The 1,153,433-nt window shown below is 34.3% G+C and overlaps 1 long non-coding RNA gene and 2 pseudogenes across 1 annotated transcript; 1 reads left to right on the top strand and 2 right to left on the bottom strand.

Moving 5' to 3' along the window:
- Nucleotides 1-375,421: 375,421 nt before the first annotated feature.
- LOC131507163 (uncharacterized) lies at nucleotides 375,422-380,915 on the bottom strand. Its single transcript, XR_009259377.1, has 5 exons — nucleotides 380,829-380,915; nucleotides 378,918-378,982; nucleotides 378,754-378,815; nucleotides 376,115-376,345; nucleotides 375,422-375,643 (listed from the first exon to the last, which is right to left on the bottom strand). It is a non-coding gene; the product is annotated as an uncharacterized LOC131507163 (long non-coding RNA).
- A 356,806-nt stretch (nucleotides 380,916-737,721) lies between these two features.
- On the top strand, nucleotides 737,722-738,675 carry LOC131508032 (protein MEMO1-like; annotated as a pseudogene).
- A 157,173-nt stretch (nucleotides 738,676-895,848) lies between these two features.
- LOC131506148 (NADH dehydrogenase [ubiquinone] 1 alpha subcomplex subunit 5-like) lies at nucleotides 895,849-896,189 on the bottom strand (annotated as a pseudogene).
- Nucleotides 896,190-1,153,433: the final 257,244 nt, after the last annotated feature.

Below are 1,153,433 nucleotides of genomic sequence, written 5' to 3'. Positions count from 1 at the left end.
ATACATATTTTGATAGATATATTTAGAAGGAATTTTTGGTGTATTTTTATTGGTGTTGATTTTTTAATTTCAAATTTCAGTTATTCAATGTCATGTAGTAATACAATTGACTTTTGTATAGTGGCCATATATCCTGTGATCGTAACTATATTCATTTTTTTTCACCCATTTCCCCACCCCCTCCCTTCACCTTTGACAAGCAGAATATCTTCTATGTATCTGTTTTTTTGGTTGTTGTTTTTGTGGGGTTTTTTTGTTTTTGTTTTTAGATTCCACATATAAGTGAGACCATACATTATTTTTGTCTTTCTCTTATTTCCCTCCCTCCACCCCTGCCTCTCTTTCTTTTCCTTCCTTCCTCCCTCCTTCCCTTCTTTGTTTCCTCCTTTCATTCTTTTAACCCTCCTTCCTTCCTTCCTTGCTTCCTCTTATCTTGGACTAGCTAGCACATCCAGCAATCCAGTACAGTGTTAATAGGAATAGATATCCTTGCCTTGCCTTGTTTCTGATCTTAGAATAAAAGAATCTTCTGTTTCACCTATATAGTAATGATGATATCAGCTGTAGGCTTTTTGTAAACATTATTTATCAGTTCAGGAAGTTTTCCATGTTCATAATTTTCTGAGTGTGTATGTCATAAATGAGGGTTGGATTATGTTTTATTAATTAATATGATCTTATGATTTTGCTTTTTTAGCCTGTTAATATTTTAGATTACATTGATTACCCAGCCTTGCATACCTGGAATATATTCTGTTTGATCCTGGTGTATAATTGTATATACCATTGATGGAATCAGTGGAACCAACCAATGTTTTTTGAGGATCTTTGCATCTATGCTCATGACATAATTCCATGTCACTTTTATTTCATGTAATACCATATTCTTGTTTTGGTATCAGGGCATTATGGACTATATAGAATAAGTTAGGCAGTGTTTTCTCAGCTTCAGGAGATTGTAGAGATTTGGTATTATTTATTCTTTAAATGTTTAGAAAATTTTACCAGCAAAATCATCTGTACCTGGTGCTTTCTTTTTAAAGGAGGTTTTTAATTACTGCTTCAATATCTTTAGTGGGTATAGGCCTATTAAATTTTTTTTTTGAGTTTGACAGTTTGTGTCTTTCAAGGAAATTTTCATCTAATCTAAGGTCTCAAGCTATAGGTATTGCATTGTTCGTAGTATCCTCTTGTAATCTTTTTAGTGGGCCTAAGATCAGTACTAATAACTCCCCTTTTTTCTTATTTTTTAAGACTTTATTTTTTAGAGCAGTTTTAGGTTTACACTAAAATTGAGAGGAAAGTACAGAGATTTTCCATGTACTTCAGTATATCTACACCCACAGCCTCCCCCATTATTAACATCACTTACCAGGAGGATGCATTTTTATTCTAGATGAATCTACTTGGACACATCATAATCCCAACCTCCATAATTTACATTAGGGTTCACTCTTGTTGTACAATCTATGGGTTTTGACAAATGCATAATGACATATATCTATCATTATAATATACCAAGTATTAGTTGACCCTTGAACAACTCAAGTTTGAATTATGAGTGTCCATATAAGTGGACAAATATAAATATAGTACAGTACGGTACATGTATTTTCTTTTCCTTATAATTTTCTTAATATTTCCTTTTCTCTAGCTTACTGTGTTACAAAAATACAGTATAAAATACATATAACATACACAATATGTGTTAGTTAACTGTTTATGTTATCCATAAAGTTTCTGGTCAACTTTTAAGTTGACTTTAATAGTTAACTTTTTAAGGAGTCAAAAGTTATTTGTAGATTTTCAACTGCTATGGAGTTAGAACCCCCAATTCCTGCATTATGCAAAGATCATTTGTATTTTACTGCCCTAAATCCTCTGTGCTCTGCCTATATTTATCTCCTCCTCCCTCCCTGTACACCACTGATCTTTGTATTGTCTCTATAGTGTTATCTTTTCCAGAATGTCATATAGTTGGAATCATATAGTATGTAGCTTTTCAAATTTTCTTTGTTCACTTAGTAACATGCATTCAGGGTTCCTCAAGTGTCTTTTCATGATAGCTCATTTATTTTTAGCACTAATATACCATTGTCTAAATGTATCATAGTTTATTTTGCTTCCAAGTTTTGGCAATTATGAATGAAACTTCTATAAATATCCATTTACAGGTATTTGTGTAGACCTACATTTTCAACCCCTTTGGGTAAATATCAGGGAGCATAATTACTGGATCATATGTTAAGAGTTGTTTAGTTTTGTAAGAAACTGCCGAATTGTTTTCCATAGTGGTCTTACCATTTTATATTCCCACTAGCAGTTAATGAGATTTCCTGTTGCTCCTATACTTGCCAGCATTTGGTATGTCAGTGTCCTAGGTCTTTCCTTTATAATATTAGTTATTGGTGTCTTCTCTCTTTTTACTTGGTTAGCCTGGCTAGAGGTTCATCAATTTTATTAAGCTTTTCAGGAGTCCAAACTTTGGTTTTGTTGATTTTTATCTATTTTTTCCTGTTTTAACTTTCTTTGATTTCTGCTTTTTTTTTTTTTTAATTGTTTTACTTCTCCTGGTTTTAAAGCTTAATTTGTTCTTGTTTCTCCAGTTTTCTAAGGTGGATGCTTAGTTATATTAATTTTAGATCTTTATTATTTTCTAACAAGTATTCAAAGTATTCATGCTATACTTCTCCCCCAAACACTGCTTTTGCTGCACAAAATTATGAGTAAAATTTTGATAAGTTGTAATTTTATATTCATTTAGTTTAAGATTTTATTTTTTTAATTTCTACTGAGGCATTTTAAAAACATCTATTGGTTATTAGAAGGGTGGTGTTTAATGTCAAAGCATTTTTTAGTTATATTTTTGCTGTGGATTTCTATTTTAATTATGTTATCGAGTATATTTGTATATATGTTTTTAATTTGCTAAATTATGTTTTATGGCCTGGAATGTGTCCTGTCTTGGTGAACGTTTTATATGAGTTGGAAAATAACATTTATTCAGTTGTTGTTAAAGTTTTCTGTAAGTGTCAATTAAATCAAGTTAATTTATTGTGTTGTTCAGGTCATCTATATTCTTACTGATTTTCTGTTTGCTTGATTAATGAATTATCAACAGAGAGTATTTTTAGTCTACAACACTGATCGTGGATTTGTCTATTTCTCCTTGGGGTTTTTACCTCATGTGTTCTGATACTTTATAAGTACATACACATTTGGGATTGCTAACATGTTCTTGGGGAATTGCCCCTTCTATTATTTTGTAATGCCCACTTTATTGCTCATAAATTTCTTGTTCTGAAGTTTATTTTGTCTGAAATTAATATAGCTATTTCAGCCCTTCTTATATCTTTCTCTATCACATCACTTGTAACCTATGCAGGTCTTTATTTAAAGTTGATTCCTTGCAGTCAACATATATTAAGGTAAAAAAAAAAATTAACCCACTCTGGCAGTCTCTGTCTCTTAATTGGTGTATTTATTCATTAAATTTAAAGTGATGATTGATGTAGTTGTATTAATATGTAACATATATATAACTCATCTATTTATTACATTTGGCCCTTGCTTCGTTCCCTCGCCATTTTCTGCCTTTTTCTAATTGAGCATTTATCTTATTCCATTCTATCTTTTAGCATACAAATTATGCTTTAAAAAAGGTTTTGGTTATACAGCATAGGGAATATAGCCAATGGGATTGTAATAGCTTTTTATGGTGACAGATTATAGCTACACTTATAGTGAATATAGTATATAGTATATAGTCAAATCACTATTCTGTACACCTGAAACTAATGTAACATTGTGTATATCAACTTTATTTCAATTAAAAATACTATTTTAGAGTTTACAATATGCATTTGTAACTAGTCTAAATCCACCATCAAATAGCATTATACCACTTCATGTGTGGCATTGGCACCTTATAATGGGGTACGCTTAATTCCCCTCTCCTGTTGGCTTGTGATAGTGCTATAACTATTACACTTACCTGTATGCCATAATTACCCAATACATTTTTCTTTTATTACTTTAAGCAAAGAGTTATATTTTAGATCAATTAAGAATAAGAAATAGAAAAATATTTTACCTTAATTTATTCCTATTCTGACCTTCTTTTTATTTAGATATGAATTCTGACATATATAAAATTTCTTCCTACATGAAGAACTTTTTAAACATCTGTTTCAGGGAAGTTAAGCTAGTGATAAATTCCTTCAGTTTTTGTTTGCCTAGGAATATCTTCTTTTTTTTCTTTAATAATGAGGGATAATTTCACTGGATATAAAAATCTATGTTTGTGGTTTTATTCTTTTACCACATTAAATATCACTCCACTCTCTTCTAGAATGTATGGTTTTAGACAGTAAATCTGTAGTTCCTATCTTGTTCTTCTATAAGTAAACTGTTGTCCACCTCTCTGGATTGCTTCTTTAATATTTTCTCTTTTTCTCTCTGCAGTTGAATTTGATATGCTAAGTGTGATTTTGCTTACCCTTTCTTTCCTCCTCCTCCTCCTCCTCTTCCTCCTTCTTCTTCTTCTTCTTCTTCTTCCCTCTTCTTCTTCTTCTTCTTCCCTCTTCTTTTTCTTCCTCTTTTAAATCTTGCTTGGTACTCACTGAGATTCTTGAATGTATAATTTGATATATACTATTTTTGGAAATTTCTTGGCCATTGTTACTTCAAATATTTTTTTTTCTGTATTCTTCCCTTTTCTTCTGGTATTTGGATTACACATATTTTGTAGCTTTTCATGTTGTCCCATATAATAGGATATTCATTTTTTTCCCCATTCTTTTTTCCTTTGAATTTTAGTGTACAAAATTTCTATTGACATATAATCAAATTCACTAAATACCCTGTCAGATAATTATAGCACCTGTGCAAGATATGAATTTTATTGTAATTGCTTTATCACTTCAAATAATATAATTAATTTTGCATTTTGGTATGCCTTGTATTTGTTGTTGTTGTTAAATGTCAGACATTTTGTATTGGATAATAGGGAATAAATTAACTAGACTTTACAGTACAGATCTGTTATTTTGAATAGTAGTTGGGTTTTTAGTATTTGTTAAGCTAGGTAACAGAAGGTGCAAATTCCTTTTGTGTCTTTGTTTTTGTCTCCCTTTTTCTTTTAAGCTTCCTTGAAGACCCTTCCTTAGAGATAGTTTGTGTCTTGAAGCTCTTTCATTTGTAATCCACTTTTATTATATTGGAATGTAGTAAATATGATGATAAGATGTGGGGTACAGATAGTATTCTATAATCCTTTAAATCTTTTAGGTGGTTTGTGTCTCAAGGCTGTGCACTTATTAGCATTTTTTCAGTAGTACAGCGTTTTTCTCTTCCCTGGCTGTAGTGTTCCCAATCTGTGTGTTGTTGTTTTTGTTGTTTGTTTGTTTGACGCCTTGACCCCTGTTAACTGTGTTTTAGCATTTTCCCCTTAGGTGAGACAGGGAAGCTGGAGGGTACTGGAGAACAAATTCCCTTCCCCCACCTGCAGTAAGCTTTTAGAATTATACTCTCGCAAAGTTACTTTCCTTTAAGAGTAGGCCTTTATTACCCGAGAAGGCTTTGATATATATTAGAGTCGTCACTCCCAAAGCCAAGAGGGAATCTTTGAGAGATCTTCACCATGGAAACCAGGGACTGGAGTGGACAGAAGGCTGTGGCAAATTTCTGCAGGGAAAGCCTATGAAAATGTGGTGGCTTCCAGGAGCTTATTGCTCTCATCCAACTCCACATTCAGTCTCCACCAATTCATTCAAATAACCATGTAAATGTTCTTAAAGTTTATCACTGCAGCCACTTTTGCTCTAGAAAAGCAGATCTCAGTTGCTATATCTCTCTGACTGTGTCTGTTTTTGTAGATATTCAGGTGGTAGCTTGCTCTGATGGATCCAAGGAAGGTCACTGATTTAAATATGTCCATCTTTTTGTTGTTGTAAGAAGGGTGATGACTTCCCAGTTCTTTATGTATTGGAGTTGAAACTAGAAGTTCTGCTCACTCACCTTTAAAGATAAATTTACTATAGTTTGATTAATTACAAAATAAAATAAAATGGGTATTGAAGTGCTATTGAAGACTTTGTAAATATCTCCATGCAAAAGTCTGAATATTTTATAATATTTAGTTATAATTTAGTTAAGGTATGTGATAATCAACCAAATAGAGTTATCTACAAAAGATAATAAACATTTTTTAGCACAAATATTTATGGAATAATTGAAGAAAATTAGCTTGCTTGAAAGGATCAGATAAGAGTAGATGCACAAAAATACCAGAATTTTAAATAAAGGATTTGAGGAATGATAGAAGCATAAGAACTCTGAAACTTAGAACCAGAATGAATGGTAAGGTGTTGGTGCCAGTATCCTTTTTTAAAATTGTACATTTGTTTTATTGGAAAACAGCGAAAATTTATATATTTTCAGGAATGAGATTTGGATGTGAAAACTGTACTTTGAATTGTTATTTTTGCAGTTATTATTAAATAATGCCTTAACATACATTTGCATGACCTTTAAAAAGGAGTAGCAGGATTGGTAACAATACATAAATTTCTCAAATAAATGGCGTAAACAATAGTTCATGATAAACTTTTGTTTTTTAAGAGATATCCAGACTCATAAAGTTTGGCATATTTAATTGGATATTGATTAAATCACAAGACTTTCAGGGCTCTATTAAAAATTATGTGTAGCTGTAATTCTTTCCAATATAAACAAGTAGAATCACACAAGGTGTATTTCAGCCATACATTAAATATAAATGATCAAGTGAAAGAAAAATAAAATTTTCATAACCATATTTTCCAACTGGATTTTCATATTAGTTTAATTAACAACAAACATAATTTCAACTAAATTAACAAAGCAGAAAAAATAGTAAGTGAAGAAATGTAATGTTGTCTTTTGGAGGGTAAACATTTTTATCAAAAAATTCTAGCTAAAATACTTACAGTTATGTCTTCTTTTGTTATGATGATAATTTGATTTAGTCTATAAATTGCCAAATTTCAATTCAAACAGGTATTTATGCAGAAACATCAAGCCTCCTTTAATTAAACATGGAAGTATATCTGTGCTTAAAATAAGTGTTTTTGAATTTTAACATGTTTGAAAGACATTGATTATGTTACAGAAATACATTTATCTCATAGATTTAAGTATTTAAAATTATGAGATATCTGAATCAAGATTATAAAGAAACATGAAACAATGAAAATACTAGTGTTTTGAGTGAAATATCATAGGTGAGTATGTCTGTCCATGTCCTTTGATACATATATTAAATTTTTATTGGGTATATATCTAAAAGGAATATTTACTGTTTCCTAGTATGTGACATAAAATACAAGGAATTCCTCAAATTGATTTTACAACATTACTCTTCTCTTGCTTAATGTTCTTGTTAACAATTGGTGTTAGAACTTTTTTTTTTTTTAATTTGAGAAATTTTGCTGGTGGGTAGCAATATCTTATTGTGGCTTTAATTTGAACTTCTCTGATAATGAATGGTTTTGAACATCTGAGTGTTTATCATCTATTAATATATCTATTTTGTGATGTGTCCGTTCATCTTGTTTGTCTTTTTTTCCTGTTATGTTGATAATTTTTTTTAGTTAAGATTACATGTGCCACATTTAAAATATTAAGCCAAACTAATAGTGGATAAAAAGATAAATTTTGGGGGGAGAAGCTAAGATGGCAGAGTAATAAAGGATTCTAGGCTTGCCTCATCCTCCAAACACAACTAGATAAGTATTACATCATTCTGAATACCCAGGATATGGATCTGGATAACTGCACAACTAGAGAGAAAAAAGAGACCACATTGTGGAAAGTAGGAGATACAGAGTTGGTTTTGGGAGAAATGGATCTCGTGTACTGTGCAGGAGAGAGAACCCTGTTCACAGAGGGAAGAGAGAGGGAGAGAGAGAGGAGCACACAGGAGATCACACAAAGAAAAAACTTCCCCAAAGTCATTGACTAGGAAAATGAGAAGGGCTGATTTTTGTAAGTTTTTGCAACCAGTGGGGCTCAATGACTGGACTTTTAGAAAAGGCCCATGGCATGACTGGTGTAGAGCCCTGAGGGTGCTACAGTGCTTCTGTGGAGAAGGAGGACAGATAGCCCTAGGAGAGACAGTATAATCTGAGGGATCCCCTCAGATGTACTTGGAGAGACTGTTCCCCCTTCTTGGAGGGCATCTGAGAGAAGTGGCTTTGCCTCTCCCAGGACAAAAGAGCCAGTGGGTACCATTTCCTTGTTCCTTCCCTCAGCATAGGCTCAGAGACACCTTCTGAGGATGGTTAACCTGGACACTGGCTCTGTGTACTTTGCACCAAACTCAACACAACTGCACTTTGGTGTATCTGCCCTTCTGAGACAAACATGCATCAGTTCCAGCGTGGCAAGACCCTACCCCAGAGGACCATCATGGGTCCCACCATCCCAAAAGTTTGGCATTTTAAAACTCAACTAGCCTGTCGGGGATGGGCCCTAAAGGTACACTGCACTGCCAGGTAGGCAGATGACCCAGACACAGGTGAAGGCAACAAGCTGAGGGATGCCTGGTACACATGAGGAGAGATTGTTCACTCTTCTGGGAAGGCTTCCTGGATAGTGGCTTGGTGCATACTCCCTTCCCTGGGGACTAGGGAGCGGGTTGTATCCATTTTCCTCCCCTGCCCCTTGAGATAATCTAAGTTTGGTAAGCAAGACAACACCAACAGTGGCAGCCCAAAGTGCTTACATCAAGCCCCACTTTCCTGCACTCTGACCGTGCTGCTTTTTTCAGTTAAGTGTGCCTGAGAACCAGAACAGCTGGCCCTTCCCACAGAGGAACACAACCCCTCTCCCCCAATTCCACACATACCATATCTGCTGACCATAGAGTTCTGCAAAGCTTCAGTTCTAGTGGAAATATAATTAGGTCTTTTTAAACAAGAAGACCAAAGCACACCTAGTTAAAACTCACTACATTGTGGCTGAGGTCCAAACATTCCCCACTGCAGGCAAGGAGAAACTGCTGCAGAGGAATTACCTGAGGGAAGGAGCAACAAAAACATAGCAACAGAAGGCTCATAGCATACACCAGAGATAACTTCCTGAAGCACCCAGCCCTGGACAGTATATGACCGCTTAATAAAACCATTAGTTAGTCTCAGGAGCAGGAAGCATAACAGGCTTTCCTAACACAGAGAAGAGACCTAGACAAAATGCCAAAATGAGGATTTCATCCCAAAAGAAAGAGCAAGAAGAATTCATGGCCAGGGATGTAATCAAAAGAGATAGAAATAATATGCCTGATCTAGAAGTTAAAAGCAACAATCATAAGAATGCTGCTGGGCTTGAGTAAAGCATAGAAAACACCAGGGAGTCCCTTACCACAGAGATAAAAGATCTAAAAACTAGTCAGGCTGAAATGAAAAATACAATAACTGAGATTCAAAGCTGACTAGATATAATGACTACAAGGATGGAAGAAGCAGAGGAATGAGTAAGTGATATAGAAAAGATTATGGAAAATAATGAAGCTGAAAAGAAGAGGGAAAGAAAAATATTGGATCATGAATATAGACTTAGAGAACTCAGTGATTCTATAAGGCATAGTAACATTCATATTATAGAAGTCCCAGAGGAAGAAGAGAGGGGAAGGGGGGCAAAAGGTTTATTTGAGCAAATTATAGCTGAAAACTTCCCTAATCTGGAGAATGAAACAAACGTCCATGTCCAGGAGGCACAGAGAAACCCCATCAAAATCAACAAAAGCAGACCAATGCCAAGACATATTTTGTTAAATTTGCAAAGTATAGAGATAAATAAAAAATCTTAACAGTAACAAAAGAAGCCCTCAACTTAAAAGGGAAGACAAATAAGGTTAGCAGCAGTCCTGTCTACAGAAACTTGGCAGGCCATAAGGGAGTGGTATGATATTTTGAATGTACTGAATGGGAAAAATATGCAGCCAAGAATACTGTATCCTGCTGTAATTCAGAATAGAATAAGGCTGTTAAGGCTGTTATTCTGAATAGAGGGAGAGTAAAGAGTTTCCCAGACAAACAAAAACTAAAGGAGTTAGTAACCACTAAGCCACAGTACAAGAAATATTAAAGGGGAATCTTTAATTGGGAAAGAAAGACCAAAAGTAACAAAGACTAGAAAGGAAGAGAAAAAGTTTCCACTGCATATGGGACATTCTTTAAGATAGATCATATACTCGGTCAAAAATCAGGCTTCAACAAGTACAAAAAGACTGAGATCATGCCATGAATATTTTCGGACCACAAAGCTGAAACTTGTGGTCAACCACAAGGAAAAATTTGTAGAGGCTACAAATACATGGAGGGTAAAGACCATCTTAAAGAATGGATAGGTCAACTAGGAAATTAAATAAGAAATGAAGAAAATACATGGGAAAAAAATGAAAATTAAAACACAATGGTCCAAAACCTTTGGGATGCAGCAAAAGCAGTCATAAGAGGGAAGTATATAGTATTACAGGCTTACATGAAGAAGCAAGAAAAATCTCAAATGCACAACCTACCTTACACCTAAAGGTGCTAGATAAAAAACAACAAATAATAAATAAAAATAATAAAGACCTGAGCAGAAATAAATTATATAGAAACAAACAAACATTAGAACAAGTCAGTGAAACAAGGAGCTGGTTCTCTGAAAATGTTAATAAGGTTGATAAAACCCTAGCCAGATTTATTAAAAAGAAAAGAGAAAGGACCCAGATAAATTAAATCACTAATGAGAGAGGAGAGATCACAATTAACACCACAGAAATGCAACAATTATAAGAGAATATAATAAAAAATATATATGCCAACAAATTGGGCAATCTCATAGAAATGGATAAATTCCTAGAAGTATATAGACTACCAAAATGAAATAGGAAAATTGAACACTTGAACAGACTGATAACCAGCAAAGAAATTGAATCAGTTATCAAAAAATATCTCCCAACAAACAAAAGACCAAGGCCAAATGGCTTCCTAGGGGAATTCTACCAAACATTTAAAGACAAGTAATACCTATTCTTCTCAAACTATTCAAAAAAAAAAAAAGAAGAAGATATGGAAAATTTTCAAAATTTTCTCTATCTTGTCATGTTGAAACTAGATACCCTGATAATTATTACTTTGTGTAGTTTTGTAACTAATCTTTTAAAATAAACTCATAAGACAATTAGTTTATAGAATTTTTCACTTCTATTAGGTTTTCCTGGACATGCCTATTTATATACTGAAAAAAATCGAGTTTTTGTTAAACAAGACCCTGTGATTTTCTATAAAATTCTTATTATTAGTAATAGTCATTCACACACATGTCTAATTACTTTTAGTAACAAGTAAGAAAGATTCTTTTTTTTATTCCATTACTCACTATGCATATAATATGTTCATGTAGAACAAAAATTCCATTAGAACTCCATCATGGTGGCTTGCCAGTTGATAGGGAAGTATAATATGGATAAATTTTTAGTTACTAATTGAGTTATATTTATTCAGTGTGCTTTATTCTCAGCAGATCTATTTCATAACTATAAATTGCTTCAACAAATTCACTTATTTTTTTTGTTTTTTTTTTCAGGTTTATTGAAGTGTAATTGGCAGATAAAATTGTAAGCTATTTAGGGTATACAACATGATAATGAGATATCTGTATAAATTATGAAAATAGTGTTCGCATCAAGTTAATTAACACAAATATCACCTCACGTGTTTACCTCTTCCCTTTTTTTTAGTGGTAACATTTAAGTCTTATTTTCCTGGTGATTTCAATTATACAATACAGTATTGACTATAATTATTGTATAATCTAGATTCTCAGACCTTATTCATCTTATAACTGAAAGTTTGTACCCTTTTAACCAAACTCTGTTTGCTCCATTTCTGTGTTTAACTTTTTTTTAAATAAGGGATACTATGCAATATTTGTTTATTTCTTTCTGACTATGGAGCAAAATGGAGAGTTCAGAAAGAAACCCATGCATATCTGGTCAATTACTTTCAACAAAAGAACCAAATATATATAATGGGGAAGGGAAAGAATGTTCTCTTCAATAAATGGTGTTGAGAAAACTGTATTGCTTCCTACAAGAGAATAAAACTAGACCCCTATCTTATTAAGACACAAAATTAGCTTTATTAAAATAGACTAAAGACTTGAACATAAGACCTGAAATCATAAAACTCCTAGAAGAAAACATAGGGGTAAGTTCCTTGAAATTAGGATTTGACACCAAAAGCAAAGTCAACAAAAGCAAAAAAAAAAAAAAAAAAAAACAAGTGGGACTATATCAAACTAAAAGCTTCTGCTTAGCAAGGGAAACCATCAACAAAATGAAAAAGCAATGGACAGAATGAGAGAAAATGTTTGCAAACCACATGTTGAATAAGGGATTAATATCCAAAATATACAAGGAACTCATACGACTTAGCAAAAAAACAAAAATGACACTTAAGTAAAACACATAACGTCATTGCAAATAGTGCTAAGTACTATGTAAACAAAGGTAAAATAAGAAATAAGATAATAGGAAAGAAAATATTTGAGGATGGAGAGGGGAAACTGTTTAGGTTAGGAAAGTCTCTGTGATGACAAAAAAGCCAGTTGTGCTAAGATTATTGAAAACCAATTACCTTCTGATACACTTTTTGCCTGGCATAAGTGATAAAAATACCATGTTGCCGTTTCAAAAATTATGTTACAGATATACATCATGTTTGTCAGATAAATTGAACTTATCTGAGAAACTGTTCAGTCAAAAGTTCAAGTAGAAAAGGCTGATGTTTCTATCCTGGTGCTTTTATTTCAAAATCATTTGTCAACATTAAAAACAAAATATGGGGGTGCCTGGGTGGCTCAGTTGGTTAAGCGTCTGACTGCATCTCAGGTTGAAGTCTCGCGACCTGCGAGTTCGAGCCCCACGTCAGGCTCCATGCCCGTTGGTCGGGGCCTGTTTCGGATTCCGTGTCTGACTCTCTCCCATCCATTGCCTGTGCAAAGAAAGTAAATAAAGGTTAAAAAAAAAACTTTAAAAAAAAAAACAACAAAATATGAACTATGTTGGGAATTTTGGAATACCACAGATTGTACATAAGATATAGTTGAACAAAATTTTGAAATAAAATTGCAAAGCAATTCACTAAGTGAACCAATGCTGCTAAAATCTTAAGTTTGTGTCATTTTAAGATTGTGTTATAATTGCCATTAATCGTTAGTTGTATGAAATGAATAATTTTCATTTTATCCATAAACATAAACATATTTATGTTATGTGATTCTTTCATAATGACTTGTTGTGTTCTCCCAAATTCATATGTTGAAGTCCTAATCCCAGTACCTCAGAATGTGACCTGATTTGGAAATAGGGTTTTTGGTGATGTAATTAGTTAAAATGAGGTTATACCTCAGTAAAATGAACCCCACTCCATTAGAACTAGTGTCTTTCTAAGAAGGAAAAATTCAGATAAAGACTTTTTATTTATTTATTTATGTATTTATGTATTTATTTAATTTTTTAATATGAAATTTATTATCAAATTGGTTTCCATACAACACCCAGTGCTCCTCCCAACAGGTGCCCTCCTCAATGCCCATCACCCACCCTCCCCTCGCTCCCATTCCTCATAAACCCTCAGTTTATTCTCAGTTTTTAGGAGTTTCTTATGGTTTGGCTCTCTCCCTCTTTAACTTTTTTTTTTCCCCCCTCAGGGAAATGCAAATCAAAACCACACTGAGATACCACCTCATGCCAGTCAGAGTGGCTAAAATGAACAAATCAAGAAACTATAGATGCTGGAGACGATGTGGAGAAACGGGAACCCTCTTGCACTGTTGGTGGGAATGCAAACTGGTGCAGCCACTCTGGAAAACAGTGTGGAGGTTCCTCAAAAAATTAAAAATAGATCTACCCTATGACCCAGATTCTTCTTTCTCTCTCTTTTTTTAAAAAATTTATTTTCAAGTTAGCTACCTTACAGTGTAGTCTTGGCTTCAGGAGTAGATTTCTGTGATTCAGCACTAATATATAACACCCAGTGCTCATCCCAACAAGTGCCCTGGTCAATTACTATCACCTATTTTTCCCACCCCCCATCCCCTACCACCATGAACCCTCATTTTGTTCTCTGTATTTGAGTCTCTTATGGTTTACCTCCCTCTCTGTTTTTATCTTATTTTTCTTTCCCTTTCCCTATGGTCATCTGTTAAGTTTCTCAAATTCCACATGAGTGAAATCATATATCTGTCTTTCTCTGACTGACTTATTTTGCTTAGCATAATACCCTCCAGTTCCATCCACATTGTTGCAAATGGCAAGATTTCATTCTTTATGCATTCATCAGTTGATGGATTTGGGCTCTTTACAACAATTTGGCTGTTGTTGATAACACTGCTATAAAAATTGGGATGCATGTGCCCCTTTGAATCAGCACTCCTGAATCCTTTGGATAAATTCCTAGTAGTGCAAGTGCTGGGTCATAGGGTAGTTCTATTTTTAATTTTTGGGGGAACCTTCATACTGTTTTCCAGAGTTGTTGTACCAGTTTGCATTCCCACCAACAGTGCAAAAGTGTTCCCCTTTCTCCACATCCTCACCAACATCTGTTGTTTCCTGAGTTGTTCATTTTAGCCAATCTGACCTGTGTGAGGTGGTATCTCATTGTGGTTTTGATTTGTGTTTCCCTGATGATGGGTGATGTTGAGTATCTTTTCATGCGTTTGTTAGCCAACTGTATGTCTTCTTTAGAAAAGTGCCTATTCATGTCATCTGCCCATTTCTTAACTGGGTTATTTGGTTTTCGAGTGTTGGTTTGGTAAGTTCTTTATAGATTTTTGATACTAACCCTTTATCCGATATGTCATTTGCAAATATCTTCCCCCATTCTGTTGGTTGCCTTTCAGATTTTCTGATTGTTTCCTTTGCTGTGCAGAAGCTTTTTATCGTGATGACGTCCCAATAGTTCATTTTTGCTTTTATTTCCCTTGCTTTTGGAGACATGTCAAGTAAGAAGTTTTTGTGGCCATCAAAGAGGTTGCTGACTATTTTCTCCTGTAGGATTTTAATGGTTTCCTGTTTCGCATTTAGGTCTTTCATCTGTTTTGAATTTATTTTTGTGTATGGTGTAACAAAGTGGACCAGTTTCATTCTTCTGCATGTTGCTGTCCAGTTCTCCCAGCACCTTTTACTAAGGAGAATTTTTTCCATTGGATACTCTTTCCTGCTTTGTAGAAGATTAATTGTCCATATGTTTGTGGGTCCATTTCTGGGTTCCCCATTGTATTCCAGAGAACTATGTGTCTGTTTTTGTGCCAATACCATACTGTTTTGATGAGTGCAGGTTTGTAATACAAGCTAAAGTCCGGGATTGTGATGCCTCCAGCTTTGGTTTTCTTTTTCAACATTACTTTGTCTATTCAGGGTCTTTTATGTTTCCATATGAATTTTAGGATTTGTTTGTTCTGGCTCTGTGAAGAATGCTGGTGCCAATTTGATTGGGCTTGCATTGAATGTGTAGGTTGCTTTTAACAATATTTCTCCTTCCAATCCATGATCATGGAATGTTTTTTTTTTTCATTTCTTTCTGTCTTCTTCAGTCTATTTCATAAGCTTTCTATAGTTTTCTGCATAAAGATCTTTCATGTCTTTGGTTAGGTTTATTCCTAGGTATTTTATAGTTTTTGATGCAATTTTAAATAGGATCAGTTCCTTGATATCTCTTTCAGTTACTTCATTATTGGTGAGTAGAAATGCAACTCATTTCTGTGCATTGATTTTATATCCTGCGACTTTGCTGAATTCACATATCAGTTCTGGCATTCTTTTGGTGGAGTCTTTCATGTTTTCCATGCAGAGTATCATGTCATCTACGAAGAGTGAAAGTTTTACTTCTTTGCAAGTTTTGATTCCTTTTATTTTGTTTTGTTGTTTGATTGCTGAGGCTAGGATTTCTAACACTACGTTAAATGACAGTGGTGAGAGCAGACATCCCTGTCGTGTTCCTGATCTGAGGGTGAAAGCTCTCAGTTTTTCCCATTGAGGATGATATTAGCTGTGGTCCTTTCATAGGCTTTTATGATGTTATGGTATGTTCTTCTTATCCTGACTTTCTTGAGGTTTTTTATTAATAAAATATGCTGTATTTTTTCAAAGTCTTTTTTGCATCTGTTGACAAGATCACATGGTTCTTATCTTTCTTCTATTAATGTGATATATCATGTTGATTGATTACTGTTGAATTCTGTTTGCTCATATCATGTTCAGAATTTTTGCATCCATATTCATTAGGGATATTGGCCTGTAATTCTTCTTTTTAGTGGGGCCTTTGGTTTGGAAATTAAGGTAATTCTGGCTTCATTGAAATGATTCTGGAAGCTTTCCTTCTGTTTCTATTTTTCATAACAGTTGAGAAGAATAGGTATTAACTCTGCTTTGAATGCCTGGTAGAATTCCCCTGGGAAGCCATCTTGCCCAAGACTGTTATTTGTTGAGAGATTTTTGATAACTATTAAATTTTTTTGCTGGCTGTGTGTCTATTCAAATTTTCTATTTCTTACGTTTTTAGTTTTTGTAGTATGTGTGTGTCTAGGAATTTGTCCATTGTTGGCATATAATTTTTCATAGTATTCTGCAATAACTGTTTGTATTTCTGTGGTAGTAGTTATGATCTCTCTTCTTTTATTTGGGATTTTATCTATTTGAGTCCTCCCTCTAGGGGTGTATCATTTTTTTATTCTTAAAAAAAACAGCTCTTAGATTCATTGATCTGTTCTACTGGTTTTTTGGATTCTATATTTATTTCTGCTCTAATCTTTATTATTGCTTTTCTTCTGCTGGCTTTGGGCTTTCTTTGCTGCTGCCTTTCTGGCTCCTTTAGGTGTAAGGTTAGGTTGTGTATTTGGGACCTTTCTTGCTTCTTGAGATAGGTCTGAATTGCAATGTATTTTCCTCTTAGGACTGCCTTTGCTACATCCAAAGGGTTTGGGCTGTCGTGTTTTCATATTCACTTGCTTCCATATATTTTCCAATTTCTTCTTTAATTTACTGGTTGACCCATTCATTCTTTAGTAGGATGTTCTTTAACCTCCATGTATTTTGGACTTTCCAAATTTTTTCTTGTGGTTGATTTCAAGTTTCATAGCATTGTGATCTGAAAATATGCATGGTATGATCTCAATCCTTTTATACTTGTTGAGGGCTGTTTTATGACCCAGTATGTGATCTGTTTTGGAGAATGCTCCATGTGCACTCAAGAAGAGTGTGTATATGCTGCTTTTGGATTAAAAGTTCTGAATATATCTGTTAAGGCCATCTGGTCCAATGTGCCATTCAGGCCATTGTTTCCTTATTGATTTTCTATCTAAATGATCTGTCCATTGTTGTAAGTGGAGTATTAAAGTCCCCTACAATCATGGTATAAGTGTCTATACATTTATTTATGTTTGTGATTAATTGATTGATATATTTTGGTTCTTCAGGTTGGGGGCATAAACCTTTAAATTGTTAGATTGTTTTGCTGGATAGATCCCCTAATTATGATATATTGTTCTTCATCTATTATTATGGTTTTTGTTTTAAAACATAGTTTGTCTGATATAAGTATGGCTACTTTGGCATTCTTTTGGCATCCATTAGTAAGACAGATGGTTTCTTATCCCTTCACTTTCAATCTGGAGGTGTCTTTAGGTCTAAAATGAGTCTCTTGTAGGCAGCATATAGCTGGATCGTGTTTTTTTTCTATCCATTCTGACACCATGTCTTTTGATTGGAGCTTTTAGTCAGTTTACATTCAGAGTGATTATTGAATGATATAGATTTAGTGTCATTGTGTTATCTGTAGGTTTCTTGTTAGTGATGATGTCTCTCATCCTTTGTAGTCTTTGCTGCTTTCCAATCAGAGTCTCCCTTAGGCTCTCTTGCATGGCTGGTTAGTAGTCATGAACTCTTTTATTTTTTTGTTTACCTGGGAAAACTTTTCTCTCTCCTTCTGTCCTGAATGACGGCCTTGCTGGATGGATAAATGATTCTTGGCTGCATATGTTTCCTATTCAGCACATTGAATATTTCCTGCCCCTCCCTTCTGGCCTGCCAAGTTTCAGTGGATAGGTCTGCTACTACCCTTATGTGTCTTCTCTTGTAAGTTAAGGCCTGTTTGTCCCTAGCTGCTTTCAGAATTCTCTCTTTATCTTTGTATTTTGCCAGTTTCACTGTGATATTTCATGGTGTTGACCTGTTCTTGTTGATTTTGGAGGGAGTTCTTGGTGCCTTTTGGACTTGGATGCCTGTTTCCTTCCCTAGATTTGGGAGGTTCTAAGGTATAATTGTTCAAATAAACCTGCCTCTCTCTGTCTCTCTTCTTCTTCTGGAACTTCGGTGATATGGATATTATTTCATGGGATCAGTGAGGTTTCTAATTCTGCCCTCATGGTCTAGTAATTTCCTCTCCCTCTTTTTTTTTCAGTTTCATCATTTTCCATAACTTTATCTTCTATTTCACCTATTCTCTCCTTCTTCCATCCTTACTGTCACTGTAAGTAGTTTATTTTGCAGCTCATTTATAGCATTTATTGATTCATCATGACTATTTCTTAGGTCTTTGATCTCTGCAGCAATATATTTTCTGCTGTCTTCTATGTTTTTTTCAAGCCCAGTTATTAGTTTTATGACTGTTAGCCTAAATTCTTTTTCAGATACATTGTTTATATCTATTTTAAGCACTCCTATGGCTATCATATTTTCCTGGGTTTTTTTTGTTTGTTTGTTTGTTTGTTTTTGAGAATTCTCCCATATTGTTATTTTGGCTAAGTTTCTGTCTTTTATGTGTTTTAATAGCTTATGTGTCCTCTACCTGTGAGTACTACTATATTAAAAAGGGGTCATACACTTGGACTTGGCATGTCAGGAAGGATTTTTGGAGTGTATTGTGTGCACTCTATTGTTGTGTATTTGGCTGCTCTATCCCATTCGTAGTATTCTGCAAAGCTCCTCCTTGCTCATAGTGGTGGATTGTTTGGACTTTCCACCAAGTGTGCTTTGATTTCTTCATTGAAGTAAACCTGGAAAAAAGGAAAGGGGGGGACCTGATCCCATACAAAGAGACAAATGAAAGGGCCAAAAAAAAGACCAAGTGGAAAATCAAAACAAAGTATAATGCTTAATCCAAACAGAGAGAAAGGAAAATAAAGGAGACACAGAAAATGTGCAAAAAGAATAGAGTGAAAATGCCTGATTAAACAAACAAGCGAAACAGAGAAATAAAATATGAATTGACCAAAAAGCAAATCAGAAACTATGAGCCTGACTCCAAAGGAAAAAAAAGAAGAGGGTAGGAAGAAAAGGAAGAGAAAAGAGAAGAGGGAGAAAAAGACAAAACTAATATGCAAACCACAGGACAGTTTTTTGTTGGTGCCTGGGACTGGTGGCTGTTCTGGTCTGGAGGAGAGGCAGTCTGGTTGGTTCAGTGACAGTCTTCTTCCCATAGATAAGCAGTGGCCAGGCACAGAGAGGTGGAGTTTGTTGTAAACAGGTCCTGCCTTCACTGGGGGCTGCTGTTCTGTTTCCTGATTTTTCTGTTCCTGAAGCCCCTCCATGTTGGTGTTGGGGAGAAAAATGGCAACACCCCAACAATCTCTCCTCCCCAGACTGGGTGTCTCCAACCATGCTGTTCAGGCAGCCCTCACAGAGTGCAGGGGTGGTCAGCTTGCACTGTTGCACAGTCTCCCACACCTTCTAGACGTGGGATTCAAAACCCCATGTGTTATGGGGCTCTGCACTGCACAGATTCTGTTCTGATGTAGCACCACTAAGCCCTGCCGATTAAGATTCAAGGAATTTGGCTGGTGCTTGCAGGGTGTTTTTTCCTTGGGGAGGCAATAAACCCTCTTCACACAGTACCAGAGGAAGGGGACTGCTCTCTTCCCGTACATCCCTGAGATCACTACCATGCCTAGGGGCTGGCTTCCTCCACACATACCACCTACCCGCAGGCCCCGCCCTCTGGCCAGCACCAAGGCATGAGAATAAAGCCTGGCTCTAGTCTGGAGAAAATTGTGCACTTTTGAAACTCCAATCTTCAGCTCCTGAAGCTATTTGCAAAATAGAAACTGGCACTCTCCATATTTCTCATTCTCCCATCTGTGGTCTGGAGATGCTTTTCTCTTTTACTAGCACAATACTGCAATTCCACAGCTTCTCTGTCCTTCTCTCCATATTATCTCTCCACAGAAGGGGTTCCCTCCTCTCTATGCCTATGCTGTTTTATCTCCCCGAATTCACATACCTGCACCTCTGTCTGGCCAAGCTGTCTTCTCCACCTGTGGAGATATTTCTGTCACTCCACACATTGATTTCCTGGGTGTTCTAAGTGATCTGACCTCAGTATAGCGGTGTTTGAGGGACAAGGAAAATCCCAGTCACCCTACTTCTCCACCATCTTAACTCTGTCCTTTTCCCTTCTTCCTCTTTTTATCTCCCAATCTCTGTCTGTTTTCTTATGTTGAAGAAATGCCTTGAGAGTTTAACCAGCATGTTACGTGCAGTAATTCTTCACAGTTTCAGAGATGATTTCCTATTATATAAACATTTTCTATTAAGCCAAGTAACATGAGTTAATCATAGAGAAAGAAATAATTATTGTATGTCACTAAGCTCATTATCTCAAATTTCAAGATCAGGTGTGGTGTATTTTCTTACACATTTTCAACCAACTGCAGTGTTTTAACTTACATTACTTTAAAATTTTCACTTTCTTGTACATATTTTCCCAAACCCCTTTTTCACCAGAATTTCCTATGATTTTCCACTATTTTGATATTTAAAAATCTGTATATTTAATAAATTGACATCTTTGTTAAATAAAACAAATAATTCTCTACTATATTGATTTCCTTTTAAATGGGTTATATGGATCTGGGCTACTGGGCTTTATTTCCAATAATTATTAGTCTATTTAGCTCTTTTGGTTTTTGTTTTCAGTCTTTTGCAGAGTTTGAGAAATGTGTCAGGGCCCTTGTATGTTGTCAGTTTATGTTATTTTTATAGCAGTTGATGGGACATAGAATTTTAGGTGAAAAAATTTTTTTCTGAGAACTTTGCAGGCATTGCTGTTTCTAAAATTACTAATAAAAAGCCTGATAAAATCTGTAGGCTTTTTTTTTTTTTTCTTAGTTTGTGTTTCCTCAGAGAAGTCTTAGGCAAGGATTTGATTTCAATAGTTGATTTTGGAGGTGAACCTAAAAAATACTTGACAGTTAGGGAGTTATGGGCACAGAGAAGAGAAGGCAGCCAATTGAGACCTCATTATCAAGTAAACTATCACTTTGGGTTTTGAATCCTAATACTCTAGAAGTCAGTGTAGATGTGCCTGAAAGTATTCCATATGAGGAGTGAAGGACAAGGGGGTTGTGTATCCCAGTTTTTGCCAGCATTGGGTGTGGAATTGACATCCAATGTAAAATTGAATTCCCTGGAATGGGAGCCAATGAGCTGAGAAAGTTCTAAAGTTCTAAGAAAGTTCAAATGCCAAGTGCTGGCATTTGGAAGTTGGGATTGGGACAATGTAGGGCAGCAGTAAGGGTGAGAACAGAGCATGTGGTCTCCCAACTGTGTATGCTACAGTGTATATTTGTTCATATACTTTTAGCTTATATCATTTAAATTTTCCCACTCTTGAAAATTTCATGATTTTATCTTTATCTGAATCCCAGAATTTCAGGAGACTGTATCTATAGATATGGGTGTCATTAATTCTAACATTTCACAGGCCTTTTAAATAAAGTCAAAGCCTTTAACTCAGTGAAAATGTATTCTTAGTTTTGATTATTTCCTTCATTCCACTATCATTCTTTTCTTTTTCAGAAAATTCTGTTAGAGAGATGTTGGTAGATTTTCTAAGCTTTATTTTCTCATACACATATTGATTTTTTTCCCTAGACAATTGTACTTTTATTTTCCATGACCTCCTTCTCGCTTGCTACTTCTTTTTCATAGCAAGCTATTAGGTTTTATAGGTTCATTTTATTCTTTTATAGAAGAAATATATTCTGAGGACATTTAAGAACACTTTCTGATTTCCTTGCTCCCATCTTTACCCTCCTTCTCAAATTAGTCAAAGTATCATTGAATAGACTTTTTATTATTGTGACACCTACTTCCACAGAATTCTTTTTCTTACTCAAGATCTAGAGAGTGGTTTTCCATCACACAGCAACCACTCTCTTTTTAAAGATGGATTTCAAGTACTTGTCAGTTATGCTTTATTGCATAGACCTTACCATTGTAGGTTTTTCTTTGATGTTAAATATTTGTCCTATCTTTTGCATTATTTCAACATTGTAGTCAATTTCTAAGGAAGCAAATGGAATCATTCACAAATTTTAGCCCACATTAACTCACTATAAAGTTGATCCACATAAAAATATAAACTTAAAAATAGACAAATTTTTTGTTAGTAGATTTCCAACATATCCATTTTTTAGCAGTTATTAAAATTTGTACTTGTTTCAAAAATATGGTTTTTGTAACTATAAATGCTATATGTTCATCTTAGAAATATCTCAAAATACATGGGGCGCCTGGGTGGCGCAGTCGGTTAAGCGTCCGACTTCAGCCAGGTCACGATCTCGCGGTCCGTGAGTTCGAGCCCCGCGTCAGGCTCTGGGCTGATGGCTCAGAGCCTGGAGCCTGTTTCCACTTCTGTGTCTCCCTCTGTCTCTGCCCCTCCCCCGTTCATGCTCTGTCTCTCTCTGTCCCAAAAAAAAAAAAAATAAATTAAAAAATAAAAAAATAAAAAAAATAAAAAAAAAAACGTTGAAAAGAAAAGAAATATCTCAAAATACAGAGGCTCCTGGGTGGTTCAGCCATTTAAGCATCCTTCTTGATTTTGGCTCAGATCATGATCTCAGAGTTCATGAGATCAAGCTCTGCATCTAGCTTTGTGCTGACAGCATGGATCCTCTTTCTGTCCCTACGCTGCTTGTGTGCTCTCTCTCTCAAAATAAATAAATAAACTTAAAAAAAAGAAATATTTTAAAATGCAGAAATCTATAAAGAAGAATGCAAAAATATAAATTCTAATACTTTAAACATAAAAGTTGTTATAATGTTGTGTATTTTATATATATATATATATATATATATATATATATATATATAATGTAATTAATTACATTAGGTTTGTCAAAAATTTTAAATGCAAAAACTATAAATTTATCTACATACTGTTATGGTAATTGTGTTTTGTAGCAATGGCTTCAGATTGCCATATACCAGAAATGAGAAACCCATCCCGAAGTCCATCATTTTCAAATGAATAGAATGAATGAACTCAGGATATAAGATTTTTTTTCTGAGTAATGTTTTTCAAAGCATGGACCAAACTTCTATATAGCTACTTATCTGAATGGAAATGGAAATTAAAGGAAGAAAAGCATAACCTCATTCCATATATACACATACCATATGTGTAAAATACAAATAGTATATATTATATTTACTCTTATAAGTATACTTACACACTACACAAGCAACTATATGTGCATTTAATATAAAGGAAAACAAAAATGCAATTTTAGAAGGAATTCAGTGTTAAGAGTAGACGAATAGAAGGAAATTCTGAAAAAAGGCAATATTAGAAGTAATTTGTCTAGATTTACATCCTAATAATAAGACTGAGGCTAATTATTCTACTCATTGGAACTGAACGAGGAAAGGTCATTACTCTTTTTTCACTCTTGGCACCTTAAAATGTTACCACTCACACACACACACACACACACACACACACACACACACAAAGCTGGAGTTCTTTGGTTCTAAAAGCTGTTTGGATGTTTATTATCATTTTCTTCATCTGGTTTCTTCCAAAAGTGCTGAAACTCATAGCTTGGAAAATTACGAGTTAAGTAAGAATGGTTCTTTCTCTGTGCCTCTCTTTTCAATTAAAATTGAAAATCGCAATATTAATCCCTTTTTTCTCTGATTCTTAAAGGTAATAACTGCTGGTCATTAATGTCAGTTTCACATGGAACCAAATTTGTTCAAAAATACAGTACATTCAAAAATGAGTGTCTTCTTTGTTCTTTCCCACAACCTGAACAATGTTAGAATCAGAGGCATTTTGTTGTTCCTTTTAATAATATTATACTAGTTTTCTTATATGTGTCTTAGAAAAAGCCTGTATTCAGTCTAAAATTCTCTTTAAAACGTGTATTTTTCTTCCTACTGTTCTTTTAATTTTGCACATTATAAGCCTAATTCTCGAATCCACAGGTACACACAGGGGGTGGAGAAAATTGCAATTCTCACCCCTGTAGGAGTATTACCTTTCTCTGCAAGCTTATTCTACCCCAAAACCGCAGGGGGTGTTGAGGAAGTGATGTGTGTCCACTGACAAAGATATCAACTTCAAGTCTGTGCTATATCATATCTTAGTGTGTCCAGATATAGATTGTATGCATGTGCGCACGTGCGTGCATGCGCGCATTATGTTTTGATGTTGTGCCAGAAGACAATGGCTCATAACTGACACCTCAAGGCAGGTGGAATTTATGGCTTGTATCAAGGAACTAGAAATGGTTTTTATGTGGAAATAGGGTTTGTCACTCCCTGCAGTTATGATAGCACCACATGGGAATGGCAGGGGAAATAGGACAGTAAATGGAGTATGAGCTTTTTTGTGTGTGTTTGTATTATGTTGCATGGTCTTCCAAAGAAGTCAGTGCAACATCAGAAAAAAAAATAACTTAAGCATCGTATTATATTGAAATATTACTAAAAACAGGGCTTAGAGTGTGAATGAGCAGTGAAACCAAGTGCCTTCAAATATGTGTAGAGTGAGAACATACCTATGAAGTGTCTATACCATATCTATAACACATTTTAGTATACAATGTCTGCAGTGAAGTCTTTTCCTAAAATTAATTCTAACAAAGCGTTAGACATACCACATGAGAAAATGTGGTAATAGTTAATGTAGAAAATCATGTATCAGAACCTAAAGATTTTGAGAGAGACAAAATATAGATGCTTCAATGATTAATAAAAATAGAAGAAATAAAGGGAAAACAGAGATACAAAGTTACTACCAACTTTCTGTATATTCTTGCAACAAGTAATGGAGACATACAAAATTAGATATACGTTTTTCCTGAAACATTGTTAATTCTTAATCTTTCAAATTAGTTTAAGCCTCCAAAAAATGGGGAGGGAAATGATTAGCTTCACTAGTAAGAAATATAAACAATTAGTGGGTTTTTAAATTATTTTCCAACAAATTGTACTCATTTGTGTTAATGAGGTTGACACACTTGTGATGTGTACAAACATCTGTGAAGTGGTTTAATTGTTTTCAGTAATAGAGTCTTCAGCGCTTACATCTGGTGCCCTGTAATCTGGAATATTTTATGCTTCTATCTGGATAAAGAACTCATATTCTAGTCCCACAGACCTTTCTCCCCCTCTCCCTGTCAGACTGAATTTTTTTGTCAGATTGGGTAGATTTTCCTTCTCTAAATTCCTTCAACTTTCTATTTCCAGGATCTTTGGTGGCCACTGATCTTAATTTTTATTTATACAATTCATAGGCAAAAAATGGTTTCAAATCATAGACTTCCTGTGATAAATTGATATTGAGCACTTATGAAAATTAGGATACCATGTTCAGGCAGGGTGGGTCATATCTGTGGATGTTTAATATTGGAGAAGCAATGGGAGGCTTAGGGACAAACTAGGTAAAAACTTCAAATTGCTGATCTAAGCATTTTTCAAAACTATTCTCATTTGCACTCTTGTTGAAAGCACATAGGGCTAGAGATTGGAAGCACTTGATTTGGAATGCTTACCCATTTTATTAAATGTGGTTTTGATTCAGTTATTTAACTTCCTTGAACCTAATTTTCTTTGTAATGGGATTATTTTTTTGTGACTGTAAATACTGTGCCAATGTTAAATGTTCAGTAAGTGTAAGTCCTTGTCATTCCCTTCACCTCTTTTCTTTCCCAGTTCCTGATATAAGTACCAAAATATGAAAACAAAAATTAATATTATTTGTATAATTTTGATATCAATATATTAAAGATAACATTTTGTAATATGATTCCATTGGCAAGAATATATTGATACCTACTGAAGAGAAAAAGTGTTACTTAGTTTTTAACTTAGTTATTAATATCTAATATATAAGACATTTACAAAGAGATGGGAAACGGATCATTGTATTTCCTTATGGCATTGCACACTTATTCACCTTAGGGAAAATATTTACATTTCTAGCATTTTATATGTCATTGCAAAACATTTTAATCATTGTAATTGTCACTATTCATATTTGTTAAAGGTAAAATAGCATTAGGAAGTCACTTTAAGCTCTTTTGAAAATTTTTTGATAGAAACAACCTATAATAATTATTAGAATTATGTCAATTTGCAGACATTAAAATTCTAAAGAATTAGTAATTATTAAAGTTTACTTCTCTACTGCAATTTACTTCTCTAAATTTAGAGAAATTTACTTCTCTACTGCAATTCTACTACATATTTTTACTCTTTCTTGACCATGATATAGTTTTTTAGGTAGAGAGGCAAAATGTTTATTGTATTGAGAGCAGTGTGGCTTCATCATAACTGGTTTGAGAAAAAACCGTAATTTAGCCAATCTAAATTTTTTTTTTATTCTGGTCAATTCAGTTTTAGTTTCAATTCATTTCTGTTCTGTGCTGCATTTCTTGATTAACTCCTTGTAGGACTTAGGAGTATTTAAAATTCAAGATGGGGTTTCCTAGGTTTACATTTTGACATTACAAACTCCACTTTTATCAATGATATATATTAGAAATGCTCATTAGAAGAAGCTTTCTGTAGATTTTAGAAAACTGTTCTTGTGGACATTACTTAAATTTTGTTCAGGGGCACCTGAGTGGCTCAGTCAGCTAAGGTTCTGACTCTTGATTTTGGCTGAGGTCATAATTTCATGGTTCTTGACATCGACCCTGCATTGGGCTCTGCGTTGATAGGGCGGAGACTGCTTAGGATTCTCTCTCTCTCTCTCTCTCTCTCTCGCTCTCTCTCTCTCAAAAATAAATAAACTTTAAAAATAAGTAAATATATATATTGTTCCATATCAGTATATAGAGTGCCACAACATAAATCACTCTTAGTGTTTGGTGTTTAACGTTTTATTTCTCCTCTTAAAAAATGAATTTGTACTTCTTAGACTATTAAAGCCAATTATTCACTGTATCTACACTTTGAATTTGTTGACCCAAAGTAAAAAACTAGAATTTTATTAAAATTCAGTAGTTACATCTAGCCTAATTTTTCAGCACAAGTAAGCTCTCATTCACTCCCATTCATTACTTGTGTCTTTATTTGTTATCAGAGTTCCACTGTGTGTGTGTGTGTGTATGTGTGTGTGTGTGTGTTATAAGTCATTAAAATATATATTGAAGTATTCAAATTATAGATTAAAAATAAAGCAAATGTATATTTGTAAACAGGACTCAGTTAACAGTATATATCTTCCTTTCTGAATGACGAAAGGAAGCTTACTTAGTGCAAGAATAGCTTCTAATTCTTGTATCAATGATTAAAGTGAAACACGGGCAAAAATGTGGAGCTTTTGAGACTTCACAACAGATTACTGAGGAGAGTTGGGAAATCTTCTTAGAGATTGTAGATGAAGTAGCAACATGGAAAGCCCTGCCTATTCACTGTGATGGTTTTGGAAAATGTGGTTTAATAATGACACACTTTGGACATTCTCTTGCTGAGAATCAAATGAACACTGCCTTTCAAAGCAATATGACCATTGTAGTACTGCTAAAGCTTTCCAAGTGTGACCATCTGTGCTTGTAGACTTATGCTAAAATGTAAACAGCCTCTCTGAAAACCTCTAATCTTTGTTTTCTTTATGATTGTCTCCACTATGAATAAGGACTTTCATCCTTAGCTGATAGTGTTTGAAAGAATACACCTGAAACATTCATGATCTAAACCAGGAGTTTTGCAGAAGTAGTTTCTAGAAAATTTAAGGAATAGGACAAAACTGTTACTGTAACTTTATATACAAAGAAATAACTGTGAAAACATTGTTCAATACTGTGCAAATGCATTATACTTCTAATCAAGAAATAAAATAAGGCCTTTTATTTTAAAATTAACAGGAAACACTTTTTTTAACAACTTCGTTTGTGTGAGTAAAGTTTAACATTGTATTTGTTATCTTCCTTCAGGTAACATTGAATTTCATATCTTCCTACAAAGATGCATTTTAGTGTGCCTTTTACTAAAGCAATTACTGCAGAAGCCACACATTTCTCAGAAAGTTCTCATAAAATTACTGTTCTATTCTTTCATTGTTTCATTTAGGCATTGGAATTAGATTGGTCTTTTATAAATACTCATTAGTGGGTCTGATTCTTTCTCTAGTAGTAGCCTTCACTGGAAGAGATAGAACTGGCATAGCACACATTCACATTCTAAAAGGAATTGTTCATATTCTTTTGAGAGAACAAAAAATCATCTCCTCTTCTTTGTTAGTTTTAACTCATTTTCTCTTTTGGTTCACAAAGGGGGCACAATTAGGTGAGGTGTCATGAAGGAGAGGCCAAGGAGACAAAGAGGAAGACAGTCTCATTAATTGAAATTGTATTTCCTGCTTGTTAATTATCTGGATGCTGTGCCACCTGATTTGAGAAACGTAACTTCTAAAAATGTTGGAATTTCTTTGTAACAGATTATTAACATAAAGTTTAAATTTTAATTGGATTTTTGGTAAATGACCTTTATCACTCCTGGCAGGGACACGACATACAATAACTAAAAAACCCCACTGGAGTCAAAGAGATTCCAGATGTCAAGATGGCAATGATAGTGGTACAAACCATGCTGCTAATTTTTAGAATCAAAATAGCCAAACAAACCAGGCACAGTAAACTCAGTGAAACAATTACAATGAGTCACCTCCCCTCCAACCCGCCACACATGCATATTTGAAAAAGAATTATAAGAATAACATTTTGAGCCTCTTTTGCTAAACTGCAGTAAGATAGTGAAGAATCATGGAACCTACTGCTCTGCCTTTGAATTCAACTCTGATTAGATGTTTTTGGGATGAGGAAATTATTCAATCAAATATAGATTATATATATTAAAAAAGCATGTCCCAGTTGTGCATGGAAACCTAAATTAGTTGTAATCCCTAACATGGGAACCTACTGGGAAAAAACATATTGCTATTGAAACTCCCCCAACCTTGCAATGAGTAGGTACTGAGTAAGAGTGTGAAATCACTCAGAAAGCAATATTTTGTACATTTTGAGTAGGACTATGACAGGATGAATACACTTTGGGGATTTTAATTTAATATTCTTTTCCTAAAAATATCAGTTTCTTTTATTTAAAGAAGTCAGCTGTCTCTATTTTTAATTTCCTGAGGATAGGTGTAAGGCTGGTCAAAAAGTAAAAGAAGCAAGTATTTCTAGTTTTTTTGTTTTTCCAAATGTTTAAGCTCTTAGGAGGACTTAATAAGTTTGAAAAAGAAGAAAAATAAAGAACATGTATGCAGGGATCAAAATAGTTTCCAACCTTGCCTTTGATTAAGATCTTGTTCTTGATTTAAACGAAATGCAAAACAAAATGGAAACAACGACAGCTCGGATTGAAGAGGCAGAGGAGAGAATAGGTGAACTAGAAGATAAAGTTATGGAAAAAGAGGAAGCTGAGAGAAAGAGAGATAAAAAAATCCAGGAGTATGAGGGGAAAATTAGAGAACTAAGTGATACACTAAAAAGAAATAATATACGCATAATTGGTATCCCAGTGGAGGAAGAGAGAGGGAAAGGTGCTGAAGGGGTACTTGAAGAAATTATAGCTGAGAACTTCCCTGAACTGAGGAAGGAAAAAGGCATTGAAATCCAAGAGGCACAGAGAACTCCCTTCAGAAGTAACTTGAATCGATCTTCTGCACGACGTATCATAGTGAAACTGGCAAAATACAAGGATAAAGAGAAAATTCTGAAAGCAGCAAGGGATAAACGTGCCCTCACATATAAAGGGAGACCTATAAGACTCGTGACTGATCTCTCTTTTGAAACTTGGCAGGCCAGAAAGGATTGGCACGATATCTTCAGTGTGCTAAACAGAAAAAATATGCAGCCGAGAATCCTTTATCCAGCAAGTCTGTCATTTAGAATAGAAGGAGAGATAAAGGTCTTCCCAAACAAACAAAAACTGAAGGAATTTGTCACCACGAAACCAGCCAGCCCTACAAGAGATCCTAAGGGGGATCCTGTGAGACAAAGTACCAGAGACATTGCTACGAGCATGAAACATACAGACATCACAATGACTCTAAACCCGTATCTTTCTATAATAACACTGAATGTAAATGGATTAAATGCGCCAACCAAAAGACATAGGGTATCAGAATGGATAAAAAAACAAGACCCATCTATTTGCTGTCTACAAGAGACTCATTTTAGACCTGAGGACACCTTTAGATCGAGAGTGAGGGGATGGAGAACTATTTATCATGCTACTGGAAGCCAAAAGGAAGTTGGAGTAGCCATACTTATATCAGACAAACTAGACTTTAAATTAAAGGCTGTAACGAGATGAAGAAGGGCATTATATAATAATCACAGGGTCTATCCATCAGGAAGAGCTAACAATTATAAATGTCTATGCGCCGAATACCGGAGCCCCCAGATATATAAAACAATTACTCATAAACATAAGCAACCTTATTGATAAGAATGTGGTCATTGCAGGGGACCTTAACACTCCACTTACAGAAATGGATAGATCATCTAGACACACAGTCAATAAAGAAACAAGGGCCCTGAATAATACATTGGATCAGATGGACTTGACAGATCTATTTAGAACTCTGCATCCCAAAACAACAGAATATACTTTCTTCTCGAGTGCACATGGAACATTCTCCAAGATAGATCATATACTGGGTCACAAAACAGCCCTTCATAAGTTTACAAGAATTGAAATTATACCATGCATACTTTCAGACCACAATGCTATGAAGCTTGAAATCAACCACAGGAAAAAGTCTGGAAAACCTCCAAAAGCATGGAGGTTAAAGAACACCCTACTAAAGAATGGGTGGGTCAACCAGGCAATTAGAGAAGAAATTAAAAAATATATGGAAACAAACGAAAATGAAAATACAACAATCCAAACGCTTTGGGACGCAGCGAAGGCAGTCCTGAGAGGAAAATACATTGCAATCCAGACCTATCTCAAGAAACAAGAAAAATCCCAAATACAAAATCTAACAGCACACCTAAAGGAAATAGAAGCAGAACAGCAAAGGCAGCCTAAACCCAGCAGAAGAAGAGAAATCATAAAGATCAGAGCAGAAATAAACAATATAGAATCTAAAAAAACTGTAGAGCAGATCAACGAAACCAAGAGTTGGTTTTTTGAAAAAATAAACAAAATTGACAAACCTCTAGCCAGGCTTCTCAAAAAGAAAAGGGAGATGACCCAAATAGATAAAATCATGAATGAAAATGGAATGATTACAACCAATCCCTCAGAGATACAAACAATTATCAGGGAATACTATGAAAAATTATATGCCAACAAATTGGACAACTTGGAAGAAATGGACAAATTCCTAAACACCCACACTCTTCCAAAACTCAATCAGGAGGAAATAGAAAGCTTGAACAGACCCATAACCAGCGAAGAAATTGAGTCGGTTATCAAAAATCTCCCAACAAATAAGAGTCCAGGACCAGATGGCTTCCCAGGGGAGTTCTACCAGACGTTTAAAGCAGAGATAATACCTATCCTTCTCAAGCTATTCCAAGAAATAGAAAGGGAGGAAAACTTCCAGACTCATTCTATGAAGCCAGTATTACTTTGATTCCTAAACCAGACAGAGACCCAGTAAAAAAAGAGAACTACAGGCCAATATCTCTGATGAATATGGATGCAAAAATTCTCAATAAGATACTAGCAAATCGAATTCAACGACATATAAAAAGAATTATTCACCATGATCAAGTGGGATTCATTCCTGGGATGCAGGGCTGGTTCAACATTCGCAAATCGATCAACGTGATACATCACATTAACAAAAAAAAAGAGAAGAACCATATGATCCTGTCAATCGATGCAGAAAAGGCCTTTGACAAAATCCAGCACACTTTCTTAATAAAAACCCTTGAGAAAGTCGGGATACAAGGAACATACTTAAAGATCATAAAAGCCATTTATGAAAAGCCCACAGCTGACATCATCCTCAACGGGGAAAAACTGAGATTTTTTTTCCCTGAGATCAGGAACACGACAGGGATGCCCACTCTCACCGCTACTGTTTAACATAGTGCTGGAAGTTCTAGCATCAGCAATCAGACAACAAAAGGAAATCAAAGGCATCCAAATTGGCAAAGATGAAGTCAAGCTTTTGCCTTTTGCAGATGACATGATATTATACATGGAAAATCCGATAGACTCCACCAAAAGTCTGCTAGAACTGATACATGAATTCAGCGAAGTTGCAGGATACAAAATCAATGTACAGAAATCAGTTGCATTCTTATACACTAACAATGAAGCAACAGAAAGACAAATCAAGAAACTGATCCCATTCACAATTGCACCAAGAAGCATAAAATACCTAGGAATAAATCTAACCAAAGATGTAAAAGATCTGTATGCTGAAAACTATAGAAAGCTTATGCAGGTAATTGAAGAAGATATAAAGAAATGGAAAGACATTCCCTGCTCATGGATTGGAAGAATAAATATTGTCAAAATGTCAATACTACCCAAAGCTATCTACACATTCAATGCAATCCCAATCAAAATTGCACCAGCATTCTTCTCGAAACTAGAACAAGCAATCCTAAAATTCATATGGAACCACAAAAGGCCCCGAATAGCCAAAGTAATTTTGAAGAAGAAGACCAAAGCAGGAGGCATCACAATCCCAGACTTTAGCCTCTACTACAAAGCTCTAATCATCAAGACAGCATGGTATAGGCACAAAAACAGACACATAGACCAATGGAATAGAATAGAAACCCCAGAACTAGACCCACAAACGTATGCCCAACTCATCTTTGGCAAGCAGGAAAGAACATCCAATGGAAAAAAGACAGTCTCTTTAACAAATGGTGCTGGGAGAACTGGACGGCAACGTGCAGAAGGTTGAAACTAGACCACTTTCTCACACCATTCACAAAAATAAACTCAAAATGGATAAAGGACCTGAATGTGAGACAGGAAAGCATCAAAACCCTAGAGGAGAAAGCAGGAAAAGACCTCCCTGACCTCAGCCGTAGCAATCTCTTACTCGACACATCCCCAAAGGCAAGGGAATTAAAAGTAAAAATGAATTACTGGACCTTATGAAGATAAAAAGCTTCTGCACAGCAAAGGAAACAACCAACAAAACTAAAAGGCAACCAACGGAATGGGAAAAGATATTCACAAATGACATATTGGACAAAGGGCTGGTATCCAAAATCTATAAAGAGCTCACCAAACTCCACACACAAAAATCAACCCAGTGAAGAAATGGGCAGAAAACATGAATAGACACTTCTCTAAAGAAGACATCCGGATGGCCAACAGGCACATGAAAAGATGTTCAACGTCGCTCCTTATCAGGGAAATACAAATCAAAACCACACTCAGATATCACCTCACGCCAGTCAGAGTGGCCAAAATGAACAAATCAGGAGACTATAGATGCTGGAGAGGATGTGGAGAAACAGGAACCCTCTTGCACTGTTGGTGGGAATGCAAATTGGTGCAGCCGCTCTGGAAAGCAGTGTGGAGGTTCCTCAGAAAATTAAAAATAGACCTACCCTATGACCCAGCAGTAGCCTGCTAGGAATTTACCCAAGGGATACAGGAGTACTGATGCATAGGGGCACTTGTACCCCAATGTTTATAGCAGCACTCTCAACAATAGCCAAATTATGGAAAGAGCCTAAATGTCCATCAACTGATGAATGGATAAGGAAATTGTGGTTTATATACACAATGGAATACTACGTGGCAATGAGAAAGAATGAAATATGGCCTTTTGTAGCATCGTGGATGGAACTGGAGAGTGTGATGCTAAGTGAAATAAGCCATACAGAGAAAGACAGATACCATATGGTTTCACTCTTATATGAATCCTGAGAAATGTAACAGAAACCCATGGGGGAGGGGAAGGAAAAAAAAAAAAGAGGTTAGAGTGGGAGAGAGCCAAAGCATAAGAGACTGTTAAAAACTGAGAAGAAACTGAGGGTTGATGTGGGGTGGGAGGGAGGGGAGGGTGGGTGATGGGTATTGAGGAGGGCACCTTTTGGGATGAGCACTGGGTGTTGTATGGAAACCAATTTGACAATAAATATCATATATTTGGAAAAAAATTTTAAAAAAATAATAAAAAATAATAAGATCTTGTTCTTGATCAAAGAGATAAGCCTGGAAGGAAGACAGATTGTTCCCAATACCATTGCCACTGGTGTAAAGACCCACATCAGGGCAGAGTATTCAACCTTATTATTTGACCTGAGGATTAAAAACTCTGTCTAGTAATATGTTTAGCACATACTTTGACAAGAATGTTATAGATCAATAAGATAAGTCCAGCTTTTTGTTGATAAATATACTCACTATAGTCTTCCATTTTATTAGAGTAAATTCTTCCCCAGAGGGTTCCTGGCTCTGAAGACTTTCTCTGACTAAAGTTATGTGATCCATTGGTTTCTTTCTTTTACAATTAGAAGCCCAACTCTGCATGCCATAAAGTATTTCCCACTGCAGTGATCCCATTCTAGTAAATTATAACTATTACTTTAGCTTGCGACCACCACCCTGAATACAAAGTTCCTCCATCAAAACATTTACTTGCTTCAGTTTCCTCAAATCAGAGCTACTATTGGATTATATATTAATATAGTATGTGAATTATATGTATTGGACTATGCATAAATCTGTATCCAGAGTCTAATCTATCTATCTAAACATAATTCACATGTATGCATTAAGTATGATTGGGTAACGAGCCACTAGTTTTTAAAAATGCATTCTGCTTCCATTTTGAAATGGGAGACACCAATTTTGTTGATTACTGACTCATATTTGAGGGACATTACTTCTAACATGGAGTTATCAAAGTTTCACTAGGCATTTATAAATTGCAAAAAGAATAAGCAGTATCTTATTGTCAATTAATTTCCTTTTTCATTTTGTAACATACACATACAAAGGGTACTGTCTTTGTTAAAATGCCTAAATCATACACAGTTTGCTCATGTTTCTTTGTATAAACTGTGCCTAGTTAGATACCATGCTTTTGATTATTTTAATTTTCTTCATACTTTTCTCTTTCTTACTCTTAATTCAGAAGTCACTTGTGAATCTTCTATTGATCTTACTTTCTCTTGCATTTTGCTATGCTGTACGTCAATACCTCTGACTCCACCAATTGTCTTGACAATATCTGTTTCTGTAAGTCATAAAACATATGATTAACTCTACATAATCTAATCACAAAAATAAATAAAAAATACATACCAGATGAAAATATCATAATTGCAAGACATAGTAGGTATTTAGCATATATATCAATAGTTAAAGGCATGGGTATTTGATGAGTCAAAGTGAAGATATGCACTCTACATATTGTTTTAGATTACAAATTAAACCATGGAACATACCCTGAAAAGGATTTTTATTACCTATTTTTTAAAACAACTAGTATTCCATTAAATCAATATTTAAATTATTTTTTATAAAATTTGAATTCCTAGATTTGCTGAGAATTGAGAATATTGCACTTGTTCTAGTTGTTAGTATGTCTTAGTGACAAAGCTTGTGATTCATGTGATGGAAGTAAATATGGGAAGTAAAGCTAGTCCAAAGAGCCATAAAGTGAATTATAATTGGCCAGAAAATTCAAGGGTTCAGAGCCTATCAAAAATAATTTCAAAGATCCAGAAATGTGGAAATTCAGTGAGACAAAGAGATAAACTTAGGCTTAAGTGAGCAGTGGCTATATAAGATATATTAGGGTAAGTAAGGCCAGAGGCAGTTTCTTGAAGCAGGTAGTGATAGTCTTCTTAAAAAAAGAAAAACAAAAGCCATGTATTTGTTGATTATCATGTTTTGTATGTGTTTTCAGTTGATAGAAACAAAGTTTGGGCAGAAATATATAAGGTAGCTCAATAATATTCAGATCCTATTCATCTTAAAGTCAGTGTTTCCACAATATACTTTCATTTTCCTTCAACTAAGTTTTAAGCATTTAAAAATATTTTGAGCAGTTGTTGTCAAGTATGTGGAGAAAAATGTACCCTTGTGCCCTGTTGGTGAGAATGTAAATTGGCACAGCTACTGTGAAAAACAGTATGGAGGTTTCTCAAAAAATTAAAAAGATTTGTAGCATATGCCTACCACAAAATGTGTGTATACTTAGAAAAAAACACAACTTTGCTTTGCCCAAAGTTATTAAAATACAAATATCTATGTGTGTATGTATGCATGTGTATACATATGCACAAGCTTGGTATAATATTTACATAGAGATTCAAGGGCCACAAATAACGAGGCATTCTTGAAGTAAAGGTGCAAAGTAATAGTGGTTTTCCTTGTTTCATTTCCAATCCTAGAAGGAAGGTTTAAAGACTTCACTATTAACTATGCTGTTTTCAATTTTGTAGAAATCCTTTTTTTTTTTGTAGGTATCCTTTATCAGATTGAACACCTTACAAGACATCAGTTAAGATATTATTACAAATTATAATAATAGCATAATATTGGAAGAATACACGAATGGATTTAATGCATGTATACAAAATTTATAATACAGGTGTCAATACAGACTAGTGGGGAAAATATGGTCTTTTCAATAAATAGTTGTAAACCAATTGAATTGTCAAATGAAGATCGCTTCTCAGCCTTTTGGCTAAGATCAAGTGAATTGTCAAATGAAGAAATAAATAAATCTTAAACTAATACTTCATTCTATACAAAAATATTAATTAGGTGGATTGTAGATTTAAATGTGAAATGTAAAACAGAGCTTCAAGAAGTTAGCACAAGAGAATGTCCTCTTGGTCACTATTTAAGCAAGGATTTAAAAGGCCTAAGAATAATGAAAATATTTATAAATTCAATAACTTAAAAATTACAAAATTTTGTTAATCAAAAGACACCAATTAGAAAGTAAAAAAGCAAACATCAAGGGGGAGAATTTATTTCAATGTTTATAAATGTTTGTCTTCAAAATATTTCAAGAATTCGTATTATTAAGTAAAAAATAGAAAACGCAGTAGAAAAAAGAGCAAGGCATGTGAGAAACACATTACAAAGGAATATACCCAACGATCATTAACTATTTTAAAAGTTGCTAATCTTTGTTAGTAATCAGGGACAGGCCTATTAAAACCACAGAGAGATTCTAATATGAACTTCTAAGAATGGCAAGGGAAAAACAAAATAACAAAAAAGCATCTTACACTATCAAGTGTTGCCTAAAATGTGGCAGTACTGTCTTACACAGATAAAATAAATAATATGTGATTTATTCAGCCATTTTTGAAAACTTTTTGACCTTATTTTTTTAAGTTTAATTTTTTATTTGAGAGAGACAGACAGCATGAGCAGGGAAAGGGCAGAAACAGCAGGAGAGAAAATCCCAAGAGAGCAGGAGAGAGAATCCCAAGCAGGCTCCATGCTGCCAGCACAGAGCCCAACATGGGGTCGAACTCACAAAACCATGAGATTGTGACCTGAGCCAAAACCAAGTCAGACAGTTAACCAACTGAGCCACCCAGATGCCCTGAAAGTTTCTGATCTTTTAACTTAGTATTTCTTCCCCTAAGTAGAATAACACACAAGTGCATATAGTCACCTAGGGACAGCTGCAAGAATAACGCATAGCAGCATTATAAGGAAACCAATAAGGAAATATCAATAAAAATCTAATTATCTACCATCTGAAAGTGAATAAATAAAATTTGATAAGTTAAATCAATGTGATATTAAAACATAGTTAAATTTTTAAAAATACTTAAAAGGCATCCAAATCAGCCAGGAGGAGGACAAACTTTCACTCTTTGCAGATGATGTGATACTCTACATGGAAAGCCCAAAAGATTCCACCACAAAACTGCTAGAACTGATTCATGAATTTAGCAAAAGTTGCAGGATATAAAATCAATGCACAGAAATTGGTTGCATTCCTATACACCAACAATGAAGCAACAGAAAGAGAAATCAAGGAATTGATCCCATTTACAATAGCTCCAAAAACCATAAAATACCTAGAAATAAATCTAACCAAAGAGGTGAAAAATCTAAACACTGAAAACTATAGAAAACTTATGAAAAAATGAAGAAGGCACAAAAAAATGGAAAAATATTCCATGCTCCTGGATAGGAAGAACAAATATTGTTAAAATGTCAATACTACCCAAAGCAGTCTACATATTCAATGAAATCCCTATCAAAGTAACACCAGCATTCTTCACAGAGCTAGAACAAATAATCCGAAAATTTGTATGGAACCAGAAAAGACCATGAATAACCAAAGCAATCTTGAAAAAGAAAACCAAAGCAGGAGGCATCACAATCCTGGACTTCAAGCTGTATTACAAAGCTGTAATCATCAAGACAGTATGGTACTGGCACAAGAACAGACACTCAGATCAATGGAACAGAATAGAGAACCCAGAAATGGACCCACAAACATATGGCCACCTAATCGTTGACAAAGCAGGAAAGAATATCCAATGGAATAAAGACAGTCTCTTCAGCAAGTGGTGCTCGGAAATCTAGACAGCAACAGGCAGAAGAATGAACCTGGGCCACTTTCTTGCACCATACACAAAAATAAACTCAAAATGGATGAAAGACCTCAATGTAAGACAGGAGGCCATCAAAATCCTTGAGGAGAAAACAGGCAAAAACCTCTTTAATCTTGGCCGCAGCAACTTCCTGTGCAACATGTCTCTGGAGGCAAGGGAAACAAAAGCAGAAATGAACTATTGGGACCTCATCAAAATAAAAAGCTTCTGCACAGCAAAGGATATAACCAGCAAAACTAAAAGGCCACCGACACAATGGGAGAAGATATTTGCAAATGACATATCAGATAAAGGGTTAGTATCCAAACTCTATAAAGAACTTATCAAACTGAATACCCAAAAAAACAAATAATCCAGTGAAGAAATAGGCAAAAGACATGAATAGACACTTGTCCAAAGAAGACATCCAGATGGCCAACTGACATATGAAAAAATGCTCCACATCACTCATCATCAGGGAAATACAAATCAACACCACAATGAGATACCATCTCACGTCTATCAGAATGGCTAACATTAACAACTCAGGCAACAACAGATGTTGGTGAGGGTGCAGAGAAAGAGTATCTCTTTTGCATTGCTGGTGGGAATGCAAACTGGTTTAGCCAGTCTGGAAAACAGTATGGAGGGTTCTCAAAAAATTAACAATAGAACCACCCTACAACCCAGCAATTGCACTGCCAGGGGATACAGGTATGCTGTTTCGAAGGGGCACATGCACCCCAGTGTTTATAGCAGCACCATCAACAATAGCCAAAGTATGGAAAGAGCCCAAATGTCCATCGATGGATAAAGAAGATGTGGTATATATGTACAATGGAGTATTACTCAGCAATCAAAAATAATGAAATCTTGCCATTTGCAACTACATGGATGGAACAGAGGGTTTTAATGCTAAGCGAAAGTAGCCAGTCAGAGAAGGACAAATATCATATGCCTTCATTCATATGAGGACTTGAAGATACAAAACAGAGGAACATAAGGGAAGGGAAGCAAAAATAATATAAAAACAGGGAGGGGGACAAAGCATAAGAGACTTTTAAATATGGAGAACAAACAGAGGGTTACTGGAGGGGTTGTGGGAGGGGGGATGGGCTAAATGGGTAAGGGACATTAAGGAATCTACTCCTGAAATCATTGTTGCACTATATGCTAACTAATTTGGATGTAAATTTAAAAAAAAGAAAAGAAAAAATAATTGTACAATAAATGTTCTTGTGATGTTTGAAAAAAAAAAAATTAAAAATACCTCAACATGTAACAACATTGGGCCACCTGAGTGTCTCAGTCAGTTAAGTGTCTGACTCTTGATTTCATCCCAGGTCTTGATCTCGGTTGTGAGTTGAAGCCCGCCTTGGGCTCCATGCAGGGTGTGAAGCCTACTTGAAAACAAAAGCAAAAACACAACACCATATATGAATTTCAAAAACATTGAGTGAGGGTAAGATATTATGTATTTCTGTATCTGTACACATTTTTGTATATTCTTTACTTTGTGTGTACTTTACATAAATGTACTAAGCTAGATGTATGTATATGTATGTGTGTATATATACACTACGTGTATTATATATACTCTGTATATAATATGTAAATATACATGTATATTATGTGTAAATTAATGTTAAAATCAAGATAATTACCTTTGGGAGAAGGAAAAGGATATTAATTGGTGATTGGGAAGGGTAAGATGGGAACTTTTCTAGGTTTCCATCTAGCTTGCTTCTATAACTGAGTGGTGTTCAATGTGTGATAATTTATTGTGTGGTACATTTATATCTTGTATCTTTTTTACCTCAAGTGAGACATCTGAAGTGAGACACACACACACACAAAAACAAAGAGAAAATTAAATTCATGTAAATAAGGCCTTGGTAAGAATTTGGGATTAAGATAGGGGGATGGGAGAGGAATTGGCAAAAGACCCCAACAAAATGACAGGAGACTGACAAACATGGTGGAAGGAATTATCAGCAAGGGCAAAACACCTTTACCCTTAGGTTAGCATAAACAATTCAAAGTATCCTGATTCCTCTCTGAAGGAAGAAGACTAGGTCACTAGTTCAATCTGCAAGTGCTCTTCCTTAACTTAATTAAAAGAAACAAAAACAAACACTAGAATTGCATCAGAAAACTTGTTTTCAAGGGGCCTTCAGTCTTACAGGAGAAAGAGAAGTGAAGCAGATTATTTTTAGCTAGATCCTCAGTGTTCTGTAGTCCTGGAAGTGGCTGGAAGTGCAGAAAGACAGCCTTTCTTTGCCACTTAAATTACTGCGGTATGCGAGTGACTTCACACCTGAATGACATTTCAGAACTACCTATGTAACAATCATAGTAGATTCAATAGTATTTATAAATTTGACATATAAATAATTATTATGACCATAAAAAGTAATTATTGACTATAAGTAATTGTTATGGATAAAAAATTTAAATGATTGTGATTTAAAATATAATTTGGAATCAACTGCTACCACTACCACTATTATTACTTCAAATAAAACTATAAATATAACTAGCCTATATTTACTGAGAATTCATTCTTTCCCCCCTGGATCATACTGTAAATAACAAGCTTTTATTGAGCACTTACTGATTCCTTGGACTCTTAAGTGCTTTATGTATATAAACTTAAATGTTTAAAACATTAATTTTAAATTTTATATTAATATTTTAATAACCACAAGATATTAATGGGGCATCTATATTTAGATTTCTATTTTGGAGATATGAGAGCTAAAGAACATAGAAATACATTAAACTAATATATTCCACAAATATAAATAATTTGCATTCACAGTGGATTTTTTTAGGTTGCTATTTGGAGCTTAGAATATTAACAAGCCATTTGAATAAAAAATTCAACTCTTGATATGTACCTGCTGTGTAAGAATTCACACCTTCTAATACATGGTATAAACCTCAAAAGAAAAATAAACTCTTAAGGTATTGAATTTCCTAATGGTGTTTAGGACTCTAGAATTATGCTACCAGAAGGAACCAATTAGGAACATAGTAATGTTCCTTATTTGAATATGATATGAATATTCCTTTGAATATGTTTTCTAACTATTTTAGGTCATTGATAATGTTATGACTATACACTAATTTCCTATTTAAAAAATTAATGTTTATTTATTTTTGAGAGAGAGAGACAGACAGAGTGAACAGGGAAGGGGTAGAGAGAGGGAGACCAGAATCTGAAGCAGGCTCCAGACTCTGAGCTGTCAGCACAGATCCCAATGTGGGGCTCGAACCCATGAACTTGAGGTCATGGCCTGAACCAAAGTCAGACACATAACCCACTGAGCCACCCAGGTGCCCCTAATTTTTTATTTTAAATGTGTAACTATTGGCAGGAAAGCATCTGTATTGAAAAAGCATCTTCTATAAGATAGTAGTCTGCCTCCAATGACTTTTATCTTCTAGAACTAGTCCATTTTCTGTTCTTCTCTTTGTCATTTTAATTGTAAAAATGATTTAACATTTTTGGAAGAAACCTATTGTGTTTGTCACTAAAATGTTTGGAAGAAAAGCTGCAACCATCACATCATATTTCACTGCACAGTTCTAGAAGACAGAAACCATTATTGTGTTATCAACATGCCTTCCATATCATGGTTCCTAAACGATTCATCTTTATGAAACTATATTTTTCAAGACCGGTAAGAAAATATAAAAGGAAACAAACATGCCCACATCTTACCTTAAACCTAAAAGCCAATACAGAGCATGGAAGTGTTCTTAAATAATGCTATTTTATTCTAGAGTTGAATAGCATAGGGAAGATTATAGTACCTAGTAATGAAAGCCAAAAGGCATAAGGTTAAAGCTCATTACTCACTAAATAGTGCAAGATATAAATGTGAGGATCAAGAATATTCCAAATGAAAATGCCATTCAAAGCTAAACATGAACATTTTTCTGTCAAACATGAACATTTTCATAGAATCTAATAAACAAACACAAATACTGAAGGAAAACATCTATGATCTCTTGAAGTTTGTGATATTTGGATCTAAATTAAGTCATTCCATTTAACTATACAGACAAGGGTATTCTGCAATTCTCCTACAAGATAAATGGAAACTTGTAAGAAAACCATCACATGTAACCTGCAGCCAGAGTATAGGCATATTAAGCCTATTTTGAACACTGGTGCAGATCTTGACTTGGGAATATTTTTCATTATCTAGGCAGATGACATTGCAACAAGTCACTTTAACGTGGGCCATGAAAAATCTCACTACTTGACCACACTGTGATAAAAATAAGTTCAAAGTTGACATTGTCTTGAAAAGAGAAGCTGCTATCATACAGTGATTTGTATCCTGTGTTTAAATACTGTCTACCTCCTTCACTTTAACTTTTGTGCTTTCTAAACAGCAAGAAGCCAGATAACTAATATTAAAAAAAATAACATATAAAAGAACTCTTTGTGTATTTACTAACACAAATACATGAAAGAGAGACTTGTCTAACTGTGTGGTTATTTATGAATGTTTAATATAAATTTAATATTTATTTTAATTTTTATCCCAAGGAGATGAAACATTCAAAACTTGCCTGTTTTAGTTATTATGAATAGCTCTGGCAATATGAAGAAATCTCTGGTCATCCAACTACTATATAACTTGTTTATTTAAAAGGTTTTCAGGGTCTCCCCTAGCCACTGTGTTCAAGTGATCTCAAAAGTGTGAAGTTTTCATATTTCACTTTTATCTGTCAACATAAATTTTTATTTACCAAAATAGAAATTTAGACAGCAGTAAAACAAAATTAAGGATTATGGTCAAAGTTTACAATAATAAAATAAATATTTTTAGACATATTATACATATGCATTATAATTACCTTAAACCTTTTAATAACACTTTAAGTATTGGAAAGTAATTTTATTTCCACTATCAATTACATTATTTATTTTTCAGAACAATTCTCTGACATAAATAGCATTGAGATTTTAAGGCTTGTGATAATTGAGTAACTAGTGTTCACTGAAAGAAAAAAGTGATTTGCCCGCTATTGGAAATCCGTTCTCCATGGATCACTTGCATTTCTGTACGTCTTCCAAACAAGGCATTGGCAGATTTTGATATAGACTCTTCAAGGACGTTTGTATTAGTAAGCAGCCTGGAAAAGATTCCACTATATTCCTGCTAGGATAGATAAAATTGAAAACACTGAGAGTACCAAGTTTTGGATAAGGTATGGAACAACCGGAACCTGTTTTAGCATTGAACAGTTACTGAAGGTGGGCATTTAGTCTGTTTTGTGGTTGTATAATTCTTAAAATCACAACTGATTTTTAGCATAATCTACACTTAACTGCAGATGATGTGGGTCTCTGTAAATGTTGCCATGAAGGTTTTCTGGCATCTATGGTATGCTTTGAATTAATAATCGGTTGACCTGGTCTTACACTTCTTATTTTGCCAAGCCTTCTAGGAGAGTAAACAAAATGTAGGCAACTTCAAAATCTGTATAAATACCTCTGCTCCATTAAATTTCAAGTGCTACAACTACTACTATGAGTAATAAACTCTCCGTTGTCTCTGATCAAACATTTTTGTATTTTTTGTCAGTGTTCTGAAACTGTGGCAAGGTAACATTTTAGCTAGCAAGTGAGGTAAATGTCAGACCATTCCAAATTCTTAACAGTTTAGGTGATCAAGATAAGGTGGTGAAAGATAAATGGCTTTCTCAAACAGAAACAATAAAGGTGATATGAGAAAACTTCCTGGGATATGGTAGTGAATGTTCTTGCCCAAGTTGTCAACAGGAAGGATTGTTAATAGGAACTCTTCAGTGCCCTGCCTGCTAGTGAGTATTTTAAAAAGGGGTGCATTGGGTATTAACACTCTCCTCCTGGAGATTGTCAAGGAGTCCCCAAAGGTGAAATAAATTCCATCAGCAGTGAGGATTTAGAGCTTTATGTGGACCAAAACCAGGAGTATATTTAGCTAAATCCAGGAACACACTATGCCACTAGAAACAGAAAGTAAATGTAGAATCTTGCTTGCTGGAACAAGGCAATTCCCTCCTTCTACACACTCTAATATCATTCTTTCCTTCCCAGCATCAGCTACTTTAAGATAAATGTGGGGCCAAGGACTCTCTGTGTCCAAGTGGTAGTGAATGGTACATATGTCTGTATGTAGGACTACACAGGGGGAATAGGCATAAATTTGTATGACTTTGCCAAATATAAGTAACCAATTGTTCATCTATTGGTTGGCAAGCTAGAAGCCTCAGTTTCAGTGTTCTGATTGTGGTGAATTACAGCTTTTACAAGGGATACCTAAATAATCCTGAAAAACTTCAGGAAACTGATGGCCAAGTATTTTCTTAGGAATATGTGGGTTGATTCACAAACCTCTACCCTCTGGCAGTGGCACAAGTATTGCTGTCTCTTCAGCTCCAACAACCAAAAAGGAAACCCAGCACCATGTTATACTTCTTAAATACTGATGTCAGTACAAATCTGTGTGATGATTTTGCCAGCCAAAGCCTCTATCAGAAGTATCCTCCCCTACTCAGGGGATCTAAGATTGGATCAATTTACTGATTGATGTCTCTAATGTCTTTTACTGTGTGCTAGACTTGTGACTTTTACTAAAAGTTGACCTCTTGGTCTCCAGTGTCAGGTGTAGGGTGAGGAAGGACATTGCATGGGCGTTGCCCACTTCCCCTCCTGGTAGATTGACCAGTTGGACATTGGACCACCTCTGGGGTAATTAGTGGTGCAGTAACACTGTTGACTCTTTTTCAAATTACTGAACAACTAACCAAAGTTATATCACTGTGACCCTTGAATCTGTGTTTGACTTCCTAGACCACTTAAAATTTGACAACTCTGGTTCTTTTTTTCCAAAAGCAACCAAACAAAGATCTGATAGTTTGACTCTACCGCCCATATCTTCTCCTAGTCCACACAGGTCTTAGCAAGGTGCTTAGTCAGTGAATATGCCTTTCCCCAAAACAGCATCCCTTTGGCTGCTTCCTGAAGTATTATCATGACAAAAGCATGAGGGACTATAGGTGACTCTGTATCTATTTTGAAAATTCAGGATACTTTCTGACCATTTCTGAGTGTAATGTCTTTCCTTACACTATGAGCAAACTCAGTCTACCACGTTGGCACATGTCCCATTTGACAGTCTCATGAAAGGAGACTGAATTCTGGTTATGTTTTTTGTTTGTTTTTGTTTTGCAAGTGGAAGAGGGGAGGAGGAGAGGGAGGGAGAGAATCTTAAGCAGGCTTCATGCTCAGTGCCAAACCTAATACTGGGCTTCACAACCATGAGATCATGACCTGAGACAAAATCAAGAGATGGACGCTTAACCAACTGAGCCACCCAGGCACCTCTGGTTACGTTTTATAAAAGTATCTGTGTCCTTCTTGAAGATGACCCTTCAGGACAAAAGATCTGGGTTCAAGTAAAGAATAATTAGAAAAACTATGAATTTATAGCCGCTAAAATGGGACACCAGATTTTTGTGGAGGTGATGGTAGAGCAAGAGCCCTAAATCTGCCAAGGGAACATTTTGGACCTTGGGAAATAAGATGAGGGGAGACTATTAGTGTTATTTTGTCTTTAGTAACCAACTGTGGGGATGATTATCAATGTTTGTTACAAGTGCAGCATTTAGTAGCTCTGAGTTCCCACGTTTATAGACAGTCATTTCTATGTATGGCCATGTGGATCTAGTGATAGCTAAGCAGTCAGTAAGCCTGTTTGTACCCAAGGCTTGTGCAAGGGCTTTATAGCTCTTGGACTTTATCAGAATAGTAATGAAATCTGTGATGAAAGGGTCTTCTGAACAGATCGTTGCTTATCCCCAATGGGCCTTGTCATCTTGTTCACTACTCAATGGGGTTACAGAGTCTGGGACCAGGTACTGGACTCTGGAGGATTCAAACACCACCATCTACTACTTTGTGGTTGGATGTACGCCTAGAACCTCCCCTTGCTGGTCTAGTTTTGCTGTATGGGAAACATTCCTATTTTTACTGCCTTGAGAACTGTTGTGGCACTTTACTAATAAATTATGTGGATGGAAAAAAAATCTGTGGATGGTGCAGCTTTATCAAACTGGTACAAATGCCTTAAATTAAATTGACTGCTAAGTCTTCCATCCTGCCAAACAATTTTTACTATACTTTGATTGCTATTACCCTTGGTCTTAGAAGAAAAGACAATTAGAAATGGCAAGGATGGACCCAGCTCAAAATGCTTATGGTGATCTTCTCCCACCTATTAGCCTATTTCCCCAGCCTACTAGCCAGCTGGATAACCACATGGGAGTTATCCCACATGGGATAACCACACTCTTAACCCTTTGCAAGTCCTACTTGGAGAACCCAATAAGTGTGAACACACTTTCATTCAGGGGTATTCTCTGCCTCCTTGGAACTCTACTTTCTATATTAAAATCAGACATTAACTTGCCTCTATTCTGAGAACACAGTGGCTTACATCTTAGGTGGGTCATAAGAGATCTTCAAGTGTTTAAGGAAATAACACATCATACTTGGAAGGCATTCCAGCCAGTCTCAACTAACTGGCCAAAGTTGTGATGGATGACAGAAGTACACTAGACTTCCTTCTGATAGGTCAAGGCGGAATTTGTACAATCCTGTTGTATCTGGATTAATGCCTCAGGACAAGTGAAAATGTCAATATAGTAATGTGGCTTTATATGGTAGGTATTCAGGGTTTCACAAATTTGCTTAGCCAGAACCCTGGAGGGCATGGCTGAAGTCAGTATTGCAGATTGACCTTACCTTTCTGCTTAGAGTCCTGTTGATTGCATTGCTATTTGGAGAAAATTGATAAGATTTGGTTTCTGGTCCTGTTGGACAGATGAATCTAAGTAGCTGAGAGAGTGGTATGCCCATGGCAAAATTTACCTGGAGAAAAGATAGTGTAGAAACATGGGTGGGTAATGTTGGAAGATAATTCTTTGTGAATCGCTAATGTAATGGAGCACCAATACCTCCTGGAAGGGAGCTTTTACATACATCTGGTGCCCCAGTTATTGCAGCTGCTCTCTAGGTAACATCTTTTGACTGCCTGGCTCTGAAGGCTAAGGGTGCTTATGCTCCTGGTCCCATGGGATTGCAATATCAGTGTCACCCAAAAAGGAGCTCATACCCATGTCTAGTGCCTCAATTTCTAAGCAAAGTCCTTTCTTTCTTTCTTTCTTTCTTTCTTTCTTTCTTTCTTTCTTTCTTTCTTTCTTTCTTTCTTTCTTTCTTTCTTTCTTTTTCTGGACTACCTTTTCAAGGATATCTGTATAGCAGTCATTTTAGTAAGTTAGTAAACAGTGTTTCCTCTGCTCAAAGGGTAAATTAATTTCCTGACTAAACAAAAAAGATAATGTCTCGACATCTCTTGAACATAGATTGGCAAGTTTGCTAGCAGCCCATTTATATATGACTGGGAGGGTTACTTAGTTCCTTAACTCAGGGTAACTCGGCTGTGATATAAACTCACTGTGTGTACAGCATCAACCTAGTCCACTCCCTATGACCCCCATGGGGCTTGGGGATTAGGGCAATGAATATAAATATGAAACTTATACTACCTGGTATTCTGAGTAAAAAGCCTGTTAGGCAAAGACATTTTATATTTCCTGCCAATGTCTATGAGACTGGGTGGCTACACTGTAGCTTGCAAGTGGGCAAACCTCATACCCTTAACAGGTTTTGATATTCACATTTACTCCTCTGTCATCCAGAAGAAATAGGCCAAAACCCTCATCTCCTATTTCCCAAAGGAGACTGATTTCTTGGTCTCATTTACATACAACCATGGTATTTGTTATTACCTAAAGTGCCTAATGGGAATTTACATTCTAAGTGTATTTTTTTGACAGAATAACAAGTATTTCATGTATCCTCATTTCTAATGTCTACTTATGAGTTTTTTTTTTATTTTCAATGAAGAGCAACATCTGGAATTTCCTGAAATTATGATTTTTAATAAGAAGAGTTCACCACACTAGTGTTGATTTTAAACTTGGCAAGCCTATTCTTCTATTTCAAATTTAAACTGAGAGAGTAATCAGCAACAACTGGGCTGTGGGGGAAAATAGCATGCTGAAGTAAAAGTACATTTGGTTCTTTGAATTATAGGGATTTACTTTGTTACAAGATTTATGTACAACCTAAAGCAATGCACATTAAAAAAAAAAACAAAAAACAAACTTCCCAAGTGATTAATCTGTGTTCTTTGAAAAGAGCAATGCAAACTTGAAAGTTTTTGATAAGAACTGAAACATTGTATTTAGGAGTTGTTTGTTAGGATTCCAAAATAATTCAAGGTATATAATATTCATAAAAGCTGAAACAGAAATGTCAATTCTTATAATTTGCAATGCCATATATGTATATATATATAAATTAAGTGTATTGATTTTATGGCATAATATTGTGGCATTATTACATATTAATAATCATGCAAACAAAATGCCTTCAAAGACTATTCTTGGAGTATATTTATCAAAATTCATGTGTGAACTTTTTTTCTGTAAAATGTATAAGTTCTGAGGAAAATTAACTGAGGATGACTTTAATACAACAAACCTAACTAAAATACATATACATTTTATTTATTTTAGTTTTAGTGAAAAGACAGTCTAAATCAGCTAAGTCTAAATTATAACTGAGCTACAAAAGAATGTGTGTGTGTGTGTGTGTGTGTATCCCAATAAAAAATTAATTTAGCAAAGTATTGCTTTGAAGAGGACTTTAAATACCTGATGTTAATTTGAACATAAAAAAAATTGGTTAAGGATGTTATATAGAAGTTCTGATTCAAGATGATGATATAGGAAAATCCTGAATTCATGTCCTCCCAGGGACACCTTGAGTTTACAGGTACGAACAAAACAATTTCCTCTTATAAAAACCTAAAGCCTGGCTGAGTGACAACTATACATCAAGCAAACAAGAATAAAGCCACATCAAAGTGGGTAGGAGAACCTGGGGCACTCAAAATAATCTCAAAATAAACCCACCCCCAGTGCAGCATCCCGTAACCAGGAGGGTCCTCCACACCTAGAGCTTCTCCCTGAAGAGAAAAGTATTCAAATCCACATTGGGCTTGGCAGCTTTGGGCTTGGCAACTTCTAGTGATCTGAAAAACACCACTTACAGGGTGTGTGCGCTGTCACTCGCTCATCCAAGTCCCTGATCAGAGGCAGCTGATTATGACCTCACTTAAAGGAGGCTTACTGCTTATATGAAAAACACTATCCAAGGATGGAGCCTGGTAGGCACCATCTTGGTATTCTCCCTTTGCCTTTTTCTAGAGCACCAATACCTCCTGGAAGGGAGCTTTTACATACATCTAGTGCCCCAGTTATTGCAGCTGCTCTCTAGGTAACATCTTTTGTTTTTTTTTTTTTAATTTTCTTTTTCAACGTTTTTTATTTATTTTTGGGACAGAGAGAGACATAGCATGAACGGGGGAGGGGCAGAGAGAGAGGGAGACACAGAATCGGAAACAGGCTCCAGGCTCCGAGCCATCAGCCCAGAGCCTGACGCGGGGCTCGAACTCACGGACCGCGAGATCGTGACCTGGCTGAAGTCGGACGCTCAACCGACTGCGCCACCCAGGCGCCCCTCTAGGTAACATCTTTTGATTGCCTGGCTCTGAAGGCTAAGGGTGCTTATGCTCCTGGTCCCATGGGATTGCAATATCAGTGTCACACAAAAAGGAGCTCATACCCATGTCTAGTGCCTCAATTTTTGTGACTGCTGCCAGGTGATATCTCCACATTGCCTGTCTCGGTGGCCAGTGGGGTTTACACTCATGGGTCCCCTAAGAGAGTAATAAACAGAGTTCTTAAACATCTGTCATCCCCAAGGCACATCAGGATGAAACAGGAGTTCTGCTTTTCTATAAAAGAGACTTACTAGCTAATGATCATAACTATGGCCTGAGGGTCAACTTTATAATTAAACATGCATCTTGGGGCCTTATTGTAATTCTTTACAGAGACCTCAGAAAGCAGATGTTATTTTCATGCTCATCCACTGCTATATCCCAGAGCACCAGTGTCTCCTGGAGATGAGCATTATCCCATGTCTGGTGCCTTGTTTTCTGTGGTTGCCACTCAAGGAACACTACTTGATCACCAGGCTCTCGTGGATGGGGGAAAGGGGACTTGTATTTCTGGGTTCCACAGAATCATGTAAATAGGAGAGATGGTTCTTGCCAGGCCACCACTCTCAGGGCACAAACAGTGAACTGAGGCATACTTAACAGTCTTTCTGTGAAGAAAGCCACTTGTCCTGGAGCTTCAACTTGAGGAGAAGGCTTAGGTTTGGCACACATGTAGTGGTCTGCAGAGCTGCTCTCAAGGAGCATAGGCTGTGGATGCCATCTTGACAATTTGTCCTCTGCCTTCTTCCAGATATCATACAATATCTCCCAGAAAAGAGCATATAGACTCATCTGGATCCTCAGTCTCTATGACTGCCACCCAAGGGACACCACCAAATCCCTGTGGAGATTAAGTAGCATGCTACTTAAGAATCAATGGATCAAAGAATAAATCAAAAGAGGAAAAAAAAAAACCTTGAGGAAAATGAAAATGGAAATGCAGCTTGCCAAAATTTATGATATGCAACAAACCACTTCAAAGAAGGAAATTTATAGCAATAAATGTCTACCTCAAGAAACAAAAAAAGTCTCAAAATATTTAACTATATACTTCAAGAAGCTGGAAAAAAGGAAGCTCAAAGTTAGTCTAAGAATAAAATAGCAAAGGTTAGAGCATAAATAAAATAGAGACTAAATTAACAATAGAAAAGATAAATTAAACTAAGAGCTGATTCTTTGAAGATAAAATTGACAAACTTTTAGCTTTAGCTCACTAAAAAAAGGACTTAAATAAATTAAATATGAAACGAAAGAGAAGACGTTACAACTGATACCACATAAATACAAAGGATTATAAGAGACTGGTCTGAATAATTATACACCATCAAATCAGCATTCTGGAAGCAATAGATAAGTTCCTAGAAATTTATAACCTACCATGCCTGAATCATGATGAAATAGAAGATCTGAACAGACTAATTACTAGTAAGGAAGTTGAATCAGTAATCAAACATCTTTCAACAAACCAAAATCCAGGACTAGAAAGCTTCTCTGGTGAATTCTATAAAACATTTAAAGAAGAATTAATACCAATTCTTTTCAAACTCTTCCAAAAAATAGAAGAGGAGGAAATTCTTCCAAACTCATTTTACAAGAGCATCATTATCAGAACCAGACAAGGATACCAAAAGAGAAAAAAAAAATTATAAAGCAATATCCCTGAAGAACAAAGATGTGAAAATCCTCAACAATATATTAGCCAACCAAATTCAACAATACATTAAAGGCTCGTACACTGTATCAAGTGGAATTTATTCCAGGGAATCAAGGATGGCCCAGCATCCACAGATCAAAGTGATAACACTACATTAACAAAGTGAAGGATAAAAATCATATGAAATCTCAAAAGATGTAGAAGAAAACATTTGACAAAGTTTAACATCAAACAAAGCATTAAAGTGGGTATACAGGTAAAGTACTTCAACGCAATAAAGGCCATATATGACATGCCCACAGCTAACATCATATTCAGTAATGAAAAGCTGAAAGCTTTCCCTCTAAGATCAGGAGCAAAATAACGATACCAACTCTCACCCCTCTTATTCAACATTGTATTGGAAGTTGTAAACAAAGCAATTAGGGAAGAGAAGGAAATAAAAGACATCCAAACGGGAAAGAAAGAATTAAACTTGTTATAAATTGCAAATGTCACTTTATTATATATATAAAAAATTCTAAAGATTCCATCAGAAAATTATTAGAACTAATTCAGTAAAGTTACAGGATATAAAATCAATACGGAAAAATCTATTGTGTTTCTATACACTAATAATAAACTATCAGAAAGAGAAATTAAGAAAGTAATCCCATTTACAACTGCCTCAAAAAAGAAATAAAATACGTAGGAATAAATTTAACCAGGGAAGTGAAATACCGTATATTAGAAAAGTACCAGATATTAATACAGAAATTGAAGAAGACACAAATAAATGAAAAGATATTACATGCTCATGGATTAGAAGAATTAATGAGAAGGTCCATTTTACCCAGAACAATCTACAGATTCAATGCAATCACTGTCAAAATTTCAACGGCATTTTTCTAAAAGAGTACTAAAATTTGTATGAAACCATAAAAGACCTTGAATAGCCAAAAAAATATTGAGGATAAAAGAGTCTTTATGCATTGTTAGTGGGAAAGTAAATTGGTGCAGCCAATATGAAAAACAGTATGGAGTTTCTTCAGAAAAGTAAAAATAGAACTACCATATGATCCAACAATTCCAATTGTGGATATTTATCCAAAGAAGACAAAACACTAATTTGAAAAGATATATGTAGCCCCATGTTCACCGTAGCATTATATATATTAGCCAAGCTATGGAAACAACCCAAGTGTCCATCAAAGGATGATTGTGGTACACACTCACACACACACTGGAATGTTATTGAGCTATAAAAATGAAGGAAATCTTGCCATTTGCAACAACATTAATTGATCTCAAGGGCATTATACTAAGTGAAATAAGACAAAGAAAGACAAATACTGTATGATCTCTCTTATATGTAGAATCAAATAATAATCTCATAGATGTAGAGAACATATTGCTGGTTATCACAGGCAGAGCATAAGGGTGCAAGAAATGGATTGGTTGTTCTTTGTATTTAATTTAAGGAAATTGAATCATGTAAAAAGAATATTATATTGTATTGAGATTTAACAGTTTCTGAATTAGTGCAGCCCTTTATATGGAAAAGATATGCATTTAATTTATTTCTTTTTTTCCCCATAAATTCGAAACTTTATTTAATGGTAAACATTTAACTACTCATACGTAAAAGAGTAAAAAGAATAAATCATAGTAGAAAGTTTATTTTATTTTTAATATTTGTTGTCAAGTTGGCTAACATACAGTGTATACAGTATGCTCTTGCTTTTGGGGGTAGATTTCCATGATTCATCGCTTACATACAATACCCAGTGCTCATCCCAACAAGTGCCCTTCTCAATGCCTATTACCCCTTTTCCCTTCTCTGCTGATCCCTTCCCATGCCCCCCCCCTGCCCCCGTCAACCCTCAGTTTGTTCTCTGTATTTAAGAGTCTCTTATGGTTTGCCTCCCTCCCTCTCCACTGTTTGTAACTATTTTTTCCCCTTTCCTTCCCCCATGGTCTTCTGTTAAGTTTCTCAAGTTCCACATATGACTGAACGCATATGGTATCTGTCTTTCTCTGACTGACTACATTTACCATAATATCATCCAGTTCCATCCACATTGCTGTAAATGGCAGGATTTCATTCTTTCTCATTGCTAAGTAGTATTCCATTATATATATATATATATATATATATATAGGCTCTGTCCATAATTTGGCTATTGTTGAAGGCATTGCTATAAACATTGGGGTACATGTGTACTAGGATAAGTTCCTAGTAGTGATATTGCTGGGTCATGTGGTAGTTATGTTTTTAATTTTTTGAGGAACCTCCACACTGTTTTCCAGAGTGGTTGCACCAGTTTGCATTCCCACCAACAGTGCAAGAGGGTTCCCATTTCTCCATATCCTCACCAGCATCTGTTGTTTCCTGAGTTGTTCATTTTAGCCACTCTGACTGGTGTGAGGTGGTATCTCAATGTGGTTTTGATTTGTATTTCTCTGGTGATGAGTGATTTTGAGCATCTTTTCATGTGTTTGTTGGCCATCTAGATGTCTTCTTTGGAAAAGTGTCCATTCATATCTTTTGTCCATTTCTCCACTGGATTATTCATTTTTTGGGTGTTGAGTTTGATTAAGTGCTTTATAAATTTTGGATTCTAACCCTTTATCTGATATGTCATTTGCAAATATCTTCTCCCATTCCATTGGTTGCAATTTAGTTTTGTTGATTGTTTCCTTTGTATTGCAGAAGCTTTTTGTCTTGATGAGATCCCAATAGTTCATTTTTGCTTTCAATTCCCTTGCCTTTGGAGATGTGTTGAGCAAGAAATTATGTGGCTGAGGTCATCAAAGTTCATCAAAGGTCAACAGGCAAAAAGGTTGTTTCCTGTTGTCTCCTCTAGGGTTTTGATGGTTTCCTGTTTCACATTTTGGTCTTTCATCCATTTTGAAGTTTATTTTTTCTGTATGGTGTAAGAAAATGGTCTAGTTTCATTCTTCTGCATGTTGCTGTCCAGTTCTCCCAGTACCATTTGCTAAAGAGACTGTTTTTTTTATTAGATATTCTTTCCTGCTTTGTCAAAGATTAGTTGGCCACACATTTGTGGGTCCAATTCTGGGTTCTCTATTCTGTTCCTTTGGCCTGTGTGTCTAATTTATTTCTTTTTAACACTTATCTTTGTTGAGATACTATATACTTTTAAAACATGAAGACTCTTCAATATAATACATTTTATTTTTTTGTTTTGTTTTGCACTAATTATCTTTCTGAATGTTTTCTTAGCAAGTAAGTTTGTGACATTTTGTCATTTGTTGTAATTCCTTTTATCCTACTTTTTAAAATTCTTTGTATCACTTTGAATAATACCTATTATTGTGAGTTAAATTGTTTCCCCAAGAGATACATTGAGATATTTATCCCCAAAACTTCTAGATGTAAACTTATTTTAAAATAGGGTCTTTGCAGATGTAAATAGTTAAGGGAGCATATTGGGTTAGGGTGAGCTCTTATCTTAATCCAGTATCAGTAATGTCCTCATAAGTGATACACACACACACACACACACACAAATACACACAGAAATGCATCCAGGCACATAGGAGGAAAGGTGAGGTGAAGATGGTAGCAAAGGTCAGACTGATGTATCTGCAATCCAAGGAACCCCAAGGATTGCTAGAAACCCACAGAAGCAAAAAGTTGCAAGGAAATATTCTTCCCCCTCCAGCCGTTAGAGAGAGTGTCTTTGCCAAAAGCTTAATTTTGAACTTCTCTGTACAACTATGAGAGAATAAATTTCTGTTTTTTTAGGTGTCCCAGTTTGTGGTAATTTATTACATCAGCCCTGGGAAATGAATATACCTATGTACTAATGGTATTCTACATTCAATCAACACTATTGCAGGGTGGTATTTAGATACCAATTACTGTGCTATTTAAAAGTACTAATACTTGAATACACTTTAAATTCTACACAGCTTGGGATAATATTAACGTGTTTAAATTAGATGGGTTTAAAATACTTAATTTAGTCAATTTTCTATATATGTCACTGAATCAGGGACTTGTCCTTTAATAGTTAGATGCTTATGACTTACTTCCATCAAACTTTAATAAAAAATACATTGAAACTGACTAAAATCTGTAGTTGAAAGTAAAAGTGTATATTTCCTTACATTTAAGAAAAGTAAAATAATCTGGGGTTCCTGGGTGGCTCAGTTGGTTAAGCATCCAACTCGATTTTGGCCCAGGTAATGATCTCACAGTTTGTGAGTTTGAGCTCTGCATTGGGCTCTGTGCTGACAATGCAGAGCCTGCTTGGGATTCACTCTCTCTCCTTCTCTCTCTGCCCCTCCCCTGCACACACACTCTCTCTCTCTCTCTCTCTCTGTCTCTGTAAATAAATCAATTTTATAAAAATTAGAAATAAAAATGTAAAAGGAAAAGGAAATTTTAAAACAGATTTTTGCACAGTTGTAATTTTTTCTTGAACTTTTTACCTATGTATTTTATTCAGAACTTGATTTATCTTTAATGCTCTAGTCCGTAAAAGGTTGGTCCCTAATATTATGGTTAATTAAAATGTGTTAACTTATATTAAAATTTATTTGTATTTGGGGAGAATGATGTTTGAAACCTTCATTTTTATGGCATCATTTCAGTTGTTGATTCTGGAAAGTATTTAAAGGGAAAATGAACTAAATCCTTAGTTCACTTACCAAAAGAATTAGCATAATTTGTTGGAAGCTTGTAAGAAATTCAGTCTTGGGATTGATTGCAGACTTTCTGAACGAGAATGTACATTTTAACAAGATCCTCCCCAGATTGGTTTTGAGAAAGATGGCATTAGAAGGTCCCAAATATATTCTTACCCTTTCCCCTTAAAAAAAATTTGTGGAAATTTGGAATGAAATGTTGCTGAAATGTCAAGTAAATCCACAGAGTTAGAGGATCCTCAAGTTCTCTTTAATCACCATTCCCATAATAGAATATTAATGTGCTTGATGAGGGCAGAAGCTGGGGCAAACCCCACTGTCATCACAGAGATTGTGACAAAAAAACTTATCATGCTTGTAGAATGCATAGGGTTTCCAAAAGTATTATAATACTTAAATTACTCTTCTAATTTACAATTTGGGGAATTTGTAGTATAAATAGTTTCAAACCTAATTTGAGGTGAAGGGGATTTGGGTTTCCATAACTGCCTTGAGACTCTAGAACGTAAAAGAAAATGTCCACAAAATATTTTTCTTTTCTTTTTTAAACTAATATAATGAATAATTTCAAATGTAGTCAGAACAGCAATAAAATTGAAATTAATCTCCACATGTTACATCACTCACATTTAACAGCTATCACATTTTATTTTAAATGTTACAAATATCTGTTGTAGTGGATGTATTTTAAAACACAGCCTAAGCCTTACTTATTTCATTTTACTCAACACCCTAGGACTTACTTTTACATAACCACAGTGACTTTTTAATACATGAAAAAATTTTAAAAATAACTATTTGGCATCACCTAATGTCAGAAGAATGAAATATAGGTTCACAGAACACAAAGGCAATAATAAATTTAAAAATTCAAACTTTTTAGCATCTATTAGGAAATTATGATATATATGATGAAACCAATTATTTTGTACTGTTACACCTTTATTTGTCCTAATAATGTCTGTCTGCCTCTTTCATGGTAAATTTCCATATCTAAATTTATACTGTAATTTTATATTATGCCAAAGTAATATTTACTCATTATTTTATGCAAATATCTATTGAAAATGTCTAAAACTTAAGTCAAAATTAATTTCTATATTACTTATATGATGATTTTTAGATATCATTAGTAAATTTTCTCTCACTGTTTTAGGTGATATAGTCTTTTGTTTTATACATTCACTAGTTTCCCACATTAAAAATAAAAGGAAAATAGGAAAACATAAAATGTATTTCTTATACGTTTTTCTTTGACTCATTGCCTAGTATTTATTAATGTTGAACTAATTGCTTTTTTGTCCTTGACTATGTTAATGATTGTTACTTAAATAGTTTTATCATGGTTTTACTAACCATTTGAATGTAAATCACTTCTAAAAATTAAGATTCATTTTGAAATGTCATATTATTCAAATCAATTATATATCAAGAGTTGGTTGAGTGTAGGAAGAAATGTCAAGGTTAGAAGCAAAGGACAAAAAATAAAATACTTAAAAAAATCTTATTTTCTAAACACACACCGTTTTGCACACCTGACAGTCAAGGTCGTTTGTCAACTAATATGCAAACATGTTTAGGACATTGCTAATTCTCTTGTGATTATCACTGATGAAACTACACTCTTGTTTAATGCATGCATATTTTGAGTTTTGACTCCCAAGTGACAGAGTTAGTTCAGAACCCTACTGCATCTACAGAAAGAGTAAGAGCCTTGAGGCTGCCTCTACTTTATCCCTCAGTCTGAATCTGCAAAATTGTTCTTTAAAGGTCCAGGTAGTAAATAATATAAGCTTTGCAGCCATACAGTCTGTATGTATACAGTATAACCACTGTTATATTACAGAAGCAGCCATAGACAAAGCCACACACAAGCCATACATAACACATGAACAAATGAGTGGGACTGTGTTCCAGTAAAATCTTACTTACAAAACAAGTGAGTGTCTCAATTTGGCTTTCCAGTTGTAGTTTGCCATCCTGTCACTATCTCCTTCTCTATATTTCACCCTCCCATTAAGTTACGAAGAAAGAAGTCTTCCCAGACATCACACTGGGCAGAGAGACTGATGCGTTCCTGATAACAGGTACTAAGATTAACCTCCTTTCCAGAGAGTCAAGAGGAGAATAACTTTCTACTGACTAATCTACACTAAGGAAAACAGATAAAATAGTATTTTTTTTATCCACATTCTTATTTTTAAAATTTCAAGCCTTGTAATAACCAATGCTATAATATTTTCTTTACTTTTATATTATTTGAAATATCAAATTACCAAAAATCAATTTATCATTATTTCATAAGCAATATCACTTTATCAAAAAATGATTTTGTTTCAAAATTGTAGCAATTCTTTCATAAAGCTGAAGTGTGCATTAACTTTATTCCTTCCAAAATGTATCTCTATATTCTCTTCTCTAAAACACTACTAATTAGCAGGAATATTCCAAATTCTTCAGACATGTAAAATAGACTTGCCAAAAATGGCATATGTTTTATAGCTCTCTAATGCTTTATCATGTAGAAAACACCAAGGCATTATGAACAATGATATAAAAGATATGTTCTATTACAACCTTCATTCTCCTGGAGAGGACGCAGGGTACTTAGGGTGTTGACATGGTCTCTCTGACACTAGTGATGATATATGTCTATTATTCAAGCATGGCTTTCTGTTTTCAGAATCAATGTTATGTACAGATATAAAAATTTAATAAACATTTATTATTTATATCAGGGTCTGCATAGGATTTTAGGAAGTGTAAGAGTAAGAGAATGATATACTGGAAGAGATACATGAGTTGGAATTCATTCTGTTGTTCTTTGTTAATTTGGCAAGTTAACATTTTTTTTTCTCTCTGGTGATAAGGATTGTCTATATGTTACTTGAAGAGGGGTGACTCTCTCATCCCATATGATTTCTGACACCCCATATTAGGTTACTCTTCAGGTGAGCACATGTTTCTTAACTTCTCTATGTACCAAGCTGAAGCTTTCGCCATCGTTTTACACCAAATCAAGCTTTAAAGAATGCCATCTGATCATTTTATTCTCCAGCTGAAAATATTTCAATCATTTAACATTCCTTGAAAAAAATAAACAGCAAAATATGACTTGGAAAATATCTTGATCAAGCTCTACTTATTTTTTCTCATCTTTTATCACTTTCTCATGCTCATAGACACCTGTATGTTTCACATGCTTTCACTCCAAACTGTAGAGCGGAGCTAATTCCTATTTACTCACTTTGGATGTCCTATCTTGTGAAGCTTTCATTTATCAAACAATTTCGTAAGGTATTCTTTTGATATAATTTCATGGAATGCTGTAATTATTTTTATCATACCATAGAGTATATTTCACTTTTGTTCTCTGCATAGATTATGAGCTCCTCAGGCTGCTACATAGTAGGTACTCCAAAAATTGATACTTGAAAAAAATGTAACTGGCGAAGAATCGTAGGTAATAATTCTTACTAGATCAATTCAGCTAATACAGTAACTGATTTGTGCAAATGTATTGAAATATTAACTAAGAGTGGAAGAACTCTGTCTCCATATCAATATAGGTTTACTTTATGATCTTATATTTCTTAGTAGTCATTGATAAGGCTGGTATTTGATTTTTCTTTTGTAATTGTATGTTTATATTTCTCCATTCACACCATCGTACCTGATCACATTTTGCCAGGTGAATGCCTAGCACCTGGGCAGTGTTTCTTACCAAAATAAGAGAGAACTAATTAATTGACCCATTTTTCTTAACAAGTAATGTTTGTGTCTTCATTACATACAATTCAGGAATTGAACAAATTCTTGACAGATATTTCTCTAAAATTACAAAGAAAAATACTATCCTTAAAAAATGCTTCAGTGGTCATAAGAAAAAGCTTAAAATTAAGGAATTTCCTTAGTTCTTATATTTCCCTTAGCAAGGGGATCATTATAGGAACGTTTTACATAATCAGTGTAAAATATCAGTAGGCTAGTGAGCTAGCAAATTATTCTTGCTGAATGCTTTCCAGAGCTTGACAAGTTAGAGTCCTGTAATACAAAATTTCCAAATCCCAAAATTTATTGAGAAATTTTACATTTCAAATACTTTTTTTTTGTACAAAAATAGCATCAAATATATAATTCTCAGGGGAGGACTTCAAAGATAGTATGTGATTACAGTGACATTAGTGGCCAGTAAATGAAAATTTAATATAAGGTGAACAACAGGAAGGTGTCCACCTTCCTGTTGTATAAGGTAAACAACAAAAAAATGTGGTGAATTGTAAAAAATATTTGTCATAGAGTTACCATGTTTTATTTCAAACATGGTAATTAAAACGATACAAACATTGAGTTAATGTACCTGGCTCTTTGTGCTAAATAGGTGTCCTATTAAGGGATTGTTACCTTCATTCAGCTTTAAGCAAGGGATACCTGTCTGCATATACCCTCCCTTCCAGATGCTTCTCTTCTTTCCTAGTAGTGGTTCAGCTTCATCTACTGATTCATGTCAGTTATGTGTGACAGAGACTAAAAATGTTGGCACAGATGAGTTTAACACAGGACCACAGTTTGACATTTTAAGAGTATGGCTTCTAGAATTAGTTCTGATGGTAAGCCTTGCTTCTTATTGTGGGTCCTTTGGAAGTTATTTAACCTGTGTAAATATGAGCTTCTTCAACTGTAAAATAAAAGTAAAATTATACATACCTTATTGGGTTACTGTAAGGTTAATAAGCTGATGAATTGCAAAACTGAGAAAACATTTAGCAATGACTACGTTTGGTCACAACCTCTGCCTGTCGCCACGTATCAGGAGAATGGTATTGCTTATCTACTTTTCAACTCTTCATAAGCAACCCTACCTCCAAATTTCAAATATAGATGTCATGTTTTTTTTCTTAAGGGCCTCATTATGTAGATCATAGCCATTAGTGAGAGGGGCTCTGGATCAGCTGAGAGACTGGAGGGATTGCATTGTAAACTGTAAAGGAAGGGGAAGACTTTGGTAGAAAGTCAAGAGGGAAATGCAGGAATTGGGAAGATTAGTTGAAATTTTGAATAACAAATAAACAAAATTTTTTGGAAATAGCCACTTTGTGTGTGAGTTATTACCAGAATAAGAGAGGTGAGGAAAAGGGAATAATTTAATAGTTTTTTTCTGAGTTGTGGAAAAGTCTTCCTATTAGGTATTTCTTTTTAATTTCAAAAAATGTTGTTTTCTTTTTTTTTTTTTAATGTTTATTTATTTTGTCAGAGAGAGCACAAGCAGGGAAGCGGCATCCCAATCCGGCTCCACACTGTCAGTACAAAGTCCCACACTGGCTCAATCTCATGAACCATGAGATAGTGACCGGAGCTGAAATAAAGAGTCAATGCTCAACCAACTGAACCGGCCAGGCTCCCCTTTTCTTCTGTTTTTAAAAATTATCTTATTTTTATTGATCACACATTCTTTGAATAAAACACCCAAAGTATGAAGAAGGTATTCCAAGTTTACATATATACATGTGTAAGACATACATCAGTATTTCTGCCTAGGGAATTTCTTAACTCAAAGGTAAGCTACAGAAAAGTCTTAATTGCAAATGCATGGCTATACTTCAAGCAACCACATTTCTTCATTTGCTTCTCTAAATCTTACCAATGCTGGAACACTGAGAAACTCCTTCCTTTCTGTAATTACCTGATAAAACCATACTGTTTTGCTTTTTTTCTGCATTTTGATGACTGAATTCCTTCACCTGTCATGGTTGCATGTTATCCAGAATTCCATCTTCAACAGTGAAAACAATACAAGCTTCAATAAGAAATGTTTCGAGATATTCCAGTTGCTATTCCAAAATAGAACAATTAAAGAAATACATTGCTTAAGGAAAGCAAATTTCTTGATTTTATTCTTAATATACAGTATCAAAAGGTATCAGTCTTTAGGGAGTGTATGCACTATGAAACAAAGGGAACAAATGACATTTTGAAATTTGTAGAATTCATAATTTGGGCCATTAGAAGCATGCTGGTATTTCACATATATTTTCACTGTGTTTTTGAATGTAAGTATAAACAATGTAAATCAACAGAATTCCATCATTAAAAAGTCAGATTATTAAGTTTAAGGGCATTTGTTTTCTTTCCTAGAGATTTAAGGATAGAAATGTAGACAATAAATGATTATTATTTTCAAAAATAATAGTTATTTCATGTAAATCAAGTAACAGGTTTGAAAACAGAGTTATAGAACTATACCAGAATTTTTAGCACATTTTTACACTACATGCTAATAAATCATTATGCTTTATTATTGGTGATGGTATAGTGTTTTATTTGTATGAGAGTCTCTGCAAGTCTGAATGCTAATGCTACCAGTGGCTTAGCATAGAAAACACTAGTAACAGGTGATGGAAACCTGTGCACAATTCTCTAAGTAGTTATAATACTGAGGTCTGTGATCTATCTACTTTAAATGCACACACACACGCACACACACACACACAGTGTTTAATTTGTGGTTTCTATTATGTTCTATTACTGGCATGATGGTCCATAGCACTTAAATTAAGTACAGACATTTTATCATTGCAACTGAAGAGCAAGAAAATGGAAGCAATAACAGTGAAATGTAGTTCAATTATAAAAATTCAATAGATTCTAAAATATATGTGGCCAAAAAAATCACTGAGAATAATTTAAAAATTATGGTTGGATGTTATACACATAATTTGGCATAGTGCAATAAATATTACAATTATATAAATTTTCATATTAGCAAGAAATTATCCAAACACTTCATTACATATTATACATCATATATTACTTTAATATTATATTTATCTTTAAATGATTTTAGAAACTGAATTATTAAAAATATTTCTTTGAATAAATAGAGCCAGAGAAATCTTAAAGAACACACATCTGAGCTTTTCTAGACAAGTTGAGATTGTAAATTTATTTGGCATTGTTCATCATGTTAAAAAAAAAAAAAAGGGAAAGCAAATCGTATTTGTGGTAGATTCCAAATATGGCCACATTTTTTTCCTCCTTGTAATCTCCTTGCCTTGTGAACTGCCCTGACACTCTGGCCTTGTGACTTGTTTGGTACAATACTATGTTAGCAAATGTGTTGGAAGCAGAGGCTAGAAAAGCACTTGCACAGAGGTCTAAATCCTCTCTTTCAGCTCCTGGGTCTCCTGCTACCATGAAAATAAGCACAGTTAGTCTACCAGATGATGAGAGGCACATGGCCTGGTAACTCCCTCAGCCTGGCTGACAATCTGCAAACCATTCACATTAGATCAGGCTGGAAAACCAGACAATCTACCTTATGCCAACAGATAAAAGAGAGAGCTCAGCAGAGATGAACTGAGCTAGCCCAGTTTATAATCATTGCTCAGATAACCCACAAAATCATGATCTAAATAAAAGTTGCAGTTTTAAGCCACCTTGTTTTGGAATGGTTTGTTACACAAGAAAAGCTACATGCATGAAAAAGTACAAATTAGAGATGTTAGGGATGTAAACTGTATTATGCAACATGCTTAAAATGGAAGGTCATATAGCAACTTTAACACTTGTAGAGGTAGGTCTGTATTTAGGATGGCCTGTATTTATTATCGTTTTATAATAATAAAATTTACAAACTATTGTTTTCCATTTATAGTGTATTTAATGATGTTTTGGTTACTTAATCCATAATAGCACATTATCATCCTGTGTCAACCAGATAGAACAGTGCTATATTTATCCCTCTCATTTTTTTATGGGAAGAAACAGAGGACAGATCAGTAAATAAGACAGATCATTAATTTGAACTGAGGCAGACTGGTCCCAGAAACTATACTCTCAACCATTTTATTGCTTCTCATGACAGATATTCACAATACATTGTAGGGTGAATAAAACAGGGAACAGAATATTCTGAAAATTCAACCCAAATTTTTGTTTAAAAAGATCAGTAGTTTGTACAGAGTAGACAAAAATAAGTAAATGACATGAGCATTAGTATACTATTGCTATGGTTACAATTACTGTAAATACGATACTTAAAACAGATTTATTATCTTATAGTTCTGTAGGTCAGGAGTTCAGTACTGATCTCACCAGACTAAAATCAAAGTATTGGTAGGTTGTGTGACTTTGTGGAGAATGTAGGGGAGAACATGGTTCCTACCAATCCAAGTTGGATTAGATGGACAGAATTTAATTCATTGAGGTTTGAATTGATGTTCTTTTTTTTTTTTTTTTTTTGCTGGCTATAAACTGTGGGTGATTCCCAGCTTCTAGAAGAACACAACTGTGTTCTTTGTCTCCTATCCTCTATCCATCATTTTCAAAGCCAGGTATGATGGGTTGAATCCTCATGTGGCATCTCTCTGACACTGTCTTCTACTATTTTCTACCTTTATGGATCCATGTGATTAGATTGAGCCACCTAGATAATCTAGGTTAATCTCTTTATATCAGGGTATTTAACCATAATCACATCTGTAGAACCCGTTCTAACGGATCAGATGTGATCAGGACATGGACATCTTTGGGGGCACTATTATTCTGCCAAACACAATTTATATATGTCCCAAAGTTGGCAGTTGTTGTTTCTGAATGATTTCAGTTTATTAGTGAATTTTGTTTACTATTTTTTTATTTAACTGAATTCTCTGATATTTCCATAGTATATTGTATATCTGATACAAAAATATTTATATTCACAGTACTTTTCTGAAAAAGAGATAGGGTATGTTTTTCAAATACCCAAATTTCTGTATTCTTTAAATATAAATAGTATTACTTAATTAACATTGTTTGTATCTCAGGCTTAATTATTATCTTATTGCTATAGTCAAAATCCTTTTGTCTTATACCATAAAATTGGATTTTCAAATCTATGTATTTAGAGGTGATGATATTCTTCTAGAAGTCATATCAAGAATCATTATGTGTTGGGCGCCTGGGTGGTTCAGTTGGTTAAGCATCTGACTCTTGATCTCAGCTCAGGTCTTGATGTCAGAGTTGTGAGTGCTGGGGGTGAAGCGTACTTCAAAATAAAATAAAATCATTAGGTGTTAAAATTAGAAATTGAAGTTATTCCGACTTTCTTTAATAACATAGCATTGTCAGTCATAAATTTCTCATGAATAAAGTTAATAATCCTCTTGAACATCTTACCTCCTTCCACAAATCTTGAGTTCAGTTAGTTAATTACTCACTCAGAATTATTATAGAAATTCCTCAGAAAACAAGCACTTTCAAAAATACTATAAAAGTTTGGTGTCCATTTATTAAAGTACAGTTGTGACATTGTTGACTTTTTAAGGTCTTATTAACTCATTCACTCTTTCTCTCATTCTATTTCTTCTCTCCCTCTCTGTCCCCTTCTTTCTGCCCCCCCAACCTTGAAATGTTATTTCTTTTCTTAATACCTTAGCTATTTTGGATTCATATTTCTTTGTTTTAACTAAAATCCAAGTTAGTTAACATATGGTGGAATAATGATTTCAGGAATAGAATTTAGTGAATTTACATATAATACCCAGCGCTCATCCAACAAGTGCCCTACTTTATGTCCTTGCCCATTTAGCCCATCCCCCCACCTAACATCCCTCTAGCAATCCTCAGTTTGTTTTCTAAACTTAAGAGTCTCTTATGATTTGTCTCCCTCTGTTTTTATATTTTTTTGCTTCTCTTCCCTTATGTTCATCTGTTTTGTATCTTAAATTCCACACTATGAGTTAAATCATATAATATGTGTCTTTCTCTAACTAATTTATTTTGCTTGGCATAATACACTCTAGTTTCATCCATGTTGTTGCAAATGGCAAGATTTCATTCTTTTTGATCATTGAGTAATATTCCATTGTATATTTATGCCACATCTTCTTTATTCATTCATTTGTCAATAGACATTTGGGCTCTTTCCCTACTTTGGCTATTGTTGATTGCGCTGCTGTCAACATTGGGATACATGTGCCCTTCAAAACACCACTCCTGTATCCCTTGGATAAATACGTAATAGTGCAATTTCTGGGTAATAGAATAGTTCTATTTTTAATTTTTTGAGGAACTTCCACACTGTTTTCCAGAGTTGCTTCACCAGTTTGCATTCCCACCAGCAGTGCAAAAGAATACCTCTTTCTCCACATCCTCACCAACATCTGTTGTTGCCTGGGTTGTTAATTTTAGCCACACTGACTGGTCTGAGGTGGTATCAGAGTGTGGTTTTGATTTGTATTTCCCTGATGATGAGTGATGCTGAACATCTTTTCATGTGTCTGTTAGCCATCTGATTGTCTTGTTTGGAAAGGTGTCTGTCTATTCATGCCTTTTGCCCATTTCTTCACTGGATTATTTTTTTTTTAATTTTTTTTTTAACATTTATTTATTTTTGAGACAGAGAGAGACAGAGCATGAATGGGGGAGGGTCAGAGAGAGGGAGATACAGAATCTGAAGCAGGCTCCAGGCTCTGAGCTGTCAGCACAGAGCCCGACACAGGGCTCGAACTCATGGACCATGAGATCGTGACCTGAGCCGAAGTCGGACACTTAACTGACCGAGCCACCCAGGTGCCCCGGATTATTTGTTTTTTGAGTGTTGAGTTTGATAAATTCTTTATAGATTTTGGATAATAACCCTTTATCTGATATGTCATTTGCAGATTTCTTCTCCCATTCCACTGGTTGTGATTTAGTTTTGCTGATTGTTTCCTTCCTTGTGCAGAAGCATTTTATCTTGATGAGATCGCAATAGTTCATTTTTGCTTTTGTTTCCATTGCTTTCCGGAGACATGTCAAGTAAGATGTTGCTGCAGCTGAGGTCAAAGAGGTTATTGCCTGTTTTCTCCTCTAGGATTTTGATGGATACCTGTCCTATGTTTAGGTCTTTCATCCATTTTGAGTTTATTTTTGTGTATCTTGTAAGAAAATGGTTCAGTTTCATTCTTCTGCATGTTGCTGTCCAGTTTTCCCAACACCATTTTCTGAAGAGACTGTCTTTTTCCCATTGGATATTCTTTCCTGCTTTGTCAAAGATTAGTTAGCCATACATTTGGGGGTCTCGATTCTGTTCCATTGATCTATGTGCAGTAGAAAGAGAAATCAAGGATTAGATCTCATTTACAATCGCACCAAAAACTGTAAAATACCTAGCAGTAAACCTAACCAAAGAAATAAAAGATCTGTACACTGCTCTTCAAAGAAATTGAAGAAAATGCAAAAAAAATTAAAGGGTTGCCTGGGTGGCTCAGTCGCTTGGGTGTCTGACTTCAGCTCAGGTCATGATATCGCAGTTCATGAGTTCGAGCCCTATGTCAGGCTCTGTGCTGACAGCTTTGTGTCTCCCCTTCTCTCTTACCCTCCCCTGCTCATTCCCTCTCTCTCTCTCTCTCTCTCTCTCTCTCTCTCTCTCTGTCTCCTGAGAAATAAATAAATGTTTAATTTTTTTTTTTAAAAAGGAAAAAACATTCCATGCTCATGGATTAGAAAAACAAATATTGTTAAAATGTCGATACTACCCAAAGCAATTTACATCTTCAATGCAGTCCCTATCATAATAACACCAGCATTCTTCACAGAGCTAGAACAATTCTAAAATTTGTATGAAAACAGAAAAGACCCTGAATAGCCAAAGCAATTCTGAAAAAGAAAACCAAACCCAGAGGCATAATAATTCTGGACTTGAAGCTATATTACAAAGCTGTAAATATCAAGACAGTATGGTACTGGCACAAAAACAGACACATGGAATCATATTTCTAATTCTAGTTGTGCTTTTGATTTTTTGAAGCCTTACATAACATATTGGGTGTCTTGTTGAACTCCCACAGCATTGGCATTCTGTACACAGGGGACATGAAAAAAGCTATATGTAATGGGATAGCAAAACATATTGGATATGCATATTGCATATATTTCCTCTGCTCACATGCATACTTCATTGTTCTAGCAGACTTCAATTACAAAACCTAAGTTAGATAAAATTACCAAGAATTTCAAAATAGCAACAGCAGTGCACCAAATTATGTGTGGCTCCCTTTTTATCATAGGCTCTGAGTGGCTACACAGCTTGTACACCCATAAAGCCATCCCTGTTTACTTCCTTCTATATCACTTTCCCCATTTTCTTACTTGTGTTTTCCGAGATTACCTCCTGGGTAAGTGACTTGTATCCCCAACTAATACTTATCATTTTATTTTAAGGAAATGTATACGAAAATGGCAATAGTAGTGGTCATCACAATGAAATACTGGAACTAGTCAGAAGACACTAAGTACCCCATTGCTGGCAACAAGTGGCTTCAAATCATCAAACTGATAATGTTTTCTGATAATGTATACTTATAGTCTCATTGTGGAGAATGAAATGATATACATGTAGAAAGGAAAACCATGATTATGTAATAGCTCAACCACTTGCAACAATTGGAGAAGTAGTGATTATAAAGATATTAGAGTTAAGTAGGTTTTTTTACTGACCTAGAAGCTGTGAGGAAAGAGAATGACAGGTTCAGGCCAGTTGACTATCAATTCAAGGTACACTGTGCAAACCAGAAACTCTTCATGGAAAATTTAGAGAGATTGATATCTTTAGTAGCCAGAAGCCAGACCCATGTTTTGATTTTAAGAGCTGCAGAGCCACCAGAAGGTCTATTCATTGTAAAACATAAGCCCTTGATAGAGAAGGACTGGGACCCCCAAAACAGGGAAAGGACATTGAATAGATTAAGTTGATAATTTTGAACTCCAGATTCTTCTGAGCCTTCTGAACTGAGGAAATCGTGCACTATCTCATGCTAAAGGAGAGAAAAATTACATATTCTGAAGCTCAAAGATGGCTTGACTTAAGATAGATAGTACATTAAAGATATTTTTCCTCATGATCTTTTGCCTGCTGCCTTCATTGCCTCTAAATCAATAACTAAGCTGAAGTCTTAGCATGTATTAAGTGGGAAGTATGGGCTATATTATGTGAACAAAAGGATCATTCACTTAAGAACTGCAGAAACCTGCCAACATGTAACAGCAGAAGAATAAATTCTAAGAATCTGACATATAGCACAGTGACTAGTTAATAGTACAGTATTATATACTTGAAAGTGGCTGAAAGTAGATATTAAGCATTCTCACCACAAAAAAGTGTTAACTGTATGATGGATATTAAGCATTCTCACCACAAAAAAGTGTTAACTGTATGATGGATATGTTAATTATCTTGATCTTGGTAATCATTTGACAATGTATATGTATATCAAATCATCACATTGTACTCTTTAAATATATATAATTACATTTGTCAATTCTTCAATAACATTGGGGGAAAAAAGAGCAGAAACCTGGATAACACCTGCAGAAGTGGACTTTGAGTACACTGCACAGAAGAGAAGGCAGAAAATAGGCTGGTTAGCAAGAGAGTTTATTGATATGAGAGTGATATCTGGTGAATCAGTATGAAAATACTGGCAGATTTGATGAAAATCCTGGATCCAGTCCTAATACACTACTTAAGTAGTTCTATGTCAGTTTTCCTTTGTCATAATAATGGTGTGTAACAGGGGCGCCTGGGAGGCTTAGTCAGTTGGGTGTCTGACTTCGACTCAGGTCGTGATCTCACAGTTCATGGGTTCAAGCTCCTGTGTCAGGCTCTGTACAGCTCTGAACCTGGAGCCTGCTTCAGCTTCTGTGTCCCCCAATCTCTCTGCCCCTCCCTGCTCGCATTCTGTGTCTCTCTCTTTCACGAATAAACATTAAGAAAATTAAAAAATAATGCTGTATAACAACCACACAACCCAGTAGCTTAAAAGAGTAACTATTTATAAGCCAGTGGTTTGGCTGGATGTGTTGTTGTTGTTGTTGTTGTAGATCTGGTGCAGTTGTGTCAAAGGGATTATCTCTAGCACATGCTATTAACAGACAGATGGTCTGAATGTAGTTTATCTGTCTAGGATCACCTTAGCTGATTCATGTAGTCTGGCAACCTCTAGGAGGGAGGGTTTTTTTTTTTATGTTTATTTATTTATTTATTTATTTATTTATTTTTCAACGTTTTTTATTTATTTTTGGGACAGAGAGAGACAGAGCATGAACGGGGGAGGGGCAGAGAGAGAGGGAGACACAGAATCGGAAACAGGCTCCAGGCTCCGAGCCATCAGCCCCAGAGCCTGACGCGGGGCTCGAACTCACGGACCGCGAGATCGTGACCTGGCTGAAGTCGGACGCTTAACCGACTGCGCCACCCAGGCGCCCCTTATGTTTATTTATTTTTAAGAGAGAGAGAGAGAGAGAGAGAGAGAGAGAGGGAGAGAATGGGGAGGGGGAGAGAGATGGAGACAGAATCTGAAGCAGGCTCTAGGCTCTGAGCTGTCAGCACAGAGCCCAATGTGGGGCTCAAACTCACCAACCATGAGATAATGACCTGAGCCGAAGTCAGGTGCTTAACTGAATGGGCCACCCAGGTGCCCCAAGAAGGTTAGCTTATATTCACCTGAATGGTGAACAGATTCAGTGGAAAGAATCAAAGTGTGTAAGGCTCTAGGTTAGACTCAGTAACAGTGATCCTTCTGCTTCATTCTATTTCTCAATGCAAGTCAAAGACCCAGCTGAGATTCAGATAGTAAAGAAATAGGTTCTGCCTCTTGATCTGCAAAATCATATTACAAAGAAATTTATACCAGAAGAAGTAGATAATGAGTCATTTTTCAAATATTCACTCTCCCTTGAATCCTATAAATATATGTAATCATCACTTCCTTGACAGAAAATTTTAAAAAGGAGTCAGAAGACTCAGAGAGATGGGCATATTAGGATGAATTTATTATGTGAAAGTGAGGAGCCTATCTGTTAATAATTCCCTCGTATGGTGTAAGTAACATTCCTTTCTTTAAAGCTATAAGGAATGCACCAGTGGAGAGGGTGCGGTGGACAGCATCCTTGAGAAACTCTTTGTTGTAAGTAGGAAAGATTGCCAAAAACTGGCCTTCAAAGTGACAGGCCTCTTCAGCATGACAGAGGACAGTGGCATTTAACTCTTGGGGACAAAATGGATATGATTACCAAAATGGGCAGCAAGACAATAAGAGTAATTAGGGAGAGTTGAACTGCAGGAATTTCTGGTAATGGTAGTATGTTTTTTGGGTAAGAGAGTTGGCATCCAAGAGTAGTATAATTTGACTTACTCTAAAAACATCAAAACAGGGTGAGGAAAAGCTAATGCCTGACACTACATTAGAAAATAATTATTTCTTGTTGAGTTTCTGTATTTGACCCATTTTTCATACTCAGAGCTCGTCATCAATTGGAGTCTTAGTCTGAGTAAGGATTCTGCAGACGCCATGAGTCAACAAAATGAATATTCTCCCAGTCTTTTTTGAAAGAGTCCTAAGTAAATTTAGCAAAGTAATTATATAGTAGGTAAATAAAATTCCAGAACTTTAAACAAATTTGAATAAGTGTCTGAGCTGTATACAGTAATGATCCCTTGTTGGAAAAAATGAACATTAAACCCAGGAGATAAATATAGCCCTGGTATAAGTCTGTTTCATAATCAGTCCAGTAGATTGGCAGATCAACCTCATTGTCGTTTCCGTAGCTCCTTGAAAATATAAAATATACAGATATACTTGGCACTTTGCTGAAGTCTTTCCTTGGCTCCCTGACCTGGGACTAAGAGAATTTATCATAGAGATTATATAAATCCCAAAACACTTCAGGAATACAAGAGTAGTAGTTTCCATTATATCTCTCTTCGATTTTCTTGTATAATCTCAGAAAAAAAAAAAAGGAATCATGATGAAAAATGGGGGGCTATCTAAATGTAATCAAGTAAAAAGCCCAACTGCAGCTATTGTGCCAGATATGATATCTTTTTTTTATTTAAAAAATTTTTTAGCATTTTATTTATTTTTGAGACAGAGAGAGGGAGACACAGAATCTGAAACAGGCTCCAGGCTCTGAGCTGTCAGCACAGAGCCGGATGCGGGGCTCAAACTCAGACCACGAGATCATGACCTGAGCCGAAGTCAGCCGCTTAACCGACTGAGCCACCCAGGCGCCCCAGATATGATATCTTTAGTAGAATAAATCCACACAGCCTCTAGCATTTGATGTGTACATATTGATCTGGCAAGTGTGTTTTTTCTATTTCCTAACAGAAAGACTTCTTGAATGTTCCACTCTTGTTCTGAGACCCATTCAAATATGGGAGGGAGGGATCAAAGGGCTACCTGTTTCGAGTGGAGACCAGAACAAGAGATGAATCTGCATCAGGTTTAAGTATCCCTATAAGGAATGTAGGCCAACTTCAAAAGGTGGGTTGCAATTTAGGCCACTAGGGTACTCAAACAAGGTCATACCTTTTGAAGTAGAAAATTATTAATAAATAGTGACTAGTAATTCCTATTGATCTTTGAAAGTAGCCTTTATCTTTACACTAGACCCTAGAAAAGACTTAGTACCGGAACGTACTGCATCAAGAGACTATGAAATTGGTTCTGTCCTTCCTAAACTGGGTTATCAGATACACCACTTAATAAGTTTAGATGGATACAGTAGCAATTCATTGCATAATGAAAATTACTCAATTATGTTTGAGTCAGAGTCACTGAGTATATCTAGCGGGTCCAAATAAGTTATATGAACAGAACTCAACATCAACTACAATTGTTACAACAATGTCTGTCACTCAGCTATGACTAGTTTCATACAATCAGTTGATGGAAGAAGAGAATTTTTAGGACTAGTTCAAGAATGAGTCACTGAAATATATGTGTGAGTTGAAAATGGACTGCTATCACATAGGGGGTAGTATTAAAGGAGGATGTTGAAAGGAAGTATCCTAGTGGGCAGAATTTCACGCAGTATATGTGATCATCAATTTTGCACAGCGGAAGAACAAGTCTAAGATAAAGATATACATTAACTTTTTGTGAGTGGAAAATACATTGACTTCTTGGACAATAACCTAGATGGAGCCAGATTGAAATACTGGGGACAAACAGGTGTGGGGAAGAGGCTTGTGAATGGATCTATGGGAATGGGCAGAGAATGTTCAGATTTGGTACAAACACCATTAACAGAGAGGTTTCAAACATGCTGATGTATCAGCATGGCATTCATAATATCACCTTCTATCAAAATAGTTATTTTAAAGTAAAGGAAGTTTGACACTGTATAGATTACCATGGGATCCTCTGGTTATATTACATACTATGTCACCTAGAAGCTTCCAGCCTGATAAAACACTGAAATTTCCCCTAAAGTTTTGCTACAGAATCCAGCTTTGGGATACATTGTGAAGTTGGGAGTAGTCTTTCAGAATGTCGTATGTATGTTTATCCAAGTGCCATGATGTGTCATTGTTTCTAATTACTAAAATATATAGTATCAGAAAAGAAAATGTGAAATTAGACTGAGTCCCTTTGGCAGTGATCTACTTGAGGAATAATTTGTGATTTTTATCTCTGAAACTAAGTTCCCAGAGATTTAAGACCTGTTTCCTGGATTGAATGCAGGGTATGTCAGGGTAGTCACTTATACCAGAGACACAGGGTTCTTTTGAACCTAGTTACAATGACCACTTTGTCGTTTTGATTCCTCATACCAATAGACTCGTAAATGAGTAAAACTAGTAAACCAAGTGTGGGACACCTCTTGGTCATTAATACATCATTACTATTGTAAGTGGCTAATATATCAAACACTGTCGAGGAAAAGAAAGCTAACCAGGTGCTTAGATCACTCAGAATTAAAGGCCGTGTAACCTCACTGGACAAATAACCTAGACTAAGATTAATGCAAATCTCAAATAGGTGGTAGAGGAAGAAGAAGCTGAAAACCAATTTTGTCCTCAGGTGCACAGCTGTGCAGATGTTTTTATTAACCCTTATATTTTTAAGGCTTTTTTTAAAATTGTGGCTGTGAAAGTTCTGGGTTCTGCCCTGTTGGCAAACCAACAAATGAGACTGCCAGTTTTACAAATACTGAAAAGAGATATAAGACCCTTTCTGGGGCACCTGGGTTGCTCAGTTGGTTGAGCGTCCGACTTCGGCTCAGGTCATGATCTCATAGTCTGTGGGTTCGAGCCCCGTGTTGGGCTCTGTGCTGACAGCTCAGAGCCTGGAGCCTGCTTCTGATCCTGTGTCTCCCTCTCTCTCTGCCCCTCCCCAACTCTCACTTTGTCTCGCGCTGTCTCTCAAAAATAAATAAATGTAACAAAAATTTTTTTAAAAAAAGACCGTTTCTGTGTTAGAGACAAAGGGCATTATTACTGACAGCAAGCATCATAAACTTGAACAAAAATCTTTTCCTGTTGGCTTATAAACATTTTTTGCATAGTTTAGGTATCATTTTCTTGCCTCTTTTGGGCATTACAAATGTATTTTTCTAATATGTCATCTATTAGCTTCTTCAGTGATGTCCTTCATTGTAATGAATCCTAATTTTGATGTAATTTTATTCGTAATTTATTCATTTAGAAATTTTTAAAACCATGGTTGAGCAATCCTTCTTTGTTTATTTTTCTAGTTAGCAGTTCAGCTCATGTATTCATGCATCTGTGTCCCTCTGTATAAATTTTGTAGTAAATGTATCAAACTTCTTAAAAAATGACCACTGAAATTTTGGTAGGGTTTATATTGATATTTAAGTTATTTGTGAATATGTTTCATCTAAGCACATGGGACGTATGTACAATTATTCAGATCACCTTCATATTTTTAATGACCATTTTATATTCTGAGAAGAATATTTTTGTTTTTATGCTTAAAAATATTACTCCATTGTACTGCTCTTACTTTAAATTCATTAATAAATTTAAAAATATATAATGTAATTTTATATTTTATATAAGACTTGTATATGAATATGCACATTTGTGTTTTATATAAAATTGCATATTAAAATAAAACTTTTTTAAATAGTAAAAACATATTATTTAAATATGATATTTTTCCTTTAAATATGTTTTGCCATCCAGCATTGTTTTCTAAATGTCTTATATGCATCTAATAAGAGTGACATTTTTTAAAGATAATTTTTTCTTTCTTTTCAAAAGTTTTTAGAATTTTTTTATGCTCCATGTATCTAGATACAACTGTAGTGTGTCTACATGTGGAATTTTATTAATCTCTCCTACTTGTTATTCTATGAATCCTTTCAATTTGTGCATTTTCATCTTTCTCTAGATCTGAGAAATTTATTCTTATTATTTCTTCAACACATTCATCTCTTCATTTATATTCCTTTCAGGTGGGACTCCCAAATCCTGGTGCTGCCACCTTTGTATCTGCCTTTGTGTGTTTAGAGAGGGAAGCAGTGAAGAACACTTTGGTCTCACTCTTCAGCATTTCCCTTTAGAGTCTTTTGTAGAAAGTGGTAAAAGTTGATGAATGTCCTTAGGTTGAAATGCACCAGCTTCAGGGGTTCAGATAGCGAAGGAAGTAGGAAGGTAAAAAGAACCAGATGTCTGTGTTGAAGACTCCATCAGGACCTACAGGCTGTGATTTTGCCTCAACTATTGGCTAGGGACAGTCAAAATTTACAAAGATAATGTGAATAAAAGTCAAGGGCAGACATTTAAATATTTCCTTCAGCCTACGCTTTCAGTGCTGCATCTATCTGCCCCTGACTTCAAGTTGCAGCTGCTACCCAACATATATTCCAGTTCAAGTCAATGTTCAGTTTCTCCAAAAATGTTTTACAATATCTTTGTTAGTTCTTGTTATTCATATTCCCTGTTCCATTATTATTATTATTATTATTATTATTATTATTATTTCATTATTATTATTCTGGATCTGGGAACCAGCAGACTTCTAGTTTACTATCCTGACAGGAATTAAGAAACACCCTTGGTAGTCTTTGCCTAGTAAGGTTCTTTCTTTCCATATCGAGCCTCTCTATAATTTTGCTTTAAGATCTAAAGCAATCTTTATACAGATGCATACATTGATCCAGTATCATTCTTGTTCTTTACATACAACGTTTTCTTAAACTTGTCTTCTCTTCCTTCTCTTTCATATACCCACAACACCTCTTCTCAAAGTCACATATCCTTTTTCATTCACACATGGCATTCTATATTATTTTACTTCAGGATATTTAGCTTTCCTCTCTAATATCTTTTATACAGATATTAATTGCTTTCCTTATTTTCTCTTCACGTTCTATCCACATTGTCCTAAAATATGATATAAAAATTCATTTATTTGAATTCTATGATACTATAGTTTTATCCCAATCAAGATACATATGGTAAAAGTATAGGATTGCTACAAACATTTAACATTTTCTTCAGTAAAATTACACAGAGAAAATAAATTCCTAGTAGAAGCTAAGAGGTTTTTTGGGGATTAGCTATTAAAGATTGTATTGATTCATTTATAATACTTTCAAATTCTTTAGAGATATATTTCTTTATCAGTGCAATTTTAGTCTAATAACAAAATCAATAGCATTTTTCACTCGTTTTGAAAAATATCCATAAATGTAGACTGTAATGTTCCTATATACTGAGTTAAACCAAATATTTAAAAACCTAAAAAGGAAAAGAAAGTAATTTTAATTTGCATATAAACATTGGATGCATTGTAAGTTTATAGGGAAAAAAAGGTTTTATATGTTTTATTTTTTATGATTTTCCCTTTTTAAGGTTTACGTAATACAAAGGAGGCTAAAAAAAAGAGCAACTACTATTATCTCACATGCATAATTATTATTTGTACTTTGGTATATATCCATCCATATATTTTTCTCAGTATACATATACATTATCAGCATACTCAGTATCAGCATACATTAATACAAACATATATTGGTATAACGTACCATATATAGTTTTTCACTGTATTATCACCTGTTTCTCTAAGGCTTGATTTTAATTTTTTTAAATGTTTAATTATTTTTGAGATACAGAGATAGAGTGTGAGCGAGGGAGGGGCAGAGAGAGAGGGAGACATAGAATCCGAAGAACAGAGCCAGATACGGGGCTCGAACCCACAAGCCATGAGATCATGACCTGACAGAAGTTGGATGCTCAACCGACTGAGCCACTCAGGCACCCCAAGGCAATGACTTTAATTAGATTTTAATTATCCCATTTTGATAATACCAATTTTTGGACGATAACAATTATTTTATCAATCAGTGTGTTCTAAGTTTTCTTCAATAAAGCAGCTGCAAATTTTTTATGGTTCATAATAGTAAAAATTTACTGCTCACTTCTATGGCATGTCCAGCAAAAGGTCACCAAGGCTAGTGATCCACATCATCCAGAATCTTGCATTCAGGTTGATGGAGGAGGTGATATCTTTCTAATTCTGCATGTGACAGTGCTAGAGGGAAGGAGAGCATAACAAACCACTTACTATCTCCTAAAATTTTCACTGGAAGTGACACACATATTTTATTCCCATTTAATTGGCCAACCATATGGAATTTCCCAATTACATTTGTCCGAGACTAACTGTATTTGGACACTTTCAACTAAAAGACAGAATTATAAAACTAACTTGTTTCTGTAAGAAGCCAACAAGTGAAATATTCATGAACAACACTGAAAACTATCAACAGACCCCCAGTCCTCAAATATTCAGTTTACTCTCCCTCACCCTAGAACATGGAATCACTTCCTTGTCCTGAAGGAAGACAGTTCAAAAATCCTATTCAGTCACAGCATGGAGCTCAAAGTACAAAATTTGTACTTCATGTACAAATGATGCACAATGATATCTTCACTTGGTGGTGTCATTAAGTCCTCACTTTAAAAATATATTTGCTTCAAAGCACCCACTAAGAAAGTAATTAACTGTATATGTATATGTGTGTGTGTGTGTGTGTGTGTGTGTGTGTGTGTGTGTAGAGAGAGAGAGAGAGAAAATTTTAATTTGCTTAAATACACAAAGACTATTTTGAAATAAGGTAATATTCTAAGATACTGGAGGATTAAGACTTAAATGTATCTGTTTTATGTGGGTTTGAGCTCAACCTTCATGTGGGTTAAACTCAGAGCCTGGAGCCTACCTTGGAATCTGTATGTTCCTTCTCTGCCCCTCCCCTTCTCACACTCTGTCTTTCTCTCTCAAAACTAAATAAACATTAAAAAATGTAAAAAAAAAATCTTTTATTTAATCTATAATACCCATGATATATTCAGTAAATAAAAATAAAAAAATTTTGAGCTTCCCTAACAGTTGTCACATTTTCAACTTTTAAGTATTTCCATAATTATTCTCCAAATACCTATCTCTATAAACTATTGTGCTTTATTTTTATTTATTTTATTTTTATTTTTTTAATGTTTATTTTTGAAAGAGCGAGAGAGAGAGCATGTGAGCGAGTGAGCAGGGGAGGGGAAGAGAGAAAGGGAGACACAGAATCTGAAGCAGGCTGTCAGCACAGAGCCCAACTCGGGGCTTGAACTCACTCGCAAACCTTGAGATCATGACTTGAGCTAAGGTAAGATGGTTAACCGACTGTGCCACCCAGGTGCCCCTATTGTGCTATATTTTTAATAAGAATTACTTAAAGTAGATTTACTTTGTCAAATACTCTGACAATTTTTATGGCTTTTGTTAAATCAAATAAGATTTAATCAAACTGTTGTCTCAACAGCAATTTTTACAAAAATTGATTTAATGTTTATCCTTATTCAATAGTCACATTATAATATTTTAGCATCTTAATAGATATAATTAGTCAAAATGGTTCTATCATCCCCAAATGTGCAACAGGTATTGTTTTCTATTAAATTCAGCATAAGCATAAACTAGAAAGCATTTGATTGAGTCAGTAGCAGATAAGAGGTTAACACAGATTTCCTAGCAGCATTGCAGGATTTCATATTCTCTTTTGCACTGGTTGTAAATATTAACTATCAAAAGAAAACTCATTGATATTGGTACAAACTATCTTATCTAGGGAACCAAATGTTGATTTCCCCTAGGTAACGTCTAGCAAATTTTACCATACATTTGACAGTTAGATTCTCTTTATTCTTCAAGTTCCTGATGCACTAGTTTTACTGCCTTGTGGCTAGTCGATAATGTTAATTTCTATTTCAGCAGCAATTGTACTTTCCCCTCCTTATTCCTTTTTGCCGGCTTCATTGATTCTCTTCTATGCTGATTGAAGGTCATATTTATTCCCTTTGCTATTTTATAAGGTTTGATTACAACAGAAGACAATTTCATAGACTACTCTTCCCCAAACTTTCCATTCTCCTTATTGTGAATTGTGTTGAGACCACAGCAATTTTTAGTTGGTGTAAGTGTCCTGCACAAATTTTTATATTTTGTATTTTTACTTATCTTACTTGGGAGTACAACAGAACCAGAAAAAAAACAAAACAAAAGAAAGCAAAAAACTCAGTTGTTGCTCAATTACCTGATAGATTTGGTAGTTTTTAATTATTTAAGTAGTTTTTATTGTATCAGAGATATTCACTTATTTTTTAGTTGTTGTGAAAATATGTACAAATTCAGAAACTCTCAGAAGTGATATAAAGAGTTATATTTCTTTGGGCATTCTCCATAAACATTAGCAATGGCATTTTTAGTGTTATGTGCCTGGGCAAAGGTAATTTTGCCTACTTAAGGTGGTGTATCACTTTGTCAATTGCTTCTATAAGTGAAGGGTTGCTTGTTTTAGCCCTGGATATAACTTGGATAACTGCCCTGCATTACATATGGTGTTGAATCTCCTCCTTCCAGCAGAGTCCTCACTCTTCTGCCTTTAATGATCTTTCTGGGATCATCATTCAAACTCTCTTTATCCTAAACTCATTGGAAATACTTCTGTATCTTAAGGAACCCTGAGATCACATAGTTTTAATATAAAATCAGGGAATCTATTAACACTAGAGGAGGTAACTGTGAAATATCAGAAAAATGACAGTATAAAGCTTTGTTGCTACCTATGCTTCCCAACTCCATGCCAACTAGTAATGCCTCTGCAATCAAATAGCTCTTTGAGGCTGAGAGTTAGGACAAAAGGTATAGTCCAGTCTAAAGAAAATAGTTACGTTTGTTCCCTTAGATCAGATGATAACTGAGAACACAGGTTGAATATCTGAGGGCATACATTCATGAACAGAAATTCTGGAGAATCTCTGTCTTGAGCAGGTCTATGAAGTGTGGAGAGGAAAGGTGGCATTCCCTTTGATTCCTAAGAGGTTGAAAATTAGTAAATCAGAGAAACTGAAGCCTATAACCTAACAGCTAGGAAAGCTGTAAAACTGTAGTCAACTCCAGGAGGAGAAAAGCTTTCTCTTGGTTCCTGAACAAAGGATCTGACAACTTCTGAGCTGGTATAGCTCTAGCCCACAGAGAGGAAGATCTTATTCCCATCCCTCTTGGGACCCACTTAAGTCAGTACCTGAAGCCAAGCCCCAAGGAATAGTTAAAAACTCTGTCAATGTTCTTAATGTGTTCTACCAGCCAGAGAGAAAAGAAAAACAAACTGAACACATCAAACAGAGAATTCATAGTAATGTGAAATTATTGAAATAAAGAAGTGGAAATTTGAACAATGAGAAGAAAAGAGATACAGAGAGAAAGAAAGATTGATTTTAGGTTGTAAAGTAAAAATCAATGCCAAACTTAGTTAAGGAGAGACTTATTTGAAGGGATACTGCAAAAAAACAAAAGGGGTGGGGGAGATGCTTTTACAACAGGGGAAGGGCACTGTTGTGATAAGGAGAACACTATGATCATAAATCTGCAAGTGTCCCAAGAGTTAAGCAAAAATGATTTTTCTTTCATAGAAGTAAACAAGGTTGGAAACAACTAGATGTAAGCAAGTGAGATGAATGGAGATGGCGTGATTGGACAGTAGATCAGAGAGCATTTTACCTGAATGCCAGGTTCTTCTCAGTTTGGTTAATAAGTATTTTGTTCCAGTTAATCGGCCAATCATTTATGAGACGAAGAATGGAAATCTGAAAAACCTTATGTCTGGTCCTGTTATAAGTATTATACATTGGTATCCATGAGTTTTCTCTAAGTCATATGGAGATGGGTCTTTCTTTGCAGTAAGTCTTTCCTAGAACGCAAAGGATGGAAAATTTCTTCACTTTCACTGTTTTCCAAGATTAGGGCTCAAGTAAGTTTCAATATTGTTAGATGTTTTTATAGCACAAACCAGTTCGTGGAACTTTTTTTCCCCTGTGAAAATCCAAGCAATCAGGAGATAAATTGAAGGAATTTTTACTATTGGATAGATAAATTTTTAGCTGGAAGATTAATGAAAGAAATACTACAAAACTTAGAGCAAAATTCAAGAAAAGCAAAAATAATAGAGACAAAATAATTAGAGTATAGATAATGACTAGTAATGTGGAAAAACTTTAACAATAGTTATGAAGGATCTTTTAAAAGGATCATATTAAGGAGAGACAAACATCTAAAAAAATTATACATTTTAAAAACCTCTTGTTTGAAATTCTGCAGTTTTAAGTTTTTTTCCAAGTTCAAAGCAAGACCAAACACACACACATACACATACCTGTAAGCATATATTAATAATTTTTTTATAATTCCATGGATAAACAGAAAAACTTAGAACTTTCAATTAGAGAAAATAAATTATTTGTAAAAGTAGAAATAAGAGACTGATACTAGGTTTCTTATCTGCAAAACTGTAAGCTGGAAGACTGTGAATAGAATCTATGTAATGAAAAAAAAAAAAGCCTGAAACTCAATGTCCTTTTATGTGCCTAAGAAATATATCATTCATCAATCAGAGTGATAGAGAGATATTTGCAAAACTCAAGGATCCAGAAATTACATCACTTATGTCTTATATCTGTAGGAAATATTTGGGAGAAAGAGATAAAACAAAACAATACATTAACTGAAACTAGAATTGGAGGCAGGGAAAGATGAAAAAGGATTGTGGTAAATTATCAACCTTCTTGTTTGCTCACTCATTCTCTATCTTGCTCTCTTCCTCCCCTCTCCTTTTGTGTCCCATTCTCCCTCTCTCTTATCTATCTTTGTGTGTATGTTTAAGTCTAAAAGAGTATTCATGGGGTGTCTTACCTGGTAATATGCAGAAGATTTTACAAATGTAACAGATATATTACAAAGAATAATAGAATCATAGACTCTTGGCCAGACATCAGAGCCAGATGGAAGGAAAGTGAGCATCTTCTAAAGATCACTGCAGGGGGGCGCCTGAGTGGCTCAGTCTTTTAAGCATCCGGACTTCGGCTCAGGTCTTGATCTCATGGCTTGTGAGTTTGACCCCCGTGTCCGGCTCTGTGCTGACACATAGAACCTGGAGCCTCTTCAGATTTTGTGTGTCTCTCTCTGCCCCTCCCCCGCTTACACTCTGTCTCTGTCTCTCAAAAAAAAATAAACATTAAAAAAAATTATAAAGATCACTGCAGGGCAGGTGGAAATTTAGAAGTCACATTAGTGTAATGCTTTCTTCTAATCTGGGGAGGAGCATAGCAGTGGAAGAATAGATTTGTACAGTAGAACCACTGGATTAACTAGCAGGAAGAGGAAAATTAGCAGTAATATACATCAAACTAGCCAGAATAAAGAATGGGAGAAAACTTTCATGAAATAAGAGAATTAAAGAATGATCAAGAAATAAATCTAGACAGCTGGGTGACTCAGTTGGTTAATTCTTTTTTTTTTTTTAATTTTTTTTTTTTTAACGTTTTATTTTTTATTTTTGAGACAGAGAGAGACACAGCATGAATGGGGGAGGGGCAGAGAGAGAGGGAGACACAGAATCGGAAACAGGCTCCAGGCTCCGAGCCATCAGCCCAGAGCCTGACGCGGGGCTCGAACTCACGGACCGCGAGATCGTGACCTGGCTGAAGTCGGACGCTTAACCGACTGCGCCACCCAGGCGCCCCTCAGTTGGTTAATTCTTGATTTTGGGTCTGATCTTGTGGTTCATAAGTTCCAGCCCCGCTGGTTTCCATGCTGTCAGTGCTGTTTCCCTCTCTCTCATGGAGTTGTCATCACTTGGGATTCCCTCTCTCCCTCTGTGGGCCCTTCCCCTGCTCATGCTCTTTCTCTCTCAAAATAAATAAATCAACTTAAAAAAGGAAAGAAATCTAGTGTGTACATATATATACATACATGTATATATATGTAAAACTTTGAGTAAATGTATATAAGAGAAATATATATTTACAAATATAAAAACATACAATATATATGTAGTTACATTAAAGGTAAGTGTGTTATTAAATATCAGAGATTATCCTACTAGATTAGAGAAGATAAATAGCTATGCACTGCTTAAAATGACTTTTAAAGCAAGTACAAAATGCAAGTTAAAGAAATTTGCAAATATACAAAAGATAACCACATAAAAATAAATATTAAGTGGCCCTATTAACATCAGGTAAGTGTGAGTTAATAATAAGATTATTAAATAGGTTAAAAATGGGCACCATGTGTTGTTTAAAAGCTCAATTTATGAATCATATATGGCATTTATAAATTCACATATACCCCCAAATATCACCTAAATGTATAAAATCAATAGCATTAAAAATTATATGTAAAAAGGGAAATAAACTTTGGAAAGGGAAATATTAGTACACATTGTTTTAATAATAGATAGCTCTAATAGCCCAAAGTTACTAATTATATTTTTAAAATACAGTCAATTTATTAATTTCATTACTATATACCAATTTTTGGATTTAATTTTTGAAATGAAAAAATATAAAGGGTATCTGTTTTTGTATGTCCATGGAACATTTTCACACATGTTCATTACAAACAACTAGCAAATTCTGTGATCATTGTGCCCCAAAATACATATTGAATATGTAACAGATATGTTATTATTTTCAATTTAAGACTTTGAATTTACCCTAGATAGAAGAGATCAGCCCTTAAGTTCTGTCTGCCTAAAAAATAATGGAACAGAGAGTATATTTTGCACTAGAATTTAAGTCTAATTTTGAGGAACACTGTCATTATTGTAAACTTAATGAGGTAGTGATTCCAATTTTAGCTGAACTAACAAAATCCCTGAAACTTGGTACAGAAGTATTGAATTGGCAAAGGCATTTGTTTCCCTTTCTGTTAGTAAAGATGGTTACAGAGTGAAAAGTGAGAGGAATGAAGAGTGACATTGTACTGTCTCCCAGCAGCTATGTTTTCTCATGGCTCCACTACTTGCCTGACTGGTCCACCAAGATTCCAGTTTCCTTCTTTGCATTAGTTTGGTCTGGCTGCCATAAAAACAAACAAACAAACCAAACAAACAAACAAACAAACAAACACAGATGTTTGTTGGCTTAACAGAAATGTATTTTCTCACAGACCAACACAAAGTGTTGGCAGGTTTGGCTTCTCCTGAGACTTCTCTCCTTGGCTTACAGATGGCCAGTTTTTGCAGTGCCCTCATGTGATCTTTCCTCTATATGTATCTCTAGTGTCTCTTTGTGTGAGCAAAGTTTCTTTTCTTATAAGGATGCCAATCAGATTGAATTACACCTTAATGGCATCACTTATGGAGCATAAGCAGGGGAAGGGCAGAGCAAGAGAGAGACACAGAATCTGAAGCAGGCTCCAGGCTCGCTCTGAGCTGTCAGCACTGAGCCCAACGAGGGGCTCGAACCCACGAACCGTGAGATCACAACCTGAGCCAAAGCCAGATGCCCACAGGACTGAGCCGCCCAAGTGCCCCTAACGTAATCACCTTTTAAAGTCCCCATCTCCTAAACAGTCCAGTCCTGAGATACTGGAGGTTAGAGCTTCAACATACAAATTTGAGGGGAACTCAATTGAGCCCACAACATTCTTTCTTCTATTTGATTTTTAGCTTAGTAGTGGTAGTAGTATCTGCTTGCAGTTAATCACTCATCATCCTGTTAGCGTTTGTGCTTTTTGATCACCTTTGGTTTTTATTTTTAGAAACATCGTAGAATCACACTTCACTTCATTATCAACTTTGATATTTTAGGAATAAAGTAACCTACACAGCACCTCATCTCTTTTCTTGTACAACTCATAAATCTGTTGGCCACAAACATGCTTTTATTACCACTATCATAACCAAGCCCTCCGACTAGATATATGTGTTTGTAGATGCCTCAAATGTATGGATTTGTTTTTTACTGTTTGAAAAATCAAATAGTAGCATATCACTGTTTTCTATGACAAAACAGCATGCCCTCCTAGAAATTAGAGTTAGACTAGTTTTGAGAATCAGCCCCTCAGTGTCATTCTCAGCATAATGACATTTATGAAAATTTCATAGTGATTTAATGACTATGGATCAAAAACTGTTAAGATGTCTCAACATGACAAAATACAGCACCGACACCGCAGGGCTCTAGTCAAAATTTAGTGGACTACATTTTAGTTGTTTATAGGTCCTCTAATTTATGTGTCTTCTCTTAAACTCTACAAGTGACTTCTATATTTTCACTGTTCATTGAGAAAATAAGGACATACAAATAATCTAGATTTTGTAATAATAATGTTGTGCATCAAACAACTATAAAGCTCATTAGCTTAAAACAATAATCATAACTTTCCTGTGTCTGTTTTTTTGCTGAAGGATGTCTGATCTAGGCTGGGCTTGGCTCCAAGTGCCATAGTGGTCTCAGGTCTGCTTCTTGTCTCTCTCTCTCTCTCTCTTTTTTTTTTTTTTTCTTTTCCTTGCTTTTCTTTTTCTTTCTTTTTTTTTTTTTTTGTTTTTAATCATTGGTCAGTAAGGTGTTTGTTCTTATTATAGAATGGAAGAAGAGAAAGAAATAAGCTCAATAACACTTCAAGCCTCTGCCTGCATGATAGCTGATAATGTCCTATTAGCCAAAGTGTGCCTTATGATGAGCCCAAACTCTAGAGGCAAGGAGGTACCCTCTCCATTTGGTACACTCTCCAGTTGGTACACTACAAATCACAATGTAAAAGTAGTAAACAGAGTGAGGGGGGAATATTTGGGAATAATGGATGTTTTGCAGTTGTGACTAAAATATTAATTGGTTCTTAGAGTTTACAGAAAATTTCAGTGTTTCATTCAGCCCTCAACATAATTCTGAGAAAATTGCAATTAACTTCATTAACAATATGATAACCAAAGTTCAGGGATCTATTAAAATATTTTTACTACATGGTTCTTGTATGTGCACATTGTCAATATTGTTGTTTAACCCTTAACAGAAGCCTGTCCCTGTCCTTTCTGTCTTTCATACCTCTGCCTGTCAATGACATGTTAAAATGGAATGAGATGTCTGATCAGACACTTCTTACTGATTATAAAATAAAGGCTGTTGTGGAGGATGAACTCCAGCACGATAGCTAATAAATTAATCTATGGTGTCAGAAAGGAGTTTTTCTTTCATACAAAACAAATCTGAGGACATAAATCTTTATTGTTTCAAAAGCTTGCTTCTTTGCAATCAAGTCTTAAATGGTTTTTCAAAAATATTTATGAGAGGAAAAACGAGTGGTTGGTAATTGGAAATAATCCTATGTTTTGCAGATTACTTCTGAGCAGAAAACTCAGACTATATAAGCTTTTAATATTTTGTTCTTGAAGAGGGGATATATTTACGTACTCTGTGAAGCTAGATTAATTGGATTATACTAGGATTTTTTTTTAAGTTTAATTTTACTTTCATAGCACTAAGTGAAAGATGTGGAGATGGAAAAAAAAGTTCTGTCTGTTAGGGAATAACAAAACACCTAGTGATAGCTTTGAAACAGAAGAAATAGTTATGAGTTTTATTTTACAGCTAACATTTCTAAGATCTAGAATGTTGATTATGTAAAATATTGTTTAAATTATGGTAAATTTATTATACTCCAATGTAACATTCATTGTCAAGTAAAACTTTTATACATAGTTACATGTATATTACAAGTAAATCTTTATTCAGTTCATAATGAGCAACAAGCCATGCTGAAGTATTATTATTTTGTTGTTGTTATTGTTTGGTGGGGGAGGGGGTACTTTGTTTTGTTTTTTGCAAAATTTGCCTTTGAGTGCACATCACCCAAAATGGTGCCACAATATATTTGTTAAGTAAATGCATTTATGGACAGAGGCAAAGAAGGAGAAAAAATTCAAACTTTAAATACCCACTTTTGCCATATGTCCATTTTCTTCAACAACTATCATTTGTTTATTTATTTTTTCCTACTGAGTCTTTTTTCTGTCATCATTATGGAGCAAAGTTTCCTGACTCCTCCCAGTCTGTAAATTTATATCATCTTTGAGATAATTCTCTTTTTTCCTTTCACTTTGTGGATGGATAAACTCTCATTAAACATACTTACACCCTTGATCCCTTACTTGGGTGTGGAGATCAGAATCAGCTTTCTTTGACTTTATTTCCATTACAAAGAAATTACTATCTACTGGTTGCTCACCACTCTTGAGTAAGTCATCAGTTTATTTTAAATTCTCTGTCACATTTCCCATGGTTGTTTTCCTCCTAGGTATGTCCATGCTACTAAAGTTTCCAAAAGTCACTACTGCTCAGCAGAATACCTTGTATTATATATGACAGATGGTAAAGACCATCCAATGAAACTTCCTTTCTCTCCTTCTGAAAAATGTTTTTCTTTTTTCAAGTAATCACAAAGGAAAACAGTGTTCATTCTTGCCAAGGGTATTATCTCACCCTATCATCCTGACTCTGTCTTCTTTGAGCACCTTATCTAGCTTATCCTCTAATACTTATTCCCCTCTTTTCTGCTGGTACTGTGACTTGTGTTTACATGCATTTTCAAGGAGTCCTAAAAAGGAAACTTGTCCTTGATCTTGCTAGAACCTCAAAATACTATTTATATCTTAAACTTTGCAACAGAATTCTCAGTCCGGTAATATGTATTTTTGTGGAAAGCAAGTAGGAGTACTGATCTGTAGCAAACCTGAGGTTTGCAGACCTCAGAATTATGAAGCTCAGCTAAAGTCTTTTTTTCTTTCACAATCTGTCATTCCTTGTGTTTTTATCTAGAACATACTAAGGATTTAGAGTACTTAAATACATTGGGGTTTAGTCAATAGAAGGCCTAATGGCAGTTTCATTTGCTATGGATATTACCAACAGGAATAAAGATTCTTCATTTTCATGCAAGATAGCTGTGGTTTGGATGAAAAACTAGGCTTGCTTAATCTTAGCATGTCAAAAAGGATTTAAATATACAGCATGCCTTACACAAAACAAGCTACTGTGGCCCATTATCAAAATTTCCTTAATTTGTAACACTCTACTGTTGCAAATGAATACATGATTTTCATGATGATTCAGTGAGTCAGTTAGGTGGGCCTCTCCCTTGTTGGCCAGCCAGACTGAGATGTAGTCAGGGAGGAGATTAGGACAACATTTGTGAACTAAATACAGAGTAACTATTTCTACCACAATACCAATATATCTTACTAGTTTTTTGAATTATTTAATGTCACAGAGGTCTGTGATGTGCATAAGCATGAGGATAAAATGGAGTCTTTCTTAAAGAAAAAAACACAACAAACTGAGCATTACTCGTAATATGCCAGGTGAAATATAATCCTTATTCATAACATGTTTCCAAAAAGGAATGCTAAATCGTATACAAATGAGGATTGCTTTATATAGTGTGTAATTATTTTATGGGTCACATTATCACAAGATGTTAGATTGAGTATGTAAATAGATTCCAAAAAAGGTTTTACAGAATTTATTAATGACAAAACACAGGCATGTGAAAGCTGAAATGTCAAGTCAAAGTCAGCAAGCAAGGCTCTGGATTAGGATTTCTCCACTGTGGCACTGTTGATATTTTGGATGGGATAACTCTTTGTTATGGAGTCTGCTGTGTACACTGTAGGATGTTTAATAGTATGTCTCTGTCCACAGGGCCACTTCATGCCAGTACCAATCCTCTACCCCAATTATGACAATCAAAAATATCTCCAGACATACCAGAATGTTCCATGGAGCCTGTAATTATTCCCAGTTGAGAACCACTGCTTTAAGTTTAACACTAATCTTAGAGGCTGATAACTGCCCTGGTGCTTACTGGAAATTGTGTATTAACAATAGTAAGCTGAACAACATTTTTAAAAATTTTATGTCCTTTCTTGTTATTTCCTGGAGATTCTTTTGAGGGGAATTCTTCCGTTTCGTCATTTTGGATAGCCCCTGGAGTGGTGCGGGACTCCAGGGCACTTCCCCTGTGCTGTCTTGAATAACTTGCATTGGTGGGTGGGGCCGCAGTCAGACCTGCTGTCTGCCTCCAGGCCACCGCTGGGGCCACAGTCAGACTGGTGTGTACATTCTCTTCCCCTTTCCTAGGGGCGGGATTCACTGTGGGGTGGCGTGGCCCTACTGAGCTACTTGCACACTGCCAGGCTTGTGGTGCTGGGGATCTGGCATATTAGCTGGGGTAGGCAAGGTGGGTAGGCAAGATGCACAGGGGCAGGAGGGGCAGGCTTAGCTTGCTTCTCCTTCGGTGATCCACTTCAGGAGGGGCCCTGTGGCAGCAGGAGGGAGTCAGACCCGCTGCCATAGGGGTGGCTCCGCAGAAGCACAGCGTGGATATTTGCGCAGAGCAAGCAAGTTCCATAGCAGGAATAGGTTCCCTTTGGGATTTTGGCTGGGGGATGGGCGAGGGAGATGGCGCTGGTGAGCGCCTTTGTTCCCTGCCAAGCTGAGCTCTGTCATCCGGGGCTCAACAACTCTCCCTCCTGTTGTCCATTGTCCTCCAGCCCTCCCGCTCTCCGAGCAGAGCTGTTAACTTATAACCTTCCAGATGTTAAGTCCCGCTTGCTGTCAGAACACACTCCTCCCGGCCCCTCCGCTTTTGCAAACCAGACTCAGGGGCTCTGCTTTGCTAGTGGGCTGCCCCTCCGCCCCGCTCCCTACCGCCCTACGGCCAGTGCGTGTAGCGCGCACCGCCTCTCCTCCCTTCCTACCCTCTTCCGTGGGCCTCTCTCTACGCTTGGCTCGGGAGAATCCATTCTGCTAGTCTTCTGGTGGTTTTCTCTTATGTCCTTTCTCTAGGAAACTGTTAAATAAAAAAGAAGTGATAGGAAAATATTCGTTTATACATATACACCTTCCTTGCTTTTGCATAGAGGCACAAACATACACACATACATGCAAAACTCTACCAACTAGCCTAACAGTATAGTGCTTAAAATTGTATTTTTATCCTTTTTACTTTGTTCATTGCAACTTATGTGTTATGGTAAGCCTCTTAATTTAAATTGGCTATGATGAATTATCAAAGGGCAAATTCAGTAAATCTTAAATTTTATTGCTCTGGTCACTCTCTATACCTATTGCCTAAGAAAGAATCTTCTCCGCAAGGCAAAATCCTACCCTAACAAATAGTCATTTTTAACTTTATTTTGTCATTAGATCAGGTTATTGTTTTTCTTATGGCTGTTTCACCCTTAGTATCTGTTCTCTCCTCCCAGTTTTTATTTGTTAGTGGATGGCAATTTTAGGAATGACAGAGGTCCTGAGAAATCATAGGCTCTGCTAAAGACAAAACCTATAAAAATAACACTATCTTTGAATTTTAATATTTTAATATTCAGATCTATAATGTAAAAAAGACTAAAATATATAAATGGAATATAGAAGCAAAATGTGGATTTGCTCTTGAGCGTGCCAAGCAATTATTCTGGTATTTGAAACTCTCTTTTACTCTCTTACAAATCATTTCTTCAGTGGCTTACTACATGTGGTGTGTGGTATAACATGCTATGGAATACATAAACATGGCAAAGACAGATTCTTACCTTTGAGGAACTTGTGAGCCTGGCATGATTTAAAGCAGAATGAAAAACTCTTAGTGAAAATAGTAATATACAATTTAAATATAGGAGCTTTTATGTTTGGTTGAGGGGAATTACAAACGAAAATTATTAAGAAGAAAAACCTTGAAGCAATTTAAGTATGATATCAGTGATTGCTTTATGAAATGTTTAAACATATTGGAATCATACTAAAATTAGTCCTGCTTTTAACATTTCTCCATTCTTTTCATTTTAGACATTTCAGTCAGTTCATTCTTTCTAATTCCTATCTTTGAATGCCTTTGCCTTCAAATTCTTAAAATATTCTTACTACATCAGAACAAAGAATTCACAAGTCTTTATTTGGCTCTCTGTAATCCCTTCCTATTTTTATTTCCAACTTAATATTATTAGATTCCATAACTAAGACAGTTTTCATTTTTAAGAAAGACAACAAAACCTATACATTCTAGACAGTTCAGTATTATTAAGGGTTTGATAAAATACATAGTATTTGGTCTTGAGAGTATCTTCTTAAATTTGCATAACCCACTAAGTCTTTATACCTGGTTCTTTTGAATATTTAATTTGCTTATAAAGATTTATGTCTTGTATGACTCGAATGAATTTTTAGTTTTAATGGCAATGCTTAGTTACAAACATTAACAATGCATTTAGGTTCCATGAACTATTGACAAGAAAAGCTGGTAAAAACAGTATAAAAGAGACCAGCCAGATGCCCGAGGCTGGATACTCCCCTTGCATGCTTTTGGCTTCTATAATCTTGTTTGCCTCCTGTGTCCACCAACTGCCAGGAGCACCACTGATAAGGGCCCCTCCCCCTTTTTCTTTTGTCTCTCAACCCTCTAATATCCCAGCCATAAAAGGAGGCCAATACCAGATATCAAGGTTCAGGGCTCAGCCTTTGGAGGTGACTCTGCTGGGGCAGCACTAGTGCGCAATAAACAGTCTTTCCTGATTCCCCGAGTACGTGTGGCTGGTCTCTTCCTGGGCACCTTGTATTTGTTGTAACACTGTGACATTTTCGGTATAATTTCTTTAAAGGCAAAATTGCCATCCTATCAAAGAAGTGTCTCACAATGCTGAATTTTGTTTTAAAACAAACTACATAAGAAGTTGTACACTGAATTTAGCATTGTAATAGTCATCTTTTAATTGCTACATGGACACAGAATTACAGATTTGGTCATGTAAAAAACCTGTATAATAGATTCTTATGGTTCTTCACCAGCATTAATTTTATGGAGAAAATTTCAGTGGAAATACTACAAAAGTAAATACTATCTTAGTATTAGAAACAGTAATAGTACTACATAGGTAAAGTATATTAGTTTGCTAGAGCTGCTGTAACCAAATACCACAAACTTAAGCAGTACAAATTTATTGCCTTATAGATTGTGGAGTCTAAAAGTCAGAAATCAAAGTGTCAGGCAGATGGGTTCTTTCTGAAGGCTGTGAGGGAAGAATCTGAGGATCTGTTTCAGGCCTCTCTCCTTAGTTTGTAGATGGCTTCTCTCTATGTCTCCTCATGTTGTCTTCCTTCTCTGAATGCCTGTCTCTGTGTACTAATTTCCCTTTTTTAATAGGACATCAGTCATGTGGTTTTAGATGCTATCCTAATGACTTCATTTTAACTTCATTATCTCTAAAAGGACCTAACTCCAAAAAGTCACATTTGGAGGTTCTGGGGATTAGGACTTCAACATATTTTATTTTGGCAGCACATGATCCAACCAACTGGTAATATAAAAGTATCTCAACTGTTAAAAAAAAATGAACTGTTATTTTTATAGATGCATTTAAAAATAGTTTTCAAGAACTCAGGTTTTAGAATTTAAAAACAAATATGGACTAAATGAAAAATTTTTTAAATATTTAAAAACTAAGATGTAAAAATAGTTACAAGGTTTTTTTTTTCTTTTTTCTCTTCTGTATTTTATTGACTAACTGAAGTTTAACACCTCTAAGGCAGTTCAAAAAGAAAAAAAAAAATTATGCCTTATGCCTTCTCCTACAGTTACACTTGAAATACGATCTAATTAATTTTACCACTTACAAGATGTATGGAAAATTCTTACAACACTTTGAAGAAAAATAGTGTCGTTCAAAAAATTTATTTTAGATGGGCAACTTTCTCATCTTCCATTCAGTTCTCTAGCTTCTTTTTTCAGAGTTGTAAGAATGTTTATCTAACTATATGTACTGATGGTAATGTTTCAATTGACTTGTTCCAGCAGGATCAAACATGATTTCTTCCATATGCTGAGGAAAAGGACACTTTTGGTGAAAGCTGAATCCTAATGTAATGAAGAGATAGAATTAAAGAATTTTTAGCATACATTTCCAAACTATCTTGACCATGGAACATGTCACTCTTGAATAGTGGAATATCTTTAATGTGGTCACCAGATAGGTGGAACTACATGGAATTCACAATGTTTGACAGTTTTTAGAAGTGGCAATTTCATATAATTTAATCTACCAAGGATGAAAAACAGAGAGGGTGGTGGTTCACAATTCTCCCCTTCCTAAGACTAGTACAAAGGGAAGAATGGGCCTGGGTGAATAATCATACTGATCAAGGATGCTCCTTACCCATTGTCACTCTAACTTAACTTAAAAAAAAAAAAAAAGAGAGAGAGAGATTGAGAAAACAAAACAAAGAAGTCACTAAAAGAGCTTGGAAAGACCATAAGAAGGTGGACCATAAGGCATCACCTTGTTGTGAAGAATTAACTTTACTCCCAGCTCTTTGGAGGTTACCTCTAACTCTTTGGAATTTCTCAAATGATTGGAGTCTTTGTTACCTAGGGTGAGTCCCTCAGACCACATTTGATATGACAATGAGGTGATTCAAGGTGGGCCATTGGTAGTTGTAGCTAACACAATGACTAAGGGTGGAGACTGGCCTTGTCTAAAAGACCAACCCTGTAATCTGAAGTTTTGGAGTTTTGAGCTTGTGTATCAGTTCAACATCTAAGGTAGAAGTATGCTGGAGATTGAATTCAACCACATGGGCATGATTCAATCAATCATACCAAGGTAAAAGGTGAGGTGTTTTGGTTGGAAACACTCTTTGAGAATTGTCATGCTTGGATGCCGGAAGGGTGACATATTCCCCAAGATGATAAGAGTTTCATGTTTGAAACTCTCCCATTCTTTACCCTATGTTTCTCTTTCTTGGACTGATAGTGATTTTTATTATTTTGCTATAATAAAACCGTAATTATAAATATAGTGCTTTTCTGAGTTCAGTGAGCCATTCTAGGGGATTACCAAAACTGAGAGTCTGCAGAGACCCCTGAATTTGTAGGTAGCTGATCCAAAGTAAGGGTGACTCTGGGAACCCTTAAACTTGTAACTGATATCAGAAGTCCTGAACAGACTTGGCAGTCTGAAAGATAGTGTCTTTAAACTGTATTTGGGCATAACTCTACAAAATCATAAATAGGTCGACCTCAGGACATTTTAGGAATAGAAGTATAATGCCAGATGATGATTGGAAAAATAGGGAAACTGAGAAGTTAGAGTAAGAAAATATTTTAACCAGTAGACAGAGAATATGTTTATACATGATTTTTTAAGGGATTTTACTTTCATTTATTTAAAAAATCTGGCTCCCTTTAAAGGAGTTGGAATGAGTTGGATTTCATTTAAAACTCCAAGTCTTCCTGTAACTTTACATTATTCAGTCTTAGCTGGACCATAAGGAACAAATACCTCCGATATATCCTTTAAATGGGAAATGTTTCCTTATATTGATTATTCTAAGCTATCTTTCTAATGGAACCTCATCATTTCATTGTACTAAGTAAAATAAAATCTAGTCTATTTTCTGAGATGTACTCAAATTCTCTGTCTTCAGTTGTTGGGGAAATCTTCACATCAAACAATTGGCATTTATTGTACAGAAGAATCATTAAAACTGAGTGATAGATCATGGAAGGCCATCAGATCATTCATTTATCCAGTACACTGACATTATACTCTCAGAAATTTTAAGTGATTTGGCCCATTATATATTTTTTTAATGTTTTTATTTATTTTTGAGAGAAAGCAAGACAGAGTGTGAGCAGGGGAGGGACGGAGAGAGAGGGAGACACAGAATCTGAAGCAGGCCCCAGTCTGTCAGCACAGAGCCCAACATGGGGCTCGAACTCACAAACCATTAGATCATGACCTGAGCTGAAGTCGAAGTTATACTCTTAACCTACTAAGCCACCTGGGTGCCCCTAATAATTTGACCCTTTAAAAGAGCTTTACAAAAGGAAGCAAAAAGGAAAATGTCTACCATCTGGAGACTGAGTATCTGTACTAATTTGGTTTGTTAACACATCAAAATGTGTTTCTTTTAGAAAAGAAAATGAATATGGAGCCTGCTGGGGTTCCCTCTCTCCCTCTCTCTCTCTGCCCTCCCCCCACCCCCTTGTGTGTGCATGTTCTCTCTCTCTAATAAATAAACTTTAAAAAAAAATAAAAAGGAAAATGTGTTTCCTTTGAAAAGCACCTCTAAAGACTTGAGAACTGCCTTGTGATCAATAGGGATGTAGGACCTGTGACACTGACTGACTGACTGTAGGATAAGAGACTTGGGGACACTCAGGTAGGGGAGAGGAAAGTGTATCTGCAAACTTTACAATTAAAAAAAAAGAATTTGTTTTTAAATAGGTGCTTAAAATAATGATGTGCTTGGAAAGGGTCATAGTGTTTCACTTGTAAAATATTTATTCATTTATAAGTGATTGCACACTGTTTGGGGAAGTAAAGCATGCTGGAGTTTTTTTCAACAAACATATTGCAGGACATTTTGTTTCTTGGTAAACATTTGACAGGACAGTTTTCGAGATACTGACATGTAGGATTGTCTTATTATTGCAGAGCTCATTTTGTCATTAGTGATTACCATGTGCCAGAAATATTTCAAGAACATCTGTTGTTGATACTTCTCATTATGGTTTCCACTTTCAATACCAATGCTGTTCATATGGAAATGGATAGCTTTGTCTCCTTGTTGGAATGCTTGTCCCATTCTTTTAATTTATCTGGTTCAAATTAATAACAAACAATATTCAGCAAATTAATCCATAAAATATATTAAAAATGATATATAAAAAAGTGGACAGAGATAGAATTAAAGTAATCTAAATTTATATATCTCTCTATCTATCTATCTATCTGTCTATCTTTGGTACAAATAATATAGTCTGAAAAACTCCCAGTTAGTTTTCATTCAAAATGTATGAAAAAAGTTAATGAAAAGTCAGTGATGTTTATTTGTTTTCACTCTTCCATCCAATATTTTCCTCCTGTACGCATCCCATTGTTGAAAGTCTTTGAAATTGTCATTCAATGAGGATTAGAAAAATGACCTCCGCTTATGTTGCCAAGAACATTTCTATTATTATGTTTTTTTGCATAATGATGCCCTGGAGAAAAATACAGTCTCATAAGTTTTTTTTTTTTTTTTTTTTTTGTTTTTTTTTTTTTTTTTTTGCTCTTGCTTCAGTTTTGTTTGGCCCTTGTAAACAATGAATACCCAATGGGAAAGAATTCTAGTTAGTAGTCATGCTTTTTATGCATAATATTGCTAGTTTAAAAAAAATTTACCTATATTGTTATTTATTTAGAAATGTTACCAAATGTATGAATACCATTATTTGTAAGAGGTAACAAGGTTGAAAAGAAGGTTATAGTTTCTTTTTTTGATTCACTATAATTTGAACCTTCATTTTGTCTTTAGATGTTAAAAAACCCATCTTTTTAATATCATGCCTTTCCTTTTTACATTTTATCTAATGTACTAGTTAAAACATAATCCTAACAGACATCTTAAGATAATTTTCTATAACATCAGTATAAAACATACATACAAAAACATGTTTTCAGAACATGAGAGTACCAAATTCTTTTTTAGTGTTGTTATGTTTACTACAGATTTAAGTAATAAAGAAAATAAAGAAAAGGGGCCTTATATTTCATCATTGCATTGTATTTAATGGCATTGTATTCAATGGCATTTTCTTTTATAAATATATTTTTTAATGTTTATTTATTGTTGAAAGAAGAGACAGAGGGCCCAAAGCAGGATCCACACTGACAGCAGAGGGCTCGATGTGAGGCTCAAACTCACGAACCATGAGATCTTGACCAGAGCCAAAGTTGGACACTTGACCACTGAACTACTCAGGCGCTCAATATGGCATTTTCTGTAGTGTCAAAATAAAGATGGAAAAAAGGTGTATTTTCCTAGAGACAGATTTTTATTTCTCTTCCCTTCCCTCTCGAAGATGAATCCTTTAGAACACTTTGTCTCCTATTCCCTTGTTCTCCTCCCTATCCTCAACTCCTGTGTTTGCTGAGATAATTTAAACTATGTATATATATATGTGTATATATGTGTGTATATATATGTGTGTATATATACATATATATATATATATATATATGTAGCTGAGATAATTTAAACTACATATATAAATATTTAAATATACATGAAATAATTAAAATATTTAATATTTAAAATATTTAAATATTTTAAGTATATATGTTGAAACATATAAAATCCTATAGTATGTCTGTTAGAACATTTTTCTTTTCTTTTCTTTTTTTCCATGGATTTTTTGCATTCCTGAGTAGTCTGGGCCTTCCAGGCAAAGGGAAAGTTTGAACAGCAAACATATCTTGAAGCCAGACATACTATCTCCTAAAAGGTAGAGACTCCAGAGACATTCCAAAATAATGAAGTCCTATTCCTCTCCCTCAAAGATATTTGCGTACCTTTGATGGTATTAAAGAGAGACACCTTGGGAGTTTGGGGAGGATGAGTGAAATAGGTGAAGGGGACTAAGAAATACAAATGTCCAGTTATAAAATAAATAAGTCACAGGGATGAAAAGTACAACATAGGGAATATAGTCAATAATGTAATAATGTATGGTGAAAATAATGTGGTGAGTGCTGTGTAAAATATGGAATTCACAAATCACTATGTTGAACAGCTGAAACTAGTATATTTTATGTTCACTATACTTCAATAATATGTATAATATATTTTAATATAAAATAAGGGAGACAGCTTCTCTACTGTTCCCCAAAGATTTTCTTGTCTCTTTCCAAAGGCAAGGGTGAACAGATAGGTTAGCTATCCCATTAAAGTTCCGAGTATCACAATTTTGCTGTTTCTTTCCTGTGGGACAGCCTACTGCATGCACAGATATGTCTGGCTCTCATTTCATGTCACTTTGTGAGAATTGGGGCATGAAGAACTGATACCATGTATTGCTCTGGCTGCTATTTTGTGTCTGTGTATCTGACCCAGAGTTTTGTGTTCTGTCCAAACATATATAAATTATGGGAAGCATCTTGCACATGTCAATTTATAATCAGACACTTCACAGTTTCTTACTTAACAATACCTCTTTTCTTTTGTATGAATCCCCAGAAACATTATAATGATTCATTTAGGTTTAACTATCTAAATATCAAGATTCATCTGTCCTGCTATAAATTGTACTGTGTCGTGATATCTTTTCTAGTTCAATAGTTGTGTCAGAATAGTTCATCAGACATTGACGTCAGACAGTACAGAAGAGGCATACCAACTAAACCCTTACACTTAGAAAATCTTATTCTATGTTCTTTGATAGGTGGAGGTCATTGTGGCCATAAAGGGTCCTTTGATTATAGTTATTTTTTTACTTCTCCCCACTACATATCTATCACTCAGGATTTTGCTATATTCCAGTGTCAATTATGATAAGTCTAATGATAACCTTATCATCTTTCACTTAATGTATGTTTGATATTTTTGATAAAAAAGACAGACATTTGTTAAAGAAAAATAATGGAGGCATTTGTTGGTTACAGTAAGGCTTTTGGTTTGGACTTCCACTTTGAAAAAGAGTTTGGAATACTTACTTCGAGTGCCATTTGGGCAAAAAGTTTATGGTATCATCAGCATCCCTGCTCCATTTCCTGGCAGTAAACTCAATCTGTGTGCTTCAACTATGAGTCATCTTTATCTGTGAGGGCAGATCTTACCTCATTTAGAGAAATATAGAATGTCTATACTATATCTCCTATGGTTGAGCAAAATCACATTGTTTTAATACTAAGCCTTCAGAACTTCTTGTTTCTTTGACTCAAAATGTTTTCAGTGCCCAACCCTAGAACAATCACTGTGAGTAGGATGATGATATGCTCTATTAGGGACATTGAGTCCTTCTGGAACATACAGTGTGGTAAAATTTCTCCAACAGAGTGACAGCTACAACACAACAGGGAGGGAAGAAGGGTATTTTTGTTGGAGGAAGGGAGGAAATAAATGATAAAGAGAAATCTCTTAATGTCCACTATAGTAGGCAGATGAATGGAGTAATATATTTGTATATATGTTTCTTCTGCCTGAAAGCTTTTTAAAATAAATGGTTTACTCTTGGATATTGTTGATTATGTTTTATCCTTGAAATATTACAATTCCATGTGGGTCTGTCTGTGTGTCTTTAAAAAAATAAATAATGAGAGTGATTTAAAGTAAGTAATTATAACTTTGTCTCATGTTTTGAAGTATTTGAGAAAACATTTTAAATCACAGGAGAAAGCTAAATGGTGTAAAAAACAGGAGCACTCCTTTTTCACAATCTCATTTGTCTACCTATGTGTCTGCCAAAAAGAAAAAAAAGGAATAAAATGTACTAAATGTACTAAAACCCTATGTGGCATAATTAATAAGTTCTGTTAAATTAATAATTACTACTATAATAATGATTAAAAATACATTGTAGAAGTTATATTAGTTCATCCTAGTACTTGCATTGGGAGGTAAGTAAAATGCGAAAACCCTGAAAAGAAAAAAAAATTATGTATTAGAGAATCATGAAAAGAATATATTAGGAAGAAAGGATGGTATTAGAAAACCAGTACAGAAACAGAAATTTGTATTTCATATCTTCAAATGATGTATTGATTAAATAGAAGGATAATAATATCAAGAATTATTTAACGTACAGACAGTATTTTTCTAAAATAAATATGCATCTGCTGAGGACATATTTCTAAAATATTTAATGGCATCTTAGCACAGTTGATTTCCACATCTGAGCAGAAAAACAAATGGTTTATTGATTTATAATAAAATAAATATATCAATTCAGAAATAGCATATGATATAAATATTAAAATACCTGTTGAATTAATAGGGTCTTTTTGTTCTTTTCAATTCTTAATATTTATGGTAATGTGACTACCATTTATTATTTTATCATTATTTCAGATTGTTTATGTTTGGTAACAACTTTAAGTTGGAAAAAAAGTAAGATGCTAGGTAAGATCTATGACTTTATCAAGATTTTTAATATGCAGTTTTGGTTGGTTTAAATGTTTTGAGGAAGTAAATCAATAGAAAAAAAGAACAGAGGCAAATGTACAGTTAAAAACAAACAAACAAACAAACAAAAAAACACAAAACCCAAAAAAGAATAACTTAACACCTCAGCCTTATATTTTCTAATTCAAATTGTACTACAAACAACATAAATCGAGGCCTTTCTTTCATGACATTTTTATCTAAAACAAATATAAAATTGTATAATCTGTGTGAAATTAATTTCAAAATAATACAATTATCACAGATTGTAAAGCATATACAACAGCAAAATCATCTCTATCATACCTCCAAATGCTTTGCTTAATCATTAAAGATTCTTGGGAAGTAGGCTTACATCACACAGATAGCAAATTAATCACATTCATCACCAATTATTTTTAAAAATTTTTTTAATGTTTATTTTTGAGAGAGAATGAGAGAGGCAGAGTGCAAGCGGGGGAGAGGCAGAGAGGGAGACACAGAATATGAAGCAGGCTCCAGGCTCAAGCACAGACTCTGACGTGGGGCTTGAACTCACGAACCGTTAGATCGTGACCTGAGCTGAAGTCAGACACTTAACCAACTGAGCCACCTAGGCCCCCCCATTCATCACCAGTTTTTAAAAAGCATCATATTTTGGCAGCTGTCAAACATTTTAGCTCATACATATGCATACTATTTTTTACATAATTAAGTTTATTATTATAACATCAAAAATTCCAGTATTATATTCAATACAAATAGATTTTACCTTACCTAGATTATTAAAATTGCCTTACTCTCAAAACTTCTTAGATGATTCTCATCTTTTACTAGAATTATTTTTCAGCGTTAACAAGTCGTAGATGTAATGTTTAATCCAGAAGTATGGGGAAACAGATAAACTTTTCAGTATCATTTTGTTTTCCTGTGGCAGTGTTGTTACAGTCTGTCCTCAGAGAAATCTTGTGCTCCTCAGAGAATCAAGTTTTTATTGGATGAATAGTTGGGACATTTCAGTTGGAGTATTTTTCCTTGAAATAATATAACAAACAAATTCCAAAATTTGAGTATTACATGAACATTGCTTTTAATAGGACACAGAAATCTTGTCTTTGGTATATTTTCTTATGTAGTGTACTGAAGAGGTTTCTGGTTTATATGAAGATCTGCTTACCAAAACTGAAAAATGTGACAAAAATAATGAAACATGATTATTTCCCTTTAGAATGATTTTATTATTAAAGAACATGGTAAAACTATTTAAAATGAAGGAATATGAAGTATTATCACTGATTATTATGTTAATAATATAGTGTTGTAGAATACAAACATTATAAACTTTAAAAAGATAGTTGTATATAGCAAGGGCTAGAACCCAGGCATCCTGAAGAGTGTCTTGCACTCAAAAACTACTATTATGTTTTACTAATTAATCTGATGAGTTTAATTAATACAAATATTTTATCTTTTATTTTGCAACTCATTTGAACCTATATACTTTAAAATAGTTTAACATGAATAGACACTTCTCTAAAGAAGACATCCGGATGGCCAACAGGCACATGAAAAGATGCTCAACGTCGCTCCTCATCAGGGAAATACAAATCAAAACCATACTCAGATATCACCTCACGCCAGTCAGAGTGGCCAAAATGAAGAAATCAGGAGACTATAGATGCTGGAGAGGATGTGGAGAAACGGGAACCTCTTGCACTGTTGGTGGGAATGCAAACTGGTGCAGCCGCTCTGGAAAACAGTGTGGAGTTTCCTCAAAAAATTAAAAATAGACCTACCCTATGACCCAGCAGTAGCACTGCTAGGAATTTACCCAAGGGATACAGGAGTACTGATGCATAGGGGCACTTGTACCCCAATGTTTATAGCAGCACTCTCAACAATAGCCAAATTATGGAAAGAGCCTAAATGTCCATCAACTGATGAATGGATAAAGAAGATGTGGTTTATATACACAATGGAGTACTATGTGGCAATGAGAAAGAATGAAATATGGCCTTTTGTAGCAACATGGATGGAACTGGAGAGTGTTATGCTAAGTGAAATAAGCCATACAGAGAAAGACAGGTACCATATGTTTTCACTCTTATGTGGATCCTGAGAAACTTAACAGAAACCCATGGGGGAGGGGAAGAAAAAAAAAAAAAAGAGGTTAGAGTGGGAGAGAGCCAAAGCATTAGAGACTCTTAAAAACTGAGAACAAGCTGAGGGTTGATGAGGGGAGGGTGGGTGATGGGTATTGAGGAGGGCACCTTTTGGGATGAGCACTGGGTGTTGTATGGAAACCAATTTGACAATAAACTCATATACTGAAAAAAAAATAAAAAAATAGTTTAAATAACGACCATATGATTTTACATTTTGGGTTTTTTTTATTATTTTAAGTATATAATTAATGAATAATTTTCGATATGTTTACATTAGGCTTCAACTCAAGGAAATATCACTGTGTTGTCTTACTACTCATATTTAAAATAATATATAATTATTATATAGTGGCTTTGTATGGAAGAAAGCGAATATTGGATTAAGAAGTTAAACAATAGAGGGGCGCCTGGGTGGCGCAGTCGGTTAAGCGTCCGACTTCAGCCAGGTCACGATCTCGCGGTCCGTGAGTTCGAGCCCCGTGTCAGGCTCTGGGCTGATGGCTCAGAGCCTGGAGCCTGTTTCCGATTCTGTGTCTCCCTCTCTCTCTGCCCCTCCCCGTTCATGCTATGTCTCTCTCTGTCCCAAAAATAAATAAAAAACGTTGAAAAAAAAATTAAAAAAAAAAAAAAGTTAAACAATAGATCGTTAATAAATAGACAAGTGTTTTATTCGATGATGTACATCTCAAAAACTTACTGACTCTCTGAAAATGTTTTCCTTTTAACAAAAGAGTATGGCATGTCACTCAAACATTTGTAAAGTTGAAGATACTATCAATCGTATAATAAATACTTTTTATAAGCCAAGTCCTTTCAATTTATTCCATCCTGCTTAGATAAAAGAAATAATTGGTACAGAATTATTGCCAAAATTATTTATTCTGCATTTTAAATCATGTTTCAAATTATTTGAGGATTATTAGTTAGACAAAAGATATGTTGTTGAACTTTAGAGGACTATGAAAGTTACACATTTGAATATGATTTAAAGTATTGTTATATTAATTGTCACATACTCCAGGATACAGTTTTTCATATCATAAGTGAAAAAGTAAGGCAAAGTAATTACATAATTTGATTAGAATGAGATAGGTGTAAATAGACTGCTTGTGTTTATAGCAAAGGAGTAAGGATTATACAGCAGCATAATTTTAGATATATGTTTAATGGAAAATTCATTAGGAGAAGAAAGATAATCAAACCATGCTATCAGGAAGACACTTCAAGCAATCAATATTTGACATTTATGAGAAACAGGAACATATGAGTCAATAAGATTATAAAATTTGCATTATTTTGTATGCATTTCAGTTTGTATTTCTTCAAAGAAGACGATGTAGTGATAAGTTTCCTTGTTGAATACAAAATCATATACTAGGTAACATTTTTTTCATATAAACACAATTTAGAAGTTTCATACATTATCCATGAATGTCATTAATTTAAATATTGCATTAACTCAGAAAACTGGCACTAGCTCTTCCAAACCTGTTATAGCTCATTGAGTGGTAAATGAGGCATGGGTAGCTCTTAATTAAATTCATATGTGGTGACTCTTTGCTAAATTAGCAACAAATGAGGAGACTCAAGATTTTCCTCTGCATTTCTTAAAAAAATTAACAATTTTCTCTAAGTATTGTTTCTGTCATGGAAGTAATGATAATAATTAAATTCTGTATTATAGAGCACATTTGATGATGAAATCTTCACAAAGATACCTGCTATGGAAAAAAAAAAAAGAGTACAAATTCCACATAGTACTTATACATTAAAAGATTTGTTATGTGAGCACATCCCCAATCTTTTTTGCTTTATGGCAATAATTACAAGGTATCTTGCCTATATAGATTTATATTGAAATAGATAAGAAAACAGTCAAGTTTTAAAACTATTGAAATATAATGTCTTTTAATTCACTTTATTTTACAGAAAAGCACTACCTTTTAATATTTTATACAATTAGTGGACTGTAAAATAAAGTAGTAAAATATCTTGAGACATGAAAGGTGAACTGTTCATTTTATTTAGAAGGTGAATATGTCTCTCTGGTTTTCTGAGTATATTTAAATTACTATCAGATCAACTACTCTGTGTTCAACTCTGTTTTCAATTCAGCCACATATGGCAATAATTTATAGCAATTTAATATTCTTTTATAATATGTATTTATGTTAATTGTTCTCTTTTTTCTTCAGAAATGATCAAAATATAAACTTCGTAATGGGAGATACAGTGTTTTATTCTTTTCTTTACACCCAGAGCTTAGAATGAAGCCTCACATCTAATTAGTATTTAATAAGAGTTTTCTGAATGAAAACACAAGGGCTACTGGCATTCATTTATTTCTCCTTACTGGCAAGTGCTTTTCTAGAGCTTGGGATAGAGCAGTTAAAGAAAAGATGTGGAATTTCCTGTGAAGGAGTTTATATCTTTAAGAGATAGACAACAAAGCAAATTTCATACAGACTCTCTCATATATCACTGGAGATTAACACTATACTGTAAATTGAATCAGTGTAAAGGACAGTCAGTGAGAAGAGATAAATTTCCTTAATATATAAAGTAATTTTTCATGAATTATTTTAATTATACTGCAGATCTCAAAGAGAAAAATATATAATAATGTAGCATTTTATCATGAATGTTTTGTATCTTCTCCTTGGAAGAACTTTTGTAACTGCTCTGTCACAGAACACACATTAGATATGTCATCAAAGTCATCCTTATACATTATACTCTGTGAGAGAAAACATCTATTTCTTATAAACTGTCACAGTAAATTAGTGCTGAAATATTATTAAACTGACTGATTAAAAAATGATTGATTAAAAAGTTTGTCCATTAATTAAAGGCTCTACAAACATATAGTTTATCAGACACTTTACTAAATACTAGGGATGCAAAATTAAATAGCATGTACTCTCTTTCCTAAAAGGTTTATTGCTTTTACTAATATTCTTCTTGAATACTTAAAGCTCTTTAACATTTTCCTAGAACTGAAAAATCAGTATATTGAAGTCAGTATGATTGAGAAAGAATGTAAAATCTCCATACGGTCAAAACAAAACAAAAGCTTCCATTTGTACTGAGTTCCTATAGCACTGATTGCTCTGTAGAACACAGCTCTAAAATCTAGATATATAAGGAATTCCTTAATAATCTGGAGGAACTAGAAAGTGAAACAGAGCAGGCAAAAGGAGGCAAATTCTTGTTGAGCACATATACTTGGAAGAACTGAGTTGTATGCAATGAATGTGTTCTTGTTTTCACATTTAGCTTGTTGCCAGCCACATTCTGTGTGGCACCTGGGATGTTGATATTGGTGGAAAATATTCAGTCATTCTTGCTGAGAAACCAGAAATCTAGATCTAGGGGAACTGCCAGATAAGTAGATGGGCAATCTCAGGTAGAAAATAACTATATGAAAGATCTCTAAATTCTGTATATCCACATGTTTGGCCAGTATGAATGAAGCCTTTGCCAAATAGAGTCAAAGCAGCTCAATTCAAAATATCTGAAATCAGACTGCAATATTTGGCCAAGAAAAAGACCTTGAGGGAGTGAAATCAGAAAGATGGGATAATAGGAATTCCTATCTCTCATTCCTCCACAAAAACAATGATATTATTGGTACCAAAATACCTTGAAGGGAAATTCAGTGTACAGCTAAGAAGTAGAAACGCTCTGAACAAGCATAAACTGAAAACAGCCACATTTAAATGGATGAGAAAAGCAATTCCATGTTACCCTAAACAATCCCATCTTCAAACTCGCTCTACTCCAAATGAGAAGAGTGCCTGTGATTTCTCCTATGATGGGGGACAGTGAGATTTTGGAGTGTGCTCCTTGCCTATCAGGGCATTCTCCATGAGGCAAGTTTCTATTTTGCCTTAAGCTGAGTGCTGAGTGATCTGCAGAACCTGCTACCCTGGGGCAGAGGTAGGAAGAAGGCAAAGGGAGGAATTTCCTCACAACCAGCACTGCCCTGTGAGATTGGGAATAGGCACACAACAGAGCTTTGTTGCTTTGCTTTGTTTGTTTTGTTTTCCTCTTTTGGGGAGCAAAGGGAGTAAAGGGGCATTATCCCAAGCATTTTAGGGTACCCTCTGAGAAGCCAGTTTCTCTATGACCTCATTCCACTGAACAACCGATAGAACCCAGTCCCCTGGAATAGTTAGCAGTAAAGAAAAGGGGCAGGCATCCTCTTACATCCCACACTCCTGTGTGTGGTTGGGGAAAAATACAATACTGAGATTTTTCCCCCAAAAATGAAATTAAATAATGTCCTGAGATGAATGAAAATAGAAACACAACATATCAAAACATTTGGGATGCAATAAAAGCAGTTCTGAGAGGGAGGTTTATAGTTTACAGAAATGCCTACCTCCAGAAGAAAGAAAAATCTCAAAAAAGAAACCCAACTTTATACATGAAGAAACTAGATAAAGAAGAACAAACTAAGTCCAATGTTAGCAAAAGGAAGGATATAATAAATATTAAAGCAGAAATAGAGATTAAAAAAGACACTAGAAATGATCAGTGAAACTAATAACTGGTATTTTGAAAAGATAAACAAAATTGACGAATCTGCCACCAGTCTATAGGAGGAAAGAAGAAGACACAAATAAATAAAATCAGAATTGGAAGAGGAGATATTACAGCTGATACCACAGAAAATACAGAGGATTGTGAGAAATTACTATGAACTGATTGGATAACCTAGAAGAAATGGGCAAATTCTTAGAAACATACAACCTATCCAGACTGAATCATGATGAAATAGAAAATTTGAACAGACCAGTAATGGTTAAGAATATAGAATCAGTAATCAAAAACCTTCCAGAAAATAAAAGTCAAGACCAGAGATCTTCACTGGTAATGTTACCAAACATTTAAGGAAGAATTGTCACCAATCCTTCTCAGACTCTTAAAAAAAAAAACAAAAAAAAAAAAACCACACAAAACAAAACAAAAAAAAGGAAAAGGATGGAATACATCTAAACTCACTTAAATGACCAGCATTACCTTGAAACCAAAGCCAAATAAAGACACTATAAGAAAATACAATTATATGGGGTGCCTGGGTGGCTCAATCATTTAAGCATCCGACTTCAACTCAGGTCATGATCTTGCCTTTGTGAGTTCAGGCCCCACATTGGGCTCTATGCTGACAGCTCAGAGCCTGGAGGCTTCAGATTCTGTCTCTCCCTCTGTCTGCCCTTCCCCTACTCACACTCTGTCTCTCTCTGTCTCTCAAAAATGAATAAACATTAAAAAAAATTTTAGAGAAAAAATTATAAGCCAATATCCCTAATAAACACAGTTGCAACACTCTTCTACAAAATTCTAGTAGAGCTAATTCAACAGCACATTAAAATGATCATACACCATAATCAAGTGGGATTTACTCCTAGAATTCACAAATGGTTCCACATACTCAAATTAATAAATGTGATACACCTCATTAACATAATGAAGAATGAAAAACATATGTTCATCTGAATAGATGCAGAAAAAGCACTTGACAAAATACAACATCTATCCTGAATGATAGATTCTCAACAAATCACATACAGAAGGAATGTATCTCAACATAATAAAAGCAAAATATGACCAGCCCACTGTATTCAACAGTAAAAAACTGAAACTCATTCCTCTAAGATCAGGAACAAGGCCGGGATACCTATTCTCACCACTTTTTTTTCAGCATAGTACTGGAAGTCCTAGCCAGAGCAGTGAGGCATGGCAAGGAAATAAAAGGCATCAAATTCAGAAAACAAGAGGTAAAATTTTCTCTGTTTGCTGGTGACATAATCTTACATATAGAAAACCTAAAGTCTGCACACACACACACACACACACACACACAACCTGTTAAAACTAATAAATTCAGTAAAGTTACAGGATACAAAATCAATATACAAAAATCAATTGTGTTCCTATACACTAACAATGAACTATCTGAAAAAGAAATTAATATAAGCAATATTATTTACATTAGCATCAAAAATAAGAAAATACTTAGAAATAAATTTAACCAATGAGGCAAAAGATCTATACACTGAGAACTATAAGACACTTGTGGAAGAAATTAAAGAAGACACAAACAAATGAAAAGATATCCTGTGTTTGTAGACTGGGAAAATTAATGTTTTTAAATGTTCATATTACCCAAAGTTATCTATACATTCAGGGTCATCCCTATCAAAATAACAATGAGAGGGGTGCCTGGCTCTCTCAGTCAGTTGAGCATCTAACTCTTGCTTTTGGCTCAGGTCATGATCCCAGGGTCGTGGGATCCAACCCCATGTTGGGCTCCACACTGAGCATGGAACCTGCTTAAGTCTCTCTCTCTCTCTCTCTCTCTCTCTCCCACACACACACCCCACCTCTATTTCTCCCTCTGCCCCTGCCCCCTGCTCTCGCTCTCTCTCTCAAATATAAATTAATTAATTAATGTTCCAATGACATTTTCCCCCCACAGAAATAGCAAAAACAATCTTCAGATTCATATAGAATGACAAAATACCCAAAATATTCTATCAGTCTTGAGCAAGAACAAGTGTGGAAGCATCATACTTTCTGATTCCAGAATACACTAAAAAGGCATCATCGTCAAAACAGTATGGTAGTGACATAAAAACAGATGTATAGATCATTGGAACAGAGTAGAGAGCCCTGAAAAAAATCCCACATATTTATGGTCTTTTGATTCATGAAAGTTCCGAGAACACACAACCAGGAAAGAATTGTGTCTAATGATTTTTTTTTTGAAAACTGGATATTATGTACAGAAGAATAAAATGAACCCTCATCTCATACCATATGCAAAGTTAACTCATAATAGATTTAGTTAAATGTAAGACTTGTAACTATAAAACTGAGAGAAAATGTGTACAAAAAATGTTCTTAACGTTGGTCTTAGCAATGATTATTTTGGTCATGTCACCAAAAACATAGATGACAAAAGCAAAAATAGGCAAATGGAGAGCATCCAAAATATATGGAACTGAACTCAATAGTAGGAAAAACATAACCCAATTTAAAAAACAGACAATGAGTATGAATAGACATTGCTCAAAAGCAGAAATATAAATGACAAACAGGTTTATGAAAGTGTACTTAACATCACTGTTCATCAGAGAAGTACAATTTAAGACTGTAATGTGATATCTCCTCACATCTCTAGGGATGGCTATTATCAGAAAGACAAAATGTACCAACTATTGATGAGGAAGAAAAGAGAACATTGTAGATTGCAGGCTGGGGTGTAAATTGGTGCAGCTGTTATGGAAAACAATGAGATTTTCTCAAAAAATTAAATATATGATTCCTCAACCTACTTCTGAGTATATAGCTAAAGGAAATAAACTTGGTATTTCAAAGAGATATTTGCACTTTCATGTTCATTGCAACACCATGTGCATTAATTAAGATATTGAGACAACCGGAGCATTTGTTGACATATGAATGATTAAAGAAATTGTGGTATATAAACAATGAATTACTTATTCAGCTTTAAAAAGAAGGAAATCCTGTCATTGGCAACACATAAATGAACCTGCAGGACTTTATACTAAATGAAATAAGCCACACATAGAAAGACAAGTACTGCATAATCTTACGTTGATGTGGAAATCTAAAATACTGAAACCCTTAGAAGCAGAGACTAGAATGGTAGTTACCAGGAGCTAGGAGGTGGGGTGGGAGGAGGATAGGGAGATGTTGGCCAAAAGTTATACAGTCAGTTATATGAGATGAGTACGTTTGGGAGATCTAATGTACAGCACGACAACTATAGTTACTAATACTGTATTGTACACTAGAAATTTGCTAAGAATGTATATCTTAATTGTTCTCACATACACATGTGAAAGATAACTATGTGAAGTATTAGATATGTTTACTAGCTTGATTGTGGTACACTATGGTAATTATTACACAATGTGTGTGTGTACACATCACTTTGTATACCTTAAATATATATAATTTTTATTTGTCAGTTTTACCTCAATAAAGCTGGGGGGAACAAAAGGAAACAGAGTTTGCAATCTAGTCCAACCAAGATAATTACCTGCTAAACCAAAAGAAACAGCACTTACTATAGAAAAAGAACAGATTCTAGATTTACAAGAAACTCATCACTTACAATCCAGTACAACTTCAAATTAACTGATATATGATAATAAAAAAAAATAGAGTTCATTCTCAAGAAAAAAAGAGTAACCAGATTCCAATCCTGAAATGACCCAGCAGTTAGAATTTGAAATGACAATATTAAAGTTGTTCCTTTAAAATAATTTTAACGACATAAAACAAAATACGCTTTCAACAAATAAAAAAGATAATGAATCTTAGAGAAATTGAATGAGGAAAAAGAAGTGGCAATTTTGGAACTCAAAAGTGTATTATTTTATATAAGCAAATCAATGAACAGTCTCACCAGCCAAATGGAGATAACGGAGGGTAAAGTGAAGTTGAAGATGAATAAATATATCAATGAATTAGAATCCAAGTGTGAAAGGAGATAAAAAATGTGGCCACAAAATATTTGAAGAAATAATAATTGAAAATTTCTAAAATTGATGGAAGGCATACATTTAGATATTCAAGATGCAAATTAAAACCAAAGTGAGATTTTACTACAATCTCACTATAATGTTGAAAGTAAAAAGACCAAGAATATGGAGTGTGGGCAAAAATATGGACCAAATGGAACTCATACACAGCTGGTGGAATGTGAAATGACACAGTCCTTTGGGAAAACAGTATGGCAGTGTTTTATAAGATTAAATGTGCACTTATAATATGACCCAACAGTCTCATTCTTTAGAATTTACCCAAGTGAAATAAAAACCTATATTCAAAGAATGGTTTGTAAATAAGAAAAATTTTATTGCAGTCTTGTTTTTAATAATTAGAATTTAATAGAACTGAAATGTCCATTGACTGGTGTGTTAAAAATAGCGTTATATCCATACTATGCTATCATACTTAGCAATTTAAGAGTACCATCTTAATGAACACAGCATGGATAATACAAAAAAATTATGTTAAACATAAATATATGGTATGATTTGATGTATATGAATTCCAGGAAAGGAGAATTCATGATAGACAACAGATTGATGGTTGCCAGTGTGGGAAACTGGGAGCAGAGCTCAACTCAAAAAGCACATACGGGTATTTTTTAAGTTTATGGAAATGTTATATATTTTGATTGTAATGGTGGTTACATTACTATACAAGTTCCAAAATTAATCAAACCATATATTTAAAATAGGTGATATTTATTTTATGCAAATTGTACATCAATAAAGCTGAGGAGAATACAGCTAGCTGCTTCAACAGAATGTAAGTACAAAGTAGGCATATATATATATATATATATATATATATATATATATATACACATATATGTGCATATATATATATATATGTATATATATTACAATTTAAATACAATTTGTACAATTTAAATACAAATACCCCAGGGTACCTGACACACAAAAGAGAATCAGTAATTGGTAGCTGAATAATTAAAAATGTCATGAGTTGCATTATTGCCTATATGTATAAAACGCTTATACTTAATTTACAATCTGTGGATATACTTTTGTGAACTTTTAAATTCCAAATATATTTGAGATCAAATAAGCTTTTATTTCCCACAGAGAAAATATGTGAAATCTATTATGTAATCTGATAATAGCTTCTTGTAGTTTGTCATTTGACTGTTTGCTTTGTGATTATTCTAAGATCCATGGTTTACTGATTTGTAAATGAAAGAGTGAAAAACATTGTGGTAGAAACAGAACAATAACAATCAAAAACATTTTGTTTTTTTCTGCTTATTTCTACCCCCTCCCCTTGCTTTTTTAAGACCTATTCTATTCCCACCCATAGTAAATTAAAAACAGTGATTCAAAGAAAACACGTATCTCAGTGAAGGAGAAATTCTGACTTGTAGAAACAGCATTTCACATTTAAGTGCAAGAGGAAAAAGGGAAGCAACATACTTGGATATATTGGTAGAAGAGAAATAGTCGCTGTAAGGGAAAAGGCCACTACAGAGGGCCTTGGAGCTAGGGAGAAACGACTAAGGAATGCGAGGATAAACTATCATTTGGCATGCTTATCCAACTTGCTTTTACCTATGGGCTACCTGGCCTATAACAGCACAAGACACTCATATGTATACTTCCTCCCCTGTCCAAAAGCAATAGAAAACAGGAGCTTTGCACACCCTGTGTAAGGTAGAAGCCTAAAAGGGAAACCTTATCCAATGAACATGGAGGAAATCACCAGAACCAGAGGAGGAATTTCTCATGAACATGGGCACTGCATGCCCTTTGTAACTGTAATTCTTCTTAGAGGAAGGGAGAAGAGCCTCTCCATTCTAATCAGATCCACTTAATGTAGTTTCCCAGAAAGAATGAGAATCATGCCTGAAGAGGCAAGATGAAATAGTTGATTTGACATCCAGATGCCTCATTACAATGAATCAACACTACTCATCTTGTGACTTTATCAGGAGAAAAAAAATCTCTTCCCTATTATATCCATATGCTACTCAGAAATTTCTTTGCTGTCTAAAATTATTTTTGAACATTTCAGTTTCTCCAGCAGTAATTTGGCAGGGTTAGCAACCTCTACTAACTAAGTCATTGCTGAAAAAGAGCAATTCATCTTTGCTGGGTTGTGCATCATTTTGGTTTGTTTGCCACTGTTGTTTCTCTGTTTTCCACATCTATGCCTTGGTGAATTCAGCTGTGTGTTGGTGCATCCTGATAGTATTTCTTTTGCCTTCATTTAAAATGAAAAACACCAGCTGTTCAGATGCTGTGCTTTACATCTGTCTCCTCATCCTGCTCTGCTTTCTAAATTCACAGTTCTATCAAGATCATTACTATTCTTTCCAATTACTCTGGGACACAATTTTAGCATTACTTTGACTCCTATCACTGCTTCATCTCCATTAATATGATTTATCACTTTTTCTGTGTTAATGACCTCCAGATTCATCTCTTCTATTTGGTGTGTCATAAGACTCTCCAGTCTCTTTATTTTGAACTTAACAGACAGATAACTTCTATGTTGTTTCCAGATTAATATTCCTCAAAGATTGCTTTCAGCACTTATTCCCTCAGTCAAAACCTTTTGCTAGTTCTGAATTAACTATCCGATCCAATCCAAATGTCTCAATTTGGCACTTAAGGCTTTCCATAAACTGAACTTCTCTCACTGTTCCTCTTCTCCAGCTTTCACTTCTCATACATGCTCATATATTTAAATCTATAGTCCTTTCTTGACTGTGAAGCCGTATTTAAGAGAGATGTGTCTTCTCACTATATTTAAGCCACACCTTTTTGTTTTCACAGTGATATACAGTCAGTTCTCCTGATTTGCAGGAGTTGTGTTCTATAAAGTTGTTCTGAACACTGAATTACCAAATATTGAACCATTATTCCTAGGAGAAATTATACATCCATCTAAATGTATATCTATATCTAGGGGTGCCTCGGTGACTCAGTCAGTAAAGCATCCAATTCTTGATCTCAGCCCAGGTCTTAATCTCAGGGTCATGAGTTCAAGCTCCATTTTGGGCTCCATGCTGGGTGTAAAGCATAAAAATAACTAAATAAGTAAATATGTACATCTATATCTATGCACACATATATCACATATATTATAATTCTAAGTCTTAAAAATAAATCCTCCTGGCCGATTCCATTTATTTTACAAAAGAGAAAAATGAGATTTAGATATGTTCAGCAACTTGCCTGAGGCCACCTCATAAACGAGTGCCAGTGCTGGAATTACAAATCCCATCCAAATGGCTGCAGAGAAGAGAGCTTCTTGCACTACACTGCACTACCCCCTACCATTTCCACTTTCTGGTAATTTTTGTTAGAGAACTGAAACAAGAAAGCAGAAAGCATTACCTGGTTTGACCTCAGCTGGGAACTTGAGATTAAGGTGATTTTGTGTCACCTGCTCTGTGCCCATTTGCAAATGTCTGTGATAACACCATGAGTATTAATTTTGGTATTATAGCTAAGTTGTATCTGGTAGGAATCCACTAATAATGAGGATTGACTGTATATAACTTTCCTGCATGCTAACTTAATATCTGCAGCAGTAGAAAAAGATATGCATTTTCTCTAATTTTGTTGTGTCTTTATTTCATTGTATAATATGGCGATTAATTTAAGATTAAGAACCATGTGAGTGTGTGTGAGTATGTGTGTGTGGGCTTATGTATGTGTGTTTCATAAAGCTCTAGCACAGTGATGAACACACCAATAGACATATTTTCCCATATTTATTAAACAGTTACTATATAGCCACTTGTAGATTGCTGTTATAAGCTTTTTAAAATTTAATATGTAGGATGGTTCTATAAATGTTTTCATTTAAAACCTTGCACAACACCTCTATCATATTTGTGCTGGTAACAAGAATGACTTCTAATATTTATTGAATACTTGCTATATGGTAAGCATTATCCTCAGTTCTTCATATACATTAGCTATTTTAATATTCACATCTTCTACATGTCAGACAACTTAGAAATGCTGGAGCAGGCTTTAATAAGCAGGTTTTTCTAATTGTAGAAAACGTTCTGAACTCATGTCTTTCGTAATGGGTAGCTCCACATCCTTAACCTATAATCTATATAAGACTTAAGAATGTCTTCTTAATAAATGTTGTCTTTTAACATGAAGAAATTATTCTGGGTACTTCTAAAATTATTTTTTAATATACTGATTGGACAAAAAATAACCAAAGGTCTCAGAAGGGATATACAGTTTTAGCTTGCAGGCAAAGAGTGCTCAAAAGTGTGTTATTCCACACAATAAGCAGAAAGATGTAAAAACTTTCTCTGAAGTTATTAGACAAAAACTAATTCTGGAGGGATGCATGCTCTTTTGGGGAGAAAAAGGACCTGAGAATTTGCCTACATAGGACAGATTCTTTTTTTTTTTAATTTTATTTTTTATTTTTTTTAATTTATGTCCAAATTAGTATATACTGAAACAATGATTTCAGGAGTAGATTCCTTAGTGCCCCTTATCCATTTAGCCCATCCCCTGCTCCCACAACCCTTCCAGCAACCCTCTGTTTGTTCTCCATAATTATGAGTCTCTTCTGTTTTGTTCCCCTCCCTGTTTTTATATTATTTTTGTTTCCCTTCCCTTATGTTTATCTGTTTTGTCTCTTAAAGTCCTCATATGAGTGAAGTAATACATTTTTGTCTTTCTCTGACATAGGACAGATTCTACTGGATGTTATAAGGAACACTTAGCTAGATTTTTTTCTTTTTAATCACCAAAGACTGAGTATGAGCTAGGTGAGTATATGAAGCTCCTGGGAGTCATAGAAATAGGAAACTTCACATCATCTTGAAAGCTTCTCTTTAAGAACCTTAAAAAACAGACAGAAAACATGGGTGAGAATTCTAAAAAAGTTTACGCTGTGGTGCTGGGGAGGAAAATAACAGACACTGCCAAAGTAAGCCTAGATCCATCTTCCTTCTCATTCATATGGAACAGTACCCCTTGTTTATAGGAAGAAATCTAAGGGAAAAAAATACCTGGGGTGGGGCACTAATGGATACCCACTGGAGTTGGGGATCAGAGCAACAACCACCACTGAAATGCTTATCTATCTCTCCTATCTCCTCTGTGGAACAAAAGCCTTACATTGAAGGGAGAATGGCAACAAAAGTGTAAGTTGTAGTTATTGGGATAATGGTGGAAGACCACTGTATCTGGAGGGAGGGGATTAGCAAACAAATGTAAGAAAAAGCGAGAAAGGAAAAAAAATCAAGAAAAGAAGTTAGAATAAAAGGAAGGCAGGAAAGAAGGAAGAAAGGAAAGAAACCATTACACCTGGAAAAGGGTCAGATATAACTTCTAGGCCTAAGATTACTTCTGGAACACTTGTGGGAGGAACACTTGTGAAGGCCAAACTCTAAGACCAAGATTCACAGTGCCTATTTAGGACCAAGACCTAATCTGAATAGCAGAGAATGACCTCCTTACCTCATACCTGCCATCATCCTAACAAGTATCAAATAAAAATAAAATAAGAATACTTTTGGGAAAGTTCCAAGTGATGGCATTTCTCTGGTAAGAACCACAAAGGGAAAACCTAGAGTTAAATGTAAAAATCTAAAGCCAATCGGAAAGCAACATCCAAACCCATCTCAATGTCTGACTACATAAACACTAAAACCTACACTAAAAGCTAACCAGAAAAAATTACATACTCATCTCTATGCATAAAAGTATTTATCTCAGTTTCTATCTATCCTATACAATATTATTTAGTTTTTACCAAGACTTACAAGTCATATAAAAGGAAGAAAATCAGTCAGAAAAAAAAAAAAAAAGGAATAATCAGACCCAGACTTAGATATGATGCAAATATTAGAACTATTAGACAGGGAATTTAAATAAGTAGAATAAATATGTAAAGGCTGTATACACAAGGAAGACAAGACACAGTATCACACAGGTAATTTCAGCAAAAAATGGAAACTATTAGAAATCAAAGACACAAAAACAGGTTAAAAGTACCTGTGATAACCTAATCAGTAGATTCAAGACACCCAAGGGAAGAATTAGTAAGCTTGAAATAGTTTACTTAAAATTACTCAAACTGAAATACAAAGAGGGAAAAAGATATAGAGCATCAGCAACTATATGACCATAGCAAGTCTAATATAATTGAAATCTCAAAAAGAGAAAAGGAAAAAAAAATGGCAGAATATATTTCAAGAAATAATGGCTGACAGTTTTTTAGTGACAGACATCAATTTATGGAACCAAGAAGTTCAGAGAACATCAAACCGTATAAATACAAAAACAAAACAACTAAACCAATGTGTACCATTCCAACTGATAAAAATGCAAGACAAAGAAAATCTTGAAGGTAGACAGAGAAAAATACATATTACTTAAAAAGGAATAAGGTAACTGACATAGTAAACTTCTTATCAGAAACCATGTAAACAAGAAGACAGGAGTGAAACCTTTAAAACACTGAAAAAGAAAGAAAAGAAGACCATCAACTAAGAATTATATACCCGATAGAAATATTTCTAAAAATATAGGGCTTTTTAAAACCTGTTCTACATGACAATGTGAAAAGCATAGAATACAAGACAGTCAGAAAGATAGGTCTACAGAAAGAAATGAGGAGGGGCGCCTGGGTGGCTCAGTCGGTTAAGTGTCTGACTTTGGCTCAGGTCACGATCTCACGGTCCGTGAGTTCGAGCCCTGCGTCGGGCTCTGGGCTGTTGGCTCAGAGCCTGGAGCCTGCTTCCAATTCTGTGTCTCCCTGTCTCTCTGCCCCTCCCCCGTTCATGCTCTGTCTCTCTCTGTCTCAAAAATAAATAAACGTTAAAAAGAAAAATGAGGAGTATCCAATATGGAATAAAGTAAGGTTAAGCGTCTCCCCCTTTTATTACTCTAAAGAGTAACTATTTAAAGCAATATGAGGAACAATGTAGGGTGTTTTTATGACATATATAAAAGTAAGGTATATGAATACAATGGCACAAGAGATGGACAGTAGAAATTGAAAATATAGTTATAAAGTTTTTATACTACACAGGAAGTATTGTAATATTATTTGATAGAATACTCATATTATTATATATATACATATATGTTATTTATATTATATGTTAAATAAACTGTGGGGAAACCATGAAAAATTAAGAGATACACATAGTAAATCAATAAGTGAGATAAACAGAATCATAAAAATGCTCAAATTGACAGAAAACTGAAAAAGAGTGAGAACAAAAGAAACAGAAAAAAGATGGTTCAAGTGGAAAACATCTAGCCAAGTAGTAGATTTTGTTCAGCCACAATGGTGATTTAAATTTAATGGTTTGAACATGCCGGTGTCATATTGGATAAGTAAGCAAGAACCAACTGTGTTTTTATAAGAAACCGTCTTTAAATAGAAGAACACATAGGCAAAAATTAAAAGGTTTAGAAAGATAATTCATAAAAACATTTAAGCAAAAGAAATACAATATGTGTGTGTATCTTTTCTAATAACCATAGCTAAATTCATTAATTCTCCAAATCTGTCACAGTTCAAGACTTCATTGAAAGCTTTTAGTACACAAGTGTTCTAACATTCAGGTATTTAGAAGTAGTGGGTAGAGTTTTTTATTTTAAGGCCCAGAAATCAAGGTAGAATTACCATGTTCCTTTTCATAAAATAGCAGAAATGTAGTTATATAGCAAGAATAATTAAAATGTAGTAAAAAAATAGAAATACTTTTGGTGAGTCTTACATAGTTTTGATGTTTTAAAATTTTTTTCACATAACATTTTTTGATGTTAACATACCTAGTCAACATTCACATTGTAATTTTAATATTGGGATAGTTTTTGAAATCAGTCAAATGTTTTAATTATGACTAAAATCTGAGCCCTGAGAAATAATAATCACTTGGTTAATTTTCTAAGTAAACATTTTTTTTTCTTTTTCCTCTTTTTGCCTCTTTTTTTAATAGTGTCTCCCTTAGAGAGAATATTAATGATTCAGATCACAAATTGCTTCAGTCAGACAGATTACTTTAGTTCCAAATTCTGTCATGTACAGAATGCAGTTGTATCATTTACAGGAACATGGATATGGTTCTCAGCATCTTTTGATCATTTATTTTCATTTATAAATAGAGATGATGATGATGATGATGATGATGATGATATCTATTCCATAGAGTTGGAATATTGGATGATAATACTTGTAAATCTCTTAGAAGAAGGTGTGGAATAAGGGTTATTTGGCATTATTAAGTAATATTTGTAAATGCTATGAACTGAATTGTGTTTCCCTAAAATCCATATGTCAAAGTCCTAATTCCCGTTATAACTGTATTTGGAAATGGGACCCAAAAAGAGATGATTAACATTAAGTGAGATCATTAGAATAGGGCTTTGATCTGATAGGATTAGTGTCCTTCTAAGAAGAAATTCAAGAATGTATGCTGTCCCTATATCCACTCACCAAGGAAAAATCATGAGAGGACATAGTGAAGTGATTGCATGCCAGGAATAGAGGCCTCACCAGGAACCAAACCCTGCTGAAACCTTGATCTTGATCTTGAACTTTCCAGTCTCTGGTACTGTGAAAACATTAATTTCTGTTGTTTAAGCCACATCGTGTGTGTGTGTGTGTGTGTGTGTGTGTGTGTGTGTGTGTGTGTGTGTTTAAATGACCTTCCACACAGACTAATACACTAAAGATAGTAATAAGTTTCTAAAGTCTGTTTTTAGACATTCCCATACTATTTAGGTTATATCTTTGATTTGATCCCATACTTTATGATGAGTGTATCATTAGAAAAAGTCTGATGTCTAAGTGCACTCATGGACACCTCCTAATCCTACATTATCAATAAACACAAACAAACCATGTGGGTCTTCTATAGGCTACCTATTATAATCACATTATATTCCACCATTTTTTCAGTGATCATAATTTTTTATATATCCTTACATGTGTTCATGAAGAAAAAATTCAATCACATGCAATAATTTATATTCTCAATTTCTAAGGATATATTGTTACTTCAGTAAGATTTTCAAATTAATATAGTATTTTTGTTTTGAATTCAGATTATTTTTGGCATTTAAAAATTTCTTAATTGAGTTTTATGAAAGCTTCATAGGATAAAATTATTCAGTGATATCCAAATTCAGAATCCAAAGCAGGCTCCAGGCTCTGAGCTGTCAGCACAGAGCCTGACATGGGGCTTGAACTGACGAACTGCAAGATCATGACCTGAGCCAAAGTCGGACACTTAACTGACTGATCCACCCAGGCACCCCAAAGATTTTATTTTTAAGGAATCTCTACACCCATCATCGGGCCCACACTCACTACCCTAAGATCAAGAGTTGCGCGCTCAACTGAGTCAGCCAGGCACCCTGGAATATTTGGTGGTTTGGGCGTAGCCTACTCCTCAGGTTATGAATGTGGGTATTGGAAACACTGAAGACAAATGAGCATTATATATCCAAAGATTATCTGTATTCTACATACCTAAATATCTGGTCATTTTTCCTCTGTAATTCTTCAAGAGAAAGTAATGAAGTAGTAGTATATTAACAGGCACAATATCAAACCTAACTCTTATTTTATTTTGTTGGCAAGGTGTACCTAAAATGAATGTATTGTCCTACAGATAACTACTTTGTTGTGTTTTTTTTAAAATAATGTCAGAATTTTGGGCCTGAAATCTTACCTGTGTTGTTCTCAAAGAATGTCTGCTATTACCCATATAATTGTAAACCAAACTTAATTTGTTGGACATTTTGGTAAATTGAGTCCCTCTAGGATTTGCATTATTCAGGCAATACCAATGAAACAAAGATTAGAAAAGACATATCCATTTGTTCATTTTACCAACAAGTCTTTTGAGCACTATATATGCAATTTTCTGTTCTTGGTGATAGGGACACAGCAGTAAACAAAGCAAAGTTCTATCCTAATGAACAATACCTGTGGTGATTAAATGTTGACAAGTGTACAGGGCTTGCTAAGGTTTTTCTGTATGATATGGAGGCATAATACATTTATAAAGAGGATCATAGAATTTAATTTTTGGTTCCTTGACTAAAGGTAACATGATAATAAAGTTTAAAAACAAACTAAGAGAAAATCCTAAGCATCTATATGGAATCAAATCTATATGTAGCTCATGGTATACCTTCTGTTTTTGTCTCACTGCAACCAACTCACTAGAATCCTAGCAAAAAATTTAGGGGAAAATTAAACAGTAGTATTTAACATGCTTATTTGTAACATTCAATAGAGGCCAATTAAGGATCTGTTTTTCTTATCTTTTTCGCCATTAATATCATCATTTTGGATCATTACTATTTTCATTGCCATTATCATCATCATCATATTCAACAGTATTCTTATTGTTTTCATTAAATGTTTATTGAGTGCTTACTGTGTTGTTAAGGTATTAGGTGTTATATGTGCAGTAGGGAAACTCCCACTTCAAATTCACTTCAATTATATAAATAGCTTTATAATTCATCCTGCAGATCAAAGTAGTTTCGGTATATTTTATTTTCCTTATTGCTATCATGCCTTGCATCAAACCTGTTAGCTAAAGTTAAAGCTCAAGTGCCCATCGTCTCTTACCTGAACTACTAAAATACCTACCCAGTTGACTTCTCTGCTTCTACTCTTGCTCCCTACACATGATTCTCCATACAGAAGCCAAATGCCTTTCTTAAAGTGTTAATCAGTTGAGGTGATCCTCTTCTCTGGACTCACCAAAGTCATCTTTATCATATTGTACTAGTTTTCTGTTGGTGCTACAACAAATTACCGCAAATTTAGTACCTTGAAATAGCACACATTTATTGTTAAGTTTTAAAATTTCATATCTGAAATGGGTTTCACTGTGGTAAAATCAAGGTATCAGCAGAACTGTACTCCCCATGGAGGCTCTAGGGGAGAATTTGTTTCTTTGACTTTCGCAGTTTTTAAAGTCTGTTCATATATCTTGGCTAGTGGCCTCCTTCCATCTCCAAAACCGGCAATGGCCAGTGAATTACATTATATTGGGCCCACTGAGAAAATCCAAGATAATACTATTTTAAAGGCATCTGATTAGCAAACTTAATCCCACTTAAAATATTAATTCCCCCATACCATGTAACATAAAATATTTACAGGTTCTGGCGATTAGGATGTGGACAGCTTTGGGGATCATTCTGCCTACCACACATTTTTATTATAATTTTATATAATTTACACTTGGCAATATTTTCACTTTCATTTCCTACCATTCTGTGCCTCTCTAAATGCATCTAAGCCATGATGAACCCTTTGTTGTCTCTTTAAAACATGGATTTCATTCAGATGGCAGGGCCATTATGCCATCTTTTCCTTCCTTCTTGAACAGGAAGAAGATACACATTTAAAATTCACCTTTGCATCATTTTAACTACTCAAATGTCCTGTTTTCAAAAAATCCTTCACTACACAACCTATTGATTATAATATATTCATTATTATTTCCTTGCCCTGCCTTCTTCAAAAAAGAAAAAAAATATGTGTGTTTTATTATTGTCTAAGTCCCTCATGAGAAGTTAAGCACTATTATGGCAGAGATGTAATATGTTTTGATTCATTCAGTGTATCTAACATCTGAAAAAGTGACTGTTAAGAGAACAAGAACTCGAATATTTGCTATATAAGTGGATGGCCGTACAAATGCATGCTTTTCATGGTTAGATCTATGGTAGGTGTTCTACATTTGAGATCTCATATAATCCTCACAACTTTCAAATGAAGTTATCACATTTTTATAGTCAAGATAATCCTGGTTCATGGAAATTACTTTATTTGAGACCACAATAGCAAAACTGGGATACGTATTCATACACATTGGACTCTGTATTCCATATTGTTCCACAGAAAAGTCTATTTCACTATACTATATGTTTTACAGAGGTGAAATGCTGGTCCATGCCTTCAGCATGATTATGATCTTTAATTTTTTTTTTTTTTTTTTTAATTTTTGGGACAGAGAGAGACAGAGCATGAACGGGGGAGGGGCAGAGAGAGAGGGAGACACAGAATCGGAAGCAGGCTCCAGGCTCCGAGCCGTCAGCCCAGAGCCTGACGCGGGGCTCGAACTCACGGACCGTGAGATCGTGACCTGGCTGAAGTCGGACGCTTAACCGACTGCGCCACCCAGGCGCCCCCAGCATGATTATGATCTTATTGGAGATGTTAAATATTTAATTGAAAGAACAGACATCAAGGTATAACAAATTAGAGTATGCAAGAAAAAATAGAGTATTTAGTACCTAGTATGTTTCCATTAAAATTTATTGAATACTTGTTGGAAAAAATTAGTTATTTAAAAATTCAAAGAAGTTAAAAAGGCACCAAAAGTTGGAATCTTCTGCAACATCTTCAGAAAGGAAGTGGATTTTAATAGCACAAGAATGAAAAGTTCATAAATTTTACCCCACCACTGTCATATTAGGGTTCTCTGATGATCTAACAGGCAGGTCAATTTGCCTATGTCAAGTATCCTGAGATAGAACAGAAAATTTGGTTATTACACATTTAGAATATTTTATAGTATAGTGGTTCTCCATGCTGACTGCACATTATAATCACCTGGAAAGCTTTACAAATACTTCCCCAAGTGTAAGTTCTCCAAAAATAGAGATTTTAATTGACACCAAAATCTTTAAAAGTTCTTCAAGTGGTTCTAATGTTTAGTAAAGGTTGAGGATTGAGAACAACTGCCATAGTATATGTGTAGGTGAGAATACTTAATGAATGTTAGGGTTTGCATCCAGGCAAAGAAGTGCTTAGACCTAACAAATTTATGGTTGTTTTAAACTGCTTTGTTGAAGAAAGAATATTTAATAAGTTGCACTTATTAAATAAGTACAATAATGTTTTTAGAAAACATTGAACTTCCTTCAATCTAATTTCTGGATGTAATAAACATAAATAATTTATTTCTTTAAATACACAATAATTGAGTCACGAAAAACTATATATATATATATATATATATATATATATATATATATATATATATTTTATCATTACTAGAGAATATAAATTAATGGGTTTATGTTATTAAAATGACATTTTCATGCCCTCAAAATAAGGTATGATTAACTTACTGTCTATCAGCATAACATTGTCTGAAGCAATAGTCCCTTTTGTTTTCTCTGGGTGGAGGCTTTTCCATATGCTTCTTGTAGAAGTAGTAATTTCATTTAAAATCACAGATGGGTTATTGGTGTAGAAATTTGAACAACTGAGAACAGATATCACGTAAAACTTCTTGGGTCATTTTGCTTGTGTCACATATTTTATCTCAGACAGAATGCTTCCTCTAAAATCCCTGTAAGTGAAGTATGGTGAATGACCTTCTATTCCTTTTTAAAAATAATATTCATTCCCTTGTAAAGCCAGATACACTGAGTGACAGAATGCAACCTAAATTTATTTTAAAATATTATATTGATTATAAATACTAATGTAATTATTCTCTCCCCAGCCTATCAATGAACATAACAAGCTTGGGGAAGGGGGAGACTTTTATCAAATAGAGTAGACTGAAGCCTATATAATAAAAGTAATCATAAACTCCTGATGTAATATCATTGAGTATCTGAATATGATCAGCATTTGTATTTCTACCACTAAAATAGCAAATAGGTCTCAAGTAGAAATTTCTGTTTCTAGTCTTGGGTGAAAATTAAGAGTAAAGCATTACTTAAACTTTTGATTTTCTTAAGAAATATTTTTGTTCTTTTTGATTTTTATATATTTGATTTTACTGTTATATTGAGAATCCTTATTAATCTGTGTGTTCTTTCTATATTCCTCAGATGAGTGATACTTAAAGTCAATGAATGGATCTCTGTTGAAGTGGAATTACAATTTAACATATAATCAAAAACCATACAGAAAAATTTAATTCAAAACAAAGACCAAAGCAAGGCAGGCCAACAGCATGAAAATTTCAGAGCTTTTAAAAGCATAAGTTCTCTGTGAACTTTGCAATGTAATTTTCCATAAATGACTTACTTTAAACAGCAGACTTTTACACATAACATCCATACTGAAAAAGCAGAAATGAAAATATGCTTGAAATTACCAGCTAAAAGGTGAAATCAAATGGCAATAGCCATGAATGAAAAGTGAGGAACAGTGAGGGGGGGAAAAAGGTAGAACTGTGGATTTGGGTGTATGAGTAACCAGTGATCAAGATAGTAGAATACTTTGTTGCTATAGCAAAGTGGAAGCAAAATGGACATTTTAAGATTAACTCAGCAGGTTCAGAATCCAGTCAATACCTTTGAGCACCTGCTCTGTACATGTTATTGGGAATTGATGTGCACTTCACAAATATACCATAGAGAGGAATCCAGCCAAATGAATGAATATTCAGTCTCTTATTCAGTTGTTTCCTTTCTCCCACTGCTTCTTTAAGTAATAAGCAAACTACTTGCAGCAGCATTTCAGACTGTCTGGCTCATTGTTTCATCCTGTATAACTCAACTGTGCCCTCACCAGGTGCTTGACTTACTTAAGAATAATAGTGGCTGTGGTATTATTCTGAAATGAAAAAAAGATATTCTGACATTGTAATTCTTGTTCGGATTTCATTTTCCAGCAAGGATAGTTGAATTTGCTCATTACCATGTTCAATTAATCTTGAGGATAACATAAAAACAATAAAATAATTTAATAGATTAATGAGAACTGAAATGGAGGCAAAATTAATGTTTTACTTAAAACTCCAGTTTTTCCCTTTCTTTCTCTCTTCTTCCTTTTACTGTATCACTATTCTCTCATCACTCATTTCTTGCTCTCCCAAACATCACAAATCCTCTGTTTTCTCAGTGGTGAGCATGAGTGTGGTCATAGAGAGCAGGACTGACACTAGGCTGTGAGCCAGGGGATGGGCAGGGAAATGAGACAGTCAGCGATAAGGTTGCCTATGCCTTCCTTGTGCTTTTTCCTCACAACTGGAAGCATTATACATGCTGAAAGTGCTGTTTGAATATTCTCATATTTTAAAAAGAGTGTTTAGTGTTTACATGAGAAAGTTCTAATAAAATTAAAAATGATAGAAATCACATAAAGGCCTTATGATAATGAAAGCTTTCATTAATAAAATAAGTTTTATAAAAAGTCTAATACAACTAAGTTAGCTTACCTGTGCCGAATACAAGCAATGTAATTATGTTTCTTTGGTCCAGCTTACCAATCTTAGATTTGAAACATAAAATATGAAAATAAATACCATTATAGTAATTTAAATAATTATACTAGATTTTAGACAAAAATACACTCTTTTCACATCATTTCCTTGGCAACAACATTAAACTCAAATATGAAAAGCTAAATTTAACATTTCCTTGTAAGGAGCATAAATGCAATTATTTTTCTAAAATTACTATTGATTACATAAAATCATTTTATAAAAGGTTATTTCACATTGGTCTTGCTCATTATTCAAGGACCTATTATTCTGATTTGAACTGAAATGAACATTTTTCATTTTGGCATATATAGAATGATACCTTATTATTAAAATCTCAATTTTTGCATTCAAGAAATATGTAAAACTATGAATAACTTTGAAAATAATTTTTCAAATATATTAATGAATTGAAATCTTACTTCCCAAAGTTTTCAAGTAGTTTTTATCTGTGGGCATTTGACACTTTTTTTTAATGTGGGAAATGTGGCAGAGATTGCTAATTATCTATTGAAAATCCATTCTCTCCTTTTGCTTTAGCAATAAAAAGAATATATTGATAGAGACAGGAATATGTTCAGCTGTATAAAGAACCCTTCTTGTCTTGGCTTTCCTTTGCAAAATCAAGTAGTCAAAACATATATTAAAAAATCATCAGGTAGGGGGCGCCTGGGTGGCGCAGTCGGTTGAGCGTCCGACTTCAGCCAGGTCACGATCTCGCGGTCCGTGAGTTCGAGCCCCGCGTCAGGCTCTGGGCTGATGGCTCGGAGCCTGGAGCCTGTTTCCGATTCTGTGTCTCCCTCTCTCTCTGCCCCTCCCCCGTTCATGCTCTGTCTCTCTCTGTCCCAAAAATAAATAAAAAACGTTGAAAAAAAAAAATTAAAAAAAAAAAAAAAAAAAAAAAGGTCATCAGGTAGGTCTTTGAGGAAGAGCTGGAAGATTCCTTTCCTTTTCCCTTATTTTGTTCTTCCTGAGTATGACTAGGAATTACTGGTTGGTGCTCTAGTGTTGATCTTGTTGACAGATTACTTGAAGTACTAAAGATGGGAACTGACATATGGAAGGATTTTGGCACCTCTTAGTGACATCATTGAGATGTTATGGAAACCCAAGTTTGTCTATTTGCCATTCTAAAGCTAATACTCAAGAGTCAAGTGGTGTTGGAAAGGAAAGTTTGCTTTATTCAAGAGGCTGGCAACCTGAGGAGACAGTGGACTAATGTCCAATGACCATCTCCCAGATTCCAGATTAAGGAGTAGGGTTTTCAGAGGGGAACTACAGGGTAGGAGATTACATACATATTGGTGAAAAGAGTGAGAAAACCTATGACTATATATGAAAAAAGATGGTGCATTGCATTGAGCAAACATAATATAACCTACACCCCATGTGCACTTTGGAGGAGAGATCATAACAAGGCAAAATTGAGCCCCTAACCTCAGGAGATTATCTTAGGACAAGAACAAGTGGCTATGGACATTCTTCAAGAGCTGGTGTAAAATGGATGGTGCTTTGGGCTCATTGTGACCTGTAAGGAATACAGGGCTTTCCTTGTTTATATGTTGGAACCATATGATTTGACCTAGAGTCTAGACTTCTGCAGAGACAGATTGGATTTGTTAGTGGGGCTGAAAAGACACAATAGTTGATTAGAGGAAACAATTCTCTGAAAAACAAACTTCCTGCCATTTTCAACCTTATTAACCCTGTGGGACACAGTTAGAAGACACACACACGAGCAGCCCCGGACTACCTGCATAGAACTTAAGCTGTATTTTAGGGCGTTTTTATTTTGAGACCATTGCCATAAGGCAACAACATTCGTCACTGATACATTGCAGACATTACAATTCCAACTAAGGTTCTGGGTGTGTATTTTCCCACTTGTGTTCCAAGGGAGAGAAGTTCAGTAAACTTCACTGTTTATGAAGTGCTGATGACTCTCTGCTACTCCTGGTCTTAGTGAATAGGTCTTACCAGAGTTCCATGCAGGAAGCATAGGTAACAGGTTGTGAAAATTTCAGTGATGAAGAAGGGAGGCTCTGGGAGTTACGAGAGTTTTGTATTTATTGATTTGAATTTGATATTAAAATATGTACTAATGACTAAAAAGTTTAACATTCCGACAAATAATCACACTGAGGCTAACTCAGTTTTATAAAGGTTAAAGGATTATTTCTCTGGGTATGTTATTTATTTATTTATTTTCATGAACATTTTATATTATTTTTTTAGTGTTTTTAATGTTTATTTTTTGAGAGAGAGAGTGCGCGTGTGAGTGGGGGAGGGGCAGAGAGAGAGGGAGACACAGAATCCCAACCAGGCTCCAGGCTCTGAGCTGTTAGCACAGAGCCAGACGCAGGGTTTGAACTCATTAACCATGAGATCATGACCTGAGCTGAAGTCGGATGCTTAACCGAGTGAGCCACTCAGGCACCCCTTTCATGAACATTTTAGTATTATTCATTGTCTACCATTAGTTTTTTCTTCAAAACTATGTTTTTCTCTATCATGTTATTTTTTAAGGAAAAAATATTTACATTTTAACATTTCTTTTAGGTTTGAGGGAGCATATTTAGGGGACAAACCTTGGCATTTATATGCTGTACACATAGAAAAAAAGATAAGAAATCAGAATGAGATGAGAAATCAGCATATATTTGAGAACAGATTATTATTCCAGAGATATCTTTCTGTTAAAATTCCTATTTTTGTTTGTCTTTGAGATTATCTTAACTTAAAGCTTAGAAAATAAGTTAAATGTTTTCTGTTTTTAATTTACATTACAGGTTTCTCGCATTAAAACAAATATGCATCAAAACGTTCAGTTCAAATATAATACTCAAATGTATCTGTGTTGGATGGTATGACTTTCTACTTTAACCCATGCTTATTCGTTAATCCCCTGGAACATTTTTTTAAAATGTTTTTTTAACAGTTATTCAATTTTGAGAGAGAAAGAGAGCGTGAGCAAGGAAGGAGCAGAGAGAGAGAGGGAGACACAGAATCAAAGCAGGCTCCAGGCTCTGGGCTGTTGGCACAGAGTCTGATGCAGGGCTCGAACCCACGAACCATGAGATCATGACCTGAGCGACTGAGGCTAAGACACTTAACCGACTGAGCCACCCAAGCACCCCTCCCCTGGGACATTTTAAACTTTCCAATCTTTATATACATTCAAAATTGAGGAATTCACTAACTCTATATCAGACATTCAAAACTAATGAAAGTTCCATCTTATACACACAGGATTATCTGCTTATATGCTGCAACCACTGGTCCTGGTCCTTCTGTCTGGAGAATATAAAAATACATACTTCTCCATCCAACTGCATATCATCCAATATTGAAGATACTTAACATTTAAACCCTAAATCTTTTCTATATTTAAATCACCATAAAACATATTTCCAAGCATCATTATCATCTATTACTATTATTTTGGTAATTTATAGTAATAAAAATGTTGATTGCAAGGTAATGAGCAGCTTCTATAGAAGAGAATACAGAGGTGTATGGGAATGAAATTCCAGCACATAAGGGATGCTCGCTTTCAGATTAGTTACATACTTGTAGTGAATAAACAAATATGATAAAATTTTAATAAAAGTTTAATCTAGATTACAGCCATGTGGGATTTTGTCGAACTGTTTTATTTTTTAACATATTAGAAAAATAATTTCCAAATACTAAAAACCTAGGCTTCAGTGGAAAGAATAATAGATTCTAAGTATTGGTAGATCATTAGAGACATTTTCTTAAACAAATAAATACCAGCCAAACAACTATATTTTTGATACTCTTAAATTTTAACATCTTTTTTACTATAAGGTTTAGAGAATTCTATGCAACATCAGAGGTATGGCCTGACATGATTCAATTAGCAACTTCTTCTCTGTACCATATTCCTGTTAAGAGTTGAAACTTGGGGCACCTGGGTGGCTTACTTAGTTGATTTCTGCTCAGGTCATGATCTCACAGTTCATGATATTGAGCCTCATGTGGGGCTCTGAGCAGACAGTGTGGAGCCTTTTTGGGATTCTCCCTCTCCCTATCTCTGTCTCTGCTTCTCCAATTGCACATGCACTCTCTCTCTCTTAAAATAAATAAATAAACATAAAAAAAAGTATATGAAAAAAGTCAAAACCTATCCCAGAAATTTTTAACACATCTCTCATGCAAGTACCTCATTATATGCTTTAATCAATTATTTTCTGTAAGAAATAAAGATAGATACATAGATGGATGGATGAATAGAGGTTTTTTTGCTGCTAAACATTTTTTATTTCCATTTACACAGGGGATATTTAGCCTGTTAGCCTATTCTAACCTGTCTGGGTCATTTTTTATTCTAATGATTTCATCAAAATAATTTACTGTTATTCCTAGCTTCTTCAGATCTGAAAATCTGACATACGTAACTTGTATGATTTTATCTAAATTTTGTATATAAAAGTATGCCAAGTTCCATTTAAATTTAATACATTAGACAACCTACTGAATTAGAGAAGATATTTGCAAATGACATATTTGATGAAGGATCATTATTCAAAATATATAAATAAAAACTAAATGAGATATCATCTCACACCTTCAAAATGACTAAAATCAAAAGTGCAAGAAACAACAAGTATTGGCGAGGATGTAGAGAAAAAGAAACCCTTTTGGACTCTTGGTGGGCATGCAAACTGGTACAACTGCAGAAAACTGTATGGAGAGTCCTCAAAAAATAAAAAATGAACTACCTCTATGAACCAGTGATCGTGCTACTGGGTATTTAACCACAAATACAAAAACACTAATTTAAAGTGGTATGAACACCCTTATGTTTATTGCAGCAGCATTTGTAATAGCCATATCATGGAAGCAACTCCAGTGTCCATCAACAGATCAATGAATAAAGACGATGTGGTATGTATATATATAAGATAGTATTATTTATATCCTGGAATACTATTTAGCCATAAAAAGAATGAAATGTTGTCATTTGCAACAACATAGATGGATCTAGAGAGTATTATGCTAAGTGAAATAAGTCAGTGAGAGAAAGACAAATACTACATGATCTCACTCATAAGTGCAATTTAAGAAACAAAACAAACAAGCAAAGGAAAAAAAAGGGAGACAGACACACACACACACACACACACACGCCAAAAAACAGACTCTTAATTATAGAGAACAAACTGATGGTTATCTGAGAGAATGTGAAATAAGTGATGGAGATTAAAGAGTACACTTACGATGATTACTCAGTCATATATAGAATTTTTGAGTCACTATATTGTACACCTAAAACTAATATCAGGCTGTATGTTAACTATACTGGAATTGAAATAAATAAATAAATTTAATACATTAGTATTACCAATAGGCACAATTATTAAAAAACATAAAAATACAGAGTTCACGGGAGAACAAAGGCCTTGCCAAAAAAACTAAATTGGCAGCAATAACTTATTAAGCAATATTTTTATGAAATATTTCACAAATAAATAGGTATAAATAATGACATATAAAACACCAAAGCACTTAACGTGCATGTTATATAATACACTGTTACCAATATATTGGAAGTTTCTGCTCAACACCTTTGTTTGTGTTTTCCACTCTCTCCACCACACTTAGTTTATATAACTTCCATGAATTTCATTGTTGTTTTACTACACATTTGTGTATCCCTAACCTAACTAACTATATATATACATATATATACATACCATGTATATATATAACTATGTATATACACATATACACATGCATACTTGTATGCATATACATACACACATATAATTACTTTCCATGTTTTAATATTCATATATGTAATTATAGTCTGTATGTTCTCCTAAAGCTCACTTATTAAGAATTTTCTATTAAAGTATTATCTACATATATAGCCATGTATAGCAGCAATGATATTTTCTCATCAAAGCTCATCAACTAATATTTACACTGAACATATGGTTCTACCAGTAACAAAGGCCAATGCCATGATCCTTTAAGGAGACCAACCAATGTCTTGGTGGCAAGTTGATAACATTGTATCCCTTCCACTCCAGAAATAACATTTCATCCTAATTGTGTTTAGCATGTATTCAAGTTATAAGTTAGCCCCTTTGCCCATGCGCTTCACCAAGCATCACTATCAGAGGTTCACAAAAGTGTGATCCTGCACAACGTGTCTCAGATTTAGAAATCTACTTGATGGAAAATGTGATGTGGGTACATTACCCTGAATTACTGGTCCTAGCTGATGGGTATATCATCCAGAAGTTTCCATCCTGAAAGAACATTGGAGTGGCCTCTTGAAAGTGTAGCAGAAGCACCAGCTTGGTGATTATACATACCCTTTGAAGGGGGCACATTATCCTTCCTGATGTAGAACAGTCCTTAAATCAATGGATATTGTATGCTTCTTTAATTTTAACAGATAGAATAAATGGGCTTGGAGGTAAAGCAATGAAGTAGGAGTGGCCCAGCTGTCAGAAAGTGATTTACTTGGGAAATTAAAGTTTCCACAATCTTAGTCACTGTGAATGTAAAAGTCCTGCTTCCTAGAGAATGAGTATTAAAGTTTTTTAATGCTTATTTATTTTTGAGAGAGAGACACACAGAGCATGAGCAGAGGAAGGGCAGAGAGAGAGGGAGACAGAATCCGAAGCAGGCTCCAGGCTCCGAACTGTCAGCACAGAGCCCTACACAGGGCTCGAACTCACGAACCATGAGATCATGATCTGAGCTAAAGTCAGACGCTTAACTGACTGAGCCACCCAGAAGCCCCAAGAATGAATATTATAAAAGGGACTTGAATGAAGACCAGGAAGAAGAGTCATATTATGGACAGTGAGAATAGCAAGTACAATGTCCTGATGTGCCTCCAGCAGTGGGAGTGAGATGGAGTAACAGTGATTCATATCATTCTTCTCACAGATTCATATCCACAATGAAAAATACAAAATCTTGATGTTCTTCCTAGTTGCTATATAATTAATCTCTTTTTGCTTCACTTCTTTCTAAGCAGTTACCCTGTGATTATGTTTTCCGAATCAATGTTTTATTTTTACGTTTTATACCACCGTTAGTGTTTCTAAGAGTGCCTGTATTTAGATTCTTTTCAATAAATTCATTGGCCACATGTTACATCTAAATTCTAATCCTTAAATTATGCAGAATTATATACTGTTAAGTATCCACTCATTTAAATTAGTTTTTAACTTCTATGATAAGATTGCTCATTCTCCTGTTGCACAATAAAATGAGCAACATGGTTAGGAGGGAAAGTAAACCTGGGCAGATTCATCACTCCACAATTTTCTAACCTCACTAGTATGAGTTCTACTTCTATCTCTGCCAGGGAAATTGACCCTAACAGAATGGTTTACCTTACACAGAAGCTAGTCAAAATATACACATTCTTCTGATTAATATGATCTTAAACTTTCTTATCAAAAGTAACTCTTTGCCCACTAAACCATTTCTCTTCTTGGAATTGATTTTAAATATTTGTTGAATGAATACATGATTATAATCTTCAGTATTCTGTTTTATTTCAGCCTGGAATCTGTTGACATATAACATTTATAAATCATTTCTCTCTTCCTATTGTTCTCCTATATACACAATTTTACCCTAGTACTTAATTTACTAAATCTCATAATCTCTCCTAACTTTCATAATCTAGTACAATATGATTTTGCTATAATTAGGCAATGATATTTCCCAGTATTTCTCAGACATCTAAAGCAAGATTTAGTTAGATATATTTTCACCAGTGGAATTCCCAGGATTTTATTTATTCTATTCAAAGTCTTTGTTTTTAATTGACTACTATCTTCCTTTTCCACAGAACCTTTTACAGTTAAGGCCACACATTTTCCCTTTCTGAGGTATGTAGCATTTTTTTAAGCCATAATTTAATTACTTCAATTACCTCATATGCCTTATTTTTTTCTTACTAATTTTAAGTCAATATTCATACATATTTTGTGTGTATGTATACGTGCACATATTTTCTTCTCTTGTATCTCTTACAAATCTGAGAAATGCTGAGTGCAAAACAGATACATAGACAAAGTGAGTATTACTAATTTGTTACTTAATTCATCACTCTGGACTTCATTTCCTTATTTGAAAATCAGAGACATAAATATTTGATTTTATTTCTTTATTTTACAAGCACATAGTAAAAGAAAAGTGTGGTCAGAATGTATGTAATAGTTGTCACATAATATAGAATCAGATAGCCTAATTTGGAATTCTTATTTTGTGGCTATTAACTGTATAACCCTAAGCAACTCACCCTGTTTGTTTCACCATTACTTCATCCTTGATACAACTTATAGACGAGTAGTGGGGTACAATCATCATCATCATCATCATCATCATCATCATCACCCTCATCAATACAAAGGAAAAAATAATTACTTTTATTGGCTACTGTGTGCCAGAAACTATCCTAAGAACCCTCTAGGATATGGGACATATAAATGAATTTCAATATAATAGCCAGTGGAAGTCTTAAATATGGAATGATTTTTTAAGAAAATTATGAGGCTACTCTTTTAGCTCACAATTGGTATCCTATCAGAATACTTAGAAAATCAGTAGATAAAAAAGATCTATAATATTCAGAATCTATTCTTTGTCAAGAATCAGAGCAGTGGATCAGAATTAAGGTACCAGTTAGTAAAACTGTGTACTCTTGTTATGAGTCCAACAGTCTAGTATAGTCTGTTGTAGAATGAGGAAATTCCATAGTCTTTGAATAGACCCACTATTTAGAAGGGAATAAGAAAATAACTACCTTCTCACTTTGGCCAAACCCCTTTTTTATATTAAGTATAATTTGGTGAATATATTTGTGCTATAGTTACTAGTTAGAAACCTCGATAGAGAATAATTTCTGTAAGTATTTCTAGGCTTAAAAAAATTCTGAAACTGTACAAATTTACTTGAGAATTTACTGCTTACAAAAAGTTGATTATAGGAGTTCAATAACAAGATAAGAAGAGAGCATAAAACAGGGTGTTCACAATTGTTAAACACATAGCATGCAACAGCAATTCACTTTGGATGATGGAATGCTGAGTGTCTTACTGAACTTGATATGGCTTTGGTACCCCATTTAGAGTACATTTTTTACATCACGTTCCATCTCCCACACAACTTTTGTCAGGCAAGATGGGACATGAGGAAAAGAAAAACGCAAAAATTTCCATAGACACCTAAAGGTTTTTGATGGAAAAAAATTAGGAAATAATTTTAAATTAAATAAGTAATGCAAAAATCAGTAGCTGTGTTTTTCTTCTTAAATAGAGTGGCCATAAGTTGGTACAGTGACATAGGCAAGTTTAAAATATTATAAATATCTAGAAGCTCCAGAACATCTAGGAAGAGTTTATTGGCTGTCAGAAAGATATCACAAGAGATTTATACATAGAAAAACAACAACAACAACAACAACAACAACAACAACAACAACAAACAGTCATCAGCAGCAGCAGCAGCAGCATTCTAGCCCTGGCTTAGCAATTAAAATGGAGAAAAATGTCTTAAGCAAAATTTTAAAAAATAACAAAAACATCAGAAAGCTTTTGATGAAGACATGCTAAATAGGATGTCAAAATGAAATTAAAAATACTGGTAGAAAAATTATGATAAAATTTAATAAATGTCAGAATAGCTTGCAGACTTCAGTATAACAAAAATCAATTAAAAAAAAAAAAGACAGATACCCAGATTGGAGAGAAGAATCTCTATTCACACATGAAATGATCTTGTATGTAGAGTATCCTACGGAATCCACTGCAAAACTATTATAGCCAATAACTTAATTTAGCAAGGTTGCAAGATATAAGATTAACACAAAATCCATTGTATTTCTACATACTGGAAATGAACAATTTGAAAATAAAATTAAGAAAACAATTATATTCACAAGCGCATCAAAAATAATAGAATTCTTAGAAATAGGTTTAATAAAATAGATGTAAAACTTATACTCTGAAAACTACAAAAGATGATTGAAGTAAATTAAAGAGATCTAAATAACTGAAAACATCCTGCTTTCATAGATTGAAAGACTTAGCATTGTTAAAACGTCAGTATCCCCAAACTGATCTGCAGATTCAACATAATCCCTAACATAAGTCGATAAGCTTGTTCTAAAATTCATATAGAAAGCACAAAAAAACAGTCCTGAAAAAAGAACAAAGTAGAAGTCACATTGCCAGATTTCAAGTTTTTCTACAAAGCAAGCAAGAGTAATCAAAAGGATAAACAGATACATCAATGGAATAGGATTGAGAGTCCAGAAATGAACCCATATATATTTGATAAATTGATTTTCAACAGAGGTTTTAAGACCATTCTATAAGGAGAGAATAACCTCTCAATAAATAGTGTTGAGACAATGAATAGTCACATTCCAAAGAAGGAAGTCAGACCTTACCTCACCTTGTACAAAAAATGAACTCAAAATCATCAAAGATCCAAATATAATAACTAAAATTATAGAATTCTTATAAGGAAACATAGAAGGAGATCTTATTTTGAGCTGAGCAAAGAAGTTATTATACTGAAAGGATAAAAGCATCTGTATCATTAAAACAACTCTTTGAGACTGACTTATAACTAATTCTATTGGATATTATATTAGATTATCTAACTTACATTATTTAATGCACTTTTAGTTTGCATATAGCAATGTATAGAAAGTGTCTATGACTATTTAAACCCCCATGTTAAATGGAGAACAGGACAATATTGTAATATATTATTTATGAAGCAGATTCTTAAAAACAAATCTTTTTGGAAAAGAAGATAGGAGAATATCTTTCAGGTCAAGATATGATAATGTAGTATCTAAACATATGCTTTGATTTTAGACAATTCTGTTTATAAATGCTTTGTCTTTGCCTTACTAACTTAATGACCTTAAGTCACATACACCCTCCATGGCTTAGACTTTTTATCTGTCAAATGGGAATAAAACATTTCTAAATCATATAACAGTTGTTCAGGTTAGCATCAATTAGATGCCTTATATAAAACTCATAACATGTCTCTGCACCCGGGAAATATTTAACGGTAAATAGAAGTTTTATTAGCATTATTGGCATTTCTTTTGGGTTAAATTAAAAACAAAACAAAAATACAGTAAATGAACATCCAATCAGCAAACCCAGGAATCTACCACCAAAAATAAGCATTTCAAATTTACCATAAAGGCAAAAAAAAATTTGCTCTGAAATGAAGTTTGTCTTTTCTTTTTAGCTTTGTTGTGGTGTAATTAAAAAATAAAATTGTGCATATTTAAGCCCATCTTCAACTATCTTTATTAAAATTGTGGTATAGGCATGACAGGTTTAAAATGACAGCTCTTAAGGCAGAATCCTCAAAAGTTTCATTTTATAGTGTAGAGTGGTGTTAAAGGATTAGAGAAAGGTTTGGTTAATAGGATTTTTATTGGAAATTCTAAGGGATATGCAAAAAAAGTGTGGGGCATACATGAAAGTATATTATAAACATTTGTATGTACACATATGAAAATTTCCATAATTAATAGCAAGAAACATGGCAGAATAATGTGACTGTTTCAAGAAGCTTTCAAAAGCCAATTTGAACCAGGAATATTTATTGAGATGAGTCTCTATACCTCTTGAGATTAACCTAACACTAATTCAAGTCCTATTGTCTTACTGGTAAAAATAAATAGACTATAACTTGATTTATAAGTGATGTAATAATCAACTATGAACTTTGGTTTTCTATGCTATGCTAATAAAGGTGTGTTGAATTTAGAATCTTCTAGAACAGAGAGAAAGGTTGATAAGGTGATAATATGCTATGGTTATAAATCATGTTCTTGCTATAGAAATAGTTCTTCGTTTCTTTCCAGTGATAGTATATTTGTCTCCTGTCTCTTCTCTATTTTTATTATTAAGATATGTTTTTATGGAGACAAAATGAACAATTGTGTCTTTTGAGACTGACAGCCTAGAAGATTAGATTTTTTTTTGTTTCAACTACTTCAGTAGGCCTTTGTTTTGCAAATATATGTTTTGTAAATAGTGTACATTTGTTCTTTCCATTTTATAGAGTAATATGATTTTACATGCAAATGGAATAGTTTTATGTCTCCCTACAACCTATTTACCTAATGTATTAGAGTATCTTAGCGTTTCCGTGTTCCAAGTTTTGATGTCTATGTTCCAAAGATAAATGTGCTATATATTCATAGCCCCACACATCAGTTAAATATGTATATACTTATATATATACATGTATTTATATATGTATATATGTATTATATATGTATATAGTGTATTATTATATATAATATATATGTAGTATTATATACATAATTATATATATAATTCAGTAAAAATATTACTTATCTTGTATACAGAACTCCTTATTAAATATGGCTTGCTAAATTTTCTTTCTCTGCCTGAATTAACATAGTTTTTGATTTCATAAGCATTGTCATTGCTTAAATTTTATTTCTTCCATATATTTTTCTGTTTGTCTATTTTATAGAGAGGTGAGTGCTCAGGCATAAATCTTTTCAAGACTTCTTTGTAGAGGTATGTTAAAATACTTATATATTTATATTTGTGGCAATTGGGGGAATAAGTTAAAAAATCAATGTAGTTTTCTGTACTGAGAAGCCAATCAAATAATGTTTACTTGTATGATCTCTAATCAAGAAGTTTTATTATTTGGGAATTTAAGATTAAAGCATCTTCGAGAATAACTTTTTTTTTAACTTTTTTTTTTAATGTTTATTTATTTTTGAGACAGAGAGAGACAGAGCATGAATGGGGGAGGGGCAGAGAGAGAGGGAGACACAGAATCGGAAGCAGGCTCCAGGCTCTGAGCCATCAGCCCAGAGCCTGACGCAGGGCTTGAACTCACGAACCGTGAGATCCTGACCTGAGCTGAAGTCGGACGCTCAACCGTCTGAGCCACCCAGGCGCCCCATTAACTTTCAGAGGGGAACACTTCTATTTGAAATATGATTGACACCTAATATTTATTGAATGCTTACAAGGTCCTGAGAATTGTCTAAGCACTTTAAGTGTGTGTATTATTCAAGTTCCACTGTAACCCTTTCAAAAATTAAGCTTAAGAAATGAGAGAGAGAGAGAGAGAGAGACCAAGAGAGGAAAGTGAGAGAGGTGTCAAGAGAATTTAAGTTCTCCAAGATCACACAGCTACTAAGTGACAAAACAAGAATTCAAACTCACATATTCTGACACTAGAACTTGAGCACCTGATCACAGACCTTAACTACCTCCCAAGAGAAAAACAGTGAAAAGGAATGATAAATTACTGATAATATTGATGGAGCTTGGAAATTATTTTCCCTTAATGTGACTTTGGGTATGTCTTTAAAGTGATAAAACTAACTGGTATGGCTGAAGTTTCATAACAGAAAATTAAATTGCATGATATTAAAAATACTTCATTGATAAGACATGATACTTTCCTTAGGTATTTGGACTACCATTTGACTATTTGTAAGTTATTATAATTATTATTATTATTATTATTATTACTAGTAGTAGTAGTAGTAGTATTAAATGTTTATTTTTGAGAGAGAAAGAGTGAGCATGTGCAGATGAGCAGGGGAGGGGCAGAGAGATTGGGAGACAGAGGATCCAAAGCAGGCTCTGTGCTGACACCAGAAAGCCTGATATAGGACTCAAACCCACCAGCCATGAGAACATGACATCAGCCAAAGTTGGATGCTTAAAGGACTGAGCCACCCAGGTGCCCCTAAAAGTAATTATTATTAAAGAGATCAGAAATATATATAAAGTTTTAAGAACGAGCATATACACTGTTAGACTTCTGCAGTGCCATAACTGAAGTAAAAAATAGACTATTTCTTTCAGCATTAAGCAGAATCTTAAAAGGTATATATTACTTTTATAATTTTAATAAACATTTGCATTGCTATTTTCCCACACTTAGGCATCCAAATATAGAGAAATCTTAGGAATTTATTAATAAAGATAATCTGAACTTGAGTCTTTTGGTGCCACCTTCTGGCATGTATAATTGTATAAAATATTCCAAATTCTAACAAAGTTTCTAATGACTAAATAAGTTAAATTAGCTGGTTTTATGTTTGTTCAGTATATACATTTCTACTTTCAGTTTGTTTTTGCTGACGTCAATATGGAGAAGGTCTTGAATTATACAAAGGCAGTATTCAAATTCCATAGTAATATTTAGTATGTAATAACGGTACATAGAAAAAACTGATAGGAAAAGTAGTGGCGTTAAAAAATTAGGATTATTTTCATTTTATTAAGTAAACTTTGCCAATAAGTTTTAAAATGTTATTTTATTCTCAGAAACTAAATATAGTACTCAGTACCTTTAATTGTTCTTTGAATTAATTGTGTTTGATCCGATACTATAATGTTTACAAATTACTTCATGACAGTCTACTCAGGTTATTTCTGTTTCATTAATATGTCATTTATTGCACAAGGATTAATGTTAGCTGTCTATATTTGCCACAGCTTCCTCTGATAAAAGTAGAAAAAATAATTTCTGGAGGAAAAGGTAAGAAAGTTTTATCTAATGATGGTGACCTATTTTTCCTGGAAACCATTAGCATCTAGTGCTATTACAGGTGGAATTTAAAAACAAAATTAGAGGACCACAAAAAATGCATCCTTAGATAATGCTGATCTTATCATTATGCAAATTTTGCAATAAATGTAACCATTTGTTAGAAAATCAAAGTGGAAAATTTGAGAACAAGCAATTTTTTAGCTTATTATTGACTCTTGTCATTATTGTTATTAGCAATAGTAGTATTAGTACACCCTTTCAAATACTCCATTCAGTTCTATAAATTTAAAAAGGAAGACTTTTAGTTATCCCTTTACAAATTTGGAATACCACATATTCCCAAGTCCTTACATATGGCTGTAAAAAAAAAAAAAAAACAAAAAACAAAAAACAAAAAACTTCTGCCAGTTATATTTCCCAATTAGAGTTCATTTATTTTCTTCATATTTAGTTTTGTTAAGAAATTACAGAGTATCATTAGACTGCACTTACTGTAAGATTCTGAGAGGATACTGCAGACAATATAAAATTACCAAATTACCAAATATATGCATTTAACATGGGAAATAATGGCAGGAAGAGGCTCAGTTTTCTGTAAGAACATTTATAGAAGGGAAATACTGAATTTTGAATAGTATGTGAGGTTTACCAAAAAATGTATTTTTTTTTGTTATTTAAATTTTAGTTAACATACAGTGCAATACTGGTTTCAGGTTTTAGTCTTCCTCTGATTGACTTATTTGGCTTAGCATAATCCATTCTAGCTCCATCCATATCATGGCAAATGGTAACATTTCATTATTTTTGAAGGCTGAGTAATATTCCATTGTGTGTGTGTGCGTGTGTGTGTGTGTGTACCACATCTTCTTTATCCATTCATCAGTCAATGAACATTTGGGCTCCCTCCATAGTTTGACATAGTTTAGCAGTTTGGCTAATACTGCTATAAACATTGAGGTGCATGTGCCCCTTAGAATCAGTATTTTTGTATTCTTTGAGTGAATACCTAGGAATGCAATTGCTGGACCAAAGGGTAATTCTATTTTTAGTTTCTTGACGAACTTCCATACTGTTATTTAGAGTGGCTGCACCAGTTTTCATTCCCACGGACAGTGTAAGAGGGTTCCCCTTTCTCCACATTCTTGCCAACACCTGTTCTTCCTTGTGTTGTTAAACTTAGCCATTCTGGTAGGTGTGAAGTGGTATCTCATTATGGTTTTGATTTGTATTTCCTTTGTGATGAGTGATGTTGAGCATCTTTTCATGTGTCTGTTAGCCATCTGGATGTCTTTTTGGAAAAGTGTCCATTCATGTCTTCTGCCAGCTTCTTCACTGGGTTATTGTTTTCTGGGTATTGAGTTTGATAAGGTCTTTATAGATTTTGGATACTAACCTTTTATCTGATATGTCATTTGCAGATTTCTTTTCCCATACCATAGGCTGCCTTTTAGTTTTGTTAATTGTTTCCTTTGCCATGAAAAAGCTTTTTATCTTGATGAAGTCCCAATAGCTCCTGTTTACTTTTGTTTCCCTTGCCTTCAGTGACTTGTCTAGTAAGAAGTTGCTCCAGCCAAGGTCAAAGAGATTGCTACCTATTTTCTCCTCTAGGATTTTCATGATTTCCTGTCTCACAATTAGGTCTTTCATCCATTTTGAATTTATTTTTGCATATGGTGTAACAAAGTGGTCCAATTTCCTTCTGCATGTCACCATCCAGTTTCCCCAACACTGGGAATAGACGGTCTGTTTTCCATTGAATATTCTTTTCTGCTTTCTCAAAGATGAGTTCCCCATATAGTTGTAGGTTCATCTCTGGATTTTCTATTCTGTTCCATTGATCTATGTGTCTGTTTTTGTGCCAGTAGCATACTGTCTGGATGATTACAGCTTTGCAATGTAGCTTGAAATCCAGAATCAGGAGGCCTCCAGTTTTGTTTTTCTTTTTCAGGATGGCTTTGACTATTCAGGGTCTTTTGTGGTTCCATACAAATTTTAGGATTGTTTGTTCTAGCTCTGTGAAAAATTCTGATAGTATTTTGATAGTATTGCATTAAATGTGTAGATTGCTTTGGGTAGTATAGACATTTTAACAATGTTATTATTATTATTATTATTATTATTATTATTACTATTATTATTATTTATTCGTGTCCTCTTAAATTTCTTTCACACGTGTTCTATAGTTTAATAGTATAGATCTTTTACCTCTTTAGTTAGGATTATTGCTAGGTATTTTATTATTTTGGGGGCAATCGCAAATGGGATTGATTCCTTGATTTCTTTTTCTGTTGCTTTGTTACTGGTGTATAGAAATGCAACAGATTTCTGCACCCTGATTTTATGTCCTACAACTTTGCTGAATTCATGCAGTTCTAGCAATTTTTTGGTGGTATCTTTTTGAGTTTTATACATGGAATATCATGCCATCTGCAAATAGTGAAAGGTTAACTCTATCTGGGCCAATATGGATTCTTTTTTAAATTTTTGTTGTTGCTGTTGTCTGATTGCTGAGGCTAAGACTTCTAGTACCATGTTAAATAGTAATGGTGATGGACCTCCTGATCTTGTTCTTGAATGTAGGGGAAAGGCTCTCAGGTTTTCCCCAGAATGATATTGGCTGTGGGTCTTTTGTAAATGGCCTTTTGATGTTGTGGTATGTTCCATCTATCCCTACTTTGTTGCAGGTTTTTGTCCAGAATGGAGCTGTATTTTGTCAAATGATTTTTCTGCATCTATTGAAAGAATCATATAGTTATTATCCTTTCTTTTATTAAGGTGGTATATCACATTGATTGATTTGCAAATACTGAACCACTCCTGAAGACCAGTAGTAAATCCCACTTGAATAATTCTTTTAAAGTATGTTGAATTAAATTTCCTAATATCTTGTTGAGAATTTTTGTATCCATGTTCATTGGGGATATTGGCCTGTAATTCTCCTTTTTAGTGGGATCTTTGTCTGGTTTTGGAAGCAAGATAATGTTGGTTTCATAGAATGAGTTTGGAAGATTTCCTTCTATTTCTATTTTTTGGAAAAGTTGAGAATAATAGTTATGAACTCTTCTTTAACTTGTAGAATTCCCCTGGGAAGCCATCTGGCCCAGGACCCTTTTTGGGGGATTTTTGAGTACTGATTCAATTTCTTTGCTGATTATGGGTCTGTTCAAATTTTCTATTTCTTCCTGTTGCAGTTTTCGTAGTTTGTGAGTTTCTAGGAATTTGTCTATTTCTTCCAGATTGCCCTGTTTGTTGCTTTATAATTTTTCATAGTATTGTCTTATAATTCTTTGTATTTTTTCATGTTGGTTGTGACCTCTCCTCTTTCATTTGTGATTTTGATAATTTTTATAAGTTTGGCTAGGGGTTTATCAATTTTGTTTATTATTTCAAAGAACCAACTCTTAGTCTTCATCTCTTCTATTGGTTGTTGTTGTTGTTGTTTCTATATCAATTATTTCTGCTCTAATCTTTATTATTACCCTTCTTCTGCTGGCTTTATGCTTTATTTGCTATCCCTTCTCTAGCTCCATTAGGTTAGGTTGTGAATTTGGGAACTTTCTTGCTTCTCGAGATAAGCCTGAATTGCAGAATACTTCCCTCTTAGAACTGCCTTTGCTGCATCCCAAAGGTTTTGTACCATTGTGTTTTCATTTTCATTTGCTTTCATGTATATAGTTTTTAATTTCTTCTTTAATTTCCTGGTTAACCCATTCATTCATTAAGATTTTTAATGTTTATTTACTTTTGAGAGAGAAAGAAACAGAGTGCAAGCAGGGATGAGGAGAGGGAGACACAGAATCCAAAGCAGGCTCCAGGCTCTAAGCTGTCAGCACAGAGCCTAACATAGAGCTTGAACTCATGAACTGCAAGATTGTGAACTGAGGTAGAGTCACAGGCTAACTGAGCCACACAGATGCCCCACAAGCCATTCATTCTTTAGTAGGATCTTCTTTAACCTCCATATATTTGGGGGCTTTCCAACATTTTTCTTGTAGGTGACTTCATAGCATAGTGATCTGAAAATATGCATGGTATGATCTTGATTTTTGGTACTTGTTGAAGGTTGATTTGTGACCCAGTATGTGATCTTTTCTGGAGAATGTTCCATGCGCACTTGAAAAGAATGTGTTTTCTGCTGCTTTTGGGTAACTTGTTCTGAATATATCTGTTAAGTCCATCCAGGTCAGTGTGTCATTCAAAGCCATTATTTCCTTGTTGAGTTAGATGATCTGTCCATTGCTGTAGGTGGGCTGTTAAAGTCCCCTACTATTATTGTATTGTATTATTATCAATGAGTTTCTTTATGTTTGTTATTAATTGATTTAAATATTTGGTTTCTCTCAAGTTGGGAGCATAAATATTTACAATTGTTAAATCTTATTGATAGACCTCTTAATTATGATATAATGACCTTCATCTTTTGTCACAGTCTTTGTTTTACAAAGACTGATATAAGTATGGCTACTCTAGCTTTCTCTTTTATGTTCGTTAGCATGACAGATGTTTCTCCATCCCCTCACTTTCAATTTGCAGGTGTCTAAAATGGGCCTTTTGTAGGCAGTATATAGATGAATCTTTTTTTTTCTTTTAATCCATTCTGATACCCTGCATCTTTGTTAGGAGAATTTAGTCCATTTACATTAAGAGTGATTATTGAGAGATATGAATGTAGGGGCTCCCGGATGGCTCAGTCGGTTAAGCATCCGACTTCAGTTCAGGTCATGATCTCACGGTCTGTGAGTTCGAGCCCCGCGTCGGGTTCTGTGTTGACAGCTCAGAGCCTGGAGCCTGCTTCAGATTCTGTGTCTCCCTCTCTCTCTGCCCCTCCCCTACTCATGCTCTGTCTCAAAAATAAATAAAAATATTAAAAAAGATATGAAATATATGAATTTAGCACAGTTGTTTTACTGGTAGATGATGCTCTCTGGCCCTTTCTAGTCATTGTTGCTTTTGGTATTTTTTTTTCTTTTCCTCCTCTACTTAAAGAGTTCCCCTTAAAATTTCTTATGGGGGTGGGTTTAGTGGTCACAAACTCCTTTAGTTTTTGTTTTTCTGAGAAACTATCTCTCCTATTTTGAAAGACAGCCTCGCTGGATAGAGTATTCTCGGCTGCATATTTTTCTGATTCAGCACATTGCCTCTCCTTCTGGCCTGCCAAGTTTTATGGAAAAATCTGCTTCAAACCTGATTTGTCTTCCCTTGCAGGTTAAGGACTTTTTTCCCTTGCTGCTTTCAGGATTCTGTGTATTTTGTGAATTTGACTATGGTATGTCTTGGCAATGGCTGAATTTTGTTGAATTTAATAGGAGTTCTCTGTGTTTCTTGGATTTTGATGTCTGGGTTCCTCCCCTGATTATGGAAGTTTTCAGCTATCAGCTATAATCTGTTCACATAAACCTTCTGCCCCCTTTTCTCTCTCTTCATCTTCAGAGACTCCTATGATACCTTCAGGTATTCCCCTGATACGAATGTTATTACATTTTTAACAAACCTCTGAGTTCTCTAAGTCTACTTTCACTATCCCTGTCTTTTGTTTCCGTCTTCTTTTCAACTTCATTATTTTCCATAATGTTATCTTCTATATTGTTAAGTCATTCCTCTGCCTCATCCATCCTCATTTTTATGGTCTGTATTTGGGTTTGCATCTTGGTTATAGCATTTTTAATTTCAGCCTGACTAGATTTTAGTTCTTTTATCTCTGCAAAAAGGGATTCTCTGGTGTCTTCTATGCTTCTTTTTTTCTCCCAAAACCAGCTAGTATCCTTATAATTGTTTTAAATTCTAGCTTAGACATCTTACCTATATCTGCATTGGTTAACTCCCTGGCTATTATTTCTTCCTGTTCTTTCTTTTCAGGTGAATTCCTCTGTCTTGTGATTTTGGAGGAAGAAAATAATAATAATAACAACAATAATAATAAAATTAAATAATGTTTTAAATCAAATAAAGGAAACTAGATCCTAGGTGTGTTTTGATCTGCTTGTTAAGAGAAGCCTGATAGAAAAAAAAGGAGGGGGTTAAAAGAGAGAAATTTTTAAAATGCTCTTTCTGTTCCCAAGAAACAAAAGAAAATAAAACAACAATAACAAACATGGAAGCAACAATAGCAACAAACAAACAAACAAAACCAAATAAAGCTAGATCCAGTTTCCCCTAGAGCTTTAACTTTACAGTAGTCTGCAGTCAGTAGACTAAGCAGGTAGAAGGGATTTGTGCTGGTCTTCCTGTGAAGGGGCCTGCTGCTCTGATTCTCAGGTGGACTTGCCCTATGGAGATGTACCTGGAGGGCACAGGAAGGCAGGGCTTGGTGTAATGGCTCTGTTCTCAGCTTGATGGCACTGTTTAGCTCACTGGGGTCCATCAGTGTTGGTGGGCTAATGGTGAAAATGGCTTCACCTCACTCTCAAGTCTCCAGAGAAGGAAGTTCATGCCCTCAAAGATGTGATCAGTCTTCCTGTGTCCCCTGCTTCTGTCAGCTCCCTGCCTTCCCCCTGTCTGTGTACAGGCTGTCCACCTACCAGGAGGCATCTCTCTCCAGAGTTTTATCTCAGGCATGGCTGTGTTTAAAACCCCACACTTCATGGGGTGTCTGGGTGGCTCAGTTGGTTGACCATCCGACTTTGGCCCAGGTCATGATCTGGTGCTTCACAAGTTTGAGCCTCACATTGGGTTCTGTGCTGACAGCTCAGAGTCTGGAGCCTGCTTCAGATTCTGTGTCTCCCTCTGCCTTTGCCCCTCCCTAGCTCGTGCTCTGTTGCAAACAAACACACGAACAAACAAACAAAACACATTTTAAAAAATTAAAAAAAGAAAAACACACACACACATTTCAGTGACTCCTGCAGTTCAAACCCAAGTTGATCTTCTGGGGGAGGGTATGGCCACACTGTGGCCAGGGCCAGCTTGTCCCAGGGAATGGTCATACCACCTCACAGCAGCAGCAGCTCAAAGTTTATAGTAAATCACAATACATAGTCAGCACCAGGGTTTGCTGCCCTCAGCTGGTGTCTTTGTTTCTATATGGTTCATGGGGAAGCTTGATGGCGCCTGCCAGGTCTTTTGCCCATGGAAAAGCAGTATCATGTCTATGAAATGCACTCCAAACAGGAGAACTGCTTCTCCCTTGCAACCCAGGGCATCCTCAGACTGTGCTGCCCACTCCCAGGACTCCGCCCTGCTTCCTCACCTAGGCACCACCAGGTGTTAATCTCTGAAATTTAAGATTCTGCTATGCTGTTTATAAAAAACTGGTGGTATCCTCTTTCCCCTATCAGTGGTTCTGGGAAGCAGTTTTCTTGTGCAGTCTCCTGCATGTGTTTTTACTCTTTTCTCTCTAGCTGCTTTAAGGGGGAATGCTTTCTTGGGCAGACCCCATGCACTGCTCTCTCTCACCCTCTGTCCTTCTCCTCTCTGTGAAAATGACTCCCTCCCCTCTGGGGCTCCATGGCTCTTCTCTCCCCCAATTCACCTCTCTGCACCAGGAACCTGCTGTGTTCTCTCCCTCAAATTTCTCAGATTTTTCTGTCAATCCTCAGATTCTCTAGGAGTGCAAAATGGTTTGATGTTGATCTAGCTGTGTTCGAGGGAAAAGTTCAAGATCTCTTTACTACTCAGCCATCTTACCTCTTCCCTCAAAATATTTATTAACCTATAACTTATTAATCTAATTCCTCTCAGGTGATATTTCAGAATTGTTAACAATTTTTTTCTTCCTTCCTTCCTTCCTCTCTCTCTCTTTCTTTTTCTCTTTCACTTTTTCTCTCATTGTGGTTTAAGGTTTTGACTTCTTTATATATACATAATTTCCTTTCATTTCCTTAGGAAACATCATCCAGGAGATTTAGTCCAAGGTAGAACTCACCTATCTGTGAATCTATATACATCTATCTATGTATCTATCATCTATATGCTCTTGATTTATGTTATTTCCAAATTGATAAAATAATTTCAGCACATTGTTTTCTAGTCAATATTTTCTCAATAATTTGTTATTAAGATTTATGTAATCAGATATGAGGAGAAATAAATGTTTATATTTATTTTATGAACATGTAGTATTGCACATTAGTTAAAGTGTGGGCTTTGGAGTCAAACAATCAAGATTTTAATCACTGTACAATATTTCTACTGATTCTTATTTTTATGAAAATTGCCAAGTTGTTTAGCCATTTAAATCAGTTTCTTCATCTGTGCATTTGGAAAGGAAATGTAACTAATCATAGTACCCCAAGAGATAGTTCATCTAAAATTCTTAATCCAATGCTTAGCTCATAGTACATAATAAGTTAATTAATATTATTATTAATACTTCATGTGTGCAGGAAAATTTGGACATTTCTACATATATTAGATAAGTTTTATAATTAATCTGAAATACTGTTTTTATCACCTTCAGATTTAATGTCTAAATGGATCTTAATCTCATTTAAACTATATTTTGTATTGCCATATTATGTAGTCATCATTTTTTCTTTCTTTTTTTCATTTAGTTTAGGTGTGTTGTTGAGTCTTAGCCAATATTAAAAAAAGCCTTTTAACTCAAAACTCTGAAATGTAAAAGCTACACATCACAATATTTTTTTTTTAATGAAAAAAACAAAAAAAAAGCTTTTGAGTACTAAGGTCAAAAAAAGGAAATCTTTAATAGCAAATTAAATATTTAACTGCATGTAATCAAGTGTCAAATTCCTTTTCAAGATACTGACAAATATCTCTAGATAAAACATCCTATCCAAGCATTTTCAATTGATAATTCCATACGAACTCCCCACAAAATTATTATGTTTTCTCTTTAGCATTGGTTCCCTTATATTGCACTCAGTGTTTTTCATCTTTCCTAAAAATGACAACCACATGTTGTTAAAGCCTAAAACGTGACCATGTGATAACCAACTTGGTTTCACAGTGTTGCCAGGTGTGATTTGAATGTTACTGAAATGTCAATGCCATTGCTGCAGATTGAGCAGCAGTGAAATGTGGACTTTGTTCTACTCCACTTTATCTATCTATCTATCCATCCATCCATCCATCTATCTATCTATCATCTATTTTAAATTAAACCCCTGATGCAAGAGTGGCCCTCCTCTATCAGGGAAGGTCAGCCTCTTCGAGCACACAGCTTTGAGAAGCACACACATGGAGTGGTGAAGGAGGACAGGGACTCCTGCCTAGCCAGCCAGATCAGCTGCATCAACCCTGGAGATCAATAGGGTGACAGGTGTTGCAGCCAGATTGCCCTCACTTCCTGTTTTACTCCACTTTAAAACTAGTAAAACAAATGAACAAACAAAGTAAGAGCTAATCCAAACTTCTGTAAATTACTTTGGAATTTATCTTTTCATAAATACAATAAGGCTTAAAAATGAATTTTGACCTGCCACACACAGCATAGTTTGTTGTTGTTGTTGTTGTTGTTGTTGTTGTTGTTGTTGTTGTTTTTCCCAGTAACAAGCCATTTAAATACAAATACTCTTTTTCATATTTTTAAGACTTCCTTCTGGTCTGACTTCTGATAAGTTAATTATTTAATCATATACTGGCAAGTTGTTTTGAATAAATTATTTAACAATATGCTGTACACGTAAATGAATGAATTAATACAAGAAAGGCATTTCATTGAGAGAAAGTTTCTGGAACTAACTTCTTATGTGATCTTGAGAAGTTTTTAAACTTTTCCAAGGCTTTGTTTCTTCATGTGTGAAATAAGGGGTTTGGAGTCAATAACCCTTTCAATCTTATCAGCTCTGAAATTCTCTGAGCATATGCTTCTGCCAGCCAGAGGAATATGAATGTAATGGGACACTTTATTGTATTAATTTGTTTTGTTCTTGCAGCTGGAGGAGAATCTTAGGATAAATAAATAACTAGAATGGACAGATCTTTGTGTATTGTATGATCCTCATTTGTCTCAAGGTTATACTAATGGATATTATGTTTCAGTCTCAAAGAGAAGTTAATGACACCCTGGAGATTATCCTTATACAAGCCTTTATGTGGGAGTCCTGACCCATTCATAGGAATTCATCAGGGATATAGAAGAGAAGGGATACATGTTGATAGATTTTGTTTAATGAAGGTATCCCCAAGATAATGACATCTGACATTTGGGCTAGGTTCCATGATTGGCAGGAACCTCTTAAATTGCAGGACCTGTGGCACGTTAATGGAGTGTGTGTGTGTGTGTGTGTGTGTGTGTGTGTGTGTGTATGTGTGTGTTTGAGAGACAGAGACAGGGTAGGAGAGAGTTGATGTGTTCACTAATGAGAATTCAGGGGAAAAAAAAATTTCCCTGCCCAATTATGGTATAGAGGAGTAGAGCTACTTAAATGCTCACATAGATCATGGACAGCCAGAGTAACAGCAGCTGCAACCAAAATAATTTGCTATAGAATAAGTGAGAGCCCATTTCTTAAGTCATATATAGAAGGTAAGACCTCTAGTATTATTATACTCCAACACAAAGGAGAAATAATTTTTGTAGGGATTGCTGTGGTCTGAATTATACCCCCCCTCATAAAGAAGTTATATTTTGAAGCGTTATTCCCCAAAGTAAATGAATTTAGATATAGGGTTTTTAAGCAGGTCATTAAAGTTAAATGAGATTTAACTTTAATAAGGGTGGGGACCCTAATCCCATTAGATCAGTGTCCTTGTAAGAAAAGGAAGAGACACCAGAGACGGATGTCTTTCAGTCTATACCTATGTCTATATTTATATCTACATAGATACCTTTACATAATACATAATATTATACTCTTTTTTCTGTTCTAAAAATATACATGAAATGGTGAGGGGCTTGGTTTTAGATTCTCTATCTTATGACCAATATCATACTCTCTCATTTACTGTAGTTTTATGATTACACTAGATATATGATAGTTTGAAACCTATAAATTCATTTTTTGCTTCAATTTTTCTTGAATATTCTTGGCCCCTTGCTTTTCCATATGAGTGATTAACTTAATTTGCCAAAAATGTGCTGGGATTAACTTTGAGGTTAAGTTCAATCAATAAAGTGGTTTGGAGGTAGTTTATATCTTTTTAATATTGACCTTTTATCAATAAAAATGGCATATGTTACATTTGTATAGATTTTCTTTAATAGTTATTTATTGTTTCCTATGTAAAGAATTTGAGCATATTATGTTTTGTGACCATTTCATATAGTATCACATATAAAGCAGATTTTTGTGTTTTCTGTTTATTCAGCAGAGTTTCTAATAGTACTTAATAAATTTCACTTAAAACCCTGAGTTAAGGAGTGCCTAGATGGCTCAATCAGTTAAGTGTCCAACTCTTGATTTTGGTTCAGGTCATGATCTCACAGTTTGTGGGAGTAAGCCCTGTGTTGAATTCTGCACTGACAGTGTGGAGCCTGCTTAGGATTCTCTCTCTCTTCCTCTCTTTCCCTGCCCCTCCTCAACTTGCTCTCTCTCACTCTCTCAAAATAAATAAATAAACATTTAAAAAAAAACTCCTAAATTAAATTTTAAACTCATACTTTGCAACTCATATAAAAATGTAATAACATACATGACCTCTTTTCCTAAAATGCCTGACTCTAAAAGAAGTCAGTATTTCAGTTAATACTAGTATTTTAAAATGTTTCATCATGGACCGATGTGGATTATGTTTTTGTGTAAAGCACGTTATTGTAAAACGCCTGCTCCCACCCCACATTCTTGTTCAGTGATACACCAAATATTTTTTACTGATGATAATGACAATTCTTAAATAAATTGTACCTCTTTTGTTGAGTTAGGAAATGGCAAAGAATACCAAGGTACATTTAAATTTATATTGTGTTCTTCAACTAGGGAAATTATGTTTGAAAATTTCAATTTACTTTGCTTTCTACCTAATATTCATCATTCTTGGTATGTTTGCTGAAATATTATACTGAGAGAAAGAGAGAGAGAGATTAATTTTTTTTAATGTTTATTTATTTTTGAGACAGAGAGAGACAAAGTGTGAGTGAGGCGGGGGAAGGTGGTTTGCAGAGAGAGAGGGAGGCACAGAATCTGAAACAGGCTCCAGGCTCTGAGTTGTCAGCACAGAGCCCAATGAGGGTCTCGAACCCACTAACCGTGAGATCATGACCTGAGCTGAAGTCAGATGCTCAATCAACTGACCCACCCGTGCGCCCCTAGAGGGATTATATGAGAAAGATAATCCATCCTTTATATTTTACAATTTCTTTATTTAATATAACTTTAATAGTTTTGTCAACGTTATGTTTCTTGTGAAACAGAAGATTGTATTTTCAAGATCTTTTTGATTGCACGTGAAGTTGAATGTGTCAATTTAGTGAGGTAAACAAAACTGAACTGAATGCAATATACTGTGCTTTATTGGACTGTTAAAGTTTCTGGAATATAAGTATATGAGTTTCTTCAGAATATTGGTGGTGACTCCCTAGTGAATTTATTGTGTTCTTATTTCCAAGTATACACTGAAAACACAATGATGTGGACAATGCCATAAGAAAAACTCAAAAATCCTTGGTAACTCTGTAAGATTAATTAACTAACATATATTGGGAAGCAAAAATTAGTGAAATGGAAATAAAATAACCAGGTAAATAATATGTAATTCTTAAGAAATAGGAAAAAATTGAATATAAAATGTTCCATAGCAATTTTATTATATAATAAATTTAGATTATATTAGGTTGCATGATTTACTAGTGACTTCTAATTTCCTATTCTACACTTACCCCTTACTCCTTAGTAAGAACATATCCTCTCCCCTATGGGAGGGCAGAAGTAATTGCCCTACATATAAGAAGTAGTCTTGAAGGGAGGGGTTAACTTGTTTTTCATTCTGCCTATTATCGCTGGCCACAATGAGTATGTGAGATCTGGAGCTCTCTCAAACTTTTCAGGTCATTAGATTAGATGCTGAAGAGGGAGGACAGTAATACAGAAGTACCTTGAGTCCCTTACAACTTTGTGAAGTTGCTCTACAGGTTCTGAATTGCCCACATCTATTTTTGTTTTATATGGGCCAGAAATAGATATTTATCATGCGAAATAACTGTTATTTAGTTACTTCCAAGCAATCTAATGCTAAAAGATCATCATGAGTAAATTTAAATTTTAGAAGTGAGAAAAAATGTGATCAAGGCAAATGTAAAGCAACTATCATTCTTCATCAAAACTTTCGTATAGATCTTACATATATTTCTTATCTTTGCAGTTATCTGGGGTGTTTTTTTTTTCATTTCATTGATATAACTTACTTTATTGATAAAGTTGAACTTTTTTTCTTTATACACACACAATGATTTGTGAATGACGTTTTGCAAAATAGAGGCCATGATAGTAATATGGTATCATATGTCATATTATTAAAAGGGTTTCCTAAATAAGTTTTAAAAAACCATAGTTTTGAGGATACTCAGAACCAGTTTTCGTTAAAAAGAAATGTTAAATATTTGATTTAATTTCTGGCATTTAGATGCAGAGTAATATTTCACTTTCTCTGAATTTTGATTACTTGAGAATTTTTTTAAAAAATGCTTTGCTCAAGAAGCTAGATTGTTTTTTTAAAAGGTTTCACTACATTTATAGTAAAAGAAAACAAGTGACACAGAGAGAAAGCTTTGCAAATAAGATGACTTAAAAAAATACTTTGCTAATCTCATTCAGTCAATGGTCATCATTTACCTTACACCTTACCTTACACCTACGTGAAAGAAAGTTGAGGAAAAAAGATCAAGCACAATTCTTGGTCAGTGATTTAATGCCAAACCACAGGACCTGAGTACATATGTGAACAAAGTATGAAAGAATATAAGAATTGCATAGGTCCTCAAAGGCTATAGGTTCACTGCTTCCACAAATTTCTATATTGTAACACTGTTGCCTTGAAATAAGAGAAAAAGAGAAATTGTTTCAAATACATTTGGAAAATATTTTGTATTACATTTTCTACCTCACTTATATGCTCTTTTAAGGCTCCAAATTGTCTCACACTAATTTGATTTCAATCACGCATTACCAATGAGAGTGATATCACCCCAAAGGGATGAATATTGGTCTTGGGTTCAAAGACCCATAGGTTCACTGCTTCCACAAATTTCTATATTGTAACACTGTTGCCTTGAAATAAGAGAAAAAGAGAAATTGTTTCAAATACATTTGGAAAATATTTTGTATTACATTTTCTACCTCACTTATATGCTCTTTTAAGGCTCCAAATTGTCTCACACTAATTTGATTTCAATCACGCATTACCAATGAGAGTGATATCACCCCAAAGGGATGAATATTGGTCTTGGGTTCAAAGACCCATAGGTTCACTGCTTCCACAAATTTCTATATTGTAACACTGTTGCCTTGAAATAAGAGAAAAAGAGAAATTGTTTCAAATACATTTGGAAAATATTTTGTATTACATTTTCTACCTCACTTATATGCTCTTTTAAGGCTCCAAATTGTCTCACACTAATTTGATTTCAATCACGCATTACCAATGAGAGTGATATCACCCCAAAGGGATGAATATTGGTCTTGGGGCTGCAAAATTCCTAGATATTATAATAGTTTCTATCAGTATTAGTAGTACGTATTAAAATAATTTGGTCCTCCCAAGCTCAACTCTACTGGACAACAGAAACATGAGTGGGGATGGAAATTAGAAAAAAAGTATATATATCTAAAAGTCTCTTTAGTTGGTAATAAAGAAAAATAGATTATAAAACACTATTTCAAAGCATTTTTCTAAACTTTTAATGTATGGCACTTCTATAAAAATGGATGACCTAAAAATTGTATATATATTCTTACCTTAGTATATCTACTAAGGAAAATATCACAAAGCAGTATTATTATTTAGATATCCATTAGAAATTTAGGTAATCTTGGGGAAAAAATGAAGTTGTGTACTCAGCTTACATCATAGGTCATGAAACTCCAGAGGGGGTAAATGAGTAAATACGTAGACATTAGTGCAATTACTTTTCAAGCAAGCAAGTAGAGAACTGACAACAGACAAAACCAAGATATTTGTTCTCACTTCTAAACCTATTCTGGCATACTGAGTTTTCTCCAAGAATTCTCCAAGATTCTGCTTTTTTTAAAAAAGAAAAGAATTGATATGTCATTTGCAAATATCTTTTCCCATTCCATTGGTTGCCTTTTAGTTTTGTTGGTTTCTTCCTTTGCTGTGCAGAAGCTTTTTATCTTGTTGATGTCCCAATAGTTCATTTTTGCTTTTAATTCCCTTGCCTTTGGGGATGTGTCAAGTAAGAAATTGCTGCGGCTGAGGTCAGAGAGGTCTTTTCCTGAATAGACACTTCTCTAAAGAAGACATCCAGATGGCCAACAGGCACATGAAAAGATGCTCAACATCACTCATCATCAGGGAAATACAAATCAAAACCACACTCAGATATTGCCTCATGCCAGTCAGAGTGGCCAAAATGAACAAATCAGGAGACTATAGATGCTGGAGAGGATGTGGAGAAATGGGAACCTTTTGCACTGTTGGTGGGAATGCAAACTGGTACAGCCACTCTGGAAAACAGTATGGAGGTTCCTCAAAAAATTAAAAATAGACCTACCCTATGACCCAGCAGTAGCACTGCTAGGAATTTACCCAAGGGATACAGGAGTACTGATGCATAGGGGCACTTGTACCCCAATGTTTATAGCAGCACTCTCAACAATAGCCAAATTATGGAAAGAGCCTAAATGTCCATCAAATGATGAATGGATAAAAAAATTGTGGGGGTGCCTGGGTGGCTCGGTCGGTTAAGCGTCCGACTTCGGCTCAGGTCATGATCTCACAGTCCATGAGTTCGAGCCCCGTGTCGGGCTCTGTGCTGACAGCTCAGAGCCTGGAGCCTGTTTCAGATTCTGTGTCTCCCTCTCTCTCTGCCCCTCCCCTGTTCATGCTCTGCCTCTCTCTGTCTCAAAAATAAATAAACGTTAAAAAAAAATAAAAAAAAATAAATTGTGGTTTATATACACAATGGAGTACTACAGGGCAATGAGAAAGAATGAAATATGGCCCTTTGTAGCAACGTGGATGGAACTGGAGAGTGTGATGCTAAGTGAAATAAGCCATACAGAGAAAGACAGATACCATATGTTTTCACTATTATGTGGATCCTGAGAAACTTAACAGAAACCCATGGGGGAGGGGAAGGGAAAAAAAAAAAAAAGAGGTTAGAGTGGGAGAGAGCCAAAGCATAAGAGACTCTTAAAAACTGAGAATAAACTGAGGGTTGATGGGGGGTGGGAGGGAGGGGAGGGTAGGTGATGGGCATTGAAGAGGGCATCTTTTGGGATGAGCACTGGGTGTTGTATGGAAACCAATTTGACAATAAATTTCATATATTAAAAAAATAATAAATAAAAAATTATTGAGGACCACAAAAAAAAAAGAATTGAATATTTTTCCCTCAAGTAAAATATTGGGCCTTCTGTACAGAAAACAAAACAAAACAAAACAAAACAAAAACAACAAAAACACCCCCACACATTTACTATCTCCCTTTTTAGCCTCCTTTTTCCTCCTGCAGTCTTAACTTGCTCTTTGAAGATAACAAGGCCTGTGGGTTCTATGGGGGCAGACAGGACCCTATACCTGTCCAGGCTGCAATTCTCTCCCTTGGTTTTCTGCTATTCATTTTCACCCTTTTTATATGCTGCCCTTTGTAATGTATTGGATTATGTTTCTTGAAGAACATACTCTTCTTCAACTTATTATACTTATTTTTTAAACTGCTATTCTAACTTTGCTAGTATTTCAAATGAGAATACACAAATTGTTATTAATGCCCTTCATCTGAAACTTCTCATGAGCTGTTGTCAAAAAGACAAAAATTTGTATTCCATTCAAGCAGTCTGTATCTCCACCAATAATTGCCCTATCAAAACAAGCCCTAACTCCCCTGTAGAAGAGGGATTTCACTGCTGACACCCATGAATGAGGAGGGTATGAGGGAGAAGTGGTGTACTTGCACTGTTGCTTTGTTTTGAGGCCCCAGTTTCCTCAAAACTTAGTCCTATATTGTGCTTATTTTTTTGTAATTTTATATGGCTTTACTAAGTCAGGAATACATGATAATTTATAAAATATATGTGCCTCTAAAGCAGTGACTCAAGATTTTTTCATATTTCAAGAAATTTATCTAGGGGCACCTGGCTGGCTCAGTCAGTGGTGCATGTGACTCTTGATCTCAGGGTCATGACCTCAAGTCTCACGTAGAGCACAGAGATTACTTAATTATTTTTTTTAATTCAACTAAAAACTAATACATTCATGTAGAAAAATGCTATCCTTACATAGAATTCATAATAAGTATCAAATTCCAAAAAATAGATTGGAACAAATTGGAAAATTTTTATATAAAAATATGTACAAATTCTACTAAAACATTTTCAATTTTGTTGAGGTAGACATTAACCTATATATATATAGTATACAATTGAATGTAAATATATATCATATGTTTGTACTTTATTTTTTGTAGTTTACATATTATCTAGTATGAGGTGTTTAATCTTGCAGATACTAACAAGAATGCCTCATATAAACAAAAGCTATGGATGTGAAGTATGGCACTTTTAACATTTAATACTATGAAATCAATTTCAATATAAGAGAAAATTATGCAATAAAGAGATTTTTCCTTTAAAGCAAACCCTTTGAAAATGTGTTGTATACTCTGTGATCACTTTAGAATAAATTACAAGTGTTTTGAAATACCGTTTATGTTATTTAAAATAATAAAGAAAAACAGTGTTCTCAATACCTCATTTGCATCAATGTCTCTTCTATGACTTCATTAAAAATGTGTCAGTGGAATAAAATAAAATGTATATTCATTGGAAATTCTGACTCTGTTCTAGTGTATATGGATCACACTACTTATATTTGAATTTAAACAAACAAGTAAAACATATCTGCTTAAATGTGCTGCAGGGAACTAGCTAACCTTTATCAGGATGCCTCTGTGAAAGCATGGGGTACTACAGTTTTAGCAAAGGTAATTAATTTTTAATTTTTATTAATTTCCTAGAAAGGTATGCATTTTCAGTGGCACTCAAATATAGAAAATAATAATTTATTATTAGCCTTTATGTAGCAGCAAATAGAACATTATAACGACCCTAACACCAAAAAAAATCATAATACTGTAATATTTCATTTATAGCTGAGAAGTATTAGACTCCATCTAAGAAGATACATTAAAAAGACCCTGTAGAACTACTTGTTCATAGGCCAGTTTTACTTATGAAGAAATCATGTAACATTCAACATATGGCAGTGTTTTAACAGATTAATAGAAATTATTTTTTATTGAGGAATAAAATATGGTGGAGAAATGTCCTTTCATCTCTTACAATAGTGAAATTTTGTGGACTTTTTTTCTATATAAATTCTCTTAAAGTAATTTCAGATGAAAATACTGTTTGTCATATAGAAAAGTCTGCTTCTATAAACAAAGCATCTCTTTGGACTAATGCTGTCCTCTACACACATTCCCTTCACAAGAGTTTTTCATGAGACTTCAAAGAACAGTCCAAATTTACAACTCCAAAATATTTTTCTTCAGCCTAGACCTTCCCCATGAACTTCGAACTATAAATCTGATTCTATATTTAACACTTCCATCTGGGTGCCCAATAAGCAATTCAGGCTTTAAATGTTTAAAACTGAACTCCAAATATGTTTTCTTTAAACTTGTTCCATCAAGAGCTTTTCTCATCTCAGTTATTGCCAACCTCTCCCATTTGGTTGCTCAAGTAAAAAATAGTGGAGCCATTCTTGACTTTTTTTTTTTTATACCATTAAATCCATCAGGAAATCCTTTTGCTTCTGCAACTTGCCACCATCTCTCCATGCTCTGTCAGTAGTCCAGACTACTGTTATCTCTAGACTTTATTATTATATGTCTGTTTCTACTCTTTTCCCTTATAGTTTATTGAATACAGCTAAGTAGAGCTCTTCCGTGATGCTATAAATCATGTCCTGTCATCCTTTGCTCAAAACCACTCAAATTGCAAACTGCATCAAATCAATTGCATCAGTATCAAATAGCTGACCTTTCTGACCTCATTTCCTTCTACTTTTCTCCTTTATTATGTTGCTTCAGTTACCTGTGTCCTTTCCTCATCCATATCAAAATGTCTCCATCTTAGGACTTTTGCATTTGTTTTTATCTTCTCATATCTCCAAATGTCTAGTTGCCTGCATTCTATCCAGTTTTTCCCCCTGAAATGCCATCTTTTTCTTTAAGTTTTCATTTACCATCTAAATGAACTTGCAGATCACCACTCTTCTCCCTGAATTCTATAACCCCTCTTCTGCTTTGTTTATCATCTGTTTCACCTTGTTGAATTGTGAGGTTCATGAGAACACATATTCTCCTATCTCTAATACATCAAAGAAAGTTTGATATATAGAAGGTGCTAAATATTTAATATACCATAAAATGAATAAATGAATGAATAATATTTTAATGACATTTAAGGCAGTTTAATAAAAATCTATAATTGGAACATTAAAAGAGACCACTATAGTATTAAAATGACTACAGTAATGAGAAATAAAAGTCTTTACTCAAAAAGCAAATGCTTTGGCTGTATGTTGTTTTGAGACCATGTGGAAGAAAATATTAGAGCGAAATTATTTGAAATGTCAATTTAGCTAATGATGGGTCATCTTGATGACATAACCTTAAAATGTATATAAATTTAGTATGTTTTTTTAGATTACTCTGGAGGATTCTTGGATCTTAAGGTTGATAATTTTAGTTGGTTAAAATTTTTCTGACTATATATTGTAACCAAAAGTTGACTCAAGTCAAAGAAATATCCCCACTAGGCATGGAACAATCTGATTCACTTCCCCTCCTAATTGAATCTAAATATAAAATAGTTTGGATAATTCTTGGTTGTTTAAGTGAGACTAAACTTAAAATATCATCCAGACTAAACTGACTACTTAACTGAAAGAAATAGTTCTACATATCTGCAGGTGGTAACCATACATTGTTCCCTCCTGAAGTTAGAAGCTATGATTAATATGTGACACTATGTCAATCTTAGTTACTCAGAGAAAGAAAGAAGCATAAGGACTCAAGCTTTTCCTACTGTTGCAAAGAGGAAAGGAGTCTTAAAAATCACTTTATTTCCAGTGTGAAGGATTAATTGTTAAAGATTTCCCCAGGGGTCATTGACCTTGTTAGAAGCGGTCAAAAGTGATAGCATTTTAACAGTAAGCTCAGTCTTTTTTCAGTATGGATCAAGAGTTAACTTATGATCTAGGTCTAAAGTCTATGCTTTATTTGAGCCTTGAATCTCCTTCTTTACGGATAAAGAGGAAGCCTGTCATAGACTCTGGGTATAAAGTTCTCTCTTGTCTAGCAAGAGAGGAGGACACAGGATGAAAACGAGAGATGGCTAATGTCTGGGAAAAAAATGAGAGTCCCGAATAAGGGTCCTTGTCCCATGTTTATTAAGATCAGAAGGCTTACAAACGTTATAGGTGTGCACAAAGAGACAGAGAAACTGGAAACATTAACTTGGGGACGTGAGGGGAAAAGGGAGTCTTGAAAATATATGGTGTTTGGGGTTTGGGTCAATATAAAACAAAATCCTGGCACCGGGCAGATGGGCAGATGGGCAGATGGTTGTTAATGGCAGACAGGAGGCGCTATGTCTGTTTATCTTAGCTACCCTAGGGGATAAGGCAGATAGGGGGAATAACCTCAGGGTTCACAAGGCACTTTTTTTTTTTTTTTTGATAACCATTTCCATTTTGGGCAGCACAGTGATCTATAGCTCAATTTATGTGTTTACCTAACTTGGTCCTTTCCTCCTGTGATAGCACCTTTTTGCTATAGTATTAAATTGGGGAGTGCTTCTTCCCTGAACGCCTAATCTTGCTTACCTCATATATCTTTGGATTGAGTGCCTTTGTGTCCCTCTCTATTTGGGGGCCTTTGCCCCCCCTCTCTATTCTGGAGGCTTTGTACCCCCTCTCTGTTCTGGGATACCTTTGCAGCTCCCTATTCTTGGGGTGCCAATATTGTTTACCCAAACTCGAGTGTGAGCATCTTATGACTTTGTACTTCTTTATGCCTTGTTAACCCATTGGTGTAAGCCTGGAGGATTCCTAAGCTTATTCTCCACAGAAGCCTAGCCCTTAGTGTAACAAGTAGATTCCCAGAAGTCAGGACCCACCTAAAATTTCCAATTAGGGCCAGAAATCAGGCGGTAGACTCACTTCTTCATTAACATGTATCAGGGTAGGGGTGTCTGGGTAGCTCAGCCAGTTAAGCATTGAACATCTTGATTTCAGCTCAGGTCATAATCTCATGGTTCTGAGATAGAGCCCCAAGTTGGACTCTGCATTGACAGCAAGGAGCCTACTTGGGATTCTCTCTCTCCTTCTCTCTCTATCCTCCCCCCGTAACAGTAAAAATAAAAAATAAAATATAGAAATAAATAAACATAAAAAAACAACATATATCAGTATAAAATCACACCCTAAGTCTAAGACATACTTCCTCTAGGCTTTATTATTACCATCAGATGCCAGAGGAGTTCTCACTGTGGAATTAAATCACAATTTTCCCAAACTCCTTGGCTCCCAAACACCTCAGCTTTTTTACCCACTATATTATCTTGAATCTACTATAACTGCATTTATTCTACCTTTTCTGTATTTTCATTATTCACCATGAGAAAGTCCCAAACTCCCAGGTATTTTTTTTTACTATTATATCCTAAACTCCAGAGAGCTGTGTGCAGCCACTAAATAATAGTACTTTTTCAATTCTACTATTGATGGATATTGGGCTATTTCTAGGTTTTAATTATTATTATTACTAATAATGCTAGAAACATTCCTGTACATGTCTCCTTGTGTGCATGTGCATGCATTTCTGTGGAGTATATACAGGGTTCTCAGATAAGATACAGGTACATCTAGTTAAATCTGTATTTTATTTAAGCAACAAATAATATTTCATTATAAATGTGTCCAAATGTCTTCCCGACTCTTAGTCTACTCTCTTGAATTTAGAGTCCATCATGAGCAAAGTCATTTATATCATCAACCTCTTCTCTGAATTGTCCCTTCACATTCTCATTCTAACAGAAAATTGTAGCTCATCTGAAGACACTGCATCACCAGCAGCCCTTTCAAGTAGCGACTACTTTTTTTTTTCTCTCTCCTTGAGCCCTCAAACCCCTGGGGCTGGAGATTGATAGGCATTTTCCTTGTTCCTCACTATTAATTTCAAACCATTTTCCCTCCTTCCTCCTTTAAGCCCCTCAATTTTGTTTGTTTGTTTTTTTGTTTGCTTTAAGTTTATTTATTTATTTTGAGGGAGGCAGAAAGGGGCAATGAGAAGGGGAGAGAGAATCGTGAGCAGGCTCTGTGCTGTCAGCAGAGATCATGACCTGAGCTGAAATCAAGAGCCAGACACTTAACTGACTGAGCCACCCAGGTGCCCCTCAGGTACCTTTTTAAAGTGCACCAGTTATGCTTAATAATTATTTGTTGAATGAGTTGATTTTATCAAAAGATCAATGGCTTATTTATAAACACTACTTTATTTTCTGACATGTAAGCAGTTATTCTTGTTGATGACTATTACAAAGCAAACTCAGAAATGTTGATTATGAAGAATAGTACCACATACTCTTTAATTATTTAAATAAGAATTTGACAAGAACTGCAATATGTATATATATATATATATATATATATATATATATATATATATATATTTGTATAAGCATTAAACATTATATTTTTTAAATGTACAATGAATGGCACACTCCAACTTGTTAAATATTGATTTAACCTAATATGAATATTGAAACTGTCTATTCCAGTTTCAGTTCAATATCAATGATGAACTCTATCAATGGAAGTCACGTAGTTCAGAATTTACTTCAATCATATTTATTCATTTCATTTAAAAAATGTTTTATCTTACATTATTATTTATTCTGATACCATTATAACGTTCATAATTTTTGATGAATGGTATATTTTAGTAGAAATTATATATTATTAACTCATAATACTGTCATTCAAAACAGGTTGTTTTCTTAGATTATACATGAAAAAAATGTTCCCCAGGGGTCCCCAAAGTATATGCATCATGATCTCTAAAAAAAAAAAAAAAAAAAAAAAACAAACAAAAAGAATTAGACTTTATGAATTAGTTTAGCTTCTGGATAAGCATTACAATACATGGTCTTACTACCTTAAGAAAGAATGAAAATATACATCAAAACCATACTATTACTGCAGCTAATATATTCAGTCATCAGCTATAGAGTATGGCACTTCTCTCTATAGGAATACTTATTTTTATCAATCAAGAATACTAAACAGGAATGACTTTTCATCAATCTCACCAAGAGCAGTCACGCCTTTCTAGTTTGAAACCAGCTATAAAATATGTCTTTAGCTATCAAATCTCTGCACTAAGCAGAGCTGAAACTGCTAGCTCAAATCATTTTGTGAGAGGGCAGATAGCTCTGTTTAGGTCTTGACTGAGGTTTAAAAGATTTACTTAGGTTAGAAAATTGGGTAAAAGCTTACTGTGTCTGAATTCCACACTTAATAATCTTAACATGTATGGTGAAAAATAACACATTCGATTCATACCATCCAAAGCTTTTTCACAGGTGGATATCAAATGAGAATTTATAAATATTAGTTATAGAATAAATATTATTCCAGAATAAATACAATTAAAAGATAAATTCAAAAAATTAAACCTAAAAATATATTATCCCTGAAGAGTAAAAAAAATCTAAAATTTAATAAAATATTTTTATTTTCATGGAATATTATATTAATGAAGTTCTACATTTTTTCTTATATAATTATAAGATATATAATATTTAGCACATTTATTTCACTTTCTATAAAAAGTGTAGCAAACATAAAACATCAGGTGAGGAATAATACATTTGTTATCTTTACTAAGGAAAAAATACCTTTTGACATTGGAAAATACTGTTAGAAAATTTCATTTATGGGTGGCCTATGTGCATTGACCAAGGGATATGTATACGATAGATACAAAAATAGAAAATAAAATGCCTGTCATTCAGAATTCTGACTTGCTTAAAATATACCAACTTCACATATGAATTACAGTTTTCATAAATTTACTTTACTCTTGATTTTTAAGCTGCTATATTAATTTACATTGTGAAAAAAGTACAATTTTTATAAATCCATTTTTGATCTAAGTCTTCAAAAAGGAATGAGAAATTTTAACAGACTTAAAATGTACACATATAAAAAAGAAATGGTCTACTGAAATATTATTAAGGTTTAGAGACTGTTTCTTGGATACACAGGAAAATGTTATACAATGATTTTGCTTATTCACATATTCATAGAAAGTCCTAAGTAAATGATGTGGTCCCATTCCTGAACAGAAGACTAGTATAAGTCCTAGAGAAGTTGAATGATTGGACTTAGGTAGATAGCAGAAAAAATGGACCAGGGGCAAAATTGCCTAACATCCAATATTTTGCATGTACAACTTAATTTTAATTTCACATCATATATATAATAAATACTAATTACAAAGAATAAAGATTATTAAAACACTATGAGGCACTCTTCCCATAATTCACTTAGCCATTACTGGTTTCCTTGGTATTCCTCAAACACTCTAAGACCGCTTACTGGCCTTGGCTGTAGTTCTTGATATCCCTTATACTTGAGATGTATCCATTACACTTTAAGAGAGTTACATGATTCATTCTCACACTTTAAACCAGTCTGGCTCAATTTCTCTTTAACACATAGTTCTTTCCTAACTACTTGATATTAAGATGGAAACTCTCTTATGCTCCCATCACTTTATCTATATACTATGCTTTCTTGATTTTTCTATTGCTTATCACTTGATATATTGCATGTTTATTTACTGTGTGTAAATAAAGAAGCCCACCTGGACCTAAAACTCCCAGAACAGTAAGATCCACTAAGTTTATGTCACTGTGTTACAGGAGTAATAGAAAACTAATACATCTATTAATTACAGCCCTGACTAGAAACAACTCTAATTTTCATCTAAAGTAGAATGAATATAAACATTGTGGCACAGTCGATGCAATAAAATACAGTAATGAGAACTAAATGCTACTTTATACAAAATAAATCTCACAAAGTATCAAATAAAATAAGCTAAAGATAAAGAGTACATCCTATATGATATTACTCAAGTGCTAGATGTCAGGATATTGTGAACTTTGGGCAGGAATCCTGTCTGGAAGCATGCATATGAGAACTAAGGATTGGTACTCTTGTTCCTCTGACTTATTGCTGGTTGCTAGTTTGTGCTCACTTGGAGACAGTTTATCAAGCTGCATACTAATAATTTTTCTTACAAAACTTTGGGTGAATGAACAGTAACAAATATCAAGAATTCTTATACATCTAAAACAAAGCAAAGTGATTGAATACTGATTCAATAACAAACATAAGCAGACAAATTAATAGCAGAAATTCCAGAAACATGTTAATACAGATATGACCATGTGAATTATGGCTAACAGGACTCTGTCTTAAAGTGATGAAATGATGATGTTTTCAATAAATGGTGCTGGTTCAGTTGGACATCTGTATTGAAAAAACTGAATTTTGAGCCTCATCTCACATTCTACACAAAAATTAATCCCAAATAGGTTATAGATCTAAAAAGGAAATAAGAAACAATGAAGACTTTAGATGAAAACCTATTTGAGCAGGCACATAACAGGACATAAAAGCACTCACCATGAAAGAAAAAAAGTTGCACTACATTAAACTTAGGAATTTATGGTAATCAGAAAAATATCTTACAAGAATGAAAATAAAATGTTCATATTGGCAAAAAAAATATTTGCAATAGATATTAGAGAAAAATTCCATATCTATATCTATCTGTCATCTATCTATCTATCTATCTATCTATCTATCATCTATCTATCATGTTTACTCCTGAAAAATAAGTAAGAATAAACCAGGACACCCAATTAAAGAAAAAATAAGGGAAATGGAGAGTTGCCATTGACTAAAGTTTTAGTTATGCAAGATGAATACATTCTAGGGGTCTGCTATAAAGAATGGTGTCTATGGTTAACAGTACTGTGCTACATATTTTAAAATGTGAGAAGGTAGCTATCATGTTAAATTGTTCTTAGATAATTAAAAAAAGAAAAAATGTGCAAAATACAGAACAGAAACAATACATTCAAATGACCAAATGAAAAATGTTGCTCAATTTCATTACATTCCAGGGCAATACAACTTAAAATTCACTGTGTTCCACCTTTATACATTAATGGAGTTGCTAAACTAATAAATAAATAAATAAATAAATAAATAAATAAATAAATAAAAATAAAAATAAAAATAAAAATAAAAATAAAAATTGGAGCTACTGGGTGGCTCAGTTGGTTAAGCAACCAACTCTAGATTTCTGCTCAGGTCATGATCTCACAGTTTGTGAGTTTGAGCCCTGCATCAAAGCTTGGGATTCTCTCTCTCTCTCTCTCTATGTCCCTCACCTGCTCATGCTCTCTCTCTCTCTCAACATAAATAAACAACTAAAAAAAGTAAAAAAACAAAAAAGCAAATCATACAAGTGTTATTGAGGCTGTGAAACTATTTGAACTCATATATACTGTTGGTGGGAGTTTAAATGAAAAAGTATTTTGGAAAACTATATGACTATATATAGCACAGAAGATCATACATACATAACATGTAATCCAGTATTTCCACCTTTTTTATATTTAAATTAATTTTCCCTTTCCTTGAAGTTGTATCATTTTGTCAGCCTTTCTGTATTGAATTCTGTTCATTCATATGAAGTTTTCTTATTTAATAATAATGCAGACATGATTATAAACTTGCCTAAAACATAAATTTGACTGTATTTTAAATTATCTACTGATCACTGTTGAATTTAATTTGTCAAAAACTGACAACGTAGTAAGCCTTCCTAACATTTGTCGTTCCTTAATTTTTTTGCATATATTTCTATCAATTTCCTTTACAGCATTTAATTACCTTCATGTTGAATGCATGATTTAGACTGTTTTGTATTAACTTGAGAGAATAGATTTTCAAATTGTCCGTGTTGATGTTTATATCTATAATTTCCTTAAAAATACCTTCATATCAATGTTTCATCACTTATTTTCTTATAGTTTATAATTACAAAATACATATTTTGCCAGGCTCTTTGTTATTATACTTTTAATCTCCTTTCATTTTATTTCAGGAATGATTGTTTTTACATTAGAATAATAACAGTTCCAGGTAAGTGAATACCACCAGGAAACAACAATTTTAGTATCTTGTTTTTTAGAGTAATAAGACTACCATTCTAAAAGACTAGCCAATTTATTGTGATTTATTGCAAAAGCTGAAAAACAATTTTTAAGGTAATGATAATTGCATATCTAAGTAGCACCAATGCTTCAAATAACTTTTGAAATAATTTTTAACATCCTTAATATGCCTTGCATTATCATTGATCTCAGCTTTAAAGAATATACTTTTTTTTAGTATCTATTTCACAAAACCAAAATATTCTCCAGCTGGAGTAAATAGATCATCTCCTGTCATGATACCAGTATATTTCATTTCTAAATAATTGTTTTTATGTGGTTAATGTGGTTCTCTTATCAATTTTAAATGAATAATGAACTAATTTTATAGTATAAGATAATGATATTAAAATATGTATGTTTACTTATTTCTGATTTGAGTGATTTATCTTTTCATCATTGACAGAATGAGAACATTCATTTCTGCACTTTTTACATGTTATATTTATTATTTTACTTCGCTACAACATATATTTTATATTTTCCCTATGGTTTTGAATTTTCCTTTATATTATAATGATGCTATAGTGGAGAAGAAACCATAGAAATCATATAGGCCACTCTCTTCATATTGTTGAATATCAGAAAAGTCTGTTATTATTCATCACAAAAGCCAAACTTTTCTGTTTCCAACTACATTTTTTTTCCTTAAGGATGCCTTGAGAAAAGTTTAATGTGAAACAGCTTCACATTTTGAGGGTCTTCTCAGGAAGATGATTAAAAAATGCTACCAAATTGTTTTATTTTGCATTTATGTTATTACTGATGAGAATAAAAATATTTTGGCCTTTATCGACCATTCACATTTCTACTTCTGTCCTTGATTTTTATATACACTGCAAAAATCTGTATTGAATTACTTGGCTTTTTCCTATAAATTTCTTGGAGTTCTTATTGTGTGTAAATTTGGTTATGATATTTTTACTCTTCAGAAGTATTTAATTTAGCAGTGTAAATTACATACACATTTGTCTTTGTACTTTTGATGTCCATGCTTTCCATGCCTTATTTAAAAATTTTACTTAAAATCATATACATATTATGTTACATTTTATAGTAATATTCTAGATAATTTTAATAGTACTTATTTTTATGAATGTTCTAAGGTATCTAATTTTCCAAAAATTGTCTCAGCATTGTTGTTGGTATTATGTCTTCATTCTTCACTTATCTGAAAACCAATCATCACCATTTTATAAAATCCTTACATATCTGAAAAAATTCCTAGATTAACTGTTTGATACAATCGACATATTTATCTAGCTCTGTTATATCCTAATGGCTTTCTTTGAATCTGACTCTTCCCAAATAGACTTGCTTTATTTTGTACATTAATTTTTTAAATATTCATTTTAAAAAATTTTAATGTTTACTAATTTTTGAGAGAGAGAGAGAGAACACGAGCAGGAGAGGGGCAGAGAGAGAGGGAGACACAGAATCTGAAGCAGGTTCTGAAGCAGATCTGAATGCTGAGCTGTCAGCACAGAGCGTGATGCAGGGCTTGAACCCATAGACTGTGAGATCATGACCTGAGCCGAAGTCAGATGCTTAACCGACTAAGCCACCCAGGTACCCCTGAGTATTCATTTTAGAATCTGCTTTCCAAATTTCTTGAGTAATACTGTTGAAGTTGTGATAGGAATTTTGTTTTTGAATAAGTACATTAATGAAAGAAGAATTGTTGTGATTATTGACCTTCTCTAGCCTTGAACAAGATTTTCTTCATTCTTAGGTCTTTTACAAATTTTGTGGCATTCTACACAAACATATTAAGTATCCTTCTGCAGCAATTGATTATTTACTTTGCTTTTGTAAGGTAGTTTCATTCCATTACATTTTAGTATTGTTATTGCTCATGAAGAATGCATCATTAATTATTTTAAATTGAGATTATATCAAGTTTAGGTTTACTATAACCATAATAATATGCATAATGAACAACCACAAAGTACCAGCAGAATAAACTGATAGACATTTATTTAGATTATGAGTCTACAGTTTGACTAAAAATCAGCTGACCTAGATTGGGTTCAGCTGGGTGTATCTGCTGGTCTTATCCAGCCTCACTCCTATAACTGGCTGGTTGGGGGTCAGCTCATCTCAAATTTGCTTGGCTAGGGATGCCTCATCTCCAGGTTTCTGTCATTCTCTGCTTGCCACAAACAAGCTAGAACTGACATGTTTCTTCTTCGGGATATGGCAGAAATGGGTGCAGGAAAACAAACTCAATATTACAAGTGCTTTTCAAGCCCTTGCTTGAGTCAATTCAGGTAACATTCTACTGACCACGGAAAGTCACACTGTTAAAACCAAAGTTAAAGATGGAATAAAATACTACATCTCTCCAGTTACAAGAACTGCATAACTACATGGAAAAAAGTGTGGGTATTGGGATGATAAAGTTTTGAGGCTATTAATGTAAATGTATAACACATCTACATTTTTTACCTCATTCCTTATTTCAAATAATGTTTTAGTTTGTGGTTTTTTATTTTTCAGTAGATAAAAAATCTGTACATAATGAACTCAAAATCAGTGTTCCTGATATTTTTACCTCATTTTAATTGACAAAAAATTTAGTTGCTAGGACTCTTGATACAATGTTGAATAATAGCATATCTCCTTTGTTCTGATTTCTGATTTTTATTAAGTTGCTTTCAAACAGTCACCATTCATTCATTGATTCGACACATTTATTGAGTACCTATTACATGTGGATACATATTCTATATGCTGAAGATACATCAATGATCAAAACACATAAAGTGCTTACTTTTGAAGAACTTATATTCTGATAAAAGTATCATTATTATAGACAAATAATATATTGTAAATGGTGACAACTACTATCAAGTAAAATAAATCAAGATAATGGAGGTGGGGAATCATGGCGCTGAGGTAGCAGGAACTGCTGTTTTATACAGGGAAATAAGGAAAGGCCTCTATAATGTGACATCTGAGTTTTAAGAGAGATATGAACCTAATATAGGAGTGAGTCAGTGAGGAAATATGGAAGAGTATCCTAAGCAGTGTCAAAAGAAAATATCATGAGATCTTTTTTGAGAAACAATAAGAAGGCCAGTGAGGCAGATATGAATGAGTTAGTGGTATATAGGGTCAGGGAAGGAAATGGAAGCCAGACAAAAAACTGTCTTTCTGTGGCCTGGGAGGCACTTTGGCATTTATTCTTGCTGATATATGATGCCACTGGTAGATTTGGAGCAAAGGATGATGGTCTATATTATTATAGAAAAATCATATTACCTGCTGTATGCATAATTAAACCTATGTGAATAAAGATGGAGGTGGAATAATTTATACCAGGATGGTAGTGATATTGTTGACAAGAAGTGCTCATATTTGAGATAAATTTTGAAGTTAAGGCTGGTGTAACATGTTGATACAGTCTATGATACAGGAAAGAAATAGAGGAACCCAAATATTTAGACTGAGAAAGTGAAAGATGATTTGCTATTTATTGAGATAGAAAAGAACGTGGGAAGAACAACCTTGCAGAGTAAGAGCGGAAAACCAGTCTGGGACATGTCATGTTTGAAAAAACGATTGGACACTCAAGTAGAGATGTTGAAAAAACAGTTCAATATAGAAAGAAGTTTGGAATTTAAGGAAAAAGTCAGGGTTGGAGATAGAAATTTGGAAACTGTCTTTCTACCATTGATATCTAAAAAATTAGCCATGCAATTTTTAAAAATGTGTCTATGGAGAAGAAAGATGCACACAGATATTAGGCAGAAGAGGGGTTGAATTCTATTTCATCTTATTTCTTTTCTGGCCATTTTATATTCCCACTTACTTAATTTTTCCTGGGAAACTGTTCCACCTGATCCTGAACTGAGTGGAGGCTGGCTGTCTTAATGTTTATAACTATAATTTCTTTTAAAAAATCTTAGTATTATTGTTGTGTCACTTATTTTCTTATGGTTTATATTTGTCAAATAGTTTAGCAATATTTTTAATATCAGTCTTTTCATGTTGTTTTGCATTTCAACTCAGGAAAAACAACTTCAGTTTTTAAAAAACATGGTTGAGTGAGTGTCTTGTCCTCTGATGAATCAGATAAGCAACTCTTTTATTGGGGAAATGGTGAGAAGAAATGGTTAGAGAATTTGAAACTTTCTCCAAAATCCTCTCATGTGGGGAGGATAGCTGGAACTTTCCATGCACCTATAGGTGCATAACCACCTCATCACAGGAACTGGACAAGATCACCTTTTATCCCCAAGTATTTTGTTCTGTTTTCTGTTTGTGTGTTTTCATTTTGTTTTGTTTTTTGTTTTGTTTTGTTTTGTTTTTCATGGAGTTTAATAATCAGGGTGAGGCTGCTCTCTGGAAGAAAATAGTAGCATATCGATTAAGTCCCATTCTCCATTATTTTTGCTTAATACCAGCCTCTGCTACTATCCTTGCATTCTGTGATCTTGCTACTCAAAGGGTAGCCACTACTACTAACATTGGCATCACATGGCAATTTATTAAAAATTCAGAAAGTCAGACCCCATTCAGATGTGCTGAATCTAAGTCTGCATTAAAAAAAGCCACAGATTATTAGTAAACTTTGAGGGGGTAGTATTCTACGAGATTCAGAGATGAATAATTCAAGTATTGATCATAGAAACCTTCAAAATGGATGAAATCAAGACATAAGTTAATTACAAAGCTGTAATGTGTTCTTTGAGGACACATGTAATTTTTTTTTCTATTTTCCACCTCAGATTATGCCTTTGTGGCCCGTATAGCTCACCAGGAAATGTTACATAATAATCTCATTTAATTCAATAAAATATTTTTCTAGGTTGATCTCATTATTACATGAAATAGTTAGAGTACCAGATGAATAATGTATTACCTCTTATTAATTAAAGCTGAAGGAAAATTAAACTGCAAAATTCTTCCCTTTCCAATGTACTATTTTATTATGACTTAGCTAGGGGAGTGTTCAAATGAGTGGCTTTATATGTTCACACAATAGCGGTTTCTGAAGCCTAAGATTAATTCAGATGGGAGTATCTCCTTTATTACTTCCATTGAAATGATCCTCCTGCCTATTCCAAAATTTTATACATATATGAATGGCTCCCAGGGAGAACCAAAGATGATATCCATCAAAAGCATTTCTTGAATGGAAAAGTGAAGCCTTCACATCAATTTGGAAAGTTGGGACTTAGCCAACAATTTGTTATTTAGGAATGGAGAATAGAGAGGAAAAGCATGAGAAAAAGAGAAAACTTGGATTTTTGCTTCACCAGGATGTCAGCTAGTCTGACCAAGTTCTATGGATGCTTGATTTTGCTTTTGGTCTGACACCAGGTAAATAGTACACCTACTATTATTTATAATTTTAAATTGCAGAAAGCAGCTTAATTATTCCTGGCATGTGTGTGTATATTTATATAACATACACATACAGACATACATGTATATATAATGCATATTTATACACAACATGTAATATATATATACACATGCATATTTATACACAACATATATATATATATATATATATATATATATATATATATATACACACACACACACACACACACACACCTAGATGCACATTACATGTAGGTATAAAGTGTCTATTATATACATGTGACTATATATATATACATACATATGTATGTAAACATGAGATTTGGGGATTTAAAATCAATGCTGAGAATCATGAAATTTATAAGATTTGCTGTTTGCTGTGTTAAACCCTACTCCTCTTTTTTTATCTTAGCTTTAAGGAGAAAATCATGGAAGGATTAAACTTGTGAATTAATGTGGTCAAGGGGCACGTGGGTGGCTCAGTCAGTTAAATGTCTGACTTCAGCTCAGGTCATGATCTCACAGTTTATGAGTCCGAGCCCTGTGGTTGGTTCTGTGCTGACAGTTCAGAGCCTGGAGCCTACTTCTGATTCTGGGTCTCCCTTTCTCTCTCCCCCTTCCCTGCTCATGCTCTGTCTGTCTCTCTCTCAAAAAGAAATAAACATTAAAAAAAATAATGTGATCAAACTACATGTTCTTGGATTATTCCCTTCATCTATTACCTACTTACTTCTACTCAGGCTCTCAAATTGAATATGAATTCTTAATAATATATACTTTGATTATGATGTTATATTTTAGGATTAAGATAGCAAATTGATTCCCAGAATGGAGATAAATTTTATAAACAAACACATAAAGGACTGTAGAGACTTTTGTATACATATCATATGTCACATTAATTATAAGAAGAGATAAAAACAAAACAAAAAGGATGTAGTGTGATTACTGAAAGCCCAAATGCAAGGAAGACCATTATAAAGGTTGGTACCTTGAAACTGTCTCAAAGCAGCAGATTTGAATGGAGACTTTGGTTGGCATCTCAGAAAAAGTTCTCAAAAGCCATGTAAAATAAATGTTGTTAGAAATTGAAAGAGTAAGAAACATGCACACACATACACACAGAGAAAACATTGGAAGAAAGAAAAGACACTTCTTTAGGAAAGGTGTTAAAAACTTAGTAGCTAGATACACAAAAAAGTTAAAAGAATGTACAAATATACCTAGGTGTTGCTAAAGATGGAGCTAGGAAACAATGAGCGAAGCAGTTATTACTAGGTCAAAGAGGCAAGTGGGATCCAATATTGTTTAACAAAGTCAGGATCTTAGTGATCAGACTGTAATTACCCAGAGGAAAGCTGGATTGTGAAAAAAAAAATAATGAAGAAATGTGCTCTTAAACTGGTAGAAAGTTAACTATCAGAGAAATTGAGGAAACTTTCTTATATCACTTGGTCAGCTGTAGTTACGTGATTATACGTTTTTGAAACAATTTGATGGAAAAGTTCTTCAAGTTCAGAAGAGTGACAGAGTTACATACTTAGGAGAAAGTATGTATGGTCAGGGAGGGTTCAAAATTATAGCATTTGAGTTAGGTGTGTGTGTGGTGTCAGAGTGGGGGGAGGTAGGAAGGAAGTGTTAGTTTTGTAAAGGAAAGAGCTACTTGATGCAACCACAGATATTCCTACCAGACCTTGATTACATGTTAGTAAGATACCTACTGGTTGGATAACCATAAATAAGAAAGTAAGAGCCAGCAGGATTTGTTTAAACAATGAATGTATTGATAGGCTCAGAACTATTGGCTTTTTATATCTTACAGTAAGAGGGGAATTTGCAAGAAGAAATACAATGGAGTTCAGGGATAAAAAAAAAAAAATAAAGGTCTTGCCTCAGGAAAGAGAAGCTTTGAGGAATAATGGCACTTAGATACAGAAAACATATAGGTCCTCTCTGTTGGAAAAGATACCAAATCAATTTAAGAAACTGAATAGAACTTTAACATTTTAGCTGGGTTTGCTTTAAAGGAATAGAAAAGAATAGAAATGGAACATTTAGAAGCAAACTTAAAAGTTAGTTCAGACCAGGAAAATTCAAATGTTGAATTTTAGAAGAAGAAATAGAGAACAGACCATAGCTGAGGGTCCACACATCTCCAGTGGCAATCTGGGCGCAGGGCTTGGAAATATCTACAACAGCAGTTTAATAACTGCTAAAGTTGATTCTTTCTTGGTAACTGTAGGGAAGCACTCCTAGAAAGTAGGATTTGTAAATAGCTGAAGCATCCATTATGACACTGGTACAAAGAAGTCTTAGAATCCTGAAAGAGTTAAGAAAATATGTAAGGGATATCAATAATTGTATTTTGAGGAGAACACAAATCATCCCAGATTTGAATGAAGAGTGTTGATAGGAACAGAGATGCTCAGGAGAGAAAGGAGACTAACAGAATACAAAGAAACTAATAATCACTAAAACAAAACATACATTTAATTTAAAGTAATTTTATTTAAACTTTCAAAACTTTTGCAAGAAGTTAGGTTTGCCTCAAATATTACTTAGAGAGGAGGTAGGATGCATAAGGATCCCTTAAGGAGCAAAATATCTCAGTAGACTATAATGATAGGTTTCTACAAGTGAGATAGTCTATAGATTGTTGATCTCAGCTGACAGTGATGAATTTATATTCTGGACAACTGAACTCCAAGACATGTTCATTTCTCTCAGATTTCACTGTTTGTTCACTTTCTTCCAGAACATCAAATTACTGTCATAGTCCAAGGCCACTAAGTGTACAACTTTGGAATCTCATTCACACAGACTATGGTATGAATGACCCTTTACCCGCAGAGCTGTGCAAATAGCATCCCTGCTATAGCTCCTAACTGTCAATGGCTATAAGCAGGCATCATGCTTTGGAGATACAATTCTAACATATTTAGGCTTTGCTGCATAATAAACTAACCTGAAACTGAGCATTTTCGGGTGTCTAGATTAGATAAGGTGGCTCTACTTCAAAGTGCAGACAGTGGTTTTCATAATGGAGTTCAGACGTGTCAGAGAGACAAAGATATACCTGGGATTGTCAGTCTGTCACTTTTGTTTACAGTCCATTGGCCAAAGAGGTCACATAACCAAACTCAACATCAATGCACTAGGAAAATGTACTTCCTCCATGTAGTAGGAGAAGGGAGTGAATGTTTGGATTCATTCATTCAGTAGGAGAAGGGAGTGAATTCTGGATTGTGCAGTAGGCAAAGTAGTGCCCTCTCAATGATATTACACCTGTGGATATGTTGTCTTTCAGGGCAAAGAGAAATGAAGGTTAGAGGTGTTACTAAATTTTTTAATCTACTAATCTTAAATCAGGATGATTAATTTAGACTACTTGTGTGGGTCCAGTGCAATTAAAGAGTCCTTTTAAAAGTGAAAGGGTCAGAACCAGGAGCGATTTGGTCTATTCAGGCTACTATAACAAAATAGCACAAACTGGGTAGCTTATAAACAACAGAAACTTATTTCTCGTAGTTCTAGAGGTGGGAAGTCTGAATTTGGGCTGCCATCATGAGTGAATGAAGGTGCCCTTCTGGGTTGTATACTTACGGTATTCATGGTATTATCATGTAGTGGAAGGGAAGAGGAAGCTCATTTGGATCTTTTTTTATAAGGACACTAATTTCATTCATGAGAGCCCCTCATTCTCTTGAGCTAACCACTTCACAAAAGCCCCATTTCCTAAACTATCACATTGGGCATTAGGATTTCAACATATGGATTTGATGGGACACAAACATTCAGACCATAGCAGAGAATCAGAAGGAGATGCAATATTTCTGGCTCTGAATAAAGTGGAAAATTCTAAGATCCAAGACCTGAGGGTAGCCTTTAGAGGATGGAAAACAAAGGATATATAGCCTCATGTAGCCCTACAGCCACCTTGATTGTAGTCCAGTGAGACCCATGTCAGACTTCTGACATGTAGGAAGTAAGACAATAAAATTGTGTTGTTATAAGGCACTAAGTTTGTGGCAAGATAAGATAAATGTAGCATAGAAAACCATCTTGTGATGCCACTCTTACCACCACAGAAATTCAGACCAAATCTATCTTGAATTAATCCCCTCTGGTTGAAATGGTGGTGAACGAGATATTGAATAGAGTGATTTTGACTTTTTTCCCTTAGATTTAATTTACAGTGAAACAATCGATATTGTTGTGACTTTTATCTAAGGTATTGTAATAATGTGATAGTATTCACATTTTTATAATTAGGTTTATTATGTACCCTTTTTCTGAGCATTTTAGACAATATATAGATAGATACAATTTAAGATAGTAAAGAAAGGGAGTGTGTAAGTTTGGCTTAAGGGTGAGGTGTATCTAGCCCTATAGTTACTCACATCACAGAATTCCTTCTATATGCAGCAAATGAATTGGCCATTTAAGAAAAGTACATAACAAGTGATTATAGATGCTAACATGGAACCTATAGGAGAAATGGAAATATAAATTCTTTAAAAATATATGTGTGTAATTTACTTTTAAAAGCTCAAATAAAAATTTGACAGACTGTTATATTTTACCGCTGAATTAAAAATATAACTGAAAATGATGATTTTTCTAGGGAAAACATAACTAACCAAATTAAAAGCAAAAGACAACAGAAACTGAAAGAATAGTATATTATCTTTGCCTAAAAACAAAACAAACAAAAAAAACCACAAAATGCAAAATATTTTAGACTCATGTTTTGCCAAATCTTTCTAAAAAAGATAATCACTACATTAATTGGAGTACTACCACCTACCAGGTAAGGCCATTCCAATTATACATTCATGGACTGGGGAGAAGAACAGTACATGGATCTTGATTCTGATGGGCTCACTGAGAGCTGAACTTAAAAACAGAAATCCATTTTATACCTGGCCTGCAAATGCTCTAGGTGTAGTCATGATAATATGTCATGTATTTGAAAATTAATGTCATCATTGAACTTGAATCAATTGGGAATTTCCTTTTCCAAATATGTTACATAAGTAAAAGTCATAATTCTTATTGAGGGAAGGGTAGGTTAATCCTTATCATATGTTCTTGTTTCCTGAGACCTAACCTCTCTTTCAGGCAGTGCAACCTGTGAAGTCCATGTGTTCTATGTTTAAATACTGGCTTAGATCTGGCAACTGGATAAGAATCATGAGATTTTATTGGGGTGGCCATCTCAGGCTTCTGATTAAACATCTTCAATTACTTTTGGTTGTATACATTTACCTTTATTGGATATACTCATCTATCTTGTCCCCAGTAGCCCCATATTCTGTTATTATTGCCATAGCTACTGGGTTCAGTACTCCTGGCCACTGTTCTGACATTTCTGTTCATTACAGTAGCTTTGCCCAATGGGTTTCTGACAGTTAAGCATCAACAACTGATTTTGATTAAGGGTCATTTAGGTGGATTATTCTCAGGGTGGCAAATTTTATAATCATATCTTCCTACTGACATATCTTCCTACTTGGCCTGAAGACAACAGCCATCAAGGAGTCTCTCAAAGAAGATGGTACTCCTTTTACCGACACATTACTTTTTGCTTTGCTAAATGGGATGTTTGCTAGACCCTGTAGTGTTGCACAATCCTTGGTGGGATTTCCAGCCATAGTTTATATATGCTAGTATGCCAACCGTCTGAGACTTTTGTTCTCTTCCTTCACAATGTGATCATGCTACTTTAATTAGTATGAACTTACACTTTACTCAGAGCCTCTAAGAGCCAGCCTAGGAGTATGTTAGCAGTTGTCAAGGTGTTAAATCCTATGCAACAGGGAAACATTCCCATATCAATAAACTCTTTTTTATTTCTATAATTTAATCTTCTTGAATCTAATTTCACATAGTCTTCCAGCTCCTGTTGGTAGGTTCTGTAGGTCCTTGAGGTTTAGGAGCAGACTCTGATTTCCCTATTGCAGTTATTTGATGCTTTAATCCTATTTATTGGTTTATAAACAGGAAGGGAACTGGGGACAGGTCCTGGGGTGGGAGGGATATATGTTGCCTTGCAAAGTGCAGGTCTCTGCATCAACATGAGTGATCAAAAAGGTGAGAAACACTACTCTTTAACGATGTGAAGGTGCTATTTTTGCAGGGGAATCTGGATTGACTCAAAGCAGATGTCATCATCACACATTTCAGTGTTCCCTTACCCTGGCATCGTGGACCTGCTATAGCTGAAATTTCAAACTTCTCTAAAGTTCTCCTTCTATAATATAACTAAGTCCTAAGCATGACATTTGTTTCTCTGTCCTCAGCTTATTCTACAAAACGTGAGAATCTCTTTATATGTTGTCACAGAGGTTCTCTGGCTTTCATTCACAGATTTCACTTGGTGACTATACTCAGACTTTCTTCCTATGTCTCCAATAATATCAGCTGCCCCCAGCAGCAGCCATCTGATATTATTGTCATTAGAATTACTATTTTCCCATATTTCTCAAATTCCTGATACATTGTATTCCCTTTTAGAATTATCTCATCCCATGTCATCAGTAATTAAGTTTAATGAGTGCATTACTATTACATGCTAAGATCTTTCTGAGCTCAGTTTAGCCACCAATGATGGGATTCTACATGACTAGTGGCTGAAAAAACTGCACAATCCAATTTTAAAATCTGTTCTTTTTCAGACCACTTTATGGCAACTATCACAGGTCAGATATACAGAAAACATATTGTGTGCAAGAGGCTTATTATGGTATGCCTTTGGCTTCAATACCTATAAATGAAGAAGACAGTATTAGTAGATGGGGAAGTTTGTTTGCAATGCATTACAATGGAAGATTCAGATGATCCTAGGGGATCGCGAGAGTTTGAATGACTCTGAAGAGTTGTCCCAAATTGGGATAATGGGACTAAGCTCCTTATACCAGTGTTGACTGGTAATATAATGTACACTACTCTGGAAAGAAGGCATACTTTGAGAGATCATCTCTGACCAAGGGCAGTCTCAGAAGGGTAGTTCAGCTGCAAGCTTTCAGTCACCAACACTCTCAATAGCTGGAGGAAGGAGTGCTTTATTCTTCTTATATATAATTTAACTATTTATTTCATGCTTTTGTCATATATGCCTTAAATATTGTTTATTTTCACATATTTTCCATTCTTATGGTTTATACTCCTAAGACAATTGTTTTCCTTAAATAACATACATAAGTGATAAGCTAAATTTATATACTTTTAATATCTTATAATGTGATACAAGTTTTTCTTTATTTTTTAAATTCTAAATCTATGGAGTTAATAAATGTATAGGTGGATAGCTATTTTACTAGTCATTACATCATCCTTATTCATTTTCTCATCATAGTCCTGTACTGATTAAAATCGTTTTAAAGCATTTGTATTCACTGACTTTTAAAAATATCTTCTTGTATCTCCCATTAGATAAGAGCAGTAGATAACAAGGTTGACGTTCACCATTTTATTTCCAAAATGCCCTAAGTGCTCTCTGTAGAATGCTTTAAATAATGTATCTTATTATATAAAATATTCATATCCTCTTTTGAAAAATATTTTGTTTTATCTTTTTCCCTCCAGATGATTAGTTTTGTGTCAGACAGTTTTAAATACTAAACAAACTGAGAAAGAATTCAATTAAGTCCACTGTTGGCATTCTGGTTTAGATGTACTAGATAGGACCTCTTCATCAATTTAAGTAAAACAGGGTAAAATTTTAAACACTAATCAAATAATTTTCTGATCTTACTAGGATTTTTAAAAAGAGGCGCTTACCATTTTATTCAATGATATTAGAGAAGTCAGTACATATAATAGAAACTTATTTTACTTATTTTTATTTATTTTTTATTTGAGTATAGTGGACACACAATGCTACATTAGTTTCAGATGTAAACAGTGATTCAAGAGCTCTATACCTTATGCCATGCTCCCCACAAGTGTAGCTACCATCTGTCACCATCCAATGCTATTAAAATACCACTGACTATATCCCCTGTCCTGTAGCTTTTATTCTTATGACTTATTCATTCCATAACAGCTGTATCTCTCACTCCCTTTCACCTAAAGAGAAGCTTATTTTAAGTTTATAAATTTAATCATTCTAATGTGGCAGTAGTATAACATTAGTTCTTTGAGTAAATAAAAGAATGATCTCTTCCAACCACCTAATCCTTAGGTTTCGTGTACCAGTTGATTACTATACTGAAATCATGGAGGGCTTTAGTCCCTGACTGCCTTATTTTATCATTATTACAGATACTGCCATAACTCTATGAGATTTCAGTAGACTTGACTAAACAATTAAAAATTCTGATATACTCTGAATTATATTCAGTTCATGACTTCTTAATCTCCAATGAATTTTTCTTCCTATCTTGCTAAAATATTCATTTATGTGGTCATACACTGTAAATAGGATCAGCAGAAAATTTCTCAAGTGTCAAAGCACTAACACAAGAATCACATCCTTAACCAAACACTCCTTTTCATACAGTAAAATTTCTAACTTCATTACAACTTTCAATCCACTGATGTTGATAATCTCTCATGCTATTTAATTTCTTTACTTTTCCTCATCCAACATTATTTTTATCTTTTTGTATGTGTCATAAATTCACCTGCATGCTTTCTTCTCTTTCTTTTCTTGCCCCACAAGCCTGGCAAGATCTCATTCTTCACTGTAAATGTATACAATTATATACCTACGTATAATATTCCAATGCCAACACTATTAGTATAAGTGTAATTGGAGAAAGTCAAGTATTCAAGCTGACTGAGGTAATTATATCTTAAAGATCACAAAACTCATCTCCCCCCAGCACACATCATGGATCTTCATATTGATGGTTTGTTTCATAATTAAATCTCTATTCTCAAACTTCTCACTTCTCCATATGTCCAAGTCTCTATTCCAGAGTTATTGACTAGCTAATCTGTTTTATTTTTAAAAAAATAGAAAATAGATTCTAGCCTTCTTTTTCTTTTCAATGAATGTACAGACATGTAGACCTGTGCAACTGTTTTCTCTGCTCTTTGTAACAATAAAGAATCCTCCCTATCAAAACCCAGATTCTCCTCAGTAGTCCATCATATGATATCTTATTTCTATTTTATTATTTAATCTCTCCCCATCAACTCAATTAGTCACTTATTCCTTTAGTCATACAAATATGGTTTAGGTGCTCCCATTAAAACACACAAGCACAAATACAATACACAAACATACACACAAGCAAACAAATGAACTATGCCACTTGGCCCTACTACTCCTTAAAACTACTGGTCTCTGCTCACCTTCACTTCAAGGAATGATGCAAATATTATGGCTTGATTTTTTATCTCCCATAAATTCTTAAATGTACTGCAATGTGCTCTCCTTTTCTACCAAACTACTAAAATTGCATCATAAATTCACTAGTTGATATACATTCCAAAATACAGTCTTTACCCTATAATATCTTTCATCAGCAATTAACTTACTTGATAATTGCTTTCTCTTATGCAGATTCACTCACATTCTATGGCAAGACAACCTCTATTTTTTTCTCTTACTTTTCTACCTACTGTTTATCAGATTCTTTCACAGGCTTGTTCTTTTTCACCATACATTATATATTGAAGAGATTCATGTTTCAGTCCAAAGTAAAACAAAATTTAAAACAATAGTAAAACAAAACGTAATAATTTAACACTTTTTAAATTATTTGACAAAAATAAAAGAAAACAATAAAGTAATAACAATAAGACATGCTTATCAAGCACTTATTTTGATCAAGGTAGCTTGCTAAATTACTTTATGTGGATTATTTTATTTGAACTTCACCACAACTCTATTATGTTGATACTTTCATCATCTAAACTTGGAAATGATGAAACTTAGAACAGAGTGTGATTGGGCTAACACCAGACAGCTCCTCTTTCTCTTCTTATTCAGAGTTCTTTCCCTGTGATTTCTAGCACTCCTTTAGCTTTAAACGGCATCTTCATATCATGACTACTAAAATTTATGTCTCTTGCTTAGACTTCTCTATTAAATTCAACACATGCATTTAGGTACCTCTTTTATAGATACACTCAGATTCCTCCTAGGGAACTCTTAATGAACATTTTCAAATCTAAACTCTTATTTACTCCCATGTCCCACCCCCTTTCTCAACAGCATATATTTAGAGCATCTAAGTAGATTTAGATGCTCTCAATTGATAATGGATCTACTCAAGCCTAAAAGACTGAGGGTTATTCAGAGACAGGTTTAGGGATGCACACCTGACCTCCTTGCATCATCGACTCAGCAAAGAGGTCGTTGCAGTTTTGGAAGGAAGCTACAGACTGCCTAGTCAGAGAATTTTGGGATCAAGTTCCCAGAGCATGCACAGCTCTGGGACACAGGCACATCTTTCTCCTGGAGATTCCTTACTACCATTTACAATAATTACACTAAGAATTGGGAAACTTGACTGTACCAGGTCTATGTTAAAGTTCCTGAGAGGAATGAATGCAATTACATGACTTTACCATTTCAGGATCCCAGGCTAAGCCTGAGCTGGTTTGCGACCTTATTGAATTCCTCTCAGACCAGGAGTACTTCATTTGGTGCTGGGTATCACCCATAGAATGTATGTGGGGAGGTGCTCTCTTAGTGATCTATTCTAATTCCTTGCTTCATGTATGAGGAAAGCGGGGCCAGAAAATTAAGGGATTTCCTTTCCAGGACAAATTCTCCCTAGATCTATAAACATGATCATCTATGCGCTAGATTTAGCTTTCACAATGTTAAGGGTCTTGCAGGATTTCTTTATTTTTTATAGGAGAAACAGTCATAAGTAATTGGGCTTATTTTTAATTTCAAAAAGAATGAAGTAACCAGTTAATAATTATACTGTGTACAATTTTTATTAAAATATTTCCTTGTACAAAATAAAATAAAATAAATATTTCCTTATTATAGTACAAATTAAACAAATTTTGTTGTTTTATTTTTTAAAAATAATTTTCCAGAAAAAATCCTATTACTAAAAGAATAACATTAAATATGAGAAATATAGATGAATAGAGATATAAATAAATATGCTTATGTCATGATATTAGCAATAGGGGCAAAGTATTAAGCAGTTTCATTACTATGAAAGCATTTCTTTCTTTTTTTTTAATTTGGCACTTTGTCAGTGTTACTCAAAATTTTAATATGAAAAGAAAGTGATAAATTGCCACTCTATTATTATCCTTCTAAATAATAATCTCTAAAACTAATCCTCTGATTTGTTTAAATTTAAAAAAACAGCATCAGTTAAAATTTCCATTTTTTGAAACACTTATGTCATATGGTCTACTACTGCCATTCTTTGATGTCTTAAAGTACTCAGACCTAATTCCTTACATATTTAAGTTTTTAAATGGTCCATTTCTAAATTTTGATACAAATGTTCCACAATGATGATTCCAAAACAAATCCTGGCCAAAAGTAATGCTACAGTTATACATTTTTAACAGGTATGCTTATTCACATCTGCCATTAATCATAGTGCTTTATAACTAGATTCTTTCATTTAGAAAAATTTCACTAAAATGTGACTTTAACCATAAGCTGAACATGGTTTTGGAACGCATTTTATATTTTATAGGCTTACTTTTGGCTACCTTTGTTGTGAACTTTCAAATCTCAGAATGCATGAGTCAGAGAGCTGGGAAATCAATGAATCTCTTTTAGTGTTTAATATAAACATATTACAGCCTTAGCAAGAAAGGGTCTTCCTCTGATTGAAAGAGATGAAACCCAAAATTCCCAGAACCGTGTTTCAGTTTTGGATCTGGTTTTATAATAAAATAAATGAGCTATGTTTATTTCATGAAAAATAACTTCCTTTTCCTATTTATGTTGTAAGAAGGAAAAGCTGCTTAAATCCTAATCAGTGCTGTAACATATCTTGTCCAAACTTGGTTTTCAAATACTTGGGAACTCACATAGTAGTCACAGTATCCTATTGGGCAAAAAAAAAAAAAAAAAAAAAAAAAAAAAATAACTGAAGTGTATAGGTAAAATTGTAGATGATGACTTGATTTAATAGTATCTGTTCAAACACCTGTTTGGCTTTGTAATTTTTGTCTCTAAAGTATAAAAACACAAAAGGCTTGTGTTTGTTTGTTTGTTTTTTTTTTAAAGTTTGATATAAATAAAATCTTTCTGTGATAGTAAACCACATTATTATTGCTTTAGGGTCTAATGAAATATTTAAACTTTTCAAAGTGTTTTTTTGGAGAATAAAAGGTAATAACATTTAATAATACCTTATTGGGTTAACTTGGGGGAAAAAAAAAACAGCAGAGCAAGAAAAACACCAGCAAAATAAGAGTTAAGTCTACTTTTTCACTGAAGGTATTACTATCTAGAATACAGAGATAAACTGGCATAAGGTTAAATAAAAGAAGAAAAATGAAAGAATAAAGGAAATGGATTGCTCCCTATTGTCCTATTTTAAAGGTTATTTTCGTTTTGACATAATCACTTCTTTTATGTCAAATTGATTCAATTGACTTTATGCAATCCAAATATCATTTGAGACTCTCCTTTTTCCTCAAAAATTTGCAGAGCAGTGTTTTGAAATTAAATGAGTAATCACCATTTGCCTGACATCAGTTATAAGTCAATCCGTAATTTCTATTAAAAATAATTATCTCTTTAGCAATTATAATTTAAAATTTCTTGACCAGTAATTGGAAAACATGTAGCTAGTTTAAACAGATTATTAACTGTATTCTGTGAGGAGCTCTTACAGTTCCTCTAAAAAGGAAATCTTAATCATATGGAAGCTCTGTCAGAAAACTGACATATAGTCCCAGCTAAAATACATACGTGTAGAAATTTGTCAGAGACCAAATCCTGTGGTTATTGAGAAAATCTAGCACAATCAACAATAGTCATATATTTAATATGGAATTCTTACTTCTTATCATAATTATAAGAATTTAAAATAAATGTTATGTGCTGTCATTCATGCATTTTGAGAAGTTATGTTTTACATGCATATAGAGAGAATAAAAATAAGAATACGAGGTGAGTTTGGCAGGAAGTCATGATATCTGCATTTAGTCCTAAAACAGCCCTCTTTGAACAGCCTTCTTAATCTTTTGGGCCACATTTTACTAATCACTACAATGTGTGTGTGTTTTTTCCTTAATCTTTAAGGTTCTCTAAACTCTAAAGTTTTACGTAAGCCTGATATATGACAATTAATAAAAGATAAAAATAAAAAACAAAGATATTCATCAAATAATAAATATATTATTATTTGTATTTTTAAATTTTTTGAAGACCAAATGTGTTTAAACTAATTCATTAAAGACTTATCTTCTATGGGGAAAACTTTGTCCTGCTTTGATATCAAAATCATCGACTCTAATGCATGACATCCCAAGGACTTCCAGCATGCTTGCTCAGTACACTTTTTTTTTTAATTATAATAACCATTAACTTCACTTTTGTAAAAACCTTTCCACTAGACATTTGTTTAAATAAATATTTATTTTTTCACCAAGAATTTTATTTTTCATGCTATTTATATACTTTTATTTTTTTTAATTTGTGTCTTTATTTAATGGCCACTTTTTAATTTTAATCATTTTTATGCCATTCATGTTTAAATATTTCTTTAATCATTACTAGTATCAAACAAAACTTGGGGTTTGTTTCTTGTCCTGTAGCTAGATTTTTTTTAATGTCTCCTTTCTTTAAAATAAAACTTAGATTCATGACTATTATGTTTGGTTTTGTCCTTTCTTAATGATATTTTCTTTTGGTTCTTTTTTATTTTTGTATTCTATTATTTTGCTGAACTGTATAAACTGTTGAGGCACCCATTATCTTTACAATGATATTCTTAGATCATATCTTTCTTTAAATTAGGTAATAAGTAGGGGCGCCTGGGTGGCGCAGTCGGTTAAGCGTCCGACTTCAGCCAGGTCACGATCTCGCGGTCCGTGAGTTCGAGCCCCGCGTCAGGCTCTGGGCTGATGGCTCGGAGCCTGGAGCCTGTTTCCGATTCTGTGTCTCCCTCTCTCTCTGCCCCTCCCCCGTTCATGCTCTGTCTCTGTCTGTCCCAAAAATAAAAAAAAAAATAAAATAAAAAAACGTTGAAAAAAAAAAGAAATATTAAATTAGGTAATAACTTACCTTCATATTTTGAGGTATGCAGTGCAGTTACCAAAGACATTCTTAAAGACCTATTTGACCTAGAATTTAAGTCTCTACTAGATATATCTTCCCAATTCATCTAATTTTGCAAATCTCTCCATTAAAAAATTCTGATTTCTCTTATAAATAAACAATTATGCCAACCAAAAATGTGCCCAGAGTGGCGTATTCCTATAGTCTACAGGTGACACCAAAATGTTAGCCATGGATAGGTCAAGTTTTGATGGCTTCGTTAGCCAGTACATCTCCTCAAAGGACACACTTAATGTTAAATATCTCACCAAAAATTGCAGCTATAAAAATAAACCAAACAAATAAAACTAGTATGAACTTTTCATTCTTCATTTATTTTAGAACCAGTCTATTGTTTTAATTTGCTTTACTACTATTGTTAGAATATATGTGCCTTATCTTGACAAAATTGTCCAGTGAATCTTATTTTCACATCTTTAAATTCAGTTTGAAAATAAATAATAGAGGTTTTACTTCCCCAAATTAGCTAATAAAGTTATAATACATAAAAACAGTGTTTGAATAAAAATTAAAATTATTGTAAATGCTAAATTTATAAATGTTAAAAGTTTATAAATGCTTGCATATTTTCAGATTTTTATATAATTTTAGGTTACAGTTGACAAACTAATCTTAAAATATCAAGTGTTACAATGGGGCCTACTGCATACAATAAATACCCAGCTGGTTTGACCTTCAATTCATGGCATAAGTTTGTAGAACTCTAATGGATATATAATATTTTCAGAGATGGAGCCATTGTTAATGTGCTAGCTAGCTTTTAGCAGCCACATCAAAATTCTATAAGATATTCTAATCTTTTTTTCTCAGTTTCTGAATTAAATCTAGTCCTGGACTGGTAACTGGTAGTTTGGCAATCAGCACTGAGGTACAAGCTGCACTTTTAGTAGCAATGCTTTAGTCATCGCCTAGGTATCTCAAAAACATAGCCCTCAACCAGGGAATTTAATATAAACACCCAAAAGTGAGGCCATGGGAAAAGACAAGAATTCATTTGTCTTAATGTACTCTATCACCCAGGAGCAACTGAGTTGGTAAAATTTTTAAATGGCTTATTGCAGAATTAAATATGATGTCAAGTAGACAAAAAGAATTCCCTACAAGTATAGGGAGCTGCTCTGTAACATGCATTATGTGCCTTTAATAACATGATCATATAACTTACTGTGTAAACTGAGACATTTTTCAGAAGGAAAGGAGAACTACACAATATGATAAGACAAAAGTTCTGAACTGGCACTGCCTGGGCTAAACTAGGAAATATAGTCACTCTGGCTTTAAATCCATGACTCAATATTCAGTTTGATCTACTCCACAGAAAGAAAGCAAAGTCCTGGGATTTATGGTTGGGAGTGACCAAGAATCACTACCCCCCTCTCCCCCCCACTTACTACTCTGGTAGCACACTTAAAAAGTTTTTTGCATTCTATTTCTGTGATCTTGGGATAATTATGTTTAGGTCTTCTAATACCCTAGAAGGAATGCTTTCACTAGGAAATATAGTTATGTATCTTTTAAATTGAAAATTAAGAATGTCCACTTCTTATTTAATGTTTCTGCTATTAAACTAACAGAAAGGGGTTAACGTGCTGGCCAAGGTGATTTGATACTGATTACTAAAGGAAAATTAAGTTGCTTCTCCCCGGTAGTGTCAAGAACAACCATATCACTATGTTATAAAGTAAGTTCCTATTAAGTTCCTTCCATTTCCCCTGTGCTCAATAATAGTGGTCAACCTGGTAAGGACAGGAGCACATAGAAGTTGTGTCCCATGGGATGAAGATTTGTGTCAAGTTAACCCTCTACATAAAAAGTTCCCAACCAGTGTATAGGACTATAGAGGGTAGGGGTAACATGGAATAAACGGTATAGGAATAATGATTAGCTACATAAAAACAACCATTTTTTATTTGCTCTCATCATTTCCTTTGCTCTGCTAATTTATCTGAGTCTTACATCCAGACAAAGCATCTGAGTTGATGTTAATGGGAAAAAGAGGTAGATTGTACAAATTATTCTCCATTTATGCCTCCAGGTCCATTCTTCCACGTACTCTGTCCTGCTACAAACATTGACCAACTGGCTAGCAACTGACAAAGCCTCTTAATCTTCATCATCTGGGAGAATTGCCCAATGGGCAGCCCTAGAAGGGTTCAAGGACAATTGGAGAAAGGTCAGGGTATTTATTATCCTGGCTCACTTTAATTTCTCTTTGGCTGCACTTTGGCAGTGATTGCTCACCACTGTTGTTCTCTTTTGTCTTGTCTTGTTTTGTTTTGTTTTTTAACAGCTGTAGCAATCAGATGTGATAACCACTAACTCCATATTCCCTACCAGCATAAGGGTATGAATGGCTGACTGCTAATGCTAGCCCTGTACCTATTCACTATCACTTGTTAAGTTTTCCTTAACCTTGTCTTCACCTCTGTAGATAGTGTTCCATTAAACTCTCTTTCATTTATACCATTTGAGATCACCATCTGTTTCATGTGGGCATTCTGACTAGTACTATAATGGACATCTTATACTGTTAGGATTGCTAGAGATTGTTTAAAAATATTTATCTACATTGATTATAATTTCTGCTATATATAACTGCTCCTTATAAAGATAAAAGGAGAGATTTTTTAAGATATAAAAAAGACAAATGCTTTGATATAAAAGAAATTAAAAATGATTGTCTACTTTATACTTGCATCTGGATTTAAGTTGTAAACATATACATGCATATATATGCATATATATATATATATATATATATATATATATATATATACACACACACACACACACCTAGGGCTTTTTTTTAATTCATGAAAATGAATATAAGCTGCCTGGGAATAAAGACCTGAAGATGCAGTTTAGCAAAGGGTGAGAGGGGATAAAAGGACAAAGATAAATTTCTCTATACATGAACAATTTTTTTGGAGTAGGAATACACGGAGAATAGAGAATGACGCAAACCAAAAGGTGACTGAGACTAGGCAAGCTAGAAATTATGAAATTTCTTTGAGAGAGGTTCTCAACTAACTTTTCATTAATATTAGAAATATGTTATATTTATCCTAGGTAGTTTTTCTATTGCATAATAAAACTGATCAATTGCCTTAAATATTCAGTTAAATCTGGTATACCTAGGAGAGCCTTGAATGATGATACTGGGAGCAAAAATAGTGCAAAGCTGTGACCAACCAGTATTCAATCTTCTGCTTAAGTTATAGTGGTGAAGCCAGCACTAGGAAGGGTGATCATTTCTGATCTTTCCAACCATGATAAGCAGTAGCCTGAATGCAGTAGTGATAAGTAAGGCACAAAAAAAGCAGTTACATCCTGGAACTACCCTAGGAAATTATTAATTCTACTTTTTCCCAAATACTCTAGAGAAAAGAGGAGACTGATACCCAGGTAATTTTAATTTTTTTAATTAAAGTCTATAATATAAATTTGTATTAATCAGGAAACGTGTGTTTATGAGTAGAAGCAAATAGTATCATGCACTATATATTTTTGAAGTGTTTTGAAAAAAATAGACTCAATAAGGGTCCATGAAATATTACAGTATTTATATATTTGTATATATAAAGTATTTAAATATATTTAAAGTATTTTAAATAAATTAGGCTCCATAATATAAGGTAAGCATTTTCATTTCATCAGTTTTCCTTTTAATAGCTCCCTTTGGATAAAACCCCATAAACTTGTGGTTGTTCTCTCACTTTTTGCTGTACATCTTTCCTTCTTCTTATTTGCTGTTTTATCCCCTTCAGCATGATCAGGGCTGTTATGGGAGGACAATGAAGACATGGGGAAAGATTTCATATGACTGGGAATTATACATGTGATTAGAAAATGTAGCAATTAGTATATTATAGGTTAAAAATTTCTGGCTGTTTCCCCTAGATGATACTTATGTGAGTTCTTGAAGAGAATTCCATTGCCGGGCATCTCTCACTATTTCACTTTATCAAGTGGGTAATGTCTTCTCTGGGCATTGTTTATACAGCCTGGATGTTTATACTGCTATCTGTGTTTCCTAGCCCCTTCGGTATATATATTAGAGATGGCCCTGTCTGACTCCTTATGCAGGGTTCACAAGAGAATTACAGGCATCCTTACCCAGTGTGTTTCTGGGAATGCCAGCTTTCCATGCTCTGCTGCTAAATAGTAGCAACTCTAGTACCCATTGCTCAGCTTAGAGTTGACCAATGGAGTCAGATGTCCCTTGGACTTCAGGGGACTCATGGCAAGATCTCCCAATGATTATTTTGAAGCCTTTCAATTGGCTGGATGTGGACAGAAGCATTTCCCCTCATACTCTGGAGTTTGGTTCAAGAAGAGAGAGAATATACAAAGCACACTTACAGCTCTCTTTACAATTAAAACCTTCCTTGGCTATACAAAGAGTTCATATATATCTTTATCTATATCTCTACATATGAACATATATATACACATATATGTATATATATGTATAAGAATAGGTATACATGTATATATATATGAGACTATATATAGTATATATATATATGTGTGTGTGTATATATATATACTTATATGTATATATATTTATATATATTTACAGTCTTGTTTAATTGCTTCAGGCATAGCTTTACTTTTCTTATAAAGCATGGAGGTGGTGATACACTATTTCTGAGAGTACCTTTCAATATCCATTTAGCTTATTCTGTAGACATGATTCTTTCCCTGGCTTCAGGTTGCAGAACTACTTGACACCATTTTTTTTTCAGCTTAAGGATCCACATCCAAAATCAAGAAAACCAGAATCCCCTTTATATATTATATGTTCTGTATATATTGAAAATATTATAAACTGAAAACACTATTGAAAGTTTTACAAAATGAAGGGCACCTGAGTGGCTCAATCGGTTAAGTGTCCAACTCTTGATTTTGACTCAGGCCATTATTTCACGGTTTGTGGGTTGAAGTCCTACATGGAGTTCTGTGTTGATGGTGTGAAGCCTGCTTGGGATTCTCTCTCTCCTCTCTCTCTGATCCTACCCTGCTCATGCTCTCTCTCTCTCTCAAAATAAATAAAAACATTTTAACAAAAAGAGAAAGTTTTACAAATTGAGCCTTATTCTGCATCGCAAACATGTTTTTAATTTTTTCATTGATAGTAACTTACACTCTTTTTTCTTTTTTTTTCTTTTCATTTTACTTTCCATACCTTTCTCCCCAATTCTCATTCAGGCACTTATGACTTTTGGTGCTCATTTTCCCAGGGGAGGAATGTGACCAAAAACAATTTTAAAATAACATTTTTTAAAATGTTTTGGTTTCAAAGAACTCAAGCAATTTTGAAAGACTGTATTCATAGGCAGAATATTTGATAGATTTTCAGAAATTATAATAAGGGATCTGTAAGTATGTAGACTTCCTTTGAAGGCTACAAAATATTCTCCTGAGTAAAGGCAAAAGAAGGGGCAACTAATAGATCAGTCGGTTCTAAAGAAAGGCCTATATCCTATGATTTGAAGAAAAGACAAAGCTCTGTGCCCATCTTTCTATAAGCATTCAGCAAGACTTAAAAAAGAAAAATGGCGATCATGAACCTAGTCAATTTAAGCTGTAAAGGGCTTCTAACATTTTCTTATATCAGTGAGATGTAAAAGTAGCAAACTGTCTCTTAACTAGAACATGAAATAAGCAGAGAGCTGCTGGACCCAAGCGCCTTTATAGGAAATACTAAAGAATATGGTCACAACACTGACAAATTAGAGACAAATAGATGAATGATGCATCTCAATGAATTGGTTGATATGTATATTGTTATATAGATATGAGGACTGTATATGCTTCCTACTATTTGGTAGTATGATGTCCTCCCAGAATTTTCACTCGCCCCTGGAAAAAGGAGATAAGTAGCAGATTAACTAAAATTAACTTTCTTCTACGTTGATAGGTAATTCAAAATAAAAATTAACCTGAGTTACAGAAAAGTAAAGATCAACATATCAAAGTAAAGACTGAAAATTGGAGTGTGCATGTGTGTAAGAGAATGTGTGTGAGAATTAAATAAATGCATCTGTTTGGGAAATAATATTTATATATCACAAAAGTTATTTAGTTATATAATCAGGATTAGTGGTACATAAATTGAAAGTTCACATGGAATAATGAGGTGGTAAAGCTAGCATTTCATAAATAATTTAAATCTAATTTATAATACACAAGCCATCTATCTGTGTTCCTTCATAGCACAGAGTACTTTTCTAAAACCTTCAGAGGATAGGGTGATGCTTTCCATTATCACTCTGAGTTAAAGTTCACCACATGCAATGCCTTAGGTGTTATAAATTACTCAACTCTGCAAACATTATTTATGTCACCAGATGCTTTATTTTCATAAAAATCAATTTTCCATAATTTCTAGAATGATTAAATCATAAGTACAATATTGTGAAAACACATACAAAAAATAGCTAAGCTCAGAAATATCTATGTCTAATTATTTTCAACTCTGTCCCTTATGGGAGAGATGAAATGAATGACAGAGAAGTTAAATGATAGAATGCTAAAGAATTCTTTTTAAAACACTCTGATTAATTTGCCTTTGCATGTAATTTGTACACTGTGCATATCTCTTCCTAAGACCAACAGATCAACCCCCAGTCCTCTCTAATTGCGAAACTGTCAGGCTCCTTACCTTGGCAAGCAATGCCCTGTTATGATGGCTGTTCAAAAAATCAGTGCTGATGAGAAGACTCGTGCCAGAAACTGTAAGCAATTAATTTCTACATTGATCTCTGGAATTCATCCAAACTTTTCAAAACTGAAAAGAGACTTGCCATACTGTCACTCAGTGAATATATTTCCAGCTAGGCTGTCTAATAACTTCACTGTGGACAGGCGGGATTAACTAAATCTAATATTAAGTTATTTGGCTCCTATTTTTAATGTATAATGTGTAATGCAAATTACCATTAGTGAAAGATATTTATTAAAAGCAAACAAATGAACAAGGCTACTATTTGTTAAAACACATTTTAGACTAGAAAAATAATCTTACTTTCAACATGGAATCAGAATGAAACATGGCCATGAGCAAAACCATTGTATTATCCTTTCCTTGAGGCCTTAATATATATCACATCCCACATCCACTTTATTGAGGAATCCTAATGGCTCTAATTTCTCTCTCTCTCTCTCTCTCTCTCTCTCTCTCTCTATATATATATATATATATATATATAGAGAGAGAGAGAGAGAGAGAGAGAGAGAGAATCTAAATACCTCTCACCATTTTCTGCTACCTCTGTAGCCCATGTTGCCAATAACTCACTCTGGTACTACGTCTGGACCTACATTGCTAGTATATGTTTTCCACATATTAACCAGAGTCATTGTATTAGTTCGCTAGGGCTTCCATAACAAAATACCATACGCTAGGTGGCTTACACAAGAGACATCTGTTATCTCAGAAATCTCACAGTTCTGGAAGCTAGAGGCCCCAGGTCAAGGTGTTAGCAGCACTGATTTCACTTGAGACTTCTCTCCTTTGTTATTCTCCTTGAGAAGATGGCTACCTTCTCACTCTCTCCTCACACAGTTTTTTCTGTGTGTGCATGCATCCTAGGTGTGTCTCAGTATGTCCAAATTTCCTCTTCTTATAAGGACACCAGTTATGTTGTACTAAGGGCCATCCGTATGACCTAATTTTACCTTAATTATTTCTTTAAAGGCTCTTTTAATACAGTCACATTCTGAGGTACTAGGCTTCAAGACGTCAACATATGACTTGGGGGAACCCAATTACAGTCTATAGCAGTCATCCCTTTTAAGCAAAAGTAAATTTCTGTCACACCTCTGCTCAAAGCCTACTCTAACTGTGATGGCTTCCCAAGACACCTAAAAAGAAAACTGCACCAGGCCCTCTATCTTTATTACAACTTTCTCCCCCGCTTCTTTTATCTCAAATTGGCTTCTTTCTTTTCCATACTATACAAAGGAAGCTAGTACCCTATGGATATTCCACTGGTTATCTTTGACTTTGGAATAGTCTTATACCAGATATCACTAAGATTTCCTCTCTTCTGTGTTCAATCTTTACTTCAAGTATGATACTCATAGAGGCCTCTCTTACCACCTGTCTAAAATACCACTTTTCTACACTTTCATATGATTTCCTCTTGTCATTTTTATTAATTGCCCAATAAATATTTATTTAAATACTCATCAAATATCTGTCCATCTGTTGCCGGCACCAAGATATAAGCTCTGTGAGGCCAAGAGCAACCTACTTCCTAAAATAGTACTAGATATATAGAATAAAGTTATTCTAAGGATGTAATGTGGATATCTTTTAGGGGTCCATTTTTCCAATACTGTGGAAATAACAGAAGGGATTTTCCAGAGTGACAAAGGAAATGTAAAACTTCCTAACTGAATGCTTCTGTTCAGTGCTGATCAAGATGAACGAATGAAAAACTTCATTTTATACAGACTGTGCAATACAACTTACAGTTGTAGGACTGAGATTCCTGGATTCTTCCTAGCAAGTGGCTGGAGGTTATTCTTATTTACTAGAGACATTTTTCAGCTCAGAGAGGCCACCCACAGTTTCTGGCCATGCTCACTTCAACAAGCCAGCAAAAGTGAGTCCTAAAAAGACTCTACAAGCAAGATGGACTTATGTAGTGAAACACAATCATGGGAAGACATCTCATAAACTTTGCTATGTTCTACTAGTTTGATGCAAGTCACAGGTTTTGCCTACACACAAGGAGAGGGAATTGACATCAGGAATCAGGCATTATGAAGAGCCATCCTAGAATTTATCTGCCACATTGTGTCTCTGCAATGAATCATATTTACATAATTAAAAATATATACGTTTTTAAATTTTTATTTTATTTATTTTTTAAGAGAGAGAGTATATGCATGCATGAGCAGGGGGAGGAGCATAGAGAGAGGAAGAGAGAATCCCAAGCAGGTTCTGTTCTGTCTGTGTGGAGCCCCAGGCAAAGCTCAATCCCACAAACTGTGAGATCATGACTGAGCCCAAATCAAAAGTTGGATGCTTAACTGACTGAGCCACCCAGGTGCCCCTAAAAATATATACATGTTTTTAATGGATTTCAACTTATCCAATCAACCTATACCTGAAGTGAAGAATGGAACACAATTAAGAGTAACAAAAGAGAGGCATAATAGCCACAACTTTAGCAGTATAAAAGACAGCTTACAAAAATAACCCTAGAATTATGTGAGAATTTATGCTATATTTGTGTCATTCCTGAATCTTTTTGTCTTTGTTGCTGCCAGCGTGTGATGACAAATTATCAGCACCTTTGGATAGTGTAAAAATCAATAGCAAAATCTCACAAATGAAAAATGAACTGTCTTGTCAAATTAAAAATGACCATTGAAGAGATCAGTAAGATCCTACTCACTACATAGAGTCCTCAGCCACAGCAATCAAATGCAGGATTATGGAAAAATACAACAAACGGAATCCCATATTCACTAAAGTCCAATAACCTATGGATAAACAAAATCAAGACACTGTAAGAAAAAATGTTCAGCTTCTCCTCTATCCCCAATGCCTCTAGTAACCAAGCTAAAGGATTATCTTTATAGATAATAGAATAACAACCACCACAACAATGACAGATAATGAAATTTAAACTTATAAATGTTAACAGTAGAGGGAAGGAACATAGAGACGGAGAGATGTCTTTGTGGTGATGAATGATTAAATGAGCTAAATCCATATCTATCAGAGTGAGAATTCTAATGTGGATAAATAAAAATATATATATTATTTTATTTTATGAATTTATACCCAAATGAATTTAAAAAATATTAGTAAAATGATATGATCCTGGGAAACCTGATCATACACAAGGAGCAGTGCAGTAAAAGCAACTGCTTTCATTAAAATAATTTCCTCGGGGCACCTGGGTGGCTGAGTTGGTTAAACATCAGACTTCAGCTCAGGTCATGATCTCAAGGTTCATGAGTTCGAGCCCCACATAGGGCTCTGTTCTCAAAGCTCAGAGCCTGGAGCCTGCTTCGGATTCTGTGTCTCCCTCTCTCTGCCCCTTCTCAGCTCTCACAATGTCTCTCTGTCTCTCAAAAATAAATAAACATTAAAAAAAATTCATTTCCTCATGACTCAGATTTGTAACCATCATTATATATATAATTTAAAAATTAAAATCACAAATAGCAATATATTGCTAAATTATAACAATATTGGAAAACTAAAACTTCAAAGAACGTATTGCCAAAAATGGAATAAATATCCTCTAATTCTTAAGTAAGCAGGAGGATTGAAAAGAATAGTCATGAGCTAACCGTTCTTTACTTCCAGGAAACTCCTTAAAAGAAAATCACATATTTTTAAAAGATATTATTTTTCAGTCTAGGCTAAACATCATGATTAATATATGTGTGGGGCTTATATATGTGTGTATACATGTGTATGTATTTGCATAGATAATGTATTAATAATGTTTAATTTTACATATATTTCAATTTATAGATATGTAAATTCATACACATAAACAAGTATTTATTGAACTTTTTAAATTATGTTAGTCCAATTATCTACTTAATTTCTTGAGGACAAGTCAAATATGTAGCCTACTAAAATTGTGTTTACCCTTTCTCATAGTTCTAATGGATTTTGTTTTATAGAATTTATTCCATGCTCTTTACTTTGTAATTAAGAATTATCCCAGGCTTGAAAATGAGGTAAAGTGGGGGAGCATATTCATTACAGGTCAAACCCAGATATTATTTAACAGATGTATGAAGGACTATTTAAATTTTTATTGGAATATAACTATTAAACAAAATGAAACAAAACAAGCTCATAGTCACAGAGAACAGCTTCGTGGTTGCCAAAGGCTACGGGTGGGGGTAAAGGGAGTGGCAAAATGGGTGAAAGGATCCAAAGGTACAAACTTTCAGTTATAAAATAAATGTCATGGTCATGTAAAGTACAGCATGGCAACTGTAGTTAATAACACTATATTGCATATTTGAAAATTGCCGAAAGAATTGATCATAAGTGTTCTCATCACAAGAAAAAAGTTCTCTGTGTGTTGACAGATGCTAACTAGACTTATGTGGTGATCATTTCACAGTATATACAAATATCAAGTCATTATGTTTTACACCTGAAACTAATATAATATTGGATATCAATTATGCCTCAGAAAAACCCACAAAACTATTTTTAACTTTACTCTTTCTATTACATTGGGCATAAGGCATGAGAAATGCTGGTTAATTTATAGGTTGTAAGGAAATATAAAACAAAAAAAAACAATATATATAAAATATATACATTTATTGTTTTATATATACATATATATAACAACATATATAACAATATATATAAAATTTGAATTATTCTTATTTTGGTATTTCATCATCCCATTGATGATATTCTCTGGTGTATTCCCTAACCTTTGTGATATTGTGATTTATAATAGGAAATATATATATATATATATATATATATTCTCATGTTAATGACGTGACCCTTAGCACTTAAGGATAGAGGCTGTTGCCAGGAGAATCAACCTTGGTTTAAGGGTTTGAATTTTCCATCTTATCCCTTGACCTCTGGAAGGAAGAGGGACTGGAGGTCGAATCAGTTGCCAATTGCCAATGATTTAATCAAGCATGCCTATGTAATAAAACTTCTTAACAACCCAAAGGGATTGGGTTTGAAGAGTTTATGGATGGATGAACATGTGGAGGTGCTGGTACAATGGGGCATCCAAAGAGAACATGGAAGCTCTATGCCCTTTCACCTTAGCTTACCCTGTGACTGTTTTCCATCTGGCTGTTCCCGAGTTACATCCTTTTATATAAACTAGCGATCCAATAAGTAACATCTTTCTCTGAGTTCTGAGAGCTGCTCTAGAAATTAACTAAACTCAAGGAGGGGGCCATGAGAAGCTCTAATTTATAGCTAGTGGGTCAGAAGTACAGGTAACAACCTGGGCTTGTTACTGGCCTCTGAAGTTGTGGGGGTAGGGGAGGCAGTTTTGTAGGACTGAGCCCTTACCTGTGGGATCTGACACTGTCTCTGGATAGATAGTATCAGAATTTAGTTGAAATCTTAGGTATTCTGCTGGTGTCAATGAGTTGCTTTTTGCTGGTAAGGAAAATCTTTCTCCTCGACAAACTGGAACTGGGATCTGGACAAATTTACCTTGCAATATCAAATCCCTGCCTAAAGCCCGCCCTTAACAATAATTTATTATTTAAACTTAGAATAATTACCATTAACTTTACACTACTCTGAATATATTCTCAGTACATAAGACATTAAAGCTTACAATGTAAGCAAGGTGATGTATAATAGATGAATCCTTTTTAAAAAAGAAAAAAATAGAAACTCATTGAAATCAAGTCAAATGGTAGAGGATAGAAAGTAAAGGTAGAGAAAAGAGAAACTTAGAGGATAGAGTTCCTTGGGATAAATTAACAGGTATTCATTATACTTTCTGCACAATGAATTTTTATCAGAGATAGCTTTATTCTGGTAAATAAAGAGAATTTACACATACCCTCTTTTTCAGCGTCTTGCTATGTACATTCGTTGGAGTCTAGAGGATAATTATTTTTTTTTATCCTTGTGGTATAACTCTTTTCAGAGCTATATTTCAGATTACTGAGCATAGTGGCTAGGGAAGACTACTAGCTAATATTTCACAATTGTGTCCTGAATCTCCAAGTGTCTTGAATCTGACAGTTGCACCTGAGCTTGTTGAGCTCTATAACGATCACCGAGTTCACACAACCAGATCACCCAGATGTGATCTGAACGTTCTCTGAAACTCAAAAGTAACTCTACATCTACTTCTAAAGTACATGAAGCTAGGGATAGGGTAAATAAATTTTTGTTTGTTTGTTTGTTTGAGTGAGTTTTTAAAATCTCAAAGTGCCTCCAAGAGAATTTCCTCAAGAACTGGTATTTCTCAAATATTGGCATCCATGACAATTGGTAGCAACATGATACATTTTCCTTATTGATCGTTCCCAGAGTGATCAGCAACATACTTAACATACTTAATAACAGGGACCCAGCTATACTGTAGCTATTACAAGGGAAAGGTAGCATTCATTCTAATATATTGCCTCATTATTTTAAATAAATAATGATTTGAGATTTAATATCTATTCGAGAAAATTTCATTTATGCTGAAGGAGATAGAAATGAGTTTGTAGCTAACTGGCTCTTTTTAGCTGTATGTGATTGGACATATAACTTAACATTTCTGAGTTTTCGTTATTTTTTTCTTAATACATAAAATGGGAAGCAAAGATGTATGTTTCATACATTTATTATTTTTAATGATAAATATAAGAAATATAATGCATGTTAAGTGCCTGGTGTATAGAAATGGGAGATACTATAAATAAAAGTTTTATTGGGGCGCCTGGGTGGCGCAGTCGGTTAAGCATCCGACTTCAGCCAGGTCACGATCTCGCGGTCCGTGAGTTCGAGCCCCGCGTCAGGCTCTGGGCTGATGGCTCAGAGCCTGGAGCCTGTTTCCGATTCTGTGTCTCCCTCTCTCTCTGCCCCTCCCCCGTTCATGCTATGTCTCTCTCTGTCCCAAAAATAAATAAAAAACGTTGAAAAAAAAATTAAAAAAAAAAAATAAAATAAAATAAAAGTTTTATTCTTCCATTTGTGGTATGCCCATTCCAGTGAATAAAATAATAATGACAAGTTTTTAGAAAAGAGCTGTTAGATTGTATAGCAGAATAAAGTTTACGTAGGAATGTTATGCCCGTTTTAAATTGAATGTTAATTAACAGAAGCTTTGTTAAATATTTTTGAAAATTGTTTTTGTGTGTGTTTTACAGAGAAAAATGCAAAGTTTAAAAAGTTAATGACTTATCTAACTCATAATGAATAAATAGTAAAATTAAGATTTAGTGTAGGCATTTCTTATTCCTGGTTCAGTGCTCTTTTGCTATTAGACTAAGTTATTTCATTCTATGTATTACTTAGAATTTGCAAAACATGCAGAACAATTTGCAGAACAATTGCAAAACATGTTTTACTAAATAACTGCAAGCACATAATTTAATTTATATATTTGGGTTGTTTTATTTTACTTTATTTTATTTTTTAAATGTTTATTTATTTTTGAGAGAGAGGAAGAGCGCACGTGAGCATGAGCAGGGAAGAGCAGAGAGAGAGAGAGAGAGAGAGAGAGAGAGAGAGAGAGAGAGCGCCAGAGGATCCAAAGCAGGCTCTGCACTGACAGTGCAGAGCACAACACAGGGCTTGAACCTAAAAACCATGAGGTAATGACCTGAGCTGAAGTCACTCAATGAACTGAACCATCTAGCTGCCACTTTATTTTCTTTAAAATCATATAATTCATATAAATCATATATGATTTGAAATACCATGCAATAGGTATCTCATTTCCATATTTCTGTCCATTTAAATTCAATTATACTTCCTCTTCCCATGCTACCCTACAGAGATTTTTCCATATGAAATATTGAACAGTTTGACAATAATTTCTTTGTTAACTTGCTCTACCACAGAGAATTTAAGAACAACTTTTTATTTTTATTTTTTTTAAAAATGTTTTAAATGTTTTTATTTATTTTTGAGACAGAGAGAGACCGAGCATGAGCGGGGAAGGGGCAGAGAGAGAGGGAGACACAGAATCTGAAGCAGCCTCCAGGCTCTGAGCTGTCAGCACAGAGCCTGACGCGGGGCTCAAACTCACAGACTGTGAGATCATGACCTGAGCTGAAGTCGGATGCTTAACCAACTGAGCCACCCAGGCGCCCCAAGAACAACTTTTTAATATTAGTATCATTCACTTGTGTCTCACATGTACTACCTGAACAAAAATATACATTGCTTTATATATTCCATTTCTGTAAAATGCTGTTCTTGAATTAAATTGAATATAAGGTATGCAATTTACACAGGATTTTCTTAATTATTATGTGTCACACAAGGATGTATCTGAATATTTGTGTCTGTGAATAAGACAGACACAATCAAGGCAGGTGCTGACAATCTCAGCCAACTCTTCAAAGGGCTGGACTCAGCTATTTAGAATCATAGCATCATCTTAATATTCCCAGATACTTTAATGAGTTTCCCCTTTAATTAAATGTGCAACTTGCAGGGATCATTGAGTGCCAGATTGCCTTGACTGCCAACAAGCTTTCTTTGTTTTAAGTCAGATTTTACATCACCCAAACACATCCATTTTTAGTAGTTTCATTATAAATGAAGTCGGGTTTTATTTCAATTAAATAGCTTACAAACTGTGGGGGAAAAAACCCTAAGTATGCTATTAAAATCTTCCAGAAAGCAAATGTAAACAAAACAGAAGAAATAAACTATATCAACCAACCAGGAAAACAGATGGAAGAAATGAAGAGTCATCAAAGTTCAGTGTTAAAATTTCATGCTGGAATGTCAGAATACTTATGAGAGTAACACCAAGGTGTTGCTGCATATTACTTCCATCTCTTGATGGTGATTCATTAACAACAAATATATATTTTTCTGTTATTTTAACAGAGTTAAATGATGCACTTTGCATTGTATAGTAACTTAGAAGTCACTTTCAAAGCATCTTTTTTTTAAACCAGTAAGAAAAATCATACATTTTAAACCATAAAACACCTAAAATATATTCTTTAATTTTTAAATTTTAAGTTATTCTCTACACTGTATCCATTTTTTTTTTTTAATTTTTTTTTTTTCAACGTTTTTTATTTATTTTTGGGACAGAGAGAGACAGAGCATGAACGGGGGAGGGGCAGAGAGAGAGAGGGAGACACAGAATCGGAAACAAGCTCCAGGCTCCGAGCCGTCAGCCCAGAGCCTGACGCGGGGCTCGAACTCACGGACCGCGAGATCGTGACCTGGCTGAAGTCGGACGCTTAACCGACTGCGCCACCCAGGCGCCCTACACTGTATCCATTTTAAATTGCTCTGGGCTTGACTGTATTAAAATAATCTGTCACTTGTGTTTTATGTATTAATATTTTGTTAAAGATAACTTAGTAGAACACATTCATCACAGGGAATCTAAGGAGGCACTTTGAAGTACCATGCAATAGGTATCCTGTTTCCATATTTCTGCCCAAATGCCAAGTACATTAAACCAACAACAATACAGAGAAAAAGAATATAGGTCATGAAGGCACAGTATTTAGGTAAGAAAACAGAGCTGTTAAGCAATCTGTAAAGAGAGCCATTCCCTGGTTATAATGCAATGGGTTGTAGGGCTTTTGCAGAATGTATAAAAACAAAATGTTTTAAGAAGGCAGTTGAAAAAGGCTACATTTAAAATGATTTTTTATCTACCTAGTAACAGAAGAGAACATTTTTTACAAATAGAAATAAGAACTCCAATTTAAGAATAGCACATCCAAGTACCAGGGTTAAAAAGTCAGTCAGTAATATTCAGATGAATATCAGCAAGAGGCAATCCAGATTGAAAAAAATTGAGCAGATCTTTAGAGAATGAAAATTGATAATTAAGAGACCCATTATAGGGGTACCTGGCTGGCTCAGTGGGTAGAATGTGCAACTGTTGATCTCAGGGTTGTGAGTTCAAGCCCCACATTGTGTGTTGAAATACTTTTTAAAAATCTTAAAAACAAAGAGACCCATTATAGTTTTCATACATAATTATATTTAAGTTAACTGTATAATACTATTTATTAATTTTCATGTAATAGTAAAAACAGATTCTCTAAAGTGATCATTTCTATGATATTTGTAAGATTTTTTTATTTCTATTAATTAGTGTGATTCAATGATAATCTCTGTCCATGGTGTTGATTTTCATCTAACCCTGTTTTGGTAGGGTTTTTCAACATAATACTTGACTACTTGAAATAATACTTGGATAATACTTGAAAGGTACATATGAACAAAATAATTTTGGATTTGTCTTACAGAAGATACAGGCTAAAGACAGGAGATGACACAGCTGATTTATATGGAGGAATGCCATAATATCATCTTTTGGAAAAAGGGAAAGAGTGGTCTTTTGGAATCTGACCACAGAAGGTAAGAAGATGGGGATTTGATGGTAGATTGAACAAAAAGGTGGGAGGAAAGAGGGGTTAATGAAAGAAGGAAAAAATCAGGGGAGAAGGAACTTTCATCTACTCATTCATGGCTAAATCTTTCATTCTGAACATATTGAACATTGTTATTCAGAGACTTTATGTTCTTTCTGATGATGTGTTCTTTGCTCATGTTTTGGGTAAAGTTCTAGCTAATAATGCCAGGAAGTACTATACTTTAAAGAATTCATATTACAAACTAGTGCTTCTCATTTTCCACCTTCTCTTTCTCAGAATATTCAATCAGATAATCAGAATATGTGAAAGAATATCTTTGCATTCAGATTTAATTCTCAGTGAATGTATTTAACTGAGAAGATTTTAAACTCTGACATTAAAAACGCTGCCCTTTATTCAGCATCTACTAAGTTTCAAACATTGTTTTGAGTGCTTTATGTTTGTTTTGTTTATATTTAGTTATTAAAACTTCCTTGGAAGCATGTAATACTTTGTTAATTGTATTAAATAGGAAAACTACTCAAAGTTATCCAAGTTCACACAGCTGGAATGCAAGTTGAATTAAGGTTTCTCTAAGTGCAGAGCTCTTTTTGTTTTAACCGTGTGCACACGTGCATGTCTGTACACACATGCACAGCAAATCAGATTTGAGTATTGCCTTTGCCTTACTGTATCTTACAGATTATTATTATTATTATTATTATAATTATTATTATTATTATTTTGACAGAGAGAGAACAGTGGAGGAGGGGAAGAGGGAGAGGGATAGAATCTTAGGCAGGGTCCATGCCCACCATGGAGCCCGACGTGGGGCTCAATCTCACCACTGTGAAATCATGACCTGAGCCAAAAAAAAGAGATGGACACTTAACCAATTGAGCCACTCAGGCAGCCCTTAGAGATTGTTTTTAAGACCCAGTATACATATTCCTTAAGTAGCATACATTGTAGAATATTATGTTGAATTGTGTGATACAAACCAAAAGAAAATTCAGCCAGTGCTGAATTCCTAAATTTTATCTATATTAGCAAACAGAAAGGCAATTTTGTTTTGTTTTTGTCCTGATATTAAATTATTAAATAGGGGCACCTGGGTAGTTCAGTTGGTTAAGCGTCTGACTTCAATTCAGGTCATGATCTCAAGGTTCATGAGTTCAAGCCCAGAGTCAGGCTTTGTGCTGACAGCTCAGAGCCTGGAGCTTGCTTTGGATTGTGTCTCCTCCTCTCTCTGACCCCCCTCTCAAAACTAAATAAAGAAAATTATTAAATAACTATTATAAAACTTAGGATAAGTTTTCTTGAATTTCTCCCTTCTTGACTTACTTTTCCCTCAGCTCTTGGGACACTACTGTCTTCTAGATTTTCTCCTACTTTCTAGGACCACTATTTTATTTAGTTTTTTTGCTACTGAACTTTATGATTTTATTCTTAAGCTCTATCTTTGATCTGATACCTCTTTCACCAGATAACCAATCCCTGGTCAACCACATCTATTTTCCTGGCTTTGTCTAAGGATTCTGATGTCTTTAACAAGCTATAACCCATTTCTATTTAATACTCATTCAAAATTATTTCATTCAACACTCATTCATATAATAAATTGTTTGAAGCTACTATTGTGTGGTAGGCATCATTACTGGCTCTGGAAACAAAGAGCCAAGAGTATGTTTTCAAGTAGTTGGATGTTCCATCAATATCTCAAATTCATTATGTCCCTAATTAGATTCTGACACTTCCTCAGAAAATATTTTTCTCCAATATTCTGTATCTCAATCAATGACTAACTTGCCATTCATTCATTTTCTTCAGTTAGAATCTTGGAGTCATCATATTCCTTAATTTACACATTCTATCACATCAGTAAATGCTGCAGGTTCTATCACTTGTTATCTCAAGAATCTGTTTTCTGCCTTCCCTCTCCCACAGCTATAATTTAGACTCTTAACCACTTCTCGTGTATTTATCAGTAAAAGCATCATAACTATTTTTCCTACCTCTCATATGACTCCTGGGTGGTGTATTTTCCATACTAATTCTAGAATGACCTTTCTAAAATAAAAAAAAAAAAAAACCTAATTTGTTCAGGACACTTCCCTGCTCAAAGCCTTCAGTGCCTTCCCAAAGCTTTCAGTGTAAAGTTCAAACAGCTTTAGTGTGCAAAGCTTTGTCTCATTTTCTCTTTAGATTAATTTTCTACTTATATACAACTGCATATACAATCTTTAATGCTACATGCAAATTATATAGTGCAGTTTCTCACTTCTGTGTTTTATTCATTTTGTTTTTCGAGTCAAACATAGTTTTACTTTAGAAAGCTTTCTCTGAGCCTTTCTTGATGAATTAGAGAAATCTCTGACATGATTCCTTTTGCATTCTGTGTGTGTATAAAATCACTTTTGCACTGCACCTTGATTAATATCTTTGATTATTTTATAGTCTGAATCATGAATATTTTGAATACATTGGAACTTTAGGAACTTGAGCTTTATTTATATTTTTAAGTCTTATCACACTTTCTGGACCACGGAAGATATTTAATAGGGTCATTTAAAGAATAACTACATTCCTGACTGTGGCTTGGAATTAGAGTTTTCATGTAAGAGTGGAATAAACTTGAGATTAAGTACATATACTGTTTGTGTTGATATTGAAGAGAGAAGCTTTTGATTAAAGGAACGTCATATAAAAAGGAACACACACAAGTAAAAAGTAAAAGACACTAACCCTTTGAGAGATGGTGGCAGTAGCTATATACCTGAAATGTGCACTGGGATTGACAGATGAGATCTAATGTAATGAATATCTTCCTGTCTTCCCTTCTTTCTGTTTTTCTTTTCTTTCTCTTTTTTTCATTTTTATTTTTCTTTACTTTAGTTCTTTCTATTAATTCTTATTTCCTTCTTTCTTCCTTTTATTTTTCTTTCTTTCTTTTCTTTTCTTTTTTTTAAAAGACATACATAAAAGAAAACCCTTAAAGGAATATCCATTCCTTGATTTCAAAGATTTTAAGTGCTTCTGGAGTCTTTTTTCCAGTGCCATGTTTTCTTTCCATTAGAACATTTATTATTTCTTTCCATTAGAACATTTATTTACTCCCTCAACTGATTCAAACAACTGAAAATCTTAACAGAAAGACAAAAGTGTAAAGCATTTTGTTTATTCTGCCTGGTCCTGCCCTACTGTTAACATATTATTATTATTATTTTTGTTACATATTATTAATCAAATTTTGAATTTAGAGGCTGTGGACTTTTAGTTTCCCCTTGACTGTTATGTGGATTATAACTTCAACTTGCTTTTCAGAGATTCTTAGTTTATGTGTTTTAATGTCTGTGCTTGAGGCTGTTTGTCTATGTGTACCAGATCTCCTCGTCAAGAATGTTTCCTTCTTCTTCTCAGTGGCACTGACAGAACATAAAGTCAGTGTAGCATGAGGCCTAAGGGTGCAATCTATGGAACAAGACTATCTTGGTTGGAATATGGTTGTGCACCTCACATACTGTGTTAAACTGTGCAAAGTACTTAACATTTCTGTGTCTCAATAATAAAATAGATCCGCATAGGGGAGTCATGAGATTTAAAATATTTAATATGTATAAGGCACCTCACATACTGGTTGTGTTGTGCACCTCACATACTGTGTTAAACTGTGCAAAGTACTTAACATTTCTGTGTCTCAATAATAAAATATGATCCTCATAGGGGAGTCATGAGATTTAAAATATTTAATATGTATAAGGCACTATGCTTATACATATACATGTATATTATATGCTTATATATATATATATATAATACATATATATTATATGCTTATACATATACATAGTCTAATTAGGACTATTAGAATAACCTTAGGACTATAGTAACAACCAATAAAATCTATATTATATTATTCCTCCAGATTATTACCTCCTACCAGTGACAAAGACAAGACAATATACACTTTTGATGTGAGGCTTATTTAAATACTTGGAATTTTGTACATGGCTTAGTGGTTTTCTCTATGTTTGTCTTGTATTTACATAAGCTGTAAATATTTCGTTTTTTTTCTTAAATGGGCTTTAATGCTCATTAGTTGATTGCCAATGAAATTGCATTTTTTCTCCATCTTCATGAGTGACAGGATGTCAAGTGGAGGCATTTTAATACTAATGAAAATGGTCAATTATGTATCTTGATGGCTAATGAATCTCTAATCAATGGTACTAGAAGGTTTATGTGCATTCTGTTGGCATTCATTGCCACTGTCTGACATCTAGATATGATTAAGCGTATATTTATATTATACATTTTTTATAGCTATGTATATTTTATATACATATTTAAGGCTTTATAACTTGAGAATTATTGACAGGGAATAAAAATTCTCATCAACTTGAATTATATTTCTTGAAGAGTAAGTTTCATTTTACTTGTTCTTAAATATCTACTTTTAGGTTTTACGCAAGAGCTTAGTAATATTTTACTGTCATCTATTTTTTTAAAATGTTTTTGAAATTTATTGTCAAATTGCTTTCTATACAACACCCAGTACTCATCCCAAAAGGTGCCCTCCTCAATACCCATCACCCACCTTCCCCTCCCTCCCACCCCCCATCAACCCTCAGTTTGTTCTCAGTTTTTAAGAGTCTCTTATGCTTTGGCTCTCTCCCACTCTAACCTCTTTTTTTTTCCTTCCACTCCCCCATGGGTTTCTGTTAAGTTTCTCAGGATCCACATAAGAGTGAAAACATATGGTATCTGTCTTTCTCTGTATAGCTTATTTCACTTAGCATCACACTCTCCAGTTCCATCCACATTGCTACAAAGGGCCATATTTCATTCTTTCTCATTGCCATGTAGTACTCCATTGTGTATGTAAAACACAATTTCTTATTCCATTCATCACTTGATGGACATTTAGGCTCTTTCCATAATTTGGCTATTGTTGAGAGTGCTGCTATAAATTTGGGGTACAAGTACCACCACGCATTAGTACTCCTGTATCCCTTGGGTAAATTCCTAGTAGTGCTGCTTCTAGGTCATAGGGTAGGTCTATTTTTAATTTTCTGAGGAACCTCCACACTGTTTTCCAGAGTGGCTGCACCAATTTGCATTCCCACCAACAATGCAAAAGGGTTCCCATTTCTCCACATCCTCTCCAGCATCTATACTCTCCTGATTTGTTCATTTTGGCCACTCTGACTGGTGTGAGGTGATATCAGAGTGTGGTTTTGATTTGTATTTCCCTGATGAGGAGCGACATTGAACATCTTTTCATGTGCCTGTTGGCCATCCAGATGTCTTCTTTAGAGAAATGTCTATTCATGTTTTCTGCCCATTTCTTTACTGGGTTATTTGTTTTTCGGGTGTGGAGTTTGGTGAGCTCTTTATAGATTTTGGATATTAGCCCTTTGTCCGATGTGTCATTTGCAAATATCTTTTCCCATTCCGTTGGTTGCCTTTTAGTTTTGTTGGTTGTTTCCTTTGCTGTGCAGAAGCTTTTTATCTTCATGAGGTCCCAGTAATTCATTTTTGCTTTTCATTCCCTTGCCTTTGGGGATGTGTCAAGTAAGAGATTGCTACGACTGAGATCAGAGAGGTCTTTTCCTGCTTTCTCCTCTAGGGTTTTGATGGTTTCCTGTCTCACATTCATGTCCTTTATCCATTTTGAGTTTATTTTTGTGAATGGTGTGAGAAAGTGGTCTAGTTTCAACCTTCTGCATGTTGCTGTTCAGTTCTCCCAGCACCATTTGTTAAAGAGACTGTCTTTTTTCCATTGGATGTTCTTTCCTGCTTTGTCAAAGATTAGTTGGCGATACGTTTGTGGGTCTAGGGTTTCTATTCTATTCCATTGGTCTATGTGTCTGTTTTTGTGCCAATACCATGCTGTCTTGATGATTACAGATTTGTAGTAGAGGCTAAAACCTGGGATTGTGATGCCTCCTGCTTTGGTCTTCTTCTTCAAAATTACTTTGGCTATTCGGGGCCTTATGTGGTTCCATATGAATTTTAGGATTGCTTGTTCTAGCTTCGAGAAGAATGCTGGTGCAATTTTCATTGGGATTGAATTGAATGTGTAGATAGCTTTGGGTAATATTGACATTTTGACAATATTTAGTCTTCCAACCCACGAGCATGGAATGTTTTTCCATTTCTTTATATCTTCTTCAGTTTCCTTCATAAGCTTTCTATAGTTTTCAACATACAGATCTTTTACATCTTTGATTAGATATATCCCTAGGTATTTTATGCTTCTTGGTGCAATTGTGAATGGGATCAGTTTCTTGATTTGTCTTTCTGTTGCTTCATTATTAGTGTATAAGAATGCAACTGATTGCTGTACATAGATTTTGTATCCTGCAACTTTGCTGAATTCATGTATCAGTTCTAGCAGACTATTGGTAGAGTCTATCGGATTTTCCATGTATAATATCATGTCATCTTCAAAAACTGAAAGCTTAACCTCATCTTTGCCAATTTTGATGCCTTTGATTTCCTTTTGTTGTCTGATTGCTGATGCCAGAAATTCCAACACTGTGTTAAACAACAGCGGTGAGAGTGGACATCCCTGTTGTGTTCCTGATCTCAGGGAAAAAGCTCTCAGTTTTTCCCATTGAAGATGATAATTGCTGTGGGCTGTTCATAAATGCCTTTTATGATGTTTAAATATGTTCCTTCTATCCCGACTTTCTCAAGCGTTTTTATTAAGAAAGGGTGCTGAATTTTTTCAAAGGCCTTTTCTGCATCGATTGACAGGATCATATGGTTCTTATCTTTTCTTTTATTAATGTGATGTATCACGTTGATTGATTTGTGAATTTTGAACCAGCCCTGCATCCCCGGAATGAATCCCACTTGATCATGGTGAATAATTCTTTTTATATGCTGTTGAATTAAACTTGCTGGTACCTTATTGAGAATTTTTGCATCCATACTCATCAGGGATATTGGCCTGTAGTTCTCTTTTTTTGCTGGGTCTCTGTCTGGTTTAGGAATCAAAGTAATACTGGCTTCATAGAATGAGTCTGGAAGTTTTCCTTCCCTTTCTATTTTTTGGAATAACTTGAGGACAGGCATTATCTCTGCTTTAAACATCTGGTAGAACTGCCCTGGGAAGCCATCTGGTCCTGGACTCTTATTTGTTGGGAGATTTTTGATAACTGATTCAATTTCTTCACTGGTTATGGGTCTCTTCAAGCTTTCTATTTCCTCCAGTTTGAGTTTTGGAAGTGTGTGGGTGTTTAGGAATTTGTCCATTTCTTCCAGGTTGTCCAGCTTGTTGGCATATGATTTTTCATAGTATTCCCTGATAATTGCTTGTATCTCTGAGGGATTGGTTGTCATAATTCCATTTTTATTCATGATTTTATCTATTTGGGTTATCTCCCTTTTCTTTTTGAGAAGCCTGGCTAGAGGTTTTTCGATTTTGTTTATTTTTCAAAAAAACCAACTCTTGGTTTCATTGATCTTCTCTACAGTTTTTTTAGATTCTATATTGTTTATTTCTGCTCTGATCTTTATTATTTCTCTCCTTCTGCTGGGTTTAGGCTGTCTTTGCTGTTCTGCTTCTATTTCCTTTAGGTGTGCTGTTATTTTGTATTTGGGATTTTTCTTGCTTCTGGAGATAGGCCTGGATTGCAATGTATTTTCCTCTCAGGACTGCCTTCGCTGCATCCCAACGCGTTTGGATTGTTGTATTTTCATTTTTGTTTGTTTCCATATATATTTTTTAATTTCTTCTCTAATTGCCTGGTTGACCCATTCATTCTTTAGTAGGGTGTTCTTTCACCTCCATGCTTTTGGAGGTTTTCCAGACTTTTTCCTGTGGTTGATTTCAAGCTTCATAGCATTGTGGTCTGAAAGTATGCATGGTATAATTTCAATTCTTGTATACTTATGAAGGGCTGTTTTGTGACCCAGTATATGATCTATCTTGGAGAATGTTCCATGTGCACTCGAGAAGAAAGTATATTCTGTTGCTTTGGGATGCAGAGTTCTAAATATATCTGTCAAGTCCATCTGATCCAATGTATCATTCCGGGCCCTTGTTTCTTTATTGACCGTGTTTCTAGATGATCTATCCATTTCTGTAAGTGGAGTGTTAAAGTCCCCTGCAATTACCACATTCTTATCAGTAAGGTTGCTTATGTTTATGAGTAATTGTTTTATATATCTGGGGGCTCCGGTATTCGGCGCATAGACATTTATAATTGTTAGCTCTTCCTGATGGATAGACCCTGTAATTATTATATAATGCCCTTCTTCATCTCTTGTTACAGCCTTTAATTTAAAGTCTAGTTTGTCTGATATAAGTATGGCTACTCCAGCTTTCTTTTGGCTTCCAGTAGCATGATAAATAGTTCTCCATCCCCTCACTCTCAATCTAAAGGTGTCCTCAGATCTCAAATGAGTCTCTTGTAGACAGCAAATAGATGGGTCTTGTTTTTTTATCCATTCTGATACCCTATGTCTTTTGGTTGGCGCATTTAATCCATTTACATTCAGTGTTATTATAGAAAGATACGGGTTTAGAGTCATTGTGATGTCTGTATGTTTCATGCTTGTAGCAATGTCTCTGGTACTTTGTCTCACAGGATCCCCCTTAGGATCTCTTGTAGGGCTGGTTTAGTGAAATTCCTTCAGTTTTTGTTTGTTTGGGAAGACCTTTATCTCTCCTTCTATTCTAAATGACAGACTTGCTGGATAAAGGATTCTCGGCTGCATATTTTTTCTGTTCAACACATTGAAGATCTCCTGCCAATCCTTTGTGAGCTGCCAAGTTTCATAAGAGAAATCAGTCACGAGTCTTACAGGTCTCCCTTTATATGTTAGGGCACGTTTATCCCTTGCTGCTTTCAGAATTTTCTCTTTATCCTTGTATTTTGCCAGTTTCACTATGATATGTCGTGCAGAAGATCGATTCAAGTTACGTCTGAAGGGAGTTCTCTGTGCCTCTTGGATTTCAATGCCTTTTTCCTTCCCCAGTTCAGGGAAGTTCTCAGCTATTATTTCTTCAAGTATACCTTCAGCACCTTTCCCTCTCTCTTCCTCCTCTGGGATACCAATTATGCGTAGATTATTTCTTTTTAGTGCATCACTTAGTTCTCTAATTTTCCCCTCATACTCCTGGATTTTTTTTATCTCTCTTTTCTCAGCTTCCTCGTTTTCCATAATTTTATCTTCTAGTTCACCTATTCTCTCCTCTGCCTCTTCAATCCGATACGTGGTTGTTTCCATTTTATTTTGCATCTCGTTTAAAGCGTTTTTCAGCTCCTCATGACTGTTCCTTAGTCCCTTGATCTCTGTGGCAATATTTTCTCTGCTGTCCTGTATACTGTTTTCAAGCCCAGCGATTAATTTTATGACTATTATTCTAAATTCACTTTCTGTTATATTATTTAAATCCTTTTTGATCAGTTCATTAGCTGTTGTTATTTCCTGGAGATTCTTTTGAGGGGAATTCTTCCGTTTGGTCATTTTGGATAGTCCCTGGAGTGGTGAGGACCTGCAGGGCACTTCCCCTGTGCTGTGGTGTATAACTGGATTTGGTTGGCGGGGCCGCAGTCCGACCTGATGTCTGCCCCCAGCCCACCGCTGGGGCCACAGTCAGACTGGTGTGTGCCTTCTCTTCCCCTCTCCTAGGGGCGGGATTCACTGTGGGGTGGCGTGGCCCGTCTGGGCTACTTGCACACTGCCAGGCTTGTGGTGCTGGGGATCTGGGTATTAGCTGGGGTGGGTAGGCAAGGTGCACGGGGGCAGGAGGGGCAGGCTTATTAGCTCGCTTCTCCTTAGGTGATCCACTTCAGGAGGGGCCCTGTGGCAGCAGGGAGGAGTCTGACCCATTGCTGGAGGGGTGGCTCTGCAGAAGCACAGCATTGGGTGTTTGCGCGGAGCAAGCAAGTTCCCAGGCAGGAACCGGTTCCCTTTGGGATTTTGGCTGGGGGATGGGTGAGGGAGATGGCGCTGGCGAGCGCCTTTGTTCCCCGCCAAACTGAGCTCTGTCGTCCCGGGGCTCAGCAATCTCCCTCCCTTTGTCGTCCAGCCTTCCCGCTTTCTGAGCAGAGCTGTTAACTTATGACCTCCCAGATGCTAAGTCATGCTTGCTGTTGGAACACACTCCGTCTGGCCCATCTGCGTTTGCAAGCCAGACTCGGGGCTCTGCTTGGCCCGCGGGCCGCCCCTCCACCCCGGCTCCCTCCTGCCAGTCTGTGGATCACACACCGCCTTGTCCCCCTTCCTACCCTCTTCCGTGGGCCTCTCGTCTGCACTAGGCTTGGGAGACTCTGTTCTGCTAGTCTTCTGGTGGTTTTCTGGGTTATTTAGGCAGGTGTAGGTGGAATCTAAGTGATCAGCAGGGCGCGCGGTGAGCCCAGCGTCCTCCTAAGCCGCCATCTTCTGCCAGTCTTGAAATATGTTATTTTAAATGACATACCTGTGGGGCACCTGGGTAGCTCAGCCGATTGAGCGTCTGACTTCAGCTCAGCCATGACCTAACAGTCTGTGAGTTCAAGCCCCACTTCAGGTTCTGTGCGGACAGCTCAGAGCCTGGAACCCACTTTGGATTTTGTGTCTCTCTCTCCCCCTCCGCCCCTCATCCTCTGCCTGTCTCTCCTTCAAAAATAAATAAGCATTAAAAAAGTTTGTTAATTAAACTAAATAAAAGACACACCTGAAAATTGAGAATGCCAAAAAAAAAAAAGTTAATAAGTTAGAACATATGAGATTGTGTTATTTGTGACAGCATGGGCGAACCTAGAGTGTATTATGCTCAGTGAAATAAGTCAGACTGAGAAAGACAAATACCATATGATTTCATTCATGTTTGTAATCTAAAAAAACAAATGAATAAACAAAGGAACAAAAAACAGAATCAAATATATAAATACGGAGAATAATCTGTGGTTGCCAGAGGGGAAGGTATGGGCTTAGGGGCAAAATGGGTGAAGGAGAGAGGGAGATACAGACTTCCAGTTATGGAATCAATAAGTCTTGGGAATAAAAGGCACAGCATAGGTAATATAGTCAATGACACTGTAGTACAGCTGTATAGTGACACTTGTAGCTGTATAGCTACATTTATGGTGAGAATAGCATAACATACAGAGAAGTTGAATCACTGTGTTGTACTCCTGCACCTTTGTAATATTGTATGTCAAACTATACTCAAATTAAAAAAAAATTAAAAGAAAGGTTAGAACAAATATTCAAGGAGAATAATAATTAAAAACGAACTTGCATAGATGCAATTTTGGTAGAATTGCTTAAATTATTTTGGACTTTTAGTTTTTAAAATTTGATTTGGGATTATTTTTAAATATAAATTATTGAGCCTTTTAAAATTTGATTTAGTAAAGTTATCATCCTTAATAGATTGTTATTGAATTTATATTATGGACATAAGTTTATATTTTTCAGGTAGTCTAATGTATCAAAATGTATTTGTCTTTGCCTTTCAGACACTTTAGGATCTTTCCTCCCTTTTTTTTTTAAAGTGTATTTATTTATTTTGAGAGAGACAGAGACAGTGAGAGCAGGGGAGTGGCAGAGAGAGAGAGGGAGACCGAGAATCCAAAGAAGGCTTAGCACCAGCAACTCAGACCCCAGTGTGGGGCTTGAACTCAACGAACAGTGAGATCATGACCTAAGCCATAATCAGTAGTTGGCTGCTTAACTGACTGAGCCATCCAGGTGCCTCAGGATCTTCCCCCTTTGATATTATGTAAAAATTTACCTTTTTAGTTTTAGTGCTTTCTTGATTATATGGCTTATACTTTATGATCAAACTGTATTGATTTTTTTTGTTTATGATATAGCTTAATTTTAATTATAGTTTAAATTTAATTAAAATCAATAAAATTAATTTTCTTCTTTTCCACAACTTGTATTATAGTCATGTATAGTTTATTGAAAATCTACTTAGTGACTTATATGTGTGTGCATATAATATGTATTATAAAAATCATAGAATTATTATATACTGAATACACATCAGTATTATTGACATTGCATACCACTATCCATTTCTCTAAATATCTACATCTATTCTTTCTTTCCATCTAGTCACTTCAACACCAATATCACATTTCTGAATTTTTTACAGCTTCATTGAGGTTAATTGACATGCCAAAAATTGCACATATTTAATGCATACAAATTGATGAGTTTTTACATATACATCCAGTCGTGATACTATCACCAAAGTCATGACAATATGAACATATTTATCACCTCTCAAAGTTTCATTTGTCCCTTTGGGGTTTTTTGTTTGTTTTTGTTCTAAAACACTTAAACTGAAAGCTACCACTGTAACAATTAAGTACACAATACTGTATTGCTAACTATAGGCACTATATTATACAGCAGATGTATAGAACTTATTCATTTTGTTTAACTATAACTTTATACCCATTGAAAAAAACTTCCCCTTTCTCCCTCCATTCATCTCCTGGAACCCACCATTCTATTTCATGTTTCTAGACGTTTGACTATCACCTCATACCTGTTAGAATAGTGATAATCAAAAAGACAAAAGATAAGTGTTGGCAAGGATATAGAGAAATTGTAAATCTTGTATCCATTGGAAATAATGTAATGGTATAATCACTGTGGAAAACCATACAAGGTCCCTCCAACAATTAAAATTAAACTATCATGGGGCACCTGGGTGGCTCAGTCGGTTAAGTGTGTGACTCAATTTTGGCTCAGGTCATGATCTCATTGTTCCTAAGATCAAGCCCTATGTTGATCTATGGGATTCTCTCTCTCCTTCTCTCTCTCTGCCCCTCCCCTGTTCATTCTCTCTAAATAAATAAATAAATAAATAAATAAATAAATAAACTTAAAAAAAAAAAAACTTCTCACAAAAATGGAATTATCATATAATCCTGCAATCCCACTCCTGGGTATATATTCAAAAGAATCGGGATCTCAATGATATACCTGTGTTGCCAAGTCCATCATAATATTATTCACAATAATTGAGATATGGAAATAATCCAAATGCCCATCAACAGACAAATGGATAGAGGAAACAAGTATTTATAGATCTCTGTCTTTCGTCTCTAGAGCTCTAGATCTCTAATCTATATCCCGTGGAATATTATTCAGCCTTTAAAAAAAAAGAAAAGAAAAAAGAAAACCCACCATTAGCAATAACATGGATGGGACTGGAAGTTATGCAAAGTGAAATAAATCAGTTACAGAATAACAAATACAGCATGGTTTCACATTTCTGTGATTTTTATAGCACATATAAAGGTGATGCTCTATTTCAAATCACATATCAATCATTTGTTTTCTTTGAATTACTTCACAGTGTGTTTTTTTGCCAAAATTACTTCACATCTTTTTAAATTATTTTTATTTTGTTTTACTTTTGCTTTGCATATCTTTGAGTATGGATTTATTTAGTTTTTAAAATATTTTGGCAAATTTTATTTTCCCAAGATGACCACAATATCATCTCTTACCTAAATGCCTCTCTAGAATCTTGTCACTTACCATCACAAAGTATTGTATAATTTTCCTTCCCTTAAATCTGAATGGGTTTTTAAATCACTTGTAATTGTCAGAACGTGTCAGAAATTATGCTTTATAATTTCCAGACATAAGTCATGAAAGACAGTGCAACTTCTGCCTTTTTATATGGAATATTGAGATACTTATGTCTTAAGCCATCACGTGTCAGAGTAAATATTCCAATTTCTATGACATCATCATGCTGTTAAGAAGACCAACCTAGCCTTTCATGGAGAGAGAGAGAGAGAGAGAGAGAGAGAGAGAGAGAGAGAGAGAGAGACTAACCACCGGCTCATCCAGCACACAGATGCCACCAATATTCCACCCTCAGCCACTGTTTGACTAACATATAAACACTCCAAGACAAAATGTCTAAAGTGAACATTTCCTAAATCCATGATGCACAAAAATCTTGGAAGATAATAAAATAATTATTTTTTAAGTCACTAAATTTTGAGGTGATTTGTTATGTATCAGTGGCTAATTGGAACAGAAACATGACACCTGGAAGTAGGAATCTGACATAATAGAAATAAAAATTATGTGCCACTGGCTTTGAAATTGGGTGGTGGATGAACATTAGAAAAAGACTGGAGGAGGCTGGTGGTAAAGACTTGGAGGTCAGAGATGAAAATGTATGGAACACTGGATAAAATGAAATTTCAAAACCACTTACAGCTTTCCCTTAAATTATCAATTATTAGAGTAAGAAGTTGATGTCCTATCTCCAGTTGTAAGCAATGGATGGCCCTCTACCTATAGCTTGAGTAATTTTATTTTTAAGCAACTTTATTGTGCTATAATTCACATACTGCACAGTTCAATAGTTTTAGTGTATTTAAAGAGTTATGCTAACATCACCATAGTCTAATTTTAGTACATTTTCAAATGAAACCCTATTCCTGTTAGAAGTCACTCCCCATCCCCCTCACCACAAATCTAATTTTATATCTACAGATTTGACTACACTGAACATGTCATATGAACAGAATGATAGAATGTGTATGTAGCATTTTGCACCTGGTTTCTTTAATTATGAAACTTAATGTTCATCCGTGCTGTAATATGTATCAGTACCTCTTTCCTTTTTAATGACAAAAAAAAGTATGGCACGGATATCCCACATCTTTTTTATTCACTCTTCAGTTGAAAGTCATTTTTGCTGTTTCCACTTTTAGGCTATTATAAATAAAGCTTCATTTGTGTGTAAGTTTTGGGCAGAACAGATGTTTATTTCACATAGGTATATGGCTAGAAGTAGAATTGCTGGGCTATATGGTAACATTACGTTTATCATTTTGTGGAACTGCCAAACCCTTTTCCTGAGTAGCTGCTCCATTTTACAATCCCAGCAGTAATGTGTCAGGGTTCCAATTTCTCCATATCCTTGCCAAATCAAGAAGTGTGAGCCCTTCAACTTGTTTTTTTCAAGGTTGTTTTGAATAATCTGTATCTACTCTGTTTCAAAATAAAGGGTAAGCTTGTTGGCATCTACAATAAACAAACAAACAAATAAAATAGGAAAGAAGGAAGAGAAGGAGGGAAGAAGGAAGGGAGAGTGATGATTTTATAAAGATCAAATTTGTAGATTAATTTGGATAATAGATTTTAGCAATAAGTCCTCCAATCCATGAATATGGAGTGCTTCCCAATCCTATGAAACAGGATGAAATAATAGGAAGATGGAAGTTGCAGCTTCCCACTTTAATGACACATTCTTTCTAAAAAATATATTTATGTATTTATTTTGAGAGAAAGAGAAAGAGCAGAGAGCAGGGGAGGGGCAGAGGGAGAGGGAGAGAGAGAGAATCCTAAGCAGGCTCCATGCTTTCAGCACACAGTCTGATGCAGGGCTTGAACTCACGAACTGAGATCATGACCTGAGCAAAAATCAAGAGTTAGACACTTAACAAACTGAGCCACCCAGGTGCCCCATAAGGATATACTGTGAGAGTTACATTCTTCTTCTAAGTTACCCATATTGTTCAGAGCTTGGCTACATGACCTTATTTACTGCAAGGGAGATTGGGAAATGGAGTCTTGTGCCTGGTCAGCATTACTGACATTTTATTCAGCTAAAAACAGATTGTGTGACTAAAGTAAAATAATATATATTCATACTGTACCATAGGGGTCTCTACCTCCTTCTGTGTAATACTGTCTCAAGGAATTAGGCAGGGAGATTAGAATCCTCTTCTTTCAGATTTTTTGAGAAAAGACATGAGTGGGATATTCCTCAGGTGTGGTTGGAAGGAATAAATGTTGTAAGCCAATATTAAACTATTTTTTCTTGTCTTTTATTACATTTCATAAGTATTTCCTTTAGCATACGTTAAAGGATGATTTGCTTGTTATTTGGAAATATTTAATAGAAATATTTAATATTTATGTTATGCTTTTCTAGCAAAATAACCCATTTCAATAATTTTTATGAGATATTAATATCAAGCTTTAGTTACCTATTTCACTTGATATTAAAATAGTTGTGATTTTGTTTGCAAATACATAGGTGAAGAAAAATTTATCAGAATTATTTCATAATTATACAACAAGCTATTCATTAAAGAATTGTAGTTTGTATGTAATATATATGAAAATGAATATGAATATATATGAAAAAGTTTCTATGTGTATTGGGAAGGAACATGAAGATACCAGATTTATTTTTGGTTATGCTGAGTTGAGGTGCTGAAAATACATTTGTTTGGAAATGTCCTATAGACTAGAACAAATATTTGAAATAGAAAATTGAGGCTCAAAATAAATGAGATTTTTGGAAAGTAGATAGCTGCTCTAAATGATTCTAAATCTCTTGATCTCTGTGAATTATGCCTTAGGATACTACAAGTACTTGAAGTTGAGTCTGATAACCTTTTGAGAGATAGGAAAGTAGTTACTAAACTGGAAGTACAAGTTAGTATGAAGTAAATGAAGGTCTGACTCTACAAAGGTGAAAAATATAGTTTACAAAACAGTCTATCCCAAGAAAGATTATCAAGTACATTGCTAAAAGGATAAGTTTTTCATCTTAAAAGTGTAATTAGAATTTTGAATCTTAAAAAAAATATAAGTGATTATCAAAAGGAAATAATAGTCATAGGAATGACATTATTTTTTGATAGAATCACAAAAGAACTGAAACACTAGCATGACTTGAATTGAGGCTATCTGATAAAGCACCCTGCCTTTCTGACACAAATATTGGGCAAATAGCAGGTAACTGAACTGCCTTGGAAAAAAATGTTTCATACTATTCATTAAACAAGGGTGGGCTAAATGGAAATCAGGCCTTTGTATGTTTGTACATGTTGTTTCTTGTGTAATAATTCCCAGTTTTCACTCAGCAAATTCCAAATGTATCAGGACAAAACGAAACATAAATAATTCAAATCCATATACACATGTACACAAAACACCAAGAGCACGAAAACTGAATAGGAAATATATTCTTTAATAGCAGTGCTTATTAAAAATGTAGAAGATATTTAAGTGATTTTAATCTCACTCTAGTCCAACTGTGTGAAGTAGATATTGCAATACTATCAGTGTTTTAAAAGCATGTCCATAATAATTGTGTCTAATTCATTAAAATATTATACTTTTGTCATTTACATCTGATTTGTTAACATTTTATTTGATTTTTTGGATTGGTATTATATGTGTTTAGTGTAAGCATCATAAAGTATAAGGATGTCAACAGTGAAAAGATTTCCTGAATCACAGTTCCTCATCTCCTCTGTTTCCAAACTCTTCCTTGAGTTTCCCTATGGCTATACAAGAAAATATTATTATAGATTATCAACTCCTCCCTTTTGTTTACACAAGAGTATGTATATAAACAACATTTATATCATGCTGTGTGGATAGCAAGATATAAATGCTGTGGGATCGAGCCCATGTCAGACTTGAGCGCCGTGTCAGGCTCATCCCTGCTTGGGATTCCCTCTTTCCTTCTCTAACCCCTCCTTTCTCTCAAAATAAACAAAAATAAACTTTAAAAGCAGTTGCCCTCTTAGTATCTCATACTTTATATTTTTGATGCAATAAACATATTTTTGTGTATTTTTCTATGAGGTTATTGGTCTTTTCTAAATCTCTAGAAGCTTCTAGCATGTTAGAGAGAGGAATCTGTGTGTGTGTGTGTGTGTGTGTGTGTGTGTGTGTGTGTGTGTTATAAGTTGCCCAAATTTTTGTCTATTGCTATTTGTCCTTTTTGGTGGGATAAATGTATGTTGACTAGTCCAAATTTTTCAATTAATTTTCAGTTGATATGGTCTGTTTTTTCAGACTTTTTATTTTGGCTTCTAGGTTGTATCATATTTTTAATACAAACCGTTCTTTAATTAAAAAAATAATCTTCTGGGGATACCTGGGTGGCTCAGTCAGTTAAGCTTCCAACTCTTGATTTCAACTCTGGTCATGATCTCACCATGTGTGGGCTAGAGCTCTGCACTGGGCTCTGTGCTGACAGCACAGAGCCTGCCTGGAATTCTCTTTCTCCCCCTCTCTGCTCCCCTCTAGCTCATGCACATTTGTGCATTCTCTCTCCCCGCCCCCTCTCAAAATAAATAAATAAACTTAAAAAAAAATCTGCATTTCCCTCTAGCATTTTTTCATTGCTTGTTTAGATTTGTATCCAGATTTTATCCCCCCTAATTACTACCTATTTTCTCAGTAGTATTTTGCCAGTTGTCCCTCCATTCAAGATAGTTCACATGGTTTCTTATGTATTCCTGTGTGCTCTTCTATTTGGCCAGGGCTATTTTTGTTTTTGTGTCTGAAGAAAAATAAGCAGTTTTGAGTAAGAGGTAGTTGAAAGCTGGTGTACTTCACCTATCCCTCCCTTTTCCTTTCATGTTAACTAAATGTGCCCCATGTTCTGGGGTCAGTTCTGAGGTGGTAGACATCTGAGTAAGCATGCATAGCAGAGTCTCAGCAATCCATGTCTATGGAATGGAAGCAAGATCTAAACCACTGATGTCTGGAGATTATTAACAGCAAAATAGCCTCTCCTAGCTGGAGCACTAAGCCCTGTTTATCATATACTAAAATCCCGTAGATATTTAAACCTGTTTCTGGGTATTTATTACTTTCTTTTAGTCTGTGAGGAAAGATTCACTAAAATAACTCTGAAGGCCCCTTTCCTCCTCCTTTTTTTAAATATCTGAACAGAAAAATATTGGGCACATGAGCTCAAAGTAAGAATATGCTAATACCACTGAGTTCTAGAGTCTCCTCGTTTCTACAAAGCCTACTTTTTTAATCAGGGAGCTAGATTTTGGAAATTTTTAAATGTTTACCAGTTTCCTTTTGCACACCAAGAGGTTTTTGAAAAATTTTAAAAATTTTGTGAAATTGATCATATTTGTGACTGAAAGACTGTGAAAGCATATTCTTTATTATGAAAATGCTACATTTGAAGTTTAAGACTTTCAATACCCGTATTTCTCTTGAGTAATGGTTAACATTGAGATTGTAATTTTGCATGTGGTGATGAGCAAGTTGATTTAACCAGTGCTGGGCCATTTTTGCATTCAAGCCAAAAATAGCATGCTTTGAGTCATGCCAGAGGGTTTTAAAAAACATTAATCTGACATTAACCTATGGAGTACTAATTATATTCTTTAAATCTTCAATTATAGTAGTTGCTTTTACTTGTTTTATGTTGTAGAAACCATTGAGAATTGAATGATACGTCAGTCTCTGAAGAAAAGAAACAAAACCTCAAAAAATACTGTACAGTGTTTCAGAGTTTACAGATCCTATTATTATTTTTTAAAGTTCATTTATTATTTTGAGAGAGAGAGAGAGAGAGAGAGAACGAGAACTCCTGAGCAGTGGAAGGGCAGAGAGAGGGAGACAGAAAATCCCAAGCAGGCTCTGTGCTGTCAGTGTGGAACCCGATACAGAGCTCGATCTCACGAACAATTAAATCTTGACCTGAGCCACTTAACCAACTGAGGCACCCAGGCGCCCCACAAATGCTATTAAATCTATAAAAGGCCCTCTCTTTTTCTACCTGTAAAGTGGAGATAGCCATAGATAACCCTTGTAAACGTCTGAGAAGTCCATGTCTCAATAAAGTTTGAAAAATGTAAATATAGCTATCTCAAGAGCTAGGATGAAATCAAAAATAAACCTAAATCTTTTCACAGAATCTCTGGGCATAAATGCCAGTGATGATTATTACTATAGTTAACATTTAACAAATTTGGTAAACAAGGTGTATGAACTTAAGTACCTTTTTAGGAAAAGCACCAACTTAGCATGGTAACTTTAAAGTTATTTTTCAGTTTTTACATATAATAAGTGTCCATGTTTTAAAAAATTCGGAAATTTTGAAAAGTGTAAAACTATCAAATCCCTTTTTGTTAGTCCGAGATATGGTTGTGTTCTATGGAGGTTAAAGGATAAAATATCAAGAACTTAGCATGTAGAATATAAATTCACTTCATGCGTTGCCAGGATTGCTGTTTTTCTTCACCTTCACTACTATTGTCTGTTAACATTCATTCCATCCAAACCCAAGAGACTGGGCATCTTTCTAAACTCTCTAGCATTGATTGACCTTTGTATTGGGAAGAATAGGAGAACTGATAATAGAGTAATCAAACTGCAGTTTTTAGGAAGGTTAGACAGTGATTTGGAGGTGGTAATAAACATTGCATTACTTGTTCAGAGGTTGGTAATTACTGGTAAAAAATTAATGGCAAAAACTGAACATACATTGTTTTGTGTTTGTTTTTCAATTATATTAAGTGTACATCTTTTTAATTGATCAGTATTTTTCCAAAACTGATTTATAATGATGGTTAATATTAATAAGAGGAAAATAAATCATGTTCCACCTTGTTGATGTCATTATTTTTGTCTTCTTTATCTGGCTACTGCTGTTCATTCCAAAATTTGTCCCTTGCCAGTAATTTTAAACTGATTTGATTTACAGCATCTTCTGCAGTTATATAATAGCTGTATTCTTGCCAGTCATTATAAGAGTCATCTTGTGCCTGTCCTCTTAATGTGTTCTGAAAATTAGCTGGCATGAGTTTCTATTCTCTGCTTTTATTTGATAATTTTCCAGATTCATAACTTTTGCCAGCATTTTACTAATATAAATCCACTACATTTTTTGCTTTTGATTTTCATGAATTTTATGGCTTTTCTGTAAAATGTTCTACATCTAACTATACTTCATTATCTGGAAGAAAATCTAGAGTATGAAAGACTAATTCATGAATTTAAATGTTGATTTCTTTGAAATGTTATAAATGATTAGATTTAATAATCTTGATTTCATAGGTGTTTTTGCTTAAAATACTTCATGTGTGTGTGTATATATATGTATATATGTATACATATATACACATGTATTGTTTACTTAATATAAATTCATTGTATTATTTATGCATTGTATATAATATGTATTGATTAGCCCTACTTCATGATCACCTATCTATCAATTTCTTCTTAAACACTAATTTTAATATAATTCTTATGCTTCCCATTTCAGATTTTTTTCCAGAGCGTAACTGTAAATCATTAATACACTAAACTGTGTCTTCTCCAATTTATATGTAATATTTGTGAGTTATTTATAAACTCACCTTAACAGTATACTGATCACTCATATTGATTTTCTTCACAACCAGTAGAATGCCATATATATTCTCACTGTATGAACACACAGACATTTTTATACTAAATTGATGTATAAATATTATTATACACTCTTCTATGCTGTTTTTCTCATTTACCAATAACTGAAGGAAATCTTTTCATATCAACAAATTTTGCTATATATTCTTGTTTTGAAATTGACCCCAAGAGAGTCACTGACTAGTGTACAATGAAAATATAATGTCAGGGAACTATTTTTTTTTTAATGCAGCTGTGGAAGAAGACAAATCATAATCAGAATTTAATTTATTAATTCCTTGTAAGAAATCATTTTAAAATGAAACAAAGCAAAATTTTATATGACTGAATTTTTCCTCATGTGTCAGATCTATTTAAAATGATCAGGCAGTAGATTGCAGAAATAAAAGCTATATAATCGGAACGCCTTTGTTTCAATTAATTAAAAAGGCTTAATCTTGGCTCCACCATTCTTTAGCAAGGCAGTCACTCTTTGTCATAATTTTTCCATCAGCAAAAAAAAAGGAACAGTAATAGAATTTCATCAGATTACTGTGAGAACAAAATGAGCTAAGACATGTAAAGTGTTGATTTTGGTACCTGGTACGTAGTTAGTATTCAGAGAATCATACTATGCCTATAAATTGCTACTAAAAGAATTGCTGCTATTCCTTGGATGATGTCAGAATAAGAGAGATGACAAGATCCAAATATTAAATATCCACAAAGTCTGATAGATGGTTAACCACACACTAGAAACATTTGTATTACTGAGGGAACTTCTGGTTTCATGCTACATAAAGTTATTTCTTCTCTAGAGATGATCCATAAATATTTAAGTTCCGTAATTTTCAATTGCCCTGTGTCTCTTTGATACTGCACAGATGAACACTGCCCATGATTCTTTGTCTCCTGTTTACAATTCTTGGATCCTGCCATTTTCAAACTTCATCATACATTTATTTTTTGGATGTATAAATTTACTCATTCATATTCTAGTCAAACTTTGCTTGCTTCAGAACCGTTCCTTCTCTTTTGACTTATATCTGATCAGATATTTTATTTCAAGTTGATTTTACACTTTAAAATTTAGAGGAAATCTTACGCTTCTACCAAGTTTCTGGAGCACTACCACTAAAAGGTTAAGGGACCACATTTAGGCACTACCTACCTGGTCAGCCCATCTATCTCCTCAGTACAGTATGTAGAGCTGGAAACCCAAACCTGGTGACACAAAATACATTCTTCCTGGGCATAACTACTAATAAACAATTGACAACACTTTGTATAAAATAGTTTGCCAATTACTAGTAATACTTATTTTAGTTAAACCAATCCAAGCTGATTTTCTTCTGTTGCAGTTGTCATTAAGCAATTTGGTTTTCTTTCTTAGTTGCTTGTTTTCCCTTCTACTTAAGTACATGTTGATGTGCCTTCCTGAAACATGCATTTTATATCCATTTTCCTGTGAATGGTTTTTCTATCCTCCAATGTGTTGTAGTAGAATTGGTAATTCTATTTTATTTTCCAACTTCCTGGTATACATTGTTAATGAAATGCTGTCTTAGTTATGAAGCTTTTTTGTCCCTGTACCTTCAGTACCTCTTTAGAGATATAACAGAAAGTATGACAATTGAAACTTTTTATCAAATGTGTCCTTCGTATATCCATTTGTGAGTAACTAGTAAGAGTCTAAGTGCCCCTTAAAGGAGCTGATGTGTAGTTCTGAACAGGCAGACTTCCTGATATTGTAGACATCTACAGCCTTCCATCTAGTTTGAGGAACAGGAGAGAATTTGTCCATAGGTCACTTTTTCACAAAACAATAATTCAAGAAATTTAGAGTAGTTTACCTTTATTGGCTCCAAGATAGGTATAAATCCAGAACAAGTTCACTAGGAACCAGATTAATTTATCAGACTATAAAGGCATAAAAGGTAAAATGACTTCAGCAATCATGGCTTTCCCAAACAGAAGGGATCTAAACTCATTACTCTTATGTCTTTCGATCACATCCTGCTGGGATTTGAAATAATAGGTCGTGCTTCAAAATGCAGTCTCTAATACATGGTCATATTCTTCTCTCCAAGGAGATTTTACAGATCATAATCTTTGAAAAAATTCCTATAAAATATGCATCAATAAATAGATGATTTCCAAAATCAATGATTTAGAAATTAAGAATTTCTAAACATTAAAACCAACACCCAGATTTCTTCTTTGATCAATTTTAGCCATTGCCTTTTAACAGAAAACCATCAATATCCTTTAATATTGCATTTGATTTGCCCTACAATTGAATTTTAGGTTTTTAAACAAAATCATAATTTATTCTTTCTATATCCATGGTTATATCTCTTCATTATTCCTAAATTTACCTAATTTCATTAACTTCTCCTTCCATCTTTACTTTCTGCACTCTATTTTCATTTTTTGTTTTACTTAAACTGTTACAAGTTTATCTCTATTTTTGTATATTTAAAAACAACACAATGTTTAAAAAATTTTTCTCATTTCTAACTTTTTGTTTTTAATTTTTTAACATTTCATTATTTTCAGCTTTTAGATTTAGTAATTTACATTTCGAAAAATCTTTAAGTATAACATGTTATTTTGCTACTATTTTTGTTTATTTTTTATTTTTTTAAATGTTTATTTTGAGAGAGAAAGAGGGATATATATGTATATATATAGAGAGAGTGCACATGCAAGCTGGTGAGCGGCAGAATAGAGAAATAGAATCCTAAGCAGGCTCTGAGCAGTCAGAACAGAGCCCAACATGGGGCTTGGTCTCAGAGCCAGGAAATCATGACCTGAACTGAAACCAAGAGTTGGACACTTAACCAGCTGAACCACCCAGGTGCCCCTTCCTAATATTTTAAAGATTAGTACTAAGTTCGTTTGCTTTTTTTTCTTAAATAATAAGATCATTAAATACTAATTTTTTTCTCTGAACATATTTATTTTCACAGCCATTCAATGAAGTCTTCCTCTTTTCATTGTGTGGGAGATTATAACTTTGAGTTTCTTATTTGCCAAACATTATCTAAAAGCATTTCTTAATTTCTAAGTATTTATAATTTATAATCATTTTTATTGTTTATTACTAATTTTATTAATTAATAGAATGTAGATTTTTAAATGTCTAACTTTAAATATTTTAAAGGTTTTCTTTGTAAAGACTATTAATTTTTTTCTGAAAATATCTCTAAGAAACACCAACTATATGTTTGATTTTATGTCTAAATTTAAGAGCAGTATTGCTCTTTTACTTTGCTGTTCCTATTATCTTTTGGATTGCCCTTTTATTTTTAACCTCTCTAACATAATAAGTGTGTATACCTCAGCACCAAAGTTTTGCTGAAATTATTGAAATACTTGCATTTCTAAAGTAATGAGTTGTTTTCTATTTCAAGAATCCTTAATAACCATTTATAACCAATTATCATACAATTTCTCAATCATTTCAAATGTATATAATTACTTAGGGTGCCTGGGTGGCTAGGTTGATTGAGTGTCAGTCCAACCGGCTCAGGTCATAATCTCATGGTTAATGAGTTAAAGCCCCACATAGAGCTCACAGCTGTCAGCGCAGTGCCTGCTTCTGACCCTCTGTCCCCCTCCTTTTCTGCCCCTCCCCCACGCATCCTCTCTCTCTCTCTCTTTCAAATAAAATAAACAGTAAATTTTTAAAAATGTATGTAATCACTTAGATAAAAAGTCTTTTCATTACAAGTCTTTTTTATTATTTAAAACTATTTGGGGCGCCTGGGTGGCTCAGTCGGTTAAGCGGCCGACTTCGGCTCAGGTCATGATCTCGCGGTCCGTGAGTTCCAGCCCCGCGTCGGGCTCTGTGCTGACAGCTCAGAGCCTGGAGCCTGTTTTAGATTCTGTGTCTCCCTCTCTCTCTGACCCTCCCCCATTCATGCTCTGTCTCTCTCTGTCTCAAAAATAAATAAACGTTAAAAAAAAATTAAAAAAAATTAAAACTACTTTATTTGATTTTACCATGCTATCCCTTCTTTTCTTGATGGCTTATTTCTGAATAGTTCCATATTTTCCTCATATTTATATGCAGATGACATGGTCTTTGAATTCTTGTATACTCATAGGTATATTTATTTCACCATGTGAAATGTTTTTCTTATATATTTTTCCTATATAAACTATTACACACTTATTTAGTTTTTGGTTTATAAGCAGTTTTAAATTTGTGTTATAATAATAATTTATAATTATAAAAACACTGTGAAATTGACCTTTTTAATATTGTGAAATGTACTTTTATCCCTAATAATACCTATTACCTCTAAGTATTAATATAGCTACTATAGTTTTATTTTATTTGCTTTTTATCTTTCCTTTTTGTTTCCACTGTTGCTTCACTTTTCAGTCTCCATTCACGCTGTCATCTTTGGGTCTCAAAATCCTGCAGTCTGATTTACTTTAGTAAAGTTCTTCTTTTTTTTTTTTTTTTTTTTAAATCTTACTGGGTATGATCTATATAGCAAGTATTTAAGATTTACCACATTTTTTAACCATGGATTTGTTCATTTAACCAATGTTTATGGAGGTTCTGATGTCAAGATTTGAGTGAAGTAGTGGAAGCAATTATTTGGGAAGTAGAAATCTTTGCAAAACACAGAAGTCATCCAAAGCTTCTTGTTCTCATTTGAGATCAAAGTACTCATCACTAAGCAGCACGGTAAGGTAGATGAAAATTATAGTGCATAACAAGATAACTCTAACTCTTTAATTATGTCATTCTAAGTAAGAAGATTCCTTTCTTGTTTTATAGGAGTTCCATGTATCAGGATGTGCTTTCCTTTAAATATTTCTTTTTATTACTATTACATTTTGTATTATCAAAATTGTAACAATATTTTGAAACTTGACTATTTTATAATGAAGTTGTATATAGTTATATCTCATATATATCATATATATATATATATATACATATATATATATATATATAATCGTATGTAGTTATATAAAAGTCACAATTAGTTTGATTGGATCTAACTTAAATTAAATTTAAAGTTGTTGCTGAAATGCATGGAAAAGTTTCCTAAAGGGGATCATGAAATCAGCCTTACTTAAAACATTTATAATCCTTATTTTTACCCATCTGTCTGAGATAGCTAGAAGCTAAATTAGAGATTAGAGGTCATGAAACCCTGTCTTTATGTCTATTTCTATAAGGATGAAAATTATAAATATATTTTTGGGTGTAAATAAAATATTTAATGCTTCATCGAATTATTTTGGCTTTATATCAGCCTCATGTCACAGAAAACTAGAAAAACAAGGATAGGAAAAATGCTAAGTTTGTGCATTTTTGGGTGTAAATAAAATATTTAATGCTTCATCGAATTATTTTGGCTTTATATCAGCCTCATGTCACAGAAAACTAGAAAAACAAGGATAGGAAAAATGCTAAGTTTGTGCTGCAATATGAATTCATAACAGGTATCCTAAAGTTCACACAATTTTAAGCATAAATCAGAATCAAGCATACATTACATTGCCAAATATACAAAACAGACTGACCTTTGCAAATTTAACAGCAGAAGCAATTCTTTTTTGTTATCCTGCAATCGATTATCACATTGACCATCTGCCATTTATTGAGGGCCTCTTTTTTTGGTAACAGCTTTATTAAAATATAATTAACTTACCATAGAATTCACCCATTCAAAGTTTACAATTAAGTGGATTTTAATGTATTTACATAATTGTGCAACCATCACTGAAGTCAATTTTTAGCATATTTTCATGATCCCAAAAACAAAACCTGTACTATTTTGCTATCACCACAAAATTACCCTATACCCCAAAGCTGTAAGCTACTACTAATCTCTTTTCTGTCTCTATAGATGGGCCTGTTCTAGACATTTAACATAAATTGTATCACACAAAATGTGCTTAGTGACTTCTCAAGAGTTGTATAAAGTTTTCAAGATTCCACCATGTTGAAGTGTGTATCAGAACTTCATTCTTTTTTATGGTTGAATAATATTCCTTTATATACATAGATGACATTTTATTTATGCATTCATCAGTTGATACACATTTGGGTTGTTTCCATCTTTTAGCTATTAAATAAAATTATTCTATAAATGCTTTTGTACAGTTTTTATGTGGACATATATTTTTACTTCTCTTGGATATATACCTAGGAGTAGAATAGTTGGGTCAAATAGTAACTCTGTGCCTAACTTTTGGATGAACTTTTGGAACTGTTTTCCAGAGTGTCTGCTTAATTTTATATTTCCACAAAGAGTTTATAAGGTTTCTAATTCTTCACATTTGGTTTGCCAACATTTGGTTTTATCTGATTTTTTTTCTTATAGGCATCCTAGGGTATAACCTGTTATCTCATTGTGGTTTTGATTTGAATTTCTCTGATGGCTAATATGTTGAGCATATTTTTGTATGTTTATTGATCATTTGCGTATCTTCTTTGGAGAAATGTTTACTGAGACTCTTTGCTCATTTTTTAGATGATTTGAAGACATTTAATAATATTTATTAGTTGGTATTTTAGGCAAAACTGCAATCCACCAATAAAAATCCTTCACATTTATACTTCTAGCCTGTCCAAAATGGGTGAAAGGGTTGAATCTTTACACTATTTAATTAATTTAAGATGAACAAAGGTCTATGGGGTGCCTGGGTGGCTCAGTCAGTTAAGCATCTCACTCTTGATTTCACCTGAGGTCATGATCTCACAGTTTGTGGGTTTGAGCCCTGAGTTGGTCTCCATGCTGACAGTGCAGAGCCTGCTTGGAATTCTCTCTCTCCCTGGTTCTCTGCCCCTCTCCCTCTCTCTCTCTGTCTCTCTCTCTGTCTCTCTCTCTCTCTCTCAAATAAATAAATAAATAAATAAACAAACATTAAAAAACAAAAAGATGAACAAGGGTCTGTTTTACTGAAGAAAGCAGAATATGAACCTTTAAATTCAATGATCCCTATTTAGAAGTAAACCCACTTGATTGTTTTTTGTTTTATTGAGAGGAAATGTATATAACATAAAATTAGCCATTATAAACTACACTATTCAGCTGTTACAAACTAGTACCTTCATAATGTTGTGCAACCACCACTCACAAGTTCTAAAATATTTTCATTGACTCAAAAGAAACCTCTGCTCATTGTATTGTCACTCCCCATCCCTTCCTTTCTAGCCTCTAACAACCACCAATCTGGTTTTTGTCAGTCTGTGGATTCATCTCTTCTGAATATTTCATGTTAGTGGAATGATACATTATGTGACATTTGTGTATAGATACTTTGATTTAGCTTGATTTTTTTCAATTTTTCTCACAACTGCAATATGTATCAGTACTTTATTCTTATTGTTGAATCATATTCAATTGTATGTATATTTATTTTGTTGATCCATTTATCCATATACATTAATGGACATTTGGGTTATTTTTTACTTTCTGTCCATTGTAAACAGTGTTGCTATGCACATTTGTGGCTGGTTTTGGTATCTGAGTAATATTAAAAAATGTTTCTTTCTCTGCTTTTTTTGGCGCAGATATGAATATACTGTATGTAGGTTTTAATGATAACTTCCATCACTATACTTTTTATAGATGTAAATTTATTTTTTGAGTCTGTTTTGTTTTTGTAATTTGTGATTTTCTAGGAATTTATCTTTTTCTTTTTTTTTTTTTAACGTTTATTTATTTTTGAGATAGGGAGAGACAGAGCATGAACAGGGGAGGGGCAGAGAGAGGGAGACACAGAATACGAAGCAGGCTCCAGGCTCTGAGCTGTCAGCACAGAGCCCGACGCGGGTCTAGAACTCACGGACCGCAAGATCATGACCTGAGCCGAAGTTGGCCACCCAACCGACTGAGCCACCCAGGCGCCCCAGAATTTATCTTTTTCATGTTAAGCAATTCACCTATTATTTCATTAAAATCGGTAGTAATGTCTACTTTTCATTTCTGAATCTAGCAATTTGATTTTTATCTTTTATTTTTTCCAGTTTTTATCCATTTTGTTGATTATTTTAAGTGTATTGTAAACTTTATTTAAGTTTATTTATTTTCAGAGAGAGAGAGAGAGAGAGAGAGAGCAATCAGGGGAAGGGCAGAGAGAAAGAGTGAGAGAGAGACAGAATCCCAAGCAGGCTCCAAGCTGTTAGCGCAGAGCATGATGCGGAGCTCCAACTCACAGACTGGGAGATCATGTCCTGAGTCAAAATCAAGAGTGAGACTCTTAACTGACTGAGCCACCTAGATGCCCCATTTTATTGATCTTTTAAAATAATCAGCTTTTGAGTTAAAAAAAAAAATGTGTTCTTGTTTTTCTATTCTGTATATCATATTTTTCTCTTCTTTCATTCCGCATGTTTTAGGATTAGTTTCCTCTTCTTTTTCTACTGTTGTAAGGTAGAAAGTTAAGCTATTGTTTTGACATCATTCTTTGTTTTTAAAAACAAAATAGAGGTGTATTCTATAAATTTCTCTCTAAGCAGTACTTCCACTGGATTCCAGGTTTTCTATATTATGTCCTCATTTTGTATTAGTCTCAAAGTAATTTCTGATTTCGTGTGTGGTTTCTTCTTTGACCCATTGGCTATTTATGTGTGTTGTTTAATTTCCTCACATTTCTGGTTTCCAAAGGTATTTCTGTTACTGATTTCTAATTTCATTCCATGTGGTCAGAGAACCTACTTTGTATTATTTCAAACTTTTAAATTTTTGAGGTCAATTTATAGTCTAGCTATATTAACCAGGCCTGCTGTGTTGTTGTGGTTGTTTTTGTTTATTTGTTTGTTTTATTCTGTCTTCTGATGCTTTGACAATTTAGGAACTTGCCAAATGCCCCCAAAGCTGCTAAGATTACTTCAACTACTCAACTCTAAGCCTATTTCCCTTGCCTCATGTATTCTTTCCCACATAAACCACAATAAAGGCTTTGCCAACTGTTCTCATCTCTCTGCTGTTTTCTCCTGTAGCCCCCTGTAGTGTGGTATGTCCCCAACGCTCGAGAACTGTGGGTAATAAACTCTCTTTTCAATGGCAATGTTGGCCTCATATTGTCTCAAATTTTCTTTTAATGTACTATATTTTAAGTCACTAGCATATGCTATACTCTGGAGAATGGTTCATGTCGCTTGAGAGGAATACATGTTATTTTGTTGTTGAATGGTGTGCTCTATTGCTGTTTGTTAGATCTAATCAGTTTACAAAATTTTTCAAGTCTTCTATTTCATGTTGATCATCTGCATAGTTCTTATCTACATTAACGAAAATGGGAGTATTGATGTTTCTATCTATTATTGTTGAAATGTCTATGTGTACCTTCAGTTTTATCACTTTTCCTCCATGTCTTTGGGGGCACTATGTTTAGGTGTGAATATTTTTGTAACTGTTATAGTTTCATAATGTTTTAATCCTTTAATATTATATAATGTACCCCTATATCTCTAGAAACATTTTGAATCAATTGTGTCTGATATTCATGTACTACAGCTTTCTTTTGGTTGCTGTTTGCATGATATATCTTTTTTTTCTATTTTTTTACTTTCCATCTATTTGTATCTTTGGATCTAAAGTGTGTGGAACATAGTATATACAGATAGTATCTTTTATTTTTAATCTTTTAAATCCCTTCCTTCAGATAGGATTCTTTAAACAATTTACATTTAAGTTATTGTTGATATGATTTAGTCCATCATTTTACTTTTTGTTTTCTGTATGTGTCATGTCTTTCATGTTTCTGTGTTTTCTCTCGTTTACTGCATTATTTGCAATAAGAAAATATTATCTAATGTAACACTTCAATTTCTTCTGTCATTTTTCATTATTTAGTTTTCCATTATTAATGATTTATCGGGGCTGCCACACAAATCTTATCTGAATCTGTTTCAGATTTATTTCAGTGAGATATCAAATCATGATTCCCATTTAGTTTTATTTCCTTTTCCTTTTTTGTGGGGTTAATATTATATGTATTTCATAAACACATGTTACTTACTCAACAATTTTAATTATTATTTTTATAACTACATCTTTTAAAGAAGATAATAGTGGAGTGCAAGTATGTATTTATAGCTTTTGAAATATTAGCCATCTATTTGCTGTGTCTGTTTCCCTTCACTTTTTTTCCTGTGGGTTTCAGTTACAATCTGGAGTTATTTACCTAGCCCTTTGCTGCCTTGCTTTCACCTGTCTTCTTTGTGCTAGTACTGAAAAATATGTTATATTTTTATATGGTATGAGTTCAGTAATATAATTATAAACATGTTGTGTAATATAATTGGTTTTTAAATCACCTAAAAGAAGAAAAAAGATGAGATATGCATTTGTACTATCTTTTATAATTGCATAGTTGTCCTTTCCAGTGCTTTTTGCTTTTTCAGCTGGACTTGTATTACTGTCTGGAATCCCTTTCAGTAAGCCTGAAGAACTTCCTTTCATATATCTTGTAAAGTGGGTCTGCTACCTACAAATTCTTATAGTGTCCTTTTTGTTTGTTTGTTTATAATGTTTATTTCTGAGAGAGAGAGAGAGACAGAGTGTGAATAGGAGAGGGACAGAGAAAGAGGGAGACACAATCCAAAGCAGGCTCTGAGCTCAGGAACCTCAAGATCATGACCTGAGCCAAAGTTGGATGCTTAACCAACTGAGCCACCCAAGCACCCCCTGTTTGTTTTGTTTGTAATGTCTTCATCTCACCTTTATTATTTTTTTTAATGTTTATTTATTTTTGAGAGAGAGAGAGAGACAGGAGGCAGGGACAGAGCTGGAGTTGGGGAGGAGGAGCGAGGGAGGGGATACAGAATCTGAAGTAAGCTCAGGGCTTTGAGCTGTCAGCACAGAACCCAAGGCAGGGCTTGAACTCACAAACCATAAGATTATAACCTGAGCCGAAGTTGGACTGAGCCATCTAGGTGCCCCTCACCTTTAGTTTTTAAGGGAGCTTTGCCAGATACAGAGTTCTTGGTTAACATTTGTTTCCCCTTTATAAACATTTTGAATATATTATCCTACTGCCTTCTGCCCTTGATTGTGTCTGATGAGAAATAAGTTGCTATTCTTATTGGAGTCCCATTAAATAGTCATTTTTTTCTCTTGCTGCTTTCCACATTTCTCTGCCTTTAGCTTTCAGCATTTTTACTATGACAAGTCTGTTTGTAGATCATCTTGTGTTTATCCTACTTAGATTTTGGTGAGTTTCTTAAATGTGTAGATTAATTCTCATCGAATTTTGGAAGTTTCCAGACACCACTTCTTTAAATATTTTTCTCTGCTTTCCTTGTGGCGCTCCCATTATGTGTACATTGTTGTCCTCAATGGTACCCAGCATTCCCCTCCAACCCCCCGCCCCCACATGCCACACACTAATCAGCCTCAGTCACTCAGAGCTTAACTGCTGGGGAAATGATGGAAAATGTGGACATTCTGCCCCACGGGGAAAATGCTATAACCCTTTTTATTTTATTTTATAACCATTGCCTCAGCTACAATAATCGAGTGGATTTTTTACACTACCAGCCATACATAGACATTCAGACTGCATATTCAGCCAGCCACCTGAGTGAACTCAGGATGCTAAATTACACATATTTACTGAAGACTTAGGGTGGGAATAGGCATTTTTGATCTACCTCAAGAAAGAGTGGTTGAGTAAACATGGGGCCTGTTGAGGGAGCACAGAAAAACCAACCAAAAAAAGCATCAAAGTTGAAGTCAAGAGAACTAGATTCTTGTCTCAAGCATGTAATTAACTTTCAAAGTTAATTTGGCTTAATCACTTAACAGCCTTTGGCTCAAGTTTTCTAATATTTAAATTGTATGGTTGAGCTAGTTATTTTTTAAGGTGATTTTCTTCATTAAATTGTAGATGACTTCTGCTATAATTGTCATGGGTACTTTTTCTATCTGATCACTTTCTGGTTAAGTTCACATATTCATGAGTCACTTCCCCTTACCCTTAAAGCCAAGAAATTATTCTAACTTCTGCTACTCAAAGAAAGCAAACTAGCCCATTTAGACTGATTTTAAATACTCTTAAATTTAACTTTCAGAGTTGTCTGTGTTTCAATCGCTGATGATCACACAGAAACAGAAGAAATGATGGAAGAATTATATTTACACAAGAACAAATCCCATTCCATATTTAAGTATCATTTCAGACACAAGTTAGAATGTATTGCTAATCTTTTTTCTTACTTCTGAGTATATGTTCCTATAAAGTATGGACAGTATCATTTTTAACCCACATATCTAGAATATTAAATGTAAAGCACAGTGTTTAGGGATATGATGAAAGTTATCAGGCAGAAATATCATTGTTAATTAGCTTAAAAGATAAAATCTAAATAGAATATAATATATAAGTAATCGCTAGGTTTAAGGAATATTAATTAAGTGGACAAATAAATATGTTTGAATAATTGGAAATTATTATTTTTTAAATATTTATTTTTGAGAGAGAGACAGACAGAGTGAGAGTGGGGCAGAGGCAGAGAGAGAGACACAGAATCTGAAACAGGCTTCAGGCTCTGAGCTGTCAGCACAGAGCCTGATGCAGGGCTTGAACTCGGGAATGGCGAGATCATGACCGAGGCCAAAGTCTAAACTTAACCAACTGAGCCACTAGGCGCCCCGGAAATTATTTTTCATAAGACATGTTTAGAAATTCCTTTTATATGATATTTGATTGATACACAAAGATTTGTACTGCATTTCATCTATGCATATGAATATAAGAAATTCTATATACATAACATAATGTATATTAGCATTTCTACTATGCATTAGTAACATATAAATGTGCAATATGGACAGAATACAGTAATGTGACTACTAATCTTTCACACTTTACATTTACACTTTGATAATCAATTTACTCTGATTTCTTGTGAAGCCTTCAGGGTAAAGTTATATTAGTGCATAACTCAGTGCTTTTCGAATTTTAAAGTGTCTTGGACTTCCCTGCAGCATATGACACTCTATACAAAATCATTCTCAGAAAAATCGGTTTAGTAGGTCTGTGGAGAGGAACAGAAATTACAGATTTCACTTTCTTCGTGTCATCTTTTAAATTGAAGTATTATTGTATGCCAGTTATACTTCAATTAAAAAAAATAGGGGTGCCCAGTGGCTCAGTCAGTTGAGCATCCAATTTCAGCTTAGGTCATGATCTCATGGTTCCTGAGTTTAATCCCCATGTCAGGCTCTGTGCTGACAACTCAGATCCTGGAGCCTGCTTCTGATTCTGTCTGTGTCTCCCTCTCCCTCTGCCCTCCCTCAGATCACACTCTGTCTCTCTCTCTCAAAACTAAATTTAAAAAAACATTAAAAAATATTTTTAAAAAATAGACACTGGTGTGCCTGGGTAGCTCAGTTGTTTAAGCATCCAGCTCTTGATTTCATCTCTGGATGATCTCACAGTTTGTGAGTTCAAGCCTCATATTGGGCTCGTACTGATAGTGCAGAGCCTGCTTGAGTTTCTCTCTCTTTCCCTACCCCTCCTGTGCTCTCTCTCTCCTTCTCTCTCTCTCTCTCTCTCTCTCTCTCTCTCTCTCTCAAAAATAAATAAATAAATAACTTAAAAAATAAATTTAAAAAATAGACACCAAGGGAAAAAAAATTCTGCAATTTTAATAAGGAACTTTTGAGAAATGCTAACCTAGTTTTTCAGTTCCTTCAATTGCAAATGAGCTTGGATAGAAGGAAACAATAGAAACTCAATCTTCCCTGACTTGAACTGAAGCAACAAATCAAACCTATTATTTTTTGAGAATAGAAGAAAACAACAATAAGTAATTTCCTTATTCTATACCTACAGAACAATACCATTATACATTATCTCTATGTTTATTTTTGCTGTGAGTTTTTTGGGAGTGGCAGTGTATCCACTTTTAAACTCAGTTACTGTGCTTTCCTAGGTGATAATGAAACAAGATTTCTGATGAAGGGAATAGAGATTAAAGTTCATTTATTTAATTTCACACTCAAAGTAGAATTTTACTTATTTTATTTTCCAGTGGTTTTTTTTTCAGTCTTAGATGTTTCAAAACATATTACTACTTTTTTCTTTTCCGTATTGTTTTGGTTATTTTTAGAAGTTCTCTGTTAAGGCTTAAAAAATGACTTGGCAATTTCTCTTGATATTTGCCATTCTCTTAATTCTATCCCATTACTCCCATTTATGCCTTTTTGTATCATGGTAAAGTATCCCCCTTCTGCCTCTAATGTTTACATATGTCAAATGCTGATGTGTTGTTCTAAATAGAAATGGTTACTGTGGCAGCTGTAAGCAGGAGAGTGGTGTAACAGTGTAATAAATAGTCCCTAACTAAGCATGTATAAGGATTTACACACTGCAGCAGCAAAAATTAAGTAACTCAGATAAGAATGTTAGAAAGTCTTTCCTTGACCTTTACTTAATGGGTGCTCATATTTCTACACAAACACATTACTGCAGTAGTGAGTATATAGCAATCATTATTATTTATGTGCCATGCTGTTGTAAATACAATCATAGTTATTAGCATTAATTCATTTTTACAAAATGCTTCTAACAACATACTGTATTACAAATAAGAGAAAAATTTTCATCCCTTTCTGCATAACTTCTACCCTAGCCTGTCTTTTTTTTTTTTTTTTTTTTTTTTCAACGTTTTTTATTTATTTTTGGGACAGAGAGAGACAGAGCATGAACGGGGGAGGGGCAGAGAGAGAGGGAGACACAGAATCGGAAACAGGCTCCAGGCTCCGAGCCATCAGCCCAGAGCCTGACGCGGGGCTCGAACTCACGGACCGCGAGATCGTGACCTGGCTGAAGTCGGACGCTCAACCGACTGCGCCACCCAGGCGCCCCTACCCTAGCCTGTCTTAATTTGTGTTTATAGATAAGCTTATGTAACTGGAAAACTCTTTCACACCCATTTGGATTATTTTTTTTCCACTATAAACGTTTCAAAATGTGTAACTTGAGCCTGATGCAGGAATACATATAACTTTTTAAGTTTACACCATCTATATTTGCTCAGAATATCAGATAATCTTATGTACATTTACTTTCCCATTCAAATATATGATGAAGTAGAGATAGCATGATAAATATGCTTGGTTAAAATCAAACATTTCAAGTAATGTCAGAATTGCTTAGACCTTTTGGTCTAATTGGAAACTCATTTTACTTCCAGTCCCAGAATTCTCTATCTCTTTTAGAAAAAAACTTAAAGTTTAGTTTCCTATTAATTAAAAACAGACTGCTGGTAATATTTTGCAGAGATGCAATATTGCCTTTTCTGTATCCATGTTTATCCATGTTTTGTCCTCCTATAATAAGAGAATTCCAATTATATCAATGTATTAAGTATATCAACATATCAATTATGCCAATTATATATATAAATTATATCAATGTATCAATGTATTGGTTATATCAATATAAAATATATCACTGTAGCAAAATCAAGCTACAGTAATTTTCTAATCTTTCCTTGCAATTAAGTCTGAGCAAAGAACAGTAGTGGCGGAAATTCTAGAAAGGCTCCTTAAAAAGAGGGCAGAAATTTAAGAATAAAACCCTCAGAAACATTTGCTTATTGTCCCCTTCTTTTATTACCAGTTTTCAATTAATAACCTCTAGCCATGGCTCTGTCTTTTCATTCTGCCTGTTCTTCATCTAGTCTATGCTGTCATCACTGTTCATCTCAATGGTAGCCATCTCACCGTTTTTCATTTTCAGTTTCTTATTTTCTTATGTTTTCAACAATCCTGAACTTTACTGTCAAATTAATGTGCTTTCATCATTTCATTGTTCTGTTAAAAATATTTAATTTGCTCTGCATTATCATATACACCTTTAGTATTTAGGACTCTCCTCAATTTGGCTGCATCATAACTTTCTATTTCTTTCCCTCCAGTTTCCAATATAAATAAATTGTTCCTGTGAGAATAATCTATTCAAGATTATCTGTTTTCCATGTCTTTGCACATAGACGTATACTATATCTCACTTTGTACTCAGATCCAAATATTGCCCATTAATTGTTTCCCTGCTCAAAGCCTTTGTCTTCCATGGAGCTGAGCACCCTAGTGTACTATGAATTTTCTTCCTCTAAATGTTTGTATATATAATATAATATAATATAATATAATATAATATAATATAACATAACATAACATAACATAATATAATATAATATAATATAATATAATATAACATAATATAATATAACATAATATAATATACCTGTTGGTGGTAATGTTCATTTTAAATCAGTCAGATACAACTTTACATTGCTAGAGAATTTAACATGTCCCTTATCTTTCCAAATACTGCAAAGACAGGAAATACCTCTTATAATATCTTGCATACTTCATAGCCTATATTCACAACATCTAACATATTTGTCTTGGTCTAAGCACTAAGAATGTTCTTCTCATATATCTAAATATCTTTCACCACAGTTTTCATATTTAATACAGTTAAGCTGATATTTACGTAGTAACTAACAACTTTTCTCTCCATCCTAATAGTTTGCCTTTAGTTCTTTTCACAGAATATTCCAATTAATCTTCTAGTGCTCCATGACTTTTGTGAACCTAAGCTGTTATCCTCAAACATTCTAGATTTCCATGATAACTGGGAGATACACACACACACACACACACACACACACACCCCAGATTGCTTAAGTAACATAAAAAGTGTGGTTTACCCATGAAAAGCATGTTTCATTATTTTCTCTTAAATTTATCTCACTGAGTCAGTAAAATTCTAGTATTTCAATATTTTACATCAAGCTACTATTTCCAAAATGACATGAGTATCTGTTTTCATTTCTATCTCTTTTATTTCTATTTTCTGTAAGTTGTTTCTACAAAAGCTTTTAAAAAAGGAAAAATGGCTACCAGCACCTGTCTCGTTGTGAGAGGCAAGATCTTATCACTGACAGCTAATCAATAAAAACAAATGAAAAGTAATAACATCAGACTTGAGAAGTAAGATTTTTATTCTTAGCCTGAAGCGAAGGTTCACCAATATGCTAAAATCAATCTTTCCCTCAGACCAAACCTAAATCCTAATCGTTAAATCTTTAAAAGTACCATATGCAGAGCGCCCTGCTGCCTTGCACTCACAGTACAAAATAGAAGACTGTCACTGCCGTTCTCCCCCTCAGGCCCTCATAACCAAGACAGATCACCATGCAGGAGAACACCTGACCCTGAGAGTAGAGAGAGCAAGGCATCTGCAAGACTTTTCTCGCTAAGCAGATTATAAGCAACCTCCTTGTACCCACTGTGATGAAAGTCATTCTGGGCTTTCTCAGAAGCAGGCAGTAAACTGACCAAATGCAAAGCAGGATGGTGATCAAGTACACTGCAAATAATGGCCAAAGGGCTAGAAGGGAGCTTGCATATGCATCATAATCTATCACTAGTAAGACAGAAAGAAGAATGTATGCCTTGCCTGGAAATTATTTGCTTCATCAGAAGAGAGAAAGTAAAACCCATAAAAGCTTCAAAGTAATGTTTGGAAGTTTTCTTGTATATGCAACTTGTACACATTTGATTATTTAAAAACAAATGTTAAGAAACCATTATTCCCTGCATGTGCCTTCATTCTGCTGAATCGTGAGTCTTCAGTGAACCCTGTCTGTTAGCAGAGTCTCACAGAGTGGTCCTAATCATCCAACACAGTTAATTAGAGTATCAGTGCACTTGAAAGAAGTCAGAGTGTTCAGTATAAGATATTTGGCAAAAATAATAAAACATATTCTCACAAGAGCTCCATAATAATCTTACTCATTGTATTCACTAATTTTTTCCTAGATATAATGATAGAATAAATGCTTACTCATGTTGGCATGATCAGATTTCTATAACCAAAGTATAAAGATCATGTTATCTTAAATAATTTCTCATAGGAAAAGTGAAATAAATCATTTGTCAAATAGCAAAATCATTTAGCAAACCATTGACAGTTGTGGCAAAAATTCTTTCTCTACAGAATCTGTAAAAAATAATTTAGTTTTCTAAAGTTCTAGCCATTTTATTCTAGTATGTTAATGGGTTAAATTACTTGACTTCCATTTTATCTTCTTCTGGTATTTGTTTTTCTCCAAATTGCTAAAACTGCGATTTCCATTTTGGAGAGAAAGGGAGAGAGAGAGGGAAAGGGAGGGAGACACACACACAAACATAGATAGATAGATAGATGATAGAAAGAAAGAAAGAAAGAAAGAAAGAAAGAAAGAAAGAAAGAAAGAAAGAAAACAACCTTATTTCAGAGCAAAGTAATTGCACCTGCAGTAGTGACCCTGATAACAGCATGAAAAGCCTGTAAGGAGAGAGTTGGGGCCTAACTTTATCTCCTTACCAAGGCTTCTGCATTATCAACATTACTTCTACATCCCCAGGCTACAAATCATTTTCCTGAATTTAGAGGTCTTAATTATATGATGTCCTTCCAGGTTTAGTCATAGGAGGGGTTCAGAGAATCAATTGAATGTCGGTAGCCCTAGAAATACCATCTGATAGTATGCCTTCATTATGCTACTGACAGACTTTAAGCTTAGAAAGGGCAAGAGCCTTGGGCAGAGTCACAGAATTTGTTTTTAATAGTGACCTGCAATCTAACAGACCTAAGTTAATCATCCAGATGCTATTAGCTCAATTTGTCTTCTATATTTCTTCCTTTCTCTGTTTATTTGTCTCTCTACCTACCTACCTATGTACCCAACCTTCCACATATACATAGTCTGGATGTAATGACCAAGTGCTCACATTTACCCATTAACTCACCCATTGATTTAACTTGATTCAACTTGACTCAACTTTAGTCAGGCTTTTCTCCTCCTTTATAGGCTCTTGAACGTTAGTTCACTCTTTAGCTTAGGCAAACACTAACAAGCATAACCTCGTCCATTAAAGGCTCTTCCTAAGAATGGACTAACCACAGGGCAGAAAAATTCCTATTCATCCTTCCCCAGTCATGCCATCAGCTCACCTGTCTCTGCTTACCCTTCTCCATCACAAAGTTCTTTCTAGCCCTGCTTATGCTTCCCTATAAAAGAAAGATCTTTTTCTGTTTAATTTTGATAACTTTCTGGAATGTTCCAACTATTCTCCCTATTTCAGTAGTCTTTTTGGATAAAATCTCTCTTAAGTCCAGATTTGTTACTTGTTCGACCGTAATAAATGTCTTAAATTGTATTCTCAATGGGGCGCCTGGGTGGCTCAGTCAGCTCAGTCGGCTGAGCGGCCGACTTCGGCTCAGGTCATGATCTCACAGTCCGTGAGTTCGAGCCCCACGTCGGGCTCTGTGCTGACAGTTTGGAGCCTGGAGCCTGTTTCAGATTCTGTGCCTCCTTCTCTCTCTGACCCTCCCCTGTTCTGTCTCTGTCTCAAAAATAAATAAACATTAAAAAAAAATTTTTTTTAATTGTATTTTCAAAAAGACAAACGTTTTAAAAAAGGTATTTTCTACCCAACAGTTATCAATTTCTAACTCAATCCCTTTTCATATTCCTGTAGTATGAGTTCCCCACTTTTAGTTTACTAAAACTGCTATCTTTTAAGCTCACAAGTCTGTTCCAACAACTTATTCTCAATCCTCAACCTGCTTGTATTCTTACCATGAATTTATGCTTTAGCCAACCCTTTTGTCTAATATATATCTTGACTTTCATGAGAAGTGCTTCTCTTTTACCTTTGTGCTATATCTAAAATGCACTATACTGAAAACTTCAGTCTTCATTCATTTCCCCATCTCTTTTATTGAGGCTTTCCTATTTGGTCTCAATTGATCAAAGGTTCTTTGATTTTCTCTTTTTATTCTTGGACAAATCATAGTTCTTTTTCTTCCAGTTTCATTTCTAGAAGTTTCCTTCTAGAGGATTTGTTTTTCATGATCTTATAGGATATACAAACAATAACTTTCCATCTTTATAGGTAAACATATAATCCATATACTGACCCTCATTCCAGAATTTTGACCACTTAAGTCAAGATGGTATTTCCACAGAGATAAATTGATATATACAAACTGGTAAAAATGGGTTAAAGTAATGTATGGAAAGAGAAAATTCAAATAGGTTCTGAAAGCTTTCATAATTTTCTGCAAGGTATGTTATTATGCCTCACAAAATTTTCTGTATTGAACTATATATTTTATAATTTCTTTGTCATTCTTAAGTAATACTGGCTCTGTGTCAATTTCACCAATTTGGATATGGATTGTTTGCAATGTGGCTTATAAATGATATCCTCATTGTAGCTGCCCCACCAGATGAAAATAAATATGTTAAATAATATATTATTTACTTCAGTTACCTTGTGGATTTTAAAATTGAAATGTCAGCAGGTTGCGATTCACTTCCAAACCAAAACACATATTAGCACAACAGCTTGGTTTCTTATATCTGCAGGGCTGCTTCTTAAATATGGGGTTCACTGACCACTTGCATCAGACTCATGCAAGTATGTGTGTGTGTGTGTTGTACATGTATTTTAAATACAAATCCTTGGCATCTAAGCAAAACAGCTGAATTATAATTTCCTGGAGTGGTGCTTGAATTTTTTTTAAATAGGCTATCCTTGTGATTCCTCTTATATACTTTTGAGTATGGGTATCACTGATACTGAGAAGTGAACTACTTTACTCCTATCTGCCACTATCTAGAAGGTGTTTAGAGAGAACACAATCAGGGAGAGCATACTCCGCTCTCCATCTGGCCTGATAAGGCACATCAGATCTGTGTCTTGCAAGCTTTAAAATCCTCTGCGTCATGGGTCTCAAATCTGCAGCACCATGTAATGGTGAGTCCCTACAAGATGACTTCATCATTGCCCCTACTGTGTGGGGTTGCAGAGATAGCAGCAGTTGGCTGTAAGAACAGTTTGGCCCTCAGGGCACCGCTCTGGGATTGGGGAGTGCCAGGCAGGTTCTGTCCTTTCAGCCAAAGCAAGGGTTTTCCTCCCCCACAGCTGTTTCACTAACACCACTTAAAGTCCCAGCCAGGCTTCCCCGGGGCTTCCACGTGTCCTGAGAAAAACCATAATCCTAACATTTATTTTAAAAATAAAATAGAAAGTATCCTCTTTTTTAAAAGATATAAAATTGGGGCACCTGGGTGGCTCAGTCAGTTAGGCATCCGACTTCAGCTCAGGTCATGATCTCGTGGTTCATGAGTTCCAGCCCTGCTGACAGCTTGGAGCCTAGAGCCTGCTTCGGAATCTGTGACTCCCTCTCTCTCTCTGTCCCCTCCCCAGCTCATGCTCTGTCTCTGTCTCTCAAAAAATAAATAAACGTTAAAAAAATTAAAAGAAAAAGATACAAAATTTTGCATGTGGCATCAGTAGATCTGCTAAGTAAGCTTTAGTGCTCTCTATATTCTTTGAATTTTTTGTACAATATTGTGAGTTCCCTTGCATTCACATCTGATATACTATTTTGAGCCTTGAAGAGTTCAGATTTTTACCTCACTCAACTAATTTCTTAACTTGGACCAGTCATTTCATATGTCTTAGCCTAAGTTTCTTTATTTGAAAATTATCTTTGGCTAACTTTCAAGCTTCAAAATTTATTAATTCAATTCATTGTTGTACCCCAACTCCCAACATATAGTAATGTGGTATACACATAACCTTTGAACAACGCATGTTTACACTGCACAGGTCCACTTACATGTGGATTTTTTTCGAAAAATGTGGTACAATACTATAAATGTATTTTCGCTTAAGATTTTCTTAATTATATTTTCCTATCTCTAGCTTATGTTATTGTAAGAATACAATGTATAATACATATAACATACAAAATATGTATTAATTAACTATTATGTTGTCAGTAAGGCTTCAGGTCAACAGCAAGCTACTAGTAGTTAAGATTTGGGAGAGCTAAAGTTGTACCTGAATTTTCTACTGCACAAAGTCGGCGCCTCTAACCCTTGTATTGTACACAGGTCAACTGTTTTAATATCGCTTAATTTATGTTGGATTGTCCAAATAGAAGACTAAGTACATGCTCTAGGCAGCAGCAGAACAGAGACTCCAAAATTATTTTGGAATTAATTTAATTACCAATTTTTTTTAAGAGAAGCCACTATAGGAAATAAACTTTTTCCTGGACATTTATTATTCTTACATAAACGTTCATTTTTTTAGTTATTGAATCATAAATGGCTTCAAGAATCTCCACATTATGTTTATACTTAGGGCATATACATGCTTAGTCATGCACATGCTAATTACTTATGAGTAGAATCTTATTTAGTCATCTATTTTTTTATTACATCAGTAGTAACTGATGTAGTAACTACTACATCAGTAGTAGTAGTATACTGATTACATAAGTATAACAATTAATATTGGCATGTAGTTTACAGTGGTGCTCTAACTATTTTGGCCTAAGTTAGTATACTGGGATTATTGCCATTCCATATAGAAAACATCCTTATGTAATTGTTTTTCATCATTTAACAGAACTTCTATTGTATTTGTGAATATATGATCATTACCACATAATATTGCATCTGTATATGGCTGACCAAATGTGATCAGCTAGAATCATATAGCCTCTCCAATTATAAACCGGGCATAACTGAGTGCTAAAATTTTACAAATATTTATAAAAATACTACATAACAATTATAGGGGTTAAATTTAGATAATTATTGATAATTAAATCATGATTTAAGATCAAGTAAAAAGATAACTTTGAGATAATTCTATTTTTTTAATCATATGGGATAGTAGATAAACCCTTATGGTATGCTAAGATTGAAAAAAGCAAAATATTGAAGCCAGGTGGAATATATGAAATATGGAAAAACATATTATTGAAAGTACTGTTCTGTAAGCAAATATAAATAATTTCAACACAATATTTTAAGACAGAGATGAAGTGTAACTTCCAAGTTTACATCAACTGGAGTTTAGTTAATAGCATAATAAAAGAAGAATATCATAGAACGATACTATTTTCACAGTATAAAGTAGATTTTTGTTTTGAGTTTTATTGACTTAATATTCCAATTTTTTTTGATGTTTTAATTGAAGTACTGTAAGTTATATATTTCCTATTCTATCTGCAAGACATCCAAAATGAGATATTACATTGTTCTACTCCTTCTAAAGTAACAAAATAAGATGATTCATATATGAAGAATGTTACTGATTAGACTTCAATGTATATTTTTCTGTTAAGTTTATTATTTTTGCAAGAAAGTGATGAACTTTTTATAAATTATATGTACATACCTCATATTTTCCTTGTAGTAATCAACAATATAAATTTGTGAAAGGGATTATCATAATTGTGTAATCTACAATAATAATATCCTTTTGTACACAGTTAATGGAAACCCATATGGAGTGCTTTTTCCAAATGAGTTTTGTTAGCATCCAATAAAGTGAGAAAGGCAATTTTAGCTAAGTCATCTCATGAACTTAACTGTGAGGAGTGAATGATGGCTACAATGCAGATACCTAAAGCAGACATGACATTTAACATGTGTATACAAGGTGCTAATGAAATGAGGCAATAACAAAAAAGAAAGAGAATATGGGAGTTTAATGCTACTATCTACTATCTACTATAGTATATAATCTTAGTAACCATTTTCAAATGATAAAAAGAGGGTCATTTTATTTTGGGAAGTGGCAAAAAATAAAGATATTTTGTTTACAAATCTGTGCACCGTGATCCATAGCATTAAAGTGAGAAAATTAAAATGAGTCATTGCCAAATTAGGTGAGTTATCAACAAAATAGATGTATTTTCATATGAAAATGAACTATATGGAACATCTGTGGCATAAAGTATAAAATTTGTAAAATCAATGTAAGTTCAGTTTATACCCTCTTCTCTTAACTGTATATTTCTACTTTCACTTATCCTACATCCTTTCTCATCACACATCTTGAAAATCAGTTTATATTTAAGATCTTCACTTTATTCTTTCCTATTCAATTATCAGCTACTGAAAAATGTTTCATGGCCCTCTCCTCTTACTTTTTATATTCTTTATTCATGATTCCACATCTATACTTTTCAACATTGATGCTTCCAAATCTACAGCTTTAGCCCAGACCTCACTACTGAGTGTCTGACCTACATTTTCAGTTGACAGTACTATGAATACAAAAAATTTAACCTAATCCAAATATAACTGAACAATCTAACCACCATTTTCCTTACATCTATATTTTATAGATTACCATTTCTCAAGTCATTATTAAGGGTCATAAGACTATTTTCTCTCTTACTCTTTCCACATTCCACTAGTCATGAGGTCTGACTTCCCCTTTTAAATACTTATGGTTTCTATTCTTTCATTCATTCCATTAATTTTGTTTTAAATCATGACTTCTGTAGGATTTTCTCTCTATGGACTTCACAAAAATTTAATCTCTGCTATTAGGTTGATGTTTCTCAAAGGCATAGTGACCGTGTCATAATTTCTTGCTTAACAATTTTCATCTGTGTACATTGTCATCAAGAGCTTTGAAGGTAAGATTAATTTTAGTCCCTATAACTTTGCACAGTGTGTAAACTGTAACAGTTGCTTGATAATTCTTTTTTCCCAGCATTATTATACCTCCATTGGTACTCACAGTTCAGTGAAATCTGGAGAAAATTAGAACCCATATACAAAGACTCAGGTTGTAATAAGACAGACATTGTCAGTAATGGTAAGAATTTTGCAATGGCAGTAATGTCAGTCTGTGGCTACTTTATTGCAAAAAGGCTAAAAGAGGGAAAAATATTGGAACATTTATGCTCTGCCAAATGTGGGAAAGTCAATATAAATTAGGATGGAACAAATGGTAATCTATCCTGTTAACCTGGATAGTAATATGGGTAATCACTTAGTTCTTAGACCCTCACCTTTCTATCACCATCAATTCACTTTTTCATTCATTCAATAATTGCTTAGACATTTCTATCATTTTTCAGGTACTGTACTAAGCATGGGAATCCATGAGGGAGACATTTGAGTAAAGAGCAGAGGACTTAATGAAGTGGAATCAAAGAGATATGGGGGTAGGATAAGATGGAGAAGATCATTCTAGCTAAAGGGAGTAGAAAAACCTTTGAGTAGCAGAGTCCCTGATATGTGCCATGAGCAGAGAGTGCAGTGTAGCTGGAGTTAACAGGGAAGTCAAAATAATTTGCTTAGTTTTTGATTTATTGAATTAAAACCTCAGAAGACTGAGACTAAAGTTGAGTGATCCAGAAATTTGCAGAGTTAGATGCTCCTTCTTTCAAACCCTATGTCCTTTCAAACCCTATGTTCCTGAGTTCGAGCCCTGTATCAGGCTCTGCACTGTTAGTGTGGGGCCTGATTGGGATTCTCTTTCTCTCCATCTATCTGACCCTCCCCAGATTACCTTAGATTATGGGTAAGTAGTTCTGTGAGAATTCTGCAGGTGAGAAAACACTGCTAATAAATTTTAGCTTGATAAATGAGCGATGTCTTGCAATATGAGTAGTATGTGATGCTGAACAACACATGATCACAACGGGAGCCAATGGTTCTTGAAATTTGCTTTGATATACAAGTGCTTTGGATTACAAGCATGTTTCCGGAATGAATTATGCTTCCAAAGGAAGGTTTTACTCTAATGGGAAATAACCTAAATAATCACCATTATGATTTTAAAAGAAGAGTGACAAAAGGACCCATAAAAACAGCCATGGATGTGAGGATTATAATGGAGGAATTTATCTCGGTGAGCAGGATGATTTTGTTGTTTGAACACTCTGGTGTATACATCTTCCAAATCTGTATCTATCGGATCATTTATTTTTTTTTCTATTGGATCATTTATAATTTAGTCCTTTTATTGCTTCCCAGAACTGCTTTTCTTCATTCTTCATCTTTGAGATTTATACCAGTAACACATGGTAGGATATTTTTAGTCATATTTTACTCCTCTTGTGTAACACTGTTAAAATATCATATCTTACTGATTTCAAAGGTAACATACTCAGTCTAATATATGCATTCTAAATATAATTCTTAATTTTAGGAACAGGTAAGGGTGCCTATAATTAAGCTTCATGATCACATATAAAATAATAATTTTGGTAACCAAAATATAAATAACACATGAGTCAGTATTTTCTAAATTGCATTTCCTGCTCTGTACATAAACTAATATTCTAAGGCACTTCAACATACATGTCTATGTCTTGCAAAGGTTGGCCTTTTGTATAATTGTAATGGATTTCCATGATATGCTGTGCAAGCCCTTAATACTCAAAATACATTATGCACTGCCTCTCCTAAGCATCTGAAATTCTACCATAAAAATGTGGCCTGAGGTGTTTATGTGAACAGATGTCAATATATATTGACTTATCAAGTTTTTCCCCTGATATTAGCATTGAGCATGGGATGGGCATTTTTATAAAAGGGGTGGGCAGATAATTGTATTTCAAGAGCACTGCCTTAGGAGGGTAGACTTCAGAGAGTAGCTGAGTTACACATTAGGCAGCCAGTGTATTAGAGGCAAACTGAGGACCTTGGAGGCCTAAGTGTCAGGAGAGGGCAGATAGGATATAAGTAAATTTTACTTAAAATTATTCTTATTTTGAGGGGCGCCTTTGTGGCTCAGTCAATTAAGCACTGGCCTCTAGATTTTGGTTCAGGTCATGATCTCATGGTTCCTGAGTTCGAGCACTGTATCAGTGCACCTATGCACTGTCAGTGTGGGGCCAGCTTGGGATTCTCTCTCTCCATCTTTCTGCCCCTCCCCAGCTTGCTCTCTCTCTCTTTCAAAGTAGAAAGAAAGAAAGAGAGAAAGAGAAAGAAAATCTTATTTTTTCAGAATATGCATCAGAGCAACTGTTTCTTGAATAAGTTTTTCTTATTATTAAAGTGAGTTGTATCAGTAAGATAATGTGGCTTTAAATAGTAAGATAATTTTGGGGCACCTGGGTGGTTCAGTCAGTTAAGTGTCTGACTTCGGCTCAGGTCATGATCTCAAGGTCCGTGAGTTCGAGCCCCTCATCGGGCTCTGTGCTCACAGCTCAGAGCCTGGAGCCTGCTTCAGATTCTATGTCTCCCTCTCTCTCTGCCACTCCCCCACTCATGCTCTGTCTCTGTCTCAAAAATAAACATTAAAAATTTTTTTAAAAAAAGTAAGGTAATTTTACACGGAGGTTTTAAGAGAAGAATGTTGATTTGGAGTGGCATGAAGAGATAACTGGCTTATCAAGTCTGTCATCATATATTACCGAGGTGGCTCTGGAGATGAGGACACAAGTGATAGATATAAGGAAATTCAGTAGAACTCTCTGAAGACAAGGATTAACCTCTACCTCCAGTGAAGCAGAGAAGGGAATGCTGAAGAGACAGGTTTTTATATGAATATTTTAGCATGTCACATAAAAGTGATATTGTAGAGAGTGTCCCTATAATTTGTCTTTCTTTGCCTCTTTTACTATGAGCTTTGTGACCTGCACTTTAAAATATTTGCCCTCTTTGAAGATTTATGCTTAAAATAAAATTTTGCTTAGTTCTCTAGTATGACAATGATTTAAAAATCTTTGTATTTCAAACCTTTTCCTTTGAGCACTTCCTGTTACAGTGTATTTGAAAAATGACTATGCTAGTAGCTCCGCATAGTATTGTTTTCGTTATTACATGGTTTTTATACACGATTGCAAATTAAAGTCATTTAAAAAATTCATTCTAGTTCCCCATGACAGCTCATGCAGTTAAAAAATAAACATGCAGTTAAAAAAATAAAAAAGAAACATCCTATATATAAAAGCACAGCACTGACACTGTAAAATGTTGTATTAGGTGTCAGGTCCTATTTATTAATACCTGTTTTTCATTTAACATCCAGCTGTGACAACATCTTCAAAACCAATGCCAACAACATATAATTGTGTATTGCTTTGTGGACATTGCCACGCATGTGTGTATGTATGTGTGGACGTGTACATATACATGAACATAAATGTATATATGTATATGTATGGCTTTTGACTACACATATTTGTGGAGGTCATTTTGTACAAATTTTCTTTGGGAACATTCTATCTCAGTATGAGTAGGCAATTTCAAATTTCTACGCTTCATAAATCATTCATACACACACATCTTGTCCATTTCTGTTTTGTTTATTTAGCACTCTGATGTGGTGATGAGCATTATTGAAAGGACAGAGGTTCTTTGTCACAGGGAGACAAATTCTGGAATAAAAGGTTGTAATCATAACTTTGGAGTTTCTTCAAAAGTAGAAATGAATCTAAATAACTTCATTGTCAAGAAAGGTATTATATTGAGCATAAAGTTCCATTTGTGATTGAAGTTAACATTATAAAAATTTTACGATCACGTTGGCGTGTTTTTTTAATTTTTATTACTAAGTGATCTTCTATTGGTAGTCTTTTGTATTAATTATAATCAAATTAAGCTGTAGTAAAGAAAAACTATTAAATTACACACCCTAGTTGTTTAACACTAAATATGTTGATCTCCTTTTAAAAGACATTATTATATTTTTCAGATGCACAATAACCTCTAGAATGTTGGACAGTGCCTCAGTGAATGACTATGATTTAGAGTAAGACCAAAGTAATTATGTATGTGTAGCAATAAAGCATCATCAAAAATCATTTTAAAATGTGCTAAGAAACATAATTACCATTAGAAGGAGAAATAAACCTATTTTCTGTAAAGAACATAGATGAAACTGGGTTCTACATCACAGAGAAGAATGTATTAGATACAAGTGATACATTATGCCTCTGTCTATACTATGTACTATAGTTCATATATTGAGTACTTTATTTTTTGTGGGATCCTATTGAAAGAATGGTAATAATTTAGAATGGCTCAATTATAATGACTCGATGCGGGTAATAACTTACAATAACTTTCTTTTTTTTCTCTCTTACTTGAATCTTGATGACAACGGAGCTAAATTTTACGCAAAAAAATACATTGTGTTACCTGTTCCCTATGCACTTATTCTTCTGAAGGAAATTTTAAATATGACAATACAGACTAGATTTCAAAATATACCAAGTTACAAGGTAAATGCTGACATAACTTTTACTCAAATTACATATTGTTTATTTTTACAAGAAGCATAATGTTATTGTTAATTAAAAAAAATCACAGGAAAAGAAAACATTTAATTCCAGAACTTTTCCTATTGGAATTATCTTAGACAATAATAAAAGGTACATTATTATATCTAAAATTACATACATATTAAAACATACATTCTTTTACACCTTAATCTATGATAGTTTACAAGAACTTCATTTGGTTTTTCCCTTATTTTTTTAAATCACTGGTATTGATATACCAAAACTTTAAGTGAGGATAATTCCAAATAAAATTCTCATATAACATTAACATTAGGATTTGATTTATGTATTTTAAAATTATTCACATTAATTTTAAAGATGATAGTTCTGGCAACAATGTAGAGGTGTTCTAGTTTCCTCTAAGAAGGAAAGTCCCCTAATACTTGACAATACTATTTATCAGGACCTGCTAGATGGTAAGAGTTAAGCTAAGTAGGGAGCAAAAGAGGCATGGCTTCTGCCCTACACAGTGATCCAACTCTACAAGGAAACACACATTTATAAATAATAGCAATAAAATATGAAGGTGGTCCTGGTTTTTAAGAATCTGTAACAAGCATCCTAACCCAGCCCAGGGTCTCTTTACTTACTAAGGACTTAGGGTCTCTTTACTTACTAAGTTACTTTTCAGCTGAGTCTTGAAAGATGAGAGCATAGATGCAGGTGCAGGATAAGAACATTCTCCTGAAAATAATAATTTCATAATGTAGTTGTTTTAAAATTTGAGAAGGAATAGGATGTTCAAGTTTAGTATTGACTGATTTAAAAAAAAAAAGTTTAGTATTGACTGATTTTATAATGTGGGAACACAGATGTGATGATCGAGGCTGGCTTATAGGTTACAGGCAACATTAAGAAAATTTGAGATTTGTTCTGTGTGCAATGAGAAGCCAGCAAATATTTAAGCAGGGTGATGGCAGAATCAGATTGGTATGTTTGGAAGATCCATCTGGCTATATTATTTGAGGTTGATGGAAGAGAAATATTGACAGAAGTTTTATAAATAGTTGAGACAAAACAAAAACAAAACCAAGAGACCTTGATCTGTGAAGGAAGGGAAAAGATAGGCATTAAAAATAAGAGTCAGGATGTGGAGACTGTATTAGATTCCTAGGGTTGCCATAATAAAGTAGCACACAGTGGGTGGATTAAAGCAAAAGAATTGTTAACTGTAGTTCTGGAGGCTAGAAATCCAAAGTCAAGGGGAAAACATGGCTATAGTCTCTGAAGCATCTAGGCAGGAATCATTTCCATGTCTTTCTTTAAGCTTCTGGGGGCTGCTAGCAATCCTTAGCTTCCCGTTGCTTGCAACTGCATAACTCCAATCTTTGCCTCCTTCTTTAATGGAATGGCATGTTTTCTCTCTGTGTCTCTGTCTCTCCTTCTCTTCTAAAACTACATATTGGATTTAAAGCCCATCCTACTCTAGGATGACCTCATTTTAAATAACGATATTTGGAAACCATCCTATTTCCAAATATTACATTCTCAGGAACAGAGCATTAAGACTTCAACATATTATTGAGGTTATGCATTTCAACCCATAACTGTGACCAGTGTGCTAGTAAGAATGAAGGAAACTTGGAAATTGAGAATAATCCTGGGGTTTATACCTTGGAAGATTAGGTTGATTGTATTCTTTAGCACAGATGAGGAATACCAGTGAAGGCACGTGGAAAAAACAAATAATATGTAACTAATTGAATATATTGAATTTGAGAGCTCTATAAGACACAGGCTAAATATGTCTATTAGACAGAAATGTCTTAAATGAGGAAAAATGTGATAATTTGTAAAAACTGAAAACTTTTAAGAAGCAACTGTTCAGGAAGAATTAGAGAAGAGAGATGAGATGCAATAATCAGAACTCAGAGAAAGTCAGGAAAGGATTGTAACCTGGTAGACACTGTCCTAGAGAAAGACTCTTAAGGCGTAGGGGTTAGAAAATATTGTCCAATGATACTGAGATGTCCAAGGTAAGGGCAAACCTACCTTTGGCTAGGAAAATCCACCATTGCTTGCTAATTGTACTTAATTTATTTTTCATTGGTTAAAGAAGATAGAAGATAGAAAGGCATAATAATTTAGAGCAAATCCTGGAGCCTGACTAGCATTCTTACCAGGGCTAAGTGACCTTGAGAAAGTTACTTAATCTTTGTGTACCTCAGTTTCTTTATCTATAAAAGTGGGATAATAATATCACCTTATCACTTACGAGATTTAAATATAAGTGACTGCTCTATGAGTAAAATTTAAGGAAATGGGGAAGTCTGGTATAACATGTTTTCAGGGTGTATGTTACTGATAGCTATCCATGATTCACTCTCCCTTACAAGTTGAAATATTCATGGAACATAGATACAAAGTAGAGGATTACTGAATCAATGAATATTGATTAATAACCCTCCAGAAGGTTATCCACTGAGAGGTATATATGGGTAGGACCCTGAGTCAAAAAAGTGAAATCAAGAAGTAAGTCTGTAGATTTCTATCCATCCTCTCAGTATATGTACACTTTAACCTGAGATTCTGGGTGGTTCCTTACTAAAAGAAGGAAAATACCAGTCCACAGTGTAGGTGTAGTTCTTAAATTGACCAGGGCATTTCATACACTGTATCTCATCAATACATTTCTTTATACGTCTCCTCAGGAGCTAAAATCATCAATGATGTTTAGCTTTATACTCATATTCTTTTTGTTGTTCCTCACCTTATTTTCACAGAACTTTAGGACACAAGGTAAATGTAAGCACTATCAACTTAAGTATTTATACATTTTTATACCCTGAAAGGTCAAGACAAGTGAAAAGGAAGAATAGTGTAATAAAGCCTAATAACATATGCAGTTATTAAATTGGTCTTTGATTGCAAAGAACCCAGTGTGAGCAGTGATGTAACACATGATTTAGCTTATACACTTCCCACCACCATAGCGCTGTCACTAGTCGCAAACTGGATTCAGTCATTTTTTTTCAATAATTGTCATGTTCTGTTAAAAAGTAAGGTGGTTTTATATTATTAGAAATTGAAGGGAACTGCATGATATGAACATTTGTGTTCCCCCAGAACTCATGTGTTGAAATCCTAATGCCCAATATGATAGTACTAGGAAAAGGGACCTTTGAGAGGTGTTTGGGCCATGAGGATAGATCCCTCATGAATGGGACCTCAGACAGATCCCTAGTCCCTTCTGCCATGTTAGGGTACAAAGTCTACTACCCAGAAGAGAGCCCTCACCTGACCATGCTGGCACCCTGATCTTGGACTTCCATTCTCTAGAACTGTGAAAAATAAATTTTTTTTTCTTTATAAGGAGCCCAGTTTATTGTATTTTGTTAGAGCAGTCTAAATGGACTAAGACAGAAATGGTGTTTCTTTTTCCTATTACATCTCTAACAGTTTATATAGTACAACAAAATAAACTCTTCAACAGAATCCTACTGCCAGTAGAAAGTTAGCAGGCAGTATGGAAGCAGACATATGACCAGTGATTTTCCCATCCTATTTCTTTTGAGGCCCTCTGATAAGAAAGTCTTTGTAATAGTATCAGTTGAGGAGAATATAGTGATTTTCTGATAGGAAAATGAGAATAATTCTAGTCCAGGGTTCTTAACTATAATAGATCCAGTTACTCTTTTTGATCAAATAATTTTTAATATGACTCTCACTATTTTAACATTAAAATTCATTGCTAATGAAAATTTTCTATACACTTTATTTAAAAAATAAAAAAAGTTTCTGTCACGGTGTAAGGGAGAGATAAAAGAAAAACAGTTTATACCATAACCATGTGTAAATTCCCAGATATGACCATACTGATATACATAATAGTCATCTACTAGGAAATACATCAATTTGTAAGTGAAATTGTTTGAGTTAAGAAGTCATTTTGTACAAGGACCATAAGACAGTTTAAAAGCAGATGTAGGAGTGGACATTAGAGTAGAAATAGCTCCTTGGGAAAATAAATAAAACTTTTATTAATAAGAGTAATAAAAAGTAATAAAAATGTATTTGAATGTAAGAAAAAGAAGAGTAAGTTTGCTTAATACATGGTAAACAAAATACCTGAGAAGTCAAGCTGGAAAAGGAAAATGAAGTATGCGATTCTTACAGATGACTTGTACCTTATTTATAAGTGCAGTGACAAAATAATTCTCCACAGTGTGTTGAACGATGGTAAAAATGAGGAATTAACTCAGATAACCTATCTTCTGTTTTGAAGTCCCCAATATATTGAGATACATATTTCAACCTCTGGTAGTTTAAAAACACCTTGAAGACCACATTGTTTGATACGTGGTAAGGAATAGAAGATTAACTAGGAAAAGAAGCAGTGGAATGAAAGGTTATAGATCATTTGTATGGAAAACTGAGGAGAGTATCAGAATACAATTAGGAAAAAATAAGCAATGGAAAAATATATAAAAAAGTTAATATGCAATTTTCACATTAACATTTATTAATTGTGCTGCAAATAATTTTTGAATATGCAAGGGTAAGAAAAATGGGAATATTGTGAAAATTACCTTTTAGTAAGATTGAATAATAATGTTTTATTGCATATGTCTTTGCAAATTTAATATATTTCTTTAAAGTCTGTTCAGAGGATTCTTGGATATTTTCTTAGTCTTAATCTGAGTATAAAATCTTTTGCAGTTAGAGTAAATAATTTGATTTTACATCAAGGTCACTTTTTATTCCAATTCCTTTTATAAAGAGTGCCAAAACATTCTATACTATGACTTTTTATAAGAAAGTTGTAAAAACTTAAAATCAACAAAGCATAATTTTAATAGATCCAATAGGAATAATTTGGCTATAAATCAGTATATGTAATATATGTGTTATAGAAAAAGCACTAGATCTAGCAACAGAAAATTTCTTAAAGATTAATATTGTTTTTAAGTAACATGCCTTTCAAAACAACGGTAATTCCCTTCAATTTAATATAAATAATCCTTCATTTTCCTTGAAGCTTCAGAAGAACCTGATTAAACTTTTCACATATGTTACATATTTTACATATATGTTACATTATTTTTAATATTTCAATTAAATTACATTTATATATTTAATTATTATTGATTGAATAAAATTGTTATAATAACATTTAATAATAAAAATTCTTTAAAAATGTAGTTGAGACTTTTTTCTGTGTAGAAAAACCTATTAAAAGTATTCTGCACTGATTATAAAATTATCAATCATTCAAAGGATTGCTCTTAATGTTATTAATAACATGGATAATATTTTTTGATTTATGAAGTCTTTCACTAAATTCTTGGCTATTAAGTGTCATATGTGGATAGATCAATGGAATGATAAAACAGTGGATGCTTTTAATGTTTGTTAATACCTGTGTTTCTGATCAAATCAATAATGGTGGGTCTCTGCACAAAAATGTAATTGTAAATTTGTTTACCTATTTCTGAAATATATTTTAGTGTTTTAGATATTGAAAATAATGTTACTTCTTACACCTTTTACTTCCTTATGGACATTATAAATTCTGGCAGTAAAATTTCATTTTTCAAGCAGGATGCTTTCATCTACCAGTAATGAAAATCGGCTTGACTATAGCTTATTATACAATTGACACGTATCTGACACAGAGTTGGCATGGCTGACACTATTTGACACTCATTTGAGATCTTTCACTCTCTTATACATTTCTTCGCTAAATACTGTCATTGCTTAATGAGATAAAATTAATTATTTCATTAGATTTTCATCCAAAAATATCCTTGTGCAGTTGGGAAAAGAATTTTTCACATATTGTGGGATTGCCAACTTTTATTTTTCAAATTTTTTACTATTGTGAAGGAAACTTTTTATTCTTCAGATCTGAGAAGTATTTTATGCCTTTTCCAACTTTTTAAGTATATTTCTTTGTAACATTTAATCTTGATTCACACCCCCCACAATCAGAAAAAATAAATAAGTGAAGGCATGTTGGTTACTGCATTTGTTAGTAAAATTATAAAACCTACTTGGAACTATCAGTTGAAATATTGTCTGTGCTTTTATTTCTAGTTGGCTTTTTAAAATGAAGATGAAATGAGTGCTTTTTTTTCCTGTGTATACGTTCGAATTCCATGAATGTTGCAACCACAAAGAGACTGATAAGTGTTTTATACTGGCAAAATAATAATAAATAGTAGTAATGATAATACATAGGAACCTCTGCCATTGGAGATGTGATTTTCTCTACTAATGAGCAAATCCTGGTAAATAACATAATTACAGTCGTCCTTGATTTATATGATCATTCCTTTTCTAAAAAACATTGTTTATTAAAATTCTGCAAAATATTACTGTGTTTATATTAAGAGAGAATTTGTCTAGATAGATGTATATATAAAGAGTATTTTTTCTAGGTTACTGTGTGGTCGTATATTAAAAAGTTGTTTAGGTAATGGAAACGTATTTTGTTGTAGTTGCTTTTCAGAAGTAAAGAATTTCAGGGAGTTTTGATTCTGGTCAATATAGAATAGCAAGGGCAAGACTTACTTTCTGAAGCAACTAGAAAAATGGTCTTATATCTTAAATGGTATCCTGCTATTGCATATTAGGTAGTCCAGTACTCTGATTCCTGGGAGAAAGGAAACGGATGAGGCAAACCCTGTAAAAACCCCACCTTAATGCTAAGGGAAAGTTTTGAAACGCTAGGGAACCAGAGTACATACAGTGGTCTCCTTGAGTTGAAGAGATCGTTATGAGTCTGAGGAGGACAATAATTTTAGAACATGCAAATCAGAGTACTGGAAAGCAGAGAGATAGAGAGAGAGAAAGAGAGAGACATAATGTACTGGGGAGATCTGCAGAGTGTCCCTGGAGGATTTGGCCAACTAAGGATCACTGTGTGCATGTGACAAAACTGAGACTGGGAATGAACAACATGGAATAAGAGAGGGAATAATTCCTACAGCTGACACAATGCTAAGAGTAGTTTCTATTTAACCAGCCAAACTTAAAAAAATCTTGTAATTCAAGAGTATTCACGATGTTTTTTTCCTAATTAGTGGGGGCAAAAATAGCCCTACACTTACAGATGCTTTGGTCTCACCTAACAAAACTTAAAAGCAACTTTAAATCACTTAAATTTTGTCCCAGAACAAAGGTGAAATTCACAATATCTGGAATGCAATAAAAAGTTATTGTATGTGCCAAGAAGCAGGAAAATATGAAATAATAATTAAGAAAACATCAATCAATAGAAACAAACAGAAATGATTAGGATGGTAGACGATAAAGGTATTTTTTAAAAGTTATTAAATATGTTTTATATGTTCAAGATGGTACAGGAAGGATTGAGCATGTTAGCTAGCTGGACACATGGAAAATACATATAATAAGACCCAAGTCAAGCTTCTATAAATAAGAAATACGGTGTCTGAGATAAAAGCTCTGTTGATGGATTAATAGCATATTAGAAACTGCAGAAGAAAAATATAGTAACTTTAAGATATAACAATAGACATTTTCTAAAATCAAAGACAGATAAAACATAGTGAAATGAAAATAGCTGTGCACGGTGGGACAATTTTAAGCAGCTCGATATATGGATAATGAAGTCCAAGAAAAGTGTGGGGAAAGGAAAACATTTGAAGAAATAACAGTCATATATTTCCTGATACTGACAAAAAGTATAAACTCATAGATCCAAGATACTCAGCCATTACCAAACATTAGAAACATGAATAAAATTGCAAATTTTAATCAAGTTTCTTAAAATCACAATAAAAATTTGTAAAGCAACAAAAGGAAATAAACACATTTCATGTAGACGAATGGAAATAAGAATGGCAACATACTTTATGTTATAAATAATGCAGACCAGAATAGAGTGGAGCATTTTTTAAATTAATTAAAACCAGATTAGCTGTTGACCTAGAATTACATTAAAGAAATATCTTTCAAAAACAAAAGTGAAATAAATATGATAGACATAAAAAAGCTGAAAGAATTCATGACCTGCAAATTTGTATTACTATACATGTTAAAGGAAATCCTTCATGCAAAAGGAGAACGATACCAGGTATGAGTTCGTGGTTTTTGAAAATGATTTAGAGCCCTGGAAATGGTAAAAATATGAGTAAATTCAACTTTTCTTATCTTTTAAAGTCTTTAAAAATAATTAACTATTTTGGAATGCCTGGATGGCTCAGTCAGTTGAGTGTCAGACTTTGACTTTGGCTTAGGTCATGATCTCATGATTCTTGAGTTGATCCCTTCATTGGGCTTGCTGCTGTCAGGGCAGAGCCCACTTGGGATCCCTGCCCTTCTCTCTTTCTGTCCCTCCCCAGCTCATGCTCTCTCCATTTAAAAAATAATGAACTAGTTAAAGCAAAAACAATAATAGTGAATTATGGAGTTCCTGTGTAAAAGTAAAATGTATGACAATAATATACAGACCAGGAGAGGTATAATAGAAATATGATATCGTAAAATGCTTAAAAGATAAATGAAATGTGAAATATATCTTGAAGGTAGATTGTGAAAGTTAAAAATATGTGCTGTTAACTCTAAAGTAACAACAGAAATACAAAATAAAGAGTTACAGTTAATATGCTAATATACAACACACACATGCAAAGTGTTCAATACTGAAAATGGCAGAAGAGGAATTGAAGGGAACAAAGACAACATGCAGTAAACAAGTATTGGGCACCTGGGTGTCTTAGTAGGTTAAGTGGCTGACTTCAGCTCCAGTCATGATCTCATGGTTTGTGACTTCAAGCCCCACACCAGGCTCTGTGCTGACAGCTCAGAAACTGGAGCCTGCTTCAGATTCTGTGTCTCCCTCTCTGTCTGAACCTCCCCTGCTCACATTCTCTCTCTCTCTCTCTCTCTCTCTCAGAAAGAAATAAACATTAAAAAAATTTTTTAAGAAAAAGTTTTCTAAGAAAATAAAATAATAAAATAAAATAAATATCACAATGGTAGATTTAATGCCAGATACTAAAAAAAAAAAACAAAAACCCACATTAAATGAAAATGTTCTAAACAACTGAATTAAGAGGCAAATGTTTTAATTGCTTTACAAAATGAAACTATGATGCCTGAAAGAAACTAATTTTAAAATGTAAAGAAATAAGTATATTAAAATAAAAAGATGGAAAAAGATTTCAATAATAATATTAAAAGGAAGAAAACTTGAAAGTCTATATTAACATTTAAGTAGATGGCTACAGCAACAGATATTACCTATGATAAGTTTATTTCATAGTGATAGGAATCAATTCATCAAGAGACTAAAAAAAATCCTAAATATTTATGTGTAAGAAGAATGTTTCCAAATACATGAAGAAAACACTGACAGAATTGGAAGGAGAAATAGAAAAATTTTAAATTATAGTTGAAGATTAAATTTCCCTCTCCTAAAAACTTATAGAACTAAAGTTCTAAGGGTATAGACAGTCTCAGGGTATAGACAACATTGAATCAACCAACATTACACAAATGACATTTTTGAGGCACTCAACCAGCAGAAGACACATCTTTTAATGTCCATACAGACTATGTAAAATATTATGTTTTTGACATATTGATTATGATCTGGGCCGTGAAAAAAAAAAAAAAAACAAAACACCTCACTTAAATAAAAGGAACTCCTTTAAATTGTAACAATAAACAGTCGACTTGAAAGTATTTCAAGAGACTAATATATTTGGAGACTAAGTAATGCATTTCAAAATAACAATTGGCCAAAATATCAAGAGAATATTTAAAAGTATTTTGAATTGGATAAAGATGAAAACACAGCATATCAAAATTTATGTGTGCAAATGTTACAGTGCTTAGGGGAAATTTTATAATATTAAACTTCAATATTAGAAAAGAAGAAAGGTCTCTAAAAATTACCTCAGCTTTCCCTTTAAGAAAATAGAAAAAAGAGAGCAAAATAAAGTAAGTGTAATAAAAGGAATAAAAAATATCAGAGAAAAAAATCAATAAAATATAAAAGAGAAAAATAGAGAACAATGAACTAAAACCTGATTCCCTGAGAAGATTACAAAAAAAATGTTATATATTTAGCCAAACTGAGCAGGAAAAAAAAAGGAAGAGATAAAGTTACTAATGCTAGGTATGATAGATGTGGTTTTTCTGTATTCTCTCTATATTATAAAAGTGTAGTAAGGAAATATTATGAATAAACAAACTTATGACAGTAAATTCAACAGCTTAGGTAAAATGGATAAATTCTGTGAAGGATACATATCCAGGATGAGATGGCTTTACTGGAGAATTATATCAATATTTAAATGAAAAATAATTACAATTTTAAACTTTCCTAAAAAATTGAAGAAAAAGGAATATTTCACAACTCCATCTAGAGGTCAACATTACCCTCATTTCATTACTAAATGAAGATAAATTAAACTTGGGACCAAAATCACTCATGAAGTTCAAAAAGTTCTTACAAAATTGTAGCAAATCATTGTGTGTGTGTGTGTGTGTGTGTGTGTGTGTGTGTGTGTGTGTGTGAGAGAGAGATGCATAAGTGAGGTTCATCCAAGGAATATGTTTGGTTTAAGATTTTAAAATTAAACAATGCAATTCACCATAGTAGGAAAATATGCATGAAGTAGAAAAATATATAAGCATGGCAATAAATACTAAAAAGCTTTTGGTAAAAGCCAATAACTGTTCCTCATAAAATTATTATCAAACTAGAAATAGGAAGTGACTTTCTCAACCTGGTAAAGTACATCTACAAAGCACCTACAGCTATTATACTTCTCAAAAAACTGAATGCTTTTCCTCCAAGATGAAGATATCAGTTGTTTCCACTTATATTTAACATTTTTTAAAACTTTTCTTTTCTTTTCATTTTTTAAAATTTATTTTGAGAGAGAGACAGAGTGAGTGGGAGAGGGGCAGAGAGAGAGAGAGGGAGACACAGAATCTGAAGCAGGCTCCAGGCTCTCAGCTGTCAGCATAGAGCCTGATATGGGGCTTAAACTCACCAACCATGAGATCATGACCTGAGCTGAAGTCAGATGCTCAACTGACTGAGCCACCCAGGTGCCCCCACTTACATTTAATATTGTAATTGAGGTTTATTCCAATGCAGTAAGTCAAGAAACTGAAATAAATGTCATCTAGATTGGAAATGAACATATAAAACTCTCATTAATACATGAATGATCATCTATATATAAGGGGAAAAACTACCAGAACACTAAATGTGTTTAGCAAAATTGAAAAGTATAAAATCAATATAAAAAAATCAAATGCTTTGTCCCCCTCCATGTTTTTATACTATTTTTGTTTCCCTTCCCTTGTGTTCATCTGTTTTGTCTCTTAAGTCCTCATATGAGTGAAGCCATATGATTTTTGTCTTTCTCTGACTAATTTCACTTAGCTTAATACCCTCCAGTTCCATTCACGTAGTTGCAAATGTCAAGATATCATTCTTTTTGATTGCCGAGTAATACTCCATTGTGTGTGTGTGTGTGTGTGTGTGTGTGTGTGTATATATATATATATATATATATATATATATATATACCACTTCTTCTTTATCCATTCACCTACCAATGGACATTTGGGCCCTTTCCATACTTTGACTATTGTTGATAGTGCTGCTATAATCATGGGGGCACATGTGTCCCTTCAAAACGGCACACCTGTATCCCTTGGATAAATGCCTAGTAGTGTAGTTGCTGGATCATAGGGCAGTTCTATTTTTAGTTTTTTGAGGAACCTCCATACTGTTTCCCAGAGTGGCTGCACCAGCTTGCATTCCCACCAACAATGCAAAAGAGATCCTCTTTCTCTGCATCCTCGCCAACATCTGTTGTTGCCTGAGTTGTTAATGTTAGCCATTCTGAGAGGTATAAGGCCGTATCTCATTGTGGTTTTGATTTGTATTTCCCTGATTATGAGTGATGTGGAGCATTTTTTCATGTGTCAGTTGGTCATTTGGATGTCTTCTTTGGAGAAGTGTCTACTCATCTCTTTTGCCCATTTCTTCACTGGATTATTTGTTTTTTGGGTGTTGAGTTTGATAAGTTCTTTATAGATTTTGGATACTAACCCTTTGTCTGATATGTCATTTGCAAATATCTTCTCCCATTGTGTCAGTTGCCTTTTAGTTTTGTTGATTGTTTCCTTCTCTGTGCAGAAGCTTTTTATTTTGATGAGGTCCCAATAGTTGATTTTTGCTTTTGTCTCTCTTGCCTCTGGAGACGTGTTGAGTAAGAAGTTGCTGGGGCCAAGATCAAAGAGGTTTTTGCCTGCTTTCTCTTCATAAATATGGAGAACAAACTGAGAGTTACTGGAGGGGTTGTGGGAGGAGGTATGGGCTAAATGGGTAAGGAGCACTAAGGAATCTACTCCTGGAAATCATTGTTGCACTATATGCTAACTAATTTGGATGTAAATTTTAAAATGTAAAAAAAAGACTCAAAACAACAACAGTGGATCAGTAAGTTGTGACAGAAAACAGGTCAGTGGCAGGGGAAGGGAGTGAGCAGTTAGGCATGGGGAGAGAATTGCCAAGGGACAAAAGGAAACTTTGGGATAATGCTTATATTCATTATCTTCAGGTTGTGGTGGTTTCACAGGTGTAACATTTGTTAGTTAATAGCACATTTTATAATTTGAATATGTGCATTTCACTGTATGTCAGTTATACCACAATAAAGCTATTTTTTGAAAAAATAAAATTAAAAAATAAAAAAAATACAATGCATTTCTATATTCTAGTATACTAAACTAGAATCAATAAAAAGGAGAAAAATATCTTTCAAAGTAGCCTTATATTATGAAATACTGATGGATAAAAATTTTCATTTTCATCCAAAATAAAAGACTTATTTCCAATATTTGGGAACTATTATGATGAAATGATGAAGATAGAGAAATGCAAAATGGCCTCAAATCAACAGCCCTCAGTTCTCTTCCCACCCTGGTTTCATCCTTTAGCAGAAGGTCTTATACACATATATATGACAACTCAATACACACATCCAAGCTCTGAACCCATCTTATGCAAACATCCAATCCTCAGTCAGGCCTGGACCTAAGGACATGCATATGTGCAGCACAGTCTGCCCTTATGAACACCAATAGAAAATAACCAAGCAAAGGTCATGCAACTGGACTCTGGGTATTTGGACAGGGAATTCCAGAGTCTTGAGTATGCAGACTGTGATCTATCAGGAGGCCAGAGATAGCTGGGGGGCATATTTTCTTGGACCATTGGATTAGCACAGCTGGAATGTTTTAGAGAGGTTCCCACTGATGGTGCAATGGGCTTAGGACAGGGGCCATGACTGCCTGAGATTCACAAGTGCTCCATCTCAATTCTTCAAAGTAGGAGTGTTTAGGGTCTAAAGCCCTAGTCAGAAATAGAATATAACCTTCTGGAAGACTCTGTGTATAGGATGTAATGTTCAAAAGAGCCACAGTGGGAAGAAAATACTGTGTGACAGAAGCATTACTTTATTTTCAGGATATGTCACTTATGCTACATTATAAATACTATTATAGGAGCACCTGGGTGGCTCAGTTGGTTAAGCGTCTGACTCTTCATTTTGGCTCAGGTCATGATCTCATGTCATGAGATAGAGCCTCACGCCATCCACTCACTGACAATGTAGAGCCTGCTCGGGATTCTCTCTCTCTCTCTCTCTCTCTCTCTCTGTCTCTCCCTGCTTCTGTGCTCTCTCTCACTCTCACTTTCTCTCTCAAAATAAATAAATGAAAGAAAGAAAGAAAGAAAGAAAGAAAGAAAGAAAGAAAGAAAGGAAGAAAGGAAGAAAGAAAGAGAAAGAAAGAAGGAAAGAAAGAAAAGAAAGAAAGAAAGAAAGAAAGAAAGAAAGAAAGAAAGAAAGAAAGAAAGAAAGAAAGAAAGAAAGAAAGAAAGGGACTGTTCTGTCTCATTTATTTGAGTAAATTTAGTCTTAACTCTATAAGCTCCTTCAGCATGAGGACCATGACTTACATCAGTTTTGTATTTCACTTCACGCTTTATAATCTTTAAGCATCCCTGAGTGATATGTAGCACAGTAGTGCATAAGCTATATTATATGCATAATTTATGTACACGTTATAGATTCAGTTGTATCGCCTCCAAAATTCATATGTTGAACTTATTACCCCAGTATCTCAAAATGTATTTGTATATGGGGTCTTTACAGAGATATGCTACTTAAAATGAGGTCAGTTAGGGTGGGTCCTAATCTATTATGTCTGGTATCCTTATAAATAGAGGACATTTGGACATGGAGAGATGTACACAGGAAGAAAGCCATATGAACATGAAGATGGATATGTACAAGCCAGAGAGAGAAGCCTGGAACAAATTGTTCCCTCAAAACCCTCAGAAGGAACCAGGAACTTGAACTTGGGCTGCCAACCCCATAATCATGTGGGCTATTGCTTAGTGTCAGTTTATGTTATTTAAGCCACCTGGTTTATAATACTTTGTTATGGCATTCCTAGACAACTAATACAACTTGCATGATCTAATAATGGTGATAATAAACTATCTTTCTTATTGGAATTTCATTTTTAATTTGTATAAATTATTCACTTGTAGTTCAGACATGTGATCAGCCCAATTTCTTTTTTTTTATAATTATTTACTTTTGAGAGAGCAAGAGCCAGTGTGAGTTGGGGAGGGACAGAGAGAAAGGGAGACACAGAATCTGAAGTAGGCTGCAGGCTCTGAGCTGTCAGCACAGAGCCCAACGCGGGTCTTGAACTTACCAATCATGAGATCATGACCTGAGCCGAAATTGGATGTTCAATTGACCGAGCCACCCAGGCACCCCTGATCAGCCCAATTTCGAAGAAAATTTAAAAGCAAAAGGAAGCAAATATTACCTGAAATTAAAAAGTTAAAGATATGTCAACTATAATGTGATACATACAAAGTGATTTAATTTATTATACAAGGGAATTTTGGTAGAAAAGAGAAATAAACCCTATAGATAATCATTTCAGTGGTGATTACCACAGCACAGTGGGCCAAGCTGGCATCCAGACTGGGGACTCTTGTCTCAAGCAGTTGACTAGAACATGGAATTTAGACAGATAGTGTTGTTCTTGACAGTAAAAAAGATCAGTTGGAAAATGTTAAAAAGACAATATGACTGCATCTTTTGATACCATATTTTGTGAGACAAGAGCTAAGAAGCAACCACCCAGAGCACTCTTCATGGGCCTGGAACCAGTGGTTACAGATGGTATTCCTACAGAGAAGTATCATTCACTCTTCCACCCGCAGAAGTCCCCTAGCAAAAAGGAAGATTCTGCAAACAGCTACACTTGAGGTCACTGTTCAGTGGGGTCAGAGATCATTGATTTTGTGCGAGAGAGATTCCAAAGGCTGGCAATTGCTCTCTTCTACTTAATCAGGACCATACCTAAGTACCTGGAATTTTGCAGGACACCTCCCAAGCATCACCATCATTGTCTACAATCAACGTCTTTGCGATCTAAGAGTCTCACCTTGGAGCCTCTTAAAGATGCCCAGAATTGGGAAGTGTCCTGATATCGGCTTTGACTATAAAAGAAGAGTAAAATAAGCCTTTACATACCCTGTATTGCCCCCATCTGCTCTATTTTTTAGATCTATGAGGAAATGTTTTATTTTTTCCAGATTTATTGAGATATTATTAACATATAACATTGTATAAATTTAAGATGTGCAACATGATTATTTGATATACATATATATTGTGAAATAATTTCTGCAATAATAGTGTTAACATATCCATCACCTCACTTAATTACCTTTCTATGTGTATGCATGGTAAGAACACTAAAGATTTACTCTCAGGAACTTTCAAGTATACAATACAGTATTGCTAATTATACTCACCATACTGTACATTAGAGCCTTCAAGCTTGATTCATCTTCTAATTGAAAATTTTAAAAAATGTATGATATCAATGACTTTTTTCTAAATTCTGCCAAGGATGATACATAGCTAGTATTGTTCTAGATGTCTAAATGTCTAGGAGATAAGTTAACTAACTGAATTTAATGTGTACCTTTGGGTTTTAAGGGCTTAAATTTCTCACAGAACCCCATTGTGAAGGGCTGACTTAATCTGTGCTATATCCTTTGAAGTTTGGTGATTTATATTATGGATAATTGACTTAAATACTATTCTTTTAGATGTTTTATGGAATTTATAAAAGAGTTACCTGTACTCCTAGTCTATTACTTCTTTTCTTTTTTTTTTAAATGCTTATTTATCTTTGAGAGAGAGAGAGAGAGAGTATGAGGAGGGGAAGGACAGAGACTGGGAGACACAGAATCTGAAGCAGGCTCCAGGCTCGGAGCTGTCAGCACAGAGCCCAAAGTAGGGCTCAACTTACGGACCGCGAGATCATGACCTGAGCTGGAGTTCAACGCTTAACCGACTGAGCCACCCAGGCTCCACTGAATTATTTTCTATTATAATTATGAAACTAGTAATAGTTTATTTATTTAATTCAATATCAAATTCACGTATTTTCTAGCAAAAAGATAAAAGGTCTAACAATTCAAACTACCTCTTTATTTACAGGGCCCATGCCTTCATATTTGCACTATGTTAAGAATATGTATTTGGCCTCTCTGTATACATTATATGAATTGATGAATTGAATTTATTCCTAATCCTGGCCTAAGGAAATAACCTTGCTTAATAAGCAAAGAATATATCAAGGAAAAAAAATAGTAAATGGAAAAAATTGTAATTTTTGCACTATTATGCTTTTACCCTGGGTTGAAATAGTTGATTATGGTCTCTCCTTATGTCCCCATTAGAATATATTTGACATGCAGTAAAGAACAAAAAAAAATTAAACCTTAGTCACCTTGCTAATACTCTGGAAATGTTTGAGCACTTTATTTCTTTTTCTTTTTTTAAATAAGGAACGTGCAGTAAGCTTTCCTGCAATGGCAATATCCTTTGCATCTTTTTTTTAATCTTATTCACACACTCAAGGTTATGGCCTATTGTACAAGGAAATAATGATGGATGAGGAGAAATTTATTCTGGCATTCTGAATAATGCTATTAAAAGCCACCTCTCAGAGCTGTTTATATGAGAGTGAATATATGTATATGTGAGTTATGTCTATCAAAATTGCCAATATGTTTTCACTAATCCTCCCTGTCTCATTAAAAGCAAGTTATTTATTCATAGGGATGTAAATAATATTCCAATGTAGTTTTCTAATACTTCTGTAATTTATTTGAGCATAAGAGAATAAACAGAATTTTGCATAGAATAACACTGCTGGATTGATATATTCAGTAAATTTGAATTCTAACACTGGCTTTACTGTGATTTGGGGATGTCCTTGATCGTCTCCAAGTCATAAGCACTCTCCTGGTTCTGATACTAAAACAGTTAGTCCTGGAATCACACTCTACACTTTGCTACAACTGTGGGGATTACCTAGCAAGCTCTCCAAGGGCTTGGCATGGTCTCTGCCTAAGCAAAGTAAGGATTATATCACTGCATTCTCAAAATAGATGCTTCTGAAATCCAAATCCTTTCTTATCTACATTCAGTACTTGTCCCAGTGGGTAAAACAACTTAAAATGATTTTCTCAACAAAGACATGTACATGGAAAGTTTATCTCACTGTCAATTTGGAGTGTTCTTGTATTGATCCTTCAGTTAAAAAGAAACAACAATGTGAGAGCCTGAGTGGCTCAGTCAGTTAAGTGTCCAACTCTAGATTATGGCTCAGGTCATGATCTCATGATTCATGAGTTTGAGCCCTGCATTCGGCTCCATGCTGACAGTGTGGAGCCTGCTTGGGATTCTCTCTCTTTCTCTGTCTCTCCTGAGCTCATTCTCAATCTCTCTTTCTCTCTTTCTCTGTCAAAGTAAATAAATAAACTTAAAAAAAAAGAAGCAAAAATGCTATAATTGGTGTAGTGATGAATAAAAATCTGATAGAAGAAGCAGGAAAAATTAATAATTTCTGTTTATGCCCATGAATTAAGTTTTTGGGGACCCATTTTTTTTGTCAAAGAAGTTATCTGCACAAGATAGAATTATTTGTAACATATAGAAGTGTCTCTTTGCTTTTTCGTTTTCCTTCTCAGTGTCTTCTGCTCAATAGACGTTTTAATTTTCACAAAGCCAAGTTTGTGGGGTTTTTTTTCCTTTGTGGTTAGTGCTTTTTAGTGTCTCCCCTAAGAAATCTTTACCTCCGCCCAGATTTTCTTCTATGTTTTCTTCTAGAAGCTTTATAATTTCAGTTTTCTGTATGAGTTTATAATTCAATATTGGAGTAGTTTTTGTTCATGTTGTGACATGGAATATTAAAGACCATTTTCCCTGTAAGTTATTATCCAGATGCTGGAGCACCATTATTTGTTAAAAGGCTTTTATTTCCTCATATATTTGCCTTTTCCATTCTGTCAGAAATCAATTGCCAACATATGTGTGGGTCTAGTTCTGAATTCTCTCTTCTGTTGGGAAAAGTGATTTGTATGATATTTTATTCATAATAGCAAGAAACTGAAAATAAGCCAAATGTTCATTAACAAGAAAAGGGATAATCAGTTGCTGTATGTTGATACAATGGAATACTACTCAGCTAAAATGAAGAAATGGACTATTGATAGACACACAACATGATTGCATCTCAAAAGTACTGTGTTGACAAAATAATCTAAATACTGAATAATGCATAAAGGATGATCCCATTAATATAAAAATTAAGAAGAGGTTACAAAGTGTATAGTTTTGAATAAAACAGTTGTCTACAAGGGTTGAGGATTGACTGATGGGGATAATCTCTCTATCTTGATTGGGGTGTTGGTTACACAGGTGTATATGTTTTTCAAAAATCACCAAATTTTATACTGAGAATCCATGCTTTTTTTTGTATGTTAATTTTATCTTAATTTCAAACAAAAAAACAAACAAACATCTTTATTGACCAGACAGGGAGTAGAAAACCACAGTGGTGAATACATGTTAAGATTGTAAATTACTAAGGTACAAGTGATTACCTGAGGAACAAGCAGTGGAGGACTCTGCTTGTGAAGAGGGATCCTATTCCTCATTCCTAGCAGCATATCAAAGCCTATCTCCCTTCATGAATTAGAGATTTTGTTTTAATTGACACTTAGGAAATATTTTTTTATTGTGTTTGTATTTTCTGTAAAGAAGTATGACATTAAGTATGGTATAAGGATTATATTTTAGACAAACATATTATTATGGGAGGGTATTCCATACACCTATTTTTAATGAATGTTATACATAGAGATATAAAATAGGGTCAGAGAACCTGTTCTGTAAAGTGTTGGGAAACAAATAGTTTAGGCTATGCTGACCATATGGTTTCTATCACAACTACTCACCTCTGTCACTTAGCAAGAAAACAACCACAGATAAACAATATGTAAATGAGCGAATGTGGTTGTATTACAATAAAGCTTTATTATAGGCAAATGGATCAGAATTTCATATAATTTTCATGTAACAAAAAAAATTACTATTTTATTTTTTCAACCATTTAAACTGTAAACAAAACAAAAAAAAGACAAAGAAAACTATAACTGTGGGCAATACATAAACGGGTAGAGAGCCAGATTTGGCCTGAGGATCATATTTGCCTAGTCCTGAAATATATTATAAAATATATGTTACTATTGTTTCCATAGCTTCTCCTCAATAAAACAGGGATATTTAATTTAAACAATTAACAATTTTAAATGTCTATATTTCTTTTCTATATATGCCAGTGCACAAAATTTCGTGAACACTATGTCTTCATTGCAATTTGTTTGATTTTAAAAATAAAATAACGACTTATTTATTCTTTAAAACTTTCTAAAGTTCTGTTATGTCTGGTGTTAATATCAAATGTTTACTTTTTACCTTGCCTGAATTATTTCTAATTTAAAAAAAATTTGTAAACCTTCTGTTTTGCCTGATTTTTCTAATTGAAAAAAAATTATAAACCTTCTGTTTTGTATTCCTTCTTGCATACTTTGTAAATTACGTAGGGTCAGATGATGCTTTTTTTGTATAAAGTGTGAATTGTTTTCTTTGGATGATAATCAAAATATAATTGTGAAAATGATTATATCTCTTTTTACTTCTCTCATACTTTATGCTTTGTTTCTGTCATTCTTCTCTATTAATTATTTTGCTTCCTTTATATTCATATATGATTTATATAAGTCCATTGTGTGTGTGCGTGTGTGTGTGTGTGTGTGTGCATGTGTGTGTGTGTGTGTGTGTGTACACATGCTCACATTCAGGTTTAAACATGTAATTTAGATCTACTATTCACTCTTTTAAAGTTACAAATTTCAAAACTGCTAAAATACTGCTTAATTGTATGAAATTTTGCTACCCATTTCTGATCTACCTCTCAGTTTGTAAATGTGATTTGAGGTTTCAGAAACGGATAATTTTTTTTATTTTCTTTATAAAGATTGATTTTGGCATTACTTTATGTTTTGCATCAAGTATTAGTACAAGTTATTTATGACAATGGTTTTGATTTAGTTCGCTTTTTTAAAATATATTCATTGTCAGTGGTAGTTCTTGTCATGGCTTTTTTTTTACCAGAATATTTTCTTCAATTTTATTTGTGTGTGTACTTATCTATATTTCTTTTTTTAAGCTTTTGTTTAAATTCAAGTCAGTTAACTTACAGTGTGGTATTACTTTCAGGTGTACAACAGTGTGATTCAACAATTCTATACATTACCCAGTGCTCACCACAATAAATGAGGTGTTGTTACCATCTGCCACCTTAAAAATTAGCTTCTTAATTTTGTTTTATTTTGAATTCTCTCTCATTTACAATAAATAGCTGTAAGTATTGCCTTTCATCTTATTCTATACTCATATTAATTGAGCTCTCACCTTACCGTTCCTTTGACAATTCTCTTATCAACATAATCAATGATCTCTGTATTCATAAATCTGGATTTTTTTTAATGTATCATTTTTACATAATTATTCTTGTGGAACCACTCCTCAAAGATAGAGGCTCCTTTGTTACTGAATAGAGTCAAATTCATTCTTTGAAGGAACAAAATATACAATATGAAATAGTAAATTTATAATTCTTCCTAATGATGGTCATAATTTAGAAGAATAAGAGATTGGCATTTTTAAAAAGAATATTTGCACTTTTTATTCCTTTCCAATGTAACGTGCAGAAAAAACTGAAGAACTAAGTTAAGGTTGCATTATCTGTAATGAGCCTAGATGCCAATTTAGTTCAATTTTGCATGCTTCAGTATTTACAGAATCACATGATGATGTGAATAAAGAGATAGAACTACTTTTTTGTAAAGATGAGTAATTTTAAGGGGAGATTATTTTTATTTCTTACCTATATCAAGATTATTAAATTGCACTATCATTGATATATTTCTCTTACACACTCTAATACTCCAAAGCATCTTATTTATTGATTTCTTAGGGACAAATTGGCTAAAACTGAATTTCAAACAACTTCACTAGTAAGTATCACCATAAAACACACTATATCTCACAATAGGTTAATCTTTTAATAAGAATGCTGACAGTATACAAAGAATCACATTTTTATGCTTTCAAGAGATTACTTTGCAAAGTATGTATCTTACACTACCTTAATAAAAGATATGTCTTATACAATTATAATATCTTAATTGGGTAAATGTAAAGCATAAACCCTGTGTTCAAATAATTCTTCATACACCAATTTGACAATAAGTTACATAAAAAAATATTCTTCATACATTCCCAAAATCACATTTAGTCTTTTAAATTTTTGAATACATTTCTTTATCAGTAAAGCACTTGGGTACCCAGGACAAAAACCTAACATTTAACTAATTAAAAAAATAATCTGAATGAGATGAAAAAATGCATCATGAGAACACAAAATGTTCAAGTATATATCATGAATAGTTCCAATTTCCTCTCTAAATGTCAAGTACGAACTGTATATTTTACATGTAACAAACACTGGAGGGTGCTTGCTAATATACTTCTGAAATGACATTTTCTTAGTATGACCTTTCTTTCTAACAATAAGTTACATTTTAATTAAATAGGACCATTTTCATTACATGCCAAATATCTCAGTGCCATATATTATAATCCTCCTTTGTCAGAACTGATAGTTAAAGGTCATGGACTTAAATAATTATTGAGATTAACAGAATCAGTAATTTATGAGAAAATGGCACATACATGGTGGTTTTTATTTCAGGAAAATGAGACTTTCTAATGTTTTAATAGATTTGAAAGAGAAGAATGTAAGAATAAGATGATTCGTTTGGTCATATAAAAATCACAAAAGTTGAGAGTTTGTCTCTATGGACTTCTGAATTTTATGTTATTGCTCTATATTTTCAGCTTTATGTCTCAGTTTTTATTTAAAAAGTTTGTAAAAATATGAAGAACTGAATTAACTCATAAAGAATCTTATTCTATTAAGAAAGGTCATAAAGAGTGAAATGAAAAACATGTTTAATGATTATTTTCACCATACGATAATTCATAATTATGAAATCAGAACAAAGTTGAGTTAAAAAATTAACAGAAGCCTCTGTTACCCCAATTTTTTTGTTGTTTCTGTTTCAGATAAATTTCCTTTCCCTTTATAGCTATTTATATAAAGTCTCATGTGCTATAATAACAAATGGTGAAGCTTCTTAAAAGATGAAGCTATTTTTCCAGTATTTTTTCCTGGCATTCAAACAGAAATAACTAAACAAAGTAATCTCAGAATGTCAAAGTGTACAAAATTAAGATCAATCTGTACCATTGTTAACTCTGAATAATTTTTATAAATGTATTTATTCTTACATATTTAACACCTTCAGCTTTAAAAAATTAAAAGTATTAGCAAATTGTAGTAAATCATCCTACTATTTCTTCCCTCCCTCCTTTATCTAATACCCTCTTCCTGTATAATATCAGCTATTACTGCTCATATATATACTCTCAAAAGTTTATTTGAAACACATAAAAATATTTTTAAAAATGAAATGATGGTGTACAATGCAGTGTGTTCTGCACTTTGCTTTTTTAACATGTTGGAATGTATTTTAGAAGAAAGTGTAAAAGGCTTGCTCATAGATTAACTACTTCCTGCTTTTAGATGTACAGAAAAATTCACTATAACATATTTATTTAGTCTCCTATAAATAATAATTTTGGTGTTTAAGAAATATAGATACAAGTAATGCCAGACTGACTCATCTTATAGGTAGGCTTTTTCTGTTTCTTTGTTGGTTTGTTTGTTTTTACTACCAGAGAAGATCAGTTAAATCCATAAGAAAGATCAAATAATACAAATAAATAAATATTGGATATCAACAAATAGTTAAAAGAAAATATAAATGGCTATGAAACATGAAAGATGCTCAAAATCAGTCATAATAAGAGAAATGTGAATCAAAACCAGAGTAAAATATTGTTTTCCTGTTAGACTGGTGAAAAATAACAAGTTAGACAGTAAATATGGAAGGGAAAGACTTAAGAAAACAAGACGGGAAAATAATTGCTTCCATATGTTAATGGTAGTGGGTTACAGTGAAACAACACTGTAAAGAACAGTATTATTATGTCAAAATATTTATTATATATATAATCATTGTATTCAATTGAACAAATTCACAAAAGCATTTACCTTTGGATCTAGCGTCTCACTTTTGGAGATCTTTCACATTGGTATAAGTGCGGATAAACTTATTAGCCTTAACTCTAACAACATGCATTTGTTTTAACAAAAGATTTGGAAGAACCTAAATGGTCATCATATGAGGGATTTGTAAAATTGTAGTATTGCTTATTTAATGTAATGTTATCCAGCTATATAGTAGAATGGGGAAACTTGAAGTAAGATTATATGAAATATCTAATATATATTATTAAGTGAAATGATCAAGGTATTGTAATTTTATATATAATGTCACATTTTATGGAAAAATGGGAACAATCAGTACAGATATTTATACTTGCTTAAATTCTGTAATGATTTTTGTAAATGTCCTCAAATTTTTCAACAATCATTTCATCAAAAGATGACATACATGTGATCTACCTTTGAAACTTGGTAAGTTTGTGACTCACTTGTAAACAACAGAATGTGTCAGAGGTGGTGCTATGTAATTAAGAGTCAGTTTTGTGGACATGCAACCTGTAGATCACATAGAACTCCACATTCATAGGAATCTCATACTTAGTTTAATGCTGTAATCATCAATGTCTTAAAATTCTTAATAATTATTGAAAAAGTGGCTGGGAATCTTCCCTTTGTATTATACTCTGTGTGTAACTGTGGAGGCTGGGCCAATACAAGCAATGCTGCTTTTACTTTGTTCAGTGGAACATTTGTGTTGGAACCAGCCCTGAGATGCTCTCTCAAAACTTCAATAACCCTGAATATACTATGAAATTCAAGCTACACAGAGGGGCCATGTTTAAGGGCTCTTATTGACCTTTCAGTCATTTTAGCTTATGGATAAACTTTGTGAGTGAATGAGTCTTCAGTGATTCCAGAAGCCAGCTTTGGAATTACCCCGGCCTTGGAGCTGTCCTGGTGGAAGCCACAGATATCATGGAGCATGGACAGACCATCCCTGCTCTGCCTTGCTGGAAATGAATTACAACCACTATGAGACTTAAAAAAATAAATGACTGTTTCAAGCCACATAGTTGGGGTAATTTTTTATATAGAGGCAGTAATAAGAACATTCCATTTGAGAAATTCTGGAATGAAACATAAGAAATGAAACAAGTATTTATTTGTGGAGTATTGAGGTGGAATCTAAGAAAGGAGGAACAAAGCAAGGATCTTTTTACTGTGTAGCTTTTTGTATGTTTGAATATCTGAACCCCTTGAGTGTATTTTTCTTCAAAAATGAATAGAAATATGGAAAAAACCTGAAGCTATTATTTTAGGATGTGTGGGTTGAAGGAAAAATATTTTTGTATTCCTGCAGAGGTGGCATTCTCTGAATATATTTTGCTGCATACTTGGGATCCTTGGCTGAGAGCAAGCCTTGGAGGAGTTAATTTATAACTGGATTGTGAGAGAACTTCAGAGAAATTTGTCTAACTCCGGAAGCATGTTTTTTACATTTTAGCAGAAAGTGATGATTGTACTTGGGAGACATCTTTAGTTTGTAAAAGCTAGTGATACCAAGGCTTATCACCCTTGAAGAGGTGTATTTGGTTTCAAAAGGCCACAGTGAGAACCTAGAAACCTTTCTGTGCCTTCTTCAAGAAGCAAAGATTTTTCTCCCTCCTTTTTCTCCTGTGTACATAACAGAGATTATCTTTTTTTTTCCCCACACCTCACTTATGGATTTTCATTTCATATTTTCTACGTCTGGCTTTCATCTTATTGTTCCAGTGGTAAGGACTTGGTCACAGAGGGATCTATCAGTCCTTGTTTACTATAAGATAATAAGATGTCTCTGATCCTGAAACCCCATGTGCACTTTGAGGATAAAGTTAATAAAAATGAATATTAAAACTCAATAATATATATATATATACACACAAACACACACACATATATATATACATTTGATAAAACTATATAAAAAGTTCACATTGAAAAACAAATTTTAGAGTAAAAGTTGATCCAAGGAGAGAAGGTAATTTGATATAAAATGGGAGCACAGAAAGACATGCAGTGCTATTAGCACAAATTTGTTCTTGAGCGTTCAGAAGAGGTGTGTTTCTTTTCATTGTTTTGTTTCACAATTTACATGTGTGTTCCATGTTGTTTATGAACAAAAGAGTACTCACTAGGTTAAAGTACATAGTGAGAGACAAGAATATGATGTGGGAGGCTAGTTAGGAGGTAATTGTATTTCTCCTGGAAAGAAAAAAAATGTTGATTTGGACTAGGGACATAAAGAAAGATAGAAATGGTGAGAGATGTGTTTAGTTTGGAGATATATTCTGAAGATAGAGATGACAGTATTTAAACAGGGATGGGGAGAGGAGTGTGAGAGAAAGTGAAGCTTTAAGAAAGATTCCAACTATTGCTGAGCAGCTCAGTGGACAGATTTCTAATACATAGAGATATTGGTGTAATACTACACTGTCTAAAAAAAATTCCAGTTATTGTATATCTAATTTTATTAGTTACAAGATAATAACGCTGTGCTATGATATTAACATTTTTAAACTCTCAGGTGAATATAAAGTTTTCAGTTCATATTCCTGAACCCTTTTTTTCTTTGAAAAAGAGAGGGTGATTAAAAAATATAAATTGTATGAGTCACCTGGGTGGCTCAGTCGGTTGAGTGTCCGACTTCGGCTCAGGTCATGATCTCACAGCTCGTGAGTTCGAGCCCGGCGTCAGGCTCTGTGCTGACAGCTCAGAGCCTGGAACCTGCTTCGGATTCTGTGTCTCCCTCTCTCTCTGCCCCTCCCCCACTCGCATTCTGTCTCTGTCTCTCTCAAAAATAAATAAGCATTAAAATTTTTTTTTAAATATATAAATTTTAAGGGTGAAATCAACAGCCATTTTTGTAAACCTATATTTCAGCTAAATATGATATAATTATTTATTGCATAAATTTCCAAATTCTTTTTAAAAACAATGCTAAATATGATAGATTCCTTTAGCTAAAATGCAGCTGCAAATACATGAATAAATTGTTCAAGTTATGGAAATTATTATGGTCTGTTCCAACAAGGTTTGCTTGGATAGCAAAATACAGACTTAATGTGTATTTACTATTACTTTGCTCCATTTCTTTCTAACCCAATGGAACTTACTTTTTTTTTCCCCTTCTTGCTCTTCTACCCATTTTCCTCACATTGTTTCAATGATTTTTTTCCTCACAGTATAAGGGCAATAAGCAATTAAATATCACCTTCTACCCTGAGACAATACTAACCTATCATAGGGTAATGTAAAAACAATGTAATTAAAACCCTGATAGAAGACAAATGATTCATCAAATGATAGAGCTGCAGCTAATTAAAACTATCTAGATTTCTTAATTTTGCACCCACGTATATTAAAAATATATTTTCTTAATTCAGTTAGGCCCCAGATATTACAAAGTAAATAACAATCGAAGCAATACTTATTCACACCTATGTCTATTTGCATAAATACACATAAACACACATATTAATAAAGCATGCCTGTTTTTCTTTTGGTTTTTTTTGTATCGTACACTTAAAATGATATATAATATATTACCTGGGTTTATATGTGTCATAAAATAATGAGAATAATATGCTGACACATTAAACTCAATCCCATGCAAAAAGTCAAGGTTTGTATATTTTTTATTATTAGCAAACAAAGATTAGCATTCTATATCAGTCATTGTTTTTAGTAGAAACTGAAAATAGCTCTAAAAATTAGGCAGAAATGTGATTTATAAAAGAATACCTAAAATTTGACAGAATTAACACCTGCCTTGCTGAGTGGCTTTTAGGAATCAAAATAATCCATTTTAAGTGGCTGATTGATATAAGATAGCTAATAGTATTTATTAGTTGAACTAGAACATTATAGAAATAAATTATGACTTACAAATGAATTTCATAGAATAGTTCTAAAATACAGCATCTGAAAATAATGTCAAAAATGTTTGTTTACCAAGTGCAATCCTCCCAGTTACATGGTATATAGTCCAGTCAATCTATAATGTCTTTATTCTTGCCTTCTGGAAAATTGGCATTTTCTATAATTATTACAAAGAAGCCATAGCATCTCTATGTCGTGAGTAGCTCAAGTATAGAAAAATTAAACATAAACTCTAAAAAAAATCACTGATGTGTACATGTACTAATACGTGTGTAATATTCATAAATCTTCTATAATAAAAATATATCAAGAAACACAGTAACTTGATAACAAGTAACATGTCATTTATACATATTTAAGAAAGATAGAATGTGGGTGAGTACTGTAATAATTCAGAGTTGAATATCCTTTTGAGAATTGAATCCAATTTTGTTTTCTTGGGGTTTATATTTATTACCTTATTAGGAATGCCCTGAGTGATAGCTACAAAAGGTAAAATTGAATAGACAAATTCAACCTTGAAGCAAGGGAAACTAAATGAAGATTACTAACTCTAGCATACTAGATTCCAGAGATTATAGGGAACAAGGAGAATAAACTCCAAGTAACACACATCTCTAAACTGTTAGATTCTGAAATTTACAACTAAGTGATTTGGCAGGGTAATTCTTAAAAAGGATTACTACAACAAACATACTGTAATACTCTAAAGTGAGGATTATAGAAATCTGTATTGTGACAGATTATGACTACAGACACACTGAAAGCAGATTAAAATCCTTTCATAAATATTTTAGCCTTGATACTGAAAAAGCCATCAAGATTTTGATTGAGTTAGAAATGTCTGAAATGCTGTTAACAAAGGAGTAATAGCTTACATTACTATCTTATGGACATCTGTGCCCTAGAACTAATACACTATTGATCTGGAGAAGTCATAATACAGTCAAGTCAAGTGATCTTTTAAGAAGGTGTTTTCTTTCTTCTGGAAGTTCCACAGTTATTATTAAATGCAAATGCTACAGAATTGGGATACTTATATTCAAATTTCTATGGAGGTACTCTATTCCTAGTACAGCTTATATAAATTTGCCTCAATTCCCATTTCAGGTTCTGTGGACTCCTTAAAAACTACCTAACCTACTTCAGTGCCCTTCTTCTTAGCATTTCTGAAGCACTTACTCTCTGTATGTTATAGATTATCTCATATGCATAACTATATTTTTTTCAATTATATATAACACTCTTTAGACAAGTTATTTCATTTTCTTCTTTAGTGACCTTTCTAACTCCTGGTATATTGTGAGCTCTTAAAAGATAAGATAGTGGGTGGACTACATCTATGTATTTGTGGTATTTGTACACACTATATATATTTATATCTGTAATGTTATATATTCAACTCATTATCTATGGTTATTTATTTACTTATTTGCTTTTTTAAAAGTTTAATTATTTATTTTGAGAGTGTGGAGAGTGAGAGAGAGAGAGAGAGATAAGTGCATGTGAGCACAAGCAGGGAAGGAGCCAAGAAAGAGAGGGAGAGAGAGAGAATTCCAAGCAGGCTCTGCACTGCAGCATAGAGCCTGATGTGGAGCTTAAACCCATGAACGATGAGGTGATTATTTATTAACTTTTACTTGCATATTCCAAATAATCATATCTCTATACAAGTGAAGAAAATACTGTAAAAACTCTATGGAGTCACTGTGAGTTGGTGTGTGCCATTTACTGCTCTGTATACAGTATCAGTTTACATTTTCTGTTTCTTCATTTCTTCAGTTGTAAGACAGGCATGAATATAGATATATGAATTATAGATAGATTTATATCTGTCTATATAGATTTATATATTTAGGGTAGTAGATTTATTTAATTGTGTTAGAAAAATAAAGTGATGCATATAAGGCACTTAACAGACTTATTCACAGTAAATTTTAAAACATGTTGCTATCATTAATAAGGAAAAAGATAGTTTTCTTATAGGACCATATTAACTTTTTTTAAAATTCAGAAGTTAAAGTACTTTAACTTATTGAGGTTTTAATGCAATATCAAACTGTCAGATCATAATACACATGGATACTACTAATACTGACAATAATTTGTGTTATTGTCTTCATATGGTAACATTCTTCTCTAGAAAAAATTGGTTTTAAAAAATTTGTTTTGTGTTTATACATTGCTTATTTAACAAAATTAGAGAAAATTGTAATCTCCACTCTTACTATTTATTTTACTATAGTAACATCGGAAATAATTATTCAAATTAGAACTCTTCATATATATTTGAAAGTATGAATCAACCTAGATATTATATATTGTAAAATCACTAAAAATAAAGGCCCCCAGGAATGCATATCTTTCCATTTGTTAAATGATACTAAAATATTATTGTTTTAAAAGATTATTGGATCTTTGCATTAGATGCATGTATATGTTTGCTTTGCATTTTTGTAAGTATTTTATAGAATAAGAAAACAATTGTTCCTTGATTCTGTATGTAAATTATTTAGAAACATTACCAAGGACAAAGGATTTTAAGTAATTTTGAGAATTTATGTTGCCCTGAATAAAAAAAAAAAAAAGCCGCACAAAATATACTTAAGGTCAAGTTATATAATAAATAGAACAAATGGGCTTTAGTCTATACAGTCCTTTCATTCTTCTTTCAGATATAAAGACAACATACAACAAATAATGTTGTACTTCAAAATACCAATAGGAATTCATTTAAAAGAAATTTTAGTATCAGGGTGCCTGGGTGGCTCTATCAGTTAAGTGGCCAACTTCAGGTCAGGTCATGATTTTGCAATTTGAATTTGAGCCCTGCATTGGGCTCTGTACTGACAACTGGAAGTCTGGAGCCTGCTTTGGATTCTGTGGCTCCCTCTCTCTCTGCCCCTCCTCTGCTTGTGCACTCTCTCTCTCTCTCTCTCTCGCTCTCTCTCTCGCTCTCTCTCTCTCTCACCTCCCCCTCTCTCAAAAATAAGTAAACATTTAAAAAATTTTAAAAAGGAAATCTTAGTATGAATGCCCAGTAAGAACTGGTGTGATCAAAAACATGAATACACAGTCATAATTATAAATATGTATTTGGACCCCTTAAAATATATTAGGATATATCAAAGAAAATAGATACCATTTTTCATGAGACACATAAAGATAACAGTGTTCCTCCCTAAGGGAAGGAATATTTATTACTCCTTTTTAATAATGTTTATCTAGTATTAAATATGAATATTTAATAATCCAAAATCATTGTCTCTTTTCATAGTTAGCAAGTGAATTTCTCAAGTGTTGGTCCACATGACACTGTATCATTCTTTCATTTTCTGTGATATGGATTAAGGTTTCTAATAAAATCCTTTATTTGAGAAAAAAGAGGAAATGTGCTGATTTTTCTCCACCTGCTCGGCCACCTTCTGGAGCCAGATCCATTTTTTGTGTTTCACTTCTCAGGTTGTGTCCAGGGGCCTAAATTCTAATGACTAAATCATAGATATTTTCCTCTTAGGGAAGGTGGGTCTAGCTAGTGGCCATCGAGAGTTCAGAATGAAGAGAGGTTGGGGATACTTCTTGTGCCCACTGGGCAGCCCCATCTCTCCATTCAGGTTCCCCCTTTCTCTCTCCTTTGTGAATTACTCCCATCCGCATATAAGCATACTCTTTTTCTCCCATACAACTAAAATATAAATCTCTTAATTTCACTTACTATGCTGGCTACTAATATAGATCTTTAACACTTTTGTCAAGAAACTTCTTTAAAGAAGTTGTCTAATTTGCCCTCTATTGTTCCTGTTCATTCATTCTTTCTTAACTTACACAGACTTTGATGTCCCTGTTCCTGAATCTAGTGACCAATCCTCAGGTCTTTTCTTCCTTGATTTGTCAGCAGCAGTTGATACAACTGATCACCACCCTCCTTCTACATTTTCTTCACGTGGCTTCCATAGCACAACTATTTCCTTAGTGGGTTCTTTTATGACTCTTAGTTGTTGGTTATTTTTTTCTCAGACCTCTTAATGTTGCAGGGTCCCAAGATACCAGCTTTGGGCTTTTGTCTGTTTTCTCTACTTTTGCCATTCTCTTGATTTCATCCAGTGTCATGATTTTATAATCTTTATATTTATCAATGACTCTCAAATTTGTATATGTAGTCCAGTCATGTGTCCCAAAGTTTATACTCCTAAATGCAACTTACCATTTGATATTTATCCTCAGATGTCAAAATTGAACTCCCAATCTTCTCCCAGAAATCTGATACAAAATACATTCATAATTTTATGAATAGTAGCTGCTTCAGCTCCACTTTTTCTTTTTCTCACCTTTCTTTCATACTCCACTGAATCCATCAGAAATCCTTTGATTTTTATCTTCAAAATATATTAGAAATAAAGCAGACATCATCTTTATGTCTTAACGGTTTTTTCCCCTTTTTCTCTTGTGTCTCTGTATTTTATTCTCAACACAGTAGTGAGAGCTACTATGGGGATTTATCAAATGATACACTTAGGGTTTCACACTTTTATTGTATGTAGTTAGGGGACTATCCTTGTAAAATAAAACAAAGTCCTTATTAGGTGCTGGTTAATGATATTTCAGGCAAAGGCAATAACACATTTGTAAAACTGAATATTTTAATAACATTTCAGGCCTAGAAACCCTAATGCTCCAAATCCATGCCCAGAATGATCTTGAGGTATTTGGTTCCACTTTGTGCACATAACAGGAATTGTTTTTAAATTAACCATGAGAGACACTTGCCCAGTTGCTGGTAGAACATATAAAGGAATAGGGAAAAAAGGATGCTTAATTTATTTCCTTTTTGTATAATACTGATTCATCTACTCATTTTATCAATTAATTTAGTAAATACTTTTTGAAGCAATACTATCATGTTTACACACATTGTATAATTCTACAAAATATACAAGTATGAATAGTAATTAGTAGCTTAGGTTAATAATTTTTTATTTCCATTTTAATGTTATATTTTCAAGTTTTCTTAAATTTTAATTGAATTACTAAAAAAGTGTTCAATTATTCCATTTTCATACCTTTTGTTGAACTTATGTGGCATGTCTTAGCACTTAGGGAATGTCACTTTAATTACACACAGAAATAAGTGTGCAAGACTTTACTTGAGACAAAACAAATAAAATTGGGAATCCTGCAACTCCGTTCCTAATCTTCAGTTTGAACCTAATTCACTTCAGGAACAACTTTTAGACAGTTTTGCACATGTTGATGATGCAGCTGTTTATACTTAAACAGATTTTTTTTTAAACTAAAAACAGTCAAGAGTGAAAGTTAAATGCTTCATTTTATTGTATACTATGTGTAAATGCTTTATTTCCAAGTTTAGCACTCACAGTTTTTATGGCAAGAGAATGACCTTGCTTTTCCTACATTTTTTTTTCCTAAGGAAAACTCACTAAGCCTTTCACTACAGTTCATTACATTGACATTGCCAGGACAGTCAAGTCTCCCTAAGAGCCAGAGTGGATGAAAACTTCAAAGTTTTATATTTATATCTTGATTCACTCTGCTTAGATTTATCACGTTGTGACAAATTTATTACCAGAGCTTTGCCCACTCTGAAGATTCTGATAGTGTTTCATTATGAAATATAAAATATGTCTACAGGATCATACAAACACCCTATGATTGAGTGTGGTCTTTGCTAGATATCAAAAAGGCTACATTGTATCACATTGTTGGTAGAGTTCCTATTTTATATCCTTGATTTTATTTTTATGTGGTTTTTGACCTATTCTCTGATAGCTTTTTAAGAGGAAGTCCGATCTGTGCTCTTTCCTCATATTTTCATAATGTGTCTCTGAATAAATTTTGACATGGCTGTTAGATTGTCTATTTATGGTAGTCATGTGGTGGTTGGTAAGAATGGAATCACTTCTTTGCTTTGTGTTTTCTCTAGAAATTAAAATTAGTTGAACTTTTTTGCTCTATCTCGATGTTGTGGTTGATATATAAATTGTATTTCATTTAATTAAATTGAAGAATGCCACATACTATATCTTTTCATCTAGAAAGTACTGTGCTCATTGCAAAGAAAAATGTGTCACTGAGCAGTACCAAAGGTAGTTTACATTAGGGAAAAATAAAACTTAAGGAAAATAGAGTTAATGACAAGAACAGCAAGTTATATTTATAAATTTAGAGAAAAACTACCTAGAATAATTTTAACTTGACCTTAATCATCTAATAGGGAGATAAAAATCCCTTTTGTATGTTCCCTTGATTGCTATTATCCACCCCTCCAAAATAATTTTAAAAGGCTTATTAAACACATTTTAGGAGAAGAAAAAATCTGACCTCTAGGAGTACAAATTGTATAGAATGCTCAACTTTAACAAAAAGTAAATACTGTTGATTAGAATTTCTAGTTTGCTATTTGTATAGAATCTTTTGTGATACTTAATAGATATTCTGTCATGATGTATTTGAAATATTTAGGGAGGTTCAGCTGAAATGATCCAACTAGCAAACTCGTTGGCTGAGAACTGCAGCCATCTAAATACAATGTTTTGAAGAACTATACTTCTCTTTGCCATGCTTCTTTGACCCAGCCTTAAATTTCAGATAGTGTATACATAGACTGGTAAAGGAAGAAATATAATTTGATAGTCAATAAGATCAGTAGAATTAGCCATTTAATCAGTGAAGTGTCAGGAAGCTGAATAAATCATACATTATTGTTATTTCTAAAACATATCAATTATATTTTAATTATTGAAATTATGAAAGGAATTTCACAAATTTTATGAATTTAATGAAAGGTTAAATTATAAAAGGAAATATTTTAATAGGATTGGGAATTTTTTTGGTTATGGATTTTGATTCATTTCACAACTTTTAAACTATTATAGATGTTGCACATTATGTTTTTGCTTGATATGTAATTGTATTTAGTCGCAAACTATACACTGCATGCCTTTTAATTTTTTTTGTTGCTTTAACTCAAATCGCATACTTATAAATTTTTTTCAAGTAACTTAAGAAAATATTATTCATTGTTTTTTTAGGTGTGTTTCAAATCAAATGATTGGCACTTACCACATGGGTATCTGTAGGACGCTACTGAATCTTTCTATGTCCATTTGTCTTATAGTCAAATGCCTAAACGATTGTTATGAGATTTGAATGAGCTAACATTTATAAAGAGCCTAGAACACTGTCTGGTAAATGTTATATGGAATATAATCATAATGCAAATAATTTTCATCTATCATTATTTGCATGTTTATGACAATAATATTTTCTTTATCAAATGGAACTTTTATATCTTTTTGTTTTCTATTTTGATTTTATTCCATATAACTTAAATTTCTATTCAAATCTCTTTATCTCTTAGAAAAATTTTTTTCAATTCCTCCCATTTTGTTAAAGTTAAATTTATTGGGGCGCCTGGGTGGCGCAGTCGGTTAAGCGTCCGACTTCAGCCAGGTCACGATCTCGCGGTCCGTGAGTTCGAGCCCCGCGTCAGGCTCTGGGCTGATGGCTCGGAGCCTGGAGCCTGTTTCCGATTCTGTGTCTCCCTCTCTCTCTGACCCTCCCCCGTTCATGCTATGTCTCTCTCTGTCCCAAAAATAAATTAAAAAAAAAAAAAGTTGAAAAAATAAAGTTAAATTTATTTTGGATTTATCTTGGATTATCTTAACCAAACTTTTTCCCCTAGCTTTTATCTTAACCTAACTGTTGTATCCACATACTCTCCCTGGAAGATGTCATGCAATGCTCTAACCATAAAATAAAAAAAAAAAAAAAAGCCAACTATATAGTACTAACTTAAAATTTAAGTTCTAACTCCCACTTCTCTCTTGAACCACAGAACCACACATAAAACTACCTGTCACATTTCCATTTGTTTGTCCAGTTGGCATCTTGAACTTACCATGCCCAAATGGACTTCTTGTATGGCCTCAATCTCCATGAGCTATTCCTGCACGTTCATCTTTCCCAAATGTTTGCAAATAGCAACTAAACTGCTCTCCACTTAGTTGCTCATTCTGAAAACGTAGGAGTCATTTTGATTCCACTCATTCCTTCCCACTTCACAGTTAATCCTTCAAAGAGCTCTTATTTTTTTTATTTTTAAAATTTTATGTATTTATTTATGTATGTATTTATTTATTTATTTATTTATTTCAAGAGATAGAGAGAGAGAGCAGGGGAGGGACAGAGAGAGAGAGAGAGAGAGAGAGAGAGAGAGAGAGAGAGACTCTCCAGCAGGCTCTGCGCTGTCAGCACAGAGCCTGATGCGGGGCTTCAACTTAGGAACTATAAGATCATGACCTGAGCCAAAAACAAAAATTGGACACCCAACTGACTGAGCCACCCAGGTGCCCCATCCTTCAAAGGGCTTTTAGACTTTACTTCAAAATAAATGTCCAATGTGTTCATTTTTTTCCATCTTCACTATTGTCACTCTTGTGTAAGATTTTTTTTTTTTGTGTGTGTGTAAGATTTTTATTTTTCATTTTGATTTTTATGGTATACTAACTCAGTTCTCTATTTACCTCTGTCCTCTTTATGATGTGTTTCTTACAAAACCTAAATGTGTTTGATAATTTCCTTCATGTGTTGGAACTCTCCATGTTTGGCTTTATGTTTTTTCTACATTTAGAAGACTATTTTAAAGTCTAAACCTACATGATCTGCCACCTTTATTTCAGATTGTATCTCTGTGATTTATTGTGACTTATAATAAGAAAAATATATTTAGTCTTTATCCCAGTTTCTGGCAGAACCCCTAAAACCCTGGGAATTTCCTAAGTGCTGAGGGCAGCAAAGGTGTCTTTCGTTATGTTAAGGTGGCTTTTGGACTGCATTTAAGGATAGGGCTGTTTGCCATGGGACCTAGAATGAAGTGTTGGAACTTTTCATGGACTTTGAATCAATCATCAATGAACAATGATGCAATTAATCACACCTATACGATAAAGCCCCATAAAACCCAAAAAGAGCAGGGTTCAGAGAGCTTGCAGGTTGGTGGGAAGAGTTCCATGTGCCACAGGCTAGGTCTCAGACTGCACCAGGAGGAAAGAAGTTCTAAATTAATCCCGCATTGTCACTGGTTTACATTAATACAATAAATTAATTTGGATGTAGATAATACTCTATTTGTAGATTAAATTATAAGCACTTAACAAGAAAGACTTTATAATTTTTACTGAATGCATATGGTAAGTCAAATACACCCCTTAAGCTCTTTAACATATATTAATCAATACATATTAACATATATTAACTGTCTTAGTCCCTTCAGGCTGCTATCACAAAATGCCATAGACTGGGTGGCTTATAAACATCATAAATTTATTTCTCACAATTCTGGAGGCTGGGAAATCCAAGATAAAGGCACTTGCAGGTTCTGTGTCTGGTGAGTCCATTATTCACAGATGGCTCCATCAAGCTATAACTTCATATACCACAAGGTACAAATGAGCTCTTTGGGGTCTTTTTTATTATTAAGGGCACTAATCCTATCCATGAGAGTTCTGTCTTCACAACCTAATCATCTACTAAAGGACCTAACATCTTACTACCATCACAACATGAATTTGGACACATACTAACTAATATTCACACCTATGAGTTTACATATTTAAACTCATATTCACAAGAAATCTATGATTAGAGTTACTCATATTAATCTCTATCTTACAGATAATGGAACTGCAGCAATGAAGGGTTAGAGAATTATATCACAATTATAAAACCAGTCAAAAGGAAAAATTAGTATCAAATGCTTAATAAGAGTTCATGGTTATTCTAAAACAAGGGCTCATGGTCTTTAAGCTATCAGATCCATAAAGATAGAATTTGTTTTGTGCTTTCTTGTTTGTGATGCTTAGCTTTTATCCTACCATGTTACCAAGATATATATATATAGTAATTTTGAATATATATATATATATATATATATATATATATAGTAATTGGCAATTATTTAATCACATTTCCCCTTTTCCATTGTCTACTACTCAGAATTCCTACTATAACCCAAGGACTATTACTGATGCAAGAGAGATTCCTAAATAAACTAAATTTGAAATACAAAAATATTACAAATGTTTTCTCAGCTGTATATTTGACAAAGTCTAAGAAAATGAGAATGTGATAATACATTTTGAAAGCAATTCCCAATGACCAACATATTTGCCAAATTGAAAATTTATTAAATATAAACTAAAAACCTAGGTAAAAGTGACCTGTTCCCCTCAATGTGATTTTGGGCATTCCACATTCCTGACAGTGAATTTCAGCAGCACAATCCTACCTTGGTGTATTTTGAGTTTTGGTATTTACAAAAATTATATTAGGAAGTAGAAAAGTTGTCAGGAAAAATCCATCAGAGATATCAGGAAAAGCAACTTTAGTATTTAAAATAATTATATTTAGGTACTGAGGTTATGAGCCTCAAGGAAAATTTTGGCATACATTTTTCCCTGTTTATAATTTATTTAATGTGATTTATCTTTTTCCATTTAGAGAATTCCTGCTGCTTGCTTTATAGTAGTATTTTGCATAGATTTTGCTATAGGTGACATTCATTGTTGTTACATATTTTATTCATGATTAATATGCAAATATTTTCCAAAGAAAATAACTATATATATTTGATAAAATGCAACATATATTATTTTTAAAAATTAAAATAAGATACATATTTAAAAGAAACACATTCCTGTCTTCAGAGACTGCTTTAAGACCTATCCCTGTTTAATATATTTGTTGATTTCTTCATTCATTGAACTACACAGGCTGTAACACCCTGGTATCCTTCTAGTCTGAGTACAGCATGCAGCAAATGATTTCAAATTGTGAACAGTAGGTAGCCCAGCTTTGTGAACAGACCTGGAAATCACAGTAGATGCTTTTCTGTTCTTGGTTAAAATTGGACACCCTCTCCAATTCACATTGTCCAGATTGTACTATACATATTATTGTTGATTGTAATGGCTAAAAAAGATGACCAAATTAATGGTAATGTAAGGGTCTGGATATTATAACAAGTTGAATTTGGTAAGCTTTTTAAAAAAATTGTATAATGTTCCTTTCCTGCTTTCAATCTGTTACAATTATGATACACCTTAATCTCAAATTCTCCCCACTGTGATAAATATACTTGGCTCCCAGCAAAGACTATATTCTAAGGCTAATATGATATTGAATGTTTTTTGTATCCTTTTATATTTTAACATTGTCTCTAATATAACATTGGTAAGTATCTTATCTCTTATTGACTAGTTTATTACAGTAGAGGGTAAATTATTTCTATTTTACACCAGCATTAGGAATATTTTCATTGCAAATAAATTCAGTTTTCTTTCTTAACTTTCTAATGAGCATCAATACACTATTTAGTTCTTTGATGATATATTTTTATCAGAATCTTCAAATATAAAATTTTAAAACAGACACTTTGTTGCAAATTTTGAGACTAGTTTTCTGACATACTATATTAATTTCTTATCACATTTGTTAATGTAACTAGTTTTACTACAAAATACATACATATTTTCTTTCTATTTGAGGCTATGATTCAAGCTCAATGAAAAATTAAAATAATATGAATATCTTTCCAACTTTTCCTTACAAAAGTGGAGAAGCTTGTATCCAGTAAGGCCAAAGACAGATGAGTTCTAGGATGAAACAACTCTGTTTCCTTCAGAATATACAATGCACAAGCTAAATTTCAATAGGTCCTGAAAACCTTTTAATCCATCTTTCCCCAAACCTCTTTAATTATGTTGCGTCTCTATTGCCTTCTCTCTTCTTTTCCTGAATTGTTTCCTCTTCTCTTCTCAACAATTTAAAGCCGATAAGCTGAGCACACATAGTTCACTCCATAGGTAACATGAACTTTACAGTTAGACCTATTGAGGTAAAATCTCCACTCACCATTACAGCATTGTTGGCTCTATATGTTAGTTTTTCTCTCTGAACTTCAGTTTCCCTATTTGCACATGTATAATTAAATATTTATTCTCTTTTCCATCTCTTCTTTTATGTCTTGAAAGTAGCATGAATGCTTTCAAATTTGCTAAAATGACATGTCACCATCTTAGTATATTATAATATTTATTTTTGTGAACCTGGTTCCTGGACTCAATCACTTACTTTATATCCACTATGTGTCTAATAGGCTACGGTGTTTTAACAACTAAATAGGAGAGCATGTGACTAAACACAAAAATATCTGTTAGTAGAAAAGAGCTCAAAGTTGACCAGTGTAGATTTAACAAAGAAGGTGACTGTTGATTTGTGACTTAAAGCAAAGGTTTGTGTTTTTTTGTAAGCTTGGGTAGTAGAAAAAAAAATAGTATAGATTTATCATTCTGGGGTCATTCATGATATAGAAAGTATATAGTGGATTAGACAGAAAGAAATTATTGGTAAAAATCATTAAACTATGATAGAAGAGTGGCCATAAGGTATAATGAAAGCCTTTATGGTACCCTATGGCTGAGGGAAAGTACTCAAAGGAGAACAAACTTGAAGGGGTTTCCTCCCAAGGCTGGGGTTCAGACCTCAATGAAAAAAGCATAGTTCAATCTACTGGATAGTGGCAAAATTTACTGATTTGTCCAAGTAAGAGCTGGTCCACAGTAAGTGAATAAGCAAGAAGCAACCCCTCCATGTGCAGTCAGGAAGCAAGCAGGAACTCTTGACTTGTCCTGTGCAAGATGTTGCGTGCAGGAAGTTGAAGAGGCAGTTGGCTACGTAACAACCTATGGGGAACAGGCAGAACACAGCTGGGCTTGCAGAGGTAGTAAGTGTGGTTCAATATGGGGCTCTCCTGGCTACGCATATGTTTACAGAAGGGAATCAGGAAGGCTATGAGGTCAGGAAGATTATGAGGCACTGATTTTTGTGTTGAGAGAGTCACAGAGAAATTTGTCACCAAGCCAAGGTTGCAAGGTCATCCAGGGATCATGTTTTGCACACATAACTGGGCCAGGCATGATGGTCTGTTCTCACATTCAGATAGCTCACAGCACCAAGAAACTGCATGAAAACCCCTTCTTCCTGCAATGTCTCTACAACATTGAGAAGCTTAGCACAGTGCTTATTTTAATGGAGAAATGCTTAAAAGAAATCTGTTATCAAAGCATACACTGTAGAGTAAATCTGGAGGTGAGATAATAAATTAGTAATTGACACAGAAGTAGAGATTGCTGAGATATACTCCCTGATATTACATACTTCCTTTGTGTCTTTAAACTTTTTTTTCTACCTCGTAAACATGCATAGACATGAATTTTTATAGATTGTCTTTCAATGATGTATTGCATTCAAAACGATTTCAAGAATATTTTAGTAGCTTTTATATGCTTTGAAAATATCCACTACCGAGTAAAAAATAGAGAGGAAAGGGCAAGAGAAATGTTTTTGATGACAAACCTGTAAGCAGTTTTGCATTCATTTTATTTAGTTTCTGAAATAGAACACTGAAATTAGTGTTCAAATTGTTACTAACAATTATAATGCCCATTGTATAATAAGGAAGGGGACTAGAATTAGTTGCTAAGGTTTTCCTTAGCCTACTGTATAATGCCTACTGTATACCACAGTCCTTTATGATATACCAAGATAAAATTAACATGTGATACTCAATATATTCATTTTCAATTATCTTTGATTTCAGAAAAGACTGAAAAGAACATGCCTGTACCTATTTTCCAAGATTTCTTTTGTCCTACAGTTCACTGGCTCCAAGGTAATTGATTAGTAGAAAGAAAAATGGCATTTGTGAAATTTTTCTGTCAGAACAAACATATTATAGGATACATATGCATTCTAAACATGTGAGGTGACTTACTTACATTATAATCAGCCATTCTTTTTTTCCTTAACAAGGTGAATTGACATTGCCATGTATTGATGCCATCATTAAAATGCCAGTGAAGTTGTGTTCTTTAATGCTAATTAGGAAGTCTTTTAATAAAACTGAAGTCCATTGCCACTAATTACTATCCTAATAGAATATGTCTATATACATACTGATTGCTTGAAATACACCTTGCTTTTAGTGAGATGAGAAATGGCCCTTACAGGGATGTGGCATTGGCTCATTATTTTTTTCTTCGAACAGCAAGGAAGAAGAGCATGAAACAGAAGGAGAAGGGAAGGAAGAAAGGAAAGAAAGAGAGATAGTGGTGGTGCTCAATATGGTAAATCCCTTAGAACAACAGAATAATTGACTTTGAGCTGTGGTAAATATAAAATGTAAATTTCCATTAAGTCATCTTGCAAACCTAGGAGGGCATGCATTTGGTAGTATGCATGTTTGTATTTTGTATGTTCCTGAAGTAATATGCATCTTTTTGACTGTGTATATTTTGGCTAACATAAATCTTTCCTTTACCACATAAGGAAAGAATGAAAATAAACCAAGAAAATAAAAAGAAACAAAGGGAGGTAATCGGATAAAAGGGTAGAAGAACATTGACTGAATATGTATGCTTTGCTCGATTCTAGTCCCAAGCCCATCAACAGCTTTCACATTATTTATATCATTACACTCTCTCTGTGCTACAGTTCCAACAATAGGAAGTGAAATATGAAATACTTGGTGATTTCTAGTTGTAAAATTATTTTCTTTGGCAGTCATTTGTGATGACTTCATTTTGAAAGCTCAGTTTAATGTATCACCAAAGAGTGGTGAAAAATTATGTGCTAGTCATCTTACGTGGCCATCGCAGTTACTTTTATTATTAACCCTATTAAATGTATGACAGTTCCAATTTTATTGATTAGAAAACAATGTTTGAGAAAAGCTAAATATGTTTTTCTTGGCAGTTGGCTCAAAGATAAGGGAAATGCACTGCTCTTTGAGAAGTCCCAGTAATTTGTACATTTCCCTAAGACATTAAAGAAAAATTCATATTATAGAAAGCAAAAAGTAGTCTACTAAAGATAAAATTTAGTAATAGGCAGATTTTGTCTACCAGGGTTTTCAGCCCTTCATTTGGCTTACAAGTTCAGAATTTTCCAAGATGCATACAAGATGATATTCTTACCATGAGTCCATTTTGGGATTTGAGTCTAGGTCTTACTCTAAATATCATGCTCGTTCTATGATAAGAACTGTTTTTGGGGCGACTGAGTGTCTCAGTCCGTTGAGCATCCAACTTTGCTCAGGTCATGATCTCTCAGTTCATGGGTTCACGCCCTGTGTTGGGCTCTGTGCTGACAGCTCAGAGCCTGGAGCCTGATTCAGATTCTGTGTTTCCCTCTCTCTCTGCCCCTCCCCTGCTCCAGCTCTGTCTCTGTCTCTAATCCCTAAAAAAAAGTTAAAAACATTAAAAAAGATATTTATAAGAACTGTTTTCAATCTATGTCAAACATTCCACTAATAACTGATTCTATTCCATTTTTAATAGATAGTTTAACCATTTGTATAACTGAAATAAATACATAACACTGGCTTATCAAATGTTAACACCAGCAATGAGTCAAATTATTTTTGTGGCAAACTTAGTATAAATTTTCCTGCCATCTTGGTATACACACACACACACACACACACACACAGCTTTAGATGCTAAGTCCAAAGAGCTCCTGTGGGAATGAAAAGTATTCTGAGAAGGAAGAAGGCAATTATTATAAAAGTATTCCTCCATGCTAAGGTTTTATTCAGCAGTGATTTAGGGGTCATTTATAATACTAAAACTATTATATAATGAAATCAGAAAAATGGAGATTAAAATAGTTATGGGAAGTCATGTGGCTATTAGTGGAAACACCAAAGTAATGAGCAAAACTTTGGGTATTAAAATTAAACCTGAAAGAAATATTTGTATATCTCACAGATAATACCCAGGCAATCCTTATAAAATGTAGAATCACTTCCAACATCAATTAAAAGATGTTATCTTTTTATTTTCCCTAACTTTATGTTTATTCATCAAATAAGTAGTTATAGTTGTATTTGTAAAATCTAAATGTGTTACCTATTATGAGTCAGACCCCATCCAGGGTTTTAGGATTAAAACTGTAAAAAATATAAAAAATAATGTGTATTCTAGTTTCATAGAACATACCTTCTAGTGAAAAGGACAAAGGCAATTAATTATGATAGACTAAATTCTGTAATTGTTTTAAAAGAGTGGTATGATTTACTAAATTATAACAGGAAACCAGTTGGCCGTAGTGATCCATGTAAAGAAAATTGCAAGTATAGTCCAGGAAGTGGAAAGGGAATGACAATGGAGCTTTTCAAAGATGAGATCATATGAAGTGGGAGAGAAAATAACAGATAAGGGTCAATGGTAGCCAGAGTGCTGGGCATGTGGGACATTTACACTACAATAAGGCTTTGGATATGATCGTAAATATGTCAAGAAGGCTCATGTTGAGTCATGGCAAAAACATACTTTCTTAGAAGTCTTTATTTTTTAGGATGAAGAGTGGTTCAGAGAATTGAATTTTAATCACGTAGCCTCGGAATTAATAATGAGATTTCAGAATTTCTAAGATATTTTCTCCATATCCTGTTTTTCTTATTGTGGTTTTAATTTATTTATTTATGTTGGAATCAGACCCAATTCTCACTGGTCCTTCACTTTAAATATTTTACATTATAATTGGGATATTATCTCATATTTACTAATTTATTCCTGAAATTGAAAGGAAGGTATGGGGTTCTCTAAATAGATGTCTATTCTTTAGAGAGAGCAAATTCATACTATTCAGCAATTAAACCATCGTTTTTTTTAACCAGCGTTCTAAGTTTATTAAAATCTATGTCAGGGGCACCTGGGTGGCTCAGTAGGTTGAGCGTCCCACTTCGCTCAGGACATGATCTCGCGGTTTGTGGGTTTGAGCCCCGCTCGGGGCTCTGTGCTGACAGCTCAGAGCCTGCAGCCTGCTTCAGATTCTGTGTCTCCCTCTCTCTCTGCCCCTCCCCCACTCATGCGCGCGCGCGCGCGCGCGCGCGCGCTCTCTCTCTGTCAAAAATAAATAAACATTAAAAAATTAAAATATAATTCAGATCAATGTTTTCTTTATTCTAGTTTACTTGACCTACAATTTTAAAAACAGCTAGCAACATTTTATCTCTATGTCAGTAATGAAAGATGATGCCAACAAAATTTTATCCTTTGTTGTCCTTTTTCTTCTCTCAAGGTGAAAAACAGCCTGCAATGGTAAGAATGGTGTGTGTGTGTGTGTGTGTGTGTGTGTGTACGTATGTGTGAATGCAGAAATATATCATAGAAGGATAAGAACTGAAATCAACTATTGTAAATCAACTGAATCTATATATACTGAGCATAAATCCTGTATAATTTCCAGACCAGTTAGTATAGGCCATACAAAGATCTCCATCTGTTTAAAATGGGGTTGTGAATAGGAGGGATAAACAATACAATTTACTTAACAATCACATGCTAAATCATGGTTAAAATGAATTGTTTAGTAATGCAAACTGTAATTGATCTTTTTTATTTCAATTCTAGGATTTAAATAGTTTTATGCCTCTAGAAATGTTATGTAAATTTTAGTAATCATTTTTGTACTAATTTACCCTTTAAGTAATGTGCTTATTCCTTTACATTTTTTCCCCTTTCAGTCTTATTTCTTATGCCTTTCCATTTAACTTTTATCTTCTTTGCATTTTAAGATTCGTATCTTTTTTTGGAATATATTTGTTTATATAAACACACCTTCAGACTTTATTGATAGAAATCAATTCAGTTATCACATGAGTTAATTACAAGACTGGCATAGTTTAATTGTGTTTCATTGATAAATATAATTACAAATTATAAAATTTTGTCAATCTCTGGAGGCAAATAAATTGCGATTATAATTTACACAGTATGAAACCAGCGTATCGGGCATTAAATACATCCAGTGCCTTATGGCTATCAGCACTAATTCTGTCCCTTGAGAAACTATGTCATTGGCCAGAATTCCCACTCACCATTAGTAAGGATATAGTTTTCTAGAGGCTAATTCACAATGGAATTGTTTTTCACATGGAATTGTAATTTACATGGAATTGTTTTTCACTATAATTAATTCAGCTACATTACAATTGCATAAAACAGGCACCTGGGTGGCTCAGTGGTTAAGCAGTCGACTCCTGATTTTGGCTCAGGTCATGATCTTACCATTGTGGGATCAAGCCCCGCATCTATCTCTCTGCGCTGACAATGTGGAGTCTGCTTGGGATTCTCTCTCTCCCTCTCTCTCTGCCCCTATCCAGCTTGTGCTCGTGCATGCCCTCTCTTTCTCTCTCAAAATAAATAAATAAAAATTAACAAAAAAATACATAAAACATGGAAAAGAGCAGGACAGGTTGAAGCACATTTCTAATCCACATGTTGTAAGACTCATATTAAGATAGAATAAGCATAGTAAGCAATATTAGTTTTTATATAAAATAGTACTTATATTTGCATTAGAATTAATGATTAATGTTACAAATAAAATCTGGTATTTATGTTTATATGTCATAGAAATTATTTTTGTTTGTAATTTTATGTTAAATGATAAAATCATTTTTATTATTCATACTGTGCCTTGTCCTAAAATAATTCTGTTATCCTAAGAACTTGCATCAGGATTTAGAACTAGACACTTGGGAGTCAAATTTATTTGCAAGACTGAGAGTGATGAAATAGAGAATATAAAGGCATGAAAGTCAGACGTTCCCAGGAGGGAAGTTTATTTACAGATCTCAACATAGGGATCACAATGACTTCAGAGGCCTGCAGGTAATATAAATGTGTGAAGTATCTGGGTATGAGAAATAAATAGCTGTTGTTCCAATGAACTAGAGAGCACATCAATTCTATAAAGTTATTCATCTTATTAAAAAGAATAAAAACCAAATCAAAAAACCCTGTTGGCCAAGTAAAATAAGTCAGCTGGTCAGATTCAGATCAGGATGCACCAATTTATAACAAAATCATATCAGTCCTCTATTTGTTTCTGTTTATGGACATTTGCACATAAATTATTAATAATTTATTAAAATAATATATAAATACTTGTCTTAGAGAGTTTTTTATTTATTGAATGGATAACTTGATACTAGTCTATAGGCAAATTGACACTGTTGAAATGCTTATGAATATGGTCTTTTATGTAAATTCAATATTTTCCTGTGTTTATTTGCATGTATATATATATATATATTTTTTTTCATTTTGGTCAAAACTTGTCATTTTCTGTCTTTTAATTTTTTTATTTTTTATTATTATTTTTTTAATATGAAATTTATTGTCAAATTGGTTTCCATACAATACCCAGTGCTCATCCCAACAGGTGCCCTCCTCAATGCCCATCACCCCCTTTCCCCTCCCTCCCACCCCCCATCAACCCTCAGTTTATTCTCAGTTTTTAAGAGTCTCTTATGGTTTGGCTCCCTCCTCTCTAACTTTATTTTCCTTTCTCTCCCCATTGTACCCCAATGTTTATAGCAGCACTTTCAACAATAGCCAAATTATGGAAAGAGCCTAAATGTCCATCAACGGATGAATGGATCAAGAAATTGTGGTTTATATACACAATGGAATACTATGTGGCAATGAGAAAGAATGAAATATGGCCTTTTGTACCAATGTGGATGGAACTAGAGAGTGTTATGCTAAGTGAAATAAGTCATATAGAGAAAGACAGATACCATATGTTTTCACTCTTATGTGGATCCTGAGAAACTTAGCTCAATATATTTGTTAAGCACATCCATACTTTGATTCTGGTTCCAGTTGTTAATGTATTAAATTTAACTAAACACAGATATTATTAGAAAGTAGTTATAATTACATAGAGAATAAGGAGATTGAAAAAAATCAAAACTATAATTTGCATTCTCAAAGAGACGAGTAAAAATTATATTTATCAAAAATTATTCTGAAGCTATGTAAGAAACACTTTAAGCAAGTAAGCAACAAACATATACATTAAAAAACAAATAGAGGGTTGGAAACCAAAACTCAGCAGCAGATATGGAATTATCCCAGAATGAAGCAGACAGTGAATTCCTCCCAGAGTAACTTCACCATAAATAAAAAGTAATATTGCTAGATTTTCTGGGGGTTTTCATTGTACTGGGAAGACACTGTTATTGATGACAAAGAGCTTAAACTTGGATTAATATTTAGTACATGGGAAAGTAAACAAATGAAAAATGAAAACAGTGCAAAACCATGATATATCAGAACTATGTAAATATCTATGAAAGAAGTGAGAAAAGTACCTATACCATAGTAATATAAGCAATATGCAGTATGCTAACCAAATGCGAAAACTAAACTGTGAAAATAGAGGGAAATGAAAAGTCTCTGGTAGGAAGAGGAATGAAAAGGACATAAGAAAGCTGAATCCTAAATTTCTATAACAGTTGATATACTTAATAAAGAACTTTTTGAATAAAGCCAGTTATATATAAAAAAGAGGTAAATATAAGGAAAAAAAACCTCCTGAAGTAGTTGAAATGTGTTGTTTCTGGGGAATAGGAATCAGAGTTGGAGAATAAAAAAAAAATCTATGTTTTTTTATGATAAACTTTCAGATTAAGTTGCCTTTGTCACTTTATACATGTATGTGTACATACATTTGATTAAATAAAATATATATTAAAAATGGAAACTTCTGTTTTCAATCTAATATGCAAAGAACTTGTAAGTCACCACCACCATCCTCACAACAAGGAAAACTGTGGAACAAATGGAAATTCAAAGATTCTTAGATAGTCAAAGACTTGATGTCACAGGATAAACTGCCCAGAGTGACAGGTTTTCCCTAACAATAGCTTTCCCAAGGACACTGTTTTATCAGAGCCTAAACAACTGTAGTTTTATCAGAGCCCAATGGACTTGGAAGAAGAGAAGTACCCAGTTCCAGGCTCCTCTAGACTTCTTTTCTTACCTAAATGGGAGAGCTGGGAAGCCCATGGGGAAGTCAAAGCCCTGGGTCACAAGCTTACTAAAAGTTGGAGACCTAATGGTGGGAGCATAGGTTTTCTCCTGTTGCCACACATAACAACACATTCATAGGTCTTCAGTATAATCACATGAGAGTACAGCTGAAGGAACTGCAAGGCACAGACCTTATTTAAGAAAAAATATCTTTGGGGAAACCAAAAGACAACAGAAGAGGCAAAGACAAAGAGACTGGAGGAAATTTCAGGCTTTGACACCACAACTATAATAAACAGAAGACACACCTATATACTCCTAGCCAGATAAACATAAAGTTTTACAAGAAAGCTCTTTATCTCAGTTTCTTTAACCCAGTGTATCATGTCCAACTTTAAACAAAAATTATAAGGTATGCTAAAAGGCAAACACAGTCTGAAGACACAAATCATCAGAACCAGACCCTCATATGGCAGAGATTCTGGAATAATAAGAGTGAGAACTGAAACCAACTATGATTAATATTCTAAGGAATCTAATGGGAAAAATGGCCAATATGCAGGAGCAAATGTATAATATGAGCAGAGTGATCTAAATTCTAAAGAAGAATCAAAAAGAAATGCTAGAAATAAAACAGTAAACACTGTAAAAGATATGAAGAATGCCTTTGATGGCATCATCAGTTGACTGAACATAGCTGAGCTGAGTCAATGAGCTTAAACATACGTCAATAGAAATTCTCAAATTAAAAATTAAAGAAGAATAAAACAGACTAGAATATACAAAACTCATGGAACAGTTATAAAAGATACAATTTATGTGTAATGGGAGCAGCAGAAGGAAAATAATTAACAACAAAAAAAAATAATTGAAATAATAATGGCTGAGAATTTTCTAAAATTAATGAAAGATACCAATGACAGATCCAGGAAGCTCAGAAAACACCAAACATAATAAATAGTGAAAACATCTATACTTAACATATATTGTATTCAAACTGAAGAGATTCAAAGACAGAAAATCTTGAAAGAATCTATAAAGAAACTTGGACACAAATATTTATAGCAGCTTAATTCATAATTGCCAAAACTTGGAAGTAACCAAGATGGCCTTCAATCGGTGAATGCGTAAACAAACTGATACAGTCATATAATAGATATTATTTAGCTATAAAAACAAATGAACTATCAAGCTACAAAAAGACATAGAAAACGCTTAAATGCATATTTCTAAAAAGAAGCAGTCTGGAAAGTCTACATACTGTTTGATGTCAATTACATGATGTGCTAGAAAAGGTAAAACTATAGACATGGTAAAATGACTAGTGGTTGCCTGAGGGTGGGGGATTAATAGGTTGGGAGCATATTTAGGGCAATGAATCTTTTCTGTCTGATAGTGTGATGGTGGAGATATGCTACTACATTTATCAGAACAGATAGAACTGTACAACCTAAAAAGTGAAGTCGCATGTAAACTATGGACATTAGATAATAATAATATATCAGTATTAGTCCATCAGTTATAGTACATATACCATACTAATGCAAAGTGTTAATAGGGGAAATACTGTATATGAGTTGGTTGGGGGAAGAGGGCATATGGGAAATTTCTGCTTTCTGCTCAATGTTTCTGTAAACCTAAAACTTTTCCAAAATAGTTTACTAACTTGAAATTTTCAGGGGCGCCTGGGTAGCTCAGTAGGTTAAGCGGCCGACTTCAGCCCAGGTCATGATCTCACAGTTTGTGAGTTTTAGCCCCGCGTCAGGCTCTGTGTTGACAGCTCAGAGCCTCGAGCTTGCTTCAGGTTCTGTGTCTCCTTCTCTTTGTGTCCCTCCCCTGCTCACACTCTTTCTCTCAAAAATAAACATTAAAAATTTTAAACTTTTTTTCCATATACTCATGCCAGTTGATAATCAACTCTGTAGTGATAATCTAAAGTAATTATTATTAATGTTACCTAATTAATGATCTAGGCTACCAGGAAAGAAAATTTTTCAAAGGGCTCTTCAAATCAGAGTACTGAGACTTAGAATAGGTAAGATTATGTTTAATATATTGTTTAGTGTTTAAGGTTTCATCTAAGCATTTAGTGACATGGAAGAGCGGAGAATTACAGTAAAGAGGTATGATAGAAAGGTTAGAAATAGAAAGAGTATCTAGATTTAAGTTCGAATATTCTAAAAGTGAGCTAAGAGAGTCAAAATTAGACTTGTTGGAATGGGCAAGGAAAAAAATTACGAATCCATGTAATCTGTCGTTACATTATATTATTTACCTTAAAATTTATCTTGGGGCTCTTGGGTGGCACATTCAGTTAAGCATTTGACTTCAGCTCAGGTCATGATCTCAGGGTTTCTGAGTTTGAGTTCCTCATTGGGCTCTGTGCTGACAGCTCAGAGCCTGGAGCCTGCTTTGGATTCTGTGTCTCCCTCTCTCTCTGCCCCTCCCCCACTCATGCTCTGTCACTCTCTGGCTCTCAAAAATAAATAAAAAACATTGAATATTTTTTAAATTTATCTTAAATATAATTTACTTTATACCAGGGACTTAATACATATAGAAGACTCTAAAGGAGCAATTTCTTTGAATTTTATCTGGTTGATCAAATGCATGATTTAGTGAAGGAATTACTGGTTTGAGTAGAACTAGTTTTGTTTTACAATGAGTCGACTTACACATTTATCTGAAATCCTAGTTTAAAATCCAAGTAGAAATAAGCTATGTAGGAAGATATTTTTGTGATCATTTTTTGGGGAAAAAGTGATGACAGAACCCTAAAAATGATTATCTTAGAGGTTATATGAAGAACTACAAGAACTACTCTGGAAAGAGAATTTAAAAAGAATTGTGAACTAAGGTCTGGGACTTTTGGAATACCTATTGATGGGACTTAAAAAAAGAACTGATGAAAAAAGAAAGACACATTAGGCGAGATACAAGGTGGAGGTCAAGGCAGTATACTACATTTTTACAGTGAAGGCAGAGAATAGTATTAGCCTAAGGGAGATGTCTAAAATAGGTAAAATTATTCTCTGCTCCCATCTTCTTCACACTCTCCCCCTTTTATTAATCTCTGTTTTCTCTCAATGTGCTTAATCATGTAAAGGGGTATTTCTTGGAAACACGCATTCTGCATTTTTAATAAAGTCTCAGATAATGCTGATGCTGATGGTTTTGACAACACTTTGAGTAGCAAGATCTTAAAAGGTCAGATGTCATCACTTTAAATCTCTGCTCATGATTTCCACATTCTAAAATTATTCTTACTCTTTCCGTCTCTTTATACATATTTTTGATTTCCTTAAGCTGAAGGAAAAAAAATATATATATGATAGTATTGCCTCACAATCCTGAGACTTGGAGTTTATTCTGAAACATGTAAGAAAAAGAATCATTTTTTTCTCCAATTATTATAGGAATGCTATTTCACTGTGCATCCCAGATGCTATTAGGCAAAGCAGAGTGGAGTCCCATATATAATATTTTGATTTCAAAAAATGTAAGCATGCATGAATGGCTTTGTGCTTCGAGATAATCCAAATGCCAGATCCAGGGACTCACAGGGATTCCATTTTTTTCTGCAGATGAATTCTCTGTAACTGTTTTAGGTAATAATAAGAAAGCATCACCTGTCACCTTTGGTTCCTAATGAGTTCTTGAAAACTATCTGGGGGCAGCTGTATTTTTCACCCTGAAGAATCAAATAGCTGTCATACTGCACTAAATTACTTCCTACATTCCAGAACCTTGTAAGCCAAAATAACTCCCTATCCTTGCCTATTCATTTTTTTCATATTTATTGCATAATATTTTTCTGTTATTAAATAATTAAATATTGAATAGAAGAATTCAGGCTTACCAGATATTCCTCATCTCTAATAAGGATAATTTATTTGTGCCATTATAATGATTATAACTCCCTGAGATTATATACCAGAAACAGTTGTGGTATTAAGAGAACTAGAAGTTGCCAGATAGATTCCTGTTTATGTTAAAGTTGGTTGAGTTGTAACATCAAATCTTCTCAGATATAATTGGCATATTTCTCAGAAAACCAGATGAAATATATTTTGGGAACAAAGATAATTAGTATTGAATAAAAACTCTTACGCAGTTTTCTTTCTTAATGGGCAGAAGGATAGAGGAAGAGAGAAATGGAAGCCATTTCTCTAGAGCAGGAAACTGCTCTGAGATCAGTTCCATGAATATGTGATTGGTATTCAGGAAGTAGCTTAAAGGTCACCACCATAAGAGAGCTCTCTGTTCACAAGTCCATGCGTTCCATTCTTGAGACATACAGCAGACCAATCACTATCGTCCATGGACCAATTTAGATTAACATGGACAACCTTTTCACCTAAAATCTAACAAAGACACAAAAGCCTGGCTTCAAACCCCAAATGGAAATTGATGTAAAATAAAAAAATTAAAGGATGAATTCTTCTAGTTTCATTCACTGGGGAAAGGAAAATTTTTGATAAGTTTTCCTTCCATGGCCACACTCCTTTCCAAATAACAACAGCACAAAACTTTGTTTTTAGAAAAGTACATATTAATTTCAGTCATTTACAATACATTTTTTATCAATTGTTCCTAATTACTCCTCAACCATTAGGAGTCACACATATCAATAACAATCAGACTAACTAGGTTGTGAATTTTATTTGGTGTTAATTCTGGAATTTGTCTAAGGATGCTCAGGCTCTAAATGTATTGCTCATGCCCCATGCTAGTCCATTTATAGTGTAAATAATTGCTTAAGCTTTATAGATATGTAGAATATTAAATGCATAAGTTAATGATATGTTTTGGTAGAAGTGACCTTGTGGCTAATTTGTAACCACATAGAAGCAAAGGAAATTAGGTGAGAAAAGACTGCACATATGGGAGAAATTTGCAATTTCAGTGAGATACTAGCAGAAAACTAGGATCTAAAACGAGAATCAGCTTTTTCTCACTACCTAATAGTTTTCAAAAGATATGCTGGCAGTAAGAATTAACCTTTTTTTCCCCTTATACTGAAGAAATCCTTGAATAGTTGAACCAGTCATTCTGGAAGATAACACTTAAGTCATAATTGCAAGAATAAATTAATTGATAGCAATCAAATACTGCTGCACTTGCAGGCAGTTCAACATGTCAGTTTGTGAAAAAAGGAACTTTTGCTTAGATCAATAGTCACTGATATATTTTGTAATTGTTATACAGAAACTCAAAGCAGTATTAAAGGAACATTAGGTTTTGGAATAATCTCTGTATATTTTACATTGCCGAGCACATAGCTGTGGTTTAAAGGATGCATTTATCCTGCTATCCACAATACAAAAAGGCAGCCCTTTTGTGGTAATCTTGAGGAGGGAAAAACTACCTAGCACTGGTATGCCGTGAAAGGAATTCACAGTATATGCAAAGGATTTGCATTTATTTCTCTTGCTGTATTTTAACAGAATTTTGCATGCATTTTTTTGGCATATGCTCCTGTACAGAGAGGAATTTTTTTTTTCTTCAGCTGACAGATACTGAATGGATAGTGAAGCCAATCAGTACATGTTAACTCTGACTCTAGTAAACTCTGCAATGATTTCTCATGGGGTATGCTAAGATAATGTTAAAATAGGTTATTATAAGTCAAAATGTCTTTGGGCAAAAATAAATTGCTTCCAGATCCATTAGGGCTGCTGAGTAAGGTTTTTAGCTTCTTAACTATGATTCCTTATTTTATACAGGTTTTATTAATTCCTCCCAAAAATTGTAACTTCCATTTTTATTCATTCACAGTTATTTAGATCTTATGTTTTTGACATATTAAAGTTGTATTGCTTTCCATTGATTTTAAAAAGAAGGAATTTGTGAGGTGAGTGTAAAGCATTCTCTGCGACCAGACATAAACAATGAATTTGAAATAAACACAAGGCAACGAACTGGACTAGAGAGCGTTAACTGGAGAAACAGTCAAAGTAATTTCTGTACTTGCTTGAATTCCTAGTATCTGCCAGTAATTGGATATACTCCATCTGTAATGTTCATAAATGTGCAATGTGTATACAGTTCTTCAGCACTATATTTGTAGTATTAGCCACCATTTGATATTTGTACCATTTTGACAATTTGTCAAAGCCATACAGTTGCTAGGATTTGTGCTACCACCTAAAAGAACATATCCTTTTTAATAAGTAAGGTTGCTTCTCTGATTCAGAACCAGTAACTTGGATGAAGAAGAGGCAAGAATCAGCAGCACTCTGGGCTGGACTTCAGTGAGCCATAAATATGATGTGTCACGAGAGGTCATCTGGCAGACAGGAAAGCAGCCAGCAGTCAGAGCCCCATTTAGATTTAGAGGAAGGAATATCAATCATACCAAGGTGTTTGGGAGTGTTCAAATAATTTATCACTTTTGTTATTTTATTTAACTAATTCATTTAACAAATTAGAATTCACACATTTGCCAAGTGCCCTCTTGGCCACTTGGAGTACCAACATAACCATTTGGAAATACTTACACAATATATGGTCTCATTCAGATTGTAGTCTACAAACAATGACCAAGCATTAACTCCACCTTAGGTAATGATGAAAACCCTTTCAGTCTCTCCTGGAGATTTAGTAATAAGAAATAAAGATGTACATGCAAATAGATACAGAGCAAAGTAGATTTTGTAATTAGTAATCAAATAAGTAAATGCTGATAATGACATGAAGATAAGAGAAAGGAAATATCATTCGCTTTAAGATGAAAGGACTGGGTTTAGATTAGGATAATTTCTGAAATGAGGCATTTGTGTTAGAATTAGCTAAAAATGGTAAGTGCAAAAGTTGGTATAACAACATAGTCTCATAATAGATTTATGAAATAGTAAGTTTAGAAATGCTAACAATATTTATCTTCTATGTGACATATGGTTTACACTCACCCATTTGTTTATACACTGATCATTTGTTTATCAGTTCAAAACATTTCCAAGGTTCTCTAATGTGCTATTTTGTTAGGAACAATGAATATAATGATGGATTTAGAAAGTATGGTATTAAACTTTAAGAAGTCTTGTGGGGTAAATAAATATCATAAACCCTATTGTAGAGTATGTGTGAATGCAAAAGTGGAAGTACAATGTGCTGAGACAACATATATTAAGGTATTTGACCTTGACTAGAAGTTAGAGAAAGCGTCTCTATAAAAATAGCATCTAACAGAGAAAGAGGAACACTTTTCCACTGCTGGTGGGTATGCAAACTGGTACAGCCACTCTGGAAAACAGTATGGAGTTTCCCCCCAAAAATTAAAAACAGAACTACCCTATGACCTTGGAATTACACTACTAGGTGTTTATCTAGAGGATACAGGAGTGCTGATTTGAAGGGGCACATGCACCCCAATGTTTATAGCAGCACTATTGACAATAGCCAAGGTATGCAAAGAGCCCAAATGTCCATCAACTGATGAATGGATAAATAAGATTTGGTGTGTGTGTGTGTGTGTGTGTGTGTGTGTGTGTATATATATATATATATATATATATATATATATATATATATACAGGTGTATATATATGTATATGTGTGTGTATGTATATATATATACATACATATATATGATGGAGTATTACTCGTCAATCAAAAAGAATGAAATCTTGCCATTTGCAGCAACGTGGATGGGACTAGAGTGCATTATGTTAAGTGAAATAAGTCAGAGGAAGACAAATATCATATATTTCACTCATATGTGGAATTTAAGAAACAGATGAACATAAGGGAAGAGAAGCAAAAATAATATAAAAACAGAGAGGGAGGGAAACCGTAAGAAACTCTTAAATACAGAGAACAAACTGACAGTTGGTGGAGGGGTGCTGGGTGGAGGGGGGAAGAGCTAAAGGGGTGAAGGGCATTAGGAGCACACTTGTTGGGATGATCACTTTAAGTGATGAATCACTAAGTTCTATTCCTGAAATCATTATTACACTATATTTTAATCAACTTGAATTTAAATTTAAAAATAAATAAATAGATAAAAATCGCATCTGAGAAGAACTGCAAAACATGAAGAGATGATCATGGGTTAGAACTGTGAGGAGTTTTCCAGGTAGAGGAGAGAGTGAATCTGTAGCATTAGGTCTAAAGAGAAACTTAATCCTCAAGAATTCAAAAGTCCACATCTATTGAATGTGCAACAAAACAAAGAAACAAAACCAAGAGCAGAGGGTGAAGATACACTCAGGGAATAGATCCTGAAAGTACATTCAAGCCATTGTGCCCGTTCTCAATTTTAATTTTTTTCCAAGGAAACAGTTAGTTTAAAAGTATTTAAATGTCAAAAAGACAATCATGTTTGCATTAAAAATTCAATTATCTTCTTCTGAAGAATAAATTGGGTTATGCCTATATGAACTTAAGTGATATGGGTATTCTAATTGTTGAATGAATGTAGGATTGTGTGTGTGTGTGCGCGCGTGCACACAGTTATATATACTGTATATACATCCATTAGATTAAATATGTTAATTTTGCTTTTTAAATCTTCTAAGTCCTCGCTATTATTTTAACTTCTTTATTAATTTTACATGCTAGTGGTGAATTCCTCTTATCTTTATGTAATGACCTTCTTTGGATCTTCTGGAGTGTTTTGCCTTAAAGAGTGAGTTGTCTAAGTTAATATAGCTAGCCCAGCTCTTTTAGTGAGCAATCGCCTATTGTAGCACACTCACCATGCACTCTTCTCAAATGTTCTCATGAAAACAAAGTGCTGTAAAAATATTTGATGTTTGTATCTTTTGCAGCTATATCAAGTTATTTTTTATTTTTCCTATTTTATGTGGGTATTGTCCCTCTTTTCCTGCCTTTGTTGGGTGAGCAAGTTTTATGATTCCATTTTATCTCTACTATTGGTTTATTAGTACTTCTTTTTCTATAAAATTCAGTTGTTAACTTAGGATTTATTAGACGCATCTTTTATGTTTCACAGTCTACTTTCAACTACTAAATGCTACCTCCCTTTGGGGATGTAGATAGGCGTTCTTCACAAGTTACCAAGGAACACTGCACTACTGTCTTGAGGGATACACATTTTTTTTTCTTTTTACAGACTATATTTCTGTGGTCTTGTCACCAAAAGCAGGATGTCCCTTTTTATTGAGTACTAATAATGATTGACCAAGTCTCTTTCTTCTTCAGGATCAAGTTGGCACACAGAAATTGTATAGCATACATCGTGTCGTACAATATGTGCCAAACGTTGGGGCCTGTGTCTCCTCCATTCATCCAATACCTGTGGACCCTCCAAACAGTATCCTCTATTTAGAATTCACAAGGTGGTGGGGCGCCTGGATGGCTCAGTCTGTTAAGCGCCTGACTTAGGCTCAGGTCATGATCTTGCCGTTTGTGAGTTTGAGCCCTGTGTCAGGCTCTGTGCTGACAGCTCAGAACCTGGACCCCGCTTTGGATTCTGTGTCTCCCCCTCTCTCTGCCCCTCCCCTGCTCACAATCTCTCTCTCTGTCTCTCTGTCTGTCTCTCTCTGTTTCTCTGTCTGTCTCTCTGTCTCTCTGTCTCTCTCTCTCTCTCTCATAAACATTAAAAATTAAAAAAAAAAAGAGTTCACAAGGCGGAAGCCAGACAACAAAATTCCATGTTATTATATGTCCCAAACTTTAGTATATACAAGTCTAGTTTTAAGAGTGTGTGTGAATTTTCAACTCCTTTTGGACTATAGTGTTGGATGGACCTAGGAATTCCTGCCACTTGGCAGGTATAAGGGGAATGACAAGAGAGTCTCCCCTTCTTGCAGACCCAATCTTTATCATTAGGTTTCTTGAATTATCCTCTCTTGCTTAGCTGCCTCATTATTCTACTAGATTATTTCATCATTCTTTGAATTTCTAGTGTCTTGATATATACTCTAGCTGTGGATAAGGAAGTGATGTAACAGTGCTAGTTTACACATTCTTTATTAAGTCCTGCAGCTTAAGCTGAACAGCTTCTCTTCAGAATTTGTGGGGCACTTACCACTTCTTGTTGTCAGTTACAGAACTTGAAAATCCAATACAAGAAACATTGTAGTTTATTCACCTTTGCATATTATTTCCCAAAATAGTCTCTGACATCTTAAATTAATCATGTGTTTTCATGTATAATCAGCTTTAAGTTTCTGTTATCCCCCCCTTGTGTCTCTAGAATGTGGCTATTTTTCAAAGACAATTTTGTAATTGTAAACAGCTCTATTACTTTTATGCTATTCTCATTTTCTTTATGACTTTAAACCTATTATTTCTTAATTGTTATTTGTGTTTATGCTTTTTATCTTTTTCTATATCCTTGGGTTTCATTCTAAGCATGAACATCTTTTACTCTTCATTTTAGCAAGGATAACATTGCCTAGCACATAGTATTTGCTCAATAAACCTTTGATAATGAATGAGTAAATTACAAACATTAAAAATTCTGAATTTATCTCTAGTACTGATCTACCTGTGCCCCACATTTTAGTAAATTTAATGATATTATTGTTAATCTATTGTCAGTATTTTGTAATTACATAGCTCCTTTAATCCCTGGATCATCTAAGTTTTTTCCTTAAGGTTTTAAGTTTAAGTGTGTGTGTGTTGTTTTCAGTTGAGTAATCATGCAAGCATGGATTTTGAAGTCATATTGCTGCACCATAAATAAACTTAAATTTCTGTATGTTTCAATATACTCATCTGAGGAAGGAAGGAAAATGAGACAGTTTGGGCCCAAGCTCTCTGCATTATCTGATCTAATCTGTTTTAAAAAATTTTTTTTTATTATTTAAAATTTTTTTTAAGTTTATGTATTTGAGAGAGAGAGAGAGAGAGAGAGAGAGAGAGAGCACGCATGAGCAGGAGAGGGGCAGAGAGAGGGAGGGAGAGAATCCCAGGCAGGCTCCACACTTTCAGCATGGAGCCCAATGCAGGGCTCTAACTCACAAACTGGGAGATGATGATCTGAACCAAAAACAAGAGTTGGACACTTAAATGACTGAGCCATCCAGGCACTCATTATTTCTTACAAATGAAATCAATTATAAATTTCATTAAAAATCCTAATTTTCTAACTGTATCATCAGTTCATTTCAAAAATTGGAGGACCAAGGCAAGGAAAGTATTGACAATTAGATAAATTTACAAAATCAGTTATGTTTATTTTAGGAATGCAGTACCATATGGAATTCTGTTCTACATCACAATAATATGTTTTTACATATTTATATCCATAATTTACTCACTACGCAGGCAATAAATTCAAGTTGGACATTTTCCTTGGGGTGGGGGGAGGGTTAATCAACAATTTTAACTCACTGTGAACAAAACATGTGCTCCTTGGTTTCATTCTTTTCATTTCATATTTTAATATGAGCTTTCAAAATCTAGTGGTGTCCCTCATTCTCTATGGCCTCTTCAAATATCTACTGCATGATTTGTTTCTCTGTTCTCTGAATGTTTTTGAAATTTATAACCAATTATATTCTATATTCTGTATTGTCTTCAGACAGATCAGAACATCACTGATGGTAGGAGTAAGTCTTGTTTTTTTCTATTCTACATAAATTGAATGCTTTGTGTTGAGTATCCTAGATGCTCGAAAATTACCTGTGCATTGATCGTTCCTAGAATTATTTGCACTGACGAATACAAGTAAAATCAAGAGTAAAGCTATGCATATCCACTGAAACATGATACAGTTAAGTAGTATTTAAGAAAATTATATGCATTATTTGTAACATCAAAAATATAATGGACTTTTTTAAATTTTTGTATTTGACTATAGTTAACACACAGTGTTACATTAGTTTCAGGTATATAATATAGTGATTCCATTTCTCTATACATTATGTTATGCTCACTATAAGTGTGGCTACCATTTGTCACCATACAACTCCATTACAATATCATTGACTGTATGCTGTGCTTTTATTCTTGTGACTTATTTATTCCATAATTGGAAGTTTGTATGTCCCACTCCCCTTTACCCATTTTTCCCATCCCTAAACCCCTTTCCCTCTGGCAACTATCATCTTGTTCTATTTATAGATCTGATTTTGCTTTTTCTTCACTTGATTATTCATTTATTTTTTTTAATTCCACATATGAGTGAAATCATATGGTATTTGTCTTTCTCATTCTGACTTATTTCACCTAGCATAATAGTCTCTAGGTATGATCCAGTAATTCTAGTAATGTGTATTTACCCAAAGAAAACAAAAACACTAATTTGAAAGATACATGAATCCCTATATTTATTGAAGCATTATTTCAATAGCCAAGATCTAGAAGCAACCTAAGTGTCTATCGATAGATAACTGGATAAGGAAGTTTTGGAATATACATACTATGGAATATTATGTAGCTATGAAAAAGATATGAGTTCTTTCCATTTGATAGAAGCTTTAAATCCATCATTAAAATGAAAAAGAAAATGCAGACTGCATTTTAAACAATAGTATTTAATATATATTATTAGTAAATTTTAGAGTGAATTAATTTGCAATAGTTAGAATGTCATCACACTTTATCTTAAATAGATATCACAGTAACGTGATTGTATTTCCTGAATTCCTGTGTTTTCCTTTCTTAGAATGTGAGGTCACTTGCAGAAGAATATTTAGCTATAAGTGTAGTTTCCAAATGACTGTTCTCAAAATTAAAATAAACTTCAGATTAAAAGTATTCCATGCCAATGAAAGCTATTACTTAGACAAAATAATACACGTTAGAACATGGAAAGAAAGAATACAAGATGTTCCCAAGAGATAGAAAAATTATTTAAAAACCAGTAAGAAATGGAACACAGACTATGAAACAAAACATTAAGCAAAGTGAAGATTAGCTGGTGGTGAGCTGTATCTCAAGTGCTTACAGCTCTGAATGAAATGTGCTGATATCAAAATAAATAGGAAGACAAAACTTTTCTGCAGATAACTATTCTAAATCATCAAATAAATGCAAACTATGAAATTGTCAAATTGAATTAACCAAATGTATTGCAATGTAATGAAAGATAAGTAAACATGTGGCTTGAGAAATATTAGATGAAAGCAAATCTAAAATGCTTAATATATAAATTAGTAAAATAGCAGTACTCAGCCATTTTATAAGAACCAAAACATTTCATAAATATTATTAATAATTATACTGTATTTAATTTTATAATTTATGATATAAATATACATTATTAGGTAATGAATATGTTAATTAATAATTGATGGAAGCTTATTAAAGTCTAATGGAACATTTAAAATAATAGGAAAAATAAGTTTCATGCCTCATCATCCACTTACAAATTCTCTTATTTTTAAGCACTCATTATGAGTGCTTATAGGAAATGAGTTTTGATGATTTATAGTCTACCAACCCTGAAAACTCATGGATGTTTTCTGTGATGCATTTTTTCCTGATCTTTTTTTCTTATCTCTTCTAGTTTAATTATTATTGATCATTCTTTTCTCTCTTCATATTTATTTTCTCCCATTCATTAAATATTTCTTGGGCACTTAGGACGAGTTATGCTCTCTTTTAAATATTTGGGACATATCATTGAACAAGCAAACCAAAATTCTGATTCCATTGTCCTTTTATTCCAGTAGAAATAGAGAGTAAAAATACATGGTGAATAAATAAAATATGTAATAAATTTGAAGAAGACAATCGCTAGTGACAAAATAAAAGACGATGAAGGATAAGGAATGTGGGAGATGAACGAAATTTTAAAGGGTAGGGTAATCAGGTCACATTCAAACCAAAATATTCTGCGTATTATGAAATATCCTTGAATTTACACTTCAAATTGATTGCATTTCTATGGAGTCCTGATTATTTTTAGTTAATTAACCCTTGATATACTTAAAACCCTACTGAATTTTATTTTTCTCGTATTTTTAAAAATTTTAAGCATGCTTTTACATATCTCTTTTTTGCAAACTTTTCAACTTTTTGTTAACTAATGATTTCTCTGTTTCATAAAAGCAATATTTCCTCTCACATTTGGAGAAAATCTACATATGTTGAAAACTGTTATTTCTTACAGAAATAATTTTCACCTATATCTTATAATTACTTAGTTATAAAGGAATCTTTCCCTTTCATTATGATATTTTATTTGTAAAGTTTTTATCATTGTAATGGTCTTCTCTTGCTGTGAAACAAATGACCACGTAATACCTTAAAGCAACACATATTTATTATCCCAGTTTTTATAGGTCGGAGTTCTCAACACACAGCTTAGCTAGGTTCTCTGCTTCAGTGTCTCGCAAGGCTGCAATCAAGGTGTTGGTCAGGGCTGTCATCACATCAGAAATTTGTTTGGGTAAACGTCTGCTTCCAAGCTTCCTCAGGATGTTGGCAGAATTTATCTCCATTATTTGGTGGAATGAGCTCCCATTTTTTTTCCTGGCTATTGGCAAGGGGCTACTCACCTCCTAGAGGCTTTCCACATTTCCTTGCAACATGTCCCTCTTCATTGGCCCACTCACAACATGGCAGCTCATTTTTCAAAGCCAGCAAAACATTCTTCTCATCCATACTAATGTGATAGAGTGTATAAATAGGATAACATAAACATGAGAATTACATAACATCAACATTGCCATATTTAAGGCACAGAACTTTTCCACACTGAAGAGGGGAAGGCAGTAATATAGGGCATGAACATGGGACCAACCTGGAATCTGCCCACCACATTTTGTGCACATTTTTGTTCAGGCCTGGTGATTTTCAACAAGCGGTCTTCATGGGACGTTCTTGGCTCTCTCTACTTTTAACTTACATGTTTTGAGCATTGATCTCTCAAATATAATCCTCAGTTCTATTTGCCATAACTACTAGGCATCTATCTATATAATGGTGTGGAATTGCCGTTTGGTCCTGTAACAAGACTAGAGAATAGATACAGCTTAATAAACTTTCTCTTCCTAATATAACAATTTAAAAATCACCTGTTGTTTTCATCTTTGCCTTTTCATGCAATTATTTTCCTTTATAATAGTGTGCTAGGATACAACAATAGTATAAAATTCCCACTTTTTATTTTATTGTAAACATAAATGCCTCTAAATGGTTGCTAAATTAAAAGAACTAATCCTGATAATGTAGAGCTGAACCCATAAATTAGGAGTTGAGATTTGTTTCTAGCTGGTTTGCAAGATAGCTCCAACATACATAGATATGATTTCTTTATATTCTAGTTGTTATATCCCTTACAAACTCCTATTGGTAAGAAACAACCTGGAATGAATGAAAGTCCATCTTTACCTACACTGGAGTCTCTTGCTTAACTATAAATGGGAGTGTGGATCTTGTAGTTGAATTCCAATTACTGATGTGGTTAGTAGAAGTTTTCCTCAGGTATTTTCACTTTATCTTCACTTGAATTTATTTGGATTTTCCTTTATTATGTGTCATCATGGTTAATATAAATGCAAACTAATAATGGATACATTATGTACCTTATTAAACTGGATTTTTTCCATGTATTGTTTTACCCTAATTTAGTAATGTAAACTGCTCATGAAGATTTTAAATTTAATCACTATTTTCAAATTTCCTATTTAACCATTCTCTATTAGTGTAAGCTTTAAAAGCTCTATTATTTGTTATATCCATTTTCTCATATATTTTCATTTATATATCAAATGATAACCAAATTACTTTTATTATTATTGTTAATTATTATATTGCCCTAAGTATATTTCAAATCACACAAGATTTGTGTGATTATTTTTATAATTGAAAAGGCCCCAAAAAAGCTTACATTTATTTAAAAATCAACATTACAGATAAATTAATTAGGATTACATTTTCTGAAATTTCCTACTAGGCACAAACAAGAACAATTTCGATCAACAGTGGTAAAGAACTGTCTCATTCACTTCTCTTCAATATTTATATTAATAAACTCAATCATTAATTTGGGATTGACTATTAATGTACATTTTCAGCATTTTAGAGTTTGATGATTTTAAATGCTTTAAACTAGACTTTTAATGTTTAAGTTAAATGAATTTTATATATATTTTACCAATATATTGTTGAATTTTACAATATATTGATGTTACCAATGGGATGAGATGATCATGCTATTATTCCTCTGAAACGTGATTAAAATTATGCACCATTAGAGTGATCTTCTTTCCTTTATAATAGGTGTTGGAACAGGAAACTATGATGTTGAAGGTAAGAATATGTATATTCCAAGAACTTAAATTATACCTTTGTGAAAAATGTAATTTTTTTATTTACAAAACTAAAGGTATTATATAGTTTCATGGGCATGTGAGGAATATAATTCATATGAGGTAGAATGTTTAGTGGCTCTATTAAAAGATCTGTGGATTTATTTTAAGAACTATGGATTTCTTAAGATAAAAAGCAGTGTTGCAATGCACAGTTCTTTATTTTTTCAATGTCACTTTTATTTAGAAATTTAAAATATACATTTTTTCCTCTAAATTTCTCACTTATTACTACTTTACTAGCCTGGAACATATTGTGATCATGTACTGTTCTTACCTTGAGTCTACCATGATATTTTTACCCAACAGATATAGTATTTAAACAGTTGTTGGCAGCTTTAACAGGAAAGCACAGCTAAGAAAAGGAAATAGATATAATTATGTCATTCATTACTCTGATTATTTTTTGATAAAGAAGTATTTTTTTAGTCACCAAATGATATTTGCTGTAAATAGTATTGGATTAATCATTATTCAGATCTGGTTTCTTAAAAAAAAACTTTAATATGTATCACTAAATCTAATAACCTTTGGGACTGAAAAAAATTAACTCTATGTAATTGTCTTTTAGGGCATGTTTTCAGTTATAAGAGAACCAGAAAACCACTAAGGTATTTCTCTACTTTCACTTTCACTGGTGTTATCTCTATTTCTATTTGTCTTAACCTTAGCTTGGAGAGTTATTAGTTAGTCGTCCTGAATTCCTCATAATTCCTTTTAAAGAAAGTTGACCATATTTTAAACTCTATACTTTCTGGAAATTAAATGCCAAGTTATATTTCCATACAGTTCACGTAGAATCTGGAGAACTATAATAAATTAAGGGTGAGTGGAAATGTGAATTCATGCCACATTCATATATTCACATTCTGTTGAGAAAACAGTAACCTTAAAAAAGGTCATAAATTTCTACCAAAAGGGAAATACTTTTTGCTGGAATGACAGGAAAACAGAGAGAAGACATAACACATGCAAGAAGTGTGGGTGGACGAATTACTACTACAGAGGCGGTAGCGATGACAGAGATAATAAGAGAATATTATCAATGACAGCATGCTAGCCATTTCTAAGCCTAAATTTAAATGAAACGATGCTTAGAAAAAATGTCAACAAAACTTAGTCAAACGATATGAAAAGCTTGAACAGTCTTATAAGCATGTAATAAATGTAAGCAGTGGCTAAGTAACTGCGCATAAAGAAAATACCAGGCTCAGATAATTTTAAGTGAGAAATTCACCTCACTTCCAGAATTCCTTATCTGATTTTATATTTTCTCTTTGAAAAGACTAAAGGACTCCTCACGACTCAGTCAATTAGATTAACTTTATGTAATATCAGAACTATGCAAATTATCACAGGCAATTTCCCTCAAGTGTCAAGTTGCAAAATTTATAAAAGACAAAAAGAAGATAAATTCAACAGTGATTCTAAAGATAATACATAATCACCAAATACATTTAATCCCATTTTGCAAAAATGGCATTTTATTTCAAATATCCATGAATGTCATTTGCCACATTAATACATCAGAAAAACCTATCCTAAACAGGAAAAAAATTTGAAATGTTTCCTTTAAAATCATGAATGCTAAAAAGATGCTTACTAATATCACTTCTATTTCACAAGGTAGTAGAGGACTTAGTCAATGCAATGAAACAAGAAAACGTAATTAAAGTATAGGTTTGGAAAAAAGGAAATACAACTCTTATTACTTCCAGATATTATATTTATTTGTGAACCCACAAAATACACAGACACTTTAAAAATAATGGGAGGGGTGCCTGGGTGGTTCAGTAGGTTAAGAATCTGACTGTTGATTTCAGCTCAGGTCACGATCTCATGGAGATCGAGCCCTGTGTTGGGCTCTGTGCTGACACGACAGGGGCCAATTTGGGATTCTCTCTCCCTCTCTCTGCCCCTCTCCCATTCTCAAAATAAGTAAATAAATATTTAAAAAGAAATAATGGGAGAGTTTAATCACTCACTTGGATATACAAATATAATGTTAGTTGTATTTTGTTTACATTTTTAGCTAACAAATAATTTACTTATATAGACTGCATACTATGTAAGGTAGTACTTAAGTATATCAATTTCCTTGGAAATAATCTAACAAAAATGTGAACACCCCTTCTAGGAAAAATTATCAAAGATTTTTGAGATTTTTTGAAAGCTTAAGTATGATTATATATAAGCATAATATAATGACATTTTATTATACTAACATATTCTGTTTTATTACTGTGTATTAATGTATTAATATTATACCATTGTATAAGAGCTTATGTAATTTTTACAGGTTGGAAAGCAATAACACAAATGTCAATTCTTTCCAAATCAAGTTTTAGATCCAATATTACAGTAAAATTTTCAGTAAGGTTTTTATGGAGTTACATGATAGAGTCAAGAGCCAAAGAATAGATAAGTACCTTAAGAAGGTGATCCGAAAGGGATAACTTGTCCTAATAGAATATATGCTCTTTTAAAATATGTATTAGTAGCTAAGATTCTGTGTAATAGGTATATCAGTATCAAATCAGACAGTAAAATAAGCCAGAGATCTAAGGAACATATCTACACATCTATGAAACTTTTGTGTATGAAAGACATTGCATTTCAGGCTATTTCCTATATTGCATAAGGGAAAAAGAGGTGCTTATTAGTAGAGCTGATAAGTGGGTTATCAGTATGAAATAAGATGAAATTGGATTTGTAAATAACATTATATAATCTACCCAAGATGGATTAACATTACTAATATCAGAAACATTATTTCAGCACTCCTACTAAAAATATATAAATCTTTAAATAGGACTGTATTCTTTAATTGTTTTTTTAATAATGTTTATTTATTTTGAGAGAGAGACAGTGAGCACAAGCAGGGTCGGGGAGAAGAGAGAGGGAGAGAGAGAATCCCAAACAAGTTCTGCGCTGCCATCACAGAGCCTGGCATGGGCCTTGAACTCATGACCCATGAGATGTCCTGAGCCCAGATCAAGAGTCCGACGCTTAATCATCCAAGAGCCCCATGACTGTATTTCTTAATTAAAATTCTTTAAAAGTCATTAAAAAACTCAAATTTTAAAACGTCTGATAAAACTCCATCAGATTCATAACACTTGCACTGGATTCACAGGGTGTCATCTATATGTATGTATATGGACACACACATACACATACACACAAACACATATATGGAAGGAAATTTGGTTGCATAAAGGAGCATAGACACATATCAATAGCAACTTGCAATAAAAGCATGATGTACTTTTATCATAAAACAGAAGCAAAAGCAGAGATATTGAAGAGTTAAATACAATCCTTTGATCTCCCATTATATCTCACAGTCATGCTCAGTCTGGCAAGGTTAAATGCAGCAGGGAAAGTTTTCCCAAAAAGAGAATTGACCACATGACATTTTGAGTCTTTAGGGGGAAGTTTTAATTAGGTCAGGAAATAACTAGTAAATTAGTTACCCAGATTCCTCTTTGAGAAAATGGCTTTGTTGGAAAGAGTATGACTCTGAACCTCAGGCTTCGGTATTATCAGAAGTTTCTGTATTCCTTAGGCTAATCTAGACCTATTGAGGTGGAATATTTCTAAGCTACCGATAGGAAGTAAGAAATAAACCTCTGACTTTGTTTCTCTCACCACAGGGGATTTGGAGACAGTTAAGTATAAAGAAGTATAAAGGATTAGGGATGTTGTCTTTAAAAATGAACCAAAAGCATAGGGCGGTAGTTGGTGTAGAAAGTGTCGCCAAAATAATGTATTATTTTTTTTTAATATGAGTAATAACACAAAATTTGTTAAGTGAATGGGAATCATTCAGTACAAAGCAAATAACTGATAATACGGGAGTGACTAGAGAATTCTAAATCACAATTCTGAACAAAAAAATAGTGGGGTTTATTTCAGAAACTGAAAGAATAGTTTTAAGGATAAGTCTTAGGATACCTAGTGTGTAACAGGCAGTAAGGCAAAATAGTTGGGGAAGTCCTGAGTTTATTAGTAAACTCAAAATATGATAGAGATTACTCTAGGCATTCTCATAGAAAACATGATGTGAGGATATGAGGATGAGGAAAAGTCTTTGGGGCTTAAGGAGGAAGGAGAAGATGTGGAGTAGTGGTCTTGTAGAGTGGAAGAACATGTGGAGTAGGGATATAAATAATATTTTCTGCTATCATTAAAATAATAGCTGATATCCAGACCATGAGTTAGGGATGTAGTCTTGTAGCTTCCTCTAGGAATATTAATCCATATAGCTCCAAGCACATATCAGAGAAAGAGCAGAACTTAACTAGGGGCATCTGGGTGGCTCAATCAGCTGAGAATCCAACTTCAGCTCAGGTCATGATCTCATAGTTTATGAATTAGAGTCCCATGTTAGGCTCTGTGTTGACAGCTCAGATCCTGTAGTCTGCTTTGGATTCTGCGTTTCACTGCCCCTCCCATCTCATGCTCTCTCTCTCTCTCTCTCTCTCTCTCTCTCAAAAATAAATAAACATTATTAAAAAAATGAACTTAGTCATCATTACATAATGATATGAACTCTACATTAATTAAAATATTCTGAATGCCATCCATTTAGTGCCATTCTCTCACTTCTGTAAGCTTACCACCCATCATTATCAGTCACACCTCTTTACTACACTTTATCTGCTGAAGTTCACCATCTCTAAATATCCCTGCTTCTGAAATTCCAAATTCTACACAAGCTCTACAGCTTGCTTCATTCAGACACATTTTGTTCTGCAAATGCAGCTCTCCATTTATTAGAATCCATAAATCCAGTTTTTTTGAGTAATGTCCTCTTCCTTCAACAGGGCAAGGAAGTGGAGAGTATGTACAAAAGAATGACTATAATGATTTATCATTAAGTTCGAATTGAGCAGAGTGGGGTGAGAGGATTCAAGGAAGGGGGGCACAGTGCTAAGAGGGTAAGAGAACAATTATTGGAGTCAGAATTCAAAAAAAAAGCAAGTTGAAAATATAGTGGTTTCCAGGTTGGCGTCCATGAATTTATGATTATAGCAAGTTTTCAATTGTATGCGCTCTGGGAGTGAAAAGCTGAGGTAAGGAAGAGGAACAGATCATAGACTGAGCCAAGAACTAAACACATTTAAAAAAGGAGATAACCTGTTGGTTAGTACATCAAAACAACAATAATAGGTTTCATATATAATATAATCTGACAACATAAGATTAAAAACTAAGAACTCCTACCTGACCACTGAGGATTAGGAGAAAGATTACTTGGAAAATGACCACTAGAAGCAAGGGAAACCTCTTATCTACATCCAAGTTCAATGGCGTAAAAATTAAGGGGGAAAATAAGGAAACATTTTTGGAGAGCTTTATGAGAAGTGTTTTCAAGAAAGAAATAGATTTCCAGAGCAGGAACTTGAGGGAAATATTCAGAGAAGAGGTGGAAAATACTATAAATCTTCTAGTAATGGGTTGTGAGAGGTTCAAGAGTTGGGAAATGTCAGAAGGATGGGGAAAGCATAGAGTATGTATGAAGAATTACAGGGCTAAAACATAGGACATGAGGGTTGAGTGGGTAGTCTGGGACTTCTTTTTTATTTTTTTATTTTTTTATTTTTTTATTTTTTATTTTTTAATATATGAAATTTACTGTCAAATTGGTTTCCATACAACACCCAGTGCTCATCCCAAAAGGTGCCCTCCTCAATACCCATCACCCACCCTGCCCTCCCTCCCACCCCCCATCAACCCTCAGTTTGTTCTCAGTTTTTAACAGTCTCTTATGCTTTGGCTCTCTCCCACTCTAACCTCTTTTTTTTTTTTTTTCCCTTCCCCTCCCCCATGGGTTTCTGTTACGTTTCTCAGGATCCACATAAGAGTGAAACCATATGGTATCTGTCTTTCTCTGTATGGCTTATTTCACTTAGCATCACACTCTCCAGTTCCATCCATGCTGCTACAAAACGCCATATTTCATTTTTTCTCATTGCCACGTAGTATTCCATTGTGTATATAAACCACAATTTCTTTATCCATTCATCAGTTGATGGACATTTAGGCTCTTTCCATAATTTGGCTATTGTTGAGAGTGCTGCTATAAACATTGGGGTACAAGTGCCCCTATGCATCAGTACTCCTGTATCCCTTGGATAAATTCCTAGCAGTGCTATTGCTGGGTCATAGGGTATGTCTATTTTTAATTTTCTGAGGAACCTCCACACTGCTTTCCAGAGCGGCTGCACCAATTTGCATTCCCACCAACAGTGCAAGAGGGTTCCCGTCTCTCCACATCCTCTCCAGCATCTATAGTCTCCTGATTTCTTCATTTTGGGACTTCTGATAGCTGAAAGAAGCAAGTATAAAAGATACAATGAGGGGCGCCTGGGTGGCTCAGTCGGTTAAGCATCCGACTTCAGCTCAGGTCACGATCTCGCGGTCTGCGAGTTCGAGCCCCGCGTCGGGCTCTGGGCTGATGGCTCAGAGCCTGGAGCCTGCTTCCGATTCTGTGTCTCCCTCTCCCTCTGCCCCTCCCCTGTTCATGCTGTGTCTCTCTCTCTGTCTCAAAAATAGATAAACGTTAAAAAAAAATTAAAAAAAAAAAAAAAGATACAATGAAACTAGTCTTGGTAAATTGCAGTAATTGCTGTGCACTCTAGGGAAGAGAGAGAGAGGAGAGAGAAGTATGTCTGGGACTTCCCCTTCATCACTATAATGTGAGTACAAAGCCTTAGTTTTTGTTCAAGTGCTAGATTCATTCTTGCCTTCTCTGGAGGGAATTTACTTTCAGTATTTTTCTTAATTCTGCTGATGGAATTGAGTCTTCAGGAAATGGTATGTTACCTTGAACAACAAGATTCCAAGTGTACCTCCTTCTATCTTTCCTAAAAGTCTTCATTGTGGTCTCTATAGTAAGTGAATAATATTTAAAAATTGCAATATGAAATACTCTAATCTTAGGAATTGACATTGCAAGAGTCTTTTAGATAATCATTCATAAAGATAAATAAATTTGGGGTCTTATTCTTTAAAGAATTTCATATGTTTTTATTTTATTTTGTGTATCTAATAGTCTATCTGTTGAATGAGATAGACATCAATATAAAAATTTACACTCGGGATGCCTGAGTGGCTCAGTCGGATAGGCATCCAACTCTTGATTTTAGCTCAGGTCATGATCTCACAGTTTGTGAATTTGAGCTCCATGTGGGCTCTCTCTCTCCTTCTCTCTCTGCCCCTCCCCTGCTTGTGCTCACTCTCTCTCTCTCTCTCTCAAAATAAATAAATAAAATTTTTTACAGATTAAAAAAAAAGAAATTTACACTCATTTTCTCTCTCATATATATATACAGAAATTACTCTTAAAGTGTATAGTCAATGTATTAAGAGAGTATTGAATTTTGTGTACCATCTTATGTCTTAGCAATATGAACATATCTTATTCTATATAGTTCTCTGTTAATTTTATTGAGATTGCCAATGAATAGTTATTGTATTTAACAAAATAATGCTGCTTAACAATTTTGATATCTTTTTTTTATTTATTTATTTATTTTTTTTTAATTTTTTTTTTCAACATTTTTTATTTATTTTTGGGACAGAGAGAGACAGAGCATGAACGGGGGAGGGGCAGAGAGAGAGGGAGACACAGAATGGGAAACAGGCTCCAGGCTCCGAGCCATCAGCCCAGAGCCTGACGCGGGGCTCGAACTCACGGACCGCGAGATCGTGACCTGGCTGAAGTCGGACGCTTAACCGACTGCGCCACCCAGGCGCCCCAACAATTTTGATATCTTATCAGAGGAGAGAAAAAGATGCACCTGATCAATCAGAGGTCAAGATCTCAATTGATTTCCTCCACGAAGGAGCCCACATCTAGTGCAGCAGATACAGTTGGATTTAGTACATAAAATAGTTTATCATCCATGTCATTCTTCAAAACTTGTTTTTGTCCTTACTAAGTTTAAGAATTGAAGACACCAGGACACCTGGATGGCTTAGTAGGTTAAGCACCTGACTCTTGATTTCAGCTCAGATCATGATTTCATAGTTCGTGGGATCGAGCCCCATATTGGGCTCATGCTGAACAGTGTAGAGCCTGCTTGGGATTCTCTCCCTCTGTTTCTGCCCCTCCCCTGCTTGTGCATGCTCTCTCTCTCTCTCTCTCTCTCTCTCTCTCTCTCCCTTTCTCTCTCAAAATAAATAAATGAAAAAAAAGAACTGAAGAGACCTCTGATTCAAATTGAAACCTCTGTGTCTGTAATGGTTTTCTGGTGGAATAATTTTTGCAACTTCCTTGAAATGCTGTATTGGTATTAGGATTGGCCACTTTTGTTGGGTATGGTAGCACTAATATCTTCCACTGCACATTATTACCATAATAGCCTTTCCTTTGTGAGACAGAAACCTACTGTGAGGATTTTTTGCCAGTTGCTGAGTGATCATTTCTTATTAAACTTGAAGGAAATGGAACAGCAGTAGCGTGTATTTGCAAACTTGTCCCCCAACCTTGGGGACACTGTAAAATGAAATTTGGCCAAGACACTCTTCCCCCCACCCCACCTCCCTCTCTTTCTGTGTCTCTTTGGAGGCAAAATCCGCAGTTCTATATAACATCAGTCTTCTAAATTCAGGGTTTTTTTTCTCCTGTAGAATCCCACTAAAGATACAAGTGCTCTCTGGCCCTTCCTGGGTTACTCTATTGGGATAGGGACTCAGAGGAGAGATTCAGAAGAAATACAAGATCTTGCTCTGCTTCCCTCCCACCCAGGTCTCCCCTAATGAATAATAAACAGTTTTTATCTCTTAATAAAAAGTGTTGTGTTTCCTGTGAGTCCAGGTATAGTTTTTAAGTGTACAGTTTTTCTGTATCTTTTGTCGGTTATACCTGGACAAAGGCTTATATGCTACAATTTGAAACTATTTTCAATGCCGTTTTTTTCAATTTTTGTTTATCTTTAATATTGATAAATACAACCGATTTTTGTATTTTAACCTCATATTCTACAATCTGGCTAACCTCTATTCTATCAGCTTTTTAGTAGATTTTTCCAGATGTTCTATGTAGACAAATATGTCATTAATAAGTCAAGAGGACTTTACTTCTTTCTTTGCAGACGGGTTGCTGGTTAATTTTTCTTGCTTATTGCACTGATTGGAATCTCCATTAAAATGTTTAGAAGTGGTGAAAATAAACATCCTTGCTATGTTTCTGAACTCAGGGGAGAAGTTTTCCATCTTTACCATTAACTATGTAAAGATGGTTGGCTATATTTGTTTTTCATAATGTCCTATTTTTATGTGTATTTCCATAAATTCCTAACTTTCTAAAACTTCTAAGGAATAGATAGATGTTGGATTTTGTCAAATATTTTTCTGTGTCTATGGATGTTATCATACCATTTTTACTTCTAAATTTCATATTTACTTCTAAATATGGTGAATTTTATTGATTGAGCTTCAAATATTAAACCAATTTTGTTTTCTCTAGATAAATCCCAGTTGCTTATAATGTATTACGATTTTAATATATTGCTCGCTATGATTTACTAAACTTTCCTTTAGAATTTTCACCTCCAAGTTCATGGAGAAATTTTGTCTATAGTTTTATTTTTATCAGAATAATGCAGGACTAGTGAAATGAGTTTGGAGATATTCCTTGTTTAATATTCTGCAAGAGTTTGTGTACAATTGGAATTACTTATCCCACAAATATTTGGTAGAATTTACTATCATGACTATCCGGGCTTTTCAGGAAAAGATTTTCAATGAATATTAATGCCAGAACAGATACAAAGACATTCAGTTTATCTGTTTTTTCTAGAATGAGTTTTTGTAATTTATGTTTTTTCATAAATGTATCATTTCACCTAAATTAGCACAAAATACCCACAAATTGGCCTAATATACTTTTCCTATCCTTTTAATACCTCCACAATCTGAAATGACATCATTTTTCTCATTCCTGATATTTATGATATGTATCTTATGTCTTTTCCTGATCTGTCTGGCTAAAGGTTTATCATTTGTATTTTTTTATTTAATTAATTTTCTATATTGATCTTTTACTTATTTCCATTTTACTGATTGTCATCTGTTTGTTATTAATTCCTTCTTTCTGTTTACTTTGGATTTCATTAGTTCTTTCTATTTTAATTTTTTAATGTTTGTTTATTTATTTATTTATTTATTTATTTAGAGAGAGAGAGAGAGAGAGAAAGAGAGTGAGCACGTGTGAACCTGGAAGGGACAGAAAGAAGGGAGGAAGAAGAGAGAATCCCAAACAGGCTCTGCGCACATGGGACTCAATCTCATGAGCTGTAAGGTCATGACCTGAGCCAAAATCAAGAGTTGGACCTTAACCAACTGAGCTACCCAGGCACTCCTTCCTTTATTTTACTTTTTTCAAGGTGGAATATGAGATAATGGTTTTGAGACCTTCTTTTACAATATGGGCACTTTCATTATGTTCAAAATGCTTTATAATTTCCATTTTTATTTCTTCTTTTACCCGTGGATTATTTTGAAGCCTATTATTTAGTTTTCAGTATTTGCATATTGTGATTGTTAATTTTACATATCAATTTGCCTGGGCTACCAGGTACCTAGATATTTGCTTAAACATTATTTTTGAGAGTTTGTGAGGATATTTACGGATGAGATTAGATTTGGTTTAGTAGACTGAGTAAATGAGATTGAGGACCTGGACAGAGCAAATAGGTGGAAGAAGAGAGAATTAATTTTCTCTTTCTGACTGTTGAGCTGGAACATGGGCCTTCTCCTGCTCTCAGATGAATTACACCCTTGGCTTTCCTGGTTCACAGCATTTCTCATTCCAGCTGGAACAATGTCATGGGCTCACCTGGGTCTCAACTTCCTGATGACAGATTGTTGGGACTTACAATCATGTGAGCCCATTTGTTATAATAAATCTTATAATAAACCTTATGATAATTAATCTGTCTCTATCTCTTTCTTCTTCTCTCAGTCCTATTGGTTCTGCTTCTCTGATGAGCTTGAATACAATGATTTTTCCAGAGATTTCTGGAACTTAATTCCATGGTGTTTGACAAGCATACTTTTTATGACTTGGATCTGTTTCATCTTACTGAAATTTATTTTATGTTTCAGAATATGGTATATCTTTTTTTTCTCCATTTTTTTAATGAAATTTATTGTCATATTGGTTTCCATACAACACCCAGTGCTCATCCCAAAAGATGCCCTCTTCAATGCCCATCACCTACCCTCTCCTCCCTCCTACACCCCATCAACCCTCAGTTTGTTCTCAGTTTTTAAGAGTCTCTTATGCTTTGGTTCTCTCCCACTCTAATTTTTTTTTCCTTCCCCTCCCCCATGGGTTTCTGTTAAGTTTGATAAAAGTTTGATGTTCATTTGAAAAATGTGTATTTTGCAATTATTGGGTAACGTTTTCTATAAATGATACTTAATGTCAAGTTGGTTGGTAGTGTTGTTGGTAGTGTTGTTCTTCTATATCTAATTGTTTACTTTGCCTCTCAATTATTGAGAGTTATTGAAATTATTGGTCACAATTAGTGGATTTTTTATTGCTCCTTGAAATTTCTTGATATTTTGCTTGTATTATTTAATTCTGTTATTAGATCCATAAACATTTGGTACTGTTATGTTTTCCTGATAAATCATTCCTTATCCCTGGTATATTATTTGTTCTGATACCTAATTATTTCAATATTGAGAGAGCCAAGCCAGCTTTATCTTGAGTAGTGTTACCATCATATAATTTTTATTTTTTTTTTTTAATTTTTTTTTTAATGTTTATTTATTTTTGAGACAGAGAGAGACAGAGCATGAACGGGGGAGGGTCAGAGAGAGGGAGACACAGAATCTGAAACAGGCTCCAGGCTCTGAGCTGTCAGCACAGAGCCTGACGTGGGGCTCGAACTCACAGACCGCGAGATCATGACCTGAGCCGAAGTCGGCCGCTTAACCGACTGAGCCACCCAGGCACCCCCATCATATAATTTTTATATACCAACAATTAGTTGGGTCTTTTTTAATCCAATCTATTTCCTCTAGTGCTTTCAGGTGGTTCTTTCCCCAGCCATAGTTACTTTCCTCACAGGCATGAAGGCTCTGTTATGAATGGTCTAGCCACCTGGTCTTCCTAGATTTTCATCTCCATTCTCTCTATCCAGAGAATCACTGGGCCAAGTCTAGATTCCCACTTACTGCACCACAACCTGGAAATTCTTTCATGGCAGTAAGATGGGACAGTCATTGGGTTTACTTTATTTGTTTCCTGTCTTTCAGAGATGGCTGTTCTTTTTTTCTTGATGTCCGGTGTCTTGAAAACTTGTGTTTCATATAATTTTTCTGTGTTTTAAGTTGTTTCAGGTGAGGAAGTAAACCCAGTCCATATTAATCCATCTGAGTTAGAAGAAGATGCATTGTCTTTTGTCCCTCTGTTCTTTTCTCTTTTCCTGTCTTCTTTGGATTTAAAGTGAGTACAGTTAGTATGGCATTTTAATTATTCTATTAGAGTTGTACTATTTTTGCAGTATATCTTGTAGTAGTTTTAAGAAAAACAAATGCACTTTATCAAGTTCAATTTAGAATAAATATTTTCAACTTCACTGTAAATATGAAAAGTCTGATTCAGTACAGTTCTGTTAGACCCATGAATTGTTCTGTAGCTTTCATGAGTCATATATCTACCTACTTTATAAATTCCTCAACACAGGATAGTATTATTTCATTTAAAGGATAATATATATTTTAAATAATTAGGAGAATTTTATAGCCTTTTATGTGTTATTCTCATGTATCATTCTTTGTATTCATTATTTCCTATAAAAGGAAGTGTCCATCCTTTGTATTTTAATTCATCCTGGAGGCTTTTCTGTCAAATTTCTTGTAGCTCTGTTTTGATAATGATTAATTCTTTGATAGACATTAAAAAATTTTTATTATTTTGATTCTCTTTTGACAGTTTTTAAAATGGAAATGTAATTGTATATTTACATATTTTTCCTTAAGAATTTTAATGATCCCATTCCATTGTCTTCTGTATTCAATTTTTTTTTAATGTTTATTTTTGAGAAAAGGAGAGTGTGCATGTGGGCACGTGCACACACGCACATGAGTGGGAGAGAGGCAGAGAGAGAAGGAGACAGAGAAGGCCAACCAGGCTCTGTGCTGACAGCAGAAAGCCCAACGTGGGACTCGAACTCACGAAATATGAGGTCATGATCTGTGGGATCATGACCAGAGTCAAAGTTGGATGCTTAACCAACTGCACCACCCAGGCATCCCATGTCTTCAAATTGTTTTTATATATGAAAGTGAGTAACCTTTTGTATCATTGTTCCTTCATATATACTGTTATGTTTTTGTCTGTTTTCAAAATGTTCTCTTTTTTACCAGTTTGATATGTTGCACCAATTTATCTTGCTATTTCTTTATTTGTATTTATCTTGCTTTGGGTTTCCTGGCTTTCTTATGTGTGAAAGTTTATGTTTATCACAAAATTTGGGAAGTTTCCAACCTTTATTTTTTTTAAATATATATTGTTTTATTCCCCATTGTTCTGTAACTTTAATGACACATATGTTAGATGTTTGATATTACACATCTTAGTGATGATCTGTTATTTTTTAATCTTTTCAAAAATCTGTCCTTTACATTGGAAATCAATGAGTCATCACCAGTTTCAAATATTGCTTGAAATTCCATCCATTGAATTTTTCTTTTCAGGTACCTTACGATTTTGTTCTACAATTTACATTTGATTGTTTTTTTTTTATAGTTTTCATTTCCCTACTGCACTTACCAACCTGTAAATTCATTGTAATCGTATTTAACTTTAATTTCTAAACTGCTAATTCTAATCCATTCCCCAAATCAGGGTCAGTTTTTATTGGCTGCTTTTTATCTTAACTATAGCTTAATATTTCTTCCATTGCTTAGTATATTTGCTTGTTTTCTCATTGCAGACTGTGCATTGTGATGTCTAATTTTTAGAAACTTTTGATTGCTACTTTCAAATGTATATTGATTAATATTCTCTCCACGTGATATTTACCTTGGCTAGACTCAAATTCCAAACATTGTCTTTCCTGTTGTAGGCAACTGCTGAAATCTTTGCTTAGTCTTCCACCTTTTCCCTTTAGAATCTTGATATCTCTCCCATTTATGTGGGACTTTTCCCTTTTATGATTCTTCTCACTAGAATCTCTCCCCTCATTGCACAACAGCTCTGGAAGCTCTTCAGTTTGTTTCAACCAGCTTTCAGTTTGAACCAGCAACACTATAGCTTTGTGCAGGATTGCTCTTTGCCCTATAGTGTGCAACTAGGCTATGCCTTCATGTGGAAAGTCATATCAATGCAAATATTCCATTGTTCAGTTTCCCTTTCAGCACCTATTCATTTCTAGTTTATTTTTTTTTCCTTTTGGTTGTTCTCCAGTGCCTTTGGATATTTGTTTGTTTTTTCTTTATGTACTTTGTTCACATATAATTGTTATCTGGGTATCTGGAAGCAGAACCCAAAGTCATCCTTTTTTATTTTGGAAAATAAATCCTTATGGTGCTTTTGTCTCTTCTCAGATCTTAGAAAAGAAATCCTCAATGATTTCAGGCTAAATTGTGTTATGTAAACAAACATAATTAGAATATCACTAAACTAATGTGATTATAATTAATATAGCACACCTGCAAACTGATCACTTGAACAGTTTAAATTAAATGTCTTAGATACTTACATTTAACATTAACATAATATCAAAACTTAATGAAGTAATACATTATATTTTATTTTGTTTGCAAGTAAAGAATGACTCATTTTAATTTGAAAGTCCCAAAATAGTTATCATTGTTGTGAAAAACATTGGCAGTACCTCTAAATGTGTAATAAGTGTTATTTTATTTCACATATAATTTGAAATACTCATAGGATATTAAGAAAAATTGTTAACATTTATGGAAGCAAGAGAAATGACTTACTTTATGTTTAACATCTCCCCAGAAGGGTAAAAAAGGGTTGATGAATGATAGAAAAAAATAGTAATGCTCACAGAGTTTGGGCTGTCTCAGGGCAATGCACAGCATATCCATGATTTATGTCTATTATTATCTTCAAATAATACTTTCTGATATAAAAAACAAGAAAATCCCTCACTTAATGGTGACCTATTTTTACCACTCCTTCCATTCCTCTGTTACTAAGCAACCAAAAGACCTTAAGAAAAAAGACTTGTAACACTTTCACATATATCATGCACAGTAATATACCCCAAATGTGTTCTATATATTGAATAAAAATAATGTTCTTGTGTTTGTGTTTTCTATGATTTACAGGATTGCCACAACACCGTATACCAAAGTTTTCTATCACAATATATTTTATAGACAGTTTTACTTGAGGAGGAATTTATTCATGTAGCAGCCAGAGATTCAATTTCTATTTTTTTTTAAATGAAACTTGTACTGTGACAATTTAAATTGCCTTTGTCTCCTCCCTGACATCAAGTAGTAAGAACACCCATGCTCCAAAACCCTTCTGCAGTCTTCCTGAATATCTCCCAACTTTAGCCTTTCTTTGCATTATAACATCCTACTCATCTCCTCTAATACATCTTATCAGTATTGCCTTCTTGTATTTAAAGAAAAACAAAAACAAAAAACTACAACCATTCCAGCAATCACAGTCTTAGTACCTAGTAGAAATCAGATCCTATCTGCATTTAGTATAAGTTCAGATAGGACCTTGTTACTCAATAATAGACTCTTTAAGCATGTCCTATGTAACATTATGATCATTTGTCATTGCTTCTATATGTGTTATTTTTTCTTGATCAGGATTAAAGCATAATTTTACATTATGTGAGCATACAAAGAAAAATGGCTATCGTTGAAATTATGAAGTCAACTAACAGTAGAGTATGATTCTCAGTTTTATTTTTCATTTTTTTTTTAACATTTAACATTTAGAAGGGCATGGAAGAATTAGCTTTTCTTGGTTAGTGTCAATATAATCTTCAGCTCAAAATTTTCTATTGAGTTTCTTAACACTCAGAACACTTTAACTAACATGTTTGGCAGTAGCATACTTTTTTTCTATATTTTATTATTTATTTATTTATTTATTTATTTAATATATCAAATTTACTGTCAAATTGGTTTCCATACAACACCCAGTGCTCATCCCAAAAGGTGCCCTCCTCAATACCCATCACCCACCCTGCCCTCCCTCCCACCCCCCATCAACCCTCAGTTTGTTCTCAGTTTTTAACAGTCTCTTATGTTTTGGCTCTCTCCCACTCTAACCTCTTTTTTTTTTTTTTCCCTTCCCCTCCCCCATGGGTTTCTGTAAAGTTTCTCAGGATCCACATAAGAGTGAAACCATATGGTATCTGTCTTTCTCTGTATGGCTTATTTCACTTAGCATCACACTCTCCAGCTCCATCCACGTTGCTACAAAAGGCCATATTTCATTCTTTCTCATTGCCACGTAGTATTCCATTGTGTATATAAACCACAATTTCTTTATCCATTCATCAGTTGATGGACATTTAGGCTCTTTTCATAATTTGGCTATTGTTGAGAGTGCTGCTATAAACATTGGGGTACAAGTGCCCCTATGCATCAGTACTCCTGTATCCCTTGGATAAATTCCTAGCAGTACTATTGCTGGGTCATAGGGTAGGTCTATTTTTAATTTTCTGAGGAACCTCCACACTGCTTTCCAGAGCGGCTGCACCAATTTGCATTCCCACCAACAGTGCAAGAGGGTTCCTGTTTCTCCACATCCTCTCCAGCATCTATAGTCTCCTGATTTGTTCATTTTGGCCACTCTGACTGGCATGAGGTGATATCTGAGTGTGGTTTTGATTTGTATTTCCCTGATGAGGAGCGACGTTGAACATCTTTTCATGTGCCTGTTGGCCATCCGGATGTCTTCTTTAGAGAAGTGTCTATTCATGTTTTCTGCCCATTTCTTCACTGGGTTATTTGTTTTTCGGGTGTGGAGTTTGATGAGCTCTTTATAGATTTTGGATACTAGCCCTTTGTCCGATGTGTCATTTGCAAATATCTTTTCCCAGTCCGTTGGTTGCCTTTTAGTTTTGTTGGTTGTTTCCTTTGCTGTGCAGAAGCTTTTTATCTTCATAAGGTCCCAGTAATTCACTTTTGCTTTTAATTCCCTTGCCTTTGGGGATGTGTCGAGTCAGAGATTGCTACGGCTGAGGTCAGAGAGGTCTTTTCCTGCTTTCTCCTCTAAGGTTTTGATGGTTTCCTGTCTCACATTCAGGTCCTTTATCCATTTTGAGTTTATTTTTGTGAATGGTGAGAAAGTGGTCTAGTTTCAACCTTCTGCATGTTGCTGTCCAGTTCTCCCAGCACCATTTGTTAAAGAGACTGTCTTTTTTTCCATTGGATGTTCTTTCCTGCTTTGTCAAAGATGAGTTGGCCATACGTTTGTGGGTCTAGTTCTGGGGTTTCTATTCTATTCCATTGGTCTATGTGTCTGTTTTTGTGCCAATACCATGCTGTCTTGATGATGACAGCTTTGTAGTAGAGGCTAAAGTCTGGGATTGTGATGCTTCCTGCTTTGGTCTTCTTCTTCAAAATTACTTTGGCTATTCGGGGCCTTTTGTGGTTCCATATGAATTTTAGGATTGCTTGTTCTAGTTTCGAGAAGAATGCTGGTGCAATTTTGATTGGGATTGCATTGAATGTGTAGATAGCTTTGGGTAGTATTGACATTTGGACAATATTTATTCTTCCAATCCATGAGCACGGAATGTCTTTCCATTTCTTTATATCTTCTTCAATTACCTGCATAAGCTTTCTATAGTTTTCAGCATTCAGATCTTTTACATCTTTGGTTAGATTTATTCCTAGGTATTTTATGCTTCTTGGTGCAATTGTGAATGGGATCAGTTTCTTTATTTGTCTTTCTGTTGCTTCATTGTTAGTGTATAAGAATGCAACTGATTTCTGTACATTGATTTTGTATCCTGTAACTTTGCTGAATTCATGTATCAGTTCTAGCAGACTTTTGGTGGAGTCTATCGGATTTTCCATGTATAATATCATGTCATCTGCAAAAAGCAAAAGCTTGACTTCATCTTTGCCAACTTTGATGCCTTTGATTTCCTTTTGTTGTCGGATTAGAACTTCCAGCACTATGTCAAACAGCAGCGGTGAGAGTGGGCATCCCTGTCGTGTTCCTGATCTCAGGGAAAAAGATCTCAGTTTTTCCCCATTGAGGATGATGTTAGCTGTGGGCTTTTCATAAATGGCTTTTATGATCTTTAAGTATGTTCCTTCTATCCTGACTTTCTCAAGGTTTTTATTAAGAAACGGTGCTGGAGGCAGACGAGAGGCCCACGGAAGAGGGTAGAAGGGCGGCGAGGCGGTGCGCGCTCCACGGACTGGCGGGAGGGAGCCGGGGCGGAGGGGCGGCTCGCCGGCCAAGCAGAGCCCCCGAGTCTGGCTGGCAAAAGCGGAGGGGCCGGATGGACTGTGTTCCGACAGCAAGCGCGACTTATCGTCTGGGAGGTCATAAGTTAACAGCTCTGCTCGGAAAGCGGGAAGGCTGGAGGACAAAGGGAGGGAGAGCTGCTGAGCCCCCTGACGGCAGAGCTCAGTTTGGCGGCGAACAAAGGCGCTCTCCAGCGCCATCTCCCCCGCCCATCCCCCAGCCAAAATCCCAAAGAGAACCAGTTCCTGCCAGGGAACTTGCTCGCTCTGCGCAAACACCCAACTCTGTGCTTCTGCGGAACCAAACCTCCGCGGCAGCGGATCTGACTCCCTCCCACTGCCACAGGGCCCCTCCTGAAGTGGATCACCTAAGGAGAAGCGAGCTAAGCCTGCCCCTCCCGCCCCCGTGCACCTTGCCTACCCACCCCAGCTAATACACCAGATCCCCAGCACCACGAGCCTGGCAGTGTGCAAGTAGCCCAGACGGGCCACGCCACCCCACAGTGAATCCCGCCCCTAGGAGAGGGGAAGAGAAGGCACACACCACTCTGACTGTGGCCCCAGCGGTGGGCTGGGGGCAGACATCAGGTCGGACTGCGGCCCCGCCCACCAACTCCAGTTATACACCACAGCACAGGGGAAGTGCCCTGCGGGTCCTCACCACTCCAGGGACTATCCAAAATGACCAAACGGAAGAATTCCCCTCAGAAGAATCTCCAGGAAATAACAACAGCTAATGAACTGATCAAAAAGGATTTAAATAATATAACAGAAAGTGAATTTAGAATAATAGTCATAAAATTAATTGCTGGGCTTGAAAACAGTATACAGGACAGCAGAGAATCTCTTGCCACAGAGATCAAGGGACTAAGGAACAGTCACGAGGAGCTGAAAAGCGCTTTAAATGAAATGCAAAACAAAATGGAAACCACGACGCCTCGGCTTGAAGAGGCAGAGGAGAGAATAGGTGAACTAGAAGATAAAGTTATGGAGAAAGAGGAAGCTGAGAGAAAGAGAGATAAAAAAATCCAGGAGTATGAGGGAAAAATTAGAGAACTAAGTGATACACTAAATAGAAATAATATACGCATAATTGGTATCCCAGAGGAGGAAGAGAGAGGGAAAGGTGCTGAAGGGGTACTTGAAGAAATTATAGCTGAGAACTTCCCTGAACTGGGGAAGGAAAAAGGCATTGAAATCCAAGAGGCACAGAGAACTCCCTTCAGACGTAACTTGAATCGATCTTCTGCACGACATATCATAGTGAAACTGGCAAAATACAAGGATAAAGAGAAAATTCTGAAAGCAGCAAGGGATAAACGTGCCCTCACAGATAAAGGGAGACCTATAAGACTCGTGACTGATCTCTCCTTTGAAACTTGGCAGGCCAGAAAGGATTGGCACGATATCTTCAGTGTGCTAAACGGAAAAAATATGCAGCCGAGAATCCTTTATCCAGCAAGTCTGTCATTTAGAATAGATGGAGAGATAAAGGTCTTCCCAAACAAACAAAAACTGAAGGAATTTGTCACCACGAAACCAGCCCTACAAGAGATCCTAAGGGGGATCCTGTGAGACAAAGTACCAGAGTCATCACTACAAGCATAAAACATACAGACATCACAATGACTCTAAACCTGTATCTTTCTATAATAACACTGAATGTAAATGGATTAAATGCGCCAACCAAAAGACATAGGGTATCAGAGTGGATAAAAAAACAAGACCCATCTATTTGCTGTCTACAAGAGACTCATTTTAGATCTGAGGATACCTTTAGATTGAGAGTGAGGGGATGGAGAACTATTTATCATGCTACTGGAAGCCAAAAGAAAGCTGGAGTAGCCATACTTATATCAGACAAACTAGACTTTAAATTAAAGGCTGTAACAAGAGATGAAGAAGGGCATTATATAATAATTACAGGGTCTATCCATCAGGAAGAGCTAACAATTATAAATGTCTATGCGCCAAATACTGGAGGCCCAGATATATAAAACAATTACTCATAAACATAAGCAACCTTATTGATAAGAATGTGGTCATTGCAGGGGACTTTAACACCCCACTTACAGAAATGGATAGATCATCTAGACACACAGTCAATAAAGAAACAAGGGCCCGGAATGATACATTGGATCAGATGGACTTGACAGATACATTTAGAACTCTGCATCCCAAAGCAACAGAATATACTTTCTTCTCGAGTGCACATGGAACATTCTTCAAGATAGATCATATACTGGGTCACAAAACAGCCCTTCCTAAGTTTACAAGAATTGAAATTATACCATGCATAGTTTCAGACCACAATGCTATGAAGCTTGAAATCAACCACAGGAAAAAGTCTGGAAAACCTCCAAAAGCATGGAGGTTAAAGAACACCCTACTAACGAGTGAGTGGGTCAACCAGGCAATTAGAGAAGAAATTAAAAAATATATGGAAACAAACGAAAATGAAAATACAACAATCCAAACACTTTGGGACGCAGCGAAGGCAGTCCTGAGAGGAAAATACATTGCAATCCAGGCCTATCTCAAGAAACAAGAAAAATCCCAAATACAAAATCTAACAGCACACCTAAAGGAAATAGAAGCAGAACAGCAAAGGCAGCCTAAACCCAGCAGAAGAAGAGAAATCATAAAGATCAGAGCAGAAATAAACAATATAGAATCTAAAAAAACTGTAGAGCAGATCAATGAAAACAAGAGTTGGTTTTTTGATAAAATAAACAAAATTGACAAACCTCTAGCCAGGCTTCTCAAAAAGAAAAGGGAGATGACCCAAATAGATAAAATCATGAATGAAAATGGAATTATTACAACCAATCCCTCAGAGATACAAACAATTATCAGGGAATACTATGAAAAATTATATGCCAACAAATTGGACAACCTGGAAGAAATGGACAAATTCCTAAACACCCACACTCTTCCAAAACTCAATCAGGAGGAAATAGAAAGCTTGAACAGACCCATAACCAGCGAAGAAATTGAATCGGTTATCAAAAATCTCCCAACAAATAAGAGTCCAGGACCAGATGGCTTCCCAGGGGAGTTCTACCAGACATTTAAAGCAGAGATAATACCTATCCTTCTCAAGCTATTCCAAGAAATAGAAAGGGAAGGAAAACTTCCAGACTCATTCTATGAAGCCAGTATTACTTTGATTCCTAAACCAGACAGAGACCCAGTAAAAAAAGAGAACTACAGGCCAATATCTCTGATGAATATGGATGCAAAAATTCTCAATAAGATACTAGCAAATCAAATTCAACAGCATATAAAAAGAATTATTCACAATGATCAAGTGGGATTCATTCCTGGGATGCAGGGCTGGTTCAACATTCGCAAATTGATCAACGTGATACATCACATTAACAAAAAAAAAGAGAAGAACCATATGATCCTGTCAATCGATGCAGAAAAGGCCTTTGACAAAATCCAGCACCCTTTCTTAATAAAAACCCTCGAGAAAGTCGGGATAGAAGGAACATACTTAAAGATCATAAAAGCCATTTATGAAAAGCCCACAGCTAACATCATCCTCAACGGGGAAAAACTGAGAGCTTTTTCCCTGAGATCAGGAACACGACAGGGATGCCCACTCTCACCGCTGTTGTTTAATATAGTGCTGGAAGTTCTAGCATCAGCAATCAGACAACAAAAGGAAATCAAAGGCATCCAGATTGGCAAAGATGAAGTCAAGCTTTCGCTTTTTGCAGATGACATGATATTATACATGGAAAATCCGACAGACTCCACCAAAAGTCTGCTAGAACTGATACATGAATTCAGCAAAGTTACAGGATACAAAATCAATGTACAGAAATCAGTTGCATTCTTATACACTAACAATGAAGCAACAGAAAGACAAATAAAGAAACTGATCCCATTCACAATTGCACCAAGAAGCATAAAATACCTAGGAATAAATGTAACCAAAGATGTAAAAGATCTGAATGCTGAAAACTATAGAAAGCTTATGCAGGTAATTGAAGAAGATATAAAGAGATGGAAAAACATTCCGTGCTCATGGATTGGAAGAATAAATATTGTCCAAATGTCAATACTACCCAAAGCTATCTACACATTCAATGCAATCCCAATCAAAATTGCACCAGCATTCTTCTCGAAACTAGAACAAGCAATCCTAAAATTCATATGGAACCACAAAAGGCCCTGAATACCCAAAGTAATTTTGAAGAAGACCAAAGCAGGAGGCATCACAATCCCAGACTTTAGCCTCTACTACAAAGCTGTCATCATCAAGACAGCATGGTATTGGCATAAACACAGACACATAGACCAATGGAATAGAATAGAAACCCCAGAACTAGACCCACAAACGTATGGCCAACTCATCTTTGACAAAGCAGGAAAGAACATCCAATGGAAAAAAAGACAGTCTCTTTAACAAATGGTGCTGGGAGAACTGGACAGCAACATGCAGAAGGTTGAAACTAGACCACTTTCTCACCATTCACAAAAATAAACTCAAAATGGATAAAGGACCTGAATGTGAGACAGGAAACCATCAAAACCTTAGAGGAGAAAGCAGGAAAAGACCTCTCTGACCTCAGCCGTAGCAATCTCTGACTCGACACATCCCCAAAGGCAAGGGAATTAAAAGCAAAAGTGAATTACTGGGACCTTATGAAGATAAAAAGCTTCTGCACAGCAAAGGAAACAACCAACAAAACTAAAAGGCAACCAACGGAATGGGAAAAGATATTTGCAAATGACACATGGGACAAAGGGCTAGTATCCAAAATCTATAAAGAGCTCATCAAACTCCACACCCAAAAAACAAATAACCCAGTGAAGAAATGGGCAGAAAACATGAATAGACACTTCTCTAAAGAAGACATCCGGATGGCCAACAGGCACATGAAAAGATGTTCAACGTCGCTCCTCATCAGGGAAATACAAATCAAAACCACACTCAGATACCACCTCACGCCAGTCAGAGTGGCCAAAATGAACAAATCAGGAGACTATAGATGCTGGAGAGGATGTGGAGAAACAGGAACCCTCTTGCACTGTTGGTGGGAATGCAAATTGGTGCATCCGCTCTGGAAAGCAGTGTGGAGGTTCCTCAGAAAATTAAAAATAGACCTACCCTATGACCCAGCAATAGCACTGCTAGGAATTTATCCAAGGGATACAGGAGTGCTGATGCATAGGGGCACTTGTACCCCAATGTTTATAGCAGCACTCTCAACAATAGCCAAATTATGGAAAGAGCCTAAATGTCCATCAACTGATGAATGGATAAAGAAATTGTGGTTTATATACACAATGGAATACTACGTGGCAATGAGAAAGAATGAAATATGGCCTTTTGTAGCAACGTGGATGGAGCTGGAGAGTGTGATGCTAAGTGAAATAAGCCATACAGAGAAAGAAAGATACCATATGGTTTCACTCTTATGTGGATCCTGAGAAACGTAACAGAAACCCATGGGGGAGGGGAAGGAAAAAAAAAAAAAAAAGAGGTTAGAGTGGGAGAGAGCCAAAGCATAAGAGACTGTTAAAAACTGAGAACAAACTGAGGGTTGATGGGGGTGGGAGGGAGGGCAGGGTGGGTGATGGGTATTGAGGAGGGCACCTTTTGGGATGAGCACTGGGTGTTGTATGGAAACCAATTTGACAGTAAATTTCATATATTAAAAAATAAAAAATAAAAAAAATAAAAATTAAAAAATAAAAATAAAAAAAAAGAAACGGTGCTGGATTTTGTCAAAGGCCTTTTCAGCATCGATTGACAGGATCATATGGTTCTTCTCTTTTTTTTTGTTAATGTGATGTATCACGTTGATCGATTTGCGAATGTTGAACCAGCCCTGCATCCCAGGAATGAATCCCACTTGATCATGGTGAATAATTCTTTTTATATGTCGTTGAATTCGATTTGCTAGTATCTTATTGAGAATTTTTGCATCCATATTCATCAGGGATATTGGCCTGTAGTTCTCTTTTTTTACTGGGTCTCTGTCTGGTTTAGGAATCAAAGTAATACTGGCTTCATAGAATGAGTCTGGAAGTTTTCCTTCCCTTTCTATTTCTTGGAATAGCTTGAGAAGGATAGGTATTATCTCTGCTTTAAACGTCTGGTAGAACTCCCCTGGGAAGCCATCTGGTCCTGGACTCTTATTTGTTGGGAGATTTTTGATAACCGATTCAATTTCTTCGCTGGTTATGGGTCTGTTCAAGCTTTCTATTTCCTCCTGATTGAGTTTTGGAAGAGTGTGGGTGTTTAGGAATTTGTCCATTTCTTCCAGGTTGTCCAATTTGTTGGCATATAATTTTTCATAGTATTCCCTGATAATTTTTGTATCTCTGAGGGATTGGTTGTAATAATTCCATTTTCATTCATGATTTTATCTATTTGGGTCATCTCCCTTTTCTTTTTGAGAAGCCTGGCTAGAGGTTTGTCAATTTTGTTTATTTTATCAAAAAACCAACTCTTGTTTTCATTGATCTGCTCTACAGTTTTTTAGATTCTATGTTGTTTATTTCTGCTCTCATCTTTATGATTTCTCTTCTTCTGCTGGGTTTAGGCTGCCTTTGCTGTTCTGCTTCTATTTCCTTTAGGTGTGCTGTTAGATTTTGTATTTGGGATTTTTCTTGTTTCTTGAGATAGGCCTGGATTGCAATGTATTTTCCTCTCAGGACTGCCTTCGCTGCGTCCCAAAGTGTTTGGATTGTTGTATTTTCATTTTCGTTTGTTTCCATATATTTTTTAATTTCTTCTCTAATTGCCTGGTTGACCCACTCACTCGTTAGTAGGGTGTTCTTTAACCTCCATGCTTTTGGAGGTTTTCCAGACTTTTTCCTGTGGTTGATTTCAAGCTTCATAGCATTGTGGTCTGAAACTATGCATGGTATAATTTCAATTCTTGTAAACTTAGGAAGGGCTGTTTTGTGACCCAGTATATGATCTATCTTGAAGAATGTTCCATGTGCACTCGAGAAGAAAGTATATTCTGTTGCTTTGGGATGCAGAGTTCTAAATGTATCTGTCAAGTCCATCTGATCCAATGTATCATTCCGGGCCCTTGTTTCTTTATTGACTGTGTGTCTAGATGATCTATCCATTTCTGTAAGTGGGGTGTTAAAGTCCCCTGCAATGACCACATTCTTATCAATAAGGTTGCTTATGTTTATGAGTAATTGTTTTATATATCTGGGCCTCCAGTATTTGGCGCATAGACATTTATAATTGTTAGCTCTTCCTGATGGATAGACCCTGTAATTATTATATAATGCCCTTCTTCATCTCTTGTTACAGCCTTTAATTTAAAGTCTAGTTTGTCTGATATAAGTATGGCTACTCCAGCTTTCTTTTGGCTTCCAGTAGCATGATAAATAGTTCTCCATCCCCTCACTCTCAATCTAAAGGTGTCCTCAGATCTAAAATGAGTCTCTTGTAGACAGCAAATAGATGGGTCTTGTTTTTTTTATCCATTCTGATACCCTATGCCTTTGGTTGGTGCATTTAATCCATTTACATTCAGTGTTATTATAGAAAGATACTGGTTTAGAGTCATTGTGATGTCTGTATGCTTTATGCTTGTGGTGATGTCTCTGGTACTTTGTCTCACAGGATCCCCCTTAGGATCTCTTGTAGAGCTAGTTTAGTGGTGATGAATTCCTTCAGTTTTTGTTTGTTTGGGAAGACCTTTATCTCTCCTTCTATTTTGAATGACACTCTTGCTGGATAAAGGATTCTCGGCTGCATATTTTTTCTGTTTAGCACACTGAAGATATCGTGCCAATCCTTTCTGGCCTGCCAAGTTTCAAAAGAGAGGTCAGTCACGAGTCTTATAGGTCTCCCTTTATATGTGAGGGCACGTTTATCCCTTGCTGCTTTCAGAATTTTCTCTTTATCCTTGTATTTTGCCAGTTTCACTATGATATGTCGTGCAGAAGATCGATTCAAGTTACGTCTGAAGGGAGTTCTCTGTGCCTCTTGGATTTCAATGCCTTTTTCCTTCCCCAGTTCAGGGAAGTTCTCAGCTATAATTTCTTCAAGTACCCCTTCAGCACCTTTCCCTCTCTCTTCCTCCTCTGGGATACCAATTATGCGTATATTATTTCTTTTTAGTGTATCACTTAGTTCTCTAATTTTTCCTTCATACTCCTGGATTTTTTTATCTCTCTTTCTCTCAGCTTCCTCTTTTTCCATAACTTTATCTTCTAGTTCACCTATTCTCTCCTCTGCCTCTTCAATCCGAGCCATCGTCGTTTCCATTTTGTTTTGCATTTCATTTAAAGCGCTTTTCATCTCCTCGTGACTGTTCCTTAGTCCCTTGATCTCTGTGGCAAGAGATTCTCTGCTGTCCTGTATACTGTTTTCAAGCCCAGCGATTAATTTTATGACTATTATTCTAAATTCACTTTCTGTTATATTATTTAAATCCTTTTTGATCAGTTCATTAGCTGTTGTTATTTCCTGGAGATTCTTCTGAGGGGAATTCTTCCGTTTGGTCATTTTGGATAGTCCCTGGAGTGGTGAGGACCCGCAGGGCACTTCCCCTGTGCTGTGGTGTATAACTGGAGTTGGTGGGCGGGGCCGCAGTCCGACCTGATGTCTGCCCCCAGCCCACCGCTGGGGCCACAGTCAGACTGGTGTGTGCCTTCTCTTCCCCTCTCCTAGGGGCGGGATTCACTGTGGGGTGGCGTGGCCCATCTGGGCTACTTGCACACTGCCAGGCTCGTGGTGCTGGGGATCTGGCGTATTAGCTGGGGTGGGTAGGCAAGGTGCACGGGGGCAGGAGGGGCAGGCTTATTAGCTTGCTTCTCCTTAGGTGATCCACTTCAGGAGGGGCCCTGTGGCAGCGGAAGGGAGTCAGATCTGCTGCCGGAGGTTTGGCTCCACAGAAGCACAGAGTTGGGTGTTTGAGCGGAGCGAGCAAGTTCCCTGGCAGGAACTGGTTCCCTTTGGGATTTTGGCTGGGGGATGGGCGGGGGAGATGGCGCTGGCGAGCGCCTTTGTTCCCCACCAAGCTGAGCTCTGCGGTCCGGGAGCTCAGCAGCTCTCCCTCCCATTGTCCTCCAGCCTTCCCGCTTTCCAAGCAGAGCTGTTAACTTATGACCTCCCAGACGATAAGTCGCGCTTGCTGTCGGAACACAGTCTGTCCGGCCCCTCCGCTTTTGCCAGCCAGACTAGGGGGCTCTGCTTGGCCGGCGAGCCGCCCCTCCGCCCCGGCTCCCTCCCGCCAGTCCGTGGAGCGTGCACCGCCTTGCCGCCCTTCCTACCCTCTTCCGTGGGCCTCCTGTCTGCGCTTGGCTCTGGAGACTCCGTTCTGCTAGTCTTCTGGTGGTTTTCTGGGTTATTTAGGCAGGTGTAGGTGGAATCTAAGTGATCAGCAGGACGCGCGGTGAGCCCAGCGTCCTCCTACGCCGCCATCTTCCCTCCGACCTTTTTCTATGTTTTAAAAATCGAGGTGAGACTGATATATATGTAGGATTGAAATGGGGGTGTCAGAAAACTAACCATCTTAATTTCAAACGGAATTTTAGCAATAATTTAAGAGATGTTTAAAAATTTATATTCATGGTTTTACCAAATAACCGGCACTGCATCGCTCACTTTCACTTCACTCCTGCATTTCACTCAGTTGCTAAACCTAACCCAGTCTCTGTTTCTCATCCAGCTTTACCCCATTTATGAAGTAGGGAGTTAAAAGATAGCATGCCGTTTTCTTGCAAGACATATTTATTACCAGGGGACTCTCATTCTTTGTATCTAGGCATTATCCAACATCAACCTCAGATTTCATAGTGTTTTCATGTCTTAAGTTTTTCAAAGATTTCTGCAAATTCCCTGAATCTTGAATTTTATATTTCTTCAACTCTGACTTCTGCAATTTCAAATGTTGTATTTATACCACCATGCAGTAGTTAGAGAAAGAGCTAAGCTACTCTAACAAAGATGGACACAAGTTCATTGATTATTGAAGAATAACTTTTGATTGTTAGGTAGCTGATTTGATGTGAATGCTCCAGGTCTGTCTACATCTCTATTTTGTGCAAACTCTCAAGGGCCCACATTTCTTCTATTGCATGGCTCCACCACTCTCTAGGGCATTATTATGGTCAGGCTGGTCAAAAGATGACATCATCCTATGTAGATTCCTGCTGTTTGGATGGAGAAACAGAAGAAAGTAAATCACTGACTTAAGATTCTGAGGTATCACTAGTACATTTACATTACTTATTGTTGCATTCCACTGTCCTAACAACAAAGGAGAATGAGTAGTAAGCTTTGTACCCTAACAACTGTTCCTGGAAAGCTTTGTACCCTAACAACTAAAATTCAAAAGAGGAACAGGAAAACAAATTGTGTGTGTGTGTGGATTGATAATGATCTCACCATAGTTTTCCCCTCTGGCTACCCCTTTTCCCATGTTAGAGTACATTTACTCCCTCGTGAAATGAGAACAACAAAATCCCATATGGTTGCTCTATCCACTTAAAACTCCAATTATCTGATGATGTGCAGACCTGTCTATTAGTTTATATATGGCTTCTCATGATCCCCAAATTTAATACACTTTTAATATGTAGTAGCCTAAAACTGGTTATTCTTCCCAATATATAATGTGCTGATAACTTTAACAAGCAGCTAACTAAAAGTGAAAAGACTGGGGGAGACATCTGGGTGGCTCAGTCAGTTAAGCGTCCGACTCTTGATTTCAGCCCAAGTCATGATCTCACATGTCATGAGATTGATCCCCCACATTGGGCTCTGCACTGATAGGACAGTCTTTTTGGGATTCTCTCTCTTCCTTTCTCTCTGCCCCTCTTGTGCCTGCTCTTTCTCTCTCTCAAAATAAATAAATAAGCTTTAAAAAATGGGAACACTGAAAATCATTAATTTATAGTAATTAGAAAACTCACCTGGGCAGGAATTATGAAACTTCCTACCAAAGCAGTGAAATAAATTCATTTCTTTTTTTATTTTTCTATTATTAATTTTTTAACATTTATTCATTTTTGAGAGATTAGACAGAGCATGAGTGGGGAAGGGGCAGAGAGAGAGGGAGACACAGAATCTGAAGCAGGCTCCAGGCTCAGAGCTGTCAGCACAGACCCTGACGCGGGGCTTGAACTCATGAACTGTGAGATCATGACCTGAACCTAAGTCCAATGCTCAACTGACTGAGCCACAGGCCCCCCGAAATAAATTCATTTCTTAGTCCATCTAGGCACCCCTCTTTCTGCTATCTGGCATAATTTCATTCTTCCTCACCATAGTATATTAGGATTTCTACTTTTAAAAAGTACCATGGAATAGTGGCTTAAATAGTGCACATTTATTTCTCACAGATCTGGAGGCTGGGAAGTTTTTGAGGGCCCACTTCTGGTTCATTGATGGTCATCTTTTCTGTGTCCTCATATGGTGGAAAGGATCAGAGACCTCTCTGGGATCTCTTTTAAAGGGCAATTATCCCATTCATGAGGGATTCACCTTCATGACTTAATCCCAATGGCCCCACCTCATAGTACCATCACATTGGGGGTTAGGATTCCAACACATGAATTTTAGAGGTACACAACATCTTTTATATTTTGAGAACTGTGCTTTTGTCTTTTGTGAGAGTAATATATAATCATCTTTGTCTACTCTTCTCTATGACCTCTTTTGAAGTAGGTGTTGGAAAAATTCCTTGCTTTATGACCTTTGGGGTGGGCTATGTAGGCCAAGCTTATTATTTCTTTTGCATACAGTTTGCAAAATTCAGCAGACTTCTGCTCTCTTTAAGTCAGCACTCTGTGCAGTAGTGGATATGACATTTAGGCTTACTTTTTTGTTGTTGTTCTACTCTGTACCTTGTTTTTCTCTCTCATTCCAACGGAAGGTATCTTATGCCATCCAAAACACTAGACTGAATGTGGGAAGGCACCTCTGTAATTTAACATTTGCCACAGGGGTTCCTCCCTTTCTTTTTAGTCTTAATAGGCACTTGAGAAAGTATCTTGAGAATAGGAATGTTTGGTTTTCTGAAACTCTGGGCCACGGCTCTCTAAATTCTGTTTCCTTCTATTGCTGTTTATTGACTGGCAACTTTTTGCCTGAGCTCATTTCTTTATTTTGTTACTTTGTTAAAATAGCAAGGAGCAAACAATTACTGCTAACATTCTAATTCTTTCTGTATGCTTTCCCTGTAGCTACATGCTCAGTTAGCCCACGGTACCCACTGATTCATAACCAGGAAGATATGTTTGCCATGGCATAAGAAGTCTAATCAAGTCTATAAGTCTAATTCTAGTTTGCAGTATGTTTTGCCTTACTATCAACAACTTCTCAGCCAATTTCAAATATTTATTTTTGTCACATCACCTGACTTCTAGGTTGAATTTCTCTGTTAAAGTGAAGGAATAACTTCTAAAATAAAGAGCTCTGCACATTAGTATTTGAATGAATAAAAGTTTTATTTCTCTGTCATCTCACAGTCCTAGTTTCAGGGAACCATACTTCTTTCATCTGAGGTTGCCAGCACTGTTAAGGTCAGGGACCCCCTACATGTGGTCCATAGAACCCAGGGGGTTTCTGTGACATTTTAAGGAGAAATTAAGATCAAAACGAGTTCATAATAGTATTAAGACATTATTTGTAGGGCACCTGGGTGGCTCAGTCGGTTAAGTGTCTGACTTCGGCTGAGGTCATGATATCAACGTTCATGAGTTCAAACCCGGCAAAGGGCTCTGTGCTGGCAGCTCAAAGCCTGAAGCCTGCTTTGGATTCTGTGTCTCCCTCTCTCTCAGCCGCTCCCCTGCTGGTGCTCTCTCTCTCTCTCTCAAAAGTAAGTAAATAAACATTACGTTTTTTAAAGACTTTATTCGATTTTTTTTCCTGTGTAGATATTTGCATGTAGGGATTAAGTATTCTTCACTGCCATGCAATTAAATAAAAAAGTTTTAAATGCCTCGTGATACTTAATAATGTCTTGATGAAGCAATACAAGTGTTCATTATTTAAATATAATTGAGTATATATACCTTTTTAATATTGTGTGTCACAAATGATTAAAAATATAAAAAATTCTGCTAAGTATTGAAATATGATGTTTGACTCTAGTTAGAGCACCTGTGTGATTGTGTGTATGTATCTGTATGTGCTTTACATAGAACACCATTTTTACTTGAAAAAAACAATTGACAGACTTAATTATAGCCTGGGTATTTGATATGTAGCTTTTGAAATTAACATTTTATAAGGAAAAATGACATTGTTTGTTGCTAATAATAAAATTAGAGCTTTAAAGCAAAAACAAAAACAAACAAACAAAAAACACCTCGAGTTTTGGAAAACTCATATATGCCTCTGTGAGCCTGCCAACTTTCTGACATTTAAATACCTTTCTGATGAGACTAGTAGAGATATTAACAAATATGAATAGTTTGTATCGCATAAGGATGTGGGTCAATGTTAGATCTTCATAAACCACTAAGCCAAAATTTCAAAAAGAACAATGGATATTGTTCATAGATATTTGAAGCATAATGCAATAACGTGGGAGGAGTCCTTTGATGTGGTTTCTAATTCCACATCACGAATATTTTTTATGAAACTAGCACTTATCAAGTGTTAATAAATTATCAAAAATAATCACAACTATCTGAAAAGGCTATTAAAATATTCATCTTTTTCCAACTGCATATCTGTGCAAAACCAAATTTCTTCAAATTGATCAAAACAATAAATGTGATAACAAGTTGAATAAAGAATTAGAAATGAGAATTCAATGGTCTCCTATTAATGGCATTAACGAGATTTGAAAAATGGAAAAGTGCTATTCTTTTTACTATATTTTTGTTTGAGAATATAATTGTTCTTCATAAAAATGTGCTATTTACTTTAACATGTAATGGATTCATTGTTATTTCAAATGAATGAATATATCCATAATTTAAAAGTTTCTCAGTTTTGATTTCTAAAAATACAAAAGTTGGTATATATGACCCACATAAATACAAGCTCTTAATGCCCTCACTGATTTTTTTAAATTTTTTTTTTAACGTTTTATTTATTTTTGAGACAGAGAGAGACAGAGCATGAACGGGGGAGGGGCAGAGAGAGAGGGAGACACAGAATTGGAAGCAGGCTCCAGGCTCTGAGCCGTCAGCCCAGAGCCTGATGCGGGGCTCGAACTCACGGACCGCGAGATCGTGACCTGAGCCAAAGTCGGCCGCTCAACCGACTGAGCCACCCAGGCGCCCCAATGCCCTCACTGATTTTTAAGCGTGAATGAAACCAAAAAGTTTGAAGGCATTGGTGTCATTTGTGTGGTTGAACCTGACTCACATGCACCAGATTACTATTATGAAGGAGAAAGCACAAAGTAAAATACATCTTCTCTCTCTTTTTTTTAAGTTTGTTTATTTATTTTGAGATAGAGAGAGCACCAGCAAGTAGGGGAGGGGTAGAGAAAGAGGGAATCCAAGGCAGGCTCTGTGCTGTCAGTGCAAAGCCCAACATGGGGCTTGATCTCATGACTGTGAGATTATGACCTGAACCAAAATCAAGAGTCAGATGCTTAACCAACTGAACCACACAGGCACCTACACGCATTCTCTTAAAGCTGGTAGTTGCAACTGGTTTACATACTGTGGTAAGTACCTAAGTACCTAAATGCATGGCCACATCTATCAGTGAGAATCTAGGATATATATTCTAGATGGGCAGCCAACTCCAGCTACAACTTATTACCATGGAGAATTTTAGTGGACACCTGTAGCATCACACATTTCACCATGACTGACATAATAGTGCTCCCTGATTGGATTCTTCACCATTCACTCAAATACATGAGTGAATAAAGTGACTAATTCTCATGATTACATTGAAGAAGTAGAGGAAGGTATTCAGGAAAATCCTTAAAAACCAAAAGACTTAGATTAGATATATGTCTAATCTCTCTAAAACTCTTTGTGGGCTGCCTAGCCAATAGGCTGTATCATTCTCTAACCCCTTATCTTTCAGTGCTTGGACTCACTGACTGTTAGCTCTCCATCAGCATAATGGTTAATTTTATGTGCAATTTTGCTAGGCCATGGTCCCCAGATAGTCGGTCAAACACTATTCTGGATACTTCTGTGAAAAAATTTTTGGTGTGAAATTCACATTTAAATCTGTAGACTTTGAGTAAAGCATGTTTCCCTCCATAATATGGCTGGCCCTCATCCAAACAGTTGAGAGCCTTAACAGAAGAAAGACTGACTTCCCTGGAGAAAAAAAGGAATTCTGCAAGCAGATTGCCCTTGGATTTAAGCTTCAACTCTTACTTGAGTCTCCAGTCTACTGAACCCCCCATCAGATTGTGCACAGTGATCACTAAGCCTCCACAGTCATGTGAATCAGTATCTTAAAATCTGTCTTTCATATCTATATCTATATCTATATCTATATCTATCTATCTATATATATATATATAATAAAACCTGTTAAATTGGGACCAAAAATAATAGTGTTACAAATATATATATATATACACACACACACATATTTATATGTATGTATATAAACACATTTGTGTGTATATGAGTGTATTCATAAGTTTTGACCCTCATACCCCAGCTTCTTGTTCCTATCTCACTATTATATAGAAAAAATTGATTACCTTTGACTCCTACTTGCAAATTGTGTACCCAAACCCCTCAATATGTTTGATAAACCTTGGCTTACCATTAACATGGTCTACTCAGAGAACAATCTGAGTTAGGAGAAATAGTGTTGGGAATTGTTTCTGCAAGCTTTTCTTGGAGATAAAAAGTTGCTGAAGTTTAATGAATTTTGGGAAAGGGTATAATTTCAAAGCAGTTGTGATTAACGTACAGCTTTAAAGTGATATGTTGCCTGAGGAAAGTTTAGGCATTTTATTTTAAAATGGCTAAAAATGTAGAAGTGTTAAGGTGTTGAATGAACTTTAAAAATCACATAAAACGGGTATTAACTTTTGGCCATCACTCTCATTTACTTAACCATAAACATGTTGGAAATTGTTAATTTATACTACACGTACAGTCATGATGAACGTATTATGCAAAATATGTGCAGGACAATAAATTGTCCTACAGTTCAGTGCTTTGGAACTCTCATTATAGTCTGTTTATTTTATATTGATGCATATTTTTTTGATTCTCTTTGAATCTGTTCATCTCTCTCTTCTTGCTCTCCCCAGACCCCCTTTATTTAAAAAGTGAATAAAATAAGCTTATTTTAATATTTACTAAAAGTATTAAACATCTGCATTTAACTTACCTAAAAATTACATATATACAAAAAAACAAAAGTGAAAGAAAATATTTATTCTTATAGAACTGTATTTTTTCAGTATACGTTCTCTTTTCCCTCCCACTTACTATGCACAATTTGTTCATGTGGGTACGTGCACATATGCATGTATTTTTACAATGAAGTAATGTATATTATATTACATTACAATTATTTTTCTAATTGATATATCTAGTAAAAGACTAATGCAATCTATTCTGTTAAAAATATATTCAAATGGAAATTTTACTATGTTTATGAAGGTCCTTTACTAATACACTCATTAATATATTCGACATCTGTTTAGCATACTTGCAATGCAAATATGCTTTGGGTTGGTAGTTAGTGTTTCTGATTCCAGAAATAAAAGTATCTACTCCCCAGATCTATCTAATATAATAAAATCTACTTTTCCCCTGAATTGTCATTTTACTTTGTTTAATTTGAATACAATAAAATCTTTAATATACAGAATATCACCTTAAACTCAATGAAAATATCTTCTAAGATGGCATATGAAAATTTCATATAAAAATAGAAATATGTTTACTGATCAGTAGCTCTATAGAATTTAAGCACAATCTTTTCATTAATTAATGAATTAATAAGTCAAATTATGGGGTGCCTGGGTGGCTCAGTCAGTTAAGTGTCCCACTTCAGCTCAGGTCATGATCTCTCAGTCCGTGAGTTCAAGCCCGGCGTCGGACTCTGTGCTGAGTCTCAGAGACTGGAGCTTGTTTCAGATTCTGTGTCTCCCTCTCTCTCTGACCCTACCCCACTCATGCTCTGTCTCTCTCTGTCTCAAAAATAAATAAACGTTAAAAAAAAATAAGTCAAATTGCATATTGATATAAATATACTTCAAGCAAAGAAGTATATCTGTCACTATTCTTGTTGTCATTTCTTAGTTTTTACCAAAATTATGCTACATATTCACATATTAGGCTTTGAGAAGCATTTGGTATTTTTTTTTAATTTTTAATGTTTATTTATCTTTGATGGAGACACAGAGTGTGAGCAGGGGGAGAGGGGGAGTCCAGGGAGAGACACACACACAGAATCTAAACAGGCTCCAGGATCTGACTTGTCAGCGCAGAGCCTCATGCGGGGCTGGAACTCAAGAACCATGAGATCATGACCTGAGCTAAAATCGGATGTCAACTAACTGAGCCACCCAGGTGCCCCCTGGGATTTTTATTCAGTAAGACATTTATTTTATTTTACTTTTAATATTCACTTACTTATTTTTGAGAGAGAGAGATCGTGAGCGGGGAAAGGACGGAGATAAGAAGGAGACAGAGAATCCCAAGCAGGCTCTGCACTGACAGTGCACCTGACTCAAACCCATGAACCTCAAGATCATGACCCAAGCTGAAATCAGGAGTTGGGAGCTTAACCGACTGAGCCACCCAGGCGCCCCTCAGTATGACATTTCAAAGGTATCCATCTTTTGTCTGGTTCATAGTTGGCAGATAGGACAACTAGCTCTTGCTAGTAAAGTTTTCTTTGAAGTATTTCATTTTGCTGATATTTTCATTTTACTTGGCATACTAAATGATATATCTATGATTTTATCTCAACTAGATTTCCATTTTTGTGTGATTGTCTGATTACCTTTATCCCTCATATCCAATATGCCACATTCTGATATGCTTTCTTTTCTTGACTTACAATTTCTATCAGAAAATTTTTAATTGTTCTTAGTTCTATAGTATTATTACTTCATATACTTCTGATACAGGTTTTTGGTTTATTTTGAATTTTTTCACAGGGTATATAATAATCTGCACATTTCTCACATTCTCCTACTTACATTTAAGAACTTTGTTCCCTATAGACTTGTTACGCATATGGCTAACTCCAGGATTTAATTTTTATAATTTTACTTTTTTAACATCTCTCCTTCCTACCTCCTTTTCTTTCTTGCTCAATTCCTGAAGTAATCAACATCAATTAATTTGAATCATGAGATTTCTTAAATTTACCCTTTTTTCATGTCAATTTAACAAAGCTCTGTGTCTCTCTCACACCTCACTTAAGCTGAGCTAATCTGCAGTCTACTGTGGTATAAAATTTGGATTTCTGATTTAGTAACAATATTATTTTTGGCCCAATTTTAATAGTTTTTATTTTTTTGGCAAAACCCATCAAAGATAATCCCATTTGGCTGCTGGTTATTTGACATTGATTAGCTTATTTTGTAGCTTGGCAGAACAAATTGAATCTACTATGGAAAAATGGATTAACATGATATCATGAACAGATTGGTAATATAATAGTATCCACTATACAGTATCTGGTTTAAAATCCAAAGGTATTTTTCTGGATTCCTTTCTTTGAGTTGGAAGATAGATTATTTTGGTCACAGTTTGAAAATATCATGGCTATATCTAAATAACATATGTAGAACCCAACTAATGACACCATTTTATTATTTGTCACCTTTAAAATACTGTAGTATGTTCTATGTAAATTTTTTATCAAAATAAAAATACAGAAACCATAAACATACAGCTGGATGAATTTTCACAAACTGAACACAAGTCATGAACACCCAGATTGACAAGTCAACCTCACCAGAATTTCAGAAACCACCTTGTACCTTTTATAGTTACTGTGTCCCCCAGGATAACCACTATCCTAATTTAGCATCATAGATTAGTGTTATATTTTAGGACTTTGGTTGAGTGATTTTTGAATTTTTGAGTGATATGCTTTTCATCTTGTTTCTTTTGTTCAACATTTTATTTGTAGGTAATATCCGTATCACAGTATGGAATTATTATAGTTGGTTCATTCTCATTGCTTTTGTCAATTTTGAATATTCCTGCTATGAAAATTCTAACACTTGATTTTAGTGAATATCTGTGCATTTCTGCTGAATATATAACTAGGGATAGAAATGCTGGATCATAGTGTATTAGGTAATGATTTCCCCTCAGAGACTTGAAATTGTTGCACGTTCTCAGTAACACTTGGTATTATTATTAGCCATTGTGACAAGTGTGTACTTCTATATTCTTGTGGCCTTAATTTGTATCTCTCTAATGACTAATGAAATGAAATATCTTTTTATGTATCGGTTAGCTATTTAAGTAAACTCTCTAATGTGAAGCACCTGGTTTTTCAGCCTTTTTTGCTACTGAATAGGGTAGGTTTATCTTATTAATGTTCCAGCATTCTTTGTATATTATAGAAATAAGTCCTTTGTCGTATACCTGCATTCTCTCTCTGTGAGTTGTTGTTTTTTGTTTGTTTTTGTTTTTTCATCTGTGGAACATTTGATGACCAGAAGATCTAATCACAAATATAGTCAATGTTATAATTTTTCCTTTTATGGTCAGTGTTTTTGTGCTATTTTTGAGAAATCTTTGCTTACCATTTGGCATAAAGATATTATTGTATGTTTGCTTCTGAAAGTTTATTGCTTTATCTATTATATTTGTATTCACAATCCAACTAAAATTGATATTTATGAATGTTGTGATTTAGGAATCCAATATCCCCTCCAAAGGATCCAATTGATTTGACACTAATTATTGAGATTATCATTTTAGAACTATACAGCCTTATTCTTCATAACATAAGTAACTTAATGTTACTTTTAATACTTAACATTGCAGATGTCTCTACTTGATACATCCTCAAAAAACATTTGAGATGGCTGTTTGGTTTGGAGAAGAAGCAAGGATTTATCAATTAAGCCAAGAGGGGCTTAACCCATTACAATCTAGGTAATGAAAATTAATAGTCATTTCTTTATTTTGATTAGTTAGGCAATCTAGATGTTATGTACAAATGAAAGATAATAAGTAGATAAATAACATGCACATAATTAGCTTAACCAGAAAAATCCATAATGTCTTTTTTGAAAGTCTGAATACATATATACTAATTACCAACAGAAACATTTCAGAGCACTTTTTATTAAACTATTTTGAAAGCAGTGAGAGGAAAGCATGTAAGGTTAAAAACAAAAGCATTTCAACAGCTCTCAGCTAGGAGGTAAGTTGATGTGTTTGAAGAACAGAGATGGCAGAGCCTGAAGGATGGAGAAGAACAGAGGAGTTTGGTACAAAATTACATTAGAGATGTAATGTCGTGAATGGAACTGGAGAGTGTGATGCTAAGTGAAATAAGCCATACAGAGAAAGGCAGATACCATATGGTTTCACTCTTATGTGGATCCTGAGAAACTTAACAGAAGACCATGGGGGAGGGGAAGAAAAAAAAAAAAGATTAGAGAGGGAGGGAGGCAAACCATAAGAGACTCTTAAAAACTGAGAACAAACTGAGGGTTGATGGGGGTGGGAGGGAGAGGAGGGTGGGTGATGGGTATTGAGAAGGGTATCTTTTGGGATGAGCACTGGGTGTTGTATGAAAACCAATTTGACAATAAATTTCATATATTAAAAAAAAAAGAAAAAAAATAGAGATGTAATGTCCATGAGTGCATGATCTTGCATGTCATATTAATAAACTTTAAATATAACCTAAAAAGGTGAAAAGTCATTAAACATTTAAGATTGAGGTCGTAAAATCCTATTTTTTATGTTAAAAAGATAAATTTGGCTTTATCTTTGGAAAGGATGAAAAAGTAACAAAAAAGAACACCAGCGACCAGTTAAAATAAGACAATCCAGTCATGAGAAGATATCTTTAATTTGATAATTTTGACTATATTCATAACAGTGGAAATTCCTGGAAGTTACTAAATTAGGAATATATTTAGTGGAAAAACGTGTGAGAATATGTGAACCGGACATTGGGATGGTACAAGCAAGAAATAACAAGAATTATTTCCAATTTTTTGATATTAACGACTGGATGGAAGTGGTATGATGGAGGAATGAGTATCTTCTTAAAAATTGGGGAGGCACAAGTCTCCTTTAAGAATCAGATTAAACTTTTCACAGATATCTCAACATATTTTCAAGAAGAATCAAGTGTACAGAGAATATTTATGTCCTTGAAAATTTTCCATAGAACCAGAGTTCAATGAAAACAATTATGGCACGTAGCTATTAATAATAATGCTCCTTTTCACTGTGTTTGGCTGTGTAAATGGTTGTTCAGTCATTGAATGTATTTCTTTGCTACTCCAATGGGTAGGGGCAACTGTGCCAGAAGTATGATCAATTGTGTTTGAGTGAAAATGATGTGTGCACCTACTGATTAAAAAAATATACAAATTTTTGTATAATATCTTGTATGATTTCTTGTGCCCCATGTTTTCTCCCACTCCCACTCTTTTTTTCTCCCATCCCTATGACTTACTTATTTTTAACTGAAAGTTTTTGTATATCTTAATCCTCTTTACTTAATTCACCCATGTCTACCCATCGTCCACCCTGGTAACCACCAGTTTGTTCTCTGTATTTATAAATCTGTTTCTGTTACTTTTTTTGTTAATATGTTTTGTTTTTTAGATTCCACATATAAGTGAAATAATTTGCCTTTTTCCAAAGTCTGACTTATTTCACTTAGCCTAATACTCTCTAGGGTTCTCAAAAAATTAAAAATAAATATACTATATGATCCAGTAATTCCACTACTAGGTTTTTATTCAAAGAAATGAAAGTGCCAATTTGAAAAGATACATGCACCCCTACGTTTATCGCATAATTATTTACAATAGCCGAGATATGGAAGCAGCCTAAGTGTCCACTGAAAGATGAATGGATAAAGAAGATATGAGGTATATATACACAATGGAATAGTACTCAGCCATAAAAAAGAATGAAATCTTCTCCCTCTTCTTTGTATTTGAAATGCAAACATTGTGGTGATTGTGTTTAGACCATATGCAACAACAGCCTAGGTTATAGTAATGAACCAGAGGATGGAATCTCAAGCACATTCCATACTCTTCTTCAACTAGACTACTGTGTGGGAGGCAAATAAACTTCTACCTTATTTGGGCCTTTTTTTGGCACTTAAAAAGTGCTTATTATCTTAACTAATACTTGTTAAATTATAAGAAACATACTGAGTTTACCTGGACTTTTTGAGAAGAGAGTTTATAACTTCAATCAGATTTTTAAAGATCCCAGTATGATTAGTTATTGTTGCTAAAAACACTTTGAAAATTATGTTGGGAGATGGAAATCCTCTCACATATCGATCATTTAAACCTACGGAGGTCTCTATAGACCATGGAAAAACAAAAGTAACATGACAACAATAATAAAACACGATCAACTAAAGCTGCTTTAAATGGTAATCTTTTCTTTTATAATTTACTGTAGCAATGTGTAAATTAGCTTTGGTTTTCATGTTAGCAAATACAAAATCAACAGACCTTCTTCTTCTGAACACAGATGCCTGCTTAATGAATTTGGAACTGGCATTGCCACAGGTGCACAGTCTAAGAATGTTTAATTGCTTGTTCTTGCAAAACCCTGGTGCACGAAAGACAATATGTTTTGCCTTCATATGTCACTTGGAGAACCTTGCTTTTTCACGCAAGGTCCATATCTCTTCCACCTGTGCGTGTCAACATGTTGTGACAATAAGGTTGTTCTGAGTATGGAAAGCAGTGAAAAGCTTGTCAGTTATTATAAGAAAGTAAAAGACCAAAGTACAATATTGACTGGCTAATTCCAGGGGCTCAGTTTTTTATTGCTTATGCTGTTTCTTGTGTCACTAAAATTTCATATCCAAGATGTATATAAGAAGCATTGTTAAATTTAATTCTATAATATCATTCTTGATCAGTGAGGACTAATAATAACTTGTGTTATTTTTGAGTCGATATTCCAGATCATTCTTCATATTCCATAAATAGTCTATTTTGGTAGGGTAACGAAAATCATGATTTATAAACTTAAATAAGCATCAGAAAAGCTTAACATCTACTATTTCCATATTTTCAAATGAAGCAAACATAATCCACTAAATCTTTACCCTACCCTTAGTAATTGGGTAGTTTGAAAGTGAAATTGAAAAATAAATACAAGAAAATGGCATGGTTTCTTCTCAAAGGAAGTTTTGCTGTTTACCAATCTATGATGATTTTCACAAAAGAATGATACCATTGACAATTCTATGATCTATAGATACATTTTGACAAACAATATCCATTAAGTAAAGTATATATTCAATAACACCTATAACTAATCTGTGTAAATTTTTTTTTAAATATGAAATTTATCCTCAAATTGGTTTCCATACAACACCCAGTGCTCATCCCAAAAGGTGCCCTCCCCAATACCCATCACCCACCCTGCCCTCCCTCCCACCCCCCATCAACCCTCAGTTTGTTCTCAGTTTTTAAGAGTCTCTTATGCTTTGGCTCTCTCCCACTCTAACCTCTTTTTTTTTTCCTTCGCCTCCCCCATGGACTTCTGTTAAGTGAAATAAGTCATACAGAGAAAGACAGATACCATATGTTTTCACTCTTATGTGGATCCAGAGAATCTGTGTAAATTTCTTAACCTTACTAATAAACCTTGGATATTCTTCAAGAAGGAGATTATATAACCTTTTACCTACATTTTTCTATCTGCTCCTTAATATTGCTTTTTAAAACATGGAATAATTATAGTACTCTATATTTAGCAGTATACATTTCTAAGTTATGTTGAAATAATGATCTGTTTTGGGTTGCTTTTGCTCAACTACCATTTTATTTTTTTCATATGAAATTTATTGTCCAATTGGTTTCCATACAACACCCAGTACTCATCCCAACAGGTGCCCTCCTCAATGCCCATCACCCACTTTCCTCTCCCTCCCACCCCCCACCAACCCTCAGTTTATTCTCAGCTTTTAAGAGTCTCTTATGGTTTGCCTCCCTCCCTAACTTTCAACTACCATTTTAAAATCAAACGCTAACACTGAAATAGATCTTTGTAAGTCAGATTGAAGAAGGATTCTAAGTTTAAACAACCTGAATCTGGTATATTCAGAAAGAAATATCTCCATTTTTTTCTTCTCATACAAAATTGATTATATTATAAGTTTAATGAGAATTTATTGAGATAATTTTATCAAAAACCAATTAACAAAAGTTTAATATATTTTAGTACTAAATAAAAATGTTTTCCCATGTATTTTCGTATTGGGAAAGTACAGTAATAAAATTTCAACTAGAGGTCTCCAAAGAGTATTATGGGACTCAAATCAATTTCATTTGTGACAGGTGCATTTTGAGGAAACACCGGCCCTGCAACATGTGGGTTGCTATTGATGCGTCCCCATTTAGGCAGTTAAAGTAATGAGGAGGAGGATAATCATACAGCACGATAAAATCTATGCAGTGAAAAATGAGAATAAAATCTTTGAGAAACAAGTTGAGAGTAAGAAACAAATTCATCCCTTTCAAACAGTGTGTTAAGAAATGACAGTGGTATGGGGCGCCTGGGTGGCGCAGTCGGTTAAGCATCCGACTTCAGCCAGGTCACGATCTTGCGGTCTGTGAGTTCGAGCCCCGCGTCGGGCTCTGGGCTGATGGCTCGGAGCCTGGAGCCTGTTTCCGATTCTGTGTCTCCCTCTCTCTCTGCCCCTCCCCCGTTCATGCTCTGTCTCTCTCTGTCCCAAAAATAAATAAAAAACGTTGAAAAAAAAAATTTAAAAAAAAAATAAATAAATAAAAAAAAAAGAAATGACAGTGGTCAAAGGCAAATTAGAATGATTGAGAGAACAGAAGATCTAAACATGTTAAATAATTCTGGAACAATGAATTTAAAAAATAGATACTAGGAGAATTAATAAAAACAAAGGAAAATATTCATATTAGTTTCTTTTTTGCTCTTATTTAACATGAAGATTGAGGCAAAACAAAATAAATAAATCTGTATTTCTCATTTACAGCAGGGAGGAAAACATCGATGCCAGCACTAGGTAAGATTTTGTAGGGGTCCACTTTACAAACACTGAGAGCTTTTGTCCAAAAAGAGATCCTTAGATAATTTACAATAGGAATGACTGCAGGATACTGTGACTTAAATCATGGTTAAAAGAACATCAGAATAAAGTGAAGGTTATTTGAGGACATTTTTCAAAAATTGAATTTAAATGGTGAGACTGAAAGATATTTCTTTTTCTTTGCTCACGTGAAGAAAAAATAATTTGCCAGGTATTATCTGGCTGAAAGGCCCTTAAAACAGCTCAAGAAGAGTATCAGATGAGTTTGGTGTAAAAATTGAATGTTACTGCCAAATGGAATTTGGTTATGAAGGAGTAAGATAATTCCCCACTGAAGAACTTTCATTCATGACAGAGAAAAGTGTTAGTGGATAAACAGTGGATTCTCAGATAAGCCACAGAGACAACATAATTAAAAGTACTGCCAGACAAGTGTTTTAGTTTTGAAGCTTAAGGACATACTTGTGTTTCTTCCAAAATAGAAAAAGAGCTTTATGTTTTAAGAAATGATGGGTAAGAGGAGACAGCAGAGTAAGAGATACTTGTTCAGGCAGTATAGAAACCATAAAATTACCTAAAAAATGAGGGTGAATAGAATGGAGAGATCACATCAAAAAAATTTTTTTAAATTGTTCCTAGCACTCCTAGGCATTTCTTTATTCTAGAGAAATGGAGATGTAGGTTTGCACAAAATCTGCACGTAAATGTTTATAGAGCTTCTATACACAGTTTTTTCATTTGCTTGGGAAATGACTTTTCATTTGTTTTGGTAATAGCCAAAAGCTGAAAACAACCCAAATGTTTCTCTGTCAGTGAGTGGTTAAATATCCCTACCATGGAATACTACTCAGAAATGAAGGAGAATGACATACTGATATACAAAATAATTCAGATGAATTTCCAGAGAATCATGCCAAGTGAATAAAAAGGCAACTCTGTATGATTTCATTTAAAAAACATTCCTGAAATGAAAAATTTACAGCAATGAAGATTAGATTGATGGTTGTTAGAGATTAAAAAGAGGGTGTAGGTGGAAAGTGGGTATGACCATAAAAGGGTCCTAGGAGGGATCCTTGTGTAATGGAAATTTCTACATCTCAGTTGCGTCAATGTCAATATTCTAGATGTGATACTGTACTGCGGTTTTGCAAGACATTACCATTGGGGAAAACTGGGTAAAGGGTATGGTATTCCTTAGAACCATATGCAAATCTATAATCATCATAAAATACAAGATTTAATTTAAAAATGACCCAGACTTTTCAAGAATGTGTCAATATTTGGCAAATTTTTTGGTCATATGCAAATATTCACAATGGAAAGGACAAAAGGAACACAAGATTGGGGGATTTTTTTTTTTTTTGAATTCAGAATAGTGCCTATAAGGGAAGAAGAAGAGGGAGAAAGTTTGGGAAGGAATTGTGATATCTGTAAGAAACCACCATGCAATTAAAGAGAGGTTCCCAAGCAAAGCATAAAGCCAAAATGAAACGTAGTTTGGAATTTTTATGTATTTATTTTAGTAAATAAAAAAGTAAAGGATTGACCTAAACAAACACTTGGGCTTAATATTGTCTAACTTTTTAAAATCATTTTTTTGTTTTAGAGAGAGAGAGAGAGAGAGAGAGAGAGCATGAGCAGGGGAGAGGAGTAGAAGGAGAGAGACTGAGAATCTTAAGCCACTCTAAGCTCAACATCAAGCCAATGCAGGGCTTGATCACGCAACCCTACAATCATGACCAGAGCCACAATCAAGAGTCAGATGCTCAACCTGCTGAGCCACCCATGTGCCCCTAACATTTTTTTAAAATGTTTTATTTTTACTAATAGTATCAATCCTTTTTTTTTTTTTTTTTTTTTAAGTAGTCTCCACGCCCAGGGAAAGCTCAATGTAGATCTTCAACTCACCACCCTGAAATCAAGATCTGACCTGAGATCAAGAGTCAGCCACTTAATTGACCGAGCACCCAGGGGTCCCATAGTCCCAATCCTTAATCACCACCAGCACCCTATCTTTTATTTTTGATGTATTTTCTTTGAATACACTATTGTTTTGGTTCTTTAGCTCTGCTCATGTGCAAATGTACCTATACACTCCCACTCAGCTAATACGTACACACATACACATGTACATATATATTCACAAAAAATTGACCTGTGTACTTAAAATTTTTATAAGTAATACTTGGATACAAATTATTTTACTGTTTACTTTTATCCAGAATTTTATTTTTAATATCTGCTTTTATTTTTATATGAACATTCCTTCCTTCTGACTACTAGATAATATCCTGTCAAAAGCATAGATATAAATTACCTCACCATTATCTGCAACAAGCAGTAGGTTAACCTCAACTTTTTGCTAATACATATGATATGACAATAAATATTCTAATGCATGTCTTTTTATTCCCCTTTGAAAGATTTCTCTGTAAGTGGTTATATATTTCCATATTTTAAAAAATGTACTTTCATATACAAAGCTAAAGAATTACTGAAAGATGTGAAATTTAAAAAAGGTAATATAGCATGAAAGCAAAGTGAATAAGAAAAGTGTTAGTGTAACTAAAGACAGAGTGATGAGAAAATATAAGATAATGAAACAGACTAGTGTTTTATCTATAGACATTTTTTAAAAAGGTAATAGAAATAAATGAAAGGTAATAACTTTCAGATAAAATCATACAGGTAAAGCAAAGTATGGGGGGAAGAAATGTTTAAGGATATGTGTTTCGTATATAAATATGAAATAGACATTAGAGAGTATGATGAGTATGTGAGGTAAAAACAATTAAAATTGCATTAGAAAGTTTAAAAGCATTGAAAAACTAGGTCAAATACATTTATAAAAATAAATTATTATTAAAACAAAAACTTCTTATGTTAAATCTAATTCAAAAGAATGACTTCTTTAGAGCATTCTGGGAGGAAATAAATAATAAGACATTTTTGAATTAGCAATTTTGGAAGATTGTATTTCTATTTGGATACAAGTATGATGTTTTAAAAGTTAGGAAGATAGTTTGGACTACTTAGCTTAAAGACTGGGATATTTTTAAAAATCAAAAATTAGGAATGAACTCTGAAAATATGAAAAACATGTTAAAATAAACACTAGCTTAAGAAAAATCTGACTATATTAAAATAAAAAAATTAAAAACAATAAATTTTTTTGAAAAACAATACAATATTTTTAAATAATATGCATTCTGACAAAATGATTATGGATTTCATGGGAATTCAATTATCATTAAAACAATTATCATTAAAATACATCATTATATATTTATTTTATAATAGTCTGTGAAGATAACACATAATTGTCAAATAATAATTAAATATAAAAGAATTACAATTATAAGTTTGAGATACATATACTTATATATGAATATTTTCCAAATATTAAAAATGAAAGTGTTTCATAGCTAAGCAATCGTTTTTCATGATAATCACTACATACTATCATTCCGTGGACAAAAAGGAAAACAATAAAATGGTTTAAAAGAAAATGACAGGTAAATTGGATAGAGAGGAATAATAAATGCAATAAATATGTGTTTTGTGCAATCTATAAATATTTCTATTTAAAATAGTTATGTGACCACATGAATTAAAAATAAAGTGCTATTAAACCATATATGTATACAATTTAAGACAATATTTTATTGAAAAATTCTTACATACAAATGTATTAAAATCAATTGAACAACCTTTATTTTTATACTCACTTGACTTTTGTTTCACTTTTAAGTTAAATGTGATTATGATGCTGGAATCTACTGATTTTAGTTCAAACAAAAAAGGGTAGCGTAGACCTATCATTTGATTTTTCTGTTTTCTCTTTTCATAGAAAATCATCAATTTAAATTTGTACATTTGTTAGCTATGTGTCACTAGTTATTTAGCTTTTCCACCATATTTTCTATCACTCAATAACATTACTTAAACTAGCCTTAAATTTGATCTGTGCTGAGTCATGAAAAGCAAAGCAAACCTTGGGGAACTACTATTAGTGATGGTTATGGGTTAAGTGAGATGGGTAGAACTTTTCCCTGCCAAGTCTAAATTTGACATCACTTTTCTAAATGACACGATAGGAAATGGTCAAAATTTTATTGATCTCTTTTAAAAATGTTCTGGGATCATAAATGATTTCATCCTAAAAGTTGTAGGCATTAATGATTTTGTTACTTCTTTATTTTATTAAAAATATCAGAATTTTTATGTTAGGTAAATTTATCAGAATTTTACTGTTGCAGATATCAAAATGTTTAACAGGATGATATTTTAATTATATTGTCTAATCTTGAAAATAGAACTGTCATTATATCAGAGAATTATAAATCTTAGTGTAAGGAATTATTTTTTAAGAAAACAAAGCATCAAAAATATTTTGCTAGCTAATTATAACATTTATAAATGCTAAATCGCAAATGTGACAACTCTTTCCTTTATCCCAATGTCTGTGTTTCAGCCCTCTTTGAAATTCTGGGCATGTTTTACTCATATAAGTAGATATTTTCTTCTATCCCAAAATTGATCCTGAAAAGATACCCACTTTTGTTAAACACAGCATTGCACAGAAGAGGTGTGAAGTTTTAAGGTGGTCCTCAGTGCTTCCTCATGACACCATTTATACCTCCTTCCCAGGTTGGCTTGGAGCCAATGATGTTTCACATGGGAATTCATTTCTGAATAATTTTGAAGGGTCATTTCACTTCCGGAGCCTCTCAGTATAGCGGATGAGACCTTCATTGGGATTGCATTTTCTCTTTCTGCCTAATGCTGATTTTTTTTTTTTTTAAATATAATTTCCAAGGTGTTGATACCAAGAGAAAGATGGAGATGAGGCTCAGGACTGAATGGTAACAAGTTTAAAAAAGGTAAACTCCCAATGAAAATAGCCTGATCTATCAAGGTCAGAGTTCCGATTAGTAAAGAATAAGACACCAGATGATAACAACTGGATTGATATGCCTGGATATCTTGAATCTCCAGATTCTCTTGGACATCATGAACCTGAACAAGTGACTCCTGCACTTTTTTGTCACGAGTGCTTTTTGATGGCTAGTGCTTTTGCTTTATTTGAAAATTTCCCCCGCAAGGCAACATGCACCCGCAGGAACATTATGTATTCTCTGATTATTGGTAAAATTCAATAGATTTATTTGAGCAAGCCAGAAAATTATATTATTCTAACATGCTATATACCTAAATATTTTTCTACTGCAAGGTAACCTTTTAAATTTTATTTTATTCCACTATAATGCATTTGTCATTACTTACCTTTAAATTTACATATTTTAATACTATGCATTTTGATGTATGAGCATGTATCTTTACAAGTAATTCTTGTTAAATTGTACATTTTATCATTATGAAATATTGCCATTGATGTTATTGTAAGATCTTTAATTGTTTTCTCTGATATTAATATCAATTCACTTGTTTTCTTGATAATCACATTTGCTTGATGTATCATTTTCCATTCATTAATTTTTAACTCTTCTTGTTCTTTTAGATATCTCCTAAACTAACACAAAGTATTTTTTCATCTAACTCAATTTCTTCTGCTTTTTAATGAAGGATTTAAACAATTTCTGCATTATATACTTATATATTATTTATGACAGCCCTATTTTTTTGTTTTATTTTTGGAATGATCCACAAACTTCTTTCCAGTACCCATCACATCATCTAACATTCTAGAATTTGTGCATGTTAACACTACATTCCACTGATTTAACAAACTCAGAAAGATTTATTACACAGAAATACATATATTTGCATCTGACTTTTACAAGCAGTATATCACATTTTTCTTCCTCTATTCCCTGAACTTCCTACTTTGGGATTATCTGGATGTTTATTCCATATCTTTGTTCATTTTATAAATTTGTACAAAAATACTTACATCCATTTACACTTTAGAAGCTTCTTTTAGGGGTGCCTGGGTGGCTCAGTCGGTTAAGCGCCGACTTCAGCTCAGGTCATGATCTCGCTGTTCACGAGTTCCAGCCCTGCATCAGGCTCTGTGCTGACAGCTTGGAGCCTGGAGCCTGCTTCGGATTCTGTGTCTCCCTCTCTCTCTGCCCATCCCCTGTTCAGGCTCTGTCTCTGTCTCTCAAATATGAATAAAAATTTTTAAAAAATTAAGGAAAAGAAGTTTCTTTCATAACCACTTATTATGAATTGAATTATGTCCACCAAAAAATTTTTTTTTGAAAAGATATATTAAAGTCCTAAGCCTCAACACCTCAGAATGAAAACTCATTTGAAAATAGGTCATTGAATATATAATTAATTAATTTGAGATCATGCTGAAGCAGGTTGGGTCTATAATCCAATCTGACTTGTGTCTTTATCAAAGGGGAAGATTTTGGACAGCAGGAAGAACACTGTGTGAAAAGAAAGGCAGAAATCAAGGTGATACTTTTACAAGCCAACCAACATAAAAAAAAATTTCTAGCAAACCACCAGAAGCTAGGAGAGAGGCATGGAACAGATTCTTCCAAACAATCCTTAGGAGGAACCAGCCTTCCTGATACCTTGATCTGACATTTCTAGCTTCTGTAATTCTGAGGACAATAAATTTCTGTTGTTTAAGCTACCAATTTATGGTATTTCGTTATGGAAACCCTAGGAAATTAATATACTACAATTTTTAAAGTATTGTTATCTTTTCCTCTCTGCTTCCCTTTAGCCCATGTAATTTTTAAGAAAGAGCTTATACTGCCAAAGGTTTATCTTATTGTTATCATATCATTTTTGTATTCATTGTCTATTTAAAGTTGTGACAGTAAATCAGGCGTGTTTAGTTCATTGAAAAAGTAATATTCAAGAACAATTTTAATGCTATTTAATTCGTGCTGTTCATAAAACAAAGTCAATCATATTGAGTAGCTTACCTGTCTTGTATTTTACTTTTACACTGATTTTTTACATTAGGGTTAAGTTGCTAAAGATATAAAAAGGGGAAACAAAAAAAATTCCAGTACTTCTCCTTAATATAAAACTCTATTTTAGATATTGGAATGTAAATTAACTCTTTTATAATAATTGTTACTCAAATCTTAAAATATTACTTGAAAGAAAAAATTTACTAAATTAGACATGTCACCTATAATTTTAATATAAGGTTACATTTTTTTATGCTGTTATATTTTAAACACAGTTTTAGCAATTGATGGTATTCCTAATTGCATAAAATACATATTCCAGTATATATCCCTTTAGGGGGATTTTGTTAGCCAAAGAAAATTGATGAGAGACATGATGATGTAGATACATTGGTAATGACAGATACATTTTTTTAGAATTTAAGTGTAAAAAGAGACCTAAAATAAGACTCTGGGGAGTGGTGAGCATTGTGCATAAGTCATCTTTTGTAGTTTTTTTCTATGTAAGTTTTATGGAGCTAAGTAATATCTTTTAAATATACCAGCCTATGACTGAGTTGTAGCTTAAAGAAAACATCCAAACCTCCATCAGAACTACAGTGTTACCAATAGTTTTAATCAGCGGGAAGCTATTGTGTAGATTTTCATCTATGTTTATTTTCTGTCAGATCTTCTAAAAAATAAAAGATTCTCTATCCTTTTTGTTTCTTTTGAATAAATTGGCCTAGCCCTTTTTGTGTATGTTTTGTGGATGTGCATGTTTATGTGAATAAATGCTAACAGTATAACTGAAGAGAACTTACAAAATTCATGTCATATTTTTCATATTATAGCAAACTGTACACTCTTGAATTGAAAAATGTCTTTCCGTTTATTAGCAAATGGCTAATTGAAATTTATATGTAATACATTTTTTACATAGTCAGCATGTAATGAGTTAAATATGCAATAAATCAGAGGTAATGTTTTACTCTTCACTGAGACTTGGCCATATCAATAATTCAATAACAAGAATTAGCTTTGTCTAAGTAGAATATCAGTTGGGCCAATCTTCATTAAGCTCAAATCTCTCCTGAATTTATGTAAAATATGTTCCTACTTTAAATACAGGTTTTACAGAGAATTGCTGGGGGTTTCTCTATTGGGTGTATATTCCTTTTGGAATGACAGTACTTACTAACATTCTAAACCCTCCCTATAGCTGTGGTAGTTGGCTGCTGTGATTGGCAAGTCTTTCCAAGTTCAGTGATGCACTGAGACTAACTCTTCCCCTTGACTTTAGGATAAAAGAAGATTTAGTAACAACTCATTGCAACAAAGTGTAGTCAAGATTTTACAATCACTTTTACCCTCAAGAAGCATGTCTCCTATGTGGAAACAAGCTGCCCTGGGACCATGTTGGGAAAACAGAAGGGTCAGGTGGTAGTAATAAGTACTGATCTCTTCTGTCTATGAACTTATCTATTTTTTTCCTGATGTACTTGATTCTAAAGGCTGCATTTATATATACCATGACCCGGAAAATACAATTTTCCAACATGTTCAGACAGACCTGTGTATAAAACTTTGTATACTACCTAGAACAGCAACAAGTACATAGTAGTCTTGTAAGTCATGTTGAGTGACTTAATTGCAGAAGCTAACTCAAGAGAGATTTTCAATACCTTTTCTTTTTCCACAAAGTTCTGCGATTTCACCTAATATGGAAATAATCTCTAAATTTCTCCTGAATCTCAGACAAACCAGATGTCAGTGACAGAGAGTGTTTAAAAGTTGGCACTTGCAATTTGGCTAGAAAAGGAGAGTGAGAAGAGGAAAAAGTGGTGAACATACCCAAGTTAGTTGTATGAGTTGTATTAAGGTATTGTTGAAGTCAAAGAGTAGTTGTTTTGCTAGTGGGTAAGAAACTTAAAAAGATAAAACATTGAGAGTGAAGGTACCAAGTTCAAAAGTGGGTATCCAAATTCATACCTAACAAGGGAGTTTGTAGGGAGCTCTGCTGGAGAAGGTTCTTGGCATTCAGCAATACAAAAAATTAAGTGGCTTTGATGTTGGATAGATTGTCTATGCTGTTATTTAAGTTATTTGAAATGACAGTAGGCCATAAGATTGGAGAGAAAGATTAGGTAAAGTTCCAAACATTTCACTGAAGGCAGCTAATAGTAAGGAAACCTAGTGATGCAAACAAAATTGCATCTCTCTTAAGCAAGTAGTGTTTATTTCAAGAAGGCAGAGTAATAGTGATCTGTTATTTTCAGTGAGGAGAAAGAGGAAACCATCTCCTGACCCTGATGTATGTGAAATACTGGGAACTAACCCTCCTCATCTTGAGAATGTTGCAGTGGATAGAAAGTACAAGTACAGTGTGTACTTGAAAAGAACAGAAAGGAATTGACAGTAAAGAAGAGTTTTACAACTATGTGGCATAAAGTCAAAAGAGGGAAGTCCATGATTTGGGAAGAATGTTAGGTAAAAGAAGCACAAAGCATAATGAGAATAAAATACCAAAAATGATGGTGGAGGAGTGGTAAGTAATAGATTAAAACAGGAAATTGAAGCATGGTGGGCTTAGAGTTATTTATTTATTTATTTATTTATTTATTTTTATTTTATTTATTTTTTTTTAGTCACCTTTTCTTTTAGACTTGTGGGTATTTACTTTTTATAACATTTAAATAAGGCCTGTAAGGGCAATCTTGTAATGTGTGTTAGGTGATTAGGTGAATCCTTGTGATTAGGTCTTTCTTTCTACTCTCTCTACTGTGGTAGGCACTTATGATGACAGGCAGATGCAAGAGATTGGCACTAAGATCTCTGAGATTTTAACACAAAACTTCAGGTTTGGAGAGCAATCAAGTAGGAACAGTGGTGTCTGAAACATGAATGAATAGCAGAATGGGGTACCTTTTGAGAAGAGTAGTCCATCATAGAGTCTAATTGTTTAATGATTTAATATTTAATGGTTTAATATAAAAGTGAATTTGGTTTTACAGCAAGACTCAACACAGATGTTCTATATAAATGCCTACTAATTTGAATTTGCATACAAATGGTCTTAAACCTTATTTAATGATTCTCATTCAGTAAATCATGGGTTTGACTCATGATACTGAAGTTCCAAGTTTCTAAGTGATGCCAGTGCTTCTTAGTCCCTCGACTACACTTTGAGTAACAAAAGTCTGTATGCTTGTGAAGAACAGGTGTGATTTCTAAAGAACACAGTCAGAGATAACAAAATTTGAGAATATTTCCATTAATTGGGGGAGTCTTGCTATTATATTACCACAGGGAGTTAAGTAGAAAAGGAGGAAATCCGTGCCACCATGTGGAAGTCGAGGGAATTACACTGCTGAACACAATCCATTAAACAGTTCATGGAGAAGGGATAGGCTTGGCTAGAAGATAAGGGTATTTTAAGTGGAGCTTTAGATTTATAGGTAGGTCAAGAGCCTTAAAAGAGTTGTCGGAAGTACTGAGTGTAATTTTCCTCATCATTATCAACTAGATTTGCAATATAACTTATAAATACCATACAGGTTTTGTTTTTGGTTTTGTTTTTTCATTCTTTCTGTCTTCCATTAAATTGAAATAATGGAAAATAACTCTTCCATTGGTATTGAACTGCTGTGGATTTCAAACGTGTTCATTTCATACTCATTAGGGAAAAATTTTCTTCTTGTTATAACCTACATTTTAATTAAAGTGTGTCAAATTTGTTACCTTCCTTTAGTATTGTTGTTCTTTCCTAAGTTTTATACCAAATTTGAATTATTCTCATTTACTTTTCTTAACATTCATATGTTTGTATTTAATGTGCATTCTATGTCTTTCAAACTAGCTTATACTTTTTTTATATATAGGAGTACTTGTCAACTCCGACCTCATGTAGGAATTATTTGTGGAGACATGAAAATAAATAAAGACTGATGCCCTGCTCCCATCCCAGACAGTATTTTAATTGATAGGCTCAGTGCTGGGATGCATTAAAATCTGCTTCACTGGTTTTGCAACATGAAGTTACAGGTGAGTACCATGCAAATGCACTATCTTATGAAGGTTTACTGTGTACTTCCTCCTCCTTTATACATTAAATATGAACTACAGATTCGTTTCTACAGTACTTTAGTAAAGAAATGGCTGCACGTAGCACAGCACGTAGGAAGGCTTCTCATGAATGAAAAACTCCGTACAAAAGGCAATCAGCAACAGCATTGAGAGCTTTAGGTGGTCGATAACTTTCTCAAAATCCTTTTTCAAGAAGTACATAATAGCTTAGTCGCTTGGTCCAAATAACTTGAATGCTAAATCACAGACAGCTGCGTCCATATCTTCCCCATTGTTTCATTCATGAATAAATACACACAGTAATAAACTACTGTAAATAAAATTAATCACATATGCTTATGCACATAATAGGAGCTTGCTGAATGTCAGGCTGTTTTGAATCTATGGATGTGTTGATAGAGTTTTTGTGTGTAAACATTCACAGATGGGCACATTTTCTCTATTAAAAACACCTGCAAAAGGTTTCTGGAAAAGTTTCAGAAAAACCTTGAATCATTTCAAAATTTATTTTACACCACCTGGCGATCGAGGCTTTTATAGAATTTTTCCTTAGGAAACCATGCGTTAGAACATTATGACTAGTTTACTAGTGCCAGCAGAGGAACCAGATAAGGTGAATATTGCTGTTTTGGTCGTTCTTTCATTCCCTTATGTATTCATTTCATCCTTTCTTCACTTTGCCATTCATTACTCAGTACATACAAGAAAGAACTCTGCAAAAAAAAAGTGAACAAGGTAGAAATGATTCTCCCCAAATTATAATTTCATCTATATTGTCCATCCTGATGAACAGAGTTAAGTGATACAGAAACTTGAACAATTATTTTTACCATCTCAATTTATTGATCACTTCAAACTCAATCTTTTCTTTCTCTAGACTCAGCATCATTCCTACTTAGATTTTCAGATATTTTCATTCCTTAATTAAAAGAAGAAGAAGAAGAAGAAGAAGAAGAAGAAGAAGAAGAAGAAGAAGAAGGAGAGAAGAAGAAGGAGGAGGAGGAGGAGGAGGAGGAGGAGGAGGAAGAGGAGGAAAGGGAGCTTCTTCACACTTCCATTTGATATTTCTTCACTTTACCTATAATTAATCCCTCATTGCAAGTGCTGTTCTACTCTGGCCCTGTCATATATCATTAAATTTACTCTTGACTCATGTACAGATTTTGAAGACAGATTATATTTACCTCTGTACAGAAAGGAAGCACCAGGAAGTTCTGAACTTCTAAAGTTGCTATGGCAATTGCCAACAGCAAAAATAAAACAGGCCTGGAAGCACATTAATGACATAATAAACCCTCTTGTCAAGTGCATTTTAAAATCATTTTGTAGGTAAAGTTATACTTGGCGCTGTGCTGGAACAAAGCCGTATTTGTTTAGTAGACGTGTTTTCGTTAGTCTTCCCTCTTTCTCTTTCTCTGAAATTGGCAAAACAAAGACGGAACAAAATATGGATGCACTATCTATACTTTATTGAATCTATTTGGTGTCTTAATATCCTAATAGACACCTTGGACATATGTCAACTTAAGAAAATATGGCACATACCTAAATCTCTGGAGTCTGTATTATTGAGGGGAGAGTGGAATACATGAATAAATATTATTGAAAGGTAAGGTGTTGAATTTCATTCTTATTTGATGGATACAAACTGTAGTTTGTTCTCCAGCAGGGGAAATATAAAGGACAGATGAAAGTTTTTATTTATTATATGCTTAGCGTAAAGCTTTGAGCTATTAAATATCAGTTACATCCCCACTTTTATGTTGACAAAGCTCATTGTGATCCTAGAAATAAACAATAAAATAAGCTATTAATTATTATAGCTATAATCATAGTATAAAGAGTCATCATGAAATATATGTTTAAAAGCTATGCTAAGATTAGCATTAACTACCAGAATAACCTTCTCTTGGTTAGGAAATAGCATAATAATTCTCAAAAATAGGTATCTAAGCTATTGTTATTTAAATAAAAATATTTTTCCAAATGGTAACTATCTTGTAAGATTTTTTCTCAAATGTCTTTATTAATCTCATCAATTCAGGATCCTATGAATTGTTAAGGTACTCAGTGTTAGTTTTACATTTCTTTTATTTATACACATGGGCCAAGTATCATTGAAATACATTAAACTAAATAGGATAAGCTCAGTCAAAATTTAACTCAATTGCTTCTTTGACAATACACAGTGACAAGCTAAATGAATATCAACCACAGGGACCAAGGTCTTCTAAAACATACTTTCTGAAGATAGAGAAGAAAAAAGCATGAAAATTTACTCTGACATAGAAGCAATAATATTAATAACTATGGCATTATTCCAAGTGCTTTATATAATTTAATCCTAAGCAACAACTTTATGGAGTTAGTATGCTGTACAATTTTCATTTTTATGATGAGGATACTGAGCCACAGAGATATTAATTCTTTTGCCCTAAATTGTACAGCTGCAAGCTGCCAGAGCAGGGCTCAGTTCCTGGCAGTCTGGTGCTGGATCCAATGCATTTTTCAGGAGGATAGAGATACCTCAATATAAAGCAATGAGTCATTTGTGATGCAACCCATTTGGGAATTATAATTTTATTGCTGAGGAAATTAGAGTATTCCAGAAGTCTTCATAATGAGACCGAGATGTTTTACAGGTAAGTAACTAAAGTGAAAATATAGAATTTAATTGGTAGACTCCAGTGAATATGAATTCAGAGTCATTTGGAGTCAAACTCAATTTATATGTATGTATAAATATATATATACACACATATATACTTTGATAAAGATAATGACTTTTTGAACCCTGAATTTCCTCACATATAATATTAAAATATTAATAGTACTCATGTTTTATAATACATAGTATATATAGTGTAGTGTAATACATGTATGCATATATAATATATATGCACACATATGTGTATATATGTGATATATGTATTTCATATGTATATATGTATGTATATTCTTTGTGTTTATGTGTGTATGTGTATATATATGTATATATATAGTCTTATGTACATACAGTCTATATATCTATACACACTATATATATATATATATGTATACACTTATATGCATACAGGCTATATATCTATATATACATAGATATATACATACCTATACAGTCTGTATATATATATGTGTGTGTGTGTGTATATATATATATATATATATACTTACATGAATACAGTCCATATATATATATACACACTTACATGCATACAGTCTATATATATACTTATATACATACAATCTATATATCCATATATAGATATTTATATACATACAGTCTGTATATATACTTATATGCATACAATCTATATATAGAGAGATAGATATATACTTATATATGCAGATATATATCACATATTATAGCTAGTGGGAGGAAACCAGAATCTACTGAGCTAGTTTCCCCCCACTACTGAGTTAACATTTTTTAAAGTTTATTTATTTATTTATTTTTGAGAGAGAGAGAGAGCAGAGGAGGGGCAGAAAGAGGAGACAGAATCCCAAGTAGGCTCCACACTGTCAGCGCAGAGTCCCATGTGGGGCTTGAACCCAGAAACAAGGAGATCATGACCTGTGATGAAACCAAGAGTCAGATGTTTAACAGACTGAGCCACACAGGTGACCCACTACTGAATTAACTTTAACTTTTAACTAATAATTCTAGCACTTTACAAAAAGCATTTAAAATCAGATTAATGCCTACATAGTCATAGTGTTTAGTCAGAGCAAGATTTATATGGATACAAACAAAATATACAGCCACTGGGAACATTTTAATGGAACATCGTCAATTAGACCTTATGAAAGTTAGGTCTCTTACTATTCTGTGGAAATGTTGTCATTCTTTCTGTCTGTCCCCAAACCCCATCCATGAGAGTCCTCCTGTTGGATAAAGAAACCCAAGTGAGAAAATTACCTTGAAAATGTTCTTGTTAAAATATTAACTTAATGAAGAAGAGATACCCAGTATTCTGCAACTCTTACCTCATCACACATCTGAATTAGCTTCTCTGATTTTAGAATCCAAGATGTGGACCAAGAAACCTTCACTGAGAAAAGGGAAATTAAAGTTCATAATACTGTGCCCATGATATGGTTATATAACAAAAAGTTCTGCTATGAAATTTGAGTAAATGTTTCCTTTGAGTTTCAACTACATATTTGCCACTGGATGTGAGGCTTGGTATAAAACACTGAATCCTTCTTTATTTTATTTTCATTTGCTGCAAAACACAGGTCATAATGTTTTGCAAATAAAATTTTTAGAAGTTTGAAGTACAGGAACATCATTACAAGCACAGTCCTCAGATTACAATGTAATACCGAGTATCTTCATTTTGGGTTGTAAAGAATCCCAACTTGGTAGTTACTACTGATGATAAGTTTCTTTAAAAAAAATTAACATTTATCTATTACTGAGAGACAGAGAGACAGAGCATGAGCATGGGAGGGACAGCGAGGGGGAGACACAGAATCCGAAGCAGGCTCCAGGCTCCGAGCTATCAGCATAGAGCCTGATGTGGGGCTCAAACCCTCAAACTGCAAGATCATGACCTGAGCTGAAGTCAGACGCCCAGGTGCCCCTGATGATAAGTTTTAAATTGAAGTGTGTTGATCTTATTTGTGAACTGTTCATCTTCTAGTACAAATATATATATATATATATATATATATATACCAAGAGATTAAATATAAGGAAAATATCAAAATTAACATTTCATAGTGACATTTAAAATAAATACTTAAATATGTGAGCATAACAGACTAAATTATTTTAAATACCAAGTACATTTTTCCTCTCAAAAAAGATGAGTTTATATTTAGAATTGTAGAATTTCCTGTTATACACATGCAAAACCATGCTGAAGAAGTTAAGCAAACCAATGAAAGATTTACTTTGTTTATAGACTTTTATTTTTTGAAGCCAATATCACAGAAGTAAAAAGCAAAATTGACAATGTACACTAATAATATGTTTGGTGCCAATTGAAATTCTATCAACTCTTTTTCAATTTAGAAAATTTTCCCATCATATCAATACCTTAAAAATAAACTTAGGGTGCCTGGGTGGCTCAGTCAGTTAAGTGTCTGATTTCAGCTCAGATCATGATCTCATGGTTTAGGAGTTTGAGCCCCACATCAGGCCCTGTGTTAACGACTGGGAGCCTGGAGCCTGCTTCAGATTTTGTGCCTCCCTCTCTCTCTGCCCCTCCCCTGCGTGTGCTCTGTCTCTCTCTCTTTCTACAAAATAAATACACATTAAAAAAACTTTTTTAAACAAACAACTCATTTAAAGAGACTGGAATTTTAGTTTTCATGTAATTTTGATAAAAATGATGTATGTTGAGTAGAGCTTAGCTATATTGTCTCAACACTTGAAATGTTTTTCTAACATACGTTCTTTTCATTGTCTTTCCACCATTTGGTTACTGTCAATAAGAAATTCGTGTGTGAGTTTGTAGATAAACCATAATCTTTTTTGAGATTTCTTTGAAAATAGGAAAACAGAAAAAATTTTCCTTGGTCTAGTTTGTATTCTCTGTTTTTTTTTCCTGCAACATAGATAAGCATTAAATAGTAATTGTATACATGTATAATATGTTAAATTTACAAATAAACAAATCTTATAAAAAATTTAATTTTCTTAGTTAGCCTATTAATTCCTTGGAGGCTAGTATTTCATATTTCAAAAGGAGCAAATCAAATACTAAATATCATCCTAGATCTTATCTGCTAAATTTAATTTATTTAATAGGAGTTTTAGAGAGGTTACAGTTAATTGGTGATAGCATTTATTTACAACTGTGGGGTTTTTTTGTTTGTTTTTTTGTTTTTGTTTTTGTTTTTGTTTTTGTTTTTTTTTTTTTTTTGCTTATAAACACATTTATTTCTCACAGTTCTGGAGTCTGGGAAGTCCAAGATCAGAGCACTGACAGATTTTCTGTCTGGTGAGGGCTGGCTTCCTAGTTCACAGTTGGCTATCTTCTCCCCATGTCCTCATAAGGCAGAAGGGGGTGAACGTGCTTTCTGGCATCTCTTTTATGACGACATTAATCCCATTCATGAGGGCTCCACCTTCATGACCTATTTGCCTCCCCAAATCTCCGCCTTCAAATACTATTATATTGGGGATTGGGCTTCAACATAAGAAGCTGGGGAGGGGGACACAAATAATCATTCTATCACACCTGGGAAATATGGTTGTAACAGGTGCTTCCAAAGTTGCTCATGGCATCACCATTGCCAGCCAGCAGAGAGTGTGTTCAAACCCAGGTGAAGCATCTGGAAGGAGATGACAAGTTGCACCCATCATTTCTACTCACACCCCATTAACCTAAACTTAGTCACATGGCCACATGCAAGGGAGGCCAGGAGATGGAGTGAAGCTGGAAGACCAAGCATGAGAACAAAGAAAGAATGGATCATGATAGTCTATTTGGCGGTTTCTCTCGCACAAAGGTTTCTCTGGGTTCTGCATGGGATCTTTCCACCTGGAGACAGTTTATTTACTAAACAAAGTTCTATTTAATGCCTAAGACCAACAGTCACCCCTCGTAACATTTCTGAGTTTGGTTACTTGCCATTCTTCCACTATAGGAAAAACAAATATTAGTGGTAAAAACGGTATTAGAGGGGTCATTATGAATAGAAAAATTTCCAAAGGTGCTTTTTAAAAAAAATTATGAGCAACAACCTATGAATACTCAAAGAATAGTTTGCATGATCTTGGCCTTCTAAAACAATTTGTATAGCTGTGTGTGATTGCATGCATATGTGTGTAGTTTTAAACTCAAAAACCTCAGGTTGTACATTTGGTACATAAAATCAAAAGGAAAACAACAGGCATTTCTTTGGAAGTGAGTAGTAAATTTTCTTATTAAAGCCCATGTGTACTTTGATTCAGGTGGCTGCCTCAGGTGGCTGCTTGCTTTTTCATGTAGAAAACTATTCTTTGAGTATTCATAAGATATTGTCCTAAGCTTTTATATTTACCCTTTTATCTATTATTTTTTAATATAATTTATTGTCAAGATAGGTGACATGCAGTGTATACAGTGTGCTCTTGGTTTCAGTGTAGATTCCCGTGGGTCATCGCTTACATACAACACCCAGTACTCATCCTGACAAGGGCCCTCCTCAATTCCCATCACCCATTTCACCACCACCCCCACCTCATCAACTCTCAATTTGTTCTCTGTATTTAAGAGTCTCTTATGGTTTGCTTCCCTCTCAGTTTGAAACTATTTTTTCCCCTTCTCTTCCCCCATGGTCTTCTGTTAAGTTTCTTAAATTCCACATATGAGTGAAAACATATGATATCTTTCTCTGATTGACTTATTTCACTTAGTGTAATACCCTCCAGTTCCATCCACTTTGTTGCAAATGGCAGAATTTCATTCTTTTTCATTGCCAAGTAGTATTGCATTGTATATATAAACCACATCTTCTCTATCCATTCGTCAATTGACGGACATTTGGCTATGGTTGAAAGCACTGCTATAAGCATTGGGATACAAGTGCCTCTATGGATCAGCATTCCTGTATCCTTTGGATAAATTCTTTGTAGTGCTATTGCTGGGTCATAGGATAGTTTTATTTTTAATGTTTTGAAGAACCTCCACACTATTTTCCAGAGTGGCTGCAGTAGTTTGCATTCCCACCAACAGTGCAAGAGGGTTCCTGTTTCTCCACATCCTCGCCAATATCTGTTGTTTCCTGAGTTGTTAATTTTAGTCACTCTGACCAGTGTGGGGTAGTATCTCAATGTGGTTTTGATTTGTATTTCCTTAATGATGAGTGGTGATGAGCATCTTTTCATATGTCTGTTGGCCATCTGGATGTCTTCCTTGGAAAATTGTCTATTCGTGTCTTCTGCCCATTTCTTCACTGGACTATTTGTTTTTTGGGTATTGAGTTTGGTAAGTTCTTTATAGATTTTGGATACTAACCCTCTATCAAATATGTCATTTGCAAATATCTTCTCCCATTACATTGGTTGCCTTTTAGTTTTGTTGATTGTTTCCTTCATTGTGCAGAAGCTTTTTATCTTGATGAGGTCCCAATAGTTCATTTTTGCTTTTATTTCCCTTGCCTTTGGAGACTTGTCGAGCAAGAAATTGCTGCGGCTGAGGTCAAAGAAATTGTTGCCTGTTTTCTCCTCTAGGTTTTGATGGCTTTCTGTCCTACATTTAGGTCTTTCATCCATTTTGAGTTTATTTTTTGTGTATGGTATAAGAAAGTGATTCAGTTTCATTCTGCATGTTGCTGTCCAGCACCATTTGCTAAAGAGACTTTTTTCCATTGGATACTTTTTCCTGCTTTTCAAAGATTAGTTGGCCATACATTTGTGGGTCCGATTCTGGGTTCTCTATTCTATACCATTGGTCTATGTGTCTGCTTTTGTGCCAATACCATACTGTCTTGATGATTACAGCTTTGTAGTAAAGACTAAAGTCTGGGATTGGGATGCCTCCCACTTTGGTCTTCTTTTCAACATTACTTTGGCTATACGGGGGTCATTGTCGTTGCATACAAATTATAGGATTGTTTGTTCTAACTTTGAGGAGAATGTGGTTGCAATTTTGATTGGGATTGCATTGAATGTGTATATTGCTTGGGTAGTATTGACATTTTAACAATATTTGTTCTTCCAATCCACGAGCATGGAGTGTTTTTTCCATTTCTTTGTGTCTTTTTCAATTTCTTTCATAAGTTTTCTATTGTTTTCAGCATCGGATCTTCTACATCTTTGGTTAGGTTTATGCCTAGGTATTTATGGTTCTTGGTGCAATTGTAAATGGGGTCGATCTCTTGATTTCTCTTTCTGTTGCTTCATTATTGGTGTATGGGAATGCAAACAATTTCTCTACATTGATTTCGTATTCTGCAACTTTGCTGAATTCATGTATCACTTCTAGCAGCTTTCTGGCGGAATCTTTTGGGTTTCCATGTAGACTTTCATGTCATCTGCGAAAAGTGAAAGTTTGACTTCTTCTTTGCCAACTTGGATGCCTTTTATTTCATTCTGTTGTCTGATTGCTGATGCTAGGACTTCCAACCCTATGTTAAACAACAGTGGCGACAGTGGACATCCCTGTTGTATTCCTGTTCTCAGGGGTAAAGCTCTTAGTTTTCCCCCATTGAGTATGATATTAGCTGTGGGCTTTTCATATATAGCTTTTATGATACTAAGATATGTTCCTTCTATCCCGACTTTCTTGAGGGTTTTTATTAAGAAACAATATTGTATCTTGTCAAATGCTTTTTCTGCATCTATTGACAGGATTATATGGTTCTTATCCTTTCTTCTATTAATATGATGTATCACATTGATTGATATGTGAATATTGAACCAGCCCTGGAGCCCAGGAATGAATCCCACTTGATCACGGTAAATAATTCTTTTAATATATTGTTGAATTTGACTTGCTAGTATCTTATTGAGAATTTTTGCATCCATGTTCATCAGGGATATTGTCTTGTAATTCTCCATTCTAGTGGGGTCTCAGTCTGGGTTGGGAATCAAGAGAATGCTGATTCATAGAATCAGCAGAGAATGAGTCCAGAAGCTTTCCTTCGGTTTCTATTTTTCAAACAGCTTGAGAAGGATAGGTATTAACTCTTCTTTAAATGTCTAGTAGAATTCCCCTGGGAAGCCTTCTGTCCCTGGACTCTTATTTGTTGGGAGATTTTTGATAACTGATTCAATTTCTCTGCTGGTTATGGGTCTGTTCAACTTTTCTATTTCTTCCCATTTGAGTTTTGTTAGTGTGTGGGTGTCTAGGAATTTGTCCGTTTCTTCCAGGTTATCCAGTATGTTGGCATATAATTTTTCATAGTATTCTCTGATAATTGTTTGCATTTCTGTGGTGTTGGTTGTGATCTCTCCTTTTTCATTTGTGATTTTATCTATTTGGTTTCTCTCTCTTTTCTTTTTGAGAAGTCTGGCTACGGGGTTATCAATTTTGTTTATTTTTTCAAAAAACCAGCTCTGAGATTCATTGATCTATTCTACTACTTTTTTGGGGGGAGATTCTTTCTACATTGTTTATTTAAAAAAAAAATTTTTTATTCATTTTTGAGAAAGACAGAGACAGTGCAAGTGAGGGAAAGGCAGAGAGAGGGAGAGAGAGAAGCCCAAGCAGCTCCACACTGCCAACATAGATCCCGACACAGGGCTCGAACTCACAAAGCCATGAGATCATGACCTGAGCCGAAACCAAGATTTGGACACTTAACTGACTGAGCCACTCAGGCACCCCTATATTGTTTATTTCTGCTCTAATCTTTATTATTTCTCTTCTTCTACTGGCTTTGGCGTTTCTTTGCTGCTCTGTCTCTAGTTTCTTTAGGTGTGAGGTTAGGTTTTGTGTTTGGAATTTTTCTTGTTTCTTGACATAGGCCTGGATTACAATGTATTTTCCTCTTAGGACTGCATCCCAATATATATATATATATATATATATATATATATATATATACACACACACACACACATATGTGTATATATATATATATTTTTTTAATTTCTTCTTTAATTGCCTGGTTGACCCATTCATTCTTTAGTAGAATGTTCTTTAACCTCCATGCACTTGGAGGCTTTCCAAATTTTTTCTTGTGGTTGATTTCAAGTTTCATAGCATTGTGATCTGAAAATATGCATGGTATGATCTCAATTCTTTTATATTTATTGAGGGATATTTTGTAACTCAGTATGTGAGCTATCTTGGAGAACGTTCCATGTGCACTTGAGAAAAATGTATTCTGCAGCTTTGGATGAAAAGTTCTGAATATATCTGTCAAGTCCATCTGGTCCAGTGTTTCATTCAAGGCCATTGTTTCTTTATTGATTTCCTGTCTAGATGATCTGTCCATTGTTGTAAGTGGAGTATTAAAGTCACCTACAATTACAGTATTATTATCAATAAAATTGCTTATGTTTGTGATTAATTGATTTATATATTTGGGTTCTTTCAAGTTGGAGACAAAAACACTTACAATTGTCAGCCCTTCTTGATGGATAGACCCTGTAATTATGATATAATGCCCTTCTTCATCTCTTGTTACAGCCTTTAGTTTAAAATCCTCTTTGTCTGATGTAAGTATGGCTGCTCCAGCTTTCTTTTGACTTCCAGTAGCATGATAGATGGTTCTCCACCCCCTCACTTTCAATCTGAAGGTGTCCTCAGGTCTAAAATGAGTCTCATATACAGTATATAGATGGATGTTGTATTTTATCCATTCTGATACCCTCTGTTGTTTGATGGGAGCATTTAGTCCATTTACATTCAGAGTTATTGAAAGATATGGATTTAGTGTCATTGTGTTATCTGTGGGTTTCATGCTTGCTTATTTTTTCAGCATTACAATAAAAAATAATACTAAACTTTCTTCATTAAGAAAGTGACTCTTTGTTATTGCAATAGTTCATAAGCAGTTTTATACCATACAATCATAATAACATGTTGCCTTCTAAAGCCTGTTTGAAATCTTGAATTTAGTAAAGCTTTGAAATAGGCAATGAAATTGTAATGCATATTAATAGAGCATTGATTCCATGTGTATTGCTTTTAAATTTGGTTAAACTTGTGTAGTCCTTCCTCTTCCCTTATATTTCCGTATTTTATTACATATTTCTTCAAGATTTTGGTGATTATTTGGAAAAATAAATAGATCTCACTTGTCTGTTTTAGACTTCAAAAACTTACCATTCATTAAGACAAGTTGGGCTAAAATCACCATTCTTGTTCTAACTTGTAGCTGTAAAGTTTCTGATGATATTAACTTCAAGATGCATCCTGACTGTTGAAAAATTAAAATATCTGAATTTAACAAAGACAAAGGGATGCACTTTAAAGTCAGAATGTAGTGCTTACATTGTTTTGACAACTTGATCAGTGCAGAGGCAAGAATTACATAACTCCTTGTGTGGTGTCATGCCTTCCCAACATAGAATTCAGGCAATTAGAATATGTTTTGTTATATTCAAATCATGAAGCTGAAGGAATATCAGAAACAAGTTGAGTTATGGAGATACAAACAAAACTACTTGTGTAATTACATTTATTTTTATGTAAATTAATACTTATTACCATAAAATGCAATCTTAACACTCTTTAGTTAAAGGATATGGTTTATCCTATTACAATCATGAAGAACAAATATTTACATCATGTTTTTCCAATAAGAACTATAAACCTGGAGATTGTAACTGTTTTATTACCAAGAATTTCACCCCTAAAGTCTGAAATGACTAAGTTGTATGTAAATGCTAATATCAATAATACCTTTAAATGGAAGAGTATATAATATGACATATATATATATATAATATATATAATATAACTTGTACTAACTAAATATGGCAACAATGCTTTTTAAATAATTTATTCACTTAATGTTTTTTAAACATTTCTGAATATGTATACTTTCTTCTCAAGGTTTTTCTAGAATACAAACTTTAGAAATAAATTTTATATTCAAAATGATATATTTAAAACTCATTCCCCAAATCACATATTTGGATAGCAGCATCTTTTTTTTTTTCCAGTTGTGAAACCCATTGATTTGGAATCCAACCACCTGCTACAGCAGACAAGTACCTCTTTCTCTTTGAAAGGAGAATGCCTCAATCTGTGCTTTGGATCTCTTTTCGGCTATCTTCTCTCCTATTGCTTATTATCTATTCTTTCTCTTCAATATGCAATCAGATTCTCAAATTTGGATTCTTCTTTCTCATTTTTATAAACCTGTTCTCAAATTTCGTCATCCAGAAATCAATAGCAACAACAGCAGCAACAGCAATGACAACAAAACTTTCTGAATCCCACTCCCTCCTGTTACCAGTCTAAGTAAGTCTTCCTTTGGAACAAACGTTTTCAAAACATTTGCCTGTTTTCACTGTTTTTATTCTGTCATATACATACCTTGCAATTGAATACAAGTGGTTTCCATTTCAATGACTAAAACAGTCCTCACTATGAAACTAAAATAGTAAATTGAAATATAGCTTAAAGTCCAGAATTGTGATGCCTCCAGCTTTGGTTTATTTATTTGTTTGCCTTTTTGTTTGTTTTCCATTACTTTGGCTATCTAGGGTCTTTTCTGGTTCCATACAAATGTTAGAATTGTTTGTTCTAGCTCTGTGAAAGATGTTGGTGTCATTTTGATAGGGATTGCATTGAATATGTAGATTGCTTTGGGTACTATAGACATATTAACAATACTTATTCTTCCAATCCATGAGCATGGCATGTTTTTCCATTTCTTTGTCTTCTTCAATTTCTTTCATAAGTTTTGTATAGTTTTCAGTGTATTACCTCTTTGGTTAAGTTTATTCCTAGGTATTTTATGGGTTTTGGTGCAATTGTAAATAGGATCAGTCCCTTGATTTCTCTTTCTGCTGCTTCATTATTGGTGTATAGAAATGCCACAGATTTCTGTACATTGATTTTATATCTTGAGGCTTTGCTGAATTCATGTATCACTTCTAGCAGGGTTTTTTTTGGTGGAGTGTTTTGGGTTTTCCTTGTAGAGTATCATGTCATCTGCAAAGAGTGAAAGGTTTACTTCTTCCTTGCCAATTTGAATGTCTTTTGTTTCTTTTTGTTTTCTGATTGCTGAGGCAAGGACTTCCAACACTATGTTGAACAACAGTAGTGAGAATGGACATCCCTGTTGTGTTCCTGACATTAGGGGGAAAACTCTCAGTTTTTCCCCATTGAGGATGATACTAGCTATGGGTCTTTATTTTACTTTTCTCATTTTTCCTTTTTTTTTTCTTTTTTGTTGGTAGAGGGTAGCAATCCACTGTTTGTATCCCCTTTTTCTTATCCCAAATGTTTGATGTTTGACAAAATTCTCCATTCTTCATTTTAACATCTATTTTATTCATAATTCATTATTATTTTTTAAATTTCTTTATTAAAAGCTAGATGCTTTGCATGGAAAGTTGTAGAGATAATTTAAGGTCTTTCCAATGTTACCTTCCTCCAAAGATTTAATTTTGCTCTCCAGCATGACATTAAAGTGTACATGCATATCAATTTATGAATCTGGGTCTACTTTGAAGCTGGATTTCAGTCTTTGTGAAGATTGGATTATAGCTTGTTCCACTTTAAAAGGAAGTCTGGGATGTGGTGTTTACCAATATTTCTATTACCTGGCAAACCTTGAACTCTAATTATTGACTCCTCTTAGCTAGCCTTTTCTGCTAAGTTTTTAGTCCCTTGGCCCTGTTTATTAAACACTGATGCAGACCACTGGGTTCACCTCTGTGTTCTTTTCTTATTGCCAAAACTCAAATCCTAGCTGCTTTAATAATTCCGAACTCCAAGTTTTATGCCCACAATTATGTCATGTAGCCTCCCCACCCCCAAATTCCACTCAGGTTCCCAGCCTGCTAGCTTCAGATTTCTATTTCCCTTTTTATCCTTTTGGATCTGGAATGGTTAAGAATTAACAAATATTTCAATGGATAGAATCCAAAACTGGCAATGTTCATGTCAGTGCATCTCCCTTTTCACCAGAATCTTGGCCTCGTGTGTTCTGGTTGCCTTGTGTTTCTCAAACGCCTTGAAATAGATTGTGTGTGTGTGTGTGTGTGTGTGTGTGTGTGTAAGTGCGTGTGCATGTGCGTGCATACAAGTGCTAGCACATGAGTGTGAGTGTGCATTTTGTCCAGCTTTTCTACCTGTTTTCCACAGGGGGTATTCTGAATTAAGCTGAACTGTTTGTTTTAGTCAGGATTCTCTAGAGAAACAAAACTAGAAGGAGATATATATAGAGACAGATATATGAGATTTATCATCAAAATTGGGTTATAGGATTATGGAGAACCAGAAGTCCCATGATCTACCCATTGTAGAGAATCAGGGAAGCCAGTGGTGTTTTTCAATCTGAGTCCAAAGGCCTGAGAATTGAAGGCCTATGGTATAAGTCCCAGTTCATCTCCAAAATCAGGAGAACCAGGAGCCCCACTGTCCAAAAGCAAATGATGGCTATCTTTGCTCAAGCAGAGGGAGTGAATTCACCCTTCTTCAATGTTTTTGTTGTATTCAGGACTTCAGCTGGATTAGATGATGTCCACTTGCATTGGGAGGGTGATCTAAGCTTAGTTTACTAATTGAAATGCTAATCTATATTGGGGACACTATCACAGACCCACCCAGAAACAATAATTTACCAGCTTTCTGTTCATTCCTTAGCCTAGTTAAATTGACACATAAAATTAACAATTGCACAGGCTTTTCCAAAAGATTGATATGCAGTTTTTGGTTATTCATAAAAGATAACCTTTCTTTCACCATATGACTGTTACATAAACTGTTCTCTTTACATGAAATGTTCTCTTCCCGTTTTAGTTCACCTACCAACTCATCTAGTGAATTACTTCCTTTATTTTTTATACTTCTCATTCAATTAATTCCCTGTACTACTCTAAAAATGTGTATGCTATATGTCTGATATTCTAATGGTATATAATTAAAAATAACATTTTGCCAGTAGAAGTGTTATCAATATTCTTACACTGTGCTAAATAATGCAAAGTCTGTAGATGTTTTAAACCTGATCACCTGCCACTCAAAATTATTTCTGTCTAATTTTTAAATTTGATTTTTAAACCAACATATTATTATTATTAATTATTTAAATAGCCAATGTGTGTCTGGTTTTAACCTTCTTATCAAATTTATTACATTTCATCACTCATCTGAAATATTTTTCTCTTTATTAAAGTATATTATTGATAAATGATCTCATATTTTGTTAAACAGAAAATATATTAATTTTGCCCTTGGTCTTTAAAAACTCACTTCTTTGGGGGTGCCTGGGTGGCTCGGTTAAGCGTCCAACTTTGACTCAGGGCATGATCTCGCAGTTAGTGAGTGTGAGCCCCCGTAGGGCTCTATGCTGACAGCTCAGAGCCTGCAGCCTGCTTCAGATTTTGTGTCTCCCTCTCTCTGTCCCTCCCGCACTCACACTCTGCCTCTTTCTCTCTCTCTCTCTCTCTCTCTCTCTCAAAAATAAACAAACATTTAAAAAAATTTTAAATTCACTTCCTTGGATCTAGACTTTTAAACTGGCAGTATTTCCTCTCAGGTGTGTGTGTGTGTGTGTGTGTGTGTGTGTGTGTGTTTCATGATTCCTATGAATGTTATTGAAAAGATCACTTTGGGGGTGAGCCACTGGGTGGTTCAGTCGGTTAAGCATCTGACTCTTGGTTTTGGCTCAAGTCATGACCTTACGGTTAGTGAGTTCGAGCTTCATGTCAGGCTCTGTGCTGTCTTCCTCTCTGTCTCTGCCCCTCCCTCTCTCTCAAAATAAATAAATAAACTTAAAAATAAAACGAAATAAAAGATCTCTTTTAATTTGATTTTTAACTTTCAGGTGATCATTTTTTTCTGGCTGCTGTTTTATCCTCTATTTTGGTGTTTTTTAAGTTTTTAAGTTTCAGTATAAGTTTTGTATTTTATGCTGTACATTTCTTGGCAATTGTAAAAAAGCTTAATATCTTTTTGAAAATAATGTTTCTGCATTATTTCTCTTATCTCTTACTGGAACAATGTTATTCTGTATATGAGCCTTTTCTCATTGTCTTCCTTGTACCTGAATAATATCATGATTTTCTATTCCGTTTCTAGAATGTATTTCTTTATGTCTTTGTTATCTTTTTTCAAGTTTATAGTTTTTCTTCAGGTTTATCTTCTGTACCTTTAAAGAGTCTATTATGCTTTATAGCTTGTATTATGTTTTTTATTTCTAGAATTATTTATTTTTAAAATACTCTTGGCCTTTTTTTGTGATGCTTGTTTTCAGTCTATCTCAAAATCTTTTAATTTTGATATAAATTATCTAAATTTCACCTCTTTTGTATTTGTTGTAAAATTTCCAAAAGCAAACAATTTTTGTGTTGTTTGTTTTCCTGTTGTCCTTTACTCATCTTTTTTAATGCATAATATATGCATTTTTAATGCATAATATATTTTAACATTTATTTATTTTTGAGAGACAGAGAGAGACAGTGTATGAGCAGGGGAGGGGCAGGGAGAGAGGGAGACACAGAATCCGAAGCAGGCTCCAGGCTCTGAGTCGTCACCACAGAGCCCGACGTGGGGCTTGAACTCACAAACTATGACATCATGACCTGAGCCAAAGTCGAACGTTCAACTGACTGAGCCATTCAGGCGTCCTGCATAATATATATTTTTGACATAAACTCAAATGCTCGGTAAATTAATCTATATACATTAAGTTCTGGTTTGAATAGAGAGAATTTGAAAATGCTTCTTCCAGTTGGCTAAGTGTACTGGCAAATCAGAAAACTTTAAATAAAAACGTCCCCAGGAATTTTATTTTTAAATAGCTAATAAAAGACAAGTTAGTTTGAGCCATAATATTTTATGAGTTGGCTTGTCCACAGATCAAATACCGTTTGTTTATCCTTCTACTTTATACAAAAGTCAGGGCAGGAAAGATCTTTTTTAAGACATCTTTTTTACAGTGAATTTATTTTTTCTTCAATTTTACAATGAAGATGTTTCTTTTTGTGACCCTATCTTTTTACAGACCTATTAGATTCCCTAACACAGGCAGGTATTATCATCTGTCCAGCCCAGAGGGCTTTCTGATATGGAGATTCCAACCTCATGTGTATGAAAGTCATGACAAAAGTTTGTTTAATATTTTGAGTGATGCCAAATAATGTCAGTTATGATAGCAGAATTAAAATATAGTTCAGTAAATATCTATTTGTCACACCTATGTTCAAGGCAGTGTGCAGACGCTGAAGGAGGATAATATACTAAATGGGAAGACCTAGTCTCAGACCTCAGTTTAACTAGAGAAGCCAAAATGAATGCACCATAACTCTTATCCAAAGCAGAGCATATAGGTATTCTGGAGTCATATAAAATAGGAGTCCATAACACTACTCATCTTATTTGGATACTTGTGTGAGTAGAAGGTGATATTATTGATGACTACACTGGTACAGCAGGCACAATTTGGGACTTACCTAGGCAAACTGGCAACTCTGTATTGATTTATGACATCAGCATAGAGTAATATAAGAGTGAAAGGAGCTTCCTCCTGGTAATACAAAAAAGGGGAGCATTTTTGTTTATTGCTGTCATTTGATTTGTAAAAATGGGTACAAGTACTACAGGTAAAAGTTATTATGGGAACACAAACTAGTACAAGAAAAGATATTTTAGCCACAAAAATGTAGATTTCTACAAGCAATGAAAAGGTTTATTTAATATATATTTAATACATAAAGATGGATGTTCTTACAAGGCTCCCGATTCTAATAGAGACCAGTATTATCCTTATTTTAAGTTTGACAAAATAGCCTTGAGAAAATGAATCTCATGCGCAACTGTACACATATATTAAATTACAACACAGAATTCCAGTCCCGGTTAAAATACAGTTGGCAAAAAGTAGGCCGTATGAGGAGACAGTACAGGTTGTGATGAATTTGAATGCTAACCTAGTGAAAGAATATATCATTTTATAGGCAGTATTAATTCATTTAAAATACAATTAAGGAAATGGTATGTTTTTTCAATAACAAGATATTTATAACATACTGTGGGGAACTGCAATTATTTTTTTTAATTTTTTTTAACATTTATTTATTTTTGAGACAGAGAGAGAGCATGAACAGGGGAGGGTCAGAGAAAGAGGGAGACACAGAATCTGAAACAGGCTCCAGGCTCTGAGCTGTCAGCACAGAGCCCCACGCGGGGCTCGAACCCACGGACCGTGAGATCATGACCTGAGCCAAAGTCGGACGCTTAACCGACTGAGCCACCCAGGCGCCCCAGGAACTGCAATTATATAGGATATTTGGGGGTTGTATGGAAGCCAATTTGTCAATAAATTATATTTAAAAATTATATAAGATATTTGTATTGGAAGTAATTTTTTTTAATGTTTATTTATTTTGAGAGAGAAAGAGAGAGAGCAGACAAAGGAAGGGCAGTGAGAGAGGGAGAGAATTCCAAGCAGGCTCTACACTGTCAGCCCAGAGCCTCACACAGGGCTTGAACTCATGAACTCTGAGATCACGTCCTAAGCCAAAATCAAGACTCTGGACCCTTAACTGACTGAGCAACCCAGGCACCCCTGGAGGTAAATCTTAATGCAAGAATAGTGATATTCTCATTAGACATTGCTGATCTTGTGGGATTTGTTGTTTCACTTCTCTTTGGAAAAAAAATATGTTCAATCAGTGCATGGTGCAGATGTTAGTGTTGACAAGGAACAATTATGGATAAGTCAGAGTAAGGAACTCTCCTCTGTTTACAGCATGCCATATGCCTCATATAACACTATATGAACTAGATGAAATTTAGGACAAAGTAATTTCTCAAAATGACTAAGACAGTTTGGTTAATGTCTTTGATGTCAGTAATAGAATAACAAACTTACATGAAAAGTGCATTAAGTAATGACAATTAGATAATTGATCTTGAAATGATGCATGAATTGTCCTAAAATATCAACTTTTGTTCAAAGTCTTGATAATCATTATATTTTCATGTATTCCTTAAAGCTGTTCCCTGATTGTTTGGTATAAACTATTTAATTTGATCTATATAAAAGTAAAAAATGGTCTCTAAGCTACTAAGAACTTTTTCTTTTAAAAAATCAGATTATATTAAAAATGTGCAATATACCACTGTGAAAGGGTAAATATTCTCAAGTTCAATTTCTCTAATTACCTAAACCTTTTGTCCTCAACTTCATTAGCACTGTGCTGAAGAAACTTTTTGAAAGGAAACTTGAGTTATCATAATCCGCATTTGTTTTCTTCCCATTGTTGTGCTCCCACATTTGTTTGCTACACTAAAAAATCATAAGAACTTTCTCTGACCCAGTGGGAAATGTTTAAATATGGGATACCATGTTGACTGTATCTGGAATGTGGTCATTTATTGTCTGCTTAGATGAGATGCTTTGACTCTATTCTCTTATAAACACTTATTAAAATCTCCTGATTTTTTAAACTTTTATAACTTAAAATTACCGAATAAAATTACCTAATAATGTAGCAGCACTATTATTTTCAGATTCTCATATGTCTGGCTACCTAGACTTTTAAATACTTACATAAATATAAAATGTTCTTTGTTTCCCTATTTTTATATTTCCTGTTCCTCTTTGTCCAATGTTTCTCCTAGATGTTCTTTTGCTGTTCTGTTTCATAAATGTAATCTTAACTGTTATCTCTGGAATGTTTTGTACACATTTTTCTAAATATTTTCTCTACTGCAGTCAGCCCCCCAGTGTATTCTTGTTCATTAAATATTTTATTTTCATTTCTGGTGTACCTTGTCAATATGCATATAATATGTACCAATTCAAAGGTCTAAGCTGTGTGTAACTGGCATCTCAAAAGGATATGTTGAAGAGAATGAGACATAAACCATATGTGAAGAGTTAATGAAAGGGAATGTTCCAAAAATGATGAATATCATGCCCAACAAATTCAAGAATCTTAGTAAATATCAAATAAGATAAACAGACAGGAAATCACATCTAGTCACATCACAGTAAGAATACTGAAAATCAAATGCACTAAGAAATCCTTAAAAGCAGCTAGAGTTAAAAGACACAGTAACTTTCAAGTGGCAATAGAAATATTGATGGCTTTTCTTTACAGAAAATTTGAGGGCAGTAGAGACTGGAAGGATGTATGTAAAATACAAAAAATGACAATAACAACAGCAGCATCAACAACACATGCACATTACCAACCTAGAATTCGGTACCTAGCAAAATAGCTCTCAAAAGTAAATGAAGATATTAATAAACAAAAATAAAAATCTGTTTTGTTTTTGTTTTTTTTGGCAATAGGTCTACATTACAAGAGAGAGTATAGGAACTTCTTCAGGATAAATTCAGTAATTCCAGATGGAAGCAGAAAATTGCACAAAAGAATGAAATGTGCCAGAATAGGCAAACATACAATTAAATATAATTATATATTTACAAATATTTAATTAACATATAATTATATTTATAAATGTATATTATATAGTTATAATATATAATTGTAAATAGAATCACACATTTAATGTATATAAACATGTAATTAAAAGTACAGTAGTGTGTAGCAGCAATCAGAACATCTGGTAGGAATTTTTAAATATATAGAAGTAAAGTTCATGACAAAATAATGAAAAAAGATGTTATGGGAAAGTGTAGTTAACCTATGTTTAAGTTGTACTATAATGGGGCATCTGCCTGGTTCATTTGGTAGACCATCTGACTCTTGATGCATGAGGTCATGATTTCAAACCCTATGTTGGGCATAATTAAAAAAAATCCTAATTAAAACAAAGTTGTATTATAATAAGTGAAGTCCCCAGAAGAACGAATAAAATATTTATATAAGGTATATGCCTTAAAAATTAAAGTAAAACAATATATACCATGTTAACAAACTTAAGAAATGAGGACTGTAGAAGCAAAGTACATGCAGGACAAAAAAGAAGGAAAAATAGCAAATGATAGATTTAACCCAAGTATTTTAGCAATTTACAGTCATTATAAATGCATTTAATTCTTTAATTAAAAGCTAAAGTTTGCCGTACTAGATATAAACAAATTCTGTTTATAGAATACGTGTGTTAAAAATAAGAACACAACTAGTTATAAAGTAAAAAGCTGAAAATCCTAACTAGAAGAAAATTTAAATATCTTTACTAATATCACAAAAGTAGATTTAAATGCCAGAAGTATTAAAGATACAAAAGGACACTTCACATGAAAAAGTCAATCAGCAGAAACTATACTAATAATATGAATTCAAAAACATACTTTTTAAGAAAGGGAACATGAGAGAAAGGGAAATAGATAAGTTAACAACAGATATTTTAACACAGATAATTAGGTATTTTAAGACATTTCTTCTTTTAGATAGTAGTAGAACAAAATCAAAGATCAGTAAGGACATGACAAGTGGAGTTTATTTCTAGAATGCAAATATCTTTTATCATTTGTTGAAATCACACTAAAGTGATACAATTCAACACACATAATGATAAAATATCCAGTAATTTAGGATTAGAAGAATTAGAAATTTTCCAAATGTATGAAGACTACCTGTACATAACCTATTGGTATATTATAATTAATAGTTAATTATCCAACACATTCTCCTCAAAACAGATAAAAGACAAATATGTATTTTTATTCATTCTTTGGTCACCATTAAGAGGAAATTCAAACTAGTGTAATAAACAAAATAAAGATTTTTTTTAAATGTATGTTTGTTTATTTATTTTCAGAGAGAAAGAGAGCACAAGCAGGGTAGGGGCAGAGAGGGAGGAAGGGAATCCAAAGAGGCTCTGTGTTATCAGCTTAGAGACCAATGTGGGACTCCATCCCATGAACCATGAGATCAGGACCTCAGCTGAAAACAAGAGTGGACTGAGCTACCCAGGTGCCCTTCAAAATGTTACTTATAAACACAGAATGATGAAAATAGAACTATTTATTTATGTAATATCTTGCTGGAGGAGGTCATCATGAGGACATAACCTCTAGTTGACTCATGAGCTGGTCTTGTACAATCAAAGGCTCCTTACTCTTCTCCCATCTCCTAGGAAAATTCAATCCACCCTTCATTCCATAAGGGAGCAATTTTCATTCCATAAGGATGCAGCTTTGAGAGAGCAATGTGTAATTGAGACCACCTGGGCAGGATACGTGGCTGAACCTTATTAAGGTCTCTATATAAAGACCAAAGATTCTGCCATACAGGTGTGGAGATCTAGTTGCCTTGAGACCACAGAAAACACACCTCATAAGTAAGTTTCCTTACTTATTAAAACTAGCAACCCGTAATTGGGAGTGGCCTCTTCCCTCAGTCTCTTCCTGCCCTCAATATAAAGGGGCTGGTTTTGAATTTCTCCCAAAGTCCTGAGGTTGTGGATCAACAAATCTGTTCTCTCCAAAAATCAAAATAGTTTTTGAAATGTTTCTGTTTTTAGCTTTTTTTTTTTTTTTTTTAACGTTTATTTATTTTTGAAAGAGAGAGAGACAGGTTGAGCAGGGGAGGGGCAGAGAGGGAGAGAGACACAGAATCCCTAGCAGGCTTCAGGCTCTGAGCTGTCAGCAAAGAGCCCAGCTCCGGGCTCAAACTCACAAACTGTGAGACCATGACCTGAGCTGATGTCAGATGCTTGACGGACTAAACCACCCAGGAGCCCCTGTTCTTAGCTTGTTTTTAAAAGGAGTTATGAGTTTTCTGAAATACATATTTGTAAAATGCAACTTATTCCACATACTTATAATTAGAAAATATATTTACTTCACTTTGATGTTTCAAATAATTTTTTCTAATTAGGAATTTGCAAGAATTAAATTATATGTTGAATTTTACTTTAACAATTCTTAATATATTGGGTAAAATGTGTTGGGGGAAAAAGAGCGATTACCTTAAATAATCATTTAAATCACAACATATCAAATAGATAACTTTATATATTATTGATAATGGAGCTATAATAGTGTCCTGGATTTTCATATCTAATTCAAATGTTTACATATTTTCTAAATTATTTCAATAGCTCAATTTGCTGATGGCCTGCTATAATGTGGAGGAGTATTTTTTGAGATCTTCTTTTTTAATATATGCACTTACAGCTACAATTTTTTTTTTCTGTAAGCACTGATTTAGTTGCATCCCACAAATTTTGGTATCATCTCAAAGTATATTCTAATTTTTGTTTTGATTTGTCAACCATTGGTTATTTACAAATGTGTTTTGTAATTACCACATAGTTTTAAATTTTAATTTTTTTGGTATGCATTTCTAATTCTATCCTGTTGTGGTGTAAGAATATAAACTGTATTCTTAAGGTGCCTTTAAATTACTTGAGACTTGTTTTATGGCCTAGGATTTGGTCTATTCTGTATTGTGTTCCAAGTATACTTGAGACCAACCTCTGTTCTGTTTTGGTGTAGAAAGTTTTATTGATGTCTATTCTAGTTTACAGTTTATAGTTAGTTTAAAGTGTTGTTATGTCTTCTATTTCTTTGTTGATCTTCTGCCTAGTTATCCAATTAACTATTTAAAGTGGAATATGAAGTCAACTATTATTGGGTTGTCTGTCTCCCTCAATTCTTCCGTGTATTTTATGTTTATTCATATTTTTAAGGACTTCATTCCTATATTTAGGGGCTTTGGTTTTATGTGCATATATTTTTGTAATTGTTAATCTTCCTGATGGATTGTCTCTTATCATTTTTAATGATCTTCTTTATTTTTAATACCTTTTTTTGCTTTAATTTTTAATAGTTCCGTATAATCTTTTATTTTTTAATTTTTTTAATATGAAATTTATTGTCAAATTGGTTTCCATACAATACCCAGTGCTCCTCCCAACAGGTGCCCACCTCAATGCCCATCACCCATTTTCCCCTCCCTCCCACTCCCCGTCAACCCTCAGTTTATTCTCAGTTTTTAACTGCTAGGAATTTACCCAAGGGATACGAGAGTGCTGATGCATAGGGCACTTGTACCCCAATGTTTATAGCAGCACTTTCAACAATAGCCAAATTATGGAAAGAGCCTAAATGTCCATCAACTGATGAATGGATAAAGAAATTATGGTTTATATACACAATGGAATACTACTTGGCAATGAGAAAGAATGAAATATGGCCTTTTGTAGCAACTTTTTTGTTTTAAATCTACTTTGATAGCATTATAGTCATTCAGCTTTCTTAAGGTTACTGTTTGAATCTATTTTTTTAACCTTTTATTTCCACCCTATTGATATATTGAATCTAAAGTGTGTCTCCTCTAGACTTGCATTTGTAGCATCTTGGTTTATTATGGAAGCTGATGACCTCTGCCTTTTAATTAGAGTAGTCACTTCACATTTAAGGATATTGTTTACATAGTCGGATTTGTATCTTCCATTTAACTTTTTGTCTCTATATGGCTCATATCTTTTTTTCTTTTAACTTTGATTGCTTTCTGTTTCTTTTCGTATACCATTTTAATTACTCTAAAGAATTTTAAATATATTAAGCTTTGTTGTTTTCCTAATGGTTGTTTTGGGGCTTACCATATACATTATAACTTATCAGAATATGCCTCAGATTTAAAACAGTTCAATTCCAGGGAACATAAAAATATTTCTTCTTTAGGGCTTTATTATCCCTGCCACCTTTTGTGCTATTATTGATATACATAATACATCTATATATGCTATAAACCAAAAATATTTTGTTGGGAATATAACCTTATGTAATTGTATGTCTTTGAGAGATGAGAAAAGAAAGAAGAACAAGTATATATAGTCACAGTTTGTTATATTAACCTTCTTATTTACAATTTCTGGATTCTCTTCATTTGTTCTGTGGATCTGAGTTATTGCCATCTTTTATTTCCTTACTCCAGTGCAACTTTGTCCCCACTCATGGCCTTCTGCTATTGTTAATTTTTTTTTCTGTATGTTATAGGCCCTACAATTAAATTATATACTTATTTTAAAAATTTAATCCCTTGATAAGTCACTTAAGAGAATAAAGGAGAACGTATACTGTCTTTTATATATACATGATTATATTTAAGGGACCTCTGTGTGTGTGTGTGTGTGTGTGTGTGTATTCAAATTATTTGCTTTCAACCTGAAGAACATCCTTTAGTATTTCCTGTAAGGCCTTGTGCAAGCAATGAATTCTCTCAGTATTAGTGTATTTGAGAATGTCTTTTCTTTGCCTTCATTTTTGGAAGATAATTTTGCTAGATATCATACTCTGGACCAATAGTTTTCCTTCTTTGAGCACTCTGAATGTCACTCTACAACCTTTGGCCTCTGACTTCTAATGATAAATCAGCTGTTACTTTCATCAAGGTTTTCTTATATGTAGTGAAGGTATTTCTCTTGCTGCTTTTAAATTTTCTTCTGTCTTTGTCTTTTAATATTAAAAAAAATGTTATTTAGAACCCAGGAGTGCTCTTATTAGTTGTCTCTTTTCCTGGTTCTCTTCCAGATTGACACTCCAGCTTGACAAGTAGAGAATTGTGCTGGGACACTAGTGTCTGGTTTTCTTGGGTAGTGTTTCCCACATAGAACCTGTTCCTTATTAATAGCCTGGAGCAAGGGCACCTAAAGATAAACTACTCTCTGCATAAGGCAGAACGTCTGCCTTATGATCAGGTGCTCTGTGGAAGACGCAAACTTTCAGCTACCCTTGCATGGATTAGAGTTTTTGAAACATGAAGCTGATCTGCAGGAGAAATGCTGGTGGCCTGCCCCTGCAGAGACACAGTGGCTTTCAGCCAGGAGCTGGGTGGATTGAAAGCCCATCTTCTTGGTCACTCTCAGCTCCTCCCTTGGTCCTCAAAGCCAGCAACAGGGGATCAAATCCTTTTTACGCCCCCTCACTCTGATCTTGCTTCCATCATCACACCCCTTTCTCTGATCCTGACTTTTCTGCTTCCTTTCTGAACTTTGAGGGCACTTGTAATTACAGTCAGGCTACGTGGGCCATCCTCATTTCCCTATTTTAAAGTCAGCTGATGAGCAAACTTAATTACATCTACAACCTTAATTCTCCTTTCCCCTATACTTTTACATATTTGTAGGTTCTTAGGATTAGGATGTGGACTTTGGGGGCCATTATTCTGCCTACCATAGTTGCACATCTCAAACTGTTTAACCAGTCCTCATAATCTTTCATATAATAAACACAGCCAAACTACTACTAACTTAAAGTACCTATATCATCACCCACGTGAAGTTTATGTTCTTTATTTACATCTCACACAAATATCTAAATTAAGCTAATATCTATCATCCAAGTGATCATGTGATATTGTCTCAATGGCCTTTCTCCATTTTTCTCTACCACCTCTAAGTTTCACCTCTTTGTGAACAGATCTTGAGACTTTCTTGGCAGTTACTCATATTCTAAAAGCTTCACCTCTAATTCCACCTCAACATGGTTGTTGGTTTGTTTAATGGACCAGTGTATGGTCTATATTTGTGAATGTTGCAAGTATACTTAAAAGGAAAATGTATTCTGCTGTCATTGGCTTTAGCTTTCTGCAAATGTCATTACATAAAATTGGTCAATAGCTTTCTGCAGAGTTTCTTTATCCTTACCGATGGTCTGCCTAGTCATTCCATCAATTGCAGAGATATAAGTTGAAATCTTCAACTATAAGTTTGGGTTTATCTATATTGTGACTTAATCATTTCTATTTTTGCTCCATTACTTTGAGGCTATTTTACTAAATGCATAAATATTCAGCTTTATTGTGTGTTTTTGGTGAAACAATCACGTTATTGTTGTGAATTGTTTCTTTTTTATTGACATATAGTTGACACACAATATTATGTTAATTTCAGTTGTACACCATATTGATTCAACAAGTCTATATACTATGCTCTGCTCACCCACTAGTGTAACTGTCAGTGACCATGCAAAGCTATTTCAATACCATTGACTATATTTCCTATGCTGTACCTTTTATCCCTATAACGTATTCATTCCATAATGTAATGACTCTTTTATCTCTGATAATAATTCCTTATATTGTCTGTTATTACTCATACTAATATAACTACTCATGTTTTCTTCTAAAATAGTTTTTGAAGTTTTTGAAAAATATACCTTTTTAATTTTCTTAAATTTTATGTATCAGTGTATTTAAGCTGTGTTTCTATTAGATCGCATTTAATTGAGTCTCTAATCATTTAATTGGCATGTTTAGATCATTTACATGACATGTAATTACTCATGATTATAGTAAATATAACATTTTCTTGGAAGTTAATATGCTGTTGGTCCTTTCTTCCCTTTCAGTTTTCCATCTATGTTTTGATTCATTGGCAATTTTTTATTCAATATATAATATTGGTTTATTTTTCAATTTATATTTTTAATTAATTATAGTCTGCTTTTAAGTAATATTATACCATGTAATGTGAAATGTAAGAAACTGACAACAGTATAATCTCCTCCTCCCATGACTTGTGATACTACCCTCCCACATAACTGACAGGACAGATATGTATACCCTAAGAACAAAAACTGTCTAAATAACTTAAATTACTTTACAAACTAGTAAATTAAATATATTAAAATAATTGTTAAATTTATTCAATTCTGTTGTAATTTTTGCCTCAAATCAGAATTAATATCCTCTTTTTCTTAACATGAGAAATAATTTATATAAGAAATGTTCTCTGAAACCTATGTGAAACATCGTGATTAAGAATATTGGAGGATAATGCCATTTAAATAAAGGAGGAGTTGTGTGTTTCTAAGTGGTTTAAATGTATTGGAGATGAAAATTTAAGATTATAATATGGCTACCAATTGTCAGAAATTTGGGATTGGAGCGTAGGTCCTAAAGGGTCCATTCTTCCAGGAACTATTGCACTTGAGCGCCAGATGGACTTAACTTGATGCTTTCTACAGTTATAAAATTAGCTTCAAAATGTCAACATTTTTCTTTCTTTTCTCCAAATAACTACATTTGATTTTGCCTAAGAATGTTCTCGGTTTTTTTTTTAATTGACAGTGCTTTTATTTTTAATTATTTGATAACATGTTAAAATTATATTTTATTTTTTGCCTGAAATATAGATTAAAACATTATTAAATATAATTTATTGTCAAATTGGCTAACACACAGTGTGTAAAATGTGCTCTTGGTTTTTAGGGTAGATTCCTGCGGTTCATCACTTATATACAACACCCAGTGCTCATGCCAACAAGTGCCCTCCTCAATGCCCATCACCCATTTTCCCCTCTTCCCCCACCCTCTATCCACCCTCAGTTTGTTCTCTTATGGTTTGCCTCCCTCCCTCTCTATTTGTACTTACTTTTTTCTCCTTCCCTTCCCCCCATGGTGTTCAGTTAAGTTACTCAAGATCCACATATGAGTGAAAACATATGATATCTGTCCTTCTCTGACTTATTTCACTCAGCATAATACCTTCCAGTTCCATCCACATTGCTGCAAATGGCATGATTTCATTCTTTCTCATTGCCAAGTAGCATTCCATTGTATATATAAACCACATCTTCTTTATCCATTCATCAATTGATGGACATTTAGAATTTTTATTTCGTTTTTATAATTGTTTTTATTTAATCATCTGTAGATCTATAGTCAAAGTAATACCAAACCAGTAGAGCCTTTGGCAAACTTTTCTGATTTTTTTCTTCACAACAATAGTCTAATCGCTCTGAAGACACCCATTAATTAGTCTTAACTAGAGAAAGAATATTATGTTGTAGATAAAATAAGATAAAATATTCAAAACAAAATTAATGTAGAAATAACAAAGAGATCTTTGCACTCATGACCACTGTTTTCACTCATGACCATTTATTGTTTACATGAGTTAACTCTAGAAATATTGCATTTATCTGGATAGATCATACAAGTGGGCTCAATATGGTTTTGGCATTGCCATTAATGCTCAGTTTATTAATCAGGCTTACTTTTTAATTGATGTTTTTTTATTTGTAATCATAACTTACCTAATTATTTAACATGTGTGTTAAATATTTAATAAATTTTTATTTTAAAATCGTGGATTATGATTCCTCTGTCCAAAAATCTTGTCAAAATATTTAATGTGTGGTCACATAATTAGAAATTTTGACATTATAAGTTTTAAAATGCAAAAGAGGGCTAAAATGTTTTTAAAATATCTATAAATTATTTTAATCCAGTTGTGATATTATTTTCCAGTGGTTGTAATCGGGAGTGTAGAAAAAAACTTGTAAAGATTTTATAAATTCTAACTCCATTGACTAGAAAGGAAAAGTAACACTGTGTGGTAAGGTGGTTTTTCAAGCATTTGCAAAATAAAATCAAGGAAAAATAAATCTTCCATGCAGGCAATAGGCCTTCCATGAAGGCAATGGGAGTTGAATTGAAATGAACATTGAACCATTTGCAAATGCACATTAATGAGTTTATAGAAAATTGTCCCTAACAAAGAAAGACTATCTTCGTCAAATACTGTGAAGCAAGAGAATGGGACACATTATGTTAATATGAACATATTCTATTATGCAAGGGAAATTGGAATCATGTCAGTCAAAGCTGGAGCATTTCTTTTGGTCTTTAGAAAATTATAAATGTTCAGAGGTGCTCAGAGAATAGAGATATGAGAGTTGATACCAACATTCCGTTTGTAGTATTCTTCAGCATATAAATTTTTGCATGTTTACACTAGCATGTGAAGGTCTATGTGTGCATGTATGTGTTTCCATGGTCCATAATGTATATTTGATAATTATCGATGTTAGTTGACTGTCTAGTTTTGCTAAATACTACACAGACCTATAAATCTCTGTTAATTTAAATGTTTGAAGTTTTGTTTCAAGTTATTTTGATAAAACTATTCTTTTTAATACAACTGCATGATATTTTATAAGTGTAGTTTCATAAGTTTACAAATTTGACTTCTTGGATTATGAATGTATTTCAATAGCAGCATAGCAGTGTAGACCCAAATAATTGAACTAAATTTTATATCTGAAAAACCAGGGCCAATTACTTGCATAGGATATTCTTCTATGTTTGGGGGCAGGCTCACACAATAGGCACAACTGTAGCTCAGTAGTAAGCCTCTGACCAGAAAACCAGATCGAGGGAACTACAGTGTTTTAATGAATATTTCTCTTTCCTGATGAATTACTCCTCTTTATTCTGGAAGTTTATTTCAGTCTAAGTAACTGAGATTGATGATGATCCTCCATCAGCCATCTGTTCTCACTTGCCATGACCACAGCATCCTAAATTACTTTCAACAGTTTTCAAAACATTTTACAATGTTCATGTTTTAGCTTATATTCCAGGCTACATACTATCTAAAATCAGGAGGAGTGCAATGAAACGTCACAAAAAAATTAGTAACAATCCCCATATTTATTCTGCAAATATTAATCCTCAAATTTTTGGAAAACATTAAAATCGATTCTGTAATCAGCCATGAATTCTTTACTCAAAAGGTTGAGACAAATTAGGGGCACTATGACATGCTCTTTGAGTAAGTAAAACACAATATACATAAAAATATGGATAAGTTAAATATATAAATATTTATATATGCATATATGTGTACGCAGGCACACATGTAGCAAATTACCACAAATTGGAGGCCATTTTCAGCTTGTAGAGGCAGCTGCACCCCTTGACTTTCTATTTTTCTTATATCTTCAAAATCAGCAATGTCAGGTGGAGTCTTTCTCATGCTATTGTCTCTCTGGTTCTCTGTAAATAGAAAAGAGTATTTGCTTTTTAAAGACTTGTGATAAACTAGGCTCATATGGAATATCCATTGTAATATCCCATCTTTAGGTATTTACACTTAATTCTAAATGCAAAGTCCCTTTTGCCATGTAAGCTAACATATGCAATTCTGAGGATTATAATGTGAATATCTTTTGAAGTCACTACTTTGAATAAATTGCCCATGGAACATGAAATCCATCTAAAAATATCAAAAGCCATTTGATTCAAAATTTGAAAAATTACACATGTTTTTATTTAGGGTTAAGGTAAGCCATGTAATTAATATTTTTAAATTACTATTGAGTAAGCATATATGTTTTTGGCAATGTATAAAAAGGACTATGAAAGAAAACATTTATAAATTTTCTCTCACTAATATTAAAATTTTCAATGTTTATTCATTGTTGAGAGACAGACACAGCATGAGTGGGGGAGGGGCAGAGAGAGAGAGAGAGAGGGAGACACAGAATCTGAAGCAGGCTCCCCGCCATGCCGGGATCAAACAACAACTGTGAGATCATGACCTGAGCGGAAGTCGAACGCTTAACTGACTGAGCCACACAGGTGCCCCTCTCATTAATAGTAAGAATTTTGGTCACTGAAAACTGTTATGTGACTGGAAGGCAAGCTAAAGCTCATATCTAGATTATATAAGTTATGTCTACAAATCAATTATAAGTGGTCCGAGAACTCAATTGAAAAAAAAAAAAAAAAGGTAAAATACTTCAATGCTCACTTCACAAAGAATAAATACAAAAATCTGTAAACATCTGTAATGGTTCTCAATGTTATTAGTCAGAGGGAAATGCAAATCAAAATCTCAATACTATACAGCTACAAGATTTAATTTCAATTTTAAAAAATGGAGCCCCTAGGTGCCTCAGTCAGTTGAGCATCTGACTTCAGCTCAGGTTGTGATCTCTCAGTTTGAGTTCCAGCCCCACATCAGGCTCACTGCTGTCAGCCTATCAGAATGCAACCCACTTCGGACCCTCCCTCCCCCTCTCTCTGCCCCTCCCCCACTTGTACTTTCTCAAAAATAAATATTTTTAAAAAGTTTTAATACTGACTTTAATAAAAATTTGGAATGACTGGTCTTGGATAATCAGTACAGCAACTTTGAAAAACTATACAGCAGTTTATACTAATGCTAAATATACACCTTTCTTATGACCCTAGATATATATGTATTAAAAACAAGAATCTATATCCACAAAAGACATGAAGAAGAAAGTTTGCAATTTATTTTTATTTAATATTTATTTATTTTTATTTATTTTAATTTTTTTTTCAACGTTTTTTATTTATTTTTGGGACAGAGAGAGACAGAGCATGAACGGGGGAGGGGCAGAGAGAGAAGGAGACACAGAATCGGAAACAGGCTCCAGGCTCCGAGCCATCAGCCCAGAGCCTGACGCGGGGCTCGAACTCACGGACCGCGAAATCGTGACCTGGCTGAAGTCGGACGCTTAACCGACTGCGCCACCCAGGCGCCCCATAATATTTATTTATTTTTAAGTAAGCTCCAGGCCCAACATGGGGCTTAAACTCACAACCCCCAAGATCAAGAGTCCCATGGCCAACCACTAAGCCAGCTAGGAGCCCTTGCAGTTTATTTTTAATACTTATTTACAATAGTTTCAAACGTGAAACAACCAAATCTCCAACAACACTAAGTTAAATAAACTGTGATATATTTATACAATGGAACATTAAACTCAATAAAAAAAATTACTACTACATACAACATGTGTTGATCCACCTAAAAATAGAAGAAAAAGGGCCTACAGAAAACAGTATATAGTATAGGATTGTACATACCTATGTGAAATTAAAAACAAGTGTAAGGAGCACCTGGATGGCTAAGTCAGTTAAACATCTGACTTTCAGCTCAGGTCATGATCTCTTGGTTCTTTGGATCAATCCCCACATCAGGTTCTGTGCTGACAACATACAACCAACTTAGGATTCTCTCTGTCTCTCCCTCTCTCTTTCTCTCTCTGTCTCTTTCTCTCCACCCCCTCCCCCACCCTGTTTGTGCTCTCTCTCCATGACAATAAACAAGTAAACATTAAAAAAAAAAAAACTAAGTCTCTGGTGATAGAATTCTGAACAGCAATTCTGCAGGTGGTTTAGAGACAGAAATGTGACATGAGAGAAGCTTTTCTGGAATTGAAAATGTCCTATATCTTGATATGGGTAGTGGTCACATAAGGATATTTATGTGTAAAATATTATCAAACTATACAACATATGTAACATCAGTGCATTTTACTCAATGTGTGTATCTCAATTAAAAATATAAAGAAACCCCTGGAGTGATGTTTGTGTGTTTAGTGCCAAGGTATGGGGTCATTTTCCAGAAAGTCTGATTTAATTAGGTAAGTATGGATACAAAGTCAGAGTTTTTTGAAAGGTCTCCAGGTGATTCTAAAGTTTAGTGTGGTTAGAGAACTGCTTTTATAAAGACTATTATAGGACTGAAAGAGACTGCTTGAGGACTAGATAAGCAGCAATTTGGTCAGGAGAGCAAAAGTGATACAGACTACAAAGGTAAGCCAAGGGGGCAAGGCACTTTGAAATGCATCAACAATACTGTATACAAACGAATCATGACCAGTTGACACCATCCTAAAACACTGCAGAAGTTTCTAAAGGCCCAGGCTCTCTGAGGTGGCTACTAGGCTACATATTCTCCAGGTACCATTGGACTAGACTAGACTGCCAGTTTCAGGAGATGGAAGATCACAGGTGGGCACATTTAGTCTCCCAGCTGCTGCTTTCTATTTGTATTCTTGGTGTTTCATCCTAGCAATGTGCAATTGGGAGAACACACATCCTGATGGAAGGGGCATGTAGCAGGAAGGTCCTGCATACCTGCAGTTTTCTCTCCTCTCTTTTACTAGTCTTCTTTACAGCCTAGAGTTCCAGCCTCTGCCACCCCAGCCATGAGAGCCTTCTATAGTCCTCAAACTACTGCTTTCTATTCAGTCTCTATTTCCCTGGATGAAGATTGGCAAATTCTTTGAAGGAAGAAGTGTATTCCTCTTAGTTTTGAAGTTGTATACTACTTAACTCCTTGACTCTAATAAATTAAAACAAGACCAAAACATTGTCATCGCTTTATGTATTATCTTCAGCTTTACAGTAGTGGAAGAGAGTCTGTTTTAAACTATGGTGACCTGGAGAAAAAGTGTATAAGATTGTATTCTTGATGTAAGAAAATATAATGTTACTGGCATCTTTATACCCTTCCCAGGTAATGAAAGGATACTGGGACAGTGTAATTTTTTCTTCCTATTAATATGATAAAATAATCGTTTATATAGAGAACATAAGACATTATTGCTGTCTATGTAGTCATGATCATATATATTTACTAATATATTTTCTTTGTTTTTTAAACGTTTATTTATTTATTTTGAGAGAGAGAGAGAAAGAGAGAGTGAGTGAGCACTGGGGAGGAGCACTGGGGAGGAGCAGAGAGTGAGTGAGCACTGGGGAGGAGCAGGAGAGAAAGAATCCCAAGCAGGCCCCATGCTGTCAGTGCAGAGCCCGATGCAGGGCCTGAGTCAAGACAAGAGTTGGACACCTAACCAACTGAGCCACCCAGGTGCCCCTTAACTAATGCATTTTCTATTATAAGTGATTCCCTTTTCATTTCAAGTTTCTCATAACCATGTGGGATAATTTTCTCTCTGCCTTTTATATTTCTGTAAGTACAGATGTACTATTCATGAATTATTTCTGTACATTTGTCTGAAAAGCTTCCTTTTATTCTGTTTGAAAAATATTTTCTTTAGTAGGGAATCTAGGCTAGCAAGTATTTTCTTTACTAAGAAAAATAAAATTATATTGACCCTGGCTTTCATTGTACCTAAGAAATCCGATTTCAATGCAAGTGTTATTTATTTGAAATCAAACTACCCTGTACTAATTTTTAAATTTCCACATTGTCTCCATTTTTATCAGTTTTTCCTAACAAATGAGTATTTGCTGCTTAGTGTTTTAGGGCTTTTTGAATCTGTAACTGTGCATTTTATATGCTTTTATATTTCTATAACTTAAGCTAGGTTTTATTTATTTTTCAGATATATCTTCAAGTTAATTATTTCCTTGGTTCTATCTTTTCCCCCACTTATTTTTGCATATTTTCTTTAATTGAAGTATAATAAGAAATTAAATAAATTTAAATATTTAGAGCATGACACATTTGTACATATGTAAGCATCTGTATAGTCATCACCTAATAAAGGCATTTAACATGTATAACACTCCACTAAGTTCCTTTATGCATCGTCCTAGTCGATATCATACCAAAGATAACAATTTTTATGTTAGTAATCATTAACAACTTTTGCTCTTTCTTGACCTCATATGAACTCCCACTCTGACAGGGGGAGATAAGACTCTCATCTACCACCCATTCACTTAATTGTTAAATTGGTTTTTTCTTATTGCGCATTCCATCCTGTAATTTCCTGGCCTACAAAATGATTTCGTTTAATTCACATACATTAACGGTCACTTGGTGTGAGGTAACGTTCTATGGTGACACATACACTTATACATGACATACATGTCACATATGCTTAGTATCCATAATTATAGTATCATACTAAATAGTTTCAACTACCCTAAAAATACCTGGTACTTTATCTACTCAACACTCCCTTCCTCTTCCCACCCAATTGATGGCAACCACCCATCTTTTTTCTGTTTCTATAGGTTGGCCTTTTCTAGAATATCCTATAAATGCGATCATGTAGTAAATAGTCTTTTTAGGATTGGTTTGTGTAACTTAATAATCTGCATTAAAGATTCACCCATGTTTTTGTAGAATTTGATAGCTCCTTTTTTATTTTATTTTATTTTATTTTATTTTTTTTTTTTTAATTTTTTTTAACGTTTTTTTATTTATTTTTGAGACAGAGAGAGACAGAGCATGAATGGGAGAGGGTCAGAGAGAGAGGGAGACACAGAATCTGAAACAGGCTCCAGGCTCTGAGCTGTCAGCACAGAGCCCGACGCGGGGCTCGAACTCACGGACAGTGAGATCGTGACCTGAGCTAAAGTCGGACGCTTAACCAACTGAGCCACCCAGGCGCCCCGATAGCTCCTTTTTTAAACCACTGAATAGAATCCCAGTGTATGGATGTACCAGTTTTTGTTTTTATGTATTCACTTTTTCAAGGATAATCTTGGCTTCTTCCAGTTTTGGGTGATTATAAATAAAGCTAATTTAAATATCTATGTGCAAATATTTTTGTGTTGAAGTAAGTTTTCAATTTGGTTATGTAATACCTAGAGGTACAATTAGTGGATTGCATGGTGGGATTAAGTTTAGCTTTGTAAGAAACTACCCAATTGTTTTCCAAAGTGGTTGTACCACTTTTCATTGCCCTGACAGTGAATGAGAGCTCCTGTTGCTCCATATCCTTGCTAGCCATTGGTAGAGCCATTTTTTGGGGTTTGTTTGTCTAGCTATTTTGTTGTTGTTGTTGTTTAGCCATTTTAATAGGTGTGAGGGGTATCTTGTTGTTTTAATCTTAACCTCCTAAGACAAATTATGTTGAACAAGTTTTCATATGCTTATGTACCATTTCTATATCTTCTTTTGGAAGAGTCTGCTCAGATTTTTTGCCCACTTTTGATTGAATTATTTGTCTTCTTATTACTAAGTTTTAAGTGTTGTTTATATATTTCAGATACAAGTCTGTTAAAATGTATGTGTTCAGCAAATATTTTCTCAAAGTCTGTGGTTAACTTTTGGATTTTTTCTTTGAACATAATTTTAATACTCTATTATTCTCTGTCTTTCAAAACTCTGCATTAATGTACTTTGTGCAGAATATTTCATATTTCTTTTGTTAAGTGTTCTTTAGATTCTGAAAACTGAATTTTGTCAGTTATGGAAACTTCACGTATATTCCCTTTTTTTTGAAATTTTATTTTTTTGCCCTTGCTCTTTATAATTATTTCCTCATTTCTGTTTTACCTGCTTTAGTTTCTGGAATAATGGAATTTCTATTAGTCTATTACTGTAACTTCTAGAATTATCTTCTAAGTGTACAATATTCACTCTTTTTATTTTATTTGGTTAAATATGTGTTTAATCTATCTCTCAAAACATCTATTTTTCCAGCATTTATTGTCTTTGTATACATCATCTTCTTTGTGTGAATGCAGTATGTTTTATTCTGAAGATATTGAGTGTCATGTTTTATTCTTCTCCATATATCATCTTTATTTCTGCCTACTTGCTTTCAAGTATATATAACCATTTCATATTTGATTGATATTTAGTTCAAATAAACAATTGTCTTAATTATTTTTGAAATTATTTGAAATGTTTATTTGAAATGCTGTATGTTGCCTGGGTTTCAAAAAGAAACTGTTGACAACTTTAATGAAAAAGCCACAAAAACTGTCCAAATTTTTATAGCCTATATCTTGGTGATGGTTGAAACTTCTGATTCTATCTACTAGATATCACTGGAATTTTTTTAAATGTCTTCTTTGATTAGCTTTTATTTTTTTCATTTATGTTCCTGGTCAATATACCATCTTTATTCACCTACCCTTGTTATGTGATTCATGCAAAACATTTAGCTTGCTTTTAATGTACTAAGAGAACTTCCTGTCAACAAGGTAGCTAATCACCTTTTAAAAAATGTACATGTTTCTATTTTTTTTTTAATTTTTTTTTAACGTTTATTTATTTTTGAGACAGAGAGAGACAGAGCATGAACGGGGGAGGGTCAGAGAGAGGGAGACACAGAATCTGAAACAGGCTCCAGGCTCTGAGCTGTCAGCACAGAGCCCGACGTGGGGCTCGAACTCACGGACCACGAGATCATGACCTGAGCCGAAGTCGGCCGCTTAACCGACTGAGCCACCCAGGCGCCCCTGTACATGTTTCTATTAAGGAGATGAAAAATAAAAAGAATAAGGAGGAAAGAAGGAGAAAGAAAATAAATAGAAGGAAAAGATAAGAAGAAGAATGAAAAGAATAAGGAAGAGAAGGAACAAGGGAAGGAAAAGAAGATACACAGAAGGAGTAAAAGGATGAAAACTTGGGATTAGAGAAAAGTTTCATATGGGATTTAGTCAGTTTTTGTTTATTTTATTTATATATTTTGAGAGAGGTAAGGAGGAGGCACCGAGAGAAAGAGAGGGAGAGAGAGAATGCCAAGCAGGATTTGCACTGCCAGCTCAGAGCCTGACGCAGGGCTCAAACCCAAGAACCATGAGGTCATAACCTGAGCCAAAGTCAAGAGTCGGAAGCTTAACCAACCAAGCCACTCAGGTGCCCCTAGTCAGTTCTTAATGCGGACAATCATTATGATTAAAATGTATTTATCCCACAATATACTCAATATTGTGAACACTTAACTAAGAAATAACCAGCTCAGTTTCTACTTGATAAATACAATGCTTTTACAAAAATAGTGAAAAAGATTTATAATTAAATTTTAAATAATTTATCAGTGGGATGTTTTATTAACACATTCTAAATTTTTCATGTTTTTAGAGATGAACATTTTTTATTAGTTAAATATATTTATTTCATAATTTTTTTGTGGGTGGAATTATTGAAACATTGCCAAGTCAGCACTATTTTAAAATGTGAGATAGCTGGACACTTTGGAACTTTATAGAAACAATTTTGTTTCATAAGTAGTCCAACTTGCAAACTATAAATTTTGCTGATAGAAATCAAAATTAAGTTTTTTATAGAATATTGTAAAGACACATCCACAACAATATATTTCTTTCATTTCATTTTAATTTCCTATGTTGGTGCTGTTATAACCTAACAGAATCCTAAAAGGAAGCCTTTTGTAGCGACACCAATCTTACCTATGTATATTAATTGGGTTAATCAACCATTTTATGTAAACTCTTCAAGAAATATGCTGATAATATTATTAAAACATATTTAAGAAATTAATATATTAAATATATGTAAGTTTTTAAATATATTAAAATCTACTACTTAGAATACATTAACATAATTTTAAAACTATTTAATAATGTTAAGTAAATAATTTGGTGATACTTAGCTTTAAAAATTGTATTAGAAAAGTATTTTGAGGAGCGCCTGTGTGGCTCAGTTGGCTGAGCAAACCAGTTCTTGATTTCAGTTCAGGTCATGATCCCAACCCGTGTTAGGCTCTGCGTGGAGCGTGAATCCTGCTTGAGATTCTTTCTCTCTTCTCTATCGCCTCCCCTGCTAGTGTTCTCTCTTCTAAAAATTTAAAAAAAAAAGTATTTTGAGTAAAATTCTCAAATTTCATATAAAATACAAGCTTGCTAAGCTAATTCAACCAAAAATACTAGTCTATTATAAGAAGTTATTTCATGTATTGTTAATTTAAAAATCAACTCTTTCACACTCCAATATGGTTTTGTTAATATTAAAATGATATGCATATTGGGGCGATTCTATTAATAATCAAATCTGGAAATGCCTTATTAGAATTCTGCCCCCTCACACCAACATACCCAAAGAAAGATGCTATGAGATGCCTGGTAGCATGGAGCCAAAATTGGCAAGGGGAAGTAGGTAAGATAATAAATCAATTCATGATACTCAAAGTTGGGTAAGATTATAAGAAATCTGCCCCCATCTTTTCCATTCTTTAATAGTCACTTCAGCCACCTTGAAAGCTATTTATAGTTTGCTACAATCAGTTATTTACCTTCCCTGAATAGTCATTTCTTTTAAAAACGGTAATAAAAATATTACTTAGCATGGGTTATTCCGAAATAATATTTTAGGCTTTTTATTATATTTACTAGAGTGTTATTTCCTCCAAAGGAACTCTTACCCATTTTTAAGACATAGGAAAATATTATAGAGTTTTTTCTCTAATAATGGCATATCATTTGCATGTTCTTTACAAATATATTACATAATGAACAGGGTGATATGTTATTATTATATCTTTTAAAATATATAAAATGAAAAATGCTCTGTAATTTATTACTCTTGTGGTCTAGTTAATTTTTTTTTAATCTTTGACCAGGAATTTGGAGTAACAAACAATAAAATGCAGAGATTAGTATGAGAAACCTGCATTAATACGAAGAGCCTATTCAGATTGGAGGAGGCTATAGTCACCATAATAATTCAGATATATCCAAAGTGGTCTGTCCTTCAGATATCCTTCAGAAATCTACATTTTGGGAGAATTACCAACAACGATAGCAGAAGCAAGAGAAAGCATTAAAATTCTTGGAATTAAGCCATGTGAACATCAGTTCATTTGTTTTACAGAATCATAAACTGAAACAAGTACATCATTTTTAAAGTGAAGAGTTTTGGCCCCCAAAAAAACTGTTTTTGAATTAATCCAGAATTGAGAAAAACACCTAAATACAGAAAACATAAACAGATCCAACTCCAAAAAGCAAAATAAATTAAAAACAAATAAGTACATACATAGAAATTTGTAAAACAATTTTAGAGTATGATTTAGGGTCCTTAGGTTTAAATATTACTTTTTTAAAGTTACCATAAACAACTAGGCAATATTCAGTAGTTCTTTTTAAGCGAGGGGGTTGTTCTAAAAATTCAATTTTTAAATGATCATATTACCATGCTAATGGAAACATGATCATTTCAAATAATTCTTGTAGAAATAGTAGTAAGATAGTAAATTCAGAGATCGGAGCAATAATATATGAGGATCTTATTTTTCACAGCACTATACTGCCAAATTAAATCTTGGATAGAAATTGAAGTTCCATTTGACTCTATAATTATTGACTTGGCCATGGACTTGCTACTCACTGAAGATAGTTATGAATGATTGCCCAGCTGTTGCTGGCAGGTAGAGAGGCTGAACATTAAGCAGTAGTTTCAGCTGCCTATCGAAGATTCTCTAAGTGAATGAGGCATAATTGGTAGTTGTTGGCCATTTTGAGACTTTCTTATAATAACTATACAGATTTCGCTATGTAAATGCAATTGTTTATGTGTTTGTGGTTGAACACCACTAACTGAAAGTTACACATTGAGCATGCTATTTCAAAATTGAAGTTATCAGGTAGTCTTATATTTTTCTTGCTTATCATTAAAAAAATCTGTATTTTAATTGGTGGAAAATTCTTAAAAATGAATGACCTCTTTCCCCCAGGAACTAGTTAAAAGCAAAATAAAACATGGTTTTATTAGCATAAACTAAGAATTACATTAATACTATCTGTTTTTACAAAACATGTGAATGCAACCTAGTATTTACTGTAGGAATACGCTGGTCTTTTTTGTAACACGGGGTGGAAATTAAACCTTGCTAGAGAAGCGATTAAATTCGGAAATGTCAGTATACCCAATGTATATTTAACAGTATCGGGTGTAGACTGGCTTAATTAGTTAAAACACATTTAAAATTATATCATGACTTTAAGTCTGGAAATTAATTTTGCATAAGTTTGTATATTTATATCCTAGTATTGGTAACGATTTTGCTGTAGCTGAAAAAAATAAAATGTATTTCTGCCTCTAGTACTGAAACAAATGTATTTTTATATACAAAATTTAGGTATTATCTACAAGAAGCATATGAGTTACAATGTGAAAGAGTCTAAGGTAAAATAGGAAATAAACAATCTATTTATGCTATTATTTTGTAATAGCAGAGCAATCAACATTACTTTCTCTCGAAGTTTAGTGAGCTCAGAAGAATATGCCTCACTTATAAGTGGTTTTAGGTCTTAAAATATTTTGGATTAGAGATTGTGATGTTCTTTTCATATTATGTTAGGACTACATGGAGTTGATTTGTGGTCAACTGGTTGTTTTCTAATAAGTCTTATCATTAAATCCTTGCATTTTCAGTAAGTCTTCTACTTAACTTTCACTGTCCCTACAAGCCAGCTTCTAATTCTTGACAGAAGGCTCTGAAGACAGAAGCAACTTACACTTCTATCTGTTTATGATACTCATTTGAATGATGTATTCATGAGTTGGCAGAGGTGCAGCCATACAGCCTGGCATAACTGATTATCATGTCTTAGGAAATGAAGAGAGCCCTAGGGCATTAAGAACTCTCAACTATTAATATTGGTTTTGCCACAAGGCAGTTAAATAACCTGACAGTTTGGCAGAGGCATGACTCCTTGCATACTCATATACTGATTACCTCTGAAATATCATTAATATTTCTAAGTTTTCAGTTACTTACAGTGCAATTTAAAAAGTCAGCCTTACTTTATGGAAACAAAAAGTATGAGCAGATTATCTTGATACTAATAGGATGTCTAGTACACTTCAATTTATTAGGTTGAACACTTTAAGCAAAAATAATGAAAATATACTAAAATGTGTATGTTTTTTCCCTGAAAATAACTGACCCCAAATGACCATAGTATTTCCTGTGAAAATGGCCTATAGTTACAATAAATCTATAATTAATAATTACGTGGATTATGTTTTTAAATATTAGATTTTAGAATCGTATAAAGTATTTCACAAAAAGAATTTGAACTTAGAGATCATTAAGATTTTTAATTGATGTAAATCTTGTTCAAACATTAAAGTATGTTTCATAAAAGATGCTTTAAAACCAAAGGGCATTGTATTTTGTAACAATATATATTAATGTTATAATTGTTGCATTAAGGATATTTTTATATATAATGTTAGTATTCTAATAATATTTAATACTGCTTAAATGTTGGTGAGAAAGTAAAACTGAGGAATTTACCTTAGTATTCAAAAGTGATCATTTAAGTGCCAAAATGATTTATAATTTACAATAATTAGTTACATGGTTTACCACAATTGTCAAAAAGATCAAGGACTATATTGGGATAAATAATTTGGGACCAATCTATATTTTTACCTACATTTTATCTTAGACACATATTCATATTTTACAGGGAAAGTTGTTTTTTTTCCCCATAGCTTCTTATTTGTAGGTCAGAACTTTGTCTTTACTAAATTGAGAAATCAGATTTCTTAAAAAGTTAAGTGGTAGTCACTCATTCAACAACCTGGTTGCAACATGTATCTGCCTACATATTTAAATTCTAAATCCTTGAAATAATTTTAGTTGGATAATTATACCTATATTCTATGTACCTTTTGTTGCTGTTACATTCTCCATGCCTAAAATTGAACAAAATCAAGTGGATGTAAAAGAGACTCTTAATAGTACTGATCATTCTTACTTTAACTTTTTATTTTTTTAAATGTTTTTATTTATTTTTGAGAGAGAGAGAAAGTGTAAGTTGGTGAGGGGCAGAGAGACGGAGGGAGACATAGAATCTGAAGCAGGCTCCAGGCTCCCAGCTATCGGCACAGAGCCCAACACGCGGCTTCAACTCTTGAACCCTGAGATCAGGACCTGAGCGGAAGTCGGACACTTAACAGACTGAGCCACCCAGGCACTCCCTGATTATTCTTACTTTAAATAAATGACCACAAATCTTGCAAAAATCCTTTGCAATACACTGCAATACTTTTACATATTTCTGATCAACTATCTGTTTTAAAAACTCTGGGAATTATATTTTTTATCTTTTTTCCCCCTGAAACTCTAGTATTACATTTGACTCATGACTTTTCTTTGTATTTCTTTGAGCAAATATAAGCCAACCAGAGACTTACAAGACATCCTCAGTGGCAGGTCCTCCAATGCATCTGAAAACTGTGCATGCAGACTCTATCTGCCCTCTTGTTATAATTGCTCACATCTCCCTGATTCGCAGTGGATCCCATCTTACTCTTGATTTGAACAACACCGCTCTCATAATGGTGTTTGCATTCTTCTACTTTGTTATATTTGCCTTTTCTCTGCCAAATGCCTGTATTCTTACAGTCTAGTAATTTCCATACCATATAAATAAATCTCCCTGGAATTAGACTTCCACCTTCAGGTGCCTCCTCATCGGTCTATTTGTAACAAAACTCCTCCAAAGAATTGTACATTGTAACATTTCTCATTATTTACCTTTGTTTTTCTTCATTAATCCAGGATTTTTTTTAACCGTTATTCCACTGAAGCCCATGTATCAAGTTTACCGACAACCTCCATAGAAAGTCCATTGGCCAATAGAAAGTCCGCTACTTTTGCGTCAAATTAATTAATCTCCCAGAACCATCCCTGTCTCTTTTCTGAAATAGTTTGTGTGGCTTCCTGGCCACCATAATATCTTTGTACCCTTTGTTGGCTTATTTGTTCAGTTTTATTTTGTTTCATTCATTCAGAAGTATTTTCTCATATTCCTTGTAATTTTTTGACCTACTGATCATTTAAGAGTGTGGTCTTTCCAGTCTTTTTTAGTTTATTCCATTGTGGTTAGAGAACATCATTTGCATGGTTTCAAGCCTTTTAAATTTATTGAGACCTACACCTTAGAATATGATCTTAGAACATATTTCCTGTACACTTGAAAGAATTTGTTTTCTGTTGTTGTTGGTTAGAAAAGTCTCTATATATATGTCTGTTAGGTATGGTTGGTTTATAATGTTTTTCAAGCCTTCTATTTCCTTGTTGACCTTCTGCTTAGTTCTATTTAGAACATAAGCTATTAACGTCCCTAACTAATACTGTTAATCCATAAAAATAATCTATTACAAGTCTGCAATCATAGTCAATAATTGTCTATTTCTCCCTTCAACTCTGTCAGTTTTTACGTTGTGTATTTGGAGTTCTCTTATATAAATACATTTATAATTTTTGTATTTTCTGATGGATTGAATCTTTTATCTTTATAAAATATAATTTTTGTCTTTAATAACAACATCATCCTTGTTTCCCCAGAAGTATTTATTCTGATGTTGTTCTAGCTACTTAAGCATATATTAACTGAGCGCATGCCAAATCTCTTTTCATCTTTTATTTTCAACTAATTTATAATTTTGATCTAAAATGTCTCTTGAAGACAGCATATAGTTGTATCTTTTTCATTTCAACCATTCTGCAAATTTCCAGCTTTTGAGTATATTAATTTATTTAACCTTTTAATGTATTTAATGATAAGATAGGATTTATTACTTCTCTTACTATTTGTTTTCTATATGACTTATGTCTATTCCTATATTACTGACTTCTTTTTGTGTTAAAGATATTATCTATTTTACCATTTTATTTTTTACTGATCCTTTAACTCTATTCTTGGGCTTATATTCTTAGTGGGTGAACTTCATTGGTATTAAAGGTAACATTTTAGCTTTAAAAGTATTAAATCAGATTAATACTTGCTAATTTCAATAGTTACTAAAATTTTGCCCCATATAGACTCATTACTCTCCCCTTCATTGTGCTTTTTGTCATAAAAACCGTATCTTTATGCAATATAGTCCTCTCCATACAATTTATAATTATTGCTTTATGCAATGTTTTTTATTCAAGTAAGACAAGAAGAGAGTTACAGACAAAAATATATTTATACTTTTTGGGCGCCTGGGTGACTCAGTTGGTTAAGCAACTGACTCTTGATTTTGGCTCAGGTCATGATCCCACAGTTCGTGAGATCAAGCCCTGCATTGAGCTCTGTGCTGACAGTATAGAACCTGTTTGGGATTCTCACTCTCTGCTCCTCCCTCTCTCATGCTCACTTGTGCACTTGCTCTCTCTCTCTCTCTCTCCTTAAAAATAAATAAATAAGCTTTTAGAAACATTAAAAAATAGGGGAACCTTTGTGCCTCAGCCAGTTAAGCTTCCAGTGTTGGCTCAGGTCTAGATCTCACGGTTTGTGAGGTTGAGCCCCCATATTGGGCTTACTGCTGTCAGCTCAAAGCCCACTTTGGGTCCTCTGTTCTGCTATCTCTCTGCCCCGCCCTTGCTCATGCTCTTTCTCTCAAAAATGTATATTATGTATATACACACATATAATATTTATTTATTTATATTTATCTATACTGTTGTTAAATTATAGTGTTCTGTATTTCTTCAATGTGGATTTGAGTTACTCTCTGGAATCCTTTTACTTTAGCCTGCAAAGCTCTTTAGTATTACATATAAATAGATCTGCTTATTTTCTCAACTTTTGTTTATCTGAGAATGTCATAACTTTCCTATATTCTTAAAGGTAATTTTGTAGAATATGGAGTGAAAAGGTGGGCAGACGTGCTAAGTGAAAAAGTACTAATTTAAAGGGGAAAAAAGTACATTGGCCAAGGTTCTGATAAGGAGTTTTTTTTTTTTTGCGGGTTTTTTTGTTTGTTTTTTGTTTTGTTTTTGTTTTTGTTTGCAGAAGCACCTGGGAAGTGCTCTAGGGAAGGTAAGGAGGCCTCTGAGTGGATGTGAATGCGCTAAGAATGCGGATATACAAATGAGCATGGCCGGCCCAGTTAGAAGAGAGGGAACCAGAGTCCTCTCCTGAAAATCCCTCCAGAAAAGTGCAGAGTACTATCCACACACCAAGCTTGTTGAGGGGAAGACAGCCACCAGTGAAGCCTGGCAGACAAAGCTTGGTAACTGCCTATGGTCAGGACTGAAAGATCACAAACAATTTTCACCTGAAGCCAGACTCTTCGGCCTGCTAACTGATCTTGCTTACACCTTTGACTCCTATAATTCATTTTCCCAAAAGCAACCAGGGAGATTTGTTAAACATAATTATATTATAATCCAAACTCCTTATTATAACATACAGGTTCTATATGCTCCTTGCTTTGCTCTCTGACTTCATCACCCCACTCAAGCCACAGGGGCCTGCAGTCTGTTCCACAGACACACAAAACTCACATACATCTAAATATCTTTATACCCTCTGCTCAGAACATTTTTTTCCCACCTCTTTACATAGTTTTCTTCCTTACTTCATTCATCTCTTTGCTGAATTACCATCCTGTCAAAGCAGTCTTCTATGACTACATGAAAGAGCTTGGCAGTTCCTAACACTGTCTGTCTTTTATTGCTTTATTTTCTTCATTAAATATATAACCCGGTATAATATTATGTATTTATTTGCTAACATTGTATTGTCTGTTTCATGAGAATATTGACTTCAGAAGACTGAAAATTTACATAACTTCTTACTGAATCCTCATCGCCTGAAACAGAACCTCACATATGGTATATGGTTAATAAATGTTAGATGAATAAATGAATAAAATGAGAAATACAGGTTCATTTCTATTATTCTAGTTCTCCGAGTCAGGAAATTAATGCATGATAATTTTCGGTCTCAAAACTTCCCATAAGCACAAAAGAACAACTGGAAGGGAACATAGTGAAAGAATATGATAAAATGGAAAACACAGAGTGTTTTCAGACAGATCTCTTCGCTGTTTGTTTACTGGGCTCATGCCATCAACATACCATACTGTACAAATAAGAGTTTTCAGCAAGAAGACTCACCACTATCCTAGGGCAATTATATTAATCTTGACACCTTTAGTACCACCACTTCCCTAGGCTTAGGTAGAGTGTGCAATCTCAGGAATAAACTTCCCTCTTATTCTTTCAAATGTATTTGCAGGCCCTGCAGTCATCATTACATTAGGTGGCATGGCAAGAGTAGACCCAGGTACGTACAACATTCACTGGATAGTTCAACCATCAGGCGGAACAGGGACGGCAGCTGAGGAAGAAAATCACCTCATGGCGACCACACACCCTATTTAAAGGTATTGTTAACTCAAAACTGCTTTATCAGTAAAAATCCCCTCAAATTTAACTCCTTAGTTTATTGATCTTCAGAGTTTTGCCAACTTTTCTATAAAGGGCCATATAGGAACTACTTTCGACGTTATAGGCCATACAGTATATGTCGTAACTATTCAACTCTACTACTCTAGTGGGAAAGGAAAGCAGCCATAGATAACTTGTAAATGAATGAACATCCCCGTCCCCCAGTAAAACCATATTTATAAAAACGTACCAGGCTGCACTTGTCCTGAGGGTTGTAGTTTGCCAACCTCTGCTCTACTTCATCATCAATTTCACAATAAGTACTGACTTGCGTCTGATTCGATCTGTCACTTCTTTCTTACCTCTCAAATCTTTCCATTTTCTCCTCCTGGTAAATTACCAGAAAACTATCCTAAATTCTTAAACTCTGCTTTGCAGTACCTAAAACCTGGCTCTTCCAAAGGGCACCCTTCTTAGCATCCCTTTTAAATGAAGGTGCTGTGTTATCCCATATGACCTTCACTTTTGAAACGAGATTGGTTTATTTTATACCTTACTTCACTCTGCTGCTTCCAAAACTTTAGTTTTCCCCGTTAAAATTTAGTTGATTAATATAAACAAATACCGTGGAAAGGAGATGCTATCATCCAACTATTTACTCTTCTTTGTCTTTGTTATCCAGACCATTTACTTTTTTCATATAAGATTTAAGCAATTTGTCCACTGTTGTCTTTAATCCAATACCATGTGATTTTACCATGTAAAGTAAAAAATCACTCACCGCCCTGAGGTCTCTATAACCTGACTGTCACATCTTCAGTGTTTCCCCCATCCTCTTTAGCCATCAACTCTCAGAAACACATGGAAGCTTGTCATCATCAAAAAGTGTCCTAATCTCAAAATCACTTGATCACTTACCCAAAGCTTATTACTTCTTAAAAACAACTTTCTGTCTTTCTGGTTTTCTTCTCCAATAATTTCAAATGCTTTTATAATTTATAAAATCTAGACTCCAATTCACTGAATTAGGACTATCTAACAAGTAGCCATAATATTTTGCTCACTTGCCTGCTTATCCACCTTATATTCTTAACTAGAATTGCCATCTCCCACTCATGTATTAACTAAGCTATCTCCTCCCGCTGTCTTCTGTTGCATATATGTGCAAACCTTTACACTTCAGAAGAGTCTCTTTGTTTTCCTCTACTTGCACTTTGAATAGTAGCATTCTCTTTGAAAAAATTATGCAATATACAAGAGGAAAACAATTCTAAAATAATAATTGTGTCTTAACTGAAACTCCAACAGCTTCTGGGAAACATATTATTTTATTATCTGTGTGCAATTAACTCAATTACAATCTTCAAATATGCAAAGTATTTATCACATTCTATAAACCACAAAGCCATCACCCTCACTGTTGTCTCTACCTCCACTTAGGAGAAGGTTTAACCTACTTCCAAACCCCTGTTCACAAATGTGCAAAATTACTTTTACTAGATTTACTCTATTTCTTCTTTCCCTCTCTTGCAATAAATGATAGGTCTCTCATCCAAAAGCCAGTCCTTACATCAATCTTTGGATGCCAATTCTTCCAGTTAGATCGTACTTATTGAAGAATTCAACATTTAAAAAGTGTATATCCATTTGCTTTGAATCTCAACATTGATTCATCTCTTCCCTTCTCATTACATCCAAAAGTACAGAAAGAGTTGTTTGTGTAACTGTAGTGGCATTTTAATTTGCCTGACTGATATTCATTTCCCCTACTGTTGCTAACACTGGATTATTCCTTGGGGAATCATCATTCCTCTACCCTAATTAATGTGGTTCACATGGAGTAGATTTTTGTGGCTTCAGAACTGAAAGTATGAACATGGCCTGACTAGTCGAAGCATTACACACTCTTCACAGTATTTGATTAAAGATGGCTTCCTAGAACACCTGGGTGGCTCAGTCGGTTGAGCGTCTGACTTTGGCTCAGGTTATGATCTCACAGCTCATGAGTTTGAGCCTGGCATTGGGCTCTGCTGACAGCTCAGAGCCTGGAGCCTGCTTTGGATTATGTGTCTCCCTCTCTCTCTGCCCCACCCCTGCTTGTGCTCTGTCTCTCTCTGTCTCCCAAAAATGAATAAATGTAAAAAAATGGCTTCCTATCTCCAACAGAGACAATCAAAACTAACAATGGTCATTTGCTGGGGTTAAAGGAGAAGCACTTTCTGTTTTCTTGCCAGACCTTAAACTTCAGAGAATGTAAGCCTAGAACCACTGGTTCTGACTATATAGAAATCAAGTCATAATAGAAAAGAGTAGAGCCAAATGTAGAGAAATAAAGGCATCTGATCTCATAATTTGAAGACCTGAATTATACTTTGCCAGAATATTTGTCACCAAACTTTTAGTGATGTTAGTTAATAGATAATGCCTTTAAAACCAGTTTGAATTTGGGGCACCTAGGTGGCTCAGTCAGGTAAGCATCCGACTTTGGCTCAGGTCATGATCTCATGGTTGGTGAGGGAGTTCGAGCTCCATGTCAGGTTCTGTGCTGACAGTTCAGAGCCTGGAGCCTGCTTTAGATTCTGTGTGTTCCTCTTTCTCTCTGCCCCTCCCCATTCTCTTTCTCTCTCAAAAATAAATAATACATTTTTTAAAATTAAAAAAATAGTTTGAATTATGTGCTACTTACATCAGATATCCCTAAATATATTTGTGATTATTTTGTTATTTATTCATTTCCTTCATACTTCAGTGCAGTACTCACTTCTCATTATTGCAATGAAACAAGTCATGCAGTGCTCACCAAACATGACAAATCCAAGTAGACCTAGTAAGTCTTTGTTTCACTTTACCTCTCAGGATCACGTGAAAGTGCTTAACGCTCCCTCTTGTTGATGCAACATTAAAAAATTATGGAAAACCAGACTATAGAGGTCTCTGGTAATTATGGAATCTCCTGACTTTTAAGACTTTGTGGAAAAAGTCTAACAGGGATCTCAGGGATGTTGACTCTGATTCAATAACAACGACAAAACTTTCCCAAGGTGCCAGCTGTCTGTCAGTATTCAGACATGAATTGACTTAGTGATATGAATAATATGTACATTTTTATCTACTATATTAAATTTATAATTTAATTTTGATTACTGTGTATCTTGTTATTTTTTATATGAGGGTTATTAAAATGACAAGAAATCAGTACGCATATTTCCATAGATCTTTTGAACAATTTTGATGTGTCTGACTTTAGTGAGTAGATAGTTTGAACCTAGAGATGACTTTTGGTTTTGCAAATGTAGGTTATGTGATGTCTTGCTAAATAATTATAGTAAGGTCTTTAATCTGGTCATCATGTCCGTGTGTGTGTATGTGTGTGTATTCTTTGAGAGTGACAGAAGGATGCCCTAAAAATATATGATAAATGGTAAGATTTGGTAAAAAATATTGATAGAAAAATGTTCAATCCCTGTAAATACATTATATCCAGTGGAAAAATTTAAATATCCCTATAGTCAATGTTTATGATTGTAAATAATCAAAGGGTAAAAATAAATTTGTTAAAAATTCTGTTGGGAGTCACACTGGGAAAATGGTGGAAGAGGGGGGTCCCAGTCCTCATCTCAAACCAAAACACCAATTTAACAATCATCTATGCATTGGTAGACCTTTATTGGTAGAACTTTATGATAGTTCCAGAATCCAGATGAGAGATTACAGCACCTCAGCTGAGCATAGAAAGGAAACTAGATGCGTTGAAGTGTAAGAAAAACAATATTACTTTACCTTAGTCACCTCTCCCCCAAGCATCACAATGGAGTGGAGGAAAGAGAGCAACTTGAGCATCTGATCTCCCCAGCATTTCAGAGATCTACCCAAGAAGTCTGTGTCTAATGCACCTCACCCCATAAATGGAGGGAATCAGCAGCACTAAACTGCCTTAAGAGTAACTAAAAACAGAGGCAGGGGCTCTTAACAACCAGAACATAAATCTCAACAGCCAGCCTGCACCCCCAGCTTCTATAACCCGATAGCTAAAACACAGATAACCCAATTAAAAACTGGGCAAAGTAACTGAAAAGATATTTTTTCCAAAGAAGATATAAATATCCAAAAGGTATATGAAGAGGAGTTCAACATCACTAATCATCAAAGAAATGCAAATGAAAACCGCAATGAAATATCACCTCATACTTGTTAGGATGGTTATTACAAAAAACAAACAAAAAACAAAGATAATCTTGATGAGGATGTGGAGAAAAGGAACCTTTGTAGATTGTTGGTGAGAATATAAATTGATGTAGCCACAATGGAAAACTGTATGGAGGATCCTCAAACCATTAAAAATATAACTACCATATGATCCTGCAATCCCACTTTTGGGAATATATCTGAAGGAAATTAAATCAGTATCTCAAAGAAATATTTGCACTCCTATGTTCATTGCAACACTAGTCTCTATAGCTAAGATATGGAATCAACCTAAATATCCATTGATGAATGGGTGAGTAAAGAAAATGTGGTATATACATACAATGTAATATTATTCATCCTTATAAAAAGGAAATCTTCATTTGTGATAACACGGGTTGACTTGAAGAATATTATGGTAAGTGAAATAAGCCAGACACAGAAGCATAAATACTACACAATTGTATATATATGAGGAATCTATAAAATAGTCAAACTCAAAAGCACAAAATTGAATAATGGTTGCCAGGATAGAGAGGAAGGAGAAAATGTGAAGACATTGGTCAAAGGGTACAAAGTTTAAGTTATGCAAAATGAAAACCTTTTAGGGATTGTATAACATAGTGACTGTAGTTAATAATACTGTATCCCGTACTTTGAAATTTGCTAAGGGGCATCTGGATGGCTTAGTCAGTTAAGCCTTGCTTCAGGCCCTGTACTGACAGTGTGGAAGCCTACTTGGGATTCTCTCTCTCCATCCCTCTGGCACGTTCTCTCTCTCTCTCTCTCCCTCTCTCTCTCTCTCTCTCAAAATAAATAAATGAACTTAAAACTTTTAAATAAAATAAAATAAAATTTGCTAAGAAAGTAGACCTTATGTTGTGTTCTTATTACACACACACACACACACACACACACACACACACTACATACACACAAATAACAATGAAAGAGGATGGAAGAAAACGTTTAGAGTTAATGGATTTATGTCATTGATTGTGGCGATGGTTTCATGGGTGTGCACTTATATCCAAATTCATCAAGTTGTGTACATTAAATATATACAGCTTTTTGTATATCAAGTATATTTCAATAAAGGGGTTAAAAACCTATTGATGCTGGCAATGTCAGTGAATCTTACATAGTTACAAAATATTTAGATGCAAAATATGAATATAAATATTTTAAAGTGATCTATAAAATAATAATGTGAATAACGATTACCAGCTATTGGGCTTTCCATAAATTTTAGTAAAAAATACATGTTCTGAAGTAAGACTGAATAGTTTAATACTGTAAGGAATATGGTATTCTGCCAAAAATGCACACTAGAATTTATGGTGGAACAGATTTTGTGAAATCATTAAATGCTATTCATTCTGTGCGATAATGTTGTTGTATTGGATTTATTGTGTGTAAAATGATTCTGTATGCTAATTTAAATGGGTGAAGGTTCTGTCATGGCGTCTTCATGCATATGTGCATGAATATTTCCTTATGTTATGCTTGGGTGTACTCCAATCTCATCCAAGAGTGAAAAATGAACTTTGGATGAAATTAGAATTGCTACCAAAACACTGATTTCATCAGATATGAAAATTTTTACATATGCCTTGAATAAAGTGAAGGAACAATTTGTAGACTTGAAAAATTAGGCTCATTCACAAAAACAAAGTAGCACACATTGAGTGCTTGGCATTATGCTTATAATATTTTATGGGAGGAAACAACCATATGTTGGCATTTGAATGTTAATGTTTATAAATTTTTCAACAGCTTTGTAGTCTGAGCATACATAGTTTGATGTAACACTAAATTACAAGATGTAAGGAATATGTTATAGCTATACGATAAACAAAAAGGAGGAAAAATTGGACTGTTGAAATTATGAACAACACTTTATGAAGCTCTTGTATGAGAGTAACGCTAGTAGGTTCTCAGTGATATAAAGCTTAAATTAAAAATGTAAAACATAAATTACTACTAGACCATCATGTTGTTTTAGCATTTCATCTTGTTTAGCATTCATATCAGATTTTTTGGTATTAAACAATGTGTTATCATTGCTTTATACTTGTCAAAAATATATTTAAGAATATTCTCCATTTATAATAATTTAGTCTGAGCTTACCAAGTACTTTATTATGTACTGTAATAGTGTTTTCATGCAGAAAAATATTATGGTTCAAAGAGTAGATCCAATTGAAGATGTCAATAATTTGATACATTCTATCCAAAAAAATAACTTTAAAATATTAGGTATTTCATTAAAGAATAAAAATATAATCTTTTTAGACAAATATTTTCTAGAGAAAAATAGTATTATTATGTTTTTCAAAAACTATATTGTAAAATTTATTGTTTTAATTTTTCTGCCCATGATATACTTTAGGGTTTACCTAACAAATATAAATGTTATTTATAAAAAATGTCTTTAATATTAAAATGTATATTGCTTTTATTTCTTAGAATGCATTTTAATGTTAAAATCATTTTAATTCACCAATATAGTAAAGCAAATGTGCTAGTCATCAAGTAAATATTTTAAAACTTTATTCAATGCAATTATATTTGTAATGGTTTCACCATTGCAATGTCTCAGTTTTGGCATTATGTGATTACTTATTCCATAGTTTTTTTTGTCCCTAAAAATAACTTATGTATTTAATGAAGACTGAACATGTAATTGTAAATTCCTATGCCAAATCTTTGAAATGACATGAATTTTAAAATAGAAATTCAGGAAATTATAATGGCATAAAATAACTAGATATCGTATTTTTCTGAAAATTATAAGAAATATCTAAATGACAGAAAAAAAATAGGCTTGGTTTCAAGCATGATATCACACACCAGTATGTTTGCAGACGTATTCTAGAAATCATACTTTGATCTATTTCCAAAGGAGGTGGTTATCAATTTGAGGAACAGTCACAAAGAGGTGTGGTAGTGAGTACTCAGGACTGACACTCTAATGCTTAATGGCTTGGCAAGTCTTCAGAAAGTTAAACAGATCTATTATTTGACCTTTCAATTGTTTTACTAGGTAGTTGCCCAAGAAGAAAGAAAAAATATCTGCATACATGCTTGGACACAAATGTTTATAGTCATTTTATTAGTTATAGTTCAAACCTGAAAACTAGCTAAATGTCTAGATAAGCAAATTGTGTTGTATCTATATCCTGAATATGACTCCATCATAAAAAGGAAAAATACTGTTGTGCCCAACATGAAAGAGACTCGCGTACATTATTCTGAGAGAAAGAAACGATGTACAAAAGAAGATATACTATGTGATTCTGTTTATGCAAAACTCTTGTAATGAAAATATATAGACAGAAAAAAGGATGTAGAGAAATTAAGTAGTACAACAGAAATTTTTAAGTTGATGGAAATGTTCTATATCTTGTTTGTGTTCCAGTTAGATAGGAATATATCTTTGTCAAAATTCATTAAATTATAGGAGCACCTGGGTGGCTCAATTGGTTAAGTGTCTGACTCTTGATTACAGCTCAGGTCATGATCTCACAGTTCATGAATTTGAGCCCTGTGTCAGGCTCTACACTGACAGTGTGGATCCTGCTTGGAATCCTCTCTCTCTCCTTCTCTCTGCTTTTCCCCTGCTTGCTTCTGTACTCTCTCTCTCAAAATAAATAAAATAAACATGAATTTTTTTAATTCATTAAATTGTATTATTAAAATAAAATAATTATATGAGCTACATAACAAAATAGACAAAGTCTAGGAATAATCTTGAGACTGGAATAGAACAACTAAAAAACCAGGTCACAGAACCTGGTATCACTTATATCACTTATATCACAATGAGATGATATAAGATATATTGTAGAAAAATTAAAAAATCTGTTGCAAATAGATTATGAATTACAACAGATAACTAAGAGGGCTTTTTAAGAGAAACAATAGAGTGAAGAAAGAGAGATATTTAAGTTACATATTCTTTTCCTGTTAATTAACTAACCAATAAATTATAGCATGTGTGTTTGATCTATTAATATTTAAATCAAATTTATATATACATTTTTACTGATTTCTAATACAGGGAACTGAAAATCTTAAATCCATTTACTTACAATTTTTTTATTTATTTGATTGTATATATATTTTGAAATCAACAAGACATTATTATTGGCTAGAGTACCTATAAATTTGTAATTACATCTTTGCTCTTTTTACTCATTTTTACTCTTTCTGACATTACTCTGATTCCATTTAGATCATTTTCTCCCTATCTAAAGAACTACTGGTGACAAATTCTATTAAATTTTTTTTTATATTTATTGGTGGTCCTCATATAGTTAACAAAAGTGCTGCCACCCACCAGCCTTATTTTCTTGAGAGAAGCAAAACAAAGTTCATAATGTTCAAATCAGTAAACATTATTCAGTTATGCTTACTCATAAGAGAAAGTAAGTACTTCACTTAAAGGGGCACCTGGGTGACTCAGTCAGTTGAGCGTCCAACTCGATTTTGGCTCAGGTCATGATCTCAGGTCTTGGGATTGAACCCCAAATCGGGATCTTCACTGGGCATGAAGCCTACTTAAAAAAAAAAAAAAAGTTCAGGCAAGACAGCCTCTTCTCAAATTTGGGAAGCTCATGCAAGGTAGTCATTGGTCCCCAGTGCTATTTTTCTTTGTGAAAATTGGAGCAGTTACTCTCCTGAGTTTACTCTTTGCCTTAAATAAATTGACTGAAGCCCACTTGCAGAATAAGGGGAAGGTTGGAAGACGTCCACAGCATAACTTGGATGGAATGTCCAAAAGCCTACCTATTGTTCTTGAGACAATAGGTACTGACTTTGCCTTTTATATCATATTCTTATTTTGTCAGTGCCTACCCCAAATCTCGCTACCAGTTTCATAGGTAGTTTGAACTTTCTCCAGTACAATTTGTTCCCAAATGTGGATGCAAACTCTTAGTAAAGAATTAACCTTCCCCAAAGAGAGATCTCTGTCCCTTGCCCTCCATTACTGGAAATTGATCTCTATGCTCTTAAAATGCCATACATGGTAAGGAGTGCCTTTGTTTGTGTGGTGGCTTTGACCACAAGACAGTCTAATAAAATGACTGGTGATTGGGGTTTGGGGCTATTCAGTATCAGTTCTGCCTTGGAAGGGTCTGGTAGGGCTGAAGACAAAAAGGTCAGCCACATTGGCAGTATGGGATCAATTCTCATTCAAAATTCTAGATACCAAAGCTGGGGTGAACATCCTTGATTGGCAATACCCCCATGCATATTGTCACATTGTTTCCAAGAGGAGTTAACACGTCCATAGCTCCCTGGAGAGAAGACATCTGAACTCTCCCTTTTTGGACCTCTCCTGGACTCTGACCTGACCATCTTTTCCCTCAACTGATTTTTAACTGTATCCTTTCTCAGTAATAAACTGCAGCTATAATTATAACAGCTTCCAATGAGTTCTGTGAGTACTTCTAGCAAAATATCAAGCATATGAATGATTTGCAATTGGTGTCAGAAGTGAGGAAAATCTTGACTGAACTATGTTCCTTCAAATTTCACAGTTGACCAGCTGAGCCCAATATATTTTATTCATCTAAAAACTGACATTATTTTGCTAATAGATTTTACTGAGGTTTGGAGGATGGTGAAGGAGAATTACTGTTCAGAAAAGAATAATTACAGGGATTTCCTTTCTTGATTACCATCTCTGACTTTAATCCCAAAATCTCCAGCCATGTTGCTGGGTCTGATCATCCAGGCCAGGCTCAAAGCTTTTGTATAAACAGAAGCACAATAAGATGTCTTAACATATAAAATAACAGCTATCTTTCCAGAAGTAGTATTCAGATCTCTTAAAGAAACAGAGCTAAATGCTAGAAGTCTTTAAAATAAAGAAAGAGGGGCACTTGGGTGGCTCAGTTGGTTAAGTGTCCAACTTCAGCTCAGGTCATGATCTCGCAGTTCTTGGAGTCGAGCCCCCATCAGGCTCTCTGTTGTCAGTGCAGAGCCCACTTCAGATCTTCTCTCTTCCCCTCTTTTGTTTGAACTCTCTTTCTCTCTCTCAAAAAGGAATAAACAGAGAGAGAGAGAGAAAGAAGAGGAGAAGAGGTTGGGGAAAAATAAGAAAGAAGCTGATTTTACTCTCTTCCAGTTAGGTTTCACCAAAATAGACTATCAGTTCCTGGATGGACAGTTCTCCTAATCCTTATAATGAGAGTTGCCTCAAAATAGATGAACAAGTAATAAAATAGGTAAAAATATTGAAAAGAATATCCAAGAATCCCTACCAGTACAAGTAGATTTAGCAAATAAGTAAGAAGAGGAGTGCAGATTTCAATATAGTAAGTGTTGAATGAATAAGGGAATTAAAAAATCACCATTAAAATACAACTGATGGATTATAAAAGGAGGGAGATACTTTTTAAGTGGAAACAGAAAACTTGTATAATCTAAAATAATTTCTTCAAACTATCCACTAATTTCTGTGGTGGTTTTAACATATGTTCTCAAATTCTCTAATTCTTGTTTCAAATGGTGGAGTGTAATTCTCCTGAGTGTGAGTTGAACCTAATGACTCATTTCTAATGAACAGAGCATAACATGGGAAATTACTTTGGAGAATGCTGAAAGACACTACCTTACCCAATGGTCAAGGTGACCATCACCAATGATCTGTCATATTGATATTAATACCTCTTGATGTGATATGACAAGAAAGTCACATCACTTCTGTAATATTCTGCCCCCAAATCCATAGCCCTAGACTAATCATGAAATAACATCAACCATAAGGGAGATTTACAAGATACCTGGCTAGTACTCTTCAGAAATATCAAGGTTATTAATATTAAGAACAGACCCATCAGCTGTAACAAAGTGAGGAGGGATGACGATGAGGGGTGCCTGGATGGCTCAGTTGTTTAAGCGGCTGACTTCAGCTCAGGTCATGATCTCACATTTCATGAGTTGGAGCCCCACATCAGACTCCTTGCTGTCAGTGCAGAACCTGCTTTGGATCCTCGAGCTCCCTCTTTTTTGGCTCCTTCTGTCTCTTGTTCTCTCTCTCTCTCTCAAAAATAAATAAACATTAAAAAAAAAGAGGGATCGGGGCGCCTGGGTGGCGCAGTCGGTTAAGCGTCCGACTTCAGCCAGGTCACGATCTCGCGGTCCGTGAGTTCGAGCCCCGCGTCAGGCTCTGGGCTGATGGCTCGGAGCCTGGAGCCTGTTTCCGATTCTGTGTCTCCCTCTCTCTCTGCCCCTCCCCCGTTCATGCTCTGTCTCTCTCTGTCCCAAAAATAAATAAAAAACGTTGAAAAAAAAAAATTAAAAAAAAATAAATAAATAAATAAAAAAAAAGAGGGATGACATTTCTGGTATCCTGGATTAGACCCAGGATCAGAAAAAGGATATTAGTAGAAAAACTGGTAAACTATGAATAAAGTTTAAGCTTTGTTTAATATTATTATGTCAGTGTTAATTTCATAGAGTTTATAATCACCATGGTTATGTAAATGTTAGCCTTACAGAAAAGTGACTGAAGGGCATAAGGGTACTCTCTGCACTATCTTTTCAGTGGTTTTTGTAAACATAGAATTATTTCAAAATAAAAGTTTAGAACAATCATCAACGATTAACCTTCGTAACAGAATAATTTGCAACCCCATTCTTCACAAACACTATTTTGCTATTCTGCTTTATTTTTTTCTGTGTGTAGAAATATCATCTTGACAACATGCCATCTTGATTTTCTTAGTGTATTGTCAGTGGGTCTTGCCTTCTCTAAAAATAAGCTCCATGACTGTAGGAATTTTGTCAGTTTACTTCACTAAAACATCCACTCTACCTAGAATTTAGTAAATGTTTGTTGAGTTATATTATTCAAATTAAGCATTCTTTACTTTAAAAATACTTTTTCGATAGGGGTGCCAGGGTGGCTCAGTCAGTTGGGCATCCGACTTAGGCTCAGGTCATATTCTTGCCGTTCATGAGTTTGAGCCCCAGGTCAGGCTCTGTGCTGACAGCTCAGAGCCTGGAGCCTGCTTCCTATACCGTGTCGCCTTCTCTCTCTTTTCCCCTCCCCTGCTCATGCTCTGTCTGTCTCTCTCTCAGAAATAAATAAACATTTAAAAAATACATTTTGGATAGAATATTTCGATCATATTATTTTGAGGTGAAAAAAAATGTTGCAAAGTCCTAGTCAGGTTTGTACAATACAGTTCCCCATGCACAGTATTTAGTCTCAAATTTTTAGGCATAATAAATAAATTTTCTATTTTTTGCTGTTTTTCATATTGAGCATTAGCCATTTCTGGCCACATAATAGATTATCATTAATCATGGTTTACATTATGGGCACTTTTTGCTTATTTCAAAGAGGTAGTTAACTATGTTACTATTGGTTTAAATTATTAATTTATCATTAGATATAAGATGTCACATCATATTGAGTCATAGAAGAGTGGATAGGTCTAGACCATATATTGTTTAGAGTAAAATTAGCCTCATTATTATAAAAATGTAATTACTTTAAATTTATAGTTTAAATGTTATATAAATTATGTTTTCTGCTAAAACTTTAACATATTTTATAATCTTCATATGACAGTAAAATATATGTTTTTTGAGAGAGCTTATGACATTTTGTTGTCTATACAAATCTTTGACTTTTCACCCATACTTCCTTAAAATTAATTATGTTTGTTCTTGTTTTAGAGCATTTGATACATTATGCAGATATGATTTGTGTATTAGCTACCGAATGTTAAAGTTTATAAAACTGTCTCATCTGTTATTTCAGTGGTAAATCAAATTAAAGAATTACAGAAATGAGATGAGAAATAAAACTGCAACATAAAATAAGAATTACTTATATTCAATGTAGTGCTGGAAAATTTTACTGAATTTTCTCAACAATTATCTTACATCCTAGTAACAAGGAATCTACTTAATGCCATAATGATAATTAATAAATTGGGAATGTTGTTTTAAAATGTTTGCATATAATGGAGTGCCTGGGTGGCTCAGTTGGTTAAGTCTCCCACTCTTGATTTCATCTCAGATCATGATCTTGCAGCTCACAGAATCCAGCCCCATGTTGGGCTCTGTGCTGTCAGTGCAGAGCCTGCTTGAAATTTTTTCTCTTTCTCTCTCTGCCTCTTCCCCACTCTCTCTCACAGGAGCTTATGCATATGTGCTCTTTCTCTCAAAATAAATAAACTTTAAAAAATAAAATAATTACATATACTGTTTATAAATATGCTATTTTGAAATAATTGTAGGCTTTGCAGAGACAGTATAAAAGAGTAGAAGGAAGTTTTCATTTAAACCTCAACCAGTGTCTCTAATGTTAATATCTTATACAACAACAGAACAATTATAAAAACTAAAAACTGAGAGATTAACTCCAGTCGAATACTTTTATCTAAACTGGAGATGTTGTTAGGATTTCACCAATTTCTTCACTAACGTTATCTTTCTGACGTTGGATTGCAAGATCTAGACTGCAAGATCCAATCCAGTATTCCACTTTGTTTTCAGTTGTCCTATCTCTTTAATACCCTCCAATCTATAATAGTTCCTCAGACATTTTTTTTTTGGCTTTTATGACATTGGCACTTTTCAAAAGTACTTGTCAAGTATTTTGTACTGACATTGTCCCTTAATATATGATGTTTTCTCATGATTAAATTGAAGTTATATATTTTCAGAAATATCAGAGATGATATGTACTTTTTATATATCATTTCTTAACACCAACTGACATAAACCTAGGTCACTTAGTTAATTAAGGTGATGTCTGCTATTTTTCTCCACTTAAAAATTTTTTTCTTTTTGTAATTAATGAATATTTTGGGGAGACATCTTAAGACCTGTAAGAAACAATCTTTCCAGAACATGATGTTTGTGTGCAGTTCTTTGGGTCTTTAACCATACATTCTGTACTGAAGTTATTCAGGTCAACTCTTTTCTTCTCTACCTCCTCAAGTGCTAGTATACAATCCTTTTGTAACACAAGTAAATTCCCTGATCAGTCTGTGTTCCATCTTGAATACCCTGCACACCCTGATTAAACTTTTCAAATACAATTCACTCTGTGTGTTGTGATACTGTATAGGTTTTGACAACTGTATATAGTCATTTTTCTACCACTGCAATAACAACAGAATAGTTTTGTAGACCCCCACATTCCCTCAATCTGTCTCTTTTAACCAGTTCTATCTCCACTTCCAACCTCCGGCAAACTTGATTTCTTTTACATTTCTGTATTTTTGCCCTTTTCAGAATATCATATAAATGTAATCATCCAATAAATTTTCTTATGCATTTAGCCCCTTTCTTTTAGTAAGTACCTCTTAATGTAAGATTTGATGATTTTACTCATTCTATTGAATGCACAGTGACACCTCATTATGGTTGTAATTTGTATTTCTCTGATGCTTAAAAGTATTTAGCACCATTTTATATGCTTATTTGCCATTAATATATTTTCATCATTAATTTGCTCAGATCTGCTGCATGTTTTTAATTTGCTTGCTTTTTTATTAGTTTGTTTTAATTGCTTCTCTGTCTAGTATAGATATTAGTTCTTTATCAGGTGCTTTGGAAATATTTACTCCTAATCTGTGCCCTATTTTTTTTAGCATTTTTCTAACAATGTCTTTCACGCAGTAAAGTTTTTAACTTTAATGAAGTTAAATTGTCATATATATATATATATATATATATATATATTTTTTTTTTTTAAGTATCATGCATTTGATGTCACAAACTCTTTGCCAAATTCAAGGTCACTCAGCTTTTCACCTAACTTTTTTTCTAGAAGTTGTATAGTTTAAAATTTGCTATTTATATCTAGGCAATGATTTATTTAAAGACAAATTTATATAAGACATGAAGTATATGTGAAAATTTCCTTTATTTTGTCTATATTAAAGTCCAAATGTTCCAGGGAAATTGTCTTGAAAATACTATCCTTTGTTGAAATGCATTTTCATCTTTGTCCAAATCTCTTCAATATATTTGTGTGAGACTATCTATGAAGTCTCTATTGTGTTCCATTGATCTCTGTGTCTAACATTTCAACAATACCATATTCTCTTGAATATCATAGTTTTATTTATTAATTATAATAAAGTTAGGATAAGTCCTACACATTTGTACCTTTTTTTTTTTTTTTCAAAATTGTTACAGATACATCGAATCTTCTAGTCCACAAGCATGATATGTCTTTTTATTTGTTTGGGTGTTTTCTGGTTTCTTTCATCAGTGTTTTGAGGATTCATCATACATATCTTGCAGATATTTTTGTTGGAATTGTATCTATCTAAGTATTTTACTTTTTTATGCTAATATGTTATTTTTATTTTAAATTTCAGTTTTTATTGCTGTGAATTCCATGGACATGGAATTAATTATTGTATATTGACATTTTATTCTGCAACTATTCTAAATTTTTTTAATGTTTATTTATTTTGAGAGACAGAATGAGCGGCAGAGGGGCAGAGAGAGAGAGAGAGGGAAACATAGAACATGAAGCAGACTCCAGGCTCTGAGCTGTCAGCACAGAGCCCGATGCCGGGCTCAAACTCACAAGCCGAGAGATCATGACCTGAGCGGAAGTCAGATGCTCAACCGACTGAACCACCCAGGCGCCCCTGCAATTATTCAAAAATCACATTGATTTTGTTGTGAGTCTTGTTTTCTTTCTTCTGCTAGTTTTGGGCTTAATTTGATCTTCTTTTCTAGAATCTTAAGGTAAAAGCTTATATTATTGATTTGAGACCTTCCTTTTTTTTTTTTCTTAAGTATTTTGTGCTTACATTTTTTTAAATCACAGATTTGCTTTATCCCATAAATTTCAATATGATATATTTTAATTTTTATTTAGTTGAAATAATAATAACTATTATTATTATTATTTTAGAGAGAGAGAGCGTGAGCAGGGAGAGGGGCAGGGAGAGAGAATCTTAAGCAGGCTCCATACACAGCATGGAGGCCTACACGGAGCTCAATCCCATGACCCTGGGGTCATGACCTGAGCTAAATTCAAGATTCAGATGCTTAACCGACTTAGCCACCCAGGCACCCCATTTTTGTTTTTCTGCTGTTGTTTGGTTGTTTTTTTTAGTTGAAATAATTTTTTAAGTTTCTGTTATACTTTCTTTATGATCCATAAATTAATTAGAAGTGAATTGTTTTATTTCTAAATGTTTAGAAATTGTATGTACGTAGCATTCTATTGATTCATAGTTTAAATTATTTGTAGTTGAGTTTTGTGTAATTTCTTTTAAATGTGCTAATGTTTGTTTTAGGATGCAGGATATGATCACTGTTAGTGAATGGTGTATGTGCACTTGGGATAAATGTATATTTTGTTGTTGATCCATTGTGTGTCAATTAGGCAAAGTTGGTTGATAGTATTGTTCAGGGATTATACATCCATAGTGGTTGTCTGCCTATATATTCCATCCATTACCAACAGAAGAGTTTTAAAGTCTGGGATGATTCTGGGTTTGTTTCCTTTTCTTTAAATTATGTCAGTTTTTGCACCATGCATATTGAAACACTGTTGTTAAGTACATACATATAGTTCTCTAGCTTTATTTTGTTTAATATTTGAATGGTATAATTTCCCCTATCTTTTTACTTTATAGCTGTCTGTTTCTTTATATTTAAGTAGGTTTCCAGTAGGCAGCATATAGTTCGATTTTTGTCTAATCCAATCTGACAATATTTTAATTGGTTTGCTTGCATAAGTCAAATTTAATGGGATAATTGATATGAATAATTTGCTATGTAGTTCCACTTTTTCTGACTTCTCTTAGCTTAACTGAGTATATTTTTATGATTCTATTTCATCTCCTCTATTAAATATTTTACGTCATTAATTTCTTAGCTTATCTTTATTATCTCATTCCTTCTTATTTCTTTCATTATTTTGCTGTTCTTTATTATTTATATGATGCATACCTTATTCATTTTCAACTTTCCTTCTTGTAACATATGCCTTTACATCTATAATTTCTCTCAAAAGACACTGAACTACATCATCAAGATGTTATATATTATATATTTGTTATTGTTAAGTTCAAAATCCTTTCTAATTTCAAACCTTATTCCTTCCTAATGTGTTATTTAAAAATGTACTGCATACTTCCAAACAGATAGAGATTTTTCTACTTATATTTTCTTGTTACTGTTTTCTAGTTCTTGTTAGAGGGATCATAAGCTGTTCTGCATAATTAACTTTTTTGAAATATATTGAATTTATTTTTACATCTTAGCATATATCACTATTCCTATCTCTTTCGTGTATACAGGTAAAGAATGCATATTGTGTCATTGATGTGTGTGGTATTTATTATGTTTTAATGTTCTTTTAAGTTAACATATATTTTTTGAGAGAGAGGGTGTGAGTAGAAGAGGGTCAGAGAGAGAGGGAGAGATAGAGAATACCAAGCAGGCTCCACACCGCTAGCACAGAGCCAAAACAGGGCTCGAACTCATGAACCACAGGATCATGACCTGAGCCAAACCGAGAGTCAGACACTTAACCAACTGACCTATCTAGGCCCCCGTACTATTTTATTTTTTATTCAGTTACTTAAGATAATGGAATGTTATTTAAGGAAACAATCAACTTGCTATATTAGATTGAGAGAGTGGAAGATTAAATTTGTAAGACCTAATGCTACTCTCAGTTATCGGTTATCAGTATAGTTATTGCTAATTTGTGAACACCCAACTGAGTAATGATTTTCCTAAAGGAATTATCTACCTTTGTACACCAATATCTTGTATAAAGTCTAGCACATGGTACAAACTTGACTAATGACTGTTAAATTGAATTGAAATAACCATCTTTTGAAACTGTCTTTTTCACCAGTGAATTTTTTTAAAAAAGAGTATATTTTTTTATTTTGAGAGAGAGGGGCAGGGGAGAGGGGCAAAGAGAGAAGGAGAGAATTACAAGCAGGCTCTACACTCAGCACAGAGCCCTAGGCAGGACTTGATCTCACAACTGTGAGCTCAAATCAAGAGTTGGATGCTTAACTGACCAAGACACCCAGGCACCCCTACCAATGAAATTCTGAGCACTGACTTCGTGTCAGGCACTCTTGTAGATGTGTGGGCTACAAAGATGAAAAATATAGTCTTATCCTCAGAAGTTCTCAATCTACCACAGGAAAAAGACAAATGTGTAGTAATGCTTGGATTTGACTGATTGCTAGAGCAGAATGCTCAGCGTTGACTTCACATTAGAATCGTCAGAAGAGTTAAAAAAGAAATCTCATATCCAAGATGTGCCCCAAACCCTTTGAATAATAATATTTGCGAGTGGTTTCAGGTCATCAGTACTTTAAAATGGCCTACCAAGTAATCTTAATGTGCAAAAGGTTCAGAGATAACTGTGCTTGAGGCAGGCAAGTTGATAAGGAAGATGTTGATAATAAAGCCTAATAGTTATACTAATTAAATTAGTTTTGTTATTTGTATTGTTCAGATATTTATACATTTAATTAATTTATGTTTTGCTGTTCTAGTCTAAGATTTGTCTCTCTATTTAGTAAAAGCAATTTTCTTATTCTATTTGTATAGATTTAGGCTCATTTTACATATATATATATATATATATATATATATATATATATATATATATTTTATTTTTGGTCAAATTAAACACTTCACCAATATGACTAATAGTCACTAGAATGCTCTTGCTTTAAAGTCTACTATGGATGCATTAATACAATTATACCAGTATGAAATTTTTTAGTTCTTGCAGTGAGACACCATTTTCTTTTTTAAACTGTCACTTTTCTATTATTTGGCCCTCCAGGTTACTAATTTGGTCTTATATGTTCAATGTGCTATACCCATACATTAAGTTCTTTATTTTAGACATAGCTTTGTTCCAGGATGTCCATTTGATTATTTTTGTAGTATTCAAAGATTGGTTGAAATTTTCCATTTTTTTTCATGTATTTTCATTATTTTCTATTTTTTGTAGATCCAACCTTTCTCAATATATTAAAACTTACTGAATATATATATGAGTTTTTTAACTCTCTATTATTAGATAACTCTAATATCTGAATATCTCATGTTCTTGTTTTTTTGTTGTTTTTGTTTTAATTTGCGTTTTAGTTAGATTGTCTTTGTATCTCTTGTGATTGGTTGAGTAGCAGACAGCAAAAAGAAAAAGTATAGAGGAACTTTGTATATCCTCTGAATGGATACTTTATTCTTACAGTGAATTCTTTCTACTCCTTCTGGCCAGACATTAGGGTTGACACAGGCCATCCAGATTGCACAAGTAGGGAGTGAGATCATTTTAATCTAGTCTGTAATTTTGTGAAGATTGGGTTTATTTCTGGTTCACTCTCATGCTTTGGATCCAACTTAAAATCTGGGCGTTTGGTAGGGCTCACTTAAATCTCAGTTGCTAATATTTTGGCTCCAAGAGCCTGTTGACTACCCTCAAGTTCTTAGTATTATAGCCACAACTTTAAAGAAAGTGCTTTAAGAATTAATGTGGGTCTGTGTCAATAAGCTTGTCACTGTTACTCCCTTTCTCCGATTGTTTGGTCCTACAAAACCTAGTGATTCCATGACCCCAGATAATCTAGTCTGCTGTTACTGGAAGAAGAAATCCCTCTTGTACTTTGAATATTGTCAATATTTAGAAAATTGTATTCTTATAAATGTTATCATTTTTTCTGTTTCTAAAAATGAAAAAAAATATATGAATATTTACAATATAAATATTACATTATATATGTGTGCATCTATAGTAATATAGTTTGTAGAGTTGAGAATTCTACCTTACATCACTAAGCTGATGCCTCTCTAAGTACATATACTTTAAAAACAAGCTTTATAATTTCACATCTTAAAGGGATTTAGTCTTTCAATTATACCCTTAACTAATAATATTCATTTCTGTATGTATATATATGTATTTTTGTGCCAGTGTCTTTACTTTTCTATGAGGGAAGAATTCGGCATGAAAAATAGTTTACAAATTGAAAAAAAATGTTGTTTTTGGGGTGTCTGGGTGACTCAGTCAGTTGAGCATCCAACTCTTGATTTCAGCTCAGGTCATATCTCACAGTTTGTGAGTTTAAGCCCCCTGTTGGGCTCTGTGCTGATGGTGCAGAGCCTGTTTGGGATTCTATCTCTCCCTCTCTCTGCCCCTTTCCCATTGGTATGCACATGCGCACGCTCTCTCTCTCTCTCTCTCACTCTCTCTCTCTTAAAATGAATAAACATTTTTAACAAGTTTGTTGTTTTCAGTTCTACATTTTTACTCTATCTCTTCTTATCCTCATTTCCTCTTTGCCATTTTCCCTTCATTTTAATCTACCTCTTTCTCTTTGGCCTTTTTAAAAAAAAATTTTTTTATTGTAAGTGTTAATGATAATGAATAAGGGGAAAATGTTTTTGACACTGCAAAGTGAAATCTAAGCAACATCTAAATATACCTTGGATTTTCTTAGATGACTGTATACTACAGTTAAACAAACATCATTATTTCTGAATTCATTTGCAATCATCACCAGCTCCTCTATTTTGAATTCATATATGATGTCAAATATTCCTTCAAGAGAATATAATATTTTTATACTATTTTTCTTTTATTCATAAAAGCAGTCTAAAACTTAACTTCTTTGAGCCTCAGTTATCTAAAACTTAAAATGAGGGGTTTTATTAAAAAATCCTTAACTCTCCTTTAAATTCTTTAGTTAGAGTTGTCATTCAAATCAAATATGTATAGAATTCTTAAAAAATATTTACAATACACTTGCTATTGTTTTATCTATATGCTGTAACCAAGATGTTCATGGTGGTTTGCACTTTTCTATAGCAAAAAAAAAAAAAAAAAGCCAAAGTAATTGCAAAATTGGTTAGATATGTACATGTCACTGTGTATGTAGCAACTAAAAACAGCCCATCTATTAAACAGAATATAGAACAAAAATAGTAAAGCCAATGATTTGTTTATCTTAATATTCTCCTTTATTATGCTGCAATGTTTCAGGAATAAACATTTACTTAGAATTTGTAATCATATACAACTCTGAGCACATTCATGCTTGGGACACTTCCATAGCTAAAACTGAAACAAAGGGAGGCAGGTAACATGATTGAGTTTCAAAAGCCTAGGCATTAATTTATGTCTTTCTGAAATAAGATCAATTCTATTAATTATATTCCAAATATAGGAAAATAGAAATGCCTGAACTGTTAGGATATAAAAAAGCAGGGATATTGTGCATAGTAAAGTAGGTTAGTGTGGGAGAATCAATGTGTCTTTCCAATAATATCTACCACAAATATCACTCAAAGGCAGTTTCAATTGGTATATAAGGGTTACTTCTGAAGTATTGTATTTTCCACTGAGATTTCTCTTTGAGATATTACCTAACTTGATCTATATATTAGGTACTGAATTTAACTTCTAAATGACTATTGATCTTTTCCAAAATACACAGTAAATAAAATACAGCCTTCTAAATTTATTTAAACAATGTATTAAACTCTGAAAGCAATTTCTGTATCAGGGGCCAAATAATCCAGAGAAGTCTCACAATAAGTCTTACTGATTGGAACTGATTTCATGGAATAATATCCATGAAGTGGTTTGATGAAAATATTCACTTAGATCCATGAGTTTTAAGATATTAAACATTAATGGGGTACCTGGGTGGCTCAGTCAGTTGAACATCTTACTTCAGCTCAGGTCATGATCTCACTGTTCCTGAGTTTGAGCACCGCTTCAGGCTGTGTGCTGACAGCTCAGGGCCTGAAGCCTGCTTTGGATTCTGTGTCTCCCTCTCTCTCTGCTCCTCCCCTGCTCACATTCTGTCTCTCTCTCAAAAATAAATAAAGATTAAAAAAACTTAAAAAAAGATATTAAACATTAATGTGTTTCTTAAATAACACATCTAATTGTTGGAGATTCCTTGAATATAGTCACACTGGTTTTAATTGCACATAGCTTCAGTAAAGGAAAAGACAATAACTCTATAAAGAAAAAAATCTAAATTTGAAACATAAATATTTTCTCCCATTGAATTCCAACTTCGCCAAATTTGCATATTTGTGCAGAAAAGCCATCATGCCAATCTTTCTGTGTTCCTACTGTCAGCATTTTGTAGAAAAAAAAATCAGAAGTGTAATGAGCAATCTTATATTTTAGTTAAATCACCCAGATGTTCTCTCTTATTATAATTTTTCCCTGGGTAATAGGAAGAACAGGTGGTTGGTTGTATGCTGGCAAAAAGAAAAAGGAAAGGGTGATTTTTTAAAATTTCTGTAAATTGTCCCAAGTCAGTTATTCCAAAAGTCACAACTCTTCCAACAGGAATATGTTTCTTTCTAAGCTGCTTAATTCTGCCAAATTCTATTTCAGCCTATTTCATATCTGGGTCTTTGCCACAAACACAAACTGTTCTGTGGTCAGTGTGTTAAAACAATGATCCAGAAACAGTCTGTTTGCATCAGTTTTAACCCAAAATATATTCTGTATTTCTTGCCAAACTGCCAACACTGTGGTTTAAATTCACTGCTCAAAACTTGAAAATTCAGGTCCTTTCTATAATATAAATGTATTTTTTATTTCCACTATTCTTTTGGGTTCTCTTTGCATCATAAAGAATCTGTTCAGTACCAAAAAGAAAAAAATTATCCTCCCCCGAAGAGAAAAAATTATCCTCCCCCCAAAATAGAATAAAATCTCACTTCTAAATATAGCAAACATCTCCAAAAATTTCTAGACTGTTCTAGCTAAATATGCTAAAAATACTGTGTTTAAGGTACATGAGCAAGTGCATTTATCACAAATACACCATTTTGTTTATTGAGAATATTATTTTTAAGAAATGAAAAATATTTGCTATTTAGCAATTACAAATTTAACATTAAGTACTGAGATTTGAATATGCATTAAGATCTATTTCAGTTTGGATTTCTAATACCCTTATATCTAGACTCTGTAAAGAGGTTATCTTTCTCTGGCAGAGTGATATAAGTGAGACAAGTAGCATAGTAGAGCGTGAAGTTTTTCTCTAAACAAAAACAAGAAAAGAGGAAAGTAAGGAAAGAAGAGAGTGAGATAAAAGGAAGGAAGGAGGGAGGGAGGGAAGGAAGGAAGAATAATGTAAGCTGGAGGTAGCAAACTTTTCCCTTAAAGGGCCAAATAGTAAGTATTTTAGTCTCTGTGAGCTATAAGGTAACAGCTCTTCATCTCTGTGTTTGTAGAAAACTTATAAACAAATTAGTGTGGCTGTGTTCCAATACAGCTTTATCTATAAAAGCAGATTGTGGGCTGGATTTAATCCACAGACCATTGTCAGTCTCAGATGTAAGAGAATGTGATAGAGATTTGCATATGCTTGATTCTGAATGTATTTTTTGAATGAATGATATTGGTTAACAGTATATCTCTTTTTGCATTATATAGTATTTATCTGAAACATAATCTACTAATCTTATCATTATTTATATTTCCTTTAATTTTTCTCATGGAAAAATTATTATAAAGATATTTGCAGTTTAAAAGTAATTCACAGAGAAAACATATTAAATGTTCAAATGTAAGTGACGAGGGAAAATAGAAAAATTTCTGTATTAAAACAAATTTTTCACAAATAAAAGTGTGTGAATAATTCAGGTCAACTCTGTGTTATAAGACCTGTTTATTGCCTTTTCATTTAAAGATACTGATTTTGACATAATGATAGCTTAGTACCTATTGTATCTATGAACTTAACTTAAAATACTTTCCACTAGAAAAAATGTCAGATGCAGTTTTATTGTCATCATAAACTCAATTTTTTTTCTATATTTTACGCCTTATGTGTTTAATTTTCTGTGAAAAGTGTGTTTCACATTTGATCCACATTTAGTTTCCCACCTTGGAAAATTATTCAACAGAGAACATTAACAGGCATTATATACATAAATGTAAGAGAAAGAGAAATAGAAAAGGTAAACCTATTAAAACTATACTTACTGTTGATTCTCTACAAAAGATAATTCCACATTTTTTATTTTCTTTGTTCTTAATTTAAAATGAAGTTCTTAGGTTAACAGTAAGTAATTAATATAAGTTATTGGATATGAAGATTTTAATAGGAAGATGAGTTATTTATTAAATATGTTTTCATAATTGTATTGATGTTGTAACTTATCTTGATGAATAACATGTTTTGTGTTTGTGTATGTTGTGTCATGGCTTAATGCTTTATCAGATGAAAATAGAAAAAATAATTTTGATATTTCTGCATTGTTTTAAAGAATGCGCATGTTATCTGATATGAAAATTCTTTATACTCCTATCACAAATGTCCATGTATTTTTTATTTAGGTGCATACTGGTTCCCATCTGAATTTAAAACAAAACACCTAGAAGTCATAAAGGAATTTCTTATAGATAAATTGAGCTCTGATTATTCTAAGTTGTTAGGTATGACATTTTAGAAAATTACATGTTGAAAAGTTAGAAACCTAGTTTAACAGTGTTCAAAACATAAAGCCAGTGAGTCCATATTTGTATATGAGAGTAGGTCAGGATTCATGTGCATTTTTTCTATATAGCAAATTATTTTTTAATGTTACCTTAAATAATTCACTCTTTTCCTATTGATTGGTAATGCTACTTTATCAAATATAGACAAGTCTGGTTCTGAGTTTATATTCTGCTTTATTATTCTATTTATTCCTCACATGAAAACTTCATTGGTTCAATTATTATGGCTTTGGGTTATGTTTCTATGCCTTTATAAACTCTCTGTGTGTGTATGTGTACGTAGCTGTATATACAGCCATGTGTATATGTGACTGTAAGATAAATATTACCCTTAATTCTTCTTTTTAAAACATCAACAGTTACTTATGGAATTAAGTTGTTTATATTTATATATTAGAATAATTTTATGAAATTTATAAATAAATATCGTGGAATGTTTCCTAATATATTCAGTTACTTTCCCATATACATTTTTAAATTATAAAGGTTATACTATAGAATTATTTTACATTATTGCCTAAGAGAATTTGGGAAACCAATCTTTATTGCATATTATTTTTTCCTAAATTTTCTAATTTTATTACATGAAAAGAAAATTTCTATTAACTTTGAAGGTTGAGCTTCTATCCAGTATATGTGCCATACTTTGTAAATAATTTGTTCATTCATCCCATTCTCTAAGTAATTGTGTCATCTATAAATAATCATAATATTTTCTGCTTTTTTTTCTTTCTGACACTAATTTATTCTTGCCCTGCATCACTATCTATAGACTGTATCATTGACCAGGATCAATAATTATCTCTGTCCATTATTCTTATGGCGTATAATGATTTGTTCTCATCCTATTTGAATACCATATCAAGAACTATCTTCAGTCTTCTCAGTCTGTATAGCAGATAATATTTTATCATGCTTCATAGTGAAGATGGATGTAACAGTCTAGGTTCAATTGTTTCAAACAACAGGCAGCAGAGTACTGTGATTCCATGCAAAATAGGAAACAAACAAGGTGCCCAGATGATCCACACTACTGTCTACCTGGAAGCACAGGTGGACGCCAGCAAGGTCAGAGAAAACCAAGCAGAGCACTGAGTTGTGGAGGCAATTTGAATATTAGAAAGGCTGAAGCAACTGGAATTTATAGGGCCAAATAATAGAAGAGTGCATAACAAAGATAGAGCTTCACAAATCTGCATATGTAATCCCTTGCCTCTGCAGCAACTGACCATTAAATTGAAACTCCTTGAGACCAGCAAGGATACACAGAAAAGCTGTAAGCTAAACAATTCTAAAAGGTCACATAACTTTCAGAGATATTCAAGTGTCAATGTGCAAGAATAAACTTCTTAGCATTCAGGAAAGACCTCCAGAAGGATCAGCTTAGTAGTAGAGGCGTTGAACTGGTCCTGGCATAAAGATGAAAACCCATCTGCTTCCCAAAATTTAAAACTATGCCATAACTGTATCAAGCTAATCTTCAAATAGCTTAATTGTCTGCCTAAATATACTCCAGAACTCCTGAAAGTAAGACAACATAACCGAAAAATTTGCAATATCTGTCATCCAATAAGATTATTAGATACATACCAAATCAGAATAATGTAACTCTAAGGGAAATATTGATCAATAGAAACACATTTTGAAAAGATGGTCATCTTCAAATCAACAATCCATGATTTTTAAAAGGCTATCGTAAATATGTTCAAATACTTAAAGAAAAAATACATGAAAAATTAGGATAGTACTATAAGATTTTTTTAAAGGATCAAATGGAACTTTTAGAGATGGAAAACACAATAAATTATATTTTAAAAATTACTAATGGGCTAAAGAGCATATTGGACACTGGGAAATAAAAGAAAATATGAAGACACTGCTTTATAAAGCATCCTAACATGAGCTTTCCAATGTGATAGAGTCAGTGGCAGCAAGAAGCATTCAACTATTCAATAGTCACACATGGTTTTGAGATACTGCTTTGGATACCGCATATTACAAAACACTATCATTGCAGAGAGTCCTATTGGAAAATGCTGATCTGAAATAAAACATAGAAAGAATATGTCCAAATTAAATTAACGCAAAAATAAAACCAGAGTCTCAATGTCCCAAAGGACAGGGGCACCTGAGGGACGCTCAGTCGGTTGAGCATCCGACTTGGGCTCAGGTCATGATCCTGCGGTCTGCGAGTTCGAGTCCCGCGTTGGGCTCTGTGCTGACAGCTCAGAGCCTGGAGCCTGTTTCAGATTCTGTGTCTCCCTCTCTCTCTGCCCTCCCCTGCTCATGCTCTTTCTCTCTCTCTCTCTGTCAAAAATAAATAAACATTAAAAAAAAATTAAAAAAGGGGCTCCTGGGTGGCTCAGTTGGTTAGGCATCCGACTTTGACTTAGGTCATGATCTCACGGTTAGTGGGTTCAAGCCCCGGGACGGGCTCTGTGCTGACAGCTCAGAGCCTGGAGCCTGTTTCAGATTCTGTGTCTCCCTCTCTCTCTGCCCCTCCCCTGTTCACGCTCTGTCTCTGTCTCAAGAATAAATAAACATCAAAAAAAATTTTTTTAAATGTCCCAAAGGACAATATCGAGCAGTGTAGACACATATAATAAATTTCCCCAAAGATGGTCATGACTAGGAAAATATTTAAGATAGAATAGCTTGAAATATTTTGAATGAGATGAATACTATGATCCACAGGTCTGAAATAGCAGCAAAACCCAAACAGGATAATTAGATAGAAATCTACAGCAAGGGACAATATAGCCTAAATCAGTGAAAATCAATGAGAAGGAGAAAATTGTAAAAGTATTCAAACTAAAAAAAAAAATATATCACAATCTTCTCATCCAAAACTGTGAAAGCCACAACACAATGGAGTAACATATTTAACTTTTTTTTATAGATAAAAAAGAACCTCAACTACAAGTTGAGTCTATCCCTGGAGAAAGAACCCTGCTGAATTAGAATTCCATTCCCAGCAAAAAAATTCTTGCAATAATAAGGCAAAAACAAAATGAGACAAACACCAGCAGACAAATACAATGCATTTTTTCACCCCAGATAAATACAATATTTAAAACAATTAAAATAATTTCTTCAGGCAAAAGTAAAATGACAATATATGAAACAAAAGCAATGTGGATCAGCATAAATGGTAAGCATGTGGGTATATTTTCCCATTATACAATTACTTTATGAAATAATGATATTAAATAGCTTACCATCATCTTAGTTCTCTTTCTGGCTAACAAATTATGTAACAAAGGTAACATGACCTTATTTTATCTTTTGTGAACCTAGGTTTAATAAAAGTTGCATGTCTGTATTACATTTAATATCAATATCTCTAAAGATATGTCTGTTTTAATTAAACCAATAAACATAAACTAGTTTTTATTTCTGAAGATTATCCTAGATCACATGAACTTGAAAAAATTTGAATCATTTTCTATATTTATGAGAGTAGGCTTGATTTATATAATGCTTGTCTTTTTTTTTTAATATGAAATTTATTGTCACATTGGTTTCCATACAACACCCAGTGCTCATCCCAACAGGTGCCCTTCCTTCTCAATGCCCATCACCCACTTTCCCCTGCCTCCCACCCCCCATCAAGCCTCAGTTTATTCTCAGTTTTTAAGACTATCTTATGGTTATCTTTAAGCCAATTATTTTTTTTTAATTTTTTTTAATGTTTATTTATTTTTGAGACAGAGAGAGACAGAGCATGAATGGGGGAGGGGCAGAGAGAGAGGGAGACACAGAATCGGAAGCAGGCTCCAGGCTCTGAGCCATCAGCCCAGAGCCGACGCGGGGCTCGAACTTATGGACTGCGAGATCGTGACCTGAGCTGAAGTCGATCGCTCAACCGACTGAGCCACCCAGGCGCCCCATCTTTAAGCCAATTAAATAGAACTCTCTACAAAATAATTTCAACAATACCATCTGGAGGTAGAAAAATATTACACCTCTATAACAAACACATAGACATACATCAGCCTACAGCCTACTCAATAGACATGGAGTTCTTATAGCTCTCATTTTAAATTTTAGTCATGAGATAGGTGTGAAAATACAAAACTTGCTAGTTTATTAAAGAACAATTGAATCCAAATTGTGGTTATTGCAGTTGGAATAAGTTAAGGTTACCTGCTCAGATGTCTAAAGCTAAATATTTGGGGGAAAAACTTTTAAGATTTTTCATGAACCTCAGTTTTCAAAATAACCTTCCCTTTTTCCATTTTCTAATTAGAGTACCTTGATTCCTAGAGAAGATCAGATAGAATGCTTATATTTCAAAAGGCACAGAAAGAAAAAAAAAATGCAAGTTCTGCCAAGAAGGCCTTTTTTTCCCCTAAGTCTGACTCTTACAGTATCTGCAAGCCTTTTGAGATTAATAGGGGAAGTTTGGGGATTGGTAAAAAGGATAGATGAGTTTTGGATTATTTCTAGTGTCAGTCGCATGCATTTCTGTTCTTGTAAAGACTTGATTTGTAAGACAAGTATAGTGGTTTTAAATTCCTCAAAGAATTGAGTTCAACCTGAATGATGTCAAGAGGATTACACACCCATCCAAGCACACAGTATTTAGTTTGCTTCTTTATATCAGGGCAAAGATCCTCAACTAGATGGAATTCAAATAATTCCTGTATTCTAGATTTCAAGCTGTTTACTTTTGGAATGTTAGTAAATCTTCTACAAAGTTTTCAGAATGTTTTTCTTTTCCTCTGGGTATACAGTTTCATTTTAGCTTCTAGAGAAAGACTGAAAAAAAGTTCTTATCAGGCTCTGAATGTCAGGCTTCACACTGGACCCAGTCCAGCTCTAGGTAAGACCCAGTTCGCCTCCAGCCCATTTCCAGACTAGATCCTGTTTCTAAGTTGGACACAGTATGACCCTGGACTCAGTTCAGTTCTTAAGTCAGACCCAGTGTGACTCTGCCCAATTTCTGGACCCAGTGCAGAAAAATGAATGTTCAAATAAAGTCTGAAAGTTTATAGTGCAAAAAAGTGCAGATCCAGAATCTGAGAGGAAATTAACTACCACCTCTGGAGGCAGTGAGAGAGCAGTGAACATACAGGGCTCACCCAGGTATCTTTATCTGATTGTTGCTTCTGGGGGCCATGAGAGTCTCCTTTGATTCCCACTTCTAATACTAGAACTCTTAAAAGATTAACTGAGGCAGGAGTGCCTGGGTGGCTCAGCTGGTTAAGCATCTGACTTCACCTCAGGTCATGATCTCATAGTTGGCAGATTCGAGCCCTGTGCTGACAGCTCAGAGCCTGGAGACTGTTTTGGATTCTGTGCCTCTCTCTCTCTGCTCCTTCCCCATTCATGCTCTCTCTCTCTCTCTGTCTCAAAAATAAATAAACATTAAAGATATTTTTTTAAAAAAGATTAACTAATATTATCTTTAATATCAGATAACTGATATTTAAAATTTTAAGAGTTTATCTGAGCAAAAATCAATTTGAATCAGGCAACATCCCATCTAGCAGGTAAAAAGGAATTCAGAGGAGCTGTATAAAATGAAAGACTTTTATAGCCAGAAGGGAGTGAGAAAAGGAAGTTATACTAGGCAAAAAAGTGGATTGATTATTGCAAGGTTACTTTTCTTTGGGAATGGCAGGTGTCTACCAGGCAGACTGCCTCACTAGAGCTGATCAGGAGATTCCTGGTTGACTGGTTTAAGATTTTATTCCCGAGAGAACCAAAACTGTAATTAAATCTTGGTTTGGTGGTATGGGCTTACCATAAGTGACTCCATTTTGACTATTTGTCTTGTTTTTTTTTAACACTATTAGCATTAATAAATAATTATAAGTTCAGATAAAATGCTAATTGCAATTTTTAGATTATTCAAATAACCATAAGGACTTTGGAAAGTATGTTAATGACATTTCATTTTCATCTCCATAAATGTCATCCTATTTTTAAAAGCCTGCAGTTCTAAAATGGATATAAGGATATACAATTGTGATAGTCTAAATGTAAAATATAATTTGAATATGTATGATTGTGATTATACTAAGTAATTATTTTAAGTATTTTAGAAAGACATATTCTCATTTTTCCCTCATCAAGGGCAGAAAAATGAAATAACAGTATCCCTTGCTTCATGCCATAGTATCATCAACATACCATTTGCAACCTTAAATACACACACACACACACACACACACACACACACACATATCCTTAATACTATTTCCTGCCTGCCCTACCATGCTATGCAGCCATTCTAATATGTTTAATAGCTGTATTTCTGAATTTATGTGTTTTGTACAGCATGTATTATTATTGTCTCTATATATCATTATATAAACGGAATCATGAAATGACTTCATTTTTTAAAGTGTGTGTGTATGTGCGTGTGTGTGTGCGCATGCACGCGTTTTCCCACTCAGCTCTGTTTTAAAGTCCATGTAGGTAGTTTTATGTCTATTTTCAAGTCTATTTTTTCAAGATTCCAGTTAGTATTTCACAGCATTGTTAAAGAAAAAACATTTAGGATATTTGTTAAAGATGGTAAGGAAAATTTTATTCAAGGGGAACTATTATAACAGCTTATAGGGAGCACTGTAATGGGATCTTGAAGTGTGGAAGAGAAATTGGGCTCAACCTCAAACACAAGGAAAATGAGAACTTGTAGCCAAGATGCAGAGTGGTGATCAGTGGATATAAACTTACCAAGAAAAAGCATCATGAATAAGGGATATTCTAGTTAAGCCTGCCTATGAGGTTTCCTATTGAAGGCAGGCTACAGTGATCAGATATCACCTTGAGAATTGTGGAAAGTAAGGAACCCAGTAAGATATTGAAGGTGAGTAGATATGGAGGATGGGAGATTCTGACTAAACTGACTTATCATGATTCTTGCTAAAATTAGACCATGCAGACAAATTCAGAAGTCTAAAAGTTGAGGCCGAATTGAAAAAGAACTCAGAATAGCCTGAGTAGAGTCTGGTCAGGGAGGAAATCTGTCACCTTCATAAATTCCCTGGATGTGGACACCTAGATAACCTCCAACTTAATTTTAACACAATCAACACTACAATGAAAATTCATTGTTATATTTTTAATCTGTATTGATGAATATTATTTTGAATGCATACCTAGTATTAAACGAGAGTAAACTCTTATTATTTACTTATGACACACAATAAGCATTGGGCTTCCTGGCACCCCAGTTCTTACCCATGGGACAATGCAATGAAATCTAGATTTCACTCTATACATAGGATCATATTTTTAGCAAGGAATCCACAAACATCCATTTTCTTTGCTTAATGGCGGGGAAAGGCAGCTGTCAATGTTTCCCTTCTGAAGTGTTCTCTTTGGGAAAGTAATGGAAAGTAATATCCTGGGTTCTTCCCTTGTGCTTTGGTATGTAAATAAATTTCTAATGGAAAAGATAAGATTACTTTTCCAGAAGTCCATCCCTTTTGAAATATAAATACCTATTAAGATAACCTGGGGGCTCCTGGGTGGCTCAGTGGGTTGACACTTCTGCTCAGGTCATGATGTTATGGTTCAAAAGTTCAAGTCCCACCTCAGGCTCTGTGCTGACAGTTCAGAGCCTGGAGCCTGCTTCAGATTCTGTGTCTCCCTTTCTCTCTGCCCCTTCCCTGTTCTTGCTCTCTCTCTCTCTCAAAAATAAATAAACATTAAAAAAAAAAAAAAAAAAAGATAACCTTCTGAATCTCTCCAGTTCTCCTTGTTATTCATTCACTCTTTACTAACCTGGGTCTATAGTAACTGAAATGTTTTACTCCAGAAGAGATAAAAGATAGATATGATCTTTTGGATGGGAACAATTATTTATACTAAAAGGGAGAACAATGGTTACAGATCAACTTCTGTTTTTATGTGAAATGCAAAATTTTCCTGGGGAAGTAAAAGCAAACTTTCTTTATTTTCTTAGCATATCAATTTCTGTGGCTTAGGAGGCTGAGACTTTAGAGGAACACTGGGTAATCCAGGAAAGGTTTATTTTCCACATTCATATATATAAATTCTCACTGATCTTCAGATAATTTCTCTGGCTATATATTCAAGAACTGTATGTATGGATTATAGGTTTGCTTTGTAAAATTGCAGCATCCAATCTACTGTTTTCCTGCCTACTAAAATCCATGGAAATTTTTGGCATTAACCAGCTTTATAATGTGTTCAATTTTAATTGTGTAGTCTTTAATATTTTAATTTTCATATCATGTATAATGAGTTTCAGCATTTCTTTGAATGCTTGTTAGCCTTCGATATTTCTTGTTAAATCTTTCCTATCTCTCTGTCAGATCTTTTATCATTGTTTCTCTGCTAACTTTGTCTGTAGTGTCCTTCAATTAATGAAAGGAAGTCTTTATCTTCTTTTTTATATGCTTATGTTTTTGAGTTTTTGTCGAAGACATTGTTATTCACAAAAAGTAGGCCATTATGACATTCTCATATCTTATATTCAGTTAACCTTATAGTTTTTCCTGTTCATATTTTTACTTAACTCATCTCTGGTATATGGGGTAATTTAAGATTGTTTTATTTTTCTTTATGTATAAGCTCGTATTTTCAAATTTTCCTGCTCAAAAATATGTCAACTTCCCAATGTTATTATATATTGTTATTATATATTAAATTATCTGGTCTTCTGCCATTTCATTTTAAATAGCAACACTCAACTGTCATAATTTACACCAATGTCACTGATTAGATATATGTGTATATGACAATATATTTTTATATGTAATTACATATATGAGTTTGTTTTGTGGTGTGGAAGAAAAATTGGCTCAACCCCAAGCACAAGGAAAGGTGGGGACTTGTAGCCAAGATGCAGAGTGGGGTCAGTGGATATGAACATGTATATATTTATGTGTATAAATACATATGTGTGTATATGTATATATGTATATACACACACACACAATTGTGCATATATCAATATACATATATATGTATATGTATGATATACATATATAACATATATATGTGTCATTGCAACCACTTGTAGGAAGATTATATTAATATTTGTATTTTCACTTCATTTATTTTAGCTTTTTAGTAATTCTTAGTATATTTGTAATATATTTTCTGATAATAAAATCTGCCCAGATAAAAAATATGCATGTTGTTAGTCAATAGATTTTGAGGCATGTCTGTAGTGTATGTATATATATTTTGCCCAGTTAAATTACATATTTTTTTAATGTTTATTTTTGAAGGAGAGAGAGAGAGACAGACAGACAGACAGAGCCTGAGCGGGGGAGGGGCAGTGAGAGAGGGAGACACCAGACTGGAAGTGGGCTCCAGGCTTCTGGCTGCCAGCACAGAGCCCGACGCGGGCTGGAGCTCATGAGGCATGAGATCATGACCTGAACTGGAGTCAGATACTCAACCGACTGAGCGACCCAGGTGCCCCTAAATTATATTTGAAATCTAGATTTTTTGTGCTACAGAAAAGTAACATAGGGATGTCTATCTTTTTTACTAAAAACTATCTCTACCAATAAAAGTGAAAAATGTAAAAGTAATTATAAATTTATGCTAGTTTAAGACTCTTTTGCCTTTCCATAACTCTGAAAATGTCCATTAATAACTATTACTTCTGGATTAACCTCATGGAAACACATGCACATTTCTTGTGATCCTTTACTGAATGAGATTAACTGTAATGTTTCAAAATGCATACGTGGAAAAAAAAGTAATGATTTCAAGGTATATTTTGTACAATATCAAATAATGTTAGAAAAATATATTTGAAATCATGTGGCCACCTAATATTTTAAGTTTTATGCTTATGCATTCAATGTTTTTGTTCACATAAAACATACTCAAAATTAATACATCCTAGGCATTGTTCCATACAATGTTGGACCCAAATAGATATCATACTTGTTTTCATAATAAGTATAAGTTATAAGGAAATAAACATTAAGCTAATCTTGCATTGATGGCTGTTGTGATAAAGTCTATGAAGGAAACCTAACAGATGCACCCAAAATTCAATTTAGAGGAACTCTGCCCAATCTAGTAGATTTCTGAGACCTCCCAAATCCTTCACTATTCCATCTCTGACACCTTTTCTAGATTCTGTTTCTCTTCCCAATTATTGAGGCTAGAAAACATTTGTACAGAAATTTCCAACCCCTTCTGGTTTTAATCTTTCCTCACACTTGAGTTAATATTATACCACCTTATGATTTTAAGTCATACACACATGTTGATAAAAGTCTGCATTTATATTTTTACTCATGTGGCTCAGCCACTGTATTCTACTCTCTACTTGGAAGTCTTAATCCCATATTTAATATATCCAAACAGAAATATGTAACCACATTCCTAAATCCAATATCAGTAATAAGCATCTTCATTCATGTTGATGTGGAAGCAGAAATTCCTAAAAATTTTCCTTGATTTCTAATTTTCCCTTATACTCAATATTTAATCCATACACACATAGCTATTAAAAATTATTTCCATCACCTCCACCTCTATTAAGCTAGCTCAAGCCACCATCATCCTGCCATTTATGCACCTACAATAGCCTCACAATTGGTTTCACTGTTTTTACACTTGACTCTAAACTATATTCTTCACTCAGCAGTCAGCTTGTGTAAATAAATCATCCTAAATAGGATCCAAAGAAAAGGCTTTAGTGGGGCCTACCAATAAGAATATAAAATATACTGGTTTTTTTGGCTAATTCTTCAACTTTTTTTTTAATCACTGTTCTCCTAATGTACTTTGCCTTACTGGATATTTTTTTATCCATCAAACTTTTCCACATACTTCCCCCTCAGGGACTCAGTGTTTGCTGTTACTTCAGCCTGATAATCTCCTAGTATTTGTCTGATATATTTGTCTGTATATTCTGTCATGTGCCCTAAGTCACCTCCTTTCAAGAAGTCTTTGCTAGCTTTCCTGTCTAAAATGATGGGGGGAGGGAGGGAGGGGCGGGTGGGTGATGGGTATTGAGGAGGGTACCTGTTGGGATGAGCACTGGGTGTTGTATGGAAACCAATTTGACAATAAATTTCATATAAAAAAACACAATTCATAAAAATAAATTATTTCAACCTGCAAAAATAAAATAAAATAAAATGCACTATTCTACAATTTTGATTACCTTATCTTGCCTCATTATACTCCTAGAACACCTGAATACATGATATTAAATTTATGTTTATTAGCTTATTTAGATTCTCTCTTTCTCTACTCTCATAACTTAAGCTTCATGAGGGTGGAGATTTTATTTTGTTCTCCACTACATCTCTTGGCATATAGTAGAAACTCAGGATGTTTTAAATGAATAAATTAATAAATTTTCAGCTGACAGAAAAATATAATTGTAAAGATTTGATCATAAAACTATCATGAAGTAAATTAAATGAATACCAATCTACATTTTGAATTCAAAGTTAGAAGAGAAAACAGTGAAGTATACAATGATAATTAGAATCCTAACATTTAGAGAGTGGTTTGCTTTCAATACTATTACTACTCTTCAAAAACAAAAGATATACTCAGAAGGGAAATAAAAAAGAGTAGGAAAATATATAAAAATATTAAGATTTGAAGACAGAAACAATATCCAGTATATTAAATGATTTAAAGAATTTGAAATATTTTGAGAAAATACTAATACTTCTGAAGACCATTATTAGAGGTATATGCTTTTGAATAATATAGGTAATATTTGGATATTTTATCCTACTTGATGATGGTTTAACTATACAAAGTTAAATTTACATTTTTTTCAATGCCATTGTTGAGAATGGCAAAATTGTATTCATTTCTAAGAAGACATCATAAACCATTATTTATTTTGTAGTTTATTCAAATAGTCCTAATAAGTACTAAGCATCTCAAACCTACTTGAATCAATCAATTGCATAGAAATACTTTATTTTTGAATCACATTTTAAAAGATAATATGTAAATAATAATTTCACCTATACATATAATTCCTTAAAAAATAAAACCTGGTAAGAATTTTCCATCAAAATTTAACACAAAACATTCAGCAAAAAATAAAATAAGAAAAGTAGAAATATTAAAGCAAGTATTATTTGCAAGAACATTCTCTGAATATCAACAAATTCATTCTTGTCTTTAACTGTGATATAATGCAATATCCTTTGTTTTTTTTTTTTCCATTAGCTTGAGGTTTCATATTTGGAGAAGATTATGGATCATCTTTATTTTTTATCATGTCATGTGGCTATAAATTTTGAAAAACAGTGCTAGTCCAAAAGGATTTTCAAAAACTGATTGGAAGATTGTACTACAAATCATGATTATGGACTGAAGTTTTCTCATGATCTTCTCTTTCTGAAACAAAAAAAAAACAAACAAAAAAGAAAAAGTGTACCTGCTTGCAAAAATCATAAAACCTTGTTTATATGTCTTACACACTCAGTGTTTGTTTTAGAGTAGAATGAAATTTAGAGATCATTTAGTCCTCCCATTTGTCCTCTTTAGTGGTGAAGAAAGATATTTATTTGGAATTTCTTCCCAATTCATAAGGTATGTTCTCACATTAACCACAGCTACCTCTCAGTTTGTTTAAACTTAGCATCCCTTAAAAAAGAAAGTCTCAATTTTGTACTAAAAATACTCCAACAATTTGCCCCTTTTACTTAGAGATATTTTTAAAGACAAAATTGTTTTATTCATCTTTAGAAATCACTGTTAGTAAAACCATATTATATTCCAGGAAACAGAAATGAGTTAATAACAATTCCAGCAGAAGATATTAGAGCTGTGTGGAGTTATCAAATTGAGTCAGAATCCCAACAGTGGTTACACATCATTGTGTTTATTTTAATTACTGATAGGTCCTTTTGAGATTAACACAGAAATAAGAAATGTTTCCTTCTGTTGAACACTGGGACAACTCATAAATAATACATACATATTTGCCAGTTAGTACCTGCATTTTAATCAGTCATCTTCTGTCATGTAGTAATGCATTTATACATCTGTTATGTAATTTAATTATCAGAAACACACCAATGAGTAATAAGCATATAAAACTTCAATATCTGCAATGCAAAAATTGCAAGTTTAAAGGAAGTTTTTTCCTTTGTAGATATCTGCCATATCACTTTTAAAATCTTGAGTTTAAATACAAGGATTAAGTACTTTCTTTACCTCTTTCATCTGTCTTGGTGTGGAGAACCCACCAAGCCAGCAATGACAACAGAAACAGACAAAAGGCCTTACCAAAAACATAGTTTACCCAATCAAAAGACAGGAAGTTTAGAAAACTAGCAAGACAGAAAACTGAGAAAGTAAATGGAACACACACACACACACACACACACACAAATTCTGATCCCATACTCATCCATCCATGCCAGCAAAGACCAACTGAGAAAACCCAGATCTTCACCCTCACCTGACTGTAATTAAGTATGCTACATCTCCTAGGGGCTATCAAAGCAAGTTAAGGAGGGAGCCAGGGAGTTGAGACTTTCATTCCCACCAGGCAGTGACATAGTGAGGATAAGATGGTTTTCTTAATATGTGAATTTAGGTCAAATGGTTATCCATAAGGAAAGGAATGAACCTTGACCCCTCCACAGACACAACGTCAATTCTAAATGTGTCATAGACCTAAATGTGAAGGTAAAACAATAAAGTATTGAGAAATAATTATAGGTCAATACCTTTATTAACTTTGAGCAGTAAACAGTAACATTAACTATATTGGTCTTAAAGTTTTGATAAGTTGAGCTACATTAAAATCAAGAACTCAGGACTTCTGGGTGGCTCAGTCAGTTGAACGTCTGACTCTGGCTCAGGTCATGATCTCATGATCGGAGAATTGCATATGCGAATAGGAAATATCATTCGGGTTTAATGTGGAGAGGGGTGTTTAAGGGGTTGGCAGGGATGTAATTGTCTGGGTCTCCTAACAGGTCTGGTGAGAACAAAACGAGTAGCATGAGTACTAGGATTAGTTCTAGGAGGCCCAGGATGTCTTTGATTGTATAGAAGGGATGGAATGGAATTTTGTCTGAGTCAGATGTTACTCCTGAGGGGTTATTAGATCCTGTTTCATGGAGGAATAGGAGGTGTACTGCTGCTAGGGCTGAGATGATGAATGGAAGGATAAAGTGGAAGGTGAAGAATCGTGTTAGGGTAGCTTTGTCTACTGAGAAGCCCCCTCAGATTCATTCTACTAGGTTGGTTCCAATATATGGAATTGCTGATAAGAGGTTGGTAATTACGGTAGCTCCTCAGAAGGATATTTGACCTCATGGTAGGACATATCCTATGAAGGCTGTAGCCGTGACTGTAAATAGTAGCACAATTCCAATGTTTCATGTTTCTGAGAAAGTGTAGGAACCATAATATATTCCTCGGCCTACGTGCATATATAGACAGATAAAGAATATGGAGGCCCCGTTAGCATGTATATATCAGATAATTCAGCCGTAGTTAACATCACGGCAAATGTGGGTAACTGATGAGAAGGCGGTTATTGTGTCTGATGTGTAATGTATGGCTAGGAAAAGACCGGTAAGAATTTGTAGGATTAGGCAGACTCCTAGTAGGGAGCCGAAGTTTCATCATGCTGAGATATTAGATGGGGCGGGCAGATCGATGAATGAATGGTTAATAATTTTGATAAGGGGGTGTGATTTTCAAATGTTGGTCATTAAGTTCTTGTAGTTGAAATACAACGATGGTTTTTCATATCATTAGTCATGGTTAAATTCCATGTGAGAATGATGATAACATACATAGTATTTATTTTAAGTACAATTTTTGTGGTGAGCTTTGTAAGTTTTTCTTCAAAGCCTTCTCCTATTTATGGTGGGTTTGGTTTAATTGTGGCTGGTGGTATTGGTTGTGGTATTGTGTTAAATTTTGGGGCATCATTTTTAGGTTTAATGGTTTTGTGAGTTTGAGCCCCATATCACGCTCTTTTGTCAACACAGAGCTCTCGTCAGTTCCTCTGTCCCTCTCTCTTTCTCTGCCCTTCCCCAGTTGGTGCTCTTTCTCAAAAATAAATAAACGTTAAAAAATAATTAAAATCAGGAATTTATGTCATTAAAAATTGCCATTAAGAGAGTGATTTGGCATGCCACAGAGTAGAAGAAAGTGTATTATATATATCCAATAACATATTCTATGCAGAATATATAAAGAACTAAAATAAATCAATAAAAGAGCAACAACACAGTAGAAAAGAAGGCAAAATAGCCCATATAAGGATAAATAATCAAGATTGGTGCTGTAAGCAACAGGGGCTCAGTTATTTGGGACCTCTAAAAATTTCATCAGTTTTCCAGAATTTTTTTCTGACAGATGGGAAGTTGGATCATGTATTCTCCATTTCATTTTCCATTTTTGAAAATTACAGTAGGGGAGATGGGGTTAACTATCCCACACTTTTGGGCTGCACTTGTACCCAGGGAGAAATAGCTCTCTTGAGGACAGAATGTTTTGGGGAAAATGTGGAAAGATGCATGGCAATACCTGGGACATTGTCAGTCAGAGAAGAATTGGACCTGTCCATCACAGCTGCAGCTCAAATCAAAGATTGCAGGACATGATGCTGGGCATTGAAGGAATCTGCTACTACATGAATTTAGATGCAATGCTAAAAAAAAAAAAATGTCCTAATAAATGGAGGAGGAAATAATTTAAAAGATTATCCTGGACTCTTCTGTGAAAGTGGGCAATTCTTATATTTTCCCCTCCTTTGAACTAATATAGCCATCATTTAACTATCCATGCAATGAAGTATGATGCCTATATGAAATAACTGATTCCATTTTATATGAATTTTTATTATGTATTATTAAGTATTATCACAGCCACATAAAAATTTCAAAGTAAAATTTGGACCTTAAATGAAAAAGGATAAATGATTTTGAATAATAATATATACTGACATTTAATATTTGCCTAATTAAAGATAGATTCAAGACATACAGACTTTTGTGAACGTTTCCTGTTAAGACTATGAAAAAATTTAATATACAAATAAAAATGTGGAAAAAGGACCAAAGTTTAGTGTTTGCATTTGTTTCTACCATAATTTTAACAATATACCATGTATATTATGGTACATGAAACAGAATTATGGAAAAATGTTTTCTAAATACAGTATATTTGAGACATTTTTGGTAAAATTCAATTTGTTTCTTATATGGACATTTTCCTCATATTTTATTCTTCACAACATATTGCTTAATTTTATTTTTTCAGAATCATAATATATTTTTCATAATAATATTTATAGCACAGGATAGTTGCCATAAAATTTTATTAATAGTTAATGTTTGAATTCATATATTTTATAGGAATGACCCAATGAATTTTATAGAAATTAAACTCATTTCTACAATACTTGCATGTAAACAAATAGTTGTGACACATTAGTGATCTAAAAACTAATACAGGGGCGCCTGGGTGGCTCAGTCGGTTAAGCGTCCGACTTCGGCTCAGGTCATGATCTCACGGTTCGTGTGTTCGAGCCCCGCGTCGGGCTCTGTGCTGACAGCTCAGAGCCTGGAGCCTGTTTCAGATTCTGTGTCTCCTTCTCCCTGTGACCCTCCCCCGTTCATGCTCTGTCTCTCTCTGTCTCAAAAATAAATAAACATTAAAAAAAAATTAAAATAAATAAATAAATAAATAAATAAAAATAAAAACTAATACAATCTTCAAGAAATAATTTACTAAAGGATTATATTCAGTATTAGAAAAACTAAAAATAATTAATGGTAGAAAAAGATGTAATGCTAAAATGGTAAGTCCAATCTAATATATATATATGTATATATATATGATAAAAATCCAATCTAATACATATATATATACATATATACATATATATATGATAAAAATACTTAAGTTGATAATTTATCTTATGCATGAGCTATGGATTATCTGGATAAGATCTTTTCCCCAAAGATGATGTGATATTACAGCTGAATGTATCTTTCAGCTTTGTTCCAGAGCCTTTATCCTCTAAAAATGATCACCAGAAAAGTCACTAGATTAGCATAAGCTCCATTCTTTAACCACTTTTATGAAAATAGAAACAATCCCAGTGAGTCTAAAATCTACTTCAAAAATGTTAAGTATTTTTATAAATTCTTATATTTTAGAAATGTAGTTTTCAGAGTAATTAGCTCTGCTACTACACGCAGATATATGTTGTGGAGTCTGTACAAACACTTTCCAATACACTACACATGTCTTCCTGATAAGGTTAAAATTATTCAAGCAGGACATTTATTTTACACATCACACTATTAAAAAATTATATCTTAATATTGATTACACATAATGAGAGCTAATTAGAATATACGTCATATATTGGCTATTTAACAATCACGGTTTGAATTTGCTTTAGTGATTCTTTAATGTTACTAAATTCAAAGCAGAAAACAAAGATGGTGAAAATAATATACCAAATGTGACATATGGATCGAAGTTCTTAATTCTAAAACTTAGTAGACAAAGCAATTTTGACTGCAACAATAGTCTGAGAAGACTAAATCATTTTGAAACTTTATCAAAGTCTCAAGTATAAATGAAAAATTTTTCAGTGATGAAAAGTCCTCAATAACATTGATTGATCCACATTTTTAAGGGCAAAAACAGCCATATTTCATCAGGGAGTTTAGACATTGATAAATTTATCACACAAAAACCTTTCTGGTATTCAGCCCATACAACAGTGAAATGTTGCCTATTGTGAGAATTTACAACCATAATATGAGATTCATAGCTCATCCTTTTATTTATTATAGAAGTCTTCTGAATACTAGCAAAGTTATAAATGGTGAATTAAATCATAAAAATGTAGTTGCAATTCAAACTAAGGTCTTTCTTGGGGCGCCTGGGTGGCGCAGTCGGTTAAGCGTCCGACTTCAGCCAGGTCACGATCTCGCGGTCCGTGAGTTCGAGCCCCGCGTCAGGCTCTGGGCTGATGGCTCAGAGCCTGGAGCCTGTTTCCGATTCTGTGTCTCCCTCTCTCTCTGCCCCTCCCCCGTTCATGCTATGTCTCTCTCTGTCCCAAAAATAAATAAAAAACGTTGAAAAAAAAAAAAAAAATTTTTCAAACTAAGGTCTTTCTTAAAGTAAAAAATAAAAAAAATTGGAAAATGATTATCAGTAACATAATTTGGGTTTATAGCTTAATTAATTTTATAAAAATGAAATACATAAGGTTAAGTTACTTAATTAGCTAAATTAGGAACCATGGGAAAAAATTCTTGAGAAACTCAGGGTATGTATTTGAGGTGAGAAATCTACATGATGGTTCTTAGTGTGTAGAACTAAGTAGAGCTTTACAAATTTATTTTTGCTTTAGTTATAATGTAAATTAATATGGAAATAGGTGTTAAAATAAAGTCTTAGGGAGAATAGATTTGCCTATTAAATTTTGATAATCTGATATTGGAAAGTTCACCTTTCCTTGGCAGATTAATCTGTGTCTGAACAAGAATAACAATATGGAATTCATACTTCTTTTCCCAAACTATTTTTATTTTATTTTTTTTTTAAATTTTTTTTTCAACGTTTTTTATTTATTTTTGGGACAGAGAGAGACAGAGCATGAACGGGGGAGGGGCAGAGAGAGAGGGAGACACAGAATCGGAAACAGGCTCCAGGCTCCGAGCCATCAGCCCAGAGCCTGACGTGGGGCTCGAACTCACGGACCGCGAGATCGTGACCTGGCTGAAGTCGGACGCTTAACCGACTGCGCCACCCAGGCGCCCCCCAAACTATTTTTAAACCTCAAAAAAAATGTATAAAATAACAACTTTGATGCTATTAACTAAAAATTATATATAACTAAATTATTTAGCAATAGTAAGATCTACACCAAGAAAAACGCTAAAAATAAGGTTTCAGTAAAAATAAAATTCAACAGAAATAGAAATAATTTCTAACATAAGTTTCAAAATATTAATTCTAATTTAGCTACACTAAGACAGTATTCTTTATGTTACAAATATATAAAAAACATACAATGCTACCTAGAATGGAGAAATGAAGTCTCTATAATTAAAATGAGAAAATAACTGTAATTACGTCACAACTTCTTAAATATTTTAGGTATTTCATATGTTTTTTCAAATTTCTGTAATTTATGAATTAATAGTAAAACCCATATTGTAAAAGTTTAAATGGCACAATAAAATTGATAAAGTGAAATGAATTCTTAGCCACCATATCCCCCAGGCACCAAATTCTCTTCCCTAAATTTATTGTCATGAAATCAAAATCAAAGTATCCAGAATTCAGAATAATTTACAAAATAAATACAAAATATGTAACTTATACTTTATCAAATATACAAATATACAAATATATAGAAGTATAAAACTTGGAAAAGAGGGGAATTATTATATTTCAGAGTAAGATAGAGGCATTAATCCGTTTGGGAAGTTAATAAAAAACAATAAACATAAGTGTGGATCTTAAAAAGTTGTAGAAGAACAAGAAGAAGATAATAATATATATAAGAAGAAAATGATAATATATAAGAAAAATATATAGAAAGAAGAAGAAAATAATATATATAATATATACATATATAATATATATATTATATATATAATTACATTATATATAATATATATTATAATTATATATATAATATATATACATATATATAATATATATGTATAATAAAATTTAGATACTTAAAAGAAAATTTAGTCTATCAAATGAAAGATAGGAAATGAGGAACCAAGGAAGAAATAGAAAACATGATGGTTGATGTAGTCCTAAATTGATTTTAATTATAAGATTTATGGGATAAAACTATTTATTTAAAAATATTTAATGTTTATTTATTTTTGAAAAAAAAGAGACAGAGTGCAAGTGGGGGAGGGACACAAAGAGAGGGAGACAGAATCCAAAGCAGTTTCCAGACTCCAAGCTGTCAGCACAGACCCAATGCAGGGCTTGAACTCATGGACCATGAGATCATGACCTCAGTTGAAGTTGGATGCTTAACCCACTGAGCCACCCAGGTACCCCTAAAACTCACTATTTAAAGAAAGGGATCTCAGACAGATAGTATAAGAATTTATTGCAGCAATAATCAGACCTAAAGGATATGGACCATTCAACTATAAAGGAATGGACAAGATATAACAGGAACACATGACCTAAAAGAAAGGTAAGTTATCAATTTTAAGATCAGAAGTAAAAATGAAATGGTAGGAAAAAAATCTCAGTGCGAATGGTGGTAAGGGGCACATTTTCTGTTATAAAATAATAGCTCACACAATATTGTAATAAAGAACAAATATAAACATGGCAAAATAGTCTCAAAATACTTAAGGAAACAATTTTATAACAGAAAAAAAGAACAACAGTTACAGGTGAAGAATTCAGTTCTATCTCTTAAATGAATAGCAGGATCTCCATGTTCATATTCAATTCCACCTCTTATTAACAAATCAAATCATCATAACAGCATAACAGCAATTGTTCTCTCTGTTTTAACCAACATCAGTTTGTTTTTTTTAGTCTGGTAGAGCATCCCACTCAACATAAAAGTAGATTTTTTTCTCATAATCTCAAAATGTTTTAAGTGCTGTTTCCTCATTAGAGACAACTCTATTTCCTTGGTCCTATTTGGGAGAAAACTCTTTAAATTTTATCATTATATCATTATATCTGTTTGTCTCTAATTCCTTGTCACCTACTTTCCCTGAAGTCCATTCTAATCAGGCTTTCAGGTAATCAATAGAAATACAAGTTAAGGTAACAATTGGTTTCTGTGTTGCCAAATCTAGTGCCAAAATTCAATCCTGATGTACTTCTGAAATTAACAAGGCAATTCACTCCCTTTTATATAATAGAGTTCTATCTTTGCTTGTAAAATACCACAATTTTCTTATTCTCTTCGTACTTCAGGCTGTAATCCTTTATTCTTGCTGGTTTCTCCTCTTTTCAAGATAATGATTAAATCTTTGCTGCTATTTTCTATATACATTTATACTCTTGGTAAAGTTATTTAGTCTCATGGCTTCAAATACTATTTTTATGCTAATAACACTGTAATTATTCCAAACTTAAACTTTTCCTTTTGAGTGTTCTTGAGTTTTGATTCTCTCATCTGGGTGTCTAGTAGATTACTGAGAAAAAAATGTCCAAAAAACTCTGATTATCAGCCTCCTAACAACAACAACAAAACCATTTAATTTTCTCATTCTCTTACACCCCCTATTGAATTTTGTAACAAATCCTGTTGACCTTACTTTCATAATGTAATTAGAATCACACCGATCAAACACCCACTCCTGAAAACTACAATGTCAAAGATGAAAAATATACTGATTAGAATTAACAGTAAATTAGATATTTTAGAAGAAAAGATGATTGAAATTGAAGACATAGTATAAACTATCCAGAATCAAACACACAGTAAAAACATAAATATACAAAAAAAAAAAAAAACTAAAAGTATGATTAATGAGTTTTTGTGGAAATTCCAAACACCTAATATGCATGTACTTGTAGTCTGTGAAGGAGAGGAGAGAGAGACATGAAGCAATGTGGTGGTTAATTTTGTGCCAACTTTAAGATATTTTTGAAATAGAATAACAAATCACTGGCTAGACATAAGCAGGTAGCCTTCTATAATACGGTGGCCTTCATCCAATCAGTTAAAGGCCTGAATAGAATGAAAAGCAACAAGATCTTCCTCCCTCAACCAGAGGGAATTCTTCAGCAGACTGACTCTGGACTTTGTACCATCAGCTCTCTTGAGTCTCTGCCTGGCAGGCATAAATATACACTACTGCACCCCTGACTTTCTTGAGTCCCTAACGAGTCTAGTAAAGACCACTAGAAGCAGTTGCTTTCATCTGGCAAGGTCAACAATATACATTCACTGTCCTATCTTAAGTATATCACCTTTCCAGTCCTATATCATAATTTAATTTGCAGGGATCTTGATTACTTTTCCTTCCATACAATATCACACTGGTCCATTACACTTATGACATACAGATTGTACTTACTGAGCTAGAAATATCAACTACTCTAGACTTATTAAGACAAATAAGTGGGAAACAAATCTGACAAAAATTCAGAAGCATTTTACCTCACTGTAATATCTAGATGTCTGAGTCGTGTGGGGTATGTCAAGACATCTCCTCTAAGATGAAGCATAAATAGTTATATTTGGCCTTCTTACAACCAAAAAAGAGGTACAACACCTTTAGGAGGCCTCTTTGGGTTTCAGAGGCAACATATTCTTCATTTGGGAGTGTTATTGGCTTATCTACTGAGTGATGTGAAAGCTTCTAGTTTTGAGTGGAATGCAGGACATGAGAAGGCTCTGCAAAATGTCCAGGTTGCCTCATAAATTTCTTTGTCATGTGGATTATATGATATAGAGGATTCAATTATGCTTAAAGTGGCAGTGACAGATAGGGATTCCCTTTGAAGTTTGGCAGGCTCCTATAAGTGAATCAGAGTTCAAGCCCTTAGGATTTTGGAGAAAATCTGTGCCATCAACTATTCTTCCTTTTCGAAACAGCAGAGGGCACAGGGTGGATCAGTCATTTAAGTATCTGACTATTGATCTTCCCTCAGGTCTTGATCTCAAGGTTATGAGTTCAAGCCCTGCGTTGGGCCCCATGCTGATATGGAGCTTACTTAAAAGAAAAGAAAAGAAAAGAAAAGAAAAGAAAAGAAAAGAAAAGAAAAGAAAAGAGAAAAGAAAAGAAAAAAGAAGGAGAAGAAAAGAAGAGAAGGAGAAGAAGAAGAAGAAAAAGAAACACTCTTGGCCTGCTACCAGGCCTCAGCAGAGACTGAGTGCTTAACCATGGGCCACAAAGTTACATGTGACCTGAGCTGCTCATCACATATTAGGTGTTACCAGACTCACTAAACCATAGAGTTGGCCAAACATGGCAGCACTCCAATGCAAGTAATATATATAGGATTTGGCCCTATATGCCAGGTCCTATACGCACAAGTAACTTCTATGGAAAAGTGGCTCAAATACCCATGGTCTCTATTCTTGACATAGTATCTTCTCTATCCCGGTTTCTTACTCAACTCAGATATTGTAACAAATTATTATAGACTGGGTGATTTAAACTACAAACATAGTTTTCACAGTTCTGGAAACTGGGATGTCCAAAATCAAGGTGTAGGCAGATCTGGTTCTGGTGAGAGCCTGCTTCAGGGTTTGCAGATAGATATCTGCCTACTTATCCTCGTAAGGCAGAGAATGAAAGGCAAAATCAAGCTGTCCTGTCTCTTCTTACATGTGAACTAATCCTATTCATGAAGGCTTCTCTCTCAAGATCAGATTACCTCCCAAAGGGCCCACCTATAACACCACAATGGGGTTAAGGATTTTAATTTATGCATTTTATTGTGACACGAACATTCCGTTCATAGCACTCAGTCTGCATCCATGGCCTCATGAGGAATTCTTTCCATCAGTTGACAGGGAAAAGAAACTTGGGCTTGGTTTAAAGATGGTTCTGGGGTGCCTGTGTGGCTCAGTCGGTTAAGCCTCCAACTTCAGCTCAGGTCATGATCTCATGGTTCATGGATTGGAGCCCCACATTGGGCTCTGTGCTGACAGCTTAGAGCCTGGAGCCTGCTTCGAATTCTGTATCTCCCTCTGTCTCTACCCCTCCCCGGCTAATGCTCTGACTCTCTCTGTCTCTCAAAACTAAATAAATGTTAAAAAAATTAAAAAAAAAAAAGATGGTTCTGCATGATGTGTAGACATGACCAAAAGGTTAATAGCCTCAGCACTATAACCACTTTCTCTAATATCCCTGAACAACAGTGGTGAAGGAGCATTCTGCAAGTGGACAGAGCTTCAAGCAGTTCACTTTGAAAGGAGAATGGTCAGATGTGTGATTCTTTACCATGTCATGAGCTGTGGCCAATGTTTCGTCTGGATGGACAGGGACTTGAAAGGAACATGATTGGAGAATTGGTGACAAGGAAATCTGGGGAAGAAGTGTGTGGATAGACTTTTCTATTTAAATAGCAAAAAACAATATATGAAGACATTTGTATCTCATGTCATTGTCCACCAGATGGTGACCTCATCAGAGGAAGATTTTAATAATAACATAGCAGATATTCCAATGGGCTATGGGTGTCAGGAATGGACATTATGCATGGGCTCAGCAACATAGACTTCCATGCACCTGGCTACCATCACTGCCAAGTGCCCAATTTGCCAACAGCAGAGACCAAAAATGAATCTTCAATATGGCACCATTCCCCTGGGTGATCAGCCAACTACCTGGTGGCGGGTTGATTACATTGGGCCACTTCTGCCATGGAAGAGGCAGTCTTTTGTTCTTAATGGGATAGATATTTACTCTGGATATAGATTTGGCTTCCCTACATACAATACTTCTGTAAAAACTGCTATTTGTGAACTCACACAATGTCCTATCCATTGTCATGTTATTCTATACAGCATTTCTTCTGAACAAGGAACTCATTTCACAGCAAATGAAGAGTGGCAAATGGACCCATGCTCATGGAATTCACTGGATTGATCTCATTATCCATCATCCTGAAGTGACTGGCTTAATAGAACTGTGGAATGGCTTTGTGAAGATCAGTCACAGTGCTAGCTAGGGGAAAATGCCTTGCAAGGCTGGGACAAGGTTGTCCAGGAGGCTCTATAGGCTCTGAATCAGTATCCAATATATGGTAGTTTCTCTCATAGCCGGGATCTACAGGTCCAGGAATGAAGGTCTGGAGATAAGAGTGACACCAATCACTATTACCCCTAATGACTCATTAGTAAAACTTTTGCTTCCTGTCACAGTGGCCTTATGTTCTGCTAGCACAGAAGTCTTAGTTACAAAGAGGAATATCTCTACCAGGAGACAGAGCAATGATTCCATTAAAGTGAAAGTTGAGACTAGCACCAGGCTATTTTGGACTCCTAATGCTTCTGAATCACTAGGCAAGGGAAGGAGTTACTGTATAGGCTGGGGTAATTCACTTCCAAAGGTGCAATTGGGCTGCTATTCAAAAATGGACATAAAGGAGAGTATGTCTGGTATACATGAAATCTTCTAAGGTGTCTCTTAGGGTTATCACACCTTGTGATTAAGTCAATGAATATATAACTACAACTCCATTCTAACAGGACCACTATTAGCCTAGACCCTCAAGAATGAAAAAAATAATCTTCAGTTTGCTAAAGAAGGCTTAATGTTATTTTAATTTTAATGAGGTACAACTATCAGTTTTTTTCTTTCGTGGATGGTATTTTGGATATTGTGCAAAAACTGCAATTAATCTAATGTCCTGAAGCTTTTCTCCAATGTTTCTGTCTGTCCAGACATGTTATGGTTTTACATTTTACATTTAGGACTATAATACATTTTGAGTTAATTTTGATTTAAGGTGAGAGGTCTGTATCTAGGTTCAGTTTTTACAGATAGGCATCCAGTTGTTCCAGACCCATTTGTTGAAAACTCTCTTGTCTCCATTGAATTGCCTTCATCCTTTTGTCAAAAATCTGTTGACTATTTTTATATGGGCTTACATTCAGGCTCTGTATCATGTTCTATTCACTATTTGTTTATTCTTTCACTAATGTCTTGTGCTTTTGACTACTATATCTGTATAGTTTTAAGATTGGGAAGAGTAAATTACCCAATTTTGTTCTTCTTTTATTGATTGTATTAGCTATACTGTCTCCTTTGTCTCTCCATACACACTTTAGAATAAGTTTGTGGATATTTACAAAATAGTTTTCTGGGATTTTTATTGAGAGTGTGTTGAATTTATAGATAAATTTGGGAATAATTGACATCTTAAACATATCAAGTTTTCTAATCCTTGCTTCCAATCTATGCTCTGATCTATGCAAAATATACCTCCGTTTACATAGATCTTTTAAAAACTTTTCTTTCTTCGGTGATTTGTCATTTTCTACTGAAGATCCTATGCATACTTTTTACATTTAATGAATGTTATCATTTTTTTTAATTTCAAATTTATTTATTACTAAGGTATAGGAAAGCAATGTACTTTTACATATTAACCTTGTATTCTGCAACCTTGCCATACAATGTTTTGGAGTATTTAGAGAGGTATTTTGTTGCTGTTTGTGTTTAGTTGTTTGTGTTTTGTATATTCTGTGGTGTTTTCTACACTGAAAAGTGTTTCATGTGCAAATAAATACTGTGTTATTCTTTCTTTCCTATCTATATTCCCTCCCCTCTCCCAGCTTATTTCACCAGTTAGGTCTTGTAGTATAATGCTGAATTGGAATAGAGAAGGAAGTCATCCTCACCTAGTTCCCAGTTGGAAGGAAAAGGGGTAGTTTCTCACCATTAAGTATGAGATTTCCATAGGATTTTGTGTATAAACTGTTTTTTATGGTAAAGAAGCTTCATTCTATTCATCTAGTATTTGGAACTTTTAATCACAAATAGTGTTGCATTCAGTTGAATGCTTTCTGTACATCTTATGATTTTTCCTATAAAATCTGTTAACATCAAGAATTACATGTATGTATGTATGTATGTATGTTGATCCAGCATCTCATTTTTGTTTTATTTAAAAACATTTTTTTAATGTTTATTTATTACTGAAAGTCAGAGACAGAGCCTGAGCAGGGGAGGGACAGAGTGAGAAGGAGACACAGAATCTGAAGCAGGCTCCAGGCTCTCAGCTGTCAGCACAGAGCCTGACGTGGGGCTTGAACTCACAAATTGCAAGATCATGACCTGAACCGAAGTCGGACACTTAACCTACTGAGCCACCCAGGTGCTCCAAGCCTCTCATTTTTGAAATAAACCACAAGTGGTCATTATGTCTTATCCTTTTGTGTATTGCTCTATTTGATTTGATATTTTGTTAAGGATCTTTGCATTTATGTTCATCTATAATGACATTTGACAGTTTCCTTCTAGTTAGAAGAATATTGATAACTAAAATATGAAAGAGATGGTTTGGAATAAATTCAAGTACTAAATAACAATATCACCATGCAAAAATATGGTATTCTGAATCAATTAGTGTTCACAAAAATTGGGTAGTACATTATGTATGTATGTACTAAATTCAAAAAATATTTTTAATATGTGTCTTATTTAAGAACGCTATTTTATGTGGTATGTAAGTGTGTGGATTGTATGTGTGATGTAAAATAAAATGCTAAGCTAGAGTGACATAGTTTAGGGAATAAAAATCACTGTCTCTGAAGTCAAAACATTAAAAAAAATAATGTTTATTTATTTTTGAGAGAGAGAGAGAGAGAGAGAGACAGAGCAATAACAGGGTAAAGGCAGAGAGATGGAGACACAGAACTGGAAGCAGGCTCCAGGCTCTGAACTGTCAGCACAGAGCCTGACACGGGGCTCGAACCCACCAACTGTGAGATCATGACCTAAGCCGAAGTTGGAAGCTTAACAGACTGAGCCATCCAGGTGCCCCTGGAATCAGAATATTTAAAAAACATTTAAACCGTTAAACATTTGCATCCTGGCTTTAACACTGTATGAACCTTAGAAAATTCTTTGCTATCTCATCTGGTTCAATAGAACAAGTAATCCTATTTCACTCATGGGATTGTTGAGATTATATGACATAATGTATTTGAAACACGTAACATGCTTCTGACACATAATAAATGTATAGTCATTTACTCAGCTACCATTTATTGAATGTCTGTTTTTCAACTATAGTTAATAGGCATAAATTTAAGGGGCACTTGGGTGACCCAGTCAGTTAAGCATCCGGCTCTTGATTTTGGCTCAGGTCATGATCTCAGTTTGTAAGATTTAGCCCCATTTTGGGGTCTGTGCTGATGACGTGGAGACTGCTTGGGATTCTCTCTCTCCCTCTCTCTGTCCCTCCCCTGCTCGTGTGCCCTCTTTCTCTCTCTCAAAATAAATAATAAAAATAAACATTAAAAAAGATAGGCATAAATTGAAAACAAAGATGTCATTATCCTAGGTCTAAAGATGATGTGTTTTTTTTAATGTTTATTTATTTTTGAGAATGAGAGAGACAGAGCAAGAGTGGGGGAGGGGGAGAAAGAGAAGGAGACACAGAATATAGAATCCAAAGCAGGTTCCAGGCTCTGAGATCTCAGCACAGAGCCCAACGTGGGGCTCAAACCCACATACTGTGAGATCATGACCGGAACCGAAGTCAGCCACTTAACAGACTGAGCCACCCAGGTGCCCTATGAGGATGATGTGTAGCAATTACAAAAAGGGTAATTTGATGAATAAAAAAGTTTGTAGCAATTTATCGGAGGCTTTGTGATTAAAATGAAAACATGCCAGTCAGAAACTCAGAAGATACAGCCTCTTCCCAAAGTTGCAGCAATTCACTGAGTGACCACAAACTAACGACCTACATTTTCTTTTTTTTTTTTTTTTTTTACTTTTTTTTAATTTATTTTTGAGACAGAGAGAGAGCGAGCATGAACGGGGGAGGGTCAGAGAGAGAGGGAGACACAGAATCCGAAACAGGCTCCAGGCTCTGAGCGGTCAGCACAGAGCCTGACGCGGGGCTCGAACTCACGGACCGCGAGATCATGACCTGAGCCAAAGTCCGCCGCTTAACCGACTGAGCCACCCAGGCGCCCCACGACCTACATTTTCAATATTAGCTCTGAGAGATGTGAAAGTGTGTGATTGGAAAGTTGTTACTTAGTGACACAAATCGTCTTTCTCCTAATCTGCATAAGAAATATGTTTAAAGAAATGAACTCTAAGGTTCTTTTAGTTTTGATGCAGTATCGTCACAGTTGCCAAATAAGTAATTGACACTTACCAAGTGCTAAATGTAAGCACTTATAAATGACAAGTTTAAGTTGTCTGAATTTCAAACAAATATATTGAACTAAATATATGTTTTTGAGAGCCCAATAGATCAAGGAAACTTGAAAAGAAAACTAGATACATGAGCATTTAGTACACTTGAAGGGTTAATTAAGCTACTGTCCAAGGGAACTGATTTAATAATTCTGTTGCTGTATATATGTTTGAAAGTCCTTTATTCTGTAAAATTTGAATTTTTGACAAGGATTTTTACCTAGTCTTGAATCTTTGACTTTTAAAATTACAATATTACATACGCTAGTAGATATCTTTTTATAGGAATGGACACCTAAAATGTAAGGGGACCTAGTAGGAAATAGATTAAGAAACTGATATTGCAAAATATTAAGTGACTTAACCAAGATCACAAAGGAATGTACACTAAATCCTCCCCATGCTTTTTGCTAAAAATTTCAGGCGAACTTCTATCTATAGATTTTCATGTGAACCACTGTTTTTATATGTACCTAAGTAGCAGGAATAAATGGAGACATTGTTGTTATCAGTGTATTGATCTCCAATGGGTGGCCGCACACAGGCAGTAATGCATTAGACAAGAAACAGGTTGTTTTTCTGCATTAGCCATGAGGTGTCAGGACAAGTAAAACAATGACAGCAATATTAATATATCACCTCTGGGTGACAGTAGAAATAAGAAAGCTATTGATTTTATAACATCTTTAAAATCAGGAATAAATCATCGTCTCATGAAGAGAGAGACATATTTATTTATTTAAAACGTGGCATTTTACCTGATTTATATGTCATTTATATGAATGCGTTCTACTTTCCACATTTGAGATTTAAGGGTACAAGTAGAGGCTTCCATTTCAAGACGATAATGCAAGCAGATGAATTGTGTCACCCATACTTTTCTAAAGGTTTGAAGGAAAGAACAAAGGAACATAATAGCAAAGAAAAATAATAGTAATAAATATGTATTATATCTTGAAATTAGGGAAGAATGCTGCCCACAGAACTGCCACTTCTAATTATTTCTGTAAGCTATTAGAATTGGATGTGGTGAGGGTCTATTTGACTAAAAACAAAACAAAACACAAAAGACAGGGCATTAAGTTGAAGGACTATCAGCAAATTCATGACATCCAATATAATTCAAATAGAAACTCAAAACAGAGAGAGAGGAACACTTGAGATCCATTTACATAAAAATATAGACAAATAGTGCGCTTTGGTGAGAACTCACAAGTAAAGATAAAAATTTCTGTGGCAAGTGTAAAATTATTACAAAGTGATAATACTTAAGAGGCGTTTTGGGTTTCTCTACCAAAATACATGAATGAATGAACACGGAGCAAATTCTAAGAGTATAAGGGGAAATATTACAACTGAAGTTTTATCTAAATGGTCAGATTTTGAGTATGATAACACACAGAGATGGAAAACGGACAAAAACTCCAGCTGAGGAAAAATATAAAAGCAAAGCTGAAAGATCTGTTGTTTTCCATTCTCTTGTTCAGATGTCATTAACAAAGGACACTCCAGACTGATCTAGTGTTTTCCTAGGCTAAGAGAATAGAAACAGATATTTTGGCCATCACCCTTTTGCTAGCAACCTCATGTCCCTCATCATATTTGCAGAACATGGACCCATTTGCTCACTGGCTTTACTCTAACTTTGTCACCTGAAGCCTGTTTTAAAAACGGTTTTCATAGTGATGCAGAGGTGAATATAAAAATAATGGGAACTTATATAAAGTTAATTGATCTAATCATTAATTTTGGGAAATATTTCCATATAAATGTGACTTGGAGTAAACCTAGACATTAATTAGATCATGAGTACAAGCAAAGTATTTAATGGAATGGGAACAGCCTGGGCAAAAGCTCTCTGCCAGGTGGACTTCCTTAAACAGAAAGGAGATTACGGTACAAAATTATTACATATCATAGAACAGAAATTTTCAGAGCTAGAAAAACCTTGGGAGAATTTACTCGAATATCCTAATTTTCCTACCTGGAAAATTGACAAGAATTTTGCTTTAGACCACGTAAACAAAACAGGAAAACAATAACTACATTCAGGTTTCTTGATTCCGAGTCTAATATTTTCACCAAGGTAAAGATTAGCAGGTGACCTGTGTTTTGCACAACTGTGTACAGATGACTTCTTAAGTGATTTTCCCTTTAGAGATTCTAAGATGAAAGCCTTTTGATGAAATACGATCTTATACTATTTTGTTAAAAGGGAAATATTAATTAAAGGTAGTTTTTAGAAATGCATATTTTTCAGTAAATATCAATAACTAGATGAAAATGAACACCTCTTCTTCCATCTCCTGAACCATAAGGTTTGCTAACTCTACACAGCTGTAGAAATTTAAATAACTGGCATGTGGGGACAGGGTGAAATTTAGCCTTTTCAAGCAGATTTTTTTTTTTTTTAGCAATGACATATTGTCTCATCAACACATCTAGGAGCTTCTATTTTTGAAATGCTTCACTTATCACTTGTGGAGTGTTGAAATGGAACCTATTTTTTTCCCCAAAGAGAACACTGCTTGCAAAGACAGATTGTCTCATCTGCATTAAGAAACTGTCCCTCATGAACACTCTGTCTATTGAGACGAGCACATGCTTTCTCTCTGCAAAAGTTGAAAATTTGAAAGTGAGAACTTTTGTTTTATTCTTGAATGATAATTTTTGTTAGAGGCTAATGATTTAATTGTTTTGGTTTATATTCCATCTGAAATCCAATTGTCCTTAAAAAAGAGAAGGGCATACTTCTCTAAAAAGATAATTTAAAATGGGCAACATAGAAACAGACTGACTACTGAGATGGCAAGTGAAACTTTCCTTGGGGAGTTAGTGTCCTCTTCCCCTTAGACAAAAAAAAAATGCATTCAGGATCTAGTGATAAATGAAAGAATTATGTTAAGTTGAAGCACATACAAATGAGGAGAAGCTGAGGGACTTTGGAACATTCTGGTCAGTGAAGTTGCCCCTTGTTGGCATAGGAATGGCCTGAAAGACAACACAATAGGAGCAAGCTTGGGCTCTAGTGGTAGGAAATATAGGTTCACTTCGGATGAGCGATTCTTTCACTCGTGACATTGGGCAAGTCGCTCTACCACTGTAACTCTCAGTGTGTGTGCATGCATGTGTGTGTTTGTGCGCATGCACATTCCCCCATACACAGAATTTTTGTTCGAATGTGCTTCAGCATTCAATGTGCTTAACATACACTTCTTGGAAAAAAGTAAAATCTACATATGGCTTTTTAACAGGAAGTTTTTTTATTGAAATACGATATTTATTCTGAAAATACTGAAGCTCAGTATATTTTGACCAAACCCCCATGTAATCAGCTATGTAACCAAATTCAAATAAAAATCACAAACAGACCCAGTACTCTCATGGAGTGTTGAAATGGAGCTAATTTTTTCCCAAAGCCTTTCTCACCACCTCTTGGAGTCACTACTGCAACCTAAACCAGTATCCTGACATCAAACTATTGATGTCTTTAGCCTGTGCTTGATTTTGCATAGATGGACTCTTTTTACAATATGAACACTTTTTCATGGGCTTTTTTTCACCCAGTATTTTCTGACTTGTACTATCAAGGCATCTAGGAGGGAGAAAGGAGCTAAGAAATAAATAAATCTTCCTGTTTCTCCATCAATCATGGAGGAAGTCAAATGGATACTTTTTTCTTTACAACACTATTCAAGTGTAGGTGAAAACAAAGCAATATTTAGCAAAATTCATAAAAATTAAATACACAACTTTATTCCATGTGACACTCGCTTTAAAGTATAAATAGAGCGAGTATTCTCAGGGATGTAAGAACTCAGGGAACATAGCACCTAAAATTATTTCTAAAATGAAACAATTACTGAATGATGAAATCTAACCATCTGAGAGAATGAATACACAACTTTAGTAAAATATCAAGTCTCATGTATCAAAATTATGCCTAAACAATTGTCTAAAAACATAAAAGTCACTATGCTCAAGTATAAAATTAGCAATTTGAGAATTAACGCTTGGAAGTTAGAGGAGATAAGGAATGTCAGTGGAATAATCTCATTTTTTAAATTTAGAAATTAATACAAATGTGTATTTGTTAAAGTAAATAAAAGATATTTAACTTTATCATATAAACTTAAAATAATTAACTAGATGACTTAAAATATATAAATATTAAAAATTAAGAATTAGGTAGAGAAGGGACTTACTTTTACCAACTTATTTATATTTTCTGGTTAAAACCACTTAAATATTTTAAAAATATATATATTTTTTCTCCCACCTTGATTTCTATTGGAATGGAAGTTTTTGATGATTTCATTAATTCCTTTACTGCATTGGAATCATTGGTTATATTTCTATTTTATTGATTATCCTTAAATTTTAAAACAAATATTTTAACTCTAAATATCTAACAATTTCATAGTTTCTTTTATAATTAATTAATATTAAAAAACAGATCAGTTTTAACAATTTGTGGGTGCCCTATTGCTTGCTGCTAGTATCTCAGGTGTCTTCTCAATATTTATGTTTCCTTTTCACTAAAAGATACAGTTAATATTTTATTTTGAGGGTTTTAAAATGAACAACATTAGATGTGACAGTCATACTTAAAACACATGTCTACACTAAGACTGGATTGATCATTTAGTAGCCCTAAGACCAGAGTCAAAGTGTTTAAAGTCTCTTTGTACTTTGTTCATCTTCTTTTCATTTTCAAAAGACAAGTAATTAGAACAACTTAAGCTGTCTTCCATGTTTCTAATGGACTCGATGTCTATATGTCCTTTGAAATGTATAATCTCTAAATTTGTGTTTGTGTCTAAGTTGTGTGTGCATATTTTTTAATTTGCAAAAGATATAGATAAGATAGAAACATAAGTATAATTATCAACAAGTACATAAACATGTATAAATATATAATTATATCTTCTAAAGTTTCCAATGAGTTATTTTTCATAGATAACTGTTCTTACTTTTACTTGTTTTTACTTCATGAAGGCTTTTTCATTATTTCTTATTTTTTGGTCACCTTAAAGGAATTTCTTTTAAAATCATTGTTACATGCAATTAATTAATCTGTAATTAATTAATCTAGGTTGAACTCATGTAGTGATTATTTAGTTGCATCACTGGCTTTCTTAATATCAGATTATTTTTTCTGGGCACTTAATTTATAAGTTTCTGTTTAATGAGAGAAGGTCTCTCTGAAAGGTGTTAGGTAGTTACTTCCTCTCAATCACCAATTAAAAACTAGATGTTATAATACCAGTTGATGTTCCTGTACTTTTATATTAGGGTATTATACAACCTGTTGCTGAGCTGCTACTAAATTTTTGTTGTAGTTTGATTCACTTTTTTATTTATTTCCTCTTTTCCTTCCCTTTCTTGCTCCTCACCTGCACCAGGGGTCAAATCATTTTTTCAATATGAGGGCTCTTATAGGCTCCTCTAATTCTCTTCCCTCCATCTTTTTCTTGTTAGCATTTTCCCCAGTAAATCTCTTATTCTTCTAATATCATCTTGGTATCTACTTCACAGAGGATCAGGACTAATGCATGGGATGTTCTTATGGGACAAGTTACTGTACCTTACATCTTTTACCTCTAAGAATGAACAATGATTGGCAGGTCTCTTTGGCTTACGGACGCGCTGGTATATTGCACTTGAGACTACTATCCTAGTGTACTTAACAGATTGAGTAAAAGAATGCCATTTTGAGTAGGTATGAGAGGAATAGATGGATCTATAGCAGGTCCTGGCTATGCTATAAGCAGTCCTAGTCTACGTCAATATGACTTGATATGATTTTATGTTACTGGAGAACTCGGTGGTAGGTAAAGTTATCTTTCCACCAATTTATACCTATGATTTCATGGAGAATAAAAATGACCAGCTGTTAGAGAAGAAAGATAAACCAAGTCTGATTCATGTGTAGATCAGTTCCATGTTTGTACAAGTTGACAGTCAACTTCTTTTGTGCTACGGCCTGGCACACTGGTGGCTCTAAAAGAATGTGATCTGGGTAAATTCTTTCAGTGTGCAGCAATGGTAATCCACTGCATGTGGGGGAAGAATTACTTGAGTTTAGGTTACATATGGACTCCTATACTGTGATGAATGGTGTGACTCTTTGGTTAGGGCTTGAAAAAAAAAAGATTGATAGATTTTGATGAGGATGTATGGAGGACATGGAGAAGAGGTATGAAAATGAACATTAGGAGCGGTCATAAAGTGTTATATTTGAATCATTGTGCATGTCTCATTAATGACCATTAGAAAACATCCCTGCAGGGGCACCTGGGTGGCTCAGTCAGTTAAGCCTTGAAAATCAGCTCAGGTCATTATCTCGGGGTTTGTGGGTTTAAGCTCTGTGTGGGGCTCTTTGCTGACAACTCGGAGCCTGGAGCCTGCTTCGGATTCTGTGTCTCCCTCTCTCTTTGCACCTCCCCTGCTTGCACTCCGTCTCTCTCTATCTCTCAAACATAAATAAAAATATTTGTTAAAAAAAGGAAAAGAAAAGAAAACATCCCCTGCAGAAAACATCAACCAGAGGAAGAAATTGGTCCAGTAGATGTTCAGCAGCCTCTGTATTAAACCACTCTAGTTTTTGCACAATGAGTTAACATATTTCCTTGCATAGTAGTGGATCTCCTTGCATGGCAGTAGATCTTCATAGTCATGGTCGTAGAGATAACCGTGCATGTGTGCAACACCATAAGCTTCCTCTCAACAAGGGCTATTTAATTACTGCTGTGGAGTATTTATATATCAGTAGCAGAGATCAGTGTTGAACCAGAGTATAATTCCATCTCTCAAGGAGATCAGCTAGAACATTGGTGGCAAACTGATTACATCAAATCCCATACAACGGAAAAATTTTCAATTAGTGTTTACTTAGACTGGAAAATATTCCCAATATAGTTTGCTTTTCTGGTATCATAAAAAATTGCTATTGGTACCACAATAAGAGATGGTTAGTGAAATATAGGAAATTGTTTGTTTTGGAGAAAAATGGTAGGTGATATGTTTGAAGAGGTCATGTGACCACAGAGATGGTTTCTAAAGTATTGGTAATATAGTGGATACAGGTCCATTAATTTTACTATTATTTTACATGGAATATATGTTTTTACTTTTGTACAAATGGCATATAAAATGTTAATTTTATAAATTAATTGAAGATGCACACATACTATAAATATATATGTATTGTATTATGAATATGTGTATTGCTGTATACTGCTGTCCAGATTCCCTCCTTTAGGACTGAGGTACTCTTTTCATGAGCTGCACTAGCAGAGTAAGTGTGTGACTGATGGCTCTTAGTTGGGTGGCTCTCTGTATAGCTACTCCACACAAGGACATGTCTTTTTTACTCAAAGGGAATTCATATTCACTGACTGGTCAATGAAGAAGAAAGGGAAATTGTATAAGGATCTGGCCCTTTGCTTTTTTAAAAAATTTTATTAATTTTTTTAATGTTTTATTTATTTTTGAGAGAGAGAGAGAGAGAGAGAGCAAGAGCAGGGGAGGGGCAGGGAGAGAGGAAAACACAGAATCCCAAGCAGGCTCCAGGCTCTGAGCTGCCAGCCCAGAGCACAATGCAAGACTTGAACCCATGAACATCAAGATCATGACCTGAGCTGAAGTCAGATGCTTAACTGACTGAGCCACCCAGGTGCCCTTGACCCCTTTGCTGAAAGTCATTATAGTTCCAGAGTTCCTTCTCTTCCCTCGGGAGTTAATCCATAGGGCACTCTCCAATAAATCTCCTGCATGCAAGTTTCTACTTCAGTGTCAATTTTCCAGAATATCACAGGAGAAAAAGAGAGTGATGGCTAATGCTTATACTATCTGTTAATAAAAACTTAATTGTTAGATGAAACTTTGTATAACAAATTGGAAATGTTTAATGAGGAATTATTGATAAGTGCAGTTTTAAATATGCCATGATTTTTTGTTTTTATAACAATGCAAGAACATTGTTTAATTTTTTAAGTACTTTCCTATTTAAGATTTTGTTTGCAGAACCAAGAAAAATCTAAAATGTTTCAATCAACTGTATAAATTATAGGTATCATAGATAAATTATTAATTCCCAAAGAGTGTTAAAATGCAAGACAGTTTGGAGGGGAGAAAGGGTGCTAAATAAATCAATGGTGATTTTAATAAACTAGAAGCTTTTAGGTACTAAATCTGTCTGCATCTGATCTGAATTGCAATTACCTGTCAAAAATTCATCCATCATCACAGGCTCCAAACAAACTTTCTTGGCAGCAGATGTTTGAGGAAAGATATTTCGTATGGCAAATTTTTCTTCTGGTTTACAACACCCTCAAGAATGACAGAAATTTCAAGGAACATTTCAGTACAACTCAGCAGTAACCTGTTAGGTGGAGAAAATCATGGTTTACATAGTTTATATAATTTATGAATACATGGTTTATGTATAAACCATGTATTCATAAATGAGTGGTTTAATTTCCATTGTTTATGATATTCATAATCTTTTATTTGAATTTTTTAATATTTTCTAGGAATATGTGAAAATATCTATTTTAACAATGGATTTGAATAAAACATTTTCATTTCATAGTATTTTTCAGGTTAAAACTATGTTTCATGTTAAGTTATATTTGGATAAAATTAATTCATTTTATCAGTACTTTGCAGTCTTCATTAATAACTTAGTAACATTTGAGGGATATCATCTTCAATAACTTTGATCAAACCAAAATCTAGAGACATTAGCCGTTCAATAGCAAATGATATTTTTTAAAGTAGAACAGGTTGTTTTTTAAGTTTATTTATTTATTTATTTTGAGAGAGAAATTGTGCATGGCAGTGGCAAAAGAGAGAGAGAGAGAGAGAGAGAGAGAGAGAGAGAGACAGAGAGAGAGAGAGAGAAAGACTCCCAAGCAGGCTCTGCACTGTGTGGAGACAGATGTAGGGCTCCAACCCATGAACCATGAGATCATGACTTGAGCCAAAATCGTGAGTTGGAAGCTTAACTGACTGAGCTACCCAGGCACCCAAAAAACTACTGTTTTTACCCTTAGCTCTTTCATAGTTATCCTTTTTTTTTCTTTTTTAAGGAATAGGCCCATGGTCTTCCTAGGTGGCTTAGTTGGTTGAGCCTCCGACTTGGGCTCGGTCATGATCTCATGTTCATGAGTTTGAACACTGCATTGGGCTCTCTGCTGTTACTGCAGAGCCAGCTTTGGATCCTCTGTCTCCCTCTCTCCTGTCCCTCCCCTCTCTCAAAAACAAATACACATTTAAAAGAAAACGAATGTTGCCATTTTTAAAATTTTGCTGCCAGAAAGTGCATTTCTAATTCAATTTTTATCTAAAAAGGTTTTTTTAAAAAAATTTTAATGTTTATTTATTTTTGAGAGAGAGAGTAGAGGACAAGAGGGAGAGGGCAGAGAGAGAGGAAGACACAGAATCAGAAGGAGGCTCCAGCCTCTGAGCTGTCTACACAGAGCCTAATGCGGGGCTCAGACCCAGAAACCATGAGATCATGACCTGAGCCGAAATTGGATGCTTAACTTACTGAGCCACTCAGGTGCCCCTAATTTTTTTTTTTAATAACTAAACATACTGCCTGCTACATAGTAGATTTTAATAATTATATGTTATTTGGTATATCCATATTTGAATGTAAGGAAGCTTCTTATTTATTTATGTTTTTCTGCCCACTTCATTACTTGTGATCATATATTCCTGAAATATTTGTTTTGTGAGCAATGTGTATAAATTTATAAAAAATATAAATTAGACTTTATAATTAAAAAAACTTCTGTTTATCAAAATATACCAGCAAGAAAGCAAATAAGCATGCCATAAGTTGGGAGTAAATGTTCACAAACATAAAAAAAGCTCGTATGGATAAAAATTAAAGAGTAACAAAAATTTCTAATAAAACACATGGGAAACAATTTTAAATAACATCCATAAGGATTTTACTAATATCCAATAAACATGAAAAAGCACTTAAACTTCTTAGTTTTATAACATTATAAATTGAAACCACAATTAAATGTTACCACAGCCACCATAATGGTTCAAATTTAAAATACTAAAATGATAAACAGATAAAACGCTGGTAAATGTAGGAAGTAACTGAGGTACTTCGTATTTGTTGTTGAGGATATGAGATGTTGTAGTCACTTTGGAAAAAGTTCTGGCAATTTTTTTAATATATGTAAAACTGAATATACAACAACACCATAAGCCAGCAATTTTACTCCTAGACTTCCATAAAGATAAATAAAAATATGCATACAAAAATCAGAAACAAAAATAATGACCAAAACACCAGCATAACTCATAAAATCCCAAACTAGAGATTGGCTAATTGTCCATCCATAAATGGATAAATTAAACCTGTGGTGTGCTATATTTTTACAATAAAATAAAAATAGAAAGGAATAAACTATATATTAATTTTTTCTTGGTTCTGCAAACAAAATCTTTAATAGGGAAGCATTGGTTTGAAATCAAGCAAAAGTCATCTATGGCAGAAACAATCAAAATAATGATTGTTTCAAGGGGACTGAGTATGGTAATTCAGTGGAAAGAGACATTAAGGAGCTTTCTTAGGTGATATATTAGTTTTTTAAATATGAAATTTATTGTCAAATTGGTTTCCATACAACACCCAGTGCTCATCCCAACACGTGCCCTCCTCAATGTCCATCACCCACTTTCCCCTCCCTCCCACCCCCCATCAACCCTCAGTTTATTCTCAGTTTTTAAGGGTCTCTTTTGGTTTGCTTCCTTCCCTCTCTGCAACTTTTTTTTTCCCCTTCCCCTCCCCCATGGTCTTTTGTTAAGTTTCTCAGGATCCACATAAAGGTGAAAACATATGTATCTGTCTTTCTCTGTATGACTTATTTCACTTAGCATAACACTCTCCAGGTGATATATTATTTTATTGTGTCAGGGATTTAAGTTATAAAGGCATATGCAACTGTGAAGATGTATCCTTAAGATTTGTGCATGACATTATATATAAATTTCACTTAAAATTCTATGGAATAATATTGAATTGTATTTAATACTGTGCATGCTAAAAATTTAATGACTCTCTGAAAATTATTAGAAAAATACCAGAATAGGAAGATGAAGTGGCAAATGAATAGCAAGATGATCAATAAAAATGTGATAAAACAAATATAGTAAAGATTAGTAAAAAGTGATTGGATGTTCATTCTAAATTCTTTTATCTTTGCTTTTTGTTTGACAATTTTCATAATAGAACATTAGAGTAAATGTGGAAATATAAAGAAGTTAGGGGACTGTGGCTTCACTACATGAAGTAGCCCCATTGCTTCCAGATCCTCCCTCTTATAACCAAAAATGCAACAAGTATAGAAAGACTCTGAAAGTTGGAGAGAGGAAGGTAGACAGCCTAGGGACCTCAGGACTTGAAGAAAGACATGGCAAAGGGTTCCCAGGTTTCCTTAATGTCTTTCATATACTGCAGACAAGCTCTGTAGTCACCTTCATCCCTGAAATAAAAAAGCCAAAAAGAGAAAAACATCTTTGTAATAGCATCTGTGCTCTATCGAAGTTACTAAAAAAAAAAAAAAAAAAGTAGCCTAATAACAGAAAACCAGTTTGACAATAAGTATCCCACTCCAGAAAAATGGCACCAACTATTCTCATGGTTTCAGCCACACCAACTGAGTAAATAATAAGTAATAATTAGCATAATAATGAAGATTGAGCAGAAATAGATAATAGACAAGTGGTAAAGAAAATTAACAAAGACATAAGGTGGTTCCTTGAAAAGATCAACGAAAATGATAAACTGCCAACAGTTCTGAGAAGAAGAGAAAGAGAGGAATAAATGGACCACTTTGTGACCAACACATTTCATAACTTAGTGAATATGAATTTAAGATAAAACAGAAAATTTAAAAACCCTACATTTGCCAAAGAAAACTTAATTCATTATCAAAAACATTCCTACAAAAATCTATAGGCGTGATGAATAGTTTGCCTGATAAATTACTAAAATAAATAATATGGAAAATGTCCCAAGAAAGGAGGGAACACATACACACTACATTCATGAGGTCTGCATTAACTTTGTACAAACAATGGATAAAAGCAGTATACACTATTTATAATCAATTACCTTCACAAATACAAGCGTAAATTCTTAACAAATTATAGACAAATCAAATTAAGCAATAATTAAACAGGATAATACGTCATAGCTAAATGCTCTTTTCCCTAGGAACATAAATTTGGCTTAACACTAAACAAATGCTTAATGTATTTTGCCATATGAATAAAAAAATTTAAATAGCATGGTTATCTCAATAGGAGAAGATGAATTTGATAAAACTTACCACCTATTCATGATAAAAAAAAATTCTAAGCAAATTAGAAAGAAAATGAACTTCTTCAATCCAATAAAATGCATCTATTAAAAACCTGCATACAGCTGGGGCACCTGGGCAGCTCAACTGGTAGAGCAACCAACTCTTGGTTTCAGCTCGGGTCATGATCCCAGGGTCGTGGGATCAAGTCTTATGTTGGTCTCCAAGCTGAGGTGGAGCCTGCTTGAGCTTCTGTCTGTCTCTCTCAAAGCAAAACAAAACAAATAAAAAACCCCAAAACAAAACAAAACAGAAGCACCTACAGTTATAATTTTGCATGGTGAAATGTTAAATGTTTCCCCTAATAAAGTCATCAAATCGATCATGTCAGTTCATTTCTTTTCAACATCGTACTGGAGCAATTATTCATGGCATAAAAGCAAGGAAAATAAATGAAAGATATATACATGCATGTGGACAAAGTAAAACTCTCTTTTCAAAAATGAAATGATTGCTCACATAGAAATACCCAAAGACTTTCAAGAAAACTAATTAGTGATTTAGAAATGTTCCAGGTAAAAGGTCAACTTATACAAACATGTATTTTATTTATATATACTAGCTTTAAACAATTTAAAATCAAAAACATTTTCTAAATCTCTTGAAAATAGTATCAGAAAGCATAGGATATTAAAAAAAAAAACATATCTTACAAAATATTTTCAAGATTACCAAGACTACAAAGCCTTGCTGAGAGAAATTAATGAAGACATAAATAAATGGGAAATTATACCATGTCCATGGATCAGACATTTAATATATTTAAGAAATCCATTCTCCCCTGAATGATCAGTGTTTTTGATTACTGAATTTGTCTTTCTTATGGAAATAAATAATTTTCTTACATTTATATTAAAATTATAAGTCCTAGAATTTCTAAAAGTAGCTTCTAAAATACACATGAAGTATAAAGTTGGAGGACTTATACTACTGCATGTCAAAACTTTCTACCAAACTGACATGCTACATTTTTATGACAGTGAAAAATTGCTAATGTGAAAGAATAGTTTAGAAATCATGAGATCAAGACCTGAGCTGAAGTCAGATTCAACCAACCGAGCCACCCAGTCACCCCTAGAAGCTGCATAATTTTAAACTCTTAATTTAGGTTTATGTATTTGCTCAAATTAATATTTGTGTGTGGTATAAGAAAAGGATAATTTCCGTGAGTTCAAGCCCCATGTCAAGCTCTGTGCTGACAGCTCAGAGCCTGAAGCCCACTTCAGATTCTGTGTTTCCCTTTCTCTCTGCCTCTCTCCTGTTTGCACTGTGTGTGTGTCTCTCTCTCAAAAATAAAGAAACATTTAAAAAAAATTATGCAGCTTCTATAAGAAAGTAGAGATTCTTTTTTAAGCCTCTGATTAGACACAGTTTTTTTTTTTTTCAACGTTTTTTTTTTTTTTTTTTTTAATTTATTTTTGGGACAGAGAGAGACAGAGCATGAACGGGGGAGGGGCAGAGAGAGAGGGAGACACAGAATCGGAAACAGGCTCCAGGCTCCGAGCCATCAGCCCAGAGCCTGACGCGGGGCTCGAACTCACGGACCGCGAGATCGTGACCTGGCTGAAGTCGGACGCTTAACCGACTGCGCCATCCAGGCGCCCCTGATTAGACACAGTTTTGAAACTGAACCCAGAAAGCAGCAATATTAAAAATTACAAAACTAAACATACACTTACAATCCAGCAATTGGACCCCAAATGATTTGAAATCTTCCACACAAAAGATTTGTTTTGTTTTCCACACAAAAACCTGAGCATAAATGTTTATTGCAGGTTTATTTGTAATTATCAAAAGTTAGAAGTAAACAAGATGTCTTTCAATAGGTGAGTAAAAAAATAAACTGGGGTACATTCAGACAGTGGAATATTATTCCGCACCAAGAAGAAATGAGCTATCAAACCAGGAAAAGTCATGGAGGAATGTGAAACACATATTGCTAAGTGAAAGAAATGAATTTGAAAAGGGTATATTCTGTACAATTTTAACTATATGACATTCTGTAAAAGCAAAACTGTGGACACTATTCCTGTGTTTGCCAGGAATTTAACGGGGAGAGGAAGGAATGGACAGGCAGATCACAGAGGATTTTTAGGGCAGTGAAACTATTTTGCATGATACTACAATGGTGAATTGAAGTCATTATACACTTTTCCAAACCTATAAAATGTATATAGCACAAAGAGTGAATCCTAATGTAAATTATGGATTTGGGTTGATAATGAGGTGTCCGTGTTAGTGCAGGAATATGATAAATGTCCCACACTGATGGAAGATGTCGGTGGTGAGAGGCTTTGTGTGAGGTGTAGGGAGAGGTGTTGGGGGACGACTTTCTACTCAATTTGTCTTTGAATCTAAAACTGCTTTTAAAATATGAAAGTATATTAATTAAAAAAATAAACTTCTGCTAATCAAAGACACTACCAAATGCATGCATAAGGTAGGAAAAAAACAAATGCTGAATATTTGTGAAACACACGACGGACACATTCAGAATTCATAAAGAACTCCACCAACACAGAACTGGAAAACAAAAGTTCAAGGCGCACCTGCAGCATCCTTTTGCTCTAGAAAGCAGTGAAATGCTCAAAAGTCAAAAGCACAAAGAAACCATCTTGAACAGACTTCCTCTGACCTAATCTGAGGCAATTTGAATATCAAAATATATAATGACAGAATGAGACTGCAATCCACTGAGCCAAAAGAAAAGCCCTTTTTATTTTTATAAATATGTCAGTGATAAATACTTTCAGCGATAAATGCCAGTGAAAAAAATCTTTTAAGGTAGAATGCTAACTATATAATCAAAAAAAAAAAAAATCTAAAACCAGTGGGTGAAAGATTGATGAGAAACAGTATATTTCCATAGTTTCAAAGTGAATTCCCCAATCGTAGTTATTAACTACAAAGAGCTTAATAATTTCATGACAGTGGAAAAACCCTGAGAATAATACCTTAATCAAAAAGCTAAATTAAACATCACCAATAATGGGATAAACCAAATATCATTCTTCCTTATATGATGAACCAAGAAAGACAATCTCATTTTTGTAAAATGTGTATAAATAAACTGAATTAAGCATAAAGGTACATTTTCTAAAATTATTGCCAAGATCAGAAAAAGTGAAAGCCGAGGAAGTGTTTTAGGTCAAAGGAGATTACAAGTACATAGCAACTACACACAATTCATGAGCTAAGAATGGATCTTTGAGGAAAAAAATTAAAAAGTTCTATATTTTACTTGAGACAGTTACAATTAAAATGTGGTATAGATTCGATCATATCATTGTCAAACTTTCTGATTTTTATAACTGTGCTGTGATAAGTGCATTGCCTATTTGGACCAATGTTCTTGCTTTTGAGGGAAAAAAAAAAGAGGCCACACACGCAAAGTATTTAGGGGTAAATGGCATGTTTCCAACCTATTCTTATGTCATTTTTCCCTTTGCTGAGTCGTGCTGGTTTATAAAGATGATTCTGTAAACTGAAAGCATGCAAAGCAACCTTAACAATCAACAAGAAAAGTTACTAATGTTCTGTGGCCATTAAACATTTTTGTCAAGACATTAAAAATCATTTTATTCTCAATGTAAGAAAATAAAAATTAGTAAAACTAGTATTAATTTCAGGTACTGCAATTTAAACTATTAGAAATATTTACAATTACATCATTTTATTTATTTGTTTAAAACTTATCAAGAGATGAAAGGTACAGCATAGGGAATACAGTCAATGATACTGTAATAGCATGTATGGTGACAGATGGTAGTTACCTTTGTGGTGAGCACGACATAGTATAGAGCTGTGGAATCACTATGTTGTACATCTGAAGCTAGTGTAACATTGTGTGTCAACTCCTACTTCAATAAAAAATAAATAAATAAAAATAGAGGCAGGCAATTAAAAATAAGAGAGATTTGAATGGTGCTTGCCTTTTTCTCATCACGTGATTTACAATACATGCGAGCACCTTTATATGCCTTTACAAATTGTTATTCTACTTCCTAAGTTAGGACTAGATTCTAATTTTTTTTATCCTTTGCCCTTTCGATATTGTGAAATAATCTGAGAGTTCCTTTAATGTGACTTTTTTTTTTTTTTAACCAGCATCCCTTCTGGAATATCATCATCCTTTTTCTCACAACCATTTGTCTCCTTTATGTCTGTAAGTTTGCCTTCACTGACCTCCTATGGTCGCATATCTAGACTGTCAATTGTTGGTTGAGTCAACATCCCATGGTCAGCTACTTTCTCTATAAATCCATTCATGTTCAATTTGAACTTCACTCTAGCATTATCATGTTTCATTTATTTGTTGCACTTTCAACTTTCAATTCCCTCTTTTGAAAATCCATGTTTATAAAATGTCACATGGATTTGTCCTTGGGAGATAAGAAAGTGAAACAATTTCCCATTTTTCTTTTTGTGAATCAACTGCACAACAGATACACAGCCACAAATACTGACAGACTTGGAAGAAATGACTTGATTGGTCACTTATGATGATGTGCATGTGTCATTTACCTAGTGTGGACTGGAGAGCTCGCAGCAAAGTTTATATTTTGTGTAATTACAGAAAGTTGATATCTCACCATCACCCTTGCTCTGATCTGCTTTGTTCAGGAACTGGTAATATTTAATTAAAACATGGTAACTGAAATTTATTCTCATGAACACTATAAAGCAAGAGCCTTCTCGGTGTGTGTGTTGGTGTGAGCATGCACACATTTGTGTGAACAAATGTGTATTAGGAGAGGGGAGAGAAGCAAAAGGTAAACAATTGTTAATCTGTATTAATGTGTTTATGGAATTTGTGCTTAAGACTTTCCTTTAATTTCAAATTATATGATGATAGAAAGTTATAATAAAGAAATAAACAAAGGAAATGAAAACCATGTTCCTCTTTAAGAACTTTACTAATGTAAGGGTGCCTGGGTGGCTCAGTCAGTTGAGCATCCGACTTTGGCTCAGGTCATGATCTTGCGGTTTGTGAGTTTAAGCCCCACATTGGGCTCTGTGCTGACAGCTCAGAGCCTGGAGCCTGCTTCAGATTCTGTGTCCCCCTCTCTCTGCCCTACTCCTGCTTGTGCTCTGTCTCTCAACAATGAATAAACATAAAAAAATAAATAAAAAAAAGAACTTTACTATTGGGATATTTCTCATGTTACAATTAAAATAGTTTTGATATTCATCAATTGTATCACAAATTGGTTTTCACCTCATTATAAAGCTATTGTACCTATTCCAAAGTAATTATGTAGATGGATCTTCTTGAAAATGGCACTTTTGCCCCAGAAGCACCATAATAAATGTGAAATAAAGATTGGGAATTCAGGTGTCATCTGTGTATTATATTATAATACCATTATAGCATTTTAGTGACATCTCTCTTGTCACTTGATTTGGTAGCATTCTTGTGTAGGAAATATACCTTTGAGACCCACACAACTTGAAACAAAGAGACTTTTACAATGATTCAACAAGATATGCCCCATATTTGCTGTGAAAGCCAAATATTCTGTTGTTCAGCGATAGATGCCCGATTTATTGATCTTGTTCTAGTTTCTCAGGACTGAACTCACAAATTGATTTGGTTCAATTAGTGATAATTCAAATCATTGATATATGTTAATTCTACCTTACCAGGTGGCTGGGTTTATCTTCATTGTATATTGTTTTATACTGACATATAGATGTAATATATGCTGAAGTTATTGTGCGAGAAAGCAATCCTTCATTAAAATATTGAAACTAAAAATTCCAGGAAGAGGTGGAAAGCATCGGAAGTTAAAGTTTATTAGAGATCCTGAATGCAATTAGAGATGTCATTAGTAAAATGCTAAAATAATAAATTGTTCAAAATATAATATTGTCAGTTAATGCTATCTCTGTACTTAGCAAAATAGATTACATATGTAAGAAGTGTTCCATTTTTCTAATATTTTCTAGGAAAGAGTTGCTTCTCAACTTGATCACATTTTCTATTTTTATTTTATTTTTTTTAATCCAAGTAACCAGCACTACAATCTGAGACATCTATCAGAATCATCTTTTTATGGATAGAATCTGTCAATAAGCTTCATATAAATATTTGTTCATAATGGTATTAGTTTTAGCTAATAGTTTTTATTTCATCTTGTTTTATATTATTTATGATTGAAAGCTGTAAGCATTTTTGTATATATATATGTATATATACATATGTATATATATGTATATGTAGGTATATAATTGGGATTAACTTGAACTTAATAAACATTATAAACATCTCATTTTATATTTAAATTGTCCAGTTGCTCATCTAAATATGTTTTCCTTTTCTATTATGTTTAGAAAATTGTTTTGTAATAAAAACAAAACCAAAAGGAACATGTGTGTATAAAAGGAATGTATATTCTTGCAGCAACTTAGGAAGTGAGATGTATGCCATGGACACTGGCTCCCTAACCAGATCTCCAGCTGTGGGAATGGCTGCACAGCTTGTAGCTAAATTCCTTTACAGGATTCAAATGAAGGGACCTGTCTTGTCAATATTTTGGTCTTTTGGGAGGAGAACTGGCATTCAATAGCTGATTGGAGTAGGAGAGTATTGAAAGGACTGAGCCTCTTGCTTCTAATTAATACACCTCTGAAAGGATCATCTCATCTCCAGGGCTTTGCTGGGATTGTCTTTGAGCACAGCTGTGACTACTCTGTTGGATTTCTTGTCACCCAATCCTACTTCCCCCAGGTGTTGTTCCTCAGGCCATGTCATAATTAAACCACCTACACACAACTCTCATTCTCATAATCTGTTTTTGAGTGACCCAACCCAAGATGGAAAAGGGTTGGATCCCTCACAGACAATTTTACTAGTATAACTGTGTTCTGGCATTCCTTAAAACTCCTTGATATTTGGGGCACCTGGGTGGCTCAGTCAGTTGGGCGTCTGACTTCAGCTCAGGTCATGATCTCACAGTCTATGAGTTCGAGCCCCGCGTTAGGCTCTGTGCTCAGAGCCTGGAGCCTGCTTCAGATTCTGTGTCTCCCTCTCTCTCTGCCCCTCCCCTGCTCATGCTCTGTCTCAAAAATGAAAACATTAAAAAAAAATCCTCCTTGATGTTTAAGGCTGATGTCCAACTTTCTATGCAATAAATATTGTGACTATAAGATAAATCAGAGTGACGTATCATAAAGATGGGAGAAGCTATGATGAAGCAGTGATCCATAAAAACGTTTTTCATAAAAATCACCTGTAGAACTTGATAAAGCTGTTTGTGGGGCTTCATGTCCCGAATTTCAGATTCAAATGGTCTGTGGAGCCAAAATTCTGCATTTCTAACAGGTTCTCAGGTAATCCTGATTCCACCATTTTGGGGACCATACACCTTTAGAAAGACAACCATTAGTGGTTTATTAAGAGGAAAGAGGAATGACAGATTTGATATTTGCATGACAAATATTTACTTGACAAATCTAAATACACTGGATGTGATCATGAGAGAGTCCTATCTGATTATAAACACAGCATCATATTTAAGGAACTGATGTGTCATATTGGGATAGTAAATTCTAAACACAGATAAGGAAATGCAGTGAAAGAAATGTGTCATAACGATAGTGTAGATATTGAATTCCATTAAATTGGAATATTATGACACAGAATTAGGAAGAGTCCATTAAGAGTACAAAGTCAAACAAATATTTAAGTATAAAGGACTCAATAAATATATAGATACTGGGTGATTAAAATATACATGAGACAAAGACACTACCCTTCTTCAAATAAAATAATACCTCAAAATTTTTCATTATGATATCTCGGCAATACCAACTAGGTACCTAAAAACTGGGATAAACTTAACATAAACTTTATACATCTTAATTTGGCAAAATACCCTTGCCCCATTCAAGTTACATACTGACATCATACACTATTACAAAACCTGGAACACATTTAGTGGTAAAGCAATAAAAAATCAGCCAATGCATGGAAGTAGCAAAGTATTTACCAGCCCTTATAGAATATATATTTAAAAAAGAAGAATGCTGACGGTACTTGATAAAATTTATCTGTCTGTCTACCTACCTACCTATCTATCTAAATTCAAATGATCAATGTTCAACAACCATGCGGTGATAATAAAATGTGTGGGCAGAACAAAATATCCCACAATATACAAATCTACAGGATAAAATTCAAATTTTGTGAGGACTTTATTAATGGAAAATTTGACATAATTTATGTTTCTTTTAGTTTCCAAAGGCAAGGACATGGAAGATGAAAACCATAATGATGATGCTGAAATTGAAGATCCAATACAAAGGTAAAGAAGGAAGAAATATAACATACAGCACTGTTTATTCTACACTGTAGCTACATAGACATGCTTATAGATGTCTATGCACCTATAGTATAGAATGCAGTTATTTCTAGTAGTTTTATATCTGTCTACATTTATGTGTTTGCCTTCAACTTACCACCATATCAAACGTAGAATAAAGGCTTCACACACATTTGATTGAAAGCATCTTATGTAGCCGAACTGAAGCATTTGGAAATACATCCACTATATATGCACTTTTTTTTATCATATGAAGTTATTACAAATACCATCTTTTTTTTTTTTAACGTTTATTTATTTTTGAGACAGAGAGAGACAGAGCATGAACGGGGGAGGGTCAGAGAGAGGGAGACACAGAATCTGAAACAGGCTCCAGGCTCTGAGCTGTCAGCACAGAGCCCGACGCGGGGCTTGAACTCACGGACCGCGAGATCATGACCTGAGCCTAAGTTGGACGCTTAACCGACTGAGCCATCCAGGCGCCCCACAAATACCATCTTTAATGACATGCTAGCAAAGTGTTAATATTCTGCAATCCAGATTATATACATATGTATGTGTATCTATATTATATATTTACATTTACAGATAAATTTCTACTACACTTAATTTCACCAAAACCATTGTAAGAAGTTACTCCTGGAAGTTTTCATAGAATCAAGTCACAGAGGAACTTTCTATGAAATTGCAAAATTCTCTTAAAGCCACCTTTTTATCCAAGGTTGTTGGGGGTGGGGGGGAGGAACAGGACAAAGAAACATTACTGAAATATGTTTTCAGAAGAATCCCTCTATAAAGGCTTAAAATTTCTAACAGCAAATTAAAAAAAGAAAACAAAGTTAGTGTGCTGTCAGGATGTTTGACCATAATTATCACGTGGAGATAGGGTTGCTGCTGCATAATAGAGGCAGATTTGGTTTACCAATGAGTGTTGTGTTCATATTTTCCTCATGTAGATTCATTTATTTTGGGGCACCTGTGGTGGCTCAATCGGTTAAGCGTCTGACTCTTGGTTTCAGCTCAGGTCATGATCTCATGGTCTGTGAGCCTGAGCCCTGTCAGGTTCTAACCTAACAGCCTGCTTGGGATTCCCTGTCTCTCTCTCTCTCCCTGCCCCTCCCCTTCTTGCTCTCTAGCTCTTTCTCAAAATAAATAAATAAACTTAAAAAAAAAAGATAAATGGTTCTTTTTTAAAGTTTATTTATTTATTTTGAGAAAGAAAGAGTGCAAGCAGGGGAGGGGCAGGGAGAGAGGGAGACAGAGAATCCCAAGCAGGTTCCACACTGTCAACACAGAGCCCAGTTCAGGGCTCCATTTCATGGTTTGAAAGATAATGACCTGAGCTGAAATCAAGAGTCATATGCTTCAACAAAGGAACTACCTAGGTGCTCCTAGAACCATTTAAGAGTTGGTGCCCAACAAAACAGCCATATTAAAATAAGAAACTGGATTAAATGCTTCAACTACATTGGGAGGCCTGGGTGGCTCAGTCAGTTAAGTCCTACTTCGGCTCTGGTTATGATCTCGCAGTTTGTCAGTTTGAGCCCCATGTGGGGCTCTGCTGACAGCTCAGAGCCTGGATCCTGCTTTGGATTCTGTGTCTCCCTCTCTCTCTCTGTCCCTCCCCCGAACACACTCCGTCTCTCTCTCAGAAATAAACATTAAAAAATTTTTAAAAATGCTTCAACTACATCAAAGAACACCATTTGTGAGAAACTGGCTAAGACTAATACCACCAATAAATTTTACCCCACAAAACATTACATTGATTCTTCTGAAATAAAACGTTCAAGGTAGAAAATATGGCAAACCATTCTATGAAAAACCACAGAAAATTGTGTATCTTTGAAATAGGATAAAAGATTAAAAAGATAAGCTTGGTTGCACCAAAATGTATGGGGAGATGCCAAGAATAGGTTTTGAAACATGATTAATGGGTTCATGTGTTATGTGAAATGGTTTGTAAAACCATAGTCATTAGTCATTCAAATAAAACAGATAAGCACATTATCTTCCCAGAGCTTGCATTCTGGCGAGATAAAACAACAATTGGACACACAAGCAGACATATACAAACTCATACATATCATTAATATTTGTAATTATTTTGAAGAAGAAATTAATATAAGCCAAGAGCCACAATCTCATTTAAGAAATTAAATCATGGGGTACCTAGGTGGCTCAGTCGTTTAAGCGTCCGGCCTCGGCTCAGGTCATGATCTCACAATCCATGGCTTTGAGCTCTGCACCGGGCTCTGTGATGACAGCTCGGAGCCTGGAGCCTGGTTGGGATTCTGTGTGTGTGTGTGTCTCTCTCTCTGCCCCTCCCTTGCTCATGCTAGGTCTCTCTCTGTCTCAAAAATAAATAAACATTAAAATATTTTAATTAAATCAAAAGGAAAAGCTATCTGGCAGTATGGGAATATAAGCTTAAAATAACCAATGTGATGTGGTTTATATTTAAAACACTGAGTGCACGACAACATCAAACACACAAACGGAAAAATAAGAAGACATACAAAATATTTAAAAAATAATATCAAAAGAAACTTTAAGGAGAACAAATAACACCTATCAGTCTGAGAGGACTCATGATATTGGAAGAAATAGTTACATAGCAAAGCAGTGATGATATATGTAATATATTATAATAAAATGGTAAGATATTTTTTTTGTTTTATTGGTTTTCTTAACTATAGAAACAAAGGAAGTGCAGATTCCCAAAGACAAACAATGAAGGAGCCATTAAAAAAAATCCCATACATCCTCATATAAATTTTTATAAGCAATTTAACATTTTTACTATAGGTATGGATTTTCAAAAAGTGTTACCAGGAATTTATATTGGAAAAATAAATTTTTAAAAAGGAAATAAAATCATAGTATTTTAGTAAAACTATCTGAAACAGTAAAAATATGAAAGTCTGCTAGTAAATATATATCCCATTAGGACAGGAGAAACGACTAAAAATATGATAAAAAATCAAAGAAAGATTGAAAAAGAAACTTCTAAAACTATGACAATTGTTTTGCCTACCCAGAATGCCTTTAAATAGAGTGTATAGATTACTTTTAAAAGTTATAGTTTTTGAGATGGTTGAGAATAGGTTTCACGGAATGAGACGAAGCTTAATTGGGACTTCTTAATATTTTGTTGTATTAAAGTGAAAGTATAAATTTAATTAATTACCTATTTAGTTTATTTTTCTCTACTAATAGAGATTGCAGTTAACAATATATGACAATTAAATTGTAAATAAATACCTTTATGTAAGGAGAAATTTAAAATAGTATTAATTACATTATTTAAAAATTATGTTCAAGCTTGTGCAAATGAATATGAATATATGTTGCATATATTTGAACTCAGCCACACAAATGTCTGGTTGATATTGATTTAAATTATTCTTTCCTGGGGTGCCTGGGTGGCTCAGTTAGTCAAGTGTCCGACTTCTGCCCAGGTCATGATGTCTGGATTCATGAGTTCCATCCCCACATAGGGCTCTCTGCTGACAGCTCAGAGTCTGGAACTAAGAGTCTGCTTCGGATTCTGTGTCTGTCCTTCTCTCTGCCCCTTCCTGGCTCACTCTCTCTCTCCCCTTCTCTCAAAAATAAATAAACATTAAAAATAAATAAATTATTCTTTCTTTAATAAGGCATTTTATAATGAATATTCTATACTCAAGTTTCAAATTAAAGTTCCCTCTATTGTTTGCTTTTATAATGTTAGAAACATTTTCAAATCATTTTGATATTTCTGTGAAGTCAGGATCTGGAATATTCACAAAACAATGTGTTTCTATACTAAGTCATGGTTATGTTATCTTGATGACTTTCTTTAGGGAATTTGTATATTTTACCATGTTTCTACCAGTTGAAATTTAGTAATGAGTTATTTACTTCAATAGGGAAGATTAAAATCTAAAACATGTTGTTAGTGACATTTTGTCTCTGTAATTAAAATTCTAGGAATCATTTTTATATTGACAAATTTAGTATGAAATTTCAAGCATTTTTTTTTTCTCCTTGTGTAAGGATAAAACAGAATTTTCCTTTGAACGATGTTTATTTCTTACATAGTACAGTTTGAACTAGCTGTCCTTTGTGGTGGTGGAGTTAGGGGTAGATAAATAGAAGTTACATTTACATGTAGAAAAAAGAGATGTTGAACAAGATCTATCCAATACAGCAAGTATTCTATGTCTGTGCCTTAACAATCAAACTGTAACTGTTTAAAAACATGTTGATGTAAATATTTTATATATGTTTTCTGGATCCATTGTTCTTATGTATCATTAAAGTTTATGTCAAGCATCATAGGTGTCAATGTTTCTTTCAAACACGGTTGTTTCTTGTTTATTCTTACTGATATGTAAAGGCTTAGACCTTTATTCACCTATAAAGTTAATTTTGCCTCTGCAAATGAATTCGATTAGTTTAGAAACCTCATGGATATACCAATACTAGCTTTATTGATTGTGATTTTTAAAAATAAAAAAAAGATGGAACTCTAACAGTTTCTTACTAACACAACTGACTGATCATCTTGACAATGTGAAAAAAGGATCTGTATTTACTGATTCACTTTATACTTCTCCAAATTAAACAAATTAGAAACTATGTTGTGTATATTTTAAAATTACTACTGCCCAAATATTAACTTCAAAATTCATAGAAAAATCATGGCTTTATATAACATTTCATTTTGTTAAAATAAATTGGCTCTGTCATTTGTATGTATTGTATTTATTATCAAAGCAAGTATTTTAATTTTATTTATTTATTGACTTGCCTACTTATATTACGTTTTATTATGGTATACCATTGGATGGTCTTTTGTCATACCATAATGAATAAGAATTTAGTTAGTTACTCTTAAATTTTTACCTACTTAACAATATGGCAATAATTTTGGGGTGCCTGGGTGGCTCATTCGGTTAAGCATCTGACTTTGGCTCAGAGGCATCTCACGGTTCGTGAGTCTGGGCCCCATGTCAGGCTCTGTGCTGACAGCTCGGAGCCTAGACCCTACTTTGGATTCTGTGTCTCCCTCTGTCTCTGTCCCTCCCCTGCTTGCTCTCTGTCTCTCTCTCTCTCTCTCAAAAATAAATAAACATTAAAAAAAATTTTTTTTAAAGTTCTCCTCACAAGAAAAAATAATGTAACTATGTTGGTGATGGATGTTAACTTGACTTACTGTGTGAGCAGTTTGCAATATATACATATACCAAACCATTATGTTGTACATCTAAAACTATCATGTTTTATGCAAATTATATCTCAATAAAAATAAATACAAAATAAATATAGTACACATGTACACATGAACTGATGACAATTTAGCATTTGCTTTTATGTGAAACAACTTTGTCAAGTATAGTAAACTGCTCCTGTACAGTTCCTTTTGTGAGTTTTCCATTCTTCACTTGTTTCCAAAATATTTAAGTTGGTAAATTTTCTCCTACCTTCCTCAATGAGATCATTTCACACATTCCTAATATGGTTAGATTCTTTTTTCACATTGTGTATTCCATCATGAGATGCCCCAACCTCCTAATTTTTTTTTTTTTTTTTTTTATGTATTATAGGTTCACTCTTTGTGCTGGAAGTTTTAATGGGTTTCATTAAACATATAGTGTCATATAACTACTGTTAGAGTATCACACAGAATAATTTCACCTCCTGAAATCGGCTCTCTGATAGACTTACTTAAATTTACCATAATCCCCAAACCATTGATCTATTTATCATCTAAGCTTGCCTTTGCTATAGTATCATGTAAATGATAGCAAACAGACGATAGCATTTTGGAGTAGCTTTTTTCACTTAGCAATATGGATTTAAATTTCATCAATGTTTTTGCATTGCTTGATAGCTCATTATTGTATGAGTGAATAGTGTTCCAGTGTATGGCTATACCAGACTTTGTTTATCCATTCACCTTTGGAAGGTCATTTTTGTTGCTTGCAATTTTTGGAGATTATGAACGAAGATGCTATAAATACTCACATGGAGATTTTTGGATGGACCTAGTCTTTCAATTCATTTGATAAATGTCTAGAAGAGTGACTGCTGAATCAAAATGTACAACTATATATAGTTTTGTAAGAAAGTACCAAATTCCAAATTTATATACCATTTTCATGTTCCCATACACAATGAATGAGAATTTCTGTTGCTCCACATACTCTCAAATGTTTGGTGTCATCAGGTTTTGGATTTCAGCCAGGTTAGTAGTTGTGTACTGGTTCTTTCTTTCTTTCTTTCTTTCTTTCTTTCTTTCTTTCTTTCTTTCTTTCTTTCTTTCTTTCTTTCTTTCTTTCTTTCTTCTCCTAGTACATTTTAATTACTTCATTATGACCTTTATAAAATAACTGATGATTGGGGGTACATTGGTGGCTCAATTGGGTGAGTGTCTGACTCTTGATTTCAGCTGGGGTCATGATCTCATGGTTTGTGAGTTTGAGGCTTGCCTGCTCAAGTGCCTGCTTGGGATTCTCTCTCTTCCTCTCTCTCTGCCCCTCCCCCACTTGAGTATGATCTCTCTCTCTTTCTGTTTCAAAATAAATAAAGTTAAAAAAATAATGTCTTTAAAAAAACACATTTAATTTTAGTCAAGTTCAACTTATTAATTGTTTTCATGAATCATGCTTTGGGTGTGGTATCTAAAACCTCATCATGTATCCCCAAATCATATAGATTGTTTTCTTTCCTATCTTGTCTTTTAGAAAGTCTATAGTTTTGCATTTTATATTAAGGTTTATGATCCATTTCAGTCCATTTTGTGTAAGGTCTTTGAATACTTTTGCTGTTGTTGTTGTTGCATATGGACATACCTCTTCTTTCTCTACTTAATTGACTTTAGCCCTTTGTCAAATATCAAATATATTTGTGTGAGTCTATCTCTAGGCTCTCTGTTCTATTCCACTGACCCATCTGTTTATTCTTTCACTGCCCCTGGGCTTTATGAAAGGAAGTTTGTTTTGTTAATGTTTTAATTCCACAATCACAACACTGTTTTTGAGACCTCATAATTTGACACCTTATAACTTAAGTTGGAAAGGATTCTTTCTTTTGTTATTTCCAGTATGGTTTTGTGTATCTTTGGAAATGTTTTATTCCTTAGAAGTGTGATTCAGCTTATGAAATCATCTTGGCCTAGTGTTTTTACAAGAAAATTAATTAAGGATTATTGTTTTTTTTTACTTACCAGAGACTATTACCAAATTTATATTGTTCCTTGAATTTGAGTTTGAAATTATAGAGTTTTAGAACTCAGTCCTTATATTAAGGGGCCTCTGTAGCAAAATCCCATAAGATGAGTATTAATAGAAATTTACTGTCTTATAGTTTTGGAGGTGAGAAGTCTAAGATCAGGGTGGCAGACGTGTTGTTTACTTCTGAGGGCTGCACAAAAAAAATATACTACATGGCTCTCACAGCTCCTGGTAGCTTTCTGGCAATCTGGAATCTTGGCTTGTAGATATATCACCTTAATCTCTGCTTTTATTTTCTGTGTTTGTCTCTAAATTTCCTCTTTCTGTAAGAACATTAGTCATATTAGATTGGGGCCCACCCTACTCCAGTATGAACTTGTCTTAATTAATTACATCTGAGTTGAACTTATTTCCGGACAAGATCACATTCTAAGATACTGGGAGAAGGACTTAATAAGCATATAATTTCTGGGGGAACACAATTCAAACCTTAACATTCCTTCATACATTTCCATTTTTTAGGTATAAGTGGTTGATATTTTTCTTTTCTCTTTCTTTTTTAAATTGAGGTGTAACTGACATATAACATTATATTCATTTCAGGTGTAGAGTGTAATGATTTGATATGTGTATATATTGTGAAATGATCATCACCGTATGAAAAGTTAATATCCCCACCATTTATTTTATTAGTTTTTAAACCACTGTTTGACTCACACAAAAAGCTGATGATATATTGTGTGACCTGGAGTTTTGGTGTGTTTTTCAATTCCAGGCACACATTATACCTCAATTTTTGAACATCTGAAAGAAAATCCACCATCTTTTAAATTGAATACCTTTTATTTATGTTTGTTGTAATTATTGACATGTTTTATTTAACTACCTTTCACTTACTTTCTATTCATCTATGATTTAACTGTAGGGTTTTTTTGTTTTTTGTTTTTGTTTTGTTTTGTTTTGTTTTTGTGGGGGGTGGTTCTTTATTTATATATGTTATTGTTGCAAGGTTGTCTTTCATTTTTCTCCCAATCTTTGCTGCACTAGTTTGAGAACTATATTCAATTCTTTATTATTTTATGGATATGCTTCATCTTTTAACATGCATAAATAATATAAGAAGTCTAAAGTGTTATCTTAACCCAGTCTCACAAAAATATAATCTAAATATTTTAATCATTTATTATAAAATTACTTTGTTGTCTATTATTTTATTTTGCTTATTATTAATTTCACCAAATAAACACTAATGTGATCATTATTTTAAACAAATTGTTTGTTTTTGTTTTTTTTTTCCCCTCAAATTTTATTTGGTTCGAACACTTTCTTCAATGTTCTTTATTTCAAAGATCTTTGTTATTGGATTATTTCTTTCTTCTTGAAATAGTTACCTTATTAATTCATGGAATGCATGTTGTTGGTAATATTTTTCATTTTTTATTTAAAAATGATAAATTGTCACTCTTCCTGAAAGATAATAGGCACAGTAATGCCCTCCAAAGCTATCTACGTCCTATTCCCTGAAAACTATGACTAGTTTAGTTTATAGGGAAAAGGCAATTAAGCTTGCAGGTGAAATCAATTTTGCCAACCAGCTGACCATAAACTAGGGACAGCAACCTGGATTTTCCAGGCAGGCCCAATGTAATCACTAGGGTCTTTCTAAGAGAAGGAGGGAGAACAAGAGGAGAGTCAGAGAAAGAGTTGTATAGATGGAAGCAGAGTTAGATGTTCTGTTACTGGCTTTAAAGATGAAGGCAAATGAAGCATGAGCCAAAGAACACAAGAAGCTTCTAGAAGTAGGAAAAAGCAATGTAACAGATCCTCTTCTTGAGTCTACAGAACATTGAGTCTTCTTGAGTCCATGACATTTGGATTTCAGTTCCATGAAGCCTGTGTTACACTTCTGAACTACAGAACTGTAAGATGATTAATTTGTGCTACTTAAGCTACTGCATTTGTGGTAACTTGTCACAGCAGCAATAGAAAACCAATAGAAATATTTCGGCTTGGTATAAACCCTTAACTTGACAAATACTTTCTCTCTGTTCTCTGAATATAGGTTTCTCTTTAAATATAAATAGTAGCCTACTGACTGTTCAGGACAAAAGTGTTTTTGCTCTGCCTGATTTTAAGATCTTCACTTTGATTTATGTTCTGCTTTTTTTTTTGGAGGGGGGCTACAATTCCCTCCCCGACTTATTTTTTCTAGTGTGCTTTCTATTTCTCTGGTTCATTTGTTTTTATTAGTTTTAAAAAACACTCAGCCACTGACTCTCAAATAATTCCTTTACCCTATTTTCTGTATATGTTTTTCCAGGACCACACTTAGGCATTTATTAGAACTCATTCTGTTCTCCACATCGCTTTACATGTCCCTATTTTCACATTTTTATTTCTATATAGAATTCTGCTTCATTATTTTAGGCTCAAATATAAGTTTACTAATTCTCTTTAAAGCTTTTATTTCATAGATATAATGCATAGAAAACTTGGGGTGGAGTAGTTTAATCTTTTTTTCAGAAATGTATTTGCATCTGCTACCTCGCTGGAGCCTAGTAGTGATAACAACCTGATAGGTCTTCAAGTGCTTTTAATTTTCCCTGGCTTAATTGGGGCAAATGTGATGCAGTTTCCTCACCAAGTCTGGCAATGTGTGCTTTGTGTTTTTTTTGTTCTATTTGTCTATGTTCTTATTTCTTTTGCTCCTTTTGGCATAGGTTGTGGTGGGGGGGGGTGTGTGTGTGTCAAATTCCATTTGTTTCGTACTCAGAGTTCACCCTGTTTTATATAATAAATATTAAAATATTTAAATAAAGAGTATTTACATTCAGAAAGTGCTTACATTTTAGTAGAAGGTTAGCTGTGAATAAATTTGACAGACAAAAACAAAATACTTAAAAAGATGTAACTTATTTTTAAGAAAACTTTCATTCTTACTGAATTTTATAGATCTCAGATTTTCTTTCCATTTTTATTCTAGGCTCAATGAGTAATTGAAACATAAATCGAACCACACCCTGCCCTCAAAGATCTTCCAAAGCATGTAAGTGAGACTTACGTTATAAACTTGTGTTTTAAGCAAATGTGATGTTACATCAGAGGCAATAATTCAGTGTTGTGAACATGGTAGAAAAGCATTCCTGAGTTTTAAAAATTCTAAATGTCCTTCCTGTATTGTGAACATTTCCTTATTTAAGCAATTTCATGACTATTTTAGAATGATATACAATCTTATTTATCTTATATTAAGAAAGAAAAGCAAAATGGGAAAATATATAATACCAAAGGGACCTAATCGTTATTATAAAAGATTGTATCTCCTCTGTTTGGCATAAAATTAGCAGTGCATAATACATGTGTAGCAAAATATGAATGTTCCTGTCATTTTAAATATGGTAAGTGTGGAAACAATTTTATTTGCTTATGTTTGATTTGGGGGGATGGGATAAGAGTAGGCTTGGTCTTTCATCTTGCTTGTTGGAATATTGGATTTTGAGACTTTCGGCCCTTAAAAAACACATTAAAAATATTTTGACTCTGGGTATATTATGAAATAAAAACAGCATTTCATTGTCTTTGGTGAAAAGGTAAAGAAGGTGTTGGAAGAAAAATAGTGGGAGTTATTAGTTAGGGCCAAAGCCTGAGAGCTGATTCTTGAGAAATGAGTGGATAAAAGAGTGTGTATTGGAAAATGACCAGAGAGCATGGATGAGTTGAATCCTCTTTTGCAGATTATTAAGACTACATTTACATGAGAGAACCCCATTTCCCTCCATTGGCATAAGAAAGGCTTGAGGGCTCTCTGCATCAGCATATGTTATTCCATAGTCACCCACCAGGTCATGGGATTTACTGTGTTTTCCATTTGCAGAATTAGAATTCTGATTAGAGGTGGAATTTTCTGAGAAAATAGAAGTATCTTAAAATTGCCAGTTTAGTAATATTTGTTTTATGCTACTTATGTGGAAAATTGAATAATGGGATTGGACAAGAGAATTGATAAGAATTGTTTAAATACCAGTATGTGTTATTTTTCTATATTGATGAGTATGGTATTTATACCATATGTTAACTAATTTCATATATTAATAATTCCAATGTTAATAATTTCACAATAATTATATATAATTATGTTAATTATTTCATATGTTAATTTTTCCCATATGTTAAGACATGTATTGTGTGTGTTGGTTTAATGATTCAGTGAATCAATGCATATAAATGATACCCTGCATATAGTAATTGCTCAGTAAATTTTGGTGTTGTTTTATTAGTAGACTCCCACCCATGTCAAATGGTTTCAGGTTTTAGCCTGCACACTTTTTCAGGAATAAATATAAATCTTGTAAAGCCCTGTCAAAAAAAAATAGAACAGGATAGAGTTAAACAGGCAAGGAATACTTGCCTTTAAAGTAGGGGAGAAAGATTGGGCTTTGATGAAACAAAGCATTTAAAGCTGTGGTGGCTTAAGTGACAAGCACTGGAACTTGTTACTGGGAAGGTTGGTCCATATCATTAGGCCATTTGTGTTTGCTACTTGTCACTTTTTGCTGTTAGGCTCCAGGGAAATCAGGAGATAAGGGCACAATCTCCTTTGATTATTACATTTCAAAGGGATGGCTCCCAGATCCTTAAGAAAGACATTCCCTAGGTTTTAAAAACTGACAAAGTCTGGGAGATTTACATCTCAAAGGAGCACTGAAAGAATTTACAGTTAAAAGTTTTCTAAAGTACTTGCTTTGAGAAAAGGGAGGTCAGGGGCCTATAGTCAGAAGTCTGGCTAAAAGTTTACTGTAGCAGAGAGGAACAGCTTGGGCAGCCCAATGTCATGGGCAGGGCGGGGCGGGGGTGGGGGGGGGAGATGAGACAGTGGGTGCATGGGTGTATGCTGAGGAGGGTAGCTGTTTCTTCTGAACTAGACGTAAAAAAAATTTCTTTATGCTAATTGGGATTGAAATAGATTGACATTTAGAATAACCTGAGAACATAATTGAATAATTTTAGAAGTGGCAAAGTATTTAGTTAGAAAACAAAGTAATATGAAAAATGTTTGCCAAATGAAAAGTTCTGAGAACTTAAACACTGTTTATCTGTGTTTATTTTAAAAGTACTTAAAAGTTAAGAGCATGATTCTTTTGTATTCTCTTCTATTTATTATTAAGAAATGTCAATGGTGAGAGAGAAATGGTGTAGGAGACAGTGCAAAGTAAACAGAGCAAATATCAAAGTTATAGCAAGGATTTTTATGAACTCTGGTGAGCAGATAAATGATCTCTTTGAAGCATATTCTATATTCATCTAATGGGCAAAGCTTAATGTAATGGTTGCTTAATGTTTATCTAGAGCAATGTGAAGATATTGCAGTAATGAGCTATCTTAGAGTATTTTAATGACAATCTAAGGAACTATGCTGATATCTTTAATAGATTTGAAGTGATTAAATGCAGGATAACATCACATTTAAATTGATCTGGAAATCCATGAGGCATGTCCTCAGTAAAACAATCATCAAGCCAGATTTCTTCAATTGCAGACGACTGAATGTCAAAATGAAAGGTCAAACTATACTAGATTTTAACTTTAAAAATACAGCTTTCACTGTAAAACATATATATTGAAGTCAGGAAGTTAAAAATAATTCTAAATTCAGTCAGGGAAAGATAAACAGGGCCATTCAAGTCTTCAAATGAGTTATTTAGCATAGGGATCATTGTCTTCAGATCATAATGATTTAAAATATGATAAATGTTATGTATTTGTGCTTTTTTAAGATGAATAAGATTAGGCAAAAATAAAAACATTAAAAAGTGAGAATATAGCAACATCAAATATTTCCACGTTTAATCTTTTGTACTTGTTACTATATTAAATGGAAATTTGAGTAAACTTACATTTTCATTGTGTAATATTTCCACTAAAAATAGTATAAAGTATTGTCTATAATCAGGAACAAATGTCAAATAATAGTAAACTGAAGCTTATGTCATGTCTGGGTTGGAATAGAGTCTATGTACTATTTATTTTGGGAGTCTATTTCATTTTGGGAGTCATAACACACTTAATGTGGCCCCATGCAATATTCCACAAATCTTACTTGGTAATCTGTGCTATTAAAGAGGGAACTATATATAAATTTTCCAGCAGGAACAAAAGTATCACAGGTACTTATCCGTGCAACTGATTATAACCACGTTTGTTCAAAACAAAACAAAATTTTCTAAAACTTAAAAAATTTTGTTTTAATGTTTATTTATTTTTGAGAGGGAGATAGAGTGTGAGTGGGGTAGGGGTGGAGGGAGACACAGAATCCGAAGCAGGCTGCAGGGCTCTGAGCTGTCAGCACAGAGCCTGAGCGGGACTTGAAATCATGAACCAGGAGATCATGACCTGAGCTGAAGTCGGATGCTTAACAGACTGAGCCACCCAAGTGCCCCTAAAACTTTTTAAAGTAACTGGACAATGGAAAATTAAAAACAAGGTTTCCATGGCTGGATTCTTGTGTGGAATATTATTTATATGGAATATAGGACCAGGAAAGAGATAGTGTAAATTAAAGCTCATCTCCCTTTTGTACCCAAGAATATATTTTTTAAAGGAAGAATCAAACACCCTATATTTAGGATAAGTATAATCTTGACTATCACTGTACAAATGATGTTTAAAAGAGACAATTATTCTATCCTGATCTATTTCAAAAATACCACTTTGAGGGCTGAAAGGATTACATTTGAATATTCTTTTTTATCCTACTCCTATTCTTCCTTCATGAGCACACATACCACTTAAGATATTCATTGCCATGCATGTATTTCATATGCAAAATAATATAACCTCAAGCAGTTAATTTTTGACTTGGCTATTGTGCTCTACACTTGAAGAAAATAAATGGGAGGTTGAAAAATCTACCCAGTTAATGTTATCTCCAAAAGTAACTATCCTGAGTGATTATGACTTTTCAAAGATGTTAATAGTGAAATGTACAATTCAAAACAAAAACAGTTCATACCCTCACTGCCAGGAAGGAGTAATTTTCATAGTGAGTTATAGGACAATTCCAAACACTATCTTACTATTAAATCAGTTTCTTTCACAAAATATTTTTCATTATAGAACAAATTTACATTAGGCTATCTATATTTCTAAAGAATCCTCAGTTTATCTTCTGGGTAATGGAGTTATTAAAATATTAATGTAAAATACTGTTATGGAAATATTAACCAGCACAATAATCTCATCTATTTGTACAATGTTTTAATTAAAGTGATTTTACAGGTTATCTCAGTTTAATTTCAAAATAACTGCTGGGATGTTAGGTATACAAATATTCACACGTATAACTTCATGTTGTACATACTGCTTGGTTTTTGTTTTTTGCAAGTGTAGAGTCTTTCTCCTATTCTTCAGCTAATTCCCCTTACTCTCATCCGCAGTCAATCTTTTTTAATTACTTTATTTTTGATATATAATTGGCATATAACTTTGTAAGTGTATAGTATATTGATACATCTATATGAGGCCATTGTAGCATTAGCTACACCTCTATTGTGTCACACAATTATCATTTTTTCTAGTGATGGAAACAATGAAGATCTAGTCTCCTAGCAAGTTTAATGTTTCTAATACAGTTTTGTTGTCTCTACTCACTGTACTTTGTATTATATCTGCAGAACTTATTTATCTCCTGGATCCAGTATGTGACCTTAAACATCTCTCTGATTTCCCTACCACCCAGCTCCTGGTAACCACCCTTCCACTAAATTTTGTCAGGTTTAGGTTTTTTAGATTCTATATGTGAGAGAGATCATACAGTATTTGTCTTTCTCTGACATATGTCACTTAGGATAATGTCCTCAAGGTCCATCCATGTCACAAATGGCAGAATAGTATTTCTCATGGCTGAATAGTATTCCACTCATCATTCATCTTCCTTATCCATTGGTGGACATAGGTTGTTAGCATATTGTAGTTACTGAAAATAATTTTGCAATAAACATGGGAGTCGATATATTTCTTCAATAGCCTTTGAGTATATATGTAGAAGGGGATTGCTGATCATATGGTAGTTCTATTTAAATCTTTTGAAGAACCTCCAAATTGTTTTCCATTGTGGCTGAACCAGTTTACAATCCCACAAACAGTGCAAAAGGGTTCCCTTTTTTCATATCTTTGCTAACACTTATCTCTCATATTCTTCATGATAGCCATTCTTACAGATATGAAGTGATATTCATTGTAGTTTTTATTTGTATTTGCATTTCCCTGATAATTTGTGGAGTTGGGCATCTTTTTATGTACCTGTGTTCATCTGTATGTCTTTGGGGGGAAAAAGTTTAGTGCCTCTGCTCATCTTTTAAAATTGGGTTGTTCTTATTGAGTTGTAGGAGTTCTTTATAAATTTTAGATATTAACGCTTTGTCTAATGCATAGCATGCAAATATCTTCTGTTCCGTACATTGCCTTTTCAACCTTTTTGTTTGTTTGTTTGTTTTGTTTTTGAGAGAGAGCATGAGCAGGGGATGGGCAGAGGTAGAGAGAGAGAGAGAGAGAGAGAGAGAGAGAGAGAGAGAGAGAGAGAGAGAATCTTAAACAGGCTCCACACCCAGCACAGAGCCCGATCTCATGACCATCAGATCATGACCCGAACCCAAATCAAGAGTTAGGTGCTTAAAGTAACTAAGCCACCCAGGTGCCCCACCTTTTCATCTTCTTAATTATTTCTTTTGCAGTGCAGAGGTTTTTAAGTTTGATGTAGTTCCACTTTTGTTGTTGTTTGTGCTTTTGGTGTCATATCAAAAAAATCATTGTTAAGAGCTATGTTGAGGAGCTTCTTTCCTATATTTTCTTATAGAGTTTCATGGTATCAGGTCTTAGTTTAATTTTTTGATCCATTTCAAGTTAATATTTGTGAGGGGTATAAGATGGGGGTCCAGTGTCATTCTTCTGCATGTAGTTTTCTCAACATCAGTTCTCAACATCATTTGTGGAAAATATCCTTTCCCTGGTGAAGGTTCGTGGCTCTTTTATCAAATATTGTATGACAGCATATGTGGGATTTTATTCTGGGATCTATATTTTATTGCTTTATGTGTCTTTTTCTTATACCAGTATAAAATAGTATACTTTTATTATTATAGCTTTCTGGTATAGTTTGAAATCAGGAAGTATGATGCTTCTGTTTTTGTTCTTTCTTATGATTGTGTTAGCTATTTAGAGTCTTTTGTGGTTCCCTACAAATTTTAGAATTGTTTTTCTATTTCTATTAGAAATGCCATTGGAATTTTGGTAAGAATTGTGTTGAATCTGAGGATGGTTTTGAGTAGTATGGACATTAAAAAAATATTAACTGTCAATCCATGAACACAGGATGTCCCTCCATTTGTGCATGTCTTCAATTTCTTTCAGTTTTGTAGTTTTCATTGTACAGATTCTTTGCTTAGTTAAATTTATTCACAGACACCTTTTGTTTTTGCTACTATTGGGAACAGCATAGTTTTTTTTCCACATATTTTATTGCTAGTAGATAGAAATGCAACTGAATTCAGTGTTTTGACTTTATATCCTGCAACTTTACTGACTTCATTGATTGTATTCAACAGTTTTTTAGTTTCTTTGGAATGGTCATTATACAAGATCATATCATCTGAAAATAATGACCATTTTACCTTCTAATTTGGATATCTTTTATTTCTTTGTAATGCTTTATTTCTATGGCTAGGACCTCAGTACTATGTTAAATAAAAGTGGTGAGAGTATGTATCTCTGTCTTATTCCTGATCTTATATGAAAAGCTTTCAATTTTTCTCTCTGAGTATATAATGCTGGCTGTCAGTTTGTCATATGTATGACCTTTATTATGTTGACATACATTCCCTCTATGTCCAGTCTGTTGTGTTTTTATCATGAAAATTATGTTGAATTTTGTCATATGCAGAAAAATAATCTATTGAAATGCTCATATAATTCTTAAACTTCATTTTGTTAACATGGCATATTGTGTTGATTTTTGTGTAAACATATGCGTGTGCATGTTCAACAATTTTTTGCATCTCAGATAAATCCCACTTGATCATGTTGTATGATACTTTTAATGAGTTCTTGAATTTAGATTTGCTAATATTTTGTTAAGAATATTTGCATCTATGTTCATCAAGGATGAACTGTAATTTTTCTGATAGTGTCCTTGTTTATTTTAGTATCAGTATAATGCTAGCCTTTTAAACTGAATTTGAAAGAGTTCCCTCCTCTTCAATTGTTTTGGAAGAGTTTACGAAGGATTGGTATTCTTTGAATTTTTGGTAGAATTCGCCAGTGATCTGGTCCTGGACTTTTGTCGAGGAGGTTTTTATGACTGATTCAAGTCCTTACTAGTAATTGGTCTGTTAGAGTTCATATTTGTTCCTGGCTCAGTCTTATTAGGTTGTATGATTCCAAGAAATTATCTATTTCTTCTAGGTGATAGAATTTGTTTTTGTTTTTCAGTAGGGTCAGTTGTAATTTCTTTCATTTCTGATTTGAATCTATTTGAGTGTCACTAGCATTTTCAATTTGTTTTTTCTTTTTGAAAAACCAGTTGTTAGTTTTGTTGATCTTTTCTATTACTTTTCTGATGTTGATTTCACTTATTTTCACCCTGATCTTGATTTCTTTATATACACTAACTTTGGGCTTAATTTGTTTTTGGTTTTGTTTTTGTTTTTATTTTTGTTTTTTCCTAGTTTCTTGAGATTTAAAGTTGGGTTCTTTGAGATTTTTTAATATAATATGTGCCTTGATTGCTATAAATTTCCCTCTGAAACCTGTTTTTGCAGCATCCTATAAGTTTTAGTATGTTGTGATTCCATTTTCATTGATTTCAAGATAATCTTTGATTCCATTTTGATTTCTTTCTTGATCTACTGGTTGCTCAGGAGTATGTTGTTTAGTTTCTACATATCTGTAGATATTCCAATTTTCCTCATGAAGTTGATTTCTAGTTTGATACCAGTATGGTCACAAAAGATATTTGATGCAATTTTAATCTCCTTAAATTTGCTAAGATTGTTTGGTGCCCTATAATTTGATCTATATTTTAGAATGTTCCATATGCTCTAGAGAAGAATGTTAAGTCCCTTTAGTCTAATGTGTGGTTCAAGTCCATTTCTTGTTTTTATTTAGATTAATCCTTTGATGGAAGTGGGGTATTAAAGTCCTCTACTATTACTGTATTATTGTCTATTTCTCCCTTCACATCTGTTAGTATTTGCCTAATATATTTAGGTGCTGTGATATTGGGTGCATGTGTATTTATGATATATCTTCTTGCTGGATTGATTCCGTTATCATTATGTAAGACCTAATCATCTCTTGTTACTGTTTTTAGCTTAAAGTTAGTATATTTTTACATTTGTCATGATCTCAGTCCTTATATACATCATGATTAAGTTATGCCCCATTGATCAGATATGATTTATACTATGAAAGACTGAGAGAACACTCATTGCCTGTGTTTTTGAACTTGACATCTTCCACTCTGAGGTGAATTTCTATTTGATAATGGAGCAGTGGTTCTGTTTATCAAAGTGGGAGAGTTTCTGTAATTTACTTTAAGTATCCTTTTTTCTTTTTTTAAAGATTCTTGTTTTATCTCTTTAAAAAAATTCAGGAATCCCTTCTCATTTAATTTATAATCCAATTAGAGGTTATTACTCATTTTAAGTTTTTAACAGATCAGCAGTGCTAATTTTAGAGGGTGGGTTAAATATGACACTGTGTATACGCCTACCAGAATTACATATGCATGGGTGTGTATATACTTATTTATATCAGAATTATACACATATAATTATGTGCATTTGTATATCAGAATTATACACATATATGTCTGTATAAAGAATATACATTTCAAAATTTTGTTTAATTTTCATTAGGACTGTTTTTTTTTAAATACAAATTACTGCATACTAAAATATGTCATACACACACACACACACACACACACAGATCAATTTGAATGCCATTTCCAATAATTCTACATAAAGTCAGAAAACCTTTTCTTAAACTAGATTACTTATTCACTTAAGATTTACAGTTAGTCAGTTCAGAAAGCACCCTCTACTTCTTTTTTCCTGTGGACTGAATGATCATATATATTTGGTTATTATTCTAGAACAGCTGCTATTGTAAACCTATTATATGCAATACTTATTATAATTCCTTTTCATTTAAACATTCGCATGCTTGAATCATAATGGATATGGTCCCCAACCTCTGAGAGCATCTGATGTCTTGGGTAAATGTAGCACCACAGATTCAGGAGTAGACACCTAGTCTCTTTGTTAACTCCTCACTATGCATCATCTCCTTCTAGCCCTGACTTTATTCACTGAGATTTTCTGTGGTCCCATTATTTTCTCTAATGGTCTAGGTTGACCAAATTACTCTCTTCTAGACATGGGGGCAATCATGGATCTGCTGTGTTTTTCAAACAGCTTTGTTTCTTCTCTGGCCTGTCTGAAAATTTGGATCATTCCTGTAACTTTGACAGTGTAGGAAAATTGGTGTAAAGGCTGGTTCTATGTGACTCATTCTACCTAAAATCATAAGCCACTGTCTGAGTTCTACTGACTCAATCTCATTATGATTAGGTGCAGGGGAATGCCTTACCTTCAAGATCTCACCTTGAAGGTGAGTTCATTTGTTCTCAGTGTTGGAATTACCAGCCTTGCCTGAGAACTGCATCTTGTATCCATGCAGGTCTAGGCCTACAAGTAGGGTTAGGTGCAGTCATTACCACTAAATCAAAACCTCTCATATTCTTTCCAACTATTTTCTTTAGTTTGGAAAATGACCTACAGGATATTTTAGAGAAGCACAATGTGCATGGGGATAAAAAGTGCGGAAAGTATTCTATTTTCTTTATCAAAATAACTTAATGTGAAATTGCTAAAACTCAAGAATATTTTTTTTTTTAAATATTCTGGTCCTAATGTTAGTCCTTCCACTTTAACAAAAAAGCAGCCTCATATAAAAAATTCTGGCATAAGAGTAAGGTATTCTAAATAAAAACCTAAAATAGAAAAAAAAATTGGTACCATCATCAAAGATTCTTTTGGAAGTTTGCACATTCCAAAGTCTTATACAACCCTTAACCTTGGAAAGCCAGATCTTTGGGTAATTTATATGGGGTTCATTTCCAAAACTTTTGATGAATTTTTAGTAGAAGAACAAGAAGCAACAAAACTAAGAATAGTTTATTCCCATGAAATAATAATGCAAAAATTTTGTAGTTCTTATACAGTCATTTATTCAGGTCATTTAAATATATGAACTTATTTAATCTCAAGAACCATATATAAGAAGAATACTCTTTTGATGTCCATCTTAGATAAGGGGAATGGAACACAGCTAATTTAAGCAACATAGTCACACAGCTAGTTGCTGGTAAAAATCAATGCTAGCATGAAGTAAGAAAGCCAAAGTATAAATTGTTGTCAGTCTTTACATAGTGCACAATATACTAATATAAATTATGAGAAAATAATGGATTCCTACCACTCAGTGTTCCAAATGAGAGAAAGGAGATGCATTTGGCTATCTTCACAGTCAGTCATCATAGGTATAAAAAACTGAAGCCAGTCACTTATAAGGTACAGAAACAGTGGTGAGGTTTTGTATATATGTTTAAAATCTCTTTGACAAAAAGAACCTTTAGCTTTTCATACTGTTGCAAAAGGTTACTCCTACCTGAAGCCTGAGAAAAAGAAAATGGGCTGTTTCTGATTACAATTTATGTCATGTGGGAAATGAACAAACTCTGTTGAAAGGACCTTATAACTAATATTTGTCTTTTGCTTATTTGTACTTTCAACTTTTAAACTTTGCAAAAGATTATCCTTTTCAGAACCAAATTAAATCAATACAGTGAGGCTCCTCTGATCACTGTAGTTACGTCCTTTGGGTGTTGCTGATGATTTTTGTTTTCTTTTTAATATTTTAACATTATTATGTTTTTGCTCATTAGATAAGAGAGCACATAATGTGCCAATATTTAAAGAAAATACCACTTTTCCTCTCCTAACATGCCCCTGCACAGATCCATTGACCTAAAAATTGATTGAATTTTGTCCATGCCTCCAATTCCAGAGCTGAGATTTAAAAAAAAAAAAAAATCATACATCAAATGATGTAATTTGTGCATCATGTACTTTGTGTGTGGCTTCATGGGTAACTTAGTCGAGAATTCAGAGAGGGGACCCATTTGGTACAGTCATGTAGTTGCCATTTTAAACCTGATGATAGTAATTTTGAGTATAATTACATAGAGCAGAATAAAAGCAGGAAACAACCATTGAAATAATGAGAACTGTGTAGTTCTTAAAAAGTAAGCCATATATTTTGGACCTTGAAATACCAAAGTCATGAAGGCTCAGCTATCTTATTCGATAACCAAGGGCAAATTCATTTAAAGTTCAAAGCTTGCATTTTATCCAGGCACTTTCTTAAATACTGAGGTGAAGCATCAAAATCACCTGACCTCGAAGTGAGATTCACAGGGGATATAGAGGTAATTAAATCTGAAAGTTAAAATGATAATCTTCAAAATTAGCTACAGGTATTCTTAAATAATATAGATTAAATATTTTTAAAGATTTTAAAGATTACAAATATTATATATTTTAAAGTAATATATTAAAAGCATATATGTAATTTTGCTGACAATTAGTAAAATATTTACCAACTATCTGAAGATATAAAATTATATAAAACCACTTAAAATGTATTTGGGGATATAGTACAGACCATTACACATAATATATCAACATATAATTAAGGCTAAATTTTTAAAACTCCACAGCATTACTAGATTCAACTCTGATTCCTTATGTGCTAAAACATTATTGACAAACCATTAAAACAAATCATGGTCTCAACCAATTAAAAATACGAACTCACATCATATACTAGTACAAAAATGTACACCATATAGTAAGTCATATTTTCAGGTCAATTTTTTTAGGAATTTTTTGGCAACCAACTATCTGTGACATAAATTTATAAACAAAATTGTTTAATTGTTAAATTCACAAAATATAAAATTCACTATTTTAAAGTATATGCTTATTTACAGTTAGTACATTCAAGATATTTAGTTTCAAAACATTTTAATCGCCCCAGAAGAAAATCCAGTAGCTATTACACAATCAGTCCCATTCTCTTATCCCCATAGTCCATACCAACCACCATTTTGTTTTCTGCTTCTATGGATTTAATTATCCTAGATATTTCCTATAAATGGCATCATAAATAAGTGGCCTTTGTCTGGAGTTTTTCACTTGGCATGTTTTTAAGTTTGTCTTCTTTGTACTATGTGTCACTACCTCATTTCTTCTTTATCTAAATAGTATTCCATTCTGCATATATATCATATTTTCTTTATCCAATTTGTTAATGGACATTTGGATTGCTTTTACTTTTTGGATATTGTGAACAGTGCTATTGCACATACATGTATACGTTTGAATACTTGTATTCAGTTATTTTGGGTTTATACCAAGAAGTGAAATTGTTGAGTCACATGATAATCTTGTATTTAACTTTTTGAGAAGCTACCAAATTTCCATGGCATCTACACCATTTCATGTTCCAACCAGCAATACACAAAGAGTTTCAACTTGTCTATACCTTCTCCAACTTCTTTTATTTTCCTTTCTTAAAAATTGTAGCCATACTAGCAGATAGTGTCTCAGATAGTGTCTAACTGTGGATTTGATTCACAGTTCCCTAATGACTAATAATGTGAAACATTCCTTTATGAACTTTAAGATTTGTGTCAACTTTTCTTATTATGACATTGCTAGCATGGTAACTATGTATGTTCCAGAAATTTCCAGAATCCCTACCAATTTTGTAATGTAAAATTTTACATGAATTTTAATATTCATGTAAAAATGAATATTAAAATCACTTTAAATAAGACAATGGCAATAACCTAAGCCTATTAGTGAAAAATATTTCAGAAATTTTGAGAATCCCTCATTCCTGGGCTTCAAGGCTGGTTCAACATTTGCAAATCAATCAATGTGATACATCACATTAATAAAAAAAAAAAAAAGATAACCATATGATCCTGTCAATCGACGCAGAAAAGGCCTTTGACAAAATTCAGCATCATTTCTTAATAAAAACCCTCGAGAAAGTCGGGATAGAAGGAACATACTTAAAGATCATAAAAGCCATTTATGAAAAGCCCACAGCTAACATCATCCTCAATGGGGAAAAACCGAGAGCTTTTTCCCTGAGATCAGGAACACAACAGGGATGTCCACTCTCACCGCTGTTGTTTAACATAGTGTTGGAAGTTCTAGCATCAGCACTCAGACAACAAAAGGAAATCAAAGGCATCAAAATTGGCAAAGATGAAGTCAAGCTTTCGCTTTTTGCAGATGACATGCTACTATACATGGAAAATCCAATAGACTCCACCAAAAGTCTGCTAGAACTGATTCATGAATTCAGCAAAGTCACAGGATACAAAATCAATGTACAGAAATCAGTTGCATTCTTATACACTAACAATGAAGCAACAGAAAGACAAATAAAGAAACTGATCCCATTCACAATTGCACCAAGAAGCATAAAATACCTAGGAATAAACCTAACCAAAGATGTAAAAGATCTGTATGCTGAAAACTATAGAAAGCTAATGAAGGAAATTGAAGAAGATATAAAGAAATGGAAAGACATTCCCTGCTCATGGATTGGAAGAATAAATATTGTTAAAATGTCAATACTACCCAAAGCTATCCACACATTCAATGCAATCCCAATCAAAATTGCACCAGCATTCTTCTCGAAGCTAGAACAAGTAATCCTAAAATTTGTATGGAACCACAAAAGACCCCGAATAGCCAAAGTAATTTTGAAGAAGAAAACCAAAGCAGGAGGCATCACAATCCCAGGCTTTAGTCTCTACTACAAAGCTGTCATCATCAAGACAGCATGGTATTGGCCCAAAAACAGACACATAGACCAATGGAATAGAATAGAAACCCCAGAACTAGACCCACAAACGTATGGCCAACTAATCTTTGACAAAGCAGGAAAGAATATCCAATGGAAAAAAGACAGTCTGTTTAACAAATAGTGTTGGGAGAACTGGACAGCAACATGCAGAAGGATGAAACTAGACCACTTTCTCACACCATTCACAAAAACAAACTCAAAATGGATAAAGGACCTGAATGTGAGACAGGAAATCATGTCTCCTGTCTTTGATGTGACAGTCTTTGATGTCAGACATCAAAATCCTTGAGGAGAAAGCAGGAAAAAAATCCTCTCTGACCTCAGCCGCAGCAATTTCTTACTTGACACATCCCCAAAGGCAAAGGAATTAAAAGCAAAAAATGGACTATTGGGACCTCATGAAGATAAAAATCTTCTGCACAGCAAAGGAAACAATCAACAAGACTAAAAGGCAACCAACGGAATGGGAAAAGATATTTGCAAATGACATATCAGACAAAGGGCTAGTATCCAAAATCTATAAAGAGCTCACAAAACTCCACACCCGAAAAACAAATAATCCAGTGAAGAAATGGGCAGAAAACATGAATAGACACTTCTCTAAAGAAGACATCCGGATGGCCAACAGACACATGAAGAGATGCTCAATGTCGGTCCTCATCAGGGAAATACAAATCAAAACCACACTCAGATATCACCTCACGCCTGTCAGAGTGGCTAAAATGAACAAGTCAGGAGACTATAGATGCTGGAGAGGATGTGGAGAAACGGGAACCCTCTTGCACTGTTGGTGGGAATGCAAACTGGTGCAGCTGCTCTGGAAAACAGTGTGGAGGTTCCTCAAAAAATTAAAAATAGACCTACCCTATGACCCAGCAGTAGCACTGCTAGGAATTTACCCAAGGGATACAGGAGTACTGATGCATAGGGGCACTTGTACCCAAATGTTGATAGCAGCACTCTCAACAATAGCCAAATTATGGAAAGAGCCTAAATGTCCATCAACTGATGAATGGATAAAGAAACTGTGGTTTATATATACAATAGAATACTACTTGGCAATGAGAAAGAATGAAGTATGGCCTTTTGTAGCAACGTGGATGGAACTGGAGAGTGGTATGCTAAGTGAAATAAGTCATACAGAGAAAGACAGATATCATATGTTGTCATTCTTATGTGGATTCTGAGAAACTTAACAGAAGACCATGGGGGAGGGGAAGAAAAAAAATGGTTAGAGAGGGAGGGAGCCAAAGCATAAGAGACTGTTAAAAACCAAGAGCAAACTGAAGGTTGATGGGGGGTCGGGGGGAGGGGAGGGTGGGGGGAAGGGGAGGGTGGGTGATGGGTATTGAGGAGGGCACCTGTTGGGATGAGCACCGGGTATTGTATGGAAACCAGTTTGACAACAAATTTCATATTAAAAAAAAAAAAATTTCCAGAATCCCTACCAAAAATTATAGATATAAAAATGAATATTAAAATTGCATTAAATAAGATTTAATGACAATAACCTTAAGCCTATTAGTAAAAAATATTTTTTATATAAAACTTGATATTTCAATTGATAGGCAAGTTTTAAAAGTGCAGATCATAAACAGAAAAGATAGACTATCTGAATATTTTCTTTGGAAAAATGTCTATTTAGATTCTTGATCCTTTTTAATAGGATTATTTTGTGTATGTGTTTTTTGTTTTGCTATTGAGTTGTATGAATTTTTTATGTATTTTAGATATTAACCTTTTATCAGATATGGGCGTTGCAAATATTTTCTCCCATTTTATAGGTTGTCTTTTTATTTTGATGATATTTCTTTCTCCAAATGTTTTAGATCAATGTCATTTCATTTGTGTATTTGTTTTTGCTTTTGTTGTTTGTGCTTTTGGTGCCATATTGAAAGAAAGAAAGAAAGAAAGAAAGAAAGGAAAGAAAGGAAAGAAAGGAAAGAAATGCTGCCAAGAACAATGTTGAGGAGCTTTTCCCTATTTCGGGTCTTCTATTTAATTATAATGTGTCTTGGTGTAGTCCTTTTTAGGTTCAAGCTATTTGGCTTCTTTTTGTCCTCATGAATCTGGATGCTTATTTCTCAGCCCAAGATTAGGAAATTTTCAACTATTATTGCTTTAATAAAACTTTCCCTTTTTCTTTATTGGATTCTCATGTGTATATCATTTCCCATAAGTCTCATGAGCTTTCCTCCCTCCCCCCCAGCCCCCTCCCCCGTTCTTTTTCATTCTTGTTCCTGTGACTGGGTAATTTCAAATGACCTATCCTCTAGTTCATTGATTTTTCTTCTGTTGGATTAGAATTGTTGTTGAATCTGAATCTCTGAATATGTTGATTCTTTGGTTTAGTCATATTCTTCAGCTCCAGGATTTATTTTGATTTCTATTTGTTTTTTGAACTCGTTTTCCAATGTATTGTTTTACTAATTTTTAGTCATCTGTTCCTTATATTTCATTGAAATTCTTTAAGAAGATTATTCTGAATTCTTTGTCTGGTAGTTGATAGATTTCCACGTCTGCAGGGTTACTGGAACTTTATTAGTTTCTTTCGGTAATGTTATATTTACTTGATTCTTTGTGAACCTTGATTCCTTACGTTGATTTTGAACACATGGAAAAGTGGTCTCTTCCTGCAGACTTTACAGGTTCACCTGGGCAGGGAAGACCCTCACAAGTCAACTCATTTGAAGGGTAATAGATGGGTTAGTTGATAGATTCCATGAGCAGGTAGAGCCTGCTATTGGGATTCCTAGTTGAGCAAAGCCACTGCCCATGCTGTCAGATCATGAGGGTGCCATTGGCTTGGAAGAATGTTCAAGTAGAATCACTAGATGAACTCCCTGGCCAAATATGGCTGCTGGCTATGGCTGACAGTCAGGTGGAGACATTGGCTGTACTCTGCAATCATTTCTGGTCAGGTAATTTTGCAAACTGTGTTCCAGAGTAGAGAGGTGACACTGATTTGAATCTATGATTTGGTAGGGTCACAGGCTGGGGTCTGCAATCATTCCTTGTTAAGTAGAATTCATGCTTTGCTCCCTTACCAGATGGTGCCACTGGCTGGACTTTGTATGTTCAGGGAGGGCCATAGGTGAACTCTTCAGGTCAAGGTGAAGGAAGTACTCTGAAGGCCAAAGGATGGGCCTCACAATCAGTCATTTTGCTGTCTGTGTTCCACTGTTAGGAAGGTTACTGGTTGGACTCTCTGGTTGGAAGGGACCTCTACATTTATCCCACAATTGTGTGGGGCTAGATACTGTTCTCCATTGTCAAATGGGGTTACTCTCTGGGTCCCCTGCCTGGGCAAGGCCACAGGCTATGTTCAGCATTTGGGGCAGGGCTATAGGCTGGGATCCAGTGTGTATTAACTTGGGACTGCACAGGTTGGCAGATATTATCCAAAACAGGTCATCCCTGGATTATTCACATGGTGGTAGAAGGGTGTAGAATAGGAAAAAAGAGCAAGCCCCAGAATGTAAGCACTTGTCACATATCTGCTAGCTTCATAATTGCTAAGGACTGTTAGACAAAACAAGTCACACTGGCAAGACCAAATTCAAGAGGTGGAAAAAATTTCATCTTTTCATGAGATAAACTGCAAAATATTATATTCAATTTGCCAGAGGATTTTTTTTCCCAACTTACTCACTAAAAAACAAGCTTAAGTTGGTTAGACATGTCATTATATTTATCTGTGTATCTGAATTTTTAAGGGTAAATGGTGACAAAATGAATGTAGCTTATTCTGTGATTTTGAATGAAAAGCATGCTTTTATCAAGGGAATTTCTGGGTATATATGATGAACATTCATATTTCTTTTAAAGAATGATCACTGTGCCTATTGACCCAGTGTCCCTGTCTCCAAAAAGAAATATTTTCCTAATGAAATTTATAGTAAATCTGCAAACGTTTCTTTTTTTCCTGTTTTAATATGATAGACTTTGAAGATGATAGATAAAAGTCTGAATTACCAAATAAAATTTACTGTGAATGATTTTCCACTTTCTCAATTTCAGAATCAGTAGACTGATATATAGGCATGTGTAGGATTATTTCAAACTCTTATCATGTCATCTAAGGGTCCTACATTAACTTTTCTTGCACTGAACATGGTCAGAGTGTTGTGGAACTTCAAGTGGTAGTCATAACCAGAGGAGAGAGTGCATTGTGGACTACTCTGACAAAGTGTAAATAGAATATCTACACCATGGCCTAGATTTTAGATCTCATCTATGACACTGCATTTAGAGCATTAATAAAGCTTGTAGTCAAAAATATTGGAGCAGATTAAATAAATCAATGTATTTGAATAGCTATATGAATCCTTTAAACTGGATGCATATAGAAATTGTCAAACAACAAAAAAATCTAGCTGTAACAACCAGTGGATGGTAGAAATCTTTTAACAAAGAAATATTAGTAAAATCATTTAAATCATTTTCTGTTCTAAAGTTGAAATTCTGAAATTGAATATTTAAAATTTATGACACCTGCAGATTTGGAATAATAACTATTTGCAGATTTTTGGAGATATATTTGGTAACATACCAAAAATACAGATCACATTGTCTGAATCATAATGCAAGTTTTATAAGCAGTGCTTTATAGTCTATTATGGAGAACAATATACAATTTATTTTAATAACTAGAAAAAATACGGTGACCAAAGAGCCTCAGACATAGTGTTAAAATCCAGAAATTTAGAATAAAATAGTAGTGACATGAAGTTGAGATCAATGAAACAGTATTCATGAAGGGACCTAATAAATACTATATTGGTTTGTCAACTTTTTCAGGGGAACAAGTTCAAGCATCAGTGAGCACGGAGTATTTTATGTGATGAGATATATCCATTTTCATGAATGCAGACATTTGGATCTAAAAGACTTTCTAGTCTAGTTATCAAAATAACAGAAATTGGTAGTTGGAAATGTTAAATTGCCTTACCAAAGTAATTTAGCCATTTAGACACAGTTGAAATCATAATTCACATTTTACTCTTATTGATGATATTTTTGTTTCGTTATTTAAACATTCTAGATTGAATTTTTACACTCAAACCAAAGCAGATATTGAACTGATCACATGGAAAATCAATTACGTATGCTAATACAAGTGATCAAGTAAAAATATTTATCTTTAGATGAAATTTTTCCCAGTGGATAACATCCATGAAGAACTCCATTTCTACATGAGTTTATAATGGTAGAATTGGCAGTTAGACCTGATACACTTCATTTCCATATCCCAAGTTTCAAATAAATTTGTTTTGTATAATTTCAATATTCTCAAATCTAATTGATAACAAGAAAAAAATAACTCACAGATTGTTTAAAATCAGCAACAAATGACAATTGCATGATCAAATATAATTACCCTGCCTTTTATTTTCTGTCAATCTTCCCTGAGCTTAAAGGGCATTATAGCAACAAAACTTTATCCAAAAAAGCCATTTTGAATGTGGTAAAGTCAACTTTAAAATCAGGGTTTACTATTGAACAACTGATTTATCATGTTTGGTTTCTCTCATATATAGAATGTGAAGGTCTAAATTTGGTTGGGGTGGGGGAAATCCTGATGAACAACAATTTCTGACATACCCTAAAGTCAAAATGGCCACAGCATAAAAGCTTTATAGTCCTGACAGCTAATGAAAATGTTCCCATTGTGGCAGTATCTTTTAGAAAATGTATAAATCAAATGATTACAAAAACTTTTTAATAAATTTATCTATGAGTTAGCTTTAACCTGAAAAATGCATCGTGATCAATATGATAAAGACTCCATAAACCTGATTTCAAAAAGGGATGGAATAGTACATTCGTATAGAAAGGTCATTTTGCCAGCTAAGTTATTCTCTGCTAATATTGAACATTCATTTTCCTTTGGTTTTTAACATATTTCTCTATCCTGGAAATGCAAACATTGTATTTGTTTTTGATATTGAGATTAAGTCATGGGGATGAGAATACATTTCTATAGGCAGTTATTGTACATATATTTATCCATTCTGTATGTTTGCAGGGGAAATATATTAGGTATTAAATATTATAAATTAACATGAGCTTAATAGTCTAGCCTGGAAAAGTGAAAAAAAAACCTTTAAATTTGCATTATTATATAGTACTCTTAACGAATGTAGGCATGCTGTAATCTGTATTTTGTGCTCTATGCCTAGTAGAAGATCCACTTGTCTCTCATAAATGACCATTGATACTGATGCTTCAGATAAAAATTAAAAGGCAATCCACTATATTCTAAACAGGTATTTATATAAATTGTACAAGAAAGTTTCCTAATTTGTTATCTTTAAATTTTTATTATAATTTTTTTTTAAAACCTTCATCATCAAGATACCAAAGCTATACCTCCAAATTACATTCTCTCACGCACTGCATAGAAGGATGAGAAGGTATAGAAGAACCTTAAAAAACAATCCTGAGATTCATGATACAGGGATATATACCATTTGTGTTGAAGTTCTCTATAAAGAATCCACCTGAATACTACCAATGATAAAAACTTGAAAGTTGACATAACCTCACTTAGTCTGGGATGTATCTAATAACTTCAGAGCATTGTTTTCTTATATTATTGAGGTAAAATATATGGTGGAAGGTATACGGGTAGTATTGTCAACCCAACTGAGTTTAGTTCAAGTTCTTCTATTGCCTAGCTTGTGACCTTGGGAGATTTTATTAACCTCTTTAATTTATTGTTTCATTTGTATCATATCTAAAAAGGCTATTGAGAATTACAGCTATTGCTTGTAAATCCCTTGCAATGTCCTGAGTGTTCATTAAATTATAGATAATTAAATTATAGTGTATATGATAATATGAAACCTATTAATGTTAAACTCCTATCTTTTGGTCTGAATTCTTCTGTTTTTAGGGGACCAGTGAGTGCTTGAAGAAGAAAAGAACTTAGAATATCAGAATGAAAACATGAATAAATTCCTCCTGTTCTCAGGCCCTTTCTAGCAAAAAAAAAAAAAAAAAAAAAAAAAAAAGTAAATAAATGAAAAAATAAACAAAACACCAAACACCAAAGACAAACTTTAAACATATTCTGTCAATAAAACTTTATGAATATTTTGGTCAAGGAGATATCAAGATAGTATTTGAGTATAAATTTAGTCTATCTAGGGATACTGGATTAGGCTACTCTGAGAAAATGACAATTCAGTTGAGATATAAATAAATGAGTTATAATTAGGTGAGGAAGGTAAAATGTGTGGGGGTGGGGAAGAAACAACAATGTTACTTAAAGTTGTAATTTTCAACCTTGGATGAATATTAGAATTACTTGGGAGAGTTTTGAAAACTCTACTGTCCAGATAGCAACTAAGATCAATTAAATCTGAATCTCTTTTTAGAGATTAGGCATGAATAACTTTTTAATTGTCCCTCAAATGATCCCAATGTGCAATGTAAAGCTAATTTTTATAACTACTCAGCTAACAGAATTTTTTTTTAAGTGAAAATTAAAAAAAAAGAACTAGTAAACTATTTGAGTTGCACTAAAATATAGAATGGAAGAAGTGTCAGACAAGTGGGCACAATGTCAAATGTGATCTTTATTCATGAGTGTTTCAGTTATTCAAAAATGAATAAAATGTGGTATTAGGCTCTCTTTTGTCACATTTATAACTCTTTGTACCTTCATATATTTTACATTATTATAGAATTTCATGTCTTTTCAATTTTCCATTTGCTTTTTTCTGGATACATTTATTTAAGGGTGTTCTTTTGGTGAGTTAATCAGAATATATCACAGTGCCCCAAGTTGGGTAAGAACAGCAGGGAAGAGTGATGTATATTCACTCCACTTGCCCCAAGCTGACAAATGTGTTTGATACTCAACAAAGAATGTTATAAATGCTTGCAATAAGCTTCAATCAACAGGATAGTGTAGAAAGAATGGTAGACTTGAAGACCAGAAACCATGTGTTTGAAATACTAACACCTCACAAAGTGACTTTGGAAATTTGGACCCATTTGCCACTTTATGTGAGAGAAAGAAGAGCGGTGCTATGAATGCCTGTTCGGGGTGGCCAAATTATGGCTTCTGGGATTTTTTTTTTTTCTCTATAGTTCTCTTTCTGTAACATGAGGCACTTTTCCTAAGCTACTCTGCAATATTACAAGTTTACGTACAATTTATGCAGTGTTAGCCCTGACTGGGATTAGAGTGAAGAGAAACTATAATAGAAACATGTTTTCTTAGATCAGTTCATCTCAAACTTTATCCTGAAAAATATATTTTTTGACCTTGTGAAAGATAAGTGCTCTTGTTAGGTCTTTAACTTCGACTCTACAAGGCAATTGGCTATTAACAGTGCTGTAGAAGTTGTGAGATTGTTATGGAAATACATTGGATTATGCTTTTACAATGCTTTGAAACACACTTCAAAGAAATGTTAGAAAATAGTACACACTATTAAGTACATTTCCTTTTGTGACGTACAGGGTCATTATTCATGTTTAATTTTTATTTGAAAATATTTTTTAAACATTTATATCCTGTGGATTCTTCTAAGGTTTTTCATTTGTTCTCTTAGGTTTTTCATTAAAATTCTATAAAACAGACACTATTAGCAGCAGCACTTTACAGATAAGGAAATTCATACAAGGAAAGAACTATATGCTGTCCACTAACACACAGGAAGCAGTACTTATTGAAATGTAAGCACCAGAGTCTATGAGGATCATTTCTATTTTAAGTTTACATTCTGCTTGAGTATTTTAATCATTGGCTTCAAGAAGAGTCTGTTGGAATTATTGATAAGGAAAGATTGACCTGCTGTGTTCAAACAAGGTGCTAGTCGTTAGAGTATAGTGATGAATATGATAAAATATGGCTACCTCACTCGTGGAGCCTGCATTCTGATGGGGCATCAGACAAAACCAAGCAAAAAGTTTACATAGGTAGTACTAAGGAAGTTTATTGTAAGTCAGGATATATAACATTTTAGGTGGGGTTTATTTGACATAGTGTGATTAAGGAGATGCAAGACGTGTCTCTAAGCAGAACTGTTTAAAATGAAATTTTAAGGACAAAAGTAAGAAATGGCTATGAGAATAGGAAAAGGCATTTCATTCAGAAATAACCTATCTAAAAAGGCTTTGTGACTGGTGTGGCTATAGCAAGGTCATTGGGGAAGGCATGACATGGGATACAGTTGAACCATGCATGGCCTTAAAAGAGCCTTATAAAATATTTGACTTTTATTTTCATTCCAACTGGAAACCATTGAAAGTTTTTTTGTTGTTTGTCTTATTGTTGTTTTCAAATAAATCATCTTTTTCCTGTATTTTATAAATTTTCTTCAGTGATAATTTTATAATCAGGAAAATATTGCAGGGCTTCTGATTGTAATTTAGACATATAAACAACTTGGGAATCGTTAGAATAGAAAAGGATGAACAAATCGAAAATTAATAACTAGGACTCCATAGAAAAGTAAACATAGAGCAAACTACCACTCTAAAATCTGGAGAGAATTGCACATCCAGAGAGACAAAGACCTGCTTACCTGGAACAGAAGTTGCAACAAACCACAAAATGGAACACTTAAATTGACAAATTTCTGGAGGCTCATTACAGTTCAACAGGAGATGGAGATATCCCTGGAGCCACAGCCTGAAAGGAGCCACAAACTTTTACGGACTTTACCTCCAAGAACTCTACCAAGCTCCTCACAGTGAGCATCTGAGAAAGGGTCCTTCAGGGCTCTGGCAAGGAGAATGAAGAGAGACCGCTGTGAAGCATCTTGGTTTTTCTTGTTTTTGTTTGTTTGTTTTGTTTTGTTTTGTTTTGTTTTGTTTTGTTTTCTCCACAATTCCAAGGGAAGGACTTTGTGCTTAGAAAGTGGAATCCTTCACACATTATCCCTATAGCCTCCATGTCTCACTTAGAGTGGAAAAGCACCTAATCAACAAGGAATGGCTTCAAGGAAATAGACTGGAAATGCTACAGCAAGGGAAATAAAAGGGGGCAGGAGACAAAAAAACAAAAACAACAGAAAACAACAAAACAAACAGACAAAAACCATACTGTATCACTGGGGAAGGGACAGAAGTGCTAGGGAAGGCTCTGAGTAAGGTGGCCTTAAATCCCCCTCAACCTGGTTGAATTACAACCATGCTCCTTCCTGACTCTAGGACTCCTTCTTGTTTCTTACAGCATTTATTTTATAAAACTTATAATTATACATTTTTTCTCTATCCTTTTGAAATGTAAATCTTAAAAAAAAAAAGTAACAAATCTTTTTAAAAGCCTCTTGCCAGGATTTTCTAGCCGCCACTTTGAAATGTAATCATTATTAAACTCCAGAGAGATTATTTAATTTCTCCAAGGCTCAGTGTCCTCACAAAAGTAATAAGAGATCAAATTCAGTGTTATGAATATTAATATTATTTACACAGTCAACAATAAGAGCCCAGTAAACAGTGGACAGTATTATTAGCAAATATTTTAGAGAAGAAAATCAACCTTTCATGTATTTGGAAAGAGAAACCAAATTCAATTTCATATTTGGAAAAATAAATATATAATATATAAAATCTATATTATATAGTATAGACTTATTTTTTTAAGTTTATTTTGAGAGAGACTGTGCATGTGCATGAGTGGGTGAGGTACAGGGAGAGGGTGGGAGGGAGAGAGGAGAGAGACAGAGAGAAAGAGAATCCCAAGCAGCCTCCATGATGTCAGCACAGAGCCCAATGAGGCGGCTCAAACCATGAGATCATGACCTGAGCCAAAAGCAAGAGTCAGATGCCTAACTGACTAGGCTACCCAGGTGCCCCATCTAAAATACAGATTTAATACATAAAGACAGCTAGGAGTTTCAGAAACAAAGGGGAATAGAAAGGCAAATATTTTAGAAAGAAAAGACCTGTAGAGAGTTGAAATATCTTCTAAAGTTGCTTTTCCTGAAGGAGGTCCTGGGATAAACCAAACAGCCTCTGTAAAAAAAAAAGAGTTTTAGTAGTTTTGTTTTGTTGATTCAAGTAGATCGAAGATTTGCAAACTGAGGGGTGATGTGCAAGAAAAATATATGTGGAAAAGAGTCAAAATTTTTTCAGGGCTTACACTTAGAAGTAAAAATGAAATATAGACTCTACCCTGATAAAGCTGTTCTGAATCCCATCCATCTCTGATAGGATTAAGTTAAACACACCCAGTATTTCTGCCAGTGTTACTCCTTTTTAAAGATCATTATCTAGATCCTTAACACTTTGTATGTATGACTTCCATTACTCAAGCTGTTCAATCAAAACTCACTAGCTATGCCAAAGACAGGATTATGCGATTCCAAGTGAAAACCTATTTTTTAATTTTTTTATTAAAAAAAATTAATGTTTATTCAGTTTTGAGACAGAGAGAGACAGAGTGCTAGCAGAGGAGGGGAAGAGAGAGGGAGACAGAATCCAAAGCAAGCTGCAGGCCCTGATCTGTCAGCACAGAGACTGACGCAGGGCTTGAACTCGTGAACTGAGAGATCATGACCTGAGCCGAAGTCAGACGCTTAACCAACTGAGCCACCCAGGTAGGTGTCCCTCAAGTAAAAACTTATAATAGAAGTAGACCTAGAGGTGATGTAGACATTTGCATAAGCAGATAAAAACTTTATATAACTTTGATGAACACTTTCAGGATAATATAGGAAAATTTGTAGAAAATAGGCAAAAGGATAATTTTACCAGAGAATTGGATTCTAGAAATAATAATGGAAATAAAAATCTTTAAAACTGAAAAATAACTGCAGTTGAATAACTCAATAAAGGGGTTAGGAATACCAGAGTCTCAGGATAGCAAACTAGAATTTAGGTTGCTAGAAATGTCTAAACGGAAAGAAAAAAACCAGAAAATAGAGAATATATTTAACAGTTCTAACATAGTAGAATCAGAATTAGGCACAGACTGGAAAGGGAAAGAATAATTAGAAGGCTTATTGGAAGAAATTATTTTCCAGGCTGAAATAAAAATAAAAAATAGCCCATGCTTGAGCACTACTTAATGAAATTGCTTAGACCAATTTGATCAAATAGAGAAAAATTCTAAAACAGCAGGAGAAACAATGCATAATATGTTCTGAAAGGTGACAGTAAGACTGATATCTAAACAAGAAAGGTATTAATATGAATAAATAGCATGACCTTTTTATAGTCCTCAAAATATCTTTTAAAATCCCTTTCAAAATGGAAGATGAAATAATTTCATGTAAACAAACTTTGAAATAATCTGTAACAAGCAGACCAACAGAACACTAAACATATACATTATACTAAAAAGAAATGTACAGGAAGAGATAAAATGATAGAAGGATTGAGGGAGAGACAAAGAATGAAGAACAAAGAAAAGGTAATTATGTGAGATAAAAATGACTGTATACATAAATAAACATATTATCTCACACCTGTGATATATATAAGTGCTGGTTTAAAATATATGTAGAAATACATACATATATGGAAACAATAACATAAACTGGAAGAGAAAGGCAATTGGATTTTTGTTTTCATGGTTTTAATAGTATTAGAGAAGTCATAAAAGTAAATGTTTTTGTTATACTGTATAGGTCAAAAATTTATGTTGTAAGTCCAAGGTCACCATTGAAAAAACAATAAAATACTCTAATAAGTTAGTGGAGAAAAATCATAACATATATTCTCAAGTCAAAAGAAGGCAATGAAGGAGCAAAAAACAAAAATTACTGAAAAATTAAAATAAAAATTGATGTAATAGGATATAAAAACAGACTTGTCAGTAAATGAATTATAAAAATAATGGGATTAAACATACCACTTAAAAGTCTGGATTGTTATAAGGGATATTTAAAAACATGTTTATTAAATATTTAAATATGTAAAAATATTTTACTTTATTAAGTTTATTTTGAGAGGAAGAGAGAGAATCGCAAGCAGGCTCCATGCTGTCAGTGCACAGCCCAAAGCTGTGCTCTATCTCACTAACTGTGAGATCATGACCTGAGCCAAAATCCAGGGTCAGATGCTTAACTGACTGAGCCACCCAGGCACCCCCTGAATAGCGGTTTCAAATAATAAAACTTAGAGAGTTAATAAAATAAATGGACAAATCCACAATCATAATAGGAAACTAATATACTGAATAAGTTAAATATGTAATAAAAATTCAATAATAGTTTAACAGAACTGTACAACAAATTCACTATCACAAAATGTTGAGCAAAGAAGCCGGACATGTAATATGATTCCATTTAAATTTGAAAACCAGAGAAAACTTACCCATGGTTTATCAAGGGAAGTGTTAACCCTGAGTGGAAGAATTCTTTATTGAACCCCTCCATAACCCATTACAATTATAGAGGCCACAAGGAGAACCCTTGAGGTTTGGGGAATTTTCTGTCACTAAATGGTGCTGGTGATATGGATGTATTGACTTTAACAAAGTTTAAGTTGTACAATCGATTATGCACATTATATGTTGTATTTGTATAGAATATTTTCTTTAAAAATGCCCACAAATAACCACACATGAACATATACAAAAATGATTACGTGGTTAAAGAATAAAACAACAGCTTGCTTTTGAGATGAAAAGGAGCAAAAGTATCTCCAGCATTCTGAGAATTTTGGAGAGATTTCAGAATACTACATCAGAATTTGTTTTAAAAGCTTTTCTTTATATCACTTATATCAATATCCCATTGAACCATTAAATAATTTTAAGGATATAATATGATTCTCTTTCCCACCCTTAGGTGTCATATTAAAACTGCTTAGAAGATCTTTTTTACCAGAGGAAAAACAGTCAATTGATGTTGTAAAAATATGACAAACTCTGTTGGTCAAAAAAATGATGGCCATTACACTTGAGCTCTCTCTCTCTCCAGTGTCATACCCACCCATTTTCTGTTTAAACATCATGTTTGATTCTTCTATCCAACAAATGTAATTATATCACATAAACCAAAATCACATTTAATTGTTTCTCAAAAGAGAGAAGAGACAAAGTTAATAAACTGCTGGTGGTTGAAACTCCAAGATCTCTAAACAATGTTCATTTCTTCTTATTTTGAGTTGCTATGAATTAGTTTTGTACATGCCTAATTTGAGATTAGAATTGGGATTACAAATTTAGGAATTACCAGAATATGCAAGAATAATTAATCAAAGTAGATAATGTCACTTAGGTCGAAGTATAGACAGATGTTTAAGGACTTATTCTAGGAACACACCAAATTTCAGCGGCCTAGGGGGAGACAAAGAGAATTTCCAATAGGGTAGTAGAAAATCAAGAAACTGTAGTATCAGGAAAAATAAGTAAATATGTTTCAAGGTTGCAGTGATCAACAATTATAAATACTACTGAAAAGTGACCATTCCTTTTAGCAACTTAGAGTCCATTATTGATCTTGACAGGTACATTCAGTAAAATACTTGGTTAAAAAGTCAGTGTGTGAGGGGCACCTGTGTGGCTCAGTTGGTTGGACGTCCAGTATCGGCTCAGGTCATTATCTCATGACTGGTGAGTTAGAGCACCGTGTCCGGCTCTGTGCTGACAGCTCAGAGCCTAGAGTCTGCTTCAGATTCTGTGTCTCCATCTCTGCCCCTCCACTGCTAGTGCTCTGTCTCTCTCAAAAATAAATAAACATTAAAAATTAAAAAAAAAAGTGTGTGAGATAGAGAGGATGGAATGTGGTCAAGTGAGACTGAGCATTTACAATTCAAGTAAAGATAACAGTAAGAGATAATATCTGAATAAAAATGAGATGAAAGTAAACACTTGAACACATTAAAATAACCCTCCCTTATCCTCCATTGTTTATATATGTTATGTATCAGCCAAGTTGGAGAGCAGTGAAATGTGATAATTTGCACCACTGGTATCTTTGCAGAATTACTGGTTCCATCACATTGATTTGCCTTTTTGGTAGTAATGGAGAACTGGGAGTTTCCACTTAGTGATTCCTACTTTAAAATCTTAGCATCATTAGGTACAAAGGTAACCATTGTAGGGATTTTGCTACTTCCTAAATCTGTCTACTCTGACTACGCACATTGCAGAGGAGGTGTATCCTGTGACTGGCTTCTACAGACTACCAAGCCTACTATGAGATGGACTTGGGTCAAAACTCTAACACTTTTAGAAAGTTACTTCTATCTAGTAAATCACAGAGGAATTTCAAGTATCCAGAAACTAACATTGATTTAAGAGTATTTTTTCATAATCTCTGAAAAATTAGGGTGTTTCCTTAATGTTAAAACATAAACACCTAGCTAAATAGCCTCAGGATATTTGGCTGAAGCTTTGCAGTGACATACAGCATATTGTTTTTACATTACTATTATAGGGCCCTTCCTCAAGTGTTTCAGCTTTACCTGGGCTCTCTCTGGGACTGAGGATTAACTCAGTAAATAATTCAAATGGTGGGACAGGATTATCTACTGTATTGGCTCAGGTCAAACCTGTGTTTACATTATCTTGAGTGGTTTATGGTTGTTAATTTTGTTGTTTGTTGTTCACAAATTGGCTTCCATCTATTTTTGCCCTGTAGTATCAGTAGGTTGAATCACTCTGATAGTACTAAAGAGCTGTCTGTTATGGTAATTTTACCTTTTCTCTAATGGCATTGTTTCTATCTGACATTTGCCACTCTGAACTCAGCTATCTTCACGGAAAAGGGCTCATTTCAACTGGCTATCCCATACCAGCCTCACAGCCACAAAGTGCTATTCAGAGATGATGAAGCTATCTCATGGTATGATTTTCAATGTTCTCTAGATTTTTAAAAATTAATTTATTAATTATTTATTGAATGCTAGTATATGCCAGGCTCTATTCTAGACACATTCAATAGTGAACAAAATAGACAAAAAGCCTGTTCTCATAGAGTTCACGTTCCTTTTGAAGAACTCAAAAAAAGAGTAAAATCCAGAGCATATCAGAAAGTTACTATATATGCTTTGAAAATAAAACAAACAAAAAACAAACCCAAAGAAGGTGGTGAGAAATATAGGGAGCGTGTGGTGTAATTTTAAATAAGATGTACAGGGAAGATCTCACTGAAAATTTGGCATTTAAAGCAAGACTTGAAGAGGTGAGAAAGAAAGCCATGTGGGAAATGAGACTGTGCGTGTAGGGGAGGGGTGAGAAATAAAATGACAAATGCCAACACCCTGAACTAAGACTTTAGTGGCGTGTTTGAGAAACAGTGAAGAGTCAGGTGTAGTTGGAATTGAGGAACAAAGGAGAGGTTAAATAAGTAAGGAGTAGACGTAGACCATATTCAATTGGTCTTCACCTTGTTTCCATTACCACTCCCCAGCTATCTTGGGAAGGTTTAGAAATTTTGTTATGACTTCTTCCACATGGACATCAGGACTAAGGAGAGGACAGTTTGGCATTCCAAAGCCTTTATGAATGTCTCTTTGATTTGTCTCCAGAAGCAACATATGGAGCCTTTTGGATTTGACTTTTTCCTATTCAAGTTGTTTTGTGTATCACCACTGAGTAGTATTCCATGAGTAGATATACCACAGTTTAACTAGCCACCCAGAGAAGCATATCTGGCTGTTGCCAGCCTGGGGTTACTATGAAGAAAGCTGCTATAAACACTCAAGTAGAGGACTTTGTGTGACTGACTTTGTTTCTCTAGAATGAATGTCTAAGAGCTCAATAACTGAGATGCATGGTATTTGCAAGTTTAATTTTTTAAAAGAAACTCCAAACTGTTTTTCAGGAAAGCTCTACCATTTTACATTCCCGAGAGCAATGTATGAGGGATCCATTTTGTCAACAAACTTGCCGGCATTTGATGTTGTTCCTATTTACTTTAGCCATTCTGATGGGTGTGTAGTGACAACTCATGTTTTTAAAAACATTAATATACTTTATGGTTTCTGAATGTTTTTAAGTTTACAGAAAAATTGAAACATTTTCATATACCCCCTGCAGATCTTTATATACAGATAACAGTAGAGGGTACTGTAGCAATTTTAAAATGATACATTTACTGTAACAGCCTAACCTCCCTGAGGCATTAACATCCTTCCTTCACAAATTTCTAAGGAATTTCTGTTAACTTTATGTACAGGGGCAGTCATGATCCCACATTTACAGAACTAATCCAGCAAATACGAAATCCTTGCCTTCCTTACAATACCAGCATATTAAATTCCAATTTTCAGAAAAGTAAACTCATACTGATACATATAACAGATAAAAGTATTTTCCTCCTAAGTTCTCAGTCTCAGAATCAATATGTAGTTGTGTTGCCCACATTTTTCCTCTTTATTAAGTGTTTTCATTTAAAAAAAAAATTTTTTTAATGTTTATTTATTTTTGAGACAGAGAGAGACAGAGCATGAGTGGGGGAGGGTCAGAGAGAGAGGGAGACACAGAATCTGAAACAGGCTCCAGGCTCTGAGCTGTTAACACAGAGCCCAATGTGGGGCTCAAACCCACGAACTATGAGATCATGACCTGAGCCGAAGTCGGACGCTTAACCAACTGAGCCACCCGGGAGCCCCAAAATGTTTTCATTTTTTGGTAAATTTTTTTCCTTTATTAAATTTTAACTTGTAATTTACACACTGATCTATGCTGATATCAAAGTTTAGTTACAGATCTGTATACATGAGAAGTAGTGGAGGTGAACTTAACTTTTTGCAACCCAACACACTCAATAGACAATTAGGCAGAATGATTACTGAGGCTAAGGCACCATCATTATGCAGTAGGGAAAAAAAAAAAAAAACTGGTAAGAAAATCTCCTTAATCATGTATGTCTTTGGTTTTTGAATACCCTCATGTATTTCCATCTCAATTTATGGAGTTCTGGTGTTTCTAAATCACTGGCTTATTCTTTATTTCCTAAAGTTTTAAATGATGTGAATTCATCTGATGCTAAATTCTGTCTCAGTATTCCAGGTGTGAGGAGAAGAATTTATTTTGATGTTCTTTTAAACACTAGTGCCTGAGGCAAACATTTAGACACCTGAGTTTGTCATTCTCTTTAACTCAAAAGCACTTTTATAAATATTCTTTTCCTGCAACAGTCTTCTAACTCTTCATGGCCTTGATAGTAATCTGTGGTAGTGGTCACTTGGTTCCCAAAGTGCCTATAATAGGCATTTCATAAATAGTGGTCACTGATGACATTATAGTTAACTGTTTAGCTACTTGATGACATTTACTGAAAAAAATCCTCCCCACCCCCCACACAATTAGACATATAATATCGTGGCATTTGAGCCAAACCAAACTGCTTGATCACCAATTCCCTCTTCTTGAATTCTCTCTGGTTCTAGTTCCTGACACTTGTCTGTACTAATTTTTATATCAAGCCTTTTATAGGTAAACAACTGAAACCAATGCTACCTGACTTCTGGGAAGGAATATTGTATTAGAATTCTTGAGGGAAATAGCACCAATAGAATAGAACATAGGAGAAGGGAAGGAAAAATAAAAACACAGAGGGAGGCAAGCCATGAGACTCTTAAATACAGAGAACAAGCTGATGGTTGCTGGAGGGGAGGTGGGTAGGGGGATAGGTTAAATGGGTGATGCGCGTTAAGGAGGGCACTTTTTGGGGTAAGCACTGGGGAACATATGCAAGAGATGAATCACTACGTTCTATTCCTGAAACTGAGACTGCACTCTGTGTTAACTAATGCGAATTTAAATAAAACAAATTTTAAAAAGTATGCAGAAAAACAAAAACATAGAATTCTCCAGGCAAACAAAATGTAAAGCGTATCTATGCACACACACACTCTCTCTCTTATTTGTGAGTGCTGCCTGGCTACTCTGAAATCTGTAGGGGAAACAAGCTGACTGGATATACAGGTAGGGGTGCTGCTGATGTAGCTCTAGTCTGAAGGCAAAATTCCTTCTTCCTCAAGAAGCCTCGGGCTTTGCTCTTAAGGCCTTCAATTGATTGGGTGAGACCCATCCACATTTGGAGGATAAGCTGCTTGACTCAGTGTACTGATTTAAACATTCACCACATCTAAAAAGAATACCTTCTCAGCAACATCTAGATTGGCATTTGACCAAAAACTAAGGGTCATGGCCTAGACAAGCTGACAAGACAAATGGACTATCACAATTATATTAGAATATACACGTAGCTTAAAATTGTAGGGAGATTTAAAATCCAGGTGCAGGAATAGAAACCAGGTTGCATACCAGAGACCGCAGCTTGTCCACCTAGGTTTGCTTCCACAAGGACTCAGGCTATTCACAATTACCCAATGGATTATGGACTGTCACTGCTCTGGTGAAAACTACATCTTCTTTTAACTACCACAGCCACCACTCCTGCTACTCCGCTTAACCTACAGGCACATTAACACTGAGAAGAATCTTTGTGTTCTTAGCTTTCATTCTTAATCCCAGTCATTACTTCATTTGTTTAATATAAGTGTATCAACAAATTACTATATTACAGAATGTTTTTGAATATTAGGAATATGACCGATCAAAACAACGACCTCTGATCTTCTGGAACTTGCATTCTAAAAGGGAGAAATAGACCATAAGCAAACTTAGGTACATAGATAACTGCCATACAGGTAAATAAATCCAGGAGTGTGACTGTTAGGCTGCTGCAGCGAAAACTTTAGTCTTCCTGTGAGATGATATTGGATAAAATTTTCATGAGAAAATAAAGGAGAAATGAAGTTACCCATGTAGAGAGTCTAGACTGCTTGAGGAATTGTAGGCCATGTTAAAGATTTGGCTCTTTCCTTGAAAGAGCTAGGACAGTATTTGAGGGTTTTAATCAGAGGAGTGAAAAGACGTGTGTTTAGCACAATCCCTCTGGCTGCCAAATAAAGAATACTGAGAGGAAACAAGAGTGAAAGTGGTGAAGTGGCCATTCCAGTACAATAGAGGGAGAGAAGTATTCAGGTCAAAAATATATTTTGAAGGTAGAATTGTCAGCATTTGCTGCTGAATGAGGTGTAATATCTGTATTGAAGAGTCAGATGATTCTGAAGCATGTGTACTGAGGAACTGGAAAGATGCAGTTGCTCTAAATTATGAAGAGTGATTTTAAGAGGTTCAATCTTGGGCTCGTTAAATGTGTGATGCCTATTTGATGTACAAGTAGAGAGATTTAATAAGAGTGTGTGTACCCATTTCTGTCACAAAGGGTGGATGGAGATCCAGGCTTGGGAAAGAACAGCATATAGGTAGATGTAAAAGCCAAGGAACTAAATGAAGTAACCAAGTAAGAAAATGTAGCTAGAGATGAGATCCAAAGGCCTTGAACAAGAATGGTTTCAGTGGAGTGGCATGAGAAAAAAATCCTGATTGAAACCGAGTCAAGAGAAATTGGAGAGAATTTATAGTCCTTGTGTTCAAGCAAATTAATCAATGACTTCGTAGTCGAGAATCAAGACTGAAGCTTGAAAAGGTGATACGTAATTAAATAAGGCTCTCATTTCATGTAATAATGATCCAATTAGGAGACAAAAATTGGTGATACAGGGGATCTGTGTTAGCATTGCTGGAGCAGTATTCTTGTGTTAGCAACTATGTGTGTGACCTGGTGTAAAAATAGAAGGTGAGAACTTGGTTAGAGCCAACAGTTCATGTATAGAGACAGGGAAGAAAAAAATAGCAGAATTTATGCGCAAAGATGCAGGTAGGTTGAACATTAATCTCAAATCTGTCATGAGTGTGTGTGATTGGAAGAGTCCAGGTCAACAAATCTTTACTAGACCTGCAAGCTATACTGAGAACCCAATTATTTTGCATTTCCAGCTTCCAGGATAGGAAGTGGTATTTGATCTTCCACAGTCATCCTTGGAGATTTCCCCAATATATAAGAATGTAGCTCAGATTCTGAAAGACAAAAATGAGAGCTATCTTTTATGGTTACTGTCCTATGTGGAGGAGCACCTGATTTCCCAGTAGCAGTTCTTGGTCTCTTCCCGATTGGATGAAAGTTAGTTCTTGTCACCCTTCCAGAGCTCCTCTGCCTACATTCAGAACCAGACACCAGCCCCCACAGCCCATGGTTTTACTTCCCTAAACTATTTTTATTGGATTTCCTTTTATAAAACTTACTTGTTTTTAACCCAAGTAACTCCTTTTAATATTTAAAATTTGTTTATAATTATTGCTTGCTTTTCAATTTATGTTCTTTACATTTTTGAGCCAAGTCATCACTTTATACTATTGAAATATTATCTGTAATTATTCTATATTTGAGACACATAGAATGATTTAAAGGTTATCTCGTGACTAGAAAATTTGGTGATTAAAATTTTTTTTTTAAGTTTTTTGTTTTTATCTTTGAGGGAAAGACAGAAAGTGAGTGAGGGAGGGGCAGAGAGAGAGAGAGACCGAGAGAGAGAGAGAGAGAGAGAGAGATGGAGACAGAGAGTCCCAAGCGGGCTCTGCCCTGTGAGCACGGAGCCTGATGTAGGGCTCGAACTCACAAACCATGAGATCATGACCTAAGCTCAAACCAACAGTTGGAACTTAACCAACTGAGCCACCCAGGTACCCCCATGTGATTTTTTTTTTTTAAATGCTAGATGTTCCCTAGTGAAAACACTTTCACTAATACTAGCAAACTTTTTTACTGAAGGTCACCAGACAGAGTTTCAAGGTTTCATTTACTGGCCTGTGAATTTCATTAGCATAGGGTGGCATGAATTTATCTTATGTACAGTGCAGATGTTCCCTTGTTTTATATGCCTAATAGATCTTGGCTTGAAGCCTTGTTCAAAATATCATGTCTTTGGTCATTATGGAACAAAATAAACATCCACAGCTCTCCCTAATCTCTATTTAAAACCATTCTTACCTGGTAGGGGTGGTGGTGGTGTGCATGGGGCGGAGGAAGGATATTAAGATGTTCTGTTTGAGATTTTGTAATTACATTTTCTTACATTGGCTTTTGGCTTTTCCCTCGTTTGCTGTGAATCACTAACCATGGAACCTTTCACTTTCTCCCTTTTTTAACTGCTCTGTATATTGCAAATATTTCTGTGATTATTTGGAAGGTATATTTCTCCATTACCTGGTTTGAGCATTAATAGATTTTTTCCCTTATATTTTTCTTCTTTTGTATATCCTTTCTCTTTTCAATAAGAATTCCCCAAACAGCATTACTGATATCACAGAGCAGTGTTATTGAGAATTTATGGAATGCATTAATGATAAAAATTGCAGCAGGTAAGAGCCAAGTATTTTTTACTTAGAATTCATTAGGTTTTATTTATAGTAAAACATTTCATATTTTGGTGAAATTGAAAAAAATTTAGTGTTTATTCATTTTTGAGAGACAGAAAGAGAACACAAATGGGGGTGGGGCAGAGAGAGAGGAAGGTACAGAATCCGAAGCAGGCTCCAGGCTCTGAGCTGCCAGCACAGAGCCCCAGTGAGGGGCTCCAACTTATGAACCATGAGACCTTGACCTGGGCTGAAGTCAGACCTTATCTGACTGAGCCACCCACGCACCCCTATTTTAATGAAATTTTTAAGGTTTTCAACTTTGATGCCAAAAAATCCTTTTTATAACTATTTACTTTTATAATCAATATATTTTTATAGAAATGTATGCAAAATGTAGAAATTGGAGATATTTAGAAAATTAAGTTATTCAAATATAAAGATATTTAGTATAAAATCAATATTTTGTTGTTATTTTGATGTACATTAAAAAAAAAAAAAAGCATTGTAGAGGTGCCTGGGTGGATAATTGGTTAAGCATCTGACTTCAGCTCAGGTCATGATGTCACGGTTCTTGAGTTCAAGCCCCATGTTGGGCTTTCTGCTGTCAGCACAGAGCCCACTTCAGATCCTTTGTCTCCCTCTCTCTGGTCCTCCCCAGCTCCTGCTCTGCCTTTCTCAAAAATAAACAAGCATTAAAAAGAAAAAAATAGCCCTGTAGCATTTAAACTTCATTTTGGCCATCATAAAGTTGTTTTAAAGATGTCCATGCAATCTTTTACATATGCCTCACATGCAGGGAGATTTAATGATGTTATTAAATATACATTTGTATATAATTTATAATTTATATAATAGATAATATATATTATATTTATATTAACTGTATATAGTCATACACACACATATCTTAAGTTGCAATTTTAGAAAATAAAATTTTAGGGGTGCCTGTGTGGCTCAGTTGATTAAACATCCAACTTCAGCTCAGGTCATAATCTCACAGTTCGTGGGTTTGAACGCCGCGTCGGGCTCTGTGCTGACAGTGTGGAGCCTGGAGCCTGCTTCAGATTCTATGTCTTCCTCTCTCCCTGCCCCTTCCCTGCTCGCTTACTCTCTCTCTCTCTCTCTCTCGCTCGCTCAAAAACAAATAAACATTAAAAAAAATTTAAGAAAATAAAATTTGAGACAAGTTATCCAGTTTTTAAATCTACATTAAAAGTTTCAATTTTCAGAATATGTATTTTATTTTCAATACAAATTCATAAAGCTATTTTCTATTTTTCAATTTGATTGAGCAGTGTACTCATCATGATTATTTTTCTCATCATAAGTTTGTAGTCACTGATCTCTGAAGTTTATAACTATATTTTAAGTAGTAAAAAGGCCAGTGAAAGATAAATTACAGGCATATTTTAAATGGTATGGTTAATATTAAGTTTAAGTTAATTAAGGTTAATACAATAAGAATGAAATATATATTTATTGGAAAGGATAGAACCTTTGGAATGTATAGCTCCTGCTACTGTATATAATCATTGGTGTCCATGTTATAGCAAATACATTGATTATTAAAGACATAATTCAGCAAAACTGCAACTATTATAGATAATCCATAATACCTAAACCTTTTACAATCATTTTATTATGTATTTGTATTAACCAGGTATATTTTTTAAATAAGTATTCATTGCCAATTAATTTTACTTCTGCTATATTTCCTCATTATTATTCTTTCATGATGCAAAAACTTTCTCTTCTGCAAAATTTCATTACATTTCAAGTTATATAATTTATTTAGGCTAAATTATGCAACATTTATACTACATTTAAAGCACTGCTAAATGTCCTTACATATTCATAAGGTACACTCAACATGGAAGAATGGGTTTTATCTTATATTCTGGTGTGAAATGTGAGGTATTAAAAATTTAAATATGTTTGAGAATGAAATAAAATATGTTCCATATTATGGATGGGTTTATTCAAGAAATACTTTTTGTCTTAAAACATTATATATAAAAATAAATCCGTTTACTTGTTTAATTTTCTAGCTCTTTTCTGTTAAGAAATTCGGTGCTATTTGATCTTTAAATGTGAGTGAATTTGTGGAATTAATTAACTGAAATCATTATTGCACTCAAACATTATAGAGCACTTTCCCATATAATTATCTCATTGACCTTATTTGATATGATATAGTAATCTAGCTCTTGTAACCTTCATGGGAGAATTTTGAATTTTTTTTTTTTTACTATTTTACCATAAATGATGAGGATAGAAAGAAGTTTGAGGAAACAAAACAACAACAACAAAAAACAGTCATTTTGTTCTGATCTGGAATTATTAAACAGAGTATATGTTAGCATTAATAAATTTTGTCTCACTAAGCAAATAGTGTGTGGGACATGTTGTTTCTGCACTGCGAATGTCCTGTCAGCATTTCACTTTTTTGTCCCTTTCAGACTGACTTAAAACTACCCCCTTTCAGTGCCTCTTTCCCTGAGGGTGTTCTCTGCCTCTGCAATCTGGTATGCCCATGTCACATGGAAGTGCCAATGAATTATAATGCCCCTGGTAGCAGCTCTCAATCAGTGACTAATAGGAATTGACAGCATATATCACAGGCCCCTTGCATGACTTAACTCATCTGTGTGCTCTAAACAGAGTACCTTAGTTTCAAAGCAGGATTTGTGAACAAAGCGTTTGTTCACATTAGTAACTTGCTTAATAAGGCACCCTGTATTGGCTTCTATTCCTTCATTTCTCCTGTTTCCTCCTAATATTTCCTGGGAACACCTTATAAATAAACCAATTTTATGAAAATCCTCATATCACAGTCTTCTCCTGGGGAAACCCCAAATAATTCAAATCAGTTAAACCAATAAAAAACTATGGGGCACCTGGGTGGCTCAGTTGGTTAAGCATCCAACTTGGGCTCAGGTCATGATCTCACAGCTTGTGAGTTCGAGCCCCGCGTCAGGCTCTGTGCTGACAGCTTGGAGCCTGGAGCCTGCTTCAATTCTCTGTCTCCCTCTCTCTCTGCCCCTACCCTGCTTGTGCTCTCTGTCTCTCATAAATGAATAAATGTTAAAAAAAAATTTAAAAAAAAACAATAAAAAAATACATCCAAATTTCTGTCAAATAGACCTTAATAATAAATAAACCATTGAGAAATAGGATTGCTTCTTATTTAAGAATACTGGAAGACTTAGATCAGCAAAACATGCCCAACTTCTACTATCTGCAGAGAAAGCACTGAAAGAATCCTGGTCAGAGGAGGAGATGGTCTCATGAGTCTATTGATTTGCTGGAAGCTAAGAATTTATTCCACTCATCACTTTTCCCCTTTTGAAGAAGTGACTAAAGATAAAAGCTAGCCATAAGCAGTTAATACAATCTGCTATAATTTTTACTCTAGGAAATGAAATATTAAGAAATGATCATCCCCTGAAAAAATCCCGTTCTTATCTTGATTCAGTAGATTAGTTTAAAGTGGCTGGGTGGAATTATTATTTTTTTTAATTAAAAAAATATATTTATGTATTTATGTATTTATTGGGAGAGAGGGAGAGAGAGAGAGAATGAGCAGGGGAGGGGCAGAGAGAGAGGGAGACACAGGATCCAAAGCAAGCTCCAGGCTCTGAGATGTCAGCAGAGATCCTGACATGGGGCTTAAACTCACGAACCGCAAGATCTGCCCTGAGCCGAAGTTGAACACTTAAAATGTCTGAGCCACCCAGGCACCCCTAAATGTTTATATTTAATTTTTGAGAGAGAACACAAGCAGGGGAAGGGCAGAGAGAGGGGGCAGAGATTCTAAGTGGGCTCTGCACTGACAGCAGTGAGCTCATTGTGGGGTTCCAACTCAGGAACCAAGAGATCATGACCTGAGCCAAAGTCAGATGCTCAACCAAATGAGTCGCCCAAGTGCCCCTAGGTGGAATTCTTAATTTTCAGTTTAATGCAAACAATGTTTTGTCTTGAAGTAGAAATTTTTCTTCCTCAGTAAAAAGGACCTCTAACCCAACAAAGCCCTAAGTTTTTAGGAGTAAAATGAAAAAGAGAGAATTTTGGGTACTAGGGAAAAGAAGCCATGTCTTCTTCCAAGCCTTTGGCTCCCAGACCTGTGTTCGGGCTTTTATGGGACAAATAGTACCATATATTGGTTGCTAGTTCAGGGCTTTTATAGTACCCAGGATGTGCTTTGGTAAAATGTCATTCAACTAATTCTGTTTCTGAATCTGTAGTAGCTAATTGCATAATTTTAGCTGCCATTTTTTAAAAAGGTGACGGACCATTGGTGCGTATGAGCCTCTTTCTTTGGCTATACTCTTTAGAAGCAGTATCACAGAGAAGCATGATGACAAATAATGGATGGACTCAGTAATTGCAGGAATAGTGCTGGGAGAAGAATTGTAAGCAGTGCATAACAAAAGTTTATTTCAGTGAGAAGATGTTCTCTATCTATCGAAACTATCTCCAAGCAGCTGGGAGATTGTAGATTTTCTTGCCACATCTCTAGAGACTCTATCAATAAACAATCTGAGTCTAGATAGATTTAGACAGTTTATTACTCTTAGCATGAATGGGAGCAAAGGCTTCATGTTTATATCCTTTTCCCTTGCCCCTCAAGTCTCACACATTTGAATCAGAATGAGCCCACTTGAATGCTATGCACAGAGATCTTTGTTAAATCCAGAGAACAATGAGCTTTAAAGGGGACTGAGAAAAACAGCCCAATATTTGCCCTGGAGGAAATCTTTTATATTTGTTTTGTTGGCTAGGAAACAAGTCTGCCCTCTGACCCAGAAGAAAATGCTATCTTTAGCTTTCAAGGGTATTTGCTGTGGAAATATCCTTGAAAGATATTCTTGAAGAACAGTTGCCATGCTATGAAGCATTTCCTTCAACACCCTCCAAGATGGAGTCCAATGTAATTAGCCTATTGCTAGGCTCTGGTAAATTGTGTCATACAAGATGATTACTTTTGGTTTCTGTTTTTTGAAAGTTTGGCCCTAGCAATCAAAGGACCAGAAATCATGATGTGCAGAAGCCTGTATTGTTAGCCCATGCATTATTTCAATTTCAGTCCTGCCACCGTCACCACTTTGTCAATGATCATATTGAGGAACACTGGGGTGGGGAAAGAGACCAACTGATATCAAAGAGTTTGAATCATATTTCTCACCTTATTATTATTAAGAGCCTCATCTGCAGGGCATGTCCTTTGCTGGTCATCCTTATACCTTGTTCCCATTAGTAAAAGCCCATCTTTACCCTTCTTTCTCAGTGCCTATTGTCACTGTTCCCTCAGTCTTGTTCTTCCAACACCCTTGCCTTCTAGGCTAAACATTAGTGACTGTCCATGGATTTAAGTGGATCCATAGTTCTGGTCAACTCTAATTATAAACAACCAGGTATATATTTCACAGTCCTGCTCATTCTGCTTTAGGATCATCACTGAGTAGGGGGATAATGTTCCTGAAGTCTACATGCATGGTGTCAGCATTCCTCAGATATTTGTACATAGAAAGCCACACGAGGCCAATAGGGATGGTTGAGGGAAAGGTGGCAATCCAAGGGCAGTGGGTATTATCTGTGCTTCAGGCACTTGACTATGCCAACAGAATCTACTTTAATCTGTGTTTTACTTTCACATAGTATTGGAGTGCTGCTGTATATACTCCATATTTTAGGTTGATGAGTCAGTTCATGGGGTGAAGCTCAGATTGCATGGCTTTTTGGCAACACAAGTTCAGAAGCTTAGTTTTTACCTGGCTCAACATCAAGCGTGGGACTCTCAGGAAGAGAATAGTTATCTGGAGAATTCTATTTTATTGTAGCTTTCCAGAAGCTCTGCGCACCAAACATACGTACTACAGAAAATACAAGGGACATTGTATCTGTTGAGTTATTAAGTCAGCTTGACAGAGTTCTGCATTGCTATCTGGGCCTGCTGAAGAATGTTCTCTTGCTTTGGGCTCCAGTAAAAACTGGCAACAGTACTCTTCTTCTAAGATCTCCAAAAGATTGTCACAGGAAATCTAGGACACAATGCCCAACCTAAATAATCCCATCATCCTTTCTCTTCCTCTATACCTGAACAGAAAAATAAGTGGAAAATTTTGAATAGCCTGAAGTCAGGAATCACTCCATATGGCCTTAATCCTTTTTTAATTTGGAAAATTTATGAGGGCATAAAAACTTTTATCACTGAAATTCCTATTAATGTATAACTACTAACTTTGAGACACTTTGGGAAATATAGAATAACAGAAATGGATATTTTTATTGCTATGTAGAATTATTCTATGAGGAAACACCTGTAAGCAATTATCCATCTGGTATTTGATACCAGTGGATATCAATCCAGTGGTTTATTAGAATAATTTGTAGAAAATTGCCTTTGCCCATGCCCCAGCACAAATGAGTGTGATTATATAAATACAAAGGTGAAAGCTGGGTTATAAAAAAAATTATACATATATTTAATATTTATACTTAATGAAACTATCATTTATTGAAGTGTGTGAACAGTTGCTAAAATAAATGTGAATTTTAAATCTTCAAATAATATTTTCCCCCTTGATAAAATACATAATTTTTCAATGGAAGTGAATGCTCTGATGCAAATATACAGTGATTCATTTCTATGGCTCAGAGAAAAAAAAAACAGAACAGCTATTCATGATATTCAAAGCCACTGGTAGGTCTTTCTTCATATTCTCTTTTAACAGTTTATGGGTCATTGGAACACAACATTCAGAGGTCTGTGAGACTGCCTTAATGATAACTGTTCATGTGCTTAGTGTTTCAGAATCCCTATGAATACAGAAATCAATTATGTGAACAGATGCAACCAAGTTACTAGGTTTTATGCTCACTGGGACATCACAAACACTTAAATTTGATAAAGTTAATCCACAAATATGTACTTTTATACACAACAATAAGTTAATATACATTCATGAGAATGCAAATATAGAAGTCAAAGCTTGGAAAGTGATTAAGATTGCTTTTTAGCAAATTGAGACAATAATTTCAGTTCCATGCAAGATTGTTTCTACAGATGGAAACAACATTGAAGCAAAAATAGGTTATTTTTCCCAACCACATAGGTATTGTTCACGTGAACCCTAGGTATTCCCATTAGTAAGAAAAGTAAAAGCAAAAAATATTCTGTAATCAAATCCTTTAAAAATTATATGCAATAGAGCAAAATCTATGATTTATGTTATCAAAATGTTAAGTAAAACTAAATTTCTAAAAAACCAAATTATTAAACAAGTGTTTTTAATTTGTAATTAAAAGAACATAAAACATAAAATCACATTGTACTGAATCTGATTAATGTGATTCACTAAAATATTCCTAAGGAGAAATGGTAGAAGTAAAAAAAAAAACAAAACTAAAAATGGCATTATCTTTATTAATTTTAATACTCTCAAAGTACCTTTATCTCCTTAATTTTTTATTGTTTTTAAATGTTTATTTTTGACATAGATAGAGACAGAGTGCAAGTAGGAGAGGGGTAGAGAGAGAGAATCTGAAGTGGCTCCAGGCTCCGAGTTGTCAGCACAGAGCCCAACACAGGGCTCAAACTCACAAACTGCAAGATCATGACCTGAGCTGAAGTCGGACACTTAACCGACTGAGACACCCAGGCACCCTTGTTATCTCCTTAATACCTATGCATAATTTCAGTTGACTGAAATGAAAAGAAAAAATGAGAAAGCTATTATAGCTATTATATAAATAATACAAGAAATACAACTTTATTGTCAGGTGTTATCAATAAAACAATGCAATTAGAATATGTAAAGTTATTGAGTCAAACAGCATGTTAACTGAAATTTTTCTAATATTCCAGATTCTAAACAACTTATCTATAAAACTTAATAGAGTTCACTAAAATAGACAAAAAAATGCTCCTAAATATCTCTCAGCCAGTCTTCTCTCCACCTTATACTTATAGTCAAAATGCTGTGAGACATTCCTTACAATATTTTTTTTTAATTTTTTTTAACGTTTATTTATTTTTGAGACAGAGAGAGACAGAGCACGAACGGGGGAGGGTCAGAGAGAGGGAGACACCGAATCTGAAACAGGCTCCAGGCTCTGAGCCGTCAGCACAGAGCCCGACGCGGGGCTCGAACTCGCAGACCGCAACCTGAGCCCAAGTCGGCTGCTTAACCGACTGAGCCACACAGGTGCTGCCCTTGCAATATTTTTAAAATTTTTTTTATCTGACACGATGGGTCTAAGATATATTTGTTAAATCATTCTGAGGTCTCAAGAAGGGTCTTCTATCTGTATACCTGGGTGTATTTTACTCTTTTACCATTATTATTATTATTATTATTATTATTACTACTACTACTACTATTGTTAATTTATATCCAAGTTAGTTAACATATAGTATAATAATGATTTCATGAATAGAATTTAGTGATTTATAACTTACATAAACATCAGTGCTCATCCCAACAAGTGTCCTCCTTAATGTCCCTCACCCCTTTAGCCCATCCCCGCACCCAACACCCCACAAGCAACCCTCAGTTTGTTTTCTGTATTTAAGAGTCTCTTATGGTTTGTCTCCCTCTCTGTTTTTATATTATTTTTGCTTCCCTTCCTTTATGTTCATCGGTTTTATATCTTAAATTCCTCAAATGAGTGAAGTCATATGATAATTGTTTTTCCCTGACTTATTTCGCTTAGCATATACACTCTAGTTCCATCCACATTGTTGCAAATGGCAAGATTTCATTCTTTTTGATCACTAAGTAATATTCCATTGTATTATATACCACATCTTCTTTATCCATTCATCAGCCGATGGACATTAGGGTTTTTTTCATACTTTGGCTATTGTCCATAGCACTGCTATGAACATTGGGGTGAATGTGCACTTTTGAAACAGCACTTCTGTATCTTTTAGATAAATACCTGGTGTGCAATTGCTGGTCATAGGGTAGTTCTACTTTTAATTCTTTGAGGAAACTCCTACTGTTTTCCAGAGTGGCTGCTGCACCAGTTTGCATTCCCTCAAGCAGTGCAAAAGGGTTCTTCTGTCTCTGCATCCTCACCAACATCTGTTGTTGCCTGAGTTGTTAATTTTAGACATTCTGACTGGTATGAAGTGGTATCTCATTGTGGTTGTGATTTGTATTTACCTGATGGTGAGTGTTGTTGAGCATTTTTTCATGTGTCTGGTAGCCATCTGGATGTCTTCTTTGGATAAGTGTCTATTCATGTCTTTTGCCCATTTCTTCACTGGATTCTTTGTTTTTTGGATGTGGAGTTTGGTAAGTTCTTTACAGGTTTTGGATACTAACCCTTTCTCTGATATGTCATTTGCTAATATTTTCTCCCATTCCATTGGTTGTCTTTTAGTTTTGCTGATTGTTACCTTCACTGGGCAGAAACTTTTTGTTTTGATGAGGTCCCAATAGTTCATATTTGCTTTTGTTTCCCTTGTGTCTGGAGACATGTCAAGTAAGAAGTTGCTGCGGCTGAGACCAAAGAGGTTGTTGCCTGTTTTCTCCTCTAGGGTTTTGATGGCTACCTGTCTTAGATTTAGGTCTTTCATCCATTTTGGATTTATTTTTGTGTATGGTGTAAGAAAGTGGTCCAGGTTTATTCTTCTGCATGTCGCTGGCCAGTTTTCCAAACATCATTTGCTGAAGAGATTTTTATCCACTGGACGTTTTTCCATGCTTTGTCAAAGATTAGTTGGCCATACATTTGTGGGTTCATTATTGGGTTGTCTATTTCATTCCATTGGTCTATGTGTCCGTTTTTGTGCCAGTCCATAGTGTCTTGGTGATTACAGCTTTGTAATACAGCTTGAAGTCTGGGATTGTGATGCCTCCAGATTTGGTTTTCTGTTTAGGAGTTTTTTGGCTATTTGGGTCTTTTCTGATTCCATACAAGTTTTAAGATTGTTTTTTCTAGCTCTGTGAAGAATACTGGCATTATTTTGATAGGGATTACATTGAATATGTAGATTGCTTTGGGTACTATTGAGATTTTAACAATATTTTTTCTTCCAATCCATGAGCATGGAATGTTTTTCCATTTTTTGGTGTCTTCTTCAATTTTTTTAATAAGTTTTCTATAGTTTTCAGTGTATAGATTTTTCACGTCTTTGGTTAGGTTTATTCCTAGGTGTTTTATGGTTTTTGGTGCAATTGTAAATGGGATCAATTTCTTGATTTCTCTTTCTGCTGCTTCTTTATTGGTGTTTAGAAATGCCACAGATTTCTGTACATTGATTTTATATGCTGTGACTTTGCTGAATTCACGTATCAGTTATAGAAGTTTTTTGGTGGAGTCTTCTGGGTTTTCCACATAGAGTATCATGTCTTCTGCAAGAGTGACAGTTTGACTTCCTTCTTGGTGATTTGGATACCTATTATTTCTTTGTGTTGTCTGATTGCTGAAGCTCAGACTTCCAACACTATGTTGAATAACTGTGACAAGAGTGGACATCCTGGTTTTGTTCCTGACCTTAGGGGGAAAGCTCTCAGTTTTTCCCCATTGAGGATGATATTAGCAGTGGGTCTTTTGTATATGGTTTTTATGATCTTTAGGTATGATCCTTCTATCCCTACTTTCTTGAGGGCTTTTATCAAGAAAGGATACTGTATTTTGTTAAATGCTTTCTCTGCATCTATTGAGAAGATAATATGGTTCTTATCCTTTCTTTTATTTAGGTAATGTATCACATTGATTGATTTTCAGATATCGAACTATCCCTGTATCCCAGGACTAAATCTCACTTGATTGTGGTGAATAATTCTCTTAATGTATTTTTGGATCTGGGTGGCTAGTATCTTGTTGAGAATTTTTGCATCCATATTCATCAGGGAAATTGGTCTGTAGTTCCCCTTTTTAGTGGGGTTTTTGTCTGGTTTTGGAATCAAAGTAATGTGGTCTTGTAAAATGAATTTGGAAGTTTTCCTTCCATTTCTATTTTTTAGAACAGCTTTAAAAGAATAAGCATCAACTCTTCTTTAAATGTCTGGTAGAATTCTCAAAGGAAACCATCTGGCCCAGGAGTCTCATTTATTGGGAGATTTTTGATTACAGATTCAATTTCTTTACTGGTTATGGATCTATTCAAATTTTCTATTTCTTTCTGTTTCAGTTTTGGTAGTTTTTATGCCTCTAGGAATCTGTCCATTTCTTCCAGATTGCCCAATTTGTTGGCTTATAATGGCTCCTAATATTCTTTTATTATTGTTTGTATTTCTGCAGTGTTACTTGTGATCTTTCCTTTTTCCTTTATGATTTTATTTATTTGTGTCCTTTTTCTTTTTGATCAATCTGGCTAAGGGTTTATCAATTTTGTTAATTCTTTCAAAGACCCAGCCCCTGGTTTCATTGATCTGTTCTACTGTTTTTTGTTTGTTTATTTGTTTTTTAGATATAATTGATTTCTGTTCTAATCTTTATTATCTCCCATTTTCTGCTGGTTTTAGGCTTAATTTTCTGTTATTTTTCCAGCTCTTTTAGGTGTAAGGTTAGGTTGTGCATTTGAGACCTTTCTTCCTTCTTTAGGAAGGCCTGGATTGCTATGTACTTCCTTCTTATGACAGCCTTTGCTGCATCCCAGAGGTTTTGGGCTGTTGTGTTTTTATTTTCTTTGGCTTCTATGTACTTTTTAATTTCCTCTTTAATTTTTTAATTAACTCATTCATTCCTTAGTAGGATGTTCTTTAATCTCAGAGTATTCATGGACTTTCCAATTTTATTCTTGTGGCTGATTTAAAAAAAATGTTTATTTATTTTTGACAGAGTTTGAGCAGGGGAGGAACAGAGAAAGAGAGGGAGACACAGAATCTGAAGTGGGCTTCCGGCTCTGAGTTATCAGCTCAGAGCCTGATGCTGGGCTCAAACCCATGAACCATGAGCTGAAGTCTGACGCTTAACTGACTGAGCCACTCAGGCACCCATTCTTGTGGTTGATTTTGAGTTTCTTAGCATTGTGGTCTGAAAATATTCAAGGTTTGATCTTGATCTTTTTGTACTTGTTGAGGGCTGATCTGGGCTGGTCCCAGATCTCTTCTGGAGAATGTTACATGTGCACTTTAATAGAATATGTATTCTGCTGCTTTAAGATGCAGTGTTCTGAATACCTCTGTTAAGTCCATCTATTCTAATGTCATTCAAAGCCACCATTTCCTTGTTGATTTTCTGCTTACATGATCTGTCCATGCTATAATTAGGGTATTAAAGTCCCCTACTATTAAGGTACTATTATCTATGAGTTTCTTTGTGTTTGTGATTAATCAATTTATATATTTGGGTGCTTCCACTCACATTGGGGGCATAAATGTTTGTAATCGTCAGATATCTTGATGGATAGACCCCTTAATTATAATATAATGCCCTTCTTTGTCTCTTGTTACAGTCTTTATTTTAAAATCTAGATTGTCTGATATAAATATGGCTACTCCAGCTTTCTTTTGGCAACCATTAGCATGATAGATGGTTCTCCATCCCTTTACTTTCAATCTTTAGGTGTCTTTATATCTAAAACGGGTCTCTTGTAAGCAGCATACAGATGGGTCTTGTTTTCTTACCCACTATGATACTCTATGTCTTTTGATTATAGCGTTTCGTCCATTGACATTTAGAGTGAGTACTGAAAGATATGAATTTAGTGCCACTGTGTTGCCTGTAGAGATGGAGTTTCTGGTCATGTCCTTTCTAGTCTTGTTGCTTTGGTCTTTTTTATTTTGTTTCATCTTTTCTCCACTTTCTCAAAGTGTGCCCCTTAAAATCTCTTGCAGGGCTGGTTTAGTGGTCACTAACTCCTTTAGTTTTCATTTGTTTGGGAAACTCTTTATCTCTCCTTCTGTTTTGAATGACAGCCTTGCTGGATAGAGATTTCTTGGCTGCATATTTTTTCAATTCACTATGTTGTATATATCCTGCCACTCCATCCTGGCCTGCCAAGTTTCTGTGGATAGGTCTGCTGCAAACCTGATCTGTCTTCCCTAGTAGGTTAAGGACTTTTTTTTCCCTTGCTGCTTTCATATTTTTTTCCCTTGTCTGTGTATTTTGTGAATTTGACTATGATATGCCTCAGTGATGGTCAGTTTTTGTTGATTCAACTGGGAGTTCTCTGTGTTTTTTAGATTTTGATACCTGTGTCATTCACCAAATTAGAAAAGTTTTTGGTATAATTTGCTCACATAAGCCTTCTGCCCCTTTTTCTCTCTCTGCATCTTCTGGGACTCCTATGATTTGGGTATAACTGCTTTAAAAATTTTTTTTAACATTTATTTATTATTGAGAGAGAGAGAGCATGAGAATGGGAAGGGCATAGAGAGGAGGAGACATGGAATCAGAAGGAGGCTCCAGGCTCCAGGCTCTGAGTTGTCAGCACAGAGCCCAACGCGGGGCTCAAACTCACAAACCATGAGATCATGACCTGAGCCAAAGTCAGACACTTAACCGACTGAGCCACCCAGGCACCCCATGGATATTACTCCTTTTTAATAAGTCACTGAGTTCTCTAAATCTGGTATCATGCTCTTTTTCCTGTTTCCTTTTTTTTTTTTTTTTTTTTTACCTGTTTCATTGTTCTCCATAATTTTGTCTTCTTTATTGCTCATGTGCTGCTCTACTTTGTCCATCCTGGCCACCGTGGCATCCATTTAAGATTGCATCTCAGTTATAAAATTTTAAATTTTATCCTGACTAAATTTTACTTCTTTTATCTCCACAGAAAGAGATTCTATGCTTTACTCAACCCCAGATAGTATTCTTAGTATCGTGGTTCTAAATTTTAGTTCAGGAATCTTGCTTATATCTCTGTTGATTAAGCCCCTGGCTGTCATTTCTTCCTGAAATGAATTAACCTTCATTTTTTCCTTTTGGAGGAAGAAAAAAAATTAAATTAAAAATGAAAATTAAAAATTAGAAAGCAAACAAAAAATCAAATAAAGGAAGCTAGATCATAGGTGTGTTTTGGTCTGTTTGTTGTAAGAAAAAAGGGAAAGAAAGAAAAGAAAAAAACAAAGGCAAGAATAAATTTCAAAATTAAAACAAATTATGTAATAAATTAGAATAAAATGAAATATAGAAAGTGAAATAGAATTAAAAAATTGCAAAAAAAATAAACATAGCAAAAAGATTTAAAAAATTTTTTAAAAATTTAAAAAGAAAAATACAATTTTATCTTTCTGTATACAAGAAAAAGAAAGAAGGGACAAAAAAATAATTTAAAGACATAAGCAAAACAAAACAAAATAAAAGAATAAATGAACCGGCAAACAAATGAAACCCAAATGAGGTTATATCCAGTTTCCCCTAGAACTCAAACTATGAAGCACTCTATAGTCCATACACTAAGTAGGCAGAGAGACGTGTGCTGTTCTCCTAGGGGATGTGCTTGCAGCACATGGTTGGGTAGGGTTTGGTGTAGTGGCTTGGTTCTCCACTTGGTGGCACTGCTTAGCTTACTGGGGTGGATCAGTGCGGCGCACATGCACGTGCACATGTGTGCGTGTGTGTGGGAGAGGTGGAAAAGGTTCTACCCGGCTCCCTAGTCTCTGGCATAGGAATGTTGCCCTCTCACTCACCTGTAATCAAGCACCCCTCCTTTGTCTCAGGCCTTTGTCTACTCCCTGCCTCTACCCTGTCCATGTTCAAGCCACCAGCCAGCCAGGTGGCACCTCCCTCCAGAGTTTTATCTCAGATAGTGTTGTGTTTCAAAACCCCTCACTTCAGAGAACCCTGCAGAGTAGGGGAACCATGACACACTCTATCAATAATTTACTCAGTGTCCTTCAGTAGTTTGCCAATGATCTCCTTGAGAAGCTTCCAGTTTTTATTACTGCTCATTCCCTAAAGTCATGTATATAAATTGTCCCGTCATCTAACTAGGGTCACTAACTTCTGTTGGAGTTACCTATTGCTTTGTAACAAAACAGTCCAATACTTAGTGACCTAAAAAAGAAACATTTTGTCTCTCAGGGTTCTGTGAATAAACTGGGTTCCACAGGGCAGTTCTTGCTTGGGTCACCAATGTGTTTTGATGCCAAATAGCAGTGAGTGCTAAGAGGGGTGAAAAGTGGTACAGCTGCTGTGGAAAACAGTGTGGTCGTTCTTCAAAAAGTAAACATAGAATCCTTGTAATCCACAGCAATTCTACTTTTGGGGTTACACCCAAGTGAATCGAAAGCAGAGGCTATAACACATATTTGTACACCTATGTTCATAGCATTATTCACAATAGCCAAAAAATAGAAGCAACCTAAATGTTCATCAGTGGATGAAAAGATAAACTAAATATAGTAAGCATAGAAAGTGGAATTCAGCTTTAAAAAGGATGAAATTTGAACTCATGCAACAATATTTAAGAATCTGAAGACATTATGCTAAGTAAAACAACCAAGATGTATACGGACCAATATTGTATTGTTCCTCTTCACAAGGACACATGTTGTAGGGTTCCACTTAGATAACATACCTTATGTAGTCAAATTCATAGAAACAGAAAATAAAATAGTGGTTGCCAGGGACTGAGGGAGGGAGGGTGGGAGGGAGGATTAAGAAGTTAGAGTTTAATGGCTGCAAAATTTCAGTTTAAGAAAACAAAACATTTCTGGAGATGGATTGTGATGATGGTCAGGCAACAATGTTAATGTACTCAATGCCACTGAATTGCACACTTAAAAATGGTTAAATGTTAAAATTTGTGTATATTTTACCACACACACACACACACACACAAACTGGAAACATGTTATGCCTATATGTTGTCACATGAAAAGATATTCAAATCATGTAGCTAAGCAAATACTTAAAGCAGATAACAACCTATATGTCAGAAAGTGATACGTATGAAAATGCATGGGAGGTACTAAACTGGTGGGAGAAGAGAGGTGAGATTTTGCATTTATATTTGCTGACACATTTTTCTCTATTTCAGTGTCACAGTTTGAATCTCTTAATGATAAAGTAGTCCTATCTTATTCTTACAATTAAAAGGAAAAATGAAAACAAACAAATCACTATAATATAAAATACTTTCTTACAAACACACATAATAACAATGAAATTTTAAAAATCCTACAACTGCAGGAAAAGGAAAATAAAACAGTGTTTCAGGAAATTTAATCACATTTATTTTTATACTTTCAGGAGGATGGGCACATTTCCCTTTCTAATTTTCACAAAAGATGACTATTAAAATTAATGGTCAAGTGATCAAGAAATATTGATATGAAACTTCTTTTTGAAACATCCTCATGCATGACCTTCCTGTTAGACCCAGAAATTATTTCTCTGGAAACTGGAAAAGGGAAAAAAAAGCCAAACCAACCAACCAAACAAACAAACCAGCAAAAACCAAACACTAGAAACGAGAGCCTGGAGGCAAAAACCAGGAAATGCTAGGGACTTTACTGTCATATGAATCATGGAACACAACATACAAGGGGACTTCAATATCAAATCAACTTTTGTAGTTACAATTGTCTTCATCTTGTGTTTGCTGATCTCAGTGAAGTAAGTTTAACACTGAAAGGAACTAATACTCTTAACTATGCCAAATTGTTCTAAACTAAGGTCCTTTAAAAACAAAGATGTGAGCCTTTGATCTATTTGGATCAGTGTGTCTGAGTATCTTGTTGATCCTACTTAACCCTGTTTAATCTGAGGACATAGTTCTGTCGACTGGTCTTACATTCCTGCCAAATGCATCTGATACATTTCTCTCCTTAGAGAAGCTCTCTAAAGAACCCCTGCTTCCAAACAATCAGGAAAACTTATAGGCTCTTACCTAATGTTTCTGCAGTGGTGGTATCAGGGGTGGGGGAGGTTCTGCCAAAAACTGCTCCTAGGTTTTTGTAGTCTGTATCCCACTAATCTTTGTATCAAAGAGCTGGTGTTCTATTACAAAGCTGCATATAGAAACATAGACATTTAGTTATTTCATGAACCATGGTAACTTTAAGAACATAAAAGTGTGCATTAACACTTTGGGCTTGCCTGCTTATTGCTTGCTTGCTTGATTGATTGACTGCAGAGGAGGGGCAGAGGGAGAGTGTGAACCTAAGCAGGCTCCATGCACAGTGCAGAGTCTGATGAAGGGCTCGGTCTCAGCGATATGAGATTGTGACCTGAGTGGAAATCAAGAGCGGGATGCTTAACCAACTGAGGTACCCAGTCACCCCAGGCTGTTTATATTATTGCAATTTATGTTATTTTAATAGCAACCCTGTCCCCAGATAACGATAATGATGCATTCTAAAAGTATCAAACATACTACAACTGAAAGCTACTTTCTGAGGGAACAAGAATTTCATAAGTTTGTTTTCCCTGAAGATGTCACCTGATTCTCTTTGAAATGGTTCTAACTGGTTAAAAGAGTGATATATATTGATTAGGGAAAATTTGAAGTAGGTGGGGGAGCAAGCCAGTAATCAAGTATTACATATGCCTTGGAATTTCAGCCTCCATCAGTTTAATTCTATGAATAACTAGAGTCAGTTACACTTTTTCACCTGCAGACATTTCAACAAAAAGAATTCCATTTTTAAAACTATACGTAATGCTTATTAAAAATCCTCAAATGTGAGTTACTAAAAGAAAGTTTATGGTGTAGGAAAGGTAGCTATAAAAGTTTGAAAAGAAATCATAAAAGTTAGGACGAGTTTTATTTTGTTTTTATTCTTTTTCAAGGTGCAAACAGGGTTCAAATCATTGCATAGAGATTCACCTTTTTAAAAAATTTATTTGAGACAGAGAATGAATGGGAGAGGGGTAGAGAGAGAGAGGGGGACAGAGGATCCGAAGCAGCCTCTGTGCTGACAGCAGAGAGCCCAATGGGGCTAGAACTCACAAACCACGAGATCATGACCTGAGCCGAAGTCAGATGCTTAACTGACTGAGCCACCCAGGTGCCCCTAGGAGATTTTAAAAAAGCAGTTTACAGTGTGTGAGCAGTTGTTCTTCTGTCACTTTAGTCCCAAATGCTTTAAGTAAATCCTGTTTGGTGGAGAGTAATTAGAATGAGTTACCTCGTTAGTGGTTAGTTCAGAAGTAAGCAGTGACCCAATTTTAGCTTTTGGAAAACATTATGTCACCCTTAAAGAAGAAATGAAATCAGAGGAAGGAAGCATTTTCTATATTTGGGCATGATATGTGGGAATGCAGCAGCTAAACTCTCCTCTGACCATAAAAGGAGATGGCATTATGGAAGATGGTAAAGGGACAAAGCAGGCAGTATTTGAAGACACCTTTGAATCACTGAATTGACCAAACCCTGCTCTACTTAGGAATATCCTGGTTTTTTTTTTTTTTTTTTTGGATACAATACACTTATTATTTGCATTTTCTGTTATAGATGAAATGATTCTAATAGGTACATTAATAGGCCAACCTTTATCAAAAAAGTGACTGTAAATTAGAATCACTTGGAGCATTTAAAAAAAAAAAAAGCAATGCCCAAGCTGCATGTAACACAAGGTAAATCACAATCTCCAGGCATCAGTAATTTCATAATTCTTCCACTTGACTCCAAGGTTTCGGCCAAAGTTGAGGGTCACTGAATAGACAGGTAAGTTTTCTCTGCAGTTTTATATGCCTCTTTCTTTGACTGCCTCCTGTTGATGAATAACAGTACTGATTTTGGGGTCTGTGTAAATATTTATTAATATTCTCTGGAAATTAGAGGAGCTGGCTGCCCTTTATTTTTGGCAAAGCCACTTTACTTTTATCCCACTTCCTCCATTGATAGACACTTTTTGCTGGTTTTCCTTCTGGCAACATTATAATGGACAGTGTTTACTTTCTTAAGAAAATAGTTATTTAAGCTTTTATTAAATGGCACATCATTTCTGACAGATGTTGTATATTCATTGGGAGAAGGAAGGACCAAAACAACACTGGAAATTTGTTCATTAGGAAATAATTGACTTTATCATTTGACAATGATAATTATCCTAAGGGCCTTAGGTCCATGTCAGCTTTTGTAACATGGAGATTTGCATGAGATTTGCATGAGGAAAAACCCTGCTCTTACCATTTCAGAAACTTAAAATACGGTACCTCTACTCTACCTTTTATGGCAATCTAATCCCTGCTTTCTAGGAAAAGCCCAAATAATTGACTAATTGATAGGTTTCTTTTTTTTTTTTTTTAAATTAATGTTTATTTGTTTTTGAGAGAGAGAGAGACAGAACATGAGTCGGGGAGGGGCAGAGAGAGGGAGGCAGAGTCCAAAGCAGCCTCCAGGCTCCGAGCTGTCAGCACAGATCCCAATGTGGGGCTCGAACTCATGAATTATGAGATCATGACCTGAGCCAAAGTCAGAGGCTTACCCGACTGAGCCACTGAGGCTCCCCAATTTACTTACAGTTTTTTTTTCCTTCTTTAGAACTGTTACTTTATTTATATTTTCATTGTCAATTCAATAAGACTTTTGGAAGGAGTGCTATGAGGTGTGTTATGTTTATGTTTGAGTCATTTCATGTTTCGTTGTATATTATAAAACTAGAACTATAACAGTAATTTTGATTTTACCAATAATAAGGTGTTTATTTGTAACAAATATAACTGAAACTGTAATAATAATTGTATATACATATTGTGTATATATATATATATGTGTGTGTGTGAATATACTATATATAAAGTAGGTAACTTTGATAAGATTCTAGCTAGAGATTCCCCCCTCCCCCCTCCCCCCATGAGGATTCTCTCCATTTCTCCAGGCAAGTTATTTTCCCAAACACCACTTGGGCAGATATGCCTTGGTTCTTCTGGCTACTTTAACACTCAGATTATTTTATGCTAAGACGTAAAGTCCCAGTAGGCTACTTGATGTGTATTTACTTTACAGTGGCCCAAACCCTATGAATATAGAACTGGAGCATCTCTGCAGATGCTTTTGGGTGTGTACAGAAGCAAGTAGGATTGAAACCAGGTCTGCGTATTCATTTTTCTGTTTCTCCTTGCTGAAAGTCAGACACAGAGTGTGGATGTGCCTGGCCTCCTTCATGGGGAGAGAAGTTACACAAAGCCAAATAGACGCTGACTAGGCCGTGCCTCTCTGTTTGCTAGTACTGTGCATGCATGGTGCTTTTCTGGGGGCAGCTGGCCAAGAGGTTGACCACAGTAAAGGAAGAGTTTCCAAGTGTACTTCTTTACATCTGCTTTCCAAGCTGGACCCTGAGCTCCTCCAAACTGGGAGTTAGAGGATTCTTTTCAGGGTTATTTTATTAAATTTCCATGGTTCAATATTATTTCTGATGGGGGGATATTCTGTAGTAAGTCTTGGTGTCTGTCTTTAATATGCACAGGCCAGCAGAAATCATTAAAACTGTACATTGTGAGAGGCATATGCAGGAATTTTCCTACTTTTATTTCTTCAGTAACTTACATTGTTATTTGAGAGCACAAAAATTAGATATCTGGGCAAGTTTTTAATGAATATTTATGGTGTACTTGTGGTCATTCTATTACATGTACGTGTGTGCTATTTTCTTATTTTTATTGCATTTATGTACATCTTAATACATACCTTTCATTTCTAGAGTTAGGACATAGCAGAATGTCTCATTTACTTTTAAATTTCTCTTTGGTATAGCCTGCAATATTCTTTTATTTAAATATTTAAGGCCAAGCACAGAAAAGAGGCCCACGGAAGAGGGTAGGAAGGGCGGAGAGGTGGTGGCACTGCACAGACTGGCGGGAGGGAGCTGGGGCGGAGGGGCGGCCCGCTGGCCAAGCAGAGCCCCTGAGTCTGGCTTGCAAAAGTGGAGGGGCCAGACGGAGTGTGTTCCATCAGCAAGAGGGACTTGACTTCTGGAAGCTAACAGCTCTGCTCAGACAATAGGAGGGCTGGAGGAAAATGGCAGGGAGAGTTGCTGAGCCCCTGGATGACAGAGCTCAGTTTGGAGGGGAACAAAGGCGCTCACCAGCGCCATCTCCCTCGCCCATCCCCCAGCCAAAATCCCAAAGGGAACCAGTTCCTGCCAGGGAAATTGCTTGCTCTGAGCAAACACCCAATGCTGTGCTTCTGCGGATCCAGCCCTGCTGGGGTCTGACTCACTCCTGCTGCCACAGGGCCCCTCCTGAAGTGGATCACCTAAGGAGAAGCGAGCTAAGCCTGCCCCTCCTGCCCCCGTGCACCTTGCCTACCCACCCCAACCAGATCCCCAGCACCACAACCTTGGCAGTGTGCGAGTAGTCCAGATGGGCCACGCCACCCCACAGTGAATCCCGCCCCTAGGAGAGGGGAAGAGAAGGCACACACCACTCTGACTGTGGCCCCAGCTGTGGGCTGGGGGCAGACATCAGGTCTGACTGTGGCCCGCCCACCAACTCCAGTTATACACCACAGCAGAGGGGAAGTGCCCTGCAGGTCCTCACCACTCCAGGGACTATCCAAAATGACCAAACAGAAGAATTCCCCTCAGAAGAATCTCCAGGAAATAACAACAGCTAATGAACTGATCAAAAAGGATTTAAATAATATAACAGAAAGTGAATTTAGAATAATAGTCATAAAATTAATCACTGGGCTTGAAAACAGTATAGAGGACAGCAGAGAATCTCTTGCTACAGAGATCAAGGGACTAAGGAATGGTCAGGTGGAGCTGAAAAACGCTTTAAACGAGATGCAAAATAAAATGGAAATGACCACGGCTCGGATTGAAGAGGCAGAGGAGAGAATAGGTGAACTAGAAGATAAAATTATGGAAAAAGAGGAAGCTGAGAAAAAGATAAACAAATCCAGGAGTATGAGGAGAAAATTAGAGAACTAAGTGATACACTACAAAGAAATAATATACGCATAATTGGTATCCCAGAGGAGGAAGAGAAAGGGAAAGGTGCTGAAGGGGTACTTGAAGGAATAATAGCTGAGAACTTCCCTGAACTGGGGAAGGAAAAAGGCATTGAAATCCAAGAGACACAGAGAACTCCCTTCAGACGGAACTTGAATCGATCTTCTGCACAACATATCATAGTGAAACTGGCAAAATACAAGGATAAGGAGAAAATTCTGAAAGCAGCAAGGGATAAACGTGCCCTCACATATAAAGGGAGACCTATAAGACTCGTGACTGATCTCTCTTTTGAAACTTGACAGGCCAGAAAGGATTGGTAGGAGACCTTCAATGTGTTGAACAGAAAAAGATATGCAGCCAAGAATCCTTTATCCAGTAAGTCTGTCATTTAGAATAGAAGGAGAGATAAAGGTCTTCCCAAACAAACAAAAACTGAAGGAATTCATCACCACTAAACCAGCCCTACAAGAGATCCTAAGGGGGATCCTGTGAGACAAAGTACCAGAGACATTGCTACAAGCATAAAACATACAGACATCACAATGACTCTAAACCCGTATCTTTCTATAATAACACTGAATGTAAATGGATTAAATGCGCCAACCAAAAGACATAGGGTATCAGAATGGATAAAAAAACAAGACCCATCTATTTGCTGTCTACAAGAGATTCATTTTAGACCTGAGGACACCTTCAGATTGAGAGTGAGGGGATGGAGAACTATTTATCATGCTACTGGAAGCCAAAAGAAAGCTGGAGTAGCCATACTTATATCAGACAAACTAGACTTTAAATTGAAGGCTGTAACAAGAGATGAAGAAGGGCATTATATAATAATTACGGGGTCTATCTATCAGGAAGAGCTAACAATTATAAATGTCTATGCGCCGAATACGGGAGCCCCCAAATATATAAAACAATTACTCATAACATAAGCAACCTTATTGATAAGAATGTGGTAATTGCAGGGGAGTTTAACACTCCACTTACAGAAATGGATAGATCATCTAGACACACGGTCAATAAAGAAACAAGGGCCCTGAATGACACATTGGATCAGATGGACTTGACAGATATATTTAGAACTCTGCATCCCAAAGCAACAGAATATACTTTCTTCTCGAGTGCACATGGAACATTCTCCAAGATAGATCATATACTGGGTCACAAAACAGCACTTCATAAGTATACAAGAATTGAGATCATACCATGCATACTTTCAGACCACAATGCTATGAAGCTTGAAATCAACCACAGGAAAAAGTCTGGAAAACCTCCAAAAGCATGGAGGTTAAAGAACACCCTACTAAAGAATTAGTGGGTCAACCAGGCAATTAAAGAAGAAATTAAAAAATATATGGAAACAAACAAAAATGAAAATACAACAATCCAAACGCTTTGGGATGCAACAAAGGCAGTCCTGAGAGGAAAATACATTGCAATCCAGGCCTATCTCCAGAAACAAGAAAAATCCCAAATACAAAATCTAACAGCACACCTAAAGGAAATAGAAGCAGAACAGCATAGGCAGCCTAAACCCAGCAGAAGAAGAGAAATAATAAAGATCAGAGCAGAAATAAACAATATAGAATCTAAAAAAACTGTAGAGCAGATCAACGAAACCAAGAGTTGGTTTTTTGAAAAAATAAACAAAATTGACAAACCTCTAGCCAGGCTTCTCAAAAAGAAAAGGGAGATGACCCAAATAGATAAAATCATGAATGAAAATGGGATTATTACAACCAATCCCTCAGAGATACAAACAATTATCAGGGAATACTATGAAAAATTTTATGCCAACAAACTGGACTACCTGGAAGAAATGGACAAATTCCTAAACACCCACATGCTTCCAAAACTCAATCAGGAGGAAATAGAAAGCTTGAACAGACCCATAACCAGCGAAGAAATTGAATCGGTTATCAAAAATCTCCCAACAAATAAGAGTCCAGGACCAGATGGCTTCCCAGGAGAGTTCTACCAGATGTTTAAAACATCTACCAGATATTTAAAGAGGTAATACCTATCCTTCTCAAGCTATTCCAAGAAATAGAAAGGGAAGGAAAACTTCCTGACTCATTCTATGAAGCCAGTATTGCTTTGATTCCTAAACCAGACAGAGACCCAGTAAAAAAAGAGAACTACAGGCCAATATCCCTGATGAGTATGGATGCAAAAATTCTCAATAAGATACTAGCAAATCTAATTCAACAGCATATAAAAAGAATTATTCACCATGATCAAGTGGGATTCATTCCTGGAATGCAGGGCTGGTTCAACATTCACAAATCAATCAACATGATACATCACATTAATAAAAGAAAAGAGAAGAACCATATGATCCTATCAATCAATGCAGAAAAGGCCTTTAACAAAATTCACCCTTTCTTAATAAAAACCCTTGAGAAAGTTGGGATAGAAGGAACATTCTTAAACATCATAAAAGCCATTTATGAAAAGCCCACAGCTAACATCATCCTCAACGGGGAAACACTGACAGCTTTTTCCCTGAGATCAGGAACACGACAGGGATGCCCACTCTCACCGCTGTTGTTTAACATAGTATTGGAAGTTCTAGCATCAGCAATCAGACAACAAAAGGAAATCAAAGGCATCAAAATTGGCAAAGATGAAGTCAAGCTTTCGCTTTTTGCAGATGACATGATACTATACATGGAAAATCCGACAGACTCCACCAAAAGTCTGCTAGAACTGATACATGAATTCAGCAAAGTTGCAGGATACAAAATCAATGTACAGAAATCAATTGCATTCTTATACACTAACAATGAAGCAACAGAAAGACAAATAAAGAAACTGATCCCATTCACAATTGCACCAAGAAGCATAAAATACCTAGCAATAAATCTAACTAAAGATGTAAAAGATCTGTATGCTGAAAACTATAGAAAGCTTATGAAGGAAATTGAAGAAGATATAAAGAGATGGAAAAACATTCCGAGCTCATGGATTGGAAGAATAAATATTGTCAAAATGTCAATACTACCCAAAGCTATCTACACATTCAATGCAATCCCAATCAAAATTGCACCAGCATTCTTCTCGAAACTAGAACAAGCAATCCTAAAATTCATATGGAACCACAAAAGGCCCTGAATAGCCAAAGTAATTTTGAAGAAGAAGACCAAAGCAGGAGGCATCACAATCCCAGACTTTAGCCTCTACTACAAAGTTGTAATCCTCAAGACAGCATGGTATTGGCACAAAAACAGACACATAGACCAATGGAATAGAATAGAAACCCCAGAACTAGACCCACAAATGTATGGCCAACTAATCTCTGACAAAGCAGTAAAGAACATCCAAAGGAAAAAAGACAGTCTCTTTAACAAATGGTGCTGGGAGAACTGGACAGCAACATGCAGAAGGTTGAAACTAGACCACTTTCTCACACGATTCACAAAAATAAACTCAAAATGGATAAAGGACCTGAATGTGAGACAGGAAACCATCAAAACCCTAGAGGAGAAAAGAGGAAAAGACCTCTCTGACCTCAGCCGTAGCAATCTCTTTCTCGACACATCCCCAAAGGCAAGGGAATTAAAAGCAAAAGTGAATTACTGGGACCTTATGAAGATAAAAAGCTTCTGCACAGCAAAGGAAACAACCAACAAAACTAAAAGGCAACCAACAGAATGGGAAAAGATATTTGCAAATGACATATTGGACAAAGGGCTAGTATCCAAAATCTACAAAGAGCTCACCAAACTCCACACGCGAAAAACAAATAACCCATGAAGAAATGGGCAGAAAACATGAATAGATACTTCTCTAAAGAAGATATCCAGATGTCCAACAGGCACATGAAAAGATGCTCAACGTCGCTCCTCATCAGGGAAATACAAATCAAAACCACACTCAGATATCACCTCATGCCAGTCAGAGTGGCGAAAATGAACAAATCAGGAGACTTTAGATGCTGGAGAGGATGTGGAGAAATGGGAACCCTCTTGCACTGTTGATGGGAATGCAAATTGGTGCATCCGCTCTGGAAAGCAGTGTGGAGGTTCCTCAGAAAATTAAAAATAGACCTACCCTATGACCCAGCAATAGCAATGCTAGGGATTTACCCAAGGGATACAGGAGTACTGATGCATAGGGGCACTTGTACCCGAATGTTTATAGCAAAACTCTCAACAATAGCCAAATTATGGAAAGAACCTAAATATCCATCAACTGATGAATGGATAAAGAAATTGTGGTTTATATACACAATGGAGTACTACGTGGCAATGAGAAAGAATGAAATATGGGCCTTTTGTAGCAACGTGGATGGAACTGGAGAGTGTGATGCTAAGTGAAATAAGCCATACAGAGAAAGACAGATACCATATGGTTTCACTCTTATGTAGATCCTGAGAAACTTAACAGAAACCCATGGGGGAGGGGAAGGAAAAAAAAAAAAGAGGGTAGAGTGGGAGAGAGCCAAAGCATAAGAGACTGTTAAAAACTGAGAAAAAACGGAGGGTTGATGGGGGGTGGGAGGGAGGGGAGGGTAGGTGTTGGGTATTGAGGAGGGAACATTTTGGGATGAGCACTGGGTGTTGTATGGAAACCAAGTTGACAATAAATTTCATATATTGAAAAAAAAATAAAAATAATTAAAAAAATAAATATTTAAAGCAGTTTATCTTACCCTTCCCCACAAAATATCTGAGTAAATTTTTGTCTTATAGGTATAATCTATAAGTAAATGATACATAAATTGCAACATATACCTATTAATTCAGTGGTAATATAAAGGTTAATATCTCTTCAATCCTATGTTTATAAATTGTATACCTATTAAATTATTTGAATTTTTTATCATCACTCTATAGTTATTTATTTTGAACTCATGAAAAATTTCAAACACATGAAATTAAAGAATATTGTAATTAATGTTATATATACTACCCAAGTAAAAATATGGCACTTTTTATAGTTAAAATCTCCACATATCATCCTTATGTATTACCTTTCCATCTTTGCCTCCATATTAAATGCTTTTGTTTAACTACATAAAGAATAATTTCTAGGGGTGCTTGGTGGCTTAGTCAGTTGAGCTGCCAACCCTTGATTTCAGCTCAGGTCATGATCTCATGGTTGTGGGATTGGCCTCTCATTGGACTCCATGCTGAGCTTGTAGCCTGTTTGGGATTCTCTCTTGCCCTCTGGCTCTGCCTTTATCCTGCTCACACATGTGATCTCTCTTTCTCTCTCTCTCAAAATAAATAAGTAAACATTAAACTTCACCTAAAATATTTTAAATTATAGTTCTTATTTTTATTATTCTTTTTTTAGTGATTATTTATTTTGAGAGAGGGAAAGAGAGCACCTGTGAGAGCATGTGAGAAGGGCAGGAAGAGAGGGAGAGAGAGAGAATTCCAAGCAATCTCTGCCCTGACAGAATTGAGCCCAATGTGGGGCTTGAATTTATGAACTGGGAGATTATGACCTGAGCAGAAATCAAGAGTCACTGACTGAGCCACCTAAGCTCAGTAATAATTCCTATTCCAGGCTGAATAATTCCTATTAATATATGCTATCATTTTTCATGTTCTAAATTCTTTAAAAAAATTTTTTTTAATGTTTTTATTTTATTTTTGAGACAGAGAGAGACAGAGCATGAGCAGGGGAGGGGCAGAGAGAGGGAGACACAGAATCTGAAGCGGGTTCCAGGCTCTCAGCTGTCAGCACAGAGCCCGAGGCGGGGCTCAAACTCACGGATTGTGAGATCGTGACCTGAGCTGAAGTCAGACGCTTAACTGACCGAGCCACCCAGGTGCCCCTAATTTCTTTATAACTGTTACTTCATATGAATTTTCCTTTAACATTTAAAAAAAATCATATTTAGGTAAATCATGTGACTTGGTGATAATATTGATTATTTTTAATGATAAATAGTATAATTCCATTTTATCTTGGTATAATTTATTTGACTTTTTTTCATAATTTACCTCATTTCTTTTTCATTTTTATTTTTTATTGAAGTACAGGTGACATACAATATTATATTAGTTTCTAGTGTAAAACACAGCAATTTGATATTTATATACATTACAAAATGATCATCATAAGTTTAGTTACCATCTATCACTATAAATTTATTACAATATTACTGATCATGTTCCCTATGCTGTAACTTAACATCCCTGTGAGTTATTGATTTCATAACTGAGTTTGTACCTCTTAATTCCCTTCATGTATTTCACCCATTTCCCCACCCCTTTCCCTGCTGGCAACCACCAGTTTGTTCTCTGTATTTAAAAATCTGTTCCTTTCTTGTTTGTTCATTTGTTTTGTTTTTTAGATTCCACATATAAGTGAAATCATACAGTATTTGTCTTTTTCTATCTGACAAATTTTACTTAGCATAATACTCTCTAGGTACATCCTAGAGGTTGTTATGAATGGCAGTCTTTATTTTTAGTAGTTGAGTAATATTCCTTTTTATATAAATATACCGTATCTATCCATTCATTGATCATTGAACACAGGTTGCTTTCATATTTTAGCTATTATAAGTAATACTGCAGTGAACATAGGAATGCATGTATCTTTTGAATAAGTGTTTTGTTTTCTTCAGAAAAATACCCAAAGTGAAATTGCCGGACCAATGGCACCTCTATTTTTAATTTTTTGAGAATCCTCCATACTGTTTTTCATAGGAGCTATACCACTTTACATTCCCACGGAAAGGGCACAAGGGATCCCTTTCCTCCACATCCTCACCAGCACTTGTAATGTCTTGTCTTTTGATACTAGCCATTCTGACAGGTGTGAAGTGGCATCTTATTGTGGTTTTGATTTGCATTTCCCTGATGATGAGTGACGTTGAGCATCTTTCCATGTGTCTGTTGGCCATCTCTATTTCATCTTGGGAAAATGTCAACTCAGGTCCTCTTCCCATTTTTCAAATTGAATTGTTTGGCTTTTGGGTGTTGAGTTGTGTGACTTCTTCATATATTTTGGATATTAACCCCATATATTTCATGTTCAAATATTCTTCCACTTAGTTGGTTGTCTTTTCAGTTTGTTGATAGTTACCTTTGTTGTGCAAAATTTTATAGTTTAACATAGTTCCAATTGTATGTATTTGCTTTTGTTGCTCTTGCTTGAGGAGACAGATCCAAGACAATATTGCTAAGATACTTTCTTTTAAGAGTTTTATGGTTTCAGATTTCATATTTAGGTGTTAAATTCATTTTGAATTTATTTTGTATATGGTATAATAAAGTGGTCCAATTCCATATAAGTATGAATTTAGTTTTGGGTTTTCAGTTCTATTTCATTGATATATGTGTTTGTTTCTGTGGCAGTACTGTTTTAATTACCATAGTCTTGTAGGGTATACACTCTGTTGGTTGCCTCTGTCTCCCTCTTGTGGCTGGGCAGTGACTTCTGTGAATGTTCTGGTGGGCAGGGCCAGGCCCTGGTGTGAATGGCTGTGTGACCTGGCTGTGACTATCATAGGTGCACTGGCAGTTGGGGCTGGTACCCCTTGGGTAGGGGCCACTTTGATGGTGTACCAGTTTTGACCGGTGTGGCATGCTAGGAGACACTGTTGAGGAGTATCTGCTAGAATAGGCAGATTGGCCTGGGTGGGTCTGCAGGGGAACATCAGAGTGGGGTGGGGGTGAGCAGTTGCTAGCAAGGTGGGTGGAGAGTACCAGAAATGGAGCCCATCAGTGCAGGACAAAATAGGTAGAGGGAAAGTAAGAAAAATGACACTCTCCAGCACTTCCAGCCCTGGAGAAAGTTCCTCTAGATCCCTGCCCCTCTAGTACAAGCCCTAAAATAAGTCAGTGAGTTTCCATATATGGCCCTGGTGCTTTTCAGCCTGCTGCCTTTGTTCTGGGTCTCAGAGAAAGTGAGTTTATGCATCTACTCTGTAAGAGCAAAGTTTCAGTTTCCCTTAGTCCTCCAGCTTTCCTAGAGTTAAACCAGACTGATTTTTCAAAACTAGACATTATGAGGGCTTGTCTTGGTGCAGGGCCCCAGGGTGTGGATGCCTGAGGTAGAGCTTAAACCTCTAACTGCTCAAGAAGGACCTTCACATTTGTGCCATCCCTCTCATTTGTGGCTCACAGCACTGGGGATGTGGGTCCTGACCAGACTGCTTCTTTGCTCCTCCTACCTGTTTCAATGAGGCTTTTTCTTTATGACTTTATTAGTGGTTGAGCTGTTCTGCTAGTCTTTAGGTTGTTCTCAGAGAGAGTTGTTCCATGTGTAGTTGTAGTTTTGGTGTGTCTATGGGAGAAGCGAGTGCAGGATTTTCTACTTCACCATCTTGGTTCAAAAAAAATGTTTTTTTTTCAATTTGAAACAATGCCATTAATACTATAATATTGTATCTCCTCATTTATGCTTTATGAGAATTATGGTGGGTATGTAAATTGAAGACTGATTTTTGTATTTAATATATGTGTATTTATGCACATGTTAAATTTTAGTACATTTTGCTAAATTGTGTCTTAATGTTTTCAGACATTAAGTTTGTCAGTTTTATAAGTGTAAAATATTGTCTCACTTTAGTTTTAATTTTCAGTTTACTTCTTACTAGAGAGGCTTAACACATATTTAAAGTTATCATTTATCCAAATTTCTTTTTGTGTTATTTATTCATAGCTTAAGCCTGATTTGTGTGTTTTCCATTTGAGTTTTAGAATTGTTAGCATATAGGTATGCTTATGTTGTTTGTCCTGATACCTATATATGTTTATGTATTTACATATATATTTCATATGTGGCAAACATCTTAACTCTATGATCCTCATGTCTTCTCTCTCGTAGTGTATAATAGAAGAGTAAGCTAATTTATCAATATTTCCTATTTGTGGTTTTTGCTGTTTGTACTTGAGCATTATCTTTCATGAGTCTAGAGCTTCTGTTTTTTTTTTTTTTTCTAAACATTTTAAACTCTTGCCTATATATTTTTCTGTTATACACCATTTATTGAATCACTATTCTTGTCTCACTGTTATTCAAAAGCACTGTGTTACATGATTTTTTCATATACTGCTAATTTGCTTCCGGGCTCTTTCCATGCATCAATACCACACTTAACTTATTAACAGAGATGTAATAAAAATCATGCTGTTAGGAATGTGCTCTCTCATTTCTTCTTTAGGAAAAAGGCTCTTGCACGAACACATGAATTTTATCATTTATTTTCTACGATATCTGAGTAATTCTTTAGGTGTTTGTTGGCATTTAATTCAAGAGATAAGTCATATTTATTACACACAAGTTTAAAATTATTCTTTTTGAAATGATCCTTTCAATCTATTTATCCAAAATATTTTTTAAAAAGGTTTTATATAGGCATCTTGGTTTCTCTTTTGGTTGGTTTTTCCAAGTATTCTCTATTCTTATATTTAGCATTTGTCTTTTTATTGTTGAAGTTGAGATACAATATTATATTAGTTTTAGATGTAGAATACGGTGATTCAACATTTATATACATTATAAAGTGATCGCCATGATAAATCCACTTACCAGTTGTCACTGTAGAAAATAGTTACAATGTTATTAACTATATTAGCTATGCTGTACATTGCAACCCCATGTCACCTTTCTTTTATAATAGTAAGTTTCTGCCTTTTAATTTCCTTTCCTTTTTTTGCCTATCCCCTCATCCCCCTCTGCTCTGGCAAGTACCAGATTGTTTTCTATATCTATGTGTCTGTTTTATTTTGCCCTTTTGTTTTTAGATTTCACACTTAAGTGAAATTATACAATATTAGTCTTTCTCTGACTTATTTCACTTAACATAATACCCTCTAGGTCTACTATTTTGTCACAAATGAGATTTCTTTATTTTTCATTGCTGAGTAATATTTTATTGTACATATATTCCACATCTTCTTAATTCATTCATCTATCAATAGATACTTGACCTGCCTCCATTTCTTGGTTATTGTAAATAATGCTGCAATAATTATAGGGGTGCATATATCTTTTCAACTTCATGTTTTTGCTTTCTTCAGATAAATACCCAGGAGTTTAATTGCTGGATCATATAATTGATTATATTTCTAATCTTTTCAGAAACTTTCAAACTGTTTTCTATAAGGGTTGCAGCATTTTGCATTTCCACCAGCACTGTACAGGGATTCACTTTTCTCCACATCCTTGCCAACACTTATTTTTTGTCTTTTTGATACTAGCCATTCTGACAGGTATGAGGTGATATCCAGTTGTAGTTTTGTTTTGCATTACTGATATTGGGCATATTTTCATGTGTCGTTGGCCATTGGTATGTCTTTTTTGGCAAAATGTCAATTCAGGCCCTCTGCCCATTTTTAAATTGGATTGTCTGTCTTTATGATATTCGGCTGTGTGAGCTCTTCATTTATTTTAGATAGTAGACCCTTATTGATGACATTATTTGCAAATATTTTTTTCCCATTCAATTAGATTGCCTTTTTGTTTTGTTGGTTTCCTAATGTATGTTTCTTTTAATATTATATACTGTTAGACTATATTTTGAAACATCTTACCATCTGTCTCTTAAATTATAAATTTATTCCATTTATAATATTGTGATTATTGATATACATGGACTCTTACTATCATTATATATTTATTTTATCTAGTTTTTTTCTTGTTCTTGCTATCAATGAGACTAAATGAAAGTTAATTTTTATTTTACTTTCTTGTTATTTCCCCCTAATTAATAAATTTTATAATTTTTCTTTAAATATAGATAACAAACTGAAAATTCCTGGAGGGGCGGAGGGTGAGGGAATGGGTTAAATGGGTGATGGGTGTTAAGGAGGCCATCCCTTTTTGGGATGAGCACTTGGTGTCAGGTAAGAGATGAATCACACTGGGTTCTACTCCTGAAGCCAAGACTACACTGTATGTTAACTAACTTGAATTTAAATAAACAATAAGAAAGTTTTACCATTTACATTTAAATTTACATTAAAACATCGATTTTTCACTCACATGTCTTCCTGATAATTTAGAATATTCAAAAAATTTTAACTCCTTCCTTATATGCTATTATTATCAGTAATTTAATTCTCCCTTTGAACTTAACACAGTACAAAATCAGTAGAGCAATCTTTGTTGGGATAAATTTGTGTGGTCAAACATTTTTTTTCTTACCAACTTACTATTTTTCATTAATTTCAGAATTTTTATTATTGCTTTAGTAAATATTTCCACTTTTCCAAATGAGTGTACCAATTTTATGTGCAGAGTATAAAATTTCTGTTTTTTCATGTTCTTGCAAAACTTCAGTATATTCTACAATTTTCCACTTAGAGTGAAATGTAGTGAAAATACAAGAGCATCTCGTTATGAATTTAATTTATATTACCCTGAATATATTGAGCATTCTTTCTATTTTAATTGGGCATTCTGAGAGCTCCTTTGTACTGTCTAATTTTATGGCATATTTTCATAGGATGTTCTGTCTTCTTGTTGATTTAAACAGTGTATTTTTTCCCTATCAAAAGTCATTTGTCAGATAGATGTACTGTGATTATTTTCTTCTTCCATTTTGTTGGATGCCTTTCACTCTGTCAGTAGTGTTTGATAAAACGAAGTTTTTAACTTTGTTATTGTCCTATTTACCAGTCTAAATGGGTAATATTTCAAGCTAGAGTTAGTTTCAGAAACGATTACTTAATGAAGATTCCCATACATCTGAACCATTAAGGAACTGTTCCCAGGAGAAAACACTTTCGGACTAGAGAAAACTGGACAAGAAAGGTGAAGGAACCAATAAGAGTGTAGTATGGGACAAAATTCTTTAATGGATAGTTTTATTTGGATTCCATAGAAGAAATGTGGAGCATAAATTATAGCTCAGAACTGTCCAAAAAGTAGGCAAGAGAATTTTGTAAATTATAAAATAATTTTGAAACTGTCAATAATTACTAAGAGACATTAGGAAAAGTGTTAAAAATGCCTCCAACCTTACTTTGTGCAAAGCCTTAAGCAAAACTCATTGATCACTGCCCTTGGATCACTGGCCTCTCCACAAAGTAAATGGCCACTAAAGTTTTCTGCAATCATAACTCTTTTCTTTTTTCTTTTTTTTCTTTTTCTTGTAACCATTGTCTTTAAATGTTGCCCTTGAATAGAGCTGTAGAATATTAACAATCAAGGGTGCCTGGGTGGCTCAGTGGGTTAAGCATCTGACTCTTGGTTTGGCTCAGGTCATGATCTCATGGTTCATGGGTTCAAGCTCTACATTGGGCTCTGCACTGACAGTGTAGATCCTGCTTGGGATTCTTATTCTCTCTGTGCACTTTCTCTCCCTCTCTCACTCAAAATAAATAGATAAATTTAAAAAAAAAACAAGAATAAAACAATAAAGTTTTTGTTCGTACCAACATACAAAATTTACTTATGAGGAAAGTACAGGATTCTCCATGCCCCCCCCCCCCCCCCCCATCAACTGGTCATAAGGACACATCCATCAGTGCATTCTGAGGGAGGGCATCTGCTGACAGAGTGATAAGGGAATATAGGTCACCTTCTTAAGTTGTCCTTTTGGACTTGTTAACAGCAATTCTATCACAGATAAACCACTATGACAGTAACCAGAATAAATAAATAAATTTGTTCATCTCAGGAGAATACTCACTGTTTTTGATCTTCCTTCCTGAAGACTATATGGTGATTTGATTGGATCAGTAGTATCACACCAAAAACCTTACCATAGGTTATGTTGATTTATTCCATTGGTGAATGGAATAAATCCTACAATGTAGTGTAGTTTGTTGATTATTTTCGTGTATGTGCTGTTGCAAGTGGGCTGCTTTAGGCTCTTCCACTTTGCCTTTGCTACCATGATAGTTTCTTACTCCAGAAGATAAAAAACCAATACAAGACTTCAGTCACACCTAAGTATTTCCAACTCAATTTATGCTTTTAAGAAAAGAATGAACACTGGGTGTGTTTGTACCTATTTGATCCACTATAGACATCCAGGGCCAGGACTCCTATTTCTTCTCTATGCTGCACTCTAATACAAGGTCCAGTGTTAGCTCAGATACTTTATTTAATAGTTGTAAAAAAAATCTTAGAATTCCCATTTTTCCAACATAAAGTGGGCAAATCACCCTCTGGAAAAGGCAGTTGCTACACTTGTTCTGACATTACATACTTCTCCAGAGGGAAATGACCTTTTCTTTATTTATGTGTTTTGTGTCTCAGAACTGGCTAAGGATCAAAGGTGGGTGAAAGATTTTTACTTTCCTTTGGGGCAGCTGATAGGACCCTTATGCTATTCCACACTTGATTTGTTTATTATGTAAAAAAAAAGCAGTAGTCTTTTGAACTGACCCACTATCTTGTACCAAAAAGACCATGATTAGCTGTATTAATATAACCCTGTAGATCATGCTCCTCTACTTGCCATTAGGATACTGCAGGTTATATAGAAATTTCATTGCCTTGTTTTTGATAAATTAGATAATGAAACCTGAGACCTATTACCCACACTGGTATTAGGAAAAATTGTTCACAGTATTTCTTACTATAAATCCCAAACAGCAGTTGACAATACTGAGTCAGATTCTCAGTGATGACTATTCTCCTCCATACCAAACCAATAGCCTTTCTCTTGTTTCCTTAGTAAATGAATCTTCCATGCCCTCCATCTTTTGGGTTATTGGGTCTTATTTAATAGGTCCATGTTACCATTTCTACTTGTAAGATTTTTGATCCTTAGCTCAACACTAAGAAAATAGTTGTCATCTTCACTTAATTTATAATTGTCCTTCATTTTTTTCACTCTCTGGAGAGTCCTCTCTAAAGCAATTTTATAGCTACTTTGCATGTCCATACTAGATTGTTAAATACTTGAATAATGGAAAAGTGTCCTACCAACAACTCTTTTACTCAGCCTTAGAGGATCCTACCCATTCCCCCTCTCTGGTCTATTGACTAAGGTCTATTCCCAGTCATACTCTACCAGTTTCCAGAAATATATTATAAGGGACATATTAATGAATAATCTCTTTTTTATTTTACCAGACCCAGGATTTCACCAGTTGATTCATATTGGTGTTTGACCTTATTTATTGGAGAATGGCTAAGAGCTAAGAACAATGCACATCTCAAAGAAGGGAAATATTTTCTTACAATGAATCTGGCTTCTTTAATGCCTTTATAATAACTTAAGGCAAAAGTTGGAAATGGGAGGATTGTTGCTATTCTCCAGACTGTGAGAGAATCATTTCTGCAGGCTAAAAGAATTTAACAAAATCTTGGTTTAATATTCTCAAACACATCAACCAAGATATCCAAAGTCCCAAAACTCAGGGTCATGCTTCTTTCCTATTAGAGCTCTAATGCTGGTGTGGAATTTTTGTCAAGATATGAATTGTGAATTTAGCCTTCCAAAAATTCTCTTTTTACATTCAAACCCTAGAACTGGTCTTCACAGTCTAGCTTATGGGAGCATAAGACGGAGGTCTTCTGACTAACACATTTAATTTAGATTTTGGCTTAGTTGAACCTATCATTTTCTTTATCACAAAGATGTACTTTCAGCAACCACTCAATTCCACAATTCTTTTTTTTTAAATAATGTTTATTTATTTTTGAGAGAGAGAGAGAGACAGAGTGTAAGTGGGGAATGGGCAGAGAGAGGGAGACAAAATCTGAAACAGGCTCCAGGCTCTGAGCTGTCAGCAGAGAGCCCGACACGGGGCTTGAACTCAAGTACAGCCTGATCATGACCTGAGCTGAAGTCAGATGCTTAACCAACTGAGCCACTCAGGTGCCCCATCAATATTCATATTCATAAAAACATATTCATAAATGTGTGTGAGATAAAGTTCTACTTGGTCTCTCTTACACTTCTTTAGCATTCACCTTTTATTTAGTCTTTTGAGAAAATACGTGTGTTTTCCTCTTTTCTAGGACAAACATGCTCTCTTGGCAATTTTTCAGTTTCTGTTTATTTTTATTTACTTTTCCCCCCATTATTTTCATTCTACCAATTTCCATTGCATTGACAATTCTCAACTCATCTTAATTTTCTGTGTTTATTTCCTTTTACATTTACAAAGTTTTCTCCATTTCCTTTTTAGAACTTCAGGAAGAAATTGGTAACTTTTCTCAGGCTGACAGTCTTTTATTGAGGAATTTCATAGAACTATTTTTTTTCTTGCAATTTCCTGATTCTTTTTATTTTTTAATTTTTTTTTAATGTTTATTTATTTTTGAGACAGAGAGAGACAGAGCATGAATGGGGAAGGGTCAGAGAGAGGGAGACACAGAATCCGAAACAGGCTCCAGGCTCCGAGCTGTCAGTACAGAGCCCAACACAGGGCTCAAACTCACAAACTGCAAGATCATAACCTGAGCCGAAGTCGGCCGCTTAACCGACTGAGACACCCAGGCGCCCCATCAATTTCCTGATTCCTTAACTCCTTACTCACTCTTGTCTTTGCTCTTAGTGTCATTTGAAATTAATGAAAACAATCCGTTTCACTAAATTTCTCCAGTTTTAATTTCCCTCTTCTCCCTCTCCCTCTACCCTTTGCCATTCCCTTTCCTTTATTTGCTGAATATTCCTAGGCTTCTTCTATTTTCAGATGCTCACCACAATTTGATTTTGAGGTAGGTGAGATGAAGAGGATTAAATTAAGAAGAATGTGCTTGTTTCCATTCAAGATATCTGCCAAAAAAATGCGCTTTCACATGGATTTTCCACCTTGTTCCTTGAATTGGGGTGCACATTGCTGCACACATAATACCCTATTTCTTTTTTCTCCCTTCCTGTACTTTATTACAAAAATTACTTAAAGGATTCCTGAAATACTTTATATATACATACAATAATCTTGGGTAGTTAATATCTTTTTAAGTGTCTTAGGACCATAATGCATCCTTCCTTTGGTTTGCAAATATTTTCTCAACTCTTTGTTTAAATATTTTGGTAAATTGCTTTGTGTTCTTCATATAGCAGACACATTAAACATTTTTTTAAGTGTATTTATTTATTTTGAGAGAGACAGTGTGAGTAGGGGAGGGGCAGAGAGAGAGAGACAGAGAGAGAATCCCAAGCTGGCTCTGCACTGTCAGTGCAGAGCCCAATTAGGGGCTCCAACTCATGAAACTTTGAGATTATGACCTAAGCCCAAAGTGGATGCTTAACTGACTGAGCCACCCAGGCACCCCTAGCAGACACATTTTTAAATAGTTTGGTATTTTTTTTTTTTTTTTGCCTCATTTTCCATGAGATTATTTCATCTTATATTTTTAAATAAGCTATTGCTTAAATGTTTATTATCCCTTAGACTTTTATCTTGTAAATGTTTATATTGCTAATGATTTTGTTTTATTCCTGTGTTTATAAGTCTGACTTCCTACAAAATTTCAAATATTGATACTTTCTTTTCCACTTTATTGACTAGAATTTTCTAAAAATTATTTAGTGATTATAGTAAGATAAACAATTTCCTTAATTTTTAAATGAAAATACATATTATAAGACATAAAATTATCTGTGAATTGTTTTGAGATATTTTTTATCATATTGAGTGAAGCATTCTTAAATTCCTTATTTAAATCCCTCTATTATTAAAATGTATATATTATGACCCACGATGTACCTTAATAAGAAGTGGGTGTTATATTTTAATGAATATCTTTCCAGCCTTCTTTCCTTAAAATTTCCTTTGTTCCTCTACTACTAAATAACTCTTTACAGTGACATATGGCCTTTAAAATGTTGAGGTACATTCCCTTTCTGCCCATTTTGTTGAGAGTTTTTATTTAAGTGGATGTTAAATATTGTCAAGTGTTTTATCTACGTCTCTAGAGATGATCATACGATTGTTATCCTTTATTTGGTTAATATGGTGTACATGTTGATTGGTTTACAGATGTTGAACCATCCTTACATCTCTGGAATAAATCCATTTGATTGTGGTAATGATCCTTGTAATGTATTGTTGATTAGGTTTGCTAACATTTTGTTGATGATGTTCAGAGATATTGGCCTGTAATTTTCTTTTCTTGTGGTGTCCTTGTCTGGTTTTGGTTCAGGGTAAAGCTGGCCTTGAAAAATGAGTTTGGAAGTGTTCTCTTTATTTTTTGGAAGAGTTTGAGTTAATAACAATTCTTCTTTGAATATTTGGTAGAATTCTTTGTTTGTTGGGATTTGTGTTTTGATTACTGATTTCATCTCCTTCTTAGCAATAGTCTATTTTGCATTATTTATATAACTTTTGATTTAGTGGATTAATCACATTATATAACATTCAACTAAATAGCTGGTATTTTGTCTGTCAATATTGTATCAATAGCCATTCATATGAGGCTTACAAGAAAGGTTTTCAATTTTTTAAAGTAATTTAATCAAAACAAAAATCAAGAATTTGATAGAATTTTTTAAGGTATAATTGATACTCAATAGTATATTCGTTTCAGGTGTATAGCATAGTGATTTGACAATTCTATACAGTTAATGCTCACCACAGTAAGTATAGTCACCATTTATTACCATATGAGGTTATTATAATGTTGGTTATATTTCCTATCCTGTATATTTCATCTCTGTGACTTATTTACATTATAACTGGAAGTTTGTACCCATAATTTCCTATACCTATTTTACCCCCCCCCCCACATCCCCTCAGACAGCCACCAGTTTGTTCTCTGTATTTAAACTACACCAAAATAAAAAGCTTTTGCACAACAAAATAAACCAAAAAAAAAAAAAAACAACAAAAACAAAAACAAAACAAAACAAAACAAAAAGCCAACCTACTGAATGGGAGAAGATATTTTTTTTTATTGATTTATTTTTTAAATGTTTAGGTTTTATATTTATATTCTTAAGGAAAAAAATTTTTGATATGAAATTTATTGTCAAATTGGTTTCCATACAACACCCAGTGCTCATCCCAACAGGTGCCTTCCTCAATGCCCATCACCCACTGAATGGGAGAGGATATTTTAATTGATAGATCTGATAAGGGGTTAAAATTTAAAATATAAAAAGAACTTATATAATTCAACAGCAAAAAAATAACGATTCAATTAAAACATGGGTAGAGACCTGACGAGACATTTTTTTCCAAAGATGTACAAGTGTCCAGCAGACTTAAGATGTTCAACATTACCAAATGTCAGGAAAACAAATCAAAACCATAGTGAGATCACTTCACACAAGTCAGAATGGCTACTCTCAGAAAAACAAGAAATCATTCTTAGTTAAGATGTGGGAAAAAGGGACACCTCATGCACTGTTGGTGAGAATGTAAAGTGGGGAAGCCACTATGGTAAACAGTGTGAAGGTTCCTCAAAAAATTAAAAATAGAAATACCATATGACCCAGTAATTCCATTTCTGGGTATTTTCCCAAAGAAAATGAAAACACTAATTCAAAAAAATAAATGCACCCTTGTGTTTATTGCAACATTATTTATAATAGCCAAATAGGGAAGTAACCCAAGATGAATGAATAAAGAATACACAGTACATATATGATATGTACATATATGATAAAGAATATGTTACACACACATACACAAACAATGAAATATTACTCAGACATAAAAAAATGATGAATGTTGCCATTTGCAACAACATGGACAGACCTAGAGAGTATTATGTATGCTAAATGAAATAAGTCAGAGATAGGTATCACATGATTTCATTTATATGTGGATCCTAAAAAAAACAAAACAAAACAAAGATATTTTGCTAGATTTATTCAATACAATGCGTTTTACTCTCCAGAATAAATTGTATAAGGAAGTTATGATAATGTATTTAGGAATGTTGAAATCATTTACACTAAAAATAATCTGAGTTTGGAAATTTTTATATAATTCTTTCATATATTATTTCATTTTGTTCACAATTATTACCTTGTTAAATTTATTTTATTCACAAAATTTTGGATAAGTCTAATTTTTTTCTAGAAATTCATCCATTCATTTATCAAGATTTTCAAATTTAGAAAATAGTGTTTCTTTTTAATTTCCCTCTCTCTCTCTATATATATATATAATATTATTATTATTATTATTTTTAATGTTTATTTATTTTTGAGACAGAGACAGAGCATGAATGGGGGAGGGGCAGAGAGAGAGGGAGACACAGAATTGGAAGTAGGCTCCAGGCTCTGAGCCACCAGCCCAGAGCCTGACGCGGGGCTCAAACTCACAGACCGCGAGATGGTGACCTGAGCTGAAGTCGGACCCTTAACCGACTGAGCCACCCAGGCGCCCCTATATGTATATATATTATTACCTCTTGTTTATTTCTTCTTATGTTCTCATGTATGTTTTTTCTTAGATCTTACAATATTTTTATAATAAAAAATAACAATTTGTTTTTACATCCTCCTCTGCCTAAACACCCACAATGTTCTAACAAAATATATCCACATTTGGTGTTTGGATTCAAGTTAGTTTTGTATCTAAGTCAAGTTACAGTATTTTTTTTCCTCTTGTACTTCTTTTGGTTTAACCCATATAAATTGAGCGCTAACTTTTTTAAAAAAATTATTTCACTGACATCACCTTATGTGATCATATATAAAAAGACTTAAAGATCCAAATAAGTAACACTGGAGGCAAAGTAAAACCAGAGTCCTTTTAGGTTAATGCAGTGCTATTTCCAGTATATTATAGCATACAATACAGAAAGGGAAATATGCTTTATACTAATATGCTTTAGAATATAAACAGGTACAAACAAGTGTCTTTCATTTTCAAAATATGTCAGAATTAATGAATTTGAAATCATAAACCTAAATGTGGCAGGTTTTTTTTTTTCCCTGAGAGAGAGAAAGAGAGTGAGAGGGGATGGGGAAAAGGCAGAGGGAGAGAGAGAGAGAGAGAGAAAGAGAAAGAGAGAGAATCTTAAGCAAGCTCTACGATCAGTGCAGAGCCAGACATGGGGCTCCATCCCATGACCCTGGGACCATGACCTGAGCTGAAATCAAGAGGAGGATGCTCAACTGACTGAGCCACCTAGCGACCCAACCATTTTATTTCTAAATCTCTAAAATTCAGTACTAGCCAGGTTTGTACTGATGCCAATTCCTAAATTATTCAGACAGAACACTACTTATCACTTTTGCCTGAAATACCCAGATGCTACAAGAAAAAACAAGTCTTTGCCCCAAATTATCATGGCACTTAGAGCTGTGTGTACTGGACCATAAAATCAATTAACAGATGTTTTCATCAGCTCAATAGTGCTTTCTTATTTGCATACAAACTATTACACATTCTGTTACATAGGTGATTCTTTTTTGATTACAAGAGGAAATGTATTTGTAAAAAACATACTGGATTTAAGCATTTATTTATTTTTTACCATAAAATCATTTCTTTTTCCATTATAATATTTACTTCTCACATCTGTGATCATGAGCATCACCATAAGAATATAAGTTAAATACTAATATCTAAATATGTTCTTAAAAATTCCAGATGTATTTTCGAAGATATAATTTCCATGAAGTTTAAAAGCAAAATCTTTTCATTGATATGTTTGACTTTTTTTCCATGAGTGTAAATATTACATGTAGCCAGATTCACTAATTTTTAATGTATTTTCACATTTGTCTTATTATTTTCTTCTTATCACCATTCTCTCCCCCTCCTTCCCTCCTCCTCCTATCTCTCTCTCTCTCTCTCTCTCTCTCTCTCTCTCTCACACACACACACAAACACACACACACACAGATATGTGTATGCATATATTCCCTAAGAAGAGAGTTGCTTGCCATCCCATATTTCAAAGGATAGGGATAAAGAGGAGAAAAAAAATGCAGTCATTTTGTTCTGTAATTAATCTAAATTTTAAGTTATAATGTTATTATATACACAAAAATTGACTGTATACTTGAGTAGAATCGAATAAAAGCAACTCTATGTAACAGGAGAAAGTGGAAAGCTTCTTATGAGGTACAGGATAAATCAAATATATATGTAAACAGAATATTTGCAAAAAAGATTAAGATAATGACTTATATGGCATTCATGTAATTGGAAATTACTTTTATGAAATAAAGATATCCTTAAAGCCTCTTAATAAATGCACACATCTATGTCCAATATACGACATTAAGTAATATTCTTCAGTATCTAGCCACATCAGAGACATCAGAAAGGAGATCTTAAAAGGCTAAATAGGTGAATGTTCACACCAAAGCCTGTTTAAGTGAGGGTATTATTACCTGTATGATAATTGGCATACCTGAATTTCCCTTAATTAACTTTATCAATTTTGGGGCACCTGGGTGGCTCAGTTGGCTAAGCATCTGACTTGGGCTCAGGTCATGATCTCGAGGTTCGTGAGATGGAGCCCCGCGTCGGGCTCTGTGCTGACAGCTCAGAGCCTGGAGCCTGTTTCAGATTCTGTGTCTCCCTCTCTCTGCCTCTGCCCCGCTCATGCTCTGTCTCTCTCTTTCTGTCAAAAATAAATAAACATTAAAAAAATTTTTTAATTAACTTTATAAATTTAAATATATTCAAGAGGCTTTATGATGAGAGGAAGGTGACCAATATATAATGAAGAATATGAGCTTCTGTGGTGGAACATGTTGAATGAATCCTGTCTTTAAAAATGTAGTCTTTGTGACTTTAAGCAAGGTAACATCTCTTAACTTCAGTTTCCTCATCTATTAAAAGAGGATTTTAATAATATATGTAGATCTTTAAATAAAAAAGTATAATATTTCTAAAGCTTTTCAAAGCATGGGGACCATAAAATATTATTTCTCTCAAAATGGTTTTACTATATGAAAATAGTCCTCAAATAAACCATTTACTAATAAACACGTAACTTTGATTTTTCTATTTCTCTTCACATTATCAGAAGGGATTTATAAGATTTGTTTAAAATGCATCTTCAAATATGTTGTAAAAATTATTTTAAAAATGGTTGTAGATTTTTTTCAGAAGTCGTATAAAGAACAACTCTTGATTCACAAAATGAATGTAGGCAGCACTAAAAACATTAATAAAAATGTTGGGGCGCCTGGGTGGCGCAGTCGGTTAAGCGTCCGACTTCAGCCAGGTCACGATCTTGCGGTCCATGAGTTCGAGCCCCGCGTCAGGCTCTGGGCTGATGGCTCGGAGCCTGGAGCCTGTTTCCGATTCTGTGTCTCCCTCTCTCTCTGCCCCTCCCCCGTTCATGCTCTGTCTCTCTCTGTCCCAAAAATAAATTAAAAAAAAAAAACGTTGAAAAAAAAATTAAAAAAAAAAAACATTAATAAAAATGTTTAGGGACAAAAAAATAAAGAATGCTAGCTTCTTATCTAAACCTTAGCCAACATGCATGCAGATTTTACCAATATTCTAGCAAAGAGAAATGAATAGATACATTCAGAACAATATTATATCTGCTTGACATTTATAATTTAACCTAGATTTATGTTAAAATTCATAACATCCTGGGGCCCCTGGGTGGCTTAGTCAGTTAAGTATCCAACTCTTGATTTTGGCTCAGGTCATCACCTCACGGTTTGTGGGTTCAAGCCCCATATTAGGCTCTGCAATGTGCAGGGCCTGCTTCGGATTCTGTGTCTCCATGTGTCTCTTTGCCCCTTCCTGCTCACATACTCTCTCTCAAAACAAAGAAATTTAAAAAATTAATAACATCCCATGGAACAAGGACAGTTATTTTTGTTAATACTTATACATTATCTAGAAAATCCTAAGGTAAAAGCCCTTCTTCAGTTATCAGAGGTACCAAAATTATCAGTAACCAACCAAATAGTGACTCTTCTTGTGCAGTGTTCATTTATAAGAATCTTGGTGTTTCCATATTTATCTTTGCAGTGAGAGTCCATAAATGTAAAACTGACCACCTTCATTTCTATCAAGTTAGTTATTAAAACAGGTACTCATTTTATATCCTAAATTAACGAAATCTTGAACTAAAGAATAATAACAGTATAGTAAAAAACAGCAATATGACTATTATTATTATTATTATTATTATCATCATTATTTAATGTTTTGTTTTTGCAATGTATGACATGGGGCTCAAACTCAAGAGCTGTGAGATCATGACCTGAGTGGAAGTCGGATGATTAACTGACTGAGCCATCCAGGTGCCCCATGAATCAATTATTTCTAACACTGAAATGACTATATAGCAGAAATAGGTTTAAATGCACATTACTAGATTATTCTTTATTTTATTATACCTAAAATTACTTGAATATTACATTAGATTAAACTTGAATATCAGGTACTATATATATCACCAGCATTTTATTTCTTAACAAATTAGTTTTACAAACTACAGTCATCTGTGCATTCAGGTCAAAAAATATTGTTCAATTCATGATTATATTTCCATAAGATGTGCAGTAGGAGCTTTTGAGCTTTCTGTTAAAAATCTGAAGATGTGATGCAGTGCATTCAATATGGAACCCTGGGGAACTCTAAAAATAATCAGAAGCCATCTGGCAAATATTGAAAGAATTGAAGAAAAGAGAGGCTTGAGAAAATATGACTTCAATATGTTTATCAGTATGCACCCAAGGAAACAAACTGAAGCTTCTAAATTGCAAAGATAATGTATACACCATAGAAGATATTTTTTAATGTAGATATTGAGATCAAATTCAAACATTTAAAAAATAATTTTGATTAATTAGTTGATTCTTTTTTAATTACATGGAAGAGGACAAAATCATTGGGACTACATGACATTATATTTAGAATGAAGTTGACATCAACTTTTCCACATAATTTTTTCAATATTTAGAAATACGCTTTAAGTAATCCAAACTCTTCTGAGAAAAATTAGGTCAGCAGTGGTCCTAGGACATGCTTACTGTTGAATTTTCTTTTTTTTCCCTATTTAATATTTTCTTATATAATGTTTAGTGATCATTCAGAATCTATGCTAATGAAAGCTGCCTCCTTTAAATCCTGGAACTGAAGAGAAGCAAAAGCAGCAACAATTTACATATAAAAACTAAAGAAAACACTTTGGGCCACAAGATGTCACTGTAGCTCAAGCAAGACATGGTTTTCTTGGAATTAAATAGAAACGAGAATATATTGGACTTAATTTGTATATTTAATCTGTGTTTGATTATATTCCAGATATTTTGTATAATGGACAATAAAATGAAGATAAAGCAAAGAATAATTTTTACCTGGAGTAATTTTCATCTAATTTTCTAGGAGTTGTGGTGATAGATGTTAGAGAAAATAACAAGTCACTTCTTTAACCTTTATAAAAAAAAAGAATTATAATGAACAATTATAACAAGAACAAATGAGTTGCTGCTTTTAGTCTTAATTTTTATTTGCATAGTACAGTATAATATTCAGGGTATGAGATCTTAATTTAGACTGCAAGGATGATTTATATCATTGTGTTTTCTCAACCACTTTTAGACTAACTTATCTCTTTCAACTATAAAATGGGAATAATGTAATTATCTTATAGGGCTCCCCTGGGTTAAATAAAAATGCTTCTACCCAGGCCTTAATGTAAAATTCATTTTTAAAAATTGTTATCTAGTATTTGAGAAACCAGCAAACCTATGTACTCCAACCACCTTTATTTTTTTCACATTTCAAATGTCTCTTATGGTGCCTCAATTTTTAGATATGTAAGTTTGAACACAAAATAGATTATAAAGCTCCTGAAACTATGAACCTCGTCTTATACTCCTTTCTTCTCCAAATCACCTATTTTTGCAACATATACATGGTAAGAATCAATAGCTATGCAGTGTTTAATTAGGATTCACCTAATTCATGCCTGTTTAAAAGAAATGTTTAATATCTGTACTGTCAAAAACATAAATATAATATTTAGCTAATACAATGTATTACCTTATAGAGGAACATTTTTCAAATGTTTTGGAAGTTAATTAAAATATTTATTAAATATTTTTAATAATATCATTGGTAGTGCATTTTAATTCTCAGTACATTAGTTACAGATTTGAAAATTTCAGACTCAACAAAGTAAAAATTAATCTTTAAATTACATCTAAATATATTACTGATGAATGTTCTAAAATTGACCTCTAATTATGTTTACAAATTATTTTTTGAATGAAATGGAATATGCTATATTTTCTTATTTAATATTCTTATTTAATTTTCTTATTTAATATATATTAAATTTTGACATACTCAATTTAAATTGAAATTTTATAGGTTAAAAACCCTGTTTTCCCATGGATTTACTTACCAAAATAGAGCTAATTACCAAGATAAAAGAATTTTTTATAATGTAATAAGGAAAAGGAATGAGTGTTTTATAATATAATGTATTCTTGATCTTACCCTAAAATGCCTCTTTTAATAAAGTTTTGTGTTTATAATTCTGAATATATAACAACATATAAGTGAAAGTAGATATCCAAAGTTAATGGATATTTATTGATATTCCACCTATTTACACAGTGTCTAATTTTGTTGAAATAATTAAATATTACTATGTAAATAGTTATAATAATAGATATAGGCATGAAACGGGAAATTTAGTTTGTAATATAAATATAAATAAGTATAAATAGATATAGAAAATAAAGTTCATATAAAAAATGCACAGGTGTTAAAAACCTAGTTCCTAAAAGTCATCATAATATTATAGAGATATCAATATGAATCTTAGTAATAAAAATTATAGCTAATATTTGGTAAGCCTTTTTTGTGTATCAGGCAAAGTGCAAAGCATGTTACATTATCTCAGTTCATTCTCAAAGGATTCTCATAAAGTAGATATTGTTATCTTCATTTTACTGATAAAGTAAATTCTCAGAGATGGTAAGTAATTTGCCATGCATTACTCAGCTACTAATTGATAAAGCAAAATGCCACACATAATATATTAAAACTGATATAATCTTTTCTAGTAATTAATCCAAGGGACAAATCCCATGAGTCATTCACTGAAATTCTGACAAAATCAACAATGAAAAAGGAGAGTGGTATATTATTATCATAATTTTACATGGTAGTAATTATGGAAATGTCATAAAAAGCTGCTTAAATTTATTTAACATGTTGAATACAAGAGTATAAAATTAAATATACTGTTGTTTTCAATGAAAGATACTATAATGTGTCTATACAGTGGTGAATACTACAAGATCTGTAACAATTTATAGGCTCATACTCTGCTATATAAAAAATGTTTAAAATTATTTTTGGAGCAGCAATTACATTCTATAATATGGATTTTTAGAATCTTGTGAAACAGTACACATGTCATTTGTTTGATTCTTAGTTTTGTAAATGTACCCCTTCTGAGGCCACTACAATTGAGTGTTAAAAATATTATGTCTAGGATTCCTTCCCTGATTTTTTTCTACCCCAAATTTACCCTCACCAATCGCCTATGAAGCAGAAGGAATAAGTATCCTCTTTACACCATTTCACAAATTAGAATCTTCATACTCCTGGTAATCTGCCCATGTAAGAGGCAGACAAAAGGAGATAGAGATCAAGAGAACGAATGGGTGATAAAGAGAGGGAGGTCAAAAGCAAGAAGTTTTATCATCCTTTTATTTTTTATTTTTTTAATGTTTATTTTTGGGAGAGGGGGAGAGAGAGAGAGAGAGCAGGGGAGGGGCAGAGAGAGAGGGAGATAGAGAAACACAAGCAGGCTCTGCACCATCAGTGAGATCAAGACCTGAACCAGGGGGGCATCTGGTGGCTCAGTCAGTTAAGCTTCCAACTTCGGCTCAGGTCATGATCTCCTGGTTCGTGAGTTCTAGCCCTGCGTTGGGCTTTGTGGTGACAGCTCAGAGCCCAGAGCCTGCTCAGATTCTGTCTCCCTCTCTCTGCCCCTTCCCCTCTCATACTCTGTCTCTCAAAAATAAATAAAAGCCTTAGAAATTAAAAAGAAAAAAAGACCTGAGCCGAAATCAAGAGTCACTTAACTTACTGAGACACACCGGCTCCCCTTTATGATCTTTTACTGCAACATGAATTCTGCAAGTCAGTGATCACACACTGGCATACGTGCGACACACACACACATACTCTTGCCAAATAGCAATTTGGCGCCTGCCTCTCAAACTTGAATGGACGGTCAGTCATCAACTGATGGTTTGAAGGACCCACCCAGAGACATAGAAGATAAAGAAACCAAGAACAAGGATATGATCTAAATGATTATCATCAGCACATTCTTGTCCTATTTTTTTTTTAACGTTTTTTTTAATTTATTTTTGAGACAGAGAGAGAGCATGAACAGGGGAGGGGCAGAGAGAGAGGGAGACACAGAATCGGAAGCAGGCTCCAGGCTCCGAGCCATCAGCCTAGAGCCTGACGCGGGGCTTGAACTCACGGACCGCGAGATCGCAAGATCGTGACCTGAGCTGAAGTCGGACGCTTAACAGACTGAGCCACCCAGGCGCCCCTCTTGTCCTATTTTTAGATGGGCAGCTTAAGAGAAATTTTTACTGCTTAAAAATGTTTCATATGATTTTTTTCAGACCACCCCAGCATTAGTTTCAGGGTAACAGCTACAATTAGCTTCAAAATATCTAGATTGAAGCGTGAACATAATACTTTCTTAGAAGTCAGAAGATCAAATGTGAGATGAAAGACACTAAGCAAAATGTTTCCCAATTAGAGGGTTTTTTGTTGTTTTGTTTTGTTTTGTTTTGGTTTTGTTTTCCCCCACTAGACAAAGTTTGGGCTTTAATACTAACTAGTTGTTGGTCCCGGGTATGTTATCTAACCATTTGAACTACATACTCCACATTTCCAAAACGGGGATAATAAATTTACTTTGTTGGATTCTTATATGAATTTACCAGATAAAATATGTGCAGAATATAGCTCCCATCATAAAAAAATTCTCACTTATTGAGAGTATAAACAATGTTAACATTTGAGTTATTTTGCCAAACTACATGTTTAGAATAGAGTGCATCATGATAAAAATATTGAGAATGTCTTGACATTGTCTTAATCTCTTGTAAACATTTTAAACTAAATGTGTATGTCTAAAAAGTAAAGTGGGATAAGTTGGAGAGAAAACTACATTTACCTTCCTCTTTGCATTTTTAGAAAAGTTAGAAAATATGCCAGATCCTAATGGATACAGTCTTTTGGATACTCTTAACAGAACAAAAAAGATACAACAGATATTAAAAATGCCATGGGGGTTTCCTGAGGGAAAATATACAGTAAACATTCAGTGACTGTGTAACCTATAAAAGATATATTTGGGGCCAGTACAAGTGACAATCTTTTTTTGTTCTTTTTACATTTCATTGCTTGATCAAATAGCTATTTTTCTTTATACTTTTATCTTAGGCTTCAGTTATATTTAGGGACATTCATCATGCCTGCCTTTCCCATCCCACTAAAAGAATGCAAAATCCTTCCTAAATGAATATGATGTAATATAATATTATTTACCTTCTTTTTAAAACATGAGCCTTATGTTCAATATAACAACTCCTAGTAACATAAAGATGCTAAAAGAATATAAGTTTGAAGGGTAATATTTTTGTTCACAAGATGATTTATTAAAAAAAATTTAATGTTTATTTATTTTTGAGAGCGAGAGAGAGAGAGAGAGAGAGAGAGAGAGCATGAGCAGGGGAGGGGCAGAAGAGAGGGAGACACAGTATCCAAAGCAGGCTCTAGGCTCTGAGCTTTTAGCACAGAGCCCAATGTGAGGCTCAAACCCATAAACCGTGAAATCATGACCTGAACTGAAGTTGGATGCTTAACTGACTGAGCCACAAAGGCGTCCCTTCAAAATGATTTATTTTTAAGATTTTAAATTGGTGGAAAAAATAAGCAGTTGCTGATTATGACGACCATTTAAAATCTTTTATGCTACCCTCTTAAATTTCAAAGTGTTTTCAGTAGTTCAGTTAATATGATTGTTCTACATAAATAAATTGAAAGGTTGGGAAAGAACAAAGCAGAAAAAGGGAACAAAAGAAATATAGGAAAAATATGCTGTGTCATTGATGCCAAGATCCCTGTAGTTGATGAGGGAAAAAGGTCATAGCAGATGGTGAGGAATTAGGAAAATATGAGGAAGAAAAGATATTAAAAAGAGAACAGAAATAAATCCTAGTTGCAGGATTCTCATATTCTTTAAAATTAACTTTTTTTTTTAGCCTAAGATATGTTTCCCTCCATGCATAACTCTTAAATTCAAAGACTTGAAGATAGGTAGCAACTAGCTAAAGTTGAATATGACCCACAGCCAACCAGCCTTATGGCATTATTTTCTGAAACTCATCTGTTTGTCTGCATGTGCTTCTATTAATGATACTCCAGGAGTCTGTAATTTTGGCTGTAATCTAGTAGAATTTGGCTTAATGTATCCACTCTGATGTAAAAAATAATGTTAGGTGGAAACTATCAACTAGGAATAGTGAGGTGAGGCAGAATAGGGAGGGAGGGAGGGACTGAGAAGATGAATTTGAGGTTTCAAAATAGGATCAAAAGCAGATTGACTAAGGTTAGTGATATTCTCCCAAGCAAGCACTATTTCTCTCCTAATTATTGTATTTGCTCTTACTTTTTTCAACTTTATCCAGCTTTTTAAAAAAGTTTGTTTATTTGCTTGTTTATTTATTTATTTATTGAGAGGAGGGGCAGAGAGAGAGGGAGAGAGAATCCCAAGCAGGCTCTGTGCTGACAGCAGGGCTCAATCCATGAATCATGAGATCATGACCTGACCTCGGAAACCAAAAGTCAGACTCTTAATTTACTGAGCCACCCAGGCACCCCTAACTTTATCCTGATTTGTGATAGAGACTCCCTTCTCTCTTCTTAGGGTCGCTTTCATAAGTTAACAGAGTTAAAAAGTAAAATAGGTTTTTATAGAGTATGTCAGGACCTTATGAAGTTTTTCACTTATAATGAAAAATAATAAAAATATCTGTTACCATGTGTAAAACAGGAAATATATGTTCTTCATATATTCTTTATGGATATTATTGATGGAAAAGTAATGTTTTTCAGTTATAACCTGTAACTTTTATAAATGGGATATATGCCCTTCCCCTATAGTTTATTTTAAGGGGAAAATATATGTTAACTAGATAGATTAACTATGAATTTTTCCTTCCCTGAAATAAATTCTTGTATTTGTTAAGAAAACCCATTAATTATGTTTATAGGATTGCATTTAATGTAAAAGTTATTCAGTTAATTATTAAGCTGGGACATTCAAGACAATTTTCATGTGATCATGTGGGTGTTTCAATTACCTAATGATGCATAAAAAACTACCCCAAACTCACTGGTTCAGAACAATAGTGATTTGTTTCTTCATGAATTTTCACTTAGGTCTGGCTTATCAGAGATGGGTGGTTTATGCTCCCTCTGATGTTATGATGTTGACTAGGCCAGCTCATTTGGTCCTGGAGGACATGTGCCTTCACTCACACATCTGACATCTCACCTAGATTGCTGGATGGCTGGAATAGTTTGTGCTTTTGTCTTTACCTAAACCGTCTTTCAACCTGTGGTCTCTACAAGTGGTCTTGCTCTCCAGTAGGTAATTAGAATTCTTTACATTACAGCTCACTTCTCATGTAAGACGGGAAACTTCAACCATTTTAACACCTAAGAACTGAAGTCACACATTGTCATTTTCACACATTCTGTTGATCAAAAGAAGTCTCTAGGATAGCTCAGATTCAACAGGAGTGAATTTTTGTTCTTGATAGGGCAAGCAGCACAAGTACACAGGTATGGGAGCAATTATTGGTGGCCATTATGTAGATAACACACTACATGGTTCAGAATAGGAATTGCTAATGAATTTTAAAAATTAACACATAGGGGGCACCTGGGTGGCTGAGTCAGTTAAGTGACTGATTCTTGATTTTGGCTCAGGTCATGATCTCATGGTTTATGCAATGGAGCCCTACTCTGAGCTGTCAGCACAGAACCTACTTTGGATTCTCTCTCTCCCTCTTACTCTGCCTCCCCCCTGCTTGCCTGCACTATCTCTCTCTCTCTCTCTCTCAACAAACAAACAAATTAATAAATTTAAGTTACCTACGCTTCTGAAAAAAAAATTAACACATCATTTGAGGTTAATGAAATATATTTGCCTGTGACAAAATAATACTATATTTTTTCTTGATACTTTGATACTTGATTCTTGATACCCTCTCATTTCTTGATACTTCACATTATTTCTCTTCTATCGTCTTTATATATGGGTCATGGCTGAACTAAGTCTTAGGAGATATTTGACCTTTTGTTAGTTTTTTCATGTATAAGTTTTAATTGCCATAGGAAGAAGATGATAGATTTCATTTTGTAAAGAATAATTCACATATGTGATGGTAAGATTCTCTCTGTGTGTATAAAGTTTGTTATGATTGTTCTTTATGTCAACTCCAGTGGGGTGATAAAGGAAGCAGGATTGGGCAGAGGAAGTTCAATGGAGGTGTAGTCACACTAGTGATTCAGCAGATACTATGAGGAGCTCAGGAGCTGAATAAGCAGTATCTTGAATTTAGGCAAGCCAACTCAACCATTAGTCCCTGCACAGAAGAATTATTATCTGTGATCTTCTTTGGACAAGGGATCTGTTTTTAGCTAAAGCAAGATCCAGAGAAGGAATTAACTGAGGGTTTTTTTCTGCCAAGACTTTAAACAAATGAAGGATGCACATTTTAGTTCTAGAAGGGAAGGTAATCTCCTGGGTGTCATATCACATTGTGTACTATAGGAACGAAGAGTTAGCTTAAAGAATTAATCCAATGTGTATTAGAAATTAGCATATATTAATATCACTGTATTACACTGTCAATAATAGTGACATAAGACACCAAACATAGCATATTTATATTAAAATGTAAGCTCTAAAAGTCTCCAACTCTGAGGTTGTCTTACTACTTTGAGTAGAAGTATTATATGGTAGCCAAAGCAATTAGGTTAATCTCTCTGTCTCTGTCTCTCTCTCTTTCGGTCAATAGTCTTCCTGGTAAGTGGTGAGAGAGAAAACACTAACTTTACAATATTGTAGTTCATAATTCAAAATCGATTATTCTACTAATATAAATAATCCTTGAGATAAAAACTGTAGAAAACAAAATTATTTCACACAAATTCATTTACATAGGCTAAGGTACAAGATAGCTAAGCCTATATCATCTTTGTTACCTATGCTTTGTTATAATTTGTTACTTATGATTCAATATCTTATAATTAAATAATTTAAGTTCTATTACTGATGTTAGAAGAATTAGCTATAATATACAATATTGGTAATCTTATAAAAATTTGACATTATCAAACTTTTAACATTATCGGAGGCAAAAATGTGGCATCTGAACAAATTAGAAAAATAAAACACTAAGCGCTTTGCATTCCATGAATAATCAATATAGTTATTTAGTTCTTTAATGTATTAAAAGGAAAATCAATTTGCTAAATATCAAATACCTACAACTAACATATGTAACGTTGAAACACTGAATGCTTTCCCTGATAGTCAAAAATAAGACAAGAGTGCTTACTCTCCATGCTGTTAATCAAAATAATACTGGAAGTTCTAGGCAACACAATCAGGAAAAACAGAAGAGCCATATGTATTAGAAAGGAAAAAATATAATTTTCATATGTGCAGATGATATGGTCTACTTAAGTTATCCTAAATAATTTAAAAAATCCTGGAATTATTGAGTTTAGCAAGGCCACAGGATACAATATAAACATATAAAAATCAATTATATTTATATCCTTACAATTAACTCATGATTTTTTAAAATTAAAATATCACGGGGTTGGGGGGGAGTGCCTGGGTGGCTCAGTTCGTTAAGCCTCTGAATTCAGCTCAAGTCATGTTCTCGTGGTTTATGGGTTGGAGCCCCTCGTGGGACTCTGTGCTGGCAGCTCAGCGCCTGGGGCCTGCTTTGGATTCTGTGTCTTCCTGTCTCTCTGCCCCTCCCCCACTCTTGCTCTGTCTCTTTCTCCTTCAAAAATAAATAAACATCAACAAAATTTAAAAAAGTAAAATAAAATAAAATAAAATAAAATAAAATAAAATAAAATTTCATGGGGTGCCTGGGTGGCTCGTCTGACTTCGGCTCAGATCACTATCTCATGTTCCATGAGTTTGAACCTCTGGGCTGATGTCCGGTTCTGTGCTGACAGCTCAGAGCTTGGAGCCTGCATTGGATTCTGTGTCTCCTTCTCTCTCTGCCCCTGCCCTGCTCACGCTCTGTCTCTCTTTCTATTAAAAATAAATAAACCTAAAAAAATTATAAAATTTCAATATTTTTTACAACCTATCAAGAGGTTGAAATACTTAGATGAGAATCTAGAAGAATATGCATAGAATCTGTATGCTGAAATTCACATAACACTAATAGAAGAAACCAAAGAAGATCTAAATAAATGGAGAAAAACTCCATGTTTATGGAGGTGGTTTTTTTTTTCAGTAAAAGAAGAATAAACTAAAAGGAATTACACTACCTAATATTAAAAACTACTATGCATTCACAGTAATACATACCCAGTGGTATTGGTGGAGGGATAGATAGATTAATTGAAAAAAAAATAGAAAAGTCAGGAATAGACTCACACAAATTTGCCAACTGATTTTGATAAAGGTTGAAAAGAAATGCAATGGAGGAATTATACCTGTTCAACAAATGGTATTGGAGCAATTGGATATTAATGGTTCAATAACAAAACAACTGCTGCTTACATCTTAATAAAAAATTAATTTAAAACAGATTCAATGAAAATATAAAACTGTAAAACTTTTAGAAGATAATATGGGAGAAAACTTTCTGGACTTATGAATTGGTGAGGATCATATCTTAACGTGGTAGAAATGCATGAATAAGAGAAGAAAAAAACTATAACTTAAACCATCAAAATTAACTTTTTTTGCCAAAGATACTTTTAAGAGAATAAAAAGACTACAAACTGCATGGAGATATTTATAAACCATGATTAAACACAAACATGTACCTATAATATATAAAGAATAGTAAAAATCCAACAATCCAGTTAGAAAATAAGCAAAAGACATGAAGGGACATTTCAGTGGAACAAGTAGGATGTTTCCCATTAGGTGATGGTTAAACAAATTATATATTCAGATCATGGAATGCTATTCAGCCAACAAAAAAGAACAAGCTATTCACTCAATAGTTTGGATTGATCTTACAGCCATTATACCGAGCGAATAAAATAAATATCAAAAGATCATATGCTATATAATTTATATAACATTCTTAGAATGGCAAAATTCTTAACATGGAGATCAGGTTATTGTTACTGGGTAGGGTGGTGGAGTTGAAGTGTATTGTATGACTAAAAAGGAGCTGGAATAGTGACAGAATTGTTCTCTATCTTGATTGTGATGATTATTACACAGATAAATACACACAAATTGTGAACACACCAGTTTCCTGGTTTTTATATTGTATTAATGTAAGATGTAAGCCTTGGGGGAAACTGAGTGAAGGGGCAGGATCTCTCTTTATTATCTTTGCAACTTTCTGTGCATCTGTAATTATTTCAAGATAAACTCTTTTTAAAAAGAAAATAAATAAGGCTTTTACTTCTAAGATAAAGTAACAGGAACTAGATTTACTACTGTGTGAAATAGTTCCAAGATGGATAAAATATGTGAGACAACAGCAGTTAAGACACTGGACATCGGGTAATAAAGGAAACTGATTACTGAGAAGAGAGGCAATTGAATAAAACCCTATAATTGTCCCAGTTTACTGCCTTGACAGAGTTTCTAGGAAATGATGCCTGGGGCATGTTGGTTGAGGGAACTCAGGCAAAGCTTGATAGGTCCCTTGAGTTGAGGAGATGGAGCCAGAGGCCATGGCAACAAGAATTCCCAGGCAGAATCCTGAATAGAGAGATACTCCTAAAACGAGAGGGTGCGAAAGTTCTCTGTACATTAGAGTGGGTACAGAGTGACCCATGGGTGTAAAGCATCTTTTGAAAACACAGTACTCAATATTAGTGAAGAATACTCAAGAAGACAGTCTTGCAAAGGGATGAATTTGGGGGATCTACACATCTATTAAAAACATGAGATTTTTAAAAAAAATTTTTTAACGTTTTATTTATTTTTGAGACAGGGAGAGACAGAGCATGAACAGGGGAGGGTCAGAGAGAGGGAGACACAGAATCTGAAAGAGGCTCCAGGCTCTGAGCTGTCAGCACAGAGCCTGACGTGGGGCTCAAACTCACGGACCATGAAATCATGACCTGAGCTGAAGTCGACCGTTTAACTGACTGAGCCACCCAGGCGCCCCGAGATGTTTTTGATAAAGGTGGATACATTAATGCAGCTGGTATAAAAAAAATACACAAGCAGAACATAGAAGAGAATTAAGAAACATCCACTTTTTAAAAGCTGAATACTACACTAATGTGTGATATATATACATGTTTTATATATATATATTATATATATATATAATATGTATATGTATGTATACATAATATGTATATGTATGTAAAGATATGTGTATGTGTATATATCTATATCTATATCTATATCTATATCTATATCTATATCTATCTATCTATATATCTATCTATCTAGTTGTAACCCTTAGACCTATATAATTTTGTCAGTTATCCCTCAGTAAGGCTGAAGAAAAAAAAGAAAAATAGACTCATACTTGGAATATATTCAGTTTATAATTTATTTAAGGTCTACTTTTATTGTCATTTAGTGGGAGATTTTTTTCAATTAATGATGGTAGGTCAATTGGATACTGATATTTTTAATAGTTGTTAACTATTCTCTTTTGTGAAGAGCCAGTTTATCTCTCCCATTATTCTATTTGATTTTCTATTGTTTCTTCCTCCTCCTCCTTCTCCTCCTCCTTTTTTTTCGATTTATAGTTTTACTTAATACGTTGTGGTTGTGATACTATGTGACGATTGCTCCCACATAACCTTGCCATGTCAATTTTTATTGGCTGCTCGATGGGAGTCAAGGCCCCTCTTACTTTTGGATCATGTTAATACTACCCTGGGGACATCTGGAAAGTACCAATTGTTTCCTTGGAAGAGGGTGGTGTTGTGGAAGATCAGCTTCTCCCTCAGTGCTGCTGAAGCCTTGGAGTGTGGAGTGCATTTGTTCTATTGGTGTTAGGCTGGAAAGGATGGGTGTTAGTCAAAGGATATTCTGTTTTTTTGCCACCCTTTTCTCAAGGCCTTTGGCTTGGGTAAACTTTTCTTGGTGGTGGTGGTGGTGGTGGTCGTTTTATGTATGGTCTGTGCTCGTTCCAGTTTGAAGGCTCTTTTCTGGATATATGGGAAGCAGTCTAGAAACCCAGAGAACTCATTGGAATGTTGTGTGTTACCCCAAGTCATGAGTTCCATAGACAGTTGGCTTCTTCTTTCTACTTTTGTTCATTTGGTTATATCTAGAGTTTTTAATTGTATAGGCGGGGATCTGAGAGTAAAGAGGCTATTCTAACTTTGTGGAAGCAGAAATCAACATGAAGTTTGAAGTAAATTTTGAATAATCTTTGTGACAAGGAAATTGGTAGATGAAAAAATAGATGTTCAAAAATTCAAATAACTTCAAATTTATGATATTTTTCTAAAATGACTTTCGTGAATAATTAAAGATCCTTCTTTGATTTTCAAATCAAGTATCATCTCCTTTAGGAATGATTTTGAAACAGTGCTTTCCCTGAATCAACACATCTTTTTCAAATATATTTGTCTAATGTTAATATTACAAAGACTATGTTTTTATGTTTTTCTCTTCTACAAAATGTTGGTGTATGCTATTATGGTACAATTATGTGCTTCACTTGATCTTAATTAAATTCTAACAAGTGGTTTGGCCATTTTTTTTTTTTTTTGAATAAGATTTGTGAACCAGGTAACAAAACAGGATGTTATTTATGAGAAAAATAAACTTATTCACATACATAATAAAATTTTTACTTTTCATTACTATTTTTCCCTTCAATATCATAAGTTTTTCACAATTGATATGAACTAAAACCTCTGTGAGTCCAAAAGCTCTTTCAAATATCTAAAAAAGTAACACTTTAATTATTTCTTATCTTTCTCACTACCTTAATACTACTCCCAAACTACCATTTTATTTTTAGTGTATCTTTTTAAAAATTTACTTTAAATAATTTGCTTTAATTTTTAAATTTTGAATTTACCTTAAAATTTATTTTTGATATATAATTGGCATATACTTTTGAGGTATATAATGTGTTTGATACATTTATATATTGCATTATGATCATTATGGTAGAGTTAGCTGACACCCCAATCATGTCACACAATTTGCATAAAGTTTTTTACTTTGATTCTTGTGTAGTTAACATACAGTGTAATATTAGCTTCACAATATAGTGATTCAAAATTGCATACATCACCCAGTGCTCATCACAGCAAGTGCACTCCTTAATCCCCATCACCTATTTTCCCCATCCCCTACCCATCTCCCCTCTAGTAACCATCAGATTGTTCTCTATAGTTAACAGTCTGGTTCTTGATTTGTCTCTCTTTTTCTTCCTCTGCTCATTTGTCTTGTTTCTTGAATTCCACATATACGTGAAATTGTATGGTATTTGTCTTTATGACTGAGTTATTTTGTTTTGCTTTATTTTCAGTGTAATATTTATCCCTAGATGTTCTACCAAAGGATATGTTGCAAGTGAAACTCACATATTTCATATTGATCATGGTTTTGTTTCTTTTTTCTTTTCTTTTTTTTTTTTTTTGGATTTATAAAGCTTGTTTCTTTTTTTTTTCTTTTTGAGATATACAGTTATACTATGGTATAGTAATACATTTTGTTAGTTTCAGGTGTACAACATAGTACATAGTGACAGTATTTGTAGATGTTGCCAAATGACCACAATATGTCTTGTTAATATCCAATATTATATACAGTTACAAAATAATTTATTCTTCTTGTGATAAGAACTTTTAAGATCTACTATCTTAGTACATTACAAATATTCAATACAGTATTATTAACTCTAGTCACTATGCCATACATAACATTTGCATGACTTATTTATTTTATAACTGGAGATTTGTACCTTTTGACCTCTTTTACTTATTTCTCCCATATCCCCATCCACCTTTGTTTTTTGTTTAAATCCCACATGTAAGTGAGATTGTGCAGTATTTCTTTTTTCTGTCTGACTTATTTCATTTAGCGTAATGCCATCAGGTTCCAACTATGTTTTCACAGATGGCAAGATCTCACTCTTTATGACTGAATAATATTCCATTGTATATACATATTACATCTTCTTTATTCATCCATCAGTAGACATTTAGGTTATTTTCATATCTTGATTATTACAACAGAGGGTCATATATCTTTTCAAGTTAGTAGTTTTATTTTCTTCAGATATATACCTAAAATTAGAATTGCTGGATTGTATAATAGTCCTATTTTTAATTAATTTTTTTAATATTTTTATTTTATTTTTGAGAGAGAGAGAGAGAGTGCGAGCAGGGGAAGGGCAGAGAGAGAGGGAGACACAGAGTCTGAAGTAGGCTCCAGGCTCTGAGCTGTCAGCACAGAGCCCGAGGCGGGCTTGAACCCACACACTGTGAGATCATGACCTGAACCAAAGCAGGACGCTTAACCGACTGAGGCATCCAGGCACCCATATTTTTAATTTTTTTAGGAACCACCATACTATTTTCTATAGTGGCTACACCAATTCATGTTATCAACAACAGTAGGTTGAGGGTTCTCTTTTCTCCACATCTTTGCCAACACTTGTTGTCTCTTGTCTTCTTGCTAATAGACACCCCAACTGGTGTGAGGTGATAACTCATTACAGTTTTGATTGTTTTCTTGATGATTAATGGTGATGAGCAACTTGTTGGCCATCTGTATGTCTTCTTTGGAAAATGTTCATTCATATGCTCTGCTCATTTTTAATTGGATTATTTGTTTTGGGAGTTTTTTTTTTTTTTTTTGCTGTTGAGTTATCATAGATATGTTTTCAATATTAACTCCTTATCAGATGTAAAATTTGCAAATATTTTCTCCTATTTGGTACGTTGATTTTAAGGACTTTTTGATAATCTTCTTTGCTGTTCGTAAGCTTTTTAGTTTGATGTAGTCCCACTTGTTTATTTTTGCTTTTGTTGCCTTTGCGTTAGGATTCAGATTCAAAAATCTATCACCATGACTAAGTTAAGAAGCTTACTGTCTTTAACAGCTTACTTCTTTTAGGGCCTCTATGGATTCAGGTCTTGCATAAAAGTCTTTAATCCATTCTAGGTTAATTTTTATGTATGACATAGCATAGTGGTCTTGTTTCATCCTTTTGCATGTTGTCCAGTTTTCCCAATACTATTAAAGAAACTGTACTTTCCACACTGTATGTTTTTGGTCGCTCCATTTCTTTGCCTCTAAAATGATTATTTTCTTTTTATCCCCTCCACTTACTTTACAGGATTGTGCAGCTAATGAAGTGTTGTAAGTGAAAGAACCTTACAATTGTAGACTATTGGGTAGTTCAAGCTTTAATGAAATAATGGATGGACATTTGGGAGATATTGCAAATTATGAGTTATAAACATAAATATAACATTTATGAATTATGTTTATGACCATGGTAAATATAAATTAACAAGATGTTATATTTTCATTGTAATACTGAAAAGACTTTATGAGAAGACAAACACAATCACAATAATATATAATGGAATGTTGTGAGTACTTTGCATAGGATAATTTTAATAACGTTTACTGAATGAATGATAACAAGCTCTAAAATCATATTATGTATAGCAATTTAAAAATATATAGTTTATCTAAAGATTATACAATTATTATAAACTGATATATGAGAATACATTTGATTTTTTAGTTATAAATATATTTTCTCCAGAGCATCAGTAAAACAGCAGTGTGCCAATAATTCTAAATGATACATGATTGTTTATATAAGTAATTCGATTTAAAACAGAATTACAAAAAAATCTTGTCTTCGGACTTCAGAATATATCGTATTTATCAGCACATATGAAAATAATTTGTACAATTTATAGACTAAAATATAGCTGTAGTATGCTCTACAACTCTGGATGACTTCTGATAGACATATATCTTAATTTGTATTTCTCATTCTTATACTTTATTTTTCTAAAGTCAAACTTAGTCACTCACAAAACAAAGTTTAGTAGAGGTACTAAAGTTTTGTACCTCTAAGCATACATATAACTTCCAAATTTTACTCAAATATATTTCTATGTCTAATGTCTTGGTAAATATGAATAAGGTCCCAGAATTTAAACAAACATATCATCACAGTGTATTAAATCACAGGGAATAATCATCAAGGGAGGGAAAAGGGAATTTTTTTTCCCCCTCACTGTCACTTTTGGCCATATCATACCCTATCTGTCCACCCTGAGAGGCAATAAGACTTCCATACAGGGCAGTTGGCAGTGGGCAAAGGAATGTTAAGGATTACCAGTTAGAGGTGAGAGGCATTAGCCAAGAATCTCAAGGCAAGAGAGTCCCTAAAGGAGAAAAGGTGGAAGTCAAACTTGTACCAAGTCCAGAAAGCAGTGATCCTTTATTTCCTCTACCCTGTTTCATCCTCTAAAGTCAAAATACATGACTTGGAAAGTAGAGGAGGCAGAGGAGACAGAGGAAGCCTGAACTTTCACTATGTCAACAATAACCTTACTGTTCATAACAGTTACAAGGCAAGGGAATGGAGATAATACATAACTGTATGAAACTGGATATTCTCATTACTGACTTGTTTTTTTCTTTTAAATGACTATAGTAGTTTTGCATTCCTGACAGTAATTAATATATGATATGAGTCAATCTTCATCCTGGGGTTAGAGGAAAAAATGTAAATCACAGAACACGAATTATAAGTCATCATAAGAACAAAAATAGTTTTGTCATATGATGGCCTGTAACTCTTGCTTGATAAACATAGAATTTACATACATATATGTAAACAAATACATCAACGTATATGTAAATATAATAATGTTTTATCTATGTGTCTTTATCCCTAGGGCTGTATTAATATCTACTTTTAGAAGAGTAAATATCTATAGGGTTTTGGATAGGCAGCACTCCAGAAGTTGAAGTGATAGAATTTGGAGTTTTCTTCTGTAGTATTCTAGACTGTTTAATTTTTATACCTTTTTACTATTTTCTGTATGTCTTAAACTGTTTTCAGTATTGGATATTATTTCTTAATAATGATAATAAAATAATGGATGGACATAATGGACAAAATAATGGATGGACAATAATGGATAGGCATATAGGTATGCCTATACCTACAAACATACTTTTTTCATCCCAAATACATTCTTGTAATTTATTTACATATTTTACCTATTACTTTTTTATTTTAATATTTTTTGTAATTTAAAAATGTTGAAGTAGTGAAATAAGTAGTGAAGTAAGTGAAATCATATGGTATTTGTTATTCTTTAACTTACTTCACTTAGCATGATACCCTTTAGGTCAACTCATGGTATTCAAAATTACAAGATTCCGTTCTTTTTATGGCTGAGATATATATATATATATATATATATATATATATATATATATATGTGTGTGTGTGTGTGTATGTGTGTATATATGTATATGTATGTATTTACATATGTACATACAACCATATACACCACACCTTCTTTATCCATTCACTTATAAATGGACACTTAGATTGCTTTCATATCTTGGTTATTATAAATAATGCTGCAATAAACATAGGGTGCATATATCTTTTCAAGTTGCTGTTTTCATTTTCCTCAAGTAAGTACTCAGTAGTGGAATTATGGAATTACTGTATGGTATTTATAGTTTTGATTTCTTGAGGAACTTCCATACTGTTTTCCACAGTGGTTGCACCAATTTAAATTCCCATAAATAGTGTACAAGGATTCTTTTTTTTTGTCTATATCATGGCAAACACCTGTTATTTCTTGTACTTTTAATACTAACTATTTTAGGTGATATCTCACTGTTGTTTTGATTTGCATTTTCCTGATAATTAGAGATGTCTGTTGGCCGTCTGTATGTCTTCTTTAAAAAAAACATATGTCCACTCAGGTCCTCCACCCATTTTTTAATAAGATTGATTTGTATGTGTGTGTGTTGAGTTGTATGAGCTCTTGCAAAGTCTTCTACCATTCAGTATGTTGGCTTTTGTTTTGTTGATTTTTTTTTTTTTTTTTTTTTTTTTTTTTTGCTATGCAACAGTTTTTAGTTTTGGTATAGCCCCAATAGCTTGTTTTTGCTTTTGTTTCCTTTGCCTGAGAAGACATATCCATAAATATGTTGCTAAGACCGATGTCCAAGAGATTACTGACCATATTTTCTTTTAGGAATTTTATGGTTTCAGGTCTCACATTTAGGTCTTTAATCCATTTTTAGTTTATTTTTGGGGATGATATAATAAAGTGGTCTACTTTCATTCTTTTGCATGTAGCTATCCAGTGTTCTCAACATCATTTATTGAAGAGACTGTCTTTTCTTGAATCCTTTGTCACTGTTTAGTTAACTGTATAATCAGGGGTTTATTTCTGGGCTTTCTATCCTGTTTCAGTGATCTACATGTCCATTTTTGTGCCAGCATCATAATGTTTTGATTACTATAATTTTGTGTAGTATATTTTGAAATCTGGGATTGTAGTATCTCCAGCTTTGTTTTTCTTTTTCAAGATTGCTTTGACTCTTCAGGGTCTTCTGTGGTTCCATACAAATTTTAGGATTATTTGTTCCAGTTCCATGAAAATACTATTGGTATTTTGATAGAGACTGCAATGATTCTGTAGATGCTTTGGGTAGTATGGGCATTTTAGCAGTTTTTTTTTCCAGTTCATGATCATGGTACATCTATCCATTTGTTTGCATCATCTTCAGCTTTATTCCTTAGTGTCCTAGAGTGTTAAGATTATAGCACTTGGGAAGCCTGGGTGGTTCAGTCGGTTAGGTGTCCGACTTTGGCTCAGGTCATGATCTCATGGCTTGTGGGTTAGAGCACCGCATAGGTCTCTGTGCTGACAGCTCAGAGCTTGGTGCTGCTTCAGATTCTGTGTCTCCCTCTCTCTCTCTGCCCCTCACCTGCTTGTGCTCTGTCTCTCTGTCTCTCTCAAAAAAAAAAAAAAATCACTTTTGCGTCCTTGGTTAAATTTGCTACTAGGTATTATTTTGGGTGCAATTTTAAATGGGATTTTTTTCTTAGTTTCTCTTTTTGATATTTTGTTATTACTATATATAAGTGCAACAGATTTCTGTATATTAATTTTGTATCCTATGACTTTACTGAATTTGTTTATTATTTCTAATAGTTTTTAGTGAAGTCTTCAGGGTTTTCTATATGTAGTATTATGTCTTCTGCAAATAGTTACAGTTTTACTTCTTCCTCATTTGGATACCTTGTTTTTCTTTTTCTTGTCTGATTACTGCATTCTAGTACTTCCAGTTCTATCCTGAACTGAAGTGGCCAGCCTGGCTATCCTTGTTTTGTTTCTGATCTTGGAGCAAATGTTTTCAGTTTTGTATTAAGCATGATTTTAGGTGTGTGTTTTTCATATATATGGCTTTTATTATGTTATGATACATTTCCTCTAAGCCCATGTTGTTGAGCGTTGTTATCATGAATGAATGTTGTATTTTGTCAAAAGCTTTTTCTGTATGTGTTGAGATGATCATTTGCTTTATTTTTATCTTTCCTCTTGTGAATGTGATGTATCATATTGATGGATTTGTAATATTGAGCCGAACTTGTACCCCTGAGATAAATCCCACTTGATTGTGGAGAATGATTATTTTAATGCATTGTTGAATTCAGTTTGCTCATTTTTAAGGATGTTTGCATCTATGTTCTTCAGGGATATTGGCTTGTTTGGTTTTTAGTGTCTTTGTTTTGTTTTGGTATTACAGTAATGCTGACCTCATAGAATGAATTTGGTAGTTTTTCTTCCTCTTCCAAGTTTTTGGAATAGTTTGATAATAGGTATAAACTCTTATTTAAATGTTTGGTGGAATTCACCTGTAAAGCCATCTGGACTTGGCCTTGTGTTTGCTGGGAGCTTTTTGATTACCAATTCTATTTCACTATTAGTAATTGGACTATTCGATTTTTATTCATGATTCGCCTTTGGAAGACTGTATTGCTTTTTATAATTTTTGAAAATGGATAGCCCTAATACATTTTTACCTTTGATGTGTCTATGCAATTCCAGCCTGATTCATTCCCTTGTTTTTGAAATAAATTGCTTATATTTAACCTAATTGGGTATAAACATGATGATAAGTAGATAAAATATTGTCAAGAAATTTTATTTATTTGGTTTTCTTTCCTATATTCTATGTGAATTGTATTATTTGAAGTATGAATTAAATTTAGTAGTTTGAACTATTATAATTTTGTAACAATTGATAGGGCAGAGCTCTGTATCACAAATGTACATTTTGTCTGTGTTAGAATGTTAATTTTCTCAGTTAATTTTTTTTTCTCTTTTGTCCAAACAACATTACTATATCAAATATTGTTTTTCTATCACTGACAAAATATGAAAATGACTCTAGCCATTTGTGATTTTGTTAATGATAAGAAAATTCAATAATAATTGGGAGGAATTCCTTCCAAAGATTTAACTTGTTAATGTTATTTTAAAAGCCTGAATGTTGAAAGTCATGACCATGTAATCAAAACTTGATGAAATAATAGGTAAGATAAATACTTATTAATCAAAGAGTAAGCAAACATATATTCAATAATTAATTTACAATATGGATTTTCAAGCTACCTGACTTCTAATCACTGGCTTGACAAGGATTGATCCCTGCCTTAAGCCATCCATTAAGGATATACTTTGTATTGGGCCTCTCTAGCACAACAGTCCTTGATTATAGAATCTCTTTTACTTCACTATATGCCAGCCAATACCTGCAAAATTCTCTTCCCATTGTATAATGCGAATAAAGGTGCTTAGTGACAATGGTCCTCAAGAAGAGGATGGAATTATATTAATAGCTTTATAGTTTATGGTAGAAATATATATTCATAAATTATAAAAGAAGGAAGTTTAATAAAATCAATGAAATATGACCATGTATATTAGATTGTCATTTGTATTAAGTGGTTATTTTACTTTAATTACTGTCAGAATAGTAGGTTAAGAATATTTCTATCATTTAAAAAGAAATAGAGTGTACTTTAAAGCTCAAGTCAAAAATGGAGAACTAATATTCTCACTACTTTAAGAAAATGCACTGCTCTTTGGAATAATGAAATTTAGTAATAAATTATCATTTGCCTTCAATCTTTATTGTTGTGAATTCAGGTAGTTCTAATGGCTTTTAGAATGAATGAGTCCTTAACAAGGGATTTGAAAGGTACTATAATTAAAGAGGCAAAGTACAGTCATGTCAGTTTAGAGTGGTATATAATGCTGTCAAGCCAATTCATGGAATAATATTAGAATAAGACTCCAGTCCAAACCAACAAAGGTTTGCATTGTAACAAAGGAAAGTAAGTCACTACGATCCTTCTAGCACAGTATCTGCAACACAATGTGATAATCTACAGTACAATTGATAGCAGTTGTGAAAATGACAGAAATAGGAGGGATCAAAAATGCTAGCATACTCGTGCATATGTACTTTGAATATTATGGCAAAAACTTGGTACATGTAAAAAGATAATCATGGCAAGAATGCTTAGATATGTGAATAAGTTACACTTACATTTTTCAAAACTGAATACTTAAATCCAAAGCTTTATATTGTTTTCTTGTACTTACCCAATCATAAAATAATCAAATGGAATACTTAGTATGTGTCAGAAAATAAGTTTGCTGGATTTAAGATGCATAGCTGATAGGTGTCCTCAAGAATTTAATTTTTACTATGTGGCTTCCTATGGTATAAAACATAACTTTCCATATAGTCCCAGTCACAAAGTATCTGTTTGCTCCCTAAACAAATTCCATTTTCAGTATTTCTAGTTCAGAGGGCATTGTGGGCATTCACTAGATTCAGCCATCGGACTTAACTGTCAAATAACCTTACGTTTTCTTCAAATAAATTTTAAATCTATTATAAAAGAATTAATGCAGGAGAAATTCACATTAGAAATAGATGTTAAGGAATCTACATGATCTATATTTCTGTGCATTCAAGTTCCTCCTATGAATACTCATAAGAAAAATATGGACAATCACTATTTATATGTAACATCAAGTATATAAATTAAAATTAGAAAGTATAAAGACAGTCAAGCCCAATCTACTTAACAGTGTTTATGTAAAATTACTAGGTTTTAACTATTTCTATATTTTATTCATGTAATATTTTTAATAAACTTACTGTCCAATTCGTAATAAACATGTACATATTTCTATATCTTATTATAAGTATATTTTTAAAAATTTAATTATAATTGAAAATCTTACAGAAAACTTTTCAGTTAAATTCATTACCATATTAGGTGGTTTCTTTTTTTTTTTTTCTTTAATATATGAATTTTATTGTCAAATTGCTTTCCATACAACACCTGGTGCTCATCCCAAAAGGTGCCCTCCTCAATACCCATCACCGACCCCCCCCTCCCTCCCACCCCCCATCAACCCTCAGTTTGTTCTCAGTTTTTAACAGTCTCTTATGCTTTGGCTCTCTCCCACTCTAACCTCTTTTTTTTTTTTTCTTCCCCTCCCCCATGGGTTTCTGTTAAGTTTCTCAGGATCCACATAAGAGTAAAACCATATAGTATCTGTCTTTCTCTGTATGGCTTATTTCACTTAGCATCACACTCTCCAGTTCCATCCACGTTGCTACAAAAGGCCATATTTCATTCTTTCTCATTGCCATGTAGTATTCCATTGTGTATATAAACCACAATTTCTTTATCCATTCATCAGTTGATGGACATTTAGGCTCTTTCCATAATTTGGCTATTGTTGAGAGTGCTGCTATAAATATTGGGGTACAAGTGCCCCTATGCATAAGTACCCCTGTATCCCTTGGGTAAATTCCTAGCAGTGCTATTGCTGGGTCATAGGGTAGGTCTATTTTTAATTTTCTGAGGAACCTCCACACTGCTTTCCAGAGCGGCTGCACCAATTTGCATTCCCACCAACAGTGCAAGAGGGTTCCTGTTTCTCCACATCCTCTCCAGCATCTATAGTCTCCTGATTTGTTCATTTTGGCCACTCTGACTGGTGTGAGGTGATATCTGAGTGTGGTCTTGATTTGTATTTCCCTGATGAGGAGCGACGTTGAACATCTTTTAATGTGCCTGTTGGCCATCCAGATGTCTTCTTTAGAGAAGTGTCTATTCATGTTGTCTGCCCATTTCTTCACTGGGTTATTTGTTTTTTGGGTGTGGAGTTTGATGAGCTCTTTATAGATTTTGGATACTAGCCCTTTGTCCAATATGTCATTTGCAAATATCTTTTCCCATTCCGTTGGTTGCCTTTTAGTTTTGTTGGTTGTTTCCTTTGCTGTGCAGAAGCTTTTTATCTTTATAAGGTCCCAGTAATTCACTTTTGCTTTTAATTCCCTTGCCTTTGGGGATGTGTCGAGAAAGAGATTGCTACGGCTGAGGTCAGAGAGGTCTTTTCCTGCTTTCTCCTCTAGGGTTTTGATGGTTTCCTGTCTCACATTCAGGTCCTTTATCCATTTTGAGTTTATTTTTGTGAATCGTGTGAGAAAGTGGTCTAGTTTCAACCTTCTGCATGTTGCTGTCCAGTTCTCCCAGCACCATTTGTTAAAGAGACTGTCTTTTTTCCTTTGGATGTTCTTTCCTGCTTTGTCAAAGATGAGTTGGCCATACGTTTGTGGGTCTAGTTCTGGGGTTTCTATTCTATTCCATTGGTCTATGTGTCTGTTTTTGTGCCAATACCATTCTGTCTTGATGATGACAGCTTTGTAGTAGAGGCTAAAGTCTGGGATTGTGATGCCTCCTGCTTTGGGCTTCTTCAAAATTACTTTGGCTATTCGGGGTCTTTTGTGGTTCCATATGAATTTTAGGATTGCTTGTTCTAGTTTCGAGAAGAATGCTGGTGCAATTTTGATTGGGATTGCATTGAATGTGTAGATAGCTTTGGGTAGTATTGACATTTTGACAATATTTATTCTTCCAATCCATGAGCAGGGAATGTCTTTCCATTTCTTTTTATCTTCTTCAATTACCTTCATGAGCTTTCTATAGTTTTCAGCATACAGATCTTTTACATCTTTGGTTAGATTTATTCCTAGGTATTTTATGCTTCTTGGTGCAATTGTGAATGGGATCAGTTTCTTGATTTGTCTTTCTGTTGCTTCATTATTAGTGTATAAGAATGCAACTGATTTCTGTACATTGATTTTGTATCCTGCAACTTTGCTGAATTCATGTATCAGTTCTAGCAGACTTTTGGTGGAGTCTATTGGATTTTCCATGTATAGTAGCATGTCATCTGCAAAAAGCGAAAGCTTGACTTCATCTTTGCCAATTTTGATGCCTTTGATTTCCTTTTGTTGTCTGATTGTTGATGCTACAACTTCCAGCACTATGTTAAACAACAGCGGTGAGAGTGGACATCCCTGTCGTGTTCCTGATCTCAGGGAAAAAGCTCTCAGTTTTTCCCCATTGAGGATGATGTTAGCTGTGGGCTTTTCATAAATGGCTTTTATGATGTTTAAGTATGTTCCTTCTATCCCGACTTTCTCAAGGGTTTTTATTAAGAAAGGGTGCTGGATTTTGTCAAAGGCCTTTTCTGCATCGATTGACAGGATCATATGGTTCTTTTCTTTTTTTTTGTTAATGTGATGTATCACGTTGATCGATTTGCGAATGTTGAACCAGCCCTGCATCCCAGGAATGAATCCCACTTGATCATGGTGAATAATTCTTTTTATATGTCGTTGAATTCGATTTGCTAGTATCTTATTGAGAATTTTTGCATCCATATACATTAGGGATATTGGCCTGTAGTTCTCTTTTTTTACTGGGTCTCTGTCTGGTTTAGGAATCAAAGTAATACTGGCTTCATAGAATGAGTCTGGAAGTTTTCCTTCCCTTTCTATCTCTTGGAATAGCTTGAGAAGGATAGGTATTATCTCTGCTTTAAATGTCTGGTAGAACTCCCCTGGGAAGCCATCTGGTCCTGGACTCTTATTTGTTGGGAGATTTTTGATAACCGATTCAATTTCTTCGCTGGTTATGGGTCTGTTCAAGCTTTCTATTTCCTCCTGATTGAGTTTTGGAAGGTGTGGGTGTTTAGGAATTTGTCCATTTCTTCCAGGTTGTCCAATTTGTTGGCATATAATTTTTCATAGTATTCCGTGATAATTGTTTGTATCTCTGAGGGATTGGTTGTAATAATTCCATTTTCATTCATGATTTTATCTATTTGGGTCATCTCCCTTTTCTTTTTGAGAAGCCTGGCTAGAGGTTTGTCAATTTTGTTTATTTTTTCAAAAAACCAACTCTTGGTTTCGTTGATCTGCTCTACAGTTTTTTTAGATTCTATATTGTTTATTTCTGCTCTGATCTTTATGATTTCTCTTCTTCTGCTGGGTTTAGGCCACCTTTGCTGTTCTGCTTCTATTTCCTTTAGGTGTGCTGTTAGATTTTGTATTTGGGATTTTTCTTGTTTCTTGAGATAGGCCTGGATTGCAATGTATTTTCCTCTCAGGACTGCCTTCGCTGCATCCCAAAGCGTTTGGATTGTTGTATTTTCATTTTCGTTTGTTTCCATATATTTTTTAATTTCTTCTCTAATTGCCTGGTTGACCCACTCATTCTTTAGCAGGGTGTTCTTTAACCTCCATGCTTTTGGAGGTTTTCCAGACTTTTTCCTGTGGTTGATTTCAAGCTTCATAGCATTGTGGTTTGAAAGTATGCATGGTATAATTTCAATTCTTGTGAACTTATGAAGGGCTGTTTTGTGACCCAGTATATGATCTATCTTGGAGAATGTTCCATGTGCACTCGAGAAGAAAGTATATTCTGTTGCTTTGGGATGCAGAGTTCTAAATATATCTGTCAAGTCCATCTGATCCAACGTATCATTCAGGGCCCTTGTTTCTTTATTGACTGTGTGTCTAGATGATCTATCCATTTCTGTAAGTGGGGTGTTAAAGTCCCCTGCAATGACCACATTCTTATCAATAAGGTTGCTTATGTTTGTGAGTAACTGTTTTATATATCTGGGGGCTCCGGTATTCGGCGCATAGACATTTATAATTGTTAGCTCTTCTGATGGATAGACCCTGTAATTATTATATAATGCCCTTCTTCATCTCTTGTTACAGCCTTTAAAGTCTAGTTTGTCTGATATAAGTATGGCTACTCCAGCTTTCTTTTGGCTTCCAGTAGCATGATAAATAGTTCTCCATCCCCTCACTCTCAATCTAAAGGTGTCCTCAGATCTAAAATGAGTCTCTTGTAGACAGCAAATAGATGGGTCTTGTTTTTTTATCCATTCTGATAGCCTATGTCTTTTGGTTGGCGCATTTAATCCATTTACATTCAGTGTTATTATAGAAAGATACAGGTTTAGAGTCATTGTGATGTCTGTATGCTTTATGCTTGTAGTGATGTCTCTGGTACTTTGTCTCACAGGATCCCCCTTAGGATCTCTTGTAGGGCTGGTTTCGTGGTGACAAATTCCTTCAGTTTTTGTTTGTTTGGGAAGACCTTTATCTCTCCTTCTATTCTAAATGACAGACTTGCTGGATAAAGGATTCTCGGCTGCATATTTTTTCTGTTTAGCACACTGAAGATCTCGTGCCAAGCCTTTCTGGCCTGCCAAGTTTCAAAAGAGAGATCAGTCACGAGTCTTATAGGTCTCCCTTTATATGTGAGGGCACGTTTATCCCTTGCTGCTTTCAGAATTTTCTCTTTATCCTTGTATTTTGCCAGTTTCACTCTGATATGTCGTGCAGAAGATCGATTCAAGTTACGTCTGAAGGGAGTTCTCTGTGCCTCTTGGATTTCAATGCCTTTTTCCTTCCCCAGTTCAGGGAAGTTCTCAGCTATAATTTCTTCAAGTACCCCTTCAGCACCTTTCCCTCTCTCTTCCGCCTCTGGGATACCAATTATGCATATATTATTTCTTTGTAGTGTGTCACTTAGTTCTCTAATTTTCCCCTCATACTCCTGGATTTTTTTATCTCTCTTTCTCTCAGCTTCCTCTTTTTCCATAATTTTATCTTCTAGTTCACCTATTCTCTCCTCTGCCTCTTCAATCCGAGCCGTTGTGGTTTCCATTTTGTTTTGCATTTCATTTAAAGCGCTTTTCAGCTCCTCATGACTGTTCCTTAGTCCCTTGATCTCTGTGGCAAGAGATTCTCTGCTGTCCTCTATACTGTTTTCAAGCCCAGTGATTAATTTTATGACTATTATTCTAAATTCACTTTCTGTTATATTATTTAAATCCTTTTTGATCAGTTCATTAGCTGTTGTTATTTCCTGGAGATTCTTCTGAGGGGAATTCTTCCGTTTGGTCATTTTGGATAGTCCCTGGAGTGGTGAGGACCTGCAGGGCACTTCCCCTGTGCTGTGGTGTATAACTGGAGTTGGTGGGCGGGGCCGCAGTCCGACCTGATGTCTGCCCCCAGCCCACCGCTGGGGCCACAGTCAGACTGGTGTGTGCCTTCTCTTCCCCTCTCTTAGGGGCGGGATTCACTGTGGGGTGGTGTGGCCATCTGGGCTACTTGCACACTGCCAGGCTTGTGGTGCTGGGGATCTGGCGCATTAGCTGGGGTGGGTAGGCAAGGTGCACGGGGGCAGGAGGGGCAGTCTTGGCTCGCTTCTCCTTAGGTGATCCACTTCAGGAGGGGCCCTGTGGCAGCGGGAGGGAGTCAGACCCGCTGCCAGAGGTTTGGCTCCGCAGAAGCACAGAGTTGGGTGTTTGCGCGGAGCGAGCAAGTTCCCTGGCAGGAACTGGTTCCCTTTGGGATTTTGGCTGGGGGATGGGCGGGGGAGATGGCGCTGGCGAGCGCCTTTGATCCCCGCCAAGCTGAGCTCTGTTGTCCGGGGGCTCAGCAACTCTCCCTCCCTTTGTCCTCCAGCCTTCCCGCTTTCTGAGCAGAGCTGTTAACTTATGACCTCCCAGACGCTAAGTCAAGCTTGCTGTTGGAACACAGTCCCAATGGCCCCTAGGCTTTTGCCACCCAGACTCGGGGGCTCTGCTTGGCCGGGGAGCCGCCCCTCCGCCCCGGCTCCCTCCTGCCAGTCCATGGAGTGCGCACCGCTTCGCCGCCCTTCCTACCCTCTTCCGTGGGCCTCTCGTCTGCGCTTGGCTCCAGAGACTCCGTTCTGCTAATCCTCTGGCGGTTTTCTGGGTTATTTAGGCAAGTGTAGGTGGAATCTATGTGATCAGCAGGACGCGCGGTGAGCCCAGTATCCTCCTACACCGCCATCTTCCCTCCAAGCCCCATGTTAGGTGGTTTCTGAAGCTGACTTCCACATAGCCAGTCTGAAGTGAAAAAAAAAAAAAGCAACAACTGTATTTGGGCAAAATATAAAATCATTTCTTTTAACATGGAACAAGCTTAAAAAAAAGGATTTCTTACCAGTATGTTTAAGAAAACAGGGTAAAATGAACACATATTATGTTAAAAATAAAGCATTTCTTCAAAAACCCAGGAACTATTACCAAACATATGTGTCTGAATAAGTGTCTGCTGATAAAATGCTTCACTGAGGCAGAAACATAAATGTTTGCTGAACAGCTTCCAATTATGCAAGTGTTTCATCACAAAATTACTGACTTTCATGTGAAAAACATATTTGACAATCAGTAAAATTTTAGGGATATCAACTAATGAACAACGACTTTATAAAACATTAAGATAAGAATAATGCTTATATAGAAATCAGTTTTTCTGGTAATTCCTATTAATTATTTTCATAATCTGAGAATTTCTAAATTAATAAATTGAAATAGTGGAATGAAGAACAAGAAAATATTTAAATATATACATACACACATATATACAAACGCAACTTTCTTGTGTTTACCTTGTGATTGCCTTTGAGTAGTTTTATTACCACTGCACTGCCTTTTAGTATAATTCTGAAGGTGCAGATATGGACAAATATTTATATGGACATTTAGTATATTAGTACTAAAATTAAATTTATAGTATGATCTTCGATCAGTAAGCCATAATAATAACAGAAAAATCTGAAAATTTAGTTTGAAAGTATTTTATAAAACCTTCAAAATTTACTTAAATTTTCAGCAACTTTAAAGCATGACACACACTCACACACACACATGCCTTCAAACAATTATTTATCTGATATTGTCAGGATAATTTTCTATGTCTACTAACTACTTCTATGAAAATCTAGCTTATTTATTTATTTATTTATTTATTTATTTATTTATTTATTGTCTCATCACCAAGCATTAAAGTTCACATTTGCAAATGAATTTGGCTTATTCTTCTTCATATACAGTACTCAAAAATATGTTTTGCTTTTTTATTTTTCTCAGAAGGTATAATAGTCATGCTGTCAGGTACTTTGATTAAAAGTATCCATACTGGGTGCCTCAGTTGGTTAACTCTCCTACTCTTGATTTCAGCTGAGGTCATAGCCTTGAAATTTTGTGAGTTTGAGCTCCATGTTGGGCTCAGCACTGACAATGCAGAGACTGCTTGGGATTCTCTTTCCCGTCTCTCTGCCTGTCCCCCTGCTCTCTCTTTCTCAAAATAAATAAGTAAACATTAAACATTAATTTTAAACATTAAAAAAAGAAGTCTCCCTCGAGTGTCTGGGTGGCTCAGTCGGTTAAGTGTCCGACTTCAGCTCAGGTCATGATCTTGTGGTTCGTGAGTTCTTGCCCTGAGTCGGGTTCTGTGCTGACAGCTCAGAGCCTGGAGCCTGCTTCAGATTCCGTGTCTCCCTCTCTCTCTGTCCCCTCCCACACTCACACTCTGTCTCTCAAAAATGAATAAATGTTTAAAAATAAAAAGTCTTCCATATTGAAAGTATCTTTAAAATACTGTTTTTATGTACTCTGTTGTAGAAGTTAAAAATATTTAGCTTTATTTTCCCTTGTCAAGGCAAAATAAATAATACCTTCATTGTTGAATTGGGTATTGCACTAGGACTACAACAGAATGTAAAGTTGATATTGACAACGACACATATAAGGGAAACATACATTGTATTTATCACCTTATTTTTAAATGTACAAAGATAGTTTTTCATTAAGATTTATTAGTTTTTTTTAAATTTTAGAATAACAATAATTTAAATGATAAACAGCACCTACATAGGAAATGTAGTGTACTACTTTATTTCTCAAGTGTGCGTGATGTTGGGGTTTTAATACTACAAAGCAAATGAAGTTGGAAAAAACAGCACATGCGTGTTTCTCTTATTCACATTTGATTCTCTTATTCACACTTGAAAAATAAATTCTGTCGTGTAGGTGATATTTTCCTTATTTTATATATGAAGAAATTATGGCTCAGAGCATGTAAGTAACTTTTCCAACGTTATACAATTAATAAATTGGTCTGACTGAGTGAGCATATATTTGGCTTTCCATAACACTGTGGGGCCCAAGAGAACACATGTTGTCAAAATGCATATACAGTCTTCTCATATGGAATCCCATAGGCAGTATCATGCAAGCAAATGTGCATGTATAGATATAGACAGTCTCTAGACTGACACACACTTTTGTTTGCATTTTAACCTAATTTTGCCATTAAATCTTTCAAAAATAATTTGTTCTCAATAGCAGAAATTAAAATGTTTCTCTACCTCAAAGCTACCCACTGATATGAATCTTTAATAAGTTCTTTATAGTCAGTAACGCTTATTCTCTGAATTATTAAGTGCATACCCAATATATATTTGCCAAATATATACAGAGCCAACATGATGTAATATAGCAGGCACAGGTTGTGGAGAAAGACCAAAACGGATCTACCTCTTGCCAGTTGGGCTACTTTTAGTAAATCTCATATTCTCACTTATACTAATGATAATCACTTATAAAATGAAGATGATAATATATAACTTACCATGTGAGTTGATATTGCATATTATAGATTGCATGTGCCTCGTGAATGTTACTTACTATCATCACAATAATAATCATCATCACCATCATAATAATCAATAGTAGCCATTATCAGTGATCAAAAAATCAGAGTAAAATTTATACCAGTAGATGGGAGTTATATTTTGGCTTAACATATTCCTATTCCTAGATCCCAGAAGAGACATGTAGTCTTCTGAGAGACCCAGGGATCCTAAAGCTAAAAAGACTATTTTCTCTGGTTATATTTTCATGATAATTACCATACCTCATGTGTGATAATACATTTATATTTTACTAAGTGCTGTTAACTTACTTAACTTCAAAATAGTATGTGATTTAAATAGGAGTAGGTCTTATAAACATTTTATATAGGGTGAACAGAGGTTCATAGGCATGAAATTTCCACTTAGTTCTCTATGTTCCTAGAAATCTAGGAATGAGGTGTTCCTCTTAAGTATTTATGTTTACATGGCCATCAACCACTTAACCTATCAGTATTCTTATTCTCCCTTTGTAGTGCTGAGAGTTCACAAGTAAAATTGGATTACACTGACTATGAATTACTATTAATTTTTTGATCTGCATGAGGTACCTACACTAACATACACTTAGCACATAGGTAAAGTTGACAGAGTAAGATCTCTGTTTTCCTCTACATTAAACAAGGAATGGCTCCAGATTTGTCACAAGCGTCAACTTGGATCCAGAGTTGTGGTTAACTTTTTCTTTTCTCTATTTGAGACTCAAAAAAAAAATAAGTTTCTCCACAAATTCTCCCTTAAGTTCAATTGATTTTTTTATTATAATGCTTTAAATATTTTTTTTTCAATATATGAAGTTTATTGTCAAATTGGTTTCCATACAACACCCAGTGCTCATCCCAAAAGGTGCCCTCCTCAATACCCATCACCCACCCTCCCCTTCCTCCCACCCCCCATCAACCCTCAGTTTGTTCTCAGTTTTTAAGAGTCTCTTGTGCTTTGGCTCTCTTCCACTCTAACCTCTTTTTTTTTTTTTTCCCTTCCCCTCCCCCATGGGTTTCTGTTAGTTTCTCAGGATCCACATAAGAGTGAAACCATATGGTATCTGTCTTTCTCTGTATGGCTTATTTCACTTAGCATAACACTCTCCAGTTCCATCCATGTTGCTACAAAGGGCCATATTTCATTCTTTCTCATTGCCACGTAGTACTCCATTGTGTATATAAACCACAATTTCTTTATCCATTCATCAGTTGATGGACATTTAGGCTCATTCCATAATTTGGCTATTGTTGAGAGTGATGCTATAAACATTGGGGTAGAAGTGCCCCTATGCATCAGCACTCCTGTATCCCTTGGGTAAATTCCTAGCAGTGCTATTGCTGGGTCATAGCAACATGCTTTAAATATTTTTAATCATGCACCCTATTAGTAAAACATTTTGACATGTGCTCCAAATGCAGATGTGTTTATTTATAAATTGTCATATCTAAAGTTATAATATCATGTAATGTACCTTAAAATATTTATTTTACTTTGGGATTAATACATAGTAATGACATTCTATAAATTTCTTGTTGGACATCAGCAAGTCTTTGTGCTTTCTAGGATTCACTTATTTTTTTCTTGTATACAACTTCCTTGAATCAAAAAGGAGTGGATTTGCTGGACTATATTTATATTGTTCCTACTCTCTGATCTTTAATGGGTTCCTATAGTTGTTCAATCATGTGAGGCATCGGAGAGCAGAATTTGGTTTCAGCCAAAGTCTTCAAAGATGGTTTGAATGCTTTAAAACTATTTGGGGGCCCCTGACTGACTCACTCCATAGAGCATGTGACCCTTGATCTCAGGGTTGTGAGCTGAGCACCACATGGGGTGTAGAGATTTCTTTTTAAAAAATTATATATATATATTAAAAATAAAATGTACTTTGAAAAAAAATGGTCTGAGGACACCAACCCTAATGATGCTACTCACCTAATTTGGTAAAAGTAATAGCAATTTGCATTATTAATATTTCACTATTTTATTTACTTATTTAAGAGAGAAAGACACAAAGATCGGGGAGAGTGGCAGAGAGAGAGGGAGAGAGGGAGAAAGAGAGAGAAAGAGGGAATCAGGAGGCTCCACGCTCAGCAGGCAGCTGAACACAGGGCTCCATCCATGACCCTGGGATCATGACTGGAGCTGAAATCAAGAATCCCTTTCTCAGCCAACTAAGCCACCCAGATGCCTCTATATTTCACTTTTTAAAAGCGGAAATCAGTAGAGCTGCATGAATAGATGATGAAACAATACTAGATTGGTTGGTTCAAAATCCTATTAACTTTTAGCCTTTGAAATACTATTTTCTTCATATGCTTTTATACACCCTTATGTTATAGAGATCCTGTTAGCAATTGTATATATATTAAGCTTTGAGTTCTCAGCTAGAATAGTGCTTCCTAATAGTTGCTTGTTCAGTAACTAAACTTATCGAGAATACTTGAAAGTACTTAGTTTTAAGTTAAGAACCAACACAAATAATCAAGCATCAGTGGAATCTATAACGGATTATAGTGCATGCAAAAAGCATTTCTGAATGCTTCCTCAAATAGTATTTCCCATTACAGTATTGAGGAGAGTTACTATCTCTCATGATTTTATTCCTATAAGAAAAGCTAATTCTTCCAATTGGTGTGCATCTTTTGTTATTGATACTCTGGGTCCTCATTAGGTATGATGGTATATTCATGCACTCAGTGGTTTTTCCTGTTGAGGAAAGGCATCCTTCTCAGTAAACCATTATAGCATACATTCTAAGCCTTACTTAGCTGCCTTGGCAATGAAGTTATTCAGGACTATACTGCTGACACTTAGTTGATATTCTCCTTTTCTACAAGATTAACTCAATATTCCACTTTTCATTTGCTAGGAAATTCGTATTCTTATAAGATAGCTGGTTAATGCTTGGTAATTTCTAAAATCACTGATAATGCTTTATTAAGATTACTTGGCACTAGGATAACTTTCTACCTCTAAGCATAAATTCCCTTTTCTGTAAATTGTGGAAAATGATAATGTCTACATTGTAATGTGCTTGTAAAATTAACTTAAATAGGATAAAATTAGGCAAATAGCATTGATGTAAATAATGGTAGCTAATACTTTTTTCTTTATATAAATATTTATTGAGCGTATAAAGAAAAAAGTAATTAAAATGCAAATTTGGTTAGTTTCCATTAACTAGGACTTCTCTCTTCTCCTGATTCATGTGTGTACATTTAAGCTTGCTCTCTACTGCGATCAAAACATAGGATAGAAATGTGTTCAGCTCAATATTTTTTTTGTCATCCATGGATCATTTTTTTTGGATATCTCAAGATATTTTTGCTAAGTTTTTAATATAATTAAAATAATCTTCATTATTTTTACCTAATTTCAGGTAATTTTTGTATATATTTTGAAATATTTTCATTACATTTTATTTAGGATATCTAATTACATTCAGCTTATATATATACATATGTGTGTGTGTGTGTGTGTGTGTATAATTTTTTTTCTTAGCTATATTAAATACATTTCTGACCCTAACATGAATTGGGACTAGTATTTTGGTAAATGTTTAAATTGAATATAGCTAACATTAACAATATTAGTCAACACTTTTTTTTTTCCTCTGTGAGTTGGTTAGATCACTTTGTGATAGAAACTCTTGATAGAAAATCTTTTTTTTTTTCATTTATTTTTTTAAATGAAATTTATTGTCAAATTGGTTTCCATACAACACCAAGTGCTCATCCCAACAGGTGCCCTCTTCAGTGCCCATCACCCACTTTCCCCTCCTTCCCACCCCCCATCAACCCTAAGTTTGTTCTCAGTATTTAAGAGTCTCTTATGGTTTGTCTCCTTCCCTGTCTGTAACTTTTTTTCCCCCCTTCCCCTCACCTCTGGTCTTCTGTTGAGTTTCTCAGGATCAACATATGAGTGAAAACATATGGTATCTTTCTTTCTCTGCCTGACTTATTTCACTTAGCATAACACTCTCCGGTTCCATCCATGTTGCTACAAATGGCCAGATTTCATTCTTTCTCATGCCAAGTAGTATTCCATTGTATATATATACCACATCATCTTTATCCATTCATGAGTTAATGGAAATTTAGGCTCTTTCAATCATTTGGCTATTGTTGAAAGTGTTGCTATAAACATTGGGGTACAAGTGCCCCCAGGCATCAGCACTCCTGTATCCCTTGGATAAATTCCTAGCAGTGCTATTGCTAGGTCATAGGGTAGATCTATTTTTAATTTTTTGAGGAACCTCCACACTGTTTTCCAGGATGGCTCCACTGGTTTGCATTCCCACCAACAGTACAAGAGGGTTCCCGTTTCTCCACATCCTCTCCAGCATCTATAGTCTCCTGATTTGTTCATTTTGGCCACTCTGACTGGCATGAGGTGGTATCTGAGTGTGGTTTTGATTTGTATTTCCCTGATGAGGAGTGACATTGAGCATCTTTTTAGGTATCTGTTGGCCACCTGGATGTCTTCTTTACAAAAGTGTCTATTCATGTTTTCTGCCCATTTCTTCACTGGATTATTTGTTTTTCAGGTGTGGAGTATGGTGAGTTCTTTATAGATTTTGGACACTAGCCCTTTGTCCGATATGTCATTTGCAAATATCTTTTCCCATTCCGTTGGTTGCCTTTTAGTTTTGTTGATTGTTTCCTTTGCAGTGCAGAAGCTTTTATCTTCATGAGGTCCCAGTAGTTCATTTTTGCTTTTAATTCCCTTGCCTTTGGAGATGTGTCAAGTAAGAAATTACTGCAGCTGAGGTCAGAGAGGATTTTTCCTGCTTTCTCCTCTAGGGTTTTGATGGTTTCCTGTTTCACATTCAGGTCCTTTATCCATTTTGAGTTTATTTTGGTGAATGGTGTAAAGTGGTCTAGTTTCATTCTTCTGCATGTTGCTCTCCAGTTCTCCCAGCACCATTTGTTAAAGAGACTGTCTTTTTTCCATTGGATATTCTTTCCTGCTTTGTCAAAGATGAGTTGGCCATTCTTTTGTGGGTCCAAATCTGGAGTCTCTATTCTATTCCATTGGTCTATGTGTCTGTTTTTGTGCCAATACCATGCTGTCTTGATGATTACAGCTTTGTAGTAGAGGCTAAAGTCTGGGATTGTGATGCCTCCTGCTTTGGTCTTCTTCAAAATTACTTTGGCTATTTGGGGCCTTTTGTGGTTCCATACAAATTTTAGGATTTCTTGTTCTAGCTTCGAGAAGAATGCTGGTGCAATTTTGATTGGGATTGCATTGAATGTGTGGATAGCTTTGGGTAGTATTGACATTTTAACAATATTTATTCTTCCAGTCCGTGAGCACAGAATGTTTTTCCATTTCTTTATATCTTCTTCAATTTCCTTCATAAGCTTTCTATAGTTTTCAGCATACAGATCTTTTACATCTTTTGTTAGGTTTATTCCTAGGTGTTTTATGCTTCTTGGTGCAATTGTGGATGGGATCAGTTTCTTGATTTGTCTTTCTGTTGCTTCATTATTAGTGTATAAGAATGCAACTGATTGCTGTACATTGATTTTGTATCCTGCGACTTTGCTGAATTCATGAATCAGTTCTAGCAGCCTTTTGGTGGAGTCTATCGGGTTTTCCATGTATAATATTATGTCATCTGCAAAAAGTAAAAGCTTGACTTCATCTTTGCCAATTTGGATGCCTTTGATTTCCTTTTGTTGTCTGATTGCTGATGCTAGAACTTCCAACACTACGTTAAACCACAGCGGTGAGAGTGGACATCCCTGTTGTGTTCCTGATCATAGGGGGGAAAGCTCTCAGGTTTTTCTCATTGAGGATGATAATTGCTGTGGGCTTTTCATAAATGGCTTTTATGATGTTTAAGTATGTTCCTTCTATCCCAACTTTCTTGAGGTTTTTATTAAGAAAGGATGCTGAATTTTGTCAAATGCTTTTTCTGCATCAATTGACAGGATCATATGGTTCTTTTCTTTTATTAATGTGATGTATCACACTGATTGTTTTGCGAATGTTGAAGTAGCCCTCTATCCCAGGAATGAATCCCACTTGATCATGGCGAATAATTCTTTTTATATGCTGTTGAATTCGATTTGCTAGTATGTTATTGAGAATTTTTGCATCCATATTCATCAGGGATATTGGCTTGTAGTTCTACTTTTTTCTGGGTCTCTGTCTGGTTTAGAAATCAAAGTAATGCTGGCTTCATAGAATGAGTCTGGAAGTTTTCCTTCCCTTTCTATTTTGGAACAGCTTGAGAAGGTTAGGTATTATCTCTGCTTTAAATGTCTGATAGAACTCCCCTGGGAAGCCATCTGGTCCTGGACTCTTATTTGTTGGGAGATATTTGATAACTGATTCAACTTCTTCGCTGGTTATGGGTTTGTTCAAGTTTTCTATTTCTTTCTGTTTGTGTTTTGGAAGTGTGTGGGTGTTTAGGAATTTGTTCATTTCTTCCAGGTTGTCCAGTTTGTTGGCATATAATTTTTCATAGTATTCCCTGATAATTGCTTGTATTTCTGAGGGATTGGTTGTCATAATTCCATTTTCATTCATGGTTTTATCTATTTGGGTCCTCTCCCTTTTCTTTTTGAGAAGCCTGGATAGAGGTTTATCAATTTTGTTTATTTTTTCAAAAAACCAACTCTTGGTTTCGTTGATTTGCTCTATAGTTTTTTTTAGCTTCTATGTTGTTTATTTCTGCTCTGATCTCTATTATTTCTCTTGTTCTGCTGGGGTTGGGGTGTCTTTACTGTTCTGCTTCTATTTCCTTTAGGTGTGCTGTTAGATTTTGTATTTGGGATTTTTCTTGTTTCTGGAGATAGGCCTGGATTGCAATGTATTTTCCACTCAGGACCGCCTTTGCTGCATGCCAAAGTATTTGGATTGTTGTATTTTCATTTTCATTTGTTTCCATATATTTTTTAATTGCTTCTCTAATTGCCTGGTTGACCCATTCATTCTTTAGTAGGGTGTTCTTTAACCTCCATGCTTTTGGAGGTTTTCCAGACTTTTTCCTGTGGTTGATTTCAAGCTTCATAGCATTGTGGTCTGAAAGTGTGCATGGTATGATCTCAATTCCTTTATACCTATGAAGGGCTGTTTTGTGACCCAGTATATGATCTATCTTGGAGAAGGTTCCATGTGCACTTGAGAAGAAAGTATATTCTGTTGCTTTGGGATGCAAAGGTCTAAATATATCTGTGAAATCCATCTGATCCAATGTATCATTCAGGGCCCTTGTTTCTTTATTGACCATGTGTCTAGATGATCTATCCATTGTTGTAAGTGGGGTATTAAAGTCCCCTGCAATTACGATATTCTTTTTTTTTTTTTTTAATTTATTTTTTATTTATTTATTTTTTAATATATGAAATTTACTGTCAAATTGGTTTCCATACAACACCCAGTGCTCATCCCAAAAGGTGCCCTCCTCAATACCCATCACCCACCCTGCCCTCCCTCCCACCCCCCATCAACCCTCAGTTTGTTCTCAGTTTTTAACAGTCTCTTATGCTTTGGCTCTCTCCCACTCTAACCTCTTTTTTTTTTTTTTCCCTTCCCCTCCCCCATGGGTTTCTGTTACGTTTCTCAGGATCCACATAAGAGTGAAACCATATGGTATCTGTCTTTCTCTGTATGGCTTATTTCACTTAGCATCACACTCTCCAGTTCCATCCACGTTGCTACAAAAGGCCATATTTCATTTTTTCTCATTGCCACGTAGTATTCCATTGTGTATATAAACCACAATTTCTTTATCCATTCATCAGTTGATGGACATTTAGGCTCTTTCCATAATTTGGCTATTGTTGAGAGTGCTGCTATAAACATTGGGGTAGAAGTGCCCCTATGCATCAGTACTCCTGTATCCCTTGGATAAATTCCTAGCAGTGCTATTGCTGGGTCATAGGGTAGGTCTATTTTTAATTTTCTGAGGAACCTCCACACTGCTTTCCAGAGCGGCTGCACCAATTTGCATTCCCACCAACAGTGCAAGAGGGTTCCCGTCTCTCCACATCCTCTCCAGCATCTATAGTCTCCTGATTTGTTCATTTTGGCCACTCTGACTGGCGTGAGGTGGTATCTGAGTGTGGTTTTGATTTGTATTTCCCTGATGAGGAGCGACGTTGAACATCTTTTCATGTGCCTGTTGGCCATCCGGATGTCTTCTTTAGAGAAGTGTCTATTCATGTTTTCTGCCCATTTCTTCACTGGGTTATTTGTTTTTCGGGTGTGGAGTTTGATGAGCTCTTTATAGATTTTGGATACTAGCCCTTTGTCCGATGTGTCATTTGCAAATATCTTTTCCCATTCCGTTGGTTGCCTTTTAGTTTTGTTGGTTGTTTCCTTTGCTGTGCAGAAGCTTTTTATCTTCATAAGGTCCCAGTAATTCACTTTTGCTTTTAATTCCCTTGCCTTTGGGGATGTGCCGAGTAAGAGATTGCTACGGCTGAGGTCAGAGAGGTCTTTTCCTGCTTTCTCCTCTAAGGTTTTGATGGTTTCCTGTCTCACATTCAGGTCCTTTATCCATTTTGAGTTTATTTTTGTGAATGGTGTGAGAAAGTGGTCTAGTTTCAACCTTCTGCATGTTGCTGTCCAGTTCTCCCAGCACCATTTGTTAAAGAGACTGTCTTTTTTCCTTTGGATGTTCTTTCCTGCTTTGTCAAAAATGAGTTGGCCATACGTTTGTGGGTCTAGTTCTGGGGTTTCTATTCGATTCCATTGGTCTATGTGTCTGTTTTTATGCCAATACCATGTTGTCTTGATGGTTACAGCTTTGTAGTAGAGGCTAAAGTCTGGGATTGTGATGCCTCCTGCTTTGGTCTTCTTCTTCAAAATTACTTTGGCTATTCGGGGCCTTTTGTGGTTCCATATGAATTTTAGGATTGCTTGTTCTAGTTTCAAGAAGAATGCTGGTGCAATTTTGATTGGGATTGCATTGAATGTGTAGATAGCTTTGGGTAGTATTGACATTTTGACAATATTTATTCTTCCAATCCATGAGCAGGGAATGTCTTTCCATTTCTTTATATCTTCTTCAATTACCTGCATAAGCTTTCTATAGTTTTCAGCATACAGATCTTTTACATCTTTGGTTAGATTTATTCCTAGGTATTTTATGCTTCTTCGTGCAATTGTGAATGGGATCAGTTTCTTTATTTGTCTTTCTGTTGCTTCATTGTTAGTGTATAAGAATGCAACTGATTTCTGTACATTGATTTTGTATCCTGCAACTTTGCTGAATTCATGTATCAGTTCTAGCAGACTTTTGGTGGAGTCTATCGGATTTTCCATGTATAATATCATGTCATCTGCAAAAAGCGAAAGCTTGACTTCATCCTTGCCAATTTTGATGCCTTTGATTTCCTTTTGTTGTCTGATTGCTGATGCTAGAACTTCCAGCACTATATTAAACAACAGCGGTGAGAGTGGGCATCCCTGTCGTGTTCCTGATCTCAGGGAAAAAGCTCTCAGTGTTTCCCCATTGAGGATGATGTTAGCTGTGGGCTTTTCATAAATGGCTTTTATGATCTTTAAGTATGTTCCTTCTATCCCGACTTTCTCAAGGGTTTTTATTAAGAAAGGGTGCTGGATTTTGTCAAAGGCCTTTTCTGCATCGATTGACAGGATCATATGGTTCTTCTCTTTTTTTTTGTTAATGTGATGTATCACGTTGATCGATTTGCGAATGTTGAACCAGCCCTGCATCCCAGGAATGAATCCCACTTGATCATGGTGAATAATTCTTTTTATATGCTGTTGAATTCGATTTGCTAGTATCTTATTGAGAATTTTTGCATCCATATTCATCAGGGATATTGGCCTGTAGTTCTCTTTTTTTACTGGGTCTCTGTCTGGTTTAGGAATCAAAGTAATACTGGCTTCATAGAATGAGTCTGGAAGTTTTCCTTCCCTTTCTATTTCTTGGAATAGCTTGAGAAGGATAGGTATTATCTCTGCTTTAAACGTCTGGTAGAACTCCCCTGGGAAGCCATCTGGTCCTGGACTCTTATTTGTTGGGAGATTTTTGATAACCGATTCAATTTCTTCGCTGGTTATGGGTCTGTTCAAGCTTTCTATTTCCTCCTGATTGAGTTTTGGAAGAGTGTGGGTGTTTAGGAATTTGTCCATTTCTTCCAGGTTGTCCAATTTGTTGGCATATAATTTTTCATAGTATTCCGTGATAATTGTTTGTATCTCTGAGGGATTGGTTGTAATAATTCCATTTTCATTCATGATTTTATCTATTTGGGTCATCTCCCTTTTCTTTTTGAGAAGCCTGGCTAGAGGTTTGTCAATTTTGTTTATTTTTTCAAAAAACCAACTCTTGGTTTCGTTGATCTGCTCTACAGTTTTTTTAGATTCTATATTGTTTATTTCTGCTCTGATCTTTATGATTTCTCTTCTTCTGCTGGGTTTAGGCCACCTTTGCTGTTCTGCTTCTATTTCCTTTAGGTGTGCTGTTAGATTTTGTATTTGGGATTTTTCTTGTTTCTTGAGATAGGCCTGGATTGCAATGTATTTTCCTCTCAGGACTGCCTTCGCTGCGTCCCAAAGAGTTTGGATTGTTGTATTTTCGTTTTCGTTTGTTTCCATATATTTTTTAATTTCTTCTCTAATTGCCTGGTTGACCCACTCATTCGTTAGTAGGGTGTTCTTTAACCTCCATGCTTTTGGAGGTTTTCCAGACTTTTTCCTGTGGTTGATTTCAAGCTTCATAGCATTGTGGTCTGAAAGTATGCATGGTATAATTTCAATTCTTGTAAACTTATGAAGGGCTGTTTTGTGACCCAGTATATGATCTATCTTGGAGAATGTTCCATGTGCACTCGAGAAGAAAGTATATTCTGTTGCTTTGGGATGCAGAGTTCTAAATATATCTGTCAAGTCCATCTGATCCAATGTATCATTCAGGGCCCTTGTTTCTTTATTGACTGTGTGTCTAGATGATCTATCCATTTCTGTAAGTGGGGTGTTAAAGTCCCCTGCAATGACCACATTCTTATCAATAAGGTTGCTTATGTTTATGAGTAACTGTTTTATATATCTGGGGGCTCCGGTATTTGGCGCATAGACATTTATAATTGTTAGCTCTTCCTGATGGATAGACCCTGTAATTATTATATAATGCCCTTCTTCATCTCTTGTTACAGCCTTTAATTTAAAGTCTAGTTTGTCTGATATAAGTATGGCTACTCCAGCTTTCTTTTGGCTTCCAGTAGCATGATAAATAGTTCTCCATCCCCTCACTCTCAATCTAAAGGTGTCCTCAGATCTCAAATGAGTCTCTTGTAGACAGCAAATAGATGGGTCTTGTTTTTTTATCCATTCTGATAGCCTATGTCTTTTGGTTGGCGCATTTAATCCATTTACATTCAGTGTTATTATAGAAAGATACGGGTTTAGAGTCATTGTGATGTCTGTATGTTTTATGCTTGTAGTGATGTCTCTGGTACTTTGTCTCACAGGATCCCCCTTAGGATCTCTTGTAGGGCTGGTTTCGTGGTGACAAATTCCTTCAGTTTTTGTTTATTTGGGAAGACCTTTATCTCTCCTTCTATTCTAAATGACAGACTTGCTGGATAAAGGATTCTCGGCTGCATATTTTTTCTGTTTAGCACACTGAAGATATCGTGCCAAGCCTTTCTGGCCTGCCAAGTTTCAAAGGAGAGATCAGTCACGAGTCTTATAGGTCTCCCTTTATATGTGAGGGCACATTTATCCCTTGCTGCTTTCAGAATTTTCTCTTTATCCTTGTATTTTGCCAGTTTCACTATGATATGTTGTGCAGAAGATCGATTCAAGTTACGTCTGAAGGGAGTTCTCTGTGCCTCTTGGATTTCAATGCCTTTTTCCTTCCCCAGTTCAGGGAAGTTTTCAGCTATAATTTCTTCAAGTACCCCTTCAGCACCTTTCCCTCTCTCTTCCTCCTCTGGGATACCAATGCAATTACGATATTCTTATCAATAAGGTTGCTTATGTTTGTGAGTAATTGTTTTATATATTTGGGGGCTCCCGTATTCGGTGCATAGACATTTATAATTGTTAGCTCTTCCTGATGCACAGAACCTCTAATTATTATGCAGCATCCTTCTTTATCTCTTGTTACAGACTTTAAGTCTAGTTTGTCTGATATAAGTATGGCTACTCCAGCTTTCTTTTGACTTCCGGTAGCATGATAGTCTTCCATTTCCTCACATTCAATCTGTGGTGTCCTCAGGTCTAAAATGAGTCTCTTGTAGACACAAAATAGGTGGGTCTTGTGTTTTGATCCATTCTGACACCCTATGTCTTTTGGTTGGAGCATTTGGTCCATTTACACTCAGTGTTATTATAGAAAGATATGTGTTTAGAGTCATTGTGATGTCTGTAGGTTTCATGCTCCTGACCTTTTTGTCTCAGAGATTCATTCGCATGCTGATAAATACTTTTTCCTCCAAAATTTTCATTTCAGATTTATCTGAGAAGAAAACATGATCAACTGAGTTCTGTGTCCACACAAGACCAATAGTCAGGGGATAGGGTCAAAATGTCCAAAATGGTGTTCTTGTACTAACAATGGCCTTGGCAAGCTCAGTTTCTGGAGGAAGACAGTGCTTAGATGATAAATTTTGTTATGTTAACTTTTGGAAGAATAGGCCTCAGACAATGTAGCCCAGTGACAGTATAATTGCTGAACACACATACACACGTAGCAACTCTACAATTAATTTAGTGAAATTACATATTCTTTAAAGGGAATCAATTAGACTAAAGATTGAAAGGGTTTTACTTTCAGAGAAGTAAGCATAAAACGTTAATAATTCTTAATGTAAGTTCAAAAATATAAACGTTTTTGTAAGATGGCTCTCTCAGCCCTGATAATAAGACTGTTATTATAAGTGTTCCTGTAATGTAGAAGAAAAATTCTGAAAATTACATTTTGCTGACTGATGTGTATCTCAAGCTTAAGATGTAACACAGTTCTGCCAAGAGGAGAACACTGACAGACAGTTGGAAGAAAGATGTAAATTCTTCTTGTAAGCACAATGGAGAAGGCACCGGGTTCTTCGGGGGAAGTTTCGTTTGATCCTGCAGTTTCTTTTTTTTTTTTTTGACGTTTTTATTTATTTTTGAGACAGAGAAAGACAGAGCATGAATGGGGGAGGGGCAGAGAGAGAGGGAGACACAGAATCGGAAGCAGGCTCCAGGCTCTGAGCCATCAGCCCAGAGCCCGACGCGGGGCTCGAACTCACGGACCGTGAGATGGTGACCTGAGCTGAAGTCGGACGCTTAACCGACTGAGCCACCCAGGCGCCCCGATCCTGCAGTTTCTAGACATGCAACTCACTGAGTAGCAGGAGCTCCTAGAATAGAATTTTCACTACAAAATCTGGAGAATCGTTGGCTGTTTTTCCTGGTTGCTGCCGTTCTTAACTTTAACCATAAACACACAATGTAGTAGTGAATTCTGGCTAAGGAGTACCCCAGAGATTCTATAAACTACCATATGTCAGCTATTCAAAAAACAAAAGTAATATTAGCCAAAAAAAAAAAAAAACCCCAGAGGCATAAAACAATAAATAATAATATAGCTTGAACTAGATATCAGCTGATCTAAACTGTGCTTCACCTTCTTTCATTTTCATCCTTCTGCTAGGACCAGATGGCTGGCTTAAGTCTACTATTCTTATGGGGATAACAGAAGCTTAAGATACACAACTTAAAATATGCAGTTACTCTTGATTTCTTGGCTTAGAATTGGCATGCTGTTATTTTTGTCTTAATCTATAGACCAAATCTAGTCACATGACCAATCTCAAATCAAGAAATAGGGTAACACATGCCACCAACATAGTGAAAGGGACCATGAATAGTGAAAGAGCAGAATACAGGAAGGTGTGGAGAATTTCACCCTATATTGTAATTGAACACAGATGCCTGATGTCCTTAAGTAAGTGTTTCTTGCCCTTATGTAAGTCCTCTTGTAGTAAAGAAACTAGAAGTCTAAAAAGTATAATTTCCAGCCACCTTTCTTCCCAAGACTGTGAGTTGATCCAGTTGTGTCAAAAATAGAAAAATCAGAAAAACTTGTCTCCATTTGCAGAGCACTCTACAACCTGATAGTAGATGCTATGTTTTCCTACACAAATCAACCTCATCATCCCCTGCCCATTTAATAAATGCTTTTACAACTTTTCAATAATATAAATTGTTTTTAAATTTTTTTAATATTTATTCATTTTTGAGAGACAGAGAGACAGAGAGTGAGTGGGGGAGGGGCAGAGAGAGAGACACAGAATCTGAAGCAGGCTCCAGGCTCTGAGCTGTCAACACAGGGCCTAATGTGGGGCTCAAACTCACAAACCATGAGATCATGACCTGACTCAAAGTTGGATGCTCAACCAACTGAGCCCCCCCAGGTGCCCCACTTTTTTGATGATGTAAAGTACAATTGTTAAAATGTGGAAATAACTCCAAGCAAATATAAATACAAACATAATCTTCCATAAACTACCTAACAGGAAAAACATTTAGAAAAAAATTGAACTAACAAAGCAGAAGACAGAAATAGAGGAAAAAAATAGAAATAAAGCATGTAAATAATTAGCCTGAAGTAAGTTATTGGAAATGCAACTAATTATATTTAACATTTTGATCAATGAAAACTACTTAGGAACACCTATTAAAGACAAATAATTAGAGTAGATTCATTGTTATTAAGGAATATAACCAAAATGACATATATATTGCAAACAAAGTAAGGAAATGCAGTAAACTAAAGGAAGAAAACTGCTGTTACAATTTCAGACAAAATATAATCGAGGATGAGAGATTGATAGGAATTGATATAAAGAATTCTTTAAAAATTAATAATAAGAGTTTAACAATTTGAACCATATGATTCTATAAAATAGAAACCTTAAGCTGACAATTACCAACTTATATTAGTCATTATATCTTTCAAACTATCCTGTTTCAAGTAGTAGAAAATGTCTAAATCTATGGATGCTTTGAAATGCCCAGTGATAAAATTTGATCTAGCTAATTCATAGGAAACTCTGTATCCCTTCAAACAATTATATATTGTGGAAATGCATAATATTTTCAACAAAACTTTTACTCTTTCAAGTATGATCATACCATAGCTCAAGGTTTTTCAACCATTTCCAAAGTTATAATATTCTCAACTATAAAGCAATAACATTAGAAGTCAACAATGAGATGATAGACCTTCTATTAAAAAAAAATAAAGAGTACTTTTGGGACACCTGGGTGGCTCAGTTGGTTAAGCGTCTGACTCTTGGTTTCACTTCAGGTCAGTCTCTCATGGTTTCCTGAGTTTGAGCCCCACATCAGGCTTTGCGCTGACAGTGTGGGGCCCTGTTGGGATTCTCTGTCTCCTTCCCTTTCTCTCTTTGCCCCTCTGGCACTCGTGCTGTCTCTGTCTCTTTCAAATAAATAAATAAACTTAAAGAAATAAAGACTTCTTTTATAAATAATTTGAGTAATGGAAAATTACAGTTGTAATAATAAAAAGGATTTAAAGAAAAGGATCAAATATGTTGTAAGGTTGAAAATTCATGTAATAATCGTTAAACTAGATTCTCTAATCATTTAGGTAAATTGACTATTACGTTTCCTTAATATAAAAATTGTGGCATCTCTCATTTTATACTCATAAATACTTAATTATTAAAATGTTCTTCAATTAGAATCTTAGAAATTTTTTTGATTCTTTGATTATTTCTCATAATCATCTCAAGTGAGAACATAGCTTCTCTTTACATATCAAATTATTTTCTGACGTCATTGGTAATTGTTTTTCAGTGAAGATAAAACAATGCACAATTCAAAAGAAGAAGTTTGATCCGTAATATAACTGTTACTTTACAAATAAAAGTAGCAATAAAATTATCCCTCTGGGGTCTCTGCCAAAGTATGTTTCATATTCATTAAGGTAAAGGCCCATTGAAAAATTGTTACTAAAATTATATTCTTGTTAAAAATAGTATATAAAATAATAAGTATCCACTAAACTTGTAAAATATATCTTCTTTCTATGATTGATAATATATCCTTGGAGGAACTGGTTGTAAGTACAAATAACAAAAGTAAAAAGAATCCGATCCTCACAAGATAAAAGCTGAACAATCTGAAAATCAACAACTTTCTTGTGGATCCTCTGTGAATTGAAGTCACAGGGCCACGCACCACCCTAGAAACTGGAGAGACAGGCAAATGCAGAAAAGACAGCTGAGTTTACCTGAAGCATAATCTATTGGCACCAGTAAATAGTAGAAACACTTAAATGGTACTTGACGAAATCCCTGGTGGGTAAGTGTGGACAAATTTGAGAGTTAAAAACTCTTGGGGGTCTATTCTAAGTGGCCATCATATTTTCATGGATTTACTTTCAGAAGATCTACCAGCTTCTCACAAATATGAAGAGAAAAATCCCCTCATGTCTGACCAGGAAAATGGAATAGTAACAGTTTTATGCCTAGGGCAAAAATAACCATTTTGAAATATTCCCAGGAGAAAAAAAAATAGTTATTTTTGAGTAATCTCAAAGAATTCTCTGCAACAAATTCCTACTCAGTAAGATTTCAAAGACATCATGAGTCTTACTGGATTTGGGAGTAGAAAATTAATCAACTCCATCCTTTTTTTCCTCCTCTAAGACTAGGGAAAAAAAAAAAAAAAAAGCCGAGAAGCTCTTGTGAAGATCACAGCTACAGACAAGCTAAGACCTTATCAGAGGACTGTACAATTCCTTCTCACCCCCCACCCCATTCATTACAATCATATCCACAGGGCTCCTATAAAATAACAGTCAACCACAGTTAAAAGACCTACAAGGGACACTCACTAAGGAGTTTTTAGGGAAACCCAGACACAACAGAAGAGGGGGGGGGGAGTGGGAAAGATGCTAGAAGAAATGGAAGAAATAGACAAATACAGTTACATCAAACAGTAGACACAGATTATCTCCTAGCTAAGTAAACATAAAACTTTACATTGATGGTCTATGTGCCTCAGTTCCCAGTACCTAATGCTTCATATCCAGATTTTAACAAAAACTTACAAGTCCTATAAAACAGTAAGAAAAAACATAATCCAAAGAGACAATGCAAGGATGAGAATGAGACTCTATATAACAAAGATTTTTAACATTATCAGATAAGGAATTTACTTACGATTAATATGGAAAGTAAGGGTTCTAATGGAAAATTTTTGCAACATGCAAGAATAGAATGTATATCTTTTGTTTTTTTTATTTTTTTTTTAATGTTTATTTCTTGAGAGAGAGAGAGAGTGTGAGTGGGGAAGGGGCAGAGAGCAAGGGAGACACAGAATCTGAAGCAGACTCCAGGCTCCGAGTTGTCAGCAAAGAGCCTGACACAGAGCTCGAACCCACCAACCGTGAGATCATGACCTGAGCTGAAGTCGGCTGCTTAACCGACTGAGGCACCCAACCGCCCCTGTAGTGTTTTTTGTTTGTTTGTTTAATTAAAGTATAGTTGACATACAATATTATATTAATTGCAGGTGCATAGCATAGTAATACAGTTATATACATTATGAAATGTTTACCATAAGTGTAGTTACCATCTATACTATATATGTTATATATGTTACATATATGTATATATATGTTACTATATAATGTTATTACAATAGTATTGACAATATTTCCTATGCTTACTTTTCATACCCATGACTTATTTTATAACTAGAAATTTATACCTTTGAATCTCCTTTGCCAACATTTGCCCATGCCTCACCCCCTACCCATGAGCAGCCATCAGTTCTCTGTATTTGAGTCTGTTTCTCTTTCAAGAAGTGTGTTCCTTTGTTCTGTTTCTTTTTTAGATTCCACATACAAGTCAAATCACATAGTGTTTGTCTCATTCTGTTTAACTTATTTCACTTAGCATGATACCATGTAGATCCATCCATGTTGTCACAATGGCAAGATCTGATACTTTTTTATAGTTGAGTAATACTTTATGTGTATGTATGTGTGTGTATACACACACACACACACACGTACATACATACACCATGTCTTTTTTATCCATTCATCTATAGATGGGCACTTAGTTTGCCTTCACATCCTGGCTATTGTAAATAATGCTGCAATAAACATAGGGATATATATCTATATCTATATCTATCTCTCTATATATCTATATCTATCTATCTATCTATCTATCTATCTATCTATCTATCTATCTATATCTTTTTGAAGTAGTGTTTTCATTTCTTTGGGTAAATACCCACTAGTGGAATTACTGGGTCATGCGGTACTTTTATCTTTGAGTTTTTGAGGAGCTGCCATATCGTTCTACGCAGTGGCCACACCAATTGACATTCCCGGTACATGAGGGTTCCCTTTTCTCCAGGGCTTTGCCAACACGTGTTATTTTCTTTGTCTTTTTGATACTAACCATCCTGGGTGGTGTGAGGTGAGACTAACCATCCTGGTTGGTTTTGATTTGAGCTGGTGTAGGCTAGCAGGCTGGGACTTGCTGAGGTGGCCAGCTGCAGAGAATGCCCAGATGCTACTTCCATCTGAACTGTTAAAGTATAGGGGGAACATAAACAGTGGTGCTTGCCAGCACCTCCAACCCCAGAGAGAGTTCCAACAGTTCCCCAATTTTTGGTGGATGCTTGAGGGTGAATAAATGGGTTTCCATCACTTATAAATTGTTTTTTAAACTGCTGTTTTTCTGCTGTACCTCGGTGTAGCAAATCTGTGTGTGGGCCCCTCAGTGCTTTCTCTCCTTACCACAGGTCTTAGTATTGGGAGTGGAGTTGCTGTGTTACCATGTCTCTGTCTCTCTTACTTTTCTCCTTGTGGTCCTCCTATATTTGTTGTAGGGAAGCTGTTTAATCAGCCCTTAGTTCTTCAGGACGAATTGCTCTATATGTGGGTGTAGATTTTGGTGTATTTGTGGGTGGAGGTGAGCTCAGGGTCTTCCTATGCCTCCATCTTGAACCTGTCAGTGAAACACTTTTTTAGAGTTGGACGTTTGTCTCTTCAATGGGTTTGGATCATGTCTAAACCATCATTATATCATTCACAGCTTTTAGCGTAGAGTTTTGTACCTGGAGGAGTTTCCTCTTTCTCTTCAGATCTCTGTACTCCCTTGACAGTTCATGCTGTCCTCTCAGAACTTCAGAACCATGCATTTTTACTCTTCTCCTGCTCACTCCTCTCCTGCTCACTCCGCAGCCATTCTCCACCCCTGTTTTGTAGTGTTGTAATTTTATAATTATATACATAAAAATTATAAAGGCTTTAACATATTGAATCTTAATATAGAGATAAAAGAGTATGCACTTAGGGAGACAGGAATATCTTGGAAATTGTCAATATAATCATAACCATAAAATTCTGTGGAGTATTCACAGTCATTATTTACATTAGTTGAGATTATTTTTGGATGATCAGATGTCTTTATCTCAAAAGCATGAAATAACTTATTCTGATTTATATGGCATTTAAAAAGAGTGTTAGGGACCCAAATTACCACTGGTGATATTAATTTAATTTCACTGTATTCCCTGGCATTTTATGTTAACATGATGTAGTCCGTTATGAATAATACTCTAGTGTATTTTTGTGTTTTTGTTTTTGTTTTTTTTTTGTGGTTTTTTTTTTTTTTTTGGAGATTTGCTAGTATCTGCCACCTGTAGGATTTGGTGTTCTTTGTTTTATTTTGAGTTTATTTGTAGAAAAATCTCTAATCAATTTTCTCACAAACATCAATCTGATACATTTTATATAAGCAAAATAAGCAACTTGCGGTTAATGAAGTAGTATAGTTCATAATATCACAAAATGGAATATTTATCTGTGATTCACTGAATAGACTGGTAAAAAGTGATATTAATCTTGTGGATTGTGCCCAATGCATGATAAAAATTGATCCCTGTAGCCAGTTTGTTTTGTGCTTAGCAGTCTCATTTAGTATCACCTCTCTTTTTTTAAAAAATATTTTTAATGTTTATTTATTTGTTTTGAGAGAGACAATGTAAGTGGGGGAGAGGCAGAGAGAGAAGGGGACATAGAATCTGAAGCAGGTTCTAGGCTCTGAGCTGTCAGCACAGAGCCTGATGTGGGGCTTGAACTCATGAACTGCTAGATCATGACCTGAGCTGAAGTTGGACATTTAACCAACTGAGTCACCCAGCTGCCCTGAGTATCACCTCTTTGATGACACAAAATAATTATTTTTCACCTGAAGTGGCATTCATAATGTTGCAAGGATAAGATTTACTATTAAAATTTATAAAAAATAAGCTTATGGCATTTATTTTAAAAGAAATCCATATTAATTCATTTTTATAAATTACTTTATCCTCTTATGTGTACAAATAATGGACATGGGATAAAGAAGAACCATGTTGTGGTTTGTTTGATGGCTTGAACTGAGAAATTCACTTTTATTTATTATTATTTTTTTAAATAATTTTTTTATGTTTGTTTTTGAGAGACAGAGCATGAGCAGGGGAGGGGCAGAGAGAGGGAAACACAGAATCTGAAGCAGGCTCCAGGATCTGCACTGTCAGCACAGAGCCCAACACCAGGCTCAAACTCACAAGCTGTGAGATCAGGACCTGAGCTGAAGTCAGAGGCTTAACTGACTGAGCCACCCAAGCGCCCTGAGAAATTCACGTTTAAAAATGTGTATATATATTTTTAAAGTGAAATAAAAATGTGTACATTTTTATAATGCATATTGCTAGCTATGAACCCCTGTTATCTCCCAATGAAATAGAATTTAAAGGTTAGCATACATTTGTATATATTCAATTTGATTTTTCTAAACTCCTGCATTTGTGCTATTCAAGATATCTTTACCTCATCTACCTTTCATCATATATTATTTAGAGTTGTAATTTTACATTTTTTAAGTTTTTTGTTATTTTGACAGAGAGAGCGAGCACAGGAGGCGCAGAGAGAGAGAGAGGGGAGAGAGAGAATCCCAAGTAGTGCTCAATCCCTTCATGCTGACAATGCAGAGCCCAATGTGGGGCTCAAACTCACAAACCATGAGATTATGACCCAAGCTGAAATCAAGTGTCAGATGCTTAACCATCAGAGCCACCCAGGCACCCTCTGGTTTGTACACTATTTTATCTCTGGAACCTGGTACACAGTAGTAGATTCCCAGTAAATATTCATTAAATCAAATTATTTTGCAAGAGTAATGAGGCATATAAAAGAAATTGATATATGTTATGTAACCTTGTATCTAATATTATATTTTGCCTGAGAAGAGACCATTTGGAAGAGCATACTATTTATGCCACAGTATCCAGAAAGTATTCATTAAAAGAGGATTAGATTTTTTCTGCTGATTCCCTTTGTATGGCTAACAGCATTAGCAAGGTATTTTATTTTAATATAAAAAGGTTATTTCTAATGGAGTGGTTTTTAAAAAATTGCATAGGTGCATTAAATGGTAATGAATTACTTATATCAAGTGGCATTCAAGGAGAGGCCCCAGATCAGACATAAGAAGCTTTAATCATTGGATGGTAGATAAACTTGATCTTCATATCCTTTCATTCCTCATATTACATGATAATAATATAGTCTTACAAAATGCATCTGACCGCATCACCAAAATATAAATGAAATCACATGTTGATTTCATAAACCCAACATGTTTCAATTAAATTATAGTTTTTGGAGGCATATGTACTTAATAAAATACTTTGTTATATTTTCAATATGGTTCTGTTAATGAAATTATATCTTGAACTGTTTGATAAAAGGAAGCATGGTGCTATTATTTAGAATATTGAAGATGAATAAGTGAAATAAAAAGTGCAATAAAGTAATATTAGTCATATATTAGAATACTTAAGAACTATATCCTCATTATTATTTTTTTAAGTTTACTTATTTATTTTGAGAGAGAAAGAATGGAGGAAGGGCAGAGGGAGAAGGAGAGAGATGATCCCAAGCGGGGCTAGATCCCATGAACCAGCGATCATGACCTTAGCAGAAATCAAGAGTCAGTTGCTCAACTGACTGAGCCACCCAGGTGCCCTTACATTCACTTTTAGATTAAACATGAGAAATTAGGGACTATTTTTTTTTTCATTTTATACCTTTCTCATAGAAAATTACCAAGCATAGTAATGTTCTGTTGATTATGTATCTTTATACATAATCATAAAATATTTTATTTAAAAATAATTCTAATTTATGTTAAAGATTCAAAGAGCAGCTTAATGCATTTTTCTTACTATAGATATAAATTGTACCAAATACTTCTATAATATTAAGTACATTGATGATATTTAATATATTTTATGATTTAAAATTTCAAATATAAATTAATGCATTGATTTTTATTCAACCTCAGTTATTCTCTATACTAACATATACACAGTAATTTAGGGAAGAAGACAAACTACACTGGTTTTAAAATGTTTGCAGTGTAAAATTATCATCTAAATTTTGAGTTATCTTTAATTAAGCTGAAAAAGCAAGTTACTCTTTAATGCAAAGCTTAACAATTTCCCTAAGAATAAAAATCAAATAGTCTACAGACTTTTGTGGCCATATTTATATATAAAATATAAAGTGGAAATGTCAAAAATCTTTGATAATTTTCCTATTTGGGAGACATAATATAGATAACACAGAATTTTAAATTTTATTTATTATTTATTTTTTTGTTGGTCTTAAAAATTTTTTTCTATAATTTATTGTCAAGTTAGCTAACATACAGTGTATATAGTGTGCTCTTGGCTTCAAAAATAGATTCCCATGATTCAATACTTACATACAACACCCAGTACTCATCCTGAGAAGTGTCCTCCTCAATGTCCTTCACCAATTTTCCCCTTCCCCCTTATACCCCCCTATTAGCCCTCAGTTCTCTGTATTTAAGAGTCATTTATGGTTTGCCTCCCTCTCTGAAACTATTTTACTTTCCTTCCCTTCCCCCATGGTCTTCTGTTAAGTTTCTCAAATTCCACATATGAGTGAAAACGTATGATATCTGACTAACTCATTTTCTTAGCATAATACCCTCCAGTTCCATCCATATTGATACAAATGGCAAGATTTCATTCTTTGTCATTGCTGAATTGATTGAATTGTATATATAAACCACATCTTCTTTATCCATTCATCAATTGATGGACATTTGGGCTCTTTCCATAATTTGGCTACTCTTGATAGCACTGCTATATACATTGGGGTACATGTGCCCTATGAATCAGCACTCCTGTATCTTTTGTCTAAATTCCTAGCATTACTATTGCTGGGTCATAGGAAAACTCTATTTTTTAATTTTTTGAGAAACCTCCACACTATTTTCTAGAATGGCTGCACCAGTTTGCATTCTCACCAGCAGTGCAAGAGGGTTCCCATTTCTCTACATCCTTGCCAACATCTGTTGTTTCCTGAGTTGTTAATTTTAGCCACTCTTACTGGTGTGAGGTGATATGTCACTGTGACTTTGATTTGTATTTCCCTGATGATGAGCGATGTTGAGCATCTTTCCATGTTTCTGTTAGCCATCTGGATGCCTTTTTTGGAAAAGTGCCTATTCATGTCTTATGCCCATTTCTTCACTGAAATATTTGTTTTTTGGGTGTTGAGTTTGGTAAGTTCTTTATAGATTTTGGATACTAACCTTTTATCCAATATGGCATTTGCAAATATCTTCTCTCATTCTGTTGGTTTCCTTTTAGTTTTGTTAATTGTTTTCTTCACTATGCAAAAGCTTCTTATCTTGATGAGATCCTAAGAGTTAATTTTTGCTTTTGTTTCCCTTGCCTTCAGAGACATGTCAAGTAAGTAATTGCTGCAGCTGAGGTCAAAGAGGTTGTTACCTGTTGTGTCCTCTAGAATTCTGATGGTTTCTTGTCTCACATTTAGGTCTTTCATCCATTTTGAATTTATTTTTGTGTATGGTGTAAGAAAGTGGTCCAGTTTCATTCTTCTGCATGTTGCTGTCCAGTTTTCCCAGTACCATTTGCTAGAGACTTTTTTCCATTAAAGATTAGTTGGCCATACATTTGTGGGTCCAATTATGGGTTCTCTATTCTGTTCCATTGGTCTATATGTCTGATTTTGTGCCAGTACCATGCTGTCTTGATGATTACAGCTTTGTGATAACAGGCTGAAGTCCAAGATTGTGATGTCTCCAGCTTTGGTTTAGAAAAAGCATTTGACAAAATACAGCATCCTTAATAAAAACCCTCAAGGAAATCAGAATAGAAGCAACATAGCTTAACATCATAAAAACAGTATATGAAAGGCCCACAGCTAATGTCATCCTGAATGGGGAAGAACTGAAAGCTTTCCCCCTGAGATCAGGAATACGACAGGGATGTCCACTCTGAGCACTGTTGTTTAACATAGTGTTGGAAGTCCTAGCCTCAGCAATCAGACAACTAAATGAAATAAAACGTATCCCAATTGGCAAAGGAGAAGTTAAATTTTCACTCTTAGCATATGACATGATACTCTACATGGAAAATCGAAAGACTCTACCAAAAAACTACTAGGACTGATACACCAGCGAAGTTACAGGATACAAAATCAATGTACAAAAATCGGTTGCATTTCTATACACCAATAATGAAGCAACAGAAAGAGATATCAAGGAATTTATCTCATTTACAATTGCACCAAGAACCATAAACTACCTAGGAATAAACCTAACCAAAGAGGTAAAAGATGTGTATGCTGAAAAGTATAGAAAGCCTATGCAAGAAATTGAAGAAGACACAAAGAAGTAGAAAAACATTCCATGTTCCTGGATTGGAACAAATGTCAATACTACCCAAAGCAATCTACACATTTAGTGTAATCTCAGTCAAAAAAATTACCAATCCCAATCTTGCTCATTCTTCTCAGAGCTAGAACAATCCTAAAATTTGTATGGACTCACAAAAGACCCTGAATAGTCAAATTTTATTTTTGAGATCAAGTGGTTTAATCTGATTAATACTTGACAGTGCATGTTAACTATCACTTTCAAGATTCTTTGCCAGATTCAAAGTCTAGTTCCAGGATAATGTAGCCCTCAAGTGGAGGTTAATATTTTAGATGATCACCTGAGTCATAATTAAAGAATCAAGATTTTCTATATACCCTCAATCCCAAAAGACAGGGACTGATATTTTTTGTGAACATCTTTCCTCTGCTAAACTGATTGGGTTGTTCATAATAATAACAGATAAAACAGAATAAGCTTTATTGCCACTAGGATCGGTAACATTATTAGTACTATTATTATAACAGTTATATATTGGGGGAATATAAATCCCTAAGGGAACTTTGAGTGCATTACCTATTAATCATTTTGGAATGATGCCTAAATAGTTTGAAACTTAAATAATTTTTATAAATTACCCAAGGTTACAAAATTAAGAAATAAATGAATCCGCTTTAAAAATTGTTTTATTTAAATATTTTATCACTTCATTGCTCTTCTAGGCAATTAGTTTACAATATTGTATATGAGGAAATGCTCTATTGACAGAACGATACATTAATATATAGCCTTGGTGTTAATTTTAAGCACAGTATTTAATCATACTTGTCTGAATACCTTAATCACATTTTTATAGTGATGATATTAATAATGATCCTTATGGGTAGACCTCTACCTTCATTATATTTTACCTTTATAAAAGACATTAAAGTGCATTTAGTTTAAATGAAGCATTTCACAGACTAGAACAAGGAGATAAAAAAAGGTACATTGACTTACCAAAGTTATGCTAATTATTGCCAAGGGCTACTGACTCAGTCTAGGGCTGTGTAAACAGCGCTGAAAGGTGTTGTAGCACCATGTGACTACATACATCCCTGAGTTCAACAAAAGGAATAAAGAAAATATCTACAGTATACAGAACACAATATAAAACCTACATTTTTTAGGCGCAATATATTATTTTCTAATTCAAAATGGGTACTGGTGGTTGTGGGGTTTTTTTTTTTTTTGGTCTTATAAATAAAACAATTAAAATGGTTATTGAAATGATCAACTATGACATGATATAACCAGGCATCATTATCATCTATCTATCTACCTACCTACCTATCATCCATCCATCCATCCATCCATTCATCCATCTATCATCTATTTATTGTAGTTTTTACTTAAATTTCAGTTCTTTAACATTTAGTATAATTTTAGTTTCAGGAGTAGAATTTAGTGACTCATTACTTATATATAATACCCAGTGCTCATTGCAGTAAGTGCCCTTCTTCATACTCATCATCCATTTAACCCATCCCCCTGCCCATCTTTCCCTCAGCAACCCTCAGTTTGTTCTCTATAGTTAAGAGTCTATTATATAGTTTGCACTAGAATTCTAAAGTATTTGTAATATTTTATAATTAGTAAATTATGTCACTGTAGGACTTCCTGGAAATTAACATTTCTCAAGAGTAAGTTAGACTCTGTAAATGGCATAGTAATACTTTAACAGTGCCACCAGTTACTGATCCAGATAAAGCACATACTTTGCTTTTTATATTCACGTGTCCTTTGCAAATTGTAGATGTAGAATTCAGAGTGATGAAAAAATGAATTAGAAGAAAGAGGAGGTAAATTGAATTAATGTGATACCTCAAGAAAAAATTATTGAGGGCTTTCTTCCATTTATTCAACTTTTTCAAATAAATTTTAAAAAATGTTAACATTTTTATTTATTTTTGAGAGAGAGGCAGCATGTGAGCAGGGGAGGGGCAGAGAGAAAGGGAGACACAGAAGCTGAAGTAGGCTCTGGGCTCTGAGCTGTCAGCACAGAGCCTGATGGGGGGCTCCAACCCACAAACTGCAAGATCATGACCTGAGCTGAAATCGGACACTTAACTGACTGAGCCATCCAGGCACCCTCAGAAAGTTACTTATCTCATTTTGATTGCCTCAAATGAATAACTGAGAGTAATTGTGACAATATATATAATGCTCTTAAAATGTTTCTGAAACATTATAATCACATAGTTTGTAAAATATTGTAGCCATTATGAAATTCAGAGTGTGAATGAAAAGAGATATCACATCTAGCTAACATGAGGTGTGAATTCACTGAATGAATAATGAGATGGGGAATCCAGAAGAAGGAACATTATTCCTACTGACCAAAAGACAGAATTCGAGGCATGAGTAATCAGAACTTTTCACTGCTGATTTAGTAAGTGATCTGACCTTGTCAGAGGGGGAAAAAAAAGCACTGTATATTAGATGAGATCGTATGATTGACTAACAGAAATATCCAATTGCAGAATCTGTTTCAGAAATTGTGTGTCAGTTGCTTGGGCTGTTTGGGAGGAAAGGATTGGATATGAAATTTGTTTAAGATCAGGCAGTAAAGGGGGCGCCTGGGTGGCTTGGTAGGTTAAGCGTCCGACTTCGGCTCAGGTCATGATCTCACAGTCCGTGAGTTCAAGCCCCGCGTCGGGCTCTGTGCTGACAGCTCAGAGCCTGGAGCCTGTTTCAGATTCTGTGTCTCCCTCTCTCTCTGACCCTCCCCTGTTCATGCTCTGTCTCTCTCTGTCTCAAAAATAAATAAACGTTTAAAAAAAAATTTAAAGATCAGGCAGTAAAGCATTATGAAAATTTTCACAAATTTTAAACTTTCTGGAAAACAAAATTGGAGCCACTTGCAGGATATATTAAGTTGTACTTGTGTTTAAAAACAAAACAAAACAACACACCAAGCACATTAATGGGAAAAAAAAATGAATGAGGATAGGACTTCCAGAATGGTTGTAGTTTTTAATATGCTGTTAATATCTGCAGTGAGATATAGAAACTACTTCTATAGTAATCATGTCCTACAATAAGATAATGACTTCAGGTTATAATTGAAATAACATGTACTTTAAATTCATACATAATATTTGGCATAGATTTTAAATTATAATCTATCTTAAAGTATAGATATTTATTTCACTTGAATTAATTTTAGCTATTTCATTAAAATGGTAAATATTGTAAATGATCTTTTAATTAAAGGTTAAATTAGATTTCACTGGATGTACTATCAATATAATTAATTCCAAGGCAAACACAGGTACTTTGTTAGGAAAAGAAAATGAATACATGTTATTGGGGCGTTTGGGTCATGCAGTTGGTTAAGGATCTGACTTCAGCTCAGGTCATGATCTCACAATTTGTGGGTTCAAGCCCTGCATTGGGCTTTGTGCTGACAGCTCAGAGCCTGGAGCCTACTTCGGATTCTGTGTCTCTCTCTTTCTCTTCTCCTCCCTACTCGTGCTCTGTCTCTCTCTCTCTCTCTCAAAAATAAATAAACATTAAAAAAATTTAAAAATATTGTTTATTTCTAAGTGAACACATTTTAATAGTTAAATATATATATTATTATAAATATTTTTCTTATATTCTTTGTTAACTAAAAGTTCTTTTTAATAATTAACAATGAGGTTAGCAAAAAAAACACTTTAATATAAATAACACCTTTTCACAAAAGATTATTGAATAGCCAAGGGGTGCTGGATTTCTTCTAAAATTCAATAATAGAGAAACTATGAGATCTATCTGGAAACTAATATAAGCACTGGGAATGTCAGAGGGGGTCAGAAGGGAATCCTCCTTGTCTTTACCTATTCATTCATTCATTCATTCATTCATTTTTACCATACTCTAAATTTTGAAATTTCTCATTATGTGGAGGACTAAATTTTAAAAATCATGAAATCTAACAATATAGTCACAAATCTTAATCCTTTTATTTCTATTTTTTTCTTTCTGTTCCACTCACTAGGATATACTTGTTAACTTTAACAACATGTCTCTTGTAATGCCTTGTTCTGTTTATCCCTGTTTAACCTAAAATGTATCATCCTCCTTCTCATTCTTTAACTAGTTTGCTGTTGTCATTTTCAACCCTATTGTCTCAAGTCACTTCTTATTTTCTAGCCCAAGAATATGTCAGCACTGGATTCATCTAACTGTAATCTCTTGAGTAGTTTAAATTAAAATTATATTAATCCACTGTTGAAATAATCTTGTCCTGGAAAATAAGAAGTGATTTAGAACAATAGATAGTACCAACATCTAAATCCAAAAAATGCTTATTATGCTGTTTTGTTTCTATTGATACTCTTTCCTAGTAGTGTTTTCCTCAGAATTAGTTTGCTAAACACACAGCCATAAAAAAAATTGTATCCTATATTTTTCTCTGGAATTTTTATAATTTTGCATTTTATAGTCATGTCTTTGGTGCATTTTGGGTTAATTTTTAAAAGTCTGATTATAGGTAAAGTTATTTTTTCCTTAGATCTTCATTATTTAGTACCATTTGAAAAAAAAAAAGCTTTCTCTACTGAATAGTTTTATTCTTCATCAGAGAGTATTGACCATATGCATGTTGTGCTTTATCTGGATTCTATGATATTCCAATGATTTATATGTCGTCTTTTCTCTAAAATAACATATTCCTTTATAATAAATTTTGAAACAGATCATGTGAATTTTCAACTTTGTTCTTTTTCATAAATAAGTTCCATTTTACCAATTAATTTTGGAACAATATTATTTGACTTCCAAATATCTAAAATTTTCCTGATGCCTTTGTTACTGATTACAAGTTTAACTTTACTTTTAAAGCATTTAAATTCAGTAAGATGTGCTTTAAGACCCCAAATATGGTATATCTTGACAATGCATGTGATAGAGGATTAATTGGAGTAAAGAGTGGTGGTGCTACTTTCGTGATAGGAAACAAAAAATAATTATAAATATTGAAGGATGAGATGAATTTCAAGCCATTGGAATCTTTGAAGAAAAGTGATAGGCTCAAGGAAGATAACTAATCTCAAGAAAATCTTGGAAGACCAGATGACTGTTATGAACACTTTTAAAAATATTTTTCTGGGGCGCCTGGGTGGCGCAGTCGGTTAAGCGTCCGACTTCAGCCAGGTCACGATCTCGCGGTCCGTGAGTTCGAGCCCCGCGTCAGGCTCTGGGCTGATGGCTCGGAGCCTGGAGCCTGTTTCTGATTCTGTGTCTCCCTCTCTCTGCCCCTCCCCCATTCATGCTCTGTCTCTCTCTGTCCCAAAAAATAAATAAAAAACGTTGAAAAAAAAAAATTTAAAAATATTTTTCTGCTTATGCAGGGCAATAATAATTTCAGCAAAGTCACTGAAAATAAAGTCCAGAATTTGATTATATGCAAAGATAAATATGATTAGAAATTAGAATGTTCTTACTACATTCACTAAATAAGAAGACTTAAAATATCTCAAATTTTTATGAAAAGCTGCTTCTATAAATCATGAGAAATATTGCTTTAATATGCATCTCACACTTTGGGAAGTCAAAGATGCCTTATCATTCTCATATTTCATTTTGCATTTCCATGGGAATTTGTGATTTTTTTTCCAGTTCAGTGTTTTTTAATCTTTCCTTAATTTCTCTTCTCCTTAAAAGTCTTTTACAAATGTTTTCCCCTGGGGCGCCTGGGTGGCTCAGTTGGTTAGGCAACCAACTTCAGCTCAGGTCACGATCTCACAGTTTGTGGGTTCGAGCCCCCCGTCAGGCTCTGTGCTGACAACTCAGAGCCTGGAGCTTGCTTCGGATTCTGTGTCTCCCCCTCTCTTTGCCCCTCCCCTGCTCATGCTCTGTGTCTCTCTGTCTCTCAATAATAAATAATCATTAAAAAAATGTTTTCCCCTAATGCTATATCTGTTTATTTAATATATATAGATTTGTACTTTATATATAAAAGAGAAGTTATAAAGATTACTTATTTTGGGGGGGAGGAGCTAAGATTGTGGCATAGTAGGAGGACTCTAGGCCTGTCTCATCCCTTGAACACAGCTAGATAATTATCAAATCATTCTGAATACCCAGAAATCAACCTGAATACTGACAGAACAAACTGTACAACTAGAGAGAGAGAAGAGGCCACATTGAGGAAGGTAAGAAGTGTGGAGACATGATTTGGGGAAGAAATGGACACAGTGCTATGGAGAAAGGTGAGAGAATGGAGTGTACATGGATATGCACAAGGAGAACACCTACCTATAGCCATTAGCTGGGAAAATGAGAAGGGCTGCTTTTCATGAGTTTTTACAACCAGCAGGGTGTAAAGACTGGAGTTTAGAGGTTCATGGGCTTGGCTGGCGTAGGGCATTGCGGGTGCTGCCCTATAGGCAAACATCCCCAGGACAGATAGCTCAATCTGTGGATCACCTAAGGTTCACAGGAACAGATTGTTTGCTCTTTTTGAAGGCATCAATGAGAGTGGTATTCAAAGAGATGCCTCTCCAAGGCAAAACTGTTGGACGGGCTCCATTTCCCTCCCCCACCCCTCAGTATAGGAATAGCGATGCCTGCTAAGGGCAGCTAATCTGGACAAAAGCTACTTAGCTTGCTTGCTCCAAAGCACACACCCTTGCCTGTGCTCTGGCACAGCTGCCCTTCTTGGTCAAACCTGCATCAGTCCCAGTGTGGCAAGACCCTCCCCCAGAAGACCAGTGCAGGTCCCCACCACACAAGGTCCCTAAAATTTGTAGTTTTAAAAGTCAAGACTTGGCTGCAATAGAGCAGAAAGTGCACTGTGCTGCTCCAGACAGGCAAGCAACCTGAATACAGCATGGAAGCAGCAATCTGAAAATGGTCTGGGACACATGAGGGGAAGTCGTTTGCTCTTCTAGAAGTTCTTCCCTGAGAGCAGCAAGTGTGGAAGCCCCTTTCTGGGGACAAAGCAGCTGGTGGTATCATTTCCATCCTCCACCTCTCAGCATAAACCAACTTCAGTAAACCGCACAGCACCAATACTGGATGCCTAACCTGCTTACACCAATCCCACTCTGTTACACTCTGCTGGTATTGCTTTTCTATGTGCCTAAGCGTGCTTAAGGCCCAGTGCCGTGGGCTCCTTCCCCAGAAGACCAGCAGAAACCCCTACTCATACCACATCTACTGACCAGAGAGTTCTGCAAGGCTTCAGTTCTAGTGGAAGTAGCATTAGGTCTCATTTAAGAAGACCAGAGCACACCTAGTTAAAACTTGCCACAGTGTGGCCAAAGTCCAAACAACACCCACAGTAGGCAAGGAGAGCCTGTGTAGATGACTGGTCGGAAGGATAGCGCAACCAAAACACAGTGGCAGCATACATGCAGCACACAACAGAGACACTCCCTGAAGTGCCAGGCCCTGGACATTATATGCCCTCTTCATAAAGCCATTACTCTCAGGAGCAGGAAACACCACAGGCTTTTTTAACACAGAGAAGAAGGCAGAGACTTAGACAAAATGCCAAGATGGAGGAATTCATCCCAAATAAAACAAAAGAAGGTCATGGCTAGAGATCTAATTGGAATCTATATAAGTAATATGACTGATGGAGAATTTAAAACATCAATCATAAGAATACTAACTAGGCTTGAGAAAAGGATGGACGACTTCAGGGAGGCTCTGACTATAGAGATAAGAGTTAAAAAACAGAAATGGAAATGCAAAACTGAGATTTGAAACAGACTGGATGTGATGACATGGGATGGAAGAAGCAAAGGAACGAATAAGTGATAAAGAAGAAAGAAAAATGGAAAATAATGAAGCTGAACAAAAGAGAAAGAATTATAGATCAGAGAATAGACTTAGGGAACTCAGTAATTCCATCAAATGTAGCAACATTCATATCTTAGGATTCACATAGAAGAGAGAGAAAAGGGGGCAGAAAATTTATTTGAGGAAATAATAGCTGCAAACTTCCCTAATCTGGGGAAGAAAACAGACATCCAAATCCATGAGGCACAGAAAACTCCCATCAAAATCAACAAAAGCAGACCAATACCAAGATAATATTATAAATAAATTTGCAAAATATAGTGATAAAGTACTAAAAACAGAAAGGAAAAAAGTCTCTAACTTAAAAGGGCAGACCTATAAGACTAGCTGCAGATCTTTCTGAAGAAACTTGACAAGCCAGGAGAGAGTGGCATGATATATTCAATGTGCTGAATGGGAAAAATCTTCAGCCAAAAATACTATCCAGGAAGGCTATCATTAGGAATAGAAGGAGAGATCATGAGTTTCCCAGACAAACAAAAACTAAAGGAGTTCACCACCACTCAATCAGCCCTGCAAGAAATATTAAAGGGGACTTTTTTAGTGGAAAGAAAAACCAAAAGTGATGAAGACTAGAAATGAACAGAGAAAATATCCAGAACAATGACTTTACAGGTAATACAATGGCACTAAATATATTTCTATCCATACTTACTCTGAATATAAATAAACTAAGTGCTCCAATCAAAAGACAGAGGATGTCAGAATGAATTTAAAAACAACAACAACAACAACAACAACAACAACAACAACTAAATGCTGTCTACAAGAAACTTAATTTAGACTTAAAGACACTGGTAGATTGAAAGTGAGGGGATAGGGAGCCATTTATCATGCTAATGGATGTCTAAAGAAAGCTGGAGTAGCAATACTTAGACAAACTAGATTTTAAACTAGGTTTAAAACTAGATTTTTAAACTAGGTTTTAGACTACAGCAAGAGATGAAGAAGAGCATTACATCATAATAAAGGAAACTATCCAAGAAGATAAACAGTTGTAAATATTTATGCCCCCAACATGAGAGTACCCAAATATATAAAACAATAACAATGTAAAGCAACTCATTGATAATAATACAATAATAGAAGGGAATTTGAATACCCTACTTATTTCAATAGATAGTGTAAGCAAAAATCAGTAAGGAAACAATGACTTTGAATGAAAAACTGGGACAGATGGACTTAACAGATGTATATGGAACATTTTATCCTAAAGCAACAAATACACATTCTTTTCAAGTGCACATGGGACATTCTCCAGAACAGATCACATACTAGGCCATAAATCAACTTCAAACAAGTACAAAACACTGAGATCATACCATGCATATTTTTAGACTACAGTGCTATGAAACTTGAAGTCAACCACAAGAAAACATTCAGAAAGACCACAAATACATGGAGGTTAAAGAACATCCTAGTAAAGAATGAATGGGTTGGGGCGCCTGGGTGGCTCAGTTGGTTAAGCGTCAGACTTCTGCTGAGGTCATGATCTCGCTGTCTGTGAGTTCAAGCCCTGCATTGGGCTCTGTGCTGACAGCTCAGAGCCTGGAGCCTATTTCAGATTCTGTGTCTCCCTCTCTCTCTGACCCTTTCCCATTCATGCTCTGTCTCTCTCTGTCTCAAAAATAAATAAACGTTGGGGCGTCTGGGTGGCTCAGTTGGTTAAGCGGCCGACTTCGGCTCAGGTCATGATCTCACGGTCCGTGGGTTCGAGCCCCGCGTCGGGCTCTGTGCTGACAGCTCAGAGCCTGGAGCCTGTTTCAGATTCTGTGTCTCCCTCTCTCTGACCCTCCCCCGTTCATGCTCTGTCTCTCTCTGTCTCAAAAATAAATAAATGTTAAAAAAAAATTAAAATAAATAAATAAATAAATAAATAAATAAACGTTAAAAAAATTTAAAAAAAAGAATGAATGGGTCAACCAGAAAATTAAAGCAGAAAAAAAATATACATGGAAACAAATGAAAATGAAAGCAGGATGGTGCAAAACCTTTGGGATGCAAAAAAAGTGATCATAAGATGAAGTGTATAGCAATACAGGCCTACCCTGAGAAGCAAAACAACTCTCAAATAAATCCAGCTGATACAGGAATTCAGTAAAATCACAGAATACAAAGTTACTGTATAGAAATCTGTTGTTACACTTCTGGGTACCAATAGTGAAGCAGCAGAAAGAGAAATCAAAGACTCCAATTTAAAACTAGAAAATCCATAAAATACCTAGGAATAAATCTAACTAAAGAAGTAAAAGTTCATGGGGCGCCTGGGTGGCGCAGTCGGTTAAGCGTCCGACTTCAGCCAGGTCACGATCTCGCGGTCCGTGAGTTCGAGCCCCGCGTCGGGCTCTGGGCCGATGGCTCGGAGCCTGGAGCCTGTTTCCGATTCTGTGTCTCCCTCTCTCTCTGCCCCTCCCCCGTTCATGCTCTGTCTCTCTCTGTCCCAAAAATAAATAAAAAAAATGTTGAAAAAAAAAATTAAAAAAAAAAAAAAGAAGTAAAAGTTCTGTACTTTGAAAACTATAAAAGACTGATGAAAGAAATTGAAGATGACACAAAGAAATAGAAAAAACATTTCATGCTCATAGATTGAAAGAGCAAATGTTCTTAACATGTTTATACTACCCAAAGCAGTCTACACATTTAATGCAATCCCTATCAAAAAGCCACCAACAGTTTTACAGAACTATAACAAACAATCCTAAAATTTGTATGGAACTGCCTAAGACTCTGAATAGCCAAAGCAGTCTTGAAAAGGAGACTGAAACTGGAGTTATCCCAATTCCAGACTTCTAACTATATTATAAAGTGTAGTGATCAAGACAGTATGGTACTAGCACAAAAAACAGACACATAGATCCAAAGAACAGAGTGGAACCCACAGCTATGTGGTCAACTAATCTTTGACAAAGGAGGAAAGAATACAGGAAAAAGGACAGTTTCTTCAGTACATGGTGTTAGGAAAACTGGACAATGACATGAAATAGAATGAAGTTGGACCATTTTATTACATATACGCAAAAATAATTTCAAAATGGATGAAAGACCTAAATGTGAGACAGGAAACAATCAAAATCCTAGAGAAGAACATAGGCAGTAACCCCATTGATGTCGGCCATAGCAACTTCTTACTATATATTTCTCTTGAGGCAAGGGAAACAAAAGCAAAAATAAACTATTGGGACTTCATCAAATAAAAAGCTTCTGCACAGCAAAGGAAACAACCAAACTAAAAGACATTCTACAGAATATGAGAAGATATTTGCAAATGATATATCTGATAAAAGCTTAGTATCCAAAATATAAAGAACTTATAAAGCTCAACACCCAAAAAATGAATAACCAGTTAGAAAATGGGCAGAAGATCCTTCCCCTGCTCATGCTTTCTCTCTCCTTCAAAATAAATAAATATTTAAAAAAATAAAAAAAGGGCAAAAGACATGAATAGACATTTTTCCAAAGAGGACATACAAATGGCTAACAGACAAATGAAGAGATGCTCAACATCACTCATCATCAGGTAAATACAAATCATAACTCCAATGAGATATCACATCATACCAGTCAAAATGGCTAAAATTAAAAGTAGGAAACAACAGGCATTAGCAAGGATAGCAGGGAGAGAGGAACCCTCTTACACTGTTGGGAATGCAAACTGGTGCAGCTGCTCTGGAAAACAGTATGGAGTTTCTTCAAAAAGTTAAAATAGAATTTCCTCTGATCCAGCAATTGCACTACTAGGTATTTACCCAAACAATACAAAAATGCTGATTTTAAGGTATACATATACCCTGATGTTTATAGCCATATTATCAATAATAGCCTAATTAGGGAAATAGCATAAATGCCCATTGACTGATGAATGGGTAAAAAAAATATTACACACACACACACACACACACACAGAGACACACACACACACACACGTATGCATACAATGGAATACTACTCAGTCATTAAAAAAATGAAATCTTGTCATTTGCAATGACTTAGATGGAGCTAGAAAGTATGATGCTAAGTGAAATAAGTCAGTCAGAGAAAGACAAATACCATATGATTTCACTCATATGTGGAATTTAAGAAACAAAACAAATGAACATTGAGAGAAAAAGAGACAAACCAAGGAAAAGACTCTTAACTATAGTGAACAATTTGAGGGTTATGGGAGGGGAGCTGGGTGCAAGGTGGATTAAATAGGTAATGGGTATTAAGGAGGACACTTATTGTGTTGAGCAATGGGTATCTTATTTATGTGATCAATCATTAAATTCTATACCTGAAACTAATAGTATATGGTATACTAACTGGAATTTAAAAATTTGGAGAAAGAAAAAAAAGGGTAGATGAGGCTTACATGTCTTAGAAACCATGAAAACATTGCAATTCCCAAGATGAGTTTGTTCTCTTAATACAAAGCAATTAAATAAATTTCAATAGGATACAATTAAAAACAAGATTATTTATTTTTTTCAATGTAGGGTTAGTAACTAAATAAAATTTCTGAGTTAAAAGTTATATTAAAAAATTTAAAAGCAATATATATTTAACTTATAACTGTATTTATTGAGCAAATTTTAATATACTTAGAAACAAGTCCTATCTCTTGATGAAAATAAAAGTGAGTAGAACAATCTAGACCCACTTGTTTTCAGTTTTTTCAGCATTAATTAAATGTTTTGCGTAAAGTACTTTTCTTGGCTCTTCCTTCCTCTATAGACCACTTCTTCGTGATTCAATTTATTTTAATCTTATAATTTAAATAACAATGTAAGAAATTTCAAATAAAACAAAAATGTACTATCTTTGGGGTAACCCAGTTTGGTAGCTTAGGAACAAAATTAACTTCATTTTTTCTTTTTGATTTAAACACCTCATAACAATGACACAAAATTTAGAGACCAAAACTTATATTTAAGTTTAGACATATTTACTAACAGAACTGTTTTATTGTCAGGTATGAAGTACTCTAAATTCTGAGAGCAACCCTAGATTTATTGAGGCTTACATAGTTCTTTCAATAAAAATTAAATGATGGCTAAGAGGTAAATTAAAAACAATATTTTTCATTTTAAATTTTTTATTTGAATTTATCACTAAAAACATTTTTAAACATGAAAATCAGCAAAGTAGAATCAATGATCTCTTCCTGGGGCACCTGGGTGGCTCAGTCGGTTGGGCATCTGACTTCAGCTCAGGTCATGATCTCAGGGTCCATGAGTTTGAGCCCTACATTGGGCTCTATGCTGACAGCTCTTTGTCTCCCTCTCTCTGCTCCTTCCCTGATCACATTCTGTCTCTGTCTCTCAAAATTAAATAAGTGTTGAAAATTTTTTTTAAAAGATCTCTCCTACAGGTTAACATATGATATATATTTCTACATATGATTATTTCATTACTAATTAATTGTTATAAAATGGACAGTATATACCCTAGTAGACATCAGATCAAAACTTTTTGTTGTTATTGCTGTCATTCATGTTCTAAAGTAGCTAGTAATTTATTAGCATTTATTTCAACTTTTTACATGTATATTAAGAAATTTTAGGAAACACAATCTTTAAACAAATATTTTAGTTCTTTTAATTTAGATACCAGCAAACTTTTCTGTTAATAGCCAAACAGCAAGTGGTTTAGGCTTTGTGGGTTTTATGATCTCTGTTCTGTCCCTATAGTGAGAAAGGATGTGGAGACAATATGGAAACTAATCTGTGTGGCTCTGTTTCAGTAAAACTTTATTTGTAAATGTCAAGTTCTACATACAGACTGACATTTGCCAAGCTTATTTTATTTTTTTTTATTTTTTTTTTATTTTTTAACATTTTTATTTATTTTTGAGACAGAGAGAGACAGAGCATGAACGGCGGGAGGGCCAGAGAGAGAGGGAGACACAGAATCAGAAGCAGGCTCCAAGCTCTGAGCTGTCAGCACAGAGCCTGATGCGGGGCTCGAACTCACGGACGGTGAGATCGTGACCCGAGCGAAGTCGGACGCTCAACCGACTGAGCCACCCAGGCGCCCCAAGCCAAGCTTATTTTAATCAATAGTCCATAAGTAGATAGATAGATAGATACATAGTAGCGACCTTTAATTATGAAACTATTGTGTTACATTGAGTTATTATTCTAAATGAAGAAAACATTACATCCTATTTAATGTCTTTTGAATGTATCCCTGCATTTTTTTATTCTATGCAGATTCATCAAACACCTTTCAATTCCCAGACACCATGGTAGAATATGTGTATACAACAATGTATGTATTTAGATATTAAACAATAATTAATTTTTCTCATTTTTTAAAATGACAACTCCGTTAATATTTGTTACAAAGAATTTTCACTATAAGTAAAAATGACTGATAAAAAAAGTTTCAAGGATTTTCTCACTTCACAAAATTTTTATAGAATCATAGATTTCAATAGAATGTCAAAAGTTAATTAGCACTCAAATATTCCCTGACACTTCACATCAATGGCACACTTGTGATCACCAACACTAATTTATTACTTATATATTATCTGACAGATTATTACTAAGTTTTCTCAAAAAACAACCAGATGAGAAAAATCAGCACTAAAAAAACATTAACTACGTGGTTTACCACTGAAGTTTCTCATTGGAGTTAGTCCTAAGGTAATAACTATTAATTTGAGATAGTTGAATGCAACAAAAAGAAACCACTAAATAAAGAAGAATATTTGTGACATGCATAAATTATGCACAATACAATACAAATTTCAGATTATCACTGTTATCAATAAAGAAATAACAAAGAATGATGGCAGAAACATTACACGACTAAATGTGAATAAAAATGTGCTTATTAAAGCCTACCGATTTGACATGAGCAAATAACTGTGCATTTTGTTCGTTAGAGAGAGCTGCTGTTGAAATGTTAGTATCTAGTATGTTATAAGAAGTCTCCAAGTTAAGTTTTATAACTCAATGAAAAAAATTTGATATTTTACATATTCACAGAAAAAGAACTTTGGTTCTTTTAATTAATAGACTGACTTTTCTCAGGCTTAAAAAATTGTAAAAAATCTATTCTTGTTGGAAAATGCATTTTTAAAAAAGCATATTTCTAATTTTTTCAAAAGATGATCTTTTCATAATTTAACAAATTCTTTAATTTTTTTTTTAATTTGAGTACAGGTGACCCACAATGTTACATTAGTTTCATGTGTACAATATAATGATTCAATATCTCTGTGTATTATGTTACACTCATCACAAGTGTAGCTAACATCTATTACCATACTACACTATCTCACTATCACTGACTGTACTCCCTATGCCCCACCTTTTATTTCCATAAGTTATTCATTCCATAAGTGGAAGCCTATGTATCCACTCATCTTCATTTATTTTGCCCTCCAATCCTTTCCCTTTGGCAACCATCAGCACTCTGTATTTAGTGGTCTAATTCTGCTTTTTGTTTATTAATTTTTTTGTTTTGTCTTTTTTAGATTCCACATATGAGTGAAGCCATATGGTACTTGTCTTTCTCAGTGTGACTTACCTTTAGGTCTATCCGTTTTGTTGAAAATGACAAGAAATCACTCTCCTTTATATCTGAATAATATTCCTGTGTGTGTATCTTCTTTATCCACTCATTTATTGATGTGGCACTTAGGTTGTTTCTATATCTTGGCTATTGTAAATAATGTTGCAATAAACATAGGGGAACATATTTTTTTAAATTGGTTTATTTATTTTCTTCAATTGAGGAGCCTCCATACTACTTCCCACAATGGCTGCATCAGTTTGCATTCCCACCAATAGTAAATGAGGGCTCCTTTTTCCTATACATTCTCACGATCACTTGTTACTTCATTTTTATTTTAACCATGCTTACAGGTATCTGGTGATATATCCTTGTGGCTTTGATTTACAATGCTCTGATGATTAGTGACGTCAAACATTTTTTCATATGTCTGGTTGACATCTGTGTGTCTGTCTTCTTTGGAAAAATGTCTATTCAAGTCCCCTGACCATTTTTAATTGGGTTGTTTGGTTTTTGGTGTTGAGTTGTATAAAATCTTTATATGTTGTAGATATTAAAATCGTATCAGATAAATCATTTGCAGGTACTTTTTCTCCCATTAGATTGACTTTTTGTTTTTTTGATGCTTTCCTTTGCAGTGCAAAGCTTTTTATTTTGATGTTGTCCCAATAATTTATTTTTGCTTTTATTTCCCTTATCTTACATATCTAGAAAAATGGTGCTTTAGCTGATGTCAGAACACAGCTTACTGCTTGTGTTCTTTTCTAGGACTTTTATTGTTTTAAGTCTCACAGGTCTTTAATCCATTTTGATTTATTTTTGTGGATGGTGTAAGAAAGTGGTCTAGTTTTATTCTCTTGGATGTAGCTGTCCAGTTTTCCCAGCAAATGTTTCAATTACTACAGCTGTGTAGCATATCTTCAAATCTGGAATTGACATACCTCCAGCTTTGTTCTTTGTTGAGGTCTTTGGCTATTTGAGGTCTTTCATGATTCCATATAAGTTTTTGTATTATTTGTTATAGTTCTATGAAAAATGCTATTGGTATTTTGATAGGGATTGCATTGAATCTGTAGATTGCTTTGGGTAGTATGGACATATAACAATATTAATTCTTCCAATCCATGAGTATAGGATATCTTTCATTTATTTTTGTTATCTTCAATTTCTTTCATCGTTTTATAGTTTTCAGACTATATTTTTGTTTTTGTTTTTGTTTTTACCTCCTTGGTTAAATTTATTTCTAGGTTTTTAATTCTTTTTGGTGCAATTGTTATGGAGTTATTCTCTCAATTTGTCTTTCTGATACTTTCTTATTGGTGTATAGAATTGCGATAGATTTCTGGGTATTTATTTTTTATCTTGAAACTTCACTGAGCTTTTTTATTACTTCAAATAATTTTTGGTGGAGTCTTTAAGGTTTTCTACATGTAGTAAATCATCTGCAAATAGTGAGAATTCAACGTCTTCCTTACCAATTTCTTATTTATTTTTCTTATCTGATTGCTGCAGCTTGGAGATCCAGTACTGTGTTGAATGAAAGTTTCAAGACTAGACATCCTTGTCTTGTTCCTCATCTTGTAGGAAAACCGTTCAGTTTTTTACCATTGAGTATGATGCTAGATATGAGTTTTTTTTATATATGGAATTGATTATGTTGACGTATGTTCTCTGTAAACCCACTTTGTTGAGAGTTTTTATCATGAACAAATGTTGAATTTTGTCAAATATTTTTTCTGCATCTATGGAAACAATCACATGATTTTTATTCTTCACTTTGTAAATACACTGTGTTGCTTTGATTGATTTGTGAATATGGAGCCAATCTTGTGTCCTTAGAGTAAATCCCACTTGATTGTGTTGAGTGGTCCTTTCAATGTATTGTTGAGTGTGGTTTGCTACTATTTTTTTTAAGGATTTTTGTATCTATGTTCATGAGGGATATTGGCCTGTAGTTTTCTATTTTTGTGTATTTCTCTGGTTTTGGTATCAGGATAATGTTGGCCTTATAGAATATGTTTGGAAACTTTCCTTCCTCTTCTATTTTGTTGTTGTTGTTGGGGGGAGAGGAGAATAATTGGTATTATATTTTCTTTAAATGTTTGGTAGAATTCACCTGTTAATCCATATGGTCCTGGACTTTGAGTTTTTTGGTAGATTTTTAATTATTGATTCCACTTTGTTACTAGTAATTGTTTAGATTTTCTATTTTTTCTTGACTTAGTTTTGGAAGAGTATATGTTTCTAGGAATTTATCCATTTCTTCTAGGTTGTCCAATTTGTTGCCATAATTTTTTTGTAGTATTCCCTCATAATATTTTTTTTTAAATTTCTGTGGTGTCAGTTGATAATTTTGTGTCTGATTTTATTTATTTGGTTTCTCTCTCTTCTTTTTTTCTGGATAAGTGTGGTAAATCAAATTTGTTTATCTTGTTAAAGAACCTGCTGAAATAGCTCTTGATTGCATTTTTATTTCTCTCTTTCTCTTCTTTTAAAGTCTCTATGTAGGTTTTTTCCTGCTCTCATCTTAATTATTTTTTCTTTCTACTCACCATAGGTTTTTGTTGTTCCTCTTTTACTAATTCTTCTAGGTGTAAGGATCGACTGTTTATTTGTGTTTATTCTTGTATTGCTACATATTTCCCCCTTAGTACTATTTTTGGACTCCTATAGATTTTGGACTAGATTGTGTTTTCATTTTCATTTGTCTCCATGTGTTTTTCAATTTTTTTTCTTTGATTTCTTTGTTAGCCCATTGGTTGTTTAACAATAGCATGTCATTTAGCCTTCACATTTGTGCTTTCTAAAGATTTTTTCCTTGTAATTGATTTCTATTTCATACTGTTGTGGTCAGAAAAGGTGCATAGTATGATTTCAGTCTTGTTAAATCTTATTTTGTGGCCTAAGATGTAATCTATTCTGGAGAATATTCCATGTGAAGTTGAAAATAATATGTATTTTGTTGGTTTTGGATGAAATGTTTTGTATATATCTGTTATGTCCATTTGGTCTAATATGTTATTCATAGACACTCTTTTCTTATTTGTTTTCTGCCTGAACAATCTATCCATTGATGTAAGTAGAGTGTTACAGTCCCATACTATTACTGTAGTGCTATGAATTTATCCCTTTGTGTGTGTTAATATTAATTTTATGTATTTAGGTGCTTTAATATTAGATGCAAAAATATTTATCATTGTTATATTGTCTTATTAGATTGATCTCTTTATCATTTGTCTTTTGTTACAGTCTTTGCTTAAAAGTCTATTTTGAATGGAATAAGTATGCTACCCTGACTTTTTTTCTCTTCCATTTGCATGATCAGTGTTTTTCCATCTTTTCACTTTTAGTCTGCATATGTCTTTAGGTGTGAGATCAGTTTCTTGTAGACAGCATATAGATGGGTCTTGCTTTTTTGGTCCATTCTACCACCCTATGTCTTTTGATTGGAGCATTAAGGGCATTTACATTTAAAGCAATTACTGATAGTTATGTACTTATGCAATTTTGATGATTGTTTTTGCTTATTTTTGTAGTTAACTCTGTCACTTTCCTGTTTTCTCTTTTTGCAATTCATGAGTTCTATGACATTATGCTTGACTTATTTTCTGTTTATATTTTGTGTATCTTTTACAGTTTTTTGGTTTGTGGTTACCATGAGGTTCATATATGGCACCCCAAATATGTAGCAGTCTATATTAAATTGATGGTCAATTAAGCTCAAACATATGCTAGAAAAAAAATACTTTTTGAAAAATTTTTAACTCCCTCCTCCATGTTTTATGTATATTCTATCATATTGTACATCTTTTTATTTATATACTTTTATGTCTAATTATGGTATTTTATTTTCCACCTAGAGAAGTCCCTTTAACATTTCTTACAAAGCTGTAGTGGTGATAAACTTCTTTAACTTTTGTTTTTCTTTTTTTCTTTGTTTGTTTGTTTGTTTTGATCTCTCCGATTCTGAGTGATACTTTGGTGGAGTATTCTTGATTGTAGGTTTTTGTTTTTGTTTTTGTTTTTTTCTTTCCTTTGAGCACTTTGAATATATCATGCCAAAGTGGTGTAGGACTGGAGTATTCTTGGGTGCTTTGCACCTGTGTCACTTTTGTGTAAGCTGGAACGACTGTGCGTGTAAACCAGGGGTGTTCTGGTATGTACCTCCTTGTGGCAATTTTGGTGGGATGACTGGAGCTGGTTTGAATAGAAGTCCAGGCCTCCAGTTAGGGCATCTGTACCCTGCACTGGTCTGTGCTTTCCAAGTGAAGGGGGAGCTTAGACCATGTGTGCAAGTCTTTTCCACCCAGAGAGTGTTCCCCGGACTTTGGTGGAGCTCTAGGGCTGGGTCTTTTAGAGCCAGTTGTTCTTTTAAACCACTAATTTTTTTTGTGTGTCCAAGGACAGACTAATCTGCTTCAGGTCCCTGAGTACTATCCCTTCCCACAGCAATTTTCAATATTGAGGATGTAGTGTTTGTTCATTACTGTGTCTCTGTCTTTCTTGGTGTTCTCTCTTGCATTTTATCTCTTGTTGTGTTGAAGCTGTTCAGTGAGCCTTCAGTTCTTCAGGAGGAATTACAGTATAAACAGTTGTAATTTGGTGTGTTCCATGGAGAAGGTGAGTTTAGGGTCTTCCTACCTTGCTATTCAGTACAGGAATAGTACAGTGCTAGGCTTATTCAGTACAGGAATGACAAATTGTTTTCCAAAAACTACTCATGCATTTCTTAATGAGGAGCTTTTAGTAATAAATACCCAAATCAAATAGTTGGAAGATTAAATAAATGGCATAATATATATCTTGTTCAGGGGAACCTGGGTGGCTCAGTTGGTTGAGTGTCCCAACTTTTGATTTTGGCTTAGGTTATGATCTCATTGTTTGTGAGTTTGAGCCCCTCTCAGAATAGAGCCTGCTTTGGATTCTCTTCCCATCCCCCACTCTGTCTCTGCCCCTCCCCAGCTCTCCCTTTCTCTCTCTTTCTCTGTCAGAATAAATAAACTCTAATACACACACACACACACCTTGTTTGTAAAAGTTTATGTTGGTAGTCTTTAGACTTTTTGTCCTATTATTGGGACGTTAAAATTAGAAATTTACTCAAAGGACTGAGGAAGGGATTTAAATATGCCACACTTTTGTTCTCATTCTTCTTGTGAATAACAATTTGTTAAAAAAAATATATTTGTCAGCAAGACTCAGAGGAATTCCCTAGCTATCCAGGCCCTGAATTATCATAATGTATCTTCTGAGTGTAGGCTTATAAAAGATCAAGTGATAAATAAATCCTTGGCCCAGATTGTGCTCTCAGTGAGACCAGTGAAAGTGCTGAAAACAGTGTCCTCATTTCCTTTATTCCCAAGTGGATAATTAAAATACTCTTAGCAGCTGACAAAGGTCTGATATTGGTTTCCTGACCTACAGATAGACATTGTGATAAAAATGGCCAAATGTAAGCTTCTGAAATTGCCCCATGCCCAGATAGTAAAGCAAATGCAACACATTTTTTGGCAGGAATAATTGCAGGAATTATTACATCATAAATGATGTATGGGTAGTGGTAGTGATCATTATCATGTCTTCCTTCAATCCATTCATATTGCCTCAGGGAAAATTGGATGCATTATGACAGATAATAGTGAGTTAATTTAAGCTTAACCAAATGGTAGCCTCGGTTGTACCTTTTGTGTACTGGATATGATGCATTAACTAGGTAGATAAATATGGTCCATAGATATTGCAGACCCCATAACACCTTTAATTTCCAAGTGGAGTAAATACAGTTCTTTAAAGACATAGAAATATACAAGATACGTGATTTTTTTCCTTTAACCTAAGTAAGGCTTTAATATTTGTTTTTGTTTATGTTTTTGTTTGAAAGAGAAAGCAAGAGCATGAGAGGGGTAGAGGGGCAGAGAGAGAGAGAGTCTCCACACTCATCATGGAAACTGAAGCAGGGCTCGATCCCACAACCCTGGGATCAAAACCTGAGCCAGTATAGAGTCCCATACTCAACCAACTAAGCCAGGTGCCCCAAGGCTTTAATATTTTTTACCTAACTTATTTTATGTGTTTGCTAAAATACTAAGTTCATATATGGAGTTCCCATTGTAAACTTAATTAACTTTGCTTCTTTAGTTAATATGGTGATACAAAAATATTCAAAATAGAATTTCAGTAATGTGTACAAAGAAAATGTGGTTTATTTCCTAACGTGTATATCCAATTTCTACAGAGCTTTCCAAATACCAAGTAACCTTTATGAGTTTTTATTGTATTTTCATGCATTATCAGTTTATTTTCGATCTTGCCCTCCTTTAAATGGTTAAGCATTCAGTCCTCCACTTTTTTTTACTGTTTGTTATTGTTTAACTTAGATGGTAACCTAATGCAAAGATAATCTTCTCACTAATGAATATAACTTTATTTTATATGTTTCAATTAGCATAGATCCTAGCTAGTAAAAGATACAGTTCTTTTTTTCTTAGCTTTTTATTTATTTTGAGAGAGAGTGAGTGCAAGCTGGGGGGGGGGGAGGGGGAGAGAGAGAGAGAGAGAGAAGGAGGGAGAGAGGTAATTCTAAGCAGGCTCTGCACCTGTGCTGACAGTGCAGCGCCTGAGGCAAGGCTTTACCTGAGCTGAAATCAAGAGTTGCAATCATGTTGCAAAAGGGTGAATCATGTTAGAAAACCAGCTCACAGTTTTGAGTGCTTATTTTAATGTATGTGAAGAATGGGTAATTTTCCTAAAAATGGTATTGAATACCACTGTTCACTTTTCTGTTTGTCACAGTGATTTCAAATACATAATGATAACCAAAATTAGACTCATTTTATCTGTTCTTTTTTCCCACGGGTAAATGAAATGGAATGATTTTTTTTTTTTAAATAGTGAGGAAAAACTTTAATGTTACATTCTGTACTATTAGAAAATAAAGGGAAAATGTGATAACTCTTCACACTGAAACAAAAAAAAATATAACTTAAGAGTGCTACCTGCCTCTCTTTAAATTATTTTTTGTTAAATATATTATTTTTTCTATTTTTTGTTATGTGTATACATTAATATATTTTATTTTTATAACATTTTATTTGATATGTGTTTTATTGGATATAATATTGTATTTTATTTTGGTAAATATTTAATTTAATATTTACATAGAATGTAAGCATATAATCAAATAATCTATTAATTTGATTATGTTTTCAACATTTGCTTTTACAATGCTGTCACGAACATTCTTGTCCTACTATTTTATGCTTGTTTAAGTATTTTTTATAGATATGTCATGTAAGTCTTGTTTAAATGTCACCCTGGCACCTACTTATTTCCACTGAGTTTCTACCAAAACTTATTTGTCCCTCTTGAGAAAACAGTATCATTGAGTGGTTAAAACTGAAACATGATTCAGAATATGTATGTTGGCTAACTTTTAACTGGATAAAAAATTTAATTTTTTTTAATATCTTGGTTTTATTGTTTGTAGAGTGGTTCTAATGATAATGCCTACTTCCTCAGGTTAGTGCTTAAGAGTAAATAAGGAAGTTAACATAAATAAAATACTTAGGATTGATCTGGACACATGGAAGTGACCAAGTACTTTTTGATAATTACTTTTATTAATAATGCCATTATTGTTGAAATTATTATTCTGCCTGTGTTCTTCTTCTTTATTTTTTTAATATGAAATTTATTGTCAAATTGGTTTCCATACGACACCCAGTGCTCATCCCAACAGGTGCCCTCCTCAATGCCCATCACCCACCCACCCCTGCCTCCCACCCCCCATCAACCCTCAGTTTGTTCTCAGTTTTTAAGAGTCTCTTATGTTTTGGCTCCCTCCCTCTCCAACCCTTTTTTTCCCCTTTCCCCTGTGTTCTTCTTATCTCTCATATGAAATTGTAGACTCTTTGGAAGCAGGTTTTGGGGCTTCTTGCTCTTCATGATCTAAAGCTTGTTAGTACTGCACCTGGATGTAGATGGCGCTCAATAAATATTTCTTTAAATGGCTGAGATGCTATTACTCAACTTTGATCCAAATTCATTATGCCTCGGATATGACAAGAAGCTGACTGATTGCCAGGGAGCTCAGCCTGATCACAGTCCTGAATTAAAGATTTCCTAGGAGATGCAAATTAATGCAGAATATAGTTTTCAAAGTCCCCAACTTGGCACCTTACTCTCCACAGGCAACCACTTTAAAGTCTTTCCATATTTATTTTAATATTTACTTACATAGTGCCGTGTGTGTGTGTGTGTGTGTGTGTGCATGCGTGTATTCTGTTGGTTCTTTATTTCCTTTTTTCCAATTTTACACATCGTTTAGTGATTTCCAGCTATGTAATCTATTTCACAAACCCTTGCCTGATCCAGCCGACTTTCTCTCCTCTCCAAGAGCACTACCAAGGCTACTGAAAATTATACCATAATTTGATATCTAGATTTAATGACTATGTAAATATTGTTTTATAAGTATCATTCAATGTTATAATTATTTTTATTATCTGTTGGGTTTTCTCCTTCTCCAAACTCTTTGGATTAATATGTGCTTGTTTATTGCTGTTATTTAGTATTTAATTCTTCTTATACAAGTATGACTTAAACTTTTTCAACTGTAACTTCTTTCAATAAAGCTAAATATGTAAATTAAGTGATTAATTCCAATATATTCTTCTTGGCAGCATCTTTCAAGGATCCCTCTACCTTTCTTCTATCTGGACTTTTGCTCACTAGATCTGCACAGGAGCATCTGAAATATTCTTTTCACCATCTTCAAGGAAATTCTCTCTACCATTTTTTTTCTATTTGAATCCTTTATTTACTGGATCCAATATCTTATTTTAAAATTTTTGTTGGTTTGTTTACTCATTTTTTCGAGCATACCATCCTATTGTTTTATTCAAGGAAGCATGGGAGATATATATTTTAAGAACTTACATATTGTAAAGTTCTTTTATTACATATTTCCTGGTTAGAAATAATTTTTCCTCAGAAAGATAAAATATTTTTAGTATTTTATTTCCCATTTTATTCTTATAAAGATTTTTGTTTTTGTTATTTTCCTAGTTTTCACATTGCAGTCTTTAGATTGCATGTTTATTATTGATTGATGTTTATTATTCTATAATGTATACATTAGGATTTAAAATTATTATCACATTAGACATGCAGTGGGTCTTGTTAAACCAAAAACCTAACAAATTTGATTTTGATAGATTTTAAATTTTATTTTTTGTATACTTTATCACTCAAAATTCTGTTTTTTAGTTCTCAAACTGTTGTTGGTTGAATAATGGACCTCTTGAAATGATTCTGTTCTTGGAATTTTTTTCCCACTATTTTATCCCACATTCTGTGAGATTTTAAGTGCATGTTTCCTCTGAATACATGCTTTCTGATTATTATTTCTTATTGTTTTTCATATCAGAGGCTTGCACATCTGGTGTCTCTTCGTTGCTCATTTATAAAATGGTGACTGGATGTTTGCTCTGGGTTTGTTTATGTATCATGTGGTTATGAAGAGTCCTAGGAACAAACTGAAATATTTGACTAGAGAAATTCTCCAAGTGCCAAAATGTAAAGAAAAGAAACTGTTCCAGAGAGAAAGAGTTTAAATTTCTGCATGAAAGTTATAAGCATAAGTGCTGCTGAGCGTCAGAAGGGGATGAAGCATTTCATTTTTACATTGTATAGATCAGAGGTCAGCAAATGATGACCCATGGGGCAAATACTGCCCGTGACATATTTTTTTACTGACCATAAGCTAAGAATGGTTTTAATATCTTTTAATGACTAAAAAACTCAAAAGATTCTTTTGGACAGATGCAAATTATATGAAATTCAGATATTTTTGTCTATAAATCAAATTTTATTGACCAAACTTGTTTATATATTGCCTGTGGCAGCTTTTGCCCTATAACATCAGTTTTTACTAGTTGAGTAGTTGTGACTGAGATTGTATTTGAGCTCTCATTGCTTCACACTGATGCTGGGCTTCCTATAAATCACCGTGTTGTAGTTATAACTTAACAGCATTTTGAATGTCACACATATCATAACACAAATTTTTCTTGCATTTATTGTTATTGCACATCTATCATGTAAGAAGAAAAAGTGGAGTTCACAATACCACGTTTTTAGGTACAATGGAATATAGGTTATTTTGTCTTATCATTATATGGCAAAGTATTTTAGTTGTTATACAAATATCCTCTAGCTAGGCTAAAATAATGAAATATACGCTGACATTATAGGAATAGGCATTTATCACAATATTCCCAATTCACAAAAAAATGAGCCAAAAAATTAGAAAAGTTAAAACAAAATATTTTATTGTAGTAGAATTCCTATACACACACATACACACAGGGTCAACATGAAACTGAAACCAAAGTACATTTCCAAGTGACTCCTTTTTAGCCAAGCGAAGAGAGCTGTTTACCTATGCTGACTTAATTAAATAATGTTTAATTGCAAATGCTGAAGAAATGTATTCAGAAAAAATAAGATGGTTTAAGACCATTGACCTTCAGTTAGAACAGTGGCTTTACTGGTTGGAGACATCAGAAGCAACATCAATAGGCAATTAAAAGACAAGTAGAATTTGAAGTTTGATTCTTGATGAGTTGATAAATGTTACCAAGTCCATCCAGTTGTTTGGTTTGAGAAGTCAGTGCTAAAACTGAAGTGACTGCATAATTAGCCTCTGTGAATAGCCTGTAAGGAACAACTACAGACGAGACACTGAGAAAACATAAATTAAGTACCACCTGAGTTGGAATTTGTTAAGACACATTATAATTGATGGGGGAGAACAGATGTGTGGAACAGAAAGAGGAAAAATTGGACAAATGATAAAAGCTGGCAAGAATTTAAGAAGTTTAACACCTATGTTTATCTATTATGTTATCAGCAAGGAATATGAGGAAATTATTTGGCTCTCATTTGTAATTAAACCATGAGAGTCAATGCTGAGCCTTATTTGATCTTATGGATTTAATTATCATCAGTTGCATACATTTCTGTCAAAAATAGAAATTAAATATTTGGACCTGTCCTGGTACTAATCTGTTTGATGGAGTAGAATTTGTAAAGTTTTATAGCAACTTTTTGGGCTCATGGCTGAAATTGAATTTTTTATGAAAGAGAACTGCCCTCCACTACTATTATCAAACATTGAATGACTTTGGAAATTAGCTTTTGCTGTAGACTTGATAATATTCTTTAAATGAATTCAACCTAAAATTACAAAGCAAAAGAAAAAGTGTTGATATAGGAAATTTATTGTGCAATAATGTCACTTAGATGAAAACTAAGTGCTAATTTTTGCTGTTTTACAAAACACACACATGCACACATACACACGCATGCATACACACAGAGTCCTTTCTTTTTACAGTTATGCAAGATCATAAAAATGACCTTACAAGCTGACATCATACAAATCATTCTTAATAATATAGGGAAAATTGTTTTTCTCCATGACTTCCAAATTGTTTGTAAAACATTAAAAATTATCCTACTGAAAAACGATAAAACTAATATTTAGTGCATTGTGATTTTAAGAATTAGAGTTACGGAGAGTTAAAGTGCCTTATTTTTTTGTAGAAAAATCCCCAAGAATACTTTGAGCCATGGTTACCACTTTCTTACTGTATAACTTACAATTTGGAACAAAACTTTTTCTATGCCATGGGGAATTGGCATACTCCTTTCTAAGTCTGAACAAGCTTCTAGCATCTTAGTCTTTGCACTTTCATTGTCGTGAAATATAGAGTTCCTCTAGTGAAAAGTTTTTTTGGCCAGTGTCATTTCCTCTACACATCTGTATCTTTTTCATTAAAACCATAGATCTTATTTATGCTGATAAATTCATCTTCACTAAATTCCTCTGGCTGCATATCTAGAGGGTTTTCAATTTCACCATTTCAACATTCCCAGAATCATTCATTTCTTCTAGGACTTCACTTCATCTGATTTGATTTTCATTTCCAGCATGATCACTTTTGTTTGTTTGTTTTTACCATTGTTGGCTACTTCCCTCTTTGATGATGCGTTGTTATAGAGTGTCATATGGGCTGTTTGGTGGGAGATAAGCAGATAGCACACTTACACACATTGTTCTGTGTGTGAATTGAGCAACAAATGTGCATCCACAGACTTTGAAAGGAATAAAGTGATCAGTCACTGATAATGGTATGCATTTGTTATTCATTTGAGTGACTTTTGTGGACTGAAGACTTAGAGTAAAGCTATACTGTTTATAATTACCCTCTATAGAACTGTGTGCCTGAAATTTGAATGGTGGTGCAGGTGGGGAGCAGGATTCTTTAGCTAAACTCTGGTAACTGAAATGTATCATTTCAGAACCATGTTAATTGAGGACTGCCTCTGTGTGTGAAGTGTGTGAGACTAAAAGAATCTATTGAGTTAGAAACCGTAGGATAGATCTCAGCAATCTTTATTTCACAAGACCTCCAGGTGGTTTTGAAAGATGCTCAGCTTACACACCCACACTTGTATGCCATTATCGTTATTGTCTGACCATCTATTTTGCTGAGGGATGCATTTCCACAGCTTTGTGCTGGTCAGGCTATCTTGACTGCGATGATAATTGTGACACCCTGGATGGCTACTGTTGGCCAAGCACTAATACCTGGTCTCCACTCTTCCAGGTCTCGTCATCCCCAAGTATATTAACAAACGTCACTTGGTGATAACTTCTCCTATCATCTCTGACTTGCAGAGAGAAACTACCAGGGAACTTATAAATGCTGGTATCCCTTTCATGAGTGAATTTCTGATGGGCTAGGTGAAGGGTGCATCTTCTGGTTCATTCCCTGAAGCATACTTGAAGGATCTTCAGGCTTCATTCACACAGTATGTCCATTCTAGCACACCACCTACATTTTTATCCTTTCCTATCTGCCACAGTAGTTCAGGTATTGTCACTTCTGTGGATGGGTGTCACTTCTCAGAGACACTTGTTTTAGTCTGTTTAGACTGCTATAACAAAATACCACAGATTGGCTGGCTTATAAACGAGAAACATTTTACTTCCCAATTCTGGAGGCTGGAAGTCCAAGATCAGGGTGTTAGCATGGTTGGATAAAGGACTTACTCTGGGTTTCAGACTTCTTGTTGTACCCTCACATGGTAGAAGGATTGAGCAACATTTCTGGGACCACTTTTATAAGGGCACTAATAGCAAATGTGAGCAATCTGCCCTTAAAACCTCCCCAACGTGCCTACCTCTTAATACAATCACATTGGGAGTTGAAATTTCAACATATGAATTTTGGGGGGCATACATTTTCAGACCATAGTGCCATTTGCTATGGCACCAGTGAGTTTGCTTTATCATCTGTGGTCTTTACAAATCAGTGACCATATAGCATGTACCTAAGTCTTTGTCAATCTGCTCTTGCAAATGTACCCCTCTACCCAAACACCCAAGGTCTTTGTCAGTGTAATAAATATCACATCCCAAGGAGTTATCCACAAATCAGAATTCTTCAGTATCAAATATTATGTTCTGTGTCCTTTGAACAAACACTCTCAAAATCCAGCCCATGCTACTGCCAATACAAGATAATTCTTGGAGGTTCATTGAGTTATAAACTCTACCCTTCATTACCTCCGTGTGTGTGTGTGTGTGTGTGTGTGTGTGTGTGTGTGCATGCGCGCGCACGCAAATTAACCCCAGCTAGCAGCCTGACATTTGGAGAGGAAGTGAGGACAGACACCCTAAGGAGGGACACTGCTGCTTTGCAGGCATAAGATTTCTAAAATTTCTTCCCACGCTGAGGATTCCACCCTCTTAATAGGGAGAGTTTGGCCTCTTATGAAGGCCTTAAGGGTAAAAAGGAGTCAGGAGAGAAAAAAAATTATTTGGCAGTATCTACCCAGATATTTTCATCTTAGGTACAATGAAATCTCTTCATAAGATATCCTTTCTGAACTTAATAAATCTATGAAATCCTGAGTTTAGCCTTTAGTTTTTCTACTTCCTGTTATTAACCAGAAAGTTACTCTGCTCTTCTTACCCAATTTTCATTGTTTATTAACAACCTTCAGTTTTTCATTATCCCTTTGAGAACATCACTTCATCTTAGAAACAACCAGTTAGTTCCATTGTCTTTGTATACATTGTTCTCCTATTTTTCAAAGCCTTATTTATACAAAATGCAGGACACTCACCTCTACTAGAACATTCTTCCAAGTCACCTGATGGATATTTTAATGATAAGGCTTTCACATTGTGCTGAGACTATCCATGCCCCACATACTACCTCAGATAAGGTCTTAATTGCCAATGACACAGGTGTCCCCATCCCAAATTCCATCCCACCAACCTACTCCATTGGACTATACCCCAGCTGTGCTAATTCAGGACCTATTAGAGACAGATGCTGTACGGAGTGTACAGTGCAAAAGTTTTATTAATTTATTAATGTTGTGAAAGAAAAGGGAGAAAGAAACAGGACTAGTAAGGAAGACTCCTGACTGTGAAGCAAAAATAACATCAATGAAGGGAAATGGAGATGGAAGCAGAGGTAAGCAGAGAAGGTCTCAGACCTTGTTGTGCTTCTGACAATGTCCCAACCAACCAAACGAAACTCTGGAGTAAAGAAATAGCCAAATTTTATTTTTCCCACTGGGCAAATGCCTGAGTAAAGGATGACCACAGGGGCACCTGGGTGGCTCAGTTGGTTGAGTGTCCGACTTCAGCTCAGATCATGATCTCATGGCTCATGAGTTTGAGCCCTACATTGGGCTCTGTGCTGACAGCTTGGAGCCTGGATCCTACTTCAGATCTGTCTCTGTCTCTCTTTCTCTGCCCCTAACTCACTCGCATTCTGTCTCTGTCTCTCTCAAAAATAAGTAAACATTAAAAAAAATTAAAAAAAAAGGATGATCACAGCTCAAAATCAGAGGGAAATCTAAAAGCACTACAGCTGACTGCGGTCAGCTAAATACACTTTTCAAAGTTCAAAGAGAAGTTCTTTTCTGGAAGGAGATTCAAGAAGCACATTCTTGCCATATATCCATTCTTGTGTGTTTATGATTTTATTATAGCCTCAGAGGAAGCAGATATATTTAGACCTATGTTCAATATGCCAAGGAATATATTTTATGTAAGGAGAAAAAGAGGGGATAAGTTCTCTGAACACTGAAAATATCTTTCTGTTAATATGCGGAGAGAAAGTCTTGGATAATAAATCTGAATAATGGAGTTTCCACAATAAAATATATTTAATAATGTTCTTTTGAAAGTCATATTGGTGACATTTTTTTTGTTTATTTATATCCAATCAGATTCACCAGATTGTCATCAGAATTTTTTTCAAATTATTTTTTGGTTTACAATTATATTGTAATTAATGAATTAATTAAATGTTATCTGAACAAAATTATTTTATTTTTAGAGCTTCTCTTGTATGTCTTTACAGACTCTCAGAGATTTTGCTTGCATGTTATGAAAATTCATTCCTTTACTGATCTACCTTTGGAATCCTGTCAGTTGTCATCAATCCTAATGCTCTAGGCATATTTGCTCAGGTGAATGCAAGGATTGTTGTTTACATGATTTTCCTGTAAGTTTGGTTTGTTATATGTAGGGATGTTGTCAAAGTCTATTGTATAGTTCTGATCTTCCTTCTGTAGATTTTAGCATGTCACAGGAATCTAGTATTGCTATTTTAGTATATCCTTACCACACCACTTAAACCTGAAGTCCTCTATTTTGTGGCTGAGCATCCAATCATTTGACCCTTGGTTCACTTTTGTTAGTATCAAATGCAATGTGACCACTCATGTCATCTTTCCATCACAGACAGCATTATATCTCAGAACCATGAAAAAACAGGTAGATAACATTCATAGGTAGCATGTGACTAAATCTCTGATCTAGAGATGTCAGTGTGAGGCTAAATTCAGTACCTGAGACTGAGTGTCAGAACAGTTTAGGGTCATCACTGCTGCGGCATAAAGAAAACAACGCATTGTATCAGGTATCCAATTGTATTAAATAAGAATTCAATGCACCGAATGAATAAAACTGAAATTTGAGAGAGCTGCCATTGCTGCTAAAATGTTACAAACAATATTATAAGATATCTGTGTCTTCATATATCTCAGAATCAATAGATTGTATGACTACTTTAATGCTAATCTTTTATTAGAAATGAGAAAAAGTCTAAATGTTTTAAAAATACAACCAAGAAGTATTACTGGTGTTTGACTTGCCGTTCTCAACCCTACTCATTCTGTAGCTCTATATTTATCATTCATTCTTCTAATAGTTCTATTCAAGAGAAAAAAAAACATTTAAATTCCTTCATTAAAAAAGCAAACATTGCTCAAAGAATTTAGAATTAAAAAAAAAACTCACCAAATCATTTAATAAAGGACAAATTCCATGCCCATTTGGAGGACTCTGAGTGAGAAATAGAAACTCCTGAAAAAGGAGTTTTCAGTTCCTTAGGTTCTCAAAGGTGTGTGTGTGTGTGTGTGTGCCTGAAGAGAAGAGAAGAGAAGAGAAGAGAAGAGAAGAGAAGAGAAGAAAAGAGAGAAAGAGAGGGGAAGAGAGAGACTGAGAGAGTGGGGAGCTATAGGTAGACATAATTTTTAAACTTTGCTGGTTTTGACCTGAATGATAGAGAAAACATTAAACAATGCTCTGGCTGTGATTCCAGGTTCTTCCTAGCCTCAAATAAAGTGAATGGTTAACTAAGTAGAGATAACAATGGACAGGTTGTAAGAGTAAATTTTTAATTAAAGGTTTTAATTTTAGAATAGCTTTAAATTTACAGAATAATTGAGCAGATAATGAGAGGGTGCCTATATACCCCTTTCCTACATAGAGTTTCCCTATTATTGCATCTTGTATTTGCACGATGCATCTGTTATTATTATTGAACCAGTATCATTAAGTATTTATTAACTAAATTTTATTGTTTGCATCATGATTCACTCTGTTGCACAGTTCTGTGGGTTATGACAAATGCCTAATGACATACATTCACGACTATGGTATCATACAGAATAATTTTATCACCAAAAATCCCATGCTTCCCCCATTTATCACTTATTTTCCCCCAAGCTTTTTAGCAATCACTGATCTTTTTACTGTCTCCATAGTTTTGCCTTTTCTAGAATGTCATACAGTTGGAATCATACTGTATGTAGCATTTTCAGACTGGCTTTTTTTATGTAGCAATTCATTTAGTATTTCTCCATGTCTTTTTGGAGATGCCATTTCTTTTTATCCCTGAATAATATTCCATTGTATAGACCTACAATAGTTTGTTAACCATTTATCTATTGAAAGAAGATATTTGATTGCTTCCAGTTTTTGACATTATAAATAAGTTTTGCCAACTATAAACATTGATGTACAGGTATTTGTGTTTAAATAAGTTTGCAATTGAATTGAACCACTCCTAGGAAGAAGATCCTTGGATTATATGGTGAGAGAACACCTTTGTAAGAAATTGTGAAATTGTCTTCCAAAGTGCCTGTACCATTTTGTATTTCCAAAAACAATAATAAGAATTCCTGTTTCTAAGCATTCTCCCTAGTATTTGGATTTGTCAGGTATTTTTATTCTAACAATTCTAATATCTGTATAGTGGGATTGCATTATTTTTTAATGAAGTAGAGTTAATACACATAACATTTTTAAATTTATAATTTCTTAATGGTGTATAATATCCAGTATCTTTTCTATGCTTATTTTTCATCTGTATATCTTCTTTGGTGAAGTATCTGTTCTGATTTTTTGACCATTCTTTAATTGTATTACTTTCTTATTGTTGAGTTTTGAAAGTTCTTTGTGCATTTTAGGTAAAAGTTTTTTATTAGATGTGTCTTCTGCAAATATTTTCTCCTAGTCTGTGGTTTGTATTCTAATTCTTTTGATAATATATTTAGCAGAGCAGACGTTTTGATAAATTTAAACAATAAATTTTGATAAATCCCACCTAATCATTTTTGTGGATCATGCTTTAGGCATTATATATAAAAGCTCATCACCAGACTAAGTACATTGCAGTTGTCCTGCACCCACTCAGCAGAAATTGATTATAGCAGTCTTTGAAATGAATACCATCATCTTACATTCTACTATATATAAACTGAAACAATTACATATTTCTCCCAGTAAATGCTGCTCCGTTTTCTCCTTGATGTGCCCTGAATGCACTGTTACAAAGTGATTCACTTTCTCTGTAATACTTATTTCACTTAGCGTAACACTCTCCAGTTCCATCCACGTTGCTACAAAAGGCCATATACCATATGTTTTCACTCTTATGTGGATCCTGAGAAACTTAACAGAAGACCATGGGGGAGAGGAAGGGGAAAAAAAAAAGTTAGAGAGGGAGGGAGCCAAACCGTAAGAGACTCTTAAAACCTGAGAATAAACTGAAGATTGTTGCGGGATGGGAGGGAGGGGAAAGTGGGTGATGGGCATTGAAGAGGGCAGGTGTTGGGATGAGCACTGGGTGTTGTAGGGAAACCATTTGACAATAAATTTCATATAAAAAAAAAGGGATTCACTCTTGAGCAGATCTTAAGTCTCCATATTCTAATGGGATTGTGTTCCTGATCAAATATCTAATGAAAATTAAAAAAATAAATATCGTCTCTATGTGATAAAACATATATTAAAAAAAGAAATAGCATGTGTTGGTACGAATGTGGAGAAAAAGGAATATTTTGTCCTGTCGGTGGGGTTATAAATTGGTGTACTCACTGTGGAAAACAGTGTGGAAGTTCCTCAGAAAATTTGAGTAGAATTACTACATGATCCAATAATTCCACTATTAGAAATTTACCCAAGAAAATACAAATACAAATTTAAAAAGATATATGCACCTCCATGTTTATTGCAGCATTATTTACAACCAGTGTCCATCCATAGGTGAATGGAAAAAGACGGTGTGGTGTGCATATATATACATACACACATATATACACACACAATGGTATATTACCCAGCCATAAAAAGAATGATCTTTCCATATGCAATAACACAACACAGATGGACCTAGAGAGTATGCTAAATGAAATAAGTCAGAGAGTGAGACACCTACCATATGATTTCAATCATATGTGGAATTTAAGAAACAAAACAGAGACAAACAAAAATACAGACTCTTAAATATAGAGAACAAACTGGTAGTTGACAGAAGGAAGATTTGTGGGAGGATAGGTGAAATAGATAAAGTAGATTAAAAGAAATTTATAGTATGAGCACTGAGTAATATATAGAATTGTTAAATCATTGTATTGTTCACCTGAAACTAATATAACATTGTATGTTAATTATACTCTAATACCAAAAAATTAAAAATTAAAAAAAATAATAAAGTGGATTTCTTTTAGGTAACATATAGTTTATTGTTTTTCAATCCACTTTGAAAGTCTCTTTTAATTGGAATATTTTGACCATTCATTTAAAGTAATTATTGATACAGTTGTATTATTATCTGTAAACATAAGTATTTTTACTGTGCTTGCTTTTTTCTTTTTAACTCACTCTTTTTCTGCCTTCTTGTTTTTAATTGATTATTTTATATTATTCTATTTTCTCTCCTTAGAACATCAAGTAAATATCTTTCAAAAACATTTTTGGTGGTTACCCTAGAGCTTGCAATATACATTCAAAATAATCCAAGTTCATTTTCATATCACATTAAATCACTTCACAGGTAGTGCAGCTATCTTATAAAACTATTCTAAATTTCTTCCTCCATATCTTATAATGATAGCATCATTCATTTTACTAACCTATAAGCTATCATCACCAAATATATTGGTTCTACTATTTCTTTGAACAAGCAGTTGCTTATTAGATCAATTATGACTAAGAAAAAGAAAAGATCTATTTTACCTTCATTTATTCATTCTCTGGTGCTCTTCCTTTCTTTATGTATGCCTGATCTTCTGACCTATAACATTTTCTTTCTCTTAAAATAACTTAATATTTCTTGCAAAGGAGGTCTTCTGGAGGAAAATTCTCCCAGTTTTCATTTGTCTGAAAAAGTCATTCATTTTTCACTTTCAAAAGATAACTTCATTGAAAACAGAATTCTAGGTTGTTTTTGTTTCCTTCAACATTTTACAAGCTTCACTCCCTTCTTGCTTACATGATTTCTGAAGAGAAGTCCAATGTAATTCTTATCTTTCTTCTTCTGTAATTTTGGCTCTGTTTGTTCCCGACTCTCTATCACCAGGTTGTTTCAAAAATTTGTCTTTGACTTTGGGTTTTTGTAGTTTGAATACAATATACACAGGTGTAGATATCTTGTTAATTTATTTTACTTTATATTTTCTGAGCTTCCTGGATCTGTATCCTTCGTTTTGAAAAATTCTCTACCATTATTACTTTTTTTTTTTTTTACAGTTTATCTATTTTATTTTTTTACAATTTCTTTATACATTTGAATGGGGTAGGGGCAGAGAGAGAGAGGGAGAGAGAGAATCCCAAGCAGGCTCTGTGCTGTCAGCACAGAGCCCAGCACAAGGCTCAATCCTATGACCCTGAGATCATGACCTGAGTGGATATCAAGAGTCAGATGCTTAATGGACTGAGCCACCAAGGAACCCCTGCCATTATTACTTTGAATGTTTCTTCTGTCCCTTTCTCTTTTTCTTCTGTTAATCTTATTATGCACATCTTGCACCTTTGGTTATTTTCCCACAGTTCTTGTATATTCTCTTCCATTTTTTCATGTTTTTGTTTTTTTCCTTTGCTTTTCGGTTTGGAAAAATACAACTGGAATATTTTCTGGGTCACTGATTCTTTCATCAATCATGTCTAATTAACTGATGGTCTCATCAAAGATACTTTCTGTTTTCATTATGGTGTTTTTCATTTTCAGCATTCCTTTTCATTGTTATTCTTTTAGACTTTCCATCTCTTTGCTTATATTACCCACTTATTCTTACATTTTTTTTTTACTTTTCTCCATTAGAGTACTTCACATAGACTACTATTTTTATTTTATATTCCCTATTTGATAATATAAAAATCTGTATCATATCCACGCTGGTCTAATGCATGCTTTGTTTCTTCTCAATATGTTTATTCTTATCTTTTTGTATGCCTAGCAATTATTGTTGTTGTTGAACATTGGATGAATGTATCTGGTAATAAGAATTAAAGTAGTCAGGGTTTTGGCATGAAATTTTATGTCACTCTGGCCAGTAATGGACTGCGTTTGCCACAGTCTGTATAAATGCCAAAGACTTCAGTTTCCTACTATTTCCTTATTCATTTGCTTTCTCCTTTTCTTTGGATTTCCTAAAGAACTCCTTACATAGAGTCTGTGTGTAACAGCTTTCTGGATTATAATCAATCTTCTGAAGTCCTGTTGATGTGGTGGTGAGATGTTGGGGAAAAGCATTCTATAATCTTAGGATAAAATTTCAGTTTTCTTGGTGAGCTTGAATCCTTGAGCTGTGATATTCAGCATTGTTTCTTAGTTACCCATTCCTACCCCCAGGTATGACTAAAAGACTATAAGGAACTGGAGTTGTCTACTTGCCTTTTTCCCAGGTCACGTAAAGCTCTCGTAGATTCCCCTGAGGATAGGCCTTTGTTCTGGCAAATATTCTGAGCATATTTTTAAATGATTACTTTTCTGCTCTCCTTACTTGAAAAACAAAATAGTTTCTGTCCATCCTAAAGCTACAGAACCTTGTGAGTTTCCTGGAAGGAAAACCTATAAAAGTGGTAAGAAGTACACAAACTGGGCCCTCAGAAATAATTAATTCACAAGATAGTCCACACTCGGTCTCCAGAAGTTTGTTAATACAGATTTAAGTATTTTTATCAATTACTGGCTCCAGTGCCTTCTGCTCCCAATAGGCTGATCTCAGCTGTGATTCTCTGTATTTGTTGCTCTCTGGTATCCAGGGTGGTGGTTTGCCCTATGACCTCAATTCTCTGATAAATTTATGAAAAGTCAATAATTTTAGTTTGTTTAGCCTCTTTTCCCTTTTTCTTTGTCAGTACAGTAGAGATGACTTTAAAGCTCTTTATAGAACTGTAAGTCCCCAACAATTTTTTAAAAATCATTTTCTCCTTCCTACAGAAGTTAAGCAATGTGATAAAATATTTGATAGTCACTTACCACTTTAATTTTCACTTTCTTTAAAAAATTTTTTTAAGTTTATTTATTTATTTTGAGAGAGAGAGAGAGAGAGAGAGAGAGAGAGAGAGAGAAAGAAAGGACACAGACAGGGAAGGGGCAGAGAGAAGGAGAGACAGAATCCTAAGCAGGTTCCATGCCATCATTGCAGAACCTGACATGGGGCTTGAACTCACGATTGTGAGAACATAACCTGAGCCAGTCATTTAACTGGCTATGCCACCCAGGCAACTCAATTTTCACTTTTCTTTATTCTAAAGTCACCTGCAAAATTCCTTGCTCACTTATTTATATATCTTGAAATGGTACATTTGCTACCAAATAAATTTGGCATGTATTTGTGATATTTACTAAATTATGTGTTAAATCATTCTGTTACTATTCCTCATGGTGTTCTATTTTATTATTATTAATTATATCAATATGAAGTTCCTGAGTGTTGATTTTATGTTAAATGTATTGTTCATTAGTAAATATAATTTCAGAACATGAATTATATATATCAGTTCTATTATGTCAAACTCTTTTGAAAGGATAAATATTAATTTTCTTTGGAAATATATTTTAAGAACTTAATATATGCCTAGTTTTATATTCTTCATTGACAAATGATCAACCAAATAATTTTATACATTTCAATATAATCAATAATCAGCATGATTTTTTTTAAATAATACTTTTGACTAAGTCAACTTTACTTTGTTTTGTAAGTACTATAATCTACAAGGGAGAATCAAATATTTGTCATTTTAAGTACACTCCAAATCAAGGTAAAGTTGTATTTTTACAATGTCTAGCTTTATGCATACTAATAAAGGTACTTAATACATTATGCTTCAGGGGATATTGTTCTCATGCCAAGCTTCCTACATTTGTTATTTTTCTGTAGATACTAATCAATTTCACACCTTGAGCTGAGGGACTCTTACCTATTATAGAGGAGAGTTTTGACAAATAGGTACATTAAAGTGAAATAATTCAAAACTGCCAGTTTATTTATAAGCAACTCTATAACTTCTGGAATAAGGCAGAATGCTATAATTCTAAAAGCTACACCATTAATTTAGTAGAAAATGTCATAGTATTTCAGTGACAACAGATTAGTTATGTTCTTCAACCTTGAAGATTATCAAAACTTTTCATATCTCCAGCAAGGTGGAAAAAAGAAAAATAAAACTGTTTATACTCTCACTTCACTGTTGATACCTTTTTTGAAACAGCAATTATGCTCTCCTGGTATTACTACAATATTGGCCTTTGCTCTTTGTTCTGACTTTGACATCTCTATCAAAGGTTTTACTGCATCCCATTGTAAGATTTTTCAGTGCCTTCTCATTCAAGGTTTTATGAAGCTTAACTTTTTACAAATGGCCTATTAGTAATGATATCACCTGGATTTTCTTAACTCTCAAAGTTTACTGTTATTTGTTATTAAAATGCTTGGAATACTTTTTATATATTAAATTTTTTTCTAGCTTCATTTAGGTATAATTGACAAATAAAGGTTGTATATAAGATGTACAGCATAACATTTATTTATATATATGTCTATATATATATTTACATATATACATTGTGAAATGATTATCACAAGCTAATTAATATATCCATCACCTCACATAGTTACCTTTTTTGTTGTTGTGAGAACACTTAAGGTATATTCTTTTATAAAGTTTCAAGTACACAGCACATTATTAACTATAATCACCATATTGTATATTAGCTCCCCAGAATTTACTCATAACCGAAAGTTTATACCCTGTGACCAACATCTCTCCACTTCCCCAGCTCTCAGCCCCTGACAACTACTGTATGCTCTTCTTCCATTAGTTGAATTTTTTGGATTTCACGTACAAGTGACATTATACAATATTTATCTTTTTGAGTCTGGCTATTTCACTATATTCACTCTGGCAAATATTTTCACAATAGCATAGCTATTTCACTTAGCATAGTGTATTCCAGGTTCAATCATATTGTAAATGGAAGGCTCTCCTTCTATTTTAAGGATGAAGAGATAATGGAATATTATGTATAATATATGTAATGATTCTCTCTCTCTCTCCACACACACACACACACACACACACACACACACACACATATATACATATATATATATATATATCACATTTTCTATATCCATGCATTTAAAAAAATTTTTTTAATGTTTATTTATTTTTGAGAGAGAGAGAGAGAAAGAGAGAGGGAGGAAGGGCCAGAGAGAGAGGGAGACACAGAATCCGAAGCAGGCTCCAGGCTCCAAGCTGTCAGCACAGAGCCCGATGCAGGGCTCGAACTCACAAACCATGAGTTCATGACCTGAGCTGAGACTGGACGCTTCACCGACTGAGCCACCCAGGCGCCCCTATTCATCCATCTATTGATGGAAACACTGTAAATAATGCTGCAATTAATATGGGAGTAAAGATAGGTCTTTGAGATAGTGATTTTATTTTCTTTGAATATATATCCAGAAGTGGAATTTCTGGATCATATGGTAGTTCTCTTTTTATTTTTTGAGGAATCTCCATGCTGTTTTCCATAATTGCTGAGAACATGCTCAATTCTAGACTTGCCATGTTCTGGTCCTTCAGCTCAAAAGATTCTAGCATTAGCTTGCTTTGCTTACTTTTTTTAATTAATAGAATAAATTAATTATTCAAAATAAGACGGGGGCTTCATAGAAGTAGTGGCAAAATCACACCACAAAGAGATGTACATGTACAGATAGCATTATTACAGCCATTTTTACAAACAAATTACCACAGCAATCTTAAACACTGACTTCAATTTTATCTTGCTGAGAGATTCTTCCTGATCCCAAATTCTGTCATCTACATGTTTTGTGTGTTTTTCCACCTTCAGAGAATCCTTGTTATACTTTGTAATGATGTATTTTAATGCATAATTTTCTATTTTTATTAACTACTCAATGGCTGTATTTCTCAATATATTTTATGAGAACCTGTGCTTGCTTTGCTGCTCATCCCAATAGACTCAATAGCTGGCTTAGTGCCAACTGAACTGATAATTTTCAGTATTGTTTACAAAGGAACAGATGATTGAATGCTGCCATAATGAGACATGTAAGCCTTCAGTGAAATAAGAACGGCCTTAAAAGCATAATGAATTGTAATAAATAATCATAGATTGTGTGTTTGTGTATGTATAGGTGGTAGATTTTTACTTTTCTACAAGGCTTTGGTTATACAATTTTATTTTAGTCTCGTAAAATTAATGCATCAACTTGAGAAAAGACAGTATTTAAAGACAAAGATTAGGGGCACCTGGGTGGCTCTGTCAGTTAAGTGTCTGACTTTGGCTCAGGTCATGATCTCGCAGTTTGTGAGTTCGAGTCCCACATTCGGTGCTGTGCTACTCCCCTGCTCTCTCTCTCTCTCAAAAATCAATGAACACTAAAAGTTTTGTTTTAAATATGAATATTAAATAAAATTAAACTCTTTGCAGGTCATGGAATGTGTCTTTGAAATGATCACTTTATATCTTGTGTATGCCAAGTGTTTACTCTTTTAGCACAAAGGACAGGACTATTAGAGCATGTTTTGCTTTGTTTTTTTTTTTTTTTTCTCTTTTTATGCCCTATTTGAACCTAGGTGCAGAAGTTGCTGTTATGCGGGCTTTCCAAATACTATCATCAAACGCAATGTTTAGTGAGCAATTTAGATTTTTCATCACAATAACACATAGCAAAGACAAAGGAGCTTTTTATTTGTTTTTCTTTGTTTGTTTCTGTTTTAACAAAACCTACTTCACAGCAGAGAAATCCAAAATTAGTATCAGACATTGTCTTCTAACATCCCTTCATGGTCATCCATTACATAGAACAGATTTCTCTCTTTTGTACCTTAAAAATCACATTAGTTCTGCTTCCATTTATATTAAAAATGCGTATGTACCGATTCATATTGTTGGTCAGCAAAAGCAAATCATCCTGTAAATAACAGTGTCTCCTTGTTTTAAAAAGCATACTCCTAATCAGATTTTGTTGTACATGATTTTTGTGTTTCCCATTCCAAACTACTCAGCTTGAATGTTCTTTTTAAAATGTTTTTAAATGTTTATTTATTATTGAGAGAGAGAGAGAGAGAGAGAGCATGAGCAGGGGAGAGGCAGAGAGAGAGAAGGAGACACAGAATCTGAAGCAGGCTCCAGGCTCTGAGCTGTCAGCACAGAGCCTGATGTGGGCTCGAACCCACAAACCTCCAGATCATGACCTGATCTGAAGTTGGACGCTTAACCAACTGAGCCACCCAGTCACTTCGAGTCTTTTCCAAATACAAAATAATGTTTACCATAGTGGAGTTCTGGTGAATAATTGATATCCCTTTTTTGGATAGAAATGTAGTAGTGAAGTGTGTGGTAAAGGGAACAGACCAGCGTGATGGTGACAACACATGGGCTTGAGTAGAGGAAAGACTACCCACATCTGGGAAGAAAGATTAAAGATTAGAGAGAGTTGGAAACAGGATTGAAACCATGATTTCAAATGTAAGTGGGGGAGTCTTACTGAAACTCTAAAAAGCCAATACTATCAAAGAAATCAACTTTAAGTAATTCAATCCTGAACATAAAGAGGAAAGAATGATTAAATATATGATTACCTATGTGAAATTGATAGGTAAGAAATCAAATGAAAGGAAAACATGCAAAATCTGGTTAAATAAAGTTATGAAAAACTAGAAAATCATTCTAGTGTTTGCCTACATATTTTAAAGTTTATAAATATGTAAATATGTATAATAACTTATTGAAGAGAATATATGTAATGTATATATCTATATGCTACATAATAATATATATAATACCCCATTTTGTACCACCGAAACAGAAATTTCATTACCAAAATTTGTACGGACTATTCAATCTATCTTTTGGGATGTAGTTGCATAACACTTCATAATCAGTAGTATTTATGTGTATGCTTATGTTGTGTGAAAGGAACATTTTTCAGGAATGCAGAGCACAACTTTATGTACCTCTCAAGAGACTCAATCTAGTTATTTAGTAGTTGTTTGAATCATACAATTAGCTCTAGTGTTCTTAAACTGCCTCAGAGGGACAATTAAACATTTAAATATATTTATAGTAGCCTGCAGTTTAAACCAGAAGGATATTGACATTATAACACTGAATAGATGGACTGTTCTCCATGCTAATTTGTTTATTCACTACCTTCCAGCAGATGGTGCTCTTGCAATAGATACTAATTTTTCTCCTTGCATAGTTGGGCTAAAATATGCACCACTACTTTTTCTTTTAGGGATGGCATAATCAGCATGGACATATTTTATGAACGTATTCAGTCTTTTCTTCCATGTTTTTTAAGTATTTTAGAAACAATTATCAAGTCGTTGCCTAAGAATATAAAACATGATTGCAATCAGAACCTGAATGCAATTATTGCTCTCTGTCTCCACCAACCTACAGTGAATTGCTCTTTTCACTTTTTGATAAGCAAACTGTTTGTGGGGCACCTGGGTGGCTCAGTTGGTTGGGCATCTGACTTTAGTTCAAGTCATGATTTCACAGCTTGTGAGTTCGAGCCCTGCGTCAGGCTCTGTGCTGGCAGCTCAGAGCCTAGAAGCTGTTCGGTTTCTGTTTCTCCCTCTCTCTGCCCATCACCTGCTCACACTCTGTCTTTTTCTCTCTCAAAAATAAACAAACAAAAAAAGCCAATTGTTTGTATACTATATTCAATTATTGCCTTTTACTGGAAATCTGGATACAGTCAATGGCCTTAAGTAACCTTTAAACAAACAACCCTGTATCAAAATCCTGTTCTATAGAAGACACATCTGTTGCCTTCGATCCCCATTTGACCCTGATAGGTTACCTGCTGTATTCCACCATGCATTGCAGAGATTATTGCTTGTTTTACAGCTGGCTATGTGTTATTCTTAACTAATTTGGATGATGTGTTGTCTTAAAATTGTTTAGGCAAACTCATGGAATATATTACCTTTTGCACCCAGTAAGGTTTAGTAAGTTAAGCTTATTTGTAATGGTTTAAAATTCTCTGCCATGATAACTTTCACATAGTATCTGAATTTGTGTGTTCATTCTCATTTACAATGTACTTTCTATAATTAAGACTATATCTTCATGGCCTTTAAAATATGCCTGTTCCTTTCTATCATCAAGATCCTAAACTTATTTTATCCTTGATATATTCCCTTCCTAATCTTATTATTTAGCAATCAATCAATCAATCAATCAATCAACTAATTGATCATTTAATTAATGAATGCTTTCATCCAGCATATACCCCATGAAACCATATTGGTTTGGAGGAATTTCACAATCTAGTGAGAGTCTATAAATGTTGGATAACAAAAATGGATAACTTGTTTTCTGATGTTAAAAAGTCTAGCTAGGAGGTCAGATATGAAAACAAATAGTGATCAGTGGCATTATACAAATACCACCACGAAAGCACTGGGGAAAGAAGTTAAATATATTGACTAACTAGACTCCTAAATTTTAGCCAAGGAAATTGGTTGAATACTGGTACTATATGTTAATGATATAGATTAAAAGAAAAAATATGGGGTAAGGGCATTTTCCAGACCTTAACTGAACTAGAAGATTACCAAGGCAAGAAGAAAGCAGAGCAGAATAGAGATGGCCTACACACTACAGTCATTTATATATTTTTTAAATTAACAAATTTGTGTAAATTAAATTTACATAAAATGTTTAATTTACATCTTAACCTCACTATACAAATACATTTAAAGTGTTTCAAGGACTGGGGTGCCTGGGTGGCTCAGCCAGTGAAGTGTCCGACTTTGGCTCAGTTCATGATCTCACAGTTCATGGGACCGAACCCTGCAGTGGGTTCTCTGCCGTCAGTGCAGAGCCTGCTTCAGATCCTCTGTCCCCTCTGCTCCTCCCCAACTTGAGCATATGTGCTCTCTCTCTCTCTCAAAAAATAAACACTTAAAACAATGTCTCAAGGACTATATATAAGTGAAAAAATAGCTTTAAATCTCTTCGTAAAACTTTTTTTAATTAGAAATGATCTCCAAGTCATTTGGAAAAAAGGTCTGACTTTTACATAAATTTATAACCAGATTTCTCATAAATGTAATTATTTTTTTTAAAAAAAGAGAAAAAAAGTTTCTTTAGAGGTTACTTTAAAAGAATGAGTGCTACTTTCTTAATTGTCAAGGTTGTTGATTTTATACGTACAACATGCACATCATAGAATGTACAATACCTAGATGAGCATGATCTTTCAAAACTAAGCTTGCCAGAGGCTGGTAAATTTCCAAAGGCAACTCCCATTGCTTTACTTAGGGGAAGGCCTTTGGAACTTGAACACCAAAAATCTGATTTACTGATAGAAGTGATATGCTAACACTCCAAGGACTAATTGCCTGAGAAGCTGTAGGTTTTTCAACCCTGTCTCTGGACAAAATTTAATCAACCAAGAGTTCAAGAAAATTTCCCAGTGTTGAATTCCAGATCAAATATGATGCAATTTACATAAGATCTTTTAATATAGGAAATGCATTGTTTATCATAAAAATATAATATTATCTCTAACTTTGTTTCTAGAGCATAGTTCATTTGTTCAATGTAATTTAGTCCAGTATCAGATCATTATGTTCATGAATTGAATCAAATACTAGAGAGAAGAGGTAACAGTGAAATTGTAACAGCCATGATTATTTTAATTGGCCACAGTTATACATTTACAGTGTATGGCATTGATAGTGTTTTGCTTAATATAGAGTAAATTTTACTCATGCTAATTTTGTATTTCATAACATGTATAATCTCAAGAGCCATTGATTCCTTAAAAAAAAGGGGGCATTATTTTAATTTGCTTTTTATTTGTTTTGTTTTTAAGATTCCACATAAAGGGACATCATATGGCATTCACCTTTCCCAGTCTTATTTATTTCACTTAGCAAAATAGTCTATCCATGTTGTTGCAAATGAGGTTATGCCTTACCCTCTCCCAAGAAATGCCTGGAAAAATGATAAAGTTATGTTTTTTTTTCAAATGAAACACTGATATTTTAAACAATGGAGAATAAAACCTAACTGGGAAAGACATGGGAGAAGAGATAAAGCATTAAGACTGCTCCATCCAGAAGCATTAAGGAGCTTCTGGATGGCTCAGTGGGTTAAGCCACCAACTCTTGGTTTCAGCTTAGGTCATGATCTCACAGTTTGTGAGTTCAAACCCTGCATCAGGCTCTGACAGAATAGAGCCTGGTTGGGATTCTTGCTCTCTCCCTCTGTCTCTGCCCCTTACCTGCTCACTTGCTCACTTGTGTGCTCTCTCTCTCTCTCTCTCTCTCTCTCTATCTCTCTCTCACAAATAAATAAATAAATAAAGTAAAAAAAAAAAAGACAAGACTAACTGATTCTTGTTCTATGCAGTGCACATATATTCTCTGTTTTCCTCTGCGGTATCAGAATTTTTTACTAATGGTGAGGATACAAGAAGCAGAGTTATAGTTTAAACAAGGTAAGTCAGCAACAGAAGGTTCCTGGAGCCAAAACATTCTAGTTGTTTTGAAGAGGCTTGAAAACTACTAGCCTGAAGCTGAGCCTCACCAGTTAGCCAGATGAGCAGTTATGGGTTTCATATGGAAGAGGACAAATGGGGGATAGTTGGTCATTGACACATGATGGTTAAAAACTTCACGAATATTGACTGGTTTGTGCACCTCTTGCATATTCAATGTATCACGAATAGTTGGTACTTCAGGTGCCTAGTTTACTGTGTCAAAATTCCTCAAATACTTCATGAGTATTGATTCTTTCATTATTCCTTTTTGTGCGGACCACTGAAATTCAGTTCTTACTTTATGTGTGATTTAATTCACAAATTAGTTTTTTCTAGACTTCAATTCACCCAACTTCTTATGTTTTGTTTCACTTTTGTTTCAGATGTCAGTTTCAGTTATTTTCATGACAGAATTAAATACTCTTAAATAACATAATGAACACACATTTCATTACAACTTGCAGACTCTGTTGTCTGACTTCCAGGTATTTACCCAATAGTAATGACTATGTCATGCGCCAGTAGTCGTAATGTAATAAAAACAACCCAGGATGGGGAAGAACAACAAAGTCTGACAAGGATAGACTTGGTAAATTGCAATGAAAATGAATATATTATAAGGATCTACAGCAACCTGGATGAATTTCACAAACAATGTTGAATGAAAGCCAACAAGAATACATGATTCAGTTTATGCAAATTTCAGAAAGGAGAAAATCTAATTTATGATATTGAAATTGGCCATTGGTTATATTTTTAGCAGATTAGTGCCTGGAAGTCGGGATACACAAGAGTGTAGTGTCTGGAGTTATGGTAATGTTCTTCTTAATTTGGGTGCTGATCATACTTGTATCTTTTATTTGTAAGGGAATAAAAGACCATATAATTGTCAGACTGGGTGATACCATGTAATAAAATATAAAGATAGTATCAACAAAATATGAAATTTAATATTATTTATATTATAGACAATACCAGACAATACCAGACAATACCAGAAAAAGAGTAGAAAAAAACTAGGGACCATGTTTATTTTCTGGTGAAATGCTTTATAGAGCTTGCTCTTTCATTCTCTATAATTTTTAAATTTTCTGAATATTTCATATTGGATACATACTACTTTTGTTATTAGAAAGAAAATCCAATTAATTTTCTACCAAAATCCCAGTAAATGAATTTACAGCTTCAAAATAACAACAGATATGAAAAAAAAGAGATATGAGTTAAAATATTCTAAAACTGTCACCTTCCATGTCAAAGGATAAAGATTTCTCATGTCACTAATTTTGGTCCCCAAATATCTATGGATATAAATATGCATTTGAAAAAATTCAAGGTAGCCAATACTAAAAGTAGCATCAGGTGGCTTACTCTCAACCATAATGAAGGAAATGATCCCAACCCAACAGTGGCTGAAAACAACAAGAACAATAGTAATAAAAAGGCGAAAATAGCACTTTCTAGTTCTGCTTTTGTTTTCCTCAATTCTTTTCTTCCTCTAGTTATATTGAGATATAATTGACATATAACACTGTATTATCTTTAGGCCTACAACATGACTTGATGTGTGCATATATTGTGAAATGATCACCCTAATTAGTTTAGTGACTATCCATCACCTCACATAGTTACATTTTTTTTTATTATGATGAGAAGTTTTAAGATCGACTCCCTTACTGATAATTTTCTTAAAATATGCTTTCTTTAGGTGCTTGTTCCATCAGGTATTTTAGAAATTTCCACAAAAGCCACTTTTCCAGTGATGCTTTCCCTGAATCCTTTATTTTCAATCACAATATCCCCCACACCCACCTCATATTTTTACATCCCTCTATTTTCCCTGTAGCACTTGCTACAATTTGACAGATATTTTGCCTATTGTTTGCTTTTTGGCTCAATCACTCTTCTCAATAATTATCTGTAGAATTCAAGTATAGGGACACCCAGGTGGCTCAGTCATTTAATATCCAACCCTTGATTTTGGCTCAGGTCATGATATTGTGTAAGACTGAGTCTCAGGACAGGCTCTATGCTGACAGTGGGGAGCCTGCTTGGGATTCTCTCTCTTCTCTCTTTCTGCTCCCCAACCCCAACCCCCAACACAGAGCATGCACTCTGTCTCTCTTTCTCAAAATAAGTAAATAAACTTAAAAAAATAGAATGCAAGTTTAAAGGCAGAATTTTTATTGTCTTTTTGTTCCCACTATATTGTCTATTCATTACGTAGAAATGTATCTTTGGAAATATTTATTATCTGATGAATGAAGATGTACTAAAACATACTAAGTGCTAAGAAAAAGAAAGAAATAACAAAGAAATTTTTTTAAAAAAAGATGAAAGTATTTGTATTTTAAGGACAACTGTCAGTATATATCAGACAAAAAATATGAAGCCAGATAATAGAAGTAAAATTAATATTTTTGAATTAATCAAATATGTTAAAGTTTTACTTCAATGAAATAGTTCCAAATATTTCTCTTAAGTTGAGCCATAAAGAAACATTTCAAGTTAAAAAGAAAACTGCAGATAGTATTCTATCATTAAAATGCAGCAATGTACTCTCATAAACCATTATAAACATTGCCAATGTGTTGATTATTTTGTAATAATAATAAATAACTATAATATTAGGTACAAAAGCATGAACTTAAACTTACAAAAATGCCTCATATGAACAAAAGAATTATGTATGCTATTGTGTCTTTTAAAACATCATTTTGAATTAGTAATTGTTTAATGCATTTATTATAAGCTACTCAAAAAATTAATATCAATTTTAACCACTTGTTAGACTTTCTCCAGCAAAAAATAGAAATTAGAATATAACCACATTCATGAGGAATTTAAACGTAGAAGTATAGTTTTTTATTCTGGGAGCTGTGGACCTAAATAAAATACCAAAGTTGTTGTCAACATTATATTAAAGTAGAGAATAGTTCCTGGGGCAAAACCTGTTATCTCTGCTTCATCAAGATTTTATTCAACAGAACCCTATTCTATGGAATGTTATTGTATACGCTACAAGAAAAGAAGTGTTATGTAGTCAAAATGCCTTAAGTATTAGTTTATTGAAAAGTAAAAAGCTTTATTTACTATAAAATTTTCCATCCTGTGTAACATGCTAACAAATTCCCAAAAGATAATTGAGATATAACATGCCATTGATGTTGCATTCCAGAGATGGCATTTTTGTTACAGGATACATTTGAGGAGAAAATCTGAAAAATCGGGGTCTTTTGTAACTGATGGTAGCCCTAATGCTTTCTTGTGGTGTCTTCAAGTTGGAATCCTTTATACTCAAATTCCTACAGCATTTGAAAGGATAATGAGAAAGGATACCCCCCAAATTTGGGTTAATTCTTACTTGAAATCCTCCCTGATATTAGTCACAGTATTATGAACTCATCACTGCCTGAGTTTTTTACATAATATATTCAATTTAAAACATATGAGAAAATATATTGATAATTGGTCTGATAGTCTTTGATTCAGAATTGTACACTATGGTATTTGTAGTTCCATTGGGAATAACTAATTTTCATAATTTTCTCAAAAATGGCTAGTGTAAATAAGTGAAAGCATTCCTCATAATTCTCAACAAAAGTGTCATTTTAGTTAAAGCCTAATGGGATTTAAAAATTGATTGAACAGAGTTCAGTTTGCTCATTATAATAGTTCAATAAGCTATCACATTTATTGACATGCTCATATTTTCACAATTATTGTAGAAGATTAGTTAATATCTGTTGTATTATAAATAAATGCTTTTGGGAAATTCAGATCTTGAGGAGTTATTCATGTAAAGAATAAAACCAAGATAATTTGTGACACTTAGAAATATTTTTTTGCATTACAAAGTTGTGTTTAATTAACATAATGACAATTATTAGTATTAATGCAAACGTTTACACATGAGGTTTTATCTCACTTGTATTCCATATATTTACACGGTTGTGTTAGTCTAATCAATTTAATAAATATTCAAATACTGACAGTGTGGGATTTGAAGACAGGCAGACAGTGCCTTCTTACTTTAACTAACAATGTGATGGGGGAGTAGGCGCGGACACATTAATCTCTATAAATAAAATATTAAAAATAACAAAATATTAATAATATATAAATGAAAAACTACGAAATAAGGTAGGATTTGGTAATGGAAAAAAGTGAATCAAATCTCAGTACTGTCCTTTACTAACTACAGAACATTAATGTAGAACATTAATGTTACCATAATTTAGCTTTATAATCATGGAAAATTATTAGATGATGTCTGGTACATAGAAAGCTCTTAAAATATTAGCCATTTTTGATACTATTATTGCAAATCAAATAATATGATTTCAATATCCATTTTGGATATCCTACAAGGCATTGGTAGCAAATACAGAATAAGAATTTGTGAAGGAACAGCAATTATCAGAGTAAGAGAAATGTATTTAATTGCAGAGGGAATGAAGGGTAATTTTGAGGCTTTTGTTTGCTTTTGTTATAATTTCAATTCAAAAGAAATGTCTTTTAATAATTTATTTTTTTAATGTTTATTTATTTTGAGAGGCAGGGGAGGAGAGAGAATCCCAAACAGGCTGTGCGCTGCCAGTACAGAGCCCTATGCAGGGCTTGCGCTCACAAACTGTGAGATCATGACCTGAGCTAAAATTAAGAGTTGGATGCTTAACCAAGTGAACCATCCAGGTGCCCCTATGTTTTAAGAATTTAAATTTGATGCTCATTTTAGAGTAGATTAAGGAGAAAGACAGAAAATATGAAGTGACCACACACTGCAAATTCTACATTATTCTGGGTGAAAAGCTATATGTCTGGTAATAATGGAAAGAGTGGATGGATGCATAGGAAACTACTGTGTAGAGGAGAAACACACACACACACACACACACACACACACACACACACAATCTAAGCCAACCCTGCATTGATGAAATAGTGAATAATGGGAAAGGAAGCGTCTAAGGAAAACAAGAAGGAATAGATAGTTTGCAGATCATCTATTATTTATTTCTTCTTGAGGGCAATCTCAAAATTAAAGCTATTTTTCTATCTTAATTAACTTTATAGCTTTTCTTACATTTAAGGCAATTAAGTGCTTAAGGTAATGGCTCATTACAATGAGCCATTGTAAATAGAAGTTTTTGTGGCATTATGTAAATAGGAGAATTCTGAGAATGAGTTAACATGTGGGCATCTTAATCTTGGTATGCACAGAATCATCTCTTGATAAATGTCAATTAGTTCCATTTAAATTACATGTTCTATTCAAAATGAATATTTTATTGTCAGATCTGTGTTCTGTACCTTATAGTCTTAGAAACACTTACCTAACTACTTTTGGGTAATATTTACATATCAAAATATGTCAAAAACTAAATAATTTATTCTGTCACCTCAGTTGCTGTTTCCCAGTCTGTTTTAGACTTGTAAACAGCACTCAGTTTCTCAGACCAAAATATTAAACTTTTGACTTTTTCTTTCGCATTCAGCATCTAGTCCATACATCCTATTGATTCCACCTCCAAAATACACCCTACATCCATTTATTTCAAATTACCTTCAACTTTAATACCCTACTTCTAAATCTTTAACCTAAATAAGTTCACGAGTATTTTAGTCCTCATTTTTGTACTCTTGTTTTCTATAGTTTATCTCACAAAAAGGGACAAAAGTTTCTTTCAATATTGAATTCAGAGTATGTCAGTCCCTTGTTGAAACTCTCCAGTGATTTCCCATAACAACTATAATGTGAGAGTATTTGATAAGAAAGACCTTGTTCTATATGCTGTAACTTTATAATTCTAATTTCCGCAACTAAGGTTCTTTTGGACATATTATAGAATATGGAAAATGATATGACAACTGTTACACACAGCCCTGAGGATGGGTGTACAATGGCATGATTAAAAGAGATTATCAATATGACTTTTCATTGAAAAGCATCATAAGAATTTTAAAACTAAAAGCTATATGACATAAAGATAAACATCATGCATAATTAAGCAATCTTATATTAAATGATTCAAAAATGATATGAATGTTCTATAATGTTAGTGTATAAATACATATTCTATAGTAGAAAATTATATGTGTATTTTTGCCTCTTGCCAAGCAAATAAAATAACTTAATGTCTAGATGTGTTTAAATTTCCTGGGGGGTGGTGTGTAGGTGTGGTGTTTTGTATTTGGAGTAGCATAGTTGAGGAGAGTATCCTGAGGGATGTGGATAAGAGTTTTGTTTATTTTCACCTCAGAGAAAGTTAATTATTAAGCTTCCAGAGAACAAAGTGTCATGTATATCAAGAACTGTGATGGGTGTGAGTATTTGGAAACTAACAAGTTGGCTTGCAACAGTTTCATAGATGTTGGCAGAAGACATGAAGCTCCTGGGTCAGAGATAAAGTAATTATTACTCATTGTACAGCAAGCAGCATGATCTTTAAGTTCACATGGATTTCCTCTGCAATCTAAGTCCCACAAGAAGTAACACTGGATGAACCTACTGAATTCTCTCCACACAGTAAGTTTGTGTTTCAGCTGAGTTTAATTGTACACACAGAAAACTTCCCATCTTATAAAAGGTTGCCAGCAAAGCTGTCTGAACTTTGCCCTATAAGGAGACATTATCTTTATTTTCCTGGTCAGGAAAAAATTATTTTCCCTGAAGGTGCATCCTATCTATACATTGCAAGCATGTTTCCCATAGAGACATCCTTGAAAATAAAGTGCAGGACAAATGCTATCTCAAGATGTACAAAATATTATGGAAAATGGCCAGGCAACAAAGTAAAACATTTTAGTATTTGCTTAAAAGCCATTGTTAAACATCTTGATAGATGTTTATATGAAAGAAAAGAACTAATCCATAGTCTAAGACCTGAGAAAGTGATCTCAATTTGTTGTTGTGACCTTATCCCATTTTATGTTTTTAACTACCATCCCTATGACTCCCAAACGTAAATTTTCCAATTTTAATTTAAATAGAGCTTAGATTTTTATCCTAAAATCTTTCCCATCACGTGTAGATTTATACAGTTTCTGTGTATATTGTATAATTTTAGTTGCCTGAATTCTGTTTATTCTTAATAAGTAATCAAAATTTAATATAAATTTTATTATGCAGCTCAAAGAATCCATTCCTATTAACCACTGAGTCTTTGTACCAAATCTCCTTTATAATCTGTTCTGTTAAAACTTAGGAATTATTTTAGTCAGTTAAATTTATAAAGATGTTAATATATGATGTTGCAAGATATTATATTTACATATATGCTACATATGCACGATGCATAAATTTAACCTTTCCAATTAAAAAAAGAAACTTAAATTCATCTTCTTAGAGAAGAAAATTACTATATAACATAACACTCTCATTGAAGCTAATCTACCTATTTCATAAGGATTTGCATCATACAGATATAAGCAATGCTCACTGAGAGTAGCTGACTGAATAGAGAGCTAATTCTGCACATGGAAGCAGTTTGTAGGTACTTTCAATTCATAACAGTTTTATATTATGCAACAGTTTAAGAAAAATACTTTAATAGTTATCTCTTTTGGGGGCACCTGGGTGGCTCAGTCGGTTGAGTGTCTGACTTCGGCTCAGGTCATGATCTCACGGTTTGTGAGTTCAAGCCCCATATTGGCCTCTGTGATGACAGCTTGAAGCCTGGAGTCTGCTTCAGATTCTGTGTCTCCCTCTCTCTCTGCTCTTCCCCTGCTTGTGTTCTGTCTCTCTGTCTCTCTCAAAAATAAACACTAAAAAATAAATTTTTAAAACATTTATCTCTCTTTGCACACAGTTTATGAAATACACATTGAGTGTGGGAATTTTATGACATATATGTTAATTCTCTCTAAATAATCTAACAAATTTGACTAGTTTAGATTTAACTTTCAATAATAGGTATGATGTTTCCTACCTAATATTATTCCAGTTGAACCTCTCATTAAATATCAAAACAGACACATTGTATTTCAGAAACCTTAGATCTTAATTCCAAATTTATCATCTGCTTTCTTTCCTTACATATTTTTCTCTGCATAGTCAAATATTACCTTTTGTTCCTTAATTACACTACTTTTATACTGTAATTATACTGGTCTAATTATACATTTTTTATACCAGCGACAGTAGCAGTATCATTTCGAAAAATGATAAAAGGATCAGTCCAACATTGGCTCAGTTTGTTTTTTCCCCTAGCATCTATCTTCACATGAGTTACCTAGTTTTGGTTCTTTTCATTCCTTGATAGTAAAGATACATATGGACTTCTGGAATGACATTTGAAACAAGGGTGAAACTAAAAAACAGGGTTCAAAAGTGTCCTCAGCTCTATGCTTAGTTGACCCTCTGTTTACACCTGTATTCAAATATCCTGTTTGCTTATTTACCTTCTCTAACAGCCTCTATATTTCTTACGGGGTTGCGGGCATACCTCATTCACAGTTGTATTGCCATGGCCTACCACAGTACGTTATGTGTTGTGCAAGAGCTCAGTAATGTTTGTTTAATAAGTAAATAATAAAAAACAGTTAAGAGAAAATAGAGGGTGCTGAGGCTAATATTTTTAAAACTGTTTCTAGCTTTATTGAGGTATAATTGAGAAAACTTGTACATTATTTAAGTATGCAATTCAATGTTTTAATACATGTATGCATTGTGAAATAATTACCACAGCTAAGATAATTAATATAGTCATCACCTCACATTGTTACCATTTGTGTGTGTGTGTGTGTGTGTGTGTGTGTGTGTGTGTGAGGTGTCCTGTCTTTAAGTCTTCAAATATTTCCCCTGCTTACTGTTCCAGTGGTTTCATGTTACAAAGCCACCTCATCTCCTCCCAACCTTCCTGTTCAGGAAGTTTGAGTCATGGGCTTCCTTCTGAAGTGGGAATAAGATAAGATTTTTTTTTTCCCCACTCCAGAGCCTTCACACTGCCTGCTTTCTTTATTTCAGAAATGTCCTTTCTCCTTCTTTTTCTGTGGCTGGCTCCTTCTCACCCTTCAGTCCTCTGTTCAAATACGACATCCCCTTGACTAGTTTTCTGCCTAGAACTTATTCTAGGAGGGGTTTGCTGGTGTTGGCAATGTGTTACAGCCTTCTAAGCTATCTGATTTTTAGTGTCTTATTCTTTCTAGTCCTGGACATTTGTCATGTCTTCTGCTATTTTTAAAAAAAAATTTATAACTTCAGTCTCTAAAGATAGCTTCAGAGTTTAAAAGAACTATTACCTCCATGTGCTCATCATCATAGTCTCTCCACTTTCATAATGAAGCTGGCGTTACAATAAATGAAATGAACGGACCAGTCATGAATGGTAGGACTCGATTTGGGCATATCTTCATTCAGTGCTTTTCCCATGGATGTGAACACCTTTTTACAATGTCCACAGTTGTCCATAGCACAGTATTAGGAGATGATGTAATTTGTGCCAACTTCAAGCTCAAATTTACTAATTTTTACATGTATATAGCACCACTCAAAAATAATATTTAAAACAATTTTATTACTATTTCCTCAAAACTGTCCACCTAGGAAGAGGTAAAATAATTTCTTTTCTACAGATGAATGGGGCCCAGAGAGCTAAAAGTCATTGAATGAGAAATTTGGTCTTGAGTTCCAGCTATAACAGTTTTCCAGGGGCGCCTGGGTGGCTCAGTCGGTTGAGCGTCCGACTTCGGCTCAGGTCACGATCTCCCGGTCCGTGAGTTCCAGCCCCGTGTGGGGCTCTGGGCTAATGGCTCCGAGCCTGGGGCCTGCTTCCGATTCTGTGTCTCCCTCTCTCTCTGTGCCTCCCCTGTTCATGCTCTGTCTCTCTGTCTCAAAAATAAACGTTAAAAAAAAAAAACAGTTTTCCATTAAATCTCTCTGTCTGGTTAATCAAATAACAATATTTAGTTAAACTATTGTTACATAAAAGACCTATGATAAAATTAGAAGTTAAAAGTGTAACTATACCATCCAGTAGTTGGGATTTGTTTAATTATGGGGCTATTATAAAGAGATACCATGTATGTTGGCATTCTCCTGTCTGAAAAAGGCAAGGTCAAAAAGGAACATAGTAGAATTAGAAAATTATGAAAGCCACAGATATAAGAAAACCTGGACCAGTGAAGCACTTTTTAAAAATCTGCCCATCATAGTATCTCATATAACATGTAAAAATTAGAAAAACTAAGGAAATCATGATGGTAGCATAAATATAGGTGTTTTTAAAAAGTGACATAGACAATTTTCTGAGTCAGACAAATATTAGCTGTTAATAAAGTTAGAATATATCTAATCTTTAAAATGAATGTTAGGGAGGCTAATAAGACGTCCCATAGTGATGGTATCTTAGAACAGATGGAATATAGTTTTAATCATTAATTCTATGTCCCTAAAAACAAGCCAAAATATTCAATATTTATCCAACAATTAAGTGTAAATCGAATCCTAAGCTTTTTATTTCCTGAAGGCAGAATTTTTAAGCCTCATAAATGATTACTCCTAGAAAATTGCACCTGCCTTAATAATTTAATACTTTATTAAAGCTTGATTCTGCCTTAAAGAACACAAATATTCAAGTTTCTCTTCCTTCTGCCAAAATTTTTAAATGAATTAAATGATGAATTAAGGAATTAAGGAATTAATGAATTAAATGATTAAATTGATGAATTATGTTGAAATATAGAAAAGCCTACACCAACTAATAAATGAAAAACAGGACTCAAAATTATGTGTACACACAAAGTATATTGGTGTACCCCACATCAAATAATACTAGAGAGTTGGCAAATAGTTGGAAATGTAGACGAACAGTTTTCAAGGAATTTACTTAGTAAGCCTTTGAAAAGCCCTAGAAATCTGCTTTTTTAGCAAGAGCCCCAGATGATTAGAGACTTTGATTAAAAATGTGATTTGGGGAAGCGATCTTAACTTTCATTGTGTATCACATTACATGTGAAATGAAATTATAAGTCATACAATTGGGCAAAAATAATTTCTTAATATAAAGTATGAATAGATATCTAAAATATAGTTTCAAAAATGAAATAAAATAAAATGTGTATGTAGTTTTATTCAAAAAGGGAAACATGCTAACCAAAGGCTACCAACAATTAGAAACATTAATGGTAAAATCAAACATAAATTAAGATAGTCCTCTGAATGCTGTTTCATTGTGCATCAGAAATCACCAAAATTTTAGTCGTCTTCTTGTATATTATTCTGTATTCACATTATCTGCATTTGATTGTCTTTTTCTGTATGGCAGTTTCTCTAAATTGGAAAACAAATAATGTTTATTTATTTGTAAGAGGGAAAGAGAAAGAGAGTGGGGAAGCACACACTGGCGAGCAGGTGGGGTAGGGGCAGAGAAAGACGGAAACAGAATCCAAAGCAGGCTCCAGGCTCTGAGCTGTCAGCACAGAGCCTGTGGCAGGGTTCAAACCCACAAACCCTGGGATCATGACATGGGCCAAAGTCAGACGCTTAACCAACTGGGCCACTCAGATGTCCCTTCGTATGACATTGTTCACAGATTAACATCGCAGGCTCCTGTTTTGGGATTCAACATCCTTATGGGTGGTGTCCATTGTTAGTCCCTGTGAAACAGTGAGAAACTTCCTATTCCAGAGAACATTATTTACTTTGTCTCTGAAAGAAAAGCAGAGTATAAAATTCTGTCAACAAATCACAACTAGACTAGGATTTTATGCCCCTTATGCAATAAAGGACTCCCATAATTTATACACATGATGCCGTTACAACTTTTGGTGCTCAGGTCAAAGTGTAGAATAGAATTATTTGCTTTTATCATTGAAACAAAAAAAAATTGAAAGGGAAGAAAGTGTAGTTATTTTGTCCTCTGCTCTCCTTGAGTGTGAATATCCTGGGATGACTAACTGTACATTAGTCTTTTCTGTATTTTTAACTATGTCAAATATTTTGTCCAGAAAAAAAACAAACAAAACCCAAATATCACTCCCTGGTGGCCACCAACATTAGATGAGTTTAATTACTACAGCAGTATCAGATAAAACGGCAAGTAAATTCTACAGAATAAAAGTGGCATCTTAGTGATTTTAAAAATTCCTGTTTATATTTTCAGTGATAGACCTATTGGAAACATGAAACCCATTTTTCTGTGAAAATGAAACATTCAGTTCAAAAAGTTTATTAAAGCATTTAGTTGACAGATTACTTCTACAACCTTTGTTCTGTTGGTGAGAAACATATATATGGCTGTTTTGAAAATCTATAAACCAATATTCTCATACCCAATTAAAATGTGCAACACAGATTGGTTTTCATACACAATAGCATTTTTATGGACTCTCATTTCTTCATAGACCACTTAGCTGTAAATAATCCATGCAAATAGCAATTAGACCTTTCCTGGTTTATGCATATAAACATAATGGTTATTCAAGGAACATGGAAATGCTTCAAGCAATTTTCTATATAAAATATGCATATGTAAAACCATATGTTTGAAACTTTCAGTAAATGGCTTTAAAATGAACTACAAGAGAATTCAGAATGGTGATTTTCTGTATGTGTCTTTGTTGTGCAGAATCAGGGCAACCTTTACATGCTGCTGCAAACAAGTTGAAAACCTGTTGAATATTCCATGACTGTCTTAAAATATTCTAAGTCTGTTATAAAATGTCTAAAATGTTCTTCCTTATTTATGGATAAGAGGTGGGGAAAACAAAGATGTTCTTTTAATTATAGTGCAATTATACAAACTAAGAAATTAACATTGAAACAATACTAGTATCTAATGCAATGATCTTTTTCAAATTTTTCTCATTGTCCCACTGATGTCACTTACAGAAAAAGAAAAAAAAATCTGGTCCTGAACTTAATCCAAGTTTTTACCTTTCACCCAACTATTTTTCTTTAATTTCTTTAATTTTCTTTAATCTCTCTTAATCTGATATTTCCTTAGTCTTTTTTTTCCCTTTGCCTTTGATGCTATTGATAGTTTGTAAGATGTCCTTCAATTTATATATGTCTGCTGTCTCATCCTGATTAGATTCAGATTAGGTATTATTCAGATTACATATTCAGAAATATCAAAAATACAATGTTTTGTCCTTTTTTTAGCATGATTGCAGGATGAGCATAGTTTTTATTTGTTCTATTACTGGCAATAAGTTTTTTCACTGGTTTATATGGTGTCTGACTTCTGCTCTGTTATTAGCAGGGAAGTACTATCCTGAAAGTTAAGCAGGATTGATACTTTATTTTGGCCTTGCAAAGAGCATCACCATAAATGTCTGGGAGGATGTTATGCCCACTATACAATGAATCATGAAGGCGTTAAAACTAGTGTTGAGTTGAGCTGAAGAACGATGCAGTGAGGGAGATTATGTAAGGGGAGTGCAGGCAGAATGGGAGGATGGATTCAGGTAAATTGGAATATTTTTTGAAAGAAAATGAGTTGTTTTCTTTTCTTAGTCTGTTTTCTGTAAAATAGATGGCAGCTTGATAAAAGAGTGGAGGAGATGTTAGAGATTGGATGAGAGAAAATGGCCACCCTGGGATTTCTTTAGAATTTATCAACTGGGGAAAATACAGGTTTGCCTAATAGAAATTATACACCATTGAAGATGTATGGACATCGCAGTTCACTTAGAATGAAAACAGGGAGCGTACCTGTTTTACTTTTTCTCTAATCAGGTTCTTCTCCTTGAATGCAGTCAATGAATATGAAATGATCTGGTTCAATCAGAGTTAGCAATTCGACAATCAAGTATAAGAGAATGATGAACCACTGTCTTTATGTTATGTAAAGAGAAAAGGAAGAGATGATAGGTGTAATAACATTTAAAAGATGGTAGTGTCATTGACCCAAAGTAGTGATAGAATACTTCTGGAGAAAGAATACAGAATACTGGAGTAAGTAATTTTGATAAGTGGAAGAAGATAGTGTTTCAGTGTTTTAAATCATGTCTTAGAGGTGATACACTAGTTGATAATATATACACATGCACACACACATAGTAGTGTGTGTCAGTAGGATAGTACAAATAAATAAGATGTGACTAATCTTATGACATTTTGATCTTTATTAGAGGAAAAGTAATAACTAAATAACCTAGCAGTCTCTGTGAGAGAAAGAAGAAGAGGAAACCATCATCACCAAAATACTCATAGGTCTTGTGGTCAATAAAATGAAGAATACATATCCAACATTTGATAGGACATCAGGTATAATCAAAACCATTATGCTTTTATTCTCATTTAATAATAGCTCTTACTCCATCTTTATAGAACATTTTTTGAAAGTCTTCAGGAAGAATCCTTTTGCTGGTGTGATTATTATATAAAGCCTTAAGATAGTCCCCCTTGCATAAGCCAGCAGCACTCTGTTCCCTAACCACTGCTCTTTCTCCCATTCCACATCAGTATAATATTAACACGACACTATTGTCACTGCAATAACCACAAATGTAAAAAAGAGATACTTAATACTAATAGTTGAGAGGAAAAAATAGTAAATAAAATGTTATTTTAATAACCTTCACTATTTGAAGAGGGAGTGGGAGAAGAAATAATGCATTTGCACTAATACATCTTAGTGAAGATTATGACTTCATAAATAGCAGAATGGAGAAGTAAATTGTGGAATACTAGGCAGCAATGCGGTGAGTAAACTATAGCTATATTCACAACATGGATAAATGTCATGAACATTTGTAGGGACAATATATAAGTCATAAATATGTAGTTTGATGAATTATTACAGTGACATGGAAATTTACCTCAGAGATCAAAAAATAACAAATAGGATAATAAAATTATCACAAATTAAATCTGTAATGAATAAGCCACTTTTCTAATGAGATTAGCAAAATATGGAAAGTTGAACAGAAAGGTGGAGAAAGTAGGCAATTCAACACACTTTAGGGCTATATTTTGTTTCATTTATTTATTTTTTAATTTTTTAAATGTTTATTTGTGAGAAAGAGAGAGTCAGAGTGCAAGCAGGGGAAGGACAGAGAGACAGGGAGACACAGAATCCAAAGCAGGTTCCAGGCTCTGAGCTGTCGGCACAGAGCCTGACATAGGGCTCTAATCCACAAACTGCCAGATCATGACCTGAGCCAAAGACACTCAACTGACTGAGCTCCCCAGGCACCCTGGGATATATTTTGTTTTAATTGTGATAATGAGAATACTAGTCACTAGCTACCAGTTCTTTAAATGCTCATAGCTTAAGACTCAGTAATCCTACATCTAGAAATGTATTTTAGAGAAGTATTCCACATATAAATGGTGTAATAGCTAAGTATAAATATAATTTCATGTCCATTAGTAGTGTGATAATTAAATTATCACATACATGAAAAATTAAATAATTCTCTTAAGATACACATAAAATGTAAAATATATTACACCTTATAAAATACATATGGCATATTTAGAGTGAATTTCCGATTTACTCTCTAAACTTGTGTTTGATGGATTACATGTTTTGTTGTTTGGACAGTGTAACTAACCTTTCCTTTATTTTCAAAGAGCTTGCTGTTGGATTTATTATAAAATCATTCATTTTTAAAACTTTATTTATTTTGAGAAAGAGCAAGTGAGGGAGAGGGACACAGGGAGACAGAGGGAGAGAGAGAATCCCAAACAAGAGCCTGACACACCAAGCGCAGAGCCTGACACGGAGCTTGAACTCATAACCGTGAGGTCATGACCTGAGACGAAATCACAAGTGAGTCCCTTAACTGACTGAGCCACCCAGGCATTCCTAAAATCATTAATTTTTATCTATCCTAATTCATTAACATATTTATGTAGATAATACCTTTTGTAGGTTAAAAACATTGATTTTTCTAACAACTTTGTCCAACTTTTTGAGTTATATGTCTATTTCATTTATTTTTTTAACATATTAAATATTTATGCAAATGTATTCCAGCTTGGTTAATTATATTGCATAAATTTATATATACATAATTTTCATTACAGTAATGTTTCAACATAATTTTGCATTCAAATTGATATTGCCTTTAATTCACAAGTTATTTGACATAAAGTTTCTATATTAGGTTGCAAGTTAAAAAGATTATTTTGCTTTTTATTTCTTTTTCAGGTTTGAAAGCCTGTTTTTCTGTATTACCGTTAATTTCTGGATAAAATTTTTTATGCTTTGCAATCTCATATATATAACACTTTTCAAAATATTTCTATGATAAATTTAAAAAGTTAGATTTTTTGAAGAGTAAGTTTATATGATCTCCATATATTATTTGTTACACAACATTGTTTGTAAACACTTCTACTTAGTTTTTAATTTTTGTGTGTCATGGGCAGAGAAAGGGTGTTGAAGTTTCCTATTTTGTACTTTTATCTATACTTTATTGTGGGGAATTTGGTCTTTGCATAAAATATTCTATTTTCTTTCCATTTATCAAATAAACTTACTAATAATCTATACTGAATGTCATTGCATCTAGATGTGTTATTGATGGGTAAAATAGTGACAGGAACTTGTGTAATGGTATGGGAATGCTCAGATGGAAACAATTCATATGCTTATTATATTCATCTTTTAAGAATTACCATTTCATAATGAACCAGAAAAAAGGCATAAATTATAATTATGTAGAATTAATATTCCTGTTGTATCATTTTAATAATGAGTCAAATAATTTTACTGGTGTCTTAAAACATATTGAAACATTTTATGTGAATTTATCAGCTATATGAAAGGTAACTATTAATAGTGAAATACACTATTAATAGATTTGTCCTAGAATACAGTTATAAGCAAAAATATATATTGAAAATAGAATATTTTCAGTAAGATAAGCAATTTTTATGATTTCAAGAATTTAAAAATATTCATTTACTTCATAACCTAGAGGTATTAGGTCTAATCATTTTTATTATTTTTTAATTTTTAATTTTTTTTCTTTTCCATCATGATAAATGTATGCTTTAATCCCCATCCCCTGTTTCCCCCATCCTCCCATGTACCTCCCCTCTGGTAATAATTAGTTTGTTCTCTACAATTAAGAGTCTGTTTCTTGGCTTGTGTCTCTTGCTCTTTTTCCTTTGCTCATTTGTTTTGTTTCTTAAATTCCGTATATGAGTGAGATGATATATTGTCTTTTCTGGCAGACTTATTCCTCTTAGCATTACACTCTCTACCTCTATCCATGTTGTTGAAAATGCCAAGATTCCATATTCCATTCTGTTTAATGGCTGAATAGTATTCCATTGCATAAGTGATATATCTATGCAATGGAATACTATATGTATATATACACTATATGTATATATAGTATACATATATATCATCCATGTTGTTGAAAATGGTATATGTATCATCCATGTTGAAATGCCAAGATTTCATTCTGTTTAATGGTTGAATAGTATCCCATTGCATATATCACTTGATCTGTATCCATTCATCTATTGATGTACACGGAGCTGCCTCCATCGTTTGGCTTTTATAAATAATGCTACAGTAAACATAGAGGAGGATGTACCACTTTGAATTAATGTTTTTGTATTTTTGAGTAAGTACCCATTAGTGCAATTCCTGAATTTATAGAGTAGTCCTAGTTTTTATTTTGTTTTCTATTTTGTTTTCCACAGTGACTGTACCAATTTGCATTCCCACCAACAGGGCAAGAGGGTTCTTTTTTCTTCACATCCTTGCCATTCTGACAGATATGAAGTGGGTTCTCATTGCAGTTTTGACTTGCATTTCTATAATGATGAGTGATGTTGAGCATCTTTTTATGTGTATCTTGGCCATCTGGATGTCTGATTTGGAGAAATATCTATTCATGTTCTGCCCATTTTTTAATTGGATTATCTGTTTTTTGGGTACTGAGTTGTATCAGTTCTTTAAATATTTGGATCATAACTCTTTATCAAATATGTCATTTGCAAATGTCTTCTCCCATTCAGTAGGTTGCCTTTTAGTTTTGTTGATTGTGTCCATCTCTGTGAAGAAACTTTATTTTGATGTAGTCCCAATAGTTTTTTTTTTCCCCCTTGCCTCAGGAGACACATCTAGAAACATGTTACTACAGCCAATGTCAAAGAGCCTGTCCTCTCTTTCATAATTTTTATGGTGTCAGGTCTCATTTGTAGGTCCTTAATCCATTTTGAATTTATCTATGTATATGGTGAAAGACAATGGTCCAGTTTCATTCTTTTGCATGTACCTGACCAGCTTTCCCAGTACCATTTGTTGAAGAGCCCTGTCTTTTTTCCATTGGATAGTTCTTGTTTTGCTGCAGATTAATTGATGATATGATTGTGGGTTTATTTCTGAGTTTTATGTTCTATTCTCTTGATCTATGTGTCCATTTTATGCCAGTACCATACTGTTCTAATTATTACCACTTTGTAATATAACTTGAAATCCGGAATTGTGATGCCTCCAGTTTTGTTTTTCTTTTTCAAGATTGCTTTGGCTATTCAAAGTTTTTTGTGGTTCTATACAAATTTTAGGGTTGTTTGTTCTAGTTTTGTGAAAAATGGGTTTGGTATTTTATAGGAGTTGCATTAAATATGTAGACTGCTTTGGGTAGTGTAGACATTTTAACAGCATTTGTTCTTCCAACCCATTAACATGGCATGTCTTCCCATTTCTTTGCTTCACCTTAAATTTCTTGCATTGTCATTTTATAATTTCCATAGTACAAATCTTTCACTTCTTTGGTTAAGTTTATTCCTAGATATTTTATTATTTTTGGTGCAATTGTAAATGGGATTGTTTTATTAATTTCAATTTCTGCTGCTTCATTATTAGTGTATAAGTATACAACAGATTTTTGTATATTGATTTTGTATCCTGAGACTTTACTGAATGCATATATTGGTTATAGTATTTCTCTGGTGGAGTCTTTAGAAATTTCTATATATAGTATATATAGAATTTTCGATATAGTATATAAGTGAAAGTTTTACCTGTTCCTTACCCATTTAGATGCTTTTTATTGGTTTCTGTTGTCTGATTGCTATAGCTAGGACTTTCAGTATTATGTTAAATAAAAGTGGTGAGAGTGCACATCCTTGTCTTATTCCTGATCTTAGGGGAAAAGCTCTCAGTTTATCACCATTGAGCATGATATTGGATGTAGGTTTTTTCATATAAGGACTTTTTTATGTTGAGGTATATTCCCTTTAGACCTACTTCACAGAGGATTTTTATAATGAATGGATGTTTTACTTTGCCAAATGCTTTTTCTGTATCTATTGAAATGATCATATGGTTTTCATTCTTTCTGTTATTGATGTGATGTATACATTGGTTGTTTTGCAAATATTGAACCACCCTTGAATCTCAGGAATAAATCCCACTTGATTATGGTTTATGATTTTTTAAATATATCATTAGATTTGGTTTGCTAATATTTTGTTGAGAATTTTTGTGTGTATATTCATGAGAGATATTAGCCTATAGTTCTTTCTTTTTTTGTGGTGTTTTTATGTGGTTTTGGTATCGGTGACTGGCCTCACAGAATGAATTTGGAAATTTTCCTTCCTCTTGTATTTTTTGTAATAGTTTAAGAAGAGTAGTAGGTATTAACTCTTGTTTTAATGTTTGGAAGAATTTGCTTGTGAAGCCCTGTGGTCCTGGACTTTTTTTTTTTTTTTTTTTAAATGGATTCAATTTCCCAACTGGTGATTGGTCTGTTCAAATTTTCTTTTTCTCCTTGTTTTAGTTTTGGTAGATTATATGTTTCTAGAAATTTATCCATTTCTTCTAAGTTGTCTGATTTGTTGGCTTATAGGTCTTAATAATATTCTCTTACAATTATTTATATTTCTATTATGTTGGTTGTTATTTTTCCTCTTTCATTAGTTATATTGTTTATTTGCATCCTCTCTCTCTCTCTCTCTCTCTCTCTCTCTCTCTCTCTCCCTTTTGATGAGTCTTGCTAGATATTTATCAATTTTATTGATTTTTCCAAAGAACAAGCTCCTGGTTTCATTGTTCTGTTTTATTAATTTTTTAGTTTCTATATCATATTTCTGCAAAAATCTTTATTATTTCCTTCTTTTTGCTGAGTTTGAGTTTTATTCTTATTTTTTCTAGCTCCTTTAGGTGTAAAGTTAGGTTGTTTATTTGAAACCTTTCTTGCCTCTTGAGGTAGACCTCTATTGCTATAAACTTTACTCTAGAACCACTTTCGCTGCATCCCAAAGATTTGGGACCATTGAGTTTTCATTTTTATTTGTTTCCATGTAATTTTTTATTTGTTCTTTGATTTCTTAGTAGACCCATTAATTGTTTAGTAGCATGTTATTTAACCTCCATGTGTTTGTGGTCTTTCCAGATATTTTGTGTGTGATTGATTTCTGGTTTCATAGTACTGTGGTCAGAAAAAAATGCATCGTATGACTTCATTTTTTTTTTTTTAATTTGTTGAGATTGCTTTATGGCCTAATATGTAATCTATCCTGGAGAATGTACCATATGCATTTGAAAATAATGTGTATTCTGTTTTAGGATGGTATGTTCTGGATATATCTTTTAAATCCATCTGGTTTAGTGTCATTTATAGCCACTCTTCCCTTATTGATTTTCTGGGTTCTTTTTTAAATTAATTTATTTATTTTGAGAGAGAGAGAGAGAGAGAATAGAGGAGGGACAGAGAGGGAGAGAGAGAGAATCCAAAGCAGGCTCTACAGTGTTAGTGCAGAGCCCGCAGCAGGGCTCAAACTCATAACCATGAGATCATGACCTGAGCTAAAGTCGGATGCTTAACCAACTGAGCCACCCAGGTACCCCAATTTTCTGTTTTGATGATCTATCCATCGATATAAATACGGTGTTAAACTCCCCTACTATTATTGTATTACTGTTGATTATTTTCTTCTTTTTTTTTTTAAGTTTTTTAATGTTTACTTACTTTTGAAGGAAAGAGAGACAGAGTGTGAGGGGAGAGGGGTGGGCAGAGAGAGAAGGAGACAAAAAATCCAAAGCAGGCTCCATGCTTTATGCTGTCAACACAGAGACTGACTTAGGGCTCAAACTCATAAGTCTTGAGATCATGACTTGAGCGGAAATCAGATGCTTAACCTACTGAGCCACCCAGGTACCCCTGCTGATTATTTTCTTATGTTTCTTATTAACTGTTTTATGTATTTTGGTGCTTTTATGTTGGTTACATAAACATTTTCAATTGTTACATCATCTTGTCTGATGGTCTCTTTAATGTTATATAGTCTCTTTCTTTGTTTTTTGTTACAGTATTTGTCTTAAACTCCATTCTAAGTATTGTTACCTTAACTTGTCTTTCTTTTGAAATTTATTTGCATGGTAAATGTTTCTCCATTCCCTCCCTTTCAATCTATAGGTATCTTTAGGTCTGAAATGAGTCTCTTGTAGGGAGCATATAGATGGGTCTTGTTAGATCTCATTATTATTATTTTTTTTTAGGTTTTCTTATTACATATACATATATTAATATAATTTATTGTAAAGTTAACTAACATACAGTATATACAGTGTGCTCTTGGTTTTGAGGGTAGATTCCTGTAATTCATCACTTACATACAACAACCAGTGCTTATCCCAACAAGGGCTCTCCTCAACGCCCATCACCCATTTTCCTCTCTCCCCTCCACCCCCATTATTATTTTTAAATAACATTCTTATAAGCTCGGTCTATGTGTTAAGCTTTTAAATTCACATTTAGTTAATTATTTTTTCAAACATTTTATATATATATATATGTATATATATATATATATATATATATATATGATATAATTTTTCCCCAACATTATATGTCTATATATTTTTTCCATTATTTATTTATATAGAAAAAAATATATAAATGTATATATTCATATATATTATAATAAATAAATTATTATTTATTTATATATAAATAAATAAAATATATAAATATATACTTCCATTATTTATTTTTCCAACATTATATATATATATATAATATTATTCCTCATATATATATATATATTTATATATTTATTCCTCTTACAACTAGAAGTTTTCCTTGACAAAATTTCCTATTTTCCATTACCTCTCAAACCCTGACAACCACCTTTTTATTCTCTGTTTCACTGAGTTTTGCTTTTTTAGTTTCTTCATGTAAGTGAAACTATGAAGTATTTGTTTTTCTCTTTCTGGCTTATTTCACCTGACATAATGCCTTCAAGATCCATCCATGTTGACCTTCTTTCTAATGGCTAAATAATATTCCTGTGTGTGTATGTGTGTGTGTGTGTGCGTGTGTGTGTGCTCGCGCACGCGTGTGTGTGTATGTGTGTGTGTGTGTGTTTACCACATTTTCTTCATCCATTCATTCACCTGTCAGTGGAGCTGAAGTTTGGAAGGGCAGCAGAGAATACTTCTTTAAGAAGAGGAGAAGAGGAGTAAGCTTGCAGTCTTTTTTTTTAAGTTTATTTATTTATTTTGAGAGAGAGTGTGTGCACAAGCAGGAGAGGGACACAGAGAGAGGGATAGAGAGAATTCCAATCAGGCTCCGTGATGTGCTGTCAGCGTGGAGCCCAACGTGGGGCTCAAACTCACAACCTGTGAGATAATTACCTGAGCTGAAGTCAAGAGCCAGCGCTTAACCCACTGAGCCCCTTCACCCCAGGTGCCCCTTGCAGAAACTGTCTTAATGCCTTATCTCTTCTGCCATGTCTATCCCAGTGATGTTTTATTCTACATTGTTCATAAAATCAATGTCTCATTTGAAAAACATAACTTTATCATTTTCCAGTCATTTCTTGGGAGTGGGTAAGGCATGAAAAAGAACTTAGTGTGGGTCTATTTTCTTTTAAAGAAAGGAAAGTTGATGTGAAAGGACATCGTGTTGTAGCAGTTGGCCCAGGCAAGCACATGGAGGACTGTTAGAATGAAGGGGAGGATATGGATATTAGGTGTTCTCTAGGCACTGCCCTGGGCATAGGTTAGACTTACACATAAGATTTCCCTTTTCATGGCTTCTGTATAAAATAGCACATTTCTGGGGCACCTGGGTGGCTCAGTCTGTTAAGCATCCGACTTCGGCTCAGGTCACGATCTCGCGGTCCGTGAGTTCGAGCCCCGCATGGGGCTCTGTGCTGACCGCTCAGAGCCTGGAGCCTGTTTCAGATTCTGTGTCTCCCTCTCTCTCTGACCCTCCCCTGTTCATGCTCTGTCTCTCTCTGTCTCAAAAATAAATAAACGTTAAAAAAATTTTTATAAAATAGCACATTTCTGGGGCACCTGGGTGGCTCAGTTGGCTGGGTGTCTGACTTCAGCTCAGGTCATGATCTCACAGTTTGTGGGTTCCAGCCCTGTGTTGGGCTCTGTGCTCACAACTCAGACCCTGGAGCCTGCTTAAGATTCTGTGTCTCCCTCTCTCTGCCCCTCCCCTGCTCATGCTCTGTCTCTCAAAAGTGAATAAATGTTAAAAATTTATATAAATAAATACATAAATTTTATTTTAATTTAATTTTTATTAATTATAAATTATTATTAATTTATTTTAAATAAATAAAATAAAATTTATATAAATAAGTAAATAAAATAGCACATTTCTATGATATTAGCTTTAATCACTTATATGGGTTTATAGTGCTTCCTAGCCTGTGCATTAACACCCCAGTTTATTTTGCTGTGTATTAAAATTCCAAATTATTCTACTCTAAGTAGATTACAGCATGCTAGCATGTAAGAACTATTCATTTTAAGGCAATCTATGAAAAGAGCTAAGTACATTTGTACTTCTCCCTCAGTAAGGCTGAATAACAAAACCTCACACATCTCATTGGCTTTACAAGAATAATGACATTTTTCACTTATGTCACCTTTTGGCAGCTAGGAATAAGCTGTAGCTCTCCTGTGCTATGTTCAGCTGATCCATGGTCTTCTTTCTTCTTAGGACCTTACTAAAGAATTAGCAGTTATATGTGTAACAAAGTAAAAAAGCAAGAGAGCAGGCAGAATCATGCAATGGCTCTAAAACCTCTGCTCCCTTGCCATTGGCCAAACCAAGTCATATGGCCAAGCTTATCATTCATGTAAGAAGGAAGCCTACTCTTCCCTTGGAGGAAGCTGTGTCATTTATTTGTGTATGTTATATATGTTATTTATATCAATATATCAATTTATACCATAAATAGATACATACATAAACTATTAAGAAATTTCAGGATAATGTCAAAAATGTATCTGCTTAAAAAGCTACCATTATATATATTCTCTTTGTTTCAATAGTTCAGTTATATACACAAATACACATACACACTCATTGTAAAGTAATTTAGCCACAGCATTTGTGGTATCATATAGCTGTAACTGTGGGAAAAGATGATTTTCAGCAAAGCAAAATAAGTAAGCTATTACTTGCTAGTGTGTGTTGAAAACCATTATTTGATGAAATATGGCGACTAGGCATAAAATCATTAATTGTGATAATTCATTACTTTAAAATTATAGAATATAATGTGTGTTTCAGATTATAAAGTTGAGATAATCTTACAAATTTAATAGGGTTTTATGTGAATTACATTAACACATGTAAAATAATTGGACCATTGTATGGAAATTGTAAATATTTGGCATGGAAATGAGAGTTTTTATTTAATCACATGAAATTACCTTACAACTTAAAAAGAAAATGCTAATACTGTCTTTCATGGTCACAGTATTTAATTGGTATTATTAAAAATATTGCTACTGAATATTGAATACCTTTTTCTTAAGCCTACATAGTTCAATCTTAAAAGTTTCTCTAGGCTTCAGCAAGCATTTAGAAAATTGATGACATGCATTTGAAATAAAACAATTTTTGACTTGACAATAAAAAGATAAATTTGAGGGGTACCTGGGTGGTTCAGTCAGGTAATCGTCTGTCTCTTGATTTTGGCTCAGGTTATGATCTCACAGTTCCATGGATTTGAGCCCTGCATCAGGCTCTGTGCTGATCATGCAGAGTATTCTTGAAATTCTCCCTCTTTCTTTCTGCCCCTACCCTGCTCGTGCTCTCTCTCTCAAAATAAATAAATAAACTTAAAGGTAAATTTGAAAAACAGAGGAACTAAAATGTATAGGACTTTAATTATGTGGTATAAGCAAGGAAGAAGGTAAGTGATAACTTGAAAATTTCTGACTGTATCTAGTGTAGTAAATAATACCATAACAGAGATCAGAGAATGAAGTAGAAGAGAAGATTTAATAGAAAATTTGAGATTTGAATTTATACAAGTTTGGCATCATGACAGAAACCTAATTTTAATATGGACATTTACCACAGAAACTCATACTCAATATTGAGTCCTATTAAGATACTTGTTCAGGGGTCCCTGGGTGGCTCAGTTGGTTAAGCGTCTGACTTCAGCTCTGGTCATGATTTCATGGGTTTGTGTGTTTGGTTCCCATGTCGGGCTCTGTGCTGACAGCTCAGGGGCTGGAGCTTGCTTCAGATTCTGTGTCTCCCTCTGTCTCTGCCTTTCCTTTGCTCACACTCTGTCTCTCTCTCTCTCTTTCTCTCTCTCTCTCTCTCTCTGTCTCTTCCCCGCTTGCACTCTGTCTCTCTCTCTCAAATAAATGTTTCAAAAAATTAAAAATTAAAAAAAAATAAATAGTAAAAAAGATACTTGTCCAGACATCTAATGTTCTTACATTAATGCAATATACATTAATGCAAAAGTAAAATGCAAACCTTGGGATTCAAATAATTCTGGGGGGCTGCTGGAATTAATAAGGATACTACATTTGTAAGAAATTATAATTCCTTTCTTAATCAGTACTTACATTTTTAATACAGTGAAATGAACATTAAAAGAAACATCAGAGGGGCGCCTGGGTGGCTCAGTCAGTTAAGCGTCTGACTTCGGCTCAGGTCACGATCTCGCGGTCTGTGAGTTCGAGCCCCGCGTCGGGCTCTGGACTGATGGCTCAGAGCCTGGAGCCTGCTTCCGATTCTGTGTCTCCCTCTCTCTCTGCCACTCCCCCGTTCACGCTCTGTCTCTCTCTGTCTCAAAAATAAATAAAAACGTTAAAAAAATTTAAAAAAAAATCAGATTATATAATGCAAAATCTTATATGTCTGATAATATAATCTGACTATAAATAAATAACAAAGAATATTCTCTTACACTGGATTTTTATTTTCTACTACTATTTATTCATTTTTACAATTGGTTCTTCTCCAATCCTTCCATAGAATCAAACTAATTTCATTATGACTCAAGATAAGAATTTGCCTTAATGTTTATTACCAGGAGAGTACTCAAATATCTGGTAGCTAGTAACTCAACATCTTTTTTTTTAATTTTAATGTGTTTTAAATTTTATTTGAGAGAGACAAAGACAGTACAAATGGGGGAGGAGCAGAGAGAGGGTGAGAGAAACCCAAGCAGGCTTTGCACCATCAGCAGAGACCTTGACGTGGGCCTCAAAAATCACAAAACTTGAGATCATGACCTGAGCCGAAAACCAAGATTCAGAGGCTTACCTGACTGAGCCACCCAGGCACCCCCTAACTCAACTTCTCAGTGACCTCAGGCTTCCACTGATCCAAGAAAAAACATTTCTACATAACAAGGGTTGCAGTTGATGATGACTCTAAAATGTTATGTCTTGGTAAAATGAGATTCCTTTAGTTTCAAAATCACCATCTGGGCATGTTTAAAGAGTTGAAGAGGTTAAAATTTATCTAGGCCATGAATTTAACAGAAACAAATTGGGGAAATGATCTGTCATTATTGGAAAGCCTTTGACTATTTCCTGACAAAAAGTTAATTAAAACATTCAGGTAGCATATTTGCCTTTCTCTGATGTGCCTATAATGATAATATTGGTATATGAACAATTTCTGTGCAAAAACAATGGTAGACAAATGTTAGGTGTTAAGCAGTTTAACATGAATTACAATTTTTTATGAATTAGAATATTTCCAGGGTAATTTACTATGCTAAGTCAAATTTCTAGAAATTGTCACATAAAAAATTATTTGAAATTTTTTGAGAGATTTGAGTGAGTAGGTTTCTTTCTTTGATAGGGCATATACTTGTAAAAGTGAACATGAAGAGTGGCCTTTGCTATACATCTGACTTCAAAAAGCCAATTTTGTAATCTTGAAAAACAGAAAACATCTTGAAACACCAGAAAAAAGAAAAATAACCCTAGATTAATTGGGGACAGAGAAAAAAAGTGAGCAAATAATTCTTGTAGTCATTTCTTATCAAGTCGCTACATCTATTTCAAGCATTGTGTCACATGTATATGTCTGCTGCTTCAATAATTACTACTTAAGGAAGACTAATATAGAGGAAGAATAAAAACAACAAATTGAACGTCCACATGATTATATTCAACCCAGAGGAGAACATTGTTGCATAAGAAAACAAAAATTCTCAATGTATTATTTGAATGAATTCAACTTACTGAGTTGTAAACATTGTACAAATCAGCATTTATCAAAGAAAGTATTAAGCATAATACATTGCATTTCTCTTTAGAATAAGCACAATATGTGCGCATCTTCTTAAATGTTTACAGAATGAAATTCTACCATTTACTTTAGATTTCTTCTATCCATAAAATATAATATTTAAATAAATTACCATGCTGGTACACTGATTCTGCATTTCAAAGCTGTTTTAAAGAGAAATTAGTTTTTCCAAGTTAATTGTTAGGAACATATGCTAGTGAAGCAAAAAGAAGTTCTGAATAAAATTTTACATTTTATGCAAAAGAAGAATACATTTAGAGAATAATGTCTTGAAGTCATTTTAAAAATCCTACTTTACACTGGCGTCATTTTGCCTTTGGGAAGACATAAGATAGAATGTATCTTCTTGGCAAAAATACAGATATTAACATGTTGTTTTAGGCAGATGTTGTCCCAGATGTGGAGGAAGATTTAAGATGTGCTGTGGCCAAGCAGCAGAAATTACTCTCACAGATGAGTAAGCATCCATACCAAACACACTGTTACCGGCCTTGTATTACTGTGTAGCAAATAATGAAAAACCATCTGTCCATTGCAGTAATTTGCCAAGAGCACAACCCAATATACTCTTTGATTTCACTATATTTAAAAATGAAATAACAGACAGTGTCTCTTATCACAGTTCACTTTTTCTGTAATATTTGAAATAAAGGAGTCTCCAAGTACCTTGAAAAAAATCAGTTAAGGAAAATGCACTTTGCAGTTCATGATGAAACACAAAACTTCTAATTTTCACCCAAAAGAAAACATGGCTTATTCTCAGTAAACTCTTTTACTCTTAAAAAAAAGTTTTATTTTTCATAGAACTTCTAGGTTTATGTAAAAATTGAACAGAAAGTACAGGGAGTTCCCATATACTGTCTTTCTCCCTGCCCTTAGTGTCCCCTATTATTAATATCTTGCATCGATGTGGTATATATGTTAGAATTGAACCAATATTGACATATTATTATTAACATTTATAGCAAACATTATATTTCATTCTTTGTGTTGTATACATCTATGGGATTTGCCAAATGCATAATGTCATACAGCCACCATTACATTATCATACAGAATAGTGTCACTGCTTTGAAAGTGCCCTGCACTCTACCTATAAATCAGCTCCTCTTAGCCCCCTCAGTCTTCAACAACTGCTGATATTTTTACTGTCTTTATAGCTTTGCCTTTCCCAGAATGTCCTATAGTACGATTCCATACCTGCAATCGTACAATCTGAAGCCTTTTCAGATTGGGTTCTTTCACTTTGCAATATGTATTTAAGTTTCCTCCATGTCTTTTCATGGCTTACTAGGTCATTTCTTTTTAATAACTGAATTTAGACATATTTATATACTCATGAAGCTATATCACCACCATCAAGATGAATAGCATATCCATCCCTCCCCAAAGCTGCCTTGTTCATTTTTATGTTTTTTAGTTTATTTATTTATTTTGAGAAAGAGTGAGCAAGCTCATGCTGCACAAGTTGGGGAAGGGCAGAGAGGGAGGGCAGGGGGAATCCCAGGCTCTGAAAGTGCAGAGCCCAGTGTGGGGCTTGAACCCATGAACCACAACATCATGACCTGAGCCAAAGTCGGATGCTTAACCAACTGGGACACCAAGACACCCCTCCTTGTTCCATTTTTAAAAATTAATAGACTAATGCTATTTTTGAGAAATTGTAGTTTTACAGAAAATTATGTAAATTTACCCAGAGTTCCCATAAACTCCCTCTCACACAGCCCCAATTTCTCCTATTATTAACATCTCACATTAGTGTAGCCTTCTGTGTATTTGGTATTTTTTGATTTTTTTACCAGAATGTTGTCGTTTTCCACACAGAGACTGGGTGTATATTTTATTAGATTTATAACTATTAGTTCATTATTTTGTGCTAATGTAAATTGTGTTGTGTTTTAGTTTCAGATTTCAGTTGTTCCTTGCTGACGTGCAAGAAAACTATTATGTATTTTAACCTTGTATACTGCAAACTTGTTATAAATTCTTAGTTCTAGGAATTTTTTCATTGATTCTTTGGGCTTTTTCACATAGAAAATCATGTCATCAGCCAAAAAAATATTTTTTTCTTGCCTAGTCTGTGTATCTTTTTTTCCCTCCTTGTTGCAGTATAATGTTGAATAGGAATGGAGGGAATGTACATCTTTGCATTGTTTCTTATCTCAGTGGGAAGGCTTCTAGTTTCTTACCCTTATGTATGATAATGTTAGCTATAGGTTTTTCCGGAGTTGTTTTTATCAAGTTGAGGAAGTTCTCTAGTACTAGATTGATAAGAGCATTTATCATGAATGTGTGAGGTGCTTTTTCTGTATCTATTGATATGATCATATGAGTTTTCCTCTTTAACCTATTAATGTGATGAATTACATTAGTTGATTTCCAAAATTTGAACAATTCATGGGTAACTAGAATAAATCTCACTTGGTCTTAGTATATAATTGTTTTATACAATAGTGGATTTGATATGCTTATATTTTGTTGAGGACATTTGCATCCGTGTTCATGAGAGATATTGGTCTGTAGCTTTCCCCTCTTGTAATGCCTTTTTCCGGTTTTAGTAATTCCAGCAATGCTGACCTCACAGAATTAGGCATTGTTTCCTCTGCTTCTGTTTTCTGGAACAGATTATAGAAAATTGGTATAATTTCTTCTATGAATATTTGGTTGAATTTACAAGTGAAAACCTCTGGACCTGATTGTTCTTGTTTTGGAAAGTTATCATTGTTTAAATTTCTTTAATAGATGGGGGACTATTCAAATGATCTCTGATCATTGTGTGGATTTTGGTACATTGTGTTTTTTGAGATATTGGTACATTTATCAAATTTTGAGGCATGGAGTATTTCATAATATACCTTTATTATCCTTTTAATGTCCATGGGAACTGTGGGCCTTTCCTCCAATTCTGATATTAGTTTTTTGTTTTCTTTTTTTCTTCCTTGGTTAGCATAGCTAGAGGTTTACCGATTTTATTCATCAACAAGTAGTCTTTGAGTACTTTGGATCACTTACAGTTTTCAGTTGGAAAGAATACAAACAATCAGTATGACATTTTATTAAAGGATTTTTAAAAGTTTTATATTATAGCTGCAACTGAGAGAATAATACGTTTTCTATACACTTAAGTAAGATATTGTGGGGCTCCTTTGTGTAAGAAACCAGAGAGCAAATCACAGGGTAGCTGCAATTAACTGGAACCTAGAATGTGCAACAAGATTAATAGTGCACATTGTTAGAAATATAGATGAGAGTGAGTGTATGAAAGGCTGTGAGTAACGAGCCAAAAACATGGAAGAATAAAATTATTTGATGAGTTTAAAAATAAACAAATTAGTTAAATTTATTTACTCCTTAGAAAGAACTTACGGAAATAGAAACGATTTGAAACAATGTCCTTAACAAGGGAAGTACAGATTGTGTATAATGGTTGGTTAATTGTAATCAAAGTATAATTATAATAAACATATAGTTAACAGGTTAATTATCACAAGATTAGTAATTCAAACTTTTAAAATGAACTCGTTTACCATTTAAACAAATTCAAGTAGTTTTTAAAAAAAAACACTAAACATGAAATTAATTTTAACAAAATTACATAGTTTCAAGTTTATAAGTTAGTAATCCTGGGAATAAAATAATTAACAGTTGCATGCATATGAAATTATCTTTTACTTCCTAAACAACTGGCTCATGCAGAAATGCAACTATATATTTACCTCTTATAAGTATATATTCTTTACTCTCGTTTTACCTAAAATGGAAAAAACAAAATCTATAGATAATTTTTAGATGAAAATGTCTTAAACCTATTGGTTATATGTTTCAAAGTGTACTTTCTTACTCCAGATACAATTAATTGGGTAGAGAATCTTTATTTGTTATGGAATCAATGAGGATTTTGCTATTTAAATAGAATGTGTTGCTTAATTTAACTTTCATTGTAGTACACAGAGTACTGAAAGTATAGGCTGTCTTCCAAAAGTAACCCTATTCTCAGTTTCATTAAAATATTTATATTACTATTTGATGAGATCTCCCAGAATCCCTCTCATACTCTGAGACTTTAAGTGGAAGTAATTTACTCCAAAAGTGATCCTCAGAAAATCTGAGAGTGGAGTCTAGAACTGCAACAGGGAGGGGACGTAAGCTAAAACAGGCTACATTTATGAGCATGGTGTCATCTAAGCTTGCTTATGCTGAGGACACCAGGGACCGTATATACAAGTCTCACTGCTTCCTCTCCTTAAGCATGAAGATGCTGAGGGAAATAATAACCCAGTCCTGAAATAAGAAGCCCTTTGTGTATTTGGGGAAAAAAAAGTATGCATGAAGTGGTGGACGCGTGACACTGATGGTGTCTGTTACGAGCCACTCCTTAAACCACTAAGATATACTGGTGATGACTTATGTAGACTTTATTCTGAGGACACGCGGTTACACAAAATGGGGTCTGTTTACAATTTCTAAAATAATAACTTCTAAAGATAAGGGCAGTAAAAAATTAGATAACTTACTGTCCTCACTGCCACAGCTCGTTCCCAAACCACTACTAGCATTTATCATCTTCTTCCTCAGCACTCATTCTAGACTTGTCTCACACTTGGCCAGCATTTCCATCCATCTCATTGTTTTCCTGGTGTCTCATCCTAGATATAAACAGTTATGGTGTCTAAGAAGTTGATTAGTCTGTCCTTCTTACAGGCTCTGTCTTGATTTGTTCAGTGTTTTTTCTGCAACAGATGCTATCTGGTGAGCTATGATGTAAAAAACAAAGATCTGAATGCTGGGTGCCCTCAGAGATCCATCCAACTACCTTTTATCTGGGTTTATTTGTATCCCCTCTTCCAGTCCTGAGTTTTTCAGGCCCCTTATTGTCCATCCAAGCAAGCTATGTGCTCCTATAAAACATCCAAACATCCTTATATACTTATGAACTTTATACCTATTTATAAGTTTATATACTTATTTCTTATCACTTCTTCTTATAGCTGGGTTGATTACCCAGATGTTCCAAGTTCCATCCAGTGGTAACATCTTTCTTCATAAGTGCCTTTTAGAGCTGCTCTGAAAAAGACTGTAAGAAGGCTCTTACTGGTCAAATATCCTAAGAAACATAATATACCTATATGTGTGTGTATACACATATACATTTCATATAACTTAAATTATAATTTAATATAAATATACTTATATATTTATATATTTAAATATATTTTTTGAAAAAGAGAGAAAGAGAAAATTGGCTCACATAATTGTGGAAACTTGATAAGTTCAATATCTACATAGACAGGGAGGCTGGAGACTCAAGGAAGAATTGTAGCTTGAATCCAAAACCCATCTGCTGTCAGAATTCCTTCTTGCTTAGAGAAGGCAGTCTTCGTTTTATCAAGACCTTCCACTGATTAAATGAGGTCCAGCCACATTCTGGAGAACAGTCCCCAATGCTTTACTCAAAGTCCATAAATTTAAATGTTAATCTCTCCCCAAACCACCTTCACAGAAATATCTAGAATAATATTTGACCAAATATCTGGGAACTGTGTCCTGCCAATTTGATAAATAAAGTAATCATCACAGGCACTAATGTATCAAGTGCATCCTTCACTATAAGCTCAGAGGGAATCATTCTCATGCTGCAGGTATTAGGTGAAGAAAAGGAATTAGAGCAAGACAGATATATGCATTAGTGGAGGGAGGAGGAATTCTATCATTTTCAAATCTAATAATTCCAGCTGAGACTAGTGAGTCCAATTCTACACCAGCATGTCCTATATTTCCTTTGCCTTGAATCTGTTCAGACCCAATACTGAATATGCCATTTTCATCATGTGAAGGATTTACGCTGTACCTACACTTTTAGCTTAGTGGGCCTGTGAACACTCAACACATGTCAGGCAGCTTCTAGAAGAAACATAGTCACTTGAAGTCACAGAGTCAGGCACTCAGTCTCTACTAGCATTAATATCATGCTGGAAGTTGCTTTCTAAACTACAAATTATTTTCTGTTGAATATTACACACTTTAAAATCTTATGCTATGACTTCCATATTGAGGATATCCAGAGATTCTATACAACATCCTTATGACACAGGTAGTATCATATGGCCTCTACCAGGTCACATTGTCCACCTGTCAGGGATAATTGAACTGTAGACTGTATCTAGAGCAGAATCTTCTCTTGTGAGGGCTCCACTTAAAACCACACACCTTCCAAATACAAGCTATTTCACAAGTGTAGTATTTTCTTTTTTCACTTTCCAAAGAAATCTATCAAGTACTGTGGCTCTTTCTTATTGATAAAAAGTGCAGTATACATTAACTTTCTTTCACCCTGGAGGGCAGACATGCCTCAGCATATGCCAAAAATCTGGGTCCCTTAAAACTTTTTGTTGTGGCAGACCCATGAAAGCTTGTAGATATTGGCTCTCACTGTCTTTTTGCACCTTACTAAGACACCCCAAATATTTACCTCTTTGTCCTCTTAAATTCAATTACAAAATACCCTCATTAGAATGGACCAGTGTCTTGTTCATCATTAAGTCAAGATGGCCAAATTTCATTTGTTTTGTATTTTGATAGGGGTAAAGAAGTCTTACTTTGTCCTGGAGAAAGATTTTTTTGTTAGTGAAAACTACTTCATGTTCCATTTTGACAAAAATTAGAAGGAGCATGTTCACTAGTTCAAAACATGGCATCATTACATGTGTTGTAGTAATGATTCACTTATAGAGCAGCTGCAGTTTGGGCCAAGACTATATTGATCCTAACGTTCATATACGTCCATTCTACTGAAGGATAATGAATTTCATTTTGGTTCAACTGGTGAACCAAGTTTTACCTGAGATACTTATAGAGGTTTCTGTTTAATCCACTGCCCTCAATATGCATTACCCTGGTCTCTTTTGTGGAATAGCTACCAAATATTCTTCCTGAAGCACTGCAGCATCCTTGCTAAAAAGGATTGTCCTTTTATTCAATCAACTGACTTTGAACTTGAGAATTGGCTCAGGTCTAGAGATTGAGTTAGGCATCATGGGTTTCTATTACAGTAGTAACCATTAGCCATTGGCTCACCTGCTCTTAATATTTTGTGGCTACATGAGTAAAAGAAGCAAAAAACATATTTGGTTGTACACCTTTTTGATCCTTAGGAATACTATGCCCTATTAGCCATTACCACAGATCCCTGTAAATCAAGGGTCTCTATTTGCTCTTTCAGTCTTGCTGATCATAGTAGTGATTTTGTCTGCCTTACTGCTGATGGATGGATGATGCCACCATTTCTCTCATCATCTCTTTTCTCATATGCCATTATTGCTTTCAAGTTTCAGGCAGCAATTCTAACAGAATATAAAACTATATAAAGACATTTACTTGAATTAATAATGTCCGTGTATCAATAAAAGCTCACTTATCTGGCTTTAGAGTTCACATCCAGTAGTTTCAAAATCAATTCCCAAGCACATCCTCACTGTTCTTTATGGAATGTATTAGCTATACCTTATAGACTTTCTGGTGAATAATCATGCTTCTGCTCTGATGGGGTTATAGCTACTTAAGCCATACTGAAGCTGTTTTAGGAGCAATAAGTAGGGAAATGGTAGGGGGGGACCATCAGACAGACATCATCTTGTAAGGTAATTTTTTCAGGTGAAACCAACTGAATGTTGTGCAGATATTGCAAGAAGGTTCTCTTCTAGAATTGTGAGGGGGCTGGTCCTACAAACCCAAAGGCTCAAGGAATATTGAGAATAGTTTCTTAAACACATACAGAAAAAATATTTTAGTTCCTTGCTTCAGGTCTGCTCCTTTCCTTTTAATGTCTTCACTTCAGTATAGGAGACTTACAGAAAATGCGTACTTGGTTTCCATTTTAACTCTTTCATACTTATAATCAGTTCTCAGGACTAATTGAGAATAGAGTCAGCCCTTCCTCTGCAGAACATTAAGAGTTATTTAAATACTGCTTTGAAATCTTCTGGCATTTAAGTTTTGTTCTAAATGGTTAGTTTGTTGAATTTAGTCTGATGTTTTCACACCATTGGGTTTCTGTGGCTATTAATAACGGCCAACACATTTCATAATCATACAAATAAACATTGTCTCCATCTTTCAAGCATGTGAGTCACTACTTAGTCCAGTATAGCCCCTCTGCTTGTACTTAATGACAACCCACCACAGGTGAAAGTCTTATTAATTTTTATCATAAAAATGCCAGACACCAACACACTGTACTTAGCCTCAATAAAGTTGTTGACATGTGGTCAGCACTGTCACTATCCCATCCTGAGGGTATACTGGTAGTAGTATTTAATACCAAGTGCCTTGGTCTGGGTTCTCCCCCAACACAGACTTTACAACAAGGACTCAAGTAAAAGCATTCTTTTTGAGAAGTAGCTGCAGGAGTCACCAGTAGGAGAATGGAGCAATGTAAAAGGGAAATGAAGACAATAAATTCAAGATATATTAATGAGCATCCTAACCATATGGGATAATGGGTCTCTGTTTTGTTAGGAATCTCTGGAACACAGTAAAGAACAAGATTCAGTGTTGTCTTAAGGGGAAGATAGTACTATATCCCTGTTTCTGTCCATTATCAGTTAAAGGTACCTTACCTGCCTTATATCAACGGCTAAGTTTACAGATGCCTTTCTTAGGAAGTCATCAGTATAGGGGCGCCTGGGTGGCGCAGTCGGTTGGGCGTCCGACTTCAGCCAGGTCACGATCTCGCGGTCCGTGAGTTTGAGCCCCGCGTCAGGCTCTGGGCTGATGGCTCGGAGCCTGGAGCCTGTTTCCGATTCTGTGTCTCCCTCTCTCTCTGCCCCTCCCCCGTTCATGCTCTGTCTCTCTCTGTCCCAAAAATAAATAAATGTTGAAAAAAAAAAATTTAAAAAAAAAAAAAAAAAAAAAGGAAGTCATCAGTATATATGAGAATGGGAAGGGCACCACCAACTTTAGCTATATCTGTAATGTTAATGCATTTCTCTTAATAAAATTTGCATTTTGAAAAAATATGAAGTATGATTGATTTAGGCTAATTGCTCATTAACTGGATGAATATCATGAAAGTTATCTGGGTTTTAGAAAATGTAAAGATCGATGATTTAATTCGAACTTTGTTTTCATTCTTTAAAAATATATTTTCTTTTTTTTTTTTTTTTTTTTAAAGTGGGATATTCCATTTTTTTTTTTTAACGTTTATTTATTTTTGAGACAGAGAGAGACAGAGCATGAATGGGGGAGGGTCAGAGAGAGGGAGACACAGAATCGGAAACAGGCTCCAGGCTCTGAGCTGTCAGCACAGAGCCCGATGCGGGGCTCGAACTCACAGACCGCGAGATCATGACCTGAGCCGAAGTCGGCCGCTTAACCGACTGAGCCACCCAGGCGCCCCTAAAAATATATTTTCTATATCAATAGTTTTTTCCTGGAAATATACTCTCAAATTTTTATTAAAAGAACTATAAATTTATTATTAAATAAAATTTTACAAATTATTTTCATGTTGAAAACATTTAAAATTGTAACCTTAAGGTGTTAAAGTCTAGAAGAGAAGCATGATAAATAAATTCATTTTATGAAATTTCCTTATAACAAAGTCAAAACACAATTTTTTGGGTGGCGGATGTCTCAGTAGGTTAAGCGATTGAGTCTGGATATCGGCTCAGGTCATAATCTCATGGTTCATAAGTTGGAGACTCACATCAGGCTCCACGCTGCACACCTGCTTGGGATTATCCCTCTCTCTTTCTCTCTCTCTTTGCCCCTCCCAGCTCACTATCTCTCTCTCTCAACATAAATAAACTTAAAAAAAAATCCCACAAATTTTGGAATGGTTAATGTATTATTGTTTAAATTTTCTCAGAAGATCATGAAATAAAGAGTACAGGTTCATGAATTTTTTTAAGTGATTGAGGTATAAAACTTTAAAAACTAATTTTAATCTTTAAATATCTTATTTTAATACATTTCAGTATAAAATATTTTTTTTAATGTTTATTTTTGAGACAGAGAGACAGAGCATGAATGGGGGAGGGGCAGAGAGAGAGGGAGACACAGAATCGGAAGCAGGCTCCAGGCTCTGAGCCATCAGCCCAGAGCCCGACGCGGGGCTCGAACTCACGGACCGCGAGATCGTGACCTGGCTGAAGTCAGACGCTTAACCGACTGAGCCACCCAGGCGCCCCTAAAATATTTTTAAAAAAGCAAAACACACTGATTCATTCACTTACTCATTCAATAAATAATTATTTTTATTTTTATTTTCTTTTAGATTTAGAGAGAGACAGAGCACAAGTGGGGGAGGGGCAGAGAGAGAAAGAGACACAGAATCCAAAGCAGGCTCCAGGCTCCCAGCTGTAAGCACAGAGCCTGACTTGGGGCTTGCACTCACAAACGGCAAGATAGTGACCTGAGCTCAAGTTGATGCTTAACTGACTGAGCCATCCAGGTGTCCCAACAAATAAGTATTAAGTGCCTTTGTATTAAACGGTAGGGAAAAAAAGCCATAGTCCTTTATGGAAAAATGATAAAAGCTAAGCACGTTGTTTTAGTTTTGAGCAATAATAGTTGAAGATAATGAAAAAAAAGACACACACACACACAGAAATCTTTTTTTATTCAAGGAGTTGTACAGAGTAGAGTGTTCAAATTTGTATAGTTAGCTTTTTAAATCTTTGTTGTGAAAAGGAGTAGACAAATGGATTACAAATAGAGTAGGAGTAGATAAAAGAAGATTGAAGATAAAGTGAAACCTGGAGCAAGTTTATAAGCTCTAAGGAATTATTTCATAGGGAGTGAAAGATGGCTCATGGAAGAGAAAGAGTGTATTTAAAGAAGTCAATGTGGTAAAAAGGCAAAAGAAAGTACCATTGTGGAAGTTGATAGAGAAACAGACGGTGATAGCCAGTATGAGAGTAAAGATGAATGCATATTCCCGCATTTTTCTAGGGTTGGAGGCAGAAGGACCATTGGATAGTTTCTATATTTCTAGTGAAATATGAAGAAAATCTGTTGCGATTGACTAACTCAAGTATTTAATGGGAAAAAAAAGTTTTCAAAGAGAAAGGTATAGATTTCATATTTAGATTATTATAAAACTATAGCAAATTATTTAAGAAGACTTGAAAGCTGTTATGTTTTGAGTAATCTCATTGAGTATCTTATATTGAAAGGAGTTTCTTCAGCTTTGTCAGCTTCTTCCAAAATATTTTGATATGTATATGTATTCATGGTTGAGTTCATACAAGATGTTGTCAGGTGAATAAAATGGAGGAAAAGGGGTCAAATTAAATGTATTTTCAAAGGGATGATTTTATTTATGGTACACTGAAGACTAAGTGAGGAATAAATATGGAAAAAGTTATTAGAAACTTGAGAGCTTAATGTATTGGGGGATTAAGAAAAGATTTGAAAAGTTGTGGTTAACATATTTGAGAAGTTGAGATAGAAAAAATGTTTTTTGTTTCAGTGTGGGAGGATGAAGTTTGAGTGTTTTGTGTAATAAAATTTGGGTGATGATGGATTCAAAGGTGTTTAGAATGGTGGTTGGCTGCAGGGGAGTTGAAGGAAATACATTAGTAATAAAGAAGAGGTTCAAAAAAAAAGGTCAAAGAACTAAGAATAAAAAATAAATTCAAATAAATTCAAATTACAAAGAATAAAGGACTATTTCTAAATGATATGACTTGTGAATCAAACTTCCCCATGAATCAAATAATTATTACCATGCATTCAAAAAGGCAAAACATAAATTTATTGTGAAGCCATATTCCTATAGTTCTAAAATCTCTTCCCAACCATTCATAAGTAACCACACTAAGCATCCTAATCTGTAGCTTGGTTTAATGACCATATAAAGGAATTATCTAAACTATGTCAATAAAGCTTATTTTTATGTCTCTAAGATGTTTAATTTTGTAATATGTACAAATATAGTTTTATGTTCAACACATAATACTGTTTCGTTCTTCCTTCTTGACCAGTGTGGCAAGACCTACTGTATAAGTAACTAAAGAGATATATTTTCTTAGCTAATAAAAGAAAACCACTAACATAGTTGGAAAAATGTCTCAAATCACAAAATACTTCAGCATAACTTCACTAGACAATAGTATTAATTGGGTTTAAAGATGTCACATTCTGTATTTGTTTTTCCTGTAGAAAATTACAGCACTTATTGCACCAACTGAGTAGGCAAATCGTTGAAAATACTATTTCTTACCTTGAATTAAAGAAAATCTACATTACTGTTCAACAGTTTAAAAACATCCCTATTCATATGCAAACTTAAGATACATTTTGAGATAAAAGCTAGGTTGTATTATAGGATTGTTGTCATGTTTTATTATACTAAAATTGACCTTATTTATTTGAGTAAAACATGTTACAAAATTTTCAAATTTCCAATTTTCTATATCATACTTTTCCCCAAATATCATTTCCAAATACATAAGACAAACTTTTAAAGGAGGATGCTTTTCCATTTGAATGTAAAGTTAAATAAATAGGATTCTAGGGAGTGTTCTTAATTACAGTTTTTCATCTGGGTGTATAAAGTTGTTTTGGGGTGTTAATGCTAAAACAATTGCTGTCAGCAACAATTAATTTGACTGAGAGTAAATGGTTCCTTGTGAGACCTGGTTATCAGATCTTTACTATAGCAATTGAATGTTTTATATACTCAGAAGTGCCACAAGGGAAGATATGAATTTAAACAGGTGTAATATGATTAACTGCTAGAATTTTTTCTTTTTATTTTTTTAATTTTTAATGTTTTTTAAATTTATTTTTGACAATGAGAGAGACAGAGTGTGAGCAGGGGAGGGGCAGAGAGAGAGAGATGGAAACACAGAATGTGAAGCAGTCTCCAGGCTCTGCGCTGTCAGCACAGAGTCCCATGTGGAGCTCACACTCATGAACTGCGAGATCATGACCTGAAGCAAAGTTGGACGCTCAACCAACTGAGCCACCCAGGCGCCCCTATAATTTTTTTCTTATTCTCACCTACCTTCTATTGAGTAGAATATCGCTGAAAGTAATAGGTGTGGAACATTTGCCCTGTCTTGTAAAATTTCACCTTCCTAGCGGAGTGAGTTGGCAAACAAGTGTAGTTGGTAACCATAGATCTGATTTGGAGACAGTAGCTAGCCAGTCATAAAACCATAATCTACAAGCACCAGGAGGAGAATTTAACATTGTGAATGTTAAACCGGCGTGATTTCAAATCATAGGAAGTCTGAAAAACTCCCTAATATTTCTGTGAATTCTCACAGATTTTGTATCTTTAAATTCTCCTTACACTCTGGGTATCTGTTTCTATTACACTGGTCTCTGCCTTGATTCCTGTTAATTCAGATGTCAGAGCTCCTTTTCCAATCTACCCCAAATTCACACATACATACAACTTTAAATTTTTATATTGAATGTAATAATATTTACTAAAATTCAGAGGGGATAGATAGCAAAGTAAGGAAGACAGATTTCTCTGGAAACATGTGGCTAATGAAGACTTTTGGTCTCCATCCTATAACATCTGTCATTGACCCTTCATCTGTGTACATTTCTTCTTGTTCTGCTTCTTCCTCCCTTCTGTGTTTTTCTTTCTTTCCTTTTCCACCTTCAAAAGATGCATAAAATATATTTTCCCTCATTTGTCTTGATCATCAGTTTAGCCATTCTTCTCAATTCCCTTGACTGTTGCATCTATTTAAATCTTCCTGTCTTTCCTCCCGTATTAGTTTCCCAGGGCTGCCATAACAAATCACCATAACCTGATGGCTTAAGGCAATGTAAATTATTCTCTCACAGTCTGGAGACTAGAAATCCCAAATCAAGGTGTTTGCACAGCCATGCTTCCTCTGAATGCTCTAAGGGATATTTCTTCCCTGTCTCTTGCAGTTTCTGATGGCTTCAGGAATTCATTGACTTGTAGTTGCATAACTCCAATAGTTTCTTCTGTCTTCACGTGACCTTCTCTTCTTCCTGTGTCTTGTGTCTTCTCTCTTTTATCTCTTATAAAACACTTATTATCCCACTCATGGCTGTAAAATCATAGGATTTAGGGTACTTGGGTAATCCAGGATGATCTTAAGATTTGTAACTTAATTAGACCTTCAAATATTTCTTTTTCCAAACAAAGTCCTATCCATGGATTCTGAGGACCAGGAAATAGACGTATCTTTTGAGAGCCAATATTCAACCAATATGCTGCCTATCCAAAATGCATATCCAAGGGATTGCTTCCAAGATTTTTTCTTCCCCTAAGAACTATCTGTGCCAGCTAGAGATTCATAACAGATATTTTTCACTCCTTTACAATAACTCAGAAGAATAAAGTCAATGAAAGGTGGAATTCTTTAAGACTGGCCTGTGATTAGGGCAAATGTGTGAACATACAAACAATCTTGGGAGCTTTACAAGAATTTGATTGTTGTGCAACTACTGCCAAAAAGTTGTTTGCAATTCTGGCTTTCATAATCACTCTACATGTTAGTACTGAATAGTGTTTAGGGGATCTTAGGTGGCTCAGTTGGTTGAGCATCCGACTTCAGTTCAGGTCATGATCTCACTCACAGTTCCTGAGTTTCAGCCCACGTCAAGCTCTGTGTTGACAGCTCAGAGCCTGGATCCTGCTTGTGATTCTGCGTCTCCCTCTCTCTGCCCCTCCCCCACTCATGCTCTGTTTCTCTAAAATAAACATTAAAACAATTTTTCTTTAAATACTGAGTACTGCTTAACTGTGTATTAGGTTTTATTTTTTTATCACTTATGTACTTTTAAAATATCTGATTCAGTCTTTGCTCTTTCATTGTCAGATGGGAATCAAACTATCCTACCTGTTAATAGAGGAGTTAGGTTAATATTGAGAAGCTGAGCAGCAAAGGGGGGACTGCAATAATCTACTCAAGTGTACCTTGGCTGTTGCTCACCGTCCTCTAGGTAGGCAGAGAAAAGATGTCATGACAAGAGGGCAGCAAGTTCTGTGGCCCCAGCTGAAGGTATTATAGCTGTGGCTAAGGAATTCACAGTGTTTCAATAAACAACATCAGCAATGAGTACTTTGCTATTGGATATACTGCCATGAGTGAATTAAAGACAATAGACTTTCATTTGGTCACTTCTCAGAAAGTGAATTCATCTTGCCTACTAACTCAGCATGTCCTGCAGTTGTGTGCTTGACTGCTGTAACAGTTCTACTCTGCAGGAAATGGGAGTGAAGTGCCAGGCACAGGAGTGGCTGAGACACCAAGACTGGGGACAAAGGTGGTGGCATATGCGGGAATAAAGAAAGGTGTCCTTGGGTTCTGGCAATTGCTGGGAAGCATCTGTCTCTTCATCTGGCTGGTAGTTATCTGAGTGTGTTCAGTTTGTGACAACTCACCAAGTTGTATACTTATTTGTGAACTTCTCTGTATGAATGTTAACATCCAAATTCAAGTGTCAAGCTTTTGCTTAGGGCTTCTATTTTCTTCTAGCTTAGGTTCTTTGTAAGTTTCATGACAAATCATTTTGATATGACCATATATAATTTTATTTGTTTCCAGTTTTCCAATTCATGTAAAATACATATAACATAAGATTTACCATCTTAACCATTTTTAAGTGTTCGGTTTAGTGGTATTAAATACATTTATAATGTGCAGCTGTTACCAACATCCATCTCCATAACTCTTTTCGTCTTTTAAATGAAAACTCTGTATTCATTAAACAGTAACTCATTTCCCTCCTCTCTCTAGTCCTTGGTCTAGCCATCATTCTACTTTCTGTCTCTATGATTTTGACTCTTTGAGTATTTCATATAGGTAGAATCATATAGTATTTACCTTTTTGGGAGTGGATTGTTTGGCTTAGCATAATGTCCTCAAGGTTCATCCATGTTGCACCATATTCCTTTTTAAGGCTGAATAATATTCCATCACATGTATATGCACATTTCGCTTATCTGTTCATCTGTCAATAGACACTTGAGTTGCTTCTACCTTTTAGCTATTGTAATAATGTGGCCATGAACATGGGTGTACAGACATCTCTTTGAGACTGTGCTTTCAATTGTTTAGAGTATATATACTCAGGAGTATAATTGTTGGCTCATATGGTAATTCTATTTTTAAATTTTTGAGGAACAGCCATACTATTTTACATAGTAGCTGTACTAGTTTATATTCCCACTACCAATGCACAAGTGTTCCAATTTCTCCATATCTCACCACTATTTTTTGTTTTCCACTTTTTTTTGATAGTATCCATCCTAGTGGGTATGAATTAGTTTCTCATTGGAGTTTTAATTTATCTTGATGAGCATCTTTTTCTGTGCCTATGGCTATTTGTATATCTTTTTTGGAGAAATGTCTGTCCAAGCCTTTGCCCATTTTTAAATTGGATTATTTTTATTGTTGAATTTTAGGATTTTCTTATATATTCTAGAATTGATCCTTTACCAAATATGTGATTTTCAAATATTTTTACTGTTTTTGTGTGTTGCCTTTTTACTGTGCTGATAGTATCTTTTGACGTACTTTTTTTTTTTGTTATTCATGAAGTCTGTTTTGTCTATTTTCTATTGTCTATGTTTTTGGTGTCATATCCTAGAAACAACTGTCAAATCCAATGTCATGCAGTTTTGTCCTCCTGCCTTCTAAGATTTTATTATTTTAGATCTTACATTAAAGTCATAGATTCATTTTGAGTTAGTATTTGTATATAGTATTAGGTTAGGATCCAACTTCATTTTCTTATATCTAAAAAAAGGAAGACAAAAGGTCTCCTTAAAACTCACAAAATTTTTTCAAATTGAGAGGATATTTTCACATTTGTATTACTATATATATAAAATACTATCATATACAATGATTCAGTTCTAAATGAAAAACAGCTGGTCTCATAAATATTTTTTATAATGTAACAACTGCAAGGCATGACATTTATTTTGAGTTTATTTGAACTATATATGTAACTTTAGATCTCCAATTAAAGCCTTTAAGAAATTCAATAGTTTCCTACACTCCATAATGTTGATTTTGTTATAATTTTATGTAATTTCATATTACTGGACATTTCAGATGATATTCATGTATAGTATAATAAAAATATGACTTAAAATTGCTCTTTTTGTTTCTTTATTTCTATAGGTTAATTAAAATAATAGAAAAACAACAAGTGAGTGAGAGAGACAAAATTTGTTGTTAGGTGGTATGAATTACTTTTTTAAAAAAAGAAAATTGAATTAAAGGTCAGGAGACAGGGAACAGTCTAGATTTTTCAGAGTAAATTGTTCTGATTATAGAAAAACCACCAGATTTCCTATGCTTCCTGTGCTTCAATTTAATCATTGCATAATTAGAGACTTGCAAAAGGAGCACACCTATAAGTTTCTCTGAAATCCATCCTATCAATACAGGCAGTTTAAAAAAGATGCTATAATTTATACTCTCAAAGGACTCTCTTCAGACATCATGCAGGTCACCTCTGGCCAGTGATTAGAGTTAAATAAGTCACCACATCCTGATATTCAAATAGCCACAGGATAAATTGGCATCGAAGTGCTAAATATGGTAAGTGTAAAGTTGTGAATAAAACATGTTTTTATTAGAAAAACAATGGTGTGGTGTTTGTGAAATAAATAAAAATGCATATGAGAATATACGTTAAGGAGCAATCTAAGCTGATTAGAAGAAAATGATCATTTTGGCAAATAAAGTTGCTTGGGGGAAAATCTCTTTATTTAATATAAGATATCAGCTACACTTTTAACATTTGAGCCATGGCAGTTAATTGAAGAGGGGCAGTAGAATGATTAAATGTATTCTAGCCATCATTATAGTATTTTTATGTATATAAATACACACATGCATTTATTTAAACATCAAGTAATTAGACAAAGCAAAATGTATTAATGTGTTTTAATTCACAAATTATGACTAAAAAGATGTTTAGTTAAAACAATATATATGTCGCATATACTATCTATAAAATATAGATAATATATGCTAAACATATATATATAAAATATGGAACTATATATGTTAGTTTAACAATATGTTTAACATATCTGGAACATATCTAAGAAGTGCATTGTTCTGTACCAATCTGTTCCAATCTGTTTGGGTTCATGTTTCCAGGTAATTTCATAAGTTTCTTTTGTTGTTGTTGAACTATATACTTAATTTGAACAAGTCAGGGTCCTATTCATTCATATTGGGAAAAGGAAAGGGGTTTCTTATACAGAACATGCACTCCAGTGATGGACTGACTGCAAGTATTAGTTTTGTAATATAGTTTCTCACATGTGATTTGTTACTATAAATTTGTAAACAGTAAATATCATTCTTCTTTCAACATAAATGTAATAATTATTTTGGCTCCCTGCTAAACAGGAGGGGGCTTTATTGAATTTTTATTATTGGTGGGCAGTGAGGGATGGATGTACTTGTTCAACAAGGGAGGGAAAACCTTGCATTAAAAAACAAACAAACAAAAAACAAAAAACTAGGTCACATTAGTTGGCCTGAATGAAAGTTCTACACGCATGGGAGCCAAAAGATGTCATAAAATGTAAGCATGTGGGATGGGAGTGGTTCAAGAGAAAACTTGGGGAAAGCTGAAGTGTTCTATTTGTGTGAAGACGTTTATAGGAACTTTAAACTAATGAGGACAAAAGACACTCTGGGAATCTCCTACTATTTACTTGGTCACTGTTTGCCTAATATTAATTTCAAGACAACTTAGGAACTAAAAAAGAAGAAATAGTATGTTGGAATCATAATTAATAATCATATTTAATTTATGTGATGGATAATATTTTGTATCCTCTTGGCTGGGCCACGGTGCTCACGTCTGTGGTCAAACAGTATTTTGGATTTTTCTGTGAGGTCTTTCGGATGAGATTAATATTTAAATGCGTGGGGGCCGTGGAGGTTGCTCGGCGGAATCACCCATGGCTGGAGATCAGCCCCAAGTCCGGGGTCCCATTTTCTGGAGGTCACTGGAGTTTGTGGTGACTGTTGCTTGCCTCCCCCACCACCCCAGCTGCCATCTCCTCCCGTTGGGCTGCAGCCTTCTCCTTTTTTTCCTTCTCCTGAGCGGGGATGCTCTCCTTCATGCTGTGGGCACTTCCTGTGCTGAGCTCCTGGTGTCTTGTCCGCTCCCGGAGTTGTTCCCTGCTACTACCGACTCCTCATTCATGCTCCTGCACCTTTGCACCGTAGGCGACACAGGCACCAATATGTCCAACCGAGTGGTGGTCAGGGAAGCTTGTCATGCCAGAAACTAGTACACAGCCTCAGGACCGCAGTTGACTGCAACAGCGAGGTTAGCTTTCACAAGCACAGTCTACGGAAAGAGCCGCGAGAGCCATTATTGCACCCCATGCAGGATATGCAGTACTGTGGGTCTTGTGCTGCTCATGCTTACAAACAAGTGGATCCATCTACTACCCGGAGAATTTTCACCCCGATGCCTTCTCATCCTGTGCCTCTCTTGTGATGTGTACTTTCCAGTGTGGATATACAGAGAACACCTCTGTATGACCTTCATATTGACCAAAAGATTTTTGAGAGCTATGGAAGATAGGAATGTTTGAACACATGTCTCTGTAGACACATGAAAATGAACACAGTGTTGAAATGCATTTGCCTTATACGGGTAAAGCCATGGAAAGTCAGGAGGATGAGTTTACTATTATTCCTATACTAGTTGGAGCTTTGAGTGAATCAAAAGAACAGGAATTTGGAAAACTCTTCAGCAAATACCCAGCAGATCCTAGTAATCTCTTTGTGGTTTCTTCTGATTTCTTCCACGGAGCCAAAGATTCTGTTACAGTTACTATGATGAATCCCAGGAGAAGATTTATAGATCCATTGAATATCTAGATAAAATGGGCATGAGTATTAGAGACCAGTTAGACACTATATTAGCAATTACTTGAAGAAATAGCATAATACTATATGTGGAAGATATCACTGGAGTGTTATTAAATGCTATCACAGAGCTCCAGAAAAATGGAATGAATATGACCTGTTCCTTTTTGAATTATGCCCAGTCAAGCCAGTGTAGAATCTGCCAAGACAGTTCAGTGAATTTTGCAGTGGCAACACTCGTGGTCCACTCAAACTCTGAATCCCCAGAGATGCCGCCTGCGCATACTCATTCTCTGTCTGGAGTCCCAGCCTAGCCCTAACCAAGATACTGGTTCTGGTTTTGGGGGGATTCTAGAATCTCAAACTAATAGAACTTTCTTCTTTTCTAGTAGCTGTAGTCCTTCCTTAATTTCAACTCATTAAAAAATGCTTTATAGTTTAGGGCAGTGGAAGGAAGGCTGGCATAAAAATATTTTGATCAAAAAAGATGATGGGGCACCTGGGTGGCTCAGATGGTTAAGTGTCCTACTCTTTATTTAAGTGCAGTTCATGATCTCAAGGTTTGTGAGATCAGGACCCACATGGGGCTCCATGCTGACAGTGTAGAGCCTGCTTGAGATTCTCTCTCTCCCTCTCCATCTGTCTCTCCCCCCCAATAAATAAATAAACTTAAAAACAAACAAAAATGACAATGTAAAGGCCCAATTGTGATAGTTTTTTGAAAGTGACTTGTAAATCATTTGCCCTATTATTAAATTAATTTATTTATTTTTGAGAGAGAGAGAATACAAGTGGGAGAGGGACAGAAAGAGAGGAAGAGACAGAGAATCCGTAGCAGGCTCTGAGCTGTTAACATGGAGCCCAACGCAGGGCTGGAACTCACCAACCGTGAGATTATGACCTGAGCTGAAATTAAAGAATTGGATGCTTAACTGACTAAGCCATCCAGGTGCCCCCATTACCATATCCTAAATCTGCACTCTTTGCACACTGGTGCACATAATTCCGCGCTCAGAATAGTTTTGCAAATTGTACACAAACAAAAAAAAAAAGTGGAAGCTTTTTAATAAAGAAATTGCATTTGTAAATGATCTGTATTAGAATGTAATAAATCCCCAGTTATCTTCAATTACTACTGTGTTGTACAATAGACACCTTCTATTTGAGTTGCTAATATAAAGGGCTACACAACTCAAAAAGAAAAATTCATTTCAGGGACTTTGAGTAAAGCAGAGTGTCCTCAGTGATCAGGGAAGCCCTCATCCAATAGGCTGAAGTCCTGAAAAAAACAAAAGATTTACCTCCCCTGAGCAAGGGGGAATTCTGCTGACAGATGGCCTTCAGAATTTAACTGCAACATAGGCTCATCCCTGAATCTCTAGCCTTATAGTCTTTAGATGTAAATTGCACATTTTTGTCTTGCCAGCCCCCATAATCATGTGAGACAGTTGCTTAAAATAAATCTTCATTTATATCTATATCCTGTTCTATTTCTCTGACAAATAGAGAAGAATGTTAACAAATAAAATGTATTTTTATAAGTTAAGTTCATAAGACCATTCATTTTTTTATATATCACTATTCTCCTAAATAATTGTTGATGGATCTATACTAGGAATATTGGTAAAAAGGTAATTTTTATAGATTTTATTGAAAAACTCCAAGCTGTTTTCACATGCATTGATATATCACTTTTAAAACTTCCAAGTATTTAAAATATATAATATATTCCTCATATATTACAATATGGGAAGATAAAGAAGTTAAGCAATAAAAGATTAGGCATCCTGGGACAAGGTTATAGACCTAAATTTTGATATTTAGAATTTGCTTTCACATTTCTGACTTCCAGGTCTGTGGTCTATCTACATTATTGTATTTTCTCTTAGCTTCATTCCAGTAGAGAAGTGATGTAAATTATTCTCTGTGAGGAAAAAAAAAATCTGTGCTATTTAATCTTGGTGGCTATTTTAACTATTTTTAGAGAATTGCCTAAAATCCCTAGATTTTCTCATATGATATTTCCTTAAAATGAAATGTACTTTTCAGAAATGTTCAGTAATCTCTTTAATACTATACTATTTAGTACATTAATGAGCACTTTAATCATGCAATTTTAATTCTTTTCATCTGTGGTAATGATCTTATTACCTATATCCATATTAATGAATTCCTTCCTTGTAATGATCTACTTAATGGACCATTTAAATTTAAGGATATATAATATATTTTAAATACGTCATTAATGCAGAACTTCTAAGTTTTTTTCATAAAAAATTAATTTATTCAGCTGTACTAGTTAACCTTTGAATTGGTTTTCAAAGATTTTCTTCAGAAGTGACTACATAATAATCAGTTTGGGATGAAAATGAATGTTTTCTTTGGAATTACAAAGTACTGGTTTATTTATATAGTTACAGAGGTAATTCTTTTCCTCATAGATTGCAAAGAGTGATCATACTGTCAACATGGATTTATACTAGTAGATTCCAACCAGTCATCTATAGTGAAGGAGCTAAGTTAGAACTATTGATGTTCTTCCAAACATTCTATCATTTAACTTAATATTTTCTATTTTATTAAATTGTATTCAAATGACAGGTATAAAGCAAGGTAAATAATAAAGAACAAAGGAAAATTTATTGCTATTTTAAACATAGGATTTTTTCAGGATGTATGACATTTTTAGATATTCAATTACTTTAATTGTATTATATGAAAATGTAGAACTTTGAACTTTATTTGTAATTGGTTTAACATTGGTAGTGTAATCATGCATACATCTTATGACTAAATGATATGGATCTTTCCCTCAATACTGAATCAAATATGTTGGTTCGGGTATAACACAAAGTTTATGGGAATCAGTGATATTTTTGCCACTCTTGGTCATAGTGTTTCTTTTGCACAGAGATATTCAAGTTTAAATACAATCTCTTCCTCATAGAAAAGTCAGACTTGTACCAAATCGTCAAGCACCTGGAAGTAAATAAAACTTTTACCTAGAGTTCGGGCTGATTCTAGTATACTTTTTATCTAAGGAAGACTTTTGTATGCCTCATGTTAAAGTTCTATTTTTTCTATGGCAAATCTCTTTACTTGGATCCCTACCTTTCTGTTAAAATCAGCTTAACCTTACTGTTATTATGACCCAACTTGACTTAATTGACTTGAAGCTAGTGCAACTGATTTTAAATCTATTCAGTCCTGATAACATCTTGACCTGTAACTCGCTAGATTTTACTTGTGACAATTCATATTACCTTCTATCCCAGCTCTGTGGTGTTTGTACCATGGTAAAGGGATTCGAGCTAAATAAATTTTCTCTGATCCAAACTCTTGTACTAATGTGATATTCTAGAAGACACTTTTGTATTTTTGTGTGAACTTACAATATTGAGTATGTATCCTGATTCGTTTATATATAGAGATATAAAGATAGTAGTTTAATACATATTGTTGATATACTTTAAAAGGAGTCACTGAATTCAAACAAGTCTAAAAATAAGTATTAGCAGAATGTTGATGAATAGTGGTGTGAATTATTCTCACTTCATTTCCTTTGCCTAAGTACTCTTCTGGTTGGGTTTCTTTTTTTTTTTTTTTTTTTTTTTTCTTTTTTCCCACTTGCATGTTAATCCATCCTGAACTAATTTTTTTTTTTTAATTTTTTTTTTTAACATTTATTTATTTTTGAGACAGAGAGAGACAGAGCATGAACGGGGGAGGGTCAGAGAGAGGGAGACACAGAATCTGAAACGGGCTCCGGGCTCTGAGCTGTCAGCACAGAGCCCGACGCGGGGCTCGAACTCACGGACCGCGAGATCATGACCTGAGCCCAAGTCCGCCGCTTAACCGACTGAGGCACCCAGGCGCCCCCATCCTGAACTAATTCTGATGACCCCCAAAATAATAAAGCCGAACAATGTCATAATTAGGTGTTACTGATTCTAACCCCAATTTGTAACTACTGTATTATTACCCAGTGGTGACCACTAAAATCTTTAATCATTCATATAATGGTTCATAATATGTGTCAACTTTATTGAATTACTGGGTTCTCAGATAATTTGACTAGACATTATTTCTGGGTATGTTTGAGGGGATTTCTGGATGCAATTAGCATTTCAATTGGTAAATTGAGGAGAGCAGATTGCTTTCACCACTGTGAGTAGTAATCATTTAATCCACTGACAACCTGAATAAAACAAGTCAGCGTAAGAAAGAATTTTCTCTCTCAGCCTGATTGCGTGACCTGGAAGTCCTCTCCTGCCTTCAGACTGGCATTTACCTTATCAGCCTTCTGTTCCTCAGAACTGTATTACTAGATTTCTTGGGTCTCCAGGTCACATATGTCTGTCTGTCTATCTTTCTATGAGAGAGAGAATATATATCCTTTTGGCTTTGTGTTTTGGAATACTTGGCCTGATATAATTCACTTACGATATCTTTTCCTATCAATAAGAATTTCAATGAATGCAGTAACTCTTCAACATAGTTTCTAACAATCTCTGGTCATCTCCAACACAAGGAGCCAATGTTTGCCTAGGCCATTTGACTTTGCCATTTTTTTCTTTATATTTTTATACTTACATATATTTTCTATATATTCACTTTATAACAGCTGTAACTGCTACATGTATGAACATATATGTGTGGAATTATTTTTTAAAGGTCTTTATCTTTTAGATATACACCTGCAAACATTTACATGTAATATGGAAATAAGACAGCTGAATGACAATATAAAATTCATAAAATTCCATTGGGTGAGACAGAAATCATCACATCATCATAGAATCTTTCCACTCTCTTAACCCTACAGCATCATAACCCAGGTTTTATTAACATAAAATAAAATATAAGTGGGATTTATTTAACACTCTGCAATAAACATTTTCCTATGCAACTTTCGTGTATTATTATGTAAGCTTCAACAGATAATCACTGAGGACATATTTTTATTTATTTATTGTATGTACATAATTATTATTTGTATTACTTATTCTCTAGTAACAAGTCTAGAGCGAGCTATATGAGTCAGGTTAGCCTTAGTTCCATTACAGGACTTAGCTCTCAGAGAACTTGTTTTTTCCCATGCATATTAGAGAACACAGAAAGGAACAGTTTTTCTTGCAGAGTTTTTCTCTTTTCCTTTTCTTCACTCAGAACAACTTTCTATTTGTCTCATTTTGTTTTTTAATGTCTTTTTTTATTCTTCTGTCATACATTTTTATTTTTATCTCATTATAGACCAATGAAGGCAATACCATCAAATGGACACTTCATTATTCTGCAAACTGGGTGTATATTTCAATGTTATTTACTTAGTAATTGTCAAATACTTTTCCGATGTGTCTCATATCAGTAAACAACAATAAAAATATATGAACTCTTCTGAAGATTATATTCAAACAGGAGAGATATAAACCATAAACAAAAACATGGCAAATAAAGAAATGATAGAGTGCAGTGGAAGTTGATAAGTATCATGGAAAAAAATTATTAAAACGTGTTAAGGGGGTTAAGGAATATAGGTTCACCATTTTAAATAGGGGAAAGAGGGTAGACTTCAAGGTAAAGGTAATATTTGAACAAAGACTTGATGGAGTTGAGGAAATTTTTTTTAATGGTCTAAGGAGACCATGAAATGGTATATGAGAGATCGTAGACCTAGTAGGTTTGTGGAACAAGTACCAGAAATTTCATTTGAAGTTTTTATGAGTCAAGCAGAGGTGTTGAGTAAGCAGTTAGATAACTTCTGTCTCTGGTTAGACAGAGATATATATTGAACCTAAAAGTTAATACTAACTTGGAGTTGGTATGCAATGGCTTGTAAAAGCCATGAGACTAAATGGGATTACTAAGACTGACTGTAAGTAGAGAAGAGAATCAAGTGTCAAGAGTTCTTCAAAATTATTTATTCAATAATTATTTGTTTTGCCAAAAAAAGGAAGAATAAGAAAAAATACATATCTGTTTAGAGACCACATAGGTGGTCAGAAAACCCATAGTGCGATGTCTTGCAAGATAAATGAAAACAGCAGTCATCTTTTTCTGAGATATTTTTCCTCATGCTACAAATTCTGTTTATTATATATAATTTGTTTCTGTTTAAAAAATTTATTTGTAAGACCAAATTTCCCTAGTCTAGTGCTGCAACCATGCAAGCAGGGAAGGGGCAGAGAGAGAGGGAGAGAGAGAATTTTAAGCGGGCACCATGCCCAGTGCAGACTCTGATGCAAAGCTTGATCTCATAACTGTAAGATCGTGACCTGAACTGAAATCAAGTTGGTGGCTTAACCAACTGAGCCACCCTGGTGCCCCCGCATAACTATTCTTTTGTTGAAAAATATAGAAAGTCATACAGCTAGAAGTGACAGGAACAACTATAGGGTAAAACCATAAGTGTCTATTAAATTGTTAGATCTCATATATAAATGGGAAATTGAGAGTCAAATATGTAATTAGATTCTAAAAATCTTCCTGTAAGTAATGGTAAATTTGAATTCCAGTTAAGCAGTCTGACTCGAGGTTTAAACTTTCTTCCTTCAAATAAAAACCATTTCCCCAAATATTTCGTACCAAAAATAATTAACTCCTTCCTCACCTTCATCAAGAACCCCTGACTAAGTCTTGGAGTTTTGCATTTCTCAGGTATATTTTGCAAATTATTGCTTGACTTGTCTCCAGTTCTCCATATTGTTATCTCTCCCATTCCTACATTTAAATTATATCAGGGAAATTGTATTTGTTATGTGTTTATAGACTTAACCACTCTACTATTTAAAATTTCTCTTTCCTGCAGAATAAAGTACAACTATATTTGTAGGGTATAAAAGATCCTTTGGTTGCAGCTAAATTTTAATTTCGTTTTTCTATTCAGTAACCCATTTTTTATCGTGACATATTGTATTAGTTTTAGTTATAGAACATAATGATTCGAAAAATGTATATTTTGCAAAATGATTACCACAATAAGTCTAACATCCATCACCACACATAATTATAATTTTTTTTGTAATCAGAATTTTAAAAATATACTCTCTGAGCAACTTTCAAATATACAATACAGTATTGTTTACTGTAGTCACCATGCTGTACATTACATCCTCAAGACTTATTCATCTTATCACTGGAAGTTCACGCCTTTTACCCTCCTTCACCCTTTTTGTACATCCCTCATCCCCCTGACTATGGCAGCCAGCAGTCTGTTCACTGTACCTATGGATTCAGTTTTTGTGGAATTTTTTATTAGATTCCACTAATAAGTGAGATTATATAGTATTTTTCTTTCTCTTTCTGACTTCATTTAGTGTAATGTTCTCAAGGTCCATCCATATTGTTGCAAATGGCAGGATTTCCGTTTTGTGTGTCTAAATTATATATATATATATATATATATATATATATATATATATATCACATTTTATATTATATATATCACAATTTTCTTTATCCATTCATCCATTCTTGGATACTTTGGTGTTTCCAGGTCTTGGTTATTATAAATAATTCTGTAATGAACATGGGGCACTGATATTTTTTTGAGATATTGATTTTGTTTTCTTCCAATGAGTACTCAGAAGTGGATTTTTAGATCATATGGTAGTTTTATTTCTAATTTTTTGAGAAACTTCAATACTGTTTTCTGCAATGGCTGTACTAACTTACATTCCTATCAACAGTACACAAAGGTTCCCTTTTCTCCACATCCTCTCCAACACTTGTAATTTCTTGTCATTTGGATAATAACCATTCCCATAATGTGAAGTAATATCTCATTGTGCTTAGGATTTGTATTTCCCTGATGATCAGCAATGTTGAGCATCTTTTCTTGTATCTATTGGCCATTTGAATGTCTTCTATGGAAAAGTGTCTATTCTCGTCCTCTGCCCATTTTTTAATCAGATTGTTTTGTTTTTTTTTCTATCGATTTGTAGAAGTTCTTTTTATATTTTGGATATTAGCCCCTTATCAGATATATTATTTTAAAATATTTTTCCTATTTTGAAGTTACCTTTTCATTTTTTCCTTTGCTGTGAAGAGCTGTTTAGTTCAATGTAGTTCTATGTGTTTATTTTTACTTTTGTTGCCTTTGCTTTTGATGTAAAATCCAAAACATCATTGCCAAGACTGATGGCAAAGAGCCAGCCACTATGTTTTCTTCTAAAAGTTTAAGCCTTATGTTTAGGTAATCCATTCCAAGTTGATTTTGTTTGTGTATGGTGTAAGATAGTGGCTCAGTTGTATATCATTGTCTCCTTTATCATAAGATAATTTGACCATATATATATGGGTTCATTTCTGCGTTCTCAGTTATATTTCATTGATCTGTGTGTCTCTTTTAATGCTAATACCATACTATTTTGATGCCTTCAGCTTTGTTCTTTCTCAAAATTTCTCTGGTTATCCGGGTCTTTTATGCTTCCATAGACATTTTAGGATTATTTGTTCTATTTCTGAGAAAAATGCCATTGGAATTTTGATAGGGTTTGCATTGATTGAATCAGTACATTGTTTTTGGTTGTGTAGACATGTGACCACATTAATTATTCCAATCCATGAGCATGGAATAAGTTTCCATTTATTTGTGTCTTCTTCAGTTTTTTTTCCCTCAATACCTTATAGTTTTCAGTATATGAGTCTTTCACCTCCTTGGTTAAATGTATCCCTAGGTATTTTATTTTATTTTTTGATGCATTTGTAAATGGGATTGCTTTCCTTATTTCTGTTTATGGTAGTTCATTATTTGTACGTAGAAACACAACAGATTTTTGTGTATTGATTTTGTATGCTATACATTTGCTAAATTCATTTATTCTAATAGATTTTTGTGGAGTCTTTAGGGTTTACTATATATAATGTCATGTAAGCTGCACATTTTAATCTCACTTTCTCCCACCAAGTAGGAGAAATCTCACTTTCTCCCACCACCATTTTTAATTTATACTTCACTAGGCCATTTGCAGGTTCTTATAGTGGCATTTATCTTTATATTTTCTATCCCCTTATGCACTTTTTCTGATAGGTTAAATTTATTCTTCACGACAAAATATTCACGACCTTTTCTAAAGTCCTTCCATGATGCCATCTCTTTCTCTAATATGCCAACTTAGTTAATTCCTAATTGCATATGTACTTTATATACCAGGAATAATTATTCATTATCTTTTATTTTTTTTTTATTCCATGTGTATATGTATATTTTTTATTTAACTGGTTAAAAGTTCCTCAAAATTCTAACTTCTCTATACAGTTGGGTACATGAAGAACTCTTAACATATTTTTGTTTAACTAAAAATCTGCTGAAAGCTTGAAAACCATTAATTGTAAACTTTAAAGCATTATAATCACTATATTCAATCTAAGCTTCTATATTATTGTCTATAAGCAATGCAATTGTACATGCAGAAAATAAAAACAAAAACAAAAGATGCTGAGACCAATTTAGAGACATAAACCTAACACAAACAAGGATAAATAATAGTAATGGCATGCTAACGCCGGGCTAAGGCAAAACAGATTTAAAAATTGAAACAAAAAACAAACTTTTCACAGAATATGGAAGAACACACCTACCTGATGTATCTAGACAGACCCGAGAAATTTGTTCTAAATATCTGGCAATAAAAGGTTTAGTAATCTAGTTAGCATACCTTTCATCAGTCAGCAAGTAATGGTAAATCAATAAAAATATGAAACACTGAATTTGTTTATTCCTGAACTTGTCTTTCAAAACTGTGTTCTACTTTTATTTATTTCTAATTTTCCCATGTATATAACAAAATAAATTGAGGCAGCCTATTTTTGAAATGATAAGTTATATGATTTGTAAGTAAAAAACTAAAAGCCATGGAAAAAATACAGTTGACCAAAGCCTAACTATTAATGTTAAGCTAATTTGGGCATAGGTTTTAGTTCTAGAATTTTAGGCAGCTATAGGTATTATACATATTTTTACTAAAAGCTGGCAAAGGACCTGAAATTCCCCCTATATTGTTCCCGTTGTACATTAGAAATTAGTAAGAAGCTAGTTGGGTCCCTGGGTGGCTCAGTTGGTTGGGTGCCCAACTTCGGCTCAGGTCATGATCTCACGATTCATGGTTCGCATCCCACATCTGGCTCTGTACTGACAGTTCAAAGCCTGGAGCCTGCTTTGGATTCTGTGTCTCCCTTTCTCTCTGCCCCTCCCCTGCTAGCTCTCTCTCTCTCTCTCTCTCTCTCTCTCTCTCTCTCTCTCTCAAAAATAAGTAAACAGTAAAAAAAAAGAAACGAGTAAGAAAAAAGATGCTCAGATAACAAGAACATTTTTATAACTCTATGTCTCCTTCCTACCCACTCCATTCTCATGAGACCAACTGGTTCCCAAAACATCCATTGATTTCATATTTCTTTTTCTCCCCCAGTTGGTTGAGTTTTCACAGAAACCATACATGAATTGCTCTCATAAAGTAATTCAAATAAACATGCTAGATCTCACCATTGTTTTAAACAATGTATTTCTCTATGCCTTTTGTACTGTCATAAAACATTTTTTGCATTGTATTATAACTATCTTCTTTTCTACTAGCCTACATTGTCTTTGTGGACAAGAACAATTTATTTATTTATTTATTTATTTGCTTGCTTGCTTGTTTGTTTATTTGGCATGGTAGCAGGTGCATAATTGGTTAAGATAGCTAAATTATTGAACAAATATATGAATGGTTTCTCTGTGTATCACATATGTGCACCCAAAAATTCTGCATTTAATTCTATGGGTACACATTTGAAAAGTCAGTATTTAGAGTATAAATTTAATTAACTGTTCATATTACACTCACCAGATTATTGGTAAATAGGCATTATATCAATGCATATTATTAGATTCTAATGTACAAGTGCCATTAAAATACATTTTAGACGAGCTAAAATATATATGGAAATAATACATGGTTGAATATCATACCAAAGGTAAACATGAATATATATGTATATTTATATTTACAATATATATCATATATATATAATGTATACAAAATATGTTTATATTTTAAAGTGGCTAGATGAAGGTCAATAAAAATTCAATGTAAGTGGATATATATTGTTCCACTTATCTGCAACGTCTGTGGGTGGAAATGGAAAGAATTCAAAGGATGCCACCTTGTCTCTGTACTCTGGTTTTACTTTATTTACTAGTAGGCTGCTCCACAGGGTCCTATGAGGCTTAAACCTCATATTACAAGTTGAGCAGAAAGAAATGGAATACCTCTCCTGAACTCACCAGAGGAAAAAAAAAATCTTGGAATTATAAATGCCTATTTGCCAGTTGGTTATAAATTTATCCCTGACTGATCCCTGTCACCAGACTAGTGTCCTGACTGACCAGACTGAGTCAGGCCATCCTTACAGCTGGGTGTGGAACAGGCCGACCCCAAATCACAGAAACCGAAACTGAAAAAGAGTGGGTTTCAAAATTAAATTTGAAGTGTTGCATCTCGAAAAGTGGAGAATGATATTTCACATATGAATAACTGTCTCTAGGAGCAATAATTTTCCCCTATAAGATCACAGAAAAGAAACATTTCTCCTTACATTTGTTGCTGAAAATTCTCATATCTTAGTCTGCAAAGGTGAGTATAATGTCAATGGCTATTGAAATAGTGTAGAGAATTACAGATATTTGATAGAGATGCCAGTACATAAAATATATAGAACTTTCAGGGAATACTGACTAGGGTTGTTGGAATGTAAAAAAAAAAAAACAGAGGCAGATATGAGATGAGACTTTAAAAAAGGACAGATAATGACTTCTGTTTGGAACATGTTGATTTATAATCATAACATATGTAACTAGTCATATCATCAGGCAAGTTAAATAATCCAATACCTATGTTTATAGTATAGTATTGTGTATATGTGTGTGTGTGTGTGTGTGTGCAAAGTTATAAATGTTCATTGTATAGTTTTGTGTGTATATGTGTGTGTGTGTGTGTGTGTGCGCGTGTGCGTGTGAAGTTACAAAAGTTCAAATGTGTGTCTGTATGCATACTGACTTGTAAAATATAACATATGTAGGCTGACTGGTAAAATACACCTATATAGCAATTTAATAAGCAAATTATATAGAAAATTATAAAAAGTAGTTGTATGTTGGGGCGCCTGGGTGGTTCAGTCGGTTAAGCGTCCGACTTCAGCTCAGGTCACGATCTCACAGTCTGTGAGTTCGAGCCCCGCGTCGGGCTCTGTGCTGACAGCTCAGAGCCTGGAGCCTATTTCAGATTCTGTGTCTCCCTCTCTCTCTGCCCCTCCCCTGCTCATGCTCTGTCTCTCTCTGTCTCAAAAATAAATAAACATTTAAAATTTTTTTAAAAAAAGTAGTTTTATGTTAAATTAGGATAGATTTTATTTATTTATTTATTTATTTATTTATTTATTTATAGTTATGATAGATTTTAAATTTAAACATCTTACCGAAAAAAAAATTTATCCAGTTCAGTAAGCTTTAAATTATCTACGAAATATGAATTTTATATTCATTAACAATTTGTTTTAACATTTATTTATTATTGAGAGACAGAGAGACACAGAGTGTGAGCAGGGAAGGGGTAGAGGGGGAGACACAGAATCTGAAGTAGGCTCCAGGCTCTGAGCTGTCAGCACAGAGCCCAACGTGGGGTTTGAACTCACAAACTGCGAGATCATGACCTGAGCTGAAATCAGTCACCTAACCAACTGAGCCACCCAGGCGCCCCTATATTCATTTTAAATTAAAAAAAATTATTATGTAAAATGAAAGCACAGTTTTCAATTATAAGATGTGTTGTAGAGAGTAGAAACAATTGGGGGCACCCGGGTGGCTCAGTTGATTAAGTGCATGATTTGATTTTGGTTCAGGTCGTGATCTAATGGTTTGTGAGTTGGAGCCCTTATGAGGCTTTGCACTCTCAGTGCGTGGGATTCTCCCTCTCTCTCTGCCCCTCTCCCGCTCTCACTCTCACTCTCTCTCTCAAAATAAACTTAAAAAAAAATAAGTAAACAAAATTCTAAAATTTTTATACAGGGTGTAATTTAGATGTATTGAAATGTGTCTTTGAGTCAACATCACATTTTTTATGACTGAATATTATAATTAATCACATTTTTTGCTTTCTTTTATATTCACTGTTTATTTTCTTTTTCCTGAAGGAAAGTGTAAATTCCATAAGCATATGCATCCTATTAAATTGTTCACCATTTTAACTATGTATTGAAGAATAATGCCTTCCCCCGCCCAAAACTTCAACTAATAGTTCTCAGAGGATGAACAAATCATGCATTTTGCAAAGTATTTATGTTAAGTAATTGACAAAAGTGCTGCCCATGGTATTGCAGATGTTAAGGATAGTATGTAAATGATATTGTTATAAATCTTTTTCTTCTAGTCTCTCTCATCCTCTTATTTAACTATTCACAGTTTTGTTCTAAGGTTTGGATGCTGTGTGCATTGCGCTTTTCTTCTTTTTTCATTCCTGGGATAATGTCTGATTCATAGGTGATACTTAATACATAATTTCAATAATACATATTTTCATTATTCAATGTATGAATAAATTAATTAACACATGAATAAATAGATGGATGCCTGATTTAAGGTTAACTACGTTTAATAACTTCATAATTTCCTTATGTGGAAATTATTTTAATTACAATATAGTCAATGATATAATTTAATTCATGTCATACAAATAGTCTTAAAAATTTATACACACACACACACACACACACACATTAAGCATAGAATATGTGTCATTAGAATTCTGTCAGGATAATACATTATCTAAACTTTCTCAAAAGTCAGTTAAAATGCAAATGAAGTCACATTGTTTTGCACACTGACATGCCTATCAACAATTGTTAGCAGAATAGAATCTACCTATCACTACATTCAGTCTCTGAGTATTGTTTAGTTTAGCATATTCATTACTGTGTGTATTTGAATACCTCATATTCAGAGCAGATGTAGAGGTTGGTGAGAGCATTCTTTAGCAATTTTGTATAAATGAAAGTTCGTGCGTTTTAATGTTTTAGAACTTTGCATCTACAGCAAAATTTAAATTTTATTTCACTGCAAATGATGTTTTGGTTGGTAGTGACTTGATATGTTAACATTAATACTCATGTTACCACAGTTTTATGTCAATTTTAAAAAGATGTTTATATTTTGATTTATATTCAACATAGGAATGTGTATTTTCTAATTAAATATGGCTTTTGAGAAAAAACAGTGTAAATTGTACATGCATCTATTAGGTATGTACACTTTAAATATTGATATCATTATACATGGATATAACTAATGTTTAAATGTTGATACTATTATCTTGATCTAAGTAATTTAATGTTAAATTTAATGCTAAATATTAACATTTTGTTTTAAAACAGTTCTTTTATTAAAGTTCAAGGATGTGTCTTCATTTTATAATATCACATACCCATTTATTCTGAGAGGAGTTATGTATTTGTGTGCATGTTTTGAACAGCTAACACAATGCCTCTTTTGTCAAAGACAAAATGTTTTTATTACATCTTTGTGATGAACAAAGGTAAAAATAAAAATACATGTCTTACAAGCAAAATAAAACAAATTATCTGCCTTCAGATAATTGTCTTACAGAGATAATAGATGAAGGGAATAGATAACATTATAAAGTAAAACAAAACAAAACAAAAACATTTGAAATTGGAGGGTAGTTCAGGAAAAACTGTAAAAAAGGGTACATTTAGATGCATCTTTTTTTTAAGGTTATTTATTTATTTTGAGAGAGAGCATGTGAGCAGGGGAGGGGAAGAGAAAGGGAGGGAGAGAATCCTAAGCAGGCTCCATGCTGTCAGCACAGTGCCCAATGCAAGGCTGGTCTAATGAACCATGACATCATGACCTGAGCTGAAAACAAGAGTCGGTCGCTTAACTGACTGAGTCTCCCAGGCACCCTAAGATGTATCTTGAAGACGGCCACTAAGACTGTCATAGTTACAAGGGAATGGTTAGACGCATGTGTGTGGAGGCCATCTGAATTCATGGATGCATGATAACTGTGGCTCACATATCAGGGAGGAGCCTTTAGAGAATCTGAAAGAAGAAAGCATTTGAACACAGAAAAAAATTTCAAAGGACACAAACCACAAGTGCTAAGATAGGAAGGAAACAAAAAAGTAAAAAAGTATAAATTAACAAAAATTAATGGATGAATAGAAAATTAAAGGAAACAATGATTAGTATCCTTCAGGAGTCGTTGATACCTCTCTTTCAAATACTGCATTTATGCCATCAGGTATTTCTGCTGGCTCTACCTTCAAATTATATCTGAAATCAACCACTTTTCACAGCCTCTTCTACTTTCTTGGTTTGAAGCACTATTATCTCTTTATTTTTTTAAATAAATGTTTAATATGTGCGTGCGTGTGTGTGTGTGTGTGTGTGTGTGTGTATACACACACACACACACACAGAGTGCGCAAACAGGGGCAGAGAGAGAGAGAGAGAGCGCAAGCAGAGGCAGAGAGAGGGAGAAAGGATCTGAAGTGGGATCTACTTTAACAGCAGAGAGCCTGATGTGGGGCTCAAACTCAAGAATCATGCAATCATGACCTGAGCTGAAGTCGGACATTCAACCAATTGAGTCACCCAGGCACTCCTCACTATTATCCTTAGATGGACACAATAATCTCCTTTCTCTGCTTCCATCATTGTCATTTTAGAGTCTAGAACAATTTTTTGAAAGTCTAAATCAGATTATACCATTCTATTCAAAATCCAGCAAAATGCACCCTTGTGCTTGTTGCAAAAGCTCCTAAGGACTTCTGTGACATACATACTTCTCCTCATCCTCTGACTTCTCTGTCCTCATCTTTTCCTAACTTAGCTACTATAACAGCTGTCACTCACTCTGCTGCAACCGGACAGTCCTCCATTTCATTTCTCAATCCATGACGCTGAGGACCTTCACGCCGGTTGATTCCTTGGCTTATTTCCCTCTTTCTCCAGATGCTCGCTCACAAGAGCTACTCCTTCATTTCCTTCATGTTTTATACAAATGTCACTTTCTTAACGGAGTTCATCTAGTCATCTTCTTGGTAATGGAGACTTCATCTCTATCCTTTTTAACCTGATTTCCTGTTTCTTTTTTAGTGGTGCTTATCACATTCTACACAATACTTTAAAATTTAGCTTTTTAGGGGCACTTGGGTGACTCAGTCTGTTAACTGTCTGGCTCTTGACTTCGGCTCAGGTCATGACCTCATGGTTCATGGGTTTGAGCCCCACGTCAGGCTCTGCACTGACAGCTCAGAGCTTGGAGTCTGCTTTGGATTCTGTATTGCCCCTGGGTCTCTCTCTGTCCCTCCCTCACTTGTGCTCTCTCTCTCTCTCAAAAATGAAAAAGTAAAAAAATTAAGAGTTTTGTCTTATATTTTAAAAAGTAAACATGGAACTTTAAAAAGATTAAATATATACTAACAGACTCTTCATCATAGCAACTATGACTGACTAGTTGCTAAATGAGTTAATGCTTCAAGAACATGCTTTTAAAAAGCAACAGTAAAATCTCCTTCCATTTGAATTCTGATAAGTATCATGTCTACATACAAAGTTTGTATCATTAATTTAAACGTATTTGTCTTATGATTTCTCCTGGATATTGTGACATACTTTAAACCCTGAAGCATAATTAGATAGAAGGTGGTGTTCAGTTTAAGATCTTTCTGGGGAAATAGAGAAAACATATGACAGCTTAGGTTTGTGACTTTGGACAAACCTCTTTTGTAAAATAGTGTATGATCTGACAATAACTCATGCAATTTTTTTTTATATTTTTAAATGAACTCCATGAAATATTTATTTAATTTGTAGTATTTTTTGTACATATAATATTTGAAATTAGAGTTGTCACAGTTGTAGCTCAATGTAAAGCTTTATATTCCATGTTAATCTATAAAAATGTTATTTGAATCCATAATTATTAATTATCCCATTCTATGTTGCCTTACAGTATTTGAGTAATGAGCCAGTGACTAGAGTAGTTCAGTGTCCCTAATTACTGATTACTGAAAAGCGCTTTGCTTTTAATGTAAATTGTTACCACAAAATCAATGCCTCTAACTAGTAATTAAATGAATTAATAGATTTTGGCACCAAAAAAATTGAAATTTATTACTTACAAACTTTTCAGAGTCCCATTTTAATAATGAATTATCTGATTAGCAATGACAGAGGGAAAAGTTCAAGGACACTGCCTGCAAAGTAATCTGGGGCATAATAAAATTGTTCAACTTGTGTCACCTTCCTTCTCATGATTATTTTCAATGACAATATAGTTTGGCAGTTTACTGATAAATTAAAGATCATTTTAATTTTAAAATTAACTAACGTGACGAAATTAACTAAAATTAGCTAACTGTTTGGCATATATTTGGTCCTATGCTTTAAAGTTAAGTTGTCAGGGAGCACCTGGTGGCTTCCAACTCCTGATTTCGACTCAGGTCATGACCCCAGGATCGGAAGATAGAGTCCCACATCTCTCATGCACTCTCTGTCTTTCAAAAAGAATAAAAAAATCAAAAAGTTAAGGTGTCAGAATAACCAGGAATCCACAAATTTCACATACCTATTGTTCTTTATTTGACTTTGGAATTTAATTCTCATAATTATATTATGATTTATCGAGGTGATGCTGATGAAACTGGTACATAATCGAAGTGATTTTTGCATTCCTCTTTCTTTACCTCAAAAATTTGGTATAGGATTTAACTATTTCTAAGATCTTCGCAGTGTAAACATTGTGTAATCCGAAAACAATTTGAGAATATTAATAGGCACCTTTGGTTTTCTATAAAAACAATCAAACATGAACACATTTAGGAAATGATTTCTGAAGAATTAATATTAATTATGGAATCAATTGAGTCATAGCATTTTTCGTAATATTGAATTCAAGTGTAAGATAAACACAAGGAAGCTAAGAATTTAAATCACAGTGAATATTTTATATAAATATAATGCTTAAATGTGTTTAGCCTATTTTAATCTTCACTGTGTTCTCTCTACAAACTATTTTATTATAATAAATAACCCACAAATCGATGTCACAAATTTGATTTTAAAAATTAAGATTATTTTTTCTAAAGTTTATTTGTTTTTTATTTATTTAGAGAGAGAGTGTGTGTGCATGTGAGTGGGGGAGGGTCAGAGAGCGAGGAAAAGAATCCCAAGCAGGCTCTATGCTGTCAGCACAGAGCCCAGGGCATGACTTAGGGCTCAATGTTGGGCTCAGTCTCTGAAACAGTAAGATGAGCCATTCAGGAGTCCCTAAAAAATTAGATTCTTAATTCACCCAAGTATCATTACTAATATATGTTAGCATTTAATCTTTCAAAAATCTGACATATATCTTAATTGTATTTACAATGAATGCTTTATATGAACTTCTTTGTTGGCTTTCACAGATTTTTTTTACAATGAAATTCTTAATTTTTAGGTCTTTTAAAAACGTAAACAGAAAACTGGGTAAATATATTTAAGGACAATGACTCAATTCACAGAGCCCAGATGTTTTCAACAAAATTGGTTATCTTAAAAATGTGAGCTTCATTAATATCAAAGTAAAAATATAATTTCGATAGCCCTTGAAGTCATCTTATATCTATGCTTGACTTTTGACTTCTATTACATGTTCTTTCATTATTGTCACCTTTCACTTTATATTTTTAGATAATATACATATAAGCCTTTGTTCTAAATTGGTTGGATAGTTTATGAAATTGATCAACTATAATTGATAAGTCTATTAAAGATGTATTTCCTATCTTTGAATATATAAAATACATTTATATCACTAGTAGTAGGTGATAAATGAAAAATTATTTCTTTAAATCAGACTATCTCAAACTTGGCATTATTAATATTTTGGTCTGTATAATTCTTTACTGATGGGCTGTTCTGTGCATTCTCAGATGTTCAGCAGCATCACTGACCTCTACCCACTACACATCAGTAACAGCCTCCTCCCCCTTTGTTACAACCAAAAATGTCTCCAGACAGCACCAAATGCCCTCTGGGAGGAAAATCAGTCTAGTTGAGAACCACTGCCTTACATCAATATAATGAGTCCAATAAAATTTTCCAAAGTTATGACAGGTTAATGTCTTAGAATGCTAGGATATAAAAAACAAAACAAAAATATTGAGATTATGTGTGTGAAGTCCTTCGAACTACATCTTCAGTGTCAGATATTATGATTATACTATCTGTGAAACAATAATCTGGGTATTGAAAATGAAAAAAGATGAAAAAATACAATCCTATACACCTACATTTTTGGAATTCACAATAAATGATGGATATAGACCCAATTGTGATACTGAAGTAAGGGAAATTGTAATGCTACAGAAGTTATATATGTATACATGTATATACACATATATACATGTATATATATACATATATACGTATATATATGTATATGTATACATGTATATATACATATATACATATATATGTATATATATGTGTGTATATGTGTGTGTGTGTATATATATATATATATATATATATATATATATATATATATATAATTCTTTTTAGTACCACTTATTGAAGAGACAGCCTTTATTCCATTATATTGTCTTTGGCTGCTATGTGAAACAGAACAGTGTTATATTGTAACTGTTGTATCAACTTATTTACTTTTTAGACTTTAAGAGTGATCTCAGTTTAGATGAGGAATAATTTTTGGTCATGTAGAAGTTTTAGTTATTAATCTTTCAAAACTACTTTGTGACATGAAAATTTCATTGAAAGACACTAGTCTGGAGAGACATTCAGCAATGTGAGAATGAGTCTCTTAGACTCAGCTGCAGGTGCCTATTAGGGTCCAGAGATATGATTATTTTAACTTATTTCTGCTGTGGAAAAAAATAATAAGCAGGGCAATAACATACAAGTACAGTTAAATTGTAAATATATTTTATTCTTGATCATGAGGAGTTTTGCCTGACTTAGAAATGAGCTTGCTCTTCTGATTGTTTTAATTTTAGGTGCAGATATTGAGGAAAGTTAAATTAAATTTTTATGAAAATGATGTGTATTCATTGCACTTGTCTTATTTAATAAGAGTTTGACATGTTAATTTGGACATTTTTATTTCTCCTATATTCAGAAAGTTTTTGTATTAAAGTGGGGAAATTAGTAATATTTGTTACATATGATATTTCTGTATCCCACATCCCACAATTTTTGTGACTGTGTATTGATAATTTAAAATGGACTTAACCTGGTTTAACTGAAGTAAACCATAACCTAATCTTAAAAAACATCATTAAATAATCCAAAGGTGACAAATTTTATCATTTGTACCGTATTTGTCATTTTTTCTATTTTTTGTTATCTATACCTGTTCTCTATCCATACATATTTTATTTTCCATTTCCCTGAGTTTATATGATAGATTTTAATTTAATGATTATGATGATTGACTTGAATGAAGTACTTACTAGCTGATGTACACCTTAAGGAAAAATCATATTCTCCTCTAAATTTACTCTCAGTTAATTTCAACTACCATTACCAAATTCCACTGAGCATGCTTTAGCAATACATCTTTCATTCCTGAATGTTCCTCCAAGCTAAAGATTGAAATTCTTCCTTAATTTTGATTGCACTTCAGAAAGTAAAATATTTTAACATCAATTCTTTGTCGATCACTTGTGCCGATTTTGTATAATGAAATATCTGTCATCTTATTTTGATTAGTCTTTTACTAGACACTCTTTGACTTCATCTTTTATAGAACTGTATGACTCAGTATGTATATCTGTGTAGTACAATATATAGTTTATAGAAGAAGGAATTTATAGAAGAAAAAAATATGGAGAAATGTTTAGATATTTGAAATTTTTCTCCTTTAGAAAATATAAATGTGTTAAATATTATACACATATTATCAAAACATGTTTAATATTCCTTTTAAAACTCTATTTTAACCTATTATATTTATTTGACATTTTCCAGTGGTTTTGTGACTGTGTTTGGGAAGCAGGGTTTTAATAATACAATCAATAGATTTGTGTAGACAATCAGCTCTAAATATACATTATGTCTTTCACTGCCAGAAAAATTTAATACCAACTAAATTTGAGGACTCTGGATGAATTTTTGTGCTATTAACATGTTGAAATCTTTCAGTAGTTAGTGCAGTTTAAAAGTATATATTTAATTATAGTAAGTGTAATATGTCAACTAGAGACCCATTGCTTGGTATTAAGAATAATATTGTTTGTTGAGAACAAGTCCTCTTTTCAGTATTTTATATGTGTGAAAGTCAGATTTTTAAGGCATGATGTAAAGATTAGCTTCAATAATTATAATTTCAAGCTTGGAAATAATGTTTCAATACAATGTTTGCTGATTCCCAGAAAAGCTTGCTTTTTATATTTAATGTAATTCTTCAATTTAATTTAGAAAGGCTTATGTTTTACTAAGGTTGAATGAGTACATAATTAACTGAATGCCAGAGTTTTGTGCATTAGATAATTACAGTATTACAGGCTATTTTTATTGTATAGAGTGATAGAAGAACCACTTTTTAGCCTTTAAATTTATGGAATGATAGCCGATACTTCAAATATTTTTTGTAATTTGTATACATTATTGAATGTCTATAAATTTACAGTAGATTGTGTGAACAGTATCTCAGCTGAAAATTTCCCAAGATCTTGCAAGTATTTTGATGCAAAGAAAGAGAGAGAGAAAGAAAAAAAAGAAAGCTTTTTTTTTGCAAGGGCAAAAGCAAATTTAAAAAGTTAAAAATGGGGCGCCTGGGTGATTCAGTTGGGTTAAGCCTGCACTTTGGCTCTGGTCATGATTCGGGGTTTGTGAGTTGGAGCCTGCATCAGGCTTTCCGCTATCATTGTGGAGACCCTTTCAGATCTTCTGTAACCCTCTCTCTGCCCCTCCCCTGCTTGGGCTCGATCTCTCCCTATCTTCTCAAAACTGAATAAACATTTAAAAAAATAAATAAAAAGTTACAAATAAAAGCTAGTAGTACAAAGTTTATTGTTATATACTACAAGTAGGGAGTTTGAATAATTACTGAAGAAGATGTTGCATGACATAATGATTAAGCATTGATACACATTTGCTGGTTACCTGCCTTTTCTTCTCTCAATTACCTCCTTTATCTTTTTAATCTTACCTTTTTGCAGTGGAGTTCTTATTTTTCTTACCATTTTTGAAATTTTAAAATCTTTTCCAGCTTTAGATGTTTTCCTTATTACGTAAGATTAATTTGGATCATATTATCTCTACAGGTCCCTTCTAGTTATAAACTTTTATGAGGAAAACTATATCTTATTGGCAGTTTATTTTATTTTTGGTGGTTTATTTTTTTAAAAAATATTTCATTAAACAAATTTTTCTCTTTATTATTGTTTTATGGTTACTATCAAATGAATACGTACACTTTGAATTGAAAAATGAGTTTATGGGATAGTCATTTAGCCTATCAAATTTGGAATATAATACATTAAAAAGATTAGAAATTAATATATAATATACTTACATATAATATTTACATTTATATGTACATATACATAATTATATAAATGAAGGATGTATACAATTTAACGCTGATGTGTCCATTCATTATAAATGCTGTCGCAACTTGGTTGTTTCCTGTACAGGCAAGAAGGCTAGAGTGGTAAAGATTTGTGTATTGTATTTTAATCTTTGAAAGCTCAAAGATACATTTTATTTAGTTTTTTATTCTTGATTAAAGTTTATTCATCTATTTTGAGAGAGAGAAGAGAGAGAGCAGGGGAGAGTCAGAGACTTCCAAGTAGGCTCCATACTAGTGTGGAGCTTGATGAGGGGCTTAAACTCACGAACTATGAGATCATGACCTGGGTGGAAATCAAGACTTGGTCATTTAACTGACTGAGCCACACAGACACCCCAAAGATAACGTTTTAGAAATAAAATCCTATTATTTTCAGTTCAGTATATATACAGTTCTAACAGTGAAGGATGTATACAGTGTAGTTTTTATTTAAAAGAACGTATAGAATTTTTTCTGGTATGAGGTTTTTGTTGTTATAATTTATGCTTACAGAGATAAAAACAAACAGTTACAGGGAAAAAAGAAAAAGAGATACTGAGAAAACAGGGATGCGACAATTCTACTTAGTCCTGAAAGAAACTTGCACTATGTACACGATGTACATGAGCAGACTTTTTGCGAAAAGGTGAAAACACTCTAATAATAAATAAATAAATGAATAAATGAATGATATTGATGAATGCACACATAAAGGGGATTAGGACATATACATTCTTCAGAGTATCTGAAGAACATTTGGACCGTGGTAAATGGATAGATGGCTAGTTTCTCCACAAAGGTATGGTACTGAGAGAACACGCTCTTGCCTGTTGCTCATTATTTTTATTTTTCTGGTAACATTAGGAGACCTGTCCCATTAGTGTTTTTAGTAAAGTCCCTGTCCTTGCCATTATTCTTGAGTCCGACAATTTCTCTAGTAGTTTGGAATGGGAGAATTCTTCTATTCTACATTTTTTAAAGAAGTATTCAAATTTTCTTTATTCCAAAGAGTGTTTCAAAACCACTCTTATTTAATTTAAACTCCCTTTTATACTGTGTAATTTTACCTCTTCTGTAGCATTACAATTTCCCTTATTTCAGAATCACAGTGGGGTGTATATCCATCATTTATTGTGAGTTACAAAAATGTAAGCATATAGGATTATATTTTTTCATCTTTTTCATTTTTGATGCCCAGATTATTGTTTCACACATAGTAAAATCCCAATATCTAACATTGAAGATGTAGTTGTAAGGACTTCACACACATAATCTCATTTAATTCCCATAGCAAACTCATGGGATACATAATCTGTTTAATCTTCATTTTATAGTTTATAAAAGAAACATGCAGAGAATAGCCAATTGCACAACATCACACAGTTTAAGAGGTGAAGGTCATTTTCAAACTCAGGCATTTTGATTCTAGGATATACACTCTCAATTACCTTAGGAAAATATATATTAAGAAATGTGTATGGAAATGTTATGAGTTTACTTGGCATTTTTGAGGTGGTATGGGTACATTATTATGTACAAAAAAGTTTCCACCAGATAGCGTTCAACATACATAGTGAGACAAGACATTTTTCCAGTGTTTGAAAATATAACAGTAAACATTATAAGATAAAAGATAGGAGAATCTGAGGATTTAATAGTTTGGTGCATGGTTATCAGAGAGATAAGAAAATGTTTATAACAGAGTGGGAAGGGGCCATAACATGGGGTAACACATAATGATTACTAGAAAAAAAAGAGACATTTATGTCAAAACCTGAATGATGAATGAAGATAATAAAGGTGAGCAATGGCAGAATCAAATTAGGGTAAAATAAAAAAAATAACCTGAGAATAGCTATGTGAGATAAATTATAGGCAATAAAGTGTATGATGTACTCTGGATTGAAGGCTTGACTGTAGATACTAGGTTGAACAGAAATTACTGAGAAAGGGCTTAGGGTAAAGAGATAAGTGTGTGTGTGTGTTTTTGGAGGGGTGGGGAGAAAGGAGTGTGAGATGAACTTCTAATAATCCAATAATGACTAACATCATTGAGCATTGAGTTTGAAATTCAAAATAATCAAGCTAGTGAAAAACTATCAGGCCAAAATAGTAGTAGTAATAATAATAATAATAATAATGTAGTAGAAAATTTTTTTCATATTCAAACTGCTTAATGCATTTATACTCAAATTCATAACCATATTGGACTGCATAATTTGCAGGGTCAGTGAAAAATTAAAATGTGTGGTTTTTGCAAGTGGCAGGGAATTTATGCCAGAATGCGGTTGGTACCAGGATCATTACTGAGCAAGAGACCCTTGCAGACTTGCCTGCTAAACACAACATAGGTCTTGTAGCCCAGAGAGAGGACAGCTGTCACCTTGACCTATAGCAGAGTCCATGGGGTGTGCGGAGTCCTGATTCTTCCCAGGACTGTTCCCAGACCCCCACCAGGAGTGCACAACAAAATGGAAAAATGAAGGTTTTCTCCCACGTGCTGATGTGATCCAGTTACCACCACAAGTGGAGGGCAGCAGCCATTGTGGGAAAGAGATTGTGTGAGAGAGATCAGGTGAGAGTGGGGTCCGGGGAGACAGGGGGCAGGTGGCTAAGAACCTATTTTAGGGAAATGGACAGTTGGGAAGTTGTGATATGGTATGTGGGCTAAAGTTCTAGGCCCTTGGTACATGATCCATTGTCTCATTAGAACTTCACCTTAAAAATTCTTCACTTAGGAATTTAAAAATAAAATTAAGAATTTCAAGATGACTACTACAGAGAATTAAACCCAAAAGTGGAGCCCTCTGGAGCAAGAGGCACTGTTTAACTGCACTGGTCTATCATTCAAGAAGCCAGCCTATTCATGTTAATATCTTTTTATAGTTGTTTTCTATACTTCAATCATACTGAATCTTCCTAAGTGTAATTTCATTATAAATTTCTTATGTCTTACCTTATTTACCATGGAAAATTTATATATGTAGAATACACAAATTTTTATATTCCACTAATTCTGATTTCCAAATTTAACTGTTTTATGGGGAAAATGCATATTCTAGAATCACATTTAAATCAACTATTTGGTATTATACTTCATCCCCATATGTTTCTAGTTATTCATATCTTTCAGAATAATAGATTTTGAAAATCTGCGGTTTGAAACCCTCCATTTCATACCTGCATAATTTACTTTGATTAATTTATATTTATTTATAGCTCCTGTATTTTAGGGCTATTTCAATAGCATGATTTGAGATCTTAGGAGTGAATACAACTGAATCCAGAGAATGGCATAATATAAAAATTTAATTGTTACTTTAAACTTTTCTGTCTAGCTGAAGTTATTAATGATGAATTCGGATAAATTCGTGTAAGGAATGAACTTTTATTAAGCTTAAGATTTATATTTGAAAACATGAGTGCTAATTTTTATGACCAAATGTTCCAGCTCCCAAAATCTTCCTCATGAAAAATGCAAGTGAAAACTATTAGGTGAGCTGTACCCCAAATCTGATGTGAATGCTGTAACTTTAAAATCATCTAGTATATTAATTGCCTTCCATCTCAGGTTTTTATGAAATGGTCATTTATGAAAGATACTTCTCAGATCCTTCTGTGAGAATCTTGAGAGTGGTATGTGGAAACATGTGAGAAGTTTGCTTATTTTGACATTCATCCATGTGGCTGCTCTTAAACTTTCAGATATGCCTGGGAATCTTCAGTTGGCTTTATATGGAAGGGGAGGTAATACTACAGAAGATGTGACTCTTCATATGAATTACCTTCATAAGATCTATAGTTATTACAAGTATTACTTAATACTTATACAAGAACATATAAGAATGACAAGAATATGAAAATGAAATAAAAATTCAAAAAATTGGAACTGATTTTTAAAAAGCTTTATTTAAATAAAAAATTAACTGCTGTAGGCTATTTAGATACCCCTGACCTGCTTGTAATGTCTTCTTATTCCCTTGTAATTAGAGAAAAAAAAGGAAAGAAATGGAGTTTCCAATACTTAATTCTTTATTATGCCGTAAATGACAGAGAGGAAATTGGGATACTGGGCAGCATTCACAGAAGATCACCAGAGGAGATTGCTGAAATGGACAGATGCAGTTATCATTTACTAAAGTAATGGACTATCCATTTATAAGAACTGCAGTAATGATGCGGTTTTTCTAGATATTGGAGGGTACTCTATTTTGAGATAGCTATTTTTTCAGCAAAAACGGGAGCAATTATTTTCTGAGAGGTGAGAAAGTTAAAGGTATTCAACAAAATTTAATATGAGGATAAAAAGTTAAAAACCTTTGATATGACACCAAGTTTAATTTTATTTTTATATTTATTCATTCCTCTTGTGGAACATTTAAAAATTTTTATATATGTTTATTCTTGTTGAACATTTAATAAAATTAGAATTCTTAGATATTTGAATTACTTAAGTCATGAGCTTTGAGTGGGGTTATAAAAAGGGTTCATTTTCCAAAATTTTAAAGGTTTAAAATAGAGTTCTAACGCAAATTCATTACAGATCCAGAAGTCAAGGAACCACATATATATGTGTATCATCATTCCATGTGTCCTATTCTAGGTTTTGTATTCAATTCCCCCATTATAAACATTGCAATCTGCTAACTAATATGAAGTTTGAATTAAATATGTGGGGCTCATAGAGACAATCTCCACCTGCTTCTGGATGTGATATAGGAGAAAAAAATACTTACTGCTTTTTTTCTCATGACATTATCAATTTGCATGACATGACTAATTATTCTCAGCATAGTGAAAAAGGTTAAAAACAAGGAGATAAAAATGTGTGCTGCAGTTGAAGTGTGATTTCTGTCATGTAGCTTCAGGAGGTTTTGTGGAATGTAATAAAATAAATGGGAATAAGAGGAAATTAAACAGATAATATCTGAGTTCCTAATATATTTAGAGATTATATAGTCAGCATTGGTTCTTGTTCCTTCTTAAAGGATGAACAAGGTAGATCATAATCAAAATAAAGTACTAAAGTCAAGGCAGTTACGGGGATAGATATTGATGCACACACACACACAATACCGCAGCCTTATCAGCTTAGAAAGCAGACATTAATTATCTCACAATTTCTATGGGTCAAGAGTGCCAGCCTGACCTAACTAGGTCCTCTGTTAAGGGTCTTACAGGACTGCAATCAATGTGACAGCCAGGCTACATTTTCTACTGGAAGCTTGACTGGGGAATAACCTACTGCAAAGCTCATATAGGTTTTTGGCAGAATTCATTTTCTGTGGCTGGGAAAATGAACCCCAGATCTTTGTAGCCAGTTATGGGCTGCCTGCAGCTAATAAAGGCAATCTACAATTGCTTCCTATGGACTCCCTCAACATGGCTGCTTACCCTTCCTGCATAAAACCTTTCAGGAGACTGTCCAGCCCTAGTTTGCTAATATAGAGTCTTTTCTAACATGATAGCATAGACATGGCATCCCATTACCTTTGCCATATAGTGTAACCCAATCAAATTTCATTGAGAGTGCCATTTAATCATGTTTTCCATATTCTTTTGTTTAGAAGCAAGTCAGAGATCCTGCTCAGACACATGGGGATAAGAATTCACAACAATATGAACACCAGGAGGCCAGAAATCATTGGGGTAATCTTAGGGTCTGTCCACCACACACATAGACAACAAATTCTGGAAACTAAAGATGAGTTGGAAATCTTAAAAAACAGCCAAAGCTAAAATACACATTATATGCAAGACAATGATACACATAAAGTATGACTTTTTACAATCGACATAAAGTCTATTATACTAACAAAAATTTATCCCACTTATTTTTGGAAAATGTATGTTAAAAGTCGAAAGTGGAATCTGAGAGAAGGGGCCATTATAAACGAATTAGGAAAAAAGATAGTATTTTAGAATAAGATAGTTGCTATAAAGATGGAGATAAGTGGATGAATTTGATACAGAAGTATAATGGTAATAATAATATAAATATTAATAATAATAACAATAGTTAACATTTATTTAAATGTTACAAAATTCCAGATCATATTCTAAGGGCCTTACCTGTAACCATTCATTTGTGCTTACAACAAATGTACTGTTGTTTCCATTATTAGACAGGGACATTTAATGATTTGAAAAGGAGAGTAGAATTTTTTCAGTTAAGTGTTGGTTATTGCTCTTAGATACATGTGGGAGGGAGGTGTTTGAAAGATATGAATTAGAGATAGGCATTACCTTTCTAGACTGAACAACCAGGTAAATAGTGGGATGATTTCATCAGTTGTTATTATTATCATCTCAATTCAAAATTGTTAATGTGGTCTTACATATCTACTCAAATATAATTTTATTTTATAAAATAATCCTCTTTATCTTATGTAACTCTGGCTATTCTCATATGAAATTTATTTTATGTTCTTTACAAACTATTCAAATCCAAATCACCTTTCACATTCAAGTTCCACTTTGTCCACAAAATGAAGAAAAAATAAAACAAAAACTAACTCTTAGTGATTGACATTACCCAAACCATAATTTTTGTAAATTGTATGCATATTTTTGTATCTATTATATAATCAATTGTTTTATAATTTAAATGTGTATGTTACGTTTGTCAACCAGATAGGAAACTTCCTGAGGGCAAAGAACATGACAAGATTTTTAAAAATATTTTATAATAGTTTTATTAATATTAAATATAGTATCTTAGTAAATATTCATTGTTGTACTTTCACCTTTTTAATGTCTATGCACTTTGCCTCCTGAATAATAGAAAAACTCAGCTACTTTTTGACTCTTTTTCATAGGAAGATGCATGGGGGAAATTCTACCTGAACCTTTCCTGTATGAAAGGTTATTATTTATTGTTTCCAGAGTTCCCTTCTCACTGGGAATGGTAGGTGCCAGGCAAATATACATAACAGATAGAGATCTCACAAAAAAACATTTGAAAATGTAGTGTTCCATGTTATTTCTGGGTTGGCCCCCAACCTCCCCGTAGACTGCTTAGGAAATATAGGATACAATGAGAAAATATTTTCTAAGACAGCCACAATAATTCCTCCTCAGCTCCTTTGAAATATGACTTTGCTACTTCTCATTTCAAGAGGCAGAGTCAATTGCTCAACTCCTTGAACCTGGTCAGGCCTTGTAACTGCATTTTGGCAGAATGATACAATTTGATTTCTGAGGTTAGGGCTTAAGCCTTGGAGCATTTGCTCATTTCCACTGTTTTGGATCCCTGACCCACCATGTTGTGAAGAAGCTCACTATTCTACTGGTGGATGAGAGGCCAAGTGGAGGAATTGAGGTTCCTTCCTGGGCTCGCAGCTAGTGCCAAGGGACAGGAGAACTATTTCATGAGATTGAACAGAGGAAGCGTTGCTAAATAACAGGATTCACAATTTTGTCATGTAATAGAGACAAGAACGTAATTATTTAATGTGTTTACTTATGTTAATACTTTATTTGGATTCACATGTTGATTACAATTCTTAGAAGTCTTGCGTGCATTTTAGAGAGATTATGTACTTTAAAATTATTCATTGAGCTTTATAATATTTCTGTCAGAAAAAAAAATGTAGCAGTGCTTAGGACAGATAATAAGACATAATCAGAATGATCTACTTAAGGGGCACCTGGGTGGCTCAGTTGGTTAAGCATGCGACTCTTGATTTTGGTTCAGGTCATGATCTCATGGTTTGTGGGATTGAGCCCTCCCTCTGGCTCTGCTCTGAATGTGGAGCCTGCTTGGGATTCTCTCTCCCCACTCTCTGTGCCCATGCCCCTCCCCCACTCTCTCTCTCAAAACAAATACATATACTTAAAAATAAAAGAATGGTCTACTTAATGAAAATTACTAAAGGAAATTTTCATGCAGTGCTATAATTTGGGTTTCTGATGAGTATACTTTTGAAAAGAACTAATGACATTATTAACAAATAAATAGATTTTTAAAACGTAGTTGAATAATAGTTTTATAATGCATAATAACATAAAATTTTAAATGCCATATCAGGATATAAAATGCCACTTTTCTTCTAATGTGCAGACATCAAAATTTAAATTAACATATAAATAAATCTGTCGTTTATAACGTAAAATTGATAAGTATTCATTGTAGAGAATCTGAAAAACACAAAAGGTACAAAAAAAATCCATAGGCCAAAAATAAAAAGTGGTAACATTTAACAGTTCCTTAAAGTCATATATTTGAGTGTGTTGGTATATGATTGCTTCCATACTATTTTTATTCTTTTTTCCACTTCCTTCATTATAAACATTTCCAAGGTAGTAATTTTTTTAAAGATAATATTACTGGCTGCATAATTTTCCTTTTATGTACCATAACCTATAGACATTTTCTTAGGTTATATTTAGACTGTTTCTCATTTTCACTATAATAATAAAACCTTCTTTAATTTCATTCTATATAAATCTTTCTTTGTATCTCACGTTATTTCTTTAGAATGACTTCATACTACAACTATCAGTAATAATAAATACTACAACTACCATTAATAATAAATACTGCAATTGCCAGTGTGCTGTAAGATTGGACACTTTTATGAGTATCATTCCATTTCATTGTCTCAAAAATCCTGTAAGGAAGCTTTTATTGACCTCAGTTTTGCTGATGAAGAAATCCAGTCCTGATGCTGAGTAGCTTTATATTAGCCAAGCAAACGACCAACCAAACGAAAAACCCACTCGGTCTAATGACTAAGAGAGCTTTCAAGAGCCAGACTGCCTGGGCACAAAGCCCACCTTCTCCCCTTACTGCTGCTACGGCTTGGGGAAAACCCGCAGCTTTCTCACCAGTAAGATGAAGACAGTGAAAGTGCTTCAGTGTTGTATTTTGCCAGAAGTAAGGAAGTGATATAAGCAGAACGCTCATTGAAAATAGTGTCTGGTTAAAACAACCGCATAAGAAATGTTGACTAGAATGAAGTTGGAGCTTTTTGAGACGTCTAGAAAATTAGATTCCCTGAAACACAAGTGGCTGACAATCTAAACAGTAGGACCAACTATACTCAGTTCTTTACATCGACAATTAAGATTTTTCAAATGTATTTTACATCTATAAAAAACTTAAAATATATTGGAGTAAAATATATTCCAAGTATCCAACTGGAATTTGGAGCAAATTAAAGAAACGAACTGTTTTCCAATATCAGGGTATTTGGAAGACAGAGGATTAGAACAGCTCCAAGGAACATGATTGAGATCAGAACTAAATGATATGAGAGTGGCAGTTTAATGGTGACAGGTAATTAGGCAGAATTCTGGTACAAATATAACAATGAAAATGTACACTTCTTTGTACTGGTATGAATGCAAGATTGTATCTTCCTTACAGACATGAGATAGGGTATTGGAGACAAATCTAAACGTATTTTAACAAAGTTCTCAGCACAATATGAAATAAAAATGGGGGATCAGGTTAAGTGAAAAGCTGAACTCTCCTTTGAACTTGCTGAACTACAGATGCATGTTTGTCTTCTAAACAGGGAATTTCTGCAAGAGAGCTATATGTACAGTTCATCTCATGAGGGTAAGGATTTGACATATGTTTGGAACTAATTAATAGAAACTGATATAATTATCCATATTTCTCTTTTTGTTTTCTTTTAATTTCCTAAATAGATATAGAGAAGTATAATTCAGTTCTACTCAAGAATGTCTTAGCTGGGCCTGCCCAGAAAACTGGGGTCCACAATCTCAGGAAAGAATGAATGAAGAAATAAAAGGTATGTCCAGGAAGCAGGCAAGATGTCTAATTACAGAGCAGGGCACATCTTTACACAAAATATCATCACTTGCTGTATAATGCAGGAGTACTTGCAAGAGGCATTTGGAAAAACTGCATGTGGACTATTTCGTTAGGGGGAATGAATGATTTAAAAAATAAACATCTTTTTGTTTCTTCCCATCTTCTGTCTCTTGTGAGCCAACACTTCCTCTTTAGGAATTTAAGTCCCTCATACCTTCCAGATTGTATAAAGTGGTCCCTTCATGAGGCCTCTGCTGAAACTAAATCCCCAATAGCAGAGGCAAGCATTTATGGCAGGAGCCAAAGAATGCAGAAGAGTCAATGACAACTGAGGGACATTGGCACTCCCTTCCTGACATCCTGCAGTCTGCAGTCTTGAAGACATGGTTACTTAAATCCTTCATGGTATAGGGCATTGAGTTGATCCAGCAACATGGTAACAGAAACTCCCTAGGAAAGGCCAGGAGATGAGTTGCATGGCATGTAAAGTAGGGCGTTGTGAGATACCAAACTACAATGGGTATCAGAAACATTTATTGGAGCAGGAACAACTTCTCAAGTATGTGAAACATTAGGATAATATGACCTATTTTATAAAGGCAAAGAAGGAGTAAGTACGTGAGTGTCAACCTCATTTTTCAAATACCCACTATTTAAACAATATAGGGATTAATTTTTCAAGTAGTATAAATATCATAAATGCAGCCACCTGGGTGGCTCAGTAGATTTAACATCTGACTCTTGATTTTGGCTCAGGTCATGGTCCCAGGATCATGACAATGAGCCACGCGTCCAACTCTGAGCTGACCATGAAGGATTCCCCCTCTCTCCCTCTGCTCTTGTCTCCCACTCTCACTCTCTCTTTAAAATAAAAAAAAAAAATAGGAATGCCTGGGTGGCTCAGTTGGTTAAATGTCCAACTTCAGCTCAGGTCATGATTCCACAGTTTGTGAGTTCAAGCCCCACATTGGTCTGTGTGCTGACAGCTTGGAGCCTGGAGCCTGCTTCCAATTCTGTGTCTCCCTCTATCTCTGCCCCCTCCTCTAAAATAAACATTAAAAAGTTTTTAAAATAAAAAATACAAATAAAAATAAATCATAAATGCATATTCACAAACAGAAACACAGATTACGACAACAACTGAAGAGCACAGGTACAAAAATGTAGATTAAGTATCACAAATATTCGAATAAATAATACATTTATACTGAGTGGGTATCCATTGATACATTTACACTCCCTCATGAAAGAATTCTTGGAAATGTTTCATTTGGATTTTCAAGTAGCTGAAGTACAAAATATCAAGGAAAAAATTATTCTGATTGACAAAAGTGACCCGTTTCAAATAATTATGAAGCAAAAAAATTAATTTGGCGTAAATAGAGGAAACAGAATCAGACATTTGATGGTTTTGATAACAAAACAGTAACTCTGAACCTTTCAAAATCACTTTCTAGAAGGAAACATTTGTTATTCAGTGCCTAGGTGTCCTGAAGCATTTAGCTCTGAATATTATGGGGCTTAGATTAAGTTAAACTATGAACTACTATGAACTTTTCTAAGAAAATATTACTGTAAGTGCTCTGCATTCTTAACAGTCCCTAGTAGGTGTGTGCTGTGCTCTCAGTCCACCCAGTCCTTCATATTTGAGAACAAGCACCTACTTTATGAGACAATTCCATTTCAGAATGAAAATAAAGTTTATGTGAATATATTAATAGCATATTTGAATTAAAATTATATATAAATTATTTAAAGCACTGGAATAACTAAACTCATTTTTATTGTATTGTGGTAAAATTGGTATATATTATATACATTTCAGATGTACAACTTTGTAATTTGATATCTGTATACTCTACCAAATGATCACCATAAAAAAATCCAATTACCTTCCATCACCATAGCATTGACCCCCTTCATCCATTCTGCCCATCTCCCATTCTCCTTCTCCTCTGGTAACCATCAATCTGTTCTCTGTATCTATGTTTTTTGATTGTTTTGTTTGTTCATTGAATTTTGTTTTTATTTTTTCTAGATTCCACTTATGAGTGAGTGAATTCATATAGTACTATGTCTTTACTCATTTGACTTATTTCATCTAGCATAAGGCAAAAGCTGACGTTTCTTGTCTTTTTGATAATAGACATTCTAATAGGTAGAAGATAATATGTGATTATGGCTTTGATTTGCATTACCCTGATGATTAGTAAAGTTGAACATCTTTTCAGATGCCTGTTGGCCCTCTGCATACCTTTGGAAAAATGTGTATTCAGATCCTCTGCCCATTTTTATTTTTTAATTTTTTTGGTGTCAGGTTGTATGGGTTCTTTGTCTATTTTGGACATTAACCCTTATCAGAGATGTGATTTGCAGATATCCTCTCCCAGTAGCTTGTTTTTTGCTCTAGTGATGGTACTCTTTGCTATGCAGAAGATTTTTAGTTTGATGTGGTCCCATTTGATTCTTTTTGTTTTTGTTTTTCATGCCTTTGACATCAGACTCACAAACTCATTGCTAAGGCCAATGCCAAAGAATTTAAGCATCTTTGTTTTCTTCTAAGAATTTTATGGTTTCAGGTTTTACCTTTAGGTCTTTAATGCATTTTGACTTAATTTTTGTGTATGATTTAAGATAATAGTCCAGTTTCAGTCTTTTACATGCAATTGTCCAGTTTTCCAAGCACCATTTATAAAATAAAATGTCCTTTCTCCATTGCATGTTCTTGGCTCCCATGTGAGAAAATAATTGTGTGCTGGGTTTGTTTGTGGGCTTACATTTCTATACCATTGATCTGTATATCTGACTTATGCCAGTACCATACTGTTTTGACTACTTACTGTACCTTTGTAATACAGTTTAAAATCCTGAGATGTGATTCCTCCACCTTTGTTCTTTTTTCTCAAGACTTTTCTTGACTATTTGGGGTCTTCTATGGATCTATATAAATTTTAGAATTATTGGTTCTAACTTTGTGAAAAGTACCCTTTGAATTTTTGTTTGCTTCTTTCAAATTTTATTTAAATTCCATTTATTTAGCATATAGTATAATGTTAGTTTCAGGGATAGAATTCAGTGATTCAGCAATTACATATAACAGCCAGTGCTCATCAAAACAAGTGCCCACTTTTATGGTTTATCTTTCCTATCATCATCTGTTTTGTTTCTTAAATTTCACATATGAGTGAAATCATATGGTATTTGTCTTTCTCTGACTGGCGTATTTCACTTAGCGTAATACCCTCTAACTCTATTCGTGTTGGTGCAAATGGCAAGATTTCATTCTTTTTTATGGCTGAGTAAAATTTTATTGTGTACATATATACCTCCTCTTCTTTATCCATTCATCAGTTGATGGACATTTGGATTCTGTCCATAATTTTGCCAATAGCAAATGATAATGCTGCTATAAACATTGGGGTGCATATATCCCTTTAAATCAGGATTTTTGTATCCTTTAGGTAAGTACCTGTAGTGAAATTGCTAGATCTTAGGGTAGTTCCATTTTTAACTTTTTGAGGACACTTCATAATTTTTTCCACATGGCTGTACCAGTTTGCATTCCCACCAACAGTGTAAGAGGATTCCCCTTTCTCCTCATCCTCATCAACATCTGTTGTTCCTGGGTTGTTGATTTTAGCCATTATGACAGGTGTGAGGTGATATCTCATTATAGTTTTGATTTGTATTTCCCTGCTGATGCCATTGGAATTTGATAGAGATTACATTGAGTCTGTAGATTGCTTTGGGTTATATGGATATTTTAACAATATTAATTCTTCCAATCCATATACATGGTATATCTTCCCAATTATTTATGTCTTCTTCAACATCTTTTTATCAGTGTCTTAGAGATTTCAGTGTACAGTTTTCTCACCTCCTTGGCTTAATTTAGTACTAGGTATTGTATACTTTTGATGCAATTGTAAATTGTATTGATTTCTTAATTTCTCTTTCTGATTGTTGTTGGTCTATATGCCAAAGATTTCTGTATATGAGTTTATATCCTGCAACTTTACTTGAATTCATGTATTCTAAAAGCTTTATGGTGGAGATTTTAAGGGTTTCCTATATATAGTATCATGTTATCTGAAAATGGTGGTAGTTTTCCATATTTTTTGATTCAGTTTTATTACTAGTAATTGGTCTGTTCAGATTTTCTATTTCTTCATGATTCAGTATCAGAAGATTGTATGTTTCCAGAAATTTACCATTTCTTCTAGGTTGTCCAATTTGTTGATGTATAATTGTTTATGGTAGACTTTCATGATACTCTTTATTTCAGTGTTTTTTTTTTTTTAATTTTCCCTCTGATTTCTTCATTGAGCTGTTCATTGTTTACTAGCATGCTGTTTAGCCTCCAAGTGTTTTCCAGGGTTCCTTTTCTTGTAATTGATTTCTACTTTGATACCATTGTGGTTGGAAAAGATGGTTGACATGATTTAAATCTTTTTAATTTATTGAGAGTTGTTTTGTGGCCTAATATGTGATCTGCCCTAGAGAATATTCTATGTGCACTTGAAAAGAATGTGTATTCTGTTGTTTTGGGATGGAACATTCCGCATATAATTGCTATGTTCATCTGGTCTAATGTGTTGTTCAAACCCACTATTTCCTGATTGTTTTTCTCTGTGGATCATCTATTCATTGATGTAAGTGGGGCATTGAAGGAGCCTACTCTTATCTTATTGCTATTAATTTCTCCATAAGACAATTCAGGTGTTCCTATGTTGGGAATATGGATGTTTATAATTGTTATATATTCTTCTTGGATTCATCTCTTAATCATTATGTAATGCCCTTTTTTGATCTTTTATAACAGTCTTTGTTTCAAAATATATGTTGTCTGATATAAGTATTACTACCACAGCTTTTTATTTCTGCTTTTGTTTGCAAGGAATATCATTGTCTTCCCTTTACTTTCAATCCCTATGTGTCTGTAAGTCTGAAATGAGTATCTTCTAAAAGTATATACATGTACCTTATTTTTTTACCCATTCAGTCACCTCATGTGTTTTTTTTCAATATATGAAATTTATTGTCAAATTGGTTTCCATACAACACCCAGTGCTCATCCCAAAAGGTGCCCTCCTCAATACCCATCACCCACCCTCCCCTTCCTCCCACCCCCCATCAACCCTCAGTTTGTTCTCAGTTTTTAACAGTCTCTTATGCTTTGGCTCTCTCCCACTCTAACCTCTTTTTTTTTTTTCCTTCCCCTCCCCCATGGGTTTCTGTTAAGTTTCTCAGGATCCACATAGGAGTGAAAACATATGGTATCTGTCTTTCTCTGTATGGCTTATTTCACTTACCATCACACTCTCCAGTTCCACCCACGTTGCTACAAAGGGCAATATTTCATTCTTTCTCATTGCCATGTAGTACTCCATTGTGTATATAAACCACAATTTCTTTATCCATTCATCAATTGATGGACATTTAGGCTCTTTCCATAATTTGGCTATTGTTGAGAGTTTTGCTATAAACATTGGGGTACAAGTGCCCCTATGCATCAGCACTTCTGTATCCCTTGGGTAAATTCCTAGCAGTGCTATTGCTGGGTCATAGGGTAGGTCTATTTTTAATTTTCTGAGGAACCTCCACACTGTTTTCCAGAGTGGCTGCACCAGTTTGCATTCCCACCACAGTGCAAGAGGGTTCCCGTTTCTCCACATCCTCTCCAGCATCTATAGTCTCCTGAATTGTTCATTTTGGCCACTCTGACTGGTGTGAGGTGATATCTGAGTGTGGTTTTGATTTGTATTTCCCTGATGAGGAGCGACATTGAGCATCATTTCATGTGCCTGTTGGCCATCCGGATGTCTTCTTCAGAGAAGTGTCTATTCATGTTTTCTGCCCATTTCTTCACTGGGTTATTTGTTTTTCGGGTGTGTAGTTTGGTGAGCTCTTTATAGATTTTGGATACTAGCCCTTTGTCTGATATGTCATTTGCAAATATCTTTTCCCATTCCGTTGGTTGCCTTTTAGTTTTGTTGGCTGTTTCCTTTGCTGTGTAGAAGTTTTTATCTTCATAAGGCCCCAGTAATTCATTTTTGCTTTTAATTCCCTTGCCTTAGGGGATGTGTGGAGTCAGAGATTGCTACGGCTGAGGTCAGAGAGATCTTTTCCTGCATTCTCCTCTAGGGTTTTGATGGTTTCCAGTCTCACATTCAGGTCCTTTATCCATTTTGAGTTTATTTTTGTGAATGGTGTGAGAAAGTGGTCTAGTTTCAACCTTCTGCATGTTGCTGTCCAGTTCTCCCAGCACCATTTGTTAAAGAGACTGTCTTTTTTCCATTGGATGTTTTTTCCTGGTTTGTCAAAGATTAGTTGGCCATACGTTTGTGGGTCTAGTTCTGGGGTTTCTATTCTATTCCATTGGTCTATGTGTCTGTTTTTGTGCCAATACCATGCTGTCTTGATGATGACAGCTTTGTAGTAGAGGCTAAAGTCTGGGATGGTGATGCCTCCTGCTTTGGTCTTCTTCTTCAAAATTACTTTGGCTATTCAGGGCCTCTTGTGTTTCCATATGAGTTTTAGAATTGCTTGTTCTAGCTTCAAGAAGAATGCTGGTGCAATTTTGATGGGGAATTCATTGGATGTGTAGATACCTTTGGGTAGTATTGACATTTTGACAATATTTATTCTTCAATCCATGAGCACGGAATGTTTTTTCCATTTCTTTATATCTTCTTCAATTACCTGCATAAGCTTTCTATAGTTTTCAGCATACAGATCTTTTACATCTTTGGTTAGATTTATTCCTAGGTATTTTATGCTTCTTGGTGCAATTGTGAATGGGATCAGTTTCTTGATTTGTCTTTCTGTTGCTTCATTGTTAGTGTATAAGAATGCAATTGATTTCTGTACATTGATTTTGTATCCTGCAACTATGCTGAATTCATGTATCAGTTCTAGCAGACTTTTGGTGGAGTCTATCGGGCTTTCCATGTATAATATCATGTGATCTGCAAAAAGCGAAAGCTTGACTTCATCTTTGCCAATTTTGATGTCTTTGATTTCCTTTTGTTGTCTGATTGCTGATGCTAGAACTTCCAACACTATGTTAAACCACAGCAGTGAGAGTGGGCATCCCTGTCGTGTTCGTGATCTCAGGGAAAAAGCTCTCAGTGTTTCCCCATTGAGGATGATGTTAGCTGTGGGCTTTTCATAAATGGCTTTTATGATGTTTAAGTGTGTTCTTTCTATCCCGACTTTCTCAAGGGTTTTTATTAAGAAAGGGTGCTGGATTTTGTCAAAGGCCTTTTCTGCATCGATTGACAGGATCATATGGTTCTTATCTTTTCTTTTATTAATGTGATGTATCACGTTGATTGATTTGCGAATGTTGAACCAGCCCTGCATCCCAGGAATGAATCCCACTTGATCATGGTGAATAATTCTTTTTATATGCCGTTGAATTCGATTTGCTAGTATCTTATTGAGAATTTTTGCATCCATATTCATCAGGGATATTGGCCTGTAGTTCTCTTTTTTTACTAGGTCTCTGTCTGGTTTAGGAATCAAAGTAATACTGGCTTCATAGAATGAGTCTGGAAGTTTTCCTTCCCTTTCTATTTCTTGGAATAGCTTGAGAAGGATAGGTATTATCTCTGCTTTAAACGTCTGATAGAACTCCCCTGGGAAGCCATCTGGTCTTGGACTGTTATTTGTTATTTGTTGATTTTTGATAACCGATTCAATTTCTTCACTGGTTATGGGTCTGTTCAAGCTTTCTATTTCCTCCTGATTGAGTTTTGGAAGAGTGTGGGTGTTTAGGAATTTGTCCATTTCTTCCAGGTTGTCCAGTTAGTTGGCATATAATTTTTCATAGTATTCCCTGATAATTGTTTGTATCTCTGAGGGATTGGTTGTAATCATTCCATTTTCATTCATGATTTTATCTATTTGGGTCATCTCCCTTTTCTTTTTGAGAAGCCTGGCTAGAGGTTTGTCAATTTTGTTTATTTTTTCAAAAAACCAACTCTTGGTTTCGTTGATCTGCTCTACAGTTTTTTTAGATTCTATATTGTTTATTTCTGCTCTGATCTTTATGATTTCTCTTCTTCTGCTGGGTTTAGGCTGCCTTTGCTGTTCTGCTTCTATTTCCTTTAGGTGTGCTGTTAGATTTTGTATTTGGGATTTTTCTTGTTTCTTGAGATAGGCCTGGATTGCAATGTATTTTCCTCTCAGTACTGCCTTCGCTGCGTCCCAAAGCGTTTGGATTGTTGTATTTTCATTTTCGTTTGTTTCCATATATTTTTTAATTTCTTCTCTAATTGCCTGGTTGACCCACTCATTCGTTAGTAGGGTGTTCTTTAACCTCCATGCTTTTGGAGGTTTTCCAGACTTTTTCCTGTGGTTGATTTCAAGTTCATAACATTGTGGTCTGAAAGTTTGCATGGTATAATTTCAATTCTTATATACTTATGAAGGGCTGTTTTGTGACCCAGTATGTGATCTATCTTGGAGAATGTTCCATGTGCACTCGAGAAGAAAGTATATTCTTTTGCTTTGGGATGCAGAGTTCTAAATATATCTGTCAAGTCCATCTGATCCAATGTGTCATTCAGGGCCCTTGTTTCTTTATTGATCCTGTGTCTAGATGATCTATCCATTTCTGTAAGTGGAGTGTTAAAATGCCCTGCAATTACCACATTCTCATCAATAAGGTTGCTTATGTTTGTGAGTGAATGTTTTATATATTTGGGGGCTCTGGTATTCAGCGCATAGACATTTATAATTGTTAGCTCTTCCTGATGGATAGACCCTGTAATTACTATATAGTGGCCTTCTTCATCTCTTGTTACAGCCTTTAAATTAAAGTCTAGTTTGTCTGATATAAGTATGGCTACTCCAGCTTTCTTTTGGCTTCCAGTAGCATGATAAATAGTTCTCCATCCCCTCACTCTCAATCTAAAGGTGTCCTCAGATCTCAAATGAGTCTCTTGTAGACAGCAAATAGATGGGTCTTGTTTTTTTATCCATTCTGATAGCCTATGTGTTTTGGTTGGCGCATTTAATCCATTTACATTCAGTGTTATTATAGAAAGATATGGGTTTAGAGTCATTGTGATGTCTGTATGTTTTATGCTTGTAGCGATGTCTCTGGTACTTTGTCTCACAGGATCCCCCTTAGGATCTCTTGTAGGGCCGGTTGAGTGGTGACGAATTCCTTCAGTTTTTGTTTGTTTGGGAAGACCTTTATCTCTCCTTCTATTTTGAATGACACTCTTGCTGGATAAAGGATTCTCGGCTGCATATTTTTTTCTGTTCAATACATTGAATATCTCATGCCAATCCTTTCTGGCCTGCCAAGTTTCAAAAGAGAGATCAGTCACGAGTCTTATAGGTCTCCCTTTATATGTTAGGGCACGTTTATCCCTTGCTTCTTTCAGAATTTTCTCTTTATCCTTGTATTTTGCCAGTTTCACTATGATATGTTGTGCAGAAGATCGATTCAAGTTCCGTCTGAAGGGAGTTCTCTGTGCCTCTTGGATTTCAATGCCTTTTTCCTTCCCCAGTTCAGGGAAGTTCTCAGCTATAATTTCTTCAAGTACCCCTTCAGCACCTTTCCCTCTCTCTTCCGCCTCTGGGATACCAATTATGCATATATTATTTCTTTTTAGTGTGTCACTTAGTCCTCTAATTTTCCCCTCATACTCCTGGATTTTTTTTATCTCTCTTTTTCTCAGCTTCCTCTTTTTCCATAACTTTATCTTCCAGTTCACCTATTCTCTCCTCTGCCTCTTCAATCCGAGCCGTTGTGGTTTCCATTTTGTTTTGCATTTCGTTTAAAGCGCTTTTCAGCTCCTCGTGACTGTTCCTTAGTCCCTTGATCTCTGTAGCAAGAGATTCTCTGCTGTCCTCTATACTGTTTTCAAGCCCAGCGATTAATTTTATGACTATTATCCTAAATTCACTTTCTGTTATATTATTTAAATCCTTTTTGATCAGTTCATTGGCTGTTGTTATTTCCTGGAGATTCTTCTGAGGGGAATTCTTCCGTTTGGTCATTTTGGATAGTCCCTGGAGTGGTGAGGACCTGCAGGGCACTTCCCCTGTGCTGTGGTGTATAACTGGAGATGGTGGGCGGGGCCGCAGTCCGACCTGATGTCTGCCCCCAGCCCACCGCTGGGGCCACAGTCAGACTGGTGTGTGCCTTCTCTTCCCCTCTCCTAGGGGCGGGATTCACTGTGGGGTGGCGTGGCCCGTCTGGGCTACTTGCACACTGCCAGGCTTGTGGTGCTGGGGATCTGGCGTATTAGCTGGGGTGGGTAGGCAAGGTGAATGGGGGCAGGAGGGGCAGGCTTAGCTCGCTTCTCCTTAGGTGATCCACTTCAGGAGGGGCCCTGTGGCAGCAGGAGGGAGTCAGACCCACTGCCGGAGGGTTGGCTCCACAGAAGCACAGCGTTGGGTGTTTGAGCGGAGCAAGCAAATTCCCTGGCAGGACCTGGTTCCCTTTGGGATTTTGGCTGGGGGATTGGTGAGGGAGATGGCGCTGGCGAGCTCCTTTGTTCCCCGCCAACCTGAGCTCTGTCGTCTGGAGCTCAACAACTCTCCCTCCTGTTGTCTTCCAGCCCTCCCGTTCTCCGAGCAGAGCTGTTAGCTTATAACCTCCAGATGTCAAGTCCTGCTTGCTGTCGGAACACACTCCATCAGGCCCCTCTGCTTTTGCAAGCCAGACTCGGGGGCTCTGCTTGGCCGGCGTGCTGCCCCTCCGCCCCGGCTCCCTCCCGTCAGTCCATGGAGCGCGTACCCCCTTGCCACCCTTCCTACCCTCTTCCGTGAGCTCTCGTCTGCGCTTCGCTCCGGAGACTCCCTTCTGCTAGTCTTCTGGTGGTTTTCTGGGTTAGTTGGGCAGGTGTAGGTGGAATCTAAGTGATCAGCAGGATACGCGGTGAGCCTAGCGTCCTCCTAAGCTGCCATCTTCGGAACCTCCTCACCTCATGTGTTTTGATTGGAACATGTAGCCCATTTATCTTTAAAGTAATTATTAATAGATGGGGACTTAATGCCTTTTCATTAATTATTTTCTGGGTGTTTTGTATTCCTTCTTTGTCCCTTTCTTCTTGTGCTTTCTCCCCTTATGATTTGATGATTTAATTTTATGCATTCCTCACCCTGTTGTGGCTGGGCCATGACTGCTGTGAGCATGCTCGTGGTTGGAGCTGGCATTCAGCCCATTTGGCTGCAGTGACTGGCCATGACTACTTCTTGTGCACTGGTGAGTAGGGCTGACACCCAGTGGAGCTGACTGAGAGGCCCAGATGAAGCTGCTATGGACATGCTGGTAGTTAGGATTGCTCCCCTCATTGGTGGAGGACTAGCTTTGAAAAGGCACTGGTTGGGCAGGTCTGTCTGCCATGTATGGCGGGTCAGGACCCGCTTTGGAGGACACACATTAGAGAAGGCGCATTAGGTGGGGTAGCACTACATGTGAATGCCAGTGCTGGGTGAGCAGTGCTAGCAAGGTAGATGGAGCGTACCAGAACTGGCTTCAACCACCATCCAGCTATCCAGGGTAAAGTAGGGTGAGGTGGCAGGGGGCAAGAAAAGTGGTTCCTGCCAGCACTTTTGTTTCTGGAGAAAGTTCCCACAGATTTCTACTTCTTCAGCTTGTGTCCCCAGCCAGCCATGTATAAGCCAAGCATTTTCAAACTGCTGCCTCTATGCTGGGTCTGGGACCAAGTGATATAATGTGCCTGCCATTTAGGAGCATTTCCAATTCCTATAGCTCTCTCTCCAGCTCTCCTGGAGTTAAGTCTCACTGCGCTTTAAAGCTCCTGGAGTTAAAGTCTGCTTATTTTCAGAGTAAGACTTTATGGGGGCTTGTATTCCTGGTCTAGGCCTTTAGGGCATGGGTGCTTGATGTGGGGCTTGATTCCCTCTTCAGGGAAGGAACTCCACACCTTTAGTGTAGGAAGGAACCCCATGTGCCTCGGACTTATGGCTTGCCACATTGGAGGCTTGGTTCCTGACCACATCTCTGCCTCTTTTACCCGTTTCAGTGTGTACCCTTCTGTATATCTTTAGCTGTAGAAGACCTTCTTTACTGGCTTCCAGGTTGTTTTCAGAATGAGTTGCATTATATGTAGTTGTGGCCTTGGTGAGTCCACAGGAGAAAGTGAACTAAGGATCCTTGTGCTCTACCATCTTCCCCTGTGACACTCTTGCATTTCTTTGTCTCTTATTACAGTCATTGTTTTAAAGTGTATTTTGTATTATATGAACAAAGCTATACTAACTTTCTCTTTATTACAACTTGCATCTTTCTCCATTCCTTCACTTTCAATTTGTGTGTCTTTCCTTCTGAAGTGAGTCTCTTGCAGGCAGCAGGAGGGTTGGGCAGGACTCTCACCCAACTCAGCTGTGACATAGGGCTCTGGTGTAGGTTAGGTCTGGACACTTATGAAGGCATGACCACCAGTGCTAACAGGTTAGAAAGAGAGCCCCAAAATGGTACCCACCAGTGCTGGCACTTGTAAGTTAGAATGAGACTGAAGAAATGGCCCTTGCCAGTGTCTCCATTCTTAAAGAATCTTAACTGCCTCTCTGGCAGATACTTTAAGATTAGTTAATTAGGCCTCCCTTGTATACGGTTCACATACTTTTCAAGCTGGTGCTGGGTCCTGGGGCAAGTGAATCTTTCTGTGAGCCGTTAGGAATTGACTCTCCTTTCCCTACAGTTCTGGGTTTTGTTGTTGTTGTTGTTGTCATTTGTTTGTTTGTTTTTCTGAATATAATCCCCATTGTTTTCAAAGCCATGCATTTTGGGGCTTTGTCTCTCCTGTGCAGGATCTAGAGGTTGACCTGCTTGATGTGGAACACAGACCCTTCAATTCCCAAGGAAAAGTTCTGCATTTTTGATATCTTCCCACTTGTGGCTCACCATCTTATTTTGATTTATTTTGTGGGACCACGCATCTGCCTCTCCTACTTTTTTTTTTCCTACTTTTTGCTTTGAATACTTTGTTCACCTGGTTTCTTTTTTTTATTGTCTATGTATTTATTTATTTATTTATTAATATGAAATTTATTGTCAAATTGGTTTCCATACAACACTCATTGCTCATCCCAACAGGTGCCCTCCTCAATACCCATCACCCACACTCCCCTCCCACCCACCCCCATCAACCCTCAGTGTGTTCTCAGTTTTTAAAAGTCTCTTATGTTTTGGCTCCTTCCTCTCTAACCTTCCCCCCCCCCCCTTGGTCTTCTGTTAAGTTTCTCAGGATCCACATAAAAGTGAAAACATATGGTATCTGTCTTTCTCTGTATGACTTATTTCACTTAGCATCACATTCTCCAGGTCCACGTTGCTACAAAAGGCCATATTAGATTCTTTCTCATTATCATGTAATATTTCATTGTGTATATAAACCACAATTTCTTTATCCATTCATCAGTTGATGGACATTAGGCTCTTTCCATAATTTGGCTATTGTTGAAAGTGCTGCTATAAATGTTGGGTACAAGTGCCCCTATGCATCAGCACTTCTGTATCCCTTGAGGAAATTCCTAGCAGTGCTATTGCTGGGTCATAGGGTAGATCTATTTTTAATTTTTTGAGGAACCTCCACACAATTTTCCAGAGCGGCTGCACCAGTTTGCATTCCCACCAACAGTGCAAGAAAGTTCTCATTTCTCCACATCTTCTCCAGCATCTATAGTCTCCTGATTTGTTCATTTTAGCCACTCTGACTGGCGTGAGGTGGTATCTGAGTGTGGTTTTGATTCATATTTCCCTGATGAGGATTGATGTTGAGCATCTTTTCATGTGCCTGTTGGCCATCTGGATGTCTTCTTTAGAGAAGTGTGTATTCATGTCTTCTGCCCATTTCTTCACTGGATTATTTGTTTTTTGGATGTGGAGTTTTGTGAGTTCTTTATAGATTTTGGATACTAGCCCTTTGTCTGATATGTCATTTGCAAATATCTTTTCCCATTCCGTTGGTTGCCTTTTATTTTGTTGATTGTTTCCTTTGAAGTGCAGAAGTTTTTGATCTTCATGAGGCCCCAATAGTTCATTTTTGCTTCTAATTCACTTGCCTTTGGGGATGTGTCAAGTAAGAAATTGACACGACTGAGGTCAGAGAGGTTTTTTTCCCTGCTTTCTCCTCTAGGGTTTTGATGGTTTCCTTTCTCACATTCAGGTCCTTTATCCATTTTGAGTTTATTTTTGTGAATGGTGTAGGAAAGTGGTCTAGTTCCATTCTCCTGCATGTTGCTGTCCAGTTCTCCCAGCACCATTTGTTAAAGAGACTTTTTTCCATTGGATGTTCTTTCGTGCTTTGTCAAAGATTAGTTGGCCATACTTTAGTGGGTCTAGTTCTGGGGTTTCTATTCTATTCCATTGGTCTATGTGTCTGTTTTCATGCCATACCATGCTCTCTTGATGGTTACAACTTTGTAGTAGAGGCTAAAGTCTGGGATTGTGATACCTCCCGCTTTGTTCTTCTTCTTCAAAATTACTTTGGCTATCTGGGGCCTTTTGTGGTTCCATACAAATTTTAGGGTTCCTTGTTCTAGCTTTGAGAAGAATGCTGGTGCAATTTTGATTGGGATTGCATTGGATGTGTAGATAGCTTTGGGTAGTATTGAGATTTTAACAATATTTATTCTTCCAATCCATGAACACGCAATGTTTTTCCATTTCTTTATATCTTCTTCAATTTCCTTCATAAGCTTTCTATAGTTTTCAGCATACAGATCTTTTACATCTTTGGTTAGGTTTTTTTTTTTTAACGTTTATTTATTTTTGAGACAGAGAGAGACAGAGCATGAACAGGGGAGGGTCGGAGAGAGGGAGACACAGATCTGAAACAGGCTCCAGGCTCTGAGCTGTCAGCACAGAGCCTGACGCGGGGCTTGAACTCACTGACCGTGAGATCATGACCTGAGCCGAAGTTGGCTGCTTAACCTACTGAGCCACCCAGGCGCCCCTGGTTAGGCTTATTCCTAGGTATTTTATGCTTCTTGGTGTGATTGTGAATGGGATCAGTTTCTTGATTTGTTTTTCTGTTGCTTCATTATTAGTGTATAAGAATGCAACTGATTTCTGTACATTGATTGTGTATCCTGCGACTTTGCTGAATTCATGTATCAGTTCTACAGACATTTGGTGGAGTCTATCGGGTTTTCCATGTATAATATCATGTCATTTGCAAAAAGCGAAAGCTTGACTTCATCTTTGCCAATTTTGATGCCTTTGATTTCCTTTTGTTGTCTGATTGCTGATGCTAGAACTTCCAACACTCTGTTAAACAACAGCGGTGAGAGTGGGCATCCCTGTCGTGTTCCTGATCTCAGGGAAAAAGCTCTCAGTTTTTCCCCATTGAGGATGATGTTAGCTGTGGGCTTTTCATAAATGGCTTTTATGATGTTTAAGTATGTTACTTCTATTCCAACTTTCTTGAGGGTTTTTATTAAGAAGAGATGCTGCATTTTGTGAAATGCTTTTTCTGCATCTATTGACAATATCATATGGTTCTTATCTTTTCTTTTATTAACGTGATAAATCACATTGATTGATTTGTGAAAGTTGAACCAGTCCTGCAGCCCAGGAATGAATCCCACTTGATCATGGTGAATACTTCTTTTTATATGCAGTTGAATTCAATTTGCTAGTATCTTGTTGAGAATTTTTTGCATCCATATTCATCAGGAATATTGGCCTAGAGTTCTCTGGTTTTGCTGGGTCTCTTTCTGGTTTAGGAATCAAAGTAATGCTGGCTTCATAGAATGAGTCTGGAAGTTTTCCTTCCCTATCTATTTTTTGGAACAGCTTGAGAAGGATAGGTATTATCTCTGCTTTAAATGTCTGGTAGAATACCCCAGGGAAGCCATCTGGTCCTGGACTCTTATTTGTTGGGAGATTTTTGATAACTGATTCAATTTCTTCTCTGGTTATGGGTCTATTCAAGTTTTCTATTTCTTTCTGTTTGAGTTTTGGGAGTTTTTGGGTGCTTAGGAATTTGTCTGTGTCTTCCAGGTTGTCCAGTTAGTTGGCATATAATTTTTCATAGTATTCCCTGATAATTGTTTGTATTTCTGAGGGATTGGTTGTCATAATTCCGTTTTCATTCATGGTTTTATCTATTTGGGTCATCTCCCTTTTCTTTTTGAGAAGCCTGGCTAGACGTTTGTCAATTTTGTTTATTTTTTCAAAAAACGAACTCTTGGTTTCATTGATCTGCTCTACAGTTTTTTTTTAGATTCTATATTGTTTATTTCTGCTCTGATCTGTATTATTTCTTTTCTTCTGCTGGGTTTGGGGTGTCTTTGCTGTTCTGCTTCTATTTCCTGTAGGTGTGCTGTTAGATTTTGTATTTGGGATTTTTCTTGTTTCTTGAGATAGGCCTGGATTGCAATGTATTTTCCTCTCAGGACTGCCTTAGCCGCATCTCAAAGCGTTTAGATTGTTGTATTTTCATTTTCATTTGTTTCCATATATTTTGAAATTTCTTCTCTGCTTGCCTGGTTGACCCACTCATTCGTTAGTAGGGTGTTCTTTAACCTCCATGCCTTTGGAGGTTTTCCAGACTTTTTCCTGTGGTTGATTTCAAGCTTCATAGCATTGTGGTCTGAAAGTGTGCATGGTATGATCTCAATTGTTTAAACATCTTAAGGGCTGTTTAGTGACCCAGTATGTGATCTATCCTGGAGAACGTTCCATGTGCAATCGAGAAGAAAATATATTCTGTTGCTTTGGGGTGCAGAGTTCTAAATATATCTGTCAAGTCCATCTGATCCAATGTATCATTCAAGGCCCTTGTTTCTTTATTGATCCTGTGTCTAGATGATCTATTGTTGTAAGTGGAGTATTAAAGCCCCTTGCAACTACCACATTCTTATCAATAAGGTTGCTTATGTTTGTGAGTAATTGTTTTATATGTTTGGGGGCTCCTGTATTTGGCGCATAGACATATATAATTGTTAGCTCTTCCTGATGGATAGACCCTGTAATTATCATATAATGCCCTTCTTCATCTCTTCTTACAGCCTTTAAAGTCTAGTTTGTCTAAGTATGGCTACTCCAGTTTTCTTTTGACTTCCCGTAGCATGATAGACAGTTCTCCATCCCCTCACTTTCAATCTGAAGGTGTCCTCAGGCCTAAAATCAGTGTCTTGTAGACAGCAAATAGATGGGTCTTGTTTTTTTATCCATTCTGATACCCTATGTCTTTTGGTTGGAGCATTTAGTCCATTTACATTCAGTGTTATTATAGAAAGCTATGGGTTTAGAGTCATTGTGATATCTGTTGGTTTCATGCTTGTAGTGATGTCTCTGTTTCCTTGTCTCACAGGGTCCCCCTGAGGATCTCTTGTAGGCCTCGTTCAGTGGTGACGAATTCCTTCAGTTTTTGTTTGTTTGGGAAGACCTTTATCTCTCCTTCTATTGTGAATGACAGACTTGCTGGATAAAGGATTCTTGGCTGTATATTTTTTTCTGTTCATCACATTGAAGATTTCCTGCCATTCCATTCTGGCCTGCCAAGTTTCAGTAGATAAATCTGTCTATCTACTAATCTTACTGGTCTCCCTTTATATTAGAGCATGTTTATCCCTAGCTGCTTACAGAATTTTCTCCTTTTCCTTGTATTTTGCCAGTTTGACTATGATATGTTGTGCAGAAGATCGATTCAAGTTACGTCTGAAGGGAGTTTTCTGTGCCTCTTGGATTTCAATGCCTTTTTCCTTCCCCAGATCAGGGAAGTTCTCAGCTATGATTTGTTCAAGTCCACCTTCAGCCCCTTTCTCTCTCTCTTCCTCTTCTGGAATTCCTATTTTACAGATATTGTTCCATTTCATTGAATCACTTAGTTCTCTAATTCTCCCCTCAAACTCCTGGATTTTTTTATCTCTTTTTCTTAGCTTCTTCTTTTTCCATAATTTTATCTTCTAATTCACCTATTCTCTCCTCTGCTTCTTCAAACTGAGGTGTGGTCACCTCCATTTTATTTTGCACCTCATTATAGCATTTTTTAGCTCCTCCTGACTATTTCTTATTCCCTTGATCTCTATAGCAATAGATTCTCTGCTGTCCTGTATACTTTTTTCAAGCTCAGCAATTAATTTTATGACTATTATTCTAAATTCTTGTTCTGTTATATTGCTTAAATCGTTTTTGACCAATTCATTAGCTGTCACTACTTCCTGGAGTTTCTTTTGAGGATTGTTCTTCTGTTTCATCATTGTGGGTAGTCCCTGGGGTGGCTCCCAACTGCAGGGCACTTCCCCTGTGCTGTCTGGAGTAACTTGTATTGGTGGGCAGGTCCACAGTCAGACCTGCTGTCTGTTCTCAGCCCACCTCTGGGGCCACAGTCAGACTGGTGTGTACCTTGTCTTCCTCTCTCCCAGGGGCAGGACTCGCTGTCGAGTGGTGTGGCCCCTCTCTGGGTTACTTGCACACTGCCAGGCTTGTGGTGCTGCTTCGATGGGATCTGGCATATTAGCTGTGGTGGATCTGCAAGGTGCACAGTGGCAGAGGGGCAGGCTTAGCTGGATTTGCCATCAGTGGTCCCCCGCATGAGGGGCCCTGTGGCACTGGGAGGGAGGCAGACCCATGGGAGGGATGGACCCACAGAAGCACAGTATTGGGTGTTTGTGCTATGTAAGCACTTTCGGTGACAGGAACTGGTTCCCTTTGGGATTTTGGCTTGGGGATGGGACATGGAAATGGTGCTTGCCAGCAACTTTATTCCCTGTTGAGCTGAGCTCTGTCTTCCGGGGCTCAACAACTCTCCTTCCAGGTGTCCTCTCGCCCTCCTGCTCTCCGAGAGCGAGCGGACCTGTTGAATTTTAACATTCCAGATGTTATGTCCCCCTGGCTGTCAGAACTCACACAGCCCGGCCGCTCTGCTTTTGCAAGCCAGAGTCAGGGATTCTGCCTCGCCAGGAGGGCTGCCCCTCCACCGCCTCGGCTCCCTCCCACCAGTCCGTGTAGTGCACATCGCCTCTCCACCCTTCCTACCCTCTTCTGTGGGCCTCCTGTCTACGCTTGGCTCCAGAGAGTTCATGCTGCTAGTCTTCTGGTGGTTTTCTGGGTTATTTAGGCAGATGTGGGTGGAATCTAAGTGATCAGCAGGATGAGATGAGCCCAGCATCCCCCTATGCCGCCATCTTCCCAGAATTCTATTCCTGCCTCTCCTACTTTTGATGCTGCCCTTTCATATGTTGTTGTGGAGGCTCTAGGTTCATCTAGTTTTCAAGTTTTTTCCAGAAGAACTTACTTCCATAGGCAGTTTTTTTTTTAATTTTTTTTTTAATTTCCTTTTGGGACAGATGGAGAGGGGGAGGGACAGATTGAGATACAGAATCTGAAGCAGGCTCCAGGCTCTGAGCTGTGAGCACAGTTCATGGGAGAAAGTGAGTTCAGGATCTTCCTATGTTGCCATCTTGAACCCCTCCCAGTCACTAAACTCATGTCTTAAAAATTTTGGGAAATTAGTAAAACATCAAGAAATGGAACCAAATTAGTTTAATTTCACAATTATTTTCTCTACAATATACTTAAGCACAAAGTTCAAGGTGATTAGAATTTAATGATTTTCTATTTGGCTCTATCAAATTTTAAATTAAGAGAATCTGTGACTGATGATCATGTATTAAAAAAAAAAAAAAAAACATTAACAAGGGGCACCTGCGTGGCTCAGTTGGTTAAGCATCCAACTTCAGCTCAGATCATGATCTCATGGCTTGTGAGTTTGAGCCCTGTGTTGGGCTCTGGGCTGACAGCTTGGAGCCTGGAGCCTGCTTTGGATTCTTTCTCTCTGTCTCTGTCTCTCTCTCTCTCTCTCAAATATAAATAAACAGTAAAAAAAATTTTTTGAAACATTAACAAGAAATCTATTGGTCACTTTAGTTTTCTAAGATCTACATTAATAATAGAAATTTATATTTAGAACAGAAAAAACATATTTGCAATCCTTCATTCTAAAACAATATAAACCTGTTATTGAGCCTTAGAACAAAAAGGAAAAATAAATATATATTAGGGATATTGTTAATTTGCATAAATTTATAAATAATTGGATTTAGCCATTGATAAAAGGGGATGTCAAGATATGTTAATGTTTAATAATAACAAAGAGTTAGAAAATGGAGATACATATGAGAACTCATTTTGTATAAATTTTACTTGCTGGATTGATGGATTAAAATGCTAACATTAAATTTATGCAAGAATGGGTTATTTAGATTACCACTGTAAATAGTGCCCATTCCAATTTGCCATGTTAAGCAATTCTATGAAATATTCTAACCAGACAATTAATTTCTGCTAACCTCATTATTATCACCAAATAAATTTCCTTTTTTGACCATTTCACAGACTGTGATTTCACAGACTTGTTATCATTGTCTCCTCTTGCAAATGAATATCTCAAAATGAATTACAGTCACTAGTGAGCTTGAACTGGCGCATACTTGCTCAGATGTGTGGATTGCTAATATTTTTAAGAACTTTGCAAGCTGATTTTTGAAGTTAGTCATTGTCAAAAACTAGATTATAAAGAGATAATTAATTACATTAAAACAGAACAAATATTCCAAAATTCCAATTATCTTACTACATTTTACCAGTTATATTCTTGAGGGTGTATACATATATATTTGTGTTGGAAATGCTATATAATGGTGAGCTACTTAACATTTCTTCTCAACTCTGCATTCAGTGACCTCTTGTTAGTATCTTGAAATAAACTATAGCGAGGATATTTATACTACAGAAATTGACAAGTGTCAGAGGTTGAAATTATGAGCGGTTTTTGTTCTCAGGATAACTAATTGTTAAACATTTACCAGCATGCCACTAACCAAAGGAAATTTAAAAATGCATGCATAACTTCAAGTAGAATTGTCTGCATTGAAATTGTTTGATTAAGTATTTGCTTTTGGGGTAAATGTTTCTGTACCTCATAAATCACACTCACTATTCAGTCAGACTTTTTGTCTACTCAAAATGTTGTCTCATAACTCATGGGTCTTCTCATCTTTTCTTTTTTGTAATGTACTCAAGTCACAGGAAAAATCCATTAATTAATGCCTGTGCATTTACATCTTTGAGTTGTGAAACATATAATTGAGCCCTATCTTAGAAAATGCAAGCATATCATTAGAAATATGTTTATCCTTTTAGGTATATACTCATTAATTAAAGAAAAATATAAAGCAGAACACTTAAATATAGAAGTATTTAGTTTATTGGGGTTCTGGGTAAAATGAATTTATTGTCTGTGAGATAGTAAGATGGATTAAGGACACCTGGGTGGGTCAGTTGGTTGAGAGTTCAACTCAGTCAGGTAATGATCTCACAGTTTGTGAGTTTGAGCCCCAGATCGGTCTCTGTACTGACAGCTCAGAGCCTGCAGCCTGCTTTGGATTCTGTCTCCCTCTATCTCTGCCCCTCCCCAACTTGTGCTCTCTCTCTCTCTCTAAAAAAAATAATAATAAACATAAAAAATAATTAAAAAAAAGACAAAAATACATAAGCTTTTCTTGTAATTGAATTAATCTAAAATTTGAATTGATTTTAATTTTAATTGAGAAACATTGTAAAGCAAAATGATATAAGATATGGAAACAGTTTATAAATTATACTTACTAATTACTACACATTAGAATAGAATTTAAGATAAACTTATTTCTAGATTTATTATTGCTAAACTTTTTCTATTTTTAAACCAAATATCCTTGTTTCAACAATATTACAAAACTCTTTGTGACTTCATTTTGTTTTTCAAACTGCCTGCAGTGGTTTATAATTAAAAAGTAAAGTTCAATCCTGGAAATTGCAAAACTTAAATGTAAAACAACATTTTAGACCTAAGAAAACTCCATACAACAGTTTTTAAAGATTTTTTTAAATTCTAGTTAACATACAGTGTAATATTAGTATCAGTTGTACAATATAGTGATTCAACACTTTCATAGAGCACGCAGTGCTCGTCACAAGTGCCCTCCTTAATCCCCATTACCTGTTTAACCCATCCCCCCCACCCCCGACTTTCCCTCTGGTAACCATCAGTCTGTTCTATAACATTAAAAGTCTATTTCTTGATTTGCCATTCTCTCTCTCTCTCTCTCTCTCTCTCTCTCTTTTTTACCACATGCTCATTTATTTTATTTTTTTTTTAAATTCCACATATGAGTGAAGTCATATGGCGTTTGTTTTTCTCTGGCTGACTTATTTTGCTTAGAAGTTTGCCTTCTACTCCATCCCTGTTGTGCAAATGGCAAGATTTCATTCTTTTTATGGCTGAGTAACATCCCATTGTGTGTGTGTGTGTGTGTGTGTGTGTGTGTGTGTATACACATACCTCCTCTTCTTTATCCATTCATCAGTCGATGGACACTTGGGCTATTTCTGTAATTTGGCTATTGTTGATAATGCTGCTTTAAACATCAGGGTGCCTATATCCCTTCAAATCAGTATTTTTGTATCCTTTGGGTAAATACTTAGTAGTGTGATTCTGGATCTTAGGGTAGTTCTATTTTTAACATTTTGAGGACCTTTTATACTGTTTTCCAGAGTGGCTATACCAGATTGCATTCCCACCAATAGTATAAGAGGGTTCCCCTTTCTCTGCATCCTTGCCAACATCTGTTGTTTCCTGTATTGTTGATTTTAGCCATTCTGACAGATGTGAGATGATATCTTATTATAGTTTTGAAATGTTTTTCCCTGATTATCAGTGATGTTGAGCATCTTTTCATATATCTTTTGGCCATCTGCATGTGTTCCTGAAGAAATGTCCATTCATGTCTTCTGCCCATTTTTTAATTGGATTATTCATTTTGGGGGGGTTGAGTTTTGTAAACTATCAGATATGTCATTTTAAAATATTTTCTCCCATTTTGTAGGTTGCCTTTTAGTTTTGTTGATTGTTTTTCTTCACTATGCGGAGGCCTTTTATTTTGATGAAGTCCTAATAGCTTATTTTTGCTTTTGTTTCCCCTGCCTCAGGAGGCATACCTAGAAAGAAATTGCTAAAACCAATGTCAAAGAAGTTTCTGCCTGTTTTCTCCTCTAGGATTTTGATGGTTTCCTGTCTTAAATTTAAGTCTTTCATCCACTTTGAGTTTATTTTTTATGTTTGGTGTGAGAAAGTGGTCCAGTTTCATTCTTCTGCATGTTGCTGTCCAGTTTCCCTAACACCATTTGTTGAAGAAACTGTCTTTTTCCCACTGGATATTCTTTCCTGCTTTGTCAAAGATCAGTGAAACAGAATACAAAACCCATACATGAACCCACCCAACATTATGGACTAAAATTTGGTTTTCATTGTATTTTTTATATTGTAATGTATCTCTTCCTTTTTTGTGGAAAATTTGGTAGGCAAAATTTGAAAATTGTCTGCTGGAAATTCCAAAATCTAAACATGAAGCAAATTTTTAGATCTGATGAGGACTTAATTCTCTTTATTATTCATGCTTATTTGTAGTTATTTCTTCTCTTCCTCTTCCTCTTCTTTCTCCTTTTATTTAATCACATCCTTTTCCTCAACTGGCCCACTGTTATATACATAACAGGTACTCTGCAAATACTTCTTGAAAGGTTTTACGTTTCAGAACATGTGAAATCCCCTCTTCTTGAATGTGAGCTGGACATTTCAACATGCTTCTAATGAATATAATATGGTAAAAGTGGTGGGAATGTTTTTTCCCCTCTGAAATTAGATCATATAAAGACTGGCTTCCTCCTACATTAGTCACTCTATTCATCTCTTAAGTTGCTTCTACTGGAAGAAGTCAGGTGCTTTGTTTTGCAACAGCCCTTTGGAGAGGTCCATGTGTGTATACTCATAGGCAGATATCATGACCTATAAGTGAATATTTCCCATGAATTCTTGAGATGACTGCTGTTCTGGATGACTAGTTAATTGAAGCCTGATGAAAGAGTATGAGCCAGAGGGCCCAGCTAAGGTAGTCCCATATCCCTAAACCCACAGAAACCGTGATATAACAGATATTTATGTTTTTTAAGCTGCTTCCTTTAAGAGTAATTTGATATGTAGCATTAGATAACTAATTCACAGAGGCTTCCTCTTTAATCAAACCTGTTTCCTTGTTTCATAACAATGAAGGGTCAGTATGTGTAATGTACAACACTTCTAAATCTGGCTTAAAATCTTTCATTCTATCTCTTAAACCCATTTGCCATCTGGATGTCAATATCCAGACTTACAGTGGAAACCACCTGTCAAAGAGTTCAAAGCTTTCTTTAACCTGGGTTTTTGAATGGCTTGAATAAGCAGGGCAACTCAAAGGTGTTCATTTGACTATTTGAGAAAAAAATGAACATATTATGTTATGTGTGGTAGCCAATAGGATTGTAGAGTAAATTTGAAAGCGGTCTTTTCTGGTTTACCTGGAAATTACCATCTGAGGAAAGGAGTTCCCACCCCAGCAGGAGTAGCTACCTTAAAATCAATTTTCCACAGGAAAAGTGGTTTATCTTCTCACCAAAGGAATGGCTGTTCATAATTGCAGCTTGATCCCATGTTCTGTTTCCGAATATGCCCTGATTCCATCGGGAGGAGATACAGAAGCTCCTTATCTGGAACCCTTACAAATCATGCCCTTTATATCTCTTCATTTGCCAGCTCCTGATTTGTATCCTTTATAATAAAAATATGGTCATTAATATAGTGCTTTCCTGAGTTTGGTATCTTTCTATCAGATTGTTAAAACTGAGGAGATGGAAACACCCCGAGTTGTTTAGAAGAGCAGGTGACCTGGGGACTCTCAAATCTTTAGCTGACATTCTAAGTGAGGGCAGTCTTTTTGGGGATTATGCCTTTAACTTGTGGGTTCCACTTAACTCCAGGTAGTTAGTGTCAGAATTGCTTGGAAGTTTTACAGCTTCAATATGTTAATAAACTTAAGGCTAGAATATTGAAACATGGAAATAAAAAGTAGAAGTATAAAGTGTAATATGGATAAGTTTTCAGAAATAAGTTTCTGACCAAATAAGAAAATAAGCTTTAATTGGGATATTGTTTTCAAAAAATGAAGACAGTTTTTTTTTTAAAACATTTCTTGAGACCATTTTTAAGAACGTAAGTTGCATCAAATCTTTTCACCATTGTGAATGACTTTTTTTTTTTTTTTTTAGGTTTCAGCTACTAGGTTAATTTGGATAAGAAGTACCAGATTTTCTCCTTTCCCAAATCAGTTTGATCCTTTCTCAAACTAATATTTTAATTTATTTGTTAAAATAAATTCTAATGTACCTCAGGGGCTATAGGCAAAAAAGCATTCGGTGAATGCTGACATCTGTTTAAGGTCACACCTCTGTTTTCTTAGAGCTTCTGCATGGTTTCCTCAGAATTTCCCAAAGCCTCAGCTGTTCATTATCATCCTCTTTCTTTCAGATAACAGATGCAGATTATATTTATTCTTGAAAATAAAATGAGTTACACACATAAGATTTATTTTTTTTTCTCCTTATATGTGGTCAGAAGGAAAGAACCTCAAGGGTCATAGGGAAACTGGAGTCATTTCTGTAGTCTGTGTCCTAGGGAAACAAAAACAAAGCCAGGAAGACTACATGATCTTTAGGGATATTTCTATGTATAAAGTATAGTCTCTAAAATGTCTCCTTTGAATCTTTCTATAATTTACATACTTGAAAGAAAATATTGCATATTTTAATGTGAAAGAGAATGGGAAAAGATGAAAGTTGTTCAAGGCATAAAAGAAAGTTATATATTTACAAATGTGTGATTAAATCAGAGAACACTGTAAAAGATGTTAAATATCAAATAATTGAACATTTAAAAGAAAGGCTGCTAGTATTTTCTTCTAGTATTCTTTTATCCTATACCACCTCAAAATTTATGAAACAATAGATTAAACATGCGGACTCCTTCTATTTTTTTTCTAGATGACTTTTTTTCTCCTCCTCCACCCCAGCATTAGTGAATGTCTATATAATCCAATGTAAAAGAAATCAATAATTTCAGTTTGCTCATTTTTTAAAGTGGAGTAAGTTTTACAAACTAATCAAGGAAGTAAATCATCAAGGAATAAATATTTAACAACCATTCATTACAATAAAACTTTAAAGTATAAGATAATAGCCTTACAATTTCCATATCACCAAATTGATTCCTTATATGCAATGTCTAGCTTGTTTTAAGGGTGCTATGAATAAAACATTGAAAAAGTCTTACCACATCAATATTAATTTATTTTTTTCATTGATTAGTTGTCCCTATTTAGTCCTGGAACCAAATTAACATGTGCAGGGTAAAATACTTTACATTAAAAAAAATCTAAATTATTTTTTAAAGTACAGTAGGAATTGCTTTCATAACTTTGAGGAAAATTTTTATTTTTTCATAGTCATAATTAATAATAGCTTTTATTTCTAATATCCCAATGAATATTTAAAATATCAAATATGCCACAGTGATTCTATTGAATTTATTCTATTCAATTTTAATCTACTTCCCTAATTCCGTGCATAATCACATGGTAGGATAAAATAAATTTTTTATAGTCACTAATATTTTACCATCCTCAGAATGAAAAATATTTCCATAAGCAACACAGTTTAAGATTATCATTGGCTGGGGTGCCTGGGTGGTTCAGTTGGTTAAGCGTCTGACTTTAGCTCAGGTCATGATCTCACAGTTCGTGGGTTTGAACCCCGTGTTGGACTCTGTGCTGGCAACTCAGAGCCTGAAACCTGCTTCGATTCTGTGTCTCCCTCTCTCTCTGCCCCTCCCCTGCTTGTGCTCTGCATCTCTCACTCTCAAAAATAAGTAAACATTAAAAAAAAATTAAAAATAAATTAAAAATAAAAGATTACCATTGGCTGTACTGTTCTCTATTGACGTTAGAATTTCCAATATATATGTTACATGTATATAGAACCTCCCTCTCAATATTGGTGTCTTCTGTTCCTCTTTTTTTCTGAGAAGAAAGAGGAAGATTGTTAAAAGATCTATTTTGGCTAAGACGATTTTTCTTTTCCAGAGATTTTCATTTGACCCCAATTTTCTTTGTATAAAAATACCACACTATTTTAACTCTCCTCAGTGACTCTATCACTAGATCAGAAAATAGACATACATTGTGTACCCATCGCAACCTTGACAACCTTTTCTTGACCCTAGTTGAAAGTTGGACTATATAGCTCAGGAGAATCAGGGAGAAATTCTATAGCTAAATTTATTATTATGTTCTGTGTTGGAGAGGAGATTTCATTCTGAGTACCCTAGTTGCATAATCTTTCACTATGTATTTATGTAAATCTGGAATACAAGATGAAACTTCTTAGAATACTTTTATGACTATTTTAAGACAAAATTTCAAGTATACCAAATATTTACTTCTTTCAGTGGATCCTGAATATATGAACTCACTTAATTCTAAAAAGTGTGTAAGAGGCTATATATAACTCCAGTCTTTGATTCAAGGTTAGGCTTCTGTTAATAGGGGTGGAATAATTTTAGTGATACCAGTTAAAAGAATATCAAGTGAGCGGCCCATTTATTTTAGTCCAGGAACTCTGTGCACAATTAAGCATCATAAAAGATTTTTTCTGACATAATCCTTCTGATTAACCAACACTACCTCTTTTGCAGCCTACTGCTTCTAGCATTATAGTACAAGTATGTGATCTTTGTTGCCCCAGGGCATATTTTCTTACTAAAATCTGGGAACAAATTTCAATTACACCATCTCCCAACAGGATAATAAACCCTATCATCATAAACTTCTACATATAGAAGCTAGTGTTCTCCTTAAGAATATGTTCCTCAAGACTGATGAGCTCTGAGCTCTCTCCACAAACATAGCTTGGGCACAGGTGACAGTATCCCCCAAATCTTTGCTTTCTTTAATTTTCTCACTTTAGTCTGTGAGACCACGTTCCAGGTGACTAATCAAGTAAATAATGGAGCAACTGAAACCACAGTCTTGTGTTTCATGTAGTCCACTGAATCTAGTTGGTCCAAAAAGGCCCTCATTTTTAAAAATTAACCTCGGGATAAAATTATAATAGTCTCTCTTTTTTTCTAGCATCCGTAGAGTTTAGGTACACAGTACTTTTCTAAAGTTTGGGTTTTTTTTTTTTTTTAGCTTCCTCTGTTCATACCTCTCCTAGAAACAGGCATATATCAGATTGTAAGGAGTATCCTAGAAGCAGTGAGGAGTAGAGCATGAGGAGAACCAACTTTACACTGCAAAGAAGCTTCCTTAGGTGAGGAAATTATGAATTATTAAAGCCAGGAAATCTTCATCTTTCAAGGGAAGCACTGCTGCTGCTTTTTGCAAAATGAGCTCAGTGGAGATGGAAGCTGGGGAATTTAAAGACTCTGAGGAACCCAAATTCTCTTACGTAGTAAATGCTTGGAACTGTATGCTTCCTAATCAATACAATAAACCAATTTCACAGATGCAAATGGGTGAGATCATCAACTCACTTAATATTCTGAACTCAGAAGTATCACATGAATGAGTTTTTTTTATTTAGCTATCAAGGTCTACTGGGGGTCATAAAACTCCTTATATTCTACTTTGCAAGTTGAACTAATAATTTAGTTATTTGCACTTGTGATTAATCCAGCTAATGTCATTAAAGGCAACTATACTATCTTTAGTTACTAAACTCATCATGTATTCATATTGTTTTAACTGCATAATTTAGTAAATTCTAAAATTTCCTTTCTTTTAAACACTTCTTCATTGTAATTGACTAAAGATTTTTTTGGTTTGATTTGGTTTGGTTTTTCATGTTTTATTTCCAGCCTTTCCAAAAGTTGGGAGATATCTGGAGCGGTTTCTGCTTTTCTGATAATTGTAAATATGGTAGATTTGTCTGGTTCATCATTTTAATATGACCCTCTCCCAATATTTCAATGTATAATATACTTCTGAGATGGCTTAGAATGATATAATTTTACATGTTATCACCTGTAAGAAATCGGTGGCTGTGTTACATGGCTTCTATAAGATTTGCACAAGCACAAGGTCTTTAAAAATATTTGTCCCTCCAGGATCCTAACCTTATTTGGCTCAAAACACAGGCATACCTTAAGGCTTAATTATGTTATTTTTGTTATGTTCAACTCATTTTAAAAAGGACAACATGTTAGAGGTATCTTTCATCACTTTATTCAGAAATATTTTTGACTTGCCATTTTGAAAGTAAAAGTGATGTATGAATTTTAAAAAAGTGATAAAGTTCTAGGATATTTTCATGTTTATGTGTTTGAGAAGTAATGCTTATTATCCAAATATTTTTTTTGTTTCAAGCAACAGTACAGCTGATTAATCAAGCATCATTAATGAAATATTTTTAGAAATGAACAATAAAATTTATTCTAAAACAGACATATATCTATTACTCAACTTGACAACTGACTGATATTCTCCTCACAGATTAACATAGTTTACTTAAATTTGACACATTATTTCTATTTTATATGAGAGAATTTAGTTATCTTATCCACCAATATTTACTCTCAACCTTATTCTAAACACTGCATTTTATTCTGGATATAATACAAGATATTTCTTTAGAATTTGTAATTAAGTTCCTGTCCATTTATCATCATTAAACTGAAAGTTTCTAGTTGGCAGACATTAAATGGGCAGAATAAAACATCTTAGATTTTGAATGTGACTTGCAATTGAACCAAACATTGTTAATGTGAAACCATATTGCTAGCAATTTAAAATCAATGTACAATATTATCCCAGAAAACTTATTATGCTTGGAGAGTATATTTTTCAAAATAAGATTTAGTTAACATGTTCCCAAAAGAAAATTTGTCAGTGCTTGCAAATAGTTTAAAGAAGTACAGCTTTTTTTTTTTTTTACTTCAAGTTTATGACTTTTTTGTTATTAAAATCTGTAAGAGATCTTTCTCTGATTTCACTCATATGTGGGATTTAAGAAACAAAACAGATGAACATAAGGGAAGGAAGGGAATAGATAAGAGAAGGGAAACAAACCATAAGAGACTCTTAACAATAGAGAACAAACTGAGGGACAGTAGAGGGAGGTGGGTGTGGGAATGGGCTAGATGGATGATGGGTATTAAGGAGGGCACTTGTGATGAGCCCTGGGTGTTGTGTGTAAGTGATGAATCACTAAATTCTATTCCTGAAACCAATATTTCACTGTATGTTAACTAAAATTTAAAAATATTAAAAGATATCTACAAGAGATAAGTAAATTACCAGTGGGATTGATGTGAAATTTATTTATTTTTAAAGTATATTTATTTAGGTAGAGAAAGAGAGACAAAGGGAGGAGCAGAGAGAGTAGGAGACAGAAAATCCCAAGCAGACTCCTCACTGTCAGCACAGAGCCTGATGTGGGGCTCCATCTCATGAACCTGGAGATACTGAGCAGGGCTGAGATCAAGAATCAGCCGCCTAACTGACTGAGAAATGTGAAATTGAGATAAGCTAACCCATTATTAAACAAGAATTACAAAACTGAAATAGACCCAATTCCTAATCTTATAATAAGTAATGTGTTGCAACAACAACAAAAAAGCAAACAAGCAAATAAGCAAAACTACAAGTTGACTTCCAAATCATTTCGGTACCATGTTCAAAGAGGATACTCGTATCTCTTTTGTTTTCATTGCTTCAATATCGTTCAATTTTAAACATATAGGATAGAAATCACTTAAGAATGTGAATATTATTATCATCAAGGAAATAGATGAAATAACTTCAGATATTTAAGGAACTGCTTTTTTTTTTCCAGGGATGAACTAGAGAAATTTTGCCTTAATCATTATAAAATACAAGCTCAGATTGATTAAACAATTGTACTTCCCACTTTAAAAACACACATGAGGGGTGCCTGGGTGGCTCAGTCAGTTGAGCATCTGCCTTCAGCTCAGGTCGTGATCTCGCGGTCTGTGAGTTTGAGCCCCGTGTTGGGCTCTGTGCTGAAAGCTCAGAGCCTGGAGCTTGCTTTGGATTCTGTGTCTCCCTCTCTCTCTGCCCCTCCCCCACTCATACTCTGTCTCTCTCTCTCTGTCAAAAATAAACATTAAAAAAAATTAAAAACACACATGAATACAGTATTATCATTAGTATGAATTCTTAAATAGTTCTAGATAGGTACAATTTACAGTATGTTTACAAATTGGGTATAGACTTTTTCTTGTCCATCAACTTGGCAAGCTCTCACCCAAGCAATTTTCACTCTACTCCACTGTGAGAGAGAGTATACTAACAAGTCATATAATGATTTCCTGACAGAATCTCTTTATGTTCATTCATACCTGTGTTTGTAAGGCATGGCATGATCATCACATTGAAGGACACAGACATAGTCATAGATTATAAATCTGCTGGTGCCATTGAGATACTTTTGCACATTTGGATATATATTTTCCTTTCTATTTGTAATCTATTAGCATCACTGAAAACCATAACTGAATGGAATGATATTTTATTAAATGTTTGTTTTAAATCAATTTTCAAATACAATGTACAAAACACAAAATTACCTTAGAAGAAATACAGGAGGTTTTCATGCAAATATTAATTATTTTATTGTTATATACAGATATCCTTCCACTTATAATGTGGTTACATCCAGATAAACTCATCATAAGTTGAGAATGTTGTGGAGCACCAGGTGCTCAGTTAAGTGTCTGACTCTTGATTTGAACTCAGGTCATGATCTCATCCTGGGGCTCTGTGCTGACAGCATGGAACCTTCTTGGGATTCTCTCCCTCTCTGTCCCTCCCGCACTTGCATGAGCACATGCATGCTCTCTCTCTCTCTCTCTCTCAAAATAAATAAATAAATAAAAATTTAAAAATAAGCTGAGAATGTCATTAGTCAAAAATTCTTTAAAGGGCGCCTGGGTGGCTCAGTTCATTGTGTCCAACTCTTGATTTCAGCTCAGGTCATGATCTCACGGTACACAGGTTTGAACCCCAGGCTCAGTGCTGACAGCGTGAAGCCTGCTTGGGATTCTCTCCCTCCCTGTCTCTTTGCCCCTCCCCTGATAGCTCGCTTGCTCTCTCTCTCTTTCTCTCTCCCTATTTCACAAATAAATAAAAAACATGAAAAAAATTTAATGCATTTAATACCCTAACTTATCAAACATCATAGCTTAGCCTAGCCTACTTTAAATGTGCTCAGAGCGCATACATAGCACATACTTGGGCAAAATTTTCTAACATAAAGACTAATTTATAACGAAGTGTTGAATATCGTATGTAATTTACTGAATATTGTTCTGAAAGTGAAGAAAATGGAATGGTTATGTGGGTACAGAATTATCATAAGCGTAGCAGTTGATCACCCTCATGATCATGTGGCTGACTGGGAGCTGCATCTTGCTGCCATTGCTCCACATCATGAGAGTGTCCTGCTACCTATCACTAGCTTGAGAAAAGATCAAAATTCAAAATGTGGAGTACAGTTTCTACTAAATGCTTATCACTTTCACACCATCATAAAGTAAAAAAAAAATAAAATCAGTCAAATGATTGTAAATTGACAACATCTGCATTTCCTTAAAAGTTTCATAGTCTTAGAGTATTTTAAAACCATTGTAGGCAGACCCCAATTTATGAATTTTCAGTTAAAAATCTGTGATTCATAAGTAACGATTCTGTGAGTAATGATTTCACAGGTAACACTGCATTTACTCTTAGAAACTGGGTTGAAGGTGTCAGAAGGGGCGAGGCCATCTCAAAAACATACTGCTTTTTAATGCTTTAATGAGCATGACATACGTTATACCCCTAAGAGCATTTTCATTAAAATTTTTCTCAATTTAACAATGCCCATTATTTTTCATATTGATTTTAATAAATAAATGTTAAAGCCAAAAATACTTTGAGTTGAATCTCAGGATGCTACTGTATGTTGCAGTATGTATGTAGATTCTCTGTTAGAGACTTAATGAACTTTTGTGTGAGTTTGCAGGTTTGGGGTGTTTGTATCTATGGAGTAGCATTTTAATGTTCTTGTTTGTATTTCTACAGTGTTATTAGGTGACTGATATAGAACAGGACCTGAGAAAATGTGTTGTTGTTGTTGTTTATAAATGAAACAAGGATAAAATATTAGTGAATGATTTAATCAAGGTTATATTAGGTGGTTTATCCCCAAATGTATGCAGATGGCTTCACAATCTACACTTTAGTTTTCATCTTGTATTTTAATATGTTCTTTAAACATAAGATATTTAGTAATGTGCTATTACCCACAAAGTACCTCTCTCTCCCTTCTTTTGGTGACTAATAGTACCATTGTACATTAGTACAACATACATTAGTATATTGACTAGTCTTTCTGGTTAAGTATTTTATATATCAAAGACTTTGTTTCTCTATAATCACCACATTGAAGTAGTAACCAAATTAAACTTCGTTATACATGAACATGTCTCTTGCACACTTTGTCAGTTTCCATTCTGGCTGCTGCCTTTGTTAATTATCCACTGAAATACTTAAGTCATCTTATATCCACCCTTGACCATTACCACAAAAAATACATATTTTCTCACAGTTCCGATTAGACTTTTTGACTTTTAAACATTTTGTCATTCTTTCTTATAACCTTATTTCCATTTTTCAGGGGAGGAGGGAGAGGGCTACATCAAGCATATTTTGTTCCTTTGTGTAAAGGAGAAGGAAGAAATGAAAGAGGAAGAAAAAAAGAAAAGGAGGAGGAGGAAGGGGAGGAGGAGGAGGAAGCACTGTTCTTTGGGTATAGTAGATAAGTGTCCTTCTTTGGGCAGAACTGATTATAGAAAGGCCTCTTCCTCAGGGCTGATGCAGCCCCACACTTGTTCGAAAAGCCATCCTCATCCGAGTGACCCTTTGCAGGGTACAACCTTGCGACCACACGGTGGTTGTGGTTAACACGGCTCCATTCCACCTCCACTGACATTCTCCACTGACATTTAGTTTTTTAAATATATTTTCTCATGCATGGGAATAGCATGATCTCCAACCTCTGGGCTATCATTTTACTACACTTCCTTCCTTCCTTGCAAGATTTGTGATGCTTTGATTAACATTATATACAGTTTCGCATTCAACATTCTACATGTCTGTTTCCATTTTTCCTGTTGTTAGTGTATTTTTCTTCCCTTACCCTCTGTTTGATCAATTTTAGTCACGCTCTACCTTCAAATTTCTTTTTTACTTTCAAACACATACATTTCAAATATTATATAGACACGTCCCCAACTTGCTTTGACAAATTCTAAGGTAGTCCTGGTACCTCTAAATTGGTTGGACAACTTTCCAATTGTCTTCGGTAGGAACTGGATGGGACATGATGGGTAGCATGTAATATTCTCAAGCTGAAAGGACTTGTTCTTCATTCCCTGAGTTAAGTCTCTGGGACATACCACACAAAGTCCATACATGTTTTTAATTGCATTGTGTAAAAACTTTATCAAGCGATGTTTTTAATGCTATCACTTTTGCTGTTTTTATTATGACACTTTATAGATGATTCATGAGCTATCTGAAGAACTGGCCTTTAAACAATGATTTGTTATTTTCTGTAGAAGTGAGTTTATTATTGATTCATGACTTCCCAGGAGAAAGATGATGGAAAATTGATCTGTTCTCATTACAATACAATTCTGAAGATCACCAAGCAGCCTCTTTATAGTTTAGCACTTTATAAAATCACATACTTCATTTATGCTTGGGGAGAAGAGGAGGACGTCCAAAGGGTTGGTAGAGAGAGCTTTTGAAAGTTTTGATTGAGTTTGGTCAATATAAATTATCATTTTTTTTTTTTTACTTTTCTTTAAATGTGCTGGATTACTTCAAATGATAATGTCATCCATTGACATAGCAGTTTTTAGCAATTTACATTGATTTTTTATAATAGAATATGCACACTTAATACACAAATTTTTATAGACTTTATCCATTTTCTGAGGAGTTCAATATAATTCATCTCATTTTATTGTGCTATGAAACAATATGTGGTATAATTATCATTATTATACTTACATGGAGACTGAAGTTTATACTGTTTAGAGTTGAACACTCTATATCCAATGCAGAAGAGTCATAAATTAAACATAAGATCTTTTACTTCATCTTGCTCTCTACTCTACTAGGTGTATTACTTCAAGAATTTAGTTTACACTTGCATATAAACAAGATACAAATGTTAAAACATTTTTCTTGGGTTACCACAAAAGTATCTGCAAAATAGAAGTGTTTTTTTTTCTAATATCTATTACCATTAAAGCCAGGAGATACAAATCAATCTTCTTCATAATATTTAACATAACTTATTATATAATCATTCATTCATTCAAGAAAGTAGATATCTATTATTTTCCAAGATTGTACTAAGGATTACTAATGATGTTTACTAATTTGAAAAAAAAAGATAAATAAAACCCTCAAGTGTTTATCATATTAAACAACCTGATTTTTTTTTTTATGTGGGTTAGGTCTATGGATTTCAGAAGATGCTTCAATTGCAGGAGATTTCTTTTAAAAACTGAAGTAGCACAGATTTTGACAAAGAGGAAATATCTCATTCAAATGATGCGTAGAATGTATCATTTAGAAACAATAGGAGAACTGTTTTAAGATGGTGTGCAGGACAATGCCCACTTTTCCATCATAGACATTTATATCAGGATGTTTTCAATTAAACTTACAAAAGAAAATTACTTATAATTACATAAATAATGACACTGGAAATTATAATACATATAAGAAGTCCCAGTATATGATAAGCCTATGGTTAGTTAATTCAGTGGCCTAGTGATGTCATTAAATACTCAGCTTATCACTTTTACTTCTTTGTCAACTTTGTTAAATAAATTTATCTTCATGTTAGAAAACCTCTACATTTTAGACATCACATCAAAAACTAACGAGGGGACAAAAGATTATCAGCCCTGTATGTCTTTCCCAGAAAAAAAAAATCATTGCCCTGAAGACTCTTAACAGATTCTCTTCATTTATTAATGTGCCTTTATTTCAATAACAAACTCAGTTCCTGGTAAGTTAAGTATTTCTCCTGTGATTGAGTTAAATCCATTTGTACCCACCCTATGGGGGTTGGAGCTGAGGCCAGCCTCCCTAAAGTATATGGTCCTGGTAAAGAAGGTAGACACTTTAATAAAGTGAACTTTATGTTCAAAAGAAAGAAAAAAATTTTAAATGGTGTTTTGTGGCCCATTCGTAAGTTTTCTATAAAGCTATTTACAGACTGTGCTAATATTCACCACAATAAGGAATGCAGGTTGTTGGACAAGTCTAAAGGTGAGGATGATAACTTAAGATTTGAGAGGGTAGATATGAAACTTTCTAATAGTTTACAAGGGAAAATAAAATGGACCTAGGAAGTGGGATGACCTAACTGTGGGATTTTAGATGAAGCTATAATTATGGATTATTTCACTCAAGGAGAGTATGAAAGAACCTGAGAAGAAGATTGAAAGTAGTGGTTTAGGAATATGAACACTTGTATAAAAAAAAAAAAAAGTCATGGAAGAATTCTGGGAAGCACTGTAAAGAGTAGAAATGGAATCAACCTTGGAATTGTTTTTAGTTTATATGAATTTGGAGAATTTGATGAAGAAGCACTTTAGTAATATGCTACCATTAATTTTTTAATACTTACCTGGGAAATTATAAACCAGTATACTGTATTTTACTATTCAAATTGAACTAAGTAGAATAATAAAATGGATAAACTTGTTTTCTCTTATTATAAATGATGATATTAAATGCTAGTTTCTTACCACAGTAAGAAGACAATTTGAGTTTCATTTGTACTATTTTTATTCTATACAGATTGTCTCCTCTATTTACTTATATTTGCTTCACTTTTGGAATGTTTTATATTAACAGTCCATAAATTATAATCTTGACTCTTCCTTCTTCCATGTAGAGAAAAAAGAAATGTTGTCATTAACCCTTAAATTACACATTATTAAATTATTTAATAATATGGAGTATCATTATAGAAGATATAGGAAACTATCTAGAAATTAATTGAAAAGGCAAAATAATCTAAAAAACTAACTCATTTATGCAAATTTACGTATACACTACCAGTCTTCAAAGAGATTGTCATTAATATTGGTCATGTCCTAGATGTATCGATTCAATGGCCATAGACTTGCCTGGTTAGCAGGGAAGTAGTACAATTCACATGAGTTTATGTTGTTAAACTATTATTTCTTTTATCTTTATGTTTATGTAGGACATGTATAGAGTATAGGTTCAGATATATTTTAAATAAAAAATATTTACATTAAATCAATTTGAATCTTTATGTGAATATTTTTCTGTTAGCTGGAATTCATGGTTATACATGACTTTTTTTCTCCCACATTTTCCTTGCTTTTGAAATTTTATCATATTTGACCAACTGTACCACCATCATTAAGCTCTTTTCCAATTTAGAGGTGTTGATGTTTACTACATACTCAGTTATTTAACTATACAAATTGTAAGGACCATGTGTACCAATATTTTCAAAAAGATATTTTGATGGCAAGTCTATCCATCAAAAGTGATCGAAAGGAATTTTCGTATATAATACTGACAAAAAATTTCCCATTTGTATTTATTTTGAAAAATGAATCTGTTATGGTCAGCAACTTATTACTATTGCCCCATTGCAAGAAAGATGGGTACAGTCCAACTGCTATCTGATTAATAGGAGAATTCAAAGCTATTATATAGACATGAAGTTAAAATGGAAAATCATGATAAGAACCTAGCTTGTATAATCCTAAAATTAGTGGTTATTGGTTATATTCCAATGAAGACAACAGTATATAAAAGAAACTATTTTGGACAAATTATTGTATAACTACCACACAATTCTAGTATAGATATAACAAAAATGGACTCATTACAAGTGAGTCCCTAATATGCAATATCCCTAATATTATTAAGGCAAATCACTTGGAAACTTTCTTAGCCCAGAGCATTTACATATTTAACTGGAAATACTTAAATACATCAGAAACCTGTTTCTGCACTTAATTTAGGCCAGTAGTCTCTCATCAGCACCACATGTGTTGGCTTATCTGTTTGTCTATTAATGAATAATATAGAGAGCCCGATTAATAACATCTTACCAGAGCCTTAAATTCTCTGTGAAACTCCAGCATTTCCCCCACTCTTTCTAGTTTCTTTGTCTCCACATTCATCCCACTCAATTTAGTATCCCTGTGTTTTTTGTTTTTCTCTTCTACTTAGTCTACTATCTGGATACCAACAGCAGAGAAGATTCTGAAAAAAAAATATTGTCTTTCCATTCCTTTTTTTTAATACTTATTCTTCTGATTTTGAAGCTTAAAATGTGTTAGGAGCAAACCTGGAACAGTTTTACACACTCCCCTAGCCCAACACACTTCTCTCAATTATACTGAGGAGAATGCAGTTTCTCTCAGAAGACTTGGAAGGATTTTCCAGACTCATTCTTCTTTTAGGATACCAGTATCCAAGGAAATATACTTCTTCTAATCTTGAGTTGCTGAGGACAGGTAAAAATTGGTATACAATGTTACAATTTGCATCTCTGGTAATTCCAGGAATATGACCAGCCTTTTTTTCTCAGTGTTGTTTTCTTTTCCCCTTGTTGTGAAAATTGAGCACAAATATTACTTACTAAAACAAGTGTGAGATTCTCCCTAGTTCCCTAGGTTTAAAACAATGCTTTGATATATGTAGCTAAAATATTAGCTTGATAATCAAATTTGACCTGCTGGAAATTAAGTAATAGTTCCAACTGCCAAACTAAGAAAGAGATTTTATTTTATTTTATTTTATTTTATTTTATTTTATTTTATTATTTTATTTTAGTTCATTTATTTTGAGAGAGACGGCAAGTGTGGGGGAGGGGCAGAGAGAAAGGGAGAGAGAGAGAGAGGGAGAGAAAGAGAGAGAGAGAGAGAGAGAGAGAGAGAGGGAGAGAGAGAGAGAGAGAGAGAGAGAGAGAGAGAGAATCCCAAGCAGGATCCATGCTGCCAGTGCAGAGCCCATTGTGGGGCTTGAAGTCACCAAAATGTGAGATCATGACCTGAGCCAAAACCAGGAGTCAATGCTCAATCAACTGAGCCACCCAGGCACCCCAAGAGATTGTATTTTAGAGACCTCTGTAAAGAAGCAAAGAAAGGTTACCACCATTCAATAGGATTTCTGAGTTCTGTCATACCAAAACCATTCCCTTCTCAGATCTGGGGTTTCATTAATTTATCTCTCATTTGGTGAACTCTCATAATAGTCTATTTTTATTATATTAAAATGTTATTAATTCCTGTTAGGTTGTAGCTAAATCAATCACTACTGACTACAGAACCTTGATTATCAATCATTGTTGACTATGTATCATTCATATCTGGAATTGGTCATTTCTAATTCTTGAAGCCACTGTTCTACCAATCCTGGAAGAAAAGAGTAGTTCATCTAATATGCAAATAGCATATTTTTCCTCAGTATACTGGTATTATGAATTCAGTGTATGTATTGTAGCCACTATTTTCTTTAACATTTGGTGATTTGGATTTTAAAGCAATCTTTCTTGGGATGTGTAAATCTACTTCCCAAGGATAACATTAAGTGTTAGGCCCTGTAGAATCTCATTCATATATGGCCACACTGCACTCTTTGAAAAGGTCTTCCAATAGCATATGCATTGTATGTTCTGAGTGGATAAAAGTCATTTTCTTAGGACCCTGGCATAATAACTAAAAATAATTTCTTTAGCTTCTGGTAAAATGATATCTCCAAGATTACCTAACTTCGAATCCCACAGAAACACACATTGTAGCCTTGGGAAACGAAGTAAAGCAGTATGTTTCTCGTAATCTATGCAAATCTGGCATACAGCTATCAGCTCTTTGAGTAACACATAATTAAATGATTGTTCTTTCTTGAATATTTGAGAGTGCTATTGAGGTAGATTCTATATAAATCATGAACTTGAGAATTGGAACTAAAAGTAATAAAAATAAGAAAAAATCATGCAGGACATTTTTACAAAAATGATCTTGAATAATGTTGCCCTACACATAGGGCACTAGCCCAAGATATACTGATAATAATGCATTACACTATAATTTCATACAATTTAATCTCCCCCATCCCCAGAAACTCCACAAGAACATGGGAATGTGGGAATTTTCATCAAGATGAAATTAAGCCCGTTTGAGAGTATTCTAGAAAGGTTCATATAAGGGGAATTGATTACTGTAACAGGATCTCAGTTAAGGAAGAAAATCTATCTTCTGTGGCCCAGTTCCAATGGTGCTTTGCTTCTGTGAAATGCAAGTACCCAGAGAAGCTGCTATATCACCTATGAGTGATCCCAGCATCAGCCACAGCTGCTCTTACAATGACCACAGACAATAAATCACACTGGCCTTGAGGGAAAAGAACACTGATGTCTAATGTGCAACTTTGTTCCATGTGTGGAAAGACACTTTCATTTTAGTTTCCCACAATCTAGGAGTGATCATCAATCTAGTTGTTTAACAGACTACATGAAGTTTCCTAGGAAAGGAAAGAAGCAATCAGAAAACTGTTTCTGGAAGTAGTTTTCTTCTGAGCCTACATAGTAGGAACTTTTCACTACTACTCTCTTTTCTTCATAACACAGTTCTGCCAACCACAGAGGATGAAACGACTTCCTGCCATTTTCTATGAATGGATATATTCTGCTGATTCTACCTGGGCAATATCTCTTTCAAATGTCCCCAAATATTTTTACATAATGGCCACCTCAAAACTTTATATTTTTAATTCTTCCTACAGTCTTCTCCTACCTAAAGTACATCTTCAATACTGAACCTAGAACCATCTTTCTAAACCTTTCTAAACCTTTCTAAAGAAGGTTTTTATCATCCACCTGTTCAAAACCTTCATTGGCTCTTTATGCATTTGAAGTTATAGCTCTTAATATACCACCAAAGTGTCCAAGTTTAATATCAACTGTCTGCCCTTTATTTAAACTATGTTTCAACTCAACAAAAATTATTACTGTTTAAAATATGTAAAAGATGAGTTCTTGCCTTAATAACTGATCATCTTTTGTTTCCTTAAGCATGAATAACTTCCCTATGATTTTAATTTATTCATTAAAATATTAGTGCTAGATTACCACTTGGGAACTCAGGCTATAATATAGTCATTCTCTCTTTTTCTGCCTAGCAAAATATCTTTCACTCACTAAATATTTGCTAATTTCATGAATAACAGTTATTTCATTAAAGTAATACATTACATCATCAACATAGTTTTTAAATTAAACTTCAAGAAAATAGTTTTAATGATTCAAATGCTTTAAAATTACTTTATCAGTAAGAAAGTGTTGTTAGGTTTCATTCTCTTAATTATTAGCAAAAGAAAAACAAAATAAAACAAATTCATATCAAAATTCAAATTTAAAATACATTTTAAGATAAGAAAAACAAACAAAAAATACAAAATGGAACTTACATGCAACCTTTTTGACTAAAATATATATGCAGATGTTAAAATGAGGGATTACAATAAGTTCTTCCACGTTATAGGTTAGTACTACTTCTGCCATTGATAACTACATTAAGAGGCTTTCTTACTCATGAAGAATTGACACAAGATGTAGAAAACTAGAACGCAAAAGTGTTTCCCTTGTCAACACCATGGTGTTTTGTAATAAGAATGAAACATGTTAGATTCACAAAAAGAATGTCATGTGCTAGGTTTTTACCTGTATAGTCCATACCTGTTGGCTAGAGCGGGGTTAGAAACTTCCCACAACTTTGGCTTGACACTGAGGAATCAAGAATGGTGTTGCATTTTCTAGGCGTGTATAAGAAAAGCTTTGGGCCATCAAGACATTTGTAGGGAGCACTCCAAAAGTGGTACAAGGTGGAGATAATGAATTATTATTGGGAAGTAGCTAAATAGGTGAATTTAAGGAATTTTATAGGATAATCATGGCTTTATAAACTTATGTAAAGTTTCCTTTCCAATAAAAGACATGGAGTTATTTAGATTTCATGAGGCCTGGGAGAACAAGTATGGGATTGGGAAAATAAGACATCTGCAGTTGCAATATTGAGTTTGGAGGCATATGACCGGAACTCTATGTTATAAATAAGCCACCCAAAGAGCCAGAGAACATTAGATATACCTCAACAGTGACCAGTGTCTGGAACTGAGTGCCATGCTAACTCCTTAGAAGTTGAGAGAAGATGTAGAGGTCTTGTATAGGATCTGTAGAATCAGTCTTCCTCTGCATCATATGGTTGTATAAGCCAGTTTGAATTAGAAGGGAAAGGGAGGGTGGCAGAAACCTGAAAGATTGAGTATTTGCCTCTATATATAGTTTGTCTCCAAAATACTGAACTAACCAAAGAAACTGGTAAAATTAAGTTAGTCTAACAAAACTAGACTAGATTTAATTAACCCCTCGGTGTGCCCCTCCATAAACAAGAGACATCATTAATCGAAGGAAACAAAAGTATTTGTACATCTCTATCAGCTTATAACATCATTAAAATAATGCTTTTCATTAAGGTAAGGCTAGAAAATCCTCACCAGCCCAACTTCCCTAAACTAGTTACGACTTCATAGTTGTGGTAGACTGCATAATATCCCTCAAATATATCCAAGTCGTAACCCTCAAAACCCTGTGATTATATTGTCTTATATGGAAAAAAAAAGCCTTTATAAATGTGATTAAGTTAAGGTTCTTAAGGTGGAAAAATTATCCTGCATTATCCCATTGGGCCTGATGTAATCACAATGATCCTTAGAGAGCAGGAAGTCAAATGTTGGGAAGAGTGTGGGGAGAGTGAAAGATATAAACTGCTATCTTGGATGTTAGAGGGAGGCAGACTTTAGAAGCTGGAAAAGACAAGAAATAGGTTTGTTTTTGTTTTTGTTTTGTTTTGTTTTTCTTCTAGAGGCTCCAAAAAGAATGCAGCCCTGAGAGCACATTTAGGCCTCTGATCTCTAAAACATGAAATAATACATTTGTATTGTTTTAGGTCACAGAGTTTGTGGTAATTTGTTATAGCAGCAATCCAAAATGAACACAATGGGTCTAGAAATAGTTTTCAATGTTTTCAGTAAAGAATTTGGTATCTGGCTCCCATTTCAGCCACACAAAAGAGCACAGGTGGGGAAAAGTCATAATTCTTCAGCAACAAGCAGAACCATATTTTTATAGCATAACTATACAGATCAGTTTCTGTGCCAAGCAGTATCATTTTTTAACAACTATTGGGAGAAATAGTAATGGAACAGGGATAAAATACAAGAAAGCTAGATAAATGTATAAACAGCAATGAACCATTGGGATACAAAGTAAAATGTTCACAAATTTTAAACAATTCCAGCCCATTAAATAGATAAAGGATATTTCATATGGTCATATTTCAAAATAACTATATTTGACCACAAACAGTGATGTTGGTTATCTATAAATTATCATAAGACTTCAAAAATATTTCTTTATTTTTGATAGAGAGAGAGAGAGAGAGAGAGAGAGAGAGGAGAGAGAGAGAGTATGTGAACAGGGGAGGAGCAGAGAGAGAGAGGGAAAGAGAACTTAATCAGGTTCCATGCCCAACGCAAAGCCCATTGAGGAACTCAATCTCATGACTATGTGATCATGACCTGAACTGAAATCAAGAATCAAATGCTTAACTCACTGAGCCACTCAGGTCCCCACCCCCACCAAAATATTTCTTAACACATTGCCAATGATTTTAGCTATTTCCATATCCATCAATGTCAAACCACATTAACTTCAGAGAAAGATAAGGCTGCAGATTGTTTTAAGTAGGAAAAAAAACCTATTTTTATTAAAATAAGAATTTGGATTTCTGTGGAGCAAACAGATAAATTATTTGCCACAAAAATAAAAGTAAACAAAAAGCAAGAATGTGTCATTAAAAGGAGATTATGCTATTGTAATGTGTTCAGCTGTTGGATTTGTATTTCAGATGTTGCCATGCAGACTTTGGAATCATACTGGGTGAACATCTATTATGAATTTTTGATTAAAACTGAATTTGACTATCTCTCATGAAAAGCAGAAAAAGATGTATTGCTAATTGGGGTAGCATGCTTTATGTCACTCCATGGGTAGGATTACATGGATATAACTGGCTTCTCCTTTGGACTCTGGATGTATAGGAATAGCGAATTGTACCTGACATGCAGTCTTATAAGAGTAAATGGCTGGGGTAGATATTGGGTTGAATTCAACCACTTATGAGTACCAGCTGATTTCATTATAAAGTGCCTATCACTGTCTTCCCAACAGTAAGCCTTCTGTCAGATTTAAAGCAAATTATTGAAAATTGTTCTATTAAGGGAGATACTGGCATTATAGTTTGGCAGGTGTCATTTGTCACCCACTGCAGAATATGGTTCAAGTCTTATTTTGCTGTTGTGAATTATGTTTACTGGAAAGAGTATAACCCATGGAGTATCACAAAATAGGTTTAATCCCAACAGTATATGAATATTTTACTGGTCTACTGGATGAAAAATCACTTCCACTCATGAGAGTATATACCAAAGAAGTGTGTGTGTGTGTGTGTGCGTGTGTGTGTGTTCAAAACTCAAATATTCACTTTTTGCGTCTATACAATAAAACATAAATCTGTTCAGTGTTGTGAGGACATTATAACCTTGTCATCAGAAAAAATAAGGAACTATAGTGGAAATATCCACAATGCTTCAACAGTCTAACCCTTGTAACAATCCTTGAAATGGTTAGTTATCTCCATTTTATAGAAGAGAAATATAGTTGGGTGATTGTCTAGCCATCTAAGTAAGTGTGAAATCAGGATCTTCAGCATGTTTTTCCCCTTTATTAGAAGACTTAAAATGATAAATCAAAAGACAGAGTGTTATGGGATTAATTATAGAGGAAATCACTCTGCAATAGAAAGCAGAAGTAAACCTTAAATGTGAACAAGAAAAGGCTTCTCACAAATGATTACATTTCAGCCTCACCATAAAGAAGGGATAGGATTCTGTTGGTGCCTCTCAACCTTTGGATATTTAACATCATCACCATTGCCATTGCATACTGCGGAAATCATTCACTATGTTTTTTATTTCCTTAAATTCTTCTTTCAGTCAATTAATTTTTGTTAATCATCTATTCTTATTATCTACACATTTCCTTCTGGCTTTATTGGTATTCTTTCAAAAATATTACTTCAAGATTGTTTTCAGAACGGATCTCCTCAGGTCTTGCAAGTGAAGTTTTCTTGGACAGAGCATTATATTTAAGTGGTATATTTAGCAAAATACATATTTTTGATGTTTGATACATTTATTTGAAAGAGTAAAATTAAAATATTACTGACAAAACTACTGATGGTAAGGACGTGGGGAAACTACAAATATACATACACCTACCAGGCAACCCAGGCATTGTGCCCCTAAGTGTTTACTCAAATTAAACAAAAACATGCCCAAGCATTTTATATTAGTGTATATGAAAACTTAATTTACAAAAACCCTAACTTGAAACAAATCAAATGTCAACAAATGAATGGAAAACTTGTTCTATGCATTTGATGGTGCACTACTTAGCAATAAAATGAGTGAATTATTGATGCAGAAAATAATATGTAAGGATTTTGAAAATTTTTTTTAACATTTATTTATTTTTGAGACAGAGAGAGACAGAGCATGAACGGGGGAGGGTCAGAGAGAGGGAGACACAGAATCCGAAACAGGTTCCAGGCTCCGAGCTGTCAGCACAGAGCCCGACGCGGGGCTGGAACTCACGGCCCGCGAGATCATGACCTGAGCCAAAGTCGGCTGCTCAACCGACTGAGCCACCCAGGTGCCCTGAGGATTTTGAAATAACTATGCCTAAATATAAGAAACTAGACAAAAGAATATATAAAATGAATTTAATTGAATAAAATTCAGTTGTGAAAGAAACCAGATCAGTGACTGCCTGAGAATGGGAGGTGGAACAGGGGTGATTATAATGGGGCACAAGGAAAGTTTTGGAGGCAATAGAAATGAATGTTGTCTTCATCATGGTGATGGTTCCAGGATGTATAATTTGTCAAAAATGACTAAACTGTACACTTCAAATATGCAATTTATTGTATTGCATTTATACCTCATAAAGTTGTAGTTCTTTTATTTTATTTTTCAAATTTTGATTTGAATTCTAGTTAATTAACAAAGTGTAATATTGATTTCAGAAGAATTTAGTGATTCATCATTAATTACCATTCATTATAGCACCCAGTGCTCAACACAGAAAGTGCCCTCCTTAATATGCATTACCCATTTTAACCCATCTCCAGCCCACCCCCCCTCCGTCAACCCTCAGTTTGTTCTCTATAGTTAAGGGTTTCTTACGATTTGCTTCCCTCTTTTTTTACCCTTCCCTCATGTTTGTCTGTTTTGTTTCTTAAATTCCACATGTGTGAAAACATAAGATATTTGTCTTTCTATGACTTATTTCACTTAGCATAATACACACTGGCTCCATCCATGTCATTGCAAATGGCAAGATTTCATTCTTTTACATGGCTGAGTGCTCTTTGTTTTTAAGATTGCTTTGGCTATTTAGGGTACCTTGTGGTCCCATATAAATTTTAGGATTGTTTGTTCTAGCTCTGTGAAAATGCTAGGGATTGCATTAAATATGTATATTGCTTTGGGTAGTATAATCATTTTAACAATATTTTTATATTATGGTTTTGGGTACAATTGTAAATGGAATCAATTCTTTGATTTCTCTATTTCTTCATTATTGGTGTATAGAAATACAACAGATTTCTGTACATTGATTTTACATGCTGTAACTTGCCTGAATTCATGTATCCGTTCTAGTAAATTTTTGTGGAATCTTTCAGGTTTTCTACATAGAGTATCATGCTCTCTGCAGATAGTGAAAGATTGACTTCTTCCTTGCCGATTTAGATGCCTTTTATTTCTTTTTGTTGTCTGCTTGCTGGGGCTAATACTTCCAGTACTATATAAATAATAATGGTGAGGATAGATATCCCTGTCTTGTTCCTGACTGTAGAGGAAAAGCTGTCAGTTTTTCCCTATTGAGGATGATACTAGCCTTTGAATATGGCTAGTTATTATGTTATTAAGGTATGTTCCATTTTTATCCCTACCTTATTGAGTGTTTTTACCAAGAATGATGCTATATTGTGTCAAATGCTTTTTCTGCATCTATCAAGGAGATCATATGATTCTTATATTTTATTTTATTAATGTGGTGTAACACGATTGATTTGTGAATATTGAACCACCCCTGCAGATCACTTGTTCCTATTGAAGAATTTTTTTTTAATGTACAGTTGGATTCAATTTGATAGCATTTTGTTGAGGAGTTTTGCATCCATGTTCATCAGGGATATTGGTCTGTAATTTTACTTTTAGGTGGGGTCTTTTGTTTTGGAATCAAGGTAATGCTGGTCTTGTAGAATGAGATTGGAAATTTTCCTTCCATTTCTATTTTTTGGAACAGTTTGAGAAAGAATAGGTATTAACTTTTCTTTTTTTTAATATTTTATTTATTTTTGAGAGAGAGACAGAGACAGAGACAGAGTGCAAGCGGGAGAGGGGCAGAGAGAGAGGGAGAAACAGAATCAGAAGCAGGCTCCAGGCTCGAGCTGTCAGCACAGAGCCTGACGCGGAGCTCGAACTCACAAACTACGAGATCATGACCTGAGCTGAAGTCAGATGCTTAACCGACTGAGCCACCCAGGTGCCCCTAACTTTTCTTTAAATATCTGGTAGAATTCTCCTGGGAAGACACCCAGCCCAGGATTCTTATTTGTTGGGAGAGTTTTGGTTACTGATTCAATTTCTTCACTGGTTATGGGTCTGTTCAAATTTTCTGTTTTGTCCTGTTTCAGTTTTGGTAGTTTCTATGTTTCTAAGAACTTGTTTATTCCTTCCAGATTGCCCAACTGGTTGGCATATAATTTTTTGTAATATTCTCTTATAATTACTTGTATTTCTATAGTATTAGTTGTGATATGTCCTTTCATTTGTGATTCTATCTATTTGGGTCCTTTCTCTTTTCTTTTTTATAAGTCTGGCTAGGGGTTTATCAATTTTGTTAATTCTTTCAAAGAACCAGCTCTAGGGGCGCCTGGGTGGCGCAGTCGGTTAAGCGTCCGACTTCAGCCAGGTCACGATCTCGTGGTCCGTGAGTTCGAGCCCCGCGTCAGGCTCTGGGCTGATGGCTCGGAGCCTGGAGCCTGTTTCCGATTCTGTGTCTCCCTCTCTCTCTGCCCCTCCCCCGTTCATGCTCTGTCTCTCTCTGTCCCAAAAAAATAAAAAAAAAATTATAAAAAAAAAAAAAAAAAAAAAAAAAACGTTGAAAACAAAGAACCAGCTCTAGTTTCACTGATCTTTTCTGTTTTTTGTTTGTTTGTTTGTTTCCATATCATTTGTTTCTGCTATAATCTTTTTTATTTACCTTCTTCTGATGCCTTTAGGTTTTATTTCCTTTTCCTTTTCTAGCTCCTTTAGATATAAGGTTCAGTGGTGTATTTGAGACCCTTCTTGCTTTTTGAGACAGGTCTGTATTGCTACTTTATACTTCCCTCTGATGACTGCCTGGGGTGCATCCCAAAGGTTCTACACTGTCGTGTTTTCATTTTAATTTACTTCCATGTATTTTTTTTTTATTTCTACTTTAATTTACTGGTTAACCCATTCATTCTTTAGTAGGATGTCCTTTGACTTCCTTGTATTTGTGGTCTTTGCAAATTTTTCTTGTGCTTGACTTCAAGTTTCATAGTGTTGTGGTCTGAAAATATGCATGCTATGATATCAGTCTTTTTGTACTTGTTGAGGTCTGGTTTGTGATCCAGTATGTGATCTATTCTGGAGAATGTTCCAGGTACACTTGAAAAGAATGTATTTGCTGCTTTAGGATGAAATGTTCTGAATATGTCTGTTAAGTCCATCTGGTCCAGTGTGTCATTCAGAGCCATTGTTTCCTTGTTGATTTTTTGCTTAGATGGTCTGTCCTTTGCTGTAAGTGGGGTGTTAAAGTCCCCTACTATTATTGTATTTTTATTGGTGAGTTTCTTTACATTTGTTTTTAATTGATTTATATAATTGGTGGCTACCAACTCGGGGGCAAGAATGTTTACAATTGTTAGATCTTCTTGATGGATAGAATGCTTAATTATGAAATAATGCCCTTCTTCATCTCTTATTACAGTCTTTGGTTTAAAATCTAGTTTGTCTAATGTAAGTATGGCTTCTCCATCTTCCTTTTGACATCTACTAGCATGATGGCTGTCCATCCCTTCCCTTTCGACCTGAAAGTGTCTTTAGGTTAATTTATACATATATTTTTAGGTGAGCGTGGACATTTACTTTTTCCCATGTAAACGTATAATGTTTATACAACATTTATTGTAAAAGCTATCTCATTCATACAATTAAGTACTTTGATTCTTTGTACAAAAATCAATCAAATACATATTTGGCTGATAAGTGAAATATACAATATTGACAAAAATAAAAATTAAGCTATTTATTTCTCCAATCTGAACATTCATCTCCTAGTGACTCAATGTCTTGATGGTCGTATTTCAAAGCTATGCAACTTGCCTGCCTACAACTTGGCTGTGGCAGTTGCCAATACATTGCAAGATGTGAGAGTATGACAAGAATTTATTGGAGCTTTTGAGGGAAGTGGAATTAAGGAAATATAGAAGGCATAATGGGTCTAAAATGGTATTTATAGTAAACTTCTTCTTAAAGAGAACATTATATAATACTTCAGATAATCTGGACAAAAAATAATCTATATGTTCAAAGAAACCACTTTAGATAAATTTTTTGTTGTATTTTAAAACTGTACTCAGTTATACATTTAATACATTTAAATAAAATTATTTAAGTTTACCTTTCGAGCAGGTTAAAAAAAAAGAAAGAAAAAAAGAGGAAATTCTGTTTTGCTTCTTTGATCATGCAACTTTCATACTAAAAGGACAGAAATTCTCAACCGTTAATTATCTGGAAAATATAGGAAAATTGTATCTAGCAACTACTTTCTATCATCTGAGTAGTCTTGTATTCAAAGGAAAAGTGAATAATATGAAAATAATTTGTTGGCAGGTAGATCCTATAGAGATATTGTGAGCTTAGGGACCAACCAGCCAACATTTATATGAATTCCAATGTATTCATTTATTCTTCTGTAAATTGGGACACTCCGCATAATCTTTCTAATTTTCTCAGCTATACAGTACAAATCATAATACCTGTTGCTGCAACATTTTGAAAATAAAAGACAATGTATAAAGTGCTTGGCACACTTTGTACATAATAGGTGCTCATTAAATGGTAATTCATATTAAGCATGATTACCAATCCTGTTCTATGATCTGATCTGTTTTATGATTACATTTAAATATTCATAGAATGGAAATTGATTGTTTTAAGAAATATCAAAGTTTAAATAGAAAATATATTTTCTTGTTAACTTTGGGTTTTCTTTTTGTATGATAATATTCAGGATGCATTTAATACCTTTGTAAGACAGCAAATATAATATAGACTGTTAGAGTAAACTTCTTTCTATGGAGAATTTAATATTAGTGTCTTGCATTTAGAAGGGCTACAGTGAACTGTAATTCTCTAAATGAGTCTTTTGCTAAATTATTAGCAAATTCAATAATTTACATATCAGAGTACTGTGAAAACCATATAACATTAAACAATATAAGCAGTTATTAAGATTTATTAATACTTCTCAGCTGTGATTCTAATTTAAATAAAAACAAATATATGAAGTTTTGTTTTAATGGAACATACCATGCTTTAATTAATCAAGCAAACCCTGGATGAGAATGTTTCATTGCTTTTTATTTGCCCTTTAATTTTCAACTAGATCAATAGAGTCAGATGCGACTGCCATAGGTATTAAAACTGCAAAGTCTAGGGGAAATGGAGGTTAAATTGTAAACAAAGTATTTCACTTGCATTGATCTCACAGTCATGCTGGCAGTTTCTTTTTTTTTTATTTTAATTTATCAGCATCAGTGAATAAATTGCATCAAAATGACAAAATAGATGGAGGTGATTATTTTGCTTTGAAAGGTACTTTCTGTTAATCTTGAAAGTGTTCTCCAATTTATAAAAAAAAATATAAGTGAACTGAAGTTAATTTTTAATTAGTATTATAGCCATTTGGGGTAATTATCCAAGATTAATCAGGTTATATGAGTGACTGGTTATTTCACTGCCTAGGTAACTTGAAATCCATACAGTCCATTTCATATTTTGAAGCACTGTAGATATAAGATTAATAGCAACTCAAGTGTACTGAATTCAGTAAGATTGTATAGATTTAATAATTCTTTATAATAGCAACCCATCTGCTGAACAAAGTATGAACAAAATAAGCCCTTGAATAAAATTATGAATAAATTCAATAAGCTACTGCTAATATTTGATTACATTGGGTTAATTTATTATTTAATTTATTATGAATAAATTTAATAAGCTACTGCTAATATTTGATTACATTTATATTATATAAATAAATACAATATAGGCAAGTATCTAGACTAAAATTACTTAATTCTAAACATCCATATTTTGGAAGTATGTTATTTGTTTTCAATTTTCACATAAATATTTTAAAACTTCAACATCTTTTTGTATGAGTATTCCAAAAACTTCTTTAGTGATTTTTCTAGTGTGAAAGGTAATGTCTGATATAAAACATACATTTAAGAAAAGGAAAAATGTCACCTTACATGTTAATATACATCTTTTATTTTTTACATTGGCAGGGATGTAAGAACACTTTCAAATTGTCACCATAGGAATATAGAAATCTGTATAAAAAGTTTAAATTTAAGCTTAATAACTCAAAAAGCCATTGAAAAATAACAATTGACATAGCGATATAGATGAAAATGATATTACTTTGGGGTATAACTTTAGTTTAAAAATATGATTGATATCTTCTGATCTCTCAATGTTTCTTTAAAAATTTTTTTAATGTTTATTTATTTTTGATAGAGAGAGACAGCACGTGAACAGGGGAGGGGCAGAGAGAGAGGGAGACCTAGAATCTGAAGCAGGCTCCAGGCTCTGAACTGTCAGCACAGAGCCCGACACGGGGCTCAAACTCGTGCACTGTGAGATCATGACCTGAGCTGAAGTCAGACGCTTAATCTACTGATCCACCAAGGCACCCCACTCGTTCTTTCTTTTTTAATCACTCTACAATATAGAGCATATCAATAATACTTTATAGAGTAAAAATGTAAATTATACCTGTAATGTTACAAAATAGTGATTTTGCCTTGATATTAAAAATGTCCTTCCATGGAAAAAAAATCACACAAATTTATTATAAAATATATTTAAAAACATTGAAAACATTAGAAGTCACACACTAATGTGTATGTGCATGTATACAAATGGATAAAAATGCCTACATTTTGGAAAAAATAAATTTCCTAGATACACCTAGGAGAGCTAGATTTACTATGAAATAGTAACATCAATGAGCTTTTGACTATTTTATAGTACCAAAGATGGACATGTTTAGATATCATTCAGACACGTACAACATAGAGAAAGTTAAATAATCAATTTCAAATATTGTGTTAACACCATCATCAGCCCCTACCTTTTATCTCAATTATTGTCATTACAAAATAAAGCAAATTAATGTCCATGAAACATAATTTGATTTCTATACTTGAAACTTAATTTCATTACCAGAGGACTAATTCCTTTTTAAAACATTTAAAAATAAATATTTTATATTTTTGAAATGGGTTTCTTTACCATCTGGTTTAGATTGTCCAACACTTAAGTTCCTTTTTCACCCCAATTAAATGTCTTCTCTTAATCAGAACCATCAAATGTTATGAGTCAACTCTGATGCAATTTATTGGGATCACTGACTCAGTATGTATGTTTTATGTTTAGATGCTTATTAAAAATGTTTGCTTGGGGCGCCTGGGTGGCGCAGTCGGTTAAGCGTCCGACTTCAGCCAGGTCACGATCTCGCGGTCTGTGAGTTCGAGCCCCGCGTCAGGCTCTGGGCTGATGGCTCGGAGCCTGGAGCCTGTTTCCGATTCTGTGTCTCCCTCTCTCTCTGCCCCTCCCCTGTTCATGCTCTGTCTCTCTCTGTCCCAAAAATAAATAAAAAACGTTGAAAAAAAAAAAAATTAAAAAAAAAAAATGTTTGCTAGAATTAAGAATCTAAAAAGAGGATCATAACTACTGTCAATCATATTTCAGTTATAACAAAGTCATTCTGAGGTAAAAACTCTCTGTAACACAGGTAAAACAACAGTAAAAGTACTAGAAACCTGAATGATTGGCATATGTCACTTGTAGAAAAATGTGTGAGATATAATTTTTCTGACAGATTTTTCCCTTCGGGATCATTTTTCTCCTGAGAAAACTAAAACTTAGAGCAGCTACTAGATTAAAATCAAGAAAATATATTCCCATTAACTTTTGAGGTTATGTACTCTTTTTTAACATTGAAATAAAATTATTTGAGGCCTAAAAAAGTAATAGTTCCAAAATATCAAGTAAGATTTTAAGTAAAATTAAATAAATATTTAAATGTTTAAAAATGTCATCTTGCAAAGGGGCGCCTGGGTGTCTCAGTCAGTTAAGCATATGACTTTGGCTCAGGTCATGATCTCACAGTCCATGAGTTCGAGCCCCGTGTCAGGCTCTGTGCTGACAGCTCAGAGCCTGAAGCCTGCTTCAAATTCTGTGTCTCCCTCTCTCTCTGCTCCTCTCCCACTCATACTCTGTGTCTCTATCTCAAAAATAAATAAACATTAAAAAAATATATCATCTTGCACATAAAACTTTTTTATTATATTCTCAAAAATATGGAATTTAGATTTATAGTCATATTATTTTTAAAATTAGGTGTTAAAATATTTTTAAGATTGCATCAAATATTTAAACTTAATATGTGATATAGATACATTCACTTAAACATTCCAGGAAGGATGTTTCAAGAATGCGTAGGGCGATAGTAAAATAGAAGATGGAAGCATAGGAGGACACTGGGCTCACCGCATCCTGCTGATCACTTAGATTTCACCTACATCTGCCTAAATAACCCAGAAAACCACCAGAAGACTAGCAGAATGGACTTTCCGGAGCCAAGTAGACAAGAGGCCCACGAGGAGGGTAGGAAGGGGGGAGAGGCAGTGCGTGCTACACAGACTGACAGGAGGGAGCCATGGCAGTGGCGGGGCAGCCCTCCAGGGAAGGCAGAGCCCCTGAAGTCTGGCTTGCAAAAGCGGAGGGGCCAGACTGCATGAGTTCTGACAGCCAGTGGGACTTAACATCTGGAATGTTATAAGTCAACAGCTCCCCTCAGAGAGCTGGAGGGCAAGAGGACACCTGGAAGGAGAAGTGTTGAGCCCTGGAAGACAGAGCTCAGCTCAGCAGGGAACAAAGGGGCTGGCCAGCACCATCTCCCTCTCCCATCCCCCAGCAGAAACCCCAAAAAGGAACCAATTCACCAAACCTGCTTGTAGCAGACAAATACCCAATGCTGTGCTTCTGTGGATCCATCCCTCCAACGGGCCTGCCTCCCTCCCAGTGCTGCAGGGCCCCTCCTGCAGGGAACCACCAATGGCTAATGGAGCTGAGCCTGCACCTCCTGCCCCTGTGCACTTTGTGGATCCACCCTGGGTAATATGCAGCACCACAAGCCTGGAAGTGTGCAAGTAGCCCAGACAGGGGCCACACCACTCCACAGTGAGTCCCAACTCTGGGAGAGGGGAGACACCAGTCTGACTATGGCCCCAGAGGTGGGCTGGGGACAGACAGCAGGTCTGGCTGTGGCCCCACCCACCAACACGAGTTACTCCAGACAGCACAGGGGAAGTGCCCTGCAGTTCTGCGACCCCCAGTGGCAATCCAAAATGACGAAATGGAAGAATTCTCAAAAGAAACTCCAGGAAGTAGTGACAGCTAATGAATTGATCAAAAACGATTTAAGCAATATAACAGAACAAGAATTTAGAATAACAGTCATAAAATTAATTGCTGGGCTTGAAAGAAGTATAGACAACAGCAGAGAATCTATTGCTATAGAGATCAAGGGACTAAGAAATAGTCAGGAGGAGCTAAAAAATGCTATAAATGAAGTGCAAAATAAAATGGAGGTGACCACAGTTCGGATTAAAGAGGCAGAGGAGAGAATAGGTGAACTAGAAGATAAAATTATGGAAAAAGAGGAAGCTGAGAAAAAAGATAAACAAATCCAGGAGTATGAGGGGAGAATTAGAGAACTAAGTGATGCAATCAAATGGAACAATATCCATATAACAGGAATTCCAGAAGAGGAAGAGAGAGAGAAAGGGGCTGAAGGTGTACTTGAACAAATCATAGCTGAGATCTGGGGAAGGAAAAAGGCATTGAAATCCAAGAGGCATAGAGAACTCCCTTCAGACATAACTTGAATCGATCTTCTGCACCACATATCATAGTCAAACTCGCAAAATACAAGGATAAAGAGAAAATTCTGAAAGCAGCTAGGGATAAAAATGCCCTAACAAATAAAGGGAGACAGATAAGTCTACTGACAGATTTATCTACTGAAACTTGGCAGACCAGAAAGGAATGGTAGGAAATGTTCAATGTGATGAACAGAAAAAAATATGCAACCAAGAATCTTATATCCAGCAAGTCTGTCATTCAGAATAGAAGGAGAGATAAAGGTCTTCCCAAACAAACTAAAACTGAAGGAATTCATCACCACTAAACCAGCCCTACAAGAGATCCTAAGAGGGATCCTGTGAGATAAAGTACCAGAGACATCACTGCAAGCATGAAACCAACAGACATCACAATAACTCTAAACCCATATCTTTCTATAGTAACACTGAATGTAAATGGACTAAATGCTCCAACCAAAAGACATAGGGTATCAGAATGGATAAAAAAAACAAGACCCATCTATTTGCTGTCTACAAGAGACTCATTTTAGACCTGAGGACACTTTCAGATCGAAAGTGAGGGGATGGAGAACTACCTATCATGCTCCTAGAAGTCAGAAGAAAGCTGGAGTAGCCATACTTATATCAGGCAAACTAGACTTTAAATTAAAGGCTGTAACAAGAGACGAAGAAGGCCATTATATAGTAATTGCAGGGTCTATTCATCAGAAAGAGCTAACAATTATAAATGTCTATGTGTTGAATATGGGAGCCCCCAAATATATAAAACAATTACTCACAAACAAAAGCAACCTTATTGATAATAATATGGTAGTTACACGGGACTTTAATACTCCACTTACAGTAATGGATAGATAATCTAGACACAGGAACAATGAAGAGACAAGGGCCCTGAATGATACAGTGGATCAGATGGACTTGACAGATATATTTAGAACTCTGCATCCCAAAGCAACAGAATATATTTTCTTCTAGAGTGCACATGGAACATTCCCCAAGATAGATCACATACTGGGTCACAAAACAGCCCTTCATAAGTATGAAAGAATTGAGATCATACCATGCACACTTTCAGACCACAATGCTATGAAGCTTGAAATCAACCACAGGAAAAATCTGGAAAACCACCAAAAGCATGGAGGTTAAAGGACACCCTACTAAAGAATGAATGGATCAACCAGGCAAGTAGAAAAGAAATTAAAAAATGTATGGAAACAAACGAAAATGAAAATACAACCATCCAAATGCTTTGGGATGCAGCAAAGGCAGTCCTGAGAGGAAAATACATTGCAATCCAGGCCTATCTCCAGAAACAAGAAAAATCCCAAATACAAAATCTAACAGCACACCTAAAGGAAATAGAAGCAGAACAGCAAAGACACCCCAAACCCAGCAGAAGAAGAGAAATAATAAAGATCAGAGCAGAAATAAACAATATAGAATCTAAAAAAAAAAACTGTAGAGCAGATCAATGAAACCAAGAGTTGTTTTTTTGAAAAAAATAAACAAAATTGATAAACCTCTAGCCAGGCTTCTCAAAAAGAAAAGGGAGATGACCCAAATAGATAAAATCATGAATGAAAACGGAATTATGATAACCAATCCCCCAGAAATACAAGCAATTATCAGGGAATACTATGAAAAATTACATGCCAACAAACTGGACAACCTGGAAGAAATGGACAAATTCCTAAACACCCACACACTCCCAAAACTCAAACAGGAAGAAGTAGAAAAATTAAACAGACCCATAACCAGCAAAGGAATTGAATCAGTTATCAAAAATCTCCCAACTAATAAGAGTCCAGGACCAGATGACTTCCTTGGGGAATTCTCCCAGACATTTAAAGCAGAGATAATACCTATCCTTCTGAAGCTGTTCCAAAAAATAGAAAGGGAAGGAAAACTTCCAGACTCATTCTGTGAAGCCAGAATTACTTTGATTCCTAAAGCAGACAGAGACCCAGAAAAAAAGAGAACTACAGGCCAATATCACTGATGAATATGGATGCAAAAATTCTCAACAAAATACTAGCAAATTGAACTCAACAGCATATAAAAAGAATTATTCACCATGGTCAAGTGGGATTCATTCCTGGGATGAAGGGCTGGTTCAACATTCGCAAATCAATCAATGCGATTCATCACACTAATAAAAGATAAGAACCATATGATCCTGTCAATCGATGCAGAAAAAGCTTTGACAAAATTCAGCATCCTTTCTTAATAAAAACCCTCGATAAAGTCAGGATAGAAGGAACATACTTAAACATCATAAAAGCCATTTATGAAAAGCCCGGCAATTATCATCCTCAAGGGGAAAAACTGAGAGCTTTTTCCCTGAGATCAGGAACACGACAGGGATGTCCACTCTCACTGCTGTGGTTTAACATAATGTTGGAAGTGCTAGCATCAGCAATCAGACAACAAAAGGAAATCAAAGGCATCAAAATTGGCAAAGATGAAGTCAAGCTTTCGCTTTTTGCAGATGACATGATATTATACATGGAAAATCCGATAGACTCCACCAAAAGTCTGCTAGAACTGATACATGAATTCAGCAAAGTCGCAGGATACAAAATCAATGTACAGAAATCAGTTGCATTCTTAAACACTAATAATGAAGCAACAGAAAGACAAATCAAGAAACTGATCCCATTCACAATTGCACCAAGAAGCATAAAATACCTACGGATAAATCTAACCAAAGATGTAAAAGATCTGTATGCTGAAAACTATAGAAAGCTTATGAAGGAAATTGAAGAAGATATAAAGAAATGGAAAAACATTCCGTGCTCTTGGATTGGAAGAATAAATATTGTTAAAATCTCAATACTACCCAAAGCTATCTACACATTCAATGTAATCCCAATCAAAATTGCACCAGCATTCTTCTCGAAACTACAACAAGCAATCCTAAAATTTGTATCGAACCACAAATGGTCCTGAAAAGCCAAAGTAATTTCGAAGAAGACCAAAACAGGAAGTGTCACTACCCCAGACTTTAGCCTCTACTACAAAGCTGTAATCATCAAGACAGCATGGTATTGGCAGAAAAACAGACACATAGACCAATGGAATAGAATAGAAACCCCAGAACTAGACCCACAGAAGTATGGCCAACTAATCTTTGACAAACCAGGAAAGAATATCCAATGGAAAAAAGATAGTCTGTTTAACAAATGGCGCTGGGAGAACTGGACACCAAAATGAAGAAGAATGGAATTAGACCACTTTCTTGCACCATTCACAAAAAGAGACTCAAAATGGATAAAGGACCTGAATGTGAGACAGGAAACCATTAAAACCCTAGAGGAGAAAGCAGGAAAAACCTCTCTGACCTCATCCGTAGCAACTTCTTACTTGACACATCCCCAAAGGCAAGGGAATTAGAAGCAAAAATGAACTATTGGGACCTCATGAAGGTTAAAAGCTTCTGCTCTGCAAAGGAAAGAATCAAAAAAACTAAAAGGCAACCAATGGAATGGGAAAGGATATTTGCAAATGACATATCAGACAAAGGGTTAGTATCCAAAATCTATAAAGAACTCACCAAACTCCACACCCGAAAAACAAATAATCCAGTGAAGAAACGGGCAGAAGACATAAATAGACACTTCTCTAAAGATGACATCCAGGTGGCCAACAGCACATGAAAAGATGTTCAATGTCGCTCCTCATCAGGGAAATACAAATCAAAACCACACTCAGATATCACGTCACACCAGTCAGAGTGGCTAAAATTAACAAATCAGGAGACTATAGATGCTGGAGAGGATGTGGAGAAACGGGAACCCTCTTGCACTGTTGGTGGGAACGCAAACTGGTGTAGCCGCTCTGTAAAACAGTGTGGAGGTTCCTCAAAAAATTAAAAATAGATCTACCCTATGACCCAGCAATAGCACTGCTAGGAATTTCTCCAAGGGATACAGGAGTACTGATGCATAGGGGCACTTGTACCCCAATATTTATAGCAGCACTTTCAACAATAGCCAAATTATGGAAAGAGCCTAAATGTCTATCAACTGACGAATGGATAAAGAAATTTTGGTTTATATACACAATGAAATACTACTTGGCATTGAGAAAGAATGAACTATGGCCTTTTGTAGCAACGTGGATGGAATTGGAGAGTGTTATGCTAAGTGAAATTAGTCATACAGAGAAAGACAGATATTATATGTTTTCACTCTTATGTGGGTCCTGAGAAACTTACCAGAAGACCATGGGGGAGGGGAAAGAAAAAAAAAGAAAAGGAAGGTTAGAGAGGGAGGGAGCCAAAACATAAGAGACTCTTAGAAACTGAGAACAACTGAGGGTTGATGGGGGGTGGGAGGGACTGGAGGGAGGGTGATGGGTGTTGTGGAGGGCACCTGTTGGGATGTGCACTGGGTGTTGTATGGAAACCAATTTGACAATAAATTTCATGTTTTTTTAGAAGAATACCTAGGCACACATTATAATTACAACACCTGTCAAGTTCTGGGGTCGGGTATACTTTGTTTATTATCAGAAAATTAATGTTCAAATTTACTTGGGTCATAATACAGAGAGGAAAATTAATCCTAGAAGCAATCATTTAATTTATATTTTTCAAGTTCCTAAAATTGTTATTTACACTACACGAATGCAGTCATCTTGATAAATAACTTGTTTTGATTAAAAATTAAATCTTATTGTATTTGCCAATAAGTATCTAAAATGTAAATCCTCCAAATTTTGTGTTCTAAATTTATTCTTATTAGTTTTGAGATGTATTTTTATAAGATCATCAAATGTGAATAATTTTGAAAAGTCATTTAATCAAAGGATTTAATACTTAATAGTAGTTAAGAAATTTGGACTAACTACTAATGAAAACAACACGAAAGCCTATAGAGAGATAAAAGGAACGATGGATAAATGGTAGGAAGGGGGAAAGAATGGAAGGAAGGAAGGAAGGTAGAAAGGAAGGAAATTCGAGACCTACTAATGTAGCAAACATTTGCAGGACCAAATTTTAAGAGACAGAGAACAAATAGAGTTGTGAATCCTGCATTTAGAATCTTTCTTTTCCTGGGGTAGTCTGCTAATTCAAAAAGATTAGCTGAGTGACAGAAACCAAGCAGCTAGCAATATTTTTCAAAACTTCCTAAAGTGAAGAGGAAAAAAAAAATCTGGAGTCTAGAGCCAATATGGAATGGCTTTCTTAGTAAAACTCCAAGTTTTAGATTAGGACCCTAAACGCTTGTGTTGAGCACTGTTTGTTATATGTAAGTGATGAATCAATGAATTCTATTCCTGAAACCAATATTACACTATATGTTAACTCACTAAAATTAAATTGAAACAAAACAAAACAGAAAACAAAGAAAGATTAGAGCCCCAAATGGCATACTAGGACCAAGGATGAAATGAAACAACATGGGTCATGCCAGAAATAAAACATATAAATCTTTGAAATTGTACTAAGATGATCTGGGACGGTTATTATACCTAGATGTTGACAGAAGCAATCATAAGTTTTCTGTAGAGGAAGAAAATACCATCCTATATCTCAAAGTGTTTATATATATATGTATATGTATACGTATACATATATATATGTATACGTATACATATATATGTATATATATATGTATTAAATATACATTAAATATACATTAAATATTTCAAACAGTTAAAGGAAAATGACATTGAACATCATTTTTTAAAATAACTACAACTTGGGAGTTAAAATGGCAGAGTAGGGTCTTATGCTTGCCTTGTCCCTCAAACATGGCTAGATAATTATCAAACCATTTTGAACACTGAGGAAACATTGATCTGAGGACTGAGAACAAACTGCACAACTAGAGGGAGAAAAGAGGCCACATCATGGAAGGTAGGAGGTGCAGTGATGTCATTTCAGGGAGAAAAGAATCTCGGGTGCTGCAAAGGGGAGGGAGCCCTGATCATGGCCAAAGAACAGAGAGGAGAGATAGAAAGAGAGTGGTGGGGGGAGAGAGAGAAAGCAGCATTCAGGAAATTGCAGGAGAAAAACATTTCCCTAAAACCTTTTACTGGGAAAACCAGAAGGGCTGATTATCTCAAGTTTTTATAAGCAGCAGAACAGAAAGTCTGAAGTTTTAGAAGTCGGTACCATCACCAGGGTGGAGTCTGGCAGGCATAGTGGTGCTCCAGAGGAGAAGGAGAGCAGAGGCACCGGAGGAGACACCATGATCTGAGGATCACCTGGGTCGCACTGGGAGAGACACTTCCCCATCTTGGAATACATTTGGGAGAGGTGGCACTGCTCCAGGGGACAAAAGAGACTGTAGTCACCATTGAATTGCCATGTTAATTAGCATTCCAGCACAGACACCTGCTGAGGGCAGCTAACCAAGACTAGGGCATTTTGCTAACCTTTACCATAAAATCCAAGCCTCTACTTGGTTGTACTACTGCTTTTCTGGGACAAACCAGTACCAGCCACAGCACGGCAAGACACTCCCTCAGAGGATCACTGCAGGTCCATGAAGTATTAGATCCCTAATATTTGAAGTTTTGAATCAAGCCATGCACCTGAGATAAAACACACGAGCACTGCACCACCGCCATGGGTGCAGAGGGCTCAGACTCAGACAGGGTGAAGGCAGGCATCTGATGGAAGCCTGGGACACAAGAGGGAAGATCGTTCCCTCATCCTTGAGGGCTTCCTGAACAACAGCAGGTGAAAACTCCCCCCTTCAAGGAAGAGAGTGGGCCAAAACCATTTTTTGCCCCTTCCATCAGCACCAATGTACTTCAGTGAGCAGCACAACACACACAATGTAAGCCTGAGCCCCTTACACTGTGTGATGCCCCCTACACTCTGCAGGTGCTTTTTTTTAATAGGGCAAGTGTGATTGACAGTCAGAGCAGCATCAGGCTCCTGTCCCAAAGACCAGCACAACATCCCCACCCCTGTATGCACCAGGTCTGCTGACCACAGAGTGCTTTCTTGGAAAAGCACCTGGCATAGGCTTTCCTAACACACAAAAGACAGAGACCTAGACAAAATGCCCAGATGGAGGAATTCATCCTAAAATAAAGAACAAGAAGAGGTCATGGCCAAGGAGCCAATCAAAATAAATAGAAGTAATGTGCCTGAACCAGAATTTATTTATTTTTTAATATGAAATTTATTGTCACATTGGTTTCCATACAACACCCAGTGCTCATCCCAACAGGTGCCCTCCTCAATGCCCATCACTCACTTTCCCCTCCCTCCCACCCCCATCAACCCTCAGTTTATTCTCAGTTTTTAAGAGTCTCTTATGGTTTGCCTCCTTCCCTCTCTGTAACTTTTCTTTTCCCCTCCCCCTCCCCCATGGTCTTCTGTTAAGTTTCTCAGGATCCACATAAGAGTGAAAACATATGGTATCTGTATTTCTCTGTATATCTTATTTCACTTAGCATAACCTTCTCCAATTCCATCCATGTTGCTACAAAAGGCCATATTTCATGCTTTCTCATCACCAAATATTATTCCATTGAATGTATAAACCACAAATTCTTTGTCCATTCATCAGTTGATGGACATTTAGGCTCTTTCCATAATTTGGCTATTGTTGAAAGTGCTGCTATAAACATTGGGGTACAAATGCCCCTATGGATCAGCACTCCTTTATCCCTTGGGGAAATTCCTAGCAGTGCTATTGCTGGGTCATAGGGTAGATCTACTTTTAATTTTTTGAGGAACTTCCACATTGTTTTCCAGAGCAGTTGCACCAGAATTTAAAACAGCAATCATAAGGATACTAGCTGGATGATGCAGAGGAAATGAATAAATGATACAGAAGATAAAATTATGGAAAATAATGAAGCTGAAAAGAAGCGGGAAAGAAAAATATTGGATCACAAATGTAGACTTAGGCAACTCAGCAACTCCATGAAGCATAACAACATTTGTGTCATAGGAGTCCCAGAAGAAGAAGAGATGGAAAAAGGGGCACAAGGTTTATTTGAACAAATTTTATCTGAAAACTGCCCTAATCTGGGGAAAGAAACAGACATTCAAATCCAAGAGCCACAGAGAACTCCCATAAAACTCAAAAAAAGCTGGTCAACACCAAGACATATCATAGTAAACTTTGCAAAGTACAGAGATAACAAAAGAATCCTGAAAGCTGCAAGGGAAAATAAATTCCTAACATACAAGGTGGAATAAATGAGGTCAGCAGCAGATCTTTTCAAAGAATCCTGGCAGGCCAGGAGGGAGTAACATGATATATTTAACACAGTGAAAAGGAAAAATATGCAGCCAAGAGTACTTTAACCAGTAAAGCTGTTGTTAGGAATAGGAGAGTTTAAGAGTTCCCCAGACAAACTAAAACTAAAGGAGTTCATGACCACTAAACCAACCCTGCAAGGAATACCAAAGGGGACTCTTTGTGTGGGAAAGAAAGACAAAAAACAAGAAAGAATAGAAAGAAACAGTTATTCTCCAGAAACAATGAATTCACAGGTAATACAATGACACTAAATTCATATCTATCAGTAATCATTCTGAATGTCAATGGACCAAATACTCCAATCAGAAGACACAGGGTATCAGAATGGATGAAAAAGAAAAAAACAAAAAGCAAACAAACAAAAAACAAAAACAAAAAACAAGATCTGCATGCTACCTACAAGAGATTCAATTTAGACCTAAAGATAACCCCAGATTGAAAGTGAGGGGATGAAGAACCATCATGCTAATGGATGTCAAAAGGAAGATGGAGTAGTCATACTTAATATCAGATGAACTAGATTTTAAACCAAAGACTGTACCAGAGATAAAAAAGGGTATTATATCAAAATTAAGGGGTCCATTCATCTAGGGAAAAAAAATCTAACAATTGAAAGCATTCTAGCCCCCAACTTGATAGTCATCAATTATATAAGTCAGTTAAAAAAACATAAACCCACCAATAAAAATACAATAATAGTAGGGAACTTTAACACCCCACTTACAACAATGGACAGATCACCTAACCAGAAAATCAATAAGGAACCAATGGCTCTGAATGACACATTGGACCAGATGGACTTAACAGACATATTCAGAACATTTTACCCTAAAGCAGCAAACACACATTCTTTTCAAGTACACCTGGAACATTCTCCAGAATAGATCACATACTGGATCACAAATCAGACCTCAACAAGTACAAAAGAGACTGATATCACACTATGCATATTTTCAGACCACAACACTATGAAACTTGAAGTCAAGCACAAGAAAAAATTTGCAAAGACCACAAATACAAGGAGGTCAAAGGACATCCTACTAAAAAGAATGAATGGGTTAACCTGGAAATTAAAGTAGAAATAAAAAAAAAATACATGGAAGCAAATGAAAATGAAAACACAGCAGTCCAGAACCTTTGGGATGCACTCCAGGCAGTCATCAAAGGGAAGTATATAGCAACAATGCAGGCCTATCTCAAGAAGCAAGAAAATTCTCAAATACACAACCTAACCTTACATCTAAAGGAACAGCAAATAAAGTCTAAAGCCATCAGAAGAAGGTAAATAATAAAGATTAGAGCAGAAATAAATGGTATGGAAATAAACACAAAGAATAGAAACGATCAGCAAAACTAAGAGCTGGTTCTTTGAAAGAATTAACAAAATTGATAAACACCTATACAGACTTATAAAAAGGAAAGGGAAGGACCCAAATAGATAAAATCATGAATAAAAGAGGAGAGATCACAACCAACATCACAGAAATACACACAATTATAATAAAATACTGTGATAAATTTTATGCCAAAAAATTGGGCAATCTGGAATGAGTGGATAAGTTCCTAGAAACTTGAAAACTACCAAAACTGAAACAGAACAAAATAGAAAATATGAACAGTAAAGAAATTGAATTAGTACTCAAAACTAACAGGAGTCCTGGGCCAGATGGCTTTCCAGTGGAATTCTATCAGACATTTAAGAATAATTAATACCTATTTCTCTCAAACTGTGCCAAAAAATAGAAATGGAAGGAAAATTCCCAAGCTCATTATACAAGGCCAGCATTACCTTGATTCTGAAAGCAAAGATCTGACTTAAAAGAATTACAGGCCGATATCTCGGATGAACATGGATGCAAAAAATTTCTAGAAGATATTAGAAAATTGAATCCAACATTACATTAAAAGAATTATTTGCCACAATCAAGTGGGATTTATACCTGGTCTGCAGGGGTGGCTCAAGATTCAGAAATCAATCAACGTCATACACCACATTAATAAAAGAAAGAATAAGAAACATATGATCCTGTCAATAGATGCAGAAAAAGAATTTGACACAATACAGTATCCATTCTTGGTAAAAACCCTCATCAAAGTAGGGACAGATGGAACATAACTCAACATCATAAAGGCCATACATAGAAAGACCCACAGCTAGTATCATCCTCAATGGGGGAAAACTTAGAGGCTTTCCCCTACAGTCAGGGTATGATGAGGATGCCCCCCTCACCATTATTATTCAATATAGTAATGAAAGTCTTAGCCTTAGCAAGCAGACAGCAACAAGAAATAAAAGGCAAGCCAAATCAGCAAGGAAGAAGTCAAACTTTCAGTATTTGCAGTATGGCATGATACTCTATCTAGAAAATCTGAAAGACTCCACCAAAGAATTGCTGGAAATAATACATGAATTCAGCAAAGTTGCAGGTTATAAAATGTATTTGTGGAATTCTGTTGTATTTCTATTCATCAATAACAAAGCAACAGAAAAAGATATCAGGGCTTTGATCCCATTTGCAATTGTACCATTAACAATAAGATACCTATTAGTAAACCTAACTAAAGAGGAAAAAGATCTATACTTTGAAAACTATAGAACACTCATGAAAGAAATTGAAGAGGACACAAAGAAATAGAAAAGCATTCCATGCTCATGGATTGGAAGAAAAAAAAAATCATTGTTAAATGTCTATACTGTACAAAGCAATCTACCCATTTAATGCAATCCCTATAAAAATACCACCAGCATTTTTCACAGAGCTAGAACAAACACTCCTAAAATTTGTATGGACCACAAAAGACCCTGAATAGCCCAAGTAATCTTGAAAAAGAAAAGCAAAATTGGAGGCATCTTGATTCTAGAATTCAAAATATACTACAAAGCTGTAGTCATGAAGACAGTATGGTACTGGCACAAAAACAGACACATAGATCAATGGAACAGAATAGAAACCCCAGAAATAGACCCACAACTATATGGTCAACTCATCTTCGACAAAGCAGGAAAGAATACCCAATGGAAAAAAAGGCAGTCTCTTCAACAAATGATGTTGGGAAAACTGGATGGTGACATGAAGAAGAATAAACTGGACCACTTGCTTTCAACAGACACAAAACTAAATGCAAAATGGATTACAGACCTAAATATGAGAGAGGAAATTATCAAAATCCTAGAGATGAACACAGACAGCAACATTTGACCTCAGCCACAGCAACTTCTTATTAGACACATTGCTGAAAGCAAGGGAAACAAAAGCAATCATTTCTTTTCAAAATTGTAGAAAGAATAAATATAATCTAGAACTATTTATGGTGGGAGTATAAAATGTTGCAATCATTTTGGACAACAGTTTGGCTAAATAATTTCCCAAAAAATCAAATATTAACTTTATACAACATAGAAATTCCACTTGTGATATTTACAAACAAAACCCCCAACTATTACTATTTCTGAAAAGAGACTATTAATTGAATCTCATTGTATCTGTATTTGTGGAGGCAAAACAAATAACAAAAAACAAACTGGAAACAAATAGGTAAGTAGAGTCATCAAGTAATCCAGCAATTCCAATTCTAGATATGTACCCAAAAGAAGTAAAAACACACATCTACAAAATAAACTTCTACATAAATGTTTGTAAGAGTGTTATTCATAAAAGTTAAAAAGTGGATAGAAACCTAAAGTCCATCAACTGATGAATGGATAAATAAAATATATTTATACACTTGACAATGAAAATAAATAAGGTACTGATATGCGCTACAACATGGATGAACCTTAGAAATCTCATACTAAATGAAAGAAGCTAATCACACAGGAAAAGATGCTCAACATCATTCACCATCGGGGAAATACAAATCAAAACCACGATAAGACATCATCTCACATGTGACAGAATGGCTAAATTTAACCACACAGGAAACAACAGGTGTTGGTGAAGACGTAGAGAAAGGCGAACACTCTTACACTGTTGGTGGGAAAACAAACTGGTGCAGCCACTCTAGAAAACAGTATGGAGGTTTCTCAAAAAGTTAAAAATAGAAGTAACCTATGACCCAGAAATTGTACTACTAGATATTGACCCAAAAGGATACAAAAATGCTTTGAAGGGACACATGCACCCAGGTGTTTATAGCAACATTGTCAACAGTAGCCAAACCATGGAAAGAGCATAAATGTCCATTGACTGATGAATAGATAAAAAAGTGGTATTGGTGGTGGTGGTGGTGTGTGTGTTTATACATTTATACATATATTCTATTCTTTACTGTATTCTATAATATTCTATTCTATATATATAGGATATATTATAAACATTTCATTCTTTTTGATGGCTGAGTAATAGAATAGAATAGCCATCAAAAAGAATGAAATCTTGCCATTTGCAATGATGTGGATGGAGTTTGAGTGTATTATGCTAAGCAAAATAAGTCAGTCAGAGAAAGACAAACACCATATGATTTCACTCACATGTGGAATTTCAGAAACAAAACACATAGGGGAAAGTAAAAAAGAAAAAAAAGAGAGGGAGACAAGCCATAAAAGAGCCTCTTAACTATATAGAACAAACTGAGGGTTGGGCAGGAGATGGACTAAATGGGTGATAGACATTTAGGAGGGCCCTTTTTAAAAAAATTAATGTTTATTTATTTTTGAAAGAGAAAGACAGAGATGGAGCGTGAGCAGGAGCAGGAGAAAGGCAGAGAGAGAGGGATACACAGAATCTGAAGTAGGCTCCAGGCTCTGAGCTGGTATCACAGAGCCCAATGTGGGGTTCAAACTCACGAACCATGAGATGAGAGGGCACTTATGATGAGCACTAGGTGTTATATGTGAGTGCTGAGTCACTATATTCTACTCCTGAAACCAATATTAAACTATATGTTAACCAGCTATTTAAAAAAACCCTGAAACATTAAAAAAGAAACAAAAGACTACATACTGTGTGGCTCTATTTATATAAAATGTGAATAATAGGCAAATTTATAAAGATAGGAAATAGATTGGCAGTTGCTGAAGATGGGCTAGTTTGAAAGGGGGTTGGAGGTGATTGCTTAAAATGAGGGATTTCTTTTTGGGCTAATTAAATATTTTAAGGGGTGCCTGGGTGGCTCAGTTGGTTAAGCATCCCATTCTTGACTTTAGCTCAGGTCATGATCTCACAGTCCAGAGCTTGAGCCCTGCTTAGAGCTCCAAGCTGGACGTGGAGCCTGCTGAAAATTCTCTCTTCCCGCCTCTGCCCCTTCCCTGCTCATTGTGAATGTGTGCATGCACATGCTCATGCTCTCTCTCTCAAAAAAAAAAAAAAAAATAATAAAGTAAAATAAAATAATAAAATAAAATAAATATTTTAAATTGTGGTGACATAGTTCTGTGAATATACTAAAAGTCATTGAAATGGGTGGATTTTATGGTATGTAAAGTATCTCTCAATGAAACTTAAAAAACCTGAAAATGACTGAATTATCTATAGACTGTTAAGTGGATGAACAAATTTTGGTTTATATGTATTTGGTTTAATGTAAATTATTGTTCAGAAATAAAAGAAACTTTTGCTGATATACACAGTGTTATAGATACATTTGCAAAAGAAGTCCGACATAAAATATTTCATACTGTATGACTTTATTTTAAATTCTACAAAAGTCAAAACTACAGAGGGGAAAAACAAATCATTGGTCAGGGTCTGGGTGGTGATGTGATAGCACAGTGGCAGGGGAATAATTAGGGGGTTGATGGAAATGTTACATAGCTTGAATGTGGTGATGTTCACACATCTGTAATATTTTTTAACACTTATCTAATTGTATACTTAAAAAATGGTGGATTTTACTTTGTTTAAATTAAGCCTGAAAAAGCCTGATTTTAAAATACCATTTAAATAATAATAAGATAAATAGCCACATATTCATTTTCGTATTCAGTATCAATGTTTAATTTTGTGCCGTCTTTAATAAGGTTCCTACTCTGCGAAGGCTTCTAAAGCCTTCCTTAGCTAGGAAGACTGCTAACAATTGGACAAGTTTTTTTTTTTGTGTGTGTGAGAGGCTCTTGGTAAATCCTAACATGGAAACATTAGAATTGACAGGAAACATTAGAGATTAGCATGTTGGAGAATACATGTGACTTATTTCCATTTCCTATTTGGACAAACCTGTTATTTAAGATTTTTAATTTAATTTCTCCTTTAGTTACAGGTTGTTGATGATTACCTTCTCTTGAAGGTCAACTTGTAGGCCTGTTTGTGACAGAGATTCAGCACCTAATTACCAGTCTTTCAAAATCATTCACACATTATCTTTCCTCCCTCTGACCTCTTCTAAAACATTGACAATTTTCATACTAATGGAAGGAAGTACATCAAACTGAGTTAAGAATAAAACAAGCAGATACCTCTGATCTTTGGCTCAATTCACCTAAGCAAAGGCAGTAAATTCATGCTTCATCCTTTGCATGTCAGTGAGGCAGTAATGTGGGAGAATTAAGCATTTTAATCAAATATCAGAGACATAAAAAGAATCTGTAGATTTGAGTTGAGAAAATATGGTATCAGTGTTATGTTACAGATGAACCAGTGAGATTCAGAGGTAAAGGGTCTTCTTTAGTCATTAGGCAAGAAAGTACTGAAATCAAACTTTGGGCCAAGATCTATCTTCTAATCCATTTTTATTTTTAATTTATCACATTGCCAAATATTTACTTAAAAATAAAATATATCCTTAATGAGATAGTATACTCCACTTATTTCATGATAACCTTTTTGTCCTCTACACACTGTTTTGAAAACCTGGAAATAACTAAACCAAGCCTAAAGTAAAAATTGTTAAGGTGCAAAATTTTATTGTTCTATTTGATACAAGTCAATTGCTAAAAGAACATATATATCCAAGGATATACTTATAATAGAAATGATATTCTTTCCGATATCTTTGTACATTACTGTACATGGTATATTTTTACTTTCCCTTGAACTATAAAATATGAGCACCGGCAAGAAGCAATATTCCTTAGAATATGAATCTCTTATTTATGCTGTCATAAAATATGTTTATTCTTCATTTTCTCTATCTTTAAAGGAAATGGTTATACTTACTTCTTAACAGATGTAAAAGGGTACTAAGGCATAATATTGGAAAACTATTCTTAGCAAAATTGAAAGTGCTAGAGAAAAACACAGAAATACTGACAGAGAACATGGCGGCTCTTCATGAAGGCTGTACATTTTCTCTCTTGACTTCAAATGCCGTTTGTGAATTGAAACTGCTACATTTACCTATATAAAAAGGAGACTGAGCAAGGCATAAGGCATTTGGCATTTCAATATCTGCTTTCTGATAACACTTTCTTATTCAAATGCCGCATCGAATTTTTCATTTATAGTACTAATTTTTTCTTTTGTCTGGTATCAGAAGGAAATACTAGTGTATAACAACAACAAATTACCTAAAGTAGAATATAAAGAAAAAAAATTTTAAATGCAAAAAAAGGCAGTTAACCATTTTATTTTGTTTTGTTTTGTTTTTAGTTAATTTTAGCAAGATAGCAAAATAAATGAAAGTGATGTTTCCAGTTTCCTTATGATTTTTATTCCTCTGTTTCTATCCCAATGATCCTGCTATCACTCTAATCTTAGGTTTTATGGCATTTTGCACAAGACAATGAAATTTTATACAACAGTTTCCTTTTCAACAAAATGAATACACGACTAACAGGTGGAAAAATGATAACAGAATCATTAGGAAATAAGCAATATAAATTGTTTTCTAAGAAGCCTCAAGAAGCCAAGTTACTTTAATATATTCAACAGTTTTTGTCAGTGTTTATACCCATACAGCCCTTCGAGTGTCTTACCAAATGTCCGCTTTCCTGAGGACTTTCCATCTTCCATAACTCAGACCATGCCTCCCTCTGAGACACTTGGCTTTTGCAATACTTATTTGTATAAAATCAGGTCATCTGCAACTCCCCTCCAACACCACCCTCCTAGCCACACATGAAGTCTCAGGGATGAGTATGTGACCTAATACAACCAAACAGGTGCCATCTCACAAAAATTAGGAGTTGGAACATGAAGAATATTGGATCTAGAGTTTCCATGTTGAAGGATTTTGGGGCCCTAATGATCAAGAAGGTAAATAGAAAAAGCTGGATTGCAAAAATGGGAAAGATAAATAAACAAATATTCCAAAGGAAATGGAGACTAGTGATTAGAAAATGGAACATATTTTTCCTGGTAGTTTTCAGGTGTTTTTGGTTGTTAGACCTTGCTATGGTATTTAAGTTTCTTAAAAAAAAAAAAAAAAAAAAAAGTATCATTTTCCTTATAATAAACTTCCCTATATAAAGCTAGTTTGGACGTGTCTGTTTTTCTTAATGATTCCAGACGTAGAGGCAAACATAAAATATTTTATATTCCTTTTCTAAAAAGTTATTTTTGGGGGCACCTGGGTGGCTCAGTCGGTTAAACATTTGACTTCGGCTCAGGTCATGATCTCACAGTTTGTGACTTCGAGCCCTGAGTCAGGCTCTGTGCTGTAGATTCAGAGCCTGGAGCCTGCTTGGGATTCTGTGTCTCCTTCTCTCTCTGCACCCCCCGCACCCCCCCCCCCCCCCCCGTTTCTCAGCTCTGTCTCTCTCTGTCTCTCAAAAAATGAATAAACATTAAAAATTTTTAAAAAATAGTTATTTTTTGACCATTTTGTTTTCCATAATTTAGGAATTGAGCCTCCCCCCTTTTTTTAATGCTTTATTTAGTGCTAAATAATGAGCCCCATGGTTTAGCCTTGAGACTGTCTCTAGGGGATACAATGAAAGTTAAGATAAGTAAAGTATTCCCTTGCTGGAAGCTGAAGAGGGATATGCCTTGAAGTTATATAACCTTCAAAAAGGTAAATTTGATAGAGTGTGAAATTGAGAATATTATGCATTCTCCAATCTAATATCTTATTCAGTATGGAGGCATGTTAAAAAATATGCAATATTATTCCATTTTTATTATTGCAAAATTGCCCTTGAAACTATGATTTTATCAAGATATTTTTATAAACTTAAAATTCAGAGAATTATATTTTCTGTAAATAGGAGCATTCAAATTTGATTTATGGAAATTATAAACTATGTGCCTTGCCTGATAATCTATTATAGTGTTCATAAATTTTAAATTGACAACTATTGACTTCTGAAAAGTATGAATCCTTGCACAATAACTTTGTTGAAATAGAGAAAGTTGATGGTTCTCTCTTCTTCCTCTGCTCTTGAAAGTAGAATAAAATATATAGCTTTCTTGTGTTTATTACTTCAAACTGCAATAGAATTTTAAAGACTTTTAGTTTAAATGAGTATTTCACAAAATAATTCTTATAATTCATGATAATATTTATAAAGAAACTTAATTATTTCATTTTGCTTTGAAGGAAAATATATTTCTGAATTTGATAATATCTATAAAAATGATTTAGTTGTAAAAAAATGCTTTGGTTTTAAAATGAGCCAATTCATTTTGTAGAAAAATTTGTGAGAACCCTGAGTTTCCACTGTATTATCTTCAATATCTACTTATCTTAAACTCTGCATACGCTAGATTAGAGATTAGTTTCTTTTTCATATAACAGTGCCTAAGTAATCTTTCCTGATATTTGAGTTCTTGATTTCAGTATATATATGTGTTGGATGAAACTTGTTTTATGTCTCTATTTTGAAAATACAGATGGAAAAGTAATTGAGAAACAGACATTTAAGGAAAACCTACTCTGATACAGCATGCTATGTAGGTTATGAATATAATCTTTGTTTATAATTTTTAAACCTCCAAATTATTTTATTTTATTTTAACTTTATTTTATTTTATTTTTTAATGTTTATTTTTGAGAGAGAGAGAGAGAGAGAGATTGTGAGCAGGAAGAGAGGGCAGAGAGGGAGAGAGAATCCCAAGTAGGTTCTGCACTGTCAGCACATAGCCCCATGTGAGGCTTGCACCCATGAACCGTGAGATTATGACCTGAGCTGAAACCAAGAGTCAAACACTTAACTGACTGAGCCCCCCAGGAGCCCCCTCCAAATTCATTAACCACTTTAAGATAAAACACCTGAAATGTATCAGTTAAATGACTTGTCCCAGATACATTAAGTCCTGACTAGAATTTTAACTGATGACCCATTCTATATATGCCCTTTCTGTTGGACTTTTGTCTTACCTCATTAAAATTATTCTTATATTTTCAATAATATTTTAGTTTTCTAGCTCTTAATGTATAGTTGATTCTGGGTGTTGTATGGAAAACAATTTGACAATAAATTTCATATATTAAAAATAAATAAATAAATGAATAAATAAATAAATAAATAAATAAATAAAATCAGCTAATCAGAGGACTAAAAAAAAAAAAAGAAAGAAAATCTACAGTTGATTATTTGAGTTTAAAAATATTTGTGTTGGCCCAAACATAAAAAAAATCAACCTTTAAGGATAACTTTCTCAGGAACCTATCTATGACATTCCACTCTAGCCATGAGCTAAAATATATTCAGATATGAATAATGTATTGATTTAAAACACATTTAAATCCCAAAATGGAATTCTTTTGTCTTATTCCCTCTTCCCTTGTAGTGTTTTGACATTGTCTCTTATTGTCATTCATTCATTTTCACTTCTTTTAAAAATTTTTTTTAAATATGTATTTATTTTTGAGAGAGAGACAGACAGAGAGAGACAGAGACAGCGTGAGTGGCGGGAGGGACAGATGGTGATGGAGACACTGAATCTGAAGTAGGCTCCAGGCTCTGAGCTGTTAGCACAGAGCCCTACACAGGGCTCAAACTCATGAGCCGGGAGATCATGACCTGAGCCTAAGTCAGACGCTTAACAGACTGGGCCATCCAGGCGCCCTTTATTCATTTTCACTTCTTAATTTATCTTGTGTCCCTTTATTAGTATAGTTTTATTCTCTTTCTTCTCTTCTACATTTATTTTTCAAAACTATGGTAACTTTCAACTAAATGTATCTAGTGATTGTGAAACTTCATGAAAATAGTTGTATAGTTACTGGTTTTGTGAGGCTTGTAGATTTTTAAGATTATGAAAAATTTTTCTTAGAGCTGTTTCACTCAGGTTTGTAGTGAGTCCTATCTAGATTCCAATCCAAGCCCTATGTCACCCTCTAAACTTTATTAACTCTCCCTGCACCATATCTGTCGAACAGGTTTTCTTTTTTAAGTTTATTCAATGCAAATTTATTCAATTAAAATTAGACAATGAACATGATACTACTCAGAACTCCATCTAAATTATAACTACTCCTTTGTCTTGATTTATATTAATGTGCATATATGCTTAATTTTTACATTTGTACACATAGCTGCATCTAAGTTTTTCAGACCGTATCTTATGTGTATGATGCCCAAGATAATAGCAGCCTTGAAAAATACTGGTATTGTGATGTCAACTGATATGACAAATATAACTTCCAAAACACACACACACCACACACACACAAACCTCTAAATAGAATAGGTTTTGTGATTTAATATGTCTTGGTAAAATAAAGTTGAAAAATCCAATTATAAATATTTATGGCATATTTTGATCAGTAATATTTCCTATTAGCCTTAATTATACATCATTATGTCATTACCTTTCAAAAACCAAAAAGTTTATTTTACAACTTGATGTCAAGGCTGTATAGGAAACAACTTTATTTTCAGTAAGCCATAGTTGAGATTCCATATCACTAACTTGTTTTCTTTCATCAAATATAAACCAAATAATCTCAGCATTTTTCCATCTCTGAAAGCCACTAGAAATTTTTTCTAGAAGCTAGAGAGAAATAAAGTGTATAATTAATTTATAACACACATATCATAGATGTATTTGGTCCTCAGAATAATTCATCTACTATATTTAAAAATTATTAATAGTTAACATAAATCTCTTAAGAATAACTATATATGATTCACTATAATATTTAACGTGATATACAATGGTAAAAATGTTATAAAATTCCACATTACTTCAGTAAGTTGATGTATAAAACTATATTGTATATATCCTTATATTTGTTCTAATTAAAATCTTACATACAAAATATATTTTGATTTTATATACAGTTTTAGGAATAATAACCAAATAACATCTGAGTATCCACCATGCAATTTCTGAATGTTACCAGTACCTTGACTGTTACTGTGTGCCTTTCAATTTCATATTTCCCTCACTCTCAAGAACTCAATAACCTGAAATTACTGTTATATGTTGCCAATTTTTATAGTTTTCTATTTATTTGTGTCTATTCTTGAACTCTAAGTAGCATCTTAGGGGATATAAATATGTGGCTTTTTTTAACACTATGATTATGGAATCAACATTACTATCAATATAAAATCAATAGCAACATTAAGATTTAATTCACTGCATTTACATCTGTAAAGTAATCCACTTTTTAATATATGTGAGTATACTACAATGCATTTATACATTACACTATTGAATGATAAAGGGGTTATGATTCTTTATTTCTTATTACAGGAAATGATGCTTTGAGTACTCTTGAACGTTCATCCTGAAGCACATGGAAAAGAGCATTACACAGGTATGTTCTGGGGAATAGGTCAACTAGTACACATATCTTCAAATTCAGTAGTTAGTGCAAAAGTATTTTCTAAAGTGCTTATAACAATTTTCATTCCTAGAGCATTATGATGAACCTTTCTATCACAGACTTTATATTTTTCTGTCAATTTGCTGGGAGTGAAATGTTACCTCATTATGTTTGTCTTTAACTTGCAGTCTCTAATTACAAATAAGGTTGAACAATTTTCCATACATTATTGATCATTTGTGTTTCTTCTTCTGTGTAATGCCTGCTAATGCATTTTTGCTCATTTTCCTAATGTGTTGCTGTCTTTTATTGATTCTTAGGAGTTTTATATATTGCGTAGCAATCATTTGCCTTGTACAAATATTGTAGATGTCTTCTAGTTCTGGTTTGTCGTTTCAATACCTTCAAGTTATATTTTGAAAAGAAATTCTTAATTTTATGTAGTTTTAGTATAAATTTTGTCTTTCTTTGCCCTAATATTTTCATTCTGCAATATCATAACAATAGTATAGTACTTTTTTAGGTTTCTTAAAACATGGCATTCACTATGAAATTAGTTATCTGTCTTGAATTGATTTTTGTGAATGGCATAAAATATGAAATTTCATTTCTTTTATACGGTTAGATGTTGCTAAAAACATTCATGGCTTTAGAAGTACTTTCTGTACTGAACTCTGACACTCAGACATTCATGTGAAAAAAAAAAAATCTTACTCAGTGACTGTTTAGTGACATCAACTAACAACTCATAATTCCGAACTCAGGACATGTGATGTGGTGGGCATATATTATGTAGAAAGGTTTTTTCCCTACAACTGTCTACACAACTATAATAGGAAAATCAAGTCCAGGTCACATAAGCATTCCAAGAAACTCGATTCTTTGCTTCTAGCTTGAAGTATTGGTACCATCACTTAGATTTCTTCAGAAAGAGGGCATCTGAATGGGAACACAAATTTTTGTTGATTTATTGCTATGGAATAACCAGGACAGATGATTTTCTGTTTTAAAGAGAAGCCACATAATTTAAGGACAGTTGCTCTACCCAAAGGTACAGGAAAAAGACACTAACTTTTGTATATTTTAGATGCACTACCTTACAACCAGGGTAGTTCAAATCTTGTAATCATTTAAATAACTCCTGCCAGTTTCCACGGTTATGCATTAAACTTGTATTCTTTCCTTTTTTACATAGCATTGACGCTGCATTATTCACTGTGGCTCAAGTCACATTTTTTTTTCTGGACATAGTTGTAAACCATCAATTGCACATTAAGAAATATTTGGAATAAATATGTCCCTCCATATTTCCCCAAAACTATATTTACTTACTACTTAGCTTTGGTTGCTATCTGCCCTAATTTTTGTGCTTTGTAAATACCCCTTATATAGGAGCTAAGTAACAACTGTTTCTTAAAAATATTTGTATCTCTTAAAATAAATTTCTTTTAGGTAAAAGATCTTATATTGTTTACTATTCTATCCCAGAAATGAGTACAGCTCTAGATGTATAATAATACGTCAAAAATGATGTTAAAAAGAGCACAAGATTTTAAAAGGAAATAGAAAATGAAAAGCAAAATGAAATAAAAAAAATTCTGAGGATCATAAAAAGGACCCCTAATAAACACATTCTTCTTTCATGCTTTCATCTTTTAAAAATTGGTTGATGAAATACAGAACAAAAATAGAAATCAAAATATCACCTGTAATCCTGGCATACTACATTAGATGCTGTTACTTAATTGGAGGTCCTTATGTTTCCCAGGCTAATCATCTAGTCACAGACAGCACTGGAATCTGTATCTACTCCCATGTGGAATGGGAAGTATATCTACTTCTGAAATTCATATAGATTAAGTTATTATTAAATGCTAAGGAGGACTTAATCCCCAGACGAAGTGCAGAGAAAACAGGTGGAGCTGAGCTATGCATTTCGACTTCAAAATATTTGCTCATCAGACAAATCATTCCATCTATCCATGGATTGAATAAATGAGGGGAGAAAACAACTCAGAATATATTCAAGGACATTCTGACTTTATGGAGACAAAGAATGCATAAGGTGTGGAGAAATGGGAAAGAAAGAGACCCATAAAAGAGATAAGTCATGACTAAATTACCAAATAAGCTTCCTAAGCATTAATTTAAGGAACCATAAAAGCCAGGGTGTAGTTATGATAAAACTAATATTTTATTTCATAATATTATTAAAGTAGAATTTTGGTGACTTTCCCTTTTTTATGATTAGTTATGCATTGGTTTGAATTATATATGAGAAGCACCATAAAATCTTTAGTTCATGCCTCTAAATGTTTTCATCTGGCTCTGATGTAGATGACTGAATTTAGATGGAATTTAACAGAGGGGAAGTTAGAAAGCAGGAGACAAGAGGAGTTACACAATTTATGAATTTGAGATAAAACTCATCAGAATCCAAAATTCACCTGATGATTAGGGGCCTAGGGGAATTGTGAATGAAGAAAGCAAGGAAAATTAGGAATACATATTAATATACAGGGAGAGGATAATGCTGTCAGCAATTGTAGAAATATTTTTGAATATGCACAGCCTAATACCTTTGTAGATCATAGTGGGAAAACTACGCGTTCAACATTTATTTTTAAAATTCTCATGTAGATTTTTATTGTCAAACACGATTATATGTGTTCTGTATATTGACTCTTAATCATTATAAAATTTCTATAAGTACTACTGTTGTCACCCTGTTACAAAACAGAAAGCACTGTAAGTGGTGGACCAGGGATTCAAGCCCAGAAATCCTGGTTCTAAAGAATGTGCTATGCTATGCTGGGAAGACTGTCTCAACTGTGTATGGTTTGAAACCCTACAGGAAACTGATAATATATCTTCAATTAGATTACTTGCATAAGCCAATAAAGCTACTACTCTGTCAAGGAGAGAATTCTGACACATCCATAGTGTAAAAATTTTGAGCGGAGATAAATAGATACCCAGAGTGAGTAGGAAATAGGATTAAATTCCAATTTAAAATACCTTAAAAGGGTCACCTGGGTGGCTCAATCGATTAAGTGCCCAACTTTGGCCCAGATCATGATCTCGCGGTTCGTGGATTTGAGCCCCACATTTCTGTGGCTGACAGCTCAAAGCCTGGAGCCTGCTTTGGATTCTGTGTCTCCTGCTTTCTCTGCTCCTCCACTCGTGCTCGTGCTCTCTCTCTCTCTCTCTCTCTCTCAAAAATAAACATTAAAAAAATAAAAAAAAATAAAAAAGTGCCTTAAAAGGGGCACCTGGGTAACTCAGTGGGTTAAGTGTCCAACTTCAGTTCAGGTCATGATCTCAGGACTCATGGGTTTGAGCTCTGAGTCAGGCTCTGTGCTGACAGCTCAGAGCCTGAAGCCTGCTTTGGATTCCGTGTCTTCCTCTTTCTCTGCTCCTTCCCCACTCATGTTCTTTCTCTCTCTCTCTGTCTCTCTCTCTCTCAAAAATACATAAATTTTAAATATCTTATGAATAAGATTTCTCATTGAACTCAATATCTGGCAGTACTGTCTCACATAGCACTTCTTTTTTTTTTTTTTTTTTTTAATTTTTTTTTCAACGTTTTTTATTTATTTTTGGGACAGAGAGAGACAGAGCATGAACGGGGGGGGGGGGGGGGCAGAGAGAGAGGGAGACACAGAATCGGAAACAGGCTCCAGGCTCCGAGCCGTCAGCCCAGAGTCTGATGCGGGGCTCGAACTCACAGACCGCGAGATCGTGACCTGGCTGAAGTCGGACGCTTAACCGACTGTGCCACCCAGGCGCCCCTCACATAGCACTTCTAAAACCACTGTTGAATTTCTAATGTAGATACCACTCTCATATTTTAAAGGCTAAGGTGGACCAACGGCCAATGTCTAGAGAAAATTTACAATAATTGCTACGTTGTTAAAGATAATATATCTCAATTTTTTTGTCTTTGTTATTTATTTAAACATGTACAGTATCTCTAAATTAAAAAATAAAATAAAACAGAAATAAAGTATTACCCAAGTGCTATGGACTGAATTGCCCCCCCCCCAAAAAAAAAAATAGTTCGTATCTTGAAATCCCAACATCCAGCATTTCAAAATATAACCATATTGGGAGATAGGGCCTTCGACAAGATGATTAACTTAAATGAGGCTGTTAGGGTAAGCTCTTACCCAGTGTGACTGGTGTCCTTGTAAGAAGAGAAAATTTAGACACAGGTAGGCACCAAGAATGCACACAAACATAGAGGAAAAACCATGTGCGGACACATTAAAACCATGGGTATTTGCAAGTCAAAGTAAGAAGCCTCATAAAAATGAGAACTGCCAACACCTTGATTTTGAACTTTTAGCCTGCAGAACTATGAGAAAAAAAAATTAATAATGTTTCAGTTACACAATCTGTGGTATTTTGTTATGGCAGCCCTGGCAAGCTAACATAGCACCCAGCTGCATGACAACTATTTTAGAATGAAGCATGTTACTTTTTTTTTATTTTTTATTTTTTTTATGAAATTTATTGTCAAGTTGGTTTCCATACAACACCCAGTGCTCATCCCAAAATGAACCATAATACTTTTTTATTTTTTATTTTTTTAATGAAATTTATTGTCAACTTGGTTTCCATACAACACCCAGTGCTCATCCCAACATGAACCATGCTACTTTATTGTGTCATGTTCTATTCAACTTTTCCATTTATTGTCTTGCTATATGATGACCCGGCATGAAATCGAGACATATGGTTTGGAAAAACATGGAAAGCATAACCAGTTAGGAAAATCAGTGTAAGGGCAAAGTGTAGAAGATTACAAAACTCCGCACACGTTGGAAAAGTATTCTTTGTTGTATGAAAATGTTAATTATATCGTACTCTCAAAATGTCAAAAAAACATTATAGCCATACCAGCAGAAGATTACAACTCAATGGAATAGACCAACACCAGGAAAATTTTTCTCAAGATAGGTTATTTATTTATTTTCAAAGTGCGCTTCAGATCTAGAGCTGAGGTGGGAAGCTGAAAGTACACAAGTGAAGAACAGTGACAGCAGTAAAGACCTTCCATTCACTCTGTATTTTTTTCTCAATGAATGCTTGGACAGATAGATACTCAAACATGAGAAAATGAAGCCAAAATAAATGGTGCACTTCTAAAACTAAATTGTACCACATGGGAAGTGAAGTATTGCATTCAGTATGCATAAAAGCATTCATCTCTAGGAAAATTCCTTGTTTTGACCAGATAGAAAAATATTAGTAAATATTTACTGTGGGTCTCTATGCCCTCTAAAAAGCACAGGGGAAAATAGGTAAAAATAAATTGAGTTTAAAACAGAAGACAGTGACTAAATTGCAAAGTAACACAACATAATATAAAGTGCAAGATCAGAATTTAAAATAAAGTAAAAAAAAAAAAAAAACTGTCAAAGACAATACTCTCCAAGGGTGTAGAATAGTGGAATTAAGGTTTTTATTGGGCAAAACATAATTCGGTAGTTTGAATGGAAGATGACAGAGAAAATTTGAATATAGTGAAAAAAACTTTTCAAAGTTTTCTGATTTACCAACAAGACAAATTCTTTATGGAGGTTCCAAAATTGGATTATATAGTGAAGAAATAAATTTAAAAAAATGTGAAAAGCAAGCATTGTATCTGGAAAATATCTAGAACATGGTGAGAAATTAAACTAATTAAATTGTTCAGTTCCTTGGAGTATTATTTGAAGGTCTTTATCATGGCAAACAGTACCTCCCCACTAAAAGAGACCCAGTCAAGTGTTATACCACTTGTTGTTAAGTCAGGTTTTTTGGTGAAATGTGCCACCTGCGCTGATTATGAATCAATTTATTGATTTTCCAGAACTCTAAACTTAGAATTATTTGTGATGGTACTGTTTCTTTTTTAGAACGGGCAATCTGGGGAAGATATACAAAATAGCATTAAATACTAAAATAAATGTGTTGCAGAAAAATATTTGATCCATAATATTAGGTTTTTAAACTAGATTCAGTATATATATAATAATAAGTAGTAAGATTTATAGCCATTAGAATGGTGATACATGCTTTCTTTGTTTTGTCTGTTTAAGAGATGCTAAATGTTAAATTTGTGATTTAAAATTAAAAGAGATTTATGGTTCAAACCATTGTAATATGAATGATTTGAGTACAAATGTTTGAAAGCATCATAGAAGTTAGAGATCACTCTCAAATATAGACACTAAGGGTATATAGTAACGTCGACTTCTATGTCCTTCACTTCACCACTTGTGGAAGACAGAATCCTAAGATGATCCCCAATGACCTTCACCCTTGTGTAAATCCCTCCCTTTGTGTGTGTGTGTGTGTGTGTGTGTGTGTGTGTGTGTAACCTGTGAATATGATGAGACATCAGTTCCTGGATTATGGTAAAGTATATGACCAGTGAGAAATTACACTGTGAACCTGATTATATGAGCCCTTTCAAAGCAGAGTTTTCTCAGGTTGGCAGCAGAAAAGAATTCAGAGATTTGAAACATAAGAGGATTTGACTTGCAGTTGCTGGGCTGAAAAGGAAGGGGCGTATGGAAAGGAATGTGGGTAAACTTTTGAAGAGAGAACAGCCATTGGTCAGCAACTAGCAAGAACACTAGTACCCAAGTCACAACCACAGAGAAATTAACTGTCAGCTATGAGTAAACGTGGAAGACCTGTTGTGAACTGCATCCAGGGCCAATGACTAGATTGCAACCCAGTGAGATTCTGACCACAGAATCTGAAGCTCGCTATGCCATATTTCTGAACTATAGGAAATGTGCTTTAAGTCATTAAGGTTGTGGTAATTTGTTACATGGCAACAGAAAATTAATATATTTCTAGAGTATGTCTTGGGAAATGATATATCTGATCCCTTAAAGATATTTCTCATCCATGAAACATTCAAGACCAGAGTACTAGTTCAGTGAGAATATTAAATAGAGGGAAAGTAATCAGAGAGATGAAATTTAAAGACAGAATGGAGTGACAGCAAGGAGATTATTCTTTAATTTGATTGGCAAATTACTGTTTTAGGACCCGGAAAGAGAGTTAAAGATGAATCTTTCTAAGGCATCATGAATTTCAAAAGATCTTCTAAAGAGAAAACTGTTTGAATTCCTGATTCTATGGAATTTAACATCTCCTGCAGTGCTTACCCCTTGGATTTAGTAACAATAAAAATTAATACAAGGTGTGGCAAGTTTAGCATTTCTCAGTATGGATTTCTCAGTTATGATTTTTAACACTTGGCCTTAGCGCACGTAATTCTCTTCTATTTCATGTCGTGGATGTAGGAAGATTAACCTTAGCCCCTGTAAACATAAAAAATTTTTTTTTAATACCTGCCAAAAAATAAATAAATAAAGCACAACTAGGTGAGAATTACACCTTGACTCAGAGGGTCACAGGATAGAGCCAGGAATCAAGCACAAAATATGGTGTATATCTTGCAAAAAGTGTGGTGTGACATAAAGCCCGTGCAACAAACCCCCATTTCACGATTATCAAGAACATAATATGACATGTATTTTTCATAGAATGTAAAAATAAATACTTTAGGAAAAACTGGAGGTGTTCCTGGAGACAGACCTGATTGTGCCACTTAGTTAATAAATGCATTTATGTTTGGATTTGCACACCATTAATGGAATTTGGCTGATAATAAATCTATAGTTAAGATTATATAAAGCTGGATCCAACTTTTTGTGGTTGATAGTAAAGAATAACATTTTTCTTAAAAAGATCCATAGTTTTTCAATATCTAATCAAAACACACATACAAAATTTTTTTAATTATGTGAGAAGAAACTAGTCAATTTGATCAGTTAATACACTGTTGCTGTTGAATATATACTTTAAGAAAAATTATATTTTGGGGTGCCTGGGTGGCTTAGTTGGTTAAGTGTCTGACTTTGGCTCTGGTCATGATCTCACAGTTTATGAGTTTGAGCCCTGCATCAGGTTCTGTGCTGACAGCTTGGAGCCTGGAGCCTGCTTTGGAATCTGTGTCTTTTTCTCTCTCTCTCTCCATGACTCATGCTCTGTCTCTGTCTCTCTCTCTCTGTCTCAAAAATAAATAAATTATGAAAAAAAATTTTTAAATTATATTTCAACAGTCCTACATATTTTCAAAATGGCCGTAACGACCAAGTAGATTAAAACAAAACATTTCCAGGGAATAATAGAGTCCTCAAGTAAATTATTGGTATCTATTTATAATCCCCCCAAAAGAATGTAATTCAAATTATTAAAATGCAAGTAATATTTACTTCACCAATTAGAAAATATTCAGATTTCAGTGATTGGCTTTTTAAAATAATTTAAGACCAAGTGAATATAAATAATGATTTACAGTTTGAAGAATAAAGAAATAAGAAATTCTAACTTATAGGAGATAATATAACTTGGAAGATCTCATATATTTATAGTTATCCAAATTTTAACATAAAAGATTTAAATATAGGAGAAGCACAGAATATACAAACAGTATGCAGGCAATTAATAATCTTTGATTTAGTTAGACGTAAGAACATGGTGAACAAATGTGTGTTCAACAAATTGGCTTCCCTGAAGGAAATGGAAAGAAAAAATAGATATCTATTCCATTTCTTTCAGGGAAAAAGAAGACTACACCTTTATATTTTAAAATCTTTATTCTTTATGTAAAAAAGACTACCTCTTTATATTTTACATTATATTTTATACATATATTTATATATAAATTTACATATGTCTATTATCTGTATTATTCTCTTTACTGTTAAAGGTACTGAAACCAGAAATAGAAGTAGAGATGAATGAATCTTTTAACATATTTCAACCTCTGTTTTTTGCATCCCAGTGTACTGTCTTCCATGTTAGTGAGCCAACCATTGATGCCAATATAATGTTGGTAGAATTAGAAAAAAAATATCATGTATTATTTTTTTCTATTTTTCAAGTGTCAAATACAATAATGGTATGGTTGGTGTTATTTAGCTTGTGAGAATGGTTTTATTTCCTATCTCTTTGCTTATTTAATTATTTGCTTTTTAGCAAAAAAAAATACCTACTGGCTTTATGTTAGTAACAATTGAACATTTATTCACTAAACCTGAGGAGTAAGAAACAACATTGTTTCAGATAGGAAATATGGATTATAAACAGCCTACTTACTAGTGTTCTGATACTAGGGATGTATATTAGTCAGAGTAGTGACAGGTAAGGCCACAGAAGGACTAGCATGGTAAGAGGCTTCTTGGAAATATTGACTATAGTATTGAAACACTGAATGAAATGGTTGTGTAAAATTACCATCACAGCGCCTGGCATGTAGAAGATACAAAATATTACTTTCCTCTTCCTTTCTAATGGGCTTGAATTTATGTTCCTTAAATTGTCCCTTGAATGTGTAATATGAAAGACATGTGAAATTTTGTGCAAGACACTAAGAGATTCAGGCACTCATTCTTACAACAGATTTTGAACACTTGTAATGTTTAGAAATCATTCTCCCATCAGGGGCAAAGATAAAATTCTCACAAAGATAGTAGATAAGTTGTCTTATTCTTCCCTGTAATTTCAAACTTAATTTTGATATTTATTTTACATTCTTCTATCTACATAATTCTTTTTTCTTTGATTTTCTTCCTTCTTCCCTCCTTCTCTCCTCCTCTCTCTTCCTTCCTTCCTTCCTTCCTTCCTTCCTTCCTTCCTTCCCTTTCTTTCCTTTCCTTTCCTTTCTTTCCTTTTCCTTTCTTTTCTTTACTTATCTTTCCTTTTCCTTTTCTTTGCCTTTCTTTTCTTCTTGCCAGCTGCAAGAAAAGCCAGAACTTCCAAATATTAATCATATCAGCATTGAATCTCATGCTCTCTACTCCCATTATTATAAAAGAGAGACAACACTGATATATTATATGAAATAAAATCTGCCTATTTCTTGAACAGGCAAAGTAAATATTTAGATTTTCCAAATGATTCTCCAAGCTTTCCTATCTCCTATAAAATTTAAAATAATTTTTTTTTAATCTAAAGTGCCATGTTATAGATTTGGGTGTTATTCTAAATCTCAGAGAAATTTCTCATTCCTTCCCTGATAAATAGAAATATTTAGAGTTGCAGGATGGCACATTTCGCATGCAAGTTAGGGCAGCTTTTTGCGTGAAAGCAGAGCTTTCTGAGTAGTAGCCAGAACAAAGAGAAGAACACCAGTCACTTTTGCAAACAGGCTCTTTTCAGCTCAAGATTATAGAAAGAAGACATAAAATTTTGTTCACAGATTGCAAACTCTCACTGTCATGAATTACCAACTATGTATGTGTATATGGCAGAGGGAAAGAAAAACAGGCACTGATGTGCCTTTAAGCGATTTCCCTCCAGATGTGGGTTGGATACATGCTCACGTCAGAATGCTCACCAACATCGTGGAGGATAAACTAGAGCCGTGACTGAATTCAGTGACCATTCGCTTTTTTAGGATAAAGCGGTCTATTCAGTAAATAATATCATTAAACAATCTCAGTAGGTAAAACTCACTTTTATGACAAAAGCTAGCTTTATCAGCACATGTTTCTGAAGGAATAATAATAGCACAGCAAAAATTGCCCGATAGGATCTAAATGTGCATAGACTTGAAAAAAAACACTCATTTCATTGTTAATTTGAGGTTAAAAAGAAACTTTGCTTTTTGCATTTTTTTCTTTTTCCCTTTTTTTTTTTTAAATTACAACGGAGAATAGTAAGTTGTGTCCATTGTCGTTTTTCTACATTTAGATTCTGTAAGAGTGATTTGCACTATGCCCTAAAGTACTAGTATTATTGCCTTTGTCCCCACTAGCTGGGAGAGAGAACAGTTACATTAAGCCTGCAGTTTGTAGCCAAAGTGAAGCTTAAAAGCTTTTGAAAAAGCAATGTCACACAATTTTCGTGGTGTCTTTAGATTCAGCCAGTTCACTGAAAGTCATCATCTGACTCTAAAGGGCCAGCTTCTCCTCAAGGCCAGCTTTCTTCTCAGGAAGCAACTTTCTTCAAATATGCTCCACCTTTGTTTGCCTTGTCAAGTGAAAAACAAAACAAAACAAAAAGCCAGTCTTTTTCTTTCTTCCTGTGATAAATAACAAAGTCTTTTCAAGTGGAAAGAATAAGATTGGATGCACAGAATACATTACTGCCTCAGCAAGACACTATTGATTCTGGGGCCAATAGCCCTTAAACCACATGGGGTAAAACAATTCTGCAAGGTAAATTTAATGTTACTCAAGGATAATATAAATTACTTGGATGAAATAAGCAAACAGAACCATAAGTTTCAAAAATTTAATACAAAATGACATATACCATTTATTATAATAATGTATGAACCAAACTATAAAACTGGTAAAATGACTAATTAACATGCATTGGTGATCAGCTGAGACATAGTAGTTGTTCTCTTTCAAAAGGAAAGAGTTGCTTAGTTTACTTAGTCATAGCTATTTTAGATATTTCTTCTGTAGCTTTTAAGATGTTGGCAACAATATGTAAGTGGAAGAGAACTCCTATCTCTCTGAATAAACCTTTGTCATTTTTCTGGATATTTTTTATATATGTATTAAAATTATTGCTTTAGATAATTTATTTTCTTATACGTACTCTCTGAACATTTAAAAATTATATTAAATGATAAAAATAAAGAAAATAAGGCTTTTAACATTCATTCCATGTTAATTTTTATTTACAACCAATTACTTATTTAAAAATATATAGATGAATTATGTAAAGTATTTATCCAACCCTAATGACTCACATTCTTTATAATTTTCCTGTTCAACTAAAAAAAGTTATTTTATAACAGCGGACTTTAAAAATATAATGGTAAATCAGGGACGCCTGGGTGGCTCATTCGGTTGAGTTTCCGACTTTGGCTCATGATCTCACAGTCTGTGAGTTCGAGCCCCGCATCGGGTTTGTGCTGACAGCTCAGAGCCTGGAGCCTGCTTTGCAATCTGTGTCTCCCTCTCTCTCTGCCCCTCCCCTGCTCAGGCTCTGTCTCTCTCTCTCTGTCAAAAATAAATAAACACTAAAAAATAACAATAAAAATAAAAATATAATGGTAAAAATATAATGGTAAATCATATATATACATGTATATGTACATATGTATTTATGTACATATATATGTATATGCATGTACACTCCCCACCTTCACGTATATCTTCTAGTAGTTCTAGTTGAACATTAATGTCATATATTTTATAGGTGAAATTTTAGTCAATATATTCTGTGTCTTCCAAACTTTTGTCCTTTTTCTGTATATAACTTTCTGTGTGTATATAGAATTTAAATTTAATATAATTCAGGAAACCAAAACAATATGGTAACTAATCATGACAAGAACAACAGGATATTTGGCAGGTAGTCAATAGACCAACTGATATTTTCATGAGATGATTTTTCTTAAGTACACCTAAAGTATTCAAAAGTATATATAACTAAACAACTTGCTGCCCTTAGCTATAACAAAGGGAAAAAATCTGTAATCATAAGTATTGAGAACGTACTATCTTCTAGATTTTTCCTCTCATATATGTGATCTTATAAATTTAACAAAATGCAGGGCATTCTATGTGTCAGGTGTTAGAATAATAAAGCACAGAGCCAAATAGATATATTATTGCTTTCCTGGATAATTCAGTTATTGAAAAAATATAGGTAAGGCAAATAATCATATAAGAATATATACCTTTAGCTATAATACACTTTTATAAAGAAGTGTATAGGGAAATATGGCAATGTGGCTGTATACAATAGAGAATTATTAATAAGGAAGAGATAGTATGTGCTACTTGGACCATAATTTTCATTACTTATTTATAATCTTACAAAAGATTGTGTGTCTGTAAAAACAACTCATAACTTTAAGCAGTGATTTAAAATGTAGTTCAGGATGAAGACAGAGGTCACTTGAAAATTTCTATAGGCACTGCTCGTTTTATTGCGCTTGACTTTATTGTACTTGGCAGATACTGTGTTTTTTACATATTGAAGTTTTTCATCAATCCTGTATCAAGTAAGTGTATTGATATCATTTTCCAACAGCATTTGCTCATTTTGTGTCTCTGTGTCACATTTTGGTAATTCTTAGGATATTTTAAACTTTTTCATTATCATTATATTTGTTATGGTGATATGTGATCAGTGATTACTACTTGCTGAAAGCTTAGATAATGATTAGGATTTTTTAGATATAAACTATTTTTAATTAAGGTATATACATTTTTTTGACGTAATGGTATTTCACACTTAATGGACAACAGTATAGTGCAAACATAACTTTTATGCACTGAGAAACCAAGAAATTCTTTTGATGGGCTTTATTGCGGTGGTCTGGAACCAAATCTGCAAAATCTCTGGGGTATGCCTGTATTTTCTGGGGTCATAGACATCATTCATATCTTTATATTTGCCCTTACATGATACTTACAGTAAAAGAATCAAGGATTAAAGGACTTTCTTCTACTGATATAAATTACCTATATGGTTTCAGGTTTGATCATATGATCATGATACATGTATTTCTTCTCTGGAAATATTTTTAAAATAATTTCTAACTTGAAAATAGAGAATTGTATATTTGAGGTTGCTTCTGCAACCACTGTGATGTCTTATTTAATGTTTAATGTATTTTCACCAAACCGAAGTATTCATTTGCCGACAAAAGTTTGCCTTAAGAGCAAACTTATCCCACAACATAATAGAACCAAAAAAATTGATTCCAGATCATGATTTTCCACAGAAAACACAACCCTTAAAGCATAACATTTATCCTGTCACAATAAAAAATAATATTTAAATATATACACACATATACATTTGTTCACCATAATACATAATTTTTTAAATATTTGTTTCAATGTATTTGAAAGTCTTTATTTAATGAATACTTTAATTTACATGAACATATATCTCTAATGTAAAGTAACAGTGTAAACTTAAAAATGAAAAGTTGTGAAGGGTGCAAGACTAGAAGTTTTATCCTTATTAATCTTATTAAATCTTATTAATATTCCCATGTACACAATGGATGATAGAAGCATAGTGAGGTTTAATAATTCATTCTGGTCACAAATTCACTGATTAACAAAGTTAATTATTTGGAAATAAGTTCTGATTCTAGAGATATTTTATTTACGCATTACAGTATGTTGTCAGGAAAGCTAAAATGCGCCACTGTAATTTTTCCCTCTTATTAGTTTATGGGTTTTGCTGATTTAATTTGGTGAATAAATAATTCTGTGACTATATGTGAAATACAATCTGGTATAATTTTAGAGACAACTTTTATACTCTAAATCCAATTTTTGGGTGACCTTATCTACTCTCAGGCCTTATACTGCCATATATATTTTCCTATATTCAATCCCCTATAATTTGACCTATTTCTTATATTTCATTTTGTAGTTAACAGCATAACAAAGCCAAAGCCTTTATACTTATATTTTCAATATCACCTCGTATTAGTTCAATCTCAGAATTGTTTCTAAGATTGGCCTTTCACTTCTATCTTAAACCTCTGTTGAAGTATCCATTATGTTTGTGTGAAGAAGGCAAACGTGTCTTAATTAACCTAAATACTGTTAGTCAAATTCAACATCTAGTCTAATACCTATAACAGTGTTCTCAAGCCTTTTCTGAGCATTCACCTATATCAATATATTTTAGTGTAAACTTTCAGAAATAAATATTTCCTTATGGTTTCTATACATGTAAAACACAAAATAGGAAATGATAGAAGTTAAAATGTATATTTTGTATAGTGGAAAAATATAATTTAACATGTCTAGTATTCTTTTTATATTTCTGGAGTAATACTTTGTAATATAGTGATTTAAATAAATGTATATACATGCTGATTTTCAATGCTTGATTTTAATGGTTACATGGAAGAAAATTATACATTACCAAAATATGATGATCTAAAAGGAAAAAAATAAATTTTGGGTTGTATGAACTAAATTGTATTTCATTTTCAATCACAATGTTCATTTTTTAAAAAATTCAGCTCAAAATTTTTATCTTCACTGATATCAATCAGTTGTTTTTAAAGCCTAATCAGTGCATATTATATTTTAATGATTTTGATTACCTTTTCAAATTGCATTGAAATTCTTCATATGGAAATTGACTTAGAAGATTAGAATATTTCTTTTTGAAGTTTTATAAAGTGTCATAAGAGTTTTGTAGGTGAGGTATTTATGCTATATTGGTAGCAGAATTATAGTGTGTGATTAACAGAGAGATACTAAGGAAGCAAGGATACTTTAGCACACAGTTGCCATAAAATGAACACCACATAAGACAAGAACACCCCCAATCTAAGTTGCAAATTTTGCTGGTACTTCATTGCTCATGATGCCCCTGATGGAGAAGACCCTATGGCTTTCCATTAGACTCCTCCCACCTACTTTACAGAGCCACTCCCTGCAAATTCCTAAAACAATGTAAACACATCCTGGCCAGCATAAAGTATGAATCAAAGGTTAGTTACATGCCACTTCTTAGTACGCTGAGGCTCTAGGAATGTTTGAGTCTCTTCTAGATGCTAGAAACTTTTCCAAATAACTGCTTCCAAATATATGTTTGATTTTTTTTTTTTTTACAAGCAGTTACTTGGACAAGTTTAAGTACATCTATTTCTTTTTCTTATGTATGTATGTATGTATGTATGTATTTATTTATTTAACATTCATTCCTTTTTGAGAGACAGAGAGCACAAGTGGGGTAAGGGCAGAGAGAGGGAGACAGAGAATATGCAGCAGGATCCAGGCTCTGAGTTGTCAGCACAGAGCCCGATGCTGGGCTATAAAACCTACAAACTGCAAGATCAAGACCTGAGCTGAAGTTGGCCACTTAACCAACTGAGCCCCCTAGGCACCCCTGTTTTTCAAAATTATCTGTTTGACATAGTTCTGACATCTCTTTATTCTAGCAAAGTTGAACAGATTTTATGATATATCTTTCTATTAAGTGTGTAACCAATATGTAAGCTTGTCAACTCTGAATGAACTATGATCATCACCTGTAGCTCTTTGTGAAAACTTTCTACATGGCAAGGTGTGAGCAATTCAGAATATGCACCTATATGTAGCATTCTCTCTGTGATTGTAATCCAGAGTATTTTTTATTAAAATTCATGCCAAAAGAGCTGCTTTTTTAAATGATAGCACAAAAATAATTGTTTATTATCTAAGATATTTTTAAATAAAGTATAATTTAAAGTATTTTTTTAAATTTAACTTTATGCTAAGTTTATGGAAAACAATGGAAAAGCTCTAATTTTCTATGTTTTAGAATAAATTATGAATGTATTAGAGTTTAGTAGTCTAAATTTTCACTAAGATATACAAGCAATTGCAATATTTTGAATTTTTAAGAACTCAAAAAATTCTTTCTTAAACCAAGAGAAGCATACATACTTCCAGAAAATGAATAAAATAAACTAAGGCAGATAACTGGATTCTTCATTATTCTTGTTTCTTGGGTGATTTAAAATAAATGAAATTGAAACATTGTTTTTAGGCCCAGAAAATTTCAATATATGCTCTACTTTACCTTATCCACTCTAACTTCTAATTTTTCTATTTATTTTAAATGTTATTTTAGTTTCTGAGTGTGTTTGGCTGCTATATTTAATTGTCATTTTGTTCTGAGTCACTCTTCTTATGGGACTTTTTGTAAGATGCCATTATTGAAATAAAAAATGTGAAATTCTATTTGTTTTTATTTTATTTGTAACCTTTTTTTAAAAGTCAAGTATAAGTAACATACTGTTCTATTAGTTTCAGGTGTGCAATAGAATGATTCAATAATTCTACATATTTCTCAGGGCTCATCAAGATAAATGGATTATTAAAAAAAATTAATGTTTACTTTTGAGAGAGAGAGAGACAGCGGGAGTGAGAGAGGGGCAGATAGAGATGGAGACACAGAATCAAAAGTAGGCTCCAGGCTCTGAGCTGTCAGCACAGAGCCCAACGCGGGGCTCGAACTCACAAACTGTGAGATCATGACCTGAGCTGAAGTTGGACGCTTAATAGACTGAGCCATCCAGGTGCCCCAAGATAAATGGATTCTAAATCCCTTTTTTCTATGTCTAATTTAAATATCCTAGTTAACATTCACATATTTTTAACTAACTTTAGATGATATTTTTTTCCATCTTTTGTAAATGGTTTAAAGGCTAATATTATTGTTGTTCTTTTAGTTTTACACTCTTGGTTCTTGAGCTTGGCCTGAGGATTTAATTGACATAAAACAGATTAATAGGAGAAAAGTATACAAAGTCATTTAACATAAGTTTTATGTGACACTAGAGACTTCATAAGGAATGAAGACTCAAAGAAGTGGCAAAAGCTAACTGTTTTTTACACTAGATTGAACAAAAAGAGGTAAATGTGGAAAAGTAACTAAGCTATGTGGGGAGTCCAAAGGAAGATAACATTGAATAATTTTAACAAGGTCTTTTTGTACAGACTTCTCTCAACTGTGGTTCCCATTGAAGATTTTTTTTTTTTTTCTGCTATAGGGAAGGCATCTCTTACATGGGAGTTTTTATCTCCTGTTTTCACAAAGAAGAAGGGAGATTAGAATGCCCTTCATGCATCTGCTGTTTTTCAAGTGACTTCAGCTGAAAATAGTCCTTATGTCAAAGTGGCATGTTTTGGGTGGAATATAATGCCATCCTCCAATGTCATTTTATTATTTTCAAAAAGGATACATGACCCTTTTTAAACTATTGAATGTATACTTATTGTTTTCAAACCCATTTTAAGTATTTTAGCTATCTGAAAGCCTTCACTTAACCTGTAATTTACTCTAAATTTCCCTCCTCTATGCTCCCATATGTTGTTCCTATTTTAGATAAGCATTAATCCACTGTTTTGATTTTGTTCAATTCCATGACTGAAATTTCTTATTAGAATATACAATTATTTGAGACATAAGTTGTGCCTATATTCAATTCCAAATTTTAGTATTGACTTTTATTTTCCTTTAGATGGCTTTCAATAAATATTTATTGAGAAAATTTCTTTTTTTTAAGATTATTTATTTATTTTGAGAGAGAGAGCAAATGGGGAAGGGAGTAAGGGTGGGAGGAGGGGCAGAGTGAGAGGGAGGGAGATAATCCCAAGCAGGCTCCATGCTGTCAACAGAAACTGATGTGGGGATCGAACCCCCCTGATTATGAGATCATGACCTGAACCAAAATCAAGAGTGAGACACTTAACCGACTGAGCCACCCTGGTGCACCTATTAAGAACATTTCTGAGGGGAGCCTGGGTGCCTCAGTTGGTTAAGCATCCCATTCTAGGTTTCGGTTCAGGTCATGATCTCATGGTTCATGAGTCTGAGCCCTGCATTGAGCTCCATGCTGATTTTTATTGGAGGATACAGATCATTTTATACAACCACAGTAGAACCCAATGATAATACCACATTTTGATTTGTTGTGTATGGGTGGGTGGGAGGGAATCCTCAATGGATCGTCTTTTAAATGGAATTTCCACACACAATAAGGTCTTAAATATGGATTAATCCCTCACAATATTTTAGGGTCATGAGGTTTTTTTTTTCCAGAGATATGAAAAGATATTGCTATAAGATGCAGGTTTTATTTTCCCAAAATTGTTCCACAGACTTTCTTAAGTTTTACTTTTAGTCTAAGAATTCTAGGTTAATATCCAACTCTGCAGAAAGTTTGTCATCAGGTCAGTAAATTTGGGAAAGCTATCAGAAATATTATTTTTTTAATTTAAAATGTTTATTCATTTATTTTGAGAGAGAGTGTGTAGGGGAGGGGCAGAGACAGAGGGAAAGAGAGAATCCCAAGCAGGCTCCACATTCCACACTGAGCCTGATGTGAGATCTGGGAGATCATGACCTATGAGATCATAACCTGAGCTGAAATCCAGAGTGGGAGGCTTAACCAACCGAGGCACTCAGGCATCCCAACTATAATATTTCTAAATGTGTTAGATATTTTATTTTATTTGTAATTTTTAAGTTTACTCATTTATTTGGGGAGGGGGGTGGAGGGACAGAGAGAGAGGGAGAGAGGGAATCCCAAGGAGGTTCCATGCACAGTGCAAAGCCCAGCATGGGGAATGAACCCATGAATTGTGAGATCATGATCTTAGCTGAAATCAAAGTCAGATGCTCAATAGACTGAGCCACCCAGACACCCCATGTGTTAGATGTTTTAATGTGTTAGATTTTATTTGTGTACTTTCATGTGCATGTATTTTGGTTATATAGTATGATTGGCCCCAATTCCTATTTTTATTCACAAATATGTTTTTTACTGGACATTATTTTACACAAATGCATGCATGATGTTCAAGTAGAAACTTCTTTCTTTTATAAAATTTTAATATGATAGATTTAAAAGCCATGAAACATATTTCACAAGTCAAATTTTATTAAAGAAATATATAAAATAGCTTTAAAATTTCAAAAGAGGGACATTACATATACACATTAATCTCTAACTTGATAATTTTTTCAGAATAACAAATTATGGCCTCCCAAATTTACTAAATGTACGTAAACTCACTTAATAGACAATAAATGCACTGGCTGGCTACTTTCCCATACCCTAACCACATGCTATGCACAAGGAAATTTTAGATTATAGGGTAAAACTAACAGGAATTTGCTTCAATAGTTATAGAGCATTGATCCATTCTATTTTATATATCAAGGAGAGAAAATTTAATTTTGCATGATTATGCTTTACTAGATATTTTATTTATGAGAACTCCATGTTGTAGGATAGACATTTTAAAAAGATATATAAAAGGTGAATACAGAGCATAGACACCAAATCAAGAGATCTTTAAAAACCAATTAGTTTTTCAAAGATATGCCAAATACATGAGGTAAACATTAATGTGAAAGTTATAAGTAATAAAAGTAAAAAGATATGATTGCTTTTCAGCAAAAGTTTTAAAAATATAAAGCAAAACAGTCTCAAAGAAAACCCTGTAGCTTACAAAATGATTTGCCATTGCAACGATTAATTTCTAGTTTATGATGGGTTTTATTTTCACACTTTTGCAGTAATACATTCATTTCATGCCCAATTTATACCAGAGTTAGCTACAGAATTCCTTATAAAGACAAAGCAGAGTTGTATTTAATCTTCTCTTTTGAGCTGTATAAGCATGAGATTTTGTAACACTGGAAGATACTAATGCAATGCACCAATAAAATGTTGGCAAGATCTATTTTAGATCTATAGTAGAAGAAAAGAGGATTGCTTTAACAATACACATAGCTTTTGATCTATTCAGCTAGTATAGATCTGTATTATCTGAGTCAGTATGAATTAAATCCCAAAATTTAGAGAATCATGAGTCTTTGTGTGTTTGTGTGTGTGCATCACTAAATTATCCACAATGGAGAATGTGAGTGTATGCTTCAAACAGAATTACAAGGGCAAGCTAGCTTCCTCCTTCTTTTTAGTGTATTCCATCACATGACAGTTTTGAAGGTGAGATGGGAAGGGGGAGAATTGAAAACTATATAATGGAACAAAATTGGACTTTGTGAGTGGATTGTAATAACTATAATAGGGAAAAGATTTCCTCTTTGAAAATAAAGGCTGCCTGTGATAATAATGATGTGAAATCTGGTTTAGTGTGAGAGTCTTAATTAGTTAACAAAAAGTACATACACCTTTTTAGAATGAAAGGCTAAAACCAAAAAGCTAAAGTTCTCTAGAAGCCCTTTCTTGGTATTCTTCAACTGTCAAGGATTGTAGATCCCTAATAATTATGTATATCGATTTTTAAACAATAATGAAATTAATGATTACTTTTTCTCAAATTAACTTGACAGTGACATTTTTTGGTAGATCCGTTTTTAAAAATCTCTGTGTCCTTAAAACTTTCAGGGCACCTGGATAGCTCAGTTGGTTAACCGTCTGACTTCAGCTCAGGTCATGATCTCATGGTTTGTGGATTCGAGTCCTGCATCAGGTTCTGTGCTGACAGCTCAGAGCCTAGAGCCTGCTTTTGAATCTGTGTCTCCCTCTCTCTCTGTCCCTCCCCCACTGGAGCTCTGTCTCTCTCTCTTGAAAAAAACTAAATAAAGAAAGAAAAAAGAAAAAAGAAAAACAACTTTCAAACTAAGTAGTATAAAGTAACAAATATCTTTAGGGTGAATAAATGAGGAAAAAATAAACTGATGATACACAGATTAGAGATACAATTATATAATTTTTAAATGTCAAGTTTATTTCATTTGAAAAATGTGTACTCTTTTCCCAAAGAGTTTTGGCAAATATCAACCACATAAGTGATTCACGAGTATTAGGCACACTTAGGCAAAAACAAAAACAAAAACAAACAAAAAAAAATGAAACAAAAACCTTACCCTATCATTCACCCTGTATACAAAAATTAATTGAAAATGGATCATGAATTTAAATGTAAAATGTAAATATATTCCACTATATTGGCAAACCAAATATTGGAGAAAAGTATTGTTACTAGGATATCTGAAAAACTCCCGAAACTCTGATTTCCAAATATGATTTCCAAATTCTGCAATCATGAAAGCAGTTCACTTGGCAATAATGAGAAAAGCTGAAATAAAAGCAAGCAGGCAAAAGGCAATCAACAGGTTTTTCCCAGTAGGACATCAGATCGCAAATATAAAATGTATTTTATGTCATTAGCTGCTAGGAAAATATAAATTAAAACCATAGTAAGATATCACTAAATCTATTGAAACAACTGAAATTAAGGAAGAAGAATAATTATAATAGCAAATACTGGCAAGGATATGGAGAAACTGATAATTCATACATTGATTGTGGGAATGTATAGTGTTATAGCTATTCTGTAAAATGTTTGATAATTTCTTATTAAACTATACATGCACTTATCAGAAGATCAAGCAATTACACTCTTGGGTATTTATCTCAGAGAAATGAAAACATAAATTTACACAGAAACTTGAATATCAATGAAACCAGCACCTAGATCAATAAAGATAATATTACCACATGTAGTAGAAACTTATCTGCAACTCTATTCTCTGACAGTGAGAAATCTATTTATTATTATTGTTTGACTATTATAAGTTTAGGTATTTGATCAACCCCACTGTGTATAAACAATGTCCTATCACTTCTGCTGCCCTCTTTCTATTTCGAGGTTCTGAATATCTGTGTTCAGGCTCTGAAAACCTTTTCTGGGCTGCCCCTATTACATCCATCCCCAGTCTTTGTGAATATCCTCACCATGCCCCTTACCCCGTCACTTAGACTATAACATGTCACACTGAGCAGACAGAGGCCTCCATTTTCTTTTTACATAACTTCTAACTTTTCTGAAAGTCAAATTTTCAATATTCTGAAACTATGAGTGTAAATGCAAGTAGCAGTAAACTCTGAGCCTGGATCTAGAAGCTCAGAACACATATGAGACTTATAGTGGATTCAAAGACAAATACCACATGATTTCACTCATATGTGGAATCTAGAAACAAAACAAATGAGCAAACAAAGAAAAAGGACAAAAAACAAAAACAAAAGCCAGACTCTTAAATAACAGAGAACAAACAGGTGGCTACCAAAGGGAAAGTGGTTGGGGGGGGGGGGGAATGGGTGAAATAGATGAAGAGAATCAAGAGGATACCTATCTTGATGAATATATATATAGAAATTTTAAATCATTGTATCGTACACCTGAAACTAATATAGCACTGTACATTAATTATACTTCAATTAAAAAACAAAACAAAACATAGAGCAGATCTGAACCTCAACTACTTTCTTTCAAATTATGTTGGTGTCCCGTCACTAAGTAGAGAATATAACACCATCAGGACTACAGCTCATAAACAGCCCTGCTGACTCTTCTAAAAACTAAGTGAATGCTAATCCACCTGTCTTAGCTAATGCTTTGGAAAATCATACTACGAGTTACCATTGTTGTCTTTTCCACAATCATACTTTTTTCTAAACATGGTTGTGTTTTTTGTTTGAGTTTGTTTTTGTTTTTATTTTTTGCTAACCCAGCTCCCCACCATGTCTTCTTTCCTCATTCATTTCACTACACATTTTGGACCCTCTATCCCTTGATAAACAAACTCTCATTCCTATTTTTTTCCTCTACATACTCTTCATCTCATTGTGATAATGGCAATTAGGTTCTTCCTTTCCTGAATCCTCAGGGAAAGGCTATTTTTTTTCACATGCTCCTTTAGATGCAAATTGGAGTTTCAGATGTACTTGATGTCCAAATGCTGCCTTTTACATCTAGCCTCTTCCGTCTTTTGTAAAGTAGCATTGTTTCTTTAAGATTCACATCTGAAGTTAGAGCACACTTCTTTACCTTCTCATTATTGCCAAGTGAACTGCTTTCATGATTGCAGAATTTGGAAATCATATTATGTCTCTCTGTACTTAAATACTTGCTATCATTTGGCTGACTTCAAATTCCATGTGGAATTTCCAGTAACACACAGCTACATAGTGACTGGTCAGTATCATATTCACTGAATGTCACTCATGTCCATTCTCACAGCTACATCTGTTCTTATTTTGATAACACAAGCCTCTGTATCATATCTCTGCAATATCTTGTTCTCTTTGCATCCCACCTTTCTTATTCAGTTACCTCACTGTATATTTTATTTGGCCTATGGATAATTTCAATTCTAATTTTGACATCTTAGACTATTATTTTTTAAATTTATTCCACACTTACTTCTTTTCTAGCTTATACCTTAGTTCCCACCTTTTATGTATTTAGTCTATCACTATAAACCATACAACCTTAAAAGACTGTTGCCACCATGAAATTTCAAATATTCAACTTTATGTTTTCCCTAATATTATAGGACAGACTTTCATTTTCCTCACAAGCTATCTTTCTCATTTTTTCACAACTATTTCAAAAGTTTCCAAACACTTTATTTTTTTAAGTTTTTATTTTAATTCCAGTTAGTTAATATACAGTGCTATATTAGTTTCAAGTATACAATATAGTAACTCAACTTCCATACATCACCCTGTGCTCATTATGACAAGTGCCCTTTTTAATTTCCATCACCTATTTCACCTATCCCCCCACTCCCCTCCCTTCTGGTAACCACCAGTTTGTTTTCTATAATTAAGAGTCTGTTTCTTGGTTTGTCTCTCTCTTTCTCTCTTATTTTTTTCCCCTTAATTGTTCTGTTTCTTAAATTCTGCATATAAGTGAAATCACATGGTATTTGTCTTTCTCTTACTGACTTATTTCATTTAGCATTACACTTCTTATCTCCAGCCATGCTATTTCACATGACAACATGTCACTTGTTTTTTTATGACAATAATATTCCATTACACACACACACACACACACACACACACACACACACACCAGATCTTCTTTATCCATTCATCAGTTGGTGGACACTTGGGATGCTTCCATATCTTGGCTATTGTTGTTACTGCTGTTATAAATATAGGAGTGCATGTATCTTTTTGAATTCTTTGGGTTAATATCCAGTAGTGTGATTGCTGGAACACAGGGTAGTTCTATTTTTAACTTTTTGAGGAAACTCCATACTGTTTTCCACAGTTGCTGCACTAGTTTCCATTCCCACCAACAGTGCAAGAGGTTCCTTTCCTTCCACATCCTCACCAACACCTGCTATTTTTGTGTTTTTGGTTTTAGCCATTCTGACAGGTGTAAGGTGGTATCTCATTGTAGTTTTGGTATGCATTTCTTTGATGGTAAGTGAAAATGAACATCTTTATATGTGTCTGTCGGCCATCTAGATGTCTGATTTAGAGAAATGTCTGTTCATGTCCTCTGCTCATTTTTAATTGTATTATTCATTTTTTGGGGTTTTATAAATTCTTTGTATATATTGGATACTAGTCCTTTACTGTATATGTCATTTGCAAATATCTTCTCCCATTCTGCAGGCTGCCTTTTAGTTTTGTTGATTGTTTCCTTTACTGTGCAGAAGCTTTTTATTTTGATGAAGTGCCAGTAGTTTATTTTTGCTTTTGTTTCACTCATGGAGACATATTTAAAAAACAGTTGCTATGGCTGGTACCAAAGTGGTTATTGTCTGTCTGCTCCTCTAGGGTTTTTATGGTTTCAAGTCTCATATTTAGGTATTTAATCCACTTTGAATTTATTTTTGTGTACGGTTTAATTTAGTGGTCTGTTTTCTTTCTTTTGCACGTTGCTGTCTAGTTTTCCCAACACCATTTGTCGAAGAGACTGTCCTTTTCCCATTGGATATTCTTTCCTTCTTTGTCAATATCTTCCAAACACTTTTAAACCATATGACCCTACAAACTCTCCCCTAACATTCAGTATATAAATACACATTCTACTTACTGAGAAAATAGGCACCAGTTTCCTGTAAGGAGGACTAAAACTTACTTGTATTGGCACTGGGTAAATCTACTTTATGTTGCTGATCATGCACACAGGTGCTAGATGCCATCCTTCTAGCAATTTAAGGAATTCTAATGTTTAATTCCCCCATTTCTTTCTTTCATTTTAAGTTACTACCTCTTACGATGTAAGCGTGAGCACACACACAAATTGTTCTCCATTGCAACTAAATGCAATCGATGCTTCTGGATTAAATTCCAGATTGGGAAAAAAAATGGCATGAAAGACATGTTTGAGACCGTTAGGGAAATTTGCTTATGGACTGTATATCAGTTAATATCAGCAATAAGATCCCTGAATTTTTCTGTCTTGTTTGTTTGCTTGCTTTTTATTGCAACACTTGTAATTTTCTCAATGTTACAAGGTCTTGATTTTGATAAAGGATTTGTTGATGCTGTTTGAACTTCTCCATGTGGAAAAGTGCTACTGAGAAATTAGTTAGACTCAGTGCTAGCAGCCATAATTGAGAAATCTGGTGGCCAGTTCTTCTGGCTGTGTGAGAGCAGGTAATAGCTACTAAGTTTTGCTGAACCCGTCCTATCAAAAAATTTCTTCATCATCAAGGATGTCAGCTCTTTTCTCTTTCTTTCTATTCTCCTTTCTTTCTTTATTTCTGTCTTTCTTTCTAAAAATTATTTTTGTCTTATGTCATTACTATCTTCATCTATGTTTATTTTTTTTTTTTTATTTATTTTTGGGACAGAGAGAGACAGAGCATGAACGGGGGAGGGGCAGAGAGAGAGGGAGACACAGAATCGGAAACAGGCTCCAGGCTCCGAGCCATCAGCCCAGAGCCCGACGCGGGGCTCGAACTCACGGACCGTGAGATCGTGACCTGGCTGAAGTCGGACGCTTAACCGACTGCGCCACCCAGGCGCCCCTCTTCATCTATGTTTAATTAAGCATTACTAATTTTGGAGGTACTCCAGGGTTTATATTAGCTTAGTCATATGAAAATTCTTTATATTTGTATAGATTTTTACTATAATCTTAAAGCCAAAGAATCTAATTTTTTTAGGGTAAGTTTAAAGGTGAGAAACCTAAATATTGATGAGATTAATTAATTTGCTCAAGATCACATATTTAGGAATCTGGGCCATATGAGTTTGATGATTGCATGGCAGTTATTTAGGAGAGTGTCTTTTTTATTAGGCAAAATACACTGAAGTTTTTATGGCTGAAGATGCTAATAATTGATAAATCTGGATGAAGGTTATAAAGATATTCTGACCATTTTTAGCAGTCCTGTATACATTTTATATTTTTTAAAAATAAAAATGTGTGAAATATGCTCTTGACCCCTGTTTTCTCTCTTCTCCATCACAGTCAGACATAATAAGAGGTTTATCTACATTCCTTATTTAATACTTACTTCTCCTTGTCCTTACTTCTCACTGTCATTATAATATAGATTCCAACCCCAGGGGTCCACTGAAATTTAGCAATCCTTTCCTTATTGATGTAGATTGTTTTGATTCTTATCCAATCTACAGGTTGATTATAAGAACAGATTGGATAAGAAGTGGTGAAATTCCAGTTTTGCAACTTCAGCCATGAGGAAAGCATGTTTATTTTATTTTATTTTATTTTATTTTATTTATTATTATATTATATTATATGATTATATTATGTAATTATATTATATTATTTTATTTATTATATTATGTTATATATTTTTATTTTATTTTATTTTATTTTATTTTATTTTATTTTATTTTATTTTATTCTTTAATGGTATGATATAGCTGAAGAAATCTATATTAGTTAGGATTCTCCAGAGAAACAGAACCAATAGGATGTGTATGTATGTGTGTGTGTGTGTTTCTATTTATTGAGGGAGAAAGAATCTACGGGGCAGGCTCACAGGCTGGAGACTAAGAAAGAGTTGATATGTGGTCTCAAGTCCAGTGGCAGTTTAGAGGCATAATTGCTTCTTCCTCAGAGGACTATAGTCTTTTTCTCTTAAGGCGTTAAACTTAAGGATGAGGACTAGGCCCACCCACTTTATAGAGGGTCATTTGCTTTACTCAAAGTCTATTGATTGAACTGTTGATTCGCATCTAAGAAAAATACCTTCACGGTGCCTGGGTGGCACAGTTGGTTAAGCGTCCAACTCTTGGTTTCTGCTCAGGACATAATCTCATTATTTGTGGGTCCGAGCCCCACAAAGCCCACGTGGGGCTTTGTGCTGACAGCACAGAGCCTGCTTGGGATTCATTCTCTCTCTCTCTCTCTCTCTCTCTCTCTCTCTGTCTCTCTCTCTTCTCCTCCCCCACTCATGAGCTCACGCACACTCGCTGTCTCTCTCTCTCAAAATAAATAAACATTTAAAACAAATAAAAAATACCTTCACAGCAACATTCAGATTCCTGCTTGCCCAAACATCTGGGCACCTTAGCCTAGCCAAGGTGACAAATAGAATTAATCATCATAGACATTAACTTCCAAATCCTATTTCATGTGAAAATTATTTTATTTTAGAAAGGTTTGAAGGGATGAAAGTGAATTCAATATGTATTTGCATCCTCATCGAATCCAGGCTCCTAGCTTTTCTTCTAGTATTATTCTCATTATTAATTATTATTTTAATTATTATTGTTATTATTTTGAGTACAGTCAACACATAATATTACCTGAGTGTCAAGTGTACAGCATAATTATTCAACTTGTCTATACTTTATGCTATGCTCACCTCAAATGTAGCTAGTATGTCACCATATCTATTATAATATCATTGACTACATTCTCTGTACTGTGCCCTTAATTCCCATAAATATCAAATTATTCATTCTATAACTGAGAGCCTTTTTCTCCCACTATCCTTCACCCATTTTGTCCATCCCCCAACCCCTTTCCTCTGACAACCATTGGTTTATTCTCTGTATTCATAGATTTGATTTTGCTTTTTGTTTGTTTGTTAAACTCCTGGCATTTCTTTTATGAATCCTATAATTAACAACCCTGAATAAGCAGACTTATATTTCCTTATTTGACTAAACTTGTGAGGGTTTTCATATTGCCAGGATTACCGGTAAATATAATTTTACATCTGAGTTCAATGAATGAAAATAAGCAACATTTTACTTGTCTGGTAGGAAAAAATGTATGTACTATATGGTATCAAATAATATTGAAAATAAATCAAGTAGAATAACTTTTTCTTTCATTTGATTCCCATTTATGAAATGAAAGATAAGCTTACCTTTTTTTTTTTTAATTTTTTTTTAACGTTTATTTCATTTTTGAGACAGAGAGAGACAGAGCATGAATGGGGGAGGGTCAGAGAGAGGGAGACACAGAATCTGAAACAGGCTCCGGGCTCTGAGCTCTGAGCTGTCAGCACAGGGGCCCGATGCGGGGCTCGAACTCACGGACCGCGAGATCGTGACCTGAGCCGAAGTCGGCGCTCAACCGACTGAGCCACCCAGGCGCCCCAAGCTTACCTTTTTTTAAAATGAATGCTTCATCCCTATCTTAGCTATAACAAAGTACCATAGACTGAGTATCTCATAAACAAACAAAAAAATAGTTTTCATGTTGTGAAATCCATGATCAAGGCACTTGAATGATTGGGTCGTGGTGATGTCCCTCTTCCCACCTGCAGACTGCCGTCTCTCTGTATGCTCACACAGCAGAAAGAGGGCTAGAGAACACTTATAGTAATAATCCCATTCAAGAGGGCTCCATCCTCATTATATAATGACCTTCCAAAGGCCTTGCCTCCTAAATATCATCATGTTAAGTGTTAGGATTTCAACATATGAATTGGGGGGGGGGGCACACATTCATTCCGTAATCGATTCTAATGAAGTTATAATAGGCTACCTGAAATAATGGTGCGTATGTACATATTAAATTAATTCATTACATCAGTTTAATGTGTTTAAGTAACATTTTCATAGGCAGGAAAGCAAGAATCTTTAACCAGAGGAATGATGTATTCTAACAGTAGGTACATAATAACCTTGGAAGAAATTGAACAATTACAGCTAGGTGAAGATCATTTTTTAACTTAGCAGTAAAAATGTGGAAAATACATATTTAATAGTAAGTAAGGGGTTTAAAGATGTCCAACAAAGTTTATGCTTTCTTTCTTTTTTTTTTTTAAAAATCTTTATTTCTATAATTGAAGTATTTAATTTCAAATTCTGATGATATATGAATGATTAGTTGACTAGACTCTGCTCTTTATGAAATGTCACACAAAGATGGATGGTAAAACTTTTAGTCCCAATAGCTGTTTCTATGCTAAACTATATTTTAGCTGTAAGTTGCCATTCTTTGTAATAATTGAGCTTAAAATTTACAGTTTAAATAGCTTCAATGTTTGGGCACTGAGAAAAAAATATACTGGCTTTTCAGTAGATTTGAAATATAAAATATAGTTAGTAACCCTACTTCCATGACCAAAATTTAATACTGCTAATTATTATTTATAAGTCTTTAAAAATTAACATTTTTCTAGCTTTAGTCACTGTTTTTGAATGAGTTCAACTAGAGGGATAGTACTAGTATAATATGAAACCATTTGTGAATTTGGATAAGACTAATATTTGCCTATGCAGAAAGTATTATTTGAGGCACTTGCTATGTGATTTGGTTATAATAAAGCTTGTTGGTGTTACTCTAGAGAGCTAAATCTGATGAAATACTAAATTAGAGTTGTTAGTCAAATCAATAAAAGCACCAGAGAAACACTTCCAATTAGGTTGCTCAGATAAGTAATTTACATGTAAACAGTTAGTTTTAGTTAATTAAATGTCAATTAGCTTTTCAAGATAAATTCTATTTCTCTGTAGTTAACGTAGTGAATTTTGTTTGGACATTAGGTAAACAGGATCTGTTCAACTCAATGACTATTTTTGATTTAACTAATGAATCAAAAATTGTGCCTTTCATTTAATTCTGATCAAATATTTAATTGCAATTTAATATTATCATTGTGTAAACTAATGGTATATGATATAGTATTTAAATTAGTAGTAATAATGATATTTGTATCACCTAACATAATACATTATCCATTGATGATTTTTAGATATTTGGTATATGTAAGAAAGAACAGGGTTGATATTTTCCTAATAGCATTTTTAAGTGGGCAAATATTATCTTAGGAACAAATACTGAAAGTTGCCATTTCATAAGGAGTTAAATATTTTTTGTCGACCAGAGAGGTCTAGATGAAATCCTGAATAAACAAATCAATATTAGAGAATTTAAATGTTGCAAACCACCTCATCTCTAGTATTGTTCTGTTTTCTGAATATAATTACCCTGTGCTCATTGATCTTGCAAACTTTCATATTAGAGAATGAAATATAATTATTAAAAGTTGGGATTTGCTAAGATTTCAATGTGAAGTTCACTAGTCTAATACAATTGTAAACCACTCCTACTTACAAGCCTTCATAGTACTTCTATCTGCCTCTGTTACAGAAACCTCACGTTTTCCCTTGCATCTCTTGACTGTTGGCTAGTTACTGATCAATCTCTATAGCTTGAAAGAATAAGTGAAATCTCCCTGTCCTCTTTCAAAGATAAGTGCTTCTGAGTATTTCTTTGTGGCTTCCATCATCAGTGTACACATCCTAAAACCAGCTGTGCGGCAGTGGAGTTTTGACTTTAATTGTTCAAATTTTACTGTTATATTTAGCCTCATTTTAGCCACAAGTCAACAACAGAATCTTTGACATGTCCCTGGAGATAAGCAAAGAGCTGGCCAGTCCAGAGATTTTATACATCATTAGAAAAGACAATGAGAGAGATCTCAGGGCCATTCGGAGAAAATTTTTCATTCTTAGTAAATAATTAGAGCTTAACAATTCATTACCATTACTTGCATATTTGTGGATCATTTCATTCTAAAATTAAACGTTTTTTAAAGTTTAACTTTTATTAAACTTTAAACAATATATTTACATTTCATTTCTCTCATTGGAATTCTTTTTCTTTCTCTTATTTCTCTTTGCCCAACTTACTTTTTTCCAACGAATATAAATGATATTAAAACTGGAGTCATACTGAAATACATTCTGCTTCTCTCCCTTCTCCTTTTTCCTGTCAAAATTTCAGAAATAGTAGAAGTAAAACCAATGAATCACCCAAGTAGTAATTAGTAAAATTTTATTGTGCATATGCCAAAAAGACAGTTTGCCAACCAGGAGCACTCAAAGCAAACGTGGAATGAGACTTGAAGGTATACTGTTATAAACAGCTTACATGAGGAAACAGTGGTTGTTTTTTCTTCACAGTGTTGTTTACAATATTAGAATTTTCTTACATGATAAGAAATTAGTTAGTGGTCACCTTATATCAATTTAAGAGAAAAGCTTAAGTTTTGCTGGTGATTTTCAGAGACACAAGTGAGAAGTGACCCAGTCAAGTTAGTCTGGTGTGCCTTGCAAAATAAGCTAAATTAAGCTCTGTTTATATGACTCAATTGGTTTTATCTGCTCAGGGAATTTGCAAGTCTTGTTTCTTTTTGTTTGATTCTGATACTTCTTTAGTGTTGCATTCATAACAGCAAAAACTTTCTCAAGTTCCCTCTATCGATTGCATACATTACATATACACATATGTATATTACATATTACACGTATTACATATCCCTTCCCACAAACTAGGAATTTGGGTTTGATTTTACTATTTTGACACTAGGATAACTTCTCCTGAAAATTGGATTAATACATTCTTAAAACAAATCTTCAAGTACGGGTGGTACCTAACTTATAATGATTTGACTTACGATTTTTTGACTTTATGATGGTGCAAAAGTGATACACATTCAGTGGAAACCATACATCAGATTTTAAATTTGGGTCTTTTCTTAGGCTACAATATGGGATATGTTACTCTCTCATGATGCTGGGAAGGGACAATGAGGACAGCTAACAGTCAGCCACATGATCACAAGGATAAACCACTAATATACTTACAACCATTCTATCCCCATACAACCATTCTGTTTTTCACTTTCAGAATAGCATTGAATAAATTGCATGAAATATTCAAAACTTTATTGGCCAAGTGTAGGCTAATGTCATGGTTTTAGTCTAGCCTATCTTTAAAAGTATTTCATAACTTTTAAGATAGGCTAGACTAAACTATAATGTTCTGTAGATTAGGTAAATGGAAAGACATCCTTTTACTGCCCTTTGCTTTATTGAGCTTCATAGATGTTGTGTTTTCAACAAATTTAAGGTTTATGGTATCCTGTGTTGAAGAAATATTTCTGTACATTTTCCCAATATTATTTTCTCACTTTGTGTCTCTGTGTCACATTTGGTAATTCTAGCAACATTTCAGACTCTTTCATTATCATTATGTTTGTTATGATCTGTGATCAGTAATCGTTGAGGTTACTGTTGTAATGGTGGGGGGTACCACAAACCGCATCCATATAAATCAGCAAACATAATAAATTCTGTGTGTGTTCTGACTGCTCTACCCACTAGCTATTCCCTCATCTGTTTCCTCTCCTCAAGCCTCCATATTCCCTGAGACACAATGATTGTAAAAGTAGGCCAATTAATAACGCTAGGCCTCCAAGTACTTAAGTAAAAGGAAGGGTTGCACATTTCTCACTTTAAATCAAAAGCTAGAAATAATTAAGCTTAATGCAGAAGGCATATTGAAAGCCAAGATAGGCTAAAATATAGGCCTCTTGTACCAAACAGTGAAGTTGTGGAACCAAAGGAAAAATTCTTGAAGGAAATTAAAAGTGTTACTCCAACGAACACACAAAGGACAAGAAAGTGAAACAGCCTAATTGCTGTTATGGAGAATGTTTTAGTGGTCTGGGTAGAAGATCAAACCAGCAACAACATTCCCTCAAGCTAGGGCTTCATCCAGAGGAAAGTCCAAACTCTCTTCAATTCTATGAATGCTGACAAAGGTGAGGAAGTTATTGACAAATAACTTTATTGGAACCAAAGTTATAACCAAGTTATAAAAATAACTCATTCACAATCCATCTGGTCACCCAAGTGCTCTGATGATGTACAATGTAATTCATATTGTTTTCATGCCTGCTAACACAATATCCATTCTGCAGCCCATGGATTAAGGAGTAATTTTGACTTTAAAGATTATAATTGGAAAAATATATTTTATAAGGCTATAGCTTTCATAGATAGTGATTCCTCTGATGGATGTGGGCATAGTAAATTGAAAATCTTCTGAAAAATATTCACCATTCTAGATGCCATTAAGAATAGTCATGATTCATGTGAAAAGGTCAAAATAGCAACATTAACAAGGCTGAAAGTTTATTCCAACCCTCATGGATGACTTTGAGGGGCTCAAGACTTCAGTGGAGGAAGTAACTACAGACATGGTAGAAATAGCAGGAGAACTAGAATTAGAAGTAGAACCTGATAATGTAACTGAATTTCTGCAATCTCATGTAAAACTTCAATGGATTAGGAGATGCTTCTTAAGAATGATTAATGAAAATGGCTTCTTGAGATAAAATCTACTCCTGGTGAAGATACTGTGAAGACTATTGAAATGATGGCAAAGGATTTAGAATATTACACTAACTTAGTGGAGAAAGCAGAAGTAAGAGGATTGTTTCCAATTTTGAAAGGTCTACTGTGATTAAATGCTATCAAATATGTTACAGAGAAATGTATGTTATATGTCACAAATATGTTACAGAGAAATCCTTCATGAAAGGAAGAGTCAATCAATGTGGCAAACTTCATTGTCTCATTATAAGAAATTGCCACAGCCAACCCAACCTTCAGCAAACATTACCCTGATCAGTCAGTAGCCATGAACATCATGCCAAAGAACCTCTACCAGCAAAAAGAGGACTTGCTGAAAGCTCAGATGATGGTTAGTATTTTTTAGCAATAAAGTATTTTTTAATTAAGATATATGCATTGTTTTTAATATACCTAATGCTAATAGACTACAATATAGTGTAAACATAACTTTATATGCACTGGGAAATTAAAAATATCATGTGATTTACTTTATCGCAATACTCATTTTTTTGTAGTGGTCTGGAACCAAAGACACAGTATCTCCAAGGTATGTCTGTATTAAATTCACTTGTGAGTTGTGATATTTTCAACCTCTGATGGGTTTATTGGTATAGAACCCCATCCTGAGTTGAAGAAGATCTGTATGCCCTGGGGATGATCTACTCTAACCGGTTTCCTGTTTGACCTTAATTATTACAATCTTTCAACCTGATTAGTGCCTAGACTGATTCTCAATATCACTAGTAGTCTTACATTATGATATAAGCAATTCTTCCAGGTACACAATCAAGGCTAAGAATTAAGCTATAGAAATACTGATTAATTTTGTATGAGACTACATATAAAGATAACTGAGAATTACCTTTATGGATTGGTCAGTTTTATTGGTAAATAATCAAGTAATAATTTAACTATATAATAATATTGTTTTGTTAATTTATAGTTTAGAAATGATAATTTAAACCTACCAAGCTTGTGTATAATACACTTTAACTGTATGTCTTATGATTAAAGACCAAATGTTTGCATGAGATGGGAGAATGAATTGCATGCATATTCCTGACTTTCCATTTAGCTTTTTAAAATTTTTTTAAATGTTATTTATTTTTGAGGGAGAGACAGAGAAAGAGCATGAGCAGGGGAGGGACACAGAAAGATGGACACACAGAATCTGAAGCAGGCTCCAGGCTCTGAGCTGTCATTATAGAGCCTGACCTGGGGCTCAAACTCACAAACTAGACCATGACCTGAGCCAAAGTCAGATGCTTAACTGACTGAGCTACCCAGGCACCACTTTTTAGCTTTCTTTTTAAAAATAATTGTTTGTTCAATAGTGTCCAATATAAATATGTAGTCAGCACATACACATATTTTTCTGTTATGTGTTTTATATATCTCAATGAAAAAGTTCAAATTTAGTTTAAATAATGCACAACCGTTATTAGAAACTATAGAGATGCTGAACTTACATCACTCCAAGTAACTGTAATCCACACTCCAAAGTCTATTGATTATTTCTTTTTCCCTTCATGAAACCCTAAACTATAAAACTTCAGCCCTTATAATTGTTCAGTGATATTTTACCAACAGCAATCTTGAGTCCTTCTTTCTGTCTTCATTGAAGCATTAGCTAAAGATTGAGGGATATGGTCCAGAAAATAGCTGTCTTTAAGGACCTAAATAAAACATGAGATTCCCATCAATAGGCTCTGTAATAGTTATATGCATTTAAAACTTTGAATTTTCGGGGCGCCTGGGTGGCGCAGTCGGTTAAGCGTCCGACTTCAGCTCAGGTCACGATCTCGCGGTCTGTGAGTTCGAGCCCCGCGTCGGGCTCTGTGCTGATGGCTCAGAGCCTGGAGCCTGCTTCTGATTCTGTGTCTCCCTCTCTCTCTGCCCCTCCCCAATTCATGCTCTGTCTCTCTCTGTCTCAAAAATAAATAAACGTTAAAAAAAAATTAAAAAAAAAAAAAAACTTTGAATTTTCTTTTGTTTTTAAATAATTTCCTCAGGGAACATATTTTATAAAAATATATTGACTTTCTTCCTATAAGTCTTTATTTGTAATGGGGGTGTGAGTGTAAATGTGTCTGTGTATAGCAAAAAAACAAAAACAAAAACCTGCTAATACTGGGTATCTAAATTTTTAAGACGTTTGAGGAGTAAACCAATTGTGAAATACCATCTTTTACAATTACACATATATAGCATTAATTTGTAATGCACAATTGTAATTGTTAATCATTTGGAATGCAGATCTTGGAGTCTAGGGTAAATAAAACAAATTAGTGACTATGATATGATGAAGAAATTAGTGATTCAGCAGTGTTAATTTGCATTATAATCATTTTCTGAAAAACTGTTGGACTATGATGAGAAAATATGTATTTCTTAATGTTACTGTAGATAAAAAGCTTCCTCATGAGTCTAAATACACATGTGACTGGCATTACCAATGTTCATCAGCCTAAAATGCTATACATCTATTGGGCAAATATTAAGCAAGCACTAAGAACTCCAAAAACTGCTTTTAATCTTTCTATTAAATGTAAATTGTTGAATCTGAATCCTCAAATTTTGGGACTACCTGTTATAAATATATATATTTATTAATACTTTATATATAATATATAATAAACGTTTACATGTGTATATGTAATTGCAAACTGCCCAGTTTTCATATCTGTAAATAAGGGTGGTGATTAGTTTGCTCTTTTATAAACATTTGCAAATAAATAAATGCCAATATAAAATTTGCATTTTCCATAAAGTTGGTGGAGAGATGGAAAACAATATATCAAATATAAATTTATTTGTTTTTAAAGATAGGTCAAAATTTCATGAATGTTAATTGCAAAGGAATCCTTTTTTTATTAAAAAATATAGTATTTATATTAATATGTCTATCTCTATCATATCCTATACACACACACACACACACACACACACACAATAATTATGTCCTCAGTGTTTTGTTTTTCTTGGAAGCATAAATGAAAATGCATTATAAGACAGGCTTTTAATTCTCTTTCCCATAAAGTGGTTTTAGTGTATTCAAACCTGACCACCTCAAAACTAACTTTCCAAGGTATTATGCATTATGGGGGTTACTACATAAGATTGTCATGGAAATCAAATATTAAAGTAAGAGTTCATAGTTTAATATTACTAAAAACATATAAAGTAAAATCTTTTTCTCCCTACCTTATTATTTTTTCTAAATATTATGGAAGGACTTCTGAGAATATTTAAATGATAATAAGCAGTGTGCTAGAAATTTGTTATTTTTAGTCTATGAATGTTAACATCAGTTAAATGATATGTGCAAAAAAATTTCCTTTTCCTTTTCATAAAAAATTCTCTGACGTGTTTGATAAAATAGATCTTCAAAGCTAATAAGCTGGAAATTTGTTATTTTTTAAACTATGAGCAGTAACTCTTCAATTAAATCATATGTGTAAAAAAACAAATTCTTTATGCTTATTCCTAAAGAATTATTTGACGTGTTTGATGAAATAGATCTTCATAGAAATATATCACCTATTGCCTAATCTGTTTTGTTGATCATTATATTTTCGTCTTATTGCTAACCTCTTCATTATCACTGACAATGTAGCATATGATTACAAACAGTATTTATAGAAGTTGACATTTATGGAACACTGTTCCAAATGCTTTGCTTTTCATTTAATCTTCGCAAAACTCTGATGTGGCCATTATCATTCCCCATATTATAGATAAAGTAACTGAGACTTAGAATAGGGTCTGCATGTAGGTAGTAGATAAGACAGCAGACTCAGTGGTCAATTGCTTACACTCTTATTCCAGCGCTGTCATTTACCAGAGAATTTTGATAAATGCTGTAAACTCTAAGTCCTCTATTTCCTTATTGGTTAAAGGAAATTGTTTATATTTTTTTATACAAACAATATTAAATGTATGTCCTGGCCCAGACATTAAGATAGATAAAAATGTGCTATATTTTAATTGGTTAATCATGATGCTGGTATTATTCTGTCCAGTGGATGATGGAATTGTAACTCTCTTAGGATATTTAGGGTTTTTAATACTTATAGATATAAAATAGTTCTTTAAGGCTCAAAAACTATGAAGTCTATAGATGTGTTATTGAGCTCAAAATGGAAATTTAAAGAATCCTGAAATTAAAGAATTAAAATTTTCTTATTTTTAAATAATTTTTCTTTATTTAGGTGTAATTGACATACAATATTACATTAGTTTTCAGGTGTACAGCTTAGTGATTCACATTTCTATACATCGTAAAATTGTAATCACAGTAAGTCTATTTACCATCTGTCCTCTTACAAAGTTAATACAATATTATTGACTATAATCCCTAAGTTATACATTTCATGCCCATTACTTATTTACTTTATAATTGTAAGTTTCTGCTTTTTAATTCCCTTTACTCATTTTGCCCTACTGCAACCTCCTTTCCCTCTGGCAACATAAAATTGTTCTCTGTATCAAAAAAAATTATTTTTTAATATAACATTTCTTATTCTACAGGGAAGGAAAAAACCCAAATAGCAATACATGTTGGACTGTCTCAATTAAAAAGATATGTTAAGCTGAATTTAAAGAAAACCTAACATTGTAAAAGAACATAATGAATGATTATTCTGCACTGCATTCCAAGCACAGTGTTACTTTCACCAAACCAAGAAAATATATTAGACAAAGTGTATTTGAAAATTTCACTTTATTTTCAAGTTCATCACAAATATGCTTACAAAACAGAACATCCCAAGCATATATATTTTTTTAAATTTACACTCTGACTTATAAAAACTGTTAATTAGTGAAAATGTTGACCTTTATTTTTCATGTGCCTTTTGAAGTAATTGAACTAATGAGTAGAAAAGGCTTAAATGTGAAATGTTGTTAGTTTTCAATTTTCCAATAAAACTATATAAAGTGATTACTTTATTGAATTTAGTAATTTCTATTAGTACTACTGAATGTGATTTTAAAAGAAACTTCATTTTACTGAATATCTCAGTTTTTCTCAGAAACGGTAGAACTCTACTTGCAATAATACAGGGTAGTCTGGGGTGCTTAAAGCTGAAATTGAGAAATTTTTTAAGTAATAAAAATATATATGTAGCACAAGTGTAGAGCAGTATCCAGGGTTTAGAAAGTGGGGGATGTCTTCATGGTTTCATAGCTGACTACTAGCAAACAGGAACACAATGACCCCATTTAAATTCAAGAGAATTAAACTTTAGGTCATGAAATTTTAAGTATAAGATAATTAGATTCCCTCATTTGTATAAAACTGTTTGAAAATAAAATGGAAAGTCAGTCACAGGTGAACCATACGTCTAAAAGGAAACAGTCTAAGGTATAATTAATCTTTCCTAAAATGATAGTAAAGTTTCTAATTTCAATTGTTTATCTCATGTGTGTCCTGTACTATTAACAGTTTTTGCTTCTTATATTTTGCTGTTCTGTTATTTGACATATAAATTCAGCTATAAAATTAATAGTAAATATGATAGCTTAGAAAGCTGATTTATTAGCAACACATTTTTTATCACATTTTTGGGTATCACATATTGTCAAGGGTATACACTGTTAATGAGCATCAAGTGGATAGTCTAAAAGATGTATAATTTTATAAAGAATTAAACCAATAACCTGCATTCTAAGAAACAGATTTTGACATAGGTGAAGGCAACATGATAGACGATAATTCTAATTATTCCTGAAATACCATGTTTCAGATTTGTTGCATTTATTAATAACTATTTTATTTGGCATGATGGAATATTTTCAGGATTTGGGGGATTCAGTATGCATTAATCATGTATTGGAAACTTTATTCACAGAGACTAAAGTGGTAGAGAATACCCTCATTAAATAAAACACAAGTATCCCTTTCTGCCCAGGATATTGCCAGTATAGGCATATCCTTTTAATTATTTGCTAAAATAGTACATTTTGGTATATAATCAGGATTTGAGCAATCATGGTAGGAAATGTATAGCTTTCATGTCAAAATTATATCATTGTTGAAAGTAAGATACATAATTTCTTAAGACATTATTATGTGTAATGGTTCAAATAGTTCAATTCAAATTCAATTAAAAACCAAATTCAATTTTTTCTCAATACTAGATGATTTTACCTTTATCTTAAGAAAGATAACTTCATGGTATTGGGGCTTATTTAAAAAATATGTGTAAATATTGCCACAGCTTATTAATGAAGTAACAATAAAGAGACAAAGACTGAAGTAGAAAACTGTTTGTCAGTGCCTCTCTTTAGAATTTTTTGATACTGCAAACAGCATACTCTGAAATACTCTTGAAAGTATAAATCATACTCTTTAAGAGTTTTCAGTAGTGGAGCTCTTGGCTGTCTCAGTTGGTAGAGCATGTGACTCCTGATCTTGGGGCCTTGAGTCAAGCCCCATGTTGGATGTAGAGCTTACTTAAAATAAATTGTAACATTTAACATTCCAACATACATTTATTGATTGGGCTTCTAAAAATGATGCTGGAAGAAGTCTGCAGTTAGAAATCTGTAAATTCTCAGTCAGTATTCAATACAAATATACAAAATTAGGATGGTTTACAAACATTTGCTGCTATTTTCAATGATATATACTTGTAGGCTAACTTCAGAGAAATAAATGATAAAAAGTGAAAGGCAGAAATTGTGAAGTCCTGTTGGTGACTTTTGCCTCCTCTTCTTGATTCAGGGTATACTACTACGCTCTCCTAGGGAATTGCAAACATTACTTCTCTGATTGAAAACTGTTCATTTTAAATGGCAAGTTTTATTCTTCAACTTGGTTTTAAATGTTAAAAAATGGGTGGCTTATATGAAGCCTCGTATATACACATTACATAAATATTCATTAAGAACTCAGTGGGTGCCAAGTGATACTGAATTGTTTCATTATTTTGTAATTCACACTATGTGTAGACAACTTTTCTATTTTGTTCATCAATGCATCCCTTATGCCAATTATAATTTTGCCACATAACACTTGTATGGCATATTTTGGTTTAAATGAATCTAATTGAATTAAGTATAAATCAAATAGACAATGAAAGGAGGGATTGCAAAGAAATTTCTCTTTGTAGTTTATGCAGAATAATGGAGTAGAACAAAATGTAAAAAATAAAAATTAAAAAAATCAAGCGGGACGGGCAACGTCATAAGATGCCAAGGTATATTATATGTTCTATTATGTTCAACAAAGTTGCTAAACTTATAAATTACCACAGAAGCATAACTAGATAGAGAAGCAAGGGAATTATTTGCTGAAAGTACATAAGCTCATATAAGCTAGCCTATCGGCTATTTCTGTGTATTATTTCCCTATAAAGACATCAACAGGGTTTAAAAGTAAAGTTTCTTTCTATATTAAGCAAGCATTAAAGACCAGTAAAGAAGACTCCCAGAAACTTTAAAATAATTTCTATCAAATAAAATTGCATCTCAAATAAAGATTCTAATACCCAAGTTGGGGCTGAGTTATGTCTCAAGTGCTGGTGAAATTAGCACCTAGAGTTTGGGAATATCAAGTTCTACTGGTAAAGTCCCTGAATGTACTCCCAATTACCAGGAGGCATTTTGAGGTGAATGAATAGTAAGCTTTTAGTAGTGGATAAAGACAAATGTTTCCAAAGCTTCAATAAAGCAAGGGAATAGCCTAGAATATATGTGAAATTCTATAATTAGTATGGGTAACTTAAAAATATTGTATTTTAACATGTAAATAATAATACTCATCAAAATAAGAGCATAAAACACAAAACAGCGATATAAGTAATGTATAATTTCAGCATGACAGCACTTCCCATATTGTACGATTAATATGCTAACTACAAAAACATACCACCATGATTGATGAAGAAAAATTTTAATACTTTCCTTTCATTTTAATGTCATTCTACCCACTATGGTAACTTAAGCAAATGATTAAATGAAACAAAGGACAAAATAGAAAAAAAAAAGCAACATTATAAGGTTGAAGCATATCCTTCGCATCTTTGGGTAAAATTTACAAATTATGGAGTTATTACTATTGTGGTTTGTGTTATGTTCTTAAATGTGCAATTTTACTTTCTCTAGCTTCATTGAGATATAATCAACATATAACATTATGTAGGTATAAGGTGCACAACATGTTGATTTAATTAATTAATTTATTTATTTACTTAGAGAGTAGGAGAATGTGCAAAGTGGGGAGGGAAAAAGAGAGAAGGATAGAGAGAATCCCAAGCAGGCCCCGTGCTGCTAGCACAGAGCCCAGTGTGTGGCTCGAAATCACAAATTGTAAGTGAGACTAGGATCTGAGCTGAGAGCAAAAGTCGTTCCCTTAACAGACTGAACCACTCAGGAGCCCAGGAAAAATGTATAATTTTAATAAGCTAATTATTTTGTATTTTGTTTAATTCATATAGCCTTATCATGGCATCCCATCACATCACTATTCTTAATTTAGTATTGTTTTATATTGTGCTTTTGTCAAGCACTTATGTAAATTTATTTATAAATATCGAGTCATTTAATCCTCAAAATAACCCCAAAGCTGGCTACTATTAACTTTACAGATGATAAAATTGAGGCATAATTAGGTAAACTAATCTGTACAAGTTCAGGCAGCAAGTGTACGGTAGAGTTAGAATTCAAACTCAAGTATTCTGCTTTTAGAATCTAACTTATTAAAACAAAACACTGTTGCAGAACTGTACATTGCTACAAAAGTTTTAAAAATAATCTGGAAATATTTATCACAATGAAAATACATCCACATTTTGGCCTTTTATGTTATTTAAAAGAGTTAGATGCGTATATACAAACCCTGAGGATATTGGAAAAATGGAAATTCAGAGTAATATATTACAAAACTACTTCTGGAGGCTTTATTTATTTTTCTGCATGTGTCTAATTACTACTTTTACCCTACAATGATATTAAATTGTTTACAGTAATGTGGTATTTTCTGAGGAAATTTTCCTTTCCTTTCCTGTTTCCTGAGAGTTTTTCATGGGTTTTTGTTTTGTTTCAATGAAATATTTACTCTTTCACAGAAACTTTAAGAAACACAAGAGATGAACATAGGGGAAGGGAAGGAAAACCCAGATAAAAAGAGAGGGAGGCAAACCATAAGGTAACCACTCTTAAATAAGGAGAACAAACTGAGGGCTGCTGGAAGGAAGGCAGGTGGGAGGGATGGGTGTCAAGGAAGGCACTTGGGATGAGCACCAGGAGTTACATGTAAGTGATGAATCACTGAATTCTACTCCTGAAACCATTACTACACTATATGTTAACAAACTTGGATTTAAATTAAATAAATAAATAAATAAATAAATAAAAATGAAATCAGGTTATCAAATTAAAAAAAAACTGGGGATAAGTTTTGAAATTTTTAATGTTGTTAAATATTCCACTTAAGAACACAGCCTTCTTCCCATTTGTTCAAAAAGATTTTACAATCTTCAGTATCATTTTATGAATTTTTAATGTCCTCTTTCATTCATATTAAATATCCTTCTCTCCTTGTTATTATATAATTTTGTACTTTTTAAATAAATTATTTCCTTATTCCCATTAAGTTCAGTCTGAAGAATCCAGTAGGGGTAAATGGTAAATTTACTGAAGTTTCTGTGATACTTCAAATTCCGCAGGTGTAGACTCATTGCAGTTTCAATCTTCTTCGTTAATTTTCTGGCTGCTATTTACTTTTTTTTTTTACTTTTGTTTTTTTCATGTTTATTTCTGAGAGAGACAGACAGACAGAGCACGAGCTGGGGAAGGGCAGAGAGAGGGAGACAGAATCTGAAGCAGGTTCCAGGCTCTGAGCTGTCAACACAGAGCCTGATACGGGGCAGGAACTCACGAACCATGAAATCATGACCTGAGCCGAAGTTGGACACTTAACTGACTGAGCCACCCAGGAGGCCCAATATGTTTTAAATATTCTCCCCAGTGAGTTTATCTTTGCATTAAATTTATTTCTGATATAGTCCATTTCACCTTTTTTTGAAGGAAACATTATGAAGAATATGAACTAGGTGATCATAGATAAACATCAAGTATATATATTTATATGTAAGGCAGTATGTAAAAATCAAATATATATTATACATATGCAATATAATTGCATGTGTAAACATCAAAAAGACTAAGAATATAGTTTGAATCTCTTCTAAATTTGCATCATTTAAAAACATAGTTCTTGGGATTTTTTTCTTTCCCCATATTATATATAATGTGCATAATTTAAAAATCAGAAGAAAAGTGATATGTATTTAAAGAGTAAAACACTTTTTTTTTTTTTCAACGTTTTTTATTTATTTTTGGGACAGAGAGAGACAGAGCATGAACGGGGGAGGGGCAGAGAGAGAGAGGGAGACACAGAATCGGAAACAGGCTCCAGGCTCCGAGCCATCAGCCCAGAGCCTGACGCGGGGCTCGAACTCACGGACCGCGAGATCGTGACCTGGCTGAAGTCGGACGCTCAACCGACTGCGCCACCCAGGCGCCCCAAAGAGTAAAACACTTTTGATAAAACATATGTAAAGAGACAATATAGGTAATTAAACACTGCCTCTCACAGGCATATCCATTTATTTATGCCTTTTCAACAATTGTGTCTATTCATATGCTTAAGTTCCAAGCAAAGTAATAGCCAATAAAATCTTGAGGGAGAGATACAGGGACACCTGCATTCACCCACAAATGGAATTTTTTTCCTTAAAAATGAGCTCAAGTTGCATGTTGATTTTAGTTCCTTTTCTAAGAATATACTGTCAAGTCATTGCTACACTACTTAAAGGAGGAATGATTAAATTCAGAAAGGGTTAGCTTAATATAATTCATCAAATATTTAGTATTAACTGTAGCTTCAAGCAATAGATCTACCTTATTTATCATAAATACAAATAAAAGAAAAAAATCAATACTATTGTTTTGAAATCTCTTTTCATGTCTGGAATGAATTAGTTTCCATGCTTTCAAAAACATATTTTAAATATAGTAGGTAGATATTATTGTGGTGTTATTTTGTTATACTAACATTTTACTGTTGGAGAAAGGAGATTTTCCAATTATTTCTACCACATTTTAATTGGCATATAACTTACTAGGTAGGACTAATTCTTGAAAAAAATATTAAATTAAAATATTAGCTTCTTAAGCAAACAACAACAACAACAAAAAAACCTGGCCCTTTAAACGTCACAAGTCATTATAAAAGACTCTAATGTTCCTAAATCCTCCTCTTCATCTTGATTTATGACACAATTTTTCAAATTGAGATTCTAGAGTTAAAACAGAAAACAAAAACAAAAATCATGTTGGATTAGAATGAGGGCAACAATGTGAATAAAAGTTTTGTTCTTCTGATATTACTGTTATGAACTAAGATCCGTTACAGATTCTTCATAACCACTACTTTCTTCTTATAGAACCTGCTTTTTTAATCCCCAAATCTGTCAGAAAAATACTCTGAAATTATTCTTGTGTACATTTAATTGCTTTTATATTTATAGAAATATTATAATTTTAATAAACATGTTGGAGGTAGTAGGAAGTCAGAAATATCTAAAATAACTCTAAAACTTCAGCATTAATTAGCTACATTTTGAAGATAGACTCTAATGTGATAACTCTTTTTTCCTATGTATCTTTTAACTTATCATAAAATTGTAATGTTAACTTAATAAATAATGCTGCTCAAACTTAAACTTAATGGTTATAGTTTGATTTGGAACAAGTAATATGAGCATTTTTCATGTTTTGAGTTACTTGGAGTTAACTCTAGGTAAAATGGCATGTAATATTGATGTTGGAGAAGAAGTTAGAGGGAGTTCGTGAAATTCCCCCCTCCTCCTCCCCCTCTTCCTCCCCCTCCTCCTCCTCCTCCTCCTCTAGTCTCTCCTGCATTTCTTCCTACCATTTTAAGAGATTTTTTTTTTTATTTAAATTCAGTGGTGGGACGCCTGGGTGAGTAAGTCAGTTGAGCAACCGACTTAGGCTCAGGTCATGATCTCACGGTTTGTGAATTTGAGCCCCATGTAGGACTCTGTGCTGACAGCTCAGAGCCTAGAGCCTGCTTCTGATTCTGTGTCTCCCTCTCTCTCTGCCCTTCCCCCACTCATGCTCTCTCTCTGTCTCAGAAATAAATAAACATTAAAAAAAAATTTTATTGAAATTCAGTGGACAGACATGTAATCACCTGAGAGACACTGAATCAATTGAAGTTTTATTGACACACAATATCCTATTAGTTTCAGGTGTACATAATAGTGATTTAATATGTTTATGTATTATAAAATGATTCCCACCATAGTTATCATTTGTCACTGCACAAAGTTATTACAGTGTTACTGACTATATTACCTGTGCTCTACATTACATCCCTATGACTTATTTATTTCATAAATAGAAGATTATACCTGTTAATTGCCTTTTCTTATTTTGCCTGGGCACCAATCCCTCCCCACTCTCTTAACCAAAAGATTGATTCATGTGTCTGAGTTTGTTTCTGTTTTATGTTTATTCACTTGTTTTTTACATTACACATACAAGTGAAATCATATTTGTCTTTTTCTGTCTGACTTAGTTCACTTAGCATGACACCCTTCATGTCCATCCATGTTGTTGCCAAAGGCAATATTTTCTTCTTTTTTTATGGATAATATTCTATTGTGTTTGTGTGTGTGTGTGTGTGTACCACATTTTCTTTATTAACTCATCTATTGATGGACACTTATGTTGCTTCCATATCTTGGCTATTATAATCCTGCAATGAACATAGGGGTGCCTATATCCCTCTGGACTGGTGTTTTACTTTGTTGTTGTTGTTGTTGTTGTTGTTTGGTTTGGTTTGGTTTGGTTTGGTTTGGTTAAATACCGATAAGTGGAATTACTGGATCATATGACAATTCTGTTTTTTGTTTGTTTGTCTGTTTTTTGTGCGTTTTTTTTTTGCAAAATCTCCACACTCTGCACTGATTTACATTCTCACCAACAGTGAATGAGGGTTCTCTTTTCTTCACATGCTTGTTATTTTTTTGTCTTTTTGATAATAGCCAGTCAGACTTGTGTGAGGTGATATCTCATTGTGGTTTTGATTTCTATTTCCGTAAAGATTAGTGATGTCAAGCATCTTTTCATGTGCCTGTTGGCCATCTGTATATCTTTTTTGAAAAAAATGTCTATTCAAATCCTCTGCTCATTTTTAAATCAGGTGATTTATTCTCTTGACATGAACTCATATAAGTGTTTTATATATTTTGGATATTAACCACCATGAGGTATACGATTTTCCAGTCTAGCTCCCATTTAGTAGATTGCATTTTTGTTTTGTTGATGGTATCCTTCATTGGACATAAGTTTTTAGTTTGATGTAATTCCTTCTGCTTATTTTAGTTTTTTTTTTTAAGTTTACTTATTTATTTTAAGAGAGAAAGGGGGGTGTGGAGAGGGAGAGAGAGAACCTTAATCAGGCTCCACACTGTCAGTGCAGAGATTGACGTGGGACTTGAACTAATGAATCATGAGATCTTGACCTGAACCAAAGTTGGTCGCTCAACCGAGTGAGCCACCCAGGCACCCCTACAAGGATTTATTAAACTCCAAACATTTATATCCTATAAGCAACTAAATGTTTTTACTCTGAATTCACAAAATAAAATCTCACACAAAAAGCCAAAGCTGATAGAATTGGTTTTCTTCATCCCCAACCCCTGCACAAACCTCTCCACCCAATTTTCTAGTTATATTAGTTGATTTGCCCTTGAGTCCAAGATAATGACTCTGGTATTATTCTTGGTTCTTCTTTCTTTCTCAGGGCCAATATCTAAATGTAAACCAGAGAATACTTTTTTTTTTTTCTTATAAATGACAGCAGTACACAAACTTGGGCAGTTCTTCTCATACCCAGTATCACTGTTTTGAACCATAATCCATAACCTGAATATAGAACATGGACAGAGATAAGGTAAAAATCATGCTGAAAATTTTACCTTTATCTTATTTCCACAGACATTTAGTGGGTCTTTAAAGCTGCCAAACAGCTGCATTGCTAGTCTCAGAAGATAATCTCATTTCCTTCTTTACTGAGGAAATTGATGTAATCATTAAGGGGTTTTTCACCTAATGTCCTACCACAAATACTCAGTACATGTTTTTCCTTTCCACTTTGAGCACAGATGCACTTTCCACTATCCTATATGATACCAATTCATTCACTTGTGCAGTAGGGTCCATTCTGCTTCTCTACTTCAGAACATCATTCTACCAACTCTCCTTTGTCTTTTCTACACTAAAAGGTTTTCATTCAAGACTACATCATTTCTAGGGGTTACTGGGTGGCTCAGTTGGTTGAGTGTCTGACTCTTGATTTTAGCTTCAGGTCATGCTCTCAGGGTTGTGGGATGGAGCCCACGCTGGGCTCTATGCTGAGTATGGAGACTGAGATTCTCTCTCCCTTCCTCTGCCCTTCTCCCCTGCTCTCTCTCTCTCTCTCTCTCTCTCTCAAATTAATTAAAATATGCTTAAATCTATGTCTTTTCCATCAGCATAGAACAAACCAAACAAGATAAAGCAAAAATAAGTGTTCTCTTTTGCTTGAAAACTCTGCTGCTTATGAGTTACTGTTACTTTCTCTATTCCTTTTATTCCATGATCTCTCTATTTTTTAAATAACTTAAATTAATGCTTTACACATCAAAATTGGACTTACAAGTCCCCATTACCATACTCATCAATATTAACAAGTTTCCTAAATATTTTCTGCATTAGTTTTCTTGATTATAAGTTGTCAATAATATAGAAACATCTTTAACATGAAAGTACATTTAATTGCATCTGTTTCCCATGAACACACTAGTCATTTAATGATTATTATATTGGCCATTGCCATTGGTTGGCAGGAGGCTCTTCCAGTTAAAATTTCCACTGAATCATTTTTCTTGCCAGACTTAGTTCATTTTCAGCCTGAAGAATCACCTCTCCTAATTGGCCACCCTGAAGATGGTCTTCTAATCTCTTAACATCTGATTCCATTTAACCATGTTCAGTTTCTCATTCACAATCTGTTTTGTATACTCTTAATATGCTGCATTTTTAGGAATTTGTTCAAGAACGTCAAGAATCTTTGTGTACAATATGCTTAGCCATTTGTGTGGACCCTCACATATAGCCAAACACACAAGGCCAGTGGTCTTCTACAGCAAACCCACCATGTCTCCATGATCTCTTAAAACTACTCCAAAGTTTTCACCCAGACCACTACATAAGAAATAACTGTTGATATTGTCAAACAATTTATTAAGCTATCTCTATTATAATGGATTCTACTTTTAAAATATTGCTTATAAATAGAGAATATGATGCAATCTAATATTTGAATAATGTCTTTAAATGATCTTATCTTGCAGAAAAGGATTGCTTGGAATATGTGTTGTGTATCCTTAAATATATTCAAATTCTTTTTCTGTCCTATTTCTTTGATAAGTTCCTTCAACACATTATTTAGTAAAATTGGAGATAGCAAGCATTTTAATCTCATTCCTGATTTTAAGTGATATGATTGTCCTATTTCAGCATAATGTATGATATTAGCTTTCAGGATTTTTTAATAAGATAGTATTTGATAATTTTTTTTATTTTAATCTCAAATAGGTTTCGATTTATAATAAATATATTTCTATTTTTATTGAGATAATCATATACTTTTCACCTTTAATATATCAATGTGAATTATATTAATATATGTCTAAAGTTATAGAGAGAAAACTGGTAGGAAAAAGTTAAATTTTATAAGACAGTAAGCTATAATTTAAGTTCTAGCATTTAACTACAAAGCCTATGAATTTATCCATTACCATATATTATCAATAATCTTATGCTATGTACAGGGGACATAGGGCATAAAGTTGAAAGTAAAAGAATAGAAAATAAGACATGAGTTTTTCTGTGGTTTCCCTATTATGTGACTAGATAAAGATTTTTTTTTTACTGTCTCTATTCAGTGTTACACTTTCAAGCACATCTTTGCATTATAGCATGAATGCTACAATCCAAACAACCACTATAGTACTCATACATAGAGTCACAGATTTTTTTTCAATGAATGTTTTTTTTTTTTTTTGACAAAATGTACTCTTGTACCTAGTGGGTAATTAATTCAAGTAAATACATGAATAAATAAATTTCCATTTTTAGGCTATAGACTTCAAATAATTCAGTTTTTTGACCTTAGATATTATTTTTATTAAGTTTTTTAGTTTTAATTTTAGTGTATACATGTAGTGTTATATTAGTTTCAGGTGCATAATATACTGATTCAGCAATCTATACATTACACAGTGCTCATCATGGTAAGTGTACTCTTTCATCCCAGTCACTGATTTCTCCCTTCCCCCCCACTCACCTCCCCTGCCATCACCATCAGTTTGTTCCCTATAGTTAAAGAGTCTGATTTTGGTCCCTCGTTCTCTCTCTCTCTCTCTCACCATTTTTTTTCTCTAAGATGATGTGAAGTTCTGGAGTCATAAAGTTTAAAGAATTTTACTTGCACATAATTTATTTGCATGTCAGGTCAGTTTAAAACACATTTACACTTATGGACTAATTATATACATTTACCACAACTTTATATTATTCAACTATTTGATAAGTCAAAGTATTTCTTAATTTTCCAGTCATTCAAAGATTGTCTTAAGATAAATAACAGAGAAATATTTCATTGAAAAATGGTATTAAGATTCATAACCAGATATTGCAGATTGGGATGGAAAATTACTTCATTAAATTATATCAAGAGGGATGAAGGACAAATTTTTAGAAAAGATAATGACTTCAGATTTAATTAAAATGTTAAATTATTGTCAGAATAAAGGTCATAACCATAAAATGTAATTGAAAGGAGTTCATTATCACTTACCCCAAGGTATTATTTCCATTTCAAAGTATATATTGCATATTTGAGAATAAAATATAGAATGAATATTTTTTGTGATGAACAAACTGGGAAGATAAGAATTTTTATACATTAAAAAGCTTGGTTTTTAAAAATTCATCATATCTCTCTACAGCTTTAGTCTACTGTCTTTAATCTGTACTCTAGTAATTTAACAATAATTTTTGTGTTATTGTGGGCTAATAGAGTGATGGGAACCAGTACAATTAAATTTTCCTCACATTATCAAAGTGTCCTTTTATAACCATTCTAAAAAGTAGATCTTTTTGGGGCGCCTGGGTGGCACAGTCGGTTAAGTGTCCGACTTCAGCCAGGTCACGATCTCACGGTCCGTGAGTTCAAGCCCCGCGTTGGGCTCTGGGCTGATGGCTCAGAGCCTGGAGCCTGTTTCCGGTTCTGTGTCTCCCTCTCTCTCTGCCCCTCCCCCGTTCATGCTATGTCTCTCTCTGTCCCAAAAATAAATAAAAAAAGTTGAAAAAAAATTTAAAAAAAAAAAGTAGATCTTTTTAAAATGTCTGCTAATCTCCGTCACTTATCATACATGTAGGAACTTTATTGTATATTCAAAGATATATATCATCATATAATACTATCAGTATGAAGCTATAAGTAAAATATGCACCCAGTTTCAGTTCCTGGGATCACTAATGGTATTGCAACTACACATTTTGGTGTCAAAGAGGAGAGGATATAGTGTATTTTGACAATTTTGAGACTTCTATTAGTTGTATAATTCTAGAAGAATATCATTAAGTCTCCAAAGTCTTCTCATTTGTCAAATAAGGGAAGTGATAATAAACTTTAGGATTTAAGTATAACTTTTACAATCTGTAAAACAACAAATAAACAAAAACAGAAGTTGTAGGGAGTCAGAAGAGCAGAAGACTTACATGATCTTCATATTAGGCAAAATAATTTTTGTCTCTAATTTCTGCCAATGAAAGTTTGTAACTCAAGCAGGAGGAAGTTTTTTTAGGGTGTAAGTACACACAATGAATTATAGCCTAGAGAGAGACAAGCAGATTTATAGTTAAATATATTTTAAGTGTGCATAATGGCAAGTTGGGAAAAAAAATAACACACACCATGATGAAAACAATAAAGGAGAAGAGATTGAAAATTATTCATTCCTTCTTTCACATTGTTTAATGTTTGTATTGGTATTTTATGCTAAGTGAAGAATACTTTGATATGTTAGAATTGTTTTAATTACAGAGATGCAAATTTATCATTAAGCAGTTTCTGTCTTTTGCAATGGACAGTCCTTGAGTTGCTGTTTTTCTAAACTCATATCTGTATTTACATGTAAATTTGTTGAACTGTAAGACATTTTCAGGGTTCTCTGATGTTAATTTACATGAGAAATGATGATTAAGATTCATTCATCAAGGCTCCTGGGTGGCTCAGTCAGTTAAGCCTACAATTTCAGGTCAGGTCATGATCTGGAGGTCTGTGAGTTTGAGCCCAGTTGGACTCTGTGCTGACAGCTCAGAGCCTGGAGCTGGCTTTGGATTCTGTATCTCCCTCCCTTTCTGCCCCTCCCCCACTCAGGCTCTGTCTCTCTCTCTCAAAAATAAATAAACAAAGAAAAAAAGATTCATTCCACTCTTATGAATTAGAAGGAATACAGGAGTTATTTTATTTGTATTGCTTCAACAAAAAAGAAATATATGTTATTTAATTCAAAACCTTTTACTTTGTGGAGCTAAACTGCAGGAAATTTTAGGTGTGGCTCTTAATAACAGTGTGCATTTTCTTTTTTTTCATATAATATTAACTAGACTTACAATGCTATACATTTTATTCCCATAACTTATTTACTTTACAACTGGCATTTTATACTTTTTGACCCCTTCTCCATTTCACCCACCTTCCACCTTCTGCTTCTGCCAACTATCAGTCCGTTGTTCTCTGTTATCTATGAATTTTTGTTTGCCTGCTTGCTTGCTTGATTTTTTAATTCCACATATAAATAAAACAATATGGTATTTGTTTTTCTCTGCCTTACTTATTTCACTTAGTATAATGACTTGAAGGCCCATGTATGTTGTTGCAAATGGCAAGATTTCATTCTTTTTTTTATTATTTTTTTATGGGAATAGTATCCCATTGCATATATATACCAGAATTTCTTTTTCCATTCATTCATCGATAGGCATTTAGGTTGTTTCCAGGCTTGCTATTGTAAATACTGCTGCAATGAACTTGGCACTGCAGATTTTTTTTTCCCAATTTAGTGTTTTTGTTTTCTTCAGGTAAGTAATTAGAAGTGGCGTTGCCAGATCGTATGGTAGTTATAACTTTTTGAGAAACTTCCATACTGTATCAGTAATGCCATTCTTTGTCTCTTATTATAGCCTTTGTTTTAAAGTACACTTTGTCTTATGTAAGTATAGCTACCCCAGCATTCTTTTGGTTTCTATTTGCATGGACCATATTTTTCCCTATCTTTACCTTCAGTCTATAGTGACTCTCTTATAGTCTGCATATGGAGGGGTTTTGTTTTTGTCATTGTTGTATGTGTCTTTAGTTTTTTATTTATTCATTCTATGTATTTTGCTTGGAGACCTTAGACCATCTACACTTAAAATAATTATTGATTGGTATGTATTATTACTCTTTTGTTAACTGTTCTCTGGCAGTTTTGTAGTTCAACTCTTTTCTTCTTTTCTTTCTCTCTTCCTGTGTGGTTGGATGACTTTCTTCAGTGGCGTTTGTAAATTCCTTTCTCATCATCTTTGGTATATCTAGTATAGGTTTTTGCTTTGCGGTTACCATGAGGCTTACATATGACAATCTTTACTTATGACAGTATATTTTAAATTGATAACAATTTAAATTTGAATGCATTATAAAGCTCAACATTTTTACCCTCTCTTCTCATGTTTTATATCATATTTTATCTATTTTCATCTTATAATTCCCTTAGCTAGTTATCATAGTTATTTTCACTACTTTTCTCACCCTTCATACCAGATTACTAAGTGATTAATTCTTTATTTTTACTACAGATTTACCAGGACCAGTAACATTATGTGCATTTTCTGATTGCAGAATTCTTTAATGAGAAATGTGTGTTTTCAAGAACATTGACTTTCAACTATCCCTCTTTCATTTGTTAAAAGCATTCAGTTTTTGGGGCGCCTGGGTGGCGCAGTCGGTTAAGCGTCCGACTTCAGCCAGGTCACGATCTCGTGGTCCGTGAGTTCGAGCCCCGCGTCAGGCTCTGGGCTGATGGCTCGGAGCCTGGAGCCTGTTTCCGATTCTGTGTCTCCCTCTCTCTCTGCCCCTCCCCCGTTCATGCTCTGTCTCTCTCTGTCCCAAAAATAAATAAAAAAACGTTGAAAAAAAAAAAATTTAAAAGCATTCAGTTTTTAGTGATAACTGGTGCATTTTAAAACGGATATTAAATAAAATGTTAAAAATATTTCAAGTATTATTTATATGAACTATAGCCTATTTCTTACCAAGTCATGAGAGGAAAAAACAACACTAAGTGAAATGCACAAATTCTAAAAATTTAGGTTTCTGATCAAAATTGTATGTTACTTTAATAATTTTAATAATTGTATTTTACTTTAATAATTTTAATAATTGTATGTTACTTTAATAATTTTAATAATTGTATGTTACTTTAATAATTTTAATAATTGTATTTTACTTTAATAATTTTAATAATTGTATTTTACTTTAATAATTTTAATAATTGTATTTTACTTTAATAATTTTAATATTTACTAATAATTTAGTAATATCAAACCAATGAAGAGATTATTTTTACTAATTATTTTCTTAATTTATGCTTTTAAAAGTCCAACTATGTCTATTTTGGATTATGCCAGTGTATCATTCCTATGAGAAAACTGAAAAGTAGTTTTAGTTGCTCTTTAAAATCCATTTTTCCTACTAGATTACACTTGATTCAAACTGTAATGCTTTAACATTAGGTGTTTGTTACTGGTTCATATTTTCACATGGTAAGATAATAAGTTTAAATTACCTTATTTAATTTTTACTTATTGATGGTTCAAAACTAGATTGAGAAATAGGAAAAAGTAATCAGTTTTGGAATTGAAAAGAATATTAGTTTTCATTTAAAAAGCTATGCAAGCTTAGTAATGTAGAAAGCAAAAGCAAGCATCCTATCACATTTGTAAGAGAAATTGCTTGGAGAAATTGTAAATTATAATGACTCTTGACTCTTTGGGGGTATAAGACAAATGACTAATTTGCTATCATGAGAATAACAGTCCAGTTCAGGAAAAAACAGAATCTATGGATTTGATTACCTGGAGAAGATTCAAAGAATACCATGTAATTGTGAGAGAAGATTCATCCTGATATATATATATATATATATAGACATATATATATATATATATATATATGAAATATATTTATTTATTTTGAGTTCATTTATTTATTTTGAGAGAGAGAGAGAGAGCAAGCATTCTCAGGGACAGAGAGAAAGGGAGAAAGTTTCCCAAGCAGGCTCCATGCTGTTAGCAGAGACCCAATGTAGGGCTTATTCTCAGAACCATGAAATCATGACCTGAGCTCAAATCAAGAGTTGGATGCTCAACTGACTGAGCAATTGAGGTGCCCTCAACATGAAATTTTTAATAAATTGCAAAATGCGAGCTATACACTAGTATGATAGTCTGAAACTGCTGGAGATCATAGCTATAGGGGCTCTCACATCTATTTGCAGGATTTTCCTTCAGGTTTTCACAGGAAAGTAGGTAGCATCCTGAGAATGCCACTTGCCCCAGTCAGTGCCTGGGGTGAGAGAAACACCCGCCCCCACAGGAACTCCACCCTTACCCATTTTCCCTGCCTCCTTAAGAATCAAGAGGCTGAACCTACAGAGGAGAAGCAACAGAAAGAATTCTCTGAGGTTACCGGGGGAAACCTGCTACAGCTTGGGGAGGAGAACAAGGGGAAAACAGGTCCACTCCTGGAGGATGGCGGCAACAGATGATAGGCTCTTTTTACTGCTTAAGGAAGGACAGGATGTTTGTGAAGTCCACACTCTCAAAACCCAGTACCACCATGCCTGCTTAAGAGAATGACTTAATCAGAGTGTCAGAGAATGTCTGTCCAAACCACTGACACCCCGCCTTGTCGCAAGTGTCAAGGAGAACTACTAGAGTCTGCGAGCTGTACAAGCTAGGATCCAAAGCCAAGAGAGAAGCAGACACTGAGAAATACTCCTGCGAAGTATGTTTCTCTTCAGCACAAGTTATTTTCTGAAGAATTTGAAGAGGTGGTGCACTCGGGGGAGCAAATAAAACAACAAAATTTAACCAAGCTCAAATTCTGATTTAACACCCAAAGCCTAGAAGAAGAAAGGACACGTTCATCGCTAATCATTACAAAACAAAAACAAAAATCTTATTATGGGGGATAAGCTTAGGAATCCCCTGGGCTTACACCAATGGGTTGACAAGGCATAAAGAAATACAAGATCATAAAATGCTCACACCCGAGTTTGGGTAAACCAGATTGGCACCCCAAGAATAGGAGGGTGCAAAGACACCCTGAGAATAGGGAGGCACAAAGGTGCCAGGTTTAAGGAGGTGTAAATGCACCCCAAAAAAGAGAGAGGGTGAAGAGCCCCCAAAATAGGGAGAGGCAAAGGCCTAAAATAGGTATGGCACAAAGGTGCCCAATACGCAGGTATATGAAATAAACAAGATTAGATGTTCAGGGTGGAAGCACCCCAAATTTAGTACTATAGCAAAAAGCTGCTTTTATAGGAGAATAGGCTCAGGTTAGGTAAATTGGTGAATGGAACTATGGACTGTGCTTCAGGCAAAGCAGCCCAGATCGGAGATGATTAACGAAAGAAAAGGTGTCTTGTCAACCCTGAGGTTACTCCCCCTATTGCATGATCTTCAATTGTGATATCAATAACCTATGTGAATGTCTAAGATGAATGCTTTCAAAAGTTGAAATAACTCCTTGGTCCATTGGCAAGGTTAAGAGTTGTACTTGGTGTAAAAAACACATTTTCATATTTTCATTCAAGGCCTGAGGGGAATCAGGGTGACACAAAACATTACCTCACAGTAGTAGTGCTTTAAACTTGAAATGGTTGGGATGATAAAGATGTGGGAAGGAAGAAAGTAGAGAACTCAGTCCTTCCTTACTGGGTCTGAACCTGGAAGGAGTACCAGACTAGAAAATGAGGATTGACTGAGAAAGAATGAAATCATGCCATGTGCAGCAACGTGGATGGAACTGAAGAGTATTATACTGAGTGAAATAAGTCAGTCAGAGAAAGACAGATATCATATGTTTTCACTCATATGTGGATCTTGAGAAACTTAACAGAAGACCATGGGGGAAGAGAAGGGGGAAAAAAAAGTTACAAACAGAGAGGGAGGGAGGAAAACCATAAGAGACTCTTAAATACAGAAAACAAACTGAGGGTTGATGGGGGTGGGGTAGAGGGGGATATAGGTGATGGGCATTGAGGAGGGCCTTGTTGGGATAAGCACTGGGTGTTGTATAAGCGATGAACCATGGGAAGCTACCCCCAAAACCAAGAGCACACTTTATATGCTGTATGTTAGCCAATTTGACAATAGATTATATTTAACAAAATGAGGATTGCCTCTGGAAGCTGACCAGAATCCTAGGCTAATAATCCATGCGGGAACAGGAATCTCATTCTTACAGTGTGAAAGAACCAAATTTAACCACAAACTAGAATCTTGGAAGCAGATTCTGCCCTAAACAGTAGAAAGGAGCACGGCCCTGAAGAAACGTTGATTTTAATGTTTGAGATCTGGAGACCATAACTACCTGAGTCACACTGACCTGGACTTCAGAGGTCCTTCAGAACTTGCCACGCAAGTGTATTAGGATAAGGGATGTTAGAGGAGAAACTCTGATCACAGTCGGTAGAATAAATTCCTCTGAGTTACTTTCTGGTTCAGAATATATATACTACAGTACACCAAAGGTCAGAGGCTTGGGCCTCAAAGATATTAGTATGTGGAATCTCTTCAGGCAACTTCCAATACATCTCCTGCTTCCCTTCAAAGGTCACCGAGGTCACAGAGAAATGAATCCTCATGGTAGTTTACCAGTCTTTAACAAATCCCATTTGGGGTTATTAGTACCATCCCCAGCCCAAAATTTTAGCCATCAGCTCAGTCTATTGCAAAACTTATGGTAATATTTAGATCAGTGTTCGTTCTCAGAACACACTATGAATAGTACTCTAACAAAAGGTACTCCTAGGTAAGGGCGCCTGGGTGGCTCAGTCGGTTAAGCGTCCCACTTCAGCTCAGGTCACGATCTCGTGGTCCGTGGGTTCGAGACCCACATCAGGCTCTGGGCTGATGGCTCAGAGCCTGGAGCCTGCTTCCAATTCTGTGTCTCCCTCTCTTTCTGCCCCTCCCCCATTCATGCTCTGTCTCTCTCTGTCCCAAAAATAAATAAACGTTAAAAAAAAAAAAAGGTACTCCTAAGTAAATTTATGGAGGTGATTTGTATAACCAACACCTAAACTTTGATATGAATAAACTTATTGACATATCTGGTTTATGGAGGAGTAACAGACAACAAAGGTTTTTTTTTTTACCCAAATAAGCAGAAAAGTTAAAACTGTAAATACAGAAGAAGACCACTGTTTTATATTCTCACTCATGATGAACCATTTTCTTGAAATTTTAGTATTTCTGAGTCAGAAGTTCCTATAAATGAGGGACATATACAAAAAAAAAAAAAAGGTGAGGAAGATCTCAATCTTTTTAAACCCACAGTTTTGCTTTGAGCTATCTTTGAACAGAAAATGTGTAATCAGTTGCTAATTTTATGGTTCAGATAAAAGTTACAAAAGGAACCTTTGAAAGAGGAAATCAATGAGGATCAAGTCATTAGTGAAAAATTAGCTCTCTTACATAAATACTTTCCAACATTGCCTCAGAAATCAGAGAAAGTTCAAGATGAGCAAAATTCTTTGATTTCCATTAAAAGAAGAATCTCTAGAAAAAGTACATATTCAAAAACTATGAATAAACATAATAAAATTATTATTTTATGTGTATCCTAAAAATTTTAAGTATTCATCTATGTATCTTTCTACCTCTGGACAAAAATCCAATTGAAACCAGTGTTGAAGGCCTATTATATAATATATGACAATTATTTGCAAGCCTAGGGATGCTTTGTCATCATTTGCTAATGCCCTGGGATTCTCAGAAAGATTGAAAGATCAGCACAGGTTTTAATTTAAAGTCACCTTCTGCAGTGCCTCCTAGTAAGAGTTAATATATCTTTAACTCCTTTATGCCACTTCACAATCTTATGTCTTTTATCATACAAGTTCTTAATAAGGCTGCCTTCCAAAAAGATATTTTAATCAACATTAAATATTTCATTGTCATCATAACCACCTGCCTTAATGAATCTTACAATGTGGGTGCATATTGTAGAGCAGCATCCTTATGTGTCTAAAAGTTTTAACAGATAGCTTAGTCTTATTTAATTCATGCCAATTTCTGAAATGATGAAACAGGCCTTCATTAACAGTAAGCCCTCTCATTAGGGCAGCTATCAGCTATCAGTTGAGCCTGAAGGATTCATTGTGAATAACAAAGACACATATCACTAGGGAAACTTCAACCCTTCAAGGTTTTAGAGGTTACCTTCTGAGAGTCTGGACAAAAGCCAGATTTTAGATTTGCCCTTTTGAAGCAAACATTAAACCAACTTTAATTCTGGCTTTATATATGTTGTCCCATCATTTTTATTTAAAATTGAAAATATTGTGAGTTCTACAAAAAAGAAAAAAAACTATCTGAAGTATGATGGAGAATTGTATTGAATTTACTATTTAATTTAGGGACAATTTGTATTTTTTTTTTTTTAACATTTTTTTTTTATTTATTTTTGGGACAGAGAGAGACAGAGCATGAACGGGGGAGGGGCAGAGAGAGAGGGAGACACAGAATCGGAAACAGGCTCCAGGCTCCGAGCCATCAGCCCAGAGCCTGACGCGGGGCTCGAACTCACGGACCGCGAGATCGTGACCTGGCTGAAGTCGGACGCTTAACCGACTGCGCCACCCAGGCGCCCCGACAATTTGTATTTTTATGATACAGTGTTTTGTTGTCAGATTTTTTACTTCAACACCCGAGGTTTGTGTCCCGCTGCTTTGCAGAATGAAGAGGTGGACACAAAATAAAATGAGCAGGAGGCAAAAGTTTATTAGAGTGTGTAAGATCAGAAAGGAAGAATAGTATGAAATTTCTCTTTACAGAGATGGGGCATTCAGAAGTGAATGCCATGACCATAGGCAAGTGTTCTTGTTTTGTAAGGTTCTGGTCCACCCTCGCCTCCTTCCCCCTTGTTCCTTCTCAGGTCTTACCCTTACTGGCTTGATAGCTGTAGGTCCTGAGTTGTCCATTCCTGATGGCTTGATTCCATTGTATGAGGGGTGGTCTATGGCCGTATCATTCCTTGTGGGTCATACAGTGTTATGGTCTAGTCCTTATTTTTGGTTAGGTCTTTTATCCAATTCCTGAGCCAATCCTGAGGAGCAGTAGGTGGTGTCTGGTTATATTCTTAAGAGCAACTTTATGCCCGAGGGGCTTTGCTGTAGTCAGACCCTCTCAACATTGTTCCAAAATATGTTTTTCCCCACCCAGGGACCTCAGGTCCTAACCTTTCTCTCTCTGCCTACTGAACCCTATCTTTTCTTATCATAGTTTTCTTATCCATGAATAAGAAATCATTACTCTCTTATTTTTAACTTCATTGAATAGTATTTTTATATTTTTCCATATTTATTTTTTTAATACTTTCATTAAACTTTTTCTCAATCAACTGTATTTTGTGTTGCTATTTTTTCAAAGATTCTTTTTCATTTCATTTTAAACTGTCTCATATATAGAAATGCAATTAAAATTTTTATATTATTTTAATCATAATATTGCTAAATATCTTATTCATTTCAATAATATTTCCATGGCTACCTTTTGGTTTCAATGTAAATAAGCATATTCATTAAAATATAGTTATATTTTTAATCTTCAAAAATTATAATTATTTTCTTTTAATGTTGTAACAGGGACCTCTAGTATTATTAATTGAAATATAATAGTTTGGCATTTTGTTCTTGTTCCTAAATTTAGAAGTGAATATTTTAATATTTTTATTTGAATGACGATGTTTTATGATGCTTGCCAATTTCTTTTTTTTCTTTTTCTTTTTGTAGATACCCTATCACATAGTCAAGTTTTTTCTTCTTCCTAGTTTGGAAAAAAAAAATTCAACTTAATGATTCAAACATGCATCTTTGTAGAGGGCTATTAAGTACTATTTCTGATATAAAATAACCGTCCTATGTGTGATTCCTACAGACACAAACACATACACACATCAAGTTTATATTCTGCTGTTTGAGATCGGGTAAGCCCTGGTGATGTAAATATTACTATAGCCCTTCTCTGAGGACACTGAATGTGAGGCACCAAGCCTTGCACAAAGGATTAAATAGGTTATTTTAAATTTATTTCTTTTAGTGAAGAAATTATTTTTTCCCTAAGCCTTTATTTTTGTAGAGGATTTTTTAGGTTTACAATAAATTTGAGAGGAAGGTACAGAGATTTCTAATACACCCCCTTCCTGCACACTTGAAGAGTCTTCCCTGTCTTTAACACTTCACAGTGGAATGCCATATTTGATGCAATTGGTAAAGCCACACTGGTACATCATGATCACCCAAAGTCCATAATATATAGCAGGATTGGCAACCATTGAGGTTTTTCTTTTCTCTGTAGTTTTGCCTTTGTAAAATGTCATAAAGTTGGAATCATGTAATATGATTGGCTTCCTTCACTTCATCATATGCATCTAAGGTTGCTTCGTGTTTTTTGTGGCTTTATTGTTTACTTCTTTTTAGCACTGAATAATATTATTTTGTTTAAATGTACCATAGTTAATCCACACAACTACAGGACAGGTTGGTTGCTTTCAAGTTTTAGCAATTTTTTTTATTTAAAAAATGTTTTTAATGTTTATTTGTTTTTGAGAGAGAGAGAGAGAGAGAGAGAGATAGAGAGAAAGCAGGGGAGGGGCAGAGAGTAGGGAGACACAGAATCTGAAGCAGGCTCCAGGCCCTGAGCTTTCAGCACAGAGACCAACATGTGGCTTGAATTCACAAACTGCAAAATCATGACCTGAGCTGAAGTTGGACGCTTAACCAACTGAGCCACCCAGGCGCCCCTCAAGTTTAAGTAATTCTAATTAAACCTGCTATAAACATCAGTGTCCATTTTTTTCTGTGAACTGAAGTTTTCAACTGCTTTAAGTAAATATCAAGGAGGACAATTGCTGGATCATAAGGTAGAGTATGTTTGCTCTTGTAAGAAACTGCCAAACTGTCTTTCAAGATAGTTATACTATTTTTCATTCCCACTAGCAATGTGTAAGAAAGAGTTCCCATTGCTTCACATCCTCACCAGTACTTATTGGTGTAAATGTTCCAAAGTTTGGCCATTTTAATATGTGTGTAGTGGTATCTCATTGTTTAATTTGCATTTCCTGGATGACATGAGATGTTGGGCATCTTTTCATGGGATTATTAGCCATTTGTATATCTTCTTTGAAGAGGTATCTATTAAGGTCTTTGTCCCATTTTTAATTGGGTTATTTGCTTTTTCACTGTTGAGTTTTAACAGTTTTGTTTTGTTTTTAGTGTATGTGACATAACTGTTCTTTATCATATGTGTCTTTTGAAAATATTTTCTCCCAGTCTGTGGCTTGTTGGCTTATTTTCCTGACATTGTTTTTTTTGTTTGTTTGTTTTGTTTTTTATTTTTTGGGGTCTTTTTGTTTTGTTTTGGTTTTTTCTTTGTTTTTTTTTTTTGGCAGAGTAGAAGTTTTTAATTATGGAGTGCAGTTTATCAATTATTTCCTTTATGGATCATGTCTTTGGTGTTCTATCTAAAGAGTCATTGTCATACCCAAGTGCATCTAGAATTTCTCCTGTTATCTTCTAGAGATTTTATAGTTTTCCATTTACATTTAGGTCTGTGATCCATTTTGTGTTAATTTTTGTAAAGCATGTAAGATATCTAGATTCATTTTCTTTTACATACAAATGTCCAGTTGTTCTAGTGCAAATTGTTGAAAGTATTATCTTTGCTCCATTATATTGACTTTACTCCTTTGTTGGAGATCAGTTAATTATATATGTGGTATTCTATTTCTGGGTCCTCTATTCTATTCCATTGATCTCTTATTCTTTCATAATAATATCATAATGTCTTAATTATTATAGCTTTATAATAAGTCCTGAATCTGGGTAAAATGATACCTCTTATTTTGTTCTTGGCTATTTAGGGTCACATGATTCTCCAAAAAAGCTTTTAGAATCAGTTTGTTGGTATTCATAAAATAACATGCTGGGATTTTGATTGGGATTGTATTGAATCTATAGATAAAGTTGGAAAGAACTTTCATCTTGACAATATTGAGTCTTTCTATTCTTGAAAATGGGATATCTCTTCTTCATTTAGATCTTCTTTGATTTTCCTCATCAGAATTTTGTAGTTTTCCTTATATAGATTTTGTACATAATTTGTTAAATTTATACCTATTTCATTTTTGGGTGTGTTAATGTAAATGGTACTGTGTTTTAATTTCAAAATCCATTTATTCACTGCTGGCATATAGGAAATTGATTGATTTTTGTATATGAACCTTACATACTGCAAACTTAGTATAATTACTTATTGGTTCCTGGAGGGTTATGGCTTTTTTTTGGCGGGTGAGGGGGGGAATCACTTTCTTTTTTCTTGCGATGTTCTACATAGACAGTTGAGTCATCTGTGAGCAAAGACAGTTTTAGTTCATTATTCCCAATTTGTGTAACTTTTATTTCCTTTTTACATAATTGCATTAGGAAGGACTTCCATTTTGTTGTTAAAAAGGAATGGGTCAGAGTGGAATCCTTGTCGTGTACTTGATTTAAGTGGAATAGCCTTTAGTTTCTCACATTAAGAAAGAAGTTAAATGGAGGGTTTTTGTGTTGATAGTCTTTATTAAGTTGAAAAAGTAGTCCTCTATTCCTAGTTTACTTATTTTGTTTTACATATATGAAGCATACCATTCGACACTATATGTTAGGGACTAAAAAAGCATTACTTAATTTTATGTTTATTTTTTTTAATGTTTATCTTTTTTTTTTTTTTTTTTTGAGAGAGAGAGAGAGAGTGCGAGCAGGGGAGTGGCAGAGAGGGAGGGAGAGAGAGAGAAAGAAATCCAAGTAGTCTCTGCACTACCAGCACAGAGTCCAACGCAGGGCTCCAACTCTCAAACCATGAGATCATGACCTGAACTGAAATCAAGAGTCTGAGGCTTAACTGACTGAGTCACTCAGGTGCCTCAAGCATTATTAGTAATTTTTTAATGATTGGATATATGAGATATCACTTATTTTTTTTAATATTTAAATATTAAATATAAATTGAGAGAGAAAGCACGAGGTGGGGAGAGGTTGGGAGAGGGGGGCATAGAAAATCCGAAGCTAGCTCCATGCTGACAAGAGTGAGCCCAGTGTAGGGATGTGGGACTCAGACTTAGAACCATAAGATCATGACCCCAGCTGAAGCTGGATGCTCAACTGACTGAGTCACCCAGGAATCCCCCAAGAAAGCATTATTTTTTATAATTAAAAATTACACAGAATTTAAAGGGCAAAAATATGCTTACCAGGACTCAAATTATTTTTCCAAAAGCCTAGCAAAATACATTAAAAACTAATACTAACAGATTAGGGATTTTAAATATATCTTTACTAATGTATAATGTTTTTCATGTAGTGCAAATGCATGAGAAATAATTAAATTAGTGATGCCATAAATGCTATTATTGCTGTTAAAGTTTATTATTCTTTAATCATGGCTGTGTTTTGGGGTACCTGGGTGACTCAGCTGGTTGGACGTCCGACCTTGGCTCAGGTCACAGCTTGTGGGTTTGAGCCCCGCATCGGGCTCTGTACTGACAGCTCAGAGCCTGGAGACTGCTTCAGATTTTGTGTCTCCCTCTCTCTCTCTCTCTGCCCCACCCCTGCTTACACTCTCTCAAAAATAAAAAAATAAAATAAAAATAAATCATAGCTGTGTTTTACCTATTTTTGACATGCCCAGTTTTTCTTACACAAAACACATTTTATTTTATTCTTTTTACCAATAAGTTGAAACTAGGCCACTACTCATAGACATTAAAATATATGTGTTCTTTTTTGCTGTGACTAATTGTACTTATTTGTTAGTTTGGGCATGTCATATCTTTCAATACTTAAACATAGTTTGGACTTAATAAAATTGATGGTCAACTGAAACAAACAAACAAAAAAGTCACTATCTGATAGTATAAATTTATCACAAGGGACATAAAATATCCAAAACAACAGATATAAATATTACTTCACCAAATGATATATTTTTATTTTGTGATGAAATGTTTTAGTTTAATTTAATAAACTATATCAATCATTCTAATGTACATAAAAAGACACCACCTTTTATTAGGAATTTGAACTAAGTATGAATAAGACAACTAAGAGTTCATTTCAAAATCAATTATCATCTTATTACAGCATGCTGTATATAATATAACAAAAGGTATAGTAAATAGAAGGGGAGCTTACTTTGTCTAGGATAAAGATTTTTACTGACCATTGTTAACTCTATCCTGGATTATAGAAACTATCTTCTCTAAGAGTTATTCATGATGTGAGTCTCTTTACTCTCACACCCTTTGAGTTACCATTATTACATAAATCTTCTGAGAGCAGAATTCCAGGTTGATTGGTTCCCCTTCAGAAACAGGCAATGATGATTTCCTGCCTAAGTAATGGAATATAATATTTCGATATGGCATTTAAAATTTAATTTTAAAATTTAATCTATTCAATAGTCCTTTCTAATCTTAACCTCAGATAGTTGGTGAAAATTGTGAAGCATCTGAGCTTCAATCTACTTCAATCCAAAGAGTAAATTTGCAACCGTTGGTGAAGGCTGGGAGACTTAGGTTGTAGACCAAGAACTTTACCACTTATGGCATAGCAAGGAGTATGAGCTTCCTGCTCATTCAGGGTACCCTTGCCCCAAAGTTCTACAGGTAGCAATGGGGAGCAGCCCAAGTAGATGCTATACATGCAATGGGCTTGCATCACAATTGAGGAAATATGAGCTGAAAAAATGCAAATATTTTATAATGTGCTGCAAGCAAATTTGGCCAATTTCCCAGAAGGAGACGTTATCCTTATTACACTAGATAGTAAAAAATACATGCCCCCTATAATTATATTTTTAAAAGAATCCAAGGACAGGATTCCTAAAAGAACAAAAGGACAGGAGTGCCTCATTTGCAAAATATATCAGCATGCAGGAGATCCATAGGATTTTCTCCCAATAATATTTACTTTCATTTCTGTAGTATCTTGTTTATGACAAATTTTCCCATGAGTATGCTCCTCTCTTGGCCACTTTGATTCATCTGACCCACAAAATTTAATTAAAGCTTCTCTCAATAGTACTCCAAGCCAGCTTCCAGTTTTGACTATAGCAGTGCATCCCAATGTCACAGAACAAATGCCATAAGCCATTAGGATTTACCTTAGAAGGCCACATAGCTTTAACCTTAAATTTCTTGATTAATTCTTATCTTAGGCTTGAGATGTTAATTCAGAAGGATGTATTGTCAATTGAACAAATAAAATTTTGGCCCAGTGGAGAAAATCTAGATCAATTATTTCATTCCTAATGATACTAGCCAGTGAATTCAGGTTGATCTGGATTCATCTAGTGCTGAACTGCTGTCATTAATGACTTTAGGTAAAGTCAGAGATGAACTTTAATTCTCTTTTCTAAATGGATGATTCTTATTTTAGGTAAAACTGCCCTCAGGGTGGACATATAACACAATCATTATCTCTTCATTAATCTTCCCAAATATCAAGGGTGGCCTAATTTTAGAGATGATGTCATTATAACCTAAGGGTTACATGATCCACTGGTTTTCTTAAACACAAGTTCTTGGGGTGCCTGGGTGGCTCAGTCGGTTAAGCGGCCCTCTTCGGCTCAGGTCATGATTTTGCAGTTCGTGAGTTCGAGCCCTGCATCAGTCTCTGTGCTGAGAGCTCAGAGCCTGGACCCTGTTTCAGATTCTGTGTCTCCTCCTCTCTGACCCTCCCCCATTCATGCTCTGTCTCTCTGTGTCTCAAAAACAGATAAACGTTAAAAAAAATTAAACACAAGTTCTTTTATGCCTCCCCGACAGTGTCAGTCTTAGTGTTTTGAGGAGGAAACAAGTTAACATATGGCTTAAATACATAGCGTAGAGTTCCATATACATACATCATGCCATAGGAATCAGTAGTTATTTATAGATCACGGGGAACCACAATGAGGTTAATATTTGTTGGGGAGCATATTATGCCAATATATCCAGTGTGACTTCCTAGCTGCTGGTAAGTCTTAGTAGCCACAATTTACTTTAAACTATTGAATCTTTTTCTTGTTTTGGAACTGCCTAATTTCAGTCAGTTAAATTTGTCCTGTGTGTTCATGCCACTCATCTATTCCACAAAGTGACTGAGAAACAGACTGACAAACAGGAGTAGGGAAGACACCCGGTGGTGTCGACAAGTGCTTTGTGTGAGAGACACAGAGTTTGCTGCTGTTTCCAACAGAATTCTTGATAAAGTTAAGGCAAATAGTGAGCAAATCATTGTCAAAGCCAATTGGAAGGAATAACAGACCAGCACTCCATTAAAGTTAAGATTCCTGTAGTGGTTTGACAGAGCCACACCAGAGTGTTTTCCTTTGTGAGGAAGGCTCCAGGAGCTGTTCTGAAAGAAAGAGGTAATTAACGTCCCTCCTCCTCCCTTACCACCCAGGACATACATAACATATTATTTCTTCCCTGTGTGCCAGGATTTTGACTTCTGCCATTGGGTAAATATAATAAAGATTAAAATCTCCTTCCAAACTGGAAAACCTCTCTTCAAAGGTAGAATTGAAATAAAATTGTTTTATTGTTGAGTAAGTGTTAAACCAGAATGGGATGCACATCACAGTCAATCCACAGAGAGATTGCAATGACAAATACCTCTCACCCTTTTGTAAAAGATTCAAGTCCACTTACTTGATGACCAGTTATTGCTGATCTTGAGAATGTATCTATAAGAGGAATTGACAGAACACATTGATCTTAAATCCAGTTGGTAATTAGGGGTGACCATTGTGTTAGCTAGTTGACTTTATCCAAAGGAAAAATAAACTTCATTGCTGTCAGAAAATTTGTTTTGCAAATTGGAACAAGGAACTTAAAGATAGGCTCCTAACCTCCCACAGACTGGGAGATAGGGACCGTATCTTCCTTGCTGATTGCATTTCAAAGAGATGGAACCCAGATCCTAGAGAAAGACACACCTGCGTCATAAAGCCAGCAAGAATCCTACTTACCTTTTGAAAAGATTTACAAACATTTCAGAGAGAAAGAACTTGCAATGGCAAGTTTTCTAACTAGCTGCCTTAAGGAGAAAGATCTCTTATTTTCAACAGGGAGAATTATTTCTTTACCATTTTTAACTCATATTTTCCTTTACACCATTCAACCACCAGAAAGCCTGCTTCTTATTTATTACCTATAAATTACACCTGCCTTTCAATTATCCTCTGTTCACACTCAGACTTTTCATAGAGATGAGGGAAGTGTAAGAGTTGTAGCTGGATTTTTAGAAAATGTATCCAGATGAAGTTTGAATCCTCTATGCTTCCTTTTGGCTCAGCAGGATGGCCAGTGGTTTAAGTCAGAAGAAACAAAAATGCATCATGTCTAGTAATAGCCAGGATGAAACCCTGAATTTTCAAAATAGTCCATATAAGCCCCTACCTCTTTCATCCTATCATTACCTGAGAGGTAATGATCTCTTTCTGGGACAGCAACATGAAGTGAAATACAATTGGACATGACTAAGGTGTGTGGAATAGAAAGAAGTGAGGACAGAAGGGCTAGAGGTCCTTTTGAGTAGAATTTTGAGGAGGCCATACCAACTCTCAGAAATGTCAGGTGCTTCCTTTTGAATGGGACTGTAGTGTGTTCATGTTATATCTTGACTAATAGTCAATTGTTGAGTGTTTTTTTGTGTGTGACATTAGGCATACATGTCAGATGGAAAATGGTCTGAGAAACCAAACAGGTGACAGAGATTTGTTTCAGTGGTCATATTTAAGTGAAAGAAATTGGCAGGTATTGGTATTTATGTATTGGTTTTGGCAGACATATATTTATTGACGTTATTTTAAGGTAGTTAAATTCTTTTCTGACTGTTGTGATATGGGCATATTTTGGCTATAGTAATTTTCTTGGTCCATTTGGGACTCAAGAGGGCAAAAGTCCAGCATAGTTTATCTTCTAGATTTGGTTTGGGGCAATGTCATATATATTGTATATTCACACATGAGAGAGAAACACGTTAGATCTTGTCAGGAGTCCCAAGTCTGGCATGCAGTAGTAGCTTTTGCTTCCCAAACATAAAGTATGCATTCACTAGATGATGCAGACTGGATTAGCATTTTGATTCCAGTTGGTTTCACCAAAGAATACTACCATGGGCATCTACCTACATGAATGACCTTGATAGTTTGATTAAAACATCAGAAAAGTTGGGCTGGAAATTAATTTAGGAGCCAGTATGACACTGATGTTAAAACCCTGTGGTTAAATAATTTAACCGAGGGAAAGACAATAAATACAAAAGAAAAGTGGTCTACTTCTACATTTTTATAGGAAAATTTGATGACAAAAATACAAGCTTTTTGCTGTTAAATATTTTTCACTCCTCTCTGCCTTTCTTAATCTCACAGTTTGACCATTAGATGGCTTCTTTTGTTGTACACCAAGTAAGTCTTAATGTAAACAATTTTTCTAACTCTCTCACAGTCTTAATTACAAAAATTGAATTCTTTTACTAAGATAGAGCTTTTCCTCACTATGTCTATTCATTCACAAATGTAACACATTTGAAGAGTTAGAAGTACAATTTCTCCCATATTAAACAGTGCATATCTATATGTAATCCATAATTTTTTAAAATATCACTTTTTATAATTTTTTTAATTTTCTAGATGTCGTATCTATGGACCATATCATTAATAAATCTATACACAGAAAAAGAAGTTGGATTATATTGCTTAAAAAAATCAGTAAAAATTTTTGCTTAACTATTTGGTACTTTGGAAGAGAGATGATTTATTTTAATATATTGGCACTGCACTATGTTTTAGCTACATGGGCATATAATGACAATTTGAGAAGTTACTGCTACAGACGAAATACTTGTGTTTCCCCAAAATTCATATGTTGAAACCTACTCTACGGTGTGATAGTATCTCGAAGTAGTTTTGAGGAGGTGATTAAGTTATGAGGGCGGAGCACTCATAAATGGAATTAGTGCCCTTTTCAAGAGACTCCAAAGAGGTCCCTGCCCCTTTACTATGGAGGTTACAACAGGCCCTCCTCAGACTCTAAATTTGCTGGTGCCTTTGGACTTCCCAGCCTGCAGAACTGTGAGAAATGAATGTGTTTTGTATAAACCAAGTCTATGGCATTGTGTTATAAAAGCCCAAATGGACTAAGACAATTACGACAGCCAAAATATGTTCATATCACAATAGCCAGAAAAGAATTTAATTATCTTAAAACCATCTAGCTAAATATATGTCTGCCCAAATCAATACATAATGATGAAATGTGAAGCCTGTGCAGGAAGAGTTTTTAGCGCAAGAAGGTTCTCAGCAGAGAGTAAAGGTTTGTGCAGATTTGCCAACAGCCTAAACTTTGATTTTTTTTAACGTTTATTTATTTTTGAGAAAGAGAGAGAGTGCACACAGGTGAGGGGCAGAGAGAGAGGGAGACACAGAATCCAAAGCAGGCTCCAGGCTCCAAGCTGTCAGCACAGAGTCCAACACGGGGCTCAAACCCACCAAGTGTGAAATCATGACCTGAGTCAACATCGGATGCTTAACCAACTGAACCGCCCAGATGCCTCTTCAAACAGCCTGAACTTTGAATGCATTCCCCAATACATGCACAGATCTATCAGAAATGAGTGAAAATCTTACTGGCTCACAGTGTTTGAGCACAAACATTGATCAGTCACTGGCTGACTGTAAGCTGTGCTGCCCCAGACACGATATAGCTGGCATAGAAATAAAGATGAAAGAAAGAAAGGGAGGAAGAGAAGGAAGGAAGAAGGAGGGAAGACAGACAAATAAGCAGAGAAATCAGCAGAGCACCCGGTGGTGGAGATAGATATTAGAGAATCAAACAAGGAAAGTCCCTAAAAAACACAAACACACAAAACAGCAATAACAAGCCTAGGGGATATCTGGGTCCATAGTTGCTTTATTATCTAAAATGTTCAATTTTAGACAAAATATTAAAATGTAGGAAAAATAAAAGGTTATCCATGTGCAGCAGAGGGTAGAGACTATTTCAAAGAAGCCCAGATATTAGAATAAGCAAGGACTTCTAAGTAAGCATATGTTCCCAATATCTGATAATGAGCATCAGCAAAAAGCCTGCAGATAATAGCGTACTAATTGGTGGAAGATTAAATACTTTCTCTTACAATAGAGATAAAGGCAAAGATATTTTCTCTCTCCACTTCAGTTCAACATTGAAAGTTCTATTCAGTTCAGTAAAGAAAAACAAAGAAAAAAAAGGCAAAAAAAAAAGTCATTCATGTTAGAAAGAATTAAACTTCTTTTTTTTTTTAAATTTTTTTTTTTTAATTTAGAGACAGAGAGAGACAGAGCATGAACGGGGGAGGGGCAGAGAGAGAGGGAGACACAGAATCGGAAACAGGCTCCAGGCTCCGAGCCATCAGCCCAGAGCCTGACGCGGGGCTCGAACTCACGGACCGCGAGATCCTGACCTGGCTGAAGTCGGACGCTTAACCGACTGCGCCACCCAGGCGCCCCAGAAAGAAATAAACTTCTTATTTGCAGACAACCTTATAGTAAGGATATATATAGTAAGGAATATAGTAAGGAAACAACTGCCCTCTCCCACAAAAAAATAATAAAAGTCTACTAAAACAAACAACCTGACCAAAGTTGCAGGATATAGTATCCATATACAAGATCAATTGCATTAGTTTATACACTTGACCCTTGAACAATGCTGGAGTTAGGAGCACTGACCCCACCCACCCTGCACAGTAAAATATCCAAGTATAACTTTTGACTCCCCCAAAACTTAACTATTTGTAGCCTACTGGTGACCAGAAGACTTACCAATAACATAAGCAGTTGATTAATGCATATTTTGTATGTTATATGTGTTACATACTGTATTTTTATAATAAAGTAAGTTAGAGAAAAGAAAACATTATTAAGAAAATCATAAGGAAGAAATAATACATTTACAATACCATTTTTATTGAGGTCCAGCTGTAAGTGGACCCAGGTATAAGTGAACCCTCACAGTTCAAATTCTTCTTCAAGAGTCAACTATACTAGCACTGAGCAGTAAAACAATCTGTCAGTGCACAATAGTATCAAAAAGTGGGGAAGGGGCAGAGAGTGAGGGAGACACAGAATCTGAAGCAGGCTCCAGGCTCTGAGCTGTCAGCACAGAGCCCGACATGGGGCTCCGAACCCACAAACCGTGAGATCATGACCTGAGCCGAAGCCGGATGCCCAACCCACTGAGCCCCCCAGGCGCCCCAAATTGACATTTCTTTAAGGCAAGTTGAATGACTAAGCATATGGAAAGATGCTCAGCATTCTTAGTAATTAAGTACAGATTAAAATCACAATGAGATACTACTTACACTAGAATGGTCATCTTAAAAAGAAAGATAATAACCAGTATTGGCCAATGTGTGGAGAAACGGAAAAGTCATATGATGCTAGAGGAAGTATAAAATGGTACAGGCTCTTTGGAAAATATTTTGGCAGTTTCTTAAAACGTTAAACATAAAGTTACCACAAGATCTGGCTATTTCACTGCTAGGTATCTACCCAAGAGAAATGCCGGTGCCTGCCTTGTAAAGGGTATGGTGTGAAATGACACTAGAAACTTGGGGTGCCCCGGTGGTTCACTTCAGTAGGTGTCTGACCTCTTGGTTTGTGGATTCTAGCCCCTCAGCAGGGTCTCTGCTGTCAGTGCAGAGCCTGGTTTCCATCCTTAGTCTCTTTCTCTCTCTGCCCCTCCCCTGATGACGTTCTCTCTCTCTTTCTCTCTTTCTCTCAAAAAATAAACATTTTTAAAAAATGGCACTAGAAACTCAAAGATCAGAAGTCATTCATCTGGATTTTGAAATTTTTGAAAGATCAATTTTATAATCTCTATGGCCTTTCTCATTTTCTCCTTACAACATTTAAATATCTTTATGTCACAATCTCTACCTACTCTAACTTCAACCAATGCCTTAATAACATTTTAAATTCTGTAACACCTTACAATTTTTAAAGCTCTTTCCTGTATCATCATGTTGGGTCTTTATAAACATATGAGATAGATCAGACAGGAATGGCCCACATTTTATAGATTAAAAAACATTAAAGTACTAGATTTCAGAGAACCTCTAACCAAGGTTATTCCCCCAATAAATCATCAAGAAAAAAAAAAAACATCTTGCTGAAAGATTGCTGGGCTAATCAGAAAGCTGAGGTGGCTTCAAGCAGACTAGTTAACCTCTGTGGCCTGGGAAAGTTCTGGTCCCTTATTCCCCGAGGCCAGTGGTCTGCAAATCTCAAAGAAAGCAAATAATTCTGTTACAGATCAAGGGCCTTAAGTCATCAAACAAGGAGTGTGTTAACTTGTTCAAGTTAACAAGACCCGCTAGAGTGCTGTTACAATATTACACACTTGATCAATATTTGTTGAAGAAAATAATACATGTGATACAACAAAATTTTAAAAACTAAAAGAAAGTGACCTTACTAATTGCTGATTTTTCATGTCTTTATGTGTCTAGAATTTTGCATTAGAAAACTGTAGCTGGGCAGAGGTGAACAAAAAGGGATATGTTTGAAACAAAACTTGACAGTTCTTGATTGACAATTTGAGTAATTAAGCAATCAGAAAAATTAAGGGCATCTCCTGGACTCACCCTTCAAAATAAAATTCAAGGTCTTTAGGATTGTCATTTGCCTGAAACCTGTATCTCCAGCCTTGATCAAGGTCAACTACTGACACCCAGAAGGTAGAGCTCCAAAGAAAACTGGAATCTAGATTTCCATGACATATCGGCAAATCCTTCCACTGACTATAGTTAGACACCCTATACTTAAGACGGCAAACTACTAAAGTAGAAAACATTAAGGTAGTTTCTCTTACTATTTTTAAAATCGCTCTAATGCTTTAAGTGGACTTGACCAAGCAAGTATCATAGAATATTTATTTTTTACATATTTCTTTTTCTTTTTAAGTTTAAAAATCTGATTATGCCTGTTTTCTAAGAACAGAAAAACTGAAGCAATAACAATATTTTAAAATGTTTATCTAGTTTTTATCTTTTAAGAAATCACTTGTAAAGTTTTATCTCAGTAGGTATTCTTATGTCTCTGTAGGGTGCCCAAATCAATCATGTTCACTCAATTACACAATTACATACGGAAACATGCTCAAAAATGTTTCTGGCAAAGATCCCTCAAGCCTCCCTAATGGTCTTTAGTGTTAACATTTAGTAGGAATGATCTTGTGCCCACATTATACTTTTCACTTAATTTAACTTTCCCCGGGTATTTTTATTTCTGAAACTTTGTGGGTTTTTTTTCCTCATAGTTTTCTCAAATACTAATCATGTCTTTAGATCTAGTCTGAGCTACATAAGAATCAAATGCATATGATATTTACTAGGGAGATGTTAATGCTGTTAGTCAATGCAGTGTTTAGTGTTCTTAGATAAGAAGGCTATATACAACTCATAAAATGGGAAATCTGTTCAGAGCACTGTGTGGGGGAATTGCTAGTGATGGTGTGTTCAAACACCATGATCATTCTTAAATAGGTAGGTTTTAGGTAAAATGGATTTTTAATGCATCCTAAAGTGTATGAGGTCTTTATACACTGCATGTATTTTGCTTTGAAATTCAGCAGAATGAATCTTTTTAGTATGCTTACTTCTTTTTAAGAGAGTTATCATTTCACACAAGTATAAGGCTGCTGGTCAGTATGTTAGCATGATGGATAGTTAATGTTCAAAGAAATAAGTTTTAGAAAAAATCTTCTACAGTTCATAATTTTTTAAATATCATTATGTCTAAGAAGGGAAGTAGAACTTTTTCAGTCCACTTTATAGGGATTGTGATGTCCATGTAACAAACTTACTAAGATTCAAATTGAAATTTATCTTTATCCTTTTTAAAACCTGATACTTAATGATAAATATAACTTTTTGGCTTGCACAGGAATTCCTTTACCATGATTTATTTGATTTCTTTATTTTTATATTTTTTCTTAAGAACAAGTAACGTATTTCCTAATATGCCAAATATCTGAAGATAGCAACTTGTTATTTAATATACCAAATGCCAGTGCGCCTGGGTGGCTCAGTTGATTAAATGTCTGATTCTTGATGTCAGCTCAGGTTATGATCTGATGGTCGTGGTATTGAGCCCTGAGTCAGCCTCTGTACTGGGAGTGGAGTCTACTTGGGATTCTGTCTGTCTTTCCCTGTCCCTCTGCCCACCCCCCAACTCATTCTCTCTTTCAAAAAACAAAAAAAAAGAAAAGAAATAAAAATAAAAAATTAATATACCAAATGCCTTATCAATAATCATGTAAAATAAAACAAATAGGGGTGCCTGGGTGGCGCAGTCAGTTAAGCGTCCGACTTCAGCCAGGTCACGATCTCGCGGTCCGTGAGTTCGAGCCCCGTCAGGCTCTGGGCTGATGGCTCAGAGCCTGGAGCCTGTTTCCGATTCTGTGTCTCCCTCTCTGCCCCTCCCCCGTTCATGCTCTGTCTCTCTCTGTCCCAAAAATAAATAAAAAACGTTGAAAAAAAAATTTTTTTTAATAAAAAAAATAAAGTAAAATAAAACAAATATATCAAAGTAAACTGTGCTTATGTTAAGAAAAAGGGAAAACCCGGTATTATCTGAAAAAGTTAAACTTTCATATATAAGTATGTATAACATATGTCTTAAATATATAGGAAATAATCTCATGAAAAAGAATACTGAATTACTATTTATCAGAGTAATATACAATAAATTAACAATGACTAATGATTAATGAGAAAGGCTAAAATGTAAAGATCATCAACTGTGAATATTGATGAGGACTTTGAGAAATTGGGACAATTAAATTGTTGGTGAGAGTATAAAATGGTACATCCACTTTAGAAAAATATCTCTACTTACGGAATAATTCATATATTATGTGCCTAGATATTTAAGAGACATAAAATATATATTCACTTAACCAATTTGCATAAGAAGTCTATCACAGCTTTATTCATAATTAAAACCAGGAAAAAATTTAAATGTTTATCAATTTGACAGTATATAAGCAAATTTTGCTATACATATAGAATGAGCCATTAATCAGAAATCTTTTTAAATACTGATGCACACAGTAATATAAATGAATTGCCCTCACAGAACATGTAAATGTTTTCATTTACATGAAGTATATATACATTTACATGAATATATAATATACATTTACATGAATATATAATATACATACAATATATACATACATTTACATGAAGTTCTAGAGTCAGCAAAACAATGTCTTAAAAAAAAGTATGGAGTGGTTGTCAGTAGATGGCATTGTGGGATTGGATAGGAAAGAAGAGCTAGAGAAAATTCTGGATGATGCAAATGTTCTCATTTGATAGAATAGACATGGATGTATGCTTTTTTCAAAACTCACTAAAGTGTACATGTAAAGTATGTGCATTTCCCCTCATGTGGATTTTACCAAAAGAAAAAGTTCTGTAAATAAAACTAAGCATAAAAAAGTATTAAATAAAAAGACAGAGTGTATCTGGTTGTGACATTAAAAGACTCTTTTTATATATTTCTTTGTTTTGTATCTCATTAAATGTTCAAAGTGATTTTTGCAATCAAAGGCCAAACAAAACATATTAAAATATTGAAAATATTGAAGAAATAATAAACTACTCCCAGAAAGTTCTTATTTATTAGATTAGTATGAATAAAATGTATTTATAATAAAGTATTAGTTAATATTTTAAGTTCATAAACCATAGGACAAAATGTTTTGTTTAATGATTGGAGACCAGCAGACCTTTGTATTTCCATTGATGTAATTTTACATACAGGTTGATTAATGGACCTTATATGACTAACAATTTTGAGTAATAGATCCACCAGAGAACATAGCATTTCATTTTACCTTACACATTTGTTTTTAAATCCTACAGTAACAAGGGTAGTTGAGTTTCAAATGTGACTCATACTGATTTTTCAGGCAGTTCAAAATTAGCACTTATTCAAGTGTTTCAAGTAACAGCAAACTAAATTAATACTGAGGGAAACCACTCAGAAAAATAATTAAGATTTTTTAATGTTTTCCTGATGTACTTTTGCAAAGATATATTTTAGTTATTCATATTCACTACATATGCATGCTTACATTTTCTTCATTTATAATAATCAAATGTTTAGCCCTTATAATTTTAGTAAACACAACTTCCCTCTCTTTTTAGAGTTTGTTGTATAGCTATTGACATACTTCACTATTAGCTTCTAATTGGTTTTGATTTTGCATAGCTGTGAAACTCATTTGAATACGTTCATTATTTTGCTGCGAGAAGAAACAAAATTTAATTTAATTAGAGGTCATTGCACTTCCAGATTGAGTTAATTAAAGATCTAATCAAGCCTCCTGGGGATAAGTAGATTGTCAGTTGGGAAAAATCATTACAAGGCAAAACTCTAAAATCTACATTAAGGTTAATAGTTTTTTCAACTAAAACTTTGTATTTCTTGGCTCCTTCCACCTCCATAACCCCCTTAAATACTGAATAATGAATGTCAAGATGCTCACATCTGAATAATGAGCTGTATTCGTACTGATATATCTTTATCAAGTCTTCCAAAAATAATCAAGATTTAGGTCTTAAATGGAAGAAATGACTAAAAACTATACCAGACGATGTTATATTACAGAGTATCTGAGCACTCTACGTTTCCTGAGAATAAAACAGTATCAAATTAATTAACACTATCAGTTACCGACATGACAGTATATGCCGGAAGCCGAGCTATCCCAGCCTGATGGCAAGGCCCTTGCTGTGGTTGGATTGGTGACTGCAAGGCGGCCCACCACAGCGGAGCTTCTTGTACTCCCACTTTTAGGTAAATTGACCTTAATAAAGTACCTGGGGAATTGTCTGTTGGGGAATTGCCCTCGACAGGCCCCCTGGGCAAGGAACAATTGGGGAAAGAAATAAGGTTCTGAAAGGAAATTGTGCGGCCCTACATTTAGCCCTTGCCACCCCCTATAAAGACTCCTCTACCTAAAGGAAGGATAGGCTCATACCTTTGCAAGCCCAGAGGGACAAATGGATTTGAAAGCCCCACTCCAGCAACTAAGGAGTATATCTATGGGCACAAGTTACTCCAACCCCTAGGCCCACTTGGCCCCCAGGAGGCATTACAGATGATTGAACCTAGTGGGTTAAAGTACAAAATGGTTCATTAGTTCCTAGGTGCATTGTTTCTCTCTGGGAATGTATGAGGCATGGGTTTCTAAGCGCTCTTTTGGCCCCCTCCTGGCACCTTGAACCCAGGCGGACACTTTTGTTCCTCAAACCACAAATGGTTCTGGGAAACAACTAAGAGCTCATGTCCCTGTAACTGTTCCACCTGAGGTGTTGAGAGATAGATGGCCTTTCATGAAAACAGCAAAGCAAATGCTCTATAGATTATAGATAAATGTAGATACATAATGAAAATAATGTAAGAAGTTAATCAATAAGCAAAGGGCAGGAGGGAACGTTATGATTATGAGAAAATAACCATGTTATTCCTTAAAGGGTGGTTACACATAGGAACATTTTTATAATTAGGTAATGCTAGAAAACATAGATGACGTACGCTACAAGGAAATTGCTAGCAAATATAATGCCACGTTTACCACAATAAAGCGGCCAGTTCAACACACTGCTGTTGTCTGTATCCATTTTTATTTTTGTTTTTTATTTTAGTTTTGTTTTATTTTCACTTTTTCGCCAACGCCGTTCATCCTTCGGGAACCCCTAGAGCTGCTGGAGCTGGACTCTGACAAATACAGAAATCTGTAATAGCTCTATTTAAGTACTGTCTTCTTTCCTCTGCAGTTCTATTTACTGAACTGAAATGCAAAGTCTTGATGTGATAAATGAGTCGCGGAAAATTGTTGCTGAAAATATAAACTGGAATGCAAAGGATTCCTGAAGAATAATGAAACTATGTTTCAGATGGTTAAGGAATTTTAGGAAACCCAGAAATAAGCTGACTTGGGCATTAAGTTTTTAAAAAGAGAGGGAATGAAAATCAATCTATGACTATTTGGTACAAATGTTTCAATTATCAATCAATTAGTGTCTTCATCAGTTTGCTGATTACTGATATAGCATTAATTATATTGCAAATAACTGTCTTTTATTAAAAGTACAATGTATATAAATTTGTACATATGTCTTGCAATTTTCCATGAAGGTACATATTTAAATTCAGTCTTCAAAGCAACAGACTAGTTGTGGTGAAAATGAAATGAAATATTATTTACAACTGATTTCATGTGAACCAGTTTGTTTCAACCTAGAGTAAGTTGTAAATAGTATCAAAACAGAAGTTGTATGTTCTTTTTTTTTAAATTTACTATTCTAGCAATAGATTTTAATAAATTGTTTTTTGTTCTCGGCTGCAATTCCAAGTTTATAAAAAGAGAGAAAGTGAGATATTTATTAAGTCCTGGGAGCTACAAAATTAAAATTTGTGAAAAAAACTAGAAAAATAACGTATCAATGTAGGGCAGTAGTATAGCTCAATGAGTAAAAACACAAGCTTTCAAGCCATCCATACCCTTACTAGAGAAGGACTTGGTAAAATAACATCCACACCCAGCGTCTGCATTCTCCTCGGCAAAATGAGCATGCTGTCTTCCTCAGCAAGTGATTTTTAATGACTAATGAAATAATAATGAATACAGGATTCTTAGTCCTCAGTGATGTTAAATATTACTACTTTACATATTTTGTGAAATCCATGGATTACAAATCAATCACAAATGTTCACAAGTTACTAAACAGTAGGGATAGAGTTGCTTTTATAAAGATACTAAAAGGTCACTTTTCTGCAAGTGGACACAATCATGGAACACTTCACAAAGGGAGAATAATCATAATCCCTAACAAATTACAAATGATTCTATAATATTTCTTTGTAACCAACTGCTATAGACACTATCGGCCAAATATTTTAATTATGTCAACATTAAATATATCATAATGTGTAATTAAATATCTCTACAATGTGTAGCTATATTTTTAATGAGAATGAAATAAAAATAAAATTGAGGTTAAACTAGACTGCTTTGAGCCACGGAGATGCAAATGAAGACACTTCGTGGGAATTAATATAAACTAAAAAGGTAATTATTATTATAGTCAAAATTATATCTCCCCGCAAGAGTTTTCAAGACTGAGAATGAATGTTTAACACACAAAACTATGATTACACACACACTCACCACACAGACAGATATGCATAGTACACATGTTAATTATCAGTAACCTCTCTCTTTCCCTCATCTTACTTCCTCAGTTGATTTTTATGGACACCTATTTAAATATCATACAGCACAACTGTTTGTCATACTTTACATATAATCTCCCTATAGGTTCATGTAATTATTTTCTTGTTAAAGAAAAAATATAGAGAATAATTACAATTGTAACTACTTACAAATACCAACTCCATAACACTTTGTATGAGGAAAGCTTGATGGCTATAAATTCTGTTAGAGTCAATAGCGTGATATGGCTAACAAAAAATTTCCATTTTTCTCTCCTGTCCTTTGGTTCTTGTCTTACATTTTACTTCTGTATACATTATACTTTATTTCTACATAGATTATAAATTTCATACTATGCTGCTTACTTTGTTTTAAAAAGAGGTTGGACATGAAAGAAAAAACCTCTTCTACACAACAAAATAGTAATACTTAAAGTGTATAATTTGAGTGACACCTGGGTGGCTCAGTTGGTTGAGCATCAGACTTTGGATTTCGGCTCAGGTCGTGATCCCAGGGTCGTGGGATCGAGCCCCCCATGATATGTGACATGTCTATACTCGTGAAACCATCACCAACTCACATAACAAAAATTTCCCTCACCTGCAAAAGTTTCCTTGTGCTTCTTTGCGATCCATTAATTCTTCTGCCTTCATTCCCAGGCAGTGATATATTTGTTTTCTTTCCTCATAGATTAATTCACATTTGCTCAAATTTTATATGGACTTATATTGTCTATACTCTTTTCTGCCTGTTTTTTTTTTTTTCACTCAGAATTCTCTCTCTCTCTCTCTCTCTCTCTGTGCCTCCCCCCAGCCTCAACCATCCATGTTCTTGAATGTAACAATAGGGTCACCCCCTAGGACTATGGTACCCATGAGTTTCTAACTCACATTGCAGTCCATATCAGCCTTCCATGATTCATAAGCATTACCAGTTAATGCTCCTACCAGCTTATGCCTCCAGTGGTTTCTGGTCCAGGTAAGCAGATCTTGTCATGACTTGACTAGCCCATCTCTCCAGGTGTCAGAGTGGTCCTTTGTTCTGTGACCTGAATTCTCTATAACAATTCCAAGAAAGTTTTTGATTTTCAGTGTGTTCATCTTTTTTTTTTTTCTTTCTTTTTTTGGGTAAGAAGAAGGGTGAAGATCTCCAGGCTCTCTATGTGGCAGAGCTGAACCTGAAATCCCTTTTTTATATATCATCATTTTTCCCTTTCTCCTGTGTCACTTTCTTTAGCATACAAATATGCTCTTGATTCTACAATTTAATAAACCTTTCTCCTGACCCATTTTGTTCTACCCTTTTGTGTTAGTTTCCTAAGGCTTACTTAATAACTACAGGACTGAGTCACTTAAAACTGTAGACATTTATTTCTCACAGTTTTGGAGATGGAAGTTCAAAATCCTGGTGTCACAGGGCTATGATGGCCCTGAAGTCTCTAAGGAAGGATATGTCCCATGCCTCTCACCTAAGTGGTGGATATTTAATATGACAGCCTCTTTGGAAAACAGTTGGGTAGTTTCTTCAAAAGTAGAACAAAAATTTATCACATGACTAAGTAATTTTACTCCTAAGTTTCTACTCAAGGGGAAAAAAAAGAAATATTTCATACAAAGACTCATGCATAAATATCTATAGAAGCATTATTTATATAGTAAAAAAATAGAAAAAATAAACATTTATTAAATGGTGAATAAGCCAAATGTGGTATACCCATACTATAAAAAGAATGAGTAATGATATAATTATATATGCAATGTCATTGATGAACCCTGAGAAGTTATCCTAATGAAAGAAGTCAGAAAAAAAATACTATAGTTTGTATGATTCCTTTATATGAAATTTCTAAAAAAAGAAATCCCATAGAGACAAAAAGATCTGTGGATGCCTTGGCAAGATAGTAGGAAAAGGAAATGGCTACCTATAGGCCCAATAGTTCTTTTTTGAGGTCACAAATTGTTCTAAAGTTGGATTTTTGTGATGTTTGGGCAAAACTATAAATTTACTAAAAGTTGTTGAATTGACTACTAAAATGATTGAATTTTAATATAAAATTTACCTCAATAAAGTAATTAAAAAAAAAAAAACAGGGGTGCCTGGGTGGCTTAGTCAGTTGGGTGTCTGACTCTTGACTTCAGCTCAGGTCATGATCTCATGGTTTGTAAGATTGAGCCCCATGTCAGACTCTGCACTGACAACATGGAGCCTGCTTGGGGTTCTCTCTCTCCTTCTCTCTGCCCCTCCTCCCCTCATTTCTGCACTCTCTCTCTCTCTCTCTCTGTCAAAATAAATAAAGCTTAAAAAGAGGAATAAGATGAAGACAAGACAAAGAAGAGAAAGAGGAAGAAGAGGAAGGAGAGGAAGAGGAGGAAGGAAGGAGCAGGAGGAGAAGGAGGAGCAGGAGGAGGAAACTAGCATCTGGCCTCCCTGCTTTTAACCTAACACATTTAACCTAACAGACACACATTATTCATCTTTTGATAATTTCTTTTGCATATTTATTGTCTTCTAATATATTTCATGATTTGTTATTTATATTTATTTGTTCCATCAGAATTTAAATGGCACTAATCATCATTAGTTTTGATCTATATTCTAAATCAAGGAAAGTGTTATCACATCAATCAATATTTTTAATGAAGAAATGCATTCTATTTAGAAATAATACAGGGTTACTTCTCAACTATATTATGATACGTACAAAAATATAATTATAAGGCAATGTAATAAAAATAAATACATAGATATTCTCATATTTTAAATTGTCATGATAGCAAACTATGTTCAGCTTTCTTACATTTCTTCAGCATTTCAGAAAAGTTCTCTGTTATTATTTTTATCTTTTCAATTAATATTATCTTTTATTCATCTGGGGATGCAATGTAAATTTACACATTTTACCACTCATGACTCCCATCACGCAGGTAGTATATACTCGTACTATTAGGTAATTACTCTATGTGAATCTTTCTTATTTCAGTAGCTAAATTATATGATCTTTGAGGGCACTGAAATTTTTCTACACCTCTACGTAGCTAGATAGACAGAATCTTGATAGTTACATAGAATAAATATACATGATGCATCACTTAAAACATTATCATGAAATGTCAAAGAGAGTTAACCTGGGCAACAATATTAAATGGCATCTTTAAAAGAGATAAAAATTTAAGCTGTATAAGATAATTTGTCAAAGAAGTAGATTATTGATACATTTAGTATAAGTGAACTAAAATCACACAGAAAGGCTTTAGTGTCTTGCACAATATAATGGGAAGAAGGCTATGTTTTTCCTCATGTCCAAAATTCATTTAATATTTTTCACAAATTATCTTTCCTTCTGGAGAAAAACAAATCGTAGAAGCACTTACCACCAAACAACTGTCAATAACTTCCCCTATTAATATATCATTGAGGCAAAAGGAAGCCAGGACATTTATAATCATTTTATAGTTTTATTTTCATAAGTCAGTATTTTGGGAGATGTCTTCAGGATTATTTAACTGAGGGTCTTATTTTTGGGGGGCCCAATGTAAAGGCACAGGATTGACTCAAGTGCTATTAAATACCAAGAAACACTTAAAATGCAAACTTAATAATGCAATGTGTATAGCACTGAATCAAAAATTTCATAATCCTTCTCTAAATCAATTTTTTAAAATGCAATCCTCACAAAAGTACGGGGTGGTTATTATTACTCCCATTTTATAGATGAGGAAACAGATGTTGAGGGTTAAATGAAAAGCTCATACATCCACTTGAACTCAGATCAGAAATAAGTTTATTTTTAACTGCAAATTTTTTTATCTTACCATTATGTAATACTGTTTCCAATGGACAAGTTAATATATGAATGTGAGTACATGTATTTGATCAGATAAGACTGCTGTATTTCAGATAGTATCTATGCATTATTAAATGTATCTCAGGTATTTCAAACAAGCACATAATTAGAATTGATCTTTGACTTTTTTCTAGAATAAACTCTCTTATTTAAAATGTACTGAGCACTAACATCATGATATTTTCTCAGAAGAAAATAGTTTTCTAAATAAAAATAGTCATTTTAGTTTCAAGAGCAGTAGGTGACATGTTCAGTATTCATAATACCTTATTTAGAAATGAAAACTTATTTTCCCAAAGGACTGCCTTTATATAGAGTATCTTTTTATAAAAAACATAATTTTTGGATATACTTAGATATTAACACAGAAATGGTGATGTTAAACAATACATTCTATAGCTCTAAAATTGTACTGGGATCATGATTTCATAAGAAGAAAATTAGTTATGTAGGTAACATTATTGTATAATTTCCCACAGGATCTCTACAATAGCATTTGTTTTATTAAATCCTAACATAAGTCACCAACATTCACTTTAGGTATAAAGTAATGTTGAATAAAACAATATCATACAGCAGTTCACAGTATGAGCAAAGACATGTGTTTATATTAGTATGAATAGTTATGAACTGAGGTGTTCAAATGGCTTTCCCAGCAAAACATCGCCTCCTAATTTATTTTTATAGCCAATGGAAACTTCATTTTTCATGGTTGGGTAGTTTGCATTCAAATGTACCAATAACTTCAAATGCAATCACTTCTACACAGCATGTTTTATTGTAGAACGTGAAGATGGGATCGCTAATGGTCTCTTGTTGGGCAGTCATCTTTTCATCAAGAGTTTTATCTTATTATATTTTTTGCATCTAATATGGAAATTAGGATTTATTTCTTTAGAGCAAAATTTAATGAATCTGAAGCTAATGAGATTTTAACGTGTAAAATCGAAAAAGCAAATATGAATGTTCTCTGTAGGAATCTTGGAATTCTGCCAGTTCTTTGTGGGGTGCTGGATCTGAAGCTTTTCTTGAAGGATTATTTTTTTCAACAAAGGAAAAGAGAAACTCCATCTATTAAAAATTTGGATTATTAAAACTTAACAGAGAGAAAATTTTCTATGAATAAGGTACTTGTGACGATGACTGTTTCACTGATTAAATGTAACAATAGAAGTCAAGTATTATATTTCCAGACATGCAATTTAAATTTCAAAACAATAATTATTTTATATTTCATAAAGCAGAAACTATAACTTTACATGAATGTTTCTATTTATCTTTATGTCCAGGAAACAGAAAATAAAATATGTTCAACTCTATGAACATATAACATTTATGTCAAATGCTATTTGGTTACATAAATAATTCTATTTTAAGTATTTATAAACCTTTTAAAAAAACATAACTGGGGCGCCTGGGTGGCGCAGTCGGTTAAGCGTCCGACTTCAGCCAGGTCACGATCTCGCGGTCCCTGAGTTCGAGCCCCGCGTCAGGCTCTGGGCTGATGGCTCGGAGCCTGGAGCCTGTTTCCGATTCTGTGTCTCCCTCTCTCTCTGACCCTCCCCCGTTCATGCTCTGTCTCTCTCTGTCCCAAAAAAAAATAAATAAAAAACGTTGAAAAAAAAAACTGAGTTATCTCATCTAAAATGTATAAATATTGTTTTGTATTTCTTTAATTATGATTATAAATGTGCTATTCGTCCACTTCAAAATTGCTCTCTATATTAATGGAAGTGGATTTATTAAAACTAAATGTAACAGACTTATCACTACTATAATAGAAGCATAATAAAGCAGTGATAGAAATGAGATACTTGTGCTTCAATATGCAAAAGCTGGTATTAATTTTAAGGAAAAAAAGTAATATGAAATTCAGCTGGCCAAGTATATGTTTATTGTTATTGTTCTTATTATAGAGCATATATATGGCACTTATTCTGGCAGATACCATCCTTAGTACTATACATATTTTATTGCATTTAATATAACACATCTATGAGAATGTGAGAACTTTTTCATTAAGTTTTTTAAACTTTATTTCTAGTAGAGTTAACATACAGTGTTATATTCATTTCAGATGTACAATACAGTGATTCAACAACTCTATACATTACTCAGTGCTCATCAAGATAAGTGTACCCTTAATCCCCTTTACCCATCTCACCCATCCCCCCACCTCCCTCCCCTCTGAGAGAAATCATATTGTATTTGTTTTTCTCTGACTTGTTTCACTTAGCATTTTGCACTCTAGCCCCATCCATGTTCTTGAAAATGGCGAGATTTCATTCTTTTTTATGGCTGAATAATATTCCATTGTATATACACATACTATTTCTTTTGGTGGACACTGGGTTGCTTTCCTATCTTGGCTATTGTAAATAATGCTGTGATAAACATAGGGGTGCATGTATCCTTTTGAATTACTATTTTTCTATTCTTTGCGTAAATCACCCAGTAGTGTGATTACTCGATCAAAGGGTAGTTCTACTTTTAATTTTTTGAGGAACTTCCATACTGTTTTCCCTGGTGGCTGCACCATTTTGTATTCCCACCAACTGTGCAAGAGTGTTCTTTTTTCTCCACATCCTTGCCAACACTTGTTGCTTCTGGTGTTTTTTATTTTAGCTATGCTGACAGGAGTGAGGTGATATCTCAATGTAGTGTTGATTTGCATTTCCCTGATAATGAGTGTTGTTGAGCATTTTTTCATGTATCTGTTGGCTATTTGCATGTCCTCTTTGGAGAAATGTCCATTCATGTCTTCTGTTCATTTTTTTAATTGGATTATTTTGGGGGATGTTGAATTGTATCAGTTCTTTATATATTTTGGATACTAACCTTTTATCAGGTGTCATTTGCAACTATCTTCTCCCATTCAGTACATTGTCTTTTAGTTTTGTTGACTGTTTCCTTTGTTGTGCAGAAGGGTTTTATTTTGATGAAGCCCCAATCGTTTATTTTTGCTTTTATTTCCCTTGCCTCAGGAGACATATCTAGGAAAATATTGCTACAGCTGATGTCTGAGATATTACTAGCTCTGCTCTCTTCTAGGAGTTCTATGGTTTTAGGTCCCACATTTAGGTATTTAATTCATTTTGAGTTTATTTTTATATATGGTGAAAGAAAGCAGTCCAGTTTTATACTTTGGCATGTTGCTGTCCAGTTTTCCCAACATCATTTGTTGAAAAGACTGTATATATATATATTTTTTGTATTGTGTATTCTTTCTTCCTCTGTTGAAGATTAACTGACCATATACTGGTGGATTCATTTCTGGATTTTCTATTCTGTTCTATTGATCTGTGTGTCTATTTTTGTGCCTGGACCAAACTGCTTTGATCACCTTAATTTTGTAATATAAATTGAAGCCTGGAATTATGATACTTCCAGTTTTGTTTTCATTTTTCAAGATTGCTTTGGCTATTTGGGGTCTTTTGTAGTTCCTTACAAATTTTAGGATTGTTTATTCTGGTTCTGTGAAAAATACTGTTGTATTTTGATATGGGTTGCAATAAATCTGTAGATTATATTGAGTTATACAGGCATTTTAATAATACTATTTCTTCCAATTCTTATATAAGCATGGAATGTTTTTCCATTTCTTTCTGTTGTCTTCAATTTTTTTCATCAATGTTTTATAGCTTTCAGAGCATAGGATTTTACCTCTCTAGTTAAGTTCATTCTTAGATATTATATTAGTTTTGGTGCAATTATAAATGGGATTATTTTTATAATTTTTTTTCTTTTTTTTGCTGCTTCATTATTAGTATATAGGAAAGCAACAGATTTCTGTACATTGATTTTGTATTCTGCAACTTTACTGAATTTGTTTATCAGTTCTGGTAGTTTTTTGGCAGAGTCTTTAGAGTTTTCTATATGTAGTATCATGTCATCTGCAAATAATGAAAGTTTTACTTCTTTATCAATTTGGATGCTTTTATTTCTTTCCTTTTCTTTCCTTTTATTTTCTTCCTTTCTTTGCTTGTCTCTATTTTCTTTCTTTCTTTCTTTTTTCTAATTGCTGTGATTAAGATTTCCAGAACCATGTTGATTAAAATAGAATGGACATCTCTCCATTGTCTTGTTCGTGACCTTAGGGGAAAGCTCTCATTTATTTCCTATTGAGTATGATATTTACTGTGGCTTTTTTATATATGGCCTTTATTATGCTGAGGTATGTTCCCTTTAGACCTACTTTGTTGACAGTATGTATCATGAATGAATGTTGTACTTTGTCAAATGTTTTCTTTCTGTATCTACTGAAAAGATCATATGGTTTTTATACTTTCTCTTATTGATGTGACACATCATGTTGATTGTTTTGCAAATACTGAACGACCCTTGTGTCCCAAGAATAAATCCCACTGATCATGGTGTATGATTTTTTAAATGTATTATTGGATTCAGTTTGCTAGTGTTTTGTTGAGTGTTTTTCCATCTATGTTATTAAGAGATTTTGGCCTGTAGTTCTCTTTTTTGTGTGGTTTTGGTATCAAGAGGATACTGGCCTCATAGAATGAATTTGGAAGTTTTCTTCGTTCTTCTATTTTTTGGAATAGTTTGAGAAGATAGGTATTAAATCTTTAAATATTTGAGATAATTTGCATGTGAATCCATCTGGTGGTGGACTTTTGTTTGCTGGGATTTTTTTGATTACTGATTTAATCTCTTCACTTGTAACTGGTCTGTTCAAATTTCCTATTTCTGTTCTCAATTTGGTTGGTTATGTTTCTAGGAATTTATCTATTTCTTGTAGGTTGTCCAATTTGTTAGCATATAATTTTTCATAATATTCTATTATTATTGTATTTCTGTGGTATTGGTTATTATTACTCCTGTTTCATATGTGATTTTGTTTATTTGGATCCTTCTCTCTCTCTCTTTCTCTCTCTCTCTCTCTCTCCTTGTTTTTTTTCCCCCTTTTTCTTTCTTTTTATTTTTTTTATGAGTCTTGCTAGAGATTTATCAATTTTATTGATCTTTTCAAAGAACCAGCTCTGGTTTCACCGATCCATTCTGTTGTTTTTGTTGTTGTTTAGTTTCTACTTCAATTATTTATGCTCTAATCTCTGCTATTTCCTTACTTCTTCTGGATTTGTTTTTTTTATATATATAATTCCTTTACCTGTAAGGTTAGATTGTTTATTAGAGATTTGAGAAATAGAACTTAATTTCTACATATAGCAGGTGAGAAAACTGGGGTTTGAAAGAAAAGCAATACCCATAGTTAAGGTTCAGTTAGGGAAGTAGAACTACTAACAGCGCTATAGAGTATGGTTATATTATAGGGGTTGGATTTTAATTAATCTGAGGAATTGGTTAAAATATATATGAACGGCTGTTGCTTCTGACTCTGGTGACAGGCCTGGATCTCTAAAAGACAACTGGTAGTCAGAAAAAAACTGGGCCTAAAAATCTGGAACATGAGGGAAAATTGGAGCCCATTAGGACAAAGTAGAACATCTTGTGGAGTTTGTACATTTTGTATAGGGAGGAGAGCAGGATAAGTAAAGGTGTGGTTGCTGCCCTCATTAATAAAGTGAATCACCAGATAGTAACAATGTACATGAATTTCAGTGGTGCTTAATGCTATAAATTGACCTACAGAGCATAAAACTGCTTTACTCCTACCTTCCAAATACCTTGCAAAATTATCTTGTGGCTAATTTAAAACATGTATGACAGAGAAAGGAATTCTGGGAAAAAGAGTGCCAAAGTGGTTAAGACAAAAAAATACAACTAAAATCACCACATTCTCTTCCCTCATTTTTACTTATTGCCTATTTTCTTTTCTACCTCTTTGAACACAACGTTGAGATGATTTTTTTTCCATTCAGGTTCTGTATAATTATCCTATAGAAATTACTAAAATAAAATACTTTCTTAGAATCATGAGAAAATATTGTTTTTAAGTGATCATTTTTAGAAGTGTCACTTAGCAATATAGGAATACAATAAAATTAATATTTGCCTTAAGTATATTTCCTTCAATATGTATCAGGAATATTTAGAAAACTATTTGGTAAGCTGCTAAATCTTCACAGAAAGAATCATATTACTTAATTCTTACATTTACAAAAATGAATTCAGTAACAAAAATTACTTCATTACTTCATAATGTCTAGATCTACTGGATTGTACTAATATAAAGCTATTTTTAATATCTGGGAATATTGGTATAAGTGCTACATTATTTCATATATAAAATATCAGTATTAATAATTTTTCATTCTCTTTTAAAATAATATTTATAAATTAAGAAATTTATGTTTCTTATCATGTCTAAAGAACAAGCTTTCATATTTCACCATAGCAGATATATACTTTGTGTTTATAAAATTTTCATGAAAAGAAATCTATTTTGGGGATCCCGACCAATAATCCTGCAGAACACTATGTATTCCCAATTATTATATGATTCTCTGCGTTGAAATTATATGCTATTTCAAAGTGGTAAAAGCATAACCTTTGTCCAACACTTGGATTTGTGTTTGACAGCTTCTGGGTTTTTATAGATTATTGTCTCTCTTACTGACTTTGATAAGGACACACTAAATAAAATGTATAAATGTCCAGAGATAAATATATGGGCATTTGCTTTAGTTAATGTGATTCTGAGTAAGACTCATGATGTGGTCATTTGGCTGGATAGGAGGTACACAAATAAGAAAAGAGACTAATAGAACACAGGGAGGCCCAATTGCTGTCCTTTACCTTTCCATTATTTAAATAGGTTTTGATCATCCCTAGATATGCTCCTCTGCAACAATACATGTATTTGATAGAAAATATGTACAATAGACATGATTTTCAGTATAGGAATGGCACCAAAATTAAAGTCTACATATTTTATCTTAATAAACTTTTGTAATCCTATGTTGAATACATACATAAACAAATTAGATGGGCTCAATTACGTGATTAATGTTAATGTTCACTGTTCCACTTAACTCTTTATTTGGTGTACTTAATTAGAAGCAGTATAAAATCAAATCTAGGGGCGCCTGGGTGGCGCAGTCGGTTAAGCGTCCGACTTCAGCCAGGTCACGATCTCGCGGTCCGCGAGTTTGAGCCCCGCGTCGGGCTCTGGGCTGATGGCTCGGAGCCTGGAGCCTGTTTCCGATTCTATGTCTCCCTCTCTCTCTGCCCCTCCCCCGTTCACGCTCTGTCTCTCTCTGTCCCAAAAATAAATAAAAAACGTTGAAAAAAAAAAATTAAAAAAAAAAAAAATCTAGTTTTCGAACAGAATATAGCCCATAGAATGTTATTTTTAGAAATAAAGAGGGGCACCTGGGTGGCTCAGTCAGTTAAGCGTCAGACTTCAGCTCAGGCCGTGATCTCGCAGTTCATGAGTTAGAGCCCCATGTCGGGCTCTGTGCTGACTGCTCAGAGCCTGGAGCCTGCTTCGAATTCTGTGTCTCCCTCTCTCTCTGCCCCTTACCCACTTGTTCTCTGTCTTCTCTCTGTCTCTCAAAAATTAATAAATTTAAAAAAAAAGAAGAAAGACATTTCTCCTAATAAAAAAGGAGTCTAAGGAATTTGCAAGGCACTTCATAATTCTATCAGTTTGATAGCTTAATCAACTATCTATGTTATGACTTCATATATCATTCCTGTCATTATTATCATAACTAGTTGTATTATTATTGTTGTTATGATTATATATTGAACAAATGTATTTATCTTTGTCTAAGGTAAAACTATTACATTATGAAGGATACTGACCAGACTTAATGCTTCTGATGATATATTGAGAAAACCACATAGACAGACTAATCTAGATAATTCAATACTAAGGAAACTGCTACTTAGTATGTGACTAATTTAGCAATCTGTTAAAGTTCACAGAATCCATTGAATTTTGCACTATTTTAAAGTCATGTTAAGTTCTTGCCTTTTATGTGGATTTGTTTTACTGACTTTTAAGTTGCCTAATGTGGTTAAAAATAGTTATTCAAGGGTGCCTGGGTGGCTCAGTGGGTTGAGCTGCCTACTCTTGATTTCGGCTCAGGTCATGATCTAATGGTTCACGGGTTTGAGCCCTGCTTTGAGCTCTATGCTAACTCTTGATTTCTGTTCAGCACAGGGTCTAATGGTTTATGGGCTCAAGCCTAGTTTTGGGCTCTGTGCTGACGCTGTAGAGCCTGCTTGGAATTCTCTCTGTCCCACTCTCTCTGTGCTTCCCCTACCTGCTCTCTCTCTCTTTCTCAAAATAAATACATAAACTTTAAACAATATTAAAAAAAGAAAAGAAGTTATTCATAATTATTTTATTAGTACAATGTGACCATATAATTTTTATTCAACTCTCCATATACACTTAAAACATAGCATGGAATTTATGAAATGAAGTAACTTACTAGTATCAGAAATGTTAACTAATATTGCTTATTTTATGCATATAACAGCTAAGTAATATGAATAGCAAGTTGTATGTATGTAAGTAATAGTTTGTGGACAATTTACATTATTTGCTATTATTTTTCACATGATTATGATGTTAAATACAAATAATACATATTGATATTTTCATCTCAATAAAATGATATTAAAATTGCACCATTTTGGGCCGCCTGGTTGGCTCTGTCTGTTAAGTGTCTGACTTTGGCTCCGGTCATGCTCTTGCAGTTCATGAGTTTTAGTCCCATGTCGGCTCTGTGCTGACAGCTTAGAGTCTGGAACCTGCTTTGGATTCTTTGTCTCCTTCTGTCTCTGTCCCTCTCCTGCTCACACTCTATTTCTCTCAAAAATAAATAAACATTTAAAAGTACACCATTTTACCTCATATTTTGTTTATTGATATAACATAAATATATAAAGAGCTTATTGACACAAACATTATTTAAAAAGCCAGCTTTAAATTTGTAGATTTGAAGTACTGTGAGGGGTGCAAATAAACACAATCATCTTGAAAATTTGTTCTTATTGAAAGCAGTCTTAATTAACAGGACACTTAAAACTCACAAAGGATTGTAGTTAAAGATGCCTTTTATTGGTTTAATCGCATCCCTATCACCTTTTGATGTTGCTCCTTTTGTCTTCTACGTCTCACATCCTGCCTTTATAGTCCCTGCATCTGATAATCATAGCTGGTGAACACGTCAACAATTGTAATGTAAAATTGTCACATTCTTGTCAGAAGTAAGGACATTTAGCTAAATAGACACTTTTGGCACAAAAGAAGGTATCTTTAGTAGTTTCCAAACTGAGTTCTAGGTCTAAATGAGTCTTTGTCATTCCCCAGTATGTTCTTATGTTGATGAAGATCGTGTGAGATTTACAGTCATCCTATCCCAAGGGCTAATGAATATAAAGTTTAGTAATTGTAAGATAAGTGACAAAAGGCACTATAACAATTCCTATTTCCTTACATTTTATGGAGATGTATTTAAATCACCAAATATTTATTGAGCTCTTACTACAATCATAGATTTATCACATTTAGAAAGCTGTGAATTCTACAGTGAAAAATCTTATGACTGGGGCCCCTGGGTGGCTCAGTTGGTTAAGCATCCAATTTGGCTCAGGTCATGATCTCAGAGTTCCTAACTTTGAGCCCTGTATCCGGCTCTGTGCTGACAGCTCAGAGCCTGGAGCCTGCTTTGGATTCTGTCTCCCTGTCTCTCTGCCCCTCCCCTGCTGCTCCTACTCTTGTTCTGTCTCTCTTTGAGAAATAAATAAACATTAAAAAAAATTTAAAAAAATAGAAAAATCTTAGGACTTTGAAAAACATACATAAACATGTACACAAATATTTAAGTGAAATATACAAATGAAAACAGTAAAATAAATTTAAAAACTTTATGGTAATTAATTCATGTAATAATTTCATAAAGTAGGTTTAGAGATTCTGAATATAGTTGGGAATTTTCTTTTCAATTTTGCCTTTTAGTTGATAATGTCAGTATGTTCATTTTAATACTCTTGTTCTTTTTTTTTTTTTAGTTTATTTATTTATTTTGAGAGAGCCAGAGACAGCACAAGTGAGGGAGAGGCAGAGAGAATTCCAAACAGGCTCTGGGCTCACGGCACAGACATGAGGCTCAAACTCAGGAACTCACGGAACTGTGACATCATGACCTAAGCAGAAACTAAGAGTCAGTCACTTAACCAACTGAGCCACCCAATACTCTGAATACTCTTGTTCTTAAAAGTGATTTTAATTGGAAAGAAAAACTGAATTACTTGAGTATTTTCCATTTAGATGTGTGGAAAGATAATAAGAAACATAAGCTTTCCATCTATGAGGAAGCAGGACATTTTTTTATTAATTACTTTTCTACTGATAAATATCTATTTAAACTATTTTAATTTTGTCTAAATCCAGTCAGAGTATTTAAAGTCCATTTTTCAGTAATTTTATTAGTGAACACTGTTCTTAATTTCCAACTTGTAGGGTGTGATGTTTTAAAATTCTAAAACTTCTTATCAATACATCCAGCTTGCAACTGCATGTGCTCAGAATAAATAGATTTTATTAACTGTTATCAAAAGGAAAAGCACAACATAAAATAGTCTTATTTTGATTTTAATGATTAGTCAGTATGTTTGCAGAATTTCAATTGCCATTTTGTTAAGTCAGAACAAAATTAGTTCATGTTAATTAACTCTTATAATGAATAGATAATATAAAGATATTAATAATGACGACCGTCGACTAGACAGCAGAGTGGTAGGCTTGCAGTGAAGTTTCCAAATGATTTAAAACATTCTGTCAATGGCAGCATTTTTAAATTTGAACTGAGTTAATATTGATTAACAGTAAAAATAAGGAATTTAGGCAACTCTAAATATTGTCGGAATCAAGTTGGTAAAAACAGACAACTGTTCTGGTAACTAGAATGTATGATTCTTTCACACATTTCTCCATTGTCTGTCCCCAGTTTCTCTCTTTCAACTGTATCTTTTTAATCTGTTTTTCAGCAAAACCTGAATTACTGATTATTTTTCCCCTTGATGGGAAGAAATTCCAATTAAGCAGAATATTTGAGAACATAAGAGAAATATATTTTGCCCTTTGTTAATAGTTAAACCTCAGAATTAGTTGTAATTTGTTAAAAAAAAATGAGAACTGGCATGTTTGAGAGTTGTGGTAAATACAAGATTTTAAAAAAATTAGGCTTATGTGAGCTTTATAGGAAGAACTAATTAAAATGAGCCACCTAAAGGGATATTTCTCTTAAATAAATTTTAAGTGCATAGACTATATGTATTGCACATATTTCTTAAAGTTTGGCATTTGTTTTTATATATTACCTATAGCTGGTTTTTTTTGTTGTTGTTGTTGTTGTTGTTGTTCCCTTTGGTTGGCTTTTGGACATGGCTTTTTAAAAATAATTTTAAAGTTCCTAATTGTCACTGGAATTTTGAGGCATAGGAAAAATTTCCTCCTCTTGAATATGTTTGAAAATTTCTGTAATAAAAACTTAAAAAAATACTCCTATTTGAAAAATAACAGCTAATGCTTCTGAAAAATTCCTGTGTGCCACAGTCTCCTTTACTGGGATTATCACAAGTATTCTTTATAGTGCATCATAAAATTGATTCTTTTATGGTTTCCTTTTATATGAGAAGAAAAAAAAAGCTTAAAGATTTCAGTTACCTCCCACACTATTTTGCTAAAAATGACAGAATTTGAATCTAGAACCTCATGTTTCCACAGCTCACATGCATAAGCATGCTCTATTGCCAGATTGCACCTGAAAAAAGGACCTCTAGCAAGCTAGCTATGCCTGTTTATCCACTTGACCTCTCTTGAACTGAGAGCAGTGTGTTACATTCTCTAATCATCAACATATTTTATAGGACTCCTTTATCTCCATAACTTTCTGTTTATGTAAATCATTAGTTATTTAGTGTATATATAGTCATGACTATTATATTTTAATTGTGTATTGTGGATTTTAACATAGTGTCTTTCTTTGGTTTAACAACCAAATCCCTGAGAGACCCCAATCCCTTCTTTCCTGTTATTTACATTTTCTGGTATGTTCTGCTCAAACCTTCCGTTCTGTTTTTTTTTTTTTAATCATTATATTTAGTCCTCTCTTTTTTGCTTATTGGTTATTACCTTAGAAAAGTCTTGCTGTGTCTTGAATCTAAGTGGAACAAAAATCTTTGGTACCCTTCATATAATCATCTATTATGTTTCAAAAGTTAAGTTTTCAATTTCTTATTTTCTTTTTTAATTCTCTCAGTTCCTGGCTGTCATTCCAATGTGATGGTTACAAAAGCTATTTGTGGAGACAAAAAAATGTATTTTTAGATAAAATAAGTTCTTTGAATGGTATATACTAGTGTTATCAGCACAAAAGCAAACACTTGCTTCCAAGCTACAGCATAGTGAATAGTTTTCATATTATTGTTCATTGCTTTCAAAAAACTGACACATGTATTTTAAACAACCACTAGTACCAATCTCTGAAATTTTAGTATGCTCACAATGGAGTTTTCAAATGTCAATGTGCTAAATACAACCATGTCAGGAAGCATGCCAAACATAGCAATTGAGTACAACAAATAAAGGCATAAAAATAACCTGCAATTTTTAAATGACAATAGCTTTGATCAATTCTAACTAAATAAGATTATTATATTTCATTGAATGCTTATTCAAATGTAGTCAATATATATGATGTCTAAATTTGTCACAGGCCATAAGAAAAAGTATATTCATATCATTAGATTACAAATAAATTTAATAGAGAATGTATTTTCCATTAACATAGCAGTTTTGCATTTTCTCCATGTATTACATTCTCTTGTCTTTGCTTGTAGTTGCCTTTACTTATATTAAATTCAGCAACCAGGATAAGGATGAAATAGGAATGGGAAGCAGTGTATCAAAATTTTAGTTTTTATATTTTCTTTTTGTCTGTAGCATTTAATGTGATAGACACAAAGATGTAATTATAAAATCATCACTAAAGCTAATTTAAACAAAGAGAATCTAGTGTTATTGCATATTAATCATAAATAGATTGAATAGAAGAATGAACTTTTATTCTGGATGGTAAACTCTCCCCATATGATTAGATTACTCTTAATATTATTACAAAGCTAAAGGTAATATGTCCAAAGATCATCTTGCCAAAAATGACATTAGCCAATTTACACTTGGTAAGGTGTTTTGCCACATCCATAGAAAGTAATGGAATTACAAATGTTGTTATTGATCTGCAAATTCACCAGCCCAGCAAGTGACAATTCACCTTAGGGCCAATAATGAACATCTAGCTTTTGGTTACCAATAGAAATGGAAATCCGTGTGCTCAACTTTTAGCTTTTAAAACAAATTACCGTTCATCAAAGTCAGACATTCTAAATATAAATGCTTTTTTATCATCCTAATGAATTTCATGAAACACTACAATGTATTAATCTACATAAAATATTACAGTTTATTTCATTTTTCTATCATTCATAAATCTTATGTAACTATTTTGATATTCAAATTGTTTGAAGGCCTAATTTTAACATTTATAGAGATATTATAACTCTATGGTAACAAATGTCAAAATTTAAATAGCCAGACATGAACTGTAACTTCTTTCATGTGTCATGCCTTTTTTTTTATACATTAGCTTGTTAAATTATATTGCATTTTAGGCAGAGAGAAAGTCAGAAAAGCTAACAGTGTGTGAGAGAAATTCTAAGCTCTGTATGATGAAGTGAAGAAATAGATGTAAAGATAATTGGAGACAGATCAGAGAAATATAAATATTGGGTTAAATATAAGAACTGAGTAATCCAAACAATACATTTCTCCATGTAAACATTAAAGAAAGCTCAACAACATCCATACCACGAGGAAAAGACATGTGAAGTTTTCAACTAAATATCGAGGTTGCCATGACTGAGTCAATGAAGAAGTTCTTATGTCTTCAGTATCCAAACATGACAAAAAAAAAAAAAAAAGAAATCTCAGGCTAGAATGAAATGCTGAAATAAACATAAAGAATAAGATAAAAGATAATCAACTTCCAAATGTTGGAGAACAGGGCTTTCATAGTATCAAAAGAATATCTAAGAATAATTAGATTGGTTTATGTAATCTGTACTTATAGAATAGCAGAGGGAGTTTTTCTTTGCATATGGTTCTTTGCATATGAGCATTTTGTGGATGCTCAACAATCCGTTTCCCTAAACCAATTCTACCTGAGATACTCTTTCAAAGTGGCACTGCAACCAAACCAACATAAGTTTGCTCCTTGGTGAATCAGAAACTGCACCAGGTAGAATTGTTGCACAAAGAGATCACCAGGAATGGCTTCCAAAGCCATGACTCCCAGAGCACAAGTGAATGGATTGCTTTTATTTAGGGTTAGGATGAATATTTATACTCATGAATATATGTAGATAGGGAAGCCTTGTCCTTGTAGGTAGAGGCAGACATATGGCCGCATATGTACCTTAAGGAAATATGCCTATACACACATTATGTGTTATGTAAAAGAGGTTTGTGCTTCTCCTTGGGTGAAAATTTTAATATTATAATGAGTTAAAGGTTCTTGTCAGTCATTCTAGAGGATGTTCCATCATCCATCTGCACAGGTGGAAGTCAGGGATTAAGCTCAAACTGGTCTAGGTGGTCTGGCCCAGCTGGAGGTCTTATTAAGACAGTTGCTACTGCCCCAGGGGCAGTTTTGTTTTCCATTTGCTTGAGTTAAGACAAAAAGCTGGAAAGAAGAGCTTAAGGAAAGATACGGGACAAAGGTCAACGAGTATATGCAGGTGGGGAGTAAAGGTCAAGCTGATGACAGCATCTGAGCAATAGGAATGCTTCATTTGCCCTATTTTGTGATACAACTTATAATTCAATTTATCATTTATCCTAAGTATTTATATTTTATGATTCTTTCTGATTCTTTGACTCTATATGATTCTGTGATCTATATTCTATTCTATTACTATATATTACAGTATGAACAATAACATATATATTGCCATATATCTATTATCTATCTATATTATATCTAGCATATATCTATATTATATGTTCCTAGATGATTCTATGATTCTATGGTATATATTATATGATACTATTATTCTATACTAGAAAGAAAAACATACTTGGAATCAAGTGGTTTAGTAAAAATAATCTATAGATGGTAGGGATGCAAAAAAAAGTTTTATACATATTAAAATGAGTGATCATAGAACCAGAATTATCAACTCCTACTCACAAAACTTTCTGCATTATTTCAGAATTTTTTTTCTTACTGAAATTGTTATTTTTTAATTATTCCACAACCATTTCACACAGTAGTTTGCAAAATTTTAAAGTCATTCTAGGTTTAAAATCATAAATATTATTGAGCACTATAGAAACCAATGTGTAATGGCATGTAAGAAAATTTCTTATCACTCTTTTACAGGAGATGAAATGAAAAGGTTGATTAAAACAAAGTAAATGGGAAAAACTACACCAAAACCTTTTAGATTCTAATGTGAAATATTAAGAAGCATATTCATAGCAATTTCCACACATTGCATATAAAATATTACCACATAATAAATAAATATACTATCAACAAAGTGAGGGAATGGGGTTTGTGCTAGGAAGGCTCTCAGTAGTAGTGGCCATCATCTACTTTGTTCAAAATAATATTTTGAAAACAGTAGGAAGAAAAAAATAACTTTTACCTTATTTTTAAGTGACTATATCAACTAAAACTTACAAAGTCCCAGGGTTTTATAAATCATGCTTTTCCTGCTAGTAGTACCAATTAATTATCTTGCTGATATATATTACTTAGGGCAAATAAATATTCAAATTTTCTATTACTTCTAAAAAGCAAGTGAAATCTTTTTCAGCATATACGGCTTTGCATAAATTTGAGCATATATGGCTTTAGTTATAAATCTAAATAGAGATCTACATCAGTATTTACAAGAAAGCAACTTACTATCATCACCAAATATACAGTGAGAATAAAATATAATATTTATAGTATTCTCTAAAGAATACAAATTATTAATGACAATAATACCAATATAAGTTCATTTTTAACAAATTTAGCTTTTGAATGGAGCTCTGCCCTTTTAAAATATCCCATCAAGTCTGTAATATCACATATGTAAGCATATTTAATTTCAATAGTCTTTGAGATATTAAGAAATATGATTATGTAAATAAGACTAAGCTATACTTAATAAGTGGTAAGATTATAAGATGTATCATTGTATGCCTAAATATGTATTTCTTTTAAGGTAGCTCTAAGTAGCATTATTAATAAATGTTAAAAATAACTAACAAATATGGTTGTTTACTATATCCTAAGTACAAACTTCTTAAAGAACCATCTCTTTGTAAATAAGTGCCATGTTCCCTTTTTTCCTATTCTACCTTTTATACTGTGTATTTTGTAATCTGATTATTTTATGATGCCTTTAAAACACATGAAGTTACATTTGATCAATTCTGCATTTCTCCCACTTCATGTAACTCTGAGAAACCACTGAATGCTACTCATTTTTTTCCCTGAAAGGTAGGGAATTTCCCTGAAATGCTACTCATTTCTTGTCTGAAATGCAGGGAAGCCATCTAGTGTTTACAGGGATAATTTTTTATCTTCCAAAATTATTAAATAAGAGAATTGTGGTAGTCATACTTCCAGTTCTATACTCTGCCTTGTAGTCTTCTGTGTGAAATTCATAAATTTAACTTTTGGTCACAGTTTGGTCTGGCAATTCAAAAGTAAATAAAAATTACATTGTAAGTTACTCATCTGGATATTTTAAAAGTAACTATGTAGCTTAATGCCATTTTTAAAATTTTTTTTAAATATTTATTTTGTGATTATTTTTTAAAATATAATTTATTGTCAAGTTAGCTAACATACAGTGTGTGCAGTGTGCTCTTGGTTGTGGGGGTAGATTCCTGTGATTCATCACTTACATACAACACCCAGTGCTCATCCCAACAAGTGTCCTCCTGAATGCCCATTGACCATTTTCCTCTCTCCCCTGCACTCTCCCCATCAACCCTCAGTTTGTTTTCTGTATTTAAGAGTCTTTTATGGTTTGCCTCCCTCTCTGTTTGAAACTATTTTTTCCCCTTCCTTTCCCCCATGGTCTTCTGTTAAGTTTCTCAAGTCCCACATATGAGTGAAAACATATGATATCTGCCTTTCCCTGACTGACTTATTTCACTCAGCATAATACCCTCCAGTTCCATCCATGTCGTTGCAAATGGCAGGATTTCATTCTTCCTCATTGCCAAGTAATATTCCATTGTATATATAAACCACAACTTCTTTATCCATTCATCAGTTGATGGACATTTGGGCTCTTTCCATGATTTGGCTATTGTTGAAAGCACTGCTATAAACATTGGGGTACAAGTGCCCCTATGTATCAGCACTCCTGTATCCTTTGGATAAATTCCTTGTAATGCTATTGCTGGGTCATAGGGTAGTTCTATTTTTAATTTTTGAGGAACCTCCACACTGTTTTCTAGAGTGGCTGTACCAGTTTACATTCCTACCAACAGTGCAAGAGGGTTCCCTTTTCCCTACATCCTTGCCAGCATCTCTTGTTTCCGATGTTGTTAATTTCAGCTACTCTGACCTGTGTGAGGTGGAATCTCAGTGTCTGAAGTGTTACAGACTTATATTTGTATTTCTCTGGAAACCATCAAAATCCTAGAGGAGAAAACAGGCAACAGCCCATTTGATCTCGACCACAGCAACTTCTTACTTGACATGTCTCCTAAGACAAGGGAAATAAAAGCAAAAATGAACTATTGCGACCTCATCAACATACAAAGCTTCTACACCGCAAAGGAAACAATCAACAATACAAAAAGGCAACTGAGAGAATGGGAGAAGATATTTGCAAATGACATATTGGAAAAAGGGTTAGCATCCAAAATCTGTAAAGAATTTATCAAACTCAACACCCAAAAAACAAATAATCCTGTGAAGAAGTGGGCCGAAGACATGAGGAGACACTTTTCCAAAGAAGACATCCAGATTGCCAACTGACACATGAAAAGGTGCTCAACATCGCTCATCATTAGGGAAATACAAAACAAAACAGCTTAATGCCATTTTAACAGAGCTAATATATAGGATTATTGTTATGTCTTTAGATGTATATTCCAATATTTTGCTATTTCCAGGAATCTGTTTCACAAATCTGTCAAAATAATGGTTTATAAAATATTAAATTTCTAAGCTCTTAGATTAAAAAATAAGTTAATTATCTTAATATTTTACCTAAAAACAAAAACAAAAACACCTATATTCTGAAATTCCCGAGCCAACACTGGATACACTGAAGCTGGAAGTTCCCAGTCAGTTCCTTTCAGAGAGGATGACTGTGGTCCAGGAAAAGGCAATGCAGATGAGAACTAAGATTTCTTGAGTCACAGATCTGTGTTCCTTACACATCAATGCTTTACTACCATGCTGCAAAACAAAACAAAACAAACAACCATGAGGCATTTCACTTTATAACTGAATATTTCATTATGTCTTTTTTCTCTAGTTTAGTGATTAATAGCAATGTGTAGATTTGTAAAACTTTGTAGTTTGGATTGTACTACTTCAAACAATTTAAAATTTCTCCAATACATAAACCAACTCTCACTTTATTCTTATTATTTTTCTCTTCTTACTATTGTCCTTGAACAGAGAGACAACTTATTTGCACAATCTATATCAAACAAAAGAAAACAGATGGTTTGAGACGACTGAATTCTCAGATCACTAATTATAAAGAGTCAAGTGGCCATTACTTTTGTGGTAGTCATTGAAATATTCATTTTCCAATTTTCAGCATTAAGAAACTATTAAAGAAAATAACAAAATGATTTCTATGATATTTGTGTTAATTAGTATTTTTCCATGTGTTTGCTAAGTAAGTCCATGGCTCAATTGCCCATCTGACATCTGTCCAGAGGAATTCTGTCCATCTGTTTGAATCTATTTTAAAGAGAATCATTTAAGAAAATGAACTTATAATAACATATGGTAACTAAATTCAGTATGGATTTTCTACTGCATTGATCAACTTAGGGAAATTATCTTATGCAAATACAAATGCTCACAAGACTTTTAGCAGGGCTTGTTCAGAAGAGGCACGGGTAATCAGGCTCCTTAGTATGAGTTGTATGCACTACTCTGTCTTACTGAATGGCCTAGGATTGGACCACATATATGGTGCATGTTTGCCTTCAATAATAAAAGGATTTTGTTTACTGATATTTGTAGTGCTTTGAAATTTACTGTTTAAACTGGTACTTATTTTTACACTAAACAGATACAAACTCATTGGACAGGTAGAAGACTGATTCTCCGAATTTAATAGACTAAAAATGCTAAAGAGTCCTCCACAGGGAGAAAAATGATAAATACAATCTTCTAATCCAGTATATAGTGCCCAAATTTGTTTGACTTTCCTTTATGGCCCAATAATTACTTTGGTTGAAATCTAAACAATACAGTGTTAGAGTATTTTACAATTCATATTGGAACATTTTTGTATCATTGAAATCTCAACAGACATGTTTGAGTCTCTTTGAGAATGTAAGACCATGAAAACAGGAGAATTATGTACATTATTCACCATTGTATATTCAGTTCCTGGAAAAAAATATAGTTACATTTGATTTATTGATTCCTTTGGCCTCCACACTAGTTGTCCCATTTCCATTTCTGTACAGTAAACTAATGATTGATGCAAGATAACTTAGGAGAATTTCAGCATCACACTTTTTCAAATATTTTTATCTGTGTTAGATAAACACCAAATTGGTCCAATATAATGTACACAATAAGTACCTATGACTTGGAGATAATTTAATATTGAGGCAAAAAAAAAAGTCTATAATACTACAGAATAAAATTTCTCAAACAGAAAAAACTGAAACAATATTGTATCGCTGTTAAAAGTTCAACATCTTTAACCTCTTTTCTTTGTTCTTACCCTCATTTTCAATCTTACATTTATCTTTAACTATGTATTTTCTTGCTGTTTTTACTAACACCTTTATTTTAATGTGTTATTGCTACTCTTTTAAAAATATCTGTGAGAAACATTCTCTATATCTTTACTTTCAATGTAAATGATTCAGTGAAAACTGAAATACCTCAAATTGTATGATGGTAAGTTTCCCTATTCTGTCTGTCAAAAATATCCTCCAAATCTCAAGAAATATTACACACATATATATATATAATATTGATATATCTAATGTATTATAGTATATATATCATTATGAACCTTTCTCTAGCTTAAGTTAGGTCAGTCAGTAGAAAGACTTTACCTCATTTCATGGCATTTTCAATTATTTTAACTTAAATAAGGAATTGAGAAATACTTTTATGGCAGGTATATTTTTTTATGGAATATATCCATAAGAAAGTTGCAAGAAGATAATGCATATGTAAGCCTATATGCTGGGGAATATCCTTTAGAATGTAGTTATAATTTCTTTCCTCTGGAGAGTAAAAGGTAACCTTGCTTGTGGTTCAAATATTAATGTGTTTCACTTTCATAGTATGTCATGACTAGAGATAATATTTTGTTAATCAGCATGATTTGGATTTCAAAATATCTTATTTCTGTCTCTCTAAACTTACTAAATCAAGATTATAATAATCAAATACTCTCCAAATAAGTCTTAAAAAATAAATCAATGAAAATGAACGTCCAAATCAGAGCCAATACCATATGCATATGTCCCTTCAACACTTTATCTTTTTTTTTCCTTAGAACTAAATATAATTGTTTTTGTATGTTACTTCTTTATGATTGTTTTATCTCACTAATAAATTTGAAGCTACTTGAAGGAAAGGGTTTGGTAATTACGCTTTTCTTGGTATTACTAAACCTAAGATATAGTAGGTGTGTAATGCAGTTTGGATTCTCAAAAATAATTACGGAATGAATGAATGAGTGACCTGCCTTCTGATATAATTGCCTAGGAGCTGAGGGATCATTAAATTGTTAGCAGTCTTGCTTCAAATGGACATAATAACAGACAGAAAGGAGGGAAAATAATTATAAATAAAAGAACAGTCAGGAGGTTACTCTTGTTCTGATTGTTACATCTATCCTATTCAGATAGTATCTGAGTCATAATTTTACATGTCTGTTTCCACCAGTCAGACAAGATTATCCACATAGCTGATTGTCATCTAGAAGGAGTCATTAACATTCTATACCACACAAGTTTTATTTATCTTGAGAAATATATGTCTGACCCATCAATTTATCTTTCCTGGCACCAAAGAAATAGAATGTTATAGGGTAGTTCTGGGGAATAGTTATCATTTCCTTTGTTCTTTCCTATGTGCAGTAGAACTCCTCTGGAGTTTTTAAAATTGCTCAATTAAATTGAAATATTTGAATGGGCTTTTCAAGGATTAAGTTTGTTTGAAAAATATTTATTGAGTGTCAAATATGTGTTAGACATGATTCTTGCTTTTAGAGATAAATTAATAAGCAAATTATCATTCTTTGCATTCAAGGAACTAATGTGTCATGGAAAAGGTGAAACAGATGCAAATAAATAAACTCAGTGGGAATCCAATCAGTGATACCATTAAATATTTATTTCAATCTAATTAACAAATATCTAAAGAATTTTTTCCAAAATTAATTGATATTTGAATTATATTTCTTTACAAATTGACTTAAGAGTTAGCAATGGAGCGTAAGAAAATTTAATTCAAACCTAAAATATACATTGCAATAGCTGGTATAGTTCCTCACAGATTGTATAATTAAATACGTTTTATATTATATATTAATTAAGTAATACATACTTAATCATATATACTATATATTTATTTATATATAAAAATTAAATATGGTGGGAAAAATAATGCATATATTTATATATCAGAACATAAATAATTCTATATATGCATATATTTTAAATAGATAAAATGTTGATACATATTAAATATACAATATATATTACAGAGTGCACACTTTTAAAAAATTTTTTTGGACTTACAATATCATGTCAGAAGAAATATTAACAAAAAGTTAATGCATCATTATAAGAATAAGAATATTATCAAGCTGCTCATGTTGAGATTGTTTGGTGGTAAACATATACATTTTAATGTCACATGACCTCAAATTAAGCTGTAGTAATGTATTTTTCTTTTTTATATTGCATGAAAATACCAGTAGAAATTAGAGAAATTTCAACAGACAAGTTGTTGCAATAGTAACTTGCTATATGTAAGATTTATTCATAGAAATGTCACTTGCTTGGCCTTCAGAATCTTAGTTATTTTACAAAATAAGGATGTACTTAAAAAGGAAGTATACAGATGCCACTAGTAAATGAATAATAAATGAAAAGAAACAACAGTGCTCCTTACTAAAACTTATCAAAATATTTTAGTTTGTGTTCATTGTAGTCTGAGTATGCAAAGCCCAATTATTTGGAGGAAGTAGATGTGATGCAGGCAGGCTGGGTCTGATAACCTAGAGGAAATTCCACAGGTCCAGCCACAAGAGTCCTTGGCTTCATGTAGGATAGAATTCAAATGTGAGCAGGAGAAAATGAAAGCAGAGTGTATTGAGTAGTGTGAGTGACAGAGATCACAGATGGGGTATCTGGAAGACTCAGGAAGGAGAGAAGAATAAGTCTTGTGGTTGCTTGGGGCATTAAGGATTTATATTAAAAAAGGTTCTAGGGTACACTTTCCTCCAGGAATCCAGTGTAGCTCCAATCAAAGGTGAGTGTCAAGTGAAGAGTAGATGTTATCCCATAAATTACCTAAGGGGAATTGATGCGAGGGTCTGCCAAGGTTGGTCCGGAAGTGATGTCCTGATATATGTTCAGAATCTGGCTCTTCTTAGGTGTTGTCAGGTATTTGGGGCCTAGGACAAAACTCAGAGAATGATTACCTTTCTTGCTTCCTCCTTGAAGTGGGAACATAGCTTCCTTGGCTTATTCAGAGGCAAAATATGGAACATGAGTAAATAAAGCCTAGCAGAAAAATACCAGAGACAGAACCTTTCTAAAATGGAGACCCCTCAGCTTGTCTACTTCAGCTGGAATAATAAAAGTCCAAGGCAATACAAAGACAGTGGGAGAAATATTTTGAAAGTTTGTTTTTTTTTAATTTTTTTAATGTTTACTTTTGAGGGAGAGAGAGAGCATGAGCAGGGGAGGGGCAAGAGCAAGGGAGACACAGAATCTGAAGCAAGCTGCAGGCTCCTAGCTGTCATCACAGAGCCAGGCATGGGGCTAAAACTTGGGAACTACAAGATCATGACCTGAGCTGAAGTCAGTCACTCAACCGACTGAGCCACACAGGTGCCCCAAAAGTTTTTTAATGAGACACATTTTGTTATAATTTTTCAACCTTGCTTAAGGATTAAAGAATAAAAAGTACAATATGCTACTGTCACCAACACACTTAAAAGTTAAGAAATTGTGTCTATCAAAACAGTTTTTTAATGTGTAGATGTTATTAAATGAAACAGCACTGAAATCAGTTGAAGGTGAAGCTGATAGATACGTGCCACTTGGTTTTTGACACTGAAGTAGAGAAATGCAACAAAATCAATATTGAAGAATGACCAGAAAGCAAAGTACAAAGGCCAGGACCTCCTAAACAATTTTCTTCAAAACCATAATTTAATTTTGTATTTTCTCCTGAAATTTTATTACATAGTAATATTATCTTTATAAATAAATTATTTAAAAAGAGATTTCACTTTTCAATGTCTGTATCAACGATTTTTTTCTCACTGCTCTTACAAGTTACAAAGATAGTGTTCTGAGTGTCAAGGTATATTAACTAATTAATTTCATAAGACACCATTAAATAGCATGATTTAGTAGCCTGGAGACTTAATATTTCACTGACCTATTTCTAAGCATTAAAAAAAAATAAAATAGGTATACCACAGAGTAAATAAAGAATGAAACAAAATAAGGCAAGAGATTGGATCTATCTAAATATAAAGTCTAACAAAATCCCTTAAAGTTAAAATATATATATATATATATAGTGGGAAAAAGAATGCATGCCATCTAGAGACCAGAAATTATGGGGGAATGAATGCCTGGTAGAGAGAAAGCAGACAGAAGTCATAATGACAAAAGTGGAAGCAAACTCAGTGCAATCAATACGCTGCAGGAAAAGGCCAAAGTGAAGATAATGGGAGATTCAGAGAAATGCCTGCCCAAACTCAAAACATACAAAAGCCAAAAAAAAAAAAAAAAAAGTAGTTATGAAGATGATTAGGAACTTAAAATCTCAGTGAGAAAAGAGACCCCCTAAGGCTGACTCTCTTAGGAAAGTGGGAAGCCCTTGCAGTAGGCACCTAAATGAAATAGGAAAGTGTTACAACATCAGACCACATGTAGAGGGGCAGAAAGAAGCTATTCAAACAGAGAAATACACTCAAATACACTCCATCACCTAAACAATGGCCTCCCAGGCTGAAATGGTGAGGAACAAAACAAAGAAAACCATATTTAATGGTCCTAACAACCATTGGAGGTAAGTGCTGTTTTTTCCCCCAAATGTTGGATGTAAGAAAATAAGATATATTTAAGTAAATTGTCCTTGGTTTGGTGTATATTGGTTACAGATTATTTGACTATAACTAAAGGGAAAAATTAGGGTCAGTTAACTGCATTATCCACCATCAAAAGGTGAGAAGCTTTGGAGATGCTATTTAAAACCAGTAACAGATAAAGTTAACCACACTCTATTCTCACAAAAATATATTGGTATAGACTGCCTAATTCTCTGTCTCCCTCTCTCTCTACCACTGCCCTCTCCTCAAAAATAAATAAATATTTTTTAAAAAGTAATCTGAAAGTCCTCTTTCCCTGCACTGTCCTCCCTTTCCAGTTCCCCAGAAAATCTACCGTTAATCTGTAATCACACACTCACATTGGCTATTGTTTGTGAGTGCAATGGGAACCTAATTATTGAAAAAATTAACTACAGAAAACTATCTTATAAAGAACAATTATATATCAATATTCATGTTAACACAAAATAGGTCAGGAATCTGAGAGTAATACATATAATATATAGTGTCCTAGAAACAAGCAGGCAACAAATAAAAATAATTTTCTACATTGTTCTATAACAGTTATACATGCTTTTTGAAATGAATTTATAGATTAAAGATTCTGAAAATAATTTACAAAGATTTAAACTCTTTAAAATTCGAGCCCTTCTTTTGAGTTTTTCACATCACACTGTTTTTTTCATTTTTTATTCTTAGTGAAGGTTTCCTTTTTTTAAGATGGAAGAAATGAACTGTAAAGATTTATAGACTATGTCACAGGATTCTTAGAGATTGCTGTTTCCTTTAGATTGCTTCTTTTATGAAAACATTTTTCTTCTATGCCTCAATAAAGTTATTTCTCCTCACTCTGAGTACACATATATTTTTTTCTTTTTTTGTGTGAAATTTGGAATTTTTCCTAATCTTACATTTAAACCTAAGAATGCTACTATAACACCACGCGCACGCACACGCACACACACACACACACACACACACACACACACACATGCACACACACAGACATTGCATAGCTTTAGAAGCCTATCAACAATTTTGACCACCTTCTATCAGATATAACCATAATGGAAAGAAATATTTAAAACCTTAACAGATTTAATAACCCTGGTAACTGGTTCTGGAAAAATTAACAATAAAAATAGTTTTATTTCTGAGGTGCCTGGGTGGCTCAGTCAATTGAGCACCCGACTACTGATTTCCATTCAGGTCATGATCCCAGGGTCGTGGATTGAACCCTGCATTGAACTCCATGCTGAGCATGGAGCCTGCTTAAGATTCTCTCTCTTTTCTTCTGCCCCTCTCCCCTTCTTGTGCTCTCTCTCTCTCTCTAAAGTAAAAAAATAAATATTTTAAAAAATAGTTTTATTTCTTAAACTTTATTATATTCTATTGATTGTACTAAGTTTTTGAGAACTGAACTCTATTTTGGTAAAAACAATTATAAAATAACCCAAATTAATTTTTTGTTACATACATGTCAATTTATGTAAAATACACATTGGAGAGGTACTCCAATATATATATTGGATATATATATTTGTATCCATATCAAATGGATATATATATATATATATCCAATAATATATATATAATAAATATACAAGTATATTTATTAGAAATATATATTAGTAAGTATATTTTATAGCCAAAATGCTATAAAATATATTTATATGAGATGTGCAGTGCAAAGGACCTATATAGTACTATTATTATATTCAATTCTATGTGCTTGCTTTCTATAATTAAAATTTTTATAAGGAAACACAAATATTTATAATGATAGTGGAAACAAAAATATATGCTTTGGGGTTTTTTGTGTTTGTTTTGTTTTGGGTTTTTGTGTTTATTTGTTTGCTTGTTTTTGTTAGGAAGCCTGAATATTTTTCTGTTAAAATTACCTTTTTTTTCCTTCTAAGAAATAAATCTGTGGAGGTTTCACATAAAATTCTGGGCATATAACATATTAAGGCAAATTTCAAATGAGAGGTACTTTAGTTCAATAGTTTAAAAACCTGTACATAATATCTTGCCTGCTACTTTAGATAATGTGGGCTTAATAAATAAAGAATTGTGGAGTGCCTGGGTGGCTCACTAGGTTGAGTGTCTGACTTCTGCTCAGAGCATGATCTCGCAGTTCATGAGTTAGAGCTCCATGTTGGGCTCTGTGCTGACAGCTCAGAGCCTGGAGCCTGCTTCAGTTTCTGTGTCTCCCTCTCTCTCTGTCTCATCCCCACTCATGCTCTGTCTCTCTCTGTCTCCCAAAGATGAATAAACAGTAAAAAAAATTAAAAATAAGTAAATAAATAAAGACTTGTCCTAGACAAGTTATATTTCTACTCAGCATTAAGTACCTTGTCTTACCCCATTTGGAAAACTGTCCAACATTTTGCAAAAACTTAACAAACTCAAGTTGACCTAAATGGCAGTCAGAATAAGTTAAACTTTTGAAGCTGGATTTCCATGGCATAAGATGAAATCCTTAATCAGTAACAGACTGAGATAACTGCCTAATGATCTAACATATATTTATAGCATCTTTTCAATGGAAATTTCTTAGTGAAATGAATCTATATATTAATTGTTCGATAATCAATTATAAAAAACGGAAGAAATATTATATTGTATAGAAAAACAAAATGAAAAAGTTAAAATTTACCTAAAAGTGAAATTGCTAACCAATTAAGCATTTTATATTTAAATATAATTGACAAAAAATTTGGTAAATTTACCACAAATGTAGCTTTATTTTATTTTTTCTTTTTCTTCTTTTTTTATTACGAAATCTATTGTCAAATTGGTTTTCATACAACACCCAGTGCTCATCCCAAAAGGTGCCCTCCTCAATACCCATCACCCACCCTCCACTCCCTCCCACCCCCCATCAACCCTCAGTTTGTTCTCAGTTTTTAACAGTCTCTTATGCTTTGGCTCTCTCCCACTCTAACCTTTTTTTTTTTTCCTTCCCCTCCCCCATGGGTTTCTGTTAAGTTTTTCAGGATCCACATAAGAGTGAAACCATATGGTATCTGTCTTTCTCTGTATGGCTTATTTCACTTAGCATCACACTCTCCAGTTCCATCCACGTTGCTACAAAGGGCCATATTTCATTCTTTCTCATTGCCACGTACTACTCCATTGTGTATATAAACCACAATTTCTTTATCCATTCATCAGTTGATGGACATTTAGGCTCTTTCCATAATTTGGCTATTGTTGAGAGTGCTGCTATAAACATTGGGGTACAAGTGCCCCTATGCATCAGTACTCCTGTATCCCTTGGGTAAATTCCTAGCAGTGCTATTGCTGGGTCATAGGGTAGGTCTATTTTTAATTTTTTGAGGAACCTCCACACTGTTTTCCAGAGTGGCTGCACCAATTTGCATTCCCACCAACAGTGCAAGAGGCTTCCCGTCTCTCCACATCCTCTCCAGCATCTATAGTCTCCTGATTTGTTCATTTCGGCCCCTCTGACTAGCGTGAGGTGATATCTGAGTGTGGTTTTGATTTGTATTTCCCTGATAAGGAGCGACATTGAGCATCTTTTAATGTGCCTGTTGGCCATCCGGATGTCTTCTTTAGAGAAGTGTCTATTCATGTTTTCTGCCCATTTCTTCACTGGGTTATTTGTTTTTCAGGTGTGAAGTTTGGTGAGCTCTTTATAGATTTTGGATACTAGCCCTTTGTCCGATATGTCTTTTGCAAATATCTTTTCCCATTCCGTTGGTTGCCTTTTAGTTTTGTTGGTTGTTTCCTTTGCTGTGCAGAGGCTTTTTATCTTCATAAGGTCCCAGTAGTTCATTTTTGCTTTTAATTCCCTTGTCTTTGGGGATGTGTCAAGTAAGAGATTGCTGCGGCTGAGGTCAGAGAGGTCTTTTCCTGCTTTCTCCTCTAGGGTTTTGATGGTTTCCTGTCTCACATTCAGGTCCTTTATCCATTTTGAGTTTACTTTGGTGAATGGTATAAAGTGGTCTAGTTTCATTCTTCTGCATGTTGCTGTCCAGTTCTCCCATCACCATTTGTTAAAGAGACTTTTTTCCATTGATTATTCTTTCCTGCTTTGTCAAAGATTAGTTGGCCACACTTTTGAAGGTTCAATTCTAATTCTAAAGTCTCTATTCTATTCCTTTGGTCTATGTGTCTGTTTTTGTTTCAATACCATGCTGTCTTGAGGATTACAACTTTGTAGTAGAGCCTAAAGTCTGGGATTATGATGCTTCCTGCTTTGGTCTCCTTCAAAATTACTTTGGCTATTTGGGGCCTTTTGTGGTTCCATACAAATTTTAGGATTGCTTGTTCTAGCTTTGAGAAGAATGCTGGTGCAATTTTGATTGGGATTGCATTGAGTGTGTAGATAGCTTTGGGTAGTCTTGGTATTTTAACAATATTTATTCTTCTAATCAATGGGCACAGAATGATTTTCCATTTCTTCATATCTTCTTCAATTTCCTTCATAAGCTGTCTATAGTTTTCAGCATACAGATCTTTTACATCTTTGGTTAGGTTTATTCCTAGGTATTTTATGCTTCTTGGTGCAATTGTGAATGGGATCAGTTTCTTTATTTGTCTTTCTGTTGCTTCATTATTAGTGTATGAGAATGCAACCGATTTCTGTACATTGATTTTGTACTCTGACTTTGCTGAATTCATGTATCAGTTCTAGCAGACTTTTGGTGGAGTCTACAGGGTTTTCCACGTATAATATCATGTCATCTGCAAAGAGTGAAAGCTTGACTTCATCTTTGCCAATTTTGATGCCTTTGATTTCCTTTTGTTGTCTGATTGCTGATGCTAGCACTTCCAACACTATGTTAAGCAACAGCAATGAGAGTGGACATCCCTGTCTTGTTCCTGATCTCAGGGGGAAAGCTTTCAGTTTTTCCCGATTGAGGATGACATTAGCTGTGGGCTTTTCATAGATGGCTTTTATGATGTGTAAATATGTTCCTTCTACCCCAACTTTCTCAAGGGTTTTTATTAAGAAAGGATGCTGCATTTTGTCAAATGCTTTTTTCTGCATCGATTGACAGGATCATATGGTTCTTATCTTCTCTTTTATTAATATGATGTATCATATTGATTGATTGGTGAATGTTGAACCAGCCCTACAGCCCAGGAATGAATCCCACTTGATCATGGTGAATAATTCTTTTTATATGCTGTTGAATTCGATTTGCTAGTACCTTGTTGAGAATTTTTGCATCCATATTCATCAGGGATATTGACCTGTAGTTCTCTTTTTTTTTTTTTTTTTTGGCTGGGTCTCTGTCTGGTTTAGGAATCAAAGTAATGCTGGCTTCATAGAATGAGTCTGGAAGTTTTCCTTCCCTTTCTATTTTTTGGAATAATTTGAGAAGGATAGGTATTCTCTTTGCTTTAAATGTCTGGTAGAATTCCGCAGGGAAGCATCTGGTCCTGGACTCTTATTTGTTGGGAGATTTTTGATAACTGATTCAATTTCTTCGCTGGTTATGGGTTTGTTCAACTTTTCTATTTCTTCCTGTTTGAGTTTTGGAAGTGTGTGGGTGCTTAGGAATTTGTCCATTTCTTCCAGGTTGTCCAGTTTGTTGGCATATAATTTTTCATAATATTCCCTGATAATTGCTTGTATTTCTGAGGGACTGGTTGTAATAATTCCATTTTCATTCATGATTTTATCTATTTGGATCCTCTCCCTTTTCTTTTTGAGTAGCCTGGCTAGAGGTTTATCAATTTTGTTTATTTTTTCAAAAAATAACTTGGTTTCATTGATCTGCTCTATAGTTTTTTTAGATTCTATATTGTTTATTTCTGCTCTGATCTTTATTATTTCTCTAATTGTACTATATTTAGGCTGTCTTTGCTGTTCTTCTTCTATTTCCTTTAGGTGTGCTGTTAGAGTTTGTATTTGGGATTTTTCTTGTTTCTTGATATAGGCCTGGATTGCAATGTATTTTCCCTCAGGACTGCCTTTGCTGCATCCCCAAGCATTTGGATTGTTGTATTTTCATTTTCATTTGTTTCCATATAATTTTTAATTTCTTCTCTAATTGACTGGTTGGCCCATTCATTCTTTAGTAGGGTGTTCTTTAACCTCCATTCTTTTGGAGGTTTTCCAGACTTTTTCCTGTGTTTGATTTCAAGTTTCATAGCATTGTGGTCTGAAAGTATGGATGACATGATCTCAATTCTTGTATACTTATGAAGGGCTGTTTTGTGACCCAGTATGTGATCTATCTTGGAGAATGTTTCATGTGCATTTGAGAAGAAAGTATAGTCTGTTGCTTTGGGATGTAGAGTTCTAAATATATCTGTGAAATCCATCTGACCCACTGTATCATTCAGGGCCCTTGTTTCTTTTTGATCCCGAGTCTAGATGATCAATCCATTGTTGTAAGTGGGGTATTAAAGCCCCCTGCAGTTACCACATTCTTATCCATAAAGTTGCTCATGTTTGTGATTAATTGTTTTATATATTTGGGGGCTCCCATATTCGGCACATAGACATTTATGATTGTTAGCTGTTCTTGATAGATAGACCCTGTAATTATTATATAATGGCCTTCTTCATCTCTTGTTACAGCCTTTAATTTAAGGTCTAGTTTGTCTGATATAAGTATGGCTACTCCAGCTTTGTTTTGACTTCCAGTAGCATGATACATAGTTCTCCATCCCCTCACTTCCAATCTGAAGGTGTTCTCAGGTCTAAAATGAGTCTCGGGGCGCCTGGGTGGCGCAGTCGGTTAAGCGTCCGACTTCAGCCAGGTCACGATCTCGCGGTCCGTGAGTTCGAGCCCCGCGTCAGGCTCTGGGCTGATGGCTCAGAGCCTGGAGCCTGTTTCCGATTCTGTGTCTCCTTCTCTCTCTGCCCCTTCCCCATTCATGCTCTGTCTCTCTCTGTCCCAAAAATAAATAAAAAACTTTGAAAAAAAAATTTTTTTTAAAAATAAAAAAAATAAAATGAGTCTCTTGTAGACACAAAATAGGTGGGTCTTGTTTTTTGATCCATTCTGACACCCTATGTCTTTAGGCTGGAGCACTTGGTCCATTTACATTCAGTGTTATTATTGAAAGTTATGGGGTAGGGTCTTTGTGATGTCTGTAGGTTTCATGTTTGTAGTGATGTCTTTGTGGTCCTTGCAACATCTCACTCATATTATCCCCCTTAGGATCTCTTGTAGGGCTGGTTTAGTGGTGATGAATTCCTTCAGTTTTTGTGTTTTGCAAAAACCTTTATCTCTCCTTCTATTGTGAATGACAGATTTGCTGGGTAAAGGATACTCGGCTGCATATTTTTTCTGTTTATCACATTGAAGATTTCCTGCCATTCCTTTCTGGCCTGCCAAGTTTCAGTACATAGGTCTGCTACTACTCTTATCTGTTAACCTTTGTAAGTTAGAGCCTGTTTATCCCTAGCTGCTTTCAAAATTTTCTCTTTATCATTGTATTTTGAGTTTCACTATGATATGTCATGCAGAAGATCGATTCAAGTTACGTCTGAAGGGAGTTCTCTGTGTCTCTTGGATTTCAAAGCCTTTTTCCTTCCCCAGATCTCAGCTATGATTTGTTCAAGTACACCTTCAGCCCTTTCTCTCTTCCTCTGGAATTCCTATTATATGGATATTGTTCTGTTTGTTTGCATCACTTAGTTCTCTAATTTTCCCCTCATACCACTATATTGTTTTATCTCTCTCTTTCTCAGCTTCCTCTTTTTCCATTATTTTATCTTCTAATTCACCTGTTCTCTCCTCTGCCTCTTCATCCCGTGCTATGGCCACCTCCTTTTTTATTTTGCACCTCATTTATAGCATTTTATAGCTCCTCATGACTATTTCCTAGTCCCTTGATCTCTGTAGCAATAGATTCTTTGCTGTCTTCTATGCTTTTTCAAGCCCAGCGATTAATTTTATGACTATTCTAAATTCTTGTTCCGTTATATTGCTTACATAGTTTTTGATCAATTTGTTAGCTGTCATTACTTCCTGGAGTTTCCTTTGGGGAAAATTCTTCTGTTTTGTCATTTTGGGTAGTCCCTGCTGTAGCTCCAAACTGCAGGGCACTTCCCCTGGTTGGGAGTAACTTGTGTTGGTGGGCAGGGCTGCAGTTAGACCCAATGTCTTTCCAAGCCCACCACTGGGACCAAATTCAGACTGGTGTGTACCTTATCTTCCCCTCTCCCAGGGGCAGGACTCACTGTGGAGTGGTGTGGCCCCTGTCTGTGTTACGTGCACACTGCCAGGCTTGTGGTGCTGCTTCAATGGATCTGGCATATTAGCTGGGGTGGATCTGCAAGGTGCACAGTGGTGGGAAGGGCAGGCTTAGTTCGCTTTGCAGTCTGTGGTCCCCTGCAGCACCGGGGGGGAGGCAGGCCTGTTGGAGGGAAGGATCCACAGAAGCACAGCATTGGGCATTTGTGCAGTGCAAGCAAATTCAGTGATGCGAATTGGTTCCCATTGGAATTTCAGCTGGGGAATGGGAGAGGGAGATGGCGCTTGCCAGTGCCTTTGTTCCCTGGCCGAGCTGAGTTTTGTCTTCCAGGGCTCAACAACTCTCCCTCCTGGAGTCTTCTCGCCCTTCGCACTCTCTGAGAGCAGAGCTGTTTACTTTAACATTCCAGAGGTTAAGACCTGTTGGCTGTCAGAACTCTTGGAGTCCGGCCCCTCCACTTTTGCAAGCCAGACCTCGGGGGTCTGCTTGCCCCTCCACCTCCCTGAAACAGGGTGCTGTCAAAAAAACCCGCCAGATGCTGAATAGAAGTGAGGCAAGATTTTATTCACGGCCAGGCCAAACATGATCTCCTGATCTGAAGGAGAAAAGTGCAGAGAATGGCCCTGTACAAAGGTAGCAATGAGATTATATGGATTTTAGCAAGTCAGGAAACGTCATTATTTAGTTAACCAATTACAATTTACAACATTTCATGGTAGCCAATTATATTGTGACACACAGACATTAGTTTTGGCGGGAACTTATCAATTTAAAGTTCTTTGTCCTAAGAGGGTTTAAAATGACCATAGTTCGACACCTAAGATACTGTGGGCCAGCGAGTTTGTGACTTTTTACATGTTGGTCTTGCCTAGGCCAGATCTTGGTAGAAGGGGTGGGGGAGCGTTTTGCAACCTAAGTTATCTATTTAGCAAGCAGGTGAAGTTACAGAAGCGAGCTAGGGTGGTTAGTAATTTCCGATAACCCTAATAGGGAACTACATAAGCTTTTATCTCAATTATTCATGAAAGGTGAGTTTAAGCCGAACTTATATACAATAAGCTTTCTGATACAAGTTGACCTATTATACTCCGCAGCTCCCTCCCACCAGTCCACGTAGCACGCACTGCCTCTCCACCCTTCCTACCCTCTTGTGAACCTCTCCTCTATGCTTGGTTCCAGAGAGTCTGTTCTGCTAGACTTCTGGTGGTTTTCTGGGTTATGTAGTCAGATGTGGGTGGAATCTAAGGGATCATCAGGGCAAGGTGAGCCCAGCATCCTCCTACGCTGCCATCTTCCCAGGTTTCTCCCACAAATGTAGCTTTAAAAAACGTGTTCTTGATCCCTTATGCCTTTCTACTTTTCAAGCTAACATTATTTTATAATTGCAATAATTTTATTTTGCTATACTCATAATAAGTTTGTTATATTCTCCTCTTGATGTTCCTCTTCACTCTCCATATTTATTTTTCATTCTTTTAGGTGTATGATTCAGAGGGAAGGGATTGCAGCATTGCCTTGCTCCTGGCACGCTTGCTCTCTTTCTCTCTCTCTCTCTACATATATATATATATATATGTGTGTGTGTGTGTGTGTGTGATATTAGTGTGATAGATATTATGTAATGGCTGTGCCATGATTATTATACCTGTCAAAGGGATATATGCAAGAGCAAACATAATTTATCTAGAAATCAATCTTTCTGTCACATGGAAAAGTGGAATAGATTTGAGAAGCAGGGTGTCAAATTCTCTCCTGGGGGAAAAAATAAAAATCTCTCAATTACTATACATGTTCAACATAAACACGTGGATCATAATCTAATTAATATTTATAATTGAAAATAAAACTTAAAGTAGTTTGTGATATTAGCATTGGAAATGTGATGTAATATTAACCAAAAGCAACATAATCCCATGTTTGTGAGTTAAAAAGCTTCATCTTTAACTCAATTTGAAACATTTTATGTATAGGTAAAATAAATATAAGAAGTATCAAACTTTCATATCTGATACACAAATGACTTAATGGAGTCATTATAATTAATAAAAAGTTTATGAGACACATATTTCAATCAGGATGGACAACTAGGGATCAAATTTACATTCCCCATAACACGGGAAAAATATAAAATGATGGTTTTCCTGACACTGAGCATCAGGCAATGATGGAGTGATGACTGACTAAAGGAAAATAAAGGAAAAACAACAACAACAAACAAAAAATGGTGATTATCCTAACATACCGCTTTGACAGAGTCTCTAGAACCAGAGGTGCAGAAATGGGGAATCAATTTTGGCTAAAGGTATATAAACCTATGTTTTTAAGAAGTCAAACTAACTTGGTGCAGGCTAAATCAAAAAAAGAAAAAAAAAACACAAACAAAAACACATCATAGTCAAACTTCTGAAAACTGAAAGCAAAAAAAAAAAAAAAAAAAACCTCTTCAAAACACTACAAAATTAATGACATCTTATGCATCAGGAAAAACCAATTTGACTGAAAGGGTAGTTTTCATCAAAAACCATAGAGGCCAGAAAGAAGTGACAGAACATTTACAAATGTTGAAGATAAAGAACTCTCAGCCCAGGACACTATTTTAAGTGAAATTATTCTTGAAGAATGAAGGTGAATTAAGATATTAAGATATTCTCAGATAAAGGACAACTTGGAAAATTTGTCACCAGCAGATGTATCCTAGAAAAATGGCTAAAGGAAGTTCTCTAACTAGAAAGGGAATGATTAAAAAAAAAAAAAAAGGAAATTTAGAATATCAGAAAGGAAGAAAGGTCATAATGAGCAAATATATGGGTAAATATAATAACTTTCTTTCTCCTTTTGAGTTTTCTAAATTATGTTTGACTGATGAAGGCAAAATTGTAACACTGGGTGGTATGTTTCTAAATGTACATAAAATATATATTTAAGGTGCTTATAATAAAAATAAGGGGACAGTAAAGGAATATGAAACATGGTAATGTTTTATGCTTTACTTAAAGTGATGAAATGACTAAATCATTAGCATATGGTAATATATATATATATATATATATATAGTATAATACCAAGAGAAGCCACTAAAAAGTGTACAAGGAAATACACTCCAAACACTATAGAAAAATCAAAATGCAATTATAAAAAATGTTCAAGTAACCCATAGTACAGTAGGAAAGGAAGACAGAAAATCAGTGAGAATAAAAGGAAACAAACAGGAGGAAGGCCTAACATATCAGTAATTACTTTAAATGGTTCAAGTACATCAATTAAAAGACAGAGGAGGGCAGTGTAGATTAAGAATAAAAACAAAAAACAAAAAACAAACAAACAAACAAAAAAAACAAGTATCACCCAGCTATAGTCTTTCTACAAGAAACTCATTTTAAATATAATCTTATAGGCAGGTTGAATGGAAAAAGATGAATCATGAAAACATTAATCAAAAGAAAGCAAGAAAATCTATAGTGATATGAGGTAAATTAGGCTTCAGAGGAAAGAATATTATGAGAGAGTAAATAATGCTAAGGGTCAATTCACCTAGCCAAGAAAACATAGAAATTCTAAATTGGTATATGGTAAACAACAGAGGAAGAGGAGGAAGGAGGGGGAGGGGGAGGGGAGAAGGAGGGGAGGATAAGGAAGAGGAGGAAGAAGAAAAAAAGGAAGAAGAGGAAGGAGGAGGAGGAAGAGGGGGAGGAGGACAGAAGACAAAGAGAAAAGAGAGAATCTACACAGTATCTTTCATGACTCTCAACTCAAAAATCTATAACAAAAACATCAGCAAATAGAATTCAGCAATGTACACTATGACCAGATGGAATTATTCCAAGAAGCTGAATAAAGTGGTTCAATATTTGAAAAGTCAGTCAATGTAATATACACTTCAACAGGATAAATAAGAAAAACTGTGTGGTCATATACACTGATACAGAAAAGCATGGATGAAAAATCCCTGAACTAATAGGCTGAGTTTGTCAGTATATGCAATAAAGGAACTGAATGGAATAGACAGGGATAAAAGCTAGGTTCTCTGAATACAACTTGTGTTATAGACTAAACATCAGTAATCTTTTACATAAATATAAAATTAAATTTTAAAAATTTCTAAATACAAAAGGGAGAATGACATAAATTAGTCTACCTGTATACAATTTCTGTTAAGTCACAAAGGGATGATTTCAAGTGTAAAATCTGAGAACTCTTGTTTTACTAGAATACAAAATTACCTAAGCCTGTCAGGAACTCTTCAAAAGGATGGAGAAATCAACTTCAAGAGTTTCGCATTAGCCAAGGATGTGACAATTTGGGAAACTCTTCAGAGCAATCAAGTTTCATCAAACAAACAAACAAACAAAAAAACAAAATGAATTGCAAGGAAAAAAAAAACAGAAATGGGTAATTTACATATTAAAGAATTGTAAGAGACTTAAAGGCAATTATAGTGATATTTGTGTTTAGATTCTGATTGAATAAACAATGTCAATAGGGGAAATTTAAACATTGATGAGGAATTATTTTTAATTTTCGGTGTGATAACTTGTAGTTGTTAAATATATCTTTATCTTCTAGACATGCTTTCTAAAATATTTACAGATGAAATAATAGAATATTTAGCATTATCTTAAACTAATTCAGTACAGGGCAAAAGTCAAGTACATAGGGATATAAATTGAAGTTATTGGCTAAGGCTCAAAAATTTTTTAAATTTGAGAATGAATGTATGTTGTTTTTTTTTTACTAACCTCTCAAGTTTTGTGCATTTGCATTTTTTTCCATATTTGAATCTTAAATGTAATATACTAAAACCTGAGAAAGGAAGGAACAATATGTGAGACATTTTTAGAGATACATTACCAAAACACCCAAATGATATTAATTACTTTTAATCTAGGTTGCTGGAAACTTATTTCAATTACTTAAATGAAAAATGATCATTTCTGTAAAAAACTCAATATTATCATATTATCACAAACCATCAATACAGGGCTGAGAATTAATTACTCACTATGCATATAGAACTTTAGGTAAGTAAACAGACCTTACTTATTAGAAGGAGTAATAATGCAGATGCATTATTATGTTATGCTGAAATTTATTTTTAAAATAAATATATTTTTCATACTCCTATCTAAATCCCATGTGAAAAAAGAAACATCATTATGGAAAACAAAAATATTAATAAATATATATTATATATATTTTATATATATATTATAAATATATATTATATATATATATAATTCTCACTCTAAAGATAAATTTTTTTGAAATGCTCTGCATAAAATGTCATGTTAGCTTTTTCTGTGTGTGATTTGGCTTCAGTACTTTACTTTTAAAATGTGTAGGTTTCTGGGACGACTGGGTGGCTCAGTCTGTTGAGTGTCTGACTTCAGCTCAGGTCGTGATCTCACAGCTCAGAGGTTCAAGCCCTGCATCAGGCTCTGTGCTGACAACTCAGAGCCTGGAACCTGCTTCAGATTCTGTCTCCCTCTCTCTGCCCCTCCCCCACTAGTGCTCTGTCTCTGTCTCTCAAAAATAAATAAATGTCAAAAAAAATTAAAATGTGTAGAAGACTATGAATGTTTACTTTGAGGATAATATGATTTCTGAGATTTTTAAAAGTAATCAGTTATGAAAATGTGAACCTTTAGACGACTTAACAAGAAGTAATTATTTTTTTGTAATAAAATGTTTTACTTTAGCTTATAAAATTTTATGCAATATTGATTATACATATTAGTTTATTCAGTTTGAAAATTTTACATCATACATAATCTGTATATAAATTAAGCATACCTGTATTCACCTGTAGAATACATTTCCATATTATTAATAGGTAGTCTTATTGACAGAATAAAATTTTCTAACAAGATTAAAAAATTACATTTTCGGGGCACCTGGGTGGCTCAGTTGGTTAAGCTTCCACCTCTTGATTTTGGCTCAGACCATGATCTCACAGTTCCATGAGTTTGAGCTCTATGTGGGACTCTGCTGACAGCAGAAATTCTGCTCGGGTTTCTCTCTCTCTCTCTCTCTCTCTCTGTCCCTCTCCTATTCGTTTTCTCTTTCTCTCTCTCAAAATAAATAAATTTTTAAAAAGTTACATTTTCAACATGGTTCTCACACTTACAATAACTATTTTTTTTCTTAAAAAAAACCCCAAAAGACAACCATCTCGTGCTACTGAATTGCCATGCAGACCAATTTAAAATTGTTCTTGAGAAACTTATAGTTTTCCATCCTACCATCATTTTTTTTCATTATAGTGTGAAAATACTTATTTTTATCATATTTTTTGTTGAGGAAAAATCATACGATGTACAATGTACTTTCAACAATGGTATATCCCTGTCTCTGTTACCATATCTCCATGTCATATTAAAGAATTTCATGGACTAAATATTGGAGAAAACTTCAGTACAACAGTACATATGATGCCTATTTCATTAATATAATAAAATATATTTCAATTTAATATATTTCTTTTAAAGAAAGAGAAAGTGAGTGGGGAAGAGGGGCAGAGGGAAAGAGAGAGAGAATCTTAAGCAGATTCAGTGTTCAGCACAGAGCCTAATGTGGGGCTGCATCCCATGATCCTGGGATAATGACCTGAGCCTAAATCAAGAGTTAGATGCTCAACCAACTGAGCCACCGAGGTACCCCTAAAGATAATATTCTTTTTTTTAAATTTATTTTTTATTTTTTTATTTTTTAAACTTTTTTTTTTTTTTTACATTTATTTATTTTTTGAGAGACATAGAGACAGCACACAAGTTGGGAAAGGGCAGAGAGAGAAGGAGACACAGAATTCGAAGCAGGCTCCAGGCTCTGAGCTGTCAGCACAGAGCCCAACGCAGGGCTCGAACTCACCAACCGTGAGATCATGACCTGAGCCAAAGTCGGCCGCTTAACCGACTGAGCCACCCAGGCACCCCAAAAATATTCTTAATATAATAGAATTTTGTATCAGTAGGTGTCACTCAGATATGAGCTAAGATGTAAGCAAAACAAAAAAAGAGTTATTTTTGCCTTGTTATGTTACTGAGATTTGGGGGTGTTAGAACACCTAGCCCCATGTCTTAATATACTTGGTGTGAATGCAGCAAAAATTTTGAGATTGTTTTAAGCATGTACAATCTTTTAGTGTTAATATTAATTTCCCTACATAAATGTGGTATCTTTTTTCCAACAGCAGGTTTTCAAAATATAAAACTTAATATATAGAAATAAAAGTATTTGGGGTGCATAAGTGGCTCAGTTGGTTAAGTGTCCATCTCTTGATTTTGGCTCAGGTCATGATCTCAGGGTCCATGTGTTCAAGCTCCGCATCAGGTTCTGCGCTGACAGTGCAGAGCCTGCTTGGGATTCTTTCTCTCCCTCTCTCTCTCTGTCCCTCCCCTGTTCATACTCATACCCATGCACATCTTTCTCTCCCTCTCTCTCTCTCTCTTTCTCTATCAAAATAAATAAGCATTAAAAAAAGAGATTAAAAAATATTCAAATAATGAAGGACATTTAGAACAACTTCAGCAACTTCAGTTCATGAAGGTCCATAGCAAGGCACAATTCCCCAGGAGTAAGTCTGTGAACTACACCCAACACAACTCAAGAATTAGTGGTAGGTAACAGGACTTGCCACACATGCTTTGTGTGTGTGTGTGTGTGTGTGTGTGTGTGTGTAATTTGTATTTTTTTAGATGTAAAAAACATTTTAGATATAAAAAACATAAAGACATTTGGATAAACAATGAAAGCAACACTATATTACATGGCTTTGTAAATCTATATTTGAGTTACAACATAATGTATAAGAGTAGATACAAAGACTGACTTATTCGCTGAATTCTTACAGTATTTAAAGCACTAATATAATATGTACTAAAGAATGGCTAAATTCTTGAGCAAATAAAAACCTTCATTTATTTGAAACATTTCCATCATTGCTATTTTGCCTGCTCTCCTGGACAATCTGTATGCAACTAAGGCCTTCTTGGAGGAAGATGAATCACTGCAACCCTCTTCTCATCATTATTCACTTCTATTTTTCTCTTTGGAGCAGACACATGCTAGATAGGAAGGGTATTTCCAGAAGCAGGTGTGGTAGCCGTCATGACCAGGCTCATCGCTTTTATCATGGGAGCTGCGCTTTTACCCTGCCAGCATCATAATTCTGCCATTTTGTCCCTTGGAGACAAGATACCCTTCAAATTATTGGAAGTGGACTAGAAAAATAAAATGCCCACACTTTTGGAGAATAGTCAAGTCTACCCATAATAAAGAATGTTCAGTGTATGGGTCATGACAAAACAATCTTGACTGTTATCTGTAAAAGAGAAAATCACTACCACCTTTAATTCCACACAAATAATTCTCATTATTTTATCCAATCTATTTTTATGCAACTACAAATAAAATTTTTACTTTTATTACTATGTGGATAACAAGGGCAATTAAGGTATCAAAAAATGAAATGAAAATGGAATAACCAACTATAATAATATTGTTCAGAAAAAAAATTTTAAAGACTCCTTTCTGTATAAGAATTCTTTTCTGTACATCTAAAATTACTGTACTAAGCTAAAATTTTAAGTTAAATGCTTTGTTATAGAACTTAGAGCAAAATATAACAATTTCATCTCATTATCTCTAGTCAGCAAAGTAACATCTGTTTTGCTGTTCAGTTTAGCTTCTGAGAGTCAACTCTAAAGTCTCTTTATAAAGCAAAATTATTCCATAGCTGTACTGTGCATTTATGCATAAGGAAAGCCTCTAAAGTTGTAATTTGTGAACCATGATAGTTTAATTTGATTTTTTTCTAAATAAATGTTATAAGACACATAAAATGATCTGCACAAATTCCACTTTTTAATCTGAAATCCTGGACTAGTCTCTACACATATATGTTCAAGATCATATTTACCTCAGCAACAAAAGCTAATTCTTATTTTCTTCCACGTTTCCTCCTAGTCTTTCTAATAACATTGCACTTTTAGATCGTTTGCAATTTGTTACGCAAACATTTTGCTTATTTTTCACCTGCATTACTTAGTACAACTATTGTAAGGAAAATTAGTTTTAGGAAACATAAAAGCTCATCTGAAACTCCATTTTCTAAAGTGCGGCATATGTGGCTGTTTATAAGCTAAATGCCCCAAGTACTTAAAGCAGAGAAATAAAGGAGATTATTCAGATTATTAGAAAAGGATTAGTGGTGAAATTAGGCAAAAGTGTGTGCTTCTGTACCTGCTTGATTAGTCTGCACTTCTGACTGCCTGCATTACAAAGATAACCCCATCTCTGCACTGTGCTGCAAGAAGCCATTTAGAAATTCAGTCTGTTCTTATTTTAATAACTAGTGAAGTAAATAAGTATATGAAGGCTTTATAGATTTTCCTCACCAGGACAATAAAATCAGTTTCAAAATAATTCATTATATATAACACTGTTTTAGCTTCCTCGGTATTGTTTGTATAAATAATTATCTTATTGGTACACTTATTTCTGAAATAAAATATCAATGCCATTTAATACATTTGCCAATCAGTCCTGAATAACTACTACTAAAAGCAAAGCTTTTTCTTTTATAAATTAGTTGGATGATACTGAATTGAGTAAAAGGGGTAAAACTGTGTTATAAGGTATATAGAATATGGATAAAACACAAGTATCTTGTCTTGATAAATTCAGATCACCTTAAACATTTTAGCTGGGATAATTTCTATCAATCATGGAAAAGGTTGATATGCATAAGTCAATTTTGCCAGAAGCACAGACTTCTCCATACAAAGAAGGCCTAGCAGGGAAGTTGTATCATGGAATTTATCACAAGTATTTTGAGTTAACAGGATGCTTATGCTCATGAGTGTTTCACATATTATACATACATATATAGTATATATATGTAACAAAAATACATTCAAGAACTAGTTGCATTTCTATACATGACACAGCACAATTTGATACAGCACGTGCGTTTGCAAATACATAAAACTTTGCTGTAGATCATTAGAATTTTGTTTGCTTGTAGTTTGATTTTTCTATCATTTAGCATTATTGTTTGTCATTGAGAAATATGGAATCCACTTGAAATTATTTCTTCATGGGCTTGTATTTCTCTCTTTCAAGATTAGATATTTAATTTTCTACCATGTAATACACATTACTTCTATCATTTTATTTAGTCTGGTTAATGAAGAAAATCATTCATGGACTGCTCTCTATTCATTTCTTGGACTTTTCTAAAATTTATTAATAGTTGATATTGATAAAGTGTAAATGCAGAGAATCTTCTAAGAGTTTTGCATATTGTGCAGGGGAGAAAAGTTTGGTTGCACATAACAGATCATACAATAGGCAAATTGAGGTATAGTTTCTTCAAAAAATGAAATCAAATAAATTAGTCCAGAGGTAGGCATTCTAAGGCTAGTGCACAGAGTTCTATTATCTCATTAATATTCTAGAAAATCTCATTTTTTTGATCCATAATGCTTAAGGCTTGAATTTTGGTTTTAGGCTCAAGCCTACATGTATCACAAAAATATGCTGCATTTGAAAATGGGGATAGGAATCAATGACAGATGCATGTCAGCTGACTCTGTCCTTCTTTCAGAGCATTTTAGGAGAATTCCCATTCATGACTTCTGCATCAGAACATATTGTTAACAAGAACCAGCACGCATGACCACCCATGTCTGTGAGGAGACTAGAAGATGTAGTTTTTATCTGGCCACAGTAGAATTAGGAGTCTTTTTAAAAAGAAAAAGGGGAATAAGAATTCACAATGACTATCTAACAGTATCTGATACACATATTTTACCCCATTTCATTGTCAGATCAACTCTGTACAGTAGGCACTAATCAGAACTTAGCTGATTCTTTTAAATGTCAGAAAAACCCTCAAGTTACACAACCTAGTGATTCAGCTAATAAGAGCCAGAGCCAAGATCCCAATTAATGGGGTCTAATTCCAAGAACTGAAGCAATAAGCCAAGTATTGGGAATTCTTTCCTGATTAAAACCTTGCTGGGGCACCTGGGTGGCTCAGCCAATTGAGCTTCCCACTTCTGCTCAGGTCGCGATATCATAGTTTGTGGGTTCAAGGGATGTATCGGGCTCTGTGCTAAATTCTTGCTCAGAGACTGGAGCCTGCTTCAGATTCTGTGTCTCCTTCTCTCTCTGGCCCTCCCCAGCTCGCGCTCTGTCTCACTCTGTCTCTCAAAAATAAATAAATGTAAGAAAAAAATTAAAACCTTGCAGAGAGATCACACTTTGTTATTAAAGCTTTGTAAACAAAAATACAGTGCCGCTATTTTGTTACCCCAAACAAACCTCCCTTGTTCTGTCTGCCAGATCTCATTCCAACTTAGCATTGTTTTGGAATATTTTTTTTAAAAAATCCTACTTTTTCAATTACCTCCAGAATTCATTTCAGATTGCATTCTTTTATGTATAGCTCCAGTATTAATTCTTTCTTTATCTTTGGCTAGTCATTCTTTTGTAAGTTGTTATTATTGTTATTATGATTGATCGAAAAGATCTTGTTCATCTTGTATTTGTTATTTACTTAGATATTAGTGTGAGCAATATATGGATGATAAGGTTATATTAACTCACATAACTTAAAGATAATCATGTTTTGGGGAGCCTGAGTGGCTCAGTTGGTTAGGTGCCTGACTTCGGCTCAGGTCATGATCTCACACTTCGTGAGTTCGAGCCCCACTTCTGGCTCTGTGCTCACAGCTCAGAGCCTGGAGCCTGCTTCAGATTCTGTGTCTCCCTCTCATTCTCTCTGCCCGTCCCCCATTCACTCTCTCTCTCTCTCTCTCTCTCTCTCTCAAAAATAAACATTACAAATTTTAAAATAAAGATAATAATGTTTTATGTTATACAGCTACTCCTGTCAGCTTGCTCATAATTATTTCCTTAAAAAGGAAGATTTTCTTTTTAGAAAAAAGTAAGTTTTTTAAAAAACAATTAGAAATATATCTTGAATAGGGGATGTATGTCACTGTCCTAAAAACAATTGTATTTTGAATTAAGTAGTACAAAACTGAATCTACTTTTGTCTTGGAGCAGTTTATCATCAGTCTTATAAAATTCATAGAGATTGTAGCTTCCCTTTTACAAAGTTAAAACTGAATTATTATTTTTTTTAATTCTAGGATGGGATTTTTAGGACAGTGAAAATACTCTGTATGATATTATTATGATGGATATATGCCATTATACATTTGTCCAACCCAGTAGAATTTACCACAAGAGTGAACACCAAGGGAAACTATGGACTTTGTGTGATCATCCTTAGTAAAAACTGTACAATTTAGCTGAGTGATGTAAATAATGGAAGAGGCTATGCATGTGTGGGGCCAGAGAGTATAGGGGAAATCTTTGTACCTTTCTCTCAAATTTGTTATAAGCCTAAAACTACTTAAAAAAATTTTTTATAACGTTTATTTATTTTTGAGACAGAGAGAGACAGAGCATGAATGGGGGAGGTTCAGAGAGAGGGAGACACAGCATCTGAAACAGGCTCCGGGCTCTGAGCTGTCAGCACGGGGGCCCGATGTGGGGCTCGAACTCACGGACCGCGAGATCATGACCTGAGCCGAAGTCGGCCCTCAACCGACTGAGCCACCCAGGCGCCCCAAGCCTAAAACTACTTTAAAAGCCTTAAAAAAAGAAAAATATAGGTAGAAAATCTTGTTAAAAAGAATATATTGAGAAATAGAAGAATAAAATGCCGTTGCATCAAACAAATACAAATAGTGCATGTGAATAATCAATAAGCTTCCATAAAGGTGAGTGAGCATAACTTAAAAAATCTAAAATGGCTGTATCTCCTTAAAATGGATAGTGAATTAATTCCTGGAAAAAGGAAACCTGATAAATTATATTATGCTTCATAATCCATACTTCATGCACTGTCTTCTTTAATTCCACATCTTTCAAATTAACCTGTCTACAACTTACAGAGTTAATCAAAGTCATATAGTCTAGATCACATATTTACTCTTTCTCTAACTAAAGTTCTATTTTTTAAGTCTTGTTTATTGATGCACATTTTGCATATAGTGAGATTCGCCCCTTATGTATACAGTCATGTAACAAAAGAATAGTCTGGATGGAAGTCATATATAAAGTTCCAACAAACCCCATTTATTCAATTTACTCCACCAATGATCTTTGGCAACCACTGATCTTATATCCGCCCTTCATATCTTTGCCTTTTCCAGAGTGAACAAATAAAAATACATGATAAATAAAAAATAAATAAATAATAAATAAATAAATGCATACAAATAAAATAAAATGCAGCATACAACTCACATGTATAGTTTTCTTTACTTAATAGAATGCTTTCGAGGTGTATCCATGTTTTTTAATGTAAGGGTACTTCTTTTACTGTTGAGTAGTAGTCAGTACTATATTACAATGTTTGACAATGTTTCTCCATTTACAATTGATGATATTTGGATGATATACAGTTTGGGGCTATTAGGAATCAAACCTATGTTAGTATTCTTGAATAAGTCCTTACAAGACATATATTTTAATTTCTTTTAGGTAAATTCTGGGACCATGTAAAATAGAAAAAAATAAGTTTGCCACTTTCTCTTTTAAGGGATCAAGGGGACCCTTTTTAAGGGACTTTTGGCCCATAGACCAAATCAAGCCCGCTGCTAGTTTTTGTAAATGAAGTTTTATTGGGTCAGAGCCAATGCTGTGGGAGGCTAGATAAAAGCTCCCCACCCTCTAGTGCCTTCCCCAAATGTCCATATCCTACTCTCTAGATCCTGTGAATAATCTGCCTTGCATAGTAAATGGGAATTTGCAGTTGAGATGAATAATTTTAAGATTGAGAGATTATCCCCAATCCAATGTAATCACAAGACTCTATAAGAGTGAGGCAGGGAAATGAGATTATATAGCAGGAAATATTTCCATAGAAACAAAAGGGTGGAGTGATGTGAGGAAGGGTCCTCAGCTCGGAAATGTGGGTGGACTCTAGAAGCTGAGAGTGTAAGGAAAAAGATTCTCCCTTGAAGACTGGAATAGGAATACAAATCTGCTGATGCTTTGATTTCAGACTTTGGACCTCTGCAAAAGTAAGTGCATAAAGTTGTGTTGATTGTGGTAATTTATTACAGCAGTGATGGGAAACTCATATACATGCCCACTCATTTATATATTTCTTTGGCCGCTTATGCATTATAGAGGCAGAGTTGAGTGGTTGCTTCAGAAACCATAAATCCTACAAAGCGTAAAATAGGTATTTTCTGTTCCTTTATGTAAACAATTCTACAGATTCCTCTTAAAATGAGGACTCTCTACATTCCAATTTCATAAAATTTTTCTAATATCTATTATACCCCTTGTATTTATAAGTTTACATAGCTATTGGTGCATATGTATGTGTGTTTAATTCTGTGATGAATCCTTTGAGTGCAGCAAAACTTGCATGTTTCCTTCATACTAGTAGCTTAATTTCTTGCATGTCTTGGTGTTCTAGAAGTATTTATGGAATGATTAAACTTAAAAAGTATTTAGAATAAAATGCTTCAATTTATGGTTAATGTGTAGCTCTGGTTGACTCCCCATAAGTTTTTAGGAGTTTATTAATTAGACATTAATTAGACTATGATGGCACATACCTAAATTTCCTGTGTCAGTGTTACCAACACCACAGATAATGTAACATAATCTCATATATAAATTTTTGTTTAAAAGTCTATTTTTCTTCATGCTTACAAAAAAAGCAGAGAAAGCTAACTATGAAAGCTGGCCTTTGAGGCAAGAACTAAAAGAAATGAGGAAATGAATCTGAAGATATCTAGGTGATAAAATCCCAGGCTGAGGAAAACAAAGTCTTTCAGTCAAGAGTCTCCATGAAATGTGAGGTTAAATTAAGGTGAGCACAGGGACTGAGGTGTCTGAATTCAGGTGTGGCCACTAGAATAGGCTGTTGGTTATGTCTATTTCTAGAGAATTGTTCAGTGCTAACCAGGTGATTGATAATTCACATTTGACATAGTTTGTAGTTATAAATGGACTTTTTTATCATTAATGTTATGAGAACTAGTGTCTGACTCTTAAGGAATAATTGACATTATTATGAAACAATAATCAGAGACTCTCTAATGATACAGCTGAAGATACTTAATGGAAATCATTATGAAGGTAAAGTCAAGGGAAAGCTGGAGTAAGAACAGAAGATGACCAAAATGGAACCTAGGGGAGCACTGACATTTAGACTCACAGAGGCAGAAAATAACAATAACAGCAACAACAGCAACAACAACAACAACAACAACACCACACACATACACACACACACACACACACACACACACACACACAAAACAGCAAAAGGAATGAGAAGGAGCTGCCAGAGACATGGAAAGAAATCAGAAGACAGTGACACGTTGAGTTATTTGTAGGTTGACCAATGCTCATAAAGCAATGAGAAAAATGTAACAATTAAAAAGTGTAGAAGTGTAAGTCTGGCCACACAATTTTGATACAAACTTCTGGATAAAAATAAATACTTATTGTAAGTACTGACATACATTCAACAGAAATCTTACACATTTTTTTATCTATAAAATTTCTAGCAATAGAAAAGTCAGTTATAGGGGGCAGTCGGTTCAGAGTCGGACTATTGATTTCAGCTCAGGTCATGATCTCATTGTTTGTGGTTTCAAGCCCCACGTGGAGCTCTTTGCTGCCAGCACAAAACCTGCTTGGGATTCTCTCTCTCTCTTTCTCGCTCTCTCTCCGCTTCTCTCCCCATACCCCTGCTTGTGTTTGCTCTTTATCTCTCTCAAGATAAATAAATAAAAAAAGTCAGTTTTAATACCTATGGATTTTAAAATCAAAACTAATTTTATTTTTTAAAAATATGAATGTTATTAGTATTGATAAGAGTATTCTACTAGAATCTCTTACTGAATATATTGCATGAGCCAAGCAGCTTCCTTCTCATTTATAGAATGGACTTTAAAGATACTTATACAAATGGAGAGAGACTTTATAGGGAGACCAAATATAGTCATGTATCCTAGGATGAACAAATATGTTAGTCTTCTATTCCTATAGAAGATAAAGATTAAAAAGGTAGTTCTAATCTGCTTTGTGGCGTATAGACATGTTTCTATGACAAAAATATATAAGAAAACTAAGTTGCTTCAAGTTGGTAAAGGAGCACTTGGAATGATTATAAATTTTAAAAAATTGCAATTTTTGAGCTGAGATTCTAAAACAAAATTTCAGACCAGGAGAAAGAAATAAAAACTTCTCAAGAAGAGAAACCCATCAATCAAAACTATTCTAAGCTTAAAAACACCTTGTAAAATGTACAATATTCAGAGTATTCTTGCAAGGTGTTAATTGGGTCACTTCACTCCAGCTAGGTTAAAAAAAATCCCCTTAGCTTCTAGCTAGGTGATAATTACATTCATTCTCATAAAATATAATGACTTTATGTGGGTAGAAAATTCTTTGCACCTAGCTAAACAAAAGCTGAGTAGAATTCAGTAAAGGATAATGAGAGCAAATCGAATCAGAGCAGTGAAATTTATAACTGCACATAATTGGCATTATAACAACCTTTTATTTGTGCATAATTAGTAGTTTTGTAGTGGGTTGATTATTAAGTTTTATCAGAGAGTTGCTTTGGCTTTATCCTCTAACAAAATTTTTGATTTCTGTGTTATTTTTATTTTCTTAAGAAAATATTCATTTGATATTTTTCTATTTAATTTTAATCTCCTTATGAAAGAAAATGCCTTCCTAAAAGTTTTAATTATTTTATAAATATGGGATTCTCAGTGATTTTTGCTCTTTTGTTTGTTGGTTTGTTTTAGCAAATGGCTTTTATAATTCAGTCTCAGATATATTAGTTTCCTAATTCTAGTCATTAACTTTTTCTTCATAGCCTTGGCTATCACTCATATTTTAATACCATGTTTCCTTTGGGTCATCTGGGTGGCTTAGTCAGTTAAGCCTCTGACTTCAGCTCAGGTCATGATCTCACAGTTCATGAGTTCAAGCCCTGCGTCGAGCTTTGTTCTGACAGCTTAGAGCCTGGAGCCTGCTTTCAGATACTGTGTCTCCGTCTCTCTCTCTGCCCCTCCCCTGCTCATGATCTGCATCTCTCTCTCTCTCTCTCTCTCTCTCTCTCTCTCTCTCTCTTTCTCTCTCTCTCTCAAAAAGTAAATAAACATTAAAAAATTAAAAATAACATATTTCCCTTTATTTTACACCATAGTTCCTGTTTTGCTATTGGACACAAGCAGTTGTAAATATGCAGGACACATTGTTTTCAATAGCAACAGCTTGTACACTTGTCACCTACAGAGTGTTTCTGTCAATGGGACTTTTCCAGGCTGTTGGGAGACAGATCATACAGTGACAATTCTACAGAATTGGAGCTTTTTGAGGAGCTCCACATCTGGTCTTCCTTCTCCTGAGCTTGCAAGGCTTTGGTTCTTCATTGCTACTATAATTGTGAGGCTTCTGGCTTTCAAGGCTGTGGAAGACCTGAGTAGAGGAAAATGGAAATATGTAACAAACCCAGAAATCATTTCCAAATTTCAGCAGAGTTTCTTGAATAAATATTTGTCATATTATTGCAGGCTTTTGGTAGGTTTCCAGATTTCTAAAAAAAATTGATTTTGATAAATTTTGCTCCCTTTTCTCCTTCTATAGAAGCATACACTTATAGAAGTGCTCACTCTGCCATTCCAGAAGTCTTGCTATTATTTTAGACTTTTAAATTGGAATTTTCCCACTGTACTCATGTGAAAACTGAAGAAGGGGAAAATTTAAAACTGCATTTTTGATTTGAAATTCAAGGGAGTGTCTTGTCTGGATGGTAAAAAGAAGTGGACTAGGAGTTACTCTTTGCCACTTCTCATACATGCTTCAAACACAATGATAGAAATTCAGCCTAAGTATTTAACTGAATTCCATTTCATATGCTTAGTATCCTATGAGGCAAGCTTACTGCATGAAATAAAATACATTCCTCAAGTTTAATTTTTTACATGTACAGATAGGTTGAATATTTCCACGATAACAAATGTATTCCTGAATAAGCCTTAAGTTACTTTTAGTTCTAGAAAATACCTTTCATTGTGGGTGTGATTTTTAAATATGTCCAATAATTTGCTATTACTGTACCTCTATATAAAATGAAGCGTTTGAAAAATGTCAAAAATCCTATTATAAACTTTGTTTCACAATTTTTAATTAAATAATACTAATATCCTCTATAAGTATGATATTTTTAGCTATTACTTATACAACATGTACTTCTGAGAAGTATATACTCACTCTTGAGACTTACCACTCAAGCAGCCATTTGAGTTCATACTCAACATTAATTTGCCACTATCAATGTGATGAGGAACGGTTTTTATATCATCATTCATCCAAATACTTTGAATATCAACTCAAGAAATTAGATATCACTGTAAATATTCCAAGCAGAAAGAGATTTAATCCAGAAAATTGGTATCAAAACTAGTCATAGGACTGGAAGAGCAAAAGAATGAAGAATGTGTTAGCCAGACATCCAGAGTTCAGATTGCCACTTTGAAGGAGCCCCTGGGACAGGCCTTGCACGAATCATTGCCACAAGCACATGTTTTCTACCCAATAATCTCATGTGAATGTCTCCTCCTTTCAGACCTCAAAGGAAGGAAGGCAGGCAGGCAAGGAAATCTGGCAAATGTATTTGAGGGGACAGGGAGAAGCATATGTCTGTCACATGTAAGTAATGACATCAGACCTGATCATTTTTATGCTATATCTTTTGTTTCCTTTTGTCTCAAATGGTCAAAGCAAGATTAAAACAAACAAAAAAACCCCGTGGATTTTATTATATGATACAAGTATGCAGGCTGTTGTCAAAAAATGAATAGAATGTTTTTTGTAAAGATCCAACAACTTCAATAGTCTGAAAACATCTGGGCTGTTATGTGATAAAAATTTCTTATCCCTAGAAGTCTTTAAGCAGCATATGGTAATAGATCTAAACCTAGAAATAACACTTCCCTTGGCATTTGGTCCCTATGATTCCAAAGAAGTCATACAATATCAAATATTCTCAAGATTCATGGATTCTCTTTCCAACCATGGTGAATATCCTTACAGCCCTGACATTAGTAAGCCACAGCTAATCCTGCTGGAGCAGGTGCCTTCCAGTCTCACAGACACAAATATATAATAATCAGAAATGTCCCCACCCCTTGCCCCAAAGCTTGTTAGTCTTGCTATTGTGTTTTCTAACCTAAAAATTAACACCATAACATATTCAATTACTCATGAGAGTGCTCTAGAAGTGAAGCTTTTATACTGTCTTTCCCATACACCTGTAACTACTTCTTCAGCAAGTCTTATTGATTGTAACAGAAGACTATATATTGAATCATTTTTTTATCTTTATATTTATGGTCACCGATCTAGTAAAAAAACTCATAATTTCTCATACAGGTTGTAGAATACTCATACAGAATATTCCAAGTAACTTAATTGCTGTTTTTATCCATAGTACTCAATACATCATTTTATAAACATTAAACATATTTATTGTCTGTGTAAAATCACTCCAGGGTTTATCAGTAAGGTAGAGCTGTGTAACAAACAACCACATAACTTAGCAGCTTAAAAAAACAAGAAATGGGCCTAATGAGTCTTGGTACCCTCTTTTTCCTCTTCTTTTGTCATGGCAACATGCCTGAGATGATTGGATAATAACACATAGAGATCTTTGCCAGGACAGCGAAGTTGTTTCAGCCGAGGCTCTGAATGTCTTGGTTGATAGAGCTCAGTCAAGACTGACAAAGCCATTTATCTAGACAAATGCTGACCATAGATACATAAGTGAGACTTCTGAGTTCAGCATGGGTTAGCAAATACAAGAAATAATAAAATCTTGTTCTTTTAAGCTTGAATAACTTTATTATAAGAAATCATCTGGTTCTTCCACTAGATCACAGACAAACAATGTGCAATATATCCTAGGAAAAGAATGAGCAATGCTGGCCACAGGGTGACATTGAGAATATTTTTAAAAGAGGCATCATTTCCTCAAATGAAATGCTAATATTAGAATACTGTTTTGATAAATAGCAAATAAAATGTCATGATGTATACATTATCTTAATCATGTTATTCATCCAAACTAATAAGCCTGGGTGGCTCAGTCAGTTAAGCGTCCAGCTTCGGATCAGGTCATCATCTCATGCTTCATGAGTTCAAGCCCTGAATCGGGCTCTGCACTAACAGCGTGGAGCCTGGTTGGGATTCTCTCTCTCTCTCTCTCTCTTTCGCTCTCTCTCTCTCCCTCTGTCTCTGTCTCTCCCCCACTCACTCTCTCATTCTTTCAAAATAAATAATAAACTGAAAACAATTAATGGGATTTTAAATTTTATATTTTAAATTTTAACTGATATAATTTAGAATTTAAAGCAATTGATATGTAATAAAATAAAATAGACAAATTTGTTTCATTGAAATAACATTTTATTATTTTTGAATGCTTACTTGATCAAATTTTATAGTTTCTATTAAAATGTTCACAAATTTTATTTTATGAAATTTGATTTAAAATTATAGTAGTATTTTTAAGAAACTACTTAGTCCACTGGCAACTGGTATACAAAAAGATTAAATATAACTATAAGCTATATGTTATTCAGAGGGATGAATAGATATACATCATTTCTAGAAATACTATATTGGATTATTTGGTAGATATTATTTACTCTTCCAAAAACTTTGTATTTTGTTTAACTTCTTTTTTCATATCTGGAAAGAAAACCTAATAGCTATTATTTAATATGTGTTAATATACTTTACATTATATGTACAAAATAGTCATTAACAGTTTTTTTTTTTACTGAACTATAATTGACATTATATATACTTGAAATTTTTACTGAACTATAATTGGCATTTCTCAGTGTATAAGTTTAAGGAGTACAATGTGTTGATTATATACATTTATATTGCAATATGATTACCACTGTAATGTTAACTAATACCCCTATCCTGTCACATAATTATTACTTCTTCTAGTGGTGGAAGCAATTAAGTTGTAGTCTCTCAGCAAGTTTAATGCTCATAATATAGTTTTATTGTCTATAATCACTGTACTATTTATTAGATCTCCATGACTTATTTATATAGTTATTGCAATTATGTACCCTTAAAAAACCCTCTCATTCCCACACTATCCAGTCCCAGGTAACTGTAAATCTACTCTGTTTTTTTTGAATTTGGTATCAAGTTTTCTTTTCTTTTCTTTTCTTTTCTTTTCTTTTCTTTTCTTTTCTTTTTTTCTTTCTTCCTTCCTTTCTTTCTTTTCTTTCTTTCTTTCTTTCTTTCTTTCTTTCTTTCTTTCTTTCTTTCTTTTTGATTCCACATACAAGAAATGTCACACAGCATTTGTCTGTCTCTGCCAGACTTATCTCACATAGGATAATGTCCTCAAGGTCCATCCATGTCTCTGCAAATATCAGGACTTCTATTCCTCCAATGGCTAAATAGTATTCATGTATATATCTCACATCTTTTTATCCATTTATCAATGGGCAAACAGTTGGATTATTTCTGTATCTTGGTGATAATGAATAATGCTGCATTGAACAGCATGGGGGTGCAGATATCTTTATGAACTAGGGTATTTTATTTTTCAGATAAATACTCAAAGGTAAAATTGCTGGACCATGTGGCAGTTGTATTTTTAATTTTTTGAGGAACCTCCATACTGCTTTCCATAGTGGTTGAACAAATTTGCAACCCTACCAACAGTTCACAAGGGTTCCTTTCTCTCCACATCTTTACCAACACTTGTTATCTTTTGTCTTTTTGAAGATAGCCATTATTATAGGTATGGGGTAATATATCATTGTGGTTTTGATTTGCATTTCCCCTGATGATTAGTGATATTGTGTATCTTTTCATGTAGCCATTGGTCATAGAGATGTCTTTTTTGGGAAAAAAATGTCTATTTAGTTTTTCAAGAAGTTCCTTTTGTGCTGACTAAATTACTGTACATACAAGAAAGAAATGAGTGCTAAGATACAACTAAGGAATATTATATAACCAGGTCATTTAGGTTTATGTAATATTGTGTGATGTGTTATTGATAGCTGAATAGTTGTTACTACTTAGAATATTTTTCCCTATTAAAATATTTTATTTGTAAATTTGAAACCCAGCTATGACTTCTGTTACCTTAAAAATGCTAGATGAAATAATATGAAATATAAAATGATAAATTTAGGGGCGCCTAGGTAGCTTAGTTGGTTAAGCATTTGACTTCAGCTCAGGTCATGATCATGTGGTCCGTGAGTTCGAGCCCTGCATTGGGTTCTGTCCTGACAGCTCAGACCTTGAGGTCTGCTTCCAGATCTGTGTCTCCCTCTCTTTTTGCCCCTCTCCTGGTTGTGCCCTGTCTCAAAAAATTGAATAAATGTTAAAAAAAATTTAAGTGATAAATTTAGCCATTGCATGAATATAAACAAAATCGTGGATGTTTTATGATCCTCAAGTTACATTGCAAAAACAATGTCTTGTTAGAAACCTGGGCTAAGTTACATCATTTTTTAATGAACAAAGCATTCATGTTTTCCTTTTCCTAAATGGAAGTAATGTACATTGTATATGTAGACTCTATTAGATCGACTGTTTTATTCATGTGTAAATATTATAATCTTGAATGAGAAAAAAAGCTTAAATAATAGAATGCTTTTAAATATGATAAGGATGTCTATGCTGTGCATGGTGGCCCCTTGGGTGTGACAATGTTTCAGTCTGCACAACTTCATGTGGCACTCTTGAGAATAAGGATCAGATAATGGTACTCTCACATTTTCATTAATTCACAGTACAGTGTGACATACTTAATTTTCCAGTTTCCATTAAAAATGAAATATAATTTTAACAAAATCATTCTCACTATACGGTGTATCACTTAAAAACTCTTGAATAAAGTCACACACAGAGATCTAAGTTAATACTAACAGCACATGTAAATAGCAAGAAAAATGGTCATCATGACACTTTCATTCTGTCTGAATACTTTTCAAAAGAAATAAAAATGAATGATTTTCTAACATATTCTTGGACTTGGGCCTAGAATATTCAACATTGTCAGAAACATTATAGAAACAGATAATTTGATTTACTCTCCTTAATAATGAAACATGGGTCAAGTTTGCGCATTGTCATGAGATTTTAAATAACAATTACATGAAACCATTCCCAGAAAAATTGTACAAAAAATGTAGAGTGTAAAACTTCTGAATATGAAATCAAATAGCTACATTTTTCAAGTATGTTTCAAGTATTTATGTTTCATAAATTTGATTAAAATTATTAACAAGTGTTTAGAAACACCTTGAGTATTTTATACTGAATAGCACAATTCAGAAAGTTCCATAGTACTGAGAAAACACATCCTGGCCTTTTGTGGTAATGATGGTTAATGATGCATACAACCAAAAACCATTATAAGCAGAAATACATTCTGATCTCGTATTGTTATATTAGATACTCAGAAAATATTGTCCATGTTTTGTTAAATTATTTTAGAACATATTACACAAGTGGTGAGTTCCTCTATAGTTAGATGAAAATTGAGACTTATGATAGTTTCTATTTTTTATATAACTAATGGCCAACAAGACTTTTTACATTTTTATAAGTAGTAAAGGAAAAATACACTGGAGAATATGTAATTGCAATCTTATTTATTATTATAAGTACTTTATGAGTGAAAAAAAATTGCCAGTGGTAGACAATTTGATTTGGGGAGGCAAACAAACAAACAAACAAAACCAGGAATCTGTGAAATGGGTACAAATATTTCAAACATGTACAATTTCTTCCCTGGGTTATTTATGGACAACCTAATAAAACATGGAATTTTGAGCCAAATGCACAAAACATTACACAAAGGGCAAATTTTCTGGAAAACAAGAATCTGGTTGTCTTAGAATATAAACAAGGAAATATTTTATAAAACCAATCATGGATTATCTTACTTAAAAACACTCTAAAAAATTCACCAAATGGCCTGTGAATTATTACTTTGCAAAGATAAATATTTATAATTTGTCAACATTTACTGTATTATTAAATCATTGTCAGTAGATGCTACCTACTTTATAGGTAATTAAAAGCAAATAAATGCATCAACAGTTTGGTCTCTCCACAATTGCACTAAATGTTTTAATATAATGTGTGAATGTCACTGCTTATCTATATCAAATCGTGTGGTTAGAGATCTTCATAATGATTATATGGAAACATTTTCCTCATTATAATATATTCATTGAAAATATGAGTATCTGTAAAAATTTGACATATATTTTCTAACTTGTTAAAAATCTACAAAATAATTAATTTCTTGGGGAAAAAATAAAAAAGGTTCTAATTAGTTTTGTAGATTTGTCTGAAATCCAGAAAGATGAAAATATACCAGCTTAATTTCAACTATCACCAAAAAAATAAAATAAAACAGAACAAAAACCTCTCATGAATAATTGGTTAATATAACTTAATTGATTATATTTTGGAAAGAATTGCCACCAAAGTTTACTTTTTAAATTACCTCATTTTTTTAATAATCTAGAGCAGCAATTAAGCTCATGGAATAGAACACATTAAAGTTAAAACCAGAGCTTCAAATCACTCATATTTGTAAAGTTTCTATTTTTCACCCATGTTTGAAATTATACTCATTTTACTAAATAATTTTTATTTTTTAATAAGTCTTAGTGTAACCACAGAACTCTATATTTAGATGTATCATTTCATTTTTATTTTGTGTCAAAGTAAACATCCATATGAAAAGTCAAGCTGAATACCTAGTTCCTAGCCTTATACAATGTAGGAAAATTATATTTTCAATGTTTCTGAGCATGAAAAGTTGACTCTACTTGAAATCATCTTGTTAAGTAGCATTGTTAGAGTTATATAATTTTGTATGAATTTTAGTTCAGTATAAGCTAACAGTAAAATCAATTAACAATATGATCCAGTTAATATGCAGTAAACATATGCAACATAATTTGCTGTCACTTTATCTAACATATCTGAGATTTTATTTGCTATCTTATGAAATAAAAGTTCAAGACAATATGTTAAACAATAGAAAATATACTCTAAGTTAGTATAGTGGACAAACTTTAGTAGTCTGAAATCATTTTTTGTAGTATATCAGTATTAATACAGTAAGGTTTTCTTATTTAATTGTATTTGTTATTTCTTTACAACCTAGTTGGGAAATTATTTTTATTGTGGTTATGAATGTTTTGTTTCATCACTGTCTGTTGTATATCTGTGTTATGAAACATTAATGTCTTAGAATGAGAATATATATATGTATTCATATGTGTATATGTGCATATATATAAATATGTATATATGTGCATATATGTATATATGTGTAAAAATATATATGTATATATATGTGTACTTATATGTATACACAGATATATGTGTATATGTATTTATATTTATTTTAGAATATATGGCAGGGTTTCTGGAAGATAAAGGGCAAAGCAAATGATATAATATGGTCTAATGTATCACTCACTAGATAAAGTCATGTGCATGAGATTAAATATTCATGTCATGTTGCAACTGATTTAATATGGATTGAAAATATACAAAGGTATTTAATTTTTCAAATAATTATACACTAAATACTGTCTTAGCATATAGAAAATTATATCCTCTATTTGCCGCTAAATTAAATCTGTGACAAGGTTAAAAAAATTCCTTAATTTCTGCCAGAACACGCTTTCTTATAATATCAAGATAAATGCTAATAAATATTTTGTTTTTGTGTTTATTTTTGAGTTAAATACTTCAAAATATACATATGCCTACATAATAGTAAGAGGCTTTATATATCACACATACAACTAATATTATTTATATCTTCCTGTATTTGTATCTATGTAAATAGATTTGGAAGGAGAAAGATTGAAAACACAGTGGTAAGATTTTATCTCATGAAGGTTGGAAATGTGGCAATCTGTTCAATGAAAGTAGGAAATGGATATAATAAAGATAAGAATTGAATAAAATGAAATTGAAATTGAACATAAAATTGAGAAAATCTGTAAATCTATGGTGTGGTTCTTTGAAAATATTAATGAAATTTATAATCCCCTATAATCATAATGAAGAAAAATACTATAATTCTAATTTACGAACATAGGAAACAATGCTTTCACACCATATGGTATTAATATTAAAATGTTTATAAAATGCCACCACACATGCACCAAAATATCTAAAAAAAAAAAAAAAAGACAGACATATGTGAGTATTGCAATGATGTGTGCAAGTCATGGGCTTGTATATTTTTAGGTTTACTTGGGAACTCAGTGTCTAATGGTAGACTATGTGTAATCTGTGTTTTGTGTACTCTTTTCTATATTTATAAATCTTAATAACTTTTTCTAAAAAATAGCAAGTAAAAAATTATGTCAAAAGATTATTTTGTTAAAAATATATTTGCCTATAAATATAACCTAAAGTAGAACCAAACTATGAAATAAAAATCACTTGAATACATTCCAGGAAGTAACTATTGATATCATAAACAAAAGCTGGTTTGGCAACATGGACAATAAACAAATGAAAAAATGTTAAGGAATAATAACACCAATGCCATGTTTACGGTGTTGATGGCTTATTAATATCTCTAATAGATGGTGACATTGATATGATTAAGATTTATTATGTTAGTCAAATTAAAAATGTCTGTGGTGGTAATACAGAATTATAACTGTCAGTACCTGCATAACTAGCCTTATTAAATGGTCTCTCACTGTAGATAATTTAAATGAGAAGCAAATCTCTTATAATATGTTTAGCAGAATTAGTTCTGAAGACTTGGGAAGTTCATTAAAGCTAAGAAAATACTTTTCTACTTTAAAACTTATTTTAAGCTATACAACTTAAAACACTATATACCAATGCCTTAAAACAACAAAAACAATATTTTTATTTTGGTAGTAGAAGATAATGTATAAACTGTTTTCTCTGAATGTCTTAAATAAATGAATAGAATAACAGCACTCTTCCTGAATTAAATAGTAGCTAAAATTCGATAACAATAGTTATAATTTGTTATAATAATGATAATCTAGAATATGAAAACATTGGGACAAAGGATTATATTCTAACAATAAAATCACATGACTAAATTTGGTATATGTGGAGTGAAGCACCAAAAGCTCTAAAATCTGTCTCTTATTAGTAATTACTTTAACTTCTCGTGTCTCAATTTTCTTATTTGTATGCCAGTGTATACGGTTAAGAACGTAACAAAATGTTATTTCTTTATTGTTCTGTGGTGTAGCTCATTTGCTATTCAGCTATTCAAGAGGCGTGAGACAAAGTAAATAGTCACAGCATAGAAAAGTTAACATAAATTGTAGAATTAATCACAAAAGCAATTATTACATTAAATGTGAATTGGAAGGGTGCCTGGCTGGCTCATTTGCTTAAACATCCAACTCTTGATCTCAGCTCAGGTCAGATCTCACAGTTGGGTTAGTGAGATTGAGCCCCATGTTGGGCTTAGCTCTGACAGTTCAGACATTGCTTGTGATTCTCTCGCACCCTCTCTCTCTGCCCTCCTCCTTGCTCTCTCTCTCTCAAAAATAAATAAACTTGGTGGGACTGACGATGGCGGCATAGGAGGATGCTGGGCTCACCGCGTCCTGCTGATCACTCAGATTCCACCTACATCTGCCTAAATAACCCAGAAAACTGCCAGACGACTAGCAGAATGGATTCTCTGGAGCCAAGCATAGACGAGAGACCAATGGAAGAGGGTAGGAAGGGTAGAGAGGTGGTGCGCGCTACACAGACTGATGGGCGGGAGCCGGGGCAGAGAGGCAGCCCACGGCAAAGCAGAGGCTCCGAGTCTGGCTTGCAAAAGCGGAGGGGCTGGACGGAGTGTGTTCAGACAGCAAGAGGGACTTGACATCTGGAAGGTTATAAGTTAACAGCTCTGCTCTGAGAGCAGGAGAGCTGGAGGACAACGGAAGGGATAGTTGTTGAGCCCTGGATGACAGAGCTCAGCTTGGCGGGGAACAAAGGCGCTCACCAGCACCATCTCCCTTGTCCATCCCCCAGCCAAAATCCCAAAGGGAACCAGTTCCTGTCAGGTAACTTGCTTGCACCACACAAACACCCAACACTGTGCTTCTGCGGATCCATCACTCCAGCGGTTGTACTGACTCCCTCCCAGTGCCGCAGGGCCCCTCCCAAAGCGGATCACCAAAGGATAAGCCAGCTGAGCCTGCCCCTCTGCCCCCGTGCACATTGTGATCCACCCCAGCTAATACGCCAGATCCCCAGCACCACAAGCCTGGCAGTGTGCAAGTAGCCCAGACGGGCCACGCCACCCCACAGTGAATCCTGAGCCTAGGAGAAAGGAAGAGAAGCTACACACCAGTCTGACTGTGGCCCCAGCGGTGGGCTGGGGGCAGACATCAGGTCTGACTGTGGCGCCGCCCACTGATGGAAGTTATACACTACAGCACAGGGGAAGTGCCCTGCAGTTCTGCACCACTCCAGAGACTATCCAAAATGATGAAACGGAAGAATTTCCCTCAAAAGAATCTCCAGGAAATAACAACAGTTAACAAACTGATCAAAAAGGATTTAAACAATATAACAGAAAGTGAATTTAGAATAATAGTCATAAAATTAATCGCTGGGCTTGAAAACAGTATACAGGACAGCAGAGAATCTCTTGCCACAGAGATCAAGGGACTAAGGAACAGTCACGAGGAGCTGAAAAACGCTTTAAACGAGATGCAAAATAAAATGGAAACGACCACGGTTTGGATTGAAGAAGCAGAGCAGAGAATAGGTGAACTAGAAGATAAAATTATGGAGAAAAAGGAAGCTGAGAAAAAGAGAGATAAGAAAAATCCAGGAGTATGAGGGGAAAATTAGAGAACTAAGTGATCCACTAAAGAGAAATAATCTACACATAATTGGTATTCCAGAGGAGGAAGAGAGAGGGAAAGGAGCTGAAGGTGTACTTGAAGAAATTATAGCTGAGAACTTCCCTGATCTGGGGAAGGAAAAAGGCATTGAAATCCAAGAGGCACAGAGACCTCCCTTCAGACGTAACTTGAATCGATCTTCTGCACAACATATCAGAGTGAAACTGGCAAAATACAAGGATAAAGAGAAAATTCTGAAAGCAGCAAGAGATAAACGTGCTCTAACATATAAAGGGAGACCAATAAGACTTGTGACTGATCTCTCTTTTGAAACTTGGCAGGCCAGAAAGGATTGGCAGGAGATCTTCAATGTGTTGAACAGGAAAAAAAATGCAGCCGAGAATTCTTTACCCAGCAAGTCTGTCATTTAGAATAGAAGGAGAGATAAAGGTCTTCCCACACAAACAAAAACTGAAGGAATTCGTCACCACTAAACGAGCCCTACAAGAGATCCTAAGGGGGATCCTGTGAGACAAAGTACCAGAGACATCACTACAAGCATAAAACATACAGACATCACAATGACTCCAAACCCATATCTTTCTATAATAACACTGAACGTAAATGGACTAAAAGTGCCAACCAAAAGACATAGGGTATCAGAATGGATAAAAAAACAAGACCCATCTATTTGCTGTCTACAAGAGACTCATTTTAGACCTGAGGACACCTTTAGTTTGAAAGTGAGGGGATGGAGAACTATTTATCATGCTACTGGAAGTCAAAAGAAAGCTAGAGTAGCCATACTTATATCATACAAACTAGACTTTAAATTAAAGGCTGTAACAAGAGATGAAGAAGGGTATTATATAATAATTACAGGGTCTATCTATCAGGAAGAGCGAACAATTATAAATGTCTATGCGCCAAATACGGGAGCCCCCAAATATATAAAACTCACAAACAAAAGCAACCTTATTGATAAGAATGTGGTAATTGCAGGGGACTTTAACACTCCTCTTACAGTAATGGATAGATCATCTAGACACACGGTCAATAAAGAAACAAGGGCCCTGAATGATACATTGGATCCGATGGACTTGACAGATATATTTAGAACTCTGCATCCCAAAGCAAAAGAATATACTTTCTTCTCGAGTGCACATAGAACATTCTCCAAGAAAGATCACATACTGGGTCACAAAACAGCGCTTCATAAGTATACAAGAATTGAGATCATATCATGCATACTTTCAGACCACAATGCTATGAAACTTGAAATCAACCACAGGAAAAAGTCTGGAAAACCTCCTAAGGCATGGAGGTTAAAGAACACCCTACTAAAGAATGAATGGGTCAACCAGGCAATTAGAGAAGAAATTTAAAAATATATGGAAACAATTGAAAATGAAAATACAACAATCCAAATGCTTTGGGATGCAGTGAAGGCAGTCCTGAGAGGAAAATACATTGCAAACCAGGCCTATCTCAAGAAACAAGAATAATCCCAAATACAAATTCTAACAGCACACCTAAAGGAAATAGAAGCAGAACAGCAAAGACACCCCAAACCCAGCAGAAGAAGAGAAATAATAAAGATCAGAGCAGAAATAAACAGTATAGAATCTAAAAAAACTGTAGAGCAGATCAATGAAAACAATAGTTGGTTTTTTGAAAAAATAAACAAAATTGACAAACCTCTAGCCAGGCTTGTCAAAAAGAAAAGGGAGAGGATCCAAATAGATAAAATCATGAATGAAAATGGAATTATTACAACCAGTCCCTCAGAGATACAAACAATTATCAGGGAATACTATGAAAAATTATATGCCAACAAATTGGACAACCTGGAAGAAATGGACAAATTCCTAAACACCCACACTCTTCCAAAACTCAATCAGGAGGAAATAGAAAGCTTGAACAGACCCATAACCAGTGAAGAAATTGAATCGGTTATCAAAAATCTCCCAACAAATAAGAGTCCAGGACCAGATGGCTTCCCAGGGGAGTTCTACCAGACGTTTAAAGCAGAGATAATACCTATCCTTCTCAAGCTATTCCAAGAAATAGAAAGGGAAGGAAAACTTCCAGACTCATTCTATGAAGCCAGTATTACTTTGATTCCTAAACCAGACAGAGACCCAGTAAAAAAAGAGAACTACAGGCCAATATCCCTGATGAATATGGATGCAAAAATTCTCAACAAGGTACTAGCAAACTGAATTCAACGGCATATAAAAAGAATTATTCACCATGATCAAGTGGGATTCATTCCTGGGATGCAGGGCTGGTTCAACATTCACAAATCAATCAACGTGATACATCACATTAATAAAAGAAAGATAAGAACCATATGATCCTGTCAATCGATGCAGAAAAGGCATTTGACAAAATTCAGCAAACTTTCTGAATAAAAACCCTCGAGAAAGTCGGGATAGAAGGAACATACATAAACATCATTAGAGCCATTTATGAAAAGACAATAGCTAACATCATCTTCAATGGGGAAAAACTGAGAGCCTTTTCCTGAGATCAGGAACACAACAGGGATGCCCACTCTCACCGCTGTTGTTTAACATAGTGTTGGAAGTTCTAGCATCAGCAATCAGACAACAAAAGGAAATCAAAGGCATCAAAATTGGCAAAGATGAAGTTAAGCTTTCACTTTTTGCAGATAACATGATATTATACGTGGAAAATCTGATAGACTCCACCAAAAGTCTGCTAGAACTGATACATGAATTCAGCAAAGTTGCAGGATACAAAATCAATGTACAGAAATCAGTTGCATTCTTATACACTAACAATGAAGCAACAGAAAGACAAATAAAGAAACTGATCCCATTCACAATTGCACCAAGAAGCATAAAATACCTAGGAATAAATCTAACCAAAGATGTAAAAGATCTCTATGCTGAGAACTATAGAAAGCTTATGAAGGAAATTGAAGAAGATATAAAGAAATGGGAAAACATTCCGTGCTCATGTATTGGAAGAATAAATATTGTCAAAATGTCAATATTACCCAAAGCTAACCACACATTCAATGCAATCCCAATCAAAATTGCACCAGCATTCTTCTCAAAGCTAGAACAAGCAATCCTAAAATTCATATGGAACCACAAAAGGCCCCGAATAGCCAAAGTAATTTTGAAGAAGAAGAACAAAGCAGGAGGCATCACTATCCCAGACTTTAGCCTCTACTACAAAGCTGTCATCATCAAGACAGCATGGTATTGGCACAAAAACAGACACATAGACCAATGGAATAGAATAGAAACCCCAGAACTAGACCCACAAACGTATGGCCAACTCATCTTTGACAAAGCAGGAAAGAACATCCAATGGAAAAAAGACAGCCTCTTTAACAAATGGTGCTGGGAGAACTGGACAGCAACATGCAGAAGGATGAAACTAGACCACTTTCTCACACCATTCACAAAAATAAACTCAAAATGGATAAAGGACCTGAATGTGAGACAGGAAACCATCAAAACCCTAAAGGAGAAAGCAGGAAAAGACCTCTCTGACCTCAGTCATAGCAATTTCTTACTTGACACATCCCCAAAGGCAAGGGAATTAAAAGCAAAAATGAACTATTGGGACATCAACAAGATAAAAAGCTTCTGCACAGCAAAGGAAGAAACCAACAAAACCAAAAGGCAACCAATGGAATGGGAAAAGATATTTGCAAATGACATATCGGACAAAGGGCTAGTATCCAAAATCTATAAAGAGCTTGCCAAACTCCACACGTGAAAAACAAATAATCCAGTGAAGAAATGGGCAGGAAACATGAATAGACACTTCTCTAAGGAAGACATCTGGATGGCCAACAGGCACATGAAAAGATGCTCAACGTCACTCCTCATCAGGGAAATACAAATCAAAACCACACTCAGGTATCACCTCACGCCAGTCAGAGTGGCCAAAAGGAACAAATCAGGAGACTAGAGACGCTGGAGAGGATGTGGAGAAATGGGAACCCTCTTTCACTGTTGGTGGGAGTGCAAATTGGTGCAGCCACTCTGGAAAACAGTGTGGAGGTTCCTCAAAAAATTAAAAATAGACCTACCCTATGACCCAGCAATAGCATTGCTAGGAATTTACCCAAGGGATACAGGAGTGCTGATGCATAGGGGCACTTATACCCCAATGTTTATAGCAGCACTTTCAACAATAGCCAAATTATGGAAAGAGCCCAAATGTCCATCAACTGATGAATGGATAAAGAAATTGTCGTTTATATACACAATGGAGTACTATGTGGCAATGAGAAAGAATGAAATATGGCCCTTTGTAGCAACGTGGATGGAACTGGAGAGTGTGATGCTAAGTGAAATAAGCCATACCAAGAAAGACAGATACCGTATGTTTTCACTCTTATGTGGATCCTGAGAAACTTAACAGAAACCCATGGGGGAGGGGAAGGAAAAAAATAAGAGATTAGAGTGGGAGAGAGCTAAAGCATAAGAGACTCTTGAAAACTGAGAACAAACTGAAGGTTGATGGTGGGGTGGGAGGGGGGTAAGGTGGGTGATGGGTATTGAGGAGGGCACCTTTTGGGATGAGCACTGCTTGTTGTATGGAAACCAACTTGACAATAAATTTCATATATTGAAAATATAAATAAATAAACTTTAAAAAATAAAAAAAATGTAAACTGGAGAAAGTAAACTGTATACTGAAATAAAGAAAAATATAAACTAGAAAATGAGATGCTTCGTAATACATATATAAATAATAAGAAACATAAAAGATAACAGGAAAAAATAGAATAAATTTAGGAAATCTGGCACTATAGCAATATTTTGAATATGTGCAGACTGTATTACCAGAAATGCATACCAACAATCTGAATAAGAAATATCATATGATGGAATTAATAAGTCCAAATCCATTATATGTTCATTATTAAAACATTGAATTAGTTTATGTTTTAATGAAAATTTGAAAAATAGTATTAGCTGTTACACAGACAAACATAAGCAGTTAACTGTTAGCATATCTCCTTTTTTTTTACAAGCTTTATGCGATCTCAGATTTATTGAAGCACTTACCATAATATATTATTTTTTCCACAGTGCTATAAAAGTTTAAAATTACAGTAAAACCTTGGATTGTGAGTAAGTTGTTCTGAGGGTGTTCTGCAAGACGAGCAAGTATTTCTAATAAATTTTAACTGGATAAGCAAGCGATGCCTTGCAATATGAGTGGTATGTGACACTGAATATCACCTGATCACAGCTGACCCAATGGTTCTTGAAATTCGCTTTGATATACAAGTGCTTTGGATCACAAGCATGTTTCCAGAATGGATTATGCTCACAAACCAAGTTTTACTGTATATTAAATTCCTGTTTGAGGAGGCTTTAATCATTGTTCCTCAAGATCTATGCCAAGAAATAAAATGTTGGATAATGATTATTTCTTCCCCACATTAAAGACATGCTTCTTTAATTCAACTCTTATGGCCAGGAACCTTTTCTGCAATATACAAACTTTCTAGAACATGTTGGAATCAATTTAGACAATTCTCAGCTAGCATATAAATTAAATTTTATTTACCATCTCTCTTTCAACACTAAGCATTAGTGGAAAAAATTGGCTATTCCTTATTCCCCTTAAAAAGTGAAAACCTTCTATGGAATCAAATAACTTTCTCCTGGAGCAGCTCTTTTGCTTCTCAAAATTTTTATCACAGCGTTTGTTCTTTGAAGCAGACATTGAGCAGTGAAAGTGCTCTGTCCAGACTGTGTGTTGCAGGAACTTAATTGTCCAGGGCAGACACTCATCTGTGAAATATGCCTTTAGTGGTTCTATAGTTGAAATTTTATTCCCCCTCAAACATAGAATTGTCAATAGTCCAAAGATAGCTAAGATGTATTTAGCTCTTCAGCAAGAAGTGGACATTTCTCCTGTTAGTATTTCAAAATTGAAGATTAACTCCTAAAGTTCTTATTCTTACTTATCAGGATGCTGATATGTTTTGCTTTATGTAGATTATGCACTTATTTTATTCAAATTCTAATTTAGTCATTTTGGAAAATCACATTGGGATTGTAAAAAAATCCTTCTAAAATGTATTTCAAGAAGAATGTAAGAGTTATAGGAAGTAATGTTCCTATAAGTCAAAAAATTTATGTAAATCATTAATGAAAACCAGTCATTCATATAAACAAGTGTAATTCTTATCTTTTCAAATAAGAAAAGAAGTGTAATTCTTATCTTTTCAAATAAGAAAATCTCAAAGAAAATGAAAGAAAAAAACACAAAAACATGTTATTTTTGTTTGATTTAAATAATATTTCCCAAGGAACACATTTTAATGTCTTATACCTGAAGGATACTTTATCATTAAAAGCAATTATGTCATCATCTTTTGCATAATGCCTATATAAAATTATGTATGCTATTGCCCACTTGTTTCTACCTATAATTGTTTTACAATTCAATTAAACCAGATATTTTTGCATGTCTAATAAGACACCTAGTGCCATGCAACACCTTTAAAGTGAGTGTCAAAATATATCATCCATAAATTTAACATAATATGGAAATACTGTTCATCTACGTTAGAAAAAAATTTTTTCAGGATCTCAAAGTTTTCAACAACAGAATGTTAATATTAGCATCCAGGTTCTGAATCATTAAAATTTATCTTGAATCATTTACATGAAATATGCACATAAGACACTCATCTCATAATTTGACAATAAATTGGTTGCTTTCCACTATATGACAAAAGCATGACTGAGATAATTACTATTTGAAGGAGACAGTCTAAAGGGCTTGCTAATTATATATTCTTTCAGATCACTGGTTCTCAAGTGCTAGTGTGCATAAAAATCATCTGTTAATATTCAAATCTCCTTTCTTATGATTTAATGAATGATGATTAGAAGGGTAACATTTATACTCCTTTCCTTTATTTTTCTCCGTGGCCCATCTTTCTTATTAGTCTTCATCCTCAAGCTTCTTCCCTCGTCCAGCTACTTTAATTTGATAGGGTCTGAGAGCCCCATTGACCCATGTTATTAACAGCTGTGGTTGCTGTTTCTTAGTTACAAGTGAGATTCCTCTGTTCTTTATTTCACTTGTGCCAAAATCAGAAAAATTATTTTGCTTTTCACTTGCTTCTAATTCCAAGTTTTACACATGTGTCAATAAGCTATATCTAGCCAGTCAGGGCCAAGAATAGAGTAGATTTTAAGAAGCATTTGATATTTTGCATGTATTCATTAGCGAGAGAGAAGGAAAGCTATTCATGTATGATGGTTTGTCCCAGAAGTAGGATTTGAGCTTGTTTTCTAAGTACTAAAGAGATTTGTGAAACTGAAAAAGTGAATTAATGATATTAACAGTGGATAGAGTGTTGATTAGAAAGATCTCAAAGCAGATTTGAGTGTCCAGGTGACAGTGGAAACTTAGAATCTACATAGTACAACCAATTATAAGCTGTGGGATGTATAGTGGAAGTCTCGGCAGTGCTAAGCAGGTTGGGGACAAGTATATGATAAAAGGGAGTTGCAGAAACTATTGGAGAAAAGAAAAAATTGAGTAATGGCAACTTGGCAGATGCTTGTTACTGAAATTGAAAATAAGTTTTAACAATGAGATCCTTGAAAGATAAGGAAGAAGTCTATGCCATTATGTTATAAATTTGCTGTTCCGGTAAGTATCATCAAATATGTTTGGATATATAAATTTACCATAAGAATCAAAAGTTGTAAGACATTCTATGGGTTTTGCACACACAGGCACAGATACACACTGATGTAAAGTAATAGTGCGCTTTGATGCCAATTTGACCATAGAGAAATATTCCTCAAGTTGATCTTTTCAACAATTTGTAAATGTTAAATGTTTTCTGATTATAATATTGAGTTTAGTGTTCAAAAATTTGCCATACTCTAACTTGATAAAATATCCCTAAAATCACAGATTCTTATTAATGCTCTGACCAAGCAAGCAAAACTAGGGCACTTTTTTCAATATTTAAATGTTTGTATTTTGGATTCAGAGAGTTTGAAACAATTGGTGTTTCCCAATACTGTGCTTAATCACGCATGAAAAAATTATTCTTTACTATCCTATTGACTCTGAATTCTCAACTTTTAGATTTCTATATATAATTACTACTGCCTCCATTAAGAACAAAGCAAAGTTTATATTAGACTGGAGGCTGAGAGTGCCCTCTGAATATTTGGGGTATTTATTGTGACCAAAATGTGTTTTGCATTGGCTAGGGTGTTCACCTTCACCTGTAAAAGGAGATGGGAGAAGTGTGGATTGAGTAAAAGTGGTTCTCTGGACTACCTTCAGTACTGTCATTGTCCACCATTAAAAGGTAATAAAAGCTAATGAAATCTTATACAGGAAGGAGTTCCAAGTAATCAGAACCCTCAGGAATGACTGAGTCATGTCATCAAGTAAAGAAACATGACCAGTTAAATGCCAGCAGAATGTAAAAGGAAACATGAACTGGTTTTGGATGAGGAAAGCCATATTCACCACATACAACATTGGTACAAATTTCTTTCTGTATTTTCTTTTTTTTTTGTAACAATTATTTCTTTTTGAGAGAGAGACACAATATGAACAGGGGAGAAGCAGAGAGTGAGAGAGACACAGAATCTGAAGGAAGCTCCAGGATCTGAGTCATCAGCACAGAGCCTGATGCAGGGCTGGAACTCATGACCTGTGAGATCATGACCTGAGCCAAAGTTGGACACTTAACTGACTGAGCCACCCAGGCACCCCACTTTCTGTATTTCCTTAATTTCTTTTTTATTTAAAATAAATGATACCCTCTTTTCCCCCCACAATTTCACATGATATGTTATTAGTTGGTAACCTTACAATTTAAGCCATAGATAAAAGAATTTTAAAAAGGGAACATGAAAAAACAGAAGAAGGAATGGTTATTATCAAATATTTTGATACAGCGGATGCAGGATCCGGTGATTTTTTATTTGCTCTCTTGTGAGAATGAGCTGCTTTCGTTATTGATTGTATAGTGGATAGATTCATTATGCATGGCATTTTTAGGGGTTAGGGCAATTTGTATATCACAAGTCCAATATATTTTGGACAGAAAATTGGGATGTTTTGTCCTGAATATTTATGATGTTGTGTGTATGTGTGTGTGTGTGTGTAGCATCTGGACTCCTTTTTTTGTTTAGAGAATTGACTCTATTGTGACTCTCAGAGGGAAGCACATCTAGCTTCCCACTAATGAAGCTGAAACTACTAGATGTTCATTTTCCAAGCTTCTCTTGCAAAAGAGGGCAACAACATGTAACTCAGACTGCGCTAATTTGATTTTGTTAAAAATAACCAGGAACCACGGAGTAATCTCTCTGGAGCAGAAATTGTTATAGCAAGATCAAATCCCCTGTGAAGCAAAGGCAGCGATGAAAGCTCAGTTTCCCTTGCTTGGTTAATACATTAAAGGGTTCTTCACTGGATCAGTAATACATGGGACGTTTTTGTTCTGTTTTGTTTTGTTTTTGTTTGTTTTCTTAAGATCTTAGTTTCATTTAGTTAACATACATAACATACAGTGTTATATTAGTTTCAGGTGTACAATATAGTGATTCAGCACTTGTACAGATCACCCAGTGCTCTCATCACAAGTGCCCTCCTTAATCCCCTCACCTATGTAACCCATCTTCTCACCCCCCTCCTGTCTGGTGACCTTCAGTTTGTTCTCTATAATAAGGAGTTTGCTTCTTGGTTTGCCTCTCCCTCTTCTCTCTCTTTTCCCTTTGTTCATTTGTTTTGTTTCTTAAATTCCACATATAAGCAAAATCATATGGTATTTGTCTTTCCTGACTTATTTTGCTTAGCATAATACTCTATCTCCACCCATGTCATTACACGTGGCAAGATCTGATTCTCTTTTATGGATGAATAATACTCCATCGTATGTATGTATCCACATCTTCTGTGTCCATTCATCTATCAGTGACACTTGCGCTGCTTCCATAATTTGGCTATTATAAATAATGCTTCTGTAAACATAGGGCTTCACATATTCCTTTGAATTAGTGTTTTTGTATCCTTTGGGTAAAAAACCAGTAGTATAGTTCCTGGATGATAAGATAGTTCTATTTTTAATCTTTTGAAGAAATTCAACAGTTTTCCATTGTGGCTGCACCAGTTTGCATTTCCACCAACAGTGCACAAGTTTTCCTTTTTCTACACATCCTCTCCAATAGCTGTTGTTTCTTGTGTTATTGACTTTTGCCATTCTGGCAGACGTGAGGTCATATCTCATTGTGGTTTTGATCTGCATTTCCCTAATGCAAGTGCTGATGAACATGTTTTCATGTCTCAGTTGTCCATCTCTGAAGAAACATCTGTTCATGTCTTCTGCTCATTTTTAATTGGATTATTTGTTCTTTTGGTGTTGTTGTATAAGTTCTTTATATGTTTAGGATATTAATCTTTTATCAGATACTTCATTTGCAGAATCATGTCCCATTCTGTAGATTGCTTTTTACTTTTGTTGATTGTTTCTCTCATTGTTCAGAAGCTTTGTATATTGATGTAACCCCAATAGTTTATTTTTGCTTTTGTTTCCCTTGCCTCAGGAGATATATCTAGAAAAAAGTTGCTACATTTGACATCAAAGAGGTCACTCTTTGTGTTCTCTTCTGGGATTTTTATGGTTTCAGGTTTCACATTTAGGTTTTTAATCTATTTTAAATTTATTTTTGTGTATGGTGAAGGAAAGTGCTTCAGTTTCTTTCTTTTGCATGTTGGTGTCTAGGTTACCCAGTACCATTATTGAAGAGACTGTCTTTTTCCCATTGAATATTCTTTCCTGCTTTGCCAAAAATTAATTGATGATATAGTTGTGGGTTTATTTCTGGGTTTTCTATTCTGTTCTTTTGACCTATGTTCTAGTTTTGTGCCAGTACCATACTCTTTTCTTTTTAAAGTTTTTATTTAAATTCCAGTTAGTTAACATGCAGTGTAATATTATTTTCAGGTGTTGTATTTAGTGATTCTTCACTTACACACAACACCCGGTGCTCATCACAAGTGCCCTCCTTAATTTCCATCTCCTATTTAACCAATCCCCCCACCCATCTCCCTCCAGTAACCATCAATTTGTTTTCTATAGTTCAGAGTCTGTTTCTTGGTCTGCCTCTCTTTTTTTTCTACACATGTTCATTTGTTTTGTTACTTAAATCCCATATATAAGTGAAATCAAATGGTTTTGTTATTAAACCCCATATATGAGTGAAATCAAATGGTATTTCTCTTTCTCTGATGGACTTATTTTAGCATAAGTCTCTCCAGCTCTATCCACATAATTGCAAATGCAAGATTTCATTCTTTGTCATGGCTAATATCTCATTGTAGGTGTATATATACATACGTATATATATATACATACATATATATATACATAAATATGTATATACATACATATATATATACATATATATATACATATATATACATACATATGTATATACATACATATATATATGTATGTGTATATATATATATATATATATATATATATATGTCATATGTATGTGTGTGTGTTCACATATTCATTTATTAGCCGATGGACATTTCAGCTCTTTCCGTAATTTGGCTATTATTGATAATGCTGCTATAAACATCAAGTTGCATGTATCCCTTTGACTTAGTATTTTTGTATCCTTTGTGTAAATATCTAGTAGTGCAATAGCTGAATTGTAGGATAGTTCTATTTTTAAGCTTTTGAGGAACCTCCATACTGTTTCCAGAGTAACTATGCCAGTTTGCATTCCAACAAACAGTGTAAGAGGGCTCCCCTTTATCTGCATATTCACCAACATCTGTTGTATCCTGTGTTGTTAATTTTAGCCATTCTGACTTGTGAGGTAATACTGTTTTGATTACTACAGCTTTGTAATGTAAACTGTGATGCCTTCATTTTGTTTTTCCTTTTAGGGTTGCTTTGGCTTTTTGAGGTCTTTTGTGCTTCCATACAAATTTTAGGATTGTTTGTTCTAGTTTTGTGAAAAATGCTGTTGGTATTTTCATAGGGATTGTGTTAAATCTATAGTGTGGACACGTAACAATACTTGTTCTTCCAATCCATCTTTCTTTTCAATTTTAAAAATTTTTTTCAATGAAGATATTTATTTTTGAGAGAGAGAGAGAGAGAGAGAGAGAATGAATGAGTGGGGAGAGGCAGAGAGAGAGGGAGACATAGAATCTGAAGCAGGCTCCAGGCTCTGAACCGTCAGTACAGAGCCCAACGTGGGGCTCGAATTCATGAACTGAGATCATGACCTGAGCCAAAGTCGGACACTCAACCAATTGAGCCACTCAGGTGCCCCTGTCATCTTCAATTTCTTTCATCAATATTTTGTGGTTTTCAGAGTACAAGTCTTTAACCTCCTTGGTTAACTTTATTCTTAGATATTTTATTATTTTTGGATTTTGTTTTATAATAGGTGAAGAAAAATGACGGATTAAGTGGACAAAATTATTCTTAAAAAAAGCAATAAGTAGATTCTCACACTTAATTGACTCCACTAATCTTCCTTATTTTTATTATTTTGGTTTGTTTATTTCTTTCACCTCAATCCCCAACTGTATTTTATGACTCAGGCATTATCACTCCTCTGTATTTTATTTCTTTTGAAGAACCCAAATCTCAAATATCTGACTGAAATCTTTTTTTTTTCTCTTTTATTCTTCTCTCATTCTCACACTTGAGTTTTAATTATGAATTGCCTTTAATGATTTTTTTTTCATTCCTAGATTTTATATTATTCTTCTATCCTTTATTTCTCTCCCTATAATCCTTCAATGCCAAGATAAGAATTGTGAACAATCTATTCACTAATCTTTTAGAATCTCTTGTATTTATGTCTTCTTCTCAAGGCCATGGCTATGCTTTTACATTTATAACCATAATCAGTGGTTTCCTCTATTCAATTATATACTTTATATTTCAGTTTGAGTCACATAAAAAGGTATATTTCAATTAACATATCCAAAACTAAATGTTTTATTCCCACCCCTAACCTTGCTGTGTTCCCTCCTTCATTTCTTCCTTACCATGAAAAATGTCTCCACTAAGCCCACAAGTGGTCAAGGCAGAAATCTAGGAGTTGTTATCTTAGTCATTGTTATCTTAATCCATACATGATTTACATCCAAATGTATTTCAGATTCTGTCCATTTTTGTCCATTTCCATTGTGTCCACATGGGTAAAGACATTCTTTACCTACATTCTTTATTGAAATGGCCTCCTGACTATTCTTTCTTGTTTTCTCCCTGAATTCTGAATACTCCATGCAGTACCAAATTATGATAAAAATGAAAGGCAATCACATAACTGCTCACCTAAAACCTTTCAAAGACCTCAAGTATTCTGGTCCCTAATCTTGCACCATCAATGTGCATTCCCCCTGATGTCTTGCACACATTCCTTTCACACTACACACTTCTTACTCACTTAAGTTCATAGCTATCATATATCGAGCTCTTTCCTACTTTAACACTCAGCAAATGTTGTTAACCCTGATTCACCTTTACAAATAGTAACTCACCACTAGTCTTTGAATCACAGTTTAAATCTTATGTTCTAATAAAGCATTTTTGACAGCCCCAAAAAAGTAAGTCAGTCAAACATATACTTGTTTTTCTTTGATTTTCACAGTCAGTATTTGCTCTCTTCATTGTGTTCTGCAAAATTTATTAGTATTTAATGTATTTATTTACATACCTTTACTGTATCATAAGTTCCTGAAAGAATAACATCTGGAGGATTTTCCATTTCGCACCTAAAGTCTGACACAGCATCGGGAATATTTTTTACTTAGAAGAAAATTTTGTCATTAAAAGATAAATAAATTCTGAAAATACCTCTCTTTACTTCCATTTAAACCAGTGGAGAGAATCAGCTGAATATTAAGACTTCTTCTAAAATGTATACATTATAAGTTTAATTAAGCCTTCATGAATTATTTTATTAAGCATTCTGGAATTCCCATTTAAGTATTATAAGCATTGTGTATTCCTCTAACCAGCCCCACCTCTACCCTCCAATATCTCTAAACAAATTAAGATACTGAAGTTACAATGTAATTTGAGATAATCTGATATATTTACTGAATCTATGCTTTCTGAATCTTAATATATTTCCTTTGTTTTGTATTTTGTTTCTTTTTACTTTATTGTTTATTTATTTTAATTTTATTTATTTATTTATTTGGCATCCAGGTTAGCATATAGTGCAATAATGATTTCAGGAGTAGATTCCAGTGATTCATGCCCTATGTACAGCACCCAGTGCTCATCCCAACAAGTTTCTTCTTTTTACAAATATTATTTCAGAATGAACACTCTCTATTTTTCTCCTATCACTATCTTAGATCATTTCCCCTGAACTGTTCAGTTCCTTACACATGTCTTAGGCAGACTCCGAAGCCCTAAGTGTAATAAATTCAATACAGTTAAACCTTTAGTTGTGTTTGTAATTCAACACTCATCCTTTCCCAAACTTTAAGCAGAACTTGAATGGGAAAGTGGCCAAATCTACCCCTACCTTCTCTTGACAGCATGACTTCCTCCCACTTTGGGAAAAGCACTGGGGTGACTGTAGAAAGTGAAGAAATGAATACTTATTTCCTCGGTGCTGTGTGTCCTCTATGGGTTCCCCTGGCTAAGACTGTTATTGTCATTTGTAAAGTCAGATTTCAAAGTACTAACATATTTCAATGGTGTGGAACAATAGGGAGATTTTTAAGAGACTTGAAAGTTGGAAATTCCTTTCATGTGAAAGTCTCTCAGCACTCTGGTTTACTCTTGGCTGCAGTAGTATACCCAAAGTTGTTTTTCTAAAGGCAACTTCTTTATGTAGAAGAGGTCTCATGCCTGAGCACCTTCCATATAGTCTAGGAAAATCAAGCATTTTTATTTTGCCAATTCTTATTTTCTTCAAATAGAGAGGTGGGTGAAGAGAATATTTCACACATAAGCAGATGCTACCTGGAAAAAAGACACGCACAATTCGCCTTCTTGCAGTGTCTTCTGACAGCTATAATGGAGTCTTTTGGAGTCCTCATACATGACATGGGGAATAAGGAAACATCTTGACTTTCTACAAAGAAAGTGAAAAAAAAAACAACAACTTCCAACTAGGCAGAAGAATTATGACTTCATTAATTCCACTGAGTGTGTCTTGGAGGAGGGAGTAGACTCATGTTGATGATAGTTGTAGCTTAGTTGCCTAGTGATAAATTCTGATGGTTGTCTATCTTTAAAAGGTTTCAGTTCCTTTAGAAATATGCAGTTCTTTATATATCTTTGATTCCTCCCTTCTGGCCATGTTTGTCAAAACAAGGCAAACTGTTACATTTATAAACATGAAAGCAGTTGTTCCTTCATTAAAATTGAACTTGCTTCCAGGGTGCCTGGGTGGCTCACTTGGTTGAGTGTCTGACTTTGGCTCTGGTCATGATCTCTCAGTCTGTGAGTTCGAGCCCTGCATCCTGAGTCTGGCTCTGTGCTGACAACTCAGAGCCTGGAGCCTGCTTCTGATTCTGTGTCTCCCTCTCTCTATCTGCCCCTCCCCCGCTCATGCTCTGTCTCTCTCTCTCTGTCAAAAATAAATAAACATTAAATTTTTTTTTAAATTGAACTTGCTTCCTATTTTTCTTTTGTTTAATTTTTTTTTAACGTTTATTTATTTTTGAGACAGAGAGAGACAGAGCATGAACAGGGGAGGGGCAGAGAGAGAGGGAGACACAGAATCGGAAACAGGCTCCAGGCTCTGAGCCATCAGCCCAGAGCCCGACACGGGGCTCGAACTCACGGACCGCGAAATCGTGACCTGAGCCGAAGTCGGACGCTCAACCAACTGAGCCACCCAGGCGCCCCGCTTCCTATTTTTCTTTAGTGTTTTGAGCATTGGGTGTGTATTATATTTTTTAAACAATAACTTTGAGATATAATGTGCTTAACATAGAAATCACGTATTTAAAGTGCACAATTCAGTGAGTTTTAGTGTATTTACAGATGTATATAACCATCATTGCAATTAATTTTAGAACATTTTCGTCACCCAAAAAGATAACTAACTTTAACCTTTTGAAGAACTAGAGACTGTTGTCAAAAGCAACACTTCCACTTAGTAATGTGTAAAAATTCAAAATTTTCCATATCCTAGGAACACTTGTTATTATCTGTCTTCTTGATTACAACCTTCCTAGTGGTGAGAAGTGCTGTGTCATTATGTGTTTTTTTCTTTTTCATTTTCCTAGTCCATTCCTATAATTAGCCACCTTCACCCAAGTATAAGACATTCTGTCATAATCCTTATGCTTTTGAATTTTATTTCCCTGATTACTGATAACGTTGACTATCTTGTCATGTACTTATTGTTGTATTTCAGAAATGTCCACAAAGATCATATGCCCACTTAAGAAAGTTGTATTATTTGTCTTGTTATTACTTTATTGTCAGAGGTCTTCACATATCTATATCTATATATGTATGTAGATATAGATATATATAGATATATTTCTATCACATAAGTATTATGGATTCAAGTCTCCTATCAGATATACAATTTACAAATATGTCCATCCATTCTTTCCTCTCACTTTCTTGTTGGTATCCTTTGAGGCACAGAATTTTTAATTTTGATGAAGTGCCCTGTATGTATGTGCATGTAATCCTTTTGTCACTTCTTTTCTGCGGTCATGTCTAAGAAGCCTTTCCTGAACCTCTGGTTACAAAGATACACTCCTATATTTTCATCTAAGAGTTTTATAGTTTTAGCTTCTACATTTAGATCTGTAATCCATTTTGCGGTTTTTTTTTTGTTTTTTGTTTTTTTGTTTTTTTTTGTCATCCAGTTATCCCACTGCCATTTGATGAAGAGACTATTCCTTCTTTTTGAATTGTTTTGGTACTCTTACCAAAAATCAATTGATTATAAGTATGATGGCTTATTTCTGGACTATCAATTATATTCCATTGATCCATACTTCTAACATTATAGCAGTCTTGTACTGGTTTGGTTACTCTGACTTTGTTGTAAAATTTGAAATTTGAAGTGTGAATCTTTCCAACTTTTGTCTTTTCCAAGCTTGCTTTGCCTATCCTAGATCCCTTAAAATTCCACATAAATATTAGCATCCACTCTTTAATATGTGCAAAAAATAAATAGCCAACTGATTTTGTTAGGGGTTACATTACATCCATAGATTAATTTGAGATGTATTTCTATCTTAATCACAATAAGTTTAACAATCCAGGAACATGCAATATCATTACATTTTTGTAGGACTTCTTTTTTTTTTTTTAATTTTTTTTTTTTTTTTAAGTTTTACTTATTTTTGAGACAGAGAGAGACAGAGTATGAATGGGGGAGGGTCAGAGAGAGAGGGAGACACAGAATCGGAAGCAGGCTCCAGGCTCTGAGCCATCAGCCCAGAGCCCGACGCAGGGCTCGAACTCACGGACCGCGAGATCGTGACCCGAGCTGAAGTCGGACGTGTAACTGACTGAGCCACCCAGGTGCCCCTTGTAGGACTTCTTTAATTTTCTTTCAACAATATTTTGTAGGTGTTAGCGCCCAAGTTTTGAACTTATTGTGCTAATTTTTTATTACTTTATAATTTTTATAAGTATTTTATTCTTCTTAATGTCATTGTAAATAATTTTTAAGTTTTTATTTTTGTATTGTATATTTCTAGTACAGAGGATACAATTAATTTTTGTATATTGACCTTGTATTCTGAAACTTTGCTGAACTTGTTTATTAGTTTGACTAGTTTTCCAATGTGAATTCACTAGGATTTTCTACATGTAAGATCATATAATCTGCAAATAGACACAGTCTTAGTTCTTTCCTAACTCGAATGCTTTTTATTTCTTTTTCTTGTCTAATTGCCCTGGCTAAAACTTCCAGAACAATGTTGATTAGAAGTGATGAGAAGGCACCTGCGTGGCTCAGTAAGTTAAGTATATGTCTCTTGATTTCAACTTATTGGTTTTGACTCTTGATTTTGATCATGATCTCATGTTTTGTGAGATTGTGCCTCACGTTGGGCTCTAAGATCGTGCCTCATGTTGGGCTCTGAGCTGATAATATGGAGCCTGCTTGTTATTCTCTCTCACTTCTCTCTGCCCTTCTTCCCCCTTGTATGCGCTCTCTCACTCTCAAAATAAATAAGTGTTTTTAAAAAAAGACGTGATGAGAGAAGATACATTGACCTGTTCCTAATTGAGGGGGAAAACATTGAGCCTTTCACCATCAAGTATGATATTAATTGTGGAGTTTTATAATGATCCTTAATCAGATTGAAAAAGTTCCCTTCAAATCTCAGTTTGTTGACTTTTTTCATAAAAGAGTATTGGATTTTATCAAATACTTCTTACACATTTATTGGAATAAATTTTAAAACTGTGCAATTTATGGGAAAATAAAATAGAGTTATCCCACTACCAGATACGATTTGCATTAAATTTGAAATGAGGCATTGGCCTAATGCAAGAAAGGAAGGGACTTTTATAGGGATCCCTGTCTACCAAGATTAAATTTCTCCAGTCAAAGAATGGTTTACCTCTACATTGTAAGCCTATATTTCTTGAATCATTAATTCAAATGGTAGTGCATTAGATTCACGTGAATATGATTTGACAGTTTAACACTTTATGTTTTTACATGTGTAAACCAAATATTTTCTTGACAAAAGAAAATGACTCATAAACGATTTGCTATCTTCTGTGATTTTAATAACAAATGCTGAGATAAATCAGATATAGTGAAAATAGAATATGTTTTAAAACATTTTATTTTACAAAAATTTTTATGTCAATGTCTCTATTTCTCTCACACATTTGTATATAAATAGACACACAAATACACACACAACAGATACTATCACATGTTAATTTTTATATACTTTGTTCCTGCTTACCACATCATAGAGGCTGATACCTGTTTGGAAAGAATTCAGATGAAATTTCAGTTATTTCATTGGAGTACCCTGAGGGAAATTATTTCCCTGCTTCTTTTATGAAATATTGTAGATAACAAAACACTTTTCTTTCCACTGGGATTTACAGTGATTCAAAATTTTTGTAATAAAAAACTCCTACAATATATTCCCTAGAAAGTTACCTTATATTGTAGGTCCTTCAATTTTTTAAGAGTAAATAAAGGCAGATTATTTGATTCCTCACCATTTGACAAAATCGTATTGAGAAATCTTTATAGTAACATTAAGTGACAGGAGTTTGATGTCTTTTGTGAATACTGGAAATCAGTCCCATTATTGTATAGTCAAACATAATCAATACCTATTATCATCATATCTTGAGGTATTTAAGAATTCTTATAATGGTTATGCTATGAAAGACTTAAATATATTTAATTAGTTCAATAAATAAGAAGGTAAATTTAAAATGGAAATATCACTGACAATTTATATCACATTTTAGAGTTAGGAGCACAAACATAAAAACCCATGTAATAAATGGTTTCTCTTTATACAGTCTTTCTGCTTCTGAACTGTCATACAAATAATAGTAAATCATCACATGTACATATACATACATATGTGCATAGCATTATACACTTATATGTATATCTAAATATCTAAAAATTTATATCTGTGGAATGGGATGTGTGAAATAAGAGCAAGAGAGCTCATTTAATATATAAGCTACTAACTGAATATCTTGTTGAGATGCAGTTGGTGTATTTCTTTCCGATTTAGGTTTAAATTTGGAGTACTACATTCTTTGCTGAATGTTTTTAGAAAGTGACTGTTTATAAGTTATTTTTTCATATAGTTTGCCTATTTCAGCTTCACCAATGGAGGACTATTTAATGACAGCAGTTTTTCACCTAACCAGCACCTATTTTTTATTCTGGAGAAAGTTGAAAATTAAAGATTGCAATAAGTTAAAATACCTTTTCATTTCCCACCTATAGAATAAAAAAACAATCCATGATTCTGACAGAGTTGCATTAAAAGAGCAAAGGAATATCTTTTTCCAGATTAAAAGAACAGAAAATTTTATATAATATTAAAATATGATTTTATTTTGTTTTTACTATAACACCTTTTCTTATCACTTATGAATAAAGAAATATCACATCATATTACAGGCATGGAGATATATGTTTTTAAATTTAATGTAAATTGGCCTAGAAAATATATAGTTAAACCCATTGTATATCCATATAGAATATAAAAATATATAGCAAACCCATTGTTTCAATCATAAAAAGAAAAGATACATTCTAAAAGTAGGCTAGAAGTTATGACTCATGGGTGAGGCTTTGATTGGTGGGAAATCCATGGTCACTATTGGCAGGCCTTTCTGTGAACAAAGTAGGGAGGGTGAGAAACTGAAGATGAAACATAAAGTCCCAGAAAGTGATCCAAAATTGGATTCACTAGTGAAAAATGTGACTAAACCCTTCCATGGAGCCAAAATAATCCCTTGTTTACTTTTGTGTGTATTACCGAATATAGAATGGCATTTTGGTAGACTAGCATTCATTAAATTTAAAAACATGAATCTTAAATGTTTTGTTCCACATTTACATAATTAATGGCCAAAGGGTATGACTCAGTGGACAGTTTAACAGTCCGCTTTGTCACACAAGTATTCATTGGAAACCACTTTCACTGTCTTAAACAAAAGTGACAAGATATTATCATCAATTGATTGACAGAAAACAGAAAAGTTTATTGAGATTTATCTAAAATGCATATATCATTTTATAAATCCAAAGTTTGCAGAGGTGTGCATTGTGATTATGGTTGTATGTGAAGTTTAAAATAACTTTTTCACTGCAGCTATTCCATTGTTCCGGTTAAATTGTCTTTGCAACCCAAAATGTGTGAATACCTGCTGAACTGTTTTAGTTGACATTCTGAATGTACAACTCATGGTATTGATTAAAGAATACATTCCCTATAGTATAAATAAAAATTAACATAGTTGTAGATTACTTGCCTCTAATGTATTAATAAATGATAGCTGAATTGAGAAGTCTGGCTCCAGGCCAAATCCTATAGTTGATCATTCAGGACTGACCATAGGCAATTACAAAGAGTTTACCTGACAGGCCACACTCCTCACACCAAGCATGATACACAGACAATGTATTATGGTCTCTGAAAGGAGTTACAGTCAAGGGCTCAGGTCATACTCTAGTGCATAGTTGGATCCATAGCCCAGGGGCCTCTACTTCGAGGCCTCTATCAGGGACCCTCTCCCGACGGCTTCCTAAATGCCTCTGCTGAATCTCCTTATAGATGGGGAGGGAGGGAGATTCTTTAAAATTGTGGTATAATTGTAGTGTAATTGACACGTAATATTATATTAGTGTCAGGTGTACAACATAATGATTTGATATTTGGACACCTTGCAAAATGATTGCCACAATAATTCTAGTTAATGCCCATCACCTTACATAGTTACAATTTTTTTTCTTGTGATGAGAACTTTTGATATCTCTTAGTACCTTGCAAATATGCAATGTAGTATTGTTCACTATAGTCAGATTGCCAAGATGCATGAAAAGATGCTGAATATCACTAATGATTAAGGAAATGTGAATCAAAACCGCAATGAGATATCACCTCACACCCATTATAATGGATATTTTTTTATGTTTTATTATGTATTTTTGTGAGAGTGAGTGGGGGAGGTGCAGAGACAGAGGGGGACAGAAGATACAAAGTGGGCTCCGTACTGACAGAAGAGAGCCTGATGGGGGGGGGGGCGCAAATTCATGAACCATGAGATCATGACCTGATGGACGGTTGGTTGAGACACCAGGGCATCCCTATCATGGATATTATTCGGAAGGTAGGAAATTTAAGGACACCTTTCCCCATTCTGATTCTGCACTTATCACTTCTCTGTTCCCAGTTCTTTCCCTTTACCCTCCCCCAGCCTCTGGGTCCATAAAGTGGCAGGAGTCTTTTGTTTAGAACTCCTTCAGCATTGAAACCATGCCACCCAGCCCACTTGTACTGTTACATTTAACCCTCACTTGGCACCCTTCCATTGGGAAAAATAGAACATTGCGAAAATTCTCTTACTGTAAATGATAGAGGCTTGACTATTACTTTCATTTTGACTTATTGCCTTAATCACTGCTCTGCCACCTGTTTGATTAGCTCTCTCCCATTTAGTCCAGTTTTTGCATATCTATTCTGTCTTTTACATTGAACGGAACAGTCAATTTAATATATCTAGATTGTAAAACCTCTCAGGCTTCTTCATATCTTCAGACAACAAAAACTAGTGTTCTTTACAAGCCTAGTTTCTCACCTGTAAATTAGGTCAGTTTTATCAATTCAGTGAATCAGTTGCTCCCAGACTTAGGTTTTGTGTATTAAAATGGTTGAGAGAGTTAAACTGATGTCAAGAAAAATTCACAACACCCTGGAGGAACCTGAGTTTACTTTCTACAGTAAGAGTTCCAAGTAGCAGATAGCTGCATCACCACAGCCAGGATGATCTCTCCAGGAGCCTGTCAATCAACAGAACAAAGTCCTAGGAGTAATACCACAGAAAATTAATTTGAAATTTTAAACATACAGCATGTACAATGTAACTCTCTAATTATCATATTGTCTGGCACATAGTTGGTTTTTATTAAATTTGGCTATTTTTATTAACATAATTAGGTATATTAGAATCAGACTCAAATCCCATTCTTTGCTTTCTTCTGGCTTTTGCAAATCTGAGTAGGTTTCTTACATCCTGGTAATATAGAATTCATTATAATTCTTTCCTTTTCTCTGTATTCATTCATCTGACTATAAACTCATTTATTACATAAATACTTTAAAACTCCTGTTATAAACCAGATGCTGAATAAGGCACTGTTTATACAAAAATACTCTCAGTTTTGTGGCAAAGATGCAAACACACCATGGCAATGGTGTGCTGTAATATTTTCATTTAGTAATGGATACATGCATGGATGCAACTAATCTAACACTATTTGACCTATAGTCACATGCATTCCATTGCACCACATACTCAGAAATGTTAGCGGATAGATGATTGCAACCGCCAGGTAGCTCACAAGAGCTTTTGAAAAAGAATGGGGTGGTAGGTCCAATTCTGTTCATGGAAAAGTAGCTTGTATTATTAGACTTATTATTCAACCTTAAAACAATAACAAAAATGTATAATATAAAAACAATTCTTTGAAGGCACTGGAGAGCAACCATGTGGCAGAACCAGTAGGGTATAGAATCCTGACAAGAAAAGAGACAGACTACATGCAAAGGATTGAATAATGCTCCTTCCCCTCAGACATCATATCCACTCAGAACCTCAGAATATGAACTTATTGGAGAATATTGTATCACTATATTGGTCAGTACAAGGATCTTCATGTTTCTTTTTTATAGTTACACACAATTCGTTTCACACCAGGCCTTTCTTTAACCCCTGTCAATGCTGAGATTTTTAATTACCTCAAATACATTTTAATGTAATCTAAATAAGCAAAAGCATGAAGATTTTTAGGATATTCATGTGTAGAGGCAAGGGAGGAGACTAATAATATTATGTGTGTGCTTAAAGCTTCTATTTCAAACATATGGTAGTATATTATCCTTATTTGGGTTAGTCATCAAGTAAGATTTGAAAACTGGAATCGGCTTGTATTGACATTAATGGAAATAGTATGCATTTTCTGTTAAACAGAATAGCACTGTGTATAAAATTATATGTGATCTCTGAGTTATATTAATTTGTTACAAAGTTATAATCAAATGAAATATTCAGAAATGCCCTTTTATGAGGTTTATTGGCAAGTGATATAAAATAATAATAATAATAATAATACAAGGAAAATGTAAGTGCATATTAAAAGGACAAATAAGCTAAGTTTTGTTCTCAAAAATGGCTACCTCACTTGGATGGTAATAATAATTTCTAATACCCCAAACAAATATTATTAAGAGATACAGAGAGCTAGTTTTGTATCATGGCTCAGTGATTTATTAATATGTAAATATGGCTGACACATAATTTCTTCAAGGTATAATTTTATTGTCTCTGGAATAGGGATAAGAATAGGTTCTATATTAATAAGTTGTTTGTGTATGAATTAAATTTGTACAGCATTTAATGCACTTTCTGACATATAATAACTGTGCATTACATATTACTTATTATCATCAGTTCTGCTCAAGAAATAATGGTGTGGGTGTGGGATTGATTGTGTAATATGAAATGGAGAAATGGGCAGACAAAAACAGAGACCAAAATGATATATACCAAAAATTAACCATGGTTAACTTGGGTTATGGATTTAGCTAGTTTAAGATTTAAAAAATCTCTCATTTTTATTTATTTTCCAAAGGCTTTTGAAAATTTACCTTCTTAATTTGTAATTAGAATAAAATTTTATTAAAAAATTAATTATATACTATATATTTTCTAGGAAGTGTACTTGATGAAAATTATTGTAATTAGGTTATAGATAAGGAAAATAAGCTCTTTGTATACTGTTCACTCAAATGAGGAAAGGTAAGAGTTCATGAACTCCTTCAGGGATGGCAGACTTCTTAGAACTCTGAGCACAAAAAGACCTTTCTACTGGGTCACTTATTGAATGACCCAGTAGAAAGTACCAGCTTTTTAAAATATCTTTCTTAAAGACTCTCTTTTGGAATACATCAATATTACCTAACTTTTAAAAAATCTTTTATGAAAAAGGGAAGAAGATAGAAACAATATCATGGAATCCATTTAAGTCACTGCCTTGAAAAATAATGGATCAATTTATTCCCATTCTCTGTGGAGGCTACTGGTATAGCAACAATATCAAGAACTAATGTGCTGCCTATAAGAAATGTTTTGAAAAGTTTTAGACCTACTTGGTTATTTTATAAAAATTATTTTGTTTTATTTTTTAAATATTTGCAATTGGCTATGACTCCAGGGATTCCTTTTTATGCCCATAATATAGGTTCATTTGGGGTCTTGCTTCATGTCAGAAATTTCTAAGAGTGGAAGACTAGATATCCAAATATATAAAAGAGATAAACAAAAATAATGATGTTCCAATATATTAACTGAGCAACTGTTAAAATTTAATTTTATTTCTCGCAGGGGACACTTAACCTATAAATTATGAGTGGAAAAACATGGGAAACAAATATTAAGATGGTGCTGTTAAACAAAACCATGTTGATAATTATATTAAAAGTCAGAATTAATCAGATACATAAAAATTAAGAACAGTGATCCTAAACCCACTTGGAATATCAAGGAATAAAAGGTAAAAATAAAAAAATATATATATATACCATCTTAACACTAAGAAAAACCCAGAATACCTACATCAATACCAAAAAAAACACCTAGGCTTAGGAACAAAGAATATTACCAGAAAAGAAATAAGACATCACATCGCAGTGAAGGGATAAATTCATTAACAAACCATAGTGGTTTTAAATGTGTACGTTAACAACAAACTCCCAAAAGATGAAGCAAAAATAGTGATAGAACTTGAAGTAAAAGTCGGAAAATGCATGATTATAGTTGGAGATTTTAGGACTCTTCTCAGTAATTGACAGAACCAATAGAAAACCACTCTATTTTTGTCAGATGCTCAAGCTTTTATTTTAATTCTTTCAAAATACTGTCAAAATTAATTAGAACTACAAAGACATGTACAAAATTTCCCTTCTGAAAAAGAATCTATAAAAGTAGATGGTTTAGAAAAAAATAAAAAGACCTAATATCAGTACTGTGAAATTGATTTTCTCAATGTAAAGTAATAGCAATTTATAATTGCTGCCTGTAGTTGATTTTCTAGGCTTATTTACACATTATTGTTGACAGATATATAAAGGAGTTTCTTTTATTTTAGAAATATCTTTAGTTTTATTATATTTCATAGAATAGTCCTGATTTTTTTTCCCTTTACAAATCTTTCAGTGTGAGAACATATTAAGTTTGAAATCAACTTTAATGTTCTTCTTCCTCTTGAGTCACAGATTGGAAAGGCAACATAGTTTGTCCCTTTTCAGGGTCAGGTATTCCAAGAATTCTAATCAGTTTATTTGAAGGAAATGAATTTCATGACTTGAGGAACAAGCAAGAATGAATTGTCTAAAACTTTAGGAATCTGGCATAAACCAATATCATGTCCATTGCATTTCTCCTATTAATCGTATGTAGATAGCAAATTGATAGGGGTATCTGAAAGGAAATTCAGCAATGGACCCAGAGAAAGAATGACGCAAACCATGGACAAGAAAGGCTCATCACTTCTACATGAGGTTGTCATGCTATTGAAAGGAGCTCCCGCCCCCACCCCTGCTCCAGGCTAATCTCAAATAGTTAAGAGTTTCATTTTTATGATCAAAATTAATTTTTCCACAATAGGCTGACTAAGATAATAAGCTGACAAAGTACAATTTGCATCATAAAGTCAAACATCTAAACTGCTAGTGTGTTTTGTATCTATGGGTCATTATTTATTTTAGTTACATACTAAACCCTTTTAAAGTCCTTACTTTAGTATTCAGATCAAGACGGATTTCTTTTTTTTTTCTTGATATTTCCTGATCTTCTCTTTTATATCTCAATGAGCATCTTGTTCGGCCTCATATTTTCATCTTAATTAATTTCCTTACCTAGAAGTGATGCAGATTATTTTTTTTACGTCCGTTTACTCTGAGCAGATTTGTTTTGTCTGTGATATCTTCTCATTAAATTCTTTTCATATTAAGGTTTTCAGTTAGCTCTTTATTTCATATCAAGTTTTCTTTTTTAAAAATTTAAGGACCCAAATAGTCTTTTTGATTCTCTTTATAATGCTGTTTCTCTTACTTTCTCTTCCACTTTGGCATTAATGAAGTTTAATTCATGCTTCAATCCGCTACTTCTATTTTAAGATTTTTAAGATTCTCTATGTTTTATTTTTGTTGCTTCATATTTTTCTCAACTGGTTTCATTTTGATTTTACATTTTTATATTTTGCCTTTTTTACAAACTTTAGCCACATTATCAAAAAACTTGACCTAATTGGACATTTATTACATAGCCCAATAGACAACAGCAGAAGGAACATCATTTTTGTTTTGTTTAGTTTATTTTTTTAAGTTTATTTATTTACTTTGAGAGAGAGAAAGAGAGAGAGAGAGAGAGAGAGAGAGAGAGAGAGAGAAGCAGAGACAGAGGGAGAGAGAGAAGAAAAGAGAGAGAAAAAATCCCAAGCAGGATCTGCACTGTCAGCACAGATACTGATGTGGGGCTCAAACTCACAAAGTGTGAAATCATGACCCAAGCCAAAACCAAGAATCTGAAGTTGAACCAAATGAGCCATCCACATGCTCCTTTTTGTCTTGTTTATAAATATAGTTATTTTATTTGGTTATGTAAAAAACTTGTTTGAGATATCTTTGTACAACTTGATGTTTTGATATATGTATACATTGTGAAAAGATTAGCTCAATCAAGCTAGATCATTTATTCATCACCTCTATATAGACCTCATTATGTATATGTGTGAAGTTTTAATCGAAGGGCATCATCTTAGCAAATTTTAAGTGTGCAATACAATATTGTTGACTACCATCACCACACTGTGCATTAGATCTCCAGAATTTATCTTGAATAACTGAAAATTTGTTTCCTTTGACCAACATCTTCCCATTTCCTCCTCCCCTTACACATCTACCTCTGCTGACCATCATTCAATTCTCTGCTTCTGTGAGTTTTACTACTTTAGGTTCCACATATAAATGAGAGCATGTAGCACTTACCTTTCTGGGTCTGGTTTATTTCACTTAGCATGTCATCCAGGCTCTTCCATGTTATCAGAAATTGCTGGATATTTTTTCTTTTTTAAGTCTGAAAAATATTCCATTGAATATGTTTGCCACAATTTCTTTTTTTTATTTGTTAGTGGACATTTAATTTATTTCCACTTTTGGCATTTATGAACAATGCTGCAATAAACAGGGGAGTGAAGATATTTCTCTACTGATTTTATTTCATTTGGATCACATCCAGAAATGAGACTGCTGGATTATGAGAGTTCCAATTTTTAATTTTTTTGAGGCACATTTCTCTCTTTTCGAAAGTGGCTACACTAATTTATATGCCCACCAGCATTGTACCAGGGATCCCTTTTCTCCCACATCCTTGCCGACACTTGTCTTTTCCCTTTCTCTTAATAGTTATCCTAACAAGTATGAGGTGATATCTCATTATGGCTTTGGTTTGCATTTCCCTGATAATTGGTAATATTGAACCCCTTTTCATATATCTGTTGACCACGTATATGTTTTATTTGAAGGAATGTCTTTACAAATGTCCATTTTTAAATTGAGTTATTTGGGATATTTTTGCTATTGAGTTGTAGGAGTTCCTTCTATCTTTGGATATTAACCCCTTATCAGATATTTGGGTTGGGAATATTTTCTCTCATCCTGTAATTTGCCTTTTCACTTGGTTCAATATTTTCATTGCTGTGCACATTTTCCCTCTTGTTTATTTTTCCTCTTGCTGCTTGTGATTTTGGTGTCATATTCGAAAACTCTTGGACAAGACCAATGTTAAGGAGCTTACCCTCTAAGTTTTCTTCTAGTAGTTTTACACTTTCAAATCTTATGTTCTAGTCTTTAATCCATTTTGAGTTAATTTTTGTGTATGGTGTAAGATAAGGATCTGATTTCATTCTTTTGTATGGGTATATCCAATTTTCCAAATACCATTTATTAAAGAGACTGTTTTCTCTACTGTGTTCTCTTGGCAACCTTGTCAAAGAACATTTGACCATAAATGTGTGGATTTATTTCTCAGCTCTATATTCTGTTTCACTGATATATAAGTATGCTTTTATGCCAGTGTCACACTGTTCTGATTTCTATAGATTTATAATATATTTTGAAATCAAAGAATGTGATGCCTCCAGTTTGTTCTTGTTCAAGATTGCTTTGGCTATAGAGGATCTCTTGTGTTTCTAGATGAATTTTAGGATTTTTTTTTTCTATTTTTGTAAAGAATGCCATTGAGATACTGATTGGAAGGGATTGAAGCTTTAGATCAGTTTAAGTTGTATGGACATTTTAACAATATTAATTCTTCCAATCTATGAACAGTGAATGTCTTTCTATTTATGTGTCTTTTTAAAATTTCTGTCATCAATGCTTTATAGTGTTTAGTGTACAGAAAGTACTTTAAAAATGTACATAAAATATTCACCAAAATTGGCCAGCTATTAGGATATAATGCAAGTCTTAGTAAATTAACAGACATAAAATCAGTAAAGATATAGAAAAATTGAAAGACATTATCAATCAACTTGATATAACTCACTTTTTTGAAGTAATTCAATCCACAATAACAGAATGCACATGCTTTCCAAGTTCACATGGGAAAAAATTAATTAATCAATTAATTATAAATGATGGGAAGTGATAAAAGTCTCATATATTTAAATGGATTGAAATAACACAAATTAAAATAAATTGAAATTAAAATATAAAAATACTTGAAAAACACCAAATATTTAGAAGTTTAAAATTTTGAGTATTATAGTTCAGATAAGACATCACCAGGTAAATTAGCAAATGATTTAAATTAAATTAAAATGAATATAAAATTTATTAAAATTTGTGGAATGTAGCAAAGCAGTGCTTAGATTAAATGTTACAAGATTAAATTCTTACATTAGAAAAGAAGGAAAGTAATGATAAGTTACCAAGCCTAAGCCTTAAAATCTGGAGAAATAAAAGCCAGTTACATAAAAAATATAAAAAAAAATATTATTGCTATGTCGCTATCACTATAGATATTACAAGGAAACAGGGAAATATCAAGAACATCAAGAAATTCTACAACTTAGATGAAATTAATAAATTCTCAAAAGGATACAAATTACACTCTCTAACTTAAGAAAGAGAAAATCTGGTTAGTTCTAAATCTAATATAGAAATTTGGGGCTCCTGGGTTGCTCAGTCGGTTAAGTGTCCGACTTCGGCTCAGGTCATGATCTCACGGTTTGTGGGTTCAAGCCCTGCATTGGGCTCTGGGCTGACAGCTCATAGCCTGGAACCTGCTTCAGATTCTGTGTCTCCCTCTCTCTCTGCCCCTCCCCAGCTTGCTCTCTCTGTCTCTCTCTCTCTGTCTCTCTCAAAAATAAATAAAACAGGGGCGCCTAGGTGGCTCAGTCGGTTGAGCGTCCGACTTCAGCTCAGGTCACGATCTCACACTCCGTGAGTTCAAGCCCCGCGTCGGGCTCTGGGCCAATGGCTCAGAGCCTGGAGCCTGCTTCTGATTCTGTGTCTCCCTCTCTCTCTGCCCCTCCCCTGTTCATGCTCTGTCTCTCTCTGTCTTAAAAATAAATAAACGTTAAAAAAAAATTAAAAATAAATAAATAAATAAATAAATAAATAAAACATTAAAAAAAAAAAAAGAAATTCAATTCATAACTAGAAATTTTGCCACAAAGAAAAATCCAAGTATTGGCAGCTTCCCTACCAAATTCTATAAAACACTTAAGAAAGAAATTATGCAAATCTTGCCAACATTTTTTTATAAAATAGAGGACGAAAGAAATCTTTCCCAATATTTTATATGAGGCCAGGATTACCCTTATACCAAAACCAGAAGAAAAAATAGAGATATCACAAAGAAAGAAATCTCCTTGAATATTTCTTATGAATATGATATTAGCTGATAAAATTCAGCAATATATAAAATGATAATACAGCAAGTGGGGTTTATCATAGGATTGTATGTTAGTTTTATATTCTAATATGTATCAATGTAACTGACCATCTTATAGGAGAAAAAAGGAAAAGCAATATGATAATCTCAAATAACATAGAAAAAGCACTTTTACTCTCAGAAACTAGAAATAGAAAAGAACTCCCTTAGCCTGATAAAAAGAATTTATTAAAAATACGTCTGTCATATCATATGTAACAATGAAGGATGAAATATTTCCCACTCTATTCAATACAAAGATGGGCAAAGAATAAGTAAATCTGTCTTTATTCATGGACAATGTGTTTTGGTAGAGAAACCTAAGGAATCTACAAAGAAACTGTCAGAAATAATAAGATTGTTAACCTATCCTGGGATGCAAGCACAATAATTTTGTGTTTTTATTTATTAGCAACAAATATCCAGAAAATGAAATAATATGTTATTTAAAATGGTATCAGAAAGTCTGAAATAATTGTGGTTAAAGTTAACAACATACTGCAAGAGAAGAATACTGTAAACTACAAATATTACTGAGAGAAATGAAAGAATGAATACTAATTCATGGATTAGAAGATAATATTATTAACTCATCCATTCTCTGAAATTGACATAAAGACAATAAAGATCAATGGAATAGTTTCTAAAACTGACTGGTGGTCTGTTTTTGTAAACAGACTTCTTTTCTCTTTTTTTTTTAAGGTTTGTGTAGAAGGGGGTGAGGGACAGAGAGAAGGAGGGAGAGAGAATCCCAAGTAGGCTCGTTGCAGGTCACTAGCACAGAGCCCAATGTAGGGCTCAAGCACATGCACTGTGAGATCATGATCGAAGCTGAAACCAAGAGTTGGATGCTTAACCAACTGAGCCAACCAGGCACCCCAGTAAATAAAGTTTTATTGTAAAACATCTACAGCCTTTTGTTCAAGTATGCCTATGGCCACTTCCATGCTAAAACAGTAGAGTAGATATTTGCAATAGAAACCATATGTTCTCAAGGCTGATTTATACAATTGGCTCTTTATAGGAAAAGTGTACAACCTTCTGGTATTGACAAGGACTGACATATATGTGATCAATTTTAAGTATGACAAAATATTCAGTGGATTTAATCAAAGGATTCTGGACAATTTATATCTTTAGTTTTTAAAAAAGTAAGGAAAGGAAAAGAACCACTGCTATTTCTATACCACACAAAAATTAATAATAAACTGTTGACTTACATGTAAAGGCTAAAATGATAAATCATCTAGAAAATGCATAGAAAGAAAACTACCTGTGATATTTAGATATGTAAAGATTTCTTAGATGTAACAAAATTGCGTGAACCATGAAAGAAGTTGATGAATTGAAGTCTATAAAAATTAGAACTTTCTGTTCTTAAGAGACTAATACAAACACACATGGCAAGCCAGACTGATGGAAAGTATTCTCAATTCTATTATCTGACAAAGTACTTGGATCCAGAATATATAAAAACTATTACAAGCCCCAAATAAGAAAAACACCCAGTAAAAATGGTTGAAAGATATTCAGATGGTTGATATGGACAAGAAAAGGTCACCATCACATTTAATTATCTGATATTACAGATTAGAACTACAATCCAAAACCACTATACTCCCAGTAGAATGACTAAAAGTAAAATGTTGGCAATATCAATGTTAACAAACAGGTGGAGTAATAATTTTTTTCATATACTGTTAAGGAAAATATTAAAAGGTATAAGAAGTTTAGAAAATCTTTGACATTCTCTTGTAAAATTCAACATACATTTATTATTTTGAGAAATCTCACACTGAGGTATTTAATGAAAAGAAACAAAAACACATGACCACAAAAGAGCTTTTACACAAATACATATTCATAGAATTTTTTAGAAAATCCAATACTGGACCAAACTGTGGTATATCCATACATTCAAACACTACTTAGCAACTAAAAGGAAGGGACCTCTAAAACACCCAAATATGAATTTCATGCATTTGTCATTGTGTGATTTATAGGATTCCATGTATATGTAACTCTAGAAAATGTAAATTTAATCTACAGTGACAGAACCAAATCCATTGTTGTGTGGGGTAAGGAACTTGATAACACTGACTAGGAAACTACAGAACAGAAAATTTTTTATCGATGGATAAGTCTGTGTCTTGATTGGATTGGTGATTATTGAATATATATACTTATAAAAGTGCATTCAACTGTAGATTTATATGGTTTACAGTTTCTATGTAAATCATATTTAAATGAAGTTGATTTTAAATATAAAATGAAAGCCAAATCTAAGATGTTCCTATAATTCTGGAATTCACTGAATGGATGTGGATGAATTACTTTATTTCTATGAATTTATCATAAGCTATAAAAGAAGTTTTCATTAACTGTTGATAAGGCTGTTCTAGCATCAATTTAAAAATTGTTTAGAATAATAAAAATAATTATAATTAATGTATAATACAGTACTAGACAAAGTAAGATAATATAATAAAGACTATTCTTTGGAAAAGAAAAACAGTACAGAAGAAAAATGATTTAAGAAGCAGAAAGTAGAACGGTGACTGCTTGAGGATGGGGGCAAGGGAAAATTGGGAGATGTTGTTCAATGGGTATAAAGCTTTAGTTTTACAGATAAATATATTCCAGAGGTCTGCTATATGATATAGTGCCTATAGTTAACAATACTCTATTGAGCACTTAAAACATTTGTTAAAAGTGTAGATCTCCTCTTAAGTGTTCTTACCAGATTCACACACAAAAACACACAAACAAACTAAAAACCAAAAAGGCTCTAGGAAACTCTTGGAGGTGATTGATTTATTAATTACCTAGATTGCAGTGATAGTTTCACAGGTCTATGCAAACTCATCAAATTGTATACATTAAATACATGCTGATTTTTGTAACTCAAACATATCTCAATAAAGCTGTCTTTTAAAAAGGGGGGAAAAAAGAGGGAGCTGATTGGTCTGACTTATATGCTTAAAATTGAAAAAAAAAAACAATCCTGAAAAATTGAGGTAATATAAATTTCTAAGTCTTTGGATTAAAAGGTGTCTCCAACTTGGAAGTCCATACATGATGGACACAGTGAATGATATTCCTGGAAAAAGAGATAAGAAAAAGACATATTTTGTTGAATTGAAGTAATTTGATGGGTACAATAATTAAACCATCCTCATGAAAATTACTTTAGACATATGCTGTGGAATGTAGTTTTTAACTAATAATAATATTTTTGTCATTGTAGACTCTACACATAAACATAATTATGATTATGGAATTACAATTAATGAAGCTTGTCACATTACTTGATATAAAAATTTCACAGTCATTGAGCAATTGTCCTAATGACAGTAAACTATTTTTTTTTTTAATTTTTTTTTCAACGTTTTTTATTTATTTTTGGGACAGAGAGAGACAGAGCATGAACGGGGGAGGGGCAGAGAGAGAGAGGGAGACACAGAATCGGAAACAGGCTCCAGGCTCCGAGCCATCAGCCCAGAGCCCGACGCGGGGCTCGAACTCACAGACCGCGAGATCGTGACCTGGCTGAAGTCGGACGCTTAACCGACTGCGCCACCCAGGCGCCCCAACAGTAAACTATTTTTAAATCAAAATGTTTACTTAAAAAATCAAAAGGAAAATATCTGACAATGACTTCACTTTTTATGCACGTGTTTTGCTTTTTTATCCAACTTTAAAAATACATCAGTATCAGAAATTAAATATTTGAGGAGCACCTGGGTGGCTCAGTTGGTTAAGCATGGGACTTCATTTTGTGGTTCGTGAGTTCGAGCCTCACATGGGGCTTTGAATTGACGGTGCGGAGTCTGCTTGGGATTTTCTGTCTCCCTCTCTCTCTCTGTCCCATTCACTCTATCTGCCTCTCAAAATAAATAAACTTTTTAAAAAAGAAATTAAATAATTTTAGTTCAGTCTATCACTGCTTTGATTATTAATAGATTAGATTGGCAAGAAAATATTTGCTAAGTTACTATCTTTTCCATTGTGGACTGTCTTTGATGCACACTGATTTCCTAATGAAAATGATTGCCACATGTTTAATGAACTTACTTCTGGTGATCTTACACTTTCTTTTGTTATAACTTCTTTCTTGCTTTCATTTGTCACTAACTGTTAAACATAACTTTTGAGCCACTACAAGACTTGTGTACTGCCTCTCTATTTTTTTCCTGTTATTTTGACATGGGTTATTAGGTCTGTCACTTAGACAATGAGAAAAATAATAGCTGTTAAATTTATTGTACTTGGAAGTCATTTTTTATATGACTTTCAGCAATGTCTATTAAAAGTCTGACCGATGTCTGTTGGGTAGAAATAATAAATTCTTCATGGGAAAATAATTGAACCATTACAGAGAGAACACAAATATGAAATACATTACCATTAATCTCTTTCTCATTTCCAAAGTTCACAATCGTTTGGGAGATATTTGTTAGAATGATGTATGTGTTTAATTTCATCCAAATTAGCCTAAAGAAGTTTGAAATCCTTACAATACTTTGAGAATTTAATCCTGCAAAAGAGTAGTGATGTAAAATAGAGCCTCATGCTTTATAGAATGAAAATGTTTTTAATTATTTGATTTATATTATTGATTATTTAGGAGCTACCTAATTCCCTTTCGGCTGTATATATCTTCATTATGCCATTGGAAACCCTGAGCACCTTACTTCTCCATCACTTTGGCAATTCCATCAGCTTCCTGTAATGTATGTTTCAAGTCAGGCAGCCACTGGAGATCAATGAGTGAAATAACAAGGACTTAGGATTGTAAACCTGTTCCCTTGAGTACTGTTACTACATTTTTTTTTCCTGTAACAAGAAAATTATGAATACCACTGCTGTGACTGGATAAGTCAGGCAAATCCTCTATTTCAAGTCTTGGACTAAACAGTTTACACAACGTTTGCATTGTCAAATTCTATGTCCCGCCAATGTTTTGTCTTTTGAACAAAAGCCAGTGTCAAGCCAAGTTAGTACGTTTTCATTATAAGCATCTTCATCTCTCTTTGATTACTCATTGCTTCAGAAAATACAGGTGTCAAAATTCTCAAACACACATTCTTAAGTCTCAGAATTCTCCTTGTGGTCGAGGCAACTAGATGTTGAGAAAAGATGTGTGTCTGTCCTCTTCCATAGTATAGAACTTTGCCTCAAACTATTGAACCAACGAAGTACTATATTTCTTATTCTTTTTTTCCAAGTAGAGTATCCTCACAATTTAAAAAGTAAGCATCAGAAATGTCAATCTTTTATCTTAAGATGGTAAGGTGTGACTTTTCTTCTACATGCTATTTCCTTTGTGTTCACTAAAAATTGATGAAAAAATTGAAAACAACTTACTGAATATATCAGAAATTCCGAAATATTCCATGTCCAAATAACTGTAAAGTACAGTCTGTAAGACTCTGTCACTCCTGCTAAAGATAAGGAGCACCTGCTTTTAACTATACTTATGGGAGAAATACATTTGTGCTGCATTAAGTAACAAAAAGTTGAGGATTTTCTTTTATTTTTTAAAATTCTGCGTGCAATCCTTCTTTTATTTTTTTAAAGTTTTAATTTAAAGTTCAGTTAGTCAATATACAGTGTTACATTAGTGATTTAACATTTATATACAACACCCAGTGCTCATCACACAAGTGCAGTACTTGGTTCCTATCAACTATTTAACCCATCTCCCACCCACCTCTTTTCTGGTAACCATCAGTTTGTTCCCCTATAGTTAATAGTCTGTTTCTTGGTTTGCCTCTCTTTTTTTTTTTCTATGATCATTAATTTTGTTTCTTAAATTCCACATATGAGTGAAACCACACCGTATTTGTAAAAAGTTGGTGATTTTCAATGTCTTATTTAACTTAATCCAGTATTAAGGCTATTACTAGTATGTCACTATTGTTGTTCTACTCAATACAGAGTATGTTGGCGTTATGGTCATTATCTTTGACGATCAAAGTAGAGGAACTTCATTAACGCTTTCCTCTATTTGCTGATATCAGTAAAGCACATCTCATTAAACAGATTCCATTAATGATTCCATTAATATAAAGATCTAATCATTTGGAAAGTTTGGATTGACACTTAATTTTTCAAAAGTTGAAAAATAAAATTTTTCAAAGAAACACTTTACAAAATATTGCAAACTCGCGTGGCTGTATGTTGACCTAACCACAAAAGTAAGATATTTGGAGGATTTTTAACAATATATCATAGAGAATATAGAGGAGCCAGATTTCAACATAGCAGAGACTAGTTTTGAATTTTAATTTATATTATTAACTGAATAATAAGAGCAGGTCGCTTTATTTCTGTCTTGTTATTTGAAAAAGAAATATAGTAACTGTGCTATCCTATGAAATGTGGTTATGAAAATTAATAGGGATAATTTATTTAAAATGTTTAGCAAAGCGATTGGCATGTATTAATAGTACAGAAATAATATTATTATATTTTATTATTTTTAGTAATAATTTATCTTATAAATAGATAATACAATTTAAAGATTATACATTTACCTAAAGTGATCAGCTTAATTGTTAGAAATATTTCATAAGTAGTTCAAATTGCTGTAAGAATTTGGAAGTAGTAAGGTTTATGTCTTTAAACTTCCTGAAGCCAATTTTCCTGAAATGGTTTCCCTCATTATCATTTTACTAAAATTCAACATGCTTGTGAATTTACATTTATCTGTATAGTCCATGTATGAATGCACATCCATATGTATTTTTTGGATTTAATTCCATTAAAAATAATTTCTTTGGAGGAAATGGCAAATATAGAATATACTAAAGTTGATAAAAATATATTATTTGCTGTTATGTGCAACAAGATACAGTAGGAAAATGTTAATTATAATTTTAGGTAATTGATTAATCTTGAAAAGATGGATGAGGAAATGATATTAGAAGTAGAAATTCCTTTGGGAAATATAGTCATATGTAGTAAGTATTAAAGTAAATAAATTGAAATGTGTACTTATGTATATTTAAGTTTATATTTGTCATATTTAATATGCTACTTTAAGAAATAACAGAAATAACCTAAGGAATAAATTTATTGTCATTTAGAAATTAAAAACTATATTGCCATTACAAATATATCTGCAACATTTTCATGAGAAAACTGCTTAGAAGATGTTGTCTCTTTGGACTTAACTAATACATGTCTCCTTGTTCTCACCTTCATTTCCACATCATGTTCTATGAGCAAGGAAAAAACAATGGTTCATAATTTGGAGCTAAATTTTTTTTCCTACCCTTCATCTGTAATGGAAATACTCCCTGTGTTTCAAGAGTGAATACAATTAAATGGAAACAAAAAGAGCAATTTGTTAATCAAACCGTATTTAACATACGAATAATTTTGACACTGATGAATATATTTTCTTCTTGTAGGCACCCATTTAGAAAATTTCTAGTGCTATTTATTGAAAGTAATTTCTTTTCCCTAATAAATTTCCCTTAGAATTTCTATTGAAATACATTGACCATATACGTGTGCGTCTACTTTCTCCCTTTCATTCTTTCATTTAATCTGTACTGAATGTTTTGTATGGCTCAATTTTTCCTGTCTATTGGTTTGTTGGTTATACATTTTTTATTTTTTAATTTTTTTTTTACATTTTTTAAAGTTAACTTATTTATTTTTGAGGAAGAGAGAGCGAGAGAGAGTGAGAGAGCAGGGGAGAGGCAAAGAAAGGGAAAGAGAGAGAATCCCAAGCAAACTCCATGTCTGGCACAGAGCCTGACATGGGACTCCAACTGAAGAAACTGTGAGATCATGAACTCAGCTGAAATCGAGTCAGTTGCTCAACCGACTGAGCCACCCAGGTGCCCCTTAATTTATTTTTTTAATGTTTATTTATTAAAAGAGAGAGAGAGAGAGCAAGTGCACATGTGCACGAGCAGGGAAGGAGCAGAGAAAGAGGGAGAGAGAGAATCCCAACCAGGCTCCATGCTGTGGGCACAAAGCCAGAAGGAGGGCTTGATCTCACAAACAGTGAGATCATGACCTGAACCAAAATCGAGTCGAATGCTTAACTGATGGAACCACCCAGGTGCACCTAAACCCTTTTCATTATTTTTAAAGTTTATGTTCATAATGGAAACTAGTATTCTTCACCTACCAGTAAAATTGCGAAGACTTTCTAACATTTTAACTACCTTCTACTTATCTGACTTGCATACTAGTGTTGCTAAGTATTTTAAATCCCCTAAGATACCAGTGTTTTATATCTCAGTATTTATTTAGATTTACCCTCGTATTTAGTCTATTTCTCTTAATTCCTTCATCCAAAGTGAGTTTCCTTTTGAGTTTATTTTCTATTTTTCTGAAGAATTTTTTTATATTTTGCAGTTCTAGCACTATTCTGGTAAAATTCTTTCAGTATGTTTCATTCTTAAAAGATGCTATCTAGGGACACAAAATTATAATTTTTTTAATGTTTTATTTATTTATTTATTTATTTTTGAGACAGAGAGAGACAGAGCATGAGCAGGGGAGAGGCAGAGAGAGGGGGAGACACAGAATCCAAAGGAGGCTCCAGGCTCTGAGCTAACAGCACAGAGCCCCATGCGGGGCTCAAACTCATGGAGTGTGAGATCTTGACCTGAGCTGAAGTCGGACGCCTAACCGACTGAGCCACCCAAGCGCCCCAGGGACACAAAATTATAAATCGGCATGGATTTTCTTTAAGGTCTTTGAAAATAATATCCCATTGTCTTTTGTTCTGCATTTTCTGAGACATATTTTTTTCATCTGTTGTCTCTCTTAGAAGGTAACCTCCCCTTTTTCTTTGGCTGCCTCAAGAGTTTGATCTTTACTTTGATATTTTAAAGTTTTATTATTATGTTCCTCAATATGATTTTATTTATATTCCTGTAGTTCATGAGCTTCCTGATTTTAGCTGTATCATTAACATCAGAAAATTCCCAGTCATTATATTTGTAAATATTTTTCTACCCCAGTCATTCCTTCATAATTTCTTGAATGTCAACAAAAAATATTCTAGATTTTCTCATTTTATTCTCTTTGTCTCTTAACAGGATCACATATTGCATTTAGTTGACACATCTAGATATTCTAATTTATTAAAAAAACTTGACTTCTGTAGCACTAAGGAGCTCCTGAAATATTTACTCAGCTTTTAAATATCACATTTCTTGGTTTTATTTGTGTTCCTTGGAGTGTCCACTTACTCCTGTGCAGGTAAGTATTGTAGTCAGTTATCATTTTAAGGAGAATTTATACAGGGATTTCATGATTCACCCCCTTGGTCTCCTATCACAATTTCCTGCCATTCTGATAATTCAAACAAAATATATCTCCTTAGTTTATTATCTTTATTGTGTCAATGTCAATATCATGGTTGTGATATTGAACTATACTCTGCAAGATGTACCATTCCAGGAAATAGGGTAAAGAGTACACAGCTCTTAGACCTTGAATATTTCCACAGTATCATAAGTCAACCAGGAAGCACGTGACATATAAGAGTGAGAAAAAGACATACGTTGTAGCAAATGCTGAAATACTCTTACTCCCAATTGATTCTTTTTTCTGAGGCAAAATATTTCCCTAAAATAAGTCTCAATAAAATTTTCCAATAACTTACTTTGCTTGAAAGAGACTGGCTAGTCTTACAGTCAAACTGAGTTTTCCAGGCTCCTGGTAAACAGTCATGGCCACATGACTGTTTTAAATCCAATGTGATGAAAGACTTTTTAAAACACATCACATCTAAACCTCTATGCTCTTTTTATTTTTGTATAGGAATAGATGAGTAAAGCCATCTTGGGATGGCCAAGCCACAAATTAGAAGGGTCTAGTGCTTTGTGAATTACAATGCATAATGGATGAATTTATGATTTTTTTTTAAAAAATTAAATGTTTATTTATTTTTGAGAGAGACAGAGACAGAGCACAAGTGGGGGAGGGACTAAGAGAGATGGAGACACAGAATCTGAAGCAGGTTGCAGGCTCTGAGCTGTCAGCACAGGGCCCAACGTGGGGCTCGAACTCCTGAACTGAGAGATCATGACCTGAGCCAAACTCGGATGCTTAAATGACTGAGTCAGACAGGTGCCCCTTGAATTTATGATTCTTGATGAATCACCAATCATAGGAATGCTGGCTTTTTATCAGAAGCACTGTTTTAGAGTTTACAACAGAAAATAATAAAAATCTAGTATTCTATTTTGTTGGAAAAAACATAACTTTCTATTGGTAGGTAACATTTAGCATTATCATAACTATTATTCTGGGCCCTATATAGTTACTATTATAAAGTCATTATTTTGTCTTTTTTAAAATGAGTTAATTAGTTCAAATAGAAACTGTCTTTGATATTATTGGGTTATCCATGATGAGCTAATATACAGTGTAATGTGAGAAAAAAGGAAGTCTGGGTAAAGAAGTTTGAAATGCTATACATTTGGTTATAGACCACATAGGTATGTTGAAGGCTAAGTATGGCTAAATTGTTGAAATATGCTGTAACAAACTAAAATGAAGGGGCTTCTGGGCGGCCCACTTGGCTACGCCTCTGACTCTTGGTTTTGGTTCGGGTCATGATCTCACTTTTTATGGGTTCCAACCCCGTGTTGGGCTCTGTGCTGACAGCATAGAGCCTACGTGGGATTCTCTCCCTCTCTCTGCTGTTCCCTCCTCTCTCTCTAAAAATAAATAAATAAACTTAAAAAAAATAAAAACAATTTATGCACAGGAGAGAAAGTTCTTGCACAGGCTTAACTAAAAATACAAGAATATTGGGTAAATATTTATAATATATTAATAAATAAGCTGTTAGAAAATTCCAATTGAATCTGGAAACTGCTTTAAAATAAGTTAAGGGAGGAACTGTCTTCTCCCTTGAAACTGAATGCTTTATATTTACAGAAAATATATATATATATATATTTTTTTTTCTATATATACAGAAAAACTGATGCTTTATATTTACCACATGTTAAAAAACACAAAACAAAAGAAAGACTGAAAGGCAGCAACTCAAAAATTAATGGTAACTTAATAGCATAGTTTCACTAAATTATGTGGTCATTTTTCTAAACTGTTCATCTTCCAATTCATGTAATAATTTTGTCTACTGTCATTTTATTAGGAATGTATTTGTGAGCACTGTGTATGTATTTTCTTCTCTGTAATATCTACAGGAAATGGGGATCATAGCTAGGTGTATTTATATACAGCTCTAATACTTCCCTAAGAATGATTCACGTTGATTTTTGGATAAATGAAATGAATAGTTCTCACCCATAATGAAATGAATAGTTCTGTTTCTGATTTCCCCAATTCTGAAGAGAAGAGGAGTGACACTGCCTATAAATTATCAAATGCATTTCATGGAAACTGGAAGAAATAGCAATAAGTTAAAGAATAAAACTGAAAACACCTAATTGATATGTTCAAAATCCAAAACACTTGTCTGATACTTGAGCTTCTTCAAATACTGAAACAGAATAATATATTGCAACCAGGCAGTGTAAAATTAATATATATTTTAGTGCTTCACAGTGTTTATGTTAATTCATGTTATTTTCTCTTTTAATGGAGTTATACAATGGCAGAAACAATCATATCGTCATCATCATCATCACCATCATCCTTAAAAAAAATAAATAAAAGAATCTGAAATGATAACACTACATTTCAGAGAACACCTTTGCCTATAGGACTCCAAAGAAAAATAATTCAGAAAACTTTGGAGGAGGAAGTTGAGTTGTAGGTGTAGGTGTTACTTTCTGAAGGTCACTGTGGTTAGAGCCCTTGAAGGAGGACATCCAGCAGGTTCCTTTGTCCTCTCCTTTCCTGCTGTGCATTGAGCTCTTTCCAAACTTGGTCACTGCTAACCAACTGCAAGCCTGGGCTGCCTTCAGATGTTTGGATGCAAATTCATAGAAACATCCGTGACAAGGGACAACAGACTTACATAGGCCTCTCTTCAGGCCCATGCAAAATCCAGACACGGCTGGCTTCCAGAAATCTCTGCTCCAGAGGGTTTTTCTCTAATTCCTCCCTTTTGGTGTCTTTATTATCTAAGCTTCTCCCACAAATGTGTAAAATCTTAGTCCCTTGAAAACTTTTCTTATTTAAAAATACATTTATATATATTGGTATCTCTTCTCTTGACTGATCCCAACTGACTTAGAGGATTACATTTTATGAGTGTCATATTCTACCCTCATATCATAAGGCAAAATTATGGCTTTTTTCCTTCAAATGTTGCTTTGGGGTATTTTTTGAAAGTAGCTGTAACTTTGCTGTCAATACTGACAAAGTACAGGAATGGGTAAGGATAATATTCTCCAAATATTTAGCTTTCGTTGACGTCAAACTATTCAAATTAGAGAAAGAAAGAAATAATGCCATAAATAATAAAAGTTTTTAATCCAAATGTTTTTAGAAAAATATTTTTAAAAGAACTGTAATGTTTGCACTTCATACTTTGCAGCATATTTCATTTTGGCTAATATTCAATAAATTCACCTTCTCTACAAACAGCAAGACCTGTCAAAAGGAGACCTCATGTAGGAATAACATATGGCAGGATTCACCAAGTTTGTTTAAAAATTAGATACAACCAGAATGAAATGTAAAAATAATAATTAACATCTTGCTATCTTTATGAATCAAAATGAAACTTAATGCACAAGTACATTATTAAGATAGCATAATTTATTTTCTTTCATAGGCATTTGTAAACCTATGTATGATATATAAGGGAGAAGATGACTTTAATGAAATAGCTTTAAAAACACTTCAAATTTGGGGGTGCCTGGGTAGCTTAGTTGGTTAAGCCTCTGCCTTCGGCTCCAGTCATGGTCTAAAGTTTCCTGGGTTCGAGCCCCACATCCGGCTTTCTGCTGTCAGTGCAGAGTGCCCTTAAGATCCTGTGTCTCCCTCTCTCTCTGCCCCTGTCTTGTTCTCTCTCTCTCTCTCTCTCTCTCTCAAAAATAAATAAGCATTTAAAAAAAATTAGAGAAACACTTCAAGTTTGTAGAGAAAATCTTTGCCCATCACTCCCTTTTTAAATTATTTCCTGGGATTTTTAATTATTTTTGTGACCATCAAATTTATAAAGATGATATATTACTCACTCTATAAGTTCCGACACAGGAAGGAATGAAAATTCTTTAGAATGATATAAACTGACTGGCACAGATATGCACACACGTATACATGTTTTTCAAAACTTTAAGAAACTAGGCTAGAGTAAGGGAAAATGATGTGAATATTTAAAATTCAAAGGCATAAAAGATGCTTCAGTATTTAACACTTGTCACAGCATATTTGGAAACTTAGGGTAGATAGGTCACCAGTTAGATATAATCCTACATACATGTTGTCTTTGTTTCTACTAAAAAGGCGGGCTATTAGAGGCTATATTTTTTCCTGTTCTGCTCTGTCTCATAGTGCTCTATAATACTGAACCCTGAATTCATCACTTAGCTGCTAACATTCCCAGAACCTGCAACATGGTGGAAAATGGGGCCACCATTCTATCATGAATAAATCTGGCCACACTCTTAGTGTCTACACAAATGGTCTTATATCCATCTTGACTTTCAATAAACTTGGATTTCCTTCAAAGCTACTTTTTTTTTTAATTTAATATTTTAAAATTTACATCCAAATTAGTTAGCATATAGTGCAACAATGATTTCAGGACTAGATTCCTTAGAGCCCCTTACCCTTTTAGCCCATCCCCCCTCCCATAACCCCTCCAGTAACCCTCAGTTTGTTCTCCATATTTAAGAGTCTCTTATGTTTTGTCCCCCTCCCTGTTTTTATATTATTTTTGTTTCTCTTCTCTTATGTTGATCTGTTTTGTCTCTTAAAGTCCTCATACGAGTGGCTAACATTAACAACTCAGGCAACAACAGATGTTGGCGAGGATGCGGAGAAAGAGGATCTCTTTTGCATTGCTGGTGGGAATGAAAACTGGTGCAGCCACTCTGGAAAACAGTATGTACGTTCCTCAAAAAACTAAAAATAGAACTACCCCATGACCCAGCAATTGCACTACTAGGCATTTATCCAAAGCTACTTCTTTTGTAACCTTCACTGTGCCTTAAAACATCCTCAAACAATATTGGTGTTTTACTCTAAGGTGTGAGGACACACCTCTTCTAAGGCGTTTAGAAACATAAACATCTATTCTCTCATCTTAAAAATGAGGAGGTTAATATTAGCTAATCCATACGGTTGTTATGAGCACTAACAAAGTCAAAATAGATAGAATATCTTTTTAAATTGCTTGGCTAAATACTTTTAATATTCATTACTAGTTATCAGATGAGTACTCATGAATTTTAATAACGATTAATTCCAATTATTTTATTCTCACAACTAAAAAGAAAATATTCTTATAAAAGCCCATTATATGCATAATGCAAAATTGTAAATGTGAACTAACATATTACATATGTGATGGGCAAATGCAATTAATAAGTTAATGTAATTAAAAACTGAATTTGTAGAAATGGGTGAGGCTTTACTTCACACTCTTTTAATTTAACCATGTAGTTAAGTACCTAATGACATAGCAGAGACTTCTGCCCAATTAGAGAAAATAGAAGAAATGTGCAGTGGAGTTAACCTAAATATTATTTGATCAGAAATAAAATGCTGAACTTGTCAGAGAGCACTCCTGTTGTAAATGGTTAGTTTTCTTATTTTTATAAACAACTGTGTATTATTATTGATGATTAATTTACCTTTAAAGATTTCAACATAAAATATTATAAAAATAAGGCAATCTGTTGAAATTTTAGGATTTAAGACCTACATGACTAAGTCAGATATAATAATAAATAAATAATAATGCTAGAAAATATACTGGTGTGTGCTTTTTTTAAATGCTTATTTATTTTTGAGAGAGAGAGAGAGAGATAGTGGGCAGGGAAGGGGCAGAGAGAGAGGGAGACACAGAATCCAAAGCAGGCTCTAGGTTCTGAGTGGTCCGCACAGAGCCCGACACGGGGCTCAAACTCACAAACCATCAGATAATGACCTGAGCGGAGGGCAGATGCTTAACCTGTTGAGCCACCCACGCACACTTGGTGTGTGCTTTTTAATACCCAGTTTCTAACTTGCAGTTCTCCTCTCCCCTCTGAAATTCCATCTGATTCCCAAACTTCAGATCACACTTCTTTTAGTGTCTTACCTATCCTAATATCATGCAGAAGAAATTCTGTTCTTTTTTTAAAAACTTTTATTTACTTATTTTTTAAAGTTTATTTATTTATTTTGGAGAGAGAACAGGCATGCAGGGGGGAGGGGGCAGAGAGAGAGAGAGAGAGAAGAAAAGGAATCCCCATGGAAGCCAACATGGGGCTGATCCCCAAACCCCTGGGATCATGATCTAAGCCAAAATCAAGAGATGGACGCTTAACTGACTCAGCCACCCAGGTGCCCCAGAAATTCTGTTCTTAAATTATGCTTATTTGTTTGTTTGTTTTTAGAGAGAGAGAGTGCAAGGAGGAGAGTCAGAGGGAGATAGATGGAGAATCTGAAGCAGGTGCCAAGCTCAGTGTGGAACCCAATGCGGGCCTTATTTCCACAACCCTGGGATCATGACCTGAGCCAAAATCAAGAGACTGATGCACATCAGACTGTGCAACCAATGCACCCCTTAAATTATGTTAAGCTAGATCCTTGATTATTGCTGGCAGTCTAATCCTTGAATTTTTAATCTCACCTAGAAAGCACATTCTTTTTATCCATGTTACAGGATCCATGTTTCAATAGAGCCCCAGTAAGATTGGGAGCCTGCATCTATCTTGTCTTTCTCTCACACAAAGTTTGAAATTATTATTTATGACCCTCAGCTGAGTTGCTAGAAAATTCTGCCTGCTAACATATATCTCTGATCAGATTGCTACATATGCAACCTGAATGGCTGTCATCACACAGCATTGGCCTATCATGAAACTTATTGTTATGGGTTGAATTGTGCCCTAAAAACAAATATTTAGAGGTTATAGCCCCCAGTACTGGTGAATTTGACCCTGTTGGGAAATAAGGTCTTTATAGATATAATCATGTTAAGATGATGTCATTAGGGTAGGTTTTAAAACCCAATGTGACTTCTGTCCTTAAGAGTAAAAGGAAATTTAGACACAGAGACACCTAGAATAACATGATGCTCAAAAGAGACAGAGATTGGAATGAGGCAGTTGCAAGCCAAGGAACACCGGGATTGACAGCTGGCATTGGGAGCTAGTATGAGGGGAATTTTATCCAGAGTCTCCAAGGTTGCAGATCCATGTCCACAACTTGAGTTTAGACTCTATCCCCCAGAATGGTGAAAGAACACATTGTTGTTTTAAGCTACCAGTTGGTTGTAATTTGTTATGGCAGTCCTAGGAAATGAATATGTTTATCTTACAATTACTTATACCAATATATAACCACAAATAACAGCATATTCTGATTCAGATAAGAATTGTATCTTGCAAGAATGGTAACAAAAAGTAATGCTCAGCCATTCAAATTGGAAAGGAAGAAATAACTGTCATTACCTGCAGATGACATGATTTTGTATGTAGAAAACCCAAAGCACTCCATCAATAAACAGAATAAATTAAGAGTGTAAGATACAAAATCAATACACAAGTCTGTTGTGTTTCTATGAACTAATAACAAACTACCAGAAAGAGAAATTAAGAAAAAAATGCCATTTTCAATTGCATGAAAAGATTAAATTACCTAGGAATAAATTTAACCAAGTGAGTGCAGGACCTGTACATTAAAAACTATATTAATGAAAGAGATTGAAAAAGACATAAATAGATGAAAAGATATGTGCTCACGGATTGGAAGAATCAATATTGTTGAAATGTTTATACCACCCAAAGCAATCTACAGATTCAGTTCAATCCTTATCAAAATTCTGATAGCAGTTTTCAAATAAATAAATAAATAATACAATTTGTAGGGAACCCCACAGAGCTCAAAATAAAGCAATCTTGGGAAATAAGAACAAAGCTGGAGGTTTCATGCTTCCTGATTTCAAACTATATTACAAATTACAGTAATTAAAACAGTATGGTATGGCATAAAAACTGACACATAGATTAATGGAACAGACTAGACAGACTATAAAGAAACCCATACTTACACGATCAATTATTTTAATTTATGACAAAGGAGAAAACAATATACATTAGGAAAAAACAGGTTCTCCAATAAATGGTGTTGGAAAAACTAGACAAGTACACAAAATGAGCAAAACTGGATCACTATATATACCAAACACAAAAATTAACTTATGAATTAAATATTTGAATAAAGATCTGAAACCGTAACACTCCTAGAAGAAAACATAGATGGTAAGCAACTTGACATAGGTCTTGGTGATAATTTTTTTAATCTGACATAAATGCAAAAGCAACAAAAGGAAAAATAAATAAATGGGACTACATCAGACTAAAAAGCTTTTGCATACTAAAGAAAACCATCAACAAAATGAAAAGGTAACCTACTGATTTTTGCAAATCACATATCTAGTAAGGGGTTAATACCCCAAATATATAAAGAACTCATACAACCCAATAGCAAAATAACCCCCCTAACAATATGAACTGAACACACAGTTTTTCCAAAGAAGATGTACAGATGACCAACAAGTATATGAAGAGATGCTCAACATAACTAATCATCAGGTAAATGCAAATCAAAGCCACAAGGAGATACCAGCTCATACCTAATAGAATGGCTATTAACAAAGAGGGGAATTAAGTGCTGGTGAGGATGTGGAGAAAAGGGAATCCTTATGCATGGCTGGTGTAAATGTAAATTGGTATACCTTCTATGGAAAACAGTATGACCTCAGGAAATGAAAAATAAAACTGCAATCTAATTTGCCAATTCCACTTATGGGGATTTATCCAAGAAAACAAAAACACGAACTCAAAAAGCTATATGCACTTCCATTTTCACTGCAGCATTATTTACAATAGCCAAGATATGAAAACAACCAAAGTGTCAATCAATGGATGAGTGGATAAAAAATGTGATGTGTCTACACACACACACACACACACACACACACTGGATATTATTCAGTCACAAAAAGAATGAAATCTTGCCATTTGCAACATTGATGGACCTTGAGAGCATTATGCTATATGAAATAAGCCAGAGAGAAAAACAAATGCTGTATGAATACAGAATCTAAAACATATTAAAACAAAATAATATATTTAAAAATTGTTTAAAATAAAAACAAAACAAACAAAACCCCAAGCTTACTGATACAGAGAATAGATTGTTAGTTGCCAGAATGAGGGTTGGGAAAAATGCATAAAAGGGGTCAAAAAATAAAATGAAAAAAATAAAGGTAAAAAAAATGATGGTCACGTGTATCTTATTTTGTAATAGCAAATATTAAATAGGCTCATTATTCCATCAAATTGTATGGCAATATAGTTAGTTGTGAGAAAGAACTCATTTGGGAAGAAGACAAACTGACTTTTTAAAAATGTTATTTATTTATTTTTGAGAGAGAGAGAGAGAGAGAGAGAGCGTGAGCAGGATAGGGACAGAGAAAGAGAGGGAGAGACCATCCCATGGGGTTTGTATCCACGGACCATGAGATCATGACCTGAGCTGAAATCAAGAGTTGGACACTTGACTGAGCCACCCAGATGCCCAATTACAAGCTGACTTTTAAAAATAATTTACTTTTGGACACATGCACACCAATATTTATTGCAGCATTATCGAAAATAGCCAAATTATGGAAAGAGCCCAAATGTCTATTGACTGATGAGTGGATAAACAAAATGTGGTGTATGTTTATATATATATATAACATATAATACATATATAATAAAATATTAATCAGCCATCAAAAAGAATTAAATCTTGCCATTTGCAATGACATGGATGGAGCTAGGGTGTATTGTGGTAAGTGAAACAAGTCAGTCAGAGAAAGAAAAATATCATATAATTTCACTCATGGAATTTAAGACATTTAAGAAACAGATGAATATAGGGGAAAGGGAAAAAAAGAGGAGACAACCATAAGAGACTCTTTTTTTTAATGTTTGTTTATTTTTGAGAGAGCGAGAGAGAGCAGGGAAGGGCAAAGAGAGAGGAAGATACAGAATCTGAAGCAGGACCCAGGCTCCAAGCTGTCAGCACAGAGCCTGACAGGGTGCTTGATCTTATGGAGCCCAAGATCATGACCTGAGCCAAAGTCTGATGCTTAAGTGACTGAACCATCCATGTGCCCTCTGGAGACTTTTAACTATAGAGAACAAGCTGAGGGCTGATTGAGGGAGGTGGGTGGGTGATGAGCTAAATGGGTGATGGGTATTAAGGAGGACACTTGTTCAAGGAACACTGGATGTTATATGTAAGTTATGAGTCACTAAATACTACTCCGGACACCAAAATTGCACTATATGTTAATTAACTAGAATTTAAATAAAAACTGGAAACAAACAAATAAAAATAATATCCGTTGCATAACCAGAATCATTTTATCTGTACTCATTTAAAAAATGTATTAGTTCAAGATAAAACCTACAAACTGATATAGTAGAAACTTAAACTTTTTTTTGTTGGCATTGGTACCTTTCACATACATTTTTCTAAACTTTTTCTCACAAGTGTGGTCCTAAATTTTTCCTTGAAAGAGTGCAGTTCTTATTGGTTCATTTTATAACATTGTCAAGAATTATTTGATGGTAAATACTCAGAAAAGCAATAACTCTGGGATGAGCTAAGGAAATGAATATAGGAAAGCTTTCAGTTCTCCTGTTCTTGTAGGCTATCACAGAACCTACTTTAGTGCCTATATAGTAATCGAGCTACTAGAAGGAATACCAATGATGTCTGTGACAAAAGTGACATTCATGGATTGATGCATTCTGTATAAAGGGATTTGTGAGAAAGGTATGTTAAGAATATTAAACCATTTTTCTTGTCAAAAATAAATTCAGCACATTCTTTGCCCTTGCGGACATTTTGCAAACTTCAGTTTTCAGGACATAAATCTTTTATTGTCCTGCATTAAAAACAAACAAAGAACACTTTTTAAAAATCTTGAAAACAATTCCAATAAACGTAGGTATTACACAGGGTGAAATAGAGATTAGTAATTGATTTCCTATGAAACCACATCACCCACACCACCCAATTAAGGTCCAAACTCTTACTTTTAGATGCATCCTACAGTTCCTGTAGGATTTAACCAAAAGCTGGAACAGCTCCATGTCGCTTAATTTCAGGATGACACTGCCAAAAATAAACTAATTTGAACATCAGAAAATGGTTTGCATAATTTGCAAACAGAACTGTTACCATTACCTTAACAGATGTTCACCCAGTATACGAATAAATAAATATGAACATATCTCTATTTTCACTTTAGTATTGTAGAGAAAACAAGCAAGCTGCCCATGGTCCATGTTAATGATGATTTCACACACAAAAATTCAGCCTATTTGCTTTGATTTCATGATAAAAGGTAAATAGAAACAGAGCATTTATGACAGTGTTTCCCCTACCAGTATGTTAGAATATGTCATCCCTTCTTTAGATGACTCATCACTCTACAAGTGTATTAATCACTATTCTTTTTTTAAAGCTTTTATTTTAATTCCAGTTAGTTAATATACAGTGTTACATCAGTTTCAGGTATACAGTATAATTATTCCACAATTCCATACATCAGACAGTGTTCATCACAAGTGCACTCCTTAATCGCCATCACCTATCTAATCCATGCCCTCACCCACCTCCCCTCTGGTAACCTTCAGTTTGTCCTCTAAAATTAAGAGTCTGTTTCCTGACTTGTCTCTCTCTCCCCCCTCCCCTCGCTGAGTTTTTTGGTTTCTTAAATTGCACATAAGTGAAATCATACGGTATTTGTCTTTCTCTGACTGACTTATTTCACTTAGCATTATACTCACTAGCTCCATTTATGTCATTGCAAATGGAAAGATTTCTTTCTTTTCTATAGCTGAATAATATTCACATATATACATACATAATATTTATAACACATTTATACATATATATACATATACATACACATACACATATTCACACAAACACCCCCCCACATCTTTATCCACTCATCAATAGATGGACACTTGAGCTGCTTCCATAATTTGGCTACTGTAAATAATAATAATGAAAATAGGGGTGAATATATCCCTTGAATTAGTGTTCTTGTATTCTTTGGGTATGTACCTACTAGTGGAATTCCTGAATCATATGGTAGTTCTATTTTCATTTTTTTGAGGAATTCCCATGCTGTTTCACACAATGGCTGCACCAGTTTGCATTTCTGCCAACTGTACAAGAGGGTTTCTTATACTCCACATCCTCACCAACACCTGTTGTTCCTTGTGTTATTGATTTTACCATTCTGACAGGTGTGAGGTAATATCTTACTGTACTTTTGATTTGCATTTCCCTGATGATAAGTGATGCTGAATATCTCTTCCTGTGTCTGTTAGCCATCTAGATGCCTTTTTTGGAGAAATGTCTGTTCAAGTTCTGACCAATTTTATTATTTTTTTTTTAATTTTTTTAACGTTTATTTATTTTTCAGACAGAGAGAGACAGAGCATGAATGGGGGAGGGCTTCTGACCAATTTTAATTGAATTATTTGTTCTTTTGGTGTTGTATAAATTCTTCATATATTTTGGATACTATCCCTTTATTGGATATGTCATTTGCAAAGATCTTCTCCCATTTTGTAGATTGCCTTTTTAATAAAAGTTTATGTATTTTGAGAGAGAGACAGAGAAAGCATGAGTGGGGGAGGGTCAGAGAGAGCAAGATAGAAAATCCCAGGCAGGCTCTGCACTGTCAGCACAGAGCCTGATGCCAGGTTCAAACCCATGAACTGAAAGATCATGACCTGAGCCAAAGTTGGATGCTTAACTGACTGAGCCACCCAGGAGCCCCTGTAGATTGCCTTTTAGTTTTATTGATTGTGAAGAAGTTTTGTTTTGACGTAGTCCCAATAGTTTTGCTTTTGTTTCCCTTGTCTTAGGAGACATATCTAGAAAGAAGTTGCTATTTTTGATGTCAAAGAGGTTACTGCCTGTGTTCTCTTTTAGAATCTTTTTGGTGTTGGAACTCGCATTTAGGTCCATACTCTATCTTGAATTTATGTTTGTGTGTGGTGTGATAAAGGGGTCCAGTTTCTTTCTTTTGCCTGTAGCTGTCCAGTTTCCCAACATCATTTGTTGAAGAGACTGTCTTTTTCCCATGGGATATTCTTTCCTGCCTTGTAAAGATTAATTGACCATAGAGTTGTGAGTTTATTTATGGATTTTCTATTCTGTTACATTGATCTATGTGTCTATTTTTGTGTCAGGGCCATACTGTTGTTTTTTTTTTTTCAACGTTTTTTATTTTTGTTTTTGGGACAGAGAGAGACAGAGCATGAACGGGGGAGGGGCAGAGAGAAAGGGAGACACAGAATCGGAAACAGGCTCCAGGCTCCGAGCCATCAGCCCAGAGCCTGACGCGGGGCTCGAACTCACGGACCGGACCGCGAGATCGTGACCTGGCTGAAGTCGGACGCTTAACTGACTGCGCCACCCAGGCGCCCCAGGGCCATACTGTTTTAATTACTACAGCTTTATAATATAATTTGAACTCCAGAATTATGATGCCTCCAGCTTAACTTTTTCTTTTCAAGATTGCTTTAGCTATTTGTAGTTTCATACAAATTTTAGAATTGTTTGTTCTAGTTCTGTGAAAAATGCTGTTGGTAATTTGATAGGTATTGCATTACATGTGTAGACTGATTTGGGTAGTATAGACATTTTAACAATATTTGTCCAATCCATGACCATGGAATGTGTATTTCTTTGTATCATCTTCATCTTCTTTCATCATTGTTGTAGAGTTTTCAGAGTACAGGTATTTCACCTCTTTGGTTAGGTTTATTCCTAGGTCTCTTATTGTTTTTTGGTGCAGCTGTATCAGTACTCACTTTTCATTCAAACAATGGAAAATTGGATTTTACACTCACAACCAAATAAAGCTGTCATAGTCTAGCCTCAGTTGTATGATTGGATATCTGGAATTGTTTTGAGGTGACATCACAGTACCTATGTTTTGCAGACTGACAAGCTCAGTAAAAGTGACATCAGTTGCACATTCTGGAACGTTTTGGTAGTTGCTTGAATTGTAAATTAGGCAGGTCATAATGGCAAGGAGCAAAGACACAGTAAACTGGATGAGTGTGGAAAATAATGCAAAACTCATGCACTATAGGTGTTGTAATTAAATGTCAAAACCAGAATTTTAATTTCAGTTTTGGAAAGTTGTATCAAGCATAATATTAACTTGCACTTTCTACTTTCATATGAGTTTTATAAGATGTAATTAGATGTCCATTCAGTATACAAAATTTTTCTTCCTCCCCAAATTTGTGTTGTTTTCATTTCATCAACTTGTGATGTGTGTTTGTGTGTTCATGTGTGGCTATATATGTATCTCATGTTGGTCATAAAAAATGAAAGGAAACAGGGGCGCCTGGGTGGCTCAGTCGGTTAAGCATCCGACTTCAGCTCAGGTCACGATCTCGCGATCCGTGAGTTCGAGCCCTGCATCAGGCTCTGGGCTGATGGCTCAGAGCCTGGAGCCTGCTTCGGATTCTGTGTCTCCCTCTCTCTCTGCCCCTCCCCCGTTCATGCTCTGTCTCTCTCTGTCCCAAAAATAAATAAACGTTAACAAAAATTTAAAAAAAATTTAAAACAATTTAAAACAATGAAAGGAAACATGCCAACAATTAATTTCATCCTGTTAATCAAGACATCAAAATGATTTAATGATTTAGGCCTATGTTAAGTATTTATTATGGTTTCTTTTCTTTAAATCTAAACGTTTAGAATAGTGGACTAAATAGAGAATTGTGCTACCTACTGTAAGGTTGTTCTTTCTTTCTTTCTTTCTTTGTACTTAACTGGAAAGTTCTCAAATGTTTAATAATACTCTGTGATGAGCTGGGCTTAATGGCTGGATAATTCCATACTCCGTCACCTGTTAAGTCCATCTAGAGTTAATCAATGTAAAATCTCTCTAATACAAAAATAAAATATAATTTAATCTTAACTCCACATTCCCCTCCTGACACTTTCATTATAGGATAATACAGAAATTGTAATTTGCCTATAAGACATTTCTACTTATATATTTATTAACAATTCAGCAAAACACAATCTGCATTTATCACCAACTTTAATAAATATATATAATAAAATATAATAATACATATTATATAAGTATATTCCTACTAAGTTATGTCTTTGCTGTTTACTAATATAGACCAATGAAGATTATTTATATCTTCATTAGACTTTTCAGTAGCTACTTGTACCTGTGTTTGTGTGAAACATTTTTCACTCCCTTACTGATGCCAATTACCTACAGCAAATTCCAACTCTTTGGTATCCTACTGTATTTTAAATGTCCTGTAAATAATAAAAAGCAAGTAAGTCTCATTATTTTCATCCCAATTATAGTCATAATAGGCCAAATTTCATCAATTTATGGCCCATTTTGGGAATATAGCCTTACTTTGAATATAATTTCTGCATTTTAGCTACACTAAAGTTGAGTAGTATTCTAAATTAGCTAGCTTAAATTAAGGTTAGCTTAATCATGTAAGTAAAAATTATGGGCCTCTGAAATATTTTGTCAGATATTTTACATGTTCATTTAAAAATGTATTACTTGAACTTTAAAAAAAAATAATCAGGGGCGCCTGGGTGGCGCAGTCGGTTAAGCGTCCGACTTCAGCCAGGTCACGATCTCGCGGTCCGTGAGTTCGAGCCCCGCGTCAGGCTCTGGGCTGATGGCTCGGAGCCTGGAGCCTGTTTCCGATTCTGTGTCTCCCTCTCTCTCTGCCCCTCCCCCATTCATGCTCTGTCTCTCTCTGTCCCAAAAAATAAAATAAAAACGTTGAAAAAAAAAAAATAATCAGTGGATTGGTTTATCACTAAGATATTTTAAAAAACGTAAGCAGCCTTGTTATATTCAGAACGCAATCTTAATGAGACAAACTGAGCACGTTCTTCATCTGAGAGTCCAAGTAGAGTTCACTAACCACCCACTTCGTTAAGTTTGATGTGTCATCAATATGGGAAGTAGGAGGCTGGATGTAAAATAAATGTGAAGTGAAAATTGCCAAGTGAAGTCAATCTCATGTTTAACGCAAGGCTGTATTTCTTACTTTGCTTATCTTTTGTGATAAAGTGTTTGCACAAGGTTAAATTATCAGTAAGAGTTAATTGAATCTACTGATTATAGTACATTTGCACATTTCACACTAATTTAATTCAAATAAAAATTGTTAATGCTCTTGCAAACACACAGATAATCAAAGAAAATATTTTTGAAAAGAATAAAAAATGAACATACCATTAACCATTTGAAATGAAAATTTAACTGGTCATTTCCTAATAGAAATCAGCTGTGGATGACATTAACCATGCCAATCTTATTAATAATTCTCAAATGTAGTTCAAACTTCTCAAATACAAGAACTATTACACATAAATAAATGAAGAATTGCTATGAGATAGCTATATTTTAATCTTCTGTTTCTTCAAATGTCACAGCAGTCATTCCAAAGTAAAAAACCAACCAAGAGTCAGCTGGTTAAATAATTAAAACAAACTTACAAAACCAAACATGACCAGAAGTTTAGATATCTACTATGTACAAATATGTCCTTTAATTATCTATATTTTCTTACTTATTACTCTTAAATTTCTTACATTTTTTAATGAGAGGAAATTAGCTCAAATAGATCAAATCTCTTGATCAAAATAAAAAATGTAAAATTATTTCTCACCTTATTATATTGATAAATATTATAACATTAAAAATTAGCAACATATAATATTGTTATCATGAAAACAACTATAGTAACTATTCTTTTCTATAAGTTGGATTTCATATATTATCACATTTAATTCTCAAAAAATTCTACTTATACCCTTTTACAAATGAGAAATCTATGAATTAGGCTCTTTAGAATATTTTTTTTTTAATTTTCTTAATTAATAAATCTGAAACCTGGACTCTAATCTTTTTACTTCAAATCTCCTATTCTTTCCTCTGCTTCTCAGTCAGAATAGTTTACTAAATGACAAAGTTCAATGCTAAGTAGGTAAAGTCTAAAATGTGAGTCCTTAAGGTTTTTTTTCTAAGTGATACATTAAATTAAGACATTTACTATTATGCAGGTGATGGCCATGTTTGAGCTTGGAAAATATTAATAGAATAAGTAGAAAATATGTAGATCTTATACTCCATAAGAAGATAATGAAGGATTGTCCCAGAATTACTTCAGAATATTAGAATAATATTGCCAGTATATCTGGGTTACTCAGTAGAAACATTATTCTCTATACTTTAATGTCAGCTTGTTTGACATTCCTACAAATCTGCAAATATAAAGGGCAACAGGCCCACCAATCTTTTAATTGGGCAGATATTTCACTCTGGGATAGCTGCCAAGAATCTCAACTATCACATGAATCCCTGTGAGACTATTTGAAGGCCAACATGACACCATATTCATATCCTTGTATCTTTATCCGATTTAAAACTTTGCATGCTTTGTAGCTGATTGAAGAGTGAGCCCAAGGAAAGCAGCATCAAACAAAGGGCAAATCATTATTTTCATCAACTTTCAATCTTGGAACAGACTATCCTAATGCCCTGACTTACCAGAAACTATGGGGTACAGCTAAAGTATGTTTAGAGAAATACCCAGAAATTAACTAAATATATTTATGAAAAAGATGGTGAAAATAAACTTAATAATTACCCAGTTCAAAATTTAAGTAGGGAATACAGCATTAATTTAAGAGAAAATAGAAGAATGTATATAAATATACAAAAATGAAGTAGAAAACAAAATTGATGAAATGACTGAATGAATGAAAGAGCTGACTCTTTTCATATAAAACAATAGAAAAATCAACGCTTAGCTAATGTAGTTAAGAAAAAATTCAAGTAATTTAAAAAAGAAATTAAAATGAAATAATATTCATAAACTATAATGAAATCAAAAGTATAAAATAATTTTCTTAATCCAATCTGAGTAAACATGAAAACATAGGTGAATTACAAGCAAATTGTGGATTTTAAAAATTAATCTCAAAGTATAAGTAACCAAAAAATTAAAATAGATCAGGATTTCTCAATGGCTGCACATTAGAACTTTTGGGGGAATTTTTGTTTTACAAATATCAGTGGCCAAATTATAATTATAATAAAGTCAGAATCTCTGTAGCATAGAACATATTCTTCAGTGGTAATGCTCCTCAAGTGACTGCTTTGTACATCTTTGATTAAAAGAAAACAGGAGGTGAATCATATGAGGAAGCTAAAAAGAAATAAGGAAAGATTAAACCACAGAAATCATCGTCACATTGTTAACCATGAGAGAGAGAGAAAGAGAAAGAACCATAGTCGATACTTGTGTCCTTAGTCAATGTTTTAGAATCTATGTGGTTGTCAACAACAACAAAAAAAATCGAAAGCACTGCAAACAGCTGAATTGCTAAGCCATAGTTTAGGAAGAATTTAAAATGATCTTCCACCCAAACACACAAAGACATACACAGATGGACATTTTTTAAAAGAGAGGAAAATGATGCTCTTATAGAAATATAAGGTATAGTTTACACATAATGTGTTACACAAATATGTTTAAGTCTTAGATCCAAAAAGAAGGGAACTGAACAAGTAAAAGATAACAATTTAAAGATGGAATACAGGATAATATTTGAGAAAGAAAACAAAAAACGTGTATAGACTAAATATGCAAACTGCTCTCTACTCCCTCCGCCCAAAATAATAAGCAATAAGACATACTCCAGTAAATTCAATGCACCTCATAGAGAAAAGGCAGAATATGACGTCCATGTTATAAAAGTCAACCTAAAAAGAAGGAAATTAATTCTCCTGAGGCTTCTCCAAATTCTTATGTTGCACTTTTTAAAGAAAGCATATACTATGAAGTATTCAAGTAAAGAAGGGTGAACCAATATTTTCACAAGCAAACTGTCATTGAAACATAAAGTGAACAGAGCCAAACACTTAAAATATTTTAAAAACTTGGAGTGCACAATCACCAGGATTTTTCTTGGAGAATCTTTTAGAGTACTGTATCAGATGAGATACTGTCTGCTCCATTTCATTTGTTTGAACAATAAGGATATTTATCATCAAGTCAGATTTCACAGTGTTTTCTACCCTGTCACCCTGTCTATGTCAGCTCTGTCCTTTGGTAAATAGCTGCAGTATCTCCAGGCACTATATCAGAACAAGACAATGCTGAGACTCAGAAAAAGATTACTCTTACTCCTAACTGTTCACTAAGGTGGAATAGTTTCATGGTGGCCTCACAGCACAAGATCTCTCTTTACTCTCTGGCCAGAATTAGGTGATATTCACACATGTAAAATGTCAGTTGCCAAAAACGTAGTATCGAATGATGAAATAAGACAATGAATAAAAATATGAAATATATAGGGGCGTGTGGGTGGCTCAGTCGGTTAAGCATCTGACTTTAGCTCGGGTCATCATGCGGTTCATGAGTTTGAGCCCCACATTGGGCCCTGTGCTGACAGCTCGGAACCTAGAGCCTGCTTCAGATTCTGTGTCTCCCTCCCTCTGTCCCTCCCCTGTTCATGCTCTGTCTCTCTCTTTCAAAAATAAATAAATAGGGAGAGAGAGAGAGAGAGAGAGAGAGACATAAACCACGATAAAGATCAAATTATTTCACTAGAGGTATACTGAAAAAAATTACTGGTCTTAATTTGCAAATGCTCACATGAAACTTCAAAAATATGAATAAAGAAATCTAATTAAAAATAAAATGGACTAATTTCAAGTATATATATAGTGCAATTACTCACCATAATCTCTTTACAGAGATTATGCCATCAAGAGTCTATGAAATTATCATAAAAATTGTTAATACATTAGGAAATGAAAAAAGTTCCAAAAGTAGAAATAATAATTTTTTTTCTGATCTGGATGTAATAAAACTATAAATCTGTTTTTTAAAAAAAAGGTAGAAAAATACCAGTATCAAGAATATTTCAAAAACACTGTTAACCCTTGGGTCAAAAAAGAAATGAAATTCAAGTAAATTAATTTATTTATTCTATTTGCAAACATTTCCCAACTACTATATAGCAGGTACTGTGCAAGGCACAGAGGATACACTGATGACCACACAATGTTTGTCTTCTGCTCTTATGAAACCAGCATTTTAATGGGATAGATCCACAGAGGGAAGATGGAATAAAACAGAGTGGTATTTTAGATAGGGTGGTAATACAAAGCTTTTTCAGAGAGGAAACTTTTGAACACTACATAAAGTGTGATAATGAGTCATGTGGATATCAGGGGAAAAGTATTCCAGGCAAGGGAACAGTCGATGTAAAACACTCAAATGACAATGGGATTGGTAAATTTGAGGAACTACAAAAAAGATAGTTATATACCTGATACAGGGTAGTAAGGAGGAGATTGTAGGGATGAAGGTCTAAAATGTAGCCAGGTATCATATATATGGCTTTGTGAATATGTGTGTATGTACATTATATACATCTGTATGTATATAATGTATGTATATGGTACATATAAGTAATTTTGTTATAGAAAATTTCATTTGTATATATAACTGGAAAGAAGAGTATATTGAACCCAGGTGTACTCAGCACTCACTTTCAAAAATTAAAAACATTTTGTTAAGCTTGATTCATGTAGCTCATTCTAACCACCATTTTTTTAGTGTTTATTTCTTTTGAGGGGTAGAGCAAGAGAGTGTGAGCAGGGGGAGTGGCAGAGAGAGAGGGAGAAAGAAAGTCCCAAGCACGCTCCATGCTTAGCATGGAGCTTGATGAGGGGCTTGATCTCAGGACTGTGAGATCATGACCTGAGCAGAAATCAAGAGTCGGATGCTTAACCCACTGAGCCACCCAGGAGCCCCACTAAACACCATTTTTTTTGAGATGGGAGTGACAGCATAACATCAGTTATGCTGTACAGTTTTTAGTACACCATTTCTTGAAGCACATGATGAATATGTGATTATTCCACTCTATATGTTGCTTAGATTGACTGGAGAGTTCTTAGTGAGTTAATCTATTCTCTCAAATGCAGCATTTCCAGTTGGGACATAATTTTTGGAAATAGAAACAGCATTGTCTCATGCATTATATTGGGATCAGAATAGAGAAGCCAAGAAGACAGCAAGAATATAGAATTAAATGCTATTGATTAAATGGTTGTGCCATTTACTGTAATAGGGCAGCACAGGGGAGAAGTAGACATTTGAGATGGATTAGGATTTCATTCATAGAGGTGGGTCATTTGTAATGTCTCTTAACATCTTAGCCATGATATGAATCTAAAATTCAGAGGAAAGGTCAGGAATGATGACATAAATTTGGGGGATCATTAGATTAGACATAGTTTATTAAGACAAGTGACTCAAGAATAACCTTAACAATAAGTATTTGAAAAGGAAGAAAAGGAGAGAAAAAAACCTATAAGAACTCATCATTTATTGGTAGGAAAATTAGAAATATATAACATATAAGACTTAACAAGAAATGGTCCTTGAGTTTAGAGGAAATCCAGGAGGGTGTGATGCATCAAAAATCAGGAAATTAAATATAGAACGGAAAGAACAATCACCTGAATTAGGCATTGCTTAAGCAAAGTTAGATTAGAAACAGGAGCTGACATGTGGTAATGTAGAGTTCATTACTGACCTTACCAATGGGAATTCTCTTTAGAGAATGGAAGAGAACTCTTTTGGGTTGTTCCATAGAGCACTGGAAAAAAGAAAGTGAAGGTGGCAAAAATAGATAACAATCTTGCAATCTCCATAATGCAGAGTAAGAAATAAATCAGTTCTTGGAGATGCCTGTGCTGTCAAGGGAAATTTTTAAATTCGTTTTTGTTTTTGTTTAAGATGAGATTCATTTTATTGTATTTTATGCTAACGGGAGAGTCTAAGAAACAAGAGAATACAGACAACATACAGAAGATGTAAAGAATGATTACAGGGCCCCTGGGTGACTCAGTCAGTTAAGCATCCAACTCTTGATTTCGGCTCAGGTCTTGATCTCACCGTTTATGAGTTCTAGTCCCACATTTATTTTCTGTCTCCTCCTCTCTCTGCCTCTCCCCCACCTCTCTCTCTCTCTCTCTCTCTCTCTCTCTCTCTCTCTCTCAAAAATAAATAAATAAATAAAATCTTTTTTAAAAAAGAATGAATACAAGGAAAATGGCCTAATTTAACTCTAGTACATAAATGGAATGATTGATTTTAGACTGGATAAAGTAATAAATATTCACCCTTTTTAGCAGAGGCAGTAGAAAAGTAAATTTTGTGGTCAAGAAATGTAGAACTTCCTTCATATTTCCTTCATTTTCTCATAGTAAACATAATTATCAGTTGAGATTGGGAAGAAGAGGCATTATGTCATCATTTTTCAGAATAGTAAAATGAATTGGTAAGTGAAATATATTTGAAATAACCAGAAAGATTTAGTGTCCCCTAATATTGAAATAATATATTTAAAGTAATACTATGTAGTGTGACTCAGTGATTGGATGCAAACTTATTCAGATGCTCAGTTCCAGGTATGAAAAAACAGATGTAAGCAGACTGGAGTTTTGAAAGACACAGGTTATGATGGGAGAGGCCGAAGATATAAGGAGATATGCAATTAGTTTGGGATCAGTAAGAAAGAAAGTGGTATATAAGAGAAAATAATAGTGAAAGGTGGTAAATTCAATTAATTTAAAAATCCATATGCCAACCTACCTAAAAATAAAATATTTCATATATATATGAAGTGTTCCATCTACCCATTACTAATCTGACCCTCTCTCTCTCTCTCTCTCTCTCTCTCACACACACACACACACATACACACATCTTTATTCCTGAATGTATGATTGTAGTTTCTGAGCATATCTTTATATCCTTCTGCAACTACTTAAATTATAGCTCATCTATGTGATAGTTTAGGTTTTTGTTATTTTATTTTGCATTTGTAAATTTGATATTGTAATGAATCGTTTTTCATTTTATTCAGTCTATCATATTGATCATAATTATATTGACCAAAATATTGTGTTTGGAATTCATACTTAACTATCCAGTCCTAATTTAAATACTATCTCCGTCTTAGGAGTGTTCCCAGATATTTTAATCAGGGCTTTTGGTTACTATGTGCCCCTATTGCATCTGGTTAATATCTCTCTTCCCAATTTTATGGTATCCTTTGTGTTGCAATATTATTGTATACATTATTTCCAAAATGTATGTTTGTGTGTGTGATCACAGTAATTTGTTTATTTTTTTTTACTTTAGAAAGAGAGAGAGAGCACAAGCAGGGGAGAGGGACAAAGGGAGAGAGAGAGATTCTGGAACCTGCTGCTGAGCTTGATCCCATGAACCTGGGATCATGGTTTGAGCCAAAATCCAGTTGATGCTCACTGACTGAGCCACCCAAGAATCCCAACAGTAAAAAAATTTTTAGAAGTTTACTTTACTTTATTTTTTAAATAATACATACATACACACATACATACATACATACATACATTTTTATTTGAGTAGAGTTGACAAACAATGCTACATTAGTTTTGGGTGTACAACATAGTGATTTAACTTCAGTATGTATTATGCTATATGCCCACCCCAACTGTAGCTACCATCTGTCACCATACACTGATACTATAATACATCAACAATATTCCTTCTGCTGTGCCTTTTATTCCTGTGACTTATTCATTCCATAACTGGAAGCCTGTATTTATCATTTACCTGCATGCATTTTCCTCATCTCCACTTTCCCTCTGGAATCCATCGGTTTGTTTTCTATATTTATAGGTCTGATTCTGACTTTTGTTTTGCTTTTTAGATTCCATATATGAATGGAATCCTATGGTATTTATCTTTCTCAGTCTGACTTATTTCACTTAGCAAAATACCCTCCAGGTCCATCTGTGTTGCTACACATGGCAAGATTTCATCCCTCTTTATGGTTGAATAATGTTCCTACTGTGGGGGGTGTGTGTGTGGGGGGGGGTGCACATTTGGCATCTTCTTTATCCATTCATCTATTAATGGACATTTCGATTGCTTCCATATCTTGATTATTGTAAGTGATGATGCAATAAACATGGGGGTGCATCTATCTTTTCAAGTTAGTGTTTTCATTTTCTTTGAATAAATAACCAGGAGTGGAATAACTGGATCATATGGTATTTCTATACTTAATTTTTGGAGGAAGTTCCACACTGTTTTTGTAGTGGCAATACCAACTTCTGTTCCCACCAGCAGTTAATTTTTATTGAGGTATAATTAATAAATAAAATTATATGTGTTTAAAGTGTACAGCATGATGATTTGATATATGTATACATTGTTAAATGTTACCAAAAAACAAGTTAATTAATATATCTATCACCTCACATAGTTATATTTTCTTTTGAGAATGTTTAAAGTCTACTCTCAGCAAATTTCAATATCAATACAGTATTACTAAGTACAGTCACCATGCTGTACATCATATTTTCAAAACTTATTCATCTTGTAACTGAAAGCTTATACTCTTTGACTAGCTGTTATGATTTTGATAAATCAACATTTGTTAAGTAGGACCCCAGGGTGCCGGTTGGTGAGCCACAGTTCAGTGAAAGATCACAAGAGGAACTGACATAGAGATATCTTAAAAGGTATCTCAATATTTATTACTCACAGGTCCTGGAGGAAGTACACATGTCCTTTTAAGGGGAACATGAGGAGATTCAAGCAAGGTGCAGGCAGAGAGAGCGTTCTAGGACTTGAGGTACATGGCTTTATTAGTCTCTGCTAGTGAGTGCTTTGGAGGTCCTTGGTTAAGGACAGGTTGATCAATTCAGACCAAAAGAATGGGGTTTGGGTAAGATCCACAGGGGTCTTACTTAAGAGGTGCACAAGTGATGGTAGAGACTCTTTATCACAATAGCTATTGGCCGAGTCGTATCAGAAACTTTTATTTACCTGTGAATCTGTGAGCTATTATGTAGGACATGTGTTTGCATGAGGGCCTAAAGTCATTTTAAGGTCCTTCTCAGGCCACTTGGCCAAACAAAATGAATGCTGAGACAGCAATACCATGGAGTAGTGTAGGTAAACTCTTGACATCAACATGTCCCCATTTCCTTTAACCCCACCCAGTCCCTGACAATCACCATTCTACTCTTTGTGTCTAGAGTTTGACCTTTTTATTCTTTTTTTGTAAGATTCTACATAGATGTGATACCATACAGTATTTGTCTTTCTCCGTCTGGCTTATATTACTTAGCATAATGCTCTCAAAGTATATCCATGTTGTCACAGCTGGCAAGATTTCGTACTTTTTCATGGGTAAATACTCTTCCATTGCAGTTATATGTCACATTTTTGTTTTCCCATTTATCTGTTGGTGGACACCTAGGTAGTTTCCATATCTTGGTTATTGTGAATAATTCTTCAGTGAATATGGGAGGGCAGATATCTCTTCAAAGTTATATATTTTTTTATTTCTTCAGCTATATACCAGTGAGTAGAATTGCCAGATCATATGATAGCTCTATTTTAATCCTAATTTTCTTCACATCCTCATCAGCACTTGTCCTTGTCTTTTTGAGACTAGCCATCCTAATTGGTATGAGATGATATCTCATTGTTTAGATTTACATTTCCCTGATGATTAGTGATGTTGTCATCTTTCATATAATTGTTGACCACTTGATATCTTCTTTAGAAAAAATGTCTATTCAAGTTCTTTGGTCATTTTTTTAAATGATTATTTTTTAGAGAGACAAAGCGCATGGGGGGAGGGGCAGAGAGAAAGGGAGACAGAGAATCCCAAGCAGGGCTAACACTGTCAGCACAGAGCCAGAAGCAGGGCCTGAACCATTGTGAGATCATGACCTGAGCTGAAATCAAGAGTCAGACACTTAACTGAGTCAGCCAGATGCCCCAAGCTTTTTACTCATTTTTAAAATTGGTTTTGTGTTTTGTTCTATTGAGTTATGAGTTGTATAGATATTTCACATATTAAATTATTGTCAGATAAAGGGTCAGCAAATATTTTGTCATTCCATAGGTTACCTTTTTATTTTGTTGGTTGCTTCCTTTGCTGTGCAGAAGCTGTTTAATTGATGTAGTTCCAGTTACCTTTTGCTTTTATTGCTTGTGCTTTTTGTGTCATATCCAAAGAGTTTTTGCCAAGACCAATGTCAAAGGGCTTTTACCCATGTTCTTTTCTAGGACTTTTACAGTTTCAGATCTTACATTTAAGTCTTTAATCTATTTTGATTTAATTTTTGTAAAAATTCTTATTCCTCCAATATAGATTTTTAATATGCTGCCCACTTACCTGGATTCAGCTTCATAAAAGCTAAAAGAAGAGATGGATTAAATGGAACTAGAATTGTATGATGAAATAAAAGACCAGAGGTTTAGTTAATAAGTCAAATGGAGGGTAGTATGTGAGGAAGAAGAATATCACTGCCTATTAGTGGAAAATAAGAAAAAAAAAAAAAAAGAGAGAAGCCACCTAGATTACATAAGCTTTAGAGGAAAACAATTTCTTAATTTCTTTGCACTGCGAGAACAAAATATCACAGACTAGGTGGCTCATAAACAACAAATATGTATTTCATACAGATCTGGAGACTAAAAGTCCAAGATCATGATGCTAGCATGATTCTAGTGAGGGCTCTCTTCCCTGTTTTATACTTCTCATCGTATCCTAACATGGCAGAAAGGGTGAGGGTGTTCTCCAGGTTCTCATTTATAAAAGCACTAATTTCAGTCTTGAGGGTTCCATTCTCATGACCTAGGCACTCTCCAAAGGTTCACCTCTTAATTCCTTCACATGGGACATTAGGTTTAAAAATATGAATTTTGGGTAATATCAACAATGAGTCTACAGGAATAAAGGGATAAATTTTTTTTTATTGTTCTGTTTTTCCTCAGTCATGTTCTTGAACACCTTTGTGTTGTGTTCATATGTTAAAACAGATTCTAGGAAGTTAAGAGCACCAAGGCTTATTTTTATTTTAATCACATGGAATTTCTTTCCTGTTGGATCACAAACAATCTCAAGAAAAGAAGGGACTCCAACCATTCATACATTTACTCATTCACTTATTCCTTCATCATTCTAATACTTACTTGAGCATTTCTAATACTAATTCTAATACTTAAATGAGCATTTAATTCATGCCTAGGTATTTAATTAACAAAACAGTGAAAGATGTCTGTCCTCATAAAACTTATGCTCTGTCAGAGGGAGGGAGAACAGTATGATGAGAGTGTCAGTTATGCAGTAAGTTAAAAGCTGGTGAGAACAATAGATAAAAGACTCCTTCTGTTGCTGTGCTTTTTCTGGCCTGACAGGATAAAATAAATCAACTTCTCTCTAGAGGGAAAGTTTTCCCAATGTTGTCACTTTTTCTCTTCAACAGATGGTTGCTACTGAGTGTGAAGTCCTTCTCTCTAAAACTTCCAAAGTGAATTTAACATAGGTTAACCCATTTTCTAAAAAAAAAGGTGCAAATTCTGCAATTTTTTCAAATCCATTGTTGACTTCCATATATACAAACCTGAAAACTTTCAGAAAACACTTTATAAAAAGTTTCTCTTGGCATGCTAGGGATAACGTAAATTTAGCTTTTATTTTATACTCCCCCAAATTTTGGTTATACGTGAAAGTAACTGTCACTGTACCTTACAGGGATTTGACCTTACACAAGGCAGCAGGTTAGGCAGTTTCTGTAAAACTATTGTCATACCTGATGTGAGAGCTTGAAGCCAGAGAACAGGAGCAGGAAGTCAGGAAAGGAAGATAGAGACGGGAGACAGAAATCCGTGCTAGTTCTTATTGTCTCTGACCTTGATAGAAGATAAGAGGGACCTTCAGTATGAGGGAAAACACATATACGTGGCCCAGGATTCAAAGAAACTAAAGGAGGATGCAGGGAATATGAAATAGTTGTATGTTTATCTGTTGCATCAGAAAAACAACCTTTACAGAGTACAGAAAATGGCTGCTGTTTCACTTTTGCCCTTTAAATCTCCAATAAGAATCTCTCAAAGCCAAGGCTAACAGGAAATGAATTGATAAAGATTCTAGGAAATGTTGTCTCACTTCTCCATGTTGACACATTGCAAAGCCATCAAAAATATCATTGATGAATTTCTCCAATTTTCACAGAAATTAGTTTGTGAACAATATTCTAGGCTATATCCATAAGTTGATATCAGAAAAGTAGACTGTACTTTTTTTTTAGTTTTTTAATTGCCATACACAGATAATCCACTTACATGAATGAATATTTCAATTTTAAATGAATTGTTTGGAATACTGGAGATGCAATATTTCTTGAATTGTGTTAATTCATTCAAAAATTCATATTCTAAATTTTTAGTTATAATTACAGTAACATGAGTTTATAATTTTTCTGAAATAAAGTTTATGTTTTTATATATCCTCATAAAAGCCCCACAAAGGTGACTGTGCTCCAACTTTTCCATTTTCTTTGTCACTTGACTAGTAATTTATAATACACAGAGTTAGGTTCCTATGGGACCCTTCTTGGAATTCTTGTTTCCTGACTCACTGAACACAATATACAAGGTATCAGGGACCAGATATCCAAAGCTTGTGAACTACAGAGTGGAGTCACCTATTTAGTAACTCAAAAACAAATATTTTCTTTTTATAACAGTACTACCATTTCTTAGAGACTTGTGCATTCTCCATTGGATAAAATGTATCAGATAATGTGCCTTTTTCTAATTAAAGGAAAGTCCTATAGCTCAAACTAGGCCAATCACAATATGATAATTCAAAAAATAATCTATCATGAAGACAACTAATGAATGGATATTAATTAACAATAGTTAATAAGAGATCAGTGATATTACTTAATATATAAATGATGCAGGATTCCTGGGTGGCTCTGTTGGTTAAGCATCTGACTTATGCTCATGTCATCATCTTATAGCTCCAAAGTTTAAGCCCTGTATGAGGCTCTGTGCTGACAGCTCAGAGCTGGAGACTACTTCCAATTCTGTGTCTCCCTCTCTCTCTCTCTGCCCCTCCCCTGCTGTCCCTCTCTCTCTCTTTCTCTCTTTCAAAAAATAAATAAACATTAAAATATTTTAAAAATATAATGCTTCATAAAGACCAAGACTGCATATTCCCCTGGCAGATATATTAACTAATGCCTTATAGATAGTTTATTTTCCTGTCAATACTAGAATTATAGCTGATAACAAGAGGTCAGTGCTATAACAAAATAATGGATGGCACAATAAATGAGCCTGAAATAATAAATCCAAAGTAGCATAAAACATTGCCTTAGACATAAACAGATAGGAATCAATATCGTCCAATCTGGTCAAGGAGCTGAAAACACATGTTCTTTTACAAATTTAAGCTTTTTTCCAGATGCTGTTTTGTTTCATTTGTATTCATAGAATTTGAAAGGTATTTGACAGTCACAACAATTAACATTGTAGAAAGTACCATGTAGAAAAAATATATTCAGAAACTATATTGTGTTGGACTGTATTTGGAAGAAATGAAAGTTAATGTAATGACCTTGTAGAACAGCAGTTTCCAAAGCGAGATTCATATGTTTGTGTAGGGACCCCCCACAATGCTTTCAGGAAGTCCATGAGATCAAAAATAACTCCATAATAATACAAAATGTTATTTGCTTTTATTTCACTGTGTTAACGTGTGTGCTAAAGTTGCAAACTCAATGGTGAGTGAAACTGATGGTGCCTTAGCCTGAATCAAGACAGAGACACCAATCTCTTCTAGTAATCAATGTGTTTTTCATCACCAAGTGCTCATGGTAAAAAAAAAAAAAAAAAAAAATAGTTCTCATTTTCAATGAAGATGTAAAAATATTAAATATTGGCAATAGTAGGTGTGCATATTTAATATTATGAGTGAAATATGTAAAGTGAAAATATACATCAAGTATGTGATCTAAGTACAATTATTGCTTTCAGTGAAAGTACCTGTGTGATTGTTTAATTTGAGAACTGAGCTAGTTACTTTTTCAAATTAATCATAATTATGCTTGAAAAATGACCAAGAGAGACAGGATTTATACAGGCTTAGGTATTTGGCTAAATAAACTAATTTAGCCTGAAATTTAAGAGGATAACTTCAAATTTGAGCTTAAGAACAAATATTAGAGGGGCGCCTGGGTGGCGCAGTCGGTTAAGCGTCCGACTTCAGCCAGGTCACGATCTCGCGGTCCGTGAGTTCGAGCCCCGCGTCGGGCTCTGGGCTGATGGCTCGGAGCCTGGAGCCTGTTTCCGATTCTGTGTCTCCCTCTCTCTCTGCCCCTCCCCCGTTCATGCTCTGTCTCTCTCTGTCCCAAAAATAAATAAAAAACGTTGAAAAAAAAAATTAAAAAAAAAAAAAAAAAGAACAAATATTAGAATTTTGGAAAACCTGTATCTACCACTCTGAGCTTGCAATTTTGAGTGCTTAAATATTTTTCTGATGAGAACATTAACAAATGCATTTATTTTTAATTTTTATAATAAAATGTGTCAACTTTCAGACATGTTTTTCATAATCTAAAAAATTAACACTTTCCAAGTGACCAATGTGTTGTGTTAAAAAATCATTTGTGGATAAAATGTCCATTCAAAATGCAAGTATGTCCAGTGGGTTTTAATGCACACACTACAAAAAGCTCAGTGATAAGGTCCAAATTCCACATTGAAACAGACTTTTAAGAAATTACTACTTGTTATGTTTTGGCATAGCATCGAAGAAAAATACCTACAATTATATGGAAAGATACACATTAAAAATATTGGAAAATATAAAATAATCCAATTTCCTCACTATTTTTTGCATTGAAATAGTATTTTCCATAAACATATTTATGTCAGTTATAACAGGTTCATTATTGTTATTTAAAAAATATTTAATATATACATATTCTTTTTTTTAATGACATTTATTGTCAAATTGGTTTCCATACAACACCCAGTGCTCATCCCAAAAAATGCCCTCTTAAATTATACATATTCTTAATATCATTCTTTACATGATAGTAAATAACCTCATATTGCATACAACTAATTACCTCATTTGGGTCCTCAAAAGTTTTTTAAGTTTAAAAGAGTTTTGGGTGACTCGGTTGAGCGTCCGACTTTGGCTCAGGTCACGATCTCACAATTCATGAGTTTGAGCCCCGCATCAGGTTCTGTGCTGACAGCTCAGAGTCTGGAGCCTGCTTCAGATTCTGTGTCTCCCTCTCTCTCTGCCCCTCCCCTGCTGGCATTCGGTCTCCCTCTCCGTCAAAAATAAACAAACAACAACAACAACAACAACAAAAATTAAGAGTGTTAAGCCTGCAAAGGTTGAGAACCACTGTTCTAAAGAGTAGGAATATATAATCCACATTTTCTATGTTAGTAAAACTCCTTTACACTTTACTGGATAGTTCATTCATTTTTTTTTGATAGTTTTTTTTAAGTGTATTTATTTATTCTGAGAGAGGCAGTGAGAACAGGAGCTGAGGAGGGGCAGAGAGAGAGAGAGGGAGAGAGAGACAATCCTAAGCAGTCTCTGCACTGTCAGTGCAGAGGCAGACATGGGGCTGGAACTCACAAAAATGTTAGATCATGACGTGAGCTGAAATCAAGATTGATTTAAACATAGGTTTATTGGGGCACCTGGATGGCTCAGTCAGTTAAGCATCTGAGTCTTGATCTGGGCTCAGATCGTGACCTGATCTCAGTTCTTGAGATCCAGCCCTGCCTTGGGTTCTGTGCTGCAATGTAGAGCCTGTTTGATGTTCTGTCTCTCTCTCTCTCTGCCCCTCCCCCGTTATATCTCTCAGTCTCTCAAAGCAAATAAATAAACTTTAAAAATAAAAAAAGTTTTTTGAACAACTATAGTGCAATAGACATTGTTGTAGGAGCTGGGGTTTTACGGAAATAAAGCACATAGACCACTTTGCTGCTTTTATGGATCTTATATATTGCTGTTCTTTTGTCCCTCCTTATTGGTGACCATAACCCTTACTTCTTCATCTCCTGCTAATGTCTTATTTACTCTATTCTCCTTATCTTAGTATTTTAAAAAGGCATATGAAAATCCTTGAAAAAATCTTGAAATTTTAAAAATAATTGAAATAAAAAGTCTTGAAGCAGAAATAGCTTTAAGCAGAGCCATACTAGTAAACAAAGTTAGTTCTTCAATTCTGATACACATTTTTAAAAATCAACTTTGTTTCACTTATCACATTTTTCAACATTGATTTTACAAATGTTTCCAGGCTTCTCTAGTTTCCATCCACACATACCTACACACACCTTTCCAAAAGACCTGTCTTAATCAGAATAAAGTCTGAGTTGTGGAAAGTCAGTCTGTCTTGGAAATAAATATTGGACAATTTTCCCACGAGAAAAATGCATTTTAAAGAAGTGGATGTTGGGCATCTGGGTGGCTCAGTCAGTTAAGCGTCTGACTCTTGATTTCAGCTCAGGTCATGATCTCATGCTTTGTGAGTTTGAGACCAGGTGGGGCTCCTTGCTGACAGTGTGGAGCCTGCTTGGGATTCACACACTCTCTCTCTCTGTCCCACCCTTGCTCGCTTGCTCTCTCCCTTTCTTTCTCTCTCTCTCGGGGCCTCTCAAAAATAAATAAATAAACTTAAAATAGTTATAAAATAAGGAAGTGGAGGCATTCTGGGAAGCAAGTCTAGAACTCTCCAATGGGAGAGTAAAAAGATAAAAACAGTAAGAGAAATTGGAAACAAAAAAGAATCCAAAAAAGACAGGTGACTATCTAAGACCTTGAAAATAGAGCATAATTTCAGATGCAAGATAAAGTTACGTTGTCAAATACTACTGAAAATCTGAGGAGGAGTGTATAAGGCTGTATATGTTGGCATAATTTAATGTAATTTGTTGGACTTATCATTATTAATTGACCAGTTCTTCACCTTGGCAGTAAAACCTTTTAGGAAAGGTAGTTGTGTAAAAGGGTAAATAACCTCAAGCTAGAAGACTTTAGATCCAAATCTTACTCTTCTACTCAACTTTTACAAGTTGTACAATGTGTTTCATGGTTTTTCAAAATTTGGTAATACTTATTCTCTTTATCAATTTATGAGAAGCAGATTGGTACTATTTTAAATATACTTTGTAAATATCATATAATTTTAGATAGATTTTTTCAGAAAAAATATAATTTTTTATTGGTTTCCTTTTGCAGATAACTTGCCTTTGAAAAGTCAGTTGAAAATTTTACTGTTACGTTTTTCAAAGTCCTACTTATGTACACAGAACCTAAATTTATGTCACAGTTATTTTGTTTAAATGGTTATGGAAAAAAATATGGGTGTTATTCCATATATATTTTAGTTAAACTGATTACTGTTTATTGACAATAATGTAGTTTGGAAATAAATCAGAAGAATTAGTTTTTCTAATTAAACCAACATTTAAAAAAGTTACATTTAGCATCATTAACCATTGTATAAATGATATATAACTACCTGGAATGTTCCTTTGACAAAGGGATTTTAAGAGCATAAATTCATAGTTATTTGATGCAACATTGACATATACATATATGCATAGCATATATTTTGCATATAAAATCTTGCTTTTTCTTACTTCCTAATTCTCATTTTAGCCTCAAGGCTCTGCAGTTGCTGTTCCTTTATCCTGTAGTGTTCTTAGCATCCATTTCTTTCTAGGGCTTACTACATCATCTTATTTAAAGTCTCTGTTAATATGTTACTGTTTCAGTATTTATTTTTCCCTGTCCAGTCAACTGTCCTACTAACAATTCAAAAACTCAAGCCAGGAGTACAGAACAAGTCAGCTTCCTCGTGATAATTATTCACATGGTTGAAGATTCTGTGAGCATTCTCTTGTATAAGATACAAGATTAATTCCATTACTCAATCTTGATGATTTTGAATATTCTTACCTTTCCTATTATTCTCTAAATTGTCATCTTACTTAAAATATAGGTCCAAAACAGAATAAATTAGTGTGTGTGGTCTGGCCAGTAAAGAGCAGAACTGAACTATCACCTCCCTCACTCTAAATGCTCGATTTCTGTCACAGCACTTTGAGATTTTAGTAGCATGTTTGTTAGATATATCTTACTAATGACTCACATTGAGAATATTGGAAATTTAAGTACCTAAATAATGCTAGTAAACCATTTTCTCCTCTTTATTTATAGGTTTAGCTAAATTATTTTTTTCTTGCAATGACTTTATTTTTAACGGTGGCCAATGTATAAGACATAAAATATCAATACGTAATTTGATATCATATTAACAAGGAACATTAAGTTTAACATAATAACCAACAACCCTTTTCATATTTATTGTCTAGTAGGTCTCTATGAATAGATTTTCTGATGTGAGTCTCACATTGTCTTTCCACAACAATTCTTTAGAGACCTAATAAATATAATAAATTTGTCAGAAATGCTAAAGAAATATATCTCAAATTATATTGCAGTAATTGAATAACAATACATATTTAATAACAGTTGCTATTTACACTTGAAAAATGCTATTAATAAAGATATTGAAATAATGAGGTTTTCATATCCAAAAGTTCAGTAGAGTTTGGTCATGCAGAGGAACACAAATTCATTATAAATTTTTCTTGCAAGCACTTAGAACCCATTAAAGAATAAAGACTTACAGTTTCATTTTTTTCTCTCAGAACCATGAAGTTGCTCAGGCAGCGATAGTGAAGTAAAAATGGTTTTGTGTTTTTGCACATTTCATAGTCCGAAGTGGTTTACCTAACTCTTTTACTTTAGTGTCAATAGTGTAGAAAGAACCAAAAGATTGGTAGTGGAGAAAGAGCCAAAAGAATAATCAAAACAGTATGGTTTGACTGTTCAAAACCAATTGAGATGTTCTAAAGGAAAAGGTAACTCCTAAGTACCCTATCTTATTTTTTTCGTGCAGGTTGTTACATTAGTATTGCTATGGGGAAATGATGTTCCACTTTGTCACTGGTCACTTTAGTTCCAGAGCTCCACTTGCTTCACAGAACCTATGAATCCCGTCAGTCCTTCTTGTCTCTCAAAGTCCATTTGCTTCATTCCACAGTTGCATGGATAATGGGGGAAGACAGAGGGTTTTATTACTCATAGAATAATAGCCTGCATGTGCTCCATGTTTAATCAGTTCCTTTGCCCCTCGAAGGGTGATGTGTAGCCATGCCCAATGGGTTGCTATGCTGACAGTATGTTTGTGGCATGGATGAAGAAATTCAAGCTAGGGAAACCCCAGTTTTTAAAGTGGGATGCTACTGAATCTTCCCAACTTCTGCACAAAAGGAGACATTACTTTTATTTTCTTCCTGGACAGCGAACAAACTTGTCTTCGGCTCCATAACAGAGCACACTCTCTGTAATTGCACAGTTGTTTACTATGGAAACATTCTTGAAAAGGTGGTGAGGAAGAAAATTTAAGACAAGAATTGCAGAACCCCGAGAGACCCATTAAAAATTGTATCCCAGCACTCTCAGGATGTAACACTGAGCCAAACACCTGAATGGCAAGAAGGATCTAGCCATTGATGGGGAAAGCTATCAGACAGTGAATGCAAAGACTACAAAGATTCGATGTAGAGAAAGAATGTGATTATTTAAGGGAAAGAAAGGTCATCAAAATCCACTGGTGAGGTCTAGTAAATGAGCACAGACAGATAGGCAGGAGTTAGATTACATACATCAGGGCTTCTCAGAATTAAATGTGCACACAAATTGCATACAGGATGGATATTGTTAAAAATCAGATTCTGATTAAATAGATCTGAATCAGGGTCTAAAATTCTGCATTTCTGAAATGCTCCCAGGAGATGCCTGCCAATTCTATAGATCTGAATAGCAAAGTTGTAGAATGTTTTGCAATGTTCACATGAGAAATGATTGTGTTTGAAAACAGTCTGGTATTAATAGAGATAGACACAATTAAACTGATTCAGAAAATAGTGATACTGATGGAAAGGATACAGAAAGCAAAAGGGACAAGGATTCTGAGCACCCAATCCTGATGTGTGTGTGTGTGTGTGTCAAGGAATACTACAGCACCAAAAAATGCTTTGACACCAGCTGGATGTCATTCAATTAAATTCAATTCTAATACTATCTATCCTAAAATGGTGTCAGATCCTACAGATTAAGGTATCACTCCTACTAGACTGCCTCCTGCCTACTTTCAGATGCCAATTGCAAAGCCAGGTTATCATCTGAACTTCTGCAAAGCCCCCTCCTTGGGTTTGAGTAGTTTTCTAGAGCAGCCCACAGAACTCACAGAAATATTTATGTAGTGGATTATTGGATTATATGAGGATATAACTCAGGAACAATGGAAGAGATAAACAGGGCAAGGCTTGGGGAAAATAGAAGGAACTTCCAAGCTCTCTCAGAGTGTACCACTTTCCCCTCCTCTCCACATGTCACCAAAATGGAAGTTCTCTGAAGCCTGTCCTTTTGGCGTTTTATGGAGGCTTCATTACATAGGTAATATTGATTAAATTATTGGCTAAAGGTGAACTCAATCTCTAACCCCTCTTCCCTGCCTGGACGTGTGTGGAGAGGGGAGCAGGGAGGAAGTGAAAGTTCTGCCTCTAATCATGTGGTTGATTTCTCTGTCAACCAGACCCATCCTTAGGTATGTTCCAAAAGTCACCTCATCTAACAGAACAAGAGATACTTTTATTGCTCTCATCACGTAGGAAATTCCAATGATTTTAGGAGCTCTGTTCCAGGAATGGGCAGAAAGACCAAATACATATTTCTTATAACTACAGTATCACAAAATGCATAAAGAAAAATCATTGTTTCATAAACTAGATTATAGCACAGTTCTTTGAAATAGGAAAGAGGGGGGAAAAAGCAGCTTCTGTGTATGCAGGTGAAGGTGGGAATTAAGTATTCTATTTAAGAATAAGTTTGAGCTTATAATATATGCAAGTGTACATGTGAAGTAATTAATAAGATAGTATAGACCTCTGAAGTGATAGGGAGAGATTATTAACATAAAGCTGTTATATAAAACAGAGCATTAGATGAAATTACCTAGGAGACTGAGGAGTGAAGGGAAACTAATACCAAATTTAGGAGTGGCAGAAGTGTAGATAACAGAAGAGAACGTTTTTCTTTAACTTTTGTTCTGAAGGATACCTATTAGAAAGTTGTAATTTAAAGGAGATATAGGGCAACAGGAAAATTTCTTTTTTTGCATGGCAAAAGACCATAAAGTATGTTGACATATGAGACATAAAACTTGTTTGCTGTCAGTGAGATGAGGTATTGGCTTCTTATAATGTTTCTACTGTCATTGAAATATAAGATACTACCATCTTTTGAGTAGAAGAGTAGGGAGTGTTGTGTGTGTGTGTGTGTGTGTGTGTGTAATAGCTGAGGAAAGAGGAAATGTGAACCAGTTGCCTTGAAGAGTGAGGAAGCAAGCATATAAGGGAAATGTGGAACATTACTGGGCAATGCTATTTGCTGATTTGATATTTCTGGTCATTAAAGTAAGCGTGGTCAACATTCCATGTGGTTACTGTTGTTGTTTTTCTAGGTATTTACTACTTACAAGTATACTTGGAGGAGAAAATCAGTTGGTTTTTCTCAGGGATAAGACTGATGGAGACAAAAGCAAAGGAATTAAAATGCTAACAAGATTTACTTTTGATAATGGGTTATGGACCATGGATGCTAAATAAGGTCAAGATAGAAGTTAGAATTTAGGGGGATTAGATTTACTGAGTATAAGAGTTAAAGAAATTCAAATCAGTGGAAACTTAGGTAACTGATCATACATACATACATATTTTCTGATGATGTTGGCCTTAATAATAACACTGGATCTTTACCAGGGAAAGTTAAGGCTACTTTTTACCTATTTCTGCCAAGATTTATTTTAAAGTAAAGATTTGTTTCTTATATAATTTAGAATTCATGAAGTTATCATGAAAAATTAGCATATTATCCAAAGATTATGTGAAACCTATGGATTGTATTGATTCTGCTTTCACATCCCAGAGAGGACCAGCATTTTGGGGGCACGTTTCACAAACACAACCAGAAAAATACATTTTTAAAAGAATACACAGGAGCCTCATTCAGAGTCCAGCACTCAGCACTTTGCAGAGCACCATCTCTAAAATCTAAACATCCAATCTAGTGATAATACCTTTTAGGTCATAAGGAAACAGTCCTCCACATAGGACAAGAGCCCTATGACCTCAAAATAAAATACAACTGCCATCTGGGTGCCATGAAGTCTGTATATTGTATTCCTGCCAATGTTCGAGATAGATATTGATACAGAATGTATGTAGGGTTTGAGTGATGGATGTGCTTAGATAAGAGGAAAGACAAATTAATTAACCTGCCAAATCCTTCTTCTCAGACAGCAAGAATGCAATAGATTCTTTCATAATTAGGTATTGATTCCTGGTAGTTCTAAACATCTGTTTCCTTGCTTATCTTGATGGTCCCATTTGTGATTTGTGATAGAGAAACTCATGGATTAGAAATGATTTTCACAACACTAGCAAATGGTAGCTGATGTACATTTATGATATTAAACAATTCATCTTCCTCTTGAAATTGTATATGTGCTGTAAACATAACCTTCGTGAAGTGTATCACCATTTTTTATAATAGATAACTTTAGAGCATAGAATTGGAAGTAGTTCTACTTTTATGACATCTTTATGATATTTAATCAAGTGTATAAAATAAAAATAGCTTTATGTAAAATTTGGGGCTTTTTAATTTTATTATATTGTGCTTTTTAATTTAACAGGTAATTTTAATAATTTAAAAGGAAAGGGCAACTGAAACTACAAATAAAATACTTTTAATTATATATATATATATATATTTTTTTTTTATTTACTTTAACTTACATTTTTATAAGAATGTGTTCAAAGTTGAAATGTTGAACACATATGTTATTTTCAAGCCTCTCTATCATTGTAACTAAGTCGTGAAAGAATAATGCTTCTAGCAGAAAATATGAAAGTACAATTCAAAGGGGGAAAAATCTTAAATGAGGAAATTAGAGAATCTTTAAAGAGCAAGACCCACATGAAATTTGTGATCCAAATTGGTAATCAGGGCCATAGGAATGTATGTGAACTTCCATGTGGACTTGTACCCTGCGTTCTGAAGTGTTCTGAAGTGTTAAGGGGCAGGCTGAGTTCCATTTTCCTCAGAATGTTGATGGGGTCAGTTCTCCACAGGAAGACCGCCTGGTTCCTGTGGCCCCAGGGCTGCCTGCTGAGCCAATTAAGATTCGAGAGCAGAATGCATAATAGCCATCAAAGAGTTTTTAACATTTAAAAATATAGACCCTGAAAATAGCATTTCTAAATTTCTGCCAAAGTCAGAGATTCTTATACATGTATAAATATGAAAGTTCCAGGGAGAAGGCTGGTTTGGGAAGAGAAAGAGCAGAAAGTAAATCTAACAAAGGAGGCTGGGTTCCTAACAGAGAGACCTCCAAACGGTAAGCACACGCGAATGCACTTGGAGAATCCTAACCCAACCTAACACAAACCCTAACTGTGACCCTAATATTTTAAGATTTTTGTTGAGATCACCAAACAATAAAAAAAACAAACCACACACGTGCACACACACACACACACACACACACACACACTCCTCTACTACCAATTACCTGTATCTGAGAGTAGAATCTGGTATGTTGTTGAGGTTTGAGGTTGGCAACTCCTATCACAAGTATGGCACATTGAGGGTTAGAGTTGGGGAACAAAACAATTTTGGAGGTTTATGAACAAGAGGAGGAAATGATCAAATGTGCCCTTCAGAAGCAATACTCTGGCAAATGTATGTAGGACAAATCAGAACTAGAGAAATTATGAATAAGGAAGAGCTTTCAAGGAACTATGAAACTCTCAAGGTAATGAGAAGCTGCATAAGAGCTGAGGCAGGTATGTGGGCAGATGAAATCACATATAGAAGTAGAAGGGATAGACACTAGCTGATTTATGTAGAAGAAATACCACTCCAGGTTGTGAACAAAAATAACTAAAAATGATGATCTAATTAAGCTAAGTTTCAAAAATAGGGCAAACGACATTGACAGAAAACAGTGACTTCAGTTTGAGATGCCATGTGCCCCTTCGAGGAAGGATACCAAGCCCACTCAAGGTAGAGTTTGACAATCATGTATATGAAGAAGATAATTTGCAAAATAGAAAACATAAATGAATAACAAATAGAAAATATATATTCCTGTAATAATTGAAATAATTAAAATAATAGGATATTTTATTCTACTTTCAGAAAAAGTCTGTGTGTGTGTGTGTGTGTGAGAATATGTGCTTGTGTGTTTACTTGTGACTCTGCTTTGTTTTTCTGGAAGAATTTAGTCCTAGTAAGAATACTGTGAAACAGCCTTATAGTAAGTATAGATCATTTTTCAAAAAGGCATTCCAAAAATTTTGCATCCTGACCAACTCCTTTATAAGCAAGATTATTTTATAAATGTACTTCTAACCTGTTTATTAATGTCCATTACCAATTTATCTCTTGGCATTTAGCGTCTTCCTTAGGTTATTGAATTTTTATTTGGTTTCAATTTTAATTATGAATAAATATGTGTATATTACAGATATTCACATATACACATGTATAGTACATATTTCATGGAATCAAATCTATCAATATGTTCAATTATGCTATTTTAAATCTCTTTATAACTTTTTCAACTGCCTACATTTGCCTTCTCGAATGCAAAACTATCTCTAGCTAGAGATTTTAAGAACATTTCTCTATTTTCTTATGTTCTTTTTGGTTTTTGAACTAATTCATCTAAAGTTAAATTTGGTGTTTTGCATGCAATAAGGATCAAAATTTCTTGTTTGCATGTACCTTCATTACATTATTATTTTAGACTGTAAACTGTTCTATTAAACTTCCTTGTGGTGCCTGGGTGGCTCAGTTGGTTGAACGTCTGACTCTTGATATCAGCTCAGCTCATGATCCCAGGGTTACGGGTTCTAGCCCCACTTAGCATGGAGCCTGCTTAAGACTCTCTCTCTCTCTCTCTCTCTCTCTCTCTCTCTGTGTGTGTCCTCTTTCCCCTGCTCATGCTCTCTCTCTCTCAAATTGAAAAAGAAAAAAGAAAACCTTCCTCTAATATGTCAAATTTCATTTTCAGATTGTCTAAACTTTCACTTAATTACTCAACATATCGTTAAAGGGTGTATTATCTCTCAGGTAATATTGTAAAAGTGGAAAACACAACAGTGACAAAAACATCCTTAAATGCCTACCATCATGCATGTTTCATGGCGTAGTGTAGAAATGGGAAAGAACAAGGAGAAACGATAAGGAAAAGAAGTTAAAAATTTCAGTCTATTACATTGTGATAGCATTTTTATGGAGTAAAAAGTAGAAAAAGAGGTAAGAAAGGATAAATAGTTTCCAGAAAGAGGAAGAGTAGAGCAGTTGACATCACTGATATGGAGAACTCTTTCAACACACTTATGTGTGGTTGCTAGTGGGAAAGTCTGGAGAGGTTTAGCTCTTGGTTTGGGTTTGTTTGTGTTTTCAGATGGGAGAAAAAACAGATGTAGCATACAAGAATAACTGTTAATGCAGAAATGAGAGAGAGATTGCTGAATCTGGGTTCGTGAAGAGGTGCGAGGATCTAATCTAACAATATTGTTGACTTAAAATATTCAAGACTGACTTACTGGTAGGCATGTGCCAACAAAAATGCACAAATGGCAGTTTTATAAATAAAGAGATGTCATGTGGTATACAACCCTGTCCTAAAAACCGCTAGCCACTGTGAGACTTAACAGAAAATGTAGCCTAAGAAGATTGGATATTCACTACAACTACACTGGAACATGTTGTTCATTTCCATTAAAATATTTCTCATTGAAATGAAAATGATCAATTACATGTAGAAAAACATATGGAGAAAGAAAATATGCACTTATGTTTCACCCTGAAAAATGAAATTAATGTGATTGAACCAGGAAATGCTCCAGAAATACTTTAAGAAAGTATAAAGAGGGGCGCCTGGGTGGCTCAGTAGGTTAAGCATCCAACTCTTGATTTCGGCTCAGGTCATGATCTCACAGTTCGTGAGATTGAGCCCCTCATCAGATTATGCACTAACAGTGTGGAGCCTGATTGAGATTCTCTCTCCCTCTCTGTTCCTCCCCTGCTTTCATTCTCTCTCTCTCTCTCTCTCTCTCAAAATAAATAAACTTAAAAAAGAAAGTATAAATAAAATATGAGATTTTATATACATAATATTTAGCATGATGTTTTTAAAAAACATATTGGGTAGATTTTATTATTTCTTCTTAGAAAGCTGTCTTAAAATATTGCAATAAGTTATTGTACTTTTGGACAAAGAAAATAATATTTATTATAGTTTATGTCATGCCTTACCCTGCTTCCTGAGTCTTGGAAATCTTTAACATTTAACTTTGTTCCACTTAGATTAATGATCTCATGAGCCAATGATCTACTGGTTAGACCCTAAACCTACAGTAAGTACCACATATAGATGAAGACAAATCTTTTTATGTTCCCTTCCTTTTGAATATAATTTGCCACCTATGCTGACAAAAGTATTTGAGATGCAATCAGCTATATCTGGAAAGATATCATTAAACAATGACACTTCTAATGAATGTTGCTCTTTGGTTAAAACACCTCCTCAGCATGGAAAGGAATCAATTCCCATGTGGCAACACAGCCTCTTGAGGCTCTTTCCCTGCTTTTTTTTTGTTACCGATTGTATTGACAGCTGGTAGTTTCTACTTTGAGACAATTTCTCTTCCTATTTACTCAATCATATCTTGTTGTAGTATTGACCTTACACCGCGAGGATGCAGTGAATAATAATGAACTCTCCTGGGTCCTGACAGATGGTTTTATATTTGGTTTTGCTATCAGCATTGAACTTCAGCATGTAAAAAACAAAGGACCAAAGTAAAGAGGAGATGTTATCTGGATTAAGAGGCTAGTGACCATTTGTAGACAAGAAGTGTGCTAAATCCTGGATTTAAATAGGAAATGTGTTTCCAGCTGAAAGCTAAATTTTCAAGACTAAGCATGAAAACAAAGGCTAAATATGTGTAATGCTGCTTTCAGCTGCTAGACTGAAGCATATGTAATTCAAAAAGACAACCAGATTCTAAACTCAATTTTTTAATGTGTAGGATCTTAGAAATAAACCATAAGAGCTCATTTTGATCTATGATACATAACCTATTAGTGTCTATATACTTTTGAAGCATGTATCACAGACATCATTATCTATCATCACACATTCAACACTGAACAAAACAATGCATTGTTAATGTACAGCCAAGTGATTATAAATTATAAACGTTTGAAATTAGGGTATAAAATAATATTTAGGGGCACCTGGGTGGCTCATGCAGTTGAGCATCCGACTCTTGATCTCAGCTCAGGTCATGACCTCACGGTTCATGGGTTCAAGCCCTGCATGGGGCTCTGTGCTGATGGCAAAGACCCTGCTTGGAATTCTCTCTCTCTCTCTCTCTCTCTCTCTCTCTCCCTCCCTCCTTCTCTCTGTCCCTCACTTGCTTGTTCTCTCTTTCTTTCTTTCTCTCTCTCAAAATAATTAAACTTAAAAAATAAAATAAAATAAGATTTAACAATAAAGGATACATTTAAAAGCAACAACTATATGTCTTCAATTTGATGTGGCCATTTCAGCCACAAACCTGAATTAAAAACCTGTTACAGAAGCAGAAATATCCATACAATTCTTTTTTTAAGTTTATTTATTTATTGAGAGAGAGAGATGGAGAGAGAGAAAGAATCCCATGTAAGCTCTGAACTGTCAGTGCAGAGCCCAACATGGGACTCAAACTCATGAACTGTGAGATCCTCACTTGAGCCAAAACCAAGAGTTGGCCATTTAACCAACTGTGCCACCCAGGTGTCCCATATCCATACAAATCTTTAAAAAAACAAAGAAAATGAACAAAAAACTAAACAAACAAACAAAAAAAAAACAAAAACAAAAACGCCCAAGTCCTTTACTGTTGCTCTTTTTTCCATCCTCTTTCATTGTGTGGAGCAAATGGGGGAAAAACTCAGTGTAAATGGCCTTAAAAAGGAATTTAATTAATTTATTATTTTTGTGGGTATAGTTGACACACTACATTAGTTTCAGGTGTACAATACAGTGATTCAACAAGTTTACATGTTATGCTATGCTCCCCCCAAGTGTAGTTACCACCTGTCACCATACAATGCTATTACAATATCATTGACTATATTCCTTGTGCTGTGCATTTTATGCCCATGATTTATTCATTTACTAATCGGAAACCTGTATCTCTTAGTCTCCTTTCCTTATTTGTCTTTTGTTTATTTTTAATAAAATGATGAAAAAATGTATTGTGGATGCAATTTAAAGTCATGCTGGGGCGCCTGGGTGGCTTGGTCGGTTAAGCGTCCGACTTCGGCTCAGGTCATGATCTCACGGTCCGTGGGTTCGAGCCCCGCGTCAGGCTCTGTGCTGACAGCTCAGAGCCTGGAGCCTGTTTCAGATTCTGTGTCTCCCTCTCTCTGTGACTCTCCCCCGTTCATGCTCTGTCTCTCTCTGTCTCAAAAATAAACATTAAAAAAAAAAATTAAAGTCATGCTTGCTAATTCTATAATTTCTGGAACTTCCTCATATGTTTTTATTGCCTTATTTTCCCCTAGTTATCATTCACATTTTCCTATTTTTTTCACATTTCTTGTAGTTTTTGATTGGATGCTGGTCAATGAAAATGTCATATTATTGACTGGTAGTTTTTGTTGTCTTCCTTTAAAGAGGGTTGGACTTGGTTTGGTAGGCATGTAAGTTCCCTGTGAATTCACCAGATTTTTGAGGCTTGCCAGCATTGTTATTGTAGATCTCATTGAACTTTCACCATAGAGCCAGATTAATCCTGTTACTACCATGGTGGACCTGATGGAGTCTCTCTTAAAAGTCACAAGTGTTCAGTGAGAACTCCATTCATGTTTTATAGAATTTGAGAGTCTGCTACCCATGTAAGAACTCTTAAAAACTTGCTACTTCATTACCTATCCTTCTTTGCTTGCTCTCTGCAATTTCAGCCAATGCTTGTGTGATGTATCATATTCTAAAAGACACTACACAGGTTTCTTGAAATCTTTCTTGGCCTAGCTCCCTTGACTCCAGAGCTCTTTCCCGATTTCAACTAACTCAGCATCCCTGAATTCCTAACTCCTCCCTTAACTCTACAAAATTATTATTCTGTTCTTGGCTCCCTCTTTGTGCACCAGATTTTGGAAAGGATAATCACAGGGCTCATTTTCTTTTTTTACTGTTTATGTAAGGATTGCAGCCCTGCTCTGCCTTTTGTCCTTTTTCTGAACAGGGTGGTTTTATACATGTCTTCCATCTTTCTGTGTGTTTGCTGTGGGAGTGGAGTTCAGTTGTAATCACTCACAGCTGAAAGCAGAATTTCCTACTTGAATTATAGTAATCACCAATTTTACAAACATGGAGTTGAGCGTGTAGTGTGGATACATAAAATAACCCGTTAAATCTTATTTATTAAATGAAAATCTGTTCAAATAAATAATAATCATTGTCCCAAACATATTGTCACGTACATATTATTCTTTTCAAATAAGACTCGATAAACTGCTAACAAGGAAGCATTGTGTTAGACAACATTACTACAATGTCCTGCAGATGTCAACAGTTGCAGAGATTTGGCATTTTCATTTATTTGGTAAGAGTGATGAAGTTAATGTAAAATCTAAATTTAACATTTAAACTTTAGAGTACATTTAATGAGAAATCTAAACTGAAAGATCAAAAGGTTAGATTATGGAGCAGCATTTGTTGTGCAGAATCAAAAAGGAAAAGATGCTATGTTAAAGATTTTCTAGTTGAAAAAACAGATTGAGTAAATGGTGCTTTTTGAAAAGCCTGTAGATAATTTTAAACCACTCCTAAACATCTTGTCTTCCTTTATGAATAAAACAACACTGCACTGTGTCAATAAGGCTTTGTGCTTTTCATTTTGATATGCGCCTTTCCGAAGAAAATTTTATTATGCTTGCACAGGTGGCCTCCTACGTCCTGTCAAAAATAATGCTCAAAGCATACAGAAACAAAAGTTCAGAAATTACATCAGTATTTTTTTAATACTTTGTGTGGCCCCAATGATTTCAATAACCTGGTATCATTTGTCTATGATAGTAAGCTGTGTGACAGATTCTCCATTTAAGGTAGACATCCACTTCTCTGAAGGTACTGGACAATTATGATAGACCCTGCTCCTCTCTCTGAGGCATCATATTCATTTTCCCCTAGACAACTCTCAGTAAATTTGACTTTTTCTAGGTCTTGCTGCCCTAATTTTGTACTTCTATTTAAAATTCATCACGGATTTAATTAACCTCAAATACCACTCATAATCCAGCTGTCAGAGCCAAGAACTGAATTGCAGTTGGGAATACAAAACAAAGCAAAGCAGACAGTGGCAGCAGAGAAAAAGAGTGGAAAGATGAATGGGGAATCCCTCCAGGAATAGAGATTTATTGTAGGAGAACAATGGTTTGGTGTTTTACCTAACTCAGAAGCACTTTGCATGATCAAATTCCACACGTAATTGTTTGGATGCTCTGGGAAATGCCGGCATGCTGTCTGGTATTCATAGCAAATTGTTCAGTGTCTTACAGATAATTAGGCAAGTTGGATTGCATTGTTGTTCAATACATATTATGCAGACACAGTCATAATAAGGCAATTTGTATGTAAGCTTCATCTTTTAAATCATGTACAACTTTTTTTTTTTCTGAAAGGAATACCTCAAACTTCAAACCATAACTATATCACTAATTATTATGGTTTCATGAGACACAGGAGAATGAAAAAAATTGCCCCAGGTTCAAAGACAAATTTGAAAATGGACTGAATTTTAATTAACCAGGCCATTAGCAATTTCAAAAAAGCTATCTTTGTAATATTTGGATTCAGGATATGATATGTAAAGCCATATTAATGAAGTATAAGCATGAGATTCGTATCTGCCAGAACAACAAGAAAAGTCAATTTTGCACGCCACAGCAAAACTGTTTACCAATCACCAGCTAATCTTAGAAAATGAAAGTTTCAATGACACAATAGTATTTTGGTGGATAGTTAGTTTTCTAATAGGAGAAATTATTTCCTAAAATGCTGCATTGCTGTTCTCATGATACATCCCTAGATATGATTGACTTCCAGGAGCAACCATTTAACACAAGAGTTAACAGCACCTACTGTGTCTGAAAAAAGTGTAAATTATAATAGTAACTAATGCTTATGGTTTTCTGGAAAAGTTAAATTAATTACTATCTATAAACTGTTGAGAAAAGCACCAGGTGAAGAGTAAGCACTGAGTGTTTACTATAATTATTATTATTATTAGCTATGCTCTTGTTTTTTTTACTATTGTTATTCCAGTAAGAATAGAGTTTGATCCTGCCTCCTCTTGATTATTAATGGAAATAACTTTATTAATGGCTTATTAATTACAAATTATTAATATAAATAATATTTTCACTCATGTTACTTTATTTATACATTCCAGATTCCCTCTGAAGTAGTTATAGAATTGAGTACAAGTAAAAATGTACTATTAGAAAATTTTGCTTGTTCCAATTCTCCCAATAACCTTTGCTGTGTGTAACATATTCATTTTTATTTTTAAGTGAGGATTCTGAGTTTAAAAAAATTAAGTAACCTAAGATCATATAGAATGATGACTCCAATCCTGACTATTGCCTTCACTTAATGGACAATAAATCCTTAGGAATACACTGAGGTCCTATCATTCAGCAGGTGAAGACACTGGGTTGGTCTTTGCAACAGCAAAGGTGATGAAAAACAAAATAATAAAAAATTACCAATTCAAACACCAGAATATATAATTCACTGCATTTTTCATAGTTTGATTCAAGTTCTTTGTTAAAGTGCCATATATATTTTTAAAAAATGTTTTCCCCAGACTTTGGAAAGGTTAAAATCTTACACAAAAAAACTCCTACTTAAAGTTGAACTTGTGTCCAGTCATGGTCATTGTTCATTTATAAAAAATTACTTGGTCCCACATTTTACAGAAGTCACAATAGGACTAAAGATGACCTTTTCATGACAATTTGCTCTTTTGCTTATCATGGAGAACGTTAATAGTGCTTCCAATGTTAACATTCTCCATGATGTGTTCCCAGATGTCATGCATATGAAAATGGAATAGAAAAATCCTCCTTTGAGAATTTATTTTGGCAGCTTCCTTTCCAGTATCACACAAGGTTCTTATTTAAATATGATGTAGCTAAATATTAGTATCTTTTAAGTAAACAGCTTTTAGCGTGTTTAGCATTCCACTTAGCAGCCAAACAGAGTGTTTTGAAAACAGAGGGAACTTTGGGCTCTGATCATGACCATTGAAAAGGCAAACAAAATAAGGATGGGCTCCCAAGATTCATTTAAAGAAGTGATTTTCATAGGAGAAAATAATAAATTGTAGCTGCATAAAATAAAACAGAAAAAAAATAAGTAAAATGCTGGTTAGAAAGCACCCAGTGAGCACTGGGCACTTATGATACATTGAAAATCAGGAATAAAAACCTTTCATATCATTCAATATAAATTTCAAATTCATACTACACTGAAACAAGTTTCTGTGTTCAGGAACCATGCTTTCTCCTATGATTTTAAGAGAGCTAGGCTTATCCCTGTTAACAAATAAGAAAAAAAATTGCCATTGGGAGGATATTAAAGGATATTTCTAATTTTTATACCTATAATTCTTACATTAAGCTATAATTTTAAAGCACCAGCAGACTATTACTAAAGCACTGTGGTAAGAAATCTACATATTTTTTAAAAAAAATATATACTGCAAATATTTTAAAAGAACCATGTTATGTTAACAATTCCTTCTTTCCTGTGCATAGACTGGAGGCCCCATGAAGTAAGATTGCAAGAAAAAAAGTAAATTAAAATAGACAAAAAGAGTTATTGATAGCTACCATTTGAATATCCATGGTCATTTAGTTTAGGTATGAAACATGAGGCAAATTCTATTTTATTAATATCGATACAATTTAAATAGTTTAAAAATGTTATTATCTGAATAGCTGGCTCTTACTAGGCCATATTTGGAAACACTTGTAAGAACTAAAGAGACTGGATGTGGGGGGCCTAGATGGTTCAGTTGGTTGAGCATTCAATTCTTGATTTCAGCTCAGGTCATGATCCCAGGAATGTGAAATAGAGCCCTGTGTCAGGATCCACACCCAGCAGAGCCTGCTTAAGATACTCTCTCTCTCTCTCTCTCTCTCTCTCTCTCTCTCTCTCAATCTCTCTCTCTCTCTGGGTCTCTCTCCCTCTGCCCCTCTCCCACACTTATGCTCTCTCTCCCTCTATTTCTCTCTCTCTCTGAAATGATAAAAAAAAAAAAAAGAGAGAGAGACTAGATGTAAATACTACTATGAAGTATGCACGAAGCCTACCAAAGCTTGGCCAAATCAATGGTCAAGAAAGAAGCTAGAGGTATGAAGGAGAGCACAGAGATAAACTGCCATTTTCATCACATGATATCATGTTATGAACATGACTTGCCATTGATGTTGATCTTGATCATCTGGCTAAAGCAGTGTTTTTCAGGCCTCTCCAATGTAAAGTTTCTCCCCCATCTCCCCGGCCCCAACCCCTTTTATAACATACTCTTTGGAAGGAAAATATTCTACACAGCCCACACTTAAAGACTTGGAAGTTATGCTCCAATATCCTGAGAGTGGTGTATCTACTTAAGTTATTTGGGATCCTTCTATATGAGAGATTTGTGTCTTTTCCCCCTATTTATATATTCAAACATTTATTTATATCAGTATGAACTTAAGATTATTTATTTTAAACCTGGGTTATAATCCAATACTGCTTTATTTCTGCTCAAATTGTTCCAGGTTTGGCCATTGGGGGCTCTTTCAGTTGGCTCCCATATCCCTTTGACATGCACTCATCATTGTGAGTTGGGCTGTTTGTTTTTATTTTTGAGTGCTTTCTTGCTTTTCTGGTGCTCCAGGAGGCTTCAGGTTCATCTTGTGTATTTCCTACCCCAGTAGTTGTATATATGTTAAACCCTTCAAAATAATTTATACCCTTCCATTAAACTAACTTAAAACCTATATTGCAATACAAAACCTAACCCATTTAACCTTGTGGAAGTTGAATGACTTGGTGATAAGATGGCCCTGTGTTAAGGGACTAACCTCTTTGGGCTATAACACTTTGATTCTAATATCTTTATAAAACAGTATCCAATAAAGATCAGGAAATTATCCCCCCACTTTCAGAAGAAAAGTGAGTTTTAGCAGATGAAATAAATTAAGTTCAATTCCTGAAATATTTATTGGGTGCTTAGTGTATTCCTGACATGGAGATATAGTAATAAATAATATGCCCGGTGGCAATTTGTAGTCAAGTGGCATCTACCACTTAAGATTCAGCAGCACTGTAATATTCAGAAGCTTCTCAGAAAAACAGAGTCGAGTGATGTCAGAAACTCAAATACAGAGTGTACGTTGACTTCTGTAAATGCTCTGAAGGCAATTCAGGGGTGACTGGTTCTGGTGCAAATAGCATACAACCTGACAATGGCAGAGCCTTGACTAGTCGTTCAAAAGAATGAAGGTGATGTGGGCAATGCTGCCATGAGTCCCCAGCTGCAGTGTGGACAGGAGGGGCGGTGCTGAAGGTAGCTGGATAGCCAGAGTTCCACAGCTGTCAGAGGAATCAGTGGACTGAAAGAAAGGGTGGTGGTAGAAAGAGCACAAAACCTTGAAAAGGGGAACGTTATGTGCTGACCTATAGCAGAGTGGAATTGGCAGAGGAAAGAAATCCTCAGATTTCTTCATGAGTACATATATATAAGATACTATAAGGAGAGGGGAAACAAGATTTGACAACTCTTGAAATCACATTGGTGGGGAATCAAACCTTTAACAAAATTTCTGTGGGAAGGACACATCTTCAAGCTGATGACGCCTGAGGAGAACAATCAAGGCAATTGATGCACTTAGTTTTGTCACATGGAGACCACTTTGAAAAGTATAGAAAATGTGGGGCATCTGGCTGGCTCAGTCGGTTAAGCATCTGACTCTTGATTTCGGCTCAGGTCATGATCTCACAGTTCGTGAGATCGAATCCCGCGTTGGGCTCTGCACTGACAGCACAGGGCCTGCTTGGGATTCTGTCTCTCCCTCTCTCTCTGCCCCCCATTGACTCATGTTCTTGCTCCCTCTCTCAAAATAAATAAACATTTTTTTTTTAAATACAGAAATTGTGGGGCACCTGGATGGCTCAGTCAGTTAAGCATCCGACTTCGGCTCAGGTAATGATCTCATGTTTGTGAGTTCGAGCCCCACGTTGGGCTCTGTGCTGACAGCTCAGAGCCTGGAACCTGCTTCAGATTCTGTGTCCCCCTCTCTCTGCCCCTCCCCTGCTCACACTCTGTCTCTCTCCGTCTCTTGAAAATAAATGCTAAAAAAATAAATACAGAAATTGTGTATAATTAACCAAAATGTAAGTAGGCTTATGATTTAATATACAATTGCTTTAAAATAATGGTCAACATGACAATCTTGCAAAGTATAAATGGAGTCACAGATATCTATACACATTTTATACGAAATATCAAGAAAGCTGTCTGAATTAATCCTGGTGTCCCTTGAGGGAAATATCTTTTTTATTATATTACTTTACTAACTTGCTACAAGATGATTCTTATGTAACTAAACCTTTCAATAGCTCCCTCATCTGAGTCTCACTCTTTGGAATTTAATATTATTAAAACAATGTATTGGATCCCAGGTTTTAATCTTTAGAGAGAAGAAATTGTCCCTGGGTCATGGAAGGTGTTAAACAGTAATTGGTTTTGGCAGGAAAATCTATATCATTGTGCCATAGCCCTCTCCACAGGGGTACTGGTATCAGAGTGACCCCTCACTCAGCAGCATTTCAAATCTGCAGTGCTGCTGGCTGGCCGTGTGATCTTGTGAAGTTCCCACACATTGGTTTTGCTTCCTGGGGAAATACTACTTATTCACATCTGTTTTCAAGGTTATCAAGAAAGAAAACACTTTCTCAATGCCTCCATGAGCCTCTGTGAAGTATGCCTTTCTTGAGCAGATGACATTACTCATTTTTTTATATATGTTGACATTAACTGTCGAATAAGGTTTTTTTCCTAATTATGCCTCAAAGGGGGATAATTGGCACAAATCTGGGATTGTTTTACATAAATTGGCAACTTCAATATTGAATGAAAACTAACTTAAACTAATTGCTGTAAGTTCAAAGTACTAAAACAGCAAGGAGAAAAAACCTTGCCTCTTCAGTTAACTCCATGTATTTGTGCTTTTAAAAGTGATTTTACAATATTGAAAAATTCATAAGATCAGTTTCATTACTAAAAGTTTTTCTTTTCCTAACAATTCTGCTTATAAACTGAAAGTCTCTGGGGCGCCTGGGTGGCGCAGTCGGTTAAGCGTCCGACTTCAGCCAGGTCACGATCTCGCGGTCCGTGAGTTCGAGCCCCGCGTCAGGCTCTGGGCTGATGGCTCGGAGCCTGGAGCCTGTTTCCGGTTCTGTGTCTCCCTCTCTCTCTGCCCCTCCCCCATTCATGCTATGTCTCTCTCTGTCCCAAAAATAAATAAAAAACGTTGAAAAAAAAAAATTTAAAAAAAAAAAATTAAAAAAAAAATAAACTGAAAGTCTCACCATCTCTGCATAGTAATTAGGAGAGCTTTAAATCACTAAAATTATTAGTTTTCCCATTCAATATTTAATTTCTGGTCAATATATATTCACTTAATAGCCTAAAAAGATTGAAAAAGAAAAAAGAAAAGAAAATTCAGATGCAAAACAAAGCTTTTGTATAAAATATTGGTATAAATATTCTTCAAAAAACTAGTATCTATGTTGTGAACTAAGGAACAGTGATGAATTACATGCTTTAAATAATTGATAAGAGTTTTCTAGATGAAGAGAGGAGTTCATGGAAAACTTTTGACAAAAGAATGACAAGATCAGCTTTGTATTTAATAGAAAATCAAATGGAAACCAATTTGACAATGAATTTAATATTAAAAAAAACGAAAACATTTTGGGATGAGCACTGGGTGTTGTATGGAAACCAATTTGATTATAAATTTCATATTAAAAAAATAAAAATTAAAAACAAAAAGAAAATCATTGGCAGTATTTTAGATAATTGTTTGGTGAGAGTCAGACAAAAGTTGGTCAAATACAAGGCTGTTTCATAGAACTTCACAAAGGAATTATGGCTGTCTGTACTAAAATAGTATCATCAAGAATGGAGAAAGCAAGACAGATTCAGGCACTAGGAACAACATAGTTTTAATAGGACTTGGTCTTTCTTTGTTTGCATAGTTAGAGAGAAGGACTCTAGATCTAGATCTTCTTAGAGATTTCTTACCTCTGGTTTTAATTATCATCTGTGTATTGTGATTACTACCCCAAAGAGTTTCCAGTTGAGATCTTCATCCCCATCTCAAGACATATATGCCATGAATTACCTGCATTTAATAGCTCAAAAGCATCTCAAATTTAGTATATTCAAAACTCAAAAAATATTTTACCCCACAAATTTCTTCTTCTGTTTTCTATCTTAGAGAATGTCACCAATATCTCCAAAGTTGCTGAAGTAGAAAGCTAAAGGATGATAGATCCTTAATATAACATCCCTTTCCCCTAATATGCCCATGTACAAGAACCAAGTCTTATTAAGTAAGGTTATCTTGTAAGTATTGCCTGAATCTGTCCTGTTCTATTTGTGGTGATACAACTTTAGTACAAATAACCATAATTCTTTTGTAAAGTTCAATGAAATAGTATTGTGTTTGACCAACTTGTGTCTGGCCCTTACCAAACCATTCTAGGTAAAAGCTTGAGACAAGCAGTAAAACCAACCAGTTCTTGTCAAAGAACCTTATGTCCCATGTATAAGAAATACCATTCCAAGGTAAGAATGGGAAACATTAAAAATTATTCACCTAAAAACGTATCTTTCACCCACATCTTTACAAAACTTTATGTCATGTGCTCATGATTTTTAGTATTTTAAAAAAACTTATTTATTTATTTTGAGGGGGGAGAGGCAGAATAAATAAACTTAAAAAAAGAAAATGATAATACTCACTGTTTTCTTTTAAGTCTGTGGGAACTGCAATTTGTCAATCTTGAGACACATGAGAGAAGAAACACATATACAGGTTCTGTATGAGCCCTATCAACCTTCTTAATCTCTGTCAGCACACCATGCAGCTGTTTACATCCGGACTCTTGCCTTGTGATTTCCTCTGTCTGGAATTCTTCCCCCCATTACACAAACGTTTCTCTCTTATGTCTTTATGTTGATTTTCAAATACTGCCTTCGCTATAAGCTTCCCTGATCACCTTTACTTAAAATTTCAGCTCCATTTCCATCCTTTAGTTCTATCTACACTACTTACCTTCCTTATTTTTCTACATACTAGTAACCATCTAATATATGATATATCTTTCTTCTTTATTTGTTTACTATTTATCCACTCTAGTATGTGATCCCTTTAGATTACAAATTTTATTGAATGGTTTGCTCACTACTATATCTCTAGAGTTCAGACAATGATTTGTTGAATGGTAAATGCATATGTGTTGAAAAAATATATTGTTTTTATTATTAGGACTCAAATTTACTGATTACAAAAGAGAGTTAAAGAATTATTGTTAGCTGGGGCACCTGTGTGGCTCAGTCGGTAGAGCATCCAACTTTGGCTCAGGTCACAATCTCATGGTTCATGAGTTTGAGCCCCGCGTCAGGCTCTGTGCTGACAGCTCAGAGCCTGGAGCCTGCTTTAGATTCTGTGTCTCGCTCTTTCTTTGCCCTTCCCCTGCTCATGCTCTGTCTCTCTCTGTCTCAAAAATAAATAAAACATTAAAAAATATTAAAAAGAAAGAATTATTGTTAGCCACAAGTTTAAATATAGTGTCTTGACATAAGAAATACTAATTAACATATTTATATTTCATAAATACTGTGTTATCTTTAGTCTATTAAATACATTTTTAAACATATAAACCAGAAAAAAAAAGATTTAGGGAGCTTATATTCCAATAAATCAGTTTTTGTTTCATGAGAAACCTTTTGGGAACTAATATTGTTCTCTGAAATCATTAATATATTTTCTGAAATAAATAGTATCTTCACAAATGCTTTCTATTCAAAATCCCCTGTGAGATAAAAAGTCATTTAGAGTGGTGGTTAAGAACATGGACTCTGAAACAGAAAGCCTCAGGTTAAAACCCTAGTTATAAAGCCTTGCAAAAAGATAATTTATCTCTCTCTGCCTCAGTTCCCACATCCGCAAAATAAGAATAATACAAATCACTACTTCGTATGCCTGTTAAGGGGTTTTAATAAATCAATGCATGTAAAAGCCTGTAGAAAAGAGCCTGGCAAATAGTATATAAATATATGCATACATACATACATACATACACACATATATATTTTAGGGCACACAACACTGTGTTTTTTTCCTTTGAAGGATATTTTTAAATATCCTCTCTGTATCTTCCTCCCTCCCCAAATTTATACATTTGCTTTTTAGGAAAAATATGCTAATTTGAATTATATATCAAAACAGATATGAAGATAAAAGTGTAGAAAAGTAAATGGATACAAAAGAGACTGCAAGATGCTGGACATTTAACTTAATTTAAATATATATGTGGAAATAGTATAATGCTTTAGAAAAATAACATATTATAAAATCAGAAGCTATTGGAGTCAAACCCTGTTTTTCTTCTCGTGTCTCTTTTGGAAATTTATTTCACCTGTACTCCACAATAAAATGGAGACAATAATACCTGTCTTGAACAACTTAAGAAAGGTTGCTGCAAGGATCACATGCGTTGCTGTGAATGAAAAGCAGTTTATGATGGTGACAGCTGACATGATTTTCTCTCCGGGGCTTGCTACTGGATTTTAAATATGAAGAGGGTCATGGTGGATAGCACTACCCCAGTCACTGGGAATGATTGTGGATCTCTGGTGAGGTTGCAGCCTACCTCATTTGCTGACAGTTCTATGTGGTTTATGAGAAGCACATCTAAAACAGAAGGACACGGACATGAAGAAAGTCAAGAATGGAAAAAACAATACCATGCAAATTTTAAATAAAGCACAAGAAAAAAGTGGTTGTAGCTATGCGAATATCTAACAAAATAGACTTTAAGGAAAAGACAAAGTGATACTAACTAAAATTATTGTCATTTTAGGATGACTATAATTACGTCAGAAAAAATATCACAAATTTAATTTAGTTTGCACCTAAAGCTAGAGATGCAAAGCTTCTGTGAAAGCATGGTTTCTGTTATTTCAAGCAAGAGAAATAAACTTTAACTCAAGGACAAAGAAAATGTTGGAAAGCTACCAATTAGCTCATAAGGCCAGCAGAGAGTTGGGGAAAGTAGGAAAACAGAAACAAAGGCAATGAAGCTAAACTCTACTACAATCAAGATTATAATGCAAGGAAGCTGGGTTGCAGTGCCATGGGGACACAGCTGGAGCAGCTGGACACTGACAGTGCTGCTGGATCAGCTGCTGACACCACTGGAACCCTCACATTTCTAGAGGATCTGCTATGGGCAATGAATCACACACCTTCCCTGTCGTCTGAAAATGGAGTCTATGAGTCCTAGTTACCAATTCCTTTCTGTCTAGAAATAGACACTAGATGGATAGATGCTGGATAGACAGATGATAGATGATAGATAGAGAGATGATGATGAAGATGATGATAGGTAATAGATGATAGTTAGTTAGATAGATAGATAATAGATAGATGATGTAGATAGACAGATGATAGAGTAGAAAGATAGATGATAGCTAGATAGATGGATAGATAATAGATAAATAGATAGATGGTAGATGATAGATAGATAGATAATAGATAAAATTATCTAAATGGATATTTGAAGAGAACATTCCAAAACAAACAAAAAAAAAGAAATATAAAAATAAAAATTTGCTTTTGCAAATAACAGAACAAAAATTTCCAATACAACGAGACTAAAAACATACAATTTTTCACTGAAATCACTACTCTGATAGATTTCGGGTCTTTTTTTATGGCTAAACCTGAAAGGGATTTCTGACTTTTTGACTTATCTACAGAGAAAGTGACTAAAATATCACTAAATAATTAAAAGTTGAAATCCAATTGCCAAAAATTAACAGGCTACCTCACAATTCTCCTGATTTTACTGAGCCACTTTTGATACGGAGTTCTTTGATCCTTTGACTGAAAGTAATCATATCACAGCAGCTGGCAGTTTGACAGGACAAAATAAAAGCTGACAGCCACTCCTCAAACAAACATAAGCATAGACTATTTCCAGTGCTAAGTGGAATTTGACATTTAGTTTGAAAGATATTTTAACATAGATTCACTTATTCTTTCTCTCTCTCTCTCTCTCTCTCTCTCACACACACACACACACACACACACACACATATACCCATATAAACAACTCTTACAAAATTAGTGTTGTCTTACCTGAACCCAAACTCCTGATGTCCAGAAGGCAGACTTTTTTGTAAGAAATATATTATGGCTTTACATCCATGAATCCTAACAGGTTTAGAAATCACATACTAACACTAATTTAGGATTGGCGTGTCTTGTCAGTACAGAAAATAATAACAATTAGATAAAGAAACAGAGGAAATTGCTATAAATACAGAATTCTGACTGCTATATTGGGGCACTTGTGTGGCTCAGTGGTTAAGAGTCTGACTTTGGCTCAGGTCATGATCTCACAGTTCATGAGTTCAAGCCCCCAATTAGGCTCTCTGTTGTCAGCACAGAGCATGCCTCAGATCCTCTGTCCTCCCTCTCCTTTGCCCTTCCCCCACTCATTCTCTCTCTCAAAAACGAAACAAACAAAACCCCCTTGAAATTAATTAAATAAAAGAATTCCAGTATATATATTTTCTTAATATAATGCTGTTCAGTATTATATTTTCTAAGGAAATTAAGAATGAAAAGACACTTTTAAGTATCTATTCAATTCCAAATTAGTTTATGAGAAACTATCCTAAAGCTAAAGTTGTGGAAGGAGAAGAAACAATCAGAGTCATTAACTGAAACATTTATTATACTTCTACAATGTTAGAACAGCTAAAAGGGACTCCTCTGTTTGAGCAGGAAGCTTACATATTTGTAGGATACATCGAAGGAGGTCAATAAAGTTTGGTTTTGTTTTATTCTGAAAATTGTTCAGTAATGAAATTCTTGAAAGGCATGGGAAAACTGAGATTGTGTTAATCACAGGGATGGGTGCAATATAATTAAGACTGAGGCTGTCATTTAGCCTATAACAACTAATAAATATTTGTTGAAAATGTGAATGAATAACCATTGTTTGGCCAATTTGGGTTTAGCAAGAAGATAAGAAAGAAAAGGTTAAAGCTAACACCTTGGTAGAGTCACTGGAAATTTTTCATCAATCAGAATCTTTCACCAAATGCCACTAAAATATTTTCTTTCTATCCATTGTATTAATTTCACTAAAGTTTCATAATATAGTCAACATTTAAGTATCAAGTATCAGTTGCATTTCTATACACTAACAATAAATATTAATGAAAAAGAGGGAAAACAATCATTTTTTTATAGTAGCATCAAAAAGATAAAACAGTTGGGAATAAATTTAACCAAGGAGATGAAATATATCACCACTAAAAAGTATAAAGCATTAATGCAAAACAAATAGAAGATGACACGAGTAAGTGGAAAAATATTTTGTGCTCATAGATTGAAAGAATTAATAGTATTAAAATGTCCATTCTACCCAGAATGATCTACAGAGTCAGTACAGTTCTTATCAAAATTCCAATGGCATTTTCCACAAAGGTAGATGAAACGGTCCTAAAATTCATATGGAACCATATGTGCAAAAGACTCTGAGCAGCCAAAACAAGCTTATGCAAGAAGAAAAAAGCTGGAGCATCACACTTTCTAATTTTAAATTGTATTACAAAGCTAGAGTAATCAAAACAGTATGGTACTAAGGGCGCCTGGGTGGCTTGATCGGTTAAGCGTCCGACTTCGGCTCAGGTCATGATCTCACAGTCCGTGAGTTCAAGCCCCGCGTCAGGCTCTGTGCTGACAGCTCAGAGCCTGGAGCCTGTTTCAGATTCTGTGTCTCCCTCTCTCTCTGCCCCTCCCCTGTTCATGCTCTGTCTTTCTCTGTCTCAAAAATAAACGTTAAAAAAATCAAAAAAAAAAAAAAACAGTGTGGTACTGACATAGAAACAAACACATAGATCGAACAAAAGAAACAGCCCCAACATAAACCCACCCATGTATTTGATCTTTGACAAAAGTGCCAAGAATACAAAATGGGGCAAGGACAGACTCTTCAATAAATCATGGTGGGAAAACTGGATAACCACATGCAAAAGAATGAAATTGAACTCTTATATCGTACCTTATATAAAAATCAACTTAAATTGGTTAAATATTTAAATGTAAGACTTTAAATCATAAAATTCCTATAAGAAAAATAAGGAAAAACTTTTTGACATTGGTCTTGGCAATGAATTTTATGACACTAAAAGCACAAAAATAAACACGTGGGACTTCATCAAAGTAACTGGCTTCTGTACAGCAAAAGAAACAATAAAATGAAAAGACAACTTATGAAATGGGAGAAAATATTTACAAACTATCTAATAACGGGTCAATATCTAAAATATATAAGGAATTCCTCTAATTTAGTAACAAGCAATAAGGGCGCTTGGGTGGCTCACTCAGTTAAGCTCCTGACTTTGGCTCAGGTCATGATCTCACAGTTTGTGGGTTTGAGCCCCACATCGGGCTCTGTGCTGACAGCTCAGAGCCTGGAGCCTGCTTTGAATTCTGTGTCTCTCTCTCACCCTCTGCCCCTCCCCCGCTCACATTCTGTCTGTCTGTCTGTCTCTCTCTGTCTCTCAAAAATAATAAAAACATTAAAAATTAAAAAAAAACAATAAATAACCATATTTAAAAATGGACACTTGAATATCTTCAAAGAAGACATACAAATGGCCAATAGCTATATGAAAACATGCTCATCATTACTAATAACCAGAGAAATGTAAATCAAAACCACAATGAGATACCACCTTGGACTTGCTAGAAGGCTATAATTAAAAAGTCAAAAGTTAAGAAATGTTGATGAGGATATAGAGCAAAGGGAATTCTGGTATATTATTGGTAGGAATGTAAATTGGTAATCATCATGGAAAATAGCATGGAAGGTCCTGAAAAAATGACAAATGGAATTATCATATTTTCTAGCAATCCCACTTCTGAGTATTTATTTAAAAGAATTGTAATCAGATTTCATAAAGATACACTCTCATGCTCAAGGCAGCATGACTGACAATAGCCAAGATATGTAAACAAAATAAATTCCCATTGACAGATAAATGGATAAAGAAAATTTGGCATATATGTATAATGGAATAGTATTCAACCTTGAAAAAGAAGAAAATCATGGTGAAATATGTAGACACAAAAAGACAAATACTCTATGGCTTTACTTGTATGCGAACTCTAAAATGGGCAAACTAATAAGAAGCAGAGTAGAACGTTGGTTCCCAGGGGGCTCCAGCAAGGGGAAAATGAGAAGATAATCAAAAAGCACAAATTTTAGTTATACAAGATAAATACATTCTTGAGATCTCCTATAGAACACAGTGCCTATAGCTAATAATCCTCATTGTACACTTAAAATTTTCTAAGCAGGTAGATGTTTTAAGTGTCTTACTGCACACACACAAAAATGGTAATTATAAAAAAGGGGGCAGGAGGAAACTTTTTGATGTGATGAATATATTTATGGCCTTAGTGGTGGCAAAGGATAGCAGAATACGTCACCCCAAAATATGACTGTATGAGTTCAGGACATGCTTCACCAGAACATACCACTTTAGCATATTGACTATTTTCAGCTGTGGCACTTGAAAAACAGCAAATGCAGGAAAAAGCTTTTTCTGAACTCACCTTATCTGCCTAATGACAGACCCTCCAAAAAGAACTCAGTTCTCATAAATCCCTTCCCTGGAAGTTTCATCAACCAGGAAAAATTGGCCCTTGTCACATGAGAGGAGACTAGACATTGACAGCACACTCAAACTATCACAAACCATCGTACCTCCCATCTGTTCCTCAGCGGATCCATTCATCTTCCCTAGAAATCATTTACTCTCCCCAAAGAAGCCTACCCGCCCCCCAACTCCTGCTTTACCTATGAATGTGGAATTTAATCCTGAGTTTTAAGCTACCTCAGGGAAGTTACTAATTTTCCTCTGGGTACCTCCCACATATACATGAGGTATACATGTTAATAAACTGCAGTTTGTTATTCTCTTATTAAACTTTTATGGCAGGAGTCTCAGCTAAAAACTTAGAAGGGTAGAAGAAGAATTATTTTTCTTCCTGTATAGTGGTGATGATTTCACTGTTGCATACTTATTCTCAAACTCAGGGATTTGTATACATGAAATTTGTATAGCTTTTCACACGTCAATTATACCTCTGTAAAATATTTAAAAGAGACTATAACATCGTAATGGGTTTTGAGGGCTTTCACATGTACGTGATGTCAAATAAGCACTCCAGATAGAAAAAAATATATATATTACTTTTTGACTGAGAAATAACTTTAAAATTTTGTATTTGAGAGTAAAATAAAAAAAATAAGGAACCATAAACAATTATGTTCCATTTCTGAAAACTGAGCCTGATCCTTATCATGCTCAGCAAACCATTTTGAGGGCAAAGAGCAAAACTTAATCATTAATATAATCCCCTTCAGTTCTCCCAACCATAATTTATACCACAATATTTTGCACATAAGTAATTGCTCTGTAAATATTTATAAGTAAATTATTAAAATTTAAAGAAGAGTAGGAGAGTGAGACCTTAGGCAGAATGTCAAAATGTGTGTATAGCAAATTTGAATAACAGATAGCCACTTGTAGATTTACTAGGAGAGTCCCTGGCATTGTAGTAAGGAGAACAGATGGACACATATTTTTATCCCCAGTGGAAAGGAGACCGAGAATAAGTCTTCTTATTATGGTAACACATAAACTCACATTTACATATTTGTATGTTGAAACTATATGCCTTTACTATTTCTCACATGACAAATGATTCTGTTTTATTCATTTTGATGACTACAATAATCTTATGTAGGAGAGATAGCCACTCCTTATATAATCAAGTCCTGTTAATATCATTTCTTCAAAGAAACCTTTGTTTTACATTCCAGATCAGATTGTTCCCTGTCTTCATGTGACTTTACAATATATTACAAAGACTTTCATTATAGCAATTTTCATCCTTTATTTAACTTAGTTTATTAATACATGCTTTTATACTATATATCTCTTGGATACAGAAGATAAGCCTTAAAGCATTTATTAACATAACTGGTGCACTTTATGTTGAATAAATGATGAAATGTATGTTGAATAAATGAATGAAGAGATGAATAATTTTTTTTCATGTCAGGTGAAAGCAATAATTTCAGCTTACAGTTAGCAGAATAGATATGAACATCTATCTATCTATCTATATGAAGGCTTAGATAGAATGCTTTACATTTATAAAACAAATTCAGGGGAAATTAAAATAGACAAGTATAACAAAGAATGTGTGCTATTTATAGTAGTATGGATTAGATAAAATACCTCTATTAATATTCGTTTACATACCTGCATATGTTTTGCCTTCACTAAAATCCAAGAAATTTTCTGTTTTATACCTAGCAATAGAGAAGAGATTTGGGTTAAAGACATGTTTGGAGAAATAGGGGAAAAAAGATGGTAATTTTGTCTCAGCAAAAATTAAATTTGAGAAGCTTAGATTGAGGAACGAGGGCTCCAAAATGAGCTTCATAAAGAAGACAATATGAATCTCTAATGCAAGGTGTTCAGCTGTCTATGACCATAGCTTGTCAAGAAGCCTTCTCCACTGACAATTCTGCTTCATTCTGACATTCCAAGGAGGGAACGTCCTCAGAGCACTGAGAGGCCACTTTCCTGATGGCATTTCGGGATGGCAAGTGGTGCAGTAAAACTTTTATAAGCAGCCAGGGAAGAGGTGTAGGCAAGAAGAAGCTGAAGTAAGAGAGCAATACCAGAGTAACACCGCTTGAGAACTGCAGTCCATAAATTCACAAATGGGTATGTGTGAAGAGCTCCTCTGAGACACCAGAAATAAGTACAGGACACTGAAGGGGAGAGCTTGCTTATGCCATTACATAGGTCAGAGCCATCAAACCAAGAGTCATTTGAGTGAACAAGTAATGGAATTGCCAGGCAATTTTGAAGACCCAACTGAAATTGGAAACCATAAATCTGCCCCACCTGGCAGAGTTATGTAGTTCTCTCCAGCAAAGCATAGGAGAGGGAAAAAGCTTTTGATTAGAGAGATCCAGTTTGGGAGTATGTTTAAATGAAAGCAGATAGCAGGAGAAAAAGAGAATTGAAGATAAGTGTGACCTGAATGGCTAGTCATGATATGAATTTAGTTAGGAAAATAAAGTCAAGAAGCAACTGATAATCTAAAAATATATGGAGGAACTTAAAGACTGAAGTGAATGAAAAAAAATGTATTTAGTGGAGGTAAGTGTTTGTTATCAGAAGACGGATTTTTAAATTAATAGTTCACTTCAGGGAGATAATAAATCCTGCCTGTGGCCTGAGGCATGGTTTACTGAAGAAAAATAAAGTGAAAGTTACTGCCATGGAACAGATTAAGAAATAGTGAGGAAACTAAAGTTACTCTGGATAAAGTGAGAGTGGGAATAGAATAAAACAGAGTCAATGCTACACTCCCCTCAGAAGGCCAGAATAAGTCTGCACATGGAAGACGTATTGACTAAGAAAAATTAACCCTATTCAAAAACAATCCTGAAATCCCATTCATTAAACCAACAACAATTGTTTCATTCACAGTGTGGTGCCATTGTGGATACAATGGGCTACCTTAGGGCAACACAAACACCTGGGATCCTTTCAGGCTTTGGGTTCCTGGCAGGATTTGCTGCCTGCTTGCACTGGTTGGTGAGGGAAGGCAGAGAGTGGGGAGGATCAAGAGAGATGGAAGTTGTACATTCAGTCTGTTCACTTCACTAGTTGGAAATCAGTTGGTCCCATATAACTGCCAGAGAGCTGAGAAACATACCAGAGTTGTGTACTCTGAGAAAGACATTCCTGTGGGTTTCCTTTAATCTCAATATTCCACTTCTGGTCACCAAATGTATCAGATTTTCCCCACATGAAGCAATTTTAGGACACCAGGTGGGTGTACTATAATTCAATTCAGTTCTGACACTTTGTACCTGGAGTTCCCATCAGAATCCATATGTTATGGGCTCAGTCCCACCAGACTGTTCCTCTCCTCCAAATTCACACACTAAACCTAAATCCAGGTTGTTACCTGTGCTTCTGACTGCCAGCTATAAATCAAAGATTCCTATAACCTTCTCCCCAGGTTCAATTAATATGCTAGAGCAGCCTAAAGAACTCAAGAAAACAGTTTACTTACTAGAATACCAGTTCATTATAAAAGAATAAAAGGAAGAGCCAGATGTAAGATATGCATAGGTAAGTTATGTGAAGAGGAGCACAGAGCTTCCATGCCCTCTCCAGGGGAGACACTCTCACCCCCACCTCCATGAGTTCACCAACCCAAGAGCTCTCTGACCCAAAACCCTTTTGGGTTTTATGAAGACTTCATTATGTAGGCATGATTGACTAAATCACTGGCATTTGTGATTGAAAGCAATCTTCAGCCCCAACCTTCTCCCCAGAAGTTAGGGGAGGAGGTGGGACTAAAAGTTCCAACTCTCTAATCACATGGCTATTGCCCTTACAACCAGCACCCATCCTTAGGGACTTTCCAATAGTCACTTCATTAACATAAACTCATAAAAGAGGCTTGTTATGAATAACAAAAGATGCTCATTTTAATTATCACTATTTATTCAAGCCCATTAAATAAAATCAATTCATTTGAAATTGTGGCCCTCCTGATTTTAGTTTTAATATCTGTTTACCAGACAAAATTATTATTATTTTTCTTCCAAGTCAGCAGATCATTAGGAATTCCCCATGAGACATAGGTATTCATGATTAAGTATTCAGTTTCCACCAGGGCCTAAGAGCAAGTCAGATATTGTTGCTTAAAATCCAAACAATTAATTGGACAAGAGCTCATATTTTGAATTCTGAACCTGAGAGGTCTTCAGTATATTTGTATTAGGATTTTCCAGAGGCTCCATAGAAAATTCCTATTTCCCACAGACAATTTGAATAAATCCAGATTAATGTGGATATGTAACATTTGCTTAATGCATCATGAGATTGCTGCAGACTCTTGTCTTATTGTGGGCTGCATTCACAAATAGAAGTGTCATGGCCTACTTGGTAAATGAATCAGAGTACGACACTCAAATTTGTCATGTCTTTCCCTTCAGTATCCAAAACTTTTCACCAAGGTTTTATAGTACCTTGTCTTGTCTCATCATGTTCTAGACTACTGGATCCCCAGAAATTTCACTAAGATAACAGTCCTCTGAATTTTGTAGCATTTATCTTCTACTTTCTGGTTCATAGGTATCTTGACAAGGCATCTAATTGCAAGGTTTTACTCATCAGATTCAATTAGCTTAATGTCATCAGTATTACAGACAAGACTAGTGTTATGTGAAATTCCAGTGTGATGTTCTGTGAAGTGTTCAGATGGTGGAAATCTTTGAAGATCTTAATATGGCACAGATCAGGAGAACTGACTATGAAGATGTACTGTTGTTTGCCAGGTAAAAGGAAATGGCTTCTGGTCCTGCTTCCTATGGAGAAAAACCACTTATCAGTCCCATAGCTGAATACCACCTGTGAGAGTCCATGTTGTATTCATATATGGAACTGTAGCTGTTAAGTAGAGTCACCCCATAAGTAAATTATAATAATTCATAGCCAGTTTTCAAGATCAGTTCTTTTTCCACACCAGCCAAATAGACAAGTTAAATGGAGATGTTTTAGTCATGACCACCGCTTAAATCTTTCAAATCCTTGAGTGTGGCATTAATCTCTGCAATACCTCAAGAATGGCATATTGTGCTAATAGATTGAGAGAACCAAGACAAGCTCCATTTAATCCCTTGGCCACTATAAGCTCTTAGTATGACTGGTTGACTATCATGGCATTTTGATTATCTAGAATTAGTGCCATTTCAGAGTTACTGTCAATCCACACATATTTTCGTTATTTTATCTTATTTATTTCTAATACACCCTGATAAATGACTTTAAGCTTCCTTAAAAAAGGGTAGGAGAAAGATTTACAGTATGCATTTTTGACTGAGTAACAATATTTTCAGAAGCAAAAAGGGACTCATTTTATTCATGGCTCTGAGTTTGTGAACTGTCTCATCTAGGAATTTTTTGAGAAGCAACATCTCTATCATTAAAAACTATGGGGTGCCAGGGTGGTTCAGTTGGTTCAGCTCAGGTCATGATCTCGCAGTTTGTTGACTTCAAGCTCCATGTCAGGCTCTGTGCTGACAGCTCAGAGCCTGGAGCCTACTTCAGATTCTGTGTCTCCCCCACCTCTCTGCCCATCCCATGCTCATGCTCTGCCTCTTTCTCTGTCTCTCAATAGTAAATAAACATTAAAAATTAAAAAAAAAACCTAAAAACTTAAAATTCTGTCCAACTTTTCTGCTTTTAGAAATCAAGTAAGATTTTAGTAAAATGCTCATCTATTTCAGCTCTACAGATACTATGATACCTATATCTTTGTCAATGACAAAGATCTTGGAAGGTAAAAACATCTGATAACTTTGAATATTTTTTTAATTATGTAACTATGCTCACCTTGTCTGTGGTATTTAAGGGCCACCACTTTGCCCATATAATCCCAGAATCCTGCTTCCATTGAATTCAGGAACCCACGTTTAATAACAATTACCATTTTGCCATGATGATGTCACAGAGCTCTAAAGGATGTTAGGAATCCCTTTACTAATGTGTTTTTCAAATATTACTGACAGGGGAGTGTCCATAGTAAGGAAACATGTGAGAAGCTCTTACATAAGAAATCCACTCCAATCCTTTTATCTGTATCTGTAGATATCTTTGTTTATAACCTAAAAAGAAATTCTGAAACTCTGATATTTTATTTTCGTTCTATGACATCTATCTTTGTGTCCAGTTTCAGTCATCCAACCAAGGAAACTGAAGGGGACACTCTCAACTTGCTTAAGCTGACACACTGAATATGGAATCTGTCATTAGTGTACTGTAAACCCAGAGCAAACAAGCTTTTCCAACATTTGTATTCCACCCGGATCCAACTTGTAGGGGCCTTTTCCCACATGTTCTCTAGGTTATGCAATGTAAATTACCAATATCTTGACATTCTTTTAGTGTATATGCAACTCTCTACAGGCCAAATTTTGCACTTGATTCCTTGGGGGATGCAAGACTTGTGTCTACTTTAGAAGCAATGAGAAATGTTTGGAGTTAGCTTCTGACGAGGAATTGCATGCAAAAAACCAAACCACAGGAGGAAAGTTAGACAAATGAAAACAAGCACCTTAATGGAGGAGGAAGTACTCTTTCTACTGACAAAGGAAGCTCATAAATTTTAAACATTCAAGATCCTAAGCTCCATATGTGTATTTTGGATAAATCTATCATAGTGGCATGTCTCAGAGGCTAAACATACAGATTATGAAATGATTGTGCAACAGGAATGAACTGGGAGGTAAAACATCTGGTCATGCAACTTGTTTGTGCATCTATTATCTGCCTGAGTTCAAAATTGTATGAACATTTCCCATGGAGATTATTTTTTTTAATTCAAGTATAATTAATATACAGTGTTATATTAGTTTCAGGTGTACAATATAGTGATTCAACAATCCTATACATTACTCAGTGCTCATCACCATAAGTACACTCTTAATCCCCTTCACCTATGTCATCCATCCGCCCACCCACCACCCTTCTGGCAACTACCAGTTCTCTATATTTAAGAGTCTGTTTTTTGGTCTCCTTTTCTTTGTTCATTTGTTTTGTTTCTTAAATTCCACATATGAATTCATACTGGAATTTGATTCATATTGAGTAAAATGAATTTATCATATGGATTATCTTTCTCCAATAGGCTTATTTCATTTAGCATTATTCCCTCTATATCTATCCACGTTGTTGCAAATGGCAAGATTTCATCCTTTTTAATGGCTGAGCAGTATTCCATTACACACACACACACACACACACACACACACACATACACACACAGCATGACCATAAATCCACCATATGTTGACTTTGAAATAAACAAGTTTGTAGCAGCCATCAAGGATCAAGGTTGTAATTACCGTATATGTGTGTTTTTTTTCAGAATATCCAAACTTGCCATACAATATTAGAAAAATCATGATTTAAAGGAAAGTGATTTTTTAAAATGATCCAAAAAAATAAATCCTCTAAACTCATGCTTTTAGGGGCGCTGGGTGGCTCAGTCAGTTAAGCGTCCTACTTCAGCTCAGGTCATGATCTCATCATTAGTGGGTTTGAGCCCTGTGTTGGGGTCTGTGCTGACAGCTCAGAGCCTGGGGCCTGTTTTGGATTCTATGTCTCCCTCCCTCTGTCTTCCCCTCCCCCACTTGCACTCTGTCTCTCTCTCAAAAATAAATAAACCTTAAAAACAAATTAAACTCATGCTTTTATATTTTAAGTTGTGATTTATATTCTTATTTTCCTCAAGAAATATGTAATCATAGTGATAGCTCTAGAAGACTCATTGGTGGGAATGTAAACAATTATAATGTAACTTCAAGAACCATTTTAGTGTGGAAAGAAGTCCCTTTGGGAGAAACTTAACCAATTGAGACTTCTCTCTTAATATCACTGTTAGAAGACTCTAAGCCCATGTCTGCCTTAAAGACAGGTGGCATTAATAAGAGCCTTAATTAGTAGTTTCAGGAATAGTTGGTCGAAAGCGGTCTTCTAGCTCACAGCTGGAGCAATTATTCTTCCAGCTCACAGCCCTTGAGCAATTTGGCTTTATCATCATAGGAGAAAACAACTGGGTCTGTGCCTTGAGAGATGTAGAGGAGGGTGGTAATGATGGAAATTTCTCAGTTCTTTAAGTCATCTTATACCCTAATCTTCAAAGTACTGTCAGAGTTTGTGTTTGTAAAAAGGAAGACAATTGGGAATTCCTGTCCTTTAAGGGGTAACTCTATTCCTCCAAAATGATAGCCATTTATTGGATTTAACATTGGTAGTTCTCATAGTGATGTGAATGAAATAAGGGAAGTAGGTTTATCCTATGATCTGTATCCTTGTATGTCCCACCCCTCCCTGCCCCCAAATTAATTTCATATGTTGAAATTCTAATCCTTAAGGTAATAGTATTAGGAGGTGGAGCCTTTAGGCAGTTGTTAGGTCACGGGGGGCGGGACTCTTATGATTAGGAAAAGTGCCCTTATAAATAAGACCTCAGAGAGTTAGCTCATGCATTAGGTTATGTGAGGACATGGAGGAGGGGCTGACTACAAACCAGGAAGTGGTTTCTCCAAACACAGAATGTGCTGGCACCTTGATCTTGGACCTCCCAGACTTCAGAACAGTAAGAAATAAATTACTCTTGCTTATAAGCCACAATATTTTTGTTATAGCAACCCTAATAGACTAAGACAATTTACATTTCAAAAACTCTAACTTATGTAATTTGTTTATTTATTTATTTATTTATTTACATGTAATTTCTGCATCCTAAGAGTCCTCTCCCTGAGGCTCAATGAAGGTAGAAGTCAACAAAGAAAAGAAACATTGAGTTTTGCCTTTCAAGACAGAGTTTTTGGGAACAGACTCTTACAAAACCCCCAAAGATGATAGTTCAAATTGATATTGATTGCAAGAAAGATTTACTTAATAAAGAAAATAATTTTCCTTTATTCTCCAGAATAAATAATTCTCCTGTATTATCATGACCAGATTTAAAGGAAAAGGGGGAGATAGTTGGACTCCTAGGAAGTAAAAACATTCTCTATTTATAAAGTGAGAAGATGATGCCAAGACTCACTGATTAAGTACATTTCTCTATCCCTTAAGGTTTCCTAGGGTAGTTATTATTATTATACAGGCTTATCAGAGTAAATCAAAAGGGAGAAACACACACACACACACATGAACTCTGCCTTTCTGTATGTTATGTACCCTGACTGGATGAATTCGAATGAATTTGATGCGTGATATAAAAGTAGATTACTATTGTTACAAGAATATAGGAAGTCCATGTCTGTATTCCAATACTTTTTTTCTGAAGATGATATCTCATTGATAAACTTATTTTTTTTAATTTTTTTAACGTTTATTTATTTTTGAGACAGAGAGAGACAGAGCATGAACAGGGGAGGGGCAGAGAGAGAGGGAGACACAGAATCTGAAACAGGCTCCAGGCTCTGAGCTGTCAGCACAGAGCCCGAGGTGGGGTGAGATCATGCCCTGAGGCGAAGTCAGACGCTTACCCGACCAAGCCACCCAGGCACCCCGCTCATTGATAAACTTATTATTTGAGTCTCATTTAAATAGAGATATTGCAAAATAATTTGAATATTTAAAAGAAGACCATTTTCCCCTTAAAACTGTTTAATATGGAGAGGGGCTCACAGATGGCTCAGTCGATTAAGCTTCAGACTTTGGCTTGGGTCGTGATCTCTCTGTTAACGAGTTTGAGCCCTGTATCAGGCTTTCTGCTGTCAGCACAGAGCCCACTTCAGATCTTCTGTCCCCCTCTCTCTCTGCCCCTCCCCTGCTTGCACACACTCTCTCAAAAATAAAAAATAAGTACATAAAACATTAAAAAAAACAACAACAACAAACCTCTCTGTATGGGAGCACCTGGGTGGCTCAGTCGGTCGTGTGACCAACTCTTAATTTCAGCTTAGGTCATGATCCCCGGGGTCATGGGATTGAGTCCCATGCCAAGCTCTGTACTGACCATGGAGTCTGCTTAAGATTGTCTCTCTCTCTCTCCCTTTGCTTCTTTTCCCCCGTCCCCCACTTGTGTTCTCTCTCAAAAACAAACAAAAAAAGAAACAACTGTCTAATATGAACAAAACACTTTAGTTTCTATAAAATTGAACAATTCATAACTTTTTATAAAGAAGCATACTTGGAAAGTGTTACCATGTTTTTTGTTTGAGCATGTTCTATCATGTGCTGTCAACAACCAAAAACTATAAAGAATAAAATACATAAAAATATATAATGGGAGTATGTGATAATGTACCAGCTATCAGACAGATAATGTACACAGCTATCAATGTGAGATGAACCCAATCATTGAGATCAAAAGATCTGATGAATTTTCAAGGGATTCATTTTATTTAATTAATTCTATTAGATCAATATGTCTTTAAATGTGTAATAAAACCCCTAAGTCCTAAATAAGGAAATTTTATTTTATTTATTTTTTTGCTGTATGCTCACAGCAAAAGTTGACCAGTTATCTTATGGACATTTAAATGTATCCCTTTTATTTTTATGTATATTGTGCATATATTAATAGGATCCTGATATTTCCAAAGAAACATCAAAGATAGTTATGTTCATTTGGGTCTAGTCAATACAAGGTCAAAACAAATTGATTTAAATTATAAGTGTATTTCCAGTCACTCATGGTTTTCACATATTATGTATTTTATTCACTTAGGGGGAGATTTTTCAATGGGTAAGCATTTGTCTTTTCTGGAAGATTCTATTTAATTTTTACTGAATTATATTTCCTCTACTATTTCATGTGGATTTTAATATTTTGTTTTTGTCTCAGAGTCTGAAACCAAATTGACAAAAAATGTTTAGAAACTATTCTTCAAATATATTTATATTCGTTTCCACTGTCATTTAAAGTATTTTAAAACTATTTAAGGAATTATTTATGTTTTCTTAGGCATTTTCTTTTTAAGATAAAATTTATATTCCATCAATTATTTTTACATTATATATTTAAACATGTTTTCAGCAATCTATGCATTTTTATCCTATAATTATAGAGCTATTTTGCATATTGTTTTAAGTTTAATTTCTAGCACTCCATTTCATTAGTGCTGCAATTCAAAACCATTTTTGCTTTCACGATTGAAGCTATTGAAAGAAGTATGTGTAATCTCAGCAACATGGTTAGGTGTAGAAAATTGAACCAAATGCTAAGAAAGAACATGTACAAATTTTGAAAGCACCTCCATCCTCAGGTTACCAAAAACAGACAAAAACAAACAAAAATGATAAAAGGATGGGAAAAACTTAAAGTTGCATGAAATTTGCAAAATCACTTCTTGATGCAAAAATTATAGATAATTTGAAACCTGTGTTTTTGAAGTAGTAACTTGTGATCAAAGTATCATTTTGAACAATTTGTCTTTATGATCAATGTATCAAATCAACTAGTGTTTTTAAAAAATGTTTATTTATCTTGAGAGAAAAAGAGAGAGGGAGAGAGAGAGGGAGAGTGGGGGAGGGACAGAGGGGGGGAGCTAAGGAGGGGAGCTTCTCTGAAAGGAGCTCTGTGCTGACAGCAGAGAGCTCAGTGTGGAGCTTGAACTCATAAACTATGAGATAATGACTTGAGCCAACATCTGATGCCTAACTGACTGAGCCACACAGGTGCCCCAAATAAACTAGTGATTTACAATTATTTTACCTATATCCAAAAACAGTAATTCTAGTGTCAGTCCTGAATTGCAAAGTTACTAGGAAATAAAATGCCCTGCATAACTACTCATAAAATTATTTTTTTTCTTATCCATTAAGTATATGGCACAGCAGTATCTCAGAACACATATAATTTATACAATATAAACTTTCATCATATTCAGACGTTTAATTTCCTATGAACAGGAAAGCTAGAGAAAAACTAATATTCATTTCCCTGTGTTAGCAAGAGATTATTATATCCATGTTTATTGAAATGTTTATTCTAAAACCTCTTTTTTTCTGTCTTCATATTGAATTTTTAAAAATACCCCCAAAACATGAATTAACTTTCTGGTAAATGTTTGTTCACCTCCTCATATAACGCATAACTTACTGTGATATTTATAAAATAAGATGTCGGGTAGCAAATTTAAAAAGACAAGATTTCCAGTGAAACTGATAAATTTTCTTATTCACTTATTCCAGTAGGACATGCAAAGCTTCAAATTAAGGGGGGACTTGTGATTAAATAATACTGAATAAAAACCATTTTTCCTCCTATACTGTAAACTCTCCCCTTCTCTTTTTCCTCATCTCTTCTTCCCCATCCTTTCCCTCTTCCTCCTCCTTCTTCTCTTCCTTTCCATTCTTTTTCCCCTCCTACTAGTCATAAGGTGGGTTGTAGTACTTGAATTATAAAAATGCATTTAGAAATACTATGTTCCCTGGGACACCTGGGTGGGGTGTCTGACTTCTTGATTTTGGCTCAGGCCCTGAGCCTAGGGTCATGGGATCGAGCTCACATCAGGCTCTCCGCTGAGCATGGAGTCTGTTTAGGATTCTCTCCCTCTCCCCCTCCCCAGCTCATGCATGCACACATGCCCTCTTTTTCTTTCTCTCTCTCTCTTTCAAAATAAAATTTAAAAAATAATTTTAAAAATTACAAATACTATATGCCCTAAGAACATCCCTGCACAACAAAGCAAAATCTTCGTATGAATAGTTTAAAATTCTAAGAGCTTACATTGCCATTTTCATTGTTTAAATAGTATCAGTTTCAAAGGAAAATCCTTTATAATCGTTACATTACTATCATTTGGTGATAAAGAATGTAATAAATATCATTGAATGCTAATATGAAAATTATTAACATGGATTCTTGTGACCATATTTAGAAAGTAAGAGAAACAAAAATTAGAATAGCATAAAAACTGAAATAACAATACTTCAGTGAAGAAAGGAAGACAAATTATAAAGACAACTAAAACTTGTGAATACCAGGTCAGGATAACTCTGTGCTTGATTCATAGACTGTGGTTCATGATTTGGCTGAATGATCAAGGACTTGAACATAATTGGACAATTGATGATAAGGAGATTTGGAGAAGAGATATGTGTATAGATCTCTCTGAATGGGCAAACAACAACAACAACAACAACAACAACAAAAACCACAAACATATTTGCATCTTATGTGAATGCTCATCAAAGGTTGAACTCAGCAGAGAAGCATTTAAACATCAAGTGGATAAGATGACCTCTTGGATGGATACCAGTCAGCTTCTTTCCCCAGCACCCCCATTATCACCCAAGGGTTCATGAACAAAGTGGCTATAGTGGCAAGGATGGAGGTTTTACATGGGCTCTACTCATCAAGGCTGATCTGGCTATAGCCAAAGCTGAATGCTCAATCTGGCAGAGTCAGAGACCAATACTGAATTACATATATGGCATCATTCCCCAGGGTAGTCAGCCAGCTATCTGGTGTCAGGTTGACTAAGTTGAACTACTCCCATCATGGAAGGGGTTGCATTTTGTTTTTTCTGGAATAGACACTGAGTCTGGATATGGATTTGTTTTCCCTACATGGAATGTTTCCACTAAAACTACCATCTAGACTTACAGAATGCCTTGTCCATTATCATGGTATTTTTATTCCACATAGCATTGCTTCTGATTAAGGAATTAGCTTCACAGCAAAGAAGTACAGCAATGGGCCCATGCTCATGTAATTCACTCGCTTACCATGTCCTCCACCATTCTGAAATGGCTGGTTTGATAGAACAGTGGAATGGACTTTTGAAGGCTCAGTTACAGCCTCAGCTTGGTGGTAATAGCTTGTAGAGCTGGAGCAAGGTTCTCAAGAAAGTCATATGTCCTCTGAATCAGCGTCCAATTATGGTACTCCTTCTCCCATAGCCAAAATTCATGGGTCCAGGAATCAAGGAATAGAAGTTAGAGAGGAACTACTAACTATTACTCCTAATTGCCCACTAGCAAGATGTTTGCTTCCTGTTCCCATGACCCTGTACTCTCCTGGACTAAAAGTTTTATTTCCAGAGAAAGGAAAACTTTCATCAGGAGACCAACAATGATTCCACTGAACTGATAGTTAAAACTGCCACACAACCAATTTGGACTCTTCATGCCTCTGAATCAACAGCTGAAGAAAGGATTTACTGTGCTGGGTGGGGTGATTGATCGGGTCTACCAAAGGGAAATTGAACTGTTATTCCACAAACAAGGAACAATATTCTGGAATATAGGAGATTCCTTGGGGCAACCCTTAGTATTACCATCCTTTGTGATGAATATCAATGGAGAACTATAATAATTCAATCCAGGAAGCACTATTAATGGCACCGACCCTTCAGGAATAAAGGTTTGGTTTACCCTGTTAGGTAAAGAACCATAACCAGCTGAGGTGTTTGCTGAAGGCAAAAGGAATACAGAATGAGTAGTGGAATAAGGTAGTGATAAATACCTACTACAACAATGTGACCATGTTACTACTAAAATGAGGACTAAAATTGTCCTGATTAGTTTCTCCTTATTCTGCTATGAATACATATGTGTGAGAAAATATTTTTGTTTTGTTTCCTCTGTTATTCACTTACCATGTAACATAAAATGTATTGAGGTTATATTATAGTATTTCAGTTTTGTTAATTTTACACCGTAATGTTTGGGTTATAGGATATCAAGAAAAAGAGTAAACGTCATTCAGTAACTTTCCTCCTGAAAAGGGGTTTTGTGCATTTTCAGTTTTACACATAATAGTTGTATTGGATTAGGCAGATTTATGACTGCATTATTGTCTTCATGTGGAGATTAAGTATGACTTAAGGAGATTTGTATGGGCATTAAGTTGACAAAGGGTGGACTTTAATGGCAATTTTGTGTATCAACTTGACCAGGATACAGAGTGCCCAAATATTTGGTGAAACATTTGTTCTAAGTGTGTCTGTGAGGATGTTTCTGGATGAGGTTAGCATTTGAATCAGTAGACTGAGAAATGCAAATTGCCCTCTCCAGTGTGGGTTGGCATCATCCAGTACCTTGAGGACAAAATATCTTATTAGTTCTGTTTCTCTGGAGAACTGTAATATGTTGGTCAAAATGTATATTTAAAGCTTCCTTACAGCTGAGAGATGGAATTATTTTGTAGTTACATAAATACAACAAAGTAAAAATAACAGCTAGATAAAAGGAAATGACCAAAGTTAAGAGGGGCCAGTGAGGGATGAATTCTGGTTCTTTTGTCAACTGTCTTCTAACAGTATATAATCCATACTCCAACACTTTATTTAATACTTCAAACATAATTTTTATATTCTTCCAATTTTTACTTTTTCAAAATGGAAAATTTAATGTCGCATTACATTCTATCTCTAAACTATTTTAAACTGTGTTTTCTGTCACTACAAAATATTTATATATGTTATCCTTGTCTATTTCTAGTAATTTGAATAATTAATACAGCATTACCACAGATTAGTCAAAGAATATCAATCCATTTTCAATTTGAGCAAGTCAATTCCTTCTGTGGACTTCAATTTTCTTATCCCTGAAGTGGATACAATTATCTCTACTGTCTCTGAACTCTGAAATTTGAATCTATAAAGAAATGAATGAAAAATACTTTGAAGGTATATTACTTAAAGGATAATTGTGGATACAGATATAAGACTCTTCCATAACATAATACATGTGACTGTTTTGGCAGTTTGAGTATGATGTATGTGTGTGTTGTGTGTATGCTGTTTTCTGAACTTCTTGGATCTGTGGTTTGGTGTCTATTAATATTGAAAATTATTGGTTATTTTTCATTAAAATTTATCTTCAGGTATTTTCCTCTACTTCTTCACCTTCAGAGTGATAGTTGAGTCAGTCCTGTGAACAGGTGAGCTCAGTTTGGATTTGTTGTTGCTTGCCCACCGTGTATCATAGGGTTCAAAGTTCTGTAAAGTCAGTTGAGTTAAAGATAGAGATTGGTTTACCAGTGTTTTAACACTCTTGATTCTATCCATTTTATCTATTTTCAGACATCCATTTGTGCTGTGCCTCAGAAACGGGCTCTTGTATGCCTTTCAGTATTGTTTCAATGATACTTTTTACTTTATGAGCTCTGTGTGATAACTGTAGGAAGTGTTCTAGTATTCTGAATCAGCCTCTATATGAAGCAATAACTATGTTCTTGTAGGGAATTCTTTGGTTTGTTGTTGTTGTTGTTGTTGTTTGTTTGTTTGTTTTTAATGCTTATTTTTGACAGAGAGCACGAGTGGGGGAGGGGCAAAGAGAGAGGAAGACAGATGATCCAAAGCAAGCTCTGTGCTAAGAGTGGAGAGCCTAATATGGGGCTCAAACTCACAAACCATGACAACATGACCTGAGCTGAAATCAGATGCTCAACAAAATGAGCCACCCAATCACCCCTGTGGGGAATACTTAAAAACCTTCCTCTTCGCCAGTGCTAGCTTTGAGCCAAGCACATATTCTTGCTCTGTCCTAGTAGAGATTTTCTTTTTCTTTGTCCTCTGCTTAACTGCAGTGGGTTTTCACCAGTGCCTAAGGCAACAATAGTTACTGCCCCTCTCCTAGTCATGTAAGGGGTTGGTTTGTTTATTTAGTACAATAGATTGGGGAATAGATCTGGACAGATTCTGTACTTTATTGTAGCCACTGCTATTTCCTCCCCAAGATTACAAGGTAATCTTTCTCAGGTTTCACAGTGATTTTTTTTTTTTATACTATTACTAAAGTATATTTGACATACAATGTTATATTAGTTTCTGGTGTATAGCACGTTGATTCAACAATTCACTACATTACTTAATGCTACCACAAATGTAGTCCCCACCTGTCACAATACAACATTATTACATTGTTGATTGTATTTCCTATGCTGTGCTTTTCATTTCTGTGACTTATTTGTTTTATAACTGGAAGTTTGGACCTCTTAACTCCCTTTCACCCATCCCCTCCACCCACCTCACCTCTAGCAACCACCAGTTCTCTGTATTTGAGTCTATTTCTGTTTTCAGAAATACTCTTTTTTTAGGTTCCACATATAAGTGAAATCACATGGTATTTTTCTCTGTCTTACTTTACTTGACCCTATATCCTCTTGGTCCATCCGTGTTGTCACAAAATAAGATTGCATACTTTTTTATTGCTGAATAATATTTCATTGTAGAAATATTCCACATCTCCTTTATCTATGCATCTATTCATGGAACTTGGGCTACTTCCATATCTTGGCTATTTCAAATAATGCTGTAGTAAACTTAAGGATGGATATATCTTTTTTAATTAAGGTTTTGTTTCCTTTAGGTAAATACCCAGTAGTGGAATTTCTGGGTCATATGTTATTTCTATTTTAAATTTTTGAAGAAACTCCATGATTTTTCCACAATTGATTCCCCTAATTTATATTCCTACCAACAGTGCACAAGGGTCCCTTTTTCTCCACATCCTCACCAACACTTGTCATTTCTTATCTTTTTGATACTAGCTATTCTAAAAGGTGTGAGATGATGTATCAGGTGGTTTTGATTTGCATTTCCCTGATGTTTGGTGATGGTGAGCATCTTTTAATGTGTCTGTTGGCTATCTGGATGTCTTATTTGGAAAAATATCTATTTATATCCTCTGCACTTTTTTAATTGGATTTTTTTTTGGAATTCAGTTGTATAAGTTCCTTAAATTTTGGATATTAACCCCTTATCATTTTCAAACATCTTCTCCCACTCAGTAGGTTGCCTTTTTGTTTTATTGCTGATTTCCTTTGCTGTGCACATAGTGATTTTTCTTTAAGGGTCTTGCACAATCCATGGAGAGATGCCTGCATACTATATGAACATTCCCCTTGTATTTAGAGCCCCCAGAGATTCTATATTTTCTTGCCAGTCCATATTTTCCCTTTACCGATTTATTAACAATTTATTCTCTTTTCTTCTTATTGGTCTCCAGAGACATCTGCCACAGATAAGCAAGTATTCATATCCTGTCTTGACTTGTAGGCACCTGTTTTTTTTTTTTTTTTGTATTAAATTTCAGGTTAGTTGGTTGTTCTGCGACATCAGCTCTCTGAGTTTAAAGTTCATGAATTTTGAGATGGTCTGACTTTTCTATTGTTATTGCTATAACAGTGGGAACAATGCCTTTTTCAAACTTTACCTTCTAAGCAAAAATCAGAATTCTTGCTAGAACATTTTTTTTTCTTTTCAGTTTGATCAAACTGAACTTGAGCTGCCCAGTTTTGGAAAGCTTTATCTTCAACTCTCCACTAGATCAGAAATGCCTTTTACATAATTATCCAATTCACTAAATCCTACATTTTAGCAATTGAAGAGAGGATGGCTATAGGACCTCCATAAGATAATCCTAAATTTGAATTGCCAATATTTCTATTATACAAGCCCCTAACATCACCAAGAATTTGAAAGTGGGTATTGTGTCTAGAATTTGAAGTTTCCTAAACAGAATCATTCTTCCAAACTAGGTAACAGAGAAGACAATCTAAGAAAAGTTATTTATGAATGTTCAGCTCAAAAATTTAAGAAAAGGATAATACTTTAGCTCAGAGAAACTGGTTACTGTTGCCAATTCTATCACCTAAAAATAAAAATACCTTCTTTGATACTTTTGCTCTCAAAAGATTATACCTGCAGACTCAATAGGATTTATTTTGTTGTAACATAATGTGACATCCTTTATATTATAACATTTTAAACTTGGGTTATCTTTTCTCAAAATTATAGCTTAGAAGAATAGCCTTATAGTCATTCTTATAATCTTTGTGATTCTCCTCATTTATACTATAAGTACAAATTATATTTGAATAATTCCTTGTACTGGAGAGCTGAAAATTCTATTTGGTGTTATCAGGATTAGATATTACATAATAGTAACTTTTGCTGTTTGGGTTACTTTGTAATTCTAAGATCACGAAAAAGTTCCAAGAATTTTCCCATGTATCATTTTATCCTATGCATTAAATTATGTACTAGAAATTTTAGTTTATAATATTTATATTGAAATTGCATTATCTGGGACACCTGGGTGGCTCAGTCAGTTGAGCTTTTGACTTCAGCTCAGGTCATGATCTCATGGCTTGTGAGTTAGAACCCCATGTTGGGCTCTGTGCTGACAGCTCAGAGCCTGGAGCCTCTTCAGATTCTGTGTCTTTCTTCCTCTCTCTGCCCCTCCCCCGCTCACACTCTGTCTCTCAAAAACAAACATTAAAAAGAATTAAAAAAAAAAGAAATTGGGTTATCTATACATAGTCAACATGCTAAGTCAATCACTGTATTTACCTAAACAGATCTTTTTCCCCTAAGTACATCACTAAGAGCTGCCCTAGTGTTCTCTTCAGCCTGACTGAATGTTAGACTTCTTCCTGACTCTATGGCCCTATCCTTCCTTATCTTAGAGAATTTACTTTAGAAAAATTGTAATTATAAATTATTTTCCTATTCCCTTCAGATGTAGGTCTTTTAACAGGTTTATAATTGGTTTAATAATCTTGTCAGTAGGACTCTTTCTCAAAGACCCAGAAGCCTTTCCCTTCAAATGGAATCATCAAAGAAAAATAGTAGCCCCCTCTCTCCTAGTTTCTGTGGGAAGGTAGGAGCTAACTTCTTTGAGCACCTTGCTCCAAATTGTGAAACTAACTACCTCTTCTCATGAGGGTACCAGAAAGTTTATTTTCTTTGGATACAGCCAATTAGCAAACAAAAGTTGCTTCAAGATCTCCCCCTCATCTTAACACTTTAAAACCTACATCTTTTGTTTCTGTGAAATTGAGCTCAGACTGAGTTCTCTCATCTCTCCTCTACTGCAATAGCTTTGAAGAGATACGTTCTTGCTGGTTTAACTTTGTCTAGTGCAATTTTGCTTTGACACACCAAAATAAGTAATTACTATATAAATAATCCAAGACTTATGAAAGCAATAATATTAAGTTCATAAATCCAGTTTCTGAATCCAGCAACCCAGAAGATAGTATTTCATACCTTTTTTATTAACATAAATATTACAATATTTATAGAATTTTATTTTGCTGTTACTAACCTATTTGAATACACATATTCAAATCTGTATGATATTTTCAAATCTATATTTTATATATATATACACAAATTCTGCCCTGTTGTAGATTCTGGGTCTAGATTTCTTTCTTGTCTATCAAGAAAGCAGGATGCGGGATTAAAATGTGAGAGATGGCTAATGTCTGGGAGAAGACAAGAGCCCCAGTTAAGGGTCCTTGCTTCATTTTTATTAGGATCAGAAGGCTTACAAACATGGTGATGGATGTGCACAAAGAGATAATAAATCTGTGAACATTAACTCATGGGCTTGAGGGAAAGGGGGTTTTGAAAATATATGGTGTTCAGGGTTTGGGTCAATATAAAACAAAATCCTGGTGCCAGGCTTATGGTTGTTAATGGCAGACTTGAGGGGCTGTGTCTTCTTATCTTAGCTAGCCTAGGGCATAAGACAGACAGAGCATGCTACCTCAGGGTCAACAGGGCACTTTTCTTTTGCTAATTAGCTTTGCTCTGGGCAACTTGACCCCACAGAGGCCTATAGCCCTATTTACCTGTTTACCTAATTTGGTTCTTCCTTCTTGTGAAAGCAGCTTTCTGCTATAGTACTAAATTGGGTGGGGGGAGCATATCCACCCTGAATACCTAATCTTATTTACCTCCTATACCTTTGTATTGGGGCCTTTGCCTCACCCTCTCTATACTGGGGCCTTTGCCCCACTCTCTTTATACCTATTTACCTAGTCTTGTTTACCCAAATTTGGGTGTGAACATCCTATGGCTTTGTAATTCTTTATGCCTTGTTAACCCATCAGTGCAGGCTCAGGGAATTCCTAAACTTATCCCCACACTGCCTCAAAGTCAATTTACAATTCTCTGATAAAATTCAACACGCTTCCCTTCCGATTTAAGTGTTGGCTTATATAAAGGAGGCCTTTTGCTGATTGCCTTGTATCTTCAGTTTTTAGGTAAATCTTCATAAAATGTCTTTTAACTTCCTTCCATCTATCACTATGAACAGGGTAGACAGCACAACACATCTCATGCTATTTACTCCCCTAAGATAACAAATTTAATTCACTATCTTTCTAGATTTGGAGTGGCAAGTTAAGTGTTGAAACCTGTGTGCTGCATGATCTGTCCTTGACAGTCTTAGATGTTTTGAATGAAACTCTATACAATGATCTCGTGATCTTTGTAACTTTTTGCTGAGATCAATAGGGTGCCCAATAATAAAACTAGAATCTGTGGAGAGAGATCCAGAAACGTGGCAGAAATGAGCAAACTTGCTAAAAATATATATTCTACCTTATAGGTAACTTGCCTCAAACTTAATCCCTTGGAATCATTAAAAATAAAATATAAAAAGGAGGGCTTTTGTTATCTCTATTTGATTGCCATTCCGAATAGCTGTATCGGAACTTTTTGTTGTTTGTCAGATGCACAATTAAAAATATACTTTGTGAGAAGCACTGATATATAATGAAAGAAAAAATAGACTGGAAGGAAAAAGGGAAAGGGAGAAGGTGGGAGAGAGAAGAAAATTAGGGGGAGAAAAGGAGAGAAGATTTAGCTAGTCACCTATTTAATTACTCCTCCCTGCCTTCCACCGAAAGAAAACATGCTTTCTGAATATTTATGCTCTGAGTTTCTTAATTCCAGGGGTTATAGTGGTGTTAATGACAATGAAGATAGAATAAATATTAAGTTAAACAGATGATTTACTTTTGATAAATCTCTATATAGTGGACAGGTTTTTACTTTTTCTTTAGATTACCATTTATTACCACACAAACTTCCACTCACTTTTTCATAATACATATTAAAATTAACTAATATGTCTTCTAGTAATTGATTTTGCCTGTTTACCACAATGCTATCTTTTGTCACTGATAACACATAAATGGGGAAGGGACTTCAAGAGTTAATGTCTTCTGGGGCACTTGGGTGGCTCAGTTGGTTAAGCATCCTACTCCTGCTTTCAGCTCACATCAAGATCTCATGGTTCCTGGGATTGAGCCCCACGTTGGGCTCCCCACTGACAGCATGGAGCCTGCTTAGGATTCTCTTCTTCTCTCTCTGCCCCTCCCTCTTCAAAATTAATAAGTAAACTTAAAAGAAAGTTATTGTCTCCTTCCTTCTTTTTTTTGTTTTTTAATGTTTATTCGTTTCTGAGAGAGAGAGACAGACAGAGCATGAATGGGGGAGGGGCAGAGAGAAAGAGGGAGACTCAGAATCTGAAGCAGGCTCCAGGCTCTGAGCGGTCAGCACAGAGCCCGATTCACGGCTTCAACCCATGGAACGTGAGATCCTGACCTGAGCCAAAGCCAGATGCCCAACCGACTGAGCCACCCAGGTACCCCTCTCCCTCATTCAGAAGAGTCACGTTATTAACATCTACTCAGATCAGAGGGGAAGATAAAAACCATTATGCTTTCACATCATACATATCATGTTATGAAGTTAGCACTGCTTTTGCTCACTTTAAGCTTTTAATTACTTTTTTACTTGGAACAAAATATTTTCTTATTTTATGTGAAGTTTTTTAATTGATGAAGAACTATTTGTTTCAGGTTTTAACAATGGTAAACATAAAATTTAGTTTATAAATGAGTTAGCTAATTAGTTTTAGTTAATTAGTTTAGCTAATACATTTTTTAATAGTCAAAAACTTACTTTGGAATTTAAATAGTTTTAGTTATGAAAGAAATTTTTTTATCAACAAATGTACGTTTGAAACAATCTCAAGATCTATAAAAGTTGTTTAAAACAACCAATAAACTGCTTCTCAAAAAAAAGGTCATAGCATACTTTTCTAACTATATTGAAATAACATGTCATAAATATTTATTGATATTTTAAGAAGTGTCACATTATACTAGTGCTAGATCTTAAACCAGTCAGCACATGCCCATTATTGGACTCAGCTGGGAGTCTCAAAGGATACAAGCCTAGAACTGTTTACAATAGAATTTGAAGAATTGGAACAACAAACTAAAAAACAAGGTTTGATCAGCAAAAATTCTTTGAGGGAAAAACTTTCTGTGCACACTATGTTATAAAATAAAGTTTCTGAAAAGTTGTTGATTATTCTTTAATAACCTCTGCAATGTGGAGTCCCTATTATCTAAATGGAGAGACAGCCTTGCATTTCCCCAGGCGAGTAGTACATTGATCTCTCCATCAGGTCCTAAATAAATGGATGAGGGCTATCATATAATATGCCAGAATCAATTCCATTTGGTTCTGTCACTTTCCAGGCAATAAATATGCATTTCTTTTGCAACTGATGTTGATAATTGAGATTATTTTTCAATTATGCACGGAATGCAATGCTATTAAATACTTAGAATTATAACTCCTTGGTCAGATGATCAAATGCGCTAAACCAAACCAAGCAACCACAAAAACTGATCTGCTAGCACCAGTGGATTCTCATGCCATTTTTGTTGATTCAGATATGTAGAAGTTTAAAATTATTCTCAGTTACATGAAGAATTCTATCTATGGAATGATGCAATAAATTATAAATTATATAAATTATCTGGGCATTGACATCAGGACATGTTACAGACAAAACCTTATCTGATACACAATCTATATGGTACTTGCCTGGAAGCAAAACTTGAGAAAATATCAGAATATAGCCCAGGTGCTCTTTTACGGGGCTTTCAATGAATCTTCTGCAAACTCGATTGCTATAGCTTTGCTTGAGTGTCAGTTTTATTCAGCTTGCTCTATAGTAGCATAGAATTCCTTTTTTTCTGTTTCTTCTATTAAAATGTCTATTCATGGTGCCTTAATCTATCACCCTATATGTTAATCTGCTAAATTTTGGCCACGATTCCTCATAGAATTTTATGTGACTTCTTTTGTAGTAACCACACTAGGGAGAAAAGTAGTGAAAGAATAAGATTCTTCAATCCTTCCTTGTTTTTACTGTTCCCATCTCCTAAAGTCCTGAAGCTTTGTATGATTATATACATTAGACTACATATACATACATACATTCAATTTAAAAATCACATTTCCTACATTTGACTTTATATATTTGTCATCATATAATATTCATAAACTTTGGCAGCTTAGAACTAAAATCTGATATGAAAATAACTGCTCAAAATCAACACGAAGAGTCATATTATCTTTTGCCCATCATCAATCTGAAAACAAATTATTTCATGCAAACTATGCCACTATAGTTACCATGGAAACATGTTTTGACTTATAATAAAAGTAATTCAAATCTATTGAGCAATTATATGACAGGTACTTTCTAAATTCCTTACTTACAATGGATTTATCTCATTCAATGCTGTTCATCTAATTTGAGGGTAATATCGTTATGCCCAATCTATAGATTATGAAGTTCAAGCACTAGCAGCTATAGGACCTATCCAAATTCACCCAACTGCCAAGGTGAGTAATATGGATATAATATTGCACATAGCCTTTCTGACAAATAAGTTAGACAGGAATGCCATCTTCTATGTTTGAAATATCCATCTCAAAATCATCCACAATTATTTGAATTTATAACTCAGATTATTATTGAAGATTGAAAGAGACTCTACAAAGCATATAGTTTGCAATAATGTGATTTATTTCTACAGTCCTCTACATATGCCTAGTCAACATCTCCATTTGTCTTCTTAGATATTTATAAGCAAATTCCTTTTTAGTTTGAAACTACTTGATCTTTACTTTCAACTGAAATTTGCTCCAGAGACAGAACGTTTTCAGTTTCTACTTTGCAGCATCCACTTCTGAAATCACTGGATTCCAGTGATGACAGACCACACTCGTGTAGCCAAGAAGAAAATATCAATATATTCATTGTCAAAAGTGTCTGACACTGAAGTTGAACCTAGAAGTTGGACTGAAATATGTTCTCTAAGTTACCCCTGTCCTATTCTTTGTCTTAAGACCACCCTATGGGCTTGCTGCACTGTTCTCCTTTCTTAGGACTCTTCATTAACTAATGGAGTCACAGCTGGGGTGTCTGGGTGTCTTAGTTGGTTAAGCATCTGACTCTTGCTTTTGGCTCAAGTCATGATCTCATGGTTCATGAGTTTGAGTCTCACATTGGTCTCTGTGCCTACAGCACAAAGCCTGCTTGGGATTCTCATTCTCCTCTCTTCTGCCCCTTCCCCCACCCTCCCAAAATAAATAAATAAATATTTAAAAAATTATAAAAAAAAATAAATTAAAAAAAATAAAAAAGTCACAGCTGCAATAGACACTGCACATGAGGGCCCCAAGGACAATGGTGTGGTTAAAAGTCATTTCATTTATCTTCATAAGGAGAAGAGTTGGAACAGCAATAAATAACCCTGCAGAATGTATGATTGCATGTAAGGACTGATGGATGGTTTTAAAAACAAGGAGAAGAAAATTAGTGTTAACAGGTTTTTCTTAGACAATGAAAGTCGTCTGTAGTTTAAGAGATACATTTTTTTCTAAGAGTTTGTTAGAAATCTACATATGCACACACGTACACACATACACACACACAGTTATTGCCTGTCATGCAGAGACAATATAGACCATATTTCTAAATATAATGCAAAAAAAGTGTTTAATAGAGGCACTCTGATTTAAAAAGTCTGGAGTGTCTGCGTGGCTCAGTTGGTTAAGCATCTGACTCTTGGTTTTGGCTCAGGTCATTATATTACGGTTTCATGAGTTCAAGCCTGATGTTGATCTATGTGCTGGCAGGTAAAGTCTGCTTGGGATTCTCTCTGCCTCTCCCCTGCTCATGCTGTCTCTGTCTCTTTCAAAATAAATAGATAAATAAACTTTAAAAAAAATAAAGTCTCATTTTCTAATAAAGAAAATTATGTCATTAGTTATTTTTTAAGAAGTTCTATTACTGCCACTTCAATTTGAGGATAATTAACATCTTTGCTATATTTTCTTCTGCTTCAAGAATTTTTTTTTTTTTAATTTATTTAGATCTTACTTGGTTTCTTTCATCTGAGTTTTACAGTTTTCTGCATATAGGCTTTATACGTATTAGGGGACACTCTATTATAAATGGTATTATATTTTCAATTTTAAATTTCAAGTGTTCATTGCTAGTATACAGGAAAGCAATTGATTATTGTATCATCTGGTATACTCTGGTCTTTCTATAATCAGTTACTGGAGGTCTTTTTGGTTGCTGTTGTTGATTCTTTGAAATTTTATGCTTAGAAAATCATGTCACCTGACAACAAAGGCAATTTTATTTCTTCCTTTCCAATCTACCTGGATTTTATTCCCTTTTACTATCATGTATTTTTTTTTTTGTTAGAAAGTTTGTTTTACTTTTTTTCTTCATGACTGATTAGAGAAAATTGGATTAGAATGATTTATTTTAAAGTTCAACATTGATGTTTTACAATTTAAGACAAATCTTCAATTGATCATGTAATAAATTTCATGTTACGATATCTCTTGCTAGCTTTGTGTGATGTTTCAGTGGTAGAAGCAAAGTGAAATTAAAACTAAGATTGATTATTCAGATGATTCACCCTCCATAAATTTCACCCTAACTTGCAACCCCATATCATCTGCTGTTATGAGTACTCAGTGACATGCCAGATACCTTCCATTTGCCTTTCTCAGAATCATTGTATATCTTGCTTTACCTAGTTATTTCCTTTGAGAACCAATGTGCTGGACTAAATTACTAATGGCACTTTTCCTCTGGCTTCAAGTTAGATTCAGACTGTGTGAAACTTAGAACAAATTAGTCTGTGGTTTTAGTACCCAGGTAGATTTAGTGAATACATTTAAAATTCTCATCTACCAGTTTATTGACTAAAAAAATTAAATCTCCATCCTGAGACAGGGAAAATAGTCCTAGATGTTTGGGGAACTCATACAGATATCGAGGGCCACAAACGTAGAAAGGGAAAAAATGCACCAAATGAGCAGGTTAGAGAGGGAATTTGGAGAATAATGGTATGAAGTTATCAAACATCATCTTAGGTTTCCTCAGAATTTGGTCTAATATGGGTTTTTGGCTTTACATTTCAAAATTATATAATGGAATAAGAAGCAATTGTATTGCTATGGATTGAATTGTCTCTCCCTAAAATTCATATTTGAAGCCTTAGTCCCCAATGTTGCTGTGTTTGTAGATGGAGGCAACTAATGTTAAATGAGGTTATAAGAATGGGACCCTATTAAGACAAAATAATGTTAACATTGGAGATGTCCCACAATAGATTCATGCCAGTAGTAATATTTAGAGGTCATGCATTCACTTGAAGACAATGGCACCTTTATAATTATTTCTTACATATCTCTTGAGCAAGGGTAAATCAAACAGTGCATTTTCAAAGGATGAAAAGAATGATAAATCAGTTTTTGCTCAAGTTACTAAAACATTTTTTACTATTAGAGTATAAATTAAGGAGTTAAAATGTTATACAGTTTTATAAATGGACATTGCACCAGAGTGACTTACTTTTTCTTCAGGCAAGCCAGATCAATGTTTAGTAGTGCTATTGTCTTCAGTAAAGTGAAAAATCAAACTATTTATAGTAACTCATGATAGCACACACCTGATTTGATACCATTATAGGCTGGTGAGGAACAAATAGGTCCGGGTGAAAGAATGGGAGGAAGGGAAATTAATGATTCTATCTCATTGCAAAAAGGAATTTCTTATTGACTATAATTAAGCCATATTCACATTTTTATTTGTATGCATACATATATTCTACAAAACTATTTTTTTAAATAGAAGTCCTCACAAAATGCCAGGGAGAGAATCTGTATTCTTAGTGTTCACCAATGGTAAATCCCAACGCATGAGCTATTCATGATTGGATAGCATATCAGTAACACCATATGATTCATAATAAACTCTCTAAGTATACTTCAGAAGGATAGATTTCAACACATACTGATCTATATTTTTTAGTGGTATTCCAACATCAAGTCATTTGGAATTTGAGTAAGTTATACAATAGTAGGCATAAATGTTAAATGCTAGTGAAAATATATTACACTATCTGAGTATGCTAACTACTAACAATATCTTGTTTATTCTTAGTGGTTTCCTGAGACACATACATGTTTTTATTGTGACTCGAATTAATCTGTCATTTGACAAGTATTAATATCATGTGAATATTCATCCACCTGATTGAATGAGACTTGAAAGGAAATTCATGTTGGAGATTATACACTTATTTTATTAGAGGGAGTTGTGCTAGTTAGTAAAGCAAGTTTCTTCTTAAATGTAAGAAGATATTTACTCAGATTACTAAAGTGGTGTCAATAATTAACTTTGAATAGAATTTTATTTTAAAAATACCACTTCTAGGGTGCCTGGGTGGCTCAGTTGTTTGAGTGTCCAGCGTCAGCTCAGGTCATGATCTCACTGTTCATGAGTTCGAGTCCCACATCGGATGCTGTGCTGACAGCTCAAAGCCTGGAGCCTGCTTTGAATTCTTTCTCCTTCTCTCTCTGCCCCTCACACTCTGTCTCTCTCTCTCAAAAAAATACATTGAAAATTAAAAAAAAACACTTCTAATGTATTATAAAAATTTAATCCAATTATTAATAAACTTCTGTAAATTATCTACTTCATGGCGTGGAGATAGGAGGTAGAGAACAAAATGAATACTATGTAATCTATTTTATGTTTTTTGTATTTCTTTGAAAATTATTTTTTTTCTATGCTAGCATGAACATTGGACTTTTATCATTTCATGACTTTAGAACTTAATTACAACATAGTGTCTTGGTATTTTAAACAGAAATTGATTTAATATTGATAATTAATTGTTGAATAGAAGAATTGGCTCTAGGTGGGAGTCTCTAAGAATGACTCCTAGAATGCCAGGACAGTGTCTTACCAGTAGAGCTGCTTTTTCTGACTCTGCCATGAGGAGTGGACTATAGAATCTTTCAGACCAAGTGCCTCTTGGGGCCTCCCCCTCCTGCTAGGATCCAGCCTCTGTAAAGTTACTCAGTAAGATCCTACATCATCACAACATCTCCACAACTGTGCTTGTTGGCAGCAAACAGCTAAGCATAAGGCGAGTCTATCATCAAAATCTCATGTAAGTGCATCTCACAGATAGAAAAGTTTGCCAATATCAACTCTGAAATATGTAATTTTTAATTCCATAGTTTCTTCAAGATGAATAGGATGATTTCTTCATGAATGAGAGCATGAATCCTACTATTTATCATAATTTAAATTTACTTTTTTGTTTTAAATTTTAAATACATTACTGGTTTTCTTGGTCTTTTTAAACATAAAAGAACAAATTGAAAATAAAAATAAGGGTACCTGCGTGTCTCGGTTGGTTAAGTGACTAACTCTTGATTTTAGTTCAGGTCATGATCTCAAGGTTTGTGAGATCAAGCCCCAGTTGGGCTCTGTGCTAACAGTGCAGAACATCCTTCTTTTTCTGCCCCTCTCCTGCTTATATGCACATGCATGCTCTCTCTCAAAATAAACATATTTTTAAAAGGAAAAAGAAAAATAGACTAGTGTCCTAATGAGCATAGGTTGTTACTTATGTGTTTTATGCATAAAGTCAGATCGATAACTTTACTTGACTTGAAATGCAACTTCTGATTTTATATTTAAAAGATCACATCTACACTCTTTTTTAAGAGAGAGAGAACACGCCCACCATGCCCACCATGGAGCATGATGTAGGGCTCGATCCCATGACGCTGGGATCATGATCTGAGCCGAAATCAAGAGTAGGATGCTCAACCTACTGAGCCATCCAGGTGCCATAAGTCACATCTACACTTCATTAGCAAAATGTTAGATTAAAACTTCTACATCATCCTCAATTTAGTTTGAGTAGTGGATCTCATCCTAAGCTAGGAATTGAAAAAATATAAAGGTTTAATTATTTTATTACATTGTAATCACATCTAAACTGAGAGGCTTGCCACAGCTCTTGAAGGATTTTGAGGGAGAAAAAAAAAAGTATGAAGAGCACAGTCCCAGAAGTGGTTTTATATGTGCAGCAACACAGGCCATAGGGGTATGCCAGCTAATATTTTAGTGTTTCACCCTACTCTGTTCAATTCACCTTACTGGCAATAAAAAATTCAAGACTTCCCAGTTTATGTATTCATGGCTTTTATGATTTTCAGGATACCATGAGGTGATTTAGGATATCCCAGGGCAGAACCTCATGAGATAAGTCACAAACACTGGGGTCAGTTTTGCAGCTTGGATTTGACTACTTATTAGCTGTACTTCCTTGGGCAAATTACTTGTAATCCTCTGTTCCTCAGCTTCTTCATCAGTAAAATAAGGATAATAAACCTAACAGGACTGTTAGGAGTGTTAAATTTTGTAATCCATATGAAGTTCTTAGAATAGTGTGTATTCAGTAAATCATTTTAATTTATCATATATAGAGTGATGCTAAAACATTTAGTAGAATAATAGTAACTCAATGAGACATGTTTATCTTCATCTCTGTTTAAGAATTATAAACAAATTCTATGATGGACCTCAAGTAGATACAAAACAGGTGGTCATATTTTCATTCATATAGTAGGCAATTAGATTCGGAAAAGTTAAAATTACATCAGAGTCTAATAAGTAGACATCTACACCCATACGTATGCATATACAACATAAAATGTAATAGCCACTTAACACTAGTTGGGACTGGATATTTGTGTCTCCCCATTCATATATTGAAAGTCTAATCCCCATTGTGATAGTACTTGGATGTGGAACTTTTGTGAGGTGATTAGGATTAGATTAGATCATGAATGTGGAACCCCGTGAGTAGTGCCTTTATAAAAAGAGAAAGAGACATGAGACCTCTCCCTCTTTTTGAAAGGCTAAGTGAGGATATACCCAGGAAGAGTACTGTCAGGAGAACCTGACCAAGCTGGCACCCCAATGCGGGACTTCCAGTCTCCAGAACTGTGAGAGATAAATCGTTGTTCCAACTATCCAGTCTATGGTAATTTGTTGTAGAAGCCCAAGATAATATAAATGTTAAGTTAATCTTAGTAATTATGATTATAGTCAAGAGAAATAGTTGATTACGTGGTGAGTCCTAAATATCTACCAAGGTGATAAGTTAATTTAGGTATTTATTTTCACGAGATACAAGGAGTGTTTAAGTTACCATATTTCTAAAAGATATATGTAGTTTTCCTTTCTCCTTAGATTAAAAAAAATGGAAATTTACCAAAGTGTAGTCCTTTTATAAAAATAAGATGTGTATGAAAGTTGAACTCCATGTTCTTTTGCTGTATAAATCATAAAATAGTGAGAACACAGTGATAAAGTTTCCATGCAATAAAAAAATCTACATACATCCATGTATTCAAACTGTGATATAAATAATGGTACCCCATTTTTTACACTGGTGAAAGAAGATTAAAAATTTAAAAACTTTAATTAAGAAATTTTCATGATATTATTAGTAAATATATATGATAGATTTCTGAAAATCTACTGGGAATTAAATTTTATTTCCAAAATCAGAATTTTGTCCGTTCTTTCATTTCAAGAGTCTAGATATCATATTTCATTATCAAGATTTAAAACCTTAAAAAATACAAAAAGAATATTTTTTCAATTTTAGCAATTGGTTCAACTCCTTCTTTAAAATCTATCACTATATAAAGAAATTGTGGTTTATATACACAATGGAGTACTACGTGGCAATGAGAAAGAATGAAATATGGCCCTTTGTAGCAACATGGATGGAACTGGAGAGTGTTATGCTAAATGAAATAAGCCATACAGAGAAAGACAGGTACCATATGGTTTCACTCTTATGTGGATCCTGAGAAACTTAACAGAAACCCATGGGGGAGGGGAAGAGAAAAAAAAAGAGGTTAGAGTGGAAGAGAGCCAAAGCATAAGAGACTCTTAAAAACTGAGAACAAACTGAGGGTTGATGGGGGGTGGGAGGGCAGGGAGGGTGGGTGATGGGTATTGAGGAGGGCACCTTTTGGGATGAGCACTGGGTGTTGTATGGAAACCAATTTGACAATAAACTTCATATATTGAAAAAAATAAAATCTATCACTATAGAATGTTGTAATTATTATCTTAAATTTATACATATTTATGTGTTCCAATATTTTTAATACCCAATTTTGGTGTATTTCTGTTGAGGTTTTGATATTTGCTTCAATATAACCACAGAATGTTACAAAGTGACCCTTTAATTTGACTATTTAGCTGTCATTAGTGCTAAGATCGGATGAGATGTCTAATGAACTTTGTGTATGAAAGTAGCATTAGATGGAACTTGGAATTCTACAGACGTGACACTGCCAAGTCTGCTGAGGAGTCTTTGGAACCTTACTAATTTTAGAGAGGTTTTATTGATTATACAGAGACAGGGCACATTTTAATCATTTTCACAGTATTGTGTTGCCTGAGGTACCAAAATCCATTAAACAAGGATTATGAACTTTGTTTTAAACTGCTTCCTAAATTGTTTCCTGATGTATAGTAAACAGAAGCTCTATAAGATCAATCACAGTTACTAAGGTATATTAAAATCAGCATCTTTAATTTTAATTGCTCATATGCCTGACTCTCTGGGGTGCAGCTGTACACAAAGCTAAATTGCTTTTTTCCAGATAGGAGTTTTGTTTTAGTATTAGTTCTTGCCCTCTCCTCCCCATTTTATTATTTATTGATTTTAATTTTAATGTCTCTTTCTGAAAAAAAAAAGTTAATTTACTGAAACCTAGAAATATTTAGTCAATGTATTTTGTAATTTCACAAGAGGATAATTTCACAAGAGAATTTTCCAATATATATATATATATATATGTGTGTGTGTGTGTGTGTGTGTGTGTATTTGAATAGTTAAAAGATTTTTGTAATTATGCATGTGCATGCACACACACACACACACACACACATGCACACACTCACATGCACTCACACATGTTCCACATGGATGCATCCTTGCAGAAAACAAACTGGTTGGTTTAAATATGCTAATATGCACTTGGGGAAAAATAATATTTAGGGTTTTTTTCATTTTTTTAACACTTATTTATTTTTCAGAGACAGAGCGTGAGTGGGGGAGGGGCAGACAGAGAGGGAGACACAGAATCCAAAGCAGGCTCCAGGCTCTGAGCTGTCAGCGCAGAGCCTGACGCGGGCCTCAAACTCACAAAGTGTGAGATCATGACCTGAAGCAACATCAGACGCTTCACTGACTGAGCCACCCAGGCACCCCTAATATTTAGTGTTTTTAATAGAACATATATTTTCTTATTATAAATGAATAATTGATTTTGCTCCATGAAAAACTGATTTATGTCTTTACTATGTTTAATATAATTAAGCATATTTTAATAAACATCCTTAGTTTTTGAGTGGGAAAATAAATCATTGGATCAAGGAGGGGTTTTAGGGCAATGAAAATATTTTGCATGATGCCATAATGATGAATAAATGTCATACGTTTGGCTAAATTCATAGAATGTACACCAAGAATGAACCCTAAGGTAAACTATAGACATTGGGTGATTATGATGTGTCAATGTAGATTCATCAATTGTACCAAATGTACCATGCTTGTTGGAGATGTAGATAATAGGGAAGGCTATGCATGTGTAGTGGTATGGAGTTTATGAGAAATCTCTATACCTTTTCCTTAATTTCGTTGTGAACCTAAAACTGTTCTAAAAAAACAACAAAACAAAACAAAAACAAAGACTTAATTTTTTTTTAAATGGGAGGAAATTGCAACTACTATAAAGCAAAGTAATGAAAACTCCTTTGAAGGTAGTCATAACATAAAGATCATGATTAGCTTGAGCAAAAAATGATTATAGGAGAATTTAATGAACCAGAAGAACAAATCCAAATAAAACAAAACAAATAGCATAAGCCTGGAGAAGTAAAACTTGTCTATCTCCAGTGACAAATAAGTTGAGGATAATGAAATCACTGGATAGCACAAGTATGTTTTATTATATTGGACTTATGATGAGGTTTTAGGAAATTTATCTTGTGGAAAAAGAGTAAACTATCTTTTTTTCCTGTAAATTAGGTAATATCAGGAGTTTAACCAAGGGGTATAATTAATATGAATAGAACTGTGAGGTACTATCATTCCTTGTAGCTATCTCTCACACTCATTACTTTGTAATTCTCAAATCATTCCCATGGTTCTCATTGGAGACACTGATTGACCTCTTTGCAGGGAATATGTTTTATTATTACTTCATGTCTCTAAAACTCAGCATAATTCCTGACAAATAGTAATGTTAAATACATTGAATACTGCATAGATGAATAACATGCATATTTGGGAAAGATTAATCTGGTATGTTAAAATAATTAAAAAGGAAAAAAGACTGATGAACTTTTGAAACAGGAGACTAAGGCAAATATCTAGATATGTATTGACAACAGCAAACTAGATGGTAATCTAAATGGTAATAGGATGAAAGATAAGGAAAGGGAGAAATTATGGAAATAGAAAGCTATTAATTTTTTTTGAGACAGTTCATTATGGTTTCTAAGTCTAGAAAGGATAAAATATTTCCCTTCCCTTACCTAAGTTTTTCCTGTTCTAAAAAAAAGAAAGAAAAAAAGAAGGAGGGAAGGAAGGAAGGAAGGGAAGGAAGGAAGGAAGGGAAGGAAGGAAGGGAAGGAAGGAAGGGAAGGAAGGAAGGGAAGGAAGGAAGGGAAGGAAGGAAGGGAAGGAAGGAAGGAGGGAAGGAAGGAAGGGAAGGAAGGAAGGGAAGGAAGGAAGGAAGGGAAGGAAGGAAGGAAGGGAAGGAACGGAAGGGAAGGAACGGAAGGAAGGAAGGGAAGGAAGGAAGGGAAGGAAGGAAGGAGGGAAGGAAGGGAAGGAAGGAGGGAAGGAAGGGAAGGAAGGAAGGAGGGAAGGAAGGGAAGGAGGGAAGGAAGGGAAGGAAGGAAGGGAAGGAAGGGAAGGAAGGAAGGAAGGGAAGGGAAGGAAGGAAGGGAAGGAAGGAAGGAAGGAAGGGAAGGAAGGAAGGGAAGGAAGGAAGGGAAGGAAAGAGGGAAGGAAAGAGGGAAGGAAAGAGGGAAGGAAAGAGGGAAGGAAAGAGGGAAGGAAAGAGGGAAGGAAAGAGGGAAGGAAAGAGGGAAGGAAAGAGGGAAGGAAAGAAAGAGGGAAGGAAAGAGGGAAGGAAGGAAAGAGGGAAGGAAAGAAAGAGGGAAGGAAAGAAAGAGGGAAGGAAAGAAAGAGGGAAGGAAAGAAAGAGGGAAGGAAAGAGGGAAGGAAGGAAAGAGGGAAGGAAGGAAAGAGGGAAGGAAGGAAAGAGGGAAGGAAGGAAAGAGGGAAGGAAGGAAAGAGGGAAGGAAGGAAAGAGGGAAGGAAGGAAAGAGGGAAGGAAGGAAAGAGGGAAGGAAAGAAGGAAGGAAAGGAAGGAAGGAAAGGAAGGAAGAAAGAAAGAAACTAAAAGCTTACTTTTTCAAGTTTTCTCCGTATGCTAACACCAAATCTATGGAAAACTAATTTCTTTTTTGGATGCTCACTCTTGCCAGCAGGAAATGTTAGAATTTTAGTCATTCAAGCTATTGTAATGTGTCCAATGGATGTAAATTAGTAAACGTCAGAAATTATCTTGGATTTTTTCACAAATATTTAAATGATACGTTAAAAATAATCACCAAATAACAGTGTCCGTTGGTTCCTGCATATATTTTTAAAAAAAAAAAACCTATTCTTTAGCAACTCATCCAAATAACTCAACCAAAAAATATTTAAATTCCAAATCAAATGCTACCCATAGTGACTAGGTAATGATACTATCACATATTTTTTCTCAAATTTCTATGAATTTAGTATTCTTTTATTTAAGTTTGCTTATTTACTTTGAGAGAGAAAGCAAGAGATGGGGAGGGGCACACAGAGAGGGAGAAAGAAAGAAAATTCTAAACAGGCTCCACACTGCCAGCATGGAGCCTAATGCAGGGCTCAAACTCAGGAATTGTGAGATCATGACATAAGCCAATGTCAGACACTCAACTGACTGAGCCACCTAGGCACTCTTGAATTTAATATTCTTGTAGTATGGCTTTATGCACTTAACAATATTTCATATAAAATCAAAAATGCAAAAAAACCATATAAAGTACATTTGCTTTTTTCTTCAGATTTTAATTTTTTTCAGAAATCTAAGTTTGTGGGTTTCCCTAGAGGCATGTACAAAACTATTTAATAATCACTATTGATACTAAGTAATGTCATATAAATCTAAGCTTAAACAGAAGAAACCAAATGACTCACAAACCTGTAGGAAAAGAATATTGGATTTCCTTCAGTTATCTTAAATGCTTGCATGCTTGTTTCAAGTCCCTGCCATTCATTGTATTTTTCATGGAAAACACACACATACACACACACACACACACACACACACACACACACACACTTGAGTTGTAATGAGTTGGAACCTTGTATTTCTACCAAAATTGGTAAAGTTACTGCCTACCCTGCGTGTATAGGGATTTTTACATTGACAATATCTTTAAAATTAAAAATAAATACGAGTGGCGAGCCTAGGTAGCTCAGTGGGTTGAGCATCTGACCCTTGATTTAGGCTCAGGTCATGATCTCACAATGAGTTCAATCTCTGCATCAGGCTTCACGCTGACAGCAGGGAGCCTGCCTGAGATTCTTTCTCTCCCCCTGCCCTGCCCAACATGCACACGTACATGCTGTCTCTAAATAAATAAATAGACATTTAAAAAAAATGAATATGTTAATAGAATTTGTCAGCTGTAGTCAACTTTTCTTACAATTACCAAATTTTTATTCTTTTCTCTCTATACTATTGGACTTTTTTAATGTAAGAAAATTAAAAAAAACACTTTGAAGTGAACTGCACATTCCATGCAATACAATATTTAGAATTTGCTGGAGTCAACTGAAAAATTGGCCTGACTTGTTACTGTCACATAACTGCCTTTTAGCTCTTAACCCTCATCCCCTTCAGCTGACTGTGATACTTTTATATATTTATCTCACATTTTCCTGGATATTAAGCTTTGCCTAGGCATTGCATGGTATTTGTTAAAAGAAAGCCCTTTAAAGAAAAATGAAGACATGTGGTCCACACAAAAACTTTGCAGAAGGCCATATATTCCTTAATGGCCTTGAGACAGATTCATTGATCAATGCTGAGAGAATATAAAAAAAACTCATCATCACAAACATCCAAGAACAGGCCATAAGCCTCAAGCATTGGGTATCATATACATAGGAAAATCACTGCATGATTCAACAGTAAACTCTTGGATAACATTTCATACAAATTTAAATTGTTAGTAAGAATAGGAAATATTTATTTTCATCAATGTACAGAAAAATAAAATTTATTGGAAATATCAGATAGTAAAATTTTATGTATATGTATTACATTTTTTAAAGTTCCTCAGTACATCTTCATCCATATAGGGGATTAATATTTACATGAAATGTTTGCAAATATTTTAAATGCTATTAAATACCACAAGATTGCCTTTTCATTTCTTTTAATCTTTTGCCAAATATTCAGCCTCTGTTGACTTAAAGGCATCATGATATATTTTGAATGGTGATCAACAAGGTAGACCTCCTCCCTGCCTTTGTAGGTCTTGCAGTATAATATGGACATTTAAAAATTGTTATAGGAAGAAAGCTTGAGTGTGATAGAAATAGGAAAAAATTGAGTTCATGAATTTATTATTTTGATTTCAATTTCATAAAATTGGTGACACAAATGTTTTTTACTTGTAAGCTTAGAAACAGCCCACAATTTTTAGTGAGCAGAAAAAAATGCTGGACTGCTTAGATAGATCATCCAAATAAGCTTATTTACCAAACAATGGAAGTTGTTTTCTGCAGTATATTGAGATATATATGAAAACTAATGGATGAAATCAGTTTGACATGGAAGATAAAATGTTCAGTTTGATTATGAGGCAGTCTTGATTATGAGATGTCTTTAAATGAAAATATCCATGAGCTATTGTTCAGTGTTGAGATGGGAGAGTATGGCTGAAGCAAAGATGTCATGCAGTATGAATGTGAATTTAAAAATCATCAGTACATGTTGAAGTTTCTACTTTCTGAAATCCAAAGAAGGAAAAATAATAAACTAGCAGAGTACATAACTTATGTAAAAGATAAAATATAGAAAAGCAGCAGGATTTCAACTTTATACTTAAAACTTTAAAGTGATGGATGCTTGTTTCATTAATATTATACTCTATGCTATTGATTACAATATTTCAAAACATATTTAATAGCAAGTAGAATGTAGAATGATTCCATTTCATTAAAAAAGACTATAGAGTCTTTAAAAATACAGTCTAAAATATCATTCCCTGTTTTCTTTGCTACCAAAAAATCTGCAAAAAAATTTTTGAAACCACGATAAAAAAAAAGTTTCTGTCAGTCCCATGCAACTATCTGCAGAAAGTGGGACTTAAAAAATAAGAACATATTCAGAAATGAAGATATTCCCTCTAGTTATGAAAACTATTTGGATATATTTCTTCTGGCAAACTAAGAGAAAAACTAATGAGAAAAACCATGAAAAGGGAAATAAAAATACAGTTGACCCTTGAACAATGTGAGGATTAGGGGTAGCAACCCACCCCACCCCCTGCCACACACTTGAAAATCCACATATAAGTTTTGACTCCTGAGAAACGCAGCTAATAGCCTACTGTTGACCAGAAGCCTTACCAATAACATAGTCAATTAACATGTATTTTGTATGTTATATGTATTACATACTGTATTCTTACAATAAAGCAAGCCAAAGAAAAGATAATGGTGAGAAAATCATGAGGAAGAGAAAATATATTTGCAGTACTGTACTATAAAAATTCACATATAAGTGGACCCACACAGATCATAATTATGCTGTTAAGTGTCAACTATATAAAGAATTAACAGTGTTAAAAAAAGATGAAGCAAAGTTAATTATAAATAAGTATGTTTTGGATAACAAAATGCTAAACATCAAATAAAAGATAATATGGAAACATACATTCAGCTTAATTATATGAATGTACATTTTAATATTGTACTTGAAACTGAGAAATATGTAGAGAATGAAGGGTAAATGGAAAAGAGAAACAAGCATATCACTTTATATAAAGATGTGCAATGTTATATTTAATCCTTGTCATTAATCATTAAAGAACATTCAAAATATTTTAATTTTTAAATTTATTATTACTTCTTAATATATTCCAAGTAAGAGAGGATAAAATATCAAAGTGCATAAAGCAAATGTCCAAAAACTTACAATAAATAAAAGTAGAAACCATGAAAGTAGATAATGAATGTAAGATTAATATGACTGCTGTAATGATAAAACTTCACGTGGCTGACATATGTACACTTAGAGATTTATATCCTGAAAAAGAAAACAGAACACATGGTCATATCAAATATTCATGGAACATTCACAGAAGCTCAGAAAGTTAATCTCAAAACATCTAAAAAGTGATCTACAGGGAAATATAATTAAGAAATAAATGATTGAAGTTGAAAAAAAAAAAGACTTAGCTCTTGGAAAGTTCAGAATTATTCTCAAAGATAGACCAAACTTTCATAATTCCTGATTTGTTAACATTTGCTTACAAGTGTATAATGTGTAATACAACCATGAATGGAAGGGTAGGAAAAGAAAAAGTCCATCATTAAAATAGAGGGGAGAAAGTTTAACCCATAGTATTGTTCTTTCTTCTTGCCACAGGTCTCAAAGTAAAGTAAAATGTATACTTATTATGGAAGAAAATAAATATTTTAAAGTTTGGTAAATCTGAAGCATTTGTGGACATTAAAATGAATTACATGTTAAATATTTTAAAGTAGTAATTTATTTTATTTAAAAGAATGGAAACTTAAAACAATTGTTAGTGGGTTTTGGCATTAGCATTAGCATTTCCAAGCAGATTTTGGTGCTAGAAACTGCTAATATTATTCTCAATTTTTACTTAACAATCTCTGTATTGTGATATTTTCTGAAGAATACTGTGTTACAGTATTTGCATGAACTACTGTTTTTTAACCTGTTAGACATATGACCATATTTTTCTCTTCTGAAAATAACGCCATTAGAAATATTTTGTATCAATGTTAAAAATGCAGTCTACAACACCCTCCTCCCCCCAAGTTAAATTATGTCCACCTTAAATCTTAAGCACCGATATATATTTCCAGGGTAAAATTAAGAGCTGAAGTCATATGGCTTGGGAAGCCATATGGGATTTTATTTTGCCTGTACCACTTACTAGCTATATGTCTTTGGGAAGTTAATTTAACTCCTGACAATCTTTTCTCCTCTATGTAAAAAAGGGTTAATAATACCTAACTCCTTTTAGGGATGACACTCATTTGGGTTTCAATGGACTAGCAAAGTATAGATTGTTTTTGGATATTATCTAAATTGCTCATTCATTTATTTATTCATTCATCATTTAAAAATATTTCTGAATCCGTCTATGTTAAATCTATTTGGTGCATTTTTTTTTTAATTTTTTTTTCAACGTTTTTTATTTATTTTTGGGACAGGGAGAGACAGAGCATGAACGGGGGAGGGGCAGAGAGAGAGGGAGACACAGAATCGGAAGCAGGCTCCAGGCTCTGAGCCATCAGCCCAGAGCCTGACGCGGGGCTCGAACTCACGGACCGCGAGATCGTGACCTGGCTGAAGTCGGACGCTTAACCGACTGCGCCACCCAGGCGCCCCTATTTGGTGCATTTTGAAACATTAGTGAAAAACAATAAACTGTAAAATCAGCTAAACATGTTAAGTCACAGAAAAAGCAAAAAGAGAACAAGTTTACAAGCTTTAAGTGTTCTGTTTGTGAAGAAATATGACATTTCTTTAGTAATTGGGAATTCAAACTAGTAGATTTCAACAAAGTGAATTGGAGTAAAATATTTATTTTTAACAAAGTGAAAAACTTCTCATTATAAGATTTTAATTATTGATTTTTAATTATTCTTTTAGAATATTGTGAATCTGTTTATATTATTTTCTATAACTTTTTCTTCTTTTTTCTTTATTCTTAGCCTTACAACTGTTTTATGTACTAGGTTAATGATCAGCAATTTGAGTAATTCTTAGGACATCTCTTGTTTCCAAGGTTAGATTTTTGGCAGTCTTTATTGACTGACAACTACTTTTTTCTAAGCATTGGTATTTTTCATCAAGCTTAGTATATCTTCAGCTGAAAGGAAAGGAGAAGGGGAAAAATTAAACTTTTTTAAGCCCCTACTGTTTGACAATTTAATGCCTTGAAATGCCCATGGCAACATGGGAGCTCTGCTGTATATTAGCATCATTTAAAAATAAAATTAACGACTAAGTTGGTAAATGGCAGTAACAATAGGTCCCTGGTTTGATGTCCTAGTTTATCAACTTTATCACACAAAGTTGAATATGGACAAGTTATTAGAGAAAAGCAGCATCTTTTTTGCATACATAAGCCATACAAAATAAGAAAGTTGATGCAAGAATATGACTGATACATTTCTAAGCATAACTGAAATTTATATGAATTTAAACCAACCTTTACAGTCACTTATGGAGGATATATGGTAGAGTTAAGCATTAGTCTGGCTAAGCACTTGATTATGTGATCTTTAGATGACTGGAGACTGAGTATGCAAAAGTGATTCAAATAAAACTCACCATGAAACAGTCAAGATAACCACTAATTTAATCACTTCCAATTTAGTTCAAAAGTGAATGTTTTCTGCTAAAAATAACTTACTTTCTACTATATGCTTCTTGACCCATCAGACTATTAACCAATAATGTTCACAAAACTTTTAATTGCTCTTTTGTCCAAATACCCAGGGACCCAATCTCTTGAACATTTCTAAGCACCAGCCTCATCAATCTTTTTGACAGCCACTGGGCTGGATCAGAGACCCATAAAAAAAATCACACTATGGATGAAAAAACAACTCAGTAGAAAACTGTTCAAAATGAAAACTTTCCATCATTCTTATATAGTCTACCTACTTGAATTTTTATGCTTCAACAGAAAAGAGAGCATAAAATCAGCAAGTACAGTGATAAGTAAGAAGTGAAAATCTAACTTTGAAAACTGATTTGTGTATCCTTTCCTAAACATGTTTTGAGAATATTTAATTTCTCTTTACTATTTGGATGCTTATGTAATACATATTTTAATTTCTTGAGTTTTAAAATGGTGACTGATAAACAACTTCAAAACACTTCCAATTTAATTCTAATAAAACTTCCCAGTGAAGTCTATAAGCTTCATAGCCATGCTTTTAAAAAGAAATTTGAACTCATATAAAATGTAGGGAAACTGGAGATTTTAGTTAATTTGTTTAGAAAAGCACTTTTTTTCCGTACATGAATATATGGAATCTGAATGATTATATGTTTGAAAAGTTTGGCTTTTCTAACTAAATTATGATCCAGCATGTATAAAATAACATTGTCGAAATATCCCTTTAATTAAAAATTAATAACCTGAAATTATTTTCAATTCAGCTATGTAGAACAGCATACATTTGTCTGTGTTAGTAAGAGAAGAATAAAAAGTATTGTTTTTTTCCTAGAAAATGTTGTAATTTTCTCTTTTAAAAGCTTAATTTGGTTATGGTTCCAAATGAAAGAAATTTTAGTTCACCCCTTTCTCATCCGGTATTATACATAAATACTCTTACCTATGACAAAACAATCTTTAAATTGCTTTTTCCATTTTATTGTATTTCAAATTATCTGAATTTGCTTATTTTAAGCAGTACCATTAGCTGTGAAAAGTTTTCCTAGAAACAAATCTATCTAAACTGTATGAAATCTGAAACATAGTTATTTAGAAATTATTTTAAGATGATTAAACTTAGTAATTGTACAGGATATTGAATTTGTATACATAATTTCCAACTTGACTTAATTATTTTAGACCAAGATCTAGCCTGAAGAGATTAAAGAGTATACGAACAAATATTGGAGGGAGCAGAGGCAATCCCTTCTGTATGTTTCTGCTACATAACTGACTGGATTTTCAAATAGTATTGCTTTAAAAAGCCTGTGAAAGGTTTTATAAAATACATTTCAACAATGAGAAAATTTATTAAACATTCTGATGGGGTTAGACAAGACATTAAACATTTTTAAATACATATTACTTTTAATAATTATCAAATTATAGAAAAAATATTTATTAGTTGTAGGTGAAGAACAAATTTTATTTTTTAGTGCTGATATTAATTAAAGTTTTCTGACAGTTCCTGAAATGGTGCAGTTGATACTTGTTTGTGGAAGTATCACAATCTTTTGAGTTTCCATGTTCACAGTTATTGTTGTGGGCTTTATCTATTACAAGTCACTGTGGTTACTCTTGTGTCTTCCCAATCTTTGACTCTGCTGCAAATATTGATCTGAAAATGAACTGTCCAAGGACAATGGCACCATAAATTACTAAGTGTTCTTCAAACAATTAGAGACTCTTTTAGTCTGGTACAAAAGGATACTTAAATCTGTCAGCTAGATCAGATTTGAAGTATTACTTATAGACCAATTAGACTCCTCAGAAATGTCCTCCACATTCTATTTTCCATTCTCACAATAAGCACACATGATATGTTTTATTTCTATGTAGTCTTTTCTAAGAAATCTTCATTTATGGGAATATGTGAGCAAGTATAATATTAAATCATGGTACTATTTGGGTGAGTGCTCAATTAAAACACACGTTCCCAGCAAAAAAATCTAAAATTTTGGAGTTTATGAAAAGATTCAGCTCATAAATAAGTTGAAAGTTACACTGTAGTTATAAAAGGTAAAAATATATATATATATTTATGTCATACTTGAATATAATTCATATATCTAATTTGTGATAAAAAAATGGACCTATGCTAAAAGTCTACCAACCTACACACAGGCTCCCACTCCTGTGCAATATACAAAAATGTGTATATGATTCTGAAATTAACAGCATAAGTATTTAAGACTGAGTAATTGTAAAGCACTCTTATATACCTCTGTAAGTAATTCACAAAAATTCATTTAATTGATTATTTAAGTGACAGCCTTTATAATCATGTCCTAATTATCTGTGACATAAATAAAATACTGGACAATATTAACAGCAAAATGATTTCACTCATGTATACAATTTAAAATTTTAAGTAGACTTGTGATTTGCAAGCCATAATTAGTTTAGAGATGTCTCCTTGGATTTAACCAGCCCACATTTTAACAAAATATAGTAACTGAGTTATTACCACTCTTTTTTTTTTTGGGGGGGGGGGTGGGGATTTAAGTATTGTTCATGATTTCTCCACTGATCTCCCCTCTGGTAGCCATCAGTTTGTTCTCTAGAGTTAAGAGTCTTTTTCTTACTTTGTCTCTCTCTCTTTCTTTTCTCTTTTGTTTTGTTTCTTAAATTCCACAAATGAGTGAAATCATTTAGCATTTGTCTTTCTCTGACTGATTTATTTCACTTAGCATTACACCCTGTAGCTCTATCATGTCATTGCAAATGTCAAGACTTCATTCTTTTTTATGACTGTATAATATTCTTGTCTGTGTACATCTTCCTTCTCTATTTATTGATGGACATTTGTGCTGCTTCCATAATTTGGCTATTTTAAAATAATGCTGCAGTTAACATAGGGGTGTGAATATCCTTTTAAATTAGTGTTTTCATATACTTTGGATAAATACCCAGTAGTGCAATTACTGGATTTATGGTAGTTCTACTTTTTTTAAATGTTTATTTATTTTGAGAGACAGCATGAGAAGGGGGAGGGGCAGCGAAAGGGAGAGAAAGAATCCCAAGCAGGCTCCATGTTGAACACAGAGCCCAACAAGGAGCTCAATCCCATGACTGTTTAATCATGGCCTAAACTAAAATCAAGAGTCAGACTTAACTGACTGAGCCACCTAGGTGCCCTGGGTATTCCATTTTTAATTTTTAGAGGAATATCCATACTGTTTTCCATAGTGGATTCACTAGCTTACATTCCCATCAACAGTGCAAGAAAGGTTCCTTTTTCTCACATCCTAGCCAACACTTGTTTCTTGTGTTTTAATTTTAGTCATTTTGACAGGTGTGATGTGATATCTCATTGTAGTTTTGATCTGCATTTCCCTGGTGGCCAATTGTGTTGAGCAACTTTTCATGTGTCTGTTGGTCATCTGAGTGTCTTCTTTGGAGAAATGTCTCTTCATGTCTTCCACACATTTTTAATGGAATTATTTGTTCTTTTGGTGGTGTTGTATAAGTTCATTATATATTTCAGATACTGACCATTGATTAGATATGTCATTTGCAAATATCTTCTCTCATTCTGTAGGTTGCATTTTAGTTTTCTTGATTTCTTCCCTCACTGTGTAGAAGCTTTTTATTTTGATATAGTCTCAATAGTTTATTTTTGTTTTTGTTTCCCTTGCATCAGGTGACATATGTAGAAAAAAATTGCTTTAGTGGATGTCAGAAAAATTACTGTCTGTATTCTTTTCTAGGATTTTTGTGGCTTCCTGTCTCACATGTAGGCCTTTAATCCCTACTGAGCTTATTTTTGTGAATGGAGTAAGAAAGTGGTCCAGTTTCTTTCTTTTGCATGAGACTGTCCAGATTTCCCAAAGCCATTTATTAAAGAAACTGTCTTTTTCCTATTGGATATTCTTTCCTGCTTTGTCAAAGATCAATTGACCGTATAATCATGGGTTTGTTTCTGGGTTTTCTATCCTGTTCTTTTGATCTATATGTCTATTTTTGTGCCAGTACCATACTGTTTTGATTAATACAGCTTTGTAGTATAACTTGAAGTGTGAAATGGTGATATATCCAGCTTTCTTTTCCTTTTTCTTTCTTTCATATTTTTTAGTCTTTTTAAATATGTATTTATTTATTTATTTATTTATTTATTTATTTATTTATTTATATTACACATGAGGGGCAGAGAGAGGGGAAGAGGAAGTGAGAGAAGGAGAGAGAGAATCCCAAGCAGGCTGTGCACTGTCAGTGCAGAGCCTGACATGGGGCTCTCCATCTCAAGAACTGTGAGATCATGACCTGAGCCAAAACCAAGAGCCAGATGCTAAACCAACTGAGCCACCCATGTGCCCCTGTTTTTTTTTTTTTTTCAAGATTGTTTGGGCTATTTGGAGTCTTTTGCAGTTTCATATGAATTTTAAGATTATTCTAGTTTTTTTTGAAAAATGCAGTTGGTATTTGATAAGGATTGCAGTACATCTGTAGATTGCTTTGGATGATTGCTTTGGACATTTTAACAATATTTTTTTGTTCCAATCCATAAGCATGAAATATATCAACATTTGTTAAAGTCATTTCAATTTCTTTCATCAGTGTTTTACAATTTTCAGAGAACAGTTTTTTCACCTTCTTAGTTAAATTTATTTCTAGATATTTTGTTATTTTTGGTGCAATTGTAGGTGGACTTGCTTTCTTAATTAATCTTTTTGTTGTTTCATTATAATTGTATAAAATACAGTGGATTTCTGTACACTGATTTTGTATCCTGGAACATTACTAAATTAATGTATCAATTCTAGTAGTTTTTTGGGGGAGGCTTTAGGGTTTCTCTATACATAGTATCATGTCATCTCAACTTGCAAAATTTTACTTCTTTCTTACCAGTTTGGATGCCATTTATTTTTTACTATTTATTTATTTATTTATTTATTTATTTCTGATTACTGAGGCTAGGACTTCAAGTGCTCTGATGAATAAAAGTGGTGAGCTAGATATCCTTGCTTTGTTCCTGATCTTGGAGGGGAAGCTTTCAGTTTTTCAACATTGAGCATGTTTGCTGTGGGTTTTTAATTTATGACCTTTATTATGTTGAGTTATGTTGCCTCTAAACCTACTTTTTAAAGAATTTTTATCACGAATGGATGCTGTATTTAGTCAAATGCTTTTTCTACATCTATTAAAACGCTCATATGGTTTTTATCCTTTCTGTTATTGATATGATGTATCATGTTGATTGATAGGTAAATATTGAGCCACTTTTGTATCATTGGATTAAATCCCACTTGATCGTGTTGAATAATCATTTGATGTATTTTTGGAATCAGTTTACTAATATTTTGTTGACGAATTTCTCATCTATGTTTCTCAAGGATATTGGCCAATAGTTCTGTGTGTGTGTGTGTGTGTGTGTGTGTGTGTGTGTGTGTGTGTGCGCGCGCGCACGCGTGTGTGGTGTATTTAACTGGTTTTGGTACCAGGGTGATACTGGCCTCATAGAATGAATTTGGAAGGTTTCCTTCTTTTTCTATTTTTTTGGACGAGTTTGAGAAGATTAAGTATTAACTCTTTTTTAAATGTTTGGTACAATTCACCCATAAAGCCATCTGGTCCTGGAATTTGCTGGGAATTTTTTGATTACTGATTCAATTTCATTGCTGGTAATTGGTTTATTCAAAATTTCTATTTCTTCTTGCTTCATTTTTGGTAGGTTATATGTCTGTAGGAATGTATCCATTTCTTCTAGGTTGTCTAATTTGTTGGAATATAATTTTTTATAAGATTCTCATAATACTTTGTATTTCCATTATTGGCTACTATTTCTCCTCTCTCATTTCTGATTTTGGTTGAATCCTCTCTGTTTTTGGTTTTATTTATTTATTTATTTATTTATTTATGTAATGAATTTGGCTAAAGGTTTATAATTTTGTAGATCTTTTTAAAGAACCAGCTCCTGGTTGCAGCAGTCTATTTTTTTGTTTGTTTGCTTCTATTTCATTTATTTCTGCTCTGATTTTTATTATTTCCTTCTTTCTATTGTTTTGGGGTTTTGTTTGTTCTTTTCCTAGCTCCTTTAGGTGTATGGTTAGGTTGTTTATTGAGATTTTTCTTGCTTCTGGAGGTAAGCCTGTATTGCTATAAATTTCCCTCTTATTCTTAGAAGAATTCTCTCTCTCTCAAAAAGACAGGTCATTCCATGCATTTTTTTCTGGCTACAATGCTATGAAATTAGAAATCAACCACAAGAAAAAATCTGGAAAGAGCACAAATACATGGAGTTTAAATGACATGCTACTGAATGGGTCAACCAAGAAATCAAAGAATAAATCAATAGTATATGGAGACAAATGAAAATGAAAACACAATGGTCCAAAATCTTAGGGATGCAGCAAAAGTGTCTGGGTCACTGATTCTTTCTTTGGCTTTGTCTAGTCTATTTATTCCATTTAGTGTATTTTTAGTATCATTTATTATGTTCTTCATCTCTGATTGGCTCTTTTTTTTTAATCTCCTGTTGGGAGCCTCACTGATGTTTTAAGTCCTGCTGGTTGTAAGAACTCATGAAATTTGGCTCATCTGGTTTTCAAAGTCAAATGTTAGGGGAATTTATCTTCCCTGTGCAGGATCCCCACTGTGGTAATCTTTTTCCTCTCCTCTCTCCATGCTCAAGACATGCCTCCCTCCCTGAATACAGTCCCACAAGTCCATTTTGTTCTTAACCGCATGTCTGCCCTTCCTAGCCTCTTGGATGTGGCCTCTTCTCTACATTTAATTGTGGAGTTTATTCTGTCCTTCTTCGGGTCATTTTCTGGGTTACTTACACTGATGTTAGTGTTTTCTAGTTGTATCCATGGGACACAGTCAGCTTAGGATCTTCCTACTCCTCCATCTTCCCCAAATGTCTATCACTATTCTTTTATACTCATCTTGATTCATTATTTGACTTTTTAATATTAATTGTTTTATCTCATCAGACAGTGATCTACAAAGGAATTGTGTTTCTTTGTGTTATATACATGGTATATATTTTACCGCTGAGAGAAACTGAGACAGAAAAGCTGTGTACCTTGCTCAAGGTCAGAGTGCCAATACATGATGGAGCCAAAATGCAAACATTGGCACTTTAGTTCCAAACTTGTTCCTTATAGCCATTACAATATACAGTCCCTCATAGAAACTATCCTATGTTATGTTTCTATTACTAAAATGTGTCTGATGAAAAAGGGACAGATAATGTAACTAATCAAAGCATGTCCTATTTTTATAAAACTCCTCTGCCCCCCAATGTAAAAAAAATCTATATAGGAATTTCTTGATGTTAATTTTGATTATTCATGCATATGTAAGACATGGATATAGGTTTTTGATGACCCATGTATCAAGCTTATAAAATATTAAATTTAGGAATTCAATTTTAAGTTTGGTTTTTATTTTTAAGGTGAAATGATATATTTTGTGTACCTATAGTATTATTAAGTACAAAAATCAATGTTACCAAATTTTTGAGAAATATATATGACATGATTGATTGTTATGTTATATTATCAAGCATAATAAAATACCTTTAAAATACATTTAAACGAAATAAATATAAGCATGAAATAGAAACATAGTTATGGTAACCGAAATGTAATATAGTTTATGTGAAATTAAATTTAACAAATCTATTAAATAATATCATTCCTGAAGATTAGACGATAAAGGGTATATATGCTTTCTGTGTATCTTACAACTAAAGTTTAAATCTTGCAAAGGGGGGCGTGCTGAAATCCCTAGTTAAGCCCTGTTATCAATTAACTGAACAGAGCACTAATTAAACTGTTAAAAAAAAAAAAAAAAGCAAAAACAGAAACAAAAACTTTTAACACTGGCACAATCTTTCTAGTTATAAATAACTTCTAAGAAGCCCACTTGCAATGTCAGCCTTGACTCATAAGAAATAGTAATTTCAACCCTTATCTTGATACTTCTACCTTTCCTACTCAAAGCTATTAAAACAATCCTGATACAATTGCTGAGATTAGATTTGTGAAAAGTGTTCAAGTGTTCAGCAACTTCATGTTATTGGAATGTGCGAGAGTGGAAAACTATAATTTGAGGATAAATTAAATATGCCAAGATGATTTAGGAATTGTGGGAAAGCATGATAAAATTTCATAAGAGTGTCACATACATCTGATATCTTGGGATTGAAAACTAATCCTGGGACAGGTCTATCTATAAGGCCTTGTGAAGAGAAAATGGAGACCACCGGCCAATAGTAGCAGATGGTGAGAAATAAGATGATTGATGCCTTGACCGAAAAGGAGAGAGAGCAAGGAAGGAATGCAGTGTACATAATAATTTTAAACAGTACATTGTGTGAAGTTCAGTAAGAGATTTTAGGCAAAGCTAAGTGAAAATTGACTCCAAATTCAGGAATTTTATAAGTATCCCCATCATAAGCCTATATTTCACCTATACTTTCAAAATTTTGTCTGAAATAGATTTGGATTAAGTTAAGCCATACACAGCTACATTTTCCCCATAAAACTTCTAATAATTTTTGGAAAACATATTTTCTCTTGAGACTTCTATATTCTAAGATAGAACAGTTTGAAGCAGAAAACCTTCCTTCTAAAGCAACTGGAAAAGTGTGCAGGGGGGGTGAAGTGTGTGTGCGTGTGTGTGTGTGTGAGTGTGTGTTTAGAGTTCACTTAAGCTACTCCATGGTATTGCTGCCTTGGTGTGCATTTTCTTTGCCCACGGCCCCTTATGCAAGCACCTGTGCTAGGTAACAGTCCATATTATCAGAAGCAAATGGAAATTTCTTTATGACTTCCCCAGTAGGCTTTGTGATCACCAGTCTACTCTTCCTCCTGGGCCTTCACCTTAACTGTCCCTTAGATAAGAAGATAGGCCACAAAGAAATAAGCAAATGTGGCTATACTCACACTAAAAATTCTTCATATAGGAAAAAAAAAACATGCAAAAACAGAAATGCAGAAAGAAATGAAGAGTAAGGAAAAATATTACTTTCTATCCCAATCCATCTATTTCTCCTGTCCTCTTATATATAGTGATCTTATGGTTTATATAACTTCATGTATTAAGTGAAGTTATCCTGAGAATCAGAGACCTTTTACCAACTGCCAATGATATATTTCCACCTGAACATCCTGAGCATTTCAGAGTCATCCTGCCCAAATTAGATTCATAATCTTTCCTCTGCAATCTTCTTCTTCACCTGAGGCTCCATATAACTTAAAGACAGCATCATTCATGAAGTCACTTCCAGACTTAGTTTTTATTCGTCCTAACCCTAATGATAAATAAGACTTGTGGGTTTTGCTTTCTAATTATTTTTGAGACGATCTCACCCTCTCCATTTCTACTCTCCCAGGGTAATGATCATTTATCACCATAGCTATTTTGATAGTCTGCAGCTCTCCTTGCTCCAGTTTCTTTCCTAGTAACTGTAGTCTTCAAATTGCTGCCAGTTACTTTCCCAGCACAGATCTGATTGTGCCTTTCATATAATTAAAGCTTAATTTTCCCTCCTCCCGTATTATAATATAATTTTAGAATGTAAGACCATTGCAGTGTGGACCACCAAACTTCCCCAGCTTCCTTGACAGTTATTTCCTTCACCCATCCTATGTCCCAGCCATACCAGATGACCCCCGATCACTACCATCCCCACACCTGGGAGTACACAATCTGTATGCTAAATGATATCTCTTTACTATTCTTTGCTTATGAAAGTTTATTCATTCTTTATCCAAGACTCAGTAAAAAAAAAAAAAAAAAAAAAGCTAACAATTTTTCTGAAAAATTTTCCCCAAATGCTGCTCACCTCCTATATCTTAATTTTCTCATCTAAAATTATTTTGGGATAGTTTCAAAAGCTGTGAAGTATACTGAAAAGATCATTAGGATATCTGACTTTTCCTAAGAACTTTCAATCCCACTCCCTTACTTTATAGTGATATGACATTGGTGAAAGCGTTTATCCACTTGGAAACAGGTATCTTCTTCTGTATACAAGAAAATTATATCTTTTAGAGGTAGTTAGATTCAATTTATTATAGAACAGGGGCACCTGGGCGGCTCAGTTGGTTAAGTGTCCAACTCTTGATTTTGGCTATGGGCATGATCTCACGGTTCATGAGTTTGGGCCTCACATCAGGCTCTGCGCTGACAGAGTCAGTCCCTCTTCTTGGGATTCTCTCTCTCTCCATTTCTCTCTGCCCCTTCTACCCCTGCTAGTGCTCTCTCTCTCTCTGTCAAATTAATGAATAAACGTAAAAACAATCTAGCATAGAACATAAAACATAAGTTAAGATTTTTTGTCATGTATTTAATAATAAGAAAAATAATTATATTAAAAACTAAAATACACTGAAAGCTGGTGAATGCATCAGACCTTCTCAAAAAGTATTGAAACCTACATGAATGTTCCATGCATTATTCTAAGCATTTTATCATTAATGATTTTTCTAGTCCTCACAGCAGCCTTATAACATTGGTAATACTGTGACCCTCGATTTACATATGAGAAAGTATAGATATGCAAGGGTTAACCTGCCAGATACCAAAGAGCTTGCAAATGGTTCAGCCAGGATTTGAATGCAGGCATTCTCACCACAGGACTCTATCTGGCAATTAAATTCAAACTTAAAACATCTTTGGTATTTATGTAATTTCCCTAAAACTTTCCCTCTTCTTTACAATCTGCTCAGGTTTTGGCTTTTATGTCAGATGTTTTCCTTTTCTGCTTTGACCCCAGCTTTTGAAATTCAGATTTGATCTAAACCCCACCACCCTCCCGAACACTAAAACCACTACAAATGGCATGAAGTGCTACAACTACAATGTTTCATTCACCCCACTCCATTTCTGCTGATTCCAACTTTCACTTGACCAGTAGTTTTACCAGGAGCTTCCATAGGGAGAGTCATTATCCTTATTTTTCTAAGGAACAAGACAGGGAGTACTACTGTCATGTTTTTAAAGAATTCAACTATAAGAAATAGCTATTTAGTTTAATTCAGGTCTTCAAATTACTACCAAGTTTCATGAAGAAAATGATTAATGCTTTGCCTAATAAAGCAAAAAGTTTTATTATTGATTACCCATAAAAGCAATTCACATATGCAAACACCCCCCAATTAAGTTTTTCCTTATGCCCAATCCCTACTCTCCTACCTACCACACCCATGGAATCTATACTTGTTTCTTCATACACTTTCTTCCAGAGAAAAATATCCAAAGAACCCAGAGAGATAAACTTAGTCCTGGAGTAATGATTTCAATTTTTTGTTTTATTTTTGAGAGTTTGATGTGATAAATCTAAATGCAAGATTGAATTTTAGTTTTATTTTTAAAAATCAAGTTTTTCTGATTTTAAAAACTATTCTTCATATCAAGATTCCTAGTAATTCACTGAGAATATAAAAAATAAAATCAAATGTATGTCTGAGACATAAAATATTACATTTTTGCTTATTTTTGGCTAAGGATAAATGTGTAGTACAAATAATTAACTGACAATTCAAATACGAATTTGCAGCACCTGGGTGCTCAGTCCGTTGAGTGTCCGACTTTGGCTCAGGTCATGATCTCACGGCTCATGAGTTCAAGCCCTGTGTCAGGCTCTGTGTTGATAGTTCAGAGCCTGGAGCCTGCTTCAGTTTCTGTGTCTCCCTCTCTCTCTCTCTGCCACTCTCCTGCAAGCGCGCTCTCTCTCTCTCTCTCTCTCTCTCTCTCTCTCTCTCTCTCTCTCTCTCAAAATAAATAAAAACATTGAAACATGAATTTGGAGAGGTCACAAAGAAAGCTATTTATTAAGTCTTATTAAGGACACAAAAAAGCAATATGTCTGTTGATAGGCAGAAAAACAATGTAAAGGTGGAAATTCAAACATTCCTTGCTAGCTTTTCCTTTGGTACCTACATGCTCAGCTGCAGTACTTGAGAGATTAAACACCCTCAGGCCAACCAAACCAAGAAGGATAATCTGATCCCTTAGACAGCAGAAGTATCTGTATTACCTGATATTCTGCTTCAATCTTCTAGTAACAAAGAAAAGGTATGGCATTTGTGACTCTAATTTAAAATTGATTCTGCATGTAAAATGATCCTAAAGTCCAAGGACAGACACAGGGCAGTGAATGCCACACGGTGTACTGGGCATCAGCATTTGATGCTTTAGAGGAACTGATTGTAGGGAGGAAGAAGTTAAAGTCATTCTATTTATCTGTGTCATAGAATAAAATAACTTTTCAGTAATATGTTATTAATCCTGGAAAGATTCTTCCAAAAATAGATTTTAGAGAATTTAACAGAATTTCCTATGATCTTCCAGTGAGCACAAAACTAGGAAACCCGTATGCATGGCCACTATGCTCCTGGCATTAACTGTTCATAGTAGCATAGTTTCTATCATCTATTGTTGAAATCTGTGCAACAGTAAGGCTGTCAACCTATAGAGAAAATTGATAGCTTATTCTGAGCTGGGGAGAAAATAGATGCTCATAACTAAACCAAAATAGTCCCATAAACTCTCTTGGTCTAAATTTAACCACTTGGCAGCATAATGAAATCATTATCCTTATTTACAGCTACTACCCTAGTGAGCAGAATGTGCATGATCTGTTCTGCTTGGACAGAATTCAAACTGCATTTTTAGACAAAGAGGCTTCAACATTTTTCCTACAACAAGAAAGACAGTCTTCCTCTAATAATAAATCATCTTCCCAGAAGGCCCACTAAAGTAGAACCATCTAAGTAAACTGTAAGTGAGCATTCCAAAATAAAGAAACTCCATTCCTGCCAGGTATATAGAGAAAATCTATATGTCTCCTCTATTCCACCCATCCACTGATGAAGATCCATTTATTAGACTCATTTATTAGATTAGATCATTGCTGCTCTGAAACATTCACTTATTAGATTATATCCTTGCTGCTCTGAAAAGCATGAGGAGTGTGGCCTTGGACAAATAAGGACAGGTGATTATAATTTCAGTGAAGATCGGGGATGGGGAAGTGAGTAAAGTTTGCAGGACACAAAGGGAGCTTGGAGAACGTTAGTCCTCCATTCTTAGTAATGTAGCAATTTTATAATAGTTTGTGACTTGTATCATTAAAACAATGTGAATTACTCAGTTGCCTCAATTATTTAGTGGAGATTTTATAGAGAAAGGTAAGCTTAAATGAGGAATTCCTTTTTAGAATTATAAGGTACAAAGATTTATATAGGAGTGAGGTGTTAGTCCAAGGATGCAAAGCTTCCGTTATGCAAGATGAATCAGTCCTAAGGATTTGCTATACAGCATAGTGCCTCAAGTTAATACTATCGTATTGTTACTTAAAAACATGTTAAGAGGGTAGATCATAAGTGTTCCTATCATAAAATTAATAATAATAACAAAGAAGGTGAAGGAAACTTTTGGAGGTGAGGACTCTTTATGGTGCAGATTATGGTGATATTGCATGGCTTACTTCCAAACTCACCAACTTGTGTACAGGAAATGTGTACAGATATTTATGTGTCAATCAAACCTCAATAAAGGGTTTTGTTTATTTTAAAAATTTTTTAACGTTTATTTTTGAGACAGAGAGACACAGAGCATGAGCGAGGCAGGGGCAGAGAGAAGAGACACAGAATCCAAAGCATCCTCCGGGCTCTGAGCTGTCAGCACAGTTCGAACCAATGAACGGTGAGATCATGACCTGAACCGAAGTTGGACACTTCACAGACTGAGCCATCCAGGTGCCCCAAGGGTTTAATTTTTTAAAATATATAACCCTTTAAAAGTTGTGTTCAAAGTAATTGTTGACTATAAAATAATTTGATTTTTAAAGATTTTCTTGTATATATTTTTTTAAGTGGAAAATTCCTCCATATGTGTCTGCACAGTTTGTGTTTTATTTCTAAACTCTCGATGCTCCAACTTGTCTAGAATGGAGGTCCTTAGTAAGAAACTGTAATGAATTTATACATAGTCACTACCAACAGATTGGAATACAAAATGAAGTCAATTTTGCAATAACTACTTCAGTCCCTCTTTACTGAATGGTTAATACTGTCAACTCTGAGGGAATTCAGAAAACACCAAAATCTGCCTCTCTGGCATATTGACTGTTTTGAGTTATAGGTGCTTGAAAATAACAAATATAAGAAACATCTTCCTTCTTTTCTTCTGACTTTCTGACCTTTTTTTTTCTAAAATCAGGAGATGCTCCTCTCACATGAAAGATGTCCTCTGTATGCCAGAAGGAAAGTAACATTCTCATCATCAGGGCAAGACACTGAGTGAGACCTAGAGAATTCCATACAAACAGACATTGTTAAAATAAGTCTTATTTTCCTTTCACTTCCTCACATGGCTTACTTTTCCAAATTGCCTCTCTTTGTTCAACCTAATATAAAAGCAAGTAAGTTTTGCCATTTCTTTGGATTTTCATTTATTACGAGGGCTCCTGTGTCATGTATTACTTTATATCAAATATATTTGTATGTTTTTCTCCTTTTATCTGTCTAATACCAATTTAATTCTCAGGCCCAGCCAAAAAAAAATAATATAAAGATAAAATTCTTCCTACTCATCAACTCCAATTTAGGCCAATTTCTAAACTAGGTGAAGGAAAATGTATAAGCATTTAAGTATACAAACAAAACAAGAAAAATTTAAATGAAGGCAATTAGAACCAAGGACACAAATCAAGTGACCGAAAGTAAATACACACAAGTATTAAGCAAGAAAGGCATTTTTATAGATTGTGATTTACATGCAGTAAACGGAAATACTGATAGCATGTAGATAAATAAGATCATTGGGGAACTTTTCAAGTATGATTAGAGACATGGTTACTTGTTTCATATTCTGAAGTATGACGGTAAGCTCCTTAAAAGGGTATAAAGGACTAATAATTTTAAAAAAAAGAAAAGAGGGGAACCTGAGTGGCTCAATCAGTTAAGCATCCAACTCTTGATTTTGGCTCAGGTCATGATCTCACAGTTGTGAGATCAAGCCCTGCATGGGGCTCCATGCTGAGCATGGAGCCTGCATGAGATCCTCTCTCCCTCTCTGAAAAATGAATAAAATTAAAAAAGAAAAAAGAAAATACAGAAAACTTATGTTCCCCAAACCATACTGGTTCTATAGAGAAACATAGAGGAGTTGATATTATTAGATTATAAATAGAGTGGGATCTCTTAAGGGTCTGATGTCATAACTGGCCAGGTCTGGCCATCCCCAAGCTCACAGAAACTCTGCCCTTGTCCCTCTCATCCCCACCCCCTTCACTCACAAGGCTCTGTTCAACAAGAATTTCATATTACATAATTTGATTTTATATTCCCTTTGATAAAATATTTTGTGCTATATTCTGCCATGGTGCTAACAGTCCATAGACATTCAAATAGGTATAAATACTACAAAAAGCCATTTAGTGGGTGCCTGGGTAGCTCAGTTGGTTGGGCGTCCGACTTTGGCTCAGGTCATGATCTCACGGTATGTGAGTTCTAGCCCCGCGTCAGGCTCTGTGCTGCCAGCTCAGAGCCTGGAACCTGTTTCGGATTCTGTGTCTCCCTCTCTCTCTGACCCTCCCTCATTCATGCTGTGTCTCTCTCTGTCTCAAGAATAAACGTTAAAAAAAAAAATTAAAGAAAAAAAAAGCCATTTAGTCGATGACAATACTCCCAGACATAGTATATTTAGGATTCTTAAAATGTTTTTCAGAAGTCCAAAGTCCTTTAATCTTAGATGCTAGAGATTCTATAAATATGTACATTTCATATAAATGGGAAAATATTCTCTTTTTTTCCTCCATTTAGAGGGCTTGTAATGCAATGTGGATTTTCATGCCATTCTCAGAGGTTTTAATTTCATAATTATGGTTCTAGGTGAAGAATAAACATCTTTATTTTTAATCTTTGACATATTAATTAGTGTATGTCTTAGTGTGGACTTCCTTGGATTCATCTTGTCTGGAACTCTATGCGCCTCCTGAACCTGGGTGTCTATTTCTTTCCCCAGGTTAGGGAAATTTTTAACTATTATTTTTTTAGCTATTTTTCTTCAAATAATTTTCTGCCCCTTTATCTCTTTCTTCTCCTTCTGGAACCCCTACAATGCAAATGTTTGTTTACTTAATGTGGTCCAAGAGATTCTTTAACCTATCCTCATTTGTTTTTATTGTTCTTTTAAATTTAATTACTTACTTAATTAATTTTTGCTGTTCAGTTTGGATGCTCTCTATGACCCCATCTTCCTGATCACTGATCCATTATTCTGTATCTTCTAATCTGCTGTTGACCCCTCTAGTGTATTTTTCATTCTGGTTACTAGATTCTTCAACTCTGATTCGCTCTTTTTTTATAGTTTCACTGTTTAAAGTTCACACTGAGTTTATCAACTCTTCTCTCCAGTCTGGTGAGCATCTTTATGACTATTACTTTGAACTCTGTGTCAAATAAATTAGTTATCTTTGTTTCATTGAATTCTTTTTTGGTAGTTTTCTCTTGTTCTTTTCGATTAGAGCATATTCTTCTATCTTTTCATTTTGCTTGACTTTCTGTGTTTGTTTCTATGAATAAGGTGGAACAGCCACTAATAAACTTGTAGCAATAGTCTTGTGTATGGTTGTCCCCTATGTAGACTACATGGGCATGGCTGGCTAGAGCTGTGGCTGGCATAGACTAGGGGTCCTATGGCACTCTGCGCTGGGACCTCCCAGGTGGCATGGCCAGAACTGAAGTGGATGAAGGCCTGGGTAGTCCTGGGGCTCTCTCTGTGCAGAGGGTGCCCTGGTAGAAAGCTAAAGCTGAAGTGGGTAAAGCTCGGGGGTGGGGTATCCCATGGCTCTCTGCATTGAGGATACCCTGGGAAGACAGAGGAAGCTGAAGTGTTCTGGGGTGTTCCACGCAGAGCATGTTCTGGTGAGAGAGCTGGAGTTGAGACTGTCATGGGCTGAGGTGGGTGGGGGGTGGTGGTCCCCAGGATGCAATGGGAAACTATTCTTTATAGGAAAATTATCATGATGCTAATGATAATGGTTGAAAATATGGTCAGATAATGTTGATGATACTAAGAGAAGTTCTGTTTTACAGAATGGAAAGCTCAGACAGCATGGCATTATATGTCAGGATAAAGGCAACATCATATGAAGATCTAAACTCTTGGCAGATGTGTCATTTCAAGCTGCCAATTTTGGAACAGGTGCACATAAATAAGGTACAATATAGAAATGGCTTCCAATCAAGTTCCTGAAGCACGGCTATTGTAGCCATTTAACTTTCCCACAGTTTTGTCTCAGAGGCTGTCAGGAAAAATTGATTGGTTT

The sequence above is a fragment of the Neofelis nebulosa genome, chromosome 3 (genome assembly GCF_028018385.1).
Source record: "Neofelis nebulosa isolate mNeoNeb1 chromosome 3, mNeoNeb1.pri, whole genome shotgun sequence".
In the NCBI taxonomy this organism is placed as follows: Eukaryota; Metazoa; Chordata; class Mammalia; order Carnivora; family Felidae; genus Neofelis; species Neofelis nebulosa.
Note: the sequence above shows the minus strand (reverse complement) of the source record. Positions and strands in the feature narration are given on the sequence as shown.